This window comes from Apis florea, unplaced genomic scaffold (assembly GCF_048593485.1).
Source record: "Apis florea isolate Af1SG1 unplaced genomic scaffold, ASM4859348v1 contig_3496_pilon, whole genome shotgun sequence".
In the NCBI taxonomy this organism is placed as follows: Eukaryota; Metazoa; Arthropoda; class Insecta; order Hymenoptera; family Apidae; genus Apis; species Apis florea.
In genome coordinates this window covers 2,888,360-4,041,792 of record NW_028256773.1, presented here as the reverse complement: position 1 = coordinate 4,041,792, position 1,153,433 = coordinate 2,888,360, and the positions used below count along the sequence as shown (strand labels likewise).

The 1,153,433-nt window shown below is 28.7% G+C and overlaps 76 protein-coding genes and 56 long non-coding RNA genes across 269 annotated transcripts in view; 66 read left to right on the top strand and 66 right to left on the bottom strand.

Moving 5' to 3' along the window:
- Window positions 1–120: 120 nt before the first annotated feature.
- Window positions 121–15,554, top strand: Orco (odorant receptor co-receptor). The gene is made up of 9 exons (XM_086913257.1): window positions 121–153; window positions 3,168–3,302; window positions 5,765–6,148; window positions 6,426–6,680; window positions 7,106–7,356; window positions 12,887–12,986; window positions 13,118–13,222; window positions 13,320–13,475; window positions 13,977–15,554. The coding sequence occupies exons 2-9, from the start codon at window positions 3,168–3,170 to the stop codon at window positions 14,025–14,027; spliced, it is 1,437 nt and encodes a 478-aa protein (XP_086769383.1). The 5' UTR covers window positions 121–153; the 3' UTR covers window positions 14,028–15,554.
- A 203-nt stretch (window positions 15,555–15,757) lies between these two features.
- Window positions 15,758–27,848, bottom strand: LOC116415490 (uncharacterized). 4 transcript variants are annotated; one of them, XM_086913261.1, is made up of 5 exons: window positions 25,405–25,549; window positions 22,506–22,654; window positions 21,379–21,482; window positions 18,118–18,233; window positions 15,758–17,237 (listed from the first exon to the last, which is right to left on the bottom strand). In XM_086913261.1, the coding sequence occupies exons 3-5, from the start codon at window positions 21,440–21,442 to the stop codon at window positions 17,157–17,159; spliced, it is 261 nt and encodes an 86-aa protein (XP_086769387.1). In that variant the 5' UTR covers window positions 21,443–21,482; window positions 22,506–22,654; window positions 25,405–25,549; the 3' UTR covers window positions 15,758–17,156. The 4 variants fall into 4 exon arrangements, with proteins under 4 accessions (XP_086769387.1, XP_086769386.1, XP_086769385.1 ...); XM_086913260.1 differs by lacking the exons at window positions 18,118–18,233; window positions 25,405–25,549 and adding an exon at window positions 27,730–27,848; XM_086913259.1 differs by lacking the exon at window positions 18,118–18,233.
- Window positions 25,539–37,463, top strand: LOC100864155 (ras-like protein family member 10B). Its single transcript, XM_031920331.2, has 5 exons — window positions 25,539–25,700; window positions 30,223–30,383; window positions 33,101–33,337; window positions 34,654–34,857; window positions 35,425–37,463. Exons 1-5 carry the CDS (start codon window positions 25,631–25,633, stop codon window positions 35,548–35,550), a joined length of 798 nt encoding a protein of 265 aa, XP_031776191.1. The 5' UTR covers window positions 25,539–25,630; the 3' UTR covers window positions 35,551–37,463.
- Window positions 27,446–28,475, top strand: LOC147656761 (uncharacterized). The gene is made up of 2 exons (XR_015293678.1): window positions 27,446–27,983; window positions 28,211–28,475. It is a non-coding gene; the product is annotated as an uncharacterized LOC147656761 (long non-coding RNA).
- Window positions 33,430–34,085, top strand: LOC147656760 (uncharacterized). Its single transcript, XR_015293677.1, has 2 exons — window positions 33,430–33,573; window positions 33,647–34,085. It is a non-coding gene; the product is annotated as an uncharacterized LOC147656760 (long non-coding RNA).
- LOC147656759 (uncharacterized) lies at window positions 35,305–36,178 on the bottom strand. The gene is made up of 2 exons (XR_015293676.1): window positions 36,103–36,178; window positions 35,305–35,690 (listed from the first exon to the last, which is right to left on the bottom strand). It is a non-coding gene; the product is annotated as an uncharacterized LOC147656759 (long non-coding RNA).
- Window positions 37,464–37,467: 4 nt separating the features above from the next.
- On the top strand, window positions 37,468–40,679 carry LOC100870133 (putative citrate synthase 2, mitochondrial). 2 transcript variants are annotated; one of them, XM_086913253.1, is made up of 8 exons: window positions 37,468–37,976; window positions 38,255–38,467; window positions 38,657–38,995; window positions 39,268–39,473; window positions 39,592–39,724; window positions 39,794–39,988; window positions 40,164–40,265; window positions 40,335–40,679. In XM_086913253.1, the coding sequence occupies exons 1-8, from the start codon at window positions 37,866–37,868 to the stop codon at window positions 40,542–40,544; spliced, it is 1,509 nt and encodes a 502-aa protein (XP_086769379.1). In that variant the 5' UTR covers window positions 37,468–37,865; the 3' UTR covers window positions 40,545–40,679. The 2 variants fall into 2 exon arrangements, with proteins under 2 accessions (XP_086769379.1, XP_086769378.1); XM_086913252.1 differs by having other exon boundaries at window positions 37,489–38,003.
- Window positions 38,758–45,241, bottom strand: LOC100865296 (uncharacterized). Of its 4 annotated transcripts, none has more exons than XM_086913256.1 (3): window positions 43,780–45,234; window positions 43,557–43,699; window positions 38,758–38,878 (listed from the first exon to the last, which is right to left on the bottom strand). In XM_086913256.1, exons 1-2 carry the CDS (start codon window positions 44,913–44,915, stop codon window positions 43,570–43,572), a joined length of 1,266 nt encoding a protein of 421 aa, XP_086769382.1. In that variant the 5' UTR covers window positions 44,916–45,234; the 3' UTR covers window positions 38,758–38,878; window positions 43,557–43,569. The 4 variants fall into 4 exon arrangements, with proteins under 4 accessions (XP_086769382.1, XP_086769381.1, XP_086769380.1 ...); XM_086913255.1 differs by lacking the exon at window positions 38,758–38,878 and adding an exon at window positions 40,390–41,682; XM_086913254.1 differs by lacking the exon at window positions 38,758–38,878 and adding an exon at window positions 41,449–42,975.
- On the top strand, window positions 40,880–42,929 carry Rnft2 (ring finger protein, transmembrane 2). Its single transcript, XM_003690634.4, has 5 exons — window positions 40,880–41,257; window positions 41,347–41,426; window positions 41,517–42,227; window positions 42,297–42,512; window positions 42,580–42,929. Exons 2-5 carry the CDS (start codon window positions 41,355–41,357, stop codon window positions 42,811–42,813), a joined length of 1,233 nt encoding a protein of 410 aa, XP_003690682.1. The 5' UTR covers window positions 40,880–41,257; window positions 41,347–41,354; the 3' UTR covers window positions 42,814–42,929.
- A 249-nt stretch (window positions 45,242–45,490) lies between the features above and the next one.
- On the top strand, window positions 45,491–49,273 carry LOC100867675 (fructose-bisphosphate aldolase). The gene is made up of 6 exons (XM_031920330.2): window positions 45,491–45,731; window positions 46,684–46,896; window positions 47,123–47,439; window positions 48,267–48,489; window positions 48,674–48,853; window positions 48,954–49,273. Exons 1-6 carry the CDS (start codon window positions 45,693–45,695, stop codon window positions 49,089–49,091), a joined length of 1,110 nt encoding a protein of 369 aa, XP_031776190.2. The 5' UTR covers window positions 45,491–45,692; the 3' UTR covers window positions 49,092–49,273.
- A 1,030-nt stretch (window positions 49,274–50,303) lies between these two features.
- On the top strand, window positions 50,304–70,186 carry Ald1 (fructose-bisphosphate aldolase). Of its 2 annotated transcripts, none has more exons than XM_003690630.4 (5): window positions 50,304–50,465; window positions 66,580–66,789; window positions 67,111–67,554; window positions 67,958–68,311; window positions 69,005–70,186. In XM_003690630.4, the coding sequence occupies exons 2-5, from the start codon at window positions 66,583–66,585 to the stop codon at window positions 69,095–69,097; spliced, it is 1,098 nt and encodes a 365-aa protein (XP_003690678.1). In that variant the 5' UTR covers window positions 50,304–50,465; window positions 66,580–66,582; the 3' UTR covers window positions 69,098–70,186. The 2 variants fall into 2 exon arrangements, with proteins under 2 accessions (XP_003690678.1, XP_012349955.1); XM_012494501.2 differs by lacking the exon at window positions 50,304–50,465 and adding an exon at window positions 60,364–60,973.
- Window positions 51,362–57,350, bottom strand: LOC147656758 (uncharacterized). Of its 2 annotated transcripts, none has more exons than XR_015293674.1 (3): window positions 57,099–57,350; window positions 51,810–52,011; window positions 51,362–51,706 (listed from the first exon to the last, which is right to left on the bottom strand). It is a non-coding gene; the product is annotated as an uncharacterized LOC147656758 (long non-coding RNA). The 2 variants fall into 2 exon arrangements; XR_015293673.1 differs by having other exon boundaries at window positions 51,810–52,008.
- LOC116415488 (uncharacterized) lies at window positions 62,833–64,567 on the bottom strand. The gene is made up of 3 exons (XR_004226103.2): window positions 64,299–64,567; window positions 63,892–64,095; window positions 62,833–63,298 (listed from the first exon to the last, which is right to left on the bottom strand). It is a non-coding gene; the product is annotated as an uncharacterized LOC116415488 (long non-coding RNA).
- A 66,835-nt stretch (window positions 70,187–137,021) lies between the features above and the next one.
- LOC147656757 (uncharacterized) lies at window positions 137,022–141,873 on the bottom strand. Its single transcript, XR_015293670.1, has 2 exons — window positions 141,640–141,873; window positions 137,022–137,510 (listed from the first exon to the last, which is right to left on the bottom strand). It is a non-coding gene; the product is annotated as an uncharacterized LOC147656757 (long non-coding RNA).
- A 4,126-nt stretch (window positions 141,874–145,999) lies between these two features.
- LOC116415464 (uncharacterized) lies at window positions 146,000–153,844 on the top strand. 10 transcript variants are annotated; one of them, XR_015293661.1, is made up of 6 exons: window positions 146,055–146,430; window positions 146,504–146,727; window positions 148,886–148,946; window positions 149,284–149,590; window positions 149,680–152,076; window positions 152,188–153,844. It is a non-coding gene; the product is annotated as an uncharacterized LOC116415464 (long non-coding RNA). The 10 variants fall into 10 exon arrangements; XR_015293659.1 differs by lacking the exon at window positions 152,188–153,844 and having other exon boundaries at window positions 149,284–149,405; window positions 149,475–149,590; window positions 149,680–149,920; XR_015293665.1 differs by lacking the exons at window positions 146,055–146,430; window positions 146,504–146,727 and adding an exon at window positions 148,003–148,410 and having other exon boundaries at window positions 149,680–149,741; window positions 149,826–152,076.
- On the bottom strand, window positions 148,021–148,761 carry LOC147656756 (uncharacterized). The gene is made up of 2 exons (XR_015293671.1): window positions 148,372–148,761; window positions 148,021–148,307 (listed from the first exon to the last, which is right to left on the bottom strand). It is a non-coding gene; the product is annotated as an uncharacterized LOC147656756 (long non-coding RNA).
- A 19,109-nt stretch (window positions 153,845–172,953) lies between the features above and the next one.
- Window positions 172,954–236,423, top strand: LOC100867793 (uncharacterized). The gene is made up of 8 exons (XM_086913387.1): window positions 172,954–172,977; window positions 177,422–177,642; window positions 195,212–196,105; window positions 216,778–217,108; window positions 230,089–230,312; window positions 231,719–232,901; window positions 233,800–234,273; window positions 235,320–236,423. Exons 1-8 carry the CDS (start codon window positions 172,954–172,956, stop codon window positions 235,917–235,919), a joined length of 3,951 nt encoding a protein of 1,316 aa, XP_086769513.1. The 3' UTR covers window positions 235,920–236,423.
- Window positions 183,190–192,874, bottom strand: LOC147656755 (uncharacterized). The gene is made up of 3 exons (XR_015293672.1): window positions 192,764–192,874; window positions 183,510–184,268; window positions 183,190–183,441 (listed from the first exon to the last, which is right to left on the bottom strand). It is a non-coding gene; the product is annotated as an uncharacterized LOC147656755 (long non-coding RNA).
- LOC105737268 (uncharacterized) lies at window positions 198,338–209,737 on the bottom strand. Of its 2 annotated transcripts, none has more exons than XR_015293668.1 (4): window positions 209,508–209,737; window positions 208,084–208,594; window positions 206,875–208,007; window positions 198,338–201,852 (listed from the first exon to the last, which is right to left on the bottom strand). It is a non-coding gene; the product is annotated as an uncharacterized LOC105737268 (long non-coding RNA). The 2 variants fall into 2 exon arrangements; XR_015293669.1 differs by lacking the exon at window positions 198,338–201,852 and adding an exon at window positions 205,543–205,824.
- Window positions 236,424–240,582: 4,159 nt separating the features above from the next.
- Window positions 240,583–247,427, top strand: Ptip (PAX transcription activation domain interacting protein). Its single transcript, XM_003690597.4, has 9 exons — window positions 240,583–240,867; window positions 241,397–241,581; window positions 241,785–244,210; window positions 244,578–245,022; window positions 245,490–245,674; window positions 245,785–246,026; window positions 246,123–246,392; window positions 246,488–246,692; window positions 246,832–247,427. Exons 1-9 carry the CDS (start codon window positions 240,772–240,774, stop codon window positions 246,897–246,899), a joined length of 4,122 nt encoding a protein of 1,373 aa, XP_003690645.2. The 5' UTR covers window positions 240,583–240,771; the 3' UTR covers window positions 246,900–247,427.
- Window positions 247,185–251,978, bottom strand: LOC100867916 (serine protease gd). Of its 2 annotated transcripts, none has more exons than XM_003690450.4 (6): window positions 251,803–251,978; window positions 250,477–250,708; window positions 250,164–250,329; window positions 249,443–249,820; window positions 248,755–249,116; window positions 247,185–248,407 (listed from the first exon to the last, which is right to left on the bottom strand). In XM_003690450.4, exons 2-6 carry the CDS (start codon window positions 250,687–250,689, stop codon window positions 248,135–248,137), a joined length of 1,392 nt encoding a protein of 463 aa, XP_003690498.1. In that variant the 5' UTR covers window positions 250,690–250,708; window positions 251,803–251,978; the 3' UTR covers window positions 247,185–248,134. The 2 variants fall into 2 exon arrangements, with proteins under 2 accessions (XP_003690498.1, XP_012350095.1); XM_012494641.3 differs by having other exon boundaries at window positions 250,477–250,698; window positions 251,803–251,938.
- Window positions 248,332–249,917, top strand: LOC147656754 (uncharacterized). The gene is made up of 3 exons (XR_015293657.1): window positions 248,332–248,452; window positions 249,018–249,080; window positions 249,392–249,917. It is a non-coding gene; the product is annotated as an uncharacterized LOC147656754 (long non-coding RNA).
- LOC116415470 (uncharacterized) lies at window positions 250,705–251,377 on the top strand. The gene is made up of 2 exons (XR_004226087.2): window positions 250,705–251,127; window positions 251,201–251,377. It is a non-coding gene; the product is annotated as an uncharacterized LOC116415470 (long non-coding RNA).
- Window positions 251,979–254,580: 2,602 nt separating the features above from the next.
- Window positions 254,581–256,048, bottom strand: LOC147656753 (uncharacterized). Its single transcript, XR_015293658.1, has 3 exons — window positions 255,740–256,048; window positions 255,543–255,645; window positions 254,581–255,097 (listed from the first exon to the last, which is right to left on the bottom strand). It is a non-coding gene; the product is annotated as an uncharacterized LOC147656753 (long non-coding RNA).
- A 279-nt stretch (window positions 256,049–256,327) lies between these two features.
- Window positions 256,328–261,395, top strand: LOC100868035 (spliceosome associated factor 3, U4/U6 recycling protein). 2 transcript variants are annotated; one of them, XM_003690451.4, is made up of 6 exons: window positions 256,328–256,930; window positions 257,007–257,188; window positions 257,277–258,154; window positions 258,238–258,862; window positions 258,966–259,110; window positions 260,952–261,395. In XM_003690451.4, exons 1-6 carry the CDS (start codon window positions 256,486–256,488, stop codon window positions 261,383–261,385), a joined length of 2,709 nt encoding a protein of 902 aa, XP_003690499.2. In that variant the 5' UTR covers window positions 256,328–256,485; the 3' UTR covers window positions 261,386–261,395. The 2 variants fall into 2 exon arrangements, with proteins under 2 accessions (XP_003690499.2, XP_031776152.2); XM_031920292.2 differs by lacking the exon at window positions 260,952–261,395 and adding an exon at window positions 260,307–260,761.
- Window positions 261,396–261,597: 202 nt separating this feature from the next.
- LOC100865177 (uncharacterized) lies at window positions 261,598–289,542 on the bottom strand. 5 transcript variants are annotated; one of them, XM_086913248.1, is made up of 5 exons: window positions 289,350–289,511; window positions 289,097–289,180; window positions 267,314–267,571; window positions 263,806–264,151; window positions 261,598–262,428 (listed from the first exon to the last, which is right to left on the bottom strand). In XM_086913248.1, the coding sequence occupies exons 1-5, from the start codon at window positions 289,380–289,382 to the stop codon at window positions 262,064–262,066; spliced, it is 1,086 nt and encodes a 361-aa protein (XP_086769374.1). In that variant the 5' UTR covers window positions 289,383–289,511; the 3' UTR covers window positions 261,598–262,063. The 5 variants fall into 5 exon arrangements, with proteins under 5 accessions (XP_086769374.1, XP_012350096.1, XP_031776153.1 ...); XM_012494642.3 differs by lacking the exons at window positions 289,097–289,180; window positions 289,350–289,511 and adding an exon at window positions 273,222–273,464; XM_031920293.2 differs by lacking the exons at window positions 289,097–289,180; window positions 289,350–289,511 and adding an exon at window positions 272,658–273,340.
- LOC147656752 (uncharacterized) lies at window positions 262,363–262,887 on the top strand. Its single transcript, XR_015293655.1, has 2 exons — window positions 262,363–262,500; window positions 262,718–262,887. It is a non-coding gene; the product is annotated as an uncharacterized LOC147656752 (long non-coding RNA).
- On the bottom strand, window positions 265,224–266,623 carry LOC147656751 (uncharacterized). The gene is made up of 3 exons (XR_015293653.1): window positions 266,371–266,623; window positions 266,084–266,205; window positions 265,224–265,521 (listed from the first exon to the last, which is right to left on the bottom strand). It is a non-coding gene; the product is annotated as an uncharacterized LOC147656751 (long non-coding RNA).
- On the top strand, window positions 266,223–269,303 carry LOC116415475 (uncharacterized). The gene is made up of 3 exons (XR_004226092.2): window positions 266,223–267,072; window positions 268,252–268,443; window positions 268,687–269,303. It is a non-coding gene; the product is annotated as an uncharacterized LOC116415475 (long non-coding RNA).
- Window positions 270,907–272,633, top strand: LOC147656750 (uncharacterized). Its single transcript, XR_015293656.1, has 2 exons — window positions 270,907–271,599; window positions 271,754–272,633. It is a non-coding gene; the product is annotated as an uncharacterized LOC147656750 (long non-coding RNA).
- Window positions 275,498–278,081, top strand: LOC147656749 (uncharacterized). Its single transcript, XR_015293654.1, has 2 exons — window positions 275,498–275,630; window positions 277,879–278,081. It is a non-coding gene; the product is annotated as an uncharacterized LOC147656749 (long non-coding RNA).
- A 904-nt stretch (window positions 289,543–290,446) lies between the features above and the next one.
- Snap29 (Synaptosomal-associated protein 29kDa) lies at window positions 290,447–293,179 on the top strand. Its single transcript, XM_003690646.3, has 2 exons — window positions 290,447–290,932; window positions 291,301–293,179. Exons 1-2 carry the CDS (start codon window positions 290,660–290,662, stop codon window positions 291,814–291,816), a joined length of 789 nt encoding a protein of 262 aa, XP_003690694.1. The 5' UTR covers window positions 290,447–290,659; the 3' UTR covers window positions 291,817–293,179.
- Window positions 293,180–293,410: 231 nt separating this feature from the next.
- Window positions 293,411–299,103, bottom strand: LOC147656748 (uncharacterized). 2 transcript variants are annotated; one of them, XR_015293651.1, is made up of 3 exons: window positions 298,993–299,103; window positions 293,875–293,998; window positions 293,411–293,615 (listed from the first exon to the last, which is right to left on the bottom strand). It is a non-coding gene; the product is annotated as an uncharacterized LOC147656748 (long non-coding RNA). The 2 variants fall into 2 exon arrangements; XR_015293652.1 differs by lacking the exon at window positions 298,993–299,103 and adding an exon at window positions 294,622–294,770.
- On the top strand, window positions 295,370–298,421 carry Fkbp59 (FK506-binding protein 59kD). Of its 2 annotated transcripts, none has more exons than XM_012494801.3 (6): window positions 295,370–295,888; window positions 296,227–296,563; window positions 296,699–296,819; window positions 296,927–297,174; window positions 297,268–297,774; window positions 298,020–298,421. In XM_012494801.3, exons 2-6 carry the CDS (start codon window positions 296,228–296,230, stop codon window positions 298,185–298,187), a joined length of 1,380 nt encoding a protein of 459 aa, XP_012350255.1. In that variant the 5' UTR covers window positions 295,370–295,888; window position 296,227; the 3' UTR covers window positions 298,188–298,421. The 2 variants fall into 2 exon arrangements, with proteins under 2 accessions (XP_012350255.1, XP_012350257.1); XM_012494803.3 differs by having other exon boundaries at window positions 298,009–298,421.
- On the top strand, window positions 299,099–302,179 carry LOC100871089 (GMP reductase 1). The gene is made up of 6 exons (XM_003690625.4): window positions 299,099–299,584; window positions 300,005–300,124; window positions 300,289–300,546; window positions 300,691–300,879; window positions 300,971–301,170; window positions 301,269–302,179. Exons 1-6 carry the CDS (start codon window positions 299,498–299,500, stop codon window positions 301,462–301,464), a joined length of 1,050 nt encoding a protein of 349 aa, XP_003690673.1. The 5' UTR covers window positions 299,099–299,497; the 3' UTR covers window positions 301,465–302,179.
- A 39-nt stretch (window positions 302,180–302,218) lies between these two features.
- Window positions 302,219–311,246, bottom strand: Psi (P-element somatic inhibitor). 5 transcript variants are annotated; one of them, XR_015293650.1, is made up of 16 exons: window positions 310,920–311,246; window positions 310,327–310,405; window positions 309,893–310,093; window positions 309,421–309,547; window positions 308,008–308,256; window positions 307,727–307,898; window positions 307,420–307,626; window positions 307,132–307,315; window positions 306,901–307,058; window positions 306,694–306,808; window positions 306,419–306,580; window positions 306,093–306,301; window positions 305,713–305,998; window positions 302,751–302,776; window positions 302,502–302,554; window positions 302,219–302,329 (listed from the first exon to the last, which is right to left on the bottom strand). XR_015293650.1 is itself a non-coding variant. In XM_086913243.1 (14 exons), the coding sequence occupies exons 1-13, from the start codon at window positions 311,001–311,003 to the stop codon at window positions 305,738–305,740; spliced, it is 2,208 nt and encodes a 735-aa protein (XP_086769369.1). In that variant the 5' UTR covers window positions 311,004–311,246; the 3' UTR covers window positions 302,578–302,776; window positions 305,713–305,737. The 5 variants fall into 5 exon arrangements, 4 of the variants coding, with proteins under 4 accessions (XP_086769369.1, XP_086769371.1, XP_012350208.2 ...); XM_086913243.1 differs by lacking the exons at window positions 302,219–302,329; window positions 302,502–302,554 and having other exon boundaries at window positions 302,578–302,776; XM_086913245.1 differs by lacking the exons at window positions 302,219–302,329; window positions 302,502–302,554; window positions 302,751–302,776 and adding an exon at window positions 303,617–303,934.
- Window positions 311,247–311,625: 379 nt separating this feature from the next.
- On the top strand, window positions 311,626–316,170 carry LOC100870491 (glutathione synthetase). Of its 2 annotated transcripts, XM_086913241.1 has the most exons (12): window positions 311,626–312,520; window positions 312,604–312,787; window positions 312,871–312,946; window positions 313,029–313,153; window positions 313,244–313,286; window positions 313,370–313,443; window positions 313,571–313,735; window positions 314,047–314,200; window positions 314,260–314,367; window positions 314,469–314,758; window positions 314,832–314,990; window positions 315,575–316,170. In XM_086913241.1, exons 1-11 carry the CDS (start codon window positions 312,421–312,423, stop codon window positions 314,956–314,958), a joined length of 1,446 nt encoding a protein of 481 aa, XP_086769367.1. In that variant the 5' UTR covers window positions 311,626–312,420; the 3' UTR covers window positions 314,959–314,990; window positions 315,575–316,170. The 2 variants fall into 2 exon arrangements, with proteins under 2 accessions (XP_086769367.1, XP_012350209.3); XM_012494755.3 differs by lacking the exon at window positions 315,575–316,170 and having other exon boundaries at window positions 314,832–315,060.
- On the bottom strand, window positions 315,109–327,159 carry yl (Putative vitellogenin receptor yl). The gene is made up of 31 exons (XM_031920344.2): window positions 327,093–327,159; window positions 326,766–326,890; window positions 326,254–326,391; window positions 325,823–325,931; window positions 325,607–325,756; window positions 325,388–325,504; window positions 325,117–325,242; window positions 324,683–324,898; window positions 324,319–324,490; window positions 323,999–324,200; window positions 323,646–323,837; window positions 323,449–323,569; window positions 323,239–323,379; window positions 322,704–322,956; window positions 322,291–322,493; window positions 321,852–322,004; window positions 321,364–321,494; window positions 321,167–321,291; window positions 320,738–320,943; window positions 319,905–320,080; window positions 319,038–319,282; window positions 318,285–318,592; window positions 317,772–318,011; window positions 317,465–317,617; window positions 317,016–317,161; window positions 316,836–316,927; window positions 316,416–316,653; window positions 316,105–316,282; window positions 315,725–316,022; window positions 315,531–315,651; window positions 315,109–315,397 (listed from the first exon to the last, which is right to left on the bottom strand). Exons 1-31 carry the CDS (start codon window positions 327,157–327,159, stop codon window positions 315,278–315,280), a joined length of 5,262 nt encoding a protein of 1,753 aa, XP_031776204.2. The 3' UTR covers window positions 315,109–315,277.
- Window positions 327,160–328,929: 1,770 nt separating this feature from the next.
- Window positions 328,930–330,750, top strand: LOC100864745 (uncharacterized). Its single transcript, XM_003690656.4, has 3 exons — window positions 328,930–329,104; window positions 329,363–330,035; window positions 330,360–330,750. Exons 1-3 carry the CDS (start codon window positions 329,044–329,046, stop codon window positions 330,523–330,525), a joined length of 900 nt encoding a protein of 299 aa, XP_003690704.1. The 5' UTR covers window positions 328,930–329,043; the 3' UTR covers window positions 330,526–330,750.
- A 405-nt stretch (window positions 330,751–331,155) lies between these two features.
- me31B (ATP-dependent RNA helicase me31b) lies at window positions 331,156–340,248 on the top strand. Its single transcript, XM_003690629.4, has 8 exons — window positions 331,156–331,442; window positions 332,559–332,728; window positions 332,867–333,073; window positions 333,213–333,384; window positions 333,468–333,618; window positions 333,709–333,904; window positions 334,018–334,188; window positions 334,283–340,248. Exons 2-8 carry the CDS (start codon window positions 332,588–332,590, stop codon window positions 334,577–334,579), a joined length of 1,335 nt encoding a protein of 444 aa, XP_003690677.1. The 5' UTR covers window positions 331,156–331,442; window positions 332,559–332,587; the 3' UTR covers window positions 334,580–340,248.
- Window positions 340,249–343,486: 3,238 nt separating this feature from the next.
- On the top strand, window positions 343,487–359,480 carry LOC100868267 (leucine-rich repeat, immunoglobulin-like domain and transmembrane domain-containing protein 2). Of its 2 annotated transcripts, XR_015293649.1 has the most exons (4): window positions 357,161–357,335; window positions 357,405–357,491; window positions 359,033–359,188; window positions 359,285–359,480. XR_015293649.1 is itself a non-coding variant. In XM_086913239.1 (3 exons), exon 1 carries the CDS (start codon window positions 344,771–344,773, stop codon window positions 346,655–346,657), a length of 1,887 nt encoding a protein of 628 aa, XP_086769365.1. In that variant the 5' UTR covers window positions 343,487–344,770; the 3' UTR covers window positions 346,658–347,787; window positions 359,033–359,188; window positions 359,285–359,480. The 2 variants fall into 2 exon arrangements, 1 of the variants encoding a protein (XP_086769365.1); XM_086913239.1 differs by lacking the exons at window positions 357,161–357,335; window positions 357,405–357,491 and adding an exon at window positions 343,487–347,787.
- Window positions 359,481–360,466: 986 nt separating this feature from the next.
- LOC147656747 (uncharacterized) lies at window positions 360,467–362,227 on the top strand. Its single transcript, XR_015293648.1, has 2 exons — window positions 360,467–360,709; window positions 360,844–362,227. It is a non-coding gene; the product is annotated as an uncharacterized LOC147656747 (long non-coding RNA).
- A 5,830-nt stretch (window positions 362,228–368,057) lies between these two features.
- LOC105737028 (uncharacterized) lies at window positions 368,058–370,701 on the bottom strand. Its single transcript, XR_015293641.1, has 3 exons — window positions 370,401–370,701; window positions 369,418–369,732; window positions 368,058–368,798 (listed from the first exon to the last, which is right to left on the bottom strand). It is a non-coding gene; the product is annotated as an uncharacterized LOC105737028 (long non-coding RNA).
- LOC147656746 (uncharacterized) lies at window positions 370,219–372,276 on the top strand. Its single transcript, XR_015293643.1, has 2 exons — window positions 370,219–370,849; window positions 371,593–372,276. It is a non-coding gene; the product is annotated as an uncharacterized LOC147656746 (long non-coding RNA).
- Window positions 372,277–391,430: 19,154 nt separating this feature from the next.
- Window positions 391,431–423,177, top strand: LOC100868635 (arginine kinase). Of its 6 annotated transcripts, XM_086913233.1 has the most exons (7): window positions 391,431–391,969; window positions 392,064–392,214; window positions 392,298–392,355; window positions 410,610–411,117; window positions 412,326–412,491; window positions 419,219–419,520; window positions 422,682–423,177. In XM_086913233.1, the coding sequence occupies exons 2-7, from the start codon at window positions 392,181–392,183 to the stop codon at window positions 422,841–422,843; spliced, it is 1,230 nt and encodes a 409-aa protein (XP_086769359.1). In that variant the 5' UTR covers window positions 391,431–391,969; window positions 392,064–392,180; the 3' UTR covers window positions 422,844–423,177. The 6 variants fall into 6 exon arrangements, with proteins under 6 accessions (XP_086769359.1, XP_031776256.1, XP_086769361.1 ...); XM_031920396.2 differs by having other exon boundaries at window positions 391,431–392,214; XM_086913235.1 differs by lacking the exons at window positions 391,431–391,969; window positions 392,064–392,214; window positions 392,298–392,355 and adding an exon at window positions 409,696–410,032.
- On the bottom strand, window positions 397,847–404,090 carry LOC105737256 (uncharacterized). Of its 2 annotated transcripts, none has more exons than XM_012494596.2 (7): window positions 403,888–404,090; window positions 402,965–403,087; window positions 401,487–401,549; window positions 401,346–401,408; window positions 401,157–401,198; window positions 400,994–401,068; window positions 397,847–397,994 (listed from the first exon to the last, which is right to left on the bottom strand). In XM_012494596.2, exons 1-7 carry the CDS (start codon window positions 403,945–403,947, stop codon window positions 397,920–397,922), a joined length of 501 nt encoding a protein of 166 aa, XP_012350050.1. In that variant the 5' UTR covers window positions 403,948–404,090; the 3' UTR covers window positions 397,847–397,919. The 2 variants fall into 2 exon arrangements, with proteins under 2 accessions (XP_012350050.1, XP_086769364.1); XM_086913238.1 differs by lacking the exon at window positions 397,847–397,994 and adding an exon at window positions 400,346–400,888 and having other exon boundaries at window positions 403,888–404,087.
- Window positions 423,178–429,006: 5,829 nt separating the features above from the next.
- On the bottom strand, window positions 429,007–445,830 carry LOC100869059 (venom allergen 3-like). The gene is made up of 7 exons (XM_012494593.3): window positions 445,542–445,830; window positions 440,304–440,474; window positions 439,721–439,805; window positions 437,450–437,582; window positions 434,015–434,316; window positions 430,268–430,472; window positions 429,007–429,710 (listed from the first exon to the last, which is right to left on the bottom strand). Exons 1-6 carry the CDS (start codon window positions 445,689–445,691, stop codon window positions 430,321–430,323), a joined length of 993 nt encoding a protein of 330 aa, XP_012350047.1. The 5' UTR covers window positions 445,692–445,830; the 3' UTR covers window positions 429,007–429,710; window positions 430,268–430,320.
- A 3,674-nt stretch (window positions 445,831–449,504) lies between these two features.
- On the bottom strand, window positions 449,505–497,634 carry iav (transient receptor potential cation channel subfamily V iav). 3 transcript variants are annotated; one of them, XM_086913231.1, is made up of 13 exons: window positions 496,729–497,631; window positions 495,565–495,790; window positions 488,520–488,635; window positions 484,409–484,645; window positions 482,308–482,459; window positions 467,704–467,920; window positions 464,345–464,506; window positions 463,658–463,855; window positions 462,580–462,689; window positions 459,696–460,039; window positions 454,794–455,042; window positions 453,984–454,290; window positions 449,505–450,327 (listed from the first exon to the last, which is right to left on the bottom strand). In XM_086913231.1, exons 1-13 carry the CDS (start codon window positions 497,548–497,550, stop codon window positions 450,150–450,152), a joined length of 3,318 nt encoding a protein of 1,105 aa, XP_086769357.1. In that variant the 5' UTR covers window positions 497,551–497,631; the 3' UTR covers window positions 449,505–450,149. The 3 variants fall into 3 exon arrangements, with proteins under 3 accessions (XP_086769357.1, XP_012350045.1, XP_086769358.1); XM_012494591.3 differs by having other exon boundaries at window positions 484,409–484,639; XM_086913232.1 differs by lacking the exon at window positions 449,505–450,327 and adding an exon at window positions 453,207–453,449 and having other exon boundaries at window positions 496,729–497,634.
- Window positions 497,635–499,375: 1,741 nt separating this feature from the next.
- LOC105737259 (uncharacterized) lies at window positions 499,376–502,951 on the bottom strand. 2 transcript variants are annotated; one of them, XR_004226127.2, is made up of 5 exons: window positions 502,727–502,951; window positions 501,273–501,667; window positions 499,834–500,240; window positions 499,565–499,736; window positions 499,376–499,474 (listed from the first exon to the last, which is right to left on the bottom strand). It is a non-coding gene; the product is annotated as an uncharacterized LOC105737259 (long non-coding RNA). The 2 variants fall into 2 exon arrangements; XR_015293639.1 differs by having other exon boundaries at window positions 499,834–500,021; window positions 502,727–502,867.
- Window positions 502,952–505,738: 2,787 nt separating this feature from the next.
- LOC100868517 (icarapin-like) lies at window positions 505,739–546,920 on the top strand. Of its 2 annotated transcripts, none has more exons than XM_012494595.2 (4): window positions 505,739–506,169; window positions 530,994–531,197; window positions 544,664–544,779; window positions 545,872–546,920. In XM_012494595.2, exons 1-4 carry the CDS (start codon window positions 506,106–506,108, stop codon window positions 546,139–546,141), a joined length of 654 nt encoding a protein of 217 aa, XP_012350049.2. In that variant the 5' UTR covers window positions 505,739–506,105; the 3' UTR covers window positions 546,142–546,920. The 2 variants fall into 2 exon arrangements, with proteins under 2 accessions (XP_012350049.2, XP_012350048.2); XM_012494594.2 differs by having other exon boundaries at window positions 544,652–544,779.
- On the bottom strand, window positions 511,354–512,767 carry LOC147656745 (uncharacterized). The gene is made up of 2 exons (XR_015293646.1): window positions 512,530–512,767; window positions 511,354–512,029 (listed from the first exon to the last, which is right to left on the bottom strand). It is a non-coding gene; the product is annotated as an uncharacterized LOC147656745 (long non-coding RNA).
- On the bottom strand, window positions 519,811–520,550 carry LOC147656744 (uncharacterized). The gene is made up of 2 exons (XR_015293645.1): window positions 520,332–520,550; window positions 519,811–520,101 (listed from the first exon to the last, which is right to left on the bottom strand). It is a non-coding gene; the product is annotated as an uncharacterized LOC147656744 (long non-coding RNA).
- Window positions 532,895–534,753, bottom strand: LOC147656743 (uncharacterized). The gene is made up of 2 exons (XR_015293644.1): window positions 534,496–534,753; window positions 532,895–534,258 (listed from the first exon to the last, which is right to left on the bottom strand). It is a non-coding gene; the product is annotated as an uncharacterized LOC147656743 (long non-coding RNA).
- On the bottom strand, window positions 540,246–540,760 carry LOC147656742 (uncharacterized). The gene is made up of 2 exons (XR_015293647.1): window positions 540,514–540,760; window positions 540,246–540,443 (listed from the first exon to the last, which is right to left on the bottom strand). It is a non-coding gene; the product is annotated as an uncharacterized LOC147656742 (long non-coding RNA).
- On the bottom strand, window positions 541,350–543,897 carry LOC105737258 (uncharacterized). Its single transcript, XR_015293640.1, has 4 exons — window positions 542,928–543,897; window positions 542,376–542,813; window positions 542,038–542,295; window positions 541,350–541,638 (listed from the first exon to the last, which is right to left on the bottom strand). It is a non-coding gene; the product is annotated as an uncharacterized LOC105737258 (long non-coding RNA).
- LOC116415510 (uncharacterized) lies at window positions 544,733–545,974 on the bottom strand. The gene is made up of 3 exons (XR_015293642.1): window positions 545,727–545,974; window positions 545,303–545,646; window positions 544,733–544,869 (listed from the first exon to the last, which is right to left on the bottom strand). It is a non-coding gene; the product is annotated as an uncharacterized LOC116415510 (long non-coding RNA).
- A 75-nt stretch (window positions 546,921–546,995) lies between the features above and the next one.
- Window positions 546,996–550,255, top strand: Syx5 (syntaxin 5). Its single transcript, XM_003690680.4, has 5 exons — window positions 546,996–548,345; window positions 548,586–548,842; window positions 548,910–549,086; window positions 549,460–549,581; window positions 549,809–550,255. Exons 1-5 carry the CDS (start codon window positions 547,967–547,969, stop codon window positions 549,966–549,968), a joined length of 1,095 nt encoding a protein of 364 aa, XP_003690728.1. The 5' UTR covers window positions 546,996–547,966; the 3' UTR covers window positions 549,969–550,255.
- A 71-nt stretch (window positions 550,256–550,326) lies between these two features.
- Tango1 (transport and golgi organization 1) lies at window positions 550,327–557,937 on the bottom strand. Of its 7 annotated transcripts, none has more exons than XM_086913227.1 (19): window positions 557,828–557,921; window positions 557,479–557,681; window positions 557,250–557,383; window positions 555,284–556,982; window positions 555,085–555,161; window positions 554,833–554,970; window positions 554,478–554,594; window positions 554,323–554,400; window positions 553,996–554,220; window positions 553,887–553,907; window positions 553,571–553,738; window positions 553,271–553,493; window positions 553,062–553,200; window positions 552,832–552,921; window positions 552,653–552,749; window positions 552,430–552,553; window positions 551,523–551,999; window positions 551,304–551,383; window positions 550,327–550,878 (listed from the first exon to the last, which is right to left on the bottom strand). In XM_086913227.1, the coding sequence occupies exons 2-18, from the start codon at window positions 557,636–557,638 to the stop codon at window positions 551,319–551,321; spliced, it is 4,032 nt and encodes a 1,343-aa protein (XP_086769353.1). In that variant the 5' UTR covers window positions 557,639–557,681; window positions 557,828–557,921; the 3' UTR covers window positions 550,327–550,878; window positions 551,304–551,318. The 7 variants fall into 7 exon arrangements, with proteins under 7 accessions (XP_086769353.1, XP_086769352.1, XP_086769351.1 ...); XM_086913226.1 differs by having other exon boundaries at window positions 557,753–557,912; XM_086913225.1 differs by having other exon boundaries at window positions 557,737–557,842.
- Window positions 557,938–563,209: 5,272 nt separating this feature from the next.
- LOC100869255 (uncharacterized) lies at window positions 563,210–654,482 on the top strand. 11 transcript variants are annotated; one of them, XM_012494478.3, is made up of 14 exons: window positions 563,210–564,435; window positions 564,941–565,080; window positions 633,075–633,135; window positions 640,409–640,668; window positions 642,924–642,987; window positions 644,579–644,674; window positions 646,417–646,517; window positions 646,592–646,723; window positions 646,798–646,971; window positions 647,408–649,297; window positions 649,458–649,596; window positions 649,668–649,790; window positions 649,878–650,267; window positions 650,558–654,482. In XM_012494478.3, exons 2-14 carry the CDS (start codon window positions 564,973–564,975, stop codon window positions 650,599–650,601), a joined length of 3,582 nt encoding a protein of 1,193 aa, XP_012349932.1. In that variant the 5' UTR covers window positions 563,210–564,435; window positions 564,941–564,972; the 3' UTR covers window positions 650,602–654,482. The 11 variants fall into 11 exon arrangements, 10 of the variants coding, with proteins under 10 accessions (XP_012349932.1, XP_012349933.2, XP_086769574.1 ...); XM_086913448.1 differs by lacking the exons at window positions 563,210–564,435; window positions 564,941–565,080 and adding exons at window positions 595,333–595,741; window positions 597,521–598,323; XM_086913449.1 differs by lacking the exons at window positions 563,210–564,435; window positions 564,941–565,080 and adding exons at window positions 595,393–595,741; window positions 597,691–598,323.
- Window positions 566,503–569,046, bottom strand: LOC147656741 (uncharacterized). The gene is made up of 3 exons (XR_015293738.1): window positions 568,790–569,046; window positions 568,344–568,685; window positions 566,503–567,846 (listed from the first exon to the last, which is right to left on the bottom strand). It is a non-coding gene; the product is annotated as an uncharacterized LOC147656741 (long non-coding RNA).
- Window positions 579,311–586,380, bottom strand: LOC116415504 (uncharacterized). Of its 4 annotated transcripts, none has more exons than XR_015293733.1 (4): window positions 585,885–586,313; window positions 581,356–581,478; window positions 580,555–581,210; window positions 579,311–579,760 (listed from the first exon to the last, which is right to left on the bottom strand). It is a non-coding gene; the product is annotated as an uncharacterized LOC116415504 (long non-coding RNA). The 4 variants fall into 4 exon arrangements; XR_015293735.1 differs by having other exon boundaries at window positions 579,311–580,715; window positions 580,794–581,210; XR_015293732.1 differs by having other exon boundaries at window positions 579,311–581,210; window positions 585,885–586,380.
- Window positions 603,196–605,199, bottom strand: LOC105737235 (uncharacterized). The gene is made up of 5 exons (XR_015293736.1): window positions 604,952–605,199; window positions 604,730–604,836; window positions 603,952–604,095; window positions 603,433–603,559; window positions 603,196–603,372 (listed from the first exon to the last, which is right to left on the bottom strand). It is a non-coding gene; the product is annotated as an uncharacterized LOC105737235 (long non-coding RNA).
- On the bottom strand, window positions 642,682–645,643 carry LOC147656740 (uncharacterized). Its single transcript, XR_015293737.1, has 3 exons — window positions 645,189–645,643; window positions 644,530–644,656; window positions 642,682–642,968 (listed from the first exon to the last, which is right to left on the bottom strand). It is a non-coding gene; the product is annotated as an uncharacterized LOC147656740 (long non-coding RNA).
- Window positions 654,483–655,076: 594 nt separating the features above from the next.
- On the top strand, window positions 655,077–674,690 carry LOC100869494 (uncharacterized). 2 transcript variants are annotated; one of them, XM_031920387.2, is made up of 8 exons: window positions 655,077–655,218; window positions 656,158–656,355; window positions 665,028–665,291; window positions 670,711–670,844; window positions 671,336–671,839; window positions 672,049–673,104; window positions 673,201–673,656; window positions 673,951–674,690. In XM_031920387.2, exons 1-8 carry the CDS (start codon window positions 655,095–655,097, stop codon window positions 674,128–674,130), a joined length of 2,916 nt encoding a protein of 971 aa, XP_031776247.2. In that variant the 5' UTR covers window positions 655,077–655,094; the 3' UTR covers window positions 674,131–674,690. The 2 variants fall into 2 exon arrangements, with proteins under 2 accessions (XP_031776247.2, XP_086769582.1); XM_086913456.1 differs by lacking the exon at window positions 665,028–665,291.
- LOC105737234 (transmembrane protein 70 homolog, mitochondrial) lies at window positions 674,329–675,855 on the bottom strand. Its single transcript, XM_012494481.3, has 3 exons — window positions 675,560–675,855; window positions 675,058–675,441; window positions 674,329–674,954 (listed from the first exon to the last, which is right to left on the bottom strand). Exons 1-3 carry the CDS (start codon window positions 675,662–675,664, stop codon window positions 674,691–674,693), a joined length of 753 nt encoding a protein of 250 aa, XP_012349935.2. The 5' UTR covers window positions 675,665–675,855; the 3' UTR covers window positions 674,329–674,690.
- Window positions 675,856–676,934: 1,079 nt separating this feature from the next.
- Window positions 676,935–690,911, top strand: LOC100869616 (uncharacterized). The gene is made up of 12 exons (XM_086913447.1): window positions 676,935–677,499; window positions 677,806–677,972; window positions 678,111–679,829; window positions 679,920–680,187; window positions 680,269–680,696; window positions 680,779–681,002; window positions 681,073–682,497; window positions 682,878–683,038; window positions 683,211–683,377; window positions 683,457–687,429; window positions 688,413–688,495; window positions 688,564–690,911. The coding sequence occupies exons 2-12, from the start codon at window positions 677,871–677,873 to the stop codon at window positions 689,287–689,289; spliced, it is 9,276 nt and encodes a 3,091-aa protein (XP_086769573.1). The 5' UTR covers window positions 676,935–677,499; window positions 677,806–677,870; the 3' UTR covers window positions 689,290–690,911.
- Window positions 690,912–692,325: 1,414 nt separating this feature from the next.
- LOC100869813 (phosphoglycolate phosphatase) lies at window positions 692,326–697,506 on the top strand. 2 transcript variants are annotated; one of them, XM_003690687.4, is made up of 6 exons: window positions 692,326–693,063; window positions 693,253–693,413; window positions 693,498–693,635; window positions 693,713–693,920; window positions 694,039–694,180; window positions 694,267–695,398. In XM_003690687.4, exons 1-6 carry the CDS (start codon window positions 692,976–692,978, stop codon window positions 694,451–694,453), a joined length of 924 nt encoding a protein of 307 aa, XP_003690735.2. In that variant the 5' UTR covers window positions 692,326–692,975; the 3' UTR covers window positions 694,454–695,398. The 2 variants fall into 2 exon arrangements, with proteins under 2 accessions (XP_003690735.2, XP_086769705.1); XM_086913579.1 differs by lacking the exon at window positions 694,267–695,398 and adding an exon at window positions 697,203–697,506 and having other exon boundaries at window positions 692,746–693,063.
- Window positions 696,844–740,205, bottom strand: Grd (GABA-gated ion channel). Of its 3 annotated transcripts, XM_086913577.1 has the most exons (11): window positions 739,938–740,200; window positions 736,908–737,109; window positions 735,958–736,089; window positions 721,082–721,230; window positions 716,092–716,284; window positions 715,416–715,636; window positions 702,249–702,331; window positions 701,386–701,526; window positions 698,709–698,861; window positions 698,350–698,609; window positions 696,844–697,440 (listed from the first exon to the last, which is right to left on the bottom strand). In XM_086913577.1, the coding sequence occupies exons 4-11, from the start codon at window positions 721,186–721,188 to the stop codon at window positions 697,054–697,056; spliced, it is 1,545 nt and encodes a 514-aa protein (XP_086769703.1). In that variant the 5' UTR covers window positions 721,189–721,230; window positions 735,958–736,089; window positions 736,908–737,109; window positions 739,938–740,200; the 3' UTR covers window positions 696,844–697,053. The 3 variants fall into 3 exon arrangements, with proteins under 3 accessions (XP_086769703.1, XP_003690737.1, XP_086769704.1); XM_003690689.4 differs by lacking the exons at window positions 735,958–736,089; window positions 736,908–737,109 and having other exon boundaries at window positions 739,938–740,205; XM_086913578.1 differs by lacking the exons at window positions 735,958–736,089; window positions 739,938–740,200 and having other exon boundaries at window positions 736,908–737,000.
- Window positions 705,692–706,529, top strand: LOC105737287 (uncharacterized). The gene is made up of 2 exons (XM_012494734.3): window positions 705,692–705,850; window positions 706,380–706,529. The coding sequence occupies exons 1-2, from the start codon at window positions 705,692–705,694 to the stop codon at window positions 706,527–706,529; spliced, it is 309 nt and encodes a 102-aa protein (XP_012350188.1).
- LOC147656739 (uncharacterized) lies at window positions 706,038–708,984 on the bottom strand. The gene is made up of 2 exons (XR_015293788.1): window positions 708,724–708,984; window positions 706,038–706,485 (listed from the first exon to the last, which is right to left on the bottom strand). It is a non-coding gene; the product is annotated as an uncharacterized LOC147656739 (long non-coding RNA).
- On the top strand, window positions 709,218–712,897 carry LOC147656738 (uncharacterized). The gene is made up of 3 exons (XR_015293770.1): window positions 709,218–709,559; window positions 709,912–710,205; window positions 712,437–712,897. It is a non-coding gene; the product is annotated as an uncharacterized LOC147656738 (long non-coding RNA).
- LOC105737286 (uncharacterized) lies at window positions 723,201–729,674 on the top strand. Of its 2 annotated transcripts, XM_086913580.1 has the most exons (6): window positions 723,201–723,858; window positions 724,184–724,362; window positions 725,467–725,669; window positions 728,059–728,372; window positions 729,163–729,381; window positions 729,572–729,674. In XM_086913580.1, exons 2-6 carry the CDS (start codon window positions 724,216–724,218, stop codon window positions 729,598–729,600), a joined length of 912 nt encoding a protein of 303 aa, XP_086769706.1. In that variant the 5' UTR covers window positions 723,201–723,858; window positions 724,184–724,215; the 3' UTR covers window positions 729,601–729,674. The 2 variants fall into 2 exon arrangements, with proteins under 2 accessions (XP_086769706.1, XP_086769707.1); XM_086913581.1 differs by having other exon boundaries at window positions 729,163–729,674.
- Window positions 740,206–742,555: 2,350 nt separating the features above from the next.
- Window positions 742,556–745,482, bottom strand: LOC147656737 (uncharacterized). The gene is made up of 5 exons (XR_015293786.1): window positions 745,166–745,482; window positions 744,670–745,013; window positions 744,526–744,581; window positions 743,315–743,390; window positions 742,556–742,969 (listed from the first exon to the last, which is right to left on the bottom strand). It is a non-coding gene; the product is annotated as an uncharacterized LOC147656737 (long non-coding RNA).
- A 3,810-nt stretch (window positions 745,483–749,292) lies between these two features.
- LOC147656736 (uncharacterized) lies at window positions 749,293–750,761 on the bottom strand. Its single transcript, XR_015293785.1, has 2 exons — window positions 750,419–750,761; window positions 749,293–750,346 (listed from the first exon to the last, which is right to left on the bottom strand). It is a non-coding gene; the product is annotated as an uncharacterized LOC147656736 (long non-coding RNA).
- On the top strand, window positions 750,754–751,545 carry LOC147656735 (uncharacterized). Its single transcript, XR_015293784.1, has 2 exons — window positions 750,754–750,917; window positions 750,999–751,545. It is a non-coding gene; the product is annotated as an uncharacterized LOC147656735 (long non-coding RNA).
- A 2,109-nt stretch (window positions 751,546–753,654) lies between these two features.
- Window positions 753,655–758,515, top strand: LOC100870175 (farnesol dehydrogenase). The gene is made up of 6 exons (XM_003690690.4): window positions 753,655–754,420; window positions 755,969–756,095; window positions 756,517–756,649; window positions 757,341–757,481; window positions 758,003–758,062; window positions 758,145–758,515. Exons 1-6 carry the CDS (start codon window positions 754,126–754,128, stop codon window positions 758,181–758,183), a joined length of 795 nt encoding a protein of 264 aa, XP_003690738.1. The 5' UTR covers window positions 753,655–754,125; the 3' UTR covers window positions 758,184–758,515.
- Window positions 758,516–763,724: 5,209 nt separating this feature from the next.
- LOC100870298 (farnesol dehydrogenase) lies at window positions 763,725–766,703 on the top strand. Its single transcript, XM_012494064.3, has 6 exons — window positions 763,725–764,053; window positions 764,940–765,066; window positions 765,274–765,406; window positions 765,904–766,050; window positions 766,242–766,298; window positions 766,387–766,703. Exons 1-6 carry the CDS (start codon window positions 763,759–763,761, stop codon window positions 766,399–766,401), a joined length of 774 nt encoding a protein of 257 aa, XP_012349518.3. The 5' UTR covers window positions 763,725–763,758; the 3' UTR covers window positions 766,402–766,703.
- Window positions 766,704–774,522: 7,819 nt separating this feature from the next.
- LOC100868632 (arylsulfatase I) lies at window positions 774,523–779,276 on the top strand. Its single transcript, XM_003690455.4, has 9 exons — window positions 774,523–774,717; window positions 775,699–775,889; window positions 776,014–776,244; window positions 776,367–776,522; window positions 776,625–776,889; window positions 777,047–777,204; window positions 777,277–777,412; window positions 777,525–777,973; window positions 778,142–779,276. Exons 1-9 carry the CDS (start codon window positions 774,657–774,659, stop codon window positions 778,646–778,648), a joined length of 2,154 nt encoding a protein of 717 aa, XP_003690503.3. The 5' UTR covers window positions 774,523–774,656; the 3' UTR covers window positions 778,649–779,276.
- Window positions 779,277–779,278: 2 nt separating this feature from the next.
- Window positions 779,279–795,213, bottom strand: LOC100868744 (uncharacterized). 8 transcript variants are annotated; one of them, XM_086913572.1, is made up of 11 exons: window positions 794,950–795,213; window positions 793,818–793,991; window positions 793,366–793,740; window positions 792,933–793,285; window positions 792,057–792,816; window positions 791,800–791,908; window positions 790,731–790,859; window positions 781,726–790,576; window positions 780,549–780,724; window positions 780,260–780,314; window positions 779,279–780,073 (listed from the first exon to the last, which is right to left on the bottom strand). In XM_086913572.1, exons 2-11 carry the CDS (start codon window positions 793,983–793,985, stop codon window positions 780,049–780,051), a joined length of 11,001 nt encoding a protein of 3,666 aa, XP_086769698.1. In that variant the 5' UTR covers window positions 793,986–793,991; window positions 794,950–795,213; the 3' UTR covers window positions 779,279–780,048. The 8 variants fall into 8 exon arrangements, 7 of the variants coding, with proteins under 7 accessions (XP_086769698.1, XP_086769700.1, XP_086769696.1 ...); XM_086913574.1 differs by lacking the exon at window positions 794,950–795,213 and having other exon boundaries at window positions 781,726–784,952; window positions 785,016–790,576; window positions 793,818–794,024; XM_086913570.1 differs by lacking the exon at window positions 794,950–795,213 and having other exon boundaries at window positions 793,818–794,024.
- Window positions 795,214–796,480: 1,267 nt separating this feature from the next.
- On the top strand, window positions 796,481–808,450 carry LOC100870415 (fatty acid hydroxylase domain-containing protein 2). 2 transcript variants are annotated; one of them, XM_086913568.1, is made up of 7 exons: window positions 796,506–796,684; window positions 799,963–800,179; window positions 804,798–804,924; window positions 805,070–805,173; window positions 805,723–806,050; window positions 806,550–806,822; window positions 807,064–808,450. In XM_086913568.1, the coding sequence occupies exons 2-7, from the start codon at window positions 800,146–800,148 to the stop codon at window positions 807,221–807,223; spliced, it is 1,026 nt and encodes a 341-aa protein (XP_086769694.1). In that variant the 5' UTR covers window positions 796,506–796,684; window positions 799,963–800,145; the 3' UTR covers window positions 807,224–808,450. The 2 variants fall into 2 exon arrangements, with proteins under 2 accessions (XP_012350130.1, XP_086769694.1); XM_012494676.3 differs by lacking the exon at window positions 799,963–800,179 and having other exon boundaries at window positions 796,481–796,684.
- LOC100870532 (uncharacterized) lies at window positions 808,435–811,342 on the bottom strand. Of its 2 annotated transcripts, XM_086913569.1 has the most exons (3): window positions 810,402–811,342; window positions 809,528–810,215; window positions 808,435–809,284 (listed from the first exon to the last, which is right to left on the bottom strand). In XM_086913569.1, the coding sequence occupies exons 1-3, from the start codon at window positions 810,606–810,608 to the stop codon at window positions 809,250–809,252; spliced, it is 930 nt and encodes a 309-aa protein (XP_086769695.1). In that variant the 5' UTR covers window positions 810,609–811,342; the 3' UTR covers window positions 808,435–809,249. The 2 variants fall into 2 exon arrangements, with proteins under 2 accessions (XP_086769695.1, XP_003690740.3); XM_003690692.4 differs by lacking the exon at window positions 808,435–809,284 and having other exon boundaries at window positions 809,475–810,215.
- A 2,236-nt stretch (window positions 811,343–813,578) lies between these two features.
- LOC100870648 (uncharacterized) lies at window positions 813,579–816,344 on the bottom strand. Its single transcript, XM_003690693.4, has 2 exons — window positions 815,867–816,344; window positions 813,579–814,538 (listed from the first exon to the last, which is right to left on the bottom strand). The coding sequence occupies exons 1-2, from the start codon at window positions 816,342–816,344 to the stop codon at window positions 813,784–813,786; spliced, it is 1,233 nt and encodes a 410-aa protein (XP_003690741.3). The 3' UTR covers window positions 813,579–813,783.
- A 36-nt stretch (window positions 816,345–816,380) lies between these two features.
- Window positions 816,381–820,199, bottom strand: Oscillin (glucosamine-6-phosphate isomerase Oscillin). Of its 8 annotated transcripts, none has more exons than XM_003690694.4 (6): window positions 819,998–820,199; window positions 819,203–819,351; window positions 818,827–819,111; window positions 818,370–818,728; window positions 818,089–818,169; window positions 816,381–816,768 (listed from the first exon to the last, which is right to left on the bottom strand). In XM_003690694.4, the coding sequence occupies exons 2-5, from the start codon at window positions 819,324–819,326 to the stop codon at window positions 818,098–818,100; spliced, it is 840 nt and encodes a 279-aa protein (XP_003690742.1). In that variant the 5' UTR covers window positions 819,327–819,351; window positions 819,998–820,199; the 3' UTR covers window positions 816,381–816,768; window positions 818,089–818,097. The 8 variants fall into 8 exon arrangements, with proteins under 8 accessions (XP_003690742.1, XP_086769690.1, XP_086769693.1 ...); XM_086913564.1 differs by lacking the exon at window positions 819,998–820,199 and adding an exon at window positions 819,445–819,844; XM_086913567.1 differs by lacking the exon at window positions 819,998–820,199 and adding an exon at window positions 819,584–819,844.
- Window positions 820,200–820,397: 198 nt separating this feature from the next.
- Window positions 820,398–825,318, top strand: Rtel1 (Regulator of telomere elongation helicase 1). Its single transcript, XM_031920171.2, has 13 exons — window positions 820,398–820,677; window positions 820,749–821,172; window positions 821,266–821,521; window positions 821,623–821,886; window positions 821,999–822,309; window positions 822,382–822,588; window positions 822,681–822,843; window positions 822,935–823,192; window positions 823,312–823,551; window positions 823,625–824,128; window positions 824,337–824,481; window positions 824,578–824,734; window positions 824,835–825,318. Exons 1-12 carry the CDS (start codon window positions 820,545–820,547, stop codon window positions 824,661–824,663), a joined length of 2,991 nt encoding a protein of 996 aa, XP_031776031.2. The 5' UTR covers window positions 820,398–820,544; the 3' UTR covers window positions 824,664–824,734; window positions 824,835–825,318.
- Window positions 825,319–825,387: 69 nt separating this feature from the next.
- On the bottom strand, window positions 825,388–830,165 carry LOC100871252 (T-complex protein 11-like protein 1). 11 transcript variants are annotated; one of them, XM_012494669.3, is made up of 9 exons: window positions 829,959–830,098; window positions 828,717–828,830; window positions 828,172–828,291; window positions 827,707–827,826; window positions 827,320–827,614; window positions 826,723–827,241; window positions 826,451–826,635; window positions 826,217–826,383; window positions 825,388–826,150 (listed from the first exon to the last, which is right to left on the bottom strand). In XM_012494669.3, the coding sequence occupies exons 2-9, from the start codon at window positions 828,725–828,727 to the stop codon at window positions 825,903–825,905; spliced, it is 1,665 nt and encodes a 554-aa protein (XP_012350123.1). In that variant the 5' UTR covers window positions 828,728–828,830; window positions 829,959–830,098; the 3' UTR covers window positions 825,388–825,902. The 11 variants fall into 11 exon arrangements, with proteins under 11 accessions (XP_012350123.1, XP_086769685.1, XP_012350121.1 ...); XM_086913559.1 differs by having other exon boundaries at window positions 828,185–828,291; XM_012494667.3 differs by lacking the exon at window positions 829,959–830,098 and adding an exon at window positions 829,456–829,680.
- An 18-nt stretch (window positions 830,166–830,183) lies between these two features.
- On the top strand, window positions 830,184–834,948 carry AIF (Apoptosis inducing factor). The gene is made up of 12 exons (XM_012494665.3): window positions 830,184–831,046; window positions 831,575–831,864; window positions 832,164–832,221; window positions 832,310–832,467; window positions 832,546–832,673; window positions 832,751–832,926; window positions 832,996–833,187; window positions 833,375–833,568; window positions 833,642–833,894; window positions 833,991–834,169; window positions 834,323–834,520; window positions 834,603–834,948. The coding sequence occupies exons 1-12, from the start codon at window positions 830,956–830,958 to the stop codon at window positions 834,672–834,674; spliced, it is 1,989 nt and encodes a 662-aa protein (XP_012350119.1). The 5' UTR covers window positions 830,184–830,955; the 3' UTR covers window positions 834,675–834,948.
- LOC100868971 (protein broad-minded) lies at window positions 834,947–839,632 on the bottom strand. The gene is made up of 8 exons (XM_086913552.1): window positions 837,847–839,632; window positions 837,445–837,782; window positions 837,159–837,355; window positions 836,738–837,073; window positions 836,295–836,614; window positions 835,711–835,888; window positions 835,401–835,616; window positions 834,947–835,330 (listed from the first exon to the last, which is right to left on the bottom strand). Exons 1-8 carry the CDS (start codon window positions 839,517–839,519, stop codon window positions 835,223–835,225), a joined length of 3,366 nt encoding a protein of 1,121 aa, XP_086769678.1. The 5' UTR covers window positions 839,520–839,632; the 3' UTR covers window positions 834,947–835,222.
- Window positions 839,578–844,129, bottom strand: LOC100870895 (TBC domain-containing protein kinase-like protein). Of its 6 annotated transcripts, none has more exons than XR_015293777.1 (14): window positions 843,616–844,078; window positions 843,223–843,433; window positions 842,903–843,152; window positions 842,545–842,773; window positions 842,199–842,473; window positions 841,978–842,124; window positions 841,780–841,900; window positions 841,486–841,647; window positions 841,229–841,406; window positions 840,931–841,137; window positions 840,587–840,846; window positions 840,343–840,453; window positions 840,091–840,253; window positions 839,578–840,010 (listed from the first exon to the last, which is right to left on the bottom strand). XR_015293777.1 is itself a non-coding variant. In XM_086913555.1 (14 exons), the coding sequence occupies exons 2-14, from the start codon at window positions 843,425–843,427 to the stop codon at window positions 839,903–839,905; spliced, it is 2,424 nt and encodes an 807-aa protein (XP_086769681.1). In that variant the 5' UTR covers window positions 843,428–843,433; window positions 844,038–844,129; the 3' UTR covers window positions 839,578–839,902. The 6 variants fall into 6 exon arrangements, 5 of the variants coding, with proteins under 5 accessions (XP_086769681.1, XP_086769679.1, XP_086769680.1 ...); XM_086913555.1 differs by having other exon boundaries at window positions 840,326–840,453; window positions 843,232–843,433; window positions 844,038–844,129; XM_086913553.1 differs by having other exon boundaries at window positions 840,326–840,453; window positions 844,038–844,122.
- Window positions 844,130–844,509: 380 nt separating this feature from the next.
- Window positions 844,510–846,674, top strand: RpL10Ab (ribosomal protein L10Ab). Its single transcript, XM_086913551.1, has 5 exons — window positions 844,510–844,574; window positions 845,077–845,232; window positions 845,786–845,934; window positions 846,162–846,334; window positions 846,436–846,674. Exons 1-5 carry the CDS (start codon window positions 844,570–844,572, stop codon window positions 846,604–846,606), a joined length of 654 nt encoding a protein of 217 aa, XP_086769677.1. The 5' UTR covers window positions 844,510–844,569; the 3' UTR covers window positions 846,607–846,674.
- A 1,389-nt stretch (window positions 846,675–848,063) lies between these two features.
- Window positions 848,064–849,768, bottom strand: Dim1 (thioredoxin-like protein Dim1). Its single transcript, XM_003690705.4, has 3 exons — window positions 849,008–849,768; window positions 848,766–848,902; window positions 848,064–848,562 (listed from the first exon to the last, which is right to left on the bottom strand). Exons 1-3 carry the CDS (start codon window positions 849,083–849,085, stop codon window positions 848,349–848,351), a joined length of 429 nt encoding a protein of 142 aa, XP_003690753.1. The 5' UTR covers window positions 849,086–849,768; the 3' UTR covers window positions 848,064–848,348.
- Window positions 849,443–852,254, top strand: Ugalt (UDP-galactose transporter). Its single transcript, XM_012494798.3, has 5 exons — window positions 849,443–849,866; window positions 850,334–850,406; window positions 850,514–850,633; window positions 850,710–850,924; window positions 851,005–852,254. The coding sequence occupies exons 2-5, from the start codon at window positions 850,391–850,393 to the stop codon at window positions 851,650–851,652; spliced, it is 999 nt and encodes a 332-aa protein (XP_012350252.1). The 5' UTR covers window positions 849,443–849,866; window positions 850,334–850,390; the 3' UTR covers window positions 851,653–852,254.
- Window positions 852,255–852,565: 311 nt separating this feature from the next.
- Window positions 852,566–855,801, top strand: Taldo (transaldolase). Its single transcript, XM_012494797.3, has 6 exons — window positions 852,566–852,823; window positions 853,812–853,935; window positions 854,596–854,835; window positions 854,926–855,051; window positions 855,185–855,321; window positions 855,420–855,801. The coding sequence occupies exons 1-6, from the start codon at window positions 852,634–852,636 to the stop codon at window positions 855,692–855,694; spliced, it is 1,092 nt and encodes a 363-aa protein (XP_012350251.1). The 5' UTR covers window positions 852,566–852,633; the 3' UTR covers window positions 855,695–855,801.
- A 593-nt stretch (window positions 855,802–856,394) lies between these two features.
- On the top strand, window positions 856,395–858,713 carry Noa36 (zinc finger protein 330 homolog Noa36). Its single transcript, XM_003690458.4, has 6 exons — window positions 856,395–857,069; window positions 857,331–857,501; window positions 857,591–857,822; window positions 857,916–858,080; window positions 858,186–858,263; window positions 858,356–858,713. The coding sequence occupies exons 1-6, from the start codon at window positions 856,950–856,952 to the stop codon at window positions 858,625–858,627; spliced, it is 1,038 nt and encodes a 345-aa protein (XP_003690506.2). The 5' UTR covers window positions 856,395–856,949; the 3' UTR covers window positions 858,628–858,713.
- A 64-nt stretch (window positions 858,714–858,777) lies between these two features.
- On the bottom strand, window positions 858,778–860,514 carry Spase22-23 (Signal peptidase complex subunit Spase22-23). The gene is made up of 5 exons (XM_003690703.3): window positions 860,184–860,514; window positions 859,783–859,856; window positions 859,392–859,480; window positions 859,203–859,306; window positions 858,778–859,122 (listed from the first exon to the last, which is right to left on the bottom strand). Exons 1-5 carry the CDS (start codon window positions 860,324–860,326, stop codon window positions 858,993–858,995), a joined length of 540 nt encoding a protein of 179 aa, XP_003690751.1. The 5' UTR covers window positions 860,327–860,514; the 3' UTR covers window positions 858,778–858,992.
- A 299-nt stretch (window positions 860,515–860,813) lies between these two features.
- LOC100871446 (uncharacterized) lies at window positions 860,814–863,753 on the top strand. The gene is made up of 4 exons (XM_003690700.4): window positions 860,814–861,166; window positions 861,926–862,245; window positions 862,362–862,762; window positions 862,832–863,753. The coding sequence occupies exons 2-4, from the start codon at window positions 861,937–861,939 to the stop codon at window positions 863,556–863,558; spliced, it is 1,437 nt and encodes a 478-aa protein (XP_003690748.2). The 5' UTR covers window positions 860,814–861,166; window positions 861,926–861,936; the 3' UTR covers window positions 863,559–863,753.
- A 4,088-nt stretch (window positions 863,754–867,841) lies between these two features.
- LOC100872240 (uncharacterized) lies at window positions 867,842–873,794 on the bottom strand. 3 transcript variants are annotated; one of them, XM_086913545.1, is made up of 6 exons: window positions 873,256–873,794; window positions 873,117–873,180; window positions 872,211–872,334; window positions 871,079–872,041; window positions 869,602–869,945; window positions 867,842–869,258 (listed from the first exon to the last, which is right to left on the bottom strand). In XM_086913545.1, the coding sequence occupies exons 4-6, from the start codon at window positions 871,897–871,899 to the stop codon at window positions 868,696–868,698; spliced, it is 1,728 nt and encodes a 575-aa protein (XP_086769671.1). In that variant the 5' UTR covers window positions 871,900–872,041; window positions 872,211–872,334; window positions 873,117–873,180; window positions 873,256–873,794; the 3' UTR covers window positions 867,842–868,695. The 3 variants fall into 3 exon arrangements, with proteins under 3 accessions (XP_086769671.1, XP_012350149.2, XP_086769670.1); XM_012494695.3 differs by having other exon boundaries at window positions 871,079–872,334; XM_086913544.1 differs by having other exon boundaries at window positions 873,117–873,283.
- On the bottom strand, window positions 873,738–877,771 carry LOC100872359 (serine/arginine-rich splicing factor 7). 5 transcript variants are annotated; one of them, XM_086913549.1, is made up of 4 exons: window positions 877,735–877,771; window positions 877,054–877,215; window positions 876,422–876,801; window positions 873,738–875,090 (listed from the first exon to the last, which is right to left on the bottom strand). In XM_086913549.1, exons 2-4 carry the CDS (start codon window positions 877,060–877,062, stop codon window positions 874,859–874,861), a joined length of 621 nt encoding a protein of 206 aa, XP_086769675.1. In that variant the 5' UTR covers window positions 877,063–877,215; window positions 877,735–877,771; the 3' UTR covers window positions 873,738–874,858. The 5 variants fall into 5 exon arrangements, with proteins under 5 accessions (XP_086769675.1, XP_086769676.1, XP_086769672.1 ...); XM_086913550.1 differs by having other exon boundaries at window positions 877,491–877,765; XM_086913546.1 differs by having other exon boundaries at window positions 877,054–877,250; window positions 877,735–877,761.
- A 235-nt stretch (window positions 877,772–878,006) lies between these two features.
- Window positions 878,007–881,273, top strand: Nnp-1 (Ribosomal RNA processing protein 1 homolog Nnp-1). Its single transcript, XM_031920370.2, has 7 exons — window positions 878,007–878,321; window positions 878,450–878,673; window positions 878,764–878,934; window positions 879,038–879,220; window positions 879,581–879,858; window positions 879,938–880,715; window positions 880,972–881,273. Exons 1-7 carry the CDS (start codon window positions 878,102–878,104, stop codon window positions 881,200–881,202), a joined length of 2,085 nt encoding a protein of 694 aa, XP_031776230.2. The 5' UTR covers window positions 878,007–878,101; the 3' UTR covers window positions 881,203–881,273.
- Window positions 881,274–883,800: 2,527 nt separating this feature from the next.
- Window positions 883,801–887,191, bottom strand: LOC100872478 (lysocardiolipin acyltransferase 1). The gene is made up of 5 exons (XM_012494696.2): window positions 887,028–887,191; window positions 886,449–886,628; window positions 886,125–886,332; window positions 884,549–885,115; window positions 883,801–884,474 (listed from the first exon to the last, which is right to left on the bottom strand). The coding sequence occupies exons 2-5, from the start codon at window positions 886,614–886,616 to the stop codon at window positions 884,308–884,310; spliced, it is 1,110 nt and encodes a 369-aa protein (XP_012350150.1). The 5' UTR covers window positions 886,617–886,628; window positions 887,028–887,191; the 3' UTR covers window positions 883,801–884,307.
- Window positions 887,192–887,615: 424 nt separating this feature from the next.
- Window positions 887,616–890,437, bottom strand: LOC100869329 (regulator of microtubule dynamics protein 1). The gene is made up of 6 exons (XM_003690460.3): window positions 890,005–890,437; window positions 889,721–889,900; window positions 889,436–889,600; window positions 888,959–889,173; window positions 888,632–888,870; window positions 887,616–888,495 (listed from the first exon to the last, which is right to left on the bottom strand). The coding sequence occupies exons 2-6, from the start codon at window positions 889,894–889,896 to the stop codon at window positions 888,232–888,234; spliced, it is 1,059 nt and encodes a 352-aa protein (XP_003690508.1). The 5' UTR covers window positions 889,897–889,900; window positions 890,005–890,437; the 3' UTR covers window positions 887,616–888,231.
- Window positions 890,438–891,631: 1,194 nt separating this feature from the next.
- On the bottom strand, window positions 891,632–897,782 carry LOC100872592 (phospholipase DDHD1). 5 transcript variants are annotated; one of them, XM_086913533.1, is made up of 11 exons: window positions 897,703–897,760; window positions 897,332–897,491; window positions 896,563–896,877; window positions 895,877–896,041; window positions 895,669–895,797; window positions 895,438–895,579; window positions 895,251–895,357; window positions 894,836–895,149; window positions 894,439–894,724; window positions 894,186–894,320; window positions 891,632–894,097 (listed from the first exon to the last, which is right to left on the bottom strand). In XM_086913533.1, the coding sequence occupies exons 2-11, from the start codon at window positions 897,396–897,398 to the stop codon at window positions 893,952–893,954; spliced, it is 1,806 nt and encodes a 601-aa protein (XP_086769659.1). In that variant the 5' UTR covers window positions 897,399–897,491; window positions 897,703–897,760; the 3' UTR covers window positions 891,632–893,951. The 5 variants fall into 5 exon arrangements, with proteins under 5 accessions (XP_086769659.1, XP_086769657.1, XP_086769656.1 ...); XM_086913531.1 differs by having other exon boundaries at window positions 897,669–897,752; XM_086913530.1 differs by having other exon boundaries at window positions 897,332–897,782.
- Window positions 897,783–898,814: 1,032 nt separating this feature from the next.
- e(r) (enhancer of rudimentary) lies at window positions 898,815–900,500 on the bottom strand. The gene is made up of 3 exons (XM_003690709.4): window positions 899,759–900,500; window positions 899,260–899,347; window positions 898,815–899,148 (listed from the first exon to the last, which is right to left on the bottom strand). The coding sequence occupies exons 1-3, from the start codon at window positions 899,759–899,761 to the stop codon at window positions 898,928–898,930; spliced, it is 312 nt and encodes a 103-aa protein (XP_003690757.1). The 5' UTR covers window positions 899,762–900,500; the 3' UTR covers window positions 898,815–898,927.
- Window positions 899,911–903,938, top strand: Pgi (glucose-6-phosphate isomerase). Its single transcript, XM_003690710.4, has 11 exons — window positions 899,911–900,797; window positions 901,177–901,270; window positions 901,366–901,557; window positions 901,661–901,741; window positions 901,832–902,047; window positions 902,118–902,357; window positions 902,499–902,679; window positions 902,751–902,869; window positions 902,938–903,166; window positions 903,241–903,307; window positions 903,386–903,938. The coding sequence occupies exons 1-11, from the start codon at window positions 900,667–900,669 to the stop codon at window positions 903,507–903,509; spliced, it is 1,674 nt and encodes a 557-aa protein (XP_003690758.1). The 5' UTR covers window positions 899,911–900,666; the 3' UTR covers window positions 903,510–903,938.
- A 211-nt stretch (window positions 903,939–904,149) lies between these two features.
- Window positions 904,150–907,702, top strand: Dolk (Dolichol kinase). Of its 2 annotated transcripts, XM_086913536.1 has the most exons (8): window positions 904,150–904,520; window positions 905,074–905,114; window positions 905,190–905,327; window positions 905,537–905,757; window positions 905,834–906,016; window positions 906,085–906,294; window positions 906,370–906,697; window positions 906,919–907,702. In XM_086913536.1, exons 1-8 carry the CDS (start codon window positions 904,441–904,443, stop codon window positions 907,050–907,052), a joined length of 1,335 nt encoding a protein of 444 aa, XP_086769662.1. In that variant the 5' UTR covers window positions 904,150–904,440; the 3' UTR covers window positions 907,053–907,702. The 2 variants fall into 2 exon arrangements, with proteins under 2 accessions (XP_086769662.1, XP_012349924.2); XM_012494470.3 differs by having other exon boundaries at window positions 904,322–904,520; window positions 905,074–905,327.
- LOC147656734 (uncharacterized) lies at window positions 905,453–906,190 on the bottom strand. Its single transcript, XR_015293773.1, has 2 exons — window positions 906,070–906,190; window positions 905,453–905,997 (listed from the first exon to the last, which is right to left on the bottom strand). It is a non-coding gene; the product is annotated as an uncharacterized LOC147656734 (long non-coding RNA).
- Window positions 907,703–909,969: 2,267 nt separating the features above from the next.
- On the bottom strand, window positions 909,970–919,823 carry Syt4 (Synaptotagmin 4). 3 transcript variants are annotated; one of them, XM_086913537.1, is made up of 7 exons: window positions 919,626–919,823; window positions 917,462–917,776; window positions 916,804–917,177; window positions 916,288–916,446; window positions 915,660–915,977; window positions 914,477–914,592; window positions 909,970–910,765 (listed from the first exon to the last, which is right to left on the bottom strand). In XM_086913537.1, the coding sequence occupies exons 1-7, from the start codon at window positions 919,675–919,677 to the stop codon at window positions 910,720–910,722; spliced, it is 1,380 nt and encodes a 459-aa protein (XP_086769663.1). In that variant the 5' UTR covers window positions 919,678–919,823; the 3' UTR covers window positions 909,970–910,719. The 3 variants fall into 3 exon arrangements, with proteins under 3 accessions (XP_086769663.1, XP_086769664.1, XP_086769665.1); XM_086913538.1 differs by having other exon boundaries at window positions 917,468–917,776; window positions 919,626–919,813; XM_086913539.1 differs by lacking the exon at window positions 909,970–910,765 and having other exon boundaries at window positions 912,527–914,592.
- On the top strand, window positions 914,463–918,503 carry LOC147656733 (uncharacterized). Its single transcript, XR_015293772.1, has 6 exons — window positions 914,463–914,601; window positions 914,694–915,777; window positions 915,900–915,989; window positions 916,294–916,455; window positions 916,715–916,926; window positions 917,483–918,503. It is a non-coding gene; the product is annotated as an uncharacterized LOC147656733 (long non-coding RNA).
- Window positions 919,824–922,882: 3,059 nt separating the features above from the next.
- LOC100863131 (arrestin domain-containing protein 17) lies at window positions 922,883–927,457 on the top strand. Of its 4 annotated transcripts, none has more exons than XM_003690712.4 (7): window positions 922,883–923,271; window positions 924,902–925,057; window positions 925,126–925,337; window positions 925,409–925,591; window positions 925,672–925,883; window positions 926,161–926,330; window positions 926,512–927,457. In XM_003690712.4, the coding sequence occupies exons 1-7, from the start codon at window positions 923,157–923,159 to the stop codon at window positions 926,640–926,642; spliced, it is 1,179 nt and encodes a 392-aa protein (XP_003690760.2). In that variant the 5' UTR covers window positions 922,883–923,156; the 3' UTR covers window positions 926,643–927,457. The 4 variants fall into 4 exon arrangements, with proteins under 4 accessions (XP_003690760.2, XP_086769667.1, XP_086769668.1 ...); XM_086913541.1 differs by having other exon boundaries at window positions 922,918–923,271; window positions 925,409–925,531; XM_086913542.1 differs by lacking the exon at window positions 922,883–923,271 and adding an exon at window positions 923,960–924,039.
- Window positions 927,458–929,203: 1,746 nt separating this feature from the next.
- Window positions 929,204–962,251, top strand: LOC100863480 (uncharacterized). 9 transcript variants are annotated; one of them, XM_086913482.1, is made up of 10 exons: window positions 931,296–931,991; window positions 936,528–936,693; window positions 944,010–944,073; window positions 944,239–944,391; window positions 944,529–944,644; window positions 944,775–944,917; window positions 947,163–947,531; window positions 951,398–951,571; window positions 957,013–957,187; window positions 957,310–958,461. In XM_086913482.1, the coding sequence occupies exons 7-10, from the start codon at window positions 947,435–947,437 to the stop codon at window positions 957,311–957,313; spliced, it is 450 nt and encodes a 149-aa protein (XP_086769608.1). In that variant the 5' UTR covers window positions 931,296–931,991; window positions 936,528–936,693; window positions 944,010–944,073; window positions 944,239–944,391; window positions 944,529–944,644; window positions 944,775–944,917; window positions 947,163–947,434; the 3' UTR covers window positions 957,314–958,461. The 9 variants fall into 9 exon arrangements, 7 of the variants coding, with proteins under 7 accessions (XP_086769614.1, XP_086769608.1, XP_086769609.1 ...); XM_086913483.1 differs by lacking the exon at window positions 936,528–936,693; XR_015293740.1 differs by lacking the exons at window positions 931,296–931,991; window positions 936,528–936,693 and adding an exon at window positions 960,208–962,251 and having other exon boundaries at window positions 939,324–944,073; window positions 957,310–957,463.
- Window positions 962,252–983,030: 20,779 nt separating this feature from the next.
- LOC147656732 (uncharacterized) lies at window positions 983,031–984,670 on the top strand. Its single transcript, XR_015293764.1, has 2 exons — window positions 983,031–984,073; window positions 984,160–984,670. It is a non-coding gene; the product is annotated as an uncharacterized LOC147656732 (long non-coding RNA).
- Window positions 984,671–985,340: 670 nt separating this feature from the next.
- On the bottom strand, window positions 985,341–986,062 carry LOC147656731 (uncharacterized). The gene is made up of 2 exons (XR_015293765.1): window positions 985,777–986,062; window positions 985,341–985,676 (listed from the first exon to the last, which is right to left on the bottom strand). It is a non-coding gene; the product is annotated as an uncharacterized LOC147656731 (long non-coding RNA).
- A 1,988-nt stretch (window positions 986,063–988,050) lies between these two features.
- Window positions 988,051–1,059,177, top strand: KCNQ (KCNQ potassium channel). 9 transcript variants are annotated; one of them, XM_086913478.1, is made up of 14 exons: window positions 988,065–989,894; window positions 1,000,404–1,000,962; window positions 1,014,535–1,014,625; window positions 1,018,552–1,018,678; window positions 1,019,575–1,019,750; window positions 1,020,027–1,020,167; window positions 1,022,422–1,022,532; window positions 1,024,321–1,024,527; window positions 1,028,765–1,028,785; window positions 1,034,203–1,034,432; window positions 1,035,400–1,035,519; window positions 1,038,441–1,038,597; window positions 1,042,082–1,042,204; window positions 1,043,579–1,059,177. In XM_086913478.1, exons 1-14 carry the CDS (start codon window positions 989,585–989,587, stop codon window positions 1,043,678–1,043,680), a joined length of 2,475 nt encoding a protein of 824 aa, XP_086769604.1. In that variant the 5' UTR covers window positions 988,065–989,584; the 3' UTR covers window positions 1,043,681–1,059,177. The 9 variants fall into 9 exon arrangements, with proteins under 9 accessions (XP_031776126.1, XP_012349921.1, XP_086769604.1 ...); XM_012494466.3 differs by having other exon boundaries at window positions 1,034,188–1,034,432; window positions 1,035,427–1,035,519; XM_086913477.1 differs by having other exon boundaries at window positions 1,034,188–1,034,432.
- On the bottom strand, window positions 992,307–994,737 carry LOC105737233 (uncharacterized). 2 transcript variants are annotated; one of them, XR_015293751.1, is made up of 4 exons: window positions 993,770–994,737; window positions 993,473–993,603; window positions 993,244–993,406; window positions 992,307–993,129 (listed from the first exon to the last, which is right to left on the bottom strand). It is a non-coding gene; the product is annotated as an uncharacterized LOC105737233 (long non-coding RNA). The 2 variants fall into 2 exon arrangements; XR_004226078.2 differs by having other exon boundaries at window positions 993,473–993,672; window positions 993,770–994,613.
- LOC147656730 (uncharacterized) lies at window positions 997,356–998,526 on the top strand. The gene is made up of 2 exons (XR_015293743.1): window positions 997,356–997,826; window positions 998,385–998,526. It is a non-coding gene; the product is annotated as an uncharacterized LOC147656730 (long non-coding RNA).
- Window positions 1,002,366–1,005,935, bottom strand: LOC116415462 (uncharacterized). The gene is made up of 4 exons (XR_015293742.1): window positions 1,005,819–1,005,935; window positions 1,004,507–1,005,026; window positions 1,003,632–1,004,411; window positions 1,002,366–1,003,568 (listed from the first exon to the last, which is right to left on the bottom strand). It is a non-coding gene; the product is annotated as an uncharacterized LOC116415462 (long non-coding RNA).
- Window positions 1,059,178–1,065,071: 5,894 nt separating the features above from the next.
- Window positions 1,065,072–1,067,046, bottom strand: LOC100863082 (uncharacterized). Its single transcript, XR_143403.3, has 2 exons — window positions 1,066,123–1,067,046; window positions 1,065,072–1,065,823 (listed from the first exon to the last, which is right to left on the bottom strand). It is a non-coding gene; the product is annotated as an uncharacterized LOC100863082 (long non-coding RNA).
- Window positions 1,066,949–1,070,072, top strand: LOC147656729 (uncharacterized). The gene is made up of 2 exons (XR_015293625.1): window positions 1,066,949–1,067,375; window positions 1,069,396–1,070,072. It is a non-coding gene; the product is annotated as an uncharacterized LOC147656729 (long non-coding RNA).
- On the bottom strand, window positions 1,069,269–1,070,538 carry LOC105737046 (uncharacterized). Its single transcript, XR_015293624.1, has 4 exons — window positions 1,070,403–1,070,538; window positions 1,070,077–1,070,175; window positions 1,069,444–1,069,814; window positions 1,069,269–1,069,370 (listed from the first exon to the last, which is right to left on the bottom strand). It is a non-coding gene; the product is annotated as an uncharacterized LOC105737046 (long non-coding RNA).
- LOC147656728 (uncharacterized) lies at window positions 1,070,168–1,071,174 on the top strand. Its single transcript, XR_015293628.1, has 2 exons — window positions 1,070,168–1,070,266; window positions 1,070,974–1,071,174. It is a non-coding gene; the product is annotated as an uncharacterized LOC147656728 (long non-coding RNA).
- LOC100869457 (uncharacterized) lies at window positions 1,070,945–1,115,526 on the bottom strand. Of its 2 annotated transcripts, none has more exons than XM_012494766.3 (4): window positions 1,114,902–1,115,526; window positions 1,078,822–1,079,023; window positions 1,077,198–1,077,344; window positions 1,070,945–1,075,818 (listed from the first exon to the last, which is right to left on the bottom strand). In XM_012494766.3, exons 2-4 carry the CDS (start codon window positions 1,079,013–1,079,015, stop codon window positions 1,073,805–1,073,807), a joined length of 2,355 nt encoding a protein of 784 aa, XP_012350220.1. In that variant the 5' UTR covers window positions 1,079,016–1,079,023; window positions 1,114,902–1,115,526; the 3' UTR covers window positions 1,070,945–1,073,804. The 2 variants fall into 2 exon arrangements, with proteins under 2 accessions (XP_012350220.1, XP_003690509.2); XM_003690461.4 differs by lacking the exon at window positions 1,114,902–1,115,526 and adding an exon at window positions 1,083,320–1,083,864.
- LOC147656727 (uncharacterized) lies at window positions 1,103,875–1,104,192 on the top strand. Its single transcript, XR_015293629.1, has 2 exons — window positions 1,103,875–1,103,955; window positions 1,104,057–1,104,192. It is a non-coding gene; the product is annotated as an uncharacterized LOC147656727 (long non-coding RNA).
- Window positions 1,105,675–1,107,826, top strand: LOC116415412 (uncharacterized). Of its 2 annotated transcripts, XR_015293626.1 has the most exons (5): window positions 1,105,675–1,106,055; window positions 1,106,203–1,106,342; window positions 1,106,431–1,106,554; window positions 1,106,897–1,107,252; window positions 1,107,361–1,107,826. It is a non-coding gene; the product is annotated as an uncharacterized LOC116415412 (long non-coding RNA). The 2 variants fall into 2 exon arrangements; XR_004226047.2 differs by lacking the exons at window positions 1,106,897–1,107,252; window positions 1,107,361–1,107,826 and having other exon boundaries at window positions 1,105,679–1,106,055; window positions 1,106,431–1,106,593.
- A 1,753-nt stretch (window positions 1,115,527–1,117,279) lies between the features above and the next one.
- LOC105737290 (uncharacterized) lies at window positions 1,117,280–1,119,888 on the bottom strand. Its single transcript, XR_001113101.3, has 6 exons — window positions 1,119,562–1,119,888; window positions 1,118,914–1,118,979; window positions 1,118,016–1,118,638; window positions 1,117,862–1,117,908; window positions 1,117,451–1,117,786; window positions 1,117,280–1,117,335 (listed from the first exon to the last, which is right to left on the bottom strand). It is a non-coding gene; the product is annotated as an uncharacterized LOC105737290 (long non-coding RNA).
- Window positions 1,119,889–1,119,933: 45 nt separating this feature from the next.
- Window positions 1,119,934–1,121,142, bottom strand: LOC147656726 (uncharacterized). Its single transcript, XR_015293627.1, has 2 exons — window positions 1,120,298–1,121,142; window positions 1,119,934–1,120,211 (listed from the first exon to the last, which is right to left on the bottom strand). It is a non-coding gene; the product is annotated as an uncharacterized LOC147656726 (long non-coding RNA).
- Window positions 1,121,143–1,122,308: 1,166 nt separating this feature from the next.
- On the top strand, window positions 1,122,309–1,123,647 carry LOC147656725 (uncharacterized). The gene is made up of 2 exons (XR_015293623.1): window positions 1,122,309–1,122,701; window positions 1,123,130–1,123,647. It is a non-coding gene; the product is annotated as an uncharacterized LOC147656725 (long non-coding RNA).
- Window positions 1,123,648–1,125,772: 2,125 nt separating this feature from the next.
- sip1 (septin interacting protein 1) lies at window positions 1,125,773–1,136,524 on the bottom strand. 2 transcript variants are annotated; one of them, XM_086913165.1, is made up of 9 exons: window positions 1,136,389–1,136,524; window positions 1,134,298–1,134,830; window positions 1,128,594–1,128,810; window positions 1,128,326–1,128,503; window positions 1,127,298–1,128,247; window positions 1,127,007–1,127,203; window positions 1,126,489–1,126,917; window positions 1,126,252–1,126,409; window positions 1,125,773–1,126,180 (listed from the first exon to the last, which is right to left on the bottom strand). In XM_086913165.1, the coding sequence occupies exons 2-9, from the start codon at window positions 1,134,824–1,134,826 to the stop codon at window positions 1,125,932–1,125,934; spliced, it is 2,907 nt and encodes a 968-aa protein (XP_086769291.1). In that variant the 5' UTR covers window positions 1,134,827–1,134,830; window positions 1,136,389–1,136,524; the 3' UTR covers window positions 1,125,773–1,125,931. The 2 variants fall into 2 exon arrangements, with proteins under 2 accessions (XP_086769291.1, XP_003690764.1); XM_003690716.4 differs by lacking the exons at window positions 1,134,298–1,134,830; window positions 1,136,389–1,136,524 and adding an exon at window positions 1,128,926–1,129,222.
- Window positions 1,129,768–1,153,433, top strand: part of Flo2 (flotillin-2) — a 92,844-nt gene continuing 69,178 nt past the window's right edge. For both annotated transcript variants that reach the window (XM_003690718.3, XM_086913185.1), the window contains exon 1: window positions 1,129,768–1,130,025. In XM_003690718.3, coding sequence (XP_003690766.2) covers window positions 1,129,977–1,130,025 — 49 coding nt within the window. In that variant the 5' untranslated portion in view covers window positions 1,129,768–1,129,976. The remainder of the gene's footprint in view (window positions 1,130,026–1,153,433) is intronic.
- LOC147656724 (glucose dehydrogenase [FAD, quinone]-like) lies at window positions 1,132,223–1,133,817 on the bottom strand. Its single transcript, XM_086913383.1, has 2 exons — window positions 1,133,547–1,133,817; window positions 1,132,223–1,133,467 (listed from the first exon to the last, which is right to left on the bottom strand). Exons 1-2 carry the CDS (start codon window positions 1,133,815–1,133,817, stop codon window positions 1,132,521–1,132,523), a joined length of 1,218 nt encoding a protein of 405 aa, XP_086769509.1. The 3' UTR covers window positions 1,132,223–1,132,520.
- LOC147656723 (glucose dehydrogenase [FAD, quinone]) lies at window positions 1,139,162–1,141,395 on the bottom strand. 2 transcript variants are annotated; one of them, XM_086913175.1, is made up of 3 exons: window positions 1,139,629–1,141,395; window positions 1,139,363–1,139,528; window positions 1,139,162–1,139,298 (listed from the first exon to the last, which is right to left on the bottom strand). In XM_086913175.1, exons 1-2 carry the CDS (start codon window positions 1,141,378–1,141,380, stop codon window positions 1,139,385–1,139,387), a joined length of 1,896 nt encoding a protein of 631 aa, XP_086769301.1. In that variant the 5' UTR covers window positions 1,141,381–1,141,395; the 3' UTR covers window positions 1,139,162–1,139,298; window positions 1,139,363–1,139,384. The 2 variants fall into 2 exon arrangements, with proteins under 2 accessions (XP_086769301.1, XP_086769300.1); XM_086913174.1 differs by having other exon boundaries at window positions 1,139,242–1,139,528.
- Window positions 1,141,470–1,144,641, top strand: LOC147656722 (uncharacterized). The gene is made up of 3 exons (XR_015293619.1): window positions 1,141,470–1,141,576; window positions 1,143,707–1,143,846; window positions 1,143,993–1,144,641. It is a non-coding gene; the product is annotated as an uncharacterized LOC147656722 (long non-coding RNA).
- LOC100864298 (glucose dehydrogenase [FAD, quinone]) lies at window positions 1,144,786–1,147,912 on the bottom strand. 2 transcript variants are annotated; one of them, XM_031920441.2, is made up of 2 exons: window positions 1,146,110–1,147,912; window positions 1,144,786–1,145,300 (listed from the first exon to the last, which is right to left on the bottom strand). In XM_031920441.2, the coding sequence occupies exons 1-2, from the start codon at window positions 1,147,910–1,147,912 to the stop codon at window positions 1,145,220–1,145,222; spliced, it is 1,884 nt and encodes a 627-aa protein (XP_031776301.2). In that variant the 3' UTR covers window positions 1,144,786–1,145,219. The 2 variants fall into 2 exon arrangements, with proteins under 2 accessions (XP_031776301.2, XP_086769308.1); XM_086913182.1 differs by having other exon boundaries at window positions 1,144,786–1,145,035.
- LOC147656721 (uncharacterized) lies at window positions 1,147,080–1,148,161 on the top strand. Its single transcript, XR_015293618.1, has 2 exons — window positions 1,147,080–1,147,348; window positions 1,147,595–1,148,161. It is a non-coding gene; the product is annotated as an uncharacterized LOC147656721 (long non-coding RNA).

Genomic DNA, 1,153,433 nt, shown 5'->3' with positions numbered 1-1,153,433 from the left:
TTGCAGGTGAGGGAGGGTGGAGAAAGAGGAGAGGAGACGAAACCCCCTCTGGGGTTAGAGCGATTCCTTAGTTTTCTTAGCTTTCCTCCCGCGAGGAGTTCGCGCTCTCGTCGTGGATTTGAACCGCGTGGCCCACGCACCACCCGCCTCAAGGTGAGAGAAAGAGGGTTGGGTTGAGGGGACTCGAAATTATTTTTCTTTCTTTTTCGTCTGCCGTGTTTCGGGTTGGAATTGATTTTGTTGAGAGGGTTGATTGACGAGGGTTATGGTCTTTTGATTGATAAGAGGTTGGTTGGTTGAAGTTTCTGAATGTTTTTTTGGTGATTTTTTTTTAATTGGAATTGAAATTTTGAAATTTATTAGTCGTATTAGTAGTAATATAATAGATTTAAAGAAACTGTTTTATCTCTGATATTTTTGATGATGGTTTTGTGGTTTGATAATTTTTCTTTTTTTAATTAAAATTGAATTAGAATTGAAATTTATTAGTAGTATTAGTAGTATTGTAGTAGATTTGAAGGGACTGTTTTATCTCTGATATTTTTGATGATGGTTTTGTTTGATAATTTTTCTTTTTTTAATTAGAATTGAAATTTTGAAATTTATTAGTAGTATTAGTAGTAATATAATAGATTTAAAGAAACTGTTTTATCTCTGATATTTTTGATGATGGTTTTGTGGTTTGATAATTTTTCTTTTTTTAATTAGAATTGAATTAGAATTGAAATTTATTAGTAGTAGTAGTATTGTAGTAGATTTGAAGAGACTGTTTTATCTCTGATATTTTTGATGATGGTTTTGTGGTTTGATAATTTTTCTTTTTTTAATTAAAATTGAATTAGAATTGAAATTTATTAGTAGTAGTAGTAGTGTAGTAGATTTGAAGAAACTGTTTTATCTCTGATATTTTTGATGATGGTTTTGTGGTTTGATAATTTTTCTTTTTTTAATTAGAATTGAATTAGAATTGAAATTTATTAGTAGTAGTAGTATTGTAGTAGATTTAAAGAGACTGTTTTATCTCTGATATTTTTGATGATGGTTTTGTGGTTTGATAATTTTTCTTTTTTTAATTAGAATTGAATTAGAATTGAAATTTATTAGTATTAATAGTAGTATTGTAGTAGATTTAAAGAAACTGTTTTATCTCTGATATTTTTGATGATGGTTTTGTGGTTTGATAATTTTTCTTTTTTTAATTAGAATTGAATTAGAATTGAAATTTATTAGTAGTATTAGTAGTAATGTAGTAGATTTAAAGAAACTGTTTTATCTCTGATATTTTTGATGATGGTTTTGTGGTTTGATAATTTTTCTTTTTTTAATTAAAATTGAATTAGAATTGAAATTTATTAGTAGTATTAGTAGTATTGTAGTAGATTTGAAGGGACTGTTTTATCTCTGATATTTTTGATGATGGTTTTGTGGTTTGATAATTTTTCTTTTTTTAATTAGAATTGAATTAGAATTGAAATTTATTAGTAGTAGTAGTAGTGTAGTAGATTTGAAGAAACTGTTTTATCTCTGATATTTTTGATGATGGTTTTGTGGTTTGATAATTTTTCTTTTTTTAATTAGAATTGAAATTTTGAAATTTATTAGTAGTAGTGTAGTAGATTTTAAGAAATTGTTTCAGCTCTAGTATTTTTAATTGGTGATGGTTTGTGGTTTGATTATTGAAGTTTTTGAATTTTTCTTTTTGTTTTTCTTTTTAATTATTCTTAATATTTTTTTCCAACAAGAATATTGCCTTCACTTATCCTCAATTAATCCTCAAAATTTCTTCAAAATAATGCCAAATACTTGATCTGAAACCAATTCTCTACTATTTGACAGATAGAGCATGTCAAAATATTATAAAATTATATTCCTTCTATTACAAATACAATAACTAACAAGTCACATCTTCTTAATTTTTAAGAATAAAAGAAGAAGAAACAGTGTTTAGTTAAATTTAACGAATTTAATCATTCAAGTTAATTTTCACAAATTAATATAAAAAAAGAATCTCAACTAATCGAACAAACAATTTTTATTCCTCCACTCGTCATTTGCCAACTTTAATTCTTTTAATTTCCAAAGAAGAATTGCGAAACTTGCGAAACTCTGTCACTACAATTCTCCATTTCACAAACTGGAAACGTCATCAATAATGCGACAACAGATGCGAAATTAAACAGTGCCCATTAATTATACCTCAAGGGCATAAACTATGATATATCAACCAATTATCAAACTATACACTTCTTATACATATATATATATATATATATATATATATATATGTTCCATTAAAGGAGATATATACATGTTGAATCATTATAAATATCATTATAAATTTTCATTCTTATCTCACTTATTATTTAACTTGTATGCCCATCTTTGTCTCTCTTTGCATTTATTATTCAGGGAAATAAGGATAAAGGAAGTAATACATGTTGATTACATAATAAATGTTGATATAAATATTTATGTAATAAATAAATTGTTATATATATATATAAGAAAATTTGAATACATTTTACAGTAGTTGATGACCTTTGGACAATGGGCTTAGCAAGGAAAGCATAGAGTATTTCTGCTTTGGCTCAATGCATTCAGTGACAAATGTGCAATCTGTTACAGCACTTTTCTTTTAGAATGGATTATACATATTTTTTATATATATACACTTTACATTCTGATGCAATAACCATAAACGAAAGAATAATGGTTTAAAAAAAAGAAAACGTTGCTTTTACTCGTATAGCTCATTGTGCGTCAAATTTATTTTCAAAAAAAGAAAAATTCCTCTCTTATATTGCGTTTCCAAGATTCAATTTTCTTTTATCGTTCAATTATTATAAACTCATTCGTCGTAAAGTTTTTTTCTTCTTTTATGAGAATACACCTTCAACCCCCTCCTTTTTTAATGTGACGTTAGAAAATGTTGGCGATAATTCAGATAATTTTTGATTCAGATTTCTTTCGCAGTTATAGTGTTTAATCAATTTGAAAGTAAAAATGGATGAAAATTAGTACAGTATATTTTTATCAATGAAAATGTACATTAGACGTAACGTCACAGTGCAAAGATGTGTCCATTCATTTCAGAACAATTATTATCCAAAAATATATTTATATATATATATATATATATATATTGAATGAATTCCAATCTTTCTCAGATGATGAAGTTCAAGCAACAGGGGCTGATCGCCGACTTGATGCCCAATATAAACTTGATGAAAGCCACTGGCCACTTCATGTTCAATTACTACACCGACAGTTCCACGAAGCACATACACAAGATCTACTGTATCGTACGTAGATAAAAAGGTTTATTTAAACATTTATTCGTAGGATAAAAAATTGGATTAGTGATGATTGTTGGTTGACTGTTCTATTCAGAGGTAGGTATCGATTTTTACTTTTCATCGGAGTAAATCAGAGTTGTTCTTTTACTTTCTTTTTTTGTGAAAAAGGGATAAAGAGAGAGAGAGAGAGAGAGAGAGAAGAGGAGCTTACAATGCGAGCTCCATTCGAGATCAAATATCCCTGAAATGCAAGGATGAAAATTTTTTGTTTTCTTTAACAACATTTTTTAGCAGCAATACGTTTGTACAATGTTTTTAATTTGATTGAAGAGTAGATTTATTGGGATAATTTTGTTAATAGTTTTGTTTGTTATTTGTTGAACGGATAAATATGTGTGATACAAATTATACAATGGTCGGTTGTATGTGTTAATATGTAGAAATTTGAAAAATTAGGATCAAGTTTAATTTAAAAAGAGAAGGTAAAAGTAAAAAGAATTTTTCATTTGTACTAGTTGTTTGGTTGCTTGTTTTTTCCTTTTCTTCTTCTATTCAGCTTTTCAATTTCTAGTAGTTCTTTCTCTTTCGCTTGCCAGCCTTTTTTACATTTGGCTTTTTTGAAAAAAACAGCAGTAGACAAAGGGAGGACTCTGGTCTGGAGACGCGTCGAAAGTAAAAATCACATATATCGGGTGTCTCTAAAGAATATTTCGTTTTTGAAAATGTTGAAAAATAAAAGATGTTTCGGATAATAAAAGTTGAATGAATGGTGAGATTTTTTCTTTTTTTTTTTTTTTTGTAAAAAATGTTAAAACACATCGACACATTCGTTCGTTAAAAAATACACGATTCTATTTAAGAAAACGTAAGAAGTTAATCTTCCTAACCCTTTTTTCACGCTGTCTATCTGTGAAAAAATTAACAACACCAGAATTTAGTCCCTCTGAAATCGTTCAACTTTTGTCCGAAACATTTTTCAACATTGTGAAAAATAAGCGAGATACGAAAAACAAGTGATAAAATTACGCGAGACATCCTATGGATTGTCAAAAATGAATTAAAAAGGTAAGCATGTACATGTAGAAAACAGATAAGTATATAAGAATTGCAGAAAAAATTTAACCTCTTCAAAAATTATATTCTCCTAATACAATGTCGAAAAATTGGAAGTCGAAGATTTCATTCAAAGCAATTTTAAGAATTTCAGAAATTCTAGGAATTTCTCTAAAATTCTTGGAAAAATTTCTCGAACGACCTCCTGTCAACTCATGTTCTCCTAATGCAAAATCGAATTTTTAACCAAAGTTTCGTTCGCTCCATCCATTCGAAAATTTCCGGGAATTTGACGTCACTTTCAAGAATTTTAGAGATTCCAAGAAATTGACGTCATTTCCAAGAACTGTTAAAATTCTTGGAAAAATTTCTCGAACGACCTCCTGTCAACTCATGTTCTCCTAATACAAAGACCAAATTTCGAGCAACAAAAATTTTTGATCGAATTTTTTACTTTGTATTAGCAAAATATAATTGGATTTTTTTTTTTTTTTGAAAACAAATGTTTTTACGAAATATTTAATATACTCACCTGCAAAATACTTACCTATTGCAGTATCATTTTTTTATCATTTTTTTCAACCGTTTTCTTAATTCTAAAGATACTTACCTTTCGCATACTTACTTCTTATAAAGAGAGTTGCCAACGTTTTTTTTTTAATTTTAACGGATTCATATACCGGGTGTTTCACGTAACTTTATATTTAGAATATCTCGCTTGTTTTTCATAATATCGAAAAATGTTTCAAATAAAAGTCGAACGGTTTCAAGGGGGCTATACTCCGATGCTACTAATTTTTTCTCAAGCGAACGAACAAAAGAGCCATGAAGCTCAACTTTATTTTCTTAAATGGAATTATACACCTTTTAATATACAAATCGATGTATCTCAACACTCCCTATAAAAAAGTACTCGACCATATAAGTTGAAAAATTATTGGTTCAGCAGATAATCAAATATAATTAAATATCTCGTAAAATAATAACTTTTCCCTATAAATGGCCCAATAGTTTCTTATAGAGCGTGACAAGCTGCATATACTCGCGCGTCAAAAAATATGCGATTCCATTTAAGAAAACAAAGTTGACCTTCATACGACCTCTGACCTACCGTTCAACCACAAAAACAATTACATCACGCTGTACCCCTTTCGAAACCATTCAACTTTTGTCCCAACCATTTTTTAACATTTTCGAAAATAACCGAGATATCTCACTTATTTGTCATAAACTTACATGGGACACCCGGTATATCATCTCTCGGTCCGATCCCCAGAAGAGAATTTCCCTTCCTCTGAATACCGTTCGTTGCCAACAAAACTCTGCAAAACTCTCGCTTCTTCCATCCATCAATCATTTCCATCCAAGACAGTTTAAGAAAAATAATAATAAAAAAAAAAAAAAAATGGAACCAGGTCCATCTGGTCCTGATACTGATGCAGTTCGGATTCTGCGGTATCAATCTAATGATGGAGAGCGACGACGTGGACGATCTCACCGCCAACACCATCACCATGCTCTTCTTCACGCACAGCGTGGTCAAACTCGTCTATTTCGCTGTCAGGAGTAAACTGTTCTACAGAACGCTTGGCATATGGAACAATCCGAACAGCCATCCACTCTTCGCCGAGAGCAACTCGCGATACCATCAGATAGCCGTTAAGAAGATGAGGATACTCCTGCTGGCTGTTATAGGGACCACAGTATTGTCCGCCATTTCTTGGACCACCATCACGTTCATTGGCGACTCCGTGAAAAAGGTCATCGATCCGGTCACTAACGAAACGACCTACGTCGAGGTGACCCGATTATTTTTTCTCCTACTTTTTATATATATATATTCATTCACGAAATTAAAATGAAAATGCATACGTATATGCGTGGGTCAAATTGCACGATAATTAAAGATGTATCGATTTATTGTCCGATTATTAAAATTATCTCGATTGTTATTATAATCGATTTATATATTGTTTAAAAATTATTATTAAAATCTTGTGGGGAAAAAACAAAAAGGAGAGAATATTCATATTTAGAATCAATTTTAAAATTGAAAAACACTTTGCTTTTGCCCAGATACCAAGGCTGATGGTGCGTTCCTGGTACCCGTACGACCCCAGCCACGGGATGGCCCATATTTTAACACTGATATTCCAATTTTACTGGCTGATATTCTGCATGGCCGACGCGAATCTACTCGACGTGCTGTTCTGCTCGTGGCTGCTGTTCGCCTGCGAGCAGATCCAGCATCTCAAGAATATCATGAAGCCTCTGATGGAATTCAGCGCCACGCTCGACACCGTCGTGCCAAACAGCGGAGAACTGTTCAAGGTTAAGCTTTCTGATCTTTCTGTCTACACAGAGAGAGAGGGGGGGAGAGGGGGAGGGGGAGGGAGGGGGAGGGAGAGGGGGGAGAGGAGAGAGGAGAGAGGGGGGAGAGGAGAGAGGAGAGAGGGGGGAGAGGAGAGAGGAGAGGGGGGAGAGGAGAGGAGAGGAGAGGAGAGGAGAGGAGAGGAGAGGAGAGGAGAGGAGAGGAGAGGAGAGGAGAGGAGAGAGAGAGAGAGAGAGAGAGAGAGAGAGAGAGAGAGAGAGAGAGAGATTTAGAATTTAAAAATTTCTGAAATATTAACTTTGAAAAAATTCTCAATAATATAATAATTGTAAGAAAATTTATATAAAATCGAGGAAAAAGAAAAAAGAAGAAAGAAAATCGATGTGGACAGGAGAGATGGGTGATCATTTCTGATTTGCCTCAGGCTGGCAGCGCGGAGCAACCGAAGGAGCAGGAGCCATTGCCACCGATCACGCCACCCCAGGGTGAGAACATGTTGGACATGGATCTTCGAGGGATATACAGCAACAGGACCGACTTCACCACCACCTTCCGGCCAACCGCTGGAATGACGTTCAACGGTGGTGTTGGGCCGAATGGGTTGACCAAGAAACAGGAAATGCTGGTACGAAGCGCGATCAAGTACTGGGTGGAGAGGCACAAGCACATCGTCAGGTGAGTAGATATTTTCATATCCTTCCAATATTTGTTATCACGTTATACGATAGTCGAATCGAATCTGTTCGTGTTGCAAGGAAAAATTTAATATTAATGTATTAACGTTGTGTAATAATAATAATGTAATTAATACAAATTTAATATTAATAAGCTTAATTGGTTAAAATTAATAATCTATGGAAGAAATTTCTATTAAATTAAATTTGAAATTAAAAATTTACTTCTTAATACGTATAATTTTTAATCATTGAGTGATTATAAAAATAAAGATTCTTACTTAATAAGTTTAATTGAATTTGAAGAGTACGTATCGAATTATCAATATCTTCGGTCGAATGGGAACGAAATATTACATCGTCACAAAGGAAGAAGAAGAAGAAAAAAAAAAATAATGATAAAATAATTTTTAAAATAATTTCCACGAGATCGAGAATAAAATTTCCATACCGAAGTTAAATTACACATCAAATTGCAATTTCAAAGTTCGTCAACGTCTTGACTGCAACCCAGTTTCCCAATTTCGATTCTCATCTCGAGTTCGTTTCTCCACACGGAAATGTAATTCACGCCGGCAACGAGAGAACCTTTCACATTCGTGATTCCAACAATGGGAGACTTCCATTAGGATAATAATCGCAGGGATAGGCGATCGAGAAAATTCGCGCGATTTCGATTGCGGCTTACGCTTTACAAACGGATGCCATTGTGAGAAAAAAATGGTTAATTCGATTCGAAAAAAGCTCAACCTGACTCGAAAATTTTTTCATATCTCTTTGATTAAAAAAAAAAAAATTCGTTTCCAAATGAGAATGAGATTTTTCTCGATTGATAATTAAAATTTGTCACGTATTAAAAAATATATGTATATATCTTTTTCGATTTCTGAGAGAAAAATCTTTATATTGTGGTTAACATCGAGAAAAGAGATTATTGCGCGAGAAAATTTAAATTATACGATATATTTTATGCAAACTGTTCATGAACAATTTAGTTGATATCGTGGAAAAAATTTTTTTTCGACTTTAATTATAACTTTCAAACAAGTAATGAGTGTTATCAAAAATATTCTTTCAATTTATAAAGGGCCAATTACTGTTAATTTAAATTTCTACATAGAAATTTACAAAGAATTTGAATTTGAATTTGAATTTTCATTGTGAGTTAATAAAAAAGTTGCTTATCTGAAAATTGAGAAAAATTTTTTGGATTTAATTGAATTTTTTGAAAACTTTTTGATTAAAAATTAAAATTCCTTTTTGGTATTTTTTAAAAATTTAAGAATTTGAGAAATTTTTATAATAATATAATAATATAATAATAATTTGAGAAATTTGAGAATTATAGTAGAAGTTTAAAATTCTGATTGAAATTCTGTTTGTTTAAAATCACAGGAGAATTCTTCGAGTATTTTTATTTGGATTTCATAAAAGCAATTTTTTAATTAAGAAAATAATTTGAAATTTATAAAAACTCTTCGCATAAATTGTTGGAACTGGATTTATTATTGGAGAAATAAAATTAGATGGAATAATTTTAATTGATCAAAAGTTTTCGTATAAATTATCATTACTTATCAAATATCAGAAGAAAACTAATGAAAAATAACCAGGAGAAAGGATTAAATGAATGTATATAAATTGAGATACTCTTATTAATATTTTCAATTTAAAGTTCAAAAGTTCATAACGGAAATAATCTTTGACAATTTTCATTTGTACAGCAGAAAGATATTCTAACATTTTTGTTCAAAAAGTAAAAAATATATATATATTTATATATTTTATATTTATTGTAATACTTTTTTATTATTTAAGAAATAAAATTGAAAGACACAAGTAATAATGCATAAAATTTAGAAACCATTGTTGGAATAATAGTCTTCAATTTTACAGTTTTTTAAAGAAGTGTAAAATTAAATAAAAAATATTATCAGAGATAAAAATAAATGCATTTTTAAAAGACTGCACGAATTCTCGAAATTCAAAAATTTAAAAAAGTAATAAAAAAAATACAATAAAGTTTAAAAATAAAAAATATGAAAAAATATAAGAGAAAAGAACAAATAAATATCTATTTTTCCAATTTTGAATTAACATAATTTTACGTGCGAGTCTCAATTTTCACGTCTGCTGCACTACCAGTGAATAATTCACAAAAGGCACAGAAATTTTTTCCTCCGCGTTACATGTACGCGAATGTAAAATCAATATTCTGTTTACTGCACGTTTTCTATTACTCGAGCCAATCTTAGTTGGAAACAAACACGCTCGTTCCATTCGTGAAACGTATCGTCCATGGAAATTTTGTTTAAAGAATTTTTTTTTTCGAAATTTCTTTGACGGAACTTCGACAGAAAGATATCGAGTTTGAAGAAGCCTGTTTCATTTCGATCAATTTAATCTGGACTCTCACAGTTAGTCGAACGTACACACGATATTTGTCATACTTTCGAAAATGTTTCGTTGAGAAATTTACTCTTTCAACGATCGAGTAATCTCTACCATTAACGAATGGTTAATTTTTCACGTGTTGATAAAGTTTAATGACGAGCTGGATTCGCAATTCCATGCAAATTTATCGCGCTTTTTATACAGAGTTATAACTTAACAATAAACACGGTTAATAAATACATAACTTGTGAAATAGAAATGAACTTGAAATTATTAATTATTCCATTAAAATCTTTGTATACTTTTAATATATTATTCTAGTCAGTAATACTTGTAACGACATTACTAGAGATAACAGATATTATATTCAATACTTTACAATTCATTACATTTCTAAAATATTTAATTATCGTAATAATATTCTTTATTTCTTACAACTAATCTCCAATTAATATTTTCTACAATCTTACAATCTTCTATTTCTTTTATTTCTTATTACCATAACCTCCAATTTACAATCGCGTAAATAATTTCATTTCATATTTCCATTTCCAGACACGTGACTTTCGAACAAACACTATTTCTAATTTAAACACAAAAAAAGAAAGTAAAAATATACAGATCCACGCGTAAAGTATTCCGAAACAATGCGAGAAACCGTCAAAAAGAATCACCGAAAATTCAACAAAGCGTAAATTCGCGATAAAAGTTTCGCGTGTTGCGAGCCAGCCACTCGCGAAAGGCGGGAACATTTGAAACGTCGAATAGAACGAAAAGTCACGCGTAAAGTCTTTCCTCGAGTAAATTTTCAAAGAAGTGGAAGAAGGTATATACGATATAGATTGTTGGACAGCGGAGGAAAGACAGAAGAGGAGTGCGTGTGTTCCCACGGTGGTGAAGTATTTATTTCTAAGAGAACACGATATTGACCGCAACTGGGGACGCGCAGAGCGCGTGGTGGACAATTTATTGGACAATTCATGGGCTGTACTTACGTTGTTCAACGTTCACGTGTGCGATCGGTATACGTGTTACGACACGTGTATGTACACGTTTTCATCGTTGGCACTGGACAGAATGCAGAGAATGCAGAGCGTGTTTGAAGTTTGCCCTTCGACCGGATCCTTGCCCCGCTTTGCAGCAAGGAAAAATACAACACGAAAACCTGTTGCCTTACGCTTCGTGGAAGAAAGCGGGTGTCGAATAATAAATATTTCAAATATTGTTAAATTATTATTGGATTGTATTCGGTTTAAATAAAATAATGTTTGAAAGAGAGAAAAAATTCCACGAGGGAAGTAAAATATTTTCATTCAAACAATTTGAACAAAATAGAAACGAAATGGAAAGAAGGTATTGAAAAAAAATTAAGTTGATAGATAATGTAAGAGATATTTTTGTAGAAAAATTATACAGTATCGAATAATTGTATTGAATTTGAATCATTACATTCAATGATAATATTTAAAGTAAAGGAAATGAATTAGAGTGAATAAAATAACTCGAAACAAAATCCAAATACTTTCAAATAATGTTTTAAAAATTTATCAAATAAAATATTTTATTTTTGAAATTATATACTTTATGTATATTATAAATTATTTATTTTAATAGAATTATTTAAAATAATATTTTATTCAGCTCTAAAGAGAAAACCTGTAAAACAATATGAATTTATAATAATATTGATATTTTGTTGTTTATTAATATATATTTATCAATATAAAATGTATTTATTAATTTTTTATTTTTTTTTCATCAATGTTAATATTTTGAGTTTTGCTTGAATCCTAAGTAAATATAACGTTTTGTTAAAAAAGTTGATAAAAGATTTACTGCCTGCAGACAAAAAATGCGAGATAAGAAAAGCAATAAATTGTACTATAAAATATCGTTCCTTAAAAATTTATGGATAAAGTTGTGAAATGTTTATATCGATTTGCCACGAATGGCATTCTTCTTTAGATAAATGCTTTCCATTATTTGGAGATTGGATTCGTATTCTATCAGTCTAATGAATTTTTTTCTTGGAAATTAATATTCGAAGGTATTTGCTTCTTATGGATTCGTAAAATTTTAAAACTGATTGAAAAATGATGATGTTACGAAGAAATTGAAATATTTATCTCTTATTTTATTCTCGTTCGAAGAAATTTAAATTTCTAAAAAAGGATAAAAAATAAAGGATCTCGAAATTAGAAATAAAATTTTTTTAACTCTAAAATATTTAATCCCACGTTAAATAAATAATGAATAAAATAATAGAAATTAAGAAGAAATAAATTATTATTTCCAATATTTACAATTTGAAAGAAAGTGATACAAGTATTTTTCAAAAGATATCATTTAAGATTAATCCTCATGTTGAAAGAAATTAAGAAATAGTTAGTTTTATATCCAGTTTGAAAGTTTGCAAAAAGTTTATTTATGATAATTCTCACGAGTAAGAATTATTTTATATTTTAATTTAAAGTTTCAAAGAAGTTTTAATTAAACGGGACAAACAAAATACCATAAAAATTTATGTATGTATAAATAATATAAAAAATAATCAAGATAAAAAACAATATATCTCTTAATGAAGAAAATAATAAATTGAATAACAACACTCCACTCCTTAATTTTTTTTCCCTTTAAGACACTTCGAGATATCGATCCAACTTGATTTAACGATACCCTTGTGAATTTAAACGTTAAAAAAGGAAACACAGAATCACGAGAAGAAATAAAGAGAAGGCAAAAAGGAGAGAGATTGTTCAATCATGAACTCTAATCAACTGGTTAAATGCAGTCATCCAATGAACTAGGTCGAATTAAAACTTTGTTGTATCGTAACCGCAGGAGCTTGATAACAGATTGAATTTGTCCTGTTTTAACGAGAACTGTAAGCCTATAATATATTCAAACAAACATTGAAATGCAGCACAAAATTGTTAAGTTGATTTAGAAACGATACAGAAAATTATTCCATGAAATTAATATTTATCTATAATACGCTTACATTACTCTGTAATTGTATTAGAGAAAACATATATATGTAAAAATAAAGTGTTGTTTTTGAAAGATAAGAAATATTAATAATTAAAAAAATTGTATTAAAAATTAACTTTGATTGTTAAAACGTTTTATTTCGTTAGACTCGTAACTGCAATTGGAGACGCCTATGGTGTAGCTTTACTGCTACATATGTTGACTACCACTATTACGTTAACTTTGCTCGCTTACCAAGCAACAAAGGTAATTTTTATGTACATAAAGTATCGAGACACAAAGTAAAATATATCTTAAAATTAGAAGGATTCTATTATTCTAAGTGTTATATATTAACAAAAAAAAAAAAAAAAAAAATTTAATATTTTATCTTCTAGATACACGCAGTAGATACATACGCAGCATCAGTAGTAGGTTATTTGTTGTATTCTTTAGGGCAAGTTTTTATGCTCTGTATATTTGGAAATCGTCTCATTGAGGAGGTATGTATATACGATTATTTTTACAATTTTTAATCGCGTGAAACAATTATTTAACTGTTTAAAAATTATATGATTTAACATTGTATTCCATATACAGAGCTCGTCAGTGATGGAAGCAGCTTATTCTTGCCACTGGTACGATGGATCAGAAGAGGCCAAAACCTTTGTACAGATTGTTTGTCAACAGTGCCAGAAGGCGATGTCGATTTCAGGGGCGAAGTTCTTCACTGTATCTTTGGATCTCTTCGCTTCGGTAACGAAAAATCTTTTTTTCACGCATTAAATTCGATAATTCATGTTGTTCAACAAATTTCAATTTTCAATTTTTGGATAAAACTCGTATTTGTTTAAAATATCGTTATAGAATACGATTACTTGGTATTAATCAAGACCCTTGAATATATTAAAATTCCCTAGAATATCCCTAAAATATAAAATCCTAGATATTTTTAAGAAATTTTATATTTTTAAGAAAGTTCTTGATACCTTGGATTCTCATACGTTCTGATAATTATGTAATAATTACAAAACTTCCTAGAAAATCCCTAGAATGTAAAATCCTGGATATTCTTTTAGATTTTGGAAATATGCAACGAGAAAATTAAAATTTGATGATCTCTTTTATGAATCATGATTCATAGATTAAAAATCACTGATATATAATATAATATAATTGAAGAATTTAGTTGAATTATAAATAATTTTTTCAAAATATCGATTATAATGATTGATTAATAAGAATAATTAATAACAGGTATTGGGAGCTATGGTTACTTACTTTATGGTGTTGGTACAACTGAAGTGAACATTGAAGAATATTCACTTTAGTGAATTGAAAGTTGGAACGATGATCGAATACGTGATCGAAACGATCATCGGACAAGAGTCTCGTTCTTCGTGTTTCATCGTTTTAAATGTTCGATTTTTGTATGGATTCAGCTGGAAACTGTGACTAAATGACAATGTAGAATTATAAATTCTAACGATGAGTATCCTTTGTTTTTATCTATTTTTCAACAATTGAAATCTTTGCAATACATCTAGTTCCAATGGAAAATTTTGAATAATTATAAGTCGATAAATATTTGACAATAAAAATTATTTAAACACAAAGGATACTCTGAAAATTATAGATATTAAGTGTAAAATGAAGCTGTGCTCGTTAACGTACCTTTTTCTTTATCACTTTACTAAGTAATATTAGTAATTAAGTAATATTAATTTAATTATAAAATATTAATTATTACAATAATATATACTAAAAAAAAAAAAAATAGGAATTGTATTGTCTCATAATTTTAATTTTAAAACTAGAAAAATAATTTTTATTTTATTAATTAAATTTTATTTCTGAAAAAAGAAAAAATAAAAGAGAAAATGGAAAAAAGCGAAATTAAGATATATCTATATTTACGTAATTAATAAGACAAATATTTAAATAAAAAAGAAATTCTAATCAAACATAGCTAATCAAACATAGATGAAAGACTGAAAAGTACAAATGAACGAATTAATAAAAATTAATGATAATAAAAAAAAAAAAACGGATTCTGGTAACGTTTAAAAAATAAAATTTTCGTGCAGTCTTTATGGCAAATTCGGTCGTCGCTCCATTTTTCTTTAATTATGAATTACTACCTAGAAAACTCATGTTATCATTGTCAGAATATTTTAATACTCTACTTTCTGTAGAAAAGAAAATTTAAATTATTATAAAAATACTTTTTTATCGCAATACAAATTTTAATATTAATAAATTGAATTGAATTATTTTATCTCTAAAAATAACATATTCGACAATGTTAAATTAATCACATCTCAATAGTAGGTATTTATTAAATTCTCCTAGGTCAATGGATTAATAATTACCCATAATCTATGTTTTATCGATGAAAAGCGAAGCTTATTAATCGAATAAGCAAGATCAACGATAATACAATGAATCGAAGCGTAAAATAATGATTCGTTCAGCTGATGTGAAAACTTTAATCATCTCAAAAAATATCAATATATTCTAAAGTGAGTTTTTTTTTTTTCTTACCATTCTTGATTATTTTGTACATCTTTTAATAACTTTATCCCTTTTTCTTAGAAAAAAAAAGTTACAAATTTATAATTCAACATTTTCAAAGAATTAATTTTTATCACCGAAGAAATAAAAAGAAATAAGAATACAAAGAATACAAATATTTTTTACGAATATTAATAGCTTTACGTTGGAAATTAAAAAATAATATTTATAACCTGTAATAAGTTTTAAAGTGAGGTTAGGTTTAGTAAGTAAGCTGCACTCAACGCAAAAAAAAAAAAAAAAAAGGAAAAAAAAATCAAACGGGAAATATTACGCTGAAAAATAATCTTGTACAATATACTGTGATGCAATTGCTGAAAGGATAAAGATGCAAGAAGCGATATATTACGAGTAAATTCTCGCGTTACGAACGAAATATCGAAATAACGAAAATATAATATTATGAATCATCGAATGATAATCAAAACTTGCGTCTTGATTTTTTGAAGTAATTTTAACAGAAATAGATAAAACAATTTTATTGACATGTAAATATATATACACTGTTATTTCTTATTTTAACTTATATTACTTCTTCGAATTATATCTATAATTCGAAATCTTTGCTTCAATTTTTCGAATTTAATATCTCAACCCTTTATTATACTCTGTTCGTTTATAGAACGATTCTTGCAAATTTTTTTCATTCTATTCCTTTCGTATATCAATCTCTGTTAATTACAAATTTGTACAAAATTCCAACGAAATCGTAAAATTGTTCGTCTCGTTTCTCTCTCGTATCATAGAATTTAAGGTTCTTCATCTACTTGTGCACGGCACCTCCTCTCCGCCAATTAATTAATAAAAATATATACAAATTTTCCAGCACAAATATTTCATATTTCACGGGAAACAAATGAAACATAATTTTTTTCTAAGCGTACAGCATAGAATCTACGAGAATGTAATAATTTTGTTACATAAGTTTAATAATGATACGTAATAAATAAATAAATATTAGTGTACAATTTTAACGTAAATTTTTCGTAAATATGGAATAATTTATTTCCACGTGTAATTTTAAGCAATAAAAAAAAAAAAAAAAAACAATGTTATCGAAATGCGTTTAATCTAACATGAACGTTAATAGGTACTATATATATATATAATCATATTGTGAATCGAATCAGTCAGTATTATAAATGATTTCTCTCTATGTAAAGCAATAATATATATTTGTCTTATAAAACGTTCCAAGATGTTCGTTCTTTCGTTCCAAAATATTTTTATATCAAATTATACAACAACAAATTATACATTCACGAAGCTTAATTTTATATATATTTATCTAAAATTTCGATCTTGCAAATCTGTAAAATGTCGAAAGAAAATTTTTCTTGAAATTTTCACAACACAACTCTCCTTCCTTATTTCTCTTTTCGAAAGCTCTTAACCTAAATTAATTTCTTCATCCGCAAAATATATTTTTAAAATTCCAATTCTTCGAATCAAGAAAGAAAAGATATTTTAAATCTCACTCTTTTCGAAGTATATAAAAGTTCCCAATTTTTCAAATCCATAAAATTTCATCAAAAAAAGAAAACTTCCTCTTCCAAAATCTTCTGCATTTAATCTCTTTCCAAATATATTTTTCCTCAAAATCTCAAATTCTTGCAAATCCATCACAATCCATCCCCCGTCTTTAAAACCCTCACCTCCACTGTTTTCGCCCCGATGTCGAATCTCCTTTCGAAAATCAGAGGAGCCACTCGACTTTCTCGCCACGTTCACGACTCGTCTCTGCGATGTAACGAACTTGAATACGATTTGCAAAAAGGTGATCCTTCGCAAGGATTCGCTTTAAAAACGTGTACCAAATTTTCTCGAATCGTGGGTGGCAAAGGCTTGTCTGTGTAACGATGGTTAATTGAGACGAACTACAACCAGCGGAATTAATCCCTGGAGAATTCCATCCTTTAGGGGCGGCCATCTGGCGAATTTCACCTGCAATTTGGAATTTTCGAAATAGATATATTCGACGTAAAGTCTTGTTAAAATTTTAAACAACGGTGATCGACTGTGAAATTTATTTTCTTTTTTTATCGTGGAAATGAATTATTGGCTTCTATTTTTTTTTTTTTTTTTATTCTATAATTGAAGCGATGAAGAAATGAAGGCTTGAACGGAATTTTTCACAGAGAGAATTCTTTTTAAAGGGAAATGATTAATGTTCGATGTTCCATCCAGTTTAAAAATAATCATAAAGGAATGTGATGCAATATGATGAGAATAAATATATGGAGAATTCATTATCAAATGTTTGTGAATGAATGAAAGATTGAGTATTTTTAATCTTGTTCAAAATATCGATATATTTTTACGTATATGGAGTTTTCTATATATTCGTGAAAAATGAAACAATTCTTAAGAATTCCATTTCTTATACCACCATGTCGATAACGATTGATGTAAAGTTCTGATGGATAAGTGAGAAGTAAGTTCTGAATTTAGCCTGTTACTGGATGATAAATGGTCCTTCTTACTTTTATATAGTCCAACAACATATTTGACGATAGAAGATATATTTAAAATTTAATGAAATAAATTGTTCACTGATAATTTCCAAAATATATAAAAACAATTGTTACAAATATTTGCAAGTATATTCTATAAAATTTATTTTATTCGATCTAAACCGATCATTATTTTTACCTTTAATCGAGTAAATATTTTTAATTCATTACGATCCATCGATTTTTACATAAAAAGATTTTGCACTTAAAAGATTAGCAATAGAAGAAAATTCACCTTGGAGAGAGTGGATATTAAAAATAGAAGAAATAGGTGAATCGATACGACTTTATTGTTTAACATAAATCCTTACGTGATTGTTTAATGCGCATGCCCATTCAGAGTGTGGCTTTACCGGAAAGCAGTTTCGATCGGCTGGGCCTCGTCGTATGATAAATAGGTCTTCCTGTTCTACAGCATCCTTCCTTTCTTTAAACATAAGATATACATATATATATATATGAATATGAGCAGCTATCCAGTTTCGAGATATAATATCACAGGGAAAGGGAATTAAAGTTGAGATGAACTTTGTTATTCTACAAGAATTATCAAAGATAAAAATCAAGTTTTCATTTTAAACTCCTAAAATCTCAAACTTAAAGTATTTAAATCTAAATTTAAGATGTTAAATGAAATTTTATAAATTTTTTTTCATCTATTATTTTTTTATTTTAATTTTTAAATATATTTTAATTTGTCCTTTTTTTTTTTATTTTTACGCATTTTAATTTTGTAGAAAAATTCCATATGTATATTTTACATATATCTATTTATACCGCTGTTACGTAGTAAAGTTTACATTAAATCAGTATTCACAAATACCACTTATCGTTACGACGAAATTAAATGTAAATGGCGAAGAATTAAGAACGTAGTTCAGAACTTTTACGGCAATAAATTCATTCTCGTGGAAAGATATAGCTGCAGGAATATAGTAGACTGTAGTGTCTTCCGAATCATTAAGATTCAACCCAAGAGAATACGAGCATGGAAGCATAAAAGATTATGAGCAACAACCTCGCTTATTTCAATAAATAAAATGCACATTTTACTTTAAATAAAGCAGCTATATATTCATCCAAAACATCTATTTGAAATCTACAATAATAATTAAAATTTTAAATAAAACGTAAGTTCAATAAAATCCTATCGATATATCCCTCGATTGATTAAAATACATATTCCACTCTTAATCTTTAGAAAATCACGAATAAAATTATGAAAAAAAAGAGAATTATTAGATATATATTATCGCAAGCAAGCAGAATCTCAGGAGTCAATGTGACGGAAAGAAATTGGCGCGAAGTCCAATTGACGCATGCGCAGAATCAGAGTGACTCTGTCGGTAGTTTCGATCGTCCAGGGGTCGACATCGTCGTCCACCAAACAGCTTATCCTCGTGCTCTCGTGATGCTGCTCGTGCTTCTCCGTTTTCCACCTCGTTCTTTCGTTTTGTGATAGAACGTGTTCCATTTTCCGCGCGATCGCGATTCGCAATAATCTAGTCGATCAAGAACGAGACGTGATTTACGGTAATACCATCGCGATAACGCGAGACAACGAGTTAAACATACATCTGCGTTTCGCACGAGACACGTCCACAGATGAAAACGCACGAGATGCCCCCCAGACCAGTGGACTCGCTCGACTCGCACTCTATCGACGCGATTCAACGTGATAACTTATGCAGATTATTACCGACGATCTCGTAATCGAGGCGGCCACGCGACTGCAAACGACATTATCGTCGCGTGCCCACAATATTTTTTCAAGAAATCGGTCGATCGGTTTTGTTCAACGTCAGTAAATCAATTTAACGAAAATCACAGTGTATAAGCGGTGGAAGAATTTCTCAATCGATTTATATACGGAAAAAATTACGGTACGTGGTCAAGTGATCGTGCAAGTCATTGCAAGAAATAGGTTAATAGTGTGCCGCGCGAGCGAACGCGCATTTGAAGATTGAGCAAAACAGGTGGATCGTTTCATCGAATGAAAAGTGATCATTTGAATACGAGAAAGATCGATGAAAGATAGTTTGGCAATGATGATGGATAAGACTCGTGCCGCGTATCATCGTGAGGCATTACATAACCGCTACACAACGATGAAAAATTATTTCGGGCAGTATATCGGCAAAGGGTCGATAAAAATGAAAGCCACGAATGCGGTTTCTTAAATAGCGCAATAGCTGTATCTCTCTGTGCCTGACAATAAATCAATGGATCGCTAGGCATGCAATTAGATTAATTAAATTGTGGATATATATATATATACACACATAGTATTTTCAATTTGTTTCATAGCTGAAATAAATAGATGAATATAATCGTGCTAACTAACACGATAAAAATAACTAGGTGAAATATAGTGTAAAATTTAAATTACGTTCGATTAATAACGCCGAAGTTAAATAAAGAAGTTAATTGGGATCGATGTAAAACGACACACCGTTCTGATAAATAAGTGAGATCGAAGTAATAGAATATATTTTCTATCAGTGACGGTATTCGTTTTAAAGTGATATATCGTGTAACGTTGATTTGCTCAACTATTTTTACGCGAGGTAATTAGTAAGAAGTTTCTTGTGGAACACCGATAATCATAGGGACAAAAACTGCGAGCGGCAGGAGGAGGCGAAGCCTCCCGCCGCAAAAACAATGTCGTAAGTATTGTCACATTGTATTTAAAATATTTAATTAATTTACGATAAATTTTTCCATATATTATTATACACGTAATAGTTGAATCATTAAAATATAAAATAATTTTATTTTAAAATTATAGAATTGAAATTAATTGAAGAAACAATTTAGTTTATTTTTAATTTGTAATAATCGCTTTGATATTTAATTCCATTTTGAGATGTATCATTGGAATTTTTATTTTTTGAAATATGGGGACACACCATAATTGAATAATTTAAATAGAAAAAAAACAAGATAAATTTAATAACGCTTTATAATCCATTGCTTTTGTTAATAAACTTTTCGATCATGCAAATGATTAATTCAGCATTTCAAAATCAAAAATTTTTCAACAGAATTAACAATTTTTCATCACTTTTCATAACTTAATTACTGATAAGTTTAAAATTTTGAAGAGCATAAAATTCAATAGCAAACGATTTCAAAATTGTACGATCATACGAAACCAATCTACTACAATAAAGCTGATGTTAGATATACTGAACATAAAAGGAATCGTTCTAAACACGTGAAAATTGATACAGAATGCACCGGATAGATGATATAGGATTCAAATACTGATTCATAAAAACTTTATTATAATTACAATTATCTATAAAATTGAATTGAAACTATTTAAAGTTATCTAAAGTCTGATTGTTATGAGATCCTAATAATTACATAAAGAACATAAAGAACAGTTGAACATTAACAAATTAGAAGATTCTCCAATTTATCTAAGAATCTTGGTTCTGTCCAAAAGATCTGATCACACAACTATGCCTGGAATGACGAAATGCATACTGGGGTACCACAGGACTTTGAAATTTACTATAAACTATTTCACATTATATTCATAATGTTGAGAAAGTAACCACACATACCTTGAAGTTGTGCAACAAACCAACAAACATAATCTCTAAAATCTTGAAATCCAATTTGGATCATCTTTGAATCCTAGAAATCATCTTTGGTTATTGCAGATTATGAAATCATAGAAGACATTTTCAATAGTTGGAAGATCTTTTGAATTGACATTTTAATCCTAATTGTTGGATGTCATTTTATTCCTAAACCATGAGATTCATTTGAATTTGACGTTTTAATACTCGCATAATGCTTAATACTCGCACTCTTCACATATAATTCATGAACAATTATATGTCACGTTTGTGAATAACAAACTCATCCGCAAATGGCAAACATTGTTCAACCATGAAAGGTTTCATTTCAGAATCCATTCGTGAGTCGAGAATCTATATAGACATTATAATCTTTAATAAACAAACGATTCTATAACTTCTTATTATGCATAAAATGTTCACGAGTTAATTACAAAAGTTGATTTTACATTTGCTAGTAGATTGATCATAGTTATAGCTGGAGTCATCTTGTTTGGAAATTGTTTTAAATGTTTCTGAATTGATGAAAAAGTGAATAGAGTATTGGAATTTAATCATCTTGTATAATAAAATTTATCTCTAGCTCATAATTCATTGATTTTACTAGAGAATCTTCAATTAAACTATTTAATTCTAATATTGAAGAATTCTAATATCTGATATCCTTTCTAATATCATGTTGTTAAACAAAATTAGAGTAGTTAATCTCTTAGAATTTAGAAATTAATCTAAATGAGATTGTTCCAGATTGATACACAAGAATATAACTATGGAATCAAAGTGGAAAGTCTTTTAAATGCGTTTTGAATTTTTCAATTTTTTTATTTCAGATCCATGAAATTTTAATTAAATATCTAGTCTTATTATCGAAGAATTATAATATTTCATATTCTTTCGAATATCAAAAGCTGATGTTATATAATTGACAGAATTAGAATAGTTGATCTTCTATAATTTAAAACTAGTACAAATGGATTCATAGTCTCAGGTTTCTAATGATCAAATTACATAATTTGAAAATACACTGAAATGGATATCATGGCTTTGGAATTGAAATGTATCTTTCAGATTTCAAAACAGTTTATAACGTGTCTTATGGTCCCTTACATTAGGATAATCCGAAAAAGATCTGGAATTAGGAAGATCTTTTTAGATCTTTTAGACAGTCTGAAACGCGTTTCATGTTCCTCCATGCTTCTGGATCTTATATTAGATCTTAATTCGAAAAAGGTCTTGCTATTCCACGAGGATTATTATTCTGTTAAAATACAAGATATCTCTTAGATTAATATAATTGAATTTTTATATATATATATATAGAATTTTTTCAATTAAATTATTTCAATAGTATATTTCTTTAATTTTCATTTTTTCTAATTGCTGAATATATAAATGCAAAATGATTTAAAAGTTAAATTTATTTTTGTGAAATTAATACAAATGTATTCAATATTATAAATAAATATAGATACACAAAAAAAAAATATTAACTCAATTGTATGTGCTGGATAAAAAAAATAATACACACATAATAAACTAAGATAACAGCAAAATCTCAGAGAAGTATAAATTAAAATCAAATTTTTGATTCATCAAATTGATCATTATTTTATTTATTTATTTATTTGGTAAATTTTATGGGCATTTTATTTAATAATTTTTTTCTGCTTAAAATATTTGTCAAAAAAATATATTGTAAATAACAACTTTTATAACACTTCCAAAGATCTTTTATTTCAAGCAAAAAATTATGCCTATCTTTCAAACTTTTGAACAGTAATATATATGAATCCATAAATTTATTCCGTGTATCATACTGCTTTTCACTGCAGAAATAATCATATCGAAAAAGTTTCGAAGTTTAAAATTATTTCTTGGAAAAGTGTCCCGAATCCGAGTTCTTTTCTATCGAGTGTTTTAATATATGCGTCGACTCTTATTGATCCAAATATAAAAGTATCAAGCTTTAAATGTCTTCTGTTATATTTATCGAATTGTAATATGTTTTTTTCTAAATCCTCTTGAAACATAAAAAAACGTGTGCATCGAATTTTATAAAACCATAATCTTCAACTTCATCTTAAATTAATAATGTATGAAAATATTAATATAAAGGGATTCCAAAGCTTATGAATATTACAGATTCAATATTATAATATTGAAGACCGTTATTATTTTCAGTCTTTACTGGCTTAAATTTGATTTTATTATCTTTGCACTTAGTCTTTAAATAGATTATTATAATACTATGTAGTTTTAGTTTTTTTTTTTAAATCTCATGTGCAAATTGTTTGTGTTTGTAATTTGTAGTGTAAGAAAGTTTTTAAATTATTGTACTTTTTTATCATTACATTTTTATTATTTTTAATTCCTTTTTTTTAAATATTTATAATTATTATGAGAGAAAAGTATTAATGAGAATGGATTATTATTAAGAATATTTATTAAAAATTATATAATTATACAATTTTATGAAGTTTTTCTTCTAATAATTTGTAATTATAACTTTAATGTAATGATTTATTTTTTTATAATGATTCCAATTTTAATTAAGATCAAAGATTCATAATTTATAATATAAATTTTATTATCAATAAAATTCGAAATTAATGTAAAATTAGACCTGAGATATAATAACGAAACATCTAAAGCGACAGAATAATTAATGCAAGATAATTAATTTAAATTAATTAATTACATACACGTAAATACATATACGTTTAATCTAACTATTTAATTACAATTAAATTTCATTATTGCAATGCAATGTTTATCTTGCTGAGTTCAATGAAATTTTTTTACGATTCATTGGCCACAGATTAAAATTACAATTATAATTTAACATTTCGTTAATGAATATGAATTTTCTCGATTATTTCTATTAAAATTGATTTTTAATACAAAAATTTTTAAATAACGTAAATAATTAATTCTAATTTAATAACAAATTTAAAATTTTTTCTCTTGGAATATCTTATGATTTCTAGAATAAATTTTATTTAAAGGATTATTGAGACAAAAATTGTGAATAAAAATAACGCCCTAAAAAAGAATAAAAATAATATAAAAATTTAGTTGCGAAAAAAGCATGGATGAGAATTGAGATTTCAATGGAATTTTATTCTACGTTACTTATAGACTTGTATATGTGTGTATGTATGTATGTGTATATATATATATACACACATATATATGTAAATACGATATACTGCATATCAAAAAGCCTGCAACTCTGAAAGCAATCCTTTAAAACTTTAGAAAAATGTAGAACTTTATATATGCATGGTAAAGCGATATAAAATTATATTATTTTTTTGATAAGACATGAGAAATTAAAATAAAATCGACGACATGAAATATGAAAATAATTAACTTGGAATATTTTTAAATTTTATTTCAATATCATTTACTATTTATTATATTATTTCATCAATCATGAATTCAATCTTCAATTTAACTGCAAACTTTACATAAAAAAAAAGAAAATACAATTCTTTAATCATACTTCTAACAATTCTTTTACCGTAATTCATTTTGCTTAATTTTTCATTCCAATATTCGATTTTCTAACTTTTAAGAAAATTTTATGTAAAAATATATAAAAAAAAATTTTCAGTTTTTCGATGATAACATAAACAATAATAATGAATAAAATCCTTAAACATCGATATTCTTCATAAAAAATATAAAATCATTTAACAATGCCAACAATCTTTCAAAGCTATAAACCTAACCTCAATTTTGCAATATTCATTGTCATATATAAGAATTAAAAGAATTTTCATTTCTAGACTTTCCGATTACGATATCTTGAAACCTAAATATTTTATATTCCATCTACAAATTTCATATAAGAAATAAAAAAAAAATACAAATCCTTAAACATACTTTTATAAAGAAATCTTATTCCTTAATAATTCCACAAACCTTACATTCAATTTTTCGATTACAAATTCCTCAAAAAAATAAATAACTGAATAAAAAAAAAGAGAAAAAGAAAAAATTCACCTTTTTGATTCTTTCGTTGTAAAATAATCACGCGGTGTCTGAACGAATTGAAAGCCGGCGAATAGCACACGCGTCAATCACCATCGTTGATCGCTCCTTGGCCGTAAGCTCGAGAGAGCAGCGATGCCAGTCGGGCTGCGAGCTTCGACCGCGAAGCTCGCCCCTCCTCGCAGGTGTGACAGTCTGTGTTCATGCCTCGACCCGTGGTAATCGCGCGTTCACCTCGATGGACCGCGGGAGAAAAGAGAACGACCTGCACTCTAAGCCGACTTTATATGGCAACAAACGCCTTCTTGGTAATCTGTCTTTTGGAAGAAAGAAGATAAATAAAGGATAATCCGTGGATTTTATCGCAATTTTTGTTACATTTGATCTTTGTTGAATGCTTGTGCATTATGTTAGTCGCGTAGTATAAATATGTCATAGGAACAAGTTTCATTGAATGGTGAGGATTAAGATGGGAATTTTGAATATTTTGAGGAATAATTTCGATTTGTTTTATAAATTAGTTATGTGAATTTAATAATTGTGTGGTGATTCTTATTTTTGTTTCTGTTTTTTTTTTTTTGTTAGATAGAGATTATTTGTTAGGTTAAGTTTTACCGAATAATGATAATTGAAGAATAAATATGGTTTTCATTCGAATTTTGAATTGTTAACAAGCAAAATTGTTCCATTGTGACATTTAAAAATTAAATCTTGTTCAATAAACAAAAAATTATAATAGTGATACTTTCTAATTTTTCTTTTAGATGTTTTTATCTTTCAATCGAATTATAACACTTTTATTTTATTTTGTTGTTATTTCTCAATTAAGGATAATTTTCATCAAGTTGATTGAAATTTACATTTCAATTATTGTTTACTTTACTAAAATTTCATTATTATTCAAAATGTTCATTAATGTTTTCTTCAGTAATTTGATTTATTAATTTATCATTAAATATATTTCTTTTCAAATGAAATTTAATTAGTTACAGTACAATCGAAATTTATATATTTATCCAGACAGAGAAAATACTAGATTTAATCGCACATTGAAAATATTCAAGTCAGTATTTTCAAATGTAAACATCAAGTTGTGTGAAACACGAATCTCTCCCTCGTTGATAATGAAGTAAAATGGAGGGAGAGCACATGGCGTACGAAATTTATTTAAAATTCAATTTTCCTGGAAAATTTCATATATGAAACGCGAACGTGCCCAAGAAGTGTGCAAATAACTTAGCGGTTTCGAAAATATAGAAGTTCGACGTGGAAAATTATATTACCTGTATTCAGATCAACTATTTCTCCGATAAATATTATTTTTACTTATACGTGACAATTAAAGTAAATTCGCTAATTCGATGAATTAATAAAAAAAAAAAAGATAAAAATAAAAATACCGATTTTAATCAAATAAATTTATACGAGCGAATTAATGGATAATAAATATGTTTTTTATGATATTAAAATATCGCTGTAAAGCTTGATTAAAAGCTTTTGTTGAATAATTGAAAAAATTAATTTTATTCTTTTTTATTTTATTCTTTGAAAATTACTAAAAATTATTATTCTGATATTTGGATATTATAATTATGGATTTATTAATATTTTCTTTCTTTTTAAATTTGATTAAAAGTTTGGAAATAGTAAAGAATTATAATAAATAAAAAATATTATATTAACATTACATAAGTTTTTATTAAAATTGATGGATCTGAATTTAGAAAAATTCCAGTCTTAACAAAAGAGAAAATTCAACTAATTATGGTTAATTATTATTTCAAACAAGCAAATATTTATAAATTATCTAATAATTAAATAATTTACATTTATCAAATTATTATTTATTATATTAAAATACTTTTACAATCATCAAGGATATCATAAAATTCATAACCTAAAAAATTTCATTTACAGTTTTTAAAAAATAAATTTACCAAGAATAGATTTTCCAATAAAAACACATATATAATAAACTTTTTTTTTATTCCTTACGATTTGTTGAGTTTTTCATTATAAATGTAGTTAAATGCAAAAAAATGCATTAACTGTATCAGTATTCAAAAGAGATGCAATAATCGAAGTAAAATTCCATCGTTAATTATTAAATTAAAAAATCGACATAAAAGTTGATAATGAAAAAAAAAATGAAAAAGAAAAAATTTAATCGAACTCTTTTGTGGCAAAGAAACGAGTTTTGCGTAGACATCTAAACGAAATGAGTTTGAAAGGAAATTATCCGTGTCGTGCTCGAAGTTTAAACTTGGATAAAAATAAATTTAAATAAAATTCTCTCATAAAAAAAATCGCTTTAGCGATTGGAAAAAACATACTTACCCGTTTAAATAATCGATTATCGTTCAATTGGCTATCGTTGTTTAATCAAAAGTCGTGAATATTTCTCATGAGAATAAAGTAAACGTCGATTATCCGCCGTTTCAAACGAAAAATTAAACGTTCTGAATTGAGATGTGAAAGCAATATCGAGAGGTATATGTAATTATATACCGATGTTGCGTGCAACGACATCTATATGTGATAAATCTAATGAAAAGGAATCTATGTGAACAATACAGTTATTTGTAATGGCGGTAAATTTGATTTTTAAAATATTGCACTGCTAATTATATTGTTTTTTCTCTTGTTTTTTTTTTATTTTAAATAATTATTAGATATTTTGATAATCTTTCACTTGATAATTTTCTAAGGTATAAAAATTAGAATTATAATTTTACATTATAAATAATATTAAAGATAAATTTAGAAAAATTTAATTCATATTATATATATTTATTTACACAATTTATATTTTATTTAGAATATTTTCTATAAAGTAGAAAGTGGTGTATATCAGTTCTCAAGGCAATCAATCTCAAATTTCTGGAGGCTTTAAATTGATATCTAAATTTAGACCATCGAAATCGCCTAGAAAAGCAATATCAAATTCAAGAGAAAATGGTAACTAGTAAAAACTGTATATTTTCAGTAATCAAAAATTAGAAATATATCAGTTAATCGTGAATGATATTTAATTTTTATTATATTTTGTAAAATAAAATATATAAATATTTTTTAAAAAATTATAAGAAGGATTGAATTATGTTAGAAAATGATATTAAAAATTTACTTCAAGTTAGGTTAGGTTATTTACGTTACACGTGTAAAGGATAAATAAATTATAAAAAAAAAAAAAAGATAAAATCATTTTTGAAAAAGTGGTGTAACATTAATATTTCTCTAGTTAAAAATTTAGATAACTATTAATTGTTTGAAAAAGTTATGGAATAAAGATATTCTGAACATCTTTGTTCCCTTTAAAATGAAACTTATTCCTACGAAGAAACTTTCGTAACGATAATAGAATTTCATCGCCCCGCTTATACAGATTATCATGGAACAGTGGATAATGCTTCGAGAGCGGCAAAAATATAATTATTTCGACATCAACGTGTTACAGGGGCTTGTATTGGTCAGAGATCTTTCGAAACTTTAAAAGCTGTCTTAAATCCTTCTGTCATTTTTTTCTTTAACAACAATAATAATAATAACAATAATTAAAAGTTGTCGCAGAAATTTATTCCCGTTTCATATTTAAAAATCTAATTTTTCTCGAACGTTAAATTTTATCGCCAGGAAATTATTATGTTTTCATTCAGAGATTTATTATTTCCATTTTTTTTTTTTTTTTTTTTATATATTTGTTAAATCATATTTTTTAATTCTAATATTCCCATCAAAAGTCAAAATAAATCGAAATTTCATTTTTATTTTTCCACCAATGCATCGTTAACGGTGAGAAAAATTTTTTTTTTTTTTTTTTTTTTTTACAAAAATATTGGGTAAAAATAATGGGGTAAATGGATAAAATCACCATATCATTTAATGAAAAATCTTGAATATTATAATAAGTGACCGACAAGACGAATTTATTATTCCGATCACCGATTAAATCTGATTTTTAACATTCAAAAGGAGGAAAAGGGGGGAGGAGAAGAATCTTTGTACGTCACACGTAAAAATATTCGCCTCATTCATGAATAATAAATTTCAACGGAAAAGTTCCAAGGTGGATGAAAAATAATCCAGAGTCGATTTCGATATCAGTGGAAAAATATCTGGCTTTTTATATTCACTTTTATCGAATTATCATACATCCCTCTCGTCGTCGAATTTTTATAACTTCATAAAATTTTGATATACTTTAAACGTTAGAATGATAACTAGATTCAAACAAATATTTTCTTTCATTGCAAATTTCAATTTATCGTGATATTTTGTTGTGAATAAAAATAGCAATGAGGTAAATATGAGAAAATTTTTTTTTAACAATGAATTAAATTTTACAATTAATATGCAAATGTAATATAGAAAATATTGTGAACCAATCATGTTTGAAGCTAATTATGAATTATGAGGGAAGATTACAAATTATTTATATATATCCATATTCATTTGCTTATTAATGAATTGCAATATTGTCAATGTACATTATTTTACTAATAAATAATTTGCTTGTAATTATTCTGCTCAATTATGGAGAAAAGCAAATATTTACATAATATAATTAATCAATTATAATATAATTTGAAGAGACAATTAAAAATTCATTTTGTCAATCTCCTTTTTATAATTACTTTATAACGTTCTTCTTCATTCATTTGTCATTCAATTTTTCCAAATAATTGATAATAAAATCTTAGAATCTACTTTTATATCCAAGAGATATAAAACAACTTTAAAAATAATTTCTCGTAAAGGATGATTTTATAAACGATATTTAAATCTCGTATGTTAGATTTTGAAGATACGTATTGTACAAATGGTTCGTAGAACTCGATCTGGATTACTTGGAAAGGAGAGGAGGCGAGACAATAACTTGTGAAAACGCCGAAAGCGGATCGAAAGAGGAGGAAAGCCCCGCAGACACTCTGGATCGTGTCAAAGTTGTGTTTCTCGGTGCACCCAGGGTGGGAAAGTCCAGCATAATTAGGGTGAGCGATAATTTCGTTTAATCAAATCAAAATACATCATCGATATTGAACATTTCGAATATATATCTGAAATATTCCATATATTATTCATAAAATTAATCATCTTAATTTTGAAAGCAATTTCGAATTATAATTTCACGTCGATCGTAATTTCATTCTCTATCTTAAATTTAATTTTCTTATATTTCATTTTACGAATAAATAAAAATAACAATTTGTCGATAAAAATTGTAGAATTTTAATAAGTTACCTGAGAAATGCTGGGACTTCCTGAACATGTTATATATATATATATATATATAACAAATCATTCAAATCTTCGTATCACAATTTTACATTTAAAGGATATAACGTACACATATGCACGTGTAATTTCTCCATTCGCTTCATTCCCCACCTTCCCAATTAGAGCGTAATTTCCCTTGACGAACTACACGTCAAACGTTTGCCAGCTCAAACTTTCTCTCGGTTTGACAAGAAATCGTCAAAATACAGCATCACTCGTAGCCTTTGCCTCGACAAGGTTGGAACAAATGAAGTATATCTCGAGATCTGCAGAGAAGGAGTAACGTAGCGTAAGTTAATAAGCGAGCACACAACACGACTATCGTGTAATTAAACGAGGCGAATACTGCACATCCGTAAGATATTTATTGTGCCATCCCACTTAACAAACCTAACCTCTCCTCGCTAATGAAAATACTCGCTCGGTATTCGCTCAACTACCTGTAATTTTCTGTAGCTGATTCTGACACAGTGTCAACTCTTTTTTCTTTTTTTTTTTTTATTGGTTCGTTTATTGGTAGTTTATGTGAAAATTATTTATAATGAAATACTTTTTCTTTTTTCTATGTTATAAGATTAGGTTGCAATTATGGTTGGGATGATAATGATGAAATTGTTTTTATCTGGATTTATCTTTATGTGGATTCTTGTAAATGAAATCAATGATGATTGATCATCGATAAGAAAAGTTATTTTTTTATTATATTTGATTATTATAGGTTGATTATAGGTTTTATTGGCGCGATTGTTATTAAGAAATTATTTTGATTAAAATAACACAAGTTGATGCAATTCAAGATAAAATTATTCTTCATTCTTTATTAAATTATGATGAATGAATTTATAATTGTTTTTGGGTAATAAAAATGTATTGAAATAAAAATTCTTCTCAAGGGAAGATTCTGAAAATAAGAAAGTGACCTGTTAACACTTGGCTCGGTTAAAGACGACGATCGATGTTCATAAAAGCTCACCAGGGATTGAAAAGAGTCACGCGTGACTGCATTTTTTACGAATTCTCTAGACGATTTCGTTGATAGAATTTAAAAAAAAAAAATATAAGAAATTTTAAAATATAAAATAATAATAATACAAGAAAATTACAATATAAATTCAAGTTTAAGAAAATTAATTTAATTGTGAAGATCCTACTCAAGAATAAAATTCAAATAAACATTGTTAAAATTGCAATGATTTTCCAATTTTAAAAATAATAAAAAAAAAAATTTATAAAAAGAAATAACAGGAGCTTAACAATATCGATAATTGAGCAATCGGTAAAACTAGCAAGAGATTCACCATTTTAGTTCAATTGTCACGAACATCACTTTGCAAGATGTGGATGACTTCCGCTCATTTCCGGGGCCAGTTTCCGGTTAACTGTCGCCTCTTGAGGAAATTGAAAGTCGTTGAAAAGAGGACACAAAACATTGTAATGAAAAATATATGTCAAAATTTTTAACTAAATTTCAATCTTTTAAATTTTTCTCGATTAAATAAAAATTCTTCAAAATTATGGAAAATTATTTCTTTAAATAAATTCTTGTATAATTTTAAGATATTAATACATATTTATGTATAAAGTATATATATATATATATATATTAAAAACTTTCAATTTCATGTATTTTAAATCAAATATTGATTTAAAAAAAAAATTAATCGATAATTAAAGATTACATTATTTAAAATATTTTTTAAAATAAAATTTATACAAGATCTTTTTTTCTTGTAATAATTTCGATATATATATATATATATCGATAATAATATATTATTACTATAGCGATGCAACAGGCGAGAGATAGTGGAATATACACATACTCACAACATTGCATTCCAAAAGTATTGGAATTCCAAGTCTTGGACACTTCGAAACAATAACTCCGTATATTTCGCCTCTATTTCATAGTTTATAAATTTTTTTATTATCCAATATTCAACATAATATAATTCAGTTTTCAGAATCCTTTTTCCTATTATCATGAAACAGCAGTTTTTTAATTCTTTAATCATAGGAAAGATCGTAATATACGTACAGAAAGATTTTATCATGTGCAATTATATTTTCAACACATTTTCTCAAATATTATATATATGAAAAATTGGCAAAGAAATAATAATTTTCATCGTGATATATTATCTTGAAAAAAGAAATCTTAATTCAATAATTATTTACACCATACACACATTTAATGTATAAAAAATTTGAATAAAATTATATATAGTCAAATATCATAAAATATTTTCGATGAATTTACGCTTCGATAACTCGAAAGAATCGTTAATTACGTAAAATACTTAAAATCAGTTGACAGTTTTTGAGACACGCAGGAAGTCCTAGAATTCTCACCATTTATTTCCCGTTAACGAGAACGACAAATTCGAATCGTAAAGGTACATTAGTGTTAGTGCTCATTTATGGGTTCCAGCAATTCGTTTGGAGCGAATTCAGCGAAGAATACAAGCCAACTGAACGTAGAGAGACTTTCTATCCGAGCGTGGTACTTGCCGATCGATTATACGAACTAAAAATCACGGATCTACCAATGATCCCGTACTTTCCGGTCAGCTCGCACCTCGAATGGACGGACTTTCGTTATTACGGATTACGAAGTGCGAACGCTTACGTTCTCGTATTCGATCTCAGCAACCAGGACACGTTTCAGGTATGCATACATGTATAAAAATATATTACCAATTTACTATGGATGTGCGCCATCTGGTTACTTTTAGTTGTACCTATATAGTATATTTTGGTAATTTAGTATTAATTTAATTCTGATTGGTCGAAATAATTTTGATCGAATAATTTATTATTAGATTTCTTTTTAGTTTATGAAAAATAATAACTTATCTTTTTTTAATTTATAAAAAATAATGTTTCGTAAAATAGAAAGATTTGGTAATTATAAAAATAGATATAACAAAGTTATAACATATAATAATTTGATATGTAACATTACTTTTTTATATAGTGTAAACATAACCTTAGCTTAGGCATAACCTTATCAGAAACCATTATATCAGAAGAATGATAAGATTATCCGTGTTTCTAATTCATACAAAACCAAAATTTTATTACGAGACAATCGTAGATCTTATTTTCTCGGTAACTTTTTGAATACTGATGATATCTCGTGGAAAATTGGACAAAATGAAGCACTTAGGATTTTATGATTTTATAGTCCTAGGCCATATTTTTATTTGATTCTACAAAATCTTTACATAATAGTTAATCATTGTAAACACAGAATTTTAAGTATAAAAATCTAAAATGTAAAATTTGGAAAAATTTCAAATGAATTTCTTTAATAATTTTAATTCGAGATAATAATATAAATATGTAAATACAATTGTTTTATTTAAAATATTAAATAATAATATATAATAAATTTAAATAATTAAATTTGTTTATATTGCTAACAATTTATTCGTTTTAATTCCAACATTTTTTCATTTGCAAATATATTTTTTCTAGAGATTCCAGATTGTATTTATGCCTAGGAATTCTCCTAAAAATTTTTCCACTCCAATTACCATTATCCCCATTTCATTATGCTCAATTTCCTACCTTTCTTTATGCTCAATATAGGGATAAAAACTTTTTTCGTTCTATCTTCGTTGTGATTATCTTTCCTTTTTATACTCCCTTTCGTTTCCCCATTCGAAAACGAAAAATATGCACAGATTTAGAAAAAATCGACGAAGATTTCCCTTACAATATTTTTTTAATTAATCATTATATTTTAATATACATGTTTATATTGTCATGTAATATACCGTATATAATGTATATTATTATACTATATATAATTAATATTTTATATTATATTGTATTATTAAATATATTCATCTATTATAAAATGTATATCTATTACACATGCTTTCCATAATTTTTTATTATTTTTATATCTATCCTTTATCTATATCTCATCTATATTAAAACAATTTAATTTATTATATAATGTTTAATTTATCGTAGCACATTAGAATGTTACGAGATCAAATCTACGAAGCACGAGACATGAGGGGCGTACCGTTATTGGTAGTTGGGAACAAACAAGACGAATTGTCGCCTGCGGCTGCTTCCGGAACTCGCTACAGGGACATCGTTAATCTCGTTCGAAAGCACTGGCGATGCGGCTACGTGGAATGTAGCGCCAGATTTAACTGCCGTGTTGTGCAGGTATGTACAATATCGTATTATTAATACGATGAACGCCGTGGGAATTATCGATGACGTTGGAATTAATTAAAATATTTAAATCGAATAAATAGATGCATTCATATTTTTATATTTTAGTAATTTTAAAGATATATACACAAATAAATAAATAATTTTATATTTTCAATATAAAAATATTTATTATTTTTTAAAATAAATACATTTTTGGAAATTTTTCATTTGTTAAAAAAGAAATTCAAGTAAAAAAATATAGAGGAATTAACGTCACCATTATGTATTAAATAATTTTTTTATGAACTAATTTGTTGAATACTGAATCTTGTCACGAAAAATATTCTATATTATCATGAAAAAAACTATTTCCAAGAAACTTCAATTTTATAAAACATAATTAAAATTTAAAAAAACATTTTTCATTAAAGTTTTCAAAAATAATTGAACGCCATATTGAAAACGATATTGTATTGGTAATATATAATTTGTTGCATATATTATTATAAAATAAAAATATAAAACGTAAAAAAATATATTTAATGAAAATATATAGCAAATATATATTTCTAATAGGTGTTTCGTGAATTAATGAAGAGTATTCAAGCCGTGGAAGGACGACCACCTTCCCCCACGCCTGCACCTTCACAACCCTTGCGATCTCACTCGCATGACACCAGCGAAAAATGTATTCTTCTCTGACATTGAAGCCAGAAAATCAACGTGCTCGACTTTTGCGACCACATTATCAAAAGAAGTTGCTTCTATCCATACCATGATACAGGGTCGTAGATTTTTTGAGCCAGAAATGGAAAATGCGAAACAATTATTTCCGGTGTCATCTAACGGAATTGTAATATGAAATACAAAAGAATACATGAATTTCTTCGGTTCATCAATCGATAATGCAGTAACTGATAATACAGAATGCAGTATTGTAATTACTAGTCAAGACATTGAGATCTTTCATCGAAAATATGAACAGTTTTTTATGAAAAGATTCTAAACGTTTTTATCATTTTTATAAATTTAATAACTATATAATAAGTACAAATTGAAACAAGCAATCAAAAGTTATTTTAAAGTAAGATGATTTTATTATTTTTCAATTAATTTTAACTTTGTCTTCATTGTAATTTTAACTTTGTCATCTTGATTGATTATTTTTTGCAATAGATCTCTCAAAATTCATGAATCAGTATTTTATCAGTATTATGAGAATCTAGTTATGGAGAAAATATTGAATATACATACTTCGCGAATCGAAGAAGCTTCAGATCTTGTCTGTGAATATTATCATCAAAACTGCTCATTGTGTAATTTTAACACTGAAAAATAATGCAATCATGTTATACAACTGCTCTTTTGAGAATGACATTGCAAATACGTATGTATTTACGTGATCGACTGCCGAATCTCTCTATGTGTAATTTAATTTCGACAATTTATTTTATAATTCGCTTTGTAAATATATCGTGCAATTTTTATATTTTGTAAAAAATTAGCCATATTTTATATTACAAAAATTAATATATAAATGGATTTATCTCTTTTTTCAAAATCTTTAATTTCTATAAGATATATCTCAATTTTCATTAATTAAATATAAATTTTTGAAAAATGTTTAAAAAATTATAAAATAATTAAATTTATTCAAAGTACAATATGAGAGATAAATTTATTTATCAATTAAAATCAATCATTTTACATAAATCTCGGAAAATTATATTTGTGAGCAAAAATTTAAAAAATCTGTGTACAAACGTAACAAATTTCATTCTATTTTTAACATTGTTTTATCTGTGATATTGTTTTATTGTATATTTATTTTGTTGCTGTATTATTGTATCTTTGAATGTACAAAATGATTTTTTTATTTTATTTTTCAATAATGTATTCGGCCTAATAATAATAATACTAATATTAATAATAACAAAAATGATAATAGCAAACAAATAAATGTAATAATAGTGTGTTATTAAGAGTTACCTCAGATCAAGCAATAGTGTATACAATATACATAATATATATTTTACTATACCGTTAAGGAATTAATCACTAGCCAGTAAGCGTAGCTGTTGATATTGTGAAATACTGTATACCTATACATACGCAGATCTCTAAAAAAATGTGTGTTAACCGTTGTCGTTTGTACGCATTTTAACGCAAAATATTATTGGCTCAATAATTAAACGATTAATAAGCGAAACAGTTCTGTATAACAAAGTTTAACGATCGTTGAACGATCATTAAAATGTTTTTTATGTTAATTACTAAAATCAAGAATATTGTGCCAACAATCGATTGTTGTTATTTTATTTTCACATCAATTTGTTGTTCAGTACACGTGTAGACCACGCAGAATAAATTTACTAAGTGTTAAATATATTGAATAGAACAACATATAAACTGTACATTACATTACAACATGTGTTCGTTGGAAAAAAAATCTTTGTATCGAAATAGCAAATTTAGACAAGGTACAGAAACTTCGACGTGAATTTGTACAGTCATCGAAAATATGTCAAATAAGCGTCATTTTACATACAAAATACCACGTAATATTTTGTATGCAGGAGTAACGCAATAAAAAAAAAAAACGACCGAAAATTAAATCGTTTTATGAATTTTTTATTTAGCTTATTTCCTTATTACCCATTTATTGATATCTCCTTTATCAATCAAATATTTTCAATTCCTCTTATCTCAAATTATATTTAAAACAAGCAATATTTCAAATTAATATAAAACTTCATGACATATACAGAAAAAAACAAAAACAAAAGAAAATTTTCGATTAAATATTGCAACGAGAAATAATACCATAATTCGACCTTCGTCTTCTCAATTTGAAACGAAGCCATGACTAAATTTTACATTTTGTGTTATAGAAATAATAAATTTTCATAAATCTACATAAATACGAGAAATAATGTGGTAGATCAATTTTTCAACAATTTTTTGTCATGGAAATAATTTACGTTTAAAGATTCTCGTAGAAAAGGAGTTTCGAAAAGATGTTTTGGATTTGGAGAGAATCGCAGTTCCTGAAAATGCGGATGATGTTTCTAAAGAATGTGAGGAATCGCAGCAACGTTAATTTTCATGGACAGCGACACGTATTGACGGTTGGAATCGATTTACCGATGTACGAGGTTATTCGCAGCCAATTTGCTTTTCAAAATTTTTATCGTTATTTATACCATCAATAATTATAAAAATATTTGAAATCGTTTTAAGAATTCTTTTCTATATAATTTTTTTTGTTTTAATTTTAGTAATTTATTTTTGTATAATTTATGATATGCCAATTAATGAATAAAGTTGAAAAATTAATTATCATTATCATTGATAGAAAAGGAATTATATTTTTGCAAAGATATGAAAAAATAAAATAAATGTTAAGGTGAGTACAACAAGAGGCGTTCCTAGTACAAGTACAGACTTGAAGGAGGCTTTGTGTGAAAAGATTCCTATACATTATGATCTATTGAGAAATTTTCGTCAACAATATGGATCATCAGTCATCAGCCAAGTAACCGTAGAAAATATTTATCAAGGATTAAGTGGCGTGAATACTATTGTCAGAGAAACTTCTGAGACTGATGCAAAATATGGGGTAAATATTATATTATATTATTATAATTTATACAGTAAAAATCAGATATATTCTCAAGTATATTTTATTTTTATTTAATGTAATTTTAATAAATTTTTTGATACCATGTAAAAATCTGGAATTTTTAATAATATTTCACTTATGCTTTTAAAGATGGATCGAAAATAAACAACTTTTACTTTTGTATAGATCAAATATAGAGGACTAACTATACCAGAAGTTATTACACTCTTACCTCGAGAAGGAAAGTCACCAAGTGCGGAAGCTGTATTTTGGTTACTCTTAACTGGTGATGTTCCAACAAAAGAACAAACAGCATCGTTGATTGCCGATTGGTCGATACGACGCCAGAAAAAGAAAGATTGGTGGTCGGGACCAGGTGGCGGGATTGTGGGCTCCGTTCTTCAAAATCTACCAAAAACAACGACACCTCTTGGAAAACTATCGATAGCTCTCACCGTTTTTGAGTGTGGCAAATACATGCAAGAAGCTTTAAAAAATGGCGCTTTAAGCTATACTCATTGGGAAGTGAGTTCTTAATTTGAAATTTAATAAATTAATAAATTCTCGAAATTGAAAGAAGAGTATTTTAGTATTAATAAAATTATGAAATTTTTATTACATTCTGATTATTAAAAATAGACAATTGCATAATTTTAGACAGGGATTAATAATTAATTTTGTAAAAAATATTTATTTTTATTTATTTGATAAGTAGAAAAAAATAAAATAAAAAATCAAATTAAAATAATTAATTAAAATGCAAATTGAAAATTTTTTTATTTTTTTTATTTTTGAAGTATACGTATGAAGATAGTATGGAATTATTAGCAACGCTACCAGCAATAGTCGGTCTAATCGCTAAAGGAGAATTAAAGAACTTGAAAGAAGATACTGGTGATTGGGTCCAATTTCTATCAGAATGTTTATATAATACATTTGATATTTCGGAATATCAAAAAAATTCATTGGTAGACTTTCTTCGACTATATATTGTTTTGAACGCGTAAGTAAATTATTGTTGTACATAAAAAGAAATTTTTAAATTAATAAATCAAAACTTTTTCCTTTTCGAATATTTAATTATATGTTAAAAAAATTTATATCATAAGATATTGTTATAGAGATGAAAATGGTGGAATTCCTAGTGTTCATATTACAGAAATACTTGGAGCTTCTCAATTGTATGTCAATCAAGCTCTTGCAGCAGGAGCCTTAGCATATACTGATGAACCTAAGAGTGGCACAATGTCAGAAGTAAATAAAATATTTTTTTATAATTTCAAATATTATTGAATAGCTTTTTAAAATATATTAATGAAATAGTATATGGAATTCCATACAAAAATACAACGACTTTTTGGTCATGAATCGAAAGAAGAAAAATTAAGGAATTATATAGCTACTTTGATTAAAAGGGAAAAATTAGCTGGTTATCAAGAAACAAAATTTTGTGACCCAAAATATACCGCATTGATAAATTATACGAGAGAACATTTGCCAAATGATCCTAATGTAAAGGTATTTATATATACATTTTTTTTTTAATTAAAAAATATATAAACTATTATTACTTTTAAAAATTATATGAGTAATTACAATCTTAATGAATTGTTAAATTGTTAAATAAAAGATAATATGTATAAAAGATAATATTTTTTTCAATAAACAAATTATTTGTTATTTTTTCTTTTAGTTATCACAAACTCTCACTCAAATACTTACTATGATAATGAAAACAGCAAAAGGAAAAGATATTTGCCCCGAACAAAATGCAATTGCTGCACCTATTTTTCAGGTTTGATATTTTAGTAATTTCTTACTTTATATTGTAATTGTAATTCATTTCATATATATTTTTGAATAGTTTTACGGATTAAAAGATATGAAATTCAATCAAGTATTATTATGTATGTCGCGAGCGTTGGGTGCAATTGCATCGATCATTTGGACAAAAGCAGTTAATGCTCCGGTTGAGCATCCGGTATCTAAGTGTACTCATACTTATTCAAATTCTATTCATGGAATACGAGGAAAACATAAACGAGGAAATCATGCAAAGAGTACTCGAAAATAAATTTTATGGAATTCTATATTAAATCAATAATATTGTCAAGTATAGTATTATATATAATTTCGTGATATATTTTAATAATGTAAATTTTTCTTTACTGAATTTTAATGAAATAAAATATATTAATTTTAAAAACTATATATTGGTTGTTTTTTCGTTTTAATTATTTAAAAAAAATTATTGAACAAATTTTTATTTCATCATCAATCATGTATTTATGTTTGAATTTTATTTTAATTTACAGAAAGTTATCTGTTTATTATATTTTATATAGTAAAAAAATTTATAAATTATAATTTTAAACTTGACGCTTTGTTTTAAAGCTCTGTTGGTATGTTAGTTACGAATGTTTCTAAAGAAAATGGCGTAATTGAATATCTACATGTATCAAAAATTATGAAAACTTTCAAAGTTTTCAATGAAAATACAATATTGTAAAAAGGAAAAAAGTTAATATTTCATAACAAGTTTTAATACCTAAGTAAATATTAATCTGTGAAATGAATTTGATACAAAATTCTAGTATGACAATTCTTTTCTGTGGTTATATGTTTTAATGTTTGATCTTCAATAACGAAAATGCCACTTCTTTTCATCTACCATTTGTCACATGTTGTATTAATATTAATCACATAGTTATATAAAGAAATACTCATGATTTATCTTGACATTAATTGATGTTTTTTTGCGACAAGCACAAGAATTAATTTTACACCGTACGTATATTTCGTGATAGATATTAATATCAATTTTTGTGTTTATCTCATTCTATACAATTTATTAATATGAAGGATTTCAATTTTAGTACCAAATATGGAACATTCTAGAATATTTTCAAATAATATAGCTTCTACGATAGAAGAAATTAGGCCCTTTTTAGAACGTGTATGTATTAAAAATATATATATTTTTAATATTTTATAAATTTTTATTCTAATATAATAATAATATGTTTATTTTTATTTATATTTGTAGCAACCTGGCATTTCATTAAGTACATTATTAAATATTCAAAGAGTTCAAACTTCTATAGACACTGTACCTCCTACATCTGATAATTACATCATTGATGTTGAAGATCAGTCAATAAATAGTACAAATTTGCAAGATGTTTCAGTTCACGACAATCATCATCAAACAACTGCAACAGACAATTTTTTGAATAATATTCGTGAGGCTGCAAACGAGGTTGTGAGTGAAAGCCAAAACAATAATAGTAATGTTATTAATCATAACAATAATAATGATGTAGAAGAAAATTCAACAGAATCAATACGAATTAGTCCACAAACACGTGCATTGTATCAAGGACTTAGAAAATATATTCTTTTTGTTTGCATTCTTCTTATCAAAGGCCTCTATGATTACAGGGCTAGTATATTAAATTTTATAGTATTAGTTGTTACATTTAATTATACTAACAACGTTGTAAAACGTGAAATTGCAAAACAAAACAATAAAAGTTGGCTATCACTTTTAATTATTACATGTTATATTATTGGATGCATAGTTTTTATTTATTTTGAATATGATACACGTATATTTTCTCCATATTCACAACCTCTTACCATTTGGGAACTATTGTGGTCAGTTTTGATAACAGATTTTGTTTTAAAATTGATTACCATTATTTTTAAAGTTTTTTTAACATGTTTACCTTCAAAACTTTTGGCTCTTCGAAAAAGGGTGAGTTCTATTATGCAATTTTTTAATAATATTAATTAATCAGAAAATTAAATGACAATTTTGTTTTAGGGTAAATATTTTCTTGTAGTAGAAGCAACATCTCAACTTTATCGATGTGTTGCACCTGTTCAACCATGGTTATATTATTTTTTTGAAAGTTATCAAGGTACAGAAAAAATATTTGGAGTATTACTTTCTCTATTGTATACAGTGAGCAAAGGAACTGATATATTATCCCGTCTAAAATTATTTCAAACTGCTATTTGGAAATTACTTCAAAATGTGGTATGTTTTACAATTTTTTAAAAATAAAGGAAATTTATAAAACTATTAATAATTAATTGTGTTATAGAATTTAGGTGTATCGCCATCAAAAGAGCAATTAGTAGCTTCAGGTGGAATTTGCGCAATTTGTCACGATCAATATTCGATGCCTGTAAGATTACACTGCAAACATATTTTTTGTGAAACATGTGTTTTAACGTGGTTGAATCGAGAATGTTCATGCCCGTTATGTCGAGCAGCAATCACCGATGATCCTATTTATCGAGATGGCCATACAAGTCACTTCATTCAGTTATATTGACTTTCATTCTTTCATATATAATGTATGAAATTGTATTTTTTCACTCCTAATTGTACTTATAAGAATTTGTATTAAGCTTTTCATTTACATAAAGCAAACACTTTTTAAAAATTTTATAACAATGTTATCTTTGTATGAATCATTTATCAGTTATTTTGATATCTGTAATAAAAATAATCTTCTATATTGATTATTTTAAAAAAATTATCGAGATTATATATAAATTTAACAAATGTAACATAACTTGTATATAAGAAATGATAGAGTTATTCTTTTTCTCAAATACGAGAATAAATTTTATATTTTAAAATGATTTACCAATTGTCAATTAACTGTTTATTTACGAAAATAATGTAACTGGCTTATTGAAATTGAATAGTTACAAATTTTCTTTATAAGTATTACTACATTACGTTTAGTGTTTTTACGATGTATTCAAAAGTGTGGTTTTCTTTACTTCATACATGACAATGAACACAAATAGTCATAATATGAAAAAAATATGACTATATGGCTTATAATCTAAATTATGTTCGTTGTTGATTATAATTCAACATTTGGTCATTAACGTTCTAGATTAAACGTTACGTGCATGTAATATAATTAAAATCACACTGTAGACAAGTTTCATTAATGTACAACATATAAGTATTTTCTCTGAGACATTATAAAACATATTGTCATACAGGACTTTAACACTGACAATAAAGTAATTATTATATAAGGGTATTTTTTTAGCATACATAGAAAAATAGTTCATAAAACATTGGCTTTCAAGCGTGCTTGGAAGTACTCTCCATCCCCTTTAGTTGCTTGTTTATTTATCTCTTTATGACGATCCCTACTCACTATCTCTTCTATGACCTCTCCATCACCTTTAATTAACCTGTAAAAATGTTAAAATGAATATAAATTGTGTATGTACACATTACAAATAATAAATTTATATTTTTTATATACAAATACCTGTATCTCCCTGTTTCTTCATCATAAACTTTACGTATTACATTTTGCTTTTTTTCCCATTCTTCTTTTGTCATAGGTGCCATAGCCTTTGACTTTTCTGATACTTCTTGAGAAACATCTTTAGAAATACTTTCTTTGGATTTATCAGTATTTCGTAATTTTTTCTTAGATTTCTTCAATTTTTTCTTTAATTTTTTCTTCATTCTTTTCTTCTTCCTACGTTTTTTCATAGCTTTCTTTAATTTTTTAGCTTTTCTTCTTGCTTTTTTACGTTTTTTTTCATCTTCAGAAGTATCTGAACTGCTACTACTACAACTACTGCTAGTACTGCTACTGCTAGAACTACTGCTACTACTGTCACTACTAGTGCTGCTAACACTTGAGGTACTTGAAGAAGACAATGATCTTTTTCTTTTTAATTTTTTACGTGCAATATGATCAGTCTTTTCTTGAGTGTCTTCATTTTTTTTCTTTTCTTTTCCTTTCATATGCGTGTCATCTATATCTTTTCTTTTTGAGTCTGTTTTATCAGCACTAGTTTGTTTTACATATCTTTCTTTTGAATTACTCTCTCTTGACTGCTCACTAGAATCTTTTAAGTTTCTTTGATGATCATGATCCAAAGTGCTTCTACTTCTAGATCTATCATAAGGTGGTCTTCTACTGTTATGATTTAAGAATCTATTACCTCTTCTTTCACTATTATACCTATTATATTGTGAATTGTTGTGTCTATTTCTATCATAAAATCCAGAATGTTTATAAGGTCGATAACCAAAGTTACGTTTACGATTATCCAAGTATCCACTCCGTCCTTTATAATATCCTCTACCTTCCCTCGGATTTGGTCGATATGGTCTAACACCATTCTCAAATCTTTTATCCCATTTGTCATTTCTTCTATCTCTATCATTTTGATGCTTAATCTCACGGCTAGAAATACTTGAGGAACTAGAGCTACTAGAGCTGCTCCTGTGCTTTGATTTTTTTCTTTTATCCTTACTGCATGTATTACGCCTTTTTTTCTTTGAATCAGAATCGTCACTTTGTGAGGTCACTGATTGCTTTCTTTCTTTTTCCTCTTTCGATTTAACGCATTGGTCTAATCGTAAATCACTTTTTTCTCTATTACTCATTGTAGCGTTTAACTAATATTCTAAATTAATTAAACCTGTATTAGACTTAAATATTATGTCTTTTAACATTTATTTACCGTTCAATCGCATCGATGATTAACCTTCTACATTTTAATCGAAAGTTTTTCACTAAAAAATATCCTGATACGGAATGATAGATAAGACTTACGTATAAATGAATACGTTAACGTTAAAATACCACAAAATAGTTTTTAAATGCATACGAACTATCAATATTCTAGTGCATCCCGCGAGCACGTAACTAACCTCGATTTAACAAATTACAACAGTCCTCTTCATCGATTTCCATTTCAAAAATTTGTCGAGACTTAAGGCAATTTTTCATGATAATATAACTGTGCAATATTTAGGGTTTTTTTATTAACATTCATTGAACTGTTGGTAATAACTAATTAGAAAATCTGCTTGATTAAATTAAATATTTTAATTTTTAATTTCTTATCTATAATAATTCTTTTTTTTTAATTATCATTTATTCTTTAAAAATTCCTATTGTTTTTTAAATTAAATATTATAATTTTTTTTTAGAAACGAATAAATATTTTAATTTTTCATTATTATATTTTAAATTATACACAAATGTATTCTACTTTCATATAAGCAATAAATATTCAATTGTTTTATTATTTCCTATTCTTTAATTAACAAAATTTTTGTTAACAAATTTTCATCAATATGATATTTACATATTATCATATATATTAAAATAAAAATACATTTCTATTTTTTAAATTTTCTAGTATTATTTATAAAATAATGAAGCGACTGGGAGATAAATGTTATTGCAAAGATAAGGTAAACTGTTAACCTATTAGAAATTTTGCTTTTTTTTTAAATGAATAAAGAAATATATCTTTTAAATCATTATTAATAATAAAATTACGTAAGAAAGAAATTTAACCTAAAATTAAAGTAAATTTAAACTAAATGAAACATCTTAAACTATTTTTACCATCAATATTAAATGTCTTATATTGATATCTAATATTGGTAACATCATTCTTATATTATTATATATTATTATATTTTTTCTTAAAATGTACATTTCTAAAAAAAAAAAATTTTCATATAAGTAATAAATATATAGATATAAAATGGTTAATTTTATTATTATTATGTTAAAAAAATATTTATTTATGTTATCTATTATCTAACATAAAAAGAAATTAACAATTTAAAAACATAATTGCGATTATTATTTATTTTTACGATGTAATATTTAATATCATCTTTGGACTTTGTTGCCTCTATATCAGTGTCTGATAATAATTATTACACTTTGAAAGTGTAAAATCTGTATTAAACAAGTGTTGCTTGCTATGAAATTATTAAGACCAGAATGTTGAGTGATTGATGCATGAAATTAAATATAACTCGTTCGAATGCCATCATGGTTACTGACCTTTCTAATTTTATTGTATAACCTTGAAACTCATACATATTTCGTTCTTTTTCTTTTCTTTTCTTTTTTGTACGTAAATTATTGAATTAGAATTATTTAATTAACAAACCGAACGATACATTTGTTAAAAAAAAGTTTTCGAACATTTTACTTGCATAATACATTAACTACATTATAAATAATTTTAGTATCTTTTTTAGATTTCTAAAAAATTTAACAGATTAAAAATTTAAATTAATCATAATATTAATTTTAATTCAACTTCACTATTCTTCTATCGAATTCTATTATTTTTCTATCAAATTTCATCGAATATTTTACATCTAAAGAATATTTATCAATCAGATATCATCGCCCATCACCAAATACACGGAGCTAGAGCCAGCACTCTGTCAGGAGTTAAAAAAAATTGTGGAGGCTGTCGTAGTTCCAGGAAAAGGATTACTAGCTTGTGACGAGTCTCCTGCATCTTTGCAAGGGCGATTCGATGAGCTCGGTGTGGAAAATACCGAAACTAATCGGCGCAATTATCGACAAATGTTATTCTCAAGTGATAAGGTCATTATACTATAATCTGCAACTTTTATTTATCCGAAATTATTATAGACAATATACCGCGAATTATAGCATTGATGAAATGAAAAAGGCCAACGCTTCTTAAGAAACTATCATTAATCTCTTAAGAATAATAAGAATCTTCAATGACTTGGATGAGTTGAAATCACGAATCATTGTCACAAACTGAAACTCTGACGCGCTCGTATTTGCATTTTTCTCATCGCAGTCTGAATTTTCAAAATACATAAGTGGTGTTATTCTGCATCATGAGACAATTTATGAAAAAACGGCTGATGGCATCGATATGATCGAACTCTTACGTCAAAGGAATGTCATGCCCGGTATTAAGGTCGACAAGGGATTGGTCCCTCTTTTTGGCGCGAAAAACGAAAATTCTACGGAAGGCCTGGACAATTTGCAAGAAAGATGCATTCAATATAAAAGAGACGGCTGCCATTTTGCCAAATGGAGATGCACATTCAGCATCTCGGAGACCACGCCGTCTCAGTTGGCCATGACTACGAATGCGGATGTCCTGGCAAGGTTTATATCATTATATTCATTAAGGGAAAGAATGGACAAATTTTAAAAATGCAATTTATTTTTTTCTTCTATAATTTCTTGTGAAATTTATAAAAAGTTGTTGATCGCAAGTACATTTTCTTTTTTTTTTTTTTTTTTTTTAATTTAAGAAAATGAGATAAATTGCAATTATATTTTTGTATTAGATTATAATTAGAAGAGACAAATTAAAGTACAAGAATGTAAAGACATTATGTAGTTCTCTAATTTATGTTCTCTCTAACTTAACCTAATCTATATAAATTATGAATGTTACATAGATCATACGTAAGGTCAATGTAATTTGCATCAGTTATATTAAGGAGATTGAAAGATAGAGAGCTTCAAAAATAGTATCAACTTTTATATCTATTATTATTTTATTATTGTTTCTATTATTACTTTTTTTAGTATAGTTCATGTTCTGAACATTTTTTCAATATAAATTGTACTCAAAAAGCTGATCAATTTAAAAACAGTATCAATGATATATTGTCAATGTCTAAACGAAAAATTTCCATCGTGCACTTTGAGTTGTTTATTGCTTACATGTAAAAAGAAAGTATAGGATTCTATCAGGCCACTGATAAAATTTTATAATTGTCAATTTTTAAATGATTCAATGTAATCAAATTATTATATATAAATTACCGATTTATCCGTAAGTCGATACATTTTTATTATATAATTTTGCAAACATGTTTTGTACAATCGAATTTATTTCAACACGATAAATCATAATTGCGTAATAATTGTGAAACTTTTATATTTGTTATAATAATATAATTGAACAATTAATTTTTATATAGATACGCCACTATATGTCAGAGTGCACGAATAGTACCCATAATAGAACCAGAAATATTAAGCACCGGTGAGCATGGGATAAATAAAGCGTTAGAAGTTCATGAAGAAGTGTTATCTATTGTAATGCGTGCTTTACAACAGCATCGAGTTTATCTCGAAGGTTTGATATTGAAAACAGCGATGGTTTTGCCAGGAATGAAAGAAGACATTAATTGTACACCGCAGGTATAATGATTCAAATCGTTATTCCTTCAAATAATTTCACTTTTTTTTCTTTTTTTAAACTAAATTTCATAACATAAGATCTTATTTTGAGAAATTATTAATTTAATTCGATTCCTCAATAAAAAAGAATATTTTTATAAAATATACGATATCTTTTCATCATTAAATTATCAAAAATTTACAGATTGTGGCTGAACATACAGTATTAGCTTTACAAAGAACAGTACCACCAGCAGTGCCAGCAATCCTATTTCTAAGCGGTGGTCAAACGGACGAAGATTCTGTGATAAATTTAAATGCTATTGCAAATTACGAAGGAAAAAAACCTTGGCATTTGACATACTGTTATGGACGTGCTTTACAAGTACATTATATTCTAATCCATCATCAAAATTACAAATATTATTTTAATTTAATGCACATTTAAAAATACAAAATTTATTTCAATTTTGTTTTTTTCAAAGAACGAAGTAATGAAGATTTGGAAAGGAAATCCTGCAAAGGTAGTTGAAGCTCAAACCGTGCTTTTAAAAAAAATAAAAATTGCCTCCCAGGCTTCACGAGGACAATTAGAAATCGACAACAGCGTGTGCACTAAGTAATCCTTTAGTTATTAACCATCTTAAAAATACTTGATTAAAAGACCAATCGCATATATATATATATATATCTGTATAAATGAATATTGTAACCTGTATAACGAATGTTATGTAATATTTATCTCCAATTTTCAATTGAATTATGCAACTCAATAATATTAAATACATACAATTATCTATTGATACTCTCGAATATCTTCGATGCAATCGATTTCGACGAATTCATCAAGATCATTACCAAGTCATGATAAGATGACTTATATTATTATCAATGAATTTTATCACATAAACAATAAAGAATATTTCAACAAAGAACATTTTATCACAAGGATACGTCAACCTTTATAGTGAAATGATGATGTGAGTAAATTCGATGAATGTCGTACAAGGTGCCCTTGATTGACCTCTAAAGCAGGGATTCTCAATTGGAGGCTTCCGCGATAATACGTGAGAGTTGGGTCGTACGTTGCTAGAAAATTTATCTCACTAGTGGTCGATACAGCGTCATTTCCATGGATCCCCACCAACCACGTTCTTTTATTCTTTTAAGCATTATATATCGAATCATCAACATATGTGCTCGATATTGTCGTAGCTATAGAACAATTTATTCAATGGTACTTCAAAAATTTACATTTGATTCATTTGAGTATACATTTGATTAAAAAAATATATAATATAAAATATATAATATAAAAAATAAATATAAATATATTATACAAGGATACATAATATTTTAATTTATTTATTGAATGAATATTATGCGTATATATGCTTGATATATTATATAAAATTAATATAAATATAATATTTAATATAAATTTACTTTTGTAACTTGTATTAATTTGTTATTATTGGAAGATATTACAAAATATAATGGAAGTATTTCATTATTTTAAGTTGAAACGTATTATCGCTAGTTGTTTATAGAAATAATTTAATTTTAGACATATTGTATAAGTATTTGTCTAATTTTAAATATTACATGTATTTGTACAACCTATAGTAATAATAGTCAAACATTTGTCAAAAAAATAAAAGAAATTTTCTAATATGTAAAATACAAATTGCATCAAATATAATTTTTTCTGTATATAAAACGAAAAATAACACTTATAAAAAAAGTATTTTTATCAATGAATTATCCGTAGAGTTTAATTCTATATTTACATCAGTTACGTCGTTTATAAAAACGATCATTCAAATGAAAGTTGAGAATCGTTGCAGTTATGTGAAAGAGTGCGCTTGCGCCATTTATTCTGTATCAGACTTTGAAACCAATGAATAGCCTAGTCTTACCTCAGTCACTTTCCAACCAGCAAATCGTACGATTTACGTATACGCATTTCGAGCTAGAAATCATCTCGTCGATATAAGGTAAGTTATGTTTATGCGTGTTTTTAAATAAATAATTCAAATTAAAAATTGAAGTGAAAAGTGCCACGCGTTTTTATTGAATTTCATTTATTATTTCATATCGGGAAATTGATATGAAAACTGATATTTGACCTACAGTGGGATTCGACCTTGACTGACATTTGGTCGACACCCAGTGTATCTTAAAATAATATCATTTTATATAATTATAATATTTTATATTTTATATTCAAATTTTTAAAAAGCTGCATTTTGCTATCTTAAATTTATAAACATTCACGTACACATCAAGTTTATATATGTATATGTATATATACATATATACATATTGTTTTATAAATTCAAATGAGATTTATAACTTAAGTATTATTAAGTAATGTTATTTAATGATATTTAAATGAAAACTATATATTTCTAATTATATTTTTATTATTTTTTATTAAATTCTATTTATAAAAAATTATTTCAGTTTTAATTTAAATGTATTAATATAATATTATTCAAAACATGAATTATAGAAGAATAAATAAATGAATATAGGAGAAAGCTACTTTCATTTAATTATATTTTGTTGCGTGATTCTTTAAGTATAATAAGTCTCGTAAAGAATACTTTAAGATGTACATATTTTGTGTTCAATAACGATAAGAATATATGTATTTTAAAATTTGAAACTTTAAGAATATTAAATTATGTATAAAAATATTTTATATGTAATAATATTATTAATGAATAATTAAAATTTAAACATTCAGGATTATTGGAATAAATCTTTTCATGTTAAATTATCAATATAACCTCTAAACCAATAATATATATCTGTTATAATAGTGAAAATATTAATTTCTTTTCAATTATTGTTATTTTGTTATATAATATAATAAATAGAAAAAATATTGGAATTTAAAAATTCTTTTATTTATATAATAAATTTTTCATTATAATTATATTCATATATAATTTATATGTTGTATGTATATATGATTTTTCATACTTCTAAGTTTATATTTGCTTGTTCTAAATCTTATATTCAAATTACGTCTAACTTTGTATCATAGTTTTTCGATATTTATTTCTGTTATTTCCAATGACGATTTAATTTGGTCGTTTCATTGAATAGAATTAATAATTATGATCAATGATATTCGTAGGTTAGATAGAATTAGATTAGTTGTTTACAAGCATTGTTTAATTATGATGAAAACTTATGCAATCCGGCAATCTATTGTACTGTATAATTCCTAGAAAGATTTTGATAGATAAAATATTATATGTGGAATAAAAAATTAGTAATAGTAAACACGTGAAATGCATCTACTGTACATGTACATGAATACAACTTACTAATTATATTAATTAATTATACTATTATACACGTGTCATTTTTTTTTTACGGGCGTTTCATCATACATTCTTTCGTCCCATAAATAGGAATAATACTTTGGCAAATAACCAGTTTCATCATAAGATTTTATATATATGTTTAGCGCCTTTCCGTATCAAATTTTGTTTGTAACATTTATTCTAATTCGCACATTCACATCTGCTAATTATAAGATAATTATAGATATTCTTTTTCTTGTGAAATATTTGATTGAATTACTATACAAAAAAAAAAATGAATTTAATTTTGTATTTTTACAAATATTATAATATTTTTACAATATTTTACAAATATTTTAAGACTGATTATGATTCATATTTGATGAAATAAAAAGAAATGCTTTTTTAAAAATCAATGATAAATTATTATTAGATGTGCGATTATTAATATTATTGTTATTAAAATAACCTATTGAATTAAAAAATTATATATTTTGTTGAATTTATTAGATATATAACTTCACACATAATTGCACACTTGTATACATATGTAACATTAAATAAATCATTCAAACATAATAATAATCATTGTATTAATAATTTGTAACTTATTATAAATTGAAATATATATAACAAAATATATTAAATGTAATATTAACTTTCATAATTGTTATTTTATCCTGGTAACACAACGAATTATTTCAACATTATTTTTTTTAAATTTTTGTTTTTGACTATTTTTACTATTTTATTTTATCTTTTATTACTTTCATTTTTTAATTATTAATATTTTCATCGACATTTTCATTACTTATTTTAAAATTTTTATATTTTTAAAAATAATAATCATCACAAAGTTTTAATCTTATAATACACACCATATGAACAATTCACTTATTCATAATTAAATATCAATACAAAGAAGTATGAAAAAATAGAAAAATAATAAAGAAATCTCTTTAATCAAACCATATATCCAGTTAACTACGATATGATAACCTTTTATTACATGCTATTACAGTATTTTTAAAACTTTTTTATTAAAAGAATTATAGAATATCATGTTATAAATCACACAATCTTTTCAATAACGTACTTATATTTATCGAGAATCTAAAATCGCGAATTATTAATTTATTAATTTTAATTAATTTTAAATAATTAATACAAACAGAAATAAATTGAATTAATTTCAAAATTAAAATTTTAATCAATCGCAAATGTGATCTTAATCTTAATCTTTTAAACTTAATATCTCAAAAATACGTGAAAAATACATGAAAAATACGTGAAAAATACGTGAAAAATACGTGATTCGATATCCGGATGTTGCACATCACGTGTTAACGTTTTTGACTAACGACGCGTTACAACGGCGTCACGCACTCTGACGTCATGTTTCAATTAATCTTCAGCACAAATCGGATAGTTGATTTTATGATAGTTTCTGTTCTCTTTCTTTTGACTCACTAATTAACTTTGTAATTTTAAAGACTCGAAAAGTACAGGAAGAGCACACTTTACAGACTGCATTGCGCATTAGGTGGACTGCAGATTCACGCCGACAGTCACCGCCAGGTGCGCTTCGTCGTGACGTTTACCACTTTTGAATACTACAAGTCAGACGAGAATGGACACGTTGCGCAGGCGTGCTCGTTTATCCGTTACCGATTAACCACAGCAAAATTTTGCTGACGTTATTGACCGCCTGCCGACAAGTTAGGCTTGTTGCGTAGATGACTTTTTTAGTGGCCGGGATTAGAAAATTTGCGTTAAATGTATAAATTTCTCGTAAAATCGTGGGAAAGCTTCAAATTTCCATATTATGGAATTTAATATCAAAAGTTCTTTAATATCATTTGTTTCTTTCTTCAGAAAATATATAAGTTTGATGATTTAAATTCTATTTTTAGAAACTATAAAAATTTTTTACAAGTTTGTTATAATAGATAATATTATATAATATTATAGATATTTTATATATCATTTATTCATATATACATAAGTTCATAATTATATTAGTAGGCTTGGAAATATTAGAGATAAAATTTTTTTTCTTACACTTGATGTTTTTATGAAATTAATAATTAAAAATGATTAAAAATTCAACTCGCATCTGCACTAATATATCTTGAAAATTATTTTCATGTATTAATTGATATAAAAAACGATTATAAATATTATGATATATATCTATTATTGCTAAATAAAATGCATAATTTGTTATTATGACATTTATTTCTTAAATTTTCTATTTTAAAAAAATTGTTAAATTATACAATTAAAATACAGATATGTATATTTATTTAAATAATGAAATTTGCCTACAAATTTGTATATTCAAACATTTTACAAAAAATGTAAAAATCATATAAAATAAAAATCATATTAATTAATCTTTAAAAAAATAACTTCTAAGCAAGTGCATTGTTTCTACTCGAATAATGAATATCTTTATATCGATAAGGATAATAATTAGATATTTTATTTCTGGCAAACCATGCAGTCAATCGAACAAAATTAATTTAATCAACTTATTGATCTCAAGAAATATATATTTTAGATAAAAAAAACGCGTCCTTAATTATTGGATTCAAATTTATACTGCACATCATTGATCTCCAAAGCGGTTAAAGGATATATATTTCTGGTCTGATGAAGTTTCTAAGTGGTTATACATTGATGGTTAGTGATTACGAGATAACCAAGATAGCTTAGAGACAAGATAGCGGAGATACGGGTCAATGAATCGCAATTGATAACATAATAGCAATACACGAGGGGCATTTTTTATCGAGAAACGAGATTGCACGTTCTTAATTATCACATTCTGTTTTCCCTTTATAAACAGTCTTATCATGCTTTACCTTAATAACGTAGAATTGTAAAAATTACATTATCATTGAACTGATCATTGATCATATGAAAAAATATTTAAAATGTTGATACATAAATTTTTTTTGGAGTTTATCAGAAATCGTGGAAGAATTTTAATATCATATTTTGACAAAAGTTAAAATTAGATTATATAATATAGTCGTTGTTTATTTCAGAGTTAAATTTGACGCGTAGAATTTATGTTGGATGTTATTTTGTTCAGAGAAAAACAAATTTTACGTAAATCGAACAAAATTTTTTTCTTCGATTCTTTTTTATTATCTACGATATTTATTATTTTTTTTCATTTCAATTTGAAATAAAATATTTAAAAAATATTAAAATAATTTTTATTTATAATATCGATTATTAGTTTTTTAATTATATTATTTTATATTTATATTTTAGATTTTTATTATATATAATTTATCTCTACGGAGGAATAAATTAATTTAAATTTCATAGATATTAAACACAAATTTTTCAAATTATTTTTCTTTTTTTATAATTTCTTTTTATAATTCATTTTTAATATAAAAATCCTTTATATATTGTTTCAAGCAGTGATTCATATAATTCAATTTTTTGATGACAAAAATGAATGCGTTAATTGAATTCTTTAATTGAATTTTCTTCTAGAAAATTTATTAGTGTATAAATTCCTTATAAAAAATTTTAATTTATTCGCATTATTACATTATATAAAAACATTTCGTTTTAAAAATATTATATAAAGTATTTTAAATAAATTAGTAAAAATTTTCCTGATCTTTTATCTCGATAAAAATTTTTAATAAACTAATATTATATCGAAATAATTTCATTAAGAACATTATAACATTATTAGGTAACAAAAATGCATTTTAAATGTATACTATGGAAATTTCGAGACAGTCTCATTAATAGCTTAAACTTTTGTCCACTTATGCCAAGTGTGAAGTAACGAAATACATTTTAAGCATGAATTGCGCTGCTATCACGTGCCTTCGAAATGTTATAGCCGTTCAAGTCATTTCATTATCTATTCATAACTCGCACTAAACAATATGATGCTAACAATATTAAATGGCGATGATTATTTTAAGTTGCACGTGAAAAATAAATCAATCAATCTAACAAACATAAAGAAATGAAATGAAGAGAAAAACTGAAATATAGGGAAAAATATAGGGAAAAATATAGGGAAAAACATTCGAATTGTAAATATTTAAATGTATAAAGTTAAAGAGAGAAAAAAAAAATTTACAAATATTCATTTTCAATATATGCATTTTGAAATTTTATCTGAAATGGAAATTCTATGAATTTCATTAAATGTAATTTTGTTACATGGAGTTTGGTAACATTTTTGTCATAAGGAATTTGCTTTCATATCACAGTCGAATTATTATCATAAGTATTTTTCAAAAGAATATAAATAAATTGATTTCGTATTTGGATTCAACTATTGCGCGATATGTGCCAATATTTAGTCTTTATTTATTTGTATCTATTTAATTTATAGCTAGAAATGGAATCAAATATATAGGTTAGAATTCGATTAGAAACTTTCAAAGATACTTCAAAATTGAAAAATAGATTTTTTTTATATTGATTTTAACTCTTATATATTTTAAGAAATCTAAATAATACTTTAAATATAATCTCGATAATAATTTTGAATATTTTATGATCAATTAATTTTTATTATCAAAATCAAGATTTATAGGTATATACAATACTTTTTTCTTTAAGAAAAAATTTAAAATTTATTTTCCAAATATTTTTTAAATCCAACAGAATTATCGTTATTTGATACATTTGTTATTAATTTATTTGAAATTTGCAATTTTTATTAGAATAAAATAAATAATACTTTAAATTTTTATAAAACTTTCTAATTGTAGATAAAATAAATAAAGATAAAATAAATAAGATAACTTCTTTATTAGATATTCTAATAAGTTTTTTATTAATATATAATTATATAAATATATAAAGATTATATAAAATATAAATGTTAATAAAAATATTTTGAACTGGAAAGAATTTTTGTATTATCTTTATTATTAAAAAGTGTTCATTATTAACTAAGTATTATCAATAAATGAGAAAAATATTAAAATACAAATATTTATTTTAATAAATACAAATCTATTACGTATCAACTTTTATTGATGAGCTAATACAAATTACGATGCTAGAAAATTTCTAACCTTTAAATTGATAGATTTAATTCAGATATCTGGTTTTGTAGAGTCTCTGTATTATTGAAATTAATCCTATTTCTATATAAATCCATGAGGCTTACACAAAAATGACTAATAAAAGATATATTTCGAATAAAAGGAGGTTATAAGAAAAGAAGATTCCGAACTGCGACTTCTTAATTCGATAAATTTCAATGATGTGTACAATATACGATATATAGGTATATATATATATATATAATACCTGTTAAATTGTTGAAAATTCGTTTGTGGTTCCAGTAAAATTTTCAGACCTTCCAAACCTTAGTAAAGCAGCGGCTTCTTTATCATTTATACGATTAAAAAACTTTTATCTACACGTCTCGTTGCCGTATTTTTCCTGAAGCGTGACTTTCATTTCCATGCATTCTTTAAGAGCTTTTTCCATTGTGTGTAAGTAAATTGTAAATGTTTTCCAAAATAAGGAGCGACTTCTCCCACGACAACTATTCAGAAACTACTTAAAAAAAAATAAGAAGAGAAAAAAAGTGAAAGTTAAAAATAATTCATTGTGATGATTATTCGCTTTCTTTGCAATGAAGAAGATATTTTGATTTAATTTATGATAATTTAACTTTAAATATTTCTTTAAATATGATCTTAACCTAATTTTTCAATATAATTCTTTAAAATATTTAGAATGTTATTAATAAATGATTTTTTTAAATATATTAAATTATATATATTAATATATATTATATTATGAAAACTATTTGGAAAACACAGAGGTTTCAAAAATTTTAAAAACTGTTTTTCAAACTATTAAAATATCACTGTAGGATAAATTTTAGTTAACTTTTTTCATTAACATAATTTTATGTAAAATATTTAATATGATTGGACATTTTTATGACCAATTGTATTTAATCATTAATATTAAAACAAATATAATGTACATAAAACAATGGTCTTTTAATTTTTTTTTAAAATATTTCTCTTTTTTATTCTTTAGGATCTTACAAATTATTTCAGTCTTTCTTTTATTTTTTAAATAAATTTCAAAAACTTTCATTGAATTCCAAACTTTCATTAATGAAATATTTATTCAATTTCATAATGTCTTTTAAAGTTAAGAAAATATTTATGATGAAAAATTTTTAATATGAAATATCATAAAAAAATAAAATAAAAGATATTATAGAAAGATTAATGAATTATTTGATACATTAGTATGTAATTCTAATGAAAACAAATGTTAAATATTTTTTTGAAATTCTCTTCCATAATTGAAATGAAATATTAAAAAATATTAGTATAAATTATAAACATATTTGGAAAAAAATTATAAAGTTATAATTGATTGTTGTATTGATGTTGATTAATACTAGGTTTATGCTTTTATCTTGAGAATTGAAAGTCAAAATAAATATCATCTTTATAATATCAATTCAATATTATAAAGAAAAAAGAAATTTTCTTCTAATGATAAGAATTATATGATATCATAGATTTTTTTTAAACATTTATTCAATGTTTATTATAATATATTAAGAATTATTTGTATAAATCATAATATTTCTTTCAAGGAAACCTGATATATTATTCAATCTTATATTGAAACCAAAAAAAAAACACTATATATGCACTATACTATAATGATATCTAGAAATCATTCAAAAAAAGATTACTTAATTAATCGATATTAACGATCAAATTTGTTTTCTCAAAACTCATTAAATAATCGTAACATCATTCATGTAACTTTCCAACTATACAACTTATATCAGAGTTATCATTGCTTCATTTGGCTAATGAATTGTCTATATGATTCATCCACTCATATGTATGTGAAAATACATTATTTATAGAATCCATTGATCTATCCACAGTGAATTTTGTTAAATCTCGATTTTCCACCAAAGTTAATCTCGAACAGAGCGTGTTCAGCCTCGACAAATTAGCGAAAACTCGATCGTGACTAGGGCAAAATTGCGATAATCAATCCTTGCATCGATCGCGGAATATTCGTTTTCCCTCGGTTTTACGTAATCGCTTCAGCGATCGGAGATTGCTCGAAATTGTAAATGGCGGGGGTCATGACGGAGCGAACCGCGCCTCGATTATTCAACGGGTTCCTAGGAACGGGTTATCCCTTTTTAGAACTATCGTACCGTACATCTTCGTACCGTAAGATGATCGTGGAAAATTTATCTTGGAGATGGATTGAAGTTGAAAATTAATCTATCGGGTGGATTAAAATTTCGTCCGTTCGAGATTAATCAAATTTGAAAAGTCATTCATGATTAAAAAGCTACTAAAATTATTATTTTATGATAATCGATATCTATGAGATATCGTATTATATCTATGAGATAGACAAAAATTTTTCCAATATTATTTTTTAATATAATTGAAGGGTTATTACAATTTGATATTATTGTTTTTGGATATAGAATTTTAATAAAAGAGAGGTTATATTAAATTTTTTTTTTTTTAACTTAGTATATTCACCGTAAAAATGAATCTATAATATCCAAATATATAAAAGGACTTTGACTTTATTTCCGGACTTCTTATAAAGATAGAAAGCACAATCAGATATGCATTATATATTTGTCAATAGAATTATTAGAATTAAGCAATCTCTATTCTAAATATTTAGGATATAATGATTTGAAAATCGTACATGCTAGTAACAATTAAAATAGAAAAAATATAAGTTCTGAATCAGTCAGAATTTCTATCAGAAGTTGGAAAATTTGCAAATGAAGATCTGCAAGAGTGATTATCTCACACAAGTATACAACAATCCCACGCTCGTTAGCTATACCGTACGCTTTGAAGGCGAAAGGAACGTCTACCCCAAACGGCGCACACAGGTTCCTTGCATCCACCGATACCGATGTCTCAGGTCACGGATTCAGGGTGCGCAGGGGGATAATACAGGCGTGTAGCCTCGAGAACGTCTGCGCGTGCTGCATTGCGGCTAGCCCACTCCCTCGTTCCATGCTGCTATGGACGGCAGGCTGTCGAGCGGATAAGGAAAGAGGCGGTTGAACAGTGGTTAGAAGTGAGATAGCGATATAGCCACGAAATTGGAAGGGGTGGGGTTATAGTGAAAAAGCGAGATAGCTATGTGCGCACATAGAAAGAGAAAGACAACTATAGTCGATGGAAAGAAGAATAGTTCGCCAATGGATGAGACAACGATGCCGGTAGAAGTGAACTTTGTTGCAGGTGGAACAAAGAAGATAACAGAGAAGGAAAAAGAGAGAAAGATAACTATACTCGATGGAAAAAAGAAGGGCAGTTGGCTAAGGGAGAGACAATGTTAACAGAGGGAGCTTTAGTCGAAGATGAGACAAAGAGGATAAATATGGGAATATAGGCAAGCGTGAAAGAGATAGGGTTATGTATATACGCGTAGAAGGAAGACAGTGCGGAATTTGAAATTAGAGGATGACGGAGGTCTGGAAGCAAGGGTAGAGAAAGAGGGAGAGTGTAGCAACTACCCCCCTGTTTTGCAGTTACGACACTGCACTGCAGCCAGGTACCCCTGCCGCCTCTTGGACGGGGCGAACTAGCCGGATAAAGCCAGTCGTCGTCTCGTGCTCGCACGAGACACGCGCTCCAAGTACTGTTCGCTCTTCGACGATCCGTAAAGATGTAGTCGAATAGATAAATTGGGTCCTCTCGGCTGGACCCGACGGGACATCCAACATCGTTTCGTCAGCCGAGAACGCGTTGTGTCGCCAACGATTCGTTTACTTTTTTTCGTCTTCTCCGGTCACTTTTACTCTCTTAAATATTTATAATCTCGTATCGGTATTGTCGGTGATATTATAAGGGTGTAACAATCATTATATTCAAGCAAAACGTTGAAAAGATTGAAGAAAAAGAGGAACAAAAAATCGATTTTTTGAAAATTGAACAAAATATATTTAGAGGACTGAATAATACCAAAGAGAACATATTTATTGCCGTTATTATTATTATTATTATTATCATTATTATTATTATTGGGATTATATTATATTTATTGCTCTTGTACATACGTGTGATTGTAATACGAGTCGCGAAATCCGAAAATTTATTTGCGATCTGGATTGAATCAGGACAAGAATCATATGTTTAGAACAGGTAAGTGATTATGGGAGATTTAGATTATAGAATTCATGAGATCACGATTTTTGAATATTTAATTGTTATGCAATTATGTAAAATATATAAATTATATAATTTATAAGTTTAATTATAATAATTTATTAAATTGATAAATTTTTTAAATTTTGTAAATTGATATTATTTTTCTTAAAGAAAAAAAATTAATTTATAAAATGAAAATAAATTTTATATCATGAAACATATGTTTTTATAAATACATATGTTGAATGTATGTATATAAACTATTAATTTCACAACTCTCATAATGAACACTGATATCTTCATTTTTAAATAAAAAGTTTTTTTATTATCTTTAAATAGAAATATGATTAATATGATTATATTTGTAATATTATCATGAAAATTATTAATTTGTTAAACTATCAGATTTATCTAAATCAGAATTTATCAGCTGACTGGATTCGATATGCAACGTCTTTTCAAAATCTTTCTTTTCTATCAAGTGCAAAAAGATACACTCAATAATAAAAATTTTTATACATCGTACATTAATTTAAATAATAAGCTGTGTCATATCAATAAATTCTGTTTTTAACGAATATTTATGAATATAAATATATGAATATACATAGATTATAATAGGTTAAGTCATGCATATTCCATTATACTCTCTAAATTTTCATTAAAATTAGAACTTTAGGTTTATGTAAATTGCTTTCTAAGACAGTGTATGAAAATTTGTATGCCTAATTATAGTTTTATTCATAGATTTTAAAAATACATATTTTATCTTTATTTATTAGAATTAGAATTCCTAATATAGGTTCTGTTTTGCAAATTACCCGATTTTGATTCTAATCTGAGGTCAAAAATATTATTAGATAAATACATAGATATGCTTCATTATTTCTCAATTACATCATAAAAACAAATAACGACATTTTATTATTATGTATCTAATTCATACAATTTGTACTAAATTTAATTAAAAATTAATAACATAATAATATAAAAAAATATAGCATTTAATCTAAAAACTATAACAAGATATTATACTATCTATCCTAAAAATTATAATTCTGTCTTTAATTAAAACATCCCATTTATATATATATATATATATCCCATATATATTTTGAAATATATGTGAAAATTGAAATTTCTATTTATAAGGAAAAATAAAAGATATTGATCTCTAAAAAACATATAATAGTTTTTAATTTATTTTAAAAATTAGAAAATTTAGAGAACTCAAAATATCAATATAATCTTAAAAAATGAGAAAATGCTAAATATTTTAATCAAGAAGAACTAATATATTATTGAATATTTAACCATGTTGTAATTTGATAAAAATCTATATTCTATTCATCATAATGAAATCATATGTTATTTGAAATCAATGCTGTTTAATGTATTGATGTAAAACACTATTAATTTCGTATCAATTTAACAGAATTATTATTTTTATTGTGATTATTAATGATATGGTATAAGTTGTTAGAAGTCGGCATTATATAAAGTTTCAAGAAAATCATATTGCTTTATATATAGGATAAATTGATTTTATTCAAGACCAAGATGCTAGGGAAAGATAAAGGTAGCAACAAAGAACTCAATGTTGGCCATTGTGTACCGTTTTATCGATTTTAATTTCTTTTCTTGTGCGATCCCTCTCTCGTTTCCCTTTCTCTTTTTTTTTTCATTTTTTTCCCCTTTCTACCTCTTTTTTTTTCTTTTTTTTGAGTATGATGTATAGTGCGGATTTTTAAAAAACCTGTTAACTAAATCTTAATCTTTGTTGGGAAAAGAGGGAGTCAAATTTAGTTAAGATAATTTTTTGTAAAAATTATTTGTAGAAATCTCGTTTAAAATTTTCAGCTTAATAAACCGTTTTTATTAGATTCTGAGTTTATTTACCTTAATAATGCAATTTCTAAAATTTTATCATTATAATTATCATTTAAAATTTCCTTGATTTTTAAGTTATATTATATATTGATGATTAAAGAAAAATAATTAAAAAAAAGTGAAAATTGAAATCTGAAAAATTTTAAAAAGATAAAATTTTAAGTATATTGCTTATTTATATATATATATCTTTTTTGAGAGATTTAAGATTATCGTAAATCAATACAATGTAAAGAGAAGAAAAAATTGATTTACGATGTCGACAATCTGTTAATTGAGATTGTAATATCATTATGATAATTTGTGTACGCGCGCGCGGCGCTTGTTTACGATGTCTATTGAATGGAGACTCATTGTAGCCATTTTATCGATCTTTAACTCGCGTCTGCATCATTTAGTTTATACCTTTACGGAGATGGTAAGGATACTCTGAAAGAAGAAAAGTTCTACTTTAGAATTGGGGCAAAAAGATATTATTTTGCACAATTGTAAAAAATAATATGATATCATACGCAAGACTAAGTTTAATTTTTTCTATCTATTATTTAGTTCAAAGATGATATAATTGGTTTTTGTTTTTTAATTATTAAATGAGAATACATAAAAGAGAGTACATATTTTTAACTTTTATCCTCTTAAAAATAATTTAATAATTATTAAGAGTAATAAAATTCGTGAATTTTCCAGAATTCATTATCATATATCATATATAATATTTTTTGCGATATATTAATTCTAATTCCTTAAGATCAAGAAAAATCAATTTATGATAATTCTATGTAAGATACACGTCTAAAGATTTGCGGTTTATCTTATTATATAACATTTAATCCTTTTATTCTACATTTTATCTCGTATCATATTGTCACGTTTTAATTTCAATATATTATTTTTATCTTGATTTAAAAAATCAAATATTTAATTTATTTTTTTTTCAACTATTTCTGTAAATATTTTCTAAAAAATTCAAATTTGAACATTATTATATTCAATCTAAAAATGTTTATTATTTTTAGACTTACTATTCAATAATCCATTAAGAACCTTCAAATCCAAAAAAAATCAGGAATATAATATTTGGATTTATAAAAATCTCCTTCCATTTTAATGTTATTTTTACTTTATCGATTATTTCAATAACAAACTGACTCAATAGAGCGTAGTTTTATTCCCTTTATCGCAGTTTTCACAGTTGCAATAATTAATGCAAGAATTTCAATGTCGACCTACAAATATTCATAACGTTAATTGAATAAAATTTTCACATTTTTTTATTTGTATATTATGATTTTTTTCAATTCAAAGATTATAGAAAGAAATATAGAATTCAATTTCACTAGGATAAAATGTATATCAAATTAACTCTTTTATTTCAATCTTAATAGTAATATATCCCCATAAAATAATAAATTTAAAATAAAAACCATACTTTTGGCGAATTCCATTTATGGATGACTATCTATCTATTTTTCGTGACAATTCCAGCGAACTTCTCCATTTGCTTGTCCTCACAAATTTATTCCTTAGACACTATCTTTTCTAGATAGAGATTAATGTTCAACATATTGCACGTTACATCTTAGTGAGATAAATGGTTCACTGTTTCGTCGCTAGAGTATTTTGTCAATAAACTAATATTAAATTATTGGTCGTTTTTAATTTTGTTGTTCGAGAATATTGATTATATTAATCGTTTTTGGAGTGTTTTTATAATATCTTATATTAAGATAGATAATTTAAAATGATAATTTACTTCATTGGAAATTTAGGTACGACAATATTATATAGTAATATTATAAAATATATTTAATATATTTATTAACTATAATAGTATGCACAGATTTTAAATTTAGCTTGATTTTTTATATTTACATCATATAAAACATTGTAAAAAAATTCATAAATATTCTTTCTAATATTTTTTTGAATTATATATTTATGTAATTAATTTTATTACATAACCTATGAATATCTTAATGAACAATTTTGAAAAATGTGCCATTCTTTATTTCTGTGTGTTATTGCAAGAATGATACATTAAAATGAGTATATTAAAAACGTAAAAATGAATGTATTCTTAGATTATTATTTATAACTTATAATATATAGAAAATAATTATTAAATAAAAATAATTATGAAATATATTATAACAATTTATCTCTAAATTTATATTTCAATTTATATCTTATGTTTTTTACTACATTTGATCATGAAGTTAATTTCGGATAAAAAATTATCGTTTTATAACTTTGCGAAAACTTGTAATTAAGTTGAATATTTTCAAATTAGTTACTATGGAAAAAGAAAATAACTGTTGAAATAGTTATTACTTTTTTTTTTTAAATATTCTGATATAAATCTGTGAAATATGTATAAATAATAATTGTTATGTTTTACATGATTTTAGATAAAAAGTATTTAATTAAAAATATAATAGCAAATAGTGTTATAAATAGTTTGCAAAGATTTACAAGTCAACTTCATTTTGAAGAATACAAAAAATGATCTCTTTAAAAATGATTATATATAAAGAAAAGATTTTACGCTGGAATATTATTTTAGTACGAGCTATGGTACGGGTTATAAATTTATGAATATTAATCTAATTACGAAAGCAATTAATAATCGAGACTAATATAATTTTGGAATTTATTTATCACTGATTTAAAAGGATGTTATTTAGAGATTTATATTATAAGTATATTTATTACACCACTAATGAGAATTGAATTGATTAATTGAAAATTAATTCATTGCAAAAAATTAATTTATAATTATGAACTTAATCATTCAAATCTAATATGATTAATCAAAGTGTATTATGAAATTTCTTAATATAATATTAAATGGCATGCATTGATGATTTTTCTTTCATCATATTAGTTACGAATATATTAGTCTATTAGTTCAAAGTGATAGAACGAATGAAAGCGCAGAAATAGGTCAGACTAACGTTTTCTTTTTATGAAATATTGACATTAATGGGCCATTGTGAAATTCAATTACGCTACGGAAACCTTAGTGGACATTTGATATTTCATGTGCACAATACCTGCGCATCGAAAGACTTGCTTTAAAAGATGAAAGCACTCTAGGAAGGGTCTTTGCACTTAAAATTCTAACCTCTTTTTCCCACGAATTCAATAAATAATATGCTTTTATGAAAAGATTATAGTTGAAAGATATTATGCGATTTTTTAAATTATTTTTCTATTATATTTTTTATTATATTATTTAGCTATAAAATCTATATATATATTATAAACAATTTATTAATGCTTTTATTATTCTTTTCAAAAATGTTAAGTTTTAACATTTTTCTTTAAAGAGAATATCTGTTGAATTTAATAAATATATTAAAAATAATTAAAATATTAAAAATATATAAAAAAGATATTAAAAATATATTAAAATATTAAAAATATATTAAAAATATATTAAAAATTCGAATTATAAAGTAATAATGATCTCTAAGAAGATAGTTGGTTTTCCCATTAATCATGTTGTTACAATTTATCTATTAATTATGTTCCGAATAGAACAAAGTTTTTCTCTTGCATTTCATTATTCTGATTCATTAATTAAAATTTTTATCTTTTAATCTTCTTTACAAAAAAAAATTATTTAATTGCTTTTTTCGAAAGACCGATATTTCTTGAATGAATTTTTTTCGAAAGTTTCTTTTTTTAATATGGAACATGTTTTGTAGACAATGGCTGCAGAAAAGTACGATAAGCTCACACCTGAGTTGAAACAAGAATTGAAGAGCATCGCCCAGCAAATTGTTGCGCCCGGAAAAGGAATCCTCGCTGCGGATGAATCGACCACAACGATCGGCAAGCGTCTAAAAGACATCAATGTTGAAAATACTGAGGACAATCGCAGAGCATACAGACAACTTCTTTTTACCAGCGCTAAGGTACAATTTTTTTTATTATATAATGAAGTATTGCAAAAGAATCCTGTTCAAATCAGAAAGTTCAATCAAATATTTAGGCAAAAAAAAAAGCAATTGTTTAATAATTAAAGTAAAGTAAAATGATTATCAATATATTTTATTTTATATATATAAGTTTACTTTTATTATATCCAATATTATTTTATTATATTTTATTACATCCAAATGAAATTCTAAAATCAATTATTAATATTAAATTTTTATTTAAAGTTAGAATATTCAATTATTTAAAAATAATATCTCCTAATAATAATTTTAATAATTTTTTTCATTTTTTCAAAGGATGTCATCAGCCAGCATATATCTGGTGTTATTCTATTCCACGAGACCTTGTATCAGAAGGCCGATGATGGAACACCATTCGTCGAATTGTTGAAACAACGTAATATCTTGCCAGGTATCAAGGTTGACACAGGTGTAGTAACATTATTTGGTACCGAGGAAGAAACCACTACGCAGGGTCTCGACAATCTTCAAGCTCGTTGTATTCAATACAAGAAAGATGGATGTCAATTCGCTAAATGGAGATGCGTGCTAAAAATCAGAAAGGATTGTCCCAGCAAATTGGCCATTTTGGAAAATGCTAATGTTTTGGCTCGTTACGCTTCTATTTGTCAAAGTGCTAGGATTGTGCCAATCGTCGAGCCTGAGATTTTACCTGATGGTGATCATGATCTTGCCCGTTGTCAACAAGTCACGGAAGAAGTTTTGGCTGCCGTGTATAAGGTGAGAGAAAAGTGCATATTGGTTCGTTTCACGCAATGATATTGATCTCTTGCACAGAAAATTGTATAAATAAATAAATAACAATGATCTACAATAATAACTTATATATCATTTTATATTTATAAAATAGTATCAATTATATTATAAATTGCAAAACATCAATACATTTCTTGTTTATTTAGAACAAAAATTCGAATTTTTCAATGTAACATAGTTTCATATTTTTCCTAAAAATAAGAATAACAATAAACAACACTTATGTGAAAGAATATTTTTTATATATAAAATATAATATAAAGAATTAAAAAATATCATCAGTTTATTTTATGATATTTCATTAATTATTAGTGATTTAATTGTAGAACTTTTTATGTAATAATTAAAATTTGATCATATTTTATAGGCACTCAGTGATCATCATGTGTATCTTGAGGGAACTCTTTTGAAACCGAACATGGTAACACCAGGACAGAGTTGTCCAAATAAAGCATCACCTCAGGAAATCGCAGCAGCTACTGTGACCGCTTTATTGCGTACCGTTCCACCTGCAGTACCTGGAATCACTTTCCTCAGTGGCGGTCAATCAGAAGAGGAGGCATCTGTGAATTTAGATGCTATTAACAAGTTCCCCGCGAACAAACCTTGGGCTTTGACCTTTAGCTATGGCCGTGCTCTTCAAGCCTCCGTGCTTCGCGCATGGGGAGGCAAGAAGGAACAGGTTACTGCTGGTCAAGAAGAGCTTATCAAGAGGGCTAAGGTAATTTTAAGGCTAAGTGTTTTTATTTTAAATTTTCTTCATTATATGTATTATGATGTAAGTAGAATAAATTTTATTTTATTTTATTTTTTTTAACAATTGTAACTAAATTTAATAATTTTCTGTTTTAATTTTTTTTAGTATAATTTTTTGAATAACATTTTAATAAAATATTACATTTATATGAATTATTTATATATGTGAATTTGATTTAATTTTTTTTTCTATCATTTCTTTAATTTTTGGATGTTTTACGATTTTTTTTTTTTCGTTTTTATATAATTATATGTATTCTTTTTCCTATTTTATTTCATTTAAATTTATAATTTTACACAATTGTTATTTTCTTATTTTTATTTTTTTAATATCTCTTTTTTGCATGTATATACATTAAATAATTGTTTAGGCAAATGGTCTAGCCAGCCAAGGTAAATATAAAGCTGGAAGTATTACTGGCAAAGCTGCACATGATGTTCTTTTTATAACATCCCATGTCTATTAAACTCCTTCATTCCTTTCCAAAAAACATTTCCATAGTAAGTGTCATAGACTAATTTTGCATTTATTTTTTTTTATATTGCACATAAATATGCTAACATAGCAAGATATTTAATATTGGATACTGATTAAATTAACAAATTGTTATTTCTTGTTAATAACAAATTTGTAATTATATTTTTATTTTTTTTTTAGGCCAACAGCGAATCGGCACTCGGCAAATATAGCGGTGGTGTAATGGGAGCTGCTGGCAATGCTACGCTTTTCGTCGCGAATCACGCGTACTAAAATAATCATTAAAATATTGATAAGGGTTAGATAATTAGATCGAACATCGTTAACGTCGATCACCGTTTGCGATATAAAAACATAACTACCGACAGTGAAGATAGGAAGCGAATAAAGAAAGACTTAAGAAAAATTCTCGAAACATAGAACAGTTACGCAGCGTCTGTATAATTGTATATTTCACAGAGAAAAATTAAATTTTTAAATTTAAATTTAAAAATCGAATGGATTCAATTTTAATCTATCGCGGAAAATTTATATGTTTATATGTGTTTTTTTAAAAATTATATTTTAATGATCGAAATGAATTTTAACAATGATTTTTAACAATCGAGTATACAGAAGCTGAGGAATAAATTATGTTTTGAGATAAATTTTAAAAACACTCAGGATTATTATAAACAAGCGATCATAGTTGATTCTCTTCGTCGATTGTCGTGTTTCTACAAACAAAAACGGAAAAAACTATTCTTCGTCAAAAAAAAAAACTATTCTTACTGTTTTTACACTTCCTGTTCTTTTGCTCTATTTTTGATTTCCTCCTTTATTTTCATCAATATTATTGTATTCATTTTCTTCGGATGATACGACGAAGAATTTTTCATCGCAGAATCGTTTGTTTTGAACGCTACGACAATTTTCGAGAGAGATTTATTTGATCGATGTATATACATACGAGCCTATCGAATGAAATCAATTTCAAAAAGAGATGATGATTCTTTATTTAGATCGTGAATAGATTTCGTGACATTCGAATTACGCACGCGTTATTATATTCTGTATAACTCTACGACTAAAAAGAAACAGATATATTATATATATTGTCAATGTCGTTAATAATATTCTACGTGTATAAAAAAGAAAAAAAAAAAAAAAAAAGAAAAACAAAGTAAAAATACATATTAAATGTTGTTTGTTAGTAAATGAATCGAATATTATGAAGTCGTAATATTATGTCATCTACTTATACAATATGTGTATCTTATATTATAGATATTTAAGTAACGTATTGAAAAGTATCTCGTACATCGATGTTATATCTAATATTTTCATTGCAATCTAGGTCACCAAATACACTGTGGAGGGGAATTGCCATGTCTTTTTATTTCAAACCTGTCCCAAAATATATAATTTTAAAGTTATATTTCATATATGTTAAAATATTAATTTTTTAAATTATTATAGACAAAATATGAATTCAGAATTTTATCTACAAATGTAATCTAGAAATTATACTTATTAAGTTATAAAAGTTATTAAGTAAATAAATAAAATAAAAAATAAATAAGTTATTATATAAATGAAGAAATAAGTAATAAAAGAATAAAAAATAAAAAAAAAATAGATAAATATTGAATATTAGATAGTAAAATAATTAAATACACATAAATAAGTGACTATGTAAGTGAATAAATAGATAATGGTAATAAAATAGTAATACTTTTAGTTTCCAAAAATAAAATAAAAATAGTTTTGCAAGTATGTAAGTTATAAAAATAAAAATAAAAAAATTGATAAATTATTCTATTCAAAAAATCAATTTCTTGCGTAAAATCGTAGATAAGATACTTTAACAGTTATAAATCGAAAATTAATACGATAGAACAATAAATCTAATTACAGATAAAAAAAAATACAACTATTATATAATATTATAATAAATTAATAATAAAAATTAAAAAATTGACAAGTTACTATTCATTATATTCAAAAAATCAATTTCGATACAATCGGTAAAAAACGTCTGTTTTCGTCGAATTTCGTGACGCTTGCTGTAACCTTACAAGTATTCATCATTTGCCAACGAAATTGCAATAGATCAAAACAGCAATTTAACTAAATTTTTAACATAAAGAAAAACTTTCAATTTTTTCTAAATTTTTATAACATTTATTCTATATATTAACATATATTATATTTATTTAATGTTATATATTAAATAATTTTGTATATATGTATTATACGTATTTTATTTTTTAATTAATATTTATTTATTGCTTTATTTACATGTATATTTATTTATTTTTGATTTATTTATTTATTCTTTAATTATTCATATATTAATTTACTAATCTACTAATATTGTTCTAACTATATTATAAATTATTTATTCATTTTATTCTTTATTTGATATTTATTTATTGTTTTATTTATTTATATATTTAAATATTTTTTTACATATTTATGCATTCATAATTTTTTTATTTATTCATTCATTGATTTATTCATTTATATATTTACTGTTTTATTTATTTATTGGTTTATTTATATTTTATTTTATTTTTTCCTTTTTTGATTTCGATTTTTAATTTTTTATTCATTAATTATTATTACCAAACCAAATTATTATTCTATTTATTTAAAATTTTGTAATATCATAAAATTTATGATTTTTCCAATATTGAGAAAAATTTTAATAATTTTATTTATTTGTTATAATTAATTATTAATTGAAAAGTAAATTCAGAATTAAAGAAACAATGAAATGAAAGAATAATTACGAATCAGAAGTTTTTTATGATCGGTAATTTATACATTTTAGGTTTTTTCGCAAATATTTGAACGTGATTCTTGAAGTTCAAATATGAACTCAATTGCCATGAGATTCATAAAAAACGTTTATTTGTGAAATATCGATATCTCGTTCTTTTTCAACGATTTATTATTTTTTTATTTCCACGTTCAAAATCTGTTAGAATTATTTTAAAACATACAATATAAAATAATTTAAAATAAAATAATTACTATTATAATATTATTAAAAAATATTATTGTAAATAAATTGAAATAGAAATTCAATACAACGTTTTTTTATTTCATAATGTAATTATTCTCGATTTTCCTCGTTCACTATCGTTTAATTTAACTTGCAATTAGTTTAAACTTATTCTCTATTCTTGAAATTCTAAAAAATTTAGAGCTATTTTAAAAAAATTGTAAGTTGAAAATTAATATCATAAAACAGTAAATCTAATTTTAGTTTATAAAAATATATATCAATTATGATATAATATCGTAATAAATTCTTAGATTCATAAATTAACAATAAAAATCTAAAAATTGACCAATTGTTGACCATTATAAATCCATTTACAACTATTTTGTAATTATTCTTCGCGTAAAATTCTAGTTAAAATATTGTAATAATTATAAATCGAAAATTAATATCGGAAAAATGTAAATTTAACTTTAGTTTATAAAAATATATATTAATTATTACATATAATATCGTAAAAAAATTATTAAGTCCATAATTTAACAATAAAAATCTAAAAATTGTTAAATTATTAATCATTATGTTCAAAATATTAATTTCAATCGAATCGGTAGAGTACGTAAGTTTCCGCCGAACTTCGTATTATTCCCTTCGTCCTATAAATACGCGCAATTCGCGAGAGCGCGACCATTTCGTATCGAACTCGGTTGACGTGTAGATCGAAAATAAAATATTTAAACTAAATTTAATACTATTTTACATTAATATTTAATATTTTTATCGTATATTATATACAATTATTATTTAATTGATTTATTTATTCATTTTTTTTAAACTTTTATTTATTAATATTAATTTATCATTCATTTGTTCATTCGTTTACTTTTTTATTTATTTATTTATTTATCAACGATGGATAACGATTGACCATGATGGACAACGATTGACCACGATGGAAAACGATGGACCAGGATGGACCACGATGGATCAACGATGGACCAAGATGGACCAAGATGGACCAAGATGGACCAAGATGGACCAAGATGGACCACGATTGACCACGATTGACCACGATTGACCACGATTGACCACGATTGACCACGATTGACCACGATTGACCACGATTGACCACGATTGACCACGATTGACCACGATTGACCACGATTGACCACGATGGACAACGATGGACAACGATGGACAACGATGGACCACTATTGACCACTATTGACCACGATTGACCACGATTGACCACGATTGACCACGATTGACCACGATTGACCACGATTGACCACGATTGACCACGATTGACCACGATTGACCACGATGGACAACGATGGACAACGATGGACAACGATGGACAACGATGGACAACGATGGACAACGATGGACAACGATGGACCACTATTGACCACTATTGACCACTATTGACCACTATTGACCACTATTGACCACTATTGACCACTATTGACCACTATTGACCACTATTGACCACGATGGACCACGATGGACCACGATGGACCACGATGGACCACGATGGACCACGATGGACCACGATGGACCACGATGGACCACGATGGACCACGATGGACCACGATGGATCACGATGGACCACGATGGACCACGATGGACCACGATGGACCACGATGGACCACGATGGACCACGATGGACCAAGATGGACCAAGATGGACCAAGATGGACCAAGATGGACCAAGATGGACCAAGATGGACCAAGATGGACCAAGATGGACCAAGATGGACCAAGATGGACCAAGATGGACCAAGATGGACCAAGATGGACCAAGATGGACCAAGATGGACCAAGATGGACTACGAATGACCAACATGGATAACGATGGACAACGATGAATCTAGTTTTTAGTTTAGATTTAGATTTGTATAAATTTATAAAGACATATTGTATTAAATTATAATTAATTTTTATGCTAAAATTTTATCTATATTTTAGCATTTTCTATTTTAATGCATATCTTCAATATCTTTCTTAAGTTTCAGGTTTTATATAATTTGATTTAATTTTTAATGTAATTATATTTGTCGTTTTCTTTCTTTAGTAAATTCTGTAAATATGTTTTAATCTGTGAAATATTTAATTAATTTTTGTTTGTAATTTTTTCTTTTTTTTTAAGTGGGTCTTGATGCGTAGTCACCTCCTCGTCGGTGAGACCCGGTAATTGGCATCGTGTTCCAAAATTTCTTTTTACAAAACATTTTTTACCTAAAAAAAAATGAAAAAATATTAGAGGTATTCATTTGTAATAGTTTTCGGAACGCGATGGCGAGCCAAGAACTACGCATACCTGCAGTCCGGTTTAAAAACATAATTTCCCTTAATTATTTTAATTAATTAGATAAACTGGACTGCAGGTATCTGTAAATATTAATTAGATTAAGATTATTATAGATTAAGATTAGATTAAGATTATTATAGATTAAGATTATTATAATATTTATTATAATATTGATAATATTATAAAGTATTCGTATTCAAAGTACCTATCCTTAACTTAAAGCGAAAAATAAAATTCTTGATTCTTCCATTCTTTCCTTCGATCTCAAATTTTTATCTTAGTTGTTTAGTTGATCGAATAATTTTTTACTTTCTTCTAGAATTTATCCTTCTGCTTGTTTTATTCTTCGCTCCTTATTTCAAGTCACTACCAACCACACGTATCACGCAACAGTTGCATGAGTCATTGGACGAATGCTCTACTTCCGGTGGCCAGTCGAGGATCCGCGCTCTGATCGATTGGTACTTTTGAGTACTCGATCAGAGTTAGGTCTTGTACGTTGATCGTCGTCTTCGTAATTCGGCTCCGGTGGTCGGGGATTTATCCCTTGCTCCTTCCAGTGTCGTTGGGACACAAGTCGTTCGACTATTAGGCCGCTGTCGTAATCCTCGATTGGTCACGACTGGCAAGTATCATTTGTCCATCGATTCTTGTAAGTCAACTGACGTAAGTCGTGATATGTGAGATGGTGGTGGATTTGATTTTCTTCGATCGATTTGTTTTCTTCATTCTTCCTCTCTCTTCTTTTTCTTTGTTATAGTATATTCTGGATATCGTTCTTCTTTGCAGGATTACCTTTTAATAAAAGGAATAAGTTTTATTTCTTATTAAATAAAAAATAAAGTATTATTAATTGTTTCGCTTTAAACAGGATAATGGTACTTTTGATACGGATACTGTATTAATTTTAGATTTTAAATATAGTATTAAGATTTAGCATTAAGTTAATCTTAAGATCTAGATTAAGTTTTCATCTCATCGATGGACAACGATGGACAACGATGGACAACGATGGACATCGATGGACAACGTGGGATTTAATTTTTAATTTAGATTTAGTTATAAACTTGTAAAGACATATTGTATTGAATTGTAATTAATTTTTATGCTAAAATTTCATGTATATTTCAGCATTTTATATTTCAACGTATGTTTTTCTTAAGTTTCAGCTTTTATAGATTTATTTAATTTTTAGTGTAAATATATTTGTCATGTTTCTTTTCTGTGTTAAATTCCTTGTAAAAATTATATTTATATTTCAGCATTTTGTATTTCAACGTATGTCTTTCTTAAGTTTCAGCTTTTATAGATTTATTTAATTTTTAGTATAATTATACTTGCTATGTTTCTTTTCTATGTTAAATTTCTTGGAAAAATTTTATTTATATTTCAGCATTTTATATTTTAACGCATGTCTTTAATATCTTTCTTAAGTTCCAGCTTTTATATAAGTTTATTTAATTTTTAATATAACAATTATATTTGTCATGTTTCTTTTCTATGTTAAATTTCTTGGAAAAATTTTATTTATATTTCAGCATTTTATATTTTAACGCATGTCTTTAATATCTTTCTTAAGTTCCAGCTTTTATATAAGTTTATTTAATTTTTAATATAACAATTATATTTGTCATGTTTCTTTTTTATATTAAATTTCTTGTAAAAATTTTATTTATATTTCAGCATTTTGTATTTTAACGCATGTCTTTCTTAAGTTTCAGCTTTTATATAGATTGATTTAATTTTTAATATAATTATATTTGTCGTTTTTTTTTCTTTAGTAAATTTTGTAAATATGTTTTAATCTGTTGAATATTTAATTAATTTTTGTTTGTTAATTTTTTTTTTAGGTGGGTCTCGATGCGTAGTCACCTCCTCGTCGGTGAGACCCGGTAATTGGCATCTCTTTCCAAAATTTCTTTTTTCAAAATTCTATATTATAAATTTTATTTCATTAAAAACTTTTTGAAATACTTTATATTTAAAAATATTAGATTTATTTTATTAATAATAGTATTGGGAAAGAGATGGCAAGCCAAGAACTACGCATACTTGCACTCCAGTCTAAATTTTGCATAATTCTAATTATTTTATTATTCAATTAGAAAGACTGGACTGCAAGTATTAATAAAATAAGTTATTAATTGTATTAGTTAGATTAAGTTTAAGTATGCACCTTCTATATCAAGATATACTCTCTAACTTAAAGCGAAAAATAAAAATTTTCAATTGTTTAAATATTAATTAGATTAAGTTTATTATAATTTCATATCAAGATATATTTCTTATTTTCGAATTATTTAAAAAATAAATATCTTAATTTTTTTCAGTATTTTTCTTCTATGGTTTTGAATTTTTATTTTATTTATCATGTTTTAATTATAAATCGAAAAAATCAACCAGAAAAGTGAGAAGTGTTGATAACAAATTGAAACGATAGAAAACTTATAACGATATAAGAATTGAAATTTGGCGCCATCTCTTGTCTTTAAGACTTACACTTACCTTCGAAAAATTATCGAGAGATGGTGCTGAGAGTCCGTTTTTACTATATCTCTATCCTTCTCCCACTATCTTCTATCCTTTCTTTTCGTGTTTTATTTGCGGCACTCTGAAGATGGCGCTGATTTCAATATTTTTACTCTATCTCTGTCCTTCTCTTACAATCTTTTCTCTTTGTCTATACTTTCAGCATGTGATTGTACGAGATACAAGATGTTAATTGAACACGTTTTCTCAATCTTACAATTCTTGTTCATGCAAGATATTCTGTAACAGAGTATTTAAAATTCTATTTATAATTTTATATGATAATATATCAAGTAATAAAAGATAATATATATATATATATATATAAAAATTAATATAAATTTTGTATATAAGTTAAATTTAATTGAAAATTTATATATATATATAATTCATACCCAAAAGAAGTTCTTATACTATTTTTACCAAAAATCGATCTATTTATCAATATCATCTAATAGATCATTCTCATCATTTTCATCACGATTCCAAACTACCTAAAGCCAAAATTATATCTTTCTCGTATCATCTTCTATCTTTCAATCTTCTTACTATCATATTGCATTTCTGATTCGCGTAATCGCCTCGCCAGGAAAGCATTGTCAAACTTTATCACAGAAAGTCCGTTCCGTGATACAAGTGCAGAGACTGCGCAGCATCCAACAAGCATATCACGAATACCTAGAGGGGATAGAGAAAGGATTTCGGTTTTTAATCCGTGGGTGTGGATACGTAGTGGGGATGCTGCAGACTGGAACAAAGTAGGGATGGACCCCTCCTCTTGTCTGTTTCTCTTGTCAGAGAGGGGTATCGCCCCACTCCATCAGCCTCTTGCCCGCTTGTCCCTGTTTTTCCGCCCCACTATTTCTCATGCCCCCACCAACATCATCCCCCCTATAGGCAGACGTTCAGGCATCCTGTCTCACACCCACCGTCTCCACTACGACTGGCGGGGGTCGCTACTGGCCGCCTAGTGACTTTCGTGGGGTCGAGTAACACGTGCGTGAGGAAACAGCAGCCGGTCCGCGACCGGTTTCCTTCCACCGCGGTGTTAAAACCTTAAAGATCCGGTAAATCGATCCTGTTTTTTTTTTTTCGAATTAAAGGTGTTTTTCTCTCTTTTTTTTTTATACATCTCGTGTCGCGAGTTACACAATGGTTGTTCAGTGACTTGTCTTGTGTCGGTGTCGTTAATTATTGTTAATTGTTATTCATCGAGAAGTCGATTGATACAATTGTGTTTGATCGTTATATTTTAATATACTGTTTAACGAACAGTTTTTATTTGATTTGATTCAGTGTGTTCAGGCTGATCCTTCTTCTTTCGAGGTACTATGGATAGGGTGTTATGTGTCCGTGAATGGTTTCGAATATTTTGTTGGTTGTTGCAAGAGATATTTTGCATGCTGAAACGTGAAATAATTATCGGATAAATAAAATTTGTAGTTGAAATACGTGTACACAGGAAGAATGTGGGTACAGGTATTCTAGATTGGATTTATTTCAGGATATTTTTAAAAATTCTGCGTTATCGGTCAAAAGATCGGTTTTGATTTTTTCCGAAGAATTACGTACGTAGAATGTTGCCTTTTTGACGAATCACCTTGAGTTTCTCACTGCAAATTAATCTTACCAATTTTCGAAATATTAAAAAAATTTTGAATTCATCATATTATTACACAAATGTTTTATAAATACTTCATAATAACATTTCAAAAAATCCATATTTAATTAAAATGTAAACTTATGATGAACGACTCTCAACGACTGAAATTAATCAAAGATCTCCTTTCTTTTTTTTACAAATCCTTCGAAAAAAAAAAAAAAATTCAGAAAATTGAAAGAAAAATACAAATACAAACATCACATAATAAATATTTCACGTAAGATTTATTTCGAAATATTTTCAAGGATATCGAAAGGAGCAACGCGGCTTCTAATTAACTTAATTAGCCTCACTTCCCTCGAGTGACATCCGGCTTCCTCGAACCGGAAGTAAGCGTTCGGAATGCCGTTTTAATAAAATCTCGTAGCGTGATGACGATTGTTCCTCCGTTTTAAACGAGGAAAGAGCCGACCTTCTCGCGTAATTTCTGTCGACCTGATTCGAGATCGCGTAATTCATTTACGAGGCTCGTCCTTATACGAGGAGGGCAAGAAATAGAGCGAGGAAGCGGAAACCTATATTTGGATTAGTCGCTTTTATCATCTTAAATGGGGATGTTCGATTGCTCTCTGTGTGCCAGGGGAATGTTGGTAGTTGTTAAAGTGGTTTTCCTCTAGTTGTTTGCCGCGGTATCTTGGATGTGTGTGCGTATGGGAGGAAGGGAGGGGAGGGAAGGGAGGAAGGGAGGGGGGGGAGAGAGAGAGAGAGAGAGAGAGGAAAGAGGAGTTAATGAAAGAAGAAGTGCTGACGAAAGAATCTTCTCGTTCTGTTGGCTTGCTTTCTACAACCATCGTCTTTTCGATTGACTTTATTTTTGCGATTGTAAGATTTGATGAGAGTCACTTTTCTAAATTATTCGGAGATTGTAAGAGATTGACGAGAAATAGCTTCGGTTAATCTTCTCTTAATTTTAATAAAATACAACAATTTGGATTTTGTGCAGTTATTTGAAAAATTTTGTATTTATTAATTTATTTTTATATATGTGTTAAATTCGGAAAAAATTAAATTAAGTTGATCAATATTCGTCCGTTTTATTATAGATTTTGGATTTTTAATAATACAAATTGAATTTAACAATTTGTTCGTTAATTTGAAACTGTAAAAATTTCAATACGTTCCATCTTTAAAGATTTCATTCCAACAATATTTCAAATATTATCTTCAATCGATAAAAATTAATTCTCTAATTTTTCTCTACTTCTTTTTTTAATTTCTTTTCTTTTTTTTTTTTTTTTTTAACGCATGGAACGAAATTTGATATTGGACAAAGAAATATCCAACTTTTCGAAATATTGGTTCGAAACGAGAGGGTTTTCTGCGTAAACTCGATAAAAAGGATGGCTCCGCACACTGTTCCCTCTCGATCTTTCGTAATGACCAATTGGGAATGATTGATACGTGGAATGACAGGCTGTTTGTGCAAGGATCTGGATGGAAAGACAGGAAAGGGCTGAAAAGTGACGGGAGGAATAGAAATGCAATCATAATGGGCGACGAACAGGTTATATTTCTTTCTCTTTTTTCTCACTTTACACGTCTCGCCTATAAATCATTGGATACTTAACCAACCCTTTGAAGATAACACTTTTTCAAGGATATTTTTTTTTATCAATTTTAACGATTCTTCTTTGAGGTTTTTTGCGAAACGTAATATAATTTATTGAAATTAAAGATTTAGGATATTTTAAATAAATAAATTTTTACTTAAAATTTCGTAGTTTTGTAAATAATTTCATTTTTTGATTGTAAGATGTACAAAGGATATATATATATATATCAAAGTAACGGATACTTTGCATAAATTTACAATTAATTAAAAACTTCCAATATTTATATAAATAAAAAAAAATTTATAAATCAATAAATTGCACTTTCGCGTTCAAACGTTTTTTTAATCTAACTTGGACGAAAGGAACGAACGAATGTTTACGAAATAAATTAAAAACAAATAATCAAGAAACTTCTAATCAAATTTGAATACAAAAGAATCGACTGTCAATAGCGCAATATAATTCGCGTTTGAAAACTTTGACGAAACTTTCACTCGCTTCTCGTCCATCCTCGTTAAACAGTGCCAACCGCACTGGCTCGAAAGAGAAATAGGGGTTTGCCTAAGAAATAATTGCGATCATTAAACCTTTGGCTTTTCGTTCACATTATTCCTCCATTCGAGAAATATATTTTTTTAAGACTTCATTTTATCGAAAGAACACGAGAGGAGGGAGAGTTCTCTTCGATTTCGATGTCTTCAAAGGGACGAGATGGAAGGACAAGTTTGGGGATGTTGCTTTTGTTTAGATCGAGTTTTCCTTTTGTTCGATAGAGTTTTAAGGTGATTAATAGAAGGAGTTTGGTTTTTTCTTTTTTTTTTTAAATTTCTTCCTTCCTTGAAACGAGGAATTTAAACATCCATTTAGGCAGGGGTTGAATGCGATTAATCAAGATTAAATTCGATTTAACTCATTCTTAAATTCTTCGTTTTTATTTATTTATTTATTTTTTTATGAAAATATAAGTGTAATTTGGAAGTGGAAGAAAAGACGAAATTTCAATAAGTGCATTTACTGTTTTTTGATAAAATTAATACGCGATATAAATCGTGTATTTTAATCGTACACATTTTTAAAAAAAATTGTTAATCGTCAATTTTTCTTAGACCTAAAAAATTAGGTAACGAGAAGTTAATTATACATATATATATATATATTTTACATTGTACGATTCGTGATTTTTAAAAGAGATATCCCAAAAAATTCTTTTTATATTTTACAAAAATTTTATATACCTTTTCTCCGCTACTTCCTGTTTTTGATTGTATAAAATATTCAGAGAATTCTTATAGATATAATAATCGTCTTCGTTTCTTCTTTCAAATTTCTATTAATTTTCTCTCACAAATCTTTATATTTCATCAAAAATGCATAATCTCGATTATTACTTCGACATTCTCCAAATTTTCTCAACCGATTTCCTCAAATCCATCTCATCCACTCGAAGAAATTCGTTGATTTCAAAAAAAAAAAAAAAACGAATTTCAAAAATTTATCCATCTCCAAACAATCACCACAAAAATATCCACAAATTACATACAATCCCCTTTTCGAAAATCCGATCATCGAAAGAGCGAGAGGGTAATAGATCGAGAAATGTCGGTCGACGCACAGCTGAATTGGAAGAGGAGCGGTGCGCTGGAGAGAAGAATGGCGCGTAGGTAGGGACGCACGGTTCGCGCGCAGTTTATGATAATATTTAATCCAGTTACAGCGAAGGGTGAATATAGAGCGGACCTCGTGGTGGTCAGTCGATGCCTCGATGCACGGTTGGCAGCGGTGTAATCCAGTTATGCCCGAGCCACGGACGCAACGCGTTGTTGCGGTCTAGTAACGTTCCGTATCGCGTCTCATACGTTTCCGTGTTATTCGTTTCGTTTGCCGTTGAACGACAACCTATTTTCGGATATTCGATCGAAGAGGGATTGTTGTAGGACCGGCGAAGAAACGAGTGGAAATTAGGTAATCACGCGTGGATAATAATCGTTTGTTAAACGATTATTTCGATGAAGAAATGGAGTGATCGATCGTTTGGGATATTCGATCGAAGGAATTCGTTGTAGAGGATGAATGAAGAAATGAGTGGAAATCGTTATGAGAATTTATTGATGTTTTATATTTTTATCGTTATGTATATCTATTCGTTCGTTTTATTCGATGAAGAAATGAGTGGAAATTAGATATAGAATCGCGTAATCGTTTGTTTTATTTAATCGTTTCGGAATATTTGAAATTGCGCGTGGATATCGTTTGGGATATTCGATGAAGAGACGTGTGGAAATTAGATAATTACGCGTGAATTTGTTAATCGATCGTTTGTTATTCGATCGAAGCAATAGGAATTATACAAATGGACAAATGAGTGGAAATTACATGTGGATATCGTTTGTTAAACGTTCGTTTGGAATACTCGATCGAAGCAATAAGAGGAATTGAAGAGGATAGGTGGACAAATGAGTAGACATTAGATAATTAAGCGTAGATATCGTTTGTCCGTTTGGGATATTCGATCGAAGGAATAGGAGGAATTCGTAAAGGAATTGTTCGTCAATGTGTGGATCATTCAGAATATTTTAAATTCTATCGTTTAATCATTTGTTTAACGATCGAAAAAATAGGAGGAATTGTGGAGAGTGAAAAAACGAATAATTTTAGATTATTTATATATATATATATCGTTTGTTTGTAACGATCGTTTGGAATATTCAATCAAAAGTAATAGAAGAGATAAATAAATTAATGGAAATTAGATAATTTTTGTCTTCATTATGTGTGATTATCAATTGATTATTTAAAATATTCAACTCGAGAAAATAGAAGTAATTATAGAGAGAAATGGAAAAATTAATCAATAACCTTTTGAATAATTATTCTTTGTCCATTATGTGATAATCAATTTATAGTTTAAAATATTTAATTTGAAAAGAAGGAATTTTTTATTTCCTGATAAAAAATTCTGAATTATTTTTTTGTCCATTATGAACGCTTGTTAACTTTGGAAAAAATACGAGAGATCATGGAGAATAGCATTAATAACAATTTATGTAATTATTGTGTATGTAGCTATCGGTTTTTAAACGTTTTCATCAATCAATTGAAAATATTCAATCGAAAAAATAAGAAGAATTAAAAAAAGGCAAACGAAAAAATTAACTAATAAACTTCTAATTTTTGTGTCTATTGGCTATCGTTTATCAATTGATTATTTAAAAATATTCGAAAAAAAAAGTAAAACTTACGAAATAGGCGAAGAAACAATAAGCATCGGTTAATGAGTTCCAACTAATTTTCTAATTTTCCACTTCTGGCTGGCAATCAATCAATTGTTCTCAATATTCAATTGAAAGGAAATAACGAATAATCGAAACAATTCCATTTTTCCTCTCTACGACTAATTTCCACAGTTAAATGGATTACACGGTTGATCACCGATGTTTATCACTATCACTTTGATCTTTTTTTCCACTTTTGCACATTCCTCGATCATTTTTTTTATTTTCCACTATTTACTTTATCGAGAATTTTCTCACTTTTCACCATTTCGAATCATCGTAAACACACATATTACATTTTGAATCATCAATATCTCTCCCAGCTAAAAATATTTGGAGTTTCCAGTTTCATTCACTTTAGCAGCTTTCTCCACTATCCCAAACGTACTGCACTGATCGAAACAGTTCTATTTTTCAACGTTTCAACGACTAACTTTAAGCGGATTACGCAGTTGATCACTAACGTTTTTTTTCATCGAGTCTTATTCACCACTGTGCACTATATACTCGCTATTATAAATTTTTTTTTCCCTCTATATTTCTTTTTATATCTAATTTCGTTTTTCAAATTTAATGACACTTCACTTGATCTGTCGATTATACTTAAACCAAGCAACGATCACATTACATTAACACGTTAAACAATATTAAATATTTATGAATTTATTTATACAAAATTTAAAAAAAACTTACAAAATCCATCAACACAAAATATCAAAAATTATGTTTGTTACTATTAACTCACTTGTTACTATTGTTACTATTAACTTGATCATATTTACAGAAGTGAAATTTTGCATAAAAATTCGCAATGTAATTGATCACGTGTAAGATAAAAAGATGATTTGTAGTTTAAATGTGGAGCTTCATGGTTAGAATCGATAGGTTACCGTTAGAAACGCGTCTTAATGTTGCAATGAATCTCATTGGATCGCGAAGCCTTCGAGAGGTTTTTTACGTGTGTGACACGTGTTTTGACTCGATCCGCTTCTCCGCGACGGTTAGAAACGTTTTCAAAGTAATCTCTCTTTTTAAGCACGAAACTGAGAAGTTAGAAAAATAATTGGATTGTATTTGGAAAATTTCAGATAATTCTTGCAATTTGGATTGTTGTAAAAATATTTTAGATTATCAAGAGTTATTTTCTACACGATTTGAATTATTCTATTTAGAAATTTGAAATATCCATCGTCGAATTTTTCGTTACGATTTGAACTGTCTCGAAAGTATTTGTAAGTCGTTGAAAGTTTCGCGTTATATTTTGCGATTTAGATTGTCTCAAAAATATTTTCGATCGCCAAAATCCCTATTATTTTTGTCAATTTGGATCAGACTAAAAAATATTCGTGATTGTCGTATATTTCGAACTACGTATATTTCGAATTTCGAAGTCGTCGAATCTTCTCCGATATTTTCCACGATTTAAATTGTTAGAAAAATATTTTGGATCATCAACCAATTATCTTTCGCAATTTGGGCTCAAAAATTTGAAACATTTCAAATGTAGAATCGAGTGTTTCGTAATATACGATTTAAATTATTCCACCAATATTTTCGATCGAAATTCTTATTATTTTTCTTGATTTGAGTTATTTTATAAAATATTCATGTTTTTCTAAAATTTTGTACATTTCTCAAATTTTTTTTCAAGATTTAAACCACTCTAAAAATATTCTATCAGATTCGAAGCACCCACAAGCAAACACACTTCCAGTGATATAGAATTTCACGACACTTAATCATAACAACCGAATAAACTTCATAATATTAGTGATAATCTTCGTGCAGTGAAGTGTCAAAAGTGCCAGCCACGATAAATATAACAAGAAGAACAACAACGAAGAACAATAAACCAAGAATACTCTCCGCAAGGAAATGACTATCTGTTCGCTATTCGATCTTGATCGAAGGCAACATAACCTAATCTAAGAAGACGATCGAGGATAATCCTTCCTCGACACAAAATATTCTCCTCCAAGTATCCAATGGTTCTTCGAGGACTGGTCGAACATCATGCTCGATCTCTTCTGCATCTCGGTGCCACTGCGGCTAATGTAGAATCGACAGGACACGACAAAAGAAAACATAGCTGCGAGCTATTACGTGGAACTAATCCAAACGAGGATACGCGTGAGAAGTGGATCAAAAAGGAGCATAGATGTCTCTGCCGCGATCTCTTGGCGCCTGAAACACGTTTTTCCCTTTGTACGCCACGCGTTAGACATTTGATGAAAGACAATACGTGGCCTTATAGTTTGAATCGGCGAAGAATAAAGAGAAATAGGAAAAAGATGTCTCTCGATGGACTAAAAATCGAGCAATGTCGCGTGTTTCCGTCTCTCAACGATTCGTTGTTGAATCAATGAAATTATAATTTTGATAGAAAACGATAAAGAGAGGTTAAGAGTGTCCAATTCCTTGTAGATGAGATGGAGATGCTTCACGTGGAGAGATGACGAGTATATTCAAAAAATCGAGGTTCGAGTTTATCTGCCTTCGATGTATAATATATTGTTCATACGTATTATCATTAGATTATTAAATAAATTATAAAATAATAATATATAAAAGAAAAATTTGGTATTAAGAGACATTTGATCGTTAATATCGAATTAAGATTTCGAAAATTAGATCAGATCCTTTTTAGATCAAGAGAGGAGATTGTTATTTTTTTTCCGAAAAAATTGAACGAAATTAAAATTTTGGAAAATTTGAAAGATTTGCATCGAGAAATCTTCGATCGAGACAAGTTCATTATAATTTTCGAAAGAATTAAAATTTTGAAAATTAAAGTGGAAGATCCTGTTTATACGAAGAAAATTTTCGATCGAGAGAAGGTCGTTACGAAAATTGAACATAGTCGAGTAAACGAAAGGATTATTCCAACGATCGATATCCATTCTCCTTTGTCACAAGATGTTTAATCCTCGATACGATTCCTAAAAGGATTTCCTCCTTGATCGGCCCGTTCATCAAGGCTGAATCTGAAGACGCATCCAAAACGAATCTATTCCTGTTACGAGGAATAGACATATCGAAAAGAATCTTGGAAATATAAGAGATAGATAGTAAAAGATAGTATATCTGTACATATTTTTCCTCTCTCGCGGGAAATCATCGTCGAAGAAAGAGAAGACAAGACTCGTCTCATACTATAGATTGCCTTTTTCATGTGACTGGCTAAATTCTTAACAAAACGTAAATAAATTTTTTAATTCTATTTAAATTCTACTTAATTAAAATCACCAAAACTTCCACTTTATTTCAGTTAAATTTGTAACAACTGATTCTTTAATCAGACATAAATAAATTCTATCGAAGATCACTAATAATATTATCAAAAAAGAAAAGGAAAAAAAGGACGAATTATTTTGATGAACTCTTCTTGTAACTTGGCTAAATTCGTAACAACTGATTCATTAAAAACCACTACAAAACTTCCAGGTTAAATTTATAAAAATTCATTTGTTAAGTATAAATTCCACGAAAAAAGAAATAATTTGTTAAGAAAAATATGAAATAAATATAAATAAATTTCACCAAATAAAATTAAGAAACAAAATACGAGAAAAATAAATCTTCTTGGCAATCTAACCTAACTTGGCAAGATAACCAAACTAACAGAATCCTATAATAAATCTTCTCTAACCTACGTAAATTCGTCTGTTCCACGATCTATAAATTCCGTAGAAGGAAATTCTCCTTTAAATCTTAAGATTTAACGAAACGATGAATCTCAAAGCGAGGAGAGAATATCACACCACACATATTTAACACTTTCGATTCACTACTATCACGAGTACGATTCTTTCAAATGCAACTGCACAGAGGGAGACACTATCGAAAATAGAGAATCGAGGTTCGAGACAAGTGTATCGAAAGAGCAAATAAGGTAAAACAATCGATCGTGGAGCGGAGATCGAGAGGAGTAACAATCGAAGCAGGAAGTTTGTTGTTTCGTTCTCTTAGAATTTTTCTACGATTGAGTTGTTCCTTTTGTGAAGAAGGATTAAAGGAACGAGGATGCGATCCAAGTGGAGAATCGGAAGGATCGTATCCTTTAACGGGAAGAAATGAAGTTATCAGTGTCGGCTTACAGAGCTCAGGCAAGTGCTCACAAGAAGATTCTTTCCAACTATCAGCATCAGCTGAGTTACGGGGCCACCAATCAGGCGTCCTCGGCCCGGACCCCCTCTGATCCCGCGACGTTCCTTACTGGCTTCAAGGTTGGTCATTTTTTCTTCATGATTAGAGAAAAATTAATTTGAACATTATAATTAATTTAAATATTCATAATCGAATTAATTTTGTGCGAATTTTTTTCGAATATAATTTCGAAAAGAATTATGTACGATTGTTATTATTATTATTTTTTTTTTTTGATAATAGGAAAAACTATGTGTCTTTGATATTTTTTTTTATAAAGTTAATTTTTAAGATGCAGTGGTTTAGAGATTTTAGAGACTTTGTAATTATCTTTTGATAATGGGAAAAATTTGTTATCAATATTTTAGATTTAATGAAATTATGTGAAATTGTTGAAAGAGAAATTTAAGAAATTTTGCACAATAATAATTTTCTTTAATTTATTATATTTTCTAATTTCTTTATTCAAAATTATTTTTGCATGATAAAATTTTATTCACATTTTCACATTGCTACTGTACATATAGCTCTTTCAATTATGCATGAAGGACTTTATAATCTTGGAATTCTAGATATGAGAATTTTTCCTTGCATTAATGATGCTCGATTTTATAACAAGTCTGGAGATATACTATCGAGGCAAAATTTTTTACCTACAAATTGTATCATTAGAGATTAATTAATAATCGTGTCATAAGTAATTAATAATTAATAACTACTCTTGTTAAAGTTGATTAATTTGCTTGTTATGTGAATTAATTTACTGAATCGTGGATGAAAATTTAATTGAATTTTAAACATTAATTTAATGGTGCTTTTTATACAGAACATTTTTTACTTCATTAAACATTGACAGTTTCTTGGAAACTAATTATACTTATTGAGAGTTTCATTTATAATGTAGTAAATACGTAGTAATTAAGGTGGGTGTCTTTGTTTCTCATTTTTCAAGAGAAATTAAAGCATAGTCATTAATATTTTGCTTGAATATTTCAATATAATTTTTTATATTATTTTTAGAATTACTAATTCTAGTTCAAATTTAATATTAATATTCGAATAGTTAAATTGATAATAATGTATTCTGAACTTTTTAGAATGTTTACATCTAAGAAAAATTTATTTTTGATAAATTCTCCTTTAAAACTTTTTTACTTTGTTATTTTAAAGAAAAGAAAATTTTCCACGAAAATAAACGAAGAACTCTCTATAAACTTCGATAATTAAAATGAAAAAATTTATTCAAACGTGATGTTGTTATTAAATTAATTTTTTTTAGCAATTAAATTAATATTTTATTTTATTAAAGTTGAATTAATAAAGGTATGTAATATAAAAAGAACGAAATTCTTTAATCGATAATTTTCGAAATGAAGTTCGAAATTTCTTAAAACAAAAACACGTGAAACACGAAGTAATAAGATTGAAAAAGATAATTGAGAGAAACGTTTAGAAAGAACGTGGTAAGATGTACGTGACTGGTTTTTATTTGGACTTTTAATTGTGACTTTACTTTTTTCACAAAACTCTGGCCCTTCTTCTGCCATTGTCCTCATTCTCATAGCAGGTGTACCACTCGAGGAACAAAAAGTTTTTTTCGTCTAAAAACTTTTACTAGGTCTGTAAAATATGCACTTTCGACCGTTTATTGGAATTTTTTGTTTAGACAATTCAAAAAAATTTTCGAACTTTATTGTTCGATTATTAATTGTTACGAATTTTGCTTAAAAATTTTTATCAATCGTTTATAAACAAATATTTTCGGGAGGAAATTATAAATAAAAAGATACAATACAAACGCATTATAGTAAAAATTGGAGTAAAAATTTTGGAAAATTGGAAAATACTCATTCAAAGATTTTTACACCACGTTCCCAATCTCGAATTTTCGAAGATAAATAAAAATCATTTCACTCAAATCCTCAAAACCCAAAAAATTTTTTTCAATTTTACAACATTTTGCACCTCATTCATATCTTGTAAGATCACGATAAAGAATGCAATCTATTCTTCTTATCCTTTTCTACAAACAAACGTGTGTTATATTTCGTAAATTAATAATCATCTAAATGGATATGAAAAAGCACGTACATATACGTATTTGAATTTCGACGAAAAAAAATGACACATCAGAGCCTAGCCAAATTTTATCGAAATTCAAAATTCTAAAAAAAAAAAAAAATATAACACGTCTGTAAAAATCATGCGAATTTTATCGAGGATAAAAATCTCAATAATCATCAAAAACTAAAATTCATCGATTCTATACTTCGGAAAAAAAAAAGAAAAAAAAAAAGAATCATCACTTTGAAAAAAATCTCGTTTCCTCGAATTTATCAATTTTAATATCAGGGAGGAAAAAAAAAAAAAAATATCTGTAATTTCGAAAACCAGAGAAAGAATCGAATCTCCGTCCTCTATTACGAATCGTCACTCCTTTAATGGCGTCCTCAATTTACGCGCGCGATTTAAATTTCAAACGAAAAGCTCCCACCCGGCTATCGACCGATCTCGAACGATCTCGACACGCGTCGTGCCATCGATATCGACACGTAACAATTACCTGCTCTCGTACACGTTCTCGACACGTAACAAACCCATCGTCGACGTAATCGTGATAACTATGTGGACGTCTCTCTCTCTCTCTCTTTTTCTTTCCTTCCCTCTTTTCTAATCGACCAAATTTCCTGGACGATGAATCTATCGGTGGCAACGACCCACTCACGTACTCGCTCTCCATTATCTCGACACTCGAATAATTTCCGCTTGGATCGAGGATGGATATCGGGCGGAAATTAAGAATGTATCGCGCGATTCAAACGTGATTTTTCATTCAGAAAATGGAATTCGAACCAGTCGGATGAATGGAAGAGTCGTGATTTCATTTTTCGCCGCGAGTGAAATGTTATCTTGTTATGCTTTTCCGGATTAACTTTAAGGATTATTCGAAAAATATGGATTTTTTTTCTTTTTATTTCGTGCATATACAGGGTGTTTCGCGGAAAAGAGGGGATATTTTTTAAGGGTATTCGTTCGTTTCGATCTTTGATTTTGATCTTCGAAAGATGTTCCACCCTGGATATATAAAACACCCTGTAGAATTTAATTAGAAAGGGATTAAAATACGATTCACATCTAAACCACTTATATCTTTCGAGAATTTCCTTTTCCTGTTTCAATTGATCGAATAACTAGCAATAAGTGATCCAATGAATGCACTCGATTCGATCGGTCAATTGAAAGTTTGAACGATAAAGAGATTCTTGAACGATTATTTCTTCCTTAATTTAACTTATTTTTCGAATAATCGAATCTTGATAATTACAATGATTAATGCGATTCGAGGGACAAATTACGTATTGAAACGGGCGTTGTTATCGAAAAATAAACGAACTTTCGTCACCACTTTTGACGTTTCGATGTTGGTAACGACCTGTCGAGTTAGAGTTGTAAAAAAAAAAAAAAAGAAAGAAAGAAGAAAAAAAAAAAGTAAAATAAACCATCCCCAGAGAATTCCACTCCAACCAACGAAAACAACGGTAATTGATTTTTTCTCTTTTATGTGGATGCAGCTATGTGAGCGGGGCAGCTAGGAGCAACAGTCCTAGAAAAATGTCGAATAAACTGCCAGTGGTTCGTATATCGGTTCCCGTAAGTGTTACAGCAATCTACTCTGGTCGAGTGTGTTTACATTGTGTATATACAGAAACAGAGGAATCGTTGTGCAGGGTGTTGATATGATATCGTGGTTACATCGTTTGGAAGGTATTGAGGTAGAAGAAATTGATCAAGAAGCAGAGATTTATTCGAATATCGAATAATAAATATTCAAAAAAAAAAATAAAAATTAATTGAATATTATAATTTTATTACGTTATAAAGATAGATAATTCTCGATAAATTGTTCGTATGAAAATATCGAAGTGGAAGAGAGATCGTATAATGAATCACGTGGGGATATTTTTCTCATTATCATCTTAATATATCAAGATAAATTGTTCAGAATCATTTCAAATTATATACGATAAGATCAACGGAGAGGGAAAAAAATACATTATAAATTTTATCAATCGAACATCAATTGACAAACGATTCCACCGAATAAGGAAGAATTTAGGGAACACGTGTGGTAAATATGCGTCTGCATAAAAATCCCTAGTCTAGTTACAAAATTTAAATTCCAACGCAAACTTCAATTGCTCGTAACTCGGCAAGCAACGAACTCGACCGACACTTTTTTCTCCATCTTCCCCTCCACCATAATCGATCCTCCGCCAAAGGGTATTCCACGAATATATATCGACACCCTGTATAACGTCCAATGCGAATCGAAAGGAAAAGTACGCGAGCAATGTTTCCATCCATAGTGTTCAATCGTAGCGTACGTAATCGATTGTACGGTAGCTTTCCCCTATCCCCGATCTTTATAGAGGCTAGATAGGGCGTAAATAGAAGAGATAGAAACCTGTACCAGTCTTGATTTCATCCCTTACGCGTGCCACGTAGCAGGGGTTCCCAACCACTTCCTCGAATCGCGATGATAATTTTTCGTGGATTGAATATTAAATAATTTGTCGTAAAAAGTAATTTTGATAATAGAATCGCGATGCAAATTTTCTGGGATTCGCAATTTCCTTTTTAAATCGACTTTGCTCGGAAGAATACGAAGAATATGTTAAAATTTTTCGAAAAGGATTTTGATTAAAAAATATCGTTCTTCCAAATTTGATCTGGAAATTGGTTGTATAAAATACAAAGAAATTTTTTAAAACCTCTTTTTTGCAATAAAAATTCTCTCTCATCTTTCGAGAACATCGCAGGCAAATATGGAAGAACAATAATTTCAGCTGGAATAAACGATGTAAAGATCTGTTTTGGGGGTCGTGACTCGGGTCGTGTTGGGAATCCAGGGTCTGTGCCATTAGTGATCTTGATATGTGTGTCTCGTCCAAGAATATAGTTTCGAATTACATCCCCTTCGTTAGAACTTAGAGGCGTTCCTTGCATCTCCTCGTTAGATTTAGGTGTATTCTCCCTAGTGTCTGAATGCTGTGTTTAATCTTGCATCGATGACTGTGTAAGTATTTACTTACTATGCGTTGTTTGTAGAGTAAATCGTAAAGAATTACCAAAAAAAAAAAAAAAAAAAAAAAAGGTTAAATTTAAAATTGATCGATTTGCCTCGAAAATATTTCATTTCTTTTTATAATTTATATCTTGTTATATATTTTTTAATCGATTCTAATCGATCAGAAGAAATGTAAAATTTGATATTTAAAAAATTATCGATCGAGTTACGAGTGAATGATTAATTTGCATTTTAAAGATAAAATAAAACGTGATTCGATTCTTCAAATTTTTTATTTGTTCCGCAAACCTATCGACGATTGATTAATATAAACGTGATTAAGCATAAAACGAGAGATGATAATTAAAAATAACAATTTAAAGTTGGAAATTGCGATAATTTTCTTATCGATACATATAATTACGCTTTTCTACAATAACGCAATAATCACGAGTGCCTATAATATCTTTTTCTGAACATTTCAACGATAGATGTATTTATTCCTCGGCCAGTTTTAATGTCAGCCAGGCACGATATCAACCACCATTAACCATAAAACATTGAAGTGTTATCTTTTACGATTATGCCTGAATGCGTTTCGTGGGATCGAAAAAGTTTCAATGCGTAGCAATATCATCCTCTTTCGAAACTATATTTTAATAATAGAATCATCGATGGATTAAATAAATACGATATATATATATATTTATTTGATAATTTTAATAATTAAAAAAAAGATTGATATCCTTCTTAAATAATAATTGATTTCGAATTTTTATAAAATACACGGTTTATTTATTGAGATAATTTTAAAAAAAATTTGTATTAACGAGCAGTTGAAGTTTGCGTCAAACGAAAATAGAAGAAGAGATATCTATTTCATTTCATCAAACATAAACCTAAAACGTTTATAATTTTTTAACTAAGTCTTAACAGATATATGAATTTTATTTGATATCTAGAATCCATTTTTTAAAAATATTTTATATTTTTATAAACAAAATTTGTATAAAATATCTAATCAATTTTCTAAGCTATATTTATCGTATTACAATTTGTACCTCCATTTCCTGTCACCATAACCTCATACACAATATCCGATAAATATTCTTAAATCAATCACTATATCACATTTATCACTTTATAATTATTGGAGAATAGAAATTTTTCCAATGATATTACATTACATAGCACTATAATGCAATGTCAATTCAGAAAATCTACTCTATTACCACTTTCATTCTCGAACGCGATAACCTCACAGCTCGATTCTCGTAAGCGATATTTCCACCTTCCCTCGAAAAGACATTACCATCGTTCCATTGTCGAGATACGAGCGAAATTGCATCTGGCATCGCCGTATCAAAAGTTGGACGTATACCGATTGTTCCTCGTGACGGTCGAGTTCCGTTGGATGGACCGGATCGCGGAGAGAGATCCGTTCTCGCGTGGCATTCGCATCGATTCGCCTCCTTTCAAGATGGATACCTCCCCTCCCCTCCCATCCTCCAAGTGGTGGGGGTAAGAATTCCACCGATCTCTTGAAACGTAGCGAGATATCGGTGGAAAGTTTCGAGATCCCATTTCGCGAATGCGATTTCCTGGTTTTGTCATGAAATATGTACCACCTACCTTTCGAGTTCAAGTGAACTGGAAGGACAAATTGAGCTTGGGGACAGAGGTTTTTGAATTTGTATTAAAAGTACACGTGTTGTTGAAAATGGAAAGGATGTAACAATGTGAAATTTTCAATGAGTAATTTCAACTTATGGAATAATTCTTCAGTGGTCGTGACCTACTTTATCGATAGGGAAATTTTTCTCTAAGTTTCTTTGAAAATTAGTTTCATAGTCGAAGGTGAAACATATCGCGATATATATATATAATAATAATCCCCTTTTGTGAATTTAATCTAACAAGTAAAGATTGCCATTCGAAATTCGCTCGTTTTGTAAAATTTTTCGTGAAATTTTATATGTATAAATAATATCGAGTAATCTTCTCTCTGCAAATCTAGTAAAAAATCGTCATCACTCGAGATTGTCAATCATTTACCCACGTCATGATTTACATTATGATCTGTCATAAAAATTTAACGTTTCATTATAAGAATAAAATTATTCGAACAATACATCATTCGATTATATCAGCCAATTATATCATGAATATCATTCGAATCTTTCGAATAAAATTATCGTCTCATTAATCCAAAGGACACGTTGAGAAACACTGGTATTGGTTCGAAACCCTAACCTATATCAACACTTTCACCCCCCTTCCCACGTGGGAGAAAGTGAAAACAGAAAAATAAAAAATCGTACGAGTCGATTCGTAAATTCTTGGCGAGAAGATTACGCGGCGAGGCAAACTCGTTAACGTCCTCGGCTAAATCAATTTTCCCTCCGCCTCCATCGCGTTTCAACCTTTCTCTCGAGAGGGCGCTCGCCTCGAACGAACCAACCTCTTTCGGAAATAAGGACGTCACGCGGCCCATTTACCGATTCCCAATTACTTCTAATTGCCCTGCTCGCCGTTCCAACGTTTTCCTGTATCAACCGGTCCCACGAGGGGCCAATGTTCCACGCGAAACGAGCGTTACAGGTTAGGTTACTCGCGTGACGAGCGCCATGTTACTTCAATTAGTGCGATACCCGGGGTGTACAGGTTAGCTCGATCCTCGTATTTTCCCTTCGATGATCGTGCGCAACGGTGCATGTCGATATCTCGACGCGTCCAGGGAAAGCATTAAATTTTGCGATCGTGTGCACGAGATGCTGGCATGGAATCGTGTTGTGGTTTTTTTTTTTAAATTGATTTTTCACTTGACCGTGAATTAGATGGATCTTTGTATTTTTTTTCGACAATAATTGCGATTGTTAATCACAATTGCATTGTATATAAGATGATCGTTGAATAAATATTAACTTGTATATATTAACTTGTATTTCAAACGGATAATTTTCGTTCAATTTTAATATCGTATCGGTTGGTTGTTTTTATCGTGATCTTATCAACTAGTGGCTCATTGATAAATCTAGACTTTTTAAATCGGGGAGATCAATTTCACGTTTATACGACGCGATGTTTGTGTTTTTTTCTTTAATGGATATATAGTTATTCAATAATGTAGAATTTCTAAAAGTGTTGTAAGTATTAAAACTTATATATTGAAAAAAATTTTTTATTCTATGTTTTTAATATCATTATTAAAGATATTAAAAAATTTATTTTAAAAAACAGACAAGTTATTTGAAATAAAAATTTCCAATTATTCCCAGATACAAATTGATTTTAAACGAGAACGAAATAAATCGTGCAATATTCGTCGAACGATAAAATCAAATTTACATTCGAGTTAACTCGAATGATTAAAAGAGGTTAGAATACTCTATTGTGCCGATAATTGCGATCAATATTATCCAGTCCAATTTTCTTCGAAATACAAAATAACAATCCCTCCCCGCAACGCAAATAAGAACAATAGAATCCGTGGTTTCGTCAAATATTATTTCTGCCAAACTGGTCGCGATTGATGTTCTCGATCCATTATTGACGTTCGTAAATAATGGCGAGTGGCACGAATCGCGCGAAACGCCGTGTCTCGACACGTGTAAATACGAATAATTTGCATGCGCCGACGGACAAAGTTTCGCAAATATTCCACGCGTATAAAGTGGCCGTGACACGCGACGTTATTCGTAATTGCAGGTTCGATGATTAAAATTCGCGCAGGACGACTCGTCTTGCGTGTGACGCCATTTTCCATCAACCGGTCGCGGTCGATTAATCAATTTTCTTTGGAAATTCGAGCGAACAAAACGAGTTTCTACCTTCGAATCTCAATTTTCTAATGTTCGATTTTTTGATTTTACAATGGAAACGATTAAAACAATTCTAATTTTAATTTAGTACGATTTTTTGATTCAAATTTTTAATCTTGAACTTCGTTAAGTTTCGAACTTTCATTTTCAAAATTCAAATTTCGAGCTTCGAAATTCTAATTTTTCCAATTTTGAATTTCGAATTTCTAATACGAAATTTTTTAAAATTCAAAATTTAAATTCGAATTCCTTCATTTTAGATTTTAAATTTCGAAAAAAATCAAAAGTTCGAATTTTTAATTTCAAATTTTTCAAATTTCTAATTCCAAATCCGCAATTATCACTACTATCTAATTATTTCTCGCTTGTCCCTAATTATCGACTGGATAGCAACGAAGGATCTGTTCGTCGCAAAGCAAAAAAAGAACAATGTCGTTAAAAAACATCTTGTTCAAAACTACGATCATCGTTGATCAACTTCGTGCAACAGTTAATTATCCGATCCACAGTTGGATGGCTCGTTTCCACGTTTCGATGCGCTTAATAAAGTTCGTATTGTGAATCAGTTCTCTCCATTCGGTCAAGTTGCGACGTGTTTCTCGACACGCGTCACGAAACGTACGCGCCTGTAACAACTTTCCACGTTTGTATATAGAAACTGATGTGTACACCGATTACTTCGTTAATTAATTTTCGAATTAACGTGCGCTGGTTAAACGTGCATGAGTGAAAATCGTTTTTTTTTCTTTCATCTTTATATCTTTTTCAAGTTAATCTTGTATTTTGGATTCATTTTTTTTTTTGTTAATAATTCGATAAAAATTAATTTGGTGAAATTATATCGAGGTTAACTTGTGATAACTTTGTTATTGATAATTTATATTTTGGAAGCGAGTTTTTTATTAAAATTAGAATTATTTTTGTTTAAACAGACCGATTGATATTTTTAATTATTCCATTAGATAAATCCAAAAATAAAATATAAATCATAATTAAGATAAGAGATTATCAAAACAAATTAAGGTATCGTTATTTACATAATTATTATATAATAATGTATAAAAGTAGAAATTATAAAGATTGATGATAATTCAATATCGAAATACCTTTACAAATTATTCCTACAAATTGTAACCGAACATTCCCTTTTGAAAGATACATTCAGCGATTAACACGTGGTAAAACTCGACGCGAGATAACCTAAAAACAAATCAACTTGTGGTTAACAGTGGTTAAACGAATCCTTCTTCATCCTCTCTAATCTTCGACTTTAATCATTGCCTTCTCAACTACGAAAATTAACGAGAAATTACGCGATCAAGAGCAAAACACACGTTCTAACCTGATCTTTATTATTCATCGCGTATCAAGTGCTACTGAAAACAAACGATAAACAACGATAGTTTTCAATAATTCCTTTCTAATTCCTTGTCACAGCATAATCTAAAAAAATTTAAACTTTTCAATCGTTCCTTCTTTTCCACTCCTCGAAACTAATCCCTCGTCGCAACCTAACCTAACTTTATTATCCATGGAAAAAATTTAATGAAAATTTAAAATTCTCGATAACCTAATCTTAGTCTTAATCATTCATCGCTATTGAAAGCGATGTCAAACCGTAATATTCCCAATCATCGCTTCCTTTTCCATTCCTCGAAATTAATTTCTTCTCACATCCTAGCCTGACTTCAATCTTCATTACCGATCGAAAAATTTAATTGAAATGAAAATTTAAAATTTTCTCGATCGATAAAACCTGATCTTAATTATTCGTCAAAAATTTAAATAATTCTCAATGATTTCTTTGTCGCGATGTCACGATGACATAACCTAACCTAACCTTCATTATTCATCAAGTCCCAGTTGAAAAATTTAAACGACACTTCCCAACAGTTGCTCCTTTCTCATCCGTGAAACTGGCAATCCTTATATCCCCGTTCAAATATATTCACTTTGCGTCTCGCCTACCCACACATTCCTACAGGTATATGTTGCCGCAATCCTCGTATCAAGGATTTTCAAGGCTCGTATCCTTCACGGTATTTCGCTTCGAAACATACGAATCGGAAAATATTCCCGACTTTCGAATTCCTCGACAAGGCTCCACGCCCCAATAATTCACGAACCCGAAGATTTTTATTCTACGACGCGAGCATTTCTTCGAGTTCTCGTATGGAAAGGCGAAGAATCGTCTTTCAATGACAGCTTAATCTAAGTTAAGTTTCCTGGTTCGATCGAATGGGTTATTCAGAGAGAAAGAGAAAGAGAGAGAGGAGGAATATTTTCACGAAATATTTAATTTAAAAATAATATATATATATATATATATGAGAATGATATATATTTTTTATTTTTATTATTTTCGATTTATATATTACTCTTTAAAGGGATTGAAATAAATGTATATACGATTGGTCCGGCAAATTTTTGACTATACCACTTGTCGAGTAATCGGTAAAATAATAAATCGTTGCATCAAATTTGATTACGCTAGTCTGACGAATTTTTCATTGTACTACTTCACTCGAATACTGCTAATGTAATTAAAATCAGTGGACGATTTCTAATGGATTTAAACCACTTGGTATTACTTGACGAATTTTACAGATCATATTATCCGTCGCCTCGCCAATTATAAAATATCGACTAATAAAATTATAAATCGATCTCGAATTCGCCGTTAGCCTGACCAATTTTTGACCGCACCACTCCACCGATTCGCCAATTCCAAAATTATATTATCGGAGTTTCGACTCAAAAATCTCATGGTGGCAATCATCAGTTCTCATATCCTTACAAGCTCAAGAATTATCGATCAAATCACTCGAGTTGACAAAAACTTTTCTCTCTAAAAAAAAAAAAAAAAAAAAAAAAGAGACTTTTCTCGCATCTAACAGCACGATTGTGAACACGTTCCGCATTAAAGTTGAACAACAAGGCGCACAGGATACAAGTGTAACAAGTGTAGACCACCACTGTTCATCGGGTCACGTGTCCAGGGAATTGCATTCGTCGCGTTGTTTTTAACGGTAGTAGTAAGCTATCGTCTATACGCTCCCCCTCCTCCCTCCCTCCCCTTGGAACGGGTCTCGAGGGGGTTAAACCCTCCTGTTTCTAAATTCTCCATCGGCGGCCACCACTTTACTCCCACGTTCACTCGGAATAAACGCAATCGTTTTATATACGAGGACGTGTCTCGATCCACTTTGGGTATTATATTATTATTATTATTATTATTATTATTATTATTGTTATTATTGTTATTCGATTACATTTGCATTCGCACGCGACCGAGAAATAAAACGTGGGCGGTCGTCAGGTGAGACGAGCTGCGGCTCGACAGAGAGGATATTATGGAATCCTCTTCTGATCGTTCCGTCCGATTATTCTAGAGTTTTTCATATTAACCGGAAGCAATGGAAAAGAAATAACGCACGAACGATGAATTGTATCTATGTTATTTTTTTTTTTTTAACGAGAGGAGGAGGTTTAGCTTTGCGAGATAGGGGCAAGAATAATTTCAAGATATAAAGTGTATTAAAATGTATCAATAATTCGGTTATCATTTATCCGATCAATGGACGATTTGTACTACTTGATTCATCATTTGCCGATCCGTACTACTTCTTTTTTGAACGAATTATCGATTATAATATGCTAACCATTTGATTTTTAATGTCAACATATTAATCGTCTGATTAATAAAATTGATTTATTACTCACTTGTTTGTTCATCATGGTTTCAAGAACTAATTCATACGTGATTGGTGTGCATATCTGACTATCTGATTACTCGGCTAATAATCCAATTAATTGGCTATTTATTTATTTGATCAGTGGATGGTTTGCACTAAAACATTGATCATATATTAATTGTCTGATTATACGTTTCACCTATACTTATTTGTCTGAGTCATGGTTCAAGATGTTGATAATCTTGTTCCACTATTGTCTAATTGATATATAATCGATGTACACGTCTGTGTATATACTACTTGTGCAATCATGGCTGATAATCTAATTAATGGTCATATATTATTTATTTGATTAATGGATGGGTTCGTACTGCTCGATGCACCAATTATTGATCTGTATCACTTTTCACACGAATTATTGATCACAATCATACTGATGCTTTGACCAATACATTGATATACTTTCCTGATTCTTGATCATGTATTAATTAATTGTCTGATTTATACCAGCTTGTCTGAGCAATGATTTGGAAAACACGATGATTGATCAATTATTGCTCGTGATATTTCATATTCTCCTCAACATACTTGGCCTTTTCCACTCGTTCTTCGCTGCATACGTAAAAGCTCGAGACTCAGACTTTCGAAAAATCGAAATAATCGAACAACTCGAAATGGAAACTTCACTCCAGATCCATCCTCGAACGATTTATTTCCTCATGATTTCCGTGGCTGTCTCACTCTGCAACACAGAGCTCTCGATCGGATCCTCTGTTTCGTTCCTTCCGTTACATCTTTGTAATTTTTTCGTCTTTCGTGTTAAAATTCAAAATATTTTCCAATCATCGTAATCATTATCAAAATTTCTCGTCCTCTCTTAGTGATAATTTTCTTAGTAATAATTATTTAACATTTATTTCTGTTTTTATTAAATCTGATGGCGACGCGTCATTTCCCCTCTGCAACTGGGAACGATCTAAGGACAAAGGAAGATTCTTTTTTTTTTTTTCAAAAGATCGAACGTCTATCGATATTATATTGTTCGATTCAACAATAAATAAAGGATCCCGTTTAGATCGAAATTCGTTTTTTAAAATTAATATCGCTGCCATACTTTCTCCTATTCATATACGATCGTACGGGGTAAATTGTGAGGGCGTGAAATTTCCAATAAAAATTTTTCGAATGGCTTGCTGACCTTTTCGAGCAAATCAATCCGTGGGTAGGCGCTTTTGATTCGTTGAAAAATTATGTGATTTTCGTTCAATATTATTAACGTTGTTAGAACGTTGATCGAGTTGAAAAATTTCGAGTAAAGTTGTCATTCAAGTAATGACAATTTATTCTGTTTTTTTGCTACAATTGCTCGGCCAATTATTGATGATTAAAATTTTTAATCCTACTTTTGAATTTTGAAATATTGCACAAATATTATGTGTGTGAATTATTTAGAATATTTGCACAAATTTTCACAGTGTAGGTAATAATAAGAGAATCAAGAAGATAAAAATAAACTACGTTCCTTCTAAGCAAATAAATCTTATTCTTCTTAGATTTTTGTTTTTTCTTATAAATGTAGAGTTGTTTTTTTTTTGAATTGATGGATGAATTGTGCGGTGAAGGTTCGATTAATATTCGTATTAATCACGAGGAGAATTATTTTATTTCTAGGATATCTCGTTGGCAAAGAATATCAGTTGTTGGGCATTTCTTTTTAAATAAAAAATCAAAGGGATAAAATCGAAGATCTATTTATCATCGACAACAATTTATTATTCAATTATTTCGCGTTACTTTCAATTATCAAAATTTGATATCGACGCAGTGAAAATGTTAATCACGTCAATCAACGTTGATAAGTCGACGCTAAACATGTAAACGTATTATTCGCGAAATTTTGTTTTTCACGTGAAAATCATTGAAGCAGAGAATATCTTTTATTACGTTTGATATTATTTACATTTTTAAAAGAAGAAATATGTACCAAACAAGGAACGTAAATATTTGCCAAAAAACTGTTTTCTGGAATATTTCCAATTCAATTTATCCTTGAGTTGATACTGAAAAAAAGAAAAAAAAAAAAATACAGAATTCTATCAAAGCATGGAAAGATTACGCAAAATAAAAAAAAAAAAAAAAAAAATAGTCGATTTATATGGATCGATTTATATGGTTGAAATGCATCGAACAATTATTGTTTATTCGGAAATTATTTTAAATTTACATTTTTCATTCTTCAAATGTACCCCGTTATTTGATCAAACAAAATATTCTTTTTTCGCTGCCACTCCAATTTTATTCACAATCTGTATACATTAAACTAGATAATTCACTTTTAATTTAATCATTTTTTTTTCAATTTCACAAAATTTTTTTCTTCTTCGAAAAACATTATTATCCCTCGTGATTATTTCCTTACCTACAATTCCCAATAATTATACTTTTCTTCGTTTATAATGTAGGGGAACAATTTTTTTTATCGTAACATACATCGATAGAAAATTTTACCTGTATTTTTACCATAATCAATTTTGTTTGAATTTTTCAAATAAAAATTTACTCTTTTCGTGCTTGTCCAAATTTCACTATTTCGAATTATTTTCAATTTTACCAGCGAAGCTGAATACGAGAAAGGAGCAACAAATGCCTCCCTCCATTAAACCACGGTGGCATGTTTGTCGTGCCCATGATATCAATCAAATCGTGTATACTCTGTTTCCCGTGTATACCTACAATCGGTAATGCAATTACAGTTTGCACCAAACGTATCGTTACGTTTTGTCGCGTAACAGGAACTTTCAGGAGTTGATGATCGAGCAATCTGATTTCGCGATGATCGAGTGAATCTGTGGTGGAATATATGCATAATGTTAATCACTTCGAGAATTTATACAGTTCCATCCTGCTTCGAGGCAATAATAGGGAATTTCGTAAATATAAAATTTTTGGTATCGTTAGATATACGTATATCATCGGTGTAACTGATGAAAAAAGAAAGAAACGAAATTTTTGTATTCAATAATGCTACAAGTGAAAATTTACTCGAAAAACTCGCTAAAACACTGAACAAACATAAATATTACGTTCGTAAATGATAAAATACTTCATTACGATTGTGCTCGAATAATTATCCCCTAAAAATCCCCAGAATTCCCCGGGATTATTATTTAATTTATCCTCAAAGCAACGATCTCTCGCTCCCCACGCTGTTATATTAATTCGAATCGTCCTAGGTATTTTATCGAAGTTACGGAGCAATATAAATTTTTCGAGGTTAAGGTTAAGATTGTACCGATTCTCGTTTACGTTACGCGCAATATATCACACTAGACTTGGCTAGTTAGTTTCAACGTGTTTCAGGTATTCGTATTTCAACGCGTATACACCGGTTCCAGATTTTCAGGTGACGAAATTTTACAAGGAAGATCGAGTGATTCGATGAACTTGGACAAATTCTTAATTCCGAGAAATCGGCGTTAAATTGCTTTTCAAAAAAAAAAAAAAAAAATTTTAGCGTCAAAATGTGGGATTAATTTTTTGGCTACCTAATCAATGACTAACACTACTTGTTCTACTTGCCCGTTCCATTATCGATCCGTTCTACTTAGATCGAGCTTTACTACTTATCCTTTCGACTACGATTGACTTGTATTTCTCTTATACTCGAACTTTTTTGTTGACTCTAGTTATCTGAATTTTTTAAGGAAACGTTAGAATTTTTAAAAAATCGAAGCAATAAAAAAAATTACTCTTGAAAACAATTCGAAAATTCTCAAAACTATAAAATTTCAAACGTGCAAACAATATTATAAAAAACTTTAACTTAGAGAAGCCAATAAATTCTCGTCTCTCATCTTTATCTTATCAATCGAAATTTTCTTATTCGAGGAATTTACTCGATCGAAAGAAACGATCGTTCTTATCGGTTCCAGCCACTATTATAAAATGATGCATAAAAGTTTCCATGAATGGACACCACCTGGCTGTCCTCTTCCGTTTAACACGCGCAGGACACCAAGGTTCGTTTATACGATCCACCAAGGGGAACGAAATTTTCCAAGACTAGGTAAGGAGTACGAGTCGATAAGCGAGCAGACGTGAAATTTTTCCAAGCCGAGCGCGGTGGAAGAACGATTCAGGGATAAGAATGAGATAAATAATAACGTCGTATAACACGTCGTCTCGTGTTTATGGTTTGAATATTATTTTGTGTTTCTCTTTTTTTTTTTTTTTGGAGAATATTTTTAAAAAAATGATTTACAGAAGATACAATTTCTTCTTAATCGATTAATTTTTTAATTTAAAATAACGTGTAACGAGATTGTTTTTGGAGATGTAATATATGGTGTTTTTTGAATATGCTTCTTCTTCTGTGGGAAAAATGAAAAATTATTATTAGAGTCGTTTAACGATCGTTTATGCAAATTGAAAATTGGAATGTCTGAACATTATTTCGTACATTTAGGTATTTATGTAATTAATAATATAGATTTATTATATAATCATTTAGGATAAATGATCGAAAATTGTATTATAATTTCACATATAAAATCGAACGAAGTTGATACGACTTAAACACGAGCATGCAGTTACAACAGCATAGTTGATAAAATAGTACTACGCTACACTTTGAAGGTTAGAAATTTTTGCATTAAAACAAGTTCTAAGATACGTGGTAATGGAAAAGCGAGTGATCAAAGTCAAAATGTAATGTTATCGTTTCAAAGGAGAGAGAAAGCGTCAAAGTGTTATTTTGCAAATTATAATTTTTCTTTTTTTATTGCTCACTCACTCCCTCCGCAAAGGATTTAAATTCTCTCGTGGCCTCGATTCTTTTAAGTCTTGAAACGCTTTCGATGTTACCGATGTTACCATTGCATGGTAACTTTTGAGTTGAACTTTTTATTAAAAAAAAATATTACAGGTACATTTTGAAATTAATTGTAAATGTAATCACATGGCACAACAATTGTTTAATATTTATATATATATATTTCAATGATTCATCAATTTTATCATACTTTTAATAATAATTTGTTAAGTTGCAAATTATAGGTTAGGTTTGCATGATGTATAATATATATGTGTTTACATTGAATAATTTATTAATAATATTAACAATTCGAGAAGTTACGAATCTTGTAAAATTTCTTTGTGAAAAATTTATCAATCAAAAATTCTGTTGAAAATTTTTCATTCTCGAAGTAACAATATTCGAATAGTGCGTTTGATTTCTTTATATCGACAAAAGCAAAATTTTTCCTTTTCGAGGATAATCTGCACAGGACTTTTGCACAAAAGAATACGAAATAGGGGAAGAAACATTTACCCTTTATGATAAGTAATGCACTATTTAGAATTTTACCAACGTGTAATACACCTTTCTCTTTTTCTACAAAACAAATGGTAAAAAGTTGAAACATATTTTCGTGTTTTACCAAAAACAAATAAAAATTTTACAAATAACAAATAAAAAGTTGAAAAATATTCTCCATTACGTTATTCAAGTAATCATAAATTGTAATCGATACAAATAAGAAAAAATTGATAACATTTAATCAATTATCGATTATCCATATTCAAAAAATTATCAAAAAATTTCTGAACAAATTAGAATCACAAAATTCTGGTAGATCTCCTCTTTCACTCGCTCCCACACCTGTATTCATGCAAATCGAGTTGAAACTCGTAATAAATTCCCGAAGGCACAGCTTCGTTTCCAATGGAGGCAAGCAACGAAAACAAATGAAGAAATAAAGAAATTAAATTGGAATCGAATCTGGTTGAAATTAGAGTAACACGAGTGTGTTACTTTTACTCCAATTCCCTGGTGGAAAGTAGCAAGCTAATCCTTAAGTCTACGGAAGCGCATAACGCTCGTGCACTTTGTCACGCACCTCTGAGACCCCATTTTCACGGTAATGCAATAACCGAGATTCCGGTTTAAGCCCTTGACACCTCATTGATCGGGGCGAGCACAGTTTATGGCAGCGTCGAGCGAAGAAAAATCACAGGTTCGACGACCCTGCTTCCCTCTCTTCTGTTCTGTTTCCTTTTTCAATTCTCCTTTTAATATTAATTTCGATTGATTTTTTTTTTTTTTTATCATTTATCATTGTCGACGATACAATTGTAACTTATGAAAATTACGATATCGTGTGTTTTTTTTTTTATTGCATAACTTTTTCATTCAGAATGTATTTTTGTCAGAATCACTAGGTCCACAATTCCACAAATGTTGGATTTTTCCCTCGAAGAATTTTCATTACGGCTTCGTTAACGAGTTATTAACGAAGAATGGTCGAGTAGCGTTGGCTACGAGTCGCGAGCAAGCACGAACAAGTAACTAGTGATTCGAATATGAGAAATATCCTTTCAAAAAAAAAATGTCGAAATTGTTTATGAATGAATTTCTCGTTATCAACACAGTATATATTTGATTTTTAACGTGTATATAATAAGAGTATAATTTTGTTATTATACTTGTGGTTAATATTCATATACATCAACGATGGTCAATGATTTACTTATACTACTTGTACTCGTGCGAGTACGAAAGATCTTCTGTTCCACTTGCATGTTTTACGATTGACTCGTAAAATTTAATAATTGAAGTTGCTTCAAATAATTTATTTTTTTCAACTCGTTATTCAAATAAAAAGTTTGAAATATTTAATACTTGCCTGACTTGTCTATTGTCTATTGCTCATTTGATTACGAATACGTTCTCGTTCCATTCGTCTCGATATGATTGACCTGTACTACTTATTTTTCTGACTAGTGTTACATATTAATTCATATACACCACGTTCGAATTGCAAATCGATAATTCTTAACCATTAATTAAGAGAACCAGCCCAAAGATTCTCCTCCAATTAAAGCCAGGATCTAAACGAGATAAATTATACATCCTCTCTTTGCCTCTCGAAAGAAATTTTAACAAAATAGTGAAAGATAGAATTGTTCCGATCAACAAAGTAGAAAGTAAATTAATCGTACATTCTCTTCAATCGCAATTTTTTGTACTTTTAGTTATTTCAAAAAAAAAAAAAAAAAAGAAAACATTTTATCTCACATTTCTTTCTTTTTTTTTTTTTAATTCAAAAAATATACATTCAACGTTAAAAGGCGGAGGAGAATTTTTGTTTTTTTTTTTTTTCGTCGTTAGAAAATAAAAGAATAGGAAAAAAATTTCCAATCTAAAAAGAATCTTTCACACAACCTTTGAACTCAGTCGTCATCCGCTAACAAGATACCTTGGAAGGTCTCGATAAACCTATAATTGCATCGAAGAAATTACATCAACTCTGTCGTTTGGAAACAACGAGACTGCGAGTCTCCATCGCTTAAAAATATGAGACAGGAGAGAGAGAGAGAGAGAGAGAGAGAGAAGAAAGGGAAGGAAGAAGAAGAAGAAGAAGAAGAAAAAGGAAGCGAAAGGAGAAGACGGTCATATCGAGGGGAGACAGTGTGCCGTGGCGAAGAGAGAAAATACGATTGGTGGGGATATTGATCTTCTCTGGGAGGTGGCATGTGCAGCGTCCTCGCTCCACCGACTTCACGATTCCTCTTATTCTTCTTGTTTTCCTTTCCAACCTAACCCTATCCTCTTCCTTCGAACAATTCTGCATCGAGTCTCGTGTTGGTCAATTTCTTCTCCAAAAGTAATATAATACGAGTGCTGCAATTTAACTTGTTCGTGTCTTTAACAAATATCAAAAAAAAAAAAAAAAAAAAAAAAAAAGAAAGAAAGAAAGAAACGTTCGATAATAATTCTACTTTCTTCCTTTCGATCGCGTCGAGATACTAATTTCTTTTCTAAAAAGCAATAACTGAGGTGCAATTTAATTTGCTCGTGTTCTTTAACAATGGCTGACATCAAACGATTTGAAGACACTTTGAAGATAAGATATATTTTGAAGGAATATATTCATTAATAATTCATGATTCTTCTTATTTTTTCTTTCTTAATTTAATTCTATTTCCTTTCAATTCTGTCTTGGCTTATTTTCCAGAAGTTAATGATTCAACTTCTTCATTTTTCTATCTCTTCAACAATGGCCAACATCAAATTGACACTTTGGGGTAGAGATATATTTCAAAAAAACATTCTTATTTTTCTTTTTAATCTAATTCTTCTTCTTCATTTTTCTATCTCTTCACTTCTTTAACAATGGCCAACATCAAATTAATATTCTTATTTTTCTTTCTAATTTAATTCTATTTCCTTTCAATTTTATCTTGGCTTATTTTCCAGAAGTTAATGATTCAACTTCTTCATTTTTCTATCTCTTCAACAATGGCCAACATCAAATTGACACTTTGGGGTAGAGATATATTTCAAAAAAACATTCTTATTTTTCTTTTTAATCTAATTCCAAAAATGAAGAAGTTGACTTCTTCATTTTTCTATCTCTTCACCTCTTTAACAATGGCCAACATCAAATTAATATTCTTATTTTTCTTTCTAATTTAATTCTATTTCCTTTCAATTTTATCTTGGCTTATGTTCCAGAAGTTAATGATTTAACTTCTTCATTTTTTGGGATATATATGTATATATTTTAAAGAAACATTCAATTATAATTCAATTTTCAATGGTTCTTCTTTTCATTTCGATTATTTCTTTTTCTTCCTCCGATTCTGCGACCAACCTAATTTATCAAGTTTACTTTCTTCCTTCAATTGCATCTGCATCGAGATGCACTGTGGCCAACTTGCTCTCCAAAAGTTCTCTTCTGTCTCTTCTTTTTAACACGATTAATAATAAACCGTTTAATAAACATTGAAGCAACGGATACGTTCTTAAACAAACTTTCAATAATGATGGATCGAACTGTGACGTGATTACGTGAGTTTCGTGATAATGAAGAAATAATATGCAATTTCTAGGAAGCGAGGAAAATATTCTTTGGAAGGAAGAAAATTTGTTCTGGATAGATTTTATCGATGGATTGATGGAGCCTAAAATCCATAGCGTTTTTATAACAGGAGCTATTCAAATTTATCTTTTGATGGATCGAATTTTTTTCTCCTCTCGTTTGATAACTTTGCCAAAGTTCAGTGTCGATTCATGGAGAAATAGAAGACTTATTTTTACTTACTGGATCACAAAATTTTGTTTCAGAAAAGGATTCGTGTGATGTAACGTAAGTTAGATCGAAATTAAAAAATTACAAATACGTAAGAAAATCTCAATTTCATTTTTTCAAAATTAATTCGTCGTTAATATCCGTAATATATTATTTAAATTATCACGGACGCGTGCAGATTGTCGAACTATTCCGTAAAGAGATATGACGTTCAATTAAAAGTTTCGTCTTAAACTTTCGAGGCAAAAATCCTTAGGAAGTCAAGTGTCAACGACAAAGCGCGTTGAACGTATCGAAATAATTCGACGTTGCTTTCACCGACTATCTCTCATCGATGCTCACTTCCGGTGAGACGAATCTCAACTTTCCGCTCTGCCAATCCCTGGTTTTGATATTCGCGTTTGTTGCGAATTTTCATTGTTTTTCGAGATTATTTTGCTTCGAAAAAAAAAATTAATAATAATAATAAATCGTAGAAAATTAAATTCTTTTTTAAAAAATTTATCTTCGATAAATTACTTTCTATGCAATGAAAGTCCCATCCGAAATGTATAATAATTGTCAGAATTTCAAAGATTCTAACTTGAAAAGTTATTTCCAAATTTTGTGGAGAAATGTGAAGGGAATCGAGTTTTTAAAAAATTTATTCCTCGAAAGATCGATTAAAATTTAAACTTTGTGTAAAATTATAAAAATTATTTGTTGACAATTTTTCTTCATTGAAGAAAAGAAGGAATTGAATACGTTTTTTTTTTTTTTTTTTCTTCCGAAAAGATTTTGTCGAGGCGAGCATCGATTCGAGGAACTGGGACATCTCTTTCCGTCATTTCTCTTCTGATAAACGTAACGAATTTCGCGGTCGCCTCATTTAAAGATGGCGCCGCTCAAAAATTACACTTCCAGAGAAATCCAATTTTCCGAATAATCCTTGGAACTCGTGAAGGTAATCCTTCGTCTCATTTTTTTTTTAAGTACCTCCACCGATTCCATCTCCCTTGCATTTACGGTTTATTGTGAAAAATCATTTCCTCCTCAAACGTTGAATATTTCTATTATTATTATTATTATTATTATTATTATTATTATTATTACAATGTCATAGGGAATAATGTTGAATTCGATTATGTTTGAAAATATTGAAACGTTCCTTTGTTTCTACAGTTTTTTTTTTTTTTTTTAAATTGAAAGTTATCTATTTTTAATTAATATAATATGTAATAATTAATCAACGAAATTTTCGATATTTCTTTTTCAGTGAAATATTACGTCTTAACGCATTTCGTTATCGATAATCGGTAAAGAAATTTTCCCCTAATTCGAATTCGTAAATTAATTTAGGAAGAAAGAATTAGAGTTCAGAAGCATATAGGTTGGAAAAATTGCAAGGGAAATGTTAAATTACGATTCGCATAAGCTCCGTTTTACGGTTACATGATAAGGGCTCAATTCGCAAAGTGTTAATTCAATCTCTCTTTAATAGAACTTATAGTTGGAGTCTTCCAACGAGGTTGAATAATAACTACAATGCTGTAATGAGGTGAATTTTAAACATCACGAAAATTATTTGAAACGAGATTTCATTCATTGATTAAATTATACTTTTTAGTTTAATCGTTTCGAAGTGTTGTATATACATTTATTTCGTCAATAATGGCACAGATGTATGATTTAAAAAAAAAAAAAAAAAAAAAGAAATCACTAGAATTTTTATCAAAAAATGCTAAGTTTATTACATCTTTTGAAATTAAATCGTAACTGTGCCTGCCAGAAGATTATGACATAGTGTGTATATCTGGGTAATCCTTGTATCATTCAGCTTGTTTCTCATTTCTATTTCATAAGGGTGAAAAGACCCCTAAGGGAAATGGTGAACTTTCATGTTATCGCTCACGAATGTGTACGAGAGGTAAAAGAAAAATCTAATTCTTAAGTTCGTCTTCCTTCGATGTTTTATAAGAAAAAAAATTCTAAAAAGTTGGAATAACGTAGGATTTATTTGTAAATAAAATAAACGCAATGGCTCTTCCTCCTTCATTTACATTTACATTTCTCCTAATCCATTCTCAATTTTAATTTTTCTAATTTTCGAATTTTCAAATTTTTGTTTAAATTTTCGAATATTCAAACTTCCAAAAATTTTCCAAATTTTCTCGAACCGCAAAAAAGAAGAAAAAAACTTGATCACTTGGTATAAACCGTAAAAAAATCTAAACCTCAGAGACTTCCTCCTCCTCCCTTGCAAAAACTTTTTGCAAAACTTTTTGCCGCAGATTTCAGCGTTCCAAGGGATTTTCTCGCTCTTTGAGTAAACACGTGTGTGGGGATATAATAGCGCGAGTTACTTCCACGTCATTTATTCGAACGATAAGAACGTTTCGAGGAATCGAGGAAAGGATATCCGGCAGATATACACCCGTCTTTTCCAGAAGGATTCTTGTTTCGTTCTCGATCCAGCCTTACCACCTGGAATAGACGCTTGCTATTCCTTCAAATTCGTTCAAATTTATTGTTTTAAAAATATGCGATAAGACAGTCGTAAATAGTACAGGTCGATCATTAGTCAGACAAAAGGAAGAAGATAAGAGTTATGGTCGAGTAAGTAGTATACAGGTGAATGATTGAGGCAAGACAAGTGGAATGGTTCAATTGAGTGATTCGACGAGTAGTGTAAGTCAAACATTGGTCGGAGAAAAAGAAAAAGGATAATTGTTGTTAAGTAAATAGTATAGATCAATAATTGATATAATTAAGTATATAATATAATATATATGATTGATAAGATTGATAAGACAAGTAGAACGGTGCAATTGTGATTTAGCAAGTGGTGTAAGTCAAATATTGATCAGAGAAAAAAGGGAAATAGTGTGTAAAAGAATAGTGCAGTTGTGGTTTGGCAAGTGATGTAAGTCAAACATTGATCAGAGAAAAAGAAGATGATAATTGTAGTTAAGTAAATAGTATAAATAGATCAATGATTGATAAGACAAGTAAAACAGTATCGAGTAGTATAGATCAATCATTTGAATCAGAAAAAAAATTATTTAGAATTGCACGAATAATTTTTTAATTATAATTGTTATTTAATTTTCGTTTTAAAAATCCGATATTCATTGAAATTGGACAATTTGTTTGAATTCTTTTTTCGAAATAGCGTGGGTTGCAAATTTCGATAACAAATAATCGTGGGTAAGTGGAATTTAAGATGAGAGAACACGTGATGCATATAGAGTCTGATGAAAACGCAGTCTATATGCTCTCCTCGGATGAGAACGTGTTAAACATTCATCTCGAACAATCAGTTTCCGCAAACTGCGCCATATGTCACCCAAAATCTGCTATACATGCCTGACAACACGTCGAGCAGAAACTCTTACTAGTTTCTCCTTTAAATCCACATCAAAATCACATTTCATCTATGATAAAATTCATTTAGAACATTAATTGCACCATCTTTTGCAACTGAATCTGCAAAAAAGAAAGAAAGAGAGAAAAATCAGAGAGTTTGAATTAATGTAGCTATTCGAAACCATTTAATTTTGCCTCATTCAATTTGTCTCATTCGAAACCTTGATTCACCATCAATGATTGATCTATTCACTACTTTGTTCGACTACGTACATCCTTTTCTCATTTTCCAATGAATGATGTGTACCATTCGTCTGCTTATAATCTGCATATTTTATCTTTTGTTACAGTCTGACCATAATTGTTTTCTATCACTTGCATTATCAATTGACTTATACTACTTGTCCGGTTACTTTTTTCTATTTTTCTGATTAACGGTTGACTTGCGTTACTTTTTCGACTGTCTTCTCCTATTTTTCTAAGCAACGTTGGCTACTTGCCCAGTGACGATTATCTTCCTCTCCTTCTCTGATCAATTATTGACTTACGCTATTTGCCCGAGCAACGATTGTGTTATTCCACTTCGCAACTTTACTCTCCATCGTTCGAGAGTTATGTCTGGATCCAATTGCGTGTAACAATTTGTACATCCTATTTCGTGTCTGGATCTCGAAAATTTTCATCTTACATCGAATAAACGTTATCGTGGTATCGTGAAGACGAGCAAGATGCTGTCAACATCGATTACAGAATCGTGTCCTAGTCGGACAAAGAAAGAGATTATGGAAGTTTTTCGTTATTTCGAAGATTATCTCGTGTAGAAGCGTGTGAAAAAATTTAAGTTCAATACTTGATGTATCGTTTCGTTTCGACGAAGAAAAATCCTCTGGAAGTCTTTAAGTCTACGTGAAATTTTTCTTAAAAACTTTATTAATTTCTTTCGAGTTTGTTTACAAGTAAAGAGATGCGAATTTGTTCGAGGACAAGTTAGATCAAAGAATTGCGAGATAGAGAGCAGAATGATTTCTTGTTTTTTTTTTTTTTTTTTTTTTTTGATAGAAAAAAATATATGTCGATGGAATTTAAAGAAAAAGTAAAAAAATAAAATTGGACAATTTCAATGGATCGAAATGGTTATTAATTATCGACAATCGATAATACGCCAATTGGCAGAACAAACGTCTAAATTTCAATTATTCTTTGATTTGTCCAAATCAAAATATTTATGGATCTCTTCAATGCGCTGTTTAGTTTCTTATTTTAGAGTGAAGAAAAGTTGGATCGTGTTCGATTATTTACATAGAATTTTATCGAAGCAAATATAACACGTACCATTAACGAGATAACATAAATCTACAAATATTTTCTGATCAAACATCGGAGCGGTATCGTAATATTTCGATGCGAAGCAGTTTGCACCTAAATGTGCACCAACACGTGGAAACGATGAAATATCGTTATACGTTCTGTATTATGTGGTACGATAACGCATAATTTATGGAGTAAAAGTACACGTAAATATTCGAAACGATTCACTTTTTCGAATCGATATTCATCATACTGTTTTATATATATATACTTTTAATCCATCAATTTTCTTTTAATCGCCGATTCAATTTCGTGTAATTCTCCCTTTAACGCGGATATTCTTTCGTAAAAACGGCAATTAAACGTTTTAATCGGCGAAATTAAATGTTTTAACGGTTTAAATTAAAATGGCATGGTGATCAATTGACGTTGGCAAATATTCGAAGCAAATGCGACTTTATCGACGGAGTAACAACATTAATTTAAAATAGATTTGAAAAACACCGCGTACCGGGTATTTACAATAGTTAGGGAAACGATTAAACATCGAAGCAGAATTGCGGATTGTACGGAAAACAATATCGGTTCTTCACAAACGTATCAAGTTTCGTTTTATCGCGTTTCGCAAAGCAAGTCTTTATTAACTTATCCCCGGGTGTCGTAAAGTGAAATAAAATGGCAGTCGTGAAAGTTGAAGGAGCGTTTTACATAATGAAAATCTCGGGAGAGGGGAATCAAAAGGAATCTGGTTAGGAGAATCTGGTGATTTTTGAAAATTGAAAATTCTTGGCAATCTAAAATTCGGGGATGTAATTAAAATTTCAATTGATCGAAAATTTCGAAAATTTGTCGAATCGATCTCGAATATAAATTTTCGAAATCTCGAAATTAATGAAATAAATTACATTTCTTATCATTATCTGGGATACAAAGGTTTCCTTAACAGCGACGTAATGATATTAAATATTAAAATATACAAAGCCGCTCCACTCCTCACTATTGCCCGCCTAATTGGAAATTTTGTCGATGCATATTGACCTAATTACCTTTGTATCCCAACCGCCGCGCCTCCACTTCCTTCCCCGCTAGAGTTTCTAGACTTTGCTCATTTCTCTCCCTCGCCTCCCCTCCCCCCTTCCTCCCCGCTCATTTCTCCCCGGAACGCAAAATTTTTACGTTCGAAAAACGAATCGTATGAATCTTTTCTCTTCCTTTTTTTCCCTTTCTTCTTTCCTTCGAGACAAGGAATATTTATTATTTTTATCCAACTCGAGTGCTCGCAGGTGTCGTCTCTTCTCTCGTGTTTACTTTAATCGCGTTTAAGCAACCGTTAAAGTATTAAAAAAGCTTCGCTTTTTCTTTCGAGTTAATTCGTATTATTACTTTTTTTTTTCCTTTTATTCAACGCTTTGTCAACTCTTTCGCATAAATATTTCTTTCCAAGTTGCAATTTGCTTCGCAATTGTTTGCAGTGAAAAAAACAAAAATCCAAATCCTTGTACAGGAGAGAAATTGAAATTTCTAACAATCCAGTATCGAAATGTCTGAATAATTTAGATATCTTCTTCTTTAATTTCAAAAATTAAAATTCTGATTCGATAACAATTTGCTAAACGTATGAAATATCGATAATTCAAATTTAGATATCTTATATAGAATTTCGAAAGCAAGAATTTTCGAACCAAAATTAAAATCTCGATCAAAATGCCAGAAAATTGAAAATTTTCACGATCCAATCCTTCGAAAAATCTGTTTTCGATTTTTCCAAATTTCCAAATATCGATCCAGATTCCAAAAATTGATATTTACGATACTTCGAACCAAAATTAAAATCTCGATCAAAATGCCAGAAAATTGAAAATTTTCACGATCCAATCCTTCGAAAAATCTGTTTTCGATTTTTACAAATTTCCAAATATCGATCCAGATTCCAAAAATTGATATTTACGATACTTCGAACCAAAATTAAAATCTCGATCAAAATGCCAGAAAATTGAAAATTTTCACGATCCGATCCTTCGAAAAATCTGTTTTCGATTTTTCCAAATTTCCAAATATCGATCCAGATTCCAAAAATTGATATTTACGATACTTCGAACCAAAATTAAAATCTCGATCAAAATGCCAGAAAATTGAAAATTTTCACGATCCAATCCTTCGAAAAATCTGTTTTCGATTTTTCCAAATTTCGAAATTTCGAACGATCCTGATTCCTGAAAATATGCTGAAAAGTTGATATTTATACGATACACCTTAAATTTCGAAAATTAAAATTCCGACACACAACTGTCGTTCTCGATACTTTATTCTTATTCACGTTCGAGCCGAAAAATCGAGATTTTTATCTTAAATCGTCTTATCTTAAATTTGAAAAAAAAAATTAAAAAATGGCGCGCGTCGTTTCTAATCTCTCGGCAAATTGTTCTCAGCAGAAAGAAGAACGCATCAATTCAGCCAGTTTGGCGTTAACAGCCACCATTATCCGCTTGCTTTCACGTGTTACCACGTTTCTTCATTACCTGCCACTCTAACGAGGCCTCTCGGAGAGAATGAGAGAGAGAGAGAGAGAGAGAGAGAGAGAGAGAGAGAGAAGGAGGAGAGAGGCACAGTTACGAGATAAAAATTTCTGACTGTGGCTGTTTCGGGTCTTTATAGGCGAAATTAACCCTTTGACTGGCGGATGCTTTGACGTATTAGGGTTGAGTTATGCGTGGGATTCGCGGTTACGGGCGGTGTTAAATGGATTTGAGGGGTTTCGAGCGTGGTTTATCGATTTCTTTTCCGGTTGTAATTGGGATATTATATTCCATTAACTTAACTTTCACTTGTACTCCTGCAACGCGTCTTTCGAATCGGTTATTGGAAAGCAAAGTTGGGGTTATTTTGTGCGCAAATTTATTCATTTTTTTTTTAACAATGCAATGCAAATTTGAGTCTCGATCAATCTTTATGTCAGTATCTGTAAATTTACGTTAATAATTAATAGGTATCTCTTTTATGCAGAATTTTGTTATCCTTCGATATGCATATTTTAAGGTTAGAATTTCAAGAATATCGATATAATGTCGAAATATCGACGCAAGGATTAATTAATCCCTGTGTTTCATTTCATTTCACGAGCAAGAAAGCTTTCTTTCACTTTTTTTGGACGAGAAAGAAAAATTGGCAATTTAAAATTCTTCACAAATAAAATTTCCTGTACGTTCGTTCATTCAAGTTTACGAAGTGTCGAGATATATATCGGTGATGCATTAACTTCGGTCGATAAAACAGGCTCTTGGCTATCAGCCTATCGTAACTTTCGTATTCTCAAGGACAATCAAAGGAAAGGGGGATTGGACGTGGAATAATTGACGAATTCCATTTTCACAAGTTTCAATCTAATTCAACAGTTGCACCGACTACGGACAATATTTTATAAAGTTGGCGAGAATCGTTGGAGAAGAGTTGGACAACTTTTTCCCTTCTTTTCGATCTTCTTATCGACGATCCTCCGCTTTGCCGATTATTCTTGATCGAATCGAATTAATTGGAATTAATTGTTTCGTCCTGATTCGAATCGGTTTAGAATTATGAAAATGAAAGGAGAATTAATTTACAAGACGAATTATAAATTGGTCTTCGATAAGAGGGATCGAATCGTTCTTTCGTTCGACGAATTTGGTAATTTAACATTCGTAGGAAGTTTGGAAGAAACTCTTTCAAAGCCATTCCCAACTTTGACTTCATTAGAGAGGAATATTTGTCTCTCGAAACTTTTCTTTTTTTTCCTCGATCGTCTTTTTTTTTTTTTTTTTTTTTGCATTTTATCTTTCGACTTGGACGAGGATTTGATCGACTTTTTCGATTGCGTTGAAAGATAATATAAAAATGTAGGAGCAGGGGTTATTCTTGATTTATTCTATTCACGTCTGGTTACGATCGTATTTCTTTGATTGAGTAATTGATAATACTTCTTGTCTGACCAATGATTCATTCATATCACTTCTTTGATTATTAATATACCTGGCTAATTATTGACTTCAACTATTTATCTGATCGAATTATATTAATAACCGTTTTAATGCTTGATCTATCTTGCCATTTTTTTGACTATTTGTTTAATTAATAATGATCCTGATTAATGATTGATTTACACCATAGATTCTTCTGGCTATGGCTGATATTTCGCTGGTTTGTTTTTGTACTTGTTAATTATCTTGTACTATTTACCTGATTAAATGAACTTGTCAGACTAATGCTTAACCTGTACTACTCGACTAATCAAATTATTAACTATACACCGAGCTGATCAATTATCGAGTTGTACTACTTGTCTGATCAAAGTATTGTTACTAACCTCACTAATGCTTGACCCATACCACTTTTTTTGGCCATGACTGGACTCCTCCTCCTCCGTGTCTGACCACAACGTGTAATAACACAATAACATAACGTAGCGATGCTTAATCAGATATTTATGCAAAATTAATCTTTTGAAATTAAATTTTCACGAAAAATTATTCTCGATTCGTGTTTTTCCCCCTCTAAATTATAATTACTTTCGCGAGTGTTGAGAAACGCGAAAAGTGTTATCCTTCCCCCGGCAGAGGGAAATTATTTCATCAAATTAATTAACACGTGGAAATGTAATTCCCACGGCGCGTGACGATGTGAAAATTCATGGGGAATAAATGAATTTCGATTTGAAGGAATTAAAAGTGTAGCGATGTTCACCGGCTTATAATTATATTAATCCAGAGAACCGACTTATTAGCCGCGCCAGTAGCGCACGTTTCGCACATCGATTTCCTGCACGCCAACGTCGAACAGATGGACGTAATTTCGACGTGGAATCGTATTATAATCTTGCAACCGGTAATTTAGACCCCGCATTACATATTTATTGGGATCGAATTGCATTAAATCCGATTCACGTGTAATTAGTCAGCCCACTGAATAGGAACTGAAATTGCAAATCCTTATCAATATATATACGCGTTCTTGGGCGTTTAAAATTTTCGAAAACGATGTTTACTTCGACATACGATTACACGTAATATCGTTCGATACATTCTTCACGTAAAATTGAATCACGTTAAATATTTATTATATTAGAAAAATTAATTTTAAAAATTTCCAATATTATTATTAATCTCGACGAATGTTTCGAACGATTGCTTTCTCAAATCTTTACACGTTCCCTGTTCAAGCGTTTTTTCAAAACGTTTAAGAACGAAAGAATGCACGAAGAATTCATTTACTCTCGCATTACAGGTATCTGTAATACCATTAGATGGTATTATCGTTAAAATCGAAAAAAGTGAAAAAACACGAGTTTTTTCCTCCCTGATTGCGTTTTCCTCTTCCCTCACACCCACACCATTCACGCGAAAGGCACGTTCATATAATATGACACTCGATGCTTTTAATCCGATTAAAACGGCCTTGACTCGGCCGTAAATTATTAGGCCTAATTAATCGGCCCTCGATCCAGCTGCAGTTTTGTTTAATTAATTGAACACGAGGATCGATCACGAGAGATCTGTCCCACCGATTTTCCATTTTCCGTAGCGAAAAGTCATCGAGATCAATTCAGTTTTACACGCTCGAGAAACTAACTATAAATTTTTGAAATGTTGCGGCCCGCAATGCGGAATTCACAGACGCACGAATAATTAAGAAGGGAGTTGCTCCGTTTGAAAATTAGAAAGAAACCGATTTTTAAATTATAATTTCTCTCTTACAACTGAAATAATCGATTTTCAATCGATTTTCTCGAGAAATCGTGCAACATTAACAACGAGAAAACAAGTGGTTTAGATAAGTGGTTTAACATTTGGGATTATCGAAGTTGATTACGATGAAATTGGTATTGCAGATACCAGGAGAAAATTGGATCGATTAATGATTAATTTCGATTTTTATCGAGGTCAAAATTTTAAAGGGGAGGGGATCGGATCAGGAGAGAAATCTTAATCTGGCGTAATCTCTTCGTAAAGTATTAATTATAAAGATACAGGGAAAAATTAATCTGGTTTGCGGTTCGTGTAAATTAATATAACCAACGTGTTATAAAACAATTTCTTATTTTGCACGCTTGGCATTTGGCAGAGGATTCAATTAAAACTTTAATTAAACAACAGCTTCCCTGTTTCTGATAAAAAGAAGGATTTTGTTAATTAAAATGTAAAAATGTTTCGTCACACTCTTCAGTTTCGATATTCATCGATATTTCAAGAGATATATTGCTCTTTCTTTCTATGGTTTAAGGTAATTTCTTTGTGGTCAAGATAACAGCTCGTTGAACGCCTTTTTATAGATTTTTTAATTAGCCGATTGATCAAAAAGGGTCATCCCTTATGATGTAGGTACTTTATTATTTTTATCATCCCTTCTCTCGGTCGAGTAATATCTTTTTTTTTTTTAATTAAAAAATACATTAAAAAATTAACACAAAATTTCTCGAAACTGTTGTAACAAAATTTCTTTCTTGCATAATATGATTTATAACTACGATTCAATGTCAATTTAACTATAAATAAATAAATAAATAAACGAGATTATTAATTTTCAATCGCAAAACATTCCTCCTTTTATTCTTCCACTTATTCAATAAAAATCGTATTTTGATAACATTTTACGTTATTGAAATTAAAAAAAAAAAAAAATAGTAAATGTACGAATATTTAATACTTTTCTCACATCATTCGCTTTATTTTATGAAATGTCTGAGGCCAACATTAGAGAACTCGACGACACGGTAGACGCGGCAATTTTCCTTCTTCCACGTGTCCGGAATCATGGTAGTGGAACGAAGTTGCCGCGAGGTGGCGTGGTAGAGTAGCGCGATCAACGTCAATCAAGATGGCCAGAAAGGGGATTCTGTGCAATTTTCGAGGGAACCGCGCCAGGAATTCGAGAATTGCTCAGCCCCCGCGGTCACACCGATTGCGGTTTCGAAAATGGCGTCGAGGGCCTCCCATTGAGCGTTGAAACTTCATTCAAACCGCCCACGCCAACATCCCGTTCCCCCCGTGATTAATTGCCTTAACTTTGATCACCTTAACATTCATCAAGAGGGATAAATTTTTTTTAGAAATTAATTTCTAGAATGATCAGATTGCTTGGATATTTGGATTATTCTGCATCAATTCTTTTTTTTCTTTTTTTCAATGGCAGTGACGAAAAGAAAAATTGATGAAAATTAATTTTGCATTAAATTAATTCGTTTTGGAGAAATGCTATTAGGCAAACTATTATCCCTTTTTCGCGGTGTTGCTCATTTTTTCCATCGATCGCGAACAATCGAAATAATTGGATGTAACACAATTGAGGGTGGAAAACTCGATGATGACCCAATTTCACGGAAAAAATTTAAGTATTACTTGATCGAGCAAGAACGTATTTCAAGATCGACTTTTCAATGAAGAGAAACCGTTCCATCGAAGAGCCCCTAGTTAGAGGCAAAGCTTAATGAGTTTTATCTCAGCCCAGGCTTATTCAGAGAAATTTGTTGGAACACCGCCTCTTGCGTAATAATCATTTCTTTAATTCGACAAGTGTGTATTTTCAATATTGTTAATTAATAAAATCTAAGGCAAAAAGTTAGACCATAATCGATCTATACTACTTAACCAACAATTAACTTTATACTACTTATCCATTAAATAATACGTCAAATTACGGATCGTATATTATCGATCTATTGTATATGCGTCAGTGGCCGAAAATGATCGACTTATATCACTTGTACGATCAACACTCGATTCGTTCCACTCGTTCGCCCATTATTAATTCGTATTACTTGCATGCCCGACTCAAATCGTCATATCTCTACTTACATTGAATACACACGTTACTTCATCAAGGAATTGAATATTTAAAATTCACTCGCTCGATAAATTACCTGCATCTTCACGTGTCTTCGCCTCTTTCACGCACAATTTCCCTCGAAAAACCTGCATCACAGGTTCCCGATTCCCCTGCGACCAGACGAAGCGTCCCAGAAGTCATCGTCCTCCTTTCTCCGTCTCTCCAACCTTGACCAAGCGTGGTGTTTTCTCACTTTTATATCGTGGAGACACCCGATAAAAATCCGTGTTATTTTTGCACAAACGAATGCAGGAGATCCGCTCCTTGATCACGTGCATCACCGACAAGTGGCATTCTGTCTAATTACCGTTAGAGGCTGCGTTCCACGTTAAAAGAAGCTTTGTTGTTAGAAGAGGAACAATAGTTGCTCGCGTCTGGCACAGGGTAATAATAGAAGATAACAGCTTCATCCCTTGTGTCTTCCTAGATAAACTTTGCTCCTCGAACCGAAACGAAGGGGAGCATCTCGAGCGATTCATTAGCAATGCCATCTGAAGGTTTCCTTTCATTCCTCGGAGAAGAGATTTTTCTTTTGAAGAATGTTGACGGGGATGCACGGGAATCGAGGGGTTGTTTATGTATTATGTTAATTGTGTTATTGGTCTGATTCGAGTTACAGTTGATTTAAGAGAGTTGTACCACTCGTTTGTTTATGGCTGAGCTATACTACTTGTTAGGTAAAATTATTGACTGTACTACTAGGTAAAATTATTGATAATATACTATTTATTATATTAATTGGTATTATTGGTTTGATTTGAGTTATGGTTGATTTAAGAAAGTTGCACTACTCGTCTGGTCATAGCTGAGCTGTACTACTTGCTAGGTAAAATTATTGATAATATACGATTTATTATATTAATTGGTATTATTGGCTTGATTTGAGTTATGGTTGATTTAAGGAAGTTATACTGCTTGCAAAATTATTGATGATCATGTCATGGTGGTAAGTTCAATTTAATTTTATTTGTGCTTATTTATCTGAGTAAATCATATGACATTGTTTCGATCAATGGTTGTACTACTTTTCTGAAATTATATATATTAGGCTGATTAATGCTTGACTTGAACTTCACGAAAATCCTTTTTATATCACGTTATCATCGTTAAAGGTTAATTTTAAAATTAATTTATAATTTTCAACCAGTCTTCACATATTATTTTCAAAATTAAACAATTTATCGAGGATTCAGAAATGCATATTTCATTCTTATTTAAAAAATAATTCGTTTCCATTCGTTCTATACATTATTCATCTTTAAATTGTCGTTTTGTAATTTCTCGAATTTCCTTATACTACAAGATAATTTCTTCATGGGAGAAAATTTCATTCAGAGTGTAGAAAGGTCAGGAAAAAAAAAGAAAAAATTACAGTTCACCTCTCAAAAAAACTAGAATCGAATTAAACGATGTAATTAGTAAATGCAATATCCGAGAAATAATATGGCAGGATCTCTCATTATTTCCGCATATAATTTTTATCAAGTGTTGATTGCAACGCATCAACGCTCATTTCTGGTAGAGAATTAAATTCGTTTCCTCTTCGAACGTGTCTCTACGTATCGCATTACCTTTTCATTCCCTTTTTTCTCTTTCTTCCAAACACGAACGAAGAATTATCGTTCGTTGTATATTCTCGATGTATTTTTATTTAAACAAAAAAAAATATATAATGATTATTTGAAAAATTTTTCAACAATATTAAAGACACGAATGAATGGAATTTTAAAAAAATATGGACATTTGATATTCTTTCTTTTACGATATATTACTCTAGTTATATCCGGAATAATTCGAGCATAGTTAAAAAATGGCGAACGATGGATCGTTGGGAATTCAGATTTCGTAACAAATCATTGATCGAGAGATATCGTGGCTGGTATATATTCAACAAATATGGAAATTCTCGCGATAAATGTGTGAGAATTCTAGTTTTTCCAATCGCGACGAATATTATATATATATATAAAAGAAAAATTTAAAAAAAAAATGGAGGATACAGAAAGAAAAGATAATTTCACGACCACGTGGTGATTCTTCCAGATGACCAGATAAAGCACGCGTGATGAGCACGTAGGACGAGCTTCTGTTCGAAGATTGATTGCATGTTAATAAAAGGCTCCTCAAATTTCGAGCGTTCTATTTATCGATCGATGGTAATGCGAACGAAGGGATTATTTAATTCCTTTCCTAAAATAAATTTAAATTAATCGTTCTTTAGAAAGAAATTTGAAATCTATGAATCAAAATTGTGAAATTGCATCGTTAAATTACGAGCATTTGTGTAAAATCGTAGGCAAGTGACACGATACCGAACGGTTTTTGTTGTACGCCCAGCTGAGCTTGTCTGCACTTGGCGAATTGCCTACGTACAGGCGCTTTTGCTTGTAAAAAAAAAAAATTGAATTGCTTGTAAGTTGATATCCTTGCATATCAACGATTTATATTTTTATATTTCAGTGTTTAGAATATATTTTTCAAGGATATAATAATAATTATGTAATAATAAATTTTCATATATAAATATTATGTGATATCATAATCTGAATATTATTTTATTAGAATAATCTGTTGGAATTTGAAATACGAGTATTAATTGTAAAAATAATTTTTTCAACATTTGGTATAACACTTTAACAGTGCTCTGTAATTTTTGTAGGAAGAAAAAGTTAAGAAGGAATTGGTGTTGATATATTTTTTCTTCGCTTTCTTCTTTTTTGTCCTCGTTCAAATAATGAAGTTTTCTTTCTTAAATTTTTCGGGACAAAATAAATTCGACGTGAACATTCGTAACGAAATAAATTTGCGCGATAGATAAAACGAGAAATGACACGTGCAGATGGCATCGCCGTGTACATACAATCGACCAGCCTTGACATTCTGATAAAGCTTCCTCTTCATTTAACCTCTCGCCTCTTTCCTTTTTTTAGGGTGTTCGATATCGATTGACTATACGCGATTGACTAACGCTGAATATTTATAAATAACGAATTTAAGCAATAAAATCGATATGTCATGAAATATCATCTTTTATACAAGCTAATTTTCATTTTTTGTATCGATTATTGGCAAAAATTATTATCGCTCAATCGTTCATATCATACACGATATCTATAATTTTTCATTGCATTTTAAAATCGTTTAAAATATAAATATTTATATGAAAAATATAACTTTCTCCTATTCACAGATTAACAATATACAATTTTTACAAATTTACGTTTCATTTCAGTTTATAATTTCGTTAAATTTATTCCAATATAACTTTCACGATCAAATATATAAGAATCTCTTACTATCAAAAAATTTCTAGTATCAAAATACTTACACGAAGATAGTCAGGACAATGAAAATTCTTATACCGAAAAATATATTTTCCAATTAAATCATTAAATACACCTACTATTATTTAAAAAAGAAAATATATAATTTCTAGCGTTATTTTACCAAACACTCACTATACACAATACTTGTATCCAAGTATCACGAAATATACACAAACACCTGTTATTATACGTACCAAAAAATATAATTTCTAGCATCACTTCACACGAAATATACCACGAAATGTACCCATTACCCAATATTTAGACAAAGTAAGAGACAAGTAACAAAATTCTTGTACCGAAAAAAGGAAGGAAAACGTATAACATATTTTCGAGTATCTGGAAATACCACTAGCGCCGTGTACGCAATCGAAACTATCCCCAAAACGGGGAAAGATAATTAAGACGTTCAAAGTTATTAGGCCACGGCGTGGATATACGAGGAGCATAACAGGTTACGATCGGTATTTGAAATCTTGTTTATCCAGTATATCATGGCGGCACTTAACGTCACGGTCAACAACGTCGGAACAGTAAACGTCGCTTAGATACGTCTATTAAATAGGAAGTTGCTCCGATGCCCCGTTGTAAATTGGATCGTTACTCATTAAACTGGCCAAAGTGTTCCACAAGATCGTGGCCGCCTCTCTCTCTCTCTCTCTCTCTCTCTCTCTCTCTCTCTCTCTCTCTCTCTCTCTCTCTGTGTGATATACGTTACGTGCACAAGGGGAGGTGGTTTACTTTTGGGTAAACACGTAAACCACGTTTCCCAACCGATATTTTTTACGTTGCGCGAAACCTGGAGAAACGTTGCCAAGTTATAGTGGAATAACATTGGTTGCTTGGACAATTTATGTCCATCACGACGGTTGCAACGAATTGGGGGAGATTGAAATAGGTGACTAGGATTCTTTGAATAATCAGGATTTTTTCGATTGTGAGAGCGGAATTTGATGGAAAATTTGATTTTGGATGTGTTTAGGATGTTTTCAAATTTTTTAGAAGAAACGGTGTTTCGAATAATTTTTTTTCTTTTTTTAAAATTAAATTGAAGTTCGAGATCTTTCGAATATTTTGATTGAAGATTTGATTTTAATTTTTATCGTGGGAATATCTTTTTTTTTTTATTATTAATTTACGGAAGAGACGATATATCGAATAATTTTTCCCCCTCCCGCGAGTAATTTTTGAATTGCAAAATTGGAGTTCGATTGTAGATTCGAATTTAATTTATATCGAGGAAATATATTGTTTTTGAAAATTTTTTCAAATCTTCGATGATACCTCGAATAATTTTTCTATCGCAAATGGAGTTCGATTGTAGATTCGAATTTAATTTATATCGAGGAAATATATTGTTTTTGAAAATTTTTTCAAATCTTCGATGATACCTCGAATAATTTTTCTATCGCAAATGGAGTTCGATTGTAGATTCGAATTTAATTTATATCGAGGAAATATATTGTTTTTGAAAATTTTTTCAAATCTTCGATGATACCTCGAATAATTTTTCTATCGCAAATGGAGTTCGATTGTAGATTCGAATTTAATTTATATCGAGGAAATATATTGTTTTTGAAAATTTTTTCAAATCTTCGACACTTCGGGTAATTTTTCAATTATACAAATGGAATCGATTGTTGAATTTTAAAAAAGTTAAAAAAAAAATCAATCATAATTTTAAGCTAATTTAAATTTAATTTATACACAAATTTAATTGATTTTTTTTTTTTGAACTTTTTTTAAAATTCTATTCTAGAGATAAAATTAATATATATGATATATTAATTTTGAACACTTGTAGTTTAATAAAATGACACGATGACTTTAAGAAAATTTCGAAAAGATTCTAATTTATTTTCACTCCAAATTCGTAAGATAACTCTAATTCTTTCTTTCCTATAATAAGTCAATATATTCCATTTGAACAATAAATAATATAATAAATTTTATGTAAAAAAAGTCACTATGGCTCGAAGATAAAATTATATCATTCATATAAAATAAAACATGATCGAACTGCATTATTCACAGAGACAATTTGCAATCCTCTCGATCGAGAATTGTTGCGATCGAAAGTGAACGATTTATAGAAAAAGTTTACCAAGATACAAATATTCTGGTTCTCTTCGTGGCGAATATGATTTTACTTTAAATGTAAAGTGGGTAATGTTATTCACGAGGAGGTTGAATTATGATAAACCATTCATATTCATGTGGTTTAACTCCTCGAGAAAAGAAATTGAACACGCCTTTTAACGGCGTAGGAATAACGAAACAGAATCTTCGTATTATCTGTCTTCGTTTCGAAAACATTGAAAAATTTGTGTATTTATTTATTTTTTTTTCTTTCTTTCTTTCTTTCGTTGCACTTCTCCATTGCATTTCATTCGTACGCATCGTTAAAAATTGATCTTTAAGGAACACAGTGTATATAAACACAAAATTAAGAAAGAAAAATTATAGAAATCACGGGATAATTAAATGTGGATTGAATTTCAGGGACTATCTACGAAATGCGGTTCTTCAGATGTTTCGATTCTGTAAGTAAGTTTTTGTGAACAATTGAAAACTCACGGCACAAAAATGGATGTTTCGTATAATGCACAGAACCACAATCACTTTTTGTATAAATATGAATATATAATCAATTACGTGTGTGTGTGGATTTTGTTGTTAAACGAGTTGTTATTTCTTCGTATCAGTGTTAATTCAAAAATTAATTTAACAATATCAATCTAAAGGAATAACATAATAAATCTAAAAACGTTATTTACAGTTCTGTTATTGATTTATTAAATTATTCGATATATTCACCAATTTCGATGCAATGGAAAAACTTGATTATGATTGATCTGTTCTACTTCTCCATTCGTTGTTCATCCTATTGACAATGATTGTTTCAATGGTCGACTCGTATTACTTGTTCTAAGAGATCATCACCATTGTCTTATCTTACTTCTAAGAGATTGACCTTGTATTATTCGTAATATAATAATAATTATATTAGAACTAACCAATTCCACTTGTCCAACTAGATTTAGTTTATTTCACTTGCCGTTCTTGTAGCTATTGATCTATTCTACTTGTTTGCCCATTATTAACTATATAACTGTATATCTGTCTTTTGAATATCAATGGTCGATTTATACTCGTCTGATCCAACCACATCTTATTTTACTTATCCATTCTACTTTTGTTGTAACATCAATCTATATTACTTGTCTGATCATTCAATCAAATCGATGCATTACTTGCTCGACAATGGCTGTTCTACACCATTTTTCCAAATGGATAATTCACACTATTTGTCAAACGCAATTGTCCAATCATATCTGGCTTGAATTACTCTACTTCACTTTTCTAATAAATAGACAAATCTAAACTCGTTTCACTAGTAATTATGACTGATCTACTTCACTTCTCTGCCCATTATTATTAATCTATACTACTTTTCTAAATTGACAGATCTAACTCGTTTCACTCGCCACTATGACTGATCTACTCCACTTCTCTGCCTATTATTATTAATCTATACTACTTTTCTAATAAATTGACAAATCTAACTCGTTTCACTCGCCACTATGACTGATCTACTCCACTTCTCTGCCCAATTATTATTAATCTATACTACTTTTCTAATAAATGTACGAATCTAACTCATTTCACTCGTCACTATAACTGATCTGCTCTACTTCTCTGCCCATTATTATTAATCTATACTACTTTTCTAATAAATTGACAAATCTAACTCGTTTCACTCGCCACTATGACTGATCTACTCCACTTCTCTGCCCATTATTATTAATCTATACTACTTATCTAATAAATGTACGAATCTAACTCATTTCACTCGCCACTATGACTGATCTACTCCACTTCTCTGTCCATTATTATTAATCTATACTACTTTTCTAATAAATGTACGAATCCAACTCATTTCACTCGTCACTATAACTGATCTGCTCTACTTCTCTGCCAATTATTAGCTCTAAACTACTTGTCCAGCAATATTCTACACTACTTTTCTAATAAATTGACAAATCTAACTCGTTTCACTCGCCACTATGACTGATCTACTCCACTTCTCTGCCCATTATTATTAATCTATACTACTTATCTAATAAATACACGAGTCTGGCTCGTATATTTCACTCGTCACTATGACTGACTTATTCTACCTTCTACTCTACGTCTGATCACCATTTCTCCTATATTTTTTACTATAAGACTGCTGTATCACTGCTGTACATTGCAATTATTCGCAACTCTCAGTCGCCTAAAGGAAGAATCGAACAAATAGCGATTCCGCGATATAAACGCTAATTAATCCCCCAACGGGAGAGGAGTTGAAACCCGACTTATCGCTGCTCGTCAAGACCCTGGCCCGAGCTGATATCCATTTAATTAGGAGGCGCCGAGCACGCGGATAGAATGTCATTATCGTTTCAACCGTTGTTGCATAGAGCACACGCAGCTTCCTCTCAAGTTTACTTAGCGGATCGGGGACGAATCGAACACGTGGAACTCGTCGATAAGCCTGTGCCTTCGTGGAAACAGGATTTACACCTTTGCGAGTCTTCGATATCGCGGAAGAAGATCAGTGGTGTGGTCTATTTGAATGTATACTATACGACGAGGGAATGAATAAAGTTTATATAAGAAAATTTGTGAAGCAATGCAGAGAGATATCTCGAATTTTTTTTTTTTTTTATTTCTTGTTTTATCCTCGTTCTTTCCAATTCTGAGTGGTTTTTCAAGAGCTTTTTGATATTTTCGATATTGTATGTAATTGTGAAATTAATATTTGTAATGTGGTATGATATTTTTTTTTTTTTTACACAAAGATAATATCATAAAATTATGAAATAGATTCATTATATACATTGAATAATATATATTACGAATAGAGATCACGGTACAGTTATTTCTGTTTTCGATACACCTTGGAAAATCTGCAACGCGAATATGGAAAGAGGGATGGTTACACGTCAGTAATTTTGGAGAAAGCCAAGATCGTAAATCCTGAAATCCATTACTCTCTCTCCAGAGTATGCGAGTCCACGTCTGGCTCTCAGTGTCAGTGTACGTTACATTAGTAGTTATTGTGGAAGAGATTCCGCGAATCTTCAAATCTTTTATGTTCTGGTTAACCCAGACATGCTTATTACCATTTCCAAAGGGATGAGTATATGTAATTTTATTCTCGAAATACTTTGTGCGCTACTTTCTTCGATATTTTTCCTTTTTTCTTGATTCCATACATCGAAGTTAAAAATCGAGAGAATCTTGAAATTTCGAGTGGCTCTCGATTTCAATTTTCAACGGGAAAGAATCTTCCATTAAAGTCTGTTCGACGTGAAATCTTTTCATCGTTTAGAAATATTTAGCAGAAATATTTGGTTTACGAATTTTTAAAATACTGTAGATTTTATCGATTGTATATCGAATACGAAATTATCACGTCCCATTTCTTAAAATTCGACTGTCTTGTTCTACTGGTTCGACCAATGATCGATCTCTACTACTTATTCGATTACGATAGATTCGCTTTATTTCCCTATTACTACTTGTCTGACAAATGAATCGCTTATATTACTACGTCCAAGACACTTTCATTCTACACTTTTGCTTGGCCTGTACTACTTGTCTGCTGGGCCACAGCCTCCACCGCGTAAAAGCTTCGATTAAGTCACCAGAACCCATCCCATAAAATAACAATCGCATGCAGCAAACAATTTAAACAATTTTACGCCCCGACAATTTCGGGGAAATTAATGGAACAGAGGCGAGGCCATTAAAAGGCAGTGAAGATGCAATTAGACGGTCAAGCACGAAGTAATCGTTGGCTGACGAGAAACGCTCCTATTCTACTTACACTGCACTTAACTCGTTGACCGAGTGAGTCAGCTTTCAAACACGCGCAATCGTTCGATAACGATTCTCACTCGGGTTTACGACACATGTCCCTCTGTCAAATGTCAGGATTCTTATTCGATTTATTCCGCTCGTCAAACATTCTTTCTTTAATTATAATTTTTTTTTTCGCATAAGTATTATTTATATTTGACTGAGATTTTATTTTTGCTGCTAATTTTACAAATATTTATATTTTAATGCATATTTATATTGCGTATGAAATAATCGCAAAATGGGAAAATTATGGAACTGTACAGAATTTTGAGGTTATGAGAAGAAGAAAAATTGGAAGAATTCTAAAATTTTGCTCGATCGGTAAAAAAAAAAAAATTATCGATCGAGCAAATTAAAATAATCAAAGAACATTGCTGTTATATATTGAGTTAAGTTCAGAAGTTTTCACCAGTGGTTATTTAAATCCGTAAAAAGGAGCTTTTGAGTTCCGGTTACAAATTCCGATTTCCTGTACACGCACAAAAGATTTCGCAGCTGCAGCTCGTTCGACATCCAGTTTTTCTCACACGAGAAACACGAATCTATCGAATCTATTTAATTTCAGAATTTCAAGGAAAACATTTCTCCTCCATGGGCATTCAAAGTTCTTTCACATTGACAAAACGTGATTCTGGTTTTATGCTCTTACGGAGAATTCAGCGTCGTGGCCACGCCAATCCACTCGAATCGAATCGATGAATCGAAATACGAATTATTTATCTTCAACTCGCCACACAGATTCAGCAAATATTGATCCTTCGGCGAGTAAAAATAGAAAAAGAATTTTGATCGAAATATTAGAATCTTTTAACAAGTTTTTGTCGAAATGTGAAATATAACTTTTAAAATAAGCTTGCAAAAAACATAGAGACACTCTACAAGAAAGGAGAATCCTTGCTTCTTGAGCAAGCTGTACCAGATCGAAGAAACATCCAAAATAAATATCTCCATTATAATTATTAATTTCGTATAATTATTACAAAAAAAGAAAACACCCCGACAGATTCTTTTGATGTTACTCTTTTCCTAAAAAAAAAAAAAAAAAAAAAATCTCGATACGACTCAGATCTCTGATCATCGTGTCGAGCCGTGGAGCATTTTTCCGAATCATTCATCGTGTGAAGAGGGGTAAATAACGCGTATAAATCAGCACCGGGCGCGGAAGGGATGCTCCTGGACCGCTTCCATCTCGTTCCCCTCTCCGCCTCTATCTATACCCTGTTTCCATAGTAGCGGAAACTTTATTATACCAAGCAATAGCGGTGAGGCGAGCACGGCCGATACAAAACTGCGTGACCGACGGAGGGGGCGGCACTCTAAATCAAGGGATGAATATCACAGAAGCGGGACAATGTGGAAGCTGTTCCGTTATTTCGTACCGATTTTCTCGAAATGTCCTGTGACCCACATCCGTCGATTTTCGTCCGGTTTCGTCAGGGGTGGGGGAGGGTGGGTGGTTCGAAACGGGGCGATAAGCGTTCGAAATTTATACGAAAGAGGAGGGGGGGAGTGAGAGAAGCGTGCGAATTAAATTTTTTCTTTTTGGAGATATATTCGGTTGGATACCGTGAAATTTGGTCGAATTATATATTTCGAAATATTGTGAGGAATGGAAAATTTGTCTTTTTTAGAGATATTTTTAGGGTGCACGCACGATGACAAGCAAATGTTATACTTGAAACGTGGTGGGTAATTGGTTTACTCCACTTGTCGGTTATAACCGGATTATTCTACTGTGTCCGATTACGAGGGAGTGTTTTGTTCTACCTGTCTCGTCGTAATTGTCTTATATTCTACTTGCCTGGATTGTTTTTTATTCTAGTTTCGATTTTGTTGATCGTAGAACGAATATGCCGACCGATATTTCAATTTTTCGTCACTAATCCGATTTTATTCCACTTCTTCGTTCTAGGTATTAATTACATTGTTTGGACGATGGATATTTCGTTCTATTTTGATCGGTATATATAGGTTGACCTATATTACGGCCACAACTGGCCAATTCCAGAATTGTCTAATCACATCTTTGTCTTGCTCCACTTGTTGTTTCACCGATGGCTGATCTAATCTACTTCTCTGCCCATTATCTAACGTATGCTTCTACTTGCCTGACTATGTTTGCTCTCCTATTCTACTCCATTAATAATGATTCATACATACGTCACACTCGTGTGATCGCAACTGGGACAATTTCAGAAATGTCTTATCTTCTTTTATATTCTCACTGTGGCTGATCTATTTTTTTGTTTTACTACTATAACTGCGAGTTACACGATTATTTTATCCTATTTTCTGATTAATAATCGACACTAATTTGGCTTAATATAAATTTATTATTATTATTATTATTTGTTTCTTTTAATAATTTCTATGTTCTACTTTCCATGTATGCATGCTCTACAATACATTGTATCAGTCAACGAATCGAATAAAGTCAGGCATCGCGTCTGATCTCTCATCACATTGTACTCTTGCGATCTTTCTCGATAAACGATGCCAAGGCTCCAGAGGGTTGATAATCATCTGAGGTATCGACGTGGGCCACCTTCGACGACGTGGTAATTTCCGCTGTGGAACTCGTTCTCCGCCATTGCACGATCGTGTAACCGTTCTACGTTAGGTTCTTGCAATTTTAACGAACCTGTTAACCATCGGCTAATGAGTCGGGTAATTCGACGAATAGGTTTTGAACATTGATGATATTACTTGGAGTTTTATTGAGAAATTTGTCGAAAATTTTTTAAAAAAATTTTCAAGTTTCGTTTCAATTCTTCCAGAATATCAAGTCTCTTTTATTTATTAACGGATATTAATATGTGGGGAAAAGTTGTATCGTTTATCTTCGATCTGTAGATAAATAAATAAATAAATAATAGGGAAGTATTTTTAGGAAGAAAGTACCTCGTAAACTTTTTAAAATTGCAAATCTGTGTATCTTCGTAACAAGTTGTAAATATTAAAATTTTATTTTCCTCTTCGAGAAATCTCGATAAAGCAAATAATCGTTCGAAGTATTTCTTTAGGTATTTTCTCTCTGTCAACCAAGTTCTCTGCACAGCTTCGTATTTCTTTGCGTCTTATATAAATCTAAAAATATCATTTTCCCGCATATTTCTATGTATCCCTTATTTCCCCGTGTAGAGGACCCGCGTAGAAAATATTCCACGTTTTTCCACGCGTTTTATCTCTCATCCGTGAAAAATACGCGTTTGTTTCACGCGTTCCATTTCAATTTTCTAAACATTTTCTTAATATTTTATTTTATCCTATTATAATAAAATATAATAATTATGATTATGGGACGATTTATCATTACTTTCTTAAGATCAATTCTTAACAAAGATGATTAAATGAAAAGAAAAAGTGAATATATTGATAATTATAGACTTTCATGATTCTTATCCCTTTGATTGCTTCTATTTGACAGGATTAAGTATTAATACATTAGAAAATACTACAATACAGTTATTATGCAATTATTCGAGCAATAAATTATCGAAATTATCTTTATTCTTTTTGTGAATTATTTATAATTCACATTCTTATAATTCTCTCGTTTCGTTCGACGAATAATTGACCTTCGCTACTGCAAACGTTCTTTATTCCATTCTTTCCATTCTAATTTATTAATACTAATTTATTCTTACTTCTTCCTTAAATCTTCAAAGCACATTTTCCCTCCCCTCCAAAGTGTCACTCTCTCGAAAACAAATTTCGATAATCCTTAATTATCTCGTCGAGTTGACGCCACTGTCAGCATCGAAACGTTCGTACCGACAGAGCGATACCGATAACGTTGAATAAGGAGGCGCACGCATGCGCCTATGCAACACGCACGCAAGTGCCTTTGGCGCGTCGAGTGCCTTTGAAGTGCACACAGTCATCGAGAATGTCGATGACAGTGCGATGGAGTGGAGCGCGTTAATTTGAAAAAATATAGATTGGCTAAAAGTTTAGGATCGCTCAATTTCTCAGAATCGATGATAAAATTTTTTTTTTCTTCCAATATCCAAATATCCAATATCCTCTTCTCGAAGGTACTGTTCATCGATCGAAATTTAATAATGCAATGGGAAAGATGTAGATCGATACAAGTCAAATCAAATTTCCAACTTCGAGCTTATCTACAATTTCTCTTTTAGGATAAATAGCTGGCTTCTTAAATTTGATGTTTATTGCAAACATATCGAGGAATAGATAATGTGATAATCTTTTTTTCTTTTTAACAAAAAGATTGAAATTTGTACGAGAGCTTGAGAAAAAGATCGAATCATATTTCTTTATTTTTCGAAGAAATGGATGATCGTTATTGGGAATAAATATTTCTAGGAGAAAAATCGAGGGCAAGATTTCTCCGTTTGTTTTATCAAGGATTGGTTTCGCGGGACAGGTGAATCGAGGGACAAAGCTTACATTATCGATCCTCTTGTTAACCCTGTTTCTATTAAAAATGAGATATTTATACGGGATCGTCTTCAACGCGATCTTATTCGAGCTTTATCTTCGTATATCGTAACTACCGTGTTCCATGTGAGTGAACGTGCGGGAGGGGAAAGATTGGAATCGATGCTTCTTCAGAAAGAGTAATCTCTTCTTTTTGTTTCGCCGTTTCTTTGGAAATTGCCTCAATCGTCCTTCTTCACGTAACGTTGAATTTTCTTTCATTGGATAAATACCGTTGTTAAAAGTATTTAAAATAATGTTCAAATTTAATAAAGGATGCGAATAACGTAGTTCAAAGAAAATCTTACTTTCTTGATTGATTTTTATTATAAATATATATAGGAGAAACTGCTATATATTGAATTTATTTAAAACGTTTTTTAAAAGGAGAATGTAAAAATATGAAAACAATTTAAATAAAAATAATCTTCTTATTAGAATTAGAATTTTTTAAGCTAATTATTAATTTCTAACTTCTTTTTTTTTTTTTATATATAGTTGTAATACTAAATAATAATTGTTTAAAGTAAATGAATGAAAGTGAATTTAACGAAAGGGTTTAATTTATTATCATTTAGAATTTGCATTTACTTGAAAAAAAAAAAGATACAAGATCGATTGGACTAATTTGGACAGTAAATAAAGAATCGGGCGATGAGGACCGCGTTTCTTCCCCGTTTTAATTACCCCGCCAATCGCGGATTAAACATGGCGCATCCGTTGTCGAAACTTGTTCTCGTTTGCCTTCTGTTACGTTCCAAACCTTGTAAGCTAAAGTTTTAATGAACGATACTGTGCGGCTTGTATTCTACAGTTTTTCATTCTTTCAACGATGGTCTTTTTATTCTCATCCCGTTCAGTTAAACGGTCAAATTTCAATGATGATTAATCGATGGTCTGTGCTTAACCATTAATTTTCGTACAAAGCGAAGCGCGATTATTTCTATAGAAATAAATAAATAACGCGGAATTCCTGTGAAAATAATTACGATTATCAATTTGTTTAGTAGTCGTTAATGCATTTTGAGGTTATTTTCACACTCGATGTATACTTTAAAATATCGCCGATTCGATTATATTATAGGTTAGGTTATAAATATAAGTTAAGTGTAACATATTTATTTGCGGTATATACATATATATGTATTTCAGAATATTGTGTTTTGGGTTAGATCATAGACCGTGGATGTAGATAGTTAATTAAATCTTGTCCTAAATCCAATTTAATATAATGTATTTTCTAAAATACTACTATTCGGTTCTACGGTAGTCAAAAGATCCATCAGAGATCCTCGAAATTACATATAATATTGTGTAAACGGACTTATATTATTACAACGATTACTCACATTTTTGCATATTTATATTTCAAAAGATATCAATAACAAAAAATTGAAAGAACAAAAAAAATTTTCAAATTCTGAATAATAGATAGAACATACAAAACTAATAATAAAGAATCAAAGAAAAATATCAAATCCCAATACTACTATCTCTATAGGAAAACTATACGACAACCAAAACGAGAAAAAGACGCAATTCCTATTTCCTGGATGATAGATAGATCCAGGAAAACACAGAACAAACCCAATCGCAAAGAAAAATATCGAATCCTAATTCTGCACTATTCCTTATATCCCAACAAAAGTATCAACAAATCAAAAAAAGTAAAAAAAAAAAACGAGTTCCCATTTCCGGATAACAGATCCACAAATAAAAAATACACATGCACACACAACAAATACAATCAAACGAAAAATATAAAATCCTAATCCTATCTAAAACTTAAAAAAAGAACAGAAAAACACGCAAGTCTTATTTCCAGATAACAGATATACGCAACAAACGAACGTAAAAAGATAATCACTAATGATCAAAGAGAAAGCATTCTATTCCTATTCAAGAAAGATATCTTACAACGAAAACTTAAAAACGAGAAAAAGACGCAACGAATTCCCATTTCCGGTTGACGGATCCATTGGAACCAAGCATCGCTCGATCCTCACACTTCACTTCCTCCACGAGGTGGTCGAAAATCCCAACGGGTCCAACGACGGGTGTAGTCGAAGCTTTAACGCGTATCGTTCAGGAGCTTCTCCTTCCTTCTCTTCCCCCCTCCTCTCTTCTTCTATCCTCTATGCTCGTCTCGTGTGTCCTCCCTTCTGCCTCTTTGGTGTGCTTTTCTCGGAGGGACGATTGACGTATCGATTCCGTGAGGGAAGCGGGCACCAAGGGTGGTGCAGTCTGGCCTTCGCCGTCGTGTCTGCGTGGTCCAAAAGTGATGTGGCGTCGTCGACTGGCGAGGAAAGTTTCTTCTTCGATCGGTCAAATCGATGCGTTTCGACCCACGTGACTTAACCTAGAAATACGAGTGTGTGCATTATGTGTTAATATTTGGACACTGCGGTGTTTTCGTGTGACAGTGTGATATCGATTTTGTTCTTTTTCAATGATGGTGGAATGGACGATGCGTGTTGTAAATCAATGAAAGGATTGATTTTATTTATTTGACGTTAGATTTATAGAGGTTAATCGAATCGAGATGTTTATTGTTTCAATTTTAATTAAAACAATATTCTTGGAAATAATTAGATATAATACATGTTTAGCGATGTTAACGTGCAGTTTTAAATTTTAAATTGAATTAAAATGTAATTTGGCCATTCTTGATCTAGCACGTAACGAGCCAAAGAAGTAAAATATTTCAAATTTTCGTACCAACACTTATACATTTATTTCGATGGATAAGTCTCGATCTTCCAAAAATATCCAAATGTATCCAAATGAATATGACAAAGTAATAATCTCTTCCATAAATATTAATGCGTAGCTTCATTTTATGTATGAGATCTTCCAAATCTTCCAAATGGGGGAGAGTTCATCGATGCGAAAATTTTAAAGGAAATTCGGATGGAACGATCGATGATCTTTGACCGTTTGATTGATTTTCTTTTTTTTTTTTTTTTTCACTCTTCTCATCTCGTATCAATCATTTGTTTTAAAGGAAAAATCCAAAAGGCAATTTGCTCGTTTGTCATCGTTTATATTTGGTCGGTCGTAGTCTCAGAGACGTCGACGATCTCTCGAAGTGGCTCTAGAGAACTCTAGAGAGAGAGCAAAGATGGAATTCCTTTGAGAAATAGAATTCTGTGAGCACGAGGGGGATGTTGATCCACTGACAAGACACGTGACTGATTTTCGAAGAACAGTGGCGTGGTTCGATGGTTCTTTTCCAAGTTCTTTTAAAACTGCAAAGCAAGTGTTTCTCGACCTGTGACTCGGATATTTGGATGAGTTTGAATCTCGACGATTTCTTTGTGAAAGAAGAAGAAGACAAAAAAGAGATTGAAGGGAAAAGAAAATGAAAAAAATGGATCGATATGTGAAGTTCACGCGAGTTTTAAATAAGAATATCAAGAATATTCTTCAATCTCGAGAGGATTCTTTTCGAGTGGGTTTGGAGAAATTTGGACGGAATTGTTTGTGAAAATGTTTTGCTACGAGTCGATGAACGGATTAATTTGGAAAAAGTTTGGCAATAATATGGAAACTTGTGAAATATAAATATTGACTCGAGGAGAATCTTTGTACGAATATGAAGAAATTCTGGCTTTCTTCTAAGAAAATAATGTAAACATAGAAAAACAAATGAATACGATAATTCGAATCAGAAACGAAATTAATTTCGTCTTATGACAGTTCTTTAATTCACCATATTCGAATATAGAAAAATAATTTTTAAAAAAAGAAGAAAAAATACAAATATTTTTGAAAAAAAATAAAATCGACACTTAATTTTTGAAAAAATACTATATAGATGCAAACATTGGTTAAAATTAATACAAGAATATAAAAATGCTAAATTTCTCACAATTTATTACGAAATACTATTTCCTATGCAATTAAAATTATTAATTCAATTATCAAAATCTAAATAATTTATCTTTGGCACGTTCTAATCCATGGAAGGATAATTCAAATTCCACACGTTCCATCGCAAGAGAACACGTTAAACCGATTACGGATTTTCATCAACGAAGCATCGTCGCGAATGCTAAGGAACATCAAGCGAAATTTAATACAAGCGTTTACAGGTGCTCCATTTGCTGATACCATCCGCATATTCGCTCTGACATCGTTGAACGAGCACTGTCGAGATTTAGGAGAACTTTGTATTCGTTAATTCCATTCCTTTCTGCTAGCTTTATTTCAAATATCCTTAATATACTCCAGATTAGACGAAAAATATTGAGCTGGTATTCTGAAAGTTATTAAGTCAATCTTTAAAGCCAAGATAAACAAATTTCGTGTTTTTTAAATGAAAATCGTTGCACCTTGGAGATTGGAGAAACTATTCCTATAGGCAGAGAACAATTCAAGTCATCAAGTATACAGAACTTTGAAATTGCAATGCAATTCAATTGTGAATGTAAACTATTTGAGTCATCAAGTGAATTACAAATAGTGCAAAGAAACGCTAGCATTCAAATATATAACAATTTTGGAATTACAATTCAAAAAATGTCAACTATTTAAGAAACCAAAAATAATGCAAAGAAACCAATTAAAATCACCAATATATTATGTACAATTTTGAAATATAATCCAAAGAATGTAAGTTGCTTAAGTTATCAAGTGATTAAAAAATACTACAAAAAAGCAAGCAATACAAATTATTAAGTGAATTGAGATTTTAATTTAAAGCAATCAAATTCAAATCACCAAGTTTTATTTTATAATAACAATTCAAAGTAACTTTGGAAAATAGAAAATTTATATTGTGTAATCTAAATAAACTTTGAACCTACATTTCATAATATATTAAAAATCATAAAATATATCAAAACAATAATTAACAGCAACAAGATCGAATTATCTTATAAAAAAAATCATTTCAATGTGCAATTATAATAAGAGTAATCAAACAATTAAAACAATTGAAATTCCAAGATGGAATCTCGAAAATTTGAAGACATGATTAATGCATGAATCATCATTGTGTCTTCAATGCACAATGAATTCGAATTAGGAACCCTCTTCACGACACGACAATGTTCACCACCAGGCGACCAAACGTCAACCTAAGAGTCCCATGGGAATTATTCGCATCGAAGATTCAACCTCCTGACATTAATGCGAGGACAGGACGATCTGGCCAGTGACGGGATCACGAGTGGCCTTTCTGTGCAAATAATAGTAGTGCTTGATCCATCCTTTCGTGTCTGAAGATGTTCGATGTTCGAAGATGATCCTTGATTTTTGGGATTAGATAAGTACTGGAATCACGGAGTCGTCGAAAGAGATTGATAGTGATCGAGCGAAAGCTCTATCGCTCTTGCAGGTTTGTTTCTTGAAATATTATTTGTAAAATGAAGTGAAAAATAGTTGAGTGTTTGGCAGATGCTTGATTAGTATTATACAATGCTATATAGAAGGTATACATAATTATATATATTTATATTCTCAGTTCTCTTTATTTGTTTTATACTAATTTGTTATTATATTCGTGTTAAATTCATGAAGATTGATAGTTTCTAAATATCAGATGAAATTTTCCTTTTTATAAACAAGAAGAAAAATTGTATTTATGAAAGTTTATGATTATAGAAATATTTAAAAAAAATAACTTTTTATTTATCAAAATTCAATTCAAACAAATAATAATTATAAAAAGAAAATAGTCCAACTATTCTAATTCTACGATAAATAAAATCATATAAAAGATAGAAATATCAAACTATAATATACTTGTTCAATATAGGAAAAATTTTATATCAAATGTATCTAGATAAAAATATGTATGTATGTATGTATGTATGTATATATATACATAAGAAAAGTAAGCAATAAAATATCTTTTCATTTTACTATAGAATATATACTTTCAAGCAAACATTAAATTCCAAAAATAATTTAACTATTCCTACTCTATGATAAAGCTTATATATTTCTATATAACCACTATATAAGAGAAAGGGATATTATTCTATAATAGATTTCTCATGTATCAACAGAAAATTTTTGTATAAAATGCATTTAAATATATTTACAAAAGTATTCAACTAAGCAACATTTCAATTACTATTAAAATAATTTCAACCAAACATTAATCATCAAAAAAATAATTCAACTATTTCAATTCTATGATAAACTACATCTTTAAGATAAATATTATACAAAAAAATAGATATTGCAATTCATAATAAATTCTTGTAATACATAGAAAATTATTGTATATTATTATTATATATTTAAATACATTCAAAGAAACATCAAAGAAACAGAACATTTTTTTGATTATTATTAAAACAACTTCAACTAAACATTTAAAAAAATGTACATAATCTAACCTCTCTAATTCTATAATATAAGAATATCTCTATAAAAAAATTTCAATTCATGATATATATATATATATATCTTTACAAAGCCTTTGCAAGTGCATGAAAACGCATTTCAAAACGCATTATAAAGCTTGAATCACGTACCTTCTTTGAAAATAGCTATCTTTCGGAATCACGAGTCGAATTCTTTATCTCCGCCAAAGAAGCTCTTTATAACCTCATAATCTATGATAAAACCAAATATCTTTAAAATATCAATAGCTCTCTTTTTTTCACTCAACACTTTAACAGAAACTAAACTATGGTAACTGAAATTTACGATTGCCTTGCTTTGTCTCGACTTTATAACTGCCTTGAAATATGCAACGTTTCGATAACAATCGATCGAGATCTAGTTCTATTGGTTACATGCATATTTCACGTGATTCCGCTAGATGTGTAACTAGGAATTTGATCAATTTCGCGAGTGTTACGTTTCGGTAGAAGTGATTATAGGGACGACGACATGGTATTTGAGATTTGATTCAGTGGGGTTCAAGTAATTGTTGAATCTAACACCCGGTATCGATCGTTGGAGCAGAGACACAGTTAATTAAGTAGTGAATACTCGAGATGTGAGAAAGATGATATTGTTGAATTCGATCTTTGATTGACTCGTGAAACATTCTAGACTGTGAATCCGAATGGAAAGAAAATCTGTAATTTTGACACACTGCATAGTTCGACATTTGAAAAGAAATTAAAGTATTAATATTAAAATTTGGTAATTTATTTTTATTGTTTATTTTTATTAATGTTATATCTTAATCTGATTAATATATATATTTATTTGACAAATCATTTAATTAAATGTTTTTTTCAAAAATGAAAGAAACGAAAATAGATATGAAAAAAAATTTTAATTTTTGATCTCGGGTCACTAAATACAAAAATCAGTGTACAAATAATTGTATTGGCAAAAGTTTGCCACTTGATCCGTGAACGTGCTCGCACACGGCCATTTTGAAATTTTTTTCGTTTGCATTGCTACATGCCGCAGCGTGAAATATTCGACACGTTCAATCATTCTTCAAATATTTTCCATTTTATCGGTTCAACAGGTAGGCCACAGTTATATCCATGGTTGCATTGCAAACGTTTCACTAAACCGACTAAATTAAAATCAGTACCAGATTGTCGTATCTCTTTGATTTAAAAATATATTACTTTTTTGCGCTATATTTCGTGAATGGTAGTTGATCCAAGAGAATTAGATCAATCAAAAAAAAAAAAAAATCGTTAATTATATAAAGCGTGTTTAATTTAAAAAATGCTTGAAAAGTAAATAGTAAAAATATAATTTATATAATTTTATAAATAATATTTTTGTTTACGGAAAAGAAATGTAATTTGATATTGAAAAGAATAATTATTCTTTTATATAATAATAATAAGAATTATATTTTAAATGTGAATTTATTTAAAGATGAATATAGATAAGATAATAAATTAATTAGAAATATGAAAAGCTAAGAAAATTTTATAAAATTCTGTTTTAATATTATTGTTTTATGTTGGTAGAAAAAGAAAAAAAAAAGAAAAAGAATGGAGAGATTATTTCATTATAGATCAATTAGCAATTCTTTAAGTAAAATCACTTTTGAATAAGATCTTCTTTTGGATAGGATCTTTCTTTGAATAAAATTCTTTTTTTTTTCTTAGATAGAATTAGGTTAGGTTGCTCTTTCAATCATTTTTGGATAAGATTCTCTATTAGACAGAATTTTCTTTTAGATAGTGCATATTTGAATCTTTTTTAGATTTTTTAAATAAAATTTTCTATTGAAAATCCATATTTAAATAGGATCTTTAGACAGGGACTTCTTTTGAACAAGTTGCTTTGTATAATAATGTTTTCATTTAAATAGAATCTATTCTAAGTCTCTTGTGTTTTATTTTGAGTAGATTTAATAAAAAATCTTCAATTTTTATTAAAGTTTATATAATATATATAATAATATATAGTTTATTTATATTTATTATATTTATTATATAATATTATTAAAAAAAGATCATTTCTATATCAACGTTAATCTTTCTAATAATAAATAAATAAAAATCTTATTTCATTCTTTTAAAACAATTTTTACTTCAGTCTTTGTAATAGACAATTAACAAAGTATTATATATATAATTCATTTACATAACACAAAAATTGAATAATTTTAATATTAATATAAGTTTTATATAGTGTAATAATCTTTTTCATAGAAGGATGCTTAGAGATTATATGAAAAATTTTGTTTTTTTTTAAATTAGAATTATATAAATAAAAATAAGTATTAAATAATTTAAAAAATGCATAAATAAATATGCATTAATAAATAAATATATGGATTGAATATTAATAATTAATAATCACGCGACTAGTGTTGTATCAGAGATCCTATTGTTAAATTTTTATTCTCAGTAATTAATTCTATTTTAAATTCTCATTTTAAAAATTTTTTTTTTATGTATAATTATAATCAAAAATATCTCAGAATACTCCTTGATCAAACGGTTAAATGATGTTGGATAAATGGCAATCGGCATATTATTAATCGACGTAAATGATCTGAATGATTTTGCACGATAAATCTATTAAACGTGTTTTTCTAGAATTGGCCATTTTCCAAAAATCGTCGCTTGTCCCTGACAACCGGTGAACCCTTAAAGCGTCGTTTGTTTCGCAAATGTTCGCGACCTGGCCAAGTAAAACGACACGGAAATCGCGTAATTGCGGTGAATGTTGCAATAATAAATCTTTATGGCGAATCCGTTTTCTGTTAATGCCAGAATATTCACTTAATATTATGCATTTCGTGGGATGCTGATGTGACTCTCGCGTGCTTCATTGAAAATTGATACGGTTTCAGGATAAGATTTTTCTTTTTTTATATTTTTTATAAACATCATAGTTGAATATTCAGAATATTTTTTCGAAATTTGAAATTGTTATTTTAAAAATACAATTTGGATATATTGTATCTTTAGTATTTCAGAAATAGATAATTTTCCTAAATATGTGCTATTATATGAAAATAATAAATATTTGTATATTTATGATTATTTCACTTCATCCATCAATAATCTGTAAGATTCGATGGAATTTGTCGTTTTTTCATTCCTACACAAAAATTTCTGTTATATTAATACCAAGTGTTAAATATAACCTCTCGCAATCTATCAACTTTGATCTGCCAGTTATCGCGCACAAACAAGATTCTAACACAAGATCTAACACAAACGTATCTCGGAAATTCTTGTCGGAAATCTTTATCTAATCTTAGACCAAGAGAAATGAGAATCGATATCTGTTGATTTCCATGTTTCAATCAGTACGCAAATCATCATGTTATATAAATAAGATAATTTATTTGTTTTTAGGATAATATAAGGCCACTAAGATTTGTTTAAAATTTAACATTCTAAGTGTAAAATATTCTAAATGTATATAAAATTAAAAATGTCAATGTATCTCTTATATGATAAAATGGTAGATATTAATTGTCAGAAAAAAAGCATTCTGATAAATAATATAGATTAATTTATTGACAGATGAATAAAATGAGAAAGTTAAATAAACAAATAATATAACTTAGCTATTAAAATTTGAATTAGACAGTGATCAATCAAATAATATAAATAAGTTATTTATTAGATAAGTGAAGAGTAATATAGTATAGATCAATTATTTACCTGACGTTAAATATAATATAGTCAAACTAGTCTGTTACTTATCTGATAAATGATATAGGCCAATCAACTGAGATTAAGATACTTTTAACATCTTATCCTAGAAACAAGATTAAACTTCGAACCATGCGCTTTCTGTGCACAATTTCTCCGTCAATTTAGCATCGTAATTTGTAAGACTAAGTACCTTTTAAAGGGACCCGTATTATGCCATCGTTATTTGAAACTGGATGCTTTCGAGCGAAGAAATATCGCCGCTTTTGTCGAAACAAATAGTTTCTAGAAAATTAACGTGAGAAATATCTTTCTTAAAATTGGCAAGGCTCCCTAATTATTTCAGATTATTGGAATTTCCGCCATTTCACTTTTCACTTTCTTCACTTATTGATTGTTATTCTTAATACAATTTCCAAGTTTGAACTTTATTTTTAAATGATATTTTCTTTGAACTAATTAGAAATTATAAGTTGTGGAATTGAATTATGATTTCTTTTAAATGCGTCGTAAAATGTGTAATATAAAAGTGAAAAATTATTTTTGTTTATTATTATAGAATATATTTAATTATTTTGTAATTTTTATTTTTATTTTTAATTAATTTTGAAATTATAGATTCGAGATAAATCGGAAAAATTCGGGAGAGTTCGGGCGAAGTAAAGTTTCGGATCAGTTCGGCTATAATCGGCTATGTTCGGCTATAATCGGCTATGTTCGGCTATAATCGGCTATGTTCGGCTATAATCGGCTATGTTCGGCTATAATCGGCTATGTTCGGCTATAATCGGCTATGTTCGGCTATAATCGGCTATATTCGGCTATAATCGGCTATGTTCGGCTATAAGTTGCAATAATTCCAGTTTTCATGCGATTTTAAAGTCGCGATCTAGACCGTTATGATTCGAAACATTTGATCCTATATATCTTTGTTAGAATTACTTTTTAGAATTTTATTTAAGAGATAATAATTTAAAAACTAAAAATATTAGAACTCGAATTGATCCAATATTATTTTAAACATGAAAAAATATAATACTATATCACAATTATGATAATATAACGAAAAATTTCTTTTATCCATAAGTTGTTCCAATTACAATCACGAAAAGTTGTAGGAAGAAAATTACGAGTGCTACGAGCTAGAAGAAGTTGACGACTTCTAATTTCTGGAAGAAAATGGTCAGAGGAAATGGAAACGAATTGAAGGAAAACGAAACAAAAGTAAGTTTTGTCTCGAGTTTGGCAATTTTACCATCATAAGACAATAATTACCTTTACTTATTTTATTTCTGAGATTGAGGGGGAAGACTTGTGCATTTTGCTGAGCCAGTAAAGTGCTCAGGAAATAAATGAGTGGAAGGAGAGAAAAAAAAAAGAATATTGAGAGAATACGCCGTAAGATAAATGATATCTGCTCACTTCTCTGCATTTACAAGAAAGGAGATTAAGAAGATTGTTAGACCTGCTCGTGACTTTGCTCGTTTATTTTTCCAAAGATAATTCGATAATTGATGCAAGGTAATTTTTTTATTTGAATTCGTTATTAATAAAGCATTTTTTTGCGTTATTGTTTAATACATCGTTATTCAGATTATGATTAAATTTATATTTAATTCAAATTACTTTAATTCGAATAAGATTAAAAAAAATTTTTTTGTGTAATTCTAGTTCTATTTTAAAAACTTTTTAAAATTCGTAGAAATATTTTTTTTCTTATTTTTAACACAAGTGATATATATTTAATTAAAATCGTAAACGTTTTAAAATTTTATATTTTATATATTATTTTCACTTGATTTCAACTCAGAAGTGCTCTTTGTTTGTAAACAGACTCTTGAATTAAAAACCAGTGAATGAAGATCATATTCACGAGTTTCACCAAACACTCTATTGAATTGTTGTCGAATTTTCAATGACATAAAATTGATATAAAATATATATATCTTTTATAAAATATATATACAAGTGGACAGATTGAAGATTATAATTTGAGATTCTTGGTATTGAAAAAGAGATATTGTGGAGAGAGCCAAGTGAAGAATATAGATATAGGAAACTAGTTATCTAGTGAAATTCTATTCAGAAATTAGTTCCTTTAACACGCTATGGTTTCAAGATTTGGAATTCTACGCTTTGAACCTTCAATCGCATTCTGACGTGAACTCCTCGTTAATCCATGTCGAGATCAACTTTGACAAATGGGATCAGGCAGAATTGCTTTTGGAACGAGGCTATCTATGATGTAATTTGCTGCATTCCTTGATTTCGGATATACTCATCCTACTCATTCTATAATTGGTTTCGTTCAATTTTTTTTCTTTTTTATTTTATCCAAAAATATGAAACAGTGAAGAAATATATATTATCATAAATACAAGCGATGATTATTTCTCTAAGTAAAAATTGTAATACAAATCTACTTTGCTTGTTCTATTTACATACATGTTTTTTTTTTTCTTTTTGTGATTTTCGACAAGAAAAAGCTAGTGGTAGTTGGGGAATACATAGAAATTTTCATATGTACAATAAAGGAAGATTCGATCATTTTAATCGCAGGAATTCAGCTATCATTTATTTAAATAGAAGAATCGAAATTTAATTTCGATATCTTCGATATCACGATGATTCGATCGAATACCGATTTTTCTTTCTATTTTGCTGAACATAGAACAGTTTAAAGTTAAAATAAACGTATCGATATCGATTTTTTTCCAATAGTAGAGATGATTACTTGTAATCGTAGACTTATTAAAAAAAAATTTTAAAAACCAATTCTAAGTAGTCAATACAGAATTGGAGAGATAGCCACAATTAGGACCAAGTTTTTCCTTTTATTATATTCAACAAAACTGAATCGATAAGATAAAATTTAAAATATTCCACTTTTTCTGATTAAACAATCATATATTTCGAAATTAAAAAATTCAAGCATTAGAGTCTTGCCATTAAAGCCGAGAACACGCCATCTATCGGCAGAAGTCGGGAATGGTTACGAGTCACCAACTGAATTAACCAATTAGCCACAAGTTAGATAAACTTCTCTGTGCAAAGACAGCGCAAAAAGACCAGTTATTCCACATAGTCACGAGCAATCCGTCCTGCAAAAACACATCTCATTAATATTCGCCTCGAGACCACGTCATTAGAGCCACATCTAATTACCATTTCAACCTAACCTCAATTATTCCAATCAAACTTTAAGTATGTATGTGTATATATATATATATATATATATTCGAGATCAAATTCCAATATGAAATTTCAGTTTTTCTTTAATTCGACGAGTTTCGAGCAATTTGTTTCTCTTTGTTGAAAGTAACGGACGATGTTCCTCCAAACTTTTTTTCGCTCTCCTCTCCTCTCTTTTTTTGTGTGTACGTTTATCCGTTTCCAACGGAAGTTGAATGGAGACCACATCCGGCTAAAGTTTCGACGAGAACTTTTGTCTGTAGAAAAAATATATCAGTGTCTCTATAAATAGCCATTGTACAACTTAATGCCGCGGTTCAACATTTTTGCTGGCTCGTTTTAAAATTGAAGATGGCGACGAGCGAGAAACTGCTATTTCATAATTGAAGATATTTGCGTTTGTGTGTTTATTATTTAAGTGGATATAGTGAAGAAGATGCGGAGTGATAAAGGAAATGGATAAATATTATATTTGTTTGTTTTTTAGTTGTTGTTGTACAATTGGAAGATCAGAAAAGAATTTTGCATATTGTAATAAATAAGACTACGTGAGTATTTATTCATATTCGAATTATGAAAATTAGAAGATTAAAAAATTTATTTATGTAGCGTATTGCAGAAGTAAAGAGAATGAAATTTGTTATTAAATATTTTTCATTTAACACGTGAACAGACAAAATTTTCGTTGATTAAAAATAATCTTTTTTTTTCTTTTTGCTTTCGATCGAAGAAATTTTCACTCAAATCTTTGCAAAATAAAATAAATTCGATTACAATTAATCAAGAAAATAATAATAATAATAATAATAATAATAAAAAATAATCCTTATTGGCGTGAAAGTTTCTTCGTCGCAAAAATCGAGCTAATATTTTTTTTATCGACAGAAAACATTCTTCTTTGATTAAACACGTCGGGCGTCGTGATGGCGTCGAGAAAGAAAAAAGAAGAAAAAAAAAAAGAAAGAAAAAAGGAAGCACGGCCAACTTTAATATCGAAGCTAAGTGACGTAGGTTGATGCGAAAGAGTTCTCTCTCTTTCTCCTCTCCTTTAAAAAATAATCCGTGTCTTGAATTAGAAACTTGTTCAATCGTTCAACGCGTGACTGAGAAAACGCATACGTTTCCTCAAGGGTTGAAATTGCTTCTCTACATGTATAGAGTCTCGTGTATAATGTCACTTGTAAATATACAAGTAAGTAATTAATTATACTATTGTAAAAATATCAATGTAATATAATTAATAGATTTATTAATTTTTCTTTTTTTTTTTTTTTTTTTTAGATGATGGAAAATATTCTTTTCAACGATGCTTTGATTATTGAGGTATTGAATATCGATAAAAGGTTGCTTCTTTTTTTTTCTACTATCTCAAATTAGTTATTCTTTTTTAAGTTAACTCGAATTATAAAAAAAATGGTTTTTTTCAGAACCATTTGATAAATTTGATGAAAAAAAGATACAATGGTACAATACAAAGTTTTACAATACAAAATAAATAAACTACACTGTTTCTCACTTTCAACGTTTGCTCCTTCTTATGTTGTGAAATTTACCCTCTGGTATAAACTATTTTTGTGAACCAAATAACCGTGTATCTAACAAGGGTACGAAGGAGAATCTCGATAAATTGCAAGAAAAGTTGGTGTAATGTTGATGAAATATGGTGGAGGGTGGCGAGTATGGTTTTAAGTTTACGACGGACAGAGCATCCCCCTGTTTTAAAGATAATATCCAACAAGAGTAACGAAGGTCTTGGACCCTTAGAAGGGTCGCAGAATCCAAACATTGTGACCTTGCATGTTCAACTACACGAATAACAGATTAAAAAATTAATAAAATAATAGAAGAAAATTAATGAAAATTAGAAAAATAGAATTAATAAATTAATAGAAATATATATATAGTCGATTGAAATTCATGAATATCGAATATATCGTGTTTTAATGAGGAATATATTGGATTTTCGAGAGAGTGAAAATAAACTTCAATCTAATTCTCTATAATTTTTTTTTTTTTTTTTTGTATACACTTCTTTGACTAATTGAGTATAGAATAATTTATCAATGGGCCACTGGATGATACTTTCCTTTGTCCTATGTGACCCATAAGATATTTTAACACAGGTGACTGAAAAAATTTAAGACAAGACCATTTATTTAACAGGTTATAAATTTAAATAATATTCATAAAAGCTAAGCACTTTTTTAAATTTGCAAAATTATGTTTGTAGGTATAATTAATTTTAAAACTCGTTGTCAAAAATATTTTATATCCATGTATCTTGTCTCACAAATTCGCATGAAACATTTGTGCAAAAATTCACAAGATGTATCAAAATCGAGGAATCCTATTCTCGAATATGTAAAAACTCGCTCAATCACTTTTAAGTTAATCAAGAGATCTAGCACAGCAAATAATTTTCGTTCTCCAACCGTGAAATCTTTTATTAACATTTATTGTTCGCTCTCAATTTTGGGCTTGATTTTCTGAGTGAACTGATATATCCAGAGAATCCGTTCCGTTTTCCTTTTCCTCGCGAAAAGGAAGGAACAGTAAAGGGTAAACATTGTCGCAGTATCTTCTTCGTTTGATCTTCTGCCACGGTGCAAAAAACTTTCCTTTCAGTCAAAATAAATGTGGTCGTCGCTTTGAATTTTGTGCTCGATTGCGGACGGTGGATAGATGGTTTGAGTTAATGGTTGAAAATTATGAAATCTGTGTGTTTAATTTTTCTCTGATCGTAATTAAATTTATCGATCATTGCTCCTGATTGATAATAATAATCAAATAATAATATAAAATAAGAAAATGAAATTATTAAGCAATATTAATTATTAATCAAAATATTCGTGAATATCTGACAAATTATTGACACTTGTTATTTGCTTCAACAAATTGTTGATTATACTATTGATCATATTAAAAATTCTCTGACTGTTATTACAACTGGCTTATTTTCAGTTCTGTATGATTCATAATTAGTCTATCTATCTAACAAAAAATTATTGAAAATATGACTATTATTGTGTCAGTAGAAATGAAATGTACGTTCCCAAGATATAATTTGAGAGATAATTCTTTACAATTGGTGGCAAGACATCTTCTTTTTTTCCATTTTCGAGATTACTACATCTCCTTTTTGTACGTGCACTCGTGTATATATTTCCAATGAAAAATTGTTTCCATAATCCTCGAATCGATACACCTTCGAAAGAAATTCTTTGATTTTACGATTTTACAAAAAAAAAAAAAAAAAAAACGCCCTTTCCAAACAACAATTGTAGCAGCACGCAGACACGTGACAATAACTCGGGCGAAAATTCTCAGAGTATCTGGAAAAGTCGTTATTCCCCGATTCCTTGCCATTGTGTCGCATTCGATCTGTCAAAGGGGTTGCATCTTCTCTCTATCGTTCCTCTCTTATTCGAAGCAAAGAAAATCCGAAGAGAAGCGATCCTCTTGCATTCGTCCATTTTTTTTCCACGAGAATTGTTTTTGAATTGTTTCAAGTTTTTTTCTTCTTTTTTCAGAACATTGTTATAACATCGAATCATTTCTGTTGAGTTTATATCTGTGTAAAGATGCGACTCAAATCTTGTATATTTATATGAGTGAATCGGATGTTGCCTTCTCCTCTTTTTGAATACGATATAGCGAGCTCAATATAGTGGAACAAAGGTATATATTTGCATAACATAGTTTATTCTTATTTCTTAAATATATTCTTTATATTTTCGATCAAATCTATATTTCCCTTTAATTTATTTGTATTTTTTCTTTTTTTCATAGAAATGTTCGTGGGATATAAACTTAAACTTGGAAAGAATGACAGTAGCAACTGATTAAGCGTATTCCAATGGTACAATGAGAGGTGCAGAAATATGGTTGGTTCTATGGTTGATGAAAAAAATAATTTCAAATGTAAAAATACAAGTGTGTAAAACAAATTCTGATTGTTTCGATGATAATACAAACGATAATACAATTTTTTACAATCAAAAAGAAATCGAACAGCGCACGAGATCTTCACAGAAGATAAATCAATATCTTTCTCCACTCGTCGAAGAAAAAAATATTATTAAATACAATAATTAATATTAGAATCTGATTAAAATAATCGAGACATTATTAAACATTGAACAATTAAACGAGAAAACAAGTGCTTGATTCCATAAGAGAAAAAAAAAATATATATTTAAAAGTCTACATCTATCTCTCGATTCTCCAACAAATGGATAACATCGTTAGCACGAAACGAGCACGGTGCACCACAATCGATGCTGCAAACGATTCGAGCAGCTTCCAGGGACAGAAAGGCACCAAGTTTAATCTAGCCTGTGCAATCTTGTCTAAACGTATCGAAATCCGGTCGAATATAAATCACAGGGGTGAAGCGTATCCGAAAGCGAGCCATCATTTATTCAACGTTTCGCCCCTGATCCCTAGTTAACCTGGAGGGAAGTGGAAGTGGATTTCCTGGACACCTGGAATTCCCTCAGCTTTCTTCCATTCCCTCGTAGTCGTGCCAAGGGATTAGTTAGTGACAAGCTTTGCTTTGTAATAGCCAGCTTCTCACCCCCTTTCGACACTCTAAAAGACGTCGTAAAAGAAACGGATAAACAGTATTGTACACTTCGTGATATAAGATTTAGCTTTATGGATAATCTAATAAGGAGGTTGTTTCGTGTTTTACGAGCACGCAACTTGGCTTATTGTCGGGACAAATAGTTGTAACTTTCAATTGTTATTCTCGTTCAACGTGGGAGAGGTTTTCTGAAAGTGTTTGGTTTGGATAATTTGAGGTAAAAGGGAAGAGAGGGTTTCAGTTTCAGGGATGTGTTATTTATCAGACAAGTGATTTGTGATTGAGTGATCGATCTGTACTACTTGTTCCAACTATAATTGATTTATTTCACTTGTCTGGTTAGGCCTGAATTATCGATTGTTTCATTTTTCTGATCGTGACAGGCTTATCCCATTTGTAATAACAGCCACTGTCCATTTGTCTGGCATATGATCGATCTATATTACTTGGTCGAGAATGATTGATTTATTATTGTCTGATCATTCAAATTCTATTTTCATAAATAAAAGCATCGTTTAATTCAAACAGTTAAAATTATATGCATTACAATGCACGTAGAACAATATTCTAATTGGCACAGCAATGGTTGTGAAAAATTGTATTCATTTATCTGGATGTACAATTATGTAGATTTTAGGGATGAAAGTTTTTAGGTGAACACATCATTTTCAGAAAAATGATCCACCTGAGATGGGTGAAAGTCATGCGTGTATCATTTATGCAGAGAGGCGAGCAAGTTTAAGGGGCAAAGATACATTTTTACAAAACTTTTAATTCTTTTTCTAATTAAGCATGAAAAATTTATACGCTGTTACTGTGATGTTAAAATAAAAAAAAAAAACACAGTTTGAGACAAACAAATATAATTTTTCTCAAATATAATGAAACGTATAAAATATTATAAAAATATTTCTAATTTCTAATATTTTCAATAAAATCAACTTCTTTCGTTACCATTATGACTAACAATAAAACGATTATTAGAAATAAAAATTACGATTAATGAAAACATTCAGAATTATTACGAACGATATACTAAGCAAGAATTATCATTTTAAACTTTCTGCCTGATACATCATCGTCCCACTTAAACGGAATAATTTTGCGATATTTCATCCGAAATGCGTTTTCGCATTGCAGATTTTAGGCGAGGGAGAGGATTAAGCGACATTTTTTTTTTTTTTTTCGAGCTTTCATCAATCATCGGGCATCCAGCATAGGGGATTGGATCGACGAGGTTGACAATGAGGTGGCGATTCTTCCCTCGAATATGTCAGCCATCCTTATCTTCTAACATCAATCACGCGTTTAGGATTAATAGCCGTGGATGAAGCAGCGATTTTCACGATTACAAAACTGACAGATCCTCTTGCTTCGTTCTTATTATCCCTCCCCCCCGCAACAAATATCATAACATGGATCGAATGAGAAGATTTTGAACTATTTTTTAATTCTTTAATGTTACCTTTTGAAAATTAATCCTTATTTTTTTTTCGTGGAGTAATAAATCTCAATTTTTTTTTTTCATTCAATTTAAAATCAATCTGTCTTTGAGATATTAATCTACCTGTGCATGAATATTTACATCGATATTTCATTTTATCTACATTTTCGTTCTTCCTTCTTCCTGAAATTTAAAATTCAAAATCCATTCTTCACAAATATCTCGAATTCGCGAGATCCAACGAGTAATTCACGAAACTTTCGAAAATTCCACGAGTATAATATTCTATGCAAAAAATTGTGGAATAAACAATATATAAATCTATGATAATGTCCAATTTCACACACTTTCGGAACCGGAAGATTGTCCTTCCGCTCCTTGATTAATCACAGTTTTCTTCTCTACCTTCCTTGCGAGAGAAAGAGAGAGAAAGAACGAAACAATTTCTCAGCTCGTAAAAAGCCAATGCTTCTGAAGATGGAGGATCTTCTTATTAGAGATATTTTGGAAAATTGATCTCTTCATTGGATTATTCGATATGGACAATGAAAGGCTTTAAATCGTAATTGGAATTGGTGGAAGTTTCGTCCTTGGTTGTAAATAACGATGGGTTCTGATAACCGAGCAGTTTCCACGATGAAGATTCGTTAGGTTGTTCTTTGCAATGTTATGGTTGAAATTATAGTGGAAGAAGGTGATGAAGAATTTGTATAAAAAAAAAAAAAAAAAGAATAGCAATTTATTGTTTTCTTATTTGTAAAGTGATCGATTTGAACTACTTTCCTCGATGAAATTATCGAGTGTACTACTGATCTGATCAAATTATTAACTCTGTATACTGTCGATTGATTCTTGATTCGGTACTGCTTGTTTGATAAAATTATCGATCGTAAACTATCGGTTTGGCCAAGTACTATTGACCTATACTACTTGTCTGATAAATTTACCGATGTACTACTATTTACCCGAATAAATTATTGATCGTGCGGTCCGATTAATTTTTGATTATACTACTTGTTTGGCAAAATTATTGATCACACATTATCAGATCTCACCAATGGTTAACCTATTTTTATTTGTTTATTAAAAAATTATTGATCGCATGTATCTTTAAATTTGAAATTTAATTTAAAAGCTCGAGATCCTTTACAAAGTGAGAAAGTGTGTTTACGAAAGTCAAGAGTGAAAAAAGTGTTTATCAAAAATAGCCAGAGGTTATTTTTCATTAAAGATAAAGAAAGAATGTAAAATAAGAAGAATGCTGCTATCCATTTTTTTGCGAAGAAATGCATTCGTGCATTATTTTTATCCCGTGCTATTTTATAAAAGTAACATCCGCCCTCTAATCCATCTCTGACTGTATCACACTGCACCATTGCAGGGAATATTACTGTTTATATATTAGGTTCTATAAGAAATCCTATCATTTTTCCTTGAAACATATTGCAATAACAAATTATTTTTCGTTTTCCTAAGATTGTTAAATATTATTTAACGAAGAAATATTTTCTATTCGTAAAATCAAAATTGATTTTTTTAAAATCAATTAAATATCCTATCGTTTGTTATTTTTTATCATTCTTTATTATTTGAGAATAATAATAATAATTATTTAGAAATAATTTATTTCTTATAATAATGTTTCGATAATTTACTCGTATTATATAAAATAAATTTATGATATTTTTATTTCATAATAATTAATTTAATTGACGAAATTGATAATAATAGATTTTTCGAATTCGCATAAATCAATAATAAAACGGATTATTAAGGTTCACCTCAATTTTGACAAATTTCAGTTTAAACGTTTCTCGAACGTTCGAAATTTCGTGGAGATCAAAGAAAAAGAAATGGATTAAGTTCAAGAGTTAAGAGAATCGTGAATTCGACAGTTCCAAACTCCCAAGCTTGGAATAATTCCGAGTGCAATAGCTCAGAAAATTCGGTCACCGGATTTCGACACGTTAAAAACCACATTCGACTCATTCTCAATTTTCTTTGCGATATTTTTCAAACGTTATAAATAGTAAAAAGGAGCTTACAAAATACGAATGAAGATTTTTTTTACTCGAATCTTTTTCCTTTTAGAACTATAATGAAATATGGTTTATCAGTGGTGTTACTCGGTGAATTATCAAGCTTGATTATTTAAAAAATGAAGCTCTATATGAAAAAATATATTAACTATATTTTACATTTATTTACACAATTATTTATTAGTATTATGTCAGTTCATAAATATATATTCGCATTAGAAGTTTAATTTTACTTAGAAAAGAATCATTTAACTTTTAAAATAAAATCAACTTACCACGATTGCTTCATAATTTATTTTTAGAAGATAATTAACATTATGATAATACGATATTAACCACTAGTTAATACGCTTATATGTTTATTTCTTTATCTTTTTATGAAATGAAACTATCATAGTTAATAACAAACGTTTGCAAATTATGAAATTTCTCCTCATTGAAGAAACATTCTTTCATATTTTTCGAATATTAAAAAATTATTATTCTATTTCATTTTGTTCATTGAAAAAGCAGATAACGTAAATCGATATTAAAAAAAAAATTTAATAAAGATTAAAATTAGTTGCAAAAATCTCATAAATAATATATCTATTAATATATCATCGATTAAAAATTAAATTAAAAATTCCACCAAAATTTCCATATAAAACACAACAACGAGGTATACAATCAACGCCAATATTAAAAATGAAAAAAAAAATATATTTTTCCAGAATAACTAAAAATCGTTGAATTTTTGCAAAAATTTCTCGTCACAATATCTGGCTCTGTTAAGAATTCAGATCCGGCAATTCGTGTCCCAGAATCCACGAAAATATCCTATGTAAACCAACTGTGCACCGTATCCCTTCGAAATTCTCCATAAGGATCGGTTACATTCAACGTGGGTTGGCGCTAGTGTCGAGAATAGAGATTTACGAGGAAATAAGTTATTAGAGCGTAAACTATGGCGTTAAAACAAATTGCTTCCTTCCTTTTTCTTTCTTTTCTTTTTTTTTTCTTTTTCGCCGTGTAAAGTCCATTTTCCCTTTGCCCGTAGACGAGATAAAAAACAACAAATAAAATAAAAACGTTTCTATTAACGTATCATCTTCGACCCTTAGAGGACTCATAATAAATTTCCGCCTTATAGGAATAATTGATAAGATGTTTTAGGGATTAATAGGGATGGGATTTAATTCGATGAGTTTTGGGAATTGTGAAAAAGGATGAATAAATTTTAAAGATCTTTGAACAGTTTTTTTTGTTTTATTTGATCGAATACGATAGATATTTTTACTTTTGACATATTAAATATAATCTAAAGGAGAATACTACATATTTTCAAATAACAAAAAAGAGGCTAAAGAAATAGAAATAGATTATACAACAAGTTAGAATATCAGTAAAAGTAACTAGAAAGTTGGTATAGTTATTGCAATAATTAAAAGTTACTAAATTAGTAACTTTTAGAAAATTACTGAAAGATCACTAATTGTACTACCTATTGACATAAGTTAAAATATAAACATGAATTTTTATTTGTAATAAAATATTAATTTCGCCAATATATATTACAATGCAAAAGAATAAATAGGAATTAATATAAAAATTAATTATATAACCTATATCACCGAAATGTATTTACTATTTTATTATATCATTTGTAATGATATTTAATTTATTTAACGTTATATTAAATTCATTTCTGATATGTCAGAAATATAGGAATGTCTCTTTTTTCACGTAATAACGTTTCATCAAACTAATTGTGATATACATATATCATATATATAACACAATATACATAAATAAATAATAAAAGAATTTTGAATGAAACATTATAAAACCAAAGATTTATGTATCAGAGGTTAAATGCAAAGATTTACCGGAAATAGATTTGAATTAAGGCAATACGAGAACGAATGGATCTCGTCTATAAAACGAGTCGTGATTTATCGATGGCTTAAAGCTTGGTTTGCATGTACATTCTTTGCGTGCACCTCGGTCGATAACTGATAAAGTTACATGGCTAGAAGAAATGTAATTTTCTTCTATGAAAAAGTATTTGATTGGTTACTTTTATTCCTTTTTTCATCTCTCCAGTGGATTATATTTGCAAATTTTTATTTTTATTCCATTTTGAATAACATAGAATTACATCGATCAAAGTGACAGGTTTTTTTTTTCTTTACATCAAAATTGTTATTTGCTTTTGTTCAACCAAAAACAAAATTAGAATTTATTTGAATAATGTAGCATTTAAATCTTATACAAAAAATATAAAATAATATAAATTTATTGATAATCATTTCCATAACTAACCTCAAAATTACTTTCTAGAGTGTCATAAATTAGCTTTAATTAACTTTAGTACGTATCTTGGTCACTCATCGATTAAACCATAATATCATATTCATTTAGTTAATATTGTTTGACTTTCGAACAACTGAAATGTGACCCGCAGGAATATTACTGAATACTTTATTTATTTCTAAAATACTGTACTTTTAATTAATGCAACATAATTAACTATAATACCACTATAATAGATGCATAACTGCCATTTAATTCTTTCGTTATTCTCGTAAATTCAAACATTATATCTGATAATCATAAATAAATCAAAATAATTTTTGCCATTTTGTAATCAAAGAATTTAAAAAATATTTATTTTAACATTAGTCGCAGTTTATCAGAAAAATTGAAATAAGAAAAAATTGAACATTTTTAATATTAAAAATTCAACCAAATATCCTCCACAAAAATTCACATTACTTCACACTATGCGTGTCAAAGATACATTTCTCAGAAAATTACAACCAATGTTCCAGACAACTTCCTTGCACGATAATATATAATGTTATTCAAAACAATCTTGAAATTGAGTATGTTTAACTGTCGTGTAGTTCGCAAGTAGACGATTATGAATCCATCGTTTCCATCACGTGGAACCATTATATTTTTGTCTCGAGAACCATGCTCCAATGATATTCGTTCGTTTAATTCGTTGCTACTGCCAAAGTATTCAGAGTAAACATCAGATGGAGACGTGGAAGTAAGATGTCTCTCAAGGATGCAATTCAATTCGAATAGGTTAATTGCTTGCCTTCCTTGAGTGTAATTATTCTTGTGATCGAAAGGAATAATATTTGAAAATATTGGATGGAATTGCAGTTCTGTTTGAAACTTTGACTTTGAGGTTATATTCTCAGATTTGATAGAATGTTGTGCATTATAGATTAAAATATTTGAAATATTGAACATGAATAAAAACGAATGTTTGTATTTATTTCGACTTAAAATCAAAATTAATAGAAAATTCAATATACGTAACTATAATTGGAAATTTGAAGTTATGTATTGTTAGATTAGATTAGAAAAGCAGTTATTTTCTCATATTTGATACAAAGTCTTAACATATGTAGATTATTATATCTTTTTAAGATTCCATTTATTTTGAAGCAATCGTTTCCAGAAATAAGAATAATCTTCTCGTATTTCCCTACGAAAGAAAGCAATTTTCTTCTCCTCGACACTTGTACCTATTATTTTTGTTTTCTTTATTCCTCGTCCCTCCAATTTTTCACTCTATTTTATTCTTTCTTACGTTTTCTTTATTTTCCTTATTTCGTTCTCCTGAATTTCTTTCCTTTGTTCTCGACTTCCAGTTCATCGATATACGATGAAAAAGATATCTTACTTAGTATTCGTATTTTGCTTGGAAAAAAAAAATGTTTCGATCTCATAAAATATTCAGTCCATGACGTATACAAATTTCTATTTTTAAAAGAGAGCTACTTTATGAATTAAAAATATATAACGCTACATTTAGTTATGAATGAACAATATGTGTATGTATAAAATTCCATATATAATGATATAAAAAAAAAAAAAAAGAAAGAAAAGAAAAGAAAGGAAATAAAATTAGAAAATAAGCCAAAATAGCAATTAATATTTAAAATCGATATTCGAAAAATTATTTAGAGATTGAAATTCAACGTAGATATTATTTGATAAAATTAAAATTATTAACGATATTTTCACCTTCTTTTTCTTCACTTTATTCTTTTATATTTTAATTAATCTTACAAATTTTATCGCGATTGAAAACGAATCTATTAAATCTCGAATTTGCTCAGGACAAACATTAGCTTTCCAAATAGCTGGATTGTTTGAAAAGATTGCGCGAAAATAACAGAAAAAGTATCCTCGTATTGTCGTTGCTTACCTTTCCCCTACTTCTTATTTGACTTTTTTAAAATTCAACAAGGATGCTAATAAATATAGGAGCGCCAACACGTGTACCTCTAATTCCTATCTTCTCTTTCTTTTTCTACTTTTTCTGCATACGATTCTCCTCTATCGCTTTTCTCGCTCTACTCTTCCTTTAACCATATTTTTTTTTTCTCGCTGCACGACACGGTTTTTTAATTTTCCTTTTCTTTTTCTGTATCCTTCTTCTGTTTTTTTCCTTTTTCATTTTATCTTCTGATTTAACTTAAATTTAACTTTCTTTTTCTACATTATGCTTTCTTCTTTATTATTTTCGGTTCGTGTTTTTCCTTCATCGTTTTATTTCTTGATTTGTTAATTATTTATTTATCTCCATGTTCTTAATCCTTTTTTTCACTCTTCGTATCCTTTTTTTTTTTCAAATTTCAAATCCCTTCTCTCACACATTTATTCCCTTTATGCCCTCCTGCCTTTTACATTCCCTCCCCACCCCCCCCTCCCCTTTTTGACTTCGAGTTCATCGATATGCGACACGAGATATTCCATCGCCAACCAACAGTTTTCGACCCCGCGCCACTCTCATCACCATAAATCCTATTTATCTTTCGTTATTTGACTATCAGAAATTTTACACGTATTATCATATCACCCGACGTATTCTCTTAAAAACTCTCTTCGACGAACTTATTTTCACCGAAAATTATCTGAATAAATATTCCAACACATCTGCAACATTTTTAAGAGATAAAGTCAATAGAGATTCCTATAGAATAAAGTCTTCGTTTAATTCTCTCGATTTTTTTTTTTTTTTTTTTGATACAAAAAAAAAATATTTTTTTTAATCAAGTTTTTTAATTATTTTCTTATATCTCGCAAATGTATAATAAAATGTAATATCATTTAATAAAATGTATAATAAATATAATATCACATTGAAACTTTTTCTCAGTTTTAAAGTTAGTTAATGAAATAATAATAATCATAAATTCAAACAAAAAAAAATAAATATTTATCGATCCATCCGAATTATTAACAAAATAAAACATAATTTCCGCTGCTTAACAATCACTGCTGAACTGTTATAAACAAAAATTACTAAAATAAGAAAACTCACCCCTATCACGCATTTAATTTTCCCCGGGCACGAGGTCGTCTCGAGGAGCACGAGGGTCGAGTCGAAGGGCGAGCAACGCCCTTGCTCGTTCACCATGCAAATTAATGCGCATTTAAATCGGGTATCGCGAAATTACGCGCGTTAATCAGACGAAAACTCGGCCAGCTTGTTAGCCGATATTGTTTCGTAATCTTGGAATTTCGGGATCAGGATGGATCGTGCGGGGCGAGAAGAGGAAGCTGTGAGTGTGCACAGGCCGTTTTTACGGGTCTCGTTTAAGTTGTTAAGATGTACGATCGATACGGCTGACGCGCGATAGGCCTATACTACTGCCCATATCTCGTACCGCCTATGCTCGAACAATCGTCCTTTTATGTATCGTGCCGCTCAATCGTGGGACGATCGTGTATTTCGGGATGGTGGATAGGGATGTCGTTTCGAATTTTTTTGTAAAGGAAATGTGAATATAAAAATTGTGGAAAGATCGTGGACACAGTTTACCAGACCACAAATTCCTTTGTTCTTCGAATCGTTTCTATATATAAATTTCAAATTTCAGAATCATTGAAATGTTGACATTTCAAATGGATTTCACGAGTTACGATATAAATATTTTAAGTGGAACAATTATTTCTCACTCGTACTCGTAAATCTATCAATTAAGCAGAAACGCCTGTACATAGGCAACCGATCCAGTCGTCGTGTCAGCTGAACGATGAGCGGGTTGCATACGTGCAGGCGTGTTCTTTCACATCGTTGTAACTGAAAGATTGGAATTCTTCTCGCGTAATTTTCGAATTCTCTACCAACTGTTCTCCACTTTTGCACGACGTCCCACATTCGAGACAAGATAATAAACGTTCGAATTCGACGCGGTGGCGTACGATCGAAGGATTATTATTAATGCTGATCCCACGAACGTTCCACAACGAGAAATCGCGTCGAGTCACGTCGAACTTTATGAAAGTCGTCAGCAAACTCGGCTCCCCGGCATGGGCCAAGCCTTTGATGCGGTGCTAAATTCGAGAGGTGAAATTTGACGAGACGAGAAGGATTTGCCCGACGAGTTAATACCGAGGATGAAATTGCGGCGTGGTTTATCATTTTCAGCACGTGGTATATCTTTGATTTCTCTGAGATTACAGAGGTGGTTATGACGAAGTTGCAAGGATCTTTTGATTAAACATTCAAGGATATTGCTCGAGAATTATTCGTTTCATTTCGAATCGATCGAATTCATCTTTCAATTTTTCCTTTTTTTCATCACATTTCGATGAATATTTTGACCGCGTGTGTATACACACGTAAGTTTAAATAAAATTTAATATTTTTTAAATTCGATTGTTTCACGATTGGCACGAATTCGATTCGATGAAACTGGCCGATATTCGATTATTTACCAATTCAGAAAATCAAAAATTTTCCACCCAAAATAACGTATATGAAAAACGAATAAACTTTCCTCCAAAATTCTGACAACTGATTCCAACAACTATTCATTACATCCCAACGCACGCAAATTCAAGATTCTAAAACACCCACTGGTATTCATCAGCCGTGTATATATGCCCTTTCTCTGCAAAAAGGGGCAGCCTTTTGAAAGCGTCGTGTGAACCGACTGTCCGCGGCACGTGCCTTCAGACTGCAGCTCCAATGAACAATGGACGGATCTGTAGGCAGCGCGTACAAGCTGGATTCCAAACAGAGACACTCTCCATATCCATCACTGCACTTGCCCGGACAACATTGTCCTCGACTTGGATATGCATCGATGCCTCGTGTTTCTCAGAGAGAAAGAGAGAGAGAGGGGGGGGGGGGATAAGAGACTGAGCCTCTGGTGAGAGGAACGTGCGTTCATTTAGGGCATTAAAGCTTTTGTCGGTGGTAACAAAAGCTTAAAAACTTTTGTTGGGGAAAGTGGATTACACTGAAGCTAATTGAAATATAGGAAAATTGGATGCGTTTGTCAAGAGATTGGATCATGTTGGAGCTAATTGAAACAATGCTGTATGAGAAAATTGTGTACACTGAATTTAATAATGTTTTTTTTTTTTTTTAATAATGGTTGTATATTTTAAAATACAATATTTGGAAGGTTTCAAAAGTTATTTCATATACATTAAAGATTCAAGAAAGTTTGAGGAATATTGTTGTGGATGGAATAAGGGAACAAAAGTTCCTATTGAAGTTGAAAATTGAAAATTTTTGGAAGAGTTTAAGAAAATGATTTTGAATATATATTTCACAATATACGATTCATTCTAAAATCTTTTTGCAGAATATGGTTAATTCATTGTGTAATGAAACTTTAGGGTGTTAAAAGGCATGTTTCAAGAAAGGTTAAAAAATACTTCTGTGAATGGAATAAAGAAATTTTTGTTACAACAAAAATTCTATTTAATTGAAAACTTTTGGAAGAATGAGTTTAAGACAATGATTTTGAATATGTGTTTCACAATATGATTGATAGTAGGACATTCTAAAATATTTTGCAGGTTTCAGAATATGGTTATATAATGAAACATTGAGATGTTAGAAGCAAATAGGGCACGTTGAGAAATATTGCTGTGAGTGGAATAAGGGAATTTTTGTTGTTGTTGTTGTTAACAAAAGTTCTATTTAATTAAAAACTTTGGAAAGGATGAACTTAAGAATGCTTTTGGATTTGTGTTTCACAATATGGAACATATGATCCATAGTAGGGTATTTCAAAATATTTTGCAGTGTGGCTGGCTGTTATATAATGAAACTTTGGGATGTTAAAGTAAGGCAACATTTCAAGAAATGTTGAGAAACACTGTTGCAGATGGAGTAAAGGAGTATCCTTGTTTTTGTTAACGAAAGTTCTACTAGGTTGAAAGTTTTGGGTGGAACTTGAAACAGTGTTATAGACTTAAGTGAATCAATTCAATGGAAAGAAAATTGTATGCATTTGTATGAGACCTATGTTTCATGTTAATTTGAAACTATATTTCATAGTTTAATAATTAACAATTTAAATGTTACTTTTAGAATTGTTGTACAAATGTTGAAACTTTCATCTAAATAAAAAAAAAATTGAGGGGCACTGTTGCGGATGTAATGAAATATGGAATTTGAGTTTTTAAATGATGTAGATTTTAATAAATTTCCCCTGTTGTAGAATACACGAGAGAATGAGATATTATACGTATAATGTAAAACGTGGGCGTACAACATTTGTTGACAGCAACAAGCCATCAATGATTCGAATAATAAAATATTTTATTCCCCGTATAAAACCAAAAATCCAATTACCTTTAGGAAAAGTCAATATAAATAAATACTGGCAATATACGATGACGATCCCATTAATCGGCCCTCGTCATCATCGATAAACAACCAACGTTGTTTCACTTGAGAGTTTTATGCTCCCCTCGTAAATTGAACGACGAGAGGTCGGTTAAACGAAGATATCGGCTTCTTTACCATAAAAGCCAGCTTTATTTTCATGAAACGACACATCAACCACCAATTGCACGCCATCTAGGTATAAGGCTTGATGCAGACGAATTTCATCCTTGCTATTTCCGCTCTCTTTCGACAGGTTTATGCTTCTTTGAGACAGGTATCATTCATAAAAAAATACTTAATGCCGTAAAATTTATCCAAAAAATAAAATGTTATCTATAAAAAAAAATATATTTAATAAAAAATATTATAAAATATAACACGAAATATAAATTTATAGAAATAAAAAATTTCTTCAATCTTAAATTTTAGCTATATTTCTTAATTTCGATCAGAAAAAATATTCAAAAATTCATACGTAGCATTTTCACTTTCGTTTGGATAAAATTTTCTACACTAATATATTCAAGTTTGAATGGGATGTCTAACTTCTCGTTCAGGATCCTAACCTAACCTAATCTAACCTTTATATTTACGCTGTTATATTTCTTAATTTCGATGAGAAAAAATATTCAAAAATTCACACGTAGCATTTTCATTTTCGTTTGAATAAAATTTTCTACCCTGTTGTGTTTGAACAACTTTTAACTTTTCGATCCTAACCTAGCTTAACCTTACATACGTTGTTATATATTTTTTAATTTCAATGAGAAAAGATATTCAAAAATTTTCACTTTCATTCGGATAAAATTTTCTACACTGATGTGTTTGAACAACTTTTAACTTTTCGATCCTAACCTAACCTAGCTTAACCTTACATACGTTGTTATATATTTTTTAATTTCAATGAGAAAAGATATTCAAAAATTTCATTCGGATAAAATTTTCTACACTGATGTGTTTGAACAACTTTTAACTTTTCGATCCTAACCTAACCTAGCTTAACCTTACATACGTTGTTATATATTTTTTAATTTCAATGAGAAAAGATATTCAAAAATTTCATTCGGATAAAATTTTCTACACTGATGTGTTTGAACAACTTTTAACTTTTCGATCCTAACCTAACCTAGCTTAACCTTACATACGTTGTTATATATTTTTTAATTTCAATGAGAAAAGATATTCAAAAATTTCATTTGGATAAAATTTTCTACACTGATGCGTTCAGGTTTGGACGGGATGCCTAACTTTTCGATCGTGTAAATTCAGTAAAAGGAATATAAGAGCGAGGGCTTTTAACATTCATGATGGGGAGGCGATCGTGAAAATTTTTAAACCGCCTCGGCTTACTTTTTAAACAGGGGAGGCTTCTCAGGAGGAAACGTGTTTCGAATATTTCCTTGGGGAACGTTGTTTGGAAACCTCGTTTCGAGGCAACTTAATTCACCGCGAAAACTTAAATTCGATTTTGAAAGAAGATTGTCGATAAATAGAAATACGATAGAAATTTCGTTGTGACAGCGTTACATGAGTTTCTTTTTTTGTTATGTATCGCATAAAAATGATATCGACGGAATTTTTGTCAATGTTTTAAAGAAAGGTTATAAATTAGACAATTTGAAACTCGAAGTGAATAAAAATATATATATATATATTTATTTAAATGATCGTTTTTCTATTTCCTGATAAATCGTTGATCAGATATACTTATCTGAAAATTATTAAATCATTGTCTAACCAATAATCGATCTACACTACTTCTCTGATCAAATTATTGACCTTGTTCTACTTGTGTAGCCAACAGTTGACTTACACTACTCTAATGAATAATTGATCATACCAAATGGCTGGTAAGTAGAATAAATTAATTATGGTCAATCAAGTAGATTATAATGAATCGCAATTACAATAAATGTGTTTAATCTGATTGTGACCGACTTATTCTTGTGCAACCAAGTTACTAGCTATTTTTATTTGTTTGATTAATAATTGTAGTTTTAAATGCAAAAAGGACATCGTTATTTAAAATACTCAATTAGATTCTTTTTTTCTTAGATACACTGTAAATTTCATTGTTCATATTTTTTTCAAAATTGATAAAGTTATAAATACGTTTAATTACAATTCAAATATAGAATATGGAAACTGATAATTATCATAGAAACTCTTCTTGCGTGATACAATTCATCACTACTACTCATAGTCAGACAAATAGAATGAATTAGTTATCAGTAGAATGAACCAATCATAAATTAACAAACGGTAATGATTGGTTTATTCTACCTGTCTGACCACAACTGGTATATTTCACTTGTGCCGTTACACACAAATTCTCGAAAACCATCGAAATCGCAATAACACGTGAATTTCCAACAATGAAAATCCAAACTGTAACCTATTAAAAGCCAAACTACACACTCGTTTAAGCCTCTCTTACTCGTCTCAAAATGATGGCGCACGTGCACTTAAGGGAACCATCTTCTTAATTGCGACTTGAATGGCGTCGTGGTTAACCGTGCAAACGTAATAAACGTAGGTTGGCAACAGTGTTGGATAATATTTGGCAGAATAAATATTTTCAAATATTTGTTTGACATCTTAGGTTTTGATTAAATGATATTTCAAATAGGAAGTAATAATTTCGACAAACGAAATAAAATATTTTAATCTTGCTTAAAGTATTGAGTTATCGTATAAGTATTGATCGTACAACTAATACATCAATTACAATTTTTTTTCATTCTTTGATTCTGAAATTTAAGAGTTTCTATTGAAAAAAAAAAATTAAAGTGGAATAAATTGGTGGAATAAAAACGATAAAAAATATTTTCGAACATAGAAAAAAATTATCCAGTATTTATAAATTGAATTCGAATCATTATTTTTAGCAATAATATTTAAAATAAAGGAAATCGTTTAAAATAAATAAAATAATTCGAGACGAAATCCAAATATTTTCTATAACATTCAAATAAAAATATTATTTTTCAATACTTGATACGTGTAAACGAAACGTTTTATTTTCAAAATTGTTTGAAAATAATACCCATTATTGTAAAATAAATAGAATTATTTACCATTTTTTTTTCTATTTAAATATAATACTTTATCCAGATCTGGCCAAGATATGTAGCCTCGTCGACCAACGATGTACACCGAATCGTTGATCTTTGTCAACATTATCGGGTCTCGGATCCGTAATTCCGTCGCTAACTCTTGCAGCATTCATTCTTGACCCAATTCGAGCCCAACGTTACCGACCGAGCAACTGTTTGCTAACTGATTTGCGACTGTTTGCCAACTGATCCCTAAGAAGAAACGTGATTTCACCGGAGGAAGAAATTATCGTGATCGAAACGCTACTCGATATATTTTTGCATTATTGATTCTGTGATATGGAAGTATCGAGGCATTTCAAGCGTTATTATTGACGCTTTTACGAAGTTAGAGGTTTCACATATATTATGTGGAAATGTATGAAAATTTTATTAATCAATGCGTGTGAGCCACGTGACGCTATTTTGACGTTTTACGTAATTTATCGATTGAGGCGTATGTCGTTGACTATTATCATTAAAATTATTTACTTAACTACTATTTTTCATGTATTCTATATATATATTCAGAAAATAATTTTATCTTATTTTAATTAAATTAGTAACTAAAATTGCTCGAAGAACAATATTTTCATTTTTTCCATTGAGAAATGTATTACGAATTTAACTCGCTCGAAAGTAAAGTATTACTAAATTTAAAATTACGCTTTTTAATTGTTCATTTATTGAATATGTTTCATTAAGATTAAATTGTTCTTCACTCTTATTTAACGATTCTTCTTGTATTTCATCGAAAAGTGAAAGAAAGAATGAAAAAGAGAATAGATAGATAAGAGATTTGACGAAAATATTTAAGCTTTTATTTTTACACGAAATTCGTCATTCACTCTCGAATGATGTTTGGTAAGGGAGGGCAGCGGGATATATATATCGCAACAATGGTATTTCGGCTTTATTTTCGAAATCGTTGGCCGAAAAATTGGCATTCCTCGAATAATCGCATTGTAACACGTTGAAACTTTTTGCCTTTCTCTCTGGTGTTAAATGACGCGCATTAACGTCGAAAAGGGGAGAGGAAAAACTTTTTTTTTTTTCACTCCCCTCCCATGCGAGCTTCTATTTGCTTTGAGATTTTTCACGCGTGAAATTCGTCATGAAATGGATGAACTTTATTTTTACAAATTAGGGTTTTTTAAATCCCTTCGTTGTAAAGTTTCTTTATGATTATTTTAACACGAATCTCGATTTTTTGGAATTATGTTACTTTTCTTTCTTTTGAAAAAGAGAATTTTAATTTTGTATATAGAAAATTATTGTCAAAAATTGTATTTTTTTTTTTTCATAAATTAATTTAATTTGAAAAATTGAAAATTTTCATGAAAATTAATTTTTAAAACAATCCTGAATTAATGTTATACTTTATATCTAGCTACATGAATAAAATAAAAAATTATTAAAAATTTATGCAAACTTTCAATTACGTTTGTTTATAAAACACAATTTTCTTTTTCTCAGTTTGAAAATTTAAAAAAATCGAATTAAAAAATTTTATTTCTTTATCTCGAATTGGCATCCCGTGTTATATTTTACAATCTAATAATAGCTGACAGAAAGTTACTAGAAAGTTAAAAACGTTACGTATACACGATTGATTCATTGGCTGGCCGAATAAAACGTTTAATTCTACGTACACGAATATCTCGTGTATGTTTTAGTTCGTTAACGATCCCGTGTTAGAGAGCATGCGTTAACAAACGTTCGTCGTAATCCTATTTTTCCATTTGAACAATCGACATCACACGCTTCGTTGTTTAGGACACACGACACACGCGTGAGATCTTTTTTCTTTCTCTCTCTCTCCTCTTTCAAACAACGATACGAAATATTTCGAAAATAAAAGAATACGAAGAAATAAAAATATAATAAAAATGTATAAACAATAAATATAACAAATGTACGGCGTATATATATATATATATATATATATATATATATATATATATATATATATATATATATATGGAATTATTTGGTTGGCTAAAGTTTATTTTTCGAGTTAAGCGAGCAATTTAATTTTCCATCGAATGAAATGGAGGTAAAGTATGATAAAGAGAGAAGTTGCGTGAAGTTTTTTCATTCAAGAGAAAAAGAAAACAGGAAAGGAAATAATTCTACTATGTGAATTTAATTGAAGTTGTGTGTTTGAAAATATTTGTGTAAAAAGTAAGAGGATCTAGGTTATACTATGCTATGTTAAAATAACTAGATTTAGTTATATCTAGTTCTTAGTATTATTCTTAGTTCTATATAGTTCTTTTTTTTTTATTTCACCATTTCCTTTAATTAGGAATAATTAATTATTACTGATTCGTTGTTATTTTATTACTTTTATCAATCAGAATAATATCCAAGCTCAATAATTATATTGAATTTTAAATCTTTGCTCGATTATTTCGTAAATGCTTTTAGCTCAACGTTTTATGATTTTGTACGCTATTGATTTTAATTCTTTTCTATGCTACGAGCAATGTTCGAAAAATAAAAATGTTTCCTCGAACAAGTTTAGTTAAACGAACTGCCTTTCTATTTTTTTTTCTTTTTTTTTTTTTTCTTTTTTTACCGAACATTTCACTTTCTGCTTGTGACAGAAGACTAAAAAAAAAAAAAAAAAAAAAAAAAATAGAAAGAAAAAAAAATACCAGATTTTCGCTAGTAAAAAATTCAACGATCGTAGTTGTAATAAAGGATGTTTAATGTGCGTTTCTTTTTCTTTTTTTCTTTTTTTTCTTTTCACTGTTGGAATTGTTTTCACGACTTTGTGACGCAAAATGAATAAAAGATTTACAAGCAATTTTCCTTTATCGGATATTCGATATCGATATAGTATTTTATTTCATTTTAAAAAATGTCCATTTTATGTTTAAACAACCAGTCTCAAAGGAATATTACTTCTTTTATGCGGAATAAGTTTACGTGTAAAATGGTTTTAATATAGACAGACAGATGAAAAAAGAATTATTTCGTTCCGTATCTAATGTAAATTCTTTCGTTAGAAATATTCAATCGTATGTATTAATTTTATTAAATTTTATTATATCGATTAATAACATTTCATCTTTTCGAGATTTTATTTTCTCTTGAATGCAATAATTTAGTTGGGAAAATCCTGAGACTGAAAAATCGTACTCTCCTTTTACAAATTTCGAGAAGACTAAAATCCCTAAAAATGAAAGTCACTGGATGAAAGTCACTAGAAATGGAAGTAATCTGTGTCTTGGAAGAAATGGTTCGAATTTAGCAACGTTAGTGAGAAATACTACGATTGAAAAATCACAAGTCTCAACCTCTAAAGACCAAAAAAAATTCCTTAAAATAAAAAGAGACGAAAGTTATAAATAAACGAAGAACATAAAACCTGACTAGTTTTCTAACAGAACGATTAAACTATTCGTATCGTATTTCTAAAATTCTCAATCATGTGTTTCGTTAAAAACTTTTAAAAAAAAATTTCGAGATTAATTTTTGTAAAATTTTTATACTGTAACGTTTTAATTTTACGCGGAAATACCAGTCATAAGGTAACGAGAAAAAAAGACTAGATAGTTCCGCCATATTCTTTTGTCATATAACTAGGAGACAGATATCTCCATGCTTTTATACGAACAATGCTTCGCAGCTTTAATGCTTCTTTCTCTTTGAAATGTGAAAAATGTGTTCTTTTCGTAGCTTTTCGTATGATGGAATTTATTTCAGACATGCCTCCAAATCGTGTCAATAATTTCCAATCTATATACCATTAAAACTCAAAGCTCAGTAATTAATATTTCTGATCAATTTTTTTTTTTAAAATAAGTAACGTGTGATAATTCGTTGCTCTTTCTCAAACATTTCTTTTCTATTTTATAGATAATTATCAACACAAGAGATACACTAGTTACATTGAAAAGATTGAGAATCACTTTGAAGTGAAAAAACTTCCATTAACACAGTTATTTTCTTTTTTATGAACAAATAACTCAGGATATTCGATCTATAAAATAAGGAATATTAAAAATTAATTAGTTTTGGAAGTGATATTTTTATGTAATATAATAGTAATAATTGAAGCAATAATTTTTGAAAAAAAGAAAACTTTACAAGCTTCTTTGTGGATCCGCAGATTGGGAACCACTGCTTTGCACGCGTCCAATTCGATATATCCAACCGCCATTTTGGTCAATTTTAGTGGCAATTCACTAGTCCTTAATGTAAACGTGAGTATCTTCGGTTTTGGTTTGGGCAATCGGTGTGATTGGTTTAATATTGCATCGATTGGCGTTCCATTTAATGTTCAATGTTACTTTAATCAATTCTTGCACCATTGTTACTAATTTAACGGTTGATACATTTACCGTATTCCTATGTTTATGTGATAAATTGTTAAAAGATTTATTAATTTGTGATATTCAATCGGAATAATATGCTGTTCAATTTCCATATAAATCATGTACCCAATAATGAAATTGTTGTATTTTATGTAAATTAATAATATTTTAAATATTTATATCACAGCAAATGAAAGTGTAGAAAGAATGGAGAAATAGTAAGCAATATTTAATCTAACTTAATCAATAATTTATTAATTATTGAATTGTTGAACAAGAAATTAATACACATATATTAAAATTACTTGTGTTCTTTGTTTATTGTACGTTGAACCAAAGTTTTCAATGAAATGTATTATCACTTCTAATAAGTTACAAATTGATTTAAACTAGCCCTCCATATGTGCAACTATTATGTGTTGCAAAATGTTGGTAAAGTTGGCACTAATGGTAAAGTGCAGTAAGAGGAAACAAGGAATTCCACGAGAACATGGAAATTGATGTCATATAGAAAGATTTAAAGGGACACCGTTTCAAATGGTATCTTAATAAAATAAATTCTGAATAATAAATATTGTTACACTTCTCTTTGATGAAAATACAAAAGTATAAAATATTATGTTTCATAAACCAATTACAGTTGGTTTAAATAAAAAATAAAATAATAATAATAAATGTAAAAAATAAAATTGCAAATTTTTCTCAATGTATAACCTTTGAAACATTTTTATATTTTTTTTTAAATATGAGCCACTATTTTTTGGCTTTTAATTTTTTTGAAATAAAAACAAATAAAATAAAAATATCTCACAAATGTGGAGAGAGTATTAAGAATGAAACTATCAATTTTGATTTAAATTGTATTTTGGGATACAAGATTATAGAAGATTGTGGTAGAAAGAAAAATGTATGTTGATTTATATTTTCTAGGAAATAAAATTTTCCTACAATATATCTTAAAAATGAAAACGAAACATTAGTATTCATAAAGAAACTTGAAATTTGGAATTTTGCCTGCGTTTTTTGAAGCTAATATCTATTGTAGCACGAAATACCGAAAATATTATAGAAAATCGTTCTGATACGTGTGTAAATTTTACAGTAGATCGTGGTATAAATTGGAAATATTCACGAGCGATTTAACGCACCATTTTATTTGCTACAATGCTTAATCTTTCTTTTTACGTGCCAATAATTTACACCTGTTCAATATTTCCCACGTGTATTTCACTTGTATTTTCGAAATGCGTTATTTTAGGTCAGTTGTTGAACAGACGGGGTAATATAACTCGATCGTTAATCAGTTATTTTCGAGCAAAAAAGATCAGCCATTGTTGCACAAGTAGAATAAATCAATCATGCACAGATAGTAGTATAGGTCAACCGTTTGTCGGGCAAATAAATTGAAACCGTGTTGGTTGGAGTTAATTAAAAAGTAAGAAAAAGTAAGTGGTTAAAAATTTTAAAAAGTTACTTATTTAAATAATTGCTATTGTTAAAACACCAATTGATCTATTTTTCATATAACCTCGATCGTTTTGTACTACAAATTATTTACGATTATTGTTACGTTTTGAACAATAAATTATTGAAGCAACTTATCGAAGTAACTTTAATTCAATTACCATTAAATTTTGCTCATCTACTAATTGAAACGATCATGCAAGTGGTACAAGTCAATCATTTTCGATCAAAGAAGAAAAGGACAATCGGAAGACGAACAATATCGACTCGTGAAAAAAAATCTGATTAAAAATTAATATATTAAATTTCTCCTTCTCTCGATGTTCGAAATTTTTTTATTCAAAGAATTTTTTGCTACAAAAGATAAAAATATAACGAGCTTCCTATACACGTGCAGTCTAGCGACGAAAATAATTTGGCCGACCGAAAATAAAGTGGTATTCACATTCGACAGCATTGAAAATGACAAGCCTCTCCCATTCAAACTAATACCCTCAATTTTAATTATTCCTCTTTCCAATCTAACCTGAACTCTTCCTTCACAAATTTTCCACCAGTTCCTTTCTCTCCACTTTTACAAAAAACAGATGAACATTTGAATGAAGATCAAAAATAATTTTATAAAAAAAAAAAAAAAAAAAAAAAAAGAATCGTTTTGAAGGTGCATATTCACGAAATCCAGAAAAATCCATTGATTCGTCGTAACTGTGCATCCATATTCAGGCCGCTCGAAATAGTATATCAGGAAGTGGGTGTAAAGCCGGATTCTCGAATCCAAGGGCCACTGCCGCCCGTTTCAACGCTCGTTCGAGGCCCCTTGCGAATCGTGGAATTTGCACGAATGGCACCGGTTATTCTTATCGTGCAATTTCCACGCTTCTCGAGTAAGTGGATGGACCATCACACTTTCGGCTTGTTTGCGCGCTTCACCCTCCTCCTCGATTCTCTTTTAATCCTCTCTTCTTAACAGAGAAAGAGAGAGAAAAGTGTTACTCTCTGTTTCCTTTTGTCTCGTGTTGCAGAAAAAAAATTATACACATCGCGTTTGGATTTTGTTCATTCACTACTTTTTCTGAAATGATAAAAACAAAATAAAAATATTTTACAAATATGGAGAGACGCAAGTATTAAAAATGAAACTGTCAATTTTGATTCAAATAGTATTTTGGGATGAATGAACAATGATGTGAAAGATAGGGGTGATTAATTTTCAAGGAACTTGATGTGAAATATCGTTTTGTATGTCTTCCTTTTTCTTTTTTTTTTTTTTTTCTAAACTTGAAAATTTATAAATGAAAGGCGATTATTAATAGCAGCTATAAGAATTCTATTCGTTTCTATTTCGATTTATCGTTTCCGTTTCTTTGTTGATTTATATTATAGTGTGATGTTGCTTCTCCCTTGATTTATCGTTTTTATCGGTTCTATTTTTTTTTTTTATCGATTTACTGTTACTTCACGATTTATTATCTTTCAATATCGACTTAAATATTTTCGAAAAATATTTCGAAAAGAATTGGGTTTTGAAATTTTTCCATTTCGATCCATCATTTATATCACTTCGTTTAAAATATCTACTTCCAACGATTGTTTCGATTGTCGATATTTTTATAAAATAAAATGAGATTAGAATTGCAAAGAATCGAAGAAAAAAAAATCTTCGTTATATTATAATAATTGCCTCGATAACAAGATGATTAAAATTAATAATACGAATTGGTTGTTTTATTGCACGAGTCAACAACAAACAAGTGCATGCGTTATTTTTTTTTTTCGAAAGGAAAAAGAAATCGATATTTTAAATATAAAACGCGTGCTCCACTCGTGATGTTACGTGATTGCAATCAGGTCAGATTGATTAATTTTTCGTATCTTGAACTCGATGGAGGCTAATCGACTGGCGCGAAAAACAAATTGATTCGTTTCACCGATTAAGCATCTCTCTTCGAACAATCGTTCGATAAAATTTGCAGCCAATTAATTTTACAAAATTACGATCCATAATTTATTTATATATATCGACGTCTTCCTTTATCTTCGTTAACATTAAATTGAATTTAATCTTTTCAAATTTTCCTCCATATTCGAAAATACGAATCTTATTGACGAGTGTAAACATTTTTTGATTTTGAACCATTCGAAATTTATCGAACGGAACGAAGAAAAGGAAGATTTTCCCGAATTTTCCGGAACTTGAAATGGCCAGTTTTATCCAGTGTTAACAAATCCTTGGGGAGGGATGGCCACGTGGTTTCGGGGGAAAAGTGAGTTTTCCTCGATAGTTGGCGAGAACAATTAAATTGGTTTGACCCATCGACCTAATTTCGAGGAAGGATTATTAATTGAATGCATTATAACTTGAACCAGTGTCCTGTTTCTATTAGATATCTGACCATTATCAGAATCTGCTTGGGATAATTCGTTTATTAAAAGTAAAAGGGATGGAAGGAACGAAAGAATTTTACTCAAAAGAAGACATTTACAAAGAAATAGTACATCATTATGTTTTTAATAAAAATGATAGAACAAGCGAGAAAAGATGGATCAATTGTTTGAGAAATTATTGGTGGAAGAAGTAGCGTAGATCAATCATTGGTTGGAACAGTAGAAAAAAAAGCAGACGAGTGATGGAATATAATAATTTAATTTAATTTTTGGTTTTCGAGAGTTTAAAATTGTTGTTAAAATACATTTTTGTCCAATGTTGTATCTTTTGCACAATGTGATATTTAAAATATATTTATATTATAGGATGAATTTCAGCCGTAAAATGGTCAGCCTGTTAATCATGCTACAATGCATCTATTTTATTATACACGTATTGAATTGAAGTGATATGGATGGTTGCTCCGTGATAAATTGGTCAGCTTAGTGGTTACGGTAACCTGTCGATACATAGAAAATACATTTAATTAAATTTGCGAAAATATAATTATATTGCGAAAATTGAAATAAAAGATAATTAGAAAAAGAATCATGTGAGAACATGTGAGAAATATATCTGTATTAATAAAAATTATATAATATTCTATACTAATATGATACTATATTATAATGCTGGAACATTAATTGGAGAAAATAATAACGAGTAACTAAAATATACCATGGCGTAATGCATAAGTTCCCGGACTTCGAATCTAAGGATCGTGTGTTCGAATCCATGTATTGTTGTTCTTCATTTTTTCTCGTTTTTTCTGTACTACATTAGTATTATTTATACTAATACTAAAATATATTACGATACTAATAATATAAATTATCATCATAGCCCAGATTTTTATTATTAATATATTATCTAATAATACTAAATTACATTGTAATAACTATATGATATATTAGCTATTTAATACTAATACAATTAATTATTACACTGGTATTGATGATACAACTGGTATTAATTTACTACATTAAAAACGTAAATATGTTGCAGGTGGATCGTGCGGAGAACGAGGAGGGCCAGGGAGGGGGTGGTCTGTCGACGTCTTCGGCGGGCTGCAGCGGTGCTTCCGGTTCGAGGATGGGCCCAGGGCCCGATTCCGGTAGCAGTGCTCCCTCTTCTGTTCCCCACTCACTGGCGACGTCAAGAGACGACGAGGACGACGAGGACGAGGAAAGTAGCGGAAGACGTTCCAATGGACACACAGGAACGCGGTGAGTCACTTCGATTCTTTACTTCCTCTTCACGTTACTTTTTAACCTTTCTCGATCGGTGTCTCCTTTGGAACGATATCCCTCTTAACAAACACAAAGCACGCTTCCTTGTACGTCGAGTGATGATCTAAAAAGCTCTAAGATGAAGAGCACGTTCTCGAGTTTCATCGAGGATTGCGATGGCTGAGCTTGTCGGTCGAGATTGCGTGGTCTCGATGTGTATTCAAGTTGATTGAAGATTGAGTGTAGGGTCGATTTACGATTACTTCTAGGGCTTTTTTGGCAACGATTATGGACCTTACGTGGCACTGATGATTATTCGTTTCTATGAATAATCCGGTTATGATTCCATCTCTCATCGATAGGAAAAAGTTCATCGTTAGAAATATTGCATTTTTCCTAATCCTGTTGCCGTTTTGCGATAATTCTTATTTTCGATCCTCGAAATATTGAAGAAAGAATAACATTCAATAATAAATATATATATATATAAATTTAAAAGATTCAACTCGAAGAGAAAGAGAAGAAATTAATTCGAAAGCCATGATTGCAGCAAGATCGAAGTAATTCTCGTCTATAATATTTTCTTATTCCTTTATTGTTTTCTCTTCTTCTCTTTCGAAAAGAGAGAAAGAAATGATAAAAGTGAATTCTAACGGGAAAACGTGTATCGAATCGTTCGTGGTAACACTTGGCCCGATAATTCGCACGAAGCACGAAACGCGCGGGAATTTTAATTCGAACGACAGATCGAGTCGAGTGGAAAATGAATTCGCGTGGAACAGGAAAGCTGTGGCAAGATAATATATTGCGAGCGATGGGAACGAAGGGTGTGCAGATATTGTGAAATTATTATTTTCGTTTCACGATATATTCGCACATATATTTGATTTCAAATATCTTCGAGAATTAAAAATGTTGCATTTTTAATAAATTTTTCGATAATTTTTAATAACAGGAAATTGGAGATATTTTATTAATGGTTTGTCAAAAATAGAAAAAGTATTTAACAGTTGCTGTAATAATGAACGATATACAGGGTGAAAAATTAAAAATTGTTGATTTTATGAGAAAAATGATTCCTTAGATGAAATTGTACAATTGCTTCAGTTTCGAAAAAAAAAATAAATAAATTTAAATACGTGAAACTTTTAGAAATGCGTTTTGTAAAAGGGTGAGAAATTTTCTTCAATGGTAAGTGAATGATGAAGAATTTTATTCATTTAATTAATTGTTATTAATTTATGTAGGACAGTATTCATATGACAGTTTAATAAATTTCATTCGTTGAGCGAATGTGAAATGATAGACACATACTTAATTTAAAATTTGACAGTAAAGTTCCATTACTAATGGATTATCGATAACCGGTAACTGATATAAGTTATTAATCACACAACATTGTGTTCAATAATTATTAATTACCAGTTTCTATATGAACAAAATCAAAAATTAGTTTAAAATATCGTTTTACATCACGGTATTATTGTTAAATTCAATAAATAATAATAAATACATATATATAAAATTGAAATATCTTAAATTATATTAATATACGTACAATTCGTAATCACAAATCATATCTGGATAATGGAAAACGCGCACGACAAATTATCTTGCAATTTTATACAAAATTCGAAGTAATATAAATGTTATGATCGATATTAGTCATATAATTCGTTCGTATTTATCGGATGGGATAGAAATTGCACGGGAACGTTAAAATTCCTTCGACTGCCCGAGGATTAAATTAAAGCTGGTTTAATATCGATATTCTGGAAGTAGTCCGTGTCATGGAAATCAATTGCGAGCACTTTTCGAAGCGAATTGCCTCGATATGAAATTGAATTATTAACAAAATCGCATTTATCGATGCATATAATTAACGTGAAAAAGATTCATTCTTAACAAAATTGCCATTAAGATTAATCAAATTGGATTTAAAACTTGATTCTATCTAGCAGTATCAAATTCAGTCTCGAAATTTAAATTTTAAATTATTATAAATTAAATTTTTAACCGACAATGAATTTTCAATTATTAAATAATATATAATAAAATTTTGTATTGACGTATCGTAAGATTATTATTATTATTATTATTATTATTATTATTATTATTATTTCGAAAGATATTGAACACGAAACGATAGATATATATACGATCCTTTCAAAAAAGCAATTTCACGTAAAGTGTGTATCACGAAAAAACGTGGGGGAAACTTGTCAAGATTGGTGACACGTTTTGTGCCATGGCCCCTGTCAGGGATATCACGTACACGTAGTTACGTGCCTGTTAGCTTGTCTCCATCGTGGAAGGAAGGTGGAAAATCTATGTTATGAGACTTTTGCTTTCATAAGCGTGGCATGAAAGTGAGCTACATCCACGATGAATATTTGTGAAAATTGAAGAGCTCGACGCATCCTTGACATTTTCTTCTTCGAATATTAATGTAACAAAGTGACGAGAGAATATGAAATGAAAAAGAAAAATTTCTATAATCGCGTTAATTCAATTCACATTCACGAAAACAATGGACAATCTTCGAAAGATCAATTCTAGACGTCGAAACAAGCAAAAAAGTTGATGTACCAAAATGTCGATTGGATTGTATTTTTCGAGTTGGGCGTAATTTAATTTTAAAGCAGGAACGCCTGTACGTAGGCAACCGGCCCATCGATCAGCCGAGCATGGCTTGGATTAGACCGGTTGCCTATGTACAGGCGTTTCTATTATAACGCAATTATTGCTCCTGTTAGTGTTATTTTAAATACTTGTTTGATTGAAATTTTTTACCTGGTGTATTTAACATTAAGATACGTTGTAAAAAAATTTTTGTATCCACCGAGAATCAAGAATAATTAATAAAATTGACGTCTTGGTGCTTCAGCCAAAAGTAATCCCACAATCTTCTTTGCATTACTCGTCTAACTTGTCCAAGTTCTTTAATGCCATTAATAGGATCTAATAACGTCGATGCTGCAAATGGCACGCTAATTACCTTCAAACCAATTACATTTTATTACGTTCGAGTGCGGCGAGATATGCGGTTTGCCTTGCTTTGATGCTAACCATCCTTTTTACGGCCAGCTAACCGTCCTTTCTACAATTCTCATCACTTTCTGCACACAACTTTAAATGAATCGAAAGTTAGAATGAAAACGACACGAAAATTCGATGGTTTTGCAATTATTTATTAAACACATTATTGATATTAATATTAATCATTCTATTAAACTTTCATTAGATATAGAAGACGTTTTAATATTTTAACGAGCAAAAATGTCTTATGTACGTTTTTGAATCGTTCCAATACACAATTTGTCACTTCCTGAGAGAATTTAATTTTTTCTTCTTCAAACACGATGACAAATTAATCTAAACATATCTAATATTATAATCCTAACTAAATGTATATTAAGATTAAATAAAAAATAGTATTTTGCAATCACAATACAATAATATATCTATTCGAAGTAGGCAATAAATATATTATTTATCGAGGAAGGGTTTAAGAAGATTTGACGGGAAATCAAAAGAGATTAGTCATTTCCTTCCCCTGGAAAATGCGTTTAATTACCTCGTCTACGTTGTTACGGTTTAAATTGTAATAAGGGTATACCATCTGGGATCTTTAATCAAAAGTCGGGCTCTCGAAAGACTTTGCAACAATTCTCCTCAACTTTGATTTAAGCTAGTTCTCTCTCTCTCTCGATACTCGAATGAGAAGTCGGCTTTTGCACAGTCTTACCAAGGACTTGGACTTCTTGAAATCCAACTGTTACTTGTTACGTTTGCTCAATATCTATTTTTCTTCGATTGTATAATATTTTATTTCTCTTATTTTACGTATAATATTAGTTTTTTCAGAAAGATAAATAGTTTTTTCAGATAGATTTCATGATGATAAAAAAGGAAGCTAATTATAATTGTTAAAAAAAATCGGAAGAAATTGTTTGCCATTCTCACTCGTGTATCTAGAAGTAATTAATTAAACTGCCACAAAATCAGTACTCTAAAAAAATTAAGAAAGAATCAAGTAACAATCGATAAATTTCAATTCCATATTTAACAAATATATATACATACATTGATAGATTTCGAAAGAAAGGACTCGATCGGTAACGATGGACGCGTTAAAAATTATAGTAAATTTATGAAAAATTATCGAGTATATAATTTCTGAGAGATAGAAAATACATTTTTACGATTTTGTACGAGCAAGAACACAGTGTGACACAAGAAATGCTCGTTCATTTCAAAATCGTCGCGGCAATGGAATAAATTTAAAAAAAAAAAAAAAAAAAACAAAAAATAAATGGAAACACGCGTCCCATTTTCACACTAGAAATGACACAACTCGAGACGACAACACGATTCACTCGCTGTTAACGCAATTCCCATCTAAGCGACGTTCTCCAACAGAGAATGATAATGGATCGCGTGGCAATTAGAGCGAGAATATTTTTCCCGTGGCCGATGCATTTCACATAGAAAATTTCCTCGTTTTTCCGTCAGATTAAGGCCGCGCCAATTCTCATTCCCGTTTTTTCACCTCTTTTCCGCTCGATGCAACCGTGTTTGCAACCCGTCCATCGTTACCGACCGAGTCCTTTCTCGAAATCTCTCGATGAAAATTAATCAGCTGAAGGGTGAAGGGGGACATGAATTGGAAAGAAAACCGCACGACGATAAAGAGATAAAAAACGAGAAAAAATATTAATTGGTTGGATTTTGAAAAGTTTTGGACGAGAAATTTGATGCGAGTTTTCTTGAGAATCTTTAGCCAGTTGAAGGAAAATTTGAAAAGTTTTCAAGATTGATGTAGGTAGGTTGTTTGCGATATTTTTGATGAACGAGGGAAAAATTTGACTTTTTTAAATTCGATTCTGATGGAAAACGAAGTATTTGAGATTTGATTATTGAGTATATTGAGATTAAATTTTTTTTTTCTTTTTTTCGAAAGAATTATTTTAGGAAATAATGGATGATCGATTGAAGATAATTTTGGGATTGAAATAGAGACAGATAAAAATATCATTAATTTTAATTCTAATCTTATAATGTATACGTGAAAATCTGTTCTGTCATCGTTCTTTCGCAAAATTGCTCGTTAAAATACAATTTCGAGACTTTAATTATTCACCGATTATGGATGGACTATATAAAATATGTTTGAAACGCAATTACGATTATGGAGTGCAGACGGTCTATAAAGTGTGGATGACGATCAAAATATAACGCAATTTACAGAGATTAAAAAGTTTGATGGATGCGAAAAATGATCAAAATAAAATAGAAGTTGGACTGGATTAAAAAGTTGACTGAATAGAAGATCAAAATACGATATAACTTGGAAAGATTAAAGAGGTTGTACAAGTTGATCAAAATAAGGTTCAACTTCTGAAGATTGAAGTTGCTGACATGAACGTGTTAACGCGATAAATATATAGCATAACATTGAGGATGAATTTTGAACGTGAAGTGATTATTTTTAAAATGAATTATGTATTTTCTATTTTCTGTTCTTGAATATAAAATATTTCATTTCAACTTGAATATCTTTATTAGTAGAATAAATTAAATCATTATATTATAATTATTAAATTCATTTCTAACTATACAATATATTTTACATAAAAATTTCTAATATTGCATTTTTGGTATTTATAAATATTTTCCAATTCTGATTAGATATAATTAATAGGTGCTTATATCTGTCATAAGTGGTTCCAGTGATTATCATCAGATGTCTCTTTAACTTTTACTTTCTCGCAAGTATTTATCTTCAATTCAATTCTTATATACAAAAATTGAAAAAATTATAAATTATCATATTCCAAGTATCTGAGACAAGTATTGTATACCTTTTTTTTCCAGTTCACGTCTTTTTTGTTCCTCTTTCCATTCTTTCATCACTACAGCAATAATCCAAGAACGTGAACACAAAAAAGATAATATACAGACTCTCTTCAGTGTCTCATGAATTAATCATAGTAGTAGCCACTTCCTAATAAGTTACATTCAGATTTTATTTCTCGAAAAAGTACAAAATAGACGACATGCTATATTAAGAATTTTAAAAATAAACTGCATCTAAGATTTCTATAATAATGTACATTGAAATTTTTTGGATCAAGAAACAAAATGTCTTGCATAGTACAAAACTTATTTTAAAATTTAAAAGATAGGTGTTATAAAGATTGAATATAATGGATTCCATCGAATTTTCCTCTATTATCTTTTCTATTATTTACTATTATTCACTGATTATTTCACAATGAACACTAATGTGTTATAAGCCACGAGTTTAAGAACCATTTCGATTCACAAAATCGATATCTAGTCGAGGTGATGGCTCGTAATGTGCAATTTGACAGAGAGCATGAGTGCAAAAATCCATTCGTGTCGTCGTAAGTGTTGGCGATAATTTCGACGAAAAATCGAACGATCTTATCTTACGGAGGTTAGATTCTTCACCGTGCTTCTGCTATAGTAAAAAGCTTCGAGTCGGTAGGAGAAGATAAAAGTTCCGGTTAGCCAAATCGAAGTCGAATTTACCGCATCGTTCGATCTCTTGGTTCGTGCTTCGTGTGATATATCGCCCTTTCTGTGAGTTTCTCAATCTACACGATACAAAGAAAATTTATTGCTCGATAAAAAAATCGAAAATCGATTTTTCCTGATCCGATTTATAATTAAAATTGTCGAAGATAAGCAATCTATGAGCAAGAAGAAATTATATTTTCATCCATTCGAATTACTTTTTTATTCTTTTGGAGAAATTGAAGAGAATTTAAGAGAAGGAGTTTCGAATTTTACAAAAAGAAAACTTTACTTTTCTGCTAGTGGTAAAAAAAATATTATCATTTAAAAGAATCGGAAACGGCAAATGATAATAAGTTTATCGTACTTCGAATAGATATATTTTATCTAACAAATTCTTTTTTATTTCTTCTCTCCCTTTTCTCCCCTTCTTAATATTTCTTTTTCTTCGCTCACAACTTCACCCCAACATTTAGATAATTTCATCGTGATTCTCATCTCGTTCACGCTAGGGAATTATATGTGCGAATTGCCTAAAGTTTAAGATTACACGAACTGTTAAACTTCGGGAAAATTCGGTGGAGATCGGGTGAGATCGCGATGTTCTCGAGATTATTTACGATGCAAAAGCTGGATAAACTTTCTCTTTATTTATCTCTTTTGAATTTTCCAAATTCAAGAAAATTCTCACGATACAGAAAAGAAAATCTTACGTCTAGGGATCCCCAATGTTTCTAGTTACTTTTTTTCAAAACTCTTCTATGAATTCTAGTTACTTTGAGAATCACTTCAAATAAAATTTTTCTTTCCTTTTTGAAAGATCTGGATCTTTTTCTTTAAACTTTTCGAAAATTTTCGAAAGGATTTATCCGAATACGAGAAAGATTTTATCTGATCAAAATTTCCTCTCAATATTCTATAAATACCATAAGTATCATCATGTTCCACGTAATGGTCTCATTTTATCTCGTTGACCAACTATTCAAGAATACAATATATATTTTCTCGTAACTCATATATTTTTTTAACTCATATAAATGTCTATATATATATATGTATCCATCCACGAATCGATAAAATTTTCGTGAATTCACTGGCTTAAAAAAAGAAAAAACAGGAAAAGAGAAAAAATGGATCGAAGTTTCCTCGACTAATAGGAGTATAGTACACGAACGTTCTTCCTGGATAGCAGGAAAGCAAATCGAACTGGTTGAACCGGATGATGAGATTGGGAAAGGAAATACTCGATATTTTACAATGCGATGGAGATGGACAGACGGACACAGAGAGAAAGAGTGAATGTGATCGCGCGTGTGCGAAATTACGATAGAATGTGAAAATAGAATTGAAAGAGAGAGAGAGAGAGAGAGAGAGAGAAATGAACGAGTGGGAGGAAGAAGAAGAGAACGATCGGTTTTCATCATCTGACCTGTTAACGATCCCCATTGAAGGATCAAAAGGTTAGAATGCTTCTTGGAAACATCGAATAGAATACTTTTGTCGAATACTTGAAGCGAGATGGGAATGGAAAATAAAGTTTTTCACCGTGGAAAGGAATCCACGTGAAAAGAAAGCAATTTAGTTACGTTTCTCTTCTCGGTCGGTATTACAGTACAATAATTCGACGAGAAAAATTTCCTAGATATTTCACCATAGATTGTGTAGATGTATTTATGGTTGGTGAATTTTTGTAAACTTTTTACTCGATAGTTTTTATTTAATTTCGTCGAATTCGAAGGAAGAAAAATTTTTTCTTCCTTAAAATCTTTTTTTTTTTTTTTTATGTCTTTTCGATATTTTTAGTAATCTTTATTGTAGAAGATTGAATCTTGAAAATATTGAAAAAGAATTTATTCTTTCATCACTTTTTTAGAGTTAAGAAATGATTAATTTTTTATTAGCATAGAAGAATGTGATTCCTGTTTAAAAGTTAGAGAGAAATCGTTAATCTTCCTTAGGAGGATATTTAGGAATATTTATTTTCCCTTGCACTGCATGATGTTAATTTTTCATACGTATACAAAATATGTAGATAAATGAAAAATTAAATAAATCTTTAACGTTCATAATGGTAATCATGATTATAAATAGAGATAATTTGTTGCATTTTTTATCGCACCTTTAAAAGTAGATTCATCTCATTTCTGAAATCAAAATCTTGTAAATTGAATAGTAAATAAATTTAAACATCGCACAATTATATTTAGTATAGTAATCATTGTAACATAAAATAAAGCATGATGAAGATAAATTTGATGATGACAAATAAAAGCACGATCATAAATACGTATATTAAAAAGATTGGAAGATTAACGATCTTTATTTGTGTAAATAATTCATTTTCATCTCGCATTCAAATAATGTTTTTTTTTTTTAAATTCATTATACATATCTTTCAAAATATTTCTTAATAATTAAGTTTCTCGAAGAGAAAATAAAATTTTAAAAAATTAAAATTAATATTTTTGCAAGAGCAAATAATTGATTAAATATATATGTATTTAAATATTACATGTAAAAAAATATTTAAATCCATTATTTGTCAATCTATTTTACACTTGTAAAAATGTTTAATTCTATAGAATTACAAATTTATTAAACTATCTTTATTATACAATTATATGCTTATATTTCGTTTCGAATTGTAATCTTCGCGAGAATATCAACAGCAACTTGATATATATAATTTTTACATTTATTTCGTATTTGAAAGAAGAAATTTTACTTAATTACTAAGAAATTTCAACAAAACAAAAATGTACGTAACAATTTCAAAAATAAAATCCTAAGAATCCTAAATATAATTCGAACGGTCAAAGATTCCCAAAATCCTTCAAAATAGTATGTATGCGATATCAGCGCCTCCAATGAGTGAAAAAGAAAGCTTCAGTGAGATTGAAACCCGAGTGTTAAAAATTGTTGCCGCGAATGAGGCAGAAAAAGCGAGAAAAATTAATCTTTCCCTCCCGACCTCTCAAAGAAAAAAAGAGGAAAAACAGGCAAAAACCAAGAAAAAAAAAACAAAAGAAAAGAACAAACGAGAAACGTGAGAGAACGGAACGAAAGAATTTTGGCAGATGAACGAGCGAATGGTGGTAAACGAGAGGGAGAGAAAGAGAGTGAGAGAGGCAACCCGTCGGGGTTCTGTCTTCTTCGCAGGTTATTGGAGCTGTACCGTCGAGACACCTTCTCGAGCCATGGAGGATCGTTGGACAAGGATGCAGCTGGTGTGAGCGCGGCATCGACCACCTCAGAGTCTTTGGAGAGCAACGGCCTCGATACCGAGATACCAGCCGCTGCAAGAAGGCCTCGTAGCACTAGGGGCTCGCAAAAATGGAGTAACGTACGCGCCGTCATGGCGCTATATTCCTCCCTACGCAAGATTAAGAGGTACTCCCGCCATTGCTCGAATATGGACGGTAACCTCTGAATTGCACCTCTCTCACCCCCTCACTCCGCAGCAACTCGTCCACACGCCGGTCTACATGCCGGCCTACACAATCCGACACGTGTACACACACGATCGTTGTCGTGTACGTACATGGTACACAAGAGTGTTTCGCACGTTCGTCGCTACGAGGCGACTTCGTCTACTGGACACTGTGTAGCTGGGATGAATTACGTGGGTTTGAATCGTGGACTTGAAAAGGAACAGTGTTTTCTTTCTTTTTTTTTCTTTTTTTTTTTTTTGAAGAGATAGAGGTCTGGAGATTAAGTAAAGAAGGTTAGAAGCGAGACGACGTGTATTGGAACGTGTATATTGAGGTGATATATAATGTAGGAAGGAGATAGCATAGGTTATGTTTCTTTTATGTTGTTTTAATGTTCTATTTTGTTATTTGTTATATTTTTTTTTTTTTTGTTTCTTTATGATAAATCATTGTGTGGTTCTTATTGAAGAAAGTGGGTTAGATATTCTTATAGGAAAATATTAAAATAATGTTATAGATTATCTTTCACTTATAGATCAATACTTTTCTTTAATTTATTTTATTACTTCTTTCTTTTCGATAATCTTCAATGATTTTTGTGATATCATGTATAATTAAATATTCAAATTCTGTGCAAATGTGCACAATCCCAAACGAAAATTATAATATTCTGTATGAATTTGGTATTTTTACCTTTTAATTACTTTTGGAAAGCAAACTCGTTGAAAAGTTAGTTTCTCAAACAATTTCGAAATAATCCAGAATGTTATTTACGACTCTAAATACCAAGATCTATTTTCACCCATCATATTCCCCTAAATAATACATCTCTTACCTCGAAATGTTCCAACGTCTCTCGCTTTTAACCCACGCACTCAAATTATTCACATCCGGTCAAAAAGTCCACGTCGTATGCCATGATCCAACCACCCACACACACGCCACACGTCTTTCTCCCTCTTCTGGCAAAGCGACACGCGTTCATACAGTACTTACGTACACGTTCCACTCGTTCACTATGTAAAATTTCCAAGATTCATCAGCGTGGAAGCAACGAAACGGGTCACTCATCTTGGGAAAAAAACTGTTGAAAAAAAATTTGTTTCTCGTCTCTTTGATATACGCCAACACTTCACTTTGATACCATTGCAAAATCCTTGTGGATCTCTTCTTGATACCAATAATGAATGAATGAAATTGATGGTGGTTTTAAGTCTCGAATTTCTTTGTGCTCTCTATTGGTGAGGTTTAATTGGTGGCTCGTTCGATTTTTCGAATCGTGTGATTAAATAATTGATTGTGTTAATTGTATTCTATCGTGGTGTATTTTTAAGAATTAAGAATTTTGAAGTTTTTAAAAGTTATTCAGATTTTTGAAATTTTATTATTTCATAATATCGTTTTTATCGATATGTTCAATAAACTTGCACCAATTGATACGTTTTCGTTAAGAATATAAAATTTATACGGCATAGAATTATTTTTTAACAATAAAATTAAATTTCGATTAGTTTTAACATATTGAAATATATGATGATTTATATTTCGAATAATAAAATCACAATTTTGAAATATAACTAATAAGATTCTATATCTGATTCACGTTTCGTTGCTTTTTACCTCATGAATAATGAACGTTGATATAAAGGAACGTTGCACCGCACCAAAATAATGGCCAATCACTGATCAATTCTATCCTCTTTGATCTCTTCTTCTTAGCGTGTTCAATATCGATTCATCCACTAAATAAACTTTATTACAGATGACATAATGGCCGATCACTGTTCCTATTTTCAACGATCGTTTTAGGATTTGGATGAGAAAGAAATAAATCTTGTTCCTTCGAATTTTTAATTTTTTAATTCATGTGTAATAATTATATATGTCTATGACAGTGTAAAAGTGTAAAAATAGATGAAAAGAAATATTCTTTTTGGGATAAGTATAAATTAAAAAATTAATAAAGGCAATTTTTTTTAAATGATTAAGTAATATGTAAAAATTTACAATTATTATTGTTAAAATTAGCTTATTTTAACATTTTAATTTATATACATTTGTAAATAATTATATATTTTTGTTTCAAGGTAATAGAGATAATATTTTTCTAAAAATAATTGACTTTTACCACTCCATCGAGTAACTCTGATACTTCCTATAACTATGTTCCAAAGTGCTATTACGGCTTACATTATGAAGTTTACAACAGTAAACGTGAAACTTTAATGGCAAGAACGTGAAGATCGTAAAAATCTCACGACGTGATCCAAGTTTCCTTGCACTCTCACAAAAAATCAAAAACTTAAAACCGTTTCAAATCTATCTACTACTGTGACAAACAAAATTATAAAATTTCTGTAATAATACGTTCAAACAAATTCGAGGTTAAATCAAAATAAGAATTAAATAAAAACAAATAATAATTATTAATTAATCTATGATGAAGATTAAAATAATTTCTGTTTCCACTTATTACAATTTAATTTTTTCCACCAAATAAAAAAAAAAGTGTATTTTGGAACTCGTCGCATAAATCATTCTCACGTCTTTATAGCGACACATAAATTCAAGCATTGGTAGTTTAATATCCGAGAAAGAAGAAGAACAAGAAGAAGAAGAAGAGGCCAAGAGTTTACGATCGTTTTTATACGACGAAGGAACACCATAAACTCTCATCGTTGTAGTTTATCTTATCTTTGACATGCAACGTTGTTTTTGAGCCATCGAGGAGGGAGAAAGATGAAAAAGTAATTTTTAATGGACGAGCAACGGAAAGAATTTTTTTTCTCTAGTAATTCTCACGATCCGTTTTAATTCCTGTACAATTAAAGTTTCCATGCGTACGACTCCGTGTGAGATTAGATTAGGTTAGGTTAGGTTTATTTGGAACGCTTAAATGTCACGATTATCAAGCTTGTACAATACACTTGAAATACATTTTCTTGAGACTATTCAATATAGTGAAATAGTGAATAAGTAATATATTCCATAATTCTGAGTTAGATCATCTGAAATATAAAATATATGATATTGCGTTTTTTAGATCTATTGTAAAATTTATTTAATTCCAATTATTGTGAATAATAGATACGTAATTTCATGCAATGTAAATATATATAAACGTGAAAATTCCTATTAAATACCATTGATTGCAGATTATAATGTATTTGTTCAAAAACTGTGTGTACTCGGATAACAACTAATAATTCGATTTTATATAAATATTATATTGATAACGTATTATTAAACAATCTACTATACTATATTAATAGATTAATCTATTTTTTATATACATTTATGCATAAATTTTATATATTACATAGATTAATATCACAATAATGAAAAATGTGTTATTTTATTTAATGCATACTTAATGTCATTTGAGTCGTTCTAAATAAATTTCACAAATATCCACAAATCCTCGAAATTATTATCAGTTTAAATATAATTTAAACACACAGGAATGAAACTGGTAATGAGAATTTGGGTAGCAGGGAAGCGAAAAGAAGACGAAAAATAAAAACAAAGATAAAACCAAAAAAATTAGTATATCGTTAGAGAACAATTGGAGAGAAATGCACGTATTGAAATTGGATTGCAAGCATCTTTGGCATTTGGCATGCGTTAACAAAGAGTTCCATAGAAGTTTGTTTCCTTTTAGTCATCACTTCATCAAAGAGACGACTACGTGTCTTCTGGCGATCTAATTCAAAAAAAAAAAAAAGAAACGAAATAAAAAAAAACACGTTTCGATACGTGGCTAATCCGGCCAGAAGATTGCTTCTTTCACTTCCGTTTCCGGCCAAACTGCGTTTCCAATGACGAACTTTTAACGCATTATCGACCCAACACCCGCGTTTCAGTTCACCCTTCACCGAGTTTTTGAAATCAGAGGGCAAACGAATTTTGCAACAATTTCTTTGTCACAATTGAAGTAATTATAACCACGAGAGAGAAATTTAACGAGTCATATTGCGTGAGAAGAATTATTCCTCGATAGATGAATTTAGAAATAGTTGTTTTTTACTCCTTGTTTATACGAATTTGAATCTTGTTGATTTTATTGTTGGTTAGAAATTGATATGATTCGCAAAAAAGAATTTTTTTTTTTTTGGATAAATAATTCTATATTCACTTAATTTTTTTAAATCCTTGTAATTATATTTGTAAATGCATTGATCGAAAACAGATAATATTGGAAAATATTTAATTTGAGAAAATTCTTGTAGAATTATGTTGATTCGTTGGAAAATATTTTGGAATTGAAAAAAATAAATGTATCCACTGATAATTCCTTAAAGTTGAGTTATTTCTCTCTATATAAGTTTAATTATATTTTTGGAATCTATATATCCATAAAAAATAGAATATCGACAAAAATGAATTGATCGAGTTTTTTTCTAGCATGGTTTTCTACCATGGAATGTGATCGATGATCGTTGGTCGGTAATGTATTAAAAAATTAAATAAAAGAAAAAAAAAAAAAAAAAAAAAAGAATCCTCGATGCACAGTACTACCTTTTGCATGAGAAGTTAGATTGCAAGATTACGTAGAAATTTGTATCGATACGTAGTTGCAAGGAATTTTTAAAATAAATCTTTCTATTATAGGCCTGTGACAAGGGAAATATAACATCGTATGCGATGGGTTGTGCACCGATTTTTCGAATTTATTAAATTTTCGATTCTTTTTTCTTTTACGAAATGTAAAGTATTTATTGACGAAAATTTTTATTAAAAATTCTTTTTTTTTTTTTAAAAAATATAATAATAAAAGTAATAATTTTAAATTTTTGCGATAATATTATTTCAAAAGAAATAAAATTTCCAAGAATACCAAGTATGACTAATTAAAAAAATTATATTTATCACAAAATAAGTAAAGATATGTGAAGAAGAAACGAAAATTTTTAAAAAATGGGTACACAACATTTCGCAGTAAAATATCCAAAAGTATATATAACAAGAATAAAAAATAAAAAAAATTTTCTAAAATAATTCCAGAAGAGGGTACGTCTCGTCTAAATTATCGAAAGAGAGATATCCCCTCTTCCAAACGTGTAATAACTAACTTCGTAGAAAGATAAACTGCTGAACATTCTGTTAGATTAGAATTCTCATCATAAAGATGGCGGTGCGCTGACCTTGATCCTGATCTGGCAATGCTGATGCTTGACGCCCCCAATTGCCTCCCTTCTACCAGCTCGACTCGAATTAGAGAAGAAAGACCCGAGATCCAATCACCAAAAATGTTTCTTGAACAACCAAATACACGTACATACACGACACTCACAAAATGCACAAAAGAATGCACACACACATATACACACATACAGAGAAAGTAACGAATATACAACACGTGCATACACACACACACACACACACACACACACACACACACACACACACTGAACATGGGTGTGTTAACGATTAAAAGAATGCGTAGTGGCATAATAAAAGTTTATTACCTTTAGTTTTTCTGCCTCTGTCTATATATAACGTACTTGAAAACTCTCTCGATGTTTCTGTCTCTGTCTGTTTGTCTATATCTGTCTGTCTGTCTGTCTGCCTCTGTCATCCATCTGATAACTTTAAAACTCGTTCTTTTACTCGATTCTCGCTCACTTCTTATTTCAACAATTCACCATTTAAATCTGTCATCATCATCTGTGATCTACTTACCTGTAATAGAGTTTAGAGAGAAAAAAAGGAAAAAAAAAAAAAGAAAAGAGCAAGAAAGAAAGAAAATGGTATGACGATAAATAGAAAGAATCGACGTTTCGTGAATGGCGTGTTTTCTTTAAATGGGTTTTTATTGTCGAATGGAACGCAAGTAGGATCTTTTAAATATGCCTGCTTGCAACAATACCATAGATATTTATATACAATATATATACATATATATCCATATAGCAAAATCGGTGTGTTGTGTGGAACGAGATGTTTTCAGAGAGATATGCTCCTTAGCAAGAGGTCTTTGCATCACGATTCATGCATGGGTCTTGGCAAGAAAGGTTACATCGAGCTTTGAAATCGAGCAAAAATTACTCGAGAAGCGTATCCTTTTTTTTTTTTTTTTTTTTTTTTTAATTTCATTTCATCTCAATCGGTTGAGAGAAAACGAATTTTTTGATTTTCTTATTTATTTAATACGTAGCTTCAAAATTATACCTTTTATATCAAATTTATTTTAATGGAATCGGGATGAAAAAAATTTTTCTACTTTTCTTTTCTTTTCACTTCGGCTGAAATCTCATTCGTTCTTAAGTTTTCCAACGTGATTTCTTATTTCTTTTTCTTTCTTCCTTTTTGCACGATCGATTCGATCGTGGTTAGTTAATTGTTCGGTTCCGTATTTTTATGAGGGGGAAGAAAGAAACGATCATTTCGGAGGAGCTGGTGACTTTAATTAAAAGTAGTTTGTCTACATTTGCGGAAGAGCTTTTAGAATTCTTCCAAAGGCATCCATAAATTCTATGGAGAGGTTAGAACTGTTTTAGGAAAAGCGCCCCCTATTGACCTGAATCTGTTTTATCGTGTTTGACGGGACGCTTAAAAGAAGAGTAAAATTTAAATTTATTTGTTATTTATAACAAATAATTATATCGTACTTTTTTATAATTTTTTTTTTTTAATCTGAATCTATATCTCTTATTTTTTTCTCTTTTTTTTTTTTTTTTACAATTTCCATTCTTCTTACTTTTCGAAAATTTCTCTGTACTGAACTGAATTTCTCGAAAAGAGAAAATTTCTCGCTTTACTTTCCTCTCAATTTTCCGAAAAACACAATTAGTCCACTTACCTACAATATTTCTATTGTCAATTTCTAATACTAGCATAATTCTAACCTAAATTCACTCTTTTTTTCAAAATTTAAAACTTTTTCAAGAAGAATGCAATTTTTCTATATCCTTGTAATATTTCTAATCCTACATTCCAATCCTACACATAATCCCAATTTCAAGTCACGATTACTATTTGTCACCAAGAAGATGAAGTCCCTATCTTACAAGTCCCTAGGAATCACGTGACTACCTCCATGGCGCTCGAGCGCCAAAATGGCGCAGGCTTACCAATTCACATCCTAACCTATTTCACACGTTCCTAATGCTCAGCTAACAATGAGAAAATTCGCTGGTTGGAGATGCTGGTTTAAATGAAAAAGAACTGTGATGAATTCAATATACAATTATATTTTACAAATGAACACTACGATAAATGAATTTAATATTCGTAAATCATTGAAGATTATTAAGTTCTAAGTACAAAGATCTTTTTTGTAATCAACTTTTAAATACTTCTCGTACAAACTTATTAAACTTAAGCGTAAGAATCTACAGAAATTAAATTTCACTCGAACAATCAAAAACAGATTACAAAAACGAAAATAATCCACATGGACGAAAATCGAACCTTGAGCATCGTCCTTTGATCTTCACCAAGTTCGAAAAGTTTATTCTCCTCCCCCTCCACGAGAAAGAGCGCCACGGTGGTAAGCACACGGTGAACAACACTTCCACCAATCCATCCAATCCTCCCCTCATCGTTTCATCCCCCATCTGGCGATCTACTCCTCCTCTCTTTGTTCCCAGAACGAAGAGCAATCAACGTTGGATGAAGCTGCGCACCACCGTCCAATTGTCATCCGCCATCTCGACGATCCAGAAGAAACCTCCGTTGAAGCGGGAGGACTCGTTCCTGAAGAGGTTCTCGACCAGGCAGATACCCGAGAGCCAGGAGACGTTGGACACGGGCGAGGGCGAAGGGGACGCGGCCGACGACAAGGATTCGAGCGGCAGGCGACGAAGGAGGCCGCGAAGGTTGCAGAGGCCGCCGAAAACCGTGGTCAACCCGGACGAGAACTTTTATTATTACTGGCTGATGCTACTCTCCGCCTGCGTGTTGTACAATCTGTGGACGTTGATCGTGCGCCAAAGTTTGCCCGAGTTGCAGGCGGTCGCGCCCGCCACGTGGCTCGCCTGCGACGGTTTCACGGACCTGGTCTTCTTTCTCGACGTTGCCGTGCAATTCCGTACCGGTTACCTCGAGCAAGGTTTGATGGTGTACAACAGCAAGAAGCTGGCCGGCCATTACCTCAAGTCGAAGTCGTTCGTGCTGGACCTGCTGGCCCTGTTGCCCCTCGACCTCCTCCAGGTGAATCTGGGCAGCAACCCGATGCTCAGGTTCCCGAGGTTTCTCAAGATATATCGGGTGTACAATTATTACTACATGGTCGAGTCGAGGACGGTCTACCCGAATCTGTGGCGCGTGTTGAATCTGATACACATACTGCTTATACTGGCGCACTGGTTCGGCTGCTTTTACTACTTGCTCAGCGAGGCGGAAGGATTCCAAGGGGACTGGGTCTACCCGTACAGGCCGGGGGAGTACGCGACCCTGACCAGGAAGTATCTCGGCTCGCTCTACTGGTCCACCCTCACCCTCACCACGATCGGCGACCTACCCACGCCGGAGACCAACGCCGAGTGAGTGATAATGTCTCTACGACTGTACACGCCTCTTCTTCTATTTTGTTCTTTCCTTTTCTTCGATTTTGGTTTTGGTTTTTTTTTTTTTTTTTGGTCTTCTTGCGTGTCAGGTGGGTGCGAGAGAATTGTTTCGTTATCTCTTGATGATGGTTCGAGAAAAATGTCTTTTTAGACGAGGTTGGCTCGAAAGGGATAATTATTGGATATTTTATGCATTTTTTACAAGTTGAATAATTCAAGTTAAGGTTAGGTTAGATTGCGCAGGATGATTCTGGCAAAGTGTTTGTTATGTGAGAAAGTAGTTTCAAATCGAAGTTGTACAGTAAAGAATAATTATTACGTTTGTACGATTACATTTGTGCATTTTGTACAAGTGTTTAATTTAAGTTAGAATGAGTCTAATTAATTTTGCCTAAATTTCTCGTAAAATACTTGTTACAAAAGTAAATATTTCGAACAAAAATTACAAAAAAAAAAGAATAACTATCACAATAATTTTAGGTTAGGTTAGACAGGATGATTGTTTAAATTCGTATAGTACGAGAAATGGATAATTTGTACGGTTATTTTATGCCAAGTTGGATCAAACTACGTGAGAAATAGAACGATTTAATAAACGTACCATGCCACAACGATTATTCAACAACTCGATCTCACAGAAATCGAATATATTTAAATCCACAAATTTCCAGAAACATTTTACATAGTTTGAACGTTGCCAAGTTCCAAATATATCTGCACCCATCTAACACGCATATTTTTCACACATATATATATATATTGTATATCTCTTTATACATCTTTCTTTTATCTCTTTGTGGGCTTGACAATTCTTTCGCCTTTTACACATGCAATACTCTTGTACGTGTCTGTTGTCCGTTTGCTCGCCGGTTAGACGGTTATTCGTTCAAGTGTTCGCCACACAAGGCGCTGCCATCTCTAACTAGATATCACCCAATCGACACTTGAGACTTGAGAGAGAATGGAATACCGCAGCGTCGTTGATTTGTACACAGGCACAGTCTGTCGGATTTACACGGATATTCTGCACCGGTTTTTGACAAAGCGAAAACCGTTTCCAATGTGGGTAGAAACGGTAAATTCTGAGAATTTGCGGGTGATTTTTGACAAGTTGGGAGTTTGAGGAATTCGGGGTGGGGGGGGGGGGAGGGAAGTGGGTCGCGGGGAATTTAAATTAGGTCGGGATTCGAGTCGTGTTGAAATCGGTGTTTGTAGCGTAAGTACATCGAAATAGGATTACGATTGAAGAAGAGAACAGAAAGATAATCCTGGAATAAATACATCCGCAGGAGAAAACAATTTTTCATGCGTATTTATTTTTCTTTTTTTTTTTTTTTTTTTTTTTTTCTGTTTCATCCGAGAAAACTTTTCAAACTTGGACAAAGTATCGAGCGATTTAATATAGTTACGGAAGGATTTGTTTTTTTTTTTTTTTTTAAATATTGGACAATTATTATTTAAATTGAATTTTATTTCGGCCTCGTTTTATTTCTCCATTCGGATATCTTGAAAAAGATATACTAGAAGAAATGATCAAATTTGAAAAACAATCGATCTGTCATAACGAATCGCACGATATTCCATCATACATTGTCGTCGCTATATAACGTATATTTTTAAATCGGGCCACCAAGCCAAAATATTAGAATTAATTGTTTCGATTCGTTATTCGAATTACTAAATCCTTTATATCGTGTATAAAGTACGTCCAATCGATGCATGCAAATATCGTGCAACTGATCGAGACGATGGCAAATATCATTCGAATAATCGACAAATCCGGACGAAATATCCAAGAAATCGGTCGTGACACTCCTTCAAATACATTTCCTCGAGTTGAGGGGGGAGGGGAGGGGGTAAGCCTCTTTAGAATCGTGAAAAAGCAAACAAGCTCGACTAAGCTCGGATAATCGGATAGAGCCGATGAATATGGAAAAGTAAATCCAACTACCTATTCTCTTTCCCCCCCTCCCCCTCCCCCCTTCGTTTGTTTCCCCCTCTTCTTCCTTTTTTTCTTTCTTCTTTTTTTTTTTTTTTTAATTTTATTTCTCGTAACATCGTTCTCGTTCTCTCTCGATCGAGAGAATCGGCTTTCCCGATAAATTCGATGACAAAAAAAGGATCTGATAACGTCGCGTGTTCGAATTTTCCATTAATTGCTCTTAAACGTTTCAGTTATAAAGTGGAGTAGTTAGTGGTGAGTGAAAAAAAAAAAAAAAAAAAAAAAAGAAGAAGAAGAGGGAGGGAAATTGAATTAGCTCGCGCGTATAAATTTCGATCTGTTAAAGGCGATGGAGGCAAATGATCAATTTGCGTCCGCATTCGCGATAAAGCGAATTCGAGGATCGCATAAAATGAGAGAAAAATATATCTGTTATAAAAAATATTCATTTGTGTAATTGGATAATTGAACAATGTTTGTTTATCCGTTGCTAACGAGTTTGAATTAACGATTCGAAAGAATGTTCTTGTGAATGTTGAGCGTTTTAATTCTTGTTCTGTGAAATAAAGGTGACGTTATCGATCGAGAAATAAAGTAGAGTTACCGATCGCGTCGAAAAGAATAAAAATTAGTGATATATGGAAAAAGAATTTTATATGATAATGAACGTATAATCGGATTAAGAAATATAAATCGAAGATTTTTTGAAAATTAATTTCAATCAATTTTGTTATTATTCTTACTGTCGTTTAATTTTATAATAAGAGTAATAAAGATCGATGTTGAAAAGGTAACAAGGATCGATCGAAGGAAGAGGAATAAACTGTTGTAATATGTAATATACGATGAAAGTTCCCCTTTATACGGTTAAATGTGGTGTCTTTTAAGTGGTGCTGCCATTCTGAAGCAATTCAAAAGGCTCGAAAGAAAGTAGTACTTACAGAATTTTAACCAGGTTCTAAGCATATTTTATTCACTGCAACATTATAACGTGAGTGGGGCTGCAAAGTAGGGGAGAAGTTAGAAGAACTTGAAGAGTTAAAGACGACCACTTTAAATCTGAAACATCTAATAGTAATCTGGATGTACCACAAGTTTCCTCATTTTCACAATTCATTTTTTGAGGTTATGAATCGAGACGTGTTATAAGTAATAATTAATTGATATCAAAATCGTCTTCAAAATCATTCATAACGTGTTTCTAACCTATTTCGAAACTATGCATAATTTTTTAGTATAGTTTATTTTCCTCATTTGTAATAATTATAAACGAATATATGCATAGAATGCAAAAGATGGAAAAGTGAATAAAAAAAATTGCAAGTCATAAAAAGTATTATTACATTAATATTTGTTGGCGATATTTCTACATATACATCTACACACGACGTTAAGTGAAACTTGAATATATCGCGTTGAAAATTTAAAGTCGACATCTTTGCCTTTCGAGGTTAAGTCGGGCTGCCACTTTGGACGCGTGACATAATAAGATTTTCTAGCATGTTGCCGATAGCTTAGGGTCGCGTACATTCGCTTTTCGTCGTCTTGGAAACCATTTCCCCTCGAAATATTCGTCAAAATTCGTCAGAGTGATGCCTGCGTGCGAGCGATCCGTCCACGTTCGAAGGAAAGCGCGGGAAAATTCAAACGCAGTTTACAGTGACGTTAATAAGGGATACGATAATATCGGTGATGCAACTATTCTCGAAACATTTCTAAGGCTTTTCCACGTGTCAAACTGTCTTTAGGTAGGGAGAAATGTGATTACTTGAATCACAATGTGATTCTTAAGTAATAATCGTTGTTCTTACATCGATTTTATTTGAATAATTCGATCGAGGATAAGAGAGTATATTGCATATACTTGATCGTAATAAATATATATTTATCAATTGTTTCGATGACTATTATCAATTTTAAAATAAATTCGACGAACAAAATCAATCTAATTTTAACGTAATTAACAACGATCCATCTCTCGATTTTTAATTCCATAACGGATCGTATTTAAAAATCTAACGGATCAATTTTTCATATGGACAGTTTAGCCGACATGGAATCGAATTAGAAGCATGATATTTGCGTGGAATCCAATTAGCATAATCCAATAAGATATTCCAATATCTTTTTCTACTACGATTTGACTTCGTCTTATCGACGTCTTATATATTTCTTTTCGCATATTTTGCTTTTCGTATACGATTTTTTATAGATATTTATCTATAGTACAGGAATTTTTTTTTCTGAGTATATTTTCTTTGCCTTTCTCCCCTTTTTTTAAACGAAGAATTAAAGATCGAACAAAAGAATTTTTCAAACGGAACAATCAAATTTGACCATCTTTTGTTTTTTCTTTACTATTTGCCTTTGTGCTTTTGCGTCTCTTTTTGCCATCGTGTATCGCGAATTGAAGTTAATTCACTAATAGAAAACACGAGGACGTGAATGAAAGGGGCAAAAGGAAAGATCAGAAACACGGCGAGTTCAATCTGATAAAGTAAGACAAAAATGGAAAGCTACGATACGTTGGAAAAGTAGAATAATTCAATCTGAAAGTGAAAGAAATAAAAGAGATAGGTGTCACAAAGGGATGAAAAGTCCATAAAAGTCCAAAAGGGTCAAAATTTAAAAGATAGAGAAAAGGGGGGGGGGAGGAGGAAAGGAGTAAAAATGCAATAAAAAGAAAGACGAAAGGAAAGGATAATTATACAATTCTCTACAATTCCTCTTCAAATTTAACCTTAATTTTAGTGCCCATTTTATAAAACTCATTTTCCCAATTAATCTTCGTCGTTTGTTAGGAAAAATTAGCAAAATTAAAAAAGTTTAAAGAACAAGTAAGAATTATTAATACAACATTCTAATAATATACATCGAGCTTCTAATTTAGAATTCAGATTCGATGGTAATGTAGGCAGCCACCTACGTCAAAACCCGACCTGCAACGTAACCCCAAACCGAATAACTTCCAATTTATATTTCAAAAACTGTCACAAAAGCGCAAATATCAACATTTTCTATCAATTAATACATCTTTTCTCCTTTTTTTTTTTATCAACTTTTCAACATACAATTAACATACAATTGAGAGATGGCTGAAGATTTCTAAAGGTTAATTAGAGGAATGACCTTTACCTAACGTGTATCAAGGTCGAGATCATCATCGAGCCGATTTACCTGGGAGAATCTCGAAAGGTCATATACGGGATGAAAAAAGAAAGAAAAAGGAAAAGTCGATTGGAAATAAACCACGGCCCTCTTATAATTACACAAAAATGCATTTTCGAACGTGTGTAAGAAGTTTCTCTTTTAAAGGTGGCCGGTTCTTTGTCAAAAATCAAACGAGAACATCAGTGAAATCCATTAAAAACCTTAACGTAATTCGATTATAACGACAACGACGAATCGCGTATACACACAAACAGCTAAACTAACTTCCTCGCGTATCGTCGCTCACGAATTGCAGAAACGTTAATTTAAAAAAAAAAAAAAAAAAGAGGGGGGGGAGGGGAATAGAAAAATTGGGAGAGAATCGTTAGAAGAAACGAAAAGACACGCGGGATTCCATTTTCTCTTAAGGAAGCTCCAAGCTCCCTTAGCGAACCAGATAGATGCCTAGGAATTAGACTCGTGAAGCGGCCTTGTTGTTGTTGTGTTGGCAGAGTCGTAGCGGGCGGCAATCCCCGGAGCCTCGCCCGTCGTGGCCGACTGTCCCGGCTTCTGCAGTTCAAGCATAACGGAGGGTATCTGTATCGTTTCCAGAATTCAAATAAAACGAGATCTGTGCAAAAAAAAAAAGAAAAAATGCGAAAAGAGAAAAATTCGAGAGAAAAAATAGGGAGGGGGAGGGGAGGGGGAGGGGGAATAGGATTTCGAATTTCGAGAAAGAAAAAAAATAGATCGAGAGAGAGAGAGAGAGAGAGAGAATGGAGAAACGATCGTGGAAACGTGGCGGTAAACTTGCGATTGAGATTGAACGTTGGAACCATCGTGTGTTGCGAGAGACGTAAGAGTGAGAGAGAGAGAGAGAGGGGTATGAAACGAGGAATGAAAGTGACGGGAGAGCGATTGGTTTCGCGAACGTGAGGAGAAAGGTTGATTGGGCGAAGGAGAAGGCGAGTGCGTGAATGGTCGATCGAGAGGAATCGATGGAGGAGATGCGATTGGTACGTTCGAATTTCCCGCGCGAGTAATGGCGAAGCCATTTTCTTTTTTTCGCCTTTCGGATACAAAGGTATAAATTTTTCATTTGCCTATACTTTGGACTTTCTTCCAATGTGGATGTGATTTTTTTTTTTTTTTTTAGGGGGGACTCGCGAGTTTGTTTTGAAGGACTGATAGGAAGATTGTTTTTAAAAATTACGAATTAATATGGATCGATATTGAACGAATATTTCAGAAATTACATATTTCATACCTCTTTGGCATTGATTTAGGATTGAAAATTTGTCTTCTAGGATTCAATTTCTTTTTTCTTTTTTTTTTATTCAACTAGATTCAGATATTTCAATATTGCTCTACTTCGATAATCGAAGTATTTTTCTCCTCCGATTGTATTTAAAATACGTTTCAAAAAATTATATAACTAAAACACGTGATACAATTATCTCTCGTGTGCACCACATTTTTTCAACATCCAATGTAACGCATCACAGCGTTCCAAAAAAATAGAATCGGACTGGCTTCCATTCTGCTTTCCACCGTCGCGATTATCAACCGCGTTATAAAACAGGTAACCTTGTCTCGTGAACTCTTTTTCGAACGTTTTATGATAAAATTCAAAAAAAAAAAGGGAAAAAACGAGAGAAATAAAACACCATCGTCATCCTCGATCACAAATAAAATATTAAAAAAGAGATTATTTAAACTACTAAAACTATTTAACCAAAATCATTCATCAAATTTCTTAACTCTTTGTGTCAATATCCTCGGTCAAAGCTAAATATCCATCGTCACAATGTGTATGTATAAATATATTCCAAAAAAAAAAAAAAAAAAAAAAAAAAAAAAAAAGTACCCCTACTCCCCCAATCGGCGGGGTGATAACCGAAATTCGTTATTCACACGCGGTTGAATTTACGCGTGGCGCCTGGGGGCGGCTTTCACGCAAGCAAATCAGAGTATTATTCATGTCCCGTTGGCCGGGTGAGCCTTTGACGACGGGACAAGGGGCGGCAAAGCCGGCAATTACTCTTTGTCCGGGGGAAGGTATCGGTAAATAGGTGTCGACGGTGCACCGACACGAGCGGAAACGCCTTCTCCTATCTCTCGCGTATCTCCTGCGTGATCGATGAAACCGGTTTCCACCACGCAATAGCCGCGGATCGATCGCAGGACGAAGAGAGAGAGAGAGAGAGAGAGAGAGAGAGAGAGAGATAGATAGATAGAGAGAGAGAGAGATCGGTCCACCACTCTCTTGATAACCGGAGGAGGGAGAAGGAAGGAAGGAAGGAAGGAAGGAAGAAAGAAAGGAAGAAAGGAATTACGCGGAAGAGGGTAGAGAAGAGTTTTCTTGGTGGAAGAAGGAACGGTCGTAAGGATCGAGAGATAAGCGGGAGAGGGATGCGTGATGGAAGATGGAATGGGAGGATAGTTTTTGCTCCCCCTTGCGCGATCGAGCAGATATTATTAGAGGAATTTTACGAGTCACGAGTCATACGGATACTGGTAAATTATACAGGGTGTTTCGTACGAGATGGTACGAATTTTTTGTTTTTTGCACATTGAGGATTTAAGAGGATTCGTTACGTTTCCTAAATTAAAGATGGGTCAACGAAGGCTGTGATAAATTCATTTGTACAGGACTTTAGTCTCGAATTATTGTAATTTCGAGACTGTATTTTGTGCCACAAGTTGGATAGTTTGGAAAAGGCCGAATAAAAATAATTTGTTACACACAGAGTATTTCATATTTTCGCGAAAAATCATTTGTTCATGGAGAAAACAATATCGATCGTTCGTTTCAAAAAATTTCCCTAGATCGAGAAACCTCCATACTAAATCGAGAATTCTCTATACTATACTGTCGTACCAATATTAACTCGATACTTCGAATTTCCCTAGATCGATTCTCCATAGTATCGTAACAATATTAACTCTCGATTAGCTCGAAATTTCTTGAAGTAGTAGAAATCTATATTATCGATATGCCATCACGGCGATATTAATCATCCATTTGTTTATTATACTCGTATAAAAGGTTTCGGCTAACAAATCCATGTGCGATTCGCGCGGATCAATTAGGCAGGCATTATTTCCACCATGCATAAAAGCTCTGATTAATAGATAGGGGACGTAATCTGATTTAGATCCCCCTCGCGATCGTGAAATTCGGATTGCAAATAATACGTGAAAACTCATGGTTTATAGCGGATAGAATTCGAGTCACATTCCGTTATCGCGGGATCGTTTATTGTCGATCCAGATGCTTCCATATATTGGCCGACTAATGTATATTTATCATATCGGAACCGAATTCGAAAGCAGATTTCTCGAAATCGATTTTACGGCAGGTATAATGTAAAATATAATATAATGTAGATGCATACTGAAGTGTGTTGTAAATAGAGAAATATATAGAATAAAGGATAACGATTATTGCATAGGTGATTGAGATATAATAGATTATCTGGTTAAACATCTTCTGTGTCGTGATCATTTTAATAGTATTTGATTAAAAATATTAGAGTAATTGTACTATTATTATTTTAATTATTTTACATGAGATTATGCGAATTAGACATTTGATCATTGATTTATATGGCGAGTAAAGATTACATATGAGTAATTAAAATTATTATACTCTTAAATTTACTATTTTTAATACTGTGAATTAAAATAGAAGAAACCTTTTTTGAAGGAATGCATTTAATTTCGAGGTTCTGGATAGATATCATGCTATTTCTCACAATCCTTTTAAATTGAAGAATTTAGAATTTTTAATTTTCAAAAAAAAAGAAAAAAAGAAATAATTTTGACAATTTTTATAGAAATTCCAGTTGTTATGGATCAATTACATATCTGTAATTATAAAATAAATTTAGAAATATATATAATTTGTATATATCACAATTTATTTCAATTTATTAAATTATTCAAATATATACGTATAGTAAATTAAATATATTGATAATTTAATTTGATGTTTATCTTAGAATTTTTTTAATATCAAAAATTATTTTATATAAATCAATAACTTGATTGTTTGAATTCCATAAACGTAAAAAACAAAAACGTTATAAATAGCATTAATCAAACAAATATCTTTCATTCAGAGTATAATTATAAAATAAAAAAATAAAAAAATAAAGAACAAGATTGTAGAATTTCTTTTATAAAATTATTATTAATTAGGAGAGAAAATAATCAAATAATAACGATAGCTTCATCGAATATCTCGTTCAACAGTAGAGAACAAATCAATGGAAACTATTATTCATAAGAGTGATGCATGAATAGCTCGATAACTCACGAATCAACGCGAGACAACAGGTACAGTTAATTACTGCTTGTTTCATAATTGTCACTAGATACGTGACACTTTGCCATCTTGGTTATCGTGCTTTCAATATTACAGTCAGCTAAACCAGTATTATGTAAAGCTTATGACCTGGACTCTTAGATAACGTTCATACTCCTATTTTGTCGTCCCAATATACAACAAGTTTGATTTCATGAGTAGGAGGTTCTTGACCTTTTAGATGTTTGGCGAGATATGATGTATGATACGAAATAATTTAACAAATTTTGGAAACTGTGAAATGCATTTTGTAAAAATGCTATTAGAAATTTGTAAATTTATTTTTAAATTTATTTTAATTTTCTAAAATTATTATATATTCATTTTTATTAAAAAAAAATTTTGGAAATGGAATTGAACAAAATTTGTAAATAAGTATTATAAAAATTGGAAACATAAATTTTTGCAAATAAGAGAATAATTTAAGAAATTTCTTTATGTTTATTTAAAATGAATTCTTAAAAAAAAAACTGAATTCAAATATTATTATGCGTAAAGAATCAAATAACATTGCACCACATTGCAACAGTTCTTTTCTTTGAAAAGAGACAAGTATTTCATTTAAACTTTCTCCCTTGAAACTTTACATAACTTGTGAATTATTTAAAATATTAATCTAAGTTTCCACGTATAATTCCAATTCAAAATAATCCAATACGAAATAATATAACTATGTTTAACTTTTTTATTACATCAATATTTGAATAAGAATACCGATAAAAAAAATATTATGCAAAATTCTTGATTAAAATTTATATAATGACCAAAAAAATGAATTATATTAATTTTTTAATTAACGAATTTGCATCATTGTCATAAAATAGAATTCAGGACAATAGAATAATTAAAGTCATTCAAAGGATATTCGCGATCATTTGAAAGCTATTCAAGATCATTTCGTGATTATTTTAGTCACTTAACGTCATTCAAATGCACTTTATGGCCGTTCGAGAGCATGTCAAAATCAATTAATTGTTAGATGTCCTAGTTTTAAACGATCGAAAAACATAACCTAATCTAACCTAAACTATATCTTTTATAAATAAATATAATGTATAAAGAAAATTTTAACAAATTTTCTTCTTAAAAAAGAAAAAAAAGTTATCAGAATGATATATCAAAGCATTAAATATTAACCATAAATTTATAAAAAAAATATATATATATAATATATATAAAATCAAATATTTCGATATTTTAAAACATCGAATGTACAAATCAAATATAAAGATAAATAATATTAATATATCATATTACGATATCAAAAAAAGAATTTCAACTTACAATTAATAATTTTTAACCTCACGTGACAAGACGTACAGTAGTTCACTATTTAAAATCTGAATATTCAATATATCGCTACTTCCAATATTGCACAGTCACTCATTCGTACGAACATATTACAAAGTCACAGATCATGCTTTATAAGACAATCAACTTAACACGTTTAATATAGAAGAATTTGAATGAAAAATTTATCAGCCACGAAAAATTTGTATGAAATCCACGGAATATCTACGGTTTCATCACGATTGACAAAACGACAAAACGACAAAATGACACGATGATGCGACGAACAAATGCGTTCCTCAAATCGATATTATCGAGTTTCACGATATCTCGAAATCTCGATCGATTTTCCCTCGATGCGTCAATCGTTTCGTGAGGATTAGGCATTAGTCGAAATTTTATCGAAACTCATCTTTTTTTTTCTGTTTTTTTTTTTTATTTTAATATCCATAATGGAATGGTTCTGATTAAAAAATACAGAAAATTATGGTTAGGAAATTTTTTTTTTTAAATATTATACTGCAGATAGATTCAATCATAGCAATTTTCAGGATACTATATACAAGATGTAAATAGTGGCTGATAATTAATATAAAAATAATGTATACATACATATATATACATATGTTACAAGGAAATTTTAAAAAATTTGATATTTTTGTGTATATATAGAATGTGAACTATACATAAAGAAATTTATCTTTTTATGTAAAATCTTTTTGAGAATCTCAAATTTTTTTCATATTTTATATAATTTTAGTGAGAAATGTTTTTTTATAACAAAATATTTGATTAAAAAACAAAAATTATAATACATTTTATAAAATATTGAAACTTTAAAAAATTCTTTCATATGTAATTCATTATGTTTCATATTATATTCATGAAATTTTATATAATACAGAATTATTCATCCTATTTTTCTCAGATATTTAAAAACATTTTTTAATATTATCAATACTAATATATTATTATATGCAATAATTCAATATCTAAAAAATAAAAAATAATCTAAATTTAGCAAGATTTTTTCCCAGTACATTTAATTTTGTTCATTCAATTAAGTTTTGTGATATCCAATATATTTTCTTCTTCTGCTTTACAATGACTTCATACAAACTTATAATCTGTCAAAAAGAAAAGAAAAATCCATTAACTTAAATCATCCTCAAAAAAAAAAGAAGAAAAAGGAGAAAAACTTGCACAACAAAGATCCAAGATCCTTTGGCAGGCTGAAAGTTGAAAGGTGAAACGATCCTTGTCTTAATTTCTTCATCCGATCTCAATACTTCTGAAAGTCTCTAAAAGATTGCTGTTCACAAGGGATGGACATTGAAGACATCATAAAATTTTCGGTCGATGTGAGCGTGTCGTTGAACGGGTATCGACGACAAAGGGGAATGTTCTTCTCGGAACGGTGAAACCCATCCTTTATCGGTGGCATTTCGAATTCCGGCCTAGCTCTATTACAAACGGTCCTAACCCGCGGTCGACGACAGTCGATTCCATCTAATTTGAATAATACCTTGGCGAATATTCTATCGGCCAATGGTAGATCCATCCCCTTCCATGGAATTTTCATTCGTTCTTCGATCGAGCGTATTAAGTACTGGCAAGAAGCTCAACGGTGTCTTGAAGCGTTCTTCATTGTCATGCAATTGGAACTTACTTATCTTGCTTCGTAGCAGGTGTTATTACAATGGAACCTCGATTACTGAAACATTAATAGATTTTGAGAATAGTGACAAGTGATATTTTTAATGTGGTTCTTATAATTTCAATTAAAATTTTTCGATGTAACATTTATATGTATTATAATTTAATTAATTAGATATTTAATTGGTTATGAGAGAAAAAAAATTGTATGGAAAGATATATTTTAGATAGAAAATATATTCGGATCAGATCGGAAAATTTCGGGCGTCATCGACGAAATCTCGATTATTGCTGATTCACAATCGATTAAATCAAGTATTGAATAACACGATATATTACGATCTTGGCCGAACTTTTTTAATTTTAACTTTTAAAATTAAAGATCCTTATTATAAAATTAATATTTCTAATTAGATTTGTTTCTCTAAGGGTAATCCATAAAAAATCTTTTACTTTTTTTGTATTAAACATAATTTTTTATTACATGGTTCTTTTCTAATGTTATATTTATTGTGTATCTATATTCAAGTAAAGATTAATATTTTTTGATAAAATTAATTGATATGTACTTCAATTATTATACGTTAATTGTTGCTATGAATCACGTGGAAATTAATAAAATAAATGCATTCTAGATTTGTGATACTTCATCATAATGTATTTATGTGGTGTCATACAATGATATGGTTGTTATGTAATAATTCATTATAAATTTCAATTAATTTCCCAAAGATAATTATAATTTTCAGAAGAACGAATAAAAAAATATCTGAAAAATATTCTTTCTATCCATTCATTTTTAAAAATTAATCAACAAATTAATAAATTAATATTTCCTTTATTGCCATGAAAATAAATAATCGTTTTTTATTATCGCGAATAAAAAATTTTTATACAAGAAATGAACAAAAGATTGAAATTGTTCTTAATATCAAAAAATATCTATATTGCAACAACGTTAACAAAATTACCTCGGTATCGAATCACAGTTGTCCACAAGCTAATAAACCGAAATTGGCACTCAATTTCAGAGATAAAGGGTGCACTTCCAATAGAGAGTAATTCAGTGACATTAAACTATAGTATTCGTCGATAGCTCGGGAATATCCTCGATATTGTTAACCTTATCTTCCTCATCGGTTCGCTATCGTAATGGCGGTCCGATCGAAAGAAATTCGACCGATAGAGGGCAGGCATGGACAATTCATTTGCAGAAGTTTCGAAAGGAAACTAGGAAGGGCGCTAGGATAAAATATTCTATGGTCGATCTTTGAATTGTGATGTGTTTGTACTTTTTGGATGGAGTTTACTGCGCGAATAATTTCGAGGTTAGACGAGTTCTATTTTCTTATTTCTTACAATAAAATGATTATGGAATGAAACATTGTTATTTTAGAGAAATGGATAAAAAATTTCTCTAAAATGAAAAGATTGATTTAATAGAGATGAATTAATAGGTTAAGGTGAATAGAGGCAATAAAAAGAATAAACAATGAATAATTTTTAGATATAAAATTGAAAATTATATTAAAATTTTAATTACTTATAGATAGAATGAAAGAGAATAATATTAGACGAGAAAGATCAAAATTTGCATATTGTTCTTATGAGACAAATTTGTATAAAGAAATCACATAATTTATATTTTACAAAACATTACAAAAAACTATAACCTAACATAATAGAAGAAAAATAAAATCTTTAAAAGTTTTAATTTTAATTATTTATCAAAAAAATTAAAGATCTTGAGTTTTTATATATTTTTATTAAGTATATCAATCAATTTGTTGAAATTTTTAACAATTTACTTTATACATTTAATTTTGTCTTTCTTCAATGAATCTGCTATCAATTTAACAGTAAAAATATTAAATTTTTATTTACAAGTTAGTTATTTTTTCACTTCTTTATCAAAAAAAAGATAACTTGACACTGAATACAAATATTGATCTTGCATAAAAATGGCAATTCATCTGAGAAATATAATCATATAATCTTTTTTCCAAGTCAAATAGAACGTTTTACACAGGGAATTTGCTAAGGGAAAACAAAAGAATGAAATTTTTATGATAATTTTCAAGCTCGAGTTCAATATTTTAATGAAATTCCTATGTTTGATTTTAATTATAACATTACGTGAAAAATTACGTGTAAAAGGAAGAAATCGTAATTGAAAGTTTAAAAACTTGAACATCCAGGAAATTTGCAATGCTATTACGTTCTCAATGAACGTCGAGATTAACTTCATTAGACACTTATCTTAGAAGGACTTGTTACTTGGTAATTATCAACGTTGCGAAAATAATTTTATTATCAAGGGGGACATGAATTTCAATGTGAAATTAAGGAAGAAGATTTTCATTCCGTTTCTTCTGAAAAATAATTTGCATATCAGGGAAGTGGAAAGTAATTTTCAAGAAATGCTTACTTTCTTGCCACAAAATTAATGCAAATTCATCTGAATTTTAATCTTATACTCAATAATTCCTCTAATAATTTAACAGATTGAGATTTTTTTAAATAAATTGAATATTTCGTGTAAATTGTTAAATTGAAAAGTTTTGATAAAATTTAAATTGAGTTTTCAATATTTCAAATATTCGTTTAAAATAAAAATATATACTGAAATTAATTTAAATAATTTAATAAAAAATATTTTAAAACGTGTTAATTCCTTATTATTAATATTACGAGAAATATTAAACATATATCGATGCATAAATTTTCGATACACATATACATCGATCATAAATTTTTCAATATTTAATAACTTAAAAATTTATCAAATGATAATTTAATATGCAATATTAAACCTTGATTAAAAAAGACATATAAAAAAAAATATTACACGAAATATATTTTATTATTTACATGAAAATTTTTATTGTTTTCATTTCTCGTATTGCACTTTGAATTGATAAAGTAAAAATTCATTCGAATATAATACTATATGAAATTTAATTTTATATAGTAATATACAATTCAGATATTTCTAAATAATCCATCATTATCTCAAGAATTCGTTTCTCCTAAATACTGTAAGTTTACTATAATTTCTATTACAAAATTCTAACAAAAAGTTTTCAACATCCTCGCACCTTACTCTGAATTACTTAATTACGATTAGATACATATATATAGATTTCCCAGAGCAAGAATAATATAATTAAAAAAAAAAATCTAATATCTTTTAAAAAAAAATATCTTAGGAAAATCTTTTAACAAGAAATCATTAATAAAATTTTTTTAATCTTATAAAATAATGAATAATAAACAACATTCAAAAATTTCAACGAGTAAAAATTTCAAAAAAATATAACGAAACGGAAAATCATGATTGGAAAAAACAAGGAACGTACCACGCCATAAAGCCGGTTTCGTATCCAATAACCATCGAGTTTTGAAAAAAAAAAAAAAAAAAAAAAAGAAATCCCCGAAGAGAAAGGAGTCGACGGATAAGCCCGCGCGATATTTCGCAGCTGGCTTAAATGAAAACCTTAGTGGCTGGAAGCGGGTAACCAAGTCGAAGCCTGGCTTCCATCGAAATAAAATTAATCGAGGACTTACGACTACGTTTCTCGTCGTAATTCCACCCCGATTTGACACTTCCATCCAACAACCGATGCAATTTCCACTGAGAGAGATCGAATTTTCCCGCGCAAGTGTTCACCCCCCACTCTACGCGAGAATTAATAACACGTCACGTGACACATTGTCGGTCGCATTGTGCCATCCGTGGACAAAGAGATAAGGAAAATGCGATACCGGACGACCAATTGTTTCATTTCGAGACCATTGATCGCGTAAAGTTAGGTTAGAACGAAGTATATCGTAAATTGGATTTAAAACTATTTCTTTTTTTTTTTTTTTTCGAAATGAAAATGTTAAGGAAAAAAAATTAGGTTAGATTAGATTAGATTAAGTTAGGTTAGTAATTTAAAGTTTGGTGAATGAAGATTGGATTCATGGAAATTTGAAAACTATGGCAGAATTAAAATTTTAAAATTTTACTCTTCGAGTTAAAAAGAAAAAAAATTAGGTTAGATCAAAGTTAGATTAAATTAGTGTATTAAAAATTTGACAAATCAATATCGGGTTCGCGGAAATTCAAATACGATGATAGAATTAAAATTTTAAGATTATTTCTTCAAAATCGTTAAATAAAAAGAAAGAAAAATTAGGTTAGGCTAAATTAAATTAACAAATTAGGTCTTAATAAATCAAGATTGGAAAATTCAAAGAACATAGCAAAATTAGGATTTCAAAATTATAATATTAAATAATGTTTCAATATTAAGAAAGAGAAATTAAAATAGGTTAGGTTTCAACAAATCAACAGATCAAATCACAAAAATTAAAAAAACTATGGGCAAATTAAAATTCCAAAATTCTCTGTTCAAAATCATTCAACCCATCGAAAGGACACGATACTTCACGCTAAGAAAGGTTAGGATGAATTAAGAGCAGAAGAAAAGGTCGATCCCCTGAGAATTTAAATCTCACCTCTTAACCTCGCGGAACGCGGAAGCCACTTCGAGAGGTTTCTTACTTTCGAGCCTCTTCGCCTCTACCACTTGGAAAAATAATTTCAGAGAAATGAAACCGAGGAAATTGCTTTGATTAAAATATCGAGGATCTCGTAGACGTTGGAGATTAGGCTACGGTCAAGGTTGTCCAGGATATTGTGTCATAAATTGAACGGAATGGAAACTTGGCTATTCCGAGTTTAATTCTCATCGTTTGGATATAAGAAGGATTACGTCTTCGACCGACATTGTTTTGCTCTGTAATCGCATTTTTATGTCGATGGAATATTGTTCAGGAAGGAAATTTATCGATGATTTATTTTGTCCTTGGATTTATTAATCAAGGAAAGGATGAGTGTAGAAACTGTAGGAAAAGTTTTAGAGGAAAACTTGTCAGTTTCGAGAAAGACTTTTTGATAGATTAATGATGGAATGATATTATGATGGATTAAGAGATTTATGGATAGTGAAAATTCAACGTCGAATTTATTAATGTTTTGGTTAAAATGTTGATATCACGTATTCATATAATTTTCAATGCAACTAAATGCAAAAGAATTAAATGTCATATATAATATATAATAAATAAAAAGAATTTTATTTTAACAAATTTTAACTTACACTAATATTAAAATTTGTTCAAACACATCAATATTAAATCTCTATTCATATATCATAAGATTATCAATTTTTATATAATTTCAAACATTTGTTATTATTTTAATTCACTAACTAAATGATATATTCCAAAAATTTGTGAACTTGGCCAAAAGTTAAACTCTTATAATCTAAATTTACCAATAATATAACTAAAATAAATTTCTTATTAATATTTATACCATAAATTTTTCACAAATAATAATATATTATTAACTAGCCAATAAATGTATAAAAATTAAAACAACTCAAATCCAAGAATGAATTAATCACCTAATTGCCTAACTTCACACGTTTCTCACGAAGCTAAATAACGGAACAATTTAATCACGGGTGAGAACAGTGTCTTTCCGAGGCACGACGTGCCGCGAACTAATTTTTCACCATGCCAAGAGAAAGAAAGAGAGAGAGAGTGTCCGCCCTGCTAAATTGATAGCTTCCACGTTTCCTGTCCACGATTCTCTCTGCGCGATCATTAAGATACGCGAAGAGTCGAAGCGTGACGTTCCTTCAAAAAAAAAAAAAAGAAAAAAGAAAAGAGAGAAAAAAATAGGAGGAAATATTCTCTACCGCTTTTTCCACGTTGAGCGACGTTTCGTGGTTCTACCAGCTGACCCAGCTTGCATTTCCAATTCTCCAAGATCTGGCAACACGCCTAACGACGCGACCGCTTAATGACCAGAGAGTTTTTGGCGTACTCCCTCTCTCCCACATGCTCGAGAAGGAGGGCGAATACAGAGTAAGAAGAGACGGTTGGTACGACCAGAAGTGGTATGGGTGAAATTTAATCTACCGTCAACTCGAGAGTCCAACGAATCGCAAATCGAATCTTCCTCGTTGACCTTAAGCCTTCGGGCCTGACCCGGAGATTCTTGAGGACAGTTTGCCGAGTTCCTGTGGAAATCTCAAATAATCTTAAACCTATCTTGTCTTTTCTTCGAAGACAATATTTATCGTGGTCTTTGAAAATATCGATTTTTTGAAAAAAAATTTTTTTTTTTTTTTTTTTTTTTTTTAGCGTAGCATATTTTCAGAGAGAATTAGGAATGGAAAAATTAAATTAGATTTGTCTTTTTTTTTTTTTTTTTTTTTTTTTTTTTTTAATGATAAAAATTCTTTTCATAAAGATTCTTTCTTTCAATGAAACAGTCCTGTGTAAAAATATCATAATGAAGAAGGCAAAAAAATTTCTTTCCTTATCTATCAATGTTAGACTCGCGAGAAAGAAAGCCTCAGCTGGCTTGAAGATAATGAAAGGATGCGGAAACGAAGAGTACGAATGGCTGAAAAGTAGAGACAGAGTCTGAGAGAGCATGGACGCGCTCCAGGAAGTATGAGAATTCCGGGGTGGAAGGAGAAAGTGGGTGGACGAGAATTTTCGTTAAAGAATGAACGAATGAAGAGAGAGAGAGAGAGAGAGAGAGAGAGAGAAAGGAGGAAAAATTGGAGAGATAGAAATGCACGAACTTGTCTCTTTGCCCGTGTATATGTGCGTGAGTGATATAAATTCTCTAGAAGCACTTCTGAGCGGTTACGTGATCGCGTGATATAAATGCAAGAATGGAGGAAAATGAGGATGGAAAAGAATCGCTCAGAAAAATGTTCGTCCTTCGTGAACCGGAAGCGATCGGCGTAAAGGGATACAAATCGTTAAGATTAATTTGATTTTATTTAAAATTTTGATCGGCCAAAGATGAGATCAGATTTATCAGATATATTTGAGAAATTATTTATCCGAATGTGTATCTGAATATAATATTTTTAATATCTTTAAATTATTTATATTTTCAAAAATAAATATCGAAGTAACGACGCGTCCATTTAATATCAATTTTGCAAAGAACGTAACAGAAATGGCCAGATCGCCGATAACGGGTATAAAACCTGACTTTTACGAGGTCAAAAAGTGTTAAAATTCGCTTTTTCCAAAGCGCGTGTTCACGTTTGACATGAAAAACAAAAAAATTTCAATTTCCGATTCGTCGCATTCCTCATGAATAATTTATGACAGGAAATTGTTCGATAGTTCCTCTAGGAAATCCGAAAAATATTCTTACCGCAATTCGTATTCGTCGCCATATCTTCGAATCCTAAAAATTTTTCTGAGCAAGAAAATTATGTACGTGAATATACATATGCATATGTGAACATCTTGACGGGAATGTGTGTAGAGATTTCCAATATATATATGTTTGTAGTAGTCTACATATACATATATAGGTTGATGAAAAAAAGACACAATAACGTCTAATGTTATAGTATAGTAGCATGTGGCTTATTTTCATTAGCCTAACACATATTTTTTTAATACAATTTTGTATCGAAATATATGTTTACAAGTGTATTATGTTAATATATTCTATTCTGTGTGATTATTAATGAATATTTAAGTACATTTACAAGTAATTTGCAATGTAAATACGATTTTCTAGATCGCGATGCAATAACAAACAATACGAATTAATGAAGCTTAGAAGCAAGAAATCGTCTATTTTGTTTTTCACTTGACATGATGAATACATGAACAGTGATGTGTAACAAGTGCCATATAAAAAGCAATAAAATAGTGTCATGTTGTTAAAAATCTTAATAATCTTGTTTTACAAATTACTTTTATCAATATCTTTAAATATCCAATTATATTCCAATAATTATAAACGAAATAAAACATAAATATAAATTAAACTCGAATATTTCGATACACCTATATTCATATTATATTAAAATTCACAATTTCAAATAACAATCGTGATACATACACATTTCGATGCATATAGGAAAATCATCGTGTAAATGTTGTGAGAACAGATAGAGCAAGTGTCGAGCGTGTGCTATAGAGAGAGAAAGAGAGAAAGAGAGGTTAGAAAGGGGAGAAAGGCAGAGGAAAGGAACGAACGAAAGAGGAGATAAGGGAGGAGAATATAGGGAGAATATAAAAAAAAGAGAGAGAGAGAGAAAGGAGAAAGGCTCCGGCGGGGGCCGCTCGTCCATGAACCGAGGACACTGATCACATCCTCCTTGGACTGATCGGCTCTTTTTCTCGCTTCCTGATCCGTAGGTACGTCTTCACGATAGTGAGCTACCTGATCGGCGTCTTCATATTCGCGACGATCGTCGGTCAAGTTGGAAACGTGATTACCAACCGGAACGCGAATCGGCTGGAATTCGAGAGACTGTTGGACGGTGCAAAGACGTATATGAGACACCATAAAGTACCAGGCGGGATGAAGAGGAGGGTGCTGAGGTGGTACGACTACAGCTGGTCCAGGGGTAGGATACAGGGTGGAGGTGACATCAACACCGCTCTCGGATTGTTACCTGACAAATTGAAGACCGAATTGGCGCTGCATGTGAATCTGTCCGTATTGAAAAAAGTCACCATATTTCAGGTGAGGTCTTGCCGAATTTGATTTCAAATAAGTGTAATATTTATAGTTTGGATGGCGAGCGAATTATTGATTCTAATATTTTTCCATTCTTCGCTTCGCGTTGATTTAAACTTGTAATTAAAAAATAATTTCACTTAAATATTATAGAGAAGACAATTCATTTCGTAATTTTTAAAAAAAAAATTCTAATTATTTTTCCCTCTCAAATATTGTGATATAAGCAAAACATTCGAGTCAATTTACATTACCATACGATTTAGCCGATGGATCGATGACTTGAATAAATAATTCCTCAGTCGGACAAGTCGTTTTGTGGCTTTCAAGGAAAGCATTTTTAATCAAAACGTTGAACTATAGTGGGAAACGGAATGCGATGATTGCTTGAATTATTAGTAAATTCCCTCGTTTCTCTTATAGAAATAGTAGAAATAATCCTATATAAAGGGGGATGCCAACGTGACTATTGATTTCTATTCAATATTTCTAGCTTTTGTTTCTTCCCTTTAAATTGATGAAAATATTTGGAAAGGAGAGTATCAAATTATCAAAATATTAATTAATCGAATATATTCTCTGTAAGATTTGAAAATTGAAAATCCTTAAAATTGTTAGACCTTTTCGCGCGATAATTATTAACATTGGAGATTATTTTCATCCCTTATGAACACCCTTATGAAGTTTCTCAAGCTGATAATATAAATTATAAACGCTTAAATTATAGGGTTAATAATTATAGAAGAGTTATGCATTCTATACGCAATATACAATTAGATTTAATTTTTGCAATGATGAATGGTTCATAAAGTACGAAAAATTTGTTTTTGATGTAATCGAAACTGTTTTAATTTCACGTTTAAAAAGATTAATTTATTATACGTTTTTATTATACTGTTATAAGGGTTTCAATCTCGTTATACTTGTTTACCATACAAGTTAACAATAGGTCAATTGAACCATTGTTTGCTAATATAATACATAGGAAGTAAGGCTTGTTTGTTTAACATGAAACATTAACTAACCTATATTTAGTTGGAAAAATGTTTCAGCAAGATACATCCTTCGTGTTAAGTTAAATTGTTTTCAGAAACCGATTTTATCATTATCAGTGTTATCATCAAATTTCATTCAAACTTTTAATCTTGAAATTGTAATTTAATTTTTATTATAAACTATAAATTTTGAAATAAATATTTTTGTTTTTCCGAGAAAAATAAAATAAAATTGTCGAGATATTTATATGAAATTTAATAAATGAATCGTGGGAATAAAGAATATTATAAGTATTTATGACGAAATAATTAGTTTTGAAGTTTAAAAGTATCGATATTTCGTGATAAATGTTAATAACAATGATTTCATGCGTATATGCTTGATTCGAGCAGCCATTCGATCTCAACATCAACTATAAGCAATTTGGAAGCTAGACCCATTAGAAGATCAGTTGCCCTCGAGTCGTGTCGGATCGCGTGAGAATTCATGCTTGAACATACCGAATTGAACTGGAATTGCCATTAAACGTGATCGATAAAGTCTTTACGTATTTCATCATCATCGATTTTATCCGAATCGAAGTGACATTCCAACGATAAATGTGTTAAATTATCAAATCGGTTATTCCAATTACAATTGCAATATATATTAAACATTTATATTAATTTAACAAAGATATACAGATTGTTAAATGAAAAGTTAATGAATAACTTACATAAACACGTTTCAAGAATTTTTTTATATATTTAAATTTCCAATCGACGAATCGATTAAATCATTAATGTGTATGGCATTTCAATCTAACCTATTAGATGCAATGTCATCTTCATTATTTCTTGAAATTATTTCGGCCAAACGTTTCTTTACACACAGAAAATAAACGAAAGAAAAATACACGTTAACTTTCTTTAAATTACTTTAAATAACTTTGAATTAATCTCAAATTGTTCAAAATTAAATTACATGTAAAAAATATATCCGAGCTTATAAGTTTGAAATAATATTAAAATCCCGAAAACTATCGAAATCGCCCGATATCACTCGATCCCGCCCGATTCCATCCGAATTTGCCCGAATTTTTCCGTATTGACCCGAAGTTCGGATTTCCAAGCCTCGAGCAAAATTGTATACTCTTGATATATTATTTATTATATATGTGCAATATATTTAATTAATTAATTATAAATGCAATATATAATAGAGCTTATTGACTCTATTACTACAATTATTATATTTTACTTTTCGTATTATAATTTTTTCTTCAATCCTTTCTGTTCTTACAATTAATATCTTTACAAATATTCATATTCATATGTTATTTATCATTATTTAAATTTTACGTCACCGCTTTTCAGTCATTTTTTTTTTCATATACCTGAATAGATAGATAATACGTATAAATTGAGCTATATGTTATATATCTTTCGTATCGATTATTGTCAATACGATGGTGATAATAGAGAGGGGCACAGAAAAGAAAGACATTGAAATAGGAACAAAAAGATATGAGATACCGTTCTCTCCGGTTGAAATATCTTCTTATTTTATCCTCGTCTTTCAATGAACCAGCTATATGGCGAAAGAGCGAGCGCTGATGATATCTTCAACAAAAAGACATCAAAGTCCTATTTATTGGACTTTTAAACCGTATCAAATGATTTTCCAATAAATTTCATTTATAAAAGAAAATAATCGTTTTTGATATTTTTTGATTATTCTTTTTATATTATTCTTTTCTCACGTTCAAATTAAGAAAAATAATTATGCAGTGTAAATTCTGAATCATATCAAAGTTCTTAACCTTCGTAATATTTTCCATTAAAAATGGAAAGAAAAATTTCTCCTCTCTATTTTACGGTCGTTCTCGTATTAAAAATGCAAAAATACAAAAGTTAATGGATGGTCTACTTCGTCAGAAATATAAGCCATACTTTTGATATAAATGATTTAAAAAATACACATATAACTCGATTATACGTAAATAAAAGAGAGAAGAAATTCTACTTTTTCGAATAGAACAAATTTATCTTTTTCTTTCTTTCTTTCTTTCTTTCTTTCTTTTTTTTTTTTTTTGTTATTTTTACGATGTACATTCATCCACGAGTTTATTATATTTAATATTTAATACAACAATATATAAGTCTCTCTATTTATCCATGGAATATTTTTCATGGAGAATCGATAAATAGTCGAAAAATTGATATACAAAAGTTTCGATTAGAAGATTTATTTTTTATATAAAGCGAGATAATCTTTATCTTTGTCGCACCACCGTTTCTCTCCGTATTTCCGTCTCGCTTCGACTAACACAAACTTCGTAACTCGATAAACAAAAGTCTGAATCGACATTTTTATACAAAAAATATATCGATTTTCGTGTTTATTATATCGAAAATATTTTATCTTCTGTATAACACCCTGTATTAACTAATATCGACACGATATTAAAATCGTAATGTTCCCTTCACTTGTATCTTAAAACATATTAGATAAATTGGAAATGTTACAGGTAGATAAAGAAAAAACACGTTTATGTTACGAATAATCATGAAAGAAACATTCGAGAATTATAGCGCCTAGTCTGAAGAAACGATGTACTCTCGTAAAAAAAAGTGGGAGGGATGGATGGACTTTTAACTCATCGTTTCTGAGAAACGCGATAAAAACCGACGACGTTGCTCGGGGACGATGCTCCAAAAAGTTGAATGTTTTCTTGTTTTCTGAGAAATTGAAATGTAAAGTGTCGATTGTTTAATGTTATTCGTTTGTCGATTGCAATTATTTAATGATCGTTGAATGATCGATCGGTGGTTAAAAATATTAATTGTCTAATCAATCGTACGTAGGCTGGTCATTTTAAACGTTGGATGCAATTATTTTCCAATTTCTTCCCACAGATTTATAGATACTTTTAATTTTCGTTTCGAAGAAAATTGTAAAAACATTTTTGATGAACTGAATCAATCGATTCAACTAAATATCCCAGGTTAATGATTATTAATTAAGAATGATCGTGTGCAATATTTATCGCATATTTATTCTACCTTTAATAATACGGGGAACGTACACAACTCCCACACATATTTAACAAGAAAACAAAAATGCCATTAATAATACAACGCGTATACATTGTTTGTATAATTAATATTTACAATGTATATACTGTAATATCAAGAATGCGTGTAAAATTATAATATTTATAATCAAACAAATTAAAGCACAAAGGATAAAATTTCAAATTTCAAAATTTTTAAAAAGAATTTCTCAGCTTGTTGAATCCTTTGATAAGGACTTTATGAAAAAAAAAAAAAAAAAAAATTCTATAGAAATTTTATAAATTAAAATATCCAACATCACTGTTTTCTTAATCAAAAATTTAAGGGTCAAAGAGGTATCTGGAATCTAGAATTTAAAGAAGAGAAAGAGAGACTAGAGGATAAGGTAGTAGTAATTGTTGACGAAGAACAAAGCTACATTTCCCTTCGTCAATGCGGTAATAAAAGTTTCTTGGGAGTTCGCACTTGTACCCTCTTTTTATGGATCATAATATAGCCGAAGACACAACCGCTTCTGTTCGATTCTGTACGTGTAAGCGAGGTTTGCAAGTATAATGCGTTCCGTACTCGAAACCACAGGCGAAAGAAAAATGTAACGAGATCCGAGGAAGAGAGGTTCTTATCTAATAAATTGTCTCTTGCCTTTCATCGTTGCGTTTTATCGCTCGGTTTTCTAATGGGTTCTAGTTTTAATCAGAAAAAGGAAATGTTTATGTTTCAATGAGATTTCAATGCGTGTAAAATTTCTCGTTTTATCTTGTCGCATTAAATTTTAAAACGAAATCTAAAAATTAAAGATCAAAGCTTCGAGGAGTTTACGTATTTATTTCGATTTCGTTCTTGTTCTTGTTTAAAATTGATTTTCGTACAAGTTATTTAATTTTAGTCAAAACCTAATTTTCCTCGCATATTTATATTTTTACATTTTGATGTTTAGAATATTTTAAAATACGCGTATTTAGGATACTTATTAGATCGATTGCACGTGAAAACAAAAGTTAACATGAAAAGATGTTGAATAATAATAAGAAAAAGAAAAAAAGCGATTAATTGGACGCCTGTATACAGGCAACCTGGCCGTCCAATCAGCCGAGCTCGACTGGTCGCCCGCGTACAGGCGCCTCTAATTTAATTTTCAGCTAACATTCGATTTAATGAGCTATTATTCGTTGACTCAACTTCTCTTTTGTATTAAATATTTCTCGAAGAAATTTTTTAATATTAATGGAATACAAAAACAAAGATAAGGAATAACGAAATCGATAATAAAAATAAAAGAAATCGAAAGATTTAATGTTTACTTGAAATAAGAAATGAAACATCATACCTTCGGAGGAACGATGCAACAAAAGGGAAACTTTATTATTCGTTTTAACCTTTCGAAAACATATTTGGCGAGAAAAAAGAAGGACGTTAATCTTATCGGTTCGATTTATCACGGAGTAAAAATTTAAAGATAATGAGGAAATTTTAGTGTTCGCCCCCAAAGTTACGAGCTTCTGAAAACTTCTTTGAATCAAAGGCATCTGGAATGAAAAGTTACGAGCATAAAAAGAAGATTCGAAGATTAATAAAAACTTTTCACTTTTTCCAGCAATATCTAAACAAACCGAAAAGTGAAAACTTGAAAAAAAAAAAAAAAAAATGCGATATTATAAGATTCTGAAATTGAACCAACGTTCAGAAGAAGTTTCTCAGTTGATTGTACGGAAGTAAATAAAAAAATTCGTAATAAAAACGACGATAAGGAAATGAGAATAAAAAAAAAATAATAATAATAATAATAAACGTGATCAAAAACGAGATGAGATTCCTAAAATAAGTAATCTAAAATTTCTCGTGCAAAATATGCAATGAATGGAAACTAATTGTCCGTGTAATAACTCGCTTGTTGACCGTGTAATTATAATTTATAGCTCATATAGATAACACGATTGGCCATCAGTTTTAATCAAAACGTGTTACTTCGCTGCATTCCTGAACCCCAATTAATGCCTGATCCAGGTCGAGATCGAATATTAGAGAGCAATTATTCAAACCCGTCAAGCGATTCGAGTGATATTCACACGATGTCTCGGATCGTTCGAGGATCCAGAAACGATGAAAAATGCAATGCGACGTAAACTGTATTTAAAAATATTTAAAAATATCGTTCTATTAATGCTTTTACAGCTTACCACTTGTTATACGTTGTCGATGCATCGAATTTGAATTCCTCCAAAATTTTCTATCATTTCAAATTGCACGAGTCGCTGAAAACAGTATTCGATTTTTTTTTTTTTTGACAACAATTGACATAAGATAAGAAAAATTTAAATTTCGTCGTTTCGTTAAAAATTGTTATTGTTGCATTTAATAATTTTATTATTGCACGTAATTTTATTCTTAATCAACGTGCCAGCCACTTGATTCAATATTTCTTTCAGCGCTAAAAGAAAAGTAGAATGAATCCGATGAATGTATTTTCTTCTCTGATTATTTAAAATTGCATGCAATTTTTATTCGTTCGTAATAAATAATTATAATAATTGTAATAATTATCAAAAGAATAATAATCGAAAATTATAAAAGACACATTGATTAGATTGGAACGAGCAAGATGATCGGTGGTGAATATAAATTCGGAGGTGGAAAAAAGGAAATCAAAGTATAAGTAGCTTTGATTGCCGACTCGAACAACAAACTTGCCTCGCTGCGAAATCGATTTAACGTGAAATCTATTCACCCTTGGCCAACGACAGATCACGAATTCAATCGTCTCGTGCCAGCCGCTGATGCAATTAACGTCTGACGTACCAGATGCATCTGCCCTTTGATTTCACTTCTCGTCCCGCTGCATTGTACGCCAAACATCGAACACGTACAATCGTCTCGAGCGTTGATTTTCTAAATTTTTTTTTTTTTTTTTTATTTATTCTTTTCCTCCGAAATTTCGAAAATAAGAATATAATTCTTGACGCGATTCTACAATTTTTCATTATTTATTTTTTCATCGGATTCTCAAGTTTTCGAGGGTATAAGTGTAATTCCTCGAGCGTGTAACGTGATAAAACTTGGATTGGGAAAAAGGATGCAGGAATTTCTCTGGCGGTGGACGACTCTTTGTTTGGGAGAACTTGGAAGAAAAAGATGGAAAAGTAAAAGGAAAAGATCGAGAGGGATAAGTTGTGGAAAGAAGAAATGTTCCGTCTTTTTTTATATATTTGATTATCGTATTTATAATAATTTATTATAACCAATAATCGGTAATTTGAAAGTAAAAGAATTCAAGTATAATCGCATATTTATATTAAATGTAAAAAAAAAAAAATAATTTATATTCAAAGTAATTAATTAATTTAAAACTCGTGTAATTTCTTAAAAAGATAAACTAAGAAACGAGGTTGATGACGATTAATCGAAGCATTAGTATCTATCCAGTCCAGGATATATAAATCAGTAAGTAATCTTTCGAATAGTCGAGAGAACGAAAGAAGAGCTTCCTATCTTGGGGGGAAAGGAATTAGAATTTCAAAGGAGATGCATCGGAATTAAGGAGATACGGGACTTTGACAAAAGTCTGTTTTAATACGAGCCGAATCAAATATCGCGAGGAATCCAATTATTCGGGGAATATTCTAATTAACCGAGATATCCGATTGAAAAATTTTATACGGATTAAATTTTTTTAAGGATTATATCATACATTTTAATTGAAATAGTGACAATATTGTTAGCAGCCTGTGCAAAATTTTTATCTTATTTGGATGGATAAGATATGGTCAAGTTCCATTTGAAAAATCGAAAAGAAAAATCGTTGACATTGTTGTTGAAACGCTTTGTATTTTTGATGTTTAAAAAAAAAAAAGCAAAGACGAAAGAGAAATTCTTGCCTAAGATCATAACGCAATCAACGCGTTATTCAGTAAGAGGCATGAGATGAGAAACAATGAGTGTGACAGTTTATCGCGAGTGAGAGGAGAATGATTTTTAATATATTTAATGAAATATGAAATTAAATTTGTTTTACTATTGATATTTCATTATTACTCTTATTATTTTGCTATTAATATTCCGTAGAGGAAGGATGTTTTTGCTCTTGTAAACTCGACACAAAATTGTGCGCAACTATTTCGAGCGAATAAGAATGAGGTTGGTACGTGCGTGGAAAATATCAAATTTTACTGTGTAATTGTACCGTGGTTACGTTCTTTGTGATTATAAATTTCTGTGATATTAAAATTCAACAGCAATTATTATCGAAAATATGATAATTATCCCAAAAATATTTTTATATTAACACGGATGATAATGTTAAATTTAAACGGATTAAAAATTATAGCGGAGACTCGAGGCTCTACCTACGTGGTACGTACGTAGATATAATTCGTTGCTTAAACCGCGATTACTCGATTTCATCCGAAACTTTCCGATGTTAGCCGAAGCTGCCCGAACGTATTATCACACGAATAACTTCGATCTAATTACTAAAAGATGTACTGTTTTATCGTATATTTTACTTCTATCTAGCGATTATTCGACGAATAATTAGAAAATTTAATTTGTTGAAATTGTTGAACAAAATAATAATAATAATAATAATACGTGTATTACTTTCATACGTAAATAGTCAAATCTCTTAAATGATAGAAAATAATTTCGTTTCTTCGAAATTTCCCCAAATTCCCCAAATACAACTGGAATCAATCGAATGACTATAAAAGGGAGAAAAATATTTAAGAAAAAAAAGAAAAAATATTCGACGAGATAAAGCCATCGAAAATTTCTAAAAAAAAAAAGGGAGAAAAAAAAAAAGCGTCACAAATTGCGAAAACTCGCAGATAAAAGATAGAGATCGTGAAACTTTTCGCCTGTGATAATCCATTATGCTCCGCGACAAAGGGAGCAAAGACTTTTTGTTCGGTAATCCCACAGAGGATCGAGCAACGTCCCGTTGGAAAAAATTTGTTCTCCGAATGGAAACGAAACGCGATATTCGCTGGCTTACATCGCTTACATTATCAGATTTCGTGAGGGAATAGCCATTCGAGCGTGGTAAATCGAGTAACCGACGTTCGTTGAAACGCGTTTAGACGCTTTGCTTAATGTGATCGAACGTGTTTCACCAACGGAGCCATTATATATTTGTACGAGTGGAGAAAGAAGAAAGGAGGAACGATTTATGATGTCTTCGCTGCAACAGTCGAAACTGTCCGCTTTAAGGAACTGTCCTCGCTCTTTCGGTCCGTAAACTCGATGAAAATAAATAGGAGTTGAGTTCGTGGAGAAAGAAATTTTATATAAATAAGTATTTTGCTATTATTCGTTCGATTTTTAATTTATTTTAAAGTGATAAACATATTCCTTTTTTTTCTTCAATTCAAATTTTTTGAAATTTGCATTTTATTAAGAGACATGCGAATGAATGAAAGCGTAACAAATTAATCGAGAAGAAATATTTGTATTTTTATATATATATATATATATATATATATATATATAGTTTATAGAGAATTATGTATGGAGTTCCATTTGGAAAAGAATAAAGAAAAAAATATCACACATTGTCCAGAGAATCGTGCATTGCATATTTCATTGCATTGAATGTGTTTTTAACGAATCGATGGGACGGTAATGCATAAATATTCAACAGTGAATAATTTCATATTGTTTGCAAAACGGGTTATTTTTATTTCTGCTATTGGCCACTGTTAATGAACATTTTCACGTATCTATGAATATCAATTTTGAATCATTTTCATCGACGATAAACTCGCCAGCGAAAGAAAGAATTCTTTAAAAAAAAAAAGAAAAAAAAAACGAAAATTTTATATCATTATTTCCAATTTTCTCTTCAAATCTTTTTCAAATGATAAAGATGGATTAATTTTTTTTAATAATAGAAAAATTTACGTGGCGCACAAATTCAAAATAAATAAATTAAATTTTTTAAATTTTAAATCAATCAACATTAAACAGTGCAAAATCAAAATCATACTTATAAAGAGATGTATCGGTTAAATCTCCACGCGTAAATAAAATTCTCCGCTATTTAATAATGTATCCCCTCTAAATAGTTCCTCTTGGTAAATTCATTTTGCCTAAGTAACCGAAGGAAAGCTTAAAATAAGCAACGCGACTCGAACTAATTTTAGGCCACAAAAGATTACGAGTTATCCTGATTTCGAGCGGAAATGGGAGTGGATCGCTCTTCGCATAAGAGCGGATTTAATCAAAGCTAACAATAAGAACAATTATTCTTACAATCTAATAATCGATATATAATTAAATTTTAATATATTGTTAATGCTGTATATTAGAAATTCGAATAATTAAAAACGGTTTGAAATAATAATGGAATCATCATCAGTGTGAAACTATATAGTTCTAGTTGGAATTAGTTTTACTTCGTAATTCTATTTTCACGACGACGAAGTTTCCCTTGTATCTAGCACGAAAATTTAATTACAGTTATTTTGGCTACACCGAATATTCCCGAACAAAGTAACTAATTATTATTTATTTCTATTTTATAAATAAAGAGTGTAATTTTATTTTTTATGCGAATTGCAAGCGAATTATTTTTAATTATTGAAATCAATTCGTCGAAATTGGATAGAAGAAACTTAAGAACGATTCGAAAGATAGATTATTTTAACACTCCCTTTAATTCTCTCTCGTACGTGCAAGTGCTTTTAACGTGCAAAATTTCCTTATTTCCTTAAAATCTTGCTCATTACAAATATCCTATCCCAATCTTATTTAGCTTCGAAGCGAATTTGTGAATTTCACATTGAATATTTCGAATAAAGTAATCTCATGCCACGCATAACGCGCATCGAAAGGATCGTCTCAGATGAACAATCGTGAAGAAGACCTCCTATTCTCGAGCGCATCCGCCTCTGCATCCGTTTGTCACGAGTGCATCCTCCCCTCCATGTGGTAAAGGAGAGAGAAGATTTCACCACGAGGTCTTCGTGGATCGTGGAAATATAATATTTCGTGAAATTTCCACGATTTGGAAGCCGATTTCGAGGAATATGTGTTGGAAGATTACGAGACGGGATCTTTTTCGCAAGGTGATTTTTTTTTTTTTTTGAGAATTAGCGAAAGAAACGAACGAATGAACAAACGATGCCATTGAAAAGGGGAAGAGTTTTGCTTTCATCAAATGTTGTCTATTCAAGTTTTTTTTAAAGAGGATGGATAATTTTTTCAAAATTGATTCTTTAGATACTTTTTTTTTTTTTTTTTAAAAAAAATGACGTTTGTCTCAGAATTTCGAGTAATTGTAAAAAAAAAATGATAATTCGAATGAGAATTATAAATAAATGAAATTCGGTGGAAGGAAATTTCCACGAACAAAAGAATCTAGAATGAGGAAGGAAAACGAAAGGGCAGAGTGTTTGAATGAATTACGTCACATCCTCCCCGATATTTATTTACGTTTATAGATAAGCATGCACGAACGCGCCTCTGCACGCGTTTAAAGACGACAAGCATCCGTTAATATTCACCCTCCTCTCGATATCCTGTTTCTGCGAGAGCAGAAACCGCAAGGTCGTTCTCAAGGAATCGATAAGAGGGATGCTAATTTCAGTCGTTTTGCGTACGCGATTGTACTAACATGCGTGAATATATTCTATCCATAACCTTCGTATTATAATAATAATAATAATTAAACATTTGTCCAACTCGAAACAATGTTTAGAAAGAATTTAGTTGTCAAGCATATCCTTTAAGATAAAGATAATTCGCATCGTCATTTTCTTGGAACTGAACTGAGTGAGGAATTAAATTAAAATTAAATAATTTTACAAAATGGGGATAATAATTCTCTAAAACGAAGAAATTCCAATTTTTCTTCCCAAAAATATATATAACTTTAAAAACAAAGAGGAAAAATAATTGTTTAACGGACATTATTTCGAATAAATGCAAACTTATTCTTTCACGGTCCACGTTAAAATGTACCTCGATCGTGCGATGAAAATCCAACTACAATCGTGTGTTGCTGGCAAACACGCGACTCCCAGGTAAAAACCGTAACGGGACATAGGAGAAGGATTTTTTTTTTTTTTTTTACAACCGGTAATTACAATTGCCCGATAATTGGTGCATTTATGCGACTTTTAATTGCCGCTACCGTGTCCGCCTCGATGAAGCCTTTAACGTACCTTTCATTACCATATCGTCCACGGTACACGGTGCACTCATGCGATCTTGTGTACACGCAAATACGATCGTATTTTAACGAAGTCTATTGTAAACCGAATGGACAAAAAAGGAAATCGTTACGTTACACCGAGTGACAAATATTTTACCGTATCGATGTGTCATTTGATCTCTTTTAGCAACGATAATTTTTAAATAACTTTTATTAAGAAAGTTGTTAAATGGATATTTAAAAATATTATTGCGTAATGTTTTTTCGATCTTCTTTGAATAAATTTGTTATTTGTTCGAGTAATTTCTCATTCTTATGTAGGACAGGCAAGAATTTTAAAAACCAAGAGTTTTAAACCTGTAGAATGCTGTCTAACGATACTGTATTATCGCTGTAGAATATTTAAGTAGGAATAATAATGATTCGTAAAAATTAGAAATTATTATTATAGGATAGAATTTCAAGATAAAAAGAATGATAGATATTTAAAAAATTGTTGAATAAAACATATTTTCTAAGTTATATATGGTGGAATTAAATTTTTCACGAAGAGCGCCTGTGTATAGGCAACCGGTCGTTCGATAAGCTGATCGCTAAGCCGGTTGCCTAAATACAGGCGTTTCAGATGTAAAAATTAAAAAAAAAATATTTATAACTCGAAAAACATATAAATCTTTTTTGCAAACCTTTATCTTTGTTTTCTTTGAGATTCTTTCAAATTTTCTATTTATTCAATATTGGTAATTTCAATGAACCAGTTCATATCGTTCTTTTCTTTATGTTTGCAGGAGTGCCAACCCGAATTTCTTCACGATCTAGTGTTAAAAATGAAAGCTTATATATTCACGCCTGGCGACTCGATATGTCGAAAGGGGGAAGTGGCTAGGGAAATGTTCATAATAGCAGACGGGATTTTAGAGGTGATTAGTGAAACGGGAAGAGTTTTAACAACCATGGAAGCCGGGGACTTTTTCGGAGAAATTGGAATTCTTAATCTGGACGGATTAAACAAGTAAGTAACTTGAAGTGCCTTGTATCCTATTTCGAAATTTTCTTATTTTAAATCATTTCGAAAAGATGTTATTCCATTTATGTATAAAATATATAACATTAAACATGAAATATATATTTATCAAATTTTAACAAATGATTATGCAAATTATAATGGAACAGATATTCACATATATCAATAACAATTAATATGAAATATTTAAACAAGCAGACTGGTATGATTTCGAGCGAATTATGGAATGAATAATTTCGATGTTGAAAATCAATCTGTTTAATCAACAGATTAAGTAACATGATCGTTACTCTAATACAGATTTCAGCTTTTAAAATGAATTAATTTAATCGAGAAATATAAAATTTACATTATTTTGGAACAATATTCAGCTCATATATCTTCGTGAAGGAAAATTTTAAGAAAACTCTATATTGGACACTCTGTTGTGTCAATGAATAACCATGTCAAAATTATATCGAGCATAAATTGATACATTACTTGATACACGAAGCCAAACAGTGAAAAATTTGTTGGAGAAGGGTGGCTCTGGTTGAAATATCTGGCTGGGAGAAAATGCGGCAATAGTCGAAAACTGCAATCGATAAAACCTTTTCTCAATTTTGTCCGCTTCTTATTTCCCTCGCCTTCTAACCCTGGCGTGTATATAACTCGTCCTACTTTCTTGTTTCATCATTCACTATCTCTGAACTTGTCTCGAATTTCGTTTCGCTTCGATTTTCAAGTCTCTCGGGTGAAGCAGTATGCACAATAATACGAAATCGAAAAATTTTATTATTCCAATACTTTGTTGAATATTGTTGCTTGAATTATTAGAATTTTTATGTAATTAAAGAAACGATATTTATCAATTCTCTTCTTATCGTGAAATTGTTCAACAATTCAATTGATAAATATAACGAAAGTTTTAGAATACAATTAATTCTCTTTATGATTTCTACACAAGCACGAACCAGAGACCAACTTTCTCGAACTTTGAAATTCTTCGAAGTGAGCTTAACTGAATTACAAAAACTAATAATGAATTTAAAGTAGAAACAAAATCACTATACTATGGAACAATTGATATTAGTATATACGAAATTCGTTGCATTATTGTCTAAATCGCAATATCGTTGAAAAATCATTCCCATTACTTTTTGTTAAAAACACCAATATTGGATAATTTATACAAAATATAACACAATGGAATAATACTCCGATCATCTAGGGATCCCTAGCTATTCGTTAAAAACTGTAATACCGACTGAGGCCCCTCAAAAATCTCCTCAAAATTCAGTATACAAGGAAAAAAAAAAAAAATACAAAATATATCACTTTCCTATCATCCCAAACTATATTTCGATTCAAAATTCAAAAATTCGATAAACCATTATTAAATCTCTAAATTAAAGGCGCACAGCCGACGTTCGTTCGGTGGGCTACTCGGAGCTGTTCAGCCTTTCCCGCGAGGACGTGTTGGCGGCGATGAAAGATTACCCAGAGGCTCAAGAGATCCTGCAAAATCTCGGGAGGAAGCGTCTGATGGAGGCGCAGAAGGTGGCCAGGGCGTCCCGTCAACCAACGTCCCCCGGCCACGACTCGTCCGACAACAGCACCGGGAAACGGATCGTGGACAAGCTGAAGAGCGACGTGAAAGGGTTGAAAAACGCGTTGAGGAAAAGCAGGCGGAACACGAGGCCCGAGGAGAGCCTGGAGCTGCAACCGTTGACGCCGAAGGGGCCCACGTTGAAGCGGCAGCAAAAGGTGGACGACGGCCAGGACCCGTCGTCGGCCACGAGCGTTCAAGAGGCACCAGTTTCGCCTTTGGGCGCTGGTTTGCCGTTGCTTGCCAGGCTCAGGCTGTTGAAGGAGAAGGAGGAGAGGGAGGAGCGTCGAAACCTGATGGAGACCCAAGTGCACGCGCCTGAGCAACAGCAACCGGCCCAGCAGGAGGCGCAGAACCCTATGAATCCCAATCTGCCCTTTCTCCAGAGGATTTTGCTTCTGAAGGCGAAGAACGATCAGGAGGCGAGGGAGGCGGACAAGGAGGCGCCCACCAAGGAACCTCTGCTCCCAAAGAACACCAGTATACCGGAGGAGGAGCAGCAGCAGGAACAGAGGCAACCGGTCAAACCGATCCAGAGGCAAGCCTCGCTGCAAAGCGCGGTGGAGCAGAGCGTGAAGTCGCCGGCAACCACGTCGAACGTAGCTGAGAACGTTGGCAACGGGTCGAACGCGAGGAAGCCGTGGGCAATGTTGAAGGACGCCTCGTTGACAAATAAGGAGAACTCGCCTCAAAGAAGTCCACCGGGCAGGAGGTTGCAGTTGAGGCAGAGTTTGGTCCACATCAGGCAGCAGACCAAGATGTACGCGTCCGTTGACGATCTCTCGCCCGAGTATTGCGGACTGCCGTTTGTCAAGAAGTTGAAGATACTTAACGAGAGGCAAAAGTTGGCGGAGCTCGAGAAGGCGGTGAGAAGCTCGAGTTTGGATTGCGGGGAGAACAACGAGATCGAGTTCGACGGAAACTTGACGAGAAGTCACTCGGAGGCTTGCGCCATCGAGTACGCCAGGAAATTGGAAAAATTTAATCAGGTATGTTTGTTTAGAGGGGAAGAGAAAAGTAATAATAATAATAATAATTTGAACGATTTTCAAAGAAGAATTTTTTTTTTTTTTTAATGAAACACAGGTTTGTTGATAGATCGACATGTTTTTGATCACGTGATCCCGATAGGAAATTAATGTCGATGATGGTTACGCACGATATTCGATCGACGTCTGAGATACGAATCCAGAATCTAGAGACTTTTGGATGGTAGCACGTTATTACTCGAATATCGATGCTGTATATAGTTGGTTAATAGTTGGTATTAGTTTCTAGGAAACTTCGTTGGTACGTTCGATCGTTGGATGGTAAAGTTCCGCCATTCAATTTCCGCGTTATACACACCTGATTTACTCGCTTCGTTCTATTCGGGCGGAACCACTCAATAACCACTGTCAACCGAATCAAAATTCTTTCCATGTATAGTAATTCCAATTTTATTTTTACCTCGTTAATTATAAATTGAAAGGGGTTATCCGATACAATTTTTGGATTATTTTAATCCTAACGGGAGAAATTATGTAGAATATCAATTATCAATTTCCAACAAAAAATGTAAAAATGATAATTCAAAATTTTAAGATGAGATATCGATCGAATTCAATAACTGGATTATCAAAATTATCAAACCGTAGAAATAATAATCCAAAATTCTAATCAAATATTTGGATTATCAATTTTGGATTCAAAACTATAAAACACATTCCAACAATTATATATAAAAATGATTCTTCAAAATTCTAAAATAAATAAAATCCAAATCAGACCCGTTATGCGGAATATCGGTTTCGAATTTTTCAAAAATTCCGCGAGAAATCCGTTTCCGAAGCGTGCGAGAGATTCAAAATTCGCGCCATTTCTTTTCAAACGCGACAAATATTACAGAATCGAATGGCGTCGATGTCACCGACGGAGCAACTATCGCCCGAGAACGAGACGTTGGAGAGGCGGAACCTGAAGAGTATATTGAAAAAATTGTCGGCCGGAAGCAGAACCGGAAGCTCGGAAACTTCGGCGACGAGCACGCCGGACCGCGAGGCCGCCACCGCCGAATTAAGGAAATTGATGAGGGCGCCAACCATAGAGGGATACGCGGCACGCCACTCGAAACTCTCGAAAAGCGTCACGTTTAACAAGTACACGCTGCAGAGCCCACCGTCCGAGCAGATACCGGTTAATTATCCGATCGGGTCTCATTTGTCCGACACCCAAGAGCAGGCCTCACTGCCACCGCCCAATAAACTCAGTTTCCGTCCTTTGGGCAGCGGAGGTATCCTGCAAATGGTATCTCGGCCACGAGAAGAGGAATACTTGGGGGAGCTGGTGTCTGGTATCAAAGAGATCGTTAAGAGTCGTCTGGTGAGTTTATATATTTTGTTTATATACAGTTATCGTTAAAATAAAAAAAGAAGAAGATTTTATAGGAGCTATTTTTAAAAAAGCTAATTTATAATCACATTCCTATCTGAAAAAAAAACTGAATATTTTTCTCTAAACTCTACGTTCAATTAATCAAAAACTGTAACTATTTTTCGTCTAGAATAATCAGATCGATAAACCAAAAGATAAATTTAAGATGATAATTTTTTTAAAATTTTCCAGAATTCAAGATTTCAAAGTATCTAAAATATAACCTTAAAAATAAAAAAAAAATCGCTTGATAAAAGAGCATTTCATAAGATTCGATAAGATTCCTTAGCTTCGTAATTTTTCTGTGAAAATATTAGCTTCGAAGTTACCGACTTCGATACTGCAAAGTTCTCGTGCATCATATTCGCAAGAACTTTGCACTTCGACCGCTTATATTTCGTTCTATTTGCTACTTCTTGTTCCAAGTCACTAATACGGTTACTCGTTATCATATTCTGTTCAAACAACGATAATGCTCCGTTGATTTTGTATGTTGAACAATTAAATGATATTTATACCGCATGAACCATATCGAATCGCATAAATTTCTATCTTCTAGAATTTGTTATATTTTAGCATATTTTAGCATAGTTTATACTATAATTATTTTCCTGATTTTAGGATTATTCTTTTTTTAATTTTGATTCCTTTTATTATACTTGTGTTGTGTGCAGAAGTGAGTTCAAGAGAAAAATTCTTCTAGAGAAAAAGAATCTAGGAGAAATACTGTCAGAAATGATCTCGCAAGTTATTCAAGAATCCTAGGGAAAAAATTCTAGAGAGAAAAAATTTTAAGAAAAATGATCACATATCTAAAATATAATATAAATACAGAAATCATGAAAGTGTATTAAATATAAATAGAAAAAGGAAAATTTTTTTCTAAAATTTGATGAGCAAATCTATATTATAATTCTAGAATTATTTTTACACGCTACGAAAAAAAAATTAAATTCTAACCTACAAATCCTCCAATATAACAATCCTATTTCCAGGAGGATATCCAGACCAAGTTCGAACGGCAGTTCACCTCGCTGGAGCTAGAAATTCGCAAGCGGGACGAGATAATATCTCAGCTCCAGGCAAGGATATTAGAGCTGGAGCAAAGGGAATCGCGGAACGCGGACGAGTCCATAGGCGACAGCACGGAGCACGATGCCTCGTTGGAGGAGGATCTGGACGACGACCGCGAGGACCATCCTTTCATGAGGGACGGTTCCGTGGACACCGTTCTGACCACCCAACCCCGCTACAAGCGTTCCTCGCCGTCCACCGAATCCAGTTCTCATAACAGGAGATCGTGGGAAGAGCATTCGGAGGAGGAGACGTTGGAGCTCCAAGAGCTGCCCAGCTCGATCGTTCCTCAACCACTGTGGAAGGACGACGTGGCGATCGACTTCGAGTCGAACAGCGAGAGCAGCAGATCCGAGGACGAGTTGGACGACAGAGCGGCGAGGGACAGCGAGAACGACGGGGACGACGACGAGGAGGGGGAAGTGAGGAGACAAGGGCGCAACAACTGGGAGGTGGCGATGCTGGCGCAAGAGTTGGAGGCAAGGCGGAGAAGTAGCGAGGACGCGAACCCGGGCTCCTAGCGCATTAACGAGATTCTAGACGTACTGTGTTACCTCACGAGCACGTTGCACACGGAGGGCTGGTGCAACAGCAGGCCTGCCACCGCTGCTCGAAACGCCACCCTATGCGAGAACGATTGCCCTTACCTACAGTTAGACAGCATGACCAGTTGTAGGGAGACGATGATGTGAGGGATTCGTTCCTTATTTTCTATGATTCGCAAAGAGATTTTGTGGGCCAATCTAATATGAGATCCTCGCCAGATGAGGTTAATACGCGCGTAACTGTCCGATTTATGCGTGCGTTTATTGCGTCGTGGTCGAACTCCCTCTCTGTGCACACCGTGCACGTAATATAATACGAGAGATGCCGGTTTTGAAAAGAACGTGTAGAGATTTGGGATGTCGTTTAATTCTTAAATGCAAGATATTGACGTTTGATGGCATATTTTTTTTTTTTTTCGAGATTCGAAAAATTTGTATATACGAAAATGTCGATTGAGGCTTATTTGTTTAAGTTAACTCATTCGAATACCGATAACGAATATTAATTTTCGAAAATTAGAAGAGAATCGTAAAATATAATATCGACGAAACAATAAACGTATATTGAATGCGTGTGTGGAAAGATATATTTTCTTTTTTTTTTTTTTTTTTTTTTGAGAAAAATTTATGATACTATCTTACGCGTCAACCGCCGTAGAATAGAAAATGCGTCTCGTGACGCACATGTTGCGTCGCTCGACGTGTTAACAATTCTCGAATGTGTTAACAACACATAGATGAATCGAGAAGGATATAGAAACAATTCTATTCGCTTCATCTAACGTAAATTAAAATTTGTTATAATTAGACTGCGGATGTTTGTGCAAATTAAAATATTTATGAACATAATTATAAAAATTAAATACTTTACTTTGGATACTTTTGCATATCGTATGCATTCTATAGATTTTTCGTGCATTAAATCCACAGTCTATTTATAATTTGATAAATAAGTCTCGATACAGATGTAAAACATTTCTGTATATTAATTTTTATGTTTGTTTGATCTCAATCGATTCTCCAAAAGTATTTCACGAATATATCAATATTTTGTATAATTTCTCAATAATTTAAAATAATATGTAATTTATCTGTATACTTGGTATGATACTATTCGTTGCTATTTTTTAACGAATTTTTGTTCTAAGGACATAAGTGTGAATTTTCAATTTCGAAATATTTTTGTTGCAAAAATATCATGCATTTAAGGATTAAACATCGACGTATTTTCGATTTCATTTAGAGTTTTGATCAAAGAATGTGAATAGTAATGCTCTTATCTTTTGAGATAAAATTTTCATTTTATTTGATGATGTCAAACAATTTATGAAGTTATCGAAATTTTAATTTTGTGTTAGGTGAGAGTTTTTAGTTTTACAAGGAATAAAATGAAAATCGGATATAGCCTGTAGCGAATAAAGATACAACTTCGTTTTTCAAAAGTTGAAGTTTATAGCGGTTTGAAATTGTATACTTAGATACTCATATCTGCTACTTGAAGACTTGACTAAGGATTACGAATTTTAAAACGTGTTATGTTACGATAGAAACGAAAATAATTGTAAGTGAGAAGTGATTTTAATTTTGAAAAATTGATTAATTTTAAATCATCTAATTTCATCAAAAGTAGTAAAGTGATTCATTGCTGTTGTAAACAATGGTATGGTACAAATTAATTTACATTAATCTTCAACTAACTTGCGAATTAAGTTTATTTTCTAGTCACTTTTAAATCTATAACTTTCAACAATTGAAATTATATATACGTATAACATGTACGAGGAGAAAAATAAGTATAAAACGAAATAGAATTTCGTTTATACATGAAAATATTTGCTCGTGGATTCAAAGGCAGCATGTAAAGTGCAATTACATTAATTATTTTTAAGCGTTGATAATATCTGTCTCACATCTCCCTTTCCTCAAATCGTTATATGATTTACTCGGATCTAAACAGAGTTTCTCTTGTCCACGCGCAAATTATAGATTACAATTTCGACTCGAACGATCGATTAACTTATTTTATCATCGGATAAGCACAATAAGTGGCTAAGTATAGGTATCCTCTTAATTGCAAGAAATATGTAAATTATTGTAAACTATTGATAGTGTATTAGGTTGGTGAACAAATGAACAAATGAAATGTTTTTACATTATTTGAATTTAATATGCTAATTCATTAATTATTATTATTGATAAAATTGAAAGAAAAAGAAACTTGCTAGAAACATATTATATTGAATCTGAACAAAGTATTCACAAATTGTTTTAAATTGTAAAAATTTATAAAAACTGCAATTCTTATAAATCCAGAAAAATACAATTAATCAATATTTGGATAAAATGAATAGAATTTATTTGAAAAATTTCATGTACACCAATCTAATGTTTAATGATATATGTAATGTATGTAATTTCTTTTTTTTTAAATATCAGAAATTGTCTTTTTCAATTATTAATGTTTCCTTTCTCAATTACTTTTAGTTTAAGAAATAAGATTTAAAATTTTTCTTATTTCTCTAAAAATCTTAATGACATTCTTTTATTCTAGATCACAAATTTAGAATTCAAATTTTGATTATATTATAAATGATATTGTAAATAATCACAGATGCCTGAGAGGATATTATACTTGAAATATCTTGAACTATAAAACGTTAAGCACCTAAATGTGTAATCGTGTATACCAAATGGACGATAACTAATTATTAAACATTATCATATCGGGTATAGTTCCATTCAAATTCACGCAGAAGAAGAAATTGTTCGAAACTAGATCCATGCGATTATCCTCTTTTCTGCCTTAGCGACTATGAACTACGATAACAAACTTGTTACCAATTCTACGTGAAATACGATTTAGATGTTTTATTTTTTTTGTTACAGAGCAATACATACCTCTTGTATCGTTTCACGAGAATACTTGTTAAATAACGATTAATAAGATGAATTATAAATCTGTTATTACGGAAGAGATATATATATATATACACGTATACAGACAAACACATATATATGTACACATATATTCATATAATTTTAAGTGGACGATTTTAATTTCACGATATCGAGACGTTAATTTAAGAAATCTACAAAATTTTTCTTAGACAGAGAGTTATGTGATCTATCTATTCATTCAACGAAGGATTTAAAATTTTGCCGCTCATTTTTCCTCCACTTCAGTTTTTTCTCCATTCATATGGTTATTTTCATCATTTATTTAGAGTTACGATATATTATGATCGAGAAAAAAAAATGAAATGATATTCGATACTACGATGTAACGAATTTGAAAAAAAAAAATAACCAATTTCGACGAAGTGATACACGCATACACATATACACGTATACATGGATACATAGAACATGTATAATTTAAAAAAAAAAAAAAAAAAAGAAAAAACGACAAAAGTTAATGGGAATTATATATGACGTATACTGACCAGACCAAGCTCAATATTTCTAGAGTCTTTACAAGATAAATAAATCTGTTAAGTGACAAATGACTATTAAATTAAGTAAGAAGAGGAAATCTATTAAGAAAACTTATACATACTAGCCTACAATTTATTTATCTATGAATGCGAGGAAAAAAAGCGCGAATGATGAGATATACATATATATAGAAAAAATAGAAAGAGAGAGAATTATATTATAGTGTGCGTGATAGAGAGAGAAAGAGCGAAAGAGTAAAAGTTGACGAAGGAAGGGAGAAAAAGAGAGGGAGCGAGTGCGAGTGAGTGAGAGAGAGAGAGAGAGAGAGAGAGAAGAAATCGAAGAATGCATAAAAGGAAAGAGAACTAGTCTTGGAGAACTATTATGAAAAGCATTTTAGATGCTGATATGTACCTACTACGCGAATGAAAAGAGTATACAATAAAATAAACAAATGTTTTCAAACTTTGTGTATTTTTATGCAACCTGATATATAATCATGACAATTTTTGCACATTGCACATAATTTATATTGACTTTGGTAAAAAGTAAAGAATAAAATTTCATTTTAATATCCTATATAATTGTTATAAATTTATTGTTATAATTGTTATAATTTATTTTGAGATAAGTATAATATAAAATATTTAACAATATTTTTTTAAATATCGAAAATATCTTTTTATTCGACAATGTAATTTGAAAAGAATTCAATTTAAATTTTCTATTATTTTTTATGTATATACTTATTTCAAAACTTTTCTGTATGTCATATATACATATAATATATATTACCTTGTTTAAAAATTTAAATCAGCTATGTTGTTCAAAATATGTTGATAACACATATATGATATTATCACAAAAATTTTCGTTAATATTATATATTTAAAAATAATATCTATACCGATACATTAGTTTAAAATATTTTATCTCTAAATTATATTGATATTCACCTCAGCGATGCTATTATACTTTGAATCGTAATTTGAACAAAATATAATTAAAAAACGAAAAAAAACTTCTCTTTTATACACTTTATATCACTACTTCGTATTAATAATATTTAATATAATATTTTCATACGTATTTTAATTTATTTTCGAACTTTTTAATACAAAATGACAAAGCTATTTTTTTACACAATTCCATATTAATTTCAACTGACATTTTCGATATTCAAATCGAGCGCACTCGAAGTTTTCGATTTATATCGAGTGCAACGTACACCGTTCGATTTCGAAGTAGCTACATAACCTTGAAATCATAATAATAACAAAAGCGTCGCGACTGAGTTTTGTTATCAAATATTACGTGTGCTATACCTCGTTCCCGAAAACGAATTGTTTTGTTGTGATGTGGAAAACGTGATTTTATTTATAATTTTTAAAAGATGGGCGACATTAGAGCCGGCCTCGAAGAATTAAAACTCGACGGGGCTCTATTCGCCGATGTTAAATACTACGTCAGCGGCGAAGGTGATCCTAAGGTATGTCATTTTATCGTTTCCCGCGTTTTTCCTTTACTCTTAACATAATGTCATTAATTTCATGATATTGATATTATTATATTATAACTATTGAAAATAGTAATCTACTGGCAAATACTCTGAATTAATCGCAATTAATACGAAAGAGGTTATAAAATGGAGTCAAATTTAACAGACTGCATTCCTTGAATGTAAAGATGACAAGAGATTTCTAAAAAAACTTGAATTATATAATTTTTTTAATATAAAATAAATTGTTATATTAGATTAAATGAATTTTATTTGTATTTTCAACAATAATTAAGCAATATATTTTTTATTAACAATTTTAATTTAATGATTAAAATTAATTTATAATTTTAAAAAGATAGAAAAATAAAAAAAATAAAAATATAATTAATGATTTCATTATTTTATGTATTTTTATTATTTGTTTTAATTTTTAGGATATAAACTGCAATTATACGTTGTTTTAACAGTAAAGCAAAAAAATATTTTTAAGAACAAATATTTTTTTAATTATTTTCAGATTTTAAATTTACTACAAGAAGGAGGTGCTGAAAGATCAAATTATTTTAGTGATTTTGTAACACACTTAATAGCAGGCTATGATGCATTGGAAAATGATATATCTGCTGCAAAGGATATCTATGAGATACCAGCAGTTACACAAAATTGGATTTTATATTCTGTCAAATGCAATAAACTTTTGCCGTATCCTAATTTAGAAATTTATAATCTGTGAAACATTAAAAAATTTAATTCATTAAAATATTAGTATATTTTTTTTAGTTTTTAAGAAAATTAATGATAATTTTTTAAAATAAGATTAAATAAGAAAAATTATTTTCTTATTCATAATTTAACTTTATCTATTAAAAATTGATTTTTTTTCCTTATCAATAATATTATTATAGGCCTCATTACTTTTCACCTGAAGATACACAGTTATTTTCAAATGTTCGAGCATGCATATCTCAAGTAAGCCGTGCAGATAGTAAAAGTCTTTGGGCAATGATCACACTTCAAGGTGGTAAATGTCAATTACGTTTAGATCGTTATTGTACTCACTTAATTACTGGAAAGGCTGCTGGACTAAAATATGAAACTGCAATGAGGCATCCTATTCAAATTGTAACTCCAGATTGGGTAACAGAATGTTGTAAAAAAGGAGCTATTATAAGTGAGGTAGAATATCATCCAAGACTTTTAATATATTCAAATAGTTCTACAGCTATGATTACTGGTTTTATGGATGAAGATACTGAAAACAATACTACTCAAGAGGAACAAGATAGAACTAAAGCTATGTTGGAACAACTCAAACAACGTATGCCTTGGAATCAACCAAGTCCACCAGTATCTTCCAATACTTCACATAATATAAATACAGCTAATGTAACTGTAACAACAATATCTTATACAACAAATGGTCAAAGTAATGTTAATACACAACAACATCTTCCACGACCAATTCCAGCTACAAGTTTATCTAATACTTCCACAATTCCATCTTCTGTTTCTGATCAAAATGTTACACAAACTAACTGGTTACCACAAGCTTCTCAACAAAATAATGTTCAAATAAAATCTGTACCATCGCAAATACAGCAACCAGAACTATCTCCACAGCAGCAGCAGCAACAACAAATGAATATGCAACATACATTATTACAACAACAACAATTAAATCAACAACAGCAACAATTATCTCAACAACTTACACATCAACAATATACCCAGCAGCAAATATTGAATCAACAACAATCTCCGCAATTAACATCTCAACAACAACAATTAATAGGAACACAACAGCAGTCGCTTGCACAACCACAAATGATACCACAGCAGCAACAGCAACAAATTAATTCTCAACTACCTCAACATCAGATGTCATCATCTCAGCAATTATTAACCCAACAACAAAAACAGTTAAATCAACATCAAATTCTTTCACAACAACAAATGAATCAACAACAACATTTATCACAGCAGCAACAAATTACTTCTCAACAACAATTAGTCCAACAACAACAAGTGCAATTGACACCTCAACAACAACAACAAATAGTTTTGCAGCAACAACAGCAACAAATTTCCACTCAACAACAACAAATTGGAACACCACAGCATCAGTTAAACCAACAACAAACTCCACCACAGCAACTTACATCTGAACAACGACAACTTATACTATTGCAACAACAACAACAACAACAAAAAATTCAACAAATTTCTCAACAATTGCAACAATCTGCACCTCAAGGTTCGCAACAATTTGTTATAAGGGATGGTCAATTACAGCAACAACCTCAAAATCAACAATTAATGGGTCCTAATCAACAAGGTTTTATTGTTCAAAGAGATTCTCAATGGCAACAGCAACAATATCATTTACAACTGCAAAGGCAACAGCAACAACAAATTGGCCCACAAAGACCAAGTGGACAGTGGGCTCAACAACCACCACAACCACCAAGACAATTAATCCAATTGGATGCTCAAACTCATCAACAGTTACAACAAATGGATCCACAACAGAGAGCTCAATTTATTCAAAAGATTCAGAAACAAAGAAATTTATTACTACAGAGGCAAATGCAAAATCGTCAAGCCCAACAAGGTGCGCACATTGCCGTCATAAGAAGTCCAGGAAAGCCAGTTCAACCTGGTGGTTTGCAATGGATTCAGCAACCGCGTCCTCAAATGATAGGACCTCAAATTGCTCAAACTCCTGGTCAAAAACCGGTTCATTCAGGAGTTCAACCACCTGCTCTGACGCCGATTAATTCTTCTAATCAAGTAATCGTGCAAGCCGGTCAAAATGTGCAAGGTCCACAAACTGGTCAACCTGGTCAGACTTTTCAGCAAGGTCAACCTTTAACACCTCAACATATAGCACAATTACACATGCAAAAACAGCAACAAATGGCAAGGCTGCAACAATTGCAGCATCTACAGCAGCAGCAACAACAACAACAACAACAGGGTGCACAACAGGAGCCTTCTTTGACTTCGTTATCGAATAACGCCCAAATACCACCGGACCAACAATTGGTTGTTAATGCAAAAACGAAAACTGCCCTGGCGAACATGTTGACGAACAGATTGCAAGGTAGTGCTGCTGAAGGTAGTGCAGCTGGTCAACTCAGATTAATGACAGCTCAACACAGACCACCGCCACCGCCATCTCAGGATCCACAACTCTTAGCGGCATATCAGCGAAGAACCGTTGGAAACATCACAAATGGAGCGCCGCCCGGCGCACCAATAAAGATGCAATATGCTCCGGTGATGCCTCAAGCGAAAGCTCAGTTCTATGGTCACAATCCAAATCTGAAACGTATGGTCTTTCAATTTTTCAAAAAAAAAAATCTCTATTAAGACTATATGATTCATATATAATTTATATTTCCGCTTGAAGAAATTCTTGAATAAATTTCAATTTGCAATATAATTACTTAATATATTTAGTATTCCAAATATATAAATATCTAAGCATTTTCTTCATACAATCAAATAATTTATAGTTTATTGAAAATCTTTCAAGCGTAAATATATATATTTTTCTTTCATTCATTTCATTCATTTATTATATCCATTTACAATGGCAATGAAACAAAGCCAAAAATAGAAGGATGTAATAAATGAGCAATCTCTCTTCATCTTTCTCTTTCTTTTGAAAATAATCAATTATTATTTGTTTCCAGTGCCACCAGATCTATTTTTGCTAGGTTGTATCTTTGTTATCGTCGAATATGACGTTCAACGTCCAAACGATGTTTCCGTTTGGAAACAAGTGATCGAGAGACACGGAGGAGAGGTAGAACCACAATATTGTACTCGAGCCACTCACGTACTTGCAATCACCCAAAAACATCCAACGGTGGTGCAAGCGCTACGCGAAGGGAAACGTTGTGTCAGTGCTCATTGGCTATCGGATGTTGTCACTAAACAACAAGTACTACCGCCTTGGCACGCGCTCCATTTTCCAACGCCATTCAGCTTGACAGAACTTCCATGCGCCAAACAAATTGTATCATTGTCTGGATTCGAAGGAGAGGAACGTGCGAAAGTGAAGTATATGCTAGAAGCATTGGGTGCTAAAGTTACCAATTACTTTACCAGGCATAATACTCTCCTCGTTTGCAGAAGGTATAGATTAATTGATCTCAATTTTTAGATTTTAATTCTATATTATTAATTAGTATTGTAAAATATTCGCGGATAAGATATGAATTTAACAGACAAGAATAATAAGACATTTTGCATTTATTGTCTTATATTAATTTTGTTTCTTCAAATAGATATATGCAATGTAGATTGCAAAAGTTGTTATAAAAGATATATTCATTGGAAAGATAGATTTTACTTTTTCATTTATTATTTATAATCTATAATATTTTTATATGATACAATGATTAATAACATTTACATTATTCAACTAATACTTCAAAATATCTATCTAGAAACGTTAAATAAACTAATATATGTATATATTTTTCTTATATACTTTTGTTCTCCAAAAAAAAAATAGAATAAATAAATTTTGTTTTATGATATGCATTAATCAATTACTACTGTCAATAATTTTTAATGTTTTTAAAAAAAAAACATTTCAGACCAGATGGTCAAAAATATAAGAAAGCTCGAGAATGGCAAACTGGAGTAGTGAATGCTCAATGGTTGACGGATTTATTATGCGGCCAAATGAACGCACTTCATCAAACTGAAAATCCGAAATATCAACAGTACAGCTTGAGCAATCCTTTTAGATTGGATTATTCACTAGTGCCTCATTTAATGGGTATCGTAAATTTGATTAATTATATTTTTTTTCAACAAAAAAATCATAACAGTCCATCAGCCTCTCTAAATTTAATATTCTGGATGGTTTTAAAATAGTATTTCTTTCAGCTGCATGGAAGATGCCAATAAACATTACTCAGGAATCGTACGATAAAGTAAAACAGGTTGGTCAGGGTCCAAATTCGATAAGAAAGTATAAGAAGCCGCGATTAGATGGTCCATTATTGAATAAAGATCCACATTTGTTGGGTTTGGATGAACCAATAGTTGTTAGTAATCCCGATCCTCCACCTCCGGATAAACAACCGAGAATATTATTCTCCGGTATAAATCCTAGGAAACATGCAAAGGTAATATATAAAAGTATTTAATGTTATAAATATTTTATTATTATTATTATTAGTATTTTATTAATATGTACAATATTGTTGATATTTGTTTAACAGAGAATTCGAGAATTAGGTGGTGCATTAGCAGCTAGTTGGCGAGACGCGACTCATCTTGTGATGTCAGCACCAATAAGAACTGTAAAATTGTTATGTTGCTTATCACGTTGTAAATATATTGTCACGTTACAGTGGTTACTTGATTGTTCTGCGAGGAACACATTTTTAGATGAAAATGGATATATTCTTGGGGATCCAGAATTTGAAAAAAATTTTAATTGTAATATTGAAAAAGCTCTAGCAAGTCCTAATAGGGGAACAGTACTTAAGGTAATATTAAGTCAGTATTTTGTAAAAATTGAAAATTCATGTTAAAGAATATTAACAATATTCATTTTTCATTTGAAAATTTTTTTGTCGAATAGGGTAAAATATTTTACGTTACACCAAGTGTAATACCATCTCCGTCGGCAATCGCAGAAATAATTGAAAGTGCGGGTGGAACGATGGAAAAAGCACGAAGATCTTTGGTACAGATCCAAGAAATGAATAGTAATAAATTAACTTATATCATCGTCACTCATGAAAACGATCTTCATCTTCTTACCGATGTTTTACGTGCGAATATAAGTAAGTGATTTTTCACAATTTATTTTCCCTAATTTTTTAGGATAATGTTAAAGAAAATGTATTAGGGAAACGTAAACAAATTTCCTATTCCTGTTTGTTTATGTTTTTTTATTTTTTTTTTTTTCTTGAATAATTGTAGGTGTGTTCAGTGCAGAAATCGTGTTAGGAGCAGTTGCACGACAATACTTCCAAACTGAACAAATCTAAACATAGCACTGTTTTCAATGTGCTGTATATTATAATTCCTGATGAGAGCTTGCTAAATTCTTAGTGAGCTATTTTGGAGATGAAAATTTTTGCTTACCTTCTTCAATGGGACAATAAAGAACATAATTTTATCATACAGGAGGAACTATTTTCACTGAAAACATTCCAAAACCTCTCCTTTCATGCTTCGTTTCTGAAAATAGTATATTTTATATAGCATTTCAATATAGATCATTTGATAGATTTGTTTTTTAACGTAAAAATATATTGTTCATTTATAGTTAAGAAGTATTATTTTAATTAGCATTTTGTAGTTATTTTTTCCACGATAGTCTTTATCTCTCTTTACGCGCGTATGCTTCCCATCTTTTTGTCGCATATACAATATACACATATCATTCTAGTTTGTATCGTTGTACACTTATTTTCTTCTATTCTATATATGTTTCGCTTATTACTGTCTTTATACGATAAGAAATGAGTTATGTGTAGTAAGAGTGTATGATTGAAAATAAATAGAAATATGTATTATTGTGTTCTAATTTTGTTACTAATCGCGTTATGTTTTTTCTCAGTTTCATTAAGATTGTTTAGAAAGAATCTTTGTGCATTTAATTATATAATTTATTCATATTCGACATGGTTATTTTATTGTACAAATATCTTACAATAAATTGTAAGAAACTTTGTTATAAACATTTATTATAAAGGGATAATTTAAGTTTGATTGTAGAATAAGTGGCATACAATTCTCTACAAATTTATAAAAATATGTACAATAATATATAAAACTATGATTATAAAAAGAAAGAAGAGAGGATACTCTTTTATGCAAAAGAAAATGACAATGACATTTGCAAATATTAGAATGTAAGATCAAAACTATATCAATAATAATAAATATTATTTGCTATTAAGTATAAAAAAAATTAAATTACAATATATTATCTATTTTTACAGGTAAATCGTATTTTGTATACCATTGATGTCATAAATATGAAAATATGAAAAGTACAGTTAATGTAAGCAGTCCAAAAATATTGCATAAACATGCTTTTATGCTTTACGTTTTACAATCACAGTCATTAAATTATCATCAATCGACTCGTTATTGATTTGGTATCATTCTACAGATTATAAACAAATTATTTATTAAATTTTAACTATGTAAAATAACTTATATGCAAGAATTGATCGATTAATACATTTACAGTTACAGATCATGAAAAATTGTTCTACGAAGAGATCATATTTTCTACCCATTCTAAGTGTTGTGCAACGTCCACATAAACTATATACTGGTTTAAGTCACAAGACATAGTGGTTCTATTCAACAAGGATCTCGAAACGATTCCTCGCAAATAGAAGCGATCCGTTTTAGCATCATACATCACAAAACCACTTCCGCTATCACCGTTGCAAGGGCCACTTCCGTTTCTCAAGCCTGCACAAAACGTTCTGTTCGAAGTGAACAAGACGAAATCCGAGTTGCTCCAGTGACAATCCTCCTGTAATTTATTAATGGTTATTTACCTCTCCAGTTGAAGTTCTAGGTAAATATTTGTCATTGTCAAGAAATTATTGGAAAATTTGAAAGTTAACATTTTAAAAAATTTGTCAAATCTGTATAAAAGTTGATGAAATGAAAATGAAGTTTGAAATGTTTAAAAATATTCCAAATGAATGAAAGTACTCGGATAATTGATCAGATTTTGTTGACTTATATTACTCTCAGGTATGAAAAATTTCTTTATAATCTTTACTATTATATAAATATTCGTATAAAGATTTATATAATAAGTACAATGACTTATCAAATAAGTTTGATGTTTAAAAAAAAAAAAAATAATCATACCTGACGTACAATGGGAGCTTTGATCTGTCGAGGCTCTTGTAGATGGCGGTTCCCATCTTGATCACGTCCCCATCCGACCACGTATCCAGACTTCCCCACAACACTGGCGAGAAGCGCAGGTCCTGTCCAGAGACAGATTGGTCTGATTACATCATTATACTCCACTTCCTCTCTCAGAGTTAACACAGCCAAATCCGCGTCAGCATTGCCTCCTTTGTCATAATTAGGATGGAGCTGGTACACTGCTATTTCACGATTTACAGAACCCTTCTCTGACCATTCTCGAAGACGAAAGCGTCCCAAGGACACTAGCAGTGTATTGGCAGGTAAATTACTATTGTCTGTTAGCAAACAATGTGCAGCTGAAACAAAAAAAAAAAAAAAATTACCAAAAAATGTAGCAAAAATTGTAATATTGTAACTTTTGGACTAATTAAGTGGCACAGAAGAACTAATCTTTTGATGCGCAACAATTTCTTTCAAAAGTGATATATCGTGAAACAAACGATATTTTTGACTTTTTGTTTTTTTTTTTTTCTTTCATTCCCTTTCTATTTCATAAATATCTCATTTTTTAACTCGTATCTTAATTTTTATGTTCCTTTAATATTTAATATTTCTTAAATTTTAATTTCAGCTGTACGTATTTTAAAAAAGAAGGATTTCTTTAAGCATTTGATTCACATACCTGTAATAATGTGCTTATTAGTGACCAATGTTCCCGCGCATTGGAACTCAAAATTCTTTTTGACGACAAAAATTGCAACAAGCCAAGGCCACTGACCCCGAGATGCATTCACTCCTCCAGCCACTAGAAGATTGAACTTGTTTGTGCTGCTTCTACCGCATTCCACGTTATTTTGATTGTTGATAATTGGCACGGGTCTGCCAGGTGATGGAGTGACGATCGGTTGATATACCATTGGTGGAGTATTTCGAATGGGTGGAGTGTTTGGCAAGGGTTGAGGAAAATTAATGGGACGTATATTCGAATCGAAATTGAGTCCTAACGAAGGTGGGTACAGCGTGTGATTTAGGACGATGGACGTGACTATCTGTCCACTTGCTGGAATAAATAATTAAATGTTAATGTAAATTATATCATACAAAATTGTTATATATTTTTATGAAAATTACTATTAAATTATTTGCTTTTTCAAATATTTTTTGCATAACAATTGATCACACAAATATTAATAAATTATAAGATTGTAAACTTTTCTTTTGAAATTTTACATATAATTAAATTAGACTTAAAACTTATGAAAAATTTCCTTTATATTTAATAGCTATGCAATAGAATTTATTGATTAAATAATCTAGTTACAAAAATTGAATTTTCTTACTAAAAAGTTTACATCAATAATTGTATATCTCTTCAAAAAAATCTATTGAAATTTTTCACATACCGCGTGGACCTGAACAGATACGTTCGTTGTTAAACCATAAACCATTTAAAATGGGTATTGGCCAAGGAAGTGGAAAATGGATTTTATAATATAAAGGCTTGCCCTGCATAACTTCTCTAATCGATTGCTCCTTTGGCTGTGCCAATTCTAATCTACCAACATATTTCTGAAACACAAGATCATATTGCATCACTGTACTTTAACTCTCATATCAATAAGAATGTCCTTAAATCACAGTATTTTTTCTAAGTTTAAATTCTTATTATCAAGAAATATATGAACTTATGATCAACGTTTATTGTTGATTACTTACTGTTGGCAATGCAACGGCAATGCTCAATTTCACACTAAGTGTCAAAGGGATTCCTCTCGGTGGCGATTGTATCTCAACAAAACCAATGATTTCGTCTGCGATAGGATCTGAAATATACCGGAAATACTCGGGACACGGTGACTGGCCAGCTGCTTCTGCGATCAATTGAAGAATACGCAGCAATAGTGCAACCTTGACAATTACACTCACCATCCTGGAACTCTATGACATACTATAACATTTATTATTACTTAATTTTAATATATTATTATTTAAAATTTATTATTTCTTTTAAGATTCTTTTGATAATCCATCAATTAAATTTTGTTTATTTGATAACATTTATTGCTCGATTAACTGTCATTTGGAACAGAAATTTGATACTCAGATTTATTTCTTTGTCAATTGTTAGAATTAAATCACGCTCATTCGTGATTTAGAGAAAAAAATCGGATATTTTAATTTTTGATTGGAAAAGTTAGATTTGGAGAATCAAGGATTAAGGAAATGGAAATTGATGAAGAAAATATAGAAGTTGTGGAAATGGTAGGATTAAAAATAAATCCTAGTTAAGTGTGTATTAGAAATGGTGATAAAAGTTCAGACTACCTGTCATGCAGGTAGGGACTGATCGCACAAATATATATGAAGGTACCTAGGATATACATCAATAGATAATTCCAAATGTCTTTCAGTATATAGTTTCTTCATTGTTTTGTTTCAGGAAAGAAACCTTAAAATCCAATTTATGGAATACAAAACTCGAAAAAATAAGGAAATTAATTTCTGTGATTCCGGATTTATTCTAAGTGACGAGAATCAACAATAAAATTTATATGTTTTTCTAATAAGCGATACTATTTATATACTATTATCGCAGTAAAAGAAAAATTAATAGATATATTTTTTTTGTGATAATTAAAATTATCATTTTATGCATTCCTAATGCAAGTATAAAACTAACGAAGTATATTTGAATTAATATTACTTAATGACACTAATTTAATTGATCATTTGAATTGCAAAAGAAGTTCTTCAAAACACTTATCAATAAATTTGAATTGCAAAGAAAAATTCTATCAAATATTAACTCGATATATTTGGATTGCTGAAAGTATTTTTCAGAAATTAAATTAAATTATTAAAAGAAATTCCTCTGAATATAAATTAATCACTACATTAATATATAAAACTCTATTACTTTATCCATAATATTATCTTTCGCAATTTCACAAATTATACTGAATTCATCAAAAAAAAAAAGAAGAAAATATCTCCTCCAGATATTCAATTACAAATCCTTAAAAAGAAGAAAGAAGAAAATACCTCAAGTCTTCAACAATATTGCAATATTTCAAAAAAAACTTCACTCTTAAATGATTATTCGCACTTCATCATAGAAAATGATTTTATATCAAAATTATTAACGAATATTCAACAAGTTTTTAACAGAGATATTAATGCAACTTGTCAGTCACGTTCGTCTCGTCACGTACTGTCTCGGCTGAGGATGAGTATCGTCTCTTCTGTGGATCCTGGAAAGTGGTGGGGCATTCCCGACAATTAACTGTTTCATTCGTATGAAGAAATCTTGAAAGAGAATGACTGCACGGAAGAAATAATATTTTCTCACGAATTTGATTCAATGAATCACATCTGTCATCGATATCTTATATCAAGAATACATTTATGATTGTTGTTGACGATATTGACTAAATAAATTTTAAATGAATAAAATTACATATATACAGAGTGTTAATGGAATATCTTTGGAAGATCGAAACGAAAACAAACAGAAAAATTAATACAACAAAAAAATCAATTTATTATTTATTTATTTGTCGAGTTATGAACAATTGAAGTTTATATTATATAAAATAAGACGAATATAGAGAAAATGATATAAATGGTATGGCAATATAATGGAAATAGATATCTCTATTTACTTTTTCAATAGATTAAAACCTTGGTCAAATAATATAATAGAACACCCGTTATTTCTTCTATCTTCATTTCTAAGTTCTAATACTTTTCTATTACTTTTCTCCATTTTTTCCAATGATTATATCAGACTTATTGTTTAATTTCTTTTAATCAGAATTCATATTGGAAGAAAAATTAAAAAGTGAAAGAAAAAATGACAAATATTGTTGTATTGTTGTATCTTATTATATTTTTAGAATCAAAAGTTAGATTAGTTTAAGGATACAATAATAACAGTTAAGTTAGCTTAATTTAACTTAGATTTTCAAATATTCTTTTGGAAATGCTTATAATTATAATTAGAAATAAATAAATCTTTTGTTATTATTTTTTGATCTTATCTCTAAATTAACTTAATTTTAAAACAACACAATAGAATAGGACATTTGTTATTTTTCTCCCATCTCTTCACTATTTCGCTACAGTATGAGTCACACTAACTACACAACACTATTTCTCCCACTTTTCTCAATGTGAGAATTTGTACGGCAACCTTGTTTTTAATCCTCCAGTACATGTCATTGTTTTATTTTAGAACATATATTATTTAATTGTTTGAATATTTTAATAAATTTAATTAATTTTAATTAATTAATTTAATCTTTATCGTCATATATCGTCGTATATTATGGTTTTTAATTCACAAACGTAATCGAATGAAAATAATATAAAGGTATATAGTAGTTAAAGGTAAGTTTAACATTCAATATAAATTGCGATGAATCGACTTGCGTCAATTGATCTTAGTATTTTACGTCATTTCACTATTGTGTATTATGTTTCATTTGTTTTTGCAATCATGCAAAAGTATTAATAATTAGTAATAGAATTATTAATAATAATATTATTAAATAATCTTATTAAAATAGTTAGATTTTTTTAATAATTTTAACAATTGAAATTTTTATATTATAGATTTATTTCTATTGAAATTTTTTTGTTCTCTTTTGAATATATTTTCGTTTCTTCATGAATATATGAATGGTTTCCATATATTGTATTTGCACTCGAAATTTACTTTACTCTTCATTTCCAAATGATTGCATTCTACATATTCTTTTTCTGTGATCGAAAAAAATTGATAAATGAAATATTGTCTTTTTATTTTTAGGAATTTATATTTTATAAAGATATTTTAAAAAATATCATTATTTAAAAGATATTATTTATTAAAATATTATTTAATGGAAAATGCAATTTGATCATTTACAATCATAGTTTGGCAACTTTTACAACTCTTTTTAACTTTAATATTTATATAAATCAATATACACAAAAAATAAAAAATAATTTTCAAAAGCATTCTTTTATTTTAACGAAATATAATTATCTCAAATACAATATCTAATTTAATTTCATCAATTAATTGCATCAATTAAACATTTACAATAACAAGATACAAAATTAGAGTTGAATATGGAATTATAATATTAAAATAATATTAAAAAGAAAATATCAATGCACGTAATTAATGATTGCACAAAAAAACTAATAATAACTAATATTTCAACAATATATATCACTACTCCAAAATTTTCATTTATGAATTTATTTAATAGAATATTATTTAGTATTACAAAAGATTACATATATATTTGATTTACATATATGTATTATTTGTTGAGACACAATTGACACAGTTAACATATAATTCTAATTGTTAATATCTAATATTATTGACTATGTACAATATAATCATCTTTGGAAATTATTGAAACAATTCTTTCCATATCATATAATTTACAAAATAAACTAAACATTATAAATTTTTTTACAATATTAGCCAATCAATGACAAAAAACATTAAGAATTAATAATTCTACTAATTATATGTATGATTTAACAACTCTTATGTTTATAAAAATTATATATGAATAACAATATTCATAACAATTTATGTGATATTTCACAAGAAATAAATAAAATCATTATTATTAAGTCATAAAAATTCCTTTTGTTATCATACTGAATACATCGGATATTCTTAAAGTTATATGGAAATTAAAGACTAAATCACTAAGTTAAATAAGGAAAACATTAACAATGTTTCTGTACTTTCCGCATAATTTCTTCTACACTTTTCATTGGTATATTAAATTAAATTAAATTAAAATATGTAAATTTATTATTACATAAAAAAAAATATAACTTTTTTATTAAGAGATAGAACTATAAATTTTGAGATTTAAGAAAAATATTTCTTTTTTGTTAATATGAATTCTTATTATTGTTTGTTGAACAATATTTTAAGAAATTTGGTAATAAAAATTAATAGTAATAATTTAATTATTAAAATATTAAATTTATACAAGATCAGAAAGTGGAGATTTTTTCTAATAATTTAAATAATTTTTTAATTTTCAGCAGGTAATGATTTTTTTGTGTTATAAAAAATATTGTTTATATTATATTATTCATATATAAAATTTATATAAAAATTAGAATAAAAATACCAAAAATTCTTCGTACTCGAAACACGTATACGCATACGTATACATTCTTTCAATAAGTAAGATTTCCTTCTAATATTTTAACATGCAATTCTTATCATATTATAATCGATTTATTTTTAAATTCTTTACACGCTAGACTTAGTTCATTGGTAAAACAGTATAAAACAACAATTGCATTATATTATCTGAAAAAAATGCAACATTTTAATACTCGTATATAATTGACATTTGTTATTTCTTGAAAAAAATTATTCAGTATCAATTACTGAAGTTCATTATACTTTACTAAATTCCGTAAAAAATATTATACATAATTTTATTTTATTATTTTATTATAATTGAAAAATTTATTTAACTCTCAAAATAATAAAGAAATAATAGCATTTATTATAATGACGTTAAAATTAAGAAAATTTTTTGCATAATTTATAATCAAATATATGATTCATAAATATATTATAAATAATTCATATATACAATAAAATATATTTGTATATATATATATAAAACACAAATAAGGTTAAAATTTTTCTCTTAATAGATAATCAAAAGAATAATAATTTTTCTTTATTTCTATTCAAATATTTTCGATTCTTCAAAATAAAAAAAAAATAATTCTAGGATACTCACTTTGTCATATTTATTACTAATTTTTTTAAAAGTATTTAAATAACATTTGTTCCAAATGAAAGACATTATTTCATGCGAAGTGGACATTTTTTAATGGACGGATCTACAGAATTAAGCGTAAAATAAATATCGTCGATATTTAAAAAAAATATTTTTCATACGAATATACGAATATACATATATATATATATACTCACCCGTGGACTCGCATTATATTTGTGAATATATTTTAATGGTATCTGTTTACAACGATTTAAGCGATTCTTGGAACATTTGATGAACTTCCGTTTTCCTTTCTTATAACCCTTTTCCCCAGTTCCTAAGAATAATATTGTAAAATTCTTCAAATGAATATTCGTATTAGTTACTATTAATGAAAAATTCATTAATAAGATTTTAATTTTTATAAAAACCACTTAAATAACCGAAAAGAAGAAAGTAATACACGATTTTCATATTTCAATGACAAATTTATGTTTGGATATATAATTGTAAACGAATTGCTTACACGAATTAATAGTCATTCATATAGCCCAATTAAAAATTAAAGAGATAGATAGATCATTTCATATATTCATAAATTCAATCTTGAAATAAATATATAAATATAATAAATTAAAAGTATTGAAAAAGAACTATTTTATCTAATAATAATTTTATTATTAATCTTTTATTGTATTTTAATGATGATGAGTTTAACATATACACGACTAATTTGAATCAAAATATAATTTTTAATACGCATGCGTAATAACGACATCTGTCAGATTCTTAGCAAAATACGCACTAATAACATTTAAACATAACCTATAACGTGTAAAAACTGTTTACTACTGTTAAGTGCACTGTATTTTCTTGATTTTTATAAATACTGTTATTATATATAATTATTATATATAACGTAAAAATTTATAACTTGACGCAGAATTTATTATAAAATAGAATGGAAGAAATGGATTTAGGAAGCGATGAAAGTAACGATAAGAATTTGCATGAAAATTCGGTAAACAGAAAAATCGAATCAGAAGTAATTAAAAATGAAACTGAAGAAATTAAAGACGATGAGTTTGATGAAGAACAGGATAAAGATGATGATAGTGATGATGATGATGAAGAGGATGCTGACGAAGCAGAAGTTAAAGTTTTAGAAACTTCTCTTGCTCACAATCCATATGATTACGCGAGTCATGTAGCCCTTATCAATAAATTACAAAAAATGGGTGAATTAGAACGATTACGCGCTGCTAGAGAAGATATGAGTTCAAAATATCCCTTGAGCCCTGATCTCTGGTTGTCTTGGATGCGCGACGAAATTAAATTAGCTACCACCATAGAACAGAAAACTGAAGTAGTAAAATTATGTGAACGAGCAGTAAAAGATTATCTTGGTATGTTTTTTATTTTTAATGTATAATAATGTGTAATAATATATCATTTGAATTTTTTTGTAAATAATTCTTATAGCTGTAGAAGTATGGTTAGAATATTTGCAATTTAGTATTGGTAATATGGGTACTGAAAAAGATGCAGCAAAAAATGTTAGACATCTCTTTGAAAGAGCATTAACAGACGTTGGATTACATACTATTAAAGGTGCAATAATATGGGAAGCATTTCGAGAGTTTGAAGCTGTGTTATATGCTCTGGTAAGTACAAAATGAAAAGATAAAATAATTTTAAGTTGTTAATAATTTCTTACATCAAGATTTTATATATAAGATTTTGGTATTTCAGATTGATCCTTCAAATCAAACTGAAAGGAAAGAGCAATTAGAACGTATTGGTAATTTATTCAAAAGACAATTAGCTTGTCCCCTTTTAGATATGGAAAAAACATATGAGGAATATGAAGCTTGGCGTCATGGAGATGGTACAGAAGCTGTTATTGATGATAAAATTATTATTGGAGGATACAATCGAGCTCTTTCAAAACTTAATCTTCGTTTACCTTATGAGGAAAAAATTGTTTCTGCACAAACAGAAAATGAATTATTAGATTCATACAAAATATATTTATCATATGAACAACGTAATGGTGATCCTGGAAGAATCACAGTTTTGTATGAAAGAGCAATCACTGATCTTAGTTTGGAAATGTCAATTTGGCTTGACTATCTTAAATATTTAGAAGAAAATATTAAAATTGAATCAGTCTTAGATCAAGTATATCAAAGAGCTTTAAGAAATGTTCCCTGGTGTGCAAAAATATGGCAAAAATGGATAAGATCATACGAAAAATGGAACAAATCGGTATTAGAAGTTCAAACTTTATTAGAAAATGCTTTAGCAGCTGGATTTTCTACTGCAGAAGATTATCGAAATTTATGGATAACTTATTTGGAATATTTACGACGAAAAATCGATCGATATTCTACAGACGAAGGAAAACAATTAGAAATATTACGTAATACTTTTAATAGAGCTTGTGAACATTTGGCAAAATCATTTGGTTTAGAAGGAGATCCTAATTGTATTATATTGCAATATTGGGCAAGAACTGAAGCTATACATGCTAATAACATGGAAAAAGCTAGATCATTATGGGCTGATATCTTCTCACAAGGACATTCCGGAACAGCATCTTATTGGTTGGAATATATTTCATTAGAAAGGTAATTTTTTATGTTATTTTTAGTGTAATACATAATATAATATGTTCAATTAATCAAATTAAATAAATTTTTTTTTTTGATAGATGTTATGGAGATACAAAACATTTGAGGAAATTATTCCAAAAAGCTTTGACCATGGTAAAAGATTGGCCAGAAAGCATAGCAAATTCTTGGATAGATTTTGAACGAGATGAAGGAACATTAGAACAAATGGAAATATGTGAAATACGAACAAAAGAAAAATTAGATAAAGTTGCTGAAGAAAGACAGAAAGTGCAACAAATGTCCAATCATGAATTATCGCCATTACAAAACAAAAAAACTCTTAAAAGAAAACAAGATGAAACTGGTAAATGGAAAAATTTAGGATCTTCTCCAACAAAAATTACAAAAGTTGAAACGCAAATAAAACCAAAAATTCGAGAAAGTCGTTTAAATCTCGAAAAAAATGCTGATTCTGAAGAACAAAAATTAAAAACTGCGCCCCCGCCTGGTTTCAAAATGCCGGAAAATGAACAAATGGAGATAGATAATATGCATGAAATGGATGATAAAAGTACAGTTTTTATAAGTAATTTAGATTACACAGCAAGTGAAGAAGAAGTTAGATATGCTTTACAACCAGCAGGACCAATTACAATGTTTAAAATGATAAGAGATTATAAAGGACGTAGTAAAGGATACTGTTATGTACAACTCAGTAACATTGTACGAATTATTTTTTTTCTTTTAATTAGAAATTATGATTAGTTTATATAAGTAATAATGTTTAATTAAGAATGAAAATGTTATTTTATATTATGTTACATAGGAAGCAATTGATAAAGCTCTGCAATTGGATAGAACTCCTATAAGAGGACGCCCAATGTTTGTTTCAAAATGCGATCCAAATAGAACACGAGGATCTGGATTTAAATACAGCTGTTCTCTTGAAAAAAACAAGCTTTTTGTTAAAGGTATGTAATTTATTTAATATTTAATCCTCAGTTGGTATTCTTAAATGATAAAAAACTCACAAATAATTCGCAATATTTCAATCGTTTATTTCTTAATTGCTAGATAATATATTCACATTTATTTTTTTATATTCTTTTATATACAGATATTATATTTAAGTTAAAATATTAATTATTTTGAATTATGGGATAATTATAATCACTTAAAAGTAAGTCTTAATTATCGTAAATAATAATAAATATTAATTAAGATCATTTATCTTTAAAATTTCGTAAATTACTAATATGAAAATTGTTAATCTTTTGCAAAACTAATATATATAGTTATATTTCCTAAACCAGTTATACATTTCAGTCAAATATGGATCATATTCGATATAACAAATTATATATTTGTTTTCTGAAAAGTAAATGATATTTAAAATATTTCATATCAATGAAATTGAAGAAGATTGGAAAATAAACGAAACATAAAAAAACAAATGTTGAAATACAGAATGAATATTTTAATCATAATATTAAGACGGAAATTGAATAATATTTGACTCCAAAGAAATTTCGAACATAAATAAGATATTTTTATATCTATAATTATTTTAAATGATCTACAAAACTTCTTTCAAGTTTGCATCAAAATATTCTGGAATATTATCTAGATTGATTAATTTTTTGTAATTGATAAAATTTTAAAATCATTGAATAAATGAATATTATAAATAGAGAAATTTATTAAAATGTTCATAAATCACACAAATGAAGTAAAAATAAAAGCATTTTTTAATTTGCTTTATTTAAATAAATTTTTTCAAATCAAAAAATGGAGATACTCATTCTTTATAAGTTGCAAATATTACCGAGCATCACTTATTTCCATCTTATTGTGTCATTGAACAAATTTTTATTGTTATTCAATATATTACGATTTAATGAAATAAGAAAAGGAAAAAAAGAATGGAGATATATGTATTAATTCCATGAATTTCTTTAAAAATAAACTTTTACTTCATGATTGATTGATCATCAATAATTTTAGAAAATCTGAAATTATATGTGATACAAATGTAAAAGTGAAATGAAAATTTTTTATAAAAAAATTGAAAATTGTAATAATCAAGAATGATATATGAAACAGCGTTGTAATATAATCGTGTAACACAAGAAATGTTAAAAAATTAGAGAATTAATAAAAATTACAGATAATCCGATAGACGAAGAGGCTGCTCGACCAAAAAGACGACGCTGCAAAGAATGCCCTAGCAAGCTTGACAGAAAACATTCTACATATTGTATGAAATGTAAAAAGACAGTTTGCAAACAACATTCATTGCAACAAATTTATTGTTTCACTTGTATCGAAGATTTCAGAGAATCATACGATGTGCCAGTTTTTTGATGTTATTGTTATGATCATATCAGATTTTTTATTACAGACCAAAGTAATATCTATTAATAAAAATTTAGTTTATATTTTTTTTATTTGTTCTCATATATTATCATTTATATACAAGAATAATGTTTGCACATTATTCTTTGTAATTAATAAATAATATATTTTACTTTTTATTTGTTTTATAATTTTACTTCTTGTTTGTTTTATAATTTATAATTTTATTTATAATTAAAAATAATATTAAAGTTTTTATTGAAGAAATTCACGCTTCTTTGTATACACATATCCCATAATGATAATTACATTAAAAATACTTATCACTGCTTATACGATATATCGATGGATTATAAATAACCATGCGATATCAATTAAATTATTATTATACCAACTGAGGGTTAAATTAAAAATCGTTAATTAAAAGAAAAAATATTTATCTTTATGAAATGATTAGGACTTCCGGTATCAACAACGAAGGAAGAGCTTGAAGAAATTTTCAAGGTTCACGGAGCATTGAAGGAAGTCCGCATAGTTACTTACCGTAATGGCCATTCTAAAGGGTTGGCTTATGTCGAATTTATGGATGAGAATAGTGCCGCGAAGGCACTTTTGGCCACTGATGGAATGAAAATTGCCGACAAAGTAATTAGTGTAGCCATAAGCCAACCACCTGAACGCAAGAAAGTTGAAGAACCACTCTTAGTTAAATCTCTAGGTGGTACTACAGTAAGCAGAACTACATTTGGTATGCCCAAAACATTATTATCTATGGTACCTCGTACTGTCAAAACCGCTGCTACTAATGGCAGTGCAAATGTGCCTGGAAATGGTGTTGCTCCAAAAATGAGTAATCAAGATTTTAGAAATATGTTACTGAATAAAAAGTAATTTACTACAACGTCGCTAATTTCTTAAATCCTTGTTTCTTTCAAATGTATGCTTTAATATATGTATATATGAGAAAAATATTTAAATTACATATTTCTTAAAGCATTATATAATAATGAACAAAATTTTCTTAAATCTCTAAAAGAAGATTTAAGAGTTTATTTATAAAAAGAAGAGAAAAAAATGGAGGGAATAAAACTAAGAATCACAAATTCTTAGAAAATAAATATGTTTAATGTAAGAAAGTTTATATATACAAGATGAATGTGTGCAAAGTGAGCGATGTTACTCTATAAAAATCTAAATATAAAACGAGAACAATTTTCCCATCACGCATACATTACAATGTCACGAATATATATATATACGTATACTTTTCTCGCACAGACACGCACGATAGAAAAATATTCTGAATACATGTAAGAGAGAAAATGAACAAAAGAAGTTGCATTGCAAGTAATAACAAATCAGGGTGACCATTTTTCTCTATCTTAATGAGAAAAAATTCTTTTTTTATGTATACATATATTACATATACACACATGACCTATTATTGTTAAAAGATATTGTAAAATAATGTCGAAGCAGCATTTACAGAAATTGTTACAGAATTATACAGTTCTCTTTACTTTTCTTTGTGCATATTTGGTCACCCTACCGTCAAGTACAAATATACTTCTACAGCTGCAATGGTGCATTGGACGTGTTGTGTTTTTTATGCCTCGGTGGAGCGACAGGTGGACTTTCAGGTGTCAACCTTCTCGCCATAAGCCATTTTTTGGCTCGGCCAGAGTGATAATAATAGGCATAAAGCAACGCCATAGCCGCCAGTACAACCAACAGGCACGTACCAGCGATAATAACACTGAATAACCAATATGATCCACTCGGCTCTGGCACCAATGTTGGCTTTGTTGCCGATTTTTCTCCTGGAACCGATTTCGGAGTTGGCGGCTCTGCAGGTGGAAGAGGTTCCACGTCATCTCCGATGGTAATATCAGCGCAAGCACGAAATTCTTCTTGAGGGCCGCAACCTACAGCTCCTGAAGACGTATTGTTAAAGAAGTACAATTTATAATTTTATGTTATGAAACTTATTAATTTTTAAAAATAAGGTAAATTATTTTATTTGCAACTATAAGCATTTTTTCCTTTTTTTTTTTTTTTCTATTTCTATTTCTTCGTAAACTGAATTTGATAAACCTCATTTTTTATAATTTATTTTGTATAATGATAAGTATGTAGTAATTGATTTACATATTAAAAATCTTTAAATATATTATGAATATATTTAAATAAATGAAAATAATTTTTCAATTATATTCTTTTTAGTTTATATTGCATTATATTGCACTTCAAGAAAAAAGATTACATTGGAAGCACTGTACATGTAAAATAATATTTAAAACATGTAAAAATAGAAGAATATTATGATGAATAATTTTGAAATAAATGTTTGTATATGAGATCTGAAAATAATAAAGCGATTGCTTAAAGATAAACTCCAACGAATACTAATGAATATGAAGCAACTATTCAATGCCACTATTAATTATGTAATATTTATTACATATGAAAAATTAAAAACTTTCATTTATACTTCCATCGAGGCATAATAAGAATTATTTTTCTACAAAATTTAATCCATTTTATATCTATTAATTCGTACGTCAACTATTTTTTTCAGTAATAAAATTTTTGGACTACGCATGCACAAATCGATAAAAAAACATGGAAAACAAAAACACAAATGAAATTGAAAATTCTTATAAAATGAAGGAAAAGATATTAAGCAATGAAATTATAAAAAGCTCATTCAAAATTATGTAAGAATTAATTTAAAAATCAAACTCTCCGACACTAATCACTCCATTATTAACGGAAGAAACATAATTTAAACTAAAAAAAAAAAAAAAAACGATCTAAAAATTCCATTCTCAAAAATCAAGAAGAGAAGCAAACTGAATTACCGCTCTACTTTACCCCCGATGCAATCAGCGGCTTTTAATCGACTCCACCCTTTCGAACAAACGCTTCATTCTATCAACTTTTCCCAATATCCCTGAAATTCAATCTCCATGCACCCAGCTTGAACAACATCTCCGCAACAACGACCACCTCGGTGCCTACGACGACGAGGATCCATTTTTGCTTTTGTTGCAAAACGGTGTCTCTCGAACATCCATTCAGTTGGAACAAAGTGCGGGCCAACATTCGCCCCGGAATTAAATGGAACGGAAATTTTCGCTCGCCATTGAGAAAAATCTCCAACTTCGTTTGGATCCAAAGAATAATCGGAGAGGAGTGCTATGCGAGAGTGAGAACGGTCCTCGAATTTCGTTTTCGACAATGTCACAATGACAAAAGAGCGAGAGGGAGGGAGAGCAAAACGATGAGAACGTTTTTATTGGTCACAATACCTGTTCCGTTTCCACAGTCGCCCCAATTATTTCCAGCCACGTATCTCCATTGAAAAACGCATTGAGCGCAAGTCAGATCGTCCGGCAATTTGTAGAAAGCCTCGAAGATCTTGTTCCCTGGGCCGGGATAATATCTGATCGACCCGTTCTTCGACCGAAGCAGATGTTGGTCCAGGCAATCCTGATCGACTTCCTTGTTCTTGTAGGTCATCGCACATGCACGGAACTCGAAGTAACCGTGATGATTCGCTGTGAGTTCAACACGGACCGGTATCACCGAACCTGTTCGGTACTTTCTCACTATCACACCATTCCCGTATTTGCCACCTGTCTCGTGCAAACGGGGCTGTAAGTGAAATTGAAATTTGTATTTATTTTTGTGTAATTTTTTTTTTTTAAATGAAGTTGATACTTGTAATTTTTGATCAGTATATATTCTGGAATTGAAATTGCTATTAATTCTCTTTTATTTTATTTTCTATATTATTTTAACAGCCACGGATTTTGTAATTTATTTGAATTTTATGAACGAGTATGTAAGAATGATACATGAGCATGTGATATTTTAAAAATGTGTCAGAATTGTTTTATAAATAGGATAGAAGTGGATCAAGTATACTTTGGTATCTTATGTCGTTTGAAAAATTGCATTTCAAGACTTGTGAGGATTTTTTCTGATTAATTTAATTGTAAGGTTGTAAAAAAAAAAAAAAAAATATGTAATTTTATTCTTAGCTTCAAATAAAAATTACATTCTATCTCATACAATTAATGTGAAAACAGAATTAATTTTTGCATTTATAGAATCTCTCAATAGAATAAATAGAATGTAGACAGTACTTCTCTACAGAGAATAAAAGTTCACAAGAAGATTGAAATTTCCTCCCTTTACTTTCAGATCTTGATAAAAGTTTGAATTTCAAATTTAGGAGATTATAAATTTTGGCAGAAGAAATTTTATATGTGAAATATATAAATAGTGCATGATAACATGTTAGTCTAGTTAGCTTGGAAAGTTATTATATCTGTTCATTTACGAATTGTTAGAAAAATGATTGTTAAATTCGTTGCAATAATTAACGAGATAGAAAATTGGAGAAGAAGTAAATCGTGAAAATTGATACGAATTGGTATAATCGAAGGGAAATATCTTTCGATCGAATGATAAATTGGTTGGAAATTCGATTGAACATCTCTGAAGGATCAAGAAAGAAAATAGAATTATCCTTTGTAAACTTTTAACTATGCCATATAATTGTTTAATTTTATATTGAATTCTTTTATTATACTATAATATTATAAAAATGAAATTTTTAATTTTTATTTAGTTTAGATTTTTATAGTTCGATTGTTTAATCGTCAAATTTGTTAAATTTTTTAACTTAAAACCGAAGAATTGCAAAATAAAAATAGTTGTATTTATAAAATCTAAAAAACTTTATTGTTGATATAATTTCATAAATTATCAAAAATAATTCGAACTAGTGAATTTTTAGTATTAATTAAAATAGCATTAAGCAAGTACTTTGAAAATATTCCATCTTCTATTCTATTCTTCGTAATTTTTATCGAATAAATCTTTTTTCCCATTTTTTCTTTTATTCTTCTATTCGATGATTTAAATTCTGTATTTTGCAAGATATATTTTTAAGAGAGGTGTTGAAATACGTGGTATTGTTGTAGCTTATTGTTGTAGGCTTATGTTCGTCCAACAGACTGGAAAATCGCAAATAGTAATTTATTCTGTGTTACAAGAACATTACCAGGAGATAATTACACAAACTTCACAATAAGATGCATCTCGTTTGACGTAGTACTTTCTTTTTATTTAGTTTTCCTTTCTTTTTTATCTTTTTACTTCAAATAGTATTTATGTATATTTTTGCTTAATAGTGTACGTAAATAACAATGATAAAAAGTTCAAGGAAAACGTGTTTAATTATACTACTGTTAAATTAAACTCACTATGAATGCATGTGCTGCATAATTAATGTGAAAATGTGTTGATTAATTATTTAAAATATCAGCATAAGAAAAAAAAACGAATGAATATACGTACATTATAATCCTGATTTCATGCATTAAATATAAAATGGAGCTAAATAATATATTAATTTTATTATATTTTATCCTTTATTTAATAACGAATAAAATCTATTTTAGCAAAAATATAGATAATTTGAATATTTTACGAGATATTTATTTTTCAAATATTTTATTTTGATAATTTTCTATGTAAAATGATACGAGAAAGCAATTTTAAAAAATATATTAATACCTTTTAAAATATATGATCGTGGGATTGATGATGCACGATTACACTTGTGAAAAAAGAGAGGAAAAGCTCACTCAGGAAAGCTCTTTAAACCATTCAACTTTTCCTCTGCCATTCTCTGCCTTCTTTTTTTTTTGTTTGTAAAAGAAAAAAGCATGTCCCAGTTACGTGACTACATATATATAACCTCACATTATATTTAGCTAAATTCTTTATTGTGAAGTTTAAGCAAAAATAAAAAATAAATATCATTAATTATTGGAATAAAATATTAAATAAATTTATCTTACTGAAATGTAATTTCATCTGTTCGTAAAACAGGATTTATATAATCAAATAAAATTCAAAGTAAAATAAAATTCAAAACTAAATTCTTTCAACTTGAAAAAGAAAGAGAAGAAAAATTTTATGTGAAAAATTTAAATTATTTAAATTCTTATCTTCTAATAAATCATATCTTTTTTCATTTTTTATCCTTACTCGAAGCAATTTAATATGCCAAATAAATTTGAATGATATATGAAATATTGATAGATGGCGTGCAATCTGTATCGATTATAACAGATCTATTTCTTAGTAGCCATTTTTCGAATAGTTTCTAACGTCGCGTCGCGTCGTTAAAGACCATTTTATAGTTATTATTAATTAAATGATTTGTTCTCTCAATTTCTCGCAATAATTCCTTATAAGTATATTTGAAATGCTTCAAATTTAATATAGTTATATCCAAGATTGTGTAGGAGTTAAGAATTTCTGAAAGTCCCGTTAGGCGAATTCCAATTCTGAAATTTTAATATTAAATGGACAGAATGATAACTTTGCTATTTAAAGAATAGAACGTTTAATTGAAATTTATTTTTGTACAAAAGTACAATGATTTCAAAGTTTGTGTTCACGCATCTTATAAGGAAAAATCAATGATTGACAGATACGAATTTTTATGAAACTTTAAAATTATTTATTGGTCTAACCTACAAATCTTGGCGCATTTGGTTCGTATAATTTTTATTTATTTTTATCTGCTTGAATTATAAATTAAATAGAATCTAAATATAGATATATGCTAATATTTCTCGAAAAATTAAACATTATTCAATAAAAAGTATTTGTGCAATATATAATTTATTATAAAGTCTTAATAGAAAGGAATATTTTTTTCCTTCTTTTCCACTAATGCACATCATCGTATATTCACATTAAACTAAGCAATTTTATAAAAAATTTATGTCTTACCGTTGGTGCATCCCAAGCATCACCGCATATGCCACATTTTCCCTTATTTCGTTGCCATTGTCTAGTAAATCCTCCGCAATAGCATTCGTGATCATTGTAATCGTGAGGAGTATCAAAACCATATCTCCACATTGAAGCTCTTGATGGTGGTTCTATCAATCTTCCATGGGCTGAAATTTGCCTCACGAGTATTACACTTGCAAAGAATATCAAGCTAAGAATCTGTAGACGCATATTTGCTATGATGAAATTTGGCCTCTGAAATTTGATATTATTTCATTATTATTTATCACTTTTATTAAATTAGGAATTTTTGTTTTTAGATCAATTCATATGTAGATTGAGAAAAATGTATAAAATGCACATCATATATAAAAATTAAAAATAAATAAAATCGAATAATTTGATTCCAATAAAATTTAGTGTATCAATGCAAATCTAAAAAATACAATTTAATTAAGTAAAATTAAATTTTTTATTAAAAATTCAACAAATGAAATTATATTTAAATTATTATATTTTGTGTACATATATTAATATAATTCGCATAAAGAATTTTATTAAACTTAATTAAATTTTTCTCTGCTTTAATCATTATCATTAGAATTAAATAATATTGTTAAAAAAAATTATTCATATTTTAATATTAATTTTATACATATATTCTGGTGATGTTGCATAATTTACATATGTTACATTTACATATATATAAACAGAATATATAAGATTTTTTTTTCAAAATAAACGTGTTTTGAAACCATTTAATTCAATATAAATATAAAAAAAAGATGAATTCATTAATCATTTATTACAAAATTTAAGAGAACTTGAAACTTATGACAAAAGACAAATTCTTTTTTATTAAATCTTAATCTTTTTTAATAAATAACTTAAATTACAGATTTTTGCCAAGTGTTTAAGAAATCATCTCTTTTCAGGTTAATTAGTTATTAATTCTAAAGAAAAAAGAAACGAAGAGACCTCATAAAATTTAAAACTTGCATAATTAACATTTATAAGTGGATGCAGTAAAAAATAATTTTTCATTTATGCGTATAAGTAAGTCTTAAAAAAACTTGGAAGTACTATTGAAAAAAAAGTTAAAGAGCATTCGCACGTATACACAGCAGGTAATTAGAAATTTTTCAACGGCCTGAATTTTTATTAGAAGAAATAATTACGAATTTAACGAATTAACTTTTAAAATAAAAATAATTGAAATTTCATTCTAATTCGAAAAATTCATATTCAATATGTGCATAATAACTGTAATAAAATTTATAAGAAAAAGTTTCTTTAAATTGTGCTGTTTTTTAATTTAACTATCTGTATAATTTTATAATTTTTTAATTTATAACTTTATAACTTTATAGAAAAATTAAAAAAAAATAATGATTGATAGTGAAATATCAATCGAGGATGTTATTTGTTTTTGGCACAATGAAAACGTGTCAAAGTTTCACTAAACGGGTTTAAAGTGAAAATCGTAAACCACATTCTAAAGCGATAGGAGACGAACGTGTCGATTTCGATGCAAAAATTCGTAACAAATCGTTTACGTCAAAGTCGATCGATTAAAAAGCAACCGAAGATTGATTGATCTCGCTTTACAACGAATGACACATAAGATTCATGTGAAAAGGATGAGGAAACTTGGATGAGATCAATGGCCGAGTACATTCCAAAATCATTACGAATTTCTATCCCGAAAATTATACAGATATTTTACACGTATACATGTTTGTTTCTTTTCTTTAATAATGCTTATAAACAAATTTTTAATAATTAAAAATTCATAAATTTTTATTAATACAAATCTTTCTATGCTTCTTATTTAAATGGAATGTAATTTCATTATTTACTAAATATGAAATATTTATGAAAATAAAAAATAAACAAATATTTATGAAAGTGTAAAACAAGATATGTACAGAGAAAGAGAGAGAACAAATTAAATAATAAATAGTAAATATAAATAAAAGATAATAAACATGAATTTTTATTCAAATTTAATAAAAACTTTAATTTGCATAATTATCAAAAGTAAATTGAAATAAAACTCTAGTTTCGATATAAACTAAATCCTAATTTTATCTTAATAAGTTTATATATATAATTATATATATTTACTTAAATTTAAAATAAAATAAAAAAAATAACTTATTTTACTTTTCTGTTACTGTTCTCATTTGTTCTCATTCGCTGCAAAAAAGAATGAGTCATGAGTGATATTCGAATTTGAGAATTATTAATTATTAAAACTCTATTATTCATTATTATTCATTATTCCAACAGAAAGGAGTAAAATTTGATTAAAATATTATTCAAAAAATTCGATCAAAAATTAATTAAGTATCAAATATTCAAATAGATTCTATTAAAAAGAAAAAAATAATTGGATTCTAGGATTAAAATTCAATATTGAAGTAAAATTTACTTTATTCTACCAAGCTTCATTCGCTATTCATTCCAAATGCATAATAATAAAGGTAGAAACGCAGGTTTCCTCAATGTCATTTCTTCAAGAGGAACATTTCGTCTAACGCGGATATTTAAACACGAGTAACAAATGAAATTCCATTTCCACAGAACAATCCTCTTAAAAATAATATCCAAACAATGTTTCATTTCACACTCGATCAAAATACTGGATGAACGATCATAATTCTATGATTTAATTTCACTTTCAGTAATACTTGTTTAATTTACATGTACGGTTGTCACATTTGGCCATATTGTATAATATTCTCGTTGTATGTTTCATTAACAAAGGAACAATGCACCAAAGTAATATCATAATGATAACATACAAGTAACTAGGGAACAGGACAACAATTGTATGAAAACATAATTTTAACAAAGCTTTGAGACCGAACTGGACGAGGACATTCTAACTTAATAGAGAACACTATAGTTACAATCACAAAGGAGAAATTGGTAAACCGGTTGCTACAACAAAACTATTGCTATAAATGCACTATCAGAAATAACGTAGATTGTGCCTAAAGATTGTATCATTGAAACTATGCTAAAGAACTGCTAAAGAATCACGGATATCATATTATCAAAGAAATAATGATGCAGAAAAATAATTTTTTTGAAGATAAAAAAAATTAATTCTATCTAGTTAATTAAATAAATATAATTAAATGCAATTGAGTTCTTTCCCATCCAATGAGATAAATAAAATAATTGCAAATAGAAAACTTATATATATATATTTTTTTAATATTTTAATTTTTTAAATTTTTATTTTTTAATATATATATAATTAAAAAAATAATAACTTATGAAATTTGCTAATTTTTCATAATCTAAAAACTACAATTAACTAATTAATAAATTAAAATTAAAATTTAATGAAAATACCATTATTCAAAAAAGCCGTAAAAAAATTCAAATTCGATTGAAGCATCGTTGTTTCAAAAAAATTAGATCTAAGAAGATAGAAATATATAATTCACAAACAAATTTTCTCTCGAAAAAATACTTCATTTCGACAACTCAAAAACACAATGGCGGTCTCATTAACGTGTCAAACATACGGAAAGTAGGTAACCCTCTCAGAAGGAGAGAGGGCGCAACCGGTCTCCAGTGCATCGGATGAGAGAGCACGAATTCTCAGCCTCTTATAGACACGGAGGAAAAAGTTGTCGGCTCTCTTCCAGAGGAAGCGGATCTGGAATACATTAAATCTAATGAAAAGCTTCCGAACAACTACGATATCTCTCCTCTCGCTTCGAGAAAATTCGAAATCGTGGCCACGGAACCAGGTTGAACGGACGCGAACGAAGGAAGGAATCGCACGACGAAAATTCACTTCGTGTCGAGTGAAAATGGAAATTTAGTAGTTCAAACTGGGTTCCAAGGAAAACAAGCAAGCCGAAGTCTCTATACAGCCGAGGTGAGAGGGAGAGAGGAGGGATAAGGATCGATAATGTAAAGCAGCTCGGTGGTCTAACCACCTCCGTCGGAAATTCGGAATTTCGTGTCAGGATTAATTAGAAAAAGGAAAATAATAAAAAAAATTGCCAGCGAAGCGAAATCTGCTTTAAAAACTGTAATCCACCGAATATGGAAGATATTTGCTGGTAATTGAAGGATATGGTTGAAAGAAAAGGAAGGCAAGTTAAGTAAATTTGTTGATGAACGAAGAGGTAGTATTTAATAATTAATAAGAGTTTTTCAGTATATTATTATAATTATAATTATTAAATTTAATTAGGTATAATTACTTGAAGATTTTAATAATGTTTAGTGATCAATTTGAGAGTTTTATGTTACAGGTAATGATTTATTATCCTGACAATTATATTATAATTATTATTATATTGGAAGTAATTAGTATTTAATTTCCCGAATAAAATAGATTATTATAATTGTAATTGTTACGTATAATTGTTTCATTAGATTGATGCATATGAAATTTTCTTTTTTCAGATTTCGAATCTGATAAGCTAATTGAGCTTATAATATTATTAATTGTTATCTATTATTATTAAAGAAAAAAAAATGTGCAATTTGTTGTTAGAACTGAAAAAGGAAAAATTTATTTTCCATAAATAACAATGATGTTAGATGATTTTAATAGATCGATAGAGCAATTCGATCTTTTAGGATTACAATAGTGGTAATGTTTAATGATAAGATTCGAGTAATACGTTAACTGGTATATAGGTCAACAACGAGCTACGGCAAGAGTTAAAATTGCTTCCTTTCTTTTTTTCTTTATTTTTATCCATTATATTTCATGTTGTGAGAATGAAAAGAAAAAAGTAAAATTTATTAGAATTTATGATTTTACCTTATTTAATGATTTTATACAAAGACAGATATTTTTCATGAAATGAAATATAATCTCATATATAATTCCTTTTCGCATAATTTCATAAAATAATTTTACGATATGTATAATGTTACGAATATATAAATTATGTTGAATAATTTGATTTATGATGTATTTGGTGATCCATACATGCGGAAGGAAGATAAACGCCCTACTTTTATATCTAAAATCAACAAACGCTTGAATTATCATCAGTAAAGAGCATTACGATCGAATATAACATCCAAATATCATAATATTTAAAATTGGAATGAAAGAATAAAAACTAATCAATATTGATTTGAATAATCTGTAAGTTATAAATTAGTTTTCTAATATAATTTTCATAATATTTTCTGTACCTCGTACAAATTTTGTTAGCAATTATTTGTTGTACAACTTATTTGTTATATTATTGAATGGAATTTTAGATATAATATTGATCCATATGGGTCAGTCTTACCCAACAGTTTCAATATAATTATTCCAACAATACAGATTCAATGTAACACTTAATACCTCATTTTCATGCACTTTATTCATACACTGTGCTACTAATACATATCCATAGCCTATCTCATTAATTCTCAACACTTCTTCACTAACTTTTCCTTACAAGAATAATATCATTGAAATATACTTATTCATTATTTTATTCTATTCTATTCAAACATTATACTATCAAAAACTTATTTCATTAATGTTATCACCAAGATTGATATATTTCAAAATTATTATTACAATAATATTTCATCCAAATCAAGAAAAATTTTTCATATCATAATATAACCAAATATACACAAATCTCCTCTAAAAATAATTCAATCAAAAAGTTTCAAATCTTTTAATCAATCAAACAAAATTCTTAAAAACGATATATTTAAAAAATTAAACAATTCTCAAAATACAATATCAATCTACCACTTAAACAATTTCTAACATACTCTATTCTCTAATCATACACAATATTTTCAACTATCCTTTCTCCCCGCACAATAAAACCCTCCGATAATTCCACCCAGCACAACCGGAACCCGACACCGAACCGGTATTCAGGGTCAAAAGTCTGCTCGATCCACGTACCGTGTGCGCGAAAGGAACGAAGGCCCAGCTTTCTCTGCGAGGACAGTAGACGGCACTGGCATCGGCGTATCAGGCCCCACGGTACAGGCCCGGACCCCGGTCAGCCGACAACTGAACTCGACTTTGCTTTTCAGCGTGCACAGACCCTCGTGGGAGTAGGTTATTAGAACGAACCGGTTGCCCGTATTCATACCACGAATCGCCTCGATGATGCGTCACAGTACGAGATTTTCAGTGAAACGTTGCCCTCTGCCAATAGCGTTCTCCAATCATTTTCGTCTATGCAGGAAAAGCAGCTTTTTCCCAGATCAACATCTCTTTGATAAAAATTCTGAAATCGCAAAGGTTTTTGAATGGAAGAAACCGAAACGAAATATGTACAATCGGTTGCAAAAATATTTGTCTAAGTAGTTTTTGATATATTTTCTTGGTAGTTTGTTTATAATTTTTTATTATTTATTAATTTTATTATATGATATTTTTTCTTATTTTAAATAAAATGGAATGAAATTTTATTAAATTCGCGAAACTTCAATCCGAAACTTCGCAAAAGTTTGAAACTTTCGAAATTTCAAAATCTCAATATTTTTATTTTTTCTTTTTTTTTTTTTCTAAAGAAATTTCTCGTAAATTTTTATTTATTTTCAGATTAAATTATATGTATGTATAAATACAATATATATGTAGTAGATATAGAAGACTTAGGTATAGAATAATAAAATATATCAAATATTTAACGTTACTTTTGCAACTGTTTCGACACGTGCATAGATATATGTAGGTTACATAGTATGCATCAAGAATTTCGTATAATGGATTTTTGTGAAAAAATATGAGGGTATTACTTAACACGATACATACAGTTCACATATAAACATATAAAATAAATATATTATACTTTGAAAGTGACACAAGTTTAAGAATATTAATTTAAAAAAAAAAAGAAAATTATCTTTAAATATGATAAATAAAACTATGGATTTTATGCTTTTATGGAGAATTTAAAAATGCAAAATTATATATGAAATTTTATATTTATTATTAAGAATATACAGAATAAAAATTCATCATTGAAAATCAAATTGAATCAAATTGAAAATCATTCCATTTCAAAACTCAATATTCTTTATATCTCAATAAAAAAAGAAAATAATAAAAATTGATTACAAATTGTTACATATTCTATATGAATTTTAAAATATTTTCTCATAGCAAATAATTTAAGAATAATTTATGATTTATTTAAAGTTTGATTTAAAATTTTCTATGAAAAAAAATTCTATAATATTGAAAAGTATATAAATTTCAAATTTTATATTGTATAATAATAAATAGAAGTTTTGATTAAAATAATTAATTTCTTTCTTAAAAAAAAAAAAAAACAATAAAATTTGTTAAATGATCGAATATAAAATGATTTTATATTTTAAATGAAATAAAATTAATAAATTTAAAACTAATGTTAATAATAATGTCAAATAATTGAATGTTTTATCGAATATTTTTTATTTCTATAAAAAATACATATGTTATAAAAGTGAAATTCTCGATATAAATGAGATTAAAGAGAATACTCAATACATTGAGTGAAAGTTTCGGAAACGCGAAATAATAAATTTGAAAAAGAAATGCATGAACAAGTTTTAAGCATAGGTACACTAGGTACATTTTCAATGATAAATTAAAATTTATATAAGTTTCTAATAATTTTATAGTTAAAAAACAAATTGTTCATTTTTCAGGTAGATAAATGAAATTATATGTGATGTCAAATAAATTGCGATGAAATATTAAACGGAATTGATTAGTTTGATTTTTAGAAATAAAATACAATTGAATTGTATCGATAGAAATTCTTAATGATTTTCAATAATTTTGATAAAAAATTTCTAATTGGTGCAATAATTGAAATATATGTTTTTAGATGAGATTTTTTTTAAAATAAAAAAACGATTTCAATTTGAAATAATTTTTTAATTATTAAAAAAACAGAATATTTTCGAATGAAACTTGAATAAAAATGATTTATATCGAATAACTTACCTAGAGAAAGTGTTAAGAAAATTTATTTTGTCCACGAAAAGAAAAAATTCAAATTTAACTTATTAATATTCAAATCATGTGCAATTCAATAGTAACTTAACCTCTAAATCTTATATCTTCCAATATTATTAAAACAATAGAAGATTTTAAAAATTGCGAAAAAAATTAATAATCTCAATTAATAACAACTTTTTGAGGAGATAGAACATAAGATAATGAGTAATCAAGAAACATCAAAGGGATTTAATTGATCTTTTCTTTAAAGGAAATATTGGATCACTGCTCGAAACATATACAGTACAATACAATATTGTTCCGTGAGAAATTGGCACATTTTCAATAGCTGTTTTGAAACTTTAAAAATTGGTAAGTAGAGAGAGTTGAAATACTTTACGCACTGTAATGTAAGCTTTGTATAAAATATGATGAAAAAAAAGTTTGATTCGTCTTCTAAACAATTTTCATGAAAAAGAAAAACTCTGATATGTAACTTTCACTAGAGTTAACCTATACATATAGACGAACAGGTTATTTTCATTCATTTCTCCTATACGTAGAATAAAAATTGACAATCTAATCAAGTAATGTGAAAGAAAATAAGATTAAAATTATAAAAAGTGATGGATTTACAAGACATCGAATTGATCGATCTTTTATAAAGAAAGAAAAATTGAAATCTATTAATAAAACATATCAGGTAGGAAATTCACTTCTGATTGCTTTTTGATGATAATTATAGACCATGACAAGTGCAAAATATTGAAAGGAAGTTTCAGAATAATTTGATTGCTTCCTTTGTGAAATACTTGGAAATTTCATTGAGATTTGCTTTGTAGATGTGTTTCTAATCGCTTCTTAAACTCTTGAAAAGAAGTTAATGTCTTGAACAAGCGTTTCTGGAGCGAACAGATTTAAACTATAAAATAAAATAGAAATTATTCAACTGTTTTAATTAATTCGTTTATTTAAGAAAATGTTTAATAACAGTGAAAATTAATTGAACATTTAAATATTCGAAAAACATATGAGAAAGTTGAAAAACAATTTTTTTGTTCAATTTAATATCAAATATATAATAAAAATATTGGAAATTTCGAATTATTGATACATTGAATATTTTTTTTCAAAAAAATATATAATTAAAAAAAAATTATTGAAAATCAGAAGAAAAATCAAAAATTAATTTCCTTAGGAAAAATATTCTTAAGAAAATGGATATATAATTATCGAAATGATTAAATCCGAAAAAGAAGTTATAAAAAAAATCACAATTCTAAAGAAACAGACCGTAATTAAAATCATTTCAAGCAACGAAGCATAAAGTAAAAACTTAAATAGAAAAATTATCGAATATGATCTGTTACCATTAATGAACTTTTATACTTTTATAGATTCTATTTTCAACTGCTAATTATTATTTCCAAATTCAAAAAAATTTTCTAGAAATTAAAATTCTGTTTACTTTTTACCGAATATTTTTTTGAGATATATCCAATATAATTCTTCATGAAAAATATTAAATTCAATTAATTTAATTATCAATTAATATATCAATGTTATATTGATTCCAAAATTGTTATCAAAATTACAATTTGATAGACTTAATCATCTGTAATTATATCTTTAAGAATATTTCAAAGAGATATGTATTTATAAAATTGAAGTATGAAAATATACCTGTTGCACGCTCTAAATGAATGTATTTTCGAGGCTCAAGTGTTTCTTCGCCACATAAAAGCGTCACTTTTTCTGCGACACGAAGCACAAAGATCTTGGAAAAGGAGAAAAATGTCGGCCGTTTAAAAACGCTTACGGCTGATCCCCGTCTGCTCGGTTTCCCAAAGACACGCTCTTTGAGCATTTGATGTGCCCTCATCCTTCTTGTTTCCAACTTGTGACGCATAATTTATTTGATACCACCTTTCCTTGTGCCTTCTGTTCAAATCGTTCAAATATTTGTCTCCTTTTTTTCTTTTTTTTTTTTTTTATCTTTCAGCTGTTCAAATTCTATCGTTTCTTCTTCGATTTTACTTTGACAATTAACAGGAATTCATGCTTCGTCGTATAGATCGAACAATTTTGAAATAATTAGTCTTTTAATCTTTGCTTTTTTAATACAAAATTAATATTCGTCAGGATGAATGACAATCAAAAATTCTTAATAAAAATATTCAAATTGATGAAAATTAAAAAATTTAATTTTAGAATTAATAATGGTTGCGTAATTGGAGCGTAAAATAAAATTGAAGAATTAAAAATATATATCGTATCGATGAATATTTCCATATTGAATATGGAATTCGGTGGATTTAAAGTTTAAAAAATTCATGCTGATATAGAGAACAAAGTTTCTAGAAAGGAAGTACAATGCAAATATCTGTGGAAAGAGAATGTTCCCGAAATTAATTCTCTATTAATTTATAGAACCTTCTATAAATCAATATCTCTATGTTCATTCGTCTCTAGATTATTGATTAAATTATGATTACTAATGGATATATATACTAAATATTACATACTTATTTTCTTTTTGTAACATTCAATCAATTGCAATTCTCATATAAAGTAGGAAATTAAAAAATAATTATCATAACATAATCATTCTTTTTTCTAGGTTTGAAGAATATGGCAATGTAATTATATTAACATAAATAAGTATTAAAAATCATTTAAAAATGAAGAAAGAAGCGATTATTTAAAAATCATTGCTATTCACAAATTGAGAATCACTCATAGAGTGAAAAATGTGAGTATGTGTTATATATATCTTTGAAAGATTGTAGATACCGAAAAATAAAATAATATGAATGAGATTTATTTTTCAAGTTATAAGCAATTTAATATCGTACAATAAAAACGTAAATAACTAGTTATATTTCAGTGTGCTAAACAGAGAACATATATAGCGTCACATAACAAAGCTTTTCAACTAAAAATTTTTGAAAAGATATATCTACTTATAACATAAATGTTACGGTGAAAAACTAATCAGTGAACCCATTCATGAATTTATTATTGACCATTCAATTGGTTGGTTGGATTGGTAATTGGTAATAGATTCAAATATTAAACTATTTGTTCATTTATTCTAATCGCCATTGAAATTATGTGAAAAGATTGAAAATAACAAATTAGATATTTTAAAATCTAGACATTATATATATTAAAGAAAATGTGATATTTGTGTTGAGCTATAATTAAATAGAGGAAGATGTATAAGGATTTAATATTACAAAATATGTTTATTCTGTTTCATGATTCTGTTAATCTTGCATGAATGTAACAGTTCTCCTCCATCGACACTTTCAACATGAGATCATTCACTTTTTGCTCAAGGACAAAACAATGATTTTTTTATTATCATTAATGATTCATATAGTCAAAATAGAAAAACTTTTCATGTTTAATTATCATACTTTAAAACAATTTAAAATATTCATATTCATACACTATTTCAAAGAAAAATGTTGAGAATGTAAAATAATAATTTAGAAGTTTTTCAAAAAAAAAGATCTTTCAATTTTAAATAAAATATTATACAGAAAAAAAAAATTATATCTGATTCAATTCCTATACATTAAATTTAAAAAATCCACAAAAATATAATTTTTACAAATTTAACTTTAATTTTTTATTTTTCTCTTTTTCAAAAAAATAACTTGGACGTTACCAACTCCTTTCTAACCATCAATTCTGTCACTCAAAATTATATTATAAAAATACCACTCGCGAAAGTAAGTGAAAAAAAAGTATTCCATCTCAATATACGATACCGTGCAGTTCCATATCATTCTATATCATTAGAATTATACATCCATGAGATGTACACTTTCATACACGAATAAATTTAAACGCAGAAATGAGAAATTGAAATTGTGGTGATGATGCACTTTCGCGCGACACGCGATGGAAATTGAGCGTGTAAAGTACCTTGACTCTCTTGAGTTACAAACACCGCGAAGAGGAAATTGCAAACGTCTCGGAGGTTGGCCCCCCTCTGTCTGTCTGCGCGATTTCTCGCGAATTTCTAATCGACATGGATCCGCTCGATTTGTCGATGGATACTCTCGGTCGTTGAACTCGTCCATCGCACGCAGCCCGGCTTAAATGGACGTCGGTCCATTAATTTTCCACCACTATCGAAACGTGGGCATGGCAAAACATTAAATTTGTTAATTTCGTTAATAATGGATTATTATCTAATAATATTGATTTGTACTTTCGTCGATTAATTTTTATTCATCAAGCGAATTGATCGGCTTCTTTATCGGTTACATTAATCGATTCGTGCCTCTCATTTCCGCCAATTATCGCTTCCGGTAACTTTGAAGTGAATATTTAAAGAAGAAATATAATATATCTTTTTTGTATTACTTACGTATCATGTATTATTTAATTATTATTCTTCTTATTAGCTATGAGAAAAATTAGTTAGGATTGATTACTAAGTAAAATATAAATTTGATCATCTTAAGATAAATATATACAAGTTTAGTAATTTTCAAGGAGTGGTACTTCAAACGTTGAAACATTTAATTAGATTGGCATTTAATCAGACCGACGAGATCTGAAAGATGAAACATTTCGAAATTTTAGTTATAATATACAGTTTTTTCTCTATATCGAGTTATATCACGTTAAAGTTGCGATAACTTGTTAACCTTGTTAAAAGTAACTGCATCGTTGAGAGTGCTTGTCGCGTTCTCGATACTCGATAACTTATCGTTGTTCGAAAGTGATCGAACTTTCCAAAACGTTTGTCCCCCTGTTTATATTAATTTTCCATTGTTTCATCTTATAACTTTAACTTTCGTTCGATTATCAGTTATTTTATTAATATCTATATTAAATAAATTTTGATTGAAAATTTTTTTATATTAAAGAGTTACATGACAATCTAACACGCCTTTCGTGGACATAATTTCGTGTAAATATTTACTTTATTCCATTTAATTTCGATTCTTGGTCTATTTCCAACTTTTGAAGCAGAAAATGCTGCGTTTATTTATTTCGTTAAGTAATCAATCACGTTTCAAGTAACACTAATAAAATGTATAATAAATAATGGTAATGGAAGTATTCAATGAATTTCGTTAAAAATTACAAAAAAGTCATCAGAAATCTTTTCTCTCTTTAATATTCAAAATTTCAACAATATTGCATATTTTAAGAGGAAAATTACTCCTTTATCATTTCATTACAATTAAAAAAGATTCGCAGATTTTTTTTTTTTTAATATTACGAAACGTTCACAATTCGAAAGATTGAGAAACGTTGGTTTAAGCAGATTTAACGCAGAATCGGATCTTTTACTTTCGTCGAGCATTGCGTGGCTGCACGCTTTTCCTTTTCGCAGCAGACGAAATGATTCAACCGGATGACCGGTTCAGGATGTTCGCCATGACGGTGCATTCACGCGGCCGTAAACGTTGTACTTGGCCAACATCCTCGAGGCAAGATCGATTCTTCCGGGCCAGCTTAACGCGAGAAACGTTGCTTTGTATTTTTTTTTTTGTCTAAAAATTTAACTCGACTCCATGAATCTTTCCTTCGTATACATAAAAATTATTCGATTAAAGTGGAAAAGATTGTATCGAAGATGAATAATGAAACGAGAGGAAAGAATAGTTTTAATAAAATTATGTAATATTTGTTTGAAATAAAGTTTGAACAAAATTTGAGGATTAAAATATGCTTGGATGATGCTATAATTGATATTCAATTGTAATTATGTAGTTCAATGAATTTACGAGGATAAATGTATATGCATAATTTAGAAACGGGATTATTTACATCTATGTTAAAAAGTAAAATTTCTAAATGGAATTAACGAATATTTAATGTGAAGTGTATTTCGTTCATATATCGATATATAATAAAATTCGGAAGATTCGAAAATAATAGTTAAAGTTTCAGAAATTGTTTGCTTGCTAAATTCAATGAAATGATTTTGGAGTGGATCGTTGACACGTTGATTAATTATTTAATCAACGCGCGAGAGCGTTTAGAAGAAATAATTAGACGAGTTTTGAAAGGCGAGAAAGTGTGAAATTCTTCTTAAACTCTTATTGCTCTTATAGCTGTAGAATTCCCATCAACTCTGCGAACACGTTATAACTGGAAAACTGGGATTATCTAATATTGATTTGACCCAATATTCTGCCACAATAGTAGTATTAAAAGATGACACTTACCTCGTATTTCTCGTGCCTTTATTTAAAAGGTTTTAAAAGGGATAATTGAAAATTTATTAACTCGTAATTCAACGTATAAAATGAAACTTTTATTCGTCATTGTACTAATACAATTACTAGTAATTACAATAAAATTAGAAAATATTTTTTCTCTCCCCATAATTTATTTAAATTCTCTATCTGAACATTTTATTTATTATCAATTAAACTATCAAATACGACATTTAAATAATAATTAAAGAATAATTTTTTCGTGGCATAAGTAATTATCGAATAAAAGTATTTTCTTTTTTTTTTTCTTTTCACATATATTAAAACTGTCTTTTCAATGGACAATGGTTTATTTAAAAAAAAAAAAAAAAAAATAGTCGAGCTTGTTTTACAAAAGGAATCAATACCGGTTTTTTAATTATTTGATGTTTAATATTAATATTTTCAATAGTATCCCCTTACTAGCGGGGATATTGCTGGAAATATTCCAAGTTTCGACGATAAAGGAAAAAGAACGACTACAAGAGTATAATTTTGAGAGAAGAATCTTCTGTTCTTTCGCATCGTGTGACAGTGTCTAAGGGAAATTGCTTTTCCTTTTTGTGTCAAGTATTCAACCACACTGACGAATAGATGAACGTGTTTAATCACGAGAACTGATCATTTGACGTTTCATGTATTTAAATATAATGGATGGGAAACGAATTCGAATTAAAAATGCTGGGTAATTAAATTTATGATAATAAATTCATTTTACGAGAATAAAAAAACAACAAAACGTGATTTAAAAAATATTTTAGGAAAATATAATTTTTCCGCGTATAATAAAATCAAGAATAATATTTTAGCAATTAAATTGTATTTTTTTTTTTTTTTTCGTTTTTGTGAAAAAATTGAATTCGTATTTCGAATATTTTAATTAGAAAAATTAAGCATTCTTACTAGTGAAGAATATTTTTAAAAATATTTAAATGTAAAGCGAGAAAATATTCCGTTTCATTTCTTAATAAATATTTATAAAGTTATTTAAATTTTTAAATCAAATTAACAAGACCATGGTCGTTCGTTTTAGAAATCAAATAATATTTCTAGTCACATAATTGCGTGTATTTGTAGCTTCAAGGAACGACGATTGTTGCATTATAATCGCATCAAATGCATAAGCTGTTCAAGAATTTTCATAGCGAGATAACTGCTGTCATCTTATTTACCTGAACTCTTTTGAAGATAAACATTTATGCATGAAAATTGGAAATCTAATAAAAAAGAGAAGAGACATCATCTTCGTTTCAGTTTGAAATGCATGTAAAATTGTATTCAGATACTATCTTCTTTGTAATAAAAACTTTTGCACTAAATACATTTTAAACAGAAAAGAGAAATTTGATAAAAAATTATTTAAAAATAAAAAAATAAAATAAAATTAATCAAATTAAAAATTTCAATTTTTAAGAGAAATTTCTTTTCAAATTTTTCTCAAAACAATTTTTTTGTAATGAAAAAATTAAAAAATCAAACTCTCGTAATTTATTTTTTGCAAATTTCTAAAATATAAATTTTACTTAATTTACTTGCTTTTAAAGAAATTTTAAAAATGATATAAACTTTTTCTTGAAACTCGCACGCATGGCAAAAAATTCAATCCCGAAAAAAGGGGTGAAGAGATTGAGAAGTTAGGAATAGAAAGATGAAAAGGTCGAGAAAAAGATAAAAAATAAACTAGTTTCTTTCAGAATAAACAGACGGAAAATATATCTATTTTAATCAATAAAGATTTATCAAATTTTTTTCAGTGTAAAAATAAATTCTTCTACAAAAAGTTAGATAATTTCAGTCGTGAATAATAATAAAGTAATAGAATTTAGGTTAGGTTATCTTAAGTTACAGATTAGTGCGTTTTCATTACCTCTAGTTAACTTGCTCGGTGCAAACTAAAAGGAGAATCATTTACGAATTATATCTGAAATTCTAAGATTATCATAAACATATATAACAATGAATATATACTTAAACTTCTAATAACAATAAAATGTTTAATCATAATAACTAAAGTTTAAGCTTATACATAACCTAATGCAAAGTAACGTTTTCTTATTTAAAATTAAATCTTTCGTTTAAATCAAAGGAAATGCATTAGTATAAGGAAATCGCAAACACAGAGGCATTACTATTATATGTGTAAAAATCATTTTACTTTAATTAAAAATTCAGTTTTTAAATTCGTCAAAAAATCTTCAGCACGTAGTCATCTCATTTCCTATCATGAATCCCTCGACTGTACTCGAGTCACGTGACCTAAAAAAAGCATACGCACACGAATATCACGAAAAATGGCACGTTTTAGTTCGTTGATGTATCAACTTTCGATATCAGACCTACCCTAGTAAAGAAATAATACTAGAGGAACTACTAGAATTTCTCATCAAGAAAATGGCTTGGCCATTCTAAATGATGATCAGCTGCTAATCAAAGAGTCTGCAAGGCCGCCACATTCTGAACGATGGTAAGGGGATATGAGTAATTGATTATGCTGTGTACCTAGTATTTAAAACAGGATATTTTAGATAATTAGGTCAGACAATTTTGTTTTTTTTTTCAATAAAAAAAAAAAAAAATGCTGGAGAAATATATGTTAAATTAAATCTAAACGATAAAATGTTTCTAGAATTCTGAAAGTTTTAAAGATTTTAATCAATATATTAATAACTTCTAAAGAAAAATAATTTTAATAATTTGAAAGAAGTATTTTTATTTATTTAATTTCTATAAAATTATAAATAATCAAAATTTCATTATCAAAAATTTAAAAACAATAATTTTAAATAAAAATGAATATTTATATTTAAACCAAAAGAAATTGAGGTTATAAATGAAAAAAAGATTCAAATTAAATATCATTGAAGAGATCATAAAAACTTAATATATTTGTGATATATATATATATATAACAAATATTTTATGATGTATATTTGCAAATGCATGACTTGATATTCAGGATCGAATAATTTATGGTATTTTTTCTGAGAATTTATTCGCTTCGCGATGATAATAGTATAAATATTTATAATAAAATAACTAGAAAAATTTTAAAAAATTAATAAAAACGACCCTAATTGTTATATTATTTTCTATAAATATTTGATAACATATTATAAATTTTTATATCATATTAAATTAATAATTTGGTCTAATTTGAAAATATAAAAAGAAAAAAATTATAAACGGGGTTATTAAAAAAAAATCTCTCGTTAATGATTTGCTACAGAGTTAACAATTTATTACATAATAGCATGATAAATATCTAAAAAGATACAATTTTTGTTGTGTCGTATAATTTTGTATAATATACATCGAAATGTTTGAGCAATCGTGTATAATACAATAAACGATTAATGAATTTCAATACGCTTGATTCGAATCTTATATTATATAATTCCAGTCTGAAAAATTGAAATAAAAATTCCTATGATTTTTATAACATATTATTTATTAAAATTAGTGTACATTATTGCGATGAAATAAAATAAAATATTTAATACGAAATAATGGTTTTTTAAAAATAATTAAAAATTGTATTACAATTTTCATTAATATAAAAATTTTTATTATAATCGTATAAAATTAGACAAAAACAGATTGGAATCAAGTTGTACAATTTTACGAATCACTTCAACGCGTATTTTATGAATAAACAATAAAGAAGTTCTACATAAATGGTCGATACATTATATTCATATTATGTCTAAGCGTGCAACATGCATCAAAATTTCATCTGTAACATTTATATAAACATATATGCGAGGTCTTTAATTAAAAACGCAGTTCATCATTGTTATCATTTAATTATTTTTTCCTTTAAAAATGATAAATTACAATTTTCCATGAAACACATTATTTTTGTTATTTTTGTGAAGAGCATATGAAACAATTATTATATTATATATTTCAAATAAAATTAAAAATAAAAATAAAATATAGGAAAATAAATTTTTCTTCAATAGCCAGAAACGGACAATATTAAATAATAAAATAAAAAAGAATGTTTTTACTTAAAAAGACAAATGAATAATAGAAAATTACTACGTTTTTAATTAATTTTTTCTTATACAATTACAATATTTTTTGTTTCTTTTCTCTTGCATAGTTACGATTAAGATGGAATCAAGTTTAAACAAAAGTTTAGCGATTTCTTTTTCTGTTAGAAATATCACGAGTAAAAAGATGAATTAGACTTTTGAAAATCGTGAAAATATGATATGTACTCTATATAGAAAAGCAGATGCTCTGAAATCTGCATTCAATTACATCGAAATAAAATGATATACACATGTATATAATATTTAATTCTAATTGACCAAAGTACTTTTGGCACGTTTCAAATGTGTTCCAGACCATTTTTCTCTTCACTTACCTTCTATTATTCTAAAAAACGAGTTTTAACGATTATTAGACTATTTATCATAAAAATCAAAGTCACATGTACATATTTTAAAAAATAAAATTTCATTATTAAACTCATAATTATGGTAAAAAGATAAAATTTTTATAAAAAAATATTTTATTCCAATTAAGATCTATTGCATTAATATTTTCAATATTATATGATACGTTTTATATTATTTTTCTAAAATAAAAAATATCAAAATATGTATTTATTTTTTTTATAAATTATGAATAAAAAAAATTGTTTTTTCTTTTATAAATGAAATGATTGATTCGAAATACAATTATGTGTCTATGATAAAAAAAAAATTCTCCATCATTAATATTTTGACGATTTCAATTATATAAAAAAATTCACAGATCAATACACCATTGTGACCTGTGAAAATAATTAAACTTATTTTTATATTGTAGCACGCTGTATAACAATAAAATAAAATAAAATAAAATAAAACAAACAAACAAACACGTGACTATGATTGATATTACTACATGTATTGTATATTATATGTATTGTATGCATCGATATAGTTTCGATATTGACAGATCTAATTGCTTAGATAAAGGCTAGAGGTCAATCTAGAAGTTAATTTATATTTTCAGTTAATACTCTGTGTCTTTAATTGAAGCCGGATACACGATTGATTAACTGAAATATAAATAAACCCTGATAAACGTGCGAGTCACTGAGTATCACAAATATTCTTTTTTTCTTTCTGAACTATTAGTATTGACTTAGAGGAGTTTCTCGTAAATTACGTTTAAATAGATAATCGACTTGCATTAAGTTTGAAGAGAATTACTATTTTATGTGAACAATTAATAATTTTATGGTCATGAAACTCAGTTACTCCATTCAAGAAAATGCCATGCAAACACAGATTTTTCTGTTTTTTTTTTTTTTTTTTTTTTTTTTTTTTTATATCTGTTTTGTGAAACATGGAATAGGAGAGAAATAAAAAGAAAAGACAGATACAAGATAAATATTTGAAATATATTCATAATGTTAACTTGAAAATGTAATCGCTAATACAAATCTATAATCAATTTATACAAATTTGAAATTATGAAAAAGATTAAAACATTTTCTTGAAATGCACGTAATTGACCAATCAAGATGTATGAAAGTATGCTATTTATTAAATAACAGACTTTTCTCTTTAACTCCAACATAGCTCACTGAATGCACATCTGTGTCTTAAGGCAATTTTAATTTTTCATACCCTAATATATGCAACAATTGGTTTTGAACCTTCCTATCTTTATCCTTTTGTGTCATAAAATATGCTCGCAATTTTTTCTATTCTATACATATTATATATATACAATAAAATTTATATATTAAAAACAAAAATTTATAAACCATAACAATGTTATATGTAAGTCAATCTTTAAAATGCTAATTTCAGCAGAAAATTTTTTTATTGATTATAAGAAATAGTTTTCAATTATATATATTATGAATATAGGAATAGCCAAGATTATTGTTACAGAAGAAATAGCTAACTACAGAATAATTATAGTGAATATAGTTATATATTATTCACATATTTTTAGATAAAAAGTATAACTTTGTTACAATTTACTTATATCTTTTGTTTTTATATAAGAGCATATTATCATGATCATTTTGATTGATTGATGATTAATTGATAAAATTTGATTACACATCATAATAATATATAAAAAAAATTAAAATTCTTTATCAATTATATAAATTTTAATAAGAATTATATACATTGTCTTTTAAAAAATAATAATAAAAATTTAACTAAATATAAATTTGTTTTTAAACATGCTGTCACTCAATATATAAATATTATAAATATGTATATTATTCTTCTATATCTTAATAGGTATAAATAAAATTTGGCACTGTAATTATAAATTCTACATGGATAAAAAGTTAAGAATATTTTTTAATTTTGATTTTTCAAATATTACAGTAATTTTAATTATTTAAACTTTAAATTTCTATATATCTATAATTCTATATATTTAAATCAAATTTAATATAAGTGTGTCTAATCATATAATTAACACATCTTATATAAAAATGAAAATGATATTTTTAAATCTTACTTATTTTTCATGGATATACAAGCACATAGATTGGCCCCCAATAATACACTTACAGAGAAAGTTAAATAAATTATTTGTCTGCAATATCTATTGATCCCATGCTATTCATAAATTAAACAATAAAATTGAATAATAAATTATTATATTAATAATAAATCAATCATAATTATGATATTTTCTAATTAATTATATTAGATATATACACAAAGATATTAAAATATAAAAAAAATTTTAATATATTTTACATAACATAATCTTTCATAAATGTTTATGATCAGACACAAATAGTATTTGGAAGATAATATTGGCTGTTTTTATATTACAAAAAATTTTATATATAAAAATTGCAACTATATTTTTTTAGTATTATTAAATTTATATATGTTTGTTAAACAAATATTTTTTTATAATTATTATTATATCATGAAGTAAATAAAATGATTATATTTATTATAAATATTTGTAATAATTATATGTTAATATTGATAATTATCAACATATTCATAATAATATATCAGATATTAAATTTTTTAAATAATATGCAATATTCTAACATAACATTCTTTTGATGTTATTCTAATAATTTTTGATTTAAAACATTATTAATAATTTTATAATAAAAAATTATAAATCAAGTATAATTTAAAAAATATATTTAAATATAAATAAAAATTTTAATCTTATTTCAATTGTAGATTTTTATTTTGTCCTACTATTTTATTGCGTAATAAGTTAAAATGTCCATGCACTTGAGATAATTGTGCTTTAAGGGAATCTGAAAGTTGCTTTTGTAATTGTTGAACCTCCAATATTTCTTGCCGAAGGTTCTGATAATCTTTTGTAACTTGATGAACAGATCGTAATAGACGAAGCACAGAAATCTGTTAAAAGCATAAAAAAGAATAAAAATAAAAATAGCAATTTAAATTTTAAATTTGATACCCTTTAAGCAAATAAGTTGAATTATAATTTTTTCTAACTAAATTTTTTTCTATTAATTTAACAATTGACATTTAAAGAAAAATATAATTTTTTATACTAACTATGAATTTTTAAATAAATTTTATTTAACGAACAATTAACAAAAAGTATATAATTCATATTTTCTTAAACAAAACATACCTCACTACCAGGATCTTCAAATTCTTTTTCAAAAGCATCAATTTGCCATGCAATCATGTCTAGTTTTCCATCAGCTTTTTGCACCTATAACATTTAATTTATAAAATATTAATTTATTTTTCATAATAAAAAAATAGCATTTAGCATTTGATATTCGTTTGAATTTAATACAAATTCAATAATTATTGAAAAACATAAATAACATTCAAAATGAACAATCCGAAAATGAATAAAAACTAGTAAAAATACTTACGCTTTGTTCAAGATGAACAATAGCAGATTCCATGTTATCTATTATTTATAACAGATTATTTTAAACAAAGAAGACGTAACTCACAAACTGCTCGTGCGAAGTCGTTGGTTAACTTTCTTGTACTAGAATCGATATGCTCTCACTGGCATATTTGAAAAGTGGAGAACGGCAGTTATAGTTTATATTTAAATATTTTATCGCTTGGTGGCAGCACTTACTACGTAATTTATGCATTATTTGAAATTACATACTGTTTTATCAATTGTTATTAACTTTTGAAGAATGGAATACATCTTTTGAATAAATTATAATCATATATAAAATACTACATTTTAAATATAATCATATTCATATTATTAAACTGATTGTGAAATAACTAATTGAAATAGTGATTTCAAATTATCGCATATATTTTTTCAATTATAAAATTATTTTTATTAAATGAGAATTAAAAATAAATTTTATTTCGTTATTTTTTAAAAATCATATCTTTTTAAAAATCAAAAAAAATACTATAATGCATATTACTTGTAATTTATTTTTCATTTTATCAGATTTTTACTCATAATTTATTTTGAATACTCATGTTATAATATAGCAAAGTATATTATTTTTTAAAGATTATCATTTTAGATATATTAATAGCTTAAAATATAATATTTGTATTTTTTACATTACAAATTAAAATACATTGTAGTTTTAAAAGAAAAATAATAAATGTGTTATTCAATTGACATTCTGTATTTCCTCTCTGATCATGCGAATAAGACAACAAAAACAAATAATAAGGAAAAAGGGAAATAGGATAAAAATTGCGATACTACCGCCATCTTCATACTATAAATGAAACATAACAACAAAAAGATAGAAATAGTATAAGAATTGACTGTCAATACCATTTAAATGTCAATAATATTTCTTCAAAAACAGAATAAGAAAATATAAGAATTGAAGATCAGCACCATCTCTTGAATTAAAAAATATTTCTTTAAAAGCATTCAAGAGATGAAACTTATTTTTAATTATATTTAATTTGTATTTAAAAGTAATTAAAAATTATTCTAAATTAATCTTTTCATATTTCAAATAAAACTTACAATTTAAATTTAAAAAATTAATAATTTATCAATAAAATGAATTTGAGAATCACTGATGGTATATCTATATATTCACTTACGCATAGAATGCCATCTAGTATAACATATCTTTAGATCTTACGTGTCTACGAATGTCACTTTGTCGGAATAACTAACCAGACTTTAAAAACTTAAAAAAAAAAAAAAATCATTTAGTGTGTGCTGTGCTACGAAATGGCAAGTCAGAATTACTTAAGTGATCCAAAAAATCCATTTTTTTCTCTTGAAGATGACATTGATGATGAAACGTTTCTTAAAAGTGCACCATCGAGATCTTCTGCTCGTATGACTTACAATCATTATAATAATTCTGACAACGAATTCGAACAAAAGCGTCAACAATTATTTCAACGAAAAAAAGAAATAGAAGAACGTACAATACAATCAACGGAAAGATCTATTTCTTTATTAAGAGATTCTGAACAAATTGGAGCTGCTACTGCAGAGGTAACTGCAAAAATTTAACATAATTTAATTGTAATATAACTAATAATTATAATAAATATTTTATACATGTATATATTTCTATAATATATGATTATTATTATTTTAAATATCTTTCTTAAAATATATCATATAGTTTTATATCTATATTTTTATATATTTGTTCTTATTGAAAATAAAGTATCATATAACATATTTATATGATACCTATTTAGATTAGAATATATTTAAAAAATTTAATTTTTTATATATTATATATCTTTTTATATTTTACATGCATATTTTGCATGCATTTAAATATATTTTTTTAGTACATTTTTTTTTTAATGATTTTTAATTTATATTTATTAGTATTAATGGTTTTATTTTAGGAACTCATTAGACAGAGAGAACAATTGGAAAGAACGGAAAAAAGACTAGATGATATCAATAGTACATTAAGGTTTAGTCAGAAACATATCCAAGGAATAAAAAGTGTATTTGGAAGTCTTAAAAATTATCTCAGTGGTAAATCAATGGATGCACCAATACCATCAACAATATTATCAGAATCTTCCAGCTCAGAATCTATGGCATCTCCTGCTTTATCTAATTCTTTAGAACAAGTACAGACTAATATAATTAATACAAGTTCAGCATTAAAATTACGTGGTATAGATGATGCAGAGAATACAAATCGTTTAAGTAATAATGTAAACAAAATATTAGAAAAAAATTTAGATGAAATGAGTGGTTCATTAGCTAGATTGAAAGGTTTAGCAATAGGATTATCAGAAGAAATAGATTTACAAAATGATTTGATTGATAATATAACAGATAAAGCAGAAAAGACAGATATTATGCTTCAGAAACAAAATAAAGATCTTACTCATTTGTTGAAAAAATAAATAACAATACAAGAAAGAAAATAAAATAAATATGTTTAGTATATTAAATTTCATATATTTCAAAGCTGTAAATGAATGCATAATAAATATTGCCTTATTTAGTCAAATTTGAAAAAATTTTATACATATTATGTATATTATAAAATTATTTTATATTTTGCAAAATATGAGTTATAATTATATAAAATCTCATATAGTATAACATAAAAAAACAACTCACTTTCATATATTTCAACTATTAGTCTTATTTTTATGTATTATGTATATGGTATAATAATTTAAATTTAAAATTAAATATATTATATATATTTTTTCTTTCTTTTCAGCAAATCAAATTACCTTTAACATTCCTGTTAAAATTATTAAGCTAAAATTTTTGTAAATTTTATATTAAGATTTAAATCATCTTTTTATTATGTTTTGTATTTTATATTTTAACTAATGAACTAAATACTAAAAAAAAAAAAAATACTGTGATAAAAAATCATTGTAACGTAATAATTGATATTACGTTAGTAATTAATATTTTATATTTAATAACAATTTAACATTGTTAGTAAATTTTACTAAAATTATTGTGAAAGTGAACATTGTTATTGGAAACATTATGTAAAACATTGATAAATATATTATATATGAATTAAATAGATTAATAATAAATATTAAAAATTATGAGAAATATTTAAATTGTAGAAAATAAATTTAAAAATATAATTCTAAAAACAATGTTCTATATATTTATTAAAAATTGCATCAATATCACATTATAATATATTTATGTTATTTATAAGATAATTTACAATAAAATTGCACATAGGTATAATCTTGTATATAAATAAATATAACAATACTTATATATTATAAAATCTAGTAATCTAAAAGAAATTTTTTCTTAAAATAATTAGTTATAATGAAAATGTACAAATATTTATACAAATTATTATTTGTGCATATCTACTTTTTATTCTTTTTATTAATAAACATCAAATTCAAATACAAATATTGAAAATAATATAAGAAAGAAGATAGACTATGAGTTTTCAATAAAATTCACTTAAGCATTAATCTCACTTTAATATTATTTTATACATAATGTATAATATATCTATATATAATATAATATATAATATATCTATATATGTATGGCAAATTACTTGTGTAAGGAAATATTCATAATTCATAAGTAAAATATAAATTTCACTGCCAATGTTATTGAGAAAATTAAAAAATGAAATGTATTATGCTCATGAGATCTTATTTAAATTATATTTTAAACTTTATATGTTTGATATAATATTAATAATGATGTATTATTGCATATGTGTATGAATGTATAAATTTATCATATTTATATATATGTATACTTATCTTTAGTTATTTTTTCTTTCCTTTAAAAATGTTATCTTAATAGAAATTTTCTTACAATATTAAATCTTTTATATTTTTATATATTTTAATAAAATAAAAGAAAATTATTATATATATATATATAAAATAATAATAATGAAAAAAAGGATTATTTAGATATACAATTAATAAAATAATGTTCTTCAGTAAATCACTTTATGGAAAAGAAAATAGAAAAAATATAATATTTATAAATTCAAACTTTTTTTTATTTAAAATATTAAAAACATAATAATAATGTGTAAATAAATTTTTTTTATTTATTTTTTTGCACAAAAATAATTGCTCTACAATATTTTATTAATTTTATATTTATTATATAATTTTATTTTCATTTTATATTTTTCCATTCTTATTGGTTTGTCTGCATTAAGATTCTTTATTTTATCCAGCTGTAAAGCAATTCAATAAATTTAATGATATTATATAAATTTCTAAAAAAAAATATTTTAAACTAAAATATTTAAAAATATGTATATGTAATTATTTATAATGTTCAAATTTAATTTGTATATAAATTTCAAATTAATACATTTACATAGGATATCAGATCAATTGCATTTGCAGAAATAAGAATTAAATATTTGTGAAAATTTTTAAATTTATTAATTTAAAAATATTTGTCTTTATATAAATTTTTTCACTCATTACCGTTTGTGCTATTAGTACTATTAGTTCTTCCATTGTTGCCATTTCCGTTATTAAACCATCGACAACCTGCTTTTCCTTCATGATGGTGCATGGTAGATGGTATATTTATAGAAATCACTGACGCCTATCAATAAAAAAAATATATATTGAAATAATATCAAAAAAAATTAATTTTTTAAAAAATATGATTTTATTTAAAAAAAATTTGAAATTATCACAAATATCGATTTAAATTACCTTATAAATATAACATTCAAAAGTGTTTATTTATATCACGGAACTATATAATTTAAAAGTATGCAAAATTAATAACAAAAGAAATAAGAATAAAGAATATTATTTGTAATAAAAATTATAAAATTTAAATTATTATTATAAAATAATATATCATTTCATAATGCACAGCATAATTAGCGATAATGGAACGCTTTTTTTATTTCAGATAAATTATTTTAGAAACTAGATAAAAATTGCAAGATTGTAACAACATAAATTTATCATAATTATATAATAGTTATATAAAAATATTATTAATTTTTATGTGCATATTTTTGCTTATAATATTAACTATTATCTAATCTTAATTATTAATGATATAGATTTATATATTCAAACTAGTATACTGATAACAAAATTTAAAAAATGATAAATAAAATAAATTTTAAAATAAATAATGATAAATTATAAACAAATAGATTTGAACTTGAATGTGTAATAAATAATATGAAAATGTTATTAAAATCTTACCGCGATGCAAAGTAATATAAAAAAAAATAAATGTATTTTATACAATTTCATCTTGAGATATAGAAATTGAAACGAAACTGTCACAATATGAATACCTGCATATTTATACTAGTTACATAGTACAATTATGATGTTTATCTTTCAGAAAACGTTTCCTGTAATCTTCTATAATAATTATATATTTTTATCTTTGTTTTGTGTTAATATTACTTTTCTGTAATACTTAAAAATCATTTTATTCAGTTATTGTAGAATTCAATTGCAGTAAAAAATAAAGTGTGATCTTAACTATTTTCAAATCTTATTGTAACAGAAAAAGATGATATAAAAAATATTAAATGAAAAAAATATTAAAAATTTGATTTACAAATAAATTATTTGTTTTTGTGTAATTTAATTTATTATTTATATTATTTATTATTATTTATTAATTTATTATTTATATTATATATAAATAAATACATTTTATATATACATATTATTCTATTTATTATATATCCCAAATTAAAAAATGATTCCTTTATAACTAATATAATTAATTGTCTATAATTAATTAAATTATAAGTATATAATTACAAAATATTTTCAATTGCAAATTAATAAAAAGAAACATACGATATATTTTATTTTTATTAATATTCTTTATTTTCAAAAATAATATAATGGAAATAAATTTAATTATAAAAAAACTGAAAAATAAATGTAAAATTTATCATATCATCAAATACTTGATTACAAAATATTGATTACATAAAATAAATATACATAAGAATAAATATAGAATAAATAGAATCCTCGATAAATAATTCAAAGAATACAATATATAACTATATTGTATAAGTAAAATGTAATAATTTTAATGAATATTAATATTTTGAATTATAAAATAAAATCTATAATGAATATAATAATTAAATTAATATAATTATATATTGCATTTCATTTATTCAATAATTTTATATTAATAAAATTAATAATATAAATTGTATGAAAAAGATTGAAAGAAAAATTGAATTGTTTCAAAAATAAAAATATAATCGATACTCATAATAAATTATATCGATATTAAAATCGAGATATCATAACTAAAAGTCGATAATCGATACGAAAATGAAGCTTTAGAATTTCTGGTAAGTTCTATGAAATTGATTACTTTAAACGAACTGCAAGACCAGTTAGTTTCTGGAATCATCTGCCTGGAACGTGTTTTCAGTATTACGTAAAGTGTTATTGAATTACAAAAATATTATTTAAAGATTTAAAATAAGTAAGTATTCTTGCAATATATATTATTTAATTTTATATATATACTTTCATTTCTTTTTGCTGAATAAACATATTTATGTACATATTATTTTTCGTTAGTTCCATTAACGTCATTTATTTTTATTAAGAATTATAAAGACATTGTATGATATAAATTAATTTTTAATTTATTACTTTTTATAATATTATGTTTTTAAAAAATTTTCTTTTAATATCATTGTTTATGTCATATATCATTATTTTGCGGTTTTTAAATAGAATCAAATTTATCATTTTTAATAATATAAAATATTAAATATAAATAGATATAATATTTATTCAATTCTTTTTTTAATTTAGAATGGCTGCAATTGATATATCTCCTAATAAGGATGGAGGTGTTATGAAAGAAATAATCAAGGAAGGTATTGGAGATGAAATTCCATCTTCTGGAAGCAATGTAACAGTCCATTATACTGGTACCTTATTGGATGGAACAAAGTTTGATTCAAGCAAAGATCGTAATGAACCATTTCAATTTGAACTTAAAAAAGGATCAGTTATCAAAGCATGGGATATAGGAGTAGCAACTATGAAAAAAGGTGAAATTGCATTATTGACTTGTGCTCCTGAATATGCATATGGAAAAAATGGTAGTCCACCTAAAATTCCTCCAAATGCAACACTTAAATTTGAAGTAAGTTATTAAACATTAATTTTAACTACATAAAAATATTATTCTTTATTAATAATATATTTTAGATTTCATTTCATTAAAAATTCAATGTTATGAAATGTATATATTTCAATGTTATATATTTTTCTTTATTAGATCGAAATGATTAGTTGGAAAGGAGAAGATTTAAGTCCTGAGAAGAATGGAAGTATTGAGAGGCATCAAATTATACAAGGAAAAGATTATATCACTCCACAAGAAGGAGCTTTAGTAAATGGTAAATATAATTTTGTAATATTTTCATTTTATGAAAATTTAAATAACATTTTGTATTTTTGTATTTTATAACATAAAAATTTGTATTTCAAATTTATTGCTTTTTAGTACATTTAATGGGAATGTACAATGGGAAAGTATTTGAAGATAGAGATGTACAATTCAACCTCGGAGAAGGAGAAGATTGTGGTGTTATAGAGGGTATTGAAAAAGCTTTAGAAAGCTTTAAAAGTGGAGAAAAATCAAAACTTATAATTAAAAGCAAATATGCATTTAAGAACATAGGAAAACCTGAATTTGACATTCCACCAAATGCAACTGTAGAATATATAGTAGAATTAAAAAACTTTGAAAAAGTAATTATTTTATTGTGACATGTAAAATAATAATTTTTTTAATTAATGTATGTTGCGTTTCAGATATTATTTTTTAATTAATGTATGTTTCAGGTAGAAGTTTGGTCCTTGAAAAATCATGAACAGATAGACTTAGCTAAGATGTACAAAGAGAAAGGGACAAATTATTTCAAAGCAAATAAATACAACTTAGCAATTAAAATGTATAAAAAAATTACTTCAGTTTTAGAATATGGAGAAGACTTTGAAGGAGATCTGAAAATAGAAAGAAATAATCTTATTTTATCAGCACATTTAAATTTGGCATTATGTTATTTAAAATTAGATCATAATGTTGAAGCAAAAGATTCATGTAATGAAGCTTTGAAGTTAAGTCCACAAAATGAAAAAGCACTTTTTAGAAGAGGACAAGCATATCTTGCATTAGCATCACCTGAAATTGCAATTAAAGATTTTCAAGAGGTTTTGAAAGTAGAACCAAAAAATACAGCAGCTGTGAAACAAATTGGAGTTTGCAATAATCTCATTAAAAAGCAATTAGCAAAAGAGAAAAAGCTATATGCAAATATGTTTGATAAATTTGCACAAGAAGATAAACAGGTTTGTGAAAAACAATAATAATCTTATGTAATATATGTATTATGTAGGATTGCAATTATTTATTCATTACTTATATGTATGATTTTAATTATTAATAGCATGTCCTTTATAATTATAATATTATAATTCATAATAAAAAAAATAAATAATGTTGATTAAATTTACATCATATAAAATATATGAAATAAATTTCTAAATTATATTGATGTGATATGTTTGACCATAAATTGTTAGTAATGTCACAGAAGGAAGAGGAGAAATTGCGAGAACAACCAGATGTGATGTGTGGGGCCTTGGGTGAATGGGGTCAAGAAGAACGACCTGGAGGTAGAGATGCAACTGCCTTTGAAAAGGAAAATCCTAATATACTTATGCTTAATGCTAATGGTACTGATGAATTTCAAAATATGTAAAATATTGATCATCCTCTATCCCGTTCCTTACACTGCCTCATTTTTAACTGCCAGTATGAAATTTTGTTAATTATTCTAATGGGTTTCTAATGTGTTTCAAATATGTCTACATATACAAAGATGCATATTATATAGTTAATTAATATTCTGTAATATTATGCATCCTAGTCAAAAAAATTACCATTTTGCATAACAAAATCAGAACTTAAAAAAATAAAACTTTCTTGCTTGAAATCTTTTTCATTTTTTATATAAATTCAAACTGTACAAACAAGAATTATAATTTAATAGATATTCATTTTGCAATTCTAATAATTCTAATTGGTGTTCTGTCACTAATTTATTCTATCAAAATTATATTTAAAATTATATATACTTTAGCAATATATATTTTTCATTTCATAAAATTGTAAATGCAGTATGATAAAACTAAATAATATATAATTCTTGAACAATTATTTGTACAAATTACTTTATTGCTATTTTTATAAAAAATTTTGTAAATTATTATTATAATATGTTAAGGTAAGTAATATTTTATTAATATTATTATATTTATTTATTTAATTAATATTTAATAACAAAACTATTTTTCTTATCCTAAAAATTCTAAATAAAAAGTAATATGTTAATAAATATGTAATATGAAAATTTTTAAAAAATTTCTAAAAATTGTATAAAAATATGTTCATTTTTAAAAATTATTATTTTAGTAACATTATATATATTATTTTAAATATGTCAATTCCATATTTCTTCATTTTCAAAACTTTAAAATTAAAAAATAACATATATAGCTTCTTACAAAAATTTTCGCTTAGCAACAATCGTATTGAATCACAATAAGAAGACAATTGAGATAAATTGAGACAAGATAATCAACTATTAATTGAACTCCGTCTGTCTTGATTACAATATAATTTTTTATTTGTAAAGCGTAATTCATAATTGAAAGATATAAATATATTGATATATATCAAATAAATTTGTATAGAAATTTAAAATTCATGATAAATAATTTTTAAAATAATTATTAATCTACAAAATAAATATTAAATATTTGTTAAATTATTGGTTATTTACAGAGTTTAATAAATACCATAATATATCTTGCAATCTTATTGGTGATTTTTATACATTATTTGATACCTTAACCAATGATATGTTTTAATGTGCATTACTAACACAAATTCACATGACTATTAAAAATAAGCGATCGCCGCGAAACTACTCATATAATCCTTATTCTTCGATAAAAGTGGATCTAAGCCGTCTACTAAAAGTGAATGAAAAATTAATTGTCTTTTAAAATGCCTAATATTATAAATGATATTAAATTAGATTTTAAAGATGTTTTATTACGTCCAAAAAGAAGTACATTAAAAAGTAGATCCGATGTAAGTAATATTTATATAAAGTTTATAAAGATTTATAGTCTATATTTTTGTTTCATCTCTTTTTTTATAAAATTTAATTATGTTTCATACATAATTAACATAAAACAATAAAAAAATATATTTTTAATAAATTTTACTTGTAAAATAATAATTTTTTTCCCTATATTTATATAAAAGAAATATTGAGGACAAAATATATTTTTTAATATGAACATAAGAATCTTATTTTTCTTATTTTTTAAAATTATTTTATATTAAAAACTTCTTATTTAATAGATAACAATATAACATATTTATAAAAAATACATTTATAATTTACTAATTAATCACATATACATTTATATATATTACATTCTTTATAAACATTGATTTAGAAACTTTTTTATTTAATATTAATGATAAAAATATGCTAAATTTTAGGTCGATTTATTTACGGAAATCACATTTCGTAATTCAAAACAAATTTACAAGGGAGTACCAATAATTGCTTCAAATATGGATACAGTAGGAACATTTGAAATGGCTAAAGCTTTAGCAAAGGTATATATTTATATATTTATTTCAATTTTATTATAATAAAAATTAATATTTATAATAAAATTATATATAATGATATATATAAAAAAATATTATAAATTATAAATGAATAAATAATTCAAATAACTAAAAAATATTAATTGTCATATCAAATTATTATATTTTAGTATGGTCTTTTTACTACTATTCATAAATATTATTCAGTAGAAGAATGGAAAAATTTTGCTACTGAAAATCCTAAAGACCTTAAATATGTAGCTGCTAGTTCTGGTACAGGAAAGGAAGACTTTGAACGATTATCAAATGTTCTAACATCTGTACCAGAATTATCTTTTATCTGTTTAGATGTTGCTAATGGTTATTCTCAACATTTTGTTGAATATGTTAGAAAAGTGAGAGCAGAGTTTCCTAATCATACAATTATTGTAAGTAATTATATTATCATATTATAATTTTTTAAAAGAGAAAATAACAAAAATATTACTTCTTGAATTACTATCTTTAATATTAATCTTTAATTATTTAAAAATACTTTCTGTATTTAAAAGTAAAAATTATTACTATTACAGGCAGGGAATGTAGTTACTGGTGAAATGGTAGAAGAGTTAATATTATCTGGAGCAGATATAATAAAAGTTGGAATTGGTCCTGGATCTGTATGCACTACACGAATGAAAACTGGTGTAGGATATCCACAATTAAGTGCTGTAATTGAATGTGCAGATGCAGCTCATGGTTTAAAAGGACACATTATTTCAGTAAATAATAATATATTATTTTTGTACATATATTAATCTTATTTTTTATTTAAATTGTATATAATTTATTAAAAAATATATTTTGTTGTAGGATGGTGGTTGTACTTGTCCAGGTGATATAGCAAAAGCTTTTGGTGCTGGAGCAGATTTTGTAATGGCAGGTGGTATGTTTGCTGGTCATGAGGAATGTGGAGGTGATACTATAGAAAAAAATGGAAAAAAATACAAGCTTTTTTATGGTATGGCTTCAAGTACAGCAATGAAGAAGCATGCTGGTGTTGCTGAATATAGGTTAATAAACAACACAAATAATATAAATAAGATTATATTTTGAAAAGTGAATTATATACTCTTGATTTTTTTACATTTTCTCTTTTGAATTCTTTTAGATCATCAGAAGGCAAAACTGTGGAAGTGCCTTACAAAGGTCTAGTAGAAAGTACTGTATTGGATATATTGGGTGGTTTGCGATCAGCATGCACATACACAGGAGCTGAACGATTACGTGAACTACCACGACGTGCTACATTTATACGTTGTACACAACAATTAAATCCAATGTATGGTCCACCACCAGAAATCTGAAGTTATTCAAATTAATTTATTGTAGTACACATTTAGGATAACTATTATTATTGAGTCAATTAACAAATGCTATTATTTGCTGGCAAATAATGTTTATATAAAAATTCAAAAGCTTCAATTAATGTAAGTGTACATACGTTTTAATGGCAATTTTAAATTGCATTGAATTGAGTGAGTTTGAAAGATATAACGCTTAATGGCACAAATATGTACCTTCTTTATATATATATAATATATATAAATATATGTATATGTGTATATGTATGTGTATATATATATATATATATATATATATATATATATAAACACATATATTTTTTATGAATATTTCATTCTTAATTATATATTTACATACGCATATATTATTATACCAATTCAATATATAAATAGAAATATCAAGATACTAGAATGAAATATTCACAAATATATTTTTTAAAATGTTTCTGTAAAGTCAGCAAGATCGTGTGTTTGATACACATATATATACATAGCTTTTATTAAGTTAATTACATATGTACATATGTATAAAGTAAATTTATGTACAATGCATGGATATAGTATAAATTGTTTTAAATATATATGTATATGATAATACATATATTCTAAACAAAACACTCATAGAAATATTAAAAGTTGAAATTCTTAAATGATTAATTGGCAATTATTTTATGTATAATAAATAATTAAATCTTAGAACATATTTTTTATTAAAAAATCTGTCTTCCTTTTTGTTAAAAATTAATAGTTTTACAAACCTGTTACAAACCAATTTGCTTTCCTTTAAAACTTAATATTTGCATATATTTCAAATATCCATTAGTTGAATTTCTTGATCAGAAAAATTAAAAAATGATTATCTTCATTCCTGAAACATTTTCATTATTTTTATGTATGTTTATAATTGCAAAAATATAATGAATGTAACTTAAAAAAAATTTGTATACCTTGTATTAATAATTATATTCAAATCTTAACATATAAATTTGTTTAATCCTTTATAATTATTTAAAAATAAAATATTGTTTAATTTTACTTACTTGAATTTTAAAATATACTGCCAAAACACGAGTATAAATATAAATTTTTTTTGCTGTAATATAAAATAAAAACAATGTGTTGATTTTAAATACTTAATATTGTTTATGTGATAACATACTTGTAATGATTATTATTATTATTAATTATATTTAATCATGTATTAAAAAACAGAAACACATCAAAATTTAATGATGTAAAAAAAAATGGATGTAATTGTTATAAAATACATATATTACTTAAAATCATACCAGACCATGGCCGATTTAAGTCATAACTGCAACAAAAAGAATAAATCAAAATTTGAATAATTATATTACCTATATGCAATTCTATAGAAAACAAAACAAAATTCATTTTACAATTTATCAATAATATTTATATTACCTAGACATAGAAATAATTCAATAAGACAAAATTTGTATAAAATTTTATTTTAATTATGATATTTATGTTTTTCCTAAATATATTCATACATATAGGTACTCAACCATAAATAAATTATATTTAAGTATAATATAACATTAACAACAGAAACAGGTATATAAAACAAATAAAGTTCCAATCCTGAAAAATTAAATGAGTTTGATACAAATAAAGTAATATATATTTGTAAAATACACAAAAATGTATTACAAGTAAAAAAAATAGTTTTATTATATCTATGTATATCAATACATGTATAATAATAGATCTACTATTTACCTTTGAATAGAATTTAATATCTTTTTTATTATTGAATAGAATTTAATACCTTTTTATCATTGCAAGTGCATATTGTAGCACATTTTAAAAATATAAATAAATCTTTGTTTGAAAATTTTTTATACATCCAATACTTTATATTCAAATTTTTATGTAATTTATAAATAAAAAAATTAAACAATAAATATGCAAACAATATTTTTTTCCTTTACATACTTATTTAAAATTTACTTATATAAAGACAAATTTTTTTCAATAAGTAAAATGTTATATATGAAGAAACAACAAAAATATAACAAAAGAATTATCAGTCATTTTTGCAAATATATCTTTTCTGATTAACATAATATATATATATAATATGTATAATATAAAAAATATCTTAATTGTAGGTGATAATAAAATTTACAAATTCAATTTTGATAAAATTTAAATGATTTGGAGGTTTTACATATGACTAGTAAAATTTGTTGACAATTATTTACGATAATTAATACATTCATGTGAATAACCATTTGATAAAATTAGTAAATAATATATATGATTTTATAAGTTGTATATAACAAACAATAATTTGATATGCCATCCATTATTCCATTATTCTCCAGTTTAGCGGGTCCTGATTCCTTTGAATATAAACACATAGAATGCTGAATGAAAGATTTAAAATAGTAGTTCCCCTTGATGAAATTTATCGTAGAACATCCCTACAACTGGCAGCTCCAAGAATCTAAAATAGTAGTGGTATTTGACAAGAAAAAGCAAAGGAACCAAGGTAAAATTGTATTTAGTATTGTTATAATAGTGTATATGTGTACGTAGACCATCATATATATATATATATATATATCATATTCTCTTGCATACATAATAGATAAAACAATTCATAAACAATAGAAACGAATTTTAGCTGTCTTTACAGCCATTATACTTATAATTTTCCTAATTCACTAAAGATAAATGTTTCATGAATGAACCAGTGAAACATAAATAATGACATATTGAAATAAGTATCTAAATGTTTTTCTTATGAATACATTGGTAAAGATAATTTTTAGTATTTTTAACGATAAATGGGAAGCATAATATGGGTTTATTGTTGCAGATTCCCCGTTCCTGTTTCTGACCTGCTGCTTCACCTGCCAGTTTGAATTTATGTTACAATCAGGTGTTATGGAACAAAAATACATACAATAGTATAAGTAGAACACAAGTAGACATCATGTTAATATCATATTATAATGTGTTAAATTTCTGGCATTTCACGTTACTTAAAATTAAAACCATGAGTATCCTACAATATGTATATCTATGTATATAAAAAACACAAAATATTATAGTATAAATAGAACATAGTTGGTTCTAGTGGCATTTTTCAAAAGTTTATAGATTTTACGAAGCGATCAACTATTGTAATTTTATTGTAAACAGTATATGAAGTTACAGCAGGCATTAACCGCATCCCGATGGGAAACTATCTGAAAACTATCTGAAATAAACAAATAATTATAATAAAACACATGAAGTATATAAATATAAATATACTTTCAAAGGTGTAAAATATATTATTTTAATATTTAAATAAAACATTAAAATATCATAAATTTATCATTTTTATAAATATTTAATTCCCTGAAAATATCAATAATTATCAGCAGGTATGATATTTCCTTCTTCTTACACCATTGATTTTCAAATATAATAAACAGTAAATATCAAGCCAATATAAATGTAAGTGATGGATACAATAACATATAAATAATTATATATGCAAATAATTATATTATATCAATATCAAATTGTTTGTGTGTATTATAGAACATTCGGAAATATATGTGACCTGAATAAAAAAAATATATTTTGTTTAGTTATAACTTGTTTTATACTTTTAATATTCATATATAAGAAGAAGTATATAATATATATAATATTCATGAAATATGAATTATTGTACTTGCTTTTTTTATAAAATATATATATAATTTAAATGTTTTTTAAACTATTTCGCTTTTCATTTGTTAAGAATTAAAAAATAATAAATTTTTTTCAATTATTAATTCTACAATTTCTTCAAATTAATTTAAAATTAATATTTATATCTAAATTTCATGAATATTTTTCTGGATTTGATAATAAATTAGTAGTTGCAAACACTTTAAATATAATCTTAATAATTATAATTTCATATAACTATATTTCATATACTTTAGATATTTTAAAATATTTAAAAATTGTGTTTCTATTGCACTCAACTTTACATTGACTTAATATAAATGAATATTTAGAAAAAATTGTATGATATAAAAGAAATAAAAAAAATAAATAATAATAAGAACTCTTAAATCATTGATATTAAAGTAATTTTAAGTAATTTAAAATAATATTAAAAAGTATAGATTTGAAAATAAATTTTATCAGTATTATCACATCACTAAAATAAAATTTCAATATCATACAATTTTCTAATTCATATTTGTTTATTTATGATATGTAAAAATAAATACTTACAGCTAATATTTTTCCTGATGGAAGTTTAACTTTCTGTATTCGTTTGTGAATAAGGATAGTTCTGATAGCCCGTTGGGAAAGACGGATTTTGTTGATTTTGTTGTGGCTGTGTGGTAGATCCAGCTCCTGCTGCATAATAACCCGTAGGAGTTGAACTAGCATTTATTGTTGGATAACTACCATAAGCTTGTGGAAATGTATTAGGAGTCCCACTTGTTGGACCGGATTGACCTTGTATACTTTGTTGTATTTGTTGTTGAGCAATTTGATTGTTTTGTATTCCCAACTAACAAAAATAAAATATATTATTTTAATATTTTTTTACATAATTAATTATCAATTATATCAATTTTTTTTACAAATATTTTTAATCAATATACCTTGCCTGCTTTCATTTGAGCTTCTATAGCTTCTGCTTCTTTTATTTTACCAATACTTCTATAATATTCTGCCCATTGTGCACTATAATCGGCTTGACCGCCATTCTGTGTTGCTCCAGTCTGTTGTTGTTGTTGTGTTTGTTGTTGTTGTTGTTGAGTTGATCCAGCAGTATTAGGTGTTGATGTATTAGATTGATTCTGCGTATTTCCTACACATAAAAATTAATTTATATTTAACTTAAGTAATTTACATTCATACCAATTAAATTAAATTTAATTAATAAAATTAATTAATTTTTATATTTTCACAATAGAAAATTTTTTACCTGATTGTTGATTGTGATCTTGTTTTCCTTGTTTTGCTTGTTGTTCAATCATATCTGCTTCTCTATGCATACCTAGCGATCGATAATATTCTGCCCATTGTGCACTATAATCTGGTTGTCCTGTTTGTGGATTTACTTGAACAGGTGTTTGACTTGCAGTATCTAAACATAATAAAATTAAATATATATATGATATATATTTTAATATATATATATATTTTTAATTATTATATTTATTTATATTTATTAAATATTTATGTTATCTTAAAACATACTTGTATCAGTAGATTGAGGTTGACTTGGCCAGGCTTGATAAGCTGTTCCTGCATTCCATGTTGGATTATAGCCAATTGCTCCTTGTGTACCAGTAAATGAAGTATTAGCTGGAGCCTTTGATTTAATTTACATTAAGAAAAACATTAATAAATAGTTTCTTATATTTTTTTATATTTAAAGATTATGTAAATTTATTATATATTTACCATGCCTAATTTTTCACTAAATATTCTTTTTGCATGTTCTACTTGTTCGGGATTTCCACGAATTATGAAAATTTTCTCATTTTCATTACTTTGATTTCTTCTATCTAATTCACAATGTGCTCCAGTTTGCTGATTTATTTGTTTAATGGTTTCACCACCTAAAATAAATGTTCAAATGTTTAATAAAAATATTAATCTTATTTATATATTTATGAATCAATATAATTTTACCTTTTCCAATAATGATACCACATTTTGAAGATGGAACAGTGAATGTCGTTTCTATTTTATCTTGCATAGGACCTCCTTGACGTCTATCCCATCCACCATATTCATTTGGATTTCGATTATTGCTAAATCCATTGCCTCTTGGACCACTTCTTGCTCCCATATTACTTCTACCATCATCTCTTCTCTATATAAATATTTAATAATAATATAAAGAAATATAAATAAAAATAAAAATAATATGATTTTTATAAAATATAATATTACGAAATGATAAAAAAATATATTTACCATTACACTATCAATAAGTTCTTGAATACGTTGACGCACTTGTTCTACAGCTTGATGCTTTCCAGATACTATACATTTTCTATCCCCAGGACCATCTTCTCGTCCTTGTTGAAACTGAACTCTTGCTCCAGTTTCTGCTTGTATTTTTTTAATCATATCTCCTCCCTTACCAATAACAACACCTACAGCAGCTCTTGGAACAAGTACCTAAAAATTAATAAATATAATATTTATTCATATAAATCAAAAACAAATAGTTTTTAAATATCATGTATAGAAATTAATATTTCTAAAAAGTATGTTATACCTCTACTCCATCAGTGGTTCCAGAACCATGATTAAAATTACTATCATTTGAGTAATTTCCACTCCTATCACTCCCTCTTGCACCTCTATGAAACATTTGCATTTCTTTTTCAGCTATTAATTCATATACTAATTGTTTGGCATATTCAACCTTTTGAGGATCACCAGTTATCCTATAAAAAAAAAAGAAGAGTTTATAACTTTCATAAATTTAAAATTTTTTTACAACAATAATAACTCAACGTTTATAATAAATTAGTTGGAAACTATAATTAATGTTACCTTAAAGGTTTTTCTTGTTCTTGAGAAGGACCTTCTTGTATAACAACCATTTTTGCTCCAGATTTCTCTTGAAGTTGTTTTATTGTTTCTCCTCCTTTTCCAATGATTAAGCCAACTTTTGGTCCAGGAATCATTATTTCAACAAATCCTGGATGACCCATTATTCCTCCACTGCTTCCACTCATATCGCCAATTCCTTCAGTTCTACTTCTTTGATTTACAATTGATAATACCAATTCTTTAGCTCGACTGAAACACACACAATTTAAATGTGCAATGTAATATTAAATAATGCTGAAGTTTGAATATAATCTATTAATATACAGTAATGTAATTTGTTTGCAACACATGATGTGATGTCTACTGTGTGCCAAGATATAAGTCATGAATGTCACATTATTTTTTGTTTGACAAAGAGTTATTTCTTAAGTGTATAATAAAATTAAATTTCATGTTAAAATGTTGTAGGCTTAATTATAAGCAGATTTAAATAAATAAAAATTCAATTTCTCTTCTTGTTGCGAATAACACGTCCCCATGCATATCCTATCCTCCTTCCTTCCTTCTTTCTCTCCATATCCTATTGAAAGCAAAAAACTATTAGTAAGTACAAAATTATTAAATTAAAAGCCACAACTTATTTATAAATTTTCAATGAGAAAATATTTTGAAGCATATGTAAAGTCAAGTACGAGCCCGCTATTCGCATCCAGGAGCTAAGTAAAGACTCTGTAAAACATTTGAGAATTTCAATATGCAAAAGCATGTAACCTACATTTAAAAAATGCATGTTAACATGAAGTGATAGCATATGGAGTATACTAAACACACGCAAACTATATTTCACCAGTACTATCTGTGCTTAAAGCACATTTTCTAACAAATACAGTTAGTGTATAAAAAGCATTATATCATATATAACAACACCACAACGTAAATTTTAAAATGAAATAGTTGATACTTTCAGGTGTTTCTAGAAAATTTTACAATGAAACTAGGTGGATAATTTGTTATTTAAGTAAATAATAATCTAATCAATTTTTTATATATCAAATATAAGGAGGATAGCAGGTTTGTTTTCCTGTATATGTGTTTATAATATATATACACATATATATAGATATCTATATATACGAACATTCTTTTACTTTTACTTTCTTTGTGTATATACATGTATACACACACACACACACGCACACATATATATATATATATATATGTCTGCATGTATACATACATAAGTATATGCACAGATGTAAAATATATATTTTGCATTATGAGTGTAATCAATAAGTGCCACTTGACATAAACCACGAAGTAATCCTTTTTTCTAGGCAAAATTTTGTAAAGTGGAAATTGCATTGCATACAAAATAGTTAAAATTAACAAAATAAGAAGGGAAAAACAAGTTACTTGACAGCTTCTCGTGAACCAGTTAATGTGCAAACACGTTCAGGTAGCCCACTTTCTGATGCCATTTGTATTTTACATCCTGTTTCACTTTGCAATCTTGTTATCTGTTCTCCACCTCTGCCAATTACTGCAAAGATAGCATTGTTAATTATAATAATTCATTTAAAAATATTATAATAATTTAATTATATAGTTAAATTAAAATAAATTAATTTTATTATTATATTCATTATCCAATATATATTATTAATATATATAATATCAATTTATCATATTGATTGTATCACATATCAATAAAATTTATACAAAAATGAAAATATAACAATATTAAATATGAAAATATAACATAATATTAAATTATAAATTAGAATTTATGTATCTTTATTTAAATTTAATAAATAAAAATTAAGAATATTTATATATTTTTAACTAAATAATTTTAAGGAAAATACATATATCAATATTTACTTACTCAGACCAACCATGTTATCTGGAACTCTGATATCTTCATTACAGATACCACCTACATTTCCTATTGGTCCTGATGAAGATCCTGCTTGTCCTGATCGTCCAGTTGGATTAATTGATTCCCCTAAAGAATTACTTCCTGCTGGGCCGCGAAGTCCTATTAATGGATCTGACACTAATGATGCCATTTTTTTTGCTTCAGGTTCTAAAATTATAATTTCATGTCAAAAATTTAATGTTTATTTTTTATTTATTATTATTTTAAGAAAAAATTCTTTTACATGCATATATTCTTTTTATACATAAAAAATTACAATAATATATTAACATTATTATTTTATGTACATCCTATTTCTGAATTAATACATCAAATTTGATAATAAATTTCCATTACATACATATATATATGTATATATATATGCATATATATAATATTACCTGATCCATCTTCAAGGGGACGTTTTAATTTAGCATCCTGATTATTTTGAGCACCAGCTGGGTTAATCTTTGCTGCTATCTAAACATATTCACATTGAAATTATTGATAACTTATTATTATTATAAATTTAGATGATTAAACGTATCATAAAAAATAAAATTATTAATTATAAAATAATTAAATATTTAAATTTGATTTAATTATTATAATAATCATATAAATATGTAAATTGTAGTAAATATGAATAACATAATTTAAAAAAAGAAAATTAAGCATTATAGATTAAAATTTATTAGAATTGTATGTATATATATATATTATATATATATATATATATATTATATTATATATATAATATATATATATATATTAAAATAGAATTTATTTCTTGTACTTTTTAAGTACATTAAACAAATGTTAAAATAAAATATTATTCAAAAGAAATGTAGTTATTAATATATTTACGATTTTTATTTGTTGATGATTAAAGTCGACGTATGGTTTAACAAAAGTGTAAAGTGTTATATGGCCTACTTATAAAAATATCATTCAGTCATAACCTATACCACATTGATTTAACATATTTACTTACTTGTTTTGCACGTTGCAAAGCTGCCGCAAATGCGGAGCTTTGACTAAAATTTTGAGGCGGAGCAACCGCTGAATAGTCACTCATGATGGAACATGAAGCAGGAATACGAATAAAACTACTCCAATATTCCTTTTAGCAAACTACTATTAATAACCAATATTGTTTATTTAACTCTAATATACAATGTTTAAATTATATTTCACATAAAATACAAATATTTCAACAATCTGCTTTGAAAATACACAATTGTTCAAAGCAAAACTTTATGAGTGAAAGAACTGTGCTTTCACAGAAAGAACAATACAGCGCAAGCGTCGGTCATAGAATATAAAATTTTGAAGATTGGTAATTATTTCAGAATTGATAATATTTCATATACACCATATATATATACATGTATGTTAAAGAAGTGTAGAAAAGCAATTTTTTTCTGTAAAATTAAAATTTAAATTAATTTATTTATATATGTTTAAGATATATAAGCAATACTATATAATATTTTGTAGTTATATGTATATATTAAAATTAAATTACGACAATATCTATTATATTTTTTAATTTTTTATGTAATATAAAAAAAACATAAATTTAAATCTAATAAACCTAAAAGAAATATCTATTTTAACTAAAGAAATTGAAAAAATAAATATTATTTTTTGAATACGTATTTATATATTTCTACCTCATAAATTCTTAATTCTATGCATAAATATATTTCTATGTATACTTATAAACTAAAAATACATATATGACTAACATAATACTTTTGTAATATATAAATTTAAAGTAGTATTTTAAATTTAATTATTAAATACTTATATAAAAGCAAAAATGAAATAATTCTTCTTTATAATATAAATATATATCTCGTTAAACTTTTTTAAAAAAAAAAAATTATTAATCATATAAATAGGACTGAAAATAGAAAAACAATTTCTAAAAATATATTTATTAATAAAATAAAATAATATATTAATATATTTTTTTATTAATAATTTTTTTATATAACTATTATTAATTAAAAAATAAATCAATTAATTATATTTATACATTCATGATATAATATACATAATCATATATAATAAATTTTTATCGTGAAAATATTATAATATATTAGTATTTTCTGAAAACTATAATATATTTTTATGACATTCAACATATGAGAGTTTAAATTTCTAATTCATTTTATTTTTAAAGAATAATAATTTTTTAAATGATTTTTCAAAATATTTTTAAAAAATAATATGTTATACTTATTAATATTTAAATTATTGTTTTTTTTATTTTGAATTTTACATATTATGTAAGTATATATGTGTATACTATGACAAAAATTTATATCATTGTTCACATATACGTATTTTTATAGTTTTGTTATATGAATTTATATTGGATGATAAGATATGACAAGTCAAAAAATCACTTTAAATAACAATTAATGTGAATTTTAAATGTTTTTTGATTAGAATATTATATATTTTATAAAAAAATTTATATAATAATGGAAATATCACGTTTACAACCTTGTATTCAATTACAACTTTCAAAAGAAGAATTAGAAAGTATTATAGATAAGGCTAAAGATTGGGCACTTATGCATGGTATTGATAAATATATTAAATTTATTGTTCATCATTGTTCATTATCAAAAATGTATAATAATGATTTGAAATTTATTTATCAGGTATAAGTATGCGATCAAGAGTATCTTTTAATAAAAATCAAGTGCAAGTTTTACCATTTACTTTATTACCATCAAGCTTTCCTAGAAAAAATTTTGAGAAAGCTAAAAATATTCAAATATTATTGAATGAATTGATTCATAAAGTGGCATATAATAATGATTTTCTAACGGAAAGCTTAAAAAGGTATATAAAATTAATAACATTTACATATAAATATACATATATATATATCTATATAAAATAGATAATTTTTATATATTTTATAGTACAATCGATGCAGATCCATTTACAGCAAAATTATTTAGTATATATGAAACTGTATATAAAGAAGGATTTAGTCAAGTAAAATATCAATATAATTAATATGTATATAATGATAATTATATGTAACAAATAAATTTTTTAAAATATTTTTTTCTTATAGAGTTTAAGTCTTGGATTATTTCGATCAGATTATATGTTACATGAAAATCAGATTAAACAAGTTGAATTAAATACTATTGCAAGTAGTTTTGGAGGAATAGTTACTATTACTTCTCAATATCACAAGTAAATTTTTATAAAAGTATTTTTTTATAAAATATAAAATTTATAATCTAATTAAAATATTTATTTAAACATGGTATAATATTTTTTTAGATTTATTTTATCAGAATTAGGACATATAGATAAAATAAAGAATGTAAGTATTATATAGTAATATAATAACTATCTTTTCTCATTTATTAAATATTTTTTTCTTATTCATTTGTCATTTTTATTTAGATTCCAGAAAATAATCCAATTAATGGACTTTGTAAAGGTTTAATACATGCATGGAAATTATATGGTAATAAAAAGTAAGTATAATGCAATGAAATGTTTGTTAACTATTATTATTATATAATATACTATATAACTATATATTATATAATATACTATATAATTAATATAATGCACATATACAATTAATATATTTTATTATAGGGCTGGAATATTATTTATTGTTGAAAATATTACTTATAATATATGTGACCAGAGGTTTCATGAATTTGAAATTTCTAAAATTAATCCTTATATTAAGATAATCAGAAGAAGTTTGAAAGATTTAGTATCTGAAGCAAAACTAGGATCAAATAAGCAATTAATAGTGTATGTAATCATACAAAATATTATAAAAATATAGATATAAATTTTTTTATTTTTAATTTTAATTATTTTAAATTTGATATATTACTTAAAATATAGAATTTTTATATAAAAATATATACAAATATTATATACAATTATGTACAAATATATATAAATATATATATAAGATATATGTAAAAGATATTATATATAAATTCATTACATTAAATATTAGCAAATAATTATTATATTTCATATTTTTATAATTTTTTTATATTTTTTAAATTTTCTTTTAATTTGTAAATAAAAGATCATTACTAATATTTTTTTAGTGGAAATTTAGAAGTTTCTGTAGTTTATTTTCGTTCGGGTTATGAAGTTGAAGCTTATCCTACTGAACGAGAATGGCAAGTTAGATTATTAATAGAACGTTCTCAAGCAATAAAATGTCCATCAATCCATTATCATCTTGCTGGTACTAAGAAGGTAAAAAAATATTTAACTTTCTTTTATTGAATGTTATAAAGAATGTACATTTTTTCTAGGTACAACAATCTTTGGCTTATCCTAATGCACTTAATATATTTTTAAAAGATGATAATAAAATAAAACAAATACAAGAAGTATATGCTGGACTTTATTCTTTAGAATTTGTAAGTATTAAAAAATATAAATAGTAATGTATAATATTTAAATATAAATGTATAATATTAAAAATATTTTTATATTGATATATATTCTAAACAACGAACAGAATAACGAAGCAGAGGAAATAATTAATAACGCTATATCAAACCCAAAAAAATATGTATTAAAACCACAAAGAGAAGGAGGTGGAAACAATATTTATAATGAAGATATAAAGTCGCATTTCGAATCTATGAAAAATTCAAAAGAAAGAACAGCTTGGATATTAATGGATCGTTTTTATCCTCCTGTACAAAATAATTATATTGTACGTGTTCATAATGAGCCTTTTGAAGATAATCAATTACACTTTTCTGATGTTGTATCAGAACTTGGTGTTTACGGGGTTATTATTGGGTAAATAATAAAATAATATATCTGTGTAAGAAAACTTTTACAAATTGAATTATTTAATTATGATTTTTTTCAGAAATCATAATAGTATCATACATAATGAAGAAGTAGGACATGTTCTGAGAACAAAACCATCAAATGAAAATGAAGGTGGAATAGCAGCTGGAATTGGTGCTATTGATAGTCCTTATCTCATTGATTAATATAAAAAAATATTTATATTTTAATTATAAAAGTACAAAAATTTATATTTTAAATTTATATTTTTATCGAAAATAATTTTAATAAAGAATGTTGAACAATGACTTTTTATAATAATTTAATCCTAAAAGTAAATAAAAAACATTGCGATATAATTTTAGATATTATCGATTATTCAATTTTTATTTACATGTAAAAAAAAATACATATAAATTTTTTTAATTAAGTCGCGATTCAAATTATTAATATTAAATATATAAATAACTATATACAGTTAGATTTTGGTTCCATTAATTTAATAATCGAATTAATATATAATTATTATATTAAACTAATATCTTGTTTATATGCAGACTCTTCAGATTCGTTATCTGATCGATCGAAATTAAGTATTTTCGTCATTTGTTTTTCATTCTTTTGTGTTATATTTTCATTTTGATTCTAAATAAGAAATATAAATAATTAATACATTAATTATATAATTATATAATATTTATTATATTACATTATTATATAACGTATTAATAATTAATATATATAATTTTTATAACTAAATATAATGTAAATATTTTACCTTTTGTATATCTATTATTGGATTAACATATTCATGTTCTCCAGGTGGTAACCCCGAGATACAATTGAGCGTGGGTGCAATTTCATTTCTCTGATCATACGATGGATTTTGAAAATGAATACTGCAAGTGAAGTAAAAAATTTATATTTTTAAGTAAAAATTTCAAAAAAATATTTATTTATCCATTAATTTACCTGAGATTATTTTTCTTTGAAAAGTTTGGTTTGATTTTCTGGTAATAAAAGTAGGCTGACCCAATTATTATGCATATTAATACTGTTATTATTATACCAATTAATGTTCCGTTTTGATGTCGAATACTTTCGTTCTTGTAAGTAACTAAGCTCGAATTGAATATAAGTCTTGTATTCATATTTTCCGAACAAATATTTTTAGAATCTTTTGAATATCCATTAGGACAAATACAAGCAGGACCATTGTTTCCCAAAACACACATGTAATTACATTTATATTTCTCACAAACATTTTTTCCTGTTTCAAAAAAGATTTTAATTCATTATTAAAAAATAAAATTTAATGAAATAAAATTATCTTAAATAATTATTCAATTTACCTATAGGTTGCCTGATTGTGTGTAAAATAATAAAATATTTGTTGATGTTTGAAGTACCAATAGAAATTGTTGTACATAATTTATCACCATATAATTTACATTTTCTTATTATACCAGTTCCACCCATCAACCAATATAAAGAGTCCTCATATATGTTAATACTCATAGCTTGATGTATCTATCAAAGACAAAATATCAAGAATAAAGACAATAATGAAAATATATTGAATAAGTATATATTTTCTTTAAATAAATTATTATTTAATATAATTTATTATAATTTATATATTATTTAATAATTACAAACTTACATCTGTATTTAAAACTACAGCACGATTAGAACCGTCTAAATTCGAAGATTCAATATTTTTAAAATGTGTATCTGACCAATATAATTTAGATCGTGCATAATCAATAGTTAATGCGAGTACAAGACCAAGATCAAGATGTACAATTGCTGTTGCATTATTGCCCATTGTATTGGATCGATATATTTTCGACATAGGTCTATCATAAAATGCCCAAGAAGTTTGACTCCAAAATAGCCATCTAGATTGAATTTTTTTATTATATATAGAAGAAGAAAAAAATGTATATAGATGCTATAGAAGCTAAATGTTTCAAAAATTATGTATTCAGAGATTATAGAGATTGTATACAAATATGATTAAATATGATAAAATTTGAAAAATTATTTACGATCAAATAACATTATTTTTAATTAAACATACCCTTTTTTTGGTTCGACAGCGATAGAGATTACACGATTTTTTCCTGCGATCGACACTATTTTAGCACATTTCTTTTGTTCTAAATTGCATACCTAAGTTATAAGTAATTAGAATTAGAAAATCTTTTTTGATAAAATACATATAACATATGAATATAAATTATAAATATATATCCAATACCTGAATACTGCTGGTATAGTCATTATCATTAAAGTATACGTTATCGGTAATCCAATCAACAGCTAAAGCTTCCGGTCTGCCAAGACCGGTAACAGTCTTTCGTTCTTTAGTTTTCACGTGTATTTTATTTATCATACCTAACATTTCTGTAGAAAATAATATTGTAAAAATGATCAAATTTTTAGATAGTATATGTACAAATTTGAATCAGAGAAAAAAAAAGATTAAAAGTTTTATTAATGTATGAGAAGTGTATGAAAAAAAAAGAGAGAGAGAATGTTTCGAATACTTGAAATTTAAAAAAAAAATATAGAAAAATAGAGAAAGATAGAGAAAAATTTAATTTTGTAATATTAATAATTTAAAAAAATAAAGAAATGTACAAATAAATTTTAGCAAAAACAAGTATTTAAGAAGAAATTCTGTACAAATTTTAAATTTAACATTACCATTACTCCAATAAATAGTGTCTTCTCTTGTGTTCACATCAATACCATTTATTTCGAAATCTACTTCTTTGTAAATGAGTTCAATCGAATTTAAGTTTGGTGACAATTTCCTAATATCAGTACCAGAAACAGTAATTATTTCCATTTGTGAGCCTATAAATTAATTTATGATAAAAATTAATTTATCTATCAGATGCTTTAATATATTTATTTAATAGAAAATATAAATTATGAGGGTATTTTTTATAATAAGAGAATTTTATAATAAAAGTAAAATAAAATCTAAGAAATCAAATAATTTTTTTACCAGCCACTTTGCATGAAGTTTTATCACTTCGAATGACGTATCCCTCGTAACATGAACAAGTAAAAGATCCATTAGTATTGTGACAAATTTGTGAACAAACATTTTTTTTACATTCGTCGATATCTTCACAAGTTTTTAAATCGCTGCTTAAATGATATCCGTTTCTGCAAGTACAGACAGGACCAGTGGGTGTCTTGTGACACATATTTGTACAGGGATTATTTTTGGTACAAGAAATTTCTGTAAAAATGTTTTTAAACGTGAATGTATATAATATAATAAAATGAATGAATTAATTAAAAAATGTTTTAATTTTAATATCTTTCGTATTTTTGTCAAAATTAGAAGAAAAAAAAAAATATTTTGGAAAAAATATTATTTCGATTTTTCGTACAATTTATTTTAATTAAATTACAAATTTATATAATCATAAATATAATAATTTACTTTTTTTTAATAGTAATTTATAATTAATTTTTAAAAAAAATTCTTTTATCATGTCATTGTACATACCACAGTCTCCAAATTCGTCACTCTGATCTAAACAATCTATTTTTCCATCGCACACTTTATTAAAGGGAAGACAGATTCCATTGGAACATTTGAATTCTTTGCAATTAGAAATCATGCTGACACTGTTCGTCCTCCAATTACTACCATCACAATTTCTTTCATCCGATCCATCGCCACAATCGTCGACTCTGTCGCATACCCAGCTTTTCTCAATGCATTTCTTATTTTCACAAACGTATTCTGCTTCGTTACATCGGGCGCAATCACGTTCATCATCGTTTTTTGGACAATTTTTAATTCCATCACACCTGTAAAATCATATTAATAAAATAAATAATTAAATATTTAGTAAAAATTCAGCTTAAATTTTTTATCAAACAAATAAGTAAATTATGTTCATGATCTATTTATTTTTCTTCCATTTTTTTGAATTAATAATTCCTAAGGATAACAATAGTTTGCCGTTGTAATTTACAATGTGTCTTTTCTACAATTCATCATATGATTTTTCACCGCCTGACTATTCATAATTTTTTCATTATCCACTTCATCATCGAATTTTATATTTCTTTATTTCTGTAAATTATGGCGACAAGCTACTATAACTGTTTGTCTGTACTTTGGATTAATATTTTTTAGCGTGAATAAAAATTATTCTTGATAACTAATCAGATAATGTCTCAATCAATTAATGAGGCATTGCACTTATGTGTATTAAATAATGCGTATCATTACTTGAACCTTAAAAATTACCTAAATTGTTTAGGAAGACATAGATCCGAGTCGAAACATTTATATTCATCCGCAGTACAATTGACATAATTATTTGTACTTTTATCATTGCAATATTTTTCATCGCTATCATCTTCACATTCACTAATTCCATTGCATTTTAGAATTAAATCAATGCAACGACCGTTGAAACAAGTAAACATTTCGGATGGACACTTCTTTCTTTGGCATGTTTCACTCTCGTCGGAACCATCTGGGCAGTCAACCTTTGATCACACACAATTATTACATATTTATAGTTTAATAATATTTTAAAACAATATTTCATAAATTTTATACTTTGATACAAAATTAATATAAACATTGCCAATTTATTTCTATGTTATATTGAAAATCAGTTCACTTATTTCATATATTTGTAATTTTTTGATAAAAAATTTTTGAGAATATAATATATTTATATATATGATATTTTATTTGATTTGTATTCATAAAATATATTAGTTCTGTTTTATTTTTAAAAAAATTGGAACATCTTATAAAATATTTCTCGTTTTTTATATTTATCTCCTTGTATTAAATAAATAAATAAACTATACAAAAATCCTAAATAAATAATTCTGAAAAATTAAACAGTAACTACATGTATATTCGAAGGTATTAAAATTTAAAAATTTAAAAAGTGAAATTGATCAATAACTTTTAAATGATTTATATGTATTTTTCTATTCTATATTTTTATTATTCAATAATTTCATAGTTTTATAGACGGCTCATAGATCTATTATAAAAAGAATTTGCGATTCGAAAATATTAGCTTAATATTAGAATTCAAACATTATCAAAAAAAAATCCAATGAGTAAGGCTAATGAAAATTCTAGACTTACCTCGCCATCGCATTTCCATGTTTTAGGTATACAAGTCCCGATTTCACACGCGAAGCTATCGTTGTCGCACTTGTGTTTGTTACAATTGAGTTCGTCAGAAAGATCGGTGCAGTCATTATAACCGTTACACACGAGATATTTCGATATGCAAGCTCCCTCGTGACATTGAAATTCATCTGAAAGATATTACAGTCATCATGAATGATTGTAGGCCAGATAATATCATATATGCCTTTATTCAGGCTACGTATGATATTGAATATCGTTGTTCGATGTTTCACTATAATAGTTTTATTCGTTTCGATTATGCGAGCTTGACATTTTTTATCGCGGTTAAATAAATTGTTCCTAAGAAAATTGAGTGGAGATTTTAATGAATTCTTAATATGATAATTAATAGATCGAAAATTTTTTTTTTTATCTCCGAAAATCGAATTTCATAAAAAAAATCGAAATAATACAAAGAAGTAACAAGAAAACTTTTCGATATTTCAATCGATTAATTCAATCTTTGTTCGACTTTTTAAAAAATCGTATAATATTGATCAATATAACTTAATATGCTACGATTAATCTAATTCGTGTGTTACGATTTTTTAAGCAAACAACAACACGATGGTTTTAAAGAATGTTAATTTATTGATTCAGATAAATATACGAGCTATTTAATAGTTTCATTCGATAATATCTCGATTTGTTCTACATTGTCGTTATTTATATACACAGTATATAATTTATCGCTTTTATAATTTGTTCGCTAAATATTCAAACAGTTTTGTTATTGTAAATAATAAACACGTTGTAAATAATATTTAGTAAATGTTTGGATTTACTGGAATCGCATTCTTTTTTAACGCAGCCTTCCTCATCCGAACGATCCGAGCAGTCATAGTGGGAATTGCAGTATTTCGATTTGCTTATACATTCGCCGTTTTTACATCGAAATTGATCTTGGTGTTTGCAAATGGACCAGTGAAAATCTTCGCAAAAACTACTTGATTCGTCTTCTCCGCTAGGACAATCTATGATTCCATCACATCTGAAAATTGTTGCAAAATTTTTGAGGTTATAATATATCTAAATATTTAACGGAATTATATAATCTTTTCTTTTTTAATTTCAAGTTTATTCTATAGTTTGAAATAAAAACAAGAAAATAGTGAATATAAATTAATAATTAATTAAAAAGTAACAAGTGATTAGTTTATATGTAATAAAATTTATTGCCAATTCTGCAATATCGCATTAATATAATGTTATACCTTTGATAGGATTTTATGCATTTATCGTGTTCTCCGCATTTTATTTCTCCAGTATTACACGTAGTTTGAGAATTACATTTTCGATTATCTATGTTCAACATCATGTCAGGTGGACAAGCGCAAATCTGGAAATTTTTAAGAATCATAAATATAAAAATAATCGAATATTGAAAAAGTTGTATTAATTTTAGACTTACGTATGAAGAAGGATTATTAGACAACAGGCACACGTGGGAACAGTTTCCGTTATTTTTACGACAAAGATGTTCCTTTACATATGTTTTGTGCATACCTATTAATTGCATTTTGTCCAAATCTTCAGGCGTTTCTGAAGAATGAAAATTATTTTGATTTTTTCTATTTTCTTATTTTTTCATTATATAGTAAATTGAATCATGATTAATTATTAAATATTTGAATGTATTATTAGTAAAATATAGACTTGGTCAAACAGTAATTTTTAAGAAAAATTATTTGTCAAAAATGATCATATATATTTTTATTGAATATTTTTGTTAATAGAATGATTGTTTATTAATCATAAACCATAGTTAGTGAATTCTTTAATTTTATTATACTAATTTTCAAATTAATTTTAATTTTATTTATTTTTTCTATCTTTTTTTTTTTTTTAGTTATTTAAATGTAAAATTATTAAATATTTTATTCGTTTAGTATCACTTACGTAATGTAATACGCTTTTGATATTGCTTTGTGATGGTTTTGCTAGTCCAATACAACTGATTCGATTTGTATTGCGTCCAAAATAAATAATCACCAAGAAGAGCGAGACTCACAGGTTCTGATAAACCTGTACGCAAGATATACGTTTCGAAACCTGGAGAAATTATTAATAATATTATTAATAATATCATTTAATATTCGTTAAATAATAATAATAATATTAGTATTCATGGATAAAATAATTATTTTTTTGTTTAAAAATTTTTAAAAACAAGTTAATTGTGTAAATCACGAATTTTTTGTTATCTAAATTAATTTTATCAATTTTATTTTTTTTTTTTATGATTGATAGAAAAAATTATTCAAATATTTTAAAATTAATTTAATAACATCTGCGTAGTTTTATTTTTGCGGATTTATCTCATCACGAGAATGCAGACCTGGAATAGTCGTGCTACCGATACGGCCAGAACCTTGGTCACTCCAAAATAATTGTTTGAAATCTCCATCATAGGATAAGGATATCTTCGGTCCAATTAATACAGTTTTATTTCCTACGATTGTGATTTTCGGTCCAAGCCCGTTCATATTCATCAAGTCTATATGGTATAATTCATCTCTTCGAAATACGACCATCATGATACTGGAACATAATTATATATAACAATATTTTACAATAAATTTCATTCTTTTATAAAAATAAATTAATTTAATATAATTAATATTTTGATATCAATTTTTTAAAAAGATTTACCATTAAATCACATAGATTTATCGAAGTTAAAGATTGTACAACTTTTGTGCGATATTGATCTTAAACAGATATAAATTTTTAGCTAGGAAAATAATTTACCCTTCTTCAGGTACAAGCGCGATGTCGTAAGGTTCATCTTTGAAATAGAAAATAGTTTTCTCTTTGCTATTCAGACTATGGACCTCGATGGTCTTGTGTTTTACATCCGACAAATATACATTATTTCCAATATAATCGAAATCCATTCCACCCAGTATTTCGTTTTCGATAGTTATTACGCTCTTCACTTCACCGGTATGTGTATTCAAATGGAAAATGGTATCCGTCAGTTGGTCACTGGCTAGTAAACCATCTGTGTAGATTTTTAGTTTAGTAATGTTATAATTATTACAAAAAAGAAAGCACAATTATAATATCATATTATAAAATTATAAGTAATTTTTAAAGATTTTTATATTTAATAAAATTATTAAATTTATAAAGTAGTAATCGGTGACAGATGCTTATAGATATGATAAAAATTAAAACATATTAAAAATAGTGAATATTATTGTGATTAAAAATTTGTCAAAATATTATATTATGATTTAGCATGAGTAAGATGTTCGTTAATGATCAATTATTAAAATCGTACCAGTAAGAGGATTATAAGCAATTGCAGTAACACGTTTCAGCATGACACTTGTAGCCATTTTTGGTTTTCCTAATAGTTCGTGATAATAATCTATAAACGTGTTTCCTGCTGCGATAATCAAGTGCATCTTCTTTTTTATCGCTGAAAATTATTTCATTTAAATCAAAATTTGATTTTTTTCATGATATACATATAGCGGTACCAACTTACCACGACATGTATGGTTGTCATAATTCAATTCTTTGTCCAATGAGCAAGCGCAAGTGTAACCATTTTGTGAATTCAATAAACACAATTGGGAACAAGGTTTCGAATTGCACGGATTCGGTATCTAATTAAATTAGAAAATTAATATTTTATTTTATTCCGTAAATAAAGTTAATAAATAAAATTACGAATAAAATTACTTTTGGCTTCAGAACGGAATGATATATGTGTACGCCATAAACAGTATTATTTGTATTCACTAAAGTTTCCCAATCTTTTCCACTGAATTTATCGCAGGATTGTATAGTATTAGATATCCAGTCGCTCCAGTACAATTTATTTTCGAATACAGCTAACGAAAATGGTTTTTTTGCTGTTCCTTTTAATACAATCTAAGGGAATAAAAAAAAAAAAATATGAGAATAAAAATTCAATAACTGTGTAATTATCATTTTTAAAAAAGTAACTATTATGAATCAAATTGAATCGTTCCTAATTCTATTTAATGTTTTATTTATGTATTTCCAATTGTTTAGAAAAATAAGATATATACCCTTCGATCTGTACCATCCAATCGTATCGATTCGATCATTTTTTGTTTAGTATCTATCCAATACAATCTATTATTCGGATAATCAATAGATAAACTGTTTGGCCATTCTAAGTCTTGATTGACTAACACGGTGATATTTTTACCATCCATTCCTGCCATTAATATGCTTGAATTCATGCCCCATTCGGTCCAATAAAATATACTTGAAACACAAACAATTACATTATTTATTATAAACTTAAATATCTCATATCTCTTACGTCTCTTATTGTACTTAAAAAGATAAAGATGTCTTCGAATTTCTTAAAAAAACTACTTACCCACTGGATGGTAATAAAGCAAGGCCTCTTGGTTTATCTTTTCTTTCTTTGATTATGACAGTGCAGTAAGAGCCATCATCGTTGCAAACACCAATATGCATATAACCACTGTCCGTGAAATATATATTATCTGTTACCCAATCTACTGCTATATTATCAGGACTACTCAAACCTTAAATAGATATATATTATAAAAATGAAAATAATAATAATAGTAATAATAATAGTAATAATTTATTATTTAAATTTCACACAATGTTAAATGTGTAAATATAGAAAGTGTTTCTGCGACAAAGTGTAGTAGATAAAAATTGAACTAATCTTAAATCTAATCTAATCTTGTGTAAAATTAATATAATTTAACCTGTTGTAACAATAATTTCTCGCTGTGAACCATCTTCCAAACTCTTGACTATTGCTTCGTTCCCATTCTCGATGTCGGACCAGTATACATAATTTGCATCCAAAGAAACAGCGACGGCATGTTGCAAATTTTGAGATATCGGAAAATATATTTGAGAATCAAGATAATAGCCATGGATTTCTGATTTAATTGAAAACACCATAGTAGCTTCGCCACCTGTAGAATATAATTGAAATAATTTAATAAATAGATGGAATTTTGTATAACAAATAAAACAGTTGTATTTTTTTTTAAATAAATTTTTACAAACTTTCTAAAAATAGAAGTGATTTTTTTGTATACAGGAATATATACAAAAAATATAATATAATAATAATAATATAATAATAGGAAGAAAAAAGATAAATTGAAATTAAATTTTTCTGATTATTTACCTTCAGCTTTACAAGTTTTCTTGTCATCCTGCATAACGTAACCAGGTTGACAGAAACATGTGTAAGATCCAGCACTATTGATACATTGTTGATCACAAATTCCGTAATTGTCGCATTCATTTATATCTGTAATATTCATACAATTTTCATTTACAATTTTAAATTTTATTTGTTTCTTATTCTTTTCCCAAATCCACAATTATTGATCTGAATATTTATACATACATTTAGCCGAATTAAAAATTATATTTAATCAATTTTCAATTTTTACCTGTGCAAGTTTGATTATTGATTAATTTATAACCGGAACGACACGAACACTGACCACCTTTAGGCGTTTTCCTGCAATTGTGTTGACATTTTGCTGTCAATTTGCACGATGCATCGGCTGCAATTTCAAAGTGATTTTGAAATTTAATCATAAATGTAAAAACTATCATCATTTGATTGATTGATAGAAATAATATTCATTATTACTATTATTATTTACCCTTTTTGCACGCATCTAGATCTTCATCCGAGTTATCGCCACAATCATTTTTCTCGTCGCAGGTCGCATTCAAAAAAATACATCTTTGATTCTTGCACAAATATCTATCGTACTCGTTATTGCATTCCTCGATGGATATTATATTGCTCTCTATGGAATATTAAATAATTAAATCTTGTAAAATTCAAAAAATTGATTTTTTGACAAAAAATTTACCACATTTTTCTTCATCACTTTTATCAGGACAGTCTGGCACACCATCACAAACCCATTCCTTTCTTATGCAATGGCTATCTTTGCACCGGAAACTGTTGTTGCATTTTAGCTATGATAATGGAAAAAAAATATCAATCAGATGAATATTTATATTTCTATATAATTTTCAGATATGTTAAAAAAAAAAAAAAAAAAGAGAGAGTACTTTATCCTCAACAATTTTCCTATCTAAATCATAAAATGTATTGACGAATGAAATGCAAATTATTTCTTAAATTATGAATCTTAAATACATGTCTCTTCAATTCGAATATTATTTAAACGATATTAATTAATATCTGTATAATTCTGTATATTTCATTCATTCTGTATTAACAGAAGAATTGCTCTTTTTAAATAATAAATTCAACATCGTCGAAGAAAGATCTTACTTCTTTCACGCAACCAATGTATTCGTCGCTCCCGTCGTAGCAATCGGATTTCGCGTCGCAAAATTTCTCTTCCGGTATGCAAGAGTGATCGGCACATTGGAACTCGTCGGTGGTGCAACGGATCATCTGAAGATTTGTCTGAAACGCAGGAATCGAATTTTAATTACAGATGTAAATAAATAGATAAATCCAGATATAATAAATGTGTATGAAATACTGGAATTGAATGGAAATATTGTATTTTTTATCAAATTAAAAAAAAAGAAAAAATAATTTCATCAACATTAACATTCATTTTTTTTTTTTTAAGAATTAAAAGTCATATTGCTTCGATGTAATATCAATTGCTGATGATTTTTAATGATGATAAATTAGAAAATTTTGTTGTTAAAAAAAATAACTTGTTGTTAAAAATAATCGTAATATCAGAATAAAAATTGGATTTGTTGTGTTAACTCTATCCTAGAAACGATTTAGAACGTTTTTAAATTTGATAATTGATGATATATTACTTCGCCATTGCAATCCATTTCGTCGGAATTGTCACCGCATTCGTTTTCTCCGTCGCAGCGGAAGAGAGATGATATACATTTTCCGTTCTTGCAATGGAAAAAATCCGGTGGATCGCAGCGTATAACTTACAATTATGAAAGAAAAAAAAAAAAAAAAAACAAAAAAGAAATAAATTAGAATGCAACCGATCTGTTGGTCATTTTTATTTAAAAGAAGAAGAAAAAAAAAAAAAAAAAAGAAATTCACATTTAACTTTTTTTAAAAAATATTTAAATTTGAGAGGATCAATTTTAATTCGAGATATATTTTCGTGTAACTGAATTTACCTGTGGTATCGATGCTCGAACAGTAGAGGTTGGTCAAAACGAAGAACACGAATAAATTGCGATACATAATCTGGAATAATTTTTTTCTCGAATGAGGCCACCTTTTAAAATATCGGATTTGAAATCGATCTTTTTTTTTTTTTTTTTAGAAAATTTCCATCTAAAAAATAATATTTGAATTAAACGAGAATTATTGATGTATTTGTCAATATATTTTATCAATCTTGAAATTTAATAAATTAAAATTCTATATACACGATACGAAAAATTATTATTAATAAAATTCGTGTAATTATTTTTAAACGATACGAATTTTGTTAAACCATTTTAGTTAGGAAGACTGATCGAATAATGGCAAATTTTTTTTTTTTATTGCCAATATAAAAAAGTTGGCAGACTAAAAGTTTCAATAATGCTGATAATAAAGAGTTGTAGTAGAATACGAGAGTTAAATATCAATCGTTCGTCAAAGGGTGATACGGTGTCATTTTTCGTTACATTGGTATCATTTTTTCCTGTAATTTCTATTCCTTATACGAAACTTATTTGAAGAATCGTGAAAGTAAATGAATAATAATTAAAAAACGAAATACTTAATCTATCGATATAACTCTACTATAATAAATATAACTCTGAATAAAAAATAATTTACCAATAATTGTATTTTCCGTTCTCTTAATTCTATTTCTTTGAAAATAATAAATTGTGCAAAAACAAAATTATAACGTTTTATCAATTTATAATCCTCTTATAAATAAATTTTTTTTCTAATAAAATATAGATTCGATATACTCACAAAAATTCTTCACAATATATGTGAAGAAACGAGATAGAAATTAATATCTCTATTTAAATTGTCCTAACGGAGTTTCTACGAGTTGTATCAAAATCCACTAGTCCTTACCACTACGACTGTTATACAAACACTAGAGGACGTTATACAGAGCTAACTAAAATTATATAGTGGTCGAGATACCACTACATGTATTCCACATTTGTTATGAATGCTTCATCATTAATACAAATTTCTTAATTTCAATAATTGTTTTAAACGAGATTAAATTTGAAAATGTAAAATGTACTTTTTATATATATTGTATTCGATATTAAAGTTGTTATAAGAATATAATTGCGTTAAAATTAAAGTAAATAAATGTTTGAGTAAAAAAAAAAATTTTTTTCAGAATTTTAGAACATAAAACATAGATAAGTACGAATAATTTTGCGAAATGAATTCGTTCGTATAAAAGTAATTAATTAACATAAATTTCCCATGATACAAAGATTGCTTGTTAAGATACAAATGTCATAAGAAACGTACACAAACCGTTTTGACTGTTTGTACGTTACTCTTGAGTTCAAATATACTCGACCTTTAAACTACTTGAAGCTAAAGATACTTTTGTACTTCTCAATAATAATTAATAATTATTATAAAATTAATAACAATCAATTACCAAGACTTGATTCTGATATTTTATAAAAAAAAAAAAAAAAAAAAAATACTCCATATTTTTAACATGTTGAATTTATTTTTCAAACTACTCGTGGTTTCTCACCACGAGTATAAAAAAAAATTATTATATATTCCGTTTCATAATTTTATGAAAAAAAAAAAAAAAAAAAAAAAAAAAAAATTAAAAACATATTCTTATGCTTAAAATAAATAATTGTATCAAAAAACGATTTATTATCGTTCGATAATTCCCTTATCATCTTTCATTTCCTATTATGAATGGGAAAAGAAATCGCCATTAATGGAGATAAAAGGAACGTATTTTTTCGCGTTAGCTATGGGTGAATCTTTCGACATTACAGTACTGATGGCACAGAAGGTAACAAATGCCTGTCGAACGTGTGACAGTGGTTTGCTCCATCGCTGTTGCAACGGCCAACACTTTATCGTATTTCGTTCTTTTTTTAGCTGTGGCCCTTTCATCGTCGCGAAAACATGCCTCGTTGTTTGATCAAATCGATGACAAGGTATAGGAAGACCGATAATTCTTCCGAAGGTAAGACACAATTCTCTTGTGCACAGTATAGCTACAGTATGCTCAGGGACGACAGTGAAATTTTGGCGTGGTTATGGAAAAAAAAGTACAACTCGTAAAGTTGTTGGAGTAAATGAATCTTGTTTTTATGACGAATCTTACGTCTCCTTTCCAGCCACGATACCGTTTAATCATAATTAAGCGATTTGAAAATATGACGCGTATAATTCGTTCGAAAAAGAAAGAAAAAAAAATGAAATGATTTTCTCTCCTAATTAGTTGAGGCAGAATTACCATGGACTCCGCCATCGTCGGTCGACGCGAAGAGAAAACATCAGATTAAAGACAATTCCACGAAATGTAATAATATATGGACCTCCTCGAGATTACCAATTGTAACACGTTACACCTTCAATAAAGAGAACAACATATTTTGGAACAAGGAGTTGAATATAGCAGACGTGGAATTAGGCTCGAGAAATTTTTCCGAAATTGAAAATACGATACCGTCGACCACTCCAAATATTTCTGTGAATACCAATCAGACAATGGTGGACACGAACAATGAACAAAAAGTGGAAAAAGTGCAAATACCATTGCCCTCGAACGCGAAAAAAGTAGAGTATCCGGTAAACGTGAGTAATAACGAGATCAAGGTGGCTGTGAATTTAAATAGGATGTTCGATGGGACTGAGAATCAGACGACCTCGCAAACTTTGTATATTGCTACGAATAAAAAACAGATTGATTCCCAGAATCAATATTTAGGAGGGAATATGAAAACTACGGGGGTAGAGAATCCTCAGAATTGGAAGAGAAATAAAACTATGCATTATTGCCCTTATTGTCGCAAGAGTTTCGATCGTCCATGGGTTTTGAAGGGTCATCTGCGTCTTCACACGGGTGAACGACCTTTTGAATGTCCGGTCTGCCATAAATCCTTTGCCGATCGGTATATTTCTTCTTTTAGTTTTATATTTTTTTTGTATATCACATATACGAGTTATGAATAATAACAAAATTTCTTTGAATTTTGTGAATGAATATATGATCAAAATTTTTCATTGAAACATTTGGAAACAAAAAAATGATAATTAAATATCGTAATTGTACGATTGCAATATATAATATATTAATACCTATTTTATTTTATACATACCTATTTTATTTATTTTCTTTACCAAATTATAAGATTAATTTTACTGAGTTAATTATTTTACGATGTTTGAATTAATTAGTGGGTACAAGACTATGGTGTAACGTACATATTTTGTAGATCAAATTTACGTGCGCATCAAAGGACTCGAAATCACCATCAATGGCAATGGCGATGCGGGGAATGTTTCAAAGCATTCTCGCAAAGACGATATTTGGAACGACATTGTCCCGAAGCTTGTAGAAAATATCGAATATCTCAAAGGAGGGAACAGAATTGTAGTTAGAAGGCAAATTTTATTTCTTTAGTATAAACATATTTTTATATTGAAATATCTAATGTAATATATTAAATGTATTTCGTTAATTAACACTGTAAAATTTGAATTCGAAATATCACTGTATTGTTATTCTAATATACATATATATATGTGCACATTATACTATAAAATTATCTATATTATACTATAAAATCGTATAAAATTATACTATAAAATTACTTTCTCACCTTTTTTTCATGCTGTTGATTTTATATTAAATTTGTATATTCTAATTGCTAAAATTATTGAGCAATATATATGATATAAATTCATTGTTCTTTTCCATAAATAATAATGATTCGATTATAATGTTGAAAGAAATATTTGAATCATGGAACGGATAAAACACTGATATAAATTCGAATACTTTTATGATTTTTGTTTCATTAACTATATTTTATATGAAATTAATAAATATTAATTATTCTAAAATTTTTACTTTTTTATGTAATAGAATTAGTGAAACAGTTAACATAATAGTAAATACGTTAATATACGTTCGAAAATATTCAGAATATTTTGAAAATACGCCTTAAAGCGCACAATTAAGTGTAGTTATCAATAGAGTGCGCGCAATAATGTAACGGTTTCTGATCTGAGTGTTTTTAATCTTTCATGGCGCATGTCGTGTACGTTCAACGAAGAATAATTATCGCTCGCATTTGACGCAGTGCGTTAGTCTCATATTACAAACGGAAAAGAACGTAATATAGTGCCGCGTATTACGCGATACGCTTTCCGAGCAAGTAATCCGTGTTAGTGCTCCGTAAAAAAGAACGCGGCGGTTAAGCACTGCAAAGAAAACTTGACATTGGAACGGCCATTTTGGCGTGTTGTTTCCTAATCGAGTGCTCAGCTCAGCATCGATATCCATCCATTTCAAGGTAAGTTTCTTAGTAGTTGTAGACATTTTGTTAAACGAATGATCTCATATTTAAAAAAATTTCATTTTTCATTCAATCGTGTATGTTTATTCAAAGAAATTTTAAACTTATGCTATAGAAAGGAAAATTGACTTTACACAGATGGTTTTATTCTGTACTCTGTTTTTCATCCAGTTCACAAGTATGTCTGACGATAGTACCGCGATGTCTCAACATCGATTAAACCAATTTTATTAATATAGCAAAAGCATATCCTATAAACAATGTGTAATTAATATTAATATTATAATAAAAAAACTTCTTTTTTTGTTGATTTGTACGTATAAATATATATATATATAATAATCAAAAATATTACCAATATCTTAGGCGGTAGAATTTTCAAATAAGCGAATTGTTCTCATTTTTATTGATATAATATATTTGATAATTTTTATATTATTTATTTTATAAATAATATTTTTTATTTTAATTTCTGTCTCTTCTGTTAAAAGTTATATAAAGATTATGAAATATATTGCAATCAGTATGTATTATTGCAATCTATATTAATTGTTTTTTTTTTTAATCCAAATATTATATTTATAATTTTTAAGAATTTCTCTTTAAAAATGTTGTATTTTAATTCATGAATTTATTTTCATGTTAATTTTATTATATATCATATTCTAATGTATACATATCTATATGATATGAAATCAATATAAATATATTATAATATATTCTTCCAAATTCGAAGTTTTTCTGAACAATATCAGTAACCAATATCGAACTGTTAAAATTTCTTATAAGGTTCAAATACATAAAAACTGCTATTCTTCAAATGAGTATACCTATGATGTTTACATCCTATTGTGATCTTTTCAGCAGGTCACTTATACTGATATTGTCTTTTGTTCTATAGAGATATAACTGTTTGATTTCAATTCATCCAATATTTGCAAATTTAAATAATTTCTTTTATTATTTAATGTAATGATTATTTAATATTTTTAAATAACTAATTTATTTCAATTGCATAAAAATTATAGTATTTTTAAATTATAAAAAAATATATGAATTTAATTAATTTAAATAGTACATATATTTCATTTATGAAGAAAAATATATTTTCAGGAAATAGATAATATTTCATCATTTTCAAAATGATGACAGAAACACATATAAATTCCAATCATGTCCTAAATTCTGGTTTGAATACTAAATCAGAAATCGACAAAATGGACGATGTGGGTTGGAAAGCTAAATTAAAAATTCCACCAAAGGACAAACGAATTAAAACTAGTGTAAGTTATATTATGATAATTTCTACTTTATTTTATTTTTGATTAAAAATTGATTCAATTATTTCAATTATACATATATATATACATATCATGTTATATTTAAATTATTAATAAAATATGGTTTTTACAAACCATTAGGATGTTACTGATACTCGTGGCAATGAATTTGAAGAATTTTGCCTAAAACGAGAATTATTAATGGGCATCTTTGAAAAAGGCTGGGAAAAGCCTTCCCCAATTCAAGAAGCCAGTATTCCCATTGCATTATCTGGTAAAGATATCTTGGCCCGTGCAAAAAATGGGACTGGTAAAACTGGGGCCTATTCAATTCCAGTGCTAGAACAGGTTTGTATGTTATTAATTTTTCTAGTATCATTAATTCTATTATTAAAATTGAAAATATATTTATATTATATAAATGTTTACATCGATAAGTATTATTTTATTATATTAATATATTGCTATTAATAACATGTTATTTTAGGTTGATCCACGAAAAGATGTGATTCAGGCACTAGTACTTGTACCTACTAGAGAGTTAGCTCTTCAAACATCACAAATTTGCATTGAACTGGCAAAACACATGGAAATAAAAGTAATGGTAACTACTGGAGGAACAGACTTACGGGATGATATTATGAGGATTTACCAGTCAGGTATTGGATGTATCTTTATATAAGAACTAATTATAACAATTGAATTTTAAAAATAGTTCACTTATGATGTAATTTGTTTCTAGTGCAAGTAATAATAGCAACCCCAGGAAGAATTCTCGATCTTATGGATAAGAATGTTGCAAATATGGATCATTGTAAAACTCTAGTTTTGGATGAAGCAGATAAACTTCTGTCACAAGATTTTAAAGGAATGTTGGATCATGTCATTTCGAGGTATAACTATTAATATAAAATTACACAAATTATATTTTTTTAATTTTGTGCATATTATAGTATTTTAACTTTTAATTGTTATATATTTAGATTACCACACGAACGTCAGATACTGCTGTATTCAGCCACATTTCCCCTGACAGTGAAACAATTCATGGAAAAACATTTAAGAGATCCATATGAGATTAATTTAATGGAGGAACTCACATTGAAAGGTGTAACACAATATTATGCCTTTGTACAAGAACGACAAAAAGTTCATTGTCTTAACACACTGTTTTCCAAGGTAAAATTATTTTCTTTTTAGATATATATAATCCATATAATAGGCAAATTTTATTTAAATACATTATATTTTTATCAAATGTTTTTATTTAATTTATTTTTTTATTCTTCAAGTTGCAAATAACACAAAGTATAATATTCTGCAATTCAACACAACGTGTTGAGTTACTTGCAAAGAAAATAACAGATCTTGGATATTGCTGTTATTATATACACGCGAAAATGGCGCAGGCACACCGAAATCGCGTGTTTCACGATTTCCGAGCAGGACTTTGCAGAAACTTGGTAAGTATAATATTTTATCAAAATTTGATTACGATATTTTATTTTTAACTTATAATATATACATATATATTAATTATATATGTATCATTTATAGGTGAGCAGTGATCTGTTTACTCGTGGTATTGACGTTCAAGCCGTGAACGTCGTAATCAATTTTGACTTTCCAAAAATGGCAGAGACATACCTTCATCGTATCGGCCGATCAGGACGATTCGGTCACTTAGGTATAGCAATTAACCTAATCACATACGAGGACCGTTTTAACTTACATCGTATCGAACAAGAACTTGGAACAGAAATTAAACCTATTCCAAAGGTAATAGATCCAAGTTTGTATGTAGCAAGACCAGAAGACAATAATAGCATGGAAGAGGGTAACGTGTCTAAGTAGTTTCGATACATCGTCACGATGTTTTACATGCGCTCAAAGAGTTTAAAGTGTTAAATGGTGATTGTGTGACTCGTACATGTAAGGCATACATTGCTATGCTTTGAACTCACAGAGTGAAACGTTATCTCAGTTTGAAAAGTATTGTCTGGGGTGTTTAACAGTGTATAAAGACAAAACAGTGCTATGAACATTTAGATAAAAAAAAAAAAGTGGTCTATATAGAAAAAAATTGAAAATTTCAATCAACATCATAGTAAAACAGCGAAAATATGAATTACTTGTAAATAAGGCATACTGAGTATGAAACAATGAACTCAGTGAATGAAGTGATGCGAATGCCGGTGCGAGTCATTCTTTGTACATAAATACATATAAATGTACATAATCTAAAGTGCGCGCCAGAGTCAAGCCATTATCAAGAGCACAACATGTAAACAATTAACATAATAATCATTACATTTTACCACAAACTGTAAATATTACATGTGAGTATCTATCATTTTAATAGTAAATTTTTATACAATGGCTTCATACTTCCAAGATTTTTTGTTCTTTAAAAAAAAAAAAAAAAAAATGTGATGGGATGTGTGATTTAGAAGGAAACAGCATAATGAGAGTAAACTTGTAGTTGAATGCTGTTTATATCTGAATACCATAAATTAATCCATATGCCCATTACTTTTGCATCACCATATTTTACATATAAATTCTCCTTAAATACAATATAATACGATCACAAATTCTAAATATTGTATCGATCTTAATGTTTGATCATGGCTTGATTTTGCTACCTGTCAATGCTGTCATACAACTCTGAAATTCAAATCACTTTTCAAAAAAGGCAAGATTATCTTTTCTTTCTGTAAAGTGGTAATAGAGACTTTTTTTAACTTAATCCGATTTTTTTACGAAATTGTGATTGAGCGTCAGAGATTGTAAAATTGACTAGTTTTATATAATTATTTTTTATAAATAACTGGCTGGTGGCATTTATCGAAGTTAGGGATTCGATGTATGATGTCTATTGAATATTTATGTGTCTATTGTAATTCAAAATCGTTCCACCAATTAATGTATGAGTAATGAAATTATCTAGCAAAGATTATTTGTTACATTTAAGACACATTTTAGGTAAAATCTATGAATATAAGCAAAAAAAATGTACATAATATAGCATAATAATAATATATCATTTTCTGCAACAGATAAAAATAACTGCCAAAATATAATAGAACATCATCGTGGAATCCCTTTTTATTCTTGGTTGTTCTCTTTGATATCTATGTACACATTAATCGTATAAGAAGCAAAAAAAAAAAAAATATAGAAGCATGTAAAAAATCATTTTCCGTAAAATAAATTTGTATTGTTAATATTCTCCTATGAACAAAAAGAAGTGTACCACCAGCCAAGACGACCTAGGTTTATGGAACGAAATGTGTATACATTAATAGGCAATAGTAGAATATTTCATATTTGAAGCAAAAAATTTCAATGAGATATATTAATGAGAAAAAGATGATGGAAAACGGTTTGGAATGCTTTTAAACTTATAATATCAGTTTTGGCGGATATTTTGCTTTAACGATAAGGAAACAAGAGAGATGTCTTATGACTTATGATTAAGGACTTGACAGTTGCAAGGACAGAAAGTATAAAGATGTAAAGTACTTGAAATTTCTCTTCGATATAAATGTGGAACTAAAACATAATTTCGAATATTCATTTGGTAACACATAACAGATACATGTTTTTGATACGCGTAAATCTACGAGAAACAAAATATTTATTAACTTTTGAATCTATATAGTTCCATAGTAAAAAGAAAAAAAAAAAAAATCACTAAACAATATCAAATTATAAAATTCAATTCAATATCATAGAATTATGCTTATTAACTTAAAAACTTTGACTTTTTAATTTATTTCGTATAGATGACATATTTAAATATAATCACAATAAACACGAATATCTGATACAAGGGTTCTACGTACTGACTTGTATGCATATCAAAATGATAAAACGTGAAATTTTTTTCAACCTTCATTTTTATTACCCACCAAGCATGTTTTTAGTATACGAGTAGTATATAATGTGGGTTTTGCACAAACAAAAAGAAGAAAAAACATTTTATATAATTCTATTCTATTTAAAAAAGAAAAAAGAAAAAAAAAAGAACGAATGATATGCTGTGAAAATAAAAAAAATTATTAATTATCTGACGTATTGAAGTTCCTCTCTTGTGTCCGCTATCCGAGCATTAATGCTGTGATTTAGTATTATGGTATTAAACGCATTTAAAACCGTTTTTCCGTGCTGACACAAATTATAATTTGATACGTACGACGTTTCAATATTGGAAACACGCCTGTAAAAGCGCGTACCAACGTGCAGCAGCATTGTCAATCGATTTACACTTTTTTGCCAGTTTGAGAACGAATGTGATTTGAGAAACTCGTCGATTGTAAAGGATATCTCGAAAACAATTGATTATATAGGCGCGCATCGTATCGTTGCAAGGATCAAATATTATTGATGCCTTGGAATGATAGGAAAAAAAGCCTTGATGGAATGGAAAATCAATGTGCAAAACATTCTTTACTACGTTTGGGATATAAATTCCAAAGTGGGGAGAAAAAAAAAATAGTTAAACAAAAATTGGCGGTGATTTATCGAGATAATTACGTAAGCGTTGTATTTATAACAGTTTAGAGAGAAACACTTGCATAGTGTTTTTTCATCGTGGCTCTATCTTTTTACCGATTATACGTTTCCCTTCTCCCCTCTTCTCCCCCCCCCCTCTTTTTTTTCTTTCTTTCTTTTTTTTTTTTTTTTTTTTTCATATGCGACGTTATTCGTATTGTAGGGGAAAAAAAAAAAAAAAAGGAAAAAAGAAAAAACGAAAATAGAAAAACCATTAATTGGATCACGAATTTCATACGATAAAATCGCATATGAATTCTGTTCTAATGTAACATCGTAATCTTTTTTGTTTCTGTCTTTTTTATTGTCTCTCTCTTTCTCTCTTTCTCTTCTTTTTTCTTTATTTCTTTCTCTCTTTCTCTATCTATCCCTATCTCTCCCTCTCTCTCTCTCTCTCATTTTATTATTTTTTTTCATAGCTGGGAACATGTAATTCAATAAGTCGAACAGTATTTCAAACACGTCAGTTTTGAAAATCAGAAGAATACTCTCCTGCATATTCACCACAAAATTTTACTTTTGTGTTATATATGTTTGTTCGATCACGGGTTTTTTTTTTTTTTTTTCGCAAAGTTGTACAGACTAGGAAAGCATTCATATTCTTGGTCTTACTGAATTATAATTTAAAAGCACCATTAGATCCGATATCCGGAATCTATATTTTGTGAGATATATTTTAAATCAATCTTTAAGGGAGTCAAGAATGTGCCAATATGGAAAGAAAGGCGGGGAAAAAGGAAAAAAAAAAAAAAAAAAATGTTCTTAAAAAAACACACTATACGGAATTGTGCCTAATAATTTTACGTGTATTTTGATTACTCGATAATGACGTTATAATTAATATACGCGCGTATTTGTTTATTTAACAATTTTTTTTTTTTTTTTTTGCAATTATATCGAACACGCGATACGAAGACGAAATAAATGTTGTATGCAATGATATTTAATGCAAAATGCGTAATTAAAACACGCGATTGATCGAGGGATGATCGATTATAATAAATGTTTATCTTGACTCTTTTCAAAGACTGATATTCGTGTGAAATAAAGGTAATAAATCTCAAGTAGAAGTTGGGTGATTAATAAAAAAAAAGAAAAAAAATTGCTGAATGCAATGCTATGCGTATAGACTGAAGGAATGAAATATATATATATATATATGTATATATATATATATATATATATGTATATGTATATATATTTGTTTTGTTCTATAGTTGAAACTGAGTAATGAGTAATTTTAACATTAACGTTACGTCATTAATACACGTTGTACATGAAATTCGAATCTTCGAAAACCGTAGAATGTACATGTACACGTATACACGTACATGTATTTTTCTTTGGAACGTATGAGGATCGATTGTACAAAACGATCATAGTAACTTTGTTCTTTACCAACTTAACTGCGGGTATTCCCTCATGTCTGACGCATAGATGTAGTATATCCAAGTGAAGTTCCTATACCTCATCTTGGAGAAGGAAATACCATTGATGTGGAGAACAATTTGTGAGGGGCACAACAATGTAAAAGTGCTATGATGGAAAGCGATGCGTAACATCTGGATTTGGGAATATATATATATATATACATATATATATATATATTAGAGAAACCCTTGTCACACCATCCTCAAAGGGTTTTAATCATTTTTAAATATGTACGATTCGTTTCGTATTTAATGAAGGGAATGTAATGAAAATCATCACCTTCGTTCAATTACATTCAATGCATTGGTTTCGATTCGACGAGCCGCTAGACGCTATAAAATAAAATAAAAAGAAAAAAAAGAAAAGCGTTACACACAATTTCACAATAGAACATTATTTGATCTCAAGTCAAACATCGGTAAAATATTTTGTAGTTCACGCGGCTCGTTTTATAATGTTGGAATAAACATCTCCAACGATCCGTGCAGAAATTATTTAAAAACAAGAAAGGATGAAAGACAAAAAAAGAAAAAAGAAAAAAAAAAAAAGATAGTAAGAAAAATTCGCAAAAACACAAAAAAGTACCGTCGATATTCTATTTGTGACAATTATCGTAACTTATTTCCAAAATCTTGTTTTTACTTCTTCATAATAGTGTCTGAACGTTGAACTAATAATCGACGACGGTACGTAGAAATGCATATTTTTCAAAATTATACACTATTTTTTTCGTATTTGTGAACAATTCGAGAAAATCTTTTGTGACGCGTTTAAATTGGTTTATCCTTTGACAAAAAAGAAAAAAAAAAAAAAAAAAAAAGAAAGAAAGAAAGAAAAAAAAAAGAAAAAAAAAATGAAAAAGAAAAGAAAAAAAAAATTCGAAATAAGAATTCTCTTTGTAAATGCAACTGGAACAATATCATACATTTGTTTTATAATGTTTTATATACACGAATACGTACACTTTCCATAAGATCTTATGATTTTACAAAAGCAATAAGTGGCACACATTGTAAAACAAATGTACGATATTGTTCCAGTTGCATAAATTAAAAGACTAAAAGAAAAAAAATCACAAAAAAAAAAAAAAAGAAAAATTATAAGAAAAAATCGTATGATCTCTGCATGATCGTATGTGTTGGTCGAATGTTTTTTGTATCTGAAATTTTTAAGCATTTCTGTAAACTTGAAACTCCCCCCCCCCCCTCTCCCTCTCTCTGTTATGTTGTTATGTACGTTCGATGATATGCAAATTATGCGAAAGCAAAATCAAAGAAAAAAGCAAAAAGGAGAAATTATTCCAGGAACGTAAATTGTTTATTTCTCGATTGTAAAGATAGATTTTGTGTCTGAATTATGAAGAAGAACCTTTTTTATTTGTTTTTTATTTCTCCAAAGCACAGATTCGATTTGATGAAAAAAGAAAAAAAAAAAAAAAAAGAAATAATAAAATTAAAACGCATGTCAATTTGTTTTCAAAAGGAACAAAATAGCAAAGAAAATTTGGTCCTTAATAAAATTTCCGGTTCAATATACCATGTATGTTTCTTTTCAATTTATCCTGTAAAGAGATCCATCATTGACGATTTACATTATAGATATATATCTTTCTAAATAATTTACAAATTTTTTTTCATTATTATAAATATCCGATTTTTTATTTTAAAAATTAAATTTCACTATCGAAATTGATCATTTTTATTCATTTTCTAAAAAATTTAGAAATGTATCATAAGTAATGTGTTAAAAGTGATCAAGTAGAATTAAGAGAATAAACCCTTTTTTCATTTTGGTATATCGTTCAAGCGTGCACAAATATCGTCATAAATACAACATATAAATACATTGGTATTTTATAGGAATACAAAACGAAAAAGGGAATAATTAAAAGATGATCATATGTCAAATTCAAGTGATAATTCATTCGTCGAATTCAAAAATAGCTTAATTGAATTATGAAAAGCTATGTTAGGTCACGATTGATTATATTTATTTTTGAAATTAATTTTTTTAAAATAAATTCAAATAAATGATATTTCATTCCTCGGCAAATGTTTTGAATGTTTAATTAAAATATATTTGAGACTTGAGAAAGAAGCAATAAATAATAAAATTTATAATTTAAAAAGATTATGATGAATGAAAATTTTAATAGGAAAATTTATTCGCATATTTTTACATCTCGTTTTTTTGCATTTGTAGCATTTCTTCACTGATTTTAATAATACTTGTCTTCATTTTACGTGTCCTTCGATCGGTCATGGTCGAATGAAATAGACGGCGGAAATATAATTCCTGGTTAGAAACGACAAATATTGGCACAATCGTGCAAATACAATCCCAACTTTGTAATTACATTCATCTATCCATATAGTATAGTATAATCGCGAATTTCAGTTACAGATCGACGCGACAATAAACGAGGGTACACAACCGTATGATTTACCAATTACTCTTTAAGCTATATGTATATCAGTTATATATATACATATATATCACTTTAACTAAGAATTCTTCTCGTCACGTACGCTAGTAACACATGTGAGAGATATTACAATACAGCACGACACAGGTGTTGCACAGAACACTATCTGCTAATCATCTGAAACACATGGATCGATATGACAACCGAAATCGATTCAAAAATCGATCATTTTTTTTTTATTATTCTTAACTAATTTACCGACGAATGATAAAACGATCTTGTACAGAATTCTCGATTCTAATATTTTATGAATTCCGTGAAATATCAAAATGTATAAATTTTTCGTATCTCGTATATTTTATTCAAAATGACAACTAACATTATAACAAAATTAATAATTGTCTGCGATAAACTTTCACTCTTCGATCGTATTTATACGATCCAGCCACGCGTCGTAAATCTACGAAACAATCGCGTTAACGCGCATAGTACACGTGTGTCGTGGTATACGGGGAAAGGGTCGCTTGAAAAATGCGGTGAGCCAGCCAAATCCTGATAGAGCCAGCAGTGATTCGACGAACTCCCTCGGCAGAAATCCAACCATTTAAACGTCCTTCGTCTCGATGTTCTTTCTTTTGTTCCCTGGCTTCGATTCGTTTCAGGGTAGTCTCCGCGGGGAATCGAGAGAAAGATGAGAGACGAAAGCACAGTTTGGGATAAGAATTATACTACCGGCTTGTTGGCGCGCTCTGAACGAGCGCTATTGATTTTAAGTAATCGCTTAAATAGCGTCAGTGGCCTGTGCAACGGTCTGCCATCGAGTAAACGACATAGACAAGCGTAACCCACGTTCGCCGAAACCGTTCGTTTTTGACACCATCAAGTTTCATCTTATCGTCAATCTTTCTACTTTCTTCCTTACTTCCCTCTACTTTCTTACTCGCTATCTATATCCTGACCGATTTGTCGACACTGTAAATCGATAAGATATCTAGGCGGACCTCGCACGAGAAGAAGTCTCTCAGGTGATATATAGACTCATAGTGTAAGGATCGAAAGATACATAGTTAAATTCAGGATATATTGGCTGAGCATCGAACATCTTTATAGAAGGGTTCTTTGAAGTTTCGCGTCCATTAAGAGTGCATTACGCGAGAACGTATGAGCGGGAAGACACGTGCACTTGTCGCCTCGGACGATCAATTAACCTTAAAAGGTCCTTTAGGGAAAATTCGTCGGCGTGTACGTATATACGTGTACGTACGTATGTATGTATGGCACATAATGGGTGGCAGCGTCCTTCGTCATTCTCCGTCGTAATGTCACTTTTACTTCTCGTCGTAGGCAGATTTAGCATCCTTCCCCTGTCCTCAATCTCTCCGACTTCTTCGAGCGGACCTAACTTTCCTCCACGGAAGGAATACCTTCATTTTCCGTATAATTTCCACGAGAGATGACAGAAAAGAAAGGAGATCCCGTGGTGAAGATACGACGATAGTACCAAGGCGAAGAGTACACGCAAACTTCTCGAGAATGTAAACGCTAAGAACACCTAAGAATCGCGTGGACGGAAGAAAAAAAAAAAGGATGAGGAGAAATAGAAGAAGAATGATTTTTCTAAGGCTGTGTATGTGATCGTAGCTGAAAAACGACACCGAGGAGAGAGAGACAACCGTCTGTGGCGGTTGATGGTAGCCGATAGACGATATCGTAACCACTGTTACCGGCCTTTTCTCTTTCTCTGCCGCTCCCTCTGCATCACCCTCTGCTCTTCTCCCTTCTGGCAAGCCAACCGTAATCTGGCAGTGCATTTAACCACTTTGTGAAATAGCCGTATATCTCGCCACTGTGACGTAGCATTCGATACGTCGAAAAGGATGGTCAGCGGGTAGGTTGAAGGTAGCACGAGAGAGGGGGGAAAAAGAGAGAAAGAAAGAAGAAAGAGAGAGGTACGAGTTGAGGTGGGAGGTGAGGTCAGGAGACTCGGTAGGAAAACGTGGAATAGATTGGGGAAAGAGGAGCCACGGCGCGGCGCGGCAGTCAGGAGTAGCTAGTGGCTAGTAGGTTATGCGCGCGCCCGTACACCCTGTGTACCCTATTTAGAGGAGGTGGAAGGCGTGAAGGTGGGGATCGTTTCGATGGTGGGGGAATAGAAACGATCCCTACTACGCACTATAGTCGGTTCTAGCTGGTTGGGAGAGCGCGCACAAGAGTTGTGTCTGTAAGGGAGTGGCGGGGAGGGGGGTTCCAGGGGCGACTGGATTGAAGGAGTGGAGGGATTGGATGGAGGGGGTCGAAGCAGAGCGGATTCGGGCGAGGGGGTGAAGGATGCTGGTGGATGAGACTGGAGGAGAGGAAAGGCGCCGTAAGGGGTGCTCGGAATCACGGTGGTAGTGTGTACACCTTGTGTATATAGTCTAGCCAGAGTGGAAGAAGGGTGCGCCCTACTTCGCGTCGGCGTTTTCCCTCCTGGCAGTGTGCAACGACGTGCCGAAAGAAGGACAGAGAGAAAGCGAGCAGAGGCTATCTCTTCGGTTCGGTGCCGGGCTTTTCATAGTCTCTCATTTCACGACGAGCGTCCGTGGTATCGGTTCGAGTGTTTTGCGCGTTTCGATGAATATCGGTGGTGAAAAAAAGTAGGGAAAAAGGAAAGAGAGAAGCGACTGCGAAAACAGATATCGGGGGATACGAACTAGGGAAGATCGCCTGGCACGGACAACGCCTCGGATACAAAGTAGTGCGAGTACGAGAGAGAGAGAGCTCTCCTGCCTGTTTCGCGAGGATATTCGCGTTGGTTCGCGTGATACGCGATATATGGAAGGTGGTGGTGCGAAGTACCGTATCGTCGAGAGTGTTATTACCATTATTGGTTTTGATCGCGGTGGTGAATCGTGGAGGTAGTTCTCGTCAGCCTCACGGGAAGTGCACGTTGATCGACGCGTTTACGTAAGAACGACGGACGCTCGTGGTGTATGCTTACTCGTACGTGCTCGTATGTATCTCAATGTGCGCGCGCGCGTGTGACAAGTACCGACAAATACGGGAAGAGCAGCCAGGAAAGGGGACAGTTTTCGTCAATTCCTGAGTTCACTGAAAACAATTCGGCAATTAGCATCAAACATCGTGGATATTTTTCGTGGGTCAGAGAGAAAGAGATTATCGTCGCCAAAACGATCGTCGTCTCGACGAATCAAGAGGATTCACGAATGGACGAGCCGAGACCGTTTAATCCCGACCCTCTCGTTTGCATAATTAGCCGTGCTGTACTGCAACAGCCACACGGAGAGAAGGGTTCCCGTAAACTTTGCCATAAAGGCTGAAGCGATGATCATTGTTATTCGACGATAGGTCGACGGAAGGAATCGAACGAGACAAAACGAAAAAGGGATAAACGGGGGGGGGATAAACGTGTCTCGTCACCGCGAAATACGTACGCTCGAAAGGAAAAGCGGGGGGAAGAAAAAAAAAAAATGGACGTAAGCTCGTCCACGAAGAATATTCTCGGACGAGCGAAAATGTACCTCGCTTATTGATGCGTCTGACGAGGCTAGGCGTCCTCGAAGAAGGTAGTCGGGGAGGACAGCGTGTGTCGTAACCAGGACCAGCATTCGACAATAATAAACGCGTTCGTCATGAAAATCTTGATATTCTTTCTTTACGTGACAACGTTGCTGGGCATTGTGACCAGCGACAAGTGCGCCGTCGAGTGTTCTTGCAAGTGGAAGAGCGGGAAGCGCACAGTCGAGTGTGTAAATCGTGCCCTGACTAGCATACCGGAGTGGGTCGATCCGGAGACGCAAGTGCTGGACACAAGCGGCAACGACATTCGGACTCTACCGAGCAACATCTTCGTACGTGTACGCTTGACGAATCTACAGCGTCTCTACCTACGCGAGTGCCGTATCGACCGAATCGATAGCGAGGCACTGGCGGGCCTTACGAATCTGGTTGAACTCGATTTAAGCCACAATCTCTTAACCGTAGTCCCCACTGCCAGTTTCTTGGATACGCCGTTCCTCAGGGACCTTGTACTCTCCTATAATCCCCTGAAGAGGGTTCACTCGCACGCGTTCAAGAGTACACCGAATTTGGTCAAGTTAGATTTGTCTCACACGCAACTGGTTGAAATCGAGGCGAAAGGATTTCGTGGCCTGGAGTTGCTGGAAAGTTTAAAGTTAAACAACAATCAGTTATCGACCCTTCACCCGGGCACCTTCGAGCCATTGAATAAACTCACCAGTATAGAACTACACGACAATCCATGGATTTGTGATTGTCATTTACGCGAAATGAAGATGTGGCTGGTGAAGCACAATTTACCTACCCTTCAAGCACCCCTTTGCCACGGGCCGAAACAGTTAATGAATAGAACTTTTACCGATTTGGGCATCGACGACTTCGCTTGCCGACCAATCCTCTTGATAGCCAGCCGCTACGCCGAGGCGACGATAGGTGAAAATGCCAGCATTGTGTGTAAAGTTAGCGCGATACCACCTGCGAAAGTGAAATGGTATTGGAACGGACGATTATTGACCAACCATTCAGCATTTAGCAGTTACCAGAAGATCTTGATCTTTGAAGACGGCCAGTTCCGGAAAAGAAGTACTCTGGTTTTGACAAACGCCCAGGAAGCGGATTCTAGCGAGTTCTATTGTGTAGCGGAGAATCGCGCCGGTACCGTCGAGGCGAATTTCACTCTTCACGTATCTTTGAGAACTGCCGGTATGTCCACCCTTGGTTCCGGTCATATAGCCGGTATATCCGCCGCCTTGGTAGTGCTGATTCTCTTCATCCTCCTCGTCATTCTCGTGTTGTTCGTTCGTTTTCGAAGAATGCCACTGAAGGACGTGAAATCAGCTGTACCCGCAGAAGGTGTATCGGGCGATAGTACAGTTGGAAATAACGAGAATCCTTCGTCAGCGACGTCCACCACTCGAAGAAAACACGAAGAGATCGAGACGACGTCGTTCGGTGTGGAATCGAAGCCACCGCCGGTGTCCTTAACCCTGAGCTACGTTCAAAGACCTCAGGCAGCGGTGTTACAAACGGAGAATGAGTATGGTTCAATTGGCCGTTTCGACGATCAGAGCCAACAGCCATCGGTGATGGTTGCGCCGGGTGCTTGTTTCTCATCTACCACGTCGCTAATGCCGATCGACAATCCCGATCTTATCAGGGACACGCGACGTGGCTCGGCAGAAGATATCACTCCGTACGGTGGAGCGGACTATAGTCGTATGGAAGTGGTGGACGATGCAAAGATCCTTTACTCGAGTTGTATGTGGGAGGCGAGGGATACGTGCAGAACAACGGTTCCGGTGAGCACGTACCCTTCGAAGGAAACCCTGGCTGTAGTTGCGCCTATGGTCGAGCAATTCCCGCCTGGCGCGAAGCAAATAAGAGTATGGCAGAAAGGGGTTCCGGTTTTACCGCCTGTGTCAGCGTTAAAACGTGTCCTCGGGTCAACGCGTAGCTCCCCCGACGAGGGTTATCAAGAAGGGACTGGAACTGATGTCTAGGTACCGCTGCTTCATTACTGTGACGCCCGGCACCGTTACCTGGAGCTCCGTAGACGCCACCAGGACGACACTGACTGCTGAGAAAGACGTCCTGTCCAGTGCCGGACGAGCGGTAGTGAAATGAAACAAAAAAAATTCATGATTTATTTAATTATTGAACTCCGTCGCGATGAACACGGACGTCGACCTGTCACGTGAATTGCGTATACATGAAAACGTATAATATATATATACATATACCACTCGTACATACGTATATAGAACGAGAGAGTGATCGATGAAACGGTTTGAGATGTATTCCGTGGATATACATATGTGTATAGAAAGGGTGGGAGGTACGAAAATGGGAAGTCGTTCCGTCGATCCAGTGGAAACGAATGTCCACTTGTCGTGAGATTTACGTATAGTGGTCGATGAAATAGTTGAAGGTGTCGTCGTGACTAATGCACGGAACACATAAAACGAAGAATCTGTCGAGGATTCGATCGATAAAATCGCCATCTGCCAGTTCTCGAGAAATAACGCCGCTCTCGATCCGAAGGACTTCGTTTCCAAACGTTTCGCGTTTTGTGTGTTCGACGTGTGTAATACGAAGGATAATAATACACGGAACGATGAAACTCGATCTGGCAAATAATGTCGTTTCGATGGTCTTGCAGCACAATGTTGACGGGTAATACTAATTTCTATAAGAACAATTTAAGATACGCGATGAGAGAGCAAAGGAAAAAGAAATTATGAAAAATGAAATAAAGAAGAATAAGAATTGTTTAAGAATACGGTATAAACTTACCATTTCTTAAAATAATGAATACGAGAAGACTGCAGTGCATGTTCCGAAGAATGTGTAGATAGAAACTGATACGTGAGAGAATTTCTATTACCGTGTGTGTTTGGCTACCGTGTATATACTACGCACGTGGATTTTCTAGTCAATTTCGAAGATGTAATTAGAGGTTAGGTGATTTGGATATGGTGCGAGCACGACGACAATACGAAATCGAGAATACGGCTGACGTGCTGTTACGTATCATGTATCATCACAGTGACGATGCCCAGAAAATTAATTCGAGTCTTCGTCGCGCACCTAACGATTCGATGATCAGATCATTTTTAATTTAATATTAACGGTACGTACGAATTAAGAAGATATTATGTTTTGTCGTTTGAAATAAGATTGAGTATCGAATCGATCGATTTGATTCGGAATAACGAACGGAAACGCGACATACGAGAGAGTCGATATTGTCACATCGGATAGTTATTGATGTTCGTGTTCGAGAACGAAAATTCACGGAAACGATAGAGCGTGAAATATGACGTCGGGTACACCTCTGGATCGACCGTTGCAATTCTCTTGACGATAAATTAATTTATTTTTCCGCGTGTTAGAAACCGTTTAAAATATATTCGTATAACGACATTGTCTCTTTCGATATCGATTCATCGAGTTCTTAAAAACATTAATATGTCGATGGTAATATCGTGTATACATCGATACATCGAAATTGTTGATGCTTTAACATTACATATCGCCTATCACATATCGAATATATCGTTTGTTGGATACTTTAATCAAAGATTAATCAAGATTTAAACGAATAAGAAACAAAAAAAATAGTGAGAAAAAAATCACAATTGCCAGAATGTATCCGTCGTCGTTCGATCTCTGTCTGTTTTTTTGTATTACTCGGAGCCAATAGAATCAATTACATAAGACTGTATAGTAAGCATAGGAAGCCCGTAAGCCAATTGCAAGCGAATATAAACTATTGCTCAAACACTGAAACGAGGGGCTTGCGATTGGTTGACCGGCTCATGCCTCGCGTTAGTGTCTTACGTAAGTGAGTCTGTGTGTGTTGATCTAGGCACTTTGGCGGTAAGCGGTAAGCCAAAACGCCAATTGCGAATATCGGTCAGTTATCAACCTGTGTCTGTGTTATGTCCTGTGTGTTTCGCGTGTGTATGAATTGGCCCAAGTAGTTCATACATGCTTGAGAGCCTTGTGCCTGAATATACGTATGAACATATGTGATAATATGATCATGTGTACATGTGAATATATGAGTGTATGAGTGTATAACAGTGTATACGTGTGCTCGCGTGCGACGGAGAGATCGAGGGTGAGATAGTGTATTGCGATACAGTGCTTGTAATTGCTACCGATTGGTTTATCGCATATCGTTCAGATCGGCTGCTTTTCTCTGTTCAATGATTCTGGAATCGTTCAACATATCCGTGATGAGGTAAAAAAAACAAAGTAAAAAAAAAAAAAAAAAAACGAGGAAAAAAATACCATGTCAAATACATCGGCTCTATCGAATCACATATTTTACGTGGATCGATAATACGTGGTACAGGCTGGAGAACACGACAGGACACGTTTCTAGTGGTCATTTTATTCGTCGACGAACGAGCCCACGGGTTTATTGGTTGTTTCCCGACCGGTATCTCGGCCAAATCACGGTAATCGCGGTGAAAACACGTGACAACCGAGGCACGAGAACGCGTTCAATGAAATTCATTAGAATGATTTTTTTTTTTGTTCCAATCGAATTTAACTTTATTCGCTATAATTCGTAACGAAAATAATACGCGTAGAATATGCTCGAATGGAATTTAAAATTAGGGAAACTAGGGAATTTATGTTGCATAGTTTTCCATAACGCGAAAGTTACTATTGTCATGAGACAAATAGCTGTCTTTTTTCTTGGAAAATTATGTTATGTTCAGAATAATTTACACATATCATGGTTTAAAGTGAATTAGAAACTATGTTTAATACAGAAATTTTGTATTCTTTTGTAGTCTTTTTGAGCAATATTCTGCTACAAGAATATTGCTCCTTAATCATTTTGTTCCTATTCGTGTTCTATGTTAAACATTGATTTATTCTTTGTTAATTTACTATAAATAAATAATTGATTTATAGGATATTATATAATGCCATTTAGCTACGACATATAGAAATATTAATTATTTTATCGTTCAGAAAGTTTTTGTGACGAGAGTCACGCCATTGCGACATTTAAAGATTCACTCGTTTATGCATCGAAAGTATGAAGTATGAAAGAATGATATTTATTGCAGATTGTTTTCTTTTTTTTTTTTTTTATTCTTTTTCACTAATACGAAACGCGATTTTTCTTTGTCAATTTCTGGATAAAAATGTGGATATAAATCAAAATAACCTCTGCTTTTGCTTTTATATTTTATTAAATAAGTAACTAAATATTTTTCCCGATATATTAATATGATAATTAAAATATAAAATTTATTATTACAATTATAAATGAAAAAGTTTGTTCATAAAATAATGAATTATAATGAACAATTAAATTATTCACTTTCAGAAGCTCTTTAATCCTATCATACGGTTTAATAATTTACTAGAAAATACTTATCCAAATACGTATTACGATATATCGTGCCATATTAATGAAATCGTATAGTAAAACATATATTTTATTCCATCAATATAACGATTATATTATTATATGCTTTATAATTTTATTAATTTTAACGTTTTTCCTATTCTAACAATCTAATTGTTAACGCCAAAGTTAATTAATTAATTATTGTAAAGTAACAAAACGTAAGTCGACAACGATAAATAATAATAAATAATTAGATCAGATTTGACATAAAATAGATTGATTAATAATAAAAAAGGCCGAGTCATAGTGCATATTTTAATACGTAAATCTCACGCGAAATGAAAATGACACGGTTCATTAATGTCTTAATGATAATGACATCATGAATTTTGAAAAGTCGAAGCGCGCTCGAGTTTTCGTCACAGTGTATCCGATTTAAATACGATATGGTACATATTTCAACCCACATGACGAATAGAAAAGCATTTGTCATTCTTTTTCATATATTATACCAACGGTATCAATAGGAATTTTTTTTTCTTTTTTTTTTTTTTTGCATGGAATTATGCTTTAACTATAATCCGCACTAGTTACGAATGAAAGAATGAATGAGTAAAATAAACAAAAAAAAAAAAAAAAAAAAAACTGAAAAAAAATATAAAGAAAAATTAAAAACAATAGGATTGCATATAAAACAGACTTTCTCGGGAAAATACAAATCAAAATTTTCTTTCTTTTTCTGTATGTATATATTTTTTCAATTTTTTCTTTTTTTTTTTTTTTTTTTAGACAGTAAAAATCTCAAACACAATAGCGTGCGGTCACAGTGGAAGGCTAATGAACATTTACAATATAACTCTCCTGATGTTACTGCCTACGATATTGCGATCCATATCATTTGAGCGCCACAAAAGCTTACAAGCTGGCATGTCTAACAATGAGTTCGTAGCGGAAAGATATCGTGAACAATTACTCGAAGCTTTATATTCCCTGAGGGGATTAAGGGAGATATTGCCTCTTCATAAGACGGTGTTGAAATACGTTGTTTTAATTCTTTGTGATCGACAGGAATTTCTGTGTCTCTGTGCTCATGTACATTTTAAAGATCAATGTATCGGTAAAATACCATTCAATATTAAGTTCCTAAGTAGCACGCATACGTATAAAAACAACACTGCCATCTACGCAATATTATTCGAAGTATTATATCTCGAAATTAATATTTAAAAGAAATGTCAAATAGTAAAAAAAATATATTTTTTACAAATTTGACACATTGATTTTTTAAAACTGATCTAAAGATATTTATTATACAGATCGTTATTATATATTTTATTCGATTCGAGTATCGAAGTTGTGGAACTTTTTTTTTCCAGATCAATTTCGATCCTTTTACGATGTTTCTTCGGAAAAGGAACAATTTTTTCACGAAAAGTTTTCGTAAGAGGATTTAATCTTTATTTAATCTTGGAATATCGAGAAAAATTGAAATATTTATCGATTGAATGAAATTATAAACGTGATTCATGTTTGAAAACAAGGTGTTAAAATATCAGATAATTATAATATCATTAAATTGAATTTCTTTTTTATTTGCACATAAGTAAGTAGTTCATTGAGCAAAGTAGTTTATTCTTTAATATCATAATAATATTCACGCCCTGTTTAAGAGTAATTGAAGAAATATCTTTCTTGGGGCATAATAAAAAGTAAATCTTGATATTTTATATGAGAAAACCATATTTCTTTTCTCACTTCCAAGAGTTACAATTGTCGTCGCAATTTTCAATGGAATCTTTTTATGATAAATGTATTTTTTATTTAATAAGTACATATAACTTGAAAAAAGATCATTTCCAGTTACAGAAATAATACAAAATCTTTAGCATTAATAAGCAACATTTTAATGCAAATATCGTTTTCAAAAATTAAAAAAAAAATTTCATTATTAATTTTATTAATATATTAATAAATTTTATCGTATTATTAATAAATTTTCATTGCTAATATTACTAATACAAATTATAAGCACAAAAATGTTTATACACATTTATAAAAAAAATTCTTTTTTTTTATTATTCCAAATATCAATTATTTATTACCATATTTTATTTCATTGAAATAAAACAATTATTATAATTCGTATAATTCACGCTACGTTCTATTCGTATGAGAAAGTAGTTCGTCCTAAGAAAGATGCGCCACGAGTGACTCAATCTTGATATCGACTACTTGATTTGCGTTTAAATGTCTTCTTCGTTTATCGAGCAAATATTTAACCATAATCCAATCCGTTAATGTAATTTCACGTGGGCAAGTTCCTAGTACTTTCTCATAAATTTGCAACGACCACACAAAGAGTACATTAATCTTTTATTGTATTAATTCAAGCGCATTGAAAATTGATCGCTAATCGCATAATTTCGTTTGCTTTTTTATTTTCTCAACAAAAACGAAACAATTTATCTTTTGATCTATATTTTTAAACGCACTTACGATGTATATGAATACGTAGAAAACTATATCAAATTGTTTTATATCGATTATATTGATATAAAAGTTTGAATTGTTATTGTTCAATTTCGTAGAAATTCGATTTCTCGTTCTCTTTTATTTCAATTTTGTTTTCCTCTTTCTTACGTGCACATGACGCCGAGAAAATGCATTTTAAACATTTAAATAATACTTTTTCGATTGTTATATTAAATATTAATATAATACTATATATGTAGTTTTTCATGAACAATGCATTTGGAAATTAATGATATTTGGATATCAATAGCCTAAATATTTTATATACAAACATGTAATTAATGAGGAATTTATAATTACATTAAATAAGTAAAATAAATAATGCGTATATTTTTTAACGAGTATGGATTTTACAAAATTATTAATGATAAAATTATTCAGACAATATTTAAATTAAAAAGATAAATATTGACTTGATATTATAATAAATCATTGAAAAATATTTTATCGTGTATTTCTTAGAATCGATTACTATCCCTATTTACTTTTTTATAAAAAATATTTTGTACATTTAAACGAATTATTTCAAATTATTTTTATTTTATTATATTTTCAGAAGAAATATTCAATGAGTTTTAATTTAATACTTGTAACACCCATATTACTATATGATTATTTTGATATCTAAATTCTTAGTGAATAGAGAAAATTGTTGCATACATATATTCATAAAGACAGATTTTTACCAGATATTATATGTGCATGCAGAGACCAAATATTGAAATAGCATTGAAATAGCAATATAAAATATGTAATTACTAATGGAAAAGTAATTAATCAAATCCTCATATATTAAGTAGTTTGCAATACCGACTTATTTTGCTGATGCCTCTTTTTACGTTTTTATTCATCTCTTCCTTCGAACAAGATTTAGTTCAAGCGTAAATTCAATAAATTTAATTAGCAAGCGTTTCGTGTCTCGGCTGATATTGCAAGTCCATGTCGTTAGATCGCTCGTATACGATATATTATTAATATGTCCGTAATCCGTTCTCACGAATAAACATTGCAATATTAAAAATCACGCAAAAACATCGTTTATTTTATGCTATTAACACGCTGCAATTAAAAAAATAATACAATATAAAAAACATATATAATACAAATGATATTTTTTCTGAAGATATTTTCAAAAATTAAACAAAAAAATTAAGCAATGATAATCATTGATAAAAATTATAATTAACGTCTTTAGATTTATTCCATTATGAGGTATAGTATAGGTTATATTTCTCCAGACCATACCACGTGACATAGCGAGAGTCGAAGTTAAAATCGGAGAATATTCACATAATTTAATGTTTTCGAGCTATCGAGAAGTAAATAGCCTTTCTAAAGTTCAACAATTCGCAGAGTTCCTTTCCTCTTTTATTTATTTTTTTCTTTTATTAAAAAACTTGAAGTCTAGATTTTTATTATTTTCACCGGAGGAATAAGTAATAATCTTACCAACAATTTGATTTTCGTTGCTAATGTTTTCTTAAAAAGAAATTTTTTCTTTTTGGCGATCATATATTCTTTCATATTATGATGTTTGTTCATAAGTTATATTATATTATTTGGTAACAAAATTTCCTACATGATTTATACATACGTATTCTAAATTAATACTTATATATTTGAATTATCTAAATGGAATTATATTTTTTTATTAAAAAAATTTTCATGAAATTATAATATTTTATTGATGTGAAGTTAATATTGTACTGAGCATTTCGTATCTACATCGTGAATCTTCGAAAATCATAGAATGTGTCAAATATTTCGGTATTGTTTGATCACGATTAATTGAACAGAAAAATATATTATATTAAACGTGTTTCCTCTAATTGACATTCGCAGAGTTTTGATATTAGCTCGAAAATATTAATTACCTTTTATATAACAATTGCTAGCAATATATGCATAGACATATAATTTCTAGTATTATTTTCGAAGATTTCTAATACGTTGAAAAATGAGAGTATTATAACATGGATTTCGTGTGTGAATATATGTGTGAATATTAGTATATGTGATTTTTATTGCACATTGAACGAAACAAAAAAAAAAAATAAAGTTATTTTTTGGTGTTCCATAGATTTTGCATGGGTGTATTATATAGAGTGAATTGTGCGGATATATATAGATGGATGTATAGAGAGGAAAAGAATGTAACGATAAAAAATACATCGGTAACATTGCCACTATGAAAGTAACGACGATAATACTGTCACGCACATTTGACGATTTTAAGGATGTTCTTAATACGTTTCGAAAATGTTTTTTTTTAACATTTCTGATTAGCGTGTTAAATTAAGCTTTGTTTTTCTGTTTGATTTCGTGCAAGTCGTCAAACACGCATATGTACTGCCATCTCGAGAGTATTTATATAACTCTCCTATATAATTTTTTTATTTTTCATTTGTGATGAAATTTATTTGTAAATATTAGTCACTTCAAGTGTTCAATTTATAATCGTCAGTGAGAACTACTAATATTGATTTAAAATATAAAAATGGAATATCGTAATTTTATTCCGTTTGTAACGCGTTGATTTTTGAAAAAGAATTATTGTGTGTAAATGAATAATATTTACATATGTTTTAATCGACTAAATCGATTTTTAATGTGATATACAATTTTCATATAGTTATTTTACCAAGACAATAAGAAACGTGAATAGTTGTGTAATGTTTTTATTTAATTCCATGTTAAAACTATCCCCTTTATTCTTATCGTTTAATCGACTGTCTTATGAAAAAGTAAGGTTAAGCTTCTCGTTACTAATACATACTGCCTAACGATCATTTCAACGAACATTTTGAACACGCGATTTATAAAGAATTGTCTATCGTACTGCCATGTGATGTTCTTGTTATAACATATCTTTAAAACCTGACATGGTAAAAACTAGACATTTTATTTCTTGAACATTGAAAAGGAAATCGCACCTCGCGAAATTTCGTGACCGACGTCTTACATTTTATTTCTAAAATTTAATTTATCCTTGATTTTTTTTTGGAATTATCAATAGTTCAAATTGATGCATATCAGACATGACATGCATATCAAATATATAATTCGTGGATTAAAAAAAAACAGTTCAAAGGATAATTCCCTTGATAATTTTTGAAGCCCAATTTATAAAAATGGAAGAAAAGTATTATAAAACAAATAAAAGTGTGTAAAGCACATGCGTGTGTTTTGTTGTGTGTGTATGTGTGTGTGTATATTCGCGCGCGAGCACCTCGTAACAGGGACACGGAATATCCTAGTTTGTAAATGTTTCAAGTGACTCAGACAAAAAAAGCCGTGAGAAGAAGAGTGTGTGAGTGAGAGAAAAAATGAGAGCGAAGAGAGAAAAATAAAGAGTGGAAAAACCAGTTTTAAGGGATGTTAACGATGTACAAATGTGTAATTTAGTGTCGCAAGAGAAATCCGTCTACGGCGCGGTAACATGATAGCAGAAAATACTAAACAGAACAAACAAAAAAAATATTACTTTTATTTTATGAGAGAGAAACAAGAACGCGCATACAGGTGAACCTTTAGAGAACCTAGGCGTACCTATATTTCCATGATTACACATTTTTTGAACGTATATATGAATAAATAGAAAAGAGAGATTACGTACCATGAGCGAGAGAAAGAGATGTGAAGAAGGTGAAGACCCTCTCACACACTCACACGTACGGTAAATCATGTGCTATGACCGACAGTTGTCGAAATAAAATTCTTTTCGATCAAAAAGATCTTCTCGTGTATATTTTATTCAATTTACCTAGATTTTTATATGAATGTTTATTTTTTTCGTTGTGCAAAATGAATATTGAAAATGCTTATTATATTGATTAAATATATCAATGAATAACTAAATTATTTAATATATATGCATTCATGTATAAAAATTAAAAAAAAATTTTTTAAATTAGAATTTGAATCATAACATAAATAATAATTATGAAATAATTAATTAATTAAATAATTAATCCCTTTTTATTTTCATTATTCACACAACTGTATTTTACATATACATATGAACAAAATATTTATTTTATTATAAACATTTTAATCAATATTATGATTATCTAATTATATTTATTATAATATTTAAAATTTTTTTTGTTTTAAGTAATTCATATTTATTATTGTCAAATATATTCATAATTGTGATCATATATCAATATATATAGAAAATTTTTCATTTAACAACAATAGAAAAACAATATTTTATAGTCTAATTCAATATATATTCATTATTCATTTAAAGCAAAATTAATATGAACAAAAAATGGAACAATGAATATGTTAAAATTTTAATAATAAGGTTAATAAGTTTTAATAAAATTAATTTAATTTTCAGGAAAATTTAAAAAACATTTTAAAATTTATTAATTTATTAAGGAATATTTTAAGAACAAGTGTATTGAGTTTATAAATAAGAAATAATATTTATAATATCAATTTTTTAATTTTAATTACAATAACAAAAAATTTAATAAAAAGCAAAGAATTCAATAAAAATGTGAATGTTTGACAGAGGGATTTCGATATTTTGCGAAAATGATAATCGATGAGAGAGTCGAATTGATGTACATTTTGCTACCTTCACAAAGTTGATCCACATAAGTTCATACATATGTATCTAGGTGGCGCAGAGAAAAGAAATGCGTTTTTAAAACGATAAACATAGACTTACGATGAAGAAACATCCTTCATTATTATAAGCGATGTTTTATCAGTGAGAAAAGAATCGGTTGATGTCAGATCGATCAGTGACATTGTGTGTAAGTGAGAAATTACGATGAATCTTGAATGTCTCGAGGCAGATAGCTGAATAAAAATCTAATTTTCAGATATCTGTCGACATGTCTTGTATCACTAACGTATGAGCTGCGTGCGCCTCTTCACAGTTAAATGTTCATTCTTTTCAAATATAATAGGTATGTTTGAATCTTTTACTTAAACGATTAATTGAAATTCTTCATTATTTGAACGAAAATTTATGATTTTTATTTGTATAAAATTCAAAAAAAAAATTTAAAAATTTCCATTGTTTGTAGATAAATTTTTTTTCATTTAATGTATTTTTTTTGAAATAGAAAATTTACATTTTAATACGATTAAAATTTAAATGTTCACTGTTTGAGAGAAACTCTTCACTAAAGCTTCATAATTATTTTAGTTCTCGTTTCTCTGAGAGTTTCAAAAAATTTTGTTGTTTCTTGGTAAGTTTCTTTTTTTTTTTTTCCATTTTTCGAGGCTGATATTACTGGAAGGAAACGTTCAGAGTTTTCTTTAACTTTTTCAACTTCTTTCTTCTAAGTTAATATTACGTGTGATTTTGTCCGCAGCATAAGTGAACAAAAATTCACGAAGAATAAAGCTAAGAAATTGTAATATTGCTCAAAGAATAAAATATAAGATTATTTCTGTTATTTCGTTTTTAAATATAAGTTATATTTTCTCGAAACAAAGAAAGATGGAACAAAATATATTTTTATATTATATATTATTACTATATTTGTTGATGTAAGATAAACATTATAGATGGCTTTGTTTGAATATTGTAACTATAAGGTTATAAGCTAAGAACGTTGTAACAACGAAGAAGGATAAAGTTTGATATTACGTATTTTAAGAAAAAGATCATGTAAAGTAAGAAGCAAACTACCGGTAAAAGAAAAGAGAAATGTAACTTTGAACGAGACAAAAATGCACATCGATATTCTACAAAATTTCATGTGATGCTATAATTCTTTATTAAATATTATAAATATCTTTTTTTTTATAGAAAATAATGATAATTCAAATAACTTCAAATTATAATTATTATTTTAAATCTGATAGTTGATATAATTATTATTTTTTTAATAAAAATTTATGTTTGAAATGTAGATACAATCCAAATGTATTTTTCATACGAATAATTTCGATTCCAAATAGCTTGAATCTCGCTGTACAATTTTCCATTTGCCATTCTATAATAAATATCGATACTTATATCAACATATCAGATTTAACTTTTCCAACGATAGCTATAGATTTTTACATTTTCGTTTCGTATCTATATGAAGACATTTTTATGTCATATCTAACTGTTCTTCGATATCAACTATGTTTCTCAAAGCAATGAAGTTAAAAGTATATGTATATATAAAAGGAAAAATATTTCTTTCAATATTCTTTGATCATATAGTGGAAAATCTATACATATATTAAAAACACTTGAATATCGTACAAAAATATTAGGTTAGGTTTGACAATGGAAACAATACACAATATTATATTATTGTTTTGATATGTGAAAAATATTATACTTGTTTCATATTATGATTTAACGATCAATTTCGAGTAAAAAATGAAACTTGCTATTACAATAAACTTTTAAATATTTAAAGATTGAAAGCTTAGATACAAACGATAAAAATAAATATCAAAATAAAACAGAAAGATCATATATGAATGTAATATAATTTTCTAGAGCCAGTTTTTCGCTGAAATTAATACCTCTCGGTCATCAACATAAATTCGTTTCCACGGAGAAGTCATCGATGTGTCATCCTGGTGGAAACATCTAATTGGAATCTGTTGCCCTGTTGAAGTCGCATGAGGCGGTGCGGCGAGGAGGGAGTGGTGAGTTCCAAAATTTCATAATAGACAATCGCGTTATCATGACAATATCGTCATGATTGGTATCATTCTATTTACTCGGCTATGATTCTATTTTTAGGAGAAAAAAAAAAGAAAAAGAAAAAATATCAAGAGAAAGAAGGAAAGAACAAAAAAGAAATTAATAACATCCGAGCGAAGTTTACAATTCCAGGAAATTTTTTTATCTTCATTCGAAATGTTAGATTTATCGAGATGGACATGACCTGAAGTATAGTATTTTTCAAATATACCATATACGGTTTAATCATAGTCAAAAATTATGGATTCGCATCAATTGTTTTCAAGGAAGAAATTTGTCACATCCGATCGTTTAGATTTGCGTACGTGTAGATAGAATGATAAGTTGAATCGATTCTATATTATTAATCGAGGACACTAATTCTAGCATACACGAAAGTATTTTCCACGAAAAAACTTGTTTTGCTATTGCGATGGTTTGAAATGTTTAAAGTTAATATTAAATTATTTTTATTATTTTTATACATTCCTTTTTTTTTCTCAGTACGTTTTCTTCTTTTCTCTTTCACAATTCTTTAATACACATTTTCCTTTTATTACAATTTCTCTAACACATATAGACTATATAGTTTAATTTAGTTATCGTTAAAGAAGTTTTTATTGGTCATTTGCCACTTGTGAAGTTCTTCTTCCATTATTAATTACTTAAACTTTATTAATCAAGTTTTGATCGTTTAAACTTAGTTTAATGAATGTAGATTTTATAGAATTTACACATGAAATTGTTAAGCCAGCGACACGAGGAAAGATTTTACATTATATTTTAAATACATGAAATTTTTAACATGTCCATTCGTTTTGATAGAATGTTTGTTAGATAGAACGCATTCAATTGATCGATTAGATCGAAATGAAAGTATCACATTGATTACTTTGCCTATTAAAAATTCTTTTTCATTGCAGGCTGCAATTGAGAGAGAGTTTGATATTTAACTATTGATTTTACATTAGATTTATGGCTATGCATGTTCGAATCTAGTGTTTGGAATTTTTTTCTTTTTTTATTTGTATAAAAATATCAGTATATATCTTTTATCAGTATAGTATCTGTATCAAATAAATCTCTAATTGATTTTAGAAAGATATATTCTGATATATAGTGTGAAAATTAATAGTAAGTTTTTTTTTTATATAATTTAATAAATTTTTTTATATAATTTATAACATACGTAATAACAATATAGGAATATAGTATTTCTAAAAAATTGTTTTTCCTTATTTTTAGATATGTTACCAGATACTATTAATAATTGCTATGCATTATCAAGATTGATATTTATATTTTTACTCAACTATATCTTGCTCTGATCTGTATCTGCTACTTTTTTTGAAACGTTTATTTGAATTTCTGTTTGAAAGTTACTCAGAAATATAAAGAAGTAATTTCAAGAAAGTATGAGATAATGGCTAAATTGAAAAATGGAAAGCTATACAAATACAGAAACTTGAGTTAATTAACCGCCTCAAAGTAAAGCACAGATTTCCCTTTTTAAATATTTTTAAAAATAATTTTCTTAAAACCCTGGCAAGAATAATAATTATTATTAATTATATTTTTACTTTTGCATTACTCTTCTATATCTGTTACTTCTCTTATAACAGTTTGCTGCTATTAAAAAAAAAAAAAGGCTAGGATAAGAAAGTACAATTTCAAAGAGAAAGTGCAAAGTAATGGGTAAATTGAGAAATGGAAAAACGCGCAAATACAGAGGCTTTAGGTTAAATAACTGCAAGAAACTTGTTCAATGTTATACGTTTAGAAGAAGAAAGGGGAAAACAATAACCGTTTCGAAAGAAGGAAAGAAAGAGGTCTGAAAAAAGAAATGCGAAGCAAGGAAGAAAGTAGTGTAAAACAAACTGTGAACATATTGTCTAAAGGAGCTCGCTATTCGCAGAGGAAAGAGCTATTGTGCGTATAGCAAAGAAGAAAATTCTCATACAGACACTGCTGCTAATGCAACGTCAAAGGTTCGACCGAAAGGTGCGATTTGAAAAAAATCTTTGATCGAAATGGTAAGAAATTGAAACCGTCGAAAGTGTTCGTCGTTTACGAGGTCTTGCGAGAGAAACTGAATTCACGGTGGGCAACAACGGTTGGAACCGATTGGTCAGAGATAAAAAAAAAAAAAAACACGAAGAAGAAACCGAAGAAAAGGGAACGAATGGAAGAAGAAACGAAGAGGAAAAGACTGGCGGAGAAAAAAACATATTCATTTCCGTGTAATGTTTCCAGTTTTAACCAAGTGGAGCGCAATATCTGGCGACAGAAGAAAATTTAATAGCGTTTTTATTTTATCTCGCGAAGGGCGTGGAAATCAGGGACAACTTTCTTGCTGAAAGAAAATTTCAACTCATAATTAAGCGCAGCGAAAGTTTCATTAAGCCGGTGAAGATTTATGACGGCAAATGATGTCGGTAATTTACCCATCGCGGGAAAAATCATAAATTAACACACGCGTGCACGTATGGACAGTTTGAAGGATAATCTCAGATCGGGTCTTGGATATTTGACTTTTCTCTGTTAATTTCGTTCGTCCCATCGGGATAATCGTTTAAAATCCTCGGTTAATGGACGGATGTAACCGTGCGAGAACGTCTGGAAATTCTGTCCCAATTTCTATGACGTTAACTTAGGAGAACGTTTATGGGGTTATACTCGAGCGTAAATCGGGAAAAATTTAGGTTCCACGGAGGGTTGGTTTAATTAAATATTTAAGGAATGAATGGGACCGGGATAAAAATGAATTTAAATTCTTAGAAACTGACATGTATTAAAACTTGAAACTAGTTTCGAATAGTTTTGATTAGTTGATAGCTGACTCTTTAAAAATAATTTTGTCTAAAAGACTAAAAAAAAACTAATTTGAATCAGTTAATATTCTAGTTCTAGAACTAGATAAAATTAATTTTGAATTAATACTTTATTTCGTTAAATATTTTAGAAAAGTGTGAACAAAAATGAATTAAATTCTAAATTGTGTTAAAATTGTTAAACAAAAAATTTAACGTTATTTAATTCAATTTTTCGATATAATTTTATTTAAAATAGATCTTTTAAAATAGATTGAAAAATTCAATTAAATAAATCTGGCAATCTCAACTCTCGGAAACTTTTGAACAATCTAAAAATTGAAACATGTTTAAAGTCATCTCTTAAATAAGAAATGACCTACTTCTATTAGCATGCGTATATGTTATTCACGTTAGGTCGCACCAACCTTGCGAATTACTCCCCCGGTAACATTCACTTCGATGTCTCGCGACATCAATAAGCGTAACAAGGTAACTACACATCCTCCAGATATTTCTCTAACTTGCGACGATTAAATTACTCCCTAAGCGCGTGTATCTCCTCCCGATATTCCAGCTATTATTATTCATTTGGCTCCAGAGTATAAAGATGAAAGTAAATCTCGGTTCGTCTCATCATCGAGAGAAATGTCGACGAGAAAAAAAAAACAAGGGCTCGTTTAAAGTCTTTCAAATCCTCGGTCGGTTTCTGCGCTCACGTTTTCGCGGTTATATCTTCGATCCAATCGTAAGTCGATTAAGCTGAAACACGACTTGACCGTCACGACTTGGTTGTCTTTTTCTCTCCCCTCAAGGCTTGTCCTTCTTCCATTTTTTTTTTCTACTTTTTTTTTTTCGCAGCCGACCTTCCAATCTCTTTCAACCGCGATGCCCTTGCCTCCGTTAATGAAGTAGGCGCGAATGGACTTCCTACTCTTTCCCTCTCTGTCTGCTTGTCCTCTCAACACCACTCTCTTCTCTTTTTTCTATTCTTTCCCTCGCATCTCCGCTATTCTTTCCATTTCGATCGTCTCGCTCTCAGTTTGTTCTCCTCGGGGTTGGCTCGCAATCGACACCAATTTCTGTCTCGTATGACGTCGATGGATTCGAGTACGTCGTGTTTGAACGAAATAACCTATATTTTACGCATACGCACTGGTCTCGTATCTTTCGACTATATCCAGTAACGTTCGGAATTGATCGGAACAGATCGGAACCGATCGTGGCCACTCGTAATCGTCGTATATCGGAAACGTACACACTTTTAATATTCGTGGAGATATTTTTGGGAGATATTTTTGTCTAGAAGAATCTAGAGCTAAAACAAACATTAAAGTTGGTACATAAAAAACGATTAAGGCTTATTTATTAAGTCATGAACAGTTTTAAGGTCGCGTTAGAATGATATTGAAGAATAGTGGGGAATAGCTCATGGTCATATAACCGGACGAATTTGAGGTTATATATTCGGACACTACTAAACACATGCTATATATACATGCACACGGATAGATGGTACGGATGAAGATGCAGGCAAATATGACCGTGTATGCAAGTAGCATTCGCGCAGACACTTGAGTCCAGCGTAAATATCCGTTACACATATGTATGTGGATGGAGAACAAACAGATACAGAGTTGTGGAGTTAGGGGGGTGTATCCACGGATGCGACGCATCATTTTTCAGTTGGAAAATGCGAATTCAGCCGCGGCCTGAAAATTCACATCGAGACCTCATAATGCATCCGACTGCTATCACCGACGAGCTGACAACTATTCCGATTTCACTCTTTCTTTCTCTTCCTCTTTATTCTTCTCTTGCGTTCGCTGATTCTTCTTTTTTTTTTTCATCGTCTAGCCAATCTTGCCTCCTGCGTTCCTATCCTCGTTTCTACGATCCCTTGCTGCGGTTAGAAAAGTACTTAGAGATATAGGAAGCGTGTTTAAAAATTGATGCCTATAGTTGCTCTCGATTGCAGTAATCAAACGATGCCGCAAGTTTAAATGAAGGTAACTCGATTTTCTTCCTGTGTTGCGTAATCAACGGCGGTATACTGCAATTGTAATTATGTTCTTATATTTGTTTGCGTTGTAGAAGGAAAATCTTTTAATCTTTTTTGTAGTGATAACATTGAATTGAAAGTTTTGTTTAAAGTTTTGTCCAAATTTTATAAAATAATTAATATTGTTTTGTATAATTTTTGAGAAAATTTAAGATAGATTAAATGACTTTAAGGATTGATATAATTAAATTTAAATATATTAGATTATTTGATATTTCGTATAATATTATATTATATATTATACTTAAACCGTGTAATTCTACGTCTTTGATATTTATTAAGGAATTATATAAATTCCAGCTTCTTGTTCTCATTATACATTGTATGTTTCTGACTTATACAAGATATAATAGTTTGAAAATATATGGCTGTTACTGTTGGTCGTTGGCTTATAGCGTCGTTCTTTATTCAATAATTATTCGTGCAGCTTCGCGTGTTGGAAAAACTAAGGACTATATTTTTAGTACAAACCATATTTATCGATTTTTACTGTTGCAAACATCGTACCCCGGATTCGAGATACAAGATGTTCGACGATTGCAACTTTATTAATAAAACAGTAAAATTAAACGGTTTCTCGTTTGTACGTGGCACCATTTTCGAATTTGAAATCTAATCCTGTTATTGACAAAAACTGTATCTAATATAGAGTTTCTTTCGTGAAAAAAAGGAAATATATTCTGGACAATAAAATTTCAATGCATTATGCCAGGTATCTTAAAATTCATAGAAATAGAATTTCAAGTTTTTAAATAAATTCATGTTAAATTTTTCATATGCAAAATACTAAGAAATATTATTTGCATAATTCATACCTTTTTTTGAAACGGGTGTAATAAAAAGTATTTTAAAATTTTAATAAATAACAAGTGAAATTTTTTCGTTTAAGTTGAAATTGGATATACATATATATACATATATTAAAATTGAGAAATAGTTCACGAACTTTTAAGCTTCAAACGAACAAATTTTATTCATTTTCTATACACTTTATATATTCTTATATAATAAAGAAAAAAATTTCATATAAAAAAAAAACTCATCAAGTTAAATATAAAATACATTAATATTCAGTATGGAAATGATTATTGCTTATACATATTCCTATAATATTATTATTGGATCGATCTTTTTAACATATTAAACCATTGTATCTAATTTGATTCTAATATTTGTATACAATGTTCATAAACATAAACATAAAATTTATGCAATTTTCTTAATATCCAAATATTTTTTCTACCTTAATCTAAATATTATTTAATTTATCGCTTTTTTCTAAAAAAAAAAACTATAAACACATTACACGTGTAAATTTATTTTTCCATTAACTCCAACAAGTGTTTGACATTATAAAATAATCGATATTTAATAACACATGAAAAATTATAGCTTAATAAAACTAAAAAAAAACCATATAAAGCAATAAAATGATATTAATGCAAACACAAACGAATTCATCGAGAATTATTTCCCAACAGTAGATGATAATTTTATCATCGGTCGGTTCCGGTTTATCCTTCGTCTTATTCCAACGCAGCGGAAGGTAAAATGTGACGTGTTCCCGCCGTATGGACAAAGGTATCTCATTCATATCTGGTAACAGGCGATCATTGTTTCTACGAACGGACTATTCGGGCTCTTTTCCGTTGCTGCGATAACTCGGCGGCGTTGCGTCGAATTTGTTTCGCTCAATTACCCGTGGCTGTGCTCCCTTGACGCTGTGCCAACCTTTCTGTTTTAATTTCGTCGCGGTGCGCCGCGCTTCTCCGACAGGGAGCTTCCCTCTTTATGAAACATTGCGCGCGTGTGTGCAGACTGTCTCTGTGAAAAAAAAAATTAATCCTTCGGGATCTTATTATTTTTGATTTCAAAGCAACTATCGCCGTTTTTGTCGTTGCGTTTAGCTAATTCATGTTTCTGTGATTTCGAGCCGGTATAATTTTTTGAAATTGACGTTCCAATTGTTGGTATTGAGGTTAGGATACCGCGTTTGTAGAATTGTTGTCGGGTTGTTGTTATATCATTGTTTATTTTAGATCAAGATTCTGTAATAGTTCGAGAGTAAATGAAATTTTTCGAAATTGACTTTCAACTATTGATATTGAGGATAAAGTTATGTTTCGACTTTTGATATTAGGATTATCGCGTTTGTAGAGCTGTCGAAGTATTATTGTATCATCGTTTGTTTTAGATCAAGTTTCTGTGATTTCGAGAGCGAATAAAATTTTTTGAAATTGATGTTTCATCTTTTGGTATTAAGGTTAGGATATCGTGGTTATAGAATTGTTTGTTGAGTGTTGTCACTTTTTGATATTAGGCTAGTAAATATTGAGGCTAGTTATTATTATCGTCATTTTTTACCTTAGCTCAAGCTTTTATGATTGTAAGTATCTACAATTTTTTTTTTAAATTAATGTTTTTGCTTTTGATATTTAAATTAGGACATCTATGGTTATAAAATTGATTGAGATGATTTTGCAAATTCGTATCTTATAAATAGAATTATAGAAATGAAAGTTAAGAAATGATTGTGGCTCTATTTTAGAAAGTATAGATTTGCAAATTGCTTTTAAGATATATTTTAATTCAAAGTTTCTTTTACTATACTTAAATTCTTGCACTTAAGTAAAAGTTATGTTTAAAATTGTGTTGTATGTTTCTTCAAATTAAAGATTTTGTCAATAACTTGTCACTAAACTAACCTAATCTCTTTAACGTTTTAGAGATTTAGATTTAGTTGTTATAAAGAAAAGTAGAATTAATAACTTAATAACTTAATCAACATAATTTTAAAATTAATCTTTTTGATGTGAAATCTATTGCTATATCTAAAACGGTTCAATATTGTAACTAGGTCTCCTCACAACACATTGAATGTAGACAGTAGAATTGATTTGAATTTCTTTTTATTCAACTCAACTTCTCTTTTATTTAAAGACTTCAGTCTATTAATCAAGAGTTAGGTTTAGAAAATTCATACCATTCAATACAAAGACTAGAAGAATTGCATTAAAATAGAAAAAAGAGAATATCGAGTTTCCTTTGCAAATGTAAAAAAGAATTTGGTAATTTTCAATTCTATGATTTCAATAATTACGTTTCATTTTCTTTTTCTTTTAGCTTTTATATTAAAAATCGCATTTTTATTATTTAAAGAATATCAAAGATTACTAGAAATTATTTTCTTTATCGTATTTATAGAAAAGAAAAATAGAATATTTTGAATTTTGTATGAAATTCGTTTTAACGTATTTTGAATTTATTGCACACTATCTTTTTAAACCGTTAATATGAGAAATTATAGATTACAATTTATCTAAATTTCCAAATAATTTTCAGAAATGATCGTGATGTTTAATTAAAATATCATATTCCTACAAGAAACAAAAAATTAAACCTCTAAAGAAGATAAGTGAACGACGTTATCAAAATTAGAATTAACCCAATCATTTAGTAACAATTACTAAAATTTATTTTCAACAATTTCTTTGGATTCACTCGTAGAAAGGGTAGATTCGATAAACGGTGATAGAAACGAGAATCCTCCAGCGAGGCGGAAACGAAGTTGCCGGTAATTGTACGAAACGTAGCAGGCGATTCTCACGCAACAATTATCGTGTATTTCTCTCGTGTGCATCGAGTTTTCACCAAGCGGATCACGGTCAATTCGTTTCCATATTTCTTTCGCATGCCTGTAAGGGAAGATCGTGCCATTCCATTTTATTACACCTGTTAATGGCCTTCTCGAGCGATACTGCAAACATTGAAATAAGCGAAACAAGGTAATTAAGAAACTTTCCGCTAAATTTCCTTGTCGTGCCACCAAGAATATCGAAAATCGTTGAGAATGGATGTTACCGCCTGAATAAATAAAACGTATCGATAAATAAAAATATAAAGTAACGTTTTAAATTCGAAACGAAAGGATATATTGGGTAGAATAAATCGAAAGGGCAAAATGTTGAATTTCTCAAATATATTGTTATATATGTTTAAATCTAGGTTTTTTTAAAGATAAATTACGATGTTGATACGATGGTTTCAAAAAATTAGATTCAAAATGTAATTAAGAGATTTACAATTTTTCATAAATGCGTATTACTGAAACCAAAATTCAAAAATTCAATACCATTATCTTATAGATATATGGAAATTTAAAGTATATAGTGTTCTTTTAATTTTTAGTATATTTAAAATATAATTTATATTGAAAATATTTGTTATACACTAAAAAAATAGTTTCAATTTTATCGAATATGATATTTCTTCGTTTACGAACAACAACTTAACCTCAAATCAAAGAAACTTAATTTTTTTTATATCAATAATGTATACAAATCTTCCTATACAAAAAAAAAAACTTTAAAACTTCATTCGAATTCACTTTTCCTATAAAAAGCTTCTTTTTCTTGCACTTTTGTCATTGTAACGATATCTGAACAACACATCATCCTCAAACGATTCGAGGCCTCTTGAACATCTCCGACGAGGCGCCATCGAGAGCCATTCTGCGCGCGAGTTCAATTTACGAATTGCTTTCCTTTTTCAGTCACGTGTCGTCCACTTCGCGGTTCAACATGTGGAAACGAAATTCGTATTGATTAATCTCCTCGAAACGGTCGCCGTAAAAAGTCGTTCGTATCGTAGTCGTTTCATCAAGATAACGATCAATTCCCTATCTCCACGATTTCCAAGTAACGTTCTATAAAAAATAAATTTTACATCGTGATTTAATTTAATTAATTTAATTTTGGGAAAAAAGAAATGTACATTCACGTTTATAACACTCACTTGATTAGATACTTAACGGTAAATGAATGTTATAAATGGTATAATATATTGATATTAATCAATTTAATGTTTTAAGACATTAAATGCCAGTGATGCAATATGTGCATCATAGAAATTTTATATTCTATTCTATAGTGTGTTGCGTCATGAAATTTTAAAGAAAAATATGGGATATTGTAATATTATAAGTACTTTCAAATTTTATAAGATTGTAGAGATTTGGACGATTTAGAATAAAATAAATGATCGTTATGAAAATCTATTATATCTATAATATTTAAAATTTTATAATTACGATATTAAACATAGCCAAGCTGATAAGATTATGTTTAAAATTAATAGGTATTTATAGACGAATATTACTTATAGACGAGAATATATATTTATTTATATTTTAAATTTGTAGACATAGATACATATCATTGGTATTATAAAATTATTCGAGAAATTATTTTTAAAAAAAATATTTTACTCGTCAATTTTTTAATCTTAAAAATTGAAATTTTTTTTTAAACAAGTTTCTCACTTACATTTCTCTTTTAACGCGTCGAACGCGTAAGAATGGCATGGTGGAACGAGTTTTTATAACTTTCATACGCAAGATGGCTTCCTTATGGATTCTGTTTACGGAGTTGTTCGAACCGTTTAAAAGTTTACCGTTCACGAGACGACATTCTTGCTTGCGTTACATCGATGCGTCTACTCGTATAGCAGCGTGGGAAGCTCGCTGTGATTGAGGGATCATTGGGGAGGTTATCTGGATATTCTCAGAAGTGTTCTCTTCCAACTTGTTTTATGGGATTTAAAAGATGAGAGGTGGCTTCTTTCGTGCTTCTTAGATTTTTCTGCTCATTATATGATTTTGAATAATATGAAATATCATTAGATTTATTGTTTCATATATATGCAATGAGATATGTGAAATTTAATAATTAATATTTTTAAATATTAAATATATGTTAAGAAAAATGTAAGATGTTTTTGACAAATCAAATCTATGTGTTAGAATGCAAAGATACATTTGAGAGTAAAATTCTGTTATTTTTGAGAATATTTTTTATAAGTCGAAATTACGTTGAGAATAATTTTCATTCTCAATGGAATGTGGCGAAAAATAATTCTTAAAAGTAATTTTTCATAGCTTTATTCTCAGATATATTTATATTTTTAAGATAATAAAAATTTAATATATCAAAAGATTTTGTCCTATACTTTATGTATACAATAACCTTTTCGGTACGATTGTCGACTTTAGTCGACAAACACCGAATAAATACGACCGATCCCCGACTTTAGTCGACAATCGCCGAATACAGACGACCGATCGTTTCAGTGCGCAGTATACTCTGGTAAGCGTCGCGTCGCGTCGCGTCAAAAGATTAAGGTTAATTAATTAATTTGAAATCGTGACAAATAATTTTTTTTAATTATTTTATAATAAAATATTAATTACAAAAAAAGTATACTTTATTAGAAGAAACTATTTTTCATTAAAAGCATAAACGTATATTACGTTCTCAATTTTTCATATATCAGTCTTCGCTTGAAAGTATTGTATTATTTCTACTTATATTTCTAATTCCATTATGGTTAAAAAAACTTCGAATTCTTCTTTTTCCTTCTTTTCATTATTTTTCCGCGATATAAACAAAGATATTCATATTGTTGCCAATTTCTAAAATAAATACATATGTATCGCGATCCAGAGGGATGGTCGAAGAATGTCGAAACGAAATTACGATTTCACGTGTGACGATGAAACTATTTTATTTCTTCTCTACGAGGTTACGTAGCCAGTGAATTTGCTGACATTCGACAGTCGTAAAGTTTTTACACGAAATAGCGTAAATTTAGTAAATTTAGGAGAGAAAGACTATTTTTGAGAATATTATACGAATTGATACGTCGAAAAAGATTAAATATTGTGAATATAATTGATTTCAGTACAACAACAAAATAGAGGTATAGTAAAATTCGATATAAATCGAGTGGAAATATTTTTCCTGATAATTTATTATTCGTTTTGAATTTTTTATCATTTTCACCTTTTTTTCTTTTTTTCATTTTTTAGAGATGTTAGAAAATAATTTTGTTTTTTTCTTAATAATTTTTATTATTAATATTATTGAAATGTCTCACGGATGATGATACATGAAAAGATAATCAAAAATATAGAATAAAATTTTTTTTACTTGAGATTTCAAATACAATATTTTTATTAATTAGATATAATATATCTTAGATTTTTATTTTCATATCTGTATCTAAATGTGAACATTTATCGATAATTGATACAAATTTAATGAAATTAAATGAAGAAATTTTATTTTATTATTTTTTCACCTTGTATCAGCATCTTTGGTATACTCTGTATACAAAAAAATTAATCGTTTAGAAAATTTTTTGCAAATTCTCGTATTTTTATAAACATTCCTCTACGAATTTTATTTAATATGTACGATTGTGAGGATTTTTTTAAAATTTGAGAGCGACTTGCGATAGATTTTACTCTTAAATAGACATGTAAAAATTTTTTTACGCGTGGAACCGTTAAAAAAATAACAAAATATTAAATTTTCAACAACGAATAAAGTTATCAGAAGCATCGAAAAAATTATTCTCTATTTTACAGGCAAATTAATCTATAGCTCATTATAATTTCATTTCGTGATTTGTTCAAATTGGTAAAATGTTTTGTTGGACAGGGGAGAGGAGATTAACGCAGGATACACAAATCAAGAAAAGAATCACGCGCCAAGACTCTTTCCAATTTACGCGGATTCGTTCGGCGGCTTTAATGCAATCATACTTTCGAACGTGCAAGTTTAACTTCTTGCGAAGTTAATTTTCTCCGGTTGCACGTCGTTGATTCCGGGAAGAATCGAATAAATGTACAAGATGAATGCGGAAAGAGGGGACTTAGACGGACAAGTGTGGAATTTTTATTCGTTTCTGTATTTATTTTATCGATTTTCCTTCATTGATTAAAAGCTACTTGTATTTTTTTTTTTTTTAAATAGAACGAACATAAAGTTCGATAAGCGATTTATTTAAATTCCTTACAAATTGATATTTGTTTTGATTATTAACGAATTATTAAAAGAAGGTTTTATTTTTATTTTCGATTATTAATACGATATTTTTTTATAATAAAAATCATCGAGCCTTCTTTATCTTTATGATATATTTATGGTTCATCGTAATGGTTGATAAAAATATTAAATATTTATTAATATTTTACACTTGTTGCCACAGATTTCTAATATTTTCTATTTATTTTAATATTCTTCGGATCTCATGATTTATTTTTATATATATCAAAATAAAATGTTATACTTATTTTATACCATAGAAATAAATAAATAAAAGCTCAATTAGAATTCGGATAATCAAATATTATTTAAAATTTTATATACAGCACAAGTGAACCAATGAAAAATTATATTTTGAACAATTACATAAAAAAAAAAAAAATCATATAGCAATTTTTACAATCTTGAATTCTATTTTTTTTTTAAATTTTTCTACATCGTATAGCAAATAAAAAAAATAAAAATATCTTTTTTTTTCTATCTAAAAACATTGAATAATTTTTTCACGACTGAATACATAACAAACTCGAAGATTAAACTCTCCCCAAAACTTGCTGCATGATTTTATTTTATTCTATTCTAAATTCTTAAATTTTTGAATATTAGAATCAGACGACGAAAATTAAAAAAAAAAAAAATTAAATCAAAGTTCATGAAATTTCATATAAATAGAATTCCACTGTCTATTTATCGAATGGTCAAATTTCTGATATTTCAATACAAGTGAATCTGAAATGGACAGATTTCGAGAAAAGAAAATTTGCAGAGATTACGAATATACGAAAAGAATTCGTGACACTTGCAGATGTCATCCGCGTGGTCCAGCCACGGAGATGATAAGTGGGCGCGAGGAGGGAAGAATGAAAAATTTCATTTTAAAGTGTGCCAGGACCAAGCCATTCCTGTAAATTAAACTTTAATCAAAAATTCCCTTGAGCGTTCACTCCAACGTGTTACGATTCTGCGGTGAATCGTGCTTTCTCTCAACCTTCCGCGAATCGTCACGGAAAAAACTATCCTCTTGCAACTTACGAAACAATGTTATTAAATGAAATTTTGTTTACTTTTCGTAATAAGAATGGCTCGCAATTAATTTGTCTGTGCAGTGTTTGTTGTTCGAAACATTTTAGAGAGAATTTTATGCGATTTGGACTTTTTATTTAATTTTTATTTGAAACCTAGATAAAGCATTTTTTTTTTTTTTTTTTTAAAGATATTTCAAGATACTTTCAAATTTTGGATGATTTATTATTGTTAGTTTTGTTTAGAAATCTTAATGGAATATTTTTTCAACTTAATAATTGAAGATAATATGAAGAAGAGATATAATTCAATTTTCAATCTTTAATTTTCTAATTTTCAAAAATTTATGAAAATCCAAATAGATCATTTAAAATTAAACATTCAAAATATATTCAAAATACTTCAGTGAAATCAATATCGAAGAATTTTATTAAATATTTTTCAATATTAAAATAATTTTACAGGAAAAAAGAAAAAGAAATTACTGCAAAATATATATAATAAATATATTTAAAATTTAAAATTGCATAAATTGAATTTTATCATATAATTTATCTTTAACAGATAATTGAAAAATATTGAATTAATCGGTGGTAATTTTTAATATTCAACTAGAAAATCAATTCAATTTTCCATTTTAGAAAAATATAAACCTGTTGAACATACGTGTCTATATGAGAAAGAATAAATAAAAGTACGATTAATGTCTGTGATATAAATGTTAATATCTCAAATCAGCATGTTCTAATACGATTCTTTTAAAAGTTATTATTCGATTTCATTCCACGATTGCGGGTATAAAGGCATTTACAATTATCAGAAACCACAATAATAAAAAAAAAAACATTTAACGTTTATTACTTTGACCTAAATAAATGCGAATGTTCCTCGATTATATTTGAATCTAGCTAAATCGTTTTCATTTAGCGTTGAAATTTATCAAGAGCAATATTAATCCTGCCATCATTTTAAAATATTTATATCGATGTTACTATTTATTTGATACTTTCGCCATCAATAATTAAAGCAATCACAATAATCATTTTAGTTAATATTTGCGTATATAATACATTACGCCACTTGCTTACGAGAAGCATATAAATATTTATGTTGCTATATTCGTAATAATTAATATCAATATTTTTTTTTAGAAAATGTATTAAAAAATATAAAATTAGAAAAAAGAGAAAAATGAAAGTAATTTCTTTTTCAAGTATTTGTAAAAAAAAATCGGTATGTAAAAATAATTTAAAATAAACTAAAATAATCGAAATTCTTTTCTTCGAATTTCACGCAAGGTATTTGTATTCGAATTTTTTCCTTTGTTTTTTCCATTCGTTCTCCGTATTTTATTAATAATAGTATCGTAATCCAATTCTGACAAATTTTTATCGAACAAAATGGATTCACTGTTGTCAATGGCGTGTGTCAAGTTGGTCCTTTACCGGTCAAAATTGAATCAGTATCAGCGTCGAATGCAGCAATCAATCTCTATCTCGTCAATTTCTAAGCGAGTGAATTTCGGTATTGGCGATTAATCGCATTAAATATCGCTGATAATTCTAAAAAATCTTGTCGATAAATCGTGTATCGATAAAGCGAAAATGAGAAAATAGATTTAACTTGAAAACTCGAACACTATCAATGTATAATAAAGATAATTAATTAATTTAACTTTCTTTTCGATAATACGAATCGAAATAGCTTGCGAGGTAGTAGCGATCGATGGTTGCAAATTAACGTATCAGAATCGTTGATGATTATTTTAAGGATTATTTAAATTATTTTTTACAATGATATAATTGAATTTTTATTCTAACACAAGTTATTTCATAATTAGAGTTAATATATCTTTGGATTGTTGAAACAATTATTTATATTTTAGAATATTTTTGTTTGGTTGGTTTCTTATTGCGTTTCAAATATTAGAAACGTACGTTAAGGTTCGGGATAGGTCGGAAGAATTCGGGCGAAATCGGACGTAATCACAATTCTTTCGTATTATTCGGGATCTCGACTCAATTCGGCTCAAAGGTAAAGCGGATAGTCTGATTTCGGCTTGGTTCGATGAAAGTCGGATGTAATCGGTTCTATGGCCCGAGATTCAACTATTGATGGTATATAATACGTTTCATTTCATTTTATAAGACGTAGTTAAAGTTTTCTCGAGTCCGAAAGATATTCAAGCATCGTTAAATGAAGGTTAAGGAGTATTTTCACTTTCAACAATCCAATTTTACAAACAAGAGAAACAAATTATTTTAATAACTCGTTTGAAGATCTCTACAAACTTGAAGAATTTCAAATAAAATCTTTGAAGTACCGAAGTTCCCTTCGTAAGAGGTTAGTTTTTAGGTTCTTATCATATCAATATCATTACTATTATTATAAATTGCTTTTATATATATTATATTTGATTTCATATTATTATTTTTATTATGCTATTCTACGAGAAATGAATAATACATTATTAGTAATATTAAAATTTTATTCTCTAAAAATAAACGCCATGTCTGAAATGTTTGGTTAAATAAATATATGGTTAATATTAAGGTTAGAGTTGAATTTCAAGCATAATTTGTAAATTTGAATATCGAACTATATTGACAATGAATATCATAGAATATAGAAATATCCTAAGTGTAATAGTAATTTCAAGATTAAATATCATAAAATATATGTAGATAAAATTAGGTTAATGTATACGTAGGTTTATTTAGGTGGAAAAAAAACAATTGTTTAGACTCCATTTCGTGGATAAGAAATATTCAGTGATATTTCATTTAACAAGTTTAATAGAATTTAAATTGAGAACAATACGATTGCAAATACTCTGTGTGGATTACATATATATGCTTCGATATCGAATATTACTTAATGTACTCTGGAAGGTTTAAGTAATAGTACTAATTGAAAACCTTTCTATTATTTATGCTCTGTAATGACTCTGATCGATATGTTCTGTAAAAGTAGAACACCTGTTGAATTTTCGTAACAATAAATATATTTTACTTTAAGAAATATAATTAAAAAATAGAAATAAGTTCATCAATTAATCGATTAAAAATTGAACATCATTTATATGAAAATATATAAATTTTTTATAATTTATTTTTTAATTTTTAATAAAAATTTTGAAATCTCTAAAATTTTAAAATTAAAATAATTAATAAACAATATATATTTATTATATCTAAATTAAAATAAAATACTTTTGCATATTATATATTAATTTTAAAGAATATGCCAAATATTTAAAATAGATATTCAATAAAAATAAAATTCGATTCTATGTTTAGTTATTAAAAATATAACTATAAAACATCTTGAAACATCTTTTCTTTGAAATCATTTTTTTAGTTTTTAATCATTTATTTCTATTTTTAATAGTAAAGCAAATATTTTTGCAAGACTTGTATATGAGCAAACAAACATTAATTTTGTCGATAATTCATTTTGTTTGTAATGTAAATTTTTCGAAAGGTTATATTTATTTCGAATGTAGTAAAATATCAACTTTATTTCCATGAGATAATAAATTATCGCAAATTGTAATTAGCATCTCGAGCGTTTCATCGTCAGTTAGTATTCATAAATTGAAAGATATTCTGGTCTTTATAAATTTTAATTATATATAGAATTGCATGTTTTTAATAATTCATTACCTTATTTTGTTTACCATAATAAAATAGTGTAATAATTGTATAATAAGCGTTCAATTATTCAACCGTGAATAATAATTACATTAAAGACTATTATCGTTTATTAATAACTTGCTCTTTTTTTGTTATATTACGTGTGTATTTCTTAATTTAATTTTTTTTAATTTTTAACTTTTGCTTGATTAAGTTTACAAAATATCTAATATCATTTGCTATACGTATTTTTAACGACAATAAATACATTTATTGATTTGCTCATAATAAACAATTATAAAGATCGCGATAAATCTACACGCTTGGCCAATAACTCGTTGACAAAATCGAAACGAAAATTTTTCGCAAAGGAAAAAGTTACTCAGAAATCATTATTTAAATCTCATTGATTGACTTATATAGACGATTTTTTCGATTTCAAATCCGATCAATCGGAATACACGGTATATAAGCATAGCGTTTCAAACTCTTCCTTCCCTTGGACAAATAATTTTTTCCTGTGATCAGGATTCGAGGCATTATCTTCGTAACTAATCACAACGCTCATTTTAAACCTCGATCGACCGACTTTCTCTTTCTGTACTGGGCAATCCGAATCCAGCGAAAAGAATCGGAATACACGGTGTATAAGCGAAAAGGGCAACACGGCAAACTCTAGAGACCCTTCCTTCCCCCGGATAGAAGCGTTACGTTAGGTTAATGCAGACGTATGAATTACTGTCACGTAGCGGTAAGGTTTTCTGAACGGGATGCGTAATTTGTACCGGTGGTGGTTGCAGCGTCGTGAGATGAATAAATCATCCGGCACTTATCGTGGCTAAACTTTTCGAACGTAGCTTGCGGTTCTCGTGTGTGCACCTTGTGTCGGTTTCTTCTTTTTTGTTTCTTAGAGAGGAGGAGGGTGGGAGGGGGAAGGATCCAAAACCGTCGAAAACGATTTATACCTGTCAGAAGGAACCATTGCGGATTCTGTTGTTCTGAATTATTGTTTGTTTGACATTCTGATCTTCTTGGGCCGAGAACTTTTTCCCTTACCTTTTTTTTTTTTTTTTTTTTTTTTTATTTTCACCGCTCGATTCAGCGGTGGGATGAAAAGGGAGGAGAAATAAAAAAAAAAAAAAGAGAAGAAAAGAAAAATCCGAGGAATGAATATTTATCAGCCTTTGGCCGGGATTAGCCGTGGTAATTCGTACGTGTCTCTGCTCTTTTGCTGGATTACATAAATTTGGGAAAAGTACTACTCTACCTGCAGAGATTTCTACGATGCTTCTTCTTCTTTTTTTTTTTTTTTTCTTTTGCTCGAATGGAGATTATTGTGCCTGATACTTCGGGATAATTCTTTTCATTTATGCGACTTTCTTTTTTTTTCTACATAATGAATATATAACTTTTACGGGAAACTTTACACGAGAATTAGGATTTGTAATATCTTTTGCTCCTTTTGCAAAAGTTAGATCCTTTTAAAATCGTAATTATTGCACAAATTTCCATCCGTCTAGCACACGTTTCCCGAATAAACCTAATATTTTACTTCTCGTTTCAAATTTTCCATTGAAATTATTCCGAATCGAATCGATACATAACAATTCCAAGTTTTTCATAAAAATCATTCGTTTCCCCTCGTTCAGAATTCCAAAAAAAAAAAAAAGAAAAAAATACTAAACTATTCATCTTCAGGAAAATTCCCTTTCAAACTCTCGTCTCGAATTCTTTCCCCCGATCCTCGTTGTCCCGATTCCCAAGCATTAGTTGATCAATTCCATGATTAATAATGGTAAAAGCTGTTTCCGGACGAAACCGCGTAAAGAGCCGCGGGATTCGACGATGGGAATAAACCGCGATTCTCGTGTTCGTTTTCATTTCACGAAAAGAAGGAAGTTTTTGCCCGCTGTAAAACAAGTTCCAGTTCTTTCCACGGAGTTATACCGTGTTTTAAGAGGGAGGTCCATGAAAGCGACTCGGCGGCCCCCTCCCCTCCTCCCCTATCATTCCTTCCTTTCCAATTTGTACAACCCCGTTCGGATGGATTGTTTTGTGTAATTAAATCGGTCGTGGTCTGGTGATTTTTCCATCAGGAACAGTAATTCCACGTTTGATGTAGATGACGAGTAAAACTTAAGGGTAATTGAATTATGAGAAACAATTTGCAGGCGGAAGTTTTCGATTTCTCAATTTCGAGGGTGTTAATGTTATAATTGTGAAAGGCGCGGATGTTATGTTATTTTCGGGAGAAAGTTTGGAATTATTAATGAACAAAAATTGCAGATTAGAATATTTTCGAATATAAATATAATGGATATTTAATATGATATGTTAATTATATTCAAAATGAATTATTTTCCAAGCCGATTATTTTTATCTTTCTTTTTCTTCTGTTCGTAAATTTGGAATGGTAAATTCGTGTAGTGAAATAATTTTTATGGAAAGGAAACGAAATTTATTCAATTTATAATTATCGAGGATCAAGTATGATCTAGTAATAAATTATGGAATAACAAATAATAGTTACGTGGCAGTTTTTGTGATATAAATTTACAACGAGCGTCTTTTTTTTTTCTTTTTTTTTCTTTTTCTAATACCTGCATAGTGACAGGGTAAATAAGTTTCCGTTTATAAGCTTCATTCCCATAATTCTCTTTTTAAAATGAAAGTTTCGCGATAAAATTTCCCGCTGAAACTTTCGTATTAAACGCTTGTTGTGAGTCATGCTTATTAAGTTATTTGTATAATAAACTAGCCTAATCGTTAATACGATAATTGTACTAAAATATGACAATTTATGTATGTTTAGATATATAGAAATAATAGTTTTTTTTTTTTTTTTAATTTAGATTAATAGTATATATTTGTTAAAGAATAAGGAATTCTTTAAATCTGCATGATATCATTAAAAATCTATCTAATAATGAAATATTGATTAATAAGTAATTCTGAATTCTTATAATTTTCGAAAGATTAAATGAAAAAATTTAGGGAAAATAAAATGAGTTATATTAATTTTTGAAAATTTAAAATATTTGGACTGAGATTTGGATATGGAAATTTAATGAATTTTTAAATTAAAATATATCCAGAAAAAAATATAAAAAAAAATTACAACAAACGAAGTCTTGGACAATCTAACGACCGTTTGAACAATTAAAGCAACAAGAAACCACATCTAAATTCCTTATAGAATGTGGTCCTCCTTCAATTCCTTCTCCTTCGATTCCTGTTAACCATCTTCAAGTTCAAAGCGTCCGATTCGATTCAAATCTGGAAACCACTTTCCTAACTTAAAGCCAGTTGACGTGAACGTTGTATACTATCATGAATCAGATTTGATCCTTATATAATAACTTCAACTCAATTTCACATTCCTATTGCTGAGAACTTTCAGATATCAGTATATTAATTAGCTTCTTTGTGAATTAAATAACACGTTAAAAATATTAACTGAAATCAGGAGATTTTTAATCTTACATGCGCTATTTAATCTTTTAATAAATTAGATTGCATTCACAATAATTATATCTATTTTTTTTTACGTAGTTTTATATTCATGCATTATAGCACGAAAGACTATTCTAGAGCTATAAAGATTCGTTTCTATGTCTTGGAATATAATGAATTAGAAAAGATGGATGTAACATTCATCTTTTCTTTCATCACTCGTTTAATTCTATTTTTGATTACAATATCAACAAAACATTGAACTTAAAAAAATTCCTAATTATCAACATATACATAAATGAAAGCCCTCAATTCTTTCAAATATTTCCAACAACGATCTCCATTCTTATCTCCCTCTATTCAAAAATCGCGAAGAATCACGAAGAGTCGCGAACAATCACGAAGGTTCACGAAAGATCGCGAAGAATAACGAAGGATCACGAAGTGTCGCGAAATATCGCGAAGAATCGCGAAGAATCGCGAAGTGTCGCGAAGGATCGTGAAGAATCGCGAAGAACCGCAATTTCTCCATCTTTGTTCCGAATTATTGCTAGTTTACAAGCGTTCTGGCGGCTTGGCCAAGTCCCAGTCGAGTGTTACTCTTCGCTCACTCTAACTTCGTTCGATGAGAAAGTGAAACGGGAGTGTGGGAAACGTCGACAGCACGTGGCGTACGATACCCCATGACACGCGTAAATCACGCCACCAGGGGAGTTTCGCAACTTGGACTGTCTTGCGAAGCTCGAAATCACCGATATAGGGTGAACCCTGAAGGGGCGGGAGCCCGATGGGGGTTGAGTCGAGTTGTATACCCGTGCACGAGCATCGATACGTGGCAACGGGATGTGATAAGCGAAGGAAGGAAGGAAAGAGAAGGAGAGAGAGAAAGAAAGAAAAAAGAAGAGTCGTGTGGAGCACACGTGTGACCCATTCGTTTCGAAATGTTACCCCTCTGCCGACAGGAGGCTCCGCCACCACCCCTAGGGGGTTAAAGGGAGGAAAAAAGAAATGTTGGAGGGTAGTCACGCTTTAGGGGCATTTTTCAGGACCCGGTTGTCGGCCACCGTGTCCCCGGTATATTCGTCTCTTCGTCACTCTTCTTCTCTCTTCATTTCGTGGCGCCGTATGATGGATCTCACATGTTAAGTATCGATTCTTTTGTTTCTTTTCTTTTATATTTCTTCTTTTGTGTTTTATGTGTATTTTTGTTTCACAATTGAAATTTATAATAATTTTTGTATATCAATCACAAAGCTTATTTTGTGATTTAATTAGATATGTTAGGTACCGATTGTAGTATGTGTAACAGCATACAGGATGTTAATATATTCATGAGGTAATATCGTAATTTACTCCTAAACAGACGACGGCATTAGATGAAGTGAGATGATGGTATAATAGAGATAGACTTGTCCCTTCATTTAACACAAACAAATCGCTTATAACTGAATAAATAATCGAGATTTATGTGTTTATTTTATAATTTGTTCAAATCCTTTAAAACTATTCTATGAATATAGTATACATCCTATATATGATAAATATGATAAATATTTTATTAATTAAAATTAAAATTTTCTTAAGACGGAAGAATTCAAATATTTTCGAATATTTTTTTATTTTCTTCTAAAAAAAAAAAGAGAGAGAAAGAAAGAAATAAGAGTACTATACGATCAAATGGTCTCGTCGATATCGCGTCCCGGGATTTTCCGCTCTTTGTTCCGAGCCGGAACATTTGTCAACCGAATCGTGCAACCGAATCCAGCCGAACTCGTCCGACACAATTGCGTGGATCTTGTACACGAAGCAGATTCGACATTTTTACACTGTACGGATCGTCCAGAGATTTCGCGACCATACACCATTTATTTATCACATATCTCGACTCCCTGATAATTTATTGGATATCAATGGGAGCCTACAATCCGCCTACAATTCGATAACCTGTAATCCAGAGACGGTGGTGATCACTTTAATCATCTCCATCGTGCAAAAAGCATCTATTTACCGTGGCCGTGACTTATCGTAAATCGTGAGTCGATGGGTGTGAGTTGTGGGATGATAGGCCAATATCATTCTCTAGGGAAATATTTCGTAGTTGGTGGAACGGTGCGCTTAAACGTGTTTACATGCACACTGAGTATCTTTTCTCTCCTTCTCTTTCCTCTTCTTGTGTATTTTCTCTCTCTTTCTCTCTTGTTCTCGTTTCTTTCGTTTTCTCCCTCTCCGGATGCTCCTTCAAGGGGTTCTTTTTACGGCCACGTAATTTTTCTCCGACAAAATTTCCACTGATGGGGTGAGGGTGTAGCTATATAGGGTGTCTCGATTAAGCTGTGGTATTTTAAATAGGTTTCGATAGTGTGATGATATTGCTTTTTTTTTTTTTTTTTTTAAGTTTTTAATAAGAAAGTTTAGGAAATTTAGAGTGTCTTCCATTAATGTTAATTTTCACTTCTTTTATTAGATATTAATATTTTCATGTTATATTCGTTCATTATTGAAAAATATACGATGAATTAAATTTAAAAAGATCACCTTTAACTTTTCATGAATTTATAATATAGAAATTTATAACAGATTGGAAGGGAGTATCTTTGAAAAATCGATAATTCAACATTCCTTACTTTTAAGGGTTTATATAAATAATTCAATTGAAAGCAAATATTTTTTTTTTTCCCCCGAAAAATTATTGCAAAATCGACGAGTGGAATACCTATGCGGATGAGGTAAAAGGAAACCAGTTCTCTTTGGAGTGGAGGCCGAGATATTTATCGAATCAAACTTTTCCTTCAGGATTTTTACGATTCCCGGGAAATTGATTCTCCGCGTGTGTTTACGACGTCGTCGATGCGGACGAAAGAATTTCTTATTTCCGTCGGATGAGATACGTTTCTTCTCTCTTCCCGTGTATTTAAATGGACCGTTATCGCTTCTTAAACGTCAAGTTTGACGCATGGAGATGTAGAGAGGAGATTATTGCGCGATTAACGAAACTGATCAAGTGATTTGGAATTCATTAATTGTCTCGTTTTGATTTCTCTGTCATTTTATCCATATTTTTGCATATATTTTTGATGAAATGAACGTGGCAGGAATTTTTGAGCAATCGGATATAAATTTTCAACCGTGTTTACCTGTTTTTAAGGATACAGAAATTTAAATCTTTTTTTATATCTTTATTGCAGGATCCTCCCCTCCCCCTTTTCCGCGAAGTTTGTTAATTCTGAAACGACGTTTTATTTAAATTTACTCCATCGAGGACTTTGTTTTCAGCATCTCTCCTCAACTTTTCCCTCTTAATTACGATTTAATTAGCTAATTGGTTAATTTTGAAAATAAGTTTAATAATAGGCAAGAGGTGATTAATTACTTTTAAGATAACGTGACTGGAGAAAGGAATTCTCTTTGTCGGTGGAATCGTTTTATTCTCCTCCTCGATGCTTTTTATCTTCAACAGGAAAAAAGGTTTAATTAATTGTACTGTTCTTATTAGCCCTTTCTATTTGAACATATTAAACGACAAAATTAATACAACATGTGCCACCGGATTACAATTTTTATTTCACGAAATGCGATACGACGTGTAGCCCTTATTATTAAAATATAAGTTTTAAAAAAATTTTCGCCAGAATATTAAAGGAATATTTAATCAGATTAATTTATGCGAAGTATCCTGTTCTAAAGATTAAATATAAATAGAATTATAAATTTTTTTATTAAAGGAATTCTTTAATAAAAATTAGTTTTTAAAACATTTATTGAAACGAAAATAAATAAATATTTTAATAACTAAATTTTCCATTCCCTTCAAAATTATTTTTTAAATTTAAAATATTGGAAAATATATTTAAGAAACAGATGTTAATTGATATATTAATTAATCGTGAAATTAAACAAAAATATATCTACCTTTTCCTTCTATAATAACGGTGCATACATCTGATAAAAGTTGTTTACATTTCAGAAGAAAATATGAAAATTCGTGGATGGAAGATTTGCTTAAGATTCTACCTAGATGGTAAAATTTTTATGCTCTAATCTTCGAAACTTTTCTACGGTTATTTTCGACACGAGAGATCTCGCGTTATCATGCAACAGAATTTTTTTTTGGGTTTTCCATTTATTCATCAACGAGGATTGCTTCTTTATTGCTTTCGCATACAATGCATCTATTTTTCTTCCTTCTTTTTTTTTTTCTTTTTATACAAATTTCTCTATCCCCTTTTATGATCCAATCATTATTACTTAATGAATTTTTAATCCGTTATTCATATTTTATTCATATTTTTTTTTTTATTTATCTTCAATTTCTCTCATCTGACATAGTTCAAAGGATAAAGCCATATTTAAAAAATTATACGAGTCGAAATTCCATCTTCCACAAAATTCGAGAATTTTAATATCACGATGGTGTAATTAATTTTTCAGAAACCAAGCGTTTGTTTCGCTTCGTTCAAAAATAAAATTTGATTTTCGCCCAAGTGGATCCAAAGTCCACTATGGAATATTAACATTACCACCTCGTAAATCAAGTTCTATTCCCCTGTTCAAACATTCTCGACTTTTCTTTTTATCGAGTCCTAAAAATCCTATCGAATCAATATTCCATATTTCCACCTGTTAATGGGAACAATTAACGAAAAAAAAAAAAAAAATCTTCAAGACTCCTTGTACAATTGTACATTCGTTTCTCTTCCTTTTTTTTTTTTTTATCACCCACAGTGTAATAATATCGATCGATGAAAAATGTTCCTCGCGTGATATAAATGAAATTTTCATATCATGTCGTATTCGTGAAGAAGATATAGAAATAACCTTCCACGCTCGGGTCAAAATTCGCCAGTGATCGTGTCGAGTGGATTTTTAATTAAAATACTCGATCATTCGAAACGTGTCGCGCTTAAAAACCTCTTTCTATTTTTCATTCGCTCGAATTCCTGTTTGTTCCATTTATTTATTTTTTTTTTCTTTTTTTTACCATTCCGTTAATTTTTCCTCTTCGTCTTTCGTCGGTTGGATAGGAGGGAAGGCTTTTTTGAAAAAAAAAAAAAAAAAAAAAAATCTCGATCGAGAACAAAATAAACGCAATTAAAATTATTATCATCCCCTTTCCCTTCCTCGTTCAATTTTCACCTTTATATCCGTGGAATATATATATATTTTTTTTACGAGTTTTCGATCGAGGAGGAAGGAATAGTTCGATTCAAAAGAATTTGGGAAATTGGAATTTTTGCCATGTGAATGTACGATGTTTATTAATGAATACGTGACGAGCATGCTGGAAAAACATATTTGTATTTTATGCGGATTGTGTGCTTAATTAAACCGACAGCATTATCAAAAAGTGATTATGCGTCTTCTTTAGAAATTTGGCTCGAATTCAGAAATATTTACTTTCCAAATTTCAGATAAAAAAAAAAAAAAAAATTGTGTGAAAAAATTTTGAAATGAAAAATTTCATTTTAATAATAACGATAATTCATTATTGGTAAATATATACAGTATGTAATAAAATCTCTCTGACGTCGCAGAAAATTGTAGAGAATACATAGAGAGCGATAAATGTTGTTTAGATGCCGTGGCGTTTTGTAGCTGGTTCCTAGAAATTCGAGCGTACGCAAACCGACGACACGCGATTTCACACCGATTCGAGCAGACTTACGCGATTACGATTACGACCACCGATAAGCCCTCCCTTCTGCTCCCTTTCTCCAGCTGTTACAATCGATTGTACAATCGGTTGTTTACGCCAGTATTGGCTACATTGGCTGGCTACACGCTGATAGCAAGATCGTTCTTGGTTTAAGCGGACGAGACGATCGCCTAGGGCGAGAAAATTTAGGGGATTACCCTAATTTCGGATAACTCTTCTGGGAACAATGTTTCTATTTTTTCGTGGATGCGCAATCTCGTAAATTCTCCTCTATTTCGAGAGATCAAATTTTTGGGCGGATGACAGCTGTGCAACTTTTAGGTAGATTGTAATCATAGAGATATTAGGGTTATTTAAGAATATTTAGGGATATTTGTTCACTTATATGTTCGCTCTGATTGTGGTAAAAATTTGCTTCTTCCTCGTCGAATGATTTATTTGATTTTTCGATTTTGTTGGAATAGTGATTCTATTTTTGAAGGTAGTGCAGATATAGGTTACGTGATATTGCTGAACTTTATTCATTTTATAAGTCAATTTCATGGTATATTAATTAATTCACCTGTTGACAATGACTGGCTGAATCCACTTAAATTGCCAGTGATTGACTTGTATTACTTGAGTGACTAATGGTCGATTGACTTGTATTACTTGTCTAATTAATTGCTGATCTGTATTAATTATCCAATTGTAACTTATTTATTTCTGAATTATACTTATATATCTTGATCCAACTATTTGTTATTGATCTGTCACTATTTTTCTGATTATTATTCTATTTATTGTGCTATAGTTGACTTATATTTCCCTGTAATTAATTTATTTGTATTATTTTTCTCGCCATGATTATACCATTTATCTTTATTCAGATCGCCAAAGATTGAGCTTTACTACTTGTATAACTGATGGTTTACTTATGTTACTTGTCTATATTATTTATCCATAATGTTTATTTTATTTATTTCTATGATTGATTTATATTTTATATTTAATTTAATAATCACTAATTTTCATGATCACTCTTTTTATGATTATTTTATTTACCTCAATATGACTGACTTATACTACTGAGTTATCATTCATTTATATTATCTGATTATGATATTTATTCTATTTGTCTCATTATGGTTGATCTATACTACTGATCTAACCAATCAGTAATTTATACTACATTTGTTTTATTCTACTTATTTAATCTTACTGTTTTATTTTATTTCATTTATTCAATAAAATGCAGAGTTGGTAGTAGTCGATCCGCTCTTTAGATAACTTCTGCCATTTGGCAGTACACATACGATGTTTTGAATAATAAATCATCAAAGTAACTTTATTCTTACCTATTTTATCTCTCATCTCTAATAAATTGTCATATGTAGGATAAGTAGAATGAAATATGTAATTGAATAGTGATAAATAATAATAATTCAAATAAGTGGAATGATTCATACATAATTGGGTAAATAAAACGAAACGTTCATCATCCTAACAAATACTCTCATCCTCACAAATAATCTCAAACTTAAACGATCCTACACAAATTTCTCGAGAGTCTCTCAAAGTGTATCATTGTGTTCAACAAGGCAATGATTTCGCCCAGAGCTTCGAAACATCTAGGCCTTTCCAACGAAGTTTCTCGCGCAAGTTGCAATAACGTGTGATTATCGTGTCACGCTCGACTTGGCCGAGCAAAAATACGCTATTCAGCAACTTTTTGTCCTCGTACAGAGTGTAGCTCCCTCTGCCACTTCTCTCCCCTCTCTCCTACGTTTAGAAAAACGGTTGAGGCGCACGTGTGCTGTTATTGTCTCTAACGTGTTCGCCGATTGGAGACTATTTGAAGAAAGTTTTGACGGGTAGCAGTTGAGCAGGATTATAGTATTTTTCGCATGGTATGGAAAAGATCGTTGTTTACCGATCCATGCGAAAGTATATAAGAGATATCCAAACTTTTTAATCTTTTTAATTCTGAATAACAAAATCGTGGAAATGATCGAGAATTCGCAAAGATTGATTCGAGAAGTTTCATAATAAAATATTATGATTATTTCAACGTTCAAAGTATCATTTTTCTAAAATTCTCACGGTTTTATTCTTCTAAAACAGCAATCTCGAGTTGGATCATATTTTCAACGATATGTTATCATTTTATTTTGTAAAGTGTTCTAACGTCAGAGTTCCATTTTCTTGGAACACTATTTTATTCTTTTCAAAATGCCTTGAAAAATATTTGAAAAATAAACGATTTCTGATTGAAAAAATTAATTTTGTTTTAAATCAAGAATAATCAATGTATTTAATTAATCATTTAAGATATTACAATTCTAAAAATAATTTGTAATATAAAAACTAGACTATGTATTTCTTAAATCACTTGTAATAACGAAAAATTTGAGACAACATAATATTAGAAAAAATATTACAAATCGATAATTCTATTAATAATCGAAATAATAATCGAACTTCTTCTTAATTACGTATAAATCACTGGATGCTAAACTAAATGCTAAATAAATTAAATAATATCGAATACGTTAAATAATAATGAATTAAACAAACTCATTAAACCGAATAAATAATGAGAAAACGACGATCCCTAAGCCATTTAGAAGAAATTTATCTTTGAAAAAAAAAAAAAAAATGAATTTAGAAATCCAATCGATCGCGAATTTCCGCATTTAATCTTGTCGATCAACTTTCATATTCGTATCGTTATACGAAGTATTGTAACAAAACGGGTGTAACAAAACGAGAAAAAGTATAATGTACAGTTTAATCACAGAGTAGCATGACGTGAATATGTAAATAAATTAAATAAATTAACCGAATGTTCGGCCTGGATTGGCAATTAAGGGTTAATTAAGCTGCCGAGTTCATAGATTTTATGATACGTCTCCATTGTGTTATTTAACGAGATGTATAATTTCGGGGAAAATATATGGGACAATTTATAATATAATCGTGATTTGAATTTATGGTGGAGGATGGAGATTTTTATTTCGTTACCGAAGAAAATGTCCCTCTTTTTTTTTTTTTTTTTTTTATCATGAAAGTGGCAAGACATTAATTAAATGTATCAATTATACAAGTATAAGGGTATCTAAGAAGATTGGAATATTGGAGTTTCCTCATTAAGTTTATAAAAAACCATTTATTAAGGTATAATGAATTTACAGAGAGAGAAGCTTATAGCTTTGTAATTACGATAGAAATGTATATTATAAATTGGATATACGGTAGACGATAATAATAAAGGACCTCGTAATATTTTTTTTCATTTTATCTTAAAAAAAAAAAAAAAAAAAAAATAGGAAATCACTCGAATTATTATTAGACCACGAATATTTATAGAATTTTATGAATAATACAATTGAATTAAAATCTTTAAATTATTTTTTGCACGTCATATAATACTAATACAAATAAACTATAATAAACTAGCGCTATTAATAATCGAGACTGTTCATAAATTTGAAAGCTAACCTCAAAAAGATAGACGCCAAGAACAAGAAAAAATATCGAGAGAAAATTATTATTTTAAATTCGAATCGATAAGTTTCACTCGATTTTAAAATAAAGGAAGCTGAAATTTTACCACGCGTATGAACTTATCACCACACTTCAACATTATACCTTGTATCGATTCGACCAAGAGAAACATTTTACCGTAGCAAGATGTCTTCACCCAACGTCGTCCATAAAGTAGATAAAAACGCGGAGGCAGCGATCCGTTGGTAAAAGCCTCGCTCCTCGATGATGGCAAACACACTCGATGGTAAAAAGAAGAGGAGGGGGGGGGGGAGGAAGAGAGAAAAAGAGAGAGAGAGAGAGACTTTCTTCGTACTTCCGTGAAACATGTATGGGAAGCAAGTGAATCGAGAGAGACGAAGAAACAGGGATCTTTGGAAAGAAACAATTCGTTTTAAACGTCGACCGGATAAAATTTACGGTGGTTAATGTAATAATCCCTCCTAAGTGAGAGTTTGATATAGTCTCGCTGCTTCGAAAAGAGGAATTGTATAAAGAGTTCCTTTCAAACGAGAACAGTTGGATATAAGGAGAAATATTTTTGATAAATGTTGTTTTCGTATCTATATTAATTAATAATCTAAATGGAACTATACAAAATGAATTTCTCAAAATAATTTTTCAATTGTGATGGTTATTTCTGTATTCTCATTCTATCGTATAATTTTGAATTATTGATTTCACGCGAAAAAGAATTTTTCCACATTTCTGAGTATTTTTGATCTCATTCCGTTTTATCCTTGTTCATTGTATTCATCGAAAAATCTCAATATCCTCCATTGAAAAGAAATTCTTTTCGATTTTTCACGCGATATATTAATCGATTTTTTTTTTTTTCTTTTTTCGACAACTTTTGAAAATCCCATCACTGTTCCACTGTTCAAAGATTTAAACATTTTGCACAAAAATTTCTTCCGTGCCCGACTTATCCTCAGCCGAGCAGAATAATCTTCTTAGTCCGATATCGTTTCGCATTTTTACCCCCATCACGGGGGTGGGCGTGTAAGACTGGAAAGAGATGAGGAGAGGGAGAAAAAAATAAAAGAAAGAAAGAGAAAGGAAGGAACAATGGCGGGGAAGGAAAAACGCAGTGGCCTTCTAAACAAAGGAAAAAATAGAGGGGGATAGGGAGAAGGGGAGGAAGGAATGTAAGTAAAAATAGAATAGGAGGAATAAAGGAAGGAAAAGCTGGCCGTTGGGACCAGAACGCGTTCCCATTGTGTGTATGCGCGCGGATGCATATTATCGTTGGCCCCAATAACCTCGCGTGGTGTTCGATCTGAACGAAAATATGTATGCACGTGTAAGAAAAAATGACGAGAGATTGATACTTTACGAGTATTTATTGCCATATCGATCGCGAATGGATTTTTGATTGGTTCGTTAGAATTTTTTTAATATCGCGCCTCGAGTTTGATTGATCGTCTTGATTTGACATTATTTTTAATTTTTAGGCGAATAAATTATTGCATAGTGCTTCGAGTGGATTTCGTTTTTTTTTTTTTTTTTTTTTTAAAGCGGAATGATGTTTTTTTTTTTAATGTGGTCAATAATCTTATTACATTTAGTATTTCTTTAAGCAGGTTTTGATTTTTTTGAAGAAGAATTTGACCAGTGATGACCCTTTTTTTTAACTGTGTTCGTTAATCCTGGTAGATTTTGATTTTTTGGGGCAGAAATTGCATCGAAGTGATAGAGAGGATCCATCATATTTCTTTCAGATTAGAATCTGACATAATAGATTGGCCATTTTGACTAAAAATTTATATATAGATAATGGAGGTTGATAGCGATGCATTGACAAAGATTGATATGTTGCGATATCCAATAGTTTTCTAAAAACATCGTGACAATAAGATAAAATTTGGTTAATTATTCTTTGGATAAAAATTATAAGAATTGTCTTAACTATTAAAAAAAAAAAAAAAAAATCTCTAAATTTCTTTAAGATCTCAAAAAATTTGTGCATCAAATTTAAATTCTAATTTTATTCTTATCGCCTCAAAATCCCTATACAAAAATTATATCTAATTACTACCAAATCTAGACTACATATAAATATATTTCAATTGAAAATTATCAATTCCAAAAAAAAAAAAAAAAAAAAAAAAAAAGGCAAAATCATATTTCATTACATTCTGACTATAATTTACATTTTTCAGACGAAACATGGAAGAGACGCGGTTCTCCTGTTCACTTCCATATAAAACCCTCCTATATACGCGTACACGGAACAGTGACCAGCTTGGCAGTGCTTGGACCGATCGATTTTTCAGTATTTCCGCGTGTATCGATACCCTCTCGTCCGCGGTTCCCTTTTTTTCCCCCTCCCTCTCTCATTCTCTTTCCTCCGCCATACTACTCTTTCCTCCAAGTCATACTACTCTTCCTCTCCAACCTTGCTAAGTGGATTATCATCGTTGGGGATTTCGAGCGTCGGCCTTTGACGTAACGAGAACGACGAGTGCGAGGAACGGTGGCGCGAGTTCGAAGGCAAGGCGCGCATGTCGATGCTCAAGGCAGCCAATGGACTGGTTGAAATATTAAACGGGAGCAAAGACCCTGTTCTCGTGCACCACGTAGCCATGGTTCAATTTCTACGCCGGAGGCGGTCGAACGACGACGACGATGGCGGCGGCGGCGGCCTAGGTGTGAGGAGAGGGGTTGAATGAAAATAGACGACGACACAGGGTGAAACGAGGTGGGTGGCGGTTGGGATAGAGACGATAGGAGAGTCGAGAGTTAGGATTTCGACGACACTACCAGCGACATCTACATTTCGCGACTGGCTGCAGGGACGCAAAAAGAAGAGGGACGCCTCCCCACCATTCGGCCGCGCATGCGCAACCCATGAAATCTCGGCCCGCACTCGAAGTATAACACGAGGAAATTTGCCGCTTACTGTGTATAAAATGGTTCCAAATCGGTGGTATTCTTGGATTTTTGGTAAAGATATTCTCAATATTCTTTTTTTCTTTTTCAAAAAAATATGTATTGTATTTAATTTTTTTTAATTTTATTCTTTTTAGTTTGGAAAATAAACGTAAAGCATAGGTTACGTGACAAATACGTGACTTTGGAATATAGGTAGGTATAATACAATCGTTAAAATCGTTAAAATTTTTAGATCAAAATTTTTAATCGATATATATGGTATAATTTTTATTAAAGAATTTTTAATAACATTTGATTTTTTTTATCTTTAATTTTGTTGTATATAATTTTATAATTCTTTTTACTTATTATTTATCTTTTGATGAATTTGGCAAATTCGAAAATGAATATTCTTTTCGTTTAATAATGCAAAGGAAATTGTAGGAGTATACGTACAATATAAATGTACACGTAAATTGAACGTGACCTTAAAAACTTACAAAATGTCATCACGTAAAGGTCAAGTGATTAAAGTTAAAACTCTTGGTATCCATAGAATAAAAATCTTGTAACAAACCATGTTATAATTAATCGATTTATAAGGAAACATAGCGATTTCTAAAAAAAAAAATATATATATATATATATAAAATCTTTAAATATTTAAAATATCTTTATTCTTAAAAAATGCACTCCATGAAAAAAGCAAATAAACGTCTGCACGAAAAGCATCGCCTCCAATGCACCATTTGAAACCATTTTACTTCGTTCTCCTCATACCAAATGCACGAACATGCAAATTCTCTTTTTAAGTACGGACGTGGAATTTTTTATTTTTAATTTCAGACTGCAATCCGGAAGTTAAACTCTGAAGTAAATACCGACCTCAATCTTATATCTTACGTTTAAAAATATAAATTTTCATAAGTAATTCGTACCTCTGGTATAGAGGATTTAATTTCATTTAAAAAAATTTCATCTTTTATCTTACAACATTTTCATCGCGTTTTTAATTCCGAAACATCCTTCCATTCAAACTATCAACTTTCACGGGTAACCAAATTCACATCTCTCGCGTAAGAGCAAAAATTTCGACCAAGGAAATTTTATTCCACCATCTTCTACCATTTTTTTTTTTTTTTTTTTTCACATAGATCATCCTATACATCACGTAACTGACGTCTCGTAAAATATCTATCAATTCGAAATATTTTTTCCAACAACTTCTTTTTTTTATTCTCTTGTATTCTAAACCCATACAATTATTTCACTCGCGTGAATCACTCTGTACATCTGTGAATCTCAAATATCATCTTATCTTCTGGATCTCTTTTCACCGTGTTCCTTGCTACGATTAACTGTGAGAGGAGAAGGAAGCAACTATATTGTGTATAGTACGATTAAGAAAATTCGACGAAGCGTTAGGAGTGGGAGAATGGTCGAAGAGGAGGATTAGCAGCATTGTATAGTAACGACGGGTGTTCGTTTTCGGCTCAGGCATGATAGAACAAGCGAAGTGATGACGAGTACGTACGTAGTGGACGATTTAAGGGGGTGTTTTGGGGTGATGATTATGCGGTCTCGAGAAAGTTTAGCTGAGTGGAAGGGGATGTTTAATAGGGTCGCGTTGCAGTGTCAGTTTTATTAATGCGATGAAGTGTGTCGTTAAAAGTATCCGGGGGATTATTGTTGCCTTGGAGGGTTCCGCGTGATTGTGATAATAATGCAAATTCGATCGAGTTTAATATACGAAAATTAACAAGTGGTGGTGGAATTATTACTTGTACGAGATTGTGAAATTGTAAAAATATTATTTTTTATTAACATAGATTAATTCCAAGGTGAATTAACGAATCATCGAGCTTTCGTTCGTAATCATTCGATATATTTAATTTGTGAAATTGATCACGATATAAATTTTTTATTTGAATAAATCTAAATGTAGATTTTAGTCTAAATCTGTATGAAATAAATAAAATTATCTTCTTCGAATTTTCAACTTGCCAATACGAATCATCGAGCTTTCATTCGTAATCATTCGATATATTTAATTTGTGAAATTGATCACGATATAAATTTTTTATTTGAATAAATCTAAATTTTAGTAGATTTTAGTCTAAATCTGTATGAAATAAATAAAATTATCTTCTTCGAATTTTCAACTTGCCAATACAATTTTCACAGTTAAATAAAATTCAAAATTCATTTGATCTATGGCCAACCTAGTACAATCCATTTTTCCATTTCGATCTCAACGGAATCTTCTATCCTGCCAACAATGCATGCAATGCAATTAGAAATTAACCCGAACCATCCTAGGATATTCAATAATACGATATATCAATACGCGTGATTGGCAATTGCGGTTTGCTCGAAACACCTGTGTAAGATAGACCGACCACGATATACGTGGATTAATGCCCCCCCTCAACCATGGATAGATACGCGGAAAATTGCTTCTCGTGCAACAAGAAACCGCTAAATGCGCCCGAACGTCACCAAGAATAGAGTTTCCGAATATCGGTGCACGAGATGTTATCCAAACTTGAAACCGAAACTATCTCGTAGATGGGCAAAATTTTAAATAGTTGAAGTTGTTACCGAAGTTGATAAAGTTACTTGGATCAATTTATTATTACACGCGTGGACGAATTAATGAAGAAATGGATAGCATTTTAAGTAAGTAATTAACGCGAACTATCACTTTATTCGAAACTTATTTTTTAACTACTTTTTCAACGGCTAATGTACAGTATAATGGATTGTAGAACGATACTTTGGCAGAAAATTTTCTTTTCTTTTTTTTTTTTTTTTTCGCAATAAAATAACTAAAATTTGAATTTTCGAAAATAAGAATTGGAAATTATTGTATCAATCGATTTCATTCCCTCCAAGTGATATATTTTATTCGATTGATAAAATAATTAAAAAGTTGCATGATAATTGATCTAACTTATGATGATACGAAGAAATGGAATGGAATTTTAAAGGATTGATTTCATTGATAAAAAAAATTCTTCCATACATAACCTATATTGCGATGCACAAAACGAAATCATTGTTGGATTTTGTAGCACAATTTATTCGTTGAACTCGGTATAAAGAGGGATTCACTTAAGTAGTTTCTTTTAAAAGTTTTGTGACCCGTTTCGAAAACTACTCGTGAAAATAAATTGAAATCGATATCTTTCGAGTATGAAGTTCTATTTTCGAGGATATAACTGTGTATTTTTAAATTCGATATTTTTTTTTTTTTTTTTCCCCCTCTCTTTTTTCCCTTTTCAATTTATTCGTTATCCGATTGGTGAAGAGAGATTGAAGCAAACTTTAAATCCAGTGTTCATCTATTTTCACTCCATCCCCCCTCCCCCTCCCCTTTTGGATTCGCGCTTCGAGCTTTCTCCGTATTTTACGATTTGTCTTTCTTTATTTCGATGGTTATACTTCTGAGAAGATACCCTTATTCTCAAATTCTCGCTGTCAATTTTTCAAATATTATATCTCGTAACACGTTAAACTAAATTTACGATAAAAAGAAGAAAAATTCAATTTTTCGAAGGGATCGTGATACTTCGAAGTTGAATTTTCTATTTTATCGATCTTTTATTTCAGATCGTATTTCTAAGATATTAAAAACAATGTAAAAAAAAATTTCTTGAAAGATATTCCTCTTAATGTCTCTTTTCATGTATTGCGGCAATTTCAAATTATTCGAAATAATTTTGTTCGGCTATGTAAACAAAATCTAATACGTCAAATAAATTTGGCAAACAAGTATTTTATATTATCCACGGGATATAATCTCGTCGGGAATGATAAATAATAGTATGTGATAAATATTTGAACAAAACGATTTCACCTAAACTGAATGGATACTATTTTATCTTTCATTTTTCTTTCTTTCTTTTTTTTCTTCTTCTCTCCTTTTTAATATTATTTTTATCGTCATCGCAAATATCCATGCGTTTCACAGAGTAAATCGAGCTGGCCATTTCGATGGTTACTTTGCGCGACTGAAAATCAAAGGAAGTAATTGACACTGTGGCGAAAGTGGTATTTGTTGAAAAACCGCGAATTTTGGAAGCATGTGAAAAAGGATAAATCGAATCGTGTGTCGGATAACTTTGTGAAAAGTTTTTGATCGATGGCTGTCGTCGAAAGTAGATCGATTTAAATTTCGCGCTTAACTTCACGGATCTTGGCGATAGAGAGAAATCGAATGTAAGAAAAGGATAGATAGAATTAGAAAAGAAAATTGTTTAAAAAGTTTTATCAAAAAGTACAAATACTTTATTTTATAAAGTATACAATTGAATAGCATACACCAATTATAAAGTATCGGAAATAAAAATATCCTCGTTCCAATAATTTATTTATTCCCCTATTATACGCGTCTATAAAAATGAAATAACAGTTACGATAAAAAATAACGTCGATTATATTTCACAATTTAGTTTAAACAATTATTTATCCTCAAATTAATCAAATCTTTCATCAACATTCTTCCATTCCATGTATAATTTTTCGCAATTGTCTCTTTCTCTTACTTACCGCTAGTTCCTTAAAATGTCCCTATACAATTTCTCACTAGGGAGCCAGAACGTTCGAAACTTTGATCGGTAATTTACGAACACGGAACATCGTTAGCGCTTCCCCCTCTACTTTCCTCGAATCAACTTCTGCGTTCACCAGCCGCGCATAATTCATTCGCGTGTTTGACGTATGTAATAATAGAAACAATGGGACAACGGGGCACGGTAACGCGACAGCAATAACTCATCCGCTGTCCCTGCGCGCATAACTCCTCGGCTTGGCTATCTTTTGAGACACACCGTCGTTGCGCGTTGTTGATTAATCAAACCGAATAATCTGGTCGAGCTGAATTCAAATAATACACCAACCCCCTCTCCTTCTCCTTCTATCGCATTCGACCACGCCGGTGTAAACATTAATAATCAACGATAGCGAGATGGGGATAGGTTGGTTGTACGTGCAATGAATTTGATCGTGATCGCGATCGTGGAGAAAGTAATTTGGATAAATTATTTTTCAACGAATGAAAATTACTCGTATTTTGTTTCATCAAGTGTATAGAGATGTTTTTACAAGTTTTATGAAGAAGAAAAATTAAAGTGTTAACCAATTTTTCTTGGAGAATAAACGAAGAATTAAAGTGGTTAGTTTAGCAAAAACTTAATATTAATTTAAATTTATCTTGGTAAATCATCATATATGCATAAAAATTGAACGGGTCTTTTTTTAAATAAATTTATTCAATATTGATCTTAGTTTAAATATTTTAGATACACCAACAGTGGTAGTTTAAAGCTATATATACTCATAATTACATATCTAAGTATCATAGTGGTGTAAGCTTACTTGATAGTCAATATAATTTTACGTCGTATAATTTACTCACTTATTAAATACAATTCGATCGACAAAATATAAAAAAAGAAGAAACCACCAAAATCAAAGAATATAAAAATGTGTAAAATATACAAAAAAAAAAACTGTCCTTTTTTAAATTTCTTAAAATACGTCATATCTTACACCATTACGATTCTCAGTTCGACGTAGGTTCAATTTCGTGTCGGGTGGAATAATAATATACAATTTGTAGAAGAATCCTTCACGGTTAGAAAAAAAGGAACGTTTGGTGCAGGAATATCGCGAATCCATAAACGCGTCTGCGCGTAATAAGTCGATGCAATTTGTACGTTCTTTATTGGATGCATTTGTATTTGGTTAATTACATTGTTACACGGCGTCGGCCATTACTTCGACGCGGCAGAGTTAATGGGACGATAATACACTTTTCGTAACTTGCTCCGCCGCCATTCGGTCTGCGCCTGAAACACGCACCAACGAATTTCTCTCTCTCTCTCTCTCTCCTCTCTCTTTTTCTCTCGGTACAAATATTTTCTATTCGAACGAAGTTTCAACTTCATTTCGATTTTTCTCACGCGAGTCAATCATCATCGGTTTAGTTTTGTTTCAATTTATTTCAACTTTTTTTTTTTGGATTAAGTTTTTCTTTTTTTTTTTAATAAAAATAATAAATATAGAAAGAAAAATAAAATTTAATTTTTATTCGAAGAGAAATTTGGTTTAATGAAATTTCTTAGCATGGTGTTTCGAACATGCTTTAGAAGTGAATCGATCAGTAAATTTATGTATAGTAATTTAATACTTTAGGAAGTATTGTTTTCAATATCGGGAATGATGAAAATTGCTTCATGGAAATTTTCAAATAATAATTTTGCAAAATGTTAAAAAAGATTTCTATATTATTATCCAAGTGAAATACTGAGATCTTCAAAGTTTTTATAATAATTGACCTGTTTGATAAGTAGTTTGATTAATTTTTTTTTCTACAATCTTGGTAGTAAAAGTAAAAATAAAACTTTCCAAGAAGCCGTTTCATATCTTGAAAGTAAACGAGAGAAGACTAATACTACTTGCCAATATTTCTTATTACTCAATTATATTTCGAAACATTTCCCTCAACTTTTTCCAACATTGCAGATCGATTATCTCGTTTCATTCTAGCTTACATTTTGTTTTTACAAATTTGACTAACATTCACGACTCTATAAAACCAACGAACTCACCAGCATTTTTGAAAAATTATCGAGCATTCATGTAAAAATATTTTCAAATTATAATCAAATAAAATCAAATATCAGATTTACAATTTTTATTCCCAACCAGTCCACACCATTTGCTTAATTCAAAATAATCCTATAAAATCTAGTCTGAAATAATAACTTTTCTTGTTTTCTAAAAAAAAAAAAAAAAAAAAAATTCAAATATCATATCCTCGATATCATTATTCTCCACTGGTATCTGTCCATTATGAAAAATAAAAATAAAATCCGGATGTTCTCCGCCATTAGCGACCCCCCCCCTCTCTCACCGTGCACGACCGCCATAGTTGTTGTCTGGCGCGAGCAGAAAAGTTTCCAGACACTTTTAACACCCTCGGGCGGGATATACTTCAAGTTCACGCGACGTATATAACCGCGCGAATTTCCGCGAGTTCGCCCTAATTAACAAGATGAAAATCGCTTTCGTCCCTTCAGGTCGCGGTTAGATACCACCTTTTGATCGTTTTTAATCCAATTTTCAGAGCCACGGTCTCGCCTCGCTTATTATCGCGCCGTGAGATCTTGTTTCTCCCCTCCATCCCCCCCCCCTCCAAATATTCGTTTCTTGAGATGAATTCCATTTTAAACTTCTAACCCCTTCCCCCCCCCTCTGGTCGAGGTTGAATGGAATTTAAGTTGTCACACGGCCGGTGGATGAGCATCATACGTCTTATCCGCGTGATATATTCTATCTATTAACCGTTGCATTGTTAAAAATGAAAAGGCAGCGAGCCAAGGCCCCTGTAATTGCGGAGGAGAATCCTATTGTGGGGATCGTGGATGATGATAAGAGATAGGGGATGAAGAGGGAGTATTGAGAAGAGGTGGACTTATGGTAGTTGTATTAGTTGGATTAGTTCCTGCAGAAGGCAGAGGTGAGTATTGCGAATGAGGAATAATGGGGGGAAAAGATTAAAATGTTTCTTTTTTTTGTGACGAATAATTTTGATTCGTTGATTATTCTTTGTTGTTGGAATAATTTGATATTGATATTGGAGTGAAATAATAGAGACACAAATGAGAAAGAATGATGAAATGTGTAAGTTGTGTTGGTTTCAGAGCTGAGTTGTTGTAGGAATAGATGAAATTGTGATTATAATGATTTAATATTTTTTTTTTTTTTTGTATATAAAAAGATAATTTTAATCTATTATATCTTTTCTACTTATTGAAATAGTTTTTGTTCGATATTGATAATAAATATAGATATTTCAATGAATATAAATGACACAAATGCAAATATTGAAAATACAGAAGATATAGTTTTTTTTTTCTTATTAATTTTCACTGTTAGATGAAATAGTAATAATTTCAAGCTAAAAGTCGATATATTAATTTATTATTATATTTTTGATAAAGAAAAATGTGAGATATATTTCTACTTTTCATCAGGAATAATTTGACACGTCGAGGTAAAAAATTGAAATTTTGCAGTTTCGTCATCGTTGTTTTGAACTTGAGATTTTCCTAATTTTCTAAATTCTATTTTTTTATATTTTTATTTAAAAACTAATTAATATTATAATCTCTTAAAAGAGATTTTATATAACCACTTTAAAATTATAAAGTCTCGTAACAAACTTTTATTTGTTATTGAAAATAACTTTTTACCTAACATTGATTACAGTTTCTTTCAACCTATTACAGTTCTTAACAAACGACAATTTGTAATCTGAAAGAATTTATAATCACTTTGAAGCTTTAATTGTAAAGCTTCTAATAATATTTTTCTTTTTTCTTTTCTTTTTTTTTTTTTTTTTACAAAAGTTTATACAAACTCAGAAATCACTCGTGTGAAAATATTCGAGCAGAAGAACATAATAATTAAAAGAACATTTTCGATTAACTGTATAAAAATATTATTAAACTACTTTCAAGTAATGAAACGATGAATCTTTCATCTAATTAACAATGAATATCTACGGGGAAGAAAAGAGTTCCATTTTATCATATGAATTTTTAACATTACTTCCTCTAAGATAAATTTGAATCTCGTAACGAAATCATATTAAAATTTTAACGCGAGAAAGTAGTCCGTCAAAGTAGATTCATGCTTTCGTGTTTCTATTTTTATGAGAGGAGGAAAAACTGGAAGGCTAGACATAAACAAAAAAAAAAAAAAAAAAAAAATTTAAAAATCCTCTTAATCTTAAAAATAATTAATTTAATTATTTAAAAGAATTTTTTTCTTTACGTCTTACCTCAGGCCTTAACAGCTTGTTGATGCAATTGATTTTACTGCACAGAATCTCCAATTCTAAACGTTCCTTGCAAAGCTGTCGAAACACACAAATAGAGAAAGTGAGGTTAGGTCGCGTAACTTCACCGTAAGGGGAGAGAAATTTATTCGAGAATAGAACCAACCATTTTCTTCGTCTTCTCTTGAAACACATCGGTCTGCTGGAGCTGGAAATCAGAAAGCAATTTACCATTTACCGTAACTATATTGTTTCACCGCGTTGTTCCTCGTACTACACCATTCCAACTTATCCGAAGGCAAAACAACGGAATGCACTTTCCACATGGTGCGCATCGACTGGAAAACAAACTTACGTGCTTATGAATACAATTGTAGATCGGCCTGATGTCTGCCACGCTTTTTTTCCGGGGAATTTTCTGCAAATTAAACTTATTTATTAATAATACATCTGTGTATCTCTGATTTTCTTCTAAAAAATTGCTCATGAAAAATACCTTATTTGTTTCTTTTTGAAGCTCCTGAAAATCCTTCTCGTTCGAGTTGGTCGCTTTTTCGTTCTGAAAAGAAGTGCATGCAAGAATTAAAAAGTAAGTATTTTTTTTAAACGAAATATTATCGAGATCAACAAATTTGTATTTATTTAAAAATATCTCGAGAAAGGGAATGACGAAACATTTTTATCGACGATAATAAATTTATCAATGTCGAAAGACGATTATAATTATTATTACTTTTTTTTTTAACAAAAAAGCGAGATTTTAAAAATATTATAAAAAAAAAAAAAAGAAATTGGACGAAATTCTTTTCGCAAGAATTGTTACTTAATCTAATCTAGCCAAGCATAACCTTAAACTTTCATCGTTCCGTGAAACTCACGCGATAACTCTCTTGTATACACAAAACGTTGAAAGGAATAAAAAAAAAAAAAAAAAAAAGGAACGAAGAGGTACTCGTAAATGAATTAAGATTTCATTTCGTGACAACGTATCTGTATATACAGCCACTTCGTGATTTAATGCTTCGTTACTCTACAATTGTCCCGTTTAATTCGCGGCCGATTTATTCGTCTGGATGAACGAAAGGCAGACAGATCGATAACAGTGGAGAAAAGTATCGTCGACAAGGTGTCTCGCAATTACGATTGTTCGATTTGCATCCTTTCTTCGTTTTCTTTCCTTCTCTTTTCGTTTCTTTTTTTTTTTTCTTTTCTTTTCTTTTAACTTTTTAACCTCCTTAAACGTTCTGATTAGCGAAAAGATCGAAATTTCTATCGATGTTGAAACGGTGAGAAAGGTTAATTTGATCAGGCACGAAGTTGTCAGCATATCGGATTCGACATTATTTAGCTCGGTTTCCATCGGATTTCGGAGTGTTCTTCACTTTTAAAGTAACGACTTCTCTGTTTTTCTTCCCGAGAAATGATCGATTCCTGTCTCTTTAATTTTCAAAGACGAGCAAGTATTTTTGAAATATTTCATTCATTGGATCTGTTATCGATTGGCATTATTAGATGTTTAGTGTTTTTAGATTGAAAGTATTAGAGTGATTAATTAATTTAACGAAAATGCACAACTTTGAAAGATTTGACACTTTTGCTCTATCTATAGGAATTAATTTATTTTAATTAATAAAATGTTGATGATTTTTCCTCCTCGTAATTACACACACACACACGTTTCATTCATATCTTTGAATCAAAAAATCTACAAAAAATATTACGACTAATTAATTATTCGATATTACAATTTTTTTTTTTAATATAAATCGAAAAAAAAGACTCACGAAATTATAAATTAATTCTCTCGCAAGATATTGAATGAAGGACAATTTGTTCGCGAAACTTGAATATGCGATGATTTTTATTACATCAAAAAATTATTTCTAAAAAAAATATTTTACCATCGAAGAACAGGATAATAATATAAATTTCCGGCAAGAAGGAACTTTCGTCGTAAAAATGAATGCGACTTACTATGTATGAATAGAAGAGGAGGATCAAGATCATGAGTCCAGTTATGAACGTAATGGTCCCGCAGAACGGACCCAAATCGAGCATGTTCCTCAACTTAGCGTCCGTCAGCAGATATTGGTATAACTGGAATAAAGAAGAAGGAAAGAAAAAAAAATATTAGGCATTCGAAAAGAGAGGATTTTACATCTTCTTCTTATCCCTTGGCATACCAAGATAAAGACATTTACGAAAAGAGAATTTTTTTTTTTCCTCTGAGAATTTTTAGCAAAGCACGAATTTTAATATAGATCGATTTATTTAATATATAAATTGTAAAAATACAAAAATTATTCGAAATTTATTACTTGCTTCGATTTATCGAGAAATTTCAATTTGTTCAATTTGTGTTTTTTAAATTATAAGCGAATTTTTAAAAAAAGTGAAATTTCTTAACTAAATAGAAGCGATAATTTTTGTATTTTTATAATTCACGAGATGAATCGATTGAAGTATGTCACGTATATAAATTCACGTGGCTCCATCTTTATAATGAAATTCCTTTTAAACTGAATAATATAATCATCGATAAAATGTATCGTTATTATTTCATATTATAACAATCAAGAATTTTCAAGAAATATATTTTTAATAAATTTTCCATTAATAAATTTTCATTATTAATTTTCTAATATTTCTAAAAATAAAAAATTTATTTCCTAAGTGACATTCATGTATTACGATATACAACTTAACCTATAATAAGTAAAAACTTATTGCTAATAACAATCTTAAAAAAAATACTTGATAAACGTTACTTAATAAACAAATTTTTCTCTAATTTTTCATTCCAAACATTTATTCGCAAAATATTATTGGATATTGGGGGGTCTCTGAGTGATCTCACTTTGGTATGCTAAAGGTTAAAAGGAGGATTTTTTACGGACCAGCCATCGTGGCCCAAAATGATAGGTTTTGTAATATCTGTGGATCCTTGCGATTTCCATGACATCGAGTTTTCGTCCCGCGAAGCTGATAATTCGTCGCTATTGTCACGAGCATCACGTGAATTTGGACGGGCCACGAGAATCGAAAAAACTGACAGTTTTTGGCGGATCGTTTGGCATAAAATGATCGACGCGCCCTCTTCAATTTCTCTCCTTGCTGTTCATGTCGTCTTTGTACACGGGATGTCGCGATTTTTCATCGTCTTAGCATCCTACATTACATTATGAGAAGAAAAAGTTGAAAATTTTAATTTCGAAATTTATTCGTAATATTGGAATTTTTAATTAATTGAAAGGTGAATAGTTTTCAAAATAAAAATATATTTCTCTTCTTTTTTAATTATTGCATTCAAGATCGTTTCGAAATTACAATGTATATTATTTTAACCTCTTCAGAGAGGTTATAAGGCATCAAAAGCATCAATTTGTTAAGTATTTTGTAAAATAAAATATTATCGTTGTTTATTATTAAAAGTTCTTTTCTTTCTTTTTATTTAGAATAATTTTAATTTAAAAAAAGTCAAATGTACACATACATATTAATGTTCCTAAAGAGAATAATATCAGCCAAAATTTTTACAAATTTTGCAATCAATTGAAAACTGAATGACTTGACTTCAAATGTTTTTTTTCTTAATTATTAAAAATTAAAAAATCGTGATCACAATTATACGAGACATCCTGCATATTTATAATAATAGATCGTTCTCAATGATAGCAGTAAACACCGCCGATACAAATTGATGCGGCATATTCAAACAACAACGACGATAACTAGAGATCCATGCCAAGAAGCGAATCCTCGTAACGATATTATGTTTTTCAGCAATCGGCTTCCATGTACCTATTTCATACGTTTTTTTATCATTTCTTTTCTTCATTTGCGATACCATTTTTCTTTTTGCAACGATCGAGAAATATTTATCTATAATTTCGCAAATTCGATCATAATAAAGATAAAGGAGGTTAGGTTAGGTAGGTCATTCGTTCTTTTTTACCCTGTTTTATTTTTCTCTTATATATTTATATCACCTTATATTCCTTTGTAATGGTAAAGAGATGCTTATTTACTTTTTCATTAGGATTTTTCGCGAATTCGATAATCGATGAAATATGGAAAGAGGTTAGGTCAATCATTAATCGTCTTTTACTTCTCTATTTTTATTTCTCTCGTATATTTTATTTATTTCTTTATTAATTCAACGATTTAGTCAATGAGAAAAGGAATGAATTATTTCTTATTTCTCTCTTTTTTAACCTTCTCACATTTCATTACATCGCGTCACCTTTTGTTTCTTCCAAATAATTTATATATATATATATATATATATAAATAATTCTTAAAATTCAAATTTTGAATTATAATTACTTATTTATAGAAATTATTTAATTTAATATTCTTAAAGAGATTTTTTCTTAAAGAAAAAAAAAGGAAAAGTTAGGTTAGATCGTCTTCTCGATTTTTATGGTTAATTAGATTCCGTGAAATTCGTCGGATTTAAAAATGATTTAATAATTTGATTGCGTTTTCTACTTCTTGTTGTTCCTCTTAATAAGTTTGAACGGTTTGGATTATTTCCGTGTGACAGTAGAGGATAATCTTAGTACAGTGGCGAATATCGTTTCGCTCACGCTTCTTTGCGCGCTTTGAATTTGTATTATTTAATTAAAACTTCGTGTTTATCTCGTTTGTGTAATTATTTCAATATTTCGATATTATATTGGTTTCAAAGAGCAATAGCATTTATTTGTCCTGTTATTAAATAAGAATGAAAATTTATAAATTTAACAATTATTTAATAATTTTTTTTTTGAAAGTTTAGTTTTGAATATCGTGTTATCTTTTCAAGTCTCTATTACATTGATTATTTAACATTAACTTTACTTTTTTTATTTTTACTTCAACGCCATTAACAATTAAAAATTTACGATGTAGCAATGAATACAAAAAAAAAAATTTCCTTCTTTTAAATCATCTTAGATCGGTGAATTAATAATTGATTCGTCAGAACAAGATTCTCCTCTTTCGAATTTCTTTTTTCTTTTCTTCTCTTTTCTTTTTTCCCATAGAATTCCATTAATAATTAAAATTTTCGATACTAACGAAACTAAAATTATCCATTTACAGCTATAATTAGATTCAAATTTCTTACCTCTTGAATCTCTTTTTTCCATATTCTCGGCCGAATTATGAAACGAATTATAAATTATCGAATATTAATATTATTAACAATAAAAATTTTCGATATAACCAAAATTGTAACTCAGTCACAACCAAATTGAATCTAAGATTCAAAACGAAAGCAAAATTATCGTATTCACGATAAGCGTTTCAAATTTCGAAATTTCAACGAAAAAAAAAAAAAACATGTCGAAATTATCGATCGAAGAAAAATTTCCTTCGTTCAATTCTCCCTTTCCTCCACAATTCTCGATAATTAAAATTTGGAAAAAAATTTTCGTTTGGAATCACAGTCGGAATTAAGGAATTTTCAGATTTCCCTCTTTCCAATCACTTTCGATCGAGGTCGCGTAGAATGTGGCATTAACCCCCTCCTTAACCACGTCGGAAATAGAATTTCATGACTATTTGTTGGCGTCGCCCGGACGTCCGGACATGGTAGAGCCAGGATATCGGCCGTAGCATGGTGTACACTGCATCCGTGTAAAAGACGTCTCTGTAAATTGAAAATGTTTCGAAGATCGGAGAAAGGGCGAAGCTTTTCAAGCACGAAGAAACGCTTCACAGTTAGCTGGAGGAATTTTACCGAGTTCTCCAACGAGGATGCACAACCAATGCTGAATCTTTTGTTTAGAATATCTTCCACAATGTCCAAATGCACGAATGAGGATTTTATTGAATTTATCAATCGTTACAAATAATTAATATTCAGAAACAGCGTAATAATTTAGGAAAAGTATTTGAATATACTTTTATATGTTAGAATATAGAGTTATTTTAATTCCTTGTATTGTGTGTGTTTTTTTTTTCTTTTTTGCTGAAGAGTTTTAGAGAAAAAAATAGTGTTGTCACGTGATGGCAAAAAAAAAAAAAAAAAGATTATATCTTTGAGAATATGAAAAATTATGGTTGAATGGAAAGAGCTTTTTAAAAATTTTATTCGAGGAAATTGTATAATGGAATATATACATATGTGTACTATACTCGAGTTTATTTGGATTTTATGAAATTTTAATGTTTCGAATTATTTAATATAAAACGCAAACGTTTATCGATATAAAAAAAAAATCAACACACTCGTCACACAGAGTGACGTTTGAGAGAAGTTTTGATCAATGAGAGAGAGAGAGAGAGAGAGAGAGAGAGAGAGAGGGTTAAATATTTTGACGACACGTGAAAACGATAGCACGCCGGAAACAGGATTTCACGGTTGTTCGCGATTGGAATGGCGATGTCGGAAGTCCGGCTCGTCGGACGAAATTCAAAACACATTCGAAACGTCATAAATAAAAAGCTATCGAGGTTAGTATGGAAGCAAAAAAGAGAAAAAAAAAAGAAAGAAAAAAAAAAGAGAGAAGAAAAAATATTTCTGAATACTTTCGTTATTATTATTCCATACAATAGTCGTACAATCTCCTTAACAACGATTCGTTTCTCAACAATCGCGAGATAAAATTCAATGGAATTTTTAACAAACAATCGAAACAAATTTTGTAAAAATATTTCTTCCTTTTCTCGAAACTTTATTTTTCTTGAGAATGAAAAAAGAAAATGTTTCTTTGAAAATAACAATAACAGATAAATCTTCAATTATCACGTATCATTCGTTCATATCCATTCGTTTATAAATTTGTAAACGTTTGATCGTTTAAAATTATTTCCACGCGTTAGTTTTCGTCGAAAAACAAAATTTCTCCGAGTCTATACGGACAATTAAGATAATATAATTTCCTCGCTCGAACATATTTACGATCGAAAACTTGCTTACTTGTTTCTCGCCGTGTAACTGTGTGCGATAAGTGGAACACAGGAGAATGTTTTTTTGAAATACGTGAGTCTTGTCTCTACGCGTTGCTTTATTACTGAAGGGACTTACAAGCATTACTTATGATAACCTCGTAATATATAATATGCTCCAGCTGTGCACCAAATAAACCACGTGGAAGATGCTTCTCTCTCTCTCTCTCTCTTTTCTTTTTCTTTCTTCTTCTTCTTCTTCTCTCTTTTTTCTTCTTTCATTTACGTCTCACGTGTGCGTTCCCCCTTAATTACGACCGTTAACTAATTCCTTTTAAAATAAATACGTTAAACGCACCAAGATTATTGTTAATCGCGGGTCCCGTGTAACGCGGAACGTCTTTTGTTTCTTCGGTTGAATTTAATTGTAATGTGCTCGGCTGGAAGGGCGAAGAACGAAATATGAAATTTTCGCATAATACGTATTTTGCATTGTTAACTTTATGTTTTTATATATTATTACATTTTAACAAAGTTGTAGTGTAAAATTTTAATTCTAATATAATTGTCATTAGGAATTTTTAGCATAATAATTGTTTTTCTCGCATTGTATAGCGTTGCTTCATTATTTTTATCGTGTTACAATTAAATTGTTGCTTTAATTTTATTAACACGTAATTTTTAGGAAACGTATTATCACGAATTTTTAGTATAACGGTATAATAACTGTTTTTTTTTTTCCCTCTCTTTTTGCATTGTTAGCTTTATATTTTTTCGCAACATCGTATTTTATTTCTAACGCATAATTATACTGCGACAAAATTGTAAATTTTCGTATGAGATTTGTCTCGTTTAACGGAATGTTTAAATATTTGGGAAATTTTTATTCGTGGAAATTTCAATATCCATGGGTGGAATTGTGTTTTTCAACATCGTGCTAAATTTATCGTGCAACTCGATCAATAATCGATTCTAATTCCGCCCGGAAATATCACAAATAAAATATGGATATTTGAATTAAGTCATCTCTAAGTAAAGAGATGAATATATTTAAACGAACAAAACAGTCCTATCACCATCGTCCAATGCAAATTTAAATTAACCTCATCTTTTGAAATTTTTTTATTTTCATAGAATCGATTTCTCTAAATCTATTCGACGAATATTAAACACCCTCCGTTATTAAATAATTTATATCGAATAACCCGTGTACAATCAAAATTATTCCAATAATCATTTATCTCACTTTTCATCGATTTTTCCCTCAATTCCACGATTTAAAACCATTCCACCGTAATATTTGGAAATCTCTATTGTTCGAGACGAGCGCAAAAAGTTCGACATTTTACTTATTTACCAAATTACTTAATTTCACCTCGTTAGATGAGGCGACGACAGAGTTCGCTAGTCTCGCCCCATTTCCACTCCAATTGCTTCGTGACTCGACAAATAAACTCGATCGATATTTTTGCATTTTCCTCTTCTTTATCTTCTCCTCTCTGGAAATAATCGATTCTAAAAAAAAAAAACGTGCTCCAATATATTTAATAACCGATTCAATACCCTCCCCAATAATCTCCAACATCAAACCTAACAATTTCACAATTTAGAAAATATCAGCATTATATCCATCTATACAGGGGATCCATATAATATCCATATAACGATCCATATCCTACAACACAATGTACATCAAACCGTGCTTTTCCAAATCCAATCACAAAATCGAAATTTCGTTTAAAATAAAATTCACGAGAATCACACACACACACACACGAGAAAAATTATTCGCATTCGAAGGAAGTTGGCACGGAGCAGGAGAGGGAGGGGGGGAGAGGGAGGGATGGTTTTTCGCTACGAGCGGGAAACGAGATTTCGCGGTCGCTCGGCGTCGAGATGGCAATGCCAGAAGCGGTCGAGCGGTCCGTCAAAATTCCGAATATTCACGTCGCCTAGGTGTGTAGGGCCCTCCTGGCGCATACCGGTGCGCGGCTCGAGTGCGGCTCGCGCAAAAAATATGTGTAATTAAAACTCGACGCTCCGGGGGATGCTCCGCGTGGCGGCGCGCGGGTGAAGGGGAGGAGGAGAAGAAGAGGCAAGTAAAGGGGAGAGAGGTGGAAAGCGATAGAGAGACGACACGGCCGAGACCGACACACAGGCGTAAAGGTTAGGAGGACGGAATAATCAGGGGCTCGAGAAGAGGAGGCGGATGTGACGATTTCGAGGCGTCCCTCCCCTCCTCCTCTCTCTCTCTCTCTCTCTCCCTCTTCCTCTTTCTTTTTCTTTCCGGGGGATGAGTAACGTTTGTCAAGGATCGTCGATTGGAAAATGTTGAAACGTATTACTTTTGTCACAATATATGTGTATATATATACATACACGTTTTCCCTTTCTTGGAAATGTTGAAACGATATTTCGAATTGTTCAGGCGCACACGCGCATTGAAACACCGGTTCGGGAATTTTGGAGATGTCGAGATGTAAGGGAACGATTATTTTGGAAATAATATCGGAAAGATGTTGCGGAAGTTTCGGGGAAAAAAAAAAATTGTAAAAAATCCATCTTTCAAATTCTTCAAGATTCACGGTACTCCGTTCCTCCTACTCGAGAAGTAGTCCCATTCCAAAAAAATCTTTCCAATTGGTTCGATTAATCCGTACACGCAAAAATTTCACCTTAATTAATTAACATTCTCAAAATCATCGATTTCGATGATCCATAATCGAAACCTACGATTATCCAGCAACATGTGCGACAAACGTCTGTGCGCGTGCGAGAGGAAGATCCATCCGGGCTTCATGAGCCCGTTCGACGATCGGGTGAAGGCCCTCGACGAGGCGTACGAAAAATTCAGCAAGGAGGAGAGCCGCTCCCTTCTGAAGAAATACTTGGACAAGCACATGTTCAACATGCTCAAGTCGCGTTTGACCAACACCAAATCCTCGTTGATGGACGTGATACAGTCGGGCCTGAAGAACCTCGACTCAAACGTCGGTATATACGCCCCTGACCAGCACTCTTACAGCGTGTTCGCGCCCCTGTTCAACCCCGTGATCGAGGAGTATCACGGCGGCTTCACGTCCGAGGACGTGCACCCGCCGCTCGATTGGGGCGACCCTGACAAGTTGGGCAACCTCGATCCCGAGGAAAAGTTCATCATCTCGACGAGGATCCGTTGCGCGAGGTCGATAAACGGGTATCCGCTGAATCCAACCATGTCCAAGGCTCACTATCAGGAGTTGGAGGGGAAGGTATATATATATATATAAGTTAGATTTCTCGTTTGATTTCTGTTTGGGATAATAAGGGTGTTAATTATTGGGTGGATTAACTTTGGATTTGTATTTTTCTGTAGTGACGTTGTGTAAGTATTTATATTAGTGTAAGTTTTGAGGGATAGTACGTTTTGTTAGAATTTGAAAGCAAGGAAAATGTGGAGATAATGGTGAGAATGGAGGAGAATTAATTATTCGTATTATAAGTTTTTAACAGTTTGGTTGTTGATAGAGTTAATGTGGAGATAATGATGAGTGGAAAATTGATGTATAATTTAGAATTTGGAAGCAAAGGAAATAAGATGGAGATAATTTTGAAAGATTTTGAGCAGGCTGGTATTTTTCATATTTTTATGATGGCAGAGGTGTGCTATTATAATTTGAAGGAAAAGGTATGAGTAATCTTCTCTCTGTTTGAATTAATAAAACACACAACTAATCGGATAATGGATGGAATTTTCGGGAATAACAGAACGACCAATTTTCTTGAAATTTAAGTGTGTAAATAGAAAATTATTTTTTTGATAGTGGAAATATATTAGAATTTAGAGACAAAGAGTAGAGCATGAACGTTTAAACACTTACTCACTTAACACAGTCGTAATGACACTTAAAATTATTTTTCATCCTCAAGCCTTTCCACAAATTTAAAAATATCCACAAAAAGAAAAAAAAAAAAAAGCAACACAGCAACGAAGACACAATAAAGAAGCCTTTCCACAAATTTAAAAATATCCACAAAAAGAAAAAAAAAAAAAAAAAGCAACACAGCAACGAAGACACAATAAAGAAGGCAGGGAGAAACAAGGTCGATGTTTTTACACAGGAGTTGTGTTTGGCGTCGGTGATGTTTGAAATGAAGGCGCACCACACGTAGCTAATTGATTTCTGCTAGCTCGAAAATCCTCCTCCGTTAAGGCATATAATTGCTTTTTCTAATCGCGTTTTATCCGCTTTGTTTGTCCACTGAACAGAAGTGAACTATATAAATTTCCCAAGCAAAACCAAAGGCTCTGCGAATGTCCTTTCTAATCTGTGCACTGCTTTTAATCTCTTCCTTTTATCTCCTCTCCTTCTCCCCTCTCCTTCCCCCTCCTCTTTTTTTTATATCTTTTTTCCACTTTCGTTTCTCCTCTAATTCCTCCTTTCTTTCTTTCTTTCTTTCTTTCTTTCTTTCTTTCCAGATACAAGAAGTCTTGAACACGTTAGAGGACGAGCTGAAGGGGAATTATTACAGTTTGATCAAGATGGACAAGATAACTCAACAACGATTGATAGACGATCATTTCCTGTTCAAAGAGGGCGATCGATTTTTAGAGGCGGCCAATGCCATTAGGTTCTGGCCAATCGGTGAGTAATGATCACGTTCACCTCTAGCTACCTGCCCCTAACTTTTTTTTTTTTTTTTTTTTCTCTCTCTTCCAACTTGGTACAGATCGACCTCTAAAACTGTTCGAGATTTATCGTCCCATCCATTGTCGAACCTCGGTATCCTCTTGTACTTTGGAACAGCGATTTTTAATCCTTTTTATCTCACGATACGGTGTAATTAACAGATTGCGAATTTTTATTCGCAAAAAATTAGGATTTTTTTTTATAAGTGCATTTGGTAAAAACTTGTAAAAATAGAAACTGATAAATTGATATATTTTTCATAAATATAATCTATTATTTTTTTAATCGCAAGGTTTTAATTGGTCATTTTAAATAAAAATTATTAACAACGTTTTATTGAACGTCGATTATTTACGTTAAATATCAATATTTCGAAACAAATCCATCGATAAAATATTTTAATAATTTTTTAAAGAAGATAATCTCTGCCTAACCTATATCAAGATCGCGGCTGATTCCCTTAAATTGTATTAATTATCATATTTCTTCCACTTTTCCAATAAGTATCTTTTAAAACAATTAACTTTTTTTAAAATTTTTTTCATCTATTCATGACACTACATAAAAATGATGTATTCAGAACAATAATTATTCGCTTACGCATTAATTAATGTTGGATATCGATCTTAAATTAAAAATCGTTGTTCCAAGATCTTACGTCACTCACGAATATTTATAGTAATGACTAATGTACAATGTCGAGAAACGATTCGACGATGGCTCAGACTTCTCGAGACGCAGATTAATGAGTCTCGATGGAGTTACAAGTTTTAATTTTATTCTGCCACACCAGCTGGCGCCCTCCGCGTGTCAGTAATTAGATCGTAAGTTGAGGTGAATTTCATTCTTCCTGGGGATATTCTCTTGGGATTGTGAAGATTTTTTTCTAGTTCTTTTCTTAGTTCTCGAGCTCAGTGTTATTGTTATTGAGATTCTAGTGAGAAAAAGGCACGTGTCTTATAAGTTTACAATACCATATTACTTTGTATTAATTTTGGCAATACTCTACTTTTTTGATATTACAAAATAAAATAACAATTTATTTTTATTTTTTCGTTTCAACGATTCGTGCTTGGTGATGTATAAATTTTAAAAAGATCTGAAATTAATCAATTTAACTTGACAGAGAAGTTAGAAGTTATTTAGAAGTTCTAGTTAAATTATAATGAAAAATGATTTCATTAAAGTGAGAAACGGTAAGTTTATCGATACTATTATTATACTATCAATTTTATTCTTTGTATTGCATTTCGAAATTCGTTCGTATTACGTCATTTCGAATTTATTTGTTGATTTATTGACTAACACGAGACGAGAGATCGCTGTGTATATACTTTCCAAATACGATTTGCGAAACTGTATGTAGATACTTCAAGAAACAAGTCATGAGGTTACAATACTATCTCGAGGAAGAAATTTCGAGGTTAACGTGTTGGTTCAACTAAGAATCTACCGAGAATAGTATTTATTTGAAAGGATTTGACTGTATTGTTTGATTGAGCACGTCGAAAATCTTTAATCTTTCAACGAACTTTCTTTAATTAAATGATAAAAAAAGAAAAGAAATCGTCCATTGCTCGAATAATTTCCCTTCGTTTAATCCCATATACTGTACATACTTCTCTATAGTGAATTAATATCACGATTTAATATCGATGATTTAATACCTTCGTTCTTTGGTTCAGATTATTAAATATTATATATCTGAAACGTGAATTGAATTTGTTGTGATAATCTTACTTACACTTTCGTACAGATTAAATATATTGGATTGGTTGCAAATAAGAATCATTCGAATTACTAATAATATATTTCTTTATAGTTTTTTTAAAAATTGATAAATCAACCGCAATAAAATATCAACATTTTTTCTCCTTCGCAAAATTAATTCTAAAATATTTAACCTTGCTATTTTAAATAATTTTGTAAAATGTAATGTTGTTAACATGTCTTTAAATGCATTTTTCTTTTTTTTTTTTACCGATTTCGCGTCGTTTCGTTGTATTAGCCTGAATTCGCGCGGGAAATTTAAACGTGTCGCTCGGTTTAAGGATCACTGCGGTTGGCGTAAAACATTCAATTACAATGGCGTAAGTTTCTTCAGCTCGTTTGAAAACATTAATCCGTGGATAAAGCCAAATGCTCGAAATTGGGCTTGGTTCAAGTTTAAACGAAGATTAAGCCGAAAGTTTCGTGGATTAGGCGGGGTACCGAAGTGTGGTGTACCGAGTTAACAAAATGGCGAGTTGACGGGTGTCACGACAGGTCCACCTGTTTGTTGATTTTCATCGTTGATTCTCTTCTCCCGTGAAATGAAAACAATTCGATGCGTTTCATTGGATTTTCAATCAATCATCCTGAGAACCGTAAAAATGAACCCAGAGGTAAATAGCGTGAAAGAGTGAATGAGATCTGATTTGAAAATAAAATAAAATAAAAAATATATATTATCATATAGTGAAATCGTATTATTCGTGATCCTGAGCACGATATCGAGGCATGTTGTTACGTTGAATAAAATGTCGATTGTCTGATATTCGTAGATGGAATGAAATAATGAAAGATTTGAAGGTAAACAAGAATCGGAATTATATAAGGGGAATTATTATATTATAAAGAAAATTGAGGGAAAGATTAAATCTAATTAAAATGAAATGAACAATATATTATTTATTATATTATTTATATTCTCAGAAAGAATGAAAAAAAAAAAAATTTAAATGTAATTAAAATAAAATGAAGAATGTGAAGAACGTTGCATGTGATGTTGAGTTTGATATTTGCATCATAAGGAACGTCTATTTCCAATTATAATTTTTTAAAATGACGTGGGGTGAGAAATCGATCTTTTAAAATTTGTGTTTAAACGAAATTTCTATTCTATTATGAATTTTGAATTCTACAGAGGAACAATACGTTTTCGGATGTATTTTCACTATTTTTACTTCCGTTTCGGATCAATTTAAAAAATATCCAGTTTTTTTTTAATAAAAATCGTGCATCGAGGGAAAATTGTTGAAACGGAAATGAAAATTTCTCAATAATCTTCGCATTCGAGGTATATTCAAATTACGTACGTACTCGTGGATCTCAAATTTTGCATCGTTTAGTTTCAGAATTTCGGTTTTGATAATCAGAAAAACTTTCGAGTTATTGACACTCGATAAATTCGTGATTCAACATTCGAAATATTATTGTTAAATCATATTTTCCCTTCTTAGTTTTTTTTTCTCTCCTTTGAATCAACTATAATAACTATAATAATATTACAGGATAATTAATTATAATAATTGAAATAACGCGTGATAAATTTCGATAGTTAATTTGTTGAAAAATTATAATTTTCCATATTTTCATATTCCATTTAGACATTTTAGACATCACGGTTTAATTAAAAATTCCAATACCTCGAAATTCTCTAACAACCTTCTCAGCTGCCATTATCACCTGTAATTCGAAGTTTCAGAAGTTCCATGAAAATTCAAAATCGGCATAAGCTGTGCAACGGAACGTATTATATATATAAATTCCTTTTTTGCTCTTCGAGACCTCCAATAATGAATAAAACTTGCCCTCTATAGCACTTATACTATAGTAAGTGAAAAAATAAAATATCACAATAATTCAATTTTCAAAATTCAAAAATTTATTTCACTTGGAAAATTTAATTAATAATTAAAGATAAATTTCTGTAAATTTATTAGGAGAATAATCACAGAATTATTCACAGATATTTTTACACGATTTTACACGAGGACAAATTTCTTCTATCGGATAATAATCGGCCGCGAGAACTAATTTCACGGAAAATTTACTTTTCACTTGCGTGAATTTAAACGTGTATTTAAAAGCAAATTTTTAGTTTTCTTTCCTTCCGCCGCCGCTCGGTCGATAAAACAGTAATTCTTCGAGCGAGGATTCAAAGATATTACTCTCGAATCGAAAGCGATCCGGCCACCCCTTGCGGGTTGCCAGAAAGCCGAGTAAGGGTCCTGTGATTAAGTGAATTTGCATTAGCGATTTTCATCGCGATGGCCTTGGCAAATCTCTTTACCGTCGAGATTAAACGGGCTCAAAAAGGGTTAAGGGACGTTAAAGGGACTGGGGCGCGTGTACAGGGGGCGGAGGAATCAGCTATTCGAAAGGAGGGTTTTCTCGTCGGTCCCTTTATCGCGTGATGTATATACTTCGCTGACTTTACTTATTGCGGCCACTTGTCCCTCGTAATCACGAGGTTTATCGTTTATTATAAACTTGTTGGGGCGATGATGCATTGTTAAACGAGATTTTGGTTTGTAATAAGGTGTTCCAAGGCGAAGTTGGTGGGCGAAAAAAAATTTTGAGATCGATCGATATTCGGTTGAGTTTTTGGGGAAACAGATTCGTAAGAATTGGTTCTTCATTTAAACGTAATGGAATACGTAAATGGATATAAATGAATATATATATATATATATATAAGATCAATGGACGAATAATGAGTTTGATTTTATAGACATTTTCCCAACGCTAGTGAAATATTGGTTAATTTTTACTTGTTCGATTCCTTTTTCGAATGGTCGAATTTAATTCGAATCTAATTTCAATAAATTGGGAAAATGGAGTGATTGAAGAAGAATTTTTTAAATTAAAATGATTATCGCATAAATTTTTATCGAAATGATAAAATAAAATAAATGGAAGAAGCGTTAAAATTTTGTCCAGTTTCTCTCTTCTCCCTTCTTCTTCTCCCTTCCCCTCCACAGATATCGTAACTACTCGCTTTTGTTTCTTTGAACCGAACTGATAACAGATTGCTTTTGCAGAGTGACCACGGTTGCTCGTTATTTACGAACGTTGCAGCTTCGATCAAATTATTTCTCCCTCCTCCCTCTCCCTTCCGCTTTCGAACCGTGTTTCAGTCGAAGAGTCGTATTACAATTGTAACACGCGTGTTTTGTTTCATATTACTAAGGATTCTTTTGATCGGACGTTGTACGTATTGTAAAAAGCGAATAAATCGTTGCCTTTCCGTTCCTAAATAAATCTCGCCTTATTAAAATATATTACGCATCGTATAAAATTGCTATTGGGATCCAAGAATTTGATAAATATCTTTAATATGTATTTTTAGGTTAGGTTAGTCTCGATTCTCTTTGATAAGAGTGGAATTGATTTCTGAATAGATTGTTGTTCATATTTTTGTTTTAAGTTTTTAATTTTTAATTCTCTGTCATCGAAGAAGTGCTTGGAGATTTTTTTTTCCAACGGTGTATATTAAAAGGTATAAGAAAGATGATTTAGATTAGAATTAGATGAGATCTCAAATGTAACAGTGTTCTTTGTAGTTGGGAATGTGTAAAGATCATGTATAAAGATGAAATTTGTTTTTCTCCATGGAATCTATGTGTTATTCTAATATTGATATTAGAAGGTTCTTAATATCAAGCCAGACATTTGTGTAAATGAAAATTATTATAGAATTGAGAACGAAGAAAAAGAATAAGAGAGAAAAAAAGTTACTAATCTATTATTTTCGAATTGTAATATTTATGGTATTTTATTTATTATAATTATCTTAATTTTGCAACGAATTGAAGAGTTTCCAAGAAAAGAAATCAACTTTTGCAACGAGAAGAGTGAAGGTTATATTTATAAAATTAGATTACGCTTCATCCATGACTCGAACATAAATTTATTTATACGAAAAATATCACAAGTTAAATTTTTTGCAATATTCTTGAAATTGAACACATTTAAATTTGTCGATATCACTATAGTTACATCAAAAAAGGAGCCAAAAAAAAAAAAAAAAAAAAAGAGAATAAATTTCAAGGCAATAGTGAAACGGCAAACGAAAACGTGAGATCCAGGATAAAAAAAAATTCCTCATTCTTAATCTAATCTAACCTCTCGAACATCTTATTTAACATCTACGATCTAATTTTTTAAAAATTAGAAAATATTCGTATAAAAGAAATTTGAACGAAAAATATCATATGAAAATGAGGTTAAGTTTAAAACATGATATTAATGTAAGAATGAAAAAAGAGAATAAATTTCAAAGCAGTGAAAATATAAAGAAAAAAAATCCAAGAGTTGTATCGAATTTCCATCCCCACGATTGAAACAGTGAGTGAAAACGTTAGATCCGGGATAAAAGAAAATTTCCCATTCCCCTCTGCTCCTTTGCAAACCCGTGGGGTCACGTGTGCGTGGAAGAATGGAACATTAATAATTCAATTCCACGAGTTGCCCGAGGCAAATGGAAACGCAGCCGTAAACCGAACCACTTTCGATTATCTTTGAATCGACACTGGATTTACTCAGTTTTCGCGGAAGAAAACGCGCGCTCGAAAGGAAATCGAGAAATGACGCAATATACGACGCAGATAACCTTCGACACCTTTGGAAATGGATTTACAAATATATTTAGAATTTTACATAATTTAATAAAGTATAAAACTTAATTTCTCTCTATCTTCGCAGGAAATAAACATTTTGAAAATAAATAAGAATGGCACAATTTTATTTTCGAAATATCAGGAAATTCTAGGTTATATTCGTTCGATGTTACGAATGTTTTGATTTTTCAAGAGAAATTCTTCGTTCCATTTAATATTTACAATAGTAATATTATCGACGACGAGAGACACAATTCAAAAAAAAAAAAAAAAAAGAACGTTCTCTCCCTAATTTCCAGGCAGAGGTATATTTTACAACGATGCGAAAACTTTCCTCGTCTGGTGCAACGAGGAGGATCACGTGCGTCTAATATCGATGCAGAAAGGCGGAGATCTGGCAGCCGTGTACGCGAGGCTCGTTAAAGGGGCCACCGAAGTCGGTAAAAAACTACCATTCTCACGGCATCGCCGGCTGGGCTACTTAACCTTCTGCCCGACCAACCTTGGAACAACGATCAGGGCCTCTGTTCACGCCCGATTCCCCAAATTGAACACTAATCTTGAGAGATTCCAAGAAATAGCGAATATGTACAATCTTCAGGTGAGAGATCATTTTCCATTTCCTTTCCATTCTTCCTATTTTTTCTCGATTCGAATCTATTTTTGAAATGGCGAAATTTCGCTCGAAAATTTCAAATCAATTTTTTTTTTTTTTATTGATTACGATCGATTTGAGGCTCGAGGTATTTTTGATCATTTATCACGGTTTTCTAATTAAATTAATCTATATTTGTCTTGCTACTTTGATTATGATCGATTTATTCCATTTTTCCGAGTAGTGATTTTTTCTATTTATGGTTTGCCTAACAAACGGTTGATTTGTACTACTGCCAAGTAGTATAACCGGCTTATCCAATAAAGACTTAATTTTCCTATCTATTTTTATTATATGTATTACAAATCATCTTCGTTTTAATATTTTTTTTTTTTAATCGATTCTACGATATAATTATTTTTCGATAAAATAATTCCCGCGATATAATTATTTTTCGATAAAATAATTTAATAAATCTCTTAATGGTTCGAAAATATTTCAACGATTATTTGAAAAATCATAAATTCGTGCCGCGAAATCGGGAAATAAGTAAACGAGGAAATAATATCGAGATACCGCGTAATTATCATTGTCGAATATTGTTATTCATTGTTGAAATGCTAATGAAACGCAACAAGTATCGCAGGTGGATTAATGTTAATACGTTCATACGAAATATTTATATCCTTCGTATTATTGACCGAGCGCAGCAACGATGCTTATATAAATCCCAAGTGTATACAACGTAAACTATAGTCGCGAAACGAGATGAGCAAACAGCCAGTTATGAATATTCCGTTTACGAGGAAAATATTTGAATAGATCTTCCTTGTTTATAGGCAAAAGTATACCTATGAAATAAAATAAAAGTACGTGCAGTTTTTTTTTCTTTAGGTTATGCGTAGACCGGTTTATGGAATTCCCTAGAATTCCCTAGGCGACTAAACGTAACGTGATTAAACGCGCAAAATATCTCTAGCTTTTCTTGTTAAACGCATCGCGTAGAAGAAAAGCGGCGAACAAATTTTCGAGGTTGGAAAAAAGAATTTATATTTTTTCAAAGAAAAATTACATGTTTCGTGGAAATTATAAGATCGATGATGAATTAATATCTTGTTGATAATCTCTCTTATCAAACATACTTAGTAGTCTGCTCGAGTCAGTTTTGTTCTCCTTAAATTTTTCTCACTGTTTTAATTTTTTTTTTTTTTTTTTTTTTTAAATTGTTCATATTCATTTAAATTGAGAGAAAAAAGAGATATTCGAGATTCTCGCATAACGCATAACATTTCCCGTTCGAAAGTTGGTTTGAAAATTGTTGTTCTACCATCGATTGTTGAATTTTCACTTTCAGCTTGAAGAGTGGGGTCGACCGCAGCCAGGGAATGTATAATTAATTATTTGTTCGTTAACTGCTCGGTAAAATCTGAAATTTTCAACGTTCCTGTGATACTAATTACGATGAATTTAATTTGCTTGAATTTTCAATTTTGTTATTTTGTTACGACGAGGAAGATGTTGTGTCAAACGTTGCATTAAACGTTACAATTGATTCACACTCGTAACGGGAACAATTTTATTATAAAAATTGATTGAAAAAAAGATTAAAAAAAAAAATCTCAACAAGAGATTGCAAACAAATTATTATATGCATTAATTTTGCTTAACTGCGTTTTCACTTATTTTTGGAAAAATTCACGATGCAATTATAGGAACAATTAAATTTAACAATGAAAATAAAAATAATAAAATAGTAAATAATTAATTATAATTCGAATAAGCGTAATATTATTTTCTATTTTTTACATTATCTTTGTTATTCCATGTTTTATATAACGTATTCTTCTTTGTTTTTGAAATTTGAAATTTAATATGCAGTTGATATTAATTAGTCATGAAAATATTCACAGACAATTGAATATGAATAGATTTCTTTAATGAATGTGTCTGTTTGTATATATATAATAATTTACTAAAATTTGGAATATTTAGATTGAAACGATAATTTGTTCACACGTTAAATTTCTCATTATTTATATAATTATCATATCATTTTCAGAAAATTATTCGTATAAAATATACGAAATACACGAGAGAACGAAAGATGAGATTATCATGATCACAAGTTTATCCATTAATAAATTATTTAAATAACGCGTGTGTTTTTTAAGAATATAGAACGTTGAAAAATATTTTTCAAACCTATTGAGTCGAATATTTATAATTTAAATTAAAAAATTAGGATTAGGAGTAATTTATAATGTATACTAATATCCTAGTGAAAAATAAGATTAGAATCACTATGATCAAAACCTAGAGATTTTATAACTTGAAAATCTGATATGCAATAGCAAATACAATCATGCGATTAAAATCTAGAACAATCGGAATTGAATTGATGATACTTAGGTTAGAAATTTGAGAATGCAATAGAGGTCACTGAATAGAAACACACAATCAAAATCGAGAGTATGAGGATTAAATTAGATGTCCTGTAGCTTGTGAATCTAGGACAATGCAATAAAGGATATTAAATGGAATTGCATGATTAAAATCTGGGAGAATTAGAGTCAAATTTGGGTATCTAAGAATGCAATAGGGAATACTAAATAGAACCATGTGATCAAAATCTAGGGGAATCAGGGTTGAATTAATGGGTTCCTGGATCGTGAATCTGGGATGTATCGCAATAAGGGATATCGAATTATACGATTAAAATCTAGGGGAATCAGGGTCGAATTAGGGATCCCTAGATCAACAATCCTAGAGCGCTAGTAGAGAACAATAAATAAAATCGTGCGATATTCTAAATATAACTATCGAATCTAATAAAATCAAAATCTAAGAAAATCAGGTCCGATTTAAAATTAGGAGATCCTAATCGATCGACAATCCAAGGAACGATAATAAATGAAATTGTTCTTGGATAGAAATCTATGGAAATCATGATTGAATTATCCCTAGACTAGAGATCTGCGACACGATGTAATAGAGGACTTTAAATATAAATACGTGATCAAAATCTAGGGAAATCTGGATCGATCTTGGGGATCCCTAGAAACTTCTTACAACGCATAAGGGAGAATACTAAATAGAGTTTTAAAAATTCATTAAATTAAGGACCATGTGCACTATACATGGGATTAAACCATCGATTAAATATTTAGATAAGAGGCACAAGGGGTGAGCACACCGAGGGCGAAGAAGGCGTGTTCGACATCAGCAACAAACGTCGGCTGGGCTTAAGCGAGAACGACGTGGTTTCCGAGATGAGAATCGGGATTCTGGAGCTGATCAAAGAGGAGAAACGACTGCAAGAATCGGAATAAATTGCGTGTCTGAGTGTATAACCGAATAACAACCGAGTGAAAACTGTTTCCAATTCACCCTCTCTTATAAATCGAAATATATCTAAACCGCGTATCGATTAATACTCCTCCACGAGTCGACAATACGTTTCCGTTACGAGCACACATCGAAGAACACGAACCGTTTCGTAGGTGGTTATCGACAAGCTGGAGCAATGCTTGTCCATGCTCGAAATATCCTGTAACAATCTTTTTTTTATATTATGAAAGCAAAGAAATATTAACTTTATTAACTTTTGATAACATTGTTGTACAATAATTTGAAATAAAGATTATCTTTATAGAGGAACTTATACATTCTGTGTTTGTGTCTAAAGTTAATTTTAATCTTAGAATTTGGTGATCATGAATAATTCTTGAATGAGAACCGCTGATAATCTATCTAATGTAAACTTGGAAATAACGATCAATGAATAATGAAAAATCAAATAAAAAAATATAATCTTTGTTACGATACAAAAACAAATAATAAATAGAAAAATGACTAAATTTATCTTTCAAATTTACTTTCAAAAAGAAATTGAATTTTTTGGAAAAATCAGAATTTATCTTATCGATTTTTTTTTTTTTTTCTAAATAATTTCATATTTACTTGAACAAGTATACTGCTGTAATAAAATTGTCTTCATAAGATTCGTGCGAATTTCATAGCGAATTTCAATGTGTTGCAATAAGCTACGTGGAAGCCATTTCAAACACGTGGAATCAAAAGAAGCACAGTGTTTTCCAGCAGCTGGTAGAAAATACGTACTATCAGTTGGGAGAGGGTAACCCACTTGGGAGCTTATATCGACAACATTGGCTTTATGACACTCAATATTCACTTCTCCGACTTACCACATACTATATTACGTTGTCGTGGACATGGAAGACGCAACACGGACTAGGCTGGTCGCCATATTCCATATTGATAACGTCCAACCTGCGATATTCGATACGTCGAAGGGCAATCTTAGATCTGTACTGAGAGAAGAACAATTCAAACGAATATCTTTGCAATGTTATCAAAAATCCATGCATTGTAACAATTTTTTGGGTTTTAATAAAAGACGAGTTGAAAAATTGTGTAAATTTTAAAAAAAGAAGAAAGATGAATGGACAATTTGTTGAAGAGAATGGAAAGATTCATAGAAATTGATAAGTATAATAAAATATTGGATTGTAATGTTTTTTATGGTAACATGTAGTTTTAAGCGATCAAAGAAATTGGAGAGATTAGAAGTCTCAGAATTTCTATAATCATGTAGAAAACAAAAGTTTTTAAGAAATAATTTAGATACCAATATATTCATTTTTTAATATATTTGAAAGATGAAAATGTAGATGAGAAGATCATCCTTCTATACGGTCATCATGATAGCACTCATTCTACATTGAAACAAGAGAGAAATCCAGATTGAAAGAATATTAAAGAGATTTTGTAAACTAGGAATAAATTACACAATATTACAGTGGTTCAAGGCGAATTGGAAATTCTGAAGATGTTAGAGGTAACCAACTGAGACAAACTATGAGAAGTTTAGAGGTGGGTATGTAAAGTATCTGAAATCCCAGTAGATTTTATGAATACTGGTGATATGTATGGTTGTAGGAAATTTCAAAGATACCTGATATTCAGAAGACATACTGATGTCTGAGATATCCATTATTCTTTGGAATTTCCAAATTGTTTTGAGAGTTATTCCGGGTTTTAAGAATATCAGAATTATTCTAAAACTTTGGATGTTCAACAAATTCCTTGATATATTCAAAGACAAATTGCTTGATTGCTAATAAACATATTTTAGGATTGAGAATTTTCTTTATTATTATTATTAGGAATATTATTATATCCAAGTTTAGTCCAAGTTATTTATAAATTTAAAAAAATACTTAAATATTGTCCTTAGAAGTTTCATTATTATTTAAGAAATACTAAGTCTAAATTTTATGGAAGTTTTGTGCGTATTCAAAATATTAATGATTCTCAAACATTTTCTATATTGATGTCCTTCAGAAGTTCTATTGATAGTGGAATTATCCAACATTTCTTGAAGTTTCAAGAATATTTATGGTCTTTAAAACTTTAGAAGAATGTCAAGAATACCTAGTATCTTGATAATCTCAAGAGTTGATATCAATATCTTTTGTTATTTTATAGAATAACGTATTCAAAGTTTGTAGAATTTTATCTATAGTTTTGTGTCCAAATATATTTTTAATTTTATAAAAATCAAGAATTGATATTATTCATCTGTAATATTTGGATTTCTATTTAATTTTATTCAAAATTTTAAATTCATTATATTAATATTATACAATTGAAGATTATTATTAATGTTTAAAGCAATTTTAAAATAGATTTTTATTAAGATAAAGTGTCTTTTCTTTCCATTTCATTCCCTTTCTTTTGTTCACTGTTTTGTTCACTACAACGTATGTATATCTTGAATGGGAAGTAGTATAAACCAGCGCTACGTCTGACAAGTGAATGGTATAGTATTCCAGTGAAAGCAATATCGTAACTGTTGGTTTCTAACGTCTGTTAACCTTGCTGCTGTCATTAACAGATTCTACGAAATCGTGAGTACATGCCTTGGACTCCAGAACTGTGTTCTTATCAGGAATGTCTCGTACCAGAGAATAGTTTCTATTCTCGTTTTGTATTCCAACGAAACGGAGACGATCTGAGAGAAAGATCAAAACTATATAGAGTGACTCGTGATTTTAAGAGAAAAAAATAATAAAAGTAATAAAAAAAAACCATAATGCAAAAAAAAGATATGATTAAACAGAAGAAAATAAAAAGTAATGATAAGAAAAAAAGAAAAAAAATTATAGAGAAAGTATAACAGAGAAATATGTACATTGGATGATAAATATGAAAAATGGAGAAAAGAAGAAATATTGATGAGAGAGAGGATGAAAAAATGAATAATAAAGAAAGAAAAATAGAAAAATAATAAAAGATCAAATAGAGAATGAGATAGAAATATGAAAGTTCTTAAATTAAATTAGAAAAAGAGAAATGGAAAAAAATAATGTAACCAAGATAATATCTTTGAGAGAACTGGTGAGAGAATGGTAAAGATGGAGAAGAATAAAGTTAAAGTAGGAAGAGAATAGAAAGAGAGTGGTCAACAGATAAAAGAGGTAAGGGATGATGAAGATAAGAGAGAGGTATTTATGATGACAAAGATGAGCAAGAAGGATATAGTAATAAAGATGGAGGACACAGTAGAAGGAAGAAATAGGATGATTGATCATCTTATCTTTAAATCCATCTATGTCTGATTTTATTGATTTAACGATTATATAAAATGGTTAATATAAAATAGTAATTGTTACTTCGTCAAAAGTATTAATATATAAATTAAATCAATATTTGAAATATTATATCATAGATGCTGTGGAATAATTAAGAAAATATTAGATTAAGGTTATATTAGTTAATATCGATTTTAAATCTTATTTCTTTTTCCATTTTGGAAAATACATTCTTGAAGGTTTAACACTCTGACAAGTTTAATGTTATTTAGTGTCAAGAAACTGCTATTTCTGACACCATAAAAATATCCTATATGTGAATGTGTCTAGATATAACAATAACGTGCAGCTCCACGTTTGTGTCCTGAACCTGACAACGGAATGGTTATGAGAGTTTCCAAGATGTCATTTTTCCTGTATATAAACTATTACATGTTACATTCTACAGCGTTTCATATTGCAAATGCTAAACTTTTCTTACCTCTCGAAAATATGTGTGATACGTGTTTAGATAAACTCCGTGTCTTAAATTTCTTGAATCCTTTAAGAATTCTTTCAAATTATTTGAATATCAATTTTTTATTATTTTTCGTAATTCATATAAACAAGATTGACAAAAGATACGATTCCTTATAATCTTTTTTTTTTTATCAAAAAGCAAAAAATTACATTCCAAAATATTTTTTAAAAATTATACTTCCGATATTATTAATTTTTAATTTTTATATTTTTTCACTATAATTCATTATTCTTAATTTATATCACATATAAAATTTTCATTATAGATTTTTCTTCGAATGATTTTACGAGTAGTTACTTTTCCAATTTATCATATTCACAGTTTTACATTTCAATCAACCGAAATTTCTATCTTACTACTAATTCGCATAGTTGGAAACAAGATTTTCCTCCCCCACGAAGTCTCTATTATCCCTCCCCCCCCCTCCCCAAAGTTACCTAATCAGGGTTCACGAAGCCACCACGTGAAATCTTGCACGATCTGACGTGGAATAGCTGCTCGTACGTGATCTCCAAGAGTTGGATATTCTCTCTCCTGGCCTCTTGGTGCCTTTCCTCGCTCTTTAGCCGGGAAGAAACACGGGAGGGAGGGAAACTAATTCACTTGGTAAACAATAATTCCGTAGAGATGTGCAAACATTTGACACTTTCAATTAAGACGACATAATTACACGTGGTCGTTGACTATTTTGTATTTTGTATCCAAGCTGCAGTTTAACATACTTGTATTTCATTAACCATTTGGGAAAAATGAGTGGCGTTAGTCGTATCGTGCTGTGTGACGCTTAATTATTCAATCTAATTGATCGTAAAGAGTAATTTTAGAGTGAGATGAGAGAAGAGGAGAGAAAATTCATATAAATGTGATTGTTGTTTCAATATTAATTTTTTAAATGAACATTTTATTAAGAATATAAATGAGATTATATAAATGTATATATTTATTTTTATTAATATTATTTATATTAATAAAATATATATTTTATTTTTGTAAAATAGTTAGATAATTATTTCGTTGTTATGATTACTCGATAATTCAAATATCGCGCGAAAATTCGAAAGAAGAACTTAAGAGGAATAAAGACAAAATAGCGACGAGTCAATACAATTCCTTGTTTATTACAAGAAAAATATTTATACAAATTACTTCCTTTTTAAAACAAAATAAATTCTATTTAAAATATTTTTCGAAATAATTAATAGTTTTAAAAGATAATTCAATTCTAAAAATAAAACATCCTATATATATATATATATATATTTACGTCATGTCAAATGGCGACGAGAGGCATGAAAATGTCCCTAGACATTCGGAAAGTCGCAAAAAAATCGTGCCGAGAAAATTGTTTAATGTTACGAGAAAGAGAACAATATTACTTATCGCTTGAAATGTCGCGGAATAATTTAACGAGAACAGTGTGCCCTTCTATTCGCAGAATGATCTCCGCGATGTTCGTTTTAAATTGGAAGTCGGGAGCGGGTGAAGCCGATTGTCGACCATATTAAATCATCTTGTTGTCGACTCCTCGCGATACCCAACTTTCTTCGTCCTGTTGGATTGCCGTTTACGGAACATCTTCTCAACACCTCCGTAAAAAACCTCCTCTGGTTAAATTAAAAAACAAGACGATGACGACAAACGAGGCAAGAGCGAAGAAAGAAGCAATTTCCCTGCCGCGTGAAATGTTCATCGCGAAAAGTACCTTGACGCCTTTTCATTAACGACGCCATCCCGATTGGAACGCGATATAAAAGTGTTTTCCATTACATTTCCAGCGAGTTTCCTCTTCGAATCTCTGCTTAACACAAAGAGAGGGGGGGAGGGAGGGGGGAATAATTGTAATTTTGTGTTCGAGACATAAAATTATTGATAATTATTGATCGAGTTAATGTTAGGTTATGCAATAAGAGTGTTTAACCTTTAAATCGTGACTGTAATTTTTAATATAGCTAATGGCGGTGTGACGTCTATCTGATACGTATCTGAATGGAAATGTTTAAGATCGAAGTTCTTATCTGTAAAGTGTATGAAATAAACTGGTAAGCAGTTCTAAGAACGATCTCTTGCATGATAGTTTGATGTATAATAGTGTTGCTGTATTAATGGGTTAGAAGTTATAGGTTATGATAGATTTTAGATAATACTGCATATATATTTTCATTTCTATTCTCATGAAATACATAAAAAGATAATACAATGGAATATCTGTTGTATCTCTTAAATAAAAATTATTAACAAATTATATCAGATAATATAGAATTCAATTTATGAATATACAACATCTACTTTCTTAGAATAACTTAAAAATAAAAGTATCAATTTATTATTTTTCTTATTATAATACAACTAACGATTATGTACAACTAACGATTATTTTAATAGAACCATCTTTGTCTATTTACACCAGGTGCACCAGAATCAAAAATATGATCCGAATTTCGCTTACGCATATATAGTATTTGTTCCCATCTTGGAAAGGGCAATCTGAACAATCGAACGCTACTCGACGACACGTCAGGCAACAAATATGCCATGAGGAAAAACGTGGGCCGACATCGCGACCAAACAAGAAAATAACGCAAAACGGGCGTCGACACCGTTCCACTTACGGAACGTCGATTTCCTCGTTTCTTCGTGAAACGAAATCCACGACACGTCCTTTTCCAGCTGTTCCCTCTACAGAGACCCTTTTCCGCCCCATAATTCTCAGTCTTGATCCTCGCTGAAATATTCATCAACCGTCTTGTCCCGATTCTCTTTTCGGTCTCTTTCAATTATCGCTCTGGACAAGTCGGAGGTCCGTTCCTTTTTCTTCGTTCTTTCCTCCTTTTTTTTTTCTTTTTCTTTTTTTTTTTTTTTTCATAGGCAGGTTCGTGTTGCCTCGTCACGGTCGTTTAATCGTAAGATCAAATTCTTGGAGCTGACAAAAAAAGTAAGAGGACGGCAAATTGACCGAGTAAGAAGTCAACATGGTAGGCGATAGACGTGTTTAGTAGATCCAGGTTCCTCGTTATCGAAGTTAATGGGCCGACCCCGGTGACTATGGTATAAACAGTGGTTAACTGTAATGAAAAGGCGAATAGAGATTAATAGCATCGGGGTGACACATAGTGATTGTTGGCTGGATAGGTTTTAGGAGGGAGCAAAGTGGATCTTTATTATAATACCTAGGACGATCAAAAAATTAAAGCTCCCTCGTTAATAATTTATTAGGGGGAATTTAGTCTTTTGTGATTCAATGTATTCTAAAAAAAAAAAAAAAAGAAGAGATAGATAGTATTATGCTTCGTAAGCATCCGAGCATCGGATCAAATCGGAAGTATTCGGTTAAATGTTGATAGTTCATATTACTAGGGATTTGGCTCTGCAGTAAACAGATTGGTTAGAAAAACTGAATGTAATTGTTAAAAACCGATTTTAACCGATTATATTCGATTATTGATATTATATAATTATTATTATAATCTAGTTCTAATAAGATTAATTTTTGTTGTACGACTCTCTATTTAATATCTTTCTCTTCTAGATTATTTATTATATTTCACGAAAAGATCTATGTGCTCGAAGATTTTTATCTCGTATTATATAAATAGAGTCAATTAAGAAAATTAAGATTTACCTGGTGAATACGATCTATTAATAGCACATCAGACAATGATGATAAGTGGACGATCACGTCAATAGGCGTATCAGAAATAATAATACTAGTTGAATAAGATAAACTGTAGATTTTAGAAATTTGTTGCTTGTTGTTCCATTGCTCTTTTTACCTCGCTTCTCATGAACTTTACGTTGCTTTTGTGTATGCCATCCCTGAAACTTTTCTGAAACATTCAATTAATTTTTTTTAAGTTCTTTTCTTTTTATATACTTCTCTCTTTCTCTGTCTCTTTTTTTTTTTCTATTGAAATGAGAATATTTTGTAGAAAACTTCAACGATTATATACTACATAACATATGCTGCACATTATCCTCGTGATATTTTACGAGTAAATTTATTCCTGATATGAAAGAAAATAATGTATCAATACTTGATTATTTATAAATTTATAATAATAACTTAATTTAATAAATTTTACAATTATATAGACATATACAAAAATATATCGTATTTTTAAGATTAGAAATTAGATTTAGGTTATGTTTTAAGTAACCATGTAAATTTGCAATATGACGCAATAAAATTTCATACACAGTCATATTTTTAACCGGTGTTATTAATGAATAATAAATCATTGAAAAATAGCATTCTTTTTTTCCAACAACAATTTTATTACTATTTTTCTCAACTCTTTTAATCAAAATCTTATACTATATAAGAGTATCGTAAATTCGAAATAATTTCAATTATGAAATATCCAACCAATTTATTTTTCTTTTTTTTTTTTTAAATTGAATTTACCTGAAAAAATTAATTGAATTTAAATATATTAAAATATTAGTATAGAATTATAGAAAAAAATAGCATCATTCCATATAAATTTTGCAAACAAAATCGTATATTGTCGTACATGTGCATTCTCTGAAAGGAATTTTCGATTGGTACTCGTTGTTTTGGTATACAGAACGAGTCACGCGATATATCGGTTTTCTTGTTTGCTTTTTGAAAGTATGGAAGAGGGAAAATGTCGAGTCGTGGGGAAACAGCCGAGCTGTGTAAGATTTATTTGCTTACGACGTAATGTTACTACGAAGATTGATGTTTGATGCTTACGATGGATGCACAAAATATTTTTTTTATTTTTATATTTATTTTTCTACTTAACTTATTACTTATTAACTTATTCTTTTTTCCCCCCATTTTATTCCACAATAAAATATTATAGAAAATAATATTTTTTCCTTTTTTAACTTTTATTATATTTCTTTTATACGATTATTTCCAATTTTAAAAAAATTCTATCAAGTTCTCACAACGATTTTTTATTATCAATTATTTTATTTTCTATTCTCAATCTTCCTCTCGTAAAAAAAATGTCCAATAAAAAGTTATACGCAATACGAAAAAACCATAAATACATCTTGCTTGGAGTATCATTACACTTAAAAAGCAATAATCATAACAAGACAAACATCCTCGTTACCCATTTTACATTTGAAATTGCGTGACTCGGCTCTGTGCAGTAATGTTTTTTCGCTCTCGTTTTCTTTTCTTTATTCTTTCATCACGATTCCGGCCAATGAAATAATACACATAACGAAGAGAAAAATTAATACATTTCAATGGAAGGATCGTGATATGATGTATTCTTGATCCACGTGGTCTGGGTCCATAATCGTTACGAAAATTATGGGTCGGTTCCCATCCAATTACGTATTCCACGGAAGAAAATCGTAAAGATCAAGCCAAGAGGAAATGGTGATAAAGTTTTCCGCGCGAGACAAAATTAATCCATTCGTCATTTCGATTTCTTACCTCGATTTCCAAACAGCACGCGTTGTCCCATGACAGGCCAAAGAATTATGTTAACCGTGGAAACGACAATTTGATAACGTCTATCCAAGTTTCCACGTAAATGAATCAATATATCCCGATATTAATTAAACTTTGACTGCCTTTTCCACCATTTTGCCTGAATGACGAACCGTAATCCGCAATTATTTTCGATGGTTGGAGACGAAGAACTGCTACATATATGCTTTTTGTTTAATTGGGTTTTGTGCAAGAGTTTTGGATGCATGTAATTTTAGCGGATATTGTTTTTTTCTTTTTATTTGAATATTAACTTTTCATCAATTGTGTGCAATATAATATTAAAATAGGTTAGGTTATTGTGCATGAAGTAACTTTCTATGTAAGATAAAAAAGATGAAAAAAAAAAAAATATGAAAGTAATAGATATTAATTAGAGATAAAAATATTAATATAGATTTCTTTGATTGACAAGAATAATAGAGACGGTTTTATCACTTTTCATTCGTTTTAAGTTGGATTTTATTTAAACAGAAGTGAAAATTTTCAGAGAAATATGTTCCTGAAACTATGTCGAAGTCAGAAGAAGTGACTTTGTAGAATGCTGAATAAGATTGCTGGAAATTTCCCTTAATATTCAGTCTGTTCTCTATATCTACTTATAGAAATATTCTACAACTTTAAATAGCTATACCTCACAATCAGAGATAATAGGCAGGATCTTAAAATCATTCCTGTGATTAATTTTAAAATCATTCAGTTATCTATAAAATTACGAATGAATAACACATTTCTGTTAAATAATAGGGAAAAAAAGGAAAAATATCTTCGCAAATCGAAAAAAAGTCGGAAATATGTTTAAGTATATTGATAATTTATCAAAGTTAAACTTTAATTATCAAAGTTGTTCTCTTAAAATAAAAAAAATATTTTCAATCAACAGCAAATAAATAGAATAAACTAAATAATTGTTTGATAAAAACAGAGAATCGTTTTACAAATGCAACAAAGTCGTACAATCTTTTTTTATCCATCATATTTCAATGTATGAAAAATCGATATTTTGTATACAATAAAAAAATGAAACAAATAATATGAAAACTGATGCATTTCATCCTTTGACAAAGTTACATTTCAATATTTATATTTATATTTATTGTGACTGTTCTCCACTAGATTGAACATAGAAAATCAGTCTTTTACTTAACAGTTGATTTGATTTTTATTTCATTATTTTGATACAATTTTATCGGAAAAACGGAAAATACTTTTTTTATTTCAATCATAGTTCAAATTTCAAATAATCCGAAATCAAAAGAGAGTTAATAACTTTATGACTTTAGATTCTCATCATATCTTTTTTATTTTAATTCATAGAATATCCACTTTACAATATTTTTTCCTAACCTCAATAATTTCAATTATTGCAATTGCAGTTTTTTGCACAAATTTGAAGTAAATTGTATATATTGCACATTCTATACTTATTTCTAGTTTTTAGAAAAAAATAAATGTACCTCTTTTTTTATCAAATTTTCCATTTCCTTAACTTCAATCATTTCAATTATACAGTTCTACTGCAATTTATCTTCTATATCTGTCACATATTCTATAGTTTACAAAAAAAAAGAAATCAACTTTTCATTTAAGCAAACAATATTCTTTTCTAACGTCTTCAATCCTACAATTCACAATTACAAGCATCTAATATTCCATAATAGAACAATTATATGTAAACAAAATTAAATTTTTAAATAATATATCAAATAGTCTAAAGACCCAGTCTCCTGCAAGACAAGCGATTCGAGCGCTCTCTGAAACGATCTCATCATTTCGTCGTCACGAAACTCGCCATAAGGAGACATAATGAGCGCGATACATAAGAAGGGCCTAAAGGGAATAAGTGAGACAGAGAAAGTAGGCGACAACAATCATAGAAGAGGAAACACTTACGACATAGGGCTCGATATTGTGTGCTTCGCATCGTTCCCGCTGGACAAACAGCCGGTACACCGTCTTCGTACAGTTCTCTTGGTGTGTTCCAATCGAGAGGGCCGTAATTGCACACGAGAGCCTCAACGCGAACTTCCCCGTAAGCAATGGCTATTGTATGTTCGGTTGACGACGTCGCCATGTTTTTGACTTTGAATCTCGATCGCTGTGTGTAAATTGCACGACCGCAACCGATTCGGCTGATTGTCGACAACGCGAATGGAATGTAAGGCAAGTTACTTTTTGCGACTAAATTCACCAATCTGAAATGGATAAATTGAAGTATCTATCTTAATATAAATCGTTTATTATAAAGGTTTATTCGTTTTTCATTATTTCTATCGAAATCAAATAATATACACAATGAACGTTGTTTAAAACGAAAATAGGAATAGAATTGAAATTAAAGATTATTAATTAAATATCAATTCCATTAGTTCATGAATATCTAACAATATTACTAGATAATAATAGAAAATGATAAAATTCTGAAAATATTGGCCAATTTGAATTCTGATTTTTAAATAAAGAATAATACGTTTGAATTTAAATGCATAATATAAATTCAAATATATACGTATGTGAATTAATAAAAAGAATTGAAAAAAAATGAATTTAGTCCTAAAAGAGATAGTAATATATATGTATATAGATTAGAATATTACATTATTAATTTATTTAATATGTAAATTATTTTGTATCAGTTATTATTTTTCATTCTCTGAATCATTTAAAAGCTCTATTTATCCATTCTCATTTAATTTGATTCAATGAAAATTAATTAACTACTCTATCAAAATATAATTATTAGTATTGATGTACATATATCTAGTTTTGAATTTCAAATGAATAGAAATATCTATTAATTATCTGTAATAATTCTATAATATCTTCAAAACAAAATTAATTATTAAAGAATTTTTTATTCATTAATAATAATTGTACTCTCTGTAGAATAAAAATTATTATTATCATCAAATTATTCTCAATATTATCACGATTCAATATTCTTATTAGATTTAAAAAAAGAATTATCAATTTTTACCTATTTTCTTAGGCAAAGTTAAATCTCTATATTGAAATCCATCTATCCTACACAGATAGTTAAATGAAACATGGAGAGAGTAATAGAAAGAAAGAGACAGAAAGTATAAAGAAAAGAGCCAGGGGATAGTGGAGAAAGAATCAATGTAAACCTTTGGCCAAATTCAAAGGCGAGTTAACAGTATCTACACATACTGGATCGACCATTCACAAAGTGAAAGCCTTGGCACATAAAAGTCGTTTCGATCAATTCAACTTAGGCTATTGCCTCAGTGCTCAGAATGACAATACGTGTGGATTTTCTCGCGAACTTGCGCACACATTTACACGGTACTCGACATATAGGTAAGTGCACATATAGAAATATATCGCACGACAAGCAATAAAAGAACTTGTGTCTTTTGATTTCTTTTGTACTTTTTCTGGCTTTACTTTTGATCAAAAATTGAAATCAAAAATGGAAATCATTCAAATTGCATTGAATATGATTTAGTGATGTTAACTCGTTGATTGTTTTCCATTAAAATTGCACGAATGTTAGGTTATGTTTTATTATGCAAATGAATGTTATTATAATAACATTTTGCTTGAATAATTTTTGAAAATTTTTGAATTTTTATTTTTATTTAAAAATAAATTTATTTGGAATAAATTTTTATTTAAAATTGTATATAAATTTAAATTATATGATGCTTCATGGAATATAGGTAATTATTAAAATAAAATTTTGACGAAATTATTGGAAATTTTTCAAATCAAATTTAATTTTTCAAATCACTTAATTAGTATACTTATTGTAAGAAAAAATTGATGGTATTGAATATCATATTTTTCTATATTCAACCATAAATTATGTAAAAAAATTTCGAGATAAAAATTGTATTATAGCATCACAAAGTCACGTTTTATTTCACATTTTTCATTTTTTTTCCATTTCAAATCATCCTTAATGCAAATAGCGAGTTTACGTCCCGATAAAACCCTGCCAATATGATTAATGTATACCCATTTTTTTTTAATTTGCTTTTTCAACGATATTTCTCACTTCCTTTTTTTTTTTAATCTTTTTAATCAAATCCTATTTATCTTGTTAAATTACATGCCATACGTACTTATATGTCAATCGTTTGTAAGCAAATAAATCTTTACAAATATGTTTGCTAAGAATCACTAATTTCAGAAAATCGAAAAAAAAATATATTTAAGACTTAATGGTACTTGTATTACTATTTAAAATTTTAACATTGTTCAGGTTTTTTTATCTATTTGGATATGTTACAAAATTAAATTCTTAATTATGTACATTTCAAGTTTTGTAGTTCAAGATAAGATAATTCGATTAATTCAACAGAACTTAAAACTATTTAAAATATTTAAAAAATTTTTTTTAAATTTTTATATAATATAAATTAAAAATTGAATCATTTAATTATAAAAATTAAAGTCATTTAATTAATAAAATTGCGATAAAAATGTAACGAATAATATAATTTAGAACTTTATAAATCAAAAATCTTTCTCAAAATAATTTTACATTGATTGTAAAATATTTATATAAGGATATATTTTGAATATTTATTTCATTTTCAAATATTAAATTGCTGCTAATATATATATATATATATAATTATCAAATTTCATCAATTAATTATACACATTAATATTTAAACATCGAATAATTCAAACTTTGCCATATAAAATTTTTATTTTAACTCATATTTTAAAACAGATTTACGATTATTTAATTTAAAGTTTTCTGACATTCGAACAATCTATATATTAATTATAGAACATAACATAAATCAAGATTAAAAATCTTTTTATTACATGTTTATCAATTTTTCATGCCAGGTATTCTTGGAGTTTTCACAAACTCAATTATTCCTCCACGGCTGATAAAATCTTCAATTACTCTAGACAACGAACTATTTTGGTACTTCGATCTCGAGCGAAAGAAACGAAAAAAGGAAAAAAGATTTTTAAACAATTCTTCAAAAGTGAATTCTTGATTGAAAGTAATGGTGGCAAAATTTAAATTTAAATATTAAATATTTTAAAATATATGTGTGTATATAACTATTAAAAATATACAGATGTCATGTATTTGGAAAAATTAATTTTAACTTACAACAATTCTTCCGATTTCAAAGAAAGAAAAAGGAAAAAACTCAAAAAAAAAAAAAAAATCATATAAATAAAATTCAATTTAAGAAGACACACTACAATTGAACGTGATGCACGAATACACAATGAAATTTCTATATCAAGTTTATTTTTATAAAAGAAGTGAGAAAGAAAAAATATATATTAATAGAAAAAAATGATATCCATGCGAAAATATAATGAGCTCACCCGAATTCCGCCGAATCGAAATCTTCTACTTCGTCGTACCATGATTGAATATGAAAGCGAATCCTTGCGATGGATGACAGGTTTCCCATGTTATCTATCTCGAAAATGTGCACATTCTGCCATACTCCAAATCCTGCAAAAAGTATGATATATTTATGATATAACATTTACGATATCTAGAATGATTATAATATCTCGCAAATTAATTAGAAATATTTGCAGTGATAACAATAATAATAATGTAGCTAATATAAACATTTATGAAGTTATATATATATTATATATGTTTAAAAAGATCATCATATTTATTCTACATGTTTAAAGATCATTGGTTCTATATTTACTTTTATTATAGAAGGTTTTAATACAATGTTAATTGATTCTATGATTTCACATAATTTTTGTTTTAAATTTTCATCATTGAATATTATAGCGTCATTTATCCAATCTGGAACCTAACCTGGAAGAAATCAATTCTACTCAATAAACATAGATTTAATCTAGAATCCAATTGTACTTAACGAAACAAGGGAATCAACTTTGAAACTATAGCCAAATGAAATTAATGAACTAACTTAGGAATTGTAAGTAGAACTTTGATCAGAAACTAAGGAATCAATTTAGGAATTATACCCAATGGAACTAAGGACCTAACCTAAGAATTGTACTGATTGAATTGTATCTTACAGATCTAGAGAATCAATCTCCATCATGACTTTGTGTGATCTTCAAATGATTTTGGGAATCAAATTAGGAATTGTATCTTAGAACCAATCTACACAAATAGAAAAATTCGTCAGATGTGATTCACATATGACTGATCTCCCGTTTATTTCAATCTCATACTCCAGATCGTTTTAATAAAAGCTATCCTGGTCATTGGATTGGTAAAAGAGAACCAACTGCATGACCCACATGCTCTTCAAGTTTCAATCTTTCAGATTTTTTTTTGTATAAAGGCGATTTGACCAACTTATCTGCTAGAAAAAACTTGAATGAAACAAAATCGAGAATATTAAAAATGTTAATGAAAGAATAAAAAATTAGAGGTAAATGTCTTTTTTACAAAATTATTGATATTATATATATAATTTTATACTTGATCAATAAGTATTTTTTTTTCTAAAAAATTCTTTTTTCTTATTAATAATAAAAAAATAAAATTATATACTTTTTATTCAGGAATTTTTGGCATTTACTAAATATTTTTCCAGTTTGATCATACATTTTTTTTATATGAAATTATTTTCATAATTATTTGTTTATGCACATTTTATTTTAAATATTTTACTCTACACATTGAAATTATTGTAATTTTATCGTGTTTTTATTGTTCATTCTTTATTTCATATTGTACTTTATTTTAAATTGGTTGAATCAACAAGTATGATTTAATAATAAAAACGTAACTCGCGTTTTAAATTAGCAATATTTTTCCTTTATTACTAATGTATATATACATGAAAGAGAAGTAAATAAGCTTTTTAATCGTGTCACTTCATCTGTTTTCTTCAATTTTCGTTAAGATATTCGAAATATTTCCAGATAAAAAAATTCAAATTCTAATTCTAAAACGAATTTATAAATTTTAATTTTCCTTAAATATTTCAATCACTTTTCCTTTTTAAATAATTTTATTCTATCTATAAATAAATATACAGATAATAAATAAATTTGAAAAATATATAAGTAAGTACTAAACAATATAAGAATTCTAAAAATTTGTATTACCAACTATTGGAAAACAAGTAAAAAAATTTTTAAACAAGAGTTAATAATTTTGAACAAGCTTAAAGAAATTATTTTTGGAAAAAAAAATGATTCAAATATCATAATTAAAATGATGATTTCAAGTATATAATAATTAACAATAATTCCGTCTTTACCAAATGTCCTAGATATTTGATAATCGTTCGTCTTGCAGATCAAACTCAATCGAGCACCCAAGAGCACCCATCGCAATGGACAATAAACCAAATGAAATTTCTCCCTTTTACAAGCGCCACTATCGTTTTTGCGGCTTACGATTGCAAATTGAAACGAAGCCAAAACGAGTTATAAAGGGATGGAAAAGGAGGAAGATAGGAGGAGAGTGGTATTCGTAAACAAGAAGGAGAGAAATTGCGATAAAAAGAGGAGAACGCACAGACACATCGATCCTGTTACAGGAGGAACAATTTCGTGTTCGAACGTATACGCGATGGATATTGAAAAATGATAGGGACGACTAAGAGAAATGAAAAATGATATATATTCGTGAGAGTTACTTGCCAACATCTCTGCACTGATCTTTCTCGAGGAGGTTGCACTGTACCACCCATCGTCTCGCGATAAGAGCAAGTTCGTCATCCCACATCTGTCAAAATAAATATTCCCATTAGATTCGAATACGAGTGATTCGAATCTAATTATTTTATAGAAAATCCATTAACTTTTACATGATGTTTCATTTTTACTAATAGTAATGTGATATCAATTGAAATGGATACAAATATATTTCTTTTACATGGAATAATAATTTTTTAACAGATACTAGAAATAATTGCTCATTAATATTTTATGAATTTGAATCTATACTGATCAGTTTAATAATCAAAAAATATTTAAAATAACAGTAATAAAGATATATACATATATATATTTAGATAAAAGTAAAAATTATATTAACAAAAGCAGAAACAAAACAGATTTATGAAATAAAAGTCAGAAATAACTGGTTATTGATTTACATTTATAGATATGTAGGAGAGTTGATATTTTTTTAGATAATTTAATATCTGAATGATTGTTCACTTTTTTCTTTTTTTTTTTTTTTTTTTATGACCATTACGGTTTAATCTAAATTAAATCTTACCACTTCCATCATAAATTTTGCTGGACGTTGTGGACCTGGATTTCCTCGTATTTCTTTCCCACTTGCCACAGTATTGCGATAAGTATTGTGCCAATGGAGTATTGTTTCAATATCTTTGTCGTCTAGATCAGCATGTTGGAGGTTTATACATCTAATGCCATCAGTATCGAGCTAAGAAAATGACGCATTAAATGCCTATTGAAATTTTATTAGTAATTTAACATTAGTTGGAATAACAATTTTAATTATTTTAAAAGATATATAATTTGTTATATCAATATCAATTTTATTGAAAATAAAATCAATAAAATTGTATTCTAATACTTAAATAGAGATGAGAGGGATTGTCTCAAATATTGAGAATCTGAATTTCAAGATTCGTTGGGAAGATTCTCGTGAAATCAGATACCTGATTAAAATCGGAGAATACCTACTATTGCTCTATTACTAAGATTCTAAAAAAGTCATCTTTGGATTTGCATGGAAGATCGGACAATTTTAGATTTTTTAAATTAAATTGAATTATTGAGATCTTGTTTGATTTCATCCGAATTTTTCTGACTTGTCTCGAAAAAATTATATACTATTTTTGTATAATTATATACTTTCTAAAAATTATTCAAGATTAAACTTGAAAAGAATCAGAATGTCAATGTATTTCCCATCTTGAATCATTGAATTATGAATTTCATAAAAATAACCTCTTCAAAATTTTCTTCAAAATGGGACTGTTATTGAATTTAATGGGAAGATACTTGAAGTAGATACTTTCTTTAGACAAAGCTTTGATGTGTTGCTTCATCAGATTCCTTTTAAAGTGTAGAGGAAGTATTTTTACTTGAGTTTATCATGAATCCACAAAAACAAATACTTATATTTTTTATAGATAGAAAAAACAAATATATTATTTTTCTATATATAAAAAAATTTATATACACAATGAATAAAAACTATATTTATAATATCTTAAATAATAGAAACAAAGTAGATTAATGAAAAAGTGCTATAAAATTTAGGAAATAATTGAAATGAAAATCACAGAAAATAATGAAAAGCTTGGATTAAAGAGAAATAACAACAGAGAGCTATCGAACTAATGGTATTTAATCAAAAGGTTTCTTCTCAGCTACTTTCTGTATTGTCACTGATTGAGCGAATAAAAAAAACTATTATCCTATTCATTTTTTTCGAATTTAAATAATCAGTTTATAATCTTTTATTCTGACGAAAGTAAAAATAAATTTTTGAAATTTTAAAGAAGGCTAAAAAAAATTTAACATAAAATTATTATTGTATATCGATAATTAAATTACATACATAAGTAAAGTTTATTACATATATTTTATTTCAAATTATCTTGTTTAAATTCTTATAATTATATAATATTATGTGACACGTATACAATTGAAAACAATTACAAAGTACTAGATAGTCACGTATAATGTAATCTGTTTCTAACATATCCATATTTCAAAAGTTCGATTTCAACGATATGAATATAATACATATAGTATAATTTATGTATCGAGTATAAATCATTGTAACTAAAATATTGAACACGACAGCGAAATGTGGTCTTCCAATATATATAGGTAAGAAACTTTCATAGAAACGTATTCTATGCTGAATATAGTTCTAACAAAAATTATTAGAATCATCGTAATAATTTTAATTAAATAAAATAATAAATGAAAGTTTATTTTATAAAAAGTACAAATATTGAAAATAATTATTCTATTATTATTGATATTTTATTATTTTATTATAACATTTTATTTATTTAATTTTAATGTTACATATCTGTATAAAAGTTATATAAAAAAATAAATAAATAAAAATGAATAATTATATAAATATATATATATATATTATATATTTTAAATTGAATAATAATTTTATAAAAACCAGCAGATCCGAAATTTTGGGAAGAAAAAATTCGATACGCAAACGGTGCTAAAATAGAAGAGCGTTAACGTAATTGGTGCAAATGATGTTAAGGAACGGCATCGTTATTCGAAATTCCATAGATCGTAGTTTCACACATATATGTACACCGATAGTCATCGTTAATACAGTATTCGATTCTTTACCGCGAAAGGTATTTTCGATATATCGCGTACTTGACATCGTTATTTTCTCGCTTCATAAATTTAAACCCGTTGAAATTTTGCGCTGCCTGATCCAACGTCGAAACTTCTTGTCGCATTTCACACCAATATGCATACGAAATATACGAAATGATAATTCATTTCTAAAAAGTTGAGTAACACAATATAACCATTATTTAATTTTATTTTGTTGAATAAATTAGTTGATGAAATTTAGAAAAATATTAAAAATTAATATAATCATCAAGCTTATTATTATAAAAAAAAATTAATTTGGAAATAAACTATTTTGCTAACCTAGTATTTGACATAATATAAAAATAATGATATATGTCCCTTTTCTACTGAATATTTTGTTCGACTATATACAATTATATAAACAATTCTTTGTTATTAATTATAAATCGCTATTCCAAGATAAGAATATTTAAGACAGAGAAAACCGGAACATAGTAAACAATAGTTAAACAATTAAATAGTTAAACAATAGTAATAGTTTATGAGAATCATTTTCAAAAAGATATAATATATAGAACTTTTGTAAAGGAATTTTATTCAAATTAAATCATCTCAAGATAAAAGTACTGGAAAAAAATAAAATTTTTCACGTTAATATTTTCAGAATTAAAAATTTTCCTCTATATTATAAAAGATGACAATGCAATAATTATGCTTTATTTATTTGTCTATTATTAAATTAATTATTTGAATAAAATATTTTATTATATCTATATTATGAAGTAAGCTTTCGATTTTAACTTAATTTACTCTTAATTTAAATTTCAATTGATATTGAATTCTTGAATCACTGTGATAAATTTAAATTGAATTATTTTTTAAACCAATAAGAAATTCTCATTAACATATACTTATTAATTAACATATTTCTAAATATTTATCAGAAAATTTAATATTATACAAAAGATAGGATATGGCTATATAATATTGTCAGACAAAATTCAATGAAGAATTATAGATTTTTTACAATTTTTCATTTTCATTAACATCAAGGTGGTAGTACTGACGTGCATCTGGCGACAGTTTCATATCTGACGCGAATTAACATTGGTCTCAAGAATCCACATTTTCCTATAAAATTTCGAGGATTGAATGTATTCGCGATATTCTTCGTGGATAGTGGCATGATCTTCTAGCCTGAAAATGTACACCGAGAATAAACGCATTGTGTGCGTGATACCGGATCGACAATAATGAGCAGTGTCGTTGTTCCGAATTTCCTGTTGCGCAATTCACACCTGCAATGGATTTTTATATTCTCGATTCGCTAATTTTGGTCATATTTATTATTATCGCTAGTATCGTATCGTTCGTTCATCTTGGCAAAATAAAAATTTCGATAAGACAATGATAAAGAAAAAAAGAAAATTGATGTTGAAAGAGAATATGATTTTCTATTCGCAAAGTAATATTAAAAAATATGAAGATTAAGGTTAGAAAATGATTTTCATATTACAATTAACGTTATTTTATATGGCAATAAAAACAAGGTATATCTTCTTTTTCTTTAATGAAATTTTATATTTATCAAATTTTATATCAAGAAATTTTATATTTCACATTATCATAAAAGAATAAAATTATTTATTAAGATCTATTCTACTAATTATTCTATTAATTCTAATATAATTCTAATATATATTCTATCTTAATGATTATCAGTTAAAAAAGATTAGGAGAGCAAATAATGAAACTATTGGATTCTTAAATAAAGTAATTCTTAGTAGGCAAGAAGTTATATTTCATTTTTCATTGAATAGAAAATACAACGATCGAAGTTATATTAAATTAAGATAACGTAATGAATAAAAAATATTTTGCGTATTTCATACATGTGTTCAAATTTGCAACTAATAAGATTTAATATTTTTGTATTCTTGCATATTAAATTTTTCTTGAAAAATATTGTAATGAAAAATTACAAAAACTTTATAATAAATAACAATATAATAATTAAAAAATATTTTACTTTAACATTTTTATTTTTATACTGTCTTTTTAGTTTCATGTTCAGCTTCCAATTGTTATAATTTAATAATACATATTTGATAAATTATGAATTCAATAGAAAATAAACAATAGATGATTAATGATCAATAATCTTATTCAGCAGTTTCTGATTCGTCAAATCGGTCAATTAAACGGACAAAATCACCATGTTTACTCGAAATGATTAATATTTACTATGTTAATGAAAAATTTCATCGATAGAATAAATAAATGACATTGACATCATATATGTCAATATAGAAGATATATATTAAAATTGGCCAATTCAATGATAATTTCATTTCATTTCCATTTCAAATTATGGTTTATTTAATGTGCATTAATTAGGATTATATATTATCATACAATTAATTGTTTAAAATTATAAAAAATTTTATAAAAAAGAAATATAGAATTAAAATAAATAAAATTTTAATTAAAATTTTACAATAAAATTTTATATAATTTATAGAATATATAATATATCAATTTTAAATAATCCATAATTCAATTAATTTTCATTTGTAGATATTTTAAATTAAATTTGCTATTCATAATATTCGTTTACTTTACATTATTACATCCTCCTTCTCTCTCCCTTTTTCATTTTTTTATATTTTAATATTAAATAATTATTATTATGTGCAAACATTTATGCAAATTTATATTTCTATAAACTAAGAAATTCTATAAGAAATATAACAATTTCCAAATTGTTAGATATTGTAAAATTTTTAGAATTGTTATTAAAAATGATGAAAAATACACTTATTCTCATTTATAAATATTATTATTAATTATTATTAAAAAAATTATATTTGTTTCTAATAAATTATTATTACATCCAAAGTTAATTCATTATACTTTCTGAAAACTTAATTTTTTCTTATCACATTCGAAGTCTATCTTCAAATACTTAATTTTAACGAACTATGACAAATGACGCAAATCTATTCAAATAACAAATATACAATTCTACATACAAATAATTCTTGTAAAAACAGATCGAATACAAAAGAATGAAAACACGAGATCCAACGATATTCCGAACAAGTATTAAATAATTTTTTTAATTATTATTTATTAAATAAATCGAGTCACCGAAATATTATTATGTACGTACCGGAAATCGGCACATGGTGTGATTGGAGCAAATACGACAGTAAGGATTGTTCTCGAGGTTTATCGGGAACGATGATATTGTCCCCGTTAGTGAGCAATCACAGTAGCCCGTTAAGAACAATAAGAAGCAGAACCAGATATGACCTGTCATTCCGGCAGTTTTCGTCGTATGTTTCAACAGCCAAAAATTCACCACGACATTTTATCTTTTGCGTTTCACTACTGTCCGGGTAATCTCGCCGCTATCTTCACCCCGGAGCGATGTTTTCCGAATCGATTTTCCAATGAAACAGTGACAAGCCAGCCCCGCGACGGAGGATAATATTTTTCCTTTCGGAAATGATGTTCGTTAATAATGTTCGACCACACGTTCCGGTAAGTCTGTCAATTATGACTGTATACAGGCACGCCTATGCAGGCCTACCAGTGCATGTGTATGATAAAACTGTGCAGTTATTTTGGCCTATACAGACAACCGAAGCAAATATGAAAAATCATTCGATATTCAAGATGGCGTAATCGTTTATTATGTCTAATTGAGGTTATGTTTGTATGTGTTGTATATAGGTGTAGTAGTATTAGGAAATATTCGATTATGATTTATTATCAATAGTTTAGAATAGGAAAAACAGGTTAGTTCATATAGTGTGGTTATCTCGATTATTTTCGATTAGTATTCGATCGATCATAATACTTTGTTTTATCATAAATAAACGTTCTTGTGTGTAACCTCAAATCCTTTTTTTATAATATCTATAATTTCTTTTGCCTATTGATTAATAATTGAGACGATTTATTAATATTGTGTTTATTGACCAAATAATGAATAAACGTTTTCACTTAAATATTTTAAACGAGCATTTGCTTTTTGTAATTTCTGCGTCACGAAGTAGAAATACCAGTTAGTAAAATATGTTCATTGTGTTAAACGTGTATTTCATGTGAAATGTGCAGGAATATATTTGAACAGTCGCACTGTCCAAAATCAACTATTATAGTAAAAATACACAAAAAGGCCGGTTCTCTGATAAATTAATAAAATATTAATGTAATAATTTATAATCGCAATTAATTTCTTTCTAACAATTGTTCTATTTAAGCATGAAATTGTTTAATACATTCTTTTAGAAGTTATTAAAGTTGACAAGTTTATTACATAAAATTTAAAAATTTATAAATAACTAATCATTTTTTTTAGAAAGTTTTATGTCGATTATATATTACGATTAAAAAAAGTGATTATAATTTATTTTCTTAACTTTTTTAATTTTTTAGAATTTTAAATAAAACAATCGATATAAAATAAAATTATATTTCAATCACTTCTAATTGTTACTTTTATTTTTCATTTACTTTAATGAATCTCTCTAAAGAAAATAATATTACTTAATTACGTCTATAAAATTCAGGAACAATATTCGTGTATTTACAAGCATTTACGTGGTCAATTATGCCCTGTCGGATTTTTATTTCGACTATACACTGGAAGTTCCGGTGCATAGCGCTGCCATATAGCTCCCCAGGCGAAACCGCTATAACGCGTAAACGGCGTCGACGCAACTCACCGGTAAGTTGGACGATTCTCGGATGTTCAGCACGTGTTTTCATTTCGTTATCCCACCGTCTTCTTCCCATATCATTACTGTTTCAATACGCGCGGGAGGCAGAAACTTTTTCGAGTCGGCGAACCTTTTCCTTATATTGTTTTTTTTTTCTTTCGTTCATGCTTTCGTTAGAATACCACAAAAGAAAGCTAAGGAAAGGTTTATAGGTAACTGAAATTCTATATTTTGTTCGATACTTTTTTCGTTTATGAAAAGAGAAAAAAGAAAAAAGAGAAATAAAAAAAATATGACGTGAGTTAAGTTTCTCAGATTTTAGATTAGGTTATGTTGTCTCTTGTGCTATAAACTTGGATCTATTGAAGTTTAAATAATTAATTGAGAATGAAAATTTTATAACCAATCGATCTTGAAAAAGGTAAATCAAGATTATAATAAAATATTCCAAAAAAAATAAATAAATTTCTAGAAACAGTTCATGTCAGATTAAAAATTTTTATGTCTAGTTCTATTTATACGTAGAATTATATATAAAATTTATTTTGAACTGAAAATAATGTGAATGATTATTAATAAAAAAATAAAGAAATATCTTGGAAATAAATAATTTATTTCTTCATTTAATCTCTTATCTTGCTTATACGTAAATTATTTCCATAGAAGAAATAGGTAAAACAATTCTCAATTTTTTTTTTTTTCTCTACATGTATATCAAATCTATGATAATTCTATACGTCACGTTGGTACACATAACTGCGTTGGTCTCCAGACAGTAAAAATAGGGCAGTAACATAGTTTATTAATGAAATTGCACCGATAAGAGGACTAATTGCTGTTGCATGCTATTGAGATCAAGCACCTATGAGGCTTTTGCGTATCGTTTGTACCTGAGTTCTTAATTCACGGACTTTTTTCAGAATGATAAATGTTTCAAGTTAATGCATCTAGCGCATGTTTAGGTAATTGCGTTAAGTTCAATTCAACACAATCGTATATTGTGTTTATGATACGACCTTCAAATAATGATAACAATCAAAATAATATTTAAAATATTGAAAAACTAAAAATAATATTTAAAATATTGGAAAAACCACTATTGTGAATATCTTCGACATTTAAGTGTCAAATTATTTAAGGTTTTAAGTGAAGCGCTATCATGGATATTTTGAGATCGATCGAAAACAAATTAACCCTTTGACGTTGAACTCTATATCTCGCACGCATTAATGCTTTTATGTACATAAGAATTTACCTAGATATACAAGAACCTAAAAATTTCTTTCAGAATCATATTAGGATGCTTAAGGGAAGTATTATAAATTATACATATAATATTGAAATTCTAAAAAGAAATATTTGCAATTATACAGTTTCATGTATTTTTTCTTTTCTTTTTTCTGTACTTTTTTTATCGTACAAAGGTTGCACTATGTCTAGATCATTAAACGGTAAAGTCGATGGAACTTTGCGCGCGGTTTTCAAAGAGCGTAACTTCGAAAAGAAAAAGTTCATAACTTTGCACAATACATTTTTCATTCTTGTAAATAGTAAATCATAGTGAGAAACTTTTCATAAGTATTTTAATAACACTTTGCTTGAAATAAATATAGGAATGAGCTATGAAAGAATAGTATTATGAAATAAAGTTTTGAGAATTGAAGATGAAAGAGAATAAAAATAATATTGACAAATTAAAATTATATCAATAATAATAAAAAGAAAATATGGATTGAAATTTTACTAAAATTGGTTAGAATATACAAAAAGATTTCATTTAATATAACATTATTATTTTTATTCATGTCATTATTATTATTTGTAAAGAAAAATATTTCAAATAAAAGTTAAATCATTTCAAATGAATTTTCTAATATAATTAATTTCTTTTTTGCATAAGAAAATAAAATTTAATTTTATTTTTTTAAATAGATTATTTAAAAAAAAAAGTAAAAAGGAAAAAAACTAATTTAACCCATAATAAAATTAGACTTAATTATTTTTTTTTAAAAAGAGTTTTAAGAAAAATATTGGAAAAGATTATATAAATAAATAAATAGTATAAGCATGTAACATAAGAAAAAATAATATAAAAAATATAAATTGTATAATATAAAGAAATAATTTTTTTATAAAAAGTAACTCTTTTAAAAAAGATTAAAATAAAAAAAAAAATATTAATATTTACTATATTTAATATTCAAAACAAAAATATATATTTTTCTTTGAAATTTTTTTAAGAAAAAAATAAGAAGAATACATATTCAAATAACAAGATCAAATAACTTATAACAAAAAAGTATAGAAAATAATACAGTAAATAATACAAAATTCAATAACTTGGATATTAAAAGTATCAATTATAGATTCATCAATTAATAAGTAATATTTCCAAACGTGTATCATTTGCAAGTTTTATATTTCATATTATATTTCAAGTTTTTATTATAAAAATCTTCCAAATAAAGTATCTTATAATCTGTCATATATATGATATATATATACATATATATATATATATATATATATATGTATTATTATAAATTTATAATCTGTTTTACTAAATAAAATTTAATTTTACTACTTAATTTATAAAATTTCTTTCTTAATAATATATTATTATGCATATCTAACCTACAAATTTCCTTATATTAACATATTTATAATTTCACTTCTTAATTTATAAAATTTCTTCTTTAATATCAAACGCACATTTAACATATAAATTTTCTTTCTCTGTATACTAATATATAAGATTCTATTTCCTAAGATACAAAATATATAATTTTCTTAATATTAAATTATAAAACTATATGTAAATCGTACGTATCCAATTTGCAAACTTCTTTCCACAATATTCCCTAGAAGTTACCATGGAATCGTCGAAGAATCCATAACACCTTCGAATCTCTAAGCCGAGTTTCGAACGAGCTCAAGTTTCCCTAGATGGGTTTTCAGTTTTCGATGAAGAAGATGGCAAAAACAAGGTGGCATTTTATGGGTTGGTCGACTAGCCGGAGTTACACGGTGCATAATATCGTAAAGTTTCGTTAAGGACTGTCCGGCGCGGTCTCTTCCCAAGCCAATATCGTGTTCATGTCCTTAATGCCGCGTGTGCTCCATGGCTCGAGCGGATCCGTGGGCGATGTTGCCGGTGAAACCGCCTTATTCCGCTCGATCGATTCTCTTCTCCTCGGACCAGCCTTCTCTATTTCCTTCGGCGATACCCTGTGCATGCATCGTACCGAACAGAGAAACCATTAAACGAATGGTCAACCCAGTTGTGTTCATGTGCACACGGTTGCACCAACGTTGCAGATATTGCTTTCGATTGCGATTTGGAACTGGACTTCTTTGGGACTTGTTATTTTAGTAAGAAAATTTAAAAGAATTTTTTTTCTTCATTTATTTATTTATTTCTTTTTAATTTTTTTATGATTGAAACTTGCAATTTAATGCACGATGTAAGATAAATATTTTTTTTTCTATTTAAAGGTTAGGAAATTGAATAGATCTTGAATTCTTTTACATTGTCTTAAATAATATTTGTATTGTGTCGTGAGTTGAATTTTATATTGTATGTGATATTGTATGCAATAATTGTACATTTTTTCATTCAAAATTTTGTTTTTAAATAGATTAAATTTAAAAATTAAATTTAAAGATTTTTTTTAAAGATTAAATTTATCACATAAATAATTTTTTTGAAAATGAAAGTATTCGTTTATTTCTCATTTCTTTATTGTTTATATTTCTCTATCTTCCAATACGAAAAAAAGGAACAAATTAAAGTAAACCTAAATCGAATAAACAACCAATCCATTGTGCCAATATTCGCGAATTCACTTCCCTTGTTCGGCTTTTATGACATAATCTCGATTTATCCTCTCACTTCACTTTTATCCCGTGTAATAAAGCAAAACATTTCAATTTGCCTTTAATAATAGCCGATATCACCGATATCGTTTCCCAAAACGTTTAAATTCCTTCTTTCACATGTTACGAGTGCAATATCGCGCTCGCGTGATTTCGAATACTGTTTATCGAACGATTGGATACTCCGTGATCCGATTTCGTTGTCCCGTCACGTCCGTTTAAAGAAGAATTATTAACGAGTGATTAATAATTTATCGGCGCATCGAATTCCATGGAATAATTACAAGGGACGTTGACATTTCAACGAAAACCAACTGTAACGGTCCAATACACGCGAACTATATATATTACATAATATCATATATCATAATAGAAAATGCGAAATTTTGCGAAATATTAATTTACAATGCTTGTTTAGAAAATGCTATCCATCATTTTGTTAGATGAAATATTCATCATTTGTTTTAGGATTTTGAATAAAAAATTGTACGACATGGATGATGGAACGATTGATACGATTAACAAGTTTTTTGCTAATATTAAAAATTTCTTTAACCTTTTATATTATGTACTTTGCATTAATATTGATATTAATGAGAAAGGATGACAAGTATAGCTATTTTTGTATATAATGTACGAATAAAATGATAAAATTTTGTCTAAAGTAATGATCACGTAAGTCGAACTTTGGGATGAATCGAAAGAATTCAAATATGATCAGGTGAGATAATTTAAATTGGATTTAAAGTAATACTATCTTTCCCTGATTTTCTCCAATTCATATCGAATATTCTATAATTTAAGAATCATGCGTACTTTGAATTTTCATATATTTTAATATAGTCACATTATAATATTCTGCAATATTAACTATAACACTGATTTATTTATAAATATAAAAAAAAGAAGTTTTTAGAATATTTGAGTAACAAAAATTGACAGACATTAATTAAATATATAATGCATTTAATGCAAAGAAAGAACACTTCTTTGATCCATAAATTCATTTTTTTTTTCTCAACTTTTAGTTTCAAAACGAATCGACCTTCACTTAACTCTATTAAGAATTACGACCTCCAAGATACACAATTTTTCATTGTTCAATTTCCAAGTAATCGTGTATTGAAATAATGAGACTACGAGGAAAACGAGTCACTCGAAACTATAGAATAGAGCAGTGATTAATCGTCACAATGAAATCATTGTGTTGCTCACAGTGCTTAGTTGTTATCTCGCGGATATAATGCAAAACGTTTTTGTTACAATGTTTGAAAACAAATCTTACGCATTTGCAGACAAAATGTCACGTCTTTATGGAAATGTTCTTTTTTATAAATTATCCACCAAACATAATCGCCTAACATGATAAAAAATTGCTACGTTAATTTTATTAAATTTCATAAATCTTTAAAAAAAATAAATTCAATTATTATTTTCAATAAGTAACAGACGGACAGTTTTGTAACCAATTATTAATTTAATATTGTACAAATAAATCGATATAGTCCATCATTTATTTATACGAATCGATGTAATTATAAACTAATCAAAATAATATATAATTGAAATCAAATAAAATTATCTTTCCTTTCCAATTATACTCATCATCTATATCATCATAACAACTTTACGCAATTTCACTCGCGCGAAATAATATGAAACCCCGTCTCTCTTAATTCCGTCCACGAGTACGGAAACGAATCTGTCTGTTCCCCCGATTCTGTACCGGAAAATAGTGGAAGGAAACATTCGACAAATCTAAATAGGAAATCTATGTTCCAATATTGCGTGTACCCCATGCCTCGATATGTCGGCACACGAATCGATTGTTGATTGTGTTGCACCGTACTTCTGTTTTCAGTCTGATTGTGTATAGGGTGTCTCAAAATTATAACTGAGAACTAGAAGAATTTAATTCTTCGTGAGAAAATTAATTCATGTAAAAATAAAATATTGATAACAAGATTTAGATTGATAAGTTATATCTAATAAGTTAGATTAATAAGTTATAATAAGATAAGTTAATCTTGAGATAATCGCAAGTTGTATAAATCTTTTAAAAATCTAATTTTTGACAAGTTAATATATTCTTATGAAATCGATGGGGAAATTTAAAATTATCCCAAGATCAATTATTATATATATAAATCTTTTCTTTTATATCAAGTTATAATTTTAAATAAAACTTTTTTAAAATTTTTATTATTATAATTTTTAAAAATCTTGAAAAATCTTGGCACCCTGTATATTTTTATGTGTGTCTCTGTTGGGTCGTAGCTTAACACAAACGAGATGAAACATTGTAACTCGGGCTATTATGTTGTAATTACTTTTTCAGCCTGGTCCAGGAAATTGTGTGTTTTCTATACTTTCATTTCTCTGCTGGACGTAGCCGCGGCGCGGTCCTCGATGAAATTTCATTAAAATCAAAGAAGACCGTTCAACCGTGCCACGGATTTCCATTCTCCAATATTCTTTAAATGATAATTGTTTTGTTACGTGTATACGTCTTTATGAAACGTTTGAACGGTGTGGAAATGAATAATGGGGATCGATGACAGTTGAAGAATATATATATGACGTCAAAATGTCAGATGTCTCAATGCAATATTGCTTTGTGATAAGTATAAACTAATTGAAACGAAATCGAGTTTTGCAAAAAAAAAAGAATCTTTCAATACCAATTACTTTCATCGTTTAATTAATCCTAGTGATTTTCTAGTAACGAAATCCTAACCTTAAAAAGTAAACAGCTAAATTCAAAAACTCTTTAACAAAAAAAAAAAAAAAAATAACAAATTTTAAACAGCGAATATATAAGCACAAAATAATATTATCTAAGTTTGTAAAATGAAGAATTTTCTAGAAAAAAAAAAAATTCTATAACTTTAAATTTTGTCCATAAATTAAAAAACCTTTAATTGTTTCGAAAATATGTTTCATATTTACAAATTTACAAATTTCGTTGTAAATATTATGATCATTGTTTCGGACAACGACGAACCTACCTATTTTTGGCCGTTTTTGGTCTTTTCTTCTGGACCTTGGCCTTCACTGTTTCGCACGGTGGCCCGTTCTGCTTTATTTGCGAGTTAATTGCTTCCATGGAACACTCTCGACTCTCGATTGGACGGTCGATCGAGTTTTCATGGCCGTTGAACAACGACTGATATCGAGGATTTCTGTCCATGGACGTGGAAGATGTGGATGACAGGTCGTCGTCGACGTTCCGTGACCGTCTACGTGTCGTGATAAATCTGTTGTTCGCTGATCTTATTCTACGTAGACGGGCCTCAGTCCCGAGCAGGTTGTCGCCTGCGATAAGACAATCAATTTTCATGAAATTCACGTGACGCTTAACGCCCTCCAGTGAAATTCACTGTCGAGATAGTTTCGTTTTTGAATAATTTAATTATAGAAATACATTTTAACATTTTAATGATGATATTTATATTATCTTTTCTTATATAATAATTATTTTGTATATCTTAGATATTAAACTCGTTGACAATGAAAATTTTCATTCAAGAGAAGATCCATTATTTGTGATGTATCATTCTTTAGAGGTTAGGTTAGCTTCTATACAAAAATTGTGCTGTTCTAGCAAAAGTGTAAATTTTAATGATAAAAATTTTTTCTGAAGTATATATATTTATTTTCTCACTTCATCGAAGTAGATTCGAATCAATTCTTCGATAATAATAAATTAAATGTCTAGAAGAATTTTAATTCCAGATTCAAAAAGTATTAAATAAAATTTCGTAAGATTAAATTTATTACAAATTCGTTGTCCAAAATAAAAATAATTTTGTCATCACCTCCAAAGTCATTGTCACTAGACTCGACGAAATATTGTTTCCTTGTAACGCTGACCTTCTCCTCCATAGGTATCTTCGTCATCGTGAATTGTTCTAAAATTTGAAGATTTATTTTAGAGCTGGCTTCTGTTTCGAAGCCTGCCGCGGCACGTTTCGCTATTTCGAGCAGGGTTTCGGGATCGTTCGTATTTTCGGAAGCAATCACAAGTTCCAAAAGTGGATCCTGAAAATCCTCGGTCACGCTCGAATCTGGAACAAATATATGTATATGAATTCCGAGATATTTTTTTTTAAATATTCAATGTATCGTGAAACATATGAATTGTTAAAATAAACATTGAAAAAAAATGGATATATAAATATATTATTTTCAAGACCATGTTTGAATTTTTGAATATTGAAATTCTTGTAATCTAAACTTTTTCTAAAAATCAGACATTCAGAGATATTGATTTTCAATTTAGGAATAGATTATATGTAATTGTTTTGCACAAAAATTTAGTTTCTTTGCTGTAAGATTATTTTTTTTTAATTTTTATATAACATTTATATTATTATTTACAATATTTTATTATTTATTTAATGTTTATTAACTTGCTGTTTAAATAAGATTAAACATTCATAAAATTCAACTCAAAGATGAGATAATTTACATATTTATTTTTATAATGTAATATTTATTGTATTTATTAATTATATTTCAAAAATTGTTTGTTAACATTTCACTGAATTTTTCAATTAAAAGTATGAAATAGAAGTTATCTTAAAACATTTAATTAATTTTTAACATATATTCCAAGCCAAAAAAATGTTCAAAAACAACAATAAAATTGCATTGTTATTTATCCTAAATAAAAAATCCTATATTATCTAATTTACAAAAATTTCAACTTGTCACCAGGATCAATATTCTGAAACAAATATCATTCAAATGCACTTCACCCAACAACAAATAAACCAAGAAATAAAGTATTAAATTACATGGAAAGAATCCTTTCAATATCCTCTGTAATGAAAAGAAATCCTACAGATATAAGCACGTTTTCATCTTTATTTTTTACACTAATTGTAATTGTTGGATGCAGAAAGAGATTGTTTTGATCCCTTTCGAATAATTTAACTAAATTTTTTTTTATAAATGTCCTATCCTATTCCATTATTATTCTTCATCTTCAAAATTGACGGAGTTACATCAAAATTAAAAAACAATCTTACTCAACTCTTTATTTTTCCAGAGACTGACATTCAAGTTGGATATAAATCAATCTGAATCATCCATAATTCTATGTTTACATATTAACACCAGAACAGTGAAACCTGTGGATAATTTCGTATATTTTTGTTATACGATTATTGAAAATGTTTTCGACAAAATTTACATAAATATTTATTAAGATAATTATAATTATGTACATATATTTATTTTTATTACATCACACTTTGATTTACACGTAAAAATAGACATTTTAGATACTGCAAACCGATTCCAACGTTTTATCAAGGTTCAACAATTCTCCCAGTTTCATAATTTTAAACGAATTTATTACAATTTTTGTACGAACCGACGATTGTCACCGAACTCCACGGCAACAGTTCACCAATTTATCTTATTTACTCTTCTTTCGATGAAATGAGAAACCATATATATACACGGTTCGATGCACACGTGAGTCGGTTACGTATCGTATAACATATTTTTCCCCGAATTTATTCGTTCGAAAATCAATGGATAACGAAAATCCACCAAAAGCAGATGTTTTTTTTTTTTTTTTTTTTTTTTCCATTACGTTTGCATCATCATTTCCACGGAACGTCCACGATGCGGGGACGTTCGATTTTTAATGAAAATCCGTTTCCTCTGAAAATCCATCACAAGCCGCACAACGAAAATAGACTGGTTTTCATTATTTTAATGCGCGGAACTATGTTTCCCCCCCAAGTTTTATTAACGCGGTGCACACAAAGCGGCCGTGATCGTAATAAAAGTTGGCAAAGCTGCGTTAAATCCTGACGAATGTGAATTATTTTTCGTGGTGGGGAGGGGAGAAAAAAAAAATGGGGAAACGCTTGTTGTGTACCGATGCCTGAAACAGTGACATTTTGTTATGTTGCTCGTGGGCGGAAACGGGATCAAGGACAACGGAAACAGCATCGCACGACGACGCTACGTAAAATATTTGAAATACGTCTCTGCTCGTAACGTTAATCAAGTCTTTATGCGTGTATATCTGTTTACTTGTTTGTATTCGCGTGTATAGCGTGTATACAGGTATCCGAGCGTGCGAATATTAAAAATTTAAATAATAAAAAATATGTACGCTAAATATTAGTTTTCGAAAATGATATCCATCAAGGATATCATAAATATTGTGGAATGAAAATATTTGTGTAATAAAAATATTAAAAATAATTTTCGAGTGCGAGTTGAAATATTGAACGTAAGTTTTAAAAATAATATTTGTGAAGAGTTAGCGAGGGTGAACGAAGGTATTATGAATAGGAGAATTATATAAAAATAATTTTGAAGAATGTGGAAAATTTATGAGAAATGTACGAATGAAAGTATTTGAGTTAGCAGGATATTTGAGGATAAGGTTAAATATAATTTTATGATCAATTATGAGTTGAAGAAGTATTGTATGTTGATGTAAATTTAAAATAATGGAAATTGCGAATTGGAGAAGCTATCATTGCTATATTATTGTAATTATTTAATCTATATTATATTTTTAAATTCTTGTTATTATTATTATTAAGTACTTTTAAAAAATTTGAAAAAAATATTGATAAATTAGGAATGGAATATATATTTTTGAATTTCAACAATGGAATGGATGGTCTATTAATTGAAAAGGGTAATAAAATAAACGAGTTTTGTGATAATAATTTAATAAAATTGAATTTTAGTGTGGAAGTGAGAAAAAAATTGAATTATTTTAGAAATTTAATGGAATTTAATTTTGATCAGGACATAATAAAAAATATATTTATTTCATTGATTTTTGTTTAATACTTAATAAAAATATTTGTGCATTCTCTCAACATTATTAAAAAAGCATGTATATATTCAGTTTAATTTATTCTGATAATTAATTTAACAAGATAGAAGTTCTATAAAAAAATGTAATTCTATTTTGAATAATAAATATATTAAACTATTAATAGTCATTTAAAAATAATGAGACAAAATTGATATAAATTAACAGAGATATTTTTTTATCAAAAAATATGTCAAATAATTTAATACTTAAAAATATATTTTAACCAAAATCCATTGAAAAATAATTAAAATCTACTGCCTAATGTGAAAATATTCAGAAAAAAAAAAAAAAAAAAAAAAAGAAAAAAAAATTAAAAAAATATTTTTCGTTAATGGAAATGTTGAAACAAAATTGACAATTAAAAAAACTAATAGCAAAATATTACAATTCTTAAACAAAAAATATAATTAGGCCAAAATGTGTTAATTTATTATAATGATATGTTCGACAAATGAAAGAAAGATAATATATTATTTCCTGCCCAATACACTATTTTTCAAATTAATTCTTTTGATTAACAAATTATCTCGATTTCAATTTCAAAATTGACACTTCGTCTCATCTTTAAAATAACATCGAGTCATAAGCGATCGATTTCAAACCATTCACCTTGTATGTGCACAGATCATTATGCAAGCATAATGATCGAGGTAACCAGGAAAGAATTTGCAAGATTTAATTGAGTGCCGAGTTAACGAGACTCGATAACAAACTAAAATGAACCAAAACTTGGAACATTTAGCCGAACTTGGTTCTGGCTATCAGCGATCTCGAATTTTCTTTTTAATTATTCCACTTCTCGATATTCTGTAAATGGATGATACCAAGTTTGGAAAATGGATCTTTTTGAAATTATTTATCATTTATCGATGTAAATTAAATGAGAATTCGTATTCATGCAAAATTGATTTAATTATTTGGTATTATTAATTTTTTCTTTTTCATCTCTTTCTTCATTGTAAAATTTTAACGAACGAATTATGAAGAGATATATAAAAAACAGTTCAAAGAAAGAAGAAAGGTTTATACACATATATATTTGTTATTGTGTCCCTTTTGTACTAAAAGGGTGTAATTATTTATAATTGGCAAAGAGAAGTTTTAAAAGCAAGGGAAAATTGTTCGTTTAATCCTTATTTTAATTAAAAACCTTAATCTTATTATATCCTTATTTTAATTAAAATCGATCTTGCTCGATAAATTTGAAAAGTGAGAACTATTTTGCAAAATTTGGAAAACATATAATATATTATATAAAAAATATTTTATCAGAATGAATTTTTTAATTGAAATGAAAGAATTTATATTTATGCTTCTATCAAAATATTCTGTTAAAAATACAAATATTTATTCTAATATCGAATTTTTTCCATTTAATATAATTTAATCTAATCTTAATCTTTTTAAACTCAGACATTTAAAAATATATATAATTCGTTTGTTAAAAATACAATTTTATGATTATAATTATAATTATAAAGATATTTTTCTAATTTTATTCATCCTATTGTGAAACACCCATTTTGAATTCACAACCTAACCTAATCAATTAAACTTCTAATCATTTTTTATTATATTAGTATAAACTTTCTTCAAGCAAAATAAAATACAGTCAAAATCAAATATAAAAACATTACTCTCGATAATTTCTCTCGTTCAAAATATTTAAAAAAAATTTTTAAAGGAATCTATATCCATAAAAAAAAATTACCAAAAAAATCTCTGAAAAATTCATAAGACGTATATTTCTCTTTCCGTTTAACACTTTTTAAAATTTTTCTTAACATTTACTTCTTTAATAAATATTATCATTATTATATCAATAAATATTATATTTTTATAAATATATCATTTTACTTACGATTCGCGTTCTTCAAATTCATCTCGTGTATGCCTGTAACCTGGTTAGTTACTTTTTTAATTTCCCTAGGATTGTTCGCTTGATCGTTCGCATTTTCCGTGGTCGATTTCAGCTGCGGTTCTACGTTAGTCGACACGTTCTCCTGATTATTCGTCGTCAATTTCATCTGCTCCTTGATAGCACTCTTCGGTTTCGACTGCTTGGCATCGATGTTGGTTGGAATTCCTTCCGTTGCGGTAGACAAGTCGAGATCATGGGCGAACGCCATGACATCCAAAGCTGTGGTCAACGCGTCTCCGAAACCGGCAGTCACCACAGAAACTTGAGGCTCGACCCCTTTTGGACTATACAGAAATTAGTTATTTTTTGCTTTCAATCACATTTATATATAAAATAATTTTATAATTAATTTTATAATTAACAGCTAATTTTGTAATAATTAATTTTGATTATTATAACTAATTTGTTATATGGATATACAATTCATTACATAATTATATTGTAATTAATTCCATAACATAATTAATTTGTGAGGGCATGATTTATTTTTGATTGAAATTATATATAATTATTATATATAATTATCATAAAATAGGAGAATGGTTTATTGAATTTTTATCCTTTGAATTCCTCGATTAATTATTACACACAAATATATAAAGATATACTTATTATTATGTTACAAAATTTACAATCAATAATACATTGAAATCATGTATATTGAAATGTTTCAATAATAATACGAAAGAAGCTTTTAGTTGCTTATTTACAATAAATTGAAAATTGTTAAATTTATAATCGATTGTTTATTGATTATCAATTTAATGTGAAATATTAATATAAAACAGAATAAGTTGGGTAATATTGGTAAAAATAAATGAAAAATTAAATTCGAAACAATTATAATGAAAAGGTAAAGCTTTAAATTATTTATATATGTATATTTTAAAGAAAAGAATGTTTAATTTCATAGCACATTTTAAATTATAAAAATCTATTTTAAAAAAAATCTATGATTATTTGAAAGTCACTCAAGATCATTAAAGTACAGTTTAAAATAGTTAAAAAAAATATTTGAAGATCAATTCATTATGAAATTTGACATTGATTAATACAAAATAATAAATAAATTAAAAATACTCGTTTAAAAATCCTAAATGCAATTTTATGAATTTCTATTCGATGGAGTATGTAATTCGAGTATGTAATTCGAAGAAATTAATTTACGTGCAAAAGTGAAACTCGAATGAAACCGAGAGCAATAATTTTGAAAATTCATAAACCTGTACGTTTGAGATTTATCTGAATATTTAAATTAAAAGAATAACGTTTGAAAAAAACGCGATTGAAATCGAACAGAATATGCATGTCGCGGTTTACCATAAATATTTTAAGAAACACCGATGTATGGATTGTGAAAAAAATGTAAAACTTGCGATTTTTATTCGATTTTTGTAATGGTAATACATATATTCATATAATATCCATTTTTGATGTTACGCCTTTTCGTATTTATCGTAAAATATAATGTATAAAATTGAGATGATTCAGACTCTAATGCTTTTATTACTTCTCGAGATATTAAAACCATCTGAAGTCATTTTGTCTAATTATTTAAGTTCGACAATTAAAAAAGTTCGAACAAATATTATGCTAATTATATATCATGATAATTACCGTTAAGAATCGGTGGAAAAGCTGTTTAAGTATCTGGATAATTTTCTATAATTTCTTTAGCATATATTAAAATAAATCGAAATGCCATTAAAATTAATTTAATCTTTAAATTTTATATTTTAATAATACTCAAAATAAATATAAAATTATATTCAAAATATAAACAAATTTTAGAATTTAAAAGTTTCACTCTTTCTATGATATGATATTTCACGGAAAAAATTATTTCATTATATTTTATATACATTGAAATTTTCACTGAAAATTTTTTTAGGTTAGATTTCTCTGTGTATATCGTTTGTGCAAAAATTTGTACTAAGATTTTTGTAACTGGCTATAACATGCACATACCATAACCACTTAGAATTCACAGTACTTTCGCTCATATAAATTTCAAACACTATCCCGTATGATACAAGGATCATTAACACAAATTGGTAGAAATTCCAGTGTCTTTAAAGCAAGATGACAAGAGGATTCCTAGCAATAGATTGTCGAGGATCGCGGTCGCTAATATCACTCTCTGTTAGATCATACATAGTTTATTGAGTCACGTGTCACACCTCTCAATATTCTCGATATCGAATGTAACACGTTTATTGACGTTAATATCTGGTTTCCTAACCTTGACGCCTTGCATATTAACCGCCACAAATCCAAGGTCAATTATATCGCATTCCAATCAAACTGATACACAATCTACATATGTAGGTATGTATATTGTATCGTATGCTTAATTGGTATGTCGTAAATGAATCAATTAACGATATTAACCTTACGAATGTTTTAAATTGTTTCATAACATTTATAATTGAATCATGAAAAAGTAGAAAGATCGAAAATGAAGATAATATAACGATTAATGTTTCTTTAATTATAATTAATTATAAATAAATAAAACTATATTTAAATATTTTTTTAGATATAAAAATTAATTTGAAATTAAGGAAATTAAAAATTACTTGTTAATGTAAAAAAATGAATTTTTAAAAACATTTAAGACAATATTTAACAAGTTCTAATTGTTTATTTTGAATTAAAAAATGAAAAGATCAATTTTTATAATAATTTTAAGATAAATTATAAATAAATAATTTTAAGATAAATTAATTTTGAATTATAATAAATATTTTTTGAAAAAGTAAAATTTTGTTAATAGATACTTTATGAAAAAACTTTCCAAACAATATATAAGAGTGAATATTACCTTACTCTTACAGGTGTAGAAAAAGAAGCTCGACCCCACATAATTCGTCGCAATTCCTCTCCTGTTAAGCCACGTTTCTTTAATTCATTTATCGTCACCTTGCCCACACGCTGTAATCAGAAAACATAAAAATTGAAAATGAAGGATTAAATAACAAACAATTTTTTTAAAAATTAGAAAATAAAAGAAAATTGAATTATGCATTACATAATTCAATTGATAATTGAAATCGATATATTTGAATAAATTCGATAAATTATTTCATTGATTATCTCATTAGGATCCATTAAAAATGATTATTAAATTTTAGTAAGTTCTATAGTTATAAGATACAAAAAATAAATAAAAATGCGAACGACAATTGTTTAATAATAACAGTGTAACAGAAATTTTAACCTTCTCTAAATTAAACTTTCCTAAACTGAGAAAAATCGACAACCAACTACTCCTCAATCAACCCAATCCATTTCCATTTTCATCCTCTACCATCTCTCGATTTATTACCACTCCAATCAGAACAGTTTACAAATCGCTGTTAGGCAAATCTCTTGACAAACAATGAACTTAATTTCAAATAGTTTTACATATTTTTTTTTATTTATTTCAATTATTTGTATTCACGCATTTTTTCATCATCTCTAGTTCATTATCAATCATGTTTTTAATCAATTTTATATTAATCTTTTATTATAACCTTTAGATCACTTTTTTAACTTTTAATATTAAAGTTTAAAAATATTTTATAAATATTTAATGTCCCAGTTTTGATATATCAAATACAGATCTAGAATACAATATCAATAAAGATAAAAAAATTAAATTTTAGATAAAAATATACATATCATTTTATTTGAAAATTAATTATATAATTTCATTACATTAATTTATAATGATTACTTTCATAGCAAAAATTATTTTATGAATCAAAAAGAAATTTTTCCAAAAAAATAATTGATGATAACAATAAAGAGAAAAAAATTTATTAAAATAATTAAGTAAAGAATTATTATTAAATTATTATTAAATTTATAGATATTCATAGCAAGTAATTCATAACAAACAGATGGAAATACATCACCTTCCAATTAGCCACCGCGCCTTTGCGTTGCTTCGCCTTGGTTTTCGATTTACTTTTAATAATCAAGACTCCTCGTTGCTCCGAGGCAGGATTGTTTGGGTCATCTCCAGGTCCCAGTTTAATGCTATATTCTTGCAAATAATTCTGTGCATCCTTCTGTGAAACTGCACGTTCCAGAGAAACCACGATTTTCGCCCACTATAACCATTCAAACATGGGATCTTTGTGAAATTCTACGATATTTTATTTTAATTTAACTCGTAAATTAAATAGGAAATTTTTATTAAATTCTTCATCAAATGTGACTAACGTATTCGTAAATGTCATATTTTATCTTAAAATATTATATGAATAGAATTTGCCTCGTTATTAATTCATTTTGTATATAATCTCGTTAAATAAATTAAAAATTTTTAATTTTTAAATTTAAATAGATTTCATTTTATCGAAATTTTTAATTCCTAATAAAGAATCAATTTCTAAAAATACACATAGTTCCATTTTTTAATATATATTTATGTAATAATATCTAATTTCGATGAACTTTCTAAAACAAAAATCCTGAAATAATTAATTCTATTGATAAATTATAATTCTATACAATTATCTTATGATATAAAAATAAGAAAATCTTTATAAAATCATTAATTATTTACAATATATAATAATTGCATGCAAAATATTTACTTGTTTCACCCATTCCTTTTCACTCTGCTCAATCACGTGGGCATACGTGTTGCCCATCATGGCGATTAGCATGTTCAACAATAGTATAGGCACCAGTACCATAAATATAGCGAACACCATCTTCGATAAATTAGGATAGGTCGTGTAGCTGAGATCCGTGTACTGAAACGAATAATCGCTATAATTGTTATCGATATAATTCTCGCACGATCGAACAAGTTAAAAAAAAGAAAGTCGAGATATATTTGATCGGCGAAAATAATCGTATTACCGACAAAAGTACGTTGTTATCGATTTTTCATGGGAAATCCGTTTGAGGTTACTCTGCCATCTCGCGTGTTTAATTATTGTTCACGAACTGTGAATAAAACGAATTCAAATAACAATTTTTGACGCGAGTTTTTGAATCAGTATTATATTTTTTTTTTTGACCGAGTTTCAATATTCACTTAAGTTAAAATTATTGCCTTATAATATTTAAATAAATATAATATACATGAATAATTAAAATTGTAGTATGGATAAGCCTTAATATTTACTTGATATTATTGAATTATTGAATTATATTTAAATACAATATATAATATATAAAAAATTAAAATTAGAATAATATTATGAAAATTAAAATATATATTTTATGTATATTATTTTTAAATGTTTATGTATATTATAATATTATGTATATTATGCATGCAAAAATAAAGACAAAAATATTGAAATTAACTAATTTAATTTGATAATTCTAATATTGAAATTTCATACCAATAAGTGTTAAATTATAAACCATAAATTAAACTAAATTTTAATTATTTAATCTAACCTAACCTAACTAACTTGAAAAAAATTGAAATTGAAAATCATTCTTATTCCATTGTTTTATTAATACAATACTAATACTAATTAAAACACAAACACAAACACAAAATTTCTATTCCACTTCATTTTAATTCCATCTTTACACAAACTCTATCAATTTATATATATATATTTTTTTATATATATTCGTCAATTTCAGATTCGAAAATCTATACGATAGGGTTACGAATCCTAAACAAACACTTCGCGTGCAATAAATCTTTTTTCGTTTCGACAGCATAATCGATTCGTTAATTACGCGAAAGATATACGAGAGATTTGGAAACACTGTGTTCACTCGCGTTATTTTCTGGGAGATACCGGAAGAAGGGAGGGGGTCGTTGTAAATGTAATTCAATTAGCCGCGGATATAGCGTGCGAATTGTCTTGATATTTCATCGGTGAAATTCGATTAATTGAAATGCACGAAACCAAGCCGCGAGGACCAATTTTTTTTTTTTTCTTTTTTTCAAATGCGCGTGCCATGCTTGCGATCTATCGATTGGAGAGGGGATCGATTCTTCATTCTCCTGGATTGAATTTACACGAGGGCAGGAATTGCGCGCGGATGTTACATTAAAAATGAATTTTCGCGTCCAATGCTCTCAACTATGGAAATGCGCGCGATTTTTTTTCCACCACCTCGAGTTGTTAGTGACGTGTCTTGTTGATGATAGATGGCGCCAGGAGTTGGATGAGAACCACTGATACTTGGAGATTGAATTCTCGTCGAGAAATACTTTTCATTGTTGTATAGATGGATGAATGTGAATTATTCTGTCATTTCGTTTATCGTTTTTCTTTTACTTTGTACACGCGTGAGTTTTGGAAATTAAAAAAACAAATTGGAATTGTTTAATAATAACTCTGTTTTGTTATATATAGTAAATGTTTTACTTGTCGATTTTCATATAAAGAATTACTCTCATATTTTACTTTATCTTTATCTTCCTATTCTATGCATTTATGCTTTTTATTTTTGACGAATCACGAGGGAACAGGTATTATTCCTTTTTTTTTTTTTTTTTTTGCAGATATTGGGAAATTGGGATCATGAATTACGATAGAAGTTTATTTATATCAACTGGTCAAAAAGACAAATAAATAATGCAATACAATTTCACTTGATTTTTTCTATAACTGTAACTTTTCGATCAGTTTTAAATAGCATTTTTATAAACTTGGCTTGGTTATAAAAGATATACGATTATTAGTAATATTCTTTAATCACTGAATCTTTTGTTTAATTATTCGAATTTCTTTGATTTTTGTTGTTTATTAAGTCACAAATGTGGCTTGTTAAGAATTTACATTAAAAACATTTTCTTGCAAATATTGATCTAACCTCACACATTTTGATATTCAATAAAAAGAATATGTGACATTGATGAAATTTTCTTCAATGAAAGATAATTTAAATAAAATAAATTTAAATATTCTTTTCTTCGCCTTTCATTACAAAAAAAGAAATCTAAAAACTTTAATTACCTAATATTTCCACAAATTATTCCGAGATTCCATTAAACTCGAATCAAGAACGAAGCGAAATTACACGCATTATCATACTATTTATTCGAAAGGAAGAAAGAGAAAAAAGTTTTTTATCACGTTAACAATATAGCGGTTTCTTGCAACGAAAATGTGCAACGTGCCGCGTATAATCAGAAAAACACGAATGGCAAGTACCCCTGATTGAAATTGATTTACGAGCGTGTGTTTAAATTCTTAACCCTTCCAGACAAAGAGGATAAAAACCGTGCTGGCAACACCGCTCTCCATTGACATGCTGGCACGATTTACGAAATTGCCCCGATCCTTCTCGACATTCAACTTTTTTCTCGCCATTCAGTAACCAACCACTGTAATGTATGCACATACGTAGAACTGGTAACAATCTGTGCAACTTTTTCAAAGAAAAATTGGAAACGAGTCTTTATCTATCCATCTACGGAGGAACGATTTAGAAAATGTTTGTGAAACGTTTTGAAAAATTCTTTCTCTTTAAAGCGTATCTTTCTTTCAAGATACATGAGAAATGTTCGATTAATTTTTCTTACTTGTTTTTTTCTTTTTTAAATATAGAATAATGAAAATGAATCGGACGAAATGTAAATTGTGGGATAGCAGTCCGATGAAAAGAAGAGTTCACTTTCGAACTTTTTGTATGTGTATAAATATAATAAATTTCAAATCAAAATAAAGCTTAAGCTTATCAACAGAATAACATCACTTTATATATATCACAAATAATTTTTTGTCTCTCAACGGGACTACTAATTTTCCTTATTCGTTACATATTTAATAGACACATAACCTATACATAGCCAAATCTTCATATCTATAATCACGTACACGATAATTCGTACCTTCCAATCGTGTAAACAGCATGCATCTGAAAACAAAAAAAAAAAAAGAAAAAAGAAAAAAGAAAAACGCGCGTGCAAAAAAAAAAGAGAAAATCGCGACAATAAAACGGTGATTTATAGGGGACGATGGTGGCTTACGTTGTAATCGCCGAGGGTTATCTGAAACAGTGCCATCCAGGTCGAGTGATAGGAACTGTAGAGGGATGATTTCACTCCCGGGAATCCTTTGTACAAAAAGTAGAACGACTGACAGAAGCCGAACAGTACCACCATGTATATTATACCGAAGGTCAACATGTCTCCCGTTATCATGCTATACACCATGGTGACGAATGGACCGGTCAGCCGGACAGCCCTGTAAAAAACAATAATCGGGATATGGACGAGATGATAATGATAAAACGGTTTGTTGCCGATAATGAAGCGTTAAAACGCGTCCAAAGGATCAGATAGTAGGCGCGTTTGTTCGTTCGTTCGTTCGTTCGTTAGCTCGTTCGTGCGCGCACGGATTTCATCGCGTGTCCCTGTGAACAGAGAGGGCGTCAGGAAGAGGGGAAGGAGAGGGAGGGGAGGAAGAGGGGGGGAGGTGATGTAGTCGTTTCGTACAGCGAAAGATAATGGCCTCGACGATCGATGTCTTCGTGGAAAGCCACGGTCGAATATCACGGGTTTAACATTCGTTTCAAGAAAATTTTTGTGTCCTGTTTCATGATGAATCGTTACATTTGTTGGATTTTTGTCATACTTGTTGAGTACTCATTGAATGTTTAAGGTTTAAGATTTTATGCGAATTTTATGATGGAAAGTGATTTAGGATGGTGTTGTGAAGAGAATGAATTGGGTGATGAGTCTTATTGTGAATATTTGTTGATAAGAAATATTTATTGGATGATTCGTTTTTCTAAGCTCGATAGATAATGCCAGCTAAAACGCATGACCATTTGACTTATAATTTGAATAGTTTTGAGCAATATCAAATTGTAAATATTGACTATAGCTGCTTAACTATTGTATAAAATTATTAGATCATATTCTATTACTTTGTCTGGTATAAATCTTTCCTAATTCTAACTTCTAATACATTTGAATGATTCTAGCAATTGTCACCAGATGTCTCTTACCTGTTTCTGTTACTTCTGCTCTAACAAGATTTGCAAGATCCAAGTCATTATACGTTTGGATTTAAAATCATTTAAATTCGTTTCTTTTTTGAAAATTAGCATTAGATAGACTCTTAACACTATTTTATAGATGCAATGGTATATATATACGTGGAAAATCTATGATACCTTAATTTGTATACACGATAATCAAAGTTTCTGGCTATACACAGCACCAAGTTCCTTGATCTCAAGCGGCTTCCAATCAAAGGATTAAGTTTGATATAGTAGCTTTCACAGAAACGTGTATAGCCAGAAGTGTTACTGAAATCGAAGCATTCAGTTACAGATACCGATTTACACAAAGTTCAATCAGTGTTCCACTAATTTTTGTACGACAATTAAGCTACACTTTGATACCTGAATTGATTTATTGTCTCATTGCATTTCTCGCAAGATTTTTAATACAGAAAATTAAGATTTTTGGATCCGTTCGATTAGATTACGACTCTAATTCAGAATATTTTTGTCAGAAAATTCGAAATACGTGTTATTTTCTGATCTGAACGTATATACGTAGAAAATTTAAAGAAAAATTATAGATTCGACGAAAAGTTATCGAGACGATGGATTAATTAGTCGACTTCGAAAATTACTCCTCCTTCAAGATCATACGGTAATAAACATAAACTACGTAACGAGTATAATGCTGTCCAAAGTTAACTTATTAACGCAGTAGCTTTGAAGCTTTCGCTTTGTCTTTGAAATATGAGAACAAGAAAGCGCATCGCGTTGTCTATGAACAATGAATACTGGTGAATATTTGAGGATTGTTTCTAGTTAGGCTGCGCTAAGCTTCCTGTTTTCAGTAATGGCGGAACAAAGGGCTCTAACCATGAAGAGAGCTTTAGCTCAGTCGGTATAGTTTGCTCTCTGTCTACCAAGGTAGTACACCTAAACTTTCTAAGTGTAAACATGTTCTTTTGTTAAGCTCATCTCCATGGTTTTGCGACTTATCGGCTCACCCCCATCGATTCTGGATAAACCGAATCCTGTCTTGTCCCTGGTGAAAATTTAAAATTCAAAAATTTCGTGGCAAAATACCATCTTGGTAAAATTGATTTTTGAAAAAGAGCTACTTTGTACTTTGTACAGTGTTAGAGTTAAGGGAAAAGATATTCCTCTTTGATTATCTATCATCAACGAAATATTACGTAGAGAGAGAAAGAGAGAGAGAGAGAGAGAGAGAGAGAGAGAGAGAGAGAGAGAGAGAGAGAGAGAGAGAGAGAGAGAGAGAGAGGGAGAGAATTAAAAGTAATATTTCCTTCGTTGTAATTGTCCTTTTTATTTATTCCTTAAAAATTGTATCATATTTACTCGTTTTTTTTTTATTTTTTAACCACGATCACATTGTTCACACGGAGCAACAATATTTAAATGGTATTAAATTAAGTGCACAGAGAGAACTTCTTTGTGAATTAACTTTTTGCACGAGAGACTGGAAATTAGGAGTCTCGCAACAGGTAATTTTCCCCCCAGTTTGCTGATAAAATAACGAATGAAAAAATAATTAGCGGGAATAAAAGCGTGGAAATTCTTCGCTTTATTCCAAGTTAACAATAGGTTGGCAGAGGATCGATGTCTTGATAATCGCGTTACACCTTCACAGAAATCGAACGCCAGTCATTGCTTTCCTGCTTACAGATTGACGTTAAACGCGTTCATGGTACACGTGGTACATATGTATATGATCGCGGTAAATGCAGTTTACCGTTGACAGTAAATAAACGAGGATCGATATCTGTTGCACGACGCACGGATACCTTTGAATGGAACGCGAGAGACTTCATCGATATCGCAATGACAGTGACGCTACGTCATTGTTGTTCAACCCTCGTCGAGCGATAATAAGCGGGAGAAAAATAGAGAGAAAATATACAATTTTTCGATTCGAAGAACGTCGATCAGATTCTTTCAAATCTCTCCTACCTTTATTTTCATTTTAGAAATAATTGCTCGACTTTTGTCCATCGAATTTTCATTGACAATATTCTTCTGTTTAAAATTTTTGAAGCGATTCGAAGCAGAGTATTTAAATATCTTCAAGAGAATCATCTGCAATTAAAGTATCGTATTTTTTATTTATCTATTTTTCTAGGTATCCCTAGAACTATCGTACTAACGATAAGTATCTTTCATTCAAGTACTTCTTAGATATCCTTAAAGTATCAGTAAGTGTATTTCTAGACTAAGATAGTCGCAGAATTTAAATTCTAGATATTCCTAGGGATACCTAGAAATCTTCATCTTATGTACTTTTTACTAGGATATTTTACCACTGTGTTATTTCAAACAAATTATCCTAATATTTTCTAGACTTGCTTAAGATAGTTGCACCTTTTGTCTTAATACTTAAATTCTAGATATTCCTAGGGATATCTAGAAATCTATCTTTTGCTATATACTTTTACTAGGATATTTCTCCACTGTGTTACTTCAAACAAATTATTCTAATATTTTCTAGACTTCCTTAAGATGACTTTTTGTCTCAGTACTTAAATTCTAGATATTCCTAGAGGTACCTAGAAATCTTTTGCTATGTAATTTTACTAGGATATTTCTCCACTGTGTTACTTCAAACTATCCTAATATTTTCTAGACTTTCTTAAGATGCACTTTTTGTCTCAGTACTTAAATTCTAGATATTCCTAGGGATACCTAGAAATCTTCATCTTATGTACTTTTTACTAGGATATTTTACCACTGTGTTATTTCAAACAAATTATCTTAATATTTTCTAGACTTCCTTAAGATAGTTGCACCTTTTATCTTAATACTTAAATTCTAGATATTCCTAGGGATACCTAGAAATCTATCTTTTGCTATATACTTTTATTAGGATATTTCTCCACTGTGTTACTTCAAACAAATTATTCTAATATTTTCTAGACTTCCTTAAGATGCACTTTTTGTCTCAGTACTTAAATTCCAGATATTCCTAGAGGTACCTAGAAATCTTTTGCTATGTAATTTTACTAGGATATTTCCCCACTGTGTTACTTCAAACTATCCTAATATTTTCTAGACTTCCTTAGGATGCACTTTTTGTCTCGGTACTTAAATTCTAGATATTCCTAGGGATACCTAGAAATCTATCTTTTGCTATATACTTTTACTAGGATATTTCTCCACTGTGTTATTTCAAACAAATTATTCTAATATTTTCTAGACTTCCTTAAGGATGCACTTTTCATCTCAATTCTTAAATTCTAGATATTCCTAGGGATACCTAGAAATCTATCTTTTGCTATATACTTTTATTAGGATATTTCTCCACTGTGTTACTTCAAACAAATTATTCTAATATTTTCTAGACTTCCTTAAGATGCACTTTTTGTCTCAGTACTTAAATTCCAGATATTCCTAGAGGTACCTAGAAATCTTTTGCTATGTAATTTTACTAGGATATTTCCCCACTGTGTTACTTCAAACTATCCTAATATTTTCTAGACTTCCTTAGGATGCACTTTTTGTCTCGGTACTTAAATTCTAGATATTCCTAGGGATACCTAGAAATCTATCTTTTGCTATATACTTTTACTAGGATATTTCTCCACTGTGTTATTTCAAACAAATTATTCTAATATTTTCTAGACTTCCTTAAGGATGCACTTTTCATCTCAATTCTTAAATTCTAGATATTCCTAGGGATACCTAGAAATCTTCATCTTTTGCTGTATACTTTTACTAAGATTTCTTCACCGTGTTACTTCAAACAAACTATCCTAATATTTTCTAGACTTCCTTAAGATGCACCTTTTGCTTCAATACTTAAATTCTAGATTCCTAAGGATACTACTTACGTACTTTTAAGATAAGATACTTCTCACCACGTATTTTCTAATTTACTTTCGTTCACAACAACACCCCAATATAAATACCAAGTACTACTTTTAAATATTCTAACTCTTCAAAAAAGTACACGAAAATTTTTAAAATATACTTATATACCAATCTTCATCTCACATCCGGTTTCTCAATTTCTCCCCAACCGCGACTTTCTCAATTTTCTCCACGAGTATATCCAGACTACGTTGACGTAACACCAAATGAGTTTTCGAATCGCATAAGGCCCATCGCATCTCGGCGTTATCGGTTTACGGGTCATCGGGGGAGGGTGGCGGCGGCAAGGATGAAACAAAACACCGCGAAGAGAGATAAAGTTACTCCTATTACCAGCGATATCGCGTTGTCAATCGCTCGTTTACCCGCCTTCTGCCCCGCCCGTTCATTATCCGATTTACCAACGCGATCGGCGCTTCAATGAAATTGAAGCGGCGCGTAATTCAAGCCGAAATCGCGGATCGGGCAGAACAATGGTCGTTTCCTGAATCGAGCGGCGACCGAAATCGATTTTCGCGCCACCAACCCCCTTCCCTCCCCCCTCGACAATAGAATGGAACATTTTTAATCGTTCGACACAGCCTTCCCCCTCCTTCCTACGTGTTTTCTCCCTTTCGTTATCTTTTTCTTTTTTGTTTTTTTATTCCTTTTGCATCCCTTTTTTTCCTCCCATTCTTCTTCTTTATTCAATTGGGAAAAAAAGGAAAAAACGTCAATCTCGTAAAAACGAGGCAAGATTTTATAGGATATATCAGAAAGAAATGTTGTTTGGAACAACGCGTTGGATGCGAAAAAAATATTTTTCATCCGATTCGATAAAAATTTGTCACGATAGACACAATCATTATAGCCAGATTCGGATTCACGCGAGAGAAATAACGGATCTTTCCATTGTCAAAGAACGATACACCAATACTACCTTTCATCACTTTTCTCCCATCTACTTTTCGAACACATTTGCGAATCAAATAATAATCCCGAGAAACCTCGTTTTCATTTCGTGCGAAGAGATATCAAAAGACAGACAGACAGAGAACAATCAAGTTCTGGGCATCAAGCGATTTACAATTTTTCAATGTACAAAAAAAAAAAAACCTTCTTCAAGATCGTCCCTCCTCTGAAATGAATTCCAAAAAAAAAAAAAAAAAGAAAAAAAAAAGGAATTACGAGAATCAATTCCTCTCGATCTCGATGCATTGATCGAAGAGGAATTGGATTACACATCGGGGGAGGGATCGCGTGAAATCGATGGAGAAATGAGAGAGGGGAGGGGGGAGAGGTAACATCGATCGAGGTACCATTAGGCGGAAACGACAGCTCCGCCGTTAATCGATCGGTGACCTTATCTTGTCAAGGGTTACCCTCGCCCATAAATCTTCGCCTTTTCCTCGAGCGGGGTAAGTTCAAGGGAAGGTACAGTCGCGGTGGAGATGCGCGAGAGGGGGGAGGGGGGTATGGAGAGGTGTTTGGCGATGATTCTCTCGATTTCTCATCTCTCTCTTTCCTCGAATTTTGGAAAATGTCTTAAGCTTTCGTTAATTTGTCAGATCAGATTGGTCACAGCGAGAGAGCCCATCCCTGTCTGTTAACCATTCTTTCAAACTTGTGCGAATTTATCTCGAATAATTGAGAAAGTTGTCTTAATCCAAGTCTTGTCTTATCTTGATTTATCAATTTTTATGAATCCCAGGCAAAAGGAAGTTCCTTAAATGCACATCTTAATTTTTCCACACATTTTGTAACAATAGTAAACAGTATGGTAGTATAGAGAAGAAGATTAGTTATAAGAAGGAAGAGAGAAAAAGAAACGAGCAGCGTCGGATTCGTTTTCCGAAGGGAAACGAAAATGCTCGATTCGCAAACTCCCTGGCTGCATGACTCGACGCAAAATAGGTTTTGTTTCATCGTATTTCCTCCACTTTTTCTTCCTTTTTTTCTCTCTCTCTCTCTCTTTTTTTTTATGATCCCTCTTCTCTTTTCCAGACTGTGTATATAACTCGAATCGCAGGCATCCAACTCGCTCTCTTCCTCCTCGAAAGCGGAGGATAATCGAGCCTCCGACAAAACGGAGAATGATTTCGGTGAAATTCGCGTGTACACGGAGGAGGATGACGATTATTCGCCGGTTTAACCACGACATTTCGCGGGACCCAATGTTTCACGAAAATTTACATCGACCGGCCGACTACTCGTCCTTTCACCCGTTTTTACGCTGCTACATCCTGCCGCACGATTTATTCGCAGCGCCACTGTCTCGTTATTGCACGCGTCATTTGTATTATTTAGAAAGTTATTCCACGCGTAAGGATTTACTGCTCCGCCCGTTCTTTCGATTCGATCTGTCTGTCCCGCGTTGTTTTTAATCATTTATTTAATCCATCGTGGAGAAAATTCCGTGGGAAATGAAACAAAAGTCGTCGCTTTGCAATGCAGATGAACAATTACGTTGCATCGTTCGTAAATTATCGATCGTAGGTAATAGAAGATTTGCAAATGATATTCAATTTAACGCGAATTCGTGAAAATTTAACATTTTCGAAAGCTTTTTGAATTATAGAATTTTAGAAGGATGCGCACGTGTTTATATATGTGTGAAATTCGATTCGGACGAGTTGTGGAAAATTTTGAAATATCGAAAAATTTTTAGAGGAATTTGATTGGTTTTTAATCTTGTGTCGAATTTTGGATGAAATCGTGAAAACTCTTGAAATTATTTAAAGGTCTTCTTTGTACTGGTTTTATATAACAAAACTACTCGTGTACCAACGTATGGACCAAAGAGAACGAGATTTCTGAGGTTTCTCTCCTTTCTTTTTATTCCTCCTCTCCCTCTCTTTCCCTCTCTCTCGTCTCCGTATCTGGCATTGTCAGATAATTCCTAAGGCTTTCTAAGCGTTTGATACGCTTAGCGCTCTCAGAACGTGACGCAAATTCCGACGGAATCACTCTCTTCTGAAATTGCAAAGTTATTTCAAAAATGGTGGAAACCGTATTGTATTCTGATATAATTCCAAATTCTTAACGATTTCTCAACTAATAGATAAAATTTCCACCAACAATCTTATTAACGAGGGTGCAAGAAAAATAATTTTAAGAAAATTTCCCACAATTTAAATGTTTCCCAATAACTATTCTTCGAATTGTTTTAACAATTAAATATTTAAGATATAATATTAAATTGAAGAAAATGATGAGCTCGCAATAAATTTGCAAAAATTCTTGGCAAATATTCCTAGAGAATTTTTTCTAACGAAGAAAAAAAAAAAAGAAAATTTCAGAAACGTTAATAATCCAATGATCCAAAGTTATCCTCGATTTCTTTCAATTTCCAATAATTCAATTTCGATTATCCATTTCTTCATCCGCGAAGGAGAATCAAAGCGAAGAGAAATTCTGGTCAGAGAGATCGTGGAATCGGTTTAGCCCTGTCAATAGCTGGACAGAGCTTATGCTAGGTTAACTATAGCCTACAAATCTGAATTAGGTTCTTGGATGGCAGACATTCGATTCATACTTGGTTCGAGACTCCTCTCCCTTCCCCTATACCCTCGTTCCAAGGATTATACCTCGTTAGGCTTGTGAATCTAAACTATGCGGGTTAGCATCTCGATGGTGGATGAGCCACAATTATGTTCGCTTCGTCTACCAATAATTAGAAATCTGGAGGAACTCTGAGCTTCCATACCGACCGTTCGTGAAATATTCCACGTGAAATCATTGGTTAATTCCAATTTATATAAAAATTCTACCCACCAATCGTAACCAAGATGCACGCACGTGGTGATGTTGCGAGCACGCAGCGCCCTCTTCGAAGCATCGACGGTGTAGAGGGGGGCAGCGAGAATTCGAGAACGAAAGCATGGAAATTTCGCTTGAATACTAATGTTTGCGCGGGGTACTCACGTGGAACTAGAATCCTGGGAAATGGTTAAAGTTTTCGTAAAAATATCGTGGAGCAAGGTCGATTGATTTTGAATATTCCGCGTGGAGTTGGCTCTATGGTCTCCAACAGTGTTTCTCAACTTTTATGCGGATCGTAGCCATTTGACAACGTCGAATTGGATTTGGATTTTTTAATCGACATGATGAACTTGTGCATCTATCCTTGAGAAGATTAAACAAAAATTTTTGATATTTGATATTTTCTATTAAATAAATTAAACGAAACTATTTTATATGTAATTAACGTGATAATAAATATTTTTATTTTATCTATATTATGTAATGAATTACGTAATATGAACTAATTGAATTATATATAAAATAGAATTATATCGATTCATAGATATCTGTTAATTTTTAAGAAAAAAGAAACCGAGGAAGAGTATCTCGAGTTTTTTGTCCACGTCAGCCATCGAAAAAAAAAGCGACGGTTGCGGTGAATAATGGGCGAAAGAGTAAGCCAAGTGTTAAGCAGTGGATACAGATTTGTATACGAAAAGATGTAGCGGGATATTTGGGGAAACAAATTGTGAGAAGACTCGACATTTCACCGAAAAGGGCGTAGCCGCACTGTGCACCATGGATAGAAAAGATAGTGGTTCCAAACTTTTTGTCGGTGGCGGATGTGCAATCGTGCAGTTGCAAAGTGCAATTACGCCCTTTTTTCCCCAAGTGGAACTCCATACTTTTTTGCCGGAACGATCTACACGGCTTTTCATTCCCTTTGAAAAACTATTATTAGGTTTTTGCCCTCTATCCTTCCGGTGTTACAGCATTAACCATGATTGAAATATCATGTACACGCTTCAGAAAGAAAACACTCGCGAATAACAATGCACACACGCTTAACATCTTATTCCTATAAGAGCAAAAAGATAAAGCGTAAAGGAAAATGGGAATTAACATTGTTTCCATTTTCCTTAAACGTTTAATAAATATTTAGAAAAGTTAAAAACGAAATTATTCGAAATTTTCCCCCCTTCGTCCTTTTTGAATTCGAGAAAAATTTTCAGTCCTAAGAAATGCAATTACAATCTCACGATTTAATCGAAAGAGATTTTCGCTTTGGCATTAAGGATTAAATTTTTTGACAAATGAAATATTCAATTGCGTCAATTAGAAGATATAATATAAATGAATATTAATACAATATCGTTAAAATAAGTTCAACGTTAATTGAAAAAAAAAGAAAAAAAATACTCGTTAAATTAATTTAAAGAAAAAAGAGCAGCAAAGAAAAATGTTGACAAGTATCTAAAAAATTGAAAGAATAGTAGGTGAAAATGATGTATAAAGCGTTTAAAGATAGAAGAGAGACGGGAGAGAGAGAGAGAGAGAGAGAGAGGAGGGAGGGAGACTGCATCGATCTGCAGTTAAATTTTGTGCGAAATTAATCTCAGGCGCAACGATGGCTTATTGCCAAGTCAACGGCAGCAGTTATGGAAGACAAGAAATCTGGCGTTCGAAAGCCTTTGAGGAATTACGCCCCCTATACGTGTACTTAAACGGAAGGCAGAAGACAAAAGGGTGTCCTGATGGACAGTAATTACATGGCGGAATGCAGAAACGCTTTTACGTAATATTGCTCCAATAAAGAAAATACATTTTCGACGCGCGACACACCGTGTCGTTAATTCTATCATCCTCATTTTATCTTTCATTACTGTCAATTGCAATTAAAACTTTTCGTTTTTTTCTTTCTCTCTCTCTCTCTCTTTTTTTTAATGTGTAATAAATAGCAAAATTTTGAATCCGTAACATTTTTTTTTATTTATAAATAGGAAAATTTTTTTTCCCAATTTCTCACTTTTGTTAATTGCTAAGAAAATATTTCATTTCTGTTTCGTTATATTAAAGACTAAGAATTAAAGTGGTATAGATCCAAAGAAAATAAAAGTTTAAATAAGCTGTTATTATAGATTATTTCGATATATTAATCATAAATTAAAATTGAAATCAAAACCAGAGAATATAAAAATATAGAAAACTATTCTTTCTTTAAATATTAATTTTTAAATATGAACATTTCAAAATAATTTCCATATGACTCAATTCCTCATCAGAGATAAAACACATCATGAATATATTATTATTTCATATTTAAAATATGAAAATTCTTATTATCTTTTATATAAATGTAAATTTTGAATTGTTTACATTCTCATAATTAAGTCGTTAAGCATAAATAATACTTAGAAATTCTTTCCTTTGTAAATTCAATATTTTTTAATATCTCTTAATTCTTACATTCAATTATTTAATCTTACTTTCCATAAAAATTAATATTTACATAATACGACGTAATGAATAAAAAAATTAATAAAATGGAATACTTCATACTATCCACGTAATTTGCATTAATCATTTATTTGTAATTAAAGCTAAAATAGCTTAACTTAACCTAATACGAACCTAATCTAAAAATGAGATGCACTACCATCTTATACTATTCCTTTTCGAGAAATAGTTTCGATAGATGGCAGCAAACCATCACCAACGTTCCTCAAAGCGACTCTAGCGAGGCCTTTCGGCTTAAAGAGAAGTCTTTTTCGGCTCGAAAATCTTAGAGTCGTGGAAAGATAGAAAAGAAGTCATCGTCCGCGTGGTTGGGTTCTGCCTAAAGAAAAGGAGGGAAGGAGAAAAGTTCTGCAGTAATATCTGCAGAAAAGTGGCCGCGAAAAGGACGCGGAGATGGAGAAAAACGTTTGCCAAGAGAGGCGTGTGTATGGTAATGCGAAATAGCCGGCATTATCTCGTCGTAAATCACGTGAAAAGAGGTTTGAAATCTGGAGGCGCTATCATCCAACCGATTATAAATGCCTTTCTTCTGGTTCCTCTGTTCGCGCTACCTCGTGAAGAAAAATTTGTATGCGCGTGTGTGTGTTTGTATATATGTGTGTGTGTGTAGGCTAGTGCAAGGATTTTATTTAGGATGATTATAGGAAAGAAGATCGTCAATGGCCATTTTTTGTTTGGATATGATTTCGCCCCTTATGATTTTTTGTTGCGTTGAATGAGGTTATGTAAGTCGTTGAATTTGTTTTTATAAATATCAATTATAAATGAAAAAGATATAGTGTTCTATTTGAAATATTAACTTTTGAATATCTTTTTTCATTTTTCTAATTATACACACACATATATATATGAGTATTTGATATATTTTAAAATTTCATTGAATACAATATTAAAAATTATAACAATTTTAGATAATGAAGGAGAAATATTTATAAATTATTATCTTAAATTATTCTTAAAGTTTTTAAAAAATCTAAAATATTGAAAAGATATGAAAAACTACATAATAAATTTTTCGAATAATCGTTTATTTAGTTACGTGGAATAGTTTACGTAATAACTTATCCAATAATGAATATTTAATTTTTTTATTTTATCTATTCATTGTCTTATTAGAATAAATATATATGTATATGTGTGTATTATTTAATAATAATATATATTTTTTTAAGCAGTGTTGCGAATTATATTAAAATAATCTTTGAGTAATCTTTTCCTATTATTTTTCAAAAGTTATATCGAATAATTTGATAGAATTATAATATAATTAGAATTATTGGGTAATCAAAACCTTCAATTATTAACAAAATATTTGACTTGTAATATAAATGTAATAAATGTATATGTTATGTATCGATTCAAACGTATGCATGCTATTATCAATGAAATTAATAATTTTGAATACAAATCGATTAAATCTATGACATACTCGTTACATATAATTCGAGAAATCCATAATATAATTCATAGTTATTTCACATAGAAACTACTAACTTTAATTATATCGTTAATTATTCGAATTATATAAATTAAATCATTTCCCATTTCCAAAATGAAAATTAATCCTATTACCCTATTAAAAATGAAAACCAATATTTGTCTAATTTATTATTCAAAATTTCTACGATAATTTGTTAATAATTTATTATTTCGATTAAAATATTTTAATATTTAATCACTTCGATCAATTTTTCTAGAATAATTTAAAGTCTTTTACAACCACATTTTCTTACTTTGGTAAATTTCTCCTTGGTAATAAATGTAACCGATATTGCATGACCAAGCGCTATAACACTTATCGGCCATTCTTTTATCATTTTTCTCCTGAATATTTTCTCCCCCAAGTTAATAAACCACCAAGAGAATTTCAATGGCGTTCATTGGACAATGTGGTTAACCCTTGTGTTATTAGCAAAAAGTAATATCGTTAATAATTCACATTCTATTAACGAAGCACATAGAGAGTTAAGTCTTGTTAGATAAATGTTCCGTTTGTAAATCCTTCGCGATTAATGAAACAGTCACACGCGAAATTTTAGCGGCTAATTGTTGCAACGGATGTCTAGTGTGGATGAATTCGTGGTAATATGGCCAAAGGGGACAAGATATGCGATTATTTTAAACGAATAACAAAAAAAAAAAAGAAAAAAATGAGAAATGAAAATTTATAAAATTAATCGATAGAATCAAATTAGTGTATAAAATTGCTTTATTTTATGAATTTGAGAGAAATTTAAAAATTCAAGATTAAATTAAAAAAAAAAAACTAATTAAATTAAATAATTAAAATTTAATTATTGATAAAGCATAAAAGTTAAATTGATGTTAAAACTTTATAGAATTTTTTTTTTTTTTTTTAAATTTAATTTTAACGTCAAACGATGAATTCTTATCTTTTTTCCTTGTGCTACAATGTTTCATTCTTCGATAAATGTTGAAGGTTGACTATGACTCACGTCAATATTTTTAATGCAATTATTCACCAATCGACAATTTATTCGTTACGATATAATCAGTTTTGAAGAATATGCAAATAAAATACAGTAATATGTATATAGTGCATAAAGTTAATCTATTTGAAATTATAATTTTCCAATAATTTTAACATGTTTACTTATAAGAAAAAAATATACATTTACTATTTTTCATATATTTTTAAACAAAATTAAAATATTTTGAAGAATTCAATTAAATTGTAATATAATTTTAAAAAATTATAATTTCTTTATCCTTTCATTTTAATTCTTTTATTAATTTCAATTTAATCGTAGAGCCTCGCAGAAGAGATACAGAAAGTAAAATAAGCGTGAAATATATATTAAAGTAAATTAATCTGAGAACTTCCCTCTGAAAAGGACTTCTTCTTTTCAACCATAAGAATCTATATAATAATTCTATTTCGTGTAAAAGATTAGTTCACAAATCTGAAATGTGTTGCAATCGTTCTATTGCTTGTCGCTAATGCAATTAGTATTTGTGGGCAACATGTTTTGAAGTACAAGTAATCCATCAGTAATACATCAACCAGCTCATCAGTTAAGCAAAGAAGCTTTATATAATTTCCTAATGTATTTTCTACTTTCCACGAAAATATCACATGTACGTATCTCTAATACGTAAAGAAATACGTAAATATATTTATATAATATTAAATAAATAAAATTAATAATAAAGAAAACAACATTACAAAGAAAATTATATTATAGTGATTTTCTCTAAAGATTAAAACATAGGGTAAATCTAAGAGATAAATATAGATTCTTTTTAAATTTTATCATTTAACAATTTCTCTAAAATTTTTAGAAATAATTTACGTTTTAAAAAAAATAAAAAATAATTGCTCTAATCTACGATGCTTGTATTCAAAAATATTAAAAAAATATATATATTGTAATAATATTTAAAAAAAAAATCATTTCCACCATCCATTTCTCTTGGAATTACCCTAGGCTAGAAATTAGAAATTCCCTAGCAATTAAGAATACAGTGCGTCACTCACCCAGCGAAGAACATGAGAAGGAACCAAGAGCCGGGCACAGCGACTATGAGTATCGCGTCTTCCGCATGCCTATTACCGGCAAGACGACATGGAATGCACGCGAGTATGAGCAGGTTGCTGATCAAGAATATGAGCTTGGCGGGCTCGTGACTCTGTAAGGTAAATGTGCAGACGAAACTGTCAAAGGCGTATTCTTGCACGGTTCACGGCTTCCCCGCAGAGGAATCGATATTACGCCATGGAATTTCGGTACGTGGCAACGCGTTACGTCGCCAACCAAATGATCTATACATATTTATATATATAATTCCGTCTTAACCTTTACGACGTATCAAGCATCATGAGTAAAATTAGATCGAAATCTGATTTTCACCTCTACAAAACTTGAATCGGTGAAATAAAATTTTACGAGGTCTTGAAACTACAAGCTCTCAAAATATTTTTTTTCATTGTTTTTTTCGTTTCGAGAAGTGAAATTTACAAAAATTTTAATTCCTAACAATTTTTCAAACTCACTTCGTGGTGAATCGAGATTCAATTTTTGTTTTATTTTTGAAACAACGTAGAGATTTTATTGAATTGAATGATAATAGAATTTTCTAAAAAACATTTAGAAAATATATATATATATGAAATATTATTATAATATTATATAAGGTTCTTGTCAAGGCTTATGTTACTATATATTAATTATTATAGTAACTTTATAGTAACTTTATGTTCTAAAGTTTAAAGTCGAAATTCCTTGGGAAGTAATTCTTAATGATTCTACGAGGATTCCATGAATGGTTGATACGCGATCGCGATTAATAACTCGCGATACAATCGCATATCACGTCATCCTAATTATATCGTACACTCAATGTCTATTGAGCGAGTCAGGCTAATTACGAATTACGTATTCGTCTGTACGAGAATGCTAAATGAGTGGTGCGATTTACGAGTAATTTGGCCGTTAGTGAGAAATTAATTCGTGAACAATGCCTTCCCAGATAAACGATGCAATTTTTTTTCTTTCAGTTGGCATGAACGACGAATCTATTTCCATTTTGCTTTGATCTTACGAAATATGTTAATTGAGATTAGGTTAAGTTGGCTTAAACTTTTGAATCAATATATTTCTAAACTTGAGACTATATTTTCTTTTTATTCATCGAAAATGAAATTAGAAAAATAAATAATATCCCAAAATGATTTATATCTCCATTTTTTTATCTTTTTTTTTTATTATATTTAAAATATATTTGAATTCAATCAATTTATTCTGCAATAAAATTAAATTTTTTTCAATAAAAAATAAAACGTACCATCAAACTAACGATTAAAATCCCGCACACGCTCTAGCCAACCAAACTAGTGAAAAAAAAAAAGAATCGTTCATACATGAAAGTGCACTACATTCACAACAAAATACTTCTATTCCTCTACTATACTCGTAACCCGTTATAGTTCGGTTTGCTCAACCTCCAATAGTCGTGGTGCGATTCGAAGATTCGAAATTGCCTCCGTCGATCCATGCGAGATATCAGGCCACGAAATAGCAGGTCATGAAAGCATTTTGCTAGAGTGTAAAGCCTCTTTCTCACTGAAGTAACAAGGAGGAATTTTTTATTAACGTTTCTCGAAAGTTTCTTCATCTATTGCCAATCGAAAGTAGTTATTTAGTTCTCTTTCTATTTTAAATTATTGAATATTCATTTAAACATACGTTATAAAAATAAAAACAAATATTTCTTTAATTTGTACAAATTGTTATCTGATTACACATTTTAATTTTTATATCATTTTATTAAAATATCTGTAAAAGTTAATTTATTTTATAATGGGAAAAGTGCATAAAAGAAGTTATAAATTGTCAAATTTATAAGTTATCAATTAGGTTATAAACCATTATATATGAAACACACCAATGTCTATAGATTCCTTGTAACAAAAAATCTCAAGTAGAATTCAAATATTTCTTTTGTTATATTTCTTGGATATCGATAGTGTTTCTGCGATTTGCTATTAAAATACAATTTCTCGTTACTTCGATGAGAATGCAACTTTACTTTCACAACTGACAGGATGAACAGAACCAGGAAACGAAATCCTCACGTACCAACTGTTTCATGAAGGACAGGAGACCAATGTTGATGATCTCGCCACCTAGTTGGACCAGAATATAACTGAGCACGCCTAGCACCGTGATGCACTCGGCGATCGTGCGTGCGACTTCCGTGATTTCTTCCGGCCATTTCAAGAGTTGAGCATCTGTGTTGGAAGGTCTCAGGTACACTGCCAGCGACAAGGACGTCAGATGGAATGCCAAGATGATTAGTCGTTTTAAAAACTGCAACTTTCATATAAGTGATATTTATAGAATTGTTCTATATTTTTTAATTGCATGATCAGATTAGAGGTAGATTTGATAAATATCAAATTCTTTACTTTTTTAGAAGTATGAAGAAAAGAAAGTGTGCTTCATAAATAGTTGCACTAGAAATAAAAAAAGAATGTGCATGATTATGGACGAAGATAAGAAATATATGCGTTAACCGAGTTAAAGTTAGAATAAGTTGAGGAAAAATAGAGGTTAAGTTGTTAAGAAATTGAACAAAAATTGGTATGTCGCTTAATTTTTACGTTATTATTTTTATTTGTAAGATATTCTATGTTTATCTGCAATTAAATATTCCTATAAGTATTCGTATTTCTATATAATTCCTGAAACATATAAAATTTAAAGATTAAAATAAAAAAAAATAAATCTAATAAATCTAACTTATAAAACCTTACAATATCCAAGTATTTTTTTGACTGTCATTTTATTGAATATATTCGTTATCGCTGTTATTCATAACATAACCTATAATTCGTCTAATATATCTACGCTATGAATCGTCGAAACGGAAATCCCAAAATTTGCAAGAACAAAACAACAAACTGTCGATTAGGTTAAGTTATTGCGTTATTTCAATTAACGTATTATACGAGATATTTGCAAATGTTCAAGTATCACATATTCTCGACCATCCGTGAAGTTGGTCTAATGACGTGTTACCATCAAATATGCTTCGTGATTAATTACATTACACCGTGCTAATCTCTGTGTACAGTATCATGATATAATTGGTCATTTGACGCTTGTATGTGGTTTAAACGTGGTCGTGATTAGTACTATAAGTGGGATACGTCATGGATGGCTATACCATTATAATGTTTCTCCATACTCGTACAGGATGTTCCATTAACTCCATTACAAGTTACAAGTGGATGTTCATAACAATGAATCAATTTATTTTCTATACTTTATATATATAACAGCAGTAACAGATAGTATATAGTGTGTGTATGTGTATATAGTATAATAGTAGTTGTTCATTAGTATAATGATAGAGTAAAATGAAGTAAATTTAGAGTATTTATCATCTCGTTTAGAATTTTGTAAATAGAATTAATATAATCTATTACCATAGATTTTTTTAATAATTGTAGTAATGAATAAAAATTAAAAGCATATATAAGATACAAAAAATACAATTTTAGATGATCTTAAAAAAAACTTGAACGATGGAAAAATTGAAAGCAAAATTCTCGGAAAATTCATGTACATTTTTTTTGTTTTTTTTAATTTCCTGTTATCTCGACCGAGTCTTTTTTTATTTTTATTAAAAACAATTTTCAAAATAATGCTCGCATCGGTGGTTACGATATAACTTTTTTCATTTTCGATATGGAAAATAGAATCAGTGATATTTAAATATGAAATTTTTAATAAATTCTACGTATCCATGGTCTTTTAACGTTTTGTGCGCACGTTTTGAAAGCTGCTTTAAATAACAGTTGAACAGAAATTAGCTAAAGTAATTAATAAAAGCTTCGAAAATATACGTGTATAGCTATGATACGCAATTTATAAAATTTCAAGTGAAATAAATTTAAAGAGAAATAAGTTTGTTTCACGCTACTAATTTTGTAAAAATTATTTTCCCTCAATCTCTTTATTTTACTAATACCTTTTTTTCTCTTTCTCGAAGAATAAAAATATGACGTTAAATTGTATATTAATAGAGTTAATAAAAAATCTACTATATTATTTCTTTTTCGAATTAACATATAATGTATTATTCATATAACGATATTATTGATACAACATGGACAATATAAATTTTATGATAATTTATAAAATCAATTTACATCCAGCAGCTTATAAATTACGCAAAATGAACGCGTATAAAATACTATTATGCTAATGGATATAAAATTAAAATTTCTCAAAATTAAAAATAATACATCAAATTATATCGATACGTTTCTTCATTACATATTTGTTTAAAGATATAATTTAAACAATCCGATTAACAATATATAATACAACATGTATATAATCAACGTACCGTAAACCAAGCATTATTCCGTTATCAAGATGAATCTCCAAAAATCATCGTCGAGATAAATCCACCGATTTAAAAATTAACCGCTCATTAAGCTCTTTTCGAAGGGCTATCGGCCTCTCCGTGGTGTTCACGAATCAATCGGACATGGACGACCATCGTCGTTCCACCGAGATCATTCATTGGCCGATCTCGTTGCTGGATGGTGGCGCTGCGGTCGATCGAAATAAATATCGCGCACGCCTACGTTCAATGTCCAAAACCGTGGATAACCCTGTCGATGCCACTCGATTCGCTGTCGAGCACGCGAGTGACAATCGTTTTCACCGAGTCACTCCAACGTCTACTCGACGTCACTCGATAATCACCGAAACGGGACGATTTTGAAATCGGGCGGCGAGTGTTCACGCGGCGAAAATTTCCGTTCAACACATTTCTTCACGCGCGTTCTACGACCAATTAGGACAGTTTTGACGCGTGCCAACATCCAATTATAATTGCGCGATTACTGGGGAAGGGGAGGGGAGGGAGAGGGGAGTCGACGTACGTGAGAGGGTGGGAAAATTTCCAAGGGAATGGACGATTTTAGCGTCTGCTATGGGTACTTGGTTGTGAATATTTTCGATGATGGAGAAGGACGTTAATGATTCGGCGTTTGACGGCTTTTGGCGTTGTCGAAGAATTTAATTGAACGAATACGGGAAGATAAATGTGGTTAATGTAAATTGGATTGATGATTTTGAATTTGAATTTAGAAATTAATAAAATACGAAATGAAGGAGACGATGTTAGAAAAAAGATAAAGGTAATTGGTTGAATGTAATAGGAGGACTCGATATTTGATTCGAATAAATTAATAATTTCTTTTTTCTTTTTTTGCAAAATTTTTATTTTCTCTTAAATTATTCCGTTTTAATGTAACGAGAATAAATTAATGAAACAGTTTATCGGATATAAGTACGTAAGGTATGTTGTGTAATGCATTTTACTATTCTGATAAATTTAATATAAGCAATGTTCTCCGTTCCATTCCCCTTCCGTGTAATTAAATTTAAGTACATTTAAAAAGCGTTAATTCAAGTCGACTTTTCTCTGTTGCAACAATTCCTTAAGTTGTTTAAAGATCACCTAGATTTTAGTATATATGAAATAGAAAAAGAAAAAAAAGTAAGTATAAAATTTCTTAAAATAAGACTTCATTTCCTAGAAAATGGATTTTGAAGTCAACTGTGTATAACTTCATTTTCGATAGATATCGATACTTTATGTCGATATCGAACCAGAATGATAGGTAGTAGCAAATTAACCATGCTGATAAATAATGCAACTATGAACGCAGGAAAAAAATAAGGATATATATAGGTTATGTACATAGATCTTAGTTACCTAAATTCTAGTTTCCCCTATATCAAAAACAAGGTCACGTGAAATCGCTGTATAAATCGCTCAAATTTCTACAAAAAAATACTTGCACATCGTTGTATTTAGCGCGCATATATATATATATATATCGATTAAATTTTTTATCATTCGCTAGTACTTTCATGAATATGGAATAAAAAAAGATATACACAAAAAAAAACACTCTTTCTTCACCGTACGAAATACATATTTTCCCCCTCAATTTTATGCGCCTATTAAATTGGACCCGTTCTTTTCTCCGGTGAGAAAATATCAATTAAATTCTTTAAGCGTGGGGAATTCCTAGAACGGTCTAATGGACACCATTGTTTTCCTCGAGCGAAGATGGTGGTTCCGGCCAGGGAAGAATTCGTGAAAAATGGGTGGTAAAGGAAGGATAGATAGACGAGAATATTGTCACGTGGACGCACTTACCCGCGCAAAGGTCTTCCATTTTTCCTCGAGTAATCGCTGAATAATACCACCGTCCAGCATGTCCAAGTGCTCCTCCTTCGTACCGTTCAGAATGATAAATAGCGCCGAGTTCCAGTCTGAAATAGAAATTCGGGTTGGACCATTTGCGGTTAATGGAACATCACTTTAGGGTTCTCTCTCTACGCCTGTGATAATTATGGGTTTTGCATTAGCGGCTATATATATTAGATGCGCGAGCTTCCCACGGACGACGGCAGGGGGCAATACTGGAACAGTGATGGCGGCCCTTTCCGTAATCGCGCCACGTGCGTCCCCCAAACTTTCTTGCATGCAAAGATAAAAGTTTACCGCCACTTCCGCGGGTTTGCAGAAGAATTCCACTGGAATCGTTAATCTGCCCACCGAACTTGCCAAAAGTCAGCTAGCTAATGTCGGTTCGATGCTCTTGGTCGGATTTTCGACTCGAACTCGTGTAAACGACATTCTTGAGGTAGTGTATTTTAACAAATTCTCCTTTTATACAATTCTATTCAAAGAATTATCGTTCCTTGCATTTAAAGGAAGAGGAAAATTTTAAAAAATTGATCGTTCTGGTTTTTTCGTCGTAGAATGATTAGTGACAATTCTAGGGATCCCTAGGGATCTCTAGAATAATGGCAGTGTTACGTTAATTATAATAATAATTATTGCTGTTTTATAGCTATTACAGTTGTTATATTGTATAAAATTGATTTATACGATATTTTATTTGTGTGAAAGCATTCTTGATTTTTTCGTTAACAATAATTAATATTATTTTAATATTATTGAAATTTGTTCAATCACAAATTACAAGTGTTATAGGTGTCTATATAAAGAAACATATAAACTTTTTTCTCCTGATTGGGAAAAGTAAGTTTAAGTTATAAGACGATGAAGAAATCTTACATCATATTTCAATGTTTCAAAACGTTCATTAATTACAAGTATACTTTCACCAGTGAATGGATCACACTATGATATATACATTCACCGATCATCTGGTTTCCGACTATCCATAGACGAGAATTCTTTCAAGAAATTATTCCTTTATAACGTTTCAACTTCCCTGTCCTAATATAAAACGAATAATATCTACATCGATATATCATTTAAAGAAAATAATGATTTCTTGTTGAGATTACATTGCGTAATTTGGAAACTCGTCAAATTTCAGAAGAAACATTTTCTATGCAAAAATTGTATTGTTTATTTGTCGATTGCTAAAATCGCAATTATACCAATTCTTCAATACCAAAAATTTCTTCTTTTTATATTCTTTCTTATGCATAAAAAACATTATTCAACGACACATTTAATCCCTCATCTTCGACTCGTTTTACAAATTTCATTCGCAACACAGCACTGACAAAATGTACTGACGCCCCCCCATCCGACGATTCAACGACGAGAAACTTTTGTCAAAGTCAATTTTACCACGAACGAATCTTTCATACACCTCTTTTCCATCGAGCAAAGAACATATCACTCCTTACAAATCCACATCGCACATTTCATCCAACTCAAACTTCCCGTCCAAACAAACTCAAATCACATTTCCCCTGTTTAAATTACAAACTCGCCCCTCCTCCCCTTCCCTTACGATCTAACACCGTTACAGCAATTTCATTGATCACGAAACAAAAGCACCCAACTCTCCCCCACCCACTCCCCCTGTGAAAGATTCAACGAGAGAGAGAGAGAGAGAGAGAGAGAGAGAGAGAGAGAGAGAGAGAGAGAGAGAGAGAGAGAGAGAGCGACGAGCATGGAACACAACGGCCAATGAACCCTTAACCGTGTCATCCGTATCGATTATCGAATTTTGTTCACCTGACTTCCCCGTGAAATATTAAGCGTTCATCGTTGCCTAAGTTTCCCAAACTTTGCTCCCCTCCCCCCCTCCCCCCTCCTCCCTCCATCGAGCGAATTCGTTTTCGGGACTCGCCCTGCCCCCCTCCACCCCCCCTCCCTCCTCCTCCCTCGAAACTTTCCATCAAATTGTTGGAAGGGAGACAACGGTGTACAACGAGTCGCGACGCCTCCTCGATCGTCCTACTCAGACTCTTTAATCGGACTCTTTGAAGCCGCTTTCACGGTGGTTTGAAGCGTCACCGAGGTTCCGAGTTTCCAAGTTTCGACATATATATTTTTTTAAGCGACGTTTTAACGTTTGAACGCCGGTCGATCGAAGGTCGATGTTATGCTGGGGAGGTGAATCGTCGTCGGTGATTTCGATGAAGTTTTTTCGGTGAAAAAAGTTTTTCCCGTGCAGATGATATCCATCGTTCGGAAGTTTGGATCGTTTTTTAATCTTTTCGTCGCGACGAATTTACCGATCATCCGATTTTTAGTCAAGTATAATATTTTCGATTCGATCGCACGTCGAAGAATATTCACATTTGTTTCTAAAATCTTGATTTCTGTGCATATAATCGAAGATTATTGTTAAAAATATATAGGAAAAAGTTGTTCAAAATGTAGTTAAATTGAACACTTTTTTCAAAATTGTATAATATGTTGATGCAAATAATTCAGCGGAAGAGAAATATCGTTTAGCGTTCGTTCGATTATAATTATTCCAGAGAGCGATTGAAGGGTTAACAATACGTTTCAAGGTCAGTGAAATCGGCGAGGACACGCCTTTTCCACGGTTCCATCCTCCATTCTTCTCCCTTTCGCGCCCCATGACGCGCCGCCATTGATGACAGACTTCCCCCGCGACAGCTTTTGGCCCGAGGAAATTGAATTTCAGATATGGAAGCAAAATTGCTACGAATAACCTCATCCCCCGTCCAAAAACTTTCCATTCGATTCTGTCCTTTCGATCGAATCGGTGACCGTAGCTTTTGAAACGAGCGAACATGTCGATCGTTTGCCGAATTATACCGAGGCACATCCATTGTGAGATTCGATTTAGCGATGGCAGTACAGGGGAATATTAATTCCACTTGGCCACTTTGATGTCTCGACCTGATGCCTCGATGCTATTATGAGAATGACCAACGATCGATTGGATCCGCGCGTAAATGTCCATAGGGGGGCATCACTTGTTCGAGAATAATGATGCGAATTTGGATGTTTTGTGAACGCGGAGATAGGGGGAGATCTGATATTGTTTTCAGTTAAATGCACATTTTTGGGAAAAGAAATTTTTTTGCACGATTAATGTGAATTAGAATTCTAATCTATTTGATAAAAATCATAATTTCTTATTATTCATAAGTTTAGCTATTTCTGAAACGCTCTGTACAAGCGTTTCAACATAAGAATCAATATATGAATAATCACTTGTTACTTCCTCTTTACAACTTAACACAAAAGAACAAAGTCTCCAAGATATATCTTTATTTTATCAAACAATCCTCCATTATTTCTGAAACATTCTATACAACCTGACGTAACCTAAAAGGATACAAAATAACTGTATATTCGATCTTTCAACACATCTCAATTCTATCGATTCAATCCTTTGTCATTTATCTCTGAAGCGCTCTGTACAATCTAATCTAATCTAAAAGGACACAAGCCAATTTCTATTATTTGATTTTTCCACGATACATATTTATTCTATCAAACAATTTCCTTTTATCTCTGAATCTTTGTACAATATAAATTAAAAGAACATAAAACAGTTTTCATCGTTCGATTTTTCCACGATACACCTCTATTCTATCAAATAATCCTTTCTTATTTATTTCTGAAACGTTCTGCACAATCTAACCTAATCTAAACGAATAAAAAATAATTTTCGTCGTTCGGTCTTTCTATTATACATTCATTATCCCTGAAGCGCTCTATACGACATAACCTAAGAGGGTATAAGACAGTATCGATCTTTCCACAATATATGTCATTCTGTTAAATAATTCTCTTTTATCTGCACAACATAACCTAAAAGAACGCAAAACAGCTTTCATTGTTCGATCTTTCTCTATTATACACTACACTATCTCTGAAGCGTTCTGTACAACATAACCTGAAAGGACACAAGGCAGTTTCTATCATTCGATCTTTCCACAGCGCGTCTCCACTCTGTCGAACAGAAGTTCGCATACACGAGAAACTTACCAGTGGTACGCCGATTCGTCACCGCAACTCGTAATTATATCCAACTCGAGCACGAATCTCGCGAAAGTTTTGCCCGACGATTCTCGCGCGCTTCGTCCTCCCCACTACGAAACGAGGAAGAGAGATCAAGGATTGGACGTAGAGTTCCGCAAAAACGGACGTTGAACCGAAGTTGAATAACGATTTCAGCCTTTGCTATCGGTGATAATCGTCCTTAAGTGCTGCGTCCGGATAATTATTAACGTTTCAACGGAGGCGGCCATCCCTTTGGTAATCGATTTAAGCTATCTTTGCGAGGTTAATTTCATCGAGGGGAACATCAAAAGTCGATCGTTGGTGATGTAATAGCGCGACAGATTATATCAGGAAACCTCTGTCCCTGTGAACGCACACGGCCGATGGATTTTCGTGTCAGGTCCCGGTTGATGGAGACAAAGAGGCGTTAGGAATTTCATCGATCAACTTTATCGCTTTTAGTTCGTTGCCGGTATTTCGTTTACTATCTCTCTCTCTCTCTCCCTCCCTCCCCTTTCTCGCGCGTGATCGATAATGACAACACGTGTGCGAAAGCGTAGTGTACTTTCTTTGTTTTCCCTCTCGATTCCTGCCGTGGATTGGAATATTGGCAGCGATGGGTTATATTGGGATAGACCGAGATATAGACATTGACGGTTATGAATTGGATGGTAGAAGGTCTGGTTAAAAGTTGAAATATTGTGACGTGGACGTGGATAAATAAAATAAATTAATTATTTTAGGGATAGGCTAAGAGTAGAAGAGATTGAGGTAAAGAGAAATAAAGTGATTGATTTTCTTTTCTTTTTTTTTTTTTTTTTATACAATAAAATCGACCATCGATTGTTTGTCGACCATCGAATCGAAAGGGTTTTCGAATGGCACATATTGATTTTCGATAAATACAAAAAAAAACAGTTGTGAAACGACGAAAAATGTAACGAAATTCAAAATGGGTGTGCTTATCGACGACAACACTTGCACTGAACGCGTATGCAAAAAAAAAAAAAATCTGATACGTAGAAAAAAACTCTTCTTCATCTTTTATATTTCTTAGGAAACTTTATGACGCGACTGCTATAGAATAGGAAATGGCCATAACACACACATTGTACAAATCACCAATCTCGAATATGTTAACTAATAAAGCTAGGATAAACTATAAAAATACTATATGTTATATAACTATATAAAACAATAAAAATACTATATGTTATGTTTGCAACTTTAAACGCTTTAATTATTAATAAATTTTTGTAAAACGGTTATGTAACGATAATATAGAAAAGCGTATTTATATCACTCTAAGCAATCAAAAAACTGCGGAAAAATCGAGCAAGAAAGAAAAAAAAATGTATGAAAAAGGAAAAAAAGTTTGAACTTGGCTAGTTTACTCTTAACCAACAAACCTTTGCCCTTGGCTCCACAATAATTAAGCGTACCCGTAAGGAAGGAGGTCGAGTCAAAAGTTCATCTATCTCCTTTCTGGTACACCCAACATCGCCTCCCATCTCTAGACACAGTTATCGAGGAATCCATCGGATGACATTCAAGCCGCGGTGACAAAGACGGGCACGGCTAGGAAACGAAGGAACGTAAAGGGACGTGGAGGAGGTGAGGTTAAGGCGGGAGGAATGGGTGAAAGGATAATGGATTCCGAAACTAAATGAAACGCGAGCACCCAACTCCGCGTCCGCGGCTAATCTCGAAACTTCGTTAAATGGCCGTAATTGCATCCTGCAACGACCCGCTTTCTCTTGTCTTCCTTCTTATACACCCTTCTCCAAGGGTGATCTCTCCCAACGTTGCACAATCTTCCGCCCAACACCCTCCCTTTCTTCACCCCGTCTTATCTATGTATGTTTCTTTCACCCATCCCAAACGTTATCCATGAATCACCCAAACGTCTGGAAAACTCGCACCCTATCGTGAAATACATTCACATTGCACGAGTTCGAAGATGAATCAAGTGTGGGGAAGAGAGAGAGAGAGAGAGAGAGAGAGAGAGAGAGAGAGAGAGAGAGAGAGAGAGAGAGAGAGAGAGAGACTGGAGGAAACTTCGATACAATTTGGCGCAAGTCCGATTGCCAACCTCTTTAAATGCAGATCGTGGCAAGGTTGAAATCTGGCTCCATCGATGCATCTCTTTATAAGAAGAGACGAATTTCGTGGAAATTAAACGGTATTGAATTTATGTTGAATAACGTGTAAGAAATGTGATTGCTGGGAAATTGGCTGATTTGAGAGAGATGAATAGATTGTTTTTCTAGATTTAAAACAGAAATTTCTAAGTACCATTATTTCACTTCTAAAATCATTCAAAATCACCTCAAAGAGATGAAGCAATTGTAGAGCTGCAAAAAAATATTAGTGAAAAGAATGCGTATTTGATCGATAAACTTAATTAATTCACAAAAATAAAGATGCATATTCAAAGTGTCGCAAGGAAATATTCCTTTTATCCTTGTGTCGTTATTTTTCTTCATAAATTACATGTATATGATACAATGAACATTGGATAATTTTCCAAAACGATATACGATATATATTCGGTATTCATTTCAATCATTGATTTAGAAAGAATTTCTTCTACGCTATGAAATTCACTCGATATGTTTATATATTAAATTTTAATCCTTTTTCTCTTATTCATTTTCTATTCGAAATTTAATTGAAACATATTCGAATTAAATTTCGATTTCACTATTCCTTCACAAGTGCTAGTAGTCTAAATTTCGATTATTGGCCCTTATCCAACGTTTATTGTATTTCTGAATCTAACCTGTACCGAAAAAGACGAAGCTATATAAAGATGATTCGGCCTTGAATCTTGACAATTACACGAAGACACGACACAAAGTAAGTGGCACAATTGAACTCGTATACGACGAATCCTGGACGATGATTCTCGAAAGCGTGTAATTCGATTAGCATTACGACGTACTTGTTCTACCATCGGGCAACAGCGTATCGAGCGCATTCAGGGGATATGCTGAGCAGGTGATGTTACTGTAGCGCCAGAATTCTCGTGCGGACAGTTCCAACATCTCCCGAAAGACTTCAGCACGGCCCAACTGGCAGGCGAGCGTCAATGGGGTCAGTCCGGCAGCATTCACAATCCCATTGCGAGCAGGAAGCTTCGGATGACGGAGAGCATATCCGAACATGTCCTGCATTATACAACCGTGCTATTGTACTCGATTTAGCGGAAATCTTTCTGGATGGTCGGAGAAAAATAGAGCGCGCAGAGCGATCTCTTGTTTAAAAACAAGTTCGTGTGAAGTTAGGTTAGGCTACAATTTTTTCTTTTCTTTTTTTTTTTTTCTTTAAAAATTTTGTTATTATTTCGTATCTTTGTTTATTTCTTTTTGGAATAAAATTATTTTTATGTAATTATTCTTGAAATATGATTTTTTTATTGTAATTTAGCATGCTTCGACTTTATTTATATACTTGATTTTTGAAATCAGAATTTGAATTCGAAATAGAACAAATAGAACTCATATAAATTTTATGTAAAATTCAAAAGTAAAATTGTGAAAGATCAATAAAATTTCATTTTAAAATTTTTCTTTATAATTTCTTTAAAAAGAGACTAAAATAGCTGATCAATTTTTCCGGCCCGTTTCCGGACGAATACCCTCTTGTTAGGGTAACGTTATATCGGATAACCGAATAAACTGTTTACTTGGTATAGGGTACGCGGAATGAAATTTATGGTGAGTCGATTAATTCGCCTGCTCGTTCGATGGACTCCGTCTGATGTCGCGGATGATGCTAACTCGATTATCTCGCTTAAACCCATATAAGGATGATTAACCCCTTATCTTATATATTTTTACGACCATAGGTGTTAAACTTCAGTTAACTATGTACTTGCGAACTTTATCAAGTTTAAATCTTATCAATTTTCTAGATTATATTTAAAAATATTTAAAAATTTTTTAACTAATTTTAAATATTATATCAACGAAAGATTTATTAAATCTTGCAAAAATCAAAGTCACTCAATGTGAATAATAATTCATACAGAATTACACATGACACGGAAGAGTACAATTTTTTTAAAAAAATATTAAAAATGCAAAATCTCACACGAAATACGTACCAATTTATCACAAACCACTACCATATGCAGTATCATGTTTCCGAAAGAGTCTTGCTCGTCGGGATCAGCGCCAGAGTCGAGTAATAAGTTGTAAACGCTCTCGTTTGCACAACAAGCGGCCCAGGCGAGGGGATATTCCCCCAGATAAGCTAATCCCTCGTAATCCGTATTCTTAGCCGGATTCATTCGTTGTTGGTCCCTGGGTAGGAAAAAGCTGCCTATCGCCCGCTGAGAAATGATCGCTCCCGCCTCAACGAGGTCTTGCACCAGTTCATTATTGTTGTACGCGATCGCTAGATGGAGCGCGCTAGCGCCAAGGTACTCCTCACCCTCGACTACGTCAATGGCCAATCGTGGAAAGCACTTGAGCAGAATACGCGCCACTCGTGTGTGTATCCTGGTATCGCATATAATCAGAACATGCAGGAGAGTCTCTCCTAGCGAACCTCTGTACTGCATTTGCCAGCACGCTTCGTGATCGTTCCATTGAGCCAAAGGGTCGAACTGTGACAAAGAAGCTTCGATAGGGAGCACAACTTGCTCGAGGTCTCGGAATTTCCAGCGTAGATACTCGGCACGATTAATCACCTGGCCCTTACCGTTCGCATACATCAATACACCGAATTGTTCCCTGATCAATTTTTCTACCTCGAACTGGCCACCTTGATTGTACGACTCGATCAGCTCGCCACCCTTTTTGTAATTGGCCAGACGATACAACAGACATTGATCCTCGTCGCTCGCTTGACTGATCACACGATCAAGGATCGAGCCAGAGTTCACCTGGCTACCGCGACCTCGAAACGAGCAGACACCACCCATTCAGACATCCCTCTTTAAACCTCTTTTACGTCCTCGAACCGTTTTTTTTTTTCACGACATTTGTCCACTCTGTATCACTCTTTTCTTTTCTTTTCTTTTTTTTTTTTCTTTCTTTATTTATCTTGATGCTGCTCAATAGGTCTATTCACAAGATCGATTTCGCTCGACGACCGACGGCTTATCAACCGCCATCCGAGCAAGATCTATCTCGAGTGGTATCTCAGGTATCCTCCAGGACGAGTGTTCTCCCATTTTTCGACAGTTCTAACCGAGTGGACGAAGGGCACTTCGCTGTGTGACTAACCGTGATCGACTCAACCACGTTGAGTATAACCCTTGAGAGATTCCTTCAGGCTGACGAAAGGTGGCACACAGGTGGAAAACGGTGTTTAAGCTATAGCAACCGACACCACCGTACCTCGAATAATCCATAAACAGTGCCTGGCTCCGCTTGATACCAGAGGGTTACTGGGGTGATATCTTTCCATTCCATTCTATGTCGAGATTAATTTTTTACGTTGGTATATTCTTACAGAATATTTTTTATCACTTATTTTTAATCTATCTTTTAATTGATTTCGACTTTCTTTCTTTTTTCTTTCTCTCCCTCTCTTTCTTTTCTTTTTTGTTACATTATTCCGTCAATGAAGCTTTCGCGTGTATGTCTATTCAAGAATGATGAGCGAATATTTGCTCCACTTTTCCTTCGCTCGACCTTAACACAGATAGTGACGTCTGAATATGTTCCTGCAGATAATTTTAGAGCCCGATTAGGAGTCCGCAAAACATAAAAGATAGTGAACAAAAATTATGGAATATTAGATACGTGGAAAAACTCTTAAAAGAAATACTTACTTTTTGCATTTAATTAATAAAATTTTATGTTAAATTCAAAATTTGTTTAACTTTAAAAAATATGTATTAATCTGTATAATATTGAATATTATATATATATATTGAATTCAATATATGATTAACAATATTTTAGATAGAGAATAAAATTTAAAAATGATTTATTTTTCTTGTATTCGTTACAAGAAAAATTATAAAAATTCTGCAGCAGTTGTAAAAATTATCTGCGATCAAAAATTAGTAAAAATATCATGTTCCTTCTTGAAAGAATAATTCTCTTCAAATGTTCAGTTTCTCGGTACTGCGAATGGTTTGCCAGTTCTAAAAAAAAAAAAAAAAGCAGAGAGATAAAACCGCAGTATAAACTATTTTAACAAATTTGAGGATAAGAGTTTAACGATAAATTTTTCGCGGAAATACATGAATAAGAACTGCTAACCTTGATAATAATATGTCACCATATATTGTCATTCGATTCTATGAATGTATCTTGCAAAAATGCCTTTCCAAATCAGTTACAGAGATGAATAAGGATAAATCATTAAGCACTAGTCATACGAATGCGAAATAACGAACGCGTTGAAATGGCGTTGAGTGTTTATATTTTTATAAGGCAAATAATGCAAATTCCTTTACAGGAATGTATAATGGTTACGGGGTTTATATTGTGAAAAACGGAAAATCAATCGTATCATCGTGGAACGATTTTTCGCCACGCAGACGCGTTTCGATGCTTACCATATATTGTTTATGTAAAATAAAGCTTACGCAAGCTTCTGATGCGTTGGATGGATTAAGCGGGATTTGACGTTTAACTGCAGTTTTTGCTTTCCATATTTATATATATATATTGTGTGTGTGTATATGGGTATTTATAATGGTAGTGATAAAAGATGAATTAATTAATTAATTATGATATCATGTTTCCATTGATTTTCCTTGATGATATCACATTTTTAAAATAAGACGGAAATTGTGTTGGAATTTGTATTTGAATAAACAATTAGAATATTCACATTATTATAGATATTGAAAAAAATTATGCGACGTGTAAAGAATTATCTTGATGTTTCTGAAAAAAATAAAAGCAAAAAATATTAAAGTGAATTCATTTAATAAGTTTCCTAAGATATTTATTGTAAAATAATTGTATTCGACTCACCTGTATTTCTATATAATAATTTATTTTTACAATGAAAAAAGATATAAGATTTTAAAAAGAATATCTTAATCTTATATGAAATTATTTCTATTAATGAAATAATTCATTCCGTTGAGTCAGGATAATTTAATAGTTTAATTAAAATTTCGAATCACAATCCTCGGATGCAACTCTGAAAGAAATGTAAAATCTTTGGTTATTTTTTATTTTTTTTCTACTAGGAAATCTTGTAGTTCAAGCTTGAATATTCTAGACACGTCATCATTTACCTGGTAGACCATACATATACCATATACACTCAAGAAGAAAATATATGTATATACGTGAACCATGTAATTATGATATTTCCAGACGTGATGACTCAACATTTGCGTCGCACAACGGTGTGGTACCAGTCTCAGAGAAGTACTTACTATCATTGCACCATTAACCGATAATGAAAAGGACGACACATTATCTAAAAAATATTTTATTTAACATTCTTGATGCTCGTTCTTTATCTTGTATATAGATACTATCAACGTTCTGATTTTTAATAAGAAAACAAATGTTATTCTAAGATTACGATATAGATGGAAAAATGTAGTAACAATTCTTTGTCATGGTATTATATATTTTGTATAAAATTTGTAAAAAATTAAAACAGCATTATCATTTGAAATAGCTGACTTGTAATCTGAAAAAAAAATTTGACGTGTCATTTATATGCACATTATTGACTTACATGCAAAAAAAGAATGAAACTGCAAAATACATTTTTAATTGAATAAATGTGTTATCGCCTTTAATTTAACTATTGATGTATTAATTTCATTTCATTTCATATTTAATTATTATTATATATAATTATTTTATATATAATTATATATATTATTATATAATTATTATTATTATACTTTCAACATTAACTATTTATATTATTCTTTATTTATTCTTAAATAAATTTTCTAATTTATTTTTATTGAAAAATCATAATATTGAAATCATTTAAATATTAACTTTTATCATTTTTTTTTTTTAATTATTTGTTTTCCTTCGTTAAAAATTTTATATTTAATTTTTTATATATATGAGTTTCAAATTAATAGTTTATTAATTTTTTTTTCTATTAAATCAAGTTATCAATGATATTAATTATATGAATATCCCAAATTTTATAATATTGAATTTGATTCATATTAAATTATAATAATTTAAATCGTTTATTAGAAATAATCGAATAATTATTTCAGTAAAAATTCTTTTATGTTTAATTTTTATCGATGCTATTCATTCATGATAATCTATTCCATCATTATGTATTAAAATTTAAAGTTGATGCAGATCGAATTAATCAATTAAACTTAATTAGAAGACTATTTGGAATTTTTTTTAGTTAATATTCTGAAATTCTGAAATCATAGATTTATATAAATTTTAATTGAATTAATTTCTTTCTTATAATAACTTCATTTCAGAAATAATTTTAATTTTTTTTAAATTATTTAATTATAGAAACATGACTTTCTTTTTTAATAATTTAAAAATATTTTAGTCATAATATTCATTAAATCAATTCAATGATAATTTCAAATTATCAAGAAATTTTCAAATAGTATCATTCATTCTTTCTGCCATAAAATAATCATTCTTGTATTAAAAAAAAAATTTTAAATCTGATCACGATAATGATTATATATATTATAATATTATATTATATTATACATACCTTTATTCGTTATTTTTATTCTTATGCATAATATGATGATTAGAATCATATAAACTTTACATTGCAAAACATTGTGTATATATATGCACAACTGGTTGAAAAGAGAGAGTCAAGCAAGTAAATTTAACGTTGGAACGAAACTAATCCTGTGAAAATGTACATTGAGTAAAGAAACTCATTCCATCAAGCACCATGATAAGAGCATTAGACATTTATCTCTTATTTGTACGTGCATACATTTTCACTCGCAATTATTTGAATGATAGAGAAATACAACTTTGCTACAGATACATGTACAGATGTTTTCCGAGTTAACGACTCTTAACGTAAATGAGAAGTATATACGTACATAAAATGAAGGAAATCTATTCAAACTTTGCTTGTAAATTGCGATACTGAAACACAAATTTCATTTAACGTGAAAAATTGAAATTGTAAATTATTTTATTATGATTACGAATTATTGAAAATAAAATCATAAAACAAAAAATTTATATCATCCTCGATTAAAACTAATATCTATAAATATTGAAATTTATAAATATATATTTCTTATTTCTATTCAATCAATTATTTTATTTATTTAAGATATTAATAAATTGATTTACAAATTTTAGGTTATGGATTTATAATTTTATATCAAATTGGATAGATGATTCATAATTTATAAAATTTATTTATAAAATATCATTTATTATAAAAATTAATACTTTTATATAAAAGGAATTTATAGTATTGATAATTTGTAACTGTCAAAAATTTTGTTAGAAAATTTTATTAATAATATTATGTGCAAAATGGCTTTAAAAATAATCTAACAATGTAATGAGTATAAAACCATAAATAAAAAATGATAAAGAAAAATGATAAAAAAAAGTAGGAAAATAATATGAAAATGTATTCCAATTATAATGTAAGGCATAACGAAAATTGAAAGAAATTAATATATATTTAAAATACATATAATAGTTGATTAAAATAGTTGTTTAAAAAAAGTTTCAAAAGATTAAAAGAACAATTTATTATGTTAATATGAATTCTCATTATATAACTATAAATGTACAATAATTATCAATTTGAATCATCACATTGAATAATAAAGAAATGATATATATATATATATCTGACAAGCTTATTTTTTTTACAAAATTGTTAGACTAATATATCATATTATTATGTATCATGAATATATGTATATATATAATTATAATATATGATTGATTCTATCTTGTTATTTTTATATAATTGAATAAAAAATAAAAATCATATCTTATAATTTTCGATTAACACTTCCTTTTCACGAATTATACAACTGATAAAATCGGTATAAAAATATTTGCATGGTAAGATAGATCAGAAAGAACAAATAAAAAAAGGAAAAAAGAAATTCATTATCGTTTCAAAGAGAATATACTAGAAAATTATTCGTAACGAAGATTATAATATCGACATACCAATTGTAATACTTGACTTTATGAAGTCTGATAAAACACCGGAAATCCTCGTATTTGGAACGAAAACCACATTGTTTACGAGACTAAATTAACGCTGGCACCTAATTTTCTCTTCCAAATAAATCCACTCGAATTTCGCGACTTCAACAATCCATCGTAGAGAAATGTCGCAAAACGTAGAAAGTAAATTATTTGCGTGTTATTACAGGATATGAGGGGATTGGTGGCGCTATCTTGGTTGCACGACCTGTCGGTAATCTATTCTATTTTTTTATTTTCCAATCTACTTCGATATGTCTTCGTTGTTTTATTTCTGGTTTCTATATTAATATTAACATCAATCATCAATACATTTGTCGTTGGATTACGTAACATATTCGTGTTATACACAATAAACTAAATTATATATATTTATAAAACTATAAAAAATGTGGTACATATATACATATTTTTCAAACAATTTCACTTTGTTAGATGGCCCTTTCTATCTTCGCCACTAGATGTCTCACTAATTCTAATTTTATTGTAAATTCTTGCCCTTATTTCAACTCTTAATTATTAACAAGCAAAGGCAAAACACATTCTTTTACTTTTCTTTTTCTAATCTTTTTTATATTATCATGCGTTGCATTTAATTTATTTATACAGATCAAATCCGATTACTTACAGTTCTTAGAATTAGGTATGTAATATTTCAAAATTGAATATTCTATTAAATATTTGTAAATTCCGGATAAATCATTACGAAATGTATTGTACGGAAAGTGCGAAGAAAATGAATACAAAACAAAAAAAAAAAAAGAATGATGGAACAACGGTAACAATTGATCTATTGAACTTTATTGATCGATACCAATTTTTCAAATAAATAACATCTCGAAAATTTGCTGGAATATATGCGTAACGTCAATGATAAAACTTCACATTTATATTCTACAGTCGTACGATCGCTTAAAGTGCGTCGCAACGGTTCACACGTAGTGTCAGACATTTATTTGTAGAATGTTTATACGTTTACGTGATCAGTGACCCGTTCGAACTGCATCATTAGTTAAGACGAACTATGTGATCTGATCGATAAATTTTTTGTTCATCTGAGTTTTGTTTGAATTGATTGTAAAAAACGATTGTTCATTTTCAAAGTCTTTAATTTATCAACGATGACTTGGGATTCGTAAAGTGATACGCATTGCTCGCTTAATGGAAACGAGGTTAAAGTGTATATTCCTGTTCCCTTGACGATTACAACAAATTATTATACTGTTACTGTGAAAAATGTGTAAAAGTTACTTTATCGTTCTATTTATGGTACAATTATAAAAAATGATTAATTATATATATGTTTGGTGATTATTAACTGTGAAGGTATTATTAACCTGTTCATTATTTATATATGCGTAAGATTTATTAAAAAGATTAAAAATACATTTAGAATGAAATATAAGAATTAATCACGTGTGATTAACGTTTAATACGAGATATTGTAATTATGTAGTTGAAAAATATATGATTTAAAATATAATATTATTTAAAAAATTCTAGTTTCATTTTATTTTCTATGTAGATATAGAAATAACATATTAAAATTTACTAAATTAATACATTACTAAAATAATCGATTTTATAAGTTTAATTGTTGAAGTTAAATAGTTATCTTTTAATGTCTATTATTATAATTTGTTTTATTGATTTGTAATTCGGAATTTTATATTTATATTTGTATAAAGGAACAAAGAGAAATCTAATTCATCTTTAAATGATATAAATTAATTGTTGCACATTATAATTCTAGATAAATCGGTTCTTATGCAGAGACATCATTAGCTTATTAATTATATAAGTTCACTTTATTAATTATGCAAGAAAAATTAATTATAACCTTGAAAAGATTATCTTTATATTATATATAAAGGTTCAGTCATTGAATATCAAAAATATCAGTTTGTCGATGAATAAGAAAATTAATCGCACTTTTTATATTCGAGACATCGAAGCTTGACGCAAATACTATTTCTGTTTTTTATGTCTTATTTTCTTGATATATAAATACTATTCGATATTTCGCGGAAAAAAAAAGAATTCATACAATTATAAGCATTTGAATACAGAAGCAGTGAAACAAATTATATACATTGTTTCGTGTAATCAAGTATTTATGTGATTATAGACTTGTTCATAATTGTTCAACTATGTTAAAAGAGTTATAAATAAATCAAAGATATTATCATAACGTATTTACAGCGTTAATTTGCAGACAGCGTTAATTGTTTACAGTTTAATTTTTAGAATAATTCTAAAAAAAAAAAAATATATCAAAATATAAAACAATCTAAATATATACTAATATTTTTATTGATACAATGATTTATAAATATTTTCTTTGGATATATATTTTAAATAAAAATATGCAATTTATAATTTACAAATTAGATTAATATAATTTAATATAATAATATAATTTACAAATTATTTTAATTATAATTTTAATAAAAAATTTATAATTTAATTAATATTTTATTTATATATTTTATTATATTATTTATTATATTATTATTATTATTTATATATTACGTTTTAGAAGAACATTAAATTCAGTTATTTTAAATAATTAATATTATATAGATTTCATGCATATTATGATTTTTCTCTCGACAATAATGGAAAAAATCAATATATAAAAATTCTATATTTAAAATAATTATTGAATATCATTGCTATAAAATTCTTCACGATATTTCTGTTCAGATGTGCATTTATACTATGAATGTTAAAATTATTATTAAATGCATTTTAAAGAACAAATACAGTTGCTATTGATTACAAACTATTTATTTATTAATTGTATTTATTTAAAATATTCGTACTCTGTAATTGACGTGATATCATATGATCAAAATTTGAAGAATAAAGAAAAAATTTGTTCGTCAAATTAATGTAGCATACGTTTGATTCTCTATCATTATGTTATCAATGATTCTATTATATAATTCAGTATAAAATTTATGATTGCAGGGAATGCTCGCACAATGATTGCACAGCTGTTAAATACGATAGACATAGCATGGGATTAGTAATACCGGAAAAAGATATGCTATGAGTCAAGCAGCGCGCCCTACGATCACGTGACTGACTGTTCACGTGATCTCGACAAGAAGCGTGACGATTGGTCGAGCAGTAGGCGAACGATCACATATAGAGTGGCGCGAGACAAAAGTCGTGGTGCAAAGCGTCAGGGAGTTTCAGTGAGCTGGTTCTGTGAGTGACCTTGATCCTCTCGCGAGTTCTGTGACAGTCCCGTTCGTAAGAAGCCGAACCCGTCAGTACTAATCGAATCATCGTCGTAGAAAGTTACCGGAGCGACTTTCTGGTGCAAAGAAAAATGAAGACCCTTGGCGTTCTATTCGTTGCAGCGTGGTTCATCGCATGCACGCACAGTTTCCCTGGTAAGTACACGTTTTTTTACACATGGTTACAATAAATCAAAACTTTATTCTTTTTGTTCATTTTTTAAAATTCAACATAAACTAATTTTGAAGGGAAAATTTATTTGAGATTGATTACGCTGGCAGATGTTCAGCCGTCATGTTCGATGTTTGGTTATCGATATCGTTGCTTGTCTTTCGAAGTTCCCTTTGAAATTAGTTTTTCTTGATATAATGAACTAAATTTGACGATATAACTTTCGATTCGCGATTCCGTAATTTTCAAACAGCTCGATAGTTTTTCGAGAGAGACGAACAAGTGCATAAAGTACGCTCGATAGAATTCCTTGGCAATTGTTAAGGTCATATTCGTGATCTCGTTGCGTGACAACTGAATAAATGCTGTTTCGAGCGAAAGGAGCATGCGTATACTGAATACATGTGGAGACGAAGTATATATATATATATATATATATATATATATATAGACGGAATTACAGGGTGTTCGAAAAATTAATATATTCATCGGATTTTGTTTATTGTAGATGTATGAAAAAAATTTTGAGATTATATTTTCTTGTTTTTCACTAATGTGTTAAAAGTTTTAAATAAAATAATATTAAACTGTCAATGTGAACTTTATACTCTTTAATATAAATATTCAAGATTGATAAATCGTATCGAGTATTATTTGTTAAAAATAGCTCACGGAATGAACTGGTTTGAACATCGGTGACTCATCATACATTCGCATCGGCCAAAATCCAAAACAAATTTTCAGTCGCGATAAATGTTTCTTCAATATATATCAAAACAAATCATTACTGAGATGATTGAAAAACTTTTGTTTTATTTATTATCGATGATATGTTCGACAATCTAGAAATAGAAAGTTTTGAAATAAAGTGGTACAATATATGTAATACAAATTAAATATAACTGTCAATTACACGAAGGAAAGATATGTAATACATATGTTTCTACGCATTTAATAAATAAGATCTCGAGAATTTTCTATGCTTCATATCTATGAATCTTCTTTTTCTGAAATATACGTAGGCGCGTGTATATTTGTAAATGGACTTAACTTTTCTCATACCGAACATTTTCGTACCGGAACAATGCTATCTTGCTATAAAACTTGGCAAATCAAGAGATGCACTGGTCTGCCGTTGTTTTATGTAGTTTTATGCGAAAAGTTATACGCGGGATAGTCGTATGCACGAATAGTCGTTTCCTCTTCTTCCTCGTTAATAGAAGGCAAGCGGGAATATTGCCAATTGGCATATGTCTACTTTATTTATATTGTGATAAAATTAATGTCTTAATATGGCGTATAATTTGTATGCACTTTTTTTAAATGTGTTAATGTTTAAATTCTTTCATCAAATATATGTTCGTTGTTAATTATAACCTTAAAATAATCTTTTTTAAATAGAATTATTTTTTTTATATATTTAATTTTAAATACAATTGTAGAAATTATTTAACATAGAAATTATTTAATAGAATTGTCGAAATTAATTGTATTTAATATAGTATATTAAAGATTCAGTTATTTACTCGTTAAAATATTCTTCAGTTTATAAATATGTAAATGTTTCAAACTCAACAATTTAAAAATCAATTATTACAGTTATTAAATTAAAATTATTTTTAAAATTGATTGTAAATTTTGATCAGTATTTTTTATTCATATTTTCTTTATTGAATAAAAATCAATAATTTATATTTATGTCTTAATTCATCTTGTATCAAAATTAATTAATTAAAACTAAAAATAAAAAAATTCTATTATATTATATTAAAATTCATTTTCATTCAAAAGTAATAAAGTATCATAAAATCTTCAAGTAATACAATTCAATATAAGTTGTCAACTGTAAACAAATTAATAATTTTAAATAGAATATTATTTGATTGGAAAAGGTTAAACCAGTCAATTAACATAAATACTCTTTATTCTCGTCGCTCCTCTTTTTTTTTAATCTCTTTATATGTCTATTATCTCTTAATATGTCATTCGATCTGAAGTGGACAACTTCACGTGTATCTTTCCTAATAGATTATTCTTTCTTTATATGATACTTTACTCTCTTTTTCTTTTTATCTTCTGCTTTTTTTATTTTAATTGTTTCATTTTGAAATATTAATTTTTTTATTAAATGTACAAATTTTTGTCTATTATTTTTTGGATAACAAATATATTATTAAGACAATAATTCTTAATTAATAAAACAAAGAATTTTATAATTTAAAAAAAAAAAAATTTATATTATATTATTATAAATTACAATTTCATTTCTTCTACTGATCAAAATTTGAAATCATTTTTTTTTAAATTCTTAAATTTTGAAATAATACGTTAATGATTCTCAACTTTTAGCCAATATAATATATGTCCAATTCTCTGTTATTTCCAAAATCTTTTTCTCTTTGCATTTTTTTTTTCTTATCCCATTATTTATCTAATAAGCGAATGTTTCGAAATATTAACCAAGAGAAGCATTTCATGACGAAATAACTTCACATAAATTGTGGTGGAAATTAAAATTAACCAAATATCTAGGGATATAGGCGTCTATCTAGGGACATATATCGTATCGTAAGAAAGAAATTGCCGAGTAGCAATATCGAAAGTACTTGGGATCGCTTATGAAGTATGAGGCAGGATAGATAGTTGTTGAAGCATCCAAGACTCGTAGATAGATTAGTATGAAATTCACTTGGAGCGTGGACTTTGCTAATTAGTACCGACGTCGTTTTTGCAGGGACGGAAGAACCGGGGGAAACTCGTTTAATTGGTGCCATTTCATTCCAAAGATAATTGTTCGGATGAATTTCCCGTCGAACACCGAGAGTTTATTCCAGTTCTTGTAGTTTTGATCCAAGTTTCCTGTCAGTCAAGATTTTGTCGCGCCTTGTCCCGGCTTGCTTCATTATTCCGCAAATATGCCTCGTATTGTTGTCTCTCCTGATGAAAAAGTAGGGGAAAAATGAGAATTGTCGGGATATATAGGTTGCAGGTTGAAGAAAAACAAGCATCGTTATTACGTGTTTTCGTTGACCTGTATTTTTATTTTTATTTTTTTTTATTTTTTTTTTTTTTTTTTTTTGGTTTTCTTTTACTTTTTTTTTTTTCTTTTTTGAAACAAAACTTACGTAAATTTATGTGGAGGGATTAATTAAGCTTTACTCGGTTTGCATGAATTGACATGAAAGAATAATTTTATGTAATATTATTGTTCTTATTATTATTGCATGTTGTATTCTTGTTGCGTAATATTATTATAAATTTGGATTGGAAAATAGATACTAATATTATTTATTAGTAGGTTAGAATAGAATATTTTTCAAATTATTTACAATTTATTACGATGTTATATTCAACATTTGATTAAATGTTTTAGATACTATTTTTGGTTTATTATTTTTAAATTAAGAAAAGTAAGTTAAAAATTTATTGAATATGTGTTCAAGAATATTTTTTTTTTTATAATTATGATACTTTTTCTTTATTTAATCGATTAAAAAATCCATCATTTTAGAATTTTTTCAGATAAAAATGAAATTATTACATGAATATTTGGATAGGTAGTATTCTTTTATAATATTTTTATCTTATAAATTATTTTAAATAGAAAACAATAATGAACTTTGTATAATTATAATTTTTTAAATCGTAATTTATACGTAAAACGTGATATCCAATATGGAAATATTTTTTTTAAAAATATTATTCTATACCCGTCATATTTTTACTTCAAATTAAAAGATTTTATTTTATATCTGAAATAATTTAAAAATTTAATTTAATTCCGTATTTAAAAAAAGATAATTATTTTTCTGATTAATCAATTTAGTCCAAGTGAACATAATTAGCAAAAATTCAATTTAAAAAAACTGTTATTTAGAAACTATTATTTGCATAAAGACTAGCCTTATTTCGATTTTATCAAATCAAATGTGCGTTTAATTTGGCTTTCATAAAAGTTTATACAACTTAGGCGAGTAAAAATCCCTGCAGATTGAGATACATGTTCACCATGCTTTGATATTCACAGATATTGAAAGTAATTTATGGACCGTGTTGTGGTTAACTAGAATTTTGGGAATGCATATGCATTATGCTCGATTGTTAGCATATTTGTTATATGATTTTTCGATGATTCACCGGATACAACTGTAGAATTTGGTATCCTGCATATTATTAAAGCTTGGCTTACATTCATGCTCGTTGTACAATTTCTCTTCGTATTATTGTATGTACATAAATTTATATATAGTTCATGGTTGTAACATAATTATCTTGAAAAATATAGATATCTTGTTATTCATGATAAAGTGTAATACTTTATTTGCCGATATGTATTTTATTGGTTATCAATATAGTTGTACAAAATAATACAAAATAATTACAGAAAATAATTACAGTTAATCCTGTACTAATAAATATTGATTTTCGTAGATCTCATGTTTATTTCGTTCAATTTTATTCGATTTTTTTTAAAAAATTTTTGTATAAATAATTCTAAAAATGTGTAAAAATTACGTAAATAATAATATAATATACAGATATATTTTGCAAATATTTATTATTAAGGTGAAGTTATCCGGCACAAAGCGACTTAAAAATAGAATTGCGAAATACAAAGGTACGCGTTATTTGCAGAAAATGAATAAGAAATGTCCAGTTAGCACAAGTCTGAAAGAATTTACATGGATAAAGATAAAAATAAGATAAAAATGTATGTACAACTTACTAGTGTACTTTTATCACAATCGTATTTTTATTATTTTTATTCTTGAAAACATTAAAAAATGCGTAGTATTTCTAATGTTAATCTTGTAAAAAATTATTAATTTATCTTAATTTTTATTCCTTTCATCTCTACAATTAAAGTGTAATAATTTATTTGAATAGACATGCATATTGAATGAAACAAAAAATATAAGTTTAATAATGAAGTTCAAATAATATGTAACTACGTCTTATTTATGCTAATGTGAAAAAAAAGAAGTAAATAATTATCCTTGGCTTATCGAAGATTGTTAAAGGTTAAATAATTCTGGAAAAACCTGCAATATTTACGATATGAAATATCTAATATTTATGAAAATTAGTCTTCAACTATCTAATCTATTACATACTTAATAAAAATGTTTTACTTTTATTAAGAATTTTTTGCTTATTTTAACATCAACTTTTTGCAACATTTATACAAACTTATTTCTAATCGGTTATAAAAAAAATTATTATCCATAAATTATAAATCTCTTCTCTATCTTAATATTATTTAACGATTATACGTATGTATATAAGGATATTTCTTCAGTATCTGCTATAAAATATATTTTCATTTACTTGGAATTGGTTTCGTTTATTCGTCATTCGCAAACGGCATAAATATACAAATTAATTTCCTATAAAAAAAAAATCTATCCAACATTTAATTGCGTCACGAATAGGATAAATGACTAATTACTTCCGACATCGTTCAATAGTTAATTAGTTTATCCAACATATCCTGTCCGCCGGCCAGATATATATTGCTTTTCCTTTTTGTACACACGTGGCCAATAGCCACGCTCAACGTCCACTTATTCCTCTATTTCTGCGCACGTATTTACGCATCCGTTGCGAACGTAAATGGATGTTTGCGCTTCCTCGCGCCGTTTCGTGTCACGCTCGGTTGCTCGGTTTATTGTATACGTACCTTTGCCTCCCTATCTGCTGGGCTTAATAACCTTCCGCGATGAAACGACGCACAATAGCGGGAATATGGCTCGAGCCATCCTTGGCACGAAGTTGAATTTTAATTTGTCTGTTGTGATCGGTGTGCATAGATAAGTTGATCTGTTTAGTGCGTGAAAAGTGTGGCTGGAAAAATTCATTTCGATTGCTCAATCCAAAGTTTTAATTGGAGAATTAGAATGATGGAAGAAGGAAACGAATGTCTTGGATTTGGTTTTATATATGCAGTGGAATTGAAGCTTCAAAGTTTCGATAGAGGGAATAGAGAAATGTGTATGGAAAATGTAATTCTTTAAATTTTCTTTTAAGTTTGATTAAATTCAAATTTTAAAATTGTATTTAAAAAGTTTCGGAAAAAGTAGTAATATCTTTCGTATAATTCTCGATTAGAACGTCACCTTGAAAAAACTAATAGTATTTTAACAACTAATTTAACGCTTTGATCCATTTATCTATTATCCAAATCAAGCATTCTAATCACCAGTATTAAATCTATTTAGGCTCTCCCTATTCAATTCTCAGTCAAGTTCACCTCTTTCAACTGCGTTCAACTTCTCTCCCTGCTGCATAGATCATCAAACAGCCAATCTTTGGTTCCCATGAGGACACGTAGAACGCATACTTACCTACGCGGAACATTTCCATTCTCACTGACTGGTTGCTAGTCGCATAAACGATTACGTGATTTCCTCGCTTGTGACTATGACGTATCCTATATTGTTGTATACACTGTCGGGCCGTGTGCAACGGTGGATCCAAACAGACGAAAAGCATTCACGGATTATGTGCAACCCGTATTATTTTCCTGTCGTGTACAGGCTCGCAAAATGGTTGACGTGGTAGTGCGCTTGGGTCGCCTTGACTGGCAGTGGCAGCGCACAATATAAGGCTATTAGTTATGCCGGCCGCGTCGCGCCACTACCGCCTTCGAGTAATTTAAATGAAAAAAGGGGGGTACACCCCTTTGCCCGACTGATACGCGCTTTTTCCTCGCTGATCGTCGCATCCGTTTTGTCCCTTGGCTAACACATTCGCCTTGCCAACGGGTCTCTTCAGGAGGGTCAATTTAGCGCACGATCATCAACGTTATCAACGATTGAGTTTATGATCATGGGAACTCTCTGGTTACACGATAGTCGACAGCCCTCCATGAGCAGATAAGATATAGTCATATCTGTAGAACAGTTTCTACCATATATGTAGCTCCGTTTGAGGTTATAGTCGCACAGCAGAAGATGAATAAGTGTTCGAAACTATCTAGATGGCGTAAATGTGATCATCCCCACCACTAAATTCTACTTAACGCTACGAAATAACGTTTCCTTTAGCTGTTCTAATTATTTTATTTCTTTCATTCACTATGCTTTATCGTGTTTGGTAGAAACTCTTCGAATTTTTATCGATATTTGGGATTGAGAATCGATTTCACTACAGTAGATATTGAATAAGTGATTTACGATTTCCTATCTAAACGTATCGATATAATATAACCTCAATTCATACTAATAAAATTGTTACTATTTTTATTTTTCTCAAGATGATTTGATTAATGTATTAATTTCAATTACTAATAGAAGCTCGGATGAAGTTCAATTATTATTAAAATGAAAATTCCACTTTTCCATTTTAAATAATTATAAAGATCATTGCAATATATATATATATATATGTGTATTCCAGGTCAAAAGTTGAACAAGTTGAGTCGATAGTGTCGTTGAAGCAAATTAGTCGATCGGTCGAAGTGTATCTGACACTTCGACAGGATAGGGTGAAACGAAGTTTCTGTTTGCCATCGCGTAGTACGAACTTGTCGTTGCAATACTCCATCGAAATTGCTCAAAACTATATTCTAAGTAGTTCCATTACATCCTATCAACATTTTCTCCGAATAACTTGGATATTTTTCATTCAAGAAATAAATTGTTTCCGAATGATAAATACATACTATCAAGAAGTAAAGGTAAAAATTAAGACTCAATAAATTAATTCGTCTTTCGCATCATCTTTCAAAAATAAAAATCAAAAATTAAGATAAATTAACGCAATAGAATAAAAATTGTGAATAAAATAATCTCAGAATCAACGTCTCAAATAGTTCGATTTCCTTTTTCTTTTCCTAATTAATTTCGACCGTGTTAAACTCGACGAATTTCTCCGTGTTACTTTGGTTAATCGAACGTTTCCAATTTAAATTTGGCCAATCCAGGTATCGAATCCAAAGGGGGTTATTCGCATTTCGCGATATCCCGACGCGCATACCGTGTCACGTAGAGCGAAATTCATTGTATTTCACGTAGAGAGAAAAAAGGACGCTGGAAGCGTGGAGAAAGGGGAGGGGAGAAAGGAACGGTAGGTCGAGAACACGCGGCCAAGGATTTATTATTCCGTGAACTGCGCGGAGGACAATACTCTGTACTCAACAGGACATGAGATACTTACATCTGCTGGGTAGGTTGGCCCAGATAACTTGCGATGTATCGCCAGAAAGAGACGTGTCACGGATTAAACTTTTCCTTCCGTCTTCGAACTACATATACTTACGCGCAACTTGCATTTAAGTCGAGATTCTATCCTATCTTCTTCAAAATCGATATATACGGCCGAAGTGAAATAATAGAAGCGTGGAAACTTGTAACGCGTAAGAAAATGTTGGTTGAAAAAACGCGAGACACCTTTGTATTTAGATTTAGAACGCAAGTTCTGGTCCTCCGTTTCGAAAAAAAAAATTCTGGAAAATAAAGGAACTTACATATGTTAGAAAATTGTAAAAGACTTTTTTTGTGTAATTACTTTTACAAAAATTTTGAATTTTCGGTGGATGTTACGGAATACGTCTCCGTGTGAAATTACACAATTTTGCACACGTCACAACGATATTGCAAATAATATGGATTTTAATGGTTTAACTATGTCCATTAAAATGTTGCAATTCGGTTCGAGGCGACGAAACAGGCATTTGATTAATACAACGTTGCATTACGTAAAAACGCGATATCGGTTGCGGCATTGTTTTGAAATATACATATGCATATTATTACTCGAAATGCACGAGACGCGCTTTATATATGACGGTAATGGATCTTTGAAAGGAATACGGTTGATTTATGAAAATAAGAAGTAAATTAGCGTTTTCCGTGGTTGGATGAGATGAGAAACGCGAACGATGATAATAATTCAATATCCTGGTTGCGCATATTATCCAGAGGAAAAGTATAAATTTTTAAACAGCGAAAAATTAAATTTTAATCTATGAACTTTGCGATCAACGAAAGCCATCCCTTCATTTGCCTGTTGATAATTACGTTAAAATTATATTATCAACTTTGTCGGTGACGTGTGCGAAATTTTTAGCGTAATTAGAACTCGAAATTTTTTATTATTGTAACGGCAAAGTAACAGAGAAGAATCGTTCAATTTCATTTCGAAAGAATCGATGAAAAATATGTTACATCAGATTTGTTTAATTTTAAAGTGGCATAATGTGACACAAGAGTGAACCTTTTTGGAAAATGGAATAATATCGTTTGAATATAACGGAATTGAAAGAGTCATTCGGGATTGCTTAACGTTTATGATAATACATAGCGGTTATAAGAGTTATTGAGGTTATGAAATCGAAAAAAATTTGGATTCCGAATGATCCAAGTATCTTGAGTGACTTCGGATCGACTCGGCAATAAATGGATATGATCGGATGAAGGCTATAATAAGCTAGGCCTCGAACCGAGTGCATCCGACTTTTACCGAGTCGAGCCGATTTTTATCAGTTCTAATAATACGATGTTTCTAATAATTACTCGCATTCCTCAAAACAACCTAGTATTATTCCAAAAGTAATTTTCATTCATTTACGCATGAGGAAATTTTACAGACTACAATATACCGAATTAAATGAATATTTTTATTATAAAAAGGAGAAAGAAATGTTTTCTCGTTATTGTTTGGAAAATAAAAATATAATTGTGTGAATCGATTTATTATCAGGTTAAACAACAAACGTGAATCGTACATTTCACATTAAAGTCATTATCTGTTAATTAGGATGATTCAACAATTATTATCTACATATATATATATATATATTATTTATACTGTAATTGTAGTCGTACTTTATTACACACGTTAAGTAATAAAGTTATATTGTATTGTAAATACGTAATGTAAGAGCATTTCTATTATTCATTACTGATATTATATAATATTATATATATATATATATATATAAAACTTTATTTTCTCTTTTAAAACTTTTTAAGTTATTTATGAGGAAAAAGTATTCTTTTTAACTTTGAAACATTATTTTCGAATATTTTGATATTTATTATTTGAATATATTACTAAATTACTGTGCATTTTGAATTTAACAAATATAAAATAAAAATAAATAAATAAAAAAAGGGAAATATTTTCCAATTTTTAAAATTCCTAAAAAAATAATATTTATTTTAATAAACAAATAAATATAATAAATATAAAGATGCTTTCAATCAATTTTATTCAGCCATAAACATCCATATAAATGTAATATTTTCCAACATTGTATACTCGAAACTTCTAAAGCTATCGTGATATTGTTTTCGAAATATATCGTAAACAACGTTAAAACAGCATTAAGCATTCGAGAATATTACGTGTTTCACAGAGAGATGAAAAAATAAAAAAAAGTGAACGAAAATATCTTTAAAAACGTTCTGCCCTCTCCTAACAAGATCTTAATAAGGCGTGAAAACTTTTCAGCGTAATGTAATTTTGCGAAACTTTTCACGCGAAACTTCTCATATTAACGCTTCGATTCGTGCCAGACACGACAGGATAGCATCTTTGCGATTGGTTAAACACAGTTTTGAAAGGAGCCTCACCGACGGATAATTTTTATCGATCGTTATGAAACAATTGATGGAAAATGACGAGACCGAAAAAATTAATAATAAATACAATGCTAATTTTTGTCGAACTATAAAACGTTAACGCGACTATTTATAACGAGCAATGAATCTGATTTTTTTTCACTGACGTGAAACATAATGAATTGCGTGCAATTGGAACGAATAGAATTTCGTCAAAAAAAAAAATTATATAAGAAAAGTAATTTTTCTAAATAATTAAGTAATTTTATATAAATTAATTTAATACAAAAGATTATTAATATATATTAAATTTATTATCTTGAGCCTTAAAAAAAATATATAACATATAATATCAAAAAATATTTTATATTTCCAAAAAAATCAAGATTAAGAGGTGGATAAAATTATTTAAGATCCTTGATCTCAAAAGTATCTTAAAATCATCGAAATCAATAATCTGTTTATTTATTCATAAATAATTATTACGTAAGGCACAATATCGGATACAAATAACTTGGGATTAAAAATTGCTAAGAAGAATCCTGAAGAATTTTAGCCGGCGAGGAACGTGCCAACGTGGCTCGATGCGCAAAGCGCAACCTCCATTTCGATTTTACGCTACGTACAAAGAATTATGGAAGCGTTCGTTCGGTCAGTCGACAGACAATCCGATTACCGGCGAGTTGCGAAGCCATAAACTTCGATCCCTGTGGCCGCTAACTATCGAGTAATTATGAATAGTCGAGTGCATATCGCACACGGAAATCGGAATTAAATTGGTTAGTTGGAAATTCATTTGGAGCCAATCATAAGTTCCCTCTATTATCTTTCTCTTTTCCGTTATTTCTTCCCCCGACTATATGTACCTGTGTACCTCGTACGGTATCGAGTTGCCTCGATAATATCGATTTTAATCGAAGTAACGTACGCGTTTTTTCATGAAATGCAGAAAGACGAAATTTGATCGTTTCAAAAAAAAAAAATCGATACAAATCACAATTGAAAAAATTTGTTATTTGTTCTTCAAAATTTAGAAATGTATGATCAAAATTGAATAGAACTATTTGAATTTTGGATATTTAGAAGTAAAAATTGAATACATGAATCTAAATGTTAATGTTAAAAAATGTTATATTTGAGGTTAATAATATTTATTTAAAGTTGTAAGATTTTATATTTGAAATTCTAATTATGTTCCAAGATTTCCACTTATCCTCTATCTTATCATGGTTTGAATAACATAGACGTGATTCTACGCACGCGGAAGTGTTTCTTCGTGAATACAAGAGGAGACTCGAACCAATTTAAAATGATATATCATTATTCGAGAATTGCAAGAAATATTCCTTGGCGAGTGGATGTACTCGAACGAAAAAAACAACTAGGCGATCGCGTTTTACGTGAATGTTGTTTAGACCGATAACGATATACAATTAGCAATTCCGTCTATCGTGTAGTAATTAATAGTCCTCGAAGACGCGAATGAAGAAGCGTTTTGATTGATGTTGATGTTCGTTCTCGTCGCCGAGATAGTTGAACGACGATAATTTGTTCTATCCTCTTTGACTTTATTCCTCTCCTTCTCGTTTTCTGACTTCTATAGAAACCCGTTATGTGGAAAATTAATCTAAAGTCATAGAACTTTTAACATTCATAATACTTTTATTTTTCAATGAATGGTAATATAGTAATATTTTTAATTGTTGCTGATTTAAAATAAATTGTTTTTAATATTTATTAAAAATTTGTAAATTATTAGATATAAATTCATCGAGTAATTAATTATTCTATAATGAATAGAAATGAAAATCATTTAAAAATCTAAAAATTCAACAAAGCTATCTATAATGTATTTTAATGTAAAAAGTAAATATAAATTATACGTTTCAATGCTGGAACATACGTTATCGTTTGAAACCAGAAAATCGCCGTTCTACCATTCCTAACTGTCCGCCTTCGATAAGAACTAAGTAGTTTCCAAACGCCATTAAACGTGGCTCCCTCATTTTTTGCTCATTAACGTATATATATTCTTCAAATTCTACTCTCCTAAACTGTTATAGCGCCACGGTATACTCACTCGAAGTTCAAATGCTGGAACGAGCATTCTTTATACTGCGCTGTCTGTTAAATATGTAAATAGCCAGAGAATGAAACTATTTAACGCTGATGGAACATGAAGGAATTCATCGTTGAGCCATTTAAAGTTTTCTCGTCACGAACATTGTATAAATAGAAAAGTGCATGTATTCGACATTACGAGATATATTGGAAAAAATTGGAATAGATAGGACGACATTTTGATAAATTTGAAATCTTCAGAAGACAGTTTGACTTTGGATTGGTTTGATAAAAATTAGACGACTGTAAACTTTTAATAACTGGATCTTGGATTCGCAATCCGATCGCATCCGAGTTTAGCCGAATCGATCTGAAGTTGGACTACTTGAATCGAGATATCGTTAGCTTCTATCCCACTTTTCCCGATTTTAACCGAATTCTATCGATCTATCCCGAAGTTTAGATTCTAGTTATTCGCAATGAATTTATGGATGAACATCTTTTTTCTTTTCTTAACTTGTCATTGAGGCACCATTATATTATGAGACGTATAATGAAAGCGAATTAGAAACTAACAAGGTATTGTCTATTATGCTTAATGTTTTTTTAATCAGATATCCTCGTAGATGGAAAATTACGAACGAATGCATCGATTAAACGAGGATCAAGCGTCAGATTAAATCGATGCGTTGATCGTTCAGCAAGTTGTGCGGATCGTTTTAGCTTACAGAGGCGCGTAATCGCGTATCAGGTTCACAGTGAATTTTTAAAATTCAATTCACGTGCGTTCCAATCGGAATGGAATACGATACGCAACGGAGTCACTTTATTGCGCGACTAGCTAATATTAATATTTGCCGATTATCGAATTGATGAACTGAATTGAATTAATTTATTTTTTTTTCTTCTTTAAAATTTTTTTCTTCGTTTCCTTTATTTATTTTTATTTGTACAAGAAATAATGGGGGGGAAAAAGAATGATTTAATCTTTAATAAATTTAAATTTAAAGAATTCAATTTTTTTATTTTTTATTTTTTTTTTTTCATTTGTTTTTTCATTGGTTTTTTATACGGAACTTTTCTTAAAGTTACAATTTTAGCAATTTTATAAATAAAGTGGTATTCGTGAAATTCTCAATCCGAGATTTTTCGAGCCCGATCCAGTTAACTTTTTTTAGTATTATTCCTTTTCCCTTTCCATCCTCTTGCTTCCTCTGGGTGTAATATCTAGACGCTTTCGGATTGGGATTCTTGAATCGAATCGATATCCCTGATATTTTTTCTTATTTTCTATTTGTAAAAAAATTTTTTTGAAAAAATTTATAATTACAACAATCAATTAAATTCTGACAATTTAACGATAAGTATATCGATAAGTTTTAAAGATCGAATTTCAAGTCAATTTTTTTTTTTTTTTTTTTAATCCTTTTTCAATTCAAAACTGCTATTAACAACAATTATACAACAATATCCGTGTAATTTCCATCTTCCTCTCCAATAAAATTCATGTATTTTCCTACCGATTTATCTGCATTCTTAATATAATCCACTCGTCTCATCCTTCTTCCTTTTAATGACAATGTCAGCAATCTCCAAAAGCACACTTCCACCTATGTATCTCTATTCGAGCATGAAGAAGTTCATTGTACCGTTTCCTGCTGTGTTACGACACGGTTGGCCGTGCAGACCTCGATGAAACGTGTCGGCATGCACACTGTAACCGGTCGCATTCCAAGATGAGAGTTGGCAAAGGCAAAGAAGTGGAACGACTTCCAATTATCGACAGCCGTCTGGCGGAAGCGTGCACATTGAAGGACTTCGTTGCGAATCATCGTTTCTTACGCATTGCGCGTTTACCGATCATATCTAGTATGATACTCTATAGCGTTCTAATTCATATATAAACGTATTAACTTCGCTTTATCTTAGAATTCAACAGTTCAAGAAATATCGATTTTTTTTTTCCTAACGTAACGTAGAAATCTAAATAATTGAAGAAAAAGAAACAGCAGATATAAAAAATCGCAGAAACAATTATCACGTAATAATGGAAATCTCAGAATGGCATCGTACGTTATTTTCGTCCTAGATCGCTTATAAATCGTGTCCACACGTACAAAAGCTTCATACATATTGCATTTTGTCAACACGACACGAGTGTTACAGAGATATTAACATAATGAAATTCATTTTCATTTGTACATGTACGTTCTTATTAACGTGATGTAGGAAGTGCATATGTCTTCTTGACTCGCTTGAAAGGATATACGATTGACCGTGAAGGGACATCTCTCGGACTTGTTACGCTCATTACCATTGCCAAGTCGTGAGGAAACACAAGAACTGGTACACACACGTGATGTATGCGCGTAACAAATACGTATATAGATATTCATAGAGATTAGAAGATCAGAAGATTAGAAAAATACGAGTAGAGAATACATTTTTCGTTCAGAAATAATAAAACATTTGTGAGAAAAGAAAAATAGACCTAAGAAATTATTAAAAAAAATTACAAAAATCTTTAAAAATTATTATCCATATTTAAACCTGAAATATTCTGTGTATCGGACATACCATGTTGTAATAATCATACTTATAAGACAACGAGAAAAACGTGAAATTACTTTGAAAGAAATCTAAGATACTCTGCCATCACTCTATTCAATTCTACATTTCATAACGTAACTTTTAACTTTCCTAACGTTCATAGAAACCATCCTCGCTGAACAGACTCGCTTCTCCTACCACTTCTACCATTTTCCCCCTCCTCTACACGCATAAACCGCTGCGCAACTTCGCGTGCGCGTACGGTCGCGTCTTTTCACGTAATTAACGAGCCCTCGAGCATAAAGGGTCGCGCACTCGCGCCTAAACGTTACGTTACACGCGAGTACTTCCGAGTTATTACGTCTTTGGCATCAAGCACGTACTCGTGGTACGCGTACGTTATTTCGATTTCAAGTTTCATAATAACCGGGGATGCATTGTTGGCGCCGTTTTTTCTTCCTTTCTTTCCTTTTTAACCTCAACCTTTACCTTCTATCATCTCTCTTTCTCTCCCTCCTCACCTATTTTCCTCCTTTTCCCACCCGTTTGTCAACCTGTATCCTTCGACCAGGCTGGGTAGAAAGTAGAGCTTCCCGGTAAAACGGATGCAACATTACGATGAAAACGGTTCCAACCACTTACCTCGGCCAGATTTCATATTTTTTCCCACGGGATTCGCTCTGATGCGAGCTTCCTAGGGAATGTAATCTTTTTTCGATTACCTGTTATACAATAGTCTTTCTGTACGCTATTTTTGTTTTGTTCGGGTTTATTTTCTTTTTCTCTCTCGGTTGGAATTTAATTTGTAAGATAGATCGAGGATAAAGGAATTATGAAGTTTTTACGGAGCGTTGTGAACGATCTGTTTGAGAATGTGAATATTCAATTGTTTAGATAAATATTTTTTTTTGTTCTAACTTAAAGATTCAAAATTATATATATTTAAGCGAAAAATTAAATTCTTCAAATTTTTAATTCTTTATTGAAAGAGATTTCGAAATATATTTGATTCATTGAATGATTGCAGGTAGATTATCGTAGAATAATTTTGGGGATTTTTTGAAAAGCTAGAATGACGGTGTTTAAAAAAAGGACGATTTATTATGTTGAAAGAATTAATTAATTTTTAGTTTTGTATATTTTGGTAAAATCATTTTGTATAGTATAAATAGTAATATCAGTTAGATAAATTTGTATCTGTAATTCAAATATCCTGGAAAGAGTTATTTTCAAAGACGGGAAAATTAAATCTGTCTCGTAGCTACTGAAATTGTGTAATAACGTTTCCACTTTTGAAAGCAAAGTTTATTAGTATCTAAGGTATAAACGTAGAATTTATAAATTTTAAAAGATTCTTGTAAATATTAAAAAATTAATCGCTCAAGTAAAATTATTATAATTATTATTTAAAATTCACAATTCGTATCTTTAGAATATATCAATAGTTTTGCTTTTTCCTGTTAACACGTAAACGCAACATTTATCACTTCGAGAAACGAACGTTTTTTTACAAATGGAAAATTTCATTCAAATTTTCCTTCTAAAAAAGATTTCTAATTCTATTTTATTACCCAATTAAAATTCATATAAACAATTGTCCATTTATTTATTATTTTCATTTCAAATCTCTAAAGGAAATTTTCAACTTTGATTAAAATTACCAAATTGTGTAATAAAATTATTAATTAAAATAAATAATACATTTAATTAACATTTTCAAGTTTTACTGTTTAACGAATATTCGATAATTTTGATAATTATATATAATTAAATCAATCGTTATTCCAAATGTATAACTAGTCAAACTGGAAGGATTGAAACGAATTACCTATTCATATAATACCTCGTATTACGTATAAATAGCCATGTGTTTGGAAAAAAATTGTTTGCGGTACGAACGGTATGCAATATGGTCAGGAAACCAGGCAAGGTTCTAGGTAGGATGGTAAATGTCATTGGACGAGATTTACACGCGTAGGTCATGTGTGCTATGAATCACACACGATTACTTGAAAACTTGTTTCTTCCACTGTGTCGAGAAACTTATCTTGTCATCTTCGATCTTAAATAGTACTATTCATTTCTTATTCATTCAGTGGTCGTATGTTTTTATAAATTATCATTGATCAGCATAATTTTTATTTCAAAAGGCAAATATAATATATTATTGCGTAAATTATTTAAAATTATTTGTCTTGCGCGAAATCGAATTATTATTATCGTTCATTCGATCGATATCGATGCCTAATTCAATCCCAGTTATTTGATTATTTAATTAACGTAATATTCTTTCTTCTACACCAGTTCAAACTTCCCGCCAATTTCTCCTGTTCATTATCTGTTCTTTAACTCGCTCTTACTTAACCTCACTTTTTCTCTTTATAGCTATAAAATCGATACAGGTTATATTTTATAAGTTTTAAAGGCTAAAAATTTGACAATTTTGAAAATTTAGAAATTTATAATTAATTATCGATATTATTTGAAATTTTTAGCAAGAAATTATTTGCCATGTAATGTAGTTATTTCACGTAGGCTCGTAGGTTAAGAAACGAATCCTGTGACAATTGTACAGACGCTCCGAACACGAGGTGTCTAAATACTCGTTTTGGGGACACCGCAACAGCACATCGCACTTTAAATGTTGAGTTTCATTCAGATTAACTCGCTTCCGAGTTAAGTTTCCTTTTCCGAGTTGAAAGTCAATGAGATAATTGAAATCTTGTGTTTTCCAGATAGCCACATTCCCGTGAACTTTCGAGATTTTTTTTCTTTTTTTGTCTTACGTTAAACATATTTCTTTATTTTATTTATTTTATTGAAATTAAAAAAACTCACGGTGGAAAATCTTTTAAGAAATTTGGAAACTTGATTCATATTTTTTTTTTTTCCGATTTGGATAAATCAATTTGTGATTTTTAAATTGTAAAATGTAAAGAATTAAATTCATTGAACGACAAAATTTCTCGCGATAATATAACCTCTCAGCGACAAACCTCTCTAAAATTTCATTCAACATTGTAAATATTTCATTGATTTGATTATCACCTCTCGGTGTGTTTAACTCTCAAAACACGGCATAAACACGTGCAAACTTTATTCATACTTAATACAATCCCCCCATCCTCCCCCCCCCCCGAGCTACATAAATAATCAAACAAACGTTAAAACAACCATTTATCCACGCGAGGCGTGAATTGATCGAATGGAATTACACCAATTAAAAATCAAACGTGCCGATAACAAATAAACCGATGCTACAAGGAAGCTGTCGGTAAATAGAGAGCTGTTTAACCGTCATAAAACGCGTCGTCTTGAAAATAACCGTCTTACGCTCGATAAAGCTCGTGATAAGCTGACAGAACAGAGAGCATAAGGTACTTAAAATAACGCAGGGTCCACTTGTAATCATTATATATTCGCATCGATTTCCATAAAGCCTCCTCTGCATCGTTCGTTGCACTCTACGATTTCCTGCAGTTGGCAATTGCGACGACTTGATACACTGCGGTATAAATTCAATGGGAATATCGGGGCGCGTATACGTTTCCTACATGCACATTCGTACAGGCCGATTCACATAAGGCTCGTTCATAACCTCTAAAAAAATTAAAACATTGAAAATATTTTATACATTGCACTAAATATACGATATTGAAATATTCCTTTTCTATTAGATATTTATAGGCAAAATTATTATTTTTTTTATATATATATATATATATAGGAAATATCTATTCAACAAGAGATACGATTAAAAATTAAAAAATTTCGTATTTCGTCTCTTCCATTTATATAAAATTTTCTTCGTTCTAGATTTAATAACTCGTAAATAATAAACAATATAATATATCACGATCGAAGTGTATTTATACGTGTATCGAACGTATCGTGTGATTCGTCCTGTACAATATCCCTTTATCGCGACACTCGACGATATTTCGCTACTTTTACACGTTAGATCAATTTTTATCTTTCCTCGAGACGAGATTTTCTCGAGGTTAAGACCGAGCCATAAACCGTACGAAGATGTACGAAGTAAATGTCGAGATTGGCTTTTTATCGGCACTGGGCCAGTACACAGTGTGTTTATGTAGGGTGGTGCGCATTGGAGGGGAAACATTATCATCCGCTTAATTGCCGGCTATTAATTCAAGTGGTTGTGTCAATGGTTATAGGCTATGCAGTCTGGTATACACTAAGAGGTTCATCCTAATGTTAGCCTAGGCTACTGTCATCGAGAACGTTACCGTATCCTCCTATCTGTATTGTATATACGGCAAGCCACGATCCTTTGCCCATAATTACTATAATTACTCGGTGTCCAAGAACAAACGATCGGTTTCGAACTATCCAATTGATAAGCGTTTTCTCGATTGTATCCCGCGAAATATTAAATTCTTAGAGTTTGAAATTAATAAAATCTGACGAAGATCAAATTGCGACGAAAATTTGTTCCAATTTTTTTCCTTTTTTTTTTTTTTTTTTTTCATAAAAATAAAATTAATCACGAAAAATTTTTATTGACCATAGTATCCAGTATAATATATTCATTGTTAATAAAATTTATTTGTTATTAAAATTTTTATTCGTAAGTAAGTATTCAGAAATTGATTGATTTTGTCTTCTAAAAAAATGTTTAATTTTATTCGCAAATTGAAAACAATTGATTCTTGCTTTTCGCATTTTCGTTGGAGCAGAAAAGTAAAAAAAGAAAAAAAATCGAGCGAGAAAAACAATTTGCTCAAAAAGATAGAGACACACAGTTCTCAAATACGATATACCATTTCGTTACTGAAACCTCAAAAAAAAAAAAGAAGAAGAAGAAAAGAGAGAAACAAAAGAGAGGAAAGAAAAGAAAACGAGGAGCAAAAAACGCAAAGAGAAGGAGAAGAAGAAGAAGAAGAAGAAAGAAAGAAAGAAAGAAAGAAAAAAAAGAGAGAAAAGGAGCGGAGGAAAAGGAAATATCAGTTCTTGCTCGGAGCGCCGCGGACCCCGTGTGGAAAAGAAATGGAATTTTGCCAAGGCTGAGCCGCGCTGGAAATGCCACCGTCTATTTTATTCCGCAGTCAATGGCACTCGGCACCTACTACTCGCCCTGCCTCTACACTCTGTTTCCCTTTTTGCAGGCATCGCATTAAACCTGCCTAATGCCACTTGAGGAAGAGTGTGGAGGGGTGGAAAGGAGGTGAGAACCGCGTCCGATAAATCGATCAGGTTCAAATTTCTCAAGGGAAGCATGGAGGCCCGTGTACAACCGGGGAAAGCGATGGGGAAAAAGTGACGCACGACTTGGTTAAAGTGGTCGAGGAATCCTAGGGTCCCCTAGATACGTGTGGATATAGAGTGTCTTGAAAATGTTCAGGAGGATATCCTGAAGATTCTTGGGATAATTTTTAACCAACGTTTTCCTTTGCAACGACTCTCGTTGCGGTTTCGTTAACGAAAGGAACAGTAGCCAATCACGAAGCGCCTAGTCGAGCCGCGACGGTAGGATTGGCTACGTGCGTGGACAAGTTCGAGCAAAAATAGTGTCCTTGAAAAAAGTGTGTTGAATATTATATTTGTTTTATTTATTCGTTTGTTCGTGATATAATTTTTTATCGATAGAAAAATATTTGTTACATCTATAACACATTTTGTTCGAGATATGTTGCTTATATGGATTTGTTGTTTGCGCTCATGGACAGCGCGTAGCCAACGCTACTGTCGTTGAATTACGCGCATTGATTGGATTAAGTTAATAGTTCTTCGTGTTTTTTTGTTAACAAAGGCGTAACGAAAATTTTTGTTAACGAAAAAAAGTTGCAACATTTTTAGGGGAACACCATGTATATAGATAGTTTACCATATTCAGGATAGAGCAGATTTACCGGTTAAGCGTTTCACCGTGTAAATGGTCGACGATAAACTGCTTAAGGGGTTGAAGTTTGGGGAAACTTGTCGAACTTTGGTCGCTCTAGCGCGTCCACTGTGAACAATGTACTCTTAGAAATTAATTGTAACGTCTAGGGATATAGTTTGCTGATTCTTCGATACTTTCTGAATTAATGAGAGGGGAGCATTTTTGCTAATAAAAAGTTACTTTTGAATAGTTTTTCTGGTTTACGAGAATCACTGAAGAACGGTAATCGATGTTGGAAACTCGATAAATAACAAAAAGTTTTTTTCCTTGAAGAAATTTATAGCGCTGTTATAATGAATTGTATAGGTGCACAACTGACCTGGACCTCGTGAAAAGTTATAATATTTATTTCGTGAAAATATAGCGAAGAATATATTGCTATATATGATTAATATTATAATATGAAGTAATGAAAATTTGAGAAACTTGCAAATGTGTTCAAAAATCATTTTCAATCTTTGATTCACAATTAAATTTTATTACAATTGATTGTCGAATAAGAATAGGAAAATATAATTACCAATTTTGCTCGAAACCATTTATCATTGTCATTGTGTCTTTATTATTAACTTGTGAATGCCATAGAATCGTAAAATAACATATATATATATATATATATATATATATATATATATATATATATGCTATAAATCCATTAATTATACGTCCATATAGCCGTATAAAAATTTTAGAAAAAGAACTATTCAAAAATATCCATGAATTATAATTTTATTTAATTATTATTTAATTTTTTTTTTTTTTTGAAATTTCTTATTATAAGTAAACGAAATCAATCAAGATTATTCAGCCGAAAGTTAAATATAAATATAATCGTATTTCCATGGAAAGAAGAAATGTAATATACAGTGTAATGCCAAATTCATCTCTTCTGTACCATAGAACCCCCTCGAGGGGAGGAATTCAATAAGAGAGTAGTATCTCGTCGTCTGTCAAAACATTTCACTCCGTGGCGGCAATCTCAACGATTTTTCGTCATCGAATGGCCGCGGATTTCCTCGAGCTATGATAGATCGCGTGTCGTCTTCCTGCGCAATAGGGTTCCTCCGTTGGTAGGAATTAGATTGACTTAAATTGACTCCTACGTTTCTACGTGCGTCAATATGAATTGACGACGGAGTCAATTGGATAATCGCCAAAAGCGTTCGAGGAAAATCTCCCGTGGAGAAATATTCCTCGTTGATACATACACATGTCACCCTATTTTCCAACCGTTTCTCGCATATATATATATGCCTCATGCTGTCACAAATGATAACCTGATTTCTTTCGAGAAAATTGATCTTAACTGATTTTAAAAAAGATTAACAGGGCTATTAACTTTATTTTGTTTGTTTGCAATGATGATAATATAATAAAAGCGCCATCTGTATGGAAATTGTTGTTTGTGCTAAGTTGACGTGGAATACGTTGAAATTTAATAACTCGCTAGATATTTTTTAATTTACAGATTTTAAAAAGTTTAATTTTGATTTGAATGAATTTACAGAAAAAAATTATTTTAATTTATATATATATATATATATATAAATTTATTTAAAGCAATTTTATATATTCAAAATTGTGTTATCTCATGTCTAAAATCTCGAATAATTTCGCGTAATTGCTTATTTCGAAAACACCGCGGGGTATAAAATATACAATATCCCGTGTACCCAAACAAAGGTGATCTCAAAACCTTAACGCCTTTCAGGTTTCCTCTATTTCTAACGAGCATCCTGTCTTTCAAAATCTTGTGCGCTCTCAATTTGGTATATACCTTCGTTTTCATCCATCTATTAAATTAAAATTGGATTAACTTCAAATATTCATGATACAGGGGGGAAAAAATTATATTTTTATATGTCGTAACTTGAAACGTGTTCGTGTTACTTTTAACTATATCACGATCGATCCTAACCTCACTTTCGCCTCGTTCAGAAAAACATCGCTGCTTTACATTTCGTTTCGTTTATATAAAGGCTGTATCGTGTTTTATGGAAAAAAGAAAAGTCGAGATTCTTTGAGAGCAAGGAGCACAACGTGGAATGGACCGTTTGATATACAAACGAGAGGCTGCTGGAAAGAAGATACGATCGATCATTCCGAAACGATAGCCCTGAGACTTTAGTTACACGCAACGCTTTGACACGTTGCAAATGAGACGTCGGTGCAAATGGTCAATGCCTACTTTTTTCTTCTCTCTTTCTCTCTCCCTCTCCTTTTCTTTCTTTCTTTCCTTCCTTCCTTCCTTCTACTCCTTCCCCTTTTTTTTTTAATCCTTACCGACGGTGTTCCACTTATCGATTACCGATCGAGTCTGTCCATCGTGTCAACCTACCCGTACAGAAGTACAGAATCCTGCATTTCCTGTCTGACAGTGAAGGTCGGTAGCAAATTCAGTAGCGTGGCACTAAAAGAGCTCGACGATAAATCACTTGGGCAAATTCCTTAAAGCACTAAGTGCCGCGAGGCGTTTGAAAGGATCGTGGGTCAGAAACGCCGGGAGTAAGAATAATTATATGGTTGCATTCCGATGCTTTTCATTTTTAAGCCCCTTCCATATGCTAATACATAGCTGTTCAACGGTTGAAAAAAAATCTGTAACTGGTTGGTTTATTACTTTTTATTTTATTTATTAAATTATAATATAGTGGATTTCGAAAAAATAACTAGTAAAATATTTACTAGGATCTTTAGGATAGGAAAAATTTCTAAAAAATTCTTTCTTAAAATGTTTAAATTAATATGTAAAATTGATCAATTCACAATTTCTACAAATTTCTCAATTCTAATATACGTTATATTTAACTTATAGAGAAATAAATTAATTAATTTCATTTCAAATCGATTTATATCGTGTAACTCGTTTATCTATGCAAGGATTGGATATTTGAATATGTATAACTCCTTTAATTCGATTTCTTTTTTTCTTCTTCCTCTTTTTTTTTTTTTTTTTTTTCTATTAGACAAATGAGAGGATTAAAATCATGAGATGGATTTATCCTACGTTTAAAATGAGATTATAGAGAATTCCCAGATTTCCTTCTTTTGGATAATTCATGAAATATATTCGTACGTCCTCGAAGCTGTCGGATATTTGTAATTTTTAATTTTTTTAAATTATTTTTCTATATATATATGATGCGCTTAAAAATACCAAATTGATTTATATAGATATTATCTCTAGAAAAATAGGTTAAACAGAGATTGTACGGTTTCGAGGGGAAATATAAGCTGGATCAAGCAAATTCTTTCCTGGAGAAGGCGATTCTCCGAGATTCGAAGGTTAAACCTAAGATTCTCTCGTGAATGAATATCTTTTTATCATAATGAGATTTTTGTTTTTTTTTTTTTTTATAGAAAAAAAGAGAGAGAAGAGAGAATATATAGAAGAAGAAACATCATCAATATTTCTTCGATCAATTTAAGTTAGTTTAAATAAATTTACTTTTATTTATGAGATTTTAAAACGTGAAAATTTGCTTTCTAATCCACATTTTTTTATTCTCGTGTACACACGCGCATACGTATGCAAAGTTGCTTACATCACTGTCAATTTAACTTTGTAAACATTGCGCATGATGAATACACATTTTTCGCATTAAAACTTTCTATAACGATCCAACCTTTCACCAGTTTATAAACCTAAAGTTATTATAGATTTCTTTAATGCGATCGGAATGAAAAAATTCTAAATTTCACATTTGTCGTTTATTTTTCACACAAGGTGCACGAGAAGAGGATAACAAGGAGGATAGGAAGAATATGGACACTGTTTTGATTCTACCCAAGTCCGAAAGAGATCAAATGATGGCTGCAACTTTCGATTTCCCGAGTTTGAGCTTCGAGGACAGCGACGAGAGCTCGAACTGGAACTGGAATACGTTGCTCAGACCTAACTTTTTGGATGGATGGTACCAAACGTTACAAAGTAAGAAAAATATTTTCTACATTGTTACATTCGATTATCCATTGAATCTTTCGTTACTTTCTTCATTGAAAGATTCTTCAACATTCGTTTAGATCATTAATTAAACTTTGCATCAGGAGATTGTTGATACGATATTTCAATCATTCATCTCAGATCTAACTTTTTGCATGGATGGTACCAAACGTTACAAAGTAATATATTTTCTACATTATTATATTCGATTATTAATCCATTGAATGTTTTGAATATGTTGCTCAGACCTAACTTTTAAAAATGAATTATGATTCATTTTGTTATTTTTTTCATTGAAAGATTCGTTTAGACCATTAATTAGACGTCACAAAATAAATAAATTATATATTATCATTATTATATTCGATTACTGATCCATGGAATATTTTGAATACGTTGCTCAGACCTAACTTTTTGGATGGATAATAGTAAACGTTTAAAAAATAAAGCAAAATATTTTCTACGTTATTATATTCGATCATGATCCATTTTGTTATTTTTTTCATTGAAAGATTCTTTCATTCGTTTAATTAAACGTCAAAAAATAAACTTAACTTTGCATGCAAGTGAGACTGCTAAGTGCGTTGATACGATATTTCAAGATCATTCTTCTTCATATTTTCAACAACAATGCAATTCTCCATGAAATAAAAACAAAATTGGAACAGCGAAGAAACTAGCCTCCCAGATCTGCGTTTCAAAATTCAACACGAACGAAAGGAAGGGAGAAAAATTATTATATTTATATATAAGCGAGGAGAAGAAGAGAAAAAAGAATTTCCTCATCCCATACCAACCATTCAGCCCCAACTTCTAATTAATATCGCTCGAAACGGAGCTCGAAATCGAATTCCGGTGGAAATGGAGCGATAATCAGAGAGATATAGGGCTTTATGCTCGGCTTATGCTCAGAACAATTCGACCGCGCGGCAGAAGATCGGCTTAAAAAAAATAAATCGCTATTAAATCGTTCCAAACTTTGTCACAATCAATTCTTCCTAACCTGAAACAAAACAAAAGATCAAAATTAACTTTTCGAAGAAATTCGTTCCTCTCCAGTCAGATAAATTATTATTATTATATATATTCACTTTTCGCCGAAACCAGTAGAAAAACTTGCTCTCCAACTCCCTAAATTAAATATCGCTCGAAATTCCGGTTGAAGCGGGCCGATAATCGGAGAGATAGGGCATTATGATCACAGAGAGAGAGAGAATCGGCCAAATAGAGTGATAGGGTATAAACCGCACGCACGCGTGCCGGCCGCAGTAACGCGATCACGGTTCAACAGGCGCAAACATAAAATTACGAACGGGATCGCGGCGGGCCTCTGTTTCCCCTCCACATGCGGTTTGTCAAACGTAACTTGCCCGATCGTATAACCGATTCCCGCGGTGATTTTCATCCTTCTCCCAATTTTCCACCGCCCCGAATTTCGCTTTTTATCGCCCAGACGAGGTGTGCACGGTAACGAGGGAGGGGAGGGGGAATTACACGCTCAGCGGTTGAAAAAGTAATAACCGTATGATCGTCGTATTTCGGGTTAACTCGGGAATCTTCGTTACTTCGCAGGTTAAATATCGAAGGAAGTTCGGTTTTGAAACGAATTCGAAACGAGTTGGAATTGATATGCTGTTTTTTAAATGTAAATGTAAATGGTGATATTGGTGATACAACAAATAGGCTGAAGTTTATATATATTTTATTTGCTATATTTAAGAACGTTGGAATTTTGTTGAAATATCTGAAAAAATGTTTTGATCATCTGGTTGTAAAAGAGAGGTTGTATAAAAATATTCGACGTGATAGTGTTCGAAGCATAAAGCAAATCTTTTTTTCAAAGTCTGTTTTTATCTATTCTATTTTTATATATAGTTTCTGCGTTTTTCGTAAAAGTTTTTACTTTGCACGATTATCGACGGCCGGTAAAATCGTACATATGTATAGATATATATATAAGGTTAAAAAGATTTCTAATAACGAGATTTAATCGTGAAATATTATTTTTCCATTAAAGTTACTGTAACGTAAACTCGTAGCCACGACCTAGATTCGAAAGGAAGGGTATTTACAGATTCCAACATCTCTGGCAATTTATCGAAGCTTAAATAAATTAATCGACGAAAACTGAGAACCTCTATCCTGGAATAACGCAGGAGTTTCGAAGTCATTTCCGCGTTAAGTGTTGAAGCTATTCTTGAGCGTGAAATAATATAGGAGTTCCGAAGTTACTTTCCTCGTCATGAAATATTGTTAAAGTTTTCCAAGTTACTTTTCAACATAAATGTAATGGTTTTGCAGTTACTCTTATCCTTAAGCATCAGAATTACTTCGATAGGTTACATTCTCCCAAGAGTTTGAAATAATATTACATTTTAGCACGTGATACGTCATGTGTTCCGTCTTTTATATTTTTTTTAATAAATTTCTTTTACTTCTCAATTATCACAGACTGATTGAGAAAACGTTCTAAAATTATTATTATTGTTGTTGTTGTTGTGTTAACAGATCGATCTCGAGTAATGCAATTAAGTTACAGACGATTGTATAATAATTTTTTTTTTTTGCATCCATTATTTAATTAATACCGTTAAACGAGTTGCTTAATTGAATTAATTATTTTACAACAAGCATATAAATGATTGCAATTCAACCGTAAAATCCTTTTAATTATCGCGCTTTTGAAATTTTCTCAAGATTTCTTATCGCCATTTTATCGCTGTAACCAAGAAATTATTAAACTTCTAAGAATCATCATCGTATCGTTCTTCCATTCGATTATATTATAATCGAAAAATATATATCGATCAAAAATTTCATATCACTTTTTCCAATCTCAAATCTCCGTTCAACTCTCATCATTGATTAAAAAGTCGGTTTCCATATATTTTGTTATAATATTTTAAATCAAATCTTCGATTTAAATTATCAATTGAATCGAGAAAAGTTAATTCTCTTATCTAACACATCCGGGGAAACGCATTCTTTTGCACCAAATTGCACGCCACGAGTAAAATTGAAAATGTCAATAATCAAAGCTTGATAATCCCTGAAGAAAGAAAAATTATTATAAATTCCTCGAGAAAATCTTTATAGAATATTCGTGATAATAATAATAATAATAATGTTTTCGTTCGTCCAAACTGTCACAGTGAAATTGGCCAATTGACGCGTAAGTCACAATTATAAAACATGCCGTGAAATCGATATAATTATAAAATTATATCGGCGATAAAGAAGACTGTAGTTTGAGGCTGTACTAATGAAAGCAATTAGCAGAAATTACCGCCCTAATTAGCTGGTCGTGATTACTGCGGCATCGCAGGAAACTGCGGATCCTTTTTCGTCTTCCTTTTCCTCTATCTCTCTCTCTCTCTCTTCTCTCTCTGTCCTTCTTTCTTCTCCATACCTTCTTTTCTCCTCCTTCCTCCTCCTCCACGTAACGGAAAATTGATTTTATAGTCTTCAAGACGAACATCTGCAATTTGTGTTGCCAGTTCCACGCGCCTCTGCTCACGTTCCCGTAGCAATTTCATGAATATATCTGCATACCGTTAGAAACGAGTTTCGAAAAGAAGGAAAAAAAAAGGGAGGGGAAACGCTGTGAGAAACGTGGCGAAGAGAGGAGGAACGAGAGAAAAGAAAGAACGTGGGAAGAGGGATCGGATGAGAAAGCGGTCGGGATGGGAGAAGATTGATGACATTATCGCGTGGAATTCAAGATGAAGCGGTATTTAAAGGAACTCGATATTCTTGGAAACGTATACACCGTGATCGAATAGGAAGAAATCGAAAATCCATAACTGGACTCGCATAATAGTGTACCATTCACTAGGGATCCTTATATTGTCCCTAAGCACTGCAGATGGCGTTGTGTAGTCACGTGTCCGCTCACCATGATTGGATGATCGAGTTGGAACTGTGTTAAACGAGAAATATAATATGGTTATGTGGTGTTTGAATAATACCATAATTTTTTCAAATTTTAGATCAAAAGTTTATAAGTAAAAGTATTGCTCTTTTAATTTTCCTTTTTCTTTTTCAAAGAAATTAATTAAATTCTATTTGCAATATATATGTGTGTATATATATATATATATATATTTCACTCTCTTACTAATATCGATAATAGTCAGCAAGGATGTTGGTTAATATTATGAAACCAGTAAGAAGAACATTGTAACCATCTGCATTTAGTTGAACGATTAATCATTCTTGTTGAATGTTTGCCCGCGATGAATCATAGCTGACTATAACTTTGCTCGAGCAGTTGTTTTAAAATTTTTTGCGTCAGTTCTGAAGACCGAGTTCTTGTCAAATCGTTCAATGATTATTATTGAAGTAATTTGATTTTCGTTTTAAATAAATATTTATCCCCTATTAACATATTTTAATTATCATCGTCTTAATTCCATTCTGTGCTATTGGATATTCGTATTTTCATTTTATTCAAATTTCTAAATTTACGTTTTATTTTTCGGAATTTTAAAAAATAAAAAAATCTTTTTCTTTCTTTTTTTTTTTTTTTTTCTCAATAAGTTTCGTCAAAAGAAATTATAATCCCGTTCCCAATAGCATTTTTTCCATTCAAACGTTTTAATCAATTCAAACGTCAAATCAAATTCTAAAGCCGGATTTATAATCGAATAGAACAATCTCCGCTGGATCGATTGCATATTTAACGCGTTGCAAACTTTGAACGCTTGTCGAATGAATTTTTCAACGTCTCACACCATGGAATTATTTGTTTGGTGTGAATTGTTAAACATGCTCGCTCGACCGATTAAATACAGTTTGTCCAACGTTAAAACGCATTCCGCGGTGAGTAGCGAATATATATATAGGGATATTTTGTCGAAAACCTTGCGTCGAGTAACCGTCGAAGACGTTCATTTAATTTTCATTTAAAATTGATTAGAAATATGAAATTTATCTGTTGAACAGTTTTATATTTGATTCATCCATTTAGACGAAAATAAAATTTTCCCCTCAAATTTCATTCGTTCAGACAAAATATATTGAAAAGAAAAAAAAAAAAAAAAAAAAAAACGAAAAAATATCACACCATTCAAATTTACGCGGGGTAAAAATTGAATCTATTAGGCGATAGATGGCAGAACGAGAGCAACGAGAAAAAGCTCGTATAAATAAATATATCCCACATTTAACCGCGTGTATTTTTCTAATTCTTACGTGAAATTTATATTAACAATACAAAAGTAAATTTTTCTTTTTTTAAAATCGTGTCTGTCCAAGTTTAAAAAAAAAAAAAAATATGAAAGAGATAACGAAAGATAATATCCTATATGAACATCGGTTTGCAAGGAAATGAAACGATCTCGATACGAAGACAGAAGGTCACGTTATTTAACAACGAGATCGCGAAACAAAAAAAAAAAAAAAAAAAAAAGAACCAACCATTATCCCGCTAGTTGCACAATCGAGTTTGCAAAAGCGAGTTTTGCACGAAAAGGTCGAGTTTCTGCCAAAGTCTCGTGGCTGACGATCGTGGCTCTTGATTTACTCGTATCGACGATCACTTTCACCATCGAGATACCTTTTTTTTTTTTTTTTAACGCGCTGTCGATCTCGAAACAAAGGAACAAAGAGGCAATGAATAAAAGAAGAAGAAAAAAAGAGAGAGAGAGAGAGAAGAGTAAGAGGAGAATAATTGCACGGGTCGATCGTGTAATTCATTAGTCGAGAGACGAACCGTTGAATGGACAGCAATTTTCGGTAATCGTCGATTGCACGACTCGATGAGTCGTTATTCAGATCCGCGTTACAGTATCCGGACCGGCAGCCGGAGTGGAAGAAAGGGTCTTCAGGATTAAAAGTTGCAGAGCTCGAGTGCAGACGGAGGGAGAGGAGGGGTCGTTGTTAAAAAAGGGGAGAAAATTTACGCCTGAAAAGAGATGCCGCGCGGTGAAAAGGAGGAACGAGAGGGCTCGAGATGTACGGGGTGTTTCACCAGAGAAAAGAATGATGCGTTGATGTAGCCAGGGTTTGAGAGGATGTTTTTTGGTAAATATTGTCTTGTTTCCAAGACTTAGATGCGAAGGATGTGGTAGGAAATTCGGGTATATGTTTACACATACCGAGTGGTTTCTCGTGTAATTAAAAAAAAAAAAAAAAAAAAGCTGAGAAAGAAATTATTACACGAGCGTGATTAATTTTACCGATTAATCAAATTTAGAAGATGATATCGTATGAGCAACGAATATGTAACATATGTGATTGAAAACGAATAATTAATTGACAACTACGAAAGTTCAAAAAAAAAAAAAAAATTGCAAAAAATTAACATTGTATGACATATCTATTTCGTTGTAAATAATAATTTTATTTATATAATTGTATAAACCATTCCACGAGAATTGAATATTTGAATAATATATATTTGAAAATTTTAATAAATCTAAAAAATTCGTTAAAAAAAAAAAATATCGAAAGATAAACGTAAGAATTAAACTTTCCATTCGTTTATCGATAACTATATTCCAATTTCAAAAAAATGGTCGGAAACTTGGTGTACTATAGCAAGATGGACAAATCCCAAATTGATCGAGCTATACTTATGATCGTCCGGTGCACGTGATATTTGACGAACGAATTCGGCTGTATGACGGGCCATGGTTACGTTGGAAATGTCAGGGATTTTATCCGCGGCAATGAAGCGTTTTGTCGACGGTGAACAGAGGGAGAGCCACGAAATTCGGCCGATCGAACAAGAAAAGCCCGCCCGAATCGGAACTGTCGTCGCCAGCCGAATAATTCGTTCCCTTCGAAACGCTATTTTCGAAACCGTTCAACACGCTCGGATCCATTCGATTAATGAAACTGGTTTTCAACTGATTCGAATTGATCCCCGCTATAGAGACTGTTTCGCGCGAAATCGTGCAATATTTGTCAACGTTCGTGGATTAAAATGTCTTTTAAATTTATTTGAGAGAGTTGAAGGGGGGCAAGACTTTTGATAATGGGCCTCTTTGAAATTAATTATTCCAGAAAATTAAAATTTCGTCGAATCTTTCGATCTTCGATTCTCATTTTGAAGATAATTAAGTAAGGGAAGGAGAGGATTGAAACGATTGGAGAATGATTTAATAGGATTTGTGACGGATTAAGAGATTTATAAATTTAAATAAAATTTGGAAGAATTTGGAGAGAGTGTATGAGAGAAAGTAATATATGTATGCAAAAATATGTATGAAATATTCAAAATAAAGTAAAATAACAATTGCTTAAAGATTAAGCTAACCTAACTTAACCTTAAAATAATCAAAGTAAATATTTTCTTTCAATATACGTTTGATTGGGGGAAAAAAAACTATAATCAAGATAAACATTTTGGTTTAAATTAAGATTATTAGGTTAGTCTTTTAATTGAATCTACTTATAAAAAAAATCTGTTAAAAATAGATATTACTAATATGAAAAGTATAAAAAAAATTCATTCCAAGGCAAATCTTCTTAACTTCTTATACATTTTATAACCTTGCAACGAACAAGGATCATAAAAGCGATGTCAGGGTCTCGTTTTACTGGTTTTTGAATATGGTTCGCTTGTTCTTACATAATTTAATGCAATTCTCGCAGCGACCAAGGTGAAAATATTATTATCCTATTAGCGGGATCGTTGCTGAAAACCAGAACGGAGGAATAATTAACTGATTGAATACTGGATTGCGTATTTTTTTTGTGGCAAAGATTCGAAGTATTATATTAATTAGCCTGAAGCATGCATATAACGTAAACGTTAATTAGAATTGGTATGATAAACAATATATACATGTTGTTTTATTTCTTTCTAAAAGTAAATAGATATATATCTGTATATATTTTAGTAGATCTAGACAATGTATCGCTTAATCGAAAATTTCATTAGATAAACGAAAGCGAAAGTAACAATGTGTCTGTATGCATGCAATAGTGCTAAGTAAATATTAATTTAATTTCCTTTTATATTTCCATAGAACAATGATTATACATACTTAATTGAAGAGAATTATAATGATACATAAAAATTGAAATATTTGATTGAAAGGAAAATCTTGATCAACTCATAAAGATAACAACAAAGATAATAATAAACTACCATTGATAACAAAAATTTTAAATAATCGTATCACTTAATTTAAAATTACTATATATCATAAAATAATAAACAATCATACGTGCATAAGAATCGCATTATGTCTTTAATAACTTAACCTATAAAGTTAACAAAATACATGAACTCTCACACGCACTCTTCCACACGAAGTATATAAAAGAAAAAAAAATGAGAAAAGATCAAAAGCAATGTTCCTTTCAAGATTCTTTCACATCACTGCTTTTTTTTTCTTCTTTTTCTTTAAATTAAGTTTAACACTGCTCAGTTGCCCGAACGTATAATCGCTCGGCGTCGTTGCAGCGATACGGTCTTATCGTCAAGTTTCAACTTTTTTCTACGATATGTTGGCGCTCGAATCGCCAGCGGTTCTCCGCGATTATGGCGGCGCCCGCGCGTAACCGCGATAAAACGTTATTGCCCTCGCGGCTGTCCGGATAGGAACGGAAAAGTGAAATCGCGGTCACAGGTAGGGTCGTGGAGCAACGCTCCACGAAATCGATTATCGGGTAAATTACCATAATATCGTTGCCGCTGAATCGCCGCTCATTAGGACAAAGGTAAATTCACGTTTGAGAAAAAGTTATTCTAACCGGAAGTGCCGGTGACCGTGGTTCCGAAAATTTATTAAAACATTATGCCACGATTTTTATAGCGTTCTCCAAAATGAGAAGTAACGCTTGCTTGGGAAATTTGATTTACGAAAAAAATTTTTTTTTTATTTTTTCGAAAATTTGAAAATTCTCGAAATTTCGTGGGATTTTATGGAATCTTTGAAACTTGAAAATACTTATCTTGTTTGCAATAATGGACTTATATTATCTTTTTTATTCTTTAATTCATACGTTGCAGGTTGCATTGAAGCGAATTATAATATATAATATTCTTGATTATTCAATTTTTCACAAAGTTCAAACAACGTGTTTTAATCGATTTCGATTTAATCCAGTTTATATAACTATAAGAATTGTTCCATTTCTCATCTAGAAATTCGATTTGTCTTGTTGGAAATCTCACGATACGAGGAAAGAAATTGTATCTCACTGTCTTTGATACTCTTAACGAAATTAACTCGTATATGAACCATTAATAAATGGGACGGCAGATAATTGTTTCCCCAGCTGGAAAATAAATTAAGAACAATTACGAAGAGTCTTTGTATCTTTTAACAATGGTCAAACGTGTATGTACATATCGACCACGATACATGTATATTATTATGTGTACTATTTTCTCTATTTCAATAAATTTTCCTTTTTTTCTTCTCGTTAATTTTCTTCGTAAATGCGGATATTATCAAGAAACGTTGTGTAATATAGGATATATCCTTATTAAGTTTCTATGGCAATAATAGTCTGAATTTTCTTCTGTATTGTAGACATATAAAATATGTGAAATTTATCGATACGATTATCACCTATCTCCATGCATTCATGACCTCAATTATGAATAAATTATTATTAAATTACCGGGATAGAAATCGGGTTATCATCAATGCCGTCCTGCTTACAGTAAAAAAGATTCATCACTGAAAATATGTTTCTTGAATAATTAAGTGGCTGGCCTTGTGTAGATATAAGAATTGAATAAATTTCATATATGGATCATGTTAGAAAATTCAAACAATTTAGTGGATTATCAAGAATATGAATTATTGTTTTATGTAAGATAAACTGTCTTTATTTATTTAATCATTGTTTCTTGAGAATTTAAAACGAGATGTCCTATAATGGAATATTTCCAGTATCAATTTTTCATATTTGCAAAAATGCATTTAGATCTGTAAATTACTAAGATCTGCCAGATCAAAAAATCAAGTTCCTCAAAGATTCAGAAATTTCAGAATTTCAAAGATCTAAAAACTTTGATTTTCAAATATCTTGACCGAATTCCAAGTTTATTTAAAATTTTCATATTTCTTATTTTTGACTTCAATTAATTTGGAATTAATTTCAATCTATTTGATTTTTTAATAAAACTTATTAATTCATATAAAATTTAATGTATTCTTCTTTTATGAACTTCAATTTTCAAATTTTGTGTATCATAAATCAATTTATCCAATTTTTATACTTTTCAAATTATCTCACTTGATTGATGTCTTAAATAAATGTTTCCAAGCTATATATATCTATATGTTTCTTCTTTAAACTTTTTAACTTTTATGAATTTCAAACTATTTTACCTGTTCAATATCTAAGAGTTCAGAAGAAACCAATCTATTTGATTTCTATGTGTCCCAAGGTAATCTATTCTACTTCTACAAATCTCAAACCACTCCACTTCAATTTTGTACATCACAAGCCAATCTGATTTCTACAATCACAAAATTGATTTTTTGAATTTTAAAGTCTACATTTATATATAATGTTTTATATTTTTCCTCCTATACATTTTGTAAAATCTTTATAAATTTTAATATCATACCAGATCTCAATCATTGCATTATATGAATAAACTAAGATTTATTAAATATCTTCTATAAAATGCTATTAATGAATGCAATATAATTATTTCAAAAATGAATATTATCATGTTTCATCAATCTAATAATGATTTCTACTTTATATTAGATTTCATCAATTTCAAATTTCTTATGTATGTAACAACTTTCAATTTCAAATGTGAAATTTATATTATTAATTATTTAAATAATAATTTTTAAATAATATATATCAAATTTTACAATCCTATTATTCCTTCAAATCTACATACTTGCATGAAAGAGCTTGTTTCTCATATGATTGCAATATAACATAAGTATATCATGTCGTACGATTTAATGGTGGTCTTTGCCGAATTTCAATGATCCTAGAGGGTTTAATCTTTATTGCGTTCTCCAAGTGCTTAATAATCTCTATCGGGAAACACGAACTCGTGATGATTTGTATTCGACCACTACTGTCACATGGTCTACATCATACCTTACAAACTCGAGGTTGTCTTTATTGTATTCCTCGCGTTCTGTTTGTCCTGCATTGCGTATCGCATGTTTATGATTACCAAGTTCTGGAAGTCTCTTGTCATATACGAGTCTATAGCTTACAACTTACTAAAGGCAAACATATATATATATATGACTTAGAGTAGAGCAACTTCTTTACTCAAATATATATATTACATTGAATTAATTAAAGTTTCATGTATGCAGCTTCTCTGTTTAAGAAATATGCACTGTTATATTCACGTAGTACCTACTTACGTACAATTTCAGAACTATAAAGTGCGCATGCTCAACAAATAGAACGAAAAAAGATGGATGCGTTAATCACTTGATTCTTATTAATCTCACGTAATGTTTTTGGTCAAGATGCTTTTATTTGATTTTTCTCGTTGATCTATATTCAATTGTAATTGTAATTGAAAATATCACTTTATAATCATTATCAATTGAAAATGTCTTTTGTATCTTTATATCTTTTATATTTTTAGGTTAACTTTCTTCAAAAACTTCATTTTTGTAAAATAGGTTTGTAATCTAAAATATACTTCTAAAATAATAATTTATATCGTAAATATTATCTTATATTATATCTTATATTTTTTAATATTATTTGAAATATAATTAAGAATAAATAAGAATAATTATTATAAATATTACTTACAAATTCGATTTTCAGTCATCTAATATACATCTCATATACAATATGATTTTGTCAATCAAAACATTTATATATATGATTGTTTATATCGATTGAAACATTCTTGTGAGATTGACATGAAAAAATCACGTAATCGCATTATATTAAGTTATTATTCTTCATCTGATAAAGCGGTTAAATGCGCAATTTCAATCGACGGTAGTCTATAGAAGTAATTACAGCTTCTATTTTCGTATCTGCCTTTCAACTGATAATTCTCTCTTAATGCATACGTGTAGCTATATATAAGTACTTCTTGAATTATATTTGATGTTCTTAGATTAGCATTACATCATTAGATAAGGTTTTTTGAATATTATTCTCTCTTTCTTATGTTTCTCATAGGAAATATTCTATAGATTTATACAATGCAAGTCTGATTTTAGTTTCTGAATTCTTTTTCTTAATGATTCAAGATACTAATATCGATGGATATTTCATTTTTGTACGAATGGCGCGTTTACTCGACGAATGAATATCAAAATATTAAAGTTTCTTTTATTGGTTTCCTGGGAAATAGCTCATCGAATGAGAATTTAGGAAATAGTAAATAAAAATATATTCTGAAAAAAAAGATGTCTTATTATTATTTTGAAATTGCGACGATAACTATTTCAAAATGTTAAAAATTATAGAAATATTATTAATGTGTATGTGTGTTATAGTGATATTATATTTTCTATTATATTTTAAATTGATAGAAGATGGAATGGTAGAAATTAATATAATTTAATATTTAATTTTATAATCTTGTAATATTATTTATTATAGTATTTTTCTCTTTAAATTATTAAAAGTTAAATATGGCTGTTGAGATTAATTCCAAATATTATATGTATGTTAAAATTAATATTCTATTTCAGACAGATTGATAAATTTATTGGTTGGTTTATATTTGTTATAATAGGGTCAAGTTCAATGTGTACTCATTGATCTGAAACAGAAATACATACATATTTTGATCAATACAAGATGACGGAATATTTAATACTTTAAGCTTGGCATCAACATCTTTAAAAATATTATTATTACATATATATTACAAATATTTATTTTAATTAGAAAAAAATATATTTAATTAAAATCTAGAATTTCATTATTTCATTAATTGAAATTAGATTGATTAAAAATTGTAATATTTTTACAAATAATAATATATAATATGTATTTATTCAGATAAATAATATATAATTATTTTCATTTCACAACAAATTCAAGATTCAATTCGAAAAATATTATTGTAAAAAGTCAAATCGGACTTCTTAATTCTTTTTCAATTATCGAAAGCTTCCATCCCTAATTAATAAATTCAATTTAATCAACAAATGATAAAAGTTTTCTTTCTATTCTTCAAAAGAATATTGGCCAGATAGCAATTTATAAATAATATTATATACAACACGAATATAGAATTTCATTAAATCAGAAATTCAAATTAGTTTTAACTTTTGATTTTTAATCTAATGTTCTTCTTTTTATTAAAATAAGAATTTAATCTTAAAATTTAATAAAGAGAAGAAATGAATATTCTCAAAAAAGATTTATTAATGTCTACGATATAATTCGTTGAGAGCTTTTTTTATATCCAATTCTCGATTAGTATCATCATAATTATGCAATGAAAATTTCAATTAATCATTTATTTCTTATCAATATATCATTCTTATCAATATAATAATATCTTTTAGGTGCAATTTCAGCTCACATGAAGAAAGTGAGGGAGCAGATGGCTGGCATTTTGTCACGTATTCCCGAGCAAGGTGTTGTGAATTGGAACAAGATTCCTGAAGGAGCGAACACTACCTCTACCACCAAGGTTAGTCACGCGTAAATATTACGCTCATTTCCGGTTGCCTCGTTCAGCCAATCAGTTCACTGACTCAAATTCGTTCCTTCGGTTGAAACCCTTTGTCACAATATATGCATACATATATATCTAGTATTATCTTTGTGCAATGATACATTTGAATACAGATATAATACTATAAGAAGTATATTCTATTCATTGAGAATGAAAATCTTATGAGATGATTTGTACTTTCGATATTCAGTTCACGAAAAAAGTCGTGAAAAAAGAAATGTCTAAGAAAAGTTATAACTTTTATATTTAATTATTTTGATATTCGTCTAATTTTTTCATTATTAAAAAAATAATTTTATATTAACGATATTAACAAATATTATATATAAATTATAAAATATTGTAAATTAATCAAGATTTAATCAAAATGTTAAATGTAACTATATCCATAAAATAATTCTATAATCGTCTTTAAATATTTTCTTCGAAAAGATACTTCTACGTTATTAGCTTTAAGCTCAAAGTAAAGACAACGTACCACAATAATTCTGCCTTTTACCTCTTGTGAAAGATGAAATAATGAAACAAAATTCTTCAACTTTAGCATTACTCAAATATAATTAATAATGCTACTTAAGAGTTGAAGTACAAGTAACATGTATCCCTCTGAATACGTGCAATATACATTGTCGTAATTTACGTAATGAATTGCGCAACGAAATCTGCACATCAATGCCGATCCGGTTGCTACATTTCCTGGGATGAACTAACTGATGTGCCACTTGAACTGATGTGCAGCATTTTAGTTTTTAATGTATCATTCCTTGAAAAGTGTGTTTCATCTTAAAATATAATTGTATTGCATTCAAGTTAGATATGATTCTAGAAAATGAAAAAAATTAATTTAAAAACTATTTAGAAAAATTTTGTTCAATCTTTTAAAAAGAAGTTAAAAATATTACACATAGTTTTCTTCATCAATCATTTTTTAATTATCACTATTTATCTATCACTGTTATTATCTGTCATCGCTGCTATTTGTGTCACTGTTATTTTCAGATTAAATTAAATCTTATTATATTAGAAATTAATATCATTGTTTTTTAGATCATCGATGGACACGTGGTGACCATTAATGAAACGACTTATACCGATGGTAGCGACGACTACAGCACACTGATCCGCGTCCGTGTAATCGATGTGAGACCCCAGAATGAAACAATCTTGACAACGGTAAGCAGCGAAGCGGACAGCGATGTAACCACTTTGCCTACCGGAACGAATGACACCAGCACCCAATCTTCAAGGAGTGTAGAAAGCGTCGAAGATTTCGATAACGAGATACCGAAGAATCAAGGAGATGTATTAACTGCTTGAAGCAGCAAAGAAATAATTTAAAAGGCAATGTCAGATTAATTGAATCCGAAAGATCCATTTTTCCTTAATTTACTATGAAAATTTAATAATTTTTTTTTCCTTGTATATTATATCGTATATCTATGTAAAAAATTTTGAAGTTATTACACACTTATAGTTATAAAAATATTTCTATGATCCTTTTTCGAATAAAATTTATCCATCTCAAAATTTGTAAAAATAAATTTAATCTTCCTTAAACCTATATGCTATATACTATTCTGATTGTATCGTAATACAATATAAATAGATATAATATAAATATATACTATAGTTGAATCAGATGGAAGTGATATAGTAAATGAATGGAGAGAGAGAAAGAGAGGGAGAGAGAGAGAGAGAGAAAGTAAAAAAACAAGATTTCCGTCCGTGAAGCTCTTTCGGATTCAAACTGACATTCGTGTACGAAAATTGTAAACTATCGCGAGACGAAAAAATGTTGATTATCGTAGAGAGTTAATAGAGATAATATACATATATTTTATGTTCTTTTATAGTTTTATCTGTTATACATTTATAATGATTCAGAATGAAGCCGATTATTCCTTATGTACCTCAAAGATTAATAAGTGAATTACAAATTCGCATATGATTATTTTATAAAATTATATTATGTAATAACAAGATTGTATTACAAATTATATTTTATCTATGATTATTCAATGGTAGAACTTTTCAAAAGGGAGTGAGAATATTTTTTTTTTTAAATTTTTGTTTAAATAAAAAGATATAGTTTGAAATGTTCTTATTTCTCTTAAATTTTTCCTTTCTCTCCTTTCTTTGGTTTCAAGTTTTTTAACAAAAATATATATAGCATGTAACAGAAATTTTATATATGTATTCATTTGTAATGATCAATCAACGTTTTACATTAATAAAAATTTTTTAAATATTTAAAAAAGTGCATATGTAAGTATCATGATAGCAAATTAAAAATATAACGATTAAAAATATACAATTTAATATCTAATATTAATATAACTTAATGGATATATTTATAAAATGAATTCTCTATTTAAATTTTTGAGTGAGAAAAAATTAAAATAAATTGATAATATCTATTTTTTTATAAATTCTAGAACAATATAATTAAATACAATTTAAATCAGTTATATGAAGACAATTTTTTAATGAAAAAATATTTTAAATAAAAAATGAAAATTGATTTATTTTGTAAAATTGTAATAAAATTACAATTACATATTAAAATAAAAAATCATTTAATATTGTAATGAAATATAAATTCATACAAAAAATGTATAGAAAATTAAATAATCTTGCATTAACATATTATTATAAATTATATTTTATTATATTATTATATTTTATTATAAATTAAACTTCATTTATGTAAATAAATATTGTGTATACATATACGTAGAAAAAAGAAATTTTTATAAACAATTTTGAAAACATTTTATAATAACAATATGTGATAAATAATTATAAATAATTGTTAAAATTCATTATTAATTTTAAAAATTATACATAAAAATATTTCATAAAATATTTGTTTCATGCTTTAAGAATAAATAATGTTCAAATTTAAATTTCATGATGTTAAACATAATCCTAGTAACATTTCATTTCAGCGAATGCACAACATGACATCCGACGTTGTCAGAATATAGGAACAAAAATCACTATGCAAATATAACTGTCATGTGGACGTGTCAGTTTCAATCTGTTGATGCATTTGGTAAAAAATATTTTAGATAAATGAGTAATACGTATTGCGTTTTTTAAAGTCGTAAAAGTGTAAATTCGTAAAAAAACTAAGAATGCAATGCCAGCACGTAGACGACACGTTGGCTTGGAGCATGGTGTAGACCATGGTTTCGTGATCACAACCTCAAATAGTCCTTGGCAGGGCAGTATCATAAGTCAGCAGAGTTCTAATCATGAAAGTGAGCGGTGCGATTTAACACAAAACTCAAAAAAGCAAGCGGACATCGCACCATCGACAATGACGTCCCGCGATAGAACTAATGAATTCATTAATGCCATTCGGATGATGCAAAGCAGAACCGTGGCACGAGCGGTGATTTCGCAAAACCCTCGTCGAGCACGTCAATTGCAGAGTTATTCGAATTTTATGATGATAGCTAAGAGTATTGGAAAGAATATAGCGAGCACTTATACTAAATTAGAAAAACTTGCTTTGTGTAAGATCATTATGATCATCTAATATTATTTCATTTTAATAAATTCTATCATTTATAAGTTTCATTTCTATTAAATTCATTCATATATTTATACTTTTATTTCTAATAAATAATAATTTTTGATAAAAAGAGATTTATATGTGTGATATATATATAAATTATAAATATGTAAATAATATTTAATAAATTTAATTTATATATATATATAAAAGGATATACTTATCAGATTAATTGTTTTAGTGGCAAAAAGGAAATCGATATTTAATGATAGACAAGTGGAAATAGAGGAATTAACAAATATTATAAAAACAGATTTAAAAAGTTTAAATCATCAAATAGGAAAGCTGCAGGAACTTAGTAAAAAACAACGAGAAGGATATAGTGCATCTCATAGTCATCATGTGGCTTCACATTCATCTTCAATTGTTATGACATTACAATCAAAACTGGCAAATATGTCAAATCATTTTAAAAGTGTTCTTGAAATGAGATCAGAGGTATGTAAGAAAAAAAATAAAAAAAGATGAAATTAATTATACATTATAATCCTCTTAAAATATATAGAATATGAGAGAGGAACAAAGTAGAAGACAACAATTTACTCAAGGTTCTGTATCTACTTTGTTACCTCCAAGTGTTGCTGGAAAACAAGGTTCATTGTTATTGCAAGAAGAAACTTCTCCTTCTTCTGTAGTTATAAATTTGGATTCAGCAATGATGCAAGCAGTTCAGGATGATACTGTAAGTTTTATAATAAACATAATAACAATATTACTTAATACTATTATACAATATACAATATTACTTAATTATAATAATATTGCTTATTGTACAAATATTGTACAATATGTGCATTTTTAATATTTCTAATAAAATAGTTAAAAAATTTAATACATAATATAGATTTAATAAACAAAAATTTTAATAAATTCATAAATATGAATGATTAGTATAAAGAAACATTATTATATAGCACAAAGAAATTAAGTTAAAAATTATATTCCATATAAAAACTTCAATTTTACAAAAGATAGACGTAATACATTTTGAATAATAAGCCATTGATAAAAAATATAACAAAAAATAAAAAATTTAAAAATAATTCAATTATTAGGATGCATATGTTCAATCAAGAGCAGAAACAATGCAAAGTATAGAATCTACTATTGTTGAACTTGGTGGAATTTTTCAACAATTAGCACATATGGTTAAGGAACAAGAAGAAATGGTGGAAAGGTATAAATATTTTAATTGTTTATAAAATTTTTAATTTTTTATTTTTATTAAATGTGCATACATATATGTATTTTGTTTTATGCTATCAATAATTTTACTAAAAATTTTTCTTTTAATATTTGTTCTATTTTTTTTTGCATTATTTTAGATATAAAAAATATTAATGAATATTTTGCATTTGTACAAATATTGATAAAAGTTATTATAAAATTTTTATTAATTTTCAGGATAGATTCCAATATAGAAGATACAGAAATAAATGTGGAAGCAGCTCATGCAGAAATCTTAAAATATTTTCAATCTGTAACTAATAACAGGTGGTTAATGATAAAAATATTCGCGGTTCTTATATTTTTCTTTATATTTTTTGTAGTGTTTTTGGCATAAAATAATTATTACATTATTATTATGCATATTTCTTTATGCAAATTTATAGTTGACCATCCATATCCATTAATTGTGATATAAGATGATCGAAGAACAAGACGAATTTTTATAAAATTATGACTCATTAGTTATAGAGTAATAATATAATCATTGCATTCCTTGACCTCCGTTGAAATGTGAATACTGTAAGTATTACTTATTAAAAGGTCCATCAATGTAGACAAAGGAGCTACATTGTTTGTAAAATGTAAAAAGAAAACTATGAATAATAAATGTATAATTTTCAATGCTTGGTAATTTTTAAAACATGTATATATAAACAATAAGTAGGCTTTGTAAAAGATTATGAAACATAACATAATAATATAAATTACAATTTATTTCAATTTTTTAAAATCTTATATAACAATTATATTTAATCTAAATTCATATTACAATTTATTTCCCGTTTGAATGATTTACAAAGACAATAATTTTTTCGATTTGATTAAAGAATTATATATAACTATATAAAGAAATTTTTTTACAATTTTGTCTATTTGTATATTTCAATATATTCCTAAGAAATAATTAAACGTATATACAATTTGCTTCTTTTTTTCTTTTTAAATATCAGTGATGATTAACAAATATATTTTTTATAATAAACTAATTATATGTTTATCACATTTAACAAATACCATATCAAAATGCATGATTTTATTTCTGAAGTAATAAATGCTCGTTCTATTAGCATTAACATTTTGTTCTGCATCACTGTTATTTGTTTATTGAATTTTTTCGTTAATGAATATCTTAATTACTAATGACAAGTTGAACGCACATACGAATTTTATAACAAAATAGAAGTTTCAAACTTTGCTGTTATGGTGTGACTTGTCTAGTGATTCTCCTGAAGAATGTAAGGAACCTGAGAAAAGTATTAAATTGTGAATAAAATATTGTATTTATCACCATCTTATTTTTTGTTATTATTTAATTACAAATATGAAGAAAAGAATGTTAAAAATTATTAAATTTAGAAAATCATTATGTAAAAATAAATAAAAACTTTAAATAGGACGACCTTAATATTGTACGTACATAATAGAGAATATAAGAATATTAAATTCAAATCACAAATATATTTTATATAAGTATATTTTAAGTGAATGTAAAATTTTAACGATAATATTAATAAATATTAACAATATTATTAAAATAATAAAAAATCGATACAGGATATGTCATATACATATAATATCAAAAAATTTTATAATTTAATTTTCATGCATATTCTGTATCGATGGAAAAAATTTCTATATTATTAGCAAAATCAATCTTGAAACGTTCAACCTGATATATTGCACTTTATTTGCAATTATTTCCTTCCATAGTACTCCAAAATTGTCTCACTTTAGAGAATCGCTTGCGTCCTTGCATGCACAACAAAAGAGAGAAAAAAGAAAATAATAATGGCAAAAAAATGCAAGAAAATCATTTCAATGGAAAATGAAATCAACCATTAATGGGTGTATCAGTTTCTTGCAGTTGCTTGTCATCTTATACACAAACCTTTGTGATTTCGAACTCGTTCTCGTTGTGTTGGATGGAAGCCAGAATTGCGTGGAGGCGGCAGTGATTCTTCCCCCCATGAATGCGACGTTCCAAGGGGTAGTGGTAATATTGAAGCAGGAGGAGGTGGAGGAGGCGGTGATCTATGATCAAAAGGTGGAAGTATGTGTGGAGACATTGGTGGTGGGGAACCAGCATTATCATACCTATTGGAAGTAGGAGGATGTAAAGGCATAGGTGGAGGTGAAGATAAACGACCACCCAATGGTGGTGGTCGTTGACTAACTTCATATGGTGGTACACCGGATGCATTTGGCAATGGAGGTGGTAAATATGGTGGAAACAGTGAATGTAAATAAGAAGGTGGTGGCGGTGGCGGAACACCCGAAGAACCAGAAAACATTATAGGAGAACTGGATGATTCTGCTCCTAGATATAATGGAGGTGACGTTGTCATCTCTCCATTTGCCTCCAGTCCTGTTTAAAAATCATGTTAAAAAAGACGATTTTCTACATTAGAGTATTCTACAATATCAGTTTAAAAGATTCACTGGCGGTAAATGGACCTATATTATATATGTATATCTTTTATCATAATTTCAGTTCAATATTTAAATACAGCATATTTCAGTCAATTCTGTTATAAAGCGATATTTCGATAACATAATTACTGAATTACTAATATATTTTATATATTCGATAACTAACAAAAACAATTTCTATGTCTATAATTTCTACTAATACTAAGAAAAAAAAAATAATTTAATAACAACTATAAAACATACATTTTAAAATACTTTCATTTTACTTATTAAATTGAAGTTGAAAAATCACTATCTAAAATAATTATGAAATGAAATTTGAATAACGAATATATATCAAAAGAAATATTTTTCTTTATACTTACGATGCAATTTTACTTCAGGATCTACATCATTTATATTCTTTTCTATTAAAGTAAGTCGATTACGTAATTGCCCTGCTTCAACTTTAGATTCTTCTAAACGACGTTCAACTTGACGGGCTACAACCTTACATATACATATATACATATAAGATTTTTTATAAAATATTATATATTAAAAGATTTAATAATTTAACATAATTAAAAATAATTAAAATATTCATACCCATTGTTCATGTGCCTTTGTTTCAAGCAAAGAAATTTGATTTTTATATTCTCTTTCTTGATCTAATATTTCACGTTTCAATACTTCTACTTGTTGTCTAAATGTAATTCAAAAATTTAATATTACAATAACTATAGAATAATTTTTAATATAAAATATTTTAAATAATAAAAACTTACTTATAATTTTGTATTTCATTTTGCATTGTTTGTATTCGTTCTACAGTGGATACAACTTCACCCTGTTGTTGCAACCAAATAGCTTCTTCCCTATAATAATATATAATATTTATATATAATTATATATAATATATATAATTTAAATATATATTTTTTATTAACTAATAATATATTTGTTTAGTTAATAAAAAAAATATTTTTTATTAATTCCTTAGATAAATTTTCAATACTTTTGGCGTTGTGCCTCTTTTTCTTCAAAAAAATTTGTCAATACTTCGAGTCGTGTTTCTGCATCTTTCTTTTCTTTTTCTGCTATTTTGCATTGTTCAGTCAAAGTTGCCATTTCTTCTTTAACGACCTTTACATGTTCTATAATTTAAAAGATTATATTTGAATATACTTTTAATTATTTAGTTATAAATAATATTTTAAAATATACCTTCTAATAAATTATGAACTCCTTCAATCTCAGCTAATCGTATTTTTAATTCATTTCTTTCTTCAAATAATGTTTTTGCCTCTGCTTTAATATGTGATACATCATATAACTTGTCTAAATCCAAGTTATTAGAATTCAATCGATTAATAACATCTACAAGATCTTTTATTTCTACTTCTTTACCTTTCAACTCTTTTTCTAAAGTTCCTTTTTCAATAGAAATCTTAGAGAGATAAATAATGTTATAATATACATAAAACATAATATTATATAATAATTTTAAATATATTTAATATTTACTTCTTTGAGTCGCATTTCTAATTGTTGCATCTTATCGATCAACGTTTGTTCAGCATTGTTTTTACTGTTGATTTCCAATTTTAAATTTTCTGTAACTCTAGTAAATTCAACTTCAAATTCTTCATATTTTTTTTTAAAAAATGCAAGCTCTGTTGATAAAGATTCGTTCTGTAAAATATTCAGTATTAAAAATTACATATATACAATACAATAAAATGTGTACAATATATATGAAATATAAATATATATTTTCAATAAATTAAAATAATATTTTTAATAAATATACAAACATTACAAAATATCTATAATTACGAACCTCAAGTTTATCGAATTCAAGCTGCGATAAACATGTAGAATATAACATGCAATTAAATATATACTTCTGTTTATAAAAAATTATTCACAATTTAAATATGTATGCTTACCTCTTGAGTTTTAAGGTTTAAAGCATTTGTTAAAGATTCGTTCGCAGCTTGTTGAGCATTCAATCTGGTTTGTAAGTCTTCTACTGATTGAGCTAAAGGATTAACTTCATTATTTGATGAAAGAACTTCTCGCAACATTTTTTCTAATTCTAATCCAGCTTCAGTAGCACTTTCTAGGTCTTTCTCTAACATAGCTACTTGATCTTCTAATTCTGCTTTTGCATTCTATTAAAAAATATTACATTATCATTATTATATATTGTTGACAAATATTTAAATTTAATAACATTACAAAATATTAAATATTAAATAAATATAAAATATTACCTGTGAAGCTTTCAAATCAGCTCTTAAAGAAATTACCATTTCATCAGACCCAAATGATTCATCTTCCATACGGCTTAACTACAACATATTTTCTTATAATATAAATTCATAAAAAAGAATAATAATATAATACATATTATATTATATTATATTACCTTTTCTTTTGTTGATTTTAAATTTTCATTCACCATTGTACATTCTGCTTCTGAAATAAGTAAATCTTTTTCAAGTTTGTTGATTCTAGCTATCAGTCGTTTATCACTCCTCATATTCTATAAACATATAAAATTAATAAAATTATATATATGCAACTATTTTAATCATATATATTTTTGTTCAAATAATTTCAAATAAGTTTTAATTACCATTATTATTAATATCAATCATTAATTATTATTAAATTATTTTATATTTAATATATATTTAATATATATATATATTTTTTATATTATATTTATAATATAAAATATATTATAATAGAAATATTTTTATTGTACTTAATTAATTTACCTCAATGCAGTAGTACCCTAAGGAAAATATAAGTGTTGCAATAGCAGTGACACTTAAATACATTAGTGTTAACCAATGATTGCTTTCAATCTGTGTTCCACTTATTATAGCATTTTCACCATTTTGAGAAGTTTGTTCCTGTAATAATTAACTAAATAATAAGTAAAATACGAAAAATATATAGTTTAGAATTGAAATATTTCATATATATATATATATATATAAATATAAATATATATAATTCATACTTACATGATATGAATAATACTTTTGAACATCTTCTGAAGAACATTCAACATTATCAGCTATACAAATATTAGGAGGTATAGCTAAAAAATATAATACAAATTAATAGAAATTATTTGTGGGTACAATAATCTAAATAAAATTATTTTTTTATTATAATTATAAAATAATAATTATAAGACAATAAATGATTTCTGTATTATACCTTCTATTTCATGAAAAATATTTTCAGGTGTTTCTTTAGTTACAGATAAAATATCCTCATTTTTTAAATCATATTTATCTGAACTTGCTTTTTTTAGCATAGTATCTTCAATATCAAGTACAATTTTTTTTGAATTAGATTCAATTTCTGATATTGTTTCTTTATGTTGTCCAATATTTTCTGTTTCAATATTCTCAGCAGATGGTATTACTGATACTTTATCTTTTATATTTTGAGTGAAGAATAATGATGATAAATCTTGATTATTATCATATTTATTTAAATTTTCAATACTTGTACTTTCTTCTTCTTTTTTTATATTATCTTGATCTGTATCTGATTGAATAACATCTTCAAAATATTGTATATTTTCTGTATTAATTGTGATATTTTCTAATATATTATTATTTATTTCAATTCCATCAGAATTTTCTATATTTGATACATTTGATTTAATTTCATTAGTTGTAATTATAACATTTTCTGAAGACTGAATATCTTTTATCTCAATTTCAGGAGAATTTTCTGCATTTTCTACATCAGATTTAATATCACTGACTGTGCTTATTGTAATATTTTGTGAAAACTGGATATCTTTAACTTCAAATTCATTAGATTTTTCTACGTTTTGTATGTTTGATGTAATATTATTGGAAGTTGCTATTATTGAACTTTCTGGAGACTGAGAATCTTTTATTTCAATTTTATAAGAATTTTCCATATTTTGTATATCTACCTCAATGTCACTAGTTGCAATTATTGTATCATCTTCTGAAGCTTGAATATCTTTTATTTCTGCATTCTGTATTTCTAATTTAGTTTCATTTGTAACATTTTCTAAAGCCTGATTATCTTTTTCAATTTCATTAGAATTTTTTGCATTTTGTAAATCTGATTTAATATGATTGGTTGATGATAAAATATCTGGTTCTTTAATTTGATTAGTATTTTCTATATTTTGTATATGTACTTTGGTATCAATATTTTCAACTGTTTCAATATTGGAATTGATATTATCTTTTTTAATTAATTCAACTACTTCTTCACCTTTAATATTTGATTCTTTAGAAATATCAGATATAGGTATTTGTAGATCATTAGTATCAACTTTATTTAATAATTGATCTTTTTCATCAGTAAATGATTCATTTTTTACATTTTCTGTCGCATATTCTATTTTATCAGAAATTGCACTTATATTTAATGGTGAACTATGTATTAGATCTGGCAAATCTAATACTTTTTCTGAACTTTTTACAAAATCTTTAATATCAACTTCAACAATTTGTTCTTTACTTTCTAATTTATCTTTTGTATTCATTAATACTTTATCAACAGCACTTTGTTCATTTGGCACTACTGTTGCTTGTATAATATCTTTTACAAGAGTTGGTTCTATAGAAGGCTCATTATGATTTAAGTGAACTGTAGTTCCATCAATAATCTGATAAGATGGAGTTACACCAATTTCATTCTGTGGCAGTTCTTTTGTGGATTTCAAATCCAAATTGTCAATTTCTTTAGCATCCTTTTTATCAAATACTGATTTATTTTTTCTTTGTTTAGGCTGATGTTTATTATTGGATGAAACATTATTATTAAATAATGAATCAATAGACACTTCATATTGTAAATTCTTATGTAAAACTTTATATTCTTTTATAAATGTTTTTGGTACATATCCTTTTTTGCCATTAATCTAAAATGAATAAAGTTCTTAATAGTATTTACTTAAATATATGATTTTCATAATAAAAATAAAATAAAGAAAAAATATAATATCAATCAATATATTTTTATATTATTTTTATAATTTATATAATTTAATCATTTTAGATTATAATTCAATCATAAAAGTTCTAATTTTTATTTTTGTTACATAACTTCAAATAACTATATATATAATAAAGATTGAAAGAAATTGATAGGAAGTGAAATTAAAAAAATTGAAATTAATAAAATTTACCTCTACACCCCACAAATCGTCTCTCTTGCCTGCTTCTTTACTATAAACTGTGACTTTGTCATTAACATTAAACGATAATAATCCCGATTCATTTGGAAAATATTTAATTGTTGTTCTAGCTAATGAAATAGGTTCTACGGAAAATATATCATTAAATAATTTATATGTATTAAAAAAAAACAGATTTTAAAATAGATACATATTGAGAATAAAGTATGGCTTCAATTACCGGAACAGTTAGGATCATAGCATAGTCGTTTGTCTGATAAAACTGCGGAACATTGTAATATTGCACTAAATATTATTGCAATAACTAAAAATAATGTTTTAATAAATAAATTTTTTTCCGTCATAATTTTACTATTGCAGTTCCACATCACTACTAACATATAATGACACAGCCTTGGACGCACATTTTATCCGTGAAGTAATCTATAATAAGATGGTTCAATGAAAGGAATATTTAATATGCTGCTCTGAAACGAACATTAACTATACTTCACAGTTTGATTGGTAATCGAATTTAAACAAAATTTAAAAAGATCAACAATTAATCATTAAAATCTTCAATTTTATACATTTTCACACGTATTATTATATTCCAGAACTTTATGTATATGTAATTTAGGTTATAGAAAATGAAATTAACACGCATATGTAAATAAGTGGGTACGTATGCATTAAGAATAAAGAGTGCCAACTGATATAAAATCATACAAATTTTCAACAAACCTATTGTTACGCCCTCTTAGAATGCACATGCGCAACATAAAAAGTCGAATATAATATCATAGCCTATTTTATATACAAATATAATAGATATGATAGACATCATATCTAGATAAGTTATAAAATAGATGTAACAATCTATGTATTTTTTGATCTCATGAATTAAGGATAATAAGTAAAATAATGGAAAAAGAACAAAAATAAAAATTATAGACTCTAGTATCATCTGATGATTTGCCATCTATCTAATGTAGATGAAATGAACATAGATAAACAAGATAAATAGTGGAAAAAGAACAAAGATATATTAAAAATTAATTATCATTATATTAATACCATCTTTTGAGTGTCAAAGAAAGAATAGTATTGATAATCTCTTCTTCTGACTCTTCTGAGTTCTTTTGAAGTTTCTGGCATTAAAAAATGCCGCTGATTTTCAATTCTATTCTATATCATTCTATTTTCGAAATTTTTGATACACAAGAGATGGCATAAATAGTCAATTTTTATTATATTCTACTATAATTTATTTTTAATTTATCTTTATTATATTTAAGATTTTTAGTTATATTTGGCTTATAAATAAATATATAAATAAATCACAAATAAATAAATTAAGATATATATATATATAAATTAATAAAACAAAGAATTCTATAAGAAAATCTATAAATAAACCATTAGACAAATAAATCGGTAAATAATCGATAAATCGATAATCGATAAATGAATTAATAAATAAATGAATTAATAAAAAAATATATAAACAGTCAAATAAATAATTAATAAATTAGTAATTAATAAAAATTAATATTGTAAAAATAAATTAATAATCTACTCTCAATATATTTTTAATTAGAGTAATTAAAATATATTTTACAATATTTCTTCGATTACGCGATTTCGATTGTAAAATTGTCTTTCAATGTCAGCCAATCAGAAGACCTCTATTTGAACTATGTGCGCACGGATCAGTCTCCTGTGGAAAGTCATCGCGACAGGATTTGTGTTCTCAACCGACTTCGACTATTCGACTACGCAGTAAGTAATTCATATTTTGTTATCGAATTTATAAATTACTATCATTTTCGATTATTTAATAATCAATTCATTATTTTAATAATGAAATTAACTAGTATTTTCATGCTTCTTTTTGTGTGTTTTGACTTTATTAAGATTATCGATATTTCGTGCTTCGTTGAGTTGAAATTTGAATTCACTTGTTGCTTCATGCTTGATATGATTTTTTTTATATCTTTATTTTACGATTTTGATTTTCATTTAAGTAAATTATAGTTCGATTATCGGCAACAAGTCGGGATAACTTCGAAGTAAAAATGATTTATAGCCTTAGTACAACAATATATTATATACTACGACAATTTGTAATTAATGATTTTGATATTTTATTTCTTTTAACAAAAATAGATTTTATAATAGATACTTAGAGATTTCTATAATTTTTTTCTGTATTAAAACAGATATATGCAATTTTATTTTATCAAATTATTAAATTATTTCAGTGATATTTATTATTTTTTTTCAAATGTATCTGTATAATGTATAAATCTTTCTCTTTTCTGTCCAATGTTATATTCAAAATTGATTACTTTTTTTTATAATATATTTTCTCCAAGAAATTGAGAGTTTGCGTTTATATTATATTTGATATATTTCTCTTGTTATCAAATTATTTCTTTTTCCTAATTCGATTATCGAAGTTATAACGCGTCATTGTGCTATCGATATTCGTGATGATTAGAAGTTCTATTTTTTTTTTGAAGTGTGTGATTTATTTACTGCATAGTACATACATTTTCTTTCCATAGCTATATATTTTATATCATTATTATTCAATCAATATATATTTATTATTATAATTAACAATTTTTCAAAAGCTAAATTATTCGTTTTTTTTTATTCATTTATTTCACAGTTATAATTTCAATACGAATTCATATTACGATTTTCTAAGATGAAATTTGAGCTTAATTATTGAATTATATATTTTTTATTTTAATGTAATCGATTAATTTTATAGATTTTATATACTTGAAAATTTTTATTTTCTTTTATACAGATTATTATTCGGTTATTACTGATTCAACTTCAAATTCCAATATGGATGCCAACGTACTTTTTTAAATAGACGTTTGATGTTTCGCTTGTGTACTGTATGTATTTATTTTATTTTTATTCGCTCGTTTTTATTTCATTATTCCAAAGTATTTGTATTTTTGTAATGAACATTTATCAAAAATATTAATATTTCTATTTAAATAATTAAATATTTATTTTACTTTATTATGTATGAAATTTTTTTAATCATAAAAAATTTATAATAATTTATAATTTTAAAAGTAATATTTTCTGAAGCAAATGTTCGATAGAAAAAAGAAGAAAAATATGGAAAGATTATTTTACTTCTTCTTATTATTAATTTTCCCATTATTAATACAACTTTAATTCCAGAAAATTTTGGTGATTGCGTGCAATGCGATCAGTAAATTCAGTGTTTGTTCCGTAATAGTTTTTTTTAATATTTTAGAGCACAATAGCTCTTAATTAAATTTATTTATTATACTCGCGAAATTAAAATCAGTGTTTGTTCGATTGTAAATTAGAGATATTAGTCTTTTATTTTTTATTATTTTTTTTTTCTTTATTCATTTTCGGAATAGGATAAAGTCAGTGCTTTTTCAAGAGATCATCCACCACGCGAAGAGGTAATTATTTTTTTTTATTTTTTATTTATTTCAACTTTTTCAAATAAGTTACAGTATTTAAATTATAATGTTTCACATTTTGTTACAGTTTTTATTTCCTTGATGACGGTGATTTCTTGCAGATTCTTCGCATCTATTGGTGAGTCGCATGCATTTATGTTCCTCTGGTCACTCAATCATGTCGTAGGATGAAAGATCCGAACCGACACGGGTGATTGGTTGTATACGTAGATTTTTGTTTACGAGCACAGTGACCGCAGGTATTTATTATACCTGTGAGTAGTAATATTTCTTTTTTTTGTGTGTGTTTTATTTATTAGATCAGGATAGTTCTTCTTGTATGTTTTTAAAAAGATAGTTTTATATTAATAGTTGTTAATAATTTTATATATATATAGTTATTTGAATTCAGTTATTAGTTTAATTATAATATTTAATTATTTGATATTTTGTATTAAATTTGATATTTGTAATAAACTTAAGTAGTGAAATGTAAAAATATTTTATTTCTTTCAAAAAAATGTATGAAATATTATATGCAAGAAGATAATTCGCGACAGGTAGATTTCTGAATCAAAGCAAAAAGTTTTGAACATTGTTTTTGCATTTTTAAAAATGTGCTTTGATGAAGAGATCGCCTGAGATTATTTTCAATAATACTTCATTTAGAGTCAATTATTTTTTATTATTATTTATCATATATAAATTTAATTATTAATTGTCATAAATAAATTTCTTATTTATTGTCTATATATTTTTCCTTTCTGAAATTAATAAAAGTTCATTAAATTTATAAGATAAATTTATTAAAGTTTAAAATAAAATGAACAGATTTGAAATTAGAAATCATTAATCCGTTAGAAAAAGAAAACAAATACTCTAACCATCTTTTTTAGCTCAGGATTTTCAGATTTAACCCTTTCCGTGTCCATTACCAGGATCTCACTCATATGCCCAGGTGTTATTTGAGTGAGAGAGAGGCAATGGGCATGATGATCATAGTTCATAAGTTTATAACAATTTCTCAGCGACTGACGATGCGTTAGTGTATCGTGCACGGCGTATTTTCCACATTGTGTGTGAGGTTAGGTTGTGGAATTGCGTCGCTTATTTTTATTATTATTATAGTATAATTTGAAATATTTAAAATATTAGCGATTAATCTCATTAAAATTTTCAATAACAACTTAATATCAAATTTTTTTATCACTTTATCATTTAAAAAGGCATGAACTTTCATTGATAAATATTCAATTAAAATTAAGATACACGTGTTTTTATTGTGTTTCACGCAATGGTCGCTAGCCATCGTCAGTTGATTTCAGGAAAATGGTACGTAAAGTTAGAGTGTGTAAGTTGTGTGCCAAGCTCGGGTGTCGGAAACGTCCCGGGACGCTTTCCCTAGTTTAGGCTTTTGCGCCCGAGTATTATGCGTGAGAATCGTGGAATGAATGTGTTGGTATGCCTGTTTTGTCATTTTTTTAAATATAGGGTTAGGTAGGGTAGGTAGTATACTTCTGTGTGCTTGTTAATTATAAGTAGGTAGGGCCGGGCAGGTTGTCACAGTCTCTGATCGGGTAGGCGCGTTTTCGTATGACAACCTGTTTCAGGAAATATAATTTGAAGAATCGAGAATAAAGCTGAAACGAGTGGAGTCACCTATATTTGGCTTTGTTCATCGATTTTTTGAATTTCGCGTTCGCGGTCGCGAAATAAATTTCGAAACGAACGTTATGCTCGAGATTCTGCGCATGCGTGAGCAATGGTCATTGCACATGTGCACTCAGTTTCCGTGATGTAGTTTTTTATTTTTATTTATTTTTTTTTTGTGTGTGTGTGTACGATATAGGAAATCTCGAGCCTAGTTTTAAGTTTCAGCGGCTATCGCACCCGAAGGAGGAAGACCGAAGAGGCCCGACAAACTGTCACGAAGAGGGCTGCAACGAATGGTTTCTCATTTTTTAGATCTTGTTTGAGTCTAAAGAATGGGAAGTCATTGTTACTACTTTGTTACTGTGCTCGTTTTAGAAATATGTAGTAATTATTGTTGTGTTGTCTGACCGATTGCATGCCGGTCCATCATCCAGATGTATATATATATAAATATATAAATGTATATATATATAGATATATATATATATATATAAATGGTGATGGCAAATCAATTAAGTATAATTCTGTGTGGAATGCATTTCATTTTCTTTTGGTTTTAAATTTTGTAATTGTCAATATTTTATATTTTCATGCCAACGAATGTCTATGTCCCATAGAGTTATACACAATTAAATTAAGATATAATTTAATTTTCATTTTTAGATTTAGCTTGTCGCGTCGGTTTTCCTTAAAATTCCTTTTGCTATTTGTTTTGCACAACGATTAAAGAATGACCTATGTCAACCTAAAACCTATGTCAAAAGGAAGATTTATTTTTATTGATTTTGATTAATTTTTTAAATAAATTTTTGCGTAAAGGAGGATGGATGGGATCGTGGATAGGGTGGGTCTCCAATTCGCAGCAACCTCCACGCGGTGAGACCTGGAAAATCATTATTATTCATTATATAATTCATAATTATATCTATGATACAATTATAAATTTTATAGTAAATAATATGAGCTAATTGGCTGCGCACGCGATTGCAACTATTATTTTTTTATATAATTATTGAAATTAATTAAATTATTGGTAACATTTTTATTTTGATTTTAAAAATTACAATGATTCATTTCATTAGTTTATTCATAATAAACATTTTGGAATTCTGTATATATACATTTTTTTTTAAGTTTAAGATGAATATAATTTCTATATTGTTCATGGTAAATTGCAGTAGATATTATAATAGTATAAATTGCAGTAGGAAACATTCTACTTTTTTCGATATTAAGTCGATAAAGTCAATATTTCAGAACGTGAGTTTACAAAATCCCGTAAGATGTCAGGTCCTGTATATCTCGTGATCTCTATGATATCTATATATTATGTGATATTATCGTTATAGTATAAAATAAGACAACAGCGCTAATAAAACGAGAGAAATTGTAATTAAATATCATTATATGATTTTTTACACAATCAACAATTCAAAATATAAAACATAAAATTTCAAAGATAGTAGATCTATTAGTATTTTGTCTGTGGTTACATCCAAACAAAATATAGATATGCTATGTAAGTGCTGCTCCCTGTACGTGATATGAGAACCATGAAATTTTTAAGGTTAACCTACTAATTCTAAAAACTAATGTGAAATTTATATCGGTTAATGATATGTATATTTAAATATTTTGACGAAAATTTGTTAGGTCAATGTTAGATAGGTTAAACAGTGTTATTTAGTGTATATAACATTTTGATTGTTAATGTTAATTTTAAAATTTTGGTTATTATTTGTATTTGGTGAATCCAGTGTAAAAACAATGAATCAAATTAATTTTTAATCGAATTATTATAAAGAATATTTTAGAATATTGGAACGAAAATGATTGAGTCTTAAGAGACAAATTATTGACAAAAAACTAGTGAGTTTAAGAAGCGCAAGAAAATATAATCGAAATAGATTGAAATGTTTAATTTGAACATATTATTTCGTAGTTTTTGTTTTGATTTGATACTAGCAAATTATTTTCAAAAATTTTGGCGGTAAAAGTGTAGTGACACCTGGAGCATGTTTATTGTAGTTATACAGAATTCATTTTGGTTAATTATCAACATTTGAATTTAAAAAACGGTATGTATCGTTTTAAATATTCGAAATAAATTTTCAAATTGTTATCTTTTCTTGCGTACGTGGCATATAAAAAAAGTAAAGTCAAATATTTTAAATATTAATTAATAGTATCTAAGATGAATAATTAGGATATTTTCGAATACTTTCTGTATTGAGATAAAATAATTTTTCGATATTATTTATTTTTTCATGAATATATCAACATGTCTATCAAAAAAACGATTGATAATCATAATTATAATATATTTAAAGTATTTGAAATAATATATAATTAGAAAATCTTTGATTGAATGATTGAAACAAAAAATTGAAGTGAGGTTATGATATTATCGAATGTGTCTATTTAATCTTCTGGTGATTAAGAATATTATACACGTTTATATAAATATTATGTACTATGTTTATATAAATATAATTTTTATTAAACAATTTTTTAATTTAATGAAATAAATATATTTCATTTTACTATTATTCAACTTTCATGATATATTTTTTTAATTTGAAGAGAACAGAAGAGAAATAGCATCATCTATCATTATGGTGGAACTACCAAGACTTGCTTTGGACATTGCAGTTCCTCCTAATGCTCTTGCTCGTCGCGGTGGTGTCACTATTTCTGAAGATATTATCTTGACATTTCTTCAAGTAAGAAAAATTTTTTTCTCTATTGTTTATTATCTTTTCGAATTTTTAATAAAAACTATGAATATCTCATTCAATTTTTTATGCATCTTCTAAATCATCGCGATACAAATTGCACAGTCGATAACTATTTTAATGCATCAGAAATATAAGAAAATTTACTTTATATTAAACAATTATTTTTCATTAAATATAAGTGTATTTGAATTTAGATTAATCTACTCTAATTTAACAGAACATAACAAAATTATATTGAAATAATAACTTTATCGAAAAATATAATATCGATCTTAAAATACACAAAGATATTGAATAAAATCATTGGCACCAACAAGAGGAAATATATCCATATTAATAAAACGCGATATTTCTTATCTGATCGATCGAACAGAGTTCATATTAACTAAATATTTGTGGGTAATGTAACATCAGGTATAATTTACGATAGAAGGAAGTCGTTTCACAGTCTCTTTATATTATACACATTGAATATGTGTAATTCGCGATACGTCTGGCTTCGAAGGAATGTTTCTATCGAGCGTGTACAATCTATCATTTGCACAAACATTAGGTAATCCTCGTGTTAAAATTAACTTCATTCAATTGCTGATAGAGACGTAGAATAACAATTACTTTTAATATAATTTCAAAATTTGAATCAAAGTTACCATTGATTAAGTTCAACGAATAGATATTAAGTATATTTTATAAAGGATAAAAATAATTTCTTTTTTATAATAATTTTGTCATTTTTTTTATAAAACTATCATTTTTAAAATTATTATCCATTCAATTCGATACGAAATAAAAATTATCAAAAATAATAATTCGAGAATTTAATTTAAAAATATTTTAAACATTAAATATTTTTAACCGTATGTATTTTGGTATAAAAAATTGATTTTTATATATCATATTAAAAGGGTATATATTAAGAAATCAGGAAGTAGGATTTGAGATAAAACCGATAAAATTATCGGTAGAAGTAGTTTCTTTTCGTCATCTTTTTTCGAACAAATTCTCTTTCTTTATAATACTTCCCCAAGTTAGAGTTCTATTCAGCTGATAAACTTATTGAGAGACCGATCGATGCAAGGAAAATCCTTAATGTCATTGAACCAGATGATCTGGTAAATCTTGCTTACAAATGGATAAATTGTATTGAATTTTATTTTGGATTTAAATTGATGAATTATTCAATTGACTACTATTCAAACTATTGACTACTATTAACATTTCTTAGACATACACACTGCCAAAAATTTAATTCTTAGCAGTGCACTAAATTTTTCATAAAAAAATTTTTAGAAATGAACAAATCCATTTTCCTTGAATTACGTGGTTAATTCTAAAAATCTGGTGATAAACTTAATCGGTCAACTGTACAGTAACAACTATATCGTTACAAATGAATCCAACACTGAATGATATGAATAAAGCTAAAAAAACTTTTTTTTTCCTTTATTATTTAAAAGCTGCTTTTACGTTCAATAAAAATTTTCGATCATCACGAATAGCATGTATACCTCTCGGGACACTATACCATACAAAATTTCCCAATAGGGATGCTGCGAATAGGAGTGGCTCTCGAACTTAATGGTCATTGCAAATAGGAGTGAAAAGCAGCGATACTCGTAACTATACAATCCACTAATAAAAGATCTTCGAATAATGTAAAATAATGTATCTATAAAATGATTGCACATTTTTCCACTTGTATACATGGTCCAATAATTGATAATAGAGTGGTTGATGGTCGTTAAAGAAAAGAAGAATAACGAAATATGAGGGTAAGAATAATCGAAGGGAGAAAAGATGGAACAGCGACGAGCCTCCTTTCACACGGGAGAAGGTGCGCTTCAGGTGCGTGAAGTTAGGATCGATATTGCAACCGACTCCCTGGGCCATGACATGCCCCTGCGGCAGCCATCGGCTACACGCGATCGTTCTAAAATTAAATGATGAAATTCATTCCTTTCTTCTCTCTGCTTGTCCTTTTCATTCACTTTTTTCTCCTTTTTCTCCTATCTCTTTCCTATTTCTCTCTTTTCTTTTCCCTAGCAATTATCTTCTTCATTAACCCTCAGTTTTTTTTTACACTTCTTTTTTTTTTTATATTTGTGCGGTATTTTGTTTCTCTTTCATCCTGTTGTTAACTTTTCCCCTCCGTTTTAGTTTAGTTGCTTTTCTCCCTTTATTTCTATTCTTTTTTTTTTTTATCTTTTTTTCTTCATTCGTATTCCTTTCGTTTTTTTTCTCTTTTGCTTTTTAATTGGTCTCTTTATCATCCATTTTTTTCATCTTTTTTTCTCTTCACCCTTCGTTTATGATTTCCTTTTGATTTAATTTTAATTTTTTTCATGCGAATGTTTAAAATTAAATATTATTACGATAAATATTTGTATATCTTCTATTATCCTCTTTTTCTTTCTTCTTTTTTTTTTCGTCAGTGTATTTCGCTTCGATACCCTGTTTCATTTTTTTATTCCGAAAGGAGAGAAAGAATTTTCTTTATATTCTTTATATTCTACGATCTTCTTTCCAGATACCTTTTTTTCTTCTCATCGTTTGACGCTTTTCCTCCCACGATGTTTCGTCATACGCATACGAAACATGTGCGACATCTTATCAGTGACGTAACGCGGACCGTGTCATTCAGTGCGTAATCGTCCTTGGGACGATCTGCAATGCAACGGCCTGAGAATCACGTTTTCAAATGGTTCACGCATCCTTTAACCTTTTCTATATCGCGTTAATCGTTTTTCATCGCTGAAATTTCATTTACAATTTATCAATAAAAAAAGATTGCGATTTTATTAAGAGAAACGGATAAAACGTATTTTATGAATCATTGATGATTCTCGATAGTCAGGAAATACATTTTTCGTCTCAAATAATGATATTATTAAAGTATAAGGATATGTCACAATTCAAATGTAACTCAATTTTAAAAATTTCTCGTGTTACTAAATTTGTAATTAATAATTGACAAACGATTACTATTATCGTTTCGAGATTTAGTAAAACGTTGTGCTATCTATATTGCTATATGTATTGAAACAATAGTGCGGATAAAGATAAAGCACGGTACAAATCTTCGGTTTCATTCGCACAAAGAGAATTCTTCATCCTTTGAAATCTTATCTGATAGCGATGATTGAATGACTAGATTTTTTGGTAGATTGAAAAGCAAAGCGCATAAAAGAAATTGAATAACGATAAAAATAATTTACTAAAAAAAGAAATTAAGATTGAAATTCACTTACGAATATATTTTTCTATAAAAATTAATATATTGTCTGCAAAGAGTTCAAATGATATGTTCAATATTTATAAACGTGCGTTTGATATTTTATTGATAACGCGTACACGATTCTTTCCTTAGGTCAAATCAATTAATCCTGCGAAAATGTATTGGTTGCACGCGATATTGCTAAATTTAAACCAGCTTCTTGGCATCTGCATGTACATTTCTGCGTGACGTTTACTAAAGTCAGCTTCATAAATGCAATCATTATAGTAAACTCGATTTAGTTCTAAGAAGGAAACAACAATATAGTGTATCCCAAACTGTCTTGCGAGTACATAGGTTTGCTTTTGTCCGTTTCCTGAAATAAGCATCGCATTCACTATTATTCCTTTCTATCTATTTAAAGCTTAAAATTATAGAGAATCGCGAATGCTTTCACGGTTGTAAAAATAGACTGTTTACTTGTTATTTATCGGTCGATTAACTGTACTCGTTAAACGTTCATCAACAATTCGAATCAAATATCTCTTATCATTAAGAGGAAAATGACATAATCAACGATCATACCAATTCGTTACGTTATCTCCGTTAATGGATTATTAAGAGTTCCGTTTACATTACGTTACGTACGTTGTACGTTACAAAATAAGAAGAAAATCATCAAAAAAGAAAATTGTCAAACCTAAACGTCACTCTGTATCGACTATACGCGGCACCGCGACCCGATTCTCAAGCAGTGCAATCTTCGGTGAACCTCGCACACTCTCGTGAACGTTCGGCTACTTCTAGGCGAGTGTCTTCTTCGCTTCGAGTCTCATTGATCTCTCGGACGCGGTTGCGCGCAATGGTCGGCAGACGGCGGTGGTACTCTCGCCGACCAATCAGCTGTCGTGATTCCCTAGCTACGCTCGAGTCTCGTGGTCCTTGGCTAGCCGGTCGCCTCTTGTTGTTTTCCATCGTGGGCTTCGCTAACCCGTTCGGTTGTTCGGTGGTGCGGCGCGAGGCACGTTACCAAACGCCGCTAAAACGTCAAACGTGTACGCCAGAAATTTGATAAAAAAACGCGTGGACCACGCGACGGCGGCCACGACGCGGACAATTAGTAGCGACGTCCTCGGTGACAAGGTTCGAGCGGATCGTACGCCCCCTTCTTGTCGCCGCCGTCACCATGATACCGTACTCCACGTGCTTGTCTTTTGGGGGCCGACGCGACGTTCGTCGCTGGGTGGTCCTACACGACGAGTCCTCTCCCTACTACCCGGTGAGTCGCAGTACGAATACGCACGAGCACGCACGAACGTGTCACGTTCCTCGACCAAAAAGACGCGCGGCCGCCGCCACTCGAAATCTCTTCTTTTTCTATTCTAGTGCGATTTGAAACTAGGGGAAAGTTGTGTTTTGGCAGCGTCGTGTTGATGCACACTTCACACATACATAGTAGATACGCATACTCGTCGCGGATACGAGTATACTACATATTTCGATTCGCGTGCGCGACAATGCCTCCGGGTTCGATGAACGTCTTCGATTGCCTCGATTATATAGTTTCGATGTATGCAGAATGCATTTGCCGGATAAATCCACTCGATTCCTCTTTCCGGCTGACATTCGATACGTAGGCGATATATTGTCGTGCGATACATCGAGTATATTTTTTTTTTCGAAAGTTTTAACGATGATTTTTTGTTTTTTTCGATTTCGTTTTTTAACATTTGACTACCGGGTTTGACGATATTTTGCGGAACAGGAAAATTTAAACTGCGTGTACCTCGTATAATAAATTATATGTTTTTAAATTTGATGTAATTCGCGAGTAAAATGTACAGTGAGTTATTTTATGGTTGACCTGAATACACGTGCAAATGATTCTCATCTTCTTTTCGAAATTATTTTAACTACAAAATTACGATAATTATATAGGGAAAAATATATATATATAATAAATGTGACATGAAAATTGACTTAAATGATGAAGAATACTTACATGTGTAATGATACAACTCGGCAATGTATTTCAATATAAAATAAACATAGTGAATGAGCTTGATTCAAATTGAAAAATTATTTATCGTTAATCATAATTATTTTTTATTAATATTAATATTGTATAATGTGTTTGTTTTTTCATAGAAAAATTTATAATTTTCGATATAAATCGAGGATAGAATATATTATTGAACTATATTCCAATTTAAAGAATGATTTATCTTTTCTTATCATTTCGACCGGATGAAACCATGACAATGGTTGATGATAGGAAATAATAGGGTTTAAAGTTTTATCAAATGACCCGGTAATCAGATAAGTCTATCCGTGAATATTACAATGAAATGAGCACGGTCATTGCAGATTATTATAAAATGGAATCGATTCTACTTGCAAATGAGTTGCATTTCTTCTTTTGCTCCGATCGAAATTACGGACGAATATTTACCTATGGAATAGCTTTCCTCATTTTCATGGAATTCGTATTTAAACATTTCAAGCATTTCAATTATTAAAATGACAAGTTTGTTTGAGCAATTAAACATTACAATGTTGTAATAAGCAAGGCAATTAAAACATCTAATTTTTGTATTTCTGGTTAATGTATTGTATTTTCTTTTATACAATTCTCAAATATATCGTTGTTGAATTTAAATTTATTCAATTTTACAAATTTGTAGAGAAATTAGAATTATATATCATCAGAAAAATAATTGTAATTAATTCTATTACAAACTAGAACGCAATCATGCTTAATGATTAAATAATTTTTAAATACAATTTAATTTTAATTTTAATTTTAATACAACGAACAAAATACTTTAATTTCTTTGTAAAGATAAAAAGTAATGCGATCATGTGTCACAAAAGTGGAGAAAAAAATTTGAAACGTGCAATAATTTGCGCAAAAATGCATCCAGGGTATATCGTGAGCGTAAACTCGTTTTTAAGAGTTTGCAAAAAAGTTGATTACGCACTGTCGAGCAAAATACGCGTTCGTCCTTTGAACGGTGGGTCATATCGAAGGGTTGCTATAAACGAATTATTTCACGGTGATTGTTGTTCACGGTTGACATTTTGTCACTGTAGGTGTAATCGATTGAAAATTATTTAAGTGAATATAATATAACATTTTTTTTTTTTTCTCTCTCTAGACCTAATCGATTTTTAAAACGAAGTATAATTATCGCGCGAAAATCGCAATTGCAGAAGTATTAAAAACTAATTAAACGTGTATTGAAAATGATAATTTATTTTTAATAATTTTTCTCTTCTTTTATCGTGCATTTTTAATTTCGAACGTTCATTTTTTTTTTTTATTAATTTCAATTTTAACGAAATTAAATAGGAAAATTAGAATCTTTTGTTTAGATAATATTTGATCGAATTAAATATTACAAATTTTATCGGGATCATAGAATTGAAATGTTAGAATTTTTTTTTTTTTTTTTAAATAAAAATTAGATAGACTGGAAGATCCTTTGTTTAAACGGATTGAAGTATGTGATAATCGTGTTCGTTCCTTTGTAGTTCGTTCACACGTTCTTCTGCCCCCTTTATTTTTCATTATATCGATCGATAAATACTTCCTTGTATTTTTCTATTTATATATAACTTATGCAGGTTGTTCCATTAACCGGGACAGTTTGCCAGAGGAATTTAATTAACAGTTTGTTCAAATCAATTATTATTTTTTTAATAGCATATTTTTGCAACAAAACTCAATAAAAAAAAAATGGAATGATTGAATGATATTTAACGATGCTTAATTTTTCAAACAATATTCAATATTGTTGTACATTAAAGACAAATAATCAGAGAGTAGTTTTTTTTTTCCATGAATTTTTCAAAAATATTTTTTTTTTTTAACCGGATACAATAAAAATTGATTGTATCCATTATTCGCTTTTATTTTAAACAAAACTTCATAACGTTGGTTAAAACGAGGATAAAACTGATTTTTCGATATTTCGCGCGATAAAAAAAAGAACTAAACCCGAAACAGTTTAGAGTTATAATCGATCAATTTACATAATTAATAATGCGCGAGAAAAAAAACCAATCATTAAAAATATAAATTTCTCTCTTTTTTTTTTTATATATTTTAATCTTTTGATGAATTTACTATCGTATTATAATTAGAGAGGGGGGACAAATGAAATGTTTTTTAAATATTTAGAAGACGAAATAAATCGAGGAACGCTATAAATTAACATAAATATACTTGATCGCCTGTCGGACAAAGATCCAACGTAATATTTTTTTTTTCGTATTTTCATTTTTATTAGCGTGTGTGACGCGTGTTGATACCAATTTCTGTATCTGTTTCCGATCTAATTCTGTAATCCACTTGTTCCCTCGTGGAGAGAGTCATTTCATTCTCATCATCGTCTGATCGTAAATTAAGGCATTTCGAGAATATTTCGTAACCTTGCCCCCCTTTAAACTAATTGGGGCGCGGATATACAGGCTGTTTCGCGATATGTAAACACGTTCATTATTATTAGTTTGTGCAAAGGAAAAGAAAGGAAGAAAGAAAAAAAAAAAGAGAGAGAGAGAAATAAAAATTTCACGGATGTATTTATAAAAATTTTATTTCCCCTCCTTTCCCTCCTCCCCTTGTTTTTTCGTTATAAATTGTTAAAATTCAAAAATATATATGTATATATATATAAAAAAAAAAAAGAAACGTTTAATCCACTATGCATATCATGCATGTAAAAAAAAATGAATTTTTACAACTCTTTTTTCTTTTATTATTATTATTCCTGGATATTATATATGCATTTAATTAATATAAAAGCTTTGGTTTTTGAATTTAGCAAAAACAACTTGCACAGGTTTTTCTTTTTTTCTTTTTTTTTTTTTTTTTTTCCACATCGCTCTTACATTCGAATGGTTTTCCATTAGGCAAATTTTGCGAGAGCCGAGATATATAAATGAAAATGTGACGCGGTTCAATGAATACAATGCATAGATTAGTATATATATATATATATATATATATATATATATATATTCACGAATACGTAGCGTAATTATTTCAAGCATTATTTTAAAAATTTCCTGTTATTCGACTCCTCCCTTCCTGGTAATGATTTTCCAATATCCGTAATTATCGATTATCTAAATTTTTTTCAATAATCCAGTCGTTCGAAATTTTAATCCAATCTTTTAAATTTGATTTAAGCCTCAACAATGTATAATTTCATTAGAATTCGAGATCTGTTTTCCAGATCTTTGTTATTAGTAATTTTTAGAGAGAAAATTAAAGATTCCCTCTACTCGCAAAATCTTACCCACTAATCGGTTAATCGATTGACTCGATCGGTCAAATTACCAATTTACCGACCGATCATCAACAGTTAATCGTGGCCAAGTAACGATCCGCCAATTATCGCTGAGCGAATTGACGACCCTCTCTTATTATTATTATTATACATTATAAAAACCTCTCTCTCTCTTACAATAATTAAATCATCGACTCTCGAGAGAATTTATTAAAAGTTCAGGAAATCGTGTATATATGACAATCGATCTCGAAAGAGCGTTTCCGATTAACAGGTGAAAAACAAGAAATATATATATACAAATGTAAACTGTAAATGTAAATTGTTTCATTCTCGTAGCCAAGCTGCGTTAAAGAAATCTCTATCCACCGACGTTGTTCCATTTTCTTTGTAGATTTAGAAAAGAGAAAAAAAGCCGCGCCGTGCAGACGAAACAGTGTCGTTGTGGTTCCATCCCCTCCCCCTCCTTTTATCGATTTCCACAGCAGGAAAGGAAGGAAGGAGGAGGAAGTTTCATCCGAAAGGAATAAAGCCTACGGTAATAGTTGCCACCCGGTTTATCTAAATAGAATTTTCGGTTACACGTGTGAGAGCCACAGCCACGGAATACCGAGATTCTCGTCTCCTTTCTTATTGTCAATTTTAAATTACGCCTCTTTTGTTACCTTTCTGTAGGTTGGGGAAATCGTCTCTTTTATTGTTTAATTAATTAATTGAGCTTCTTTTTTATACAGAGACCAAGTTGGGAAAGAATAAAATTTAGATAGATCGTTTGTTTTCACAGTGGTTAAAGGTAAAATTTTCCTGGAAAGGGAAATCATTCTTAACTGAATTGGATCGTAGAAATATCATTTTAAAAAAGAAAAATAACAGATCTTGTCTCTCGTGTGATAAGATTGAATCAAAACGAAGGTAAAAATTCGGTTTGGAAAGGATAATGGAATGTTAGCACGATGGAATAATAAGTAACGTTCATTACTGGAAGAATTGAGACTTCTTTTTTTAAAAAAAGGAAAACACAGTTTCATCTTATCGCGAATGAAACTCTCGAATCGCTTTCCTCACGTTTGCGCTAATATTTGGACGATTCACAGCGTCTCTGCAATTCTTTTCCCCTTAATGCACAAGGAACGAAATTATAATTTAACTGCGAACAATTAGAAAGATCGAGTAATTAACAGCCCATCAATTACGTGCCAATAAAATTTTTAATTTCGCAAATGAATCATTAAACTTTCCACTTTTCAAAAAGTGTGATAATTTGTTTAATAACGATAAGATTGCCCACATTTTTGGAAATATAGCCTTTCTAACTTAATAATAATAATAAATTTAAAAGAATTATTATATTAAAATTTTTACTCAACAATTATTTAAATTCTCCTCGCTTCATATATTATTCAAAAATTGCAAGCGATTATTTGAATATAAACGAATTCAAAGAAGATTGTTTAAATATCGTTTAAATATTGCAAACGAAAATGGAAGGATATGGATTTGATTGGAAACGAGGAATTGCAAATTAATTGAATATAAACCAATTGCGATTGTCCAATTCAAAGAAGATTGGAAAATTATTTAAATATTGTAAAAAAAAAAAAACAATACTTTAAAACTAAAGTTAGAGTGAAAATTTTGAAACGATGAAAGAAAATTGCGAATTGTACAAAAATAGAAGAATATGGATTTGATTGGAAACGAAGAAATTGGCCGGATTCGTATCGAATTAATTTTCCATGCCTTAATTGATCGAATCTGTGAAACCCTCGATGCGGATGGATCTGTTTATTGTTCGTGCGGTCTCAGGAGGATGAAATCTGGGGAATGTTTGTCGGCGGGGCAGGTTCGTTTGTCATTGGCAAGATCAAAGGGATTCGGTGCGTTTCTCCGATCGTTGACTAAACTCATTGGTGGAACGCAATTGCCTTACGCTTGTCACGATGCAACGTCGTTTCGGATCCCTTTTCGACAGAGAGAGATAATCGATAGGCTAGCGTGGATTTTAATAGACTGCCATTTTTTTTCCTTCTCTGATTGGAATAATGTATCTTCGTTTTAAAAAATTCTATGATCCATTAGGATTTTTTATCTTTGGATTCGTTGGACACTTTTGACGATTGAGAAGAAGATTTTACCTTTTGTTGGTAAATTATTTTTTTTATAAAATGGCACTTTCTTATATTTAAAAGCTCTTCAAACGTAGGGGACGAAGTTTATTCTAATTTAAAAATTTATATTAAAAAATATACATTTAGGAGAAGTTATTCTCAGCAATTTAAGATGGTGTGTGAAAAAATTCTATGATCGATTAGGATTTTTAATCTTTGGATTCGTTGGACACTTTTGACGATTGAGAAGACGATTTTACCTTTTGTTGGTAAACTATTTTTTTTATAAAATGGCACTTTCTTATATTTAAAAGCTCTTCAAACTTAGGGGACGAAGTTTATTCTAATTTAAAAATTTATATTAAAAAATATACATTTAGGAGAAGTTATTCTCAGCAATTTAAGATGTGAACAAAGTAAAGTTTCGTGCATATAAAGTTGTCGATACGAGGTTGAAGGAGAAAGTTTCTCATTTTCTCAAGAGAGACGAAAATCGAAGAGTCATTGTTGTTTCGGTTAGAAGCAGAAACATTGAAACGATTGGACAATGCAAAAGGAGGAAAAAAAAAAAGGGAGAGAGAGAAAAAGTTTCCTCCATCTACTTCACGATTCTTAAAGATGGGCTATTATTATTATTATTTCAAAGGAATTCCCATTATATTTGATCTTTTAGTAAGAAGTTTGTTACGTAGACGTTTTTTCGTTATTCTTCCATTATTTAAATGTTTCCACGGTTTTCTCGTGTATCGTGATCGATATCGAAAATGGAATAATTTATTTTTCAAATCCGTCGAATCAAGAGTCTAATCAATATCTATATTTCCGATAACATATTTCTTCTCGAAAACGCATCAGGGATTGTAATAATATTCTATTGGAGTTTTATTCTTTAGCGAAATACAAAGGAAACGTTCTATCCTTGGAAAATACAATGGAATAGGGAAAATAAACAAAGTGAAAATTTCTAAGGGAGAATTCTATCCTTAGAAAATATTACGATAACAAGGAAAAAATATTTGGAATAAGAAAAGGTAAATGTAGTGAGAGAATGGAGAGGTAAAATTTAAAAAAAATTGACAAATCACATTTTCGAAGAAAGGATAATTCGCCGGATAATTTTTATTCTCAATTGTTAAAAAATAAAAAATCCCATAAAAGCAGAGTTTCCAATTCTTCTTCGAAGAATTCATTCTAATATTTCAAAAGTATTTTTGATTCCCATTCATTCATAATTCCATAAAGCGTTGAAAAAAGTTCGCACTAATTATCCAAATTTTTTTTGCAATGAAAATTTTACACTTTCCCTCCCTTTAAGAATTCAATAGTTGATAAAATATCGATTCCCAATTTGAAATGTGACAAATTTTAATCAATCACAATCTCCGTCCTTTCAATAGATTCATGGACTGGTCGAGGAATTCGGATTAATTATTCGAAGCAAACTCAACATTTCCACCCCTTTTAAAAATTCATTCGAACGAAGTTGAAAGATATTTTTCGATTCTTCCATTTACTAATTCAAAACGACATTTTAATCAATCACAATTTTCTCTCGATAAATTCGTGTCTGCCTGTCCAAGGAATTCGCGTTAATTATCCAAAGCAGAGCATTGAACATTTCCATCCTCCCCTTCCCCTTTAAAAATTCATTTTTCCATTCAAAAATTCAAACCAGTTCAAAAATTGACAAATTTTTCGATCGACCGCAATCTCCACTCTCTCGATAAATTCATGGACTGTCGAGGAGTCCGTTCAAGAACATTTCCCCCCTTTAAAAATTTTCATTTTTCAAAAAAAAAAAAAAAAAACATCGTACCCTTTAATTTTGTTTATTAACAATTTAAAATCCTTCTACTTATGGGAGTGGAATTCGATCCATCCGAACCATCGAGCCCCCCAATATTTCCATTCTCCTTTAAGAATCGGTCGATTGTCGTCGTGGAATATAATTTCGAGTGCGTAACAAGCATAGCGCGTAGCGATTAGGAAAACAAGTAATTGAAAAATCCATTTATCAATATTAATATTGATATTTTTCGCCGCAATTTATTTTATATATTTTTTTCCTATCATTCTATGTGAGAAAAATTTATTTGAAAATACTAATTAAATTATTAATTTAGTTAATGAGCTCGGACAAGTTTATATTTTGAATATATATAATATAGAAGTAAAATTTTCTATTAACTTTAATATCATAATTTTTTTAAAAATATTTTTCATCGTAAAAAATATTCGTATAAACGATAATTAGAAAATTAAATTTATAATTTCTTTTATATAATATAAATACATTAAATAAATTATAGCAACTATTAATATTTCAGTTCGACAAATGTATATTAATTTATCGTAACGAATTCGCGGTAAAATTCCACGAGCTCGAATAATCAAACAAATATGAAATAAATAAACTAAAATAAATATACCGGTTCAATAATTAAATCCAAAAAAATATTAAATTTAAAATTAATCTTATAAATATAATATTTATATATTCTGATAAAAAAATTAATACAAATATATAATATTCAAAATATTAAATCCAGAAACTAACTCAGATTCTCGTTCAATTAAATCGTGAAGAAAGTGTACGATTCGATTCAATTAACATTCTCATAAAAAATATCAATTGTTGAATCAAGATGGACGACGAAGGAGAAAAAATATATTTCCACGATCGACTCGTTCCTTCGCCTCGTCTCTGCTCCTCCTCACAGTGGACACTTGGAAACAGGGGGTGATTAAAAACGAAGCTAATAAATTGATTTAAAAAGTGGATTTTCAAGATGGCGGGCTTTGATAGGGAATCGGGGGAGGAAATGGGGGAAGCGTCTTAACTTGATATTTGATCGTCCATTTTAAATTCATCGTCGATCGAAGAAACCCATCGTTGGTGCTTCTTCTGTCCATGCGGTTTCTTTGTGTAGATTTATCGATAATGATACTCGTTAGAGGACTCGTTGTGTTGAAATACTTGTGGAAACATTTGCCTTGCACAATAATACTTTAATACAATTGAAAACGTTATTGAATTATTATCATCTTAGAATTATTTTCCTTTCCGAACTGAAATTTTTATTCCGAACAAATTGGAAATATTAATTTGAGGAATGGATTAAATGTTATATGTAAATGTGTGTATACTTCTTATTGTTTTCACGCGATGAAAATTAGAATTTGCAGTTAAATGAGAATGTTACTTTCTGAATAGATCAACTTCTTTATTCTGTGAAAATAATTGTAATGTTGAAATCACAAATTAAAAAAAAAAAAAAAAAAAAAAAAACTCGATGCAAAATCTTCTTTGTATTAAAACATGTTTATATTTATAATTTCTACGCGTCTCCTTGAATTAATAACGTTTCAACGTATGCCGTGCATCTCGAGTTGCAGAGTTCATCAGATACGTTATCGGTTGTCGCCTATTTAAGGTATCCATGCTCGTATCACGGATGATTGGTCGTCAACCACAGATTTTAATTGACCAGCTGATCATCCGTAGCAAGTGATCCGTAATATGAGCACATATACTTTAAATAGGTGACGAGCATAAGGTGCGCATTATCATCAGTGAGTCCTTAAAATGTTGATGAGGGTAGAGAAAATTGAGATATATATTTAATAATTGAATATTTAAAAATTACATTTTAGGATAACAATGAAAATTTGCTTCGTCGAAGGATAAAGGGATATCGCGTTTCACAGATGGAGAAATGGATCGTTTGTTTAATGAAATATTATTTTATACGGAGCGCTGTTAAGAAAGAATTAAATTACCTTTGAGAGTAGAATTATAATTTAACCGTTTCTAAAAGGTTTCGATTCGTTTCCTCTTATACGAACAAAATATTTTTTCGAAACATTACAAACATGATATCGAAACTTCTTTCGTTTCGTTCCAAGAAATATTTCATTTCCTCGTAATATCACAGTGCAGAACGATCGATTATCGGTATTTCTCTTCTATTGGCGCGAGCTTAATTATCATGTAAATAGTGGTAATTAGTAGCATACTCGATCAATTAAGTTTTTCTAACGTGTATTTTCTGTTTGAAAAAAAAAAAAAATTGTTTAAATTCTTCTAGGAAAAAGAAAAAAGAAAAAAAATTGTCATTATTGTCGTATCATCTTGGTCGGTTCTCTCCATCATCCAATATATCTTGTTCAGTCAGATAAACGATATTGATATAATATGTGACACGTATAATTTATATAGCGTGCAAGGAATAGGCAAGTAATAATCAGATAATATTAATATAAATGCACAAACACGTGAAACTTGGTAAACGACGCACTAACTAACTTTGTGAAACTCAATACTAATATCCTCAGGCGGTACAAGATCTAATATACATAAATACCGTTACATAGCGTTTACAAGTGTGTCACTATATTGTAAGACATTGATCAACGTGATCTCTCAATACTTATATATCTAATAAGAACATTTCTGATGCAATAGAACAATTGTATTCCTAATACAATGTTTAATATTCATTAAAACTATAAATTTACAATTGTAAAACGTGTTATGTATATATATATATATCTATTTGACTTAAAAATCAGAGAAATACAATAACTAGAAGATAGGGTGATCTTATACCATGAATATACATGATTCAAGAAATTAATCAAAATTGTTCATCTAGAATTTTAAAAATAATAGAAATGTAAGAAATATCAAAAAGAAGTAATGAATTCTTACAAAACCAATAATTAAGAAATTTTCAGTTCAATGCTTTTTTAATCTCGTTGATTCTTGAATTTGGTTTAATGGAGAGAAACCCAATATGTTTGTTTCAACAGTAACTGCATTTAGGACCTTGTTATTAGATACCTCACTTAGGTTTAATGGATAAGAGCCATAATAGGGGTTTTCCAGAAATATATCTTTCTCCATAACTGTCCATATGGTCTATTATCAATGAATTAATAATACTGATAATAATATGATAGAAATCCTTATTGTTAGATTTATTTCAATCGAGATTCTCGATTCTAGAATCAATGACAATTCATAAGTTTAAAGATCATTTGAAGAGGAATGAGTTTGCAATTTTGTGATCAATTCTTTACTTTAATTTCATTGATTTAGACATCATCTAACAAGACTCCCTCCATCTTGGAACCATTCTTAGCTCCATTGACCTTTGGATTAACCCAAATAGATTTATTTTTTCAGTCTATCTTAATCTCACTATTCTAAGATCCATTGATCTTCAATTTTGGAAGAAGATATCAGGATCATTTCTAAGTGAAACTTTTTAATCTTGCAATTATCAATAGCAATTTCACGAATCATTCCAATAAAAATTTTCTTCTCTCCAAAGCATTTTCAAACAAAATTTCCTCCATTCTGAATCTACCCCGACCAAGATTCTTCAATTTCGAAGTTATCATCCTCCTCGAATTCTGATTTCAAGATTATCCATAACGGAGTCGAATCGAGTCGTCTCCTCTCATCCCGTCTCATCCATAATGTCTCTCGTTTATCTGAAAATGAACAAGAACGTAAGAACAATATAAAACATAAAAGATACGTAAGACAGCTTTTCCAGACAACATCCTTTTCTCTTTCCTTCCTTTTTTTTTTTTTTTTTTTAATTCTCTCCTCCAGCATTACGATCTCGTTTTATACCAGCTAAAATGTCACCACGGTTTCTCCGTTAAGTCCATCCAAGAAATTCCAAGAAACACCTTCCATTTGTTCGGTTTCAATGCCCACTTACGACCTCTCTCCATCCTAGACGCATCCCTCCTCCTGCAAATATTCGAAACGAGTTCACTTGACCACCATACCGTTTATCGTTAACGCGTTTTTAAGCTTTGCACGGAGTGGTGTCGCTCTGCAAGAAAGCCACGGGGGTCCAAACGTATCGAGATTCGTGAAATTGCGGAGAGGGAGGGGAGGGGGGGGGGAGCGTGTAAACGGTCAAGTGGAGCGAGAATCGCGCAAGGGTGCCACTTGTGCGTCGTCGATACGAGTTCGTCGTCATGTCGCTGTATCAAGTACATCGATTCCGTTTTAATTCTCGAGCGAATCGATGGTCATTTTTTTTAACGCGTGTGATATGATTATTTACGAAGTTGAGAGAGAGAGAGAGAGAGAGAGAGAGAGAGAGAGAGAGAGAGAGAGAGAGAGAGAGAGAGAGAGAGAGAGAGAGAGAGAGAGAGAGAGAGAGAGAGAGAGAGAGAGAGAGAGAGAGAGAGAGAGAGATAAATTTAGACGCATTGGCGTAGGTCAGCCATCGCCATCGTTTAATATACATGGACGCAAATATATAGACGTGTTGAAACAACGGTTCTAATACGTAATTCCCTTTTGCGAGGCGAGATAAATTTCCTGGATGTTGTAGTTTCCAGAAATGATCAAGTTTTCATCGAATGACCGTACAATCTGTGCTGTGTATAAAGGATGGTTTCCATTATAACGGTAGAAACGAAAGGGAAATGTTTCTTGACTCGTGTCTATCAATGGGCATAGTAATGAAAATAAATGTATATATGTAATGTGGAAAATTATAATTGGAATAAAATTGAATCGATTCGAGAAGAATCAAGATGATAAAAAACCGAAAAAAATTCTATATTCGGTATTTTCGATTCATTTTGCGTTACCGTTACTTGTGAACGAATCTAGAAAGTTCGAACCTCGTACATATACATTGTTATATTTCATCTTTTCAATTATAAAGTGACTAATAGAAACATATCGGTGGAGATTATGTGTGCAACAAGAAATGTTCGTTGTTTCTCCCCTCGAGCCAACCGAAGCGTAACGAGATCTGGCGGAAAAGCGGAGAACGGAGGAAAATGGCCGAGATATATACGGCCCTTCTTCGTGCTATAAACTTTATGGACGACTTTCCGCTCTATACACGGACGTGTCCTCGTGAAATCGAATCGTAACGCGATTTAATGCGGATAAGAGCAGAATTATGATGTCTCGAGGATAGTATATTATGGATAAAATTTCATTTTCAATTAAGTTCACGTTCATGTTAATAAAGTTCGGTTGTAAGAAGGTTGATATACGTGATTATTTTCTATTTTTCTTTTTCCTTTTTTTTTTTTTTTTTTTTTTTTTAGGTTATACTCACTTGCGTTATCACAGGTAAATGCTTTTTTAATATTTTACATACGTGCACTTACAGTTTCATTGATCACGGTGGATATAACGTTTGTTCCAATTGTAAAATTAGATTTTCAAAAAGAATATCACTGATGGAATGATTTAACATTTTCCATATCGTGAAAGAAATTATCTGACGATATCCAAGAATTTCCGCCTCGTGAAACATTTCCAACGTTTCAAATCCAATTCAAGCTCGAGCTTGTAAAAAAGCTGCGACACGCAACGTGCGAGCGCGAAATGTCCTCGTTCGTTAGTCCACGTCGCCAATGACGTCAGCTTGACAGGTAATAATGTTAAGTAATATTTACTAACAGGCAGGACCGACCTCGGGGACTCGGAGGAGGCCACGAATCGTTCCTAAGGGTGCTTCTCTCTTTCTCGCTCTCTTTCATCGAGGGCGCAGTCACCATCAACTAAATTACCCGCGAGAACATGCTCTCTTCTCTCTTCTTTTTTTTTTTTTTTTACGCGCGAAACATCGCCACTAAGAATTTCAGCACTCGACACAACCACGTTTCACAAACTGTCGCGTTCCATTGAAATCACATTCGAAAGTTAGCATAGAAAGTGTGAATTCGTTTCTATTACAACTGATGTTTAGTAAATTTTTAAGTCGATAACTCGTTATTTAAAAAATTGCAATTGACGTCTGTAGAAATTTATCGAGAGTGATAACGATTGTCGATCGATAGTGCACCTATTTTTATAAAATATCGTTACATACTAATTTAGATACATATTACGAGATAGAGAGATTCAGATTATAGGTTAAAAGCATTCCTCTGTGTTAATTTAAAATGATTAAAAGAGTGCCATAACCTATATAATTTTTTTTTCTCGATCGAAAAATCTCCGATCTTAACGCAATCTATTAAAAATTCCTCTTATTAGTTATCGATAAATAAACTCTCTATAAAGGAAGAAAACTAATTCTTCAAGAAAAAACGAGAATTCGAAACAGCCGGGAGAAATCTGATTGGCCAATGTAAACATTTGCGCTCGGGTTTTAATTCACACACCGGTTAATCGAGCCGCTTCGTATAAACGTGTTTCTTTCCAAGCGTTTTCCACCGTGTCATACACTTCTCCGGGCCCCCTCTTAACCCGTTTGTTCAGAAAACAATCTAAGTTTAGCGCGGCCGTCTAAATGCGTACGCGGTGGTGGGTCGCGAACGACTATTTTCGAAACTCTCTTGTCTCTTTCCCGTTTACATAAACTGGTGTTAATACCCCACTGTTTTTCGCGTTCACGACGATCACGAGGTTGTTTCGCGACACATACAGGTTATGTATTATTTTTATTAATAGTGGCGCCACCATCTGCTCCCGCGATTCCCTCGTTTTTCCTCTGTTGATAAATAGCACAGGGCGCACAGTCATGAAAATGGAATTTAATCCTCGTGATTCGGCTTTGTTATTTTTGTCGTCCTAGTTCAACGATTTTTTTTTTTTTTTTTTTGTATTTTTTTTTTTTACAAGCTCGTTGAGAAAGTTGAGTGTCGTTACCAAAGAGGAGAATTATGTTGCAGAAGAGATTTAATTCGTTGACTTCACTTTTTTTATAAACTGCGATTTATAATTTTTCTTTTATTTCAGGAATTGATAAGTAATCATTAAAAAAAAATGTATAATCAATTTTTTCGAAAAATCGAAATTACTTAAGAATAATTGGACGTATTAATTATACAACGTGAACATTGGAAGGAGATAAGTAGTAGGATATGAAGTTGTGATTAATAGATTTGAGAATATTTGAGGATTGGATATTGTTTAAATATTTGAATATTGTATAAATGTTTGAATATATAATAATTATTGAAATTATACATGTGCGTTACGCATTATTTGAATAATATTCAAATATTTGAGATAGTGGTTATCTAAACAATATATCATTTTATTTCGCTAATTATCACTCTTAAATAATTATGTTTTTCAAATTAATTTATACAAATTTTATTTTAGAATTATTAAAAATTTTAAATTTATTAAAACTGTTTCTTTTGAATTCATTTAAATTTTACATTTTCAATTTCAATAATTAATTCGTAATCGAAAGAAGGTTTTAAAGGAATTCAACTCTATAAATATGTTATTTTCATTAATAATAATAGCGTAACTGATGTTACGGATGGTTTCCTCGTATTTTATGATTAATCACGTTGACTCATGTTTGCATAGAGGCGTTTAACCCATGATATGATCGTATTATTTGTATTATTAACGGCACTCTCGTAGATTAGTTATAATTTCTAATAATAATTTCTAACTTTTTTAACTGATTAAACATGTTGATTTTAGTAAACGAGTTTAATAAATTGAACTTATAATTTGTACTTACATCTGCACTCTTACGAAACTCTATATTTGCTTTCATAAAAAGCAAAGAAATATTGCAACGTAATAAAAGAAAAATTGAATCAAAATACCAATTTCATTAAATAAATCTCAAAAATTCTCAAAAATATCAAATAACGTAAAAAAAGAAAAAAAAAAATTTCCAATTTTCAATTTCGACCCGATTATCGATTAATATATAATTAATAATCTTCATTATAGAATTAAACGAAGATACGAAGTCGATATCAAAAGGACATTAAGATATTATGATTATATCACGAGATATAGCAAACTTGGTAAATTCGCGTGCACATAAAGTGCACTTGCGAAAGCGTAATTGATATTTTGTTTCATTTGACACGCGCTCTCGTAATAAATGCTTATTTGTTACTGCACGGATCGAGAGCAATATAGCTAGTATTTCAAGTTTGATTGTCATTACGATATTTACTTGTTTCGACCTGAACGTTCAATTTATTTTCAAAGCAAATCAAGAATTATACGTTCCTTCAACAATTTTTTTTAAATTTTTAACCAAATCCTCAAGTCCAGCGCGCCAATATCAAAATATATATATATATATATATCGATGCCATTTATTTAGTGCTTCGTATAAACCTTAGCCAAAGTTTTCAAAATAGCCACGCGACTGTTCAATTATAACGTTTCGAATCTGATAGTTTGTTACTTACGCGCAAAAATAGCTCGAATGAATTTATCGTTCATGAAAATTCCTAAGGTGACTTGAAGGACATCCAAATATCGTAAACCATTCGATGTACGGCTCTCCTTTTAAAAAAATTTTAAACTCGACATATAATGTCCCCTTTAAAATTAGTAGCACGTATTTTCAACCTCTTATTATCCACCCAACGATTCATTTAATTTACAAAAAACACCGCAAGAAGAGATTAAAGAATTAAAGGAAACGAAAATATGCGTTTGTACAACAACTCTCGCGTTCCTTCCACTGGCAGAGACATCACCTGTCTATTTTTTTATTATATAACAACGCCATCCGCGTTTCGACACATCTCGACACTCGATTTGGATCAACGTCAAGAACTCGTCGCTCGGCCATCGAAATAAACCTAACACGCCACGAATCGGTGGACCTGTCCGCCGCAATCCACAACCAACGCTAATTATACCATCACCTTTCTCGCGCGAGACGAGCGCGTTTTACACGAGGATCGATGGAATGTGGGGAATGCTGATAAGGAGAGACGAGAGAATGGCTCGATATCTCCTCCTTTCTAGAGGTAACGCGCGTGAGAATTAAAGAGACAGCGACAGAGGGGGAGGGGGGAAACCGCTCTTTCAAAGCGGCGTATCGAAGGAAATGCTTTAAAGCCAACAAGGCGAAGGGGAGAGAGAGAGAGAGAGAAGACGTTTTACGTAGGAAGGAAGCGTTGTACTGTAATACGAATAAAAAGTTTGTAGAATTTTTTTTTTTCTCTCTTCTCCTTTTTATTTCCTGTAGGGGACACATTGTGCCAGGTTTTCCTATTGAATCGTGCAACGGAAGATCTGCAGAATGCAAGAGGGTATCGAATATTCAAAGAAAAATACGATGTTTAAAGGGTGAAAGTTCCAATTTTTTGTTCTCGTGATATCGTAAATATTCCTTTTTTTAATTTGCTCAAAGTCTGTCCACGGTTCTCTAATGATTGTAATATTTTGTTGAAGTCGTTAATGGTGAACATGGATTTTCGATTATTTTGAAAAATTACGTTTATAATTTAATTAGAAAGAAGAATCGACAAATTAACGATGATAGTAAAATTTGAAGTAATAAAAAACACTGGTGGAGAACAATCGATAAAGAAAAAATTGCTGCAGTTTTTTCGATGCAAAAAAAGAAAAAGAAACAGATTTTATAAAATTTCACAATAGCATACCATCGTCCATAAATATCTTTAGGCGCCTTTGTTTTATTGAAAAAAATAGAAAATATAGATCAGAAGATATAGATTCCAAATTTTTTTCGAAGAAAATTAAGTTCGAAAAAAACTTGTCGAAACTCCCCGAATTGATTACTCTACGACGATAAATAAATAAATAAATAAATAAACATTTCATACAATTTTAATTTGAAATTAAATACAAATCGCGAAATGTAAAATGTAAAGAAAAAAAATTCACCGATATTATCGTTTTCGTACAATCGAATCTTAGTATCGTATTCAAACTTGTCAACTAAGAGTTGATAAGGGATCCAACACGGTAATACAGTTACAAAGTGGGAAGAAATGCAATTTATAAAGCGAAGAGTGAGTATTGTTTCGTTAATTGACATAGCCTTTCCTCCAATTAATATCGTGCCAGTTAACACGATTTCTCGAGGCTTTGCGGAAACCATAGTTATCCTTAAGCTCTGTAATCGATTTTCATCCAATACGTCCCCCCTTTCCATTTCTATCTTCTTCTTCTTCTTCTTCTTTTTCTTCTCCTCCTCCCCCCACTCTTCCCTTTTATGGGTGTTCGGAATAAGCCCTTATAGAATCGGCAAGATATTTCCAAGGAAGAAAATTAGTTTGGGTTAAGGATGGCAGATACCGTGACTAGTATAGGTCCAATGAAAAATATTCCCTCCCCGAAGTTGGTGTATCTAGTGGGAAAATGGAATTTCATTGTATCCGGCAACCTTGATTTAGCATTGGGGATAAAGCATAGAACGACTCGGTGGTAAGGAGATTTAGGGAAGTTGACGGTATTAAATTGCGCGTCAAAGGAGACCAAAGACACGTATTTTCATGGAAAACGTAATTCCTTTTGTTTTTTCTCGTTGAATATAGGAATATTCTCTTGCTTGAACGTGTATCAAAGTTTCTAATTTGTTGCGGTGCTTATTTATTTTATTCTAATTGCGAAGAAACATTTATAAAAGTTGGCGACGATGAGAAATGGATGATGGTTTTTAATTCGTAAGTATGGATGAAAGAATCTTTGTGTTAGTATCTAAGGATGTGTTAAATGTGATGTAGCCGCCTTGTTGAAAGGAATTTCACGAAGTTCGATCGTTTTTAACTTTGCGTATTTTCCACAGTTTCCTTACAACTTTGTAAAAAGTTAGAGGTTGATAATATAAAAGGTTATAGAAGGTTTATAAAGGTTGCAGAGATTCTTTATAGCAACAGTTTTATTTTACGCGGTATTAACTTTTACTTTTCATTTATATTTCATCGTTATAATGCAAAAAAACATCTCGTAAGAGATTTTTCTTCTTTTATATTCCTGCCACTGTATATCCCATATATATATATATAATAAGAATCCATACATTAAAATCATCGGTAAACCTTATAATCGATTTTAAACACCATCATCTATATTTCATCACCCATCATAACCTCAATTAGACGGCTCATTCTATACGCATTTTTACACTTCACTATGATACTATATATATACGATTTCTCGTCATACGTCGAACATAAATGTACGCGAGGTAAAAAATATCTGAAAATCGCTCGAATCGAGTGCACGTGTGCCGCGAAAAAAGAGGATACGTACGAAATCAGTCAGGTGTATGTATCGAGTATATAACGACGTATAATGGGCTCGTAAAGCTCGATGAATCCAGATAGCTGCGCGCGCATCCTTTCCAGATATACTTTGCGCGTTCACCACGTGATCTAGTCATGGCGGATCATCCTATCGCACGGTTGAATGTAACCGTGTTTCTGCGTTTTTTCTTTTTATTTATAAAAAGAAACGAACTTATTCTATCCTGAAACTATTAATAAAGTTATTTGCACTATTGATTTAACATGTAATCAATGGTTGACTGTGATAAGATTTAGTTTTTTTTGGTATTTTCGAAGATCGTCACGCGATGATTTTAATCTGGATGGAGGTAAGCAGAAGTCTATAACGATGGAAGGATCTTGCGAGGCTTGCGGTTGGGTTTATAGACGCACGTTTTAGAACGATGAAATGGGGTAGGTTATAGTAGATATGCAAATGACAGGCCGTTTGGGAAAATTGTTGAATAAAGTTAGGAGATGGCTATGAGAATTTTGATGCGATTAATCTTTGCAGATTGGAACTGTTTCTGATGAGGAAGTACATAGTTAGAACGAATATATATGTATATATAATGAGAAAATAGAATTGTTGACGCACGTTCGCTAATTTTGTAATCTAATATTGATATGTTTTTGATTCCTTGATTTATATGCTAATTCAGATAGTCGGACTTCGTCTATTACATATATGTAGAAGAAAATTTATGTTTAAATTTTTGAATAGATAAATTGGTAATAAAATAAAATAAAAGAATTTTATTAAATTAATCATATTTAGACCGAGTTTATTAAGTTTTTATTGATGGTATATATTTAGTTGATCAATATCAGTATTACATATTTGTATAGAAATACAATTATTTATGGAATATAAATATTTTTCTCGTCTTTTAACATAGATAGATGTTGGATATTCGCATATACGAGTAAATCGAATCCAATCAATTTTGTCTTATAGTAATTATTATTTTATTTTTTACGTATATTTTGTTAAAATACATCTATTACCCGTTTTGAAAAGAATCAGACATTATTTACTGATCGCTCCATTCATCGTTTTTTCCTCTCGATATTTGATCGAATGCTGTTATTGGAAAATCTGTCATCACCTATGAAAAATATCACGTCGATGACCTTATATTTTGTACAAACTACATCCAAAAATATGTTTGCCTGGAAATATTATAGTACAATATTTCAATGTTATATAAGACGATATTAACAGTAATTTCGCTTCCGGGGGAGGGGAGGGGTATACACCGTTTACTTCCAACGAATGATATGAAATTTTTAGACGAATATTTCGACCATTTTTTCCCGATATTTTTTTTTTTTTCTAATTTTAATTTTCCGATTTCCAGATTGTTTAATAACGAATCGGAAATTTGAACGATGCGCACGGTTGATCGAAATTACACAGATCGGTTGTCCATTTTGCGATTTGCGTAATGGTTCCTCTGGGAGGAATAACCCGTGGGTGGTTCCGCCACGTTGAATTCGACTGTCACACAATCCTTCTCGAAACAAATTGCATGTCATCCTATCTGAATTATCGTCCCAGACACGGGGAAAAGAGGAAAACAGGGGTTGGGTAAGATGATCCGTTTGATAATAATGCTGCTTTGAGCTCTCTTAGATATAATGGATAGTATTAATGAAGACGGTTGCGTGATTAATCATTTTCCATCATTATAAATAGATAAATTATAAAATTATAAATGCTTCTTTTTCTTCTTGTACTTTTAAAAAGTCCATTTTAAATTTGTAAATTTTAAATCGAGGCACATTATGATAAATCGATACGTTCGTCGCGACAGATTTATTTTATTATTACACAAAATAAACTCGTGTATAATTATATACGAAAAATTCAAACGAATAATTAACTCGTCCACTTGTTGCCACTAAATTTTCCAAATTAGAATTAATATACGGAAAATAAAAATTTTCCCTGAAAAGATTCGGGGATCAAACAAATTATGGATATTATCCTATCCACTCTTATCTCAATCTTTAAACTTCGAATTATATTATCTCCAATATAATAATTCAGCAATCCTTTCTCCCAAGATAAGACTTATCTTCTTAAAAGATTTCATGAAATCCAACTGAAATCATCCACCAATTCCATATTATAAACTATATAATCAACGTTTATTAATCCGATCCTTAACGATCCTTAATCACAGGGAACAATCAACAATATATATATATATATATATATATATATATATAGAAAATCATCGACAACGTCTATTTCCAGAGTGACAACCACTCACTCTGTCTTGCATTCTTGTCGCGTGGAAAGAAATTAATCCGATGGATAGGTAGATAGGCGAAGGAGAGGGGGGGGAGGGGGAAGGAGAGCGGAGAAGCGGAAAAAGTCGTAATGAGTAAGCAGACAGGAAGAGCGATAGATACGGAGTGGAGGCGCAGATAGAACAGTTTCACGGCACCTAGAAGAGAGGAGGCCCGAGATGGGGTGGTGGTTGCAGTTGCGAGGTCAACGACCGGCAACCAGTCGCCCCATTCGAGTCAGGGGTTCTCATTTATCTGTTTCTCTCTTTCTGTTTTTTCCTCCCTTTTCTTCCTCTCTCGGGCAATTAAATAGAAACGACGATGTCAGGGAAGGATGGTGATGGTGTTCAAAAATCGTTGGTCGGAAATCTAGACGACGTAACGAATCGATGCTTGTTTCTTAACGCGAATAAAATTAAAAGAAGGAAGGGATTCGTCGTGTTCGTTCATTTTTAATATCGATAATTAATGGAACGGGTTTGTTGATCTCGATTTTCTTAATTGGAATAAATAATTTATTTATACCAACAAGGGAGAGTTGGTCGAAAAATTTGGAAAATTCAAAAACTTCGTCTCGAAATCGTTGCGAATCGCCTCGTGTTTGATGCGAGGCGAAGATGTAACCAGATCGCGTATAATATTTCAACCGTGAACGTATACGTATTACGAGCACCTTGACAGAGCCAAGGGAAAATAGTACGTGTGTTTCTGTTACGGTAATAGGATACGTACTTGTGCCCGTTTACGCTGATGCTATATTTGGAATCGGTTAGACGAATTCCTAAATACGCGAGCATTCCGTTCGAAAGTTTCTCTGAACCCATTCCCTGAAACGGTCCTCGCACGACCGTAACGCACACGCACGCGCACGCACACTTTTAAATTCCTCGCTCGACTTATAGTACCACAACTTTCTATTATTACGTTTATAACTCGGCCTGTCGCCGTTTAGATCATTTATTGTTCGTACGAGCACTTTGCACGACCAAGCCAATTCCAATTCTCTCTTGAATCCATATTTTCTCATGCACCTGTATATTTTTCCAACGTGTGTATTATTAAAATTGATCGCACGACAGAGATAAAAATGGGAAGGAATTAAAAATTATATAATTGAAAAAGAAAGGGAAAAAAAATTTTGGAACCGAACAGTACGTCGTACGTTCAAGCGTCATCGATCCGCGGCTAAAAGCGATCGTGGCCAACCATTAGAAGCCATCCCGTATAAACGCGGATGTCCCGCGGCAAGAGGTGGTTATTACCTAAATTCGGTCCGCGGATCGATCGAACCAGTGCTCTCTACCGTTCGTTACAAACGTATTCAAGGAATCGTCCGTCGACGACGGATTCTCGTGTCTTGAGTGTCCCTTTCCGCGAAACGAGTTCGCTTAAGAAACGAGCGAAGTAAGGAAAGGGGGAGGAAAAGAAAAAAAGAAAAAAAAGAAGAAAGAAAGAAAGAAAGAAAAAAGAAAAAAACGAGGTTTCTATGGCGGTGGCCAGGTTTAACGTAAAAAGAGAATACGGGTCAAGCTTTTTTTTATAGCGACAAGGGCAATCTCGCGATAATGCAACCCGATTCGCTCTCTCTCTCTCTCTCTCTCTCTCTGCGATTCTCGATGTGTATAGAAGGAGAGAGGGTTCATTGAAAACACGCTTATTTTCTCTATCCGCAATTGGCCCAGCAGGAATCTCACCTTGAATCGTACGCGTTCTCTAATCGTGCGTTTTCAATGTTAGGTTATGTTTACACTGGTCACGGATTTGCACGAATATCGTGAAATAATTTCAAATAATTTTCTCTTTCTGGAATATTTAAGCGATAACTTGGAAGGCGTTTTTTCGTTCTTTCTTTCTTTCTTTCTTTCTCTCTTTTTCGCGAGCTCGAATTTCATGATCTCGATGTTCTACGCAAGGCAATCCGCAGACTTCGAATTCGTTCGGATTGACTCGGCAAAAATCGGATACGCTCGGTTCGTGGTTCTATTATTAAAGGTAACAGACGACCGATCGTTTAATTAATGTTGAGCCGAAATTGAGCTATTCTTGCCGATCTTACCCGAATTTTTCCGATTTTCGGAAAATATTAGGAACCATTTCGCACATCTGTCGCACTTTTGTCGATTTTTACGTTTCCAAACGAGCTTTTTTTTTTTTTATTTGTAAGAACAAATCGTTACACGCATAATACGAATATAAATAAGCATTTTCGATAACACATTCTTTTCAACGTTCCTAAAAATTTTCGATATTCTTCTTCTCCAATCTTTTTCTTTCAAAATAATGATTATTTTGATTTCTGTATGGTGCATTGGAGTAGAAGTTTCTTTGTCGAAGTTTCATAGGAATACGGGAATACGAAAACATGGTAAACTGTGCGAATAGAGATGTGTTATTCTAAAGGAATGAAATTTTGTTGCTTTTGAACTTGGAAGGGAAGGGAGAATTCCCTGTATTTTTCATCTTTTGTTTATCCTAAAATTTGATCTATTTTCCTCGCAATATATATTTTTTTTAATTATTGATAGATCGAATTTTACGATTCTTTATATGAGAAAATATTTTTAAACATAATATAAATATAAAAAGTACGCAATCTTCTAAATTTTCATTTTATTTAATGAAAGAATTTATATTCATCTGTAATTCTTTTCTTCTTTTATTCCCATAAACGTATAGCTAAATTTCAGTTACACGTAGTGTAAAATTAAAGAACGCGTTTTTATCGTTATTCCCTCGAATAAAGCTTGTGTTGTTTCATCGAACAAAGATGAGTGCATCCGCGTTTTTGATAGTGTGAATACGTTATCTGGCGAATCGCATACGTAGAACCGGAAACGTTTATCGATTTTTCATCTAGCCATTTCTGGTATCGGTGTAAAATGCAGAGATAGGCCGACACGTCATTCTGCATTCAACGATCATATTCGTCAAGATACATTTTTCGAATAAAGCGTATAAATCAATAGCTTTATTCTTACTCTTTTGTTTTGTTTTTTTTTCTTTCTTTCTTCTTTATCTTTATTCCAAACGAAAACAATTTTGTTCACGTGATAAATAAAAAAAGAAAAACCGTCGTATTTGCATATTTATTTTCAAACGAAAATCGCTCGTTTTTCATCGCATTTGAGGTATTAAACATGTTTTGATCGTTTTTGCGTAACATTTCAAAGGGAAAGCAAGTTGAAAGGAATTTCTAGTGATACATCAACTTTGCGTGTTTTATGATCCAACGTGATCTCTAAATGGAGATCATAAAAAGAAAATATAAATTTTACATTGATAGTTACTTTCGAAGGGAGAGGTTTTTTTTTTTTAAATTTACGCATAAATTTAATAATATGTAAATGTACGGCATGAATTTATTGTTATACAATATTTATTGTTATACAATGAAAAATTTTACATGCAAAAATAAATAAGAAAATATATGAATTTTTTCACTTGAAAAGAAACGTTTCTCCATTGTTCATTTCGGGAGAATCGGGAGGAAGATAGAGAATATTAACCTAGGTCACGTCGTGATTATTAACATTTCGAGCAATGCTACTACAAATCGAAAAATTCTTTCGAATCTGCCGCATAAAATCTAAAATTTATTCGAATTTATTTTCACGAATCTGCGAATTTACAGTTTCGAAACGACGACCTACATCAACCATCAAAAGTTCAATTTATGTCTCGACCTCAGCCTCCGACCTATACTTCCCTACTGGCAATACAGAACTTCCGTTCGAGGCAACGAGGAACGGGCCACCAGCAGAAGACCTCGTCCATATTGCCGCGATGTTCCGTGAACGAAATCAGTAAGAGATCGATATAAACGAGACTATCCTTCGTACGCATCTTGCGACCGCGAAATTTCTTGGCCGCACTGCGTTCGCGAGAGGGTGGTGGCGCATACTCGTATGACGTGTGTGTGTGTGTGTAAATACGTGGCGGCTACGTTGGCCGCGGCCGGCGCGTACGCGCGACGAAAGGAGGGAGGGATCCGTTATTGATCTTCTCTCGTCGCGTACGAGCGGTTTCCCTTTCTCTTTCTCTCTCTATTCCCCGAACAGGGAAACGTATCGAAGCAGGGTCGGCCGAGCGATCGCGATGGTCGACGACAGCCACTCGCGACGAGAGCTCGACGCGTATTGAGAGAGGCAACTCTTCTCTCGCATTGCCTGTTCGGAACGAGCGTTGCGCGGTTCGGGCAGCCTGACCGGGAAGCGTGGCCAGGCAACGGAGACGGCCGAGACGCGGCGAAGATAGCCGAGCGCGGCCGAGCTCGAACGTCGGCCGAGCGTTCGTCGTTCGAAGCCAGTGGCTCAGTGCATGCACAGCGGCCGGCCGGCGTGCATAGTCGGTGATAACGGCAGTGCGCTTCCGGCCCCTTTACTCTCTTTTCTTTTTTTTTCCTTTGGGGGATATTCCTCTTTCTCTCTCTCTCTCTCTCTCTTTCTCTCTTTTTTTTATTGCCACACTTGCTTCGTACGAAAACGTGTACGACGCAACAAGCATCAAGAGAGGCGCCCTCGTGCTCGAGCCGACGTAGCCACCGGGCCTCGGGGCCCGGGGGCCAACCCGTAACACGCGGTTATGGAGCTCCTAGGCTCGTCCCGGTGCGGAAGCAGCTACGATATCTGTGCGCGGGCGTTACCCCGTCGTTCTTCTCTCGCGTACTAGTTGTATAGAAACTTCGCCGCGGCGACAACCAGGCCCTCCACGCTCCGTTAAAGGTACCGCATCCAGGATATCGTTACTCGCGTTTCTCTTCTTCTTCCTCTTCTTCTTCGATGGACACTTCTTGTCTCTCTTACGTGGTACTCGTCGACAATGGGATTTTCTGAGACTTTGTACGAATCAATTAGAAGAGGAGTTGCTGAATGTTCTTTCCTTCACTTTCGGGTGATATTTCAGAGTGGGTGCATTTATATTATATATTTGGAAAACGATTATCGTGTTTCTCAAAATCATCAATGTACAATGATGAATAAGCGATCACGATGAAGGTAGATCAAGATTGATCGAGTTGAAAAGTGTTTCTTGATTGATTCGCAATGACACCCGCTCCCTTCCATCTCGTCGCGAGATTTGATCGTAAACGACGAGACGTTCGAGCGATAGGAAACGAGCACACGCCAACCATGGTCCTCCCTTTTCTCTCCTCCCTGCTCCACTCTTTTTCTCGTCTTTTTCACCATTTTTCTCGTGGCTCGTACACTCTTTGAGAGCGCACTCTCGCCACACGGTTATAATTGCTGCCCCGTAAGCTGAAAAAAGAGAAAGAAAAGAAGAAGTCTCGGTGAAAAATCGAGGTCGAAGGGAACAAAGAGAACGGCCTTTGTTCTTGCCCATTTTTATTTCTCTTCTCCCCGGGGAAGAGAAGAGAGAAATTCTTGCTCCGGTATCTTATCGAGAAAAAGGGGGAGGATCTCGTTGTTTACCTGACGTATCAGTCGCCTCCGTGCCATTAGCAACGATGATTTACGGAAGAAAATCGACAATGCGGCTGCCACGATCCCAGGATTTATAGAGATTTCGAGACGTGTCAGACCACGTGCTCGACGTTCACCTCGACGCTTTTTTTTTTTTTTTTTTTTTGAAAGTTCGAGCCGAGTTGGTACAATTCAAAGATTGTATATCTGGTTCTCTTTTGAAATGGTATGCAGATCAATGATTCAAGAAACAACGTTGCTGTTGTTGTCATTAACAGAAGTGCCTGGAGAAAAAAAATTTAAGAATTTTAACGCGATTGAATTCAAGATGATTGACCAGGATATATTCTCATTGTACAACTCTTCGAAAGGACATTTAATTTTTAAATCGGAAAATCGAGCGAAGATGTAATACGATTACGATTTGTATTTGAATCGAAATTGATAGACAGAATTTCCATTCATCTCGAAGAAATGTAATTTCTTGAAAAACACTCATAATTTCAATATTACTCGTCGTTTTGACCCGCGTTAGAACAGAATTTTTGGCGCTAGATTCGAAGGAAAAGTGTGAGAACGGAATGCTGGATAAAAAATTATCTTCGTTCGATCAACGAATTCTTAACATCTACGTAAGCAGATTGGGCCGTCCACGTTAAAATTCAAAAAGCCGTGTTCCCGCGTGACACACGCCGCTAAGAGACCTCTCAGGAATCGAAATTAACGCCTGCCTCGCCCTCATGAATAAAAATCCTTGTCGTTCTGGGCAATTATTTCTCTCTTTTTCTTTCTCGATAAACACGAAACGAAGATCGAATCGTTCACAATTACTCAATTCCATCCAATCCAAAAATTTACCCAAGTTAAAACACTCTCCCTCTAAAAACCCAACGCAACAATGCTCTAAGAATTCGAAAATTGCCCACAATATTTCCAATTAGACATTGTATCCGTCTAAATTTAGAACCAATATAATTCTTCTTCGAATTGTTAAAAAAGAAAATACGAGAAAAGTGGCGCCTCAAAACCTCACCAAACACCTCGTATACGCGCGTGTGTATGTGTACCAATCGGTTTCAGTGACCTCAGCGTGCTCTCCTTCCGGTCACATCATCCCAGTTCTTCATCCTATCTTGCTCGTAACTTGACGGCAATCGATAGTTCCCTTCGAAAGAGAGACAGAGAGAGAAGACCAAAGCTCCTCCCTCCCGTGTAGACCCGTTTCCGATCTACTTTCCCGGTGGGTGCAGGTGATATGCAGTGGCTCGTGCTCGCAACGGACGATCGTTTGAACCACGCCACCGCGTAAAAACGATCTGCTCGAGGCAACGATGACGACGAGGATCCCGTTGGAGGACGCGTCCCCAACGAGACGCTCGAAAACACGAGACTGGAGAACAGGATAGTCGCTTCGAATCCGGCGACGAGACGCGCGTGAACAGGAGAGATTCGACGGTAGATAAAATAAAGGTAAAATCGGATGAAAGGGAGAGGAATCGAATTTTCGTCGAGGCATTGAAAAAAAAAAAAAAAAAGAAAGAAGAAAGCTGGCGTCCCAATCGCGCGAGGGCAGCTCCCGCGGGACTCGGACCCGTCGACGGACCACCACCACCACCACCACCGCGACCAATGGCGGCTCGTCGTTGTCGAGTCGAGGTGGCGCCACGGGGATGCAATGCGGCCTGTGCGCCGTGGTCGCGGGCCTGTTCAGGCGAGCGATGTGCATCGCGGGCAGCAGGCGCGGGTCAGGCGAGTCCTGCTACCAGGAGATCAGCCCGGAGATCGCCCAGACGCGGCGCCACTCGCAACTGGCCCCCATCGAGACCGGGCTCAAGGCTGCCGAGATAGCTGAGCACGTTAAAGAGGCCGTTGAGACGCAGGAGGTGAGACTTAATTTATCGTACGAGGGGCTTGCTTCGCCCTCCGCCCGCCAGATGTCGCGTCCGAGTTATGCGAGTTTAACTCTTTGCCCTCCATGGCCACGATGTTTTATTTACGTTTCGTGTATTAGTTTTTCGAACATCGAATTCTTTATAATCTTGCGAGGCGTGGGATAATATATACGATCGATATTAATCTAAAAATTTACGATTGAATTGTAAAATCGTCGTGGTTGCTTTCGGTGGCCAATGTGAAATCGGCTCGATCGTTGCATCTACGTGCGATATAAGATGATGAAATTTGATAAGAAATTTAATCGTAGATATATATATATATATATAAACGGGTTAAGAGTCATTGAGTTGTTTAAAAAGAAAAGAAGATTGATCGATTGATTTTCTTTCGAACGAAAACTTTTTCTTTTTTTTTTCTTTTTATTTTTTCGATGCTTTTGAGTTTCGCAAGCACGATGAAGCGAAATTATTTGTATATTCGTTAAGGGAGAAGGTAAATAGAGACGTAATAAAATATGAGAAACAAAATTTTAATATTCAAATTTTCTTTCTTTACACGTAAAGATACATCAAAATGTAAAAGTTTCGCGCGTTAATTTGATTCATCGAACGGAGTGCAAAGGGTTAAGCCTTGCGATGTGTCCAATATGTAAATGGTTCGTGTAATATTTGGAATAACGAGATTGGAGAGATCGATAGATCCATAAATGTTGCATCCGCAAACGATTGTTGCGGGGCAAATATCGTTTCCCTTTCGAAACCTTCAAAGTGATTTTAAATGGAATCGACAAATCGCGTTTCGAACGATTCTCCCTGGCTTGGAGAGATGTTTCTCAAAGTGCATTTGAGAAACAGGGGCAACAGTGGCGCGGTATTAATGCGGATAGAGTTCAAAGGAGAGAGAGAGAGACTCGAATGGAGATCAGCTTGCTAATCAAATTTTTACAAATCCTCTTCGATACCGCCTCTGATTCAACATCCCCCCTGTTGCTCTTCCTTCTCGCCATTGTCTCGTGGTTACTCGCATCGTTGGCGATAATAATAAGAGAGGATAACGATTTTTCCGTTCTTTCTGATTCGGGAAAAATTTGAGTTAAAAAAAAATACGAATGAATACTGTTTCTTATTTTAATCTCCCCGTAAAAGATTAATTATACGTTTGATAAATTTTAAAAATTTACAATTGAATTGTAAAATCGTCGTGGTTGCTTTCGGTGGCCAATGTGAAATCGGTTGTTCGATCGTTGCATCTACGTGCGATATAAGATCCACGTTGAAATTTAATAAAAAATTTAATCGTAGAACGCAGATATATACACAACGAGTTAAGAGTCATTGAGTTGTTTGAAGAAAAAAAAAAAAGATTGATCAATTGATTTTCTTTCGAACGAAAACTTTTTCCTTTTCTTACCATCGATCGATAAATTTTCAACAATCATATACACTTTTGTTTCCGCATAGAACGCGTCACTTTTTCTAATTTTAATAATAAATCTCTTGATTATTTTTTTCCAAGGTAATAAAATTCTAATTTGTTTAGCGATTAAGCAAAAACTTTCGTTTATTCATCGAACTTTATACATTTCTGATTCAGCACCAACAGGGATGATTCATCGTCTAAAAAAAAAATATAAAAGATACACTTCGAATTCTTGCAAATGAATTTGCGATTTTTTCGCTTCCGAAAAATTCGATCCAATTATCCGCCAAGCGATGACCAAAATGTCAAGGATCTGGAAGTGCTTCAAAATAATCATCAATATTTTACGTGCCTTGTATAAAGCCTCTATCCATCCCATTCGATCTATTTTGAATCGTCCCGTCCCGTATCTTTAAATCCAAATCGAGACGCGCATCGTATCGTGCACACTTTATTTTGTAAATTCGCAAGACCCTTGCCAATTCGATTCTGGCTCGGCTCTCCGACGTCAGGATTCCGTTTTAGAGAACCGCCCTAGATGCAACCATTTAACCTCGCCCTCCTCCCCCTCCCTGTCGCTCTCTCAATTCCCTCTGTTACCGCGAGAAATTCTCCCGTCTATTCCTTTCATACGTTTAAATCGTCGGCTGGACGAGATTACGCGCTCCATCTATCGTTCGATTCTTTCCAATATATGATTTAAAGGGTGAAAGCCAAAATTTTTCAAAAAAATTTGATCTGTTTTTTTTTTTCTTAATTCTTGGATTCTAATTAATTAATTAATTGATTTTACTAAGGAGATACATTTGTAAGAAAAAAGGGGGAGGAAAAGCGTGGTAAATTTTATCAATGAATTTTATCAACGTTTAAATCTCATCTTCTCGGGAACGTGACGCGAGCGAGATCGTATTATAATTGCCACGTGCTGGTCAATGTGCGTGCGTCATGTGAATCCATGACCAGTCACAAGCTAGTCGCATAAAGAGTTAATTTAAGATACCTTCCCGTAGTATCATCGTAGAGGCCACTGCACTTACGTACAGTCCCTTGGACTGACCTTTCAGACCCTTCTTCCCATATCATCGTACGAGGGAAAATAGAAGAAATCTCATTTGGATTCGAGGTTACAATCCCTTCGAGGTACGGAACTTGGGGTTATATTTCAACCGAAACCTAATAAATTATAAAAAAAACATGATTAATATTATCTTGTTTCATCTTTTTATGAAAGTCATGGTTAAAAAGCACTGTCTTTATATCTTATGATACGCTGTAATACACGTTCATTCCAATATCAAGCATGCAAATGCTTCAATCTAAAATATCGACAAAAGTATCGCTGAAGATGGCGTCCAATTAATTTTGTTACGTTGTATGTAATTTACACCGTCTATCTTTAACGCAAACATTCAAATTTCACTAATAACTAGCAACATTAGCGGTCGGTTCAATATCGTGCTCGTATAATACGAGTTTCCGTCAATTCGGTTGAATACAACAACACGCAAACGATTTTTCTTACGTTACACCCGTAATGTCTGTAATTTATCTCTAAATATTCGAACGCAACACCGTTCCCACGCGATATTTCTGTCAATTCGTTCGGCCGAACGTTTAAACGCGCATGCTCAATGACGCTCGACGATTCTCTTACGTTGCAACGTCTACGTCGCGAAACCGCGGTATATAATGGTCTCTTTTTAACATAAACGCTCGCGTGCCACGATGCTTCTCCTCCTCCCCACTCTTACGTCATGGCCAGTCGCCTCCTCTACACGGGTGAGTTTACGTCGAGCGTGTAGTAAATCGAGCCTTTCCTTTCTTTTTTTCCCATTCGCACCTTATACCGTTTACACCTCTGCGTGGCAAAGTTTACACCCCAGCGAGTCTAGGTCAGGAACAACGATGACGACAGCTACCAACGTTTGACCTTAAAGTCTAATTTTAAAATTCTCACCGGATAGGAGAGGATGAGAGAAAGGTAGGAGAGAAGTACATAAGAGATGCAACACGAGGCACACTCGATATGAAACGCAACAAATATTATCGCACTTATCGACGCGACCAATATCGGCCGTACCGACCGAGATTCGAGATTTTTTCACTCGATAACGAGAATCGAGGCGGTGAAGCGTGGCGATGGATCTGTTCCTATGTTATATCTGAAAAGCTATATTGTTCGGGATTGATAACAGGTGTGGACAATTTGAAAAAAGTGAAAAAGGTATGTATTTCGAAAATATACGGTACAAAGCTTCAGTTTCGAATACGGGGGAGGGGGGAATTATCGTGAAATTAAATGTGAAGAAAAAAAATTAAAAATCGATGTTAATTTGTACTTCTTATAAGATCGAATATCGTTTAATTTTTTAATTATTTTCAAGAATGAACATATATATTATAATATCAAAGATAATTCTGGATACAAGCTAGATAAGTCTTCATAGAGTCTTCAAGATTACTGCATGAAATGGTAGAGAGTAAATTAAAGCGTACTGTTACTAGCTATACTTCATCACATCGTTTTATCACTGTGACAGGGCTACTTAAGACTTTTACTGCTGCCCAGACTACTTCTTTTTATCCTATCTGGCTTTTTATCAACAAAACACGTTCAGTGTCCAAGCACATTTTACGAACGTTGTCTACAACTTTCTCTTATATCAAAAGTCATAAAATCGGTCAGACGTCAAAATTTAGCTATTTAGCCGTCTAAAGATTCGAGACTTGGAACTTCAGCCACAGTATCTGATGAGACACATAGTATTCTCCGTGATATAGCGAAGACATAAAATTAGTCTGACCTCAAAGTTTAACTTGGGGCGTATGGGCGTGTGAATTGGCGGAAACTTCACAGCCAAACTTGTGTGAAGTATGTACGAACTTGGTAGATTCAACAAAGTAGTTGCTCTTTCACTGTGTAACATTTCTTTGTTTGAAAATCATAGTATATGTTGGTTTTGCTCGCATATTTTTTTTTTTTTTTTTTTCTATAATAATTTTTCTTGGAAAAGAATAAGACGATATAAAGTGTCTTATTTGCTACTAATAGCAAGAGTATGAAATTAATCGAGCATTAAAATTTAATTATCCATGGTTTTTAAGTTTTTAGGCATGGAAAGAAAGACTTCTTTAGATAAGAAGATAGAGTTTAAAGATATTAATAGTTGAACAGAAATGTGTATGTGTATGTAAAAGAGAATTAGAATTTTATAAAATAAATAAACTTTTAATATTATCTAACCAGAAAATTTATGATCTACTTTATGAGATAGTCTCTTGAAAAAGAAAAAAAAAAAAAATAAAAAAAATTTCTGACTTTAATGAATAATTCCTCTGTCATTACACATTTCTATTCTTATACATATCTGTTTAAACGTTTTAGTCTCAATAATTATCGTGAAGAAAAGAACAAATAGAAGGAAGCAAAAACACTGAAATATTTATGTGCATTTTTACTTTGCCTTGAATATAACACATGCGAAAATCTTTGTAAAGACCATTATGGTCTTGCAAGTTTGTTCAGAATGTTGTTAAACTTTCGAAAAATTTATTTCTCTCGTGATTCTTCTATTTCATATAACTTTTGACGTGTCTATTTGAGTCGAAAAATCGAGCTGAAAACGTAAATTTAATTTTTCAGATGTTTGAAAAGAACGAGTTAAATGTTAACTCACCTCTCGAAGATTTCTCGTGAATGTACATATAGTCTTTTACAATTTTATATTTGTATATTTTCCTCGGCTAAACTTGATTGAAATCGAGGAGCACAAAGTATTCTTTGTTAGATTGTCAGAGAGAGCTCTATAATAAGATAAAATAAAATTATTCCTTATCTTAGTGTGTGATAAGAGATAGAATGTGCTATCAAATTTTATTTAAATCACTAGGAACCATGAAGAACCATCTTTGTTACATGTTACTATAAACCAGATTATACTTGTATAAATGGAATATTGCATTAGATAATAGATAAGTTGGTAGACAGATATGATAATAGATAATAGATATTCCGAGTGGGTAGTTTTGATATAGATAAGGATTTTTTTCAAGAAATTCCTTGGTGTAAATTTTCCTGATAGCAAATATAGATTAGACATTGTAGTCTTTAACCTCTTTCCAGAGATGGATGTCTTCATTTAATTGTGCATAATGTAAGGATACAAAGATATTCGTGTCCAGTACAATTGATATACCGAGTTGGTAAAATTAATGTCTGTGTCAGCACTTCTGGCATATTTCAAGTGCAACAAAGGGTTAGTCCGCACTAGCTTTTCGTAAGAGAGATATGTAGATGAGTTCATAGTCGTGAAATCGATAGCGTACATTTAACCTTTTACCTGCATAAGAAATGAAAATTTGTATTCAATTATTGAACGGTTTTGTTTCGAAAAATCATAAAATTTTCGCGATGACATTTGCTACGATAAAAGAGATAAAAATCTTTCAAAAAGTTGAAAAAATTTACAATGTAAATAGTGTAACATAAATATTCTTGAATTTTTTCGAAAAGTCGGACGATATAAATAATTCAACGGTTATTTCATGCTATTAAAGAAACTTCTATATACGTTAAAAATATACGTCATATTTTTATAAATTATGATACTAGGATTTCGTACAAATTCTGCTGTACAGAAAAAGTTTTTGATTAATGAGAATATTCTCATTCAAATATATTCTATGAAATGTACTTGAGATATTAATCAGTTATGCGAAATATCTAAAGATAGAGTGATTACGATTGTTCTCTATAATAGAAATGGATAATAATGTATATTCAAGATATATATATATATATATGATAAAATCTAACATGTTGAATGTATTCAGCTAAACTTGCTGAATAATGAGATTTATGGATGACCGAATGTTATTCCGAAATTAAATTCTAATTAAAAATTGAAATTTTAAAGCATTTGATTTTTGAATGTGATATGGAGTATAATAAATTAAAGAAATAATAAATCTTACTTATCTAATTTTCAAAATGGAATAGCTTGTTTATAATAAAATCCTATATGTCCATAGTTTTCGTATCAGTCATGTTCAGAAAACTTTACAATCTTCGTAAAAATTATCTTGAAACATTGATATGTATTGTTTCGAAAAGATTTTATTTTTTCAAAAGTAAATTACAATTAATATTAAAGAAAAAAAGAAAAAAATAGAGAAAGAATTTCATTTTAGACTTACAGATGAGTAACCATTTTCAACGAACCTATACTTTAAACTCTAGGATAGTAGAAATTAGGTTACAAGATGCACTTATGAAAAAGAACAGTTCAGTTCGAAATTGTCTTCCATGTGAAACTGCTTCAATGAGAAGTAAAAAGCACGAATTATATTCGATGTGGATCCCTCTAGTGTATATTCCACAAAAGAGATCGGTGTGTTCCAAAATCTTTCTTATAATTTCTAACGGATTTTGCTTTCGCGAATCCTTTGAGTGGTGGCGCAAGTCTCCAATTAGTAGGAACGATACCTTATTGTCATTGGTTGCGTATTCAACCAATGACGTCAAAGTAGACATGAAACGTTAAACTTGAACATTCATATATGGTGACAAATATAGAAGTAGAAATTGTGTTCCGTATGAATTTCTCTGGTGGTAGTGTAATAATAAGAATTGTGTTTTATGTGAATATCTCTGGTGGCAAAAGTAGGAGTAGAAATTGAGTTTCATATGAATTCTTTTGGTGACAAGTGTAGGAATGAAAATTGTGTTTTATATGACTTCTTCTAACGACAAGTTTAGTGATAAAAAATCTAGGAATTGTGTTCCAAATATTATTCGACCTTTAAGTGTTTGAACCAGTTTCTTATAAAAAAATTAAATGTGATAAAAATTAACCAATTTTCAAGAATAAAATTTGATTCGATATCGAAGTGAAGAATGTGCTCGCTCAATATTGATTGCTATCGTGTACCGATAATGTGATTTTCCTCATAAATCTTAATAATTAGCTATATAATAATTCTGCAAAGTAGTTCGATCATTATTTCGCGGAATACTTGATACAGGACAGTTAAGATTCGCATGCTCGTAAACTACGCGAAACAAGTTTATGAGACGAGACGATAATACGGTTATCATAAATGCTTGACCTATCCTCGAAAATAATGCGATCTTCCTTCCATCTCGAACTCTCAACAAAAGGACAAGAATTAGTGAAGAATAGACATGGTGAGAAAAATACAATTTTATTAAATATTTGATTTAAGGCTATTTTTTTTCCTTTCTTTTATGAAATATCTTTGTTTAAAGTATATTTTACAATTTTTCTTTTATTACAAATCAATGTGCCATATTAAAAAAAAATCTGTTTTTTACTAACTTACTTTTTACTTGATTCATTATTAAATATATAATAAAGTATTATTAAATACGTAGGATATTTTTATACGTAGGATTGATTACAGATACAAATATAAGAATATATAAAAACGAAATATAAGAATTTTTAGATCAAATTTTTATAAATTATAGGTTATAATATAGTTATAGATAGATCAAGAAAAAGACTTATTGTTAATTGAATTCTTTTACTAAAAGTACCGTATAGTATATTATAAATTAGGTAACGTAGGATATTAAGCGAGAGATGAAAATTTATGAGGTGTGGAATAGGTTAAGGAATAAAGAAGAAAGTTTATGGAAACTCTAGGAAATAAGAAAGAAAAATATGAGAATACTTAAAGCATCTTGTATATTTTTTATTTTAGTTTAGTTAATTAGTTAGAAAATTCAATACATTCGTAAAAAATTTTTGATTAACTATAATCACGACAGAAATAGAAAAAATTAATAAAGATATTATATGTGTACTGTCTGCTATGATTCTGTTTGAGAAAAGTGATAAAAAGGAAATAAAAAAGAGAGAAAAGAGGACAAAGATTGTCACGAAAAATTTTATTCCATTTTTCGAGATGACAGAAAATCTAGGCGGAACTTCACATTTCCGTGATGGACTAAAAAACAAAAATGAAACCTTATTTTATCTCGCTTAAGCTACCTTTTCATCGCAAGTGGAACATCATCCTTGAGAAATGTATGAAATGCTTTGTAGTTTCGTATTACAGAGGGCGTTAGTTATAACGGTATACACCATTTTTGAACCACTTGGAGTAATTTGATAAATAGTCTTTTATACAAAAAAATAATGGAAGATCAGATGTATAAAGACTTTAATTATAAAGTTCTTTTTGTATAAAACCTTTTTTTTTTTTTTGTTAATTAAATAATGATTTACAGAATTTTATATTTTTAACTGAATTTTATATCTGATAATAAAAAATTCATTCATTAAAATTATAGAAATTTATTATAAATAAATTTAATACGATTTAATTATTTTCATTTTAATATTTACAATTTTGATGCATAGGGATCTTATTTATTTTATTACATATTTACATACTGATACTTTAATCAGCAAAAACTTGGATTTTTAGATAAAAACTTTATTACGTAGAAACGAAATATTTGTAAAGTAAATATAACTGATTGAGTTCTAGTATTTTTTTAAATATTTTTTTTATAGAATGAAATTCGATATTCAAATGATAAATATAAACAACTTTTAAAATTTTGTTTACTTTTTTCTGAATGTTATTTTTTGTTTATAAAAATTGTATTTCTTGATTTTTTATGACTGTTTTCATTCGCGTAATTATAATATAATATAATAAAGTTACACATTTTATTTAATGTTTTATGAGATTTTTTTTTATTATCATATCATTATGAAAAATGAAATTATTTTTATTAGATTTATATTTAATGATCTTAGAAATCTTGATCATAATAGAGAAAAAAGAAGAAATGAAAAAAATTGTTTGCAATACAAATAGATACTATATGAATAAAAAAAAAAAATGAAACGAAGTAAATAGAAATTATTTACTAACGCAAATCAAAATGATAAAATATGAAATTCTTTCTTATCGCAAGATTTTTATCATCAAGAAACAATAGTGTTTTCCCTTTTTTTTTTTTTTCATTCCTTTTAAGAAAAAAAAGAGCTTGAAATTTTAATTTTTTTGAAATTTTTCGATATAAGTTTTTTCTTTTTGCAAAAAAAAAAAAACAGTCAAATATAACGAAAAATACTGGAAATATTTTTCAACTAAATTGGATTTGTTGAAGCCTTTGAAAAGTTCGAAACTCGAATCGTGCCAATGAAAAACTTTTTTCCTCCGATTTGATCGAACAAAAATTTCCACTTCTTCGTAAAGATAAAATAGATTGAAGAGAATCGAGCAAAGATTCTTATGGAAAAAATTTTTTTTTTGTTCGATGATGAGAATTGTTATATTTGAATTTTCCAAAATTTCTTTGTTAAAATTACAAATTTACAAAATTAGATGATTGGAAACGATATATATTAATCGAGTCAAATGATTAGAATCAAATCTTATAAAATTTAAATTGGACGCATCAAATTTAGAAAATTTAGAAGAAACATTCTTACTTCAAGTTTCTTGCGATTCGAAAAAAGCATCGTTAGAAAGCATCTGCAATGCAACGAAATTTCGCGCATCTACCTTGTTATCCGATTAACTTATCGACCGAGTTGCGTTTCATATCTCTAAGAATATCTCTAAGTTAAATTTTCTGCCTCGGAGGATGGTTCATCTTCCGCGGTGGAAAGTCGGTAACGGCCACGGTTCGAAAGCAATTGTGAACGAACAGTAAAAATCGGGTCAATCTCTTATTGGATCTATGAAACGTGCCTCGACTATAAAATAAACGAGCGTTGTGCGTGTACCGTACTCGAATTCCATCTCAATCAACGACGCCGCGTAGGCAAATACGTTCCTCTCGATCGAGGTCGAAATAACGAAACTCAATTCGTGCATGAATTGTTAAGCAATGCCATCAATTTGCATCGAATTAGCAAGCCTCGTTATTGGAAATAATTTCGCTAATTGTCTATGGATGTATACATACAGAAAGCGGATTTTTTTTTTTTTTTTTTTTTTATCATCACGATTATTTCCGATTGATAATACAGTTTTTAAGATGTTCGTGACAAACTTTGTTCTCTGTTCTTATATATTTTGATTTCCAACCGATGGAACATCGTTCAAAAATTTTTTCTAGTTTAAAAATCGTAAAGTACGAAATATGAGTATGAATAAACATTTCAACTTTTATCTAAAAAATTTCAAAGACAAATTTTTAATGGCAGAAATAAATGTAAATATATTCCTAATCGATATTTCTATTTTTCAACAAATATTAAATATCACACTCGTCCTATCATTCACACATTTTTTCTTTTTTTTTTTTTTTTCGGATATTTAAAAATTGGAAGAAACGAGGGAAATTTTTTTCTTTCAATCTCACGACCGTGCAATATTGTTCAATATTGTTGTTCACGATATGAAGAATAATCGATAAATGCAATTTAAACGAAAGACAGATTGCCAGAAATCCCTGCCACGGTATACAGAAGCTCCGGGTTAATGAGGATATTGACACAAGGAACAGATGTTTCTGTTTTCGCAGCTCGTAAAGCCATGCACAAAGACCATAAATCTCTCGCGTATAAAATGATAACCATTCATGAATTACGAGAAATCGATTATATGGACGGAAAACAGTTTACTGTGATTGATGTCATAACTGTGTTGCAAAATAAGAGCAGGGAAAAAAATATGTTGTATGACGGTTGTAAACTCTTATCGGAACAAATAGTTAAAATTAAACATGGAAACACGCCTTTTATTAGAAATAATTTTTTAATTCTATCTTGCTACCCTTTTTTTTTTTTTTAATATGCACGTATTAGAAAAAGGAACAGATGCACGTTCGTTAGGAGAGAAATTATTATCCCCTTTTTATCCGAGTTCATCATTTCCTTGCGATTGAGAAAAGGTTTTACAACAATAATTTTTAAAAGAGATAAAATTTTGAAAATAAAACAAATTGTTAAGAAAGAATTTTATATCGTGATAAAATTTCTTTATAAATAAGAAAATTTTAAAACAACGTAGATAAGAATGTTATATTTTCTTCATGCAACGATTCATAATAAAAAATATTTTTATATTTTTAAAACTCTGTTAATATTCGATATCATTCAAATTTCTTCTTCAACTATATTCTTGGTAACAATTGATCATCAATAGACAATTTAACGGCCTTATATTAGGCCGTCAAGTTCAAACTTTGAAGAAATGATATTTCATACGTATCGTATACATTGACAGTAAATAAAAAGTATTTAACATTATTTAACTTCACCAAATTATGTATATATATATATATCTTCGATTTAAAAGAACCCTTAATCCTCACAATTTAAAAATCACCACTTATTTGTACTTACTCGTGTTATACTCGCAATAGAATATAATTAGATATATCTAATCAATTGAAAAAAAGATAAGCATTAATTATCGCATAAATCATAATTAACATTATAATTTAATTTAAGCATTTAACCGTCGAATAATCAATGAACGCAATTAGCTTTCAGCATGGTTACGTAAAGGCGCGTAGCACGGACCGATTCGTGGATATCATATCGAAGCTAGTTTTCGAGCATTTATCTCGGCCAGCGTGACACGGTTGTCAATACAGTTTGGCCTAGCGCCTTGGTTGAATTCACGCTACGGGGACAACCAGCATGTATTAATCGCGCGTCCACTTTCGAAATGGCCGAGAAACTTGGAACGTGCCGCTGCGAAATTTCAATCGGGCCACGTTCCTCGTATTCAAACTGACGGCCGATTGATAACCGACCACGCGAATCGATTTCAACTCCAAAGGATCGTAATCCGAAAAGATAAAATGGAATTTTATGGATTTACCGGTTCTACATTTCAGTCAGAAGATCAGATTTTTCCTATAATAATTGAAAAATTGTGAAATATCGTAGTAAAAATTTTTAAACGTGTTAAGATTATTTATCTCTTCGCTTTTGGGTAAATTAAAAATTTACTTTTACTTAATTTCAATACTTCATCTTCAAATCATTTCTCAAAAAGTGGCAAAAGTGTTCCGAATCGAGAATGCATTCTCGTTTATAAAACTCTCCAAACTTTAATAAAAGTAAGCATTTTTCAAATGTCGAAGTTGAGGAGAAACTTCTAAGAGAATAAATAGTTCGATAAATTAAAATGGTCGATTTTCGATCGATAAAAAATTATCTTAATACGACGTTTTCTTCTATTCGGAAATAACCTGTTAAGAAGAAAGGACATAGAAAGTGCATAAAAGTTATGGAATTTATACAGAACGAATGGTGGAAAGCAGAAGAAACAATTGCGAGTTAGTCGACTCGACGCGCATCGTTCCACTTATTCTTTAAATAGTGCGAGTCAACAAATCTCGGATCCATAAAATTCAGAATTTGTCGTGGGAGACTCTTTAGAAGTTTCTTTGTTTCTGACCTGATTCGTGGAATCACTTTCCTCTCCCTCCTCTTTGTCAGAGTTCAAACAACTGACAAAAATATCGACTACGGATTCCGCAATCGTCGTTGCGTGACGTGCACTGTGATTCTTCGATTTATTGCATAAAAGTTTCGTGACCGTCGAGATTTCCTCCTTTCCTCCTTACCTTGTTACGTTTCGTTCGTTCCACTCTCATAGGTGAATGGAATTATAATGGCATTAAACGTCTATCGAATGTCGATTCAACGAACACACATTCATTCGAGTAACAAGGTTATTTAACCATGTATAAGCAGAGCGAACATATCGTGCAAATGAATCTTAGAAACGTTCATGATCTTACTCCTGTTGACTCGTATTACGTTTTCTTTTATTGTCTCATGCAAACCAGCGCCCTCTTCTTAGTCAATGTCTTCATTTAACCGACTTTTTCGCTTAAATCTCCTTATCTATTTTTCCTTTCTCCTTATATTGACTTTCAGTATCATCCTGTCTTCGTCTATCAATGTTATCTATATATACATCTGTCTCTATTTCGCACGCATTCATAACGTGTGTCTAGACTCTCCGCATTCTACAATCTACTTACCAGTCGATTCATGGGCGCCAACTTCTCTAAGAATAGAAGAAGAAATGCAGGATAGATCATAACCTCGCTATTTACATGAAATTCATTTAAGCGTCGAGTGATTGACGGTAATATAACTGACCGTCAACATGCAACATCATCCAGAATGCCAGGGCAATTAAATCATTCACGAGTACTACGACGACAATGACAGCCTTGTCGTGATGGAATTTACGTTTCGTCGACCTATCATACGACGCGGCCGTTATGCAATTAGACTCTCGAATAACCGTGAAACGTCTAAATTGTTACAAGACGCAAATCTAAATTGCTACAGCTACAGGAAAATGTATTTTTATTGTGAATAAATGTCACATTTCTTCGTTCCGCTTGCTCGACTGTGTAAGACGTTGCATTAATTTTTCGATAGACCGACGCCAATGCATCGAGCTCTATGTATTTCTGTGTTAATATATACCAACACGAACGATAGCACTAACCAAGAGAACAGAGTACAACTGTAAATTGAGGCGACAGAGCGAATATATGTAATACCGAGCGTAAAAATTGTTTGTAAGAACGAAGATTTTTATCAATCTTTTTATGTTTGATATTTATATCTCCCGCGTTCACGGTTCTAAGTATATATATATATATTTTCCACTTGCCACATCTTTATTCCTACCGTTGACTCCGAGCCTATTTTCTTCATTCGACACGAAAAATGCATTGTACGTCGTAGCCCGCGAAAACAATCTCGAGAAATATGTTTCTCACGAACTCGCAAAGCTCGCTCGAACTCCGCGACAACATTCAACAAAAACAAAATAAACACGACTCGTACACTCTTAAGCATTCGTCACGTATTCTGACAATGAGTGACGCCCTAGCGGGCATTCTACGAACTATATAGTCTTTCTTCGACAAGAATTTACAAAAGTTTCGTGATATTTAGAAGAAATTTATATTTTCTTGATTCGTTGTGTAAACAAATTTTTGATTGGACGATCGAGCGTGTTATTGGTAAGTTATTTGCTATTAAATCAAGATAATAATTTATCTCCGTACGTCGAGTGCTAAATATGTTTTCAAACTTTCTCGATCTTTTTTTCGGTTACTTATTTCTCCTACTGACAATGAGTGAAAAAAGCGCAATATGGTAAAAAGTAAATTAAATCTCCGAGATAAAGAAAATATTTCGCAATATTTTTATTAGCATTTATCCTATGGTAACTTTTAAAATATATGATATTTAATATTCAAGCAATAAAAATATGATATTAATAAATAATGAAAGATATGATGGTTATAGGTTATGAAATGTTTATTATTAAAAATATTTATTTTTATTGAACAATTATGTTCATAATTAAATTTTGAAAATATTCTATAAAAATTGAAAGTACAATGTAACCTACTTTATCATCAAACTCGCAACTTCTGTTCAATACCTCATTAAAAACTTGTTCCAAGCTTTGAAGGTTAGGCAATGTTTTATCATCACGATCGACATCGTTACCAAACATATTCATAGTCGATTGAAGCATTTGCATAACTAAGCACTTTGTTCGCTTTTGCATTTATTCGTGAAAAGTTTTTACATTATTTTTCTTCAGCTATAAGCATTTTGAAGAAACAATTAGAAAATAATAATGTTGATGTTATAGAGCATAATATCGGAAATAATTAATTGAAATGATTATTCGAAATATATTATTAATTTAGTTTTTAAGATTTTAAATTATATTTATTTTCTTTTTAAAACAATCTAAGCTTCTTAATTGTTTGTTTTTTTTATTCTTATTTTATGCAACAAATTTTTTCTTTTTTTTTTTTTGGCTGCAAAATTAACGGAATGAATAAACGGAAAGAAATAATTGTTTTAATAAAGAAATATAATCTTTTTATTTTCAAACGGACACAATAATGGAAACAAAAATATTAACCGTAAAGAAAAAAATCGTGCTTTGTATTGTAAAAAAAAAAAAATCTCTTTGTTCTTTTTCTATTTATAAAAACATTTTTTTATTTATAATTTATGCGAAAAGAATGTCTTTGAAAGAACAAAATCTTAAATAAAGGAGCATGAAAAGGAAACATAATAGCAATCGCTTTAGAAATCGTACATATTTCAATAGCTTATATTAGACATAAGTTAGGAAATACCTAATTAAAAAACAGAAATATTATAAGAATATAATTAATCGATAACATAATAACATATATTATGCTTAATCTTTTTTTTTTTTTTATTTTATCAAAAAAACAATTCATAAAAGTAAAAATATCGTGAAATAAAATACGAGATTTCCTAGATATTGATTTGAACATTTTTGATATTCATAATCTATTCTACGAGAAGAATAAAGATGCAAAAGAGTCAAAAATAACTCTTATTATAATGCAAATCGACATTCGACGAGTAAGAAATAAAAATTTTCAAAATCGTTAAATAAAATCCTTCGCATAACATTAACATTTTATGTGACACGTGGCTTTAACGCAAACGAAGAAACGATAATGGGGAGAAATCGCGCAATTCTTGCGCATTTCACCGATGTACCGCGTATGTATTCTATCTGGCGAAAGAATTTCAACGAGACGTGTCAGTGCACGCGAATCCTCCCATTGACGAAAATACACCAATGAAAAGTTTATGTTCCGCCGACTACATGTCTGATCCTGACGATGTGTCACGTATGTATGTTTCTCCTATAAACATGCTATACGTAGTTAAGAAACGATGAGTAACATTTTCAATAGACTCGTGTCGAGGAAATAGTTCGCTGTCAAAGCGGAATGAAGATTGTTTCGAAATTCAATGAAAATTTATACGTTAGCCGTTGCAAATAAAATAATCAAATTGTGATTTACAATAAAACCTCCGTTATTTATTCAAGATTACACATCAAATTACAGTATAATACATTATTTAATTTTAATTATATTATATACAGGATATATCGATCATCGTGTATTACTTAAATGCGTATTATTGTCTATTAATAAGAATGATAAATATTTTGAAATATTAATAGAGCGATTAATCATAATTACACAATTTCTTTAATATTTTCTAATTTTTAATAAAATTAAAGTTATTGATGTAATATTTATTTATGCTTATGAAATATATATATATATATAATTTAATATATTTTTTTTTTTATAATATTATCAACGAAGATACGCATGTTTGCAGTGGTAACAATACACATTTTAAGCATACAGTATATCCTGCAAATAAATCCGTCGCGCGAGGAAAATTCGCAGACACGCGATCAATTGTGAAAATATAATCTGAAATGCGACGCTTTGACAGCGTGTACTTAATGCACATACCGTTCGTGATATGATAATTGCGCATAGTGGATTCGTTTACATGACACTTATACAAGGTATATCAAATTCAAAAGATGAGAGAGCCAGTGTAATATTTCCTTCGGGTAATTCAATGCATTAACACGTTATTGCAATGGGGAAGAATTTGTTGTAGAATATTTTTTTAATTCTTATTTTCTTTTTCTTTTAATCAATTCTTATCTGGTATTTTTGGGATCAATAACTTAGTATAAATTCGAGATAGAATTTTAATTTTTTGAAATTTAAATGAATAATTAAATAAATTTTTAATAAAAGAGATATTACATCGCAATAATTATAATTGGAAAGAATTTAATTTATTCTTTAAAAAAATTTTTTTTCACGCAATGCTTTTATTAAATTAAGTTTGAATTGGTGATATTAGAGAATATTGATTAGGAGTAACGATTTGAATTAAGTTACTTCAAGTTCCAGAAATTTAAGGATCCAGAAGAGGGCCATTACTTAGTCTTAGTTTTAACCCTTTGGGAATCTATATCAAACTAGAATCGATATTCGTTTCAAAACTTTAAAAATTTTCTAATTTTTTTATACTTTTATTTAACAGGTATTTAAAAAAAAATACAATCCATAAAAATAATAAAAAATAATAATTATTTATCGTTCATCATTATATGTTATTGAATTCAAATATATATATATATATACACATAATATCAAAACAATAAATCATAAAAATTGAAAATATGAAACTTGCAAATTCAACACAGAGGATGAAATTTTTCAATATAAAATTTGTAATACGTTAAATATTTAATATCGATATGAATGTGAAGGATTTAATGATGAGGGGAAAAAAAAAAAAAAAAAAAAAAATTTTATTTTCATAGAATTCGAAACAATATAAACATATCGTAGTGGAATAATAATGTTTAATACGATACAAATAACTGTTTTGTTCTTTACATTTGCAAAAGAGATGCGAATTATCGACGATATTATCGACATTTCAAAAGATATTACGTATACACAATAATGAATCTGATAACGAAGCTCAAAAAACTTTCGCCGATATTTATATCTCTTATTACGTTTCATTATTGATCAAATCGTATTACGTTTCGTTTCGATATTACATTTTGATTTGAAAATTGAAAACTTGGCGTCGATTTAAAATAAATTTAAAATTTTGAATTTTCTTTTGAAATGTATTGTCAGAATTTCTAAATCTTTGTTTAAAATTCTCACGATTTTGTCTGTTGAAAATTTTTTGGAAAAGTATGCTTTTTTGTACTTTGCTATGGATTTTAAATATATAATTTATGCATAATTTACGATTATAAGAGTGTTAATTTATTTTTGCGTTATTAGAAATTATATGTTTTTACTATTATTACATTGATGATATTTATCTTTTATTTTGTTATTTTTAGAACATAATTAATCTTTTCGTAAATTTTTAATAATTTTAATTTTCTGAATGTTTCAAGAAAAGAATGATGCGTTCAATTTATTTAGCATTTTAGATTAAAATTACTTCGACACCTTCACAGAAAATGAATCGTGAAAGCTCGAAACTTTTCCATCAGGATGGAACTAGATTTTGGATAATATTAAAACCTAAGAAAATTCATTATTAACAAGTTATATTAATAATTTTATTTGTAACTTCTTTTTTTTTTAATTAACATAAAGAAGAGCTACAAGAACAATTATATAAATGGCGCCATTTTTCAAATTTTCATTGGAAACGTCGTAGATTGTAATCCAAACTTATTTCTCTAGAATCAGTTCAACAAATTGGATAACTGCCCTTATTAGTATTCAACAATGTTGTTATTACACTTGATATTTAACTTGCTTACTATGTTTTGTGTTGTCATACAATAACATAGTGATAATAACTTTGTTGACACTCGTAGAAAGATAAGAAAAAAATGATAGGAGCGGAAGCATGAAATTGTATTCATAAACGCAAAAACAGAGTCGTTCAGTGATAATTCACAACAACCGAACAGATAGCCCGGTTCAAGAGCACTGGATAAAAAAAAAAAAGAGAGAAGTTACATTTTTTTCCAAATAATCTACGGAAATTTACGTTTCACTCGCATTTTTCCCCCTCTTTTTTTTTTCTTTCTTTCTTTCTTTCTTTCTTTTCCGTTGCCACAATCTGTGATAATTTTGTCACAATCTTAACCCATAATTACGAATAGGTTAAACAAATTATCATTATCATAAATTGCATAAATGTTATTCGTCGAATCAAAAAGTGATTCGGTCGGAAAGACGGATGGGATGGATTTGTTTCGAGATCAATGTAATTCGATACGATTAATTTTTTTCTTTTTTTCAATAAATGGAAGTTTAGAGGTTATGTCAAGGTCGCATCAATTCTCTTTTAAATGGAATCATGCAATCCATCTCGTGCGTTATTTTACGCATTAATTCTTCAATTCGCTCGAACTAGCAAGCACACGTTTTATACGTTTGTTTAGTGCGTTCATTTACTAGCTTTTGTTCACAATTCACTCATCCACTTGGAAGCTTTTCATTAGCATCGACCACCACTTGAGCTCGTGCAAAACGCGACGTTTACCCTTTAATATACTGACCACGCATTAGCGCAAAAGTTAAAGGGATAATGGTCGTCGATGCCTTTGAATTCGAACGACATCGCATTACCAGTTTAAATTATACCGGGACAATAGGCAACTTCGTTCGACTTGCATCCACAACGTTTCTAAAGACGAAAACGCTAAGCTTAATGACTATCAAGAAAATCTGTCGACCCATTATCTAATTTCATATATTTCTATAATCCGAGCAATGGATAATTAAACTTTGAATTTTTTTATTTATTTATTTATTTAGTTATTTCCGTGGCTGTGCCCATTTATTTATATTTTGAGGTTAGACATGCGCATTAGTTTGCACCGCGTAAAATTCATTTTCACTTATTCGTGTTTTGAGGTTATGTGTGTAAACAAACGAATTCAACGTAAATTTGATTCTTAAAGTCAAGTACATGGTGTATATAATATGAATTTATGCATGTCGAGAAATATTGTATTGAAGGAAAATAATATTACATTCACGAAAAGGATTATAATTTTTTATACAGGTACATGTTTTTTTGGATATATTCTTACGTGACGTAAATCGATAATTTTCAAAGAAATTTAAAACTTGAGGAGATGTTTATGATTTTTTTTTTTAGTTTTATCAATATGAAAAAAAAAAAAAATCTCGTATAGTGAGATAAAGAATGACTTCAAAGTCTTTAAGATTTACGTTGAAAATATTTTGATTAAAAAAAGTGAAATAATTATATCATAATATATTAACAAACTTACATATATATTAATTTACAATAGAAGAAGATATCTGTTTCTAAAAGATATTCAATTAGATTAACAAAGTTTGGATCAAAATTAGGATACTGAATTATTGAAATATTCTTTAATTTGCAATTTTCTTTATATTTTTTTATAATCTTACAATACAATACAATATTTATAATAAAGTGTTTTTCTAAATATGAAGAGTAATTGCACGAAGATTAAATAATAAAAATCGCGATTGTTATTTTTTCCCTTCAATATCCACATTTTTATTTCTCGTAAAAGGAGAAATTTAATAAAATTTGATAAAAATTCGAGAGATTTTTTTCGTCGTGTGCTGCGCAAAACGCACGTGCGGATCTCGACACGAAGAGGAAAGGGATAAATGAGAAGAACAAGGAAATTTAAATTTATTGGGAAAGTTACGATGTGAATTTAGTTTCATATGGAATTGTTATTAAGAACTGCCGCATAAAACGAAGGCAAATATTGGGTCGCATTTCATCTCGTTCCGTGCAATTGGCTAAGTGAGAAGCATTTCTTTGGGAAATGGAAAAACATTTAATGATATTGGTGTTACGAAGAAATTGTATCGAAGTCTGTATGAGCCTCTTTTTTTTAATCCCGCATATAATGAGACATTTTTTTTCTTTATTTGAAATTGAACGAAGAAGTAGTTTTGTAAATAGATTCGAAACGATCTTGCTTGAGAAGTGAATTATTTTCAAGTAATGCATTTGGGGCTAGATTTTTGATTTCAAATGGTGGAAAAAAAAAAAAAAAAAAAAAAAAGAAAATATAAACACGAAATAAAATTCATCAGAGGGCTCTTGTTATCTGAGTTAGGGCTCATTAGTTTATTATGACCGGAGAGCACATTCTTCGTCAAAATTAAAATTGAAGTATTTCTTAAATTAATCTTAGGTTAAGTGAATTAATATTTCTCTATGAATAATTTTGTAGACAAATTTTCACCATCTTCTTCACAGAGTTTTTAAATTATTTAAGAGTAAATTTATTTATACAAGAAATTTTGTCCACATATTCGTGTAATTTTTAAAAAATAAGTCCACACATAATATTAAATTTTATCCTGTCCTTTCTGTGTTATATATTTCTGTAAATATTTATATAATTATATTTCGAATTATTATACAAGTTTCAGGTTATGTGCTCGATTTGAAGTATGGAAAAAAAAAAAAAAATTATAGAATATATATAATTAAAAAAAAAAAGCCTCTAGCAATTTTATTATGCATAATGATTACTGCGAGATATGCAATATGAAATTAATAACGTCGCGTCGTATATTAAGGGAGATTAATTTGTTTACCATGACGTGGTTAAATATAAATGAACACGATTTAATTATTCACACAGTTTTCATAATTTCTATCTATCTAGTTTATATATAAATTACAAGAAACCGTTTGTATATAAATTGTAAAAACAAATTTATATTTTATAATCTATCTTTTATGATTTCGCACGTTAATATTCACTGATAATTCAAAATCCAATATTTTTAAACATTATTTTTTAAAAATATGTCTCCTTTTTTTTTTTTTAAATTATCTTCTTATTATCACTCGATCAAACTATTGCGAAATAGCGAAGTTAATTAAATTGAAATTGAAATAATTTGGAGAATAATTTAAATATTGAAAAAAAAAAAAAAAAAAATACACGACATTGAAGTTTCAATTAGAAAAACATAATACATTAGATCAGACTCTCGGCAAATGGGGAAAGATTGAAATCTCGACAGCCAAAAATTGAAATAATTTGATTGGAGAGACGACGGATAGCTGGAACACGCGTGACGTTAATTATTAATGAAGTCGAGCGGCCGAGGTTGTGATGGATACCCACGAAAAACCAATTTACCGACGGAGCACCGGGCTAATTGATAAATTGCAACAGGAATAAAATTTCGTTTATTATCCATTTGGGTTCATAGCGATAGAAAAATGGGTCATTGCGCATCGAACGTTTCGTATTATATTACATTTGATGTGTTTCGTGTGTCATAGGGATTTTTTTTGTCCGGTTATATAGGGATTTTTATTTCTTGATTGAAATCCTCTTTATCGATTAACATTTTTACTTACTTACTCTGTTATTTTAAATAAATCGGTCAAAAGTTTGTGGAAATTTGAAGAAAAATTCTTTTAAAATTCTTTTGCCTAAGGAAAAAGTTTGTAATCAAAAGTTCATCTAGAGAAATAAAGGAAATTGTTATTAATAATTAATGGTATTAATTTGGAATCGGTAGAGTATGAGAAATGTAGGAAAAATGGTATCAAATTTCGAAAATCGAAAATGTAATTTTAAAATTGAAAAATCTATTTTCAATAATTCTAATTCAATGGTCAGGAGATAGAGTTTCAAGGCGAGAAGAAAGATGCGTTTAGACCCACTTATTCGCACGTTTCAGCTGTGATGCGTACAGGGGATCGCAGGTGTGTTCGTAAGCTAGCAATCATAGAAAGACGCAGATGTTGCATCTTGACAGCCTCTCTATTTATTATTTATGCGGCTGTAATGTTAACATCGATTTATGAAACTGTTTTCACCTCGTGCCAACCATGTCACGTCTATAGACGTTTTTATGAATTCTTCGACAAGAGGGATTATACGTGTTTTATAATTCTATAATTAGCCTACTCCTTTCCAGACTTAAATGCAAACAGGTCAAATGAAAAAACGTCATTTCATCGAGAAAATTAAAATTATTCAACTTTTGCTTTCGATAATTTCTTTACATTCAAAATTTGAAAAATACCAAAGTGAATTGATAAAATACCAAAGTATGGATAAATTAATAATAAGTTGTACTAATAGGCACGTACTAATAAATACGAAACCAATAAATTAGTTAATATCCCAAGCTAAATTTCAAGCACATGAATGCACGAATGATTAACGTACTCATAATTTATTGATCTAAGGATTAATATTACGTCAATAATTTACCAAAATTAATTTCAATATATGTGACCTATTAACTCGACGTTTGAAATTCTAAATGCTCCGGATCGCTCTGTCTTCGTCTCACCACTGCCGCGCCACTCTATTCCCGTCTCGTTTTATCCAACGCGAATTTCAATCGCTTATAACTTAACAAACAAAAGCCCATCGAATCCACTCTCCAAATACTTTCTACGAATGTATTAATATCCTGTATACACGTTAGATCGAAGCGTGTATAATTATATCGTTATGAAAACGTTTAGTGCTGCCATGAGAGAAAACATTTTAAACGTCTTCGCGACGTTCAACGAAAGACGGCGGGCGCGCCACCAAACAGAGAGACGAACGTGTTTCGTTGCGACAAGCACGCGCGCGCTAATTGTCTTGGCATAGTAACTGAATTCTGCTATTTCGAAAACGTCCAACGGCAGTTCGTAAACGAAAATATCGGCCGCGAACACGAAACGCCTCGTGTACTCATTGTAACTCGATAACAACATCACGATACACGCGCGATGCGCGTCTATTTCCATCGTAATTAAGTTTCTCAATCTCGATGCTTGCGAAACTGTTTCGTTGCCGTTCGTGTTCGATTTATGGATGCATAGATGGTCGGTTAGCGCATAATAAAAATAACGTGCGTAGATTATCGATCTAACGAGAAGAATTATTATATAATATAGATTTTTTTTTTTTAAATAACTTTTTTAATACGGTAAAATGTTATTAAAATGTTATCAAATATTATTGTGAAATGTTATATGGATTGGATATAATAAAAATAACGTGTCCGCGTAATCGATTTATTCAGCCGTAGAATTATTATATAATATAGGCATTTTGTTTTTTAATAACTTTTAATACCGGATAGAATATGAAATATTATGGAATCGATTAACGTATAATAAAAATAGTATACGAGATTATCAATCTAATCAGCCGAAGTATATATTATAGATATAGACATTTTCTTTTTTTCGATAATTTTTGAGATCAACCGAAGAATTATTACATAATATAGACTTCCTTTTTTTTCTTTTCTTTTTTTTTATTTAATAATTTTAATAATGTACCACGCCATCGTCATGGTATAGTAGAAATATTTTATTTTATCATGGAATATGATAATGGAATTGATCGGTTGACATATAATAAAAATAGTTTGTAATTATCGATTTATTTATAGTTGAAGAATTATCATATAACGTAAATTTTTCTTTCAAAATAAATTTTAGTATTATAGCAACACGAAAGAATATTGCATTAAATATTCATAATCGTTTTCTTGCTTTTATATTATAAAATGTTAAATGACACGATATTTAAAAATATATATATATATATATATATACATATATCGATAAATGTATTAAAGGGCATCTGATGTACTGCTCTAGATTGTACGATTAAAAGTAAAAGGTAGTATTCTTTTCTCTTAACAAATAATGGATAATAAAATTAGCGATGACATATTAAAGAAATTATTTCATTCGCGAAGAAACTTGTTACGTTTACTTATAAATTGATGAACAGTAGCTAGCAAACATTTGTACGACGATTAACAAATGAATCATTGGCGCTCGATGTGTGCCGCGAAAATTGACGAATTATTTAAAAAAAAAAAAAAAAATCTCGTTTCGTTTATTAACAAGTCCCGTTGTTTGAGCAAGCATGGATCAGATATTAAGATCTAGATATAAAAGCGTAGAATATAATGCAGGTACGAAACGTAGTTAAGTAAACTTTTCACGTCATGCGGTTTATTTTTATTCGACCTCGATATGACAGCAACCATGTTAATGTATTTCGGTTGCAACCGTGTTTTTCGGATGGAAAGAATTTGCATCGTTTTTGAATTGATGCATCCGAAGGATGTCATAATGTACCACTTGTAAACGTATGCATTGGATATACTCGTTTTGCATACGAGACGTCTACCTATATATTTTATTTTTATCGATTTCTACTTAATTCCGAGATGGAAGAGAATCTAATAGGTAATATAAATTTCTCGTCATTCGCTTGATTCTTTTTAAAAAAGAAATCAAACGAAAAGATTAATTGTTAAATTTATCGAATTGTTCTCCATCACATTTAATGATTTAATTCAATGATATACGATGATTATAATATTATTTGGCAGAAATTTGAAAATGATGGACGGATTACAATTGTCCATCGAGAATATTTGAAATGTATTCATCCTTTTAAACGTGGTTCATCGCTGAAGGACCGCTTCACAATGACGTAAATTTTCCATCGATATTATTATATTACATTCCATTTTACACAATATTATCTCGAAATGAATCACACGATACGATAGAACACCAAGCATTGAAAATTCGTTGACCACCCCTCCCCATTCAAAGACATTTAACCCTCGTTTTCGAAATCCTTTTGATCGCTTTAAAAACTTCTATCCAATTACACAGGGCCTCACAATTATTCGACTCGACCTCAAAAATCATCATCATCATCATCATCATCATCATCTCCTTTTCTCTCCACATAATCCCCACCAATTCCCAATCCATCAGAAAGATTAATTCTTGCGTCAATTTTTGAATCTAAATTTTAAAAAAATTATGTAAATAAGTTTCGTTGTATTTCAAAATATAAAAAAAAAAAAAAAAAAAAAAAAGAAAAAGAATATTCGATGACCGCGTTACCTAACATCGTATCGTACAAGATAAACGAGAGACACAAAAGCATCAGAGAAGATCGACAGTAGGGAAAAGAGGTTTCTTCTTTCTCTCTCTCTCTCTCTTTCCTCCTTGATGCTTACGAGAAACGTTCGAGTACGCTGCGAAGTATAGAAAGAGAGAGAGAGAGAGAGAGAGGGGGGGGGGAGGAAAGAGCGAGTGCAAGCAAGTTGGAGATAGAGAAAGAGATAGGGAGGGAGGGAGGCATTGTGGGTGATAAAGGGGTGAGTCGACCTGAATTTCAACGCGTGACCCCTAGGCACGATGACGTCACGGGACAGGGTTCCTCTCGCCCTTCTCCCTCCCTTTGCTCGAACGTCCTCAAGTATTCAGGGCCGCGAAGGAGAGTGCAGTGGACGGAGCGAAGAAAGAGAAAATTACGGGGGCTGTGGAGGGGAGGGGGGATTGGCGAACAAGCGAGCAAGGAAGACGTGTGTAGTGTACAGTGAGTGGCAACAAGCCTTTACACACTTTACACCAACTTTATTTACGAGTTTTGTTATCAAAACCAAGCAAACTTCTGATTTTAATGGAATTTTCTATATATATATATATATATATATATATATAGAAGTTTTTAATATCATTTTGAAACAGAGAAATTCTTACAAATTTTAACGTTAAATTTAGATTGGTTTTTTTTAATTAATTCGGATTTTTCCATAAGGTAGGTTCGTAATGATATAATCGAAAATTTTAAATTATTCTGAAACTTCGTTATATTGTAAAAAAAAAAAAAAAAAAAAAAGTATTCTCAGAAAATTGGTTGGCTTCGCCTTTTCAAACAAATTTTTCCGAGTCGAAAAAAAAAAAAAAAAAAAAATTACTCCCTACAGAGAATCTTATTACGCTCCACGCAGCGTAAAAACTTTTTCATTAAAATAATTTTCTGGTTTCCAGATAAGACTTTTGCGACCGACTGTATGTAGCCGGAATTGAACGAGGGGTTGAAAAGGAGGCTTTGAAAAGGTTCGCGGCAATTGCGTTAAGCAGCCGTGACTATCGTGACACGGGACTGAAATAGGGTTACTTGCAAACGAGACCTAAGAGAGAAGGTCTTAAAGTAAACTCGGCCTGGTGAGAAGTTGGGTTCTTTAACCCTGGACGTGAAATATGACGGTAGAGGGATCAGGTTTCCTCTGGTCTGGTTGCATTTTAGGCACATGATGGATACGGCAAATACTTCGATTAGTCGTAGTAGTCGTTTAATAGTAAAAAAAAAATATAAAAGATAAAACGTTGAGAAATTGAAATTTTGCTGTGAAATTATAACAACGTTCGAATAATTCGCAGAATCGAGAGCCAGAATTCATTGCTTGGAGAGATATAGGTTTGCTCGTCTCGTTGGGTCGTAAGAAATGAGAGAGGAAGAGAGAGAGAACGAGTGAGATAGAGAAGAGTGTTTATGTTTTTTTTGCGCTGCGTGTCCTTTACGTTTGTATGTGTGTAGGATAATAATAAGGATATTATATCATTTTTTGGCACTATAATGTAACCTTCGAAACATTGACAAATATATATTTATGTAATTATTATGTAATAGAAATAGTTGGGTCAAAAGTGACCCAACTTAGCCAAGGAGAATCTCAAAGGTATACGTATATATTTTCGAAAAGTGGAATTTTATCTTATTTTTGTTTTGTTACTTGTATACGATTTTTGTTTTATGTTTTTTATTCGATATATTTTTTTTTTTCATTTGATATATTTAGATTGATTCGAATATATCGAAAGATTAAAACTTTTTTGCAAAACGTTTTTGTTTCAATATCATATGTTTAACATGCAAATAGAGAAGAAGAAAAAAATTTTTATCTCTGCTTAATTATTCCTCTGGAATATTCTTAATATTTAACAGTAACAACTCGTACGGAATCAAAACTACAACTCGTTCGCAAACTTATATTGACTTTTTAATTATCATTCCGATTTTAATAATATTTAACTTTACATTATTATTTTTAATTATTCATCGGGACAAATCTCTTTTTAATACATTGACACTGTTCTGTTACTTTCCTCTTTATATTCTTTCATTTGTGTGAAATTTTTATTGTACAAATATTCCATATTCATAATGCATAATTGTAATTAAATAATGTCGGTTTATAATTCCATGTGAAAATAAAGTGTGCTATAAAGCATCATCTCTCAAAGCAATATCGAATTCGTTACAACGTTTATTTTATTTTTATTCACATTTTTCCATTTCGTTATATAAATTTATTTCATTATTAATTATACAACTTGTATTCTAAATATATTACAAGATAGAAAATTTTCAAATTATGACGAAAATTCTTCCATTAGATTTATAATATATATTTTCAACTTTCCTATATCGTATCGAAATCTATATCAAAAAATATATTCAAAAAAATATTTCTTAACGAAAGCAGGAAAAATATTTTCTTTCGATGTCGCACAAGAAATTCATTTCACCCACGGGACATCAAAAATCACTCGTCGCGCAAACAAACGCGGAACACATTTAAATTTTATATAAAGTATTCCCAGGCCTGTGTAAAAATAATTCGAACGATCAAAACAAATAAACTATCTTGTCTTTTCGTTTCTATTTCGTTATATTAAACGCTTTCGCAAACCAAACTCATCGCCAAAAATTTATTTACACATGATTTACAATAATCCTTATATCCACCGATTTTCCATCGGTGTTTATCGGCCAGAGAAAACAGTCGTTGATTCACTTTGAGAGATCATAAAACGAGTATCGAGCAAAAGGAATTTTAATCGAGAAGAGACAACAGATCGATATACCGCGAGAGCAACCCGAGTGCAATTGGTTTTTCGACGATGAACGTATAACGATAAATCACATTCGGATTAACTGTTTTCATCGACGATACTTGTTTCTGTAAATCGTTCCGATCTTAATGGCCGGTTTTCCGGTTTCGTAACCGCGAAACAAAATTAATCTTAGCTGTTTCGCAGTTCATCGCGATTTAGTGCGCGATCTACCCGAATGCGTTGCGGGTGCAGATGCCATCCATCGATTCTTAATGTCATGATACACCAGTGACCGTGATATTCTCATTTCTATATAGGGTGTTCCATTTATATTGGTCTTCGAAATTATTGATATTGAGATAAATGTATCAGAATATATTTTAATTATCCATCGATTTTTAATATCGTGATACTCTAATAATATTAAATATTCTTATCTCTGTATATAGGGTGTTTCATTTAAAGCGATCGAGTGTCTTTAAAATTATTGATGTTGGGATACAAAAATATTTTAATTTTGATTATCCATCGATTCTTAATATCGTGATACACTAATGATATTAAATATTCTTGCCTTTGTATATAGGGTGTTTCATTTCAACTGATCGAGTGTCTCTGAAATTGTTAATATTGAAGTAAATTTTTTAATTTTAATTATCGATTCTTAATATCGTGATACACTAATGACATTAAATATTCTTATTTCCGTATATAGGGTGTTTCATTTAAACCGAGTCTTTGAAATTATCGTTACTGGGATAAATATATAAGAATATTTTAATTTTTAATATCCATTGATTCTTAATATCTTGATATTCATGATTCTTATCCTTTTGTAGGATTGTTTCTCTATTAAAACATACGTATTCCAAGTAATTCAATTATATCTTCGAAATTATTAAACAGAATGCTGATAAATAATCATAATATTAATATATTTTGATCATTAATCTTCTAACAGAGAATATATTTAAGATTCTTACCTGGAAATGTCAAGTTTTTGTTTTTAGAAAAAAATGTTAAACAATGAAAAATGAAAATTCAGCATTTTACCTATGAACAGATGACACGGATATCTCGTGTAAAACAGAAATATTTCAAGATTAAAAAGAGCTTTTTTTTTTTTTAATATCTTTTGCACGTCATAAAGACACACGAGATAAGTTTATGGACATATAAATTATTCAGAAACGCCTGATTAGAAATCTTTCACCTCATTTTTTTTTTAATTGTCAGATTAAATCGAGGGCGAAAATGTTTTAAAATTTAAAAAAAATTTTAATCTCCCTATTTTTTCTTCTCCCTCCTCTCCTTCATATTTTATAATTAAATTCAAAACATTTCAGAAATTTGTTAAAAACACTTTTATCATTTTCATCCGACAATTGCATAATCAAATATAATCAAATCTCTTACAATTTAATCTCGAATAAAAATTCTCGTTTCGAATTTAAATTTGAAACGACAATTTCGAATTATCGAGCAAATAAAACTTAGAGAAGAATAATCGAATATTTTCATTGCGTGCGAATATTATATACGTACACGAAATTTAAACATTCTCTCTCTTTCGTTTTAATTACTCTTTTATACACAGAATTAATTTTCCCCTGTGCGAAAGTCGGTCGATTCCGATGATAAACTAATTGATTACACATTGTTATTGTTCTTAATTAAAATATGAATATTAATGTCTTACTCAACGGCTCGTGCATTATCGTGCACAACGTTCAAGTGTCACTGTTATTTTACCGCAGTTCGTAACTTGCCACGGAATGCCCTCATTATTTTAATGATAATTACACGTTAAATGAGAATTGATTGCAGTCAACCGTGCCCCAATAGAAGTAAATTTATCGAATAGTGCTAATAATTATCGCTAGTATACAGATTCAAATCGATAGTTCCTGACTTCTGTTATAATTTTCTTTGTTTCATTGTTTGTTCAACGAAATAACTTTCTTCCATTCCCTATCATATAATATAATTGAAATAAATATATATTTGCACACTACATAATATTATTTACATTAATTTTAAATTATAAATATAATATTAATTTTATTGGAATTTAGCAGAGAAATTTGAATAATGAAACGATATGATTTCACATTCAAATTTTATTTAAAAAAAAAAAATCCCTATTTTTTTTTTTTTTTTTTAGTTCGAGTAATAGCAAAACTTTTATTAGCAGTTTTCAAGGGATAGTTTCAGAGGTCCTTCGTTTACTCGTTCTATATAAATTCAATATCGTTTGTGTGCGCCCTGCCAAGTTAATATTAACAATTAACGTTAGAACTCGTATACTCTGTAAGTTTAATCACATCTGCGAAAATCAAGAACGTTTTAGTGTAAAGTTTTGCACGATATCGAGTTGGGGAATTGGATTAAGCGTGAGCTAATAGGTGCTCAAGTATCTATAATAAATAACTAAAGTGGATTTTAACTTAATGATAAATTAATGTTTTATAAGTGTAGAAAACTTCAAAAAATTATTTCGTCGTTTCAAATTTATAATTATCAATTCATTAATTTACGTTTAATAATTTATTATATAAAAGTTACTAGAAATAGAATAGGTAGATAGTAATTCTCTAATATTCGTTGATTAAAATTTATTATTTTTTAAACCATTTATATTTGACATTATTTGACATTAAATTCATACAATTTTAAAATTTTATTGTTAAAAATTATTAGAAATTGATCTAGTTATTATTGTCTTTGTCACCAGCTAGATATTCACAAAATTTACTATAACGGATTTATAAATCTTTTCTCTATTAAAAAATTTTTTAATCGAATTGTACGATCATTATTGTCGATTTGTGCTCTATTATTTCTAATATTTTTCTACTGGAAAACTATTTTAATTTTATTCTTAAAATTTTATTACTAAAAAAAAGTTACTAGATTATAGTTACTAGATTATAGTAACATCGATATATACGATATATCGAATATCGTATTCATCGATGGAATAAAATGAGAAAAGGAGAGAGAAAGAAAGAAGAAGAAAGAGAGATTACAAACGATAGAAATCTAGTTTACATAATCGTATTAGCACGCGTTGCGCGTTGCATTAATTATGCGCGGCAAGTCCTTCGGATTACCGAGGTTTTCTTGGTTAAACGAACGCCTTGTTGAACGTCGATCAGCTATTTAGTAATAGCTGGAACGATCCATCGTGGATTGGCCGCGGACCAAATTCTCATGGACAGTCACGAACAGATATGACCGGACGCGAATTTATTATTCCATTCGCGACAGTTTGATATATGGCATAGGAAATCGAATTAAACTGGTGTATCTTGGTTTCGCAAGTATCTAGGGAAAATATCCCTAGCGTAGATTACAGTGGTAGCATACAGTGAAGGAATAAAAGATTGTTCTACGGACATCATAACTTGGTACGTTATCGTAAATATATTCGAGATAGCTTGAACTAGTTCACGTAGATTTGGAAAGGGATTTTATACGCCTACGTTTTCGAGAATCAATTTCTTTTTCATGTATCTTCGAAATTGTGGTTATAGATAAGGAATAAGTAGATAGGAATTTTATGTATATATATATATATATATTCATTATATAGGTTAGGAATTTCGAATTTCAATCGTAGTCACGTCAAATCTTTTTCTATTTTTATTATTGATTAATGATCAATGTTATATGTGTCGATAGTAATTGAACCTTGTATCGATAGATCGTTTCACAAAGAAATTTTTCGAGGTAGTAAAAACTTCTAACCTAAATTTTGATTAATGCTTACATGAATTCTTGAAGAGAGAAATAAAATCAATCTGAAATTGAATTTCATTCATCTTTATTAATTTTTTCACTTCACGGTTACTGAAGTTTCCGGTGAACGAGCAACCCATTTAACAGGTCAAACGAAACCATTCCTCGCTCATCCTTTCAATATTCGTGCACATATCGTTCACGATCAACGCGTTGCACGAATAGTATCCGAATAAGCTGCTTTCCATTTATAAGTCCAGAATATTAGCAGCATATTGCGATGATACAGAGGTTGGGTTATATAACCTATAAATCATTCGACTAGGAAATTCTATTTATTCAATGTGCACGTGGAAACATTATTATAAGAAATACAATATCCATCCCGATTAATTCGTATAATTGGCAATAAAAATGATCAATTATCATTTAGAATATCGATTCTCATCATTAACATTATATACACCATTTTCGAAATTGAATACTTATTCACAGTATTCAGGAGATAGTTGTTTCTCGCATTTGTAAAGGTTATGTTGTGGGTTTGTAACGTATACTGGTTATACTGCATCTACACTAGTTAGCGCTGTTCGCGATCTCTGCGCGCACATGATACTTTTGCTTCATTTACGAACAGTTTTAACCAACATAGATGCAACGTAAAATTCGTTGAAACATTATCTGCATTATATTTTATTGTGAACGCAAAATTAAAAAAATTATTCGTTTTAATCTTTTGCATAAATCTATCCACTTTTACATTGTTAGTAATTCTCAGTTAATACGAATAAATTTTCATTTTAAATTTTTTAAACTGCAACGAGCAAATGTTTAACCACGTTTACACTTCTTTCCATGTTCCCTTCCTATAGATGTGTTCAACGTGTTGTGACTACGTAACAAGTTCCATTAAGAGCATCCTCGAAAGATTTCGAGATCTGTCTAGTCGAAACGGTCCATGAATTTACGAATTCTGCCAAGTTCTGCTACGTGGACGGCGTAATGAGTACACTTCTTATTGCTTCGAGGATTCTTCTTCTGTTTCGAAGGCCTATCACGGAGTTTGGTAATCGTCCCTGCAGCGGTACCTGGATGTCTCGAGATACGAAATCCAGGTCGCCCTATTTTGCAATTGGCAATCGGCCTGATCCGTTAACGTGGAGTTTGCCAGATAGTTCCAGTTGTCGAACGCTGCCAGGTCGCTGTGTCTATCGGTTCTCTGATCGCATTCGACGCTCTGTTTTATATATATATATATATATATATATATAATATCATAATTTTAATCGCAAAAAAATTGTATGTTATAACAGAAAAATTTATTAATCGTTAATCATTATTATCGATCAATATATGAAAAATATTTTTTGGTAATTTGTTAAAGATGAAAATTATTTTTGATTGTTTATTTTTTGGTTTACTGATCAATTTTATCGATGATAAACAATTTTTTTTTTTATTATTGATAAACGTTGATTTTACGTAACGAATATATATCAGTTTTTATTTTATTTTTCGTTTTTATATTTTTGTAACATAATCTAATTTATAGATATTAATTATCAGTGACGGTAATAAAAATTGACGAGATTTGAAAATAAGTAAAAAACGAATTTGTATAATGCCGATAATAATCACCTATTATTAAAAAATTTTTTATTATTAATAATGTTATCAGAAGCCAAAGAAAAATTATTCCAGAACAATTTAAATTTTACTTTTTACTTTTTCCTTTAAAATTTAATAATCGTAATCCTTCGTAGAAATGAACTTTTTTTTCACATTCATTGTGCTTATAAAATTTTTTCGTTTTTGTTCAATTCTTTTTTTTTTTTTCCTTTATTTTTCTCTTCGAATCTCTGTTTTTTGCTCGTTCTTCTCACTCGTGTTTTCGTATTTTTCGAATGTTAATCCTGGAACGAAATTTATCAGAATCTGTTTTTCACATATCTACATGAAAAAAAGTTGGATGAGACGAGAAAGAGAATTGATTCACGTTACAAGAGGGAAGTTCGAGAGAGAGTTTCGTTTCGAGGATGAATAGAGAAGAAGAGGTTGTCCAAATTCCGGAAGTTCGAAATCTGTTCAAAAGTGTTCACGCGGAAGCGACATTCTTTTTGCCCTTTGTAGAATATCGCGATGTAAACTTGAGTTTCAACTGATTTCGTAAAATTATACCATAAAAACGAGGATTTATCGTCTTGCAATAAAAAGAAAAAGATTAATCTTTTCCAAAGATTTCGTAGAAACGTAAAATTCTATGGAAGAAAAATGATTTTTTCCATTTGAAAATTTATTTTATAATAATCTCTTCGTCAAATATTGATATTTTATCGTCTCGAAGGGATAATAAATGGAATTTATTCTTCCATTGGATGAAATATAACCACTCGACTTAATTTTAACTTATATATATATATATTATATTTATTATTCATTTTAATTAGAAAAATTGAAACATCACGAAATAAATGGAGTTTAATCGACGATATTTTCTTATCATTTTACAGAGAAGAAGTGCGGAGATAACGGTGGACAGTGGGGAGGAGAATGTGTTCGTCCGCATTTCCGGTGAGTGAAACTCTTTCTCTATTAAAAATTTAAATGAACTGATGATTTATTTGCTTTTTTAATTAATTCTTCACTTACTAAATTCAGAAATTAAATTGTAAAAAATGTAAAATTCGTTCAGATTGCAATTAATTTATTAAATATCGTTCTTCGTTTACATATAAGTCTATAGTATCTATGATATTTTTAAATATATTAATTAATAAATATATCGGATAATGTATGGTAATACTATAAATATTACGAATATTATAAATATTAATATAAAATTATTATATAAATCTTGTTTTTTTTTTTTAGAATTGCAAATATAAAAAAATTAGAAAATTTTTTAATCTATAAATATTGTATTGTATATTTATTTCGCGTGATGCTCATCACTTTATATCAACTCTTTTTTTATTCTTATATCTTCATGCGTAGAATCGAGTATCAATTTGTTATTATTTGTTACATAAAAGTAGATTATTCGTCGTTATGCATTTTACATATAATCTAATAGCTTGGCTTAAAAAAATTTTGCCTTATTCGAGAAGAATAAAAAATTTGTATTTAATAACAAATTGCATAATATGGATCCGAATATTGCACGTTTTTTCGTTAGATATTTTAGTTGAGGAAATAGCGAATCTCGTAACAAATTTTCGAGGTGATTAAAATATAACACAATGTGATTTGAATATAAATGAGAAATCGTTCCATTTTTGTTCAAAAAATCTAGATAGAGATAAATTCTTTTTTGGTTTTTTTTTTTTCATCGAAAATTCAATTTTCCTCTTTACGAGTAATTTCACGACAGATATTATCGTTGTAATAGAATTTTCGAAAATCCTTTTAATTATTAACTAGAATAATATGCAATAATAATTATTATTATTAAAAAATAAAAATGAATTAACAGGAATATTTTTTGTTTTTACTTAATATGTACATTTTCGTACATTATATATATATATATAATATAATCACAATATTTAAATATATTTTTGCAAGCTGCATATACATACACGATAATTGCTTTTTTAGGCATAAAAATTTCTCTCAAAAAAAAATGAAAAAAAGACGAGAGATAAAATACTTGACGTTAATATGCTTTCAAAATTTGCATAAATATTACTCTAATTGCCATTAAATTTAACCTGCATTCATGTACATATCATTTTTATTTTATAAAACATAAAAACATCAGATCATTAATTTCGATAAATCGAACGTATAGACGCGCAAAAAATTTTAGGTTAGGTTAATGAATGATACAACAAATCACTTCACAATACGATATTTAATTGGCCGTCGTATCGAATCGAAGAAAGAATAGTAATGTGAGATCGAGTATACGTTTAATGTTTTCTCAAAGTATAGGATTCGATTAGAAAAAGTTTACGAACGTAAAAAACGAAATGACGATTGAAGAAGAAACGACGCGTTTCTCACGGCGATAAACGGTAACGGCCATATTTGTGTTTGCCATATTTGTCTCGTCTAAGAAAACGTTTTCTGTGCGATTTACTGTTTACCGAACATGGATGTAATAGATATTTTCTCGTTAGGTGTTTAGGTAGATCGTTAACCTACGATTTTGCGGAGAAACTGTACTTGTTAGAAGAGGGCGCTGCAGATGTAACTATCGATAATTTTCGATAATATGTGCATGTTGTTCGATATATTGATAATATTGTCAAGATCGATAAATGATGAAAATAATGAATTTTTAAATTTTCTTATTATATTAAAAACTTGTTAACGATTTACAAAATATGTTCAAAATAATCGATTTATAATTAATTAAGATAACAATAATTGATAAAGATATTAACATAAGGAAAAATAGGAATTCTGTTACTTCTTTTTGTTAATGATCGATACATTAAAAATTTATTAACAAGATATATCGATAATCGATAGTCATCTGGCCTCCTAGATTTATATGTATGAACATTTCTTTGAGATATTAAGAACTTTGTTAACATTAATTAATTTCGATTATATAATGAAAATAAATAAGTTTAATTAATAAGAAAATAAAATTTCTCTTAAATTAGATATTGAATTAAAAATATAATATAAATTGAATAATATCATATGAAATAAAGTGTTGAAAATCTTATAAGAAAGAGATGTGAATTAAATTAAGAGATTAGTAAATTGAATAAACATAGATTGAAAATTCAGTGTGAAAGGGGAAAGCTTTGCATTTACGATTAATAGTTAATTCTTCTATACGAACATTTTAATGCTCGAGCTCGAGAAACTTCCGCTTCAGCGCGATAAGATTACAGGAAGTTACTGAGTTGCAAAAGAAAATGCATTTCCTTATAGTGAATATTGTTGTGAAAAGTTATTACCGATCGAGTCATAATTGAAGACGTTTCTCTTAATTATTGAATATATTTTCGTATGTTCGTTAAAAGAAAATATCTTTTTAATACCTGCGTGAACATATAAAATTTAAATAAAATTGTATGGAAAGTCGAACAATTGGAAGAAAATTTGAAATATTTTAAAAATATATTTCACAATACTGTATAGGTTAAAAGGAATTTGTTTCATCTTCTTAATAAAAATATTTTTTCCCAAAGATAGAGATTTCTCTATTGATTTCTTCCAGTTAACCCAGATGCTCTGTAGCATTTATATCAAAGGATTTGGATAGGCTTTTCACTGATCGGATACGATACAAAAGACTTACAGTACTTCAGATACTTATCCTATTGGATAATAAATTAAATTACATTTCGATCCATTTTGAAGATATTTTCTTTTTTTTTTTTTTCCCCCATTAACTAAACAATTTCTCTCGGAATTATATTATAATTATTAGTTAAAATAAAAAAATATATTGTTCCATTCATTACAATGGTAATTTATTACGAGATAAATCTCTTTAATTAATCGTTCTCTGTTTTTTCTTTCTTAATTTTCTCTATTTTCATTTTATAAAAACGAAAAACTTTTACATATTTCTCGTTTCAAAGAGAAAAAAATTACAAAAGGTTTTTATAATTTGTGAAATTTTTAAACTTTTTAAACTTGTTAAATTTATTATTACACAATTTATTTCTATCTTGCAATATATAATAATATAATTTTTTATACGCTTATCAATCATTCGCCAATCATGTTACACACCAATTCATATTCGTTGGATCGCTGCCCACATTTCAATCCTTTGCATTTGAGATTGACAGAAGCATACAGTTTATCTCTTTCGACAAGAAAATCGAATGTCAATCAACATAATTAAACAGATACATAAATCAATATCTAAATATTACATTGTATACGATAAATAAAATTTTTTTACTATTATTGTTGAACAAATTGATTGATTGATTAAAATATCATAATCTATATAATCGTTCTTAATTTCAACTGAAATATTTTTTAAAAGATCAAATATCTCGTTAATTTAAAACGAATCGAATAAAATTTATTTATATATTCAACACATGGGTTCGAGAAGATATGGGCGAAATTTCATCCGATGAAAGAGAATTTTAAAAAAAAAGAGGAAAATGGGAAAATGATACGGTAAGTCAATTGGTATACGATGGTGGAAAATAAACGGGACAGGAAAGGAAACGAAGCGATAACCTCGAATTTACGCGTCATAAAGTCTACCGGTTTCTTTGACTGATAACACGTATGGCTGCAATTAGGTTAATTAGATAGCGACAGTGCGTGAACAATGTGCCAACATTCATGGGACAACTCTCTATTCTACTTCTATCCCCGAATCATTTATTTGAAGAAAATCTTTTGAAGATAGAGATTTGAGAGATTCATTTTCCACGTGTTTTAATCTGTCAATTCTTTGTCATCCATTTTAATTTTTCAATCGCTTTTTATAATGTTTAACAACGGGCAGATAAATCACGTTTTGCAAAATAATCTTTTTTGTCGATCGTGTCGACTCGAAAATTTTCCAATAATCTTTGTTGCCCGTAGAGAGTGAAGAGACAAATGACACGCTTTATTGTTACAAGAAAATACACTTTGATTTTTGAGCTCGATTCACTTTTTTTTTTTTTTTTTTTTTTTTTTTTTTCTTTATCGGGAATGTGAATTTCCAATAATGATTTTTTTTTTTCCACATATATTACACGTTTTCATGTAAAAATAGATATGCTAAAATAAATCTCTAGTATAATAGATCATTGTGTCGTACATAAATTATCATTTGAAAATTTCTTTAACGTGTTAATTAACTTGTTCAACGGTGAGTACTAATTTTTAGAGATTTATTTTCTAATTTTCCTTAGAGGTTTTCAACCTCTTTTTTTCACAAATAATTTGTGATGATATACAATAATAAATTCTTTTCGAATTCCATCATTACAACTCATCCATCCATTTTGTATACATTTTCTAATATTAATAAAAATTATCTTTATTAATTATAATTAATTACAAATAATATTCTAAATTGAAATATATTTGATATTTTTTATAATTATTAAGCCAAAAAAAAAATCAATCTCAATTTGAAAAATCATTATTTTCACGGATTAAAATATTTACAATTATCTTTAAATATATCCACTCGTATATTTTTTATCATACTTTGATTATGACACGTGATCTTCAACTTGACCCAAGTATATTTATACCGATAATAAAAAAAAGAGAAAAAAAAAAAGAACAAAAGATTATTTCGAGCATTCCATACACTCGAAGGCTTGTCCATTTGCATGAAAAGAAAAACCATATATCATACAATCTCACAGCATTGCTCACATATATACTCGTCATAATACCGAATGGCACGATGTTGCAACGGATTGTATCCTAGAAATTGTGTAACTGAAATTATTAGCAAGATGTGCGCGTTTCAACCTCGTGTTTTGCAACCATGTCGGTTGACAATGCTTTCTAGACGAGCAATGCTTTCTATTGTTTCGCAAACGTTTAATTACTAGGGAAAATTCTTTTTCCTTTCTTTTTTATCGCAAGACAAACATATATTTAACCTCTTCAATGATTCTAAGAGATTCGAAAATTAGACATATAAATTATCATGATTTTCATATATTTTATTTTATTAAGATTATTAAAAACAGTTCTGAATTTATGTTCATTTTACATCGATGCTTACCGAGAGAATGTAGAGGTTAGGTGGAGGTAAATTTAATTATATTTCGTCGTATTTTTCAAAAATGAGAAAGAATATGTAAAATTTGTGCACGAAATATAAAGTGGTTATGTGATCGATTCATTTTTGGAAATTGAAATCGTGTATTTGGTTATAAAAGTTATGGAAATTTAATAGAAAGGAAAGTGTAACTTTTTCAGTATTTTTAAATTTCTCAAGCATGTCCCTTGACAACCGTTTCGAATTTAAAATTGAGAAATATGGTTTTCGAGCGTTATTTAACTTTGTAGGGAAGTAATTTTTCTTTAGAAACAATACAATCAACCGGAAAGATTATAAAAGTTTGGAATATGTTTTTGGAATTATTTGTTTTTATTTCCATATGAAGTTCTCTTTGCTAAAATGAAATGTTACTAGAAATTCGTATAATTATCTAGAAACGTATCTCTACCAACCTTCTAGCACAAAGAGTTAAATTAACGTGAGAAAGATTAGCCAGAAGTGAAAAATGGATGAATTGACTTTGGAAATTGTAATTGTTTAGGAGGGCGGAAAATTGGAAATTTGTTAATTAAGGTTAAGTATCGTATTCTGCGCGAGCGAGTAAAAATTCGCATTAGGTCTTATCCTATCCCATCTTTCTATTATAAATCCTAAAAAAAAGTGGAACGAGTAGCAAAAAAATCTCTTAATCTTTTTTAATTAAATTTAATAATTTGTAATAAAGCGTGCTTCAAGAATAATTATATATTATTATTTTTAATACGTAATAATTTCATATTTATCAAAACCAATTTTTAGTAATTATCTAGAAACTTTCATTTAATAGTAACACGCACGTGTTTCGTCTGTATTTACATTTACAATAGTACAGTTACAGAAAACTAACCTATCGGGTCGCTATAGTTTCCTTGTTCAAAACCATAGACTACATATTACACAGTTGTTGTAGTTTACAATCGATTCAATGTTGATGCAAATATGATTTCAATTAACGAATTGAATAAAATATGAACAAATTTTTTTTAATTAAGCATTAGTTTGTTAAAATTATAGTAATTATACGTTAATTATGTTTATATAGTCGAACGATTCGGAGAGATAACCGTTCGATTATTATTTCCAAAAGAATATTTACACGAACAACGAACATCATCGCTATGATACTCTAATAATTTTCGTGTACACGATATAAATTATTGTATTCATGAATATTCATCGAACGTTGTATATTTTTGTTTGCATTCAATCACGATAAACGAGCCATTAATCTTTGCTATTTCTATCGATGCAGATATTGTTTTATCCTATTTATATATATCTGAAATTTTTATTAATGTAAAATATTTATTTGCTCTGTAATTTTATCTTGAATAATTAATTTTAATATTTATCTGGTATTTTTATTTGGATGATTTTAATAATAAATCTCTTATTTTGAAAAGTAAATAAGTAAACATTATTTTTCATTTTCTAAAAAATGATGATTTTACTTTATCAATACTTTATTTTAAATATTTCTTCAAAATTAAAAATGAATTGAGAAATTCTATTAAGATTTTACTTATACTGTACGAAAAATATATATATATAAACGTAATATAACCAATTTCAATCGTCTTTTCCAATTGCTTTCGTAGAAATCAACGCAAAAATTGCCAATATTTTTTACAAAATTTATTTAAAAATGAAAAATTGTGTGGTTATGATACTTCGAAAATCTAATTTTAGATTTCACAAGAGAAAAATCTACAAACTTTTCCAAACGTTCTAAAATATATTTTCAATTGCTTCATCGTTACATACCTCCCAAATATTTTCAAAAATTATGTTTCATGATTGGCACGATTGATATTCGATTTTAAAAATTTAATTTTCCTCGCAAAAAATTCTAAAAATCATCTTTTCCTCGTTGCTTCGTAGAAAACGCCAACACTTCCAAAATCGAAAATTATATTTCACACGATTAATAATCCGCTTTTCAAAATTTCTAATTTCACAAGGGTGAAAAATTTACAGCGAATTGCTTCGATATAAAAAAGAAATTCTTGTGCCGATTGATCGATATTCGAAATTATTTTTCCAAAATCTTGTTGCACGAGAAAACTTGGCGAAACATGTGGAGGAAATCCTCTCGTAAAACCGTTTCTTAAACATTTCTTTTCCATTCCTCCCTCGCAGAGAGCGCCACGCTGCCAACATCCGGCGTGTCGGCCACGTTGGCGGAAGTCCGCGATGAACCAAGGACGGCGGAGCCCGCGTTCAGACGTTTGTCAGAGGTCGATCGGATCCTGCTCGAGAGTTTGGATATCGGCCGCTCGAGACCGAGGCCGACCGGTCGATTCCTGACAATGCACAAGAGAAGACGTAAGAGGCTTACCACGAGATCCTTAACCGAGGAGCCTGGTATCCTGGACGATATTTTCCACGGTCTGGTCCAGGTAAGCTATTGATCGTGTACGATATAAAGCGTAATAAAAAAAGGATATCTAGATTGCGATATATGGCTGGTGTACTTTATAATAATATTGTTTCGATATTGTTCGTGTTATTAAGAAGATATAGGATGTATAAATTTTATGGGCGGATATTATTATAGGAAGAACGAAGGATATTATTTGGGTCTGGAAGATTTATTATTTGTTGTAATATTGTAGATTATTTAAAACGTGGCGAGCAAATTTGATAATTTTTTGATGGATTATTAATTCACACTGTTTTATTCCGTTATTATAGATGGAAGTCGAGAATGATAAATAAATATATATATATATAGTTTATTAATTGTTGATTCGCCATGAATTATTAATAATTGAACATAGAATAATGTTAATTTTGTTGATGATTGTTCATCGAAAGATCGTAAGAAAGTTATTCGGATTGATGTGTTATATTAATGATCCTAGACTTATTAGTTAATACGTTGAAATTTAGTGTACTTATTACTAGCTTTGATCAAATTTTAAAGTTGATCCATAAATTATTTTAATTTAATCTCATCATGTGTGTTGACAATATAATAAAGCAAAGTTTAATTAAGAAAAAGAGATTGTCACGCTTAACTTTTTTCTCGAATTAATAAGTAATATAAAAATAGATCGTTTTCATTTATACATCATACATAAAATTATAATTTCCATTTAATTTTTAATTGCAATCTTCTGCAGTGTTCTTAAATTTTCAAAATTAAAAGTTTTTAAATCTTCGAGCTTTTCTCTCTCTTTAAATTTCCTAATCTTCGAGTCATCGAATGCCCTACTTTTCAAAGTTTACGAACTTCAAGTTCTCGAAATTTTGTATCGATGCAAGTAACGTAACGGAGAAACTTCGAAGAACTACATAAATAATGATTCTAACGGAAAAAAAAAAAAAAAAAAAAGAAAGAAACAAAAAAATGATAAAATTAAAAATACACACAATTTTCTAGAAACAAAACTCTCCAACGTTGATTTAATAAAAGCAATTTAACTATTATTTTTTTCGTTTTCTCGTTATTCTAATTACTAAACGAATATATTGTGTTCCAACAAATATGATACGTTTAAAAAAAGAAAGTCTCTAATTATTTTCCTGAATTAAAATTTTTTTTCTTTTTCTATTCAATTCAATTATCTATTTATCAACTATCGCTTGGACAATTATTTCTTCCATACATTTCAATTTGTATCGTATCATCACACAATGGAACACCTTGTAAATAAAGATCGAATCGATCGAAAATTGAAAAAAAAAAAAAAAAGAAAAATTTTTTTTAAATTTTCTTAATAACTTACCAACCGATGGTAATAGATTAATAGATTTTTCGGACTTGTTCTACATCTTGCTTATTATAAATCGGAGATAAAAAAAAAATCGGTTAATTAAAATCGGCATTAATTGATCGGATCGATGAAATCCGAAGTAGTTAAGGGACTTAAACTGTTAGGTAATTGAAGCGGAAAACCGATGATAGCGGTCGAATGGTCAGAACCTTTGTGCAATTTAACCGGTTAAATGCTAATACGACATTATTGGTCAGGAATGATCGTGACGATAGATGAAAGTCGTTAATTCGATTTAGAAGTAAATTCACGCGTTCATTGGTTGCCGCGTGTTGTTAAATAGAGAAAATGGAAGTATCGTTCCAAAGATCAATGGCATAAAAGGCATAAAAACTAGGGTGGGGGGAGGGGGGAGGAGTAATTTTTCATATTACAAAGATAACGAGCTTTATTTGTCGAGTGTATAATTATAACAATAAACGATTAATCTTTTTCTCAATATCGTCAATTCTTTTATTTAGTCAAAAAAAAAAAAAAATCTCCTTTTGACAGAAGAAAATATTTTGATGACAAAGATTAATAGAACGAGAATAGTTTCTTCTCGTTGTGGAAAATTATTTTCAAAATTATCGAAAAGATAGCGATTTTCAATTCGAAGATGACTACATTTATCAAATGAAATTTTACTACGAGTTCGAGAACTTTATCATCAATTATCTCGTATATTTTGCGTTTTTATTTATTTGTTTATAATATCTCAAGTATATATTTATTGGATTACATTATGTCTGCATAAATATCTCTGAGTCTATATTTTTTATGATAAACATCATTGTGATTGTTCCATAAGGGTGAGAAAGAATAAATTTCGACCCCTTTCTAGCCAAATCTATATTCATTTCAATAGCTATTGTGGTATTGGTGATTTGTTGCAGTGCGTATTACAAAAGGCCGGAAACTGGCGGTTTAATGCATTTACACTGGAAACGGTAACAGGAGGTAAGCAATTAAAATATGAAATAATGAAAAAGGAAAAGTTGCGAGGCGTATAGGTGAAAAAGTTCGAGATATTTTTTTGAACAAGTTTCGATTAAAAATTGAGTCGAGTGGTAAAAGAAAATGAAATAAATGTAAATTGGATGATTATAATTTAATTGGAAGATTTTCTAGGAAAAGGACTAAATTTTTATTGGACGAATTGTAACGAATTAAATATATATTCTAAATGTAATAAACGAAATAGGATGGTTAATTAAAAATGATGTACCAAAAATAATCGCATAAATTCTTTTCCCAGAAAGAATTTTCAATTTTAATGGAACAAAAATTTTATAGATTCAGTTCAGTTATTAAACATCTTGCTTGATGAAAATTATATATTTTAATTGAATTTTGAAACAAAAAGGATTAATATGTTATCTCAAAATATTTAATTATAAATCAATAGAGATTCTGATGAATTCTTGATATTTAAATCCTTTCTCGATATTTTGAACGAAAAATGGATTGGAAAGCATATTTTATCCAGTTAATAAAAATTGCAAAAACCATATTGACTAATGGAGTTTCGCGTTTCCAATGGAATTTACAATTACAAAATTCAGACGGAATGGTTCTCGTTCGAGAAATGCAAATTATTTAAGAAAACTATTTTTGCGAATAAAACGCGATGTAAATCAATTTCAGGCTAATGAAGATTTAAAATTCGATTTTCTCGATAGAAAGAAGAAAGATAATAAAATAAATTAATTCTATAGCATCTCAATATTCATCTTAATATTATCTCAAAATAAACCTTTGACTGGAAAAAGAAAAGAAGAACAATACTCTTTTTTCTCTCCTTCTTCTTTGCTTTTCTTTTTTCTTTTCTTCTTTTTCATTCCTTTTCCTTTATAAACAAACAATATTTTTTTAACATGACATCCAACCGATTTATCAATATAAAAAACATATGCAAGTACATATGCAAAGAGTGACGAAACAGTATTGGGGGAAAAAGCGAGATTCGCACTGTGAATAAGAGTATTTCATTTTCCAAACCTCGAAATCCGTGAGAATCCATGCAATCCATCGAGATCCAATATTCACGCGCGGATTGATTTATTTTCCGCGTATCGAGGCCAACTGAGAGGAGCCATATTTATAAGAGATAGTAATATTTATGAGAGAACGATTGAACATCTTCGATTGGCCCTGTTGACTTTGATACATCATCATTAATACACCGATACATTGCTTCGAAAAATTCATGCAGATATAATACGGAATATCTGTGGATACCCGATTTGAATTTTAGAAAACATCGCTCGAGTTAATAGAGAAATTGGATAAAAATAAAAGCCAAGAAGATGGAAATCATTTCGAATGCGAATCACAATATTTTGCCAACTATAATCTTATTTTTCTTCTTTTGTTTCTTTTTTTTCTTTTTTTTGTTGTTTTTTTCCAATTTTATAATTTTTCTCGTGTTAATTAGGATTTTTATTACCTATAGAAGCAATTTTGGATTATTATTATTTGAATAGAACTGAATATACTTACAATTTTGGATTCCATTCTCATCGAATATCATGTTGCATTTAATTTCCAGGACGTTCGCTGCCGGTGTTGTGCGTCCATCTTTTTCATTGGTATGGTCTTCTACAATACTTCAATCTGGATGTGGTTACTGTGTGGAAATTATTCGGTAAGAATCACAAGTATTGATACAATTTTAAAATCAATGAGTTTGACAAAATTCCCTGCTCAAAAATTACTTTACTTTATATTCTAATGATATTTTCTTATTATTAAGAAGATAATCAAATCGTAGATAATATCAATCATTGAAATTTAGCAATTTTAATAAAATTACACTTCTCAAAAACTAGAAAAATAATGCTTTTTAGACTCTAACAATAAACTTTCCTCAAGAAATATACCACACATATTTATGATTGTATGATCGTATTTATGCATTTTTACATTTCACATTTTATTATGTATTCTCTCTTTCGTTTGACACTACCACTAAATATTGTAACACAATATTACATAGGCGTAGGTTACATTATTTTACTCAGCTCGTTTATGGAATCTAACAATCGTTTCACAATCTTTTTTCTCTTTTTGTGATTTGCTGATGTATCTGTTTCTTTGATACTGGGTTTCCACAAACGAAAAAAAGAATCCTTGCCCCTTACGGAATTAATGAACATTACTCTCTTTCTGCACGAAATTTTTACGTCATCGAGTCTGGAATACAGGTCGGAAACTATTCGTCACCATTAAATATTCAAAAGGGGAGAGTCCCGTGAAAGGAAATGGCAACGCCCCCCTTCACGCGTATATTCGTATTTATAGACTCGCACTTATTATTTATTTATTCTATATAAGATTTCCATACAAGGAAGATTTATATACCGGCATGTATGGCCAAAGGTATTGAAGGGAGGTTATGTGAATATTTTAAACAGTTTAATCGCGCATGCGCATGAGTAAAATAAACTTGGCTACATGTTGATGATTATTATAATTTCTTATGGCGCGTACGTTGAAAGTTTGAAAGAAATATGAACAGTGATCGATTATGTTATTTGTTTCATGATGCCAAAGCGGTTTTAATTTTGTGTTTGTTGAAAGTGAGAATTTAGAAACTATGACGGAAAAATTTTTGATTTTGTAGCAACAGTAACAAACACGTCAAAATATGTATAGGTTATAATACAAATTATCGATTAAACATCTTTTTTAAACTAATTAGAATTTTATTAAAGATTATATTTTTTTTCATATATATTTTTCTTATATATATTGTAATTAAAATTACGGATTCTATTGTTAGATATATTATTTCATCGAAAATCTTCCATCGCAATTGTTTATATTAAAATTTTTAAAGCTTAAAATTTTAAAGTTTTTTTAATGCTTAATTTTCCTCTATTAATATATTGTAACCTTAACTGTAGTAATAGATAATTAGATAGATTAATATATAATAGATAATAGATTTTTTATTAAGAAAATATAATGTATATAAAATCATAGAAAAATTAAAAATTATTGAGATTGTATAAACTATATGAATAAATATTAAAATAATAAAATACTAAAATGTAGAGAATAATTTTTATTTAAAATTTTTAAATTTTAGGTATTTTAATTTCGAAAAATTTCACTTAGAATATTTAAATATTAATTACTGATCAAAACTTTAAATAAAATAATGATAAGTTACATAATTTACAAGAAATATATATAAAAATTATATATATAATATATAAAATTTTCTTTTATATTTATTTATATGTTAAATCTAAAATTTATTTTTCTATATCTTACATACAAATATATTTTACTTTCAATTACAATTTCAAACAATAATATTAAATCCAAAGATAAATATGGCAAACATAATTTAATCATAACCGATTTTCTTTCCGATTGCAGCCTTTATCGAGGAAGGTTATCACAGTACAAATCCTTACCACAACAGTATACATGCGACCGACGTGACTCAAGCGATGCATTGCTTCCTCCAAGAGGAAAAAGTGAGTATACATGATTTTATAGCTGTGTATAGAGAATGAAGCGCAATAAAGTGTATAATGTTGTAAATTTACAGATCAGAACGCACTTAACCAACTTGGAGATTATGGCTTCGCTGATTGCCGCGGTGACGCACGATCTGGATCATCCGGGCGTCAATCAACCGTTTCTGGTTGCCACGAGCAACCACTTAGCAGCTCTCTATCAAGTGAGCAGACCAGATTTTCGACACGTTTAAATACGGTAATCTAAAAACGATCATTGATGATATATTGATTGCAGAACACATCGGTTCTCGAGAATCATCATTGGAGGTCGGCGATAGGTTGCCTTCTCGAGAGTGGAGTTTCCGATCAATTACCGGCACACGTGAGGCCCGAACTTCAACGACATATAAGTTCATTAATTTTGGCCACAGACATCACTAGGCAGCAAGAGTTTCTCATTCGATTCAAAGTAATTCTCGAAACAATTTTGTTAATAATATTTTTGTTTCAATTATATTTGATTTGTAAACTTATTAGGATTGGATTTGTTCGTTGTTAATAAGTTCGTTTATTCTTGAGAAGACAATGATCAATTTAAATAATTTATATTGAATGATTTATAGACGATGTAGTATATTTTATAAAATATATGTACATATGTTATATTCTTGAGAATGTAGAATAATGAATTAATGGTAATGATATTATTATTTTAATAAGAAATTGCATAAAAGTAATAAAAAATATTTTTAAAATGCTTTCTGTTTCTGAAAAGATATCAAATCTTAAATCATTTTTCTTAATATTTATAAATTTATAAATGTAAATTATATAATATTATAAGGATAATTAAAATTTGTTATCATTAATCTTTTTTTTCTTATTTCATCATTTTCTTTTTGCAGCACTATTTGGACGAGAATCTGCTGGAGATGAAACGTGCGGACGACCGGCATTTCATTCTACAAATAGCCCTGAAATGCGCTGATATATCGAACCCTTGCAGACCTTGGGACATTTCACAGAAATGGTCGCACAAAGTATGTGAAGAATTCTTTCGACAAGGCGATTACGAACGACGTTTGAACCTTCCAGTGACACCATTATGTGATCGACATACCACTAGCATACCAAAGATACAGGCTGGATTCTTTAAATTTGTCGTGACGCCTTTATACGAGGAATGGCACCGTTTCCTAGGCGATGGTCTTAGTGTTTCATTAATGGAACATCTGCGAGCCAATCAAAAGAAATGGGAAGCGTTAATTCTCCAAGAAACAGCAAAGGATATAGAAACGGAAATCTCGGAATTGGAAGAGACAGAATTGGAAGATGCCATCAGTGCTGCAGAAGATCCAGCTGCCGAGGAGGATACAGAAAGTATTGATTTATTGATACCAGCTGCATATGTTCATTCCTCTAAGATGCAAAGTTTGCCAGCACGAGTTGGTCTGGAACGCGTTGGAAGACGGCATTCTGTGCCATTAAGTATCACGAAACCTATGACACTTTTGCCACGAAGTAACGTGAGACGTGAAAGTTTACCGAGCGAACAAAGTAAATCGAGAAATCTTGTATGGAAACTCGACGAACAAAATCTTTTAGATCCAAATTCATTATCTTTATTGTCGTCCAAAACTAGTATAGAACTTTCTCCTAGCGGCAGTAATGCAGGGGAAAGACCGGTTAGTGCTGAAAGTCTTTTGCCAGAACCTAGCATAGCTAGTATCACTAACAGTACTGAAGCGTCGAGATTAAGTACGGTATTGCAATCGGATGATCAAAAGTCAAATACGCAGACAAAACAATTAACAAGACAACAGACTTTCCCTCCATTGCAACCGTATATTAGAGTAAGATATCTATCGACGACTGCAGAGATGTCGCAATGTTATTCTCAAATATTATTAGAAGCAGATAGCGCATCAGCATCCTCTTCATGTTCGATGAAAGAAAAATCGTGTTCGGATGGTCATTGTGATACTTCTCCTACAAAAGAAATAGAGTCTAATAACGTTATAATATCGAAAGAAATAGATTTAAATAAAAGACGAAGCTCCTTAATTCCGGAGACGTTTAGACAAAAAACAGAACCAGTTATTGAATATCCACGTCGCCACTCAGTTCAAACGATTCGTATCGAAGATGTCAACTTTAAAAATCGTTATAAACGACCGACGTCTGCTCAAGGAACAGATTCCACACAAGTTTTTTACACATCGTTGACCAATTCACGTACCGATAAAGAGAGAAGTAGCATTGAAGAGGAATCCAAATTGAGCGATATTTCCACCTCGAAGATAAAATTGGAAAGTGAAAGATCGATAAACGAGGAACAACGGACTACTATGGTAACATTAAATAAGTCTGAACAGTGTGGTTCGATAGCGATTATTGCAAAATCGAAGTGCACCAACTCCGAATTACGAAGATACTCAACTCCTGTGCCAGAAACTAAGACAATAATGACTGATGCTGGTGGTAGACGATTTACCGCGATACCAGTGTCATCCGAACTTAGCACGCATAAAGTGTTCTTCATCGGTAGCCCACCAGACTCACCACCCCTTGTTCAAAGCGTGTCTACGTCAAGTGAAAGTGGTAGCGACTTACTACGAAAAGGAGATATGAATAACGAAATTGTTTCTACCTGTAACAAACGAGATTCAGATCCTGTGAAAGAAAGGAGTTCGAAAGTAGCCAAATTAAGTCTAGATATGCAAATGAAGGAGAATGTTGATCCGCGAGTGGTAGAAGATACAAAAGGAATTAGTTTATCCAGAAAGGGAAGTCAGGTAAAATTTCTTAATATATTTAATCTAATATTCTTCACAAATATAAAATGTTATTAATATAAATAAGAAAATAATTGTAACTTGAGGACAATATTATTTATTTAAATTATTTTATTCCATAAAAATATATCAATTAAAATATATTTTTTATATTATTTAGTCATGGACTAGACGACGTGGATCTGCTCCAGTTGGTCTTTTATCTAGGTTAGATGATATCACAATACCATCTATAACAACTAGAGTTGATCATACTTCCAGACGTGGTTCTGTACCAAATGACATTACTAGACAACAGAGTAAGAAAATATAATAAATAACACTAGTAAATCTTCATAAGCTATAACTCATATTATAATAATATTTTCAGATGGTGGTTTTAATAGATTAGCATTAGGACCTCGAGAAGGTAATGTTGCAGCACCTCGAAGAGCAAGTCTTCCACAAGAAACTGCTCTTGGAAATCTTCTTGGCAATATTTTGTCCTTAACCAGTATGTATATTTCTATAGTATGTATATTTCTATAGTGAATAACATGTTTTTGCTCGAAGTTTGTTACCATTAGTTGCACGTTTTTAGATGAACGAGAGAATCTCCCAATAAATAATAACAATAATAATAACAATACTGGAAGTAGCAACAATAACGGAATAACAAGAATAATTGATAGCACCGGCCCTGGCATGCCGTCACCGCGGCGAGGTTCTGTGCCAGCAGATATATCTGAATTACGTCGTGATATGTTCAATAGGAGTAGCATAAACGGTAAGCCTCGTAATCGGAAAAAAATATTGAAGAGAAGGAGTTCTGGAGGACCAGAAATGTTTTCTGGAGGATCTACAGATGGAAACGATAATGGCACATGGCTTAAATGGAAGAGAGAACTAGGAAAAAAGGATTCGATTCCTGAACCGCTCGTCAAGCGAAGAGGTTCCCTGCCCATAGAGATGGTGGCCATTTCTCATGCTGGTCGGTACAATCATAGATAAAGGAGGATGTCATTAAACACAAGCCGGTACCATTGCGTTCTCCACTAATATTTTTACGAGAAATTAAAATTTCACTAAAACTTTTATAAATTAAACATTTGAATTCGTTACCAGCATTTTAATAGAAATTCTAGCAATTGATGACATAACACTTAAAGGTGTAGATATCAGCTTTCTCAAGCCGTATGTTTAAAATTTATTTTATATAGAAGTAGGAAATTGAAATTGTTCGACTGGATCTAATGCAATCATTATATATATGCATGACAGGATCAGGATCAGGAACACGAAGATCCAGCTTATGGAGACTTTAGCATGCAGTAGAAACAAGTGGACCGTCCGTGTTATCAGCGGTTGACATTAGATCATCGAATACTACCGTACTGGCAGTCTTTCCTTACAATGTTAACAGCAACAGCGATGATTGACTTCCACGTTTCTGGTTTAAACTGAAACATTGCAAAACTGGAACTCTTCTAACCAACTATAATTGTGGGCAAGTGAATTTTGTAAAATTAATCGAGATTTCTATAATAATATTTGCAATAAAAAACGAAGAAAAATGTTCGCAGCGATTTTTTCAATGATCGCTAATAATAATTTTATTGCCGCAAATATTATATGTATTAACGCCTATAATACACAAAGTAAAAAATCTATTCTAACACAAATGGATATACTTATGTATATCTTTGAATAATGAAAAGAATACAAAGATTGGTGAATTGTAATATAAAATTTTGCGACAGGGTTAAATAATAGCAAAAGAAGAATGAAAAAATCATTCTTCTTCGCTATATGTTTGTGTGGAAGAAGTAAAATAAAGTATTTACACATATTAGTTATGTGAGCTCTATATCCATTTGTGCCATACACAAATGTTGTTGAAAATGAGATACAGTCAAACACAGGGTTCAATATGACGATTTTAATAATTAAAATGCCTAGGCTTGGAGAAGGAAAAAAGACTGGTAGACTCACCGCTATAAAATTAGACACTTTAAAAGTGACACATATATTGATTGAAATGTAATGAAATTTGCTCATAGTTAAGGAAATTAACACTTTTCGAAATAATTGGAATAAAATGACATTTATCTTCATTTAATTAATCATTTTTAGCATATGTCATCCCATTAAATATTAAATACATTTTTGCACCTATCTCAAAATATAATTTTTTATTTTTTGTTAACGATATTTCTTAATTAATGATAAAACACAAAAAGAAATTGAATTTATTGTTAAATCATAACAATGAAGATATTTATTATTAAAATTATTATTAAAATCCAATAAGAGAAAGTAATGGCTATTGAAAAAAATAAATATACTCAATATCAGATATAATTTTCTTTGAACTCTAACGAAAATCAACATAAACATTCCATTAAAACAGATAGTGTACAATGCATAATAACATGAATGAGAATTAATGAAATAAAATCATGATAAAGTTGTAATTATCGCTATTTATCATCATTCATTATACTATCATAATCATAATTATCACTATTGTCATCATCGTTGTTGTTATAGTTATAAATAAAATCTTAATGACCGTTCAAGTAGATAGACATTGTAAACTTAGGAAACAATAATATATGCGTTTAATCTCAAAGTTAATTAGTTAGTGAATTGCGTGAAATTATAACTATGATTGTTTATTACCAATGAAAACTAAAGATGGTTATGATGAGTGGGTTTACGGTACGTGAACCGAGAAAAATCAAAAGCCATAAAATTCGTTCATACCTCCTAAAATATTAATTTAATAAAAAGCGTTTAATTAATAAGTTTTAGTTTTAAAAGTACAATTATTAAACTGCCTGTGCACAAACGGATTCAACCGTTAGTTTGTTTTATTATAAAACTTCTGTTATAAGATTACTATACAAAACGTAATCCTAAATAGCGTTTTAAATTGTTTTTTAGAGAATAAGAAAAATAATAATTTATATCACGTACTGTTATAACCTATCGTCCCTCTAACTATCAGAAAGTAAAGAAATATTATTAAGCCATTGCAGTTCAATAATAATATATATTGAATCTAAGTTTATAACTAATCAAAGTAATAATTAATATCTATATCGATGTAATATAAATAGGTCACATCCCAAGCAAAATATTACAAAGCTTAGCAAATTTTCCCTGATAAAATATCCAGATCTTCTCAGTGCAGGAACTCAGAGCTTTATGTGTATTTCACTTAAAATGACCAGAAAACGAAGGTGATAAAGAAAATCGCCTTAAATAGATTTCAAATCTTTAAACATGAAACATGAAAATGATTCTTCAGTTTTCCTATTTGTAATGCAGAAGTATTGCATAAATGACTTGTTGTATAAGTGTATTGACAATTAAGTTAGCATAAAACTACTAGTCTTTCTAACTCTTAATATAATTTGTATATAAATATAAAAAAAATATATATATATACATCTCATTTGACAAAAAAATGCACAGAAAACGCCAAGGAACAACACATTGATAGATATTGAAAAATTTCAGTGAAAAATTTATTTATTTATACTTCTTGAAATATTTAACTTTACAGACAGACCAATACAAATGGGACTAAACAGAATCTCTTTATGAAAATGATAATTAACCTAGCTTCTGAATTAAATTTGAATTCAATATTATACATGACCACTCTGTCCAACTACTTTTTGAAAAATTTTGGCACCTAGATATACATGTTCCCTATAACAATACAAAATATGCCTCATTCCAATAGAGAATTATTGATGTTATTCAAAAATTCTCTTCTGCCATCCTTTAGATACTGTGTATTTATATTACACTGTTTTCTAAGATTATATTATCCCGGGATGTGCAAAATTAATATAAAATTATTTATTGATTATTACTTTATAAGAATGGATGTTATAGTAGAATGATATGAGATGCATCAAGCAATGTTTATGCTCATATAAATATTAATTTTTTTAAGCTAAAATATTACCCTGTTAAATCATTATAAATTTTTAAGCTATTGCTGAAATTTTTTTTTTCAATTTTTATACTGTCATTTTATTTACAACGAAGTATCAGTAAAAAATGATATAAAATTCTAAATATTCAGGAATATTCATTTTTTATTTAAATTATTAATTATATTAATAAAAATTTGAAATTATATTAATATTACATTTATATTAAGTATAATTTTTTTGCAATTTGTTTATAATCTTTTAAATTATAAATTTTAAAATCCTAAATTATTATAATTTTTATTATTAAAAAATATTAATATTTACGCACATTTTGATATCTAACAAAAATCAAATTATTTATATTTTTTTTTTATTATTTTTCTCAAATATATATAATACGAGATTATAAATAATTTTTTATTTATATTCTATTCACACTAATAAACTATAATAAAATGACAATTAATTGTCTTAAAATTAATATTTTAAAACATTTATAGGATAAATAATTAACAAATGTATGAATGACATGGAAACGCTTGTTCATAAATTTAATAATTAATAAAATAATTAAATAAATCAGGTCTTTCCCTTTAAAATAAAAAGTGAATACTATAAAGTGAATTGTATCGTTTTTTTTTAATTTTTTTTTTTTTATTGAAAATATTGAATTTTATAATTATCAGCAAAAGTTGCGTGCAATTCGCAGTATTGGAAATGTCAATTAACAAGTAACAATTTGTATGTAAAATCGGTCTGATGATAAGAAAGTCATTATGTATTTTCTATAATATTATCGGTAAATAGCTACTGCGTTAGATACAATTAAATAATGTGTTCTTATCATTCGTAATTAAATTATAATGTTGTGTGTGTTAATAATAAATATAAAATGCGAAATAGTATGAATTGAATAAGTGCATATGTGATTGATCGCGATAAGAATGTGTGTGTAGTTCAATTTATTGTCCTATTTATAATGGACAGTGTGGAAAAAAAGTTAATATATATGTATATGTATGTGATGGCTCTACATGGCCTATTATATTATTAGATCGAAATTACTATAGTGGATAATTATAATACCCAAATTTTCTATAATTTTGATTTAGTTATATTGATTATTTATTTCATGAATGTACATAAAATTTTATCTGTTATACAGGAAATTTCCATTATAAGTTTAAAATTGAATGATACGTGATACGATATGTAAATCCATCTTCTTTATTAAAAAAAACATACAAAAATTATATGAGTGTATTTTTTGCTATATATTTATCAATATTTTTTTAATTTATTTCCATTAAAAATGATAATTTGATTTATTAATAGTTTTATTAAAATTTTTAATTAATTTAATTTTATATTAAAATAAGATTTTATGTAAAATTCCGAAAATTTAATTATGTTGATTTGAATATTGGCGCGTTACATGCTACCGACAGAGATACCAACTGTAAATACAACACAAACGTTGCGTCATATTGCGCACTGTGTTCCGAGTCGTGTGTCGCGAATCTCGTTTTCGAAAGAGCACGCACACACATGCCGCGTTGTGAAATCAAACTATCGGCCCGGGAAACAAAAGTGCATAAATCACAAACGACAATTCTTAGTGTTCATCAGATGCAATCTGTTTTGGCGCGTGTGGTTGCGTACGTTTCGCGTGACTGTCGATTCACGTATCTGTGCGCGCTCGGTAGGTCAAAATGGCGTGAACCGACTGTGCGATTTTAGGTTATCTTTGCTCGTGGCAAATCACCGCGCGTTCAGAAACAAAGACGCGCGTCTATCCCCTAGTGGCATCCTTTTTTTCAAGTGCTCACCGCGATCCTCCACGTGCGTTTTTGGGTCTGAGTTACATGAGTTATGAAGACGGAATGCCCGCAGGCGGTAACAGTCGTTTCCGCGGTTACCCAGCGCGGATGTCCGAGCGACAACAGCTCGCGCTTCTTCTTCAAATGACCTCTCAAGAAATAGTTTCAGGTAAAAAGAACGAATATTCCATTTAGAACAAACTCACGCACATTTCATGGACTTCTTTACAACATATAATCGACGATCAAACAATCATCTTATCAATCAATATCGCATGCTTTTATAATGAATATTTTAAATATTGAATAATTAATTTATTTATATTTGCACAAATATATGATATTGATCATAAAATTCACTATAATGTAATTTCACGTTACATTATATAAAAAATGTATTTGACAGCTAAATTTTTCATTTGGTCATAGAACTATGTGTTTATTTATTTTGTTATATTCGAACAAATAACACTCGCACGAACTACGCAGTACTTATGCTTTCCGATAAACACTTAATTTTCTGTTGTATGTATTCATTTTATGGAAATAAACTACAATGCAAAATCGAAGCTAGTTACTTCGCGGGAACGAGTTTTGCCCGCCTGTACTTTCCATTCAGGTCTACCAACCACATAACTTTATACTCAATCCGACCCCGCGGTTGTACTACGAATAGCGCCACCCAACTTTGACAAAGAAAAAAGAAGGGTTATGTAAATGTAGTAATTGATGTGCGCTCGAATTCCCGCCATGAGAGAATTGATCTGATAGTGCCGATTGTCGGTAACTTGGAACTACGATTTATACTAGGAGGCGTTAATACTATTGTATATATTCATACAACATAACTTAAAATTTACATTTATATTTTTATATTATTTATATATACATATTGAAAAATTATTATTCAATAATTTTCTATACAATAGACAAATATAGCACATATATTTATATTATATTTAACATTATATCTATAAAAAATTTAATGTTTTTACCTATATTATGAATTTTTTTATATGAATACCAATATACATGTATTAGCAATTTAAGCAATTTAATAAATAATTTAATAAACATGTGGAAGATTTAATCAATTCATTTTTTTTAGGTGGTAACCGAACGGAAAATACAAATACATCAAATACTACTTCAAGGTCATCAAGTTTACAACAACGAGGGTCAAAAGGTCGCTGGACTAATAAAAATGGGGAATCGGCAGTCCAGGCATCTATCAATCGTAAAGAAGATTTTCGAATGCGACAAATGCTCGTGAATGGATACGATCTCAATACAAAGGAAGCAAATGGTGAGTACCCATAATTCTTGTCATTTTTTATCGTAAGATTTTTATTTTATAAATACATAAAACAAATTATTTTATATTACAAGCTTAGCTTATTCGAATTATACTTTAATTATATTTTGATTAAATGTTTTATAAAGTGAAATTTAAAATATCGAAACAATTTAATTCTAATCAAAATTCAAGCCAAATATATTGAATATAAGTCATTGAATGCGTGAAATATTTTCTAATTATTAATATTAGAATAACGAAATATTACCTGTGTTATGCAAAAAAAAATTACTTTTAATTTATACTTAAATTTTTTATCAATTTTATTCGATAATTTTTTATCTATATATTTTGCATATATTCTTTTTTATTGATCCACTTTAATATTAAAATTCAACTTCTTTTTTTCGCTATTAATAATTTTGAATATAAATCTATAAATTATCGTAAGAATCCTATTTTTTGAAATTTTTACTTCTGAAATCATTTTTAATAAATGATAGCTATAGTGATAGTAATTCTTTATGTATGTATATATTCTTCAACTTATATATACATAATTCAAATATGATAAAAAATTAAAAAGTCTTTTTTTTAAATATTACGGAGTCCATCACCCCTATTCGTTCTTGTATATAGTATAGAGATTCTCGTCGATAAATGAAAGCGACGGTGCACGACCTTCCTAAACGCAGGAAGTCAGCGGGTTCATTCATATACAATCCACCTTCGTTGCTCGGCTACCCTTTCTCTGTCCCGTTTCATTCCATTACCCTTAAAGGTCGAAGAAACGTGTGGAACGGCTACTAAATTTTTTTATTTTTAATTTTTTTAAAATTAATTTAATTTTAAATTACAATAGGCATGAAATTTCACCATTTATTTTAATATTTACTTACTTTTACGTTGAAATTACGTATGAAATATATTAAATTTCTTATTATTTAAAAATATATATTTATGTAATTACGAAAGTTTAATATTACGAAAATAAAAGGGAGAAAGAGAAGAAAATATACAGAATTTAATTAAAAACCGTATTACTGAAAAATGTAATATTTTGTAATTACATTATACGGAAGTGAAAAACGTTGTAGAATTTCATTGAAAATATTTTGTTACTCGTGAAAATTAAAAATTGATGTATTTTAATAAAAAATTATAAGGGAAGAAGAAAAAAGAGATGAAAATAATTTTGAAAATTAAAAAAATTTAATGTAAATTGGTTTCCATTCCTTGAAAATAAAAATGAAATATTTCAATACATTAGAAACATAAAATGAATATAAAAAAACTTTATTAGTATTCCTTTTAATTTTACGAATTGCAATTTTTTTTTATATAAATGAACAATATTTCTTACATGCAAAATTTGAATAAAAACTTTCTCCATAAAAATATTTTTTGTAAAATATCTTCTTTTCAATAAGATAAAAATAGAAGATAAAAATGTTAACGAGAGAAAATTAAGGGGAAAAGTGAAAATGAAAATATAATTACGTCATAAAAGATTCAAATAAACCTTTGCCGTATTTATTCATCTCTTAAAAAAGTTCAAAAAGTAAAAAAATAAAAATGAATCTAGAGATTGAAACGAGTGACATTCCCTTTCAAATAACGCGTGGTATGAACAATAATTCGTTCAGAGATGCTCCGTTGGTCACTTTCCCTTTTAGCGTATCTTGCGATGTTGCATAAGTGGGTTCGAATTTCTAGCAAAATTGAAATTATTCTATAAAGGTAGAACGATATTGTAGGTTACCATAACGTCAGTAGTAGAAGAGAGCAAATAGTGATCTAAGCTGTAAGCTCATATGTGAATATACTATACCGGAGATAATGTCTCCTGCCTATAAGATGCCTAATAGAGTATTCACCAACACTCTAGTCACAGGTGCACGCCTTCCTTGTTGTTCAGAGGGTTGTGGAGGGATGAAACATCCAGCGTGTTGGGCTTGGGAGGGGCGGCAGACAACTCTCGTACAGATCAATACTCGAGACAGGGCCGCACTATACCACATAATTTTTCACTTCTGACTGCTTTAGATCTAGAAATCTCGCGGTTAATATTTCAAATGGATATTTCAGATATTTAGGCTTGAGTTGTATTAACCGTTGTGTTTAGATTAGGTTAAATTAAATTTAAAAAATATATTGATATTATGTATTATTTAAGTATTAGTATATTTGAATGGATTAAAAAAATTGTTTCTTATTGATATATTCTTTTAGTTTCTAATATATTTTCTTTACAAATTTTAATATAGGATTAATTAGAATGTTTTTTTTTTAATTATTAATTTTTATTTTATAAGAAATTATTTATTCTTTATTTTTAAATAATTATTTTCGTTTATACTTGCTTCCATTTCAATGAATAGTTTGTGTTCTTAAAGATCTTTAAAGTAGGCTTCAACCTAGTTTTATAATCACCAAGATATTTACATAGATAATAGTTGGATATAGTATAATATACTAGAAATAGATCTCTGTATAATTTTTTAAATTTGATGAATTTATGTTTAAAATTTATGAGTTTGAATATTAAAAAAATATTTAAATATTTAGAATTAAATAGAAATGTTATGTAATAATCTATAAATATCTATAGCTTTTAGTAATTGCTTAATTTTAATAAAAACATATTGCATATAATTTAATTTTGGTTTTAATTTCAAGAATACCGTATTTTTTTATAATATTAGAAGCAATATTTGACACAGGACTGCAATATATGTGATTCAACTTTAATATTGATGAAACTTAAAGTATAAAATATTCTCTTAAAATATTTTTTAATTTTTTCCTCTATTGATATATAGATTTATTTATAATATTTATTATTATTAATAGTATATATTATTTATAATTTTATTATAATATTAAATATAATAAATTATTGATATGTTTGATGTTTTAATATAAATTTAATCACATTATTAATACTTTAAATAAAAACTTTATTTCTGATGAAAAAATAGTATAATATAAATTTAATAAGTTATATAATAAATAAGATAGATAAAATCTAAATCGCATATTATAAATAGTCTTCTTGAATTAAAAAATTCACATTTAAAAAAATATATAGAATTTCAGTATCAAACATATATATATTATATTATAATTTATTTTAATTGATATAAAGATATTTAAATAATTTTTTAAAAAATTATTTTTATTAGAATATAGAAAATATTATATATCACATATATATATATCTTCAATGCCGTTGTCGTAATTTAACATTTAGACTATTTTAAAAGAAAAATAAATTTACTTTATATATACATATATATTCTATAAATTTAATTTGTTAATATATTTAGACATTAAGCAAATATTCGAATAATTATTCATAATTTATTTTTCAATGTTATTTTGATTCGTGGATCGATTCACTTTCTCTAAATGTTTTCACAATGGTCATTTCTAACGAGAGTTCGGCCCTGGCTTATCTACGAGACGATACCGACGACAAATCCAATGTTTCCACAGAGAATTTCGAACTCGGTTTTAAAGCTGAAGATTCGGTATATCACCGTATCAGACATTCTTGAAGAAGTACAGTCTTTAATGTCAATGGGCGTTGGACTTACATACACATTTAAAAGATTGCCATTGATAATCATTCATATTTCTCTATCTAAACTCATATACAATTTTTTCTATCTCTATTCACATATCATTATTATTATTACATTATACATCTAATATAAAAATATAAATCATTTTTATTTCTATGATAACTAGCTAAAGATCAATGTCCTAACGCAAAAGATATAATATACATGTTTAAATATCAACGATACATTGAAATGATATACGAGCTATAAATATCTATTCACGAATAATCATGCATATATAAAGAATGACGAAGAATTTTTGTTCGAATTCAGTTTCATTTTATATATGATTTATTTTTATTTATTTAGGCTTTCTCCATATATTGAGAAATACGACTTGTCATAGAATTTACAGTTATTTTTTCTAGAATTGCCGAATGTAATTAGATAAAGTTTCGAAATCGAATCTCTAGTATAATATAATTAAAGCGAATGCAGTTTTCATCGGACTGGCTGAAGAAAAGAAGGCGGAATCGGGCGCCGCCCGTGTCTTAAAGCCGATAGACTACTTAAGAAATGACAGGCTTGTTTATCGCGACGTCGTTTCCGATCTATTTTCACTGAGAACCTTGTGTATTCGCATGAAAACAAAACGACACCATTTGTATCTACAATACACCTGTTTTCTATAAAACCTTCCATTTTTAATAAAAAAAATCGCAAATTATTTATGTCGAGATATATATCGAATTTTTTCTTTTTCAATATATTTAATAATATTTTTTAAAAAATAATACCATTTGATTGATTTTCGAATAGAATTTTTTTATATTTTTTTTTTTCAGAAGTATAACAGATATTGTGTTATTATAAATAAAGTATTAACAAGTGATAAAAATAAAAATCATTTCATTGTTTTTTTATGTATTTTAAAAAGGACTTTATGTTTCTGTTTATTAAGAATAATTTAAATGCGATCGATTTACTTTAATCTATAATCATTTTTAAGGAAATAATTTAGAAACAAATGTTTTACGTGAGTCAAGTTGTACGATTTAGTATGTAATTGTAGATGTATCAAATGTAATTAATGTCAATCACGATAATATTCGAAATAATATTTCGAAAATTATTATTACCTGTTTTGGTAATAATATTCTTTATCATTTTACTCTGATTACAATTTCATTTTAGAATTATTTGATTTTTTTTTTTTTTTTTTTTGCTAAATTCAATGAAAATATTCAATATAAATTGATGAAAATCTAGAATTAAATAATATTCTTTAATATTATTGCTGTGTTGCTATTTTTTTTAATGTATTTTCCATTGAATAAATATGTTGTGGAATTTTCCATGTCTTTCTTTCATATAATCTTTCAAAATTCTTTACATCTTCTTCTTCTTCATTTCTTTATTAAAAACTCTTGAAAAACAATTTAGCAATTTATAAAAAAACAATAAGTTAACAATTTGAATAATGATTTCATTAAAATATTCAAGATATCTAAATCATAAGTTAAAAGTTATTCTAATTTTAGATATTTATATTTTTTAATTCTTTAAAAATTCCATTCTAATTGAATTCTTATATTTCAAATATTTTTCTATTATATTATTATTTATTTTTTCCTTGTCGATTACAATATAGTGTGGTATGTTCATTATCATAGAATTGTTTCTTGATCTTAAATCTATATTATACATATTGGAATATTTCTACATCTTTTAGCTGATAATTATCAAGAATACATAATGATTGTACAATCCATAATGGAAATTATCAAGTTGTTTACTGTACGTATCAGTTAAAAATTTCAAATGTGAACGATGTTTTTTTACACAGTATTAATCTATTGTCTATGCGCCATCTACATACTTAGATGGTTTATTTAGATGGTTTTCTGTTTTCTGTAATAAGAAAAAATAAAAAAAGAAATTATTCGTTAAAAATTAAACTACGATAAATAGGAAATATATTTCATTAAATAAGATACGTGGTATGAAAGAAATGAAAATAAAAGTATTAAATCTTGAAATTGAACATTCTTTTAGTTCCATCTTTGCCCATAAATGGCCAGCTTTATTCTAACAGCAGAGATATCGATCGGGAAGAAAACCGACGAATGTCGCAACTTCTCGACAAGAATCGCACACCACAAGTTTACATGACAGTTCACAAGATGTTCGTATTCGGTCCCCTTTATGGGTGTGCTCAGCGAACGTCGACTACTTGGAAAGTGTCGCATTTTTTTTATCCAGAATACGCAGATACTTGGAAACACTTCTTTTAGTCATTAACCTTCAAATGTTGAAATTTAACGGATGGATTGAATATGGATGCAAATGAATTAAATATTTTCCCTTTTTAATTTTTTATATATTTATCTTTATTTTTTTGATTCTTTTCTTATTGGATATTTTCTTAATAATTTGGAAGATCGAGAAATTGTTCACATCAATATTTTTAAATTTCTAGAAATTTCTAGAAATATTTAGAAATATTAATTTTTACGATATCTCATAATTATTGAGATAAAAATGTTTATTTAGTTGAAATGATAATACACTTCATTCTGTTGTAATTCATTATTTATTTAAAAAAGAATATTTTGAAAAATATTAATAAATATAATATTATTAAATATAAAAATATTTAAATATAATAAGAATTTTTAATTGTTATATTTAATTGAGTCATACTTTTTTACATTATTTATAAATATTAATAAATATTATATATATTTGTATATATTAAAATTTTAATAATTACAATTTATAATTTCGATTAAGACATTGGTTGGGAAACATTGATTTATTAAAGCATTTAAATTTCTCAATATTTTGTTCACTATATAATAATTAAAAAAGAAACATAAGAAAGGAAGGATTTGACATTGTGAAAATACTATTGTCAAGAAATTATATCTTTCCTTCCATTTTCATCATATCTGGTTGCAAACAATCAGTTTATAATACTTAAAATTAGATAATCAGAAAAAAAGAAATAATAAAAAACAAAGAAATTATGGCAATTATGCTAGTCTCTCTCCTTTAAAGTAAACATTGTTTTTCATGTGTGTAAATACCCTAAGAGTCTCGTTCCTTTCGTATTCGCATAGTAAGCCACACGTTAACCAAGCATGCCAGTCTTTTCCCCATAGAAGTTTGACACTACTGAATCATGTTTTCACTTTTCCACTCGTTCTACACTTCCTTTGTTTCCCATTTCCTACTTCCTTTTTTCTATATCTCATTTATTTTTCTTGCTCTCCATTACGATTATGATCACTGTGAATATCGCTGATTTTATATTCTTGAAAGATTTTATCGTCGCTGATTCTCTTTTGGGAGACATGCACAGCCATTTTGATTTATTACACTATTACAGTCTGATCAATTTACACAATCATTGTATAAGATATTTTATAATTCTTTGTTTTGTTGAAATAAACAATTTTTAAGCATTTATAAATTTGTAAATTTCAAATATATTCATATTATTTCAGAGAAGGAAATTAATTCTACTAAAAATATTAGATAAATAAAAAATCTTTATTAGATAAATAAAAAACTGAGAATAATCTCTTTGAAATTTTCTTTAGAATTTGTCTATAATTGAAATATACATATATATCAATATAAAAAAAAATAAATAATAAATGATTGTGAAATTCATTTTAATTCTGTAGAAATATAAAATCACTATCAGAGCAAGTTTCTAAATTTATTAATTCATTTCTCTTGGTCATTTAAAAAAAAATTTAAAAAAGAAAGAAAGGATAATTCATCGCGATCTTTCTTTAACTTCTCATTGCCATTGTCAGAAATAGTATTTTTGGTTATGAAAAACAAAATTTTTACGCTTTTTTTTTTACATAAATGAATGCTTATACCCTTTTTTGGCTCAGAGCGCGCGAATACACTCGGAAAGTAAGTAAGCGATAATGCGACTGGTGTGCTGAGCGCAGGAGCGGCACGTGAGGAAATGCTAGCACTGACACATGTGCAGATACAGGATATAACTATAGGATGCGTATACTTCATATACAGATATCATGGTCGAACACAATTGCACACTTTCTGCAGTTTAGACCGTCTTGTAGAGCGCACGACCGACGGTGTCGTTGGCGGGATCAGCTTGCGTTCGATTGGTGAAAAAGAGCGTTCTTGGTTCATCGTTGGTGGGGATGTAGAGAAAGGCGGAGCCAATCGTCGACATAGCGACGCAACATGGCTACTAGTTCGCGAGGGGCCGTGTTCGCGTGCACGTCGAGCACGTACACGTACGGACTTTCCCCCGGCGGACCGACAGATGTCGCCTTGATTGCCTTTGAATCGTCAAGATCGGCGTGACAATTGGCCCACAAGAAAAAAAAGGAAACTGAGAAAGAATCTATTTATTGTAAAAAGAAAAAACATAATCGAATATCAAAATCATGTGTGAAAATGAATTGAAATGAGATTCAACATTACCTATAATATCAAGTTTTAGAAGATACTGACAATGATGATAATTTATCTATCATATTTCGAAATATCAAAACTCCTGATGGACTTTTCAAAATATTTTTTCTCGTGGAAGAAACCATTTGTTACCAATTAATTATCATTTAATCACGTGCATTGTGTGTTATTGTGTGTATCGTTGACAAAACGTGTGAGAAAAAGAATAACTGGAATCTTTTTTAGACATATATATATATATACAAAACAGTGAAAATACTAGTCAAATCTCAGGAAATGTGTATAAAGTGTGTGTAATTAATCTATTGAGCCTAAAAATTTGTGCAAAACTATTAAGTGTTCTCGTCCTTCGTATTGTTTACAAACTAACTTACAAAATTTAGGTGAAATGAAAATATTAATCTAATAGGAAAGAAAAAGAGATGGAGATATTAGTTCTCTTTTTTAGGACACTGACCAAGTAAATTCGAAATATAAAAAAATATTGTGTATATTCTGCTGAATATTTTATCATTTCATCACAGCTGTTTCATTGTTCCTATAATCTACATTGTATTTTTATCAACATCAAGATATTTCAAACATTTAGAACGTGTTTTTGGAAAATCACGTATGTAAGATTTTATTTCTATTTTATTTATAATACAGATATTACAGGTGTGAGTTCACCTGATGAAAGTACAACAGTTGCTCCTGATAGCCCATGCTCTCCGGCTGAAACAAGCACATCAGCGTCGTCACACGAACAACAAGAACAGGAACAACAGCAGCAACAACTTTACGAACATCACCATTCTCAATTTCAACAACAGCAGCAACGTACGACCGGAAGTGCGCCAGCCGCTGCACTGCACGTTGCTGAGGACAGTGGAGCCCCCTGTGAGATGCGGAGGACACCACCGCAAAATAAAGGTGAGTCTGTATGCACAAACTGTTATTATTTATTATTATAAATATAAAAAATTTATATTTCAAATTTAATTTTAATGCGCTTTAATTTTCACATATAATTAAGTTTGCTTTTCATTTTATAAATTTCTTTTTTTATATTGAATATATAGAAACAATAAATATTATTGTAAAAGATTTTGCAATTAATATAAAATTACTATTGAATATAATAAACATATCCAATCTTATGTACGGTAATATATATTTTGAATAATGCTTAAATTTAAATTAATTTTGAAATGTTTTAAAATTCTAGTTTTATATAAATTAATATTAGAAAGAAATTCTTACTTTTTAAAATTTTAAGTTTTCAATATAACACTAATTAATATTAATAATGAAATATATTTACGATGTTTTGTATATTACAAAATTATAATATTAATTTAAAAATTATTAAAGAATAGAATAGAAAATTCATATATTTTACTAATTTTTTAAAATATTTTTATTTATTAATAATAAAATATTTAATACATTTGTTGTGCTGTTTCATCGATATGATAAATATCGCACTTATCGACATAGCTGCTATTAAATATGAATGAATTTGACAATCATGTCAAATATATATAATTAGAAATATAAAAATTTTATGTTTATATTTATTTTTATTTATTTATATTTTACAATTGATATTATACGATACAAATACCTTGTTATATTAAATTGCAATTATAAAAATTGATAATTAATCATATAATAAATAAATTTAAATAGATGATAGGAATATGATTTAATATTTTTATTTTATTTAGAAATATGTTTTTTTCATAAACCTTCCTTTGTTTTTTATGAAATTGTTGATTTGTTTTTTATGAAATAATATTATTTATTTATTCATATTTTTAATATATGTGTTTAATTGTAAAAGTTTTATATGAATTTATAATTCAATAAGAAACAATAAAATATAATATGTAAAAGATATATAAAGGTATATATTTAATAATCGAAACAGTTTGCATCTTGACAGATATCTAGAAAAAATTATTAAAAAGATAAAATTATAAAACAGGAAAACTATTGTTTTTTTTTTTTTTATTCTCATATTGAACGCAATGAAAAATTATTTTTTTAAATATTATTTTTAATTGTATTATACAATTATGTATTATGTATATGAATGTATTATACAATATATAATACGTTATTACAATTAACAAGATCTTTCTTTTAAGTGGGAAATTAGATGCATTATAAATATTTAACACGGTTATAACGCGCGTGCGCATACAATGTACCGCTTGTGTAGCGAATGAACACGCGTGAGCGTGCAATCACTACCGATCGGTAATAATAGCGAGCGATGCAGAAACACCATTTAATTAAACGTGACATTCCCCAGTAGTGACGCGTCGGTATCGTGCGCGCGATGCAGTGCCGCGCCTGGTAGAAGTTGGTTGAGACGGAGACGCGGCGACACAGTCGCGAGCGGGCTCCTCTCTCTCTTAGCTCTCTCAGTGTCTTCGCTCTGGCGCGTTATGTGGGAGCCGTGCGAGTGGCAGTAGTGTACACACGCTGCTTCGACGGCTACTGAACTTCTTGCTTGTCGTCACACTTGATCATAATATTATTCTTCCTGTCCACTCGTGATAATCTATTGAGGATCTTCATATCCTCACAATCCGTGCTAGTCGGTGATCCGTCGCAGGAACAGGTATGCGCTCGTGGCTACGTTCGTCTACGCTTGAAACCCTCTGGCTACTATCGGATGACCCAAAAGTACCGTTACTAGCAAGTACTCTCGACCACGTGGCTCAGCGCGTGTTTCTACAATCTTAACGTGCGTCGTTCTATCGAGTCGTCTTCTTTACGACATCGATATTAACCTATTTGAAAGAAGTGTCATTCGCGAACCAGGATTGCCGAACCTTGGAATACATCTCCTCGCTGGTCTCTTTGCTGTCGAACAAGAGAGGGACAAAGGCAGACTTCTCTGAGGTAAGAGAGAAAGGAGTGTGCAAGAGAAGGGGGAGAAAAAGAGGGAGAATGTGAGGAGTGAGAGAGAGGAAGCACGCTGACTGGCAAGTATACATTGGACACGTTTGCGCTCGCGGGCTGCGTCCATCGACACCACTAGGGTGATCGTACCTCCGAAAGGGGTCTGTGTTGCAGTTATTGCAACAGTGCACCATTTTCTAACAAGCTCGCTCGAATTATTGTATTTATATTTCCTTGTTTTTTCTTTGCAATTTAATAATTGAATATATTCTACGCATTGTGTTGAATGTTGTAGAAAAGGTATACAAATGTCTAAATGATTTATATTCGTGATTAATACTTTTAAGTTTTGTTATCGTTGATGTTGAAACGTATACTAACATAAAAATCGTGTCGATATCGTTGTCACAGTTTTATTGATCGTTAACAAAGTCAAATTGAAGTCTGGAAAATATTTAACCGCGGCAATTAAATGTACGTGTATAGTGAGGAACAAAACCGGTTGCGTACTTTGTCTCATGCATTTCACAGAACATGTTGGAAACACGATATACTGCGTTCAGTACGTTTGCTTTCAGTGTAGCAAAATCTTTTAAACTTCAACCGAAGCGATGTGCTAATCTTTTTGAAATATAAATCAGACAGATAGATCGTAGGAGGATAGACAGCGACATTTTACGGAGTCATATTTCAGCTGACCTTGATTCTCGTTATAACATTTCGTCATTCTACTAATCGATAAGTAGATTTAAATCAGTACTTCACTTATCAATCAAATATTATGAATTGTCAATTTCTAAATCTTATTTAAATCATATATCTTTTAATGATGTTAATATTAATATACATTTTTCGAATTTTTATGTAAAATCGTTTTTTTTAAAGAGAATGATTAAAATTGCAAAGCTTATATAAAATATTATAAATCGTTTAATTTTTATATAATAACTCATGTGTCACAACATAGGTATTAAAAAACAATTGTCATTTGTATAGTTTGTACAGTTTATGTCATCGGTTGTATTATTATCTTTGTGCAGCAAGTTAATGAACTTCTCATGGCAAACTATATTCGATAAAACATATGTTATCGGTCAAAAAGATTGTGATATTTTATTCATCCAATAAAAACTTGCGTTTGGTTCGTGTTTTGCAAGGTCAGGAATGGCGAAGGAAATAAAGAAGAAATATTTCTAATGAATTCCTTCTAATGATATATAAAACAGATTTGCGTGTATTTTCTTTTTATTAATTACATTTTTAGCTATCTTATCGATATTTAATATCTGTCATTATAGTTAATCTCTTCTATGTATTAAATAATATCGTAAAAATTCACTTATTATTTATATTAATCGTGTTATCTTGTGTAATATTTGCTATGTAGATTATATATTAATTATCGCCATAATATATGCAACTAAGAAATCATAGCGCTCGAAAGTTTTTTGAATACATTGGTAATTCTATCCTTTAAAGATAGATTTCTTCTATCATCTAGGAAGTGTGAGAATGAAATACACACTACGAAATAATATACGTTGCATTCCGAGAAGCATGTATGTTGAATATACCGTGATATTTACGTATCATCATTTCGCAGTAAGAATGTTCCACAAATATGTACTCTCTTTCTAGATAATATTACGCTACGTGCCTTCACGTATCGCGACACTAGCGATAAACATACTCGCTTGTACGGTTAAAAAGAGCATCGATTAATTTGAAGTGTCCATTATATTTGGGTTGCGATTCGAAAATATTATTTGTCAATTTTAATTGACAGAATATACGATAATTTTTATTAAATGTAATAATAATTTAATGTTGATAAAAAAGTTAAAAATTGTTATAATATCAATATTTAAATTTCAAAATTTTATTGTAAAAATTAAATATAAAATTCTATTCATATATAACGTAAATAAAACGTACATTTTTAAATTAAAAATTTTTTTTATTTTGTTATTATTTACATTTTTCTTTTAATTCAAATATTATTTAGATCTGCCTCTTCAATTTGCTGAATCGAAATGATAATTTTTTTAAACAGTATAAATCAAGTGAACGAGATATAATAATTAAAAATATTGGATCCGTATAGGGTGAAACTATTTCCGCGAATCGTTAATATTGTAAAAGCGGCGAATAGTCACGAATTCATTGACTAGTGAAGTTGATGTATTTTAGGATACACTATTCGCAAGCGCCAAGTTTCATTGGCACAATTCCCTCTTTCACGAGAGCGATAGAGAAAGGAGATACCGCATGGGAGGGGGAACCACGATCAATGACCAAAAGAGATCTTAATAAAAGTACTGTGTTATTTACCGTGTAAGATTATTGTTAAATCGATATTAACATAATGTATTCGCGCATTTCGACATATAATACATTGGTCTGAATTCTGAAATTATATACGTGACGTTGTGTTAACTCGTAGATTCAATTATATATTGATCGAGAGCAGTGCTTGCGTCAGCCTCGCTTTCAACATTACACGGTATCCTAGTATCTCTCGAAACAAGCGTTCTGTGAAATCATCGGGACAAGCCTCGCGTTATTGCTTCGCCGTGAAATCCGTTTTCCCGCTCGGATCCCGCGAATCTCTCTCGGGCGAATTCCGCCCTGTTAAAATACACTCTAAACGATGAATGTAATATCTCGCGATAAATCTTTTCATAATGAATATACGCTTGTCACGTATATCATAATTTTAACATTCCATTTACATTCATCTCTTAATCGAAGCATCGAATTTCATTCGTCTTATCGAACGAAATTGTTTGCTGCAGATAATTGTAAAAATTGATTTATGTATATGTATATATATATATATGCGTATAAAAATGAAATTCCTCAATAATCGTATTTGAAAAAAATATGTACGATAGCGTGATAAAAATTTCAAAATGTATTTGCTAAGAGATTCGATCACACTGGACGTTAAGCTCCACTTATTATACTGATCATGCAGCGTACCGCATCGACTCGAATAAAGAGTTTAATGGCATGCCTTCCTGTAACGCGATCGTCCGGTAAAAGGCCACTAATGAATCGATCGCGGATCGGGAAGCTCTCTTGCCTCCCCCCCTCACCCTCCCCATTCCCCTCGAGAAACTTGTTCTCCTGGGGGTCCCTGTGATTAACAGCCATACTCTCGATGATCGCAAGCAGCGACTCATTCCTCTCTAAATCTCTTACCATCCTTGTCCTTCCCTCTTCGAATGCCCATCCTCCTTTCCCCACCTATCTTCCATTTCCTTCTCTCCCTGTATCCGCCAACCATCTTCTCTCTCTCTCTCTCCTTCATTCCTTCAACCGTCCTCTATGCTCTGCCTCGATGCCGGAGGAGCGTATACTGGCTTCGTGGAAACTTATTCCCCCGATATTTCGTTGTTGTTCTTGCAATTAACCGAGATTTTGTTCTGCACAGTCGATAGATCGGGAACCGGGCAGTCTGGAAGCTCGCCGAGGGTGACGCTTCGGCTCAACCAGGTGAGAGGAGCGAGGGATGAAAAAAAAGGAGGGGGTACTGCTAACTCCCGTCAGGGCGGCATGAACGCACAGGTATATGTAAATGTGTTACTTATGCATATGTGTTTATACATATAGTAGTCTAGTTATTATCGGTAGTTTATTTAATTAATTTTCCATAAAACGGGGGTTCACCGATTTTGATTGTTATGAATAATATTAACTCTCGATTCTTTTAGAAAATATTGATTATTGATAGATATTTTAATAAATGTATTATTAGTTTTATTTAGTTTATTTATTTATTATTTGTTTAAATATAGATTTAAAAAATGCAATGCGATTAGCAAAAAGGACTAAGGTCATTTACAAAACATGATGATAAGTGTTATGTATTGCGAAGTTTACTACAAGTAATACACGATAACGTAAAAAAATTCTAATGAGGAAAAGAAAATTATATTTTACATTGCTTTTAATAATGATAACGAATATATATGATTCACGCATTGTATCATTTTCATGTGTAAAAATTTTATTTATTTATTTATTTTTTTTTTTTAATAAAAAAATAATATTTGTAGAATCAAGGTCAAATGGAAACTTCATCGAAGACGTCATCAAACGTCTCGTCAGGGACCGTGAATGCCGTCTCGGGTTCCAGTACCTCTGGAAACACATCGTCTACCAGTGATAGTAGCGACGTGTATGAATTCAAAAGTTCGAAAGAACCCACACCAGTTAGAGGTGCAAGCTCATCACCAAACCCTAATCCCGAGAAAGATAAAGATGGTGGCAAGTCTGTTGGCAATCAAGGAGGACAGAATGGTGGTAACAACGTGTCTACCGCTAATAGTGCAACATCTTCCGGTGAAACAACAACCGCATCGATTACTACCGATGATGCTCCTGCGGTTTCAGCATCACCTTCGTCTAAGCGTGCGTTTGAAAACGATAATACAGAAGAGCAGGATGAAGAGAATCGTCGAAAGAAACGAAAAGATTCCGAACCTATAAAAGAAAATTTAAAAAGCACTACCACAGGCAGACAAAGTACTAGTAGAAATACTACTAACACTGTGGAAAAGGTTCGTTTATTATTAATTATTAGTTATTATATAAGGCATTAGTAGTATAAGATAAATATAAAATAATTGTTAATTTATTTTAAAAATCTTAACTATTAGCAAAATAAAACTTTTTTTCTGTTAAAATAATAAATAGACTGAATTATTTATTTAGAAGATTTTGCGATTAATAAGTAAAAATAAATTTTGAAATTTTGTTTTTTTCACAGTGTACAAAATCAGGTAAACAAGGATCTGGAACAAGTTCGAGTAAAAGTAATCAAAATACAACCTCAATTAGTACTGACAGGAAAAGTCCAAGTTCTTCAATGGCAAGTAGTCCAAAACCATCAAATCCTTCTGGTTCGACAACTAATTCTAAAACAACTACACCAGCACCTCCAGAATCTGATGGCGAAGATGATCGATCGAAAGGATCAGATTCCAATTCAGCTCCTAAAGTACCACCTTTAAAAATAGTTATTCCACAAAGTACAACGTCTGAACAAGAACAAGGTAACAGAAACGGAAAGAGTACATCTAATAGGAGTCATCAGTTACCTTATGTAGTTGCCAGTTCTAATAGTAATGATTCAACGGATAAAGATCAGAGTCAATCAACTAGTGGAACAACAAGTCCTACAGAAAGTGGAAATAGTACTAAAAATGAAGATAAGAAAGATTTCAGTGGTGCTTTGCACGGAGAAGAAAGATCAACGCATCACCAAAGAGTACTCAGAAGTTCACATAGATCTGGTAATGGCAATAATGGGTCAATGACTTTGAAAGAAAACTCTTCTTCTACAGGCAATGGAAATTATTCAAACTCATCTCCATTACCAGTATCTTCGACAGATCGTTCCAATAATTCATCACCACAGCAAAGGCATCATTCACCAACACCTGAGACTACTAATTCTGAATCAAACAAAAATACCTCGACAGAAATTTCAAACAGTGGTGTTACTTCAAAAACAAATATTATGACAGAAAAATCAGAAAAAAATACCGAAACTGGTGGAAAATGTCAGAAAGATAATGGAACTGAGAATTCCGAAAATACTTCTACAACTACCTCATCCACAACAACAAATATAGGCACCCCGGCACCACCTGTTGAACTTCATCCTAGGAAAAGAAAAATGAAACCTAATAAAGAAGCACAACAAGCTGCTACAGCTGCTTCTAATGAAGCATCTGAAGCAACAAATACAGGCCCAGAAGTTCATCCACATGATCAACCAATTACTAATTGTTATCAATTGTTTTTAAATATTAGAAAGCAGGTTTGTATATTTACTATTTTTAATATATGTTGAAATTTATCTAAAAAACGTTGAAATTTCTGTGTAAGATATTTGCACTATTTTTATTTTTTTTAGATCGAACGAAGAAGAAAAGGTCTTTTTCCAGTTCAACCAAAACCACCTCAGGGTTTCAAGGATTATTTAATGAATCGTTGTACATATGTATTGGCTGGAAATGCAAATAAAGAGCCAAACGTTAATCCTCCGGTTGGATTACAAGGCGCTATGAAAGACTTGTATATTGAACAAGAAAAAGAAAGATATCGTCTCAGAATGCAACATGTTGTTGAAAAAGAAAAGCTAGTTTTATCAGTAGAACAAGAAATTCTTAGAGTACATGGTAGAGCTGCTAGAGCTCTGGCCAATCAATCCCTTCCTTTTTCTGTTTGTACCATATTAAAAGATGAGGAAGTGTATAATGTTATTACACCAGAACAAGAAGAAAAAGATAGAAATGCAAGGAGTAGATATAATGGTAGATTATTTTTGAGTTGGTTACAAGATGTAGATGACAAATGGGAAAAGATCAAGGTAAAAATTAGGATATTGTATATATTTATATTACATTTATATATTTATATTATTTATATTATATTTATACCTGAATTGTTATGTAGATACTCGTAAATTCATACTTTATCTTTAATTTTAGTTAAATTAAATTGTTATATAAAAACCAATTGATAAGCATTTTTTCATGTTTGTCAGTTTAAAAAATGTAATACATTAATAAATAATATTATTAATATTATTGCATTTATCTAAAAGATAATATGAATTGGAATATAAATATAAATATTAAGAAAAAAAATTATATTATTTTAGGAAGCAATGTTATTAAGGCATCACAATGAAGCTGAATCATTACATGCTGTACAAAGAATGGATTGGGAATGGAAATTAAAAGAAGTTGGATTATGTGAATTTAAAGCAACACCTCAAATAGAAGATATTCATGTTCCAATGGTACATGTTTCAGATGATTTCGATTTGCTCCCAGCTTAATGTACAATAATTGCACAATTTACTCGTCGTAAATATTTCTTTTATACCTTTGAAATAATGTCAAAGTGTATAATTATAATCTGTGATCTCTTTAATAAAACGTACTCGCCGTTTTTACACGGTTACGAAATTATATTGTACTACTTTTAAAACTATTATTAAGTATGGAGGCTATATTTAAAAAATATTTGACTTTAATTAAATTGCAATATTATATCATTTTTAATGAATTTCTCTAAATTTACATACATTAAGATTACATATACATTATTTTGTTCATGTTTATTATTTAACATGTTTTATTCATAGATTATGTCATTAAAGGAATGAACAAATGAAAATTATAAATATTGACTAGGGATTTGTAATATTCTGCAAATTCAACACTTAACAAATCTTATGTGTTAATATTTTGGTATTATATTTTTCAGTATATACAGTCTCTTTGTAATATGATGATGTATATATTTTGTACCTAGCAACTTATATACTGCTTTTAAATAATGTATAAAAACTATAGACTAAAATGCCATGTAATAAATGAAACTATACAAGTTAAATTATTTTTTTTCTATCAAATTTTCATTTTTGTTTTCTATTTGAAGATTTGTATTAATAATTGGAGATTGATTGATTGAATTTACATTTAATGATTCCATTTGAAAATCGATGGGTTTATTATAATTCATTATAGTAAAATAGTGTTCACGATTTATAAAATTTTCTTGCACAAAAAATAAGGGTTTATTTTTTACATAGCAAGTTGACAGTGGTAATGTAAAATTATATTTACTTTCAGTTACATCATTTGGAGTAAATTTTATCTGCAATATACAAATAATTAGATTGTATAAATTATATTAATAAATAAATAATAGTTATTAGTAAATAATTAATAAATAATAGTAATATTAAAAACATAAATACCGTTTTACGTCTGAGAAATAATGTATATATTGTAGCACTATATTTTTCTTCTTTAGGATAATAATGCATTTCAATCACATATCTTTTTGTTGCCAAATGTACGAAAAAAGGATTTGCTATAGTAAATAAATTGAACAATGTCAAAATTGCTATTACACTTGCTAGACTATCTTCTTCTATGAGCTTCATAAATATATATGGTTGAGCAATTGTTGATATTGTTGTTGTCAGTAAAGAAAGTATTTTAATGCTACTGATTTTATTTTTCATTGTTCCTATATATATTAGTTCTTTATCTTCTTTATTATTTTTATCAGAAAAATGTCTTACTTGCAAAAATGGTGTATATTTTTGAATACATCTATTATATTCCCTTGTTATGTTCTGCAGAATAAAATAAAATTTTAAAATATATAAATGCATATTTAAGAATATTCACTTTTCAAAATTACTATATATATTGATAATTATATTATTTTAAAATAAAATAAAAATTTCTAACCTTGGTGTTACTATATTTACAATACATAGAAATTCTGAATAATACAATTTCTTGCATAAACAATTTTCTTCGGCTTAAAATCCAATTTCGTAATAATAAAACCATGATTAATAATTAATAATAGATTCTTCTTCTTTCTTTAGATACTCAAATATCTAGGTAAGTATTTTAGACCGTCACGTCAAGGAATTAACTTCAAGCACAAACAAGATATAAAGTAGACCTACCATATTGCAGAAATTTGTATTCCATGTCTAAATTATCGATCACGTAAAAAATTGAAGGATTTGATCAGCAACTGAATGAAAATTAGACATTATACATATATTTTTATGTCACATAGTTCGACGATTACGAATTTCTTATTTTTAGTATATATATAAAGTTGATACAAATGAAGTTTAAAATAGATTTAAAAATATATATAAAATTATTATATTATGACTTGACTAACAAAGTAGTTGATCTATATTAAATTAGATATAAGAATAAAGCAAATTATGCAACACATTTTTGTAACTCAAATTCCTATGACATTAGAACTCTATTATCATTTTTATATCATTCGTATCATCAAGAATGCGGAATTTGATTGTGACAGCATTTTGACGTTTATTTCAGTGGGAATTATAAATAACGAATAAAATAAAGAATATATATTTTAAAATAATAAAAATATATAAAACAATTAATTATTTAAGATTAGTTAATGAAATAGTAATAAGAAAAAATGATCTAGATTAATTACTTGAATTTTTTTAATAATAATTATTATTGATTAATTAATATTAGTTATATAATAATATATATATTAATATATAATACATATTTTTAAAAAGGAAAATTAGCAACTTCATTATAAAATAAACATTTGATTCATCACAAATAAGAATCTATAATTTCATCTCAAAAGAAATATAAAAATTATCTTGTTTGTAACAGTGAATATAAGAATTATATTCAATTTAATCACAAGATAAAAAAAGTTAAAAAAAGTTGAAGTTAAAAAAGTTATATTTGAATTTATCTTATGTTTTCATAAAATTCATGAAATTTTATTTCGATTAATTATTATATTTTTCGAAATAATATTTAAGATTTTTATTTATTTAAAAAAGTTATTTTTTATATATTTTTAAATGTTATATACTTTAAATATAATTTTTAATTAATAAATATAATTTTTTATTTTTTTTCTTCATAGTTTATTGTCTGGTATATTTTCTTTATAATTTGTTTTCAAGATAAAGTTTATAATATTTTCTTAATATATTTTGAAGTAAAAATATTTTAAGAAATATAATTAAAAAATTATTTTCCTTCTTAATCCTCATTCTAATATATTTTATATTCACAGCACAATTTCATATTATGTGTCAATGTTACCAGGACTGATTGCAAAAAGTTAAGATGTTCGAAGAGAGAAACAAAGAAAGAAGTTATCAAGAGTTTTATTTAATATAATCAATGATTATTGTTTTTTTCATTTGATGTTATTTTTGTGAAACGTCGCAATATACAATTTTTACGAAATATTATATTTGTTATCAAAAATAATTATCTTTGTTATATTGTTAGCATATGTCATGTTTGTAAATTACTATGTTATCGATTATTCACATTTTGTCGTTGCCATGTTTTCAATTCTATGCAAGTAAGAAATCGCAAAGTACCACGTGATTGTCGTTTACAAATGATTGTGATGATTTATTATATTCAATATTATGGAAATATGAATAATATATACAAAAACTTGAATATTTTAATCTGAATATTTTAAAACGTTTTTATTATTCTTTATTAAACATTTAAAAAAATTGATTTTATAAAACGTAATTTCCTAAGTTAGGTTATAAATACAAATTTTATTCAGTATTTTTTCTAATTATAATAAAGTCTTCTTCTCTGTGTTTAATGGTAAATGTATTAAATATTTAAATGTAAGTTTAAATTTATTTATGGATTAAGCTTATAATTAAATTATATGTTAATATTATTATTTTAAAATATTAATTTAATTTAAATAAATTCATGATTATATATTGATTTTACTATTTTTAAATTTTATATATTAAAAATGCAAAATAATTTATTTCATATAGTAATTATTTAATTTATTTAATTTATTTTTGATTCTATGAAATGTTTTTTAATTTATATTTTTTAATTTTCAAAATAAATTCAATGTATATAAAGTATATTTGTAATTTATCATTATGATATGTATTATATAATATATTTTCAAGCATGGACAAACAAATAACAATAACCAGTAAATATAAATTTATTGATATGCTGTATATATAAAAATATGAGTGGTAGTTCTAAAAAAGAAGATATTAATGCAAAAAAGAAATATGTCTTTTTTTGTGATCCTGATGTTATTGTTCAACGTGCTGAAGCATCTGCAGCAGTGAGTTAATCTAATTATTTTTATTTAATTATCTTATTATTTTTATATTATATATTTATAATTTTGTATTAATAAAAATAATATTAATTATTTTTTTATATTATTTAAGTATAATCTAATAAAATATAATTTTAACAGCAACAAGATTACATTACCAACCAAATCTTTAAAGACAAACCATCTAATTTTCCAGTTGAATTTGACTTAAAAAATTTAGAAAAATTATCATATCAACCTATTCAACCATATCCTTTTACATTTATAAGTGCTGTGAAACGAAAGTTTATATTAAATGATGGTTCTGAGATTTGTATAAAAACACAAGAATCAAATAATAAAAATGCAATTAAACCTTCAAGAATAATAAAATCTGATAGTACACAGAATTTGCATGAGGTTATACATAAAATGGATTTTATAAGACCACTGAAAGTTCCAGATTTGAAAATTTCTGCAAAGAAATTAGATTTTTCGAACAGAGAAAATTGTGCATCCAAAGAATCAATATCTCCAAAATTTGAAACATCTTCAAAGGAGTTTATTCATGAAAGAGGAGAAAAAAAAACAAGGAATTTTGAACGAGTTCAAAGAAGATTAGATTTCTCTACATCAGATGTTTCATCAACTATTACTAGTGAAATAGAGCCATTGAAGGTGCCAAATATTTCTATATCTTCAAATTTATCGAAGAAAAAAGAATATGTCAGAGAAAATTCCAGAGAAAAAGAAAATAGAAAAAGAATTAGAAAAGATGAATCTTTATTTTCTAAACAGGATGAAACACAAGATTTTTATAGAAGATCCAGAAGTCCAAGATATACTTCTAGAAAAGATTTTTCTAACAATATAAATGAAAACACAATAATTTCAAAGTTAAAAAATGATAGATTTCATATGCCAAGGGAAAGTGATTTTGTTCCATCAAAATCAAAGACTAAAAATTTTGTAACATCAACTGCTAAAAAGGTTAATGATAAAAAACACAGATCTTTTAATACTAAATCTTTAAAATCAAGAGATAATTCTTTAGAATCTAAAAACAGATCTTATAGTAATGAATCACTTTCTGAACGATCTTCAAAGTTATCAGATAAAGTCACAATTAGGGAATCTAGAAATATATTTGAAAATTTTGATTATAAACATAAGGATGATTTACATATGTTAAAACAGATGGATGATCAAAAATACATATTTTCGTCTGAAAATAGGCAAGTTAAACAACATAAAATAACATGTCAGTCTCAAGGAAAAACAGGAAATATATTTTTTAAGGAACAGAATAAAAAATCTGAAAAGATAAAACCTTCAACAAGTAAAATAGATGGCAAAATGTATATAAATTCTAAAGAATCTGAAGGTATAGAAAGTATAACTAATTCAAATATAAGTGTAAGAACTCAAAGTCCAAGCACTATTTCTACACAACAAATGAAAAATAAAGATTCTGAAAAAACTGCACAAAGTATCAATATATGTAAATTGAATAAAACTATAGAAGATTCAAAATATACAGATGATTCTTTAACACAATGTACTAATGTAAATATAAAAAAGGAAGAAGAATCATTTACACAAATTGCTACTACAGATAAACAAACTAGTAATAGCAATGAATCTAATTTAAGTGATAATATTTTGTCAAGTGCATTGTTTGATCCAAAAAGAATTTCATTTAGAGATGAAAATCGTTTACAACAGGAAGAATTTTGTGATTTAGTTACTCCAGATATGAATCTTATACCTCGATCTAAACGAAAACGACAATTCATACAAAACAATAATATGGAAGCAGATTTAAAATGTTCAAAACATAATATGGGTAAAATTGAAACAGAACCAGAAAATATGTTATTGGTAAGTATTAGTAATAATATATACAACATATGTAAATTATCATTTTATTTAATTTATAATTATAATATAAAAATAATTTTATAATTGTAGTTACATCCAACTGCCTTACATATGCAATTCCAAGCTGAATTGCATCTTCTTGATTCTTTTAATGAATCATTGAGACAAGTAATGGATGTTGAAAAATGTTTATATAATGTTAAGCAAGATCAAGAAAAGGAATTATCATTACAGCATAGTCAACCAAATGACCAAATAAAATCACATTTTTCTAAAGCAATGAATGAAAGAGATATTGATGATATTAAACATTGCAATGATAATAATAAAGCACATAAACTTGTTGCTACTGATAATGGTAAAGTAAAAAAAATTTACCATGATATATAATAATTATCTTATAATTTAATTCTTAATAATAATATTAATATTAACATAGCGTTTCCGACAAATATGGTACATCATATTACAAGTCAAACTATAGGAAATGAGTTTGATAATATAAATAAAATAACTAAACCAGTAGCTGTAGAAGTACAAACTCAAACAGTAAATGATATGGCAACTCAAACAGATATACGTTCTACTCGACGAAATGTACAAAGTAGATGTTCAGAAATATGTGGAACACCATATGAACGAGGATTCATTGGAGATAACGAAGTTCCACATTTTTCTTTAGATTCAGTGGAACAATTTGAAGATTTAGATCAGATAGAAGAAATATCATTGCCTAGCAAATTAAGAACGATGTCAGAAATAAGTTTACATGAAACTACATCTTCTATACGGACAGAAACTGGAACAGAAATTAGCATTTCAACTCGAGATGTAACTTGTTCTTTTAATAAATATTTAGATTTAGAAGTAAGTATAATAATTAAAAATTTCTAGATTGAAATTAATATTTCATACATTTTATGAGATTAAATATTTCATACATTTTTAGATTGCACAACTAATAAAAGACGAAAAACAAAGATATGATAAAATTGAAATGTTGTTCAAATCTCGTGAAAAAACTTTAAATGATCGAACTAAAAAATTAGTGAAACTAGAAGAACAAAAACGAGCATTAAGAGATACTGGACAAGATAGTCGTGTTAGTTCTGTTAAAAAAAAGCAGAGAGCTTTACTTTTAAAATTACAACAAGAAAAAGATGAAATGAACAGGTATCGTAATTTTTATTATTTAGAAATGTTTTATTTATTTTTTACATATTTTTAAAAATTTTATTTTTAGATTAAAAGAGCTTCACAAAATTGCAAGTCAAGAACGTAAACTAATGCTGCAAAAACAAAGAAATATGTTTAATCCTCAAATATCTACTAAAAACATTTTAACGAAATTAAAACGGAGCGCAGATAGTCAATCTCCAAGAAGACTATCTGGACCCATGAAAGGTTATGATATAAGAAGCAATAGTTCTATGAGTTCTTTAGTTGACTCTGATAAATCTCAGCAACACGATCGATCTCAAGCAGACGGTCGTATGCAGATGTCGGAAAATGAATTACATTTTTCTAAAATTGATTTACTAAAAAGTAATAAATTCACAAATCTCGTTGAAGAATCTAACGCATCGTTTTTAGAATTTGATAAATCTGATAAAGCTATGCAAAATATGTCCGAAGAAAAATGTCTTTACAACACACAAAAAGATGGAAACATATCCAAATATGAAATAAAGTCAAGAAAATTTGAAGAAAAGATGCCCAGAGCAGATGTTATTAGATTGAAATCAAATCAATATAATTCAATTGATGCGAAATTAATTCCAAATCATTCAATGAATATTTCCGGAAAATATCTTTTCGAAAAAGGAAAATCTCCCGATGTGTCAGAACTATTACAACAAAATTTAAATAAATCTACATCTGAATACATTAAATCAGAATCTGATACTTTAGTGGAAGAATTATCTAAAAAGTCAAAAGCTTCTCAAGTAATTGATAATCATTTTCAGACTCTAGTATCGCCAAGAGAATCTTTAAAAGCTATTTCTACAAATAGTGAAATTTTATCAGAAGAAATAAGTTCAGTTAGTCAAGATACTGTATTGAAAACATCGAAATCATCACAAGTATCCGAAGACATTTTGCAGATGTATTCAAAAAGTTCTAAAAGAAGTAGTAAATCAATTCCGACCGACATGTCTAAAAAAACTCAATATAGTTCCGAATCGAAATCAAATTTTAAACGTAAAAGTTCAAAGTGTCAAAAAAGCAAATCATCATCTAGTATACTTACAGAAAATATATTACGATCTAAATCTCATTCTCAAATGTCAGAAGAATTTGTCAAACATCATAATAAACGAACAAGAATGGAAAAAGAATTTGTTCAATTTGATAAAAACGATGAAAATGCACTTATTGATAAACATACAAAAGATAAAAATTTAAAATTATTAACAGATCGAATAGACGATTATGACGCTAAAGAGAATGTATTTTGTCAGAAAATATTTGATAAAAATGTAGATATTTACGGAAATTCTTGTTGTAGTCAAGACAAAAATGGACATAATTTTGATGAAGCAAAATCTCAAATTGGTAATTTTGCTATTTCTCATCATAGTTCTGGAGAGAGTGATAGAAATTACTCCAAATCCGTGGTTATCAGATCACAAGATCATAATTTGAAAACATCTAAAAAACTCGAACAGTAAGTACATACCTTTTTTTTAAATTAATATATTTATATATTTCATTATAATCGATTTTGGTAAGCATTTTTAATATAATATTGAATTAATTAAATTAACGAAATTAATTACGAATCACTAGAAACACGTGTAAGAAATCTAATAATAAACTGTATATTCACATCATGAAATGAAGCATTGTAAAAATAGATTCAGTGCAGCAGCGATCTGCATTCCACTGTTATTGCAGTATTCTATAGCAAAGATTATTTGGCTCAATTTTTAAGATCAAATAATTGTTTTTAATAATTTCAAATTTTTACAATTTTCAGTTTAAGTTGTTTGATAAAATCGATATGGAAGATTTATTTTTGCTATCAGACGTGATTACATTTTTCAGAATTTTGAATGCGCGTGAAGCTGCGCTTACATCGCGGAAAAATTGTGTGGAAGAGTGGATGGCTTGGCATGCGAAATTAAGAACGGAAGAAGATCGTGTTGCACGAATGGAACAAGCTGCACTTAAACTTGTAACTGCAACATCTAATGTTTTTTTACAAGGTAATTTTATTATTAAATATCTTTAATTATAATTGATAAATTCATTATCCTCACATAAAATTTTTTTATATAAGTAAATAATTATCTATATAGAGATATTAGTAAATTAAAAATTATACTAATTTAATTATTTGTTTTAATTATTAAAGAGCAATATTATATTATTTTATAGATACTACTGTTTCGTCGGACACGAGCGATATTGAAGGAAGAATAGAATTACTAACAGAAAAATTGGCCGAAAGACGAATAGAGATGTCACGGTTGAAAAGGGAAGCTAGAAAACAGACGAAACAGAAACTTCGTGCTTTAGAAGCTAATTTGTTGAATCAAATAAAGGTAAACAATTTAATATTGATAATAAATTTAAAATGTTATTTATTATATATGTATATTAAATAATCTGTTGTGCAAATAGAAATATGATACGACAATTTACGAAATGCGCAAAAAATTGGAATCAAGAAAAGGAGCTTCTAAAGATAATGAAAAATTAGCGATAGAATCAAGATCATTGGCAGACTTTAAAATACCCGAGATTCCATTAAAAAAATTGCAAGATATATTCAAAAACAATGATTTACTAAGATCCAGATCAGAATCTGATTTATTATCCACAAAAAAATTATCAATTAAAGATCCTATGAAAAATATTAATATACTACAAAATGAAATTGTTGAAGCCAGATATGAAAAAAATTCTGAAAGAATGACTAAATCTTTAAAAAGCATAAGAACATTGGAGCAATTAAGTTCCGCAAAATCAAGTACAGTGAATCACAGTAGTCAATCTGTTTTTGATGAAAGTATATCAGAACAAATCGAAATTGATAAACTTGGTTCTGTTTCCATATCATCAGTTTCAGATGGTGCTCGATCTGAAAAAAATATTCCTTGTGAAACTCAACAATATATAAATGAAATACAAAATAAACAAAATATATCAGATGCAAAGAAAAGTAGTATTTCCGAAGATGTTAAAACTGAAATCAATACACCAAAGTCTGAATCAGATATATATACACAATCAGAAGCCAAGTTCTCTAAATATGATACTACAATTCAATCTGATTTAAAAGAATATAAATCTGATTTTGATACATTTTCCGAACAGTCCCAAGTTAAGACTATTTCATCACAATCTAAAATAAATAAATCTCAACATTCGGAACATTTGGAACATATTTTATCAAAAAAATCTAATAATATTCAATATTCTAATGCAGAAATAAATAATGAATCTGTTAATGAAAGTCTTGATTTCTCTAAAAAATTAGATTTTTTGCGTTTAAATAATCAAAATTTGAATGAGGATATAAGCTCGTTAGAAAATGAATTGAAAATACTTTCAGAGATGATGTCACGTTTTAATAAAAAATCTATTGAAGAAAAAAAATATGAATTACAAAATGAAGAAAAAAGTACATCAAAAGATATATCTGAAATACATTCGGTATCGGATAAAATCAATGAAGATTATGATGTAGAAGTTATAAAAGAGGATAAGATCAAAAATGTGGAATTACATTCGAAAGAGAGTAATTCTGACATTCCTCAATATTTAACAAATAATACAAGATTATTGTCACCTACTAACTTCAGTGATAGTAACAGTATAGTGGAAGAAGTTGATAATGTAATATCTGTTATAATGCCACAAAGTAAAATATCATCTTGTAAATCAAGTAGTCAAGAAATTGATTATAAAGCAAGAAGTAAGAAAATTTTAAATGAAATCGAAAAATCTATAATATCAGAACATATTAAAATACCTAAAGATGACCGTTCAGAGATATCAATTGAAAATAAAAATTTAAGTTTATATAAAAAGAACGAGGAAATATGTAATGATACATCTGCTAATATCAAATCTTTATCTGAAATTTATTCAAAATCGATTCAAGATAAAAATCGATGCATAAATATTTTGGAATTTGAAACAACATATCCTGAGAAAAATATTGAAGAAAATTTAACTGATTTACATAATGTAGAAAATTACCAATCAAAGAAAAATTCTTCTTTATCTTTAGAAAACTTCGAAGATAACGAAAAGGATAAATCTTTAAATCAAAATACAGATATCAATCTTAGTTCAATAATAAATGATATATCTTCTACAGAAATTCATTTAGAAACTAAGAATAATTCCGCATCTAAAGAAGATGTTTCAAAACAAGCAACAGTTACAGAATATGTAAATGAATTATTGAAAAGACAAGTTTCTCCTCAGTTATCAAATTCGATGAAAACAATTGAGACTTCTAAAGAATCAATAGATTATGTAAAAGATATAATAAATGATAATATGTCTTATCAAAATATAAATGATATACATCTAGTTTCAAAAGCAAAGAATTTAGAATTATTATTAAAAGAATCTAAAGAATTAACTAATAATAATAAAAATGAAACTGTCTTTACACAAACTGAAGAGATGATAGAATCTCAAGAAGTCTCTCAAAAATCCATTAAAAGATCTAAACAACATATTTCTGATTATGATTTAGATATGAGTAAAAAAGAAATTATTGAGAATAATAATCAATCAGAAGTATTTTTGAATAAAACTTTTAATAAAAATGATTGGACTATATCTAATTCGTTTGATGTTATTTCTGCATGGGAAAAATCTCAAAGTCAGACATCAAAATCATTCAACGATTCGAGTTTACTAAATTCAAACATATCCCAATCAGTTAATTATAAAAATGAAATAATTAATGATGTAGAGGATGATGTAGAAGATGTAGAGGATGTTTCTTCATTTATTCCAAAAAGTGAATCTACAAATATTGAAATACATGAAATAAAATTTGATGAAACATTAGACTACCATTTTGAAAAATTTGATAATAAAGACAAAGATGTATTGCATTTAATTTCTAAAAACAATAATGAAGAACAAAATGAAAGTAATATAGAAACTAATGATTTCCAAAAAATTATTTATGATTCTGTCACTAAAATATTGGATAAAGTTGAAAAAAGTATTGAAAACAATACAATAAAAGAGAAAATTGAAAATCATACAGATATGGATAATGTAAGAAATAAAAACGAAATACAGATAGAAGAAAGAGAAAAATCAATTTCAAGTAATGTTGCTTTAAATAATAATTTAGAAGAAAACTTAGAAAAAAATAAAATGAACTTCAGTGATATTAATGAAGAAATCTCTCTTTTGAACTTCAGCAATGATAAGAATGATGAAGAAGATGAAGAAATAACAATTAATGAAAATACTGAGATTATAGACGAAAACGTTGAAATTAAAAATGACGAGAACACGTATTATACTGAATCTAAGTCTCGAGAAATTATTATAACAGAATTAGAACCAGAAAGTATAGAAAATGAAAATTTATCAGAACTTGAAATTGATGCTAAAATAGAATTAGCAGAAGAAGAATTCATAGAAACAGAGAGAAATAAAGAAGAAATAGTATCACAAGAACAAAAATTTTTGGAAACTATAATAGAACAAGATAGTTCTGATGGTGAACAACTTGATAATTTGGTTGAAGTAACTGAAAGTGTATTGGACGTTATAGAAAAAGGAATTAAATCTACAGATTCTATTGAATTGAAATCTATTTCATGTTATAAAACAAATGATTATGATGTTGAAATTCAAGATAATAAAATGCAAAGTGAAGAAAATTCTGTAAATATAAATGATATCAAGATAATAGAGCATGTTGAAATAGATACATCCAATGTATCACTAAATGTAATGAATAAAACTTTTGATATTGTGAAAGATCCAGAATATGAAGATATTTCAGAAGAAAGTCTTGAAGTTTCTGAAATATTTGATAAAAGCGAGCTCCAGAAATCTACTATTATACAAAAATCGTCTATACCAGAAAAATATGAAGCAATACAAACATCAGAAAAAGTATTGAAAATACTTGATGAAATTACACAAAAACCTTTGTTAAGTTCAGAAAATGATGTAAATAAATTTCAAGACAATGAATATGTTTCTGAAAATAATAAAGAATTACAAATTTCTGATAAAAATAGTATTAAAAATAATCAATCATTATCAGGAAAAATGGAAAATCAAAAATCTGAAAACGTAATATTAGAAAAAGAAAATCAATTAATAGGAAATACGAATGAAACGAAAAGAAAAAAACAAGAACAAGTTGTTTTATCTGAGTCGAGTGAAGACAGAGATACACCAAAGGGTGTATCAGAAATTGATATGGATTCTCCTCGAGATCTTAATGATTCAAGATTGGATATCGATGTTTTAAATGATGATTTATTAAGTAATCCAAACATAGAAAATCAAAATATAGATTCGAAGAATACATTTCATGCTACACCCATTGTTGCAACGTCTGAAAAGGATATAGAGGTCATGATAGATAAGTTAAAAGGTATGATTTTCATTAATCTAAAATTTCATTTATTATATTATTATATTATATTATATTATATTATATTATGTAGTTTTAATATTATTATAAAATTAAAGCTATATAATTTGAATTTTATTAGAATCACATTTTTAAATGTATATTTATATAATTGAATGGTATATTTATATAATAAATTTATATAATTATATTTTTTTCATATTTTGTAAATATTTTTTAATTATTTTAATTCCTTTTATTAAATATGTATATAAATTTAAAAACATTAAATCATTTTAAATTATATTATTGTTAAATGAATATATGAATGGATAAATATTTTATATTTTATATTTTATATGTAAATCATATATTAGTCATAATTTATAAAAATTTGAATTTTTACATTATTTATATATATTAATTTTTATGTTGGCTATATAGAAATATTTATTTCTGTGCAAAGCATTGCCTCGTATAGCCATGTATTATTTATTTTCAGAGTAACAAAGTCGAGATAATAAATACTTAAGGTAATACAACACGAAACTTTGAATGAAATAAACATTGACTTGTTTTTTTTATACAAATCAGTGTTGCATGAGTGCTTGATATTTACTTATTAAATTTTACATTGCACAAAGAAAGCCTGTAAATATTGTGCAACACAATATAAAATATAAAACATTATATTTCCTGTCTTCCTTTCAAATATTTAAAAAAAAAAAATTATTACATACATATATGATCTTGGAATGTATGATTTTATCACAGCTTTATACCATTTTATTAATGCATCAGAATATTTTTTCAATCCATACTTTGATATCTATCTTTTTTATTTCTTTTTCTTTTTTAAATCATCAAAGCACTTAATTGAAATAAAATGTGAACTGTAATATAATATAAAGATTCGTGTTGCTTTTCCTAGATAATTAATTTATAAAACTTTTCATAATATTATATAAACTTTTCATTGTATCATATTTCAAATTTTTGCATAGCTTCATTGGAACAACCTGGCATGGAAGTTGCAGATTGGGAAGCGAAATTACTTCGTATTGAACAACTTCAGATTGAATTAGAGGTAATTTATTTCTATCATTCAATTATATTTTGTAAAATTCAGTCTTTTTTATATTCATCTTATTGTAGATTAAAAAATTAGAAGCAGAAGAAGAATCCTATTATGTTCGAAAAATACCGAATAAACCACCACCTCCCTACACTCCACCTACTGGAAGTGCAAGAATTTCAACTTCGCTTGGGTCACCTTCTCCTCCTCCAGCTGTGATTCCTTCAAACATAGAGGAATTAACAGCATTTACAGAAAAAGCCACAGCAATAATATTTAAAGCTAAGGAAGCTGGAGAAGATATTATGAGTTTAGAAGCTCCTTCTGAGATCTGTGAATTAACCAAAGAAAATGACGAGACTATGAAAAAAGATAGAAGAATTTACAATACATTCCTTTTCGATTTGTGTAAAGAAACAATCGCAGAAGTTTATCAAGCTGAATACGAAAAACCAGGTCCAAGTTGGACAAAACCAAACGTAAAAACAAAACCTATCGTGAAGATTCCTAAGACTATACAAGAACTTAATGCTTATGTGAATAAAGAGGTGGCTACTTTATTCGGTTTCAAAACAAAACTGCAACGAGAAAATATGGTAATGCGTTGGAGTAGAAAACGAAGAGATCGAGTTGATGAATTATTGGCTAGAGAAGCTCAAGCTGAGGAAGATGAATGGACGAAATTTCATCATGATGAACTCGCGGTAAAAAATGGTCTTACTGTAACTATATTAGATACTCTGTTAATGGAGACTGTGAATGTAGTTAAAGTTGCATATGCAAAGAAAAGAAAAGTAATGATTTAGTTTTTTTATTATTTTTCTTTCTTTTTTCTTTTTTTTTTTATTTGCAAAGTTAAGATTTATGACTGAAGTACTGATATATATGAGTTATAATATAATCGTTAATTATAAAAGACAGTATATATTATTTTGAAATTAATTAGCTTAAACTGCTAAATTTAATGAATTTTGTTAATTAATTATTATTTGTATTTTATAATTTGTAAGGCTGGTTCCTATTTATTTCATTGATGTTCGTAAATAAGAAGACAAAAGGTGTGACAAATTTTATGAATTTTAGAAGTAATATGTAATTAGCAATTGTCGACCTATAGAACTCAATAATCAAACTATAAGTTCGTTTTGTTAAAATAGAATTATTATTAGAGTATATAAATTTATATAGAATAGTATATAAGTTTATCACAATTTATATTCATATATATTGAGATATAACATATTTAACATAGGAATCCCATTAATTTTGAGAACATATAATTATTAATTTAATAATTTTGAGCGTTTTGTTCGAGTAAATTTATATTATGTAATATATTTTTTATATATTTGTTTTAAATTTTACAAATTTATAAACATTAAATTTATTTTCAACGAAATAAATTTATAATAAAAACTTATAACAATTTATAAATAACATTTTAATTACAATGTTACTTGGACAAAATTTAACAAATACTCGAACAAAATGTTTTTTTGATTATATGTACCTATAACTGTGTTATAGAAATTATCAACTATGGAACATACATAATATGTTCTTATTAAATCATATTGGATTTCATAGAATTATGCTCAACTATGTATAATAAAACTAACAAAATTTAAACCAAAAGACTGATATTTTGGGGCCATTTTGATCTAAATTGAAAATATCTTAAACAGATACATAATAGTTAATAATTAAATGTTTATAAATTGGCGCTGAAAAAACTTTCCAAGTTAACTATCTGTAACAAAGAGATAGTTTTGATTTCCTATTGTAGCCCCTTTAATATGTAAGAATTAATATACAATTGTAAAAAAAAAAAAAAAAAACTACTTTTTATATTATGAATTGCATCGTGTTTATCAACTGATGAATCAGTTATATTTTAATATAATTTTGATTGGTAATATGTTGACTTTATTCTATTATACTTAAGTTTACATTTATGGTTGTGATGTCAATTTAATATTCACAAAATAAAAAATAAAAGTAACGTGTTAATTATATAAAAATACAGCAGTGATGAAGAATGGAACATTAGCTTTAATTAGTATGAATTGTGAATTATCAATTTGATATGTTTTAAAAATTTTTTTTCTGATGTAAGTCTTTTAACATGATTTTGAAAAATTTTATGTTTTAGAAATGTACATATGATAATAAGATTTAAATATTAGAATACTAGACTTTCTTTTTTAGAAAGTTTTACCAATCAATTACCAAGAATTATGAAAATTTCTCAAGTTTTGCCTGTTATGTAACTTTTGTGTTTATTTTTTTTTCTTCTTTTTTTATTTACAATCAATTTAATACTAATTGCATATATAACTGTTATGTATAGATATTGTTCACGTATGTAGTGTTAAATATGTACTTAATTAAGCTATAATATATTTTATAATAAATTTTTTGAAAAATTTCTGATGTTTCTGTTAATATTTGCATGAAATAAAATATAATATTCCAATGATATCTTATATATCTCTGTATATAAAGAAATAAGTAATATAAAGATAATTTATTTTATAGAAAACAATTTTTTGTATTTATGATATTCATGATAATAGTTTCAATAAATTTTTGATAATAGTTTCAATAAATAAAATAAAAATTTTATAGATTGCTTAAATAAAATATTTTTAAATTTATCAAACTTTAACATACATCTATAATGGAGCAAAACTTACATCATTTTCCTCATTTGGTTTATATTATAATATTAAAATTATAAATTTAATATTAAAAATTAATATTAAAATTTTATATAAAAATTTTTTTAAATAATTTGTTTATAATTGTTTCAATATAATTTTTAATAAGATAATTCAATTTGCAAAAATTTTAATTAATAATAGTAACACTATAGAATTATAATTATAATTGCATCATATAATTGAAAACTAACTAAATAAAAAAAAAGTATATAAAGTTTTGAAAGAGCTTTTCCGATTCGCTAATGCGAAATTTAAAGAAAATAATAGAGAAAGAAAAATGGACCTCAAATATAAAATAAAAAATTAAAAAATTATTTTAATTTTGGATATTTATTAGTTTCCGAGATGTTAATTTAAAAGCTTTCAATAATATACATTGAATTTTATAATGTGAATAATACAATTTTACTATAGTAGTAAAGTATTAACTTTAATATTCATATAATGCCTAAGTAATTTTTAATTATGTAAAAGTTATAATATATTTAATAATATTAATAAAACAATTTCTTGTGAATCCTAAATGTACATTAATGATAGTAGATAACTATAATATAAATTTAGTATTTGATATTCGATATGGCTTTAAGACACTATTAATTTTAACAGTTATTAAATTAGAAGATATGAATAAGTCGAAACAGTTATGTACTTATGTAAAGAAAAAAATAAATTTATACTTGATTATTATATTGAATCATTTGGTGATCTTTTATCTTATTTAAAAAAATTAAAGAAAACAATATATATATATATGTATGTATATATTTATATGTACACACAGAATTATTTTCTTATTTATTTTTATTTATTTTTATCAAAATTTCGATATTTATATAAATTTTACTATATTGTAATCATTGTACTATATTGTATTTCATTGTAATAGATTATAAAAAAAAGAGAAAATAGATTATTAGTTTATCAAAATTTACAATAAATTTAATTTTTTTTCTCTTATTGAGAATTATCATGTGAAAATGTATTTTAATATGTTTCAGTAAATAATAACAATCGTATATTATTTATTCTTTAATTAGCTTTTCTTCTTTTTACTACTCTCAAATCAAAGTATGACGTCAAAATCTAAAATCTCATCTGACAATTGTGATTTGATTCACAATGTGAATAAATAGAGATAGAAAATTACATCATTTAATGCAACATGATACATAATATAAGAATACAATAAGAATATGACGTCATTTTCACACGAAAATTTTTGCAACAATCCTGATTATAATTAAAATATGATATGAAATAATTATTGAATTTATTAAAAATATATATTAATTTGCTAATAAAAATTATTTATATCAATATTATATATATTAATATATGATTTTTTTTCAAAAATATGGAAATATGATTTTTTAAATGATATGATTATATTCTATCAAATTTTATTTAAAATAATCATGCAATCTATATCATTTTCTTTATATATAAAGCATATTTCGAAAATATTTAATAATTAAAATTGAATAATATTACATATATTAAAATAAAATAAAGTCATAATCATCAGTATATTCATGTATATTGTATATTGATAGTTATGAATGAAAGGAACGATTTATATCTCTATGTTATGTAACAAATGCTGAAGGTCATGATGTCAATGCGTGATTGTCAGTGATAGACATACTTTGTTTAAAATTATCTCTGTAGTTATTATAGCGGTTAATTGATAAAGGGTATATTTTATGTGGATACTAGAAGACAGTTTCATTTCAGTTTGAATACTTGTACCTGTAGGTTATAATAAAATGAGAACGAAAAGTATATTATCATTATCAAATATAGAATTTAAAAATTTGATGGATTCTATTGATGTAGTTTTATCAGACTGTGATGGTGAGTGATTATTTAATATAAAATAATTTTTCTTAATGATATTTTAAAATATTTTAAAATAGAAGTAATTTAATATTCATTTCTACATTGTAATATTAATATTGAAGTATTTAATAATTAATAATAAATAAATAATTCAACGTGCAATATTATAAATAATGTTAATTATTAAATCTCAGTAAATCTTAGGTGTGTTATGGAGAGAAACAGAGGTAATAAAGAATTCGCCTGAAACAGTAAAAAAATTAAAAGAATTAGATAAAAAATTCTTTTATATAACAAATAACAATACTAAAACTAGAGCTGAATTTTTAAAAAAATGTAATGATTTGAACTATGATGCAACAATAGTAAGTAAAATAGATATATATTCCAGTATTTATAATTGAATAGAATATTTATTATATAAAATATTATTTTAAATTTTTATCTAGGATGAGATAGTATGCACTTCATTTTTGGCTGCTATATATCTTAAAGAAAAAAAATTTGATAAAAAAGTATATGTAGTTGGAAGTGTTGGCATTGGTAAGGAACTTGAAGCTGTAGGTATTCAACATTGTGGTATTGGAGTGAGTACTTAAAAAAAAAATATAATTAGTTAATATATTTAAATATGGCAATAAACATTTATATTTTATTATTGCAGCCAGATATAATAGAAGGTGATGAAGTAGAATTGGTAAAAAACTTTAAGCCAGATCCAGAAGTTGGAGCAGTTGTTATAGGCTTTGATAAAGATTTCAGTTTTCCTAAGATTGTAAAAGCTGTTACTTATTTAAATGATCCAAATGTTCATTTTATAGGAACAAACAATGATATTGAAAGGCCTTCACCAAGTACTAACAAATTTCCAGGTTGAAATTTATGTTTATTTATATTATTATATATTATATTATAATTTAATTCTTTTATGTTTTATATTTATTTTAAATATTTTTTTAAAAAATTTGACTATAAGATTTAATTATATAGGAACTGGTTGCTTCATCAAAAATATAGAATCAGCTTGTAATAGATCAGCAATAATACTTGGGAAACCAGAATCTTTTGTCAGTGAATATATTACAAAGAAGTATGGTTTAAATCCTGAAAGAACACTTATGATTGGTGATAAGTAAGTATAATTCATAATAATAATTTACAATTTAAATATTTAAGCAATTTTTATGTCATATTTAATACATAACTGTTTTATTTCAGTTGTAATACTGATATTCTTTTGGGAAAACGTTGTGGTTTTAAAACTTTAGTTGTATTAACTGGTATTACAACACAAAATGATATAGAGAATATGAATGCTTCTGATACAAATTCTAAAAATTTGACAATACCAGACTATTATGCAAATGAATTAGGTGATATATTAGAAATGATTAAAATATCTTGATGATTTCGTTAAAAAATTTAATTTCACAAATATTTAATATCATTTAAAAATATTTAAAAATATAATATACAATTGTTTTATTTTCTTTTGTTCTATTTATTTTTTGTTTTTGTTATATTTTTTGCCCTTGTATTTAATATAATAATATATATAAATATCTAAATATTAATAATGAATATTAGAAAAAGGATTTTTCGTTTACCAAATTTATGTATATATTTATATACAACAATATCTAGTGTATGTAACTATTTTCAATGTTAGCTAAAATAATATTCTCATATATATGATATTAAAAATGATTAATGTTTGAAATTTTTGTATTATTACTTTCTATTTTTATAAATAATGATTATTTATCAAGCTTTATATTAACAATAATAAACATTAAAAATATGTTTATATGTATTTTATCAAAAATAAAGTATTTTATTACTTGAAATAAAAAGAAAATTTCTTAAAATTATTTACTTTTTATATTTTTTTTTTTTTGAAAATATGGAATATTTATAAAAATTTAAATAAAAATTGATATATTTTAAATATGATATATATGATATAATTAGATTATATATGATATAGATTAGATATGATAATTTTTATATCTGAGATATAAAAGTATGTCAATAAAATATGATGGAAGATAAGCAAATACAATATTTTTCCTTGTCATTTTTATGATTTTGTATTAGAAACATTTGTTTTATGATAAAGGAGAAAAATAAATAAATAATTTGTATATAATAACGGACGAAGTATAAAACAGATATGTTATTCATTGCATTTTGCATATATCACAGAGTCTTAAAATTTTTAGATCATCTTTACTTAAATATACATTTTATATGTTAAAAAATACTAAATATTTTTATTTTTGATTGCGTTTTAATTAAATTATCATATGTATATATATTATAATAAATAACAACAGACTATTTTTTTAAATTGATTTTTATTGTCGCACCTAATACTCGGTTACTATTAAATTTTTCTATTATCTTAAATTGTCTCACTCGCTAAACGTTCTTCTAATGTTTAAAACATATTCCGTTTCATCAACAATATTTCATCATTAAATCGAACTGATTCAATTTTTTTTGCAATTAACAATTTTTAATATCCAAATAAAAATTTTAAATAATTTTTCCACATATTTCTTTTAAACATTATCGCATCGTTTACATTTAAAATTTTTTTCTTACATGTGCACGAGTAATAAGAATGTATTTTTTGAAATAAATTATTCAAAAATTATTATAATATTAATTATTGTAAAATTTGACTTTATTGATTATAAAAAAAAGTTTTATAAAAAAAAAATTATTTTTTTTCTTTATTTTTTATTTATTTTAATCGAAACATTGAAATGTTTATATCCAAAGAAAAGTTTATTAAATTTTCTTTTCAAAAAATAATTGATTAACTCGAACATGATTTCGAAAAAAATTTTATAAATTGTTAAGAATATGCTAATGACTAAAAGTATAAAATCATAAGATTTTAATGTTATCAATCAAAACTGTTAGATAAAGGTCGAATCTATAATAATCAATCGTTATCTAAATTGAAGATGATGAGTATAATTTAGTGCTTGTTTTGGTATAACGCATATAACTATTCTTAATTATTCAATTTATTGGCCCGATTGCTTATTTTCAAAATGATATAATTCTTATGATTGATATCATTTTTATGGATTAGTGGTTTTCATATATTTATTTCTATTTAGAATAATTGATTGAATAAAAAGGAATTTTATATATCAACATATTATAATTTAACACTTAGAAGATTGGATAATATTATTTTATTTGTATATATATATACTTCTAAGATGAGTAATTTTTCCAAATAATAATAAATAATAATAATAAATAACAAATAATATTTGCTAATAAAAAATATTTTAATTAATTATTATTTTTGAAATTATAGTTTAAATGTATGAAGACGTATTTCTACATTATAAATCAATAAATATTAATAATATTGTTTATCTAATTTAAATTCACTTTAATAAAAGTTTTAAACACAAAGAAAAAATCATAATTCATCTTCTAAGTGTTAATAATATACAAAACTTTGAAAAGAATGATTCCAATCAATTCTTATTTCTCGAATCACTTTAAACAATTTTCATCCCTTATTAAAAAAATTTAATATGTAATTTATCAATTTTCTAATTATTAATCAATAAATTATTATGCAATAGGGCCCTGAATATTAATAGCTTATGAATGTTCGCCATCCAATAAAGATCCTACATTATGTTTTACAAACAAATATTTTCTTCGATTTTTTTTTTGATTTGTCTCGTTAAATCTATTAAAGTTACAACAGTTCCAACTCTCTTTTCATTTCTTATTTAATACGAATAAATTTATGAACGATAACAATAATATTCATTTATTCAATCGTTCAAAGCTCCCATTATCTTCGTTAAGCGATTTGACTACTTCGCGAAGAAGTAATTCTTATTACATGATCTCTCAAAATAATATTTCTAGATTGGTCGAACAAATATTTCCTCATAAGTAACTCCATAGAGGATGTTCGTACATGTCGTGTTTTCTCTTCAATGTTTCGTTTAACGACCAGTCTCACGTGCCGTTTGAATTCACATTGTAGTAATTGATACGCTCGCTTCTTGACAAATATGCAAACCAATAAAATACGTTGATCGCTAAGAAGAATACGGGGAACACGATACGGCTGGCTCGATCGATTTTTGATACAGAATTGTATCTAGGAGTCCTTCTGCGTCGTCTTCGACCTGATCCCTTTCTGCTTGGAGGAGTTTGACGAGGAGGTGGACTGCAGGCTACACAGGACATTTGCCAGTGACCCATTGTAGGATTTCTGCTCGGTTCTGGAATTGCTGATAGCGGTATTACCTCGATCATACCGTCCTCATTCATTGTGAAATTACGACTTGGATGTCCTCGAGCTGCTAAATTTCCGGCAGTTCTTTTGTTCGACTGGGAAATCTGAAATAATAAATATTCTGTTAATTGAATAGAATCATTCATAAGAAGTGAATATATACATAAATATATATATTTTTCTTTTGAGATTTTTTCTCTGAGATTTCATTTTTAATATTTTTAATAATAATAATTGATTTTAGTTTTAACTGGGTTTCTTCCATTTTTCTGCATTTAATAAAAATTAGCGCGAAAAATAAATTTGGCACGGTGCCAAAATGAAAAATGAAAGAAGCAACAAGATCGTATCCATAATTTCGCTATATCACGTTTACGTAATGGGGATGATGTTTCTCGGTTTCTAGATCATCCTTTATTAATGTTCATTATCATGTTTTCGCGCAAGCATGAGTTCAATATTGATGGAAACATAAAAAGATAGGTAAAATGATAGATCGTTACACGTTGGCAATATAACGATTTTAATTTTTAGCCGGGAGTATCGAAAAATCAGGTTCGTCGATTTTTGTAGCCACTGTGAAACGATGCCAAGACAGCAAAGCATGAATTCTTACAAAGTATGAATATTAAACGATCTTGCCCAGTATTCGTGAAGTACTTCGAGATTTATTATATTATCTTTATTAGAATTGAAAAGAAATATTTTTGTTCGTTTATTTTTATTCATTATCAAGTTATCTTTAGTAATTTTAAATTTTTTATTAAAATATGATGTATAAAATTTTGAATGAAAAAAATATTTCTTATATTTGTGATATACGATTTCCATGATAAATTAACATTTGATTTGTTATTTTTATTATTCTATAATATTATTAATAGATTATTTTTTTTTTTAAATTATAATTATAATGAAAATTTAATGTAGTAGTTTTGCTTTTTACTTGAGTAGTAAAGTATTCAATAATGTTTTATTTGAATAATAAATTATTTTCAAAGTATAAAAATTACTGATTCTTTCTTCAATGGCCGTGTATCCGCTTCCTCTTCATCGCTGGAAGTTTCACTTTCGCTTAGATCCGAACTGAAATAACACTCGCCGGAACCGTACTTGGTGAAATAGTGGACCACCGCGAATTGTATAATGGTGGCGAAAATGAAGGCGAACGAGAGGAAAACGAAGAAATCCAAGGCAGTGGGGTAAGGAACTTTTGGCAGATCGGTTCGCGCCTCCAATCCCAAAAATGTCATTGTTAACACAGTTGTTATTCCTTTAAACAGATTTTTAAAATTTTTCTTCTATATATAAAAATTGTTTGTTAAAAAAATTATAATTCTGAGTAATAAATATTCATTATCTACGAACTTACCTAGTGATACACGATCTGCAGTGGCTTCTCGATTTAACCAGAAGGAGACCCAAGACAGAACGACTAGCAAAACACAAGGTCCATATACTTGTATAAGAAAATTACCCATGTGCCTTTGCAGATGAAAATATACCAGCAACATCGAATATTCCGCTGAAATCAGATAATACTTTTGATATATAAAATTTTATTATACTTTTTATCTCGCTTAAAATAATAACATCAAAAATCAAAATATATTGTATATTGTATCTTCGTTATATTTGTTTAATATTAATATCTTTATTACATATTATTTTATTTTATTCTTTATTATATATTATATTAATAAATAATAAGTATAATAAGTATAATAAATATTAAAAATATTAAGTAAAATTTACATTAAATGTAAAAAATATAATTGCTCAGAAGAGAATAAATTATTCCTTAACAAGAGATTATATAATTCTATCTTATCTAAAATATAATTAATTATAGTCCATGATAAATGCAAGCTAAAACTACTTTTAAATAAAATACCGAACATGATAAAATAATATAATATTCAAATATCTCTTTTCTATACTAATAATAAATTTACAATATAGTCATATAGTCATATAATTAATATTATATGAATGCTTCTGTAATAAAATAAACAAATTTAAATTTAAAAAGAAAATTAAAAATAAAAAAGACACAAGGATTATACCAATATTATTCGTAAAAATAAAAGCATCAACTTAACTCAATGTTCATAATTTTTTTCCAGTTCGATATTCTTAAATTTCGTCCAAATTATACATATATTATAATATTATATATATAATATAATGTATATTATAACATTATAATATTTATTTTCCACTTGTTTCAATTTTTATCTCTACTCCAATTCCACATCAAATATTAATTCGTATTGATCGAAATTGAAATCAAACACAGTCGTGATCATTAGCTTCTTTGGTTACGCTTGAAACCTGTCGCATTGAACGCATCATCCAATTCTCTCTGCTTTTATTTGTCTTGCATTTTTTCGCTCGATAACGTTTACAAGCTGGAGCAACTTTATTGGACTTCATCTGATACATCACTCTGTTTCCTGTATATTATTTCCGGTATCCGACGCGGCATCCGCTTCGATTTATCGAATACAAACAAACAATGCACGATTATTTGCCTTTTGCATTTGTAAATTCTTTCAAAATCAGTGTTTTTCTAATTTTTTAAAGTAACCTTATTACAATATACTACAATATAATATAATAATAAATTGTTCTATTTACACTATTTTCTCAGTTGCATAAATAAATTACTTATATCTATATCTTTTGATTTATTTTATTTTTTCTTTTATTTTTTTGTTTATTAATATATTTCAAACTTAGATAAAAAAATAAGATCGGTGAGAGAAAAGTTAATCGAAGCAGTATCGATTCTTTTTATCAATCAAATATATCCAAAGTAATAAGAAATAAGAGAATTTTATTTTTTTTAAGTACAAATTTTGAGGTTAGTTATCGTTAGAAAAAAATTATTACAATATCAATTTAATTGTACTATTAATGTATAATTCTTTAATTTTGGAAATATTTTTCTTGTAAAAAGACTTTTTATTCCTTTTTTGAATCAAATATTCTATTATGTCACTTGTTTGCGAAGCATTAATCATTGCTAATCCAATTAAAAGTTGGAATCCTCGCGTCCTAACCTCTTTTCTCCTTATCAATCGATGGAAATGGAATTTTTTGAAAAAGCATGTTGCAATTAGTTATTGCTATCAACTTTCTAACGTGAAAAACCCTATCTTTTTTCTTTATCCTTTCTTTGTTTCACTTTCTATTCTTACCTTTCCTCTTTCTCGTATTCTTTTTTTTTTTTACGTCACGTCTTCGTTTTTCTCGCACCACTTTCTGGCCAATTTCACCCACCACTTTTAGCTTTATTCCTACCTGTCGATATTCTTCTCGTAGAATCCGTAAACGTGGCAATAAAAGTTTCCAATCGAATTTTTTTGCAATCGTTAAGAGACATTTCTTTCCCTCGTTTCTCTAATTCAAACTTGCCCGCCGATATTTATCGAGCTTTCAACGACTCTTAACACACAATACATTTTTTTTCTTTTATATTTCCGGTCTTATATATTTTTTTAGAATCGATTATTCTTAATTTATCGTCGATAAAAGATCTTGATTAAGAAATTTATTCTTTATGGATTTTTGATTCTTTCAACGAATAAATTAATATTTGATATTAATAAATATTGTTTGATAATATTTTAAGTGAAATTCAAGAATTTGTTTTTAAAAATTTATTTGGAATATATAGAAATATATAATAGAATATATATAATAGAATAGTAGAAATTAAAATTATTTAAGAAATAAAAAGAAAATTAGTAATTTCATTGTTGATGAAATTAAAATTTTACTTGTAATAATTCTAATTATATATTTATATTATTACATATATATATATTCATTTTTTAAATTTCTAAAGATTTGATTCTTTATATAAATATACATAATAAACACAATCTTAATAATATAATTTTAACAAATAAATAAAAAAATGAAATAATATAGCAAATAATGGAAACAAATAAATCTTTTAAATAAATTTTTTCAGCAAATTAAGCAACACTTTTTGCATATAAATTTAGAAATAAATTGTCTAATAAGAAGTGTCGACTCACCGTGTGAAAGGGTCGTCGATGCAGAATAATTCGCAGTCGGATTGGCAACCAAATCGAATTGGGATAATTTCATGTCCTCGGCGATTGCTACTTGTCGGGCGCTGTTCCACTTGTAGATCACGTCCCGCTTCGTGTAACCGACTGCAATCAAGAGAATATTTCTTAGCTTAGCTCTTTCGCCAGGGAACTGTAAAAAAAAAAAAGTATCGAATTCGTTCTTCGCTTAAGTGTCACCTTTCTTATTCAATGAAAACTCCTCTCTAGGGATGCATCTGTTATTTAAATCTCTTTTTCTCTCTGTTTTTTTCCCAACACAACATAACATAAAAAAAAAATAATTATACTGTTATTACATTACTTAATTATCAGAGAATTTTGTGTTTTTAATATTCTTCATCTTTGGTTTTCAAGATTTCTTATTTTTTCAATAATTTATTTCTTTTTTTTAATATTATAAAATTACAAAGAGCTAAAAGAGTTCTCTCTCTTTAATATTTTTCATCTTTCATCAAGAAAAAATAAAGAGTTTTTAATTTTTTAAATAACTTTTTTTTAAATAATATATTAATTATTGTTATTAATTATATATATTATATATAAGATTTTGGTAATGAACAAATTATTTCTTTAAAATGTTTATTTTTCTTACCACTTTTTCTATGTTCAATTTTCAATTAAAGATAAAAATTTTATTCTAGATATAGAATATAAGGATTCAAGATAAAAGAGAAATGAGAGAAAGATTAAGATTCGTGATCTCAGCTTTCTTAACGTTTTAATTTTAACAAAAATTCTTTATAAATGTTTAAAATTATTCTCACTAATTTTTCTTTTTAATTTTGTCTTTTCATTCGTGAACTTACAGCTGCCAAATTGTAGTGGACATCTTTGTGTATCCATTGGAAAATTTTCAAGATTCATTGGACATCCTGCCTTGATCGTGAGCCTAAAATCAAATATTTATATTATATTATTAAAGAAATAATCTTATGAGAATAATATATATCAAATAATTATCTTCAACATTTATTCAAAAATTATTATTTTTATTAATTATTCAAATGACTGCAAAATAAATGATCGATATTTATTACTATTGTTATTATATTGCGAATAGAAAAATTTTTATGTTAAGAAACATAATATACAAAAAAATCACAAAATATTAAAAATAGATTACGATATTTGAAGAATAAAGCAAATCTCTATTTAAACTCCATTTTGTCAACATTTTTTACAAAAATCGCAATTTAGTTATCATTCATCGCATCAAAAATCAGATTTCGATACATTTTTTACTCGAAACATTACGTGGATGATATAAAAAAATGAAAAAAAAAATATTCATCACAGGCTCTGTTTAATCGACCTCGAGGATAATCCCGCGTCCATTAGAATCATCCATCTATTTGATACACTCGTAACTGATGTATAACATCCTATAATACTTGGCATATAGCTCAGTTTTGTTCTCCACGCTACGTGGAATAATAACCCTATACCGTGGATCTCTGAAATATTCGATTCACGTTACCTCTCCACGTGTTGTTCCCTATGTGGTATCATTGGTCCGTCGAGCTATTTACTAATTCGAATATAATACAATTTGCGTGCATGTATATATATACAATAGGTACGAGATATAGAATCGTAATATCGGAAAATATTATTTAGCACCGGTAGAACGAGCATTTTCGAGCGCAACGGACGATGAGGAGCCACAAAGCTTGGCTATTGTTCTTTTGGCACGACGGACAGGTGGCCTATATACGAATTTTCAGGAAATACAGGATATATGGAATAATCTTTCATTAGTAGAAATTCTGTGGCTGTTCCGCGGATATCCTTTTGTTTTAAGCCGTTTCGTGGAGATTACACAGTATTAGATTGATATATAATGAAATATTGTCGTTTCCTCGAATTTGATAGATTAGGACGATTCATTAAATCTTGTTCTCAATTGTTATCAATCGTATAAACCGTTCGATGTTGACAATGTTTCTTTCGTTATGTGTTTATATTATATGAAACATACGGTGTTTCAGAGATAATAATTTGATGATAATGAGTTGGACATACACAATGTTGTTATTATTTGAGAAAAATTATTATTCGTTATAAAATATACTAATATTGAAAATTATCTAAAAAATATTTTGTGATAAATAATAGTTTGTGTATAAGAAATAAAGATCTTAAGAAAAAAATTATTTTGAAATATTAAACTTATTGACGATATAATAAAAATAATCAGATGATAAATTTCTTAATATATACATATATTTTTATTTTTATTTTTCTTGATATATAAAGATTCTAATTTTATTTTGATATCTTGTTTAAATTGTTATTTTTTAAAAATTCTTGTTTTTTTTATATATTTTTCTCCAAAAGTTTCCATATCCTTGTTAAGAAAATTTCAATTTTCAAGTTCTATAATCGCGAGATAACGTAGATTGTGATCATATAATTCTAAGTTTGTTGCAACGTAGTCGTATTACGAGTTTAGTGTTAAAGATGTCTCTAGTATCAACTACTAGTTAGATAGATAGACCGAAGATGATAAAACATATGATACCAAGTTCTAACTAGAATTACAGTATATATGTATATATGTATATATTAAATTAAATTACTGTATGTGTCAGAATATTGTATGAAAGTGAAAATGATAAAATTGTTTTTAAATAATTAGATTATATTATAATAGTATGTTATAATAAATTTGAATATAATTTAATTCTCAAGTTACAAGTAATTTAATTTTACATTAGAAGCGCCTGTACTTGGGCAATCATATTAATCTACTGACGTTAAGTCAGTTGGATTACAGGCGTTTCTAATGCGAAATTCAATTGCATATAATTTGATTTTATCCAATTTTTTTTAACCTATATTTTTTTTGTATTTTCTTTATTTTGCACTTATCAGTATCAGTATAAATCTAATTAATAGATAATAAAATAAAATAATGGATAAAATTAGATAAATATAACTTCACAAAGAAAATAATAAACACTTTGATATCAATACTTCTTATTGATTGTTTATCCATCCATTTTTATGACGAAATAGTTTTACCAGTTACATATGTTTTTCAACATTTAATCACATAGTTACTATAGCTTAGTCATTTTGATCGAGGTATTGAACATGTTCAACCAAGGATAAGTCTCGAGCAATTTACTTTCGACGATTTTCCACTACATTTCTGGAGTTTTATAAGAGTTCTTTACAGACTAATCTCAATCACGATTCCGATCGATCTTCTTCCAAATGATCGATCGGTTTCGAAGCTTAATCCACGATTGTTGTCGACGACTCGATGGTACAGAGAAAAATCGTACGACGAATGTTTTAAATGTTTTAAAAAATGAAAAAAAAAAAAATAAAAATATAAAATAAAACATAATTAAATATATGATATTGTTATAAATTTTTACAAAATTCTCTTTTATCATTTTATTTTAATTTTTCAATTTTTTCGTCATTAATTAATATATAATAACTTGTAATTAAAATATTTCAATATTTATAATAAGATAAATGTGAGAAACAAATCTGAGAGAAGATAACAGAATTCATTTCCTCTTGGAGGAACCAATGTGAATTAATTAAGCGATTAATTGATTCGATATCGGCATATTTCCGTATTCCATCTTCAGATATGAATCTGAATTTTCTATTATGTTTTATTATAGTTCGATTAAAATTATTTTGTTTTTATTTAAATTATTTAATTTTATTTAAATTTCAAACGCGCCGATATATAATGTTGAATTTTTTCTTGCATTCAATGATATTTTATTTTGTGTCGGTGGATATTCATGGAAGCATTTTACAAGGAGTACACAATTCTTCTATATTTCAAAATTTATTCTCTTTAAAAAAAAGAAGAAAAAAAATAAGAACTCCAATCATATTAAAATTAAATTTCGATTCCTGAATTTCCAAATTGGATCCTTATTTTTATACTAATTTATATAACATAATTTTAAAATATATCCAATTTCAAGAATTTCCTACATATTCTTTTCTTTTTTTTTTTTCATGAATATTTAACTTTTGTTCAGCCAATAAAATCGATAAACATTGACACAAAATAAAAATTTTTTTTATCTCTCATTATTATCATTTATTGTTACTTTTATTTTCAAAATTACGATTTATTGTTATTTATTTTTTGCTTCCAAATTCGCATTCCCTATTTTCGTTCTCCAATTTTCAATAACACGATTTCAATTTTCCTTCCTTCTATTAATCGACCACACTGTCTCCGTTTGGAAAGTTAGCAGGATGATTCTCGATGTCGATTACAAACGTATTCGACTGCGTTGGAAGATGTGTCAAGCGACGTTTACGACTGGAGGAGGAACTTTTCACCTTAATTGCCGGGCGAAAAGCAGGAAACGTTCTCGAAGTTGAAAAGGGTTCGTTGGTACATCAAAAGCACTTGTTCAGCAAGGTGACGTCATCTCCTTTTTCAAATCTTCCTCAAACGATTTTGTAACGTTCTACGTGTTTCCGTGAGATAGAATTGTACTCGATTATCAATCATTCTATTCTATTGACTTTTGCATCGAGCAAATAATAGTGGTAGCATGATAGCGTATAAAATTAATAAAATAACGCAAGAAATACTAAACACTTAATATGCTAAATAATTTCTAAGTTTAATTTTTAATAATAGTATAGATTTTTTTTAATATATAAAATTTGTATTATTTATATTTATATAAAAATTTGAATGATAAAATTTTTACTCTTAACGAGATAATCGAATATTATGATTAAAATCTAGTTAATGATTAATCAAATTAAATATTATCCAACGCAGAAATTCAGCAACGAAAAATTCGAGATTTATATTCGGACGATATAATTTGAATTACAAGGAACGTTTGCACCCAACAGATTCGATATTTATTGCACTGGTAGACCCTTTTGTATCGTCGGAGAAATACGCGGTGAAAATAATTTTCATTGTTCATCAGGTCGAATGGATTTCATTGTGGACCGTGTGCAGCCCTCGAGAGCTTTTGACGTTCGAATTTACCGCCACGAACGCGTCCAGAAATATTCGTTTACACGCCGAAAGACCTGAATCACAAAAAATATCGAGAAACCAGAGATTGTTGATTTGAAAATTGAATTGAGAACAACAAATTCCAAGGCGTAGTTAAAATCTTCTTTGAAAGGATGGAATAAAAATTCTAACCTAAAATAATTACTTATTTTTTTTATAAATATTAATATTTAGAGTTATTAATATTTAAAAAAATTAATAAAAATTAATTTTAAATATTTAAAAAATTAATAGGAATTTTCAATAACAAAATAAAATTAAGACAAATTTTAATTATATGTAATTATTTATCTTTTTAAATATTAACATTTAAACAAAATCAAAAGAATTTATTATATTGGATTCTTGGTAAATTGTAATTTTTACGTGTTTATTTTTCTATAGATAGATTTAATCTATATAATTAAGTAAGATTTCATAAGCATGTGATCATTTTTTAAAAATGAAATCATAATCTTTATGATTTTGAAAATTGAAAATATTAACTATATATTCTTCTTGTTTTTGATATTGTTATTATTTTTTATCATTTTTTCGGTATTGTTGAATTAATATTAATATTAATACTTTCGTTGATTCCTTATCAGATATTATATATCTGATAATTCGATTTTTGTAATATCACAATATTAAATCAATTTCAAATCATATTGAATTTTATATTAATTTTATATATAAGTATTAAGTAGAAGTAAATATCTATAATAGATTTAAAATGTCATGCTAAAAAATATAATAATTAGCAACACACGATCGTTTATCAGAGTTACGTTACAGGAAACAGAGCAAAAATATCTGAAATTTAAAATCTGGCTGTATTCCAAATGAGCACGCCACAAATTGAAACAAACCATGATTTCAAATGTATATTGGGAATTCTTGTTATTTACGGTCGGATTTAATATTTTCTAATGGTCTCATTGTCACTTCTAATAGTTTATGATAACTAATATATATTAATAAAATGGAAAACTGTGTTATTATTATTAAAATTATGATTATTTACATTGTAAATAATAATATAATATACAATGTAAACATAATTTTACAATGTAAAGTATTGAATTGAAAATTATACTCTAAAAATTATTCTATCCTATATATCATATTTGTTAAATACATTATACATATATAATTATATTCTATTTTAATGCTCATATATTATATAATATCTATGTTTTTATCGTGATTTTATGTTAAAGATCATTTAGATCAATATATATATGAAATTATTTTTCATCAATTATAATAAAACGATAAAAAGATATCATTATTAAAAAAAAAATATTAATGATTTTGAAAATTTCAAAAAAAAAAAAAATAAAGAAAAAAGAAATGATAAATCATAATATTTATTATGTATAAGTGAAATATTCTATATTAAAATATGACTAACTTTTATTATGACTAACATTTCATATCATATTGCGTCAATATCATAGTTCAAAATTTAGTGAGATTAACATCTATCTCTTTAGGAATACTAACATCTATTTTCTTTACGAATCAACTCATATTAGTGAACGCGATAAACATGTGCAAGGATGAAGTGGAAAGACGAGCATTTGCTCAACTCAGCAGATATACAAACCGCGTAGTTTGAAATTGAAATCGATCGCGGATCGTTGTCCATGCATGGAGACTTGTAATTAATCGCGACATTCTAATGCGGATATTACGAGTAAATTTTCATCTCTGTCCGAATAAAAAATAGCGAAAAAATCGATCCACATAGCGACAAGAAAAAAAAAATGAAACATGCAATTTCAATACAAACGAGAATCTAAAATTCATTTTAAAATTATATATAGTTATGTCATTTTATCATATTTGGAAAGATATATTTGAAAAATATATTCGAATTTCTATTTAAAAAAGAAAAATCATATATTTTACATTTGCTTAATTTTATTTACTAGCGAATCATTTAAATAAATACTATATTTTCTTCAGAACATTTCAAGTATTACTTCGTATATATTATTGCTTTCCTAATGCGACGAGATAGGAATTTTAATAATCAAGAGCTACTCGAATATTTTTGGAAGATTTTTTCACGTAACAAAAAAAAAAAAGAAAAAAAGTACCATATTTTTTAATCTCAACTAAACGAATCAAATCATTTTTCATATTTCAAATTTTTTAACCAATTAAACTACTTATTATTTATACATATTTTAATCTTATAATAAATCATTATTGTTAATGATTTTATAAATTATGAATCAAGATATCATGTATCATAAACTAACCTATCTTCTTCTATGCGTTCTCTTTCAATTTCTTCATTTAAAACAGCCGTGATTCAATAATGTTTCAACAAGAAAAATGCGATTAACAAACTATAAAGATCAACAGCTCGGAAGTTACCGTCACAGTTTAACCATGTTTCGAATCAAATGTTGATTTCGACTAAATAATTATTGTCTAAATTCCACTAACATGAATAATCGCCATTGCAAACATGGCCGATAGCATGATCTGGGCTATGCATAAGGTTAGGGTGTATACACATGAATATAGCGGCTAAGAGAGAGGATCATATTGGAAACTATGTACGTTGGCACAAGTATTCTAGCCAGTTGCACGCATGGACGAACGGAATCGCTGCAGTAACCAGGCATTTCGAGATCCTCGAGATCCTCCGTCCAAGAGGATATAAATCATCTCGAGCGTGAAGTGTACACACGATGCCGAGTTAGAGGAAAAGTGGAGGGGGACTCTTCACATTTGCCAGCCTCCTTCCAGTTACCTCGCCGTTTCGTCTTACTCTCTGACGCGGTATTTGCGAGCTTGATTCTCGGTTCAAAGAGCGACCAACGTGACCTTCTTCTTTTTTTTCTTTTTTTTTTCTCTTTTTTCACCGCTTGAAAAACGCGCGGGAATTATCTCATTTACGCTGTGTATTTTTAATTCATTTTTAACATGGTTTTTTTTTCTGCCGGTGACGTAGAGCTTGCTGGTTAATTCTAGTACTGTTTATGAACGGATAGTGAATTTAGAAAAATTTTGTGATTTTTTTTATTGCACGGATATATGAAACAATTAGAGAAGAATACAGTAGATGAGAAGTGAATTGTTTTATAATGTAAATATACATTTATATTTATATAAAATATAATTTTATATATATATTTTTTTTTTACATAAAAAGTTTTTTACAACATAAAGTTTTTTTTTCGTAGTATTATAGTATTATACATTATACATTCTACATCTTAACGAGTTAAAATTATTCGAATTCATTAAAAAATTTAAATGAATTCATTTATTTCAATATTTTAGAAATTTATTTAAATTAATTAATTTATTATTAAATTAATTATTAGAAATTTTTAAAAAAAATTCCTTAACGATAAAAAATCTATTTAACGAATTATAAATCTTTAAAACCAATGATTTTATTAAATCATAAATAATAAAATTAATTAATCTTTTAGAAAGATATATTCGGAATTAAAAAAAAAAAAGAAAATTCATTACATATGCATCAACTTACAATGATACTATTATTGAGTCGATTCCTCCGAACTCACTTCATAAAGAACGCTCCACTTCACAAATTCCAATTCGGAGACCTCTTCAACCTTTGAATAAACCAACCTTACTCCATCCAAATTGTTCACTCTCAAATAAACGAGTGTTTTAAACGAGCGGAACGAAACTGGAGGAATAAACACCAGCAGTTTTATCCGACCACAAAAATTCATAGAATACAAGAAACTTCAAGAGGAGTGAGTTTCTAGTTTAGCAAAAGGATAAAGAATATATATAATATATATATATATAAGAAAAAAAAACAAGGAATAAAACATGAAATAAGAGGAAACAGAAAGAATGAAAGGGAAAGAGGTTTATTAGTTCGCGTTTATTATGACGTATTCTTTAACAGCTTTCACGGGCCACCTCTCTCTCGTTTGCATAAAAATAACGAACCCGATTAGCATACAGAGGCGACGAAATTCTAAAACCATTTCGTTCTAGAGATCACGTACACTACCGCCACGTAGGCGTATTCTACCACGTAGGCGGAATCTAAAATCATGGATTTTCAGCCGAGGGAATCCTCGTGTGGAAGATCACGGAGTACATGCAGTAGATTATCCGTAATGGATAGAGGCGTGTTTTAGGTCTACTTTGGTCTGGAAATGAGCGGATGTTGCCTATCTTAGGAACGTCTCACTAGTTACTCTTGCCATCCGTGAAATCGTGCCGCGATTTCGCGATCTTTTGTCGCTGAGATTCACGCATGCGTATTCCGAGTTTTCGAATTTAGAAAGATTAGATAGACTTATGATGCGATTGTCAACGTTCACACGGAAAATTACTAGATATTACTAGATATTGGTCTTAAAGAAATAATTATTAGAAAAAGTAATTTTTTTCAGCACCTTAGTATCATTAATTTTGTTATAAATTTTTTAAATAAAAGAAATTTATTTTTTATTAAAATTAATCTATTCTTTATTATAAAATGATAGTTTAGACATCAATAATAATGTTATTGAAGAAATTATTAAAATAAGATATTTTATAAAAGATTAAAAATTATTCGTTTATAATTATTTGATGAATGTACGCGGATTTCTAGAATTTTTAAAAGAGTAGAGACACTACAATATTTTTAGAACACTTTCCTGTAGATTTTTAAGAAGTTAATCTCGAAATTTCATTTGTATCGTACAAACGTTAATTTAAATGTAAATGCGTGTCACCGTGAATATGCATATTTAACAAAGCGAAGCTTCCTAAATCTTGCTTATCAATGAAATTCGAAATCTTTCTCTTTTATTCTACGTTTTCATTCTTGTGACACAAAATTATTCTTCCGGATTATTTTTATAAAGGAAATTTTATGGTTTTTAAAAATATATGCCCAATTTAAATGTTCTTAATTTGTTTTGATTTTTATTCGTTTATTCATTTATATCGGAAAAAAAGAATCTGATCTATAAAAATAATTTCAAAAGTAAAGTATATTGCGAATCTATTTAAAAATTATATATAAATTATATAAATAAAATAAAATTAATAAAAATTAGATAAAAATTAATTATAAAGATTTTTTCGAAAAAAATTTTCTTGCAAAAATTTTAAAATTTCCACAATCTAACAAATATAAAATATTAAATATTTTTAACAAACAAATAGATAAGAATATATTTTGTCGACAAGCCAGCGATTTTTATCACAAAGATTATGAAAAGATAGTCGACCTCATTTTTATATCGATGAACAAACATGTATATTTTCTTCTTGATACGACGAAGAAAATATAAAATCCATATTAAAAAAAACATAATAAAATTTTATAACTTGGAAACATTATCGCGGTCAGAAAGAGAAATAGAATGTTTTTCTGTCTGACTTATATGAAGTTTTTCTACTGAAATCTTGCTCAAGAATTGTTATCGGTTGTTTTCATTGTTTCAATAGTAAGCAGTTAATTTTAGATTTAATTTAGATTAATTTAGACGTAAAAATAAAATTATAAATACTAGATCGTATAAGTTATGTTTAAAAAAAAATAATAATATTTTTAATTCTTCTTGTATACTAATAATATTATTTATACAATATATACATTAATTTATTTACAATTACTGAATTATTAAAATATTGAAATTTCATATGCAAAAATTTATTTTTTAATTTACAAACAATTTATTTTTGCAGCGAGATGAAGATAAAATGAAACAATTGATTAATACATTTCAATGGATTTTAATGGATTTTAAAGGATTATTGTTGCATATTTTCAAATTTTGAAAATGCTTCTCCACAAATTTTTGTAAAATTAGCATTCTAAATATTGAACAATAATGAATATTATTAAATATTTTTTAATATTAAAAAATAATTTAAGAAAAAAGATATTACTGTTATTAAAACTAACAAAATTTCGAAGAGATTCAGTTAAAAATCAAGTTGAAACGGAAAATATTTAATGTCTCTATGGTTGCAGATGTGTTTAATCTCGGCAAAGTAACTAGAAGCTGTTCAAATAAATATATACGAAAAGCTTTACTAGTAGCTAATAAAGTGCTGTGCAAATAGCTGAGACGTGATCGACATTAATGGCTACCAATCGGTCATGAAAGTGTACAGTGTATCGAAAAGAATTCGATTTCTACCCTGGTCACATCCTACGATACTCTTTTACAAATTCTTTCCAAGCTACTATAAACGTCACCAAGATTTATTGCATAGTTGATGAAATAAGATCAGGTTTATTCAATCATCTGTTGAAAAGTAATAGAAAACGAAATATTCAATTTGATCGAAAATTTAAATTTCTCTCCATAATGTCTTGGAATTCACTTGGTTCACTAATAATTTTTTTTCAAAGAATATAATTACAATTAAGATTATGGAATAAAAAAAAATAAAAATGTAATAATAAGAATAAAATATTTCCAATCAAAATTGTAAACTTTCTATACCTAACCTAACTTAATCTTGTATTCACTTGAAGCACCAATAATATATTGGTAACGAAATAAATTAATTTTTTACATTAAAAATATTAATAATAATGTATTATAATTTTCTTTATACCAATATTTAAATTAATATATTAATGTTTATCACAATTATATTCATTATTCATATTTAAATTTTTCAGACACGATTCATAAAAAGAAAACTCCGATTGGAGGAACGTTTCACGCAACTCTTTACACTAATCTAGAGTTAACAACATTGACACAAATCAAGATGGTAATCTCGAGTTTTTTGTCTCTCGGACACCGTACACAAAAGATTCACAGTTCAGAGAAGGACGATGCACTTTTGAAAGAACAAACGCCGTGCTTGACACGTGATTCTTAGATAGACTACGAGATGTATGTGTATGTGTGTGCAAAAGCACCTTGAGCTCAAGGGTTAATTCTTATGTGCACAATAGGTCCGATCCAAAAGACTAGGTCAAGAGAAAGGGAATGAGTTAATAAAAAGGAAACGTATATGATTCTCTGTTTTCTATCTTTTTCTCGCACTCTCTCCATTTTTCCCTATCCTTCAATCGTTGACCGCGTATATTTCTATTTGCTGTTGCGCGGGCAATTCAAAATTGCTAATAATAGACCATCTGATTCAGATTTTTGAAAAGAATTTTATTTCAGTTGTTGTATTTTATTCACGATAAAATATATCTATGATATACTAATTTCATGGTATTTGCATTCTATGAGCTTTTGTATTCTTGAATATTTGTAGATTGCCAATAAGATTGTATATTTAAATATGATTAATTGATATTTTATGCAGTAGATGGTAGATTTGAGCTAGTCATTGGTATATTATCATTAATTAAATATATTATAGTAATATATTAAGCATTAAAATTGAAATATGATATTATTGAATTGAATATTATTAACATTTATTATCGATTAATCAATCAATTTTGTTGATGTTTGCAAAATATGTCAATTAATTAAAATCTCAGATTCGAAGGAATATTGTGCAAGCGAAACTAGATAATTTAACTTGCTGATTGAATTTTAAATGTTTTGAAACAAAGTTTAACGATCCATTTCTGATCACGATGATTGATACGATCAAAGTAAGAATATAATATAAATATATTAGAATAAATTATTGATTAAAATATTATCGTAAAATTAAATTTATTTTACATATTTAAATTATTAAAATTAACGTATAACATATAAACTTCAAAATTTCAACGGTTACAACTTCTCGTATAAACGAGAAAAGACATTTCTTAGCGGGAAATGAAAGTAACATGAAAATCAGCACCGCGTAAAGATGCCATTTAATCACATCTTCTATTCTTAAAAGATCGCAACATCGTTTAACCCATTTGAGTATTCCTCCATCCCTCTTTGATCCATATTCTTCGAGTAAAATCATCGCGTTTTTCCTCTTGGACGATTTGAATTCGAGATATTTTTTGAACTCGATCCAGATACATTTTCGAACCAGCAAAAGAATTCATCATTTGGAATGGTGTGATCAAACAAAAAGTTTTTCAGTGGACGGAAAGAGAGAGTTGTTTGACATAAACACGAGTGAAACACAAAAATGCTGTATCATGCACGATCGATCGAGGAACTGATATATAAAACGGCAATAAAACGATAAACTTGAAATTTATGGACTGATTGCGACTAATTGGAAGATATTGAAATTTTCTAGCACTTTATCTTGCGCTTTAGTATCGTTTATCGCTCTCTGTTTTATTTTTTTTTTTTGCAAAATTTAAATCGCAATGATAAATATTTATTTTTGCAATAAATTTTTCTTTTAAATTATTAAATGGCACATTGAGGTCTGTCAATTCGCGTGTAATTTTTTTTACATATTGTAAAAAAAATTTTTTAGATAGTTTAAAAATACAAAATTGTATATTCAATAAAAGTTAGATAAGTTTTATATGCAATTATTTTTTCTTTTATACTCTAATGAAAATTGTTAATGTCTTATTTTTTATTTTAATTGAATTATTTATTTTTATTTAATATATGTGGTTATTCAAATCTTCGATTTTCTTTTTAATGAAAGTAACTTTCAGCTGTTAGATAGAAGAATATCTTCTTCTTTCGTTATTATAATTAAAGAAAAATTTATATGTTAAGACTATTATATGTTATATTTAAGATACTCTTGTGCGAAATTCCCAAATTAATTTTCAGTTTCATAATATCAAAAGAAAAAAAAAAAACTTGATTTTGGATGTTTAGTTTCAAGAAATCTGAATTTTATATTTTTTGTCAGTATTCATAAAGAAATATAAAGTCGTATTCTACAGCAAAAAAAAAAAAATATATAATTGCTTATTTCGAGTTTCTGAAATAATAAAAATTATTAATAAATTTTAAAATTCATTTTCAAAAATTAACGATACACGTTCAATATGAAAAAAATAATTATAAATTATACAAGAATATTATGAATTATTATGATATTATTCACTCACCTTGAACTATAGAGTACTCTGCCATCTTGATAAAGTCTCACGAACTTATTGGGACTGGTTATAGTGTGTAAATAACTATGCTTCCCGTTGTAAAAATACGTATCCGGCTTCCAGATCCTCGCTAGCATCGATATACTAAGTGCCAGAGTTTCTTTCCCGCCTTGAAAAGCCAAACGTCGATCCACCCACGATTGCCGGAAATAACAATCCATTGAATAGGTCTGAGCAGAAATTTTTCTCTTGTTACGTTTATAAACTTTTATTCTCTTATGAAATCTTATAATTAACGAAATTTTCCTCTGTTATACTATTGTAATATGTTACAATGATAACGCATTATTTATTGGAACAGAAATACAACTAGGTATTTGTTTCATCCTTCATACATTCCTTTTCTTTTCATTTCTCTCATTCATCAAAATCCAAAGATTCAAACATTCAAAGTTTCAAAGACAAGAAACAAGAAATTCTAAAATCCAAAGATTCAAGTTTACAAGAAAATACATATAAGACTGTTTTTCGTAGTTAAATAATATCATGGAACCATTGAAATCGAATTTGTATCACGGTGGACAACGACGAATGAGATCTCGAGCGATTGTAGAGTCTATATTGTAGCAAGGAGAATGTATCGTTGGGAAGAGAAACAAAAGGAAAGGAACGAGGAGATACGAACCATATCAACTTCGGAAATCGGACCCATACTGCGCACCATGATGTCGACCTCAACCGTGGCCGGCGGACCACCGAAGTCTGGTCTCACGCTGTTGTCGTAACCGCGAAGCAAATTGTCCAAGAGCTCGCTTATGTTGCTGTGATTATTGCTCTGCGTCCTCTGCCTCGTGGACGTTTTCGCTCCTGTCGCCGCTCTGCAACGATTGATCTATTAATAACAATTTTTATTCGATAAGAATAACGTAAAGTTAATTATTTGAAAGAATTATATTCCGTTTTTCAAGAAAGAAAATTATTGATTGCATTAAAATATTATATAGATCGTATCATGTAAAATATACGCTAAATTATTTCTTCTTTATAGCATGACAATAGAAATGATTATTGCATTCAATGCAAAAGTCAAAGATTTTCACATGTTCGAGTATAGGTTATATCATGTAAAGTATATTCTGTAAAATATAAATTATTTCTTCGTGTACTTTATAACGCAAATAGGTTGTTACTACATTCAATCAAAGATTCTATGCAAATTCAAAGATTTTCTCGTGTGAGACGAAATTAAAAGTTTTGTTATGTTAAACAAAATTCAGAGAATAGAGAAAACTATTAAAATTTCTTTTTCTTTCATTTCGATACTTCAATCAGTTAACGAATGAACTCAAAGTTTCTATAGTATTTAAAACAGTACGAAAATTATAAATCTAGTGATTTATTTTTTTCTGGAAATATTTAAGTTTACTATATTTTATCAGGAATCGCGTTTGTCGCTTATATGTATTTTGGAATGAGATGAAGTGCGAACGAGAGAAGTCCGAATAAGCGAATACATGAAATGATTAAAAATTATCTTTTCTTTATACGATGATATCTTGGCAATCAAAAGTCATATCGAGATAAATCAAAAAGCATTTTAAAGGATAAAATCTTGCGTTTCTGATGATCCTTTATTTGTTAATCGAAAATCATTATTCTCGGAGTTATAGCGTTTTAAAGTTTTCCTAATTTTAATAGAATTTAAGATAAATGATTGAAAATTATTTTTCCTTTACATGATATCTTGGAAATTGTATTGGGACGAACGAAAAGGAGATTTCGTGCCTCTAACGATCTTTTATTCATTGACTGGAAGTTACTCTGAAATTATAATAGTTTAAATTAGTTTTTTTTTTTAATTTTAATAAGATTTAATTATGTTTAAGATAAATTACATACAGTAATTGTTTTCTTAACATATTAATTATCTTATTAATAATATATTGAAGATTATTTCAATTATCTCTTGAGTATCAAAAGATCTTTAATCATTCTGTCAATTTTAATGTATACGTTGATTAATGTATATACGTTGAAAGTCTATTGAATCAAAATTAATGATCTATTTGTCATTAAACTGCGTGATTTTCCTTAACCATCTATATCGCACTTATTTATCCATTTGCACGATCCTGAATCATCGTATATCATATTTCGTAAATACATCGATACACGAGACAACCGCATGTGGTATTCTTCACCATGAACGCATCGAGGACATTCGATTGTGCCGTGCCGTTCCTCCGTTATCGTAAACCGAAGTTGCTTTATGTAGGAGCGGAAGGGATAGGAGAATACCAACAGACGAATAGAAAGAAACGAAGAATATATCATGGACGATATCTGTAAATTTCTGTGAAAATTCTGCTGAAAGATTTAAGAGAAAAGATCATATTTGGATTATAGATTTAATATAGATAGGATTGGAATCTGAAGTTAATAAATTTATTTAGAATAGGCAATTCTATAGTTTTCTTTTTAATCGAACATATTTACCCATTACTTGCTCTTACTTGGCCAATATCTATGATCGATGAAACAACTGATTGACGAATAAATAGAAAAATATGAAGTGAAATATTTTTATTTTCTTCTCAATTATTCTTTGTATTCATCTCTAAAAATGATTCTGTAACAAACCTATTTGCGTGTCCTTTAAAATATATATGTTTACGTGTAAGTATTATATACATACTAACTTATTCGTTTTTCTGAAAAAAAAAAAAAAGAAAAAATTAAAAATCCGTTTTCTCGAAAAGAAAAAAAAAATTCTTTGAAAAACAAAAAGAATCGAGAGAAGCACAAACAACATCCAACTTAAACATTCTCTCTGCCGATTCTCCAACCTAATAAACCTCAAGATTCCTTTCCAAATTAAGTCCAATCCTCTCCCTTTCTATTTTCCTTGTCCACCACTCGAGAAAGGAAAACAAACGGATAACACTTTAAAAAATACTCTTTTCGCTCATTGTTCCCTCCGGCTCGACAGCTATTTCGTTTATATTTCGCGTGTATACGTGTGGCGAAGTGTACACACAAGGGTGTGGAAATTGGACCGAGGGAATTTGGACAGTAGGCGGAGAAACGAAAATTGCGGATCGTTTTTAAACCGAAATAAAGCGAGATTTTAATGTCTCTCTTTTTCTCTTTCTTTCTCTCTCTGTGACTTTTCAGGTCACGGTGAGAACGGATGTCCGATCAAACCCACGTTGTCCACTGTGTGTTTCGACCATCATCTGTGCCCAGTCTATTTTCCAGGATCGGCTGTATCCGCTTTTGTTTGCTGGCATCATGCCTTTCCTCGATTCCTCGATTCTTTTTCCCTCATATTCTGATCATCGATACACTTACTAACTAATATATAGATATACTAACAATATATAGAGTATTAGGCACGTATCGTGAAACAAGAAATTTTGAATATTTTTTCCTATTTCTCTCTTTTATAAAATATTTTTCTTTTTTTTTTTAATTTCAATGGTCGAGTGAAATGAATGAAACAAATCATTATATCTATGGATAAAAATGATTTTAGTTAGATTGTAAATTGAAAATTAGTATAAATTAAATAGTGATGTTGATCTAGTTATATTCAGGATTCTAGTGGTTGTTAGGGAATTTTTTATCGTCGAGTTGGGCCTCTTTTACACAAATCAAATATTGCAATCGCATATTATGTAGAATGTTAATATATCCGTGATATACCAATTTTTGCGTGTTTTTCTAAAATCAATCTTCCAAAGATATCACACAAACGTTATATTAACTCTGTATATAAATTCAATATAACCTTTAAAGTTTCAAGATGCATATAAATTTCCATGTTAAAAAAGTCTTAAGTATATGTTTGAAAGAAATCAAAACCAATTCTAAGTTAATGTCATATAATCTTGAACAAAGATCGAACTCCTTACCTCTTCTAAAATTAAAGGATTAGGGAAAAATTGTCCTCTCATCAACTTATACGCGTAAATTTAAACGCGTGACCAATTTCGTGATCTTACTGCTATTAATCGATTATAGCTTTCCAAATAAACGATACGTCCTGCGACAATCATCCTACTATCATTACAGTATATTTTTTTCATAAGAAATCTTTTCTTCTTTCCGTGATTCTATCACGAATAATGGAACACCCTGTACAGAAGATGTATTTAAGAGATGTATTTAAGAGAATAGCAGGATTGGATGTGTTTATACAGAGGATCTACATATTGAAATTATTAAAAAGATGGTTGACCTGTTTTTGCTAGGGAAATAAGGATTTGAATGATGCATCCTACGAGTTCTTTCTTTCATATGGCTGATTAACTCTCTCTCCTCGACCTCTTTCTAGTCTTTTATGTAAATATCAAGACGTAGTCTTTGTGGAGTGACTTCTTCGGTGACAGTGAGGTTTCATAGGGATTGCAGATTTGGATATGTCTCATGAATATTTTTTTTTTTTTGATGATCAAATTGACTTCTTCCTTGAAAAATGAATTTTCCTTTGAATTTTGTTTAATTGATTAAAGTTGAGCGAGAATTGAATATAAATAATCTGTCCTAATTAAATTTAATTTTTTATTATATAATATATAGATATATAATATAATCTATAATTTTTATTTAATAATTTTTTTATAATCTTTTGTAAATACGAGTTTTCGAATGATGACAATTTTCAAAAGAAAAATATATCGATAAATATAAAAATTTATAGAGATTCCCTTGTAAGACTAAAAAAGATTTATGTTATGGATTCGAAGAGAATATTTACTATACTTAAGAAAATTTTCTAAAATTTCCTTTTAAGTTTTTTTACAGAAACTTGTTCAAGCCATCAAAAATCATATTATAATAATTTTATATTTTAAGTCAGAATTGAACATCGAATTGTTTTGAGTTAAATTTTTTTTTCAAATAATTATATGAATAGACTTTTGTCATACTTTCGAAATTTTTTAATTAAATTGTCCGCATGATGGAACACAGAAATGAACAATTATGAGAAGGACGAGAAGGAAGAGAGAGTTATCGGTTCGAATTGGGTTAATTGTCTGACAAGAGGGTTCAAATCAAACAGGGTTCCTACGATCTACATTACGATGTTCATCCAACTCTCCGAATATTCCATCGTTGCATTTACGATTTCTCGTCGAATGGACGCTGGAGAATGCATCTCGAGTTCGGCTTAGCCCATCGTGCAAGAACAATCATAATAATCATCTCAAGTGTGTTCGTTATCAGTTGAACGACACGCAATTTTCAAGATATTTTTATTTCATCGATTTGCGACAGTATGGATATACTTGTTTTAAAATTCATTTTCTTTTTAATTAAGATCCAATTTCTTTATAAATTTTCCCTTGCTATTGTTCTATAAGAAATAAAATAAATTGGTAAAGATGAATAACATGTTTTATAATTTATTTTTCATTAATAATAAATGTATGTAGATTTTGAAAACTAATATTCATTAAATAATAAAAATTGGAAAGGTATTTAAGAAAAGTTACATATACTGTGCAAATTATAAAAAATTAATCTATACTAAATAAATATCAAATTATTAATTAAAAATAAATTATGCTTTTATAATAATTAAAATTTCGTTTCATTAATAAATATAATGATAAAAAAAAGATTTGATATTTTGTTAAAATTTTTTATAAATAGTATAAAAAAATATTTACAGAAACGATGCATAAGAAGTGATCAAATTGGCGAAGGCCAGAAGGACTCGCTGCTTCATCATGTCTTGGGACTGATCCTCCCTCACAATACGTCCTGATTCATTCATCAATTCGTTTGAAACTGCCAGCGTTTTAGATTTCTTCTATTTCTGAAACAAAAGATGCATGCAAAAATTGTTAGTTTCTCTATAAAGATATTTTCATGCATTATGCATTTAATGTTTAATTGAAGAATAAAGAAATTTAGTAGAAAAGACCTATTGCACTGAAAAGAAAAAAAAGTAAAGCATGAATAAAGTGGGTTATTGGATTGAATAAAAATCTTATATATTATAAAACTTTTAATGAAGAAATTTTCTAAAGAAATCTTAATGGAGAAATATTTTTTCTGTTTTAATTATATAATTTACATGATTTAATGGAAACGATAAGAACATATTGCTATAGAAAATTTAAAAAAATTATTTTATTAAAATTTTATTAAAAGAAAAGAGAAATGTAATTTTTTACTAAAAGAAAAATTTGTATATTATTAAGCATTAAAAAAAATAGATGTTATTAATTTGATTCATTTTTAAAAGATTCGTTATGCAAAAAAGATAGAGAGATAAAATAGAGATCAAAATAGAGATCAAAAAATATTTTAAAAATGTTATTATTTATCTCTTTTCGATGCTTTTCATTTGCTGTCTCTCCTTTGAGAGATTCCTCTATCATCAAGCCATCATTCATCGAATAGTTAATGAACCACGAATTTCTCTTTTTTTCTTCTTTTTTCGTCATTTATCGATCAATTAAACCGGAATAATTTCGAATTTTATTTTTAGTCGTCGACGAGGGAATATCCATCGACGACACACTCGAATTTTCGACAAAATTTCACCATTGATGTCCTATCCTGAATAACCATTCGAATGCATCGCTTTCGATGCAACTGTTTCCTAGATAAAAATATTCCTCTCTAATAGTGATTTTTCATGAGATTCTCTTAAGAAATAATTCCTATGTGTATAAATATTTCCATTTTATAAATTAGATTAAATAAATTTTTATAAATAATTTATATAATTCAAATATTTCAAATTTTTAATTGATAAAGTAATTAAATTATTAATTCAATAATTTAACATTGACTTGATCGAAAATAAACAATAAAGAAATTTTTGAACTACATAAATCAATTTTAAAAAATGTAACTAATTGATTTTTGAATTCTCTGATTCCTTACCTCCTGAAATCATGAATATGCACTTATGAATCACCTATATTGTTTGAAATAATTATTCCTTGTTTTAATTTTCAAATAATTATATTTAATTTTCTAATTTTTCTCAACAAAATCATGTCAAATTCTACAGTTTTTTTACAATATCTTTCACAAACAATTCAATTAAAAAAAAAATTTCGATATTGTAATATCTCGAACGAAAATTGTTGTATCGAATAATGATCTCGTATCATACTCGAACACTTTGTGTATTCATGAGAAGAAGGCTTCCAATTACGCGGCCGATCGACGATAATTAATACTATATTGTGGTCCGAATGAACATACGAGTGTAGCTAATTGACGGTTGGAGAAAGGAATTAATTCGTTCGTTTTTCCTTTGTGGTCTGAATTGGACGTCGTACTTCACCGACAGAGAAACACAAAACATGGCCTTTCCCATCGTGTTCCCTCGTTTGAAAACGAGGAGGCCGCAATTCCGGTAAACAAGCATCCGAATAGGTAAATATCTGGCACTGGTAGCGTACACACACGAGCGTGAAAGCAAGAGAGGAGAAAGGTAGTAAAAGGTGGCGTTTGACTTGCAATTTAGCTCGCCGCGGTATCCGTCGATAATCAGGTCGCTTTTCGTTCGACGGAGGCTTTTAACACTAGAACTAGTAAATTAATTGAGGTGACTGTTTTTGGATTTTTTATTTTTTTAATATATTTAAATATAATACTTTTGACAAAATTAACATAATAGAGCTTTCTGTGTTTGCAATAGAATTGCGACTAACGATATCGTTATCGATAAATATCGATTAAAATTAATATCGATAAATATCGATAATATTAATATTAACATCGATAAATATTGATAATTCGATATATCGATAATATCATGATGATAAAGAAATAAGTGAAATTCTTAATTTTTTCTTGTTTAAAGTTACTATTAAAGATATTGTTAACAATTATTTATGAATTAACGATATTTTATTGAGTTTTCGATATATTGAAAATGTTAAAATATCGATAATGCGAATCGAAGTGAGAGAAGTGACTTATTATAGATAACATTTATATATTCTAAGATTAAAAAAAAAATTGGAATTTTAGTTATTTCTATTCTTTAACGATATCTTAATGATATATTAAAAACTAATTAATATAATGATATATTAAAAAGTAATTAATATAAAAAGTAATGTGTTATTTCTATTGTGTTATCTCTACATATAATTATTTCATGATTTTGATGACTACACTTCGTATTTGACAAATTATATCAAATATGTATCTGTATATACGTATATACATTGAAATTAGCAATTTGAAGTTGAAAAATCGAGATTAAAAAAGTGACAATAAAAGTGCCCAGCAACGTATTTCATTAACTGTCAATTTATCGCTATTGATTTCAGTAGAATTCGATATGTTTTTTAATTAAAATTCGTGGTTGGAAAAAATTTCTATTTGCTGACTTTCCTGTCAAATCAAATGACAATTATTCAGGAATGAGGACACATTGATTTTTATACCTATGTTATCTCGAAATCTTCGGAAGGTAAGTCATATCAAATTTTTTTTAAGGTGTATCCCTAACAAAGCACGTAAAAATTTTGACGTGTAAGTAAAATTATTTGACGGTTTTGATAACACTTTCTTCATCGTCAAATAATTTTTATATTTTCATAATTTGCATAGATTAAGATAAATTTTCTGCTTTCTTAGTAAAAATTTCTCTTTTAATAATTATAACATTATCTTTTACAAAATTCAAATATCATATATCATCTTTTCGTATTTTGCTTTATTCTATTATTATTATTATTGATATTCATGTGAATATTTTAATGCATATTCTTTTTTCTCTTTCTATTTTTCTATAGTATACTTGCTCGAAGTTAAAAGCGAATCAACCATGGTGTACCCGTCGAATCCACGGTTAATGAATCGGGTCCTGGATGCCGTGGTGCATCTGTGTGATGGTAAAGGATCTACAGCTCGAGATGTCCTCGATTATCTTCGACAAACTTCTAAGAGCACGCCGAGGAACTTGACGATGCAGGTGACAGTGGTGGAAACGTAAATTAATTTCGTACGATTCGTAGTGATTCGACATTGTTGATTGAAATTTCACCATTTCACGTGCGATATAAACTATAAATCAACTATGATATTTAATAATAATTATTAATTAGATATAAGTCAAATTTTTAAATTCACGAAATTTTCAAAATGCTTATTATTATTTTTTTTTTTCTACGATTTGAAATTTAGGATTAGTAATTACGATTCTTTGATATTTCGAACAAATTTATTAACAATGAAAAACAATTATTTTATGACAGAAAATGAATTCAAGATTGTACGAGGATTGAAAACTATTCTCTGTATTCCAATTAATATTTTATAGGAGAAAACTTTTCAACGTCTTTCTAAATATTTGAAGGTTAAAAAATTAAAATTAAAGAAAAAAAACTTTCAAAAAATTTAATAACCAAAAATTTTCAAATATTTTCTAAATTTAGCTATATAAAACTTTTTCTCTTTCTAAAATTTTTTTTCAAATTATTTCTAACCTAAAATGTTATAATCGAAGAATTGAAAAAAATATCCAAATTATAATATAATTTTCATCAATATTTTCTTTCATCAAAACAATTGAAATCTTCGAAAATCACGGAAAAATAATATTTAAAGTTCTTCCAATTTGTAAGATTCTATAATCACGCTGCAGATGGTTGTCAAACAATTTGAAGCACTTTAGGAATTTTCGAACGTCTTTGACGATCCATCGGCCACTTCGGGTACTTGCATCTTTCGTAGAAGAAAGAACATTTTCAAACATTCTTCAATATTTCAATTTTCAAAGTTTATAAACTCGATCGGGAAATCTTTATCTTATATCATCGATAATTTAAATCGAGAAACTTGGAAATTCAATTAACGATAACAAAGTAACAAGAATAATATGCTAAAATAGTGAGAATAAAATTATTTATATTATATGATCAAATTTTTATACATTTTCCACGAGAAAATGTTTGTGACTATACGTACGTGATTTCATGTTGTCTATATCGTAAAATAATATAATTAGAAAAAGTTTTGTTGAGGTTAGAATTCGAAATTCGTTGCATTTGCCGCTTTTTATGAAATAAATTTTCAGGTTCATCGGGCGTTGAAGCACGCGGTGAATGCCGGTTTGTTGCGGCATAGAAGTGGTCGTTACAAGGCAGTGTTCACGTTAAATCCAGCTCCGATTAAACAGTCCGTGAACGAGAGTAACGAGCAAAAATCGATCATTGAAATGAACATGCATCAGAGACCATCGAGCGTCAAAATGACTAAAGAGGACAACAACAACAACAGGTTAATGTCTTATTAATTATTACGGAATAATTTGATAATTTATTATGAATAATTCGTTAAAATTGGGACGAATGAGTAATCTTTGAGATTATATATATTTTAAAAATGAAATAGATCATAAAATAGGAAATTATGTGTTAATAATAATGATGGTTAATCTTGAAAAAAAAGTGTAGATTTTTATCTAATTTTGATTATTTTATTTTAGATTATTGTCAATTTATTAAGATTTAATGACTAATCATCTGAATATCAAATTGTAATAGTTAATTATGATATATTAAAAATAATGATAAACCAAAAAAGATAAGAGAAAGAGAAAATTATATATTTATCATTTTATAATTATTGAATGTAAAAAAAATTGAAGATATTGGCTTACATATCGAATAAATTGAGATTATTCAATCGAATTTATATGAAAATCGTATATTTTTAACAAAAATGCTTTGAATGATTAAAATTATACGTATGATAACGTTTCATTAATCTTCTACTAGTGAGACAGTTTAATCTAATTAATATTCATTATGTAATACAGTTACACAAGTTCTCGTCTCCGTAAAATGATGTTAAACACAGTCAGAGAGAATGTCACGTAGCTATTAAATTGGTATGACTGCTTAACAGTTATATCTTTGTTCTAAACAAGTTCTCTATTCTTCATTTAATCATTATCCTTTTTATTTTATTTCATGAAATTTGAATATTTAATTAAATTTGTCTTTATTAATTTTTCTTTCCATTTTATTTTAGAAAGATCAGTTAAATATTTAATATTTATTTTAATTTTTCAAAATTAAAAAATTAAATGATTTTCATTTGTAAGATTGATTGATTTGCAATTAAAAATCAATTTCTTTTAATCAATGAAATAACATTTAAAAATCTTTTAAGAAAATCAAATTAGTTTTAAAAAAATTTTTATTACCGATTATTATTATTATAATCATTATATTTTGTTGAAAATATAATTCTCCAAATTATAATTCAGCAAATATTTAATTTATTCTTAACGATTCTATGAGTAATTTCCAAGTAATTATATTTCAATATTTATCAATTACACATCGAGGTATTTAGAATTATTTAGCAGAAATCTAATAGAAATTAACAAATTTAATCAATATGAAATTCTTATCATATTAAAATTGTCGAATTACATTTTGAAAAATAACTGTTCAGAAATAAAAACTGTTCTCATAAATTAGAAAATAAAAATAAAAAAATATAGAAAATTCAATAATAAAAAATTATTATATTTAATATTTCAACCATTAGTATGTGTTTATTCATTATTCATTTTATCAAATTTCAAAAATAAAAAAAAAACTTTTATCGTTTAATATTATCGTTTTACTGTTAATATTATTAAATTTTCTTTAGCCAGTAGTATACATCGAGTATTATTTTGGTGAAAGTGAAACATCCGTATGGAAAAATAGACAGTCCGAATATTAGAAATTATGTTTCAGTATCAATGTCTTTTCATTTGTGTAACATTGTTTTCGCTAAAGATAATGAAAGAAAATAGAACTTTCATTTTAAATTAATATTTCTAGAAAATTAGATTCACGAAACTGCTATCAAAATTGTATTCAAAATGTAATTGCATTCAAAACATCGTATATATATTTGTAATTGTCTTGAATGAATATATTTTTTTATTTAAAAATATTTAAGTTGAAATATAACGAAAAATCTTCATGATTTTAAAAATAGTTATTCTTCCTCAGAAATTTTTAAAAGATTTTCATGGCCTCAGAAATATAGAGAAAATTTCAATAAGATTCATAGATATCCTCCTATTTAAGAAATAAATTAATTAATTAAAATAATAAATTTCTATCACTTGAGTTAATAATATAATAAATATGTGATTTATGGTATAACAAAAATTTATGATATAAATCTTCACTTAGTGAATTATATAATTCCACTTAGTGAATTTCTCTTAAGACTTCTAAAAGATTTCAATAGAGAATTCATTTATAATATGAGTTTATTTAAAAATATAGTAATTTCTATGATTTCATTTAAAAATTTATACATTTAAAGTATAATAGGACATGACTTCAATTAGATATATTATAGAAAATCTTTAGATAGATGAGAAAAGGATTTCCTTTTCCTTCATTCTAAAATAGAAACGATTTCCATAATTGTTAATTGTATAACAAAAATTTCCACGATCTCATAAGATAAATTTCTATGATCTCAATTTGAGATCTAAATCTTAAAATTTCCACAAGCCGATAATTAAAGTATAATTAAAAAATCCATAATGTCCATCACTATTGTACAATCTAACCTATAACCTAACTTCCATAATGTCCATCACTATTTTACAATCTAACCTATAACCTAACTTAATTTATTGTTTTTTAAGACGGAAGCGGAGAAAATCACGTCAGGAAAGCAAACGAAGAAACAATAATCAAAGAAAACGAAAACATCACAGTAGGTCGAAAAAGATTGACGAGCTGAAGAAAAATATCAGCGACATACGAAAGCTCAAGTACAAAGATAGTGGCGAAAGTGGCCGGTCACCACGAAACAAAATCTCGACTAGCAAAATGAAAGAAAATATTGGAAACCCGTCAGGTTCGTCTGCTCGTAAAAAGAGCGAGCTGAGACCAAGAGATTCCAACAACTATAGCGATTTATCAGACTCGAGCGATTATGAAGATAGAAAGGTTAAAGGTAAATTACTTATACGATAAGATATAAACTACATGGAAGAATTAATCTGCTCTATTAAAGAGTACAAATAATAATTATAAAATTTGCTCGACACTCTATTACATTTATTTAATACTAGCATAAGCAAATCTTAAAATGATGGATTTCATATTTTTTATTTTATGATTACAGAAATGTTTTTTTTTTAGAAAATTAGCATTTTATAGAGATAAAAATATAATTATGTATGTTTATTTATTACTTTAAATATAATCTGACAAAATTTATATTTTGTAATATCACTCTTTTGAAATTATATATTAATTGAAATTAATAATGTAATGGAGTGAGAAAATAAAATAAATTTATCCACAGCCGAATCCAAAAGTTGCTCTACTTTAAATCTAAAAAATTTGAAATTTTTTATAAGATTTTTTTTTTTAAGACAAGAAATACGATATTACATTAGGATAGATGGATTTCTAGGTAGCGAGTATTTGGTATTAGAGAGAGAGGAGGTTTTATCGAATATCTCGATAGCTTAACTGATTAAAGGAATCGTCTGACAAACGAAAGATCCGGTTTAACTTTGATAATCCGTTGGATCGATTCTTTTTCTCTTAGTCATGCGAAATACTTTCAAACGTGTTCATTCGTTTTTTTTTTTTTTTTTTTTTTATTGTTCTCAATCCTGCTGATCGAAGCCATGCATCAGAAATTCGAATTTATTTTATCGTGATAGAAGATAAGATAACGAATTTAAATAATGAAATATTTGAACGATGATCCTTTTTAAAATTATTTTTTCCAGTGACGAGGAAAAATGTACCAACAGCGTGCGACGAACACAAAGAAGGAAATGTAAAACAGAATAGAAGATCAGTTTCGCGGAATCGAAGCCCCCAAAGACAAAAATCTCAGCAACTGCACAAATATTTTAACGATATTAGCAAGACAAATAAACCAAATACCACTGATGCTGAGAAAAACGACGAGGCTCAACATGCGGGGAAAAACGAACCTAATAATAGTGGAAGTGGTAGCACGTTGTAAAATTATTGAATCATGTTTCATTATGATAATCGATTATAAATTACTTTTTTTTTTTTAATATATTTTTTACATTGGTATTGTGCAAAATTCTTAATGATATTTTATTTTGTGCATTTTAAATCTTTGTAGTAATATGTAGTTTTAAAATACATACATTATCTTTGTAGGGAATTGGACGAATTGTTGGATTTATTAAAAATTTGTAACGTTTTTTGATAATTTATATGTTATATCAACATTATAATAATAAATTTAGAAAAATTTGGAAAACTTTGCAAAAATATAATTCAAGTGATATAATTCGATGACGAAATCTTTTGATGATTTCAGCAAAAGAATAATTTATGGATGGGAATAATTTTCAAAATAATTGCGATATCATAAATATAGAAAAAAAAGATACGTTTAAATTTATATGATGCAAATTTAGAAAAATTAAAAACTTGGGAAAAGTACATTTCAAGTTAATGCCGATGAAAAAAATTATATATTATTTATGACAAGAAAGATGCAATTTATAGAAAGTAAAAACATTCTTAAAAGATAAGAAAAAAAAAAAAGAAATTTAAATTTGTATAATTTTTAATATCTTAAAAAAAGAAAACGTTTTTAAAAAGTTTCAAACTTTTTAGAATTTTTATTCTTGTTGATTCTTCCTTATAAATATGTACATGTAAAATCAAATAATAATATCAGATAATGAAGAGATTTTTTTTTTATTTTCTGATGATGCATGATGATGACATCTTTTAGAAAAATATTTTTAACATAAGAGTAGAGGAAAAACCTGGAAGCAAAACATTTTCCAACGTAGCATGACTAAAGCTTTCTGCTGTTTATCGGTTTAGCCAATGGCGTTTTCGTTGTTATGCAACTTCTCGATACAAGATTGTACATTTTTTATCATGAACTTTTTTCTTGTATATCTTGTTAACTCTTTACAGTATATTTAGATTAAAATTATAAAATCGATTTATACGATCGTGCATATTGTATTGTTTAATTTATTATTTGAATTTTAATATTTAATATTTTATTAAATCTTAGTTATTAAATGGTTGAATAACAATAAATATTTCTTTATTAAGATATTTATTAACGATAGAAAATCATCCATAAATAGATGTAGCAGAGTTGATGGATTTAATTTCGAAATGGAATTAATAATAGTATTGAATTTTGAGTATTAAATTTCAATATTATTTTGACGTTTTATTTATATGCTAATCTAATAGCTTATAGCCACTCACTTTGATACATTGGTTTATTGAAATATTATTCGAATTACTATTGAACACACTTTCAATAATAATTGAAATTAAATAGCAACTATTCGAAAATTATCGAATTAATTAATTAATCAATTAAACTCTGGATCAATGACAAAATAGTGAATTGTGTAAATTCTAATATTACTTAAAGAATAAGTGTAACAATGGAATGAATAATATTGAATTATAGCAATAATTAATAATTAATAAGAATTATAAAAATATATTTATATATATGTATATATTATAACAATATTTTTTAAAAAAAAATATTTACGTTTTAATCTTCAAATATGAATCAAAGCAGAAAAATTTTTTACTACAACGTATATACTCGTTCTTAAAAATGAATTAAACAATGCTTCTTCCGAAATTCGTATCTTTTAAGTTTAATTAAACCAATTTTATCCATGGAAAAATCCTCATATAAAACAGGAAACGTGTACTTTTTTTTTTCCATTATTACAAGAGACTATTGTTTGCGAATGTACAGAGTGTTCCATGTGTTCTGTGGAGCGAAGTGGAAACGTGAAATCAGTAAAAAAAAGCGTATATATACGCGTACTATTGTTGATATTGATTCTGCAAAAAAAATATATACTATTGATTCTGGAAAAAAAATATGTGATATCTTTTTTTTTTCTTTTTTTTGAGAACAAAATGATAATTTCATTTCATTTAATTTGATAATATCGATTTTTTTTTTTGTCTCGTGAAGATAAAATAAAACCTTCACGAGACAATAAAATTACAAAATATCGTATCTTTGAAAAGAATCCATTACATTGCACGTGTAGCAACTCTTAAGTTTAAACTAGTGACTAATTTTATTAAAACTAATAATTTCACTAGAAAGTTTCATTAAATATATTACATATCTTCTGAAAACAAAATAATCATTTAAATATTTCTAATTTCGCTAAATATATTACATGTCATATGATTGAAAAAAAAATTCATCATATTGCAATGATTCCTAAATTTAAACTTACAAGTTTTAAGAAAAATTGTGTGATTTATGATTGTGTAAACTTACAAATTTATTCGATTTAATTCATTACATTTCTTTTTATACTTTTATATACTTTTTTATATATAATTGATTCTTGTTTTTACTATCTCTCTTTAAACTTTTTACGAAAGAACTTTTTTTATTTGTTTCGATTCTTATTTCTTTTTTTTTTTTCCATTTCTTTTATCTTTCATTTTTTTTTTAGTTTTTTCTTCTCGTTTACTCATCGAACCCGTTTCTTTTTTTTTATTTTATCCATTTATTTTGTTTTCATTAAAAGCGCGATTAAATTTTTTTTTTCACAAAATAATATGTAAAATTAATAATTCTAAAGCGAAAAATTTGGGAAGTTCATATACAAAATTTATGAATGTTAATTTTAATAATGATTTCGATAATAATTTTTTTGAATTAAATAATAAAAAAATTTTTTAAATGCGCGCGTTCAATGTACGCGATTTAATTAAGTTTTTACGTAGAATAAAATGTTAAAAATTATAAATGATACAAGAGTTGAAAAAAAAAAAAAGAAATATAGTCCGTGTTTCTTCTTCTATATATATATATATATTTTTATTTTATCCTTTATTTTGATATATTTGATGATTTTATAACAACATCATGAAATATTTTTACGTGCTATTTTCAGTAAAATTATAAAATCGTTCAAAACATCACGATCAATTTTATCTACCATCTCGAAGATCATTTTTATCATTTTTTAATAAATTGAATCACGAGTTTGCATGATGTGTTATAAAATTATCGAACGAATTTATAAAAAAAATAGAATCTCTAGAAATTTTGTCGAATCGTTCCTTTTTACTATAAATAAAACATTTGATTATTATCGAAATGGAATCTTTTATATGGTTTCTCTCATAACTATACAATTATACTAGAATTTATTAAAAAAATTTTTTTAACTTTAGAAAAAAAAAAGATATTCTAAAAGAATTCTTTATCTCACAATAATTCACATTTTTTTATCATTCAATATACAAAATTATGAAAATTATGAATATGAAAATATTTATCTTTACCGAAAAAATTCTCTGAAAAAATTCTACACTCTGTGTAGAATTGTATGAATATTTATAGTATCCAACTTTTCATATGATTAAATTTATCTTTGTAAGAATGATATCACGATTCATATTGGCATTGAATCAATTGTTTTTAATACACTCATCTTTTCAAATTCGAGTTTTATTGCACGTTCTTCTTTTCCACGTGTGAATGGATCTGCAGAAATTGTGAAATGGATCTTTGTAAAAAAAAAAAAAAAAAAAGATTAATTTTCATAGGACATAAATTAATAGATTTATTTTAAAAATTATGCGTTAAATATATATTACGAACATATGTAGCGTATATACAAGATGTTAATACATTCATGAAATTCTTTGAAAGATCGATTTTAAAGAATAAGAGAAACACAAAAGTTGGTATAGATAAAAATGTCGATTAAGTTTTTACTTGTTAAGTTATAAACAATTTTGCGTTATATAAAGTGAGATCTCTTTGTTACACCATCTAATTTTCTCATCTTATCTAACGTATCTAAGTTACTCATAACTAATAAATACGTTTAATCTAAGATTTTTGTATATCAACTTTTGTATTTACTTTGCTCTTTAGAATTCACAGTATTAATTTGCTATCGTCGTTCAAAGAGAATCATTTCGATTAATTATTAATTGATACACTGTTAAGTAATTTATGTAATATAAACAAAATTTAATAAAAAGATTTAATAAAAGAAAAAATAAAAATGCAGTTAATCATATTTTATATATCATGCACAATTATCATTATTATGTAACAAGCAGATTATTTAATATGATTATTAAGCCAAGAAATATGTTAAAAATATAAATATAAATCCCACTTAACTTTAACGATTATTTAACTTTTCGAAAAGTTTTTGACGGAATATATATATATTACGTATAGATACTATTGCATTTCTTGTATGCATCTTTTTATCTTATCAGTAGAATTATATAAATTATTAAATTTATTATATAAAAATAATTAAGGTTAAAATGCTATTTTCATTTTGGCTATTCAATTATGGGAGCTCTTAGGCAGATCTATTGAAGCATCCTTTTCAAGAACGATACTGAAAAAAATGATTAAACATATATAATGTTTTTTCCATCTCAATAAAAACGTTTGCCAATAAACACTTTTGCTAATTTTTCACGATGAATACGAAAAAATATAAAACTAACCTGTTTGACTCGATTTAGTAATTTTCTAGTTATTTTTTTTTTTATCAGGGATAGCAATTTATTGGACAAGATCCGTGAATTTTTTGAATCCGTCCAAAAATTTAAGAAATGAAAGAGAAGGAAGTAGGACGTAAAGAAATATCTTTGAAAAGTTTTCGTGAAGAATCGGTGATAGAAAGTTCTCGTCGGATAATTTATAATCCGTTTTTAGGGAGGAAGATAAAAAAATGAAAAATGTCGCGAAAAGGGTCTTCGTTACAGGATGAATTTTCCAGTTGTGTGATACTTGAAAATGTTCCTTTAATTGCGGTAGTTAGGTAAAGACTTTTCAATTACATCTTTAATAATCTTTTGGTAATCCTTTCGTGAATAGGTATTGAAGGCAGAAGTTGTTGGCAAGTTTTGCGAGAAATGATATTATTACAATCATCGAGTTGATTTATTTTTGTAAAAAAGGATAATGAAACTCGATATTTTATTATTTATATATTAACACTATAAAATTGCACTATAAAATATAATATATATAAATAAAAAATTTCATATTTAAATAACATATACATTTAAATATGAATATATAATAATATATAGCTAGTTTCAACATAAAGCTAATTTATTTCAGAAGTATTTCATTGATTAACTTTTAACATATGTATAATTTTCTCTAAAGATAAGTATTTTATTTTTTTTTTCTTTTTCATTATAATAATTTTTTTAATGCATTTTTGGGATTGATCTTAAACGAAAAATCTCTTTTTCGGATTTGACATTTATGTTTATCGTTTCATAAATATAATGAATCATATGATCTAACTCGTGAAGTGTGTAAGATAAATATTCATTATATTCCGTAAGAAATCATCGCCTACGCATTTTATAGCATCACGCATGAAAAGTTCTACACTTCTTTAAATCGTAAATTTATGTTTTTCACAATTCTTGTGCCACTTCTCTCGAGTTTATAACTCATATCAATGTAAATATTCTGTTCCATCTTTATTTTTATTATAAATCTTTTTAACATTTTGTATATGCGATTATATTATAAAAAATTTCTTCCTCTTTGATGTTATTAATAATTGATAATTTCGTTAATAATAAATTTTGCAATATATAATATTAATTTATCTGTATAAAAAACAAATTTTGAAAATCACTAATTCGATAATTTCCAATATCTCTATTACCATTAGCCAAAAATTTGGAATGGCTTTTTAACATATATAATTTTTCAATTAATTCGAAATTAAATAGAACATCAAATATCAAAAATAATTTTATTTAATTCTTTTTGCTAAGTTTCTAATCTGTTCCAAATTTTTAATCAATAATATTTGCTTACTTCGAAAATCCATGATTCTGAAGATATATATCCTACATTCTCCCGAAAGAGATATTGTTATGTTCGACTCGTCTAGTCATAAACTTCAAATAAGGAAAACAATATTGCAATTTATTTGTGCAATGAAATGACACGGAAATGTTTCATCTCCGGTTTCAAATAATAACTCTTCAACACTAAAACTACCAATCTATAATATAATATTTAAATACATATAATATACATAGTATACAGTTAATATATTAAATATTATTTTCATATTACTAGACATTACTAGATAGTATTATTTTCATATTACTAAATATTACTAGATAGTATTATTTTCGTATTACTAGATATTACTAGATGCTAGTATTATTTTCACAATAAGTATGTGATAATGCTATAAATATCAAGTAATATATAGATAAATACAGTATATATTTTAATCGTCATATTTGAAAATATATCAGGAAATATCAATAACATTGTAATAAATATATTTTCTTTTCCTTTATACAAAATCTTTGTAAAGATTTAAAGTTTTCATAAGATTCAAGATTCAATTCATTTTTGCAATTATCCGAAACTTTAAAAAACGATATTTTTTATAGACAATTACAAAAATAAAAAATTTGTAATATGGAGGAAGGCATAAAGTAAGTGAATATAAAGAGGATGATTGGGAATTCTGGAAGAAACAAAATCTTACATCGTTGACAAGTCCTCTCGTGAAAACGTCCCTGTAAATATCCACTTTTTTACCACTTTTCGAAGGTTCTTAGATTTTATCGCGATCCTCTCAATGGCTTTTGTATTTTCACGATAGCTGCTACACACGATTCTGCAATTAAAAGATGAAAATGCGATCGAAACTGAAAATTTTCTTAGAAATAAAGAAAGATTTCGAGCATTTATTTTTTATCGTTCTCGTTTTCGTATTTTCGTACTTTGCATCTTATGTCAAATTTATTCTGAATTTAATATTCTGAATTTTGTTTATAATTTTTTTTTTTTTTTTTAAGTGTAGAGAATTCTTTGAATTCTTTTTTCGTTTTTCTGATTACTTTGATTGTCATTGGAAAAATGTTGTAATAGTTGATTTGTAAGAAAGAAATGTTAATATCTTATGATCTAATTCTTCAAAATAAAGAAAGAATACTTCGGTAAGGGGGAGCAAACTTTTATGATGAAACTTTCTAATCAGCCTAAGAATCGAACTTGCATCTTCGTTTCGTTTTCGTGAAATCAGATTCTCGATATGTATTGTGCACGATATATTGTATTTCAAATATTGACAATGAACTCAACGAGTTCATTGAAAAGATTCGTTGAATGAAATACACGTAATAGAATAGCCTGTTTAAGATTACACGAACAGTAATCAACATTTCGGATATTGAAAGAAATTGTACAATTTTAATGGAAATTTTAATTGCATTTAATTGAAAATTTCAATTTCATTATTTTATATAATGATGATGAAAATATTTTTCTTTAGATAAAAATTTATTTACACGTTTCTCTTATCAAAATTCTATCCATCCTTTATCAATCTATCAGATAAAAAAGAATTCAAAGAATGCAAAAAATGGCATTTCGATTAATTATAACGCAATTATCGTCGCATTAAAACGATAAATTTTTTTCGACTCGACTCACCGTGAAACTTTGCACTCTCGTCACGTTTCTCCTCCACAAAAGTGTATGTTTACATAGTAAAGATATGAACCGTTGAATAAGTTACATTGCATTGTAAAACCAATTTACGAGCATCAAGTGCGAGTTTATGCGACATCGTACGGTTAAAATGAATTCTCTTGAAAGAAGTTTCATCATCTCGGAGGATAATTTCTTACCAAGCCTAAAAATGAAAATGAAAAAAAAAAAAGAAAAGCGTGTTTTAAAGTAATATAAGTGTATTTGGGATAAGTGTATATATCGATGAAATTCTTTTAATATTTTTTAATTAATATTCTAAATTTTTCAATATTTTCCAAGTATAATTTTCTCAAGAATTCTTAAGAAAATTAGTTAAACGCAAACAATTAAATTTCAACAATATTTCTAACTTTTGTTAATAATATTTTTTTCGAGAAATCAAAATAATAAAAAATGGATATGATTTAACAAAGTTGATATTATATTGCATTATAAAAAAAAATTAGAATAAATTATTTATTTCATCCCTTAAGAAAAACAAATATATCGTTACACGCGACGTTGTGCACGATTTATTCGAACAAAAATGATTCTTTTTCCTTTTTTTTTTTTTAAGGATGTAAGGAAGACTTTCACGAGTAACTATATTTCTCTACCCTCATTATTTATAACCATTTAGGTGGAGGAACACTAAGCTTCATCAGGAAAACTTATTTGTTCTAACAGCGACTTTCTTTTTTCGCATAACGAAGTGTCTTTGCCCGCAACATGATTAATCTACGCCATTTAAAAAGAAGCTAATGGCGCGCGTTTTTCGATGACCTCGCGTTTGCCAGCACTCTTTTCATCAGCACCCTTTTTTGGAATTTCTTCGCGTCGATATCTTTTACAAAAAAAAAAAAAAGCAAAAAAAAAGAAAGAATTTTTTTTGTTCTCATTTCGGTAAACTGACAACAGTAATTCGTGTCAAATTCAGCGATAATACTAGAATTTACTTTTTACACGAAACGAATAATTTAAGGTTATGGATGAAATTTTATTATAAGCAAATGTTGTTTCAACTTGATTTAACTTAATTATAGATTTTATAAGAATTAAATATATCATATATAGCATAATGATTACGTGAAAATATGAATCATTTGAAAGGTTGAAAATTTTTAAAAAGTGTGCATAAATTAAAAAAAAGATTATTAGATAGAAAATATTTTAAATATGACAAATTTTCTCATAACAAATGTATATGATAAATATTTTTTCCTTTGAGATCAATTGAGAAGAAATAAGTATTATTAGAAAAAAATTGTTTATGTTACAAAAATTGTAATGATAATAATTCGCATCTTTGTATGTATAAGCAATAGGATAATAAATTTGTGAAATACACATTACGAACGTTAATGATACAATATGCGACGTATTTAGAGGAAATTTAATGGAAATTGGAATATTAGATGAAAAGTACTTAATATCGTGAGCATTATTTGTTGTCGTTCTGTCTCTTCTCGTATGTTAATCGATTCGATTTGCAATTTCGTAAACACATCCATTTTCGTATTATTTCGATGTGAATAATTTTATGAAGATATGATTACGCGTGAAATTACCAATATCCTATTATAGTATAGTAGTTAATGTTACAGATAATTTTCGATGAGAATAAACATAATTTTCCAATATCGTATCGATGTAAAAATCATTGAAATTATAAGATAATAAAATGTGGAAAATTCGATCAAGAAATATACGTTTCTTTTACAAAATGAATCGATAATTATGATATAATGAGATATAATTTAATATAATTTTGTAATTTAATTAATTTTTTTTAATCTAATATAATTCGATTTAATCCAGGTCAGAAAACATCAACTTGATGAAACATGTCATAAAAGATGTAACTTATTTCAACTTTCGAAACTTTTCTAAGCTCTGCGAATTAAGATACGTATCAAACTCTTTTCGTATTTGGTGGTACGAAGATGCACTCTTCCAAACTTTTAAAGCATCTTCAATGAAAATAAGAGACAATTTTATCTAAGAAAATGGAGAACGAAATTCTTGTCACTGTGGATGGATTAAGTCTAATTTTTATAATGTTTCATACAATTATAAAAAATCGTTGATAATTTTCGTTCATTTCATATTTTAAGAATCGATATCTTGTATTTACTTTTAATCTTTTTTTTTATTTTTTTACTTTTAATTCATGAATTTTTAAAATTATTAATTGAAATATCTAAATATCAATTAAACACTTTTAAAAATCGTACAAATTATATTTTAAAACAAATAATTTTCGACATTAATCAGAATAAATTTACATTTATTTGATTTTGAATTTTTTGGAAATTAAAATTTAAATAAAGCACGAGAATCTGTTACGTTTTCTTTCATCCAATTATTTTATTTCGTGTCAGTAAATAATTATCATTTTTACACGTCACATTCATTTCCAACTTTTATCCTGATCTTTTTTCTTAATAATGAATCATGAATATCAAACGAACGAGTAAGAATAAAATTTTTTCATTTTGGTAACAACACGATAAAATAAATTAATTAAATAAACTATGTAATATACAAATAATTAATCAATAATTCAATAAATTTCACAATTTCAATTTTGTATTAGTTGACAAATTAAAATTAAGAAAAAGCATTTTTTATACAACTAATAACAATTCGTAACTAATTTACATATTCTATAATATGCATATAAAAACACTATATAGAAATTATATAATACAAATCTAACATTGTATATCTTTAATTATTGTATATTATTATATATCTCTCCACTAGCTCCTCATTATATATTATTCATATATAAAATTCTTTGTCTACACAATTGCCAGCAAATAATTTACAATATTTACAATCCTCATCATATTTACAATATTATTTAGAAATTATCTAATACAATTTTAATTTTCTTTTAATTAATTTTAATTTTTAGCTTCTATATAATACTATTATACGCAAAAAAAAAAAAATTAAAATTAGAAAAAAAGTATAGTTTAGACTCACCTATTATGTTTGCTCAAAGTACATACGCAAAAATATCCATAGCAAATACATGACAATTGGATTGGTCACATGGTCACAAGAGCGTAATAACGACGACTGTGAAAATATTAAGATTTTGTTCACGGATCGCTTCGCGGAATTGCATCGTGGTTCGACAAGTTAACACAACAAGAATACGACGAGAGAAAATGAAAATATAATCGGACAAATAGTAAATGTGAAATTTCCAAGGAGACGAGAAGCACGTGGCGAAGCCACGACGCGTACTGGCTGCCTCGTACAGGACAGCTGACGAAGGGTGGCAACTCCGCACTTGCCACGCTGCGCTTTCCCTCTTACTACTTGTGTATTACTTACTCTCGCGCCTCCAGTTTTCAGGAATTGAGCAAAAGGTTGATTTATCGTTAATTTTCTTTTTTTTTTCTTTTTTTTCCTTTTTATTTCCTCCATTTTTTCGTCTTCTTTGTTTTGATTTTATTTCTAAGACGAAATGAATAATCTGGAATATTTTGAAAAAAAAATTTTGTTGTTATTATAGTATAGTATAGTATAATGTAGTAGTTTCTCATATAATATATAAAGTTGTTTGGAATTATTGTCACATCGACTTTTATTTTCTATATTTTATCAAATAGGATAGTTTTCTTTTTAGAAATAAATATGTATACTATTGATTAAAAAAAAAAAAAAAAACATACGTATGTAACGTGTTATATGAGGAATCGTATTACATGAAAACAGTAATCGCAAATCTTGTCGTATCAGTAGTCCTATCTTTGGCGCATTATAGAGGGATCTACAACAAAGAAATTTGATTAACTTAAGAATTATTAATTTTGAGTTGTTTAAATTTTATGTCATTATATCATTAATAATATAAATTATTAAATTTCTGATTTGTTCTTTTTCTTTATGATAAAAAATATTTTGATACATAGAATTTCTTTTTATAATATTAAATTTAAAAGAATATAATATTACATTAATATATCAATAAGTTATGTTTCAATTATTATGAAATTAGCAAAATATTATAGATGTATCATCTAATGAGACACATAATTTAAATTTAATTAAATATTAAATAAATACACATACAATATAAAAGAGGATAGTATGTCGTATGGTAATGAAGTTGATTAAAAATAAATTACAGTCTATGTAGAGACGTCATGGCATTTGCATGCGAAGTAATCGAAGTCAACAAAGCTCGAATTCATTGCAGTAGGAAGAGATTTCTTCTGGTGAGAGATTGATCCATTGTTGACAGTGCATTAGCAGTCTCCTGCGGTTCTACGGTGCTCCATTCATCGGTCTCGAGTTTTCTCGATACCCACTCGACAATGGGATTATCGATACCAGACTATGAACGGAAGTTATTAAAATCCGACAAACCATGCGCCGGAAAAGGGATCGATTTTGCTGAAAATATAGAAAAAATAAAAGAATATTAAAAAAAGGACGAGTGTTATAGAATTCATTAAACAAAATTTGTGATTTAATTTTTAATCCTCTATAGACAAAAATTCCTGCGAATTTTTCAATTGTGATTTTTGTTGTTAAATTTTTTCATTGAACAATTATATATTAAAGTGGAGACTTTAAAGAATATTTCAGAATTTTTTTAGTTTCTTTAATAGCCTAGAACATTAAAAAAATAAAGAAATAGAAGATATAAACGATACAAGTTATCTATGGACAATACAAATATATGTTTGTCCACAGAATTAATTTATATAGTAAAGTAGTTATTAGATATTATAATAATATATTAAATTATATTAATCTATATATATAAATACGTTTTAGAATATTTAGATATATGGAATATAATGAACTTATTAAATTCACATGATTCTATGATTTAATAGATAGAATGAGGAAAATAAAACATTAATTGCTTTTTCTCATACAATAGAACTGTTGTTCACTTTCATATGAACAGTTAATTCACAATTAAATTAAAATTAAAAACAAATCAACATCGTTTGATGCATATTAAAATAATCTTAAAAGGAATGAGAATGAAGTAGAGCGAGTATATTAATATCGTAAAGTTTCACTGTAAAAATTTCGATAGATAAAAGAACATTAAAAGCTAATTGTCGAAGGGAAGAGGAACTTCGTTCCTCGATGGTTTATTGATAGTGTGGTTATCGTCTATTAAAATCGCTGATATCCTTTTTTTTCTTCCTCCTTGGCTCCTTTCTTAGACATCCTCTCTCGCTAGACCTACACTTTTGCACTCTTTTAATTAAATCGTTAAATATCATCGCCTGGGGCTCCATTGTATCGGTCGAAGTTTCGTCCAAAAGCACCTATAATTCATCAATTCCGATGAATAGTTTGATAAAAATTCTTAATCTTTTTATATTTCAATACGTGTTAAATATGCTCGATAAAAGATAAATTTTAATCCATATTTTTAACATAACATAATGTATTGAAATTTTTTAATTTATTAATTTAATTTTGGAACTTGTTTTTATAGATAATTTAATTTGTTTGATAATAGAAAATATTATAGTAGAAATGGAATTGAAATAAAATTGATTTGTTTCATCAAATATCATGATACTGCATGTACTTTTTGTGTCTCATATTTTTAAACAGATACGTAGATTTTTTATATATTATATATTCATAAATTTAAACAGTCTAATAATAACATTCTTCAAAATGTAATTCAAAAATATATTCAGTGTAAGTATAATCTTGATAATCGTATAGATAATACAACTATCAATATAAATCTTTACAACACTGATTCTAACAAAATTATCTTCAATAGAAACAAGAAGAAGAAATATAAAGGACACTCGTATCGATTTAATGCCTCGTTATCGTCTTATTAATGGAGGAAGCTAGGGGACCATATTTCTCGAATCGAGGTTGCCACTGATTACTTAGTACTATTTACGTAGCCTTTTTTCCCTTCCAACCAACGTCTCGAGGAATCGGTAATTTAATCCGGAAATCGATCTCTCGTCTTTTCTTCCTTTAGTCTAGTTGTCACTACGGTCTGATCGTTTCTGAAAAAATAGAGGATAACTATGTATCTTTCTTCACTTTTTATATTTTTTCTTATTACAATAACTACTTAATGAGAAATTTCATCAAATGATTTTCAAATTTAAATAATTTTTCAATTTTTCTAGCATTTTTAAAAATGTTATTTAAGAAAAAAGAAATAAAAAAAAAGAATCATCACCATTTTTAGATATAAAATAGCTGTGATCAGAAATATTTTTCTCTTTTTTTTTGAATTTATCAAGTTTTTTCCCATTTTTAAAAATTTTATTTAAGGGAAAAGAAATAAAAAAGAATTACTACCATTTTTAGAAATGTATAGTAAAGTAATCATTTTTAGGAATTACCTGTTGTTACATCTCGCAATAAATGTAATTTATATTCGTTGGAATTTTGTGTAATGCATTTCTTTCATCAATGTTGCTGTAAAAAAGTAAGTTTTTATTTAATAATTTCTGTATAATATTTATTTTTACGATTAATAAAAAATAAGAATTTTGAATTATGTATCATTTATTCATGATATACATGTGTATGTATCTTAACTATTTCTTCAATAAAATCTTTCTTTTTTTGAAATAAAGGAATATTTGAATGTTTATTTATTTTATATAATATATCAAGTATGTCATATATCAAAAGAAATGAAAATTTACGCGATATCGAACGGAAGTTTTGATTGTAAAATATTGCTTTATTTTGTTTCACATTCTTTTCTTTATAGAAATTATTAGATTTATAACCATTTGCATACAGAATGTTAAGAATTCTTATAAGGTTTCTTTTCATATATTTGATATTGTTTCAAGGATTATTGATTAAAATTGATATAAATATATATTAAAAGATTGATATGTTTTAATATATATAATAATAATAAAAAGATATTCTACTTTAATTGTTTGATATAAATTATAATTTTAATTAATAATTTGAAGGATTAAATTTATCTTGATTAGTATTGATAAAAATATTTTACCTTTATCAGTCAGGGAGTTGCTTGTAGGATTCATTTAAAATATCAAGGGAATAGAATATCTAATAATCCATTGAAAATCATTTCCTTGATAATATATTTTGTGTAATAAGCAAAATACTTGTGTTATAGATATCGTGTTTTATTACACTCATATTTAACTTTATTTTAATTCAATATTTTCTTTTTTTTAAATTGCTAATAAAAATTATATATAAGAAAAAAAATATAATATTTATTTTTTGAAATAAATATAATAAAACGATAAAAAACGAAATCACAAATATCTAAATATCCAAATACTATTATCAAAAAATAAAGTAAGAATAAAATAAAAATTTTCCAATCTATAAAAATTATGAATTCTTTATCGTATCATATATATTATATATCATAAGATTTTAACATTACATAATATAGCAACTTTTAGACTATATAAAATTATATTACATAAAATGAAATTAAAATAAAAAGGAATCACGTTAAAAGATACATCAAAAGGAATGATTAAAAATGAAAAACTCGAAAACCAAAGAACGAATAATGAAAAATAAGAAAAGATTAAAAAATATTCAAACTAACTTTCACTATGGATGAATTCTTTGAACGATCCAAAACTCATCATCAGCTCGTGTTATCTGACATTAAATCGGATAAAATTTCGTGAAAAGATCATAAAGATATTTCGTAGGTATTGAAGAATCATTGGTAAGATCTTGTCATTACTTCCGGATCATCCTTATACTCTCGGTTGGGTATCCGGGGAGATCGAATTGAAAGTGCGATAAAAGATGGATGGCGAAAAACAAGGATGTCTCTTGAAACACAGCAGTTAAACGAAGAAATTCCGCATGAAGAGTGCTTCAAGATGGCACCGTCAGCAATATTCGCGATCTTCTTTGTCCCACCTTCGATTCTTCCTCCCTTTCTCATTCTCTCTTTTTCTCCTTTCTCTACTTGCACTTTGACTTCGACCTCAACACGACCACCCTCTTTTCGCCTTACATCCCCGATAACCTATATTCGACGTTGCATCCGCGAAACTTCAAGGAAAGAATTTCCCTCTTAACCTGCATATACAGAGTTAAGCCTGATGCACACAGTTCTTGTTTTGCTATCGAATCGCTTGCTTGTATTGTTGTATTATAATATTTATGAAACTGGATATATAGAGAAATGATATTTTTGAAAATTATGGTAGTTTACAGGATAATTCACATACATTAGTTTACAAAATTTCGCTGATTGAACACGTCATATTCCAATTTATTTTCATGCTGCTTGGATAAGTTAAAACGAAATCCGCCAATCAGAAATGAAAATAGAATCACGTGATTGAGCAAATCGCTTATTATGCTACTGAACATGCGCAACATATCAATCATTTAGCATAAACCGTGTATTTCATAGAAAGTTGAGCTAATAGCACAACCAAAAGGATTATGAGCAATAAAATCAAGTAAGCAATTTAATAGAAAAACAAGCGTGGCGTGCGCCAGGCTTTATTGCATTTCTGTTAACTCCAATCCGTTTGTGAAGCTACGAAATATAATAATAAATAATTATTACGAAGTTCGCTATTGACAAGCTCGGTTTATTAAACGATCAAGATAAAGTCTATATACCAATGACAGTCCACACTATCACAGGATTCGAAGTTACAAAAATTCTGTGAGTTCTCGATAATTCTTGTGCTTGTAATTCTGTTGTTCCTGTGATTCTCGAAATAATTCTAGTAGTTCTTAATAATAATTCTGAAATAGTTCTTGAATGATTTTTGAAAATAGTTCTAATGGTTTTTTGAAGTGATTCTGAAAATAGTTCTGATCTTTCTCGCCCGATTTTTAAGGATGCTGCCCAAGTCTGGTGTCTTCTGAAGCCCCCTCCTGTTCAATTCATGAGCTTGCGAGTTTTCAATGGAGTAACAGATGTCCAATAGTACTGCGAACCAACCAGAATTATCTTAAGCTATTTGTGCATGTCTGAACAATCTTCGTTAATTTTTATTGAAAATAGAATGTACTCGGAAATTTCTGAAAAATCATAAAAAGATACCCTCTTTAAGAAAGAAAAGAAACGGAAATCTCTTTAAGACAATCGAAAAGGTTTATGATGAAATTTATGATCTTTTGGATGAAAAGGACTATAGAAGGAGGAAATCAATTCGAGAGATAAGAGTGGAGATAGATTGGGTTTGAGAATATTACACGGTAAATTTATGTTTAGGTAAATTAAGTAACTGTTTACGTTAATTGTTATTTAATGTTACTTATTTTACTTATTTGAGTTTAAGTATATATTTATAGGTTAAATATCATTATTTAATTATTAAAAGATTAATATGTGTTAAAGTTATTTAAATTAAGTACAATATAAATTACAATATTAAGTACAATATAAATTATACAGATGATAATTTATCATTAGATTATTAAATCTTAATTAAATGAATTTTCAAATAAAGAAATATTTTAAAACATTCAAATTTTAATATGTGTTAATATTAATGCGAGTCATCGCATATACTTTATGTTTTAAATTCTTAAAAATGCTACGAAAAATACTTGTTCCATTTTTTTCTTATTTTTTCGAAAAAAAATGCAATACATATAAAAACATTAGATTTGTAAAAAACAGAAAAAGAGGAAAAAAGAAAAAGATGAAAAAAAGGAAAAAAAAATGTAAGCTGAATACGAGTTTGCTCGGCTGAAGCCTCTTTACCTAAGAACTTTTGCGGAGTGGTTTCGATGCTTTTCTACAATCTCAAGTATATCCCACTTTCCGTTCTTCGTTTCTGAATCGAGTACTGATTAATTTCTTTTAAAATACTGATGTTTTGTCGCGTTTTGTCGAATATAATTTAATTTGATTAGAAGAAACATTTTGAAACGTTAAAGAAAATGTTTAGCTTTTTTTACTACTTTCTAATTTCTGTCATCATTATAAAATAACTTTCGATTTTTGAAATGTCTTATTCTAACCTCTACAATACAAATATAAAAGAATGAATAAATGATAACTATTATCTGAAATATTTTATTTATTGATTTTATTTTAAAGGAATTTTTTTGTATTTGAAGATATGTATTGTATGGAAAAACAAATAGTTATGAATAGATTTTAAAATAGTCATGATGATATTTAATAATTTAATAATAGATAATTTTAAAAAAATATATGACTTGAACTTAAAAACCTTGATTTTGAACTTTAAATAAATAAAAAATAAGTACTTTCGAAATATGCCTTATTTTGCAAAGAAACAACAATTTTAATTGCAATCACTGATGAAATGAACAGATCCTATTATTTGATCATACAATAAATTCATTAATAAATTCTAAATTTTATAAATATTAAAAAAATATTTCAGATAAAAAATGCATAATATACAATGTAATAAGATAAGAAAATGATATATTAGCTTTTTACAAATGGATAAACATAAAAATCAATTTTTTTATATGATTTTCTTCGAATGAAACCATATAATTTTTAATATATTGACATCCTTCATTTGTTATCGAATATTTTTTCTTATTTTTTATTATATAAAATTAATTATATAAAAAGTCAATATAATTATTAAAATATAAATATTAATTATTATTATTAGTTCAACATTATCAAATTACATATTTTGTTTACTCTATATATAATGATATTTATATACAAAGTATAAAATAATATTTATTCGAAAAAAAGAATAGAAAAAATATAAAAATATATATATATATTTAATGTGCAACTCTCAATATTTTTAATTGCGAAGTAAATATATTAGCTGAATAAATTCATTGAGCATGAAAAATCTTTTCAATTTGTGAAACAAGAAAAAGTTTATACTAATGATATATTCATATGTATCTATGAAAATGCTACATCATTCATTCATTTCAATGTATTTATCCTTTGTGCATCCATTATTCATGAATTTGCTTCTTATACGTAAACATAGTTGATTTAACATTAATGATGATAATGAAAAATTCTTTTTGAAAAAAACAATGATGTTCAAAAAAAATTTAATTTTTTCACTATTTAAATATTCTCGATTACATCCAGAACAGAGTTTTCAAACTCGATTTCGAGCATCGTACGAAAAGTGTGTGCAAAGAGAATATCATGCCACTTAAAATTTTTTTTTGAAAACTTTAGATTTTTCTTCCTGGTATTTTCCACAGATAAGTTTTTCCACTAATCTCTTCCATGAAAAATTACATATTCGGTTGACGCTAAAGATTTTTTTTCTTCTTATTTTTCCATGTTCTCTTAATTTCTTTAAGTTTATTCGATGCGAAATTTTCGCGGATTTTTAATCTCTTATCTCTTGCGTAATTAAATTAATATTATTAATTAATAGAATAAATTTTTACGAGTGACAAATATCAAATGAATAAAATTTTATGAATAGAATTTTATAAATTTGATTATTCTATTAAATTAAATTAGAAATTTAAATTAGAAATTTTTACAAATGACAATGTAAAGATAAAATTTTTGTAATACAGTTTTTGCAGTAGATTGTTATACGTTCATACATTTATTGAAAATTAATTATATAAATTTAATTATTATAAAAATATTAAAGTCTAAAATGAATATTGAAAAGGAATGTCTGAACTGCATATCGTTTTTCGAAAAACCACTGTTCGGTATAATTTATTTAGGAATTTATTAATTAAACGATTTCTATTTCCTAATGATTAATTAAATTCTCCAATCCTTGATCGCGCTTTTGTTACCTTCTAATCGAGATCTGATCACTGATTGATTTCTAGGATGATTAATTATAATAATTTTGAATGCTAATTCTAATTTCTGCTAATTAGATTCCAAACTGTTGTGGATTTTGATTCTCTTTTTCATTAATTATTTTCAATAAAATAATATTATATTATAATATTATAATATTATATTTTATTTTCAATAAAAATATAACTGAGAGGAAGTGAGAGAGAATCAAATTAAAAAGATTCAGAGATGAATAGAATTGACAAAGAAAGAAGATCAACTTTTTTTTATTTTATCGTTACATTGTTTAGAAAGAAAAGCAATTGATTTTAATAATAGATATGAAGCTTTAATTTTTCACAATTAAAGATATAAATAGATTTAGTAGCTTAATTTATTGTATTATATATTGTATTATTGTATTATTGTATTATATAATATATATAATACAACTTATCAAGAAGGAATTCAAGATTTTATTTTATATAATTGACATACGGCTGATTCTTAATGCCTATGATGTAATCATGTTTATTTGCATTGCGCATAATAATCATCTGGAAATATTTTTACAAAAAATGTTACATAGTACAAAGTATTATTTTCAAGAAATGATGTTAAAATGAAAAAAAATTTCATTTAATAATTGTTAAGAAATTATATATCATTTATAAAATTTGATAATACAACTTTTCTTTATAAATAATGTGTATTAAAGATTTAAAAATAATAAGATAATAAACGTTGAATTAAAAGGAATATAAAAACATCACTATTTAAAATTGTAGCTTCATAGAGGAAGCAACAAAAAGGATTTTAATTTGCAATATTCCGTGTTTGCTTGGGCCGTTTCGTTCCTCTGTTTCTTTGGGAATCCTCGACCGGTGGCTTTATCATCTGACGAAATGAATTTGTGAACGTCTGTTAGGGAAAAAAGGAAAAGAATATGACTATATACCTCTGCAAGTGTCGCATTTCAAGCTTTCCAATAAAATATCTTAAAATGCCTCCACCATGATAAACGAATAATTAACACAATGAAAATCAAAACTGTTGTTGGAAACTATGTGCAATTGAAAAAATGAAAATAGAAAGGAATAATAGTAATTGAAAATTTAAAAGTAAATATAATCTGCAATTATATTTATATAATTATATATATTATATTATATATATTTATATAACTGCGAAAACCGATTCTTTAATTTTATAGAATAAACAGCTGTTTTGTAACTTTTATAATTTTTTAACTGTTCTTCGATTTTCATTTTTTCACCTGTTTCACAAGTAAATCATTCGCTACCAAAAAATTGAGATTTATCATTTTTAAAATTATACAATATTATACAATGTTCGTATGGACATCTAATTTTATGAGATATTTCTTTCTAATTGATTGTAATAAAATATAAATAAATATATTGATAGAAAAAAATATTTTATCAAACGGAACGTACATATAATATGATATGGTAAATGTAATACGTATAATATGGTAAATATAATATAAATATTTCATATATGTGTAAAAATATTAGATCGAATACGTATCTTGGTTTTCAAATTTTCTCGATTTTTCGCCCATATTTCTCCATATTTTTCCACTGTTTATCTCTCAGATGCTCATCGATCTGCTGGTACAGCTTCGATCGTAAGTCAAGAATGCAGTCTAGCGAAATAGAGATAAACCTGTGACGATTGATCGCAAACGAGAGTTCTCGATATCGTCCTTGACACCTACCTCCTTTGTCTTGCATTCTGTCTATGCTCTCATTTCGAACAACAGGAATTATATAACTCTTTTATTATTATTATTATTATTATTTTAAAATCGTCCATATTGTGCGGCAAATTTATCATATTATCGTTTCAACAAAATCTATTTATATTTCACATATTATATTTCGTATTTTATTTTAAATCTATTTGAATTACATTTAAAAATAAATATTAGTCATATTTATATTAATTAATATATTTATATATGTTAGTTCTAATCTGTTCGTGGAATTACATATATAGCAATAAATAATATAGCAATAAATAATTATTATGAAATTTCCTATTGACAAGTTCAGTTTATTAGATGATAAAAGGCAAAGTTCATATGCCACTAATGATCCACACTATCACTAGATATTCTAAGTTCAAAGAGTTCTGTGTAATTAGTAATAATCCTTGATAATTCTTCAGTTATAATAGTTCTATTGTTCTCGGAATAATTCTTGAAGTGTCATGAAGTAATTCTGAAATAGTTTTGAAATAATTCTTGAATGGTTCTGAAAATAGTATAGAAATATAGTAGAAATTCTAATTTTGAGGTTCTCGCCCGATTTTTAAGGGTTCTCCCCAAACCTGGTACCCTCTGAAGCCCCCTCCATGTTGAATCATGAGCTTGCGGGTTTTCAATGAAGTACACAGATGTCCAATAATACTGCGAATCAATCCCCTGATTGAGCACCCCGGTCCAAGGAAAATTCTCTAAAATGAATTCGAGGAACTACGCAGCTCATAAATCCTTTATTCCGCAGTAATTTGCAGTAATTTCCTTCAGAATAGTATGATGCTTGTCGTTAAGACTGGCATGGCTACAAATGTCGTCTCAGATACGAAGATCATATTGATAGTCGAGACATCGAATTGTTTTTAAATATGCAAAGCAATTTACAAAAATTTTCACTCAAAAATGACATTGTTCTTGCAACATTTTCTATATCTAAATTTGTATATCTAAATAAATCTGTTCATTGTCTGAATAATATAATTAATATATTTATATTATTCAAATAAAAATATTCATTGAATATTATAATTTATTATAATTAAATATTCATCTAATCATTTAGAATACAAAAGATTTCAGAATTATTTATTACAGTCATTTTTTTTTAAAATAATAGTATATTAATTTTTTATTAATTATAGTAATAAAATTTATTATTTAAAATTAAAATATATTTTTTTATATCAAATATGTTTAAAAATATAAATTCTAATAAAACGATGAAATGAAAAAATTTACATCATACTTATTACATAATATAATTTTTTAATATATATATTCATATAATATAATCCTATTACATACATAGTGATTATATATCTATTATATGATTTAAATAAGAATAATTTCAACACTAATTATTATAAAAATAATATTTTTTTATAATAATCATTAAAGAGATAATTACATATTCGCAGGTAAAATGTTGAATTTTTTTATATGAAATTTCAATTTTTTATTACAATATTATTTTGATTTTAAATAAAAAAAAAAGATTAATATTCTTTTAATTCAAACAATTCGTAATCAACAAAAATTTCCATCATATATTTTAATATAAGTTTCTTCTATATATAGATTCTTAGAATATTGAATTAAATTAGATTAGGTTAGGTTTGTCTGGATAATCAAAATGATATATTATTTTTATTGTTGATTATTTGAATTTTATCTGAAAAAATTAAAATTGTTCTATATATTTGTAAACATAAATATTAAAAAATAATTTTTGTTGTAATACTAAAAGTAAGATTTAATAAATTCTACATCAGAGAAATTCCTGCTAATTTTCGATTGATAGGCGTGTAAAATAATTTTCACATTATTTCCTGCGCAATCAACGAGGATCTAATGATTTCTACGCGAAAGTGTCCTTTCCGGAAATTGCTTCCACGGAGACATGATAGAAAACATTACCGTATACAAGTTCTCGAATCAATTCTTGCTCGACAATCTCGACTTTGATAGAATAACAGAAACTGGACTTTTCACAACATCTTTTTAGAAAGATATTGTAAAACATTCTTCTGATATATTCAATCCTATTCTATATTTGAAATCCTCTTTATATCGATTTTTAACCACTAGAATAAAAATTTGTATCACATATATTACTTAACCTTCAAATTTTCAAATATCAATTATTTATATTATAAATTTAGTTCTTTTTTTGAAAATTTAATGAAAGAGAGAGAAAAAGAAAGATTATTATTATTATTATTATTATATAAATTTCATTATGCGTTAAATTGTTATTTTATTTATAATAAAAATAAAAAAAATTTTTTATTCTAAATATTTTGTTCATTATTATTTCTCATTTATTTTCTAATTTTCCTTTATATTGTCTTTCTTCAATTATTCATTGTTTCTTCTCTTTTTTTTTTTTTTGAATTTTGCATCTTCATTTATATAAGAAACTAATAATTTAATAAAATATGATTAAATTATGGTTAGGAAACTATAACAAGAAATTTCTTGTGATGGATATTAACGAACAGTATGTATAATATACTTTTATTATAAAATATATATAATTAATATTATAAATATTGTACAATATATTTCTCATAAAATATATTATAAAATATTCGTAATATCTTCAAATTTAGAATTTCCGATGCACAAACCACATGAACTGTATTTACATTTGTCAACTTTCGATCAAACGATCGACTAAAAATAAGGCGTATTTACATTAGAATAATTGAGTTGATAATGATGAAAAACGAAAAATCATCGAAAATCTTATAATTATCTCTTATTTAAATTTGAAAAAAAAAATAAATAAATTGTAAAATTCAATGCAATATTAAAATTAATTAAAAAGTTCAAATTATCCGCGAAAGTATATTTCCTTATAAAATTGATGATAAATCAATTTTCAAGATTTCATCAATTTTAAAATTAATTTTAAAGAAATGGTTAATCGTTGAAATTTTAATTTTTTTTTTATATAATCTATCAAATTTATTTACATATATTATTATTACGTATATTCTTGAAAATATAAATTTATATGTATAATCTGTATGTCATATCTATATAAATTTATATGTATAATTTTATTATATATATATATTTCTTATAAAAATAAATATTAGTTTCTTATCTTTTCATTTTCAATGTTATCAATTTTATAATAGATAAGAAAATGTTATTTATAACATTGTATATATTGTACAAGATTTTCTTATTTTGTAAATTTTGTAAATTAATTTATTAATTTACTACACCATTTTTGTTGTAAAAAAAATATTTATTTAAAATATTACATACAAAATGAAAAAATGATTTCATTTCATAACTTTATTTCGCTTCATTTTCAGTTCAAATTTTTTTTTATTTATAATATAAATCTTAACTGACAATTTTGCATCTTTTGCATTTCTTTTGGGAAAATTTTATTAAATCGATTTTCCAAATTTGTCTCACGTATTAATATTTAATACTTAATAATCCGTATATAAAAATGCTGATCAACAATTGGCAGAGCGGCGGCCCAGTAAGACTTACACTCTCCCCACTCCATTTCTTAGTAACTTTACTTTGAGCACTAACCGCATGTATCCATCTGTGACTATACAACGCCAGGTTGGTTGAATGGATATAAAAGGAAGAGAGAAAATTTAGCTTGCGTAGTCTGTGTGTTGTACGATAGGAAGATGCATCGCTGGAGTGGAAAAGTAGCGATCGTGACCGGAGCGAGTGCTGGTATCGGTGCAGCGATAGCGAAAGCATTGCCAAGCCATGATATCAAAGTGGTCGGTTTGGCGAGAAATATAGAGAAACTGGAAAAACTCGCGGATGAATTAGGAAGAGATAAATTTTTCCCGATTAAATGCGATGTTATAAAAGAAGAAGACATTCTGAAAGCGTGTAAATGGGTCGAAAAAGAATTGGGAGGTGCTGATATTTTGATAAACAATGCTGGTGTCATCCGATTAAATGCTTTAATTGGTAATTATCGATTTATAATTGATTTACAGTCTATTCTCAATATTATGTATACACTATTTTACTTCTTTTTTTTTTAATATATATTTATATTTCAAAGAAGTTAATGTCTGGTGAAATAATCCATATAAATCTATATCTACATAAACTTCACGTGCGATTTACATGTATTATGGAAAATAAAGTATCATAGTTATTTTTTAAATAAAGCTACTACGTTTTGCAAAATTAATTAAATAAAAATGGATCTATTTTAGATGAATAAAGTGTCAGTATCAAGTCTTATTTTCAGAATTTATTAGATAGATTTTATAATTAAATGATAGTTTATTTAACTACAATTAAGTGATAGTGATAGATATGATTATATAAGAAAAGAGAGAATGATATAATCTCTTTCTTTACAAATAGACGAGCAATCATATTATAGTTTAAAAAGATTTAAATACATACAATAATAAATAAATACAATACACAAAAATTATTGATATTATTATACAAATTTACTATTAAATTTTATTTATAGCAGTGTATACATCACTTATCAATCATTTATAAATCACGATTATATTTTTATTATATCTTTTATAATTATTTTGTTGATTTAAATACATTTATATAACAATTTTTTTTAATAATCTTGTCAGAAAAATTGAAGAATCATCTATTGTATAATGATGTAATAATCATATATTTTTTTTCTTTGATTACATGTTTCCATATTTGTTTCAGATATTCTTTTCTACTTACAACCTGTTGCTTCAAAGTATTTCAATACATAATTTCTTTCTTTTGTTGTTTCATTGGCTCATATTTTCTTTAAATAACAAATCAAGATGTTCGTTTTAATTAATATGTCAAATACTATGTTATAACTTTATGTTATAAAGTTATTTAATTTTTTTTTAAATTTATATAACAACACATTTATAACATATAACAGAATCTCAAGTAACTTCCAACTTTAATATATGATTGATTTTTATATTTTTTAACCTAAGCTTTATCCAAAAAAATATACGAATTAAAAAGGAAAAATAAAATGTCGAATAAAATTCGAAAAATTATCTTCTAATTTAAAATTTATCTTTTTACAAATATTTTTTGATAATTATATTATAAAACAATCCGTATACGAATACGGATTTCATTTTCTTCAACTCGAGAAGGAACTTTCATTGAAGTTGTTTTGTAGCGGTCATCGACCGTAAATCGCCATGGCCTTCATTTTTATCTACCAGTTACGTTGCACTTGCATATGTAATAATATATGCGAATTTTTATTTATGCGTGTAGATTTAAAATTCCCACTTATATTTAATTACAAATGAATAATTCAATAAGTATATAATTTAAAAATAATAATAAACATAAATGTAACATCTTTTTAAAAATTTTTTTAAAAAAAGATTTTCAAAGAAATTTACAATTATTATATTTCTATTTTTTTTTTTTTACAATAATGTGTATATGATATATATGTAGTATATATAATATGTAAATAATTATAACAAAAAAGTAATTTTTTTTTTCTGTGGAATTTATTTTTAGATCAAAAAACGGAAGATTATCGTAACGTTTTAGATACTAATTTATTGGCACCGGCAATTTTTTCACGAGAAGTTATATTGTCTATCAAAAAACGAAATGCACAAGGACATATAATCAATATATCTAGGTCAGTAATCTTTTCATTGTTTGATCGAATTTCAAGTTTATTTTATGAGTAACATTCTTACACGAAACTTAAATTCTATCATAGTTAATTATTTATAAAAATTATACTTATTTATCAACTTTTCATTCATGTTTGATTTTAAATCAAAATGTAAATGAAGCTTAAAACTTATTATTATAGATATTATTGATTAATTTATATGATAGCAGAAGTGGAAAGTACAATCGTGTATATTGCACATGAATCGCGATATTCGAATCATATGAAAAATATATTGTTTGATTGTGATGACTTTCCACTTATCGTTTTTATTTATTTATTTTATATATATATATATATAAATCAAATGTTAATCAACAATTTTTATAATAAATTTTAATTTTATTTACATTTGTATTGACTTGTATTATGTGACTTATAGCATATCCGAATCTCATCTCGATGCCATTCTTCTACCATTGGGCATGTATGGCGCGTCTAAAAGTGGTCTACGCAGTTTAGGCTCGGAACTTCGAAATGAAATAATTCTGAACGAATTGAATATTAAAGTCACGGTAAGAAATTATGATTTGTCTACATCAACGGCAATTGACTTGATTTGATTTAATCTTTGCTTCTTGGATATTTTTAGATATAAACATGTATATAACCGATTGCAATAGAACAATTGCGGAACAATTCTTTGTCGAAAAATATTTGTTGCCAGAAGTTTCTTACTATACGATTTATTTTCTGCCGTCAGAGCTTTTCAGTGAAATTTTTAAATTTTCGTTTAAAATTTGTTTCAATATCTGAGATTGAGAACCGATTATTTTACTCGTTAATTATTTTTCTTTTGTTAATTTTTTCATTAATTATTATTGAAAAAGATATTCGTCCAATTATTTTCAGAAATGCATTATTAGCTGTATTGTCCTATTTTATTTTTATTTTAAACTAATCTAAATATGTTTATTTAAATTGTGTCGTTCAAATCACATTTTTTTCGTAACAAGTATACTACGAATATAAAGATTCAGTAACGAGAAACATTTTGAAACGATTGAAAAAAATTCGATCAAGATAAGATACTTATTTTGAAATGTAAATACAATTCTGAATGTCGAATTTAATCATCAGTTTTCGTGCGGTCGACGAAATTTTCAATGTTTTTATATTTATAATATCATTTATAATATCATCACGAAAATTCATATTAAATTTTTATATTTCTAACGTGATTATGTAATATATTTTATATTTCAGAATATTGCTCCAGGAACAGTGATAACGGATATGTTGACAAATGCGCTTGGATCTAATATTAATGTTCCGAATTTTATTTTATTACCGGAAGATATCGCGGATGCAGTAGTTTATGCGTTAGGAACACCAACCAGAATAGAAGTGAGTGGAATAAATTATATGAAATTTCAAACCAAACCAAATATAATAATTTTGAAATATTTTTGTAAATGTAACAAAAATATCTGCAATTTTTGCCTATACTTTTATTTTAATTCTAAATTTTTTTTTTTTTTCTATCAAATATATAATAACATTATTTTTTCCTTTTTATCTGAAATTATTCTATTTTTGAAAGGAATCGATAAAATTTGATACTTTATCAATCAATTAATAAAGATTGAGTAATTGTAAATTGATTAAAGATATAAGAAATAATTATAAAAAATGGGAATTTTCCTTCATTCATATTTTAGATTATGTGTGAAATATTATTCGTTAAATTATAAATAATTTATATAGTCAATTCTTCTCTGTTCTTGACAATTCATATAGATTGTTGAATTTTGATTTTTTTTTTTTAATAATTGAGCATAAATTGCCTGATTATAAGTATACAAAGATATAAATATGAATTTTATTAATTACATTGGTAATCTTAATACATAAATAATAATTTACAGATTCCGCAAATCACGTTAATACCACACAAAGAGACATTCGTTCCGAAACTTGCATTAGAAGTAAGTGTATGCCTTTTAAATTTCTTTAAAATCATTGAACATATATAATTAATGAAAATAAATCTAATTTTGATTTTTCCAGTATCTCTCAAATATTTATTCGAAGGAGAAAAAGAAATAACTTGGTCATATTGAAGAGAAGAGTATTAATATATAAAAAAATGATATTATAAAATAATATTGAACAATGTAAATAAACACACAACGACAAATACGATTTGATTTATAATAGAATATGTTTGTCACTTTTTCTAATTAAAATTTTATTTATGTTATTAATTAAGCAAAAAAAATATATGTAAAGTTTTTTTAAAGTTTATTAAACGAATGATGTAAGATCATTTTCAATAATAATATTTATTTTCATTTTTGCAATTGTAATGTACATGTATAATCTATGTAAAATGTTTGTATGTAATGTAAATAAAGCCACGTGACTAAAATCTAGGAAAATCAGAGTTGAAATCATAATATAATTAAGAAAAATATTTTACATATATTAATTCACTCATGAAAAATTGATTTTACCTTTTGATCAATCAATCATTAGATAAATCGATAAGTCGATAAAACGATTATAACTTTGTATACGATAAAATCTAATTTAAATCTTTTCTCTTTTATTTTCTTCTCAAATATCTCATTTGTCATTTATCATTTATAAATTTTATATGCTGCTGTAATTTTTTTTTTTTTTGATTAAAATTTAAATTATTACTTTCATTCAGTAATTTGAATTATTGTTTTATTGAATAAAAACTCTTTTTATAAATTGCAAGAAAAACTGTGATTAAAATAATTCTTCATTTAATTATTTTGTCAATAATTAAATTATTTTGAAATTAACCTCTTTTGATATGAAATAATATTAACAAATTAATTTATTTGTATAAGTAAATTTTATAATAATTTAATTTTCCTAATATTATCTAGTATTTATTTCTATTAACTCATTTTTATAGAATCAAAGATTTTTCTTCGATATTAAAAAATTAAATGATTTATTAATTTTTCTCAAAAATATATAAACCTTTTTTTCCTTTTAAACACATAACTTAAATTTAAAGTTCAACTATTTCAAATAAATGCATAATGAGTAAGAGTTTAGTGTCTATGAATAGAAACGTATACGCAGATGTTGCAGAATTTAAGCGTTTCTTATACAATAAGACATATCTCGAGGCATAATCTATTTCTTAATGTTAAAAATAATTTAAGATGATTTAAGAATCAAAAGTAACGTGATCATTCTTTAATAATTTTCGAATATCCGTAAATATTAAGGGATTATAGATTGTTGATCCTTTTGGAAGTTTTTTGAAATTTGGTTTATATAATACTATTTCTATACAACATCTTATGTATATGTTATAAAAAATAATTATAAAAAAGATAATTTTATATCATTCTTCCTTATTCCTTAGAGAATTAACTAAGTATTAATTCCTTATATTGTTGAACTGTAATAACTTGTACATAAAAAGCGTATGTATATATATATATATATATGGAGGATGTTTATAAAAATATGGGATTCCTTGAATTCTAGACATAACAACTAGATAAAAAAAGTTCATATACACATACATCAGATAAAGCTTAATTAACGAGTTATAAGCATTTTAAGTTTATATTAGATAGAGCGAGACGATGAAAGAATGAAGAGAACGGTCAACTGGATGCGCGGCAGTACCGTATCGCAATATCGCTTGTGTAGCGGAGCCCCTTGATGAAAGTAAATATATTGATACTTTTTTTATGTATAATTGATTATTTTAAGTGAATTTCTGTGTAATGTAATATAATGTACGTATTACAATTATTTAATTCCTTATTTAACAAAAACTTATCTCGAACAAGTTTTAGGAAATTCCAGAATATTAACATATACATCATTTTATATAAATCCATAGATTACTTTACGGTGCAAACATGTTATTTAAATCCATAGTAATTTAAATCGTTACTTAAATCGTTGTACAACAATCTGCCTTACTGAAATCCATAAGGGCAAATCAAAACATACCATTAGATTTCAGATTAGAAAGGTTGAATGTATTTTTTTTATACATAAATTTGCTTATTCTCACATGTACAAGAAAGTCACTAATGGTACTCGAATCAAATTGAAATTTATAGTCAAATTTATATTTGAAGTATTTGAATTGAAAAACCTTTATCTCTATTTCACTTAAATTTGATATTTTTTATTTCGATATGAGATTACTAAACAGAAAAGTTGAAATCTATATTTTAATATAATATTAATGCCACTATTTTATATCCACTAAAAAAATCATATAAACATTGCATTTTTCTTTTTCACATCATTATTGCATATTAGACTTTTTTTTCTTCACATTAATTTCTTTGAAAATTATTTCGATTATTATTTATTATTGTACAATTTAATTTTATATGAAAATTATTTAATTAAAACTTTATTTTAAACAAATATTCAAATATGTATTATTTCATCAAATTCTGAACTAATTTCGCGACTTAATGTTTTACTGAAATAACGTCGCTAACAATTTCTTCATTCAAAGAAAAAGAGGTTTGATAGAAAAAAATGAGATAGTAATATTCGAAATCGAATGTTATGTTTGTGTATTTTAAGTTTTAAGAATACGAGAATTTAGTCAAAAACAAATCAACAATCTTTCCCATTGATTAAGATAGCGTTGCTTCGTTCTGGACTCTTGTTTCGTTCGTATGTTAGAAATAAAAGTGTAAAAAAAAAAATTAATGAATTTGTAATATTCATTCAGGCATACATAAAAAAAAAAAGCATAAATTGCGATATGTATATGTGATATTTTTGTGTGATATTAATGTGTAATATCGATTCATATTATTAAGAAGTGATATTATTCCTCTCTGTATAAAAATGAAAAATATTTAATGAAATAAGGATAAATATTTGTCAGTGATTTTATTGGATAATTTAATAATCTGAAATTCAAATTGATTTGAAGTATCATTATTATTTTGAATTTTCTTGTACATGTGAAAATAATTAAAAAAGCAATTGTGAATATAAAAACACATTCAACCTTTCTAATTCGAAATCTTATAGAAGTGTGTTTCGATTCGCTTCTATGGATTTCGATAAAGACGGCAGATTGGATGAAATACAACGATTCTGTTAAGTTTCTGTTAAATAACTAATTACATAGATTTCAATTTGTTTAGTTACATTACACGATATTTATGTACATTGTATATTATCTTATATTGAAATTCATTTGAAATAATCAATTGTATATAAAAAAATGTCAGTTTTTATTTACTTTCATCACTGTGGGGTTCCGTTACACGGCGATACGGTACTGTCGCGCATCCAGTTGAGCGCGTTCTCGCTCTTTCGCCGTCTCGCTCTATCTAATACAAATTTAAAATGCTTATAACTCCTTAATTAAGCTTTATCCGACGTATGTGTATATGAACTTTTTTTATCGTTTTGATGTTTAGAATTCACCCTCTAAAGATGTCCCATATTTTTATAAAATGTGTATGTGTGTGTGTGTGTGTGTGTGTGTGTGTGATTAAACTATATCATTGAAGATATATAACATCGAAATGCTTTGTGTCCGAGTTTTTCTTGTTCCTTCTATTTAAAATATACTTTTATTTATGTTAGAAGAATCATCAGAAGAAATTTTGTCAACGGTTACGCTGCGAATATGTTTCATGTTTTTCTTCATTGGAATTTCGAAAGTAAGAGATAAGTAAACACTTGTAATGGCAGTTCTATTATAAATCAACATTAAGAGTTGGAAATAGAAGCGGATGAGTACAAGAATCGATAAAATTTTTCCCTTTTACGAGAATTTCAATATCTTCTATTTCTTATGACTCATCTATTAAAATTTAATTAGACGTGTAAGAGATAAACTATTCGTGTACTTGAAGGATAAAAAAAGAATCAGCGTATACGTTATTTTCCTCGATTGACTTGATTCTTTTCTTTATATTTTATTAAGCTTATCAAAATTTTTAAAAATTTTTTAAATTAATTCGATTCCTCGTTGAAAACTTCGAATCACACGTCAATCATACGTGAAATAATCACGATTATTTTTTGATAGTCACTTCCATAGATATATATATCATAGATATATATAGATAGATTATCATAAAATTTTGATTCAAAATTTATTACGATTTATCCGCAATGTAATAAATTGAGTCATACTTTATAAATATATGCTCGTTAAATTATATATAGAACTTAATAACAACATCTTGAAATATTATCTCTTGATTCAATATTTCAATTATTTTGATTTCAAATTTTGTAATTTAGAACTTTTGATCTTGTGGAAACATAAAAGTTAATTCATAAAAAATTTATTGAAATTTTTTTTAAAAGAAAAGTCGATCCAATATATATTTACAATTAAATATATTATAGTTAATATCCATGATCGTCGCAATGAATTCATAAATAAATTGTAAAGTATTTAACATTTTATTATACTTATTACTTATTATTATATCATATTTATATGTATCGCATTGATATATAATGAAATATGAATGACATTCGAGGTTGAAATGAAAATATTATGTACATATATATCTAGTAGTAGAATAAAGATAGATGGAAAATAATAAATCATAATAATAAATAGTTATATACAGGTTACAATTCTATCATTGAATACATAATAATTGATAAAAAAAGGAACGAATAATCGAACAACGATGAAAAATAAATCCGAAAACTTTATTTCAAAAGGAGAACGGATAAAAACGCATAAATATATCTTGTTTCGTTACGATTTGAAATATATTTTATATTTAAATACTTCAAAATAAATAAATAAATAAATAAAGAAATAAAATTACCAATATTTTTCCTATCTCTGTGGATACGAGAGTATTTATATTTATATCGAAAAATTTTTCTAAAGGATAAAACTTGAGAAAACTTAATTTTCAATCAATCATAAGAATCAGGCAAAAGAATCTCATCAAAGATGGACGGAAATTTTAATTTCGATCGAAATTAGGAATAAAATTTCTAACCTCAAATAATAAACTACTCGAAATAATTTATTCAAGCAGGATGAACAATTAACCGATTAACAGGTCAAAGTTATAGGAAAATCATAGAAGCTACGAATATTCGTTCATTCCTCCTATTCAAAATGTTTTAAACAACATTACAACAATTATTAAATAATATAATTATCCCAACAATTTTTCAAGCCACAAGTAATTGTCATTACGTATTAATGCAGTATAATATAATACAATAATACAATAATATTAGTATAATACAATAACATAAATTTTTAACATTAGCATAACAAATTCATTAACATTTTTTCAATGTTAAACATATGTGCACAATGTTTTCAATACGCAATGGAACGTTGTTTCTTCTTCTTTCCATCCCGCTTCGTTCAACTTTATTTTTTATTTTAAAGTTAATAAATAATAACTAATATATGATGTATAATTTTCCTTTTTTTCAAAATATAAAGTTATTATATAATATATATATATATATATATATATATATATATGTATGTATATATATGTATATATATGTATCTGTATATCTACATGTATATATTAGTTTATGTAATCTTGAATTATCGACAGGATATTGCGCAATGTATTCGTATAAAAGGGAGTAAGATTTCGTGCGCAGTCAATTTATCGTGTAATAGGTAATAGAGAAGATGAATCGTTGGCGTGGAAAGATTGCGATCGTGACAGGGGCTAGCAGTGGTATCGGTGCCGAGATAGCCAAGCTTTTGGTGAAAAATGGCGTTAATGTGGTCGGTGTTGCCAGAAATATGGAAAGATTGGAGAAAATTGGCGAGGAGATCGGAAGGGACAAGTTTTTCCCGATTAAATGCGACATCACGAAGGAGGAAGATATCTTGAACGTGTTCGAGTGGGTCGAAAAGAAATTTAAGGGTATCGATATTTTGGTGAACAACGCTGCTATCTTTCACACTGGTTTTTTCATTGGTAAATATAGATATCGATCTATCATTTGTTTTTTCGACTATGATCGATTATCATTATCGATATTAAGCCTGTGAGTAAATAAATCACTCTTGATTGAAAAGTAATGATAAGTCGATCTGTGTTTATTTATCGAACATCGATTGTTTCTTTATATATAGAAAGGATAGAAATATATTTCTTTTTCGAAAATCGAACGCAAGTAATGAAAATTTATTTTTTCAACATTGAAATTGGAATTTTTTATGTAATTTTATCTGATTATTTTTTAATCATAAAATGCATCCTGTAATGTAATAAATGCAATACAAATTTCGCACAATATTTGTATAATTTTTTACTTCAATTTTTTGAAGTGATAAATTTACGGACATTTCAATGTTGCATTATCTCTTTGTTATCTTAATCTATAATCTATAATTATTGTACTATCACATATAACAACAACGATTTTAATCGTAAACTTGAGAAATTAAAAATAGAAAAAAAAGGAACTATCTTGTTTTGATTAATTAAATTGTATAAATTAAATATATAGACAAAAAATTAATCATACTTTAATATGTTAAAACGAACTTATCGCTTATTATCCTATAAAAATTTCAACGATAATTAAAATTTATTTTTGAAAACGAGTTGAAGATATCTATTATTGCGCGGTTTCAATGTTAATGAGTCACGTATCGTTTCGAAATAATGGATTGTTACACACGTAAAAAAAAAAAAAAAGGAAAGGGATATGAGACACGTTTCTTATTTTAAAGAAGAACTATGATACATGCAGATAAACAAAACGAAACATAAAAATTGTCCAATCGTTTCTGACTCGTTAGAAACATGTGTGTATAACATTTTGAAAATATATAAAATGTTTCAATGTGCCTTTCAGATCAGAAGACCGAGGAATATCGTAATATATTAGATACAAATTTATTAGCCCCCGCGATATTCTCACGAGAAGCTGTATTGTCTATGAAAAAACGGAACACCCAAAGTCACATAATCAACATTTCTAGGTAAATCGATCTTCTAGATGTTAAACAATTTCAATTCGATTCGATTCGATCTCGTGTATAAAATTCTAATTCGCTACTCTTATTACTTTTCTGTTGCAATGTTGAAATATCAGAGTGTCATCAGAGATCTTCAATTATATCGATTTTTCCATTTCCATTTCTGCTACATCATATATTTATCTTTTGTTGTTGTCATATAATTTGCAGCATTGCCGGATCTCATCTCGACGCTATATTTATGCCACTCGGTTTGTATGGGCCGAGTAAAAGCGGTATACACAGCTTAAGCACAGAGCTTCGACACGAAATCATTCAGAATAAATTGAATATCAAAATCACGGTAAGGAATCATGATTTTACGTGAACGATTAATCGTTTTTTTTTTTTTTCGTTCTTTCGCGCCAAAATTAAAAACACATCTTTCATAAAAAAAAATATTTGAAAAAATTCGAAAAATCGAAATAGGAAAACAAAAATGAATCAAAGATTTTTTTTTTATCTTTTTTTCATTCCCTCTCTTTAAATCGTTTATTATTTACATTAAAATTAAAATTAATTTCACGTACCTTCGATTGCAACGAATTAATAAATTATTAATTACTTATTCAGTAACAAACAATTTGTGATAATAATATCTATCTAATTGATCTTTATAATTTTCTTTATATCTTGATTAAAAAACATATGTAGATATAATAGGTATTGTGTATTTATATATAATATAATCATAATTCTTTGCTGATGAATGGGAAAAATAAATTAATTATAATAGATACGATTCCCTATATCAGCGTTGAACAATTGATAATATAAAAATATTAAATTCTACCTTTATAGAATATTGTCCCAGGACTCGTGATGACAAATATGACAAGCGACGTAATCAAAGAAAGAGAGAAGCAAAATATTCGCACATATTCGTTGGAAGCTATAGATATTGCTGAAGCAGTAATTTACGTGCTAGGAACACCGGAAAGAGTGGAAGTAAGTGAAAATAAGATACATGAAATTCTTATAAAAAATACTTATCAACTATTACAATTCACAATATATTATTCAAATATTAAATATAGAGAGAAAGAAAAATTGTAATTTCAACATATGTGTTCAAAAACTTTTTACACTGGTCAATCTTGATATAATATTTATATATTTGATTGATATAATATTTACAGATTCCACAAATTACTTTACTACCGCATAAGAGTCCATTTGTTCTTACAAATAAAAAAGTATGTAATAAAAGTGTCAAATATCTCCTTTAAATCTTCATTAGATAATGTCTATATTATAAATTTTTATGATTTTACTTTATTCTAGGATATATTACAATAGAGGTTAGAATTCGAAAATGTGGAAATGATAAGAGGAAATGATATAAACACTTTACCACTTTAATAGAAAAATTAATTTGATACAATACTGAAAAAAAATAGGTATATTATTATTGATTAATTGTGTTGAAAAAAATATATAAATAAATATAAATAAAAAAATACGATACGTTACTCGTCTTCTGTTTAATTCAATTGGTTATTTAATCTATTTTAACAAATGAATTTATTAATTAAATTGTATTAAAAAAATATAATGTACTAATTAACAAACGAATAAAATTACATTTTAGATATTAAAAATTTCTTAAAATTATTTACAATTCCTTATCCTTGGTAAGAATATTTCCATTTCCATTCCATCTGTCACAAATTATATATATATATATATAATCACGTAATAAAATCACGTGACCAAAATCTAGGGAAGTCAAATCGAATTCACATTTTACTATATTATCCTAGAAATATGAATAGGAAAACATGAAAAAGAATATAAATTATACAGTAACGAATTATTAATATATTTTCAAAATTAAAGTTCATAAATTTTTCAACAATTTTTATATATCTTATTGAATCATTATTGAAGAAATTTTCCAACGATTATATATTTATAAATATATATGAATAATGAAATAAATAATATTAGTAATTTGAGTTTGAAAAGTTTTTTTTCCGAAAACACAAAATGTATAAAATGTATAATCTGGCCTTAACAAAAATAAAGAATAAAACGATGATTAATAAAATCTATTAACATTTATTGAATATATTATACAATTATAATATTTAATTATAATATTCCCAGATTATTATTCTTCTTGATGAAATAAAATCAGACAGATTAATTGCATTCATTCATATCAGTTTTTTTGAACACGATGAAATGTAATTTAATGTAATTTAGATAAAATCGTTGAATTAATTTCAATTTTCGTGAGAAATTTGATTTATAATTATAATATTTTAATTTTTAATTAATCACGCAAGTACATTCATCAACAAATTTATTCAATCTATTCAATCGAATTTTTAAAATAGCACGAAGCGAAATCGTTAATAAAATGATTATAAATAGATACAAATTATATATTTTTTTTATATATCGCGTCATCTCAATCTAAATCTATCAATGTTAAATAAATAATGCATTTTCTCGTTTCTTGTATACCTCATTTACCTTTTCTCTCATGTATAAATTTGTACATAGAGTGTTTCTAAATCTACGATATCTTTTCTTCACGAAGATTTTTTTAAGTTACCGTTTAATTTTTTTTTTTTTTTATAAATTTTAATGAAAATTTCATTGATTCTCGATCGAAATTGAAAAAAAGAAAATTAATTTGATAAAAACTGAGAGAAATTGCGATTAAAAGAATTTTCCATTTAATCCTTCCTATTAGTTATTTTCACAAATTGGAATTACGGCAAAAATAGGGATCGTTTTAACTCTTCAAATTGAATTCCAACGAGTTTAAAATTTGCAATATGTCGTTGTACTTAAATTGATATAGTTTAATAAAGAAAATATTGTATTAAATTCTAAGAAAAAATAGAATCACTTTTTTATCTCTTCAAATGTGATCAAATCAACATTCATGATATTCACATTAATAAAACATAAGATTGTAGGGGAAAAAAAACGTATTCAAGAAATTAAAGAATATTTTAAAATAATTACAAATAAAAAACTAAAAATATCTTGGAAATATAATTATAATTCTAAATGTTTTCTATAATCATAATTCTAATTTTATTTCAGAAAGATATAAATAAAAATAAACTATATATATTGATTTAATAAATTATTAAATTATTATTATTTATAAGGATGGATAAATTAATGATGAATTATGAACAGAAGATTTAATTGTACTAAGTATTTCAAAACTAAACATAGAAGTATCTATGCAACTTTTTAATATTATATATGTGAAAATTAATAAAAAAACTTGCTTAATAAAGGTAAATGAAATGAATATATCTTGAAAAATATCATTTGTAAATATTTAGATATCTACCTATGCATTAATTATAAAAAAAAAAAATGATATTCTTTGTCATCAAGACTATATAATTCATATAATACACCTGATGATTGTTCATTGACTATTTATTTAATAATTGAAAATTATGTAAAAATTTCAAAAATATAAAAACAAAGTCTTTTCTTGAGATCTATAATTTCGCGAAATTATTGTTATTGAATGAAAGTTAGCATTAACCGCATAATAGCTGAGCGAGAACTTTATAAGTTTCTCAATCTAGATCAAACAAAAAAGTTTCGCGCTATAATCGCCGAATGCAGTGGTCGATTCGAAGGAAGAGGAATAAACTTATTCGGAAAGCTGCAGTTCGTATTTAATATTCTAACAAGATACCACTTTGAAATGAATTTAAATGGTTTGCATCAATTCCATCAATGGTTTGCATCACTTGAAAGTTATTCTATAAAATATGAAAACGCAAACTTATTCATCGAATCTTTAGTGTTTAAATTTACAGGTTTAAGAGACAATTCTTTCAGAAAAAAAATCTTTCATTTTATAATATCATATTAAAATTGATGGATAAGTTTTTCTATGCAATTTTTCTGTTTAATTGAACATATAAGATAATCTGTTTAAATTAAACTCACTTCTTAAATGAAAATAGTTTTCCATAATAATCCTTTAAATCTATCTAATTTAGTATTTTAATATTTCATTTTTATCAAATCCTAGTATCCTAGTATACTTTAAGAAAGAAGTTTTTTAATTTTAAATCTTAAAAAGTTTTTTTATCTTTCTATTCACTTTTATCTTCCTTATATCTATTTCTCATCAAAATATTAAATAATAAAATGAAATACGAATGTTAACAAGAAATTCATCAAGCGGAAATAATTTTTTCATGTTTGTAATTCATAGTACCGCCTTGGATATTTTATTTCCATTCGAGTCACAATTGATCATGGACAAAATGTAAAAACTCTTGTCGAGGTTGCAGAAACGCACCACTTAAGCGTGAATTACACAAATCGCAGTCTCATTTAGACTGGTGAATAAGAAGAAAGTGTTCGGCATTGTGCTCTGAGGTGAGTTTACCTTTGTATTTATTTTATTGAATACAAAGGTTGTATCTCGTATCATCATTTAAAATGATAACTTTTGCAATTTTAGAATCTTGTAATTTTAATTAATTTTAAAAAATTTTTTTCAAAATTTTAAAAAAACATTGATGATAACAAAAATACTTGTATTTTTAACGTATTTTATTTTTTAAAAAAAAATAAGATTTTTTATTTCTTTTACATTTCCGTATTTCGTCTCATCTATGAAGCTTCTTCGATAAAATATTACATTCGATATGTTATAATATATGCGAAATATTTTCGAAGAGTCAATTCTAAAATTACAATTACAAATACAGCAAGAATTCTAACTACAAACATAAAAAAAATTGATATACAAAAAATATCATTTGAAGTTTATTTGTTAAAGTTATAAGCAATTTAAGTTCGCGTTAGATTAACTGAAATAGTTCTATTTTCATCATATCGTTCTGTCATTCTATCTCTATCTCATTTTATCTAAGGCGCATAACTTATTTATAAATTAAGAAAGTTAGCTCGAAATAATATGTTTATATATTTAATACATAATATGTTTATATGTTTGCATAATTGACTCTTTAAAAATGTTTCATAAATACATACATATATTTAGAATATATTTTTTAATATTCTAATCGTATGCTGTATATCGTATCCAATATAATATACATATCTAATATAATAACATGAACTTTGTAATTATTCTGAATAAATAAAGCATTATCTTATATTTAATAATTGCATATGTACATATAATATTCATAAATGTAAAAATATTAAATTTTTTATGTTATCCCTGTTTATTACTAATATGGCGGCAAAATATGCACATGCGCATAATCCTGAAATATCTTTGATGAAATTATACAAAAAAAATACTATTACTTTCACTCTTTTTTTGTGAGAATTAATTACCTACTTTCTTAATCATTGCTCCATATCTATTTACAAAACATTTATTTTATTTATTACAGTATTTAAAACATTATAATAGCAATGCATTGCGTGTATATATATAAAATATAATATATTATTTAAGAAAATGAAAACAATTTATGCTATACGAAAATTAGTAAAATAAACAAAATAAACTACTATTATTCACTATTATTAAATTATCATAAAATTTACCTTAATAAATTATCTCATATAATTCGATATTCTCTGCCACAATATAATATGAATTATATACTATATATATAAATATTTAATATGACAATTTTATATTTCACTTTAACAAAAGTTTCAGTAATAATTGATATTAACTTTTATACTAATTTTATTTATTATTTTTCATTAATATATATTTTATTTCGTTAATATAATATTAACGAGCGATTATATACTACGTGTAATGTTAAGAATATGAAATTTTTGGTACTATGCGATTATCGCAATAACTCTCGAATCGATGAAAGACGAAAACAATCGATTATGAGCAGAGTGAAATTAGTCAGATTTACACGACTCAACATTTGTTCGCGATTAGTGAGATTCAGATTATTATTTATAATGCTATCTAACAAAAATTTTATACATTATAAAAATGTTATTCAAAATAAATTTGCATTATTTACATTAAAAAAATTACGGAACGTAAAACGATCTTTCTATAGAAAGCAACACTTTCGAACTTCGTTTTTCATTTATGTGTTTATTTCAAATAAATCACTGTCTAGTAAAAATGTATTTTACGTTCATTTTACATTTGTAAGTAACTTTTTTTCACCTTTCACGAAAGTAAAAGTACAATATTGTACATTATGTCTATGACATAACCACATTTTTAAATAAATAATGTAATTCATTATTATTTATTCATATATATTACATCTAAAAATATAAAATTTAAATGAAATTGATAAAAATTTCATGAAGTTAGAAATCTTAAAAAAATGCAATGTATAAATTAAATAAAAACTTGTTTACTTGAGTAAATAAAAATCAATTATCACATATATACATTTAATTTTATCTGACTTGTTATTGCAAATTAGTTTTATTTATTACATTTTTCGTATTTTAATAGATGAGACTTTATATATAATATTCATTTATTACTTCGAAAATAATTTTATATATTAACTATATTTATTACAAGATTACAATTCAAATATTCAAAATTTCTTTCATAAAATAGGTTAACTTATATATTAATATATAGTAATTATACTGTAAATATATTTAATTTTTAATTAATTAATTAATAATATTAATTAAACTATAAAGTTTTTAATAATATCAGAATTAATATTTATATTAATACTAAAATTTATATATATTATAATATTTATATATATATATATATATTATTCCATATAATATTATTTAAAAATAATACATATTTAACTAATATATCATTTACATTACAAGATTGAGATATTAATAGATTGTAAAATAAAGATTATTTTATTTTATTTTTAACAAGTCTCAGATAAAAATTTTTATTATATTAAATTTATTTATATTTTAAAATGATTTTTATCTTTTATCATTTTTTTTTTTTTTTATAATATTGATTAGCCAGTAAAATATTCTTACGTATATATCTAAAAAATATTGCAATGCGATATTTATAGTAGATTATTTTTTATCACTAATTATTTTTTTTTCTGTTCCTTTCGTACATAAGACTTCATTCTTTTTTTCTTTTTTTTCATGATTTATTAACCATGCATTTTACACCATTTTAGCGTTTTCATATGTAGTAACATATTCGTATAAAGAATAAGCAAGGAGGAAATGCTTTTCATCGTTTTCTTTTACGATCGGTTGAATATGTATCATAAACACGAAGTTTAAGGATGACCTGGTAACTAATTATTAAATTAAGCAAATCATGAATAAGTCACGCTAATTATCCTATTAATCAGTATGCAATTTTTTTACTAGCGTAATCACATAAACAAGAATATACCTTCATGATTACTCACCAAAAACTTTGATTATATTCCATGTAACGCTTTTGTGCACTTAATATCTTGTGCATCTTGCAAATTGCCACTGCTCATAGAATTTTATTAATAAGAACAATATAAAAAATATTTTTCATCGATATTATATATTGTATGTACGTATTGTATGTATTACATTATATTATAGTGGAATTTTTTTAAAATTTTAATTTTAATTCGATCGAAAATTATAAAGATTTCTTTTGATTTTATTATTTATTATTGAATTTATTACTTAAAATATTACTTAAAATTTTTATTGTTTTGATCTTTTTAATTCTGAATTTTTAAACAAATTTAAATATAGTTTTAATATTTATTCTAACAGAATTATTAGCACAGTTGTAACAAATACATTAAATTTACTATTAGCATATATAGCTAATAGTATATCATATTTTTATTATGAAATTCAAATATTAGTTGAATAAAATTCAATGATTAAATGAAATGTTAAAATTTCTACTATTAATAATTTTCTTTAATGTTTAATATTTCCAATTATGAAAAAATATTGATCAATTAATAAAATGTCAATGAATAGAAATTAACTATCATGTGTTTAATTCGTACACATAAACATGCGCAAATACTTTTTATATCTGCTGCAATTATGTGTAGCTATATATGGAAATCTTACAAAAAATAATGTCTTTACACGAGATCAAAAATAATATAAGAAATATACACAAGATAAGTTTAATTAAAATAAAAGGAATTTTTATTACATGTTTTTAAATCGTAGAAGGCACGAATTGACGGAGAGATATATAAATAAATCAAGAGAATTAACAACAATTACCGAACCGATTTCCCAACAACCCGTTTATGATAATCTCGACGTCACGTCGATTGGAAATTTAATTGTCCATTGTGGTGGGAGATGGAAGGTTTATTTACCTTTTCATTTAATTATTCAAATTATATTTGCGCCAACCAGTTTCCAAATTTCAATTGCGTCCTCAACGATCAACATAATTTTGGAACAATTTTTAACCAAAAATTCGAAACGTTTCAACAAAAGTTAGTGGTTTTTATTTAATTTTCTTTAATTTTTAAACCATCCTCTTTTAAATTTTTATTTGAATGTAATAAGAATATAATCCTCTATAAAATATTTTATTTTAAACATAAAATATCTCTTAATTTCTTATCTTTTTTTCTTTCTTTTTAGATGATAATAATAATGCTTTCTTCAAACATGTGTAATTAACTTATCGTTAAAAGAAGAAAACAAATTGTATTATAATGGAATATCTCAATTACATAACATTAAGAGGCATGTCTGAAGTTTCTCCAGCGATGTTTGAAATTGCATGCATTCAGATTATTAAATGGCTATCGCATTTGCTACTTTCCACTTTTTTTTTCAATGAAAGAATATTTACATATCAAGAAATACACGCGTTAACGATCTCGAGTAATTAATAAACTTTTTTCGACGATGTTTCCTTTAAATCAACCGCTCTATTTGCAACAAACTTTTCAATTATTATACACGAGATTACAAATTTCACTTTGTAACACAAAACATTTGAAAACGTTTAAGACGATCAATCCTGGCTACGTATTGCTGAAAGCATTTTAATCTTATGCATCGATCGTGCATCTAATTACAGAATTAATACCTCTAGCAATTACAAACGAGATATCTATCACGATACATAAACAAATATTGATTAACGTTAACAGATGAGTTTTTCATATTATTCTTAATGATTTTACGATATTCTTAATGATTTATTATATCCCTAATGGTATTCTTATTATATATTCTTAATAATGGAATAATGGAAAGATAATATTTCACGGACAAAAAAATTAATTCCAAGATGAATTCCAATTATTTGAAAAATGATCATCATTTAAATATCTTCATCTTCACGAATGCCACGAGATAGATTTTTTTGCAAGTAAAAAAACATAGCGGTTTAAAAGGAACGTGCAGAATTTTCACGCACGTACATAACACCGAGTTTTCGTGCTCGCCTTCTCCATTTTCCTCTCCCAACACACAACACTTTCGTTATGCTCCAAATCCTCCCTTTGCTCCTCGCCGTTCGTTGTACGGAAAATCTAAAGTGGTAATAAACCAACACGTTTCGAGTTTCCCAGTCAGTCGGTTCTCGCGTTGCTAAACACCACCTGGAGACGAAGCTGGATCTCTGGATTCGACAGAAAGATGCTCAGGCATAAACGGAAAAAATGGACAACTTGCAGCAAATAATAGGATACGTGACAGCCGCCCTTCCCCTTTTTCATCAACGTAAGAGAACTTTTCTTCCTTTCTTGTTCATAAATAGATTCGACATGAATCGACGTTTAAGCAGGATTTTTCCTACTCTTTTGTATCCAGGTCCTTATTTTTGCTTGATCTGATCACAAAAGATCCCTTCCTGCGTCGCCAATTTATATAATAATAGTGGTTTTTTTAAATGGTTCGATGCAGAGGTGAAAGAATTTTTAAATAACATTGAAAAATCGCACCATTTTCTTTGGCCACTTTAGACGTGTAAAATTCTAGACATGGAAAATAATTTTTTGGCCAGTCGAAGCTATTACGCACGTTTGTTTGCTTAACTACTGTCTCTCACAGTATAGTCGACGAAACAGTTAATTATTTCTAGCTGTGACTGGACACAGTAATAGCTTTATTATACAAAATAATCGTGGCGTCTTAAACCCGTCGCTAATTTCAAGGTGTGCCTCGAAGCAAATCTTAAATCAGGTATCGGATTCTTATAACGGTATAGAAGGTTTATAATTTTAGATTTAGCCCACTTTGTAAAATATATTACCTTATATTGCCCATTATTCATAGGCAAAATAGGCAAAATTGTCGAAACCCATTTGAAACTTCATTTGCTATTCCGGCATCGAGAACGTCGGTCGATTCGTGCGTTCTCATCCTTCTTTCACTGTTTCCAAGATTTCTCAGAAGAATATTATAAGAAAATACTTCAATGCTTCTTTGGTCGTCTCATCGAGAGACACGAAATTAGTACGTAATTGCATCTTTTATAAAAAAAAAAAAAAAAAAAAAAAACGGAAAGAAGCTTTAACAAAAGCTCTCGGGTATTAAATTCATCGATTTAATTTAATTTTCTAATAAATTTTATATTTCCAATTCAGGGAATAATCGGTTTTACGAAGCGTAGATACAACAATCACGATTGAAATTGTTGAATTAGTTATTTTGTAAATTACTAAAATTTTAATCGATAAATGCATTTCTTTTTTTTTTCAGCTTGTTCCGAAATGAATCCTGCCACGATAGCGCAGTTTTTAATAGTGCTATTCCTCTCGGAGATAATAGCAACGAGCATGGCTGCCATTTTTTTCTCATCCTTCTTAACCGAATCCAAAACGAAGCCGAAATACCAACCATCGACTGCTAAACAGAAACCACACATCGTCATCATTCTCGCCGATGATCTGGTGAATTTCTTTCTTATTTTGTTATTGCTTAGAATTGTCTTTATCTTACATTTGTACTCTTGTAAAAATTTTTATCGAATGAAAAATATCATGTTAAAATTTAAATTCGTGTGCAACGAAACAGGGTTGGAACGACGTAAGCTTTCACGGGTCGGATCAAATCCCCACGCCCAACATCGACGCCCTTGCATACAATGGTATCATCTTAAATAATCATTACGTCCCCGCATTATGCACTCCAAGCAGATCGGCTTTGATGACAGGAAAAAATCCAATTCATCTGGGCATGCAACACTCTGTGCTCTTCCCAGCCGAACCGCGAGGGCTTCCCCTAAGCGAGAAACTCTTGCCCGAGGTATGTTCCTCTATCGATCACGCCACGTGATTTTTCTTCATTTTTATGTCCACAATCAGAGGTATATTTATTTATTTATGAACAGAAGAAGTTTTGTTTAATTCAATATTACTTAATTACAGTATTTGAGAGAAGTGGGATACAAAACGCACGCTGTTGGGAAATGGCATCTAGGATATTTTAAGAAAGAATACACTCCGACTTATCGTGGATTCGATTCACATTTTGGGTATTGGAACGGTCTTCAGGATTATTACACGCATATCACGCAAGAACCTGTAAATATATATTAATTGAAATTAGTCTTTTGAATTTTATTATGTTACACGTTATGTTTATGAATTGATGAAATCAGTTTTATATAATGATAATTCTCTCAGGATCCGGTATACAGCGAGTATAAAGGGTTTGACATGAGGCGAAATCTCACAGTTGCATGGGACACCGTAGGAAAATACTCTACAGATCTGTTCACGAACGAAGCAGTACGATTAATTAATGAGCACAATATCGATCAACCAATGTTTCTATACCTGGCTCACTTAGCTCCTCATAAAGGAAACGAAGAACAACTGTTTCGAGCACCCGACGAAGAGATTGCCAAATTTTCGTACATTCTTGATCCTGAAAGAAGAATTCAAGCAGGTTAGTAGAATAGTTAAAATCCTATTTTAAAAGAAATTAAAAGAATAAGCAATTTTTTTGGATAACGTTGAAAAATCTCTCTGAAAAATAAATATTTTACTTTACGTATCTTAAAATAGGAACATTTTCTTCTAATTTCAAATGCTCTGATTTAAAGCTGTTGTATCAAAATTGGATCAAAGCGTGGGTGATGTGATGGATGCGCTAAGAAATCGCGGCATGTTGGAGAACAGTATAGTAGTTTTTATGAGCGACAACGGTGCACCAAGCCAAGGTTTATTGAGTAACGAGGGCAGCAATTATCCTCTTCGAGGCGTAAATATATTTTTCAGTCGTTAATATTTTTATATTAATTTCGAACAGATTTAAAATCTGAATAATTTTCAGATAAAGAATAGTCCATGGGAAGGTGGAACGAGAGGAGTTGCAGCTATTTGGAGTCCTCTAATTAAGAAATCCAAAAGGGTCTCTAATCAAATGATGTTTATGTCCGATTGGCTTCCTACGCTTCTATCTGCAGCAGGTTGATGAAATAATATTAAAAGCATCAATAACTTTAGCGTAGCTTATTTAATTAAAATGGAAGGAAAAGTTCATTAAAGAAATTTAAATTCCTTTCTTCGTGTACTTTTCAGGAGTAGATAGAAGGCAACTTGGCAACATCGATGGATATGATCTTTGGTCGGCCTTGGTGTTGAACAAAATCAGTTCCAGATCCGAAGTAGTGCTGAATATCGACGATCTTAGTGATTATGCTGCTTTCAGACGAGGTGATTTCAAATACATTATCGGTCGAACAGAAACTGGTAGTGCTTGGCTTGGAGCAAGTGGAGATCCATCCGAAGGCATTTCTCCGCAATACGATCCTCATAAAATATTGTACAGCAAAACTGGTGTTGCTATTTCTGGTATTATTACTGCTAAACAAGCGATGGAATTGAAAGAAGAAAGAAGAAAAAGAAGCGTGAAAATATATGATACTGCATTAAAAACTAATTTTGAGGAAAAGATACTAAGTGTTGAAAATATTTCCGAATTGCGAAGAAAAGCGCAAATAAAATGCAACGTCAAAGAGAAAGATAGAGTTAGTATTACAATTAAATACAAATTATTTTTTATAAGAATTTATCTTACATCATATTTTATTATCTTTCTTAATAAATAAAAGAAACACATATAATTTATAATAAACTTTATAACATATTCTATTTAAGATAAAATCTTTAAAAATTTCTTTATAATTTTGCCATAGATACCTTGTGAACCAATGACAGCACCGTGTCTCTTTAACATAGAAAAAGATCCTTGCGAAATGGTGAATCTTGCTGAAAAAAGACCAATGATTATGGCTATTCTGGAAAGAATTCTAATGAAATACAGATTAACCGTGATACCTCCTAGTAATTTAGATGGAGATCCTAGAGCGAATCCATCGCTTTGGAATAACACTTGGACCAGTTGGTACGAAGACAATCCATTAGCACTCGCTTATACGAATACTGAACAGTTGAAAGAGCATTCTGGTCCAGCAATTGCAGTTATGTCCATTATTTTTGGTCTTTTCGTTGTTGGTATAATGACATTATTCGCTTTAAAGTGTGGAAAAGGTAACTCGAACAATTTAGATAATCCTGAATACCAGAATGATCACGAAGAAGTTGCATACAGTACAAACGGTAACGAACAATCATTTCCTATGTATAACGTTATAACAAATACGAGACCAAATGATATGTCCAAGCATAAACAAATAAATTGACATTTTCGAACGAAATATACGAGGACTAAACCTCTTTTAATTATTATAAAAATTTATTACATTAATCGAATTCTCACGGTCAAAAATATCAATGATATTATAATATTTGTTCATATATTTATGAAGTGAAACACATACGAAGTTTTTTACCTCGTATAATCTCGTTCTTTATTCTTCTATTCAAATGTGATCCATACGATATACACGAGCATTATATCGTTTATAGGATAACAATGATAGAATGAAAATTTTCTAAAGTTAAAAGTACCGCTTGTTAAGTAAGTTTGTTGTACTTTGGGAAAAAATCATGATTCAATACATTTGTAAATAATTCACAATCATAATTTTTAAAACGTTTTACAAAATATTGATATTAAATGATAATTGAGTGAATGTATGAAATAAAATCATTTTATCTTTTTTTTTTTTAATATTAGTATCTCATTTCATTCATGTTGGATAGTGATACTGATAAAATACGAATCTTCTATTGTTTATATCTTATATCTATATCCTTTTTACATATATCGATTCAATTTACGACATTTGTAACCTAATACATGCATATTTATTCATTTAATTAAAATATATTACATTAATTAACAATAAAAACACTTTAATAAATGAATATTTCTGTTTCATAATTTATTTATTCAACGACGCTTTCTTTTTTCTGTACAAAATATTTCGTGGAAATAGAAAGTTCGAATCATCATATTTAAAAAGCAACAAATAATTACGGCACTTCCAATGATAAAATTATTTTCACAATTAAAATATTAAGTTTCAATCATCGTATGATTTGTCAACTTTTTCGTTAGAAATTTATTCTTTCGATTCAATCGATAACATTTTATAGAAATATTCGTGCCATTAAATAATTGACAAATCACAGATAATTTGCATAACAGACCAGTGGTAAACGGAAAAATTTGCAAAAATTAAAAGAAATTATTATCGGAACAAATACATTTGTATCGAATATCAAATCTCGATACCCAAGAAACATCTTACGCCCTATTAACAATTTCATGGCTAATAAAATAACTGAAATATACATTTCTTTAAGGCAATTTCTTTCGTATATAATTCATCTAAACACGACAACTATACAATGATTATAATACAATTAAGTCCTCTCCTCACATTCTCTTCTTCTCTGAAGAGGAGTGACTTTTTAGAACCCTTTGAGGAAGTGAACGACAATATAATACGTGAATCACATTTTTTAATCACGTCGATGCTTTCACAATGTGTCGACGAATTAATCAAAATTTTCAATTGCTTTTCACTTGTTCGATTTAGTTTAATTACAGAAATAGTCTCGGCAGTTGGCACTTGGCAGGAATGTATCCAGAAGGCAAGGATAGTGTCCACCTCACCTCATCATTAGTATTCCATCACATATGTACCACTTTTGGTGTACTGCAATTTGTTTGAATTATTTTAACATTATGTTGAAATAATACTTCACTAAAAATATCTTTTAAATACGTATTAAAATTTTAGAAAAACATTTTATAATAAAATTTCAATATTATTATTTCTCTTTAATTCAAGTATTATTCAAGTATTATTCTTTATATTAATATTAATGTTATATACGTTTACCTTTTTCCCCATAGCCAATTTAACAAAACACTCGATTGACTCTGGACATCCCTAGCTGTAAACACAAAATCAATAAATTTACAATCTACGCATTTTTAACATATTTTAAAATTTCTAAGTAAAAATTTCTTTTTTTTTTTTTTTTTTTTCAAACTAGACATATATTCTATTCAATTGAGATTTGAAAAGCTTAGTTATGTAACAAAAAACACTTACAAAGCCAACCAAGTATTTCTACATACTATTACATAAAACTCTGAAGAATAAGATGAAAATTGAAGATACATACAGAGTGTGTAATTTGCATTGACGAGTCTGGCAGCTGCTTCAGGGGGTAAAGTACTTAAAACGTCTTTGTGCGCTAGTAAAGACATTTGCTGTGTGTGTCTCAACTCTCGTTCATCCCTCAATCGCACATCTTTTGAATGGCTCACCGTTTGCAGTTGTGACAGCCTGAAGGGAAAACTAGCTTATACAATAGAACAAGAAGCTTACTATAATACTGATCAATATGTCTTAATACTGCTGTCTTTCTGCCAAGGAATAATGATAAGTTAATTCTTTCAAGTCTACCACCGAGTATTTAAAGCTTTTATAAACAGCTTATATCTTTACACCTAGTTGATCCGTGAACATATCAAATTGAACTCCTAAACTCGTTAAAAGTACAATTTTTATGCTTTCTTTTTTTCATTTTTACATATTTATTTTATTATTCTTTATTCAATATTATATTCATTGTACGTATAATTATAGAAAAAGAGATCTAAAAGAAAATTTTGTTCATCAAACCTTTGAATCTCTAACGTTCTGGAAGTAGCAGGAACTCCAAAAAACGCGTTCGTTTCTTGAAAAGAATTCATATTTAAATGAAAAAATTTATCTTGTTCGGATTAATTGGTGCAGAGCTTCGAACAACATTAACAAATCGTACAGGGCTACAGAGGAAAGGATGAATCAACTTGGAAAGCTTGTTTCCGGATCTGCTACGCGCTAAGCAATCTTAGGGGCTAAACAAATGCGTAATCCTTTAATTAGCATACTTTAGAAGATTCTTTTGTTGAATAATAATGTTATTTTGTAAGAAACTATCAAAAAACAACTCATCAAAAAAAATAAATGAAAAGTTTATACATGTATAAAGATGGTATACAAGATGGTATATACTAGAAACAAAATATGTTACCTTTGACAATAAAAAGAAAAGAATTAATCTAATAATATTTCCTCAATCTGTGAAATTATCATATTTCCCGATTACGACCATTTTTCAATTATAATCCATAATTTCCATAATCAAATAAAAAAAGAAATCAAAATAAACTATATTTCTAAATATTACAATTATTGTAAAAAAAAAAAAAAAAAATTTATTCAAATATTTAACATTTATCATTCCTTCCTAAGTCACATCCATGTTATTGAGAAATTTTAATCGATACAGAAAGATGCGAATAAGTACGTACTTTTGGGCAAGGATTTCCTTGTTTTCCCCAATCGGTGCGTCAATAGCTTCTTTGGCTATCTCGACTGGTCCCTCGGACTTGGATGGTGAAGGATGTTCTACAATTGGCTCCACAGTGCCTTCAGAAGCGGACGCCTCCTTTTTCGGGCTGAACTCTACATTCGTTAAGGTACCTTTCCTCAAGTCTTCGTTAACCCTGATCGCGTTAGAGAGGCGTAATTGCAACGTATCGCGTTCTTCGAGTAACTGCATCAATTCGTGCGTCAATTCCTCGCATCTCACGTCTCTTTGATGAAGCATGTACAACGCGAGATCCAATTCCTGCGACGTGGAAGCTTTACTCTTCTCATCAGAGGCTTCCGTGTTTGGGGTTGTAGAAGTATCGAGGACAGACACGTCTTTCTTTAAAACGCTTTGTATTAATTGATACTCCTTCACTTTATCCTCTAAAAGTGTCTTCAACGAATTGATCTCGATTTCTCTGGCCGCCAATGTATTTTTCAATTCGGTAAATCTCCTCTCTCCCTCCTCGTACAACGACACGAGTTCCTCTATACGCGCGTCCTTCTCGTAAATTTGTATCTTCAAATTGTGAAGCTCTGCATCTTTGGTAATGCTCAACTCGGCTAATCTTCGTTCCTTCTCAGCCAAGTCAGAATTTACCCGCATCAGATCCTCTTCCTTGCGGCGCAATTCATCCTTCGCTCTTTGCCCAGTCGTGGACAACTCCATCAACTGACCTCTCAGATTTTCAATGTCTCTATTGCTGAACGATAACTCGTCCAAGATTTTTTTATTCTCCATAGCCAAGTTTCGCTTTATCTCATCGATCTCCATTTCCTTCTCTTTCAGCTTCCTCTCCAAGAATTCCTCGCCCTCCAAACGAATCTGCTCCTTCTCCGCGTCAAGCTTCTGCACAGCGTCTTTGGTCTGTTCCGAAAGTGTTTCGAACTCTTGCAAACGAGATACCTCCCTCTGCAATTCGACAATCGTTAATTTCACGTGTTTAATTTCCTCTTCCTTACCGTATAACTCGGCAGTCAATCTTTGAACCATCTCGCGCAGTTCAAATTCGTCCGATTGAGGCTCCATGCTGGCTTGGACAGACAGCTGAGACTCTTTTTCAGCTACGACGTACTTGAGCTCGTTGATCTCTTGCTCCTTGGCGTACAACTCATTCTGAAGCCTGACAATTTGCTCCTGTTCCTGGATCGATCTTCGATCCCTGGAACGAAGACTCGCCTCTTCTTTGGAAACGTATTCCTGGCTTTGCCCGGCCTCGATACGTTGCTCCAAAGCGTGGATTTGCTTCTCCTTTTCCTCGGCCGTTGCATTGATCGCCACCAATGAAGATTCCAACTCCGCCTTCTCGTTGTACAAACAATTGATCCTTTGTTGCATTTCTTGAATTATACCCGGATACGTGTTCTCGTTAAGAATATATTTCAAATGCTCGATCTCTTCCTGCCTCTTCTCAAGTTCAACCTGCATATTGTCTATGGTATGCTGTAAATTTTGCTCCTCGTTCTGCCCCATTCTGAACACAGGTAAACCGTCTATCATGTTGGTGGAATTACGTCGATCCTGTTGTTGTTGTTGTTGCAAACTGGACAATCTATCGATTTCCGTTTGTCTTTCGTTCAACAACCGATTAGTTTGATCGAGAAGGGATATTTTTTCGTTCAAATTCTGCCTGGTTTCCTCCAAAACTTTACGGGTCGCCTCCAACTCCGAGCTCAAACTGTTCAATTGCTCGCCCCTCCCCAACAATTCCCTCTTCAAATCTTCAACCTTCTGCGCCTCCGTACGAAGTTCGCTCAATTCGATCCTGTTTCTTTCTACGATTCCTCTATACTCTGCCGCCTGTTGCGCGTTCTTTCGCAACATCGCCTCTTTCTCGTCTAGGAGAGATCTCGCGTTTTCCACCTCCTGCTCCAAAATTTGAACACGCAGAGTATACTCGTTCGCAGAGGTTGCTGCGGACTCGTTCAAACGTTTACTTAGCTCCTCGATAGTTTCCACGCATCTCTGATTCTCCAACGACAATCTCCGAATCGTTTCCTCCCTTTCCGACAACACCAACGCTCTCTCGGCCAATTGTTTCTCCATCGAGGTGAATCTCTCTCCAACGGATGCCAAACTCGATTCCTTCTCCGTTAAATTCTGCCTCAAAACGTCCAATTCTTGTCTTTGGGCGTCGAGTTGGGCAACGTTGTTCCGCTTCTCGAGCAAATACTCGTTCACAGCTGCTTCAAACGTGGACAATCTCTCGTTAAGATTTTGCAAGTGTTTCTCCCTCTCCTCGATTTCTATCGCGTGTCTTTGCATCAATTCTTGGGTCGCCTGGCCGACCAGAGCGCTCACCGTTTCCACGCTCTGCCGTTCGATAAATTCCTTTTCCTTCTCGCTGAACGATCTCTTCAAACTCTCCATTTCTTGCCTCTTCTCGTCGAATTCTCGATTCAACTCGTGCACGGTATTCTGCAACTTCATCTTCGCTTCCTCGTTGTCCACGTACTGTTTCTGAAGTTCTCGCTTCAAGTCGGCCACCTCTTGTATCCTGATATTCAAAAGATCGGTCACCTCCAACATGGATGCGTTCAAAGAGGAGACTCGTTTCTCGGAGGACGCCGTCAATTCCGTTAACCTTTCCTCCACAGTTAATTTTTCCCGCGAAACGCTCTCCAAACTCTTTCGCAACTCGGCAACGTTTGTCTCGGAAGCCTCGAGTTGTTGGCGCAAACCGGCTATCTCCATTTCCAATTTGCCCGTCCTCTCGAAAGCCTCCTCTTTCAGGTAATCGGCGTTCTGCCTCATTGCCGTTACTTGATCGTTAGCGTCCATCAAGCTTTGCTCGTATTGCCTCCTCAACAGATCGTACTCCTCCCTAGATTTACTCAACACCGCCTGCAATTCAGAAATTTTCCCGTTTAACTCGTCCACGATCTGGATGGACTCGTCCTCCTCGGCGCTACGTTTCGACTCTAAGGCGGACAACTTGATCTTTTGCTCCTCGAGGAAGTGTTGAAGTTGCTCGTTCTCCGTCGCGAGCGCCTCCATCTCGTCCTTGAGATCGTCCATCTCCTCCTTGTACTTCTTCGACAAACTCTCGAAATCCTTCGTTTCCTCGGCGGAACTTCGTTTCCCCCTGGCGAAGGCGACCTCCTCGGCCTCGACTCCCTCGCTCGACGGGGGATCCTCGAGCCGAAACGACGAGTTCCTCCCCCCCTGCAAACGTTTGTCCAGAATTTCTACCTTGTCCGACAACTCTTTGTTTCGAATACGAAGTACCTCCATATCCATGTCCTGCCTCTCTTTCATCTCCATGTATCTCTCGTTCGCGGAGACGACAACGTCCAACCGTTTGATCAACGCCTCCTTCTCGGCCATCGCGCTCCTCCGCTCCTCCTTAACCTCGTTCAAATTCCTCTCCAATCTGTCGATCTGCGACCTCAACTCCTCCTCGATCGCCGAATCCAATCCGTCGGTGGCCGACCTCTGTATCTTCAATTGCCGTTGCAGGCCCTCCGCCTGCACCTTGTACTCCTTCAACTTCTTTATCATCCTCGCGTTCCTCAACTGAGCCGCTTTATTTTCCTCCGCCATCCTCGCTCTCTCCTCCTCCAAATCTTTGACCCGATCCTGAAGATCCTCCACCCTGGCTCGAAGCTGCATCTCCGCGTTCATCGGGATCAACGTTGTCGAGGCCATCGCCTGCTCGCTCGCCAGCTGCGCGTCCTCCGCGCTCCATCCCCAAATCTCCTCGTCGACGTTGATCCTCTCCGTCGAGCCGGCATCCCACGCCCCCTCGCCGATACTCAGAGAAGACACGTTCTCCTCCGTGGCGAGTTTCTCCGTATCCCCCTTCAGTTCCGACGGGGTGGACTCCTTGGTTGACGCGTCTGTCGTCGTTTTACAGGCCTCGTCCAACGCTCGGCTGAGATCGGCGATCGTTTCTTTGGCCTCGTCCCTTTCACGGCCAACTCTCTCGATCTCGGTGTGCAAGCTTCGCCCAAGGTTCATCGAGTCGTCCCTCAACTCCTCCATCGATCTGGTCAAATCGTTTACCTGCAATTGGAGCAAATCCCTCTCCTTGGTGAGCGAGAGGACGCGCTTCTCCAGCTCCTGGATCGCCTCGAGGTCGGTGGAATTTTTCAACTCCGTCTCTAAATTGTTCAACTGTAACTCGTAGGAACGTAGAAGGGAATCTCGTTGATTTCGTTCGGCGATCGTTTCGTCCAACCTCTCCTTCGCAGAGGTCAGGCTCGCGTTCAATTCCCTCAATTGATCGTCTTTGGCCGACAACGATTCCTTCAATTTATCCTCCTCGGCTGTTCGACGGCTCGAGTTAAGCAACTCAACGTTCAACGAGTCGATCTGTTTCTCTCTCTCGGCCAACAGTTGTTCCGCCCTCTCCAAATCGGCTCGCGCTGCGTCTAACTCATTTCGAGAGAGTTTCAATTGCTCGATCAGTCGATCCCTGTCCTCGACCATCGTCCTCTTCGACCGATCGATCTCCTGGCTCAGATTGGAGCATCGCGCCTCCTTCTCCTCCAATAAACTCTGCAATCTCTTCACCTCCTTGTCGGGATCGGAATCGGGTGGCGCGCTGCCAAAGATTCTCGAGGCGTCGAACAATCGAGGGACGTTATCCCGAACGGATAATTCCACGCTCGTCGATTCTGCCGTACTCTTGTTCCTGTACGCGTCCAACTCCGTTTCTAAATCTTTTATCCTCCTCTCGCTCGAGTCTTTCTCCATTCTGAGAGACTCGATCTCCCGTTCCAACCTGTGCCTCGTCTCTTGCAACGACTTCTCTGCCGTCTCTCTCCGCGCCTCCGTGGATTCTATCGATCGTCGCTCCAGCTCATCCCCTCGTTCCCGGACAATTTCCATTTCCCGCCGCGCGTTCAACAATTCTTCCCCCCGTTCCTCCCACTTTTTAACCAGATCAGAGTTGAACGCATCCACGTTCTCCAACCTTTCCACGCTCCGTCTACTGTCCTCCAACATCTGCTCGCTTCTGATTACCTTCTCCTCCAGAGTGGCATTCGCGGAGCTCAACTGGTCGATCCTCTCCCTCAATTCCTCGTTCTCCTTCGACGCTCTCTCCAAATTTACCTTCGCCTCCTCGTGACTCGACGCCAACGAGTTGTACTGGAATAAAAGATCGTTGTACGGATCCTCGAGCGTTCTGTTCCTCATACCTGTCTGGTTCATCATAAGGTCGTTGAACCTTAGGGATTCCCTCATCTGGACAAAATTGCCAATCGAGTTCGCCAACTCGTTGTCCAAGTTCTCTATCTCGGCCTCCCGCTCTTGCAATTTCGCCTCCAACGCTTGGACCAACGTCTGGCATTGCTCGCAATGGCTGCAACGTTGCGCCCCGCTCATTTTCATCGTATCGTCCTCGTTCGTGGCCGCCGCCGCCGCCGCCTCCTCCTCCTCCTCCTCCTCCTCCTCCTGGGTCTGGGTGGTGGTTTCAGCCCGGGTGTTGGCCACCGTTTTCTTCTCCATCCGCTCGAGCAACAATCGCCTCTCCTCCGACTCTTTCTCCACCGTCTCCAATTTCTCGTTTATATGCGCTTGCTTCGACAACAAGAGGCCGTTCTCGGCCTTCAGATCGTTAATCAACGCGAGGTGTTCCACGTACTCCGCCTCCATAACCTGCATTCTCACGCTAAGCTCTCTCGCCTTCTCCTTCATCTCCTCCAATTCCAACTGCTTGCGCTCGTTCTCCTCGACGACTCGCTGCCTGTAAGATTCGTACTCGGACAATATATCCCGCCTGCTCTCTTTCTCCGTGGTAAGATCGGCCGTGGAAGATTCGACATCCGCCCGTAACTTAACAATTTCCTCCTCCATCTCTGTAATTTGTTGAGTGAGCGAGCTCATCCTCTCCTTCGAGTTCGTTAAATCGGTGGTCAATTTCTCGACATTCTTTGAAGCTTGCGCGGACTCGTTCCTGGATTGGGCCAGTTTCTCCTCGAGTTCGGCTATCCTGTTGTCCTTCTCGCGGATCGCGATCTCCACGTCTTGAATTTGCTTGTTCTTGGCCTCTTTCTCGTCTTTCTCGGTCGTCCATTTCTCTTCGAGCTCGGCAACCCTGGTCTCAAGCTCCTGGCACACAGCCGTCTTCTTCTTCAAATTGGCCGCAATCTTCTTCATCTTTTCCAATTGCGTTTGTATCTTCTCCTCGGAATCTTTCAACTTTTTCTCCAAATCGGCAACCTTAGCCTCCAAAGCGACTTTAACCTCCTCGGTTACATTGCGACCGATCAATCTCTCCTTCTGCTCCAACTCCTCCTTCAATATCTCGCATTCTTGCATTTTCCCAGCCAATTCTTCGATCGCATTTTCGAGCCTTTGGTTTTGCAGTTGCGTGTCCTCGGTATGCTTCAATTTCAATTGTTCCATCTGCTTATAATTGCTCCTCAATTCCGCTTGCAAATCGTCGACGAACTTTGTATTATTGTCTATAATGCTCTGCAACTCCCAGACTCGCCTTTCGACTTCACCTTTCTCGCCTTTGGATTCCGCAATTTGTGCCTCTAGATGATCTTTCGTTGTTATTAAATCAACAATTTCCCGTTGCTTCTCCGTTAATTGATTTTGAATATCGTTATTTTGCTGCGACAAATTTTTCACTTTTTCCGATAGGTTACTATTCTCTTTTGCGGTTGCATTAATCCTGCACTCCAGCTCGTCCAAAATCATATTTTTATCCTTCAATTTTTCCACCAAATCGTTATAATCTTTCACGGGTACCGACTCCTCTGCTTTGTCACTCAATTCGGCAATATTTTTCCTCAAAGAATATATTTCCTCTTCCTTAGTTTTTACCAGATTAAACAGATTTGTAACCTCGTTGGTCATCGATGTTATTAAAGAATCCTTCTCTTGGATTAATACTTTACAATTGTTAAACTCATCTTGCAAACTGTCTATCGTAATCATTTTATTTTGGAGCACCGTATATTTGGCTTGTAATTCTTGATCTTTTTCCTCGATAGTTTCTTTCAATCTAATAATTTCACTCTCTTTTTCAGAGACTATTGAAATTTGGTTTTGAAGCTTTGATTCAAATGTCACCGTTGTATCCTGCAATTGTTTTTTCAGTAATACAGTTTCTTCATCTTTCTCTTTATTTTCCTCTAACAATATTTTATTTTCGTTTTGTAATATTCTGAATTTTTCTTCGATGGATGCTTTTCCTACTTCCAATTTCTCCATTTTTTCTTCCATTTCATTGCACTTATATCTCCATTCTTCTACGGTACTGAACATTTCTTTCAATTCGTTTTCCAAGGTTTCGACTTTCTTCCCAGATTTTTCATAATCAACGATCCGTTGACTTTTCTCTTCCAATTCTTTTTCCTTGTTTGCTAATTTTACTTTCATTTCTTCGATTAGACTTGTTTGTTCTGCGATCAAATTTTTGCACTTTTCTATCTCCTGTTCCAAAGAAGCAACGATCATCGATTCTGTTTGTTGAGACGAAGGTTCATCCAATTGCGGTGTTTTAAGTACTTCTTGATCAGATTTTTCCAAAGGAGCACTAACTTGTTCATCGAGTTGTTTTTCCTTCTCTTGAATATTCTGTTCTTCAAGATTCGGTTTATCTAATTTTTCGATAAGTTTTAAATTAATGTCATTATTAGAATCCAACATTTGATTAAGTTTTAAATGTAATTCTTCTTTTTCTTCTGTAATTTTTGTTATATTTTCTTCTAATTTTTGATTAAAGGTTTTAAGTTCTGATATTTTTGTAACTACTTCTTCGTTTTCTCTTAACAATTCTTCTATTTTAGTTTTCAAATCATTGATTTGAAGATCTTGATTTTTGTCGTGCCACTGTTCCAATGAATTACGTAATTCTTTTACCTCTTTTTGTAAAAGATCTTTTTCTTCCATCAATATATTAATTTGTGTTTTGAAATCAACATCCCTTTTCGATACTTCAGATATTTCGGATTGTTTAGTTTCGATTTGAACTTCTAATTTATCTGGCTCAATGCTTAAATCGGTATTGTTTATAGACAACATTTCAATTTCTTTATGCAATCTATTATTTTCTTCGATGAAATCCATTACTTGAACTTTAAGTTTCGATAATTCTACAGATTGATTATCATTTTCTTGCTCCAAAGTATCAATCTTTAACTTCAAATCAATATCTGATTTAGATTCGATATATTCTAATTGTTCCTCAAGTTTTGTAAGTTTAATTACAAGTTCGCTGTTTTCTTGTGTAAGGAGCTCAATTTTTGTCATACTCTCATTATTTTCTGGTATTCGTTCAAAAGATTCAGTCGAACCCGTATCCGAGGAACCTTTCTCTTCCACTCTATTCAACTTCATTGTTAAATCGGTATTTTCTTGTGTTAATTGATCAATTTTCTTTAATAATTCATTTTTATCGATGTTATTCATAGATTCGATGGAATCAGCATGCGAATTTTCTTTCTCTTGAAGTTTATTCAATTTAAGAGTTAATTCATTATTTTTCTGTGTTAAATCTTCGATTTTTTTCAACAAATCAGTTTTATCCAATTCTTGTATAGCTTCAAATGATTCAGTAGATCCAGTATCAGATGTCCCTTTTTCTTCGAATTTCGATATTCTATTGTATAACTCGGTATTTTCTTGTGTTAAAGTCTCCACTTGTTTAATTAACTCCGCAGAATTAACCTCTGATGAAGATTCTAATTTACTTTCATTCTGCATTCTATGCATAGCTTCTAATTGTTCTTCAAGATCAACGACTTTTATTTCTGCAGTTACTCTAAGATTCTCAGATTCTGCATTTTCCGCCTCTAAAGACGAGATTTCTTGCTTCGCCATATGAAGCTCTGAAATAAAGATTATATATTCGTTGAATAATTAACTTCATTTTTTTTTTTCGTTTAAAAAAATTTTTTTCTAATTTGAAATTCAATATTAATTTCACATATAAAACATATAATACAAAAAAAAAAAAAAAAAAAAAAAAGATACATAAATTACCTTGCAAAAGATCCAATTTTTGATTCTCTAGAGTAGCAATGGCTTCAATTTGCATTTCAATTTCTTTCGTTTGAGCAGAAACTTTACTTTCAAGATCAACAACACGTTCTTGCCAATCTCCTGCTGAGGCTATGCAAACCGTACAACATGCCAATGATGTATGTATAATTGATATTAATTGATAATAAATGCAAAAGCAAGCAAAACTTAAATGTTACAAATAAATTTATATTATAATAAGCTTAATTTTTTTATAATTATTGTTATCCAAGGATTAATTTATCTTGCAATAAGCATGATTAATATGTGAAACCAATTAATTCAGCAAGCAGATTCCCAAAGCAAATATAATTTTTTTTTTATTTATTAATATAATCATTCATTTATTTGTTATATATCTAAATAATATTTATATTGTAAGTCATATAATAAAATCGTTTCATATGATACCAATAATATAAATTATATAAGGCAAATGATTTAAAAGAAAAAAAGCAAAAGTTTTTCTAACTCTTCATGCAAGTAAGTCAACTATATTAAAATATTAAAATGTAAAAAAATATACAAAATATAAATATCTGCTAATAAAATATATTTAATTTTATATCAGAGTGTAGCAAACTTTGACAAGTAAAGTAGGTACCATGTTATGTTAAAAAATTTAATATAATTGATTAGTATATTATAATACTCAATAAATATTTTGATTTAGAACGAATATCTAATTAATCAAGTAAAAAGATTCCATCACCAGAAATTAGCATAATTATAATTTTCTCAGTATTCCTTTTATAGAAAAAGTAATAATAAAAAAGATATTAATAATTTATTTTATATCGATAAAAATCAATTATTAAAATATTTAATAAAATCTCTTTTATATATTATTAAATATGTATATGTATATTTATGTACATAAATTGAAATTTCTCCGCAATCAGAAAAACGGGACTGTAGATAATTATTTTAAGAATAATATACATAAACAGACAATGCATTGCACGTACAATGAATAACATAACTAGAACAATGGAAACAGCAATGACAGAATTTCTGTCCTGGTTCCTACCTTTAAGCTCGTCAAAGTCTACCAGACTCAGCTGAAGGTTACCTTTCTCCTCCTCTAATAATGCCACTTGATTCCCCAATCTGACAAGTTCCGCATTTGTATCGGATATCTATAAATCACAAAATTACATATATTTTATTGCTGTTATAATTTAATAATTATTTATGTTTTCAACCGAAAATTAATTTAAAAACTTCGAAATTAATAATAAATCTTTCATCTTATAAATAATAATAACAAATCTTAACAAATCTTGCCTTTTTAAAATTTTCCAATTGTTGTTGTAAACTTTTTACTTTACTTTTATGTTTTGCTTTAATTTTGATCATATTTTTATTCAATTCTTCTAATTCCTTAGTAAGTTTTGCGACTTTTTCATCTTCTTTAATAATGTCCTCTTCTGGTAACTTCGCTGCAATTTCATTTTTTTCTTCTTCAAGTTTATGAACTAAGTTTTCAAGATCAGTTATTTTATTTGAATACTCTTCATTTTTTAAAGTTAAATCCGCTACTTGTTTCTGTAATTCTGCTTTAGATTCTTCTTCAAGAAATTTATTAGATTGTTTTAATTCTTCTACTAAATTTTCAAGTTCAATTATTCTATTATCTTTTTCTATTATTGCACCATTACCATGCATAGATATATTTACAATTTTATCTTGTAATTCTGCAACGCTTTTTTGTAACTCATATTTTTCATCTTGCAATTGTTTATTATTATGTTCCAACTTTTCTAATTTGAATTGCAAATCATCAACAGTTGGATCTCTGACTATTCCAATACCAGATTCAAGTTTAAAGACTCGTTCATTAGCTTCTGCTAATTTTAACTCATAATCTTTCAATTGTTCCAACAAATTGTCGTTTTTCGCTTTAAGTGAAGATTCCATGAGTACAAAATTTTCTTGCATTGATTTCATAGCTTCTTTAGTTTCTATCAAAGTATCCATGGTAGAACGAGAGAAATCGACACTGGCAGTCTCAGATAATTTTTGCTCATTAATCTGTTTCCTAAATCTATATAAAAATAAATGATAAATAAATATATATCAATCGAAAAAAATAAATATTAAAAAATAAAATATTAGAAATTAAAAGAATAAAAATTTTAAAAAGCTTATATATAAAATTACCCGTCAATTGAATGTTCTAGTTCTGTAATTTTATTATCTCTTTCTTGCAATTGCATTAAGAGATTTTCGTTTTTATTTTTCAAAGATGTCTCTAAAAGTACAAAGTGTTCCTGCATTGTTCGCATTTCGTCTTTTGTATCTTCTAGAGTGTCTAACGTCGTTTTACCCTTTTTTGAAAGATCTGCAGACATAAGGGTAACTGCCTTTGTCTTAGATTCAATAACAGAATCTTTTTCTTTTAAGTTTTCCTGAAGATCCATAATTGTAGCTTCAAGCTCCAAAATTTTATTATTAAGTTCTGTAATTTTACTTTCTTTTTCTTGAATATTTTCTATTTGAATTGGTGACATGATCTATAATGAAAATATTAATTATTAAATATAATTACTTATAATATGGTATTGACAAAGAATTTTAAAAATTAATTGCTAACATCAGAAGTAATCATGACTGGTTTTATAGGTGTAATAGATATCTGATCCTTTTGAAAAGTCATTACTGTCACATCTTTTTCTTCTAATTGTTGCCTAATAGCTTCTACTTTTTCTTCAACTGCTCGTTTAGTTTCACTTATTTCTTTATTACGTTGTTCAAAAGCCTTTCTATTCTCTGCTAGCTTTTTTTGGAGTAAAGTAGACTTTGCTTTTGCAGTTTTTGCTTGACTAATATCATCAATATTTTCTTCAGGTGTATCTGTTAAAGCAGTCTCAGATATACGAGTTATATCTTTAGAAGGCAAATTTCCTTCTCTATTTCGACGCGATAACTTAGCTCTAGATTTAATTTTAGAAAGTCTCCTTGCATATTCCTAAGTTTAAATTATAATTTTCTTAGTAAAATAATTAAATTTTTTTCATTGAACTTTTATAAATTAATATTTATTACCTGAACTTCCTCTTCTTTCTTTTTTAAACTTTGTTTATTTTTCAGCATAATTTCTTTCAAAGATTCCAACTGACTTTTATTTTGTTCACATTTTTCTTTTGCATGTAGCATAGATTCAGGTGCATCCCCTTCCATTGTTCCTGGTGGTTCTTCTGATGCACTCCACATTATGAACTGTAGAATTAATAACAATAAAAACCACTTCATTATAATTTATGCAAGATAGTCTTAAATTTTTATAAATAAGAAATTATGAAATCAATGGCAGTGAAAGTTTCTATAAAGTGGCCAGACAATGTGTCACCCACTGCTCTCATTTTCACAGACTAATTGGATGAAAGCTTGAATAAGGTAAACTAATTGTATTATCCATATGTATAGATATTGAATGTCAGAATTAACATTCTAGTTACCTTGTGGCATATTTAATTCTTACAATATAACACTTAAGCATGAAATGATATCTTATATAAATTTTCAAATGAAGAAAAATGAAAAAAATACTAATATTATAATTAATATTAAATAATTATTAATAAATAATTATTGCATATAAATCTTTTTTATCAATGAATATATTTAAATGCATTATATATTAATTTTGTTTTGTAATTATTAAGAAATATTTTTTAATAATACGTATAATTTTTTTGTTTTTAAATTTATAATAAATAATAAAAATTTATAATATATTATAATTTTAATATAAAATAATGAATATATTATTTATTATACTTATTGAATATACAAAACAATAATAAAATAAAAATATTACAATATAATTTAAAATATAATTTAAAATTCAAAATTTTAAATAATTGTATTGATACATGACATGTATAAATATTTAATGAATAAATGAAAAAGTTAACCTCAAATCAAAAATTCTTTAAATCAAAAAAATATAACATTATAAATTAATTTTAAAATAAATAAACAATATAACAAATAATAAATAAAATTTGCAAAAAATTTAATATATAATGAAATGACGTAATTTGCATTATGAAAAAAATATATTCTAAACATTTTTAACGTCAAAAAATAAAAATTACAAAGTAAAATTACTTTCATATATTAAATAAATGTGAACATTTTTTTAAATGAAAAATTCTTTTGAAATTATATTTACCTTTATTTATATTTCTGAAATTGTCAAGATGGAAAGACGTTACTGTTCATACACATATTTTGTCAGAGTTTTTATCATTCACATTTGTATGCAATTAAAACTGAATATATTCATATCTATATTAATAATTTTACAATATTTATAATGATTTTACTAATAATCACATGTAAATATTAAACAAATTGTAATACTATGCTTCAAAATGTAAAGTCTACATTACTCCTTTTACAGCCGGAAACAGTTGGACATTTTAGGTGCATATGTGCTGCCACTTTACGGATATTTTTATTACTATCAAAAATCATAATAATTTAAAGGAAATTTAAAATATGCATAATTTAATGTTGAATTAATTAAATGTATATTCTAATATTTTTTAATCTATTAGAATCATTATTCTAATGTTGATAATGTTGATAAATTAAACGAAATATTTATTTAAAATCTATTATGGAAACCATTTCAAATTTAATTGTTTTGATTTTATAAATTTTTATTAAATATAAAAAATTATTCATATTTAATATTTTTTACGTGTATAAGTTAAAATTATTTTCAAATGATAATTAAGATTTAAAGATTTGAGATTTGAAACAAAAAATAATATTATTAATAAGATTTATATGCTATACATGTTTTTATTTAAGATTTGATAAAATTTTATAATATATTTTTAAAATATTAATAATTTATTATAATTTAAATATATATAAATATATATATATTTGATGAATTATTAGTTAAATTTATAATATTATATATTATATGAATAAAATTTTCTATTTTCTATCATTCAAATAAATGATTAAAATTTTCACATTAATTATTTTAATTTCTTTACTGTTATAAATCATTAAACAATTATGATAATTGCATTATTGTATTTTACGATTGATTTATTTTACATATAGAAAATAATCCTATTATAGTTTACTGTGTACGTTTCGATATATATCTTAACACAACAGGTGATAACAGCTGATTCATATGTAACAGAAAATACTTCAACTTACATATATTTATTTTTATAACATTATTTTAAAGTCTGTAATCCTTTAGTTTATTTGTATATGCAATTAACAAATATCAAAAATAGATTTAGAAAATTTAATAATAATTTTTAATAAATTATATAGAAAATAAAAAAAAATAAATAATGAATAATATAATAAACATGTTTCGTCAGTTTCTAACGAACTTTTTTCCTATTTTATCATATCAATCATAATTGATTTTTAAAGAAAAATATAGAATACAATTCTAACCTAACACTTATATGAACAGATACAACACAATATATACATATATACACATATACATATTAGATTACATAGAATTTCATTCTATATACATAAAAAATAATTTATTACATATATATTTATATGTATGTATGTACATATACATATATATGTGCATATATGTGTATATATAAAAAAAACGTATAGTAAGTACGTATGAAAGTATATATGTATATAGTGCATTATATATATATATATATATATATATAATGTATATGTGTATGATTATATATATATATATATATATATACCTATTTCATGCTGGAAGTACTCGCTTGGTGCTACGGCGCATTTGCCAGTATCAACCGTCTGCGTTTATCGACTATCATGTATGCTGTGGCAAATGTGATCCATTGACTTCAAACACAAAAATTATAGTGATTTTTACGTAAACGCTACATCAATAACCATGATGGATGTGCAGAAGCAATATAAAGGTAGGAAGAGAAATTTTGATTCATTTCCTGTTGACACTTGAACAAAATATCTAAATCAAACTTAAAGTGGAATATTATGACAGTTATCACAATTAAAATCATAATTTCTTAAACTATATGTTTTCGTTTATAAATAATTCATTTAATGAAATTACCTTTATTATTTTTCCACTTTAAACTTTAAATGACTATTGATATATGTATATGTATGTGCGACATGTATTTGATTATTGACATACACTTTTGGAGGGAAGAAAGCTGTAAGTGGAGATGTAAATAAACGTATATTAATTGATCGATTATAATTACGCATTGTTTTTTTGTCTTTTGACAAATAGAATTTATAATCATCAAAAAATATGTGAAAAATGATCTTGTCTATTTTATTAACTTGTTTAGAATCAAGTAATATGAATTTAATCAATAATAAAATTAGTATTGTCATAAAAATATTAGCATATTTTTATTTATTATGTATAAAAATAATAAAAATACATATTTTACATGAAAAACTTTTACTATATATTTATATTACAATCTTTTACATGAAAAATATTATATATAATTATTATTAATTTATATTATAATTATTTTAAATCATTATATAAATTGCATATTAGTTGAAAACTATTTATAGAAAGATTAATCCTTTATATATAAATAATTAATTATGACGTTAAACTATGATATTAATTAAATATGTTTATTATAAATATTATTAAAAAATATTTTTTAGAATAAAAAAATTATTCGTTTAATTATGAATATCAATATTCATATTTTATATTTTTTAATGAATTATTATAATTATAAATCGATAATAATTATATAAAAATAATTGTATTCTTTTGAGATATGAATATAATAGAGCAAATTGTGCGAAGGCAATGTTTAACTTTAATCGGACTAAATTACATATGCGATTTAATTTTTTAATCAAATTATATAATAAGAAAAATCCTTTGATCATAAACGTTTTTAAAAAAAATATTATGTATATTCAAAATTGATGTAAAATTCTTCAATTTTTCAAAAACTTTTTCTTTTTTTTTTTTTTTACTAATCTATAATTATAAATCAAATTATATTTTTTTTATTTTTATATTTTATATTATATATATTATATATATATAATTTTAATTATTAATGTATACAAAGAGATTAAGATAAGAAATAATTCTTAGTTTTTTTCAAATAATGGAATATTTTCGTATTTTATACATCTATCAATTTTTTATTTTTGCATTTCATAATTATCATTATCCTAAATTGATATTTGCGAATTGTATATAATAATATAAATCACATAATTATTTAAACAGTATACCTTTGATCTTTAAAGCTGTACTTAACATTTAGATATTTGTCCTTTCCAATACAATTAATCTAGATTTTAATCTGTTTTATATATATATATATATATATAATGTCAATGGTATTTTATGTTTATCAAGCAAAATATTATTTATGTTTAATTTAAATATATATGCATGATTCATGATTTCATTAAATACTAGAAAAAATTTGTATTCGTTAATTATAATATTATGTAATTTTTATGGAATTTTAATTAAAGATATTTCAGGTTAAGTGAAATATTCTATAATGAAGAAGCTTTTAAAAAACTTTATAGATATATAATTGTTATATATAATAAATATTGATTTATATATAACTAATAATTATATTTCTCAGTGAAATTAAATTCATGTAATATACGAAAATAAAATGTATTACAATTGAATTCATCTGTAACTAATATAATCTATATGATATGCGTCATATAATTAATATTAATATCTATGTCATAAATATATATAGTATATTATCGTCAATGTCAATATTATATTTTAACGTAAAAAGAATAATATACATCTATATTTAATGCAAATAAATTGAAATTTAAATAGCATTTCGAAATTATAAATATAAAGATGACATCTTAGATGGATTCAAATATTTGCATGAAAATCAAAATTAATCATGAATCATGTTGTAATTTCTAAAACTATATTTTTTATTTTTAATTATTTAATTATTTACATATATTTTTTAAATTATTTTTATATATGATATGGATAATAAATAATAAATTTTTATATATGATATGGATGATAAATAATTTATTATTTTTAAAAAAAATCATGTAAAGTACTTTTTCAATTTAAAATATATGTACAAAAATTAATATGTTATTTAATATGTTATTTACAATAATACATATTATTAATTAATATTATTAAATATGTTATATTGACGTATTATTAAATGCATCGTATTTATCATCTATCTAACATATAATACGTAGATTAGCAAAAAATTAAATGGCGCGAATAGGAAGGTATAAATATTAAAAATACGATTATACAAAGTGGTAAAAAATAGTTTGTAATTTTTATGATAGATAATATTTATCAAAAGTTTCAATAATAATTTGAATAATTAATATTGTTAAACTTATAAACAATTGTTTATTTCAACTAAAGTAAATAACTTATTTTATATTTTAGGAATTAATATACTTAAAGTTATATATAAAAAACTATTTTATATCATCTTTTTTTTTTTTGGTTAGAAAAAATTTTATATCTTTCATTTCAATCTATTTATCATCTTCAAAGTATCAAAGAATTCTGTATTTTTTCTAAAATTGGACTTGCACCAATTATTTCACTAGTATTTTATATTTTTCAATCTAATTCTATATTATTATTTGTTAGAAAAATCGTTATATCCTACAAAAAAAGATTTAAGTCAGAAAATCGAAGAGACCATCTAATCTATCTATTTAATTTATCTCATTCAATTTATCTTTCTCATTTAAACAAATAAATAAATCATCTGCTTAAAAAAAAATATTAATTTTACATTTATATTTATTAATATTTTTCTTTCTTTATTTAGTAAAAATTTCATTAAAAATTATAAAGTTTTTTTTATCATCCTGCATATGTTGTCTGAAGCAGTGGTTCTTAACTTTCATCAATCAAATTTCCTTTAAATAATTTTTTATTTTCATGGTTTTTTCAAGATTTAACTTAATATCTAAATCTATTGTGATATATATTATGTATATATAAAACTATTTATGGTCAGTTTTTTCAAATATAGAGAGAAAATATTTATTATAAATCAATAAATAAAATAAACATATTCAAATTAAATATTTTATTCGAATAAATATTTTTTATTGGAATAAATCATCCTTATCTAGCCATCAATGTTAAATGCGTATCATAACATAACGAATATGGTGCTTTCTCTCACTCCCAATGAAGATTACACGGTCCCTCCGAGGTCTGCGGACTACAGGTTAAGAACCGCTGCTCTGAGGCATAGTCAAGGATAAAACAACACGGGTTCAGTCAGTACGTGTCATTCGACAACGGAATGCCGCATATAACAAAATTGAACGAGTGAGAATCTAAAAAGTGTAGTTAGGCCACGTGATCAGTTTTAAAATGTTGCTATTCGAAACTTTATTTCAACGAAAAGGTATACGTCAACAAAATAAAAGATGAAAATATGCTCTGTGATATGTTAGTCAAACATGTGTTATATGAATTTACATGTATGTATGTATTTGCGAATTTTTCTCGAATCCATGCTTTGTAACACATGATGCGTAATACAAGATCATATTGTCAGGTGAATTCGTGAATTAAAGACGAAATTATTCAATGTGTTAAGGAGTAGATATATTTTTATTGTTATAAAACATACATATATTTATATAGATCTTTGTTTACATCCTTTTGTGGAAGATGTATATGACTCATTATACATTATATGTGATTCATTATACATTATTCACGAATTACACATTACACAAATCAATGGCAATAGATATTAAATTTTGAATTTTGTTACCAGTATTAAATATTTGTAAATTATAAATCTACAAGTTCTAGGAATAAAATAAATGTCATTCATATATATATATATATATATACATGTTTATACTTTTAATGTATGTTTATACTTACATGACGTGTATAAAAAAATAATTATTTTCCATGCATACAAATAAATGTAAATTAGCATTATATATAATTATCATGTTATTCTTTTTCGATAAATAAATTAATTATTAACTATTATAAGATATATAAGTTATTAATCATTATTTTTACGTAACAATAATTTTTTTTACAATCTTCTAGTTTTAGTAAAAATTTATTTATTTCATTAATATCCTGAATATTATTTTATTTTAATTAGTTATTAATGTTAACGCAATCATATTATATTATATCATATTATTGTTATGTAATATAACAAAAATAATAACAAAAATATTTTTAGCTAATTTTTTTTAAAATATTTAAAATATATTTTGTAAATAAGAGAATGAAAAAGAAAAATGAATTGATATAGACGATTAATTAAAATTATTTTGTGATATTTTTTCAAAAAATCCACATTAATATACATTGATTTTTTATAAATAATAATAAAATTAAAATATCTTAACTTCTTTATTAATGTTTTTTATTTATATTATTAATGTTCTTATATTTCAACAATTTTTCCACAATAAAATATTTTAAATAAAATTGTGTTGTATCTTAAATTAAGTATTAATTAAATAATAATTAAAAAAAAATAGAAAATTAAAATCTAGAAAAATTTCTCGATACAATATTAAATTAGATTTATAATATAATAAAAAATCAGTTTTGTATTAATAATAAGAGTATATTTATAATGAGACTAATCAATGAAAAATTAATTATACATAGTGTCTGTTAAAGTTATCGAAATTATTGATTATCGAAATAATAAATACCTATGTAAATATATTATAATTATTCTGTTTGATATTTTTATATTTTCATTTAAAATGAAAATTTCTATGGAAATTAATATTATATTTAACTAATATTCTCAGTAATTTATAAATGTAAATTATTTCTCTGAAAAAAGTCTTTTTTTTTTTTTTTTTTGTAAAGATATAATGCCAATTTTATGAACATTTTTTTTTCATTCACACTTATTTATATTCATTATATAATTTAAATGATTTCTTGGAATATTTTTTCAATATTTTCGAGAGAATTATCTAATGAATATCACATTATATTTTTTTATAATAAATTACTTTTAACCATAAATTAGTTTACTTTTTTAATTATTTTAAAAATTTGCGCTCAATTCGAAAAATATTAATATTAATATTAATATTAATATAGGAATTTATACATTATAAATAGATTTTTTGTTAATTTATTTTGCGATGTTTCATAACAAAATGTTTTATTAATTGATTAATTAAAAATTTTATTAATTAAATAATAATAATAAATTGAAAATTTGTTTAGCACAATGCAAATTAAAATAATTATTGAAATTCAAAAAATAAACAGTTTTATTACTTTAAATATAAATATTCATAAAAAAAACTAATTTCAAAAAAATAAACATAATAATTGATATCAAATTGCAATTATTAAATAATATTAAGAATTTAATGATTGTTCAAAAATTATTTTTAACAATTATTTATTAACATTAAATGATTTAAAAAATCATAACTTATTGATATTTTTTGTATAGAAATTAATTAAAGTTCAATTTTAAAATAAATAAAATATACAAATCAAATTTATACTTGTTAAATTATAAAAATATTTTTAAAAAATATATTAATTTGCATAATAAAAAAAAATCGGAGCATGAAGAAACAAGATTAAAGACACAATCTTATATATATATATATATATATATATATATATATATATATTTGTCTTATTTATTCATATATATGATTAATAGATAACGAAGAATAATATAATTTGGTAAACAGTTTTTATTACAATTAAATTAAATTTTTTATTATTTCGTTCAGTTGATTTTTTAATCTTATGCATTTGATATACCTTAAAATATGATATGTTAATTTTACTTCATCACATGTTTTTTCAAAGTTTCATATTTTAACTTTTTTTAAATTATATTATAAGCTAAAATTAAAAGCTTTATTAAGCTATGAACAGTTTTATTAAATTATATTAAAAGCTAAAATTAAAAGCTTTATTAAGTTATAAACAGTTTTATTATATAAAAATAAATTAAGACAAAACGCTAATTTCAATTGATTATAATTCAATAAATAAATCATCAATCAACATTTTTGTATACCAATTTTTGTTCTGGTTTCTAGAATCAACTCTTCAAAAATATTCCATGAATATATATTAATATATATAATATATTAATACTGTATATTTTAAATTTAATTTTAGAAAATTTAATATTTTCTTTCATTTTACTTACTCTCGTACTCTTCATTCTCGTATAATTTTTTACAATTTGAAAAATATAGTTTGGTCTAATTATATACAATACGATCTATATATACATATATTCATAATCGACATTTAAATCGATTCATAACTATATTACGAATGCTCCCAGCAATTAGCTAGATCTAATACAGAGTGGTATGGCAAACAAGTTCATAGTTAGCTTAACATTGATGCTATTCGTTGATACAACAAGCGAGACGGTATCTCGAGATTTATTATGGTAATTCTTATTGTTAGTCAAGTGCATGCGTACCCGATGAATCTTTGATCTTGTCAAGAGTCTTCATCGACCTCTTTTCACTATCACGAATTCTATTCATTTTTTCAATTGAATAGATGCACTTCCTAAAACATAAACAGTATAATTAAATTAATGTATTTTATTTTTTCTATTAAATAATATTATATATTATATAATATAATATTAAACTATTTACAATAATAATATAAAATAATATTAAATATTTATGTTTAGTATCATAATATTAATAATATTAAATATAAGGAAAAAATTAAGGTAATTAAAATGTAAAGTTCAAGAGGAAAACAATTTAAAAAAAAAATTAATTGAGTAACAACTTTATTATAGCATTTTTTATTTCATTTTTTTCCATTATTTTTATTAGCATATCATTTTTCATTTTGCATAATTATTCAAAGAATAAAAATTAAAAAATTATTGAAATTAATTGAATAATAAATTTATATAAGTTTTAAATTTAGTTATATGTTTTATTTGTATAATTATCCGATTATTTCATATTTATTGTTAATTTATTAAAAGTTTTTAACTAGTAACTTTATAATTAATAATTAATAAACATAATTATTTCTTTTTTTTTAATTATATATATATATATATATATATATATATATATATATATATATATACCATTATTTAAAATGGAAAATTTAATTCAAAAAGTTTTAATATAATTTAAAGGATATAAAAAAAAACATTTTTCATTATATTCAATTATTTCGTAATTTAATTAAACATTTGTTTTCAATTAAAAATAAACTTATATAATAAGAAAGCCTCATTTAAATTTTACGTAAAGATCAAAGTTTTTTAAAAAAATATTGAATTTTCAAATATATACTGTCATTTGCACAACTTTGCTGAAAACACATTAAAAACAATAATTGTATGTAATCAGCTATTTAGAAAGATTAAAGATGAGTAGCTATTCAGCGCATTGTCAATCGAATCCGGGTTATCTTGTATATTGTTCTGCAAATCGTCTTTTTTCCTTTATTTTTATTACAATACATACAATATATTGCAAAGTGATACTTTTCGATATAAATAAAATAAATTTGAATCATTGCAATTTTTAAGATATTATTGATTTCTTGATAAGAAAAAAAACATTAAAAATAATAAATATATACAATGATAATAATGAAAATCATTAATAATTAGATATTAAAATAAAATAATAGAAGATTTTTTTAAGGAAATTTAATGCTTAACAAGTTGTAAAGTTGTTTTCATAAATAATTTTGAAATGGACTGATTTATCATAAAGTTTACTCTGATAAAGAATAAATTAATTAAAGATAAATTATATTTTAACATAACTTATAAAAATACAAAATGCATTAAAAAATGATTCAATACCGACTGATTTTTTGTTTCTGTAAATATTGATACATAAAAATTCAATTAAAAGATATATCGAAATAAAACAAATTAAATAACAAATGAGAGAAGAAAAAGAATTAAAATTTATTGAAATGAAAATTACGAAAAACTAATAATTAATTATTATGAAAAACTAATCACAATTTGTTTTTTGTAGTAACGCCTAGGAACGGTGAAGATAAAAATCAAACGCCACCGACTTTGCTTTCAAGTTTAAGAAGCGTTCTATTCGTAATTGGAACCGTAGTAATCGGATTTGCTGCGTTCTGCAATTCGCTAACATGGTAAATTTTAACAGATAACATACACAAATAAGATATTAAAAACATGTTGTCGCAGAAGATTCAATAATTTAATCAAATTAATTATTAAATTTATTTAAATTATCAAAATTATTTTGAAATTATTTCGATCTTTTTATTTCTTTAGGCATTTACAAAGATTTTGGGGAGCCTCAGGTGATTTTTGGCAAGCACAATGGGATAAAATCTTAGATAAATTAGGAGATGATCCCGGCACACTTTGGGTTTATGGTAAATTAAAATAAATCTATCAAAAAATACATATATAGCACGTTCCAAGATAAATATTATTTAATGTAAACTTAATCGAAATCATTTAAAGATATAAGTTTGTTGAATTTTATCGCAAAAACAAATATTTTATTTCTTATTTACAAAGTTATTTCAAATGTATTGAACATATTATTAAACTTGATAATATATAATTGCAATATTTTCATATTATTTAAAAAATTATAAAATAAATATATATAAAAATGAAAAATGTTTAAGTTATTTAAAAAAGAAAAGAAAATTAATGCTTATTAATGCTTAGTAAAATAAAATAAGTGATAAATAATATGATAAAAATAGTATTAGAAAGAAAATAAAATTATCATCATATTATCATTATCAAATTATAGCTTCATTTTTTTTTAAAAGATAGAAATAACAAATAGAATAAAAGATAAATTATTTTTTGAAACTTATCTTGGAACATACATATATATATATATACGTTCAATATTTTCTTGTAAATACGAAAATATTATTAATTAATAAAGAATTAATTTTTTCCAGGCTCGATAGGACTGACATTTTTCGTGTATTGGTTCTTTGGTGGGATTTACATGATTCTAGATATAACTAATCGACCAGCAGTTTTACGAAGATACAAAATACAACCGGGTACGAACGAACCGGTCGACACGAGAGAATTGTTCAAAGTAATCGCTCAAGTACTATTCAATCAAACCATTGTTGGACTTCCTCTAGCGTACATTAGTTATCACCTTATGGAATGGCGCGGTTATCCCCCTGTACGCGAATTGCCGACCTTCCACTGGGTACTTGTTGAAATTGCCTTTCACATATTGTGCGAGGAAATTGGATTTTATTACTCGCACAGGTATGGAAATTTTATACGTTTTTATTAAATTAATAATTTATAATTTAGTAATATACGTGACCCTTCATTAGAAAATATTTTATATTAATAATATGAATTATGCTTGATGTTATAGTGATATATAAAAAGATATATCTTTTAATCTTAAATTAATTTATCCTAAAAGATATGTATATTGAATTAAAATTATATATGTAAAGTATCAAAGTTTTTAAATCTTTTTTTATATTTTTTAAAATAAATTTAGATTCAATTAAAATCTTAGATTTAAGATTAGAATCTATTAGATTAGATTTATTACTTAAAATAATTAAAGAATATACATAGTATTATTTAATTAATATTTGTTATTATTTTCAATTATCATTTAATTATCTTAGCAATATTTTAAGCAATCATATTTGAATAGATTTTCCTCTGTAATATTATTTTATGTAGAATTTTATATATCTTTGCTGTTAAAAAAAAAAAATTGTGCAAAAGCAAAATTATATTACAGATTTCTGCATAGCCGCTATCTATATAAATATATACATAAACAACACCATGAATGGACGGCTCCCATAGCTATAACATCTCTATATTGTCATCCTTTAGAACACATTGGTTCCAATTTATTACCACCGTTTTTGGGAGTATATATTATAGGTTCTCATGTGGCTACTGCTTGGCTTTGGTTTTCGCTTGCTATTCTTTCTACATTAAATGCGCATTCTGGTTACCATCTACCGTTTTTCCCATCTCCAGAAGCTCACGATTTTCATCATTTAAAGTAAGTAATTTTTATATATTTATTTATTTATTTTAAAATTGAAATGTATTTTATATATATATTAAAATAATTTATTTTTTTTTTTGTTTATAGAAGTTAATAAGTTTCCATATCGATATAATATAATTAGATTTTATATAGAAATTTATGTATTATTAATAATTGAAATTTAAAAATTATAAAAATTATACAAATTTTTATTGTTTAGAAATTGAAAATATTAATTATAATATTATTCTAGGTTTAATCAATGTTTTGGAGTTTTGGGAGTATTAGATCGAATTCATGGAACAGACACACATTTTCGAAATTCCAGAGCTTACCAACGTCATGTAATGATGCTTAGCTTTACTCCTCCAAGAGAAGCTTTTCCAGATGAAGTAAAATATAAATCTAAATAAAGAAAGTTTTATTGAACATCGTGATAAGAAAGTTAAATAAGAAAGTTCGGTATAATAATATGTTCAATATGAAAATATACTATAAGATACTTTTGCACTTATTTTATTAGATTTATTTATATAACATTTGGTTAGTCAATTAAATTTAATCAATAATATATAATAAAAATTTATATTTTTCAATAAGTAAATAGGATTAAATAAATAGAATATAATTTTTTTATTTAGAAACTGCATATTTTTAATTATTATGCAATTTCAGTTATTATGAATATTATAGTGACGTGAATATAATGTATTATTAAACAATCTATGTATTATTTTTACAATTTTTTGTACAAAAATGATAAATGTAATTTTAACCAATATTTTCAGATGTAAAAACATTTGTTTTAATTATAACATTTGGAATTTATTTTTTAATTCAGAATTTATAAAAAAAGATGTCTGGAACATTATAAGAATTTTAATATAACTTTAATAGATGAATTTTAGATTATTCGAATGTTTTTCTTACAAAAAAATATATTGTTAAAAAACTTAGAAATATATCGAATATTTCATCTAGATATTACTTTGTTAATAATCACATGATATAGCGATATTTAAAAAAACATACTTGACAAAATTATGTTTATATTGAAATTATAAAGATGAAATTCTTTGTGAGACAATTACTATTTTTATATTTAATTCAATAATGAAAGCAATAAATTTAATCTAAGATGAAATTATGATCGTAGCAGCATAGTAAAAAATGTAATTACTTTAGATTATTAAAAACCGAAGATTATGCACTTTAAAGTTATGAAATAAAAATTAAAATATTCAAAATTATTAAATTAATATCAAAATAATAATGTTCTTCTCTAATCAAACTTATGCATATAATAAAAATATACAAATCAAATCGGAATTGAAGCTTCATCAATTTTTTTATACATGAAACAAATTTTTTTATGTGATATAAATATATATAAAAATTATTAAAATTATGTATCACATTTATAAAGTATTGTCCTATTATTTCTTTAATAATTATTACAAGAAATGGCTACGTTATTCTTTGTCATTAAATTTTGTATTTTATATGAAATGCTAATATTAATAATTTTATGTACCTACACGTAATAAGCTTACTAATAAAATATCGAAATGAAAATTGCGAATTTTTTTTCAATGATGTAAAAAATGTAAAAAATAATAAAACATTTTCAATTACAAGTACTTATATTTTATAAGAATATAAATAATTTTTTTACATACATATATAAAAATAGTTATTGCTTTATTATATCTGAATAGTATACAAATTTTACGAACATTAAAAAAGATAAAAAAGTTCGTAAAATTCTACCAGCATTAATAACAACTGCAGCAACCTTATTAGATAAAGTAATTGCATAAATCATTGCTTATATATTTTATAATATAATAATTTTACAAATGGACATTTAATGTCCATTTTATTCTTCCATTTATAATTATAATTATCAATTTATATAAACAAATTTTTTCAAAAATATAAGTAAAAAGATAATAACACATAATAATTATAATAAGTAAATGCAAACATCAAATTACATAATGACTTCTTTGGCGAGCTAAATACTACTATTTTACAATTTATAATATAAAGAGCATTTTACAAAATTTAAAAAATAAAATCAAATTTTAATGAAGAGGAAATCATATGGAAATATAATTAAAAACAAATTTAAGTTACAGTACAAAATATAAATATGTTTTTTCATATTCAAAAAAACTTACTTTTATATATTGGAAGAAAAGATATTGTATCACTGGTTTCATAGTTAAAAATTCTTGGCACATTTATTTTTTTATTAAGAATTTTTAATGAAAAAGTAATGTAATTAAAATCTCTAATTTTAAAAATTGCTTTAATATACAATTATAAAAGTGTCACTAATATTATTTTATAAATTAAAATAAAATCTTTACTTTGAAAGTACTTCATTTTTAGAATTCATAATAAATTGTTATTGCTATAATTGTAAATTTGTTGTTATTTCCATATTGTCTTTCCTATGCACCATTTGTCTAAAATTATAAACATGATACTAATTAATATATAATAACAAATCTCATATTAAGGCAGTATGATAAAAATATATGCAGAAAATTGCAGTAAAACAAAAATATTATATAATTGAAATATAATGTTTTTTCTAGCTATAATGGCAAAATATATTCAACTGTTATGTATATGTAATGCATATATGAATGAAAATTATGAGCCGAATTAATAATCTCATATTTATAGATATTAATCATTGTACATGCCATCAATAAGAAAATCCATTCGTCGATAGTGTCTTTTATCCCAACAATCTCTACCTTGTTTATAAACCATGAAAATAATAGCACCCAAAACTGGCAGAGCTATAAGAGTAACAATAACTGGTAAGACATAATCAATTTTCTTTGGCATTCCTAAGCGTGAACCTTTAATATGAGGTATAAATGCTTGTTTATCATTATTAGATTCTATTACTGTTACAGTTGGTTTAGGTTTATGTTCTTGGATTGATGATGCTGTTACAGGAGCACTTAATAATTTTTGTGTTACATTTGTTAAATATAAAGTATTATTTACAATTATATTTGAAGCATTATTTATATTTTTGTCATTAATATTTGATTTTGAATTATTCATATTTATATCAATTTTTGCATTATTAGAAATATTACTTGTTATTGTTGAAAATTCAATTACAGGTTTTGTGTCATTGGATGGTGTCATTTTAATAGAAATATTTCCATTATCTGCTCCTTTCCTCGACACGATTTTAGAAGTATTCTTTTTTTTCTTTATATATAAAATATCATCTTCTTTCTGTGATAAATTATCTTGTAAATCTAAATTATCAGTAACATCTTTTAAATGGGAAATAGTAGATGTTTGCTGAGTAGGAGGTATAAGTGATATTGGACCACCTTCTCCAGCAACTAAAGGAGTGGCAATACTTTGCTGCAATAATATTTAGTTACTATTATTATGTATATTTTATTTAGAAAAAAATATAAAAATACAAAAAAAGTTAATTTTTTAAATATATAATATATTTAAAATTTATAGATAATTTATACATTTATTAATTGACAATTATATATATATATATATATATATAAAATATTATATATTTATATTACGTACATTCTGTATTTTTTTAGAATTAAATTCAATTGATGAAGATGAAATTCGATGTTCAGTTTTGGAATCACTACCAACATTGTTTATATTTAACGTTAAAGATGTATTACCATCTGTTTTAATTTCATCACTGATAGATAAGGTTAGAATAGATACAAGCCATATAAATAAAGTTAATCGATGAAAATTTTGCATCATGAAAACACGCATTATTTTAATTATAGAATTTTATTTTCTGATACGATTCTTTGCAGATAAATCTGGTTAAAACTTTTATAAAAATATAGAAAAACTAAAAAAAAAGTGGTCTCAACCACTAAGAAACTGTTTGCTCCATCATAAGCATGCAACTATTGCGTAAATATATAAACGCGAAAAACATGACATATGTAAGAATGTAGATACTTATTTATACATATATTTTTTATTTGAAATAAATTTTATCATAATTTTAATAATAAAATTTTATTATTTTTAATTTTATCAAAGCAATCTTATTATTATTACTTAAAATCCAAAAATATTATAAACATAAATCACAAATGTTTCTTCTACCATTATATGATATATTAAAGAAACTAATAAATGAAAAATTTTATACTTTTATCAAATTTTAACAATATATTTTATTTAAAAATTAATAAATCACTTAAAATCACAATATAGATAAAAAAATCTTACATTGTCATCAAATAGTTAGTCATCAATTATTATTGATGAGAATTTGATATAAAAGTATGATTTATCAGATATCAAGGATTAGATATATAAAAATTATATTATTTATACAATATCTTACTATTATATATAATAATAAATATAATAATATAATATTAAATTTGTAATTACTATTCTATATCTGTAAAGAAATTAAAAACATCAAATATATTTTCTTCTACATATTCATGTAATATTTGTAATATTTCATACAATAAATAATTTACCAGTTATTTTCATGATTAAAGAATTATTTTATGATTTATTTAAAGTTATTTTAGAAAATTACGAAATATTGAAGATCACGTTACATGATTCATTCTTATCTGCATATAATATATATTATCGTTTATTATGACTTGCTTATTATGTATAGCTTTATTTATTATATTTTTTTTATTTCTTCTTTCTTTATTTTATATATTTTTTTATATTTTTTATTTCTTCATTCTCATCAGAATACAAATACTTTATTAAGAATATCATTTATAATTAATTAATTTTTAATTTCTTATTCTATTAAAAACTATTTTCAATTTGAGCAACATTATACATATTTTTTCATAAAATTTTTATGATAAAAAGATACAAAATAATGTTAAAGAAAATTAATATGAGAAATTAAAAATAAGAAAATAAAATAAGAATTGTTCATTTGAAAAAAAAAATAATTTTTTATGTTATAATAATTTTTAAAATTGATCTTATCCAAAATTATTTTGAAATTTGAAATATGTATCTGTAAATATGTAATCTGTTCAAAAATTGTTAAATCATTGATCATATCACGATTAATTTTATCACGATTATTTTATAAAATAAGAATACTTAGAGACATGTGATTTATTATATAACATTATGCTTGAAAATAGACAAAATATTTTTATAATAAAGTTTTTAATAAAATTATTTAATAAAATATAAATATGTATTAGCAAATTTTTCATGTTACCTAGTTTATTACATTTCTTACTTATTTTAAAAGAATTAAAAAATATTGATTTCTTTTTTACCTTTACATTGTATAATAATTAAAATATTATTATATTATTATAATATAATATTATTATATAAAATTAAAATATTAATTGTATCGCAAATTTTTTTTTCATCACTTCTTTCATGAAAATTATCGTAAATTTTCATGAATGTTATTCCTATTATTTATTTCTTCATGGCAATCAAAAGAATTTTTTGTTTCGAAATATAATAAAGAAGTCCTTGTATTGATACTGGATATTTGATCATTAAAGATAACTAAAAAATTAAATTTCTTTTTCTATTATTATCAGAATTATTTTATAATCTAAATATATATATATATATATATATATATATATATATATATATATATATTTCTTATCGTGTATATATATATATATATATACGATATTTTATATTTCTTATCGTGTATATATATATATATAAGATAAGATATATAATAATATAGAATTTATTTAATAAAATAAAAATATAGAATTTATTTAAAAAAGAAATTTTGTTTTATACAAATACTTGAACATAATAAAACATGAATATTAATATTTTATATTTTGCTTTGTAACTACTATTTATCAAGGAAAAATTTTTTAAATTAAAGAAATATAATTAAAAATACAATATATATATAAGTAATTACATAAAAAAAAATTCAAATGAGATTAATTAACATACTTTTCGTTTATCTTTATTATCAAAATCATATTTCTTTGTACGAAATAAATAAATAATAATTTAATCTAATCAACATGTAGATTGAATACACATATTATATTTAAAAAATATTTAAAAAAAAAGGCTTTAATTCATTTCAGTATTTGATTTTTATTTTATTATATGATAATTCTATATATCCTAATAAAAAAATAAAATATTTGTCTACTGATGGATTCATTATTATTATTCAAATCATTAATATTATTATTTTATTAAGATTCATTAAACTCTCTGACTCATGAAAGTCAAAGTAACAATTTAAACGGACAATTCATCAAATATTGAGCTATACAATTAAAACATATTAAAATATCTGACTCGTGAAAAATAAAATGACAATCTTGCTATCTAACGTAAATGCAATTGATATGATTTTCTGAAAATATAAATTTTTAAGAAAACTTATATTCTCATGTACTTTATTGATTTATATAATTTATAGATAAAAATTTATTCATATCAATCAAATTCTACTTTTATAGAATTGAAATCTTAGCGATATCGTAATAAACACACAATGTTATCATTTATGATACCTATACATGCACATACATCTGAATATAATATACAAAAGTTATACACATAGAAAAATGTATATAACAAACAAAAACTGTTTATTTAAAAATGAAATAATTATTTGTCGTGATTATTATCATTTCGATCAAATTCATTTTTATTTATACTAATTATTTAAACTCGATATCTTTTTGATGTAAAATATGATTGATTTATGTTTTTCACATGATATTAATTAAATTGATTATATTTTTCTGATTACAGATATAAAATCAATTACATATATCGATCAAAATAATATTTCCGCGATATAACTACAGCGATATAGAACAATTATGATCAATTGTTTCAAAAAGGAAATAACACATTATAATCGTATAAAAACCAACACTTTATACTTATAAAAAATATAATTTTTCTTCATTATTTAATTTATCTATATCCAATTGCGTTGTACAAAACATAATATCAGTTTTCGTAATCGTTTATTAAATAATTCATTTCCAGTATGTTGAACCAATACCTCGTGCATTTTATTTACATCAAAATTATCGATTTCCTTCGTATCCAACGTGAGCATCTTTATCATAAAGCTTATATGGCTGAACTCGCGTACAGCGTCCTCGGCCAATTTCTCTTTATATCCTTCCCTGGTGAATTTGCTCGTATCGCATCCCATTTTATTTAATGTGTCTATTATAGTTTCGTAATACAGATCTAACAGAGCGTCGACTTCGTCCTCCGTTACTTCGAGTTTCACGCTGGAGTAAAGGAAAAAGAGTAGATCACGCAAAGGACTTCCGTAAAGATATATTTGAAAATCAACAAATTTCACATTGTCTATCTTTCCTTTATCGTTACAATGAAACATCACGTTGTTCACCCAGAAATCGCAATGAATTATGGATAACCATGGTTCTCGATATGAATCTGCCCACAATTCGTCCAGTTTCAATTCTGATAAAATTTTATTACATCTATCGAAATGAGGACTTATTTCTGGATCTTTCTTTATCTGTTCCAATATTAATCGGAACATCTGATTTGAGGAGGATTGTACAGCTTGTAAAGGTTTCGCATACATTTTGAACATCTCGAATATACCCGGTCTTTTTTGTTTCATCGCTATTCCCAAACCATGAAATCTGGCCATAGCTTTTACTGCTTCCCCCGCATGATCTAAGTCGTAACCTGCATAAAATCATCGAATGAAATAATTTTACGTAATATAAAATACAAATGTGATGAGTTGATTCATGATCGATGTTTAAAAAAAGTTTCGTTGTTTTACAGTCGATTCTCGATCATTCAACAAAACTGAGTGTGCTCAACTGGGTTGAAAGCATCGCTCTAATTTAGAAAAGAAAATTATTCTCCATTGCGTACGTATCTTTAATATCGCAGACAAAAATTATTATTATGTAAAAAATATATTTAAATTTTGATCGTAGTTCAATGTTTCGTAGATTCATATTCACCAGATTTCGTCCCATCTAATTTTTTTGTACGTTGTGAAATTTTTTTCATTGAAAAATTGTGCAAAAAAGAAAAAAGAACTGAGAAAAAATTAACACATACATATTTAAATCTTATAATATAAAAAACAAACATATAACAATAAAAAATTTAGTAATGTCATGAATAATAAGTTGTTCAAATAAAATTTTTTCATGCAAACGTGAGCACATCGTGAAAATGATATCTATAAATAATATATGTCTATAAATATACTTTAATAAAATTATAAGAATCTTTAAAATTATGATAATTAAATTTAAAAATTCCTTTTAAAAATTAAAAAGAAAAAATTTGAAATTACGTTATGCAATTAACTTATTATATATATTATACCAGTATAAATGAAATTGATTTTTACTTCATATGATAATATGATAAAAGAATGTAATACAATGTAATATTATATATCTTTAATATTTAATTTCTAAATATATAATATAATATTATATTAAATACAATAATTTCAAATTTCAATAACGATGTAAAAAAAAATTTTTTTAAAATATATATATGATACGATATAAAAAGAAATGTATAAATAATTCTTATATAAATGTTAAACTTATTGATTTAAAGTAAAAATCATTTAGTATTGTAATATTAATTATTTATTATAGATTTTATAAATTTTTTTTATAAAAATTTATATATTCATATCTAATAACTAATTAATAAATGACAATAGATTTTTATGGAAAATCAATAAATCAATAAGTAAATGTAAATGACTTAAAAAAAATAGAATTTAAATAGAGATTTGCTTTATTCCTCAAATATAATATTATATTTTGGATATTTTGCATCTTTTTGCATATTCATGCACATTCCGTATATTGCATTTTTAAATGTATATATATATATATATATATATATATATATATATATATATGTATGTATGTATGTATGTATAAATGTATCTAAATGCGAAATCTGTTAATTATATATATGTTAATTTATATATATGTATATATGTATGTGTATTTGTATGTATATGCAAATACCTGTAGCCCTGTCAGCACTGTAATAACCCTTAATTTTTAGATTCTCCATAAGAAGAACAGCATCTTCATCAAATTCTCCATCTGGTTGTAAAGATAATCTAGCTCCATAAAATTTCGGCAAAAGTTCAAACACTTCATTTTTTCTCAATCCGCATTCTAATTCTAATTTATTATAAGCCGGCATAATGGTCTCATACATAAAAATTTCTTTCATGAATGTGCGGGAACTATTAAAAAGTTCTTTTTGGTATTCCGTTGGTGGACACATCTTTGCAATTAGATAAAGATCTTCCTTTTTTTCTGTAATTTTATTCTTCAATTCAACATGAACGCTGAAAATTGTACTTCCATAATTTTCACCAGGAGGTAGTAACGATTTAGTGGTATAATTTTCTACAACCATTTGGTCTTCGATTTTTAAAACGGACTCAAGATCGCGGAGTATAACTTGTTTCATTTCAAATGCACTACTATCCATGATTGTAGGAAAAAATAATACGTGTTATGTCAAATATTTATAGAAATCCCTCACAAAAATATTTTTAATGAATCAATCACAAATAACGAAGAATCTAAAGAACTAGTAATAGCCGTCTTAAATATTGATTGAATTTATAAGATTAGACCACTGACAAGACCGTAAGATTAATGTTCTTATCAATTTTGGCATGCGTTTTATTAGATAATCCCAATTGATATATATGTCAACTATCCAAACCAATACGATGCTGATAAGTAAGTTATACTAGCGTAGATTGTATTGTAGTTTCACTTATCATCTTTCTTCATCGTGATAATCGTTTCTGCTCGTAATCGTTTCTCCCACTTGTTATCGTCGGTTTGTCCTCGATTTTAAGAGGGGATTCAAATGTACTTTAAAAATGTACATCCGCGTACTTTCTCTAAAATATTATATTATTCATATAACAAATTATAAATAAAGAAAAAAAAATAATTTTATCATTTTTTTGAAATATTTTGATCATATTAATTAAAAATATCTCCTTGATTTGTTTAAAAAAAAATGCATAATACATTATGTGCACGAGTTTTTCTCGTAGATATATGTATACTTTATACATAAATGTGCTAAAATTATCATTCTAGGAAAAAAGAAGAGAAATTAAATCTAGTCAAGCAAGTAATGCTATGTATGGATTTTCAATCTTTCTTCGTGTTTTACTATTATGTTATTCTTTACTATTGTCGTTATCAGTAAAAGTTAAATGAGAATTTCATGTCTCTAGTAGTTATGTTTACAACTGATTCCAAGCTGTGAATCATAATGAATAAATATTGTAATTAATCTTATAAAAATTTTATATACATATATAATGTTTTATTTATAAAAAAATTTATAATAAATTTATAAAATTTATATAATGTTTAATTTATAAAAATTATACTTATAAATTAGCGCTGAAATATCTAATTAATTTTTTAATTTTAAATTCATATGAAATATTACTTATCTTTTTAAAGAATTAAATCAAGAATTAAAGAAATATAATCTTTTTTTTTAAATACTAAATATAAATTGGAAAAGTATACATGTAAAAATAAATAAACTAAACAAGATATTTGTTTCATAAACAAATGCAATAAGAATTATTTAAAAAAAAAAACGATTTATATGATAAAAAGGATAAATTTATTTGTGAAAAAATATAATAATTCAAAAATATGAAACAATATTATAATTCATGTTTTATTGGATTATATATATATATATATATATATATATATATATATATATATGTATTATATAAAGTTTTCATGGTTCCCACATAATGTATATATAATTACTTGTCAGATTTTATATATATATATCAAAATTTTATATTATTTTAAATTGATTTTTCAAGTTCGGTAATTAGTTTAGATTATGAATTATGTATTATGTATCTCATAAATGAATTCTATAAATTCTGTAAAAATTAATATATTTTAAATTTTATCTAACTCCAAATTATTATAATTTTTTCTTTTTTAATATCATTTATATATTTAAATAATCATTATTAAACAATTAAAATTATATCAAATATAAAAATAGATTAATTAATTAATTTCATAAACAAAATAAAACAAACATTTAATAATGTTTTAATAATGTTTTAATTAATTAATAATAAAATATAGATTATGGAGTTTTTATTCTATTTTATAATTAAGAAATAAAAAGCAAAAGCATATTTATATAATATGTAAAAAATGACTACCATTTCTTTTTATTGTACTGAACGACGAAGAATTGTATTTCCATCTTCCTCAATCAATTTTTGATGTATAGCACTGAGACCCTGCATATCATAAAAATTCAAGATAAAATAAATTCATAAATTATTTGAATTAAAATATAAATGTATTGTTAAACTTAAATATTATATAATTATATAAATTTATATATTATATAAATTTATATTTATATATTATATAAATTTGAAACAAAATTATTAAAGATTTTTAAGATTTTTAAGAAAATATAATTATTTAAATATACCTTAAAATATTTTACTGTCTTCACACGTAATTCTAATGTTGCATCCTCGTCACAAACAATTATTGTACGTGGATGTTGTTGAAAAGCTGATACAGTCCACATATGGTTAATACCTTCTTCTATTGCCTTATAAAGAGCAAATGCTTTATGAGAACCTGTGATGAGAATCATTACTTCTTTAGCATCCATCACTGTGCCAACACCAACAGTCAATGCTTGATTTGGTACTTTGGAAATATCATTTCCAAAAAATCTTGCATTAGCTTCTAATGTATCTTGTGCCAATGTCTTTACTCTTGTACGCGATGCTAAGGAAGAACCTGGTTCATTGAAAGCTATGTGACCATCTGGACCAATACCTAAAACATGAGATTTTTTTATTCATATAAATTTTCTTTTATATGAATTTATTTATTTATTTATTTTCATATAATAATAATGCAATAAAATTGCATACCACCAATAAATAATTCAATACCACCAGCTTCTTTAATTTTGTTTTCAAAATCATCACATTCCTTTATAAGATCAGGTGCATTACCATCAAGAATATGCACATTTTGTGGATCTATATCTATGTGCTTAAAGAAATTATTATACATATAATAATGATAAGATTCTGGATGATCTCTGGGTAAATCAACATATTCATCCATATTAAAAGTTTTTACATACTTGAAGGAAATTTTTCCTGCTTTATAATATTCTATAAGTTTTCTATACATTCCCAAAGGTGTACCACCTCAAAAATAAGCAATAATTATTAATTTTAATAAAAATTTATTAATAAGGAGATTATAAATTTTCTGTTTACTTGTATGAAAAATAAATACCTGTTGGGAGACCAAGAATAAAATATTTATTTTCATTTGGTTGAAAATCATTAATTCTTTTTAAAACATATTTAGCAGACCATTCTGCTACATAATCCACTGTATCACAGATTACTAAACGCATATTAAATTTATTTTATATTATAACACTGAAAAATGTAAAATTATAAGATATAATAGAAAAAATATATAAAGTAAAATTTAAAAAATTCATAAATATATAATATAATATATTTCCATACTATAACTGAGTTTTTATTTATTTTATAAGTAACACAATCAGTTCTTAACAAAATTTATACGGATACTTTTATACTTATATAAAAAAATATCTTATAACAACGACCTTTTTATCTGAACACACAGAAAAATGATGTATACTTAAGTTTTATATTATCTTCATATTCATATCTTTATATGAAATATTTCATTTCATTGAAGCAAATTAAATGCATTTTATTTTCATTTATTATTTTCTTTTTATTAATTTTTATTTTCCAAATCTTGTAAAGTTAACAAATATATGAAATACATATATTGTTTCTTTATAGGAACTTATTTAATTACATTCTTATATCTTATGCGCGCTATGTTAAACACAAGAATATTGAATGGTCTTTCGTAGCTTACTTTAAAGGTCAATAACCATTGGTCGTTAGTATTAAAACATATACGATAAATTTATTCAATAAATTTTAACATATTATTTTTTTAAAGTTTTATATTATGTCAAACGTAATTATATTTATTATAAAAAATTAAAACATTATAAAACATAATAAAAAATATACAAACCTGAAAAAAAATTAAAAACTTCTTTTGTAATAATCGGTCGGACATCAGCTGATATACAACTGATCTAATCTCGAGTCTTTGTTACTTTGCAAAAAATTTAATATTCCACTTATAGATATGCAATACTTGAAAACAATTTCTTTTATAAAGCAAACTGGATGATAATTAAATGATACACAATTTTACTTATATTAAAAATTATAACAAAAAATGTTTATAATATACATATTTATAAAAAATAAAATCTTTTTATTTTTAATTAATTTAATTAATTAATTATATTATTTTGTAAAATTTATTTCTTTTTGTAAAAAAATATCTTTCTTTCAAATAATATTTTTTTTTTTTTTTAAGAAAAAAAAAAGAAAAGTTAATTGCATATAAAGCAAACATGATTGTATAGGTGCATATATATTTTTAATGGCACCTTTCTTTAGAATCTGGCGGGAATGCATTGTCTATTGATGTTAACATTGTTAAATTAATATTTTTTGTATTAGTGTATTAAAAATTAAATTATATATGTTATAAAATTTATAACGATACAATGCCAGATGTGACAATTAATAATATTATTGTAAATTTTCCTTTTAAACCATATTCGATACAAGAAGAATATATGGCAAAAGTGATACAATGTCTTCAAAATAGTAAAAATGGTGTTTTAGAATCTCCAACTGGTATAATTATCTTTTTATTATTATATGTATAATTAATAATCGAAATATTAAAATTAATTTATAAAAAATAGGTACAGGAAAAACACTCAGTCTTTTATGTTCTTCCTTAAGTTGGTTATTATCAAAGAAAGCTCAATTACAAGCACAATCATTAATGAATAAAATTGAAGAACCCAATTTTAGTGGACATTTTTTTAAACAATTAAATAATGGACTCAAAAAAAGTACAGGAGATACAGAACCTACTATTGTTTTTAATTGGAATGCACCAAAAATTATTTATGCATCTAGAACTCATTCTCAGCTTTCACAAGCAATGCAAGAATTAAAAAGAACTTCTTATAAACATGTAGGCACAGCTGTATTAGGATCTCGAGATCAATTATGTATTCATCCAGAAGTTTCTAAAGAAACTAATAGTTCAAACAAGATATATATGTGTCATTCTAAAGTAAAATCTAGAACATGTTTTTATTACAATAATGTTGAAAGCAGGTGCAAAACATATTATTAATATTTTTTAATAGCTTTATTAAATTTTATTAATATATTATATTATATATATTAATAAAAATATATATATTTTAGAAAAGATGATTCATTTTTTAAACAAGAAATACTTGATATAGAAGATTTAGTAAAAGCTGGACAAAAATTCAAATGTTGTCCATATTTTTTATCCAGAGAACTCAAACAAAATGCAGATATCATTTTTATGCCATATAATTATATATTAGATACAAAATCACGAAAAATACAGGGTATAGATATACAGAACAATATCATTCTTTTTGATGAAGCACATAATATTGAGAAAATCTGTGAAGAAACAGCATCATTACAGGTATTAATTTATATTTAACAAATAATTAATTGAATTTAATAATATTGAATGCTATAAAAAATAAATTGGATAATAAATTGATTTTTATAAAACTTTTATAGATATCTAGTACAGATATTGCAATGTGCATTGATGAAATAACAGTTGTAATGGAAGATATGGCTAAGGATATTGAACAACAAAATAATTTTTTAATGGAAAATTCAGAAAATGTTCAAAAAGATTTTACTGCAGATGATTTATGCATTTTGAAAGCTATGTTTTTGGAATTGGAAAAAGCTATTGATGATATATCAATTGTAAAACGTGATGAAGGAGATACATTTCCTGGTGGATACATTTTTGAATTATTAGGAAAAGCACAAGTAAATAATTAAATTATATTCTAATATAATTATATAATATATCAATATTTTTATATGATATAAAATATCTAATATTTATTTAAAATAAATAAAAATAATAAATATTTAACAGTTAACTCATGGTAGAGAACAACTTGTAATAGAAAAATTAGAGAAAATTGTTTTTTATTTAACTACTACAAGCACCTCTCCATTTACAAGAAAAGGTAATGCACTTCAAAAATTCAGTGATTTATTAAAAACTGCATTTAGTAGTGATAATAGTTTACTCTCTAAAGAAAAAATCAAACAATATTATAAAGTATATATACAATTAGAAGAACAGAAAAAATCAAAACAAAATGATGTTTGGGAGAAAAAAAAAATACTTCCAAAAAATGAAGGCAAAATTATTAATTATTGGTGTTTTAGTCCTGGATTTAGGTAAATTTTGATTATATTATTGTATTTAGTTTTAAATACATTGATTTTTATATATTGATTACAATGATAAAGTATGCAACAACTAAAAGACCAAGGAACACGTGCAATAATATTAACAAGTGGTACATTATCTCCTTTAAAACCTTTCATATCTGAACTTGGAATACCGATTGAAGTTCAATTAGAAAATTCACATATTGTTAAAGAAGATCAAATTTGTGTTGGTATACTTAGTCGAGGTCCTGATGGTTATTCATTAAATTCTTCTTTTAACACAAGGTATTTTTATTATTAAATTGAATATTAAGTATTTTTTTAAAAAAATATTAATTTTCATAATATGTCACTTAAAAATTATAATTTATATTTAGAAATGACCCAAAATACATAGGATCTCTTGGACAAACAATATTTAATTTTAGTTGTCTTGTTCCTTATGGTTTACTTGTATTCTTCCCTTCATATCCAATAATGAAAAAATGTAAAGAAGAATGGCAAAATACAGGTTTGTGGACTAAAATTGCAGATCGTAAAGTAATTATCTTTAATATTTATATTAAGATGATGATACATAATAAGATATAATAAATTATAAAAACGATAAAACTATTTATTTACATATCAGCCTATATATGTGGAACCACAGTATAAAGATGGTTTTATTAATGTTATGAATGAGTATTATGAAAAAATTAGAAATCCTTCATGTAAAGGAGCTATTTTTATGGCAGTTTGTAGAGGTAAAGTAAGTGAAGGACTTGATTTTGCTAATGCAAATGGGAGAGCTGTATTAATTACTGGTCTTCCATTTCCACCTTTAAAAGATCCTAGAGTTATATTAAAACAACGATATTTGGAAGAGATAAAAAAACAAGATAAAGAGGTAATTGAATTTAACGATTTATAAAATACATATTAAATATTTATTAAATATATATAATTAATATAATATATTTAATATATATATTTAATATAAATATTTTTATATATATTATTTTTTAGGTTTTATCTGGCCAACAGTGGTATCAACTTGAAGCATCACGAGCTGTTAATCAAGCTATTGGCCGTATAATACGTCACAAAAATGATTATGGAGCTATAATTCTTTGTGATCATCGATTTGATAATCCAAATTTTAAGAAACATTTATCTGCTTGGCTCAGACCTCATATAAAAAATTTTACTTGTTTTGGTGTCATTATAAAAGAGTTAAAAGGTTTTTTTAGATATGCAGAACATACTGTAAGTTTAATTTTATAAAAAGAAAATACTTAAGTACTATTATATTTTTAAGTATTTTTATTTTTATTTTCAGTTTCCACAACCAAATATAATTAATATACAATCTACAAATAGTTGTGTTTCATTACCAGCAGTCTCAGCATCATTTGACACAACTGTATCGCGAAACATAAAAGTTATTTCTAAAGAGGATATTGTAATATCTTCTGAAGATACTTTCACTATTGATACTTATATTAATGAAGATAAGAAAAATAAGCAATTGACTGAAACAAAAAAAAAAAATTTATTTGAACTTTTAGAAACAGAATCAAAGCCTATAATTAATTTTAGTGATTGTAAATTGAAAAGAAATTACATCACTTGTGAGCTAACAAAAAATATTAATGAACCAGTTATGAAAAAAAGAAAAATAAAAATGTTACCAATAGAATTTAATGAACATTTGTCAGGTCCTTCAACTTCTTCATGTGAAAATAGAGAAGATACAAATAATATGATACATTCTCAACAAATATTAGGAGAAACTAGTAATAAGACTGATAAAAAAACTTTAGGTAAAATGTACTTAAAAGAAGTAAGTTTTTTTTATATTTTATATATATATATATATATATATATATATATATATATATATATATTTATATATTTTTATATTTATATATATAATTGATTATGATTAATTAAAAATATAATTTTAATTAATAGTAAATTAATATTATAATAACATTTGCTACATATATATACATTCAAAAGCTTAAATATATACATAATACATTTCTTAGGTAAAACATTCTTTATCAGAAACAGATTATAAAACATTTGCAACAATGATACAAGATTATACAAAAACAAATAATTTGGAAGTATTATTAAGAATACTTCAAGATTTGTTTTCACCAAATAAAGGATTATTTCACTTATTTATAGGTATTTATATATTTATATATTTATATATTTTTATATATTTATATTAATAACATAACAATTTTATATATTATAAACATTATATGACAAAATTTGTAGGATTCAAACATTTTATAAAGAAATATCATATTTCTGAATTTGAAAATTATATTACTCTTATCATAAATAGACAAAAAAAATCATAATATTAAACAAGAAAAAAATTTAAAGACATATATTAACATTTAAGAATTATTATTAAAATGAAATTACCTAAGTAAGTATTAATGAATTATATTAATTTGATATCTTTATTTTATTAATATTTTAAATTAATATAAATTTATATCTATTTTATAAAATCTTCTTTTCCACAGGAATAATTATAATTCAACTGATTTCATCTTAAAATTTGAAATTATCTTAATTATTTGATTGAGCTTTTAAGGATATCCTAAGAATTCAAATTTATTTAAAACATGAAGCTATAATATTAAAATAATCTGATCTAATACTACACCTGATTTGAATTCCCACAATTTTTCATTGTTGTTTTTGGACGTTTGTTTCAGAATTCTAGCTTAAATTCATATGAAATTGTAAATTGGTTCGCCAAACTAAATATAAAATTTTTAAATTTTATATTTTTTGTTGAATATCTATCTTTTTCTTTTTTAATTTTTATTATATAATAAAATCATATAAAATATTGTCATAATTATATTGAATTTATACTTTAATTGTGAATGTTTGTTACTTTATATTTAAAATAATTTTGTATAATTTAAATCTTTTAATAAAAATTATATTTATAAATATATGTAATTTTATAAAATAAAAATAGAACATATATGAAATATATTTCTGAAATATGTTTGATGTCAAAATAACCTTAAAATAATTACATTTACTTTAAAATATGGAATAAAATTTCATTACAAATTGATTTAATCTTCGCATATATATACAAATATATATTACATATTAGTTTTGAATACAATACTTAAAATAACATTTGAAAATTATTAAAGCACCAAGTACAAAAAAATAAGTTGTAATTAATATTATCATAATATTACAGATTGAAAAATTAAGTCACAGTTAAATTATATGTAAGATAATGTTTGCATATGATTAGAAACGAATAATTAATATTTGCAATATGTATGAAAAGATGTTTTTTCCTCTTTATATATATATCTATTATTTGTTAATTTGTTATAATGTTATTTATAACTTATATCAACATCAGAATCTTTCTATATAACGTTTTTGTTTTTATATTTCAATATTCTTTTCTTTTTTGTTAGAAAACTTAATTTATGAAAACAAATGAAGTGTTACTTTAAAATATATATTACTTATTTTTTTTAATTAATGTGCTATTTTATGAACACATAATATAATGTTTCCCTTACAAAAATTGATTTAAAATCTTAATTGTTTTATAAGTCCATAGTATGAATTGCACTTGTATCTTTATTATTCTCAATTTCTTTTTTAATAAGTGCATTGGTTATAATTTCTTGATAATATTCTCCAAATACACTTCGATTATGAGAAATAAGTATTAAGAATTGAGCTACTATAGCTGTTAATTCTTCTTGAAGTGATGAAAGCCCAGGTGGAACTTGTTGCGGTGCCGCAGATTGAGATAATATTATTTTTTGTAAAAATTGACGAATTCTCAGATCTATAAAAAAAAAAATACAAAAAATATTACATAAAAATATATTTCATAGCTTAGAAATATATTTACTTATAAGATGTCTAATTTTATGTCCAGGATTGATAAGATCCAATATTTGTCCTTCCAATAATGATTCCATTTCTACAGATAAAAGAGTAAAACCAATTTCTCGTAATGTTGTTTCTAAATCTGTTTTCACTTGCAATACAATATTTGGCATTACAGTTTCCAAATCCCTGCCAACAATAAAAATTTAATTTATTTGATTCTATTATTTATATATACATATTTTTCTTTACATACTTATTTGAATGTACAGAATCTAATAATACATTAAGATGTTGTTTAATATTTTTCTTAAAACTTGATACTCCATGAATTGGTGCACCAACTGTATTATTTACTAACAATATTATAGATCCTATAATGCTTAATCTGCTAGTTTTATCACGCAATTCAAGTAATCTACCTTGATCAAGCATTAATGTCTGCGAATATAAATGTAAATAAAATTTATATCATTATTAATTCAAATAATTTAAAATAATAATTATATTATTAATAAAGAATTATACTTCTGCATCTGGATTAAAATCCCATTCTAAAAGATCAAGATACGCTTCAGTTAAAAGACAATGTGTAAGCTGACGCACAGCATTAACATCGGATGAATTGCTTGTAATTTTTGTTGGATCATAGTGCCTTAATAACCATTTTTCTGTGAATTGTAGACCATTTGTATTAACTTTTAAGAATTCGGCAAATTTAGCTTTTTCATATTCAATACTTGAAGCAACTATATTTGGTCTCATCATAGTAATAGTAAAATTTGCTAAATCAAGTCTCATTAATTGTAATATTTCCATTATGCCTTTAAATATTTCAATGACATCTGTTTTTTGATTAAGTTCACGAATCTTTTCATCTCTTACTGGTGCACAAACTTTACTCATAATTGATATTACATATTGTGCATAATGATGGAAATCCAAAACACCATTTTCTGCCTGTTGTCTAATTAAATCCACATCAAGTATTTCTTTCAAATTTTCTCTAATTTTTGCATGATGTGGTAATACTAATTCATCTAATGTCTATAAAAAAAAAATTATTAAATACAAGTAAAAGTAAAAACTATAAATTATTTCTTAAAATTTACATAAATACATTACTTCTTTAATTTCTTTTAATAAAACCAATGCCTGAGTATAATTTGGAGGATCTTCTTCTAATTGCTCTGCTAACAAATTCCAGAAAGCCTTATGCATAATTTCTTTTACTCTTCTATGGAATGTACCATCATCAGGCTCAAGTTTTTGTAATTGAAAATTTTTATCCACCGCAATTTCATGTGCTAACGCCATATTTTTCATACCATTTGCAGCTTTTATAATTTCTTCAAGAGAAACAAATTTCGGCGGCGAAGCTCCTATTAATCCGCTTGCCATGAAATTTGCTGTTTTTTGCCTGTATATTAAAATTAATATCAGAAATAAAAATATTCATTAATTACAAGAATAATTAAATTCATGAATTATAAGAATAATCATATAATTTACCCTTTTATATTTTCTTCTTCTGATTCAATATGAGAATCAGATTGATAATCTACAGGTACAGATGTACTAGCTTCATTTATATTACATTTTTGTTTTTCATCATTTTCCATTTTTTGATTCCTACACAATAATACAATTATTATAATTTTTATAACATAAATTATAAATGTTTAAAAAATATTATATCCATTATAATAAATAATGTGACAAACAAAACACAAAACAATATCTTATTAAAAAATATAATAAATTGTTGTTAAAAAAAACATAATATTAATCAATATTATCAATTAATTATTAAATATTTTATTTTTTTTTTAAATAAATATTTTATTAAAAAAATAGAGATTATTTTTTATATATTATTTACTATAATCATGGCAGGTAAAACTGTAATTAATATATTAATATTAATAATATTAAAGAAATAAATAAAAAATTCTCATTACAGAAAGATACACTGACCAAAATAAAATACCAGGAATAAAATTTAACAGTGCCATTGATCCTGGAAGTTTGCGACTAATGAAGAAACAGCAAAGAGTAATACCCCATATTACTCCAGCACCAACCAAAACTTTATTCCTAATAAAATATCATTTTATCATATGTTGAATAATATTTAAAAATATTTTTAATGTCATAAAATATCATATAATTATATCAATAATTTTGTCTATAAAATTCTCTCTCTCCAATCCAAGAATTAATATATTTATTATATTACCTTATTAATATATACAAATAATCAATATATCAATATATAATTATTAATATATATTTAATTTAATATATGTTATTAATACAAATCTAAAACTTAAATAAAATAAAATATATTATAGAAACAAATTCTACTTTGTGAAATTAAAAGATAAAATTAGAAACCTGTTCTTTAATAAATAAATTATTTCTATAGTTAGATAATAGAACATAATTTATATAATTGTTATATATATATACATATATACATAATATATGCGATTGAAATATATCATATATGAAAAATATACCTATCTGGCATGATTAATATTTGATTTAAACGTTTTGTTGTAGCATGATCTGCATTCAGAAACAGCTGGTACTTAAATGCAATGGATATTGAAGAAAAGGAGGTCAAACTTTGTCTATAAAAAGAACGTCCACAAGGTACATATAAGAACAAGACTTCCTACTTGATTTTAAAAGATTGATATAATATTTTTATTTTCAAATCCTATCTTAGATTTACATTTGTTATATATGTGATATTATAACAATTCTTAATTATAATTTATTTCATATTTGCTAAAATATTTTGCTATATTTATTGTATTAAATATAAAAACATAAATAATCTTTCTATTTAATTGATATAAATTGATTTAAATAAATAAAATTTATATATATTTGTAAATTTTTAATTTAGAAATTGATATGTTATGATTTTATCTTATATTTAAAAAAATATAATTTTTGTACTATATCTTATTAGAAATGCATATTTTTCATAAGAATTTAATTTATAAATATTCCGCCTATTTAATATTTAGAAATAATAATATTTACATATTGTATGAAATATTATTCTTAATGTAATTAATATATTTTCTAATTTAATACACATATTGATCTGTTTACAAACAAAATTAAACCTAAAATATAATATGAATTTTTTGCATCATGTAATTATTTCAAAAAATTACTAAAGTAATTTATTAAATTTAATTATATCTGATCTTATTTGTAATTTAATTAGAAAAATATATTTACAGTTTCACTAAAAAAGTCGAAATGCGTAAAATGATATCTGACTTGATGCTTTACCAAAATATTTCAGTTTTTGTCATAATACAATTCACATTTCTATTTTAAATTTATCAGTAATTTTATATATAAATTATCATATTGAGAAATCAATTTTGTTCCAAACAATTATAAATTGTGTATTTACAACTTGTTAGGTTGATGTTCAACAGTGAACTTAGGTGTATATCTAGATTTGAAATAATAGCGTCCTCTATAAGTTGTTTTTTTTTATTAAATTTCGTGCAATTAATTTAATTATTAATAGAATTATCTTTTATATTTTTTATATTTTTATATTTATAAATATATATATTGTATAAAAAATTAAAAAATAAAAATATAAAACATTTAACACAATATTGAAAATATTGAATATAACATTGTTTAATTTAAAAAAAAATATATTATTCATAATTAAAAAAATAGCTAATTTCAAAATAATGACTAAAGAAACTATGTATACTTACATATATATAATAAATTAATATAAAACTATGATTGTGACAAATGTTAAAATTTATTGTAAATTAATGTGCCATAATGAGCATCATTGTTCAATAATATTACAACAATAATCACGTCTTAAAAATTTCAAGGTATACATGAGTCTTTTTTGGAAATAATATGACTCATTGTTGTCTACCTTGAATTTCACAAAGGTTATATTAATACATGAATTTATTTAAATCTTGTTTATTATACAAAAATAATAAAAATTTAATGATTATTATTTTTATTATTTTTTAAAAAATTTATATGATAAATATAATAAATAAATTATTTTTATCATAAACGTGATACAGATATCTCGTTAATGTGTTATTGCAATTCTCAATCTTTAATATAGATTCAAAAGTTATTTTATTTAGATCCATATTACAATATTAGATAATAATAATATTAAGATTATAATAATAGTTATAGTTAACATTATAATATTATAATATTAATAATAATTTAAGTTAATATTTCTATTTTTATTATTATCTATTTTATATATTATAAACTTGTGTTATTTTTTATTGAATTCGATATATGTGTATATATTATATTACATACAATATATATATATATATATATATATATATATATATATATATATATATATATATATATATATGTATTCAGTTATAATGTGCATTATTTGAACTAGATGAAGTTGCATCATTATCACGACGCCGTATGCGCAGCTGTCATTCGTTATAAATTGAATTTGTAATGCAAATTTTAAGATATTTACAAATTTTTTTCATATTGCACAAAAAATTTCAGAGAAAGTGTTCAAAATCAATGTATGGTAAATACGATAATTCGGTTGTTCAAGAAATTTGGTAATGGAGTGTCCCGTGTCATTCAAGTATAAAGGGAAAACTGTAGAGCGACTTCCAGTCGTGCGTATGGATAACAGAACTGGCCACACGCGCTACCTCCATATTGCGTAAGGCCATAATTGGCCCTTCAAAAATGTTAAGCTACGGTAGAGTTATAAGACGATTGCCAAAACTTACAAGGCATTCACGTGCTAATCATTTCTGTCGACCTTTAAAATATATTGGTAAGTTTTGATATACTACATTTTTAAAAATATAATTTTTTTCAATTTATATAAATTTTTTTTCTGTTTCTTAATTTTTTATTATTTTTGAATTAAACATTAAATTAATTCTTTGTTTTTTGTTTTAATTATTATCAGTAACAATAAGATTTAATAATTGTATATATATCTTTAGACAATAATAGTTTTTAATTGATATTTTCTGTTAAATTTATGGATATGTTTGATTGCAAGGACACCACGCGATATAACCTCAAATTTGAATAGTGATTATACTTTATCAATATAATTTTTTTATAAGATATTATTGATGAAAATCTTGCCAAATTAAAATTAATATTTTTCTTATTGCACATTATTAAATTAAAATTATTTTATGAAACATATGTTTTTGTAATTCAAACAAATATATTTTAATAATATAAAAAAACTAATGATAAAAATTTGCATTCTGTCCTTGTTAATAAATATTATATTAATGAATATGATGAAATTATTTATAAAAAAATCTTGTTTTTTTGATTTTAGGAATTGTCAGTGTTCATAATTTATTCTATAGTAATTATACAAATGACAAAACATATAAACCTTCAGGAACTACTATAAAACCTGAAGAATGTGTGCCTGAAAGTAGATATTCCAAAGAAAAAAGAAATGTTCCTTTATGTGAATCTCATCCTAATGCATCTTGTCCACCATCTTGTTATGAAGTTTGTGGAAAATCAGATGATTCTCAAAAACCAAATGACAAAAAACCATCACCACCATATTGGAAGATATTGGCAACTTTAATTATAGCAGGAGTTGCAATATATACGGTATAGTATTGATAATTTTATTAATTTTATCACATTATTTTATCTTTATTATTAATTATATTCAATAATTATTAAAAATTATTAAAAAATAATATAAGTTAAAATTATAATAAATTATAATAAATTGTTATATTATATTATATTATATTATATTATATTATATTATATTATATTATATTATATTATATTATATTATATTGTATTATATTATATTACATTATATTAATAATGTAATGTAATGTAATGAATTTTTTCTTTATTTAATATTTTTTAATATTTTTAATTTTTAAACATTTTAGATATCTTCAAATTGGTTTACTAAAAAAAAATCTGATTCTCAAAAGGATGTAAGTAAGAGTAAGTTGAATAAAAGTTTGTTCTTATAAGATATTTTCTAAATTTTAAATATCTATAAGATTAATTTGTTTTTATCTCACATATTTAGGAAGAAAAGAAAGAAGAAGTAGGAGATTACTTGAAAAAATTAAATCACCCCCTACTTCTAAATCATTTCCTTCAGAAATACCTTATCTTTTAATAGGAGGAGGAACAGCCACATTTTCTGCATTTAGATCTATTAAATCTAAAGATCCTAGAGCTAAGGTGTTTTGTAACAATTTTTTTCCTTTATTTGCTAACATTAGGGTATAGTAATATGACTAAATATTTTCTTTTCTTCAGGTTTTAGTAATATCAAATGAAGATTTACCATACATGAGACCACCATTATCTAAAGAACTTTGGCGTAATAAAGATAGAAAAATGTCTGCACAATTACTTTTCAAGGCATGGAATGGTACTCAAAGAAGGTAATAATTAATTATTCATATGATCAGAAATTTATATTAGTTTTTTATGTTAGTGATTGATTATGTTATATTTATAGTATATTTTATGAACCACCAGAATTTTATTCAGATGTCAGTAAATTGAGTCAGTCTGATAAAGGTGGTGTGGCTGTTGCCAAGGGTTGGAAAGTTATAAAAATTGATGTTCCAAATAAAACTGTGATGCTTGATGATGGTCATGAAATAAAATATGACAAGTGTCTTATTGCAACTGGTAAATATAATTAATTTGTATATAATTAATTTCCAGATTTATATAATTTTAATTAAAATATATGTGTAGGTCTATCACCTAAAAATCTTCCACTTTTTGAATCAATGCAAGATGAAATTAAAGATAAAATTATTACCTTCAGAAGAAAAGAAGATTTTCTTGATTTAGAAGAAGCTGTATATGATCCAAAATGTAAAAATATTGTAATAATTGGTGGAGGATTTCTTGGATCAGAACTTTCTTCCTCATTAGCTCGAATCTGTAAGATTTTATTATTTATTATTATTAATATTATTGTTTAATCAGTTATCAATATTAAATCATAGTATTAATTATAATTATTATATTAGCTATTATCAAATATCAAATTAATAGCAATTATTTTATTATATATATCAAATTAATAGCAATTATTAACCAAACTAATAATAATTATATTTTTATTCAGTACCAGAAAATAAAAATGTATATCAAATATTTAAAGAATCATTTAGAATGGAGCAAGTATTACCTCAATATCTCAGTGAATGGGCAACAAAAAAGGCAATATCAGAAGGTGTTAAATGTATTCCTAATTCTGTAGTAGAAGATTATTCTTATAAAAATGGAAAATTGTCTCTCATTCTTTCGGATAATCACATTGTATGTTTTATTTACATTTCTATAAAAATATGGAAAAGAGTACAATAAATGCATTTTTTTTTTATATGCAAAGATTGATGCTGATCAAGTGGTACTAGCAGTAGGTGTTGAACCAAATGTTGATTTCGCAAAAGCTTCACATTTAGAAACAGATCCTGAAATAGGTGGTTTTCTTGTTAACGCGGAATTAGAAGCAAGAAGTAATCTTTGGGTTGCTGGAGATGTAGCTTGTTTTTATGATATTAGACTTGGTAGAAGAAGAGTACAACATCATGATCATGCTGTAGTTTCAGGAAGATTAGCTGGAGAAAATATGACTGGTGCAAGTAAGTTAAAATTTTGATATGTTAAAAATGATATATTACATGTTAATAATAAATATAAAAAAAAAACAAAAAAATTCATATTTTTATATTCATTAGGAAAACCATATTTACATCAATCAATATTTTGGTCCGAGTTAGGACCAGAGGCTGCATATGAAGCAATTGGTATTGTGGATTCATCACTGCCAACTGTAGGAGTTTTTGTAAAAACAGACTCGGATACTACAAAAGCATCTGCTAATGATACATATGAAGCTATATGTTCAAATAAAAAGGTAATTAAAAGTTACAAGTTTTTTTTTTGTGATTTATATATTTATATATAATATAAATATAATATAATATTTTATATAATATAAATATAATATAATATTTTATATAATATAAATATAATATAATAATTTATATTTTATATTTTTAAAATATAGAAATTAAGTTCAACCGAAAAACAAAATCCAATAGAATCAAACTTAAAAGAAAATGATAAATCTATAACTCTTGATGATAATTCAAAACCCAAAAAATATGATGATTTTGCAAAAGGAGTTATTTTTTATCTACGTGATGATATTGTGGTTGGCATATTGCTTTGGAATATTTTTAATCGGATGTCTATTGCTAGGCAGGTGCGTTTATTAAAATTCACAAAATATTTTTTGTAGAATATGTGTTATTTTAAAAAATTAATTTTTCTTATAACTATTACAGGTGCTCACTAGAGGCACAAAATATGATGATTTAAATGAAGTAGCAAAACTATTTTCTATTCATGATGACTAATAACATAAAAACTACATGACTATATTGTGTCATTGTATTACTGTACATAATGTTATTTATCTATCAGTTCTGAAATATTTTATAAATAAAAAAAAAGTCTATTATTGATATCTTATTCTTGAGTTTAAGAGGTACGACTTGTATAAATATTACATATAAGATATTTTCAAGTAAAATCTATAAATAAAAATATTCTTCCTTTATAGACAATGAAATATGTTTATTAAACTATTATTAGATGTGAATTTTATTAGAAAATAAATGATGATAAATATTTTCTTAGTTATTTAATTAGAGTTTAATATCATTTCTACAATAATTATATATATATATATATATATATATGCATGTATATAATATTCATAGATGCTTACAATTTATTTAAATTAATATTTTAAAAAATTACTTTATATAGTAATATTTAATTTCGATTTTTACATACAAACATTTTTTACAATTATATTTTTTTCTTTTTTATTAATGAATATTCATTAAAAAATGAAAATTTTTATTATTTATATAACTTATTTATTTTTTATTTCATTTTTTTAATTGAATTCTTTAATTAAAAAATTAGTTAAAATTTTATTACCATATCTTTTATCTAATGAATCCATAAATCTAATATAATTATGACATTGATAATCATCCAAAACCTAAATAATATAATATAAATTATATATATATTTCATATATATCATATAATATATTAAATATATATAGTACCATATTTTCTGGCCATAGTTTTCCACTTGTTATATTTTCCATTATTCGAAATTGACAATGATATAGAAGTGATGTACAATAGTATATTATGTAATCAGGAGAAAACAAAACACAAATTGCGAAAAAATGCATAATTTGAGACCATGGAAGTAAACCCCAAAAGCATTGGGATATCATTAAATTACATATTAAGGACCAATCCACTCCAGAACTATTCTATATTGCAATATAAATTAATTAATAAAAGATTACATAAAGATCTTTAATAAAAGATTTTAAATAATTTTGAAATTTATTTTTCCATATATACCTTGAGTGCAAATTTAATATGTGAAAGTTCATTGCTAATAATACTTTCTAAAAATTGCATAAATATATATTGAGTGGCACATTCTTGTTTAGTATATTTATCTATAACTTTACCAAAGTTAGTCCACAAAAAGGGAATTACTGGGAAGTGAATTAATTGTGTAATAAACATTTTACATCTGAAATTAATTATATGTATTATCATATTAAAATTTAAAAGGTCGATGATGATAAATAACTATCTTATGTGCATTTTATTGCAATGATGACCAAGTTTTCAACCTGAGACCTGCTAATGATGATACATTGACTAGCTAGAGTTGCCCTATAATTTTTTTCTTGAAAAAATACTAATAATTTCAATATTTTGTTCAAAAATGTTTAAAAATGTTCAAAAATAGTTTAAAAATATTAAAAATATTTTTGACAAAATTTGAATTTACTAGTAAGGGGTGTATTCGCGGTCAACTGAGGCAATAAGAAATAAAAAAAAAATTAATGATAATAATTATAATTATAATAATTATAAAAGTCTAAAATAAAATTTATTATTAAAAATTTAAATTTTTTTACAGAAATGCATACCTGTTCACATCTCCTTTACAAATAATAAATACCGTAGATAAAAACCAATCAAAACCATCAAATTTTGTTGGTCTTTCGTAATGTATAAATGCATGACATTCATTTATAAATTTTTTTAATTTTTCTTTCATTTCAATTGTGTTTTCTAAAACATCATTTTGTTCTGCGTAATACAAAGTTAAATTAATTCCATGTATTTCTTCTGCAAACCAAAAATCTGTATTTGATGATATATTTTCTTTCCATTGAAAGTTTTCTCCCCATTCTGCAGTAGGAATTGCTTTTTGCATCTGATCCACAAGTTGAATTAATATTATATTCTAATAAAAAAAATTTATTTTGTGAAATTATAAGATGTAAATTTTAAACTTTAAATTTTTAAAATTTAAAAAATATATAATATATAATCTGTGAATTAAGTGAAAATAAAAATTTATATATACTTTTATTGGATTTAGTGATATTATATATGCTTCTCTAATTTGTTCAACCCAATTAGTATCTAATAATACTGATTTATTTTCTCGAAGTAAAGTTTCTAATTCTGTATCATATTCAGTTTCTGTAGATAAATTTTCTTTGTTTAATTTCAGAGGAGGTAGCTTTGGTAAATTATATTCTTCTGATTTAAAAGTTTCTTCTTCATCTTTACTTTTAATAAAATATGTTTTAGATATAATTTTATGTCGTATTAATGTATAATCATCAATATATCTACTATCTATTTCTTCATTTATAACTTCTTTTATATCAAAATTTTGAAATTCTAATAAAATATTCTAGAAAAAAATATATAAATTATGTTAATTTCAAAAAAATGAAAATTAAAATATTTTAAATTAATTAAATAAAATAATATATTACCTGAAAATTTAATAATTCTAATAAATATAAACAAATATTTAAATTCCAAATTACAATATTTAATGATAAAAGTCCTAAATAATGATAATTTGATTCAGGATTTACTAAATCATTAAATAATTGTGATAAATTAAGTGGATAATTATGTTCTTCATTATTATATGATTCTTTTACATTTGACATAAATGCGCAAAAACCTGTGAAATAAACAAGTAATTATTTAATATCAGTAAACGATATTTTTAGTCAAAGTAATATAATGAAAAATTCTTATTTTTATTCGTACATTTAAAATTAAGAGAAAAAATAGTTAATATATGTAAAAATTTTTGAATATTTTCATGATCCCATGGGTCATGAAAATAATGTGGATCTTCTAATATTTTACATGTCTCTGAAAGTAAGTTAGACAAAACATGGGGTGCCAAATTAGCAATTACATCATATCCCAAATGAAAAAAAGCAGCAGATGATACAAAATTAACTACTTCAATTGATGTCCAAGACATTCTTAAAGGTGCAATAGATCCTTCAATTAATTCTTGAAATACTGATGATTCTTGAACAAGAGCTTTCAATCCAAATGGAATAGATACCATTTTAATCAATAATGTATTAACTGCACTGCAAATTATATTTTTTATATTCTATTTTATATATAAAAATAAATTGTGTATCAGTAAATTACCTCTTTATTTGTTGAGCTTTATTTTCATTTTCAAAATAAGATTTATCTAATTTCTTATAAAAATATGATACAGCAGGATAAAATTCCTTTTCTATTTTATATTGTATTATTTCATATGCATCAAATATATCAAATAACTTTTGTATTACATCAAATAATTCAAAAAGATATTCCATATTTATTAAAGATAAAGGTTGTCTTAACATATTTGAAGCTATTACTATAATAAACATAGCTGGACATTTTGATATACTTTTTTCAAAATTTACTGTATGTTCCTTGCATTCTGAGATAAGAAATAAAGAACCATCTATTGTGTCTAACATATGTAGAATAATTTTTAATGTATGTGGCCATATTTTAATGTTATTTTCAGAAAAAGATGATAAATGGCACAAAGCAATATGATAAAATTCGTAATCATATAATATCGTTGGCTTATCTAAAATAAATTGTAAAGCAAAACAAGAAACATTATATACACCACTTACTGTTTCTACAGATAGTTTATTTAGAGCTTTTAAAGAAGCACTTAAAAATTTAGAAACTGAAAATGGAATGATTAAAATATTTTCTATTAAAAGTTCACGACCTGCTTCATAAGCACAAAGTTGAGACACAAAACATAGACAATGAAGATAAGTTACTGTTTCTATTGTATTTCCATTAATAATAACTTCCATTGGATCATCATAAATAGAAATTGCTATAGAATGAGGAGGCTCTCCCAATCCTTTTTGTACATAATGCATTACTTGTTGTAATAAATTTGGTGATTTTCCTAAAGCAGTTAAAAATATTTTTCTAGTACCAAGATTTACAATCCATTTTTTACTCCAATCAGCACATGGTTCTAACACAGAAATAATGTTCAATATATTTAATGTTTTTTGCTGCATTATATTTCCAGATACATGTGTACTCAAAAATGTAATAAATTGTTCTATTAATTCTTCTATAGTTTTATCGGGATTTCTTATACTTTTCAGTTTTTCTTCATGATAATGAATTATTAAATGTATGATACGAAATACTCTTTCATGTAAAAAAAATTTAAAATTAATTCCAGAAATTAGAGTAGGTAAAATCTCAAACGTCTTTTGTGAATCATATTGAAAATCAAAAGCATTTAACAAATTGATATATACATCATATGATTGTAGACAAGTTATCAATTTTGCATGTACTTGTAAACTAGCTTCAAAAATAGGTTTACTTTCATCTACAAGACCTTTTAATAAAGCTTTTTGAAGCAAATCCCATATAGGATTATTATTTAAATTTGAAAGTTCACTTTTTAATAAAATTTCGTAACCAGCTAATCTAACATGAATAGGTTTATCTTGATTAATTTTATCAAGAATAACATTATAATATTCATCATTATTTAATGGAGAATTCCAATCTTCACTTGTTTGATCACTGATGCAAGAAAAGGATGATTGAGGTCGAGAATCAGAAATTATAGTTGATTCAGATCTCGAAGATTGTTCAAGAATTGTAGTTTTCATAGAATTTACTAAAATGGACATTTCCTTTGAACGTATAATACTTTGAGCTATATTAACATTATCTGTATCTTCTTTTAATGATCTTTGTATATTATTTTCAAATTCTCTTTTTAAACATTTTTTTATCCACTTTTGAAGATTTGGAGAAATACTGCCTTCCATATTTATAAAATAAATAAATCTTAATTATACAATCGTGTTTAAAGAATTATAATAATCATAAACGTACATGAAATCTTTATTTGAAATTGTATTGTTTTGACTGAGTTTCTATGGTAACTATCTATTATAGAATAGTATAGTACAATAAATAGATATAGTATACATACTATAATAAAAATTTAATGATTGAAAATTTAACAATAATAATCTCATAAAAATAATATAATCAAATAAACTATTAAAACATATAAATAAAATTAATATTTATATATATACAAATTTTATAATTTTCTAATACAGAAATAATTTAGGATAATTTATATTAAAAATTGTTAAATATGTACAAATATGTATATCATTTTTTATATTATAAATATCTTTTTTTAACGCGCTGCTACTATAACATTTGGATATTTCATCCGTAAAGCAGAAATTCCTCCTTGTAAAGAACATACACCCATAATTTCACATTTTACTAAGAAATCTGCAAACTACAAAATTCTTAACTAATTATAAAAGTCTTAATTGTTATATTGAAAAATAAAAATTTCATAATACATATAATATTTACCAATGCATTATTTTGATCATGGGGTCCAATAATTACAACAATACTATTTTTATTTTCTACGAGTGGTTTTGCATGTGGTCCAAGGGTTTCAATATGAGTTAGAGAAAGTTGTACACTTGTAAATGGAATATTAATACTACCTATTACAGCACCTCTTTCAAATCTATATAAAAATAGTAACTATTATATAGAAAAAATAATTTGGAATAATACAATTTTATCATAAAATACTCACTGTATATTATTACGTACATCTACAGCTATCAATTTCTCAGGACAATTATCTAATAAATCTAAAAAATCATCAACAGAAATTCTTGGCATTTTTTCAGTCCCAGGTTCCAATTCAGACCAATTTATATCCTATAAAAAAATATTTAAGAATTTTTTAAAATTCCTAAATAAATATAAATAATAAATAATAAAATTTATAATTATAGCAATAAATTATTAAAGAATTTATATAAATATATCATCATAACATATTAATTTATACCTTTGGTTGATTAAATTGATATTTTCTATAAGTAATACTAGGTGGTGTATTTTGATACATCATCATAGAATCTTTAACACATAGTTCTATATCAATTTCGGGAAGATCAGAAAATAAAAGAATACATTCATTAAAACCTGAAGTTAAAAGAGAATCTCGCAGTTGTTTCAATATAGCTAATCCAACAAGAAGTGGAAATGAAGAATCTCCTAATAAGAGTTTATCCCATAAATGGAGTATTTTATGAAGTGGAAAAACATCTAAAATAAAAAAATTAAAAAGTGAAATAAGAACATTCAAAAAAATTTTACATAATTTGAATAATAATAAAATAAATAACTTACGTGAAAACATTGTTAGAAACCATGGAATAGCAAATAATTCTGGTACAAAGTTAATTGATCTAAGGTGATTAGCTAATTGAGGATCATGAAAAGCTATGATTTGTGAAAATTTTCCTAAATATTCTTGTATAATAGCTGAATTATCTTTTAAAAAGAATTTGTGAAGATATTTTGGTATAAATGCAGACAAACATTCAAATGCTCTAGCTAAAATTATAATATATAATAATTAATGTATAATATACTTTATATATAATGTATAATATAAATATACTTTGTGATATATTTAAGTTATTACCTTCGTTATTAAAGTTAAGATAAAGAAATGGAGCTGTTAAAGAATCTAATCCTTGCCAATAAACATAATGAGGATTATTTCGAACCCATGCTTTGAGTAATCTTTGTAATCTCTCGTGACCAGCACCAGATGATAATAATTCACTATATTGATGACATCTTGGTATATCTACCTCTATCTATATAAGATATTTTTAATATATTAAAAATAAATAATTTAATGTTATTGTTAATTATTGTGAGATTAATATAAATTACTTGTCGATCTGTATGAGTAGGTGTTTCTTTATCAATCATATCATAACGTTTTTGAATATCACCAGTGATACCAAGTAATGCTGCCCAAACAGCTCCTCTAACGGGTGGTGGTATATCTTTATGTGCTTCTTTAATAATTACTTCTTGTGTAATTGGATATACCTAAATTATAAATAAATAAATATAAAAATACAAATAAATATGAAATATTTTTTAATATGTAATTTTATATATATTAAGTTCAAAAAAAAATATTTTTAATTTTTCTATGAAAAATTTCTATTTTCAAATCACCTGTAGCAATCTATCATATAAAACAATTCTATAAAATTGATATTCTGTATCTCTTTCCCTTATGATTAAAGGTAACTGAGAAGCAGCATCTATTAAATCTTCTTGTGATTGAACATGCATTCTATAAAATAATTAAAAAATCATTAAAACAAGACAAAAGAAAAAAGTGAAATTTAGATTTATATTTATTGTACTTACTGATTTGTTAACCATGGATAATTTGCAATATATGGAATATGAGACAAACGTTGACGTAATGTATCAAGAGGGACTTTAACAACACGTAAATCAAGTAAACCTGCTGTATCTCTCCTTCCAAACATTTGACCTAAAAGTATTACTAAACTAAAAAATGAATTAATAAATTATATTTTATTTTAAAAAAAATAAAATAATATTCATTAAATTATTATAGTTACTTTGGAATGGATAAAATAGGTGGTCTTGATCTGATAAGTCCTTGTTTCTTTAATTCCACAGTAATATCTCCTCCTGCTAATTGCCATAAATAATACAATTCATCCATTTTCCTAACAATTACATTTTTGTATAGACTTTTTTTCTTTTCTTTTTCATTTATTAATATAAATTCTTTAAATATTGGCAATTTTAATAATTCTTCTGGTATTTTTCGTTTTGAAGGATGAATTTGGAGACAAGAATCTACAAATTCTTTTACTTTATCGGGTAAATCCTATTATAATAATAAAATATTATAATTACAAAAATAAATATGAAATGTCAAATATAAATGCAAAAAATTACCTTATATATGTTATAACAATTGGTTTCTCTTGCAAGACGTTCAAATACAGAAGTTTCACAATGAATGAGACTAAGAACTTTTCGTAAACATTGGGATAATTTTACACCTGACCACATTGACTTTGTCAATAATAATTCTGCAATAATCATTCCTAAAGACCAAGAATCTACTTTTGCACTACTGACACCAGGACTTAAAAATACTTCAGGTGCTGTATATTTTGGATAACTAAAAATAAATTGCACTATACATTTAAGAAATATTTATTATTTATATTTTTTTTATCTTTAAATATTTAGAATCACAAATTTAAAAAATTTTATTAAATCTGTATTCTTAAGTTTTATTAATACATACCCAATAGGAAAAGATACATTTTTTCCACTCTCCGTCATATAGTATAAACCAAAATTATATAATTGTACATTTCCACTTTTATTAATTAATATATTTTCAGGACTTAAATGTCTATGTACTAAATTTAACATATTCATATGTTGTAAACCTAATAAACATTGAAATGCTATTTTTATAATATCATCTATGTTTAAATTTTGTTTGTTATTCAATGGATCTCCATTATATTCTGCAACTACTACTATTCGTTCTATAAAAATAAATTTTAATTAAATAATTATATGGAATATTATTCATTTTTTAATTTTTTAAATTTTTACCATGTTTACTTCTAATTATGTCAAGATATGTAGATAAATTTGGGTGATGAATAGTTTTTAAAAATTGAGATTTTCCATAAATAGTTATTGAATTTGGTGTAAGAGGTAAACCATTACTACCACAAACTTCACCTGGATGACTTTGAGCAAAAAATGTCATTCCACCAAAACATCGTTCTTCATTTTCTAGAAGTGCTGGACACATTTTTGACTATAATAAAATAATAAAATAAAAATATATATTTTAAATCATCAATAAAATAATGATTAAAAGATTAATTTAATCTTTTAACAATATAAAAAATTTAAATATACTATTATATATTTATTTTTATATATTTTCACTATATATTTAAAAATATTATGTATTACAATACTATAAAATGTACGTACTTGATTTATTTATAAATTTTTACAAAATTTAAATATAATTAATAAATATTTACATGATTAATTTTATTTATATTTAATACTTATTGTATTAATAATTATACTATAAGTTTTAAAAATATGTTTAACTATTCTTTTAGAATTACATTATTTTATAACTAAATTATTTAAAACTATCATTTATGATATGATTATAATTTTTATTAATGATCTATTTATCAATGTTGTTTACAGAAAAGAAAAATAATATTCACTTCATCTAGATATATCATTTCTCATTTTTAATTTGTTAAAATGAAGTCTCATTTACTTGTAATATATAATGATTATATATTAATATATATAAATAAAAAAAATATAATTTAATTATTAATTATTAATAATTAAAGAAAATTTTTTGATAAAAATCAAATAATTAATTAAACCTTTCATATATATTTTATCACGAACAATAATAAACTAAATCACCGGAAATAAATAAACTAAATCATATGATATTGCGATTTCACCTATTAGTATTTAGTATTAAGATAAGTGTATAAAATACAATACTTTTGACCTTAGTTCTTGCCATTCTAATTGCTCATTTTCATGAAAATAAATTTCTTTTTCTATTTTATTTAGAAGATATAATATTATTTTATTTATATATTTATATTTATAATATTTTTTTTAGATGAAAAATTGCTAATATAATTTTACTTCTTTTAAATTTTAATCATATTTTATATAATATATTCTTTTTTATTATAAAAACAGCAAAGGATTTTGAAACTACAAATACGCCATCTACAATAACTTCAAGAAATATAAGTAGAAATTTTAATATTAACATATATCTAGTAAATATATATTCTTTTCGCTTAATTTTACCTACTTGCCCACATTATTACATTTCTTTCTGATTTTAGTCAGACAACTGAATAGTCGATTGGAAGTCTGTTGTGTAGAGATACAATGACGTGAGTATTTAATCTATTTATATTTTAATAATCCAAAATTTTATATTTTTAATATTATAAATAATGTATTTCTTAATATATCTTTTTAATATAATTATTAATATTTTCTTTAAATAAATATTGTATTAAACGTTATATCGTAATAGTTTTAATACTTCAAAATAGTATGGCTCCACGTTGTATCATAAATTCATAAATATTTTTATAAAATCAATCTTAATTATTTAAAAATTATTTATATAAATAAAAATATAATTTTTTGTAATTTTAAATTATATTTTAAAAAATTAATATTAAAAATTACAAATTAAAAAATCTTTCTATTGCATAAAATTAATTTTTTTATTTTATTTTTTTTTTTATAATTTTTAATATAATTTTAAATATTTCAACTTATATACTTATATATATTTTGTGTTTTTATAATAAATTATAGAGAGATACAATAAAAATATATAATTATTTTGAATTAAATTTCTGATATAATAATTTTAATGAATAGGTCCAAAGTATCGCGTGATACTCTCTATGAATGTGTGAATGCTGTCCTCCAACACTCACAAGACAAAAAAAGGAAATTCTTAGAAACAGTGGAGCTTCAAATTGGATTGAAGAATTATGATCCACAAAAGGACAAACGTTTCTCAGGCACCGTCAAGTATGTTTTTACCTGACATTGAGGATTTTTTTCGGTTTTTGATAATTTTTAAATCTATTTTTCTTTTTTTCTTTTTCTTAATTAATGTCCGAAAAGATTACCTCATATATAGTCAGGAAGCTGGGTTTTACCTAGCGGACCTTCACCCAGGGTCTTAAATAAATTGGGAAGGTATTTTACCTTTGTTTTTATTCTAGGATCATAACTTATGATCCTGCAGGTAAGTTAATATTTGATTGTGGCAATTATTTATTCAATTTAATTAGTGAAATTAATATTCAATGATGGTAATATTGCATGTATTATCTGAATAATTTATGTTGTTTTTCAATATGCCACTGAGAATATTGCCTTTTATATATCTATTTTTATTTTTGTATAATTATATTAATTTTAATTTTTACTTTTTAAATATTGTTATTTCTTATATTATTTATATACATTATATATATATTATATTAAAATTATATGAATAATAAATAATTTTAATTCATCAAAACGTTTTTATATATATGTAAGTGTTAATTTATATGTATTGTATTGTTTGTTAAAGATTAAAAAATATTCCAAGACCAAAAATGCAGGTTTGTGTTTTGGGAGACCAACAACATTGTGATGAAGCTAAAGCTAACAATATTCCATATATGGATGCAGAAGCATTGAAAAAATTGAATAAAAATAAAAAACTTGTAAAAAAATTAGGTAATTCAAAATTTTTTATGTATTATTTTTTTATTTTGTCTTCCAAAAAGCACCAATGTTGAGTTATAATTTTTAACAATGGTTGTCGAATGGAAGAAAATTAAATTCTTCACTAGGTGAGGACGTTGTGTTTCATTACTTCGTATCCTCAATCCGTGTTGAGACATTTTTTCAAAATTAATTTTATTATTATTATTTAAAAATTAATTTGTATGTAATTTTTTCAGCCAAAAAATATGATGCTTTCTTAGCTAGTGAATCTTTAATTAAGCAAATTCCACGTATTCTTGGTCCTGGTCTAAATAAAGCTGGTAAATTCCCTGGTCTTCTTTCTCATCAAGAATCAATGGTAGGGAAAATTGATGAGGTGAAAGCTACAATTAAATTTCAAATGAAAAAGGTAAATTTTGTTTTATATTTATTGTATTATTATATTACAAATTCTTAAAATTATAATTTTTAATATTTTTTTTAAAATATAATTTGAAAAATTTTGTTTAGGTATTATGTCTGTCAGTAGCTGTAGGACATGTGGAAATGACTCCAGATGAATTAGTACAAAATGTACATCTTTCAATTAATTTTTTGGTTTCATTATTAAAAAAACATTGGCAAAATGTGCGTTCTCTTCACATTAAATCTTCTATGGGTCCTCCTCAAAGATTATACTAATTATATTAATTGATGTGAATTATATTTCTCATGCATAATGAAGAAATAAAACAAAAATAAAAGTATAATATATGGTGTTATTTATTACATGAAATTTCCCATTTGATTTTTTAAATATATAATAAAATTTAATAAAATAAATCATGTATTATAATTAATCATTGAAAATTAAATTTTATAAACTTATCAAAATGAAATATTTTAAAACAGTACATCATAATATATAACATTTTATATAAAAATAAAACTAAAGTAATAAAATAAATGTTGCGAATATTAAAAATTTTATAAATATTATTTTATATATATGTATATATATAAAATTTTATTTATATTTTTTTAAATTTAGTTGTAATATTAATTTAGTTTCACAAACACTATAGATGAAACATCTTTATCTATAAATTATTAGAAAGTTCGAACATCATATATGAATTTTTCATCTATTTAAAACTGTTACAATTAACAATTAAAAAGAATGAATTTGAAACATCATACTTATTCAATTAAATAAAATAGGATATTTATTTGTATTTGTTATTAAATTTGCACATATCATAATCTTAATTAATAATGAAACAAATTTTTATTAACAAATAAATTATATACATTATCTTAAATGATATATATTTATTTGCACTGCCAATATATATACATGTAATTTGTTTGCATAATATATATTACCAAATTATTATCGTTTTTATATATAAAAAAAACACTAGATTGTATAAAATATATATTAAAAAATCCCTATTATTTAAAAAATTTTTTATTATTTAAAATTATCATTTATTATTAATAAGTTTGATATTATATTTTATAATATTTATAATATTTTCAGAAAATAGCATCACCTATAAATTTAATATATGAAAATATTTCAAAGAAGATAAAAATATTATCAAATTAAAAATAAAAATAAAAATAAAAATATAAAAATCAACACTTTTGAAATATATACAATTTCAAATATTTTATTTTTGTTTTATATTATTTATATGTATAAAAAAATTTATAAAAATATATATTTATTTTTTTAAAAAGAAAAGAAATTTATAAATGTAATTGAATATAAAAAAGATATATTATAATTGCAAATATTTTAATTACATGTTTTAATTAACTATAATTTTTTTATTTTATTACCTCATTTTTAAAATTTTTTTATATATATTTAGATATTTAAAATATTATAATTTGTACATCTAAAATAATTCTTATATAATATTGTATCATGTTTTATTTATAATAATTAATTAATTAAATTTTATTATTATTAAATATCTAGAATAAAAAATATCAACATTCTTTAAGTATAAGTCATGTGTTTATTTATTTAAATATATATATTAAAAATTAATAATGTGATATAATATAAAATTACAAATATTTTTAGGAGAATTCTCTGCAATATCTTAAAATTAATATATTATATAAATTTTACACTAAAATGAAAATTTTTGTATGTAATAATTTATTTATTGAATTATTATTTTCTTTTTGCATACAAAATAAAGTAATTAATTTATTCAAATTTATATATGTAATTTACATTTAATATAAAATAAAAAATATGGCTAATATTTTTTCAATAATATGCAATTTATTTTGAATTGCATAAATATGTATCATTCATAATACATAATTTTATACTTGTTTTTAATTATAATATATTCTTATTTATTGATATAAATTCAAGCTTAATAATAATGATATTTTTGTTAAGATTTATTAATATATAATTAATAGCGATATTTTGTAGAATAATCTTTGGGTGAAACAACTAAACCTCTACCTTTTCTAGCACCTCTATAAACTGTTTCAATAATATCAATCATTTCTTGTTTATCTTCTAATGTCCAATTTATTTTATTATTATTTCCAGTTCCTAAATCAATCATTATATGCTTATTTCGAAAAAAAAACATTACTGTACAAGGATCATATAATTCATACCTATAAAAAATTTACATTTATATTTTCTACAAAAATTTATTTATATTATCTTATAAAATTTTTAATTTATTTTATAATATATTGTACTTGATAATATTTAAATTTGTTTATTTTATTTATTAAAATAAAATTATTTAATAATTATTATATTTTTTAATAAGAATTAGAATATTTAAACTAATAATTTTTAATTTAAAACTTACATTTTATTAAAGTCAGGTACTTGTGTAATGTCAACCAAATAGATGACAGCAAAATTTTTTACTTTTTCAGCAATATTATAAAGTACTTCATCCATTTTCATACACATTGGATCCCAATCATGACCAAATCTGATAACCTAAATATATATTATTTTACACGTTTTTTTATTTTATTAAACAATACAATTCCATGTATTTTCAAAAAATCTAAAATATTTGATTTAATAAAATTAAAAACTTACAACTACTCTATCTTCTTCTGATAAAATCGCCTGATCTACTTGCCATCCATTATGAAGATGTGACAACATGTAAGACATTGTATTTTTTATTTATTAAATGCAAATTGAGGAGAAAAGAAGAGACAATTTGTCTTTTTACATTCACATATAATAAAATATTTTTGTTGCTATAAATCAACTAAAATTCAACAAACAAATTAAAAATAGTTATATATTATATAAAATCACGTAATAATTATTTATCATTATATAAGTTTTATCATGTAATTGAAATTATAAATTATAAATTACAAAATTTTATTTTACAGTATAAATCAACATCATACTACAGCATACAGTACTTCTATACTTGAAAATCAAAATTCACTATTATCAACTATTGACAAAATTAAAAAAATCTCTAGTTCCACTTTAATTTTTACAATATCAATTTTATTTTATAAGATTATTAATTTTTGTTTATAATTATATTCTATCATATATTCTTTCTATAGTAATAAAATAATAATATTTATTATAATTAAATTATTGATTTAATGTTAAAATTATATTAAAAATTTTAAAATTAAAAATCTTATTTATTTCTTTCAAAAATAAAAAAAATTATTTTATATTTTAATAAAGTATAAATTATTTAAAAAATGTTACATTTTGATTTACTTAGTAAAATATAAAAATAAATATTAATATAACTGATATTATATTTATATTCTCTATATAAAATGTTGGATTCTTATTTATATATCATATACAAATAATACGTACATTGTTGATGTAATGCAAGAGTCTAAATATCAACGTGTACATTTTTTATAAATCTGGCTTCTCTTTTTTTATTTAAATAAAAACGCAAACAAAGGTAAAATGAAAATATTTATAAAAATATAAAAAATAAATATTAGATAGATGTAGATACAAATGTTACGTACTTTTTAATAAAACATATATATCTAAATTTGTTAATTAGTATGTCATAAAAATATCATATAAGTGCAATGAATATATTTATATTTAGATATAAATTATAACTTTTTTATATTTATAAATTACTATTTATTTATTATATATTGTAAATATTATTGATTTTTAATATTATTTCATTATTTCTTATATTGAATAACATTATATTGAATAAGAATTAAAAATTTAGAAATATATTTGATAAATTTTATATTATTTAATATAATTTAATATACAATTTTATGTATGTTAGCATTTAATTTTATGTTCATACTACTATTAAAATTAAGTATATTATGTATTCATGTCTTATGTAAAATATAAAATAACAATTAATAGCAATTATTAAAATATATTATTTTGTAGATAAAATGATCCATTGCTCATCATATTAAAAATATTGTTTATAAAAAATATTATATAATGAAATCACAGCAACGTAAGTATATAATTTTAATATGAAAAAAATATAAATAATTATATTTTATATATATGTATCAATATAATTTTCTTCGATATTTTATTTATTAATAATTTATTTTGAAGGAACTGGTCAAATATTAAAATATGTTAGTTTAATTACACTTACATTACAAAATGCCTTGGTTGGACTTAGTATGCGTTATGCACGTACAAGATCAGGAGATATGTTTCTCTCATCAACTGGTACATTATATTTTTTATAAAAATTAATTTTTTTATTAAAAATAAATTTATTAAGTTATCATATAATATTTTTTAGCTGTTGTTATGGCAGAAGTTGTTAAATTTTTAACATGTCTAATATTAGTTTTTATTGAAGAAGGAAATTTTTTGAAATTTTTTGATTCTCTAAAATTAATAATTATAAAACAGCCTATTGATACCTTAAAAGTATCTGTGCCATCACTTTTATATATTATACAAAATAATCTTTTATATGTATCAGCATCTAATTTAGATGCAGCAACTTATCAGGTATGTGCAAAATATATTCTTTTATTATTATTATTTTTATTATATATTAATATTATGTTTTTATATATATTATTTCTTAGGTAACATACCAACTTAAAATCTTAACAACAGCATTTTTTGCTGTAGTAATATTACGAAGATCTTTAAGAAATACTCAATGGGGAGCTCTAATATTATTAGTTATAGGAGTAGTATTAGTACAATTAGCACAAAGTTCAGATACTAGTTTGCCATCTGGCATAGAACAAAATCATTTACTTGGATTTTCAGCTGCTTTAAGTGCATGTTTTTTATCAGGTTTTGCAGGCATATATTTTGAAAAAATATTAAAAGATTCAGATATATCTGTATGGATAAGAAACATTCAATTAAGTTTGTTATCTTTACCTTTTGGATTAATTACATGTTTTGTAAATGATGGTGAAATGTTACAGAAACAAGGTTTTTTCTTTGGCTATGATTTATTTATTTGTTATCTAATTATACTTCAAGCAGGTGGAGGTCTCATTGTTGCAATGGTGGTTAAATATGCAGATAATATACTTAAAGGTTTTGCTACATCCTTAGCCATTATAATTTCTTGTGTAGCTTCAATATATCTTTTTAATTTCAATTTGAGTTTCCAGTTTTCTATAGGTGCCATTTTAGTAATATTATCAATTTTTATGTATAGTCATCAACCAAAGTCTACAATTGTTGATAAACATTCTCTAACTGATAAAGTTTGATGTAAACTAAATTAAACTGCCTATAAGATAAGTGATATTATTCAATTCAGTAAATTTATTAATACATTCAGCTAATGTAATTTATTATATTTTTTCATGTGAAGTGGCAATCATGATGATGATTAATGATATGATTAAAATATTAATATCTATATCATATCAGTCACTTAATCAGTATTTTTTTTATATTTTTTATATAAAAAATTTAAATTAATTTCTTAATATTAATTATAAATAATAAAATAACTTAGTAATAAGTGATGTTTTCATAAAACAATAATACAATAACTTGTTAATAGGTCATGGGATAAAAATACAAATTTTAAATATATAATTAAATAATTGTATTAAAATTGATAAAAACAAAGTAAGCACATTTTTATATTAAATTAACAAATTACTTATTGTATATGTAAAATTATTCTTTTAATATATTCCATACTATATATAGAGAATTATATATAAAAAACAATTCTTTTTTTCTAATTTATATATTTTTATATAATATTAGAATCTTTTACTATAAATACAAATATATATATGTATAAATAAAATTTATAATTTATGTTGTACTTAAATTTCAATAAATATATTATAATGCATTTATTTATTACTTATTATTACTTATTTATATATTTATTTCTTTACTATTAATTTAAATTATATTTTTAAAAAACAGAAAAAAATTCATTACGAAAGAATTAAAATATATATTCCTATGTAATTCTTATCTCATATCGATACATGTAATAATTATCAGTAACAACTACCAATTCTAATAATTTAAATTTTTAAGTAAGTAAAAGTTTATTATTAGGAATAATATTTTATATAATCATTATTATATATCCAAAAATAATAAAATGTTTTCAAAATAATTTATATTTAAATATTTGAATAATATCGATTTCAGATAAAAAGATCGATATATATTATGTAATACAAAGAGTGTTTGGAAAGAATTAAACAGCATTTTCATACATGTTGGCAATCGTGTATAGTATCGTATATGCTGATTGTTCCAGTATAAGAAGTAGAATTTTCGATCTCCAGTATATAAGAGTATCGATAAGAATGAGTGAGCCTCAATCGAAGAAAGTCAAGATGACGAGTTCATTAACACAATTAAAGGAAATTACAACAATTGTCGCCGATACCGGTGACTTCCAAGGTAAATAAATAGAACTTTTAAATATATAATTTTAATATACATACGGTCAAAGGTGAAGGTGACTATAGAAGTATAATAGGCGAAATTCAAATGGCGCACTTATAGTTTATCATTTAAATATTAAAAATTAAGAATTATATCTTTATTATTTAGTTATATTACAATATATTTATGTTTTATATATATATATATATATATATATATATATATTATAATAAATTATAAAATATTTCATCGGAAAATTAACTGATATAGTTTAGATCACATACAAGAGTAGGGGAAATTATAAAATCTTCCGATCTTACGATTACACTTTTTTGTTAGAATATAACTTATCAATTGTTTTTAAAATTTAAAAAAAAAAATTAACAAAAGAATGTATTAAATTCATTAACTATCATTTTTATCATTTCAAATTTTAATTTTATAATAAATTATTTTATTTCGATTTTAATCTAAATTCTAAAAAAATTATATATATATATATATATATATATATATATATATATATACACATATTTTACAAAATTCAAATTAATTAGTTAGATTTAATATTTTTATTTAAAATGAAATATATATTTCTGACTTAATTTATTTAGTTTTTTATTGTATTACTTTTAATTTCATTATAATTATTTTTACATTTTCATAAATTATTAAAATTATTTAAGTATTTAATTAAATAAAAATAATCTTTTTTTTATCATTTAATGTAATTCATGAATTATATATATAAGCATTACATGTACATATTTGTGCTTTGACCTATAGATGTCAGAGATGACCTTTAAAATATTCATGTTTATGAATATATATTATATTAAAATTTATTTGTTTGTATTAAATTTCATTATTTTATTCATATTTTATATTATTTATTTATAAATAAATATATAAAATAGAATAATAATAAAATAATTGTTATAATTATAATTATTATCATTATTGTAATTTATTTTATTTTACTTAATTTTTAAATTGTTTTTAGCTATGGAACAATTTAAGCCAATAGATGCAACTACAAATCCTTCTTTAATCCTTGCTGCGGCTAATCAAAAAAAATATGTTCACTTAATAGATAAAGCTGTACAATATGGGAAAAAATCTGGATCGTAAGTATATATATTATAATATTTATAATATATAATCAATAAAATAAAAATATAAATGTTATAATAAATAATTTTAATGAAATATTTGATTTTTTATTATTATAAAATTAAAAATATATAATAATAATATATATTAATTTTATTATTTTTCTTATGTTAATATTAAATTATGAAATATTTTTTTTAAAATAATAAAAGAAAAATATATTAATTTTAATTTTTAAAGATTAGTATATAAAATTTTAAATATAATTTCTAATTAATTGCTATTATAATTAAGAAATATATAAAGATTATTTGTTTTAATAGATAGATTTTTAGATATAAAATTTATAGTATGATAAAAGTTAATTTAAGAAATCATAGAAATTATAAGGAAAATATGATATACATGAACAAAATAATGTATCAAGAAATGTAAAGAGATTAAATAAATCTATGGAAATGTAGGAAAATCTATGAAGATTAGGAAAGAGTGGGAGAATATTGAAATTTATAGAAAAAAGAAAAATAAAAGGAAGTTTGTGAAACAAAAGGTATGAAAGAAAAAAAGTATTTGCTTGATATGATAAAAGTGGTAATAATTAATATGATAATTTTATAGTTTACATAATTTTTTAATGAAAAGAAATGAACTACTTATAAATTTATTTGTTTCAGTACTTTGACAGAACAAATTGAGGCAGCTCTAGACATCACATGTGTCCTTTTTGGTAAAGAAATTTTAAATATTATACCTGGTAGAGTTTCTACAGAGGTAGATGCTAGATTGTCCTTCAATAAAGATGCTAGTATCGAGAAAGCAAAAAAATTAATTGCTTTGTATGAAGAACTTGGTGTAAATAAAGATCGTGTACTAATTAAGCTTGCTTCTACTTGGGAAGGTATTCAAGCAGCAAAGTAAGTCAAATATGTTTTTAATTATTTGAAATTACACTTACTATAATTCAAATGCAAACACAAGAAAAATAATGAAATTTATTTGTATAGAGAATTGGAAGAAAAGTATGGAATTCATTGTAATTTAACACTACTATTTTCTTTTCCACAAGCAGTTGCATGTGCAGAAGCAGGTGTAACTCTTATATCACCATTTGTTGGAAGAATTCTTGATTGGTAAATTTAAAATATCTTTTATAAATATTGTAATATTATAATATTTTTTATAAATATTTTATAAATTTCAATATATTAAAATATATATAATTTTTATTTATGAGATTTATTTATTTATGAAAATATTCTTTAGGTATGTGACAAATACAGATAAAAAATCTTATGAATCTAAAGAAGATCCAGGTGTTTTATCTGTAACAAAAATTTATAATTATTATAAAAAGTTTGGATATAAAACAGTTGTTATGGGTGCTTCATTTAGAAACATTGGTAAGTAAAATTATTTTAAAATTAAATTATTGATTTAATTAATAATTTGTTAAAAAAAATAAATAAAAATTATGAAAAAACTGTTATTTTCTATTAAGGGGAAATTAAAGAACTAGCTGGTTGTGACTTTTTAACTATAAGTCCCAAATTATTGGAAGAATTAGAAAAGAGCAATGAAGTAGTACGCAAAGTACTTACAGTAGAAGCAGCAAAGAAATCTGATCTTCAAAAGGTCAGTTTAAATGAAGCCGAATTTAGATGGCTTATGAATGAAGATCAAATGGCAACAGATAAGTTAAGCGAAGGTATTCGCAAATTTGCGATAGATGTTCGTAAACTAGAAAAATTATTACAAGAAAAAATACAATCTTAAATATAAATAAAATATATGTATTTTAAATATCTATGTAACAAATGTTATATTGTAAATAACAAAATATAAAAAATAATTATAAAAATATAAATTTTTATTATATGATATATTTCACTTTTTTATATGATGCATAAATCATGAATAAATTTAAATAGATATTATACTTATAATATTAAAAATGAAATTTGAAGGAAATACATTATAAAGAATTACTTCTTATAAATGTAGTTGACCAATTAAAATTATATTGCTGATATGATATAATGACACAATATAGATTTTGATATAGTAATAAATAATAAATTTTTTTATATTGTATTAATATATTTTTACATATAAAATATTTAATATATACGATATTTTGTTTCTTCAATCTTGTATTTATTGATATTTTTTTGATATACTTTTTTGATATAGTAGTAATATATAGTAGTAAAGTAAATTATATATATGTATATATAATTTTAGAAAACTGGAAAATTAAATATTCTTTATTTTTTTATAAATATAATTTTAATGATTAAACTAAATATAATGTTTTATTTAATTTCAAATAATAGAAAATATAATAAAACTTATTTTTAATAAAAAATGATATTTTAGTTTGGCAGATATAAAATTTTGTTACAAAATTATTTATATTTAATAAAATTATTATTATTATATTATTATAAGTTTATTTTGTGAATGTTGGCGTATTGGTTTTATATTTTTTGATTCAGAATCTGAGTCAGAGAAAAGAATCAATAGTAAAAGTCAATATTACTTACCTAGTATAGTACAATACTGTGATAATATGACAAATTACATGTTGACATTGGCATATATAGATCGAACACATTAATTCATGTGTAAAATTGTTTTAGTCTCAATTTTTAAATAAAATAAATATAAAGGATAGAGAAAAGAATAAAGATAAGATAAGAATTAACTATTAGCGCCATCTTTTGATCACAAAAGATATATCTTTAAAAGAAAAATAAAATATAATAAAAATTGAGAATTAACGCCATCTTTTTTAAAAAAGTATTTTGGCTCTCTTTCTAAAAATAAATGTATGAAATGAATTGAATCTATTAATCTCGAATTAATCGAAATATTCATTTCGACTAATCGAACAGAAATAGCATGATAATATTTATTTTAATATTTATGTTAAAGATTTTCTTTACATATTTTTAAGTGACTAAATAATATATTATAAGTGAATAAATAAATATAATAATTATACTTATTATATATAAAATTTTGTAAAATGCCGAAAAAAAAAACAGGACAAAGACGAAAAGCTGAAAAACAAAAATTAAGGCAAAAAGAAATTAGAACTGCAAAAGATCAATTAGATTTAGCTAAATTTCCTTGTAATGCAGTAATGGTGAGTAATTATATGTTTATTTTATAATGTAGATATTTATTGATATGATTTATGAGTACAAATAAATATAAATTTTAGAAAAGTATTTTTTAAATTACAAATATATTAGAATAGATTAATCTAATAATCTATTAATATATAAATATATTAATTAGTAATAAAATATTAAAAATGTAAATAATTATATTAAATAATATATTTATATATATTTTTGTCTGTTATACTATATTCTTATTTAATTTTTTAATTAATTTAATAAAGGAATGTGATAAATGTGGTAAAAAACAAAAAAGTAGAGCTTTTTGTTACTTTTGTCAAACTTTACAACGATTACCAATGTGTGCTCATTGTGGAAAAATAAAATGTATGCTCAAAACTGGAGATTGTGTTGTTCGTCATCCTGGAATATTTACTATTGGTTTAGGCATGGTGGTAAGTAAATATATCTTATTTTAAGTGAAATAAATATTATAATAAATATAAATTATAAATATATAATGCCAAAAATATAAATATTAAAGGGAGCTATATGTGATCATTGTGAAGCATGGGTCTGTCATGGAAGACGTTGCCTTACAACTCATGCATGTATGTGTCCATTAATAGATGCAATTTGTCAAGAATGTGAAAGAGGTGTATGGGATCATGGTGGTAGAATATTTCGTTGTTCATTTTGTAATTGTTTTCTTTGTGAAGATGATCAATTTGAACATCAAGCATCATGTCAAGTTTTGGAAGCAGAAAATTTTAAATGTAAAAATAAAAAATAATTATATATATGTATTTTATATACATTTATATTAATGTAATTATATTTAATTTGTTTTAAATAATTAATATTTTAAGGTCAATCATGCAATCGATTAGGACAATATTCTTGCTTAAGATGTAAAACATGTTATTGTGAAGATCATATTCGAAGAAAAGGATTTAAATATGAAAAAAACAAACCAATTCCTTGTCCTAAATGTGGTTTTGAAACATCACAAACAAAAGATCTTAGCATGTCAAGTAAGTAATGTATACATTTACAATACTAATTTTTCATATTTATATTTAATTAAGAAATTGTATTTTTAAAACAACATTATAAAATTATTTTTCATTTTATTATAGCAAGAAATCATAAATTTGGTAGACAAAGTCAAGGTAGTACATATGAATATGATAATGAAAATGGATATAATTATTATGGTAAAGAACTTTATTGTATTTTTAATATTCATTTCTTTTTTTAATTTAATTTACTTTATTTTCTTTTATACATTATATTATATATTTTATAGGAAATCAATCTCAAAACTGTATTCCTGAAAATTATACTAGTTATCAAGAAAATGAAAGTGAAGATGACAATAATGACGATGATGACGATAACGATGACGACGACGACGACGACGACGACGACGACGACGACGACGACGACGACGACGACGATGACGATGACGATGACGATGACGACAACAATGATAATAATGACGACGAAGACAATGAAAATGACAACGATGATGATGAATCAATAAGTGAAAGTGAACAAAATTGCAATAATAAATTATAATAAATATAATTAAATCAAAATGTTTAACAAAAATTGAATTTTGTAATTAAATGTAAAGATGAAAAAATAAATATATTACATTGTTATATCTTTATAATAACTTATAATTTATACTTATGATAAGAAGTTAAAATTAAATTAAAGATCTTGTTAAAAATAAATATATATATTTTATTTAAGATATATATTTTTTTTTATAAAAAAAAATATCTGAATAATTAAATTAACTAGAAAATCTAGTAGTTTATAGCTATTAAATAACAAATGAAATATTAACGTATTTTATACATATTACTTTTATATATAATAATTAGAAACAATAAAAAGTAACAAATATGACATGTTACATATTGTAAAAATGTATATTATACACGTAATGAAGTATATTCAGATGGAAAAGCAAAAGTATGAGAACCAAATGCATTAACACTTGGTAGAAGTCCAGCATTTGGTATAATATTCCACGATAATATTAATGTTACATTTTTATTTCCCCTAAAATAAGAAGTAATTATTAAATTATACAAACAAATTGTTTTTTATTAAATAATTTTTTATAATTATAAAAAAATTACCTTAAACCATTACCATCATCCCAGAAATAATATTTTGTATTCATATTTTTAAAGTCAAGCACAGCATTATCTCCACGAAGTACTATTTTATCCCATAATACTACCTAAAATATAAAGATATCTTTATATAATATATTAAATCAAATATAATTAAAAAGCTATTTTTGTATTAGAATATTTAAGTTATACCTGATTAAAATTATTATTTTCTGTTTGATATTCTGCTGTGAGATATAAAAATAACTGCTTAACATTCCAATTAAATAAAGGAGTGAGATGTATATTTTTGTAAAGAAATTATATTTTATAATTGTGGTATATTATTATAGATTTAAAATTTTAATATTTATTAGATACTATTATGAATTGTATAATAATAAAATTTAATATTAATAAACAAAAATAAAATATTTCAATTAAAAAAATATATATAATATTTTTATTAATTTAAATTAATATTGAAATATGCTATCATTTATTAAATATATTTATTATATATATTTTTAACATAAAAAAATATTAAAAAATATAATAAATATATAAATATATATATATATTTAGAGTTTAATAAAAAGGATATCAGTTTGTAAATCAAATGTTAAATATCCCAAATCATTTTTCTCTCTTGAAGCACTATAATCTGCTACATTTTTTCTGTAAAATAAAAACTTATAATAATTATTAAATAATATTATATTAATTATGATATAATATTTTTAATGAAAGTAATTTAAAAAAAATTTGATTATTAATTTGAATAAAGTTATTTTATACTAATAATTTTAAAAATTTTATTTTTCATAAAATTATCATATAAAAATAAATTTTATATTATATATATTATAAAGAATATATAAATTCAACAATGAAAAAATATAAACATATAAACATATTAACAAATATTTTGAAATAAAAAATCATGAATTAATAAATTTATATTTATAATGATTTAATTAAATTAAATAAATATATTATACTTACACAACTACTTTTACGGTATTTAAAGTCGCGTTTGCTCTGTAATCAATAAATACAGTAGAGAGAAAACAACAAAATGTTAAACACGCCGAAACACTCAAAGTATATGCTAAAATAGCATTACCGCGCATAAAAGCAGTATGCATTATTATATTTTATTATCAATAAATAAAATTTCAAAACTTGTATTTAATAAATTTACTAATTAAATCATGCATTAAAAAATTTTAATCAAAATTAATTTTTCTTAAATCTCAACGTCAGCACTTCGACACGGTGGAATACCGGGTTAGTGTTCGAAAATAAACCGAACATATAACGCGTTCATAAATAAAGTAAACTTAACTTCAATAATCACAATAATTCTAGTTTACTTACGTTACATATACAAATCTATTTATTTGTTGTTTACTTTATGAAAATGTATTTATATTATTATATTATAAAATAAAATATTATAAAATTAATGACAAATAAATAATAATTGATAAATAATTCTTACTATTATTTGAATGTTTAAATTAATAAGTAAATAAATTAATAAATTTGTGTAATTTATAAATATTACGAAAAATATTATATAAATTTTATATATAAATTTATATATAAATAAAATCTATTTTAAAAAAATTATAAGAAATATTAATTTTTTTAAAAATTATTTGAAATAACTATGTTATTTTTATAATGATGATTATATATATATAATATTTAGTATTCATATAAAATAGAAAAATATATACATATATCTATTTTGTTATTAAAATATATAAAGTTTAATTGATGACATGCTTTTTCTAAATGTACCAATATCAAATAATTTCAGTTCACAATAGGTTATTTTTTTATCAGCAGCAACTTCAAGGAAGTACATATTAGTATGCAATATAATGTTTATGTGAAATGTGCGGTGAAATTATTTAAAAAAGAATAAATAATTTATCCTAAAAAATAAGTTGAGTACGTTGGATATGTCGCATTGGAAAGTATGTAAATATTGTTAAAATATTTTTATGATTATTTTTAATTTCAAAACATTTGTTTTATTTACCGTATATATTTTTGAAATAGATGTTAAAAATCTTTTTAAGAAATTTTTCTAGAAGGATTTTAATAACATTTATTTCTTAATTTTATATTAACATAACATATAGTGCGATCTTTTAAAAAAATCTTAAAAATTTATGACAATTAAATAAGTAACTATTTAATATTTATATTTTCATATATTAATAATATAATTAATATCGCAAGAATAATAATTTTCTTACATTTTGTATATGTTATGTTTACAGTAAGTTTTGAGATTTATTATTTTGAAAAATAATCATATAATTCTGAAATCTTGTTACATATTATATATTGATGTAACAATGATATGACTCACAAATTATGATTTAAAAAAAAAACAACTTTGAATCATTATAAGATAATATAAGAATATAACATCAAAATGACAAATTAAAAGTTCACATTTCATAATTTATAATCCTTTACTAAAAAATTCAAGCAATAATTTTTTCTTTTAAATTTTAAGTTATATCATTGTTATAGTATGTGATATAAATTATCAAATAATTAAATTATAATATATATTTGTGTTAATATTATTATTATTAATAATAATAATTATAAATAATAGATATATATAATTATAATAATAGTTACAAATAATAGATATTATATTTATATTGGTGTTTAATAAAATTTAATAAAAATAATTAAATTTGTTATATTTATTTCAGAGTAACAAAGAATGGGTTGTGTCAATAGTAGAACAGATATTAATGATCTACATCCAAATGTTTTTCAAGTGATGAATGTAGATGATTTAGGTAATTTAATTACACCTGGACGTTTAGAAGTTACAGAAACTGACATAGTGCTTTATCAACGTGGTAAACAGCCTATTAAGTGGCCACTACGTTGTTTAAGACGATATGGCTATGATGCTGAAATTTTTAGTTTTGAATCAGGAAGAAGATGTTCTACAGGGCCAGGCATTTATGCTTTTAAATGCCGTAGAGCTGCACATTTATTTAATCTTGTGCAAACAAATATTCAGGTTTGTTTGTAATATAAAATTTTTTTATAATATAAAATATATTATATTTATCATGAATTTAAGACAGTTTTTTTAAAAATTCTTAATTTTATAAAAAAAAATATAATTTATTATAGGTTTGTAATAATAGTGGAGATGATACAATGTCTAGAGAACTTCCAGTTGCTTCTCATTCTGCTCCAACAGTAACAAGAGTGACAATACCAGTTGAGCCTAATTATTTGGATCCTATATTAAATAGATCTAATAATCATGTAGGTCCTAGATTTGTTCACAATCAACAAAATGGAGTTGGAAGACTCGATAGTGTAGGAAGTAGCACTGGTTTTATGTCATCTCAAGGAAACATAAACTCTCCTACATCACCTCCTGTGCTGCCACCACCACCACCACCACCACCACCACCATTTCCTCAACCACATCCGTCCTCACTTTATATGAATGAAGAAGTATTGTCCTCTCTATCATTAGAAATGGAACATAATAACAACAAAAGCCTTAGAAGAGCAATACAAAGGTAATTAAAAACATGATTATATTATATAATATATCATTTTATATATTAATATTATTTTATGTTTCATAGGTCTTGTACAGTCAGTAATTCTATATCTGATAATGGATCAGCATCACTAGAATTAACATCTGTACATAAAAATACAGAAGTCACTTCTCAAATTAAATCACCACTTTCAATAGCAACTTATATAAATATAGATATTAATAATGATGTTAGTCCATTATCTCCAACTCATAGTATATCTGAAATAATGCCATTTAAAGAAGATAAAAATGAAAACAATGAATGTGGACATGCTTATATAAATATAAATCCTCAAGAACATGCTGAATCTTTTAGTGTTAAACCACGACCTTTACCATTGTCATCTATTCAATCTGATATAGAAGAAGCAACAAGACATTGTTATGCTAATTTAGAGTCAAATGAAATTGAAAATTTAAGGAAAAGATTTTCCGGAGTATCTATTGCGGAAAAATCACCTTTGCCTCCATCAACGCCTACAGGTGGTCCAATTAGAGAAGTAAATTATGCTGTATTAGATTTGGATACAAAAGATGTGCCAATGAATTTACCATTAGATGGTCCTTCAAATTCCACTGCATCTCCTCCAGAATCTCCAAATAAACTACAAAAAGGGTATGCTACAATAGATTTTAATAAAACGGCCGCTCTTTCTCATTCAGTCAATCCAAATATTGTAAATGATAATGAAGGTTCAAGAAAAACACGTCACAATTCTACAATTAGTGATTTAGCCTCTGGTAGGCGTAGTTCATCTATAAGTGAATAATAAGTTTTTTGTTTACTGATTGTGCCTGCATGTAATTGAATATCTGTAGCATTTTATAGAAAGTATAAAATATTTGATTAAATATAAATAATTTAATAATATAAAACCAAAGAAAAAATATTAAATTACTTTTCGTATAATATTAAACAAAAAAGATTTTAGTATGTAAAAATATAATTAAAAAATTATATTTCTCATTTTGTTTTATATTTTATTATTCATTTAATAGAATTTAATTTTATACAATATATACAAAAAATATTACAGTATTTTTAAAGAGTAAGTCTTTTTTCATAGTGCTGTTGATATGCACAAAAAAAATCTCTTTTATATAATATATAAATATGTTAATAGGATATTGTAAGTAATGATTTTCTACATTAACTATTGGAGAATTAGAAGCTAAAATGCCCTAATTTTCCTGGATAGGAATTGATGAGGCTCAAATAGACTAATTGAGATAAAAATACATAATATATTGACTACTTTAAAAGTAGTCAATTAAAATTTAATCACTTATGGCCATAATTTGGAGTGATTTTGATAAATCATAGATATTAATAGTAAAACATTATATATATATATATAAGAAATAATGTACATATAAATATATATGTACAAAAATATAATCTTGTTGCTCTTTAGATAAAAAATTTTTAAAATACACAATTTAAATAATATAATTATTATATTCTATTTAATTTGATATATTTTATAATTATTTGCTTTATAAATTAAATACATATATATATATATATATGAAAATTAAAATACGTTTCTTTAACATAATTAAAAATATATTAATTCATAATAAAAACATATATTTAAGATATATATATATATATATATATATATGACATAATAAATTATATATTTTTAGTAGTAGTAGAACAAAATACAATTTTTATATATTGCAAATAATTGTTTGTTATTATTTAAACATACAAATAATTTATATGAAATTCTTTTTAAATTGTTTTTATAATTATCCTATAATGAATAAAATTCATTTTATTCATTTCAATTTTATTTTAAAAAAATTATTCATTAAAAACTTAATGTTCATAACTTAATTTTTGTGAATTATATGTATTATTTTTTGTAATTACTATTTCAATAATTTCTGATATATGTTTTAATATATTTTAAATTTATAAAAAATACTAATCATTGTTTTTTATTATGCTCATGCTGTAGCATTTAATTAATCATGATTGTTATGATTATTATTAGTTGTTATTTCTTAATTAAATCTATTAGTTATGAAACAAAAAGAAAATATAAGTTATAATATATTTGTTTATATAAAATATAATATCTATATTTTAAATGTTAATTTTGCATTGCAATTTTATTAGTTTTTTCTATTATAAAACTATTAATGTTTAATGTAATATATTGTTAATTTAAAATAATTTAATATTACGAAAATCATTTTTTTTATATTAACAATAACTTATATAAAAATATGTAATATTAATTAAAATCATTTATTTTTTATAAAAATCTTAAAAAATAAATAATTATAAAAAAAGGAACTATTCATTCAATATGTCAGTTATTATTTTTTGAAAAAATACTGCATGTTACAAATAGTTTTAAATATTATATTGATATTATTAAAAAAAATAATAATAAAAACAGATTTTATATAATTACATTGTTCTCTTATGATATTGACATATTCACTGCCATAATTTGATATCTGAGAACTATATATAATTGTTATCTCTTAAATCTTTCATATATAAATTTAACATAATTATTGTTAATATTTCATATTATGTTTTATTATGATAAAAGAAAAACTTTATTATAATTATTATTAATAAATGTACACATTTTGTATGAATAGGTAATGGTAGTGAATAAGTTAATATAAAACACTAAAATATTCTACTTTAATTATACAACAAGTTTATATAAAAATATAATTACTTTTTTATATTATTATTTCATATAATAAATTAGCATTTAAAGCAAATTAAGATATTTATGTCCAATCTATTTCAATAAATATATAATAATATAATTAATGATTCATTTATAATATAATATAAATAAAAGAATGAATGTTTTTTAATTACATAGAATTACGTGTAGATAAAAATTATTTTACTAAATTACTGCTTATCACATGTATTCAGTGAATATTTTTAAGCAGCTAGATAAAGCCAAAGAGCTTATTTTTATTTGTTAAATTTAAAATTGTATCCATATATTTATATCTTTCAATTCATACTTCTTTTTTTAAAAATAAAATATTTATAAATATCTCTTTATTGTTAAAAATTGATAAGTTTATTTTAATATATAATATTAAAATAATTATTATATTATATTAGATTATACATTATAATCTATACTCTTTCTGTATTTTAATTTTTTACATATTAATAATAAGTTAAATTGTTCTTTAATTTAATGTTTTTAAATAAATGAGAATGATAAATTGTTTTTTTTAAATTAAAAGTAAGTACAGTTTTTTAAAATCATTTTATAATTATCTTTATGTATTTATTTTCTACATTATAAAATAACAAACAATTATAAGATATAATATAGATATGTATAATTTTTAAATATGAGTGAATTAAAACTATATTCATAGAAATTATATATTCTTCTCTATGTTAAATAGCATTTTGAATTCAATACAAAATTTAAAAAAATTGTGTGTATATATATATATAAATATATATATATATATATATAAAGAATTTATCATTTAATATTATGTATTGACAATATTTAAATGCTTTGTAGGAAATAATAATAGAATTTAGAATTTAAAATTATATTTAATTATATATTTAATATATATTTTGAATTTAAGTTTAATAAATTTAAATTTTAAATATATATATATTTTTTTTATGAAAAAAGTAGATATTTTAGTTAAAAAAAGAAAGAGAGGAAAGGAAGAAAAAAAAATAACGAATATTAAAAATAGTACTTTTGAGAATATTGAAAAATGCCAATAAAAAATTTGTTTCTTTATATGTGAAATAAATTTTAAAGTGTACAATAATGAAAAACTTTATTTAAATTATTAAAAAATTGTTCCATTTGTTATGTATGGCACGAATGTACCCTAAAACTATACATCGAAAAATAACAATAAAAATATGTGCATTTTATCTTATGTAATATATGTAATATTTTTTATTATTACAAAGATAAAAATTTGTTTTTATCTTTAAATATCGCAGTATTGTATTAAGTAAATAATTATTATTTTATTAATTTTTAAGAAATTATTTTATTATAATACTAATTTTCATAATATATTATGTATTCTTTTAAAATAATTTTCTTCTCTTAATCCATGTTTAAATAAATTTAGAAATATAATAAAAGATATTTTTAAATGTATACTAATGCAACATTTCTTTCTTTATATTTCATAAATAAATAATTTAAATATATTATCAATAAAACATATATTTACTTGGAACAATTTATTAAATATTAAAAAAAAATTTATTATATATAATTAAAATAATATATAATTTTTTATCAAAGAGAGAGATATTAATCTTCAAAACCAAGAAGTTGTTGCATTAGAGATTTTAGCTAGTAAATGTTTAAATGGAAAAAAAATAAATATAGCGATTTATAAAATTGCTTAATATTATATATGTTATTATATATGCATATTTGCAATACATGGATAAGAAGTTGTAAATAAGTATGATGCAATGACAAATTGAGCAAGAACACGCTGAATATGCAATTATGATATAAAATGAATATAATGGCTGTGAAGTATTTTAATTTTTTGTCATTTAAAAAATAATTTATAATCTTTTGTCATTTCATAATTTTTAATTTTCTTTGAATTGTAAATTTTTTTAAATAAAATATATATTATTATTTTTTTCAGGTAATAATATGAAATTTAAAATTAAATGTTTTAAAAATTAACATTTTTCATAATTAAAAAATATATTAAGAAATTTATTTTTGTATTTTTTTTTTTAATGTTATTAGAAAATATATAATAATTTTGAACTATATATATTACACGAATCATTACACAACTTTTGTTTACATATATTATATTTGAAATGAGAGAATGTTTTTATATATCGAATATTAATTTCAAATTGTTTAAATACATATTTGTATATAAATAATTATAAAAACATGATAAATTTAATATTTCTTATTTCTAATAATTTATGTATATTGTATAAAAATTATAAAGAGTAATATTAATTCTTTTATATAATGATAATAAATTATATATAATGTTAAAGGGCATGTTTAATAAGATGATATTTAAATGTATATATTCCTTTATTTATAATGTATATTTTGATATAACACAGTCTTGGAAGGCACTTTTTTATCCACAGCCAAAAATTATGGCATTTATATAATTTTAATTATGTCTGTTTAGTTTTATATATATTTATATATTAGACAGTCTTGAGCAATAAGCAAATATTAGTACTTATAAATGGATGACAAAAAAGTATATGTACATATGAATTGCAATATTGTGTATATTGAATCAAATCATATTGTACTTTAAGTTTAAATTTAGAATATTCTGAAATCATCAAATTATTTTAATATATTTTATTTTCATTTTTTTTCTTAATTTTATAAATATGCATAGTTGAATATCTGAAACTCAATGATTTACAAATGTTTTATATGTAACTATATATTAAAATTAATAAAATAAAAAAAAATTATGCCATATTTTATGTAATAAATTTTGCAATAAAATATTTTTAAAACCACATAAAAAAAATAACAAAACATGAAATTGTTTTCCGAATTATTATACACAAAAAAAATACATCAAATATTTTTTATAATATTAATAATATTATATGTGTGTTGTATGAAAATCCAATAATTTAATACAATTATTTTATTATTTATTTAATGTAAGAAATTTCAATGTTAAAATAACTAAATATTAAACATATATTTTTTCTATGTCAATTCAAAAAATAAACAATAATATAATCATCAAGTTAACTTTTTGATAAAATATTCTTAATAAAAATAAAATTTAAAATTCTATTACAAATCACATTTCAATAAACATAAAGAAAATTTAATTAGATTTACTATTAAATCAGTAACTATCAAAAAGCCAAGAAAAACAAAGAAATAATTAAGCAGCGAGTTGGCGACGTCTACTCAATTCGTGATCTATTAAAACAGAAATATCAGGATGACGATGAAAAATTGTCGTGCAATAGTTGATTGTTTGACTTGGATCTGCACCTGCTTTCAGCAATAATCTTACTGCATTGATAAAGCCACTTTCAGCAGCTACTTGAAGTGCAGTCAATCCTTCAGTATTTAATTTTTCTAACTGTGCAAGAGGTGATGTAACCAATAAAGAAACAGTTTGATGAAAACCTCTTGCGGAGGCTAGATGCAAAGGTGTATTGCCACCGGCATCTTGTACACTAGGATCTTCTCCGTGTTCTAGCAGTTTCGCTACCATATCGACATAATTTTTTCTAGAGGCAATGTGCAATGGAGTTTCACCATAACGTGACATTATACCGGTTGGTGTATGTGATATAAGTAAAAACGCGGTATTTAAAGCACCGCACTCGAGGCACTCATGTAAAGGAGTTTCTCCTCTATCATTTTTTAGTGATGGATCCGCACCAGCAGCCAACAACGTTTCGATCAATGATTCGATCTCAGTTCTATGGTTATTATCTGTAAGAAAATAATTTTTATTTTTATTTATTTATTTCAAAAAATAAATATTTATATAATAATTTTAAAATATTAAAATTATTTTTTTTATATTTAAATATATATTTAATTTTAGTTGTAAAAATTTTTTAATATATTTTTATTAATATATTTTTTATTTACGTATTCTGATATTTATTTTTTATAATATCTATCAATATAATTGAAAATATTTTTACATCTATTTTGATCAAGAAATATTTTAAAGAATAACATTGATAACCAAATACTTTTTAACAATAAAATTAAATACTTTATAATTAAATAAATGAGTTATTTATTAAATATATATAAAAATTTATACCAAAAATAGTGGATGAAGCTAAAATATGGAGTGCACTACGGCCTTGATGATCCTTCGCATTAATAGGACCAGCGTGTGCTAATAAATCAAGCGTTTTCAAAGCTGCTTCAAAATTATGATGCAAATTTTTTGATCCTTGTGCATGAGCTAGTTGACGTGTTAATATATGCAATGCGGTCAAACCACCACCAGCTTCTTTTACGCCTGATGGGCAACCATATTTTAAAAGTTCTCCTACGAATTGCAATACATTTCCTGGTCCTCCATTTAAAATCACTCTGTGAAGCGCCGTTTCACCACGAGGAGAGCGCACAGCTGGATCACATCCGTTCGCGAGTAACAAACTACAAAAATCGAGAACGCTTTCATTTTTATTTCGATTTCTTTTTTGTTTAATTTTAATATTGTAATATTAAAATATCGATAATATAAATTAAATTCGATTACAATTAATGTCATGATATTTAAAGACAAATAAATAACAAAAAAATAAATAAATATAATTTTAATATTGATTGTGATTTTATGAAAAATATTATTAAAAAATAACAAGAATTATATTTTTAGATTTTATGTGTAAATTTTTTTAATTTTTTTTGCGCGTATATATTCATACAATTATATGAGCTGTAAAATTTTTTCGAGAATAGAATGTTTTTGAACATCTGGTAGCAGCATGACAAGAAAGTACATGTATGTGTATATATATATATATATATATATATATATATATATATATATATATATAAACAAAAATATTTTTATATACTTATTCGATAAATCAATACTTTAATTACAATAATTTGTTTGGATATTTTTCAACAATCTATTAATTAAGCCCCCTTTTATTAATAATTAAAATTCAATAAAATCAATAAAATTAAATCACTTTATTTATGCTAGAAAATTTTTCTATTTAAGAAAATATAATTTTAATATTTATTAATTAATATTAAATTTAGATTAATACAATTTTATTTTTTGAAATATTAATATTTTAGAGAGATAATCAAGTTAAAGACTTATAATAATGAAAATAATTTAATTTTTTACGAAATAAATTTATTTTATATATATTTATATTTATTATATTATATATAATATAAATATTTATATATTCTTCAAAATTAATTTTTTATAAAATTTGATTTTGATAGAAATTAATATGAAAGAAATATTTAATAATAATTATTATTATTAAAAAAATTTTTAATAAAATTTTATTTTTTTAATATAATTTATTAATTATTTTTTTTCAAGATTTAATGTTTGAACTTCTATCATTAGTGATACATTATTGATATGATATATAATGACAATTTTTCAAAAATATATTCATTTTCATTAATACTACGAACATATACTTTATAAAAAATTTCATTTCAAAAAATGTTTAAAAAAAATTTTTTAAAGATGTTTTATTTCAATACTTAAAATTTTATTTAATATCTTACAATTTACAGAAAAAATTTCTTACCTAAGTATAGGCAAACAATGATCTGTAGCTGCTACTAGCAAGGGTGGATCACCTGAAACATTCCAATCCGGTTCGTCTAGATTTTGTATTAAGTTACTTGCAAGAAGTGCCGCAACACACTTGGCGTCTCCAGCACGTACAGCTTCGTGAAAATTCAATTCACTCTCCGGATCATAGATTTCTTCGTTATTTTTTTGAAGAACTGTATTTTCTAATGATTCATTACAATTTCCAAAATCGTTTGAAAAATCGCCAATTTCCATAGCAATACTTTCAATAGAGTTTTGCAATTCTTGTAACTTAAAATTATCTTGAAGAAAAAGATCAGTTTCACGTGTTTCCGACATAATATTTTGAAAATCACATTCGGTGAGAAACGCATCGACTTTCATTGATACAATTAAATTTGAAGTTGATTTTGGTACACTCAAATCACAATCTTTTATTACTTCATTTTTAATTTCACCCATATTAATAGTTGTATTTTGAATATCTTCAATAATAACTGAAGTATTTTCATTTTTTTCTAGAAATTCACTATCTTCGTTATTTTTATATTCCACAATATTTTTAACTTTTTGTTCAAGTAATTCTGATGTATTAACCGATATACAAAATGTAAGTTTTTCTTTATTAACAAGAACTTCCTCTTGCTCTTCACCACCTGTTGCAAGTTTCATAATTCCTGTAGCAAATTCAGTGCTTTCCTCCAGCATTGCTTGTTCTTTCTTGTTGTATAATATTTTACTAACTATTGTGTTTGTCTTCTTTTCTACATTCTGTTCTTGAGATATAGGATCGTTTGTATAAGCAGCAGTCATTCTGATGATTGTTGCTTGCCTTTTAATTGAAGCTGATTCTCTGGTAATTGGCTTGACGCCTTTTAAGAGGAAGATAGTCTTACACCGTGATCTACTTTACTGTAGTCATTACTATTTCCTTATTTTCTCTTTTCTAATACACCTGTTTGTTCATTACTTTTTCGATATAATATAATTATCAATCATATAATTAAGATACAGATGAATACGAATTATAAATGTCTATGTATAAATACAAGTGTACAAAATAATTCATAAAACGAATCAACGAATTACAAATACGTGACTAAAAAGCAAATGAATCTGCTTACGAAGCGTCGCACGAATTTCTCTGCTTCTCTTCTCCTTCTTCTTAACTTCCCCACCCTTACTCTTTACCCCACTTCTCAAAACCTCCTGCGGTGCATCCAAGGAATTTATTGTAGTTCTGATACCCTAGAAATCGGATTCAACATATCTTCTTATCTTATTTTGTATTCGAAGCGATTAAATTTAAATAATATATGTTTTTTATATTTATTCTTTCATTTCTTTCATTGCATCAATTTTGGAATTGAAATTTATATTACTTAAAATTTATCATTTTTTAAAATTATATTAATTTCTAGGAAATTTTATTTTTTTTATCTCTATATGATACTTTTATTCATAAGTGATGATTATAACAATTATGTAAAAGTTTGAATGCAAAAAACATTCAATGCAAATGCAAAAGAATATAAAATAAGACATAATATAATTTTAAGTAAAAATTACAAATTAATAACACTTTTTTAAACATAATCCAAACACATTATTTAAAATATTGTAATATATACAACAACAAATAAATATTATAATATACATATAATAAATAATATAATATAATTAGTTTGATTTTTTTAACTTTACATTTACAAATATAAAATATACAAATAATATACATGTATTTATGTAAAATGATAATTCATATATATGTAGGAATCAATATCAATTAAACATTAAATTAAAAATCAAATAAATTAATTTAAAATATAAAAAATATAATGTCACTTTCAATACATTTTTTGATTTTATTTATATTTTTTAGTATAATTTTATTTATTAATTACATTTTTTTAAAGATAATTTTATAAAATAATTAATTTTAATTAACTTTATGAAATGTTATTTTTACAAATAATTTGTTTTTATCTATTATTCAGTAGATTTAAAAATTATATGAATTAATTACTTACAATTAATTTATCTTGATTGAAAAATGTATTTTATAAAGATCACTGAAAATATTTCATCTATTATCTATCCAGAAAAATAAAAAATGAGGTTAATTAGAAAATAATACATAAAACAGAAAAATAAATTTTTATAAATTACTTCTCATAACTTCTCATAATATTTTGTTCATTATTTGTAAATATATTCACAGTAATATATATTATTATATATTTAATATATCATTATATTTGTTTCAATTTCATATTCAACATAATTTCATGCAAACCACATGATTTTTACGTTATTGTTAAAAATGACAAAAATAATATATTATTACGCAGTCTTTTCTATTTTCATTGATTTCATGAATTTAATTTCATGAATTACATTAATATTTAAATATTTTTATTTTTAAACAATCCGTTTTAAGATATAAATATCAATATTTTTTAGAAAAGTAAATATTCTTTGAGCATATACACAGCACATGCTTATATGTATAAACTGTGTAAAAATTCATTATGTCTGAAAGAATATAATGTATTATATCTATAGTAAACTTATTATATAGTTCTATTTTTATTAAAATAATTTGATATTTTTAAATACTATTTTGTACTTTAAGTGACAATAAATTTACATATATCTGATAAAAATTTATTGAATATTAATTTTAATAAATTTCAATTTTACAATACAGAATATATATAACATAAAAATTAGATTTTATATTATAAGATTTTATTTTGTTTTAAAGATAAAAAAATACATTGTAAAGAAAATTACTTAAGGAAAATTAAGTAAATTTAAATTTCAAGATTTAATTTTGTTTTTTTTTTTGATATATCAATAATTAATTTTAATTCTAATTTTTTAATTAATTTTAAAAAATGTAGAAAAGTATCAATAAAGTTATTGAATAAGTAATTTATATTTCCATTTTAGAAATATAAATGGATAAACTTATATTTTTTGACATTTAAAAAATATGGAATCTATGAATTATAATACTAATAATATACTATTATTATATAAATATTTACTAACAAAAATTTCATAAAAGGAAATCAAATAAATTTTTCATAAATATATATTTGAAATGTTATATTAATATCCTAACTATTGAAATAGCAATTACAAACTAGTATCATGGATAGGTAAATATATTCAAATAAATTAGAGATATACGTCTATGTATATATATCCCCAATACACAAAATGCTAAAAAAAAAGACTTTAAAGATTTATAATATTTGTGAGAAATAAAAAATATTTAATTGATGGATCTTTATAATTAACCAATTTTTATTATTTAAGAATATTCAATATCGTAAATGAGTTTTTTCGCAATATATTAAATGTAAATAAAGAAATTGATTTAAAAATACATTAGTTAAAGATTTTCAATATAAAATTATTATTAATATTGACATCTTTAAACTAATATACTAAAATAATTTCTATTTACATATGTATAGCAAAAAAAGTCATTCAAAATATCAAATGTTCGTAAATAATAAAAGTCGATTTTATATTGAAAAAATTGATTACAAGATTTATATTGCTTTGATATTTTTTTTCTTGATGATTATTATAAACTCTTAAAATTTTAATAATTTTCATTATTTATGTCTTTTTTTTTAACATCTTGTTTCAAAGGATTAGAAAAAATTAATCATGAAAAGCTTAATTGATAGAACATGTAACTATTAACATAAGAAATGATTTTCATACACTTATCAGCTAAAGAATATACATCGTTTTATTTGCTGCGAGATCTAGAAACAGATTTCGATTTGGTCCTGCGCGGACTACGATCTCTAGAATCAGATCGTCGTTTATTACGAATTTTATCTTTATTATAGTCATTTCTACTGTGAGAACGGCTACGAGATGATGATCGTGAATGCTTGCTTCTTGATCTTGACTTCGAACGTGACCGAGACCGTGATCTTGATTGCGATTTTGATCGTGAATAAGACCTGGAGTGGGATCTAAAATACATATTTCATTAAAATCATGATTGTATTAAAATTGCCTATAATTTTGAATATTATTACTACTTTATTTATGTAAATTCTATAAAATTTCTTACATTTTTTGTTTATAAATATATCATAAAATATTTTTTACATAATATTTTAAGAAATTTATGAAACAATTGGGCTTGCAAAAATTGTGACGAGTACCCAGGAAAACTATAATAATTTATTTCATATTCACATAAAAATAACAATTATAAAAATATAGTATGATAGTTTGATTTTCATTATTTATAATATTTCCTATTTTTTTCTGTTGCTTAAATGTCAATATAATAAATGTATTATTATATGCATGAAACATTAATAAATCTAAATTATCAAATATCATAAATATAATATAATATAATAATGTTATATTATTTTAAAAACAATTATATTTATAGGTTTCAAAATATAATTATTCTAGTTATATACCATTTTTCATAGTTTATAGTAGACAGCTATATAATATGCAATAATAATGCCAAGAAGAAGAGAACAGATGAACTTATACAGATGAAATTGCACAAATGTCAAATATGTGGACGAAGAGTGGCTAGATGAAATGACTCACAGTTTATCTTTCAGTGACCATTAGATCTATTATGATAATTTGGCAAAAAGAGTAAAACAAGTGAAGAATATCAGAGGTACCAGTAGTGCTGATGTGCAAAAACTTTCAGTTTAAGGTGATCTCAGTGGTCGTTAGAAGTATTGTAGTGTGCAGAACTAGCCACTCCATCGGCCATGTTTTCCTCTTTTGCTTGTAGAATGCAGAAAGAAACCCAAGGAACGTGGGTACTTTGTGCTGTAACTACGTAGTATCACAAAGTGAACCCAAGGCGAATGTCACGAGAATCTCAGTAGCAACACATTTCTCATGTGTATACTGTTCTGCTGGTTCTCCTATAAAAATGTTAGTATTACATCTGTATCTTTTTGATATTGAAACCTCTTCAGTTTAGAATATAAAACCTTTATATTATAAAATATTCTGTTTCATATAATATCATTTGTTTCATACTTCAAATTTAAAAATAATTTTAATTCTTTATGTAATTTCTTTTGTTTATTGAAATCTATTTTACTAAATATTTATGTACAATATTCTGTTTAGAATAAATATAAATCTTATATAAAATTTAAATCTTATATAAAAACATAATTACAAATTAATTTTATTGTACATTTAAGCATATTTGTTAAATAAAAATCTGTAACATATATATTTCTTGCTTACTTGTCTAATATTTTTTTGCATGCCATAGAATTTATATGAAATAAATGTATTTTATACTCACCTTTTTTTACGTGTATTTCTATGTCGTTGACAATTTCTAGCATAGTGGCCTCTTTCACCACATTCGTAACATCTATCTTCAGGATGAAACAATCTTCCTATACCTCTTCTGAAATAACTCCTATCTCTTAATCTTCTCCCATTAGATGGTTCCACACGAGCTCGTCTTCCACATATAGTTCTTCCATCAAGTCCTCTAATTGCATCTTCTGCATCTCTAGCATCTTCAAATTCCACAAAAGCAAATCCAGGTGGATTTCTAGCTACCCATACATTTCTTAAAGATCCATAGTAAGAAAAAGCATCTTCTAATTCTTGTTTTGTCGCACCACTTCCTAAGTCTCCTACATATACTTTGCAATCTGAAGGATATCTTGACATCTGAAAAAAGATATTTAAATAATTTAACATACATCGAATATATATATTATTAAACATAATAGTTTTATTATTTAGTTAATACTTTAAAAATTAATTCATTTGTTTTCAATAATTTATTTATGAATATATTAAAAATATTAAAAAATATATTAATAATAAAAATTCAAAAACATAAATATATATATATTATTTTTTAAAAGATTTAATATTTTAAAAAAAAAATAAAATACAATATATTTGTTAAAATTATACCTTATTCATTGTTGATTAATTTATCGAACAGGAACATATAACGATATAATAAATCACATTTTCAATTCTTCATTTTGAAGAAAAAATTGCACGTCAAGCACGTCAATTTTTTGTAGTTAGTATCTCATCGAAATGTAAGAGATGATACTTAAAGTCCAGTTTCTAACATAAAAATATAAGTTTAAACGATGAAAAGTCTGAAAAGAGTTGATATAATTATATATTTTTAATTTAATTTAAACAAAAATTTATATATATTAACATATTTTTTAAATAAATAAAAAAAGTCATAAGAAAAGTTAATATTTTTCAATTAAATTTATGTACATAGAATATTGATAGCATAATATTTTAATAATGTAACTATTGGTAGAACTGAAATCGATTCTAACAAAGTTTTCGATTTAAATAAAATGAAGTTGTAAGTTATAAATTACGATTTATGAATTCACGTATTGATGAAAAGTTGAAATCTTAAATATTATTTGTCACAATATAGGACATATATATATATATATATATATATATATATATATATATAATATATTTATAGATTAATATGTAAAATATGAACGAAAATTTTTAAAATGAAATCTCAAAAAACATTTTATATCTAAAGAAAATATAATATGATCAGGATTGTTGTAAATGAGGTTCAAGATTTTCGGAATCTGACATTACTTTAATTTAGGGATAATAGAGGGGGAAAAACTGAGAAGAAACAAGATACACTTGCTATGCCATCTATCAAGATACATATGTTAAGGTTAGTTTTCATTATGTATTGATATATGATACTAAATATTTCGTATATGACAATGAGAAATTGTATCTCACTATATATTATAGTATTAAATTCAATACTATGATAATGCAACGATAAAAAAAAATAAACAAAAATGTTATAATATTTAATATCATAATTAATATTCTAATCATAAAAATCATAATTTATTGTCATATGAAAATATACCTTAAAAGTTTCAGTAGATAGTATAGCAATTGCATCGTATTATTTCCTTTAGTTAATTTCTTTTAATACTTAAAAATGGCAGTCAAGAAAGTTCGATGCACGCATGCATCGTTACAAATACCTATGCAACGTATGAAGCAAATAATTTCAATAAATGAAAAAGACAAAAAAGCAATTGTTATTGCACAAGAAATTAAATTTGCTCGATTACTTTCAAGCAATGATAAAATAATTCGAGATAGAGTATTAAAAAATTTAAGAAAATGGTTAACAGTTCGTTCACAAAGTTCATTTAGTAAGATTTATATTTTTATTAATTAAAAATTTATATATATAAATTTTATTTAATTTAACTTTAATTTCTATATACTTAACTACTTATTTATTTATATTATTAATTTAAATATTTTTTTTTTTTTATAGCATTTACAGAAGCAGATTTTATGCGATTATGGAAAGGTTTATTTTACTGTATGTGGATGTCGGATAAACCTTTAATTCAAGAAGAATTGGCAGAATCTCTTAGTAAAATTGTACATTGTTTTAAAACTAAAGATGTAATACTACTTTATACATTATGTACATTAAGAACATTAGGCATTGAATGGTTTGGTATAGATCAATATAGGTTAGATAAATTTTGTATGGTAAATATTAATGGAATATTTTTCGTATGTATTTATAAAATATATAGTATTGCATATTATAAAATTTTATTGCTAAATATTTTTATTTAGTTAGTTCGAAGAATAATTCGACAAACTTTTCAAAAATGTAAAGAAAACTTATGGGATATTGAATGGATAAAAGGTTTTTCTGAAATACTTGAAAAATTATTAGTAGATCCACAAATATGTCAAGGTTTTAACATGCATGTAACAGAAATATTTTTAGAAGAACTTTCAAAGGTAATTTTTAAAAATTATATTAAATATTTATTTATTATTAATATCTAATAATATTAATATTATATTATTAATACATAATAATAATAAATTTTAATTTATGTAGATCAGTAATGGAAATGTACCAGAAGATATTGTTACAGAATTTATTAAACCATTTATTTCATATTTTATACCTATGGATGATGAAAGACAAATTAGACATATTATGAGACATATTTTCAGATATTTAATTTTTCAATCAGATATTGGTATAGATTATATGGAGAAATTTAAAGCTTGGAGAGATGTGAGTATTAATATTTTTATTATTTGCTAGTTTTATTATATATAATATATATAATATATAATTATAATAATTTTATTTTATTTTTTGATATAATGACTAGGAGAATATGTATCTTATTTTAAGCATTAAAATAGTGGCGATTTGGAATACTGAAATTTTTTCTTCATCCTAAGTTCTAAACTTAATTCAAATCAGAAATAATATAATTTCATTTATTTAATTCATTTAAATAAAGATCAATTTGTTAATAAAAAAACAAAAACAAATATTTAGATATTTAAATGCAATTGGATGAAGCATCTTATAATTCAACTTTTAATATATAATATAAAACTTTTAATATATATTATTTTTGCATAGGCTGGTTTCCCTGCTGGTTCTATTGATATTATGGAAAAGATTGAATTATCAGATGATGAAATGGATGATAATATTACTGAAGTAAAAGAACAATTTCTTCAAAATCAAATAAATTGTGATGTAGAAAAACCATTAGATCCAAGAGCTGGTAGAATAGATGTTGATTTGCCTCAAATACCTTTTAATTCTGAAAAGATAGCTATATTGTTAAATAAATATAAATTTCATCCGTCATCAACAACAAAATCACGTAGACAATTACGTCGTCTTATTAAAGAGTATACAAATATACTACTGTTTATTAAAAAATGCATTAAAAATATTAATAAATTTAAATTTATTAAAATGTTTTTGCAGATTTACAGAATTATCAGAAGGTAAAATGCCACTAGGTATTAAGGAAATAAAAGTCCCAAAAATAGAAAAGAAAAATATAGATACAAAGTCAGCTGCAATACGTCTTTTAAAATTTGAGAATGAACTATATATGGATAAGTTACAAAAAAGACGCAAGAGAAAAAAAAATAAACAATTAATGCAAAATAATGAAAATAATAAATCTAGTGAAGAAGAATTAAAAAATATTAGTGATAGAAATAATAGTAAAAGTGAATCTACAGAAATAGATGAAAGTGAAGTTGTAAAAAAGAAGAGAAAATTAAAGCATAAATTAAATACTACGAATTATTTAACAAATACAAATTTACAAATATCAGATAAAAACAGTTTTAATATGAAAAAAAAATGTAAAATAATAGAAAAAAATCAGAATCAAAATACTTATAAATCAAATTTAAAAAATAATTATAAAAAGAAGAATCATTTATTTATTGAGAATACTGACGAAAATAAAAAAATAAAATTAAAAAAAAATAAAAATACAACTGTAAAAACATTAAATGTTATCACTCAAGCAAAAAAGAAAAAATCAACAAAATTAAAAAATTTTGGGAAGTGGAATATTTCTGATCATGTAGAAACACCTATTTGTTCATTGAATAATAAGAACACAAAATCATGTTCAAAAATTGTTAGTAATTCAATTACAAATAATCATGAGCAAGAAAATGATATACTCGATAAAAAGCCAATATGGTTAATGCCCATACTAACAAAATTAAAAAATGAAAAAAATGTAAGTTCTATTATATTTATTTTAATAATTGAGAAATATTAACTAAATTTTCAAGTTTCTTTTTTTCTTTATTTTGCAAATTGTATAACTTACTTGAAATTGTTATGATTATTAATATCTTTATCATTTTTTTTTATAATATATATATATATATACATATATATTACTTTTTGCATTTCATCTTATGCAAGAAATATTTGTAATTTAAAAAATAAGTTTTAACTAACATTTTTGTATATTAATCTTTTTATTACAGAATAAAAGTTTGAAAGAACAGTATAAAACAAGAACTACTACAAATTCCAAAAAACGAGTAAAAATTGCTCTTCAATGTAATACAGCTCAACATACATCTGAATATATTTCACAAATTCGGAAAAGCCCAGCTATACCTTTTGATGCAAATAAAAAACCATTAGCAGGTGTATTAAAAGCAAGTCCTATACCAAGTCCAATTAATCCATTTTATAAAAAAAATATTCTATAATATTTAATATATTAATGAATGATTTAATAATTATTTGTTAATAAAACAAATAAAAATAGAATTGTATAAAATATTAATATTTTTAATGTATTATGATAACCTTTATTTTTAATTTTGATTCTTTGCAATTAATATATATATAAATATAAATAATATTATATATATAAATGTATTTATAGAAAAAAGAATTCATAATGTTATATAAATTTTATTTTAAAGATTTAATATAAATTCTTATGATTTATATCAATAAATATTTAAAATTTTTAATAATATTTAAATAATAATAATATAAACAATTAATTTGTATTTTTTAAAAAACTAAAAATAATATAAAAATTATATCAATAATATATAAAATAAAATTAATTTTGATTTTTTAATTATTGTATAATGATAATTACATATTTTAATTATAAATAATGAGGATAAAAATTTTTATATAAGATCATAGGTTTAAATATATTTATTATATTTATATTTTATCTTTTTTCGTTATAATATATTAGTTTACACATTTATTTTATACATAGTTTACACATTTATACAATATTAAAATTTCATGTTTTTACAACATAAAATATATTAGAATAAATTCGTGATTTTTATTTTTATTTTATAGTTCATTTTTTTTTCTAATGATACTAAATATAATAACTACATATATATATATATATATATATATATATATATATATATTTTAATATCATGTAACAAATATTTAAATACATATTTTAAAAATAATATGAGATATACTATAAAATAAATAGAAATATAAAATATTATATATTACAATATAAAAATGAAGTATGTTTTATAAATTAATTATTTAAAACGAAGAGTTAATACTAATCTATTTTTTTTGTAATTTGAAACTGATGAAAAATAACTAAAAATAATAATGAAAATTTTTTATAGATGGAGACCTTAAATAGATTTTTAAAATTCAAATACAATCTTATGTTTTTTGAATAATATTCATAAAAGTACACTAATACACATATTTTTTTGGCACATGAATTCACTTTTACTCATAACATTTCTATTACTATAGAAAAATAGAGTTTTAATTACTATTATAAAATCAAATATTTAAAAGTTACATTCTACACATATTATTAAATACATTTATATTCATTATATCTTCAGTTCATATTGAAATTTAACAAGAATAACATTGAAACATATAAAATTTTATAACATTAATTTAATTAATTTAAAAAATTTTAAGTGCATAACTATCTCATACTTTATCTTGATCAAATTTTAAATTTTGTAAAATTTTAAAATTTTTTATATCCCTAATTTTATTTTAATATATATGTACATTTGTACTTCGAAATATGAGATAATGAGGCACTGTGTGCATTGTTAGCTAGGTTGATTTTAGTTATATTTTTTAAAAAAGAATGAAAAAAACATAGTATCATTTAAACCAAAATAAAAATATTTGCCATGCTATGTGTTTAAATATAATATTGATTGTATCATAGATTAAATATTGTAAAATTATAACTTTTAATAATATTAATTTTAGAAAATTTTTAATTATTGCAAAACTACATGTATCATTCAAAATTAGATATACATATTGTGTATTATGTTTTATATTATTTTTTTTATTAATTATATTATTAAAAGCAAAATAATTTTTTTTTTAAATTTCTATTTATATAAATGATATTTAATAAAAAAAATCATTATAATATTCGTTCTAATTTTTTTTTTAAATTTATACAATATAATTTTAAAAATATACAAACATATATTATATTTAAGAACTATTTTTTCTTAACATCAATTATTTCTGTTGAATTATATTATATTTATAGTCTTTAATATTTAATGAATTAAATATTATTACATATCTACTTTAAAGACAATTTTATATACATTTCATATATAAAGTTTACATAAAGTATGTTTATAATTACAGAAAATATTTTTTCAGATCATTATTTAATTTGATTATATATAAATCTAATGTTTTATTTGATATATAATTTAAAAATGAATAAAACATCTATATGTAAATTAAATAACTGAATTTATGTCATTTATTATATATTTTGATATTCATGTTTGTTTACGAATATTATATAAAAAAAGATTTAAAAATTTATCAATATTTTATGATTATATTTATAATAATAAACTATTTATTTTTTAATTTTTTTGATCAATAATTGTATAAATAATTTTTATTTTTCCAATTTTTAAAAATAAAAATAAGAAGTCAATTAAATAAATATTAACATATTATATATAATTACATGAATATGAAACTATTATATATAATTATATAAATAGAAAACTACATTAATATTAGATAAACACTAGATAAACATTAATATTAATAAAAATAATTTTTCTTAACTTATCAATTTTAATTTCAATTTTTTATAATTTACAAGTAATCAATCAAAATATATTAAAATTTACAAATAATCAATAAAAATATATCAAAATATAAATGAAATTACATAAACATAAAATACATAAAATAAATTATATATGAAAATAGTCTTTAAATTTTATATTAATATTGTATAGTAATGAAACATAATAAATAATATTCATATAATATATAATATAATATTAGAATTTCAAAATGTAAAATGTCTATTTTATTCAATAATTAAATTATCTTTAAAAGGAATTAATTTTACTGTAATATTAAAGTAAATACATTTTACAATTCTATCATACTTTTTACCTTATTCACTATAGACAGAATTGATATAATTTCAATATATATTCATATATTTCAGTCAATAAAGTTTTTTTTGTTTTATGTCAATTCATTCAAATTAATTTTATATTAAATTTACATACTATTTATAAGATAAATGTTCCCATATGTACTGTTTCCTAGTTTAAATTGTCATTATGCAACTTAAAATTTTCATATAAGTTTATAAAAAATATAAATTTCTATTAATCTTTAAAAATTAAATTAATTTCATTAAATCAACATATCAAATTTATAAATATATAAATGATACATGAATTGTTATATATTTATAATAAAAAATATAGAAATAAACAATTTCATATTTTCAAAACAATTTGGAATTTACTTACACTAAACAGTTTCATATTTTATTAACTATATTTTTTTGTAAGAAAATGCATTTTCCAACGCCAGTACCATCCCATTTCAAGTTGATTAAAACCAGTAGTAAAGAAAGATAGAGCAATAAAGAAAGCTGAATGTACTAGAGTCCATAATTGGAATACTGGTGAAATAATAAGTAAAAGTATGGTACATCCTGAAATTAAAAAAGAAAATAGATTTTTAATCGAAATTTTTAAAAAAATAAAAATAAATATAATAAAATATTACCTGTTAAAATACTCCAGAAACTAAATGCAATATGTAAAGGACGTAATTTCGTTAAAGGCCAAATTTTAGCAGAAAAACCTTTTTTTTTATAAAATTGTTTTAAAATTTGTTCTTTGTTAAACCATCTTTCTTGTAACCATTGTCTTAATGTTAAATCATCTGTCGGCATATTCCATGAAGGTATTCGCTCAATATGAAAATGTACTTCATTTGGTAATTTTCCTTTCATTAAATCTAATTCAGATTGTGGAATATAATCAGGATATGCAATTGTTAAATCATAAACAGCATTAAGATATTTTGCTTGTTGAAGATGTCGAACTAAATAACTAAATCCTGTTGTTTTTGGATGCAAAATAAAAGAATATTGCGGTAAAACATGTTGCATGGCATATTTGTTGGATTTTTCCTTGCTGCTTTTTGTCAAATCAGTACCTTCAGGAAATATAAGTAATTGAAAACGTCTATCAAGAGCTATTAAATAATCCAAAGTTCGTGACAATCGATTTTGATCTTCTTCCCAGCGACGAGTTATATAAAGGAAACCATTCATTTGCATTATCCATCCTGTTACACAATAATACTTTAAAATTTTAAACATTCATAAAATCAATATTATAAAAAAAAATATTTTAATTAATATTAATTTTCAAAATATATTTTCATATAAAAATTATATTTATATAGTTTAATAGTTCAAAACTATTTAAAATTACACAGAATATTATAATTATATTAATCATTATAATTTTTTCATTAAAAATTTAAATAAAATTTATTCAAATTCATTCATTCATTTTTTATTGAAAATAAAGCTATAAATAGAACAATGCTTTAAATAGAATTTATTTTATTTCAAAAAAAATATTTTATTATAAATACAAAATAGACTCTAAGATTTTAATATAAAATTTTGTTAATAAAATTGTATATTTGATTATAGAAAATTTAAAAGAAAATTTGAGATTAATATATTAATAATAAATATAAATTAATCCTCAAAACGTGTTAAATAAAAATATGTAAAAAATTTTATTTAAAAAATAAATCAATTTTCAAAAAGACATTTACATAAAATTCATGTAATAAAATATTTAAAACAAATCTTAAAACAAATTTTTTTTTTAAATAATTTTTAAATTCTCAAAAATTATTGCATAAAAAGATTATAATGGAATATTTTATATATAATTATTAGAGTTATATAATACAGATTGTTAATACATTAAAAAAGCAGTTTTAAAGAGCTGATTTTAAAAACCAAAACAAATAATTCATATATAAAAATATCAGTTAAAATTTATTAAATTATAAGCAATTGTAGTTTAAACGAAATAGAAATAAAATGAAATTATTTTATCTTTATTTCCACTGTCGCATTTTGCTCTTGCTACATCATCGATTAAATTGTTTATAATTTAATAAATAAATTTCAATTGATATTTTTCTATATCAATATTTGTATTTGTTTTTGATTTTAGAATCGATCTTTCAAATAGATCTTTCTTTATCTTATGAATATATTAACATTTTATATATATAAGCACATAAAGTATTTCATGTTAATATATTTTACCTGGTCCTGGAATATGCCGTATAGGATCTTTCAAAACAAATTTTAATCTATGAGTTGCTACACTAGGTAAACATGCTTGATACATTGCAGCCCATAAAAAATTCCAATCTACTCGTGTTCTATGATTCATTACAAGAACAGCAGATTCATTTGGAGATATATGATCTCCTGACACAAAAATTTTCACACCAAATACTTTTAAAAGAGCCTAGAATATATAAAGAATGATTTATAATTTATTCATATAATAATTATAAAATTGTATAATTTATATGTAAGAAAAGTGTAATCTTCTAAAAAAAAGAAAAAGTTTGTTTTGCTTACTGTAGAATAAAGCTCCCAACAAGAAAGTAACAGATCACCACATTTTCGAAATTTTGGAGGACTAAAGAATAATAGCGGTAACATAGGGCAAGCAATGAATAAAAAGCCAGCCACTATACTGCCATACCATAGTACACAATATAAAGTACCTCGTAAAAGTCCACGCATCTCAAATTGTGTCTTAAATATTTAAAGAAAAATATAATAAAATTGTTTAATATGTATATATATATATGAAGCTTAAGAATTTATCAATTAAAGATATTTCAAAATACTTGTATTTTTTTAAATAAAAAAACAATAAACAAATAAATAAAAACAGTATAATATAACAAATATAAAAGATAAAAAAATATAAATAAAAGATATATAAATAAAGATAAATAAAGATAAAAGAAACTTTTGTTAATAATAAAATATTTCTCAATTTATATATATAATAATATTAAATTTATATTTTTAAATAATAATTAATATTAAAAAAATAAAAATAAGAAAAACTTAATATTGAGATAAATAATATTAAAAATGTCAAAAATTTTAAATACATAGTTACATTTTTAAAATAACAAAGCTTACCTTGTCATGTGTATCTTCTGAATCAAATATTTCTTTTTAAGTATTCAATGTTAACTATTTCTTTCTGAAATATTTTCTTTGGCTTCCCTTCTATTTTACTAGAAGGGCTTCCTCTGTTTCACCCCTTTTGCCCCATTCTCTCCATCCAGTATCTACTGAGTTCTGGGATGCTGTGTTGGACCATTATTGATTTGTTAAAACAAGAGAAAAGTTCATGGTTATCTACAAAAATTTTCTCCTACAACTTTTTCATAAATATATATAACAACAAAATAAAATCTATAAATATTATAAAAACAAAAACTGTATACATATAATATATACATTATATATACATTATATACATTATAAAAAATTATTATTTATTTTTAATTTTTTTATTATTGTTTAATAATTTTAGTTTTACATTTAAATTTCTTTTATTAATATAAATATATTTAATTATACAAATTAATATATATAAAAAAAATAAAATATGATAATTTAATTAATTAAAGTTTTATCTTTTAATATATTTTGACTAAGTTAGAAAAATTAATTATTATTATAAAAGTTATTATGTATTAAATGCAGAGATAAAAAGCAATATAAATAATAAAAGTTTACTTTAATTATAATTTCGAAAGATACATCAAATAGAGGATATTTCTATTGAAATAAAAATATTTAGGGAGATGAATCACTCAAAATCTATAATTAAATTACAATTTAATTATACAAAAGTGTATTAATTTGTATATAAGTTTTACTTATAGAAATTGTATACAATGAATATATACCAATAATAAGTTCTATAAATTCTTATAAGAAAATAACTAAATCCAGAAACCTGTAAATATATACATATATCTGCATCATATCATTCTCTATATATATTGTTCTAAATATAATTTGTTAAATTGTACTATAAATTGTAACGTAAATAAAGTGCATATTCCTAAATCTGCATTGATAGGCAAATTTTTTGCAGATCTTGATAAATTATTTCTTTCATAAAATCTCAATTAAAATAATAAACTTACAATACCTGTAGATAAAATGTTTTGCATAAATTTTAGTACCTATCATTCCATATAATTGATTATAAACTATTTGATGTTAATGTTTAGATTAAGCCATAATATAGTTGTTTTTATCTGTATATGAATGTGGAAATAGCATAACTATTAAATACGAATTGAATGTACAAATATATTATTTTTCGCTATAAGTTATGTTTTGAATATTTGTTTAAAAGTTTACTTGCTTCTGTATGCACTTTTTCATCATCAACTGTTATTATTGATTTTTCTAAAATTTTTTTTAATGAATCAATTGCACATGAATATTCATTTAAAGCAATATAACATTTACTAATATATAATTGAATATGTGGATTTTTATCTTCAAGTCTTATTGCAGTTTTAAAACAATCAAGTGCTTCTTCATATGAGGCACTTGGAATTTCAGCAAATAATGTTGCTGCTACCTATAAAAAAAATATAAAGGAAATTTAAACTATTAATTTAAATCCATTCATTTAATTATAAATTATAATTTTGCATAAAATAATATTTTGTTATATTAAAATTGATTAATATATTAAAATAAAATTTAAAATTTACCTTTTTCTCAATCCAACTTAAATTAGCAATTTCATATTTAAATCTTCCTAGAAGATAATGTAGTTCAGAGTCATCTGGACATATTTCTAAAGCCATTATTATATAATTTTTAAAAATAACACCATTTTTTATTTGATCTGCCATTGATAGATAATCTCCATTTAATCCTATGAGAATAGCATACCATTTATATAAATCAGAATTTCGATTTTCAATAGTTCTCTCACATTCTTGGATTCCTATTATAATTTAATAATTTATTTAATTTATTTTTATTTTTATTATAACATGCAGAAACAAAAATATAAAAAAATATTTTATAAATACCTTCAAGAATAATTATTCTTCTAAAATTTTTATCACTCTGTGCTTCTGCATGATAATAACTAGCTCTTGCAAATCTCCATATTATTTCTACATTGTCTTGATGGGATTTTACCAATGTTTTCAATGTGTAGTAAGTCTTGACATCAAATTCATTGTTTACTTGTTCATCAATCTCCTTAAGTATTATATCCAGCTGGTTCAGTTCCTCTGAGATCCTATATTACTGAACATATAATCTCTTCCTTTTACATTTTTAAAATAACTTTATTTGCCAAAATGATCAAATTCTAACTTTCCAAATTAATATAAATAATCATGCTTAAATCATGAATTAAATAGTATAATTTGAATATTCTTAAGATGTTTCTTCAGGAAGTAGATTCACATTTTTACTAGAATAAATTATAAATCCTCATACGTGTTACTCATATAAATTTAACATACTTACATTACATATATTTATATAATTATACTAACCTTAAATCATTATCGCTAACAACACTTTCACCATCAGAACAATCATAGAATTCATCATCTCCAATATCAATATCTGTATCATTATCTATTACAGTATATGTACTATCATTAGAACTAAATTTTCTTGAAATTTTTTTTTTCTTTTTTTGTTGTCTTAATTGTAATCTTAAATAAAATAAAAAAACAATATATAACAAGATAGTTATTAATTTTATAAAATAATAATAATAATATAAACTAAAAAAAATACTTATATCAATATTTTATATGAAATTATATAGTTACCTTAATGCTTCTAATTCTGATTGTAACTCATCAATTTTTTTATTGGCAGCATCTAAATCAGAAATTGTTGTACTATACTGTTGATTTGCCAAAATTTTACGATAAATAAAAATACTAGCTGCACTTATTACACCAACGGTTACACCGATGGCGGCAGCAATTAAATTATTATGCATTATGCTGTAAATATAATATGTAAAATAGTTTTTATTTTATTAAATGAATAATATATATATGAATAAAATATACAAAATAATAATATACGAATAAAAAAGTTATAATACCGTTATTTTTTGTATCTTTTATTATAAATTATATTGAAGAATTAATCAATTCTCATCAATTCTCTACATTTATCATTCATTAATACACTTCCATAGAACAAACATTTTATTATCTCAATAAAAAAACAATATTTTCGTTTAATTTATGAATATAAAAACATTTTTTTTTTCTTTAAAATATTAATTACACTTCAAAGAAACGACATTGTACACCGGCAGGTTAATATGTCTAGCAAATAACTGATATGTATATACTATATTAAATACAGTTTCCATTATAAATTTGACTTTACTATTTAACCGTTAGTAATGACATAACATACTTTTATATATAAGTTCAAAGTATAAAATGATTAAAAATGAAATCAAATCGTGAATTTAATACTAATACTCTGTGATTATTCTATATATATATATATATATATATATATATATATATATATATATATCTATACAGATATATATAAATAATGCTTTACTCGTATGATTACGTGTGTATACATTAATTTTATTATTGGTTAAATATTTTCAATTTTTTAATTAATTAATTTTTAAAGTAATCAATTTTCAAAATAATTTAAAAAAAAATCAAATTATTTAAATCTCATTATTTTAAAATTATAATATATATATTTTGTTTTTTATATTTCATATAATAAATATGTTTTACTAGCTTTGATATAACTAAATAATGTCATGTAATTATACATTTATTACAATATGATATTATATAATAATTTTAATCTTTAGTATAATATAAAAGGAAAAATATATATATTTTATTGCAGTATATGTTTTTATATCTACATATACATAGTCGATATATTTAATTGAAATATATAGTTTATTAAAAAGAATTAGATTAGTTTATTAAAAAGTATTACATACATATGCATATAAAAAAATTAAATTTGTTTAAAGATTCATTACAAAATTATCACTTCTTTATGTTTTTTAATATTATTTAATAAAAATATATTATTGAAATAATTAAATATTGTAATATTATTAAATAAAATTTTTATAATATTTTTTAATTTAATTTACTAATTTTTAATACTTAGGATAAAAAGAATAAATTCAAAATTATATAAAGAATATTTTAAAATAAATTATTCACATAAAATATTCATATATAGTTAAAATAATTTATATTGTTATAACTAACAAAATAATTACATATTGTGATTAGATTTTAAATTGTAAGAATAAATAAAATCTTTTTTTATTTTAAAAAAAATGTTTAATATATAAATATATCATTATATATTTATATATATATATATTTAATGGATAAATATCTAAAAATTGAATAAATCTTAATTATATATTTTTTATTCTAATAACTTTGGCATTGCGTGCGTCATATGTGTATGTGTGCGCGCGCGCGGTGTGTATAAGTTTGATATTAAATATTGTATTGAAATGTTAAATTTAAAATTTTTTCATTAAAAGAATGTACATGCTTTATTATTGATATTTTAATTTTAATTTAGATATCTCATTTAATAATTGCACTATTAATTCAGAGATCTTTTCTATGTATCTATTATGTGCTTTATTTCTTAAAACTTAATATGATATTTATCTCTGAAATAATGAATATTATTGTCATGCTACCAAATTGTGTGTTGTAGATAAAGCTTTTTAAAAATTTATTATTACATAACATTCAAAAGTGCATCATTATTAAAATTTCTAAAAACTGATAAATTTATAATATTATAGAGTGAACACATTTACATATATAATAATATGTAAATATTTTTTATATATAATATGAATGAAATATATCAACAAAATTTAAATACATTGATAAAATAAATTTTAAAACTTAACTATAACAAATGTACTTTAAATTTTTAACATCTAATAGAAAAAGTATAATAATATATTACAATTCAAATTTTATATATGATAATACATAAGATTATATATAACATATAAAATATATGTTTCTTTTATTTATGAAACAAACAAAATGATATAATGAAAATATTAGAAAAATTTATATATTCAATAAAATTAAAGAAAAAAATTCTAAAACATAATATAATTATCATAAAAATAGTATTTATAATATAACAGTATTATGAAAAAATGTTTTCTTTATTTTAATGATAAATTTAATTATATGATATAAAAAGATAATCATTCTTTTATTCATCATTTCTAATCATTTTTTATTAATCATTTCTATTAATAAAATAACAAAAATATAATTAATATCATTTTGTTTGTTTTACACAATGATTTTAGTTGATATAATTAATACAATTTTTTATCTTATTTAAAATAAACTTTCAGCATATATGACGAGTTTCACTTTTCACAATAAAATAAAAGATTAACATTTAAGAAAAAAAAAATATTTAATATATTTATGTTAAACATGACATCAATGTATGTTCTGTTTAAATAGAAATGCTCAAATGTCTAGAAAAATACAAATAATATGAAAAAATATTTCAGATAAAAATTATATAAAAAATTATAATATTATAATTGCATTATAATATTATTAATTTAATTATATATTAATTTTTTTATATATTGATGTAAAAATCACATAAATTTAATTTTTTAAATAAAATTATATATTTTTTAATGTACCAATCAATTATTTTTCTATAAAAAAATATTAATTCATTTATTGAAAAATCACTAATTTAAGAGATATTGAACTTGAAGTTCATAAATTTTACCATCTAATATAAGGATATTTTATTGTTTATGATTTTTTTACAAATTTCAAATTAAAATATCTCCTAAGTTAAGATTTTTCAATTTTAATAGTTTAGTATTATAGAAAATAATGAGCTATATCGATTGATGCAATTATATAGTTCTATTTAAAAAATTAAAATTAATTTTTATATAATTTTTACATATTTAAACTATTTATATTATATAATATAAATACATGTAAGAAAATATAATATATTTTTTTACCAACAACTTTTATCAGAAACATTTTTTTCATATTTTTTGTATTTTTTCATAGTTTCAAACATTTCCAATTAAAAAAGACATATTGTATTTAATATATACAAACGTCCAACGTTGTTCAGTGTAAATGAATTATATTGCCATAATTATTTTAACATAAAGTTATTTAAATATGTTACAAAACTTTTGAAAAGTAATTCACACTGTCTACTAACAAAAAACATATATATTATAAAATAAATGTTATAAAATATTACAAAATATAACATAAAATTGTAATTTGGTATTAATATTAATTTTTAAAAACAAAAGAAAATTATATTAATATATAATATAAAAATGAATTTATAAACTTTATATTATAAACTATTATCTTAGATTATTATAATAATAATGAATTTTTTAAAGTTATAATATAATGTATGTTATAATATTATTTTCTTCTTTTTTTACTGAAAAATAAGTAAAAAAAAAAATAATTTTTCAATAATATAAGATATCTCATATAATACAGATTTTTGATAATATAATGTTCAATTTGTAATAATTTAATTAAATATTTCACATTAATTATATTTATAATGTATTTAATATAATTATTCATCTTTTTAATTTAATTTAATTTATTCTTTTAATAAAAAACAAAAAATTTGATAAAAAATTTAAATACAAATAAGATAAAATTATTTAACTAATTATCATTAATTATATTTAATAATTATTAATTAATTATATTATACTGTATATAAATGAGTTATCTTATAAAATATGTAAAATTACATTTGAGTTTTTGTGAAACTCGACTATATTAATCTTAAATTATACGAACGGTATAAAATGATTATGTAGAATCTATAACATTATTGTATTGTTTTTCTTATTATCACAGATTGTTTTGGTGGTAGGCCTACTTCCAATATTAAGTTTTACTGGCCTATTATGGACTAGTAAATTTTAATAATATCTAATTGATTTAATTCTAAATGTACTAACCAACATCATGTTTCTAGTGCTGGAAAAAGTCTTGTTAGCACAAAATAAGCTACATCATAATTGCTCCAATATGTTGTATGTGCTGCTAATGTGTAAAAATAATTTCTTCCTAAACTTGCTCGAAGTACATAATCCAATCGTTGTGTTAATTCTAATAATAAAGAAAAATATTTTACATTATATATTTTATTATATAATTTTCATCACTACTAAATAAAAAATTAATATAATATCATTACCTTGTCCTGGTTGAATAGGTGTAGAAACACCTTCTTTAACATTCCAACCCGCTCGGACTAAGCCCCAGAGACTCCAACCTTTATCTGGTGTGCGATTAGATATATCTACTGAATTATCTTCTCTTTCATCATTATCTGTTATATAAATATTTAAAATAATATAGATATTATATTTTATTTTCTTCAAAAATTTTAAAAATAATTTAAAAATTTTAAAAAACTAATATAATATAAAAAATAATATAAAAAATACCTGTAGGAGAAAAATTTTGGTCAGAATTATTTATTGTTGGAGGTGATTGTTCTGTTTGTTGACCATCAACTCCTCCATATGATGGAATAAGAACAGGTTCAATTTTGCTGTATTCCCTTTCGAGAAGTGGTTCCATTCTATAAGCTACAGGATCAGACCAATGAAATATATTATAAAATCTTTTGCATAAATCTTGAGGCATCACATCAGTTTTGTTGGATAGAGAAGGTGTACGTAATGCAAGAAATACTGATAATGGAGAACCCAAACAAAATAAATTTTCTATCTGAAATTATAAAAATATTTAATTTTTATAATTTTTTTAATATTAGATCATATCAATTCATTCTTTATCATTTAGAATATTATAAAACAATATATGTTTAGTGACACTTACTGGAAATTGTAATCGTTGTTTTAAAACTTCTTGTGTTTCTGGAGATGGAGGTCTTGTATCTGGACCCATCCAACCTGTGACAATATCATAAACAATTACACATCCCAATGAATGTGCTAGAATTGAAACTTTTCCTTTCCAACCTGGATGACGACTAGCAAACATTAAGTATAATCTATTTAATTCTTTTTGTAATCCAGCTCTTACTTCTCCTCCATAAAGAGGACTTGTATAATAAAGAATATCCATTGCTGATGTGTTTAATAAATGTCGTATGCTTACTACACTAAAAGGTGTAATAGCTTCTACTATACCTAAAAATTTTGATTATATAAGATAAAAAATATAAAACTTATTAATTAAAAACAGATAAATGCTACAAGATAATTGTATAATTTACTCAATAATTTCTTACCACCATCAAGTTTTAATGAAGATCGCCATTCAACAGGAAAAAATTCTACTCTATAATTTGAGTTGGGAAAATATTTTTGTTTCAACCAATCTACACAATCTCTAAATCTGTTATAAATATCAAATGTAATAGATTAATTTTTAAAAACTTTCATATATTTATATTAAATGTTATATATATTACATACAATGTTGTATTACGAATGATTTTTCCAGTATCTCTTTTTTGACCAATTCCATGAACTACAAATATTATATGATCAATGTCATGAGGTTTATCTTCTTTTACAGCAAGAATTTTATATCCTCTTTTTAATTGATATCCGGTTGCTAAAATATTTATTATATATTATATATTATTATATATTATAAATAATATAATAATAATTGTTATAAAGATATACTTTTAAAATACTTACTTTTTGCAAAACCCAGTTTTGATGTCACACTACGCATTAGTTTACTATGTCTATATTCACTATATAATACCACATCATTTATACTATGCCAATCAACATGAAATTCAGGAAAATTTTCAGTATGTAATACTGAAATAAAAAAAATTCCTAATTAAATTATGATAAATAAAAAATAAAAAAAAAATTAAAATTTAATTCAAATGTATACTTTTATAAGAATGAGATGTATCATATGTTGAAGTAGCTTGATCAGATAATTGTTTTTGAAAAAGATTAAGATGAACTTCTTCTATAATTTTAGATTGTTCTGTTTCTAAAGGTAACCAACTACCATCATAATACCAAGTTCCTCTCATAATTTCCCATTCTTCACCTTCAAATAAAATTAATAATTACATTTATTTATTTAATAAAATTTAATAAAATTATACAAATAATAATAATATATATTATTTATCATTATATAATAAATTACAAATATTTTTAATTTAATTTAAAAATAGAAATATTAAAATATTAAAATATTTGCATGAAATTTTTTATATATGAAATATGTAAAAATTGAAACAAATATTGAAATAATAAAACATATAATATTCAGTCTATGGTGTTTCAGTTATATTAATCATGGTTAAATATAATAGGTTACAATAAACTCAATATACAATAAACTCAAGGACAAATCAATCAGTTTCTATAGTGAACATAATAATGCTCTCATAAAAAAATCATTAGTTAAATTAAATGAATCATATACAATAAAGAAATTTATAATTCATTTAGTAAAGGAACAAATAATATTTTTAATTAATTTTTAATTAATTTATATTCATTTTTATTTTGTTAAATTATATTCAGTAAAATTATGAAATTGAAATTTAATAAAATATATACCTGGACAATATATAGAAACACATTTCATCTTATCTAGCTCCACATCATACATTCCTCCTCTAACTACAATTTTTTCAATAGGAAGTGCATTATTAGTTACATCACTATCTTTATTAAACAAATGTTGATAACTTTGCCAAGCATTTTCAATTCTTAAGCTATCATATCCACAGAATTCTACCCATCTCTTATCTACACCATCTCTATAAAACCATCGTATTTGTTCTGCTGTTAAAGGTTCTGCATATGTTAATTCATTTGTTATATTCTGTGATTCTTCCTTTGTATTTGATTGTATAATTGTTTCTATAACTCCTTCAAATATTAAAATTTGAGATTAGGATAAAATAATATATATAATTTTTGAATTATATATAAAATTCTGATTAAAAATATTATAATTATAATTTTTTAATTTTATTTAATTTAATATTTATTTTCGATTTTAAATAATAGCAATAAATAATATTAAAATAAAATAAAAGATTTAACATTATTAACACCACATTAATGTTATATAAATTAATGAAATTTTACAATATATTGATAATCATAAATATTTTATATTCAATAATTACATAATTCTATTAAATTATTTTTAATTAATGCAATAAATTACGTACTTAAATAATTTAAACATACAAATTATTTTTTGAAATATATTATACAATAAATATTCTTTTAGAAATTACATAAATTTATGAACTAAATAATATTTAAATTAATAATAATTTTATAAATCAGTTTCGAATAATATTGATAATTTTACCTTCACAACTTTGGAATTCCAGTGTTGTTTCACTGAAGGGATCAACTTCAATTTTACTGTCAGACATCCTGTCACTTATGCAATTATCACAGAATATTTTTTAAATCATGTGATTATAATAATTTGCAATATTTTATTTCATATAAATTCTTCGTAATATCTAATGTATACAAAAAATAAATTTTGTTAAAATTAAACACTATTAAACATTTTAGGAGATAAAAATAGAATTATAATACAATATCTATTTCATCAGTGTAAAATATTTCTTATTATTTATAAAAAAATAATTTAAATGATACTATTATTGGTTAAAAAAGAAAAAAATCTCATTTACGACTGAATGTAACGTTAAAAGTTAATTGACGAACTAGCAATCGTCTTCTGCAGTAGTTGAACGTTATCTAAATACTGATTTCCTTCAACAAATGCATTCGTTCATGATTCATTTACCTTATATATATATATATATATATATATAAAATACATATATAATTCTTATTCTTGTATCTCGATGAAACTACTGCATTTAATAGTAGACAGCTGATACATAAACGCAATGCGTAAAACAGAATGCGATATATACAATTTATGTGTTTTTACATTGCTATACATTATATAAAAAACTATGTAAACGTGTAATCATATATTAACTATATTAATAAGTGATTAAACATAACATTATGATAATACTACATTTCAATCATTTAAAAATAAAAAATATATAAGTACTATATTGTACTGCTTGTATGTATAGTATATTACATATGTATATAACTTTAAAATTAATATATACGATAATAGAAAAAAATAAATAAAATTTATATAAATGTAATATTTATTATATAAAATGTTATTAATAATATAATCAAATATAATTAATTTAAATTACATATAATTTACTTAATAATAGAATTTGTAATAATTTTCTTTAAGTCAGTAATTTCATTTTTACAAAAATTAGTTTTTCTTAGTTTATTTAAAGTTTAAGTTATTTATATACAAATAAAAATAAAAAATATAATTTATATATAATAATGATTTTTTAAATTCTTTCACATATATTATAAAATAGAATTTATTTTATAAATAATAAGCAAGTATCAGTTGGTAACAAAGAAATAACTGGAAATAATTATTTTAATTATTTTATTATTGAAAATTAATACATAAATATTAATTAATTATTTGTTTATTCACATCTAAAATTATTTTGATATAAAAATACACGAAGTCTTTTTAAATGTTTAATATTTATAGCTTTTACATGAAATCATTAAAAACTTATTAATGAATATTTACATTTATCTGGAAATAATGCAAATTTAAAAAAAAAATTTATTTTATCATTATGTACATATAGTATATATATAAAATATGTATGTAAAATAAAAAATATCTAAATATTTAAAAATTTGTTTAAAAATAATCATTATTATATCTAAAATCAATATTTAAAAAATTGCTATATAATACATGAATATAATAGTATAGTTTCTTTATATATTTATTATATATTTATTATTACAAACAGTAATATATTTTTACTTAAAGATAATTTGTCTTATAAAGCATATATCTATTTTTATTTATTAATTATTTGCCATGTCCTGCAGCTCGGCGTAATAAAACATATATTTTCTCTTTAATCCAATCTTTGTTATATGGGGCATATGTATTTGTAGATTTTTGATAAACAAGACATGATAAATCTGTAAGTTGATCAACAAAATCAAATAATTGACTGATATCATATGTTATAGTTGGTGTATTTGGATTTCGCCTCTTCAAATGTTCTTCATAAATCTTGCATACACCTATATTAAAAATCAAATTTTTTTTATTTTTCTCTATTTACATTATATAAATATTTCGTTTTTATTTAAAAATTTTTTAAAAGTTAATATTCAAATTTTAAATATTCTTACCTTCCATACATTCATTAACACTTTCATAATCTGAATATGTTCTTGTTTCAGGTCTATTACCTGGTTGAACAAGCAATATTGTATGAGACTACAACAACAATAAGAACATATAATTTAATTATTTTTATATATAAAATAAATAAAAATATTTATAGTTAATTAGTTTTTACTTATAAATATTTATAACTAGGTTATTTTTTTGTTTATTCATTAATAATATAGAATTTAAAAAAACATTGTTTTAAAAATATTTATTTTATAAAAATACTATTATAACATTAAAATAAATGTTTTTACATTTAAAGTTAACATGTTTTTATATTTTCATATATATTTATATTATAATCATAATAATAACAATAGCAATAATATCTAAAATTGTAAACTATGTAATTATCAATTCATTAAAATATGTTTCTAATTATTAAAAAAATAATTAAATTAAATAAACAAATATTAAATGTCTATGTTTAAAGTAGTCAAAACAAAAGTCAATTACCATTTTTACTCCTGGAATAAGAACAATCCACCAAATTAATGGAGTTCAACTTCTTTTACAATTTTTATTACTTTATCTACAATAATAAAAGAATGAAACGTTGAAACTTCTTCGAAAAACAACCTAAAAATTTAGACTCCAGAGTTTTCGATGATTGCACTCAATTCAGTTAGAACATAGGTACTACATGATACATTGTTCCATCGTTCCGTGTGTATTCCGTAGTTCAATTTAGTTTCATATATTTAATATATAAACAATTAATAATAAATTTAAAAATTATTATCTAATAATTATTATTATTTAATAAAATATATAAAATTTAAAAAAAAAATAAAGTTTTGAGACATAATTATTTAATAATTAAATTTAATTATATATTTAATTATGATAAATATATTATATTAAAAATATCAGTTGCAAAAACTATTTATTAGTTTTATGTTAAATAAAAGAAGACTATTTAATTTATTTAGTAAAAATATTATGTTTTATTAATTATTATTTATATCGATATTTTTTATATTGATTAAAATAAGAGAAAAAAATTTTAGTAACAAATACAGAAATTATTATTTCTATTTCATTAAATTTATATTAAATTTTCTTTATAATCAATAAAATTCAATAATAATATTAATAACAAATTATATTTTTAAAATAAAAAAATTAATACGCATATACATTTAAAAATAATAAAATTTAAATAAATTATTTTTTTTAAAGCTATTTTTTAAACATCATTTTCATGAAAATATCATAAAGTATAATTGGAAAAGACAATTGAAAAACAGCCTAAACATAAGAGAGTTAATATATGAATGAATGCAGTTTATAAATCGTTGATCATAGAAACGTATTTGGATTTGTGTTTAGCAACGCGGTTTTCTTAAATTAAAAAAAAAAAAATGAAACCAAAACTACAATTAACATCCGAAGTAGCATGGACTAAATTGCAACAATATTTTTCCACGAATGGTTTAAAAATCAAAATATATGATCTTTTTCAACAAGATCCTAAACGTTTTGAAAATTTTAGGTAAGTTTTATTTGTCCTTGACATGTGACCTTGATATGACCTTTCGAAAATGTTTGCTCGAATAAAATTATTGCTTATAAATTTATTATGGAAATGTCTTTTTTGCATTTTTTTTAATAAAATTAATATAAATATATTTTTATTATTTTAATTTTTGTAAAAATTAAATTTTTTCTTAATTTTTTCTTTATTTGATTTTATGCATATATATATTATTTAAATAACTATAAATTAAATTAATACAAAGAGATATATTTTGTACCAGAATGAAAAAAAAAATAGCTTTATTATATATTATAATGAAATTAAAAAATTTAAGTTAAAAAGTATTTTATTAATTTATAATATTTTATATATATTATATATTAATTGTTATTAGCTTAGAAATTTCTACTCCCGAAGATGGACCAATTTTACTTGATTATTCTAAAAATCGTCTTACTAAAGAAGCATTGCAATTATTATTGGAATTGGTATGTATTAATATTAAATTATTAAAATTATATTGTAATTACAAAAATTTATATAAATGTTTTAATATATTTTAATATATTTTAATAATTTTAAGGCAAAAGCACGTGAAGTAGAAGCTGCAAGAGATGCTATGTTTAAAGGAGAAAAGATTAATTTTACAGAAAATAGAGCAGTTTTACATATTGCTTTACGTAATAGACTTAATAAACCAATATTGGTTGATAATAAAGATGTAATGCCAGATGTAAATGCGGTATTGAATCATATGAAACAATTTACTAATGAGGTATAATTAATATATATAATATAATATTATAATTAATATATTAAAATCAATATATATAATTACTATTTTTTTTACTTTAATATTTATTTTTTTTATGTTATAGATTATTTCAAAACAATGGAAGGGTTTTACTGGTAAACCAATTGAAGATGTTGTTAATATTGGAATTGGTGGTTCAGATTTGGTATATTATATATTATATAAATTATTATCTGTTTATATTAAATGTAAATAGATTCTGTTTTCATTAAAATGTAATTGTAATTATATGTAGGGTCCTTTAATGGTAACTGAAGCATTAAAGGCATTTCATATTGGACCACGTGTTCATTTTGTTAGTAATATAGATGGAACTCACATAGCTGAAACTCTAAAAAAATTGAATCCAGAAACAACTCTTTTTATAATAGCATCAAAAACATTTACTACTCAAGAAACAATTACAAATGCTATTTCTGCTAAAATATGGCTTTTAGAAACTTTAAAAAATGTAAGTAAAAAATAGGAAATACAATTTTACAAATTTATATTTATAATTATATTTCATAATTTTTTTACAGCCTACAGCGGTTGCACAGCATTTTGTTGCATTATCAACTAATAATCAAAAAGTAAAAGAATTTGGTATTGATGAGAAAAATATGTTTGGATTTTGGGATTGGGTTGGAGGACGTTATTCATTATGGTCTGCTATTGGTTTGTCAATTTGTTTGTCTATTGGATTTGAAAACTTTGAAAAATTATTAAGTGGAGCACACTTTATGGATCAACATTTCTGTACTGCTCCATTAGAAAAAAATGTAAATACTTAATTCTTGCTCATAATTAGATTTTTAGTGTAGTTAAATGAAATATTAAAATATTGAATCATTATATATTTAAAAAAGTACATATATATTCAATGAAATATATATTCATATCATCATATTATTATTTTATAGGCATCAATTATATTAGCTTTGCTTGGAATATGGTATCACAATTTCTATAAAGCTGAAACACATGCATTATTACCATATGATCAGTATTTACATAGATTTGCTGCTTATTTCCAACAAGGAGATATGGAAAGTAATGGAAAATATGTTACACGAGAAGGAAAAGTTGTGAATTATACTACTGGTAAATATTTTATGCATTCTATTGTACATCTAGAAAGAAAAATATGTATGAAAAAAAAAAAATATTTTAAGGTCCAATTGTATGGGGAGAACCAGGTACTAATGGACAACATGCATTTTATCAATTATTACATCAGGGTACGAGACTTGTTCCTTGTGATTTTATAATTCCAATACAATCGCATAACAAGGTACTATTAAAATTAATCATTTAATTAATCATTTAGTAATTTTAATATAAATAATAGAATATTAATAGGTTCAAGGAAATCTTCATCATAAAATTTTGCTTGCAAATTGTTTTGCACAAACTGAAGCTTTAATGAAAGGAAAAAGTGAGAATGAAGCACGAACTGAATTGCAAAAAGCAGGCATAAATCCTGAACAAATAAATTTGTTATTACCACATAAAGTGTTTGAAGGAAATAGACCAACCAATACTATCCTTCTTAAAAAAATAACGCCTTTTATTCTTGGAGCTTTGATTGGTAAATTAAACATATATAATATACTAAAATATTATTTATATTATATTTTATTTAAATATATTTTATTTTTATAGCTATGTATGAACACAAAATATTTGTACAAGGAATTATTTGGGATATTAATTCATTTGATCAATGGGGGTAAATACTTATTTCAATATTTAATAATTAAAAATTTTAAATGAATAAAAAATAAATAAATCAATTTTATTCCAACAGTGTTGAATTAGGGAAGCAGTTAGCAAAAGTAATTGAACCTGAATTAGAGAGTACCCAACCAGTTACAAATCATGATTCATCAACAAATGGGTTAATCGCATTTGCTAAAAAATATATTTCTTAAAAGTTTCTTGATAAATATATATTAAATAATTGATGTTATATAATTTAAAAAATTTTAATTATTATAATGAAATTATTAATATATTTAAATTGTTAGATAAATAATTTTTTAATATACTTTAAGTTAATATTAAATATTATACTCCTTTGCATAAGGATATATTATAAAATTTATTGATATATTATAAAATTTTCATTTACATTAATGTAATTAATAAATTAATGTAAATGAAAAATATAAAATGATTGTTAAATAATATTGTATCATAAATAATATAAATTGTTAAATAATATATAATATATATAAAAAATATTTAGCAAAGCAATAATTTATTTTGTTCTTGCGATATTGTTTTATTATTTTTATATAAATGTTTTATATAATGTTTAAATCATGTTTAAATCATAAATAAAATAAATAATATCATAATCATTGATATATCTTTATTTTTCGCTTATAATATCTTTGTGTTAATATATAACAACATATATACGCTATATTATAAAAAAAGTTTAATTTTTTATTATTCACTTAAATATTATTAAATTTATTATTATAACTTTGTTTTATAAATTATATATAAATCATAATAAATTATATATAAAATATATATGTGATATAAATGATAATAATATATACTATTGATATAAGTGATAATATATATGATAATAATATATAACATAATGTTTAATACAAAAATATAAATAAATTATTGATAAATATTAAAAATTATAGAATAAAACTTTAAGATTTACATAAAATGAAATTAAATTATATATCAAATTATTTTGTAATTGATTGTTATATATTCTATTGTAACAAAAAATAACGGAAAGACTTTTCAGATAACATTATATTTTCCATATCAAATGTTTGGGGGTGTGGTTACTAATGGTGTAAAAATATATTTTTTTTTAATTCCTTATCAACAATGGAATTTATTTTAAGAAAATATAGATATTTTGAAGAAAGAATATTACATAGTTTGAAAGATAATGGCATAAAACATCGGTATGTTCATTATATATTGTATAAACATAAAAATTAATGTGACTTAACCTCGAAGTTTGTTTTAGAATATTGATTATTTGATATGTTTATATTTTATATACTCATTAAAAATCGTGTAATATATAAAGAAATAAAGTTTGTTTTTTTAAATATTTATAATATATATTAATATATTATATTATATTAATATATTGATATATTCAATTTTTTTTCTTTCAATGATATAGATATATGTATTTGTATATTTAAAAATAAATTAAGTAAATAAAAATATATATGAAATGTTAAATATATTTTTAAATTCTTATAAAATATTTTTAATCAATTGATCTAAATAAAATATTTATTTTTTTACTTTTTTTTCAAATTATAATAATCTGTATATTATATTTATATCATATAATATTCAAAATTATATATAATTTAAAAATATTTATATGTTTGATGTATTATAAATATAACTAAAATGATATTATTATTATAATAAAAATATTTATATTTATGAAAATTTATAATCATTAAAATTTTTGTAAAATTATGAAAAATATTTTAGGATAAAAGCTAATACTGGATTATGGCTTGGAACATTAATAGGTCTAAGTGCAATTTTAACTCTATTAAAAGAAGATTCTAGTTATTCTGAAATTTGTCTCATTGTGGGTCTTACAGGAATTGGTCTTATTATTAGTTCTATATGTTTATATTTGAGATTATCAAGTGAAAAAATAACAGTTAAAGATTTTCAAGCTATATATTTTTTACCAGCTATAATAACATCCTTATTATATCTTTTTGTTGCAAATAAAGGTACAATTTATAAATATTATTTTATGTTATTAATAATATTTTCTACCATATCTTATATATTTATCAATTAGCTAAATTAAAATGTATTTTACATGTATATGATTTATGTAAATCGTAATATTATATTTTATGTAAATATTTTTTATTTAATATTTTATAAAATCATTATTTTAGTTAAAATTATTTTATTCATTCATATATAAGAACAGGACTATTGATGAGTGTCATATGGGGCTTAAGTGTTAGTAGTTTAGGAACTTGGGGCATTCTTCAATTGATGTCTACATTTCCTTATTGTTTCACAATCGGAGAAGCAACAGCAACTATGCATGGATGTATTTTGTTTCTTATGTCTGTAGTAACAAATTTGCCCTTAAGATATCATTTGCCACCAATCCATGATAACGATATTGCAACAGTTTTTTTACAGGTATTTTAAAGGGAATTTTTTATTTCAATAAATTTAATGTAAAATTTGATGAAATAATTAAAAAATATATTTTCAGGTTATAATGCTGTATGTGATATCAGTATGTTTAATATCTAATTATTTTCCAATGTTTAATTCGACTAAAAATTTTTACATATTGGCTATTAGTCTTTTAACAATTGTTATACCGTTAATGTATATCTTATTGGATCAAAATCCTTTGATTTGGATATTTTACTTCTGTAATAAAACAAATAAGGTTAATAATAATAATTTATAGTATATACTACATGAATATGTAATTTTTAATACTTGCAAACATTACAGATCATCTTAATTGGATATTGGATTATATGTTTATTATTAGGTATAACAGTTATTACATATCAAGTATTAATAAATCTTCAAGCAACAACTTCAACTAGAAAAATGTTTCATTTATTAGCTGTACTTGTATATATACCTGGTTTAATATATGAACGTATATTATTATATTTAGCTAGTGGTATAATAATGGGATTATTTGTATTTCTCGAGGTATATAACTATGCTTAATAAAAAATTACATTTTTTTTACTATGTTCATAATATTCTTAAATTTCTCATTTTTAGTTGATAAGGTATTTACAAATACCACCTTTTGGGAAAATATTACAACAAGGATTTTCTGTGTTTGCTGATGAAAAAGATAATTTGATTTCTTTAACACCTTTATACTTATTTTGCGGCTTATCCTTTCCACTTTGGATGCCTACCAATAATCTTTCATTATTAACTTTGCTCAGTGGTATTTTAACAGTTGGCGTGGGTGATACTGCTGCTAGTTTTATTGGTAGTAAATGGGGCTTTCACAAATGGACCAATTCCAATAAATCTTTTGAAGGAACAATTGCTTGTTTTCTTACTCAAATTGGATTAATATGTCTTCTAACATTTATGGGTATGTAATATTTAAAATATTTCTCTTAGATTTTTATAAAATTATAAGTTAAGTTTATAAGTTTTTATTTTTATAATTATATTTAATATACAAATATATATATTAAAGAAATCATATTTTTTTTAAATAAAATAATAAAATAAAATTCTATATATTTTAAATTAAAATTAAGTATATAAAATTATTATATCTTAAAATTAATATATATATTTTTTTAATAGGTTATATAAATAGTGGTTGGTTATTTTTGCGAAGTTTATTATTAAGTATTGCGCTGTCATTTGTCGAAGCACAAACAAATCAAGTTGATAATTTAGCATTACCTTTGTTAATGTATGTATGTTTAATGATTTAGATATTTTTTAAACATAAAATAGTAAATATCTTGAAAATAATATAAATATTGATTGTTTAATATAGAATGGACCAAAGGTATATATAATGTTTTCTTATTTCATTATTTTATATTTATATTTAAAATATATGTAATTATTTTCTTGTATATAACATTTTTTTGAATAATGTATTGATTTGTTTTGCTATAAATAACATTTAATATTACTTAATCAAAAACTTTCTAAACTATATGATTATTTCATTATTACATAATTTTATGATATAAAAATTGTATGTATTATTTGAAATTTTTTTTGTAATTTATATTTTAAATAATATAAAGATTTTACCAATATATATTATTTTGTTGTAAGTTTTGTAAAATAATATTTATGTGAAATGTTTATATTATTTTTGTATATAAACAGGAATGTTTATTAATTTATTTAAACACATAAACTCTTATATAAATAATTAATTACTTAATATTTGATATTTCTGCATTTAATCATCTAATTTTTCATTTTTAATATATGCAAAAAGTATGAATGTATTGCAATAATTTATATAACTCATTATTCCATAATTTAATCATTCCTGTTAATGCATTTTTATATTTTACTCAGAAATTTGTAAACAAAATTTATAAATAAAATATTTTTATAACTATGTATATTGTCAATATTTTGTTGCTTAATATTAATTTTTAAAAAAAAAAGATAATTTTAAAAAAGACAAAAATGATTTATTTTAAAGTTATATGATAACTTAAAGTTAATTTTATTTAATAATAATGACAAATTAAAAGTATATTTATATATATCGTTCATTTTTAAATATATTCATTTTTAAATATATATTCATTTTTATATTGAAATTTTCATATTTGTTATATAATTGTAGCATTATATATTATAAAGTATATTATTTTTCTTTATAAAGAGGATGAAAAAAATCATGAATTATTTCGTTTTATTATTTTATTGACCACACAGCCTTAAAATCTGATCGTACATAGCATGTCATTATACGCTTATGCGCATACATGATATGCGGAATGTTTGAAAAGCACCAATTTCTTGTCAAGATTTATTTTTAATTGCGAACTTTGTGTTAAATATAATTTGCTATATTGCGGCATTTGCAAAGAAAAATATCAATATATTAAAATTTTTATATCAAATAAATTTTTATATTAATATTTATATTAAAATTTCTAGATTTTCATTTTATTTTTTATTGAAACATATTTTTATCAGTTATTTTATTATATTACAATTATTCGCTATAAAAAAATTTATATGATGGAATAGATTTATAAATATATTTAAATTGTTATTAAATTAAAATATAATAAAGATATGTATCTATAATTTTTTTTATAAATTTAAATTTATATATTTATATAAGTTTATATAAATTAAAATGCATCGTTATATTTTTTTTATTAATATTTTTCTTTACAAATTATTTTTTATTACAATTTTTTTAGCTCATTTAAATATGAATGATATTATATTAACTTAGATTATTTATATTTATATAAGTATATTTTCATGTATTGTATACAAGTGCCATTATTTTTTTTGTAATTATTAAAGATAATTAGATATTTTATTTTAAGAAATAAGATATAATTGATTTGTAACTGTTAATTGATTTTCTTATTGGAAAAAAAATGAAAATAAAAATAAAAAAAGGACTGAAACAAGAAGTAAACATAAGAAATAAAAAAAATTATAATATTTTTTTTTTATAAAGATTATTATAAAAGCAAAATAACTTTAATTGATGTTACTATCTGTATTGTACACTGATTATTTATTGTACATATAAATATTTTATTACATAAATTATGAATTAAAAGTAACATTTTAAAATCTAGTTTCGCAATATGTAAGATATGATGCGGAAGTCATAAATAGTTTTAAAATATGTTTGTAAAATAGCTTTCCGGGTCTTTATTTATTTAATTTTTTTATCAAGTTAAAAATATATATACATATCTCTTTTATTTCTTTTTCATCTGATATTTAATCTGATATTATTTTATATAAATAAATTATTTGAAGAATAAATAAAAAATTATAATATAATATAATAAAAAATTATAAAAATGCATTCTTAAATATAATAAATTATAATAAAAATAATTATAATTATAATAATCTAAATATAATTTGTTATTAATAATACATAATATAATAATATAAATATAATTTTAATAAAATTATAATATATAATTATTTTAATATCAAAAAATTTTTTTTTGTCTAACAGATTTTCATCATTTTATATATTTAATTTTATAAAATAATGAAAAATATAAAATATATCACATTATAAAATAAAATATTTCAATGTATTAATGTAATGAATTATTTTTAGTTTATGATTTTTTTTTGAAGAAGATTTTAAAATGAAATGTTGATTTTTTACTTTTTTTTTCAGTAGTAGATCTAAAAAAAAATAAACTAATGGTAGCCGATTTTGTAAGCAGATTGTCATTAATTTAGATTTAATATATAATTATTAAATCTTTCATTAGTTTCAGTTTTTTAAAATTTATTATTGTTTGAAAGTTCATAAAAACTTAACGACTTTAGGACTTTCCCATATAAGTAAATGTACATTTAAAATTTAAAATTCATTTGTAATTGTAATTGAATTTTATCATTTTCAAAATATTATATTAACGATTATATTTCGTAAAATAATAACTATATGACAAACATATTTTGAAATATTACAGAATAAATATAATATTACATAAAGAAATAAAAAAAAAATATAGAAAGTAAATTTACAAAATTTTTAAAAAATAGTGATTCTGTTTTGAAAAAGAAAATATAAAAATATAAAAAAATAATTTTGCTCCATTTAAAGATAATTTACATAATATCTTTTTTTGGAAAACAGGAAAGGATTCTAAACAATTAAAGTGAATCTTTTTTCTATATTCCATAAATTAATATCAACTACATTGTAAATCTCAATACAAAAAATCGTTGTAAAGTCTGTAACCAGGAAAATTTCGATAAACAAAAAAAGAAATACAATATAAAGGAACTGTGACAAGAACGGTGATTTTCCAGCATTCAGTATCGATGTTCATCATGTTACATCGTATCTGTTGATCTCGAGAAGCTTTTTTCTATATTTGCATTTTCTGATGAATCAATATTCTAACGAATATATCAGAACAATGAGAATAGTTACATTGCATATTTTTTATTCTTCAAATATTCCATGAATTCGTTCTATGATTCTAATAATATTCCAATATTCATTCTATATAAACATTAAGGATTTACTCGTTAGAAATTGTCATCAATTTGTCAGAAATCGCATCAACTGTAATTTTATCAGAAAATCATCGAACAATCAATAACAAGCTTCATGGAGAACGACAGACGATATTTATGAGATGTTTCTCTACGTGCTACTTATTATATTCGTTTCTTATATAGTTGTATTTTTAATGGTATAGCAATTAAATAAATATTCTGAAATTCTTGATCATGTAATGCCATTTTTTTCTTTGGTTGATTAACATTATGTGCAACATTATCGATCTTTTGAATTTCTCCTCTCTTTTCTTTTTCTACCATTATTTAATTATGAAAATTTATGTATCTTTTGTCTTCTGTAATATATTGCAATGTACCTGTTGTTACTTTCGTTTTTTATTGGTGCTGATCTATACCATACTTCGTCGTTGCATCTTCGTTTCTGTAAGAAAAAAATTTCTTTTTCTTTTTGCTTCAATAATTCTTTCTTCCTGATCTTGCCTTTTTATCTTTTTTGCAAAGGAAGGACGATGGAGCGGAAAGTTGTGATAAAAAAATAAGCAATCGTTTTATATGTTACTAGTTATTGACTTTGACGTGCGCGTGTATATGAACATCTTACTTGTCAGGTGCTTTTCTTCTGTCGACAGAAAATACAAGTCGCATTTTTATTTGATTTCATCATTCGTTCTATAATTCTAAGCGTTGCTTATTATTTGTTTGTGTTAATTTTATTTAATAAATTTAAATTTTCACAAAAATTAATTAACATTTACTATATTTATCATGCAGTTTTAATTATTTTATCCTAATTTTCACTTTCAGTTAAATAATTTTATTTTTTGTGTTTCATTTTCTTTTTTAACATATTTTATAATATAAGATATTATTTTTATCGATATTTCACATATTACATAAAATTTTTAATGTTTCACATGAAATTTTTAATACAATATTTATTTTTTTGATATTTAACTTTATAAAAAAACAACAAATATATTAATATATTTTGTAATTTAAGTTTTTAATTGAATTTTTTTTTTTGGAATTTAAATTAAATAAAAAATTGACACAATTTTTAATTTTTAATTTACGTATTTTCAAAACATGTAATATGAAATGTTTAATGAAATTTGTTGAAATTTTTGAAACTTTATATTGAAAAATGTTGCTCTATTTTGCATATTTCGAATATTCGATATATTAAAAATATTTATTTAATCGAGTTACATATGATTACTTTTTAGGAACATTTTTGTTATTTTTTTTTTATGAAAATTTTTATCATGTTATATATGTAGAAACATATCATCAGAAAAAAAGCCCTGAACGTAGTAAATATTTCGAAATTAATAATAATTGGTAATGCTGAAGAATTCTAAAGTTATTTTAATTATGAAGCGCTCACATTTCCATATATAATCCATATGTGTCAAAAATTATCTTAAATTTAAATTAACTTTATTTTTTTTCGTTAAATTAAAAAATGTATAATAATTTAATCGATATTCGTTACTCACTTCAGTGTTGTATACGCGAACGGAGTCTGTAAGCAGAAATTTCTTTCACACAATTAAATTTATGATTAATACCTCGTGCGCATACATTAATTTATTTTTCAGTGAAATTTTAATTTAAAAACTATTAATTTGTAATTAGAATTCTTCCTAATTATATTCTTATACATATGTTTAAATTCGTCAAATAAGTAAAAAATATAATATTAATTGAATAAAAATAATTTTCTATCTATAACAATAGGTACATCAATACATTGTCAAATAACAAAGTTTTTTTTTTAAAATAATTTGTAATTTGATTGCGTAAAGCAGTGTTAATAATACTTTCACTCGTTGAAAGCTGACTTTTGCTATTTTTATGATTATTTAATAATAATAATTAACTACTATTAAAAATTTTTCAACAAGATTACTACAAGATTGATATCGGTTTCTTGTTATATTCTGTGCAAATGGAATTTTTTTTATAAACTATAGTTGTACATTCTAATTTTTTCATTAATAGCAATTGAAACCACAATGAGTTCTTAATTAAATAAAGATTTCGATCATTCTTTTTTTCTATTTAAACGTAAGTTACATATTTACAATCGCAAAACATGGCGACTTCATTGGCACTTTAAAACAACGTCACAATTTCTCGACCCTGTTCCACAAATAACGTGAAGAAAGAAATACTTCACTTTTTTCACGAATATAAAATCAATTATTTATTTGAAGAAATCAAAAATTGAATATAACAGTGTTATAAAATATACGAATAATTTAATGCACTATAAAGTTTTTATAGCAATATATACTATGTTTTCTCTCCTATGTAAACATATATTATATACTTGATACAGCGTTTTCTGCTGGAGTATGAGAACTTTATTGAACGCTTTTTAAAAATTTTATTTTGAGAAGAGAGAGAGAGGGACGAAAGAGGAAATATCAAAAATTTTCGACATTTTAACGGAAAAGCTGGCGTTGATTTTTGCGTTTAGCAATCGTAATTTTCCTTATTTCTAATAATCAAATTATCATTCGCCAGTTGACGTGGAGCCAAGGAATTTTGAAACAGGAACGAATAATCGTAATATTGTTTTTAAGTTTAATTGATGCTTACACTGTTTTTAGCATCACCTCCACGTCTCGTGATGCTTGCATATTTTCTGTACAAGAATCGCTCCAAAAAATATACTTTATTCATTTATTATTTGAAGTTATTACCTACTAAAATTTTTAATTTTTTATTTTATAAATATCGAAAAATAACAATGAAAGTTAATTGAAGTACTTGAATCTTTTCTTTCTGCTAAGAGGAAAGTCTGACAGAAAATTATATTGTAAGATTGTTCCCGTTTATTGTAATATGTTTGATGAATACTTTGGAGGGATTCTTGTATTTTGACGACAAGCGAAATAAACATAGTTGCGAGTGTGTTATGTGACTTTCGATATTCTCTGTTACCGATTAATTCATATTCACCTTCCCGACGATTTTCATGATCACAGGGTCATGTAAAATTTTTCTTCTTATTGAAAAAAAATTTACCAAGTTCCATGAATTTCAATTTATAAATGCTACTTTTTTTTTTTTTTTTAAATATATTACGTTTTCTTTACATAACAATAGTAATATTTTAATGTATGTTTCATCTGCAATTTGAATTGAGAATCACTGATTTAAAAATTTTTTTTTAACGTAATTTTTTTTGCAAATCTTTCGATAATAGGACCCTGTGCAGCGATGTTCATCAATCAGCAAATGTTCGATTGCTTCATATTTAACTGCTTCATTTTCCTCCTCCCTTTGCCATCTGGTCGGAAATCTTAACAACTATATTTATCGTAAAGCATTTTGTATGCGTTTCTCCCGCGATCGTTTGCTACTGCGATAAATGAAGATGCAATCGACGGTCGATAATTGATTAAAATTCGATTAATCGATATCAATAATGAAAACGATATCGATCATTTGAATGTACGAATGAGCGATATTAATTCTTATCGCAACTTTAATCGAGTGAATGTTATACTTTTTTCGAGAGCTAGAAACATAGAAGAATCAATTTTCGATTGTAAGTCGTCAATTATTATTGATCTATAATTTCATTGATATTATTGTTGTAATCTTGATATTATTTATTTTCAGAACAGAATATTGATAAGTGTCTACATAAAATGTATTGTTATTAATCATAGAAAAGAAAAATTTTATTAAATGAAAATTATTATTTGTAGAAACAATTCGAATCGAGGAAAATACGAAAAATATCAGTTGATAATATCGATTTCTTCGGTATCTAAATCGAGAGAAGCAAGTGCAGTTTCGTTATCGAATCGACGCCTGGTTGTATTCGAAAATTATCGTGCGATCAGAAGTTACTATTCGTACTCGCTTCATGCCGACACGTAACGATTGGATGTTTCACGTGGTGCATCCGCAGTTGCATCGATCGCGGGTGGACGTGCCGCCACTCGCTTCAAGCCTAATATACATCGAGTATTAGGTTTACAAAACAGATACCCTACTTCATCGTAGGGTTTCAAGGGGATTGGTGGTTTTACAAGAGAAGGACGTGGGGCTTTTTGGATAGTTGGAGATGGGATTCCAGGAAAATTGATAGAGTCGGGAGAGATTTATTTACTCCCTTAATTTGTGCCAATCAGCGATCTGCCTCTGCGGCGAGCTACAAACTTCTCTCCAATGATTCAAAGCGGATCCTTGACATTCTGGCCCACCGAACTCAAGTCGTCCAATAACCTAAAAATTGTACAATTATATACAATTTAATACGTTTGAATTTCCTCATCGTGTTATAGAAATATAATCTAATTTCTAATTTCGTAAAATATTTCCTACAGTTACATTAACGTGAAATTCACGGATAGAATTCTGAAAATTAGGATTATTCAAAGATTGATTTCTCGATCGAATGGTATTTTGCCTAGCGTTGTGTTATGTAAGAAAATTGCGAAAAATCACGCTACATTGGTTGTGTGTACGACTTTCAGTCGCCTCACGCTACATTACTTTATCTATATACATAGTATAATATTGTATATAGTTTGAGAGAATAGTACGTTACGTGCATGTACATGACTTAATTGTTCGATCAATCATGCACTTTTCAGTTGCACCAACACAGCCACGAATGAAATTACCAAGTATTTCTAGAAATTTTTATCTTTATGTTTTGTATAGCAGTGTGTGCAAATTTAATGCAGATTAATGCAATACTATGTTATATCATAATACCTTTATTTTTAATATGATTTTTGGGGTTTTATCATTGATCTTATAAAACTTCCCTCCTTTATTTTAAAATATTTAAAATAAAAAGAGAAAAAAGATAAGTATTAGTTAAATAATTATATGATATACTACACAACGAATATTCCAAACTTTTATTTTCATTTGTAGGAAAAATTTAAGTTTTAAAACTATATTTAAAAGGAAATAAAGAGCAATAGAATATGTTTGATGAAACATGTCTAAAAAAGTAATTAACAGTCAATTTTTACTCCGATAAATATAAATATAGCTAATGGATATTTTATTTATTATTAAAGAATTAAAGGATTAAAAAAAATTTAAATTTACTATATAAAGATTAAAGAAATGGAATATTTTTCTGTTCTTATGAAAATTATTATATAAAAACAATTGTATCAACAATTATATTATTAAAAAAGATATATATATATATATATATATATATATATATATTACAGATACAAAATAACGCCCTAAAAAACTGATTGAATCGATTATTTGAAATGGGAGAACAAAAATCATAGTGAAATAAAAGCAAAATTACAGGAACGTACCTCGTTTCTTGTAACGCGATCCCAATCGATCAACATAAACTCGAGGCTGACATTGTTAAGACCATCAGCACCATTCGGAATATCGAATACGAAAGACTCGTTGAATACCGGACTAAGGGTACGTTTCTTCACGCGTGTCTTCCTCTTTGCGATACGCTGAGAGTTATACAGAAGATAGATCTTGACATATGGATCCGCTAACCCAGTCACGTCCATCTTGGGCAAATTTTGCGCCTTCAGCACAACTACCGTCAATCGGCTGTTGATTGGTTGCCAACAAAGGGAGACGAGCAGTTCTCCCCTGCCTTGTGATTGAATCTGAAATTACAGGTATGATTCTTAAATTATTATTATCAAATTTATTTGATATAAGCTTACACATATTGCGCTTATATACCACAATTAAGTCTAAAATATATAGTTTCATTTAAAAGTTATATTTATTTTTATTTTTTAATAGATATTAATAAATATTGAAATTAATGTTTAATTAAAAATATTAATGGTTACCTAATTTTTTCAAACAAATATAATAAATATGTTTGTAAAAACTTTTGATTCGGTATGTCTTAAACACGCAATAACTTTAAAAAATAATTTTTCTTATAGTTTATGATTTGTTTCTTACCTTTAGACTTCTAGGGCATATTTTTCGGCACAATGATATCGCTTGATTATCGGCCTCCTCCAAACCGGGCACCGACGAAAGTGCACATGTCAATTCACCGATAATATCATCTCGAGAATATCTATCGAAGCTAAGCACTATAAAGTGTAGACTGATTTTCTGCGAACGGTAATAAAAAGATATACGATATATCGGACTATTGATATTTTAATTTATCAATGTCCTAAATTTAAATTATTTTTATCTTTATTTGTTTTAAAATTAATTTAACTTATCTACTCGATAACTTATTATTAAATTATAACGTTAAAATTATATGATATATATAACATTTCTTCTTCGGATTATTATTTTTGTTAACAGCCTTACTATACACTGATATCATAAATTACCTCGTATAAAATATTTGAATATTTTATGTTCGCAGGTGATAAAAAATATATGAGGAATATAAATTTTAAAATTCAAGATATTCTTATTGAAATTTATTCGAATATTAATTAGGTAACGAGTTACCTGAAGCTGATCCTTCGATATCCCAAAGAATGTGAAATCCTCGTCGTAGACAGGATCTCTGGTGTTTCTGAGCACTCTGGTTTTCGCCTGATGCTGCTTATCGGGCAACAGTTTCAATTTCACGTAAGGATCGCTAGTGGCATTTTGTTCCCTCGCAGGTAACCCTTTGCAATTCACCACCGTCACCCCGAGCGCATTTTGTTCGCTCACGTATCGCAGTTTGAACATCAGCTGGCCGAGGTTGTCTTTGTTATTCTCTGTCCCGTGATTTTTCTCGCGTTCCGTTTTCTCATTGTTCTCGATCTCAGCCTTATCCCGTTGTTCATTCTCGATACTCAATGTGACCTCGCCAGAAGGTGTCTGGGCAGGTGTACCTGTGATTGATCCAAACGACAGAAACTTTTACGCTAGAAAGTTTCTTACAATTTCAATACATTGCTCCGTTAAAATTGTCAATACTAATTTAAACAAAAAATTTCTCTAATTTCGTTACCTTTTAAGTAATCAAATATTTCTATAAAAAATTTATCAATCGTTAAAATTGAAAGAAAAACGTTCTTATCTTTCTATCTGTTACATCAATGACACATTATAGAATTGGTAAAATGTTCTATATGTGTGTTCAAATTAGATATTACGCGATGACGACAAAAATTACCTATACCCTGTGGTGTTCTAGGTTGTGAACCAGGATTGGACGATTGAGACCCGGTTGGGCTGGGTGTTTGCCCACCGGAACCTGGAGGACTTTTCGCTGGTCCCGTTGGGCTTGGACTCTTCTTCAAGTAGTGGCTGGTGCTGCCAGGACTTTTAACCGCCGTCGGTTTCCTGTGGGGCGGCCTGAACGCCAGGGACTTGTCGGAATTCAGTTTGGTGTGCTCGCGACGTCGTCGGCAAAGCCACCAGGTCATCGCGACGGCGCAAAGTAGGAAAACGGCGCCTATACATAGTGCGACTATGGTCGTCGTCGACACTGGAATTACGCGTTACTTTCATTAAATTCTTTTGCTCTGTTTTAAAAATTTAATTTATTATTGTTCTTGCGAGGATTCATACGATTTCCACTTTCTGGAAAAGGTTTTACTTGTAGAGAGTGAAAATTTGTCAATAGAAGATTAACTTCCTAGAAAATTAAACGATTAGCTTCGATAGAGTTGATTTATTTGGCTTCTCATATGTGATTCACGTGTATTTTGCATGAAACAAGAAGTTGACTTGAAAGAGATATTATTGAATGTTGTACATGAGTATTTCAAAATTATAATATGATATATATTATATATTAATATCAAATATCGTTTGATAGTTTTGGTTTAATATTAGTTGCAAGAATATGTAGTCAGTTTATTTTTTAAAATTTTATGTTTCACCTTTGAATCTTTTCTTATTATTAACATCTTAAGAGAGAATTCTTTCTCTCTTTTAATTTAATATTACATTTCTTCCATTACAATTTATCACTTCCTTCAAATGATTAATTAATTAGCATTAACTTAAACAGTGAAGCATTTAAAGATAAAGATGTATATATTGATTAAAAGAATTTTGAACTTTATATGAGAGTTAGTTGATCAATGCTGACTAATGCCAAGTTCCGGCAATGATGAATCATCTCGGCAATGTGCGCGTTTTACCTTTATAAACTTCATAAATGTTATCGAGTACTTATAAAACAATAAAAGGCCAATAATTGTCCGGAATACAATTTATGTTTTCATCTATCTCAATAATCGTTTCTTCGAGATGAAACATATTGGAAAACATTCAAACTTAATATCACAATATTCATGATGCCATAAATTTATATTCTATCACAAATAGGTTGTAATCGAGTTTTGCTTCAACGAATTATCCAAATTGTCGATCGTGAAACATGTCAGAAGAGCGTCAATAGTCGAATATCAATATAATATCATTCATATCTCAAATATAAATCAAATACAAGAATAAACGTACAAGTCCATTTAGAAGGGAAAACGATTAATTCTATTTTTATAAATTCTAATTTCAGAAATTTTAATTCAGAATATACTATTGAATTATTGAGAAGCCAAAAACTAATTGATTCTACAAATTTCTAAATGTTAATACCCTAGATGTTAATTATTTAAGAACAGATTAAATTCATTTTTTCTAATTTTTATCAAAGTCTAGTTCAAAAATTAGATCAATACTAATTTTTAAACTTAAGTGACAAAGTATATGATTAGCCCTCAAACGTTTAGAAATGAAATGATTACACATGATCAAATGTTCAATTTTTCCATAAAACGAAGCGACATTATTCGATGGAGTTGATCCACTTGGCTTCTATATGCCTCATATATCACATGGTCTGGCGTCTCGTTATAAAGCCAACCATCCTCCACTATATACATACATCATCGCATCTAACTCGTTTCCCAAATCATTCTTTAAGATTCATCGAGAATCCGACGAATCCGAAATGAGCTGAATCAGAAAAAAGAGAGAGAGAGAGAGAAAGAGAAAAGAAATGGAACGAATTGAAAAAACGATCCCAATCGATGGAAACACCCAGTCAAACGAAATAACACAGGTATCACGATGTAACAGCTGTCCGCAATCATGATCGTATTCCTTCCAACGATAGATGGTTTCATCCGGGAGCAGCTAAACGACACCCTCGATTACGACATTAATTACAATTATGGATGGAAATCAAGAGTGCGATCGTGGAATGAAAGCTAGAAATCGTGGACGGATTGGATCGATGTCAAATGGATCATCACGAGGTGATGAGGGTACGGGCGAAAGGCTCGAATCGAGCGTGAATTTTCACGGTGGACACCTTCGAAACTCACCGAAATCGACGGGTCGAATCACAGGTCCGTCTTCCGTCACTCCTCCGACCATGTTCGGCCACGTTTATACCCCCGTCTATTTGGATACGCTTTTATCCGCGTAAGTCACTCGGCCACGACGCACTGAACGAATATTTACGGTGTGCGGACCGTTCGTGGTATCCTGAGGCGACCATCGGACGAAATGTTTCGATCAATAATAACGGCCGGAGCTTGCGCGGAATACCGGGGGAGGGGGGCCGATGGGTATGGAACAGACGACAACCGCGACATCAAGACGGCGACGCCGGGGATAATGCCGTTTCGGTGGTTGCTAGACGAAAGAGAAGGTTTACCTTCGTGCGGATAACGCGAAGGTTTTTCGCGCAGGTGACGATGCACTTCGACGAGAAAGAGGCGAAACCGGCGGTCGAATCGATGGGATATCGATCAGGCTGAGCAGGCTGCGTTTTTAGAAACAGCCTTTTTGCCTGTTCTAAGGGGAGAGGCAATTGTTTATGATCGGTTCTTCTTATCCACGGAGGATGGATAGGAGAGGATGAATTTGAGAAAGTGGAGGTATTTTGGGGAAGGGAGAGGGAGGAAGGGAGGGGGGAGAGGATTAAAGGATTTTTGAATTCTGCCTATTCGGTCTTATAATCCTAGGATTTTCGAGTCTGGGAGAGTTTAAAGTGACACGGTGAGCGGGATATGGTTGGAAAAGGGTTGGGACGTAGTCGCGATTATAATGCGACTATATATGTACTATGTATGATGTTGTATATATGTATGATTTTGATTTAATTTTGATTTTTTTTATTTTTTCTATCGATGTTAATTATAGTAAAATTTTAATGAAAAATGTATTTCGTAGAGTATGTATTCTGTTTTATTATGTTGTTGACGTATTTCATTTAGGAATTTGTTTTTCTTTTTTTTTTACCGATGTAACGGTAAACTAATGATTTTTAAAGAAATAATAAAGGGATTCTATCTATATTTATATATTTGGGCGTGGGCTACGGTACAATGGATCCTTCTGCACGAAATATTGATATATTTATTAGCATTTGCAAATCTTATTGATTTTCAATATTGTTTTAAGACATTGATAGAAATATAGTATAGTTATCAAATAAATTTTGATTAAAAAGTTTTGTATAATAATATTTATATAATTTAAAAAAATATATAATATTCAGAAAAGATTGTGTTATTTAAAATCCGTTGCAATGTTTTAAATTTATTATCTACGTTATTTACGTTATTAGCATGCTTATATTAGTTATATTTATTAAATTTAATTTATAATCACCCCTTTTACTTAGAATGAGATGAATAAGGGCGAAGAGAAAGGTGAGACTAAAAATTGCAACTTTAATCCACTTCGCTCGAGTTCTGTTTTGAATTATCGATCTACATTACATCTAGCACGCAGAAGATAATTCTTCTATGAGTCATCTATTACCTCGAACCTTCTAATTAAATGAATAAATCAACGATGACACAAATATTCACATTTTCCTATTATTTATTATTTTTATATATTTATAATATATCATTAATTATTATATTATATATAAATATATAATATATATTTTTATACTTATTATTATATTAAAAAATATATTTATTGTTTCCATTAATTAATTTGTGATTTACTTAATTTTTGAGTCGAAAAATATTATATCTTTTCAATATGTATCAATCCAATCTATAATTAACACATATTTCTATTTATAACTATAGAAAAATTAGAAATATTAAATCTAAACATTTCTCTCTTTGTTGTGTATTATATTGTTGTATATAATATTTATTGATTATTAATTTAATTATTATTATTATTATAATTTTATTAATAATTTTATAATTAATTAAATTTATTCAAATAGATTTGGTTCGAAATATTGGTCAAAAATCATATTGCGTAAGTGTAAAATATATTTGAGAATTGAACTCTAAATTTCTTGTTCACCTGGACAAGTTTATATTTTCTGTTCCCGAAAACATAGCCGATGATGCTCGACGTGAAAATAAATTTTCGTAAAATATCATGTACGTAAACTGCGACATAACGTGTGCACATTGAATGCATTTTTTAAATGAATTGGTTCACACGAGTGATAAATAGCTGCTATTATTTTCGAGCTTTTATCGAAATTATTATTAAATCTTTAACTAGCAAATTTTCGCAAATTTTGTTAAAAAATATATGAAAACATTTTTAATCTGAATATCTCTTCATCACTTTTATCAATTAATTTTGAAGAATTATTTACAATGATTTTATATTTATTAATTGGTATCAATTAATATTATATATGTTTTCAAAAGATTAAGTAAAAATTAAGTTCAAAAGAATTATTGTGTAATCGAATTTTAATCAATTTATTAACAGATAAATGGCAATGACTGTTCGTTTAGTTATCTCCGTAAAACAGAATAATCTGACCTTACTTTTGAGAATAAGAGTTATGTCTAACTTCGGAATTACGATTAGCTGTCTTCGTCAGTTGCATCATTGCTATCTTATCCGTTATTTGTCTGTGACGTCATTGAACATGGCGCACGCGCATTACGAAAATACACTACAATACGTAAAAATACCAGGTTTACCTGGGTGCATGTTTACCTGTGCTTAACCAATAGGGTCACAGAACGCTATTATGTCACTGAGGATAGGAAACATCAAAATTAATGGACAAAATTATTTTAATTATTACATAATTTGAATTTTTTAGATAACTTTTATATAAGTATTGATAATATCCTTACAAAATCGTTATATTCTTATATCGTCGTTAAATATAGGATGTTTTAAGAAATGGAAAATGTGAATTTTAAAAATATTATTTGAATGATTTTCATATGTATATAAATTTAATTATATATTATATATAAACATTATTACAGTTTATAGGAAATAAATTTATATTAATAATAATAATAAAAAGAAAAATAATAAATAATAAATCAAAAGTACATTATAGGATTTTATTATAAATAATAGATAAATAAAAATTTATAAAAACAATCTAGAAATATTTTTTTTTATATTATATATTTTTATAAAATTTCATTTTCACTTTATATATATACATAAATAATTTATAATTCTATAGTAATAAATATTTTAAATTCCACATTATCTTTCAATTCTATTTACACCACAATTTTCTTAGATTTTTCTTCATATCTTTCTTTACAGAAAAGTACAAACAGTTACTACGACGCATATTTGAAACGACTTATAGAGCCGTTCCACTGCGTCAGTTGGTATCTGCGCAGAAGACAAATATCAAAGTAGCCTATAGTAACGTGGACTCGTAAGCGATCAGACCGGCTTTTACGAGCGGCTCGATATAGCTACGTTGTGTGTAAGTATTTCGGTGTATGGAACAAAAACGAAAGAACAAACGAACGAACGAACAAACCTGTGCTAAAGTGGCCACATGTCCATTTCAAAACGTTATTAAAATAAAATAAATAAAGAAACAAGATTTGCGCACGTATTGAGTGTCGTCGAAAGTGTGCTGTGTCACAACAAACATGGGACTGAAGGATTTTCGAATAATATACGATAATCATTGGAACACTTATTATCCAGGACAAACAGTAAGCGGAAATATCATTGTCGTACTAGACAGCACAAAGAAGATTCGTGGTATGTTATATTCGAAATTACATCTTTATCGAATGAATCATATTATGTTATTTTAGGGTGAATAATATTTAATGTATATTAAATATCGTTTTGCGATGTCGAAAGATCGAACAGGTGTTTTTAAATGTATGCGATTTTCAATGAGTTTTTTAGTGATAATGTTTTATGAAAATGTAACTATATGTAGTGAAAATGATGGAGAGATTATGCGGTATTACATATAAATATGTAAATATAATATATTTAGTAGATTTAAATATATGTGTATATATTATATTAAAAATTAATAAAAATTTTGTAAATAATTTAAATGTAATATATTAGAAAAATGAATATTTTTGTTTTTGCAAAATTATTGGTAAAAGAAATAAGATGAACATGAAGATTTTGATATATTTGAAAAAATAAAATTTAAATAATAAAGAAATTAATATATAAAATAATTTATACTTTTTCGAGTAATTTAGTTAATCGATATCATTATTTTTTATTTTTAAAAGTATCAAGAAGATTAAAATCAATATTAGAAATTTATTATCTGAATATTAAAAAATATTTTTTGTATTAATATGTATAACATAAGTTTTATTCTAAATTTTACTCCAATTTGTAAATTGTATTTTACACATATTGTCGAGTTCTTGTCACCGCATTCCTGTAGATTTTTTTCTTTTTTGTCGCAAGGTGTAGTTTAATTATAGCACTATACACCCGCACAGTAGAAATGGACAGTGACGATCAGCCGTGAAACATTTGTTTTGTCATATTGTACAACCATTGCATTATTGTTTTTATATATTTTTATTATTATTTAATTAATGTATTGTTGTTGTTATTATTATTAATAGTAACTATTATTTAATATTTTTTTATATAGTATTCTTTTTTAATATTCTTATAGTTTTATTTTTTATTATATATTGTTGTTTATTTTTTATTTTATTTTATTTTATTAATTTATTATTTTATTAATTTCGTTTTTTAATCGAGACTTTGTGAATTGTTAACTTAATAATGGGAAACTTTATAGAATTATCACAAATGTAATAACTTTTCCTTTAGTTTCACCTTTTGTAAATATCTTTTATAAATTACATTTCATGGTTTTTTATTTTTACCGGATCGCTCACATTTCTGTTTTAAGCGATGCTATTTATATTTTAAATTTATAGATTTCTATAGCGTCAGTTATACAAAAATATTCTATAAAACTCTTTTATAAAATTTTTCCGTGGTATTCTTGACATTTATTTGACGTTGATATACTGTTCTATTAGCATCGACTTGCTTTAGCTCGCGTTTAATTTTATACCATTATCTCATTGTTAATGGTAATTTCTAAAATGTGTCAACTCATGTCTGAATTGAGCAATGTGAAATGTTTTAAATAATCGAAAGTATAAAACTCCTTAATGAATTCATTTATGAATTTTAGTATTATGATATTAAATCGAGTTAAAATTTTCAATTCGGATCATATACATAATATGTATAATTAAAATACAAAGAAAATGATCATTATAGTTTTCAATAAAATTTCTTCAAAATCGAAATTATTAAAATTAATGTAATTGATAAAAAAATATAATATGTATGATAATATTATTTAAAAATTTTATTATTTTTACAGGTATAAGTGTGAAAGTAAAAGGTGTGGCAAATACATGTTGGACTACAGATAAACAAGATATGGATGAGCGAGGACAATATAGAGATGGGACTCAGACAGTCTCTGCCCATGAAGAATACTTCGAAACAAAATATTATCTTGTTGGATCGGCTTCCGGTGAGCTTCTAACTTAAATTATTTCATTAATTGTTTTTATTGAAAGAAGTTATAAATTTTTTTTTCAGGTGGTGAAATCGAGATACAAAGCGGGGAGCATAAATTTCCATTTCAATGTGTACTACCAACAAATTTACCTAGCAGTTTCGAATCTGATTTTGGACATGTTCGATATACTGTTAAAGCAACTTTAGATCGCCCTTGGAAGTTTGATCAAGAAGTAAAGAGTCCCTTTACAGTAGTGTCACCTCTTGATCTTAATCAAGAATCGAGAGCCTCGGTATGGTTTATAATCAAAATGTTAATCTAATAAAATTTAGTGAATAAAGTAAAAATAGTAAAATTTTTTAGGAAAAAATAGAAGAAGAAATGAGCAAGACGTTTTGTTGTTTATGTTGCGGAACGCCACCATTAACTGTTAATTATTCATTACCAGTTAGAGGATATGTGCCAGGCCAATCAATGCCAATAAAGGTGAACGTTGAAAATCATTCAGGAGTTACTGTAGAAACTATAAAACTTATTCTGTGTAAGGTATATTCGATTCGATAATATTATTAATAATATATGATATATGAAAATATTTTAAAATAACAATGAATCGTGAAATCTAGATGGTGACTTTTCGTGCTACGACACCGACTACTGATACTAAAACGGAAGAGATTGTGATAGCAGAAGTTGGCAAAGGACCTATTGAGGGAGGAGGAATTGCAGACTATGAACAGAAACTAGATATTCCTCCATTACCTCCGTCGAATTTGACAAATTGTGGAATTATTGATCTAGAGTATAATCTTAAAGTTGTGGCATGTGTCTCAGGATGGTTAGTATATATTATATATTTATTATCTGAATGAAAAAAAAATAAAAAAAAGTTCATTTTCATGTAAATAATGATTAAAATATCATTCTTAGCAAGATTTTGTAAGTAAAATCAAATTTGAATCTATTTTTAAAATTATATTTTATGTAATATAAAGTATTACAAGTAAATTTTATAGTGAAAAATTGCCCATACTAAACTGATTCTAGTCGGTCGTTAAAATATTTCATAATGTAATAGAGACATAATTATGTTGAATAAGATAATTATGTGTTAGGTACTATCGAAATTTATGGCAAAATACACTTATATTCGTGGGTACTGTACCTCTGGTAAATTACCAAACTCCAAGTGCTCCCCCGATCGAAGGATATCCTTCAGAAATTGGATGGACGACGTCTGGAATTCCAAGCTCTGATGGGGCAACAAATTTATATCCTAATTTACGTAAGAATACTTTTATTTATTTTTAATAATTATATAATATTTTTTACTATTTAAATATGGAAGTTTTATAAACTAAATTGTGTGGTTCAAGAGAGTACGTATAATTAATACAAAGTATATATACTTATTATATAGAGTATATATATATATATAAATTAATATAATGAATTAAATTATGTAGCTCCACCATCATATGAAGAATCAACTAATGGTGCAAGAAGTCTATGGGAACGTGGCGAATCTGAGCATATTTTCGGTATATCGAATCGTTTCTCGCCTAAATATCCAGTTTTCAATTTCCCAGCAGTTTAGTAAGTAACAAAAAATAAAAAATAATTTGGTGCTTTATTTAAAAAGAGAAAAATGAAAATTATACTATATGTATCTCACAGCACAGTCTGTAGAGCACATTTTAAGCTTTAATTGAAATTAAGGGCTCATAATGATCGTGTGTAATAATCAAGTTGATAATCTAATTATTATGAATGAAATGATGTCTTGATTATATTTTTTTAAAATAAATTTTTAATAAGAATATTGAAAGAATGATTAACCAAAGGAGATGCTAAGAAAATAGTCATTTTAAATATCTTTTTAAAGAATGAGTTGATATAATTTAATTTATAAAATTTAAAAAAAAATTTTTTTTAATTAAAATGCGAATTATTATATACATTAAATGTTAAATTTTTGAACTAGTCTCGAAGATTTACATACGTATTTACGTATATATATAAAGTAATTAATTAAAATGCACAATTAGAAAATACTCAAACGATATTTATTATATTATATTGTAATGTTAAAATGATTGCTTTTTTAATATACTGTGTATATTTTCTTACGAAAAATTTTATATATATAAAAGCAATTAATATATATTAAAGCAATATTAAATTTTTAAATACTGCCGATATTAGAATTCAGTTTTTATGCGAATTTGTTTGAATCAAGTGTATACATATATACATACATATATACACATTCATTATATATATATATATATAATATGTATACATATAAATATATTGTTAATTATATCAATATATTATGTATAACAAAGATATAAAATTAGAAAATTTGTATTTATATCTATTTTGTTGTCAATAAAATGTATGTTTTTTATACATTATGGCATTATTATCACTTAGCATTATCATATTGCTGGATAATATGTTACATTAGAAATTAGAACAATTTCTTCATTGCATAAATTTTGGAGAACAAATGTAGACAAGGAGACAAATAGTGGAAGAAAGACAGAAATAGTATAAAAATATTGAAATCAGCGCCATCTTCAGAGTGCCGCAAATGAAACTCATAAAGAAAGGATAGAAAATATTAAAAAAGGATAGAGATAAAATAAGAATTGGCCATTAGCGTCATCTCTTGAGTATTCTTAAAAATAACTCTTTAAAGATAAGGTAAGGTAGAGTAAAAATTGAATACCAATGCCATCTCTTGAGTGTTTCATATTATTCTATTTTGGAGAAATGTTTTTAGTAATCAAGAGATGTCACTAATAGTCAATTCTTATTGTATTTGTTCTTTTAGTATTTGTTCTTCTTGTCCATGCTTGTTTCATTTATGACACTCTACAGATGGCGTTGATTTTCGAATTTTTAATCCTATTTCTATCCTTTTTCCACTATTTACTATTTACTTGTTTATACTTGTTCATTTCTTTTTGATATGAGATAAAAATGTATTGAATTAGAATTATTCTATATTTCATTTATAATTTAAATTTGATTATGAAAATTTTTACTTATTGCAGATATAATAGTTGAACAAGAAAATTGTACAAATATAATAATTTATTTTTTCTAATTAATTAATTTTTTTTTATTCATGAATTTAATTTCAAAAGATTTAATTTCGGTAAATAATGTAAACATATTAAAAATAAAAATACGTGACATTTTATTTTCTAGTCACGATATCAATGTTTATCGATTCCTTGATCATGTTTTGCGGAAAGATTTGCATCGATAACTTTATTTTATCGAGAAATAATTCGTCACACAATATTTCTTATCTATTCACTGGATCTAAATAATATATTGTGTTGTTATATTTTTATTACGGAATATATTTTATCAATGGTTAAACATTAAATTCGTCATGTCGCTTTATTTTTCATTTTTCAAATTTGAATCGATATAAATAACAATCGTAAAATCGTTAATTTATAAACTTTTCTCAATATTTAATAATTTTGTATTTTTATATCGTTTATAAATAATATTATTTCAGAATTTTATTCTTCGTTTAATATAAATTATATTTTATGTCTTATATAAAAATGTAAAGAAGAGTGACATAAAGTATCTAAAAAAATGTTTGAACGTGTTGTTATGACACCACACTGCATAAGCTTATATTGTGAAAATGGATATTGTATCGTATCATCGTTATGTATTAATATGGACAGACAAATCAAAATTAGATATAAATATATGAATATAGATTATTTGGTTATTTGATCTATTATCAGAAAAAATGATATAACATAATGTTAAATCTATTTAAATAACAAATTTTACGTATTAATTTTATGTATTATTTGTTTATTATATATCATTATTATATTCTGTATCATTATATGACACGTAATCATAGTATAGTAAAGTAAATAAAAAATAAGTGGATATCTACCTTAAAAAGATCGAACAGAAGCTTCGTTGATTTGAATTTTAACGAGATCTTCCATGACATCGTGAAATGAATCGAACATTGACGTATCGCGGTCACAGAGGTATCGTGTTTCAAACTCTATGCTCTTGTGAATATACATATACTTGTATAGATATATTACGATGTCTATGTGTCACGTAAGCATTAGTTTGCTAGTTGGACAAATGAGGCGCTAAATGTCAACCAATTTTAGTGTGCCATCAAATAACGATCTATTGTTATATACTTGAAACGTAAATGCTAATTAAAACGACGCAGTTCTAAATTGAACATATCGGTTTATCCACAGTTTAACTCTTCGATATTCTAATTTAAGCTATTTCCATATTTGGAATTTATAATAGGATAGAGCAACGTATTATCATGATTCTACAATAATTCAATATATTAGGTATGTATATAACAGCGAATTTCCAAAACGCGACGATTATATTTGCTTGATAATTATTATTACATATTGTTGGAAATTTTGATATTATTTCATTTTTATATTATATCGGGATTATTAAGAAAAGTTCAGCAATTCAATGCTTATAATTTAGATATTTTAGATTGAACAAGGCGATATTAATATCAAAACATGAATGTCATGACGTTCACAATTCGATATGTTCGAATGAAGTTAATGTTCGATTTTTGTTCATTTGATAAAAAATTAGTTATTTTACGACACTAAGTTATTTTAAGAATTAATGAGTCTCTATAAATAATATTGAAAGATATTTATATTCATTTGTAAAGTAATTATTTACAAATATAATTATTAATTTATAGGTTATTTTTATTTGAATTTTAAAAAGATTTTTTTATTAATATATATACCAATTTAATATTTAACTAATGTAGAATATAAGATCATTGATAATTTGATCATAATTTTTTTATTGATAATGTTTGATTTTAAGATAAATATGGAAAAATATAAACCCTGAAACTTACTAACGAATTAAGCATTCACCTAAGGCTGATCGATTACGTATATGTATCACTGGACGGTTTTGTGTCCTTGAGACTAGGAAATGAAATATTCGTAAGCTAACTTCGTGGTCTAACTTATACGGATGTTCAACTAAAATGGATAATATGGATTGTGATGAGAGTGGACGATTTTTGTTATTTGAGAAATTTCATTATGAAAAACGATTGCATGTGTCGTGAATCGTCTTGAGTCTGCGTTAAATGATAAGTATATGAACATATATAATAATAAAATTTTATTTTAACAATAATTTTTTATTTGAAAATAATATTTTGATATATATTTGTTTTATTATTTTAATGAATTTAAAAAAATTATTTATGAATAATATATTAATTTTAAATTAAATTTTTAAATTATTTAAAATATTATTTTTCATAAAAAAATTCAATTTTTCACTTACAATATTTTAAAAATTCAATGATTTAAATATTTTATCATATTAAATTAGATTTTTAAAAAGTTATTACTACCTACAGTATACAATGTTTTTTCATCTCTTGATAATCGTTTTTATTCTCTTCAATTATTCAAAAGCACAATTCTTTAATTATTAATTATTTCTATATTGAATAATATATTTTTCTCTTACCATATTGCTATTTAATTCAAATGGTTACTGTAGTTTATTTCAACTATCTGATACGAATGTTTTCATAGAATATAATTCTACTTTCAAATCTTATTGAATTAGTTTAGTTTTATATTTTACTATAATACATCGGTTTCATTTTGATAAGATAGTCATATTATAATGCGAAAATACATTTTTGATAATTGAACGTAAAAAAATTGGCACTTTGAAATACATTATAGAATAAAAGTTTTGCGAAATCATAGAGTCATAAGTATATATCTAGATTGAGATGATGACTGTTTTTGGTTTATACGTTATATATTACTGTTACGATAGAATTTGAGAGAAAGTAAAATTATAGTGTTCAATTTTCATGATATGTTTATTTGTGTTCCTAAATAAATAATAAAGACGATTCTAGATATTTTAATTGTGATTTGATTAAACGAACACAATAATTTTTTGATCGAAATTGTTGGATTATGATATAAATAATAAATTTATTTTATTTTATTCATCTTATTGATAAATTAATAGATTTTATTATTTTTCTATATAATATATTATTTAGATATAGATTTTAATATATTATTAAGATATTTGTTTTTACATTATGTGTAAAAAAATTTGTTTTGATAGAATTTTAATTTTTAAATTATTGGAGTTTTTAATATAATAGATTGAAGAAATTGTCAATAAAAAAAAGTTGATGAATAAGAAAAAATAAAAAAAATAAAATAGGATATTTGATGAATAATTATATATTATATATTCTATTTTTATTTAAAAAATAATTTTAGATTTTAAAGAATGAATCACTTTTGTTTACGAATAGTCTGGTAAGATTCCAAATGTTGCAGTTGGCGCGCCTGCTTAATGAACGAAGGGGCACGATGCGCGCGAGCGTATGCGCGTTAAGTAGAGGCGCGCGTGTACGCCTCCTGTCAGAGTTGTCCGTCCGTAACGCCGCAGGACGAGTTGTCTCCGTAGAAAAGCCGCCTATGGTGGTGGTAGCTCGCGAGTTTCTCGAGGGACCATTTTTTTCCTTCATCGTCCTACGGCTTTTCGCGCACAATCGATAGTCGAAGCGTGTATATCTCACGCGCCACAACGTATACACGTGTACGTGAATGCATCGCTGGTACACGTGCCTCATCATTGATGTAAATCCACAGTGTTGTTTTTTCATTCCTATTTTATTGTTGTAATTTTGTGCAAGCGAAGGTTAGTGTACGACGAACATTGTTCGGTTCAGTAAGCGCACGAATCGATTCGACCAGGATGTCTCGAGGAAACATCGACCATGTACCTGCGAATACATCGATGTAATATGTGATCTGGATAACGCTCGTTTCTCCGGGTTATCTCGACTCTTGGTTCGCATTTCGTTCCTGTGAGCTCGTGACAGGTAAGCGTTTATTTCTATACATGTAACTTATAAAATTTGTTCTGAATTTTTCTTGAATTTGATTAATTTGGATAAAAATTCTGTAATTTTCTGTTTTGAAATTTTAACCTTACTTTTGTATAGTTATTATCATTTTTTCTCGAATATTTAATAAAGTATGTAGATAAGCGGAATAAAAGCGAAATTGGAACTATATAAGAATTATATTTAATATAATTACATTTTTAGTGAGATAAGAATGAAATGATATATTAAAATAGGAAACAATGTTTAGAATAATTTTATAAAATTAAAAAATAATTTTAGAAAATCAATCGAATTAAAATATAAATAAATGATATATGTGTTTTATGATCGAATACTTTGCATATTATTATATAGAGATGTTTAAATAAATAATATTGCTAGAATAAGTAATCTTTTAATTATTTTTATTATATAAAATCAATATTCTATTTATATTATTGTTTAAAAATATTAAATATTTATTATGAAACATGGAAATCTAATACAAAGCTTAAAAATTATAATTCGAATAATGTTAAAAATCTTCTTCGAACATAATTCATATTCATCTTTCATTTATTATTAATTGACATTTTATTTAATTTATATTTTGTTTACAAAAACATAAAAATATTTTTACTCATTTTATATGTTTTTTATACATATTATTTTTTATTATTTTTTTTAACGATATTTTTCAAGTATTTTATAAATTTGGAGAAATAGTTTCGATTTGTTCAAGATCGAATCAAAGTACGAAATTTATTGTTTAGTTTTCAATGATTTATTTTCATAATCGATAATTGATTCGGGTGAATAACCTGTAGGATTGCGTTTTGTGAATAATTGGGGTCAAAGTTTAAAGCATATGCAAATTCGAAAAACTTATGGAATTTTTTATTACGTTATTATTAATAGAGGAAATCAACATATTAATATACTTTGTGAAATGATAAAATCGGTAATCTTATTTTATATATGCAGCGTATTATTTTTTCCCTAAAAGATTGTATAAAATTTAATACGCAATAAATATTAAAAAATTTTTTGTTTTTTTTTGTATTTATATTTATCTACGCATAATACAATATATTATATTTTCTCCTTAAAATTATTTTACATTGCTATGATTTTATTATTTTGTGTAATATTCGTGTTCTTAGAAATTAACATATTTAGACACGAATGTTTAACATGAGAACTACATATGTGATTCGCGACATTTTCATGAAAATTTGTAAATAACTCGGGAAGCAGTGAAAATTGTGGCCATGACTTGTTACGATTTTGTTGGTAGTTATTCTTTGCTATTTGGTTACATTTCGACAATGATAATTATAACAAAAGAGTAAATAGATGAGTATATCTTGAGCACGTAGTTCGCTTTTGGTGTCACGTTGTTATTGTCTCGCGAAATATGTTATCGCGCATTGAGGTTATATTTTTGGGAGATAGGTTATTGAGACAAGTAGGTATTTTTGTTGGTATGAATTGACATGGAAATAGTTAATTATCATATTACAACAATATATTGTTGTAAATTTTACTGGTGTAGTTAAAGAAGATATTTTTATTAATTTTTATATAAAATAATTATGTTTTTATGTAATTTACATTTAGTAGTATTATTTGCATTTATTCATTATTTTTAACAAATTTTTTCTTCTATACAAAACTCCAATTAAAATTATTAGTTAAAAAATTATAAAAAATTTAGAAGTTTCTTTTAAATTTCAACTTTCTATAAAGAAAAATATTTCCGAGAATTATTTATTATCATTGAATAACTTTATCACGATTTAATAGTGAACTTTATTATTATCATTTTGTTCCATATTGGAAAAAATATCGATCCTTCTTAATTTTACTATTATTCTGATTTATATATATAGAGTATTTGAATATTATTCAGAAAATAATTTTACTAATTTTAATCTATTGTAAGATTATTATTTTACTATTATTTTTTAGATTAAATTTAGATTAATTTCAAATTTTAAAATTCTCAATTTTTATTTCCATTTTTAAATAAAATTCTTGCTATAAATTTACTAGGAACTTTGTAATGATTATCATGGAATATTGCTAATTATTCTATCTTTTTAATAAACTTTATATTTTCTTTTTATTATTTTTTATTAATTTTCTCTATTTGCAAATTTATTTACATTTTTACTTGTTATTGCAAACTTGTTTTATTCTAATATTTTTTTCTTTTTTATTTTATTTTTTCTTTTTGCAACATTGGTATAGTGAATATAGAAAATATATAGTAACATTATTTTTTGATTTAAAATTGAGATATCGAAATGTTCTTTGAAACATACCTGAGATATTGAAATCCTTACAGAATATAGAATCAAAATCTTTGACCCTAGCTATAGTGTTTTCTTCCCATATATGAATTCTTTTATAGGAGAACATCTGGCATTTAAAAATTCATTTCATTGAAACGATAACAAGAGTATAAAAAAGTGGAAGATATCTCAATTTAAGAAAATATTTTTGAAACGTATCTAATTGAAATAATTGGAAACATGATTGTAAGTGAGCGTTATTTTTTCATTTTCATGAAATATTCTATAAAATTTTTTAATATAACACTATACATTTAAAATTTATTTAAAAATTATTTTAAAATAAATTTATATACGGAAAGATTTTTACTTGATGAATTTATTAATATATTTAAAAAAAATGTATTTTTAGCATCGTTTTAGTTACTTTTATTTTTAGTTATAAATAGGAATATGACGTATAATGAACATGTAAACATCTATGAACACGTAGGTGTTTAACTTAGAATATTAGATATTAGAATAGTAGATTAAACGTTGAATTCAAATCAACACGGTGCTTAGAATCGAAAATTAGGTCAAATATATTACCAAGTTCGAACGACATTTGTCATCATTTTAGAAGTACAGCAGATTATAATAGTCTATTACACAAATGATTGTATAAATTTCAGCGAAGAGCATACTTTTTATTTCCGAATCTGGTATAAAAATATTATTAAATTTTATTTTTTTCCAAAAGAGTTATTAAAATTTTATTATTAGAAATTAACTAGGACGATATTAAAGACGATAAAAAATAACATTTATATATCAGTTTTGTATAATTGTTCAATGTATCAATTTATTATTGATATTGTTTACTTAAAAAAAAAATAAATTTTATTAATATAATTACATTTAATAGTAATTAATTAATCTTTTTGGAAAAAGAAATTATAAATCTAGGGATATTTTTAATTCACTATTTTTAATTAACTAGCATATTTCTATGTGACAATTATTATATATTCACTTTTTCCTTATTATTTTTAAAGCTATATTTAATACAAAATTAGGATTAAAATCTTTAAAATAATTTACACAATTAACTTCCTGTTTTATAAATATCCTTCCGGAAAGATTTTCAATTAAAAAAAAGATATTATCAATGTTAAACAATAATAAAAGGGAAAGAAATAAAATTTCGAAAGCAATTAAATTTACTTCCTTGAGAATAATTATCAATCTTCATTTTGTTCAATATCACGAGTGGCTAATTTTCACGGGGTACTTGATTCGGAAAAACAATGCGAAATTCAAGTATCACGACGAATTTTTACATTTGCATTTATATTCTCATTCCTGTCCAGAACATTCGTCCCATTGTTCGTATTTTTCCTGAAAAAAATTCTTCGCAATTTCAATATTAGGATGTCCATTCTCCTCCATCCTGGAGAGCAGAGGTACTGAACGCGCGATTAAGCGTGACTTATAAAGGTTGCCTTTTTAAAGGAGATAGAGGCTTGTGATGAATTAAAATTACGACGTACGTGAAAAGAGCACATGCTAAGTAAACGATAAAAGTGACCAAGAACCGTCGTAATTTCATTATCTTCCAAAAGTTTGATATCAATTACATTCCTAATTACGCTAATATTGAATCTTTTTTTTACTTAATGAACTACAGTTAAAAATATAATTTTGCTTGTCAATCATTTTCAATAATGATTTTATGATTAAAAAAAATTTTATAAGCTAAAAAAGAGTTAAAATTCTTAATCTTATATAAATTTTATCCATCATGCATTTCATGATAATTTCATATCTTTCTTTTTATCAATTTTTTAAATATTTTGGATCAATAAAATTTTGTATTAAAAATTTATTTCAATAGATATTCCTTTAGATATAATACTTTAAAATTGCAATTTATATTCAATTTTGTATTATTATAATGGATATTAATATTTATTTGTTTTCTTAATTTTATTTCTTTTTTTAAAAATTTTTCTGCCATGAATATATATGTTATTCTCGACTTTCGATCGGCGGAATAAAAATTTTCTTTATTCCTTTATGAATCGAAAGGCAACTATTGAAGGCAATTTTTCGTTCATTTTTTTTGAATTCGGACGATAGGCCTTTTATTCTCGGCGAGATTCGAACGAATAAGAGAACGACGCAATTTTTCTTCTTTTTATAGATTCCACAGTTGGCACTCTCGATATCTATAATACCTTTTTTCTTAAAGATCCCGGCGGAGTATGATAAAGGATCCGACATTTGTCTTTGTATGAAGAAGGAACCATTTAGCACAGTTGCAGTATTGCTCCCGGTGGAACGATATTGTACGAGAAATGTCTACTTTTTGACAAGGTCAAATATTCTATTTCTACATTTTTCGTTGAATATACAAGGTGATTTTTTTTTTTATTAATTTATAATACTAGATTTTATTATAATTTCATTATAATTAAATCTTAGAGTTTTTTTTTCATTAAAAAATATTTTTAGAAAATATCAGGAAGGTTAAACTATAAAATTTTAAGAAATGTAAATTGAAATTTGATTTGTTTGTTATAGAAACACATTTGAATATTTGTTTTTATATTTTTATATTTTTATTTCTACTTTCTAAAATTTTCTAAAAGGTTAGTTTCTTTTTTTTTTTTTTGTTATCATTGGTACTACTGAAAAATAAAATTGTCTTTGTATCCATTTTTTAATCATTTAAGAGGTTATGTTGTATTTTTCTTTTTTTTTTTTTACAAAGATTCTCTTTTTCTTTTATTCATTATTTTGTTTTATAACTCTTTAAAATATGTTTTCTTTCTCTTTAACTTATTGTCTTTTACGTTCGACAAAAATACAAGGAAACTCTGACCCATATTAAATTAAATTTTAATTCCTTTGTTTCATAAGTATCCAGCTCGAGCCATCCAATTTCTTTCAAATAGCAACGCAACTATATGATGATGACTTTATGCACAAACTCAGCAGAACTTTTCAAAAGATCTAACAATTATATCTCATTGATACCATACCACAAAAAAACCCTAGCATAATTTCACCATGGATTGAAATTACTTTAAAAAAAAATAAAAAGGAAAAATTGTTCGATGCAAACACACCTTTACTACCGCACACTCAAACGATGATTAGACAAGACTGGAACAATAATTAATTTACACTATTGAAATCATCTTGTTCAAGTTAATTAAGAGGGAGCAGGAAATGAAAGAGTATGCGTCTTACATAAATACAAGTTACCCGAAATTCGAGGTAATGGAACGATCTCGCTAGTTTTCCTCGATACTGCAGTTCCCTTGCTTCCTGAAAATGTAATCTTTTCGGGGATTGGGGAAACTCGGGGATGGTCGAAGTTGTACGGAGGAACCTTTTATAAATTCAGCAGCCGGTATTCCGTAACTTTTGCAAAGGTTTGGCCTGGCGAAGTTTCCATTATTCCACCAGTTCCATTGTCGCGTCTCAATTTCGCGTTCCTCAAATTCAAGATGCTGAATCGATTCTAATATCCTTTCGCCCGCGATGACACGAGATAAGTAATTTCATTAAAGATATACACGGGGATCGATTTACACTCAGCGCTTTGGTGTTAATAGATTTATACAAAAAAGTACACGTTTATATACACGTCCTGATTCGCGAGGAAATATTTATTATAAATGGATATTTTTTGGGGAGTTAAAGAAATTTGTTATTCCGTTTTAATTTTGATTTTCGACATTTAATGTCTTCATCCGTGCATTCCTTTTCTTTTTCTTCTTATAATTATATAAAATTGAGTTTTCAATAAATTAAGATAGATATATTTTATTTTTGAAGTTAGATCGTATGTAATTTGATGGAAATTAAAAAAAAAAGAAAAAAGAACGTATTATGAGATCTGTGGTACAAGATATTTGATGCATGTCGGATCATTTCTATTTTTAATATTCTCGCAGCTCTATTAGAATAAGTAAATTCACTTTTCGAAAACCAGTTTGCTCGAGGGTTATGATCCACAGGTTGGCAACTCGTCTCTATCTCGTGCATATCCTTTTCATATTAGAAGTCTAATTTTAGATTATAGAAAGAAGGTTTATAACCTTTCAATGGAATTTGATTTCTAAACACAATTACCGAGTAATTTTTCATTTACAACAAATAAATGTCTTCGAAGCTAAAAATTAAACATTATTTATTCGAGATGATTTTTAACCTCGAGGTTTAAAAAAATGTTCGAGATTTCATTTTCATTTTTTTTTTTTTTTTTTTTATTAATACTTCTCGTTATCTTGTCTTTATCGTATTCGGAAAATCATTGTATCATCGTTTAATGAAATTATAATGAGAAGTAGAATATTACGTCACTTTGTGACACAAAAGAAAATCAAATATATCACGCTATTATAAAAGTAAGATTGTACACGTCCATTTTAAAATAATTATTAGACATTAATTAATTCGTTTTAGCTTTTTGGCCGGACAATTTCACGCGAGATTTAAAAGTCTCGTCTCGTATAATTGAGCAAGAGTGTGTGTGTATTTCAGGAACTGGGTTAGGTTAACAGCCGTGATAAGTTGAATAGATAAACACGACCGATCGAAAAGTCGGCTGTTCGTCAAGGCTATACCCATTTTTCATTTATTTAACGGGATTTATGCGCGCCGGTGATTACGTCCAGTTGAAAAATCGCGTTTTCCCCAGAAAAAGAAAAAAAAAAGGACAAATAAAAAAAAAAAAAATATCGCTTAACTAAATCGGTTATATCCCTCGTTATCGATATAATGATGGCTTTATTACATGGATATCGTTTCTATTAGACGAATTATCGTAAAATTGCTTCATTGTTCAGTCTCTGCGAGCATTATGCCGTTATTTGAATGCAATTGAAATTATATAACGTGACGATACATGTATATATATATATATCTGTAAAATAATAAATTACATGGAATATATTGTACAGGCGTATATTTTTAAATTTTATCACGAAAAGAAATATTATATATATATATATATATATACATTCTTCCAACTATTTTTTTAATTATTTCATTTATCTAAAAGGAACAGAAAAGTAAAACTATTTAAAGATGATTAAAAGTCTACGTTATTCAATTTCATCAGTAGCGATTGCAATCGATTTATAATTCCTAGGAAAAAGAAAAAAAGAAGAAGAAGAAAAATTATCATCGGTCGAAAAAACTTGGTCACAATTATCCAGTGTTAGAGCAAATGGCAAATTCCAATTTTCTTCCCGCGATTTCCATCCCATTGTAGTTTGTCATTCGTGTAATGGACGTTGGTTGATCAGCAATTTAATTAGCGGAGACCGGTATGTTTCGCATCGCACGCCATAATAATAAACGCGCGTAATCGATACTTTTGTAACAATGCGCTCGCTCCTTTCCCTCGCCACGCGTCCTTCTTATTTCTTCTTTGTCTCCCACCGCACGAAAATCGAAGCGAGAACGCGTGGATAAATGGAGGCGTGGATGCCACCAATAGGATGATTTCGAGTCGTTGGTGTAAATTTTGGTTGGTTGAGTTGGTGGGGGAGGAGGAGGGAAACGGTTGATTGTCACGCGATCGATGATTTCATATCCTCTATATTAATTTTCAACGAGCGATTTGAAGGAATGAACCGCGCCTTTATCGGGAGAATTGCAAGATACGGACACGGGTTAGTTGTATGATCGATGGTGGATAAAAATTGTGTCTCACAATCTTTCCTTCTGAATTCTTATTGACCTTCTTCTCCTGTACAAGGAGAGTTGGAAAAATTGATTAACAGTTTTTATAAATTGGATGTTTTAGACAGTAAGGTATAGGAATATACCTTCGAATACAATTAAATATTATTACTTGACTCGTTGTGGTAGGAATGATAGAATGTCTCACGAAAGAAACTTCGCGCAAGATCTATGATAAAAACTTTGAATCAATGTTAAAATGTTTCATATTACTTATTTCGATTCAAGGGGATCCAATACCATGTAAATGGATTATAAATTTTCGCATCGTCGGTCGAGATGCCATTTTGGGATAAAGCTTTCGGGACGGTAGAGATTTGGTTGAGTGGCGAAAATTGAAATTGTTCTGTCGTGGATGGTGCGGTAAATAATGATGGTATCAAAACTATCTAATTATCATATCGATGAACAATAGCGCCATGGGATATTTGGCTCGTTGATAAATAATTTTAAAATCGCGAGCAATTTGTTGATAAAGTTTAGTAGTTTACTTTTTCGAATTGCAAATTCTTTGTTTCGAGAGATATATCGAGAGAAACGAATCCAAATCTTTTCAACGAAATTACAATTCGTAGATTACGTAGATCGTAAAATCTGTAGATTGTAGGATCTATTAAATCCAGACAGAGAGAGAGAGAGAGAGAGAGAGAGAGAGAGCAGGAGAATTGGAAATAAAAATTTTACAGCCTATACGATTTATAGGGCACAAAACTTATGGGTTTATGATTTACGCAAATTGTCGGGAAACACGTAATGTAGGTTTAAAGGATCGATTGTATAGCAAAATGTTAAAAGAACGTTCTAATACAAAAATATTAAAAACGAGACTTATTTTTCAAATTATAAATCAAATTTAATTTTATTGAGATTTTGCTTGAAGCGCCTGCACGTAGGCAACCAGTCTGTCCACACAGGATATATTTAATAATTACAATGACATTACTCACATAAGAAATATTTTCAAGTTGACAATAATCGTATTATTGACATGCATTGAAGTTTTATGGATTTATCTCTTGTTTAATAAAAAGCGTCTTAGTCTTTTTAATATTTGTTTAAAATTGGAATAAACGGATAGGATAAGACAATTTGAAACAGACATCTGTTTATCTATATTCAGATTTTTCATTCAGATTTTTTACTGTTAAAAATTTATACCGATACAACTACATAAATTGAATGTGATACCTGTTAGAGTTACGTTATAACGATTCTATTTTTGTCAACACCACACTGGTATTGATTATTTCCATAATGTCACAACATTTACCTTGTTAATGTGTCATCGATTAAGAGAGATATCTTTCACGCGCACTTCGTTGCAAATGTTTTTGTATTTCGTTAATTTCTCAGTTAGTATGTTTTCGTGTTGCTGTAATTAGTCGAAGATTTTTACTTTATTTTATCAATCTATCGAATCCTTTTTTACGATATATTATAATATATTACATAAATATATTATAAATTTGGCACTGATTATTATTACTAAAAAATTATTACTTATGCAACACTTGCAATAAAGAAAATGTATAGATAAGACATGGCTTAAAAAAATATTGTACAAAAATAGAAAATTAATTAATAAGAAAACTAAAGGTAACTATAGTGTTTAAAACATGCGTTATGACTATTGCATGCTTCACAAGTTTATCATTCTTCATGAAAGATAGCATGTTATTTTAATGTATTAATACTATTACTGAATACAGAAAATTAACACATTAAAAATATGCTAATTTAATCTCTATAGGATTTGAAGGATGTTAGTTGTAATTGTGCATGTTATCTCTGACTCATAACTGTCTAATTGTTAAATTTATCCTTAATTCTAAGATTGCTTGGTTTAGGACATCCTAGTGCAAGTAGAGAGGAAGTATAGGTTTATTTGGAAGATAGAGGAGGGAGTTCTTAATGGAAGTGGTTTAATGTATTTAGTGTATTTAATAGAGGAGTTTCTAACAGAGAGAAATTCATTGAATTCAAAGAGGAGTTTTAATGTATTTGGTAGGAATAGTTCAATGGATTTATAGAAGGAGAGCTTAGTAAATTTAATACAGAAAGTTTTTTTGGAAAGATTTTAGTGGATCTAGAGAAGAGAGATATATAATTAATGGAAAGATTTTAGTGTATCCAATTTTAGGAAGGAATTTTAATAGTTTTAATTAAGGATTTCTGTTGAGATTAGGTCAAGTCTTATAATATCTAATATCATCAGATTGTATATGATATATTTTTTTTTTGCTAAGTAATTCTTTTCTTTTTTAATTGATTGAATTCTTCTATATTTGTTACAATTTGTTTATAATCTCTCTATATACAGTATTTTTTAAATAAATCTCTTGTATTCTGCAATTCTATGTATTAAAAATTTAAGATGAATTCGACAAGAATGAAAAGATTTTCAAAGAATTTGCGAAAGTGTGAATTCAGTTTAAGCTTTTTTTTTTTCCCTCCCCTCCTCTAAAGCTGATGAATAGCAGCTTTCTAAGATAGGAATGTTTCATTCTTGCCCATCTCTTGTTCTTTTTGTGCCTTTTGTGCGCTTTTGTGAAATTGTTCGCTTTTTTCTCCCCGGATGGAATTGTATCGTTGGTGAAGCGACTTGACAATTATTTTTCATTCGTAATGAAATATTGCATCGATTTGGAAATATCTATTAACCTTTCCATCCTTTCGAAATGGTTTTTAATCGTGCAATTTCTATCGATGCGGAAGAATTGATTTTGGCCAGTGATTTGTCCTAGAATTTCAAGGAGTTCGTTAAATGTCAAGTCGGTTTCTATTTGAAGTCTCCATTATTTTTCTGGTGACGTCGTTTCCCCTGACGTCTATTATAGATTTGATTATCAATTATTGAGCACCGATATCGATTCCTAAACAGGGATGCTTATTAAATGTTTATTAACAAATATTGCAAATACACAACTCTTTTGCGTATTCCATTTTAATACTCCTTACTTTTCTATCTCAAATTTACCATCACATTACAACTCATATGAAAATATCTCTGATTCGCTTTAAAATTGTACGAACAATTTTTAACACTTTGAATTCTCACCGAGACAACGACTCTGTTCCCTTGTAAATTAAATATTTCGCTCCGTGGTAATTTTATCTTAAATTCTTTTTCATTTAATCGACGCTACGAATTTCTCGAAAATCTTTACACAAATCTTCAGAATTCTGTATTATTTGTTATTTTATTAAACATCGGTCAAGAGTATTTTTTAAATATTCATAGAAAAATTGAAAATTCCATTCCTCCATGTTGTTACCACGTTGTTCCCGGAATATCACCGCCGTGAAATTCTCGAAATTGAAGATAATATGATTAAATGTCCCAGAGTGTGCGTAGAACGAAGAAACGGCGGGCCGGAGATATATTTCCAACTTTAATATATAAAACTTCGTCAAATGGTTGATTGCGAAATATAACCAAGCTAGACAGAAGTTACATCGCTTTATTATTTAACGGTTGGCACGAAATTCTCCGAGAGTGAGACGTATTTAAAAAAAATATGAATTCGCAAGGGTGCTCGTTTCTACTCGGTGTAGAAATAGAATGATGCATAAGTAGATCGTTATCGCCTCGTTACACGCTTACGTAATGATGCTAATGATGTACAGTGACTTTCAAAATTATTATTATATACAGGCCGTTGACACGTTCGACTTTCGAAAGATTCTAGGTTCCAGGCAGCGAGAGAACAGAGATAAAAATCGTGTTGCACGTATCAAATCTTTTATATAATAATTTTACAACGCTTCGAACAATATTTTTGATCAAAATGATCTTAACATCTTTAAGTATTAACGATAACTTTTATCCTCTGACTGTTAAAAATCACAGTAAGTAAGAAAAAAGTAATTTCATTATTATTCCATTCCTTCTCTCTAGAGAAACGATTTTATAATTTTTTTCATTTCTTTTTTTTTTTCTTTTTTTTTTTTTCCATTCTTTTTTTCTTCGCAGAGCGTTAACGAATTGGCGAGCGAAGGACAGAAAGGAAAAAAAAGTATCACGCGCAAACGATAAGGTCAGTGTCGGCGGGAGGAGACACGAACATGTCTTCTTCAAGCCTATATGTACATATGTCTCTATACCGTAAAATCTACTATATAATTCCGTTGAACTAGACCTACTAACATCGGGACAGCTTTTGTATCGATCTATTTCACACGCAGGTAATGTGTGCTTTTAGCAAACAGCTGCCGGTCTACGCGTCTCCGCTTCGATGACCGAAGTTATGCGAAACCGAAGTCTATAGACAGAAGAGTACATATGGGAATGGTCAGGTCGATATGCGACTTAAAAAAAGAATTAAAAATCGTGGCATGAGAATTACACGATTCAGGTGAAATAATTTCTGCAATTTTTTTTTTTTTAAATATATATATATAGGAGTTGTTAAAATGGATGGTTGATTTTTATTTCATATATCTGTGTAGTTATATTTCTAATAATATTGTGTAAATTTTAATTTTATTCTAGGATAGATTTCTCTAGGGAAAATCGTCATTGATCTTTATGTCATATTGTGAGGAATGGTATTTATTTAATTCTTGGTAATTGTGGATTGGAAAATGGCATTTGGTATTCTATGTGAGGTATATGAGGTTTGATGTTAAAGAGAAAAATTAGCATTTCATTCAGTTAAATGTTATTATAATCATTTTTTAAAGGACTTGTTCTTTTTTTAAATCTAATTTAAGTTTCGTTATTCGATTTTTATTCTAGATATCGAAAAGAAGGCATTTTGATGACATTAAAGGATATCAAGAGTAATACGACAGCAATTTTGAAGATGGATAAGATATCAATAGCTTTCTAGGAGAATTTTTTGAAAGTGTCATTCAACAAAGAAGTATACAGTAATAGAAGTAATTTAATTTGCGAATTTTATTTTAATAAAATAAAATTCGATTTTGTATTTGTTATAACATATTATATTTTCAATAGTTTCATTCAAAATTTTCTTTTATGCAATATAATTGTCATAACTTTTTCATATTTATCAATTATGATTTTTATTAATTTTAGTTTCTATTATATAATATATATTTAGTTATTTTAATTATTGTTTTACATGCTCCATATTTTTCCATTATTTAAGAGTGAATTTATACGTTAATTATAAACTTTAGAAAATATTTTTCTTCGTTTAATTCTTCCAAATTTTTCTTAACGTTTCATTTTATTCATTTTATTCATTTAACAAAGATATTCATGTACTTCTTCGTTGACTCTATGTTATAAATTCATAAATTTAATTAAAATATTATAACTTCGAAACCAAGGTCCACAAGCTGTAACGACTTTATTGTTAAATTTTAGAAGGCAAAAGCAGTAGAATGCAATATAATTCGTTATTCCTTGTAATTATGTACTTATTAAAATTCATTACTTGTGAAGATTCTTAAAAAAGTATGATAAAAAATTGTTACGTTCTAAAATATTCGCAATAATTTATCTTTTTACGCTTTTATTGCTTTTTGTAAATTAGAAAATTAATCGAACATTAAAATATCAACGATTAGAATTTACTTAACAAAGCTTTTTTTCAAGAATTTTATTTTTTGAAAAAAAGAATTATTATATTTTCTTCACTTGTGTTATTCTAATTTTTAATGATAAAATCTATTTATATTTGTTTCTATAATAAGAAAATATCGATTTATATTTTATCGATATTTACACAATATTCAACAGTGAGATATTTAAAAATATCAGTTTGATATCAAATTGCTGGCAACACAAAAGAACCCTGTCACAAGAATGATTTATGATGTTGGTACAATGTATATAAGGAAGTTTTGCATACTGAGAATTTGCCATATTGCAATTTTCTATTTTTTTTTCGACGTATATTATACGTCGAAAAACTCGATAACTGAAGTTTATATTTTTTCCTGAAAAATATGATGCTTTAAATCAATTTTCAGACACGTATATATATAATATAATTCAATTTTTGTAATAAATTTCAAAGTATACAATATCAATCAAAAATGAAATTTAAGTAATCTTTTTATTTCAAAAAATTTGTTCAAAAAGAACAAACGAGAAATCAATTAGGCAATTTTAACGAAAAAGAAGAAGTTATAATGAAAAAAAAAAAAAAAAGAAACAATTTTAAATTCTTCAATTTTAAATTCACAAGTGTATGTATATTCATATTATATGTTCTTAAAAAAAATTGTTAAAACGATAAACGAAAACTCATTTTTCACGTGAATATTTCATTCCAGTAGTTTTAATTCTTATTCATTAAAACAATAAAGTTTTTTTTACAAAAGAGTACATTGTTACATTTAGCCTTCACTTAGTTAATAATAGAAAAATTGTTCTACAAGTTTATAATGTTAATGATAAGTTTTGAAAGGAATGTTATCAGTACTTTGATGACTATACCCAGTTCTATCTATAAGACTTTTTTACAGTGGTAATCAATAGGTGACCTAAATTAGTTCAATGGTAAAAACGACTTGTAGCGTTTTTAGATAGTTCTGGAAATTGTGCTTTGAAACACTTGAGAGACGTATGAAATTGTAGCGTTAAAAAATTTTATTTTATAATTGGAATTTTAAATAATTTTGTGTCATTTATTAATCGAATAGATGTTATCGAAATTTAATATATAACGATATTGCTTAGAAAAAATATCGATTTATCAATCAATTTCATCGATTATTAATTAATATTATAATATTCTTAACAACTCGATTTTGAAGAGAAACGAATAAATAATTTTTTTCCGTAATATTTCTTTCATAAAATTATAATTTATTGTATGAACAGATTATAAAATTTCGAAAGTGATTAAAACCGATGTGTACAATTTATATGGAAGATAATTATTATAAATATTCATATACAATTAAATATTAATCAAAGTATAATTAAGGTTCATGATTTATAAATTTATGCATTATTCATAAAATGTTATGCTCATAATTATGTAGCAATTAAAGATATGAAATTTCACGATAATTTAAATTTTTGAACGTTTATCATTTCTATAGTTATCATTTAAATAATATTTTTTATTCAGATTTGTGTGGCCCAAGATTTATCCCATTTCATCGTTTATTTTATTTTAATTAATTAACTCTTGTATTATTTCAGAATCAAAGAAGATCCGAACTAGAAGTATCCCGATACAAACTGTTCGTCTCGAGATTCTTTGTGAGCTGGGCATGGTCTTAGGGACGACGGCGGGGCGATGACGCTCTACCACCGTCGTTCGTCATCGCCACGAGTCCCTCAGGACTCACCCTATCTCCCGGACCCGATCCTGAAATTGGCCCTGATCCTTGCCTCCGTTAACCAACGTTATCGTTCTTTCTCGACGCGGAAACTGGCAAAGACGAACGCCATTTGGGCGTTCGAGAGGAGGTATGAAGGATCGACCTCATCGTCCTTACCGAGATCATCACGGACAGGCGATGCCCTTGGAAGAAGTTCAGGGGTTGCTGCTTCCACCCTCCAGAACAGGTAACACGTTTCTTTCTCTTTATTTTTGTGCAGAGCAGTATTGTTCAACAGTTGGCTGCACTGATAAAGCGACCAATAGTCGAGCGGCAAAATTCGGGCAATATCGGGCAACATCGAGCAAGTTCGGGCAAGTTCGGGTAACGAACAATGTCTAATAGAAAGTAAAGTTTTTCGAATTTTCGAACTTCGTTAACTTTGTGTTTGTGGCTCTGATTTTAAATTGAAGATTTAACTCCGTTAGTTTCATTATTCAATTGATCAGCACTGCTCTGAAGTTTCAAACTCTGCTAGTTTTGCTGTTTTTAACTTTGATCAACACTCAAATACCCACTTCGCTAATTTTACTACTCGTACCTATATTTATATTCTGGTAATTTCATTACTCAACAGCTTTGCTATTAGTTGTTAGTTGGACAATCATAGACCTCCAATTTAAATTTGAAATTTTATATTTGATTATATTTTATTGTTCCTAAGGAAACTTTCTATAAATTAATTTGATAAGTTTATTGAGATAATGAAGAAAAGATATTAATAAATAAATCGAAATTTTTTCAGAAATTTTTTTCAAAATCTGGAATGTCAGAAGAAAAAATTTAAGTTGAATAAAAATGGAACCAAGAGTAGTAAAGAGTTAATTAAAAATTTGTTGACGTTGAAAAAGTACGTGTATTGAAGTATGCTTGGAAAGTATAATATGTCTATTTACTTGTTAGTATAATTGTTATGTCAGCCTGGCAATTAAAAAGTCTACCTTTACATTTATGAATTCTGGTTTTTACGGTGCATTCAAGTTTTTATTCATTTTAATTTCATTTTTATTACTTACAAAAACATTGCTTGAGGCCAGTATGTTTTAAAAACGCCAGAGGTAATGAAATAATTAACTGTATAAAAACAAAAATATCTGAATAAGACAATTTACAGTAAATATTAATATAAGAAATCCTTCTTAAATAATATTTAAGTGTATAATCATAATCATATATATCGTGAAAGAAAGAGTTAAATATAGACTTCCAATTGATTTCTGTCATCAAACAATATCAAACAATATCCATCTTATCAATTCACGTGAAATCAATCTCAATACAATTCCAATTGACATTATCATCGAACAACATCAAATTCTCTTTAATTTAAGTGAAATCAATCTCGATACAATTCCAATTGATATCTGTCATCAAACAACATCAAATCATTATCGATAAGAAACAAGTAATATCGTTAGTTACATTTACATTTAATGCACGAATTTCTTTCCCATCCTTTTAGTTCGTCATTCATCCTATTTTATTATCCTTTGAAATAACTGACGGAAATTACGCAATGAGGCAACACCAGATCTTTATCGTGCCCAGTTTGTATAATTCAACGTGAAATAACGCTATGTATTACTGTTAACTTCCGAATATTCCAAATATATTGTATATCCATAACGGTGAATAGTAAAATTTTACGACTCGAACTGATTTCATAACCGACGATTAGATCTGGAATTATATTGATCGGTTGCATTCTGTGCAAGACTATCCTTTCGTTAAAATTTGATAGAGCAATTAAGATATTTAATTATCCGTTATCAATTTGATTGTTTATAAAAAATTAACAGAATTAAATGAATAGATTTGTTTCCATTTGTAAACAATTTGTTCTGATAATTGTAGATTTTTATAATACAAATGACTTTTTATACTTTTATCAAACTATCTAGAAACATTGAGTCGTTTTATAACCATGATATATGTCATTTAAGAAAATTTATTGGTATGGTAATTTCTTTGAAATTGCTCTAATAATATAGAATTACGATCCTCGGTTTTATGTTATATCTATAAAGTCTGGTTTTGTAATTCATTGTGCTCTAAATTTCTGCTTAAAACATAGGTGAGCTATTAAGGATTACCACCCTTTTCTTCTCCCTAATCTTTATACCATATCTCATTAGCACGTTCTTCCTTTTCCCTTCTTATTATTATTCAAATGTGCAAATGTATATTTATGAGAACATAAATTATGTAAAAGGGGATATTGCACGTATTAATTTGTTATTTATAAATTATTGTTCCATCTTTAAATTGGTAGAAATTTATATTTTTATTTATTTATTATTGCAAAACTATCTATCCATTCATTGTAAATTTTGTTTTATTTGCTTGAAAGTTGTTTAAAAAATCATAATAATCAACCCTTGCGAATACTATATTTTTGAATAATAAATAATTATTAAAATAATAATTAACAAGTATCCAAGACCATTGTGGTTATTTAATGGTTATTAAATGTCTTTGAAATACCAAAGAAATGTCTTCTACAAGAAATTCCATAATTTTTTTTTTCTATTCAATATTATTATCACGCATGAATAATTTTGATAATTTATCAAATTAGAAAGAAGGGGTGGTTGAAGGATTAAGTGGGTTTTACGTTGGCACGAGTTATTTGAGGCTCGGTAAAACGAAGGTTAATTACCACTTAGCTACGTTCCCGAGAAACCTATTCCTTCGTTCATAATCTTATTTCTCTCAATAATTATAATCTCACATTGTCAAAATGGTCGATTCGAAACTGATAAATCGATCAACAAGAAAATTTGAAGTTTTTAATCCATTAAGATTCCAAATATTTTAAAACAGTATTGGAAACACTTTCAAAAATTTATTTAATATTTTTTTGAATCACTTTATCATTATACATCATAACAGAAATTCAATTAGATTTTAAAATTTTTTAAAATAAAGTAAATTTTTAATCTCGTGTTATCTATCTATTAAAATAATATTGTTATCATTTTGAGAAAATCAACATTGATATGGCAACGTTGAATGTACCTGATAAGTTTCAAAAAGACTCAGTGTTCAGAGAAGAAATAGGACTTTGAGAAAAAGGACGAGAGGAAAAACATACAACAAAGGTAAAGAAAATATCGAGAAAGAAGAGTCTGAGAGAAAATCGGTTTGCATCTGCTTGAGCCTGGACATCACATGTATAATGTAAAGTACCTCGAAGGCTGCACTTTGAAAGTAGAGAGACAAAGGACTGAAAATATCTAGAGAAATCTGGGTAGAGAGGTTTGAGAAAGGAGGCAAAGACAATTTTTTTCCAAGTTTTTTTCTAGTTTTTATTATTAACTGGCAATTAGTAACTAGCTTTGTTAGAATTGAATTATTAAATATTAACAACTTACTTAAACAAATACGTAAATTTATAATACTTTAAGTTACATTTATGAACTATTATATTTTTATAATAATTATTATACTTTTATAATAATTCATAAAAAATATAATGAAAACTGGAAATAATAATATTTGTTATATAACATATAAATGAATTTTTTTTATTACATACAATTATAATATAAAAAATATTAAAAAAGATATCGCAAAAATTATATAAATTATATAAAATATATATAAAAAAATTGACATACGTTTTTATATTGATCAAAGGATATTATAAAATTCTTTTTCTTTATATTTTATTTTAATACTTATTTTTTACAAGAAAAAATGTTGGTTACTAATAATACAAGCATTTTATATACATATTATGTTCATTAATAACTGTATTTTTAATCTAGTAATGCTATAGTGATTAATTATTGCTGCCGCAATCGATTAAAATTATAGCCTCTAATTATTTTATAATTTCCCGCGAAAATAATTGTCTTCAAATTTAGCGCGATATATCGAATAGCGAATTAAGACGAATTCCTATTTACTTCGAGTCGAGCGAGATACTTTTACCGAGGAATTAAGCGGGAGCGGCAGTAACGCCACCTGCGAGCATCCGGCTCGTTTCAAATATCCAGTTACGTATTTCTTAGTGTACGGCCTCATTGTGGTTTCTCTGTTTTACGACAGGTAACCGGGGACCTCTGACGATTGTACAGGTCGGGAAAGGAAATGGGGGCGGTGGAGATGGCGGAAGTGATTTACTGAGATTGGAACCACCCTCGGATTTAAGGCCAACTCCGTCGCCCTTGTCCGAAACGAGTGCAACATTGCAGTCCGACAACAATGATACCTTTAGCGGAGGTGAGGCTTCTTTATCGTGTTCCTTTTCTTCTTCTTACTTTAATGTATCTGGATATTATTTAGAATTGTTAGATCGTTCCATAAATTCTTATCGCGATTATAATATGATCACATTTACATTATTTATAACCTTATTATCAAAATTGACATATTATCAACCTAACCTAATTTAATCTTATTTCATTTTTGCTGGTACTTACGACAAGCATGTATTACGATGTATGTATGAATGTAGATACATGTATGAATGTAGATAGTGATAGATAGTGAAAGACGAAGAGAAGTTGAAAACAAACATTTAGAGACATGTATAAGTTACGTATAATGTTTCCTGTGTTTATTATTTCGTGTTATTTGGATTCGAGAAATAGTAGAATGATTCTTGAGGATATTCTGTGAAAATAGTGATCGTATAATGAATAAATATTATAGGTACTGTAAGATATTTTATCATTTTTATCTTATAATATATTAATTGTTAGGTAAAAAATTAAAAGAGGTAGTACTAGTGAGATTCTTATTATAAAGTTTTAAAGAAGGAACAAAATGATTTTTCATTTAAATCAATATTCATTAATATTATATATATTCAAATTATCAATGCAATAATCATTATAAACTTTAACCATAAAAGTCTTATATTATAATTGGCTGATTGAATATTGTCTATTATTTTTTGATTCTCATTTATCCCAGAAAATTAATTTTACTTTTCTTTGATCAAGACCAAATTAGTTATCAACAAGATATAAGACAAGACGTTTCTAAATCTTTTCAAATTTTGAAATTAGATAGTGTTATGTGTGTCATACTTATTAGAAAATTTCAAAAAATAGTCTAATCATTATCTCTGTAACATATTAGTTAAAATTTAAAGTCAATATAATATTAAAATTTACATATTCAATTTATAATTGATGAATATCTCAAAATTATTTGTACGTGATTCACTAATTTTCAGACTTCCAATTATTACATTTATATTTTTTATATTTATTTTATATTGTATAAAAAGGGTCCGAAATTTATAATATCCAATAATTTTATTATTTTCCATTCGAATAGAATCTAGAATGAAAAGTTGTGATTTCACGTATGTATAAAGTTTAATTATTAACGTAGAATTGTTTTATTTTCAGTTTAAAAAAGTAGGATAGTTATATCCTGTCAGCAAAAGATTTGGTTCTGGTTATTGCTAAGCGATAGTGTGAGCAAAAAATTCAGTAAAATAGGCACATCAAAGGTGGACGAGACGTTGTATCGGATGCTTCTTTGAGTACAAAGAATATGAGTTTCATAAATAATGTATTATACACACGGTATGAAACGTTAAAAAGGAATATATTTCGAGTTTAATATGAAAATAATGATGCTAGAATGCAATATGTAAAAATTGCGTGAATTTAAAAATTTAATAATTTTTCAAATGAATGTATAAATTTATAAATAATAATTTTTAGTATTTTATAACATTTTAATGTTTTTGTTACAATCATCATTATTTTTTGTATTTTTACTTTTCGTAAAATCGTATTTAAAATATATTTAAAATTTAAATTTGCAAAGCAATTTGTAATTTAATAAATTGTTTTCAATATAAAATTTTTTCTAGAAAATTCCGCAATTTTGATATTGCAAAAATGATTAATCATCGTCAGTTGTTTTGAACGCATTTCCGATATTTCATATCGCTGTTTAAAAATTCATTTGAATATAAGTTTTTAAGTAGAGTAAAAATTATCCGTAGATTAATTATCTCTAATTTAATTGTAGTTTACAAATTATTTTTATATACTATATATAATTTAATCGCCAATGCATAAATATACATAAATATGCAAATATAACATAATCATTTTCAATTTTCTATATTTTTCAGTGAATTTTTTTTTAATTTCACAATTGTTCAAGAAAAGAAACATTTATGTGTTACATTCAATTCAATCTCTTAGAATAATAGAACGGTATATTGGATTATAAAAAAAAAAAAAAAAAAAATTATTTTTCACCTTTATCAATCACATTTGCATTGCAAACAAATTCTATGAGTTTAATTAATTATCAAAAAATTTTTCATTTTTATATATTAAACCGTTCGTAAAAATAAAATAATTTATCCGAGTCGAGTAATAATTATTTCAATTACATAATTTAAAATAATATATCAAACAAAAGATAGAATAAAAATGTCGAATAATCATTCCAATACAGAATTATTCGTTTCGATAATTCCAATATCTATTATACGTCCATCATATATCCATCATATCACAATCCATTCGTATATTTCATCCGAATATTAAATTCAATCGAATTAGTTACCGTATCACGGGAAAGAAATAGCTCGATTCGAAATCGTTCGATTCGTTAGTCGAATACCATTAATTACAGACATTCTCGCGGAATATATCGGATTTTCTGGTGGGTAACACGCTTTAATTCCCCGTCAGATTGTTCCTGCCGGCTTGAAGTCCATATGTAGCTTATATTTAGTCGGGAAATAATTGGATTATTTGGAACACGTGGTTCGTTTAGCTTTCTGTGGTTTTTTCACCGACAACCTCGACAGTTTTCCGCGGAAGAGCCACTGATAGAAACGTCCGGATTAACTCTCGTTCGTCCCTCTTGTATTATATTATATATTATATGATATTTTATATTATACCGGATAAATATTAATCCAATATTTTTGCAGGCGATAAACAATTTTTTAAATTATTTTTCAGATAAAATTTTGTAACCTTGAAATTAGTCCGTATAATCCTATGACACGTTTGAAATAATTTGAAATAATTTTTAACAATGGTTGAACCTACAATGTAATTATTCCAATTGAGTTTGTGAAAAATCTTGTATAACGAGATAATTTGTTCTAATGTTATTTGTAAAAATTGTTATTCGATCAAATTATAAAATTTTAATTATTGATAATTTTATATTCGATATCGTAGGATTTCGCGAAACTTGTCGTCTCCACGTTTTTTAAAAAAGTAAATTCTAATAATTTCAAAAGATTAATAACTTTTTCTTCTATTCCAAAGATTCGTACATGGTGAAAAGGTGTTTCTTTTTCCCCCAAAATTCCATTGCGTTTTCTTTGACGCATTGAATGTAACGCATGAATGGATAAAGAAATAAAAACATATCAAAGTGGCGTGAATAATTAATATTCAAACGCGATCCTCAATGTCTCTCGCAATTTGAATCGCGATTATGCAGTGCCATTTGATGAATAGAGGGATTTTTATGATCGACTGTGAGAACGATGGAAATAATAATGACACGTCGAAAAAGAGGAAATATTGCAGAAATTCGAGTATCCGAAATACTCGAAGTGTACCCAAGATAAGTATTTTCAACTTTTTAACATCGATAATTAACACGGATAATTACTCTTAAACTAAAAATACAACGATAATGAATTATTAAGAGGAACAATGAATTAAAGAAGGGAATTATTTACTAACGATGCTCGTTTTTTTTTCCACGCCACTGTGTCGATTACTGTGTAATTGAAAATATAATAGTAAAAAAAAAAAAAGGAAAAATAAAAATAGAATAATAAGATTATCGATAATCGATATTCATTTTCAATCGGAAAATAAAAAAAATCGAATAACGAAAACTGGACAATGTGAAAAGAGCTTAAGGCGATGTGGAAAACGACTGTTACATCGATTTTTCAATTATACATGTAATCGAATGATATAGTTAAAAAAAGGAAGAAAGATAGAATAACAATTGATATTCATTTTCAATTAAACGACTAAAGAATCGAATAATCGAAAAGTGGACGAAGCATTATACGAAGATTTTACAATTATATGTATACTTTAATGTCTAGGGACATTAAAAGTCACTAGCATAGTTATATCGATCGATATTCATTTATGACCGAAACCGAAAAAAGATTTTTACATTTACGCTTCCTCACAAAATTAAAGAAAATATATTATACATTCTGTATAAATTATAATATCATTTAATATAATTTATTTTAATTATCATATTATATCATGCAAAGATAGAAAATAACCATTAGCAGCGAGTTATCGAAGATATTCGATAATAATGGACTCGTTTCCATTTCGTGTACGGGCTTCGCGGATTTCGCGTGGTTTTGTACCAGCTTTGCGAAACATCTGTGGCTTCGACAAATGGTAAACAGTTTATGTCATTATATAATAATACCATCTCTATGCACTGGATATGATTAACGTAGCTGATTTGTAATGCAACGACGACGCGCTCCTCCGACGTGCATGCGATTCCTCGAATGTATCGATAATTTGGCATATCGATGTCTGTTACGTTAAACGATATGGGTCGTAACGATAATTAATAACAGCCGAACTGTGGAAACGGAATCCAATATATTTTTATATATTTTTATATATTTCAATATTCAACATATTTAAATATTATATTTAAATTTATGAATACGATTGAAAAAATGGAGGAAGATTTGCTTTATTCTTCGAATATATTATTTCCCACTTTGAATATTTTATTTCTTTGCATGTTATATGCAGCCTGAGTAGTTCTTTTTTTTTTTAAGGTTATAAATTTTGCATGATACGTATAATATGATAATAACGAATAAGTTTGATACAATTTAAATTTCGTTCGAATTTATATGTAATTGTGTGAAGGTTAAATTATAGATAAGTAAAGGAATTTATATTTTAAATAATGAAAGTATTTCATACAATGTTTTTTTTCTTCTCATAAATACCAGCAAAATTGTACGTAGTATTATTTTAATTCGAATATAAAATTGGATAAAATTTTTTAAGGTTAAATTGTGAGAGCAAATTATTTGAAATTACGCAATTACCAGTATGTAAACTTTTATTTTCATGTTTGTAAAACTCATAGTATTAAACTTTTTCACGTACGCGGAGTTTCTTAAAAAAGTTGGGTTAACTGTTATAAAAGTTGCTACGTTTGATGGATCGAAACTTTTGAAATTGAAGAGAAAACAATTGTGAAGTGAATTTAATATATTTAGTAAATTATTTAACATGGTAAATACCCATAGATGAAAAACATGTATTTATACGTTTCGAATATGAATGTTTCTAAAAAAAATGAGTTACAAACTTTCATTAAACAAATTAATTGTATATATATATATATATATACATTTTAAAATTATTTTCAATCTTATATTACCCATGTTGCACATCTCGTGCAATCTTTGCAAGTAAATGCAAGTAAACCTCAATATTCTAAATTTTATCTAAATATAGAATAATTAACTTTTCCAATCTGTTCCAATCTCATATCTATTTCTCACACAATTGTATCCATCCTCTGCTCTGCAAACAATTTACAAACCAAAAAACCAGACTTTCCAACTCTTATCTTCTACTAAAGAAACCTCCTCTCCTTCTTTATCATTTATACAGAATACTGACCCATGCCTCACGAATGTTCAGGTGTCGATCCACGATTATTGTTGGGCGCAAACACTGGGGGCGATCGTAACACGTGGGAGGGTCGTTACCGCGTGAAGGAACATCGGCGTGCTGGAAAAGCGACCTTTCAAGGTCAGGTTTACAACTTCCTGGAACGTCCCACCGGCTGGAAGTGCTTCCTGTACCACTTCTCTGTGTGAGTATTTACAGACATTTATATTTTTCCATATCTTCAATGTACTTGTTTTTCTTGTCATGTGTGTGATGATATTGATCGTTATTATTTTATTTTATTTCTTTTTTTTCCCCATTGTATAGATGACATTGAACTATGCACTACCAGAATATCGATGTAACAATCAAGTTTTCAATTTAGAATTTTGGATCGCACGTTTGATTTGTATTTCGATAAGAAAGAAGGTTTCAAACTTTGTACGTTAAATAGATATGTGGATAGAGTTATCCAGGAAGGGTAGGTATTTTGCTTCTTTTTTGTTCCTCTGATTTTGATTCTCTGAGAAGAGATTAAACATTTCTTATGGACGATGAGACGAGAGAAAGATTCGCTCGTTTTACCATGTCATAGGTAACTTTCTAAATTCGTATGTGTATCTTAAAAATTCTTGAAATTCTAGAAATTAATGAGAGAGATAACTTCGTGATATAATAAAGCGAGCAGAAAGTACGATAGTTAACCGAGCACTATATGCTGTATTGTATGTATGTAGTAGTATGCAAAAGCATTGGTTTAAACTGGCCTCGAGTGTGTTTAATGAAGAAATATATCATAACTTATCGTAACTTAGAAAATTGATTGAACTTGATTTAAAATTCAATCTTATTTTGTAAAGAAAATGTGTGAAATTTGTCCATTTGCATGCTACTACAATATACAAATTTTTGAATTATTTCACACTAAAGTGGATAAATTTTTCACTTAAATGTCAGTGATGATACATGGAAGAGCGGATTAACGACATATTGGCCCCGCTCCTTAGATTGTTTTCCGCATCAATCTTTATTGTCAGTTAATAAACGTCACAGAGTATGTTTTTTCCGAAAAGATTGATCATGCGAATAAAACATTTCACGTAGAATGAACAGAAAATTAATATTATTCATAACTTGGTTCGTATAAAAGTGAATAAGATGTAAATTCAATTGCGTGAATTTTCATTTCAAACGGAGAGAAATGTTGGAGAGAAGAGATAATCATTTAAATATTAATTCTATTGGAAATTAAAATGTAATATGATTTGTTGTTATGATTATTCAATTGTCTGGACATTGTATAGGAGTTGTATAGGAGTTGAAATTTAAGACAGGACGTAGAAGATGAATAGTTCAAGGAAAATAAGGTTTCCAACATTTTTAGCAAAATAGTAATATAAGTTTTTATTTTAGAAAATTATACAATGTCTTTTAATATAGTACAATGTAGATTGTGGTATTAAAACTTGTGTAACGATAGATTGTGTATATTTCTGTATTTAGTAAAATAGATCAAGGTAATAATAATTGATAAAAGTATAAAGTGAAAAGTAAATGAAAAAATATATCTCGGTGAAGGTTGCGTGTTAAATAATAATAGCATGTTAAAAAAAAATGAAAAATACACGAAAGTGTTTTAAAAATTTATCGTGGTATCTAATTGAAAACAATTTTTGGCTTTATAAAAAATGTTCAGAACAAAAATTCTCTTTTAAATATATTATTTTTATATAAAAAAACGATAAGGCTGAAAAATAATTTTTGCAAATGATTACATTTGATTCTTTTTTTAATTTCGTTTTAATTTAAAAAATTCGTGAATTTTATGGTATTATATATAATAATTTCAAAATATTTTAAATAAATAATAGAATGATTTAATATCACAAACGATACATTCATCAAAAATATATTACATTTTGTTAAAACATGGATAAATTTTATATAAATTATTTCCAACGATCGATCGTTGGATATTTATTTACAAAGATTTGTTAAAAAGTTAAATGTTCCTCGTATAGATGGCGCATATATACCGACGTACATCCCTTCGTCTGATCAATATCATGGTCATATCACTTACCATGCGTTCATGTATAGAAATCTGCAGCAATGTGACAGTATTTTTTTTTTTTTTTTTTTAATTTTTCTAATCGTAAATTTATAACAAAAATTACCATTGTCAAGATCCATAAAATCGTAACATTTATTGACGCAAAATAATTATTTCTCCAATATAAAAATGTAATTTAAAAAAAAACAGATTTCTAAATATCCACGATAATCTAGGATTTTATGTATCTTTTTATCTTTATGTCTGGAATACTATATTTTTTTTTATTACCATAATTCGTTTTATAAGGTTTTAAAAGATATAGATTCGCATATAGATTCTCATTCACAAGTTATGAAATGTTTAATAGCAAGAAATAGGATATTTGATATATTTTTTATGCTAAAAGAAATCAGAAAAAAATGAAAAAAATGAACATTCTATTATATCTTATGCTATAAAAAAATTTTATAACAAATGTTACATTTAATATTAGAAAATGACTTATAGAGGATTGTGTGTATAACTGATGACTTGCTGCTCTTTACATGAAGGAAACAGCTTTTTTTTTTACTTTAAGCTACCCTTCAAACATTTTTTCACGGATATTAATGATCGTCCATCTATCACATTTCTATAACAAATGAAGGTTTATTTTTTTCAAGTTTACTTCATTTATTCGAAAGGAAGAAAAATTGATACTTCTTCTTTCTTTCATTCCATTATAAATAAAGTTATGAACAATGGAAGATTTTTTTTCAGGAATATATTGCATATTATGTTTGGTGGAAAATGTACAAGAGTAAATGTCTTGGTTGACATTTTAAGAGTACAAGTTCTTTTCATAATATTTTTTTCATAAACAAAATAAGGATAGAATATAATTTATTAAGTTGATTTATTTCAATAGATTTTTATTCACTATTAATGAAATAAAGTAACTTAACATACATTTTTCTATTCTATTTCAGGTATTTTTTTTTTAAGTTTTTTACATTTTTAAATTTTGATCGATATCAAATGATACGATTGTAAAATTGCATAGAAAAATATGCATCCTTTATGTGGAATAAATTTTTTACGATATAAAAAAAAATTTATGCTGTATAAATCAAAATCTTTTTCATATTTATATTTTCAAAATATATGGATGATTTTTACATCTGTTTCAGATATTCTACAACATTTTTTATTATCGTGTTTCGTATACAAAAACAATTAAATCTTTAACACATTGAATTCAAATAAAAAAAAGAAAAAATTACAAATTGGAATATTTAAATAGAGAAGAAAGAAATATTTTATATTTTTATTTATCCTTTGAAAATATTTTTTTCTAACTTTATATAATATTTTTAATAATCATTTTTATTTCAGTTTGTAAATAAATTAATGACAATGAATGTTCTGATTTAATAATAAATGTAATTATTAATAACATTGAAATCTTAATTCGAGAACAGAATGTTTCACTGGTCATTATTGATGTAACAAATTGGTTAATGCAGACCAGATGTTATATTATAATGGTAAATTGAAGGTGTATGAGCAAGAATTTTATGATAAATAATAATGATATTATTACTGTGTAATATTGTTGACGTTGACGGTATACAAATGTTAGTTGAAATATAGTTGAATTATATAAATTTATAATAAAGTGATTAGAGACATTATTCTATTACGTTAAGATTAGAAAAGTCTAATTTGTTATATCTGATTAATATTTTAACATATTTATATAATAAATAATTAATACAAAAAGAACTTTTTTTTACAACGTAATCTTAACTTAAAAAAAAAAAAAAAAAGAAAAGAAAATAAAAATTTACACTAGAAGAAAAGTAAACTGTCATCTAGCAAAAATACCAAATATATACCAATCTAATAACATAATATTTCATACGTTCATTATTCATAAATTAATCCTCTAAATATTCTTTAACCTACTAACACATATATATAAATATGTACAATTCAATCATAATATCATTTCATACATATTCATTACTCGCAAATTAATTTATATTTCTTTTTCAACACGTGATAGGATGTGAAAAATGATCCTCAGAAATCTACAAGGCCAGTCTTGTCTAAATTTAATCCAAAATTTCCAGAAACACGAGAACTCTTTCACACCCAAACGTCGTCGATCGCCAATTATTCCTTCCGTGAAAAGAATCGTAGGGGTGTGCAATTAAGTAATTTGCCTTGTCCATCGAGCAGGGAATACCTGGCATCGCTATCGTGTCAAGTTATTCAAATTATTCAAATTGGATCATGCAACGCCTATACCTTTTTGCATATATATCGTGTACAAAAAGGGGAGGCTTTGTTCGCGTGAGGAATGTTTCAGTCGATGATAACCGGAGGCTTTGACGGTAACATACTTGGGGGAAACTGGCTTAAAAAAAAAAAAAAAAAAAAAAAAAAGTATACCGGTTTCGAGGCGGAACGTGGCTCGAAAGGAAGCACGTTCGAAATAAGGTCATCGCGGTATTGAAGGGACACGTGGATTATATTTCGAAAGGAAGATCTTGTTTCACATATAACGTATAATATTCATCGAAATAATCATTTGAAACGATGCTAGATTTACGTGCAGAGACTTGTATGGTTTGTTGAGATATGGAGATTGGATACTCTCAGTATCGGTATTGAATTTAATACACTTTTTTAAGGTTAGGATTTTAAGTTGAGGTTAGGTTTGAAATAAATGTAGGTTATGCACTTCGAATGTTTTTCGTGAATAAAATTTACGTGTATTTAAGGTAATAATATTACGAAAACAAATTACTCGTTTGTGTATCGAGCGATATATATTCATAGATATTCCTTCGATACATCAATTTAACGTTAAGACCATTAATCTGAAGAAGTTTGAGGAAAGTTTACTCAGCTTCTTGAATTTTAATCTTTCCTCCAACTGTCTATCAAATTACTTATAATATATAATTTGCATTGTATCGTTCCAGCGATGTAGCAAAACGAGCGAAACACGAGACATTTTGCCAAGTGTTCAACTGTTGTAAGTACGGGTAAAGCAAAATTACACGTCTTTTAATGGGAGCGCTACGTTGCTCGTTTTGCTTGAAACGATATTAAACCTAGAATTGCGTTTCGAAACGGTATATTCCGTTGATGTGGACGCATTCCAGAAATGCGTTCAAGGAAGTTTTTAATTTTGAAATAAAAATATTACATAAAACTTTTATACTCCAAGTATTATTTTTTTCGTTCGTAAATCGACCGAATAAACGTAATATTCGATCATTTTTTTTTTTATCGAAATCGTTTTTAATACAATAATCGGGACACGATGTTTAAAAATATAATGTTTTGATATATTATCTCATCAAAATTTTTTTATCCACGACGTTTTTATCGACATTTCTTCAATTAGTCCACAAACAAACTCTTCCAGGGACAATTCCTTTCCGACATTTCAACCTGAGAAAACATCATATCGAATCAACATAGTCGTATCGAACAATCCTGAAAATAACGTTCTCCGCGTTTATTGACACGCCACAGTTGCATTAAGCGTTATCGGTGTAACGAGTGTTAAGAATTATATCGGATACAAAGACTCTCTCGCATTCTTGACACGAACTAACGAGATCCAATCAAAACCACCTATCATAATTCACGCTGTTCCTCTCCATTATTACTATCGATCTTCAACGGTAATTTCCATCTCTTTCCACCAATGTCGTATATCATTTCCCCCCATTAATGAAACGTTTCTACAATGTTTTTACCATTTTACCACGATAGAATGTACAAATATTCGTATTCCATTTTCAAAATTTATTTTCCCGTCAAACTTTCCATCAAGGCTAATTAATAATCGATGGAAAAGTTTTTCGAAAGTGAATAGAACGAAGTAAACGTATCGAGAAAATTCGTAGGACGGTCGAGAGCTGGCATAGAGCTGGAAAAAGAATAGGGCGAAATCAAGGCCTGATGTATAGAGCGGAAACGGATGGATAGATAGGATAGGACAACCAGTCGCCTAACGACTAATATCGATCTTCTCACTTTTATAACATGTATATGAATATGAGAGAACTACTGCACGTTTGCGTTTCACTTTCCTAGTTCACCTTGATGATTCATTTTTTTCCCCCCCTCCCAAACCTCCTCCTGCTTCTATTGTACTATATCTGGACCCTGTAACCTACTTCTTTTCAAAATACCGAGAAGGATCTCCCCGAAGCAAGTCTACTACCTTCTGTATCTTTAAGACGATTCTCGCGAAAATTCAAGTTACCATGCTAAATTGCGCGCCGTTTTGAATATTTTCTATATATTTAGCTACTATTTTGTGTGCTTCTACGTGAAATTGCTTCGAATTTTTTCTTTGTCTCTTGGTCGGATTGCACACTATTGTGAAATATTTAAAAAATGCCAATGCGATCGCGATCCGAATGTTGCCGAGTCGGTCCGAACTTGCACGATCTCTAATTCGAGAGCTCGGGAACCGAACGTTTCCGATTGTTGCCGAATCGATCCGAATTTTTCTAACCTTTAAACATCGGATGTGAAAATGAAATTATGGATAATTTAAGAATGATGAACGTGTCAATAAATTGTTTAATTTTCGATTTTTCCACAATAAAGAAGTCGAAAAGACGAGTTAGTTGGGATTATAGTAGTTTCTAGGGCAATAGATATGACTGGGAAATAGAGGATCTAGCGAATGTTTAAGTTTAGATATTGGGCTGCAACTAGAGTGTGCATATTAGAATCATTTCTAGGGATATACGTGTATTTTCAAACGGAAGGGTGCACGTTGCATGAATAGCAAAATGAATGGGACGGTTTTAAAGAGGAAAAGAGAAGTGAGTTGTCTTTAAAATATATTGCTTAAATAATATTATATAAAATATTCATATATCTTGAAAATACGATATGATTTATATTTTATAAGCGAGTATATATTTGTTAGAATATTGAAATGTACTTGGTATTTTTTATTTCTTCTTTTTAGCTTTTTTTTTTTATGCTCTGAACTTTATTCGCATTCTTAACTAAATAAATATGCATTAATGGTATGCAGTATCGAAATACCTTCTGTAATGAAAACATGATGGTTATTAAAGGGTATGTTGTACGAATCGATAAAGTAAACAGTTGTTAAATGCAAAGTAAATTTACTGGTCGCTGAAAAAATCGAATAGATCGATGTGAAAGACTAGAAAGTTCAAGAATTTTATGCTGTAAGAATCATCAACGAAATTCACGAAAACAAACGTTTAAAATTGTATACGAAAGCAAAAAAAAAAAAAAAAATATTATAAATAATAATATATTTTTTCGCAAGAATATTTTAAAATTGTAGAAGGCGATAATAATAGAGACTCGATATTCGACAGTATTGGATTGAATTTGGTGTTAAATTAATCCGCGAGAGTGGCGCAAAACTAACTACTAACTAGAGTTGTTAATTGATATTATTAATAACAGAAAAGAGGGAAATAAAAGAAGTTAATATCTTCAATATTCGTTCAGCAAGTGCAATAATAGTACAGAGGAGATAGCCGGAAGTTAAATGGTTTAGTGGCAAAAGTTTAACTTCCCTACTTTCCTACCGAATTCAATTTTATGCCTTTCAAGAAGCGGCTGTGATTAAAAATACTGGGGGGACGTTCCTTGCGTATAAAGTTAAGGACTCGTAACGTTTTAAAAGAATTTTCAAGTCGAATTAAGTTCCTTCTGTGAAAAGAAATGATGCAGCCCAATAACCACTGTGAACTGAAACCACTGTGACATTCAAATGAATGAATTTTCTCCTTTTCTCTTTTAAATAGAATGAAGAAAGATGACAAATAATTTCTTATATGTTATAATTATCCAAATATTATCATTCATTTATTTATTCATTGTATACAAGAATTCTCTTCGCATACTTTAACATATATAATTTTGTTTCGAACCACATTATTTAACGTCGAGACAACATAACGAAAAATAGTATATTTTTGATCGACGTATATATCAATTATAATTCAAAAAAGTAACAACCAAGCCGATAATCGTACAAATCGTAGAATATTTCGATCAATGATTAAACCAAGTGAAACAAGACAGACAATTAGAAATAATTAAACTAACCTCGACAATCAGAATAATAAAATAAACGTTCTCTCGGATAAAAACTCGGTATTCAATAAAGTATCGATTCGATATCAAATTTGAACGAATAAAATCATATGCGAAAACTCTTTTATAGATTTCTTTTGATCAAAAGAATTTTCATTAAGTATGGCAACACCATACACGAACCATCACCGTTCCCTTTCCACGATTCAGAAACCACATTACGTTCAATCCTCTCGAATCCCCTTAAATCCACCTCGTCGTACACGTCTATATATCCACTAGCACATAGTGGCTACACTCCTTTTCGTCAAAAAGGAAGCTCTGCTAAATTTAAAAAAAAAAAAAAAAGAAGGAAGAAAATAAAAGAAAAGATGAAGAGAAAGCCATAAACGAACGAGATAGCGAGAGTGACACGCGAGCACAAACTGATCGACTCGTCGATATCGTGCTTCAAAGCGAATTCTTTTCAAGACGATATTGGAATCTCGCAAGCCTATCACGCTTCCAATCGGGGCAATCACAGCGACGGAACACGTTGATCGATAATGGTTTCCGGTTGGCCGTGGTTTTTCATCGGCCCGCGAGCAACAAATGCAATATTATAGCGTTTAAATTCGACGAATTCAGATTTTAACGATCTCCTCGTTAATCGTGAATTATTTTACACATGCGTACAGATTTTACTTTTATACAATTGTTTATTTCGTTACACGGTATATATTTTACTTCAAGTAGGGAAATAAAACGATTGTTTTTCAATTAATCACGTTATTTTTCTATACGCTGTTTTTCTATTCTTCGTAATAAATAGTTATTGTTTATTAGGGGGAGGGAGTGCCTTTATTGTCGACACAATGAGATTATTATCCGATGTAATGGAGCTATTCAAGGAAACATTTATTCCTGATATAAAATAAATGAAACGTATATTTGAAAGTTTGAATATAATGCGAATTTAACAAAGTGTTTTAAATTTATGTTAAAAAATATACACGTTTAGAAGAATTTAATTCGTTGGTAGATTTTCCCTTGGATGAACGTGAACAGCACGGTTTACGCTGGCTTAATCGTAAACTGGGACGTTCCTTGGCAAAACATTTCTTTAAAGACGAGAGAAAGATTTAAAAAAAAGTTACTTTTTAGTCAAGTATATTCTAATTCCAACATACGTAGATATATCCAGTGTTTTGAACAAAATGATGTTAAAATGTAATTACGAGTTATTTCAAATTACATTTATTTTATCAATTAATTGAACCGCATTCATTTTTACAGTTGTCTTATTCTTGCCAATGAGTGACTTGTACTACTCGATCCTCGCTTCTACTTGTCTCATCAATAACTGATACATGCTACTTATTTAATTTATTATTTCATTTTTCCTTTTTCTATATATATATTTTTTTTTCTCTTTCGTATTTAAGAGTGATAGTGATGCAAAATTGTTGAATTCGTGGAAATTTTGATTAGAAGAGTACGTGAAAAAAATTGTTTGTCTTTGATGATGAATGTAGTTCGTGGTTGGGAAAGTATATATATATATTTAGCTCGACGTTCTGTCCGATAAATCATGTCCAATTATTATAGTCGAGGCGCAATTTATTCATTCTCATTTGTTCCCCGCGTTTACTTAACGCAAGGAATATCAATAAATTCCTAACACGGTGAAATTATTTATCGAAACAGCGACAAAAGCATTAATAAATTCGACATATTTCCCAGAGAAAAATTTACGCTCACAAAATCATTTATTTCGATTCAATTTATTCCAAAATTGAAAGGAGAAAGATCCTGAAATTCCTGTTACTACTACTACTAATATCATTTCGACGTCGATCGAACGTGAACCGTGTGTGAAACGCGAAATGGACACGAATCGGGAGGAAGGAACGAAACGGAACGGTTGATCCCCATCGCTTGGTATTTTCACGGTGCACGAGTTCCACGGTTTGAAAAGGATAGGTGGTGCGCAGCGAGAAAATTATTGTGACACAGGGGTTGCGGCACGCGAGGCTTGGTGACCCGCAAACAGCGAGACACCCCATTCCATAAAAGCCGTCCATCAAGCATCAATAATGCAGAAGGGTCGTGGTGTGGCCTTGCCGCGAGATATCGACCCGCGTGCTAATATCGATCCCTTCCATCCAAACACCCCATCCAGCCACCAAGTAAACCCCTCCTCCTCCTCCTCCTCCTCTCCCCTTCGTCCTTCGCCTCGCCGCGCTTTTCACACAGCTTTTTCCCTCCCTCCCCCCCCTCTCTCTCTCTCTCTCTCTCACACACACCTTCGTGAATCGCGTATTTTCCTTTCTCCTCTTCCCTCCTCCTCCTCCTCCTCCTCCTCTATGTACGGCTATGCGGCTTCCTGTTTCCAAAGGGAGTTCCTGATTTGTTTGATAATATCGTGATATCGTATTGGGAGGGGGGGGAGGGGGTATTTGTTGGTATCGCTGTATCGATTTGTTCTCGAGATTGTTCGACGTGTGGTGGAATTTTTTTTGGAATCTGATCGATCGAGTGGTGAAATGGATTTTTTTTTATGATTGATTCGGAAAATTAAATTTGCGCTTATGAATTTTTGAAATGTTATTTTATTGTACGTTTTCGGGGAATTTTCGGCATCTCTAAAATGTTTGGAAAAATGTTTGGATTAAAATGTTAAAGCGACACGATTATTATTCTTATTAAAATTAATACACAAGTTGTATAAGCTAGGAAAAACTTTTATCTACCTTGTGGGAGATAAAGGTTAGGTTAGGTAATAGTGCCAATCTTCAAGCGGACGAAATTTCCACTAGATCTCTGGTGGAATAATTTCTAACTAGAAGAAATATATCACCACACTTTTCTTCCAATTCTTCCACTGATCAATTTTAATCATCCAACATTTCGAGATAAATTGCCGTATAAATCCTGGATAAATTTGAACGCCGCTTCGATAAGATCATCTTTCGAGATGAAAGGAAAAAAAGAAAAAAAAGCTACGAGAAGATAAACGATTCAGGCGCAGACGATTGGAGGCTTGCGAGAGAAGCTATTCAAGTTTGATCTCGTATAAAAAAGAAGAAAAGAGAAGAAAAAGGGATGCGATTCAAGGGAGCGAGGGTGTAAACTCGTCGGGAGAATATCGATGCTCGCATATCTGACGCTACAAAGTGCGATCCTCTCCTCGTACCTGTTTCAATATTGCCCGTCTCCTTTTCACGCACCCCGTTCTTCGGTGAAGCGCGTTCTTTGTTCACGCGCCTCGACGATACATCGAGAACAGAGAGAAAATACGTATGTATCCGAAGCACCGTGAGACTTTAATGGAAATATGAAATGGCGAATTTGCAAATGGTGTCTAATGTATCGTTATAACTAGTTTTGATTTATTCGATCGAAATCGTGGGTAAAAATATTTATGAGGATAAAAATGTTGTATTATTGTGGTTAGATTATTAATTAGATGGTTTTGAACGATTTAAATAATTATTAATATGATTATTTAGATTTTGTGGTGGAAAAAATATTTATGAAATTGCTAGATGTTTCGTTATATTAGCTTCGATACACTCGATCGAAATTTTTCGAACGAATGAAAAATGTTTTGAACGATTTTATTGATAATTATTTAGATTTTGTGGTGAAAAATATTTATGAGGATAAAAGTGTCGCTTGTATTGTTGTGGTTAGATTATTAGATGGCGCGTATCGTTATATTAACTTCGATACACTCGATCGAAATTTTTCGAACGAATGAAAAATGTTTTGAACGATTTTATTGATAATTATTTAGATTTTGTGGTGAAAAATATTTATGAGGATAAAAGTGTCGCTTGTATTGTTGTGGTTAGATTATTAGATGGCGCGTATCGTTATATTAACTTCGATACACTCGATCGAAATTTTTCGAACGAATGAAAAATGTTTTGAAAAATGATTTAAATAATTATTAATATGATTATTTAGATTTTGTGGTGGAAAAAATATTTATGAGATTGCTAGATGTTTCGTTATATTAGCTTCGATACACTCGATCGAAATTTTTCGAACGAATGAAAAATGTTTTGAACGATTTTATTGATAATTATTTAGATTTTGTGGTGAAAAATATTTATGAGGATAAAAGTGTCGCTTGTATTGTTGTGGTTAGATTATTAGATGGCGCGTATCGTTATATTAACTTCGATACACTCGATCGAAATTTTTCGAACGAATGAAAAATGTTTTGAAAAATGATTTAAATAATTATTAATATGATTATTTAGATTTTGTGGTGGAAAAAATATTTATGCAATTGCTAGATGTATCGTTATATTAGCTTCGATACGCTCGATCGAAATTTTTCGAACGAATGAGAAATGTTTAAATTTTGAAAAATATTTACGAGGATAAAAATATCTCGCTTGTGTTATTACGATTAGATTATTAAATTGTATTTATTGTATCAGCTTCGATTCACTCGATCGAAATTTTTTTTGAACGAATGAGAAATGTTTAGATTTTGTGGTGAAAATTATTTATGAGGGTAAAAAAGTCGCTCGTATTATCGTGGTCAGATGTAGTATAATTGTAATACAATTTTAAATATAAGCGATAGGAGGTGCGTTATGAGATTAAACAAATATTGTATTTTTACGATTTAATTTAATTTTCGAGCGGATTCAATTTCGAGCAATAATCCCTCGAGATCTCGTGAGAGAACTAACATCACAATTCAATTACCGTGACAATAGATGGAGGATACGTTCGTTATTTAAAATTACGCGAAATAATTATGCGAGATGCATCATAGATTCAACGACATTTCGTTTCGAACCGGAAATAGAACAATCGCAGGAACAATCGGGAGAATTTGATTATTCGCGAATGGACGAAAAAGAAACGATTTCTTCTCAAAAAAAAAAAGAATGTATCTCGAACGTTTTGGAATATTACACCTTCCTTTCCTTTTATTTTTTTTTTTCCACGATTTTGCAGAGAAAGAATCATTCACAACGATATATATTGGCTTCCATAGAGGAATCTCACGAAATAATTCACGAGGTCGTGAACCACCTCTCCTTTTCTCCATTCTCCTTTCGTCGTTTCTTCTCGTATCTTAAAAAAATTCGTGTACATAAATTTTACCATCCATAGATATTAAGACAATGATAATTCGATTGATTCATGAATCGATTCGTATCATCGATATTTCTTTTCTTGAACAACAATGGATGGAAATATTCAGCAGAAAATGTCCCCTCCGAATAATTCGATTTTTTTCGATGTTACCTTGTGAAAATATCGCCGTGGCATTAATCCAAAACTTTCGATGGGCACTGTACGTATCGACAGGTTTTTTAACCTACTTTTATTCGCTAAAAATATCCATTCAAATTGGATGTACGGTAGGTAAGCTGATACCCTCGTGGGAAAATGTTTGATGATTTCACTAACTCTTAATTATTCGCATGATGGATTTACGTAATATCCGTCCGGATAAGCGAATATCACGGAAATCAGATCGCAACGCGAGAAAGAATCTTGTACTTATCCTCCAAGAATTTTCGAAGCATCGCGATATTTCATATCTAAAATTTCAGTGGAAACACATTCTTCGTGATCGAAGAAATATTACAAGTAATACTTGTAACGACAAATAAATAGAAATGAAAAAGAGTAAAGGAAAATTATTGGCGAAGACAAGTAAGAGTAAAGCGGAAAATCTACTTGCTTGTAACGAAACAAGTATAGTGTGAGGCATATTTTATAAATTTGAAAACATTGTAATGTTGTAGCCAAAGAAATGTAAAGAAAGACAGGGCAATTATTTGCGAGACAAGTAAAATGGCTGGAAAATCCACTTGCTTATATACGAAACAAGTAGTGTAAGGTAGACATTGGTCGGGCAGGTGGATAATCATTTTAATTAAGTAGAGCAAGTATATCGATCTTAACAGATTGAGAAAAGTAATTTTATGTAAGTATAATATGTTATATTATTTTATGATCACCCGTTAGATTCGAAAGATTCGATTCTTTTTATATTTTGTAGGTTTCCCGATCTGTTCAGTATTGTTGTTTCGTTTCTCGAGGCTACAGATTGGAAAGTTTATTATTCCTTCCTTATATTATCGCACTGCTTTTCTTTTTTCTTCCTTCGAATATTATCGAAAATTACGAAATTTTCATCGAATTATCTTTCCAAATGGATGGAAATTTGATCGAATTTAAGTTTATCGTTTCGAATAATAACACGTTCGTTTTTCTTCGAACATCCTATATATATAAAACACTGTCGTAATTTTTGACGCGAGGGAGAAATGTGAATATCGATCGAGGAATGGTCGGAGCGTCGTTAAAGGACCACCTGCTAGTCCTTATCCTCGCGAAATTCCCTCCATCAATTCTCATACATAAATCTTGCATCATAACATTAATGTCCCGCGTGTAAGTCAGGATTTGTTGGGTAAAGCTTATTGACGAGTCCATTAGCGAGGCCAGGAAGAAACACATTTCTCTCGTTTTTTTTTTTTTTTTTTTTCGTCTTCCCTTCTTTCCCTCTCCTCTCCCCCCCCCCCCTCCCCATTCCATACGTTCCACCCTTGTTGAAAAATTTCGCGTTTTAACCGCACGAAATAAACATTTTATCACGAACGAAATTATTTCTTGCGATTCGATTATTGAATTCGATCGAGTGCATGCAAGACTCGATCTTAGGATAAATATATATATATATTTTTTTTGGGAAAATAATACATTTTGTTCGCAGTCAAAAACGTGTTGATAATTAACACGTGCTCTTGTATCTAATTAACATAATCTCAGGAGGGGCAGGACATTTGTATTACTCCCTCGGTATTAATGAACACGTTTCCAAGCAGCATGCGTGACACGAGCCCACTCAGCTAATTGAAAGAAAATTAGGGAATGGATTTCAGGCACGCAGATACTTCCTTCCTTCCTTCCTTCCTTCCTAACTCCTAGATTTTAAATGCATCCAATTGATTGCGATTAGTTTCTGTGATACGATAAATCTTAGGAAGAAGAAATTTTGGATTCAATTTTTATTTCGAACGTGTCAAAATTAGATTCAATCGTAAATTATTGGATCGTGCATCTTACGTAATAAGGATATTTTAATATATTACAATTCGAAGCTTGGAAAGATTTATGGTGTATCTACACGAAAATACACCATAAAGATTTTTAACTATATATATGTCATGATTTAAAAATATGGTTACCCAATTGCACTTAGTCATTTATTATTTCTTTTTCAATCAATGACTGATTTCTTCTACTCGTCCGCTTAATAGTTTATTTATACTACTTGCTTCACTCGTCATCTTCATGAAAACACACCATAAAGATTTTTAACCATATATATGTCATTAAATGATTTAAAAATATCGTTGCCCAATTATATTTATTATTTCTTTTCCAATCAATGACTGATTTCTTCTCGTCCACTTAATAGTTTATTTATACTACTTGCTTCACTCGTCATCTTCATGAAAACACACCATAAAGATTTTTAACCATATATATGTCATTAAATGATTTAAAAATATCGTTGCCCAATTATATTTATTATTTCTTTTCCAATCAATGACTGATTTCTTCTACTCGTCCGCTTAATAGTTTATTTATACTACTTGTTTCACTCGTCATCTTCATGAAAACACACCATAAAGATTTTTAACCATATATATGTTATTAAATGATTTAAAAATATCGTTGCCCAATTATATTTATTATTTCTTTTCCAATCAATGACTGATTTCTTCTACTCGTCCGCTTAATAGTTTATTTATACTACTTGTTTCACTCGTCATCTTCATGAAAACACACCATAAAGATTTTTAACCATATATATGTCATTAAATGATTTAAAAATATGATCACCCAATTGCACTTCGTCATTTATTATTTCTTTTCCAATCAGTGACTGATTTCTTCTACTCGTTCGCTTAATAGTTTATTTATACTACTTGTTTCACTCGTCATCTTCATGAAAACACACCATAAAGATTTTTAACCATATATATGTCATTAAATGATTTAAAAATATCGTTGCCCAATTATATTTATTATTTCTTTTCCAATCAATGACTGATTTCTTCTACTCGTCCGCTCAATAGTTTATTTATACTACTTGTTTCACTCGTAATCTTCATGAAAACACACCATAAAGATTTTTAACCATATATATGTCATTAAATGATTTAAAAATATCGTTGCCCAATTATATTTATTATTTCTTTTCCAATCAATGACTGACTTCTTCTACTCGTCTATTCAATAGTTTACTTATACTACTTGTTTTTACTCTTCGATACTTTCGGACACGACACTTTTATTTCACTTATCCAACCAATGCCTCTTATAATTTAACGTGTCTACACTCTCTTCTCTTCTTCCACATTATTCCTTTTTAATCCAAAAGCGTTAAAATACCAAGAAAAAGGAAGGAAGGAAAGAAATCTCGTCCATACTTGAATAGATAAAGGAGCCAGGCAAGCAACGAATCAAGATACACTCACAACTCGTCCAAAGTCTTAATTAGCCGAATCCCAATTCCATCCACGGGGGCAAAGGCGGGATAGGAAAAGGCACGATACAAAGAGGATCCGTCATTAAATCCGGGTGACAATGCGGAACGGACACACGGGACCCGGATATAGAATTATACCTCTTCTTTTTCTACCTCTGTGCAAAGACTCCACTCCACCTCGAACGAAGACAATGGTGGGGCCGGCCGTAACGCTCGGCGAGGTCAGCTTCTTCTTCTTCTTCTTGGCCGAGAAGATGAAGTAGCGCGAGAGTGGCGCACTCGACGGCTTTCGAGTGCGCAAACAGCTCGCTAATGGCCACCTTTGCACATTCTATTTCGGATTTCCACGGATCGAGCGGATTTCCTGCTATATATTTCGTCCACTGTCAACGATCGATCGATTTCCCTTCTTTCCTTGTGCTCGATTACGAGGATCGCCTAAATCGATTCAATACTTTTTTTTACTTCAATTATCGATGTTCGTCGAACTCGATAATCAGTATTGGTTTTTTTTTTTTTTTTTTTTTTTTTTAAGGCAGCTTCGATCTTTTCGTCGTCGCGACTCAACGATGCAACGTCACGATTGTTTCTTCTAAATTTTGTAACTCGAAGGGATAAGAGATAATGTTTATGTCATCGTAGCTTTTGACATCGTTTTACATCGGCGATAAAAATAAAATGACGGCGAATAAATAAATGGTCGTTTCGTGAAAAATTTTTTACACCGTATCGTCTCGTTCGAATTGAATCGTGTTCGTTTTTTGATAAAAAAAAAAAGAATATTGATTAAATAAAATTTATAAATATAATGGAGACAAAAATTAATTTGGGCATCGAATGGGAGATTCGAGTACTTTGAATTAAAAAAAAAAAAAAAATTACGAATCGAGAATATTGAAATCTCGTGAATGGACGAATCGAGATATCGGTCGTAAAATTTATTAATATACCGCTTTGATGAATTTCAATTTTATACATTAATCGATATCTCGTTAAATTTTTGTTTTTCCAATTAATCAGTTTTTATGTAACGCGATAAAATTATCGATGATTGTTGCACGATGCGACACGCAATCGCGTTTCAATTTCGTTTTATCGCTCGTGATATTCGTATAATTAAGATTACGATTCGAAATTTTCTCCATTTCGTCAATCGTATTATATTCGCTGTAAAATCGATCTATTGTTCGGGGAAATTTCGAAATCTCGTTAACATATTGGAAAAGAAAACGGACGCTGGAAATAAAATGGACGCTGAGAAAATTTGGTATCCGCTATTTAGTCAATCGTTGGCGCGAAAAATTGTTGCGAACCTGTTCAATTTAAACGGTAATCGAAGCGTTAGAATGTCTATTCCATTTTTCGTTTTATCGTTTTTATTTATTTGACAAACGTTTGGATTGAATCGTTGATTTTCTAAAATCAAGTTTTCCTCTTGTTAAAATAATTCAATGGAATCACTTGCATAGATCGCGATTTGATTTTCTTTGCTTCTATCCCAAACGTTGGAATAATTTCACTTTGCTTTGTTATTTATATTAATATGGAATAGTGAAACGTTAAATACGTGATGATTAACTCGATATATTAATAAATTTCTTTATACTTGTCCAAGAAATTTTGGACAAAACCGTGAAAAGTAGAAGAAAAAATTGCCGACACGAACGCGCACGCGAATAAGAACGTAGATAAATCGCGACCGAGTCGACAATACCGACCGTCGGTACAAAAAAACGATACGGCGCGAAAATCAAATTCCGCGTCACCGTTTTTTAAACACGCGATCGGTTTTCTTTCTCCTATCCTCCTCGAAACTTCACAATTCAAAGATGGGACGATCCGAAAATCGAAACGATGTTTCGACAGAAAGCAAACGAGAAGAACGTTTTCGGGGGAAAACGAAGGAGAAGGCGTGGAAAAGGAACGACCGCGAAGGGATGAGTCCCGTCGTGGTTTCCTTTGAGATCAAATGCGGGGCTTGGACGAGCAACGATGCAACTAAATTTAACTCTCTCTGAACTCTCGTATTCGAACCGATTCGTTTTTTTTCTTTTTTTTTTTTTCGAAACGAAACGAGAATTCCTCTGCCGATCCCAAAGTGCACCATGCATTTATGCTTTTCCGCTCCATAGGCATGGATATGTCTATAAAGCGAGTCGATTGGATTCGTGAAAGGAAATCGAGTTTCGGAGGAGAGAGAGAGAGAGAGTTCTTTTCAATCGTGATTGTTGTGATTGTTGCGCGCTGCATGCACGGGATATTCAGTGTTGGAATAGTGTCGTTTCCTCTTTTTTTTTAAGAGGGACCGGCGGAGGAAACTTTTCTCTTTTTATCGCGACGATCGCGCACCTTCTTTGTCCCCGTCCTTTATTTCCGTATCGTCGTTGCAGGAGAATATTTCGTACAAGTTTTGACCTCCGAAGGAAAGGATCTTCCTTCTTCGATATAATTACTTTCTATTGAAACGTACTAGTAGAGTAAAAAAAATAAAGGAAAAAAAAAATCGAACGAAATTGATTATTATACATAATTTGATTTAATTGTACAAAGTATTATCGCGTTTATAATATATTTTTATCCACGATAAATAAATGCACGACGATAAAAAGTTTGATAAATCGTATATTTTTATCATAATTTAATTAATTTTATATTGTATATATATATACACGTTCTCGCGCGGAGAAGTGGTTTATTTGCGAATCGATGTGCATATGCGTGTGTACATGGTGGGTCCCGGTAGGTTTGCTGGCAACACACGATTAATAAACGATGGGTTATATACCTTGTTGGCTGGAATGTTAATCAAGAGAATCGTGTAGTTACAAGTTAAACACGACTAGTTAATTAAATAACATTACGAAAAACAACGATAACGGAGAGAGAGAGAGAGAGAGAGAGAGAGAAAAGAAGGAGGAAATAAAATTCGTTTTAAAATTTCTACCTATTTCCGTTATTTTTCGACCATGTTCAATTTTTTGCGAGTAAATTTATATAACGTGTCTCGCAATAGTTTTAACTTTTTCCAAACCAAAAATTTGATCGTGTTCTGCATCGAAATTATTACAATATCGACCTTGACCGACGAATTGTCCCCATTTGTCTAAATTATCGATCAAATACTACTATTTCAATCAAATTTGACAATGCATTAATCTGATCGATACGTTTAAATACATTATCATACTCGCCCGATATTGTCCGACTAATAACTGATCTACGTCACTTGTATATCTGATCAACCAACAACAATTGTTATCGTATACTTATTCCACTTGCCTCACTAACGATTGGTTTATACTACTTGTTTTTCACTCAAGTCGTTATTCAACGATCGGTGATCAAAATTCAACAATCGAAGAATTTATTTTAAGTTCGATAAATAGGTCGTAAATAAGATGCGTGGTGGCAAAACGAAAAGCATTACATCTGGTGTTATTCCAATCATCCATCATTTTCTTCTACCTTTCGATTTCTTATACCTTCGAGGCAAATTCTATTCTTATCGTTCGAACGAAAGTGACAAATTCCAGCCATTAACGGAGGCCGACTCTACGATATTGCCAATTTCCCGTCAAGATTTCCATGTCAAAGGATTTTCTCGAATCGCCAAACTCGAGCACTCGACGTTGATCGAGCGTGTCTCGAAGCTGGAGGGGGGCGAATGGAAGAAAATGAAAGAGGTATCGAAAAGGTGAAACCTCTGTCGATATTATTCTATTTATCTAGGTTTCAAAACTATATTTGTGAAGCTGAATTTTATTCATTTAATTAACGAGTTGTCTACAAGAGTAGCGAAATGGGTAAAATTCAATAATTAAGTTACTTCGATTGGAATTTATCGTCCAAAACATAATAGTAACAATTGTGAAATAATGGATCGACTTATAATACGAATAAACGTTATTCGAAGTAATTTTATTCGAAGAAATTTTTTTAGTTTGCATTTTCACGAAAAGTAACGGGGAGGGGAAAACCAAGCTTTCTCGTAGAATAGATCAATTAGAATAACATAAGAGAAACGATCGTAACAATCTGAACGACAGATATTCTTCTTCACGTGCAATGTTCAAAATTTACGACTTTTAACAATATTCATGAATGTTCTTCCAAAATCCTCGAACATTCAACTCGATAAGCATCGAGTCGTCGATATACTCTCCTCTTACTGCACTTCTCCTCCTCTTTCGATCTTCCAAGCATCCCCTTCATCATCCTTCGAAACGACATTCGATTCGAGTCAACGACACCTAACCCTTTGTCCACTCGTTTCCTCTCCCCCTCCTTCTCTAGCCCCAAGTTGCGTTAGCGGTCAAATATCGATCCAATATGCTCCTATAAATAGACACCGGGTCGTATTTAGCATTTCGCTTACGCGAACGAACCACTTGCTCAACGTCCGCGTGCACCGAATGCAGCCAACTCGAATACGATATTCGTTGTTGGCACAATTCCTCCTCGAGTTGAACAGGTCGAAATACCTTCGTTGTTGAGCTTTCGAATTTCGTTTTTCTTCCTCTTCTCTCATTCCGATCGATCGATAGATTTGTCTCTTTGTCCGGTTTATTGGTATATTAAGAATTGTATCGTAAGAGATTTCGAGGCGTTGATTAAGGATTAAGGAAAATTTAACTTGATAAAAAATTTCTTCTGATCTTCATTCAACGCGATATCATAAAATGATCAAGGAAAATTTCTTCCAAAAGCAAGAAAATGTTCCTCGATTCCATCCAATTAACAGTTTCCAATTAGGGGGAATATATACTTGACACTGCCGCTATATTTTTCCAAGAAGTGTATATCACGTGGTCACGTGGCAGCAATTAACAAAACTGGTTATTACGCTTGGTCAGGGATTATTCCCGCGAGTCTTAACCAATTTACTTGGCAACTAAGCAGGTGTACAGGGTACACAACCGTGGTGTAATTGCACGCGGCCACTCTCGTGAATTTACACTCTTGTCCATATAACGTCGCTACCTCGACTCTTCCGTCCAACCGGTTTTCCGTCCTCTCTCGAAAGGGGGACACGTCGGATTATATTCGGTTTCTTCGGACGGTGGATGCATAATTGAATGAAAATTAATCGATTCGTGTATTTAAAATAGTTCGTCGCGTGTTATGTTGAACGTATATGCAAGATGATTTAATTTAAGATAAATGGAGAAGGGAGAAGAGAATCGAAGAAACGGTTATTTTTTTCCCCTTAGAAATATAGAAACGTTACTATAAATAAATAATCCTTCTCGTAAAAAGATTCTCAATAAACGAATAACAAAATATCAATACTTATAAATACAACAAAATTTCACCAGAATAGCACCACTTGAAAACTTCCGAACACTTGTGTTCTATTAAATTCAACGCTTTACTTCGATCGATGCAAAAATTCACAACAAATTTTCGAAAATACTTCTTCCCAATTTCTCTTCTTCGCACAATTTCTCACACCGCGTTTAATAAAATCAATTAATCCGCGTCCCCGGTTCAATCGAAGTTTCCTCATTTGTGCTCGGTATGCGACACGAACATAGCGGCAAGTCTCGAATAAACTGCGTTTAAGTTTAGTTTCGATGCACGAAGGCAGAGGGATCTCTTTCGACTGCTTCTCGCCCGATACTCTTTCACGCTGACTTATCTCTCTCGCGAAACAAGCGAAGTTGCTCGAACGAGGTTTTGGAGGAAATCGTGCATGGAAAAGTTTCTGTGAAAGTTTTCGTCGAGTGGTTAGATTAGAATATCGTTACTCGAAATTTAAAAGTACTACAAATTAAATTATCGTTACAAATCGTAATTAACCTATATTTATATATATTCTTTTTTATATCATATCGATATATTAAAATACTGTAGATTCTATGCTTGTGTTAATGCATTACATATAAATCGTCATTTTGGATTAGTATATTAATAACGAATATATAATGATAAACAAAAATATGTGCGAAAAAAGAGGTTTTCTTTCATGTTAATCAATCACCGCATTCTTTCCAGCAGTGAATTATAGTTTTAATCCTTGGACGAGATATCGTGCGTACAATGTCATAATGAAATATTCGAAGATGTCGAACAAAAATATACTTTCAAATTGGTTAATTTTAAAGTAATAAAAAAGTAAGTAATCAAGCTTATTAATGTATACAAGCTTGACTAAAATAATTGGTAATTAAATAAAATTAAATTAAATAAATTAAATTTCGTTCGACTAATTTAACTTAACCTAATAGATTGCGTTTACGTGCAAGTGCGGGAAATTCAAACGAGATATTCACGATTGAAAGCATCGAATACGATATGATATTTGAATGAAACGATGGCGGTTAAAATGTTGAAGATATATTTCACGAGAAGAATCCCTCCATTACTCATCGTAAACCACGACGATACTCTTTAGGCTGTGTTACGTGCGAACTCGAAAGCACGGAACCATCGAAAATTTCTTCTCTCGGTGGGGAAACGAGAACGATGCTCGATTAATCGAGCCTGACGTGAAACTTTACCCGTGCTCGTTCCTTCCTTCGCCGATTCGTGACTGGAATGAACTGATTCTAGGAAACGTCGATTCGAAGTTCCACGAAACCTTTTCTTCGCTTTTCGTTTTGAAACGAAAAGCGTGGTTAAAAAAATCGTTTTCATACAATTATTAACATATCAGATTTTTTTCTGGGAAAAAAATTTTTGATCTTCATTTTAACATATTTGCAAATACGGATTAATTTTGATACGAATGAAAATATCAGAGGGAAATTTTTATTTTGGAAATTTTGAAATTTGGATTGTGAATTTTAGCACAAAATTATTAATGTATTAAGGATTTTCAAATATTGAGATTAAGAATAAGATCAATGTCTGTATCTAATCAAATTTTTCTTTTTAGGAATGATTAATTCTTAAAAGATTTTAACTTCTATTGAAAGCATTGGTACGAATGAATGGACGAAAGAATCGGTGGAGAATAGATCTAATTTATCATGAAAATTTGAGGAAAATTATGATTAATGATTGGGATATTTCAATGGTAATCCAAACAATTATATATATTCTGATAAAACTTCTTCTTGTTTTAATTATCAAATATTGAATTTTAAATTTACATTTCAATGATAATTAATATTTTATCAATAATATTAATCATTTTTAACAATGGTTTTGCAACTAGTTCTTATAGTGTTATTTTTATATTTTGGTAATAATAGATATAAGTCTCTAAATTTTGCTAGTTACAATATATCTTGGTGAAATAACATCTAAAGTCCCTAGGATTAAGAAATAACGTTGAAAAAAGTTTAAATTATCACGCGCCACAAGCACTTCAATACTTATGAATGAATAATCCCGAATAAAATGAAAATTTGAACGTTAATTTGAACACGAGAAGCGGCCAATAAAACTTTTCTCATTCGTTCTTCTTTCGTAAAATTATATTTGCAAAGATTAGAAAAAAATAATTTTTCAACACTTTTGCATTCCATTTCGTATAGAAATCGAAAAATTCCAACGGCGATATTTTTATTCAAACGAAAATTTCTCTCTGGTATCAACAATTGAAATACACCGTTACACCGAACAGAAAATCCTTTTAAAATTTCAGTGTCTAACTTTTTGCAATTCATGGCCTATTCTCTTTTTGACGTCCAATGTTTATTCTTTGTATTTCTATTTCATATACAAATAAACGAAACACCGGTATAATCCATTCGAAATAATAATTTTTCTTGTATATTTAAATTTCCAATTATTAGTAACATTTTTCAAATAAAATCTCTCTTACTATAATAATTTTTATTTTAATTATATGTAATCTCTCATGAGATTAAAATATTGTAAGAATAAAATATAAATTAATTTCAATTGTTAAAAAAACAAGAAACGAAATTATATGATCTTACATAAACGATTTCAACACAGGTGAATAATCTATCCTCGAATTACCATCCGATTCTCGAATCTCTCGATCAGAAATCGAGATATCACGATATATATATATATATATATAAGTCGAGGGATAAAAGAGGTAGACTGATAATCCTACCTTTATATCGATTGCCATTCAATCATGTTCGCGTTAGAAATCGACGAAAAAGGTGGCTCTCGAATCCTTTCGTCAGAAGTCATTTATCAGTCCCAACTCGTTTTATCATTTTTAAGTTGAGGTAGTAAGCTTTATGAGATACACAGAGTCCGTGAAATTGGACCTGGCGAATGAAGTTCGAAACATCGTGCCAATAAATATCCGTGCCGATCAATCTTTCGAGGGACAAGCGGGCCGAAAAGCATCTTGACCATAGCCAATTAAAATATACTATGTTGAAGAGACTAAATCTACTAAATTAGTAAAAATAAATTGATATTTATGATACGCTATAATATGAATTTAAGTAACAAGGAAATAATGTATTTAATTCTTATCCATCGATATAGTATACGTCCTTTTATTTATTATTCTACTATCGTTTAATTATTTGTTGTTGTAGTTTGATTGAAAAAAAGAATAGATTTGACATTTTTCTTAAAAATAATTTTGAAATAAAAAAGTAAGAAGAGAGAAATGAACGATTGAAATGGTATTAAAGGTAACATTCGAATATTAGGAAAAAAGGGACGGATCATACGCAGTAAAGGGTCGTTTCTTTTCCATTTATTTTCCAAGAAATATATACATATATATATATATATGGTCGAAGGATTGTAGGATGGTTTAAAGATTCCTGAGGGACGCATTGCTCGTTTATCCAACGACAGAAAAGAATTTCTGATCCTGTTGGTCAGAAATATGATCGTAAAAATGACGTCGTTGATATTTACAGTTTACGTTTTGATGGGAAAGAAAAATATTTTTCTTCAAACAAGGGGGCAAGAAAATATTTCAGACAGAATTGTTCGCATTATTGCAACGAAGAATTTTCGTTTAAATTTTCTGCAATTGATATTTCATCGTATTTAATTAAATTTTCTCTTGCAAAATTTCATAAAAATAATTATAAGCAAAATAAAAATTCAATTGCAATTATATGTGAAACTTGTAATGAATTTATATAGGTTACTAGATTAAAAAGAAATTACTAGACTAGTGACAAAGTTATATTCTATACAAAACCGTATTATTTCGTTTCATAGAAATTCAATTCGATTCACAAAAAAAATTCACAAAATATTTTTCAACGTTTTATACCGAACTTTTCTGATTTGATGAATACTTTAAGCAATCTTTTCTATCGGAATAAATAGAATATGTAAAAAAATTCATCGTATTTCTATCTCGTTTCATTTCCAGCAAATTCGCCTCGAAATTCTAACCTTAACGTATGCAAACAAATGAACTTATTCAACGATTCCGTTCTATAAAACGAAGCTTTCTCCTTTCTCGTTAACTCCTTCACTCGGATGCACCTCCATCTAATCACGGAATTTTCTCATTAAAGATTCTCTCCATCTCGTTTCTACCTCTTTTCTTTCCTTCTTCCTTCGCGTATTATAATGAAGAAATACACGCACGAAAAAGTATCATTAACGACTCGTATTTTTCTCCTTTTTGTTGCAAGTTTCCAAGCTTGTTATTTCCTTTGGACGAAGGTAAATTCGTCGAGGATAATTACACGAGATGAGATATGTGTTAATACTTGCGTAATTACAACCAGTACGTGATTATTCTAATATATGGGCCTATGTAGTTCGTATTATTTCTGGAAAGTAATAGAAATCTGGTCGTTTAAAAAAATTATTAAATTGTTAAAAATTTATCGTATAAAAGTGTTTGTTCCGTGTAATGGCAAATTTTGTAAAATTAATGGAATTTATCAAAGCTCAATTTATATGAATTTATACGAATATCGAATATAACAAAAATTTAACGAAATCTAACCTAACTTTTTGTCGAGAAATTATATCATGATTAAAGGTGTGCAAAAATAATATACATACATTAATTAATTGCCACGAAAGTGCATAATTTTGACTTCGAATCGAACGAAAAATCAATATTTGTATAATGAGCATCTCGAAAATGGCAAACGATCAAAAATGATCATCCGCTACCGTGGAAGTGAATTTCCTTATGCGCGAAGATTGTGAGTTTAAGAAGATTCGAAAGAAAGAAAGTTCACAGAGAGAGAATTCTTAACGAGAGTTTGAAGAAAGAGTTTCTACGAGAATTTAACGATGCGCGTAGATTATTTGCATCTTGTTGCCCGAAAAGATTCACGACTGTGATTCAAATTGATCACACGTATACACACATACACCGATTTATTTACATTTTATGTTACTTCTTGTATACTCTTGAAATTTATATAAGAATTTTTTATAAGAATTTTCAAAATTGACTCGAGGAATTAGTTAAGCATAGTTATACATTATTGGCAAATTTTTATTATGGACAATTTTCGAAAAATTTATAATGAAAATAACGTTTCGTAAGTATTATCCAAAGCATCTAAATCGAATGTTTAATTGGCATAATCTGATATCATCAGTAAAATACGATTACAAAAATTTGCAGATAAAGTATATAAATGAGGTTAGGTTACTCGATGTATTTCAATCGTGTAGGAGTCCAAAGATGAAGGAAGAATTTTTTTATGCTTCGATGCTAAAATATTTTCTTCTCGACGATCTGCAGCGAAAGTATTGTTTATAACAGTATCAAGAAGAAATTTTATTTAAAAAAAAATATAATTTGGCAGAAGATTAAAGATTACAATTAAGATTCGATGGAAATAAGAAGCAAGAAATTCTTCATGAATATTACAATCCTTAAATGAATCGGGGAAATGTAATGTAATCGGGGTACAGGATTTGTACTTTTAATGAATTGCAAACCATTTAATCCAACTGAAGCCTGCAGAAATTCCAGTTTCACGGTTTCACCTGTACAAATGTTATAATTCCACGTAAATACTTGCAAGAAAATGTTATCACATCTTCTATAGATGTTTGTGTATTTATGAAAAATTTAAACGTACGATAATTTATTTTTGTTGAAAAATAAACATAACATGGAAAAATATAAATTTTCTAAAATATCTGAAACACTCGTTGCAAAGAATTACACTTTTAAATCACACTTTTATTTAGCATAATTATGTTTACTTTACACAATCAGGAAAAAAATATATAAAAATTAAAGTAACACATTTTCGACATTCTCTTGATAACGATTTAAATTATTGTTGTCTCGTTAATTGGAGCAAGAACTAAACACCCACGTGGAGGAGAGTGGACATCTGGACTAAGGGATCATTTAATTACGGTTGACTGACACGAATGTACCGTACGTCTGACTTTAAGCAGACAGGCGACATTAATAGGAAACGCCTCTGAAAATTTATTTATTCGGCTGGATCAAATAAAAAAAAAAAAAGTTTTTCCAATTTATTTTTCGAATCTATGTAAAGAAATGCGAATGCGAGAGCAAGAAAGAACGAGGCATTAAGATTCTTTTTTCCTCAAAGAAACGAATTTTTCATACTCTTGACTTTGAAAGGAAAGATCCCCTTTTTTGAATTTTTTATTCTTTGGATACAAGTTTCAAGAATTTTCTTTGGAAACTTTCTCAAACTTCGAGTCTTGTAACACTGAATTCTAAATCTCATTCGATTGATACATACTATATTTCTAGTTTTTTTTTTTTTCAAGAAAATACTCGAATATCAATATAAAAATATAAAACGAGACACAATCTACAATATGATTATGTTATTTAAGAGATTCTTTCGTACAATTATTATTAATATAATAACTATATAATATCATAACATATATTACAAATTTGCATTTATATAAATTCATTAAGATAGAACAAAGTTTGATTAATCATAAATATCTTCATTTTCCCTTGTATTTATATATTACAAATTTGCATTTCGGTGATATAAAACAAAGTTTCTGATACAACAGAAAATATTCAATTGAAGCCTTATCAACTCATAACCAATTCCAATTAGATAAAATGCGATTGCCCAGTCTTCTCGATTCAATTATTCATTTTCACATCTCTTCACAACCTCTAAAAGATACCTATAAAAAGAAAAACAAGTATGAAATTTTCTCGAGAATTATTCGAATTGAAAAAAGAAGAAGAAGAAAATTATTCGAAATTAGAAAAATAAATTGATACCCTCTCAATGTGTTCGTCAATGGGTGAAGCCAGACGGAAACATTTTTCACGGTTTGGGTAAACGGTGCGCGGCGTGCAAGCGCCGAGAGCCACCCCTGTTCGGGGGTGGCGGAACTACAGGGTGGCCAAGAGCCACAGTTGGTTGCGGGCTGTCGTCCTGAGCACATTACGCGTCTTCGACCTCCGCCACGCGACCTCGTGCATCATCCCCCGCGCGTCGCGATTGCGTGATCAAACAATCGCCAACCCCTCGAGGAACCATTTGTCGAGCCCGCCCGCCCTCCCCCCCCCTCCCCCTCTGTTGTGCTTCCGTATTCGAGTGAGTGCGTGGGACACGTGTGTAGGTGCGTGTGATTGCACGTACGTGAAAATCGAGTCGTCCTTTCCTCTCTCTCTCTTCCTTCCCACCATTCTCAACTTTTGATTTGGTAAGATTGGGGGAGGAGAATTAATCTCTCATTGCTCTTACCAATCGGTCAATCGTCGCGGGGGAAGGATTCCCCTTCGAGGAGGAGGATTTTCAAGCGGGATCTGAAAGAAAAAAGAAACCGATGAAGGGATCTCCTCTCGTAAGGATTTAGGGGAAAAACACGAGAATAATCCACGAGCGCATAAGAAAAGAACTGCTTACCTTTCCAACTCGATTTCTTCGAATCGAATATTTTTCCCAACGTTTTATCGGTGCCCTTGGAAGGAAAAAAGAGAGAGAGAGAGAGAGAAAGGGGAAAGAAAGGAAGAGAGGAAGGGGTGGGGAAGAATTGAATTTAGAAAGCTCGATTGCAACGAAATAATAGATTGTCCTCGCATTTTTCAAATGTCAGAGGACAGACAGACGCTCGCTTCCCCGGCGGGAACTTTCGATTAAAATTTTATCCGTGAAATGTAATCCGGTCGTTAAACAGTGGAGGAGGGTGATTCGTTGGTCGTACCCTTATTGGATCGCTCTATGTAACCCGTAACATCCGGTGTTTTATTCCGAATGAGATTCTTTTCTTCAGTTGGGGAAACTGAGTTTGAGAGAGAGAAGAAGAGAAGAAGAGGAAGGGCGAGAGAAGCGTATCCTGAAACAATCTCTCGTCAGAGATTGAAGGAAATAAGAGAAGGAGAAGGAAAATAAGGAGGAGGGGGATCGTCGAGTTTGGTTTGCTTTTCGAGTGGGTGGAGTGGAGATGAATGGAAGGAATATCGAGAGATTCACGAGAAGGTTGAATTCTCTTCTCTTCCCGAATAGATTCGAAGAGGCATTCGGTTATTACGCGGACACTTGATCGAACACGCATGTTTCTCGAATATTTTCTGTCGAAGGATGCTGATATTCAGAGAAGGATATATCGAGATACTTTTTTGATCATTTTTCGAACGTTTGAAAAATTGCACGAGACGATAACGAGCGGATCGTTAAGTTAGCGAAGAATTTTTCTTGCCATCCAAATTTTCGTCGACACGGGTGTGTTAAAGCATCGTTATACAAAGCGACAAGCTTTGGATCACCGAAGCGATTAGCAAAGGAGAGAGATTTCTCTAAAATTCCTCTTTTCGTTGTTTTTGTCAACGCATTGGATCATTGCGTAAAATTGAATCAATTAACGAAAATTCGACGAGCAAATATCTCTTCTCTCTGGCTTCTTTTCCACTTCCACCTCTGACAAGCCTTTAAAGCTTCCTCCAGTCGAGGATATGTTATAACGACAACGATTGAAAATAATAATAATAATAATAATAATAAAAAGTATATCGTTTCGAGCGATTGGAGAAAGTTATTTCGAACGAGCGTGATCGCTGGTGAGCGTTTGGAAGAGAAATATATAAGGGAGAGGAAACCCTTGGGGCCAGCCGTTGTTCACCATTCGTGGGACGTATGCTGGCTGTCCAATGCCGCGCGCTCGTGTCGCGGCGATCGACAAAAGGATCCAACACTCGTCGAGAATGCCAATCTCGTCGACGTGGCTGGCGTGGAAAAGCAAGAGGTGTAATCCCTTTAAAAGAGTCTCGAGGTGAGCCACGACGTTGAGCCTGACGTCGAACTGGAGAAAGACGTCGAAAGGGAGAAAAGATCGTGCCCCCTCTTGACTTTCTGAAGGAGGAATCTGACTTTTTTTTTTTTTTTTTCTTTCACCACAGAAAATTGCTATTGTTGTTGACAATTGATATTTTCATCGACGCTTTTATTATCAATTTAACACTGAAGCTGAAAGAACTCTTCGAGTTCTGGAACAGAAAACTTTTCGATGTGCGGATAAATAATTGTTCTGTGATAATTAATTGTGTGAAATTTAATTATGGAAGAATTTTTTTGAACTCTCAACGCTTCTCTCAACGCTTCTCTGGATCCGTAGATGATATTACAATTTGGAATTATTCGTTTTAAATTTTATAAGATTCGAAGTTTGAAATAATGAATTTGTAAATTTTACAATTACAAAATGTCGTAGATGGTGGAAAATTCTTCGAAACCTCTGGAACTTTATTCAGCTTTACGCTACAAGATTCTTCGATACAGGAATTTTTTATTTCGAATTTATGAATGATTATCGAATTATTGAATTAATCGTGGATGTTGAAGAGTTCGCCAAATTCTGGATTGAACAAAATTTTGGAATTTCGTATCACGAGAGCGTATCGCGAAGGAACAGACTCGCGTGACAAAAGAAATCTGATTTCGAGAAGAGAAAAAGGAGGGAAAAGAAATAGCGCAAAATCGTTTCCTACACACTGGAAAGAAAGAGATCTTTTGTAAACGTTCATAATTTATAGTTTCTGTTCGAGATTGCAGTCTGAATTACAAGCAGAAATCATGTTTTGTGAAGATCGATCTTTCGGTTTTTTCGTTAATCGTGAATAGATTTGCACGAAGATTAACACGATCAGATGTGTAAGTTGTGAGGAGAGAGCTCGAGATTTAATTTTCTTTTTTATTTTTTTATTTTTTCAAGAATTTAAATTTTTGGAATCGTTAAAAACACCTTTTCATGAATCTCTTTATGGAAGAGGTTAGAACTAATGAACTCGCGAATGTGATAACTCGTAAATTTGAATTTACGAAAGTATGGTCAACGAGAATTTCACGGAAGATCGTCGAAGAATACAATCCTCGATGCTCGTGGACAGTGAGAGTGTCCCAAAGACTCGTTTATGATACGATATTAAGCTTGAACTTGGCTGTTAAAAAAAAGAAGAAATTAGAAGTGTATCAGAATGCCACCAGTGTCTAAATAGCGCGTCCAAATTCAAGAACAATAAATATATTTTAGAAAGTTGTGAATTGTGGACAGGTTCGAAAGAAAACTGAAACTAGTATCGTCAAACAGTTTTTCCGATTTCGCCAAGAATCCTAAAAATCCATCATTTTCTTTAAATTATGATTAAATTGTACCAGAAAGAACATTTTTTCAATATTCAAATATCGTTTACGTCTCACGAACCAAGTGTCTTATTCAAGAAACATCCTTCCTCGAATCGATAAACCATAAAAAAAGAAACCTAACCTATCCCTTAAACAACCTCATCAAAAACAAACGAAACGTTATCCAATATATTGAACAATATCTCCAATATATCTCTAATCAAAATCTTCGTTTCATCTTCAAGATGTATTAACAAGATACACTTAAACTCCTTTAAAATCCTTGTCTTAAAATACAAAATACAAAAATCGTGTGATCGAAAAGGAAAGGAGAGAGAGAAAGAGAGAGAGAGAGAGAGAGAAAACAGTGATCGTAGATCCTGAGACGACCATGAACAGAAGGGAGGATCTTCCGACGGTGGTGGGTCAGGTGAATGGAAGTTGGAGCTGCAAGAGAGCTTCGGGATGCTGCACGCTGTTATGCTAGGTAGCGGTCCGGGTCGAGGGAGACACGAATGGTATCCGGGATTTTATCTGCAACGTCGACGACTTGGATGCAGGATGAATCGTGGAGAGCAGGAGACATTATTCAGGCAGAGCAGGCAGCTCACGAGGATCGTGCCGTCTCACGAGGACCTGGTGCTGAGCGTGCTTAAGTCGCCGATCAGCCAGCACCAGCAACAGCAACGCCAGCAGTATCATTCCACGCACCATTCTCACGAGCACCATGTCAACTGCCAAGGTCATCAAAATCATAAGAAGTGCACGCATTCAGGTATACTTGAATTAATTGGGGAGCAATCTTGTTGTTTATCTCTCGTGGACATCGGCTTTCGTGACGATCGGCTAATTCTTGGCTGCTCACTGGAACAAAAAAACTGGGGATGTAGGTTTTTAGTAACTTTTCTTTTCTTTCGAGGTGATCAAAAAGGTTAGAAATCGCGGTTAAGAAATGATCGGGTGATATTTCTTCAAATGATCGTTGGAATTATGAAAATAGTTTCTTTTTTTTATATTAGAAATCATCACTGAATGATTCTTGAATCTATTCATTGTAATTATACAGATTTTTGTTTATTGATTGGGTAATGGAAATTTCTTGTTTTGGATCAGGAATTGTAATTATAAATTAGTGATTCAAGTGATTCGAGTGATTCAAAACATGCTAGAATCATGAAGTTATTTATAACAAAACAGGATATGTATATTAAGTAAATTTCCTTCTAAAATAACAAAATACGAAATTTTTATAAAACAAATTATAACCAATTATAATCTCCAATAAAAGTAATTTTTGTTTATTGATAATTAATGATGAAAATTTTTAGGTTATGAATGACTATTATCAATCAGATTAGATTCAAATAAAATTAAAAAGGTAAAAAATAAGAGAATGGATTTTTAAATTTATTTTCTTTTACTTACGCACTACGTAAATTTCCAATTTGAAAATCTTTCATTATATTTTTCGTTATATTAAGTATTGAAATTTTGTCACTTACGATTACTTTGAAACTAAATCTAATGTCTCGTTTACAAAGAATTAAATTACGTTGGTAAGTTTCACGCGAAGTCTGGAAATTTAAAACACAAAGGAGTCTGCAAAGCTCTCAAAGAGGAATTGTAAAAGTCCCATTACCTGCGTTTTCAAAGTAGCTAAAAAATATTCCGAAACTATTAAGCATCGTGCAAAGAAACATCTCGCTTTAGAGATTATTTTCACACGTTGTATTACGTGCTCGTTTCTATGTAGAATTTTTGTTAATTGAATTTTACATTACGTATTCTGTCTTTCCAATACATTAATATTCGTTGTTTCATAATGTTATAATGCTTGTGCATTAAAATGGAAACAATATCTTATTATAGTTAATATGAAAGTTACATCGGGATAAAATAATTTTGATTCAAAATAATAAATACCGATATGATTCGTGATATTTCTTAAAATTATGAGAATATTCATTTCAAGTTTAATTTTTTTTGAAAGCATTAACAACACACAACACACTCGCAACTTTTCCAACAATTAACGGTAACCAATGAAACAATTCAAGTTCGAATAGTTTGAAAACGAAACGTTCGTGTCTCGTTAGTTTGGATCAGAGAGCGTGACAATACGATCAAAACACGCATGCGTGAATTTCTATCTTTCGCAAATAGGATACAGTTTAACCGACTTTGAGAACACATTTTCTATACACTATTTTTAGTACTTGGGTTTAAGAGATAATCAAATATTTTATGCTAGAAGTTGTAATAATATTAGAAAAAAGAAAAAAAATGGAAAGAAAAAAATACGAATCGAAATATCAAAGGGTAGGAAGCGCAGTTTGAAAGTTAAGTTAAGCCGTCTGATGGCTTTTAGTCGGCTCTCGTATCACAGCCGATGTTGGAAACTAGGCAACAAGGTGATTTTTAGCTTCTTGCTTGGTATTATACTCAAAGCTTGGAAGTCGCAAAGATTAATCTTTCTCTTAAAAAAAAAAAGAAAAAAAAAAAGGCAATTGATTTCGCGAGCACGTGGAATAATAATTTTGTTTTAGTTTTGCTGTATATATTTCAAATAATTTATGAAAGTGAAGAAAAACAAGTATTTTTCAAATATATATAGTGATTTTATTCTGCAATTTATGATATAATTTATGATATAAAAGGAAAAAGATTTGAGAAAAATTATGATAAAATAAAATACAATTCTATTTAAAAAGCAATTCTAAATTATTTTTTGCCAGATTGCTATAACATTTGCTTTTCGATAACATTTTTTAGGAGAAATTTATGGACGATCAGAAAAAGAATATTTCTTCTCGATAAAAATATTTTATTCTTATTGTTAGGTTAAAAATAAACAAGAACAAAGAGATATTGCTTTGTTAGATGGCCAAAGAATGCACACTTCCTCGTTATTCGGTGAATGAAATACGATGTTGATCCTCGATTCTTGACTTGACGATTCGTCATGGGAAGTTAGAAAGCTTGATACGCGAATGTCCCTATTAATAGGATATCAAGGGAGTTATATTTATTTACAATCAATAATATTGTAGATATTTCTTTTATCTTGCGAATTCTTCTTTCATGAAGAATTTTGCACATGATTTAATGATATATCTATAATTTTTCTTTTTTTTTTTTTTAAATATTCGAATATTTGAAATATTCATCGGACGATAAACAAAATGAATAAAATATTTATTGTTTATTGTCGAATGATTTCTACAAGTGTTATTCGTAATTACATTTCAAAAGTATTCGCGTTTAATTAAATTACAAAGCTGCAGGAATCCCGATACAAAGTTGCGGTAAAATGTTTCCAAATTAGGTTAATGCAGTGAACAATGTACTTTCATTTTATCAGAATATTTTTTGTTTGAACAACAGAATAGAGGATATACATTTTTTTCCAATTTTTCTTTCAGTATAATGGTTTCGAAAAAAGAAAAATTGGTACCTTTCTTGTTTAGATATTGTCAGTCGAATGAAGAGAAATAATATATCGAATTCTCGCTAATGTATAATCACTTTCAATTAGAGATATGATAAAAATTTATACATATAAATTTATACATTCTTCCAGTGCAAAATTATAATCTTACAAAGATCTTCATATTCTGAATATTCAACAATTTAATCGCACTTTAATAATATTTTATTAATTGAAAATCGATATTCCAAAACTCCTAAAAAAATATTTTTAAGCCATTAAGCGTGTGCACAGAAGAAAGTTTCGATTCAAATTAGACGTTTGTGCTATTAATACAATCTAATTACTTCTACCACGAAAATTCGCCTCTATGAACTATAATTACATTCGTTCCTAATGCTCTCTGTGTGACTAACTGTCTTTCTCTCTCTTCAAGATGTTGTTCACCTTTACTTGCCTGCAGTTGACGCTGGGAACTTGAATTATTCGTATTTACGGTTTAACGTTGGGTTTAACGCATTCTTAACAAGACTTCCGTCCGCTGGTTGAATTGCTTATTCGAGGGATCCGTGAAATTCATTGTCTGGAGGATTAAAATGGAATTATTATACAAAAAAAAAATTTCTTGGTATTTAGATAATTTTCAGTTTTTTATAGTTATAATTATATCGTAGTTTAAAAAAAAGAATTTATCTACCTTCGTTAATTATACTATCTCTTTCATAGAGAGGATTTCGATCCTTTTTCATTTGTAGGAAAATTATATTCTTCTGTTCGTTGCTCAAAACAAAGAATTTTTTGAGTTAATATGGAGAATAATTATTTGAACAATTATTTGAACAATCTGCATTTGATCGAACCTAATTTTTAAATATAAATATTGTATAATATATATGCATAATTAAATTTATGCATATTAAACTTACATTCAAATTAGAAATTTAACGATGTTTTCTTCCTCTTCTATAATATAGATGAACACGTATATGAGAACACGATAGTTTTGTTGCTTAGAACGTCATCAAAGATAATACGCCGCATTGTTCAGGGATATAATCTAGATCAGAACGTAATTATTATATTATCGATCACGAGTATGAACGTCATTGACCTTTCCATCACGTCCCTGTAATCCGTACAAGATAGCGAATAAATTCACAGGTGGTGCGGATAATCTACAGCCATGTGAATAAGCGGATGGTTGCGTTAATATTTACACTTACCTTGTCAACGTTTCTTCCTTCGTGATTCTAGTTCTTACTTCTCTTATTCTTCCTCGTGTGAAAAGCATATTATATTTTAACGATACTTTCATTCTGGCGTTTTAATTGCAAACCTCTCGATTTCGATTTGGTTTAATATTGGTTTGATTTTCGTATTGATTGGAATTCTTTTTGAAGATTTCGATATGCTTTCATGCAACATTCCATAATTGTTAAAAATGTCTATTAAGAACGTCTAAGAATTTTCAGATTAACTAAATTGTCAACTTTGATTTTTGTAATTTGATACATTATTTTTATAGAGAAATTATATAATAGATTTTATAAGATCGTTAAAATTGAAAATTTAGGTTAGAAACGTCAATAACCAATGGTTGAAAATATCAATAAACTTGAGAAGGAAAGGAAAAAAGAGAATTGCTTCCTTTCTGATCTTTTTCATTCTTTTTCTTTTTTCTTCGAAAGCAGCAGCAAATCGGTTTCGTTCGAGGCAGAGTAGTTCTCGATGAATATCTCACAGTGCACTATAGTACGTTCGAACTTCCGATTCTACGTTCGTTAATGTCGCAGAGAAATTGCATATAATCGTTAGAATTTATCTGCATGCACTATACAGACGGTCGCTGCTCGACGAAGAAAGGAAGTGCTAGTGATGAGCGTGCAGATAATTCGAAGCAATTTATCGGCGTAGCGTGTACAGGTATCTAACGTCCACGTGAACCGTGCGCAACTTTTTATTTCGATCCGTGCACCAATCTTCTCGTTGGACAACTGTAACCACGAACCTAGTTTAACCGAATAAATGATGTAAGCGCTATTTGGTAATAAAAATCCAAGAGAAAAAACTTCAAAGTTAATTAATCGCATGATATTTTATGTTGTATGTATAGTATACTCGTTTCAATGCTCTAAATATTGGTCACATCTTTCTATCTTCAATTACTTCCGAATTGACCTGAATTGTATATTCGATAAAAATCGATATTCAAAATCGACTCGAAGCATTAAACTATGTGAAGTTTGGCATTCAAGATTGCGAGAATATCCGAATTTGCCCGAATTTTCACGATTCGACCCGAACTCGCATGTCACGTTTAACTAGTTTCGTACGTTTCTGTCACAAGGAAGGACATTATTTTTCGCTTTTATTTTATTTTGTATTATATTTTTGATTATATTACTTATCATTATTTAATGTTACGTTTAATAATTTGTTATATATAAATTTTTGACGTTATTTGATTTAATAATGTGTTGAATAAAATAAAAGATTACAAATTTTGTTTTCATTCACAGATAAGATAATTTTATATTTGTGTTTCGAATATTGCTGATTTTTTGGAGATTGATGGAATTGAATCAAGGATTCAAACCCTTTTTACTATCGTATATAATTAGTGTGTAGGTGGACGTGACCTTTGGATCTAAATCCCAAGTAGTTTTTTATCTTGGAAATAATGTTGGGCGGTTAAAGAAGAAAACCACGGGAAGGTTTTTCACGATTCTTTCTTGTATAATTGTACTCGTTAGAAAGCTTCATTTAACATATTTTTATATAGATAAATGTGTACAGATATTTAATCATTTAAAAAAGTTTTTTTATTGTTGAAGAATTTTTAAAAATAAATTTAGTATTTTCATGTTTATTATAAATATCCAAATTTTTTAAAATTTCTATAGTTTTTTGCAAAGAAGTATGAAGTTTCAATAGTAAAATGTATTTTTTTTTACCATTGCACAGAATAAAACAAAGATAAAAGACTAAATTGATTCGATGATATTAGCTTTAATTACAATTTTTTATGATATACATAGGAATTTGATAAGATGAATGATCATTATTATTTAACAATTGAGCAATTCGATTTTGCATAAATGTAGACTTTGAAATATTATGCTATAATGGTAAATATTATCATAATAAATGATAATAAGAGGTTTTAGAATTGAATATTATATTAATACATTAATCATTCAATAATTAGTGAATCTTTGAATTCTCATGAAATATATTGTAATTCAACTTTGATTTTATTCTAAAAGTCATTTGAATGGGAAAAATTTCATTTTTAAATATTTTAATTGTTATGACAATTTTTAGTTCTGACAATTGTTAATGACAATTTTCAATATTCAATCTAAGAATTCATTAGATGATGAAATAGAGATGTTAATGAATAACAGTGAATTTTTTAAGAATTATGAAAATTTAAAATATTGATACAGTTTGAAAAATAAAGTTTACACAGAATGAAACTTATTTCTATGAAACAAGAAATATATTTGATTAAAAAATTAAAAATATTAAAAAAGTAAAAATTATTTCAATAATACAAAGAAGATTATTATCAATATCTTATATTTGATAAATATTATTAAAATTTATTAACTTCTATTTCTATTCTAATTGAAAAGCAAAACTATATTTCTTTCAAAATTCAAGACTTTTTTAGTGGAAATATTCAGTAACTATCAGATTTTCATCTTTTAAACTTTTCCAATCAATTTCTATCAAACAAATCCTCAAAAATATTAGAAATTTAATATCACATTCGTTTTTCTCAGATTGAGTTTAATCATTTTATAAAGGAATAAAATTGAAAGAATATTCAAATGTTTCTTTATTATATTTTTTATTGTATTATACCAATAAAAAAAAAGAATTAATTATAATAAATGAAAAACTTATGCCTTTATACTTTTTAAATAGATAGATATATTCTTTAACACCTTAACAAATTAAAACATTTCTTTTATTCTATTCAAAAACTTCAATTTTATTTAACTTCATACAATAAACAAACAAGAAAATTTTTTTCAATAGCTAATTTCTTTTTTATAAGTCATTAATATTGTAAAATGCTTGAAAAATTAATATGTAGTTATAACAATAATTTTCTTTTGATGAAATAATTTAATTTAAATTTTATTTTTTAACGAAAAGTTTAATATCCATGAAAGTTTTAATAATTCCCTAATTAATTCTGTTTAAAATAAAATTCATTATAATATATGTTCCACATGTATGTATTTGAGAATCTGTTCTGCATTTGTATAAATTATTAGGTCATCTCGTTACTGATATTATTTTTACTCGTCTCGATCAAGATGGAATACAATTTCATACAACATCCTTCGAAATATTCATGAGCAGCTGTTGCTAATGCGTTAGATCAGAGAGAATAACATCGGTATTATAATTATCTCACATTTCATCGAGACAAATTAAATATCAATTTTATTTATTTTAATTAATATTTCCATAATTTCACAAAATTCATTAACCTAATATCCGTAAATAACATACGTACATAACATAATTTGGAAACCATTGTTCTAAAATTACTATAAAAGTTACTAGTGATTTGTAACTAGTATTACCAACTATATAACATTTTATTAATCATTTTTATACCGATAATAAATCACTATTTCTAAAAAGATTTTTCCGATAAATTCCACTCAATTCCATCATTTTATCAATAATTATAAATTTAACTAATTTGAAAATATCAAATTTAAATTTTCTAGAATTAAATTCATTTAGCCCAAATTCTCTCTCTCTCTATATATATATCGAAAAATCGTCTGTCTTTTATTTAATTTTTTCACAAAACACTTTTTGTCGTAATAAAAAAATCTTTGCTTACTAATAAAATCACGTCGTGAAATATACATCTTCCAATATTCATTCGGTCGATCTTCGATGACGGATAAGCGGTGTGCAGAAGCGAACCGATATACACGGAGCGACATATCGAGCAATCTCGTTACTTCAATTGATGCTCAGAAATATAGCCGCCGCGTACGCGGTCGATAATCGAATCTCCCAACCATTTTCGTTGTCCTCGTTTACACCCGTGGCCAAATAAAAAAATCTTGCACGAGTTATGACACTCTGAATAATTATCCAGAGTTCGATCTAAAATTCTTTACGATACATCGAAAAATTATTGTCGAATTTATTATAGAAAGATAATTTATAATTAAAAGAAAGAAGAAGAAGAAGTAAAAAATGGCGGAGAAAAAATGTCACATAAGATCAGATATTACATAGGTTGGTACTTAGAATTGCAAATATCCAACGATTTTGGATCAAATATTCGAATAATTCCTGCTTTATGAACGTTTATCTATTTTTTATTATTTATTTCAGAACAAATATAGATTATTTTCCTCGCTTAATTTCTTTGTTTGGTTAATTATATAAGAAGAAAGAATTTTCTTGATTTTAATGTCAATTTAAAATTTTCGATTTTTTTTATGCAGAAAATACGAATAATCGATCCCGTGGAAAAGTTTCGTCACTCTGTTCTATTCGTATTTCTATTTCCATTTATTTTTAGAATCTCTATTCGCTACATACGTCATAATCGTGCATGCGAAATGTCTAGGTATTCGAGTGCACAATATTCACTTTATACTTGTCTTGTCAATCAAAAAAACAATATGAAACGAAAGTTTCTCTGCAGAAAAGGAAAAAGAGACATTATTAAAGTTTTTGTTAATATTTTCTCTTTTCACCATTATCTTCGAAATGGTTAAGGATCTCTTTAGATTATATTTAATAATACATTTATATATTTTTGTATATCTTTCCTTTCGTATATTGTAGTTTAATCATGAACGATTCGATGATGATCAACTGGTTAATTCAATATGAAAACACATTATTTGGAGTACCAATCTAATAATTGTTGTAGTATTTCATCGATCGGATATTAATTGTTCATCAATAAATAATCAATTAACTCCAATGATAGTACACTAATCTTCGAATGAGATCTTTCAAATTTGACGTATATTTCGCGATTCATCCTCAATTTTTTTTCCGACATTTGAAACAATTCTAACAGATTAGAACAACAATAAAATATCATATTAAAAATATAATAAATTTGAATCGAGATAAATTTACATTTCTAAAGACTATTCTTTGCATAAAATTATAATAAAAAATGGCAACAACTTCGCCGTTTAACTAATTAATTACAAAATTTCGTAGAATTCCGCAAAAAAAGGTGCACGTGCCGCCTCTTCTTTCGCGATAACGAAATTTCATCGATTGTGCGCGTAGCATCGTGTGAAATATCTTTATCTAAACATTATCTAAATAGCGTTTCATTTCTGTCTTACCACCCATAATGGAAAATTGAAGTCGTTCGCGCTTACGTGGTACATACTTTCGATAACGATCTCTGTTAAGGAACAAAGGCCGCAATGAAAATACCATAATTGGCTAAAAAAAAAGAAAAAAAAGACTATAAATATTATCGCTTCGCGCAATACGTTGGCTTACCGTAAGATAATAACGTTGTCGATAATATATTTCATCATCGCATGATCTGGATGGTTTATTATAATGAAAAATAGTTTCGTTTTTTTCATTTTTTTTTTTTTATCACAAGCATTACGCCTTCTTTTTTATATTATACTACGTTGTTATATAGTAGGGTGGGATTGGAAGTGTTTATAACGCCGTTAACTTATCGGGTAATTGCTTTTTATAGTGGAAAATGTTTTAAGGACGATGTTGCGTGATGAGAATGATTTTTCTCGAAGGTTATGGAAATCTTTTCTTCCTTTATTTTCTTATAGGTGTTTTTCGTATCGATCATTTCCTACTTGAAACAAATTATTAATATTCGTCTCGAAATTTTTCTTTTTATATTAGATTTTAGAAATATATAGTGATAGTTTCTCCATGAGCTAATTGTACGTTAATAAAATAGAATGTTGAGATAGAAATGAAATAAATTAAAGAATATAATACACTTTCTCGAAATATCCATGTTGATCGATGAGCCTGAAATTTCCAGACTTGTTCGAAGGGATAAGAAATTCGTTGTCACAAAATTCAGACCGCATAAGCCGCATCGAGCTGCCAATAGAATTTCTTGTCGATGCAACGTCGCGAATATGATTTATCAAAAATCTGATCAATCGATATACTTGTCGAGGAAGATTCTATAGCATCTTTCTTAATTAATACAAATAGCGTATTAATAACATCAGCCACTTATATGTACTTTAGCATTTTTAGATATTATAAATATCTAATCGATGATTGATAAGCGAATTTCCTTCGAAAAAGTGAGCAGCCAATTACAAAACCCGATCGTACTCGACCATTTAAGCTGAATCTACACCCGATAAACGTATGTCCATAAATAAAAGTGACGAGCAAAATCGTCTTAATTGTCCCCACACAATTATAAAATTATATTTTTCAAGAAGACTCACTGCTTCGTCCAACAGCCTAACTAGACCACTCTTTCCCTCCGATTTAACAACTTGATATATTCACAGGACGATTTTCGAGGGTAAATTTCGGTAGAAAAGTAAATTTTATTATCGTTTTTCATTTTTATTTTATCAAAAAAGCTTTGAACGTAATTTGGCTTTGTACATAAATTAGATAAATTAGCTCCATGGAATTCCATTATTCCTCTAGCACCCTCTAAAACGTGCGTCCCACGAATATATCGATACCTTTCCATCGTACAAATCGAAAAAAAAAAAAAAAGCCAAGAGAGAAAAGCGAGAATATCGGTTCGGAATAATAAAATAAAATGGAGGATCGGAAGACGGGCCAATTGGGCCAATTGTGCTGGAAAAAAAAAAAATTGTCCAGGTGAGAGCAACGAGAGTCTTCCACGAAGCAAGGACCAATGCTCGAGGCTGACCGAGAAGCGTTCGAGCGCCGCCGCCGCTTACGCGGCCCTCCAGGCGAGCGAGGATGAGCTGATCGCGGAGCACTGCCTCGAGTCCGAAGACGCGGCGCTGAAAACGCCTGGAAGCGAGACGGAGGACACGGAGGACAACGGGGCGCAGATGGACGAGGCCGCCTCCTCGCCTGGCCGCCGTTTCACCTTCCTCAGGCGGTTTCGATCGCCCAGATTCGGCGAGGCGCATCACAAAAGGGTGCCCACACCGATGAAAAGGAAGTACAGACGGAAGAAGAGCAAGGACGACATCATAAACAACGATATGAACGCGGCGGAGGTTGAGCCGCCGAGTTTGAACCAAACAGGTGTCCCAGACCCTTATTACCCGATCTATCTGCCGATCGACCAGGCATTCAAGGCCAAGTACGTGTTCCACCACAAGAAGGGGAAGACGTTTCAGGAGAGGCTGTACGTGTTCCTGGAACACCCAGGCGGATGGATCTGCTTCATATATCATTTCACCGTGTGAGTACCATTGTTCGAGTTTCTGTGAAGGTGAATCCCGGTGGATGGAGTTGTGTTCCTGATTTGGGATTAATCGTGGATTGAAGCCTGACAGGATAAATGGTAATTCGTTGATCGAATTCGCCGGTTCTTTGGAGGATATATTTGGAAATGAATATATTTTTTTTTTTATAAACTATGATCGTGACAAATATCGTTTTTCTTCGAATTTTTATCGAAAAATTAACGATATTTCATTCACTTCTTAACTCTTTGAATGAACGAATGAGATTTTTTTGATTATTTCTTCAATTTCTATTCAAAGAAATACATCTCGAAGATTTTATTCTCAATAATATTCAGATTACTTCTTATTCAAAAAAAGTCATAGTAGATTGACTTCTCAGCATTTAGGATAAATTAAAAATTTACTTTCGACCGGATAACCTTTCGACGCTAAAACGGACACTATTCTATATTCATGAACCTTGACAATCTCCACCTGCAATCATTAATATAAATTATTATATTCCTCGATCTTAAATTCGCTCGAATCGTCACAGAACGCATTATGCGTGCAATGCTATAATCTATGCACACGTACACAACAGCATACGGCTGTGTTTCGGATTAATATTCAAAACTGACATTACGTCGTATGTACCAAACGTGAAATTGATTCGGACTAATGCAAGGATCAACGCGTGTTATATGGAAGCGTCTCTCCTTCCGAACAAACCGAGTACGCGGGAATTAGAGACGTATCGACAGATTCGTTACTCTGTTATGTCCACCATCGAGGTTTCTATCCACGCATAAACGGGACAGACGATATTGGGAGTTGACTCGAGTGATGGATTTAAGTCAATGGTTCACGAGATCATTGTACGTTTTATAACGTTGCGCGAGTTAAACCCATCGCTACATAATATCCCAAAAGTCAGATAACAGTGCAACTTTCTCAGATGATTTCAAATAACCGTGTAAAAATTTTCGTTTTGATCTTGTTAACGATTTATTAACGAAAAGCATTGGCCAATCACAGTGCGATTCGTCGATCGCCATTGTTCCTATTCTATTCTCTTTTCTTTCCAACAGTTGGTATTACGTGACGAAGGAACAAGTAAAGTTTAATATAAAAATATAATAAAGTTTATGCATGTTGGATTGAGCGAAAACACACGGTCCATGTTTTATGGATGGAAATAAGAAGGAAACATGGAAATGTGTTTGTGCATGGAGAAATTCGAATAGAAAGTAGAAATGGAAGGAGAATAACTTGGACATGTTATTGTAGTATGAAATACATTGCAGCCAAAAGTTTGAAATCGATAACGTTTTTTTATGAAATTGAAAAATTTCGGATTGAAATTCTGATCAGAAAAATCTTTGGGGAAAAATTTATTGCATACAATTACAATAAATTTTATTTATTTACAAATATTTTATTCAATTTAAATTCCTACAATTTCTTGAGAAAATAATATGTAATATGTTTTTCATTTCATCAAAATGCATTAGGTTAAAATGTTGAATATATATTTATGAAAAAAAAAATAGAAATTATTCATATTATACAATCAATCAATATTTAAATATTCGTACGCTTTCGCATATTTCAATCAATAATCCTATTCATCCTCTCGAGGATCATTTCCTATTTTCTGTACTCAATCCTCTATCCTGTCCCCGAAGACAAATATTTCTCTGTATTGGAAACGACGTCAGTTATTCGAAATAGAAATGGTTTGATTCAACAAGTGAATCGAAATTCTTTTGTATTGTATATATAGAATGTTAATATATTCCTTGGAACAGATTTAGAGGAATCTAGAGGCCAGAGAAATACAAAACTATCGATTGAAGCTTATTTATTAAGTTATAAGTAATTTAAATCGGTGGTGAAAATAAAACGTGACAAAAATAAGATGGTGTAACGAAGATAGAGCGACTACTTTTGTTTTAACAAAATTCTTGTTTGTTTATAAGAAAAGAAATTATAATTAATTATTGTTTTATTATAATACGATAGAATGTAACAATTACTTTGGACAAAGTAATTAATAGTAATATGTAATCTTGAAACTTGTTGGTAAATGTGATTACATAACTTCCAACGTCATTATGCAACTTTTATAAAAGGCTAGTATATAAGAGTTTGAAATTATTAAATATATACTTTGATTAATTGTCTACTTTGGCTCAACGTCAGTAAACTAAGCTTTAAACTTCACGAACTATTGCTCGAACAAAGTTTAACTTAACCCTACGAATTTCAATTGAGAAAGGCTCGTAAAAAACACAAGGCTGATAAAAAATTTCTATCCTAAAGTAAATATTTACTAGACTATTTTCTAATGGAAATAAATTCCTTGCAATAATTACTATCACGATTTATCACGATTCATCAATTTTTTATCTTTGATCTTCACCAACATTTTTACTCGAATATCGAATGTAACAAATATTCCAAAATACATATATTTAGATATTCTTTGAAATTTGTTTCGAAATTGAAATTTTGAAATAGTACTTTTGGACATGCATACATTTGTATGATTGCATAAAATATCATGAGCAGGGATACGGATATTCCATTTGCCCCTTGGTCACGCTGGACGCCATCTCTAAAAAAAAGATAAAATAACATACAGTTACGTGTTAACGAAAAAAAATAAATATCTACTCACCTTTCCCAACTCGGAAATTGCGAAAATCGTAAAAATGTTATCACCAAGGTTTCACATCTTACGAAGTTATTTTTATCCCCGATGGCGCGCGTTTCGCGAGATGAACGCCGTGAATAAACGTCATCGTAAAACCTTCGACTAAAAGGAAGGCAGACACTGTTCGAAAGTATACACGTTTCCACCTCCTCTTAAAACCTGTATATCGTTCCTGACCGTGCCGTTTTATTTCCGTTTGCTTCTTCGTTCGGGTGTATCGTAAAAATCCATCTTTGATCCGCCCACAACTCCGCCACCTGCATAAGTATCAAAATACTCTCGGTTTCTTATGTATTATTCATAATTTTTGTTTTCCATTATTCTTCCTTTCTTTTTTTTTTTCTCTAATTTTTTCGATCACTCTTTCTCTTTCTCTCTCTCTTTAGGCACGCGTGTCCTTCCTTTTTCAAAGTTGCCGCGAAGTACCGCAACCCTTTAAATAATTCATTACGAAAACAAAGTACATGCAGGATGGAACGTGGCATCGAAGCCTATCGATCGCATGAATGCGACGTTTATGCTCCCCTTTTAATCTTCCCCTCCTTCCCTTTTTTATCGTCTGCTATATGACAGTAAAACGATTGTTCTTATCGTTTCTCGTTAATTTCCTGTTGCAGAGAATAGTTTCTACTTGATGCTTTTTAATGATGCTGCATTATGTTTCCTGTTTTTTCTGTCTCGTTACTTCGGTTTCCGGTTTTACTAGTCATTCTATTATAGTTGTTCCAGACGGCGAGTTTAAACCTTTAGAAATTGAATCGTATAAGCGATTAACGCCTATTATTTTGTTTTAGAATGATTTTTGATATATTGATTATATATTTAAATTTGTACGATACCTTGATTGATGACCATGATGATGTTGGGTTCTTCAACTATCAGTTATCATAAGAATATTAAATATATTTATTATATACCTAAATCAAGAATGATCAACCGCTATTCTCATGAAAATTGATTCCTCTATATGTAAAGCAAAATTCTTTATTCGATGTATTAAAGTCAAAATTCTGCAACGTTCCATGATACTGATTCGTCTCTTGTTCGAATTTCCATTGCTATATATTTTCGCTTATCTCTTTTTTCCCTGGACACATATGTTGGAGAATTTTCAACCGAGTGACCCGTGTTGATTCCACGATAATAAAGTACGCTATCGCAGTTTTGACGATGCGAAACGTCACGATCGGAAATTATCACGGAAGCATCTTTCATTTTGTCCTCGACGCAGTTACACTCGCAATTCGAACGCGCCATTCATTTCCGAATACGTGGATCTCTTTTTCGTCAACTTCGAACATCGTTTGAATTGCATAATTTATCTGGTTTCCTGGCATATCCCTAGACATTCTCTTTAACCTAGAAATTGCCAATAATAAAATATATATTTCATTAATAATTTGAATTTTAATTCAGCAAAATATTGTTGATATACTTGAAAGAAAGAAAAGTCGGTCTACTTCACGCTATATTACCTGATAAAAATCCAAAGTAATAGTTTAACTATACCTGCTCGATCAATTGATATCTTGGACAGTATGCAAAATAGGAATAAATATTGCACTTGAAGTGATAGTGATCTCAGATCGCGTGTCATTTTATATGGGAAATTTTTCAGTTCAGAATATTTCAAGGAATTTAAATTAGATCACGAGAGTTGAATGTAATGTTAGATTTTCTATTGCATAGATTGATATTCAAATTATCGCTATTGTGTTGTAGTAATACACCAATTTAAATTATTTGATAATAATTCAGAATGAAGAAAGGGATATGAGCTTAATGAATTTGCAATACTTCCGTGGATAAATTGCAAGATTATCTCAATGATAAATTATTTCCTATCTATGGAATGTTTCGTCCGAGTTGAATAATTTATTAGTCACAGTATATATAAGGAATATAAGGAATGCTGCATAATTCTATATAGATACTATATGAAATATTCCCTATCTTCTAAATTATGTAAAGATTGAGTATTTATTAAGAGGTTATAAGACTAATTTGACTTTAACGCTAATTCACATTGTGAAATTTTCTTTCAAGAGAAATTGATAAACTTACAATTTCATCTAAATTTATGAAATGAATTTTAGGAATATTGCAAATTTTTTTTTTTTAAATAAATGTAACGAATGTATCAAAGCTTACCTTTTGAATATAACTTCAGCTTCTCTTTATCTGATTCGAATATGAATAGTCATCCATTTCACTATGTTGCACGTATGCATACTCATATTTAACAGTTTATAAATATAAAATTATCAATTTATTAATGGTTAATATAAAATTGTGAATTCTTTTTTAATATCACTGTAATAAACTTTTTTTAATTGGAAAATTATATAATTTTATAAAATTTGGAAAAATAAAAATATTTTAGATGGTTAATCAGCCAATCAGCAACCTTATACGATGATCACGTCATAGGGACTTCTATTAATTACATCACTTATTTTATGTTGTCAATAGATGGCACTTCCCGCCTTTCTTTTCATAACCTTTTCGAATAAACGGTTATGTATAACATCACTTGTGCGCAGTATATCGTTTTATTTTTTGAATTCTATTCTTTTTTAACATTATATTGTTGTAGATTAAAATTGTGTAGTGATTATTATTCTAATATATTTCTTTTGTATCTTGATATAATAGTGAAATGAACTAAACAGTGAATTAGTTTATAGATATCTTTTTAATATTATTCGTTATTGTTGCTTGATGTTTAATGGATTAGTAAATTTATAAAACATCGTTTATATTTTTATAACGCAAATGTTAATCAGTATTAATATCACATTTATAACGTTAATTTGTTCGTATTCTGAAACGTATTGATAAGTGTTCAGTGATTTATAAACGGGAAAGAATATATTTTTTTATAATCGATATGAAATTGAAAATGAATATTCGTCGTTTCTTAACTCGTTTCTTAGCAAAGGAAATAAATACATTGTGTGTTTCGCATATAAGTGACTATCATCTACACGAAAAGTTTCTCAATGAGACGATGATTTTTTATCGAAGATAATTTTAATTGCGTAAGTATTCTTCATATTCTTTTCGATTTATTCTTCATTTTTAATGGTTATTTTTAAATTTTTAAAAAAACTTTTTTGAAATGAAAAAAATATATCATATTCCTAACCTATTTTTTGAACATTAATATTTTTTCATGAAATTTTTTTATAAAATCTTATTAGTATTACCGATAGTAGCATTTTATTCGAAGAAACATAACATTAACAGAACTGTTACTAATGCTTCGGCCTACTTCCTTGACTGCATAAATAGCAGCATTATTAGGTGCAATGCATATGCCGGCTATTTGCGTGTCGCTTGTTATTTTTAGAGAGGAAATTATTCTCGACGATACACGCGCGTAATCTTTCCGAGTTAGGCGTGCCACGAATTTTTCGCATTTCAATTCTCACTCTATACATGAGCATCGTTAAATTTTTTAACGGTCGATCGGTTGTGCTCACTCGATACAGAAAAATATACGTATATATTTGTGAGTATCGATTTCGCAAACGACATTTCGAGTTCAAAGATGCTTTCGAGAATTTATTGAAACATTTTACGCATTTTATTACGCAACAACTTTCTTGTGAACTTTTGTCAAAATTCTTTTACGGATATGAGTTATTTTTATTAAAATATCATATTTTTGAATTGTATTTAAATTTTGGATATTATAGTTTTGATATTTATTTTTAGTATTCTATTTGTTATCGAAGAGATTTTTTTTAAAAATTAATTTGAAAAACTATTGGTTAACTGAAGTAGAGAGGTTAGTGAGCATTTCCTGAATTCTTTTATAATTTTTGAAAGCCTGAGATATTAAAAAAAAAATCGAGAGGAATAATAGACCTAAAGATAAAGGAAGATGTAATAAAAGGAATAATATGGAATTGTTTTCACGCTACGAATATTTTAAAGCATAAAAAACTTACACACAGTAACTATATATACTATCTATGCAAGTATCGTTAAAAACACATATGATATATAGAATATTATAACATATAGAATATTTTTAATAGATCATAGCTAGGATTCTTTTCATGGAGTCATATAATTGAAGTACTAAGGGATTTTTCCATTAATTATAGTGATATCTGAAATTTTACCAGAGTTCTCATTTTTATTTAAAATAATTCAATATGCTTATGATCTATTAAACAGATTGTCATTAATTTCGAAGTAGTAGGATGGCTTGTTTGAAATTACAATGTGATACATTTATAAATTTATAAACTTTATAGGTATATTCACTTTGCGTGCTGATATATAATTCAGATCTCAATTGTCTATATTCATAAGTTGATGATAATTCAATGTTTGTTTTGCATTATACATAATTGATGTTTATTTAAACGAGATACTTATCTATAATAAAAAAAATTCTTCAGAGATGCTATTTCAGAGATACTAAATGGCACATTTTTAAATATTTATTAAAATATAAATTTCGTACGATTATATACATTAATGAAACATTATTAATGATTTCTCGAATATTAATTCCCAGCATTATTAATTCTAAGAAATTTTCCTATTAAAATTAAAATCAAATATAAGTTACAATTAACCTTTCGTTGGTAAAAAAATTAAATTGTAAATATTCCTCGAATTAATTTCTAAGAAAAAAATCCAATTCACACTAAAAAAAAAAAAAAAAAGAAAAAAGAAAATTTTCAAATTAATTATTACAATAGAATAATACACAAAAAGATTCTCTTATCTTTCACGTAAAATGCACATCGCGAATGAATTCTATTTTTCTCACGTCCTGCAAATCGCGATCCGGTTATCCAAACAATATTGCTCGCAAGTGTTTTACACGATTGTAGCGTGGAAAGGAGTAAAAAAAAAAAAAAAAAGGAGAAGAGAAAAATCTGATTCAGCCGATTCGAGCTTAATAACGAGCGACACGAACGGACAGATCGATCGACCGTGAGTAAAATGCACGGCGTGGAAATTTCATTTTCGGTGAAATTGCGGTAAACGTTTGTATTATTTTACCGATCGTTTCCGCCTGACATTAAACCACCGCATGCTCGGCCATAAACGAATGTTTTATCAGCAACGCCTCGTAATAATCGAGTTACGCCTACACAATCTCATTTTTCTCTCGATTTGTGAAGACGATTCGTTGACAAATGCGCGTGAATAAATATCACCTTTATATGTTTCTCTTTTCCGTTTAAATTTAAAGTTTATTTAAAATTTTGATGAAAATATTCGACAAAATTTAAGGAAATAATTAACAAGAAGTGGCCCACAATATTTGCATTACGCGCAAGGAAATTATAGTTTGTCTTACGTTAGTTTAATCATATTTCATATCGCTAGGATAGTCTATACGATTAGTGCGCTCTCGACATCGATAGACTCTTCATCGTGGAGGACGGTCGATAGGTGCTCGAGAATTTATCCCTTGTTGGTCGAACGACTTTGTCAAGTGGTATACAACGAATATATTATAAGCGATACTTTTCTAATTTTCCAAACAGGATTTATTATCGTTTATTTTCTCGTTTAATTTTTATAATACTATTCAAATATATCGTTCCACGATATATTCTATTTCTATTCGTTTTAAATATTTATTATAATTAAAATTGTTGAATTTTTAGATAGATCCAATTACAGTACTGTTCGCTGAATTATCACCAGATTAGGTTTTTAAATAAGTGATCGATTTATTGAAATTAGATTTGAAATTATAACGGCTTTCGATTACTTTTAATAATTTTCGATAGATGGCACTACTCGGTTCTTTTCTATTACCTTTCCTATTCTATTCCTAACCTCTCAAGCGAGGTTAAGAATTTTTCACAATTATTCGTTCGTTAAATCTATTTCTTCGATAATTCATTTACAAACTCGCAAACAATTTTCGAATTCTCGTTAAAAAAGAAAAATACATACTTTTTTTTTGAGCTGTGTCACTTTTGAAATATATAAACACATATATCCATTATAGATAGACAGTTAGGCCATCAAAATAACTAAATTAAAATTTCGAATAAAATTTCTTTAAGTAACTTTATTTAAAGTAACATTTATCTTATACCTCTTCGTACAACCTCGGCTACAGAGTTATCCGCGGTTATTCGATTCAATGAATAATAAATTATTGAAGAGTAACTTGCAGAGGTAACTTTATATATCTGAACTTCGACCGTTAAGATTTCTCCCATCCCTGTCGAGGATAATATATCTTGTTTAAAACGAATTTAAAAAGAATCGAGCGTTAGAGATCTAAAAAAACAAAGAAAAAAAAAAGGAATAAAAGCAAACGATACGAATGGACACAAACTCATCGACACACGAAACAGGCTTTGCCCAACACCGTAAAAAGGGCGAAAAGGGTCGAGCAAGGGACAATTATCATAGTAGGTCGATGAAGGTGACCCGTGAAGCAACGGTGGCAGTCCGAGGGAGGTGTGCAGCCCGGAATTATAGTCGGTCGACACGCCATCTTAAAGCGTGGAACACGTGGAGACTTCGTTAACGCTCGTCGTTACTTAACGAGCTATCGCTCGCTAATAAATTACTTGCACAACCGGTCGAGTCCATCCACGATTCCTCTCGATCCGCCGCGTTAATATCCGCGTTGTATCTGGTCTGAGGAGATGCTGTCGGCCACGTTTCAATTTGTATCACTACCGTTCCTTCTTATCGTCACGCCTAATGCACACAGTGGATTATTAACTCTTTGCATTTAGAATCGTATCGATGATTGCTTACATATTTATTTCTTCCATTTTTTTAGACTGTTTGAAAGTAATTTTGGGAACAATATTTTCTTTAGAAATTTATATAAAAAAAAAAAAAAAAAAAATCTAGAAAAATCTGGAATTCAAAACCGTTTGATTATTCTCACAAATTTTGAATCTAATCACAAATTTTTTTTATTTTATGAGTGAATTAAATAGAATCAACGCACAGGTGTCCCGATAGAGGGCGCGGTACGCGAGATTGGCTTTAAATCGAATCGAAATCTCGAGGCATCTGCATTTCCAACTGTTAAATATCGCCCTACATATCGTGCTCGTGCATATTCCATCGCGTTGCTTCGTTTGTTATTCCGCATCGGCTCGTGGATCGTCTTCGCGTGCTGATGCGGACCACGGGCATAAATTAAATTGCTTTCGAGTTGCACCGCGACCTGTGTATAATCGATGGAAAAATTTGTTGAGACGATTTGCAAATTTTCATCGCTCGCGTGACAGTGAAACTCGGCGAGAGAATTTTCGAGAGGTATCGCGTCGAGATACGTTATTTTTCTTTGCTTTCGCATATTTCTAAGTTTAACCTAATTCGAAACGGGTTTTTTAAATATTTTTTTTCGATCGACTCTTTGCTTTCGAGTATTTTATCAAATTATTCGTATAACAGTTTGCGATAAGTAACGATATTTTCGATATTTTCTTTCCTTCAAAATGAAGGATATTGCAACGATGATCAAATATCTTGATAAGATATATTTTTCATAATATTTCAAAAATAAGAGTTTCAACCTCGATAGAAACTATATTATTTGCACTTGTAGAAAATAGATATATTATTAAACTGAATATATTTTTATTTCTTACATAAATATAATCTCTTCGTTTATTTGTCTTGAAATTAATTTTTATGAAAGGACAGAATAATAAATTTTATATATATATATAAATAATAATAAGTGCCGCATGGTAGTCGCGTTTTGGCCATCGTGGCTAAATAATTAAATTTCAGACTTCTCAGAGGAAGTCAGAATCGTGAAATTCGTAGTTTCTCGACTGTGGATCAGTTTAGTACAGATCTTATAGTCTTGATATCATGAGAAGAGAAGAGCATGCTTCATTTCTCATGCAGTAAATGTTCTATGAGATCGTCCTTGTCTCTCTGAGTCAGTAGCCTGCCGAGTACTTGAAAATTCGAAAAGGATTCATTCAAGTTACAGTTCCGTCTTTCTAGTTATATCTCTTAGTTTATCGTGTTTCCTCTTTGTAAATTTTATTTTTCGAGTCCCATGCATTTTAAGTAACTTATTTCACTAGAGTAACAGTGCCCTATATCTTCAAGGCAATTCCTTAAACTTTTCTAGACTTTTTTTTTTTTTTTTTTTTTTTAGAAAAGTCTACAAAAATCTTTTCGTAAACGTAACATAATTTATACTTTCTTAATATATATAATATTTTAGTTCGTGCGGTAAGTTGAATGAAGTTTATTTAGTAATATTTGAAATTCCTCAAAGAATTATTAATTTTTTTTAAAATTATTTTATCTCAAAATAATAAATTTATCATCAACATTTTTGTAACCATGAAGAAAATGTCTAAACACGCGAAACACTAGTTCGACTTTCGTCGATCGATTTAATAATGTGTGCATTCGTGACCGTAAACAGCTATAATTTACCGAATAATTGATTACTGCATTGTAATTACGGTCCCTCATTGTTCCTTTCAAATTTGTGTGTGGATTCAATTATTCCGTGAGGAGCGTGGGTCATAAGTAATACAGACTATTCATCATAACGATCGTTACAATTTTTCATATTCTTTTGCTTGAACATATCTCGATATATTATTTAGAATTCTATGAAAAAGTGAAAAATACACTTCACAGGAAATGTGTAACGACAAAAACAAGGTGATCGTTAATTTTTATTTGTAGATTGGACGTCAACGAATATCACGTAGCTAAGCGTATTAAAATTAGAAAAACTTCGAAGCGCTATAACTCCGAACTTAGTGGCTTTTGGTGAACGAGTGAACGATCATCAGAAGCGCGAAATTTTACTCTTTAAAACATTTTTCGATTTATTCCGATGCAATTTTTGGTTCTTGAGATATCGTCGTGTAAAGGGAATGATAATTTTTTAATTCCTCGCTCTGGATCTCTCGCTCGCACTTCGCTTCACTAACCTATCCCAAACTTCAGACAAGTGGAAGAAATATGCATTCCCAGGAAAAAATGTGGAACACTAAGTTGCGGATCCATTCATATCTTAAGCATTGTTTGAAGTATTATGGACACTTTGAATTCTTATCGTGGTAACCGATTGAAATATCCGGGTAAAACAAAAAAGGAACACCATTGGCACGATTTTCTCTATTTTTTGAATGTATCTTAATGTATATAATATCATATTTTTTTTATACTAGTTAAATACATTTTTAACATTTTAATCGTATAAAAGTTTACAACTAGGATTAAATGGATCCTATAAATGTTATACTGAAGATAAAAATTTTATAAATTTACGATAATTTCTCAACAAATGCTGCTATTAATTTTTAATTTTTTATCGTGATATATACGCGGAAGTAGATGATATCTTGAGTTGAGAGGATTACGTATCGTCGCGTTAATTGCTATAATTTGGAGCAGAGGAGCTATTTCAAGAATGTTAGAAGTTATCTTGAGATGCATTACAGAGTATATATATTAAAACAACTTTGTGACACGATTAATTATGCGATTACGAAATAAGATACATTGATACAAGAAATGACTTCTGCAAAATGTTCGAAATGATAAAATACGAAAGGAGTAGATATCGAATTGTTGATTCTGAATTTTATTTTAAAAATTCCAGATCAAACTTCGAGCTTTTTGTTCTCTAATATTAATCTCGCATAATTTCTGAACAGATTATTCAAATTATTCAAAATACGCGGCAATTTGCATTGTATCATAATTTTGAAATGAAAACCCAAGTCTTGTGATCATAATTCTAAGAAAGGCCTGAATCGTCTCGTCTGATAGCCCAGTAATCCAATACTGGTTTCGTGGAAATCTAATACGGAATTTGAGGTACGGCCTCGACAAAGGTGTTGTTTCATGATCATAGAAGGTCGATAGTCCCATTGCTTCGATTTTACTTGAAAGGGAAATTCTGCGTCGGTGTCTATACAAGCTTCAATAATTATCTTATAACATCATATTATCATCTTAATGATTTATTATGTTCGAAAAAATTTGTGTTAATTTTAATCAATATAACAATTATTTTTTATGACTCGGTGTCCAATAAATTTTTAAATTCAATCATTCAATTTTCAATTGATTCAAATGTAATAATTAAAAGCGATTTTCTTAATCGTATAAACGGGCTAATGGCTAAAAATAACGCGCTGTTATAAGCGCCTTTCCACCGCATGAATTGCAAAACTTGTATAGAGATATAGTGGACGTCCCAGTTCGGCGGCTATCTAAATGTCTCGATGATAAAACGGTTAGAATCGATAATGCATATGAATTGGCTCGCTTATAAATAAATCCTTTTTCCCATGACCCCAAGCTGTTATTCCTTGATAATTAACGTCGCGACGATTAATTAATTTGGCGTCTCATGAATTTCCAATGACGGCAAAATAAAGAGATTTAATCGAATCTATCCTCGACATTCTTCTCATTCATCATATTCGTTTGATTTTTATTTCATCACAGGAATCGATCGACATAGTTTAACTGATGATCTCTGAAATATAATTTCAAGCAACTTTTTCACTTTTTTTTTCTTTTTCTTTGTGAAAATTTTCGTCTCCACACTTGTTGTTGCGAGTTATTAAGGAAACACGCTTAGCCAATCACAGAGCGCAGCGACGGTAGTGTTGGGTATGTACCACTATCGAGTTGCCTCGAACGAACAAGTGGAAGCAAATGTGTTAAATAATTATTGGGAAAAATTTATATCGAATTATCGTTGTTCTATTCACAACGAATAAATTAATTAGCTTCGACACATGTTGCTTCGACTTGATAGTGAATAATTTTTGATTGAAATTTCGATAAATTCCTGAATATGTGAAAATTTCTATTCGTTTCCACTACGAAAATAATTGGAATTACTCTCTTTCAGGTTCATGGTGGTATTGGTGTGCCTCATATTTAGCGTTTTGTCGACCATAGAGCAATACAGTAACTTCGCTAACGAGACCCTCTTTTGGATGGTAAGTGAAGCTCCTATTATTTTTAATCACCAAAGACAATTATAGCGTAAAAACAATACGAATATTAGATAAGTTTTCATAATTTTAAATAAAATAATATACACAAATTGTACTTCCTTCAACATCAAGGGATTCGTGGAAACGAAAATTGACGTGCCCTCGCTATTGTTTGCCTGTCAAACTTCCTCGAGAATGCGAAATCACACGCGCCTAAACACACCGCGCAAACAAAGCATCGTTTCGCGAGTAATTCGAGCGTAGCTTGTTCGAGATAACCGGATTTAATTAATTATAGCGGGATTATAAGCGGAAACTTGGTTCAAAGTTCGACGACTTTCGAGGAGGGAAAATCTCGAGCCGTAAAGGCATTCAAACAAGAGCCACTCGCGAAATCATAGGGAACGATCTCCTTTATCCGATGTATCTTCCAAGCGAAGTGTTCCATCGGTCTTTCACCATTACTTTTACGAACTTCTCGAGTAAACTGTACGCTATTCTTTTATCTCCGTAAGCCTCTTGCCTATAGTTTCGTCGTAAGACGCGATGGTAGTTCAAGGCCATTTAGCCACTTTCACTCTATTCTATATTTTGTGTCGCGTAGCATCGTTTTAAGTGGTTATACGCGAAACCTATATCGCGTTGCGTATAGTTTCTGGTTTTAAATTTTCCGTATAGAAAATTTGAGAGGAAAATAAAATAATAATTGATATTTCTCTACTACAAATCACGATTTACGTGTAATTAAAATATATATATATTTGATCGTTATTATATTTATCATAATTGTACCATCTTGAAAAGTGAATTATTATATCGAGATGAAATTCGATTTTTATCTACAGATGGTAAAAGGTCATATGAAACGATTTTGATTAATAAATACTGTTCGATTTCTAAACTATGAATAAAACTTACTTACGCGTGAAAGCGTAATTCTTACTTTTATATTCATCTCGTTAACGTAAAATCTCAAAAATCTTATATTATCGAAAATTAGAACGACGATTTTCCCAATTAAAATATTCAACATGACTAAAATTCATTCGCCTCGAATAAAATACGATCGTAGCGCAATTTCGACGGAAATCTTTCCACTGTAATTGAAATTCCGGCAAGTTTTCGGTGCGGGTCGCGATCCCACGAAACGTGGTCACGTTTCATCCATAAGTCATTATGCAAATATCACGGAATAAGGGCGATGGGAGGTTTTAGGATCGCCCGAAGGGATTGTCAGCCCCTTCTCGACCCCTACGTAAGGGGCCTTTCTACCTGTCTAAAGGTATTGCAAAACCATAGATCCCGTTTATGTGTCCAAGGTATACATCATAAAAAGCTAGGGACTTGACAAGTTGTCCCTAATGACAAGCCATCTCCTGGCTTTCACTTCTCTTCCGCGTTGACAGGATAAAAATAGACGTTAGAGGACGAATGTTTTTTTTTTTTTTTTTCGGTAATGAGTTCTCTTTTTTTATACATATAATAAAAAGTATACTATTTATATTGCTATTGCATTTATTATAGACGGATCGTATATTTGTATTACGTATTAATTAATTAGATTCAAACAGAATGGAATAATTATTTTCATGAAATAAAAAATTTTTGCGAAAATAAATTTCTTACGAGAAATAATTTAATTTTAAAATTCCAAATATTTAAATACAAATTATCTTATATATTCATTTTTATCTAAGCAAGTTGATCTAAAAATCTTCAACCAATTTTTCAAATAATTAAGATTTATTACCGCAAGCCATACATTTTTGCGGTAATAATAATCAGTTGTTCTCAAATGAATCGATGGAGATTTCAGGGATTATCTTCAGCATTAATTTAATTTTATTTCAAATGTGTTATTATTGCATATCTCGAATAATCTCAACGAGTCGCATAGTGTATAATAAGGATGGGGAGAGAAAAAAAAAAAAATGTGCAAGTTTCACGAAACAAGAGAACATCGCGATTCTGTCATCGATGTCCCCATTTTTACAGGGCGTCGTGGCATTGCAATAAAGGTCGTAACAATCGATATATAGCATCTCTATATAACGTTGGAGCTCGTTGCACATTTATTTTAAGAACAGGGAACTAATGACTGCGCTACACCAGAAAGTCATCAGGGAAATGCCTTTCTCGCCGTTATTATGATTATCGGTCGGTCGAGGCAATTTATTTCACATTTTTCTGGCTCGTTTACCTGTACATTTTCTTTCTTTTTTTTTTTTTTTTTTTTTAACGTAATCACAATTGATCGTTCGATAAATATATACTTCAGATCGAATTTTTATACACGGACACGGATATTTGCACGATCGTATTTTCCGATTGCGAAGTTATTCAAGTTCGTTCGAATTTAAACTTTTATCGTATTTATTCCGTATTTTAACGTAAACAATACAAATGAATATATCGTTATATATTTCTTTTGTTGTTTTATTTGCATAATAATTGAACATTTAATTGTAATACCAAAATAAAATTTATATATGATACGAATAGGTGTAAAGTAACGAGTGTTACAAATAGATTGCAGACTTTTTTTTTTTTTTTTTACGCAAAATTAAATTTTTAACGAACATAAAGTGAGAAAAATGGAGGTTTGTTTTTTATTCCTCAAATCCTCGCGATTATAATTTTCGATATTCCGTTTCTTTTTTTTTTTTTTTTTTTTTTTTTCATATCCATTTTGCAGATTTACAGTAATGGGATAAATGTGAAATTTATTTAAACTCGTGGAATATTGTCTTTAGACTTTATCACTCGGACTAAATGCATGGGGAAGCACATTTTAACGTTATATTTCATATTTTATCACGCAGAATGCAACAACAACAAAGTGTTTGAAACATGGAGGAGCAAAATGCATGTAATTAAATATTGTTAAATAAAATTAACAACTTGAATTAATAATATTTACGATTAAAATTCGATTAAAATTTCATACAAAAGATATAATCATTTGTAGTGAAAAAAAAAAAAAAAAAAAGAATGAAAAATTTTTTAAAAATTTTTTAAATAACTTAAAACGGATTATTCATCGCGATAAAGATGAATATCCAGTGGGAAAAAAAAAAAAAAAGTCACGTATTATAACTTTGGATCTCCGTATGAAATGCGGGGTTGGATATTCTTCGAAAAGGTTAACCCTTTGAACCCAATGGACTATTCAAACTCCTGTTAAAAAAGAGGTTTTTACGGTAACGTGGAGAATAAAGCGCCGTTCATATCGCATGAAAAGGGAGGGGAAAAATCGTGAATGGAACTTCAATTGGCAGAATGTACGGAATATGGATACGAAATGAAGATGCGATTATTCTTTATCCATTTTTCAGAAAAATTATTTAAGCTAGATACGTCTTTTATGAAAAATTAGAAAGAATTATTGCTCGTTATTCGTGTAATAATTAATAGTTTAATTTCTCTTTTCAGATTATTTCGAAGATTTTAAAATTATGCCTTTTAGATTTAAAAAAAAAAAAAAAAAAAAGAAAAAGAAAAATATTACTCACTATTCGTCGTTATTCATTATTTATAGATTGCGAATTTTTATACAGTCAAAGTAAAAAGAATAGAAAATAAAATTATTATTTGAAATATAAACACGATTAATTATGTAATATATATATATTATATATTACATTTGTAATAAAGTGTCAGCAATTTTATCATGTAAATTTGCTTATTATAAAATTTACACTATAATATTACATAAAAATAATTTCTCTTGTTTATTTGAAAAGATTGATCATTTTATATCACACGATTATCACGTATAAGCAAAAATAGCATACGAAGAATATGAAAAATATGTAAATTTGCGTAAAAAAATGTACGATGTAACTTATTTGGAGATAGAAAGAATGAAACATAAAAAAGGAAAAAAAAAAAAAGATTTTCGTACAGATTTTCCTTTTTTTCGTTCATAGGAAATATGTCTGGTGGTATTCTTCGGTGTGGAGTACTTGGTGAGATTATGGAGCGCGGGTTGCAGATCGAAGTACATGGGCTGTTGCGGCAGGCTCCGCTTCATACGGAAACCGATTTGTATCATAGGTGAGTAGTGCGTTCCGCTAATGCACGCCTGATCCCAGTTCAATTAGCTCCGTGCCCGAGGGTTAATCCAATATTCGCGTCCTCCGATTGTCGTGGTCGAAATTAGACCGAGAATGCGACCTCTTTGAAACGCGAAATTTCCCTCCGGTGTCAAAATTGTTTGTCTTTGTTTGTCTCGTTATTGTCTTAGCAAAGGCGTGCGATTTGTTTCATCCATATATTCTGATTAATATCGAGCGAAGATTTATCTGAATTTTTTGAGATTAATACGATTAATATTAATCTTGTGAATTCTATTATTTCGAAAAAAAAAAATTGTGTTGACTGAGTAAAAATATGTCGAAATATATGCGTTTTGTATTGTATAATCGTTCTTTTTTATAGTTACTTATATGTGTGAATTGTAATTTACAGATACCAATATAAGATGCACTTGCAAAAAAATATTATCGTGAGAGTAAAGTTTTATTTTTAAACGCATTTGCATTTGAGATAACGTTTAATATCATAATACTTTTTTTTCAATCTACTACGAACGAGTAATACGAACGAAAACAAACGTAGCTCTCGTGCGAATACTATTATTTATTTTTATGTTTCGCCTACTGTCTCGATTCGAAGAAGTCGTCGATAATAGACCGACCGAGTATGTAAACAAAATTCGAGACGTAATTCTAAGTCGCACGCTCAGTCGTCGTCTAAACGCTTTCCTAAGCGTTACAATTAATATTCGTTATACGTGAATTCTTTTTTACGAAACGTCGTGTTTAAGAAAAAGGATCATTGGTACATATTTCTTTATGTTCCCTTATGCATTTTAAGATAAATACGAATTATTAGAGAAAAGAGAAAGATAAGCACATTGATTTTATTTCTTTCTTCTTTTTTTATCTTAGATTTAATCGTGGTTGTCGCGTCGATGGTGGTGCTGTCTGTAGGAAGCAACGGTCAAGTGTTTGCCACTTCTGCAATAAGAGGCATAAGATTTTTGCAAATATTGCGAATGCTTCATGTCGATCGACAAGGTGGCACGTGGCGACTTCTTGGCTCTGTTGTTTTCATTCATCGTCAGGTATTTTATTTAACTTCATTATTAACCTAAAGATTTAAATAATCTATTTATTCATTCCATACATAAATTATTATATACATGTATAGGTTAGATTATACGCATAAGTGTACATTATACAAGTTATATTATTTATAGGTTATAATATATTATTAATTTATTACTACCATTACTAATTTTCCATCAGATTTAAAATAGAATGTATACATATTCTGTTTTACGATAATTTCGATATTTTTTTCAATTTTTATAAATAAGAATATTTTCGATATTTTGCAGGAGCTGATTACGACATTATACATCGGATTCCTTGGTCTCATTTTCAGCAGTTACTTTGTATATCTTGCCGAAAAAGACGTAATAGGTCCTGATGGAAAAACAGATTTTTCCAGCTATGCCGATGCACTTTGGTGGGGCGTGGTGAGTGAAAATTCACTTTCTATTATATTTTTAATACACGTTTATTCGTTTTATTATTAATTTATTAATTTGTTTTCTTTATTATGGTTAAATTGCGAATAATTAGAAATTTACTTCACTTTTTTATTTTTATATAATTTTATATAATCTATGTGTCGCATTACATCAATGTATCTATCTCGAAATTTTGATTTTTGATTTTATGTTAAAATTATGGAATTTATATTTTTCTTTTTCTAATTTATAATCATGCGACTTAATTGATATTTGTTTAAAGTATTTACGATTAATTTAAAATAAAAATTTAACTGTTCAATTGATGAAATAATTGGAAGCCAATTATTTGAAGTAACTGGTACTGTTGGTTAATGTAGTTGGGGGTAATCGATAGGTAACATCGGAGTTCGATTACCCGGATGATGCAGTTAAATGAGAAGAAATATAAATGTTCCATTATGAATAAAATGAATTTCGAACCATTTTTTTTTTTCATCATGAATTTTACAATTCTAATCTCTCAAGTTAAACAATAATGCTATCTAATAGTTACTAAAAGAAACTTTTCGTCTTAAATAATTTAATAATTTAAATAAACGTTATAAGATTAAATAAAAATTTAGAGAAAGACAAAATTATCCCCTCGGAAAATATTTTCACACGACACTTTTATATTTAAAATTTTATATTTAAATTCAAAGATATTTCTTTCGATAAGTTTCCCGATTCCCGAACATTTCGAATTGCTTTTAAATATTTGCTTTGAAATATTTTCACTGATTGATCAGGCAAACATTCGCAGCCTTTCGTTTTAATCCATAAACATATTTCTCTGCCGTTTTTATTACGCAACGTTTTACGAACAAATTTTAATAAAGGGGAAAAATTATTATTACGATTTCATTTCTAATTAAACATCGCGGGAGAAAAAAAAATGTATTAACGCAACGCATAAATTCGCCAAGATCCAAAATATATTTTATCACCCTTTTAAAATAAAATAATCTTTTAAAATTGGATCGAACAATTTTCTTTCCAAACAAATACACTCTTTTTCAAAAGAGACTCACCAAATTTTTATTTATTCATTTTTTTTTTTTTGTCAAGAGTTTCGAAAAAAATTTTTCTCCAAAAGATTAAACGAAAACCAAACATATCCTCTTCCCCCTCTCCCCTCCCAAAAAAATTTAATAAAATAATCCCTGAAGAAATACACTCGAAGCAATCAATCCTCCCCCAAAAGAATCAAACCAACAACCGCACACACGTCATACGTCCAATCCCATTCACTCCGGCTTCCCCCGTTTTAATAAGCCCTGCCCATTGATACAATTTCTATTAACGCCAATAATTAATTCGGGACGAAGCGATTTTCTCCCTATCTGGAAACGAATCGAATCGAATGGAATCCCTACGAGCGTTGTTTGTCAAACGGCGGCCGCTAATCGCTTGGAAAATATATATATATATCTGTATTTATATATATATATAACTCGTTGTCGAACGAGCGCCAAGGGATCGATGGGAGCCACCGGGGCCGAGAGATTTAAATGCGGACTTGATTAACGCCGCCTCGCGGATTCGCTGCCCGCGTTCAACCGATTTCCATCCGATTTTCCAAAGGGAGGGGGGAGGGGGAGAAGGAGGAGGAGGAGGGAGAAAGGAGAGGGGATAGGAGGATTGGCTTGGAATCGTTCCCGCGCTAACCCTATCCGAGGCGAGACAGACGCGACGGGGAATTGAAATTTTAATTAGGTTGTTTTTCAATTTGGCGTTAATTACCGGGACGCTCGACAGGAAAGAGGTTTTAATAAAATATTCGTGGGACGAGATGGCGGTGGTGGTTACTGTGACCTCGAATTTTGTGACGAGAAATTTTATTTTTTTTTTTTTTTTATTTCGTTTATTTTTCTCTTCCTCCCTCCCTCTCTCTCTCTCTCTCTCTCTCTCTCTCTCTCGTGTATTCGTGTATACCGGTTACGTTATTCGTTTGTGAACAGGGCATAGGGTTGTGTTGAAGCGGCGAGATTTCTGATTGGCGGTAGTTTCTGATTCGATTTTAGGATGCTATTTTTAGAATGCAGATATTTTATTTTTATATTGTTATATTGTTACGTTACATTGTTGTTAATTTTTGTTTTTTAATATTTAGGTCGGAAGTTGTTGAACTTCGTTTTTCGTGTATTTTTTTTTAATTTTGAAATTAAATTTTTCTAAACGATCTAATGAGGGAAAAAATTTTTTTTGACTCTTTCAGATTACTGTAACCACAATCGGATACGGTGACACCGTCCCACAAACGTGGATGGGAAAAATAGTCGCCTCGTGTTTCAGCGTATTCGCCATATCCTTTTTCGCACTTCCAGCCGTAAGTTATATACATTTTTTTATTTTTTTATCAAACGTAATAGAAATTTTATATTTATTTGCCTTCCAATGAAACGAATAAACGAATCGAAGATTTCGCGATGTTAATTACAATGAATAATAATTTCGAATTTCATCTGGATGTACAAATATTTGATGCGCAACATATACCGTATTTATTTGTTGTATTTAAATATTTGTATACGTACGCAATAATATGATTCGAAGATATTTCGTTGTCAGCAAACAGTAAAAATATTTGACCATGCAAATACCATGATATTTGTTCAACATAGACATTTAATGCAAGAATAAGAAGGGGAAAAAGAAACATCTTCCGTCTTAATTCATTGATCGTAGGCAAAACATTTTCTCTTTCTATCCTTTCCTTATAAAACTATTTATTATTTTTAAACAATTGGCTGTCAATGGCTATAAATAATAATATTAAATATACACCCTTCTCTTTTTTATTACATCAACATGATCTATCTAATATAAAACCATTCACAATATCCACGTGTACTTTTAATATCTATTAATTTCTATTAATTTAGAACAAATATCTGTTAATTTTAAATAAACACAAATCCTTATAGCAACGATATTGTATTGCTATGAACATGATCTATCTAATATAAAACCATTGGCAATAGCCACGTGTACTTTTAATATCTATTAATTTAGAACAAATATCTGTTAATTTTAAATAAACATATATCCTTATAGAAACGATATTGTATTGCTATGAACATCATCTATCTAATATAAAACCATTCACAATAGCCACACGTACTTTATCTATTAATTTAGAACAAATATCTGTTAATTTTAAATAAACACAAATCCTTATAGCAACGATATTGTATTGCTATGAACATCATCTATCTAATATAAAATCATTCACAATAGCCACACGTACTTTATCTATTAATTTAGAACAAATATCTGTTAATTTTAAATAAACACAAATCCTTATAGCAACGATATTGTATTGCTATGAACATCATCTATCTAATATAAAACCATTCACAATAGCCACACGTACTTTATCTATTAATTTAGAACAAATATCTGTTAATTTTAAATAAACACAAATCCTTATAGCAACGATATTGTATTGCTATGAACATCATCTATCTAATATAAAACCATTCACAATAGCCACACGTATTTTATCTATTAATTTCTATTAATTTATAACAATATCTGTTAATTTTAAATAAACATATATCCTTATAGCAACGATATTGTGTTGCTATGAACATCATCTATCTAATATAAAACTATTGGCAATAGCCACGTGTACTTTATCCATTAATTTAGAACAAATATCTGTTAATTTTAAATAAACACAAATCCTTATAGCAACGATATTGTATTGCTATGAACATCATCTATCTAATATAAAATCATTCACAATAGCCACACGTACTTTATCTATTAATTTAGAACAAATATCTGTTAATTTTAAATAAACACAAATCCTTATAGAAACGATATTGTATTGCTATGAACATCATCTATCTAATATAAAACCATTGGCAATAGCCACGTGTACTTTTAATATCTATTAATTTAGAACAAATATCTGTTAATTTTAAACAAACACAAATCCTTATAGCAACGATATTGTATTGCTACCAACACCATCTATCTAATATAAAACCATTCAGAATTACATATTAAAAAGCCACGTGTACTTTTAATATCTATTAATTTCTATTAATTTATAAACATAAATCCTCATAGCAACGATATTGTATCACAAAATATCCCTCGTTTCCAGGGAATATTGGGCTCCGGTTTCGCGTTGAAGGTGCAGCAAAAGCAACGGCAGAAACACTTCAATAGGCAGATACCGGCCGCGGCAATGTTGATACAATGCCTGTGGAGGTGTTACGCCGCCGACAAAGCCATCAACAGCGTGGCCACGTGGAACATTTACATCAAGGATCCAGCACCGACCGGACAACCCTCAACACCGTTGGGAAAGGTAAGGTTTCTCTTGCCTAAGTGTTTTTCTTTCCCTCTTTCCGCCCGAGTTCAATGGCAGTAGCTAATAATAATGATAGCCGTTGATTGTTGTTGTTTCTAGTTGCTTTTTTTTACGATGTTCCTCGGCCGTCTTATTCAAAATCGATCATTTATATATATTCTTTGCGCCGGGTTCCTTCTCGTTTCTCTCGACGATGGAACGTTTATATAGGATACGTCGAGATTGCAGGATTGTTTGGTGTTTTTTTTTTTTTTTTTCCGTTGAACAGATCATGGTGGATGTTACTGTAAAACTTTGTGGGTATTTGTTTTTTTTTTTTTGTGGAATTAATTTGGTTGTTGGTTGTTGTGTCGTTGAGGAAAGGGTGTGTTGTTTGATTAAAGATGTGAGAGGATTTGGGAGATAGTCTTTAAGTTAAATTCGCTTGGTAAATTTATGGACATGGGGTGAATAACAATCTTGTATGATGTTTTTTAATTCTTTTTTAATTCTGTCTATCTTCTTCAATTTGATTTGGGCCAAAATTAAATGAGAAAATTTAGAAGAGGGATATTAAGTAAGTTTGGTCGAATCAGGTTTGAATTGGATTTCGATTTTTAAATTAGATTCATAATCAATGAGGTGTGAGATTCTTTCTTTAAATAATTCCAAGATTTTCATTCGTTTATTTTAATAATATTTGTCTAGTTGGTGTGTCTGAGAGTTATTTTTATAATCATTTTTCTATTTTTCTAGTTTGAAATATAAAAGATCAAAGATAAACACGTATTATCAGGATCGAAATTTGAATATTGTTATTATTATTTTATAAAAATAGTTATTTTTTTTTAAATTTTCAATTCTCAAAGATTAACAGTTTTACAGTAACGTTTATACTAATCTGTTTCAACAATAGGAAAATTATCGAGTTGATTCTAATCTTTGTGATTTTTCTCTGTCGTACGTGTTTGTCTCGTTTGATCTCGGTAAATTTACTCAAAATTTATACTTAATAATTTTAATCCGTTTTCTGTGTAATAAAACTACTTATTCAAACATTTTCCCATCTCAGTTTACTATTTATAGGATTATAAATTACCGAGATTATTCGAGTCAGTGCATAAAAGATGCTTTTAAAATGGCGTTGGAAATTTTAGATGGAAGAATTATTTTATTCCAAGCGCAATCTCTATTGAATTTCTTGTATCAAATACAAGACTTTTAAATTTTCCATGATGATAATTCGTGTTTTCAAAAATTATTATTAAAATTAACTAAACTAAATAAATATTTAAAAAAAATCTTTTTTAATATCCAGTTAAATAAATAAATAAAAATTAATAATTATAAACGATATATATTTTCCTAAAAAAGTTTAATAGAATTGATATCTATATACAATACAAATCAACCATAATATTGTTTGAAACTTAAGAAATTTCTAGTTATGTTTCCACGTTTTTATATGTCACACCCTGTATAATAACGATATAATTTAATAATATTCAAAAGCAAAAACGATTCGTAAATATCGAAATGCAATAATTCCTTGTAAAAGATTAAAATTAATTTCACGACGCCATTTTAAAGACGAATCTGCTTACATCGAAGTTCTTTGAATTTAAATTTAGCATCGAAGATGATAGATTATTTCAATGCGATTTCAACTTGTCGATAGAAATCTAGAAAATCCGCGAATTAAATCCGAAGAAATATACAATTAAAAAGAATGATTAAAAGAAAAAGTTACTACGAAATCCTGTATATCATTGCTAATCACAGGACTTCGATCTATATCCCTCGTTGAAAGTGATGCAGACAAATAATTTGGCAGTGGATGGATGTAAGCCAGTGTTTTCCAACATGGGGCGTTTTGATTAGAAATATTTAAAATTACATACTGCCCTCTCGTTAAGTGGAATATTATTTTATTCGTATCCTCGAAACATACGAGAAAACTTAAAAATCAAAACGTTAGAAACGGAACTTTCGCGAGAAACATTTCGTCGAGAAAGATAAAGATACGATTCTGAATTAACCTAACCTCAATCTTTCGAACTTGGTTTCGAAGGTAGAGGGCGCGTGTTTCAAATATATCTTGAATCATAATAGAGTGTTTAAATAAAATAAATTAAATTTTAATGTAATAATAATCATTATGCCAGAATAGAAAAAGCTGAAAAAGGTTGGAAAACATTGATTGTAAGCAGAGAATGTGAATTCTGTTCTGTGTTTTCAATGTGCCGCTCTAATATCCGAAATATAACTTACTAATTTGAATATTGCTAGTGATTATTCGTGGTGTTGATGCAGTTTCGAATTATGCTTGGAAGCTTTTTGTATCATTAACGTTTTTGTTTTTCTCCTTCTTCTTCTTTTCTTCTTTCGTGTCACGGCACGAAACGAAGATTCTTCGCTTTTCTATTCGTTTTCTCGGTTGCGTTTTTAGAGAATTATTGATTTCCAATATGGAGGATCGTTTGTCTCTTCACTTCCGTTTGCTCGATAAATTTTCGAATCGCGATGCAATTTGCGATGTAATCGAATTGGGGATGGTGTTTTGACTGAGAGAAAAAAAAGTGGAAATTTTTCTTTTTGGCGGAAAATCAACTTTTCGAATGGTTGATACAACAATTTAATAAATTGACGAAAGAAAATTTTCTTTTTTTGTAATTTAGAATCGTACGAAATATTTATTTTTATCCTATTTGTGAAAAGTTTTGTGAAAATTTTGAAACAAATTTTTAATCAATTTGGAAATATAGGAAATATTATTTTTTCGAGATCTTAAAATTATATTATTTCTCTTAATTGAAATTCTGAAATATGACAATGTAAAATTTTATAAAATGCAATTTCAGAAAAATTTTTATAACCAAAGTATAAAAATTTTCTTCATTCCTTCAAAAGTTCGAAATAAAATATCAAGATTATGATGTTTCTTTTCTTAAGATGTACAAACAAATTAATCCAAATTTTTTGCATTCTTTATAGAAAAAAAAAAAAAAAAATATATATCAAAGGTTAAATATTTTTTCGTTCAGAAAAACTATCTTTTTTATCGCAAAAAAATTTTCTCGTTCGATTACACCGCGAATGAAAATCCTGCAATTTTTTTTTACTATCAAATATATTATTATTTAAACGAATGCTTAGTTAAGTTTATTTTAAATTTTTCTCTTTAACAGTGTATCACATTTCATCGGAAATTTGTGAAAGTTAAAGGCATCGATTAATCATTTTTATTTTTCCACGAACAGTTTCTTTCGCAGAAACTTGCTTTCAAAACTTCTATACTTGTATACTTGTTATGCAAATCGCTTCTCGCATCCTTCTATTAAAAAAAAAAAAAGAAACGTTCGAATCAAATGATCGACATGACTCAAATGACGAAATTATCATTGTACTTGTGTTGAAATAATAAACTGAAAGAAACGAATGTATAAAAATATATGTGTGTAAAGAAAAAATTTCTCTCTCGCAATGCATTCGTATTTCAGTCATTTCTTTCGATGTTCCTCCATCTACTTTCCAAAAGTGCATCGCGATTTAATTGCAAACTAATTCTTTCTTCTCTTCTTCAACGTTACACCGATTTAGAGCAATTCAATTTATTTCTCGCTTGGAAAATTTCGTTCGCCGATATTTTTGCCGAATTATTATCCTATCTTTTTTCTTTTCTTTCCTTTCCTTTCCTTTTTCTTTTTTGCTAATCTGCTAATCGAATGCTCGCAAGCAAAAAAAAAAAAAAAAGGTATGAAATTGTAAAAAAAAAGAGAGAAAAATTTATTTCAAATAAATTTGCATACGTAAAGAAAAGTACGTGGGAAGAAAATTTTGAATATTTCAAATCTATCGATTCGAAATTTTCAAAAGTAAATTTATCGGCACATGGAGATACTACATGAGAAAAAAAAAAGAGAGAGAGAGAAAAAAAATACACAAAGAGAAATCTCACTCGTCGGTATCTCTCTCAGCATCTGCTGCCAAAAAAAAAAAAAAAAAAAATTCGCGTGTTATATCTCCATTGTCCTCGCTATTTCTTCTTTCCCTTTCATACGCCCGTCTATCTATTTATCTATCTATATAATTTACTCTAAATTATAATAATATATATATATATAATTCCCGTTCATCGCATCATCATGCATATATTTGAAAAAAAAAAAAAAAAAAAAAAAAAAGAAAGAAAAAAGCACATCTCCCATCTCTTTTGATTACGATATATATAAAATGTACCTGTAATATATTTCAGTTGATTTGTGTAAAGAAGATGGTATGTAAAGGCTATTTAGATTTATTTCAATTTTTAATCTTTTGCATGTTTTCTTTATTTATCGATTATTATTATTATTATTATTATTATTATTATCATTATTATTATTATCATTATTATTATTATCATTATAATTATTATTATTATTATTATTATTATTATTATTATTATTATTCACGTGATTTCTTTGTCACGTAAAAATATAGAACGGGAAGGGGCGGGTTTTCAACACACGAGTCTGTTTCGAAGTAATACGAAATTTATCCGACGCTCGATCAATTTTTCAAATCGCTTCTAACTTTCGAATAAATGTTGACAAACATATTTTTTTGAGGGGGGGAGGGGCGTCTCTTGAGATAATTTTTCGATTCTTCTTTTTTCTTTTCTTTCCCTCCTCCCACGTATCGGACAATTTTTTTTTATCTTTAATCGAATAAGCAAAAGTATCCTGAGCTATTATAGAGTTTCGAAAAAAAAAAAAAAAAGAAAAAGTGCAAATCGAAGATGAAGTGAACGAAGAATTTTGTCGTTCGAAGAAATGGTTCGAATGAATGTTGGAAATTTTATTTTCGAAACAATTATCATTGTGTATCATATCATCGCACGGAATAAGGTAATAAATATTCGGCCATTTTATAAAGGAATATATCTGAACGTAGCTTATTGGATACTTTTGCAATCATCGTGGTCGATCGTGTTCACGACTGATTAAAAAAAAATCAACAAAATCGAATCCGATTTTTATAGCAATTAAATAAGCTTCGAAGCAATTTGCATTGATTAAATCGATAATAAAATAATAGAAAGTAAAACGTTGTGAAATTGTTACAAAAAAAAAAGAAAAATAGAAAAAGAAATAAAATCCAAGAAGGTATGATGAATTGGCGAATGTAGAATTCCGCGGAAGGACTCGTTTATTCGACATACAATACGTGCAATATAACAACTTATTGCTCCTTTTTACATGTATCTATATTATATATTTTCTATTCTATCTATCTATCTCTCTTTCTCTCTCTTTCTCTACTGCACATACGAAGCTTCGTCTCGTCACTTGAATTTTTCTGAAAGGAAGTAACTATGATCGTGTGTCATGCAATGTGATCCAATTGTGTTTGTCGTGCATGCGCCTGCGTATCTATCTCTTCGCGCGTGTATCGTATCTTCAGTAAGCAATATGTTGCGTGTCGCTTTAACACGTACAGGGTGTTGAGAAAAAGTCGAGGATATATATTTATTGTTGAAAGTTGCTTGTTGAGATAGATGGTTGTATAGATTCGCCTTGATTCGTGTGTTTGTGATTTTTCTTTTTTTTTTTTTTTTTTTTTTAAGAAATACATTTTCATTTCAACGATTTTTATTCCTGCTGTGTTTGTGCGTATTTATATCATTCTTATCTCGTTTATTAAGGCTTATTAAGCGCTTAACGTTTTTGGCCGTTGATTTGATAAATTTTTCCTTATGCTTTTTTTTTATTACACGCGCGAACGTGAAAATTGGCGGCAAAATTAAATCGAGTAGATTGGAAATTTGTAATTTTTTATAAATAAGAAACGCTTAATTATTTAGAAGCTTCGATGTTGGTTATTTATTTCGTGTTTGTCGTATACTTTTATTCGACCCTCGCTCCTTTGAATTTTTTCTTTTCTATTTTGTTATCTCAATTGCGCTTCAACAAATGTGATTATAATAAATTAAATTAATCTATCTTTAAGGGAATATATGTACGTACCTTTTTTATTATTTTTTTAAACATATTTCGAATATAATAATGCGATTATAATAATTCTTTTTTTTATCGAAAATTGATATAACATTAGTTTGGTAGAGGAATGGAGATGAAAGTGGTTATATAAAGTGTTGGAGATAAAAAAATTGTTAGGCTCATTTAATTTTCACGCTTTCTCCGGATCATTAATCATTATATTCTTGATATTGTTGACATCCTGTACGTACAATCTGAATCGACGATGACGTCGGCTGAAACGATTCTGCTTGAAACGTTTCGAAAAATAAATTGTAACTTCGATTGATTAATCGATGTAAGCATTTCTTTTTTTTTTTTTTTTTTCCAACAAAATTTCCTTTTAAAATTAAATTCCCTTTTCAATTTTAACTTACGATTCTCGTTAGTTTACAATTCGTTCTAAATTAATATTCCACAGCGTTGCACAATCTTCAATTGGAAATCATACAAAAAAAAAAAAAAAAAATTTCCCTCAAAAACTTTTAAATTTTCAAACCGAAGATTTAATTTCCTCCCGCGTAAAAGATTCGCGAATTTATGTTATATGGAACGTAACGTGATGAAAAGCCACATTTCAACTAATCAAAATTCATTATACTCACAATTTCCGCAATCGAGAAACCGCAATTCGATTGGTCGTAACTCAAACTAACAACTCGAACCAGTTTAAAACCGCATTTCAATTGATCCGAATTTACACACAGTTCCCTTTTATTTCCACGGCTGACCACGTATTACATTATATACGTATAATATAATAACGAGATATTTTAAAAAATCGTTACAATCGTACGTGTCGTTACGAGGAGAGATGTCGTGCGAGGGCAGAGTCGTTTCACCGTCGTTTCACTCGGTATATACATACACGTGTCGCCATTTTATTTTAGCATCGGCCTGCAAATGCAAAAAGGCGAACGCCTCCTCGGAGAACGAGAATTTACGCTCGTCGGCTGTTTCCGCTACCGTCCCCTCCCAACCGATTGTTTCCTCGATCTTGATGCGAAATATTTACCCAGTTTTCGCGCTGTCGAGTGGAAGATGTCGTTTAAAAGCGCGACGATACTTCTTAACTTGTTTAACTTTTCATCGTTTTTTTTTTATTTTTCTTATTATAACTTCTTTGTATTTTTTTACTCTTACGCGTTTTTTCATGTACATTCGAAAAGTTATTTACGTGGAATATAATGGTTTGGGATAAAATCTTTTTTTTTCTTTTTTATTGATTTCCTGTATTTGTATTCTTGTTCGTTTTCCAATCGTGAATGAAGAGTTAATATCTATTTATAATCTCTTATTTTGATACTTTTTTTTTTTCGATTTCTTGTATTCGTGTCTCGTATTTCTCTATTTTTAAGTATTTGGAATCTTGAATATAATAGTTTAGACTCGAACCTAACCTCTTTTCACTTTTTTCTCGAATTCTGTTTCGTTCTTGTTTAATCCCAATGTATAAATTATATCCTTTTTTTATTATAAATCAAAATTAAAAACATTTAAAAATTCAAATACGAATTGATTAAAGTAAAATATCAAACGTGGAAATATCACGATTCTTAGCTTATAATAATATTCTATGTAATACTGTTATATAAAATGTAATAGTTTAGACTCGAACCTAACCTCTTTTCACCACCTTTTTTCTCAAATTCCGTTTTATTTTGGATTCTTATTTAACGCCAACATATAAAATATAGTATTATATAGAATATAATAGTTTAGACTCGAACCTAACCTCTTTTCATTTTTTTCTCGAATTCTGTTTCATTCTCGATTCTTGTTTAATCCCGACATATAAATTACATTCTTTTATCAAATACGAATTAATTAGAATAAAATATCAAACGTGTTATTCGAACATCGAAATATATCATCACCCTTATATCGGAAAAATAATCAGATATTAATCGAAATTTTTTACTCGAATACAGCAGTTACGTGCAGAATCATAAAACTTTCTTCATAAAGGTTTCACGAGCCGACGAAGCTACGTTGATTACAGGGATTTGATGAACTCGCTTTCCAAATTTCCTTTCCGGAATCTTTCTTAAGCGCTTAAAAGGCTGAAATGTGACGTTAACCGTGACTTTATGTTGCCAACCTCAAATACCACAATTTGAAAACTGATAGTGACCCACTTTTGTCATCACGGGAACTCGTTTCGTAGCCGTGGACGATTGCGGACGTGTTTGTGGAAAAAAAAAAAAAAAAAAAATTCGATAAACCTGAAAAGCAAAGGAACGAATTCACCCTCTTGTTTCATCTTTACCGGTACGGTAAACAATTCGTTTCCTCCACTTTCTTTTTCCTCGAAAATTCCATATTTCCATTAATTAATTTCTAAAAATTTAGCAAAACTTCTTTTTTAATTACTTTTTCCGTTCGCTTGGTTTCTAGAGAGTTGTAATTAGATTTTTTAACGAAGAAAGATTTTTTTTTTGTAACAGAAAAACATCAAAAGCAGAGGTAATTACGCGTGAAATTATTCAATGTGAAATTAATTTCCTATCTAGAAAGCAACGAAATTTTCTAGTACTAAAAGATTATTTTTAATCCTCTAAAAATACGTATATGATACATTGGATAATTATCAGAAACGATTTATGTATCGATACATATATATATTTGGTTTTTTCTTTTTAAAGTTGTTCACTATCGCAAATGTTCCATGTTGTTTCCTCCTATTCCCGATTTAATTATTTGAACGTTCAGCAATCGATGGAATAAAGTTGGAAACGACGAGTGACATTGTTAAATGTAGATTGTATCATTTTGGAATAATATTCCCACATTTAGCCAGTGGCATACCCTTATCAAGGTATCAGTGTGTATCATCGTCGGTAATAATCAGAGACGAGTATAGAGATTCATATTAATCACGTTGATACTGAAATTGCAAGGATCATCCAATTCAATCGAATGGTACGAATCCTCGTCTACTTTCTCTGTGTATCTCAAATACACGGTTGTTCGAATAACATGTTTAATCGTGATCGAATTTCAAAAAGACTATTGCACAGAGAATATTAAAAAGAAGATCGATTATTTAGAATTATAGAAATATGGATATAATCGTTCTTCTCTTTCTTCTTTTTAAATATACATTGACAAGCAAATTGTGAGAAATTCACACTTTCAAATCTTAGTTTCGATTCGAAAATAAACGTAAAAGTTGGTGTACAAAAATATCGATCGAGGTGTATCGATTAAATTACAAGCAATATAAGTTTACGTCGATGAAGAGAGGCTACACCGTTGCACTCCATTCCCGCCTCGCTTCGTCTAATTCAATCTGCTTGAATTGCTTATAACTTGATAAATAAGTCTCGACCAGCATTTTTACAGATCAACTTTCATTTTAACTTCAACATAGAATCAAGTATTAAACGTCTATGATAATAAATAAATCCTAAAGTTAAAATTTCTATCGTAACAGACACGAATAACAAGATGAGAATATTCAGAATACGAGAGAATCCTTACCCGTATAATATCAGCCGGCCCGAGCCTAAGTTCTCAAGCGCACAGATGTTACCTCTATTGGCAAGAATAGGAAGCTTTTTCAGATGGATCCATGGCCGAGCTGTGGTGCTCGCTAGTAGGGATAGTGCATGTTGTGTTCGACGTGTGTTGTAATGGGAGGGCACCGGGGGTTCAGTCTCTGATGATCCAGGTGGCAAAGAAGGCGAGCGTGCTGAAGAGGCGTAAATCGAGGAACCGGATGGACGTGCAACAACAGCAGCAACAGTCGTTGCCGCCGGTCACGATATCTGGTGGCGTGTCGAGCGGTGGCGCCACCGGCGACCAGAACGACAATCAAAGGATGGAGAACGAGGGAGACGTTATCTTCTACATGGAGGAACCGAAAGCGGGCACGCCTAATCGTGCTAGACGCGATAATCGGTGAGTGGAGATCGATTTGTATAATTTTTCCTTAATCTCTTAAGGATCCGATTATTTCATTAAGTAAATTTTATTTATAATCGAAAAGCTAACGCGGGTGCTAATGATTGATGGGTTAAGCTTGATGATTAAACGAGAGAGATTGATTAAATTAGAAACTAGAGACGAATTGTTTGATTAGAGTTGAAAGAAGGAAAGAATATATTTGGGTTGTTGAATCGTGACGATTTTTAGATAGATTATTGAAAGTTTGGAATCTCACTAATGTATAGCTTGAAATTTGAGAATTGGAACATTTTGAGGTTAGAATGTTGTTAGTGCAGAAGATACTTTTTTTAAAGTAAACTTTGAGTGTACGTTTAATTGAGATAATTTTTTAAGTTGTCGTTTAATTAAATTATAATAGACGCAAATTAAGTAAATAAATTACGTTATTATTCGTATGTATGTACACATTCTACTTTCACTCCTATAATTTAGCTGCTTAATTTTGTAATTAATTTTGTAATTCGTTCCAGAGAGGGAAGCTTAAAAGCCGACTGACGCGCAACATAAATTTGACATTAAATGTAACTCGGTAGCTTTTAATTAATAATAATTTTAATAATTTGCATAATTCAATATTTAAAATTCTTTGTAAAAAAAGAAAGGAAAAACACAATTTTAGATTCTAATGCATCTTTCAGAACCTCTTCGTATGAAACAAAAGATTTTCGAAATTACTTCGAATACGATTATACACTACTATCAGAAAATTTCGTTTATCAATTTTGAATGGGAAATACCAAAGTTAGAGCATAATAAGTGTGCGTTGTGAAGAAAATGGGTGAAAACCTTTGGAAATTTCGCAGTGAAATAATAGATAGATCGGGGAAAGTTGGCGTGACAGGAAATGTCAGCCGGCTGAAGGGCACTTTCTCTGGAGCGGCTTTGAACGTCGTACGAACTAGTTTCTCGAGTTTGGTAGTGTGAGTAGCGTATTTCCGGTTGGCAGGGGAAGCCTCTTCACCTCGCAGACGAGCTCCGTCACGGAGGCTACCAGCGACGAAATCGACATTGATATCGAGGAACCGCAAAGGGTTACCACGTAAGTACGCTTCTTCCTTATGCCATCTCGTGCGGATTTTCGCGCGGAAATATACGTGGAGAACGTTTTAAGGAGGAAGTAGAGGGAGACGACTTGTGAGTTCTATCTATATTGAAAAAATAGTTTGGATAGTATTTTTTTTTTTTTTTTTTTTTGATATTTAAAATACGTTCTAAAAGAAAGAAGCTGAGAATATGTTAAAAGCACAAATTGAAAAATAGATTGAGTAGCTTACTTAGCGTATTACTTGAAGTATTTTTTAAAATTTGAAATAAATTTGCACAAATTGCTAATGTATCGAGTATTTTTTAAAAATTTCAGTGAATAATTGTTTACACGATTTTATCAGCTTATTAAAAAAAAGCTATTCAAATACAACATGCTTTAAAAATAATTTTTAAAATAATTTAGAGAACTTATAAAGAATTTTAACTAAGATTCTCAGATTATGTAATAGAAAATTTTTCATGAGGTTCAAAAATAGTAGTTATCGTTCGATTATTTTTCGTTCGCGCATCGATAACAAACAACGTGGAAAATCAAAGTGTTGAGCAGTGAATCGTCTGTATCTTTATGCAAATTAGTTTCATTTTGCATGCGGGATCGATATTAACCGAAGAATTTTCGTCCGGCACGTACGTACGGGGTCTCTACTGTGATACAACGCTCGAAATGGGTGGAAACAGCGATTCGATTCAACTGGATCTCGTTAGTGTTAAACGCGCTACGATTCATAGCCTCCACGTTCGATCGATCTTTAAATTCACCGCAAAGGAAATACGTAAAATGTGCGGCTAGCAGAAATTTGAATTGCGGTCGAGGATTGCTGTTGAAATGCATAGTGATAACGGTAGCCTTTATGGACAGATAAAAAGGATTTTCGAATAAGGATATTCTTACTTTTTTAATTTCAAACTTTTCTCACGGTCGATTTAATTTTAATACTCGATCGATATTTTATTCTCGTTGCTTCGATCACATTCCGTAAAAATTTCTCTTCGGCTCTGTTCGTCAAAAATCGGTCACGATCGAGCTCCTCCCTATTTTCATTAATGATCCGAGGAAAGCCGAGCGCACCCGATCCTTGCCGAAGTCACGCGAAGTCGAATTATCCGCTCGATCGAACGCTAAAGAATCGATTAATCGGCTGTTTCGAGATACGTACCGATCTCGCCCGAATTTTTCCGAAGTTGTCCGACTCCCCGATTGCAGCAGCCTATTTATCTACGTTTAACCAAACCTTTTTTTCACGTTACAAAGAAATTATATTATTAGAAACGATGCTCGACGAACGTGTAAAATCAACGATCGTGTAAAAAAGCGAATCTATGAGAAGCAAAATCTCTCGAACTCGTGGCATTGACATTTCGAGGAAGTCTCCATTCTCAAAAGCGGAACGGAACGTTATCTCGCTCTCCTGAAAAAAGCTCTTCTTCTCCTTCTCTCGTCTGTCTCTTCCACTTCTCCCCTCCTCTTCTCCCTCGAGAAAGCACCGTACGTAAGTGCTTTTTTCACCGGTGCATTACTCCGCTTCACGGACGGCCTACATCCTTTGCTAGTCTACCACTCGAACCTCCGACACAAAGACAAGTCGCGTTTCGAAGTTTCTCTGTTTTCTATCCGCGTTCTTCTCGCGGTCTCTCGACTCGCTGCATCTCTCTCTCTCTCTCTCATCGCATCCTCTTTTTTTCTCCTTTTTTTTTCTCTGCTTTCCTTCGTTTCGAAGCGCGAGCTTTCCAACAGCTTTGCCGTTGAAACGTGAAATCGTTTGTGAAAATAGCCGACTGGGTTTTTCGCCCAGCCACTCCAATTTTTTCCCGTGAATTAAGAATTTGCGCGACACATTTGTGAATGAAGAATTGAAGAAAAACACCGAGCCGTTTAGAAGAATGTGGAAGGAAGGGAGGGAAGAGAGAGGAAGGAAGAAAGATCTCGTTCTAAATTCTTTCTATTGAAGCGCGGCCACACGGATGTTTCTCTTATTATTTGCAATAAGATCCCGGAAGCGTGATTAATTTCTGGATTGATGAAGTGACGTTGAGGGAGTTTTTTCAGAAATTATCTTATATATTTTTTCAATTTTTTTTATAATAAATCTCCTCCACTAAGGATTTTTTTCTTTTTTTATCTCGAGTAGAAATATGTTGACCATGCTTTTCGCGGAAAAGGATGGAATCTGTAAAATTTTCGAAAATTTGATATTCGATTCGAAATTGCAAGAAGAACCGCTTCGACTAATGCGTACTTTTTTTTTCCAAGAAAGAAAATGTATAAAAAAAAAGAATCTGGCAAATATTACTCGAGAATAAGAGATGTTGGAATATCAATTGTTCGAGATCATTGTTAGATAACGCGAAATCTTTCTCGTGTTCCATTTTACGCTCCTCATGGATGTTTGCTCGCGGTAAAGCAACGTTGAAATCGTAAACAACGGATGAACGGCGGCCACTTTCCCCCGTAAACGTCTCTGTGAAAAGCGGATTGGTACACGCGTGTCGCGCCACAGCGGCAGCTACTTGAACCGACGGCGAAGCGTGTTTGCGTATAATTTGGTATATCGACAGGCGATGTTAGAGGCGAACGATCAATAGCCGTTTTCTCTTGAGCCAATAATTATTTTACGATAATATTGGTCGTGAAACGCGACGATAAAAACAAATACAACTTCTCTCTTCTTTTGTTTCCTTTCTTTTTCTTTTTATCTCTACTTATCGATCGAAACTTTTTTCGAAAAAAGGAAAAATTTTTTAAATTTTCTCTCTCTCTCTCTCTCTCTCTCTCGAAATTTTAAAATAGAAGGGAATTTCGAGCGACAAATATTATTTATTATTGTCGGAGCAAAGAATATATTAATACGCGAAACAACTTCGCGCTCGTTGTCGAGGCGAATTCACTAAAAATAGGGTCGCTGTTATTTTCAGGCTGACGGAGGCGCATCGAAACGCCATAAGGGCGATCAGGAAGATCAAGTATTTCGTGGCCAGAAGGAAGTTCCAGCAGGCGCGGAAACCGTACGATGTGCGTGATGTGATCGAGCAGTACAGCCAAGGCCACTTGAACATGATGGTTCGAATCAAGGTGAGCGGCGATCCGTCTGCCCGACCGTTCACCGACCTCTTCCACTTACCGACGCGTTCACCTGCCCGATAAACGTCCGATCCCCACCACTTGTCGCACGATCGATCTATATCATCTACTTATTTCGTTTTCTCGTCTTCGTACAGAGACAATTTGTTGTTGAATTATGGAACAGTATAACGATGAAAATTAAAAATTCAAGATTGCACCTATGATTGATAGCAAGATGTCTATCATCCAAAGATTGAGAGGGAGGATTGAGAGGGAATCCTTCCTTCTCCCCTTTACGAATATTAATGTTTACATGTTTGCACACGTTTGCGTATCAAATATCTTATCTGGATAAAGAATCAAAGGGAAATACTTTCCAAATGTAAATCCTGGTTTAATAATAATTTCCTAGAATCAACTGCTCGCGAAATCAAACACGATTTAAAAAAAAAAAAAAGAAAGAAAGAAAATCAACGTAACTCGAAATATTTCACGGATAAAACAAATCGTCAATCGACTTCCGATATTACTCGTCGTTATTCGTGATAATGCGCATCGATTCGCTCCGAGGAAAAGAAGAAAAAAAAAAAAAATAGAGAAATAAAAAAGAGTAGGAACAAAAGGAGAAGGAAAATCGGTCATCGAGGCGAGTAACGTTTAACATTTCGCGATAGAACGCGCTGTGAAAGACAATGGCGGCCTGTGTTTGTATCGTTTCTCATCGGGGGAAATGCAGATTGCGCGTCGTCGACAATTATTGCGTCGCTGTCAATCGCCGAGTAAAGCCAATGTCTGAACAATAGGCGTTGCCAATAGGCCAAGGGTCTCAAGCGATCGAGGGACCAAGATGCAATTATATTTCAGGGGATAATCTTCTCATCATCATCTTATTTTCGTGTTTTTAGATTAAATCGTTGATATGTCGGTTAAATTGTGGATAAAAATGGTTTATTGTTAACAAGTTGGTTCTAAGACGATCAGAGGCAAAGTTCGTACGTTAATGAAGGTTTATCATTAAATCGAGGAGGTTCTGTCAAAAACGATATTGTCGCAGCATCCTATGTTCATTAATATTCATAACAATTGGGTTAAGATTTGGGAGTGAGTTGGGAGTTGTCGGAAAGGAGGATCATCTTGCTTTTGAAGATTCAATTTTATGGGAATTTTCGATCCACCGCGAAATTTTCTAAGAATTCCCCGAGAAATGTTTCGTGAAAGAGTTTAACAAATTTTGAAATGAAAATTTTATCGTCATTGAACGAATCGATTTGGTGAGATGATACATTTTTGATTATTGCAATGCATTGTTCAATTAGGAAGGCACGTTTGTCCAAATCTAGGTTTAATTATTTTAGAAGGTCGCGATAAATAATCCTGTTCGAATCCCAGGAAATGCACAATAGCGCGCATTACTATTACATTATCCGGAACATTGCTGTTCAACTAGGAATTGTTTGGCCAAATTCGACGACTAATCCACGGTCTATGCCACGAAATATGATGCAACAATTTCCATTAAACAAAATGTGAACACACAATTGTCTCGACAATTAATATCTCGATATGAAAAATTGAAAATGAACATTTTTTTTATCATTCATCGCGTGGAAATTTCAATTAATTTGAGGAAAAGATCCGAAAATTAAATGCATTGTTATTCAAGACGCGTGTTCACGAAAATTTGTTCACGATAATTTTTTTCCAACCTTGAAAACGGTTCGCCGGAAACGAGCGAGAAGTGGCGCGATTATTCAAATCGAAACCATCGATCGTGCTGATCCAATGTGCATAGAAAGATATTATTTGTTCGAGTTGTACTGTTTCGAATGGGGATCAGCCTTTATTATTGCACGGTGCGTTCAGAAAATCGATAACATCCTCAAAGCCTTCCGTGCTAACCACGTTGAAACGACGTTTCCCTCTTCTCATAATTCACAACTTTATGGTGTAAAGTCGATTCATTATATCATCGTGATAGGCTAATAATAGTTTCCAGTGAAACTCTAGAGAAACGTCGATTTGTTATATTATCGAATTGATATTATTAGCTCGAGATATATAAATGTAATGTCAAGTGGTTTCGCAGTTTCTTGAAATCTATCAGGAATGCAATTCTGTGAAATGCTCGAATGGGTGTTTCTTGGGAATTTTTCCGAAATTTAATATTAATTTTTTAAAAAAACAAAAATCGATGCAAAATATTTAATTGCGAAGAATTATCGATATTACCTTATTCAGAACACCGAAACAGAAGGTTTAAATGTGTGTTCGTGTTTTCTAAATTTAATCGATTGAATTTTTTTAATTAGTTATTTTTTTAAGTCTCACAAAAAAATTACAACATAATATTTTTTATCTCTTATACAAATACTTCTCTGAAGAGTTTAACGATTTAAAAAAAAAGAAAGAAAAGAGAAAGGCTTTGGTCGATTTCAAAAAGATGAATTAAATCTAATCTTTGAATAATCCAAAAAAAAAAAAAAAAAAAATGAAATTGCAAAAGTTGCTTCGAATTTAAAAATTAACCAAGTAATCTAAACTTTCGAACTAAAATTTCTAAATAAAATGTAATATTTCTCGATCGAATGTAATTTTATCCTCGACAAACATTGAAATCTCTTGTCAACCTGTATCAATATTAATTTATCATCGACGTTGAACAAGTTCGCGCTTATTTATCGTTACTTGTTGCCCGTGAAATGGAATTAATTAACAAAGCTAATTAAACGATGCCTCGACACAATTAATTTCGTCCCTTCGATAATGCATCGACGTTTAATGTTGTTTTTCGATCAACGGATAATGAACAAGATAATGCAATATTCGCGCACGAAAATTGGCTACGCTATGCAATCCAATTAAACGTTTCTCGCGTCTCAGCGTGCATGCGTACGTAGATGGAACGTTCCTCTGCGAAACGAGTCGTAAGTTGCAGTTGAATCGTCGAATTATTAAATCTAATTGATTTGGATCCACGACTAAACGTGTTTCGATAGTGGAAAATGTGGAAAACAACGAAATGTATATAACGAATCAAAATTTAAACCTCATCGAAAGAATTTGAGATGAATTCGAGAGAGAAATTGGAAAATTTGTAAAATTTAAATCTTATGATTTATGCATGAAATTAAATACAATGGAAATGTTTAACGATAAAAATAGTCGAAGAAAATTTATATTTTATAGTTACTTAATCCAACTTGAATTGTTGGCAGTGAATATTAAATTCCTGTTAGAATTTCAGACTGCTGCAGAAATCTAATTTTCCTTTGAAATAAAATTATGTAATGTAGCTCGAAAAAGATCTCGAGAACTGCTTCATTATTTCTTTCGCGATTCTAAAAATGTAATATGAAACAATTCTCAATATATATATACACGTTGTAAATATAACGTTCCAGGTAATAAAATTGAAAAAAAAGGAAACCGCTTATTTCTATTTAACTCTGCGCCACGTTATCTCGTTAAGCGTTTAACCTGCGCCTTTTCACAGGAGTTGCAGAGGAGATTGGACCAGACCCTGGGCAAACCGGGCAGCTACCTAGCAGGAATCGACCGAGCAGGGAACGTGAAGCCAATGACTATAGGCGCACGCTTATACAGGGTCGAGCAGCAGGTGAGTTCACGACCTTTCTTCCAGCTCCATGTCATTTCTAATACTCGTTATTTTTTTTTTTTTTTTTTTTTTTTTCAATAATGAAAATTTTCTTTCACTCCCATTTTACGAACATTTATAGATAGCGATGGGATAAAGTATAAATTCAATCGTAAAATTTTGAACGTTCCTTTTTTTTTTCATTGATATTTTAAAAAGCGATAGTTTTAATTTAAATTGGACACGAGATTCTGATCGAACGTTGATTAAATGGATTCGAATTTTTTTGATGAATACTCGTTATTAGTAAAAATATGTAAATATTTGAGATCGCGAATTCGGAACAGTTCGGGAAACATCGGGAGGGATCGGCTGAGATTCGGCAAAGATCGGGTACGGTCGGTTTTTCGTCGTACGAAGTAAGCGATATAATAGATTTTTCCATCTTTGCAGAAACTTATTCTGTCGTAATAAAATAGAATTTTATGAAATGAATCTTTGATATTAGATTTGACTTGGATTTGAAAATACACAAAAAAACTTAATCCTATCGCTACGATTATAAGTGGACGAATGTAATGAGAGGAATATAATTCTCAATTCGATGAAAGTCTGCATAGCTTTGTGCTCGAGCATTCGGTTTCAATTCGATCGGATTAACGCGGATAGAATTGATCCCCAATGGCAGAGATTAAAAAATTTAATGTTAAATTATCAATATATACGTATCTGTGGTCTAGAAAACATAATAAGCATATTATTGAAATGATTTATTAAATTGCCTTTAAATTATTAGATCATTGAGATTAATCATGCAATTTGAAATATCTATTATCAACTCTTTGTCGAATCATATTACATTTCATATAACACATAACACGTTCTCTGTAAAGCACGTTATTACGATTATTATTCCTTTCAAATTCATCAAGCACACACAAATTCATTAACACACTTTACTACAATATAATTATATAAAGATTACAAACTTCATATCAGAAATTAATACGATTGTAATTATTGTAAAAATTAATACGATTAATAATATTTATAGATTATTATATATATATATTATATAATCTATATACACTTTCGTAACAAATTTTAATCTTAATTTTATTTAAAAAATTCGGAACAAAAACGCAAATACAACTTTTTATTTTTCTCCAACAAACTGTCTGGATAAACTCCATTATTAACTTTCCGTTCCCAATTTTCGAAATAAAATCTTCAAATGAGAAAAAAAAGTGGAAAAAACGAAAAAGAACGAAAAAATAAGAGAAACGAGAGAAAGTGAAAAGAAAAATATCTCTCTGTCCAGAGAGCAGAGATTCTTGTATCCGCAGGGACGAGCGAGAAGATTGATTCTCACATGGAAACTATTTCTGTCCGCAGTTGTCCGTGATGGACAAGAAATTGGACCAGCTGGTCTACGTGCTGAACGCGGTGGCACAAAAGCAACAAATACCCCTGAGGAGTATAGAGGACGACGTGTAACAGAAAGCCCCCGGCGAGCTCGTGCCATCTATTTCGCGATCACCGGCAATTCCATGGACTTTGCCTCGTGTTACCATAACCAACGTCGCGGCGAATATGTTAAGCAAAAGCGGTTGAATCCGCGATCGGTCTCGTGCGCTCGGCCGCAAATGCAGGGATCTTTCTTACTTACGCGTACATAGATAAAAGTAACGTTCGATAAAACTGGAGATACTGGACGATTTTTGTTCTCGACGATTGTTTTATATTTGTTATTTATGGATTTCTTATTGCTATTTTGATTGTCGATTGAATATATTGGATGAAATACAGGTTGAAGAAATGGATAAACAGTTCGGGAGATTTTTTGAAGATTGAATTTTGAAGAATTTTGAGATGTGTATGAAGATTTGAATTGGAGAGATTTTGTAAGAAGAAGGAAAAATTTTGGAAATGACGAATGTTGAAAAATATCTGAAGAAATGATGAATCGATAAAAATTTGGAAGATTTCTGGGAAAAGTAACGTGTGAAAAAGTAACACGAAAGATTTAAAAAAGAAATTTGAAAGAAGTGACGAATTGAGAAAAATTTGGAAAAGTTTTGAGAGAAGTGACGAATTCTGGAGAATTTTAGAAAATATCGGAAAAAATTATAAATTGAAAAGAATTTTTGAAAATGAATTGTGGAGAAGTTAGAGAAGTATCAACGAAAAATTCATAAATAATTTTCAAAGATATTGAAAGAAGCAACGAATCATGAAAACGAAAGAAAATGATGGATAAAACGAAGATAAAAGTTTAAGATAGATTTAACAAAAATGAAATAAATGGAAAAGAAGAGCTCATTTAATGAATGAGCAGTTATTGGATGAGGATCGATAATTAAGAATTTATAACGAATAAAACAGAAGAATAATTAATTGTTTAAAATTGTTTAAAAGATTTGGTTAACATCAAGAACTTAACGAAAGTTAAAAATTTGAAAACTTATAGAAATTCTATAATTTTATAATTTACATCTATTTTTAAATAATATGAAATCTCACCGAAAATTTGAACTTTATACGAAAATATCCAAAGGATTACAAAAAAAAAATAATCTTTATTTTCTGCATAAACTTGGAATCAAGAATGAATCAAATATCCAATTTTTAAATTATTAAAATATTTAATTCAATTATCATAAAAAAGTGAATAAAAAAATAGTACCTGAACATTCAAAGCAAAGGATCTACAGATAATCAGAAAATCGTCCAACATACAGAAACTCCTTTACGCAAAGAAACCAAACTAAAAAAAGGAACAAAAAAAAAAAAAATCAAAAATATAAAAAAAAAATTTTTCTTTGACATTGTTCGTACCTCGTCGTAAAGAAAAGAAAAGGAAAAGAAAAATTAGAAAGTAAAAGAAAGATTCGTAAAATCCTCCAACCTAGAGGGCGCTTATCTCCGGGAAGAAATCGACCTAGATTCTACAAAGGAATCTGGCGGGAGCAAAGCTCACTTTAAACGTCGTCGCTTAGTTATACTTCCTCTACTGATACTGATCAGTGGTCCTCGGAGAATAGTCCTTCACAAAATCGATCACGCTAAACGCACAGGAACGATTGTTCTCTTCGAACAAAATTGGGAATCGAAACGTTGGAAGAATATAAAGTTGAATAATAAATTGAAAATAAAAATAATATTAATAATAATAATAAACGAAGAACGAAGGAAAATATATTCACCATGATCGATCGTGAGTTCTCGATATATAACCAAGAGAGATCGATGTTTTTGGACGATTTAAAAGTAAACGCATCGAAAGATCGATCGATAAAAAGGTGTTTATATGGTAGAATGGTAGATAAGAGACGGTCGGTAATGAAGAATTTGTTCCGAAAAAGCAGCTTAGGTACGCGAGATGCAATGGATGCAAACGTATTGGGAACATCACTTGGGCCAACTAGGAATAATAGAGAGGAACAATAAGCAAATATAAAGAAAAACTTCCTAGACGAGATATATCTCTATAGGCTATACATAATATTATTATATATATATATATATATATATATACACATACATACAGATAAAATTTCTAGTCTTTGCTGGTAATAACGATCAATTATTAAGCCTTAAAATTAATCACGAACTTTGAACATCTTGTTGCTAATCTAGTTAGAAAGGAATCGAAATACATATATGTATAACTGCGTGTATCAACGGGTACACGTATTGTACAAATACACGGTATCGACTTCTATATATACATACTTTGCTAGAAAAAACGTTTTTCTTTTTTTTCCTCTCTCTCTCTCTCTCTCTCTCTCTCTCTCTCTCTCTCTCTCTCTCTCTCTTTCCCTCTTTTTTTAGCACAAACGCGCTATCTTATATTGAATACGCGAGAACGTTATACATATATATATATACGTGCATATGAATGCTTTGAAAAATAATAAAAATGTTGAAATAATATCGTCTCCTCGTACGATTGTAGCGTGAACAAATTTTTAATAAAAAAGAAAAAAAAAAAAAAAAAAAAGATCGCATCACCCTATTCGATATGGGTGTTCGTTCCTTTTGCGAGCTGCAAATTCTTTTAGGCTTGCATTTAGCGATCTTTCAAATAGTGAATGAAGCAATATTACTTGTGGGTGTACAGGATATTCGAGTTACTGTTTTTTTAATTTCTTTTATTATATTACATTATTATAGAAAGAATTATTAATCGATGATTGAATTAATCATATAAATAACAGTATTTGATCCCGTTCGTTTAATGTTATATATGTCTTTCGGAAATATGTTTTGCTTCGTATTATAAAGGGGAATGGAATACGCGATGTAAATAGAAATCGTTCGCCGTTTATATCGACTAACGTGACTCGGCGGCGACATTGTGCTCGAGACCACGGAGAGGTACGCACTGTCGTACGAGAATTTAACACAATTCAAATAATCTTAATTTTTTTTAAAAGTTGAAATAATAAAACAAATTATTAATAAGATATAAAAAATTCAAAACAACGATGGGTGTAAAGAAAAATTTTAATAATAATCGGGAAGTTATTTATTTTCAATTATTTCCAATTTTTTGCTATACTTTTTTATATATATCACGAACATCCTGTATAACATCCCATACCGTGGACGTATAAAACATAAAGAATCTTACATTTTAGTATGCCACGAAATATATGAAAGATAAAGAAACAATGGCGGTGTATATATACATATTTCAAGAGTAAAATAATAATAATAATAATAATAATAAAAAGAGAAAGAGAAACAGAAAATCGGATTATATTCTGCATATATATACATATATTATAATATAAATACATTTATATTTTCTACGTAGGTTATCGAATACGTATCGGCACGTAAAAACCGTAATATTAATCGACACCGTTAAGATATTATATGCGTAAAACTCACGTCTAATTTCTAAGCGATTTTGCGTGTGTGCGTGAGTGTCGTAACGTGATGTAATTCAAGAACATTTTCCTACTTCTTATTTTTCATCCTTCGTTCGAGTGTAAAAGAATACAATTCAATATGAAGAAAAATAACCAAATATATTTCTATATAAGGTTTAATAATTTTCAATAATTATATTAATGAATTAAACAAATAAGATCACGTTTCAAATCATTTGAAATATCGGTACTAATGTAATAATTAACATTTTAAATCCCTAAACATCTGCAGAGTCTTCGCGCGTGCAAATGAATGATTAATTTTATTTATTTATAACATATCTATCCTTTCTAAATCTAGAAACGATAAGTATTTTAAAAATTCGATGCGTTTTAATATTTCGTGCAAACATTAAATTTTAAGTTGTAAAAAATGATTTAAAAGAAGCTTGATTTAATAAGCAAACGATCGATAACCGGTTTTTTTTTTTAGAAAAGAAAAGGAGTTTTAATAATTAAAAAAAATATTCATTTATATCTTTCAAGAAGAAAGAATATTATCTCGAAATTTCTCAAATTTCTAATTCTTTAAAATAATTAATGGAATTGAAATAACTCAAAATTTTATCAAATTTTTCAACACGAATGGTTTAAACCAACGGGCATCCTTTATCTTATTTTGAAATCCTATATTGTTCGTTTTCACGAGACACACGAAATCTGATCTCTCGAATTTCACGAAAGTGTTTGCAAAGCGTCTCGTTTTAATCTCGACTACTCACCACACACACACACACACACATACACTTTCTCTCTTTCTCTCTCTCATATCTCGAAGGTTTAATCGATCTCTGCGCGGCAAGGACCAGTCTTGTTAACTAGGATTACGTTTATCGTCGAGCGAAATATTGCACTGAAAATATCTATCGTCTTAACTTATATTGTTAGAATAATACAAATTTGTATATAATATAATATATATATATATATACATATAATAGATATATAGCGAGGGTAGGAAACAATTTCTCAAGCGAAGCTGGTTTTAGGAGTATTTTGAAATTGAGTGGGCGGAAGGAAGATCGTGTAAGCGCTTTAATTCCGCGTCTTTTGAGATTCTTCGCGTCCTTTTATATAATACATCGTAAATCCTTGATTCAGTTGTTTTAACAGATCGAAATTTTAAAAAAGAAACAAATTTTATATTTTTTATTCGTTCATTTTTTTTTTTTATTAATTTAAAATTATATCGAGTTATGAAATTTTCTATAAATTATTTTCAAAAATTGTTTGAAATAAAGTATCTTTTAATTATTATTATTTTTTTTTTTTATATATTAACGTTACATTTTGGAAGAACTTATTATACGATAAGAGATTAAGGATTCAAAAAAAGTAAAAGACACATTTCGTTCCTTGACGATATTCGAAGAGTTTTCTTACGATTAATCACAATTATTAGTTCGATTGTAAGAAATAGATTCTTTTTTATAATTAATTGTTAACAAGACACAGAAATTCTAATCAATCCATCGATGTACCATTAATAATTTTTATTTCCACGATATATCATATCATTCAACTTCCTTACAATTTGATGAAATTTTTCGTTTCGTGAAAAAGATCGAAAATGAAAGGGGGAAAAAAAAAAAGGAAGAAGAAAAATACTCTGTAAAACGTGCTCGAGCATGATCGTACGATATAAAAATTCTATGGTGCCTCTCACTTAACTAATTCCACTATAACGCAATTGATAACGGAGGAATAGAATATTAGCCTTAAGATAGAGTTGTAAATAAAGTAGACGATATCGTAGGATTATTAATAAATTAACAATATAATAGTGGCAATACATAGGTAATACGCTCCAAAGTTGAAGCACGAATTTTTCTATTTCGTAAAACAAAAAAACCCGCTCGACGTTTATTTTCTTTCATTCGTGTAAGTAAAACGTTTCTCATTCAGTAACAATGAAAGATTTATAGATGGATGAAAAGATATAGAATAAAAATTCGATAAACTATAATTTAAAAAATATAGGATGAAAAATATAATTCTTTTTATTGAAGTGAAATTTATGATTTTATACGACAGTGAAAATCAAAAATATTGTGAAAAGTGGATTATAAATTGCATTTCTATAAATATTATCTGTGTTGAAAGAACATAATCGAAATTAATAAGATGTGCATGCAATTTTTCTTCCATTTCGATATTTTTCTTTTAATTAAGAATATGTGTAAAATATTGTTCAAGATCGCGTAAACAAAATTAAAAAAAAAATTATAAATATTCTAATAATCAGGAATTGAATTTTAAGTTTCGAAAAATTGAACGAGAAACGTTTTCTAAGAACTCTTTACTTATCCTGAAATCGAGTCAGTTCAAGTTAGACGAAACGAGGGAAACGTTAAAAGAGTTATTGAAAATGGAGCATCACTCGATGATTGATATTGCCGACCATGAGTAGAGACAATCAAACAATGTTGAATACGCGCATGAACAATAAATATAAACGTTAAAGATTTCGTTTTAACAATAGAATATATACATATATATCTTCGAGATTTATCGATTCGAATCTTCGAACACTTTTTAATTATGCAAAAAATACTCTGGGAACATTTATCGTAAATTAATTAAGTAATAATCTCGGGACAACGGTGTGAAAGAATCGTGTTGAGTAACTTTGAAAATCTTAAAACTCGAGAACACTTGGTTTGTTAAATCGTTTTTTGAAATTCGAATCTCTCTGGATGTTCTCTGAATCATCGTTACCAGTTCTGGATAAAATTTTATTCAGATAGAATAATAGATGATTATCTATTAATAGAAAATTATACTATTAATTAAAATTATACTAATAATAGAAAATTAATCTCTCTCAAAAATCATATTTGATTAATTTAAAAATATAAAAAAAAAAAGAATTATATATATATCAACTTTTATCTCAAAACTTTATATTTATAAAAAAAGATCAGACATTTAACTTTCTTTAAACGAAATATAAAATCGTACATTATTTATCATTTTAGTAGTCACGTTTTTTAAACTTTATTTTTTAAATATGAATCAATATTAAACAACACGAGTTTAAATAATAAAATACGAAAAACTGTCTTCAAAACTGGTAACGACGATTCTCAGAATAATTGTTATCTTCTCGCACGAATTACTGATCCACGGCTTCCTTTCTCGACAATATATATATATACATCGAGATATATATATATATATATATATATATATATATATATATATATCTCGAATAACGAGAAATAGTTTCATTTTCACTTCACTTTTTGTCACGTTGCTTATCTAGTATATTCCTGCCTGTGTAAGAGTCAACAGGATGAATAAACTACGCGTGTATTTTAAATCCGTGGTATAAAACCGAGCGAAACGAGGCGTCCAAATGTTTTCTTACATTTTACAAGCGTATTCGTTTTTTTTTTTTTTTTTCGAACAATATTCTAACTGGACCACCGATAACTATATAACAGAGAACTTAACTTAACTTAAATGAACTTAAGGCTTAAATTTAAAAAAAGAAAAAAAAAAAAAAAAAAGAAAAAAATAAAGAATCAAATTGCGCGTAAATATTATCATGTATATTCGTATAACACGGTAGTGTTCACCGATGCTCATCAAAACTGTAGTGATTAAACGAAGAGAAACAACATCAAAAAGCATGAAAGAGGGATACCGAACATGTTTTAATCCCTTAACTCTCAAATCTGTTTTCTTTTTTCTGTAATAATTTTCTTTCTTCTATAATAATTATATAAAGAGAAATATAATATTACTTAATTAATAATAAAAATAAGTATATATAAAATGGGGAAAAATAAATGAACAATTGTATTTATAGTGAATGCAGAGTGTTAAGGGATTAAAATAAAAAAAAATTATATTAAATCATTGGAATAAATTATCCTCCAATTATTTCGCAATTGAAACGTGTGAAGAAATATTCGCTTTTGAAAAAAGAAATCGTAGAAATCGTGCGTGATCTTCGTTTGCAAAATTCGATCGATTTATTTTTCTTATTTATTCCGAGCAATAGAAAAAAAGAAAGGATTATTATCACGAATTAAGTAAAGAAAATGTTAAATAAAGGGTATGTACAAAAATATATATATATACATATATACATACATAATACATCACCCTTTTCATAATGTTATACGATTTTTCACACTTACGATTACGATGTTTGTAACTCGATTGAAAAAAAATTGTAAAACATTTATGACGAGGATCTCGAGAAGCAAGTAGTGTTCGCGAATCGGCCGAAAATATATACGTGTAATGCGATTATTAATGAAACGTTTAACGTGTATAACCGTGAAACGTAAATAAATAGATAATGTAATACATATATATATACATACATATATATATATATATACACACGCGCATGTGCTTCGTATATAATAAAAACAAATATCGTGTGTATTCGCGGATATTCGATCGAGAAATTATTAAAAGGAATGCGAAAAACTTAAAACCTCGTTTTAACGCTTTGCACCTCGATCGGTTTATAGGGACGATTAAATTGCTAATCGAACGTAAGACAAATTTCTGAAGGAGAGGAAAAAGCGTGTCAGGTTTTATCGATAATCGATTAATCGAAATTGGAATTTTTCATACAAGGAAGAACGCTTTTCTTCCCGTGATTTATGAGATTTTTTTTTTTTTTTTCTTTTTTTTCATATCGATTCCATTGCTCTCCAGTATAAGATTGACGAGATATTCAGGGGGAGAATATCAGTTAAAAATTATAAATAATACGAAGTTGATATTATCGAGTATCGAAAATAAATCGAAATCTCTCGAAATGTATATTGACTCTTTCGAAATAGCAAATGGAAAATTTTAAGAAGTTTAAGAGACGAGAAGAAAAGAATAAGGAATTGAGAGGTTAAGTTTGCTTTAATCTCGAAAAGTTCGTTTCAACGGACGGAATTAACAGTTAAATAAATAACTATATAAAACTTTTTTCTCAGAGTTTTTTTCATTCGAATTGCTTTTTAACTACGGACAGAACGTTTAATGAAACGCTACTCGCGTGGAACTGCGACTAATTACTCACAATTAATTGAAAGATATGGAAGAATGATGATATAATTGGACGTATTCTGGTTTATTAAGTAATATTTGTGAATGGGATCAAGTTGGATGAAGACACTTCAAATCCATTGTAACGGAACAATTTATTGTGTTTATTGATGTTGAAACGAATATTTCAAAAGATCAGGAATGCCATGAAATTTGAATATAAAATTTTGTGAAACGAATGGTCACGAGATGATTAAATTAGATTAACTTTTTTTTATTTTTCTCACTGAAATTCTTCAAATTCAGAATAAGTTAGGTTAGATTAGATGGCATTTTTATATCTTATTTTTTCTTAATATAAATAAATTAATATAAATTGATAAAGTCATAAAATTAGATGGATAAACAAATTAACCAAAGCAACAAAGGAATTGCAAAGATATCGTGTAATTTAGCCGAGCGTGAAGCGTTAAAACGATAACATCGATCGGTAATTTATTTAAACGGACGTAATTAGAATTACGAATAACAATTTCACGAAAATTCTGCAATTAGAACATGTGATAACACCGCTATATTCGAAACTTCTTTATTTACTCGAAACTATAATAGAAACACTGCTTTCGTTTCGTGCGATTAACTTCTATTTGCTCGAAATTATTAGAAACATATATACATACTCGTGCTTAAAAATAAAACTTATCGATAGAAGGTAACAAATTTAAAATTATCTATTTATCGAACGAGCAATTCGAAATAATGATCATTCTCTGATTTCAAGATTTTTTTTTTTTTTTTATCCTATACTATAGATCAAAAATATTGGATAAACCAATATTAAATGAAGATAATGAAGATAGGTCTAGACTTTCTTTTCTATTCACTTATATCGCGCTATTATTGATGTAATCTTTTTCATTCATCTTTTTTCCTCTTAATCTAGTTTTCAATATCTTCCCTTACATTATCGCTTTTATAAATAATATCAGAGTTCAAAAAAATTTATTATCCTCAATTTCAATACGATATAAGATTCTTTCAAGTATGTAGAAATTTAAATCACATAACAATCAATAACTGTCGCGTAATAATGAAGTAATAGATCGAATTCTTGTTACACTTTACACGTTACTATTTAAGATAATCGCAATATGGCGTCCTATAACGGGTTGAACAAAAAAAAAAAAAAAAAAAACTTTCCTTTCAAAGCGAATCAATTTTTCTATCTTTCCATAAATTCTCTCTCTCTCTCTCTCTCTCTCTCTCTCTCTCTCTCTCTCTCTCTCTCTTTCTCTCTATTTGAACTTCGCCTTACGGCTCGCGTGATTTAGCTTCAAAGATTTGGATCGTGTCTCGCGATGATTTTGTCGGTAATCCGGCAAGTATAGAGGGAGCACGTGTTGAAAATTAGTGGAAAACGAAGTTTCAAGTAAAATTGAACACAATGTTTAATGAAACTGGTATAAATATATTCTTATATCGGTTATTCACATTTTTCATATATGAAACTAACCTTTCGTTTCAGAATCAGTTTCAAAATGAAGATTTTTTTTATATCCTGAAAATTTCGAAAATTTGTAACAAAGACAGGATATTTTTAAAAATATCCTCCTTCACCTGCCTTTTGGTAATTTCGATATTATCAACGAAATACGAAAGCAATAAATTTCCTAACTAACGGAATCATAATCTATTGCCATTTTTACAGATGATAAGAAAAATGAATGTATCAAAAATAATTTGTATGATAATACAAACGTACATACGTATTTCCCTGATCAAAATTCACGAAAAAACAATTTTAACACTTACGAAATCAAATTTCGTGTAAATAATACTACATTTTTAAATATCCTCGTGATTAATCAAAGATCAATTGCCTGTTATAAAAGTATGTAACCACATTTTCTTCCAATTTTCAAACTTTAAAAATAAAATATTTTGAATGGCTTGATTAATTTTTTCTGACAAAGAAAAAAAAAAAAATGTAAGAAAAGAAAAGTGCAAGCATACCTATGATCGATAAAAAAATCAGACAAAAAATTGAAAGTGGAAGAACGATATTACGATGCAGGAAACATGGAGGGAAAATAAAATATGGAGAAGTTGGAATAATCGCGAGGAAGGCTCACGATCGAATCGTTTGAAGCTACGGAAACGAGAGATGAACGAAACTCAATCATATCACCGTAGTTGCCTCTACTATCCGCTAGCAGTAGCTCGTCGACAATACTTGTTGACTTTTTTTAACGTTAAAACGATCGGAACGATCGAGGAAATCGTTATTAACGATTTGTTGGATCGATCCGGCATCACAGGATGCTGAAAAGTACTCTGTTTTTATTACTATTGTCTAATATATATAGTTATCGAATAAACGAGCTATCTAACGCGACTATTAATTACAATTATACTTAGCGGTTACGTAAAACTATCTTTAAGATCGTACTTTTAAAAAAATTGGGACGCCAATTGGCAAATTTTTTGAAGATATAAGATTGTGATATATCGAAATTGGAGATCGTAAAAAAGATAAGAAATTACAATGCGATAAGCGAGAGATAAAAATTGAAAATTGAATTAATGTCACTTGGTGTTCCAATTCCTTGTATTATAAATACGTCGCATGTACATTATGGTTACTATTATATTACGTATAGTTGGTTCGAACGAATTACGAAACTTGGAAGTGAAATTGCGGGAATTTATTAGATAATCGTCAGAGCTTGTGGAAAGTTCGTGATAATATTGAATGTAATGATTTAATAATTTGTAGAAACTTCGAAACTAATAAAATAGTTAAACGTTTCGACGTTCGGTCGTTTTCGTCTACTTTACCGACGTTAGTCGAAAATAACCGAGGGACGATCAGAATTGGCGATTTTACACGATTGATTTATCGAAGTTAGCCGAAGTTGACCAGAGTTGAGAATCTTTTCTATCTCATCGATTTCGACTCAGGTATTCAAGATAATTTTTGTGATAATGGATTATCTTATGAGTGTTGAAATATTCAAACAATTATATATTTCGATTGTTTCGTTCGAATGAAAAATCCTATTTCTAATTTGAATTTTATACAATATGAAAACAAGTAAGAATTTAGGATCAAATTTAATCGAATATCGATACGAACATTCCAAAAGTTCTAATAATAATATTATAATAAAGCGATATGTTGTGATAAAGACGCATTGTCAAACTATCATAATTGTTCCAACGGCGCACCGCTATACAATTGTAAAATAAAATGTATATAAAAATTAAGAATCACGTCTCGAAACGTCGTTCTTAAGCGACACTTTTCGTTTTTCGGCAATCTCTGCGGTATAAAATAAATTATACCGATAAGTCGCAATCGATAAACAGAGATCGACGTATTCAAATCTATCTACAGTCGATAATTCGATTTGTGTTTGTTCAACTTTTGCACTGGCTGCATATATTTTTCCATTTTTTTTTTTTTTTTTTTTTTTTTTTAAATTAAAGGTCATCCAGTTGTGCGAGTATAATTGAAAAAAAAATTTACTTTAAAAATATTCTAGTAATCGTCGATATTTTTTGCACGTTTGTTGAAAACACATGTTTTATCCGATAAAAGTGGGGCCAAGATCTATAATGGAAATCGATTTTGAATATCGAGAAACAACATGAAGGAGAATACATAAGGGATAAAGTTTTCATTTTAATTTTATAGAGTTAATTTTTACAATTGAACGTGTGCTTTCGTAAAATATTCTTGTATACATAATTGTCAATCTAAATGAATCTAATAATTTAACAAGATATTTTTTTTTTTAATTCTTCTGTACAAAAATTTTGAAATTTGTATCCGTCTGGAAGTTGAATTTTTATTTCGAAATGCATATCAAACTACACTTCATGACGCAATAATTACTCGATAAGACCAACTCCATACCTTTTTAAAGATAATTATTTTCACACGAATCGTTGAATCGTTATTACTCAAATTCGGAAACGATTCGAACGACTCGAAATAATAATCCGTGACAAAATATATTCGCGCTTTGTAGATCAATCTATTATTGATATTCGAATAACAAATCCAGCAATACTCTTCGATCTTAGTCCTCTCGATACTAGAAATCGTTAAGGATACTAGTTTACCGATAGTTTTAACGTGTTCAAACTGGCCCGAGATTTTGATACGAGTCTTGTTACAGTGAATAAATATCATCACATCACAAAAAAAAAAAATATATATATATATATATTCCTATAATTCCCATAACTTGTTTTAACAATCTATTCGATATAAGAATTCTTAAATCATCGTGAAAATAATAAAGCTTTTAGATAATTGAAACAACTCTTTGCCTTCGATTTCTCCATAAACTCGCTAGTTTTCAACTTTTTTTTTATTCATTTATTCATCATCGTTTCTATTATATATGGAGAATGATTAATCCATTCGAGACTAATAGGACAATACATCCAAAAGCAAGTTTTACAATGATTGATGGATTAGGCCTAACATCCCATTTTGAAGATACAATGTAATATAACATTGTTTTATTCATTGTTATTTTACGATAATATTTCTTTGATATCTCTCGACGAAATTGCAAGGCAAGGGGTTAAATATCGTGTAAATTTTAATTTTTAGGTATAGATAATAATCGAACTTAGTTAACTTAGATAATACTTAAGGAGAAAGTGATTAATTAGGCAAGTGTGTAGTGTTATTACAAACTAGGTAGATAGACACGAAAAAGTTGCTGCTGGTTCTGTGACTTCGTTTGCCTTCTTTACGACTATTTTCGAGCCGAACACGCAACAGGTGATTTGCGCCGAATTTCATGCGCGTGTTTTGAAGATGTATGTAAAAATAATCGATATCGTCGACCGCCTTTTCAAAATAAATTTAAGCACGAAGAATTAGAAAAAAAAAGCGATTAGCGATTTAATTAGGATTTTTATGCTTGACACGTGACTCACTCTTCCCCCTCCCCCTCCTCCTCCCTTCTCTTCTTTCTCGTACGTTAGAATATCGATAAGAAAGTAAATGCAATTTTCCTTGTACAACTTTTTCGAGAGATACAAGTGTCTATATTTAATTAGGCTAGTGTACTATATACCTATTAATACTCATTATTATTGTATCATAAAATGCGTGGATAAAAATGTAAATAAAGCAAAAATATTGTAGATATGTACATGGATTTAATTCAGAAGAGCAATTATTGATCCATCAGTGTGAACTTGTGGAACACTTGTTGTAAATTGAGGTTAGTTAACCTGTCCATTTGTATAATAGTATCCATTACATATATATATATATATAATAGTAATTGAATCGATTATTTTATATTTCACGATTAAATCGTTTATTTTGCAAGAATTTTATTATATTAATTAATGTAATGTACTAATTTTTACTATCTGATATTTTATATGCAAAATCGAGAAAATATGTGGTTTCAAAAATTTATTTTCTTTTTTTTTAGTAGAAATTACGATATTGGAAAATTATGGCAATGGTTTGAAGGGATTGGAGAAAAGTAGTTAGAAGAATTTTTTAATTTGAAAAGGAATTCTTGAAAGTGAAATTCATAATATTATTTTTAAGTAAATATAAATATTGTATAAATAGTTTCTTGTTTTTAAAGAAAATATATATTGTAGTACTTTTTCACTGAATCCGTATATACAAAAAAAATTTTCTATCCTATTATCCTATATTTATCTTAATTTTGACGATAAACGATAGAAACATTGTACAAATATTGTGAAAAATAAACGATTTAATCGGAGACAAAAAAAGTTCCAAGCAGAGACGAAAAGTCCATTCATCGTAATTTTAAATAAAAAAAAAAATATTTTTTAAGCATCTGTTCATAGGAGTGTGAGCTTTCTTTCAAGAATGCGATCATTGTAGCTTCGTCATATTATAGATCGTACCGAAATTTTCGTAAAATTTTTTAAATTATCTTTGAAAATGCACCACTAATAAAATCTTGTAATAAAATTCGATAAGAAAATACATTTATACATCATTTATTCGACTACGAGTATATTTGAAGAAATAACATGCTTAATTTTTAATTATACAATTTCAAATAAGAATTATATATTACACGAAACGTAATTACAAAGTATTTCTTTATGAATATTTTCAAAATCGATACGATTGGAAATTTAGATAATCATAAAATAGTCGATAGAGGAAATAAATTATTAAAATACTAGTTGAACACCTTATAACTTTGTTGCACGATGAATTAAATATAATATTTAAGGCAATGTTCGCGTAATAATACGCTTACAATACAGCCAGTACAAAAGCATATTATCTACAGATGTAAAAATTAAAAAATACTGTGCAATAATATCCATACCGATCGAGCCTCGTCGTCGGTCACCCTGTTTTATCGATTGATTTAGGAAAAAGATGTGTAACGATTCTCAACATTCATGATTAAACGCGATAGATCTTTTCCGCGGCAAAGATATTTTGCAAGTGTCCTTCCAATTAACAAACGGATAAAAAGAAATAAATAAAATAAAAAAAAAAAAATGAACATGGTTAGGGCGCTCTCAAGTATTCAAGCGACACTCTTAGATCTTAACTTTTAATTAGTCGAGCTTGTAAAACTGTACATTTTCTTCGCGGTCCATCCCCAACGTCTTTTCAAGCGATGGAAATATATATATATATATACATATTTATTAAAAATTATATATAATTATATAAAGAGAAAAAAGAATAAAAAAACGAGGACGAGAGGAATTTTAGTGAACTGGTGTCGTTTCTTAGAAACGAGAAATATATGTAGAAAAAGAGAAAAGGAAAAATGATGGAAAAATGATGAACGAGAGATGAATCGATGTACGATGTGTATGCGTCACGTATTACGATTATTATAATGCATACATGTAAGCGCTATTTTAACATGAATCGTGCGTAATTATTCGATCTGTCAAATATTGTATATTTGCGCCGGCATTGTCTACTACGACTATACATACGTACATCATCATTATTATTATGAGATCTTAGTTAAAGTTGAATATACTATATCTACTATTCTTTGGTGTATTTTATCTCTCTATCCTGTCCAATTAAAATATATTTTACATAAAAAAAATTATAATAATTAACTTTTATCTAAAATTTTTTTTAATTTTTTAATATTATAAACAATTGAGATATTATATTATTCATATGAATAATAACGGATATCCTAATTAACGTGACTTTATTATCTGAAATATTTCGTTTATTTTTGGAAATATTAAAGAATGTTTTAGATAAAAATTAAATGGTTTTGAGAAGCGTATAGTATGATATAATTATTTTTCTTTTTACATGATAACATGGACATATTATGAAGATCAATTACATACATTTTTAAATAGAATCATATATTTTAAAATGTATAGGAATATACATCATATTATTCTCTATAAAAACTTATTAAACTACTTATGGCTAAAAACTATTAGTTTAAAAGATATTCAATTATAATTAATTAATTCGTAAATTAATAATTTTTCGACTTATATAGTCAGATACTTTTTTATGCAGAATATTGAGATATATCGAATCATGTATTAAAAAGAATATGATTCTATTTAAAAAAATAAAGTTGAACTTCACAAATTCTTTATGCCTTCACTTACAAAAAAATTAATATTGCCGCAACATAGAGAGTTTGAAACTGTGCAACTTTTATCTAAAACATTTTTCGCTATGGACAATAATAATGAAGTAAATCAAGACGATAGTATTAACTGTATGTTATCCATTTATTGGATTCATCAAAATGACAAAAAGTAAGTATAATAAACTTTTTTTATATAATAAATTATATTAATTATATAACTTAGAATTAAGTAAAATGTTGAAAAAAAATTTAGATCCTGAAAACATTGCACATTAAAAAAAAAGGTAAGTACAAGGTAAGTACAAGGTAAGTATATTAAAAAATACATGGTAATAACATAAGAAAAAATTACAAACGCATAATTAATTAACATTCAGATTGATTAACATTTGTAATTTAAAATCCCATCTAAGAACTAACAAAATTCTTGGAAAAATTTGATCAACGACCTCCTGTCAAGTTATGTTCTCCTGATACAAAATCGTATTTTCGGCCAAAAGTTTAAATTTCTTCCCAGAATTCGAAGAATTCCAGGAATTTGACGTCATTTCCAAGAATCCTGAAAATTCCGAGAATTTGACGTCATTTTCTCAGAATTTTAGAAGTTCCAAGAATCTGACGTCATTTCCAAGAACTGGCGAGAAATTTGTCGAACGACCTCCTGTCAAGTTATGTTCTCCTGATACAAAATCGTATTTTCGGCCAAAAGTTTAAATTTCTTCCCAGAATTTGACGAATTCCAGGAATTTGACGTCATTTCCAAGAATCCTGAAAATTCCGAGAATTTGACGTCATTTTCTCAGAATTTTAGAAGTTCCAAGAATCTGACGTCATTTCCAAGAACTGGCGAAAAATTTGTCGAACGACCTCCTGTCAAGTTATGTTCTCCTGATACAAAATCGTATTTTCGGCCAAAAGTTTAAATTTCTTCCCAGAATTTGACGAATTCCAGGAATTTGACGTCATTTCCAAGAATCCTGAAAATTCCGAGAATTTGACGTCATTTTCTCAGAATTTTAGAAGTTCCAAGAATCTGACGTCATTTCCAAGAACTGGCGAAAAATTTGTCGAACGACCTCCTGTCAAGTTATGTTCTCCTGATACAAAATCGTATTTTCGGCCAAAAGTTTAAATTTCTTCCCAGAATTCGAAAAATTCCTGGAATTTGACGTCACTTCCAAGAATCCTGAAAATTCCGAGAATTTGACGTCATTTTCTCAGAATTTTAGAAGTTCCAAGAATCTGACGTCATTTCCAAGAACTGGCGAAAAATTTGTCGAACGACCTCCTGTCAAGTTATGTTCTCCTGATACAAAATCGTATTTTCGGCCAAAAGTTTAAATTTCTTCCCAGAATTTGAAGAATTCCAGGAATTTGACGTCATTTCCAAGAATCCTGAAAATTCCGAGAATTTGACGTCATTTTCTCGGAATTTTAGAAGTTCCAAGAATCTGACGTCATTTCCAAGAACTGGCGAAAAATTTGTCGAACGACCTTCTGTCAAGTTATGTTCTCCTGATACAAAATCGTATTTTCGGCCAAAAGTTTAAATTTCTTCCCAGAATTTGAAGAATTCCAGGAATTTGACGTCATTTCCAAGAATCCTGAAAATTCCGAGAATTTGACGTCATTTTCTCAGAATTTTAGAAGTTCCAAGAATCTGACGTCATTTCCAAGAACTGGCGAAAAATTTGTCGAACGACCTCCTGTCAAGTTATGTTCTCCTGATACAAAATCGTATTTTCGGCCAAAAGTTTAAATTTCTTCCCAGAATTCGAAAAATTCCTGGAATTTGACGTCACTTCCAAGAATCCTGAAAATTCCGAGAATTTGACGTCATTTTCTCAGAATTTTAGAAGTTCCAAGAATCTGACGTCATTTCCAAGAACTGGCGAAAAATTTGTCGAACGACCTCCTGTCAAGTTATGTTCTCCTGATACAAAATCGTATTTTCGGCCAAAAGTTTAAATTTCTTCCCAGAATTTGAAGAATTCCAGGAATTTGACGTCATTTCCAAGAATCCTGAAAATTCCGAGAATTTGACGTCATTTTCTCAGAATTTTAGAAGTTCCAAGAATCTGACGTCATTTCCAAGAACTGGCGAAAAATTTGTCGAACGACCTCCTGTCAAGTTATGTTCTCCTGATACAAAATCGTATTTTCGGCCAAAAGTTTAAATTTCTTCCCAGAATTCGAAAAATTCCTGGAATTTGACGTCACTTCCAAGAATCCTGAAAATTCCGAGAATTTGACGTCATTTTCTCAGAATTTTAGAAGTTCCAAGAATCTGACGTCATTTCCAAGAACTGGCGAAAAATTTGTCGAACGACCTCCTGTCAAGTTATGTTCTCCTGATACAAAATCGTATTTTCGGCCAAAAGTTTAAATTTCTTCCCAGAATTTGAAGAATTCCAGGAATTTGACGTCATTTCCAAGAATCCTGAAAATTCCGAGAATTTGACGTCATTTTCTCGGAATTTTAGAAGTTCCAAGAATCTGACGTCATTTCCAAGAACTGGCGAAAAATTTGTCGAACGACCTCCTGTCAAGTTATGTTCTCCTGATACAAAATCGTATTTTCGGCCAAAAGTTTAAATTTCTTCCCAGAATTTGAAGAATTCCAGGAATTTGACGTCATTTCCAAGAATCCTGAAAATTCCGAGAATTTGACGTCATTTTCTCGGAATTTTAGAAGTTCCAAGAATCTGACGTCATTTCCAAGAACTGGCGAAAAATTTGTCGAACGACCTTCTGTCAAGTTATGTTCTCCTGATACAAAATCGTATTTTCGGCCAAAAGTTTAAATTTCTTCCCAGAATTTGAAGAATTCCAGGAATTTGACGTCATTTCCAAGAATCCTGAAAATTCCGAGAATTTGACGTCATTTTCTCAGAATTTTAGAAGTTCCAAGAATCTGACGTCATTTCCAAGAACTGGCGAAAAATTTGTCGAACGACCTCCTGTCAAGTTATGTTCTCCTGATACAAAATCGTATTTTCGGCCAAAAGTTTAAATTTCTTCCCAGAATTCGAAAAATTCCTGGAATTTGACGTCACTTCCAAGAATCCTGAAAATTCCGAGAATTTGACGTCATTTTCTCAGAATTTTAGAAGTTCCAAGAATCTGACGTCATTTCCAAGAACTGGCGAAAAATTTGTCGAACGACCTCCTGTCAAGTTATGTTCTCCTGATACAAAATCGTATTTTCGGCCAAAAGTTTAAATTTCTTCCCAGAATTTGAAGAATTCCAGGAATTTGACGTCATTTCCAAGAATCCTGAAAATTCCGAGAATTTGACGTCATTTTCTCGGAATTTTAGAAGTTCCAAGAATCTGACGTCATTTCCAAGAACTGGCGAAAAATTTGTCGAACGACCTTCTGTCAAGTTATGTTCTCCTGATACAAAATCGTATTTTCGGCCAAAAGTTTAAATTTCTTCCCAGAATTTGAAGAATTCCAGGAATTTGACGTCATTTCCAAGAATCCTGAAAATTCCGAGAATTTGACGTCATTTTCTCGGAATTTTAGAAGTTCCAAGAATCTGACGTCATTTCCAAGAACTGGCGAGAAATTTGTCGAACGACCTCCTGTCAAGTTATGTTCTCCTGATACAAAATCGTATTTTCGGCCAAAAGTTTAAATTTCTTCCCAGAATTCGAAAAATTCCTGGAATTTGACGTCACTTCCAAGAATCCTGAAAATTCCGAGAATTTGACGTCATTTTCTCAGAATTTTAGAAGTTCCAAGAATCTGACGTCATTTCCAAGAACTGGCGAAAAATTTGTCGAACGACCTCCTGTCAAGTTATGTTCTCCTGATACAAAATCGTATTTTCGGCCAAAAGTTTAAATTTCTTCCCAGAATTTGACGAATTCCAGGAATTTGACGTCATTTCCAAGAATCCTGAAAATTCCGAGAATTTGACGTCAATTTCTCAGAATTTTAGAAGTTCCAAGAATCTGACGTCATTTCCAAGAACTGGCGAGAAATTTGTCGAACGACCTCCTGTCAAGTTATGTTCTCCTGATACAAAATCGTATTTTCGGCCAAAAGTTTAAATTTCTTCCCAGAATTTGACGAATTCCAGGAATTTGACGTCATTTCCAAGAATCCTGAAAATTCCGAGAATTTGACGTCAATTTCTCAGAATTTTAGAAGTTCCAAGAATCTGACGTCATTTCCAAGAACTGGCGAGAAATTTGTCGAACGACCTCCTGTCAAGTTATGTTCTCCTGTTACAAAATCGTATTTTCGGCCAAAAGTTTAAATTTCTTCCCAGAATTTGAAAAATTCCTGGAATTTGACGTCACTTAATATTGAAAGGGAGTAAATATAATGGTTCAAAGATATAAGAATAGACTGCCAGCGCCATCTTTTGAATTTTGAAGGTATTTCTTTGACAATAAGATTGAGTAGAATAGGAATTGAATTCCTGCGACATCTCTTTGATGGTATAGTAAATATAATTCCTAAGAAATTTCTCTGTAACCCGGCAGATGGCACTACTAATCAATTCTATATGTATTTTAATATATTTTATTTCTCAATTGTTATAAATTAAACTTAATTTAAAATGGGAGTAAATAATAATGATTAAAGTATATAAAAATAGACTATTTCCATTATCTTATGAGTGTTGAAAGTACTTTTTTGACGACAAGCTAAAGTAGAATAGGAATTGAAGTCCGGCGACATCTATTTGATGGTATTGTAAATATAATTCCTAAGAAATTTCTCTGAAACCCGGCAGATGGCACTACTAATCAATTCTAATTGTATTTCAATATATTCTATTTCTCAATTGCTATAAATTAAACTTAATTTAAAATGGGAATAAATAATAAAGATTAAGGTATATAAAAATAGACTATTTCCATTATCTTTTGAGTGTTGAAAATACTTTTTTGACGACAAGGTAAAGTAGAATAGGAATTGAAGTTCTGCGACATCTCTTGACTAGTATATTAAATATCATTCCTATGAAATTTCTTTGAAACTCAATAGATGGCACTAACAAGCAATTCTTATATCTCTATCCTTCTCTTTTTATTTTCTATCCTCTCTTTATGAGTTTCATTTGCGGCACTCTAGAGATGGCGCTGATTCCACAATTTTTAACCTATCTCTGTCTTTCTCTCAGCATTCACTCTCCTTTTCTCGCTTAACAAAATTTATGCGTTCAAGAGACAACTCCGATATCCGATTAATCTTATTATCTTCTCTATTTAATTTATTGATTAAGAATCTTAACAGGATCCAATCCTTATATATTGGATTAATAATATATATTGTAATATAATTATAATATATATATATTATATATATATATATATTAATTATATCTTATGCATGATTTTTATAATTCGAATTTTATAACTAATTGTAAGATAATTTAAAATATTTAATAAAAATCTTCTTAAAATATGTAATAACAAAAATCAATGTATGAAAAAATATTGAACCAAATTCAATGTAAATCTACTAAATTATTATATCATTTGATGAAAATTTTCTCACATACTCCTAAATGACATCTTAATTAATCCAGATTAGATAGCAACAAAATTATGATAGAAAAATACGAGGCATCAAATTTGTTTGGAAGATTTTAACCAACGATGACCAATGAATTTGAAATTAATATTTTTTCTTGAAATCGTTCTTTAAAACGTTAAAATCTTTTTTTGGCAAGAAACATTCGGGAATGGATGATATACAGAGCGTCTCGTGTCAAAAGCATTTCGTGTATCCGGTTCCATCGTCTTGCATTTCTCTCTCTCTCTCTCTCTCTCTCTCTCTCTCTCGCACTCTTCCTCTTCGAGCCACGAATGATCCACGGACATATCCCCTCCAGAAGTCGGGGGTTCTTGCTCTCACTGATTCCAATTCCGATTTTTCGTTTTCGTTGCAGCTGTCGACGTTGGACAAGAAGTTGGACCAGCTGGTGTACGTGCCGGCCACGATATCCTCGTGTCGTATCCTCGAAACTTAGGGATATGGATTTTGCGGTGCGCTCTGACGTTCGCAGCGCAAATAGGACCGGTGTAGACCAGTGTTACCAACGTTTCCTGTATCATAATGTTTCAAATAATCACTTCACACTTACGTGATTAGCATAGACATTTTTAGTAGAATTGTATCTAACTATCCAATTATAAAGAGAGCAACAACAAAAAAATATAAATAAAATAAAATTAATAAAATATTTATTTGAAAAATAAATAGAAATCTCTATACTTTATATGTGTTAAGTACAATTATTAAACTGTTCCATTAATGATAAAAATAAATTGATTAATTCAAAATCAAATGGTTGAAATGAAAGAGAGAAAATATTAAAAGAAAAAAGAAATCGTTATCACCCTACCGACGTTTCCCATTCCCATCTCGATCAGAATGGCGCCACGTTTACACGATCGAGAAGAAGAACGCTCGTCTAACAATACGTGTAATTAATCAGCGGTAGAAGAAAAGAGTCGGTTGTGGAGGAGTGGGGATACTCGGTCGCCGTGTCGATGTAGAAAAATCGAGCCGGAATGGAATCTTGGCTTCGATACATCCACAGAGCAGGTTGATCCTGTTGTCAGTCAGCCCGCGGCGTATTCCGGTTTTCCCTTCGATTAAACGTACCCGGTTAGAATGATGATTTCCGGTGGCGTCTGTTTCTTGCTCTACCCTCTCTTCTCGAGCTGAAATAGCGGCTGGATAGCGTATTCCGATGGCATTGTGCCGATACCAGTTTTCTACGTGCACCCTCTTCTCTCTCTCTCTCTCTCTCTCTCTCTCTCTCTCTCTCTCTCTCTGTCTGTCTCTCTGTTCGACGAGACGAGCAAAGCGACGAACAAGAGGTGAGGTTGTGAGGGGAAAAGAGGGAAGATGGAGCTTTTTGCCGAACCACGATCGTGGTTCATGAATGAACCCGTTTTCACAGCGAAACCTCGATGAACGAACGAGAGGGCCGGATGCCGAGGAACGGGCGGGAATGCGGCTCTAAGGGGTTAATTGCGCGAATTACGTGAATTGCGCGAGCACGTCTCGACAAGGTGCATCTTAATCGGATGGAATTATCGGATTGGTGTCGTGCTTCACCGTGGATGGTGGAGCGAGAACAGGGAGCTTATGTAAGAGGTTATGTTTCGTTTGAGTTCGTTTCGGTTAATTTCGATTGGTGGATTGTTGAAGGATTCATGGTTAATTGAGTCGTTCGAGAAATGAAAGTGATCTTTTTTTTTTTTCGTTAGTTGAGGTTAGGTGAAGAGGAATATCGGAACATTGAAAATGATTTTGTTTTAAGATCGATCGATTGTTGGGAGTGAACTTGAATCAGATGTGGTTTCATGAATCTAAAGATGTGATATTAATGTTAATAAGTAAATTGTTAGTAAAATGCTGTTATATTAATGCTAAAATATAAACCCAAGGATTAAAATAGATCGACGAGTCAAAAAATCAGAAGTGCAACATGACTCTTCCATGACTCTACCAACCTTTCCAAAAAGGAATATCCTTGATATCGAAGAATCTCACTGTCACCAAGATAGCTATTCACATGAAATCTCGATAAAACTCGTAAACAGGGAATCGGCGAAGCAACAGCAATCACGGTGTTAAAATGAGTCGGTAAATTAGAAACCATCGTTTACCAACCCTTAATAGGAACCGAACCATGAGTCCTCTTATAATAAGCATTTCGATTTCGAGCCGAGACGCTTAAAAGGAAGCACGCGTTCCACGATTTACGCGATAATAATTCCACGTTGGATGGATGTATACCGTGGTTGGTACACACGCGATAAATGGAAGCGTTCGATGAAATACAGTTAATTAATTGTTGAATTCTGGCTGCGTTAAGGTGGACAGGACAATGGGCTGGTGTTAAGCAGTACCGGCGTTACTATTTCGCCAATGCCAAATTAAGACCGGCCACCTTGTATGGAGTCAAGGGAGTACACAGACTCCTGGCTTTAATTAATGCGTACAACGAGTTGTTTAAAATCGGTTGGCTCCGCCCACGCCTGATGGCGAGCACACGGCCGCCATTCAAACGGATATAATTGCGAGGAACGCGTCGATATCGTGTAAAAGAGGAACGTGTTCCTTGTGTGCGGGGAAATGGCAAGGAGAGTGTCTTTCGGGATATTGACCGGTACTGTTTAATTATCGTTTCCTGAGAGGGAGAGACAGAGGGGGAGCGATAAGGAAGGTTTATGGCGCGAAATTTAAACAGCGATCAGGAAAATTACTTGGAATTGAGTCGTGACATTGAATCGAATACGGTGACTCGATTATCTTCTTTCGAGAATTCTTTGAGAATTGTACGGTAATTATTTTTGTTTTTGTTTTTTTATCGTTGTCTGCTATTTTTTTTTTTTATCACAACTAACATTTGCATCGATCTAATTTTTGGATATGTTAATAACATACAGTGTTTCTTTTCTCCTAAATACTACAATGATCCAAAGTTTTTTCTTATATTTATTTATTTCCTCGTTTCTAGAATTATTTATTTATATAATTTTTTCAAAGAATTTCAAGAATTTCAATTTCAAAACTTTTGAAATTTGTAAAAACATTCCCAATCCCAATCCTCTTTCATAAATCTCAAAGCAATTTATAATTCCGACTTCTTTTACAAATCTCCTTTGCACTCAAATTGAACTACGTTAAACCTACGTTAAAAAAAATCTTTAAAAAAATTCCTTATCAAACTCAACTTCACTAAAATCCTTGTCCCAAATTTCAATTCCTCCCCCAAAGAGGAATAGCAATCGCAAAGAATTATCCAACGTTATCGCCACTCGATTTCCCTTCCTGGCGCGCGCGTATTATCCGTCGAAGAGATATCTCCCTGCACGCGGAGCGCGCGAGACAAATTGAAGTTTTTCACGAACGAACCTGTCCGTGGATTGCTGCTGCGAATACCTGTCTTCCTTCGAACCGGCCACGCTCTATCCGATCCTGCTCGCTCGGTTCACGCTTCACGCTTCACGCGATTCTCGCTATCTTCTCCGCGCCTTGGACGCACCTTAAATCGCCGATTTACTGGGCGCGCGACGAAACTCCTTATCTTTCTACCGTATAAGGGAGTTGGCGAGGAGAACACGTGGAACCACAAAGGGAAGGACTCGTCTCTTTGTCTTGGAATGTTGAAAGGATCGAGGACGAGGCGATAATTTGTCCGGTTCCGGTTTTGGGGAAGGTGAAGGTGATTGAAGGGGTGAAAGAAGGGGAAGGATGAAGGGAGGAATGGAAATGGTGAATTGGTTTATTCGATGTGGTGGATTGTTGTCTTATTTATAAAACTTTGAAAACTTTGAATGAATTAGACAAATTTGTGTGAAACTTGTGGATTAGAGCGTCTATCTTGATCACATTAGTTCCAGGATATTTTTTCTTGCAAGAAATCATAAATACTTCAATAATAAGTTACAGGCGATAAAAGTCACATCACTTTTCATTATGATAAATTGTTAAACAACTAAAAAAGAAAAAATAATTAAAGTTACAAAAGGATTAACTTTACATAATTTTATAATTAATAATCAACAATCTTTTGTAACATTTTCTAATAATCCACCTTCTTCGAATGATCTTTGATACTCCATATGGAAAAACCTGCAATTTAATTATATTTTTACAGGTAATCAAAGTTACAAGAGGCATTAACTGTTCGAATAACGATACATACTGAAGTACATAGCAAGAGGAAGAGGAGCGGGCAACGGTCGATTATTAAATTTCTGTGCCGGCAGGATCTAACGCGGGACGTTCCTTCCCAGGCCCCCGATGGTGGCCAAAATTCCTCTTTTTTTCATCCAGCTCGGCGACGAGGCCGTATTAGGAAACCTGCAGTCATTGTGCGCGCCAACCTCGACGACGACGCCGACGACGACGCCTTCCCTCTTCCAACAACTCAACGCGTCAAATTTTCTTATCTCTCCTCTCCCTTTCTGAACCAAACGTGGTGGAATTCGCGCGAGGAGGATGAGAATTAAATCATATCGTAAAAAACGTTCAATTATAAAATCGGGGATACAATGGCATTTGTTCTGATAAAATCTGAAAGAAGAAAAAAGTACGAAAAAGATGGTTAGTTGGTTAGTTTCTAATGCATTAAACTGCAAAAATATTTGAAGACTTTGAATTTTTGATTCGATGCAATAACACAAAAAAAAAAAAATATTAAAAATCGATTATGAAGATAATCGATTTTTAATATTTTTTTTTTTTTTCACAAAGGATGTGAAAAATGTAAGTAATATTAAGTGTTAACATAACGTGTTATGTGACAATAATTAAGAAAAACTTCAAAACCATTTACCATTGATTTCTCTCATCTACTCCATCTTTTTTTTTTTTTATATCAAATTTCTCTCGAAACCTTCATCCATAATTTCTCAACTTCGAAACAGCACCCTCTCTGAAAGAGGAGAATACATAGTAAGGTGCACGGTTTGAGTGGCGAAGCGCGCAGCCACGTCCACATCGACCGACGACAAAAAGTATTCAAGGTGAGCCAGAGAGACGTATGAATGGGCGTATGCATGAATGGCTGGCTGTACGCATCGACGAGCTGAGACCAGCCAGTGCGTGCACACGCATCCTTATTCCCCTTTTGTGCGTGTAGGCACACGAATACGTACTTACCTGGCCTTCCAAGCCGCGTGATGGTGTATCGTGTGTGATGTGCATGGATCCTTGGCCAGTGCATCAATGAAACATATCGGGAAAGGTTTAATTAAATTTCTTTCGGGGATTACTTTTGACAATTGTCATGCACGCGTATTATAATCATTGTAAAACGTGTTAAAGTCTCGTTTTGCGATATAAATGGATCCGTAATTGGTACGTTGTTGCGCGAGTTTTTCATACGTCAACGTGACGTTTGCGAGAAATAAGATTTTTCGACAGTCATTGCACAAGTACATAACGTACAACGTTAATTTCCTTCTCGTTGTCATGTCGGAAGACAAATGAAAAGTTGTTCCAAAGAATTATATGCTTGGTCAGTGTGAAACGAAACGTTTCGATTTTCCATTATTTTTTTATTCAGATCCTGGCTTGAATTGCGTGTGAATCTTATTCTTTAAGAGTAATTTTATTAGTCGGATGAATTGTTGCAAAAATCGTAATCGTAATCATAGATTCGATATATCCTGAAAAAATCAACAAGGACGATAACGTTAATATAAGTAACAATTACTTTTTATTATTACAGACTATAAGAACTGATCTCTTTACAATCGGCAATACGTACAAAATGGTTTAACGTGTCGCTGCACAGGATAATAACGATTACAGATTATAGGACGGTTCCTGTTGCACATTTCCTCCGTTCTACCGTTAATCGTCGCCATTTTGAGCGCAATTTCTCCAACAATGGAGACTCGTCGGCGCGTGCGCGTCTCTAAAACGTGAACCACTTACGGAATTCTCGAATAAAGGACGATTCGGAAGCGAAAAATCGAAGGAGAGCGCCACAAGCCTCAGGTACGGATCGTTTCCCAATTCTAACGTTTCTTAAGTTCATCGAATATCACCTAGCCAAAGCCACAATAGTCGCAGTTTCAATTTTATTTCCACCAACAGTCCACACATTTCTCTCCATTCCTTGCATTCCGATGTACGCCACGCGCCGACACAAATTGTGTAAAATTATGTACATACATAAATAAATCGCTGTGCGTATAATAATAATAATAATAATAATAATAATAATAATAATAAAAAAGAAAAAACACGGCTTTTGATTTAACAAAGAGTATAAATAAGACTAGATTTCGTTAGGCGTTATTAAATAAGATTACGATTAAAAAATAATCATGATAATCGTATAATTACACGGGACTTTCCCGTTTCTATTTATTCCTCTCTCTCTCTCTCTCTCTCTCTCTCTCTCTCTCTTTCTCTCAAAGAAGAATCTTTCGATTCTTTTTTCGTTCTCATTCTCCGTTCTCATCTAGGTGCGCGCGAAATGCATTGCAAAATCGAAAGCCGACGAAAGTCTCGCCTCGTCCCGTGCAGACCGCCTAGAAAGCTGAATTTATCGCGTCACGCCTCTTGTTTCTTAACACACGAAGATTACCTTACCCGCATCCGCTTCTAATCGGCGAAACCACGCTCTTTGGTTAACTACGACAAACACGTCCTTTCAGCGCTATTTACATTCCAGTCTCCCATCTTTGGCACGGAGCTACGATCGAATTTACATTATTATTATAACCGTGACGATACACGAACGCCATCTGTTCCTCGTATCCTCGCTCGCGGTAGCATTTACGATTCTCTTTCCCGCTCTCTCACCCGATATACGTTCCTCTCTTTTCTCTCATTCTTCTAATGAAACGATCGATCAATCGCGCATTGTTATAAGGTTATGTTAATAGTTGTACGTTCGTTCGTTTGATTCACGAAATAATACGTATTTATTTATAAGTCGTGCGATGATGATATTTTTATTAGATGGTAATAATGAAATGGAAGATTGATAGATTGTTGGTATAAATTCCATTTATGAAAATTGATGATCTGTATAACTTTTCTCTTTAGATCGAGATTAACGAGCAACTTTAACTCGTAAATGATTGAAATTTTACTTTATTTCGATTGAAATTTAATCGATTGGCTTGATGTAAAACGTGGTTTGATCATAGGGGGCTGTTTACACACGTTTCTAACATAAAATTAAATTGTTTCGTTAAATCTCGATAAATGAATTTCAATCGATATTTTTTTATATATTTTTTTTTTCACTAGGTACTTTTTGAATTGGATATTTTTAAGAATATTAAAATGAATGATCGGTGTTTTTTTTTTATGTGTGTTTTTTTATCAATTATGAGATGAACTACTACATATCACAGACTTATATATCACTTATTTATGTAAGTAAACATCAATTAGCATCGTATGTTTTCTAGTTCATTGTGAATTATAATTGTCGATATTTTTCTTCATATTCTTTTTTTTTTTTTTTTTTTTTTGATATTCAAGGACCAGTAAGTCATACAGATTATGTCGATTAATTTTCTACAATAATAGATATAATGATGTCATGGCAACTCGTTATTGGTCAACATCGTTATTGAATTTTTTTCGAATTTTAATTAATTTTTCCTTCGGTTAACGGTCAATACAAGCTCACAAGATAATATAATATTAATAGATGATAATTTAAAAACCTTTGTATTGGTTTAAGTAAAATCATGGAAATATACTTTAGCTAAAAAAAAAAAAAAAAAAAAAAATTTCCATTCCTAATAACAAATCAACAAACAAGTTGCTTCGTAATACATCGATTCTTAATAAAATTTAGAAATTTTTTTTATGTATATACGCATTCACATGCACTAAAAAGAAAAAAAAAACAAATAAGTTTTTAAATGAACAGATGTCAAGAAAGAAAATGTGAATTGAAAATTTAAAAAAAAATCCACTCTTTACTCAATAAAAAATGTATGTATGTACCATTTATGCACTTTTAGGTGTTATAAAGTTTCGATACTTAAACGTTATGACATTAACAGTTACCTATTATTAATCGTGAGTACAAAGTGAAAGTTAAGCGATTGTCTTTCACGTTTAACCTATTAGCTGAATCTATCGTTTCCTAATTCTCATTGTCAGCCGCAATTTTTACAATCTTTTACATATTTCATCGTTTCAAAATTCTCTCTGGAAAAGAGACAATGCCAATGAGTAATACAATTCTCTTCCCATTTCCAATGATGTAACGCGGCTGAACTCGAAACAAATCCCATCGAATCTTAAAACTCGAAACTTCTCTATTCAATTCAAATAATTCCCGATCGTCCGTCTCGCGAGCCCAATCTTTCCGATCAAAAATCTTTACTCCCCCCTAAAAACTTACATCGACTCGCCTCCATCCTCTCGCCATCCATCCCTCGTACCCCACCTCACGTTGCTTCCTCGATCGAAGCAACGTGACTCTTCATCACCGATCTCCCCGATCTTGGGAGGATCTCCCGAGACCCGTGGCTGAAGTTAACCGTGAAGTAAGAACCGACCGACCGCCTCGTGGCGATCGTCTCACGTGAGAGGGAGGGCGCGGTGCTCGTCGACGAAGGCCGACGGCACGTCCACCATATTGGGAACAGGGGACGGCAACACGTTCGTATCACTCTCCGCGTCCCCGTCGCCGATCTCGTTCTCCGTCGCCCCGGTCAACTCGCGCACGTTCCCCGGCAGATAGTCCTTCCAACTTCTGAACAGATACCTGGTGAACTTTCTAAGCTGCCTGAACTTGCAATAGGTGGCGCCCTCCGCGGATTCCAACTGCTGCGTCTGGATCAGGAACCCCTTCTCCTTGAACGTTTGCTCCAGTTTCTCCCTCTGCAACGACTTTCGCGTCTTCCTCTTGCGACGGCCCTCCTCCTGACCGTTGCCACCGCCCCTCTGACAGGGTGGCGGTTGAATCCTTTCCCCTGCAGCGTTCAGGAAGGCGCCGGTCGAGGAGGCCGACTGGCCGGCAGACTGTTGAAGAGCCTCACGTGGGAAGAACTCGTATCCACGCATACTCTTGTCCCCGGTGCCGCTGTAATACCTGAAGTTGCCCCCAGAATCGACGGACAGGCTCTTCTTCTCTTGTAGGCTAGGCTTCGCCCCACCTGTGAACTTGAATTTGCATATGCTCACCTCTGTCGCGGGATTGTTGTTGTTCTCCGTGGGCATAGGCGGTATGAATATGGCGGACCGTTTCCTCTTGGTGGGCTGCGCCTGAGCGAGGGGCGCGTTCCTCTTCGGCCTGGGCGAGACAGGAGGTTGGACCGGCGGGACACCTGTTTGAGCAGGTGTCAACGGTTGAACGGTGGCGGGTGGCGGCGCTGGGACCAGCGGTGGACTCTTCGCCTCCATCATCGAGTATATCGATTTAGGTACGATCCTCTGCTCTTTCGGCCCTTGGTCCAAAGCTCTCGGGTAACACTTGTCGCTCTGCGCCATCTTTTGGTAGTAGAGTAGCTGCGACTGCAGCGCCATCGGGTGGATAAACACGCCCGCGTTTGGCCAGTACACGAATCCCGGATTGGTGGCGAGCATAGGATCGATTATGTTATTATTGTTGTTGTGGTTCACGTTGTTGGTGGCGCTGTTGCGAACGACGAGCGGATCCAGTAATGGACGATACCCCGACTCGGAGGGGGGGAAAGTGGATCCTATGCACTCGACCTCCTCCCCATCGCTCGAGGTCTCGCTCTTAACCTGCCCGGACTCGTACACGTTCCCGTGCTTCCTCAACAACCTGATCTTCAATTGATTCAGATCCCTGATGCACAGGTTCAAAGGCTCGTCCTGCTCCCTCGCCGAATTCTCCGAGCCAACGTCGAACGCGCGCCGCGACTCCTGCGTCAATCGTTTCTCCAGCAAGCTGCTGATCCTGTTCTGCACGTCCGACCTTTGGAACGGAATCGCGTGCGGGGAGATCCTCTCGCGGCAGTCGCCAAGCTTCTCCCCCCTCGGGGAGAGCCTTCTCTCCTCGTGGCCGGGAGTTCCGGGCAGTATGGTTCCGTAATTCTTGTATATCAAGTGGCAGATATCAGCCTTCTTCGGCTTCCTTCCTCGCCTCGGCTTGCTGTTGTCCAACGTGATCTCGCCCATGTAAGGCAGATCCGAGTATTTCATGGGCGGCCTCGCCTGGCACGGTTGGGGAGGGGATTGCTGTTGATTGTGATTATGGTGGATGGTGGTGGTGGTGGTGTTGAGCGTGTGAGAGGAGGTGGACGTGATCACGGACCTTCTCGAGACCGACGACGCTTGATTCGGCGCGTTGTTGGCCATCGTCGAGCACTGGCCGGACGAGATCTGAGGGCAGAGCTCCTGCTGCATAGCCGCGATCCGCTGCAACCAGCCGTGCACGTCGGCTATGGGGCTTGGCGTCGAGGTGGAGCTGGTTGGCGCGGGGCTTGCTATCGTCGGCTCCGTCAATCGGGTCGGCGACGAGTTGAGGGCCTCCTGGGCGAGGGATGCCTCGTAGTGGTCCAGATACTCCGGTGGCAACGCTTGGTGGTGGAACTTGAGCTTCCATCGCGACTTCCTGCGCCCACGGCTGCAACAGATTTTCCATGTCCCTCGTTTTAGTCGATTTTTTTTTTTTTGGATCGTTTTATTTTTAAAAGGTTATCATTTTTATCGTTCGCTCGAATTCACGAGATTACGAAAAATCGTAGTTCCAAGAGTCGAAAAGGGAGATAGAATCCTCGAGACTGTCTATTTTCTATTTTTCGCAAAAATATAAGATACGTACGAATTTTAATAACACGATGATGTAAATACAATTAAAAACAATTGTACAAATTTTTAGCACAAAAAGAAAGAGAAAGCAAAATATGCGAAACCCTGCCGATTAAATTCGTCGCAAGAGAAAAAAAAAGAAAAAGACGAAAATCCTCCCGCATTCTCCCCATCCCACCCATCGTTCCTACGCGTAATTAATTCGTAATTAATTTCTCATTAAGTATTCCGCATCAAGTGTTGGAGAATCGCATGGAAATCGACTAATAATTACATCGGCGATACGAGGCGCTTTCGTTAACGTTGTTTTCCACCTAACTGCATTCCAAACCACACCTCGACACACACGTCGATTTACACCGTCGAGCCATTCCATCTTACGTGTACATTATGCATAGAGAGTGTCCTCTTCTCTACTACTGTTGGCTCGTGTTTTTTCTTTTTTTTTTTTTTTTTTTTAATGAAATTCAACGTAACGGTAATCGACTCGCGGCATTTCAACGACTCGACGTGCCGAAGAGGTTTTCTCTCTCTTTCCTCTTCTTTTTTTTCTTTCCTTCTTCTTTTTTCAGAAAAGAACGCGGGAGAGAGTTCATTTGGAACGAACCAGTTTCTCGCTGAATCCATTCTTGCTTATCTAAAACTCTTTCGCGGCTGTAAACGAGACGAGTTGAAAGGGTCGTTGGGAGAGGAAGAAAGAGAGAGAGAGAGAGAGGAGTGTCAGTGGAGGGGGATCGAGAAGGATAAAACGAAGCGAGGATATTTGGAGGTTGGAGAAGGAAATAATTAATCGATTAAGAAGAGAGGAAAAGATTGTGCGAATGGAACGAAAATTTCGCTCTAAGGGGAAAGATTTGAATGGAGATCAGGACGAGTCGAAAAGTCTCGTAATGTAAATTAATTTAAACAAATTCAATTTCAACTTCGTAACGTGGCGAAAATTTATTTATTAATTAAATTGTACTGTGTTTACTCGTGTGTCTAAATCTATTTGTTGCACAAGTTGAAGAATTATTTTAAGAAACGATATATTCTGCTTTTGATGTCATATAAATTTTCACGGGGAAATAAAACTTACGATATTATTTTTTAAAATTAAATAATTCTTCAAATTCTATTTATATATCATTTAATTAATTCTCTACTCTGTTCCTTAAAATTTAACGACCTTTTAAATTATAATTGAAAACTTACCTCGGCCTTCCTCGATTATTCAGATCGGCAACGGTCTGCCCGGGAGTTTCCTCGAGCTCCTGGATCTGATGATGATGGCCCGTTTCGTGTCCATGCCCGAGTTTCCCATCGAGGGACGTCGGCGAGGTGTCTGCATCTACTTGCGGACTATCAAATTTACCATTTTTTACAACTCTCGATCGCGACGAGCAAAGAGAAGGGAAAGGGAGCATTGGGTGTTTCACCAGTTGGCAATAAAAATAAGAAATAAAGTAAACGTGGTGGACGTAATCGGGTGAAAGTTGTTATTCGATACATATTCAGGGGCATAAAGGAATTTTCTGCGCGATATAAACGCCCGTAAAACGTCATAAATCGCATCGAATTGGCCAAGCGATACGATATTCCTTTCGAAAAACTTTTATTATCCTTTACGATTTCTATTCTACAAATTTTTATACACTTCTGAATGCAGGTAATAACGGTGGAAAATTTTTTGTTTCTCTTCTAAATTACATCTGTATTTTTCTTTTTAAATGAAAAAAAAAAAAAAAAAAAGAAAAGAAAACATAAAAAGGGACGATGATTTTGATTTTATTATTAATTCGATTTACCACGCTTAAAATTCTCCGTTATTTTGGACGAAATTTCGTTCACTTTAAATTTTCTTTCTCAAGGTATTAAGAAAATGAATAATAAAAAGAAAAAAGAAAAAGGCTTTGTATAATAACACGTGACCCCCGTGTGACCCAAGCTTTTGGACGTTACGTCCGCTCACGTTTCTCCGAGACACGCGTATAAATTACTTTTACGCGACTCGACGAGATGATCGTATTCGCTATACCGATTTTCGAGAAGAAAAAGAAAAAAAAAAAAAATAATAATCTGTCGCTCATCGTAAGCGCCATCGAGATCGTCCTCCAACCCGAGAAAAATTATGTTTCGCGTAATAACAGGTTGACAATGTATTATTTTATTTCGTTATGACGAGATACATTTATCTCGTTACGATGCGCAACACGCGATAATAATAATAACTAATGCCTTTCTTATATGATTTATGTCCGATACGATAATAACACAACTCGGGCTGTCGGCACGAGCGTTTACCTTGCTCGAGGAATACTAATGTTTTCTTTCGTGGGCCCGGTTTGGATACGTTGATTCGACATAAACTCGCGATAATACCTATGTTTCATCTTTTCGAACGTGTTTTATAATTATTTTCGAGGTACAAATTTCAAGTATTTTGCGTATATACTCGTTTATTACAAAATTTCCCGCCAAAATCATGGAATAGTCACAATTTTAATCGATTCGTTCGAATTTCAACAAATTTCTAAATTTTAATGGCAACGTATATAATTGCAGTTCGTAATTTTTTATTTGACTTTGATAAATTTGATTTCTTAAAAAAAAGGATTGCTTAAAATTATAATAACCCATATTAGTACGATCATTCTTGCACACGTAACAAGTAAAATAAAATTTTCCTTGTTCCTATACACGTGATTCATTTTTAGAGGGAAAAATAATTCGAAAGAAAGCGTGATCGATGCTATCTAAGACGGGTGTTTACGAGTGAAAGCGTAAAGATAGGATCGAGGGAGATGGGAAGTGGCGATTACCATAATCGTAGGCTCACCTCAACGCATTCGTGTCACGACTTCGTTCCTCCTCCTCCTGTGGCTCCTGCTTCACCGCCATGTGGAGCAGAGGTGGCAACGGACACTTTATGTGCGACGTGTGATGCAGATGATGCTGCAAAGAGGCGCTGTCTGTGGGGCCACCGTCTATACCAGTAGATTGTGCGCGAGACACGATTTCCTCGGTCTGCATAGTGCCCCCTAGAGCGTCAAAAAAATGACTGGTTAGAATCGAATTAATGGAACTAATCATAAGTAAAATAATTTTTAAAATGCAATGATTTTCAATAACTCATTCTTCATATTCTTCAAAAATATATATAAAATAAATGCAAGATTCTAGTGACTCCTAGAACAACAAATATAATTGGTTATGGTGGAATCGATGAATAATTAATAAAACAGTTTTTCAATTTTTTAATGTTGCGCGAGAAGATAAAAAATTACTAGATTCTATAGTATTAGCAGATAAATTAATTATTTGACACCATCTATTCCATCATCGATCATTTGTTGAAATGAAGACAAAATTTTGTGCCAAAAGTGCATAAAATTTATTACAAATTCACAGCCAAAACTTGGCCAGCCCGCAACATGCAACATCACAACATTCGCGCCAACGAATTTTAACTTTCCGTTTCATCGTCTCTAAATCATATGTATATAGATTCGTATTATCCGAAGTAAAGGTTACGCGTGGGCACCGCATTGATATTAGCGCCGCCACCATGCAACCTGGATATTGCGGAATATTCATAACCTTCTCGTTTTAATGAAACATTGTTCGATTAACCATAAACGTTCGCCCAGTGTTTCCACGCGATTTCTAATCGTGGAAACGCGTAACAACCGTGAGAAATGGAAGAAGCCAAACAAATGCCCACATGCAGATTGTCATCAGATTGTGCGGGAGAATTGCAGCATAGTTAGGTTAGTTCGCGTGTGGGCGCGGCGTGTCCCAAGTGTGTCCAAGGCTTCGAAATCGTATAAAAAGGGAAACGGACAGCTGCCGCGTATTACACGACTCGAAGATCGGCTTAGGAATGCTTTTCAACTCGCCTCTACACACCTGTCATGTATAATTTTCTCGTAATGCTCCTTTAAGCTCATCGAAACGTCGATCCGCCACGTATAAATATAGTACCATGGTTTAACGCGTGTAATAATAAACGCAGAAATAGAAGGACATGGAAGGTGTTTGCGAAAACATTGTAAATTTGTGCGCGAGTGTCGGTAAAAAGGGAAAAGAAAAATTTTGGTTAAGATGACGAAGAATTTAACGAGAAGTTAGGTTAGGGAATTTATATATTCACACGCGAAAAATATCGTTTAATTTGAGAGTATAAAAAAAAAAAAAAAAGAAAAAAAAATTTTTTGGTTAAGAGAGTTTTTAGTTTTAAGAAAATTTATAAAAAGTAACACGAGCATGAGTTCGTTCAGAAGAAAAAAAAAATAAAGATTATAGTTTTAAAATTAATTTAAAGATTCAATCGATGAAATTTTATTGAAATGATGAAAGAAAAAAATTAATAAATTCGCGTCGATCTCGCGCATAACCTCAAACTTGAGCCGTCATCGATTTTCTGGCATCCTGTACGTTTCAAAGCGGGATAAATTTAACGAAAGGAAATAATGATTAATTGATAACGGACGACTATGTGTAAAGCAAAGGGGAGACTACGTGTCGAGTTCATTCGACCGTGGACGACGTTCAAAACGAGATCGTCGCGACGAGACGATATCAAAGAAAGACGTAACTCTTGAACGGGAGCGGAAATGAGACGTGGAAAAAAAAGAGAAGGAAGTGGAAGAGAGAAAGGGAGTGTAAGCTGACGAAGGAGAGATGAAGAAGAGTATTGTAACATAGAGAGTTTGCAGCCACTGTCGGATAAAAATATTCACGCTCGAAAATAGAAACACGGACACGAGTACGATCCACCCAACACCCGCAATTGCTGGACCGTACTTGGCCTTAGTCGATCGGGTTTCACACGAGTTGTATACCATCCATTTGTCGAGGTTAGGTGCAACAATGTTCGTCGAATTGTGGAACCAGAGCCAAAGATGGAACGTGAAATTTGAATACGGCGAGTATAAAACGGCCGAGGGAAATAAAAAGAGTTTCGAAAGAGATGAAATAAAAAAAAAAAAAGGTAGATCGTGCGATAAAAATTTTCATAATTTTTATACACGCACGTTACTGTCGCGATGTTGTTCATGTACGTAAAATTGGATAAATGAAGCGCGATTCGAGTAAAAAAAAAATTTGAGAGAATAATTTTTACAGTGGATGGGTAATTTTTGGAGAGAAAAATAATTAAATTTCGTTTATTTTTTACGTTAATGATAAAATTTTAACCATTATCGTGTAAGTTTTTCAGCGTACGTGTAATTAATATAGAAACAAATGTAACACATAATTTATTATTTCGTTTTCGTGACCTACTCCATTCTCAGAGATTTAACAATACGTTTCGTGGATCATTTATTTTTTTTACATGAAAGAATATTTCTATATTCGAAAATAATTGTGACAATGATCCTTCTAATCTAAAAACAAAAATAAATTCATTTACGTCAGCAATAAATCTTGTACCAAATATAAATTGTATATTTATGTCACCTTATATCACCTCTCCGTTATAAATAATACTTCTTTTGAGGCAAACAATTGATTTGATTCATTTTAAATCCAATAACATTAAAAAAAAAAAAAAAAAAAAAAGAAATAAATTAAAACATTGTCTTTCAATTCATAATAACTCATCTTCTTATAGATAATTATTCGTTATGTAACAAAAATTGCAACGATCCTGATCGAAAAAAGAATAAAACTGGAAAAAAAATTCGCAAATCGAAGAATAATTAAAACCAAAAAAAAAAAAAAAAAAAAATCGCGAGAAAGCTAAAAGAATTATTGTTCGATTCGAAGCTAGCAATTCCTTCGCGGCACGTGCAACAAAAGTTCTAATAACCCCGGACACGTGTCATTTAAAATTAAACGGTACAGCGTCGCGCGAGTTAGATTAATCGAAGCGAAAGTCCCGCCTCGGCTTATCCACCCACATCGCCGACAACACAAAACACGCCTAATAGCGAGCGAAAAGAAAACTCAATTCCAATCAATTTTATACAAGGTGTCAACACATTCGTGGGATACCTTTGAAGAATTATCGAATCGGAACGAATTATTTTCCCCGATTTAATGCAAATTTCAATTTCTTCCATCAAATCGCGTTTCCTTCCGATCTCTTGAACCTTTCCAAAAAGATCTCACAAAAATGTATCTCAATTTAGATATTATTTCCCTAATGCGAATAATATTTGTTCAATTCTCATCCGCGTATAACACTTCGATTCAAACAGGTTCGAGCGTTAACACCCTGTATATTTATATATATATATATTCTAGCTTCGAAGGCTGGCTCGAGCGTAAAACGATCCCCAAACTCGACGCTAAAACGCGGTCCAAAAACGGGAGCAATATAGCTTACCGGCCCGGTGTATACGTGTGATGGTGTATTAATAACGGCGTGTGCGAGGGAGGTGGCCCGATTCATTGAAGACCAGTTATAGAATGATGCAGGCGGCCGCGTAACTACAATTTATTTTTTGGCTATTTTTAGCGGTTGGCGTAGCGCCACTATTTTCGGTTCTCTCAAATTTCTCACTCCATATTTGGGATTATGGATGACGGGGCCGAGCACCGCGGTGTATCTTTACGACTACGCCCGTCGAGACACTTTCGTGCCTCTGCCTCGTGCTCCCCTAACTATCCATTTATGCCCAACCTGACTAAAACCAGCCGCGCCGGTTAACCCCCCGGGTGCTCCGACCAGCAATTTTTCCTTTCCCAAACCGCTTCCAAACAATCGTGAAATCGTCAAACGATTCGATTTTACCGCGCGCCAAGTGTTATCCGATTTTTCGATCCAAGGTCGAATGGATGCAAAAATTGTGTAATTGTAATTGTAATTATTGTTATTATTATTATTACCACTCTTCAACGGGGAGGATGGTATTGGATTGGGAAGACGATTCGACGAAGGGTGGGACGAGGGAGAGATTCCATGGTGCGAAGCGTGTGTTACGGGCAACAAGTGGACAACAGTGGATTCGTGGCCGCACACGCGGCCGAGCATGCGTTTGGACTGTAATTGGCAGGGGCGCAAGTAGGTTAAAAACGGTAAGTCAGCTGCGATGCTGAGGAATATGTCAAGGCGACGCGATGTCGAGGGGAGCATAATACGAAATAATGTATATTGTTTCTCGTATAGAAGTGATCCATCCTCGATCTTCGAATTGAAAGATCAAACTCGAACGAGAGAGAAAGAGTGGGGAGGAAGGAAGAAGAGCGAGGAAAAAGGGTGCACGGATGGACCGTGATCCACTGGCCTGGTTACACCATCGACTCGCACCTACGCACACACGTACGCGCGCACGCACACACACACGCGGCTCAGCAGTCGAGGCTATTGTTTTTTACTTCGAATTTACCTGTGACGGGAAACTTGCTTTCCGGCAACATGGAAGGATCGTTCTTCCTTCTTAATCCTGATCGACGACAACCGGGCCACGAACAACGGCCGAACCCTCCTCTCTTGGATTCGAGTCGACGGTCGTAATGACGATAATCCACTCGACTATCGCGTATCCAACCAATTCGAAACTGTCGGCACGGTGCGATGAACCCGGATCACGCGATCCTCGCCTCGGACACTTGTTGTCTCGGCCGTCACTCGGGTTGAGCGAGTGCCACTCGGGGAGGTTGGAAAAGCGGGGAAAGCGAGCCGATCGCTTTGCGGGTGCAGAATGGAGACGGTGGTCGAAGGAAGTAAGAAGGTAAGTAAGAAGGCGGATAGAGGGCACGTGTCTGGGATGGGTGGTTATCCGCACGAGAACATCGATACGTGAAGAAGAGGATAAAGAGGGGCTAAAGACACGGAGTAGAGGGAAGGGGGAGAGAGAGAGAGAGAGAGAGAGAGGAGGGGGGAGAGAGAGAACGGAGCAGTCCGTTTTGAGGCAGTTTTGGCACTGTTACTAGCACGGCCGGCCAAGCACCAACCCCGAGCAGCGCCTCCACCTCCGCCCGAGAGGGGAAAGGGGGAGCGAGATGAGCAGAGGGACGGCAGAGGTCCCCCTTCCTTCCCCGGGCGGGGAAGAAGAGAGCGAGAGAGGAGGCGGGGGCGTATATTCTTGATTTGGGCGGATGGAAATCTGAGATTGCTCCATATCGGGCTGTGCGCCGTGACCACGGAGGTGCTCCGTAATAGCAGACGTCTCTCAAACCTTCTCTCTTTCCCCCCCTTCCATCTTCCTTCCATCGCGTGCCTCGCTCTTTCTCTTTCTCCCTTCTTCTTTCGTCTCGTCGCGCGCTTTCATCGCTCGCGTTTCGTTTAAGATCTTCCTTGTGGACGATGGAATTGTGCACGGATACGAAATGTGACGGATCGATGATGCGATTTATTGTAACTTAATAAGATAGGAGGGGAAAGGTAAAATTTCGTATCTTTGACTGCTTCTAACGTCGGGATTCCACGTTTCGAGAAAGAGTTTTAGAAGAGGTAAATAGACAAAGGAAGAATAATCTTTAAATCGTTCGCTTTTAAAAGATTGAGAAAATTTTTTCAGAAAGGGTTAATTGTCCACTTCAAATTCACTTGTTTCGAGAATCTTATAAAATTCGTCCTCTATTTCCATCCCGATCGTAAAATACTTCGCTCCGTCTCTCTTCCCCCATCTTCCACTTTTTTCTTGCAATCGGGTGTGGTCCAAATCCGATATTTTGGCACCAGTCACCCTTTCTCTTCTTTTTTTCCTCTCCACTTCCTCTTCGCCCGCGATTTATAACACGCATATACATACATATATATATATATATATATATATATATATATATATATATCGTTTCTTTCGCCCCAACTTTTCTCCTCCCCAACCACCTCTCTCCCTCCCCCTTTTCAATTCGCGAAACACGAGCGATGCGAAACACGAGTGAGGGTATATTTAACCCCGTGAACCAGGGATCGAGCCGCGTGCAACCTTCTCTTTTTCGATCTCCTCTCGTTCCCCTACTTTTTCCCCCACCACTACTCCTCGCGTGACCCCTTGACTCGCAAGGTAAGCGACGAGCCGAAACCATTCGCTCGCCAATGATTAACGCGCTTGATTGAAACGGATCGATTAGCTCATGGATGAATAATTGCACTTGCTCGTTTGAAGGTGCATTAACGTGCATTAACCTTTGGAATGGCGCACACGTGTGGCGCGAGTCGGCATGGCGCGAACTTGGAAAGTTGGAATCTGGAAATTCTTGATCGTTTCGAAATGGAAAGAGAAATTTCGATGTTGAATTTGAGAGGGGGAATAGAAATGATTTAAATTTCAAGACGAAGTTTCGAGGAATTAAAAAAAAAATATATATATATGTTGTTCTTTAATTTGTTTTTTGGTTTGTAGATATCATAAAATTAATTGAACTCAAAAAACGATCAACTCCATCGAGGCTGAATAACAATTCATAATTTCTGAAAATTCAAAAATTCACGAACGTCCTTTTGAATTTGGGATATGTTTAAAAAACAGGAATAAAAGAGATTACGTATTATACATTTAACTGGAACGAGTCGATGATAATTAGGCATTGAGGGAGGGAGAGAGGGCAAAGTGTCGTGGTATTTGCTCGAATTCCTGGCTTAAAAAGAAGTTAATCCAGAAATAGCAGAGGAACATTGTAACAGTTTGTTGGCTTGACCAGAAAATTACGTCGTTGCCGTGGTTGTGGATGTGCAACAACCGGATAAATGAGAGCAAAAAATCGGCCATCTTGAGTGCTGCCAACAGAACACCGGCAACGTTAAATCGTCCGAGGAACACACGGGTTTTGACTATGTGGGGTCGGGCTGTTTACGAAATGAACGAGAGAATCGAAAATAGTAGCTCCCAAAACTTGAATTATATCTGGAAACCTTATACCATTACCGCCTATAAAATGCTGAAATAACACAAGATTTAATATTATAGTCGGAAACATTTGGTAACAAGTTTGTTCACTGCCGTTTTAAAATATTTGTTTGCCTCCTGTATCGGGTGATTTGATACGTATTGCAAAATAGATCCAGAAACGTTACGGGAAATATTCTTGGAAATGAAAGTTTGTCTGTGAAAATTGGTAAATTTATTAATTATTTTGATTTTTCTTCTATTCAAAATTTGATGATTTAATCAATTGTTGCGATAATAAAAAGAATATTTATAAATTGTTTTGCTTTTGAAGGAATTAGAAATAATATATAGGTGAAATTATAATAATAAATAAAATTAAATGTATCGTGGAATCGATTCGAATAAGTAGATTTCCTAAGGTAGAAATAAATTCGATTATGCAATAATAGAACCATTTTAGAATCCAAGTGGAGACCTGGTCTGCAATAACAAGATAAGCTAACAATAGATATCCACGAATCGAGACATTTTTAAACAACTCGTAAGCCAAGAACGATTCTAGATAAATAATGGTTAAACGATTCTTAGTTAATAGCGAAGAAAAGCTTCTCTTTCTCTAAAACAATACGTAAGCTAACAATAGATATCGAAGGAATTATTTGAATATCTTTGAACGAACGAAGACACATTGATTCGAGTGGTAATCAAAATTTATACGATCGTTCCAAAACTTATTCAAAAACGATAAAGTTTCGAAAAAAAAAAAAAAAACATCGACTCAACATTTGGCTAAAATTAATTAATTCGATGTATTCAATGTTTTCTTGTAAAAAAAATTCCTATTAAATTCGACATAAATATGCGATACAAGAAAATCAAAGAGAAACATCTAGCGAGAGATCACAGTGATATTTAATTTACATTTACAAATTCCTTAAGCGATCAACGAACCGTGTTACATTAGCGCCCTCTTTCATTCGTTATTTCCGCTCACGAGGGAACAACTACGACTATATCACGACTGTATCTCGCATGTATGCAACGACTAATACCTCCTTGTTTACCCTTACCCAATGTCGCAAGAAACGCTGTTGCAGCACAATGAGACGTCTTTAAGCTGGATAGCGACCAGCTCCAATTATCCGTTTAACTGGTTGATATGTAGCACGGACAAGGGTTACGTATGCACCGGTAACGAGTTGTACGTGGCAAGTTTTTGAAGAAAATAGAAATACATTAACGATAGAAGGAACAGAGGAAACGTATAATGTAAATCTTGGAGTTAATGTTCCTGAAACTTGGCCTGGAAGGTGGAAGGATAGCTGTGATCGAATTAAAGAGAAATGCTATTTGCGAGAAAATATATATATATATATATATACATAATGGAAAATTGTATGTGCAAAACGATCCAATTAAGTGTGAAAATAGCGAGGAATTTCAAGTGGAATTTATATCTAGATACTTGATATTTTTACGTCTAGTTGAAGTTTTGCGTTTAATTAAGTTTCTGATGTTTGCAGATTAAAAAAATTAAGAAACATAATAATAGATATCAGATAAAAAGTTAATTTTTTTCTTCGAAAATTTCATCGAAAAAAATGTTATTTAATCTTGTACCACTATCTTACAATCTTACAACCATTAATTAATAGTGCAACGATTTTCCTTGCTCATCTTATCTATCTAAAAGGAATTACTCGTTCGCCATAAACGAAGGAAGAAAAAGTAGGAACAGAGGCGCGCCACGCGTTTGCAATTTTTCGCGCGAATTCCATGATGATTAACAGCTGCAAGAGCTAAGAATCCAGCATGGCAACATTTACCTCACAAACGCAAACACAAATCGTTACTTAACATATTTTTCGTGAACAAATGAGATCGATTACTAATCTTTTTCTCGTTAATTGCCTTGCCCCATGATATCATTAAGCCGGAGATATAAATAATACAAAATATAAAATTGGAATTAACCGAGAAATAATCGAATGTTTAACGTTTTGATCTTTTTCAAAAATGATGAAACATCAACTTGTATATCATAAAATTATAGAATAATAATTTTAAAAAAATCTATATATTTATATAGTTATGATGTAATATTAGCATTTATAAGATAGATGACATTTATTTACCATGCATTGGCAGTATTATATACGTTCGAAAACGTCATAAAATGTGTTGCATTATGTGTCCAGTCATGTATAAGAGAACTTACTTATATGAATATATTACCATATATTTAAGGCCAACGTTTATGTCGCGTCCACATTGACTAGAAATATTCCCTAATGAAAGCAATCTTTCATCCACATTGAACAACTCACAAGTGGTTATATCACGATCACATTGAGTAGAAATATTTGCAATTTGCATATGGCAAAAAAACTTTATATTTCATCTCAGTATTTCTGCTACGATACAAAAACCACAAGCTAGTTAAGTATTCCTAAATGCACTGATAGATTGACAAGGCAGATTCGCTGAAATGTTATTTATCAGAAACTGATTAGGTTGAATGGAACGTCTACTTCCAGCAGTAGACCAAAAACCGATATAAATTTTATAATCTATCTCTAACGTGCATGCTTGCTCGATTGTAAATGCGAACACATCCTTACCGTTTCCTGAAATTTATTACCGAACTAATTTTTACGTCTTTTTCTATCTCGTCAAAGAATATTCGACTTCTTATTTACTTTTCCTTATTCTTCCTCATTCTTGTTTAAGAATAAATACGATAACGTTAACAATTCTCAGAACAATTACTTTTCTAATTAATAAACAGTCTTCCTGTACATATTTGTACTTGATCGTAGAATTATTATTCTCAACCACTGGCTTCCATTTCATCATCAAAGTTAGGTTATGTTGCGCACGGTTAACAAATATGTATTAGTTAGATCTCTTGGAAATACCATATGTTGTTAGTTACGATTCATAAACTACCTTAAGCTGCACATTTCTCACTAATAACCAGTAATAACAATTGATTAATAATAATATAGTACTGTATTGATTCGTTTATACGCGCGAAAATCATTGCAAAGAAATGAATTCTCGATTCTTCTTCGTTTCCACAATCCTCGTTAAATAAAACAAGGCTCGAATTTCGTATCGTCTAACAGTTATTTACTCATAACAGATCCTTATAACGAATAAATATTATAATAATTAATATTCGCGGCGAAAGCGAATATTCCACGGTCGAACTCGCTATTTCTCGACACAACGCGCTATCTAGCGGGTTAATGAGCCTTGAAACCTTCACGAGATCTCGGCTTTCCCACACCGTGCCACCGGACGTCGCGCAATCTCTTCTCTTCTCAGTCACGTCCGTCCATCCGCGACGTCCATCTGTTAATGCATGCGATTTATTACGCGCTCTGCTATCAAGCGTTCACCAACAGACATCGCGCACGAATCGTTTAGGAAGGAAATTCTGTCTGCTACGTTACATGGATTATCCAGTATGATTGGATAAGTATTAGGAATTGAAAGTATCATTTTTGAAATTATTTTAAAATTACGTATAATATAGTACTTATTGCACATTAATATTTTGGTTGTATATAATTTTATTAAATTCTTGTAATAATTGAATTTGTTACCATTATTTTACACAGTTAAAATAAAAGAATTATAAATGTAAAATAATTTTAATTAATATCAGTTAATCTAATTAAATATTTTGTCACTGCTTTTTTTATGAAAAAAAAAAGTACGAAAAGAATAAGAGTAATAATAATTTAAAAGATTAATGATGCTGATATATGTGATGAAAATAATGGTACATTTCAACGTAGATATGGTATACACCGTTTCGAAGATAAAAAATTTATATAGCATGAATTTACTTTTAACGAGAAGATTTTATAATTGCAATTAACGACGAGTGTTAACAATCACGGCAGGTTTGCCAAATGATTCGAATACCTACAAATATTTTCTACTTGTGTCACACGGCTAACAGCTTGGAATACATTTTGTGTCTTATAGAGATTGCACGAGCAATAAAAAAGCATCTACGTACGTACCTTTTTTTACGTTATCTAAACAATATTACCGGAATAAAATTGGATCACGGATGCTCTATTTATAATTTGCGTATTATATTTCAAAGATATTTTTATTACGCTTTTTGAACTCGATGTTCAAAAACAGCAACCACCTACTGTCTTCGAATAGAAAGCGTAGGTGAGTATAATCAGAGCAATACACCGTTGATATTCAAATGTGAATCAACTGTGAGAAATCACGAGTGGATTGAATTATCTTTAATATGAATACACATGAATTACGATAAAAAAAAAAAAGAATTAATGATTCTCGTTATCGATATTCAATTCTACGCAAAATTGATAAACCGCGATCGAATAGATCGAAGGTAAAACAATATAAATAAAACGAAAATAAATAAAAGGAACGATAGAATATTCTAAATATCCAGGGAGAACCATTAAATAAATCCGATTGTCGCACGTACACGCGCAACACAATGGTTTCCTCTTTCCGCTCGAGCGCGTATTAAAAAGCGTAATCGCACGTTAAAATGGCAGCTTGTCAACCGTGTTGTATGCTCATGGTCTGTCGCCATAGCCGGCATAATGTCGCTCCATGAGCGTAACAGATAAAACCTGGTGGCACAGGACGAGGAGTGGAAAGTAGTTGTTGACATATCGCTGCCAGGTATTGGGACACGTCGTGCAAGTAGGCGGGGTGGCATAACCTATGCGGGATATAATATACGCCTCCACGATATTGAACAAACTTATACGCGACTAAGACGTCTACGCATCATCTTTTCTCTGTTGACAGCAGTTTTGATAAGGAGAAATGTAATTCTATGTAGAGTAGAAGTATTCTATTAATAGAGTAAAGTAAAGCAGTTGAGTTCAAGTTCAGAATATGAAATTACAATTGTGATTTGAATCAAAGTTTAATATTTATGAAAAAGAGAATTAGAGAACTTAAACTACTTTAAAAGTATAGAAGTTAAACTATGTCGTTCCAAGTCTTAGAATATTAGAATTGAAATATCCTAAGAACAAGTTTAAAGATGGCTAGAATTATGTCTATGAAAGGATAGAATTAAATCTGCACAACTTGAGTTAATTCATCCCAAGACTTATATCAGAATTGAAGTATTCTGAGAAGATAGAATTGGAGATAGATTCATAATAGGAAAACTAGAATTAAAATACCTTAAAATGTAAAATGATATCATTATAAGATATAGATTGAACTAAATAATTTTAAGGCTTACAATACCAGAAATGAATTATCCTAAGAATATAGGGGATTAGAGATGAGAACTTTATAATTAAAAAACTAGAAATAAACTGGCATAAGATGAAGCTATTTCAGAATTATGCCATCATAAGGCTTATAAAATCAAAGCTGACTCATCTCAAGGCTTGAATAATTGAATTATCCTAAGAGAACAACAGATAAAAAATCAATGAATGAAAAACTAGAAGTATTTTAAAATAGATTATTTTAAAGTTCACAAAATCAAAACTAAGTCATTTTACTAAGGATCTAAAATATTTTAAGATTAAAAGATTTTAAAAGTTAGATTATTCTTATTGAAAGATTCTAAACCTGAGCATTTCAAGATTAAGAAATTAAGTCTAGATCACCAAAAGACTTGGAGCTCTCAAATTGGGCTCTAATCATATTCCTGAATGTCTATACAATTTTTATGAAATTCTTTCAGCTTATTTAAATTTCTTCATATTTGATATGAATTATTCCTGGTCCTTTAATTCCATTTTTCCAATTCCTTAGTTTTTTGATGTAATGTAATAATTGAGATACATACATTTACATGATTACTCGTTCAGAATTTATTGCCTACATAAATACTTCATATGAATTATCTAAATTATTCCATGTAGTGTAAGTCATTATCACAAGTTATGTTAATTCGACAATTGCTTACGATGCAAAGTTTAACTGGTATTTTTCTTACGATCTTTTTTTAATGATTCACGTTTTAGTCACACTTAATCTTCATCAACTATTACCATATTTACGTAATTTATTTCTCGAAATTCAAACTTATTTCGACATAGCTTTTGCACGTGTTAAAACTCGTTAGAAACAAGTGATCGTAATTATTAAATGATAATCGAGAATAAATATACAAAATTATATTTTCTGATATAGTTACTATAGCTTCAATGTATTAATTATCCAATAACGTGACGTGAGAGATACGTGCGTTTGAACCGGTTCGCCGATGAAAAGAGTATACGAGTCAAACTCGAAGGACGTATCCTCGATAATATAAACACAGACTGGCATACGTCGAAAACTTGTTTATGCAGTTCGAGAGTCCATAGTGGACCGATTTTGCCTTGATGCCTCTGATCTCAAGTAAATCCAAATTCGTATTGGTATGGAATGTAAATCTGATAATGCAAAACTGGCTGCTTGACGCTCTCCTTTTTAAATGGATTAAGTTTTATGTACGATTCAAAAGAATCTTAATCGCCAATCTATAGTAAAAATTTGTATATTTCACAATGTTCAAAGATGTATTATTTATATATAAGTAATTGAATTAACATTTTAAGGTTAAGTAATTTTAAGGTTAAGAAAATATTTCAAATACACATTTTACCCAATACTAATGTAACCAATGAAATCTATTTATCTTTGTATTTTTCTAATAATTGTTTCTAATAAATAATTAAAAATTATATATCTTAATGATAAATTTGCACGAAACGCGGAAGTATTTCTTGCAAGAATTTTTTCTATGATCGACGTAATGAAACATCAAACAAAGATTATTAGATATCATCGTTGGTTATATATGGTACTAATCACTTATGAAATGTTTGCTTTCAATTCTATTGAATAAATAAAATTATTCCGAAGAATTCCACCGTCAATTTTCTCTCACGCATGTAGTAAAGCAGATAGGAGTTATAATTTCCATAACGTAGATACATATCGTATTTTCCCTTCGTCGAAGCAAGCATCATTATGGAACATAAAAATTTAATAACATGCATCTAGTTGTACATGTTGTTGATTTACCGCCGAGAGGAATATTTCTCCGTTTCGACACAGGAAACAGACGTCGATTTCCATCAAAACAGAATATAGCTTTCACTTTAGGAAGTGTGTGTTCCATGTTTCTGTTGTAACGATATATAACGGATCGTTATATTCCTTCATCGTTTCATTTTATTATCGTGTTACATATCGATAGCAGTTATATATATATATATCTTGTATATGAATTTTTTTATAATTTAGATTCGATTAGTTGGATTTTTTCATTAATATATCTGAAACATATGTGAAATTTTAGTATTAAAAATATTTTTTGCTGATATCTTGAAAATTAAACGTGGACAGCATAAAACGAGAAGTAGCTATCAAAATGATTTTTTAATTTTATTCGCGTTCTTTCATATTAAAAATACTATCATCTGTTATATTTGTCAAAACAATGAAATATCGTACAAATATTAACGAGAAGTCGTCAACTCGTCGCATAAATTCGAATGGAAATGGACGAAACGAGTTAATCGCGTTGATTCGAATGATCGAAGGTGTTTCTAAATCCGCTTTTGCTAAGCCTAAAGAAGAGAAAACAAGTATTTCCTGTATTCTACCGATGAACCATCTTAGGCCAATTGGATCGCCCACACATCTAGAAATCTGTGAAAGGAATATACCGAGTTGCTAATACACGTTAAATTGTTCCTGGCTTTTCCCTTCGAGAAACTATTCAAGGTATACCACTTTTAATTTGGCAGTGACGCAATTCATTCTAAATCTCGTGTCATCGACGTGGGCGATTTTCTATCGAAACGAATAAAACTAATTCCAAATTCATTCAATTTAGACAACAACGATGAAATTGCGTATCATGATACGCAAGAACTTGATAAAAATTCGTTTCAGTAAATGATAATTAATCATAAATATACTTCTATTAAAATATCCTATTACCATTCTAACCTAAAATATTCGTTTCCCAATTATCCTCAACATTCACGAAATATCGATTCCTCGTATTACTCATAACTTACTTACATTCAATACACCTGTCCAGCATTTAAAATGAATCATTGTATCAATATCTATAACAAAAAAAGACTCAATTCCCCTAAAGTATTTTCGATCGGTTCGTTATCAACCACCGTTATTCACGCATGCGCGCGCGTCTGCGCACAACTTATTACCGCAACGTCGCTCTAGGCGTTCGAAGAAACGGTCCTTCGAGCGATGTTTTTCGCATAAAGCAGGACGATAGGTAACAATCTCCCTGGAAGAAGCCGGGCAAAAAAGAGACAGATCGAATAGGGGACACACCGTGTATAATACCAGCCGGTGTCACTTGCACAAACCACTTCTCTGGAACTTTGATTGGACGATTCGAAAGAAAGAGAGATACGACGTTTGTAAAACTTTTCCCCCGGGCTGGTATGCCCGAATGTAAATGTCAATAGACGGACAGGCGCGCTTAAAAGGTGGAAGAGGTGGGGGAGACGGGAGGGAAGAAAGAGAGAGAGAGAGAGAAAGACTATTATTTCACCGTTGCAATCCGTCTCTGGATGCATGGGCAATCGTGAATACAGGTTAAACCCGCCGATCGCGATTGGCAGCTCTCTCGATGTGGAAATTCTCCCACCCCTTGTCTCGATGCCCACCTTCGATCCCGTGTCCCTCTCGAACGCGGTCCTCCCCCCCTCCCCATTCTAAGGAGGCCTCGCGATCGCGATCGAGCTTACCCTTCCTCCACGCTCGATCGCCATATCCGCTAATTCGAGAAAATATGGCTGGTCGAATTGATCGAGAAACGCTTAATGGCTTGCTCGTGTGATTGACACTTGTATTTATTTTTTTTTTTTTTTTTAGGAAGGGAAAAAAGATTTATGGGAATACATTTTGCGAATACTAAGTAGAATATTGTCGTGATAAATTATAAATATTATATGAATCGATTTTATGATGTATCTTTACCGTATTCTGTAGCTGAAGTCTGTAATTATATTATCTTTAACTCGATGTGGATATCTTGGATAAGTTTAAAGAAGATATTGAATTTAAAGTTGGTAAAAATTATCTGAAATTGAAAGATAATCGTGGAAACTGTATAATCGTCTCGTTGCGAAATAAATAAATGTCAAATTATATTCGTAAATTAAGTTCGTATCTCATCACAGAGTACGTCAAGTTAGCACGATATATGAAATATATATATAACGATAGTTGTAACTATGATAAAATTTAAAATATCCTTGGAATTAAAAGATGAAGCAATTTTATTTATGGTTACTTTTAATATATAGCTATAATTTCATCTTTTCCAATTTCATTTTCACTATTTTGTAACTTAAGATTCCCAAAATCTCATTATCATAAAATTCAATATGATGAACACAAATTGGAACAAAATAGAAAGGAATATCTTTCTAATATTTGCAATTAAAATATCCGTAACAGATGCGGAAAAATGAGAAGCCGTATCTTCTTTTATCCCCTCCTCTGTTTGTTCCATCCACAACCAGTTTTATATCGAGGAATTCGTTTAAATTCTGTATCTTTGGAGGATATATCTTTCATCTAGGAGACTATTCTCGATGATTCTAGTATATTGTTTCGCATAAAAAAAAAAAAAAAAAAGCAAACTCGCAAAATATCGAACATTTTACAACGAAGCTCGCGCTAGATTTTATATTTAGGAAGGCACCATGTAACTCTAGAACTACTGAATTAGGTTAGAACGAAAATACTGGCACCCACGCACGCCACTCTCGCGTCTCTCGGCATTATGCGTCTGTTTATCGGTAAAATTCGAGTAATTTGTGGATGCGGTTGCACGATCTGTCTGTCGAGCCAAACGGTTCACGCATTATGCGACCAGTAGAAACGTAGAATTTTAGTGGAAATTTTCGTGGTTAGGTAACAGGAATAAGTTTTTTTTGGGCAGAAACGTTCGCATCTTTTTTTTTAGATCTGTAAGATACGCGTGTTTTTTGGAATCGCGTAACAATCTGAGTTTCTTAAAATATACAGAAGCGAAGCTAGTCGAAAATGGTATTTGAAATTAGAAAGATTAAATGTTTATGATTCTTGTGAAATTTGAAACTTGGAAGGAATAAATATCTCTAATTAAAATTCTCATTTAATTTCGATCATAAGATCTCTCGATTTGATAAGATATAATTTCACGATTTGATTAGATATGATTGCTCCGCGAAAATTAAAGATATTAGAATATTCTTCTGCTCTTCTATATAATAACAAAAATTCATTGGTATCATTATCTTTTTTATCTTTATAATAAAAAAAATTTTGATCGATCCACTAATACGAAAAGTAACTGAATTATGTTTATATGGAAGAAGCGAGAATTCTTTATTCAAAAAAAAAAAAAAAAAGAAAAAAGAATTATCTTCAATTTGCTCGAGTAAAATCTCCCATAAAAATTCCATATTAACAGGACGATTGGGGCGACACCTTGCGCTCTTTGAAAGCTCGACGCATGCGCGTACCGCCATAAAAGGCGTTCGCAAAAAGCATCGAGAGAAGCCAGGATGTAGTTGTCGAATATAAAACTAGTTCTGCCCACGTAATTACGAATCGATCGGTTCGATTGATAACCAAATGAGAGGCAACGGGAAGGACGAGTTCTCTTAATTAAAAATGACGGGTCGAACTCTTTCGTCGAAGATAAATACGCGTACGTGCCAATAGCATCGATCACGGTGTACCATGCTTCGTAAATGGCAGTGCCAGACGCACGCTCATTATTCTCGAGAGAGGAAATAAACTGTTTTACCTATGCAAACTGGGAGCCCTCCATCGTTGAAAGGAGAGGCACAATTAAACGTGGTATCGTGAATAAACTGGGACTACCGTGTCATTAATCAAAAGGTTGGACAGAAACAATTTTAAGAAGCTACTTGGCGGATGAGGTTAGCCTCGGCCCAAGTATTGTCAATGCCTTATCCTCCCGTGGACCGCGGATTTAAATAAATTTCAATGCGACTGCGTTAAACCACCTTGCAGCGCAACTTTTACTTTTAAAACGAAACTGCTTAATATTTACCAGTTTGATTGATTGCAGGCTTTTTTGCGAATTATACCGTACTAGGAGGGATTGCGTGGAATGATTTACCATTTTCCTTTGTTTGTATAACGTAAACGATGACGTGAATTTTTTTTCTTTTTTTTCTTTTTTATCTTTCTTTAGGATCCGAACAAAGAATGAGCATATGGAAAGGGATTTAGTTTTGTTAAGAGATCGTGTTATATGCGAAATATAATTGTTTATTCTTAGCGTTGGCACTTGATGTTTTACCTCGTGGTATAAATAATGATAGTTATAAAAGGAATACCGTGAAACCTGCGTTGAGTCTAGGAAATGTTTCTAGATTTATAAGAATGATTCTGGAATATTTTAGCTGATGTTTTTATGGTTAGATTTTGTATCGAATTAAAATTGGACACGTAAAATGAAATAACCGTATACTGCTTTAAATTTATAATTGAACGAGTCTAACAAATATGCAAATACATATTTTTACATAAATGACAAATGTATTTAAGCGAATAATATTGTCAAATATCAAATTTGTATTTTTTTCTTTTTTTTTTTTTTTTAAGCGCAAATATCACAGTATACATTAAACATCGAGAGGTAAAAATCTTTTTCCACGCATCCGTGTCTTTTTTTAAAAATATCTCGTTACCACCAATCTTCCCTTCCAAGTATCCATCCATTATTTAACCTTGCCTTCGTGGCAAAATTTCGCCTCACTTCGCGAATCGGCCGGGCATTGACTAATGAGACGTCGTAACGAGTTCGCCCACCCGTAGTCGATCTTCGACGATCTTTCCCTCGCGGTTAAACAGTATTCGATATTGTTCCACGTATTGGAATTTAAAAAAGACGGTGTTCAATCGCGCAATTATGCTTTTCCTCCCATCGAAACGTGATCCAACATGATGAAATCGCGCTATATCTTACGTTAATCTACTTGACTATTTTATTTCTTGGCCAACCATTATAACCTGCTCGAGGTATACTTTACCTCGACAACCGAGGTCTCTTTCCTCGACGAATGATGGATCACCCCTTCTTGGTCGTGAGATAGAGGAGTCTTCGAACCGGCCATCAATCCGATGATGAAACGAAAGATATCGTGCGAATTAGAACGATGTAGAATTTTATACGATAGGATATTTTGTAATACAAAATAGAATAGTATTTTCCAAAAATATATAATCCATCGATTCTGATCCTATTTAAAAACTGAACTCTTTCCATCTCGATAAAATAATCCAAATTCTTATTCGAAAGGAAAAAAAGAAAAAAAAAAAAATGTTCTCGAGAATCTTCCGCCAGAGATCCGAAGAGAATCGATCGATCGATCGATCGGCCCACGCCTCCACGAATACCTGCTACTATAGGATCTACGCTCCCAAGATTCCAGCCTCTCCCAAAAAAGGGCGTTTTATCTCCAACGGAACGATTTGCATACCCACGTTCATCGAACTTTCTCATTCCCAGAACGTTCATTAATCACATAGCGCGTTTGGCAACCCATCCTCCACAAAGGAGCGAAAATATTAAATTGACCAGAAAAGGGATTTCGCAATGGCGCCGGCTCTTTGTCGTGCGCCCCAGCGCGCTTTGACACGGGCGTGCATCTTAATTAATCACTTGATCGTACCGACAGATAGCGCTCCCTCTGTGTACCATCGACACAGGGAGAACGATCGATTACTTTTCGGGAATTCGAGAAGTTCGAACGGGAGAAAGTTACATCGAGACGGTCTGTCGTGGAGGAAACGTGTATAGAGAGGATAATAACTCGTGGATAATCAATTTGTGCGAAATGATTTTTTCGAAGGTTTCTTCCATGCGACGCGGATATTTGAGGTTAGAAGAGATGTGTTGCTGGGTTACGTAACGAGGTGTATTCGCAATGAACGTGTCATATAGTGTTGCGTTCGTGGTAAATATGACAATGGTGGTGGGAATTCTCATTGTGAATGAAAATTCATTGAACTTATGCAGAATAAATGCCAAGTGCATTCTTTATTTGCCCCACGAATAATTTATATATACTGTTTTTTCGATTGGTTGATCGATTGATTTATTTATTTTCTATTTGGGAGGCATGATTTAAAAAAAAATAAAATAAAATAAGAAAAAAGATACGTATGATGTGATAAAATTACAAGGGAGTATTAAAATTGGCGAATGAATTTTGACGAAATTATTCACTGTAAGCGAGGTATAAGGAATAGATAGACGAGCGTTTTAGGTTAGGATGCAAGATGGACGTCCTCGTACGTAATAAAATGAACGAAGAAATATAGTTCTTGAGAAGAGTCGTTATTCTAACATTGGAAGTCGTTTATCTTTAAAATTACTGCAATTATTTTGTAAATATCGCGATTTTAAAACGCAATTAAATAAAGTTTTATTCATCTAAAACTGGTATTTTCTTACCTAAGAATTACATAAATATCTCAGTTAAATTTGCAAAAGATGTAGTTAGCCGTTTACATAATAATTTTAACGACGTTAACACAAATGTTAAATATATAATAATTTTTAAGTATGAAATTACAATCGAACAAAAAAATCATTATGCATTAATATGCATGTTCTATAAATATACATTATCATCATCATCATCATCATTATCATCATCATCTGAATGTTTCAGAAAACAATGATGGGAAATAAGCTTAAGATTCCAAAGTTTATACATGTTTGTTGTTCATCGAATATTATACATATTTTTTTCGAACAAGAAAGATCTAAAAAATAATAGCTGAATATCGCTCTGAAATTCAAATATGCACGCAATTGGTGTTAAGCTGCATCCTTATTGAAGCAATAAATTCACCGTCAAACATTATAAAAAAGACTTAAGTTTCACTTTGAATTTTACAAAGCCACATTTGCAAAAATCTTTCTCTATTGTTCATTGATCCTTAAGTCTCGTTTACATTAGATAACTTTTATCGATTTTTCGATAAGATCTATCATATTAACTTTTTTCTGAATATAAAATGGCCGATTTCAACAAACGTAAAAATATGAAATCGCTCAAAATTTGATCGAACAATATGGACGAAATATGGAAACGCGGCATAAGAAATTTCTATTTTTTGGTAGAAAAATACAACAACAATACAATATACTTATCTATTTCTGAAATATACCAACGATTCGAAAAACTTAAATTTAAAGAAAAAAGTTCTGCTTCAATGAGAACGTGGCTTAAACTTCTAATTTTGTTAGAATATCATTTTGACTATCTCTAGAAATACTAAAATAAGCGACTCGAATTTAAAGAAAAAAAAATTCTCTCTCTTGCTGCTTAAAAAACTTCTATTTTTATTCAAAAACATAACAATAACTCGCCACACTTGGCTGAAATATCAACGCGTTAAATTTAAAGAGAGAAAAAAAAAAGTTCTCATTGTTGCTTCGGTGAGAACGGTGAACTCAGAAGAGATATCTGTTTTTGGCGGGGCAACGATAGGCCAGCTCTGCCGCTATGCCTATCTCTAGAATACCAACCGATCCGAAGTGCCGTTGAACCCCTCGATATCTTTCATCGAACGATCTTCCGGGTACCTTTCATACCCTAGCCTCTCGCGTTATTAAATAAACCCAGCCGGTTTGTAAATCACCAGGTGTCATCTGAAACCGCGGTGGTTTCGTGGAAGTCACGCGTGGGAGTGAACAGTTCCCGAGTCAATAAATGATTATTAATCGCTACGCGGATACCAGAGAGAGAGAGGGGGGGGGGAGGGGGAAGAAAGAAAAAAACACGCTGTAACAACATTATATCGTGGGTGAAAAAACGCGGTGGACAAGGCTTGCCGGTATCTGGTTCTGCTCGAGGAATATATCCTTGATGGACGAGAAAACGAGGAAATATTCATGAAGCGATTGTTGTAACCTGTTATTAACGAATATAATTGCCACCCGTGAATCATGGGGCACGAATGGCGGACCTTGGGGATGGAGGAGCGTGGAGGAATTAGAGTGCGAATCGGAATAATCCTTTTACAAATGTTTCGATGTTAACTCGTTTCAAAATTTCAGAGAAGAACGTTCTATAATTAACCGGATAATGGAAAAAACGGAAATGAACGATTATTATTTTCAACGAACCGCGGATTACTTGTTTCGCAGGATTGGTAATGTGATTAGAGATAAGAGTGGCTTTTTATAGTGTTGTGCATGATTGTATTTTTTTTTTTTTAATCGAATTAATGATTCAATTGATATTTTCAATTCGATCGTTTTTCAACATTTTGTATGCTTCGATATGACTATTTCGGAATATTTTATCATTATAGAGAAGACGAAAAATTCTGTCCAATATCTGCTTTTTTTTAAATTCGATTCACAGAAAATTCACAGAAATTTCAATTTAGAAAAATTATTCTCAACTCTCATCTGTTTCCAGAGTCGAGAAGGTTCACGTTCATTATTAAGATTCAACGATTCTTTTCTTCGAGATATATGTGTATATATATATATATATATATACGTGTGTGTGTGTATGTATAATATGCGTATAAATGTACAAGAGTATTAAATTTTATTCCACGACGAACACGAGGATACAAATTTCACGGACACCTCGGCCGAAAACGAAACGAGTCAAAATCTCTTTTTGCCCGGGGAATTAATAATTACACGACACGAGGATAGGCATCATAAAGCAACAGGGAGGCAAGAAACAGGGAATAAATACGAGTTAACTCGATTCGTTGGCCGGCCATATACGGAGAAAACGAGCGAACGAATTATCGGTGGCTAACGACGCGGGATCGAGAGTTTTAAAAAGGCGGCCGTCGTCTCCTCCGGCTCTTCCCCATTCAAGAGGAAGCGAGCCAGACCCTGTCCGTCTGGTTCACCACCGGCTTCTTCTTCTTCGCCTTCATTCATCAAACATCGTATTCCACCGGCGCATCGCCAACCCGGACATTATTCAGCCGCGTTTTTCGAAGATAATAGCTGCCTCTACAAATAAGATCGGAGTCGGAACTCGAGAAAACTTGTGGAGAAGCGCGGTGGTTGCATCGTTGCATTCCTAGAAGAGGGCAGCGAAGCCGGGAGAAGAGAGAAAATCTCGTAAACATTCCTCGTTTCTTCTGCACGGACACTCGAACACGTGAAAAGAAGTTTGTTATGCGCCTCTTTGTGGAGATTGTGGTGTCTCGTCGTTGAAAAGTTGCGGGAAAATATCACCCAGAAACGAGGGACGTTTATTCGAGACATTTGGTGGGGAAACGATGGAAATACAGAAAATTGATTTCATATTTAATGAAAAGAAACGAAAATAGGATAAGTATATGGGAAGGTTTCGATAAAAAAAAAAAAATAAACGAAAATTAGAAAAAGCGAAATGTGAAAATAATCGTATCCGATATTAATTCGAAAGTGGCGGAATTTAATACTCGTCACCCGAGTAAAAAAAAAATTGAAAGCGCGCAATTGCCAAAAACCCTGATATAATTGCATTGGGATAACATTGGGTTGGGTAAAAACGGTAAGAACCTGATGAAAATCGTAAATAAGAAAAGAAGTTGGGACACGATGGATGCCGAAACGCAAAAACAAAGGAATTTATACGCAAGATATCGCGGCTTCTTGCCACTATAATCGTAAATAGAGGTTTATGTCTTCGGGGAGATACGCATGAGCATCGGTGGTATAATCTCATCGGGAATGAAGCGGGATAATGAAGAGTACAGTGGGGAGTAGAATTTTATTGGATCGTTAAAGGGAATGGTGATTCGCAACAATTTGCCCCGTTTAATCCCCACGATAAGTGACTTTCTCTTCTTTTAAATCGAACCTAGTAATACGCGCCATCGATCGCAAATCTTCCCGACTGCTTAATGCCGCGTGATACTATTCCAGCTATTCCGTTCGTTCCTTCGTTTATATTTCGATAACATACAAATACGCATGCGCATACGTCTCTAGTTTTCTTTCGCGTTCCGAGCGTTCCGAAATCAGTAAAAAAGTAAACTTGATTTCGAGGTATCATTTTTTTCTAACTTTACTTTTTGTATTTTTTGATAGTTCAATAGATCAATAAAGAATATTAAAATACATCGATTTTCCAATCTGGGAGTTCGTTGATTAAAAAACTTATACATAATTAAAATCTGGATCTATTTTCGTACTGCGTGTCTTAGGTTAGGTTAAGTTTCTATGTAATATTCGATGAATAAAATATTTGAGTTTATGAATAAAAAAGCACAAAAATAAATTAGAAAAAAGTAATAAAATAGAAAAGAAAAGAAGATATACAATAGTATCTGTACATTCTCTTCTCTTCCTGTATAAATTAATATTCAACACATACGAATATCAAAGTTCAAGAGAAACACTTTCTCCAAACATTTTTCCATCGAATCAAACGTCACGAGTCTCTCGACTTTTCCACGTAGATTTTACGACATATCCGAGCTTTACCGTTGAAACGTATCTCTCGAACGATCGTTTACCGTATTTCCAATAACGTGGATCGTCTGTAATTCCACCCACGTGCTGCGTCATGTCCTGCGGTCTATTCATCAAACAGTGTGAGTACTTAAGTTTCGCTCGTAACCAAGGAAAGATAGACGCGTTTGCATCCCTCAACGTGGAAACAATCTTATATGAACACGTATACGTACATGTGCACATAAGCAGCCCTTATTCCATATAAGACGAACCTTCTAGCCTTATGGACGAAGAAAGAAAGTGCTCGAGATAGCAGCTCGATATAAAACGATCCGACCCACCATTTATTTACCCCCACTCCTCGCTCTTGTATGCGTGTTGTACAAGGTGATTCTGAGGAAATGGAAGGATTGGATTATCGTTCGAGGTTTATGGGATACGTGGAAGAAATGTTTGATGAATGAACCGGGTGTTTCAGACGAGGATATTGAATATTGTATAAGAAGAAATTCGATAATTCTCTATAGCTCATTAATATGATCCAATTCTTTACATGTTGCGAAATATATTCTTGCGAATAATTCAAATAATCTGTATTTATTGATTCTTGGAGATTATACAACAGTTACTTATTCCGCAGGTAACTTCTTCGAACGATTACGTTTGAAATTTATGGGATACGTGGAAGAAACGTTTATTCCATTTACGTGAACTCGTTTAAGTAAGTGAATTTAATGTAATTTAATTCATTTTATATAGCTCAATTGGAATTTAGCTAAAATTCATTTCATATTACTATCACAAAAATTTTTAATTTTTCAGGAATATAGTTCAAAGATATTTCTATTATAACGAATCCTCATTAAAAATTGCTTGCGAGCAAAACTTGAACACCATCCAAGAACGATCCTGTATATATCCACATAGTTATTTATCGTTACAATGATATTATCTGACTGCACAATCTTGATTCACGAGTTCCTGCCTCCAGATTGTCACTGAGGATTGAGGAACTTCGGTTGTCACGCGGCCATTTCAACGTGGAAGCCACTGTTAAAGATGATCTCTAACAGAGATCACGCACACACACGTGGTCGATCCTCCAGCCATTTACATTACACAAAGTTTCTCGCAAGAGGCCTACAATTCTCGTTGAAACGAAAGATTTTTTCTTCGATTGCGAAATAAAAAAAATTCTTAAGATAATTAGAACGATTAGAAAGTCCATGATCTCGATATAGCGAATCGAAGAATAGCATAGGTTTCTTGCAGCACAGATCGTTTCATTTGTAACGCCCTCGGTTCACGCTTAATTGCGTTTCAAGAATGAAGCGTTTAATTTGCATATGTCGCGATCTCGAGTGCGCGCACCACAGAGTTAGACGTTGCACGCGAATAGAAAGTGATAATTTATGGTGATTGACCGTTTGAACGTAGACTTTGAGGAAGAAAGTTATTAGTTGCGTTTGCTTATCTGGTGAAACACGATCGTCGGTTCAAACGGTTTCGAAGTTGTGAAGGGGAAAGTGAAATAAAGTATTTGATCTTGTTTGTTCGTATTTTAGATGAAAAATTTTCGAAATTTTTTAACGAAATATCGTACACTGTTATCTAATTTTTTATCGAGTTTTATCTGATCTTTAAATTGATTTGAAGTATGTGGATAATTTAAATTTTAAAAGAATAGAAGTTAACCATGAGAGATTTTCTCACCTTCTCTAACGACTATGCAAATTAATTGGTGGATTACCTACAAGACAAATATTTTTAGTACTGCAATGTAAATCGAGATTTCGAAATATCGATCGATTCCACGTTAGTATCTCAACCATGATCGAAATTTATTCAAATTATGAAACTCGACAAAGTTAAAAGAATTAATTATTGAAAATCATATTCATTTAATTTATTCGAAATTTAATCGAATATTTTATTCTAATCCTTACATAATCTAATACAAAATTACGATAAAATATATCAAATACCGTATCGATTAACTCCACGTTTAGTATAGTTATCGATATCTCGATCGAATTATCGTGTCAACAATGGAGCATATAAATCTCAGGTGAACGATAGAGGGACACTGATGCAACACGGGATTGAAACGAGCGTATTGTTTCGAGGAGGAACACGCGCGCGCGCGTAACATCGATGCCCGACGGTAGAAACAAAAGTAGAAGGCGGAGGCAGTCGGCGACAGCGTGTGTACGAGGAAAGCCGACCACATGAATGAACCTTCCATTCATGCGTGCCTCTAACCCCTTCCTACAACCCCCGTCGCACCGTCTATGGGATCTTGTCGGCTACCAACGACACGACTATGCGACACACACACACACACACACATAAAACACGCATACTTACAAACATTGAGACACAAAGATGAAAAGAGAGAGAGAGGGAGGGAAGGAAAGAGTGCACATGCGCACAAAACGAAGCGCCGCGACACACGTGACCGCCATTGTTGATCGCAAGGAAGAACCGGCAGCGCCAACCAGCCGCGTTATTCCTGGCTTTTTTGCCAGAACCAGGACACTGATAGCATACTCGTTCTCCCGTCTTTCTAAGTGGTACCCTGGAGAGGTATAATACCGGGACGAAGGCTCATTCATTCGTTCGGTCACGTAACCGAGATTAGGAGTGTTTGGCGCCGATGTTTTTAACGGCTAATGACGGTATATTCCTCGATCTTTCGACGAATGGAACACTTTCGAGAATCTTCGATCTGTAGATGAATTACAGAACAGATCAATCCAGGTTGTTTTTTTGTAAAGTTCACGGGTTCTTAATTTGGATATAGAGAAAATTGGAATACATGGTAAGACAAGTTTATTTCGTCGTTGGATATAATGTTCAAGTTTTGTATAACCTAACATTCGAATTAGAATAGAAGCAATATAGCAGAAATAATATTATATTAAAATTGAAATAAGATATGAACTGAATTAAAAAATGTTTTGAACAGGAATGACGATATGATGATATGATGAATTCATCAAATTAAATAAAGTAACCAGGATTAAAATGAGAATCATGATAACTCAAGCACGTATACGTTACGACCGCAATGACCACATCCATAAACACTTATTTTCAACATCTCGAGTAATTATTCGTATTCATTTTTTAATTACTTCATCGTATTTCCATTACCGCTAAAATATGACAATAATTATGGCTATCTATCTTCCAGTTTTATATCTTTTGTATTCAGACACCGAACCGTGTAAATTCAAGGAAACAAGAACAAAGCATGTCATGTGTAAACATAGATATCAGTAATGTACCCAGTAGCTCAAGAAATTATTCGAACGTTTGTAAGTAGAACACAATAAAAACATGCATATTAAACTTAAGTATTAACTTATAATTAGTATATTTTTAAATGTAAATCTATGATAATGCGAGATAGAAAATCTAAATTTCAGATTAAAAAATATTTCTATATAAAATTATGTTCAAAACACGAAAGAAAGAGATTAAAAATTTGAGAATGAATTTCAAATTTCCATCAATAATCTATTATGTTTTATATACATACAAATTCTTAAAATCATTATTTGAGTTAATCGAATTTCTTAATAAGATAGTGCTCTAATACTTTCGTGAGTTACTGTACGTTTCCTGGCTGATTCCAAGCACTCTGTAATATACGATAGAGTTTAACGAGTATCAACGTCGGCCAGTTCCCAAGAAGTCGAGGCAGAAAAGTGTACGACTGTTGTCTCATTCATCGGCGACGAGGAAGAAGACCCTTGTCCCATTCATCGTAGTCCCGTCACGCTTGACGGGGACCTAGGTTAGCTGGATTTTAAGCGCGGCAAGAGCGCAAGAAGGCACCAATGGGGACCGTTCGAGTCCCGATGGGAGATGAAGAACACGTTTCTTCTTCCTCGTCAAAAGAGTAACAAGAATGTCATAAGCGGCCGGACGAAGAAGACACGGTGAATCGGTTGTCTGTGTAACGAGACCCCGGCCACAATTACAGTACTAATGGAACCCACTACTTTATATGGTAAAATAAAATTACCGCTAATAACCTCGAATTAAAATATCATCGAACAACCGACCCGTGGTATTAACCCTCTTTCTTTCTTTTTTTTTTTTCTTTTATTTTCCACAGGCTTGGAGAAACGATATTACGATATTGTGATCGATTATTCTTGAGGCAATTCACGAAGTTAAGTTCTGTGAAAACAAACGAATATGGTTATTTGAGTTTTTAAAATTAAATTTCACGGATTTATGGACCTTACTGTATGAGCTGCGCTGAGATGATAATTTTAATTTTTTTAATTAATAAATAGATATATCAAGGATAAAATATATTTCTTAGAAGAGAAAAATATAAAACTCTTGAAAAATAATTTTTACAATTTCTTATTGTATATATTAATTTATTTTTGAATTTATTTGACTAATACAATTGAATTCATGAAATTCATAAAAATAAGAAATTAATTTTTTGCAAACCAAAGAGATGACTAGATGCTATTACTATATGAATCTGACATGAGTTTGGCAAAGTTTTGGAATCTAACAATTAAGTTTATATTAACTTTAATGCATTAAACATCCAATTATCCTCATCCCATGTAATTAATCAATTTCTCTATTTGTTTGTGTCACTAGACAAAGATTATTACAGTGGGTATATCCAGGCATTCAAGTCAATTACAAAAGTAATATCACATCCATCAAGAGAAAGAAATAAAACGACTTTTACCTCATTCGCGCAATCATTCTCGAACCCGTTGTTTAACCTCACCCACGTTCCCAACGTAACTGCACCAATCATTTACAATTTCACACTCGCGAGAATTATTACAGGTAACCTATAAAGCAATTTATAACAAGAAACAATATTACTTTCCATCGACAATAACCATTTGTAATTGAAAACTGTAAACCAATCATTTTCACTAGGACCATATCTAAAAAATCACATCGATCGAGAATGATGCCATAATGGAGGATAGATTTAGATTTGTAGTATACAATTTTGTGCTATTCGATAAGAGTATTCTAACGATGCAGTATACGGAGATGTTGGCTATATAAAGATGGTAAATATGACAATTTTGACAAAATGAAACGTAAAAATATTAGAGATACAAGATTCATATATTCATATTCGTAACATTTCTAAATGTTACATTTTTCAATTTTAAATGAGCAGGCAATGGCAGAAAAGCAATTTCGATATTTTTTATATTATACACTACAATAAATTGATCTAACAACACTGATCCAATATTTCAACAATCCCATTAGAACGATCTTCAACACAATACAATACCAAATCCTCAATTACATCATCCTAATGGAACCTACACAGTCTAATGGAATCAACGTATAAAGTATCGCAAATATCGATATACCTTACGTGTTTAAACTTCATCACACGCGAAACAAAGCGAATCCGTTCTCACTGTTTAAATAAAGATCATAAATAAATAAAAAGAAAAACCGTTGTAATAAAAACGAGCAAAACGTAATTTATCAGGGCCAATTATACACGTTCTCCCCGTGTAGACAACGCCGTTACGAAAGTGATCAATTCGGCGGACCGACACCGGCGTCGCGATTTATCGATCCGGATCCAGGACCGATCCCCGGCCTTCGTTAACTCATATTTATACCGGTGATATTTAATTGATCGCGAGGATCGTTCAATGCCATTGTGCTCGCCTCTCAATGGAACGCCACGATCCAGATAAGCCCACGCGGCTTCCCCGCGTCTATTAAATGGTTACCCGGAGCTCGGAACAATGATGGAAATGGCCGACCGGCCGAAGAACTAGTCGAGTTATTAATCACACACTGGACGGTGATTATTTCTCCTCGAGATAGATACGAGGAACGTTGCGAAGGTACTCTCTGGTATCGATGGTGGATGGGAAGCTGAGCGTGATATAGAGAGGGGAGGTGCATAATGCGGTTAGCGATTACGAAAATAGAGTGTATCGAGTGGGATCTATACGTGTAAATAAAGTAACTGTCGACTCGACACTTTTGTTAGCTAGTTAGTTGAGAATTAATCGATAATCGTGTATTTGTTGAAAATGTTGAGAATTAGAATATAAGGAGTGAAGATTAACGATGGATTTTTAATGGACTGATAATTTAACTTGAATCATCGTCAATTCTATTATATTCTCTATTCTGTGTACAGAACTAAGTAGTTGATATTTGGAATACCACGGAGAGAAGAAGAATTGTTTTGTAGTTTAGAAACGTAGAAATGCGTAAAAATTAAACCTTGAAGATACAGTATCACTTGATAATAATATCTTCCTTCAATAAAAGAATCATCCTGTTTTTATTCCATTCATTCGATTCAAAAGCATAACATAACCTCTCTCGGTTATCATAAGCACACGGAATGGATCGTCCAAACGGATATTCGAGACTGGTAGATCCAAAAATGTGAATGTGACATTTAAATAATCGTTTCGTACACGTGGAAGGCCGATCGGGCCCCATAATCATCGTATCTCGGTTTTAAACAATCTCTCTCTCTCTCTCTCTCAGGTGCGCGTACCAAGAGGATGCAATCAATCCTCGTTTATACGCACGCTTCACCAGCTGGAATCCCAGCATCGTTTTTGAAGAAAGTTGTAATAAATTATTCCAGGCTCGAACGTGTCCCATACGGCATCACACACGTTTCCAACCCATCCTCCCATCCGAGTGGCATCGCGAGCGGACCGAGCTTCACAATATCGAGCCGCGAACCCGCAATAATAACTGTTTTACCCACGCAGCGGAATTAGAATATATCCGGCCGATAATTTATGGCGGAATTATACGCGTTATTATATGCGCCGAGAAGACAAGGGAACGGGCAAGTGACAAACGGATATATTCTCATTTATCGTCGATCGAACATGCACCGTTTTCTCTCTCGATGACGTATATATACGAGTCGAGAAATCGTGTTTGGTCGAACAAAAGTGAGCTTTTCAAGATATTATTGAAATCGTTCGCTAGACACTTTCCACGCGAATCTTTCTTCCAACGATGAATGTGATATAATAAATAAAGAAGAATTGATATCTAATTTTCGAAATTGGGTGGATAATCTTATTTCTCAATTGTATTATTAATGTAAGAACTAGGTTTATACATATATGCACGATGCCGTGTTTCGATCTGATTGAAATTCGAGGAAGTGTATTACCGTTGAGTCAATAAATTCAAGTGAAAAATAATTACACGAAGGTGGAAAGGATGAAATTAGCTGCACGAAGGAAAAGGAATACGGGGAAATGTTTCGCGTGAGTTAGGGAAACCTCTAGATGTGCGCCATGGGATCACAGACGAGCATCGTACGGTTAAACGGTCGCGCGTTATTATTATTTCCTCAAGTTTTACTCAAGTATCGAGGGCATAATGACCGGTTGTAAAATTTAACAAGCACCTTATAAAGCACACTCGTCGGCCTGTTCGCTCGCCATACGTAAAATTGCAATCGTGTATCGCGTTTCAAGCTTGCCCTGTGTCCAACCTGCCCATCGCCGTGTACCCTGACGAACTTGCACGATCCGGCCCATAAAAAGGAACTGTTAATATATTAGAGTGAACGGCGAGGAATTGTAGAAACGCTTTTACGCGCGAGAGAGGCGCATATTTTAATCCTTTCACGACAAAGATATCGATAACATTGAAAAATATACGAACTTTCCTCAAATAATAAAATATAATACTACTGATATCTACTGTGACCTCAAAGAACTATTAAAAATTTTTAATTTTTCACGATGCATTCTCCAATTTTACTTAAATTTTCAAAAATATTCGAAGATATATCGATCTTCCTAATTTCCTCTAAAACTAAATTTCAACGAAATTCCAATTACTTGCTACGAGGAAAATTGTAAAAGGACGTTTATTTCGAAAAATAAAATGTCATTATCGATCCATCCACTCCTTCGACCTCGAAATTTCCGTCGCTTATCGCGATCTCTCGAAAAAGAAAGAGAGAAAGAAAGAAGGAAAGAAAGAAAGAGACAAGGCTGTCCAGGAACAGTTGGCGAAAATGAATCCGCGAACGAGCAAGGCTGCCGCGATGAGCGCGATCGTTTCTTTTCCTTCGAAATGACTTCATCCACGGACGATTCCAAGGATTTCGTTCGCGGAGAGGAAGCAAAAAGCAGGTAGCAATCACGTCGTGGAATGCGCGGGAAGGTCGAAATAATAGGCTGGTGCAGCACGAGGGAGGCGAAGACCCTCTTCGCCGCTCGATCAACTCTCTCTCTCTCTCTCTCTCTCTCTCTCTCTCTCTCTCTCTCTCTCTCTCTCTCTCTCTCTCTCTCTCTCTCTCTCTTACACACACTCTTTCCGCGAGAATCTCGAGGATCTCGATGACTAATAACGCGATGCGGCGCGATTCGCGTGAAATTCCAGCCGGGCCCTCCTTCCGGGAGATATCTCGCGATAGCTGCACGATTAATTGCTCCCCCTTGGCGCTCCGCTCCAAGTAAATAAACCCGATCTTGACCTTTCGACGAGCGGAATGGAATTTCTTTGTGGCTCTCCGCGAGGATAAAGGCAAATGGAAGCGCATTCCTTCCTTTTTTTTAAATATATACGTATTTATGCGCCGAAGAGATGGATTGGATCTTGTTCGTATTTTATTTTTTTTTTTTTTTTTTTTTTTTTCGTCAAGAGAAAGCAAAAATATCGTGCGAAATTGCGACGCTCTTCCAGTATTGCACGATATTCTTATAAATACACGAATTTGGATAATCCGCGTGCAACAATGTCGCGATAACCTTCGATTCGTCCTCTTTTTAAGGTGATTATCAGAATTAATACGTATAATATTGAATATAGATTAGATAGGAGTAGAGGCAGATTCGAGGTGTTAGTTATTTGCAACAAGATTATTTTTGGATAAGAGCCTGATAAATATATTAATTTAGACGATTTAATTAAACGATTGGGGAAGAAACTACGATGACGATAGTTTGTAAGAGAAAGAATGTATAAAGTGATTTACTTGGATCGGGATTGAGAGGAGGTGGTATGGTTATCGTCGCACTAAATCTAAAGATTGCATCGTAAAGGATCGCGGCAAGGTTACAACTGTTATAACCGTGTAAACGACAGCTTTTAAAGAAACCCGTAAAAATATGCGTCCCGTGTTCTCGATAAAATTGAGAAGAGATCGGGCAGGAAGACGATAATTTGCATAAAACTGGAACTTCGGTAGCGTTCCTGAAACGGGTCCGCGAGGATCAAGATAACGTTGCGAGAGAAGATCCTTATCTTCGATTTATCTCCCGCGTTGAATCCCGAGGTTTCATCTTTGCCGATCGCAAGAAACAACGACATTTTAATGCCGTGTAAAAGCTGCTTTTAAAAATTTCAGAGAGCGTAGTTGGTGTAATTAGAGCGGGAAGAACAGTGATTCATGATGATAAAGATAAATCGAAAATATGGAATAAAATCTTCCTGTTTGAAAACACGTTTACGAGAAAATTGAACTATGAATAATACCGATTTCGATGATTGAGAAGAAATTATTTTGCTAGAAAAGTGAGCGAAAAATGTAATATAGAATTTTTTCAACTCTACTTTTCGAGAAAATTTTTTTTTAAAAATGAAAACTTATAGAATAGAATACTTATATTTATGTAGAGAAAATAACTTTCTATTGATTCGTATCGATTTGGACAAAACTTCAAACTTGATTTTCTCGAAGATAATTCTTTTTTCGAACGAGAAAAATTTTCCGATATTTCTATTCTTAAAACAAATTCTTATTAAAAAAAGAAGAATTAGAAAAAATTTATGTATCGAATAATACATAAATTTCCATGAAATTAATTTTCGCGATAAGGAGCGATCTTAAACGAAAAAATTATCTTCATTTTTCGCTTTCCTTCTAATCGTATCGCCAGTTTTAGAATACATCTCGGAAAGGCCGATAATTTATACGAAATTGGAAGGCATTCTCTGACAAGAAATCCGCTAGGATCAAGATAATACGATGGAAAGATCATTATCCTGCTGCTCAATCCGGAGAGCTCATCTGCAACGATTGCAGCAACTAGCGGCACGATTTTACCTCGCGTTCTGCTCGTCCGATTTATCTGCTTTATTACGAGCAACGTTGCAAAGATGCGGTGATAATTTTGCAATTAATTGCATGACTTCCTCCAGAGGATTTTCGTCACGGAAATAAATCATTTTAATCTTGACCGTTCCTGAGATTCTACATTTACGAGCGGAGAATTTTATAAAACATATGTTTGCGCAAGAATTAGATACGTTATTGCTCAAAAATGTCCAAACAATTTGCGTATTTTGGATTATTATATATTTAAAAATCTTTGAAAATCGCATAGATCAATTGATCAATTGCGCTAAGATTGATAAAGTTAAAAAATTTTAATTTTACAAAAAATGAAAATTGAACTCGTATCATTTAATATTTTACATAGAAGTTTTTACGTTTTTAATTTGATTTTATTTATTCGTATTGTTTTATATCTCCTTTTCGTGTTTTGAATAAAAAAAGAAGATGAAATTTTAATCCTTGAAGCTTGTTATTCATATTTATAGCATCAATTATTTATAACGTTCAATTAGCATTAGAAAATTAACATGAAAAAATAGCAAGAAAAATTATATTAAGATTAATATTAAATATAAATATGTATATTTATGATATTTCAATCTTATATAAAAGCCAAAAAATTATGTTTTTGTTACTTATTTTTTGCTCTATTTTTTCAAAAATGTATTTGAAAAAACAAATTAAAATTAAAAATACTTTATATTATTACTTTTCTTATAATAAATTTTTATGTACTTTTACAAAATTTAATTTTATAAAATAAAAATATGATTAAAATAAAATTTTGTATAACGAAAAATTGATATAATCTATTAAAAATTTCCAATATATTATTTGCAAATAATTCCTCGTTTTATTGTAGAAAATAAATAAAGAATAAAATAAATAAAAAACGAAACGATGTCATTAAATGCGATGAATCGTAATTTCCCGAATGATAACTTGTTTTTGCGGCGACTCGCGAATTGCTACATTTGCACGGTTCGCTAATAGCCATTTCCAGAGACTGTAACTTACGCCGACCATTATTATCATTCCGCTCACGATTATGAAAATATTCAACCCCTAAGCGCCTATTGTACGTATCGTGTTTGATGACATAATAATACTCCGTTGTTCCAATCGAATGCTTGTTACCAATAATAAGAAATGTCTCTATTTATCGCAAGCATACGACTTGTCTTTCGATAATCGATCTTTACAAGATTCAACGAAATTTAGTGACCGAAATGCTTAAAATTGATTACTACGATAAATATAGTTATTTATTTAAAATTTGATTAATCTAGTTACACGTAATTATACGCATGCGCATTACATTAAAAATCTAAATAACACGATATAATTACGAATTAGAAAATGAATGATATTCTATATCTTGGTTTGTATCGACATATCGACATATGTTGTCTGTTAAAATTTACTCTAAATAATCCTTCAAAATTTTCCTAGTATTTATACACAACAGAAGATAAGAAGACTAGTAAATATTCGAACATGCTTCAACAAAATACAATGTCAGCATATTAACATACTTCCAGAAAAAGGCGGGATAATATTATTAAGAAACGACTCACCATCGGATAGGAATCCATAACGGGCCTGGTCGGAGAAGCGTTTTCCACTTTGTCAACTGATCAATCTTTTGTAGCTTCTCCTCTAGGAAGTTCCTCGTGCCACAAATAACCGCGTGCTCCGTATAACCGCGAAAACTTCAGATCGTGGATAGCCACGCGGCACACGCGTGCACTCGCGTAAAGGTTAGTTGTCAATTGGCACATACATAACACCTTCCGTATTTCGTGCGTTTTTTCTCTTCTGTCGCGCCCTCCAAGACGATCACGCGAACTACATAGACAAACAACGTTTGTGTCAAAATGTTGCACACAATTCCGAGCGTCGAGCAAGCATAATGAAAACCTGTCACAAGCGATAATCGAACCGCGTGTCGGCAATGGATAACGCACGCGCGTCGACGATCACATTCAAGTGTCACGCGGGCAACGAGTTCATCGAGTCACTCACTTACAGAAAATGTTCGAACATTCTTTGTAACGTCGTAACGTCAGTCGAAAACTACAATGAAATTACGCCGATATCGATAGTATGTCGCAGTAGCGCGCGTATTTTCGCCGCGCCGTCACGATTTACAATAATAGAGAAACGAGAAGGGACAAACCTCGAACGACGCACTAGGGAGACAAGCGAGACAGCCAGCCCGTGCGCGCGTTCGAACCGATGCATCGCGGCAGCGCGATTCGAGCCGACTATTCGTCCGTGTTCGCCCGGCTTCGGCCAACCTCGGCCCCCTTCGACGCGCCCGAAGTACTGCGCGGGCGGTTCCGCCGAACGAGAACCGCTTGTCGTCGGAGACATTTCCGACGTTCATTCGGATTTCTCTCAATGAATGAAATCAATGTGATTTCGGGCTACGCCGATTTAAAAAGGTAAAAAGAAACAAAGATTATTCTAAAAAGTTATAATAAATTTATTGAGATATAAATGTAAAATTTTATTTGAAAAATGAATAAGAAATAGAAACGTGATTGATGACTATTTATTTACGAATACTAAGTAAATGAATAAAATTACATACGTACAACTTACCTACTTTAATATGAAACGTCAAACTCTATCTAATAAAACTTGTCAACAACAAATTGTCGAATTTATAGTTAGAGAATAAGTATAAAATAAATTTAAAAAGTATAAATAATACATAATTCAACAATTCTATTAATACTGAATTACTTTTATTTTATAAATATATGTATGTATATATGAAAAGTGAAAATATATTCGAATTTATATAAATTTTAAATATTCCAATTTAAATTACGGTAATCATTCCAAGAATAAACACATAAAATTGATATTATCCAATATCCGAAATTTGCACATACATTTTTTCGTATTCAAAATATAAAAAATGAATAAGGTTTCGGATTCAGTTCGATGAAAACCGGTCCACTGTTGGCTCATAATTTACACGTTACGAGTGAATAAGGTGAGCGCATAATTTTGTCGCAGAGATGTGTTTATGATTTGTGAACGACATATACGATGCAGCCAGATGAGAAAATTTTCAAGAATCACGCGGTTACCACATTATTAATGTGGCGTAAATATCTGTTAAATGGCGGCGAATATAAACGGCAGAAGTAATAAATTGTTGCAGAAAATGTGTTAACCAGTGTTTCGATTCCAATTGGAGTGTGATCTGCCAACTGGATGAAGAAACGAAATTTATATATATTTTCGAAAATTTTGCAATGTGCTAACGTGTCAAGTATTTGCTTGCAAAACAGGAAATGATCCTTCGGAGTCGAGAAATACAGATACCGTTTATCTTGCGTCGATATCAATGCTAACGCGCTATTATAAAAATCTGTAACTATGCAAACACAGCAAGTTTAGAGTTTTGCGAGATGTAGTTCGTGTCAGAGTTTCGATATGCGATAAGCATGCCACTATACTTATATGGGGAAACAAGGCACATTGCTCAGCTCTTTCAACGACGGCTAAATCAGTTGATAAATGATAAGAGTTCAAGCATCTATACTTTTACTCCACGTTACGTATGTAACGTGATATCCGTGTTGAACAACTAGCAAAACTGTATACGACTCTATTGCCCGATCATAGGTGTGACTAATATAATAGCTCATGATTTGATCGTTCGATCGACAAACGAAAAAAACTTTTTAATATGAATGAGACGAATGATAAATAGATACGATTGAAATGATTTATAATATTGAAGAAAATTTTCTGGAAAAAAGATCCATTTTCTAGAACTTTTATGTTTCACAATTTAATATAAAATGATTTAAAAGACATAATAAATATTTAAATCGTACATATTGAAAATTTGGATATAATTATTTAGTGATATTTAGTAATTCATTTTTTGCTATATGATTATAAGATTAATATTTATGTGAAAAAATAAAAATTCAAATATCAAATATCATATATTTAGAATTATAAACAAAAAATATAAAAGATCATCTGAAATTCAAATAAAATCAATATTATCACTTTTGTTCATAGTATCATAATTTTGCTATAATGATATTATTCTATTAGAGATCACAAATACCGATTTTCAATGAAAACAGCTTACTTCGCAGATAATATAGTCAAACATGTGATTGACTGCAAAGGCAATACAGTTTGAATCATGCTTATTCGAATCACTAAACGGTATCTGGCACTTTACTCTAGTTTTGCATATCCATTACGATTCCGTGTAGATCAAACTATGTACGTGATTTACATTTCTTGGCTTTTAACCAAGTTTCCTTGCTATAATATTATACTTATTGTTGATCCGTATATTAGATTTCATTTATCCATTCAAAGATACAACGTTTTGAATCAGGAAAATGCTTGAGCTCGATCCATTTATACATACCATTTAATATGCGAACATGCATAGTAAAATAAGAATATATATCTCCTGAAATATATAATATTATATTAATTATTATGTAATTAGATACGATACATAGCAATAAATTAAAGTATCACTTACCAATATTTCCTTAAAAATCAATCCTAAAATTTCCTTGAACTGATATTCTAAAGAAAATTAATAAAAAAAATAACGAGAAAAAAATTCCAAATTCTTGTCTTAGAATATCTTAAATATTCTATTCTTAATCTAACATGAAAATCTCAATTCTTACTTTTTCTAATATAACGTTGCGAGTTAACTCGGCAACTTCTAACAGTGTCCTGGCTAATGTGCGATCCATTTTCCCAACCGTGAAATGATTCAGGTAAAACCAGTTTCTTCCTATGCTGCGACGAATTCTAAATTCCGTAATCACCAAGGACCACCAAGCTCACGTAAGAATCACTTCCGGGCGAATTACCTTTCGATCCAAGACGGTGCATTCATACGTATAATTACGTAAACCAGATGATACGATACAGCGGTCACGGTTCACGATTGCAGTTACTTATACTGAAATGACTGAGGTAAGATGGAGTAAGTGCAGACTGTAATTCCGTCTGAAGTAAATGCGCCCACGCTGTCGCGCCAAAGAAGGTCAGAACCGAAGCACGGATTTGTCGTATTCGTTCATAGAACATTCAAACCAGCTTAATATATGAGCCGGCCACGGTTTACGTTCCCCTGTAAAACTTGTTCGTTAATGCTCTGAAAACGGTGTAATATTTTTGCTTAATAACACCGTCTCAGAGCACCACGGTTCTCACAACTTCGACGCAGCTATTCGCTCGTAATGACCAGTTTCTCGCTCTTCCTTCTTGTATATTCTTTTCGGCCAACATAGATATCTTGTCCCTGGAAACGATTAACATGATTCCTACATGATACAAATTAATCGAAGTAACATATAATGTCACATGTTTTAAGAAGAATGTATATATATGAAGTTACAACAAAGTTAACCTCTTCATCGTAGTAACGTAAATTCGAAAATTCGTAAGACTCATTGATTGTAGTCAAACATGCTTTCTAAAATTTTATAATGTTCTTACGTCACAAACTTTAATACACAAAAGAGAAAAAGATAACAAAGATTCCTATAAAGTTGTCGAGAAAAGAAATCTTTTTACCTCCGATAAAAAATACGATCCATCGATCCTTTTACCTACAATCCTTTTTTAGAGGAAAATATTTCACTGTAAAGAGTATAATTAATATATAAAATGGAGAGAGATATTACAACAGTTGTATTTTCGTGAAACACAAATGAAAAATCGTGCAGAGAAATTATATTCTTGCTCTTTTATGCCGGTAATATAGTTTTTGCTATTAAACCGTTACACAACCGGACTTGTTCTTGTATACAAGATGTTAGAGAGGACGTTAGACATCCTAATGTAGGATAGTTTATCTTTCCATATAAGCTTAGTCTATATTAGGAAATCCTTATCCGTATACTATAATATTTCGTATGCAATTACGATTCAGATGTCAGCGACAAAGCTAAAATGCTGCAACAGTATCACCCGGTATGATTCTAAGATACGCTTATACCGTATTTAGCAGGCGGATGTTTTAACGCGAACATATTGCACTTTCAATATACACGCGTATACGTCTGTATCTGGCACTAACAGTTCGCGTTATGAAATGGATTTATAATTGCGTTTTATGCATTTCTAACTATTACGCAACCGAGCTATGTTAGCTAATAAATTCTATGAAAATCGAAGTATGTTTCGATCTTTTGAGGTTATTTATTAATAAAATAATTTTACCTTCTTGTAAGTTAGAATAAAATGATTCATGGAATAAAAATATATTTTTTGAAATAAGATTTAGTTTGTCATAATCACAGAAATCAATAAATTTTCAATCAATAGAGAAAGAAAATTACTTTTTAACTACAAAAATTTTAAACACGTTTGCATTCGAAATATTAAGTCGTTATCTCGATTAAATATTAAAATTAATTAACTTTTTCTAACAAAATAAGATCTATTTCATATTTAGACACATAAATAATCTCATAAATCTGCACGAAGTTTTACACGAACGATACGAACAGCGCGGACGAGAGGCAATCGCACGGATGGAGGTCGTTTAAATCGAGTTCGTAAGTGTTTAAATGAGCAGAAACCGGACGATAGTGTTAGTGTACGTAGAATATATATGTATAACCAGGAGACCGCGTGGGACCTGTTAGCCCCGCCCTATACAGACCAGATGTCATTACTCATTACGCGCTACGTCGTTACGGGTTCCTCCTTCTTGATTAAAGGACCAGAGAAAATCGTTCGGTCGAACATCACCCTGTCTTTTTGTTCCTCTTCTTGCTGCGCATTTCGCCTCGCTCCACAGGTGCATACCACGAATCAACAGCGATCCTTACTTATTGTTTGGAATTTTAATTAGTTTCCATGTCTTGCTGTTGAAAAAAATTCTCAATATCACTTGTTTTCTGATAAAATTTTTTGAATTCATGTAATTTGTAATCATATCTTTATTTTTTACCTGTCAGCGTTAAATATCGAAGATTAATTGAATCCATCTGAAGTTGTCATAGGCTGGAATTAGCCGAGAGGTCGATAACTTGCGAGTTGACGTAATCGAAACTTTCGTCCGCGAACGATACGATATCTAGCGGTGGAATCTATAAAAATTTTGATGCATTTCGTGCATAGTGATCAGACGCGATTCGTGTAACGAAATAATATCGTAGAAAGCAATCATTCACGTCATTTCCCGTGGAGACAACTCTAGACAGAACGCGGTTATGTACACCTGCCAACGAATCGACCAGCCGGATTATTCACATAAGTATCCAGCAGAGATACACGAGTCACACCTGTTGCTCACTTCGATACACCGGTGTACTCCCTTGGTGTTCGTTCACCCGTAGCCAACGTTTCCCCTCTGACTCATTCATATGCAAAAAAAACTCTCGAATTTCGGTCAAGCAATCTTGAAAGTGATTAAATTCATAAAATTCCATTAAAACATTCTACATAAACGAGTATACAAGCGCGATATCTAATTTAAAAGATTTGATTTTTCCTTACACATAATTATATTACATAATATGATCTGTATAATTTAAATTATTTTTATTTGTTTAAATTAATATTTCTATTAACATATATTTCTTTTTCCATATATTTATAAGAAGACAAAGAAAGAAATAACAATGCATATAAAAAACATACTGACGTTTATATCTAAAACAATCCTTTAGCTCGCTATCGTTCCACATCGAATAGTCATTTCTATAGTGTATATAAATGACACTTGCATACACACGTATAGAACCACATTCGTGAAACACTGTAATACTGGTTCGATACATTATAGTAGGAGCCACGACCTGGGAGGCCTTTCAGATAATATGGAAAGAAGAACAAAATGACGATCGAGGCTAAAGGAAGCCTGTCGAGCATATCTTATATAGATATGCATTATATGCACGTGTATTCGTTTACCAATCTAGTAATATCATATAATGATACAAATTTTCTCTCTTATTTTATACGATTTCAAATTTTCATGATTTATGACATATCAGTTAGTGAAAATATAATATAATTGATATTATTATCTATATAAATTTTATAAGAAAAGTAAATAGACTTTTAAAATAATGTATTCTGTTTCCTAGAAATCATTTTAAACTATTTACAAATACTATTATATATATTATTTATTATGTAGAATTTATACATATTCTATATTATCTTATAACTGTATATTAATATCATATAAATAATATGTAATAATAATAATAAGTAGAATGTTATATTATGTTAATGAGATTCATAACCTTTCATTGACATTTAATATTATTATAATATTTGCCATCAATTGCTCTAACATTTAACAGTAATAAATCATATTTTAATTAGTATTTTACTTTTCAATTCATTTAAAGTTTCATTTAAATATTTATAGTTTTTCAGATATTTCAGATATATAACCTATATCAATATTAATATAAATGATATAATTTTTTTTTTATTATTTTGTTTCAAATACTATATTATTACAAGAGGAGATTATAACATTATTATAAGAAGAGAAAACGAAGGTATTTGAACCTAAATGTTGTATTATTCAAAGCGGTATGCGATGGCATTGTGCTTTTTTTTGCTTTTCAAGAATGCAAAGCTCGTGTAAATCTTGTCTTTAAATCTCACAACGCCCATGATCGACATGAAGATAAGTCACACGTCTGTTAATTTCTTGAAATAATTATTCGCGCATCAAATTGACAAATAATTCTTCAAATTTATTTACATCTATGTATTACATAAATTTAATTCCTTCATAAATATATATTATAAAATTATCATCATTAAATGAGTGGCATGCAAAGCTTTATAAGTTTATAGACTATCTAAATTTATATATTATATATATATATTTGTATATTATCTAAATTTCACATGAATATAACCTAAATTTAATTTTAACCTTTATTTATCATTAGAAAATTAAAAATTCGAAATTAATTATTCAAAAATATATTTTCGATATATTTTAGATTATCTTTAGTTATAATTTTTTTTATAAATCAATATTTTAATTACATACTTTTGATATTATAAATAACTTTCTATTAACTTTCTATTTTTTTAGGAACATTGTCGGAACCAGACGATTGTTAAATTGTTCTGACGTTTGACCGTCTATGAGTATTTGGTATTTCGTAGAGGGACTTAGGGACAGCAATTTGCGTGGGATTGGAATGTTTGGGCGCGATCATGTTTTACTGAAAACATACGTCTGCGAATGTACCACCTATTCTAGGCCGTCGACCTCTCGAATAAACTATTTGAACATTGCAACAATGTTAATAAATAATCGATCTATCGAACATTATGTTCAAATTTCTCTCGCATTTCAGAGCGATTCAACTTCTAGTGTAAGTATCATTTGTTAAAAAATATTATGTTATGTGCATATCATCTTTTAAATAAGTTATATCTAGAAAAGCAAATTTATTGCGACAGAACTTAATTATTAGTTAGTTTTTGAAAGCTATATGGCAGTCAGTAATTTATACCTATGTGATTAGAAATAGAAACTAATGACAAAAAAAAATAAATCTTACTATGTAATACTTATAGAAATATATTATTTTATTTATGATCGTTAATTTTTAAAATTTTTAAATTTATATTTTTATATTTATAAATTATATTTCGTTTTTTGATTTATTCAAAATTTGTTTATAGAAACAAACTTAACAAATATTAAATATTTTTATAAAAATAATCACTTATTTTAATTAATCACAAAAAAATCATTTATATATAACTCTAAGTAGAATATTATTATTCTTTGTTCCAGGAAATATCAATTCTTGAAAAATATCGGATAAAAATGCGACGGTCGTGATATTGGCTTACTCTTTCACCTGTTATCGAAAGAGACTTCATTCACCGCGATAGCACAATCTGAATGGTACTGCCATTAAGTGGCTGCCTCGCTCAGGTAACCTCACTTTCTTCAAATTGTATCTACATTAATCTTTAGAATATTTACTACTTATAATTTATCAAATATTTTGAGTTGATTTTTTTTACTTTATTAAAAAATTTTGTTTACTATATCTTAAATTTATCCTAAAAATTATAATTCTGTTATTCATTTTCATTAACAGCAATACTATATTTTCATTTTGAAAAATTTCGTAATATTACGTATGTTTTATATAAATAAATATTATTATTTAATAGTAAAGATATTAATAAATAGTTAATATATGTTATAAATAGTTAATAATTATATAAATAAATAAATTTATATACATATAATTATAGTTTAAAATAGAAGCAGCATAAATAAATATATTATTCATAATTAGAGATACACATGTATTTAATTAATGAGAATAGAACAGGTTTTTGATTTTATTCCTGAAATAGAATAAAAAATAAGTATACATACATATGTATGTAAAAATATATTTTTTTATTTTTTTAATATTAAAAAATATAGTAATTAGCATTTATTATAATCTAATTATGAATAAAAATGAATCAAATATAAACCAGATCCAAAGAACATCATTTTCGATCATGCAAATGTATGTATATTTTTATTAACAATCTACTTCATATAAAAAAATATTCTCTATTTCTTAATATATTCGTTCACATATTATCCAATGATCAAATGACATTTTGTAAAATCTAATATCACTCGCGAAAAACCAATGATAAATATCTGCATTTGACCGCTTTGTCTTCGATAAAAATCGACAAATGCTCGAAAAATATTACAAACACTTCGAAAAATACCCGGCAACGCACACGCGATTCAATCCTTTCCCATGCATGTTATTTTATTTTTCTAACGCGAATGGTCCAATATTTTCCTTCGTGAGGCGACAACTTCACCTCGACTGCCTTTCGTACAATCGGTACGAATGGTACGATAGACGTTAAGATCTGGCAGGCAGTTCGACAAGTGCTCGCCTCGTGTGCATGTAAATATGCATATCGTGAATACGCACACAATGAACGAAGGAAAGAAGAAGAGGAGAGTGCAGAAGCATTTCTCGAATCTCAAGTCGCGCGAGCCGTTGTAGTAAAAGCAGCCAGTTACTAGGCAGACACTCCGATCCGATGCAAATTTTCTCGACACCCGAGAGCACAGATCTGCTAGGCGTGTAGGCGAGAGATGTCCATCCTCTTACAGGACCAGTCCTTTACGCGTATGAGACGCGAAGTCATTGGTAGTGGTGCCATAGGCGTCACCTAGAATCAAACTCATGATTCAATTGAGAAATGTAAAAATAGCTTTATATTTCTTGTATGGTTTGGACTATTAAGTATTTAGGTTGTTGCGACTGACTGCACTTGTAATTGTTCACTTGAGAAAATATGTATATAATGATTGAAAAGAGAAAAGTCGAGAATCTATAGTTGGGATAAAATTAAATTTTTTAAAGATTTAAATCTATTATTGAAATGCTTATTTATTACTATTTTAATATTTTTATTAATTATTTATTATTATAAAAACAAATAGAAATCATGACATCAATCATGATATATAGAAACTCTATATATAAATATTTTTTAAATATATTTTTTTTTATAATAATTATATAAATGATTTTTAATTCTATGTATTCCAGTATAATTAGAATAATTAAATTGAATTCTAATATTTAAATTAAATTTTTAAAATAACTTATTTACCATGTGTAAATGATTTTATAAAATTTAAATTTCTTAATTCTTATATAATATACATATATCTTTATCTTATAAAAACATTTATTTCAAAAATTATCATAATGTCATATTGCAAATAAGATCCGTATCGTGTAAAGCATGGAATCTATATGCCTTATGCATGGTGGCGCCCATGGTTGGTACACAGGATCGGCACACATCGTAGTAGTTAATACACGGTGCCTATTGGACGACTCTGTAGGTACATACGTACGACTCCTCAGGATCACGTGCAACTTTCCATATTGAGGAGTTTTATAGCTGCGCCTCAGTAGTAGGATAACCAGGGGCGCCTACACGCGTTCGACTTCGACTGCTTTGAACAGAAGTGGTCAATAAGACAAACATTCACGAACGTAAGACTGCATTCGTGAAACGTGAATGCCGGGAGTACCATCGAAGAAAAGAGATGTTCTCTCCTTGCACGAAACATGTAGAAATGTTTCAGATGGAGCGCCTCGATATAACGTCTCGTAACTATAATGCATACAGTTATAAATGTACAGAAAAAAGAATTTCTAAGATTGGTTGAAAGATTTCTACAAAGAAACAAAGAAAATAAATATATAAATATATAAATAAACAAAATAAATAAATTTTGTTATGTATGTTGGAAATGTTTGAACACAATTTCTCTTTTAAGTATTAAAACTTCTGCTATTATATGACATTAATTGCACATCTATATATGTTATTAGGACAGATTATATTAGATAGATCATAAAGGTTTTAAAAAAATTGTAGTGAATTCAAATATACAAAAAATTATATTTGACTTTATTTGTTATGCATATTATCTAATGCAATTTTTTTTAATATCATATATTATAAAATATTTTACAATATATGTACAAGATATGTAAATATGTATACAATTAAACGTACATATTTGCGATTATAATTATTTCTAAAGTTCAGACATGTCTAATAAAGCATTTAAGTGCGTCGGCATCCAATTCATACCATTATGACAAACGAATACAACGTTTCCGTCTATATAAGCTTGAACATTACCCACTTTATAAATTTGTTTTGCTTCCCTATAGCGATTTGGTATTGGCATAAATAAAATACCTCTTTCTTCGCATTTCTTTTGTACAAGATCTTTAAAACCTTGAGGTATCTGTGATGCTGTTCTAACTGCTTCTGCAAGTCTCTGTAAAAAAAAAAGATATCTTATTATATAATATATTATTAACCTATTATTGATAATATCCTAAATCATACCTCCATTCTTGGTTGTGCAGTTGGAGGCATCTGTGACATAGTAGGTTGCGTTCTTTCTAAACTCGTTAAATACGAAACTTGTTCCATCGCACCCGGTTGATGACTTTGTGGCACAGAAACTGCTCTATTCATCAATTCTAATGCTTTCTTAAAATGTTCTGCAAATCAATGAATGTATAAACATAAATTTATGATTTTATTCATTACTATAAATTAAATATTTTTTATTACATTTACCTTTTACCAGCGGTTCAGCCAATATTTTTTCACTCAACATGCCTTTCCATCCCATATACCAATTTGTAACTTGATCATAATTAGGTGAATGATTTAACCAAAGAGCTAAAACTTGTAACCATTTAGGAAAGAAGAATTTATCTAACAATCCTGCCATTATATGAGACGGAATTAACTCTTTCCATTCATATACCCAATTCCATTGATCTAAATGTTGTTGATGCGGATTTATAACAAATTCCGAAAGTGCTATTTGTAATTTTGGAATGATATTTTTCACCAAAAAGGCTTCCATATCTCCTTTTGCAAAGACATTAGCCCACGGTTGTAACATTAATCTAGCAGATCTATCGGACGGATGCCAACCACCTAATGCAGATCCTAATTTACGTCGTATTATTGGATATATTAAAGTATCCAAACGATTTCCTATAATAATAATAACAATATGTAAATATTTAAATAATTTTTGTATTTTAAAAATTAATTATTAACAAATTTTTTAAATATATACATACGTAAAAGTGGTAACCAAGGATGAATCCATGTATGAATAGGTACTGTGTCGGTAAGAGGATTCCATTCTTCTACTTCTAAGGTAAGTTTAGGAAGAACTAACATATCTAAAATATTTTCTAATATCCAATTTGGAAGAAGTGGCATCCAATGTTCTATTAATTCTATTAGTGGTTCAGGTTGCCTACATGTCCACTGTCTATAAAAAAAATATAATAAAAATTACTATATATATAAAAATTAATAAATATATTAATGATTAATTAATAATTTTTTATAAATAAAATATTTACTGAATAGCTCCTCTAATTGAAGGCATCCATGAATTCCAAACAAGATGATCATATGGATGCATAGTTCTTGTTTGAAGAGTAGTAGTACCACTTTCTAAAATACTTTTCCATTGCTCAAACAATTTAATTGGTTGTTTTGGTTGCATTAATGGATTCCAACTAATTAAACAATCTTTTACTTTTGGACCAACAAAACTACTAGCTAATTCACCAAGTTCATACATTTTATATTCTTCATAATATTTATCTTGTAAATCTTTGAAAGCATCTGCAGTTTCTTGTAATGTTAATTGATTGGTTTCATCCATCAATCTGTCTACAATTGCAAGAACATTTTCTAATGTATCTATTAACTGACTATGTTGATCTATAACTTTAGATAAATTTTTCTTTTCTGCTTCTAGTGCAACCACCCTATCACTCAGATGTCGTGTTCTTCTATCATTTTGTATAATATCTTGTTCACACATGTCCACAAGTATATTTAAATTATGTTGTAGTTCAGGCAATGCAAAATTAACTTTAGATTTTTTATCAGTAACAACATTTTCATCAGGTCGTTGTTGACCTCCAGCTATCGCATGATATCCACTAAGAATTCTTTGTTCTGGTCCAGTCATATCTATAACTTTAACTTTACTCATTTCATTGGATATTCTTACTTTTTTGTTAGGTTTCAATTTTCCATCCTCCAAAACTTGGTCTACACTTCGATATATATAATTTACTTTTTTCTTAACAGTACCTCCATCTTTTCTCCATTGTGATAATTTAGTTTTCGATTCTTTTCCTTCATCTATTTCATCTTCTTTTTTCTTTTCTGGAACTTTTGGACCTTTTTCTGGTCCATAAGCACCAATTGCACCTCTACCTTTTCTTAAATGTGCTTCTACTGGTGTACTTATACCTTGTAGTTGTTTACCTAATCCTTTTCCCGGTTCAAAACCCATCTAAATTATTATTATATTAATAAATATAGATATATTTATATAATAGTATTAATAAAATTATTACCATTTAATATATACCTGTAGCAACAATTTAGCTCCAATACCTTTTGTATAAACTTCCCAACTACCCATTCCACTTTGCATTAATAAGGGATTTACTTTATGCTTCTTTTTACGTAAACCTGCAATATCTCCATCTGTATTTAATGAAAATGATGCACGTTGATGTATAGAATTTGGTCTTTCATCATCAGAACTATAAACAAAAATATAGTTTATTATTCATAATATTAATATATTATATATTATATAAATAAATAAAAATTTTAATATCTTTGAAATATACCTTGAACTATTTGGAAATTCCTTTTGTGATTTTATATTTTCATTATCACTTTCATCATCATCTTTATCGTCTGTTTCTTCTTTTGGCTTTCCAGCTTGTTGAATACCTCCTGCTACAAAATTTACAGGAGTTGTATAATTCTTTGGTCCTTTATCAAAAGTTTTAAATGATGGTCTAGCAGATAATTCTTCTTCATCGCTATCATCAGCCCAAATACCTAAAATAATATTTTGGTTAGATTTTGCAACTCATTACGATGAAAAAAAAATTCTTCAATAATATTTTAAACAAATATAATATTTAATATAATAATATTAAAATGAAATATTTACCAAGCATTTGTTGTTTTTTTGACAATTTACGCCTAGGGCGATTAATATTGAATTCATTTTCAAGATCGTAATCTGTGATTTCAAAACTTTCTACTTCGTCTTCTGACATTTTATCAATGTTTATTAATATTATATTTAAAAGAAAATCTTTATAATTGTTATTTTATCAAATCTATTACATTCTAAATTCCATGTAAGAATCAAGATCAAAACAACAGTAGAACTAAGAGGTTATGTTATGCTGCGTTCTCACAAAATTGAACTGCATTCATTTGATTGTACCTGAGCAATACTACCATTATACGTAGTAAAACATTAAAAATTATTCCTAAAAATATACAATACGTCATATAATCTTTGTTTATGTTACAATTATTTATTAATGAAAAAAAAATTATTTTTTTTAAAAAGTTTTCTTTTTTTACATCTTAAATAAAAAAGATATTATATTAAAGAAAAATATAATTATGTAGCTATTTCAAAAGAAAAATAGTTTAAAATTATAGGAATATGTTATTTTTTAAGTTTTTATAAATAATTTTTTATACGAAGTGGAGATGTTATTGAAATGCATTTATTATACGATAAAATAATTTGTCATTTATTATAACTATTAATAATATATAAGTAATAATATTTCAAATATTATATAAATATATTCTTTATAATTTCAATAAAATTATTATTATCTGATTATTTGTCAAAAAATTTTATAAAATAAATTAACTTTAAATTTGAAATAAATGTTATAATATGAAAAGATGTCGCTACATGTATAAGATTATAGGTTGGTAATGCTACAAGCTAGGGTTTTGCAAAAGCTACAAATAATTTTGGGTAGTGGCTTTGAGTAACATCGTAACCTTACGACGCGCGAGTAATACAGGTTGTTGCATGTTATTAATAATATACCGGGGTTTTTGAAATAATAGATATTTCATCACTGCCTATTTATTGTATAGATTAGTGTCAGTGATAATCGTGTTAGTGCTAGTTGTTTGCTTGTGCCGGTTTGTTGTTGTATCTTCATTAAGAAAAAGTTAAACTGACAATGGGAAACGTTCATACTTGTGGTCCAAACGAAGCTCTCGTTGTATCAGGTATGTAGATAAATAAAAAATAGGTATTTTTCGTGGTTTAATCAAGCGTTGCGATATATTAACCTAGAGCTGCCACGCTTGATTCTTTTTGAAAGCTTCTGTTATTGGTTATAGGTAAAATAACATTAACTCTTATTTAACTTATCTAAGATTGGTGCTTTGGTGTTATTTGTATATAAAATTTACATTTGTAAAATTAATTGGACAATTAATTTTAATCATTTGACAGAATACTTGTTAATATCGGTTTTATGTTTGATATATAAAATATATAAAATATATTATTTAAATCAAATATTTAAATTATTGCTACTATTAAACATAAAGAATGACTAAAAATAATTTAAATATTTTCGAAGTATAAAATGATAAAAAAATCTCTCGAAGTTGTCTTAGAGGTTGTTGAGTTTGTCTTATTTCAAAATTCATTATTAACTTTTATATATAAATATCTGATAAAATAAACTGATTAGATTATTTCTCTTGTCTTGTTTTATTTTTACATTGATTTAATTTTAATTTAGATTTCGTTTTCAAGGTCATTTTTTAAGGTTATGTCATTATATTTATTCTGATCGATTACGATATTGTATTATAATATATTGATATTTATATAAAAAATATCTACTATTTTGATGTAATCTTGATCTTAAAGCTTGATATTTTTTTTAGTTTGTATAAATATAATTTATCACTTATTTGATACAATATAAATAGCTATATTGTTTCAAATTTTGATAATTTATAATTAAAATTACTTATAATTTATTTCAAATAATTTCTAAATCAAAATACATTAATTTTATGAGAAATTAAATATTGAACAAATAACATTAGGTTAAATAATCTCAAGGTGAAATTAATAAACTTATATGAAGACTTATTTAGTTCAACTCAGGCAATTGGAAATAGGATCACCAGATTAATAATCCAAATATCTATTTCTGAAAAGACAAACAATATGTTATTAGCTGTAAGAATTTTTTATTTTAGAATTTTTTTAAAATTTTATGAATCATGTTTATTTTTTTAATTTCTTTATTTTCTTATAATTTCATAAATATTTTTTTTTTTTATAAATACAAATTAGTTGAGAATATTGTGAATAAAATTAATGATTGTTCATTTTTCTCTAATATTTCGCGAAAGTATATTGAACGAAGAAATATGAATCATTCTCCTATATTCCTCGTATCATTGATGAACTCGTTGATAGTATTCCACGTAGAATTCGCTTTTATTGGAAATGAACAAGTATGTAGGTCATCTGATTGTTGCATGATACATTATCGCATGCAAATCATTTGTTATCTTCTATCGTAGCAAAATGGAATTATTTTTTCTGATGACATTATACGATGTTTTTAATTAGAAAAATGCCTTTGAAATGACATTAATTAATATATTGCTTGTCCGAAGGAATAATTAATAATTAATAATTCGAAGTTATTTAATTTCTTTGGTGATTTGATATGGAATTTTTTTTTAATATTTATGATTATTTTAATTTATGGAAGATGGGATATTTTATATGAATATGTCTTTTTATTCATAGTGTAAAATAGAATTACATATAGTTTATTATTTATTTTCAAACATATAGTTATTATTTTTTTATTATTTTTTTACTTTATAAAAAATAATGTTTTATTAAATCAATTTAACATTCGAGCTAAAATGATCTTGTTAAAAATATTAAAATTTATTGTCATTTGTTCTTATTTTTATAAAATAGAAACATGAAATTTAACATTTATTGTCATTTGTTCTTATTCTTATAAAATAGAAACATGAAATTGAAATATTTTTCTTTTTTTTTTTTTTGCAATATATCGATAAAAATATTATTTTCCTGAATCGTGTCAATTTTATCATCGAAATGATTAATACTTCCTCACGATTTTTTTCATTCAATTCGTTTTTCTATTTGCAATTAAAATGAAATTACTTTACAAGAAAAATTATTTAAAAAAATTATTTAACATATTATTTTTAGAACATAATAAATAAAGGAAAAACTAGTAAATTAAAAATATGATGAAAGAAGTAGATACTATCATTGAAATTATTTTAAAATAGTTTTATATTATCATATTCTGGTAATCTTGAATAAAAATAAATATAACTAATCTATTTTGATCACGTTATTTTAATATTTTTCCATTAAAATACATTCAATAAACATTTACTTGCATCATTTTTTTCAACGTAATATCAGTTTTTATTAAAATTCTTATTTTCACAAGACAGTAGTGTAACAAAATAGTTATAAAGATAAAATAATAAATTTACAATTAATTAAAATAATTAATTAAAATAATTTGAACATCGAGAAACGTTACAATGAAAAATTAAAATTATTACTTTCTATTATATTCCCTATAATACCAATCATTTATAACTTTGATAAAACTCTTGTAAAACTCTTAATTATTATAAGACTTAATATAAAATACATATAAAATATAATATAAAAAACATACAAATCTGTGATTCTAATTCTCATACCCGATCTGCCACTCTTGTTTAATCATATCAGCCGCTTTCTCGCCTATCATATAAATACCCGCATTCACGTGTCCAACGGGTATAGTCGGCATTATAGACGCGTCCACAACTCTCAATCCCCGAACACCGTACACCCTCAACCGTGGATCCACCACAGCGTCGGGATCACTTCTCGGTCCCATCTTAACCGAGCCTATCTCGTGATTCATCATAGATGGCAGGTGTCTGATGGCGCATCTCCAGTAATCGTCGCTTCCAAATTCGAATATCTTACAACCCGGCACAATTCCATGATGCAACCTGCTCTCGTATTTTTGGAACGCTTTCGAATTCGATATATTTATAGCGATTTTAACCCCCTCCAAGATAATTTCCACGTCGAGCGGGTCTGAGAAAAAGTTTGGCTCCAATCTTGGCGTATCGAACGGGTTCTTGGATCTCAAACTGATCCTTCCAACGCTTCTGGGATGCTGCATGATCGGCCAGATCGTCCAGGTCTCGTTATCCCCCAACGACTCGAACACGGCCTCGTGCACGTCCTTCCTCACTCTCATCGCCTCGCTCAAAATTCCATCGTCCGAGTTCAAACTTCCGGAGATGAACAACAGCTCGAGATCGGGTCTGCTGTCGGTCGCGTACTTGGTTCGGACGAAGGCTATTCCCTCCGGTCCTCCGATGGACGATAAAAAGCCGTTCCTGTTCAAAACGTAATCCAGTAACACCTCAGGTTTGTTCAGGTTCTTCCTCGACTGCGTGACCACGTTCCTCACCGTGAACGAGACGCCCAGGAAACCCAAGTGATCGTACACGTTGTAACCCACTTTCGAGTCTTGGACCACTTTGATACCCAATTCCTCCAAATGTTCCCTGGGCCCTATCCCGGACAGCATTAACAGTTTAGGATTGTCCACGGTGCCGGCCGAGAGGATCACCTCTTTCGTCGCGAACACCTTCTTCCAACGTTTGTTCTTCGCGTATACGACACCGTAAACTCGTTTCCCGTCGATCAAAACTTTCGTCACCCTTGCCCCCGTCACGATGTTCAGGTTCGGCCTGTCCACCAGTAAATAAGCTTTCGCGGCGCTGCACCTGACCCCAGCGTCCAAGTTCGCTTGGATGAAGGAGAAACCGACTTGCTCCTCGCCGTTGTAGTCGACCGTCTTGTAACCGAATTCTTCGCCCGCCTTCAGAAAAGCTTTCGCTATTTCCGAGTGGTATGGGGAGTACTCGACGCACAAACGGCCATTGTAACCGTGATACGAGCTGTTCTCGATGCCTGGACATGAATATGCCGCTTAATTATGCGCCTCGCGGTATACGTGCCAAGTTTTTAATTTCGCGAAATTTTGTGTCGAGATTCGAGATTTATTCACGCGGATTATATTCATTTTTGTTTCCTCGAGAGATAAAATATATATATATATATATATTTTTTTTTTTTTCTTGAAATAAAATCTTTCGTTTCGAAGATTCTGACGAAGAGATTTCTAATGAAAAATTCAGATTTGTTTTTTTTTTTTTTTTTTTTTTTTAGTTATACAATTTTACTGGAAATTCTTTTTTTTTTGTCGGCATAGAAATAACATTAGCACTTTATTATCTGTTTCACTTTTAGCTACGTGCTGTTAATTATTGTTGCTCGAACGTGAAACGGTTTAACGCGGGTGCAAAGCACGAGATTCTAAAACTCTTTGAAAATTTAAGACTTGAATAAATTGATCGAAGTTTGGATACGTTACATAATACATATTTTTCCAATATTACCTGGAACGTTGAATCTCTCGCTCTTCTTGAAGTAAGGCAGCACGTCCCGATAAGACCAACCCTCGTTCCCCATCGCAGCCCAACGATCATAATCCAATCTATTTCCCCGTGTATGGATCATATAATTGATCGAGCTGGTCCCGCCTACGACTTTTCCCCGTGGCCAAGCGCATTGTCGATCGATCATACTTAAACAGGCGTGTTCCTGGGGCTCCACCTTGTAGCCCCAATTAAAGGGTGACAATTGCATCAATACCGAAAACGGTGAGACCTGCATCAATAAATTCTCGGTACCTCCAGCCTCCAGCAGAAGGATATTCCATCGTTTGTTCTCGGACAGCCGATTGGCCAGCACAGATCCACCGGATCCGGCACCAACTATGATAAAATCGTATTTGACCGCCTCCTCTCCGTTCAAAATATTATTCGGTAGTTTGTAACTGCTAAATATGTCTAAAATCGTTCGAGTCTCCGCCAAAGACGTTATGAGTAATATTAGCTGAGCTGTTTCGATCATGGTTCCGATCATGATTCTGCAAAAAAGATTTTTTTTTTTAAAAAAACTTGTCTCCAAGCAATTGGAAATAATTTAATTTATTTAATTATAAAAATTCTTTTTTTTTTTTTTTTGATCCAACATTATCGTAATCTCTTGTTGGTGTCTCAGAGTTAATAAAAATCTAACTTTTCGTTTAATTTCGTTATTCGGTATTTCAATTGTTTGTCTCGAGAACTGTTCGAAATTTTTTTTTTTTTTTTTTTTTTAGTTTCGCGCTAACGTTAGGTATCCGTATTATTAGGTCGTATTTACACACAATTTTACATCGTTAGATGATAATACTTTGATATTATATAATGATTATATAACGTGAATACGATATAGGGAAATATTCATCCGAGATTTGGAAAAGTAAAATTGAATAAATGATTGGTTTTGTATTTATAATATTCTATGATTCGCAGGAATATAATTTTTTATAATTGATCAGCAATAACGAAGATTATGAATAAATAAAACGAAGCAGGATGTGAAACAACTAATTATCGTTGCTTGTTATTTCATTTTACAAGGAAATAATTATTTTTAAATTTTTTACAACTTAATAATAAAGTAGCAGAAACGGTATTAAATATCTCATAAATTAATATTTTTTTCGTAAAAAAAAATATCTAGCTTTTGAAATTGAAATAACATGTATCATGAGAATTTTTTATTCTATGATGATTGACGTGTCATGGATTTTTCAAAAAATTATGAAAAATGATATTTATCTTTTTTTCTTTTTTTGTCATTTAAATATTTCTTATAATTATTTCTTATACTTATATTCGAATAAAATAAATGAAATATTGGAATTTCATTTTTTTTTCGATGTTAGTTAAATTGATTTGACTAAAATCAATTTAAATTGTTACAAAAATACATATATTTTTTTTTGAAGACACATCTGCATGCTGTGATGTCAATTGGGAAACAATGATACAAACAGATATTCAAAAAACTGCACTCAAACAAATAAGAAATAATTACCTCGTTTTATATTCGTCTCTCGAAGCATGACTCAAGGTTAAGTGCAATTTGTCTTATTATATAGCTAATATATATCTACATATTATAGGGTAAAATAATTTCAAATGATGATAAATATTATTAATCATGAGACATATTTCAAATAATTTTTGTCTATACAAAATATATTTGAGATATTTTGAAGATCAAAATTGATATTGATACAAAAATGTTATAATTTACTTATTAAGTTATAAATGATTATAAATCGAAAACAGATAGAACTGTATCTTACTTTGTCTAATACAAATTTTAATTAATTTTTATATACAATTTAATAAATAAGTGTCAATCGACATATTTACATTTTCAATTTTTATATTTTAATACGAGTATATTTATTTTTCTCCATGCGTTTATAGATCAGAAAATAATATTATGGAAATTTAAATTATAAAATATATCTGTACATGTATAATACATTTTAACTATCACAATGTTTAACTATCACTATTTTAATGGCTCTCTACACGAACAATAATAATACGATTTTTATAATAAAATTTTATTATTTTACTTACACAATTTTATTTATCCGAGGCGTGCCAGTAAAACACGTTTCTTGTGACGCTTTCACATTAAAACTCCTAATTTAAAAGGTACAGGTACCAACTCGATGAGTTTCTCCTTCCACTTCCCCCATAAAGTTTCCTCTCTATATCCCTCGCTCTCAAGGTTAATAAATTTGGTAAAAAATTTCATTTCAAATCAAGATAATAAGTTATAATGATTGAAATGTCAAATCGTTTAAGTAATTTATAATAAATATTTGTAAATATTTTTTAAAGAAAATTATTATATAAAATATTAAATATATTAAATTACTATAAGGTATATATATATATATATATATATATATATATATATATATATATATATATATGTACAGAACATTCATTAATTGAGTAATTTCAAGCAATATCTTCCTTTGAAAAAACTTTCATTAGAGTTTTTCTATACGAATTATTAATAAAAAAATAATACTCGATACTCACGGATTGCGTAATCGATAGCATTGGTTATGTCGAACAGTACATAAACAAATCCAAACAACGTATATGTGAAGAATATGTGTTAAATATAACAAATATTTTTTTATCGATAAAAAATTATATCGAATTATATTATCGCGAACAATACACTTTCTTCCATATGTGTTGCTTGGATTTGTTTGTGCTCAGTTGGCAGCACATGACCCACACTATCGTGGCGGTTCGCCTTTACGCGCTCTGTGATTGGTCACTGTTTTTTTTGTTAATAACTAGTTAACAAAGGTACATAACCTTTCTGCAAAGGAAAATATTGCTTGAAATTATCTCAAAAATCTCCTTAATGGATATATATATATATATATTTATTAATATTAAATGTAATTTATTGATATAAAAAAATATAAAACCATTGATTTAAAAGGTATTTTAACCAAAGAATGGATGACTATTTTTGATAAAAATAAAATAGTGGAAATCTGTGACATGTTATGCATGTTTCCATACATCTAATTACGTGAATAGCGTAATTTCTTTTTATACTCTACAAACATTACGTAAAATTACAACGTGTCTACATTTACGTATGTTTGTTCAATTTTGTGATCGCAATTACTTAGTCTAATATATAAATAGAATTAAAAGCTTATAAATACAGTTTATTGAAGCTTATAAATCGGTTTAAAAATGCGATTAAATCAATTTAATTGATCGATTATACATGATTATGTTAAATCGCCTAATTTTTACATATTTAAATTGAAAATATACGTATTTGCCAACTTACATTACTTTTATAATGTTTCGAAAAATCTGAAGCATTGTAAAGAGGGCAAAATCTAAAAAATTTTTATCCAATTCAAAAATCCCTGACCCAAAATAAAAGAGGTAGAGAGCATGGTCGGTAAAGAAGCGATAGTGGGCTCTCTTTATGACTCGCGGCGGAGAAATTTCTTAATTTTGTCTTCATTCCTAAATATTATGCGATACTCTCTTTTCAATAGTACGAAATTTTAATAGAGATCTATGGTGTTTTCTTTTTTTTTTTTTTTTTTTTTTTTTTTTGAAAAGAGTAAGAAAAGTAATAGTTATTACAATAGTGATATTGATCTCTTATTCCATTATTTATTTCCTTCCACGTCCATTTGTCGGTCAAAATGAACAAGTCAAGTTCGAAAATTTACCGGCGCGGCGCTTCGTGATCGGCCAGTGTTTTGATTATTAATTCGTTCACAATGAAAATAAAATGGGGGGGGGGGGGGGGGGGGAAGAAAAGATTGATTGAAATTTCATTTCAAAAATTATTACATTTTCTCTATTAATTTTTGTTTAAACGTTCTAAGCGACAAACAATGAATTTTTATTTAATTTTACTTAATTTTTTTTAATTTTATTTAAATACGTTTAAAATTTAAAAAATTGGTCATTGATTGGCTGATTCATTTTCACTTTTCTTAATGATTTATTTTTGATATTCGCCTTGATTTATTTTCAATCATAACAGCGTGTATCATTTATTTTCGCACTAATTTTATCGTTAATTCGATCAATGAATATTTTTAAAGGGTTAAACATATCCGTGAAGGACATTCACTTTCACTTTTTCTAAAGATAAAAACCAGAACATTATTGAGAGAGAAAAATTACATTCCATGTTTATTCTCGAGCAAAAATTTATTCTCTGAAAATGAAAATAATTAATGATCGAACTTATTAAAAGAATCGATTAAATTATTAAAATTCTTCAATTATTTTTCCATCACGGAATTGAATCGACTTTTCTGTTCCTTCAATTTAGACGAACGTGATGAAACGTCACGGATCATTTCTCGTCAAATTACTTCTCGATGTTCAAAATTAAAAATACATTAAATACATTATATATTAAATATTATTAAAAATAGGCAATAGCGTTTAAATAATTAAAATTACAGAAATGCATCCAGAGATCGTAAGTTGCCGTCTCTATCTATAAATCCATCTCGAGATACAGAGATAAAGGGACTGGATATTTATCTAATATCCCTTCAAAGAGATCCGTTCTTAGATATTTATAGTTTAATTAAAAAAAAATAATCGCTACCGGTTGATAATTTCGTTGCTGTCTTTAACGTCATACGTAATCATTATTACTTAATCATTCATATTTATTGAAGACATTTAAATTATAACATAATATTCAACTGACAAGATTGATTTCAAATATGATGCGTTGTGTATTCTTTTTTTTCTTTTTTTTTAACGAATATCTTACCTATAAATACACACACACACACACACACACACACACACACACACACACACACACACACACACACACACACACACACACACCAACTTTTAATTCTTATTACGTATAGAGATTACTTCAATTGGCAAGATTGATTTCAAATATGTTGATATGTTAATTTGCACTCGTATTTTTTCCTTGATACGTAGAATCTATTAAACAAATATCTTATATTAAATAGAATATACAAAAATATTCTTATTATATATAGATTACTTTTAATTATCCATCGACAGTATTAAGAAATCGGATATCCCCATTCATCTTTAATCATATCGGATGCCTTTTCCGCGATCATGAACGTGGGAATATTGGTGTGTCCCGAGGGTATGGTCGGCATTATCGAGGCGTCCACCACTCTTAACCCCTTCGTACCGATCACCTGTAAAATTTCCTTTCCTTTTTGTCCGATAATATTCTAATATTCTATAATCACAAGGATTTATTTTATACTGTTTCGAGAAAATAAACCCATAACGTACCTTCAATGTCGGATCAACCACCGCGGTTTCGTCACTCTCAGGCCCCATTTTGCAAGTGCCGGTGTAATGATAAATGGTGATCGTTTGCAGCCGCAAATTGCACTCCCAATAAGCGTCACTGTCGAAAGCGAATTTCTCACACTCGAGCACCGTCTCGTTGTTAAGCCTTGTGCCGAGTCTCCGGAAAGCCTTTGTCGCGAGGAGAAACTCGTTGGCCGCCTTGATGCCCTTGATCAAGATCCTGGTGTCATCCGGATCGCTCATATAATTCGGGATTATCCTTGGTTTGTCATTCACCTTGCTCGACTTCAGCCTTATCCTCCCCCTACTCCTCGGGTGCAACAGCATCGGGAACACGGAAAACGCGCGACGCCTTCGATACGACCTGAATTTCCTTGACAACTCCTCGTTCAATCCGAAATTCTTCTCGACCACGTTTATGCTGTGTATCGATGTGCCCAGGAAAAGTAGCTCCATGTTGGGTACATCCTTCTCCCCGGGATCGTCCACGTTGATGAACGCGGCCGCCTCGCAGCCGCCAAGCGTGGCGATCGGCCCGTTCCTCTCGATGAAATAATCCTTGAGGAAAGGCTTGAACAAGTCGAACAGATCGGTTCTAATTATGCTCACCGGCCGATCGATTTCGTAGAGGAGGCCACCGTACGCGATGTGGTCCATCAAGTTGTCACCGACACGGGCGTCCCTCACCACCTCTATGCCCAGCTCCTCCAGGTGCTCCTTGGGCCCTACACCGGACAGCATCAACAGCTTGGGGCTGGATATCGCCCCCGCGGAGACGATCACCTCCTTGCCCGCGTACACGGTGAAACGCCGCCCCCCCTTCTCGAATTCCACCCCGATTGCCCGCCTCCTCCCCTTGTCGAACAATATACGGTGCACAGTGCTCAGTTTCGTCACGTGGAGATTGTCCCTCTGCTTTCCGCGAAGGTACGCCTTGTTCGAGCTCGTTCGAATACCCTCCTCGGTGGTCGATTGTAGGAGAGAGACGCCCATCTGGCGTTCACCGTTGTAATCGAGGAGAGGGTAGCCGAGCTCCTGGCCAGCCTCCACGAACGTTCTGGCTATCGTTGAGTTGAATCGGGGGAAATTGATGGTGACCGGGCCCTCTGTCCCGTGGTAAACGGTGTCGTTCCTGTACTCGGGTATCATCATGTTCTCCAACCTCTTGAAATACTTCAACACGTCGCCGTACGACCATCCTCGGTTACCCATCCTCGCCCAGTTGTCGTAATCCCATTTGTTGCCCCTCGTCGCGATCATGAAGTTGATCACGCTGCTTCCTCCCATCACCTTCCCTTGGGGGTAGTTGCACTTGTGGCCGACCATCCCTCTGCAGTAATTGTCGGACGGCTCCGTTTGATACATCCAGTCGATGCCCGGTATTCGTTGGAGAAAGTTGGTCAACAAGGGTATGTCCATGTACAACTCCTCCTCGACCCCGGTTTCGATCAGGAGAACGGTGAGATCCTTGATCTCGGTGAGTCTGGACGCGACCGTGGCGCCCGCCGTCCCAGCTCCGATTACTATAAAGTCGTATCGGGAGTTGGGTTTCGGTGTCCTGTCCGGTTGTGCTTTCAACCCGAAATTTCGCCATTCGTTCAAGAATTTTTTTAATCCGATCGTGTTCAGGATCAGATTCTCGCTCCTCTCGAGCGTCGTCAATCGAGACACATTTGGAAGGGCGGTGATCAGGGAAAGAAGGAAAAACAGGCGATGGGTGTTAAAGAACATTTTGAGGAACGATTGAAACGCGCGCCGTTATTTATTTTATCGGTGTACGGTGTTGCGCATGCGCGCGTTCACGTTCACGTGACACCTTCTGCTCCTCCTATTCGAGGTTATCGAAGGTGTTCACGAATGTGAGATTAAAGAAGAAGAATCCTTGAAGAAAAAGATGGAGAAAAAGATAGGATTTATTACGAGAAAGGTATATTTATCGTATGCACAATTCCTTTTAAGAATTATTGTTGCGGTTGTGGTAAACACGGTGATATTTTAGATAAGTGGAGGATGAAAAATTGATCGAATGTTGCTGAATGTTGTTTGTCGAAAGTAAGCCTCTCTCGATTTTTATTTCGATCGAGAAATCCTTGTGCTTCTTTTATTTTATTGTTATTCTTGTCCGTGTTGTGATTTTACGTATTTGATCGAAATGGTGGTTTTCACGAACGATTGAAATTTCAAACGTATGAGAAGGAGCAATAATATAGCATGAATGCAATATGTTTATTTTTATTTGTGAAATCGTTTCGAATTACATTGAAATATGATCATAGGAATGATAACAATATCGAAAGTAGAAAATACATGTAAGATTTAGATTACACTTCAAAAATGTTGAAATTTGTGAAGTATATGTATATGTGTTATATATTTTGTAAATAATGTTTTTCAGATAAAAATCAAACGATATCAAAAAGATCGTGTTTTGATTTATTTGATTGTAAAATATATGTAAACGATATTTACAAATTTGTAAAAAAAAAATAGCATTAATCTAGAAACTTACTTTTTCGTAAAAAAAAAAAAAAAATTTCGAATAAATTTTGAAAATTTTAAAGATATCGAGACGTTCATATCAAATTTTGTAAATTAAAATTTATATTTTCTTTGTGAAAATATTTTGTGTTTGAAAAAAAAATGAATCGAAAAAAAAATAAATAACTTTTTTATTCGAGTCTCGTTTTCAGGAAATTTGAAAGAAAATTTTATTTTAATATTTTTCAATATTTATTTTCACTATACTTCTTGTACAATTAATATTATCTAAGTACAATCTAAAATCATGTATATTTTTACGATAATTAACTATAATATATATTTACATAATTATTGTTTTTCCAATAAATAATTTCATTCTTGTTTCGATCTGATAACGAATGATTTGATGATACTTCCGATGATACGAAATAATTTTAATTAACGATGAAAAATCCCCAATTGGAAAAATTCAAAAAATTGTAAAAACATATTTGAGGATACGTGGTTCTTATAGATATTGAAATCATATTAACAGGGTAAAATCAATCCTTGAAAATTTGTCTATTCTTCGGTTTTACGTTATAACGATAAGAAAGACAAAATTTCAATTTTACAAATTTGTTGTTTCTTTTCTTATAAAATCACTATCTTACTAAACACTTATTAATCGTTGATGGTATAAAAAGACAAATAGGTTTTTATTATATTTGTAAATATAGCTTTGCTGATTTTTGTTGCTAAATTTTCAAAAATTTTTATATATTATTTATATATTTTATTATATTGCTTCTATCTTTTATCTTTTAACACTCGATCAACAATGGAATAGAGAGAAGAGGTGGGAGAAACCCATATGCAATTAGTGTAACTCATGCGCAATTATTTTATAAAATTTATTTTTATTTTTAACGAAATTACCAAACTTTTTCTATTTTTTTTTTCATGCATCAAATAATAATAAGATTCGATAAGGTGAATAACAGTGAAAAGATACAAGTGTGAATAAATTATGAATTATTTTTCCTCGTGATGAAATTTATAAGAAAAAAAAAAAAAAAAGAATTACGTTATAAACAGACGAGCTTATTACACGGTATAATATCGATATAGTTGAACGTGGAACGTGAATTCTATGAAAGCGAATCTACAAAATTTTTTTAGCGAATTACGAAAACGAACAAATTCTAAAAAATTATAATCTTCAAATTTATTTGATTTCTCATTGATATATGATAACACATCTTGGTGACGAAAGTTGATTATAAATAAAATATAATTTAACACGATGATATTATTATTCCGTATATCAATGTCGCAATTATTATAATTAAATTTTTTTATAATTTCGTACAAAGTTGTTTTTTTCTCGTATGAGGAAATCTTAAACATCGATCCATTCAATTTCCTGTCCTTTTTCGTTCTGTGTAGTAAATAAATCTACACGATTAGATATAGAATTTTTGTAACATAATTTAACGTAAATGAATATTTCAATAATAAATTATTTTGAGATCTCATTAGATAAACATTGTTAACCATTCATTAAACAGTTTTTTCAGTTTCTTTAAATTCCCAGATGCGGAGGCTGTTATATAAATGATTCCAATCGTTCCATCTCGAAAGAAAGATTGGTCTTTTTCTTTAAACCAATGAAAAAAGAGAGAAAGAAGGAAGTTGATATTATTGGAAGTATAAGCCAGTTCTACGGTAGTAACGGTTAGTAGATTGCTGTAATGCTTTTTGTTTCTTAAAGCACAGTCAATCAGTATATGTATATATTTTTTTTTTTTCAATATTTCTAATATTATATTAAATTTCATGATATCCGAATATCCATACAATAAATTTGTTAATTTTTCTAGGTATTATTCTATGTGTTCTTTTAAAATACGATGCTCTGAAATTCTTCAAATTTATTTCTTCTATTCAAGTATCTTCAAAGATATCACGTATAAATGGCACGAGCGTCAATTGCATTCACGAATATGGACATATTTAAAAATGTTGAACAATTGATACAAGGCGAATAGATATCAGTAACTTTAATCCATAATAATATTTATGATTCATAATTGTTGTGAGGATGAAACTTTTTTTGAAATTCATGTCTGATATTATGTAGAGAAAATCGTTTCCTTTTCCCATTTTTCCAATATGCAATAATACAAAGTTGAAGAATAGATGAATTTTCATAGGATTGATTTCACTCTTTTAGATACCAAAAAAAAAAAAAAAAAAAAAAAAATTAGGTATCTACATATTTTCAAAGTTTCATAATTTTTTGAATTTCCAGTTTAGAGGATTCTTTTCTTGTAATTGATACTTCCATATAATGATTAATTAATATTATTTATTAAATAATTCGTGATACTGTGACGATACTGTCCAGTAAATTATTTCATAATAGTATTTCGTAATAGTTAGTAGAGTTATTGGAATATTGTAGAATATCTTATAAATATTAATGTAATTAACTTTTCAATATCAATATAAATCAGCATCGTCTTAAAACATTTTATAAAATTTATTGTAAAGTCTCATAATTTTTTAAATTTCATAAACAAGAGATCTATTTCAAAGATGATTGTTCCAATATTTTTAAGGATTTCAGGATTTCTCTTTGATTAATGATGTATAAATAAGTATTTCTCAATATAATGCTGTTGATGCATTGCATTTTTATTTTCATCAAATACATTCATCTCTGATACATTCTTATTGTTTTAAAGTAGATACATATATCTAGGGACATTTGGATCCAAATTTCGTCATCTCCTGATGCATATTTTAAATTAAATTGTACTCTGCATTCTCAAAAAGTTGATTGATTTCCTTTGATATGATTATCTATTATTATTGTTCATATTTTATATTATTTTACTTTTAAATTTATATCGTCCATTTGCTGCAAAACAACGACATAATTAAATAATTAAAGTTTCAAATTAAATTTAAATTAAATTTAAAGAATACAATTTGAAAATTTTATTTTTTTTCTGTACGTCAATATTGCATCTGATTTACGTCAATATTGCAATAAATGGATGACAAAAAAAGTTAATAAAAAGTTACATAAAAAAAGTATATAATCATTGATTTTTTGTTTCCATACGTAAAGGAAATCTATAAGTTATGTAACAAACTATGGCACATGATCGACACATCTTCACCTGAGAAAGAAAATATTCATTTTCTAAATTTAATTTGATATTATGTATTGGAAAGACAAAAAAGAACGATCGAAATTAGTTAGTTATACGAAAGTTAACATTTTACAGAGTTTTAAATCGACGTTTAGATTTTAAGAAAAGATATATTCGATACGTAATTTCAATACGTATTTTAAAAAATGAACAATTATCCATTCATACGATATACAGTTGTAGAAAAATTCTTCTTTTTTGTCTTATTTTCTTAGAATATTAATAATGTTATTATAAATCAATAGATAACGCAAATCACATCGTACTCAATATCAAATTTATTAATTTTAATTTCTAAATTTTTCAAATGCACTTGTTTCATCATTTTTTAAAAATCTTCTTCATTTAATGTCAATGAGATTATTCTATCTATATCAAGATAATACAAAGTAAAATTCATCTAAAATTCATTCAATTATCCAAAAATGTTTCCACTTAATCGACACACAATGTAACACAAACGAAATTTTCCATTTTTCACTTCTATTTGATTCTATTGCTACTATCAAATCTTAACAACAATCCTACGATTAATTTAACAAAACATTTCATACATTTAATATACATTTTATGTACATTCAACATATCACAATGACAGAAGTCGTCACAAACTTTTGCTTGACTCCTTAACCAACAAAGCTTAATTAATCAACAAACGATATCTATCTTAATCACAAAATTAAAGCAACTCCTTCAATCCGTCAACCTCTCGCACTTTCTATCGCCAACCAATCAGTTTTCACTAGATCGGCTCCTTTTTCCCCTATCATAATTACCGGCGCATTCGTATTTCCGCTGCAAATGGTGGGCATGATCGACGCATCGATCACTCTCAATCCTCTAACACCGTACACTCTTAATCTAGGATCGACGACTGCAGTAGGATCACTCGAAGGGCCCATTTTCGTCGTTCCAACTGGATGATAAATCGTCATCGAGATATGCCGAATATGACACTCCCAATACGCGTCCGAGGCAAACTTCAAATGCTTGCAACCGGGCAGTTTAATTCTGTGAACTCTGGATCCGAATTGCTCGAACACTTTAGCCTCGTTGATTCTCATTGCGATTTTGGCACCTTCGACCAAAGTGGCGATATCTATCGGATCGGAGAAGTAATTAGCATTGATTAACGGGCTGTGAAACGGATTAGAGCTACGTAACCTGACTGTGCCTCTCGATCTAGGCCTCAATAGAAGAGGCATAATAGTCCACGCGTCCTTGTTCGATATAGGTTTGAACACAGTATCGTAAACTTCGTCGGTTATGCCTAGAACCTTTCTAACCTGAACACCATCGTCCGAATTGATGGATGCCGGCGCCATATGCAATTGTATGTCCGGATAATCGATCGATCGATTCGCGTATTTCGTATTGACGAAAGCGTAGCCCTCAACGCCACCTAGAGTGGTCATCGGTCCTCTGCCATTGGCTACGTAATGCATAGTTATGGGAGCTGCTTGGAATCTATCTTGAACGATTGCTACGGGTTTATCTATGAGAAATGTAAGACCACCCATACCTACGTGATCTTGCAAATTATCGCCCACTCGAAGATCTTTGATCACTGATATTCCCATTTGGCGCAGATGCTCCTTGGGTCCTATCCCGGATAACATCAAGATTTGCGCGCTGTTAATCGCTCCTGCCGATAAGATCACTTCCTTCCTTGCTCGCACTATTTGCCTGCGTCCGTCCCTCACGAATTCGACACCAGTTGCTCTCATCGCTATAGGGTCTATGAGTATTCTAGTCACGTGACAGTTCATGGCAGTGTGAATATTCCTGCGCAGTCTGATCGGTCTTAGAAAAGCTTTAGCAGTGGAACACCTGCTGCCTCTGCGTATCGTGCCTTGAGCTATCATGAATCCTGTCTGCCGTTCTCCGTTTATATCTCTATTCTCGTATCCTATTTCCGTTCCTGCCTGAACGAACGCCACTACCAAAGGAGTCTTCCACGGTGATTCTTGCACGGTCAAATAACCACCTGTCGAGTGATATGGACTTTTCTGCAGGTATGGATTCCTATTATCTTCCGATTTTTTGAAATAGTAGAGCGCCTGGTCATATCCCCAGCCAGGATTACCCATCGATTCCCAGTGATCGTAATCGTGTCTGTTCCCTCTCACGTAGAGCATGTAATTGAGCACACTAGAGCCACCTAGTACTTTGCCTCGAGGCCAGTTGCAACGGCCATTTTTCATAGCTAGACAAGCTCTGCCTGTGGGTTCCGTTTTGTATTTCCAATCGATTTTCGTCAGTTGGAGGTATGCTGCCAACGAAGGTACATCCGTCACTTCGTTCTCGTCCGGGCCAGCCTCGAGCAAAAGAACGTTCCATTTCGGTATTTCTGATAGTCTGTTGGCTACAACGGCCCCGGCTGACCCACCACCCACCACGATGAAATCGTATTCCGGATAAAGGGGATATCTGTCGATCGGTCGGCTCTCTGGATCCAATTGGTCGTATTGATAGTAAGACAGACCCGCTATTAACAGTGGAATTAACCATAGGCTCGTGCCCACGAGGCCCAAGGCTCCTTTCAAAGCCGATGCGATCACGATCGCACTGAGAACCATTCTTCGTCAACTGGCAGATTTTTAAATTTTGAAGAATAATTTTGATTTTGGTCGTATGTCATCACGCAGCCTCTCGGTTCTATCGTAAACGAATATCTGGTGGCCGGATGCCGATCTTCTGAATGCGATGTATTTTGAACGACACATAGAGGTTTATGTTCTTCATTGCGGTTTTGATGATTCATTTAATTTATTCATGAGTATATATTGTGTTATTTCTGTAAATAAATAAAATGGATTTAATCGACAGATTTTGATAAAGTATTTTTTAGAATTTTAAAATTAATGGAAATCGAGAATTAGCTAAAGTTTATTTGAGATAAGATATATATATATTTTTTTTTTAACAATAAAATTATTAATATGATTATTCAAAACTTATTAAGAGAAAATTGAGAACTTTGCAGTAAGAGAAAAGATTATATCCAATTTTTGAATTATCTTGTGTGTAATAATTTATAAAAATGATTAATGATACATTGTGTGAGATTTATCAGATTTTGGAACTATTATGAATGATATTTTTTACTAATAAAGCAAATACGACAAATCAATAAATTACATGTTTAATCGTTTAACAAAGATTATTTAATTATTTTTTAATATTTTGATACAAATCATCAGCAGTTATAAACATTTTCTTCTAATTTTCTTAAAATTTTTACAAAATGAATCTATCCTCTTTTTGTTGTAAAGTCTAATAAATAAAAAGTTTCATAACAAAATATTATATATACATGTAAAACATGGAATAGTGAAAGAAAAGAAACATTCATTTATTTCTTTGATTGTCCGACAAAATGGATAATTTAGTTGACAATATATCAATATCATATTAATCAGAATGTCAATTAAGAATGATTGTTACCATGAAAAAAAGCATTAACCGAGTAAACGATCTCTATTCAATCTCTGACTTTCGAATGCTGGGTGTTTAGTGGTTTTCTCATTGAGCAAGAGAAAGGAAATAGTTGGTAATCAATGCGCTAGATCGCATTTGGATACAATGTACTAATCCTACCGGAAGGAAGGAAGAAAAGTTGAAAAAACATTGGATTCTAATTGGGCTTTCTAGAAAGGAAAAGAAAAATGTCAGATTTGATTTAATTATATTATTTTTTATCTCTTGTTTTCGAGGTTAATCCTCGAAAAAATTATTTTTATTTTTTTTAGCAATATATACAATATTATAATAATATCAAATAATTTGAAAATTATATTGTAATTTCTATTAGTATTCTATTGTGTTTCAATAGATCTTATGTTATAATAGATGAGAAAAATTGTAAAAGAAACCTAAAATCATATCAAGAAATATTTCATTTTTGAAAATTTTAAAGTAGATTTATATTTTTGGAAAGAAAAAATGATAAAAATTATATTTAATAAAATATATATTTGACAATTATTATTAAATCTTAAAATTAAGAAAACCATTTATAAATATTTAAATTTTATTAATAAAATAATAAAAATACTTTATCATTTAAGGGAAAAAAATACAATATTTTATCTTTTTCTTTATATTTTTCACATATAAAATTTTCTTTATTAATTTTTATATAGAATAATACCGTTATTAATTAAATTCATTATATTTCATTATTACAATGTTACTCGGTCTCTGGGTTTTAATTAAAATCTCTAATATGGCAATTCACGACATTCAGGGTTTATACAGTAGAATAAGGTGGCAACCCTGATTCCACCTAATCCAGGGATCCTAAAGTAAAATCTAAACCGGTTAACGAAGCGGTTACTGTAACTCTCGCGTTTGAGCAGCAAATTAATGAAGTTATGTGTTTGCCAGTGGAATGAGCGAGATGGTGATCTCATAACAGGGAAAGGTGAAAGTGTTGTGCCGGTGTAAACTTCTGTCATTGCTCATTTCCTTCCTTCACAGAAAATATTACGTGTCCACTCTCCGCCTTTTTTGCGTTTCAAATATTCGTGACTTTTGTTGCGAGAACGAAATCTTTCTAGTCTTGACATAGATTAGTTGTGACATTTACAAAGGAAAGTAAAGATTTTTTGTCGAAGACCTTTTTTTCTTTTCCTTTTAACTCCCTTTTCTATGCAAGATACCTGTTGGTAACTATTGTTGATTACTGGTTCGAATAAATGCTAAGTAAACGAGAGAATAAAAAAGCTGCATTTTTATTTTTTAATAAGATTTTTTTTGCTGTGATTATACATCGTTTATATATTTTTATTTAAGTTAATTAATAAAGTTTTTAAAAATTATTAAATTCATAACTTTTTTTAGTAATTTTTTGATAAGAAAATTCAAGGAACGTAAATCAATAATAACTATGTAAAATGATGAGAATTTTTTTGAAAATCTTTTAAAAATAGTAAATTTTTCAATTTTATGCCAATTACAAGAATCTTTATATATCTGAATTGAAGAAATAAATGATGTTTCACTTGAAGAGTGTGAAATTATCTTGAAGATTTTTACCATTCACAAATATTCATTTTATACATATATTATATAATAGAATTCAATTTTAATTTTAATCACTTTTACTTTACTTACTTTTATGTAACTTTTTTATCTTATTTTAAAATTATCTATTCTTCATTTCAGGTTTTTAATCCTCTATAATTAAATCTAACCTAACCTCTATCTTCATGCCGCTTTTAAATTTTAATCCACGATTAATGTTACAAATGTGAATAAAACAAGACTTGGAAAAACTTGGAAAATAATTCTTTTAACTTTTCATTTCAGGAATAATATTATTGATTAAATATCTATTATTAATTTTTAAATCAGCATGGAAATTGTACTATGCTTGTCTACAAGAGTTCTCGCCTTGATACTCAATACGATTTCATAGAATGATGCTCGTTTTGAATTATGAAATACTATTACAGAGAGACGTGTAATCAAAAGGATTGTTGTAATTAACGAGCTCGAACCATTGCTGATGTAGTGAAGTGTGGTCGAGAGTATATGAGGATCGATCACCACTTTATTTGGGTTAATAGGTTCTGGAATAAGTCTTTGTAGGTTTTCACAGTAGATAAATGGTAAGGTTGTAAATTGCTTGAGAAGAGATTTTTCTTTATAGGTGACATAGATTTTTTTCTATGAAAAAAATCGTTTAAAATCGCAAAAATTTTAAATCAATCTGAAATATATAGATTTCACTTTTTTCATTGAAATAACTTTTCAAATTTTTTTTTTTTTTTCATTCTCAGTTTTTTCATTTTATCTATTTAACAAAAAATTTATTGTTAAAATATCAACTCGTATAATTAATACAATTGAACGGATAAATATATTGTTGTTAATGGTACGAAATCTATTAATAAACTGTGATATTAATTAAAAAGAAAAATTAAAAAGAAATTACAATTAAATTAATTACATTAGAGACAAAATTTTGAACAAGGTTTCGGCCTATATTTTTAACACTATATTCTTTAAGAGTTTGACTTGAAATTTAATTGAAATTTAGTTTAGTTAAGATCAAGTTAGGTTAAGTTCACAATGCCCGAGGTATGTCCTAGAGTTTCACTCTATCTCTTAGACATTATAACGGAATTTAAGATATCTTTAAAACGATAATTATATAGAGAAAAATGATTACAATTAACAACAAAACTCGATGTCATTGAAATCGATAAGATATATTCTTTTTTATATAAAAATAAGAGAAAATAAAATGTAGAATGTAAAAATTTTTCGAGCTAACGACACTCGTTTCAGTTATTAACAAAAACAATGCAATAATCTTTGAAAAAAAAAAAAAAAAGTAAGTGATTTCTTTTTAAATCAATCTTTCAAACCGACTTCTCTCGTTAAACCAAATAATAAAATTGAATATGGACAATTATACTAGAAACCATACGCGAAAACTATTCGTACACGCTCGAACGTATCAAACTCTTGATAAAAAAAAAACTCTTGGTGCATGCATTTGCGTCGGAGAGAAAACGCTTAAAATATCATTTCCATCGTACGCCCAGTCACGAAGGAAGGAATCCATGTTTTCCATGCTCGAGGAAAAAAAAAAAACGAGCGAGAAAGTTTTTAAATCAGTCGCATTCGCTGTGGAAAACGCGATGTTTGCGCGATTGTTGCTCGTTGAAAATTAGAGAGAGAGAGAGAGAGAGAGAGAGAGAGAGAGAGAGAGAGAGAGAGAGAGAGAGAGAGAGAGAGAGAGAGAGAGAGAGAGAGAGAATCAAGTAGAAAAAGAAATATGGTCGAGAAATACGACAAAATAAATATTAGAGAACATCGAAACGATTCTTGTGGATAGACAGTGGTGAAAGAAAGGAAACGTTGTTTCTGCCTCCCCGTGTAATTTGTGCATCGTGTAAGAAAGCGGTGCGGAAGCTGTGTTGCTGGAACTTTTCCTTCTTGAAATTACAAGTTTGATCGGAAGCAGGTTTTCAGGCTGTTACGTCTGAATCGAACGATAATGTAACGATTACGTTTATGCTTTGTAACTTTAAGTTTACAGATGATTCTTTATTGCAGGAGTAATTGGATTTAAATTAAATAACATCGAGAATTTAAAAAGAAGAAACAGAAGATTTTTTATTTCTTAAGTCTTAAAAGATCAGTATCAATTTAATTGATTATGTTATTTCTCTTTTTACTATTTATACATATGCAACTTGAGTTTATTATGCATTATTTTTCTACATCTTATTAATCTCAAGGTTTTAAATTAGAAGTTAATTAGAATTTAATTAAATTAAATTAGAATTCATTAATCGGTCGTAATTCTTTTCTTTTAGATATTCTATTAGATATAAAGAAAATATTCGCTGTATAATGATTAAAAGAGATGATAGATTGTATTTTTGAAGGATTGATATAAATTTTCATTTTGTTAAAATTTTGTAATATAAATTTCAATAGTGAATCTCAAAGATTTATAACCTCAATTTTACCTCATATTAAAACTATTATACAAAACTTGTACGAAAAGCTTTAATTCTCGTGATTATTATTATTTAGAGAAATAAAACTTTTAATATCAATTTATTCGATCATACATATCCTTTCCTTCCTATAAATTCTAAAAAAAACAACAAATCATAAATATTACTAAATATCTCCGCTATTCCATTGACTCGCGACAGAAACCATAAATCCTTTATGCACATGCACATTTATAGGAAAATCGATACAACGTGCAACTCACTCGTTTCTTATCGAAACCGTTCACGTGTAATAGAGACATTAATATAATTTCACGAACAAGATTTCGAAACCACATGTTTAACAATTGAAAAATCGACGATGATACATACGTATCCTGCCTTTTTTTTTTTTGTTTCAGGTAAGAGAGTTCCATCGGCCGAGAACAGACTTACGTGAGTTCTCAGTTAAGAGCCGAGTTAATTAATTTTTCTTTCGGCGAAAGAGAGATCAGTCGAAGCTCCTGCGTTTTCTATTGCGTGGGTTTCTTCGTTCGAAATGAGGCAAAATTCGACGATTATTTTACCATTTTCAAGAAATCTTCATTTGTCGTAGATTTTCTTTTCTTGTAGTAAGTGC

Excerpts from the sequence above, each read along its gene's own strand:
- Orco (XM_086913257.1), top strand. The coding sequence starts at position 3,168 with ATGATGAAGTTCAAGCAACAGGGGCTGATCGCCGACTTGATGCCCAAT. Across the intron at positions 6,681-7,105 it reads ACAGCGGAGAACTGTTCAAG|GCTGGCAGCGCGGAGCAACC; the intron begins GTTAAGCTTTCT and ends GATTTGCCTCAG. Across the intron at positions 7,357-12,886 it reads AGGCACAAGCACATCGTCAG|ACTCGTAACTGCAATTGGAG; the intron begins GTGAGTAGATAT and ends TTATTTCGTTAG.
- LOC116415490 (XM_086913258.1), bottom strand. The coding sequence starts at position 18,804 with ATGCTTCCATGCTCGTATTCTCTTGGGTTGAATCTTAATGATTCGGAA. Across the intron at positions 18,234-18,629 it reads TTTCGTCGTAACGATAAGTG|AAAGGAAGGATGCTGTAGAA; the intron begins GTATTTGTGAAT and ends TTATGTTTAAAG. Across the intron at positions 17,238-18,117 it reads CATGCGCATTAAACAATCAC|GTGAAATTCGCCAGATGGCC; the intron begins GTAAGGATTTAT and ends TCCAAATTGCAG.
- LOC100864155 (XM_031920331.2), top strand. The coding sequence starts at position 25,631 with ATGGACCGCGGGAGAAAAGAGAACGACCTGCACTCTAAGCCGACTTTA. Across the intron at positions 25,701-30,222 it reads TGGCAACAAACGCCTTCTTG|AACTCGATCTGGATTACTTG; the intron begins GTAATCTGTCTT and ends AATGGTTCGTAG. Across the intron at positions 34,858-35,424 it reads TTAACTGCCGTGTTGTGCAG|GTGTTTCGTGAATTAATGAA; the intron begins GTATGTACAATA and ends TATTTCTAATAG.
- LOC100870133 (XM_086913252.1), top strand. The coding sequence starts at position 37,866 with ATGTTTTGGATTTGGAGAGAATCGCAGTTCCTGAAAATGCGGATGATG. Across the intron at positions 39,725-39,793 it reads AGAGTGGCACAATGTCAGAA|TATATGGAATTCCATACAAA; the intron begins GTAAATAAAATA and ends TTAATGAAATAG. Across the intron at positions 39,989-40,163 it reads CAAATGATCCTAATGTAAAG|TTATCACAAACTCTCACTCA; the intron begins GTATTTATATAT and ends TTTTTCTTTTAG.
- Rnft2 (XM_003690634.4), top strand. The coding sequence starts at position 41,355 with ATGGAACATTCTAGAATATTTTCAAATAATATAGCTTCTACGATAGAA. Across the intron at positions 42,228-42,296 it reads TTTTGGCTCTTCGAAAAAGG|GGTAAATATTTTCTTGTAGT; the intron begins GTGAGTTCTATT and ends ATTTTGTTTTAG. Across the intron at positions 42,513-42,579 it reads GGAAATTACTTCAAAATGTG|AATTTAGGTGTATCGCCATC; the intron begins GTATGTTTTACA and ends ATTGTGTTATAG.
- LOC100865296 (XM_003690661.4), bottom strand. The coding sequence starts at position 44,915 with ATGAGTAATAGAGAAAAAAGTGATTTACGATTAGACCAATGCGTTAAA. Across the intron at positions 43,700-43,779 it reads GAAGAAACAGGGAGATACAG|GTTAATTAAAGGTGATGGAG; the intron begins GTATTTGTATAT and ends ACATTTTTACAG.
- LOC100867675 (XM_031920330.2), top strand. The coding sequence starts at position 45,693 with ATGAAGCGACTGGGAGATAAATGTTATTGCAAAGATAAG. Across the intron at positions 47,440-48,266 it reads AATGCGGATGTCCTGGCAAG|ATACGCCACTATATGTCAGA; the intron begins GTTTATATCATT and ends ATTTTTATATAG. Across the intron at positions 48,854-48,953 it reads GTTATGGACGTGCTTTACAA|AACGAAGTAATGAAGATTTG; the intron begins GTACATTATATT and ends TTTTTTTCAAAG.
- Ald1 (XM_003690630.4), top strand. The coding sequence starts at position 66,583 with ATGGCTGCAGAAAAGTACGATAAGCTCACACCTGAGTTGAAACAAGAA. Across the intron at positions 66,790-67,110 it reads TTCTTTTTACCAGCGCTAAG|GATGTCATCAGCCAGCATAT; the intron begins GTACAATTTTTT and ends ATTTTTTCAAAG. Across the intron at positions 67,555-67,957 it reads TTTTGGCTGCCGTGTATAAG|GCACTCAGTGATCATCATGT; the intron begins GTGAGAGAAAAG and ends CATATTTTATAG.
- LOC100867793 (XM_086913387.1), top strand. The coding sequence starts at position 172,954 with ATGTTGGTAAAGTTGGCACTAATG. Across the intron at positions 217,109-230,088 it reads AAAAAGTCACCATATTTCAG|GAGTGCCAACCCGAATTTCT; the intron begins GTGAGGTCTTGC and ends TTATGTTTGCAG. Across the intron at positions 230,313-231,718 it reads AATCTGGACGGATTAAACAA|GCGCACAGCCGACGTTCGTT; the intron begins GTAAGTAACTTG and ends TCTAAATTAAAG.
- Ptip (XM_003690597.4), top strand. The coding sequence starts at position 240,772 with ATGGGCGACATTAGAGCCGGCCTCGAAGAATTAAAACTCGACGGGGCT. Across the intron at positions 240,868-241,396 it reads GCGGCGAAGGTGATCCTAAG|ATTTTAAATTTACTACAAGA; the intron begins GTATGTCATTTT and ends AATTATTTTCAG. Across the intron at positions 246,027-246,122 it reads ATCCTAGGAAACATGCAAAG|AGAATTCGAGAATTAGGTGG; the intron begins GTAATATATAAA and ends TTTGTTTAACAG.
- LOC100867916 (XM_003690450.4), bottom strand. The coding sequence starts at position 250,689 with ATGGTGAGTGTAATTGTCAAGGTTGCACTATTGCTGCGTATTCTTCAA. Across the intron at positions 249,821-250,163 it reads TATCTGTTCAGGTCCACGCG|CAAGTGGACAGATAGTCACG; the intron begins GTATGTGAAAAA and ends TATTTATTCCAG. Across the intron at positions 248,408-248,754 it reads AAGCTCCCATTGTACGTCAG|GAGGATTGTCACTGGAGCAA; the intron begins GTATGATTATTT and ends AATAAATTACAG.
- LOC100868035 (XM_003690451.4), top strand. The coding sequence starts at position 256,486 with ATGGAAGAAATGGATTTAGGAAGCGATGAAAGTAACGATAAGAATTTG. Across the intron at positions 258,155-258,237 it reads GAATATATTTCATTAGAAAG|ATGTTATGGAGATACAAAAC; the intron begins GTAATTTTTTAT and ends TTTTTTTGATAG. Across the intron at positions 259,111-260,951 it reads AAACAAGCTTTTTGTTAAAG|GACTTCCGGTATCAACAACG; the intron begins GTATGTAATTTA and ends TGAAATGATTAG.
- LOC100865177 (XM_086913248.1), bottom strand. The coding sequence starts at position 289,382 with ATGGAATCTGCTATTGTTCATCTTGAACAAAGC. Across the intron at positions 289,181-289,349 it reads TTGTTCATCTTGAACAAAGC|GTGCAAAAAGCTGATGGAAA; the intron begins GTAAGTATTTTT and ends TAAATGTTATAG. Across the intron at positions 267,572-289,096 it reads TTGAAGATCCTGGTAGTGAG|AGGCCAAATTTCATCATAGC; the intron begins GTATGTTTTGTT and ends ATCAAATTTCAG.
- Snap29 (XM_003690646.3), top strand. The coding sequence starts at position 290,660 with ATGGCAAGTCAGAATTACTTAAGTGATCCAAAAAATCCATTTTTTTCT. Across the intron at positions 290,933-291,300 it reads TTGGAGCTGCTACTGCAGAG|GAACTCATTAGACAGAGAGA; the intron begins GTAACTGCAAAA and ends GTTTTATTTTAG.
- Fkbp59 (XM_012494801.3), top strand. The coding sequence starts at position 296,228 with ATGGCTGCAATTGATATATCTCCTAATAAGGATGGAGGTGTTATGAAA. Across the intron at positions 296,820-296,926 it reads AGAAGGAGCTTTAGTAAATG|TACATTTAATGGGAATGTAC; the intron begins GTAAATATAATT and ends ATTGCTTTTTAG. Across the intron at positions 297,775-298,019 it reads TTGCACAAGAAGATAAACAG|AAGGAAGAGGAGAAATTGCG; the intron begins GTTTGTGAAAAA and ends GTAATGTCACAG.
- LOC100871089 (XM_003690625.4), top strand. The coding sequence starts at position 299,498 with ATGCCTAATATTATAAATGATATTAAATTAGATTTTAAAGATGTTTTA. Across the intron at positions 300,125-300,288 it reads TGGCTAAAGCTTTAGCAAAG|TATGGTCTTTTTACTACTAT; the intron begins GTATATATTTAT and ends ATTATATTTTAG. Across the intron at positions 300,880-300,970 it reads TAAAAGGACACATTATTTCA|GATGGTGGTTGTACTTGTCC; the intron begins GTAAATAATAAT and ends ATTTTGTTGTAG.
- Psi (XM_086913243.1), bottom strand. The coding sequence starts at position 311,003 with ATGAGTGACTATTCAGCGGTTGCTCCGCCTCAAAATTTTAGTCAAAGC. Across the intron at positions 307,059-307,131 it reads TGGTATCATTATTGGAAAAG|GTGGTGAAACCATTAAACAA; the intron begins GTAAAATTATAT and ends CATTTATTTTAG. Across the intron at positions 305,999-306,092 it reads CTCAAATGAAAGCAGGCAAG|TTGGGAATACAAAACAATCA; the intron begins GTATATTGATTA and ends TATTTTTGTTAG.
- LOC100870491 (XM_086913241.1), top strand. The coding sequence starts at position 312,421 with ATGGAAATATCACGTTTACAACCTTGTATTCAATTACAACTTTCAAAA. Across the intron at positions 312,521-312,603 it reads AGATTGGGCACTTATGCATG|GTATAAGTATGCGATCAAGA; the intron begins GTATTGATAAAT and ends TTTATTTATCAG. Across the intron at positions 314,759-314,831 it reads GTTTACGGGGTTATTATTGG|AAATCATAATAGTATCATAC; the intron begins GTAAATAATAAA and ends GATTTTTTTCAG.
- yl (XM_031920344.2), bottom strand. The coding sequence starts at position 327,159 with ATGTATCGCAATTTATTCGTGTTCTTCGTTTTGACCAACCTCTACTGT. Across the intron at positions 325,932-326,253 it reads ACATTGGTTGCGTGAAAGAA|CTAAAATGCAACAACAGTTT; the intron begins GTAAGATCTTTC and ends CCATTATCATAG. Across the intron at positions 324,201-324,318 it reads GCTTTATTACCATCCAGTGG|TATATTTTATTGGACCGAAT; the intron begins GTAAGTAGTTTT and ends TTGTGTTTCAAG.
- LOC100864745 (XM_003690656.4), top strand. The coding sequence starts at position 329,044 with ATGCCTCGTTGTTTGATCAAATCGATGACAAGGTATAGGAAGACCGAT. Across the intron at positions 329,105-329,362 it reads GACCGATAATTCTTCCGAAG|TTGAGGCAGAATTACCATGG; the intron begins GTAAGACACAAT and ends TCTCCTAATTAG. Across the intron at positions 330,036-330,359 it reads CATAAATCCTTTGCCGATCG|ATCAAATTTACGTGCGCATC; the intron begins GTATATTTCTTC and ends CATATTTTGTAG.
- me31B (XM_003690629.4), top strand. The coding sequence starts at position 332,588 with ATGATGACAGAAACACATATAAATTCCAATCATGTCCTAAATTCTGGT. Across the intron at positions 333,619-333,708 it reads TTGGATCATGTCATTTCGAG|ATTACCACACGAACGTCAGA; the intron begins GTATAACTATTA and ends TTATATATTTAG. Across the intron at positions 333,905-334,017 it reads TTAACACACTGTTTTCCAAG|TTGCAAATAACACAAAGTAT; the intron begins GTAAAATTATTT and ends TTATTCTTCAAG.
- LOC100868267 (XM_086913239.1), top strand. The coding sequence starts at position 344,771 with ATGAAAATCTTGATATTCTTTCTTTACGTGACAACGTTGCTGGGCATT.
- LOC100868635 (XM_086913233.1), top strand. The coding sequence starts at position 392,181 with ATGGTTCCAAATCGGTGGTATTCTTGGATTTTTG. Across the intron at positions 411,118-412,325 it reads ATCAGGAGTTGGAGGGGAAG|ATACAAGAAGTCTTGAACAC; the intron begins GTATATATATAT and ends CTTTCTTTCCAG. Across the intron at positions 419,521-422,681 it reads CGAATATGTACAATCTTCAG|ATAAGAGGCACAAGGGGTGA; the intron begins GTGAGAGATCAT and ends TTAAATATTTAG.
- LOC105737256 (XM_012494596.2), bottom strand. The coding sequence starts at position 403,947 with ATGGAAATCGCAAGGATCCACAGATATTACAAAACCTATCATTTTGGG. Across the intron at positions 403,088-403,887 it reads ATTTTGGGCCACGATGGCTG|TTATACCAATATCTGCTGAC; the intron begins GTCCGTAAAAAA and ends TCTTTATTCCAG. Across the intron at positions 401,199-401,345 it reads ACAATTGTATTCATAAGCAC|CTCCAGCAGACCGATGTGTT; the intron begins GTAAGTTTGTTT and ends TCTGATTTCCAG.
- LOC100869059 (XM_012494593.3), bottom strand. The coding sequence starts at position 445,691 with ATGACAGGTCATATCTGGTTCTGCTTCTTATTGTTCTTAACGGGCTAC. Across the intron at positions 439,806-440,303 it reads CAAAATTTATGATGGAAGTG|ATGTGGGATGACGAACTTGC; the intron begins GTAAGATTTAAT and ends TTATTTTGACAG. Across the intron at positions 430,473-434,014 it reads ACAATATCGAGCCCTATGTC|AAAAGTTTCAGGGATGGCAT; the intron begins GTAAGTGTTTCC and ends TGAATGTTTCAG.
- iav (XM_086913231.1), bottom strand. The coding sequence starts at position 497,550 with ATGGGTGGTGTCTGCTCGTTTCGAGGTCGCGGTAGCCAGGTGAACTCT. Across the intron at positions 482,460-484,408 it reads TGTCCTTCATGAAACAGTTG|AGTCACGAGCCCGCCAAGCT; the intron begins GTACGTGAGGAT and ends TTTACCTTACAG. Across the intron at positions 464,507-467,703 it reads TAACCCTCGGCGATTACAAC|TACACGGATCTCAGCTACAC; the intron begins GTAAGCCACCAT and ends TATTCGTTTCAG.
- LOC100868517 (XM_012494594.2), top strand. The coding sequence starts at position 506,106 with ATGAAGACCCTTGGCGTTCTATTCGTTGCAGCGTGGTTCATCGCATGC. Across the intron at positions 531,198-544,651 it reads ATGGTACCAAACGTTACAAA|GTGCAATTTCAGCTCACATG; the intron begins GTAAGAAAAATA and ends AATATCTTTTAG. Across the intron at positions 544,780-545,871 it reads ACACTACCTCTACCACCAAG|ATCATCGATGGACACGTGGT; the intron begins GTTAGTCACGCG and ends ATTGTTTTTTAG.
- Syx5 (XM_003690680.4), top strand. The coding sequence starts at position 547,967 with ATGCCAGCACGTAGACGACACGTTGGCTTGGAGCATGGTGTAGACCAT. Across the intron at positions 548,843-548,909 it reads TTCTTGAAATGAGATCAGAG|AATATGAGAGAGGAACAAAG; the intron begins GTATGTAAGAAA and ends TAAAATATATAG. Across the intron at positions 549,087-549,459 it reads AAGCAGTTCAGGATGATACT|GATGCATATGTTCAATCAAG; the intron begins GTAAGTTTTATA and ends TTCAATTATTAG.
- Tango1 (XM_086913227.1), bottom strand. The coding sequence starts at position 557,638 with ATGTTAGTAGTGATGTGGAACTGCAATAGTAAAATTATGACGGAAAAA. Across the intron at positions 555,162-555,283 it reads TATTTTTCATGAAATAGAAG|CTATACCTCCTAATATTTGT; the intron begins GTATAATACAGA and ends TATATTTTTTAG. Across the intron at positions 552,922-553,061 it reads AAAGAGGCACAACGCCAAAA|GGAAGAAGCTATTTGGTTGC; the intron begins GTATTGAAAATT and ends ATATTATTATAG.
- LOC100869255 (XM_086913448.1), top strand. The coding sequence starts at position 598,111 with ATGCAATGCGGCCTGTGCGCCGTGGTCGCGGGCCTGTTCAGGCGAGCG. Across the intron at positions 640,669-642,923 it reads TTTTCCACGGTCTGGTCCAG|TGCGTATTACAAAAGGCCGG; the intron begins GTAAGCTATTGA and ends GATTTGTTGCAG. Across the intron at positions 644,675-646,416 it reads TACTGTGTGGAAATTATTCG|CCTTTATCGAGGAAGGTTAT; the intron begins GTAAGAATCACA and ends TTCCGATTGCAG.
- LOC100869494 (XM_031920387.2), top strand. The coding sequence starts at position 655,095 with ATGAGTTATGAAGACGGAATGCCCGCAGGCGGTAACAGTCGTTTCCGC. Across the intron at positions 656,356-665,027 it reads CAATACAAAGGAAGCAAATG|ATATTACAGGTGTGAGTTCA; the intron begins GTGAGTACCCAT and ends TTTATAATACAG. Across the intron at positions 670,845-671,335 it reads AGGGCGGCATGAACGCACAG|AATCAAGGTCAAATGGAAAC; the intron begins GTATATGTAAAT and ends TAATATTTGTAG.
- LOC105737234 (XM_012494481.3), bottom strand. The coding sequence starts at position 675,664 with ATGGTTTTATTATTACGAAATTGGATTTTAAGCCGAAGAAAATTGTTT. Across the intron at positions 675,442-675,559 it reads GTAAATATAGTAACACCAAG|AACATAACAAGGGAATATAA; the intron begins GTTAGAAATTTT and ends TTTATTCTGCAG. Across the intron at positions 674,955-675,057 it reads TATTTCTCAGACGTAAAACG|ATAAAATTTACTCCAAATGA; the intron begins GTATTTATGTTT and ends TGTATATTGCAG.
- LOC100869616 (XM_086913447.1), top strand. The coding sequence starts at position 677,871 with ATGAGTGGTAGTTCTAAAAAAGAAGATATTAATGCAAAAAAGAAATAT. Across the intron at positions 683,039-683,210 it reads ATCTAATGTTTTTTTACAAG|ATACTACTGTTTCGTCGGAC; the intron begins GTAATTTTATTA and ends ATTATTTTATAG. Across the intron at positions 683,378-683,456 it reads ATTTGTTGAATCAAATAAAG|AAATATGATACGACAATTTA; the intron begins GTAAACAATTTA and ends TTGTGCAAATAG.
- LOC100869813 (XM_003690687.4), top strand. The coding sequence starts at position 692,976 with ATGAGAACGAAAAGTATATTATCATTATCAAATATAGAATTTAAAAAT. Across the intron at positions 693,064-693,252 it reads AGTTTTATCAGACTGTGATG|GTGTGTTATGGAGAGAAACA; the intron begins GTGAGTGATTAT and ends AGTAAATCTTAG. Across the intron at positions 693,414-693,497 it reads TGAACTATGATGCAACAATA|GATGAGATAGTATGCACTTC; the intron begins GTAAGTAAAATA and ends ATTTTTATCTAG.
- LOC105737287 (XM_012494734.3), top strand. The coding sequence starts at position 705,692 with ATGTCGATTACAAACGTATTCGACTGCGTTGGAAGATGTGTCAAGCGA. Across the intron at positions 705,851-706,379 it reads AAAAGCACTTGTTCAGCAAG|GTCGAATGGATTTCATTGTG; the intron begins GTGACGTCATCT and ends ATTGTTCATCAG.
- Grd (XM_003690689.4), bottom strand. The coding sequence starts at position 721,188 with ATGAATGAATCAGGACGTATTGTGAGGGAGGATCAGTCCCAAGACATG. Across the intron at positions 716,285-721,081 it reads ACTTCTTATGCATCGTTTCT|AGCGGCGACAGGAGCGAAAA; the intron begins GTAAATATTTTT and ends CAATCGTTGCAG. Across the intron at positions 715,637-716,091 it reads CGATTTCCGAAGTTGATATG|ACCTATTCAATGGATTGTTA; the intron begins GTTCGTATCTCC and ends ATTTCTGCTCAG.
- LOC105737286 (XM_086913580.1), top strand. The coding sequence starts at position 724,216 with ATGGTGTACCCGTCGAATCCACGGTTAATGAATCGGGTCCTGGATGCC. Across the intron at positions 724,363-725,466 it reads CGAGGAACTTGACGATGCAG|GTTCATCGGGCGTTGAAGCA; the intron begins GTGACAGTGGTG and ends ATAAATTTTCAG. Across the intron at positions 729,382-729,571 it reads GAAAAACGAACCTAATAATA|GGAATTGGACGAATTGTTGG; the intron begins GTGGAAGTGGTA and ends TTATCTTTGTAG.
- LOC100870175 (XM_003690690.4), top strand. The coding sequence starts at position 754,126 with ATGCATCGCTGGAGTGGAAAAGTAGCGATCGTGACCGGAGCGAGTGCT. Across the intron at positions 754,421-755,968 it reads CCGATTAAATGCTTTAATTG|ATCAAAAAACGGAAGATTAT; the intron begins GTAATTATCGAT and ends ATTTATTTTTAG. Across the intron at positions 756,096-756,516 it reads CATATAATCAATATATCTAG|CATATCCGAATCTCATCTCG; the intron begins GTCAGTAATCTT and ends TGTGACTTATAG.
- LOC100870298 (XM_012494064.3), top strand. The coding sequence starts at position 763,759 with ATGAATCGTTGGCGTGGAAAGATTGCGATCGTGACAGGGGCTAGCAGT. Across the intron at positions 765,407-765,903 it reads AATTGAATATCAAAATCACG|AATATTGTCCCAGGACTCGT; the intron begins GTAAGGAATCAT and ends CTACCTTTATAG. Across the intron at positions 766,051-766,241 it reads GAACACCGGAAAGAGTGGAA|ATTCCACAAATTACTTTACT; the intron begins GTAAGTGAAAAT and ends TAATATTTACAG.
- LOC100868632 (XM_003690455.4), top strand. The coding sequence starts at position 774,657 with ATGGACAACTTGCAGCAAATAATAGGATACGTGACAGCCGCCCTTCCC. Across the intron at positions 775,890-776,013 it reads TCATTCTCGCCGATGATCTG|GGTTGGAACGACGTAAGCTT; the intron begins GTGAATTTCTTT and ends GCAACGAAACAG. Across the intron at positions 776,890-777,046 it reads TGAAAGAAGAATTCAAGCAG|CTGTTGTATCAAAATTGGAT; the intron begins GTTAGTAGAATA and ends TCTGATTTAAAG.
- LOC100868744 (XM_086913570.1), bottom strand. The coding sequence starts at position 794,024 with ATGAAGTGGTTTTTATTGTTATTAATTCTACAGTTCATAATGTGGAGT. Across the intron at positions 793,286-793,365 it reads CAGTCATGATTACTTCTGAT|ATCATGTCACCAATTCAAAT; the intron begins GTTAGCAATTAA and ends TTTTCATTATAG. Across the intron at positions 791,909-792,056 it reads AATTGGAAAATTTTAAAAAG|ATATCCGATACAAATGCGGA; the intron begins GCAAGATTTGTT and ends TGTGATTTATAG.
- LOC100870415 (XM_086913568.1), top strand. The coding sequence starts at position 800,146 with ATGTTGCTATTCGAAACTTTATTTCAACGAAAAG. Across the intron at positions 805,174-805,722 it reads CGGCACACTTTGGGTTTATG|GCTCGATAGGACTGACATTT; the intron begins GTAAATTAAAAT and ends AATTTTTTCCAG. Across the intron at positions 806,823-807,063 it reads CACGATTTTCATCATTTAAA|GTTTAATCAATGTTTTGGAG; the intron begins GTAAGTAATTTT and ends ATATTATTCTAG.
- LOC100870532 (XM_086913569.1), bottom strand. The coding sequence starts at position 810,608 with ATGCGTGTTTTCATGATGCAAAATTTTCATCGATTAACTTTATTTATA. Across the intron at positions 810,216-810,401 it reads ATTCTAAAAAAATACAGAAT|CAAAGTATTGCCACTCCTTT; the intron begins GTACGTAATATA and ends ATATTATTGCAG. Across the intron at positions 809,285-809,527 it reads AATGGATTTTCTTATTGATG|ACAAATGGTGCATAGGAAAG; the intron begins GCATGTACAATG and ends TTATAATTTTAG.
- LOC100870648 (XM_003690693.4), bottom strand. The coding sequence starts at position 816,344 with ATGGATAGTAGTGCATTTGAAATGAAACAAGTTATACTCCGCGATCTT. Across the intron at positions 814,539-815,866 it reads CAGTGCTGACAGGGCTACAG|GTTACGACTTAGATCATGCG; the intron begins GTATTTGCATAT and ends GATTTTATGCAG.
- Oscillin (XM_003690694.4), bottom strand. The coding sequence starts at position 819,326 with ATGCGTTTAGTAATCTGTGATACAGTGGATTATGTAGCAGAATGGTCT. Across the intron at positions 819,112-819,202 it reads TATTCTTGGTCTCCCAACAG|GTGGTACACCTTTGGGAATG; the intron begins GTATTTATTTTT and ends CTTATTTTTGAG. Across the intron at positions 818,729-818,826 it reads TATTGAATTATTTATTGGTG|GTATTGGTCCAGATGGTCAC; the intron begins GTATGCAATTTT and ends CTCATGTTTTAG.
- Rtel1 (XM_031920171.2), top strand. The coding sequence starts at position 820,545 with ATGCCAGATGTGACAATTAATAATATTATTGTAAATTTTCCTTTTAAA. Across the intron at positions 821,887-821,998 it reads AATTATTAGGAAAAGCACAA|TTAACTCATGGTAGAGAACA; the intron begins GTAAATAATTAA and ends AATATTTAACAG. Across the intron at positions 822,589-822,680 it reads AATTCTTCTTTTAACACAAG|AAATGACCCAAAATACATAG; the intron begins GTATTTTTATTA and ends ATTTATATTTAG.
- LOC100871252 (XM_012494669.3), bottom strand. Across the intron at positions 826,636-826,722 it reads ATTTTAATCCAGATGCAGAA|ACATTAATGCTTGATCAAGG; the intron begins GTATAATTCTTT and ends TTATATTCGCAG. Across the intron at positions 826,384-826,450 it reads GATTCTGTACATTCAAATAA|GGATTTGGAAACTGTAATGC; the intron begins GTATGTAAAGAA and ends TATTGTTGGCAG.
- AIF (XM_012494665.3), top strand. The coding sequence starts at position 830,956 with ATGTTAAGCTACGGTAGAGTTATAAGACGATTGCCAAAACTTACAAGG. Across the intron at positions 831,047-831,574 it reads TCGACCTTTAAAATATATTG|GAATTGTCAGTGTTCATAAT; the intron begins GTAAGTTTTGAT and ends TTTTGATTTTAG. Across the intron at positions 832,222-832,309 it reads TCAAAAGGATGTAAGTAAGA|GAAGAAAAGAAAGAAGAAGT; the intron begins GTAAGTTGAATA and ends TCACATATTTAG.
- LOC100868971 (XM_086913552.1), bottom strand. The coding sequence starts at position 839,519 with ATGGAAGGCAGTATTTCTCCAAATCTTCAAAAGTGGATAAAAAAATGT. Across the intron at positions 837,783-837,846 it reads AAAGCTCAACAAATAAAGAG|TGCAGTTAATACATTATTGA; the intron begins GTAATTTACTGA and ends TATAATTTGCAG. Across the intron at positions 835,331-835,400 it reads AACTATGGCCAGAAAATATG|GTTTTGGATGATTATCAATG; the intron begins GTACTATATATA and ends TATATTATTTAG.
- LOC100870895 (XM_086913553.1), bottom strand. The coding sequence starts at position 843,427 with ATGTGTCCAGCACTTCTAGAAAATGAAGAACGATGTTTTGGTGGAATG. Across the intron at positions 841,407-841,485 it reads CTACTCATACAGATCGACAA|ATAGAGGTAGATATACCAAG; the intron begins GTAATTTATATT and ends TATCTTATATAG. Across the intron at positions 840,254-840,325 it reads GATGTACGTAATAATATACA|ATTTGAAAGAGGTGCTGTAA; the intron begins GTGAGTATTTTA and ends ATTTTTATATAG.
- RpL10Ab (XM_086913551.1), top strand. Across the intron at positions 845,233-845,785 it reads CGTTTCTCAGGCACCGTCAA|ATTAAAAAATATTCCAAGAC; the intron begins GTATGTTTTTAC and ends TGTTTGTTAAAG. Across the intron at positions 845,935-846,161 it reads AAAACTTGTAAAAAAATTAG|CCAAAAAATATGATGCTTTC; the intron begins GTAATTCAAAAT and ends TAATTTTTTCAG.
- Dim1 (XM_003690705.4), bottom strand. The coding sequence starts at position 849,085 with ATGTCTTACATGTTGTCACATCTTCATAATGGATGGCAAGTAGATCAG. Across the intron at positions 848,903-849,007 it reads CAGAAGAAGATAGAGTAGTT|GTTATCAGATTTGGTCATGA; the intron begins GTAAGTTTTTAA and ends ATATATATTTAG. Across the intron at positions 848,563-848,765 it reads GTACCTGACTTTAATAAAAT|GTATGAATTATATGATCCTT; the intron begins GTAAGTTTTAAA and ends AATTTTTTATAG.
- Ugalt (XM_012494798.3), top strand. Across the intron at positions 850,634-850,709 it reads TATGTTTCTCTCATCAACTG|CTGTTGTTATGGCAGAAGTT; the intron begins GTACATTATATT and ends AATATTTTTTAG. Across the intron at positions 850,925-851,004 it reads TAGATGCAGCAACTTATCAG|GTAACATACCAACTTAAAAT; the intron begins GTATGTGCAAAA and ends ATTATTTCTTAG.
- Taldo (XM_012494797.3), top strand. The coding sequence starts at position 852,634 with ATGTTGGCAATCGTGTATAGTATCGTATATGCTGATTGTTCCAGTATA. Across the intron at positions 854,836-854,925 it reads GAAGGTATTCAAGCAGCAAA|AGAATTGGAAGAAAAGTATG; the intron begins GTAAGTCAAATA and ends TTATTTGTATAG. Across the intron at positions 855,322-855,419 it reads TGCTTCATTTAGAAACATTG|GGGAAATTAAAGAACTAGCT; the intron begins GTAAGTAAAATT and ends TTTTCTATTAAG.
- Noa36 (XM_003690458.4), top strand. The coding sequence starts at position 856,950 with ATGCCGAAAAAAAAAACAGGACAAAGACGAAAAGCTGAAAAACAAAAA. Across the intron at positions 857,502-857,590 it reads CTATTGGTTTAGGCATGGTG|GGAGCTATATGTGATCATTG; the intron begins GTAAGTAAATAT and ends TAAATATTAAAG. Across the intron at positions 857,823-857,915 it reads GGAAGCAGAAAATTTTAAAT|GTCAATCATGCAATCGATTA; the intron begins GTAAAAATAAAA and ends TAATATTTTAAG.
- Spase22-23 (XM_003690703.3), bottom strand. The coding sequence starts at position 860,326 with ATGCATACTGCTTTTATGCGCGGTAATGCTATTTTAGCATATACTTTG. Across the intron at positions 859,307-859,391 it reads AAAATAATAATTTTAATCAG|GTAGTATTATGGGATAAAAT; the intron begins GTATAACTTAAA and ends TTTATATTTTAG. Across the intron at positions 859,123-859,202 it reads GATGATGGTAATGGTTTAAG|GGGAAATAAAAATGTAACAT; the intron begins GTAATTTTTTTA and ends TTCTTATTTTAG.
- LOC100871446 (XM_003690700.4), top strand. The coding sequence starts at position 861,937 with ATGGGTTGTGTCAATAGTAGAACAGATATTAATGATCTACATCCAAAT. Across the intron at positions 862,246-862,361 it reads TTGTGCAAACAAATATTCAG|GTTTGTAATAATAGTGGAGA; the intron begins GTTTGTTTGTAA and ends AATTTATTATAG. Across the intron at positions 862,763-862,831 it reads CTTAGAAGAGCAATACAAAG|GTCTTGTACAGTCAGTAATT; the intron begins GTAATTAAAAAC and ends TATGTTTCATAG.
- LOC100872240 (XM_012494695.3), bottom strand. The coding sequence starts at position 871,899 with ATGACTGCTGCTTATACAAACGATCCTATATCTCAAGAACAGAATGTA. Across the intron at positions 869,946-871,078 it reads CATTGTTTGCCTATACTTAG|TTTGTTACTCGCGAACGGAT; the intron begins GTAAGAAATTTT and ends CGATTTTTGTAG. Across the intron at positions 869,259-869,601 it reads AGCTTCATCCACTATTTTTG|ATAATAACCATAGAACTGAG; the intron begins GTATAAATTTTT and ends ATTTTCTTACAG.
- LOC100872359 (XM_086913549.1), bottom strand. Across the intron at positions 875,091-876,421 it reads AGAAATACACGTAAAAAAAG|ATCCCACTCCAGGTCTTATT; the intron begins GTGAGTATAAAA and ends TATGTATTTTAG.
- Nnp-1 (XM_031920370.2), top strand. The coding sequence starts at position 878,102 with ATGGCAGTCAAGAAAGTTCGATGCACGCATGCATCGTTACAAATACCT. Across the intron at positions 879,221-879,580 it reads AATTTAAAGCTTGGAGAGAT|GCTGGTTTCCCTGCTGGTTC; the intron begins GTGAGTATTAAT and ends ATTTTTGCATAG. Across the intron at positions 879,859-879,937 it reads TTACGTCGTCTTATTAAAGA|ATTTACAGAATTATCAGAAG; the intron begins GTATACAAATAT and ends ATGTTTTTGCAG.
- LOC100872478 (XM_012494696.2), bottom strand. The coding sequence starts at position 886,616 with ATGCGTGGACTTTTACGAGGTACTTTATATTGTGTACTATGGTATGGC. Across the intron at positions 885,116-886,124 it reads ACGGCATATTCCAGGACCAG|GATGGATAATGCAAATGAAT; the intron begins GTAAAATATATT and ends ATTGTGTAACAG. Across the intron at positions 884,475-884,548 it reads TTTCTGGAGTATTTTAACAG|GATGTACCATACTTTTACTT; the intron begins GTAATATTTTAT and ends TTTTAATTTCAG.
- LOC100869329 (XM_003690460.3), bottom strand. The coding sequence starts at position 889,896 with ATGCATAATAATTTAATTGCTGCCGCCATCGGTGTAACCGTTGGTGTA. Across the intron at positions 889,174-889,435 it reads GTTAGCGATAATGATTTAAG|GATCTCAGAGGAACTGAACC; the intron begins GTTAGTATAATT and ends TCAGTAATATAG. Across the intron at positions 888,496-888,631 it reads TAAGTTGGATTGAGAAAAAG|GTAGCAGCAACATTATTTGC; the intron begins GTAAATTTTAAA and ends TTTTTTTTATAG.
- LOC100872592 (XM_086913530.1), bottom strand. The coding sequence starts at position 897,398 with ATGTCTGACAGTAAAATTGAAGTTGATCCCTTCAGTGAAACAACACTG. Across the intron at positions 895,150-895,250 it reads TTCATTAAAACTTGATGGTG|GTATAGTAGAAGCTATTACA; the intron begins GTAAGAAATTAT and ends CAAAATTTTTAG. Across the intron at positions 894,321-894,438 it reads CCAAAATTTTTCTCCTACAG|ATAATGATGAAAGAGAAGAT; the intron begins GTATTTTTTATA and ends TTTATATAACAG.
- Pgi (XM_003690710.4), top strand. The coding sequence starts at position 900,667 with ATGAAACCAAAACTACAATTAACATCCGAAGTAGCATGGACTAAATTG. Across the intron at positions 901,271-901,365 it reads TGCAATTATTATTGGAATTG|GCAAAAGCACGTGAAGTAGA; the intron begins GTATGTATTAAT and ends AATAATTTTAAG. Across the intron at positions 902,870-902,937 it reads CAATACAATCGCATAACAAG|GTTCAAGGAAATCTTCATCA; the intron begins GTACTATTAAAA and ends GAATATTAATAG.
- Dolk (XM_012494470.3), top strand. The coding sequence starts at position 904,441 with ATGGAATTTATTTTAAGAAAATATAGATATTTTGAAGAAAGAATATTA. Across the intron at positions 906,017-906,084 it reads TCTGTAATAAAACAAATAAG|ATCATCTTAATTGGATATTG; the intron begins GTTAATAATAAT and ends CAAACATTACAG. Across the intron at positions 906,295-906,369 it reads GATTATTTGTATTTCTCGAG|TTGATAAGGTATTTACAAAT; the intron begins GTATATAACTAT and ends TCTCATTTTTAG.
- Syt4 (XM_086913537.1), bottom strand. The coding sequence starts at position 919,677 with ATGGTCGGAGGAGTGACGGAAGACGGACCTGTGATTCGACCCGTCGAT. Across the intron at positions 917,777-919,625 it reads GATTCGACCCGTCGATTTCG|TGTCGACGACGACCATAGTC; the intron begins GTGAGTTTCGAA and ends GCGTAATTCCAG. Across the intron at positions 915,978-916,287 it reads TATGCCCTAGAAGTCTAAAG|ATTCAATCACAAGGCAGGGG; the intron begins GTAAGAAACAAA and ends CTGTAATTTCAG.
- LOC100863131 (XM_003690712.4), top strand. The coding sequence starts at position 923,157 with ATGGGACTGAAGGATTTTCGAATAATATACGATAATCATTGGAACACT. Across the intron at positions 923,272-924,901 it reads CAGCACAAAGAAGATTCGTG|GTATAAGTGTGAAAGTAAAA; the intron begins GTATGTTATATT and ends TTATTTTTACAG. Across the intron at positions 925,058-925,125 it reads TCTTGTTGGATCGGCTTCCG|GTGGTGAAATCGAGATACAA; the intron begins GTGAGCTTCTAA and ends TTTTTTTTTCAG.
- LOC100863480 (XM_086913488.1), top strand. The coding sequence starts at position 947,435 with ATGAAGGATCGACCTCATCGTCCTTACCGAGATCATCACGGACAGGCG. Across the intron at positions 947,532-951,397 it reads GCTTCCACCCTCCAGAACAG|GTAACCGGGGACCTCTGACG; the intron begins GTAACACGTTTC and ends GTTTTACGACAG. Across the intron at positions 951,572-957,012 it reads CAATGATACCTTTAGCGGAG|GTGTCGATCCACGATTATTG; the intron begins GTGAGGCTTCTT and ends ACGAATGTTCAG.
- KCNQ (XM_086913477.1), top strand. The coding sequence starts at position 989,585 with ATGCTGCACGCTGTTATGCTAGGTAGCGGTCCGGGTCGAGGGAGACAC. Across the intron at positions 1,024,528-1,028,764 it reads CCTCAACACCGTTGGGAAAG|TTGATTTGTGTAAAGAAGAT; the intron begins GTAAGGTTTCTC and ends AATATATTTCAG. Across the intron at positions 1,028,786-1,034,187 it reads TGATTTGTGTAAAGAAGATG|TCTCTGATGATCCAGGTGGC; the intron begins GTATGTAAAGGC and ends CCGGGGGTTCAG.
- LOC100869457 (XM_003690461.4), bottom strand. The coding sequence starts at position 1,083,350 with ATGTTGCCGGAAAGCAAGTTTCCCGTCACAG. Across the intron at positions 1,077,345-1,078,821 it reads CGTGACACGAATGCGTTGAG|TCCGCAAGTAGATGCAGACA; the intron begins GTGAGCCTACGA and ends TAAATTTGATAG. Across the intron at positions 1,075,819-1,077,197 it reads AATAATCGAGGAAGGCCGAG|CCGTGGGCGCAGGAAGTCGC; the intron begins GTAAGTTTTCAA and ends AATCTGTTGCAG.
- LOC147656724 (XM_086913383.1), bottom strand. The coding sequence starts at position 1,133,817 with ATGTCCAGGCATCGAGAACAGCTCGTATCACGGTTACAATGGCCGTTT. Across the intron at positions 1,133,468-1,133,546 it reads CGGGGGCAAGGGTGACGAAA|AGGTGATCCTCTCGGCCGGC; the intron begins GTTTTGATCGAC and ends TCGCGACGAAAG.
- sip1 (XM_086913165.1), bottom strand. The coding sequence starts at position 1,134,826 with ATGATCGGAACCATGATCGAAACAGCTCAGCTAATATTACTCATAACG. Across the intron at positions 1,126,918-1,127,006 it reads TCCTTGGTTACCACTTTTAC|GAAATCGTTTGGATACTTTA; the intron begins GTATGTATATAT and ends TTATTATTATAG. Across the intron at positions 1,126,181-1,126,251 it reads CTGCACAACCAAGAATGGAG|AGACTTGCAGAAGCAGTTAG; the intron begins GTATGATTTAGG and ends TTTTTTTTACAG.
- LOC147656723 (XM_086913175.1), bottom strand. The coding sequence starts at position 1,141,380 with ATGTTCTTTAACACCCATCGCCTGTTTTTCCTTCTTTCCCTGATCACC. Across the intron at positions 1,139,529-1,139,628 it reads TGGTTGATCCGACATTGAAG|GTGATCGGTACGAAGGGGTT; the intron begins GTACGTTATGGG and ends GAAATTTTACAG.
- LOC100864298 (XM_031920441.2), bottom strand. The coding sequence starts at position 1,147,912 with ATGGTTCTCAGTGCGATCGTGATCGCATCGGCTTTGAAAGGAGCCTTG. Across the intron at positions 1,145,301-1,146,109 it reads GCGGAAATACGAATGCGCCG|GTGAAGATGTGTCGATCATG; the intron begins GTAATTATGATA and ends TTTCTTTCTCAG.